The following is a 908670-nucleotide window of genomic DNA, read 5'->3' as shown; positions in this document are numbered from 1 at the left end:
GCACAATTTGCTACAACAAATACTGAATTCAATTCACCCAGGTCACACAGGAAAACAGTTGTTTTAAGATTACACTTAGAAAGATTTTGCACGTGGTATCAGCTAAGTTCATGTACTAAAGAAAGACCACAGCAGTCTTTTCTCACCTTTTACTTGGATCAGCACACTTTTTAAATATCTGAGAAAAGCCAGTGACTTCAAAGGTTTGATGTTTTAAAAAGAAGAGCCACATGTTAAGTAAATAAATGTAGATTGAACCACTCAGGTTGTTTTGTTTCTTTTTGTTTTGTTTTTTGTTTGGCTTTTGTTGTTTTGTGCTTTATTTCTGTATGGCTGAAATGTCTGATAAAAGATAAGACTCCTTTCATCCCAATTTTTTTTACAATGTGTTTGGTTGTATTGCATTTAGTGCTGAAAACCAGTTTAATTTTAAAACTATCACATACAATATGAATAAAACATATGCTAAGTGGATTAAGAACTGGCTAACTGTAAGGTCTCAAAATGCAGTACTTAATGTTGTATGATCCCAGGATTTAGGAGAGAGCTGTTTCTAATGTGGCTTAGTAATTGGTGCAGCATTATTCAATATTTTCATCAATAAGTAAATAAGAAATCACTACAGTTAGAATCTGCAGATGGCACAGAGATTGACATGCTGGTAAGTAAGGATGGGAACTGGAAAAATCACCTGGCTGTCTCTTAAAATAGCAGACAAATAAACAGAAGATTCACTGTAGAATGGTTATACCTGGAGAAAAAAGGTCCAAAATTCCTTGCCTTCTTTAGAAAAAAAAATACCCTGAACACTTTGCAAGAGAGAAACTGTGTATTAGTGAAACTGGACTTGTTGCACAATCAAAAACTCTACATTACCAATACTGTTTCCTGCACAAATTCAAAATGCAACCCCATCAGCTGCCATGAAAAAAAATAACCTTACACCAGCAAAGCAAAATGGAAATAAAGCTGCTGACATAAAGCAATGGGCAAAGAAGTCTTACAAATAATCATAATGTTTCAAATATATTTTTAATGAAGGATTAAAATTAATCAATTTCATTAATTTTCTGAAATGAAAGGAGTTGACTAGATTACAACACAGGTAGGACAAGGTAGAATATGCAGTTTAATCTCATACAACTGAACAAGCAAGAATGATTGGATACATTCAAACTGGCAGACAATCAAATTTTTAGGAAGGCACAACTTTTCAATAGCAGAGGTCACAAATTATGGAACAAATTACACAATAAGTAACAGATTCCCTGTGTTTTGATGTCTTCAGAAGTAGTATGGATGCCTTTTGGGAAGGAATGTAATCAAATACTTTGAATTCAATGCTGAATAACTCTGTGACATTTAATAAATTGCGATATGGAACTATCCACAGTAAGACTCAATGTGAGTGTCCCTTCTGGCTTTATCATCTCTGCATGTATTATTTTGTATTATAATGGATATCCCACAGGATTGTTGGCTGGAATCCTTCTCTCCTTTTATGATAGAAGGACATGCTGCAGACTAACTTAAAAATAATAATAATAAAATAACATAATTTTAAGTTCTACTACTTCTTTTATTCCACTTTCTGCATCCTCATCCTTCACAGCCATAATGGGACACATCTAGGTGTGTGTTACCACAAGATAACTCTCATCTTGGGTCATTGAAGGCACTCCTCTTTGCCTTGTGTTTCACACTTCCCCAAAGGTATGTGTTATCTCAGTATAACACATGCCTTGTCGTGTCTTATTTCTCATCTTCAGAAGAGACCTTGAAATTAAATAAATAAGTCACCAAACTGTATGGGAGGAATTTAAGGGTATTTTTCCTCCAGTGTTTCTTTCTGTTTGTATGTGCATAAGGGGGTGTGTGTGTATGCCTTTTGGATTTCTTCAGGGGAGAGGAAGGAAGAGAGAAATGTCTGGAAGAAAGATAGAATTAGGAATTGAAAGAAGCACAGAGGTTAAAAAAAAAGTGTTGAGACAGCGGCACAGCTTTGTTACATAGCAACAACATAGGTTTGTGATAATAGCTTCTGATGAAAGAGTCCCAAGAAAATTATTAAAACACTTGCACATGTACACAAACTAACAAAATATTCTAAGATAATAAAACATACATAAGGAAGCAGGGGGGAAAAAGAACAAGTAAGCAAAGTGAGAACAATTGACACCTGTGTAGGAAAACAGTGCATTTAAAACCTGGAAAAAAGAGGAAATAGAGGTTTCAAAAACACACAATTAGGAAATACAACCAGAGAACACTGGTAACACACATTCATAGAAAGTGTCCTTTTCCCTTCTTTACATATGCTGTGTTCCAGTTCTGATGATAAGACAGACTGGACCATGCAGGTGAGTGGGGAGGGAGGTACTGCAGTGACACGTGAAACCTTTTTACATGGCTGAAAAAATGAAAGCCAAAAGTACACCTGCATGCCAATTCTTCACAGTCCTTATTTCTCAACCCAATTGGAGAGCCCTTCAGTGGTCCTGATGACCAAGGAAAACGGCAGAAATGATTGCTATTTAGGAAGAAAATGTCTATCAAAATACTGAATTGCTTCTGAAAATACCAGCACTGTTTTCACAGTTGCTTTTTGTGCTTTGGTTATTTTTTTTCATCTATGACTTAGCCACCAACAGACTCCAGCCAGTAAATCAAGCTGTCCATACCACAAATCTTATCAGCACTAGCCAAAAGTGTGTGATGAGGAGAGTTTTGGGCTGTTGCTGGTGGTGTCAGCTCCAGAGCTGGGATTAACTGGCTGTATGAACACATGTCTGCAATCAAACTGCAAAACTGAGCAGTAGGACACATGGATTGGGATGCAAAACCACACAGAGAGAGCTAGCCTGTTTCTGGATTCAGTTGTGCATCTGCACGAGTTCCCAGGATGCACAATGTAAAGAAATCCAAGCCTGATGGTTTTACTCTGAATGAACAGTTGCATCAACTACTAGACTCCTGGGAAATGCAAAAGACTGAGTTTTTACACAGGAATGGAAGCTGCCTTTTGTGTCCTGTCAAGGAAAATGAAGTTTGAAAGACCATGGAGTTGGACCACTAAGTGCACAGCACTCCTCTGCTCTTCAGACTGGCAAACACAAAACCAGTCCCATGTTTATGAAGCATCTTGGCTTGGATTGGAAGGGTCCTTAAAGTTCAGCTAGTACCTCAGCTGGCCTTAGAGTACCAATTGGGAGCAAAGCCTACTGTTTTGTTCAATGTTTGTTAAATGCCTACAGCAAGGCAGTCCTGCCCCATTCCTTGAGCATTGGTGATAAGTTACATCTCTTTAAAACCAGTCTACTCAGAAACTGTCTGCTCTTTTTGCAGAGCAAATAGGTGAACAGCATGAAGAAAGAAGGGTTAGTCTTTCACTTAAAAGACCAATTCCCATCACATTAAACAAGATCTCTCTCTCCCCTCCTTCATCTGAGAGCAAATGACACATAGATGTCAGGATCCTGAGTCATCATTACTGTCCCTGGCCAACCTCCCTGGGTGCCCTAAAGAGAGTGATCTAGGTCACTCATAAAAGGTCAATTCATGACAAAAGCTGTGAATAGCCATTTGCCTCATGAGTTTCCAGCCCTACTGCTTACATCCCTCGGTGTGATCTGCTACAGCATTGATTTCATGCATGATTTAAGTCAGCAAAGTACTGTTTTCCCTGAGAAGATTCATCACATCCTCATCCAACCCTTCCTTCAACTGTTTGTGGCCATGTTAGGAACTGAGTCAAGGCAATTTTCTGCTTTAAGGTAAGCAAAAAAATGCATCTATTTCTTCTAATAGATCTGTCTCTCCACAGAGATATAAGAATTTTCTTCAGAGCTAAAGAGGGGGAGACAAGGCAGGAGGAAAAAGAAAGGCAATGAAGAGCATATTTTTTTCCCCACATCAATATCATCCTGACAGAATGATAAATTATACAAAAAATCTACAGCTTAAACCAGCCCTGGTGTCCACACAGAATGAACAGCAGCACCATGTGTAACCAAACACACGACCATGCTCCTACAGGACAGCTGCATGTCTGTCAAAGATGTGGTCAACAAAAATTTGCTGAAGTCATGGAGGGAAAAAAATTGTAATTGTCAGCTAGGTCCACCAGAAAAATAGGACAGCAAATGGCTGCTTTGGATGCAATATTTAGAAGCAGAAAGCAATAATGGATAATGAGAGACAACACAAAGCACACTTGAGGTAAGAAGGTGCCATCTCTGTTGGCTTTTGACTGTGAACGAGCACATCCCCTGTGTATTAGCTGCTCTTCTCCAGCTAGAACATAGCTGCACACACCAACTCACAGATGTGCTCATTTTCTGTATCTTGGCTGCAAGTTCAGCTCTTCTGGGCACCAATCACCTGGTTCCTGCAGATGAGGAGTTAAGGTGCCAGAGCTGTAGAAAAAAATGCCACCCCTCCCGACAGGTTGCAATAAGAGGGAGAAGTAGAGGTGCAGAACGGAAAAAAAAAAATAAAAAAAAAAAAATTGCAGTCTGGGGAGATTTCCTAACATTGGTGGAAAAGCACTTGCTTCGGGCCATTGTAGACCAATAAACAGTTCATTTTTTCATTGTTCTAATTAATTTAATTAAGTTAACTTCCAAGGTGTGTTAAGAAGCAATGCCTTGGGTGATTAACTGTTCCCATATCAAGGTGTTTTCACAAACACATTTACCTTGATTAGTGTACACATTATTATGTAATTAAATACCTCACACAGAGGAATTTATTAGTGCCTCCTTGTCTCCTAACAAATAAAGCAGCCCTTGAAATTCTCTCTGAAAAGAGCTCTCCTAAGCTAGGTGAGAAGGACAAGCAGAAATGTGGGAGAGAAAGATAATCATGGATTCATCATGCAAGCAGGTCCCTCATTGTCTCAGCAAGGCTCTGCATCTCTGTTTTTGCAAGGACTGTGAATGTCTGCCTGGGTCTCCTGGAGACTTTCTGGCTAATTAACCCAGTTTTACAGATCTAATGTGCTTTTCTTTGGCCAGCAGAATAATCACTGTCCCAGTTCTCTGGAACAAATTTTTCATTCAAACCTTAATTCAGCTAAATGGAAAACCTCAGTTTAAAACATTTACTTAAGAACATTTCAGATCTGAAAATAAAAAAACCAAAATTACAAAGAAAACTTAAAACAGAATTTAAGAGCTCTTCCTATGGAACTTAGTCAAAGGAGTGACGTGGGACAGTTTCACTGAGTTTACTTCTTCTTTCTATCATATGTAGCCTACAGTCACTCCAGCCACAGTTCTAGACTTAAACACGTGCTTAAATATTTTGTTGAACCAAGGCCAAGGTTACTCCCATTGGCTTCAGCAGAGATTAGTGCAGGAAGCTGAGATTAGTCTTTGCCCTATCTGCAAGCTGTACCTGCTGTTTTATTAGGCGTGACCACAATATTTCAGCATTCTCTTCTGGGTTTGTCAGTAGATCATAAATTGCACTCACCATCTGATAAAGCAATAAGATTTGCTTTATGCCTCATTGGTCACTTTCCCAAGCATTAAAGCTTAGAATGAACAAAACTCAGATGGTTCAAAGGTTTGGTTAAGATATTTGCCCAAACTTTTCAAAAATGTATTTTGCAACTTTTGTATCTGTAAAAGAAATGAGAGTTTCTCATTAAATTCTGATATTATTAATTATTGATTCCAGATAAGCAAAGCAGTTGGATGAAAAAATCTTCTAAGCAAGTTAAATATGATTATCAAGTTCCCCATAGACCAGGAATTTAGTGTTGAAGCAACAAGGTGCAAATTCACCATCGTTACCTCAGTTTATCTGTGAGAAGGGAATTTCAGGGATGAAGGGAACTATACCCACAGTCCACATAATTTTCCCATACTATGAACATCCCTCTTGATCTAAATTTTGAATGCTAAGTTGCTGCCATTATACTCCTTAGAAGAATTTCATCTACAGTGAATACAATTTCTTTAGTTCTTTGGGTTTGTTTTTTTTCCCCCCCCCTCTTAAAAAAGAAAATATTCTAGGTCTTCTTCAGCTTATCTTACTCTGAGAAATGGCAATAGTCTGGGTTCTTTCAAGGGCTTAAATGTTAAACTTCATCATTATTTATTTGAGTCATTTTGTGGAAAAGGGAAGAAACGTAGAAAATAAAAAATAGTATTAATCACCTGGCCAACTATCCAGTTAGGAGAGGAAAGAAAATTTTGGATGACTGCCTTTATAAAAAAGGTTTACATTGCTTAGTGCTGCCTGAAATTTCAAGACCTCTGATCCCCTGAGCATCCTCTTACACAACCCACTTATAAAGCCATGAATTTGCATGTCTTGATTACACAATCTCAAATATGGGCACTGTCATTTCATGGCCTAATGCCAGCTGTTCCTGAGAGAAGTCATTCATCCATCCATCATCCATCCATCCCTCATCCATCCATCCCTCATCCATCCATCATCCATCCATCCGTCATCCATCCATCTTCCATCCATCCATCCATCCATCCATCCATCCGTCCATCATCCATCCATCCATCATCCATCCCTCCATCCATCATCCATCCATCATCCATCCATCCATCCATCCATCATCCATCCATCCATCCATCCATCCATCCATCCCTCCGTCCATCATCCATCCATCCATCCATCCTTCCTTCCTCAACATCCCTTTCCTGACCTCGTTCCAGGTTCAGCACATTGGTGTCCACAGAATGAATTTCATCAGTTTGGTTCTCTGACCAAAAATCAAACAATTAGGGTTTTTCCTTTTTTCTCCAAATCTTTTCCAGCCAGGGCACTGCACTCATCATCTCACTCCATGGTTGCATGATTTCTGGGACTCGCCTAAGGTAATAGAAGGAGATCACAGTGAGGAGCTGGAGATGGTTGAGATCACTCTTTTAGTCTGTAGGACAATGTGAGATCAGGTCAGGCCAAGTGGAAAGAGAAATGTATCCTCCTGTATCTCTGTGCACTGGTGATTGGGACTGGTATTTGAGTTTGCTCTCCTACTCTGCTCAGCATGGCAGGAACACTGAAAAAAAATTTTGCATTTTCTGAAAATGTGTTCTCCCCAGCAGATTTTGGGTATCAGCTCTGCTTCCAATGAATAAAATTTGGTGCAGATTTATAAGCTCCAAATACCAGCTTTCAAGATTTCAAGTCCCAAAGAAGAACCTATGCAAAAGGGAAAACTAAAATTCACTGCACTCTTTAAAGTATAATTAGCTAGTTACATATCCTGGTGTTTGGAAGCTGACTTGTTCTGTCCCTGTCTAGGACTAAGTATAACAGAAAGGAAAATAAAAGAAGAAATAAACACATAAACTCACTTTTTTCCCTTGTCCTATGAGCACAGCAACTATGCTCCTGACCAGCACTCCAAATTCTTGGGATTCAGTGTGCTTGCTTATCCTGATATTCTTCAGGGCACTGTGCCCTAGGGAAAGAAAGAAATAAAGAAAAAAAATAACAAATCTTAATGCAAGTTGATAAGCTTTAAGCATGTAGGGCCCAGCTTTCGTTCTGTGGTAAGCATAGGCACTGGCTCACAATGGTGTTGTCGTGCAGACCAATGCCTCTGAGTTGCCATTGGAATACAAATAATAAGGCTTACTGATTAACCTACCTGCTGACAGACCTGAAAATCCTGACTGAGTTAAAAGCACTCAAAAGCTTTTAACAGCCCTCCTTTTGTGTCTACCATTCCCCTACCTCAAATCACATGCACAAAAGGCAATAGAAGAACCAACAGGATCTTGTTTTCTATTCAGCTCTTAGAGTGTAAAGTATTACTGAAAAGAAACCCAAAAAACCAACAAGTATTAGGGTCCCCTAATATACAAGCATCACCACCCTTTTTAGAGAGGATGAATTAGGTGACATTTTCTGGGAATCTGGAAAATACTCCTGAATGCCAAGTGAATCAATGTTGAAATAAGAACAAATACAATCCCTACGAATGGGACAAGAGCTGTCAGGTCTGTGCCAGTGAGAGAGAATTATGTTTGCCTGGGGCCAGCTCCTCAGGGAGTGAAGATTGATTCTTTATGATTGATGACTCGGCACTTGAATGCCAAGTCATCAATTCCCTGTGTTCCTGGCATTGACTGCATCAAGATAACTTTTCCCTCGTGCCTAAGCAAGGATATGGTCCTTGCCTGGAGTGCAGCCTCAGAGGGCTCAGGTACAGAACTTGAGTAACTTGCTTTAAATAAGAGACAGACAAAAACTCCAGGTGCCTGGCTGCAAGGAACAGGCAGCACTGAAAAATGAAGTGGGAATGGTGCATGGAAGACTTGGCCTTTCCTTCACTGTAGGAGGTCCAGATTAAAATGAATGGTTTTGCATTATGTAGTTATGCATTCTGAAATACAAAATAAATATTTTTGGTTTCAAACATTTTTTTTCTGGGAGAACTGAACACTCATTCCATTGGAACAATGTAAGCTGTGCACCTCACAGCATAAAGTGGTAACCAGAAATATGTGCTTTTATCTGTCTGTCTGTGGGGGTGTTGGAAAATACACCTGTCTATGGGTCTTGACAAGCTATTGACAAAAATGTACAAAATAACTACCTGCTGATAGAGGAGGGACTGTGATTTCATTGCTAAAAAAAAATCTGAAAAAGAAATACCATGAAAAAGTACACTACATGGTTGGAATGAAAGCACACCCCATGTTTGGAATAAAATCCATTCCTTGTCCTGTTTTCTCTGTCCCAAAAGTCCAAGCAAATAAGTTAAGTTTCCTAAGTAAAATTTAGGATAGTTTTGATTAGCCCTCCTTTTCCAACTGCCACAGTATTTTAAAGGACAGCTTTAAACTTTAAACTAACCACTAGAATTTCCCCATCAGGGAAGGATTCTCAGACGACACAAGGGCCCCAGGCTGGGGCCAGTGGTGTAGAAAGGAGGAGGAAGCCGAGCAGGACTGCAATGCCTCTCAGCTGAATCCAGGCTGACAGAAATGTTCAATCAGTGCATGTTAGAGAAACTGTGTGGCTGTTCTTCACAGCCTTCAGAATGTTTAAGCCTGGACAAGCCACTACCAGAGCATGGTAGGAGCTCTGATGTAAAGTCACCCATCAGTCTCATTTCAAGAGGAACCATCCCACTTTTTTCTTTCCTTTTTCCTTTTCTTTTCTTTTACTTGGCTACCTTTGATACTGAAAAACTATAATGACATTTTCACAAGATATATGAAAAAGGTTGGGTTTGCTTTGTTTTATTTTTTTTTCCATTTGTTTCTTTTTTGTTTGGTCTGGTTTTGTTAGTTTGTTTGATTATTTCAATAACTCAGTTTTCAGAACTCAGATTTCAAAAGCATTCTTTGCAATTTCAGATTGAGTTTCAGAAAAATACATTAAAAAAATAAGGAAATATCCTTATTCAGTACTTTCCTCCATAGTTTTTAATTTTTTACTTCTAGAAAGACTGATGTGTGACGTCTTTAAAGAAAATGCTAAAAAATTAATTAGAAACTTCAAAGCTTTTCAAAATATTACTAGTCAGGCTTTAACTTTGGTCCAAAACAAAGCAAAATTTAAGCAAAAAAACAAATTCACACTTCCACTTCCCACAACCAAAATGCTCTGTGTCTCAAGCAGGTCAAAGGAGGCAGAGAGGTGGTAACAATAATAAAGGATTGTAATGTAGATTCCACCTCTAGCCATGCATAAGAACATGCTGTTCATTCACATGTTTACTAACAATCCATGATCACTATTGCTTAATGTTTATCTAGTGATTCTACTTCCTTGATTAAGACTTAATAATGCTGATGTCAAAACCAGTCACATGGGAGTATTTGTACTACCAGCTTATTAATGCTTTGGGACATACAATATTGCAATCATCCTTTTAATCACATCACATTGCATTTGCCCTATTCAGAAGCAAGTTGTTTCACACCTCCTGCTAGAATCTTTTTGACTCAGAGGTTATGTACCATATGCTAAAGGATCTATGTATAGAAATAGATGTGAGCTATTTCCAAGCCTTCCCTCAAGCCAAGGCTGTTGGATTTCTACTCCTGGCTTATAAATGTATGATGTTTAAGTTGCTTTCAAACCTGTTTTTAAGTGGCAAATACTTGAAGATGAAAGGCTGAGAGTTATTCCTCTACAGAGGAATAAAAGTGGTGATACCTTTTGGAGGTTGTGAAAGAGCTGTTAATGATTTTCCACAAACTTTAGATGTAATGATAGAATGGGAAAAAAATAGTATTATATTAGGAAGAGATGACCTCATTCACCCAAACTGCAACCAGACAACCAAATCTATTGTCATCTGTATCCTCTAAACAAATCTAGTCCTATTCCTTGTGAAATATTCTAATTCCATTTTCCCTGGGTTGGGCCTTTGCTGCCAATAAATCATCATAGTTTTTTTCTCACTTGAATTCCACTTTTTTTTCAGAGGCTCTGAAAGATTTTGATATCCCTTCTGCATGAATGTAATTTTTTTCAATATGCATATAAAGTTGATGTTACACAGTAGGACTTGCATTTGTTAAAGCAAGCTATGTACAATATATATCACAATCTTTTTCCCAGTAGGCTGAAATACATAGAGGTAGATATGTACACAAACCTGCTTGCAGCTATTTCAGCCCACAGACAGTTCAGATCCTTTGTTGGTCTGTAAGAATCCATAAGTTTTATGAGTTTGGGCACATGCACAGAGTCTTGTTCATCAAGTCCTAAAACTGTGCATTGCCAGCAGAGGCAAAGAGGCAAAAGATCACTCTATGCTTGGCTGATTTTTTAAAATACTTTCAGATGTGCTTGGCCTGAGGTAGACTCAATGCTTTAGGCTAACAGGACTTTCTGTTTGACTCTGTATATGGAAGATCTCCTAAGGAAAGGTCATCCTGAAAAGAAGCTTCAACTAGTGACCTCACAGATGCTCCCAGCTTCACTTGCCTAGCTGTTTTAGTACAAGTCACTAAGAGTCTTTGTCAATTTGTTGACAATTTTAATTACAGCAAGACTTGATTATAACTACTTTGCAGACTCTATTCAGTGTTTTTCTTCATTAACATCTTATTAGCAGTATAATTGCAGGCTGGAGTGAACTCACTGTGCCTTTTACCTTCTTCAAAACTTCATTCAAAATGTGAGGATTACTTCCAGTTCAGTCCTGTGAAGCTGAAGGAGATACACTCCTTCAAACATTTCATCAACCTGATGTTAAAGCAACAAAACCTGAGCAAACACATTTTGAACTATCAAGATGATTCAAGAATCATACCCAAGAAAGTATTGCACTGACTTAAAGAATATTAACTTTCCCAGCACTTTAGCAACTGTATTTGTAGTCACAAAAGGGACTGAGTTATCTGTTTCCTAGATGATGACACAATTCTAATTTTTTCTGCTTCAAAAGAATTTGTTTGTTAAGAGGGCGAGAGGACAGAGCCTCAAGCTGTCAGGGGAGGTTCAGGTTGGGCATCAGGAAGGATTTCTGCACTGAAATTGTGGTCAGACAGAAATCCTACAAGAAGGATTTCAAGGGAGGTGGTGCAGCCACCACCCCAGGAGTGTTCAAGAAAAGACTGGACGTGGCTTTGAAATCAAAAAGTTAATTTCCTTCTCTGAAAACTTATAATAATAATATAAAATAAAAAAATTCTTTGGGCCAGTCAACTCCTTTTTTTCCTCCATTTAAGGCAAATTGCTTCTCTCTTAATGACAATTTGTATTGCCATTTCATCCTCTCAGCATGCCCGTTTTTCTTCAAAACTACATTGGAGGCTTGTTCTGAGCACACAGGACAGATGGTGAATGTCACCACCACCTTGTAGTCCTGGTGTGCAATCACCATGGTGGAAACATCTTCTCTCCCAGTTTCAGGAGGTGCCTGAAGGATGTATTTCTTTAGAGTCTATCAGCCACAGGGAAGGGAGAGAACAAAACTAGTGGATCTCCCCTGCCACAGTTTCCATGAGAGGAGATGCAGACCCACCTAGATGTGTACCCAGATGCTGTCATAAGAATTCACTCTGCTTGACCAGCAGAGAGATAGTGTGATGACAACAATTTAATGACCAATAGGGAAGCTATAACCTATGATTTTTCTGTTCAAGTATAAAGAGTAGATAGAGCCAAGCAACATTGTCCCTGTTCCCTCATTTTTTTTCTACCACTTTGTCTACTGAGATCTTCTAGTCCTCTACCAAGTCAGATTCTGGATGAGGATATTTATTTATCATATATTAGTTAAGTATATGCCTACATAGCTGCACTTAAGGTCAGTTCTTAGCAATTTAATTACAAAAGTATGTTAATCACATTTAGGCAAGCTCTTCCAAGCTTTTTTTTTTTTTTCCCCCCCTTCAATCATTTTTCCTCGGTGTTCAAAATTAATTAGTGCTAGCTAAAATAAAAAAGTTACCAGATTGACACCACAGAGTGTGTTATTCTTCCTCTATTCATTGAACAGGCAGAGTGTGAGCAAGACAAATTTTTTCATCCAGGTGTTCTTTGTTACTGGCATTATTCTTAGAAGTTTATGTGTAAGTATATATTTAATATGTACAAACTTCAAGACCACCAGATATTATGATGCTTGTTCACATTGTTCTCAGATTCAGGAATATGAATACCTACATTCCCCCTAACAAATCATGAAACATATTGAATATTTTAAGAATGTGCATGACTAACCCTTTCCTGGTTTTCTCTAGTTGATTTAGTCTTGTTTTTCTTGAGGAATCTTCTCATGCTCTGTTCATAAACTTATTTCTGTAGCCACAGACACTAAAAGTTACTTAGAAAAAGACAGGCATATAATGAGACATTTTCCAAAACACATACCTCCAGAAAGTAGGCACTTAAAGAGAAAAAAATTATCAAGAGAAATTAAATTAAATCATGGGGAGTTCACAATCCGTTTGCAGAGTACAGCTATGGGAGCTTCACCTAGTAATTCATGTACAGCACCCAATAAACATGCCTCCTAAGACAAATGTCTTACCCTGACTGAACAGCAGGTTTGCCCACAGATAAATCCGCAGGAACCTCTAGCCCTGATTCACATCCATGTGGGCTGGGGGTATCAGACCTTCCAGATCACTGACATTTTTCACAGCTACAGGGATTCTTACTGAGGTTGCCAGTCCAGAAAAGTCATTTTTTGCTTCCTTTTGGGGTGCCATTCCCTCTAGAAAGACAGACATTTGCAGGTGTGGTTTTTTGGGGGTTTTTTGGTGGTTTTTTTTTATGTTGGTATGCTTTTTAAAGAGGAAATCTCTCAGCAAGATAGCTCTGTTTTATGTATCTTGCTTGTTAATTTGCAGATGTTTGAATCAGACTTTTTCTGGTTTTGTTTTTTGGTTTTGGTTTTTTTGTTTTTGTTTTGTTTGGTTTTTTGTTGTTGTTGTTGTTTTGCTCTGGATAAGAAGGATGTAAAATATTAGTGAAAATCCATTTATAAACTCTTCCTCTCTTCTCCCTAGAGAGCTGCTCTAAGTCTTTTCCTCCACTACAGAGCAGTGTGTGTGAAGGTGACAAAACACCACTTTTAAGCCTGCCCTCCAGGGTCCTTTTGTCCTCCATGTTCAAATAATAAAAATACAGAAGGAGGAAAAAAGAAAGAAGAAAATCAAAGATTAATAAGAAAAAAATCTAACAAAACAAACAAACCAGAGCACTTCGAAAACAATTTCTAAAAAGCCTTTTAATTGTGTAAGGAGCTTCTGTTTCAGATAAGCTGTTTTGACACAAATGCACTGCAAAGTCAGATACCTTTTAAGCAGGAAGCTTCCCACCTTTCTTAAGTAGATAAATTGTTCTGGTCAACATTGTCCCTCCTGACAATCATTTGGGCAACAAAATAACTGACCAACACCCAGATTTATATTTTCCATATTTTTTTAAATCTGACCAGTTATTAGTTTCCCCTTAGATAATAACAATATTATGAATAGCCTTAATATATATTCCACACAATGATTTTAGTTCTGAATAAAATAGCAAAGGAAAAAAATAAAAAAAAAATAAAAAACAAAGAAAAAACAAGGCAATGAAAGGAAGGACAAAATACCCTAGCTGCTATCAAGTCTCAAGCTATGACTGTGTGCTCTGTATTTGAAACTTCATCAAAAAGCAACAGGCACAGATTGGGTAGGAGGGGGAGGGAGGCAAGGAGAAAAGATATATAAGCTATAAGAAATATCAAAGGACACCTTTGTTGGTGGAATATTTTTCATTATATCTTGACATTACAGAAGGCAGGATGGTGATCAGTAAAAATGAGTACAAGTATGAAACAAATAGAAAAGTCAATGAACACATAGAATGCATCAGGTATATTCAATAGATCATCAGCAAAGGAAATCAGCCCAGAGTATTTTTAACTCTCTGTCAGTCCATTTATGTTTATATCTATTTATCCAAACATTATTCAACCAGAACAGGAAGGTCAAGAAGCCCAACAGATTTAAAAGGAAATCTGATGAATGTACAGGGGTGTGATAGTCACGTGTGTATTTGTCAGCAGTGGTGGACAGATGAACCCAATGAACTGGTTGGTCACTTCATATCCTTTTGTCTCTCTTTCCCGTGGTACATACAAGAACTTGAGAAATGCTAGAATCACTAAACTCATTCTGTTTGAGAGATCTAAATGCCTGTGTCTATATCAGGATGTAGCATCCAACCGCTTCTAGCAATAATGAGTTTCTTAGACTGTAGGCCCTTAAATAATGAAATACACCATTGAATATAGAGTTAACCAAAGGGATAAAATGACAGTGATTTCCCGAATGTCTCAAAAATTGTTTTAAAAGAGGAGGATAAAATTAAGTTTGCAACTTGTGGGAAAGCAGCTGTGAAAACAAGTCTGTACCCTAAATGAAAGTACTCAGATCCCCATAATAAATATTGATTTTTTTTTTTTTTATTTTGTTTTAGATTAGCTATTTCAAATTGTGAAATGCTTCATTAGAAATCTTCCTGTTTAGTCTGTTTTTGTATTTGTGCAACAGACAGCATAATAAATGGAGTAGGGTCTTAACCAGCAAAAAAAAGAGGTGAATAAAGTCTCTTGAGATAACCATTCATTTCTGAAAACCATTCAGAATGATGAATGTCTGTGAAATGCACTGTAAGGGGAAAATTGCTCATCTAATCTCCACCTTCTTGTTGATGGTGACAATGAAGAGTTAGTAGGGAAAATTGAAATTCATGGAGAACTTGAAAGCCTTTTCAAGATTCTTCAAATGTTTGCTACAATTCTTTGAGTTAGTCTTTGCCTTCTGCTACCCAACTGGTTAAAAGAGAAAAAAAAAGGTGATTATCTTATTTTCTAAAGACTAAGAAAATGTCCTGTTCTTATGAATGATGAGAACATATATAAGTATAATCTGCAGTTAATATTATATAAATTCAGGTCAGTGACAAGATAGAGTCCATGACTTAATGAAGTGTCTTTACCTGTTTCTCTCTTGCCCTTATTAACCACTGATTACTGTGGGTTTGAATTTTCTATTACAGATTTCCTGGGTCAGTTAAATCCATATTTCCTGTGCAGGAGCTGAGAAGAGTTTGAACCATTCTCCATGTCCTCTTCTTCCCCTGTACTTAACATCTCTTGCCTGGAAAGCTTTAATTTCCTTGATTCCCAATTGGTATCTGAGATGGAGCAGAACAACATGACTTCAGGGACCATCAGTCAGTCCTGGTTAAAGTTGCAGCCCTGACATGACAGGCCTGGAGGATTTTTTAATTTTTTTTCCTCTTAGTTTACCATGCTGAGTATGACTCAATATTTTCTGCTTATGGTTCATCCTTGTCCTCCTGCCACACAAGGGAGCTTTCACTACCCATCCATCTCTAAAAAAGTACTTGCAAACAGAAAAGCATCAGGATGCAGGTGACCTGATGATTGCCAAACTGTGGTGTGGCTGTGCCCTGCAAGAACTCCAACAAGAGACACTTCACAAATGGGGTTGGGTGTGATAATTGTCATAGATTTCCAGCACCAAGGATTGAACCAGGTGCCATCCAGCCTGAGATGAAGGTGTCTTCAACAGCTGGAGCAAAATAAGCTGTCACTTGATATGATGAGGGCTACAGAATAATGGCTGCACAGTGGGAAATTCTACTATATATAAACCAGTCCATGAGGAAACAAAACAATTTGACTGCTTCGATAAATAATGAAAAATTATTTTCTTCCCAAAGTTTCCCAAATATATTTAGCTAAGATATTATTAATAATTTAATCATGTCTCCCATCTCTCTCCGGGCTTAGATCATTTGGAGAGTCTGACACTTCCAGACACAAAACATGATCACCTTATCTTTAAACAAACAACCCTTTAACATGGATAAAAATCTTTGCTCTTTTCACTTTCTTGTGAATGAGTAGTGGCAAATTCATATATTTCTTTAAAACTCTGGATTACTCCAGCTTCAATCTAGTGACTTGTACCATTTTAATATAATATATTAAGGTCTCCTCAGCTAACTCAATAATGTCTGTAAAGAGAAGCTTCATTGATCATATCTGAACTGTGTGAGAACAAAACACAAAACAAACTACTCTATACCTTTGCCAACACATGGACACACACATAGCAGACCTTGCTCAGGAGAGAGAAAAGAATTTAACAAGAGTAAATGCAGGCATCTCTTCAGAGATGAGAGTCCACATATCCTATGCCAAAATCCCTGTGTGTTCACAGGGGTTATCAGTGTGCCCTCCTGGCTATCACACAAACTTGGTTGTGTACAGAATATGAATTACTGATCCTTGGATTTCTACATGCAGGAAACATTGGTGAAGAATTGGTGCAGATCATCTGGTTATACTTGTATGGTTGTCTTATAGCTCTTTTTGAATTTATGTTGATTGCTTCTTCTGCCTTCAGACTTCAGACAGGTGTATCTCTAGGGATGCATGCTGCCCTAAATTAATCCAGGAATAAGTTTTGTGGACTTGACAGTGCTAGGTTAAAGGTTTGACTCGATGACCTTAATGTTTTTTTTCAACCTAACTGATTTTGTGATTCTATGATTCTAAGACAGGACAAATTGTGCTTCAGGCAGGGGAACAGTCAGAATAGTGTGTTGATCAGCAAATCATTTAGACTTGACTGTCCATTTTTTAGCCTTTAATTCTTCTGTTTTCCTGAACTTTTTCTCTTCCTAAATCACCTAATTCCTCAGCATCCCATAATGGGTCTGGTGCAATCCCAAAGTACTTTTCTTCTGCACTCTTTATCACATCCCACACTCTGGTCTCTGTCTGGAAGGTGATCCCAGGAGCTGTTCCTGATGCCTTGTGGTGCTGGGTGTCACACCTGCATAGTGGGGTAAAGGCTTTATTGGACAGTTTGGGTCAGAGAAGACAAGGAATTTATTTACAGGAAGTCCTTGATTTGGTTTCCTGTACCCTGGTGGCTCTCTGGGCTAGTGGGCTTGGGTATAATGGGTTTATGGACTCTGGGATAGGCATGAAGTAACCTGGCAGTGCACTGAGCTCCAGCTGCTGTGTTCTCTAGCTGCTACTGTGTGATGGTCTGAAAATAAGCTTTTGTCATAAAACCTAACAATAAGAGCTAAACTTAAGCATAATTGAATTTGTCCAAGCATTGAGTCTAGTTCCAGGTGTGTGTAAGATCTGATTTTTTCCTTCTAATTTTTCAACTCAGATAACAAGGTTCATTATTACATGAATAAAACTGGAAACAAAGCCACTATGTCTTGGGTTGATTTATTTTTTATTTGTTTGCGGGGTATTTTGTTTCATTTTGTTTTGTGTTGGTGCATTTTTTCAGGTTTTTTCATTTATTTGTTTTTGTGGATTTTTTCCTTGAATGAAAAGTTGTTCTGTTTTGGAAAAGATTAAATGTCTCCATGCTTTGGTAAAACTATGGCAGAATTTGGTAACCACCAAAACATTCCCCTCACTATGATGATGTATCTTCTTCTGGACAACAAAGGCTTCCCCCATACGGCAAGACCAAATATATTTGAAAATATCAATTTGTACAGGTTATGTGGCACTATATTTCTGCTCCTAGATACCTTGACCATTTTCTTTTTCTGATGAGAATGATTCGATTTGGACCTGGGATGCATTCTAGTTTTTGTTATTGGAACTACAGTAAAGTTAGTTTGGATTTATTCTCCAAAGAAGAAAATTATTTGTCAATTTTAAACCACTGTGGAAAAATACAAAGTATCTGGTTGAATTCAGGCTGAACTAGACCCAAAACTGGGTGATACACCCTGTCCAACAGAATGGATTAAATAAATCTAAGGCAACTTTTGAATACTGAGTGGATATAGAGCTGGAAATGAAAGGGCATAGCACCTCTTGGCATGGATAGGGACAAGGAATGAGGTAGATGAAGGCCACTAGAGTTTTAGGATAAATAAAGAAGATAAATTATAGGGGATCTGAGCAGCAAAAAGTTAGAAGAGGGGGGAGAGAAACAGAAGAGGCCTTACCCCCTGCCCCTCACCCCACCCAAAATTATATATATATATATATATATATATAATATCTTCAAGGACATGGAGTATATGAATATACTGCCATTTCTACTTGTGTCTGAATTTGTGCTGGATTCGTTGTGGGTCTATTCTTCAAATATATTTTCTGACCCTCAGCTGTCTACTTATGCTCATGCCACACCTGACAAAGTAGGAAATTGGCATTATTCCTGTTGCTTTTGGGTTTTTTTCAGCTTAAAATATTTACATGGATGTCATGAGAAGGCAAAGGGTAAGAAATATCAATGGTTCAAGGCCTTAAGAATCTCTGCTTCATTTTGTTCAAAATGGTGTCTATATCCTGGTGTTTAGAAAGAACTGAGAAACTCAAATAAAATCCCATTCTTAGCTGTTTCAGAAGGTCATATGGATCTAAAAGTCAAGATGCTGACCTGTTTTGGAGATCACAATTGTATCTTATGTGTGCTGCCAGTGGAGATTTGAACTCCTCAGGTGTAGTTGGTAATGGTTTCTTCCTCATTTTCTGGTGCCTGGATTCAGGAGCTGGGGTCTGATTTGTGATGGTGTGTGGTGGATCAGAGCAGTTGATGAGTAAAGAGAGATTGTGCTCTCAGCATGCAAAATGTTACATGAGGAGAGAAAGTCCTGGGTGAAAAAGTTATTCAGTTCAACTTTAAGCACCAAATACATCCCTGTACCCTCAAGAGCTGGCGCAGAATTGTTCTCTGGAGAAGACTCTGTCCTTCCATGGGTTATTGATGGATGAGGATGCACCGGCTTGTTAGCTCTGCTGCAGGGAGCTGGGTGAGTGGCACCTTCTTGCTTACAGTGTGGATGTGCCACAGGAATGATTCAGCTCTTGTTACAGGGACCACCAGATTACCCACAGGGCTGATCATATCTCTCTGCTTGAAACAGGGTTTAAAGACTGTGTGCCAGATAAGAGTGGGGTCACAGGCACTGGGATGCACCCGCAGTGCAGGGGGCTCTACCTGAACTAGTCAAAGTCTCTTTATAGTCAAGGGAGAGAAGTAATTCTCCTTAGGGGGTGATTCATTTCACTCTAAAACACACATTTAAAATGGGTCACCTCTTAAAACGCCTCTTTCTTCCCCCTGTTTGGAGGGGAAGCCTGGAGCAGCTAGCTGAGATATAAACATTTTTATGTGTGGGATCTTTGCAAGGAGGTGAGGTGAATCCCATGGTTGGTAATCAACAGTGGGAAAGCACATATAGGATCATTATGTACAAAATGAGGCCCATTCAACCTGAGTGTTGAATGAGGCAGGACACCCATGGAGTGAACAACATGTCTTCATGTAATTAAAAGTGCCTTCATAATTGACAGAGACAATCAGAGAAAAGGCAAGTATCACTAGCAATCTTATTTCTGATGTTTACCAGTGCTTGAGTGCTTGACCTTATAAATTCCATAAGCAGCATCCATGAACACATATATATGTATGTAAATAATGCAAATATATAAAATTTTTGTTTAGATTTTTCTCTGCATTTATAAAACCAGATCCTTCACTAATGTGAATAAGGGTAATTCTGTTTTCTTCTGTACATTTATGACAATTTCTTCTAACTGAAGGTCCAGCCTGGTTTGTGCTATATGTCTTCTTATTTTAAGTTCCACAGACACATAAAGTGAATCAATATTTCTGCAGTTATGCTGACGCACCTCCACTTATAATTGCTGACAAGATCCAAAGCTAAGTGGCAGCCTCCCAGTGAACGAGATAGTTTTTCTTTTTCTTTTGCTGAAGCTTGTCTTACTTGTTTCACTTAAAGATAAGTTCATACTGAGTATAGTAAAACCAACTCTCACTTGTGTTGGAAATCTTACCAACTATAAACAGTGCAGCTTCTGGATGGGAGATATTGTGGTTAATACTAGCTTGAGATGAAGGAAAGAAGGAATTTTCTTGCCAAAAGACTAAGAGAGTTGGACACCATTATGAAACAACTGCTTGGTACATCTGTCTTGATGAGTTTTAGAAATAAAAAACTGGAAGATCTTCAAAGCCCGCAAAACTGAAGGAATGTTATTTAATGCTTCCAAGCAGCCCTGGGCAGAAAATAGAGTTTGGCACTTAAATGTTTTCCTGGAGGACATTGTGGGATATATTTTACATGTTAGTTTTCAAAGTCATGAATCTCATGGACCTAGGGACAGACTATTCAGTCCCTAGCTGTCATTTGACTTCTGCACACAGAGGACTACACAGTACCAATTTACACCACTTTCTGGTTGGCTTCATTTAATATATACTCGTACTCTGGAATGCGACAGGGAATCAGCCTTAGTCTAAAAGAGGGGCACTAACCTGCCCTGTAGCTACACATTGTGGTTTTACAGTCCCACTCTTAATCTTGTCTCTAGTGTTTTTTATAGGAAGAGGGTTACTCATTTTATCCCAAAGTCCAAACATTATCATTGCTTAAGGGTGTTCCACAAACAAATTAATGCTCGAGATTTCTTTGAAAGCTTCTGGCTGTAGAAAAGTAAAAGCTCCAACAGAACTGGGTCATGCCACTGGTAATAGACACATCCTGACTTTGTATGGTTGAATATCTCTCTGACGGTAGGTGGAGGAGACAGGGAGAACTGTCTCTCATGACCTAGAGGTGGTTCCTATTAAAGGGATAATAATCGACAATATTGCTATAAACTAGATTAAGTTCTGAATTAATGACTAATTCCCGCTGAAATGCCAATCTTACACTTCTAACCACAAGGCAGTACTAATCATGGTTGGAGGAACGTTTACTCAGCTTGGAGGAATAGGGAATGCAAGAGGAGTATTCACTATCTCCAATTTGAGTAGGAAAGGAGAGTAAAATGTTTAACAGTACTTGAAATACACTGTCATCTGTCACGAGCAGTGCTTGTAGAAAACAGCAGCAAGATCTTGTGGAAATGACAAGTAACTTCACCTTGCCTCTTCCCTCATGTGAGACAGAACTTTGAATGACAAATCCCTTATAACCCTGCCTGACCATGCTTACCCACTGAGATATTTCAATGAGTTCAGACTAGAGAGCTTCCTGTTGAAGAATCATGTGATTTTGTCCACTGGCACCACTTCTGCTATAACAGGAAATTAAATTCCCCCAAACATGACTTCTAAATGCAATTCAACGTACTGCTGGTCAGAGTCTGTGCTAGTACAAAATATAAGGCAAAAACTCTCCCAGATCCTTGGTCTAGTGTCAATTTACTTCAAACTACCAGCTTATTTCTTAAAATCAAACTGTTCTTTCAGTGTATCTTTGCATTGTTCTCTGAATAATTCTACAAGTCCTCTATGATAATTTAAAAAGCCCTAAAATTTTAAAAACAAACAACAAAAAACCAGCAATCAAATAACTCCCCCCACCACAAAAGCAACAACAAAAAAATCCCACTAACAAACCAATAAAAAAATCCTCAAAACCCAACAAATAAACAAACAAACACAGCATAAACTCCCCACACCGTTTTCTTTCCCAGGGCCACTTTTTTTCTCACTTCCCCATTACCCCAAACAAAAACAAATTTTATTGACTTTGATGTGAAGCTTTAAACCCCTTTAGAGTCTGCTGGGAAACTTTCTGCTGTGCTGGGAAAGTGCTGGAAATTAATGAGGAATTCTAAGCTCAGTTTTGTTAAAAATGGTAACACCTATGTCTGTCTTATTCTGTGAAAGAATTGGAAAACAGGAAGTGTAGAAGCTTTTGTAATAGAGGTTCTAATAGATCTGTGTTTTTCCATCTGAACTTTTCCTTCTCCGATGAGCAGTAGATTATTTAGAGAAAGTGTCAAAAAATCCACAGCAGTAAGGCAGGGAATGAAAAGTTCCCTAACAGCCTTCAGAGTTTAAGTTTAAAAAGGATAGTCTGACCATTTGCTCTTCTTTCCACTTTCATTCTTGCCAGAATTGCTGCCAGTGTGTATCTGTGGTATCTCATTAATGGAAATGAAAAATGACTAGTTTTGATCCCAGTAAGGTCCAGTAAGGTGCAGGGGAAAACCATTCATCTGGTTGAATTAACTCAGGAATTCAAGTTACACCTTTTGACTATAAAATCCAAAACTATCTTTTGCTCTGAATATAGAGTTCTTAACAAAGCAGAGTCTGGGTGAGTGAGGACAGGAAAAAATAAGCTTCACACTGCCTGTTTTGAAAGTGACAGGTTAAATCCTCAAAGATGCTGCACACCTACAACTCCCATTTAGGTCTCCATAGCAAAAAAGTTATCCTACTAAATGCTTAGCTTCTTCCACTTTCCAGGATTTGGACCTTTCCTCCTATTTTAGAGAAATCTGTGTTGCTCATGCCAGCTTGAATTCTGCTGAAAGGAAGGAATGTTCTGTTTAAGCCTCAAGGCCTGGATGAGAGATTCTTTTTTTTTTTGTGACTCAGTGCATGCAAAGCAAGGATGATAATACCTGTGAGGTGTGAGGATGGGGTAAAAAAAAATTATGAAAATGGGATCAGTACACACTCAGATCCCTTTTGTTTGTCTAATCTTGTTTATCATATGCATCTTTGTAGGTTTTTTGCTACATCCAGTCTAATATGCACCTATCACATGTTTTGGTTTTGGGTTTGTTTTATTTTTTCCCCATTGGGAGATTTTGCATCAACCATAGTGTTGGATACATCTCGGTGTTAAGGGTTTCATTGAAATTCTCTTTCTGTGAATTCTTATTCCCTTATCTGGGATAGGATTTGCCAAGAAGGACTTCTCTGAAGTACTTATAAGTGATTCACTCTCACATTCTCTATCAGCAGTTTATCCAGTTTCCAGAAATGTTGGGCAGAGAAGTGGAACCATGAAAATTACCTCGTGGACAATTTGTTGCTGTAGCTGTTGTTATTTTTGCCTAAGATTCTATTAGAGTTAAATATGCTATGACAGCTGGAGGTATAATCTTTTGGATAGGAACTGCCAGATTTGAATATAACTATTGTAAAAAGAGAGATGAAAATACAAATCTGAGGGTTAAATCTCTGATGGTGAATCTTATTTCAGTGGCTGAATGCACCATAGTAGCCCTGTTTCACTTTTCTTGTTAATCAAAAAACAAACACACAAAAAAAAATGGTGATGGGGAGCTGAATGCTGAAATAATTGCCTAATAAAGTAAAAATAAAAAAGAAAAGGGAAAAATCTCCCAAGTTCCTATTATAATTACAAGTTTAAAACAGTGTCAGGATTTCGTCAGGGCAACCAAATATGAAATTCCAGTTTTGGACTGATATGCTAATGTGAGAATCTCATAATTAAAGGGAACTTGCTATTCTTAAATTCTACATGTTCAATTAATAAGGTTCATCATGGAATCTACAGCCTCTTCTTAATTTATAAAATGTTTTCACCGATGAAACTCCAGTAGTTATTCAGGTCTTTCCACAAAAATTTAAAGCAGAGAATAGAGTATCAGCATCCCATACTTTTCAAGGAATTTTCATAACATTTTTTTTAAATAGCCACTCCTGCTCAGCACTGTCATTAAATGTGATTGAACGAAAAAAAAAAAAAAAAAAAAAAAAAAAAAAAAAAAGAGAAAAAATGATATTTTTTTCTCCCTCCTCTTCTCCTTAAGAATCTGAATAGATTGCAGGGGTAATTTACCTGCTCTATTTCTTCATGACAGGGCAAGGGCTCTTTAAACCCTCCTGCTTCTGGAAAAAAAAGGAAAATTAAGCAATGGATAAATTAAAACAACATAAAGCAAATTACCCAAATAGTGAAAGATTTTTTTTTATATTACACTTACAAAAAAGCAGATTAGAAAGGTATCTGAAGAATAGAAATTATCATTTTTTTATATGATGATATATCAGAGTAGGATGTCTGAGATCCTTAAATATAATTAGTTTTAGTGAAGTCAATTGAACTATTAAGATAACCCTTGTAGTTCAGGTAGTTGAAAATATATACTGCAGTAGTTTGTTAGAACAAGTCGTGTATGTCCAATTACTCTGCCTTTCATGTGAAAATAAGGATAATAATTTTACCATAATCTTATTTTAAGGATAAAATCTCTTAAAGTCCAGATGCCATGTTGATAAGATAATCACATCTGCATTGTATTTGTGACTTTCTTTTCACTTGATGATGTCCTATTTGATTTTGTTATTCCATTTAAAGCGGAATATTTCCAAAACAATCAGCATTGTCTCATTTATGTTTCTTTTTGACATTCTCAAATTTAAGTGTTCCACTTTATTTTCATTGTAAAATCCCTGCTCTTGCATCATGTTCCAAATATAAAGACTGGTAAATTCTGAGGTTCAAAAGTTCTGCTTTTAAATGTAGTACTTTAGGTTAGCAATCAGAGACTATTTTGAAAATGTGGTGCCTACAGTACATATGAATATGCTAATCAGCTAAACTTAATAGTTCTCATTTGTATTAATGCAAATTAGGTGGCTGTACTTTCCACCAAATATTTTCCTCAGTATTTATTAGAGAAATCAAAATCTCTTTCCACCCATAATAAGTCCTAATATTTCATCTTTATATTTTAAAGGGTATGTTTTATTTTAGCTTAATCTAATTTCATTGAACAAAATTGCATCTAAAGGCAATATAAAGTCACAATTTGTTCCATGTCAAATAATAAAAATGGACTTTTAATTTTACATGAATTTGGCCTTTTGGTTTGTGCATTTCAATTAAACCTCTCTTATAATCCAAATGGTAGAACATCCTTTGTGCTCATTTGGTCTTGTAGACTGGCATCCAGATGTACTCCTGGTGCCTCCTTCCCTGTAGTCTTCATCCTTTCTCAACTCTCAGGCTCAATTTACCCCTTTGAAGAAAGATTGGGCTTTTTCTGCTTACCCAAACAAGTCTTGCACTAGCTGGAAATGAAGCCACGTGTGGTAGGATGTGTCCAGCTTTCAAAAGGGAGTAAGGATTGGCAAACATTCATAACAATCTGGGCTTGCTCGGGCCTGTGGACCCTGAATCTGGAGCTGTTACTGCTTCAAATTTCCTTATTGAACACCAGGAGAGCCCTAGAATTTAGGTGAATCCCAAAGAGAAAATCTGTAAGAGCTGTGTAGAAAAACCACCTCTGTTTTTCTTCACAGTAACGTGCAAGACCATGCTGAAGTCTCTTATGATCTTTGTCCATATAAATTTGTTATTAATAGCAAAAATATTTTTGGTGTTAGCAACTTTCTCTTTTCCACGTGAAAAGTATAGGATTGCTCCTTACTGTATCATCCTTTGGAATTACATTAATTTTATTTCAGGATCACATTCTCTTCTGAAGTAGAAAAACAAAAGGAACTCGCCATTAATATTCAGAATGTTTCCAGTGTGACAACGACCTCCATGATGAAGGGAAAGATCTGAGTTGAATCTAACTGTTCCCACCCTCAACAGAGATGAGATAGAGCTTTGATGGCACACCATTACTATACTTTCCAAAATCTCCCCATCCTCATGTGTGACTTATCTAATAGTCACACATCTATCTAATAGGACCAGCTATTCTTTGGTTTTTACTCAGTCCCTAATTGCACAGTGGAACCCCATACCTGATTTGTCCATGCACACTGCTGTAATTAAGATGATTAATAACATATATTCTGCAGAAAAAGCTGAGAGCTGCTTCCAAGGCTTGGAGCCTTGAACTTCTTTTGCAACTGGTTCTGTGTTCAGTATAACTAATGAAGCCTGATTTTCGCTGGCATTGTGTCTGGTGGCCAGAACTGGTGGTCAGGGAAGGTACAAACCCTGATCTTGGGGCTGAGGTGTTCAAAACCACATTCCTTCTCTGTGAGCTCTTTTGTGCCTAATGAGAGTGGGCTCATGCTGCACCCTGTCTCTAGTGGCCACGCTCATAGAATGTTTCTCTGCCACTCAGATGCTTCTTTCCGACACTCGTAGTAATTTAATGCCCTTGACACTTCCAACCCTCAGCTAAATTTGATTGAAATGAGCTAATCAGTCTGTAAAGTGAGACAGACAGACAAATAGGTAGAGATGTGTGTGCTCTTTGACCATGATAAGCCTCATTTCCTTCAGAAACTTGGCTGAAGGAATAAAATCCATGATGCTTTTGGTTTAATTTTGGTTTTCCTTTTTTTTTTTTTTTTCCTCCCAGGCAAGCTAACCTCAGCCCTAAGAGCAGAGCAACCCTGACGTCGGAGTTCAGGGAAAAAGAAAGGGGAAAGCTATTCCAGCGGGGGAAAAATAAAGGAAAGGTTTTTTGTTGGTTTTTGTTGGTTTTTTTTGTTTGTTTGTTTTTTGGTTTTTTTGGTTTTTTTGGTTTTTTTTTAACTGCTGTAGAAATCAAACACCAGATCTGTAATGGAAAAAGAATTTTTTTTTTAATTTTTTTTTTTTTTTTTTAAGGAGAAGGAGAAGATGGGAAGAGGAGGAGGGGAAAAAAAGAGCTAAGCGACTGTCAGATCAGCTCAGGATCTCCATTAGAATGCAGAGTGCTCCAGAGTAATTACAAAACAGCTGTAATGGAAAATTGGTAGTCAAACCCATTTTCCACCAACTAGAACGGTGAATGGGCTCCATTATGTTCCTAATTCTCATTAACTTAATTTGCATAGGAAACAATGAAGGAATACCTAATGAGTTAGACTCAGCTAGCATCAGATCGATACCCCTGTGAACAGGGGTTCGACCCACAATTACAGGACATGTGGCAAAGCCAGAATGTTTCTCCTCTTACATAGGGGAGATGGAAAGGTTGGCCTCGCTGTTGTTATTTATTTAAAGGCTGGAAATGTGGCGCCTACAGGGGCGGGAATTTGTTGCTGTTTGGGGGTGGGTGGGAGGGAGGGCTAGTTTTTTCTTCCTCCTCACTTTGTTCTGTGGCTTTTAGGAAGAAATTTATCATTTGACTTGCACTGCTTCTTTAAAGAAGGAGATTTTTTGAAGTGATCTTTTTAGCCCAAGGTTCAGCAGCTGTGATGTGCTGGTGCTGTACACTGAGGCTGCAGCCAGCACACCCGCTGCCTGTGCTCTGGGCCAGCTAAAACCTGGACAAACACGCGTCGTGTGTCCTCACCCCAGACTTTGAGCCCAGCCAAAAGGCAGAGCCGGCTCACCTGGGCTCAGCTCTGTGCAAACACAATCACACGGTATTAGAGGACCAGCAGATGTAAACACTGCTGGCGCAGGGTGCGTGTGTGTCCCTTGGCAGTGTAATCCCGGGAAGGTCTCTGCTCAGTTCCAGCTCTTGGCAGCGTGGCCGTGTTTGCAGTCTTGGCCATGTGCATTCAGCTCTCTGGCCTTTAACTCCTGCGTGTGGGACAAGCAAATCCCTGCCCTGGTTTAGACCCTACACTGTGTGGGAGAGGCTCTGGACAATCCAAAAATTGAGGTAATCTGAATGAGGAATATTTACTCTCACAAGACTGTGAGCAAGGTGGGATGCTGCCGCTTCTGTACATTGAGACAATTTTTCTGTTTTTCCTGATTTGTCAGTCCTAGACACAGTAGCTAGATCATGCTTATAGATATCAGTACAGTAACTGGAAGAGGTTGAATTTCTCCCAATGGTTTCATAGCTTAATTTAGTATGTATTGTTCTTTCTGAGTGAAATTTCCCTTGTGAAGAGGACTTTTGAGAAAAAAAAAAAAAAAAAAAAAAAAAAAAAAAAGAAAGAGAGAAATTCCAAAACCAGCATTATGTGAGTCCTCAAAAGAGTTTTAAATTAATGTTACCATATTTTTCTGCAGCTGTGCAGTCCTCACAATGCCAGAGGGAACATGCTGTGGCAGATTCCGTAAGAAATGCATAAAAAGAAACAGTGCCTGCATTAACAACCTCAAAACTCACCCAGATCAGGAAAACAGAGGAAATTGTCCCATTCTCCTTTTCACAGTGACCAAAGTCACTGAATGATTCAGTGACAAGTCCAATGTCAGGCTTAACTTCAGGTTGCTGATTTATTACTATAACATCTTTCATGCATTGTATAAGCAAAAAATTATAGGATGCTTAGATTTTCGTGTCCCACCATGATAATTTTTCCATGTGATATAAGAAAAAGGAGGTGGCACCATGAAGGCCTCATGCTGTGAAGGCATGCCCTAGCTGTAGGAATCTCTAGCAGACATTGTGTTCATGGGTCATAAGGAAAACTTTGTGTTCATGTCATGACTGTAAGTAAAGTCTGGGTGTTGGAAAAGGCTTTTAGCTTAAAAATCATTGAATCTTAGAGTAGATGAGTGATTGTACAGTTATGAGATCTTCAGGAAATGGCATTAAGTGGGAACAACTGGGAAAGCATCTCCCTTGTGTAATAGGTTACATGACAGGGAAGGGTGACAGATTTGCTCTCAATGGGGTGAGGAGCATCTGCAGGATGCAGATGAGGTGACCAGTGGGTTCTGCCTCATTTCCCCATGGCAGGGGTCAGCAGGTGGCACTCACACACAGCCTCAGGAGGTGCCAATGCCACTGGAGTAGTGGCAAGTTTCTCTTTTTAGAAATGCTGCATCATTCTTAGATCTTTGCTGCAGTTCCTTTGTGGGAAGCTGTGGCAAACAGCTCAGGAAGGGATTTTTTTGTTTTGTTTTCTTTTTTTTTTTTTTTTTTTTTTTTTTTCTCTGTCATAGCATTTCTGACTTAACACAGAATTGTGCTTTGGGAAGTGGTTTGAAGTCCCTGAAAACCGGATGGTCCAAACTTTCATTTTATAAGTTCTGATAAATAAATAGCATATATATATAATAGCAATACATTATCAAGCTGAACCCTTATATAGAGTCATGAATTCCTTCTTCAGCTGCAAGACTAAGATATGTGCAAAACCAAGATATCTGCCTGCAATAAGAAGTAGCACTGTTCAATGTTACTCAATCTCTTAAAAAAACTTCTTATTAATATTCTTTGAAAATGTTTATTAATGTCCAATTTCTCATCCATTTTAAAATTGAGAATCTTTGTCGAAATCAACAGTATTTTTTTCCCTATTGATGTGCTGGTTGTGTGTGATAATTATAAGTTTGTAGCTGGGTAAAGAGTGTACAACACTATTCTGGGCCTCTGGACACCAATTGACTCAGTGAGGGTACTTGGCCAAGTGACTTTGTCATTCTTTGCTCCCCTTCTCCTTTTCATTTGTTTTCCATCTTCTCTGTTCAGATGTCTCTGCTTCATGTTCTCACTCATCCTTTCTTTATCTGATTTCACCACAACAAATAGAAAAATAATCACAATAATTTAAAGTACATTATTCTGGGTTTTGACTCAGGACAAAAGCCTTTTGTCAAGCTTGAGACTGCCAGCTTTGGTTGGAAGGAACTCTAAGCTATCAGTGCATTTAAAGAATTTTTGGAAACCAATCTTCTGAAAGACAAAACCTTGAATTCACCCTCCACTGGTTAAACGAAACTCAGGATCCATGGCTAGTAGTTGAGAATTTCATTCTGAATTATCGTTGCTTTATATGACTAGTTACATTTGTTTAATTAAAGTAACACATCTGTACAGTAAATAGCCTGTGATCGGGCAGTAACATAATACTGTACAAGCACAGCAGTAATTGGATAGCATAATGAAATGCATGGTGGATTTTTTTTTTAAGAAAATATAATGAGACTTCATCATTTTATACAAACAGGTAATTAGTTCTTAGAAATACGGGTAGAGTAAATTATCTGCAGATTTGAACTGTCAGCAAGTATTTTATATAGCCCAGCTAAAAAGGTAAAAATGTTCTGTTTTAAATCTCTTGAAATTCAAACCAAAATGAGGCCAATATGAAATTAAGGTACTCGTAAGAGCTGAAAGTATTCAGTTTTATTTCAGGCCATCTGCCATAATGCCTACCAAGCTTGTGGGGGAACTTGTGTAGGTGACAGCACGTTTCCCACTGCCTGGCCAGCCATCTCCCATCGAGATCACCATGCATGAGATTCCTTTTCTTTAGACTTTTCAGATTAACTTTTTTTCAAGCCCATTCACCAAATTTGAAGACACTTCCAGTAAGTGGATGTTTCAAAATCAGGGGTTTGTGATAATAGGAATACGTGTACAACAAAGGTGCCAGGTTCTAGTCTGAAGATACAGTCAATGCAGATCTGCTTCTGGGCTAATATTGAATCTCTGTTCCTCACTTTTGGGAAATTAATGCTGTTCCCTTTTCGTGTCACGATCACATCCTGGTAGGGAAAGGTGAGGAGGAAGATAAAACACCTTGCATAGGGTTAGGCAGGCAGGATCAGAAGTCAGGGATGCAACTGCCGGCATTGTGTCCTGAAAACAATCCATCTTCCTGCTCAGACAGTCCTGATGTTTAATTGATACATTTCCGCCTTCCCCCTTGCTGTTAATATTTAAGCAGGTGAGCACAGCGGGCAATGGGCTGCTTGCAGTAGCCAGGTGGCCCTGCCAGCAGCCTGCTGCACTGATCACCTCCCCTGAAATTTGCATTGCTTTTGTTCTCCTCTGAGTGTGCACCAACAGCCCCAGTTTCAAGATGCAAACAAACAAATCTCTAAACTTCCTCTGAAGGAAGCCTAACCCCCTTGAAGAAAGTTCCGCAGGGCCACCACTAAATTCTTTTATTCCTCTCTCTCTATATTTTTTTTCTCTCTCTGCCTTTTTGCTTGGCTTTCACTCTTGTTCTCAGCATTGCTTTCTTTCCCTTGTACTTTGATGTTTCTTTGGGGACGTGAGGAAGAAAAGCAATAACAAAACAAAGCAAAACAACAACAGCAAAAATGGAAAAAAAAAACCAAACAACAAAACAAACACTAAGTCATTTATAGTTTGTATTCACATTAACTACACCTGCCAAAAAAATGGGGGAGTATGGAAAATGAAGGGAATATAACCCATAAATACAAAGGCAGGAAGACTGGTACAGGGAACCATTATCCTTCCCTAGGGTCTGTGCCCTGAGAACACAGCCTGCCAGTCATGCAGAGTGAAAGGTGCTCTGCCTGACTTACTGGATCATTTTCTCTTCCCCCATCCCACTCTGGCTCTTTTCCAGAGCAGCAACCAGGTTGCAGACAATTGATATATTTTCTCTTGTCTAAGGGGCAGTTGGTTCAGGTTAAGAGCCTCCAGCATCCCATGGTCACCTGCTTGGTGCAGAGTTAGATTAATGGAAGTAGTCTGTGGTTAGTGTTTGCCCAGTTATCACTGAAGTGATATTCTTCACAAATTCTTCATTGTACAACATTCAGGCCCATAAGAATCTGCCCTACACCAGTCTCCTTGCACTGTAGCTCAACAGCACAGACAGCCTGGACAGACTTGTGCTCAAGTTCTCTGCCAGAAACGGTTTCATTTTGTCAATTTGTTGGGTTTTTTTTTTTTGTTTTTTTTTTTTTTTTTTTTTTTTTTTTTGTTTTTTTTTAATATTGAAGGGGTTAAGAAGGTACCAAAGAGCTTATTTTATCTTTGTGCCATTCAAACCTCTTCTTTGGCAGCCTGGCTAAAATGAAAAGATTGTCCTGAGGCTTTCTCAGAACTTTGGACTTTCTCAGTTTATTCATGAACACCTCTCTGAGAAATTCTGGGCACAAATATAACATTTCCATGCATGAAACATTGTACTATCTTGAAGCTAGTACAGCCATCCACAGCCGAGGAGGTCTGAATTTAAATCACTATAAACACAGAGAGAAGCCAGACTGTGATCCAGCTGCTGAGATTACAGCAAACTTACAACTACCAACTTGGCTAAACTTGAAAGAGCATTTGTGTCCACAAATGGAAGAAGGTGGCAATCATTCAAGCAATCCAGAATTAGGCATCTGTTTTCCTGAGAACATCAGCTTTAATTCAACTGACTAGCTTGAATGTGTTTTGTTCTGAGAACATGAACTCAAGTATTCATTTTTTTTTGTGTGGTCATTTAAATCTATTAAGCCCTTTGCCCTCAATGCATACTGAAGTTTGATGTAAAAGATCATCCTGTTATATTCACTTTAGCCATTGTATCTTTTGAAGTTTTAGAGCCCTGTGGAGAGTTAAAATAATTCCAAAGAATCCCAGCACCTGAGATTTCCTGATACTGAGAGCAAGTGTCATCCAAAGACTTGCAAATACCCTGAGTTACAGACAGACAGCTCTGTTGCTTTTTCTGCTGTGATTTACCAAATGTCCTGGTGAGTCCTTGTCCTGGCTTATCTAATGATATGAAAGTCATTGTCCTTATGAATTTACTGTTTGGTTTTGATTTAGTTTTTGTTTTGTTGTTGATTTTTTCTGATTACATCTAGCTTATTGTTTAGCAAAACATCTAGCTTATTGTTTAGCAAAAAAAAAAAAAAAAAGCTAATATTCCTATCCTTCTTTGACACAAAATTCATTGTCCTGGCTAAACCTATGGATCTGCAAGGATGTAAAGACAGTTATAGTAACCCATCTCTTTGTTTGAAATGCCAGATCATGACAAAGATGTTCCTGTTGCTGTATGAAAGAACACAAACCTGGATCAACCAAAATAGTGGCAGTTCTGAAGAAAAAAAATGTCACTTGGAGAAATTCCAAATATTAATCTTCTAGCACATTTCTTTGCTTTATGACACAGAGCTTATACTGTTAAGGAGTTAATACTAGCAGAAGTTTCCAACCTCTGTGATTCTCTTGATGGGCCCTCAGGTGGCTGAGAAGTGGTGGAAAAGAGCAGGAATTAAAAATCTGTCAGTGGGAGAAAGGACTGGAGTGGGATGGAATGTCCTCCTATAATGCTGACTTTGAGGAAACAACTCAGAAAAGATGTTTGATCAATCCTCACGCACTCTCCTATACTTCCGCATTTCCCCAAGACTTTTTTTTTTTTTTTTAAAGATAAATTAGAAACTTTTCATTTATATCTGAAGCAGACACATTTAATTAAGAATATCCTCTGAAGTGAACATTCACAGGTTTCTTACATATTAGTCAGAGGTGGCAATGGTCTCTCATGCCCTTGAATAAAACAATCACAGTGATTTTGTTGTGTGTGTTTACTGTGTTTATATCAGGGAGCTCAACATCTAAACCACAAAATATCAATTTTACCACAGATCCATTTTATAATTGAGGCACGGGGCAATCAAAAGGTTCCTTTGTATTCGTTTTATTACATCTTCTGCATCCTCTAGTTCTTTGTATGATGACAATTTTTCTTGCACATGTGCTTTGTCTACAATGAAGCACTTTCCTCCATTCTTATGTTGGGATGCAGAGGGCATTTTAATAACCCCATTTCATCCACAAAGAAAGAAAAATAGTAAAGACCAAGTGATTTATTTATGTGGACAAAATGGTTTGATGCTGTTCTTGTTGACAGACTGATCTGGCCAGAATTACATTGTATTGATAAAACTGTGAAGGAATGCCATTCATCGACCACATGAAGTTAAGGGATTGGGGAAAATTAATTTGTCCATAGAACCTTCTTTCCAAGCTGTCAGATGTTTCTGGAGATTTGAACAGCCTTGTGTTCACATTTGTGTTCACATCTACTTTATCTTTATTTGTTCAACCATTTTGTCCTTACTGGCACACATTCCTGTAAATTTGGCAAAATTTGAATAGTAGGCTTCAGCAGTTAGCTACCAACACCTAATACTTGATACTTTTACCTTGGTGAGCTTTCCCTATCACTAAATAAGTAAATTGCTAGTGAACACAGCAGTGATTTTTTGAGATTGTGCAAGATTTCCCTTCTCATACACCAGAATACACAATTTAAAGACTTGGGACTAGTTACTTCCACAACAGATTCTTTCCATGAATGTCATAATTCTCCTTGTACCATGTGATTCTTATAGTTAGTTTGCTATCCTCAGACTGAAAGGTGAGAGACCTGTTCACATAGAACAAGATGAACAGATGCATTTTAAGAGGGTGGAAAACTCAAACAAGTCTTAGTATCTGAAATCATCCATTACATCAATTTGTTTATTTTATCTACTTTTCTCTTGGGTTCTGCTCATGATCCTTCTGTAAAACATTTAGTCTCACAAACACACACACACTTGGGGACCTGTCATCTTTAAATAAGGAGTCCACAGGGAAAGTAAAGTACTTTTAATTTAGATCTGTCTTAACCAGATTTAAAACGAGCTTTAGATCCCATGTGGTGGTGTAAGTTTGACATTTGCTTTTGCTTTTTTCCAAGCTAGCGAGCACAAATGTGCTTCCTCTATAAAGTAACAGAAAAGCTAAGATTGAATATAATTAAAATAAAATACAAGAATATTAAAATAATATTAAAGGAAGGAAATGTAGTGCATAAACTAGTCATTAACCCCAGCATCCTCAATAGATTTAAATTTGAGTAGCTGTTGGTTGATTTGCTTACTTATAATTCCCACTCTAGTTTTAGCTGGATATTATATTCTTTTTTCATTCATTAAAGCTTTGCAGCTGCTTCCCACTCCAGTGAGGGGTGCACTGTCATGCCGAAGGGAATGATTCCTAGTCAGAAAGAAGTTTTCAGTCTTTTGGGAATTTCTACAATGATTCCAAAGGGGCCCAGGATTTTACCCACAGGCTCATATCTATGCTATAGATTAACCTGGTATATTGCATCTAAATTCTCCTGAATCCTAATCAAGCCAGTTAAGTGAAATGTTAGTGTAAATAAGTGCACAGACTATCAGAATACACTGAAGCTGGATTTTTTTCGTCTATGACCCAAATTTGGATCCTGACACTGCATTACTGCCCTTTCCTTTCTCACTGCATATGCACATACATAAATGTATATATGTGTATCTACATACAGCTTAGTAAGACATACTAAAATGCTTTAGGATGAAAGATCCTGCACAACATGTAGTCATAAGATGTTATTTATGCAGTTTCCTTGGAGGAAGATTAATTGAGCTGAGGTATGTACACTAACACATGAGTCAGCTGTGGTTTCATCACTGCAGATACATGGCTGATTCAGATGATTTAAAACACACAGCCATACTACAAAGCAGCTCAGGACAGGAAGTTAAGAATGATTTCAAAGCCAGCAGATACTGCAGGAGAAACCTGAGCTGGTAGAATATAATTACACCAGTCAGCATGTTGTCTAGGCAAGAGAATGAATATTCTCCTTTCTGCATGAGAGCCAGAGGCTTCTTTCAAACATCCATAACTCCAAGTTTAGACGTGATTATGAGGATTCTTTGGGTTTAATATTGATTTAGAGAGCATAAGATACTGGATGGAGTCCTGCAAAGTAAATCTCAGGACTGATAATCCCAGTAAAGGCTCTAGCCACAGGAATGAGGTCTGAAATCTAGTCCTGAATCTGCCCTCTTTGTCCGCAGGTTGAGTAACTTCAGTTAGGCACTTGCCACAGTTCCAGCACTTCTAGAAATGTATCTGTAGCCCAGCAGCCCCTAGAACCTCAAGGATGTGGCCCTGTAAGAGCTGTTTGAAGTAGCTCAGCCACTTATCATAAGAACGAGGCAGACAAAGAAACTGAAACCACACTTTTGAGAATGAAGATGGTGCAAAGGGACCAGGCAGAATTCTCAGCAATTTGGAAGTATGATTTTGGGTTCACCAGACACTGGTAGAGTAGAGAAAAAAACCTGTGGCTCTGGAGCCCCTGGTGGTCTCCTCATAAAAGCATCCTTCCCTGGCTTAATTTAGAAACACATTTAACGGATCCAACCTGAAAAACCTCCCATGAATCTAGTTTGAACTGATAAAGAATCCAGTGTGGCAGAGGGTGGGGACAGGGGTAGAGAGAAAGAGTCCCAAATTCATAAGAGAGATCCAGGACCAGCCTGAGGATCCAGCCCTCTCACCTACTTCACTATGAAGTTGTTGCATCCCTGACATTTATTCCTTGTTAATGAGAAGGCACCCACTCCTCCCACCACACAACTTGCTGCCAGCCCCTTCTTGCTCCATTTCATGCCCAATCAATATTATTTGACAACATACAGGTCAGCAATGATGGCAGTTATATCAGCAGCATGGAAATTACAAAAGAAACCATTGTTCGTCTTGAAATTAAGGGCTACTGGGATCAATAGAACATTTGAAAATTGATATCGACCACTCTGTGTTTGTATCTTTGTATATGTGTGTGTGTATTTGCATGTTTATGTACAGGAAGAATTTTGGGGGTTAACTCCTCTTTCAGCTACACAATTTCTGTTTCTTTTTGACAAAGCAAATGAAATCACCCTAAAAATTATACACATCTGAATCATTTCTGGATCAATTGAAAAGAGAACAATATTGACAACTCATAATTGGATTTCCCCACTTATAATGGTAACAGCCACTGTTTTGTGATTATTTTCCAGGGCTTGTGTGTTGGTTTATTGTTTTTGAGGTTTGCTCTGGGTTTAGTTTTATTTATTTAAAGGTTTCTATTGAAGTCATATCAAGGAGAGGGGAGGAATAATGTCTGCAAATGCCATTTGGATCAAACAAGCCAAGAATAGTAATAGTCATTGTTTGGCATGTTTGAAAGCTATTGTGTGACAAATAGATTTGGAGTCATCATTTGTTTAAAAAGGCAGTAAATGAAACTTTATGAGATGAGGACAGAGTAACAACACAAAATTACCCATCCAGAACTCCTGATGGTGATCAGTAAAATGAAATAGATTAACTGTTTGTTTTTCCCCCCTCTAAGACACCAAGAAAATAAGATGCAATCAAAAATATTTGTTATCCTTGACCTACAGTGAACCAAAAAATTGCATAGTAGTGGCTCATGACAGCAGAGTTTGATAGGTAATGACTAGATAACTAGAAGCAGATGAGAATATAACAAAAGGCCAACCAAGTATTGTTACAGTCAGAACAACAAGGCTTTTTGATGAGGAAAATGATGCTGGTATGAAGTATGACAGTTGTCTCCTGGTATATGCTCAGCCCATGCTTCATGATCTTCTCACTACCCGAATAGACAGGGAAATATTTTTCTCTTCAACTTTTTCTCCACCTGTATTTAATGAATAATTTAGTTTGTTCACCTTCTCTGAACTTCATCTACAAATCACATGTGAGAGCATTTGTATAAAACCTGAGAATGGTGCTGAAGTACCTCTTGATTTGTTACTTTTATGAGACAGGTGTCACACCCAGTGCCAGACCTGGAGACAGGAACATTTCCTAGAAAGGTTACCTGACACAAAACAGTCCTACTTTCTTTTCTTTTCTTTTCTTTTCTTTTTTCTTTTCTTCTTTTCTTTTTTCTTTTCTTTTCTTTTCTTTTTTTCTTTTCTTTTTTTCTTTTCTTTTTTTTTTTCTTTTCTTTTTTTTCTTTTCTTTTCTTTTTTTCTTTCTTTTCTTTTCTTTCTTTCTTTCTTTTCTTTTCTTTCTTTTCTTTTCTTTTCTTTTCTTTTCTTTTCTTTTTTTCTTTTCTTCTTTTCTTTTCTTTTCTTTTCTTTTCTTTTCTTTTCTTTCTTTTCTTCTTTTTCTTTTTTTTTTTTTCTTTTCTTTTCTTTTTTTTCTCTTTTTTAATGCTACTTGTCTTCACTGGAATTTTGGCTAATTAGAGGAGGAGTACAGAATGAGAGGTGAGTTGTATAATTCTGAGTTATGAAGTTTTACACAGACAGTGCTTTCAGGGCTGTGCCAAATATTGCACTGTGCTCTGCAAAGGATGTTGAGACAGCCTTTAAAGAGGAGATTGTGGCAAGTCAAGGTGTTTTCCCTCATCTTTCCATAGTCCATGATTTTTAAATTTCTCTGCTTTGTTTGTATACATTTTGACTGCATGAAATTTCTAGAAGTCAGTGATTTTTTTCCTGGAAATTCCACAAATGCCGTATTCTAACTTCAATTTCAAGTTGAAATTGACCCCTCCCTCCAACCCCCCACAAAAAGCCAAATAAAAAAACAAACCAAACCAAAAAACCAAATTAACCAAACCCCAAAACAAAATAAACAAACAAAAACAAACATCAAAAAACCTCAAGCCACACAACAACAACAACAAAAAAAAGGTGCAACCAACTAACCAAAGAAAATCCACATTCTATCATTATTGCTCAAACAATTGATCTCTTATACCTGACTTATGAGAAAAGTGTCTACTTATGTCTTAATTACCAAGACAATTCTTCACACAGATGTTGTAAATATTGTTATTTATTGATTATGTAGCATGTGTCACCAGGCTAGAAGCACTTTCCCCTGAATTATAAACTACTTGGCCAAATTTTGATTTCTCTTACACCTTGATGGGTCCCCAGATACCCAGATGGAAGATACTATAAAGAGAGTGCTAATTTTGAAGAATATTCGTTTGAACATTGACAGACAGCAAGAAGACTTTTTCCAGGCCGTGGGCCAAACTGTGCTATGAAACTCACTGCTCCAACTCTAGTATAACTCCTCTGAGTCATCAGCATTCTCAGTATTTCAAGTCTCAAGTTTTTCCCTGCAGGTCTATCTGCTTCTTAGCCTAATGAATCCTTTTCTAGCTTTTCTTTGCCTCTCCTGGTAATCCTTATCCTTTCCCTTCATGTTAAAATCAAACCACACAAAGTATTCTTTAATATGAACAAATATCCGTTTCCCTCAAATTATATCCTCAACTAATTATATAATCATAATAATTTCAGTTCACCAAAGTTGCTTTAATTGTCCTAATTTATGCCAATGAGAAATCTTGTGCATAAATATTTTAAAATATTGAAAACATATTGTGCTGAAAACCTGTGAAATGATCTTTCAGTAGTCTGCTTCAAATGTATTGTATTTTGACATTCTTCATTCTGCAATTCACAATTTGGATCTTTTTCTACTCCTATGTGGTTTTTTTCTACAAAACAACCCTTTTCCTCTTGAAGCTACATATTGATTCTAAAATTTCTCCTGAAAGCCATGTCTGCAGTCCTAAAGTCTGCCTTTTAGTTAAATTGTGACTGAAATAGGAAGATGCATCAGTCTTGGATATCTGAAATAGGTTCCAATGAAAGCTTAAGTAGCTGCAGGAATTAAAAAAATCTTTCTTTTTTTTTTTTTTTTTTTTTTTTTTTTTTTTTTTTTCTTTTCTTCTTTTTTTGGGTTTTTTTGGTTTTTAATTTTTTTAATTTTTTTTTTATTTTTTCTTTTTTTTTTTTTTCTTCCAAGACAAAAGGAAATCAAGGAAACTTAATCTGCATCCTGGACTATGAGGCCACAAGCTTTAGCCTTTCAAAGTCTAACACTAAACCTGGTTCTCCTGGTGTGATTTAGGAATAAATATGTCTAACATTTACAGAAAATGTCAGTCTCTAGCCTCCTATTTCAGACCTCCTGGTTGTCAGAGAAAAAAAAAAAGCTCTTCTCTTTTGTGGCCTCTGTTTGGAGCATACAGTGGTGGCAGGGATTTTTCCAGATGGGAGATCAGTTGAGAACTGATATCCACATTATCACCCAGCTGGGCCAGATGGGTTAAAAAATCCCACATCTAGGGCCTTCAGTGACATACAGCAAGGAAATACTGTCTTTTGGATTTGTAATTGTAACTTCTGACAGAGACATTTCCCTGCTATATCCTGAAGAAATGTACTTTCCCTAATAGGAAATATAACCAACTTACATAAATTTCTTATATATTACTTATGGATTTTAATGTCAGTAAAAATTAGTGTCATATTAATGTTCCCTATGACACATTTCATTTAATATTGTATCCCAAACATTGAGTTGGAAAGGCCTAATCACCATAAAAATTTTACCTAAATGACATCTGGAAAAATAAAAAAAGAAGATTGAGCCAGGTAATGGAGGCAGAATAGGATTGATTTTTTTTTTTTGTAGGTTGTTCTTTTTTATTACTATAATTTTATTTTATTTTAGCTCACTGAATTCAAGCTATGGATGAATAATGAAACATAATACAACTTCCAAATAATAACAATAATGATAAAAATAAAAACTATGTGGGAGAAGTGGAGAACAAAACTGTTCAGTAGAAATGAACGAGCAGCAGATTGGAAGTATGAACAAACCTGTCCAATGTCATAGCATGCCAAATTCGTGAAGATGACAGATGGCAGAATTTTCTTTTACTGCACTCTACAGAAATACACAATAAAGCAAAGTGCACCTCCTTTTCCTCCATCCTCTAGCAGGTCATTATTAGATTTCTTGAGATGTAATACTCGTCCTCCCTTGTTTTTCCATGACTTATTTTATTTTAGCATCATTTACCTTATTTTTTGCATTTCTTTTTTCCCATCTTTTAATGTCAGAATAGCAATGTTTTGTTTCTGTTCCATGTGATTAGAGCCTTTTATTTTATATTTTAAAATAATTAAAAAAAAAAAAAAAAAAAAAAGTTAGCTTTTACATGAAAATTTTCCTCAAAATTGTGAATGTTAACATCTAAGAGGAAATTAATATGGCATTTTCATATTTCAGAGGCTGCAGATCCTCTTTGGCAATAACTACCCTTGGGACATCCCTACATTGCCAATCTTTTATTATCTTTCCTCTCAGATGTTATTACTCGTATGCATTTAATAAAACTCACTTGTGTGGTGATGCTGTTTCTCTCGCCATCACAGAGCTCCCCTGAAGGGACAGACAGGGAATGGCTACCTTAATGAGCAAAATACTTCCTGCAACATTCACAGTCACTGGAAGATGATTCCTGATACTACTAAACAGAGCAGCTCCAGATATGGGTTTGGATTATGACATTTATCAACCTCCAAAGTTACTCTTTGGCATGCAAACAGTACAAGTTAGAGACTGTTCTTATTCATCAGTGAAAGTCATGTTTTAAAAGCTAAGAAATTGTTGCAATGTGGATGAGAGCCATTTCATGACATTCAGTCATCAAGGAGTGGACCAAAACCTCTTTATCTATGCCTAATGTATTAAGAACAGTTCTGGAGTACCTCCACCTTGAAAACCATGGGATATACCCACAAACACACTAAGGTGAGACCAGAGAATGAGGGAACAGTTGCATGCATGTTTAGAACCAGTTTAGAACCAGTTTGTATTCTCCTTTGACATGACTAAGTGAAGAACACATTTTAATTTTGCTTTCCCTGCTCCTTCCCAATTTTGCCTATTTCTTGCCTTCAAACAGTAGGATTTTTAGCTCAGGGACTATTTTTCACTCTGTTTATGACTCATTTTTAGCATAAAATATCATACCTCTGTCATAGTTAAAAAAGCAATGACAATTGTTGTTAACCTACAGATCTTGATCTTGAACTCTCATTAACAAAACAATGCAATTATTAATGCTAATAAAACGATCCTTCTGAAGATTTTTATGGAAAAGCCTACATTAATGCTCATCTTCTGCTTCTTTGTCTTCTTTAGTAAGAAAACACCATCCTCCTCAAAAACATTTGCTATATTTTATTAAACGACTAATTTTAAGAGCTTTATAACTCCTTCTAATAACAAAATAGCTCTTCAAGATGGATTGCTGCCTCTTTCTTTCTGTGAAATAGCAAGAGTCTGACAAAAATTCAGAGAAAAAAAGGGGTAGAGAGCACCTTCTCTGAAGGATTTCCAAGAAAACAATCCTGCTAAACTAGTTTTGGGAGAATGAATGAAGCATAATGGTACAGCAAACACATTAAAAGTTGGCACAAAAAGAGAGATATTTTTTATTGTTTGTTTCTCTCCTTCTTGTGTCATCCGTGGCCTGTCCGGAGGCAAAGAGACTGACACTTGTAATATCCTCCCTCTCCCGTCGTCTGTCAGCTGGGAAATAATGAAGGGAATTGAGCTTGTTTCAGCAGAGATCAAGATTTCTAATGGGAAACTGGTGATGGAGATTGTCTGAGTGCTTGTGCCCTGAGCATGGATGAGTTAGTCAATGTCAAAACATAAACCATCACTCAGGGAATGTGGATAAGCTTGTTTGGCTCCACAGCTGCTTGCTGCGTTGGGAAAACTCCATTATGTGCTTTGCTTTTCTAATTGTTATTTATTTTTAAAGGCAGCACTTTCTTTTGTAAATGTGCAGTCAGAACAAAAACATCCTGCTAGGTACAGAAGTCTTTGTTAGCATTTTGAACATGTGAGAGAGATGGGTTATACAGGAGTCCCATATGGAGGTTTTTTTTTCCTTTTCTGCATATTATTTGTGCAATATTAGTTGTTTTTGTTAACACAAGTTGTGGGCAGCTGGAGGTTTGCTATTAGCTATGAAAAATGGATGGATTAGGCTAACACTAAAAAGTTAGAAATTCCACACGAAATAACCATGATGACACATTATTTCTCTTTCCCTTAGCTGCTTTTTCTGCTGAGACTAAAGGCTCTTTGGAACTGGAATTGCTTCTTTCTTCAGGTTTCCACAGTGTCATCTGGTAAGACTTTAATCTGGCCTGAATTCTCCGAATTCTGGTGTAATACGTGTAAGTACATGGTTTGCAATACTTCACTGGTCATTACTGAGAATAAGAGATAGACAATCTTCTCTTGCAAATGGTTTAGAATAGTTGATCTTGCCTTGGGGAAAGAACTACGTGGATTACACACCCTCTTAAGATCCTTTGCAATGCTGTTTTTCTGTGATTGCATCTAATACATACTTCACTGCCACTAAGGCCTTTGAAATCTAAAACAGTTCTCCTCCTTTAACATAAAGAGAAGTGGGAGTAACCCCACCTGAAAAACAAAACAAGTAAATATTTCTGAATTAGTTTAATAATTAAATATATTTTTTAAAGTTCCTGAGTCAGATTTTCCAACTGTACATCTATTGTTCTTTATTCTATTGAGTGTGTTTCAAATATAAAATTCACTTGCTGTGAGCTTGGGTAGGATGGCATCTGTCAGAAAAGGGAAGCATGCGCATTTTTGAAGGGAGAAGCAATACCTGAAAGCTTCTGTGGCCATAGCTGCAAAGGTGATTCTGTCTGTGTTTTGTCACTGGTTTCTTCATGTACTTTGCTCAGGGATACTGCAGGTGGCATTTCTCCAGCTTTAGACCAAGTTGAAGACACACTATTTGATTTACAACTACCTTTTATTTTCCAGTTCTGTGTGAGGAGTAGTGCATTTTCTTTTAAATAATCTAATCAGAATTATGCAGTGATGAACAAATATCTGCCTAACAAATAGAAGGGAGAATTAGAAGACTAAATACAAAAGTTAAAAGTTTTTAGATCTGCTTAAGCTGTTTCACCACCGAGCAGAGCCTGGTTCACCCTCAGACATCTCCCTGCAGATATTGACAGACAATGGTGAGGTCTCCTCTCAGTTCTCTCTTCTCCAGGATGGACAAGCACATCTGCCTCATTCTTTCCTCATAAGGGGGTGCTCCAGGCCCATAACCATCCTCATAGCCCTCCTTTGGACCTGCCCCAGGAGCTGCACATCTCTCTTGTCCTGAGAAGCCCAGAACTGGACACAGCACTCCAAGGCCACACTACAATCTATCCATAACAATAAACATCTTTGCCGCAAGTTCAAAATGTGAAACTTTCTTTTTGACTAGGACAGTGCAGAGCTGGTCAGACTGTGTGATGACCTTTTGCCACGCTGGGTCATTACTCTGAGCTGTTTGGTGTCTGAACTTGGTCTCTCCGACTGGCTTGGGAGCTCTGATCCTGCATCAGCAGATAAAGCATCTCTCGTATCTTCACTTTAGCTCAGAAGGCTTGCATAACACTGCACACTATGAGCTATGGTTAAAAATTCAGAACACCTTCCTCTTCGTGACCAGGCATTTCTCTGTCCTTCAGAACAGATAAAGGTCATACACAGAAATTTAAAGTGCAGCTCGTGAAATTATCATATGTTAATCGACCTCTTCAGATAGTGATCTGTACTCTGGATTATTACAAAATCTTGGACACTTTTTTTTTTTTTTTTCTTTTTATCAGCACCCCCCAGTGGGATTTTTTGAGTAAGAAGTCCAGCAATGTATGAGGCCCTTATTTATTGTCCATGTCCATTTAGCAGATTTTCTTGCTAACTACAATTCCTCATTCTCAGGGGCTTCTCACAGTGCAGAGGTCTCAAAGTTCAACGAAAGCCTCTGCAGGATAAGGCTTACATGCTCTTCTGTGCTTTTTGAATTGCTGAAAACTCTCTCATCCTTCATCTAATAATAAATAATTGCAAAAATTAGTATTATTAATAATGCAGAATCTCAGAGGGCATAAGCACTTGTAAAACAGAGCATCCGAAAGATTTCTGTGAGCACAGAAATGCCCCCCCAAGGAAATAAAGCAATCAGAGGGAAATATCTTGAAAACAATGTAACTTTGGGAGAAATGTGTTGTTTCTAATATGCTTTGGTTCTCTATGGAACCACAGAAAAAAAACCCCATTAATTATTATAATTGTTGATTATTTGTTAGGCACTAAAAATAAAGTCAGGGTAATGAATGACTTTTAATTTTCAAGGCTTTAGGATACTTAAGGAAAAAGACTTTGGTGGATTTCAGTCAGTCTCACACTGGAGAGGTCACAGAGCACAAACACAGAATAGTGAACACTTCTTTTCACAGTGCTATCTATAAACTGTAGGCCAAATAAAACTGAGCAATTAATTTTCTCTTTTTGTTGCCTGCCAGGAATACTTCATCATGGAACTCATTCTGTCCAGAATATCAGTGTCCAGACTATTTTGAGCGTCTGAATATAATTGGTAAGCTTTGGGTATCTATTCCATGAATAGACCTATTTCATCCAATAAAAACAGGTACAAAATTTTACTTTCAAGGTCAAACCAAAAACTTTTGGAACACATCCCAGAAGAAAACTGCCAGAGGTTACCAGGAATTTCATGTTCATATGGTTTCACAGGCCTTTCCAGTGGTCAGAGCCCTTCACTACTGTTTGTAAGACAGAACAAAACTTATCCCAAAGGAAAAAGATCATTTAAGGCCTGAATAGATTTAACAGAGAGGCTACAAGATCTCCAAGGATTACCACAGATTACCTCTAGTCTTATGAAGACATGGAGAGACAGACAGAGGCCCTGAGAATGTCTTGGAGCAAATGAATCTTTTTGTTATATAATTCAATTTCCTTGTGCAATTCTTGAATTGTCTCCCAAACACTTCTGAACAACACAAGAAAAGGATTTTCATACACAAATGTGAATTTTCTGTCCAGTGATGAGCAGTACTCTTTAGTACCCCAGCCTCTTCATTCTTGATCTCCTGCTACATCCATGTATCCTAACCCCATGCTGCTTCTTCCTTCCTCTGATCTCATAGAAAGAGATTTTTTTAACAGTAGAAACTCCTGCTTTCAGCTGGAAAAGTGGCAACACTGGGGCTGATTGTCAGCCTTTCTGGGCTGGTGAGGTTTTTATGAAATTAGACATATTTGTCTTGATGTTTAGTAGAGAGCATGAAATTCAAATCTCTGTGTTTGGCATTCCGCAGGCCAGCGCTTTAATATTCAATGACATAACTTCATTGCGGTTTTGACAACACTATATAGGAGTTGTGCTTACCATTGAAAATTAAAGCCACTGAAAGAGTTGACAACAGCAGAATTGTGAATGCTTCCAGGCTCCTGAAGTGATTGTTATTCCAGTTTGTCTAGAAGTGCTTATTGTGTTTGTAATACCGTCAGTTCCACTTAAGGGCTACTTGAAGTCAATGCAATACGGGTAAGTATTACAGAAATCTTTCTTTCCTCCTGAACATTTATACCTTTGTGGCTCATCTGCATTTTCATTTGCCCATATGTTTATTGATTAGATTTTTGCTTAGAATCTTATCCAGGGTTAATGTTTATATCTGTCTATCCTACACCTACAAAGATTCTTATCTGTTCCTTGTGCCCATCATATTTTACCGCCTCAGAATCACTCACAGGCTTTAATCCTCAGCTCTGAGGGAGGGAAGGGCTGTCTGTGTTTCAGAAATTGGAGATTTGTATGCAAGCCCACGAATTATGAAAACTCTATCTTAATTTCCTGTACATGTTAGTTACACAGATTGATCTTGCTATGTTTTCTGCAGTGAAAAGGGATTGTGTACTGAGCATCCAAACTCAGTTCAAAAAACAATAGCAGTTGAAAACATTATAAAAATCAACTTCCAAATTGTAATAAATTCAAAGCAATGAAGCTATAGAGCTGCAAAATTGATATGCATAAAAGCCAGGGAATTAAGAATTTTGCTTTTCTCAGTGACTTTTACATGCACCTCACAAAATTGTTTGCTCAGGTTTACTGTGCTGATCTTATTTCTTCATATTGTACATTGTAAGATCTCTACACTGATATGTAGAACCAAGCTTACATTTATTCTTAACCAATTTGAGGCATGGGAAGCTCCTCACCTCATTTTCATCTTACCTTGCAATTCAATGCAAAGATTTGCTGACAGAACTTATTTCTTAAGAGTGTCAATTAAGACACAACCCATAATCCTCTGAGTCTTACAAACCCAAATCTTTCTTAGAAATTAATCTGAAATATAATTTTCTTATTTTCATTAGCTCTTCTCCCTGCATGCCTGGAGACCCTGAGTGGCAATGGTCAAATGCCATAGAAATGACATATCCATATCCTTATCATTGGGAAAGCTGGAGCTTCCAATTGGTTTGACAGCCTTGATGGCTTGTGCAGACTCTTGCTCCTGATTTTGAATTTTACAGTTCCACCAGCCTAATTTAAATACTTTAAAAATTCAGTCAAGATTTTTATTTCCGTTAGCACAATATGTAGTCTGACTGATTTTGTTGCAATTATATTAACATTCAAGCAGTGGAATAAAGTAAATATGCAATGAATATCCATATTAATGGATTAAAATTATCAGTACCCACAAAATTTGTGAAGCACATTGAAATAAATATATATGAACTAAATTCTTCTTATACATTCAGTATCACAGAAGTATAGAAACTTTCAGTTCACAAAATGCAGGTATTACATCTGAAAATTGCTTTTTATTATTTATTGAATTAAAAAAGAATTAGCTTTCCTTTTCCTGATCCTCATACTACAAGGCTGGGAGATCCATGCTATGCACATAAATTAAAGTTAAATTTTAAAAAGTAACTTTTTTTTTGGCCAGGAATGTTCTTTCCCTTCCCATCCCACATTTATTCATTGTCAACCTTGTGCCAACAATGCCTTTTAACCTAATAGTTTCTTCTTCCTCCCTGACGGTATTTCCCTTTCTCCTCACCCGCAGACATTCTAAAAAGCATCCACATTTCTTACCATCCTTTAACATGATGTCAGTGTTGATCATATACTTATGCAAGTTTTGGGATGGACTTCATATCACTAGTGGTTTAATCTGTGATGATATCAATGGAAGGACTATAAAGAGAAATAGACAATAGACAATAGATTCAACAGAGATTGACAAAATTGTCCAAAATAGGACCTGCAGATCACTGCATAAATCCCTCTCCTGAGTCCTGAGAGAGCCTGGGTGAGCCATCTTAGATATAGCATTTAAGAGTGAAGAGTTAAGGGAAAATCTGCCCTGTTTTCCCTGCAGGCCAGGGGTGATCATGAATCCTTTCCTATGCTTTGGAATTATTTGGATGATCCACGTGAACAAAAGCAGATATTGCATAACAGAGGAACACAAGGCCCATTCTGCTGGCTCAGAATGGGAGCTAATGGATTCAGTGTCCTGTCTCCATGAAAAGAGACCTGCCTAACACAAAGAAGAATCACAGGCATCAACAACAGACAGAAAATAATTGTGAATAAAAAAGACACACAAACAAATAAACAAACATCCAAATTCAAAAAAGCTGTTATGGGTTACTGAATAACCTGTCCCCAGGAAAATTATTTCTTAAGGTCTGAAGGAGGGTAGTTAAATGCTTATTATAATTCTTCGTATTCCTGTTAGTTGAGTATCTGTCAGCCTTTGAGTTATGATATCTTCTAGGAGAAACAGGCTATCCAGCTCATGGCCTTAATATTTCTAATTTTATTTTTTACTTCTGGTCCTCTTACTCTTTTGCTTAAGAAGCCACTATCTTGTTACCTGCTGCACATGATCTCCATGCCAAGATTTTGTTTTCCCAAACATTGAATTATTTCTGCACAAGTACAGCATCTGAAATGGTCTTCAGGCATGAAAATACTTGCAATTCTCCAGCCACAGATAACTCAAATAATGAGATTTGAAAACATTTTATGGACAAAAAAATAAACCTTAAACTATTCAGCTCAGAAAGTGAGACGTGTTTCAGCCTAGAGAAACTTGTCCCATGCCAAAAGTTTTTTTAAACTTTTAAAGGTGCTAAGGCTACGCTGTAAGGGTCTTAGCTGAAGTTTAACCAGACAATACTCTCATGAGAGGCACTGGAACTCTGCAGCAAATGATCAAGTTCAGAGCAGCTGAACGTTTCTAGCCTTACTACTCATGAATGTCCCTCTGCAGACTTCAAAAGCCTGGAAGTCTCAGAAACCTTGTGTTTTCAATCAATTTCTTTCCAAAAACATTTTAACAGAAATTGGACACTATTTTCCCTTGCTGGTGTTAAGAGTTGCTCACACAGCTTTCACTTTCTTCTTTGCTGTCAATCTCTTCCCAGTGGTTCTATTGAATTATTTTAAATCCTCCTGATAAAAGGCTATGAAAACTCACTCCACAGGTTGGTTGTTGTTTATTTCTTTTCCTTTTGTTCAGAGACATAAAGTGGTTCTAGTATAGAAAAGGAATCAGGCTCCCACCTGGACTGCTGGGTCAAATTCTGGGCTCCCCAAAGCACAGACATGGATATAGCAGAGCATGTCCAGCAAAGGGCTATAATGATCATCAGGTACATGGAACATTTTGCATATGAAGAGAAGCTGAGAGGGCTGGAGCTGTTCATCCTAGAAGAAAGAAGGCTTAAGGGGATCTTATATCAATCTGCATAAATGCTTCAGGAGAGACAGTAAAGAAGTTGGTAAGCAGGACAAGAGGCAGTGGGCACAAATGAAAACACAGGAAAATCTATTCAAACAAACATGAGAACAACCTTTCTAACTGCAAGGGTGGTCAAACTCTGCAACGTCATCCAGAGAGATTAAAGAATCTCCATTATTGAAAATACTGAAATCACAAATGACCATGGTCCTGAGTAATCTGTTTAAGGGGAACCTAATCAGCTGGGGGTAAGACAAGAGGAGCTTCGGAGGCACCTCCTATTCTCACCTTTCTATGACTTTATGATTGCTCACTGCTGTGAACACCTAACACATGCAGAGAAGAAATAAGTTTCAGTCTGCTTTTCTTTCCTGGCACCATGCTATTATTCCCTCTGAACAGCTGCTTCTGTCCTTAGATATCCACCTCTGTGCCCATACTGTTCAGAAATATGCCGACCCCCAGGTGTCAAATCCTAACTGGTTAACTTTTTTGTATCTGACTTTTCTCATAGTTTTTCTTTCTCAAAATCATAGTGTCAACACATCTTTCCTATTTTTTTTCATAAATTCTTTAAGTCAACTTTCAATCCCACTAATGCTATCAGCATTTCAGTCTTAGTACTTTTGTATAACTTGATCCTATCTGTTACCTTTAATCCTGTGAGTAATTTTTTCAGCATTAATGATTTCTTCTCATTAGTCCACATAATGTGTGCAAGATTTGGCACAATTAAAAAAATCAGAAATTAATCCAGAATGGTTCAGAGAAGTCCTATGAATGAGCAGGGTGTATTTCATGAGTAAAGTCTAAGTAAATGCTTAGTGAATATGAGAAGTCATCCAGGAATACCTGAGCAGTCTTATGGTTTCAGACTGTTCTCACAGGAGCTACTTGTCATGAATTCTAGTCAGCAAGATTGCACTTGTATTTCATGTTGGTACATGCATGGTGCTTATCGAAGAAAAAGATCGCTTTTCTGACACCAATCTCCAAGGCTTTGGTTTCCTGTCCAAACACTGACATGTTGACAGATATAAAGCTCCCCATTTCTCTGGCAATATTGTTCTGATCATGATGGTTTTGACGAAATTCCATTTTTATCCCCAATCCATTTTATTTTTTATCATGACGATCGCTTCCTAGTTTCCCTCAGATTACTTAGTAGCTCAGCATCAATAGACAGTGGTACTAAAGGGAATACACTTTAGTGCTTGTACAAAGACCATCCATCATGGAGAGATGGATTTGGGTATTTTTAGAGGATTCTCCTCCATGGTTGGCTGAGTGCTGTTCTGCTGCTGTCTAACATGGGGGGGATTATAGGTGTCTCTCTGTTGTACCTGCTGCTTTCATATTGCAAAGCAGGGGTGTTATTAATAGTGATTGTTTTCAGCTGGAGCTTTTAAAGCTTGTAATACCAAGACGTAGGATTGAAAGTTATTAAATGAACTGCCAGTGCTGCAGCAGAGATGATAGTGTCTAGCTCTGGGCACTTTATTCCTCAGTTTCTTCCTTTTTCCTGGGTAAGCAGACTTTACGCTGAATGCTTTTTCACAATAGTGCTCTCCTTTAGCAGACTGCTTTCTATACATAGTTTCCAAACAATGCTAATCTTTCTTTAATTCCTTTTTTTAACCTTTCCCCATCTTTTATTCTCTGACAAATTATACCCTTGGCATCAGGCTCTTCATCATCTTTCAGCTCACTCAGCCTTTCTTGCAGATAACAGCTTTCTGTGAGCATTTTCGCTCTGAACATCTTGCCTAGGATCATTATCTAAAGGTATTACTGTATCTAGAACTTCTTGTCCTTTACTTTCCTTTTCCTCACACAAAGAACTCAGTCCCAGGTTTTGCTGATGAACGTGGGAACAGAAATCTTCGCTTTATTTGTGCCATGATGGGCTCAGAGCTATTTGGAAATGAGGTCTTGGGATGATAAAAGATAGTGCTAAGAAAGTATCATCTCACCAATAGTTAAATTTAGGAATGCAAGGGAGAGAAAAGCACTGCAAGCCTGCCGTGTCCCTTAACACAATGCTGTGTGCAGTTCTACTTTTCCTCGTCTCTTACAGCAAATAAGAGAACTAGAGAAGATATAGAAAAAAGGCAACGAGAGAGATCACAGGTATGAAATAACATCTATCCATGAAACTGTGAGCCCTAAATAAAGAGATGACTGAGAGACGATATGATAAGGGTCTGTGAAAACAAGGTTTATGGGGTCCTTCAAAATACAAGCTAAGGCATGAAATGAAACTGGCAGATGGGAATTTAGAAATTAACAAAAGGAAACACTTCTTGGAACTCCTTGCCACGGGTTGTTGGGTATGCTAAAATTCTCAAGGCTTTGAAAAACCAATAGAATGAGTAAAAAATTTGTTATTATTCTCAAAGATATTGCCCTTGGAAAACAAACAAGAAATGTTTCTGAAACAAGAAATCCTTGGAGGATATTTAGGAAGAAACATCACTCCCCTCTTCTTGTGCAACATCTCTCACCCTATAGCTCTTCAGTGGAACTGGTCAGAACAAGATTTTTAAAACCGAATTCCATCAGAAATGTTTTAGTAGGACTATTCTCTGTGTGTACGTGTGTATATGCATGTATATCTCTGAAATGAAATACTGATTAATATTTTTGCTTCAAGTACCTTAGGTGAAACTTTGAGTAGTACATTTTCTGCTCAAACTTCTTAATGGAATATTTAAATTTAATATCTCAAAATACAGTTGAACAAAGAAAATTATCTTATGTCATATGGAATACATACATGCACAGATAATCAGAATTATATATATTTTTTTAAGTGTTGACAAACTCGAAACAAGTATCTTTATGTATTTTTCTAGGGGAGAATACTTTAAAAGTTTTTTTCAGATTTGTATTGATATTATATGGTACTGTTTCTCTGCAATGACATTTTGTACAGTAAAGAATTTACATTTGTTTCTGCATCAAAAAAATTATTATTACCATATAATCTTAGCAGGCAGAGATCATAAGGACCTCACATTATTAAAATATTCCATTTCTTTCCCAGGGTAGGATTATTATCTGCACTTACATTGTCTAGTGATTTTCTTCTATCTCTAGTTTTAAAAATCCAAGCAAATGAGTTTACTGGAAAAAAAATAACCCATAAAACTACTCAAACTACTTTTTATATAACTTTTTTTTCCTCCTTTGAAAATGCCATTTAAGCAAAACCAAAATGTTTCTGGGATATGCTAGTTTTGATAAAATTCTCCACGGAAACTTTTTTGAACAGTTCCAGGTGGTAGTGATAGCTGTGTTTGCTGTGCTTTTGACATTTCCTTTTGCAAATATTCTCTTTTATATGAAATTCCAGACTACATTTTGTTCTAAATTAAAATTAAATGATATTTAAAAAAAAAAAAAAAAAAAAGTGTTTAAAAGTCAAAATCTTTCTGAAAATTCACTTTCAGGTAAGTTCTATGTATCACCTAAAGAACAAAGTACATTTACTAAGGCTTCCCTTTTCCTTTATGATGAACCATGATGAGAAAATGAGCTTCTCAGCTGTTACAAGTATGGGTAGCAACTCCACCCATGAAAAGTCCTTTGCAAAAGGTTCCATTCTCTTTATCATTTCCAACTCTGTAAAGATGCCAAATCCTTTCCTATTTGTATTTATTAGTTTTGTTGTTACTCTTTCTAAGTTAGTCTGTCCCAGCTTTGCCTCTGATACAGTTTGCCATGGCTTGGACCAGGTTTGCTGTAACTGATGAGCCAGACCAGAGCCCAGTTTGCTCAAACAGGTTCTCAGACAGCAATCACGCATCTGTTTGACCTCTGAGCCTTGAATATAAATGTTCATGTACTCAAGGGAGACCATGAAAAAAAACCCAACCAGGGTGTCACCAAAAACTGGGAAATAAACTCTCCTAACAATTTGCTAGGTTAGAGAGACAAAATTACTTCATTAGCAGCATTGGATTCATGCAGAATTCTCATCAAAGCATGCATGACCAGTAACCTAAGAGACCAGGTTATGTTCCTGAAATTAATACATATTCAGCACATTTTCTGAATACATTCATATATGCTAATGATTTCAGTAGACTTATTTGGATATGGTTCCAATCTTCTGATTAATCTTTTTCTCCTTGAGAGTATTTCAAATAGGAGGTCAGGTCATAATGTACTTCCCTTGTTGTTCTTTGTTCTGACACACAATCCTTGTTCTCAAAACTAAGACATCTACTAGTACATGTTAGTCACTGATAAAAGTAAACAAGGAAGCATTAGCAGGCACAAGACCTATTAGTCACGATGTAGGGAGTTAACACAAGGCCACATTAATCTCTGGCATTTTCATTAAGCACTCCATGTACAAACCTAAGCATTAACCACAAATATAGGGATCATTCAGTATGTGCTAAAGTTAAAAGAATTTTCCAACATCTTCCCCCACTGCTGCATAGGCTCCTTCTTAAGGAAATACAAGCTGCTCGGGAGCAAGGGTATCACAGAATTTATGGGTACAGACTGTAAATTGTGCTGGGAGAGGGGCTGCAGTCAGAGACTGAGGCCCCAGAGAGCCTGGCTTAGCTCTGAGAGGGATGCCTCACACCAGCAGAGACAGGGAAGGTAAAGCTTTAACAAAGATGTAGCTGCAGCTGCAGAATCACAGGACACAGGCCCATCTGCACCCAAGGGAAGATGAGCAATGCAGCCTGGCACTGACACTGTCTAATCTCTTCTTAAAAACCTCCCAAGCAACAAAGTTTCACAACATTGCGTCTCCATCACAAGAAGTAATGACCTGACATTCGCTGAATGATTGTATCCCCATTCCCTCTCCTTTCCAATCCTTCATGTGAGATGGGGAAATGCTGTTAGCCTTGCTTTGGAGGAGACAGTGAAAAAAATAAATGTTTTGGCCAACATTACACAGGAAGGCAGAGCAGAAAGCTGAAGCCACTGCCTGAGTGCCACGCTCAGTTCCTCCTGTTCTTCCACAGCTCTCTCTGCTTCCGAGAGGTGACTATAAATCTCACACTTTCCCCTTCCCTTCTTTTTTCAGTCCCTGCCATGGTTGGAAGCGTTGCAGTTTTCCACTTGGCCATCCTCCCCAGGTCCTGAGTGGGTGCCCAGTGCCTCAGCCCTGGGATCAGCTGGACTGTGCCAGCCACACACAGCTGCTTCAGGATCAGCCCTAATTTCTCTCCAACCTTCAGCCAAGGAATTCAGAGAAAGACGAAGTATCAGGAGAGGGGTGGGAGAAAGGTGAGGCATTTTGTCATTAACAATATAGCCTCACTTATCACTTACAAGTGGAAGTGCAGATAGCAGTTATTAAAAGATGTACCATTAGTACAAAAGCTCATTACCACGCTGTAATCCTTGCAAGCATTTGTGACTGATACCAATGGAGTTGGCAGTGTGTAGAGGGTTTTTTTTAAATCTTTTTTTTCCCCTCTTTTTATTTTTTGTTACATATATCTGGGATTGAGAAAGGAACCAGAGATTCAAGGATCAAAATATCCTTAGAGAAAGCCCTGGTTTCAACATAATTATAAAGAGTACTTATATGTTTATAAAGGGGTTGAAGAGTCATAGGTGAGTATTTTTCTATCCTCCATAAAAAGGGACTAAAATCCCCTTTCTGGTAAGAGGTGACATCACCTAGAATGAGCCTGCTCATATTTTTTGTTTATATCTGGCTTACTTTCTCCAACCACATTTGTCTCACTCTAAAGAACAGAGTCTTTTCTCTGTCTACCTGTTATTATGACACTTTCCCTTTACCCATTGCCCCATATTCCTTCTTCTCATTTGAAACAGACTTTTATTAAAGTCTATCTTAAAAAACAAATCCCAATACAAACCAGGGCACTTTGCCAGACATTTGACAAACTTACACTGGAAACTGCTATTCTACCCTGTTGACCCTTGAACTTTTTCTAAGCTATGGTTTATTTCCAGCCAGTCCACTAACCTCCATTTTAACTGTTGGCAAATTATTTCATTATTTCAGTGCCTCAGGAAAGCAAGGATAAGAACATTTCCTTGTTTTATGAAGTTCTCTAAGATATATAGAAGAAAAAGCTATAAAGAGCTAAGTAGTACTACTGGTAGTAATAATAACAATCATAATGGAGCTAAAATGAGCCTGTGTTCCAAACTTTGATGCTTTTTTTTTTTCCTTGAAAATATCATTACTGAAATGGAAGGGGAAATCATGACAGAAAGGAGCTGTAGTTCATTCTACTAATACAAAAAAAATAAAAAAAAAATAGTTCTCCATGAGTTTGGCTACTCAAAGTAACATTTTGTTCAGTACAGGAGGATATAGGTGGCAGTTAGTATTCAGACACATGGGTTTAGGTATTAAAAAATTAACAGAGACATATATGCAAGTTTTATCTGCCCATAAATCATTTAGAAAATAAAGATCTCTTGGTTTCAAGAATCCTTCTTCACTGCAATTTAAAATCTATAAGTCAATTTGTAAAATCACATTGATTCAGAGTGAAAAATAAAAATACTGATCTTTTTCTATACTGAAGCCACAAATAGGACTGAGAAAGGAGAATCTATATGACTGATACCAAGCTACTTGCTGTGGTTTGTTTCTCCTGTCTTGAGGAAAAAAAAATGCATTTTCTTGGTTATGCATAAGTAAGCTCCAAGGGAATATTTAATTCATGTCACCTTAATGGGTAGAAACACTCTTCGCAAGCTTGAATTTCAAACAAATAGTCAAGACCACAAAGCTGCCAACAGCTGACTGAAAGGCTGAAAGGCCACCATGGGTGAATTTTGGATGCAGATACAAATCTCATTAAATGTATTGATGTATTAAAGCTAATGTTTTGGCCAAAAAATATCCTTCAGGCTCAGCAAAAACAGGAAACAAGCTGTTCTTTGCAGTATAACAGCTGGATTGTGTCAAAGATCTGAAACTAAAGTAGTTGACAGGCTAGGGACAAGTAAAATGGAGGCTTCCTGTAGGTAAAGAAAGTACCAGAAGTTGCATTCTATAATCCTCTTAAAACAGAAATAAATAAGCTAAGGGGCTTTGAGAGTGAGCCAAGGGGCTGGGAGAGTGAGGCAAAGAAAAGACAAAAGGACAGGGCCTTTAGCACAGAGAATGTGTCAGTGAGATGGACACTTGACTAAGGAAACTGACTTTATTTTCAGTCAGAAATGTTTGAGGATTGCCTATTTGTGATTGTATGCAAATGGTCTTCTCCAGACGATCGCTGAGGTCTCAGGTCAGCCCTGGACAGCCCAGAGGAAGGGTATGAGATGTGAGGTGCAGCTCTGATGTGGCCCAGCCTGGCAGGACTGAGAGATTCACCGTGGGAGATGAACCCACCATGGGCAAAGGACTCCAGTGACACCAGCAGTGGTCACTGCTGAATGAAAAGAAATGGCTTCAAAAGAGACATCACTGGCCAGGGATTCAAATAGCCCTTGACAGAGAGCAGAGCCTAGGGGAAAGCCTCTGTGTGCTCCTCATTTCCCAGCCTGGTAGATGTGCTCACAGGTCCCCAAGAGCTGTCACGTAGCATTCTACCTTCCCTGCTCAGATAGCTCAGCAGCCCCGGCTGCCTTATCATCAGATCCTGCACCTCATCCTCCTAATAATTCCTACAAGAACTCTTCTCTTTACCTCCCCTCAGTTTTCCCCTCCTCCCCTCATTCCTCTGAGTGATTCATGTTGAAGTTAGAAGGATTAAACAATATGTTATCTCAAATGCTGGTAATAGCTTCAGGTTAAAACCATGCAGTCTGCAAGAGGCACCTTGTTGCTTAAGTTATGCAGAGACCAGAGGCTGCAGAGCAATAGAATCTTTTTTCAGACTTTTATCATGCCCACTCCTATAATGTATTATAAATCATTACCTTCCCACTCAGCATCCCGGAGTCACCAATATTCAACAGCATGCTTTTCTTTTCCTAGAAATAAATTAATATCTATTTAAAAAAAAAAGAGAAACAAACAAAAAAAAACCTGATTGAATTTACTGCTCAGAAAAGTGAGTGTCTGCAAAATGGTGTGAATGGCTGTGAGAATTCACACACAGAGCTCTGCAGCCCCCTCACCACCCTGCTACCTGCTACAGCTTCCTTCCTACCTCTTGCTATTGGAGACTACATCTTTCACCCTGATACTGCTCCATTCTTTATTATTCTGCTCTTTTTCATCCTTTCCCTTCAGCCCTGTCAAAGCTGTTGAACTCAAAGCCTAATTCAAAGCCAGCTGAAGTCTAGCAAAGCTAAGAGCACTTTTCCCCTTGTCTCATGGGGACTTTTGATAAAGCCTTCTGTGGTTCAGAGGAATGGGGACCAATTTGAGGAGCAGCCCATGAGAATATTATCAGGTTAGATAGGACCAAGTGCAAGATGATGAACCTGAGTTGGGGCATGCTTGGTGTCAGGTTAGGCTGGGCATGAACAGATGGAGCAGCCCTGCCCAGAAGGACTTGGGGGTGCTGTGGGTGAGAGGCAGGACATGCCCCAGCCATGGCACTCACAGCCCAGAGAGCCAAACGTGTCCTGGGCTGCATCCAGAGCCCCGTGGGCAGCAGGGCAGGGAGGGGATTCTGCCCCTCTGCTCTACTCTGTGAGACCCACCTGGAGCACTGCAGCCAGAGCTGGGGTCCCTGCACAGGAGGGACAGGGACCTGCTGGAGCCAGCACAGGGAAGGCACCAAGGTGATCAGAGGGTAGAGAACCTCTCCCACATGGAAATTGTGAGAGAACTGGGATTGCACAGCCAGGAAAAGAGAAGGCTTTCCATCACCTGAAGGAAGGAAAGATGGAGAGGAACAGCATATAAGGGCATGTAGCAACAGGGCAAGGGGAAGTGACTTCACATCAAAAAAGGCAGGGTTAGATTAGTTATTAGGGAGAAATTCTTTACTATGAGCAAGGTGACTAGCACAGGATGACCAGAGAAGTTGTGGATACCCCAACTCTGAAAGTGCTCAAGGCAAGAGGAGAGAATCTCTGAGAAACCTGGTCTAGTGCAAAGTGACCCTATCAACAGCAGGGGAGTTAATCTTTAATGTCCCTTCCAACCCAGCCGTTCTGTGATATCACCTACTATTTTCCCAGAAAACCCTATAACTTTGCTTATACTTGGAGTTCCTTAACTTCTAGGAACTTCAACACCTTTTAGACTGGTAATGAAGCCTGTTCTTCATTGCTGTTCCCAGCTGTCACTTTTTTCAGTACTTGAGGAATCTACAACTCATAGATCCGGGCAAAATCTCTTAATTTTTTTTATTATTAACTTGTGCAAAAAGTAAAAGCTCTATGAATTTCTCTTGTTGAACAAGAACAAAAAGTGAAATGTTTTTAATTCAGCTTTATAATTTGAAGATTACTGCCTGGTAATGCTTACTTGTGGTTTTCTTTTTCATTTTTATCTTGTATGAATCCAGTTAGTTTGGGGATTTTTGAATGATTTAAAAGTGTTGGGTCAAATGTTCATTTTTTTTGCCCCAAAACTTCTCTGGAAAGATAAATCATGGTAATACAGAGAGAAAATAATTCTTAGTGTTTTCATTCCCAGATAAAATTTAAACTCTTGGAAATCTCATTAAGTGGTGCTGTCATTAAAATGTCAGTATTGAGTCTGGGTAGAGACAGTTGAGAAAGTTTGAATATAGACTGCTTAATATACCCAGGCTGGGAGATATTTTAAGCACACACAAAAATCTTCCATGTTTTGAAAATTTGACTAGCACTTGGTAGCCCACAGTCTTAGGTCATGACCAGCTTTCCTGCCTGCTGTGGTCAGAGGTTTATGAATTAACAGTGCACACACTGAATGTGCTCCACTGAGCATCAGTGAAAGAGCAAGGACCTGTAGGATTTCTGTCTCAGAGAGATTCAGCTGTTGTGTGGGCCATCACAAAAGTCCTTTGTCTGCAGTGCCAGCTAAGAAGCCCCTCTGAGCTACTCCTGCTTATTCTAGGCAAATTCAGCCCACAAGGACTGTTTAATGAGCCCCACACAAAGTGGAAAGTGGAAGAAATAGCATTTCTTAACCACTCATCAGTGAAAATCTGTTGCTCCCTGTATCTGAGACAGATCTCTGTAAAAGGCATAAAAGTAGCTCTGCCTTAAGCTGCTCCAGGATTCCTTTGCACAGTAGAACTTTCCATTCACCTTGTTATGTCCCAAGATCCTGTTACATTACCAGGTTTTATTTCTGTGTTACAAACAGAGAGGACAAGAAAGGCAGGAGGAGGCAAATGGCTCTAACTGAAAAATTAATTGCAGTGTACTCTGGAGCCTGGTAAACTGTGGCATAATTTGAGGGGCATCATAATTTTTCCATTTAATTTTGGGTAATGGTGTTGGGCCCACATAATGCTGTTTAATTTTTTAGATTTATCTTCTTTATATGATTTCTCTCCCCAGGAATTCCTAACAAAGAGACAGAGAGAAGTCTCTGGACCATTGTCCAGACCTCTCAAGTCCATCCTCATCTATGAAGAAAACCAGGGAGAATCCCACTCCTCGTATGGACCCCCCCTCAAAGCAGATGGATCCCACCTGCTGCTCCACAATTCCTGCATCCCCCTCTCTGAAGGAGACAGCCCAGCTCCAGCCCCTGCTGCCTGCTGCTCAGGGATCCTGACAACACTGGGGGTAGGATGATTTGGTGTTTCTGCAAAACTGCTCTGCAATTCCCCTGCTGTTCTGCCTTCCCCCAATGTTTTCTACAGTGTTTTGTTGGGGTTTGTTTAAAGTGTTATTGCATGCAGTGCTGAGAATGGATTATTCCTTGTTATGAATTTATACAGCGCCCTAAGGGTCCCTTGATTTGTACTGCAGAGTTTCTCATGAATAGATCTCAGCTGGGACCTGAGAGCTATGAAGTGAGGCTGAGCAGTTCGCTCTCTTCTAGATGAACTGTGAGCAGGGGACTCAGTGATATACACAGAGAAAAGCTCACTGCTGAGGGGAAGACTTGGAGGAGCCTCTTCTTAAGAGACCAGCCAAGAAAGTGCTCAGAAAATAAAATGTGCATTTCTAGCCTTTTCCTTTGAGCAAATAACACTCCCCAAAACAACTCCCCACCATAATTCTCTGCAAACTAGCCTGCAAAGTTAAGGAAACAGAGACCTCCTGCAGCAAACTCAAAGAGCAGCCAGCCATTCCCATTCCATGTATACACACTCAACAGCATACAAACAAGGATTATGGTTGAATGAGTGCTGTTGGAGATCAAAGGGAGCCTGTGGATGGGAAGATGATAAACCAGTTGATGGCAGAGTCTTGGACCTGCTTCCTCCACATGTGACAATCTAAAATGGAATAAACTCACTGACTGCAAGCTAGCAAGCCCTGGAAAGGAAAGCTCATCTCTTTGAACTCTTCCATACAAAGTTTAGGTCATGCATTTTCTGAATATAAACTACTGGAAGTTTGTTCTCCAAAGACATGTCCTAAGTGCACGAAACCAACGTTGCACTGGGAGTCAGGGAATTGAATTCTCCCTGGGACTGCTCTGTTTAACACTGTGTCCTTATTTCCTCTCTGCCTCCACTGTCTAACAGGTCTCTAAACTCTTGAGGACATGGGCTGTCTCTGCCTCACAGCTGAGCTCTGTTGTCTTCTTTGGATATTGATTTTTCTGTAGGCATAGCTTGCTAACATCTCACAGAGAAATGGAGATTCAGAAGGTTAAAACTGGTATATAATTCCCAGAAAAAATGGCTTCTCAGTAGAAGTCATGCTTTCTCCAGCAGCTGCTAAGTAACATAGGGAAGGCACTCACCCTCAGCAAAGTTATCCTAGAGATAGATTTTGATACTTTAGAAAAGCTGGGACTTAGAGTGGCGTCCTGTAGTACCCAACCCTGAGTGCAAAAAGCCTTGCTAATAAAAGGACCAGGTTAAAAGGATAAAAAAACATCAGGAAGGAATTTAGTTTCGTGAGAGTTGCTTTGTTTTCAAATTTCTGCTTGTTTATGTAATTTTTTATTATATGGAGGTTTCAGCCAGCTTCTGGAGTAAGATCATACGTGACCACCATACTGGTTGTCAGCATAGCTGGCAAAGACCAACCTCCCCCATCTCCAGGGAGAAAATTCAAGTCTGAGTTTGAGTCTGAAAATTCAGATGCTACCAGCCTCTGCATATACCAACCCCACTCCATGGATCCTGCAAGTTCTCTATAAATCCTCTCATTCTCCCCTCGAAATGAGGGCAGAAGGGCAACATAGGGCTTGGTTCTGAAACAGCTTTTGATGAATGCTAGGGAGCTTAGTCAAGAAAAACCCCAAATCTTGGTGATATATTAGAGTGAGAATGTCAGGCCCATGTGTTGAATATATTCTGGTGCAAATATTATCCTCACTAATGATGCTTCCATGAAAACATAAAGATCAAGGAAAGGAAAAGGAATAACAACATCTTTCATTGTGTTTCTGTGTGTCTGATAAAGTCATTAGGGAAAACAAGAAAATGGCTTTTTGATGCTGATGCTGCATAAACATGTTTTCTGAAGGAAAATGTTTTCACATTATCCTAAGAGGTGAAAAAGAAGAGAGATTAAACTGTCAGGCCTCTTACATTGAGGGGTGATTTCCCTTAGCTCCATTGACAGAGGGGAGAATGGCCTGGATAAATGACAATAGGGGTGGGCAAAAGGGTACCATTATCCTCTCTGTCTGGAAGACATCCAGAACAGGAGGGGAATGGTGCCTGAAGGCCAGAGAAGAGAACAGAGCTGCAGAGAAACTAGACAGCTGAGCTGGAGAGATTACCTGGACAAGAAAGATTGAAAAAGAACATCATTGTGAGGCTGGTACATCAGAGAACTTCCTGGTACATCAGAGATCTCTGGTACATCAGAGACTTGCACAAAGATGCCTATAGTCTTCTGCTGGGAAAGGATGGGTTTTAACCCAGACTTTCTGTTTTATACACAGACTCCAGGCAGGCAGGGAGAGGGGCTAAGATCTGCAGTTCCCCTGCTGGGGAGCATCCAAGCTCTTAGAAGACACGCTGGCTGAACAGAAAATGTACATGAGACTCAGTGCCCTGCAGTCCATCCTTTCTGTGCATGTCCTGAGTTCAGAGCTTTTCAGTGGGTTTACATGCTTTGAGTTACTGAGACAAACTGGTAGTGGGAGCACCATCTGTCCCATGACCAGGAGGACACTACTGAGACAGCAGCTCTACATGAGACCACTGTTCAAGGTCATAGACTTCTGCTTGCTTCCTGAATCTGATCTTTTGTTGTTCTGTAATAGAGACGAATATCATGGCTTCTGGCATGTGGAATAACTTTGCTGAATTGTTTCGTTCAGTTTTTCTGTGCTGTGAGTTTTGTTTGATGAATGCATAACAAACAGGACATTTTGGAACAACTCCATGTGATGAAGTCATCCCCAAGCTGTGACTCCAAAGCTTGCATGTTTAATGCATTTTGAACGTAATAGCCAAGTTCCATAATATTATATCTCTTACAGACATAAATTAGATTATACCACATCATGAAACATATGTACCATTTCTTCTTCTTATGGCTACCTTACTTAGACATACCCTGGAGAATCCTTGGACCTCATAAGGAATGATGAAATGATAAGACCTCACATAAAAAAGCTAACAGATTTTAAAAATTTGCTATTTATTAAAATTCACTACCAAATCTTTATCTTCAACAGCAGTGAAAATTCACACAAACAAATAAAAAATGGATGAAAACTGGTCTTCATATGTCAGCAAGTTGTCCTAATTCTGCTACACTGAATAACTCACTCCAAGGACAAGGAAAAAGCCCTGGATATCAAAGTGTTGGCTGGCCAATTAAACTCAATCAGACACTTTTTGTTTGCCTGCAAGAATGAGATGTGGATGGGGTGAGCCTGAAGGAACTCTTTTAGGGGATCCTAAAAGAGTTGATCTCATTAACTTTTCCATGGGAGACAGAAGTTTTCTGTGTTATGCCATCTGATGCCCACAGTCCAGGCCAGAGTAACCTCTTTTTTCCACCTGCAGCTAGCCAGCTCTTTAGATCTTTAAAAGCACAAATTAGCTCTGTCACGTTATGGGGCTCTTCTTTAAAGGCATTTTATTCCTCACTATTTTTTTTTTTTTTTAACAAATCAAGCCTTAGCTTCCTTTCTTTCTCTTCTTTTTCTTCCTTTCTTTTTCTTTTTTTTTTTTTTTTTTTTTTTTCTCCTTTCTTTAAGCCTTTTTCTTTGCTTTTTTTTTTTTTTTTTTTTTTTTTTTTTTTTTTTCTTCAACCTCATTTCGGATGTCTGACAGCTCAGATCTGTAATGGGTCTTCCTGCTGGACAGCTTTATAATTGGGACTGCAGAGTTCTGAAAGCATGCCAGATGTGTCGTCATCAAACAGCAAAGTCCTCATTAGAGCCCGAGCTGTAAGTGCATGTGTATGTTTTCAGAACTTTTCCATTAATGGCTAGTAGGTGTCCAGGAGCAAAGATCATTGTCTCTTTTGTAGCTAGCCTTATATAAAGGATTTTACCTAGTGAAGTGAAATATTTTCTTTTGTCCCACTGTGTTTTCCATTGTAATGGGGACTTGTCTGTATCATTTGGTTGCTGAAGTGGTGCTTGACATGACAAGAAACCACTCTCCAGATGTTAATTGCCCTTGGGTTGCATTATTTATGCAGGAGAAGCAAAAATGGGATGTGCCACTTTTCTTTTTTCCTCGTTTTTTTTCAGTCCTTCAGCACGATAGCTTCCCCTTTATACTGCACATGCCTGATCTGTAGCATTTATCCAAAAAGGATGAATTTTCTTTTATTTTGAAAAAAAGAGGCAGGGGTGTACAATGGTCCCTTCTTTGATGCCTCAGTCCAAATTCTGCATCAAATTTATTTCATTTTTGCAAATAATTTAGAATGTTCATATCTTAGCATGTTAGCAAGGAGATAAGTGCAAATGCATTAGACTGTCCTTTGGAGCTGTTTTGAGAATTAAATGTATATGAGGTAAAGTTCCTTGAATTGAAAAATATTTTTAGGTACAAAGTAATTAAATCTTTCTGTAGAAGTGCTATAGTAGATAACTGTCTAGGGAGAACTCAAATGAACTGATTAGTTTTTTTTTGGTGGGGTTCCTTTTTTTTTTTTTTTTCCCTTTAATATAATACAGAGATTTTTAAATAAAACTGGCAGAATGTCCTCTACCAACCTTTCTTTCTTTCTTGCAGAAAATGCTTGTCAAAACTGCATGTTTGTGTGAAAATCTATCAATTCTAATAAAATTCCATTATGAAGAAATCTGAGAAGATTGTTCTGATGAGCTTGTAATGGAACAGAATGTTCAGATGTTTCCATTTCAGTACAGCCTTTTCTGTATATCATTTTAAAGCTGTTCGTAGTGTATAAAATCAAACATGAGCATTACAATGAATCATTTCACTTTCTTTGAAAAAGCAGGTTTCAAATAAAAATCATTATTATTTTATTTCAGGCTCACATTCCTGAGTAAATTTCACATTTCTCCTATTATTATTATCCAGCTAAAAAGAGTGGAAATTATGGGAATAATGTAATTTTCTATGAAACAGAAAATACATTTGCAGCCAGGTTCTACTTTTAAAAGTAAATTGGTCAAACCATGAGTGAGCAATTTTGTAGATGCATGAAGTGGGGTTTATGTCATCTACTGTTAGATGTGAATAGTTCTAAGAAAGTATCTAGGCTATCTGTGGGATCCATGGAGAAAAATAGATGTCATCACAGGATTTATCTCATGTGTCTTAGAATGGCACAAAGTACTCATGGCAGATATTTCATTATAGTTACAGTTATATATTCTGTTTCTTCAGCAAAGAAATGCAAAGAAATTACTACAGTGAGAATGACTTTCTTTTAATAAGAACACAGGACAGGGAGGGTATTAAGTGTCTTATTCTTGGTATAATTTGTCTCAAAACTCAAGAATGATTATGTTATTTGTGTTCCTTAGCACCTAGTTCTGCTGTTCTGGAGCAGACCCCACACCTTGCTTATCACAATGCAATATATCAGAAGAGTGGCTGCTGTTGCCCTGTCACTAAAAGCATGCAATGCCAGGTGACAGCTGTGTGAAACCTCAGGTCAGTTTCAGAAACCTTGGATAGATTTAGTTTTACCTTCCAGTACATGTTAAACAGCACTGAAAATGTCAGTGCTGTCCTCAGCCAACAGAGCAGAGAGAGCAGGACAGTGTCTCAGTGTGCAGAAGGTGCCATTCACTCTTCCCACATGATCCTGATCCCAGTTGTAATAAAACAGAAGAGCTCTGCAAGGATTTTGGATTCACTCAATACCAAATAGGACCAGAAACTAGTCTATGTTTGTTAGAAAAGCATATGTGTGACTCACAACAGTGAAAGATACTGTCCATTGCTCTTTTTTCTTTGTTCTTACTCTTTTCTACTCTATTTTGTCCTTTCTGTCTCCCCTTTCTTTTCTTCAATCCAGTTGTGATTTACTGCATTATAATTATATGTTGTTTTCTGACTACTAATAATTCCAATATCCTATCCATCTATAAAACAGTAATTATTAGCTATAAAATGTTGCTCAAAACAAGGACAGACTGTCTCTTTTTTTTTTTTTTTAACCAGTTTTTGAAGGCATTCTTGGTAATGATGCCTTTGCCTCATCCCCCAAGGAAACTCACAAAAAAAGAAAAGAAAAGAAAAAATGCCTACACAAAGGAAGAATGAGAATACAAAGAGGAAATCCAATACTATGTATTAACTCACAAAGAGAAACAGTGAGTAAAGTGCTGGGCTTATCATTGACTGGAATGAAAAAAGATTACCCAACAAATCTATCCCTTCTGTTGATGCAGAGCTTTTCGTAGAGTTGCACCAGAAATTAATCTCGACCAACAAAATTACTTGTATAAAAGAAGCACTAAAAAGAAAACCAGCAAACCACTTCAGAATGGTTCAGAATCCAAATGGGATTATTTCTTCATTTTATACATACATAAATGCAAGGATTAAAGAACTTGCATTATATTTACTCTTGACACATGTTGTAAGGGGTAGCAGTATTTAGCTTTTCATTCTCTTTGGAAATTCAGATTTTAATTTTGAGGCAGGTGTCAAATAAGCACCACAAATTTCATTCTTTTAGAAAAGCAGGCCCTTGTAATAACTATAAAACACCTTGCAAATTTGGCCCACAATGGCATAATGGATTGAGATCCACAGGTCTTTTGCTAATAAAATCAAAATATGAGAGATTTGCTAAAATTAATTGTTGAGGGCTGAATGTCAGCTCAGTTGAAAACAGTGGCAAACATTCTCAGCATTTTAAATGCTTTGCCCCAAGCACCTTGGAAGCTTACACCACCAGGACTCTGTGACAATATTTTGAAATATTCTAATCCATCAAATTAAGTAGCCTCTCTAATGCTGACAATTGGTGGATGCCCAGGTAAGACACACATTTGGTAGCATTTTATCAGAATACTCTTTCAGTCTCCAATGCTAACTGCAATTTGCAGTGCAGAGATTTCTAAGATAAGGGATGGCCCTTTTATGTTAGCCTTGATGGCTTTTTCTTTCATGAAGGGCTTTTTATGAACCTATATAGATATTTAATCTTCAAATGTTCCTGCAGCTGGGAGTTCAACAACTCATCAGGCTTTTAGTCTTTACAATCAGAACACTCTTGATTTGTTAGATTTGTGTTTGCTTTTTAATGATTGAATTTGATGTCCTCTATTTTCTGTGTTGAAAAAAAGGTCATCAAATGTAATCTGTAGAGCATAAAGTCTGAAAATCTTCTTATTGACCTCCATGTCCTTTGTATCAGGCTCATAATAATTTCTGCTAGAGTATCTTAGAAGAGGTCCAGCACTAGTATGCAACAGAAAGCTCAATGCTTCTCATTAATTGTTTTTAAGACTAACTCTTCAATTAGAGACTGACTATGAGTGGTGGAGTCCAGGACCATGAGAGGAAGTCAAAAAAACTGACAGCAGGATCATAAACCTGGATTTCAAGTCAGCAAAATTTGGTCTGTTTGGGGATCTGCTTGAAGGAACCCCATGAAATAAAGACCTGAAGTGAAAATTGTCCAGTCCAGTACAGATGATTGATTTTTCAAAGGCCAAGCACTAAAATAGTCCATTTCAACTAACAGTAAACTAAGAAAAGGCATAAAAAAGCCTTCATGGGTGGACAGTAGCCTGACAAAACTCGAGATATGACAGTAAGTGTGGAAAATGTTGATGCATGATCTGGTGACCTGGGAGGAATACAGAGACTGAGCTCACGTTAGACTGATGATGTTAGGAGGGACCACTCAGTGGAGTTGACTTCAGCATGAAGGACAAAAAAAAACAAAAGAAGAATTTATAGAAATTTTAAGTTTGATTCTGAAAGGAGAAGGGATCAACATTTTATTTGGTTTGGTTTTTAGTGGTAAGATTTAACATCAGGAATTGAAAGTCCCTTGAGGCGACCCCAGGAGCAGGAGAAAAGTCTGAGCAAGGAAGTTTTACCCTTGGTGGAGGAAGATCATCTTAAAGCACATTTTGACAGACTGAACATACACAAGGACTTGAGACCTGACAGAATGCTGAGGTCCTGGTCCATGCCATTGTGAGGCCACTTTAAAATAATTTTTGAAATGTTATGGCACTCAGGGGAGGTTCATGAGGAGGCAAACACAACCCCTGCAGGCAAGGGAAGCAGCCAGGGGGATCTGAGGAACTGTGGAATGCTCAGTGTTATGTTGATCCTTGGAGAGATGATGAAGAAAATACTGAGGAAACCAAACACACAAGAGACAAGGAGTAGCCAGTACAGACCTACAAAAGGGGAAATCATGTCTGACAAACCTGATCACCATCTAAGGTGAAAGGAATAGTTTGGTGGAAAAGGGAAGAGCTGTGAATCTTAATTTTTCTTGATTATCTCAAAATTTATGACAAAATTCTTCTGCTAACAAACTGATTAAATATGGGCCAGTTAAATAGACAGTGAGGTAGTCTGAAATCTGCTTAACTTCTGTTCTTAAAGAGTTTGTGATCAGAAAAATCCATGGAGGCCACTCACTAGGGGCATATCCCAAGGGTCTCTAATGAGGGCCAATACTATTTAAAATTTACATTAATAAACTGAATGATGGAAAAATGAACTCTTGGCATGTTTGAATTACAAGCAATGGGCACAAAAGGATATACAGGAAATTACATTTAAACTTAAATGTAACTTAACTGTGAGTGTGATCAAACATTGCAATAAATTGTTTAAAGAAGTTGGACAACCTTTTTCCATGGAGATACTCAAAATCCCTCTGGACCTAATCTGACCCTGATCTGATCAGGGCAATCTCTAGAGATCCCTGCCAACCTCAGCTGTTTTGTGATTGAGTTAAATTTCCAAGTGAGTAGGGCTTTGTGTTACCATTTTTTTCCTACCTATCTCTGACATAGGTTAAGGGGCTGGCCAGGGCATAAACAGACCATATAATATGCTCTGGAGTGTTATTAATCCCCAGTTCATAAATGTTAATGACTTTCCTGCTCATGGCTAATCCAGACAGAGAAAAGTGGTTTTGAGATTAGAAGATAAATCCTTACCTTCATGGCAGGCCCAAAGGACTCTGAAGCATTTGGGAAAATGACATGTTAGCATCAACACCAATTCTGCATCAGGATGCACCAGCACAGATTTATGTTCCTGAGAGGAATCCCATTTATCACGTGTGTGCTGCAAGATCCCACTTTGCATAGGTTTTTCCACAGAAGTTCAAGCCATGGTAAGGCTGAGAATATAAAGAGCAAAAATATCAAGAGAGACTCTGTAAGGTGAAATGACAGATGCCTCCTGTACCTGTTCCCTCACCACTCATTTCATTCCCTTTCACTTGTTACTTTGTCAGTGTGGACGGTGTTCTTGCAGTCCCTCAGACAGCCCTTCACATGGACAGTTTGAAAGAAACCCAGGTTTTATAGTCTTCCCTGAGCAATCTGAGAAGCACAACTTCAGGAAAACAGATGTGTTTCTACTCCTATCTGAACAGCTGAGAGAAGGGGAGAGATATCAGGCTGATGCATATTCGATATGAAATTATTTATATGTATGTGCATATTTTTTTGCATGTGTATCTGAAAATACATGCAGATACATGTAGATATGCATATGTATACACACAGGGAAAGAAAATATATACCAGGTAAGTATTTCAAAATGCTATAATAAATGCCTGTTCTGATTATTGTTACATGGGTTTGTGTGTTTTTGAGCATTAGGGGCAGGGTTTTTCCATATTTTAAAATTTTACCGTCTCCTGTCCCTATCAAAGAGATGAAAGTTATGTTGGGACAAATGAAAAAATATAAGCAATTACCACAGCAAAGTAATGCCACCCTAAACTTCTTAAGTGCCCAGAACCATAAAAATGGTATCACAGGATACTGCCATGCTACAATATAAGGGGAAGATATTGTAATAATAATAATAAGAGTCAAATTCTTGTGAAAATTGTCATGTATTCAAAGTGTTTTTAAATGTAAACCTCAGGAGATGTTCAGAATATTTTCTGACTTTTGTCTTCTAGCTAATGCAAATATTTTCTTTTTTAAATATTTATACATGACTCTCATGGGAATCAGGGTTGGTGATGAGTAAGGATCATGAAGAGATAACAGAATAATAGAATTAAGTTGGAAGGGACCTCAGAAGTCACCCAGTTCCATATCCCTGCCACGGACAGTGACACCTTCCAGTAGACCAGGCTGCTCAGAGCTCCATCCAATGTGAGCTTGAACACTTCCAGTGTTGGGGAATCCACAGTTTCTCTGGAATGTGGAGGTGTTCTATTTAGCCAAACTGACTTGGCAACTATCTGGAAAAGAAACTGAGGCTGCTTTCTGCCAAATGCCATGAGTAAGTCAGTTTTAGGTTTCCAGATAACCTTATCAACAGGTGTGTCCAATAACCCAAGCACATACTGCTCATCTGTAGATGTTAATTCCCTATGTCTATTGTCTTTGTTGTTCTTAGTAGGGAAAAAAAAAAAAAAAAAGTTTTAAATTTAAAAAAAAGGGTTGTTCACCATAGGTATCCCATAGATATCCATTTACTTTCTCAGAAGGTGTTTTGCACTACACAACCATCACAATCATAACCACCATTCTTTTGCATAATACAATACATAATACAAACTGGAAAGCTTGAAAAATTAATATCAGGAGTGGCTCAATTCTGGAGACATCCCCAGTGCTTGGTGCAAACTGAAGTCCATCAGAACCTGGTACAACCAACACTAACTGTATGTTAACAAAATACCCCAGTTATGAGTATTCTGGTTTGTCTGGAATAGAAACTCAGACATAAAGAAAATTTATATAGGTTGCAAGCAAAATTATATTTCTTGCATGGCCCAGAACAATAAAAACAAAACAAACAAAAGAATCATTTTTCAAGTATGCTAGGAGTAAAAAAGATTTGAAGAGTGGAATATTTCCACTACTAATTAAAAGAATACTTTTTTATATTAATTAAAAATTACTTTTCATAAAGTAATAAAAATTATAATAAGGCTGAAAAAAGGATATATTTTATATGAGAAGTTAGCTTTTTATGTTTGAAAGAAGCCATATGAAATACTTGTAGATGATGTCAATTAAGTACTTTTGAATCCAGCAGCAACCAATAAAGATAGAGAAATATTATTTCTAGACATGGACAGTTACAGATCTTGGGACTGAAATTCTCAAATCAGGTGTGTGCCCTAAGTGCCCATTTTCCTGTTAATGTGAATTTTTACCATTTTTTTAAAGAAAAAGAATAAAACAAAATAACACAAAATCACCACAGTATTTAAAAACAAAACAAAACAAAACAAAACAAAACAAAACAAAACAAAACAAAACAAAACAAAACAAAAAAAAACAAAAAAAAAAAACCAAAGAAAAAAATACCAAAAAAAATCCAAACCAAACCAAACCAACCAACCAACCAACCAACCAACCAACCAAACAAACAAAAAAAACCAAAAGAAAACAAAACAAAAAAAACCCACTATTTTTCCATTATAAATATAAGAAAAATTAGATCTCCGTTCTGGGTAAGACAATGGAAAATTTTACCAGAGAATAGAAAATTTAATAACATACAATCGGTAGAAAACTGTTAGATTATGATCTATAATTAACAACAACAACAATAATAGTAATAATACTGCTTTATTGAAAGTAGCTTCCAAAAAAAAATCTGGTTTAATGTTTGGAGATGTTTAGAGGTGGCTTGACGAGAATAATTCTGTTACTATGTTATACATTAAACTATTTCTTATTTCAGCCCACCATTTTCATTAAAAACATGTACTTCAGAGTATCATCAAAACACACACACTTTTCTGTGCTATCCTGCCAGATGATTAACTGACAGCTGTGAAAAAAAAATATCAATAAAGAATCACCAGTGAATATGAGATGGTTTGAAAATGGTTTTGTGCTCATCAACATTTTAAACAGGGAACTGGAAGGAAATATAAAGTCATTACTGGAGAAATGTGCAGATGACACAATATTTGTCCTTCCTTTAGCTGATTGAGGGATAAATATTACCAATATCCAAGCAGCCATACAAAGGCACATGGGTTACTTGGCAAACAGGTCTCTGCCATCCATGATATTTAGCTTTGCTGTGTTTGGTTCTATAAATGCAATCACATATTTGGGAACAACAGATGCACCCCAGGCACAGGACACTGGAAATGGAAGACTTTGAAAAGGTTAAGTGTGAACGATGATTTTAAGAGAGGCACTGATAGAAGAGAAGCTTATGTGATGCTAGGCTGCATGAAAAGGGAAGAAGTAGGAAACAGTGGAGAAAATATTCCATTTCAGCATTCAGCATTCATAGGACTGAGACTAGAATACAATTGTGGCATCTGCATGAATAAAAATAAAGAGTTTATTAAAAAAAATGAGCTGGGTGCAGAAAAGAGCCATGGAAGTGATTTCAGGTCCAGAGAAACTGCTTCACAGAGAGAGACTTAAAGAGCTCAATCTGTTCAGCCTATTAAAATGAAGACTGAGAGGTGACTGCAGCACAGCGTATCAGCACCTTCACAGGGGAAGAACGCTGGGTATTAATGGGCTCTTTAATCTAGTGGGGAAAGGCACATCAAGAACTAATGGCTGGGAGCTGAAGCCAGACAAATTCAAATTAGAAATTAGGCACAACGGAGGAGATGATTAACCAGAGTCACAAACTACTGAGGGAAACAGTGTTTTCTCCATTGCTTGATATTTTCAAAATCAGAAAAGACAGTTTGGAGTTTGTTTTTCTTTTTGTTTGTTTTCTGTTTGTTTTTTTTTTTGTTTTTTTTTTTTTGTTTGTTTGTTTGTTTGTTTGTTTGTTTGTTCGTTTGTTTTAGTTGGTTGGTTGGTTGGTTTATTTTTTTTTCAGATCTGTTTTGGCTGAAGTTTTATTTCTTAATAAAAATACATAGCCCAGGTTTGTGCAGCTTGACATGATAGAGGTCGGTGGGGGAGGTCTCTTGATGTGCACTGAAATGAGAAAAAACTAAGTGAAAGTAGTTAGTATAGGGACGAGTATAAGCTAACTTATCTGGCCCATATATATTAAAGTTTCAGTCTCAAGAGTCTTTTATGTTTTCTAGTTGGCAGAGGAAATGCAACTTGTCATTTTTCATGTGAAACACCCTATAGAAATATCCTTTCTTATATATCAGGATTTTTTTATATGCCTAAGGAGATAAAATATTAACATAACTTTGTCCAGGTCCAACATCAGAAATTTAGTTTTGGACCAAGCTGTCTTCTAATTTCAAGTATCAATATTTTACTTAAAAAAAAAATTATATATATATATATATAATGTATGCACATATATATGTGTGTGTGTGTGTGTGTGTGTGTGTGTGTGTGTGTCTGTGAATAACATTAAGTAATTGAGCTAAAGATCTCCTTTCTCAGTCTATTTATCTGCTTTGGGTGTTTTGGTGTTTTTTTTTCCTTTTGTTGTTTATTTGGTTTTTTAATGAAATGCAGAGGCAAAAAATGGGAAAAACAAAACAAAGGAGCTAGAAAATTAAACTGAAATAGATTAATAAAATGTGAGCTGTGCTGCTAGAGTTTTGAATTTGTTAGCCACAACGTCTCAAATAAAGGGACTGCTGCCATTTTCTCAACTAGTTATTCCAGGAAACCTATGTACCCTGTGTAAGTGTGGCATGAGTTTTAATATGCTACTAGACACTTGCTACTTTTCTCATTACAAGCAAACACATATCAGAGATGATGATTATACAGACTATGTATCCTTCTATTATTTCCAGATGGCTCTGCTTTGTTGTGATTTTAATGCCATTTCAAAATGTATTTATTAAGAGTATGTGTTTCTTCTTTCTTTTTTTTTTTTTCTCCCTTTCTTTTTCTTTGTTTTCTTTTTCTTTTGTGTTTGTTGATACCCCAGAGTGCTGTGCAGCATTGAGGAAGAGTAATGCCCTGCACTCCATGCCCAGTCCACTCTGGGAGCAGCTCTGGGTAGCAGGAGCTGGGGGTCCTGGGGGACAGGAGCCTGCCCCTCTGCCCCTGAGCCAGCAGTGATCCCTGCTGGAAGCCCACAAGGCTCCACCTGGACATGAGGAAGAAGTTCTTCACTGCACAGTGACTGAGCACTGGGACAGACTGCCCAGAGAGGGAGAGGAGTCTCCCAGAACAGCCTGGATGTGATCCTGTGCCATGTGCTCCTTGTGGTCCCTCCAAACTAACCCATTCTGTGATTCTGTGGTTAATCACAACTCCCTTCTTAGTATCTGGACTTGATATTTTCAGAGTGGTCACTATGCTGTGTCTTCCAGCAGACTCTATTTTTTTTTCCCCACAGCACAACATAAAGAGTAGAAATAAAGAAAAAAAAAAAGGTGCTTTAACTTTACATTCATTTCTTTGTGCACGTTTAAGAAGGACTGCATTCCTTTTCAAAAATTGGTTTACAACTCATACAATATCAGTCTAGCTGCTTAATTATTTTTTTTAATAAGTGTTCTGTTTAGGGTTGCCATTTCAATGAGAGGTATATTTATTACATTTCAAATTTGTGAACAAGAAAGAAAAGTGTTATTAAGTATGGCCTCTTCTTTGCCTTCTCACTACATTAGAGAGGAATCTGATTTTAGATCAGCCTTTTAAGATAAATAACACATTTCCCCCCCACCTTTTTTTTTTTTTTTTTTTTTTTTTTTTTTTTTTTTTTTTTTTTTTTTTTTTTTTTTTTTTTTTTTTTTTTTTTTTTCCAGAATTCATGGTAAGTAATTTGAAACAAATTGATTTCAAGGTTGTAAAAAAATAGTAAACATGAGATCATGGTAGGAATATGGTTATGGCTGGAGTCCCCAGGCAGATCTCAATCTCCTCTGAGTTATACCCAGGCCAAGCACACACAATGCAATGGTGACACCAAAAACTTTACAGCACAGATAGAATTGGCCAGCAACTTCCACACAAATAAGTCTTTGATTTAAGAGTGTATGGATCAGCATTTCAATAAGAATTTGCAATTTCCAGCTTCACTTTTGTGAAAAACCTTTGTGGCATGTGGAGAATATATTTTCAAAAGAATGAAGCTTAGACTGAAGAGATGAAAAACGTAAAAGGTGGTAGATATTACCAACATTTTTTTTTAAAATTTGTTTTAGTGCAAATGTCTCATGCTTTTGAGGAACACTAGAAAACACTTGCATCAGTTATCCCTGTTTCTAGCCTGTTTCACTTTATAAGTCATCACAGAGTCAACTTTTCAAGGATTTAGGAAAACTATATTCCTGAAAAATGAACTGGCTTAAGCCTGAAAATTTCTGCCTGAGATTACAAGTCCTGAACCAACCTGGTATAAAACTCTCTGAAATTACCTGAATAGAAAAGTATTAAACTTTACACAGTTCAGTAAAAATTTGTCTAGAATTCTCTATTTTGCATGTTTTTCAATCAAATAAGTGAAAATTTTAATACTAGTATATTATTTTGAAATTTTATTTAATTTTGAGACATGATTCACATGACTCATGAGCACAAGAGCATCAAAGAACTGTCTATACAGGAGGATGTGGAATTTCTTCTATTAACCTTAAATTTTATTTTTTAAATATTAGAAAATATTAAATAATTTATAAATAACAGATCTCCTGGAAGTGCAACTTGAGCAGCCCTAGATAGTGGGAAAATATCTGCTATTAGGGATTGTGCAGCCCTAGAGATAATCACCCAGGAAATTGAAGGAGTTTCTATCCCTGGATGCTTTCAAGACTAGGCAGGTAAGAATGTGCCTGGCCTAACACAATACTGTCTTACCTCAAATAGGCAGCTGGACTAGAGGCCTCAAGAGATGTCTCCCAACCAACACATTCTACAAGTAGCTAAATAATTGCAATATGTATTGTATTGCTTCTTCTTTTAATCTAAATTTGTTAATAAAGGCCTAAAAAGTGATAGGAAATAAGTCATAAGGACACCATAATTTGTGAATTACTATTCTAAGACCCCTTAATTCAGTATTCTGCATCTTATGTTGCTCTACAGAAAGCAAAATAATATTTTTTATGAACAATTTCTAAATAATCTGGATTTAGAAGGAATTTCTAAGACACATAAAAAAAACTTTTTTACAGCACCATAGAGTCATTTAAGCTGGAAACAACCTGTAAAATCATAAAATCCAACAGCAGACCCAGCACTGCCCAGCTCACGTGTCCCTAAACCCCAAACTGGATGGTGACTCAGCCTTGGACACACTGCTCCCATGCTTGCCAACCTTTTTGATGAAGAGTTATATCCCTAATATACAATCTAAACCTCCCCTGACTCAATTTACGGCTATTTCTTCTTGTCCTATTACTTGTTACTTTAAATGTGCTTTTTAAATTTTATTTTTGCTTTATGAAAAATAAAAAAAAGTAATCTGAATAAAAATAAAGTTTTAGTGCCAATTTTGTTATGATACCACATTTTGACATATTTTAGAATGAAACATTATAGCTTTCAATTTCCAAAATATCATTTCTGTTATTCCCTTGAAAGATTAATCCTCGCCTTCCTGCTGCGTCTTCAAATAAAAGAAAAAAGTTTAACTTTTTTATCTGAATATTTTCTTTGGTGATCCATTTGTTGTACTTTTTATTTTGTGTATTCATATTTGAGAGAAAATAAAACAATGAAAATAGTTTCATATTGATATATTTTCTTTCTTTCCAACTCTGCGGTTTTCTATTTCAACCTTCAAGTGCAAAAACTAAAAATAATCTAACACTTTTACCAATCACTTTTTTATTCTAGCATTTTTACCAATCAGTTACTTATTGTGACAATCAAAAGTACAAATAATTATCCTAACTATTAAAGGAAAAAATCTTTATGAAGTTGATTTGTAAAGCGACCCTAGAGCTTCTGTATCACCTTTAAAAAAAATGGTATTTTCTACCACATTCTTTCAAAATTTATGTATTTAGAATGCTTAATACTATATAGAGTTATTTCTAATTTACAGCAGTATGACTCTCCTAAATACAGTGTTTTTTATTGTGATTTACACCACTGTTGATGAGTTCTGAATCACAACCATATCCGTATTTATGATTTTCACAATCCCTTTGGTTGTATGTAATTTTTACAGTAGAATAAAAATAGCAGACCCCTACTTAAAGGACCTTATCATCATAGATTCTTAATTACAGCTATGTTAAAGTAACCTCTACAGTGGCCCACGAGCCAAAGCAACAATAAATAAAAGGGACTGTAAAGTGAGTAGCTTCTTCCAAAGGGAAATGTCAGCCTGTGCAAGGAAATGTCACCAGTGCAATAACATTTCCTGCTGCAGCCCGGGGTGGAGCAGAGCAGAGACAGGAGCTGGTGCTTTGCCTGGTGAGGGGCTGGGGACACTCAGGACAGAGCAGGAGGAGCTGCCAGGTGGGGAAAAGCTGCCCATGGAGGGAGTGGGCTGTGCTGAGCAAGCTGCAGGCTCTGGGCTGCAGCCCTGCGAGGAATCTGCTGCACCAGCTTGCATTGGTGCACGTTGAGTTTCCTTCCCTTCTTTTAACTGGGACACTGCACAGTCTTCCCTGAGGCAGAAGAGCTTCTCTTCCATCAGGTGTGCTCCTGTTTCTGCAGCAGCTGACATGGCTGTGTCAAGCAAAGCAGAGTGAGCACACCAGAATTCACCAGCCTCTGTCTCCTGAGGGAGGTGGTCCACAGGGTGGGATGAGAACACAGGGGCAGAATGCTGCTGCTCTGCAAGAAGTCTTGTACACAATGTAGCTAAGAAGTTTCCTCATTTTCCTACAGTATTTACTTTCTTTCTAAATCCCTGCTTCCATCTCCAGTAAACTTTACACTGTGGGTTTGATTTTGCTCTGGATCCAGTTTGATTTTGCCCAGCCTCACACCACATGAGCTGCGCACACAACCTTTTTGTCCTGGGTTTGAAGAACAACACTCTGGGCCAGAAAGAGTTTCCCCCTTTTGCCTCTCATGTATCTGTCTCTTGGGATGCTAGATTGCTATTCCCTTGTTATTTTTGTTACAGGAAGAGGTCTTCTTGCTCCATTTGTTTAATCTGAAAGACCATGCCTAACACAGTGTCTGGCTTTAATGAACTCAGTGATTATTTCTGCTCTGAGAGTAGATGTAAGAGCTCTTGGTGCAATAATGCCAGTGAAAAAAAAACACTCAGACTAAAAAGAAAAAGGGAATCTGCTGATTCCAAGCAATCATTAAGCTTAGTATCTGCAAAAAGCAGTAACAATGCAGATGAAATTTAGTTAGCCAGCTATGACACAGACTGAAACATGCTCACCTAGGAAAGACAGTTTAGATAGTATGAGGAAGTGGGACTTATACAGAGATTTCTAGGCTGAAGATGTGAATTTGCAAAGTGAAACATAAACTGTGATACATTATATGCTACATATAAATGAGAATTAACCTCTGGTCAATAGTACAAGGTATATGATTCCCTCTGCATATGGCTTTAGCAGTAAGCATGAAACGTTTGCTGGGACTTTCTTTCCCTCCACTAGCTAAACTTGTTCTAAGGTGCAATAAGAATCAGACCCTTTGCTTAGGGGGAAATCAAAGGGGAAATCAAACCCAGCAAATGCCTCTGGCCCTACCCCTCCAGTCTGTGCCATATCACATAACTAAAAGATCCAAGCTTACATCTCAGAAGGACCAACCTTTTGAAGTTGCTCAGAGATTATATCTGCTGCCAATGTCCTTTAACCAATTTTAACTGCCAGACTCCTCACCTGGAAAAAACGGCTTCATTTTCCCAGCAGAAGTGAGCCTTTTTTTCCTTCCTCCTCCTTCTCCTCCTCCTTCTGCCCCCAGCTCCTTTGCATCTTTTCAATTTATTAAATGCTTTGGGATCATTCTGGGAGAAAAGCTCCATGCAGTATAACCACATTAGCTTGTAAAGCAAACAGAAAAAAATGGCCTGTTGGTCATAAACAAGCTGTCTGCAAATTTGTCATATGCTATCTCTGCACTGGATCTTATTCAGGACTGCAAGATGTGGTGGTATGTTTTATACTGATGGGCACTGTTGCCAGGGATTCCATCCCAATATAGATGTTTGTAATACACATCGTGTGTCAGTCTCTTCAGTCAGTTGTTGGTAATAGAGTTTGAAAGGCATATAGTGACAGTATAAATGCATATGGTATATCTGAATATTTTGTTAGAAGGATGATGGGTCCTGGCTGCTTAGGATGCTACATGGACTCCTGTGCAACCTGCATTTTTACCAGTTCTGTCTTCCAAACTGGAAACAAAGACAAGCTATGCTGGTTTCTCTTCACTGTCAGTGGAGAGAAATCTGAAAGGCAATTTATCTGACCTGGCTTTGACCTTTATCTTAGAATGAGGTGAGCTTCTTTCTGTATGCCTTTCCATTGACTATGAAAACAAAACTCACATGATGAGCTTAACAACTGGACCTCTATGCAATTCCTTAAAATTAGACCTTGCCTGCTCTGATCAACATCTATGTTCTGGGAGCAGCATCCTTTTGATAATATGTGGTGACTGCTGGCCCTTTCAGATGTCTCAGCCTAGAGCACTTCAAGTGTTACCACTTTTCACATGACCAGCTCAAAGTCCCAGGTTAAGTCAGTGCTGGGAGACCTTTTCAGTAGACCACAAGCAGGTGGCAGGGCACCACATCTGGCTTCCAGTGGCACATGGCCCCAGACATTTCCCTAAAGTCCTGTTCCACGTAGGCCAGCTCTGTGCAGGTGTCTCCAAAATGCAAGGACACTTCAAGTGTTGTCAGACTTCTATTTTCAGACAACTGACTCAAGCCACTAAATATCTAAATTTAGGTGTTTGCATATGAGCTAGGTATCTAAGCTTGGAGAGCTATTGGTTGACCAGATATAGACATTTGCTTCATCTCTTTCTAAACCACTAATTGTATTGACTAGACCTCTACTCTCTTTAATGGGTACCTGGCCATTTATCTTGCATGCAGACATCTAAAATTAGATGTTTTAATCCCTGAGCCTAATCACACCACTAACTTTTAGATTCCTAATTAAGATAAATTAATTGAAAACTACAAGATCTTTGCACCATTTTCGAGCTTTCTTTGAGCTTTCATCTACCTTTGGTTTGGAAAGAGTAGATGACCACACTGCTTTCCCCTTTGACAAATTGCAGGAATTGGAAAAACAAACAAACAAATTTAAAAAAACCAATAAAATTATTTAAAAGATCAGAAACTGAGCTTCTGAAGAAAAAAAATTTAGTAGCTTCACGTACAAAGAGATTTGCTTCTTCATTCTGAATAGTCATGAAATACCAATCAAAACTTCAAAAGATGGATTGCTCTGTCATCAAGTTAAGTGTGTAAGGGGAGGTTTTAGCTGGATTTCAGGAACAGGTTCTTCTCACAGAGGGTGGATGGGCTCTGAAAAGGATCCCCAGGGCAGCACTGGCCACAGCACCAAACCTGAGAGAGTTCAAGAAGCCTTTGGACAATGCTGTCAGGATTCTTGGGTCTATCCTCTGCAGGGCCAGGAGTCAGACTCAATGATCCTTGTGGATCCCTTCCAATTCAGGATATGCCCTAACCCTTTGATTCTGTTAAGAGTTAGCTACAGAAATGGCTTATTTTGTCCACCTGGCTAGCAGGACTGGCCAGACCTGACTGAGGATTTAGGTAACCTTCCTGCCAAAGCTTCATGCCTACACTTAAAAGGCTTGTTAAGCTTGAGCACTAGGATCTGAATCAGATTTGCTCTGACTGCTCTGTCAGGAGGGCTGAGTAAAGTAGAGTTATCTCTATGCAGTTGCATGTGTAGACTTTACCTTGTTGAAAGTGTTTACTCAAGCTTCGACATTTTGGGGGGGTTTTGGTTTTGCTGGATTTTGTGCTTAATTTTTGCAGTTGCTGTTGGGGGATTTGTTTCTGTTTGTAGTTGGGTGTCTTGTTTGTTCTCATTTTTATGAAACATCAGGAGACAATTTGTTTTCTTTTTAAATGAAAGAGATACAAAGTTTTGACTACCAGCTTCACAGAAGTCTGGAGAAATTGAAAGACTTCAACCACAACATCAATACTAAAATTTTTCAAAAAGTAGGTGAACAGGGACAGGATAGGACAGAAGTGTCAAAAGTATTCAAAACTTGTACAAGAATTGAAACTGCTCATTCTTACCTAATTAGAGATTATTTGTGCCTCCCTGCAGAAAATGTCCTCTGAAAATTAGTTGTGTTTTTCCCCCTTCAGAATGGCATTATAGCATTCATGTGATTGCATTTCTTCAAAGTAACACATATTTTCCATTTCAACAGCAATGGAAGGTAGAGAGTACATTTGTTTCACTCTTACATTAAAGAAACTAAGACAGAGAAGGCCAAACCAGAAAGGTATTTAACCTCCTACTTCCTTTTGAAATCATCATATAGCAATATCTTTGGAGATGTAGCTATAAACTTTAAAAGCAATATTCAGAGTACTCACTTTCACATCATAATGGCCAAAAATCAATTCCATTGATTCTATGCAGGCTGTTGAGCAGGGAGAGCTCCTGATCCTCATGTCAGAGACTCTGTGGGAGCTGTTCAAGAGTCACCTACAACCTGTAGATGTTTTTAAGGATACTCCTCTACCATAAAAATGGCTTCCTCCTTGAATTGAGACCTAGCTCCTAATTAATTGCATCATTTGGGTTGTGTAGACCATCTTTCTCCAGTCCCTGCCAAGGGCAGGTGTAACAGGTGATGTTTTTTTGCACCACTTTATAAGTGGCTTGTTTGAAGTTACTTCTGTTTTCACTTAGAGGCAGGAATAAAAAAACACAGAGACAATTTTTCTCATGTTTGGGCTTGGTTGTTTATTAAATCTTATTTAAAGTACAGAAAATTCAGCAACACTTTTATCTATCAACTAAAAGTGAGAAAAATAGAGGTGAACTTAGCAAGTTACAAGGTCTTTTAAAGCCAAACTGTCCAACAGAGAATTAACAGTTATATTATTTATACTTTTGATCTAATAATTAAAATCCTGTGATCTGCAGTGCAGCACTAACTGTCTAACTAGAAGCTGCTACTTGAAACCATGAAGAAGGAAGAAGAACATTGAAAAGGAAGCACTACTCAAAATCCTTCATTTTGTCCATACCTATTATTATACTACAAAAACCTCAAATTTAAAACTCTTCATTATGTGAAACTACACAACCATGACTCTAACTCCATCACTCAGATTTGGAAGCCCTTTCCAAGGCCTTAGGTTAAAAGCAGTGTTGTCTACAGGGTCAGTGCCAGAAAGCACAGAAAGCTCAAAAATCCCATATTTTTGGGTTCCAACAGGCAGGGACACCTTTCACTAGAGCAGGTTACTCAGGGCACCATCCAGCCTGGCCTTGAACATTTCCAGGGTCTTCCACAGCTTCTCTGGGCAGCCTGTGCCAGGGCCTCACCACCCTCACAGTAAAGAATTTCTTGCTAGTACCTCAATTAAACCTGCCTTCATCACACTGCCTATACAATAGTTTGATACTACATGGAAAGAGATGAAAGGTCTCTTTCCAATGCATCAAAAAATATTATTAAGAGGATGAACTATTCACAGCTCCAGTTCTTAAAATCAGAATGATGATTAACCCTCTGGATTCCATTTCAATTTATTCAATTAATGGCCATTGCCATATCTCTACAGAAATATAGGCACAAATCAGTCTTCACTGATCAGCTGAGGGCCTGATATTGCTGGACTTTTTGGGGGTTGTTTTTGTTTTTTCCTTGTTATGAGCCAAAAAATTCTTTTAAAGTTGTGCCTTGAATAACAGAGTGGTGGGAGACATTTCATGTTTAGAAATTTTTTGAAGAAGTCCAGGTATGTGATGGGCCTGATGACACTCTAATGCCTCAGGCCAAGCAACTCATGAATGTCCTGTTCTTTCTGAGGTCAGGCATCATGGAAATCTGCAGTGAGATTTGTGAGGCTCTAAGCTTAGACAATCCCTTGAAAACAGCTTCCTGGAATTTAAGGTTTTAAGTTCATTCAAAGCCCCGTTTGGACACTGAAATAAACACTCTGGACCACATCTCAAGTGCTTTGTTCAAGGTCATCTGAGAGGAGTTCAATGGATCTTGGAAATGAGCCCAGATCTCTGCTTAACTCTAGCCATAGATCCATCCATTTTCATTCCATAGCCGCATAATAGGGATTTGGAAAACTGCTCTAAAACCTTGAGAACTGAATAGATATCAAAATCCTTCTGTATGTATTTGGAATCAACCCACAGATTTCAATGGAGGAATATATTCTTTCTTATAACAAATTGAATTGCTAAATACGTATCGAAATCTCTCATTACTTGTTAAAGTAACTACAGCCTTCTCATAAATATTGTAGAGATACATGCAGAGGGTTAAAAAGCGACAGCTCAGTGGTCTGGAATTAAATCTGTTGCAGGTATATAATTTAGTGTGACATTAATTGGGTAGTGGGGAAGCATAAATGAGGAACACAATGCGTATACATTGGAATTTTTTGTTAAAGAAGGAACACTGCAAATGCTAGCCTCAGCAGCCCAAAATCAAAGGAAGCAGAAAGGAAGAGGAGGAAAGAAAAAAAATAAAATAAAACAACACCCAAGCAACACACAAAAAAATATACAACCAAAAAATTGCGTCTTATTTCTTTAGGAAGAAGCTTAAATTAGCTATGTAGGATTAAGATTTTCAGCTGAAAGAGATCAGTTGAGCTCTGAAAATGTAGATTTAGCTCATTCTAAGTCATTGCAGTTCAGCTCATCTTTGCAACTGTCTACGTCCTGGGGCAGGGAGAGGGCAGCTGAGTTTTGTGTGCATCAGTTGTTACCACCAAGCCCCACACAGCACTCACTCACTCCCACACCAGGTCTGGGGAAAGGACTGGAAGGGTGAAAGCTGGAAGACTCATGGGTTGAGATAAAGACAGTTTAATAGGGAAAGCAATAAGCCACGCACACCAACAAAGCAAACCAAGAAGTCATTCCCTGCTGCCCATGGTCAGGGTGGTGTCCAGCTATCTCCAGAAGAGCAGGGCCCCACTATGCTGTGACTTGGAAAGACAAACTCCAACTTATCCCCTCTCTTCCTCCTTCTTTCCCCCACTTTGCATACTACACATGATGTCTCATGGCGTGGAGCATCCCTTTGGTCAGCTGGGGTCACCTGCCCTGGCTGTGTCTCCTCTCATCCTTCCAATCACCCCCATCCCCTCCCCAGCCTGGCAGTGAAAAAGCAGAAAAGGCCTTGGCTGTGTGCAAGCCCTGCTCAGCAATAACAAAAACATCTCTGTGTTATCAACCCTGGGCTCAGCATGAACCCAAAGCACAGCCCCACACCAGACATTGTGGAGAAAATTCTCCTTCCACCAACCAAAACCAGCACACCCATTCTCTGTTTTGCCCTCACTGGCTAATCAGTATTGACTTGTAGAAAATAGGTGATGCATAGATTAAAGATGGCAGAATGGTGATATCTTACAGAAATTGAATCATCAAAGAGAATGTAGTACCTGGGCAGCAGAAGATTTTGAGCACCAAGAGAAATATATACTTCAGTGTTCTCTCAGGAAAAAATGTTTTAGCCACTTACATGACAGGAACTTAAAAAAAAAAAAAATCTATTTCATATAGAAAAAAAACCAAAAAAACAGCCAGCCAGAAAACCCTTCCTAGCATTACACACCCTTACAAAGATGAACCTGCACCACAAGAAACCAAATATTACAAAACATGCAATTTGCCACTACAAAACAGCAGAAGATACAATGAATATTTCCAATTCTGTAAGTCTTTTATGCCCTAATTGCATATGTTTTATTCCTGGCCTAGAACAGGGTTTTCTGTACTCTTTGTACTTCTCTGTCTTTACCTCTCACTCTGTTTTTTGAGTCATTAGATATAGAATGTCCTGGTTTGGATATTCAGCTGTGCATTCAGGCACTGACCTGGATGATTAAGTCATTTCACCTATCTGCTGTTCCTCTGGGTTCTTCCTTGACTGTTATGTCTGTCTTGTGTATAATAGATACTGCTATGGGACCTTGGTCTCTGCTAGGGAATTAAATGTTGCTACCACAGAGGCATTAAATGTGCCTGCAGTTAGGCACAGGTAATCTTACAGTGGAAACCAGGGAAAAAGGAATAAATTCAATGCCCTACCATATTAATTTGCACAGTCGCAGTTTTGGAGATTAGTCTTAAATTATTTTGAATTGCAAATCCAGTTGGACTTTAATTATGATTATGACCTCTACTTTGTGGCACACAGTTCAGTCTGTACAGCCACAGTCTATGGCAAATTACTATAATGGTGCTGTAGATGTTGCACCATAGCACAGAGCCTTGCCCTATATCTCTAGACAAAGACATGCATGCACATGCACATTTTGACTTGGAACAACCTCCTAATAATACAGATTTATTCTCCTTTGGTTTTGCTTTTTTGGCTTTCCTTCACTCCACACACAGGGTAACAAGGACTCAGTGACTTGCTGGAAGAAAACTGTAGAGTATGTTAATTTCTGTGGAACTTAGGCAGCCTCATAAGTCTTAGAGATTAATAAGAATCTGGGAAGTATCTATCTTCTGGTGATGCTTTCATTTGCGCTGTAATAAAGCTCGCCTTTCTTGTTTAATAAAAACAATGAGGAAACAAATGGGTGTGCAGGCATTGGAACTTTTGAGGAATTAATTCAAAAGCACGGAGGAAAGTTTTTTATCATGCTGTAAGCACCAGAAAGGTGAAAATTACTCTTCCCTCAAACTCTTACCCTCTGTGTGCCTTATCTTCAAGTTACACCAAATTTAAGGCAAAACCCTCAGAAGGTGCAAAGTGTCTCTTAGAAAGTACTGATCATTTTCCTGAAAGGTGGTGGGCACATTTCAGTGAGACCTTCAGCAGCCTGGGAGAATTTTGCAGAATTCACCTTCTTCCCTTGCCCACTGGAGCAATTTCCTTTGTACAACATTGCCTCTCCAATCCAACAATGGCCTTGTGAAAAATTTCAAATCAGGGAAAATTTTGAGGCTTTTCTTTTATTTTTTTATAATTCTCTTCTGTTTTTAGAGAGATGGTTGTGCTTTTGCCTGGCTGTTGCCTCTATCCTCCCCCCTAGAAGGTTTTTGTCACTTTAGCTTTCTGTGCGCAGACAGGCAATTGATGAAAGCAGGAGCCTTGCAGCAGGCAGGGGGCCAGGGCTGAGCATCCAGCTCCTGCCCAGCTCCCAGTGTCCCTACAGCTCCAGCTCCAGAGGCACAATCCCAAGTCACTTAGCATCCCCACATCTCCTGCCACTCTCACTGCCAGAGAGCTGGAGCAGAGTGGGAACTTGCAAAAGCAATTTGCTTAGCCCTCAAAAAGAGAACTTTGCAAGTTAGCACAATTTTGTTTCATTTAGGCGAAAGGATTTAACAAAAAAGAGAGATGTTTCAAACCTTTGTTTTCCTTTGATGCACATTAATGAACTTATTATGTTAAAAATGTCTTTGATGTCTTAAGGACTGCACCTTTGTCAGCTGGGGTTACACACTGAGACAGTCCTCTCCCTGTGGTCAAGAGCTGACCAAGCCTCCCTGCAGCCACCAGCTCCCAAGTTTGTTTCTGGATGAGCACAATTGCATTCAGGAGTCATATTCAGGAATGAAAGGAGAGTGCAGCAATTGCTTATTCAGGGTTCTGAGTCTCCTTTCTTGTTACTATGGCACTTGGTGGTCTCAGGAAATGGTCCTATTCTTGTCTTTCTACAGGAGGAATTTCTCTTAAAGAACACTGGGCAATCTGGTACTTGTCCTGCTTCTCAAGCAGGCCATTACTTCACCACTTGTAGCCCACATGGATGGAAATGTAACATACAGGCTTGTGCTTTGATACGTATTGCATGCAGACATTGCTGTTTTTCAGGTTCAAGGTTGTTTGGGTTCTTCTCCTCTCAGCTCCTCCTCCCTGAAGTGGTTTTTGTCTAAGTGGCAGTAAAGTTTCCTGTTTATCTCTGACAACCTGAGAAATAAAATTAATTGAGATATTATTCTTTTCTAAAAGAATTTCATCCATCCTTACTGTATAAACTCACAAAAATTACTTGATGGGCAGGCCTGTCCTGTGAGTTGCCAAGATTTGTTCTTATTTTGCAGCTGGACCTGCTAACTGCAGTCTTTATATTCCACATAATTTGTGTGGTGGCACCTTTAAGGGTGACCCTGCTCTGCCTGGATGGAGAACATGCAGAATTCTTTACACTGGTAGGAACACTTACAGCCAGGAAACTTTTGCCTTTGCCCCTGATCTGGAGCTGATACTGTGGCACAGGTCTGGGTCAGAATATTATGTTTGTAATCATATTACAGTGGATCTGTTTGGGCCCTGACTTTAACCTTCACTTAATAAAAATGTGTTTTAGCCACAGGCTATGAGTTCTCATGACTAGCAAAGGTAGGGACCTTTGCAATGCAATAAAAACAGGCAGGAAATACTATGAGATATAACATAGGTTCTGCTCTCCCTCTCCCTTCTTCTTGCACTCTGATGTGAAATCTTTGTTTTAGAAATAAACACTTTGGAACTTAAATCAGTTTTTGTTTAATCAAATCCACTTTTTAAATATTCTTAAATAAAATACTACTTAAAGTGGGTAATTTTACATGAAGTGGGAGAGAGATAGTGCAAGAACCTACAGTATATCAGGCTGAATTAGTTTTTCATGCTACAAGATGTAAACAAATCTATTTAATTAGAACACCTTGTTCTTATTGCATTCAGAGTCATTTTTTATACAGGCAGAAAGGAAAAAAAAAAGGTTTGGCAGCAAATTTCTACAATACTACAAAAAAAACCCATCTGAACTGAGCATCTCCCTCAGTAAAATGGATGTTTTCTACTTGTTTGAATCAGGGTCTCAAAGTCTAACCCCCAACTCATGAAGATGATTGCTGGGCCAAGTACACACGTTCCTAGAGACCAGCTTTTATTTGAAAGCCTTCCTTTCTACTTCTTCAGTGGAGACACAGATGGGTAGTCGTGCAGGGGGAGCTGGTCCTTCAAGTAGCTTGTTTAGGTTATGCATACCAAGACCTGACTTCACTCACAGAGAATTTCCTGCCTCTGCCAAGGTCATGAGATTTCCATGCTTGCTCACCTCTGGAGCTGTTCAATTTTCACCATTATTCCATATGTGTAACCCAGAAACAATAATGGCTTTTCTCTCTTGGCAGTTCTTTTCTCTGCTTTATAAGGCAAAATGGAATCTGGAACAGCAGCAGGAGGAAAGAGGGAGGCTGTGTGCTCAAGGGCTTTATTAAACTCCATAAAAACTCTAAGATCACCTTTCTCTTTCCTCTCTGGTAGCCCACTTGGCTATACAGGCTCATTAGTCACAACAGAGAGGCAGCACAAGGTCCCACAGTGACAAGCTGCCACCTAAATCTAGGTAATGTGCCGTGCTAAAATGCTGTACACTGGCTTGCAGCAAGATCTCAGCTCCTTGCTAAGGTGATGTTTCCTTTTCTTTCTGAATTCTAGACCTGGATTTACCACCCCTGCAGCCTGTGCTTTCCTTGATACACATTTTAAAACGTGTAGCTTCCTGCCCACACACTTCCAAATGGACAGTAGAGGCTCACAAATGTTGTCTGGGAATATTATGCATAGTGCCAGACCTCTAGATCCAGTCACCATGTGGAGACTTTCGGGCCAGAAAAGAGGTAGGTTGAGCCACTAAACACCAACATGGGTGTCTGCTCCTCTCCTCTGTACATAATAGCCAGGTCTGTTCCACCAGATTACTGCTACAAGTGTTGTGGTAGAAAGACCTCATGGTGGGATCTGGGGGAAAAACAGGGAGTACTTTCCTGAGTAATCTTTCCTGAACAATCTGACCAACTGTCTGAGCAGAGCTGCATAATGCAGTCAAGGATGTCTTCACTGCATGACACCATCTGTTTTGGTTCCTGGTACACTAAACAGTCGTGTTGTCTACTGGTCCAGAAATCTCTGGATGTAGATTAAAGGGAACTTTAGTAGTCAGGGGGTTTTTATATACTTTTTTTTTCTCTTGCTATGGCTCATAGAATAAATATCTTCTTTGCATTTGTGGAAGGCATCCCTGCCCATGGCAGGGAGATTGGAATCAGATAATATTTAAGGTCCCTTTCAACCCAAATAAATCTATTATTTATTTTTTCCTCCCACCTTTCCTTTGACCTGCCAATTTATATGACCAGCTCTTCAGTATAGTCTGTTTTGTTCCATACTTATGTCCCATGGACCCCTATCTCATCTGAACTATCCAGAAATGGTATTAGCCTGTAATCACAATAATCACACTGAGTGCAAAATTCCAATATTTTTGTACCAATTCGAGGTCTGTTTTGTATTCCTCTGGCTTTGTCCCCTACATTAAGGATGCTTAGAGGCAAAACAAAAAGCTGATCATCTCACCATTGTTAAACACTGTCAACGACTTTTAAACAGTGAACTTAAGTGCTTGTGTAAGTGAGTAATTAATAGTCCTGGCTTAATAGATATCTCAGGCACTGGCACACCACCCATGGGCAAGCTGTCAGTTACGCCTGGCTTCAAAAGTCTCCATCTGGAGAAGCAACCAAGCAGCACACAATGACACTGCTGTCTGAGCCACCCTCCTCACTCACTGCTCACTTCATCACTCCTCCAGCCTGCTCTCTGTAATCCAGCCTTCTCTCCTCCCCCATTCCTGTTCCATTTGTGGTTTCCCCCTCATACCCCTCCCAAAATATTCCATGCACTTCCCTCCAAACACCAGTCATATTTTCTCATCTGTCCTCCATCAGATACAGCAGTGCTCTCTGTTCATCAAAAAACAAAAGAGATTTACAGAATCAGTATGATATGTTATTGTCAGGGAACACATCTGCAGTCCTGGGAGAAATGCCGTGCTCAGTTCTGGGTTCCTCAGCATGTGGAGCTTCTGCAGAGGGTCCAGCAGAGATCTGGAGCATAAGGAATCTGGAGCCTGTCTCTAATGAGAAGAGATGTGAGAGCTGGGCAGGTTTAGCCCAGAGAAGAGAACACTGGAGGGGATCTCATTAATGCATGTAAGTATCTCAGGGGCTGGTGTCAGAGGATGGTGCCAGATTCTTCTCAGTGCCCAGCGACAGGATGAGGAGCACAGTCTCAAACTAAAACACAAAGAATTTCACCTCAGTATGAGGAAAACCTTCTTTACACTGAGGTGGCACAGCCATGGAACAGCTGCCAAGGGAGGTGCTGGAGTCTCCTCTCTGGAGACATCCAAACACCAACTGCACGTGTCCCTGTGCCACCTGCCCCAGGTGTCCCTGCCTTGACAGGGAGTTGGACTGGCTGTTTTCAAGAGGTTCCAGTGTGACCTCATGGCAAAATCTGTGGCCTGAAGAGCATACCCTATTACTAAATTAACCCAGCAAAAAATACAATGATGTCACTATTAGAAAACAATGTCCCTGTATTAGATTATTCACATTTGTTTGCCCTTTCCAAGCTCTGGATAGTTAAATACATGTTGTTATGCCTATTTCACCTGTGAAACTTTAGTGTAGAAAGGTTATTTTGTCCAGATTTATAAAAGACTCTTTATGGCAGAACAGAGACATTAATTCAATTCTTTCTGCATCTTGATCACTGCTCTTTATTTTCTCTCTCACTGTGATTTCTAGTCTCTAAATTTTCATTAATTCCTAGGATGTAAAAATTATTTGTGAGAAAAAAAGAGCTGTGTCTTTACTGGCTGCGTGAAGAACATGGTTTAATCAGATGATTTTCAAAACAAATCTCAAATGCCTTCCAGAGACTTATTACCTTTCCTATGGTCTTACTTCTGAGTATTTACCTCAGGGGAGGAAAAAAAAAAATCCACTCATTTGCTTCTCTCACTGGTCTCTTCAATTCTTGCCCCATGATGCCCCCTCTGCTTGGATCACATCCCCAAAACTGTTCTATTGTCCCTTAACTAACTACCATACAAACATCTGCATTACCCCCAAGGAATGAAATTTCCTTCCTTATAAGCCCAGCAAGAAATAAAACCCAAATCTGAACAAAAACAATGGTCCTTTCCTACTGTGATGTGTGAAATACTTTCCCGAGGCTAGCATCAACTCTCTCCATTTAAGTGAAGCTCATTTGCAGTCACTTTCCTGTTCATAGTGGTTGGGCAGAGAGCAGAGCCAGAGCTGCCTGTCACCAAGATGAATAGACAGATGGCACGGACAAAAGTGGTCACATTTGGTCCGAGCCAGGGGTGCCATTTTTAAGGTCAGGTCTTCATCTTGTAGTGGTCAGGAGGAGGCCTGTGATGATGATGATGATGACAGTACATTTGGAATGATACTGCTATTTGTTTATCATGGCTTTTGCACAGGAGGTACCAATTTTAGCAAACACAGGAGGAAGGCAATTGAGCTAGCCCTGCAGCAGCATCTGAGGATCTTATCTGCATGGATGCCTCTCTTTCTACCCACTGCATTTCAGAGTTTAGGTACTGAAGCAAAAGCTGTTTTCTGTCCTGGGGCAACAATGAGTGCTTCTTAGACCTTGCTGAATTTATTCCCATCTCTTGTTGGAAAGAACTACCCCTAACTTCATCAGAGATTTACTTCCCAGTTTTAACCACATATTAATCAGAATGGTTGGATCCTTCACTGGTGCTTATCCCAGTGTCCTGGTTCTATGGTCATGGATTTATGTGGCAGTTTTCCACTAATCTCAAATGGCTGGTCAGACTTTTCCCTGGTTAAACTGAACATATCACAGAAATGGCTTTCTTCCTCTTCCCCACCTGCATCCCTGTGCAGACAGATGCTAGACAACAAAAATATTCTTCAGTCAGTGAAAGTATGTTCTCAGCATGTTCTCAAATCATGATGTGTCAGTTTACTTTCAGTCAAGACTCTGAGTATAAACAAATTCTAAATATCTCCTGCAAGTGCAAAGAACAGAATATAATTAGATTTTACTTTACCAATAACCCTAGAAGAGGGCATTGATGTCTAATGCATTTTCCTCATTAATTGGAGACTAAAACTTGACCTGAACTAGAAAAAGCATATTTATTTACAAGTTGGAGATATGCTTTAAATAGGAAATTAAAAGCGGATGGCTGTATAATCTTATAAGAATAAATGAGGAGGAAGACTGATAAAAAAGCAAAGAAAAATAAAATTTCTTGCAGCTGTGTTTCACATATGACCTCTTCAGAATGTGATTAAGAAATAAAAACAAACAAAAACCTTCCTTCTGGTATATGTAATGTACTTATGAATAAACAGTAGTTTGGATTAGTGCTATGTCAACCAACTGCAAAACATGGATCTCTGTATATTTAGTTTTTAATGTTAGAAATTGAATTCAGCAATGTAATGGCAGGAGAAAAGTCTCTTTCCAGGGTGGGATGTAAACCAAATTATGGTGGTCCTGACATGATCCTGGTGTTATGACAACATGGAGTTGGAGTCTGGAAATAGCCAAAATGTTGTGTGACCCCCTATACTTTACAGCAAAGAGTATGGAAGGGAAAATAAAACCTGCCTCTACCTCTTTGTGTGATGCATATCCATCCCAAGGACTTGTTTTGGTGGACAGGTGCCTACAGTGCCTTTGACTGTCAGGACTAAAAGAAGAAAGAGGAGCACCTGCCTGCCCAGGTAATCTCTTACTCTCCAGGGCTCCCTTCTGGAGTTCATTGGAAGTGGAATAAAAACAAGAATGCATTTACTGTTCTTACAGATGATCTGGAATTAATTTTCTTTCTCTTCTGCAGAGACAAGTTGTAAACAGTACAGTGGACTGAGTCTATCTCAGCCTCCTTCATGTAGAGCAGCAAAATACTTTTTTTTTTTTCTAGCACAAGTCCATTTCCTCAGGCTGTGAGCTCTTTTCCATGAGAATGCCCTTTACCTGTGCTATACTCTCTGTAGCTCTGGCAGGCACATACCATTGCAAACCTAGAGTGACAGACTTGCTAATTCCCAAAACATTAGAGGTTGCATTCCCTTCTCTTCATCCTTCCTTTCTAGTGAATGGCTTCCCTCAGTGATCTCCAGAGCAGTTCTCTGTTCTTGGGCTGTTCTGGGCACCACAACAGCTTTTCCAAGGCAGGCTGGGACCCTCTGGACGTGTGTTCTCATGGCAATATGGGAACAGCTCGAGGAGTGCCTGTCCCCACTCCAGCTGCTGAGGGAAGGATGGTGTCACCAGCCAGGTCAGCCTCTCTGGGTGCCTGGTGGCACTCTGTCCCCATGTGCATCTTGGCTACCACCTCCTGGTGGGAAAATGTTTTTATGTGGAGCAAAAACCGCTTCCTGGAGAGAGCATTATTGTCTCCTTGGAGAGAGTCCAGTACCGGAGGAGGCTGCAGTTTATCAGTTCTGTCCTCACCACTCCACTCAAAGTGTCTGTGCCGTCAGGGGGATTGATGGAGTTGGGAAAGCCCCCAAAACCATATAACTTGACATTAAAGAGAGGCTGTGAAGCTCTCACAAGCAAGAGCACCTTTCAGGGAGACATGCAGAGAAAACTGCTCTGTCTCTTTGGTGGATGACTTTTATCGTGAAGCTGCACAAAGCCATTACTAAGAAAGGCACAAATTTGCTGGAGCTTGGAGGGGGGAGGAAAGGGGAAAGAACCAACAACAATAAAAATAAGACACATGCTGCTCTCTTTTCTCTTCAGAGGCTTTGGGAGAATCTCCCGAAGACTAGAGGCAACTGCAGAGATGTTGTGAGGAGGGAACAGTGCACACAACCCACCTGTAATTTGAGCACTGCAGTGGACAAAACTCCTGGTGTAGCACTACACATCCCACTCCAATAAGTTCACTTAGATAATACCTGGAAGAGTCCCTCTATTACAAATCTGTTCATTCTTTCAGCCTTAGGCAGAGAGCAAGGAGTGGGGGCTGCAGGCACCTCATGGCAGCTCAGAAAGTTACTTTGAACATGGACTCTGAAGTCATAAGAAAAGGCTAGTACTTGGTGATTTGGTGATGCTGTGTCTGGCTTGCTAACCATCCAAGAGCCTTCAGGCTGCTCAGGTGTATCCACACAGGGGTGCTGGCCCTTCAGCAAGCTGATCCTGTGGCTTTGTGCAGCGCCCTGCACCATGGGCAGACTCACATGGAAGAATTCTGTCAATAATATCATGATAGGGTAGGTGATAGAGGGGAACTAGAGGATTTTCTTTTTAACTTACTGCATAAATAGAATCAAGGAAAATATAATGTAATATAAATAGAAACAAATGGCTCAGTCAACTCATCTTTAATGCTTTGCTGCGTGACATCTATTTTGTGTAATGGAATATGACTTTCATACACCAACTGGATATTTAACCTTGGCCAAAAGTTATGATGTACATTACAATACACTTTTATTATGTTACAATCTATTGTTGTTGTTTTTTTAATCTATTGCTAGGCCCCTAACAGTATGTCTGTGTCGATGAAACCCATCTGTCAAAAGCACAGTAGGGACATTATTATGTAAATGTAGTTGGGTCTTCCTTTTGTGGAATTGGGGGCAGGAATTTAATATACTGTCCTAATATTCCAGCCAGAGGCGAAAAAATATTTATGAAAAAAATCTTTTTTTTTTTTTTTTTTTTTTTTTTTTTTAGTAAGAAAAAAATCAACTGAATTTGGCTTTTAAAAAGTCAGATCTTTCTCTTCGCTCTTCCCAGTAAGATCTTTAGAGCTAATGATACAGTTTCTAATAAAAAATAAAATAAAATACATAAGAGACTTTTTAAGTGCACCAGGAGACAGGTCATTAATACCAGCACTGCTATCTTTTCTATATTACACTCATATTTCAGTAACTTACATTTTGAGGTTATTCCTTTTTTTTTTTTTTTTTTTTTTTTTAAACAGGTGCCATTTTGGATTACCTCTTTATTAGAGTTTGTTATAATATATGCACGAAGGTATGTAGATTTCTAGGAGAGGCGTGGGCAAGGAGGAGATTATTTATTACAGTTCTTAAATATCAGCCAAAATCCATCCATCTAAATTGTCTTGCCTTAGACGCATTCTGCCATTATTTGCAAAATTAAGACATTTGTCCCTGCTCAGAAAAGTGGCTGAAATTGAAATAGCCACTGTAGGAAATGAAACATCTACACAGCCCTCCCCTGGGCAAACTCCCAGCCTGAGGAACAGACTCCAGGAGGTTTGTCCCAATGTGATGCATGAATTGAAGTGCATGTAGCTCTCTAAACCCGGATTACCAGCTGATTTCCTCTCCTAAATTCAAAGGCACCATCTGTTGAAATCACGACAGCCTCCACTATGAGGATCTCTGAGGTGGGAAAGTGTTGTCATCTCCTTCTCTGCAGATGGGGTGCTGAGGAGCAGAGCAGCTGAGGGTGTGTTTGCACAGAATTGAGGTATTTTCACAGCATAAGGAAAGGCACACGCATGCTGGCTGCCTTTCCTTAGCACAGGTAATGGAAACAGGGAGCATATGACAGTGGAAGGGTTATCATGGACAACAAGTATTTATTTATAGCCCCACACACAGTCTGCATCACCCTTTGGATCCTGGGACTTGCCACCTGTTTGGTTATTTTGGTGAAAGCTCCTCCTGCTTGGGAATCCTTTCTAATGTCTTTGCAAGGCAAACTGTGAGAACAGCCTGGCTTGGTTGGGAGACCTCACCAAGCACACAGTCAGCACTGTGGGACAGGAGGCTTCCAGGGCAGCAATAGCAAATTATAGCAATACCAATAACCAGGCTGTTCATGCCATAGCAGCTAGCCAGGGATTTAAGCATCTAATTCAAAGACTGAAACCATAAAAGGCATGACTTCATCATATCTTACTAGTGTAATTTCCTTCTTTGATAAGAAAGCTTTTAAAGCATGCTATAAAAACCCCTTTGTTTGGTGCATTAACATGGGCATAGGAAGATCAAGTTTTCATCATCCATAGTAGACTCAAGCTCTCAGTTACCACCCAAGACAAAAGCACTATTATTCCCAGGCAAGCTCCAGGAGGAGACATTTATCCCTGGTCCCCAATGTACAAAAAAGAGTGAACACACAGAGATAATGCTAGTACCTACTGCTATTTTTGGCAGAAAAAGGAAAACATTTAGCTTTGGGTACACTTCTCTCTGTATAGAGATACTGGAGCTCTTGGAAGGATCTTGTTTGCTAATATAAAGTACCACAGGATGTCCACGAGTGTTCCTAGGCTTGACCAAATGTATGAAGTCCTGGACATACTAAACTATGAGTGTCTGTTTCACATCTAAGTCACGTTCAATAAATATCTTGAAAGTCTTTGACAAATTCTTCTGCTAGAAAAATCTCTCTTTTATCCAGAAGTACAGAAAAGAAAGTGCTCACACAGGAATACAGTAACTAACTTTTAAACCCTCAGTCTTTTTGAAGTGGTTTGAAGCAATATCTTTTCCTTTCCTGAAGTTTAGACTAAGGTAATTTGAGATAGGTGTCATGCCTGATGCCATGGTGGAAATATTCTGTACTCTAAAGACAGAGAAAATCATTGAAAAAAATGGAAACCTTACACTACACTGCAGACTCTGTCCCTGATTATTGAGCTGTTGTGAAGACAGGGATTCCTTCTCAGTATTGTGTATTATGGTACACAGAAACACCCAAATCATTATGTTTAACTGGTTGGGCCCAGTCTCAGCTCCCAGGTGTAAGCTGAGTCTTTCATTTCAAGCACATTAGGGTGACGCAGACCCTCTGTGTGAATGACTCTATCTGACAGTGAGCATTGAGGTTCTGGTTTGGACTGGTGAGCTCATGGAATAACCAAGAGGCTTGTGTTGGAAGGACCCTTATAAAAGTCCAAACATGCAGCAGCAAGGTGTTGTCCATGAATCAGACTTTCAAAGCAGTCTCAGCCTGTCCTCTCCCTGCTGCTGCTGCATGTCATCCTCTCTGCCAAGGGAAGGAGGTGAAGCTCGGTGCTGAATGAGGATAAACATAATGACTGGGCTTAATTGGGCAGCATACAGTGGAGGCAAACACAGTGGCTTTTCCTCATCCATAACTAAGTCTCACTGCACTCAGCCACTAACATGCTGAACCTGATCAGCAGAGCTAATTTTCATTAGCTAATTGAGCAGACACACAGCATTCTCCGGCTCCTACTGCTCCCAGCTGCCTGCTGTAGGAGCTGCACTGAGTGCAGGTCCCACCTCAGAAGGGTCAGCTCAGGAGGGAGCTGTCTCAAGAGAGGAAAGATAACCAGAGCTGTTCCTTTTTCATGCCTCTCCCTCCTGCTTTCCACAGACACCCACTTCTTCAGATATTTCTTAATTTAAACTTTAATCAAATTTTCTTTTAACATCTAAGCCCTTATGTGACATTAATATCTCTAAAGACTAAAATCCAGATCTATAGATATCTCCAAGTCTAAAAATACTTATCCACTGTTAGTCCAAAATGTTAAATAACTATTAATTCCCCTTCAGGGCCAGGTTTGAAACCAGGCTGTAGAGATGCATTGTGTGAAGGAGGATGTGAAACACTGTCATGTGCCACTCATGGCACAGCACAAGGCAGATAAGATAAAGTGCACCATTTAGTAGTGGGAAAAACCTGAACACTGGCTTGTGAATCTTTTAAAGCTCCAAGCTAATTGGCTGGGACCCATTTGGCAGGCTACAGTGGAAGAAATGGCAGGAGTAACAGGATCTGCTTAGTACTACTGAAGCTGGTAAGAAAAATGGATTGTATGCTGGGCTTTGCGGTTTGTTTTGCATTTCTTTCTAAAAAAATTTTTTACAAATATTTAAAAATAAAGGTCTGAAAAGTTTTTATTCAGAATGTCACCTGGGTGTTTCATAGGAGCCACAATTTCCAAAGGTTTTATGGGAATTTAGTGAGTTAATTCCCCTTAATTGGCTGAATTGTCTGGTTTAAACTACATTTCCCATTGCACCTCAGAGCTTCTACACACTAAGAGAGTAGATACTAAGGCCAAAGAGCCCCTTAACATAGCTAACCAGGCAGACATAGTCCAAATGGCAGATCTGTGAATTAAGATATTTGTGTTTGCTCATATAATTGAGGGGGAAGGGCAGCTGTTCCACAGAATTATTATTGGTGAAAGAAAAATTCAACATTTTATTGGCAAAAAAGACTTTATTTGTAATATATCACATTGTGATACTGCATTAATAATAGTAATTTATTATTTCATGTATATGTGTGTGTATGTGTATATGTGTTGCATATCTGTATTTGTACAACACTTTTTTTAAGCCATTGACAACAGTTTGCTGCTGCTCCTCCATCTCAGGTGGGAGATCTTATGGAAGACACTAGAGATCCAATGGTGAATTAAACAACTTGGATGCCCATCCCACTTTTCTGTGGGTGTTTTTTCCACCCAGGTGCCTTTTGCACACCACAGTAAGTGCCCTCCTCCACAGGCTGGATGTGGTGCTGTCCTGAGGAGCACAGGGGTGCCCCAGCAGCATCAGTCAGCAAGGAAGGATGGCAGGGAGGCTTCACCTTAGAGTTTGTGACGTTTTCCAGGCTGCAGAGGGTGGCTCGAGCACTGCTGTGTTCACTTGTGGGAAGGAAAGGATGGTGCTGCTTCAGTCTGGGGAGAGGGGACAGCTGCTCTGGGCTGGCAGGGGGTCAGTGGCAGACTGGGAGGCAGCTGGGGGAAGGAGCCCATCTCCAGTGGTGCCGCCTTTCGTGCCTTTGTAGGTTCTTCCACACCCGAGTGAGCTGCAGCAGGCAGCTGCTGCTGGGTGTCCCAGAAGCATCCTGCCAGAGCACATCTTGATGACAGCATCCTCACATCTTTTTAAGCACTTCTGAGGCACTCAGGCCATGAGGAGGTGGTGTGGGGACAGGGCTGGAAGCAGAGACCAGCTTTCATAAGGTCAGTGCTGCTCCTTGATTGGCAGGGCAGCCGCTCCTGATCGATAACTGCAAGGGGTTATTGATTCAGCCACCAATCTGAACTCTTAATTACTGATATTAAATGTCAGAAACTTTCAGAGTTTCAGCCATATGACTGTAATCTCTTATTCCAGAAGCTCTAAGGTGGCAAGTTCTCATCAAACTTTAGTGTGTCACGGGTGTGCTCTCAGCTCAGCTGCTGCACACTGGGATGACGTGGGCTTTGCTGGGCTGCTCTGGGCTTGCTTCATGGCAGGGAGGTTGCTGTCTGTCCCACTGCATCCTTCTGCTGCATATCAGCCAAAATTCAAGCAGAATAACAAAGAAGAACCCTTCTCTCCCACTAGCAGAAGCTGGAGTCCGCTATCCAGTGAAATCCTTGCTTTAAGCACCTCAGAAGGTCAGGAGATGAACCTTTCCTTTTAGGCCCATATAAATATACACATATAAAAGAAACTCAGCAGGTAAGCATTTCATAGATATATATTTTTCTTAATTAAGTACTGTGAACGTTTGTACAGAAAAGGAAGATAAACAACCCTCATGCTTTATATCTACAGGTACATGTCTGTTTTCATGAGTTAAATGCAGACAAGTGCTCTGGGGGATGCCTGTGACAGTCTCTAGCAACTCTGCCTAATTGAGTTGTCTTTCTGATACTTAATAAAAGTTTGAATCTCTTTCCTGGTCATATAATATCTTGCTCTCCGTGTCCAATACTGTAATTTTTTTTGTCTTTATAGAATCATAGAATCATTTGGGCCAGTTAAAACCATTCATATCAAGGCCAGCTGTAAATTCTGCACTGCCAAGCACATCCTAGCATAATGTGTATATAGTTAGGGATTTTCTCCCCTTTTTTAATTACTTTGCATTTGTCAGCAGTGAATTTCACCTGCCATTTTTTTGCCCTATCATGCAGTATCATAAGATCTGTGCTTCTAGCTGTCAGATTTATTGTAGTTACCCTGACTATCTCACTCTCATCAAAAGAGATTTGTCTCTAATGCAACAGAAAGGATCCCTGTGGGACTTCTTTGGTCACCTGCTTCCAATAAAATTTGGGCATTCATTACTACACTTCACACCTACATCTTTAGGCAGTTATTAACCCAAGAAAAACATTTCCTACTTCTTTCTTCAATTACCTGGTTTCTTTACAAGCCTTTGGTAAGGAACTTCTCAAAAATCCAAGTGTGCTCTTATCCATATGCTTGCTGACTCTTTAAAAGAACTATAATAAATTTTGTAAGGGATAACTACCTCCTATAAAAGTTGTGTTGCCTCTTTCACATTACATTATATCCATCTACTTGCCTGCCAGTTCTGTTCTTGATTACAGTTCCTTCCAATTAGCTTGATACTGTGTCACACTTGCTGGCTTGCAGTTCCCCATTTCTAAAACTAAAAAAAAAAAACAAAAACAAAACAAAAAAAAACCCTGATAAAAAGGTTTCCTCTTTAGCAAGAGCTAATAATCAAATCAAAGATGACCATGGAGTACTCTTGATTGCTAATAACACTTGTGTGTTGCGAAGAAGTTATTTCAAGTTACTGAGTATAACTTCATTTTCTTTAAATTTTTTCACACTATTTGTAATCTGAAGAAATCATTAAAGGTAGAAACTAAATCTTAATATCTGTCTCTCTGGATGGTGAATCAGGGTTGGTTCCCTTCATTTAGTTTCTTGAACTGGGTTGTTTGTCATGTCATAATTAAAAAAAAAAAAGAATGGAAAAGTGGAAATATGGATAGTTCTTTGCTATGATCATTTCATTCTCAGAAAAAGGGAATTACATTAAAAGCAAAACAATACACAAATAGTGATTACTTCAGTCTCCTGCATATTTCTTTATCAAGGTTTTTTTGGAAGACATTACACCTTGGAGGGTCAGCTGAGTATTGAGGGAACCATGTAATCTATTATCAAAATTAGCAGCAGACAAGTAATACTGTATCACAGGTAATTAAAATTATTTATAGATGGGCAAATTCATTAAAGGGTTGGAGAATCTTATTTGGTGTTATCATGGACAACCTATGCAATTTATAAATGGGCAAATGTGACTAATCTTAAATAAATCCTATGAAACCAAAGAAAGCCTTTAAGTCAGTTAATCAAAAGAAGCCAGTCAAGCAGTTGTCTTGAGGCAGGTAAATCAATGAATATCAAGAACCTTAAATCTGTATTAAATCCCATTACTTATCTTTGTTTACCAAATTGTAACTTCAGTGCTCTCTCCAGGAATATATAGTCTAAAAAAGCTGGCAATCAAGAGTAAAAAACCCTCAGCCATGCATGGCAATATCACTTCCACATCCTAGTAGAACTGTTCAAAAAGAATTCAAATTATGTTCTGTGGCAAAACTTTCCAGCTGCACATCACCTCTTCAAATGTCACCTCAGTGATGTCATCACATGGTAGGAATAATGCTGAGTTATTGAATACTGCTGTTTTATTTTGAGTTGTACGGTCTTTTGTTCTCAGTCCTTCTTCTTAGGCCTCTGGTTGCTGAAAACTCCCAGGAGCGAATTGGAAAAAGCTGTTGGCCATACTATAAAGCTGAACAGTAGGAGAGCTGCCTCTTTATTTCAGAGGATTTTATAACCTTCTCTCTTACTTTAGGCAGGGAAAAATGTGCATCTCTTTTAGGCTTCACTGGATTCAAAATCAGCTCTTTTCATCTACTCCTTAACACCTCCATGGCTTTAGAAACATAGCTCAGGACTATGCAGTCAATTTAATAGGTATGTAGGACACTTCTTAGTGGCTTTTGTATGTATGTGTATCTGGAAAGAATGGCTCAGAGCTCCTTTCAAGGCAAGGTTTTACATTTTTGCATTTATTTGAGCCACTTAGTTACATGAGGCTCAGTACAATCTGAAATTCTGTTTCAATTTAACTTACAGTTAACTTCCCTTTTATAAAAGAATAAGGGAACAGTCTAACACTTATCACAAAAATCTTTTAAGATTTGGTTTCCGAGAGAACTTTCCAAATTGAATGACCATGAAAAAACACTTATGTTTAACTTATTAACATGTGTGTACAAGCTTGATCTCTCTTTTTTTTTTTTTTTTTTTTTTTTTTTTTTTACCTTTGATTTCCCATTTGGTATGGAAGGCTATATCTATAACATCAGTTAATGGCAAGAACAATGGTTCAACTTTTCTTCTAAGTTGACCAGAACACGAAAGAATTCGGTTAAAACACACTAAGCCTAAATGAATAAGCAGAATTAGGAAGGAACACTACGTTTTATTCAGTAGAGCACAGTTCTACTCTGCCTGAACAATGCCTGTAACAAGCTCTCTCTTTTTTCAGCCTAATCTTCAGCATAGGTCAACCTTAATGAGTACATCCAGTGCTAAACAACAAATACATGGTCTTACTGAAAAATTCATCTGGTATTGTATACACTACAGAACAGCACACAGTCTTATATTTGGAAGGTTTCCTGTTAATTACCAGTCATTTCACAGCTGCAGTTCCTCTCCGTCCATGAGTCTGGATAAGGCTTCTGTAAACTGTGTATGTTAAGGTAAGGCAAGTTTTTATTGTCTTAAATTGTTAGGCTCCCAAAACCACACACTGAACAGTTTCTCATTTCTCTGGGGGAAATAAATAAGCTTTTGAAAGCCATTAAATACAGTCTATGCAAGTTTAGGTGTTTAAGATATCTGAACACAACCTCCCATTGGAAAGAGCCCTAAGAAGGAGCCAACCTCCCCTTACTGACCTGCAGGAAAATTCACCTCACTTGCCTTCAGCTGTGCAGATTTAGCATCTCATTGTATTAAGTTAAGGTGTCCCCAGTGTCAGACAGGCATTGTGCTTTGGTGGGCTTCATGTCATATGTCAAACAAATGAAAAATGTCACAAGGGACAAAAACATCCTCTTTTCACTACAGGGGGAACCATTGAGGCTGGTTTGGATTAGACTCCTTTCTCTTAGGTAACAAAGCATGGTGAAATTAATCCCAATTTTATTTTACAATACCTGCCTCAATTACTGTCAAAGGCTAGGCTCATACCATGTATAAACTAAAATATTATATTTATAGATAGATGTCTCAGAAGATTTTTACTATTTCATGGCTATCAGTAGATCAAAACAAAGAAGCATCTATAAGAATAAGAGAAAACACATTTAATATAGAAGTAATTGCCTTCTCCTCTAAAGCCTTCTTGAGTTATAAATATGCTTTTGAAGGTTCAAAAGTTTAGAGCATTTTTAGAAGAAAACATGTTCAATAAGAAATCATCAGGAAGACTTGATTTTATTTCAACAAGAAGTTTTTTTTAGAGTGTGGAATGAGAGTTGTTTATGATATATTCTGTTAACATATCCCTACATTACTCTTTGCTCTTTACGTTTTTGAAAGTCAGGATTCTTTCTAAAGCATATTTTATAAAAATCTGTTTTGTGAGATTATGATAATGTCTCTACCAGCTGGATGTCTAGTACAAGGAGTCTTGTTCTTTGAGGAGATATTCATGCAAGTAGCTTGATTCTTGACCAAATGGCTCCTAGCTTTACAACCACATTGCATTTGCAACTTTATAATTATGGGCTTTTATTTAATATTCTATATAAAGCAAAAAATATAATGCTTACATCAATTCTAGTTTAAACTCCAGTTTAAATCTACTAAAAAGATGTTAATGATTTTCTTTTTGAAAGCGGTATTTTTTATAGGTGCTATAAAATATTCAATGTTTATAAATATCTTGCCAAAAATAGCTGAAGACAGTGAAAGCTAAAACATGTTATAATTATGCAAGCTGATTTTCAGACTTCATATAATACAGACTGTTCTATAGCCTGTGGTATTATCCTCCTCTAACATGTACAGCTGATTCTGGGATGAAAGAAATAGGACCAGAATGGACTATTTTTAATTAGCTTGAATATTTGAATAGCCTGAATATTTTAATAAAATACACATCCAGATACTTTTAAACCTATTTTAAACATATGAGATTTAAAACAATTACAAAGCTATCTTAAAATTTTCCAGCAAGCAGCGAACCACCCAGAGTAAATTCTGCTAATATGTTCCAATGTTATCTACAGGTACTCAAGGATCAGCAGTGATTGCATGCCCCTTTTAGAATTCTGCTCTCCTTCAAGGTAGTGCTACAGAAATAAAGCAGTGCCTCCCAGAGTATAAGATCTAGTCATTTTACTTATTTAGATATCTATCCAAAAACAGGAAGAAATTACATTTTATGTTTTCTGGCAGTTAAAAATTTTCATGCATTCTCCCTTTGGATGGAATTAAACATATACTAAAAGGAATATAATATCTTGGAGATCTAAAGGTGATGATTTTCTTTCTAGGTATAAAGACAGAATAGAGGTAGCTAGAGGGGAGGAAGAATACTAAAACTTTGGGTTTCTTTGTTTGTGTATATAAAGAAGACTGCTATTTCAAAAAGTCAAATGTTGTTGGGGTTTTTTAATGTTTTTAGTGTCTGACTCAAAAAAAGAGCCACCAGTGCATATGGGAACTTAAACAGATATGCCACCAATAATGATATTCCTAGAAATACCTTTTCCTCTTGTATATATGTACCTGATATTATCTGAAGCATTCGAAAATGTGTTTGTGTACAGCAGCAGTATAATAGGATTTTGTGAATTGTTCTTATCTAAGCATTATATATGCATCCAGAGGGAAAACTTTACTTTAACCAGGTACATTATCAGAAAATAACAATCTGGGGCATAAGCATCCCAAGTGTGAACCTTTTTTATGGTGTCAAACAAAGCAAACAATACACATATTTTCCCATTATTTTATGTTTGATTTTTTTTTTCCATTATTAATATTACGTTAAGCCAACTGTGTTGGATTTGTAAATGGGCTATGACTGCTACACTATAGCATCTGCTTATCCAAACAAGTCTCTCCTGACAATGGTGCCCAGCAGTGCAGGCCAGGAAGTGGCAATAGGAAATGAAACAAAGGGTATATCTCTGCCAATGGCCACAGGTTTCACCTCAGGCTGATTTACATGAATGCAATAAGCAATTCAACACAAAGGAGTTCTTTTCAAAAAGCTATTTCCTACAGGAGAGCATGAATACAATCCCTCAAGCTGTCCAAAATTAAGATCAGGGAGGCAATGGTTGTTTCTGTTAAAAGTCACATCCCTGTGAGAGCAATGCACTGAAAACTGGAAGAAACAGGAATCAGCAATGAAAGGATGGCAAAGGTAGCAAACATTCTTCATATCTTTGCTATGTACAATAAACTATTTTTTTTTAACTTCAGCACTTCTTCACAGTGGTGTTATGTGTATATTCCCAGCTGTAGAAGACAAGCTGAGCAAGTTTTCATCAAAAGAAGGTTTGAAGGACTGCCGCGCAAAGGAAAGAAAAATTGATCTAACTACTAAGATGAGAGAAAAACACATTTTTTACAGAGCTTATGGATAGGCAATTACCATTTTCTTGGTGACAATGTCTGTGTTAATCAGCTTTCCACCTGAACTTGGAATAGAGGCAAAGCAGTTTTATTAGAGTCAACCCTTTAAGTGGGTGGTTTCTGTGAGTTCCAGTTACCAGATGCTAGAATCTTCTTAATCCAGATGGTGACAAAAAAGGGATATAGAGAGGTGTGGATGATCAAAAGTGGAAAAGATTCCATCAAGATCATCATAATTATTGCTTTTCATTTAACACTCTTGCTACAAAAAAAAATTATGCTTGAGTTGAATCCCAGCTGTCAAAGCCTCACTGTGGCATTTCTTTTCATTAGTTGTAGGGGTTAAGATTTCCTCTTTTCAGAGGGCAGGTTGAACCCTTCAACCTTGGTTGAACCAACACAATGGGTAAACTTGATGTTAGAAGTAAAATAAATAGAAAGTTCTCCATGTTCGAGAAAACATCATTTTTTTCCAGACATCTAAAGCAAGGAAAGCAGAGACTCCGTGTCACACTTTCAAGAAGCACCTATTCCACTGCATGATAACAGTGTTTATACTCACTCATTCCTTACACTCATGAAAATTAACAAGATTCACTGAAGCTGCAGTGGTGAAAGCCACTTTTGAGTGAAAGTACATTTTCCAGACAGGATGCCTTCCTACTTTAGTCTCTTAGTTGGCTTGGCTGTAACTGACATTTTACTTTTTGGATGGTTTTTCAGATTTCACTTGGCATGCTAAGTAAACTCACAGTAAATTCACAACATCACTACAGCAGTTCCCTTCCTAGAAGTCCTCAATTAGGGCAAAATGTTTAATATTACTCCTCTCCCTTTGCATTTGGGAAGTATCACAAAGCAGCTGCACTAGGGCTGGTAAGAAGTAATTTGACACCTTTACACCACCAGACACAGGAGTAATTGGAGCCTGGTTTTTCAAACTCCCATGATGGCTCAGTCCTGAGGTTGAGAAAAAAACAAGCAGGTAATTTATTACTTTTCATTTATTGTTTTTTCCTGGAGGGGAACTTTTATTCCCATATGCTGGTTTTAGGTCATCATGTTCACCACATCTACCTGTCTAAAAGAGGAGTTAAATTTTTTGTGGTGAATTCCAGAAATTAAATTCTTTTTATGTGATGAGATGGACTGCAGTCAAACAGCCCTCAAAACATGATGATAATAGCTAGCATGAATCACTGGCTCTGGAGAATAGAAGCACCTTGAGTGCTTCTAATGCATGTTAATAAGTCCTCTGTAGTCTGTAAGGTAGTTTGGCTACTACAGGTTTTGATTCTGTGACCCACATTTATAGCACAGTAGTGCCAATGCCTCTGTCCATTGACTTCAGTAACACAGCTTTCCCAAGTAATTGTTATCCAAGCTGAATAAAATCTGCAGAGTGTGATCAGTGGTTTGTGAAGCTACTATGTGCTTTGCAGTGGAGTTTTAATGTAGCTAAGACAAATGATGTAACAAAGATCTCTATTTATATTTAAAAGTGATACTGTAAATAGTTAGGATTCAATTTAATGCATTGCAAAGTTAGGTAACATGAAAAACAACCTGATAACAGGCAGGCTTTCAAATCCATTAAATGCATTTGAATATTGCATCCTAAATGTCCATCACTATTACAGGATTTTATGTGAAAGTACAAATATATAGGACTTTAAAAAATCTACACTGAATAAAAAGACAGTAATAAAATAGGAGCTTACTGAATTTCTTCTTTGACTACTTTCTTCTTCCTTTTAATCTTTATTTGACACTTTATTAAAAGTCCAGAGCTCAGGATTTTAACCCCTGGTTAATCACCACTTAATCATTTGGCAGAAGTTAAAGACACATCTCTGCTGCACTGGTTTTCCCCTATACTACTTTCCTGATTGAACATCAAGCATTTCTTCCTTTTCCCAGATAAATCTCTAATTTAGGTATAAGGCGGTCAATCCACCTTCTAAAATACTGCCAAAGGTACATACTATAGATCCTAAAAAAAATTACATGGAAACGTGTCATCCCTGAAACAGATGTTACCCTAAATTGTGTTGTGAGCTCAGAGCCAGGATACAGACATGGACTGGGAATAACTTGGTGTTTAATCCTTCTCACATAACTAAAACCCTAAACTTTAAGGAGCTTCTTTGTACCAGGATCCAGGCTGGACAAATTGGGAAGCTGTGTGAGATTGTGCAGTGTTTCAAAATTGCACAATTACACCTTGGAGAAATTGCTCACGAATACCTCTTTAGTGCTGACCACAACTAATAGATGGATGTCAGGAATCATGTTTCTCCATGGCACTGCAGCAGTAGGGCTGGAACCAGTTTTCCTTCCACCTAACTTTTGCTGCCATCTCTGCATGCCACTTCTCCCCCCTGTGAGTTGCAGAATTAATTTCAGCAGTGATATGTGATCAGGAATGTAGGAAACCTTTGAGCCAAGATGGATGCTTGACATAATGAGTGGTACAGCGACACCATGGAACTCGTCAGCTGTGATCATCACCCGGGCGCTGAGAGTTTGGGATATTTTCTGTAAACACACACATCTTTATTTTTCCATGTGTTTTGCAAACCCGTATGGTGGAAGGCTTTTCACACTTTTAGCCTGCAGACTTTTATTGAGTGTGGAAGCAGAGTTTATAAATAGGACTTCTCATTTTTCTTTTAATGCCATTTAGATTTGATTTCAGCAGAGTTGATAAACAAGCTACATTTGTTCTTTTTATTGGCTCAAAAGAACAGCTGTCTATCAAGTATTCCTGTTTACATGATCTCCTTTGGTAAGCCATGCTTAGAGACCTTCTGTGGGTTATCAGTAGCTGTTATATAAATAACAGCATATTGGATGAAATCTGTGATATTATTTCATGTGTGTTTTCTTCCCTTACACTGAAGTTCTCTTGTAGGCAGTGGCCCAGAACCAGATCCATTCACCTCTGAAATGTCTCCAAAGTCCTCCTTACAGGCATTGTGTTAGATCCTGGCAGACAATGCCCCAGGGTTGCACAGATCATATGCTGGCTATCTGTAGAGAACTGCATTTCAGCCATAATGAATTAAGTAATTTCTTTCTTCAAAAAGCAGGAGATGTTTGACAGAAAAGCTAAAAAACACAGTGCCAAAGTGGGAGGTCTGTGCTGTCAAGAGGTGTCAAACTGACAGAACTGGAGACCTAAACCTTCTGTTCCCCTACAGCGAAAAACAGATTTCAAACCACGTCACATACTGGAAGCACTGGCAATGGAAGCATTCATGTATGTTAGCCACGATAAAGAGGCACCAGATGTAGAGACGTGAGGAGATTTTAGTTGCCATCTCAATTCCAGTCTCAACTTTAGAGATCTGGAATTTAGTTCCCCAGAACTTTACCCAATACTGCACCTTTTATTTCTGTAACACTCTCCAATGCTTATCCCCAGTGCTCATTCAAATACAGGATTTTGGTTCCAAAGTGGTTGAAGATTCTGCTTTTCATTGCCCAAACATTCCCCAATTATACAAGTGAAGTAAAACGTTCAGCACATGTTTAACTCCATCTTTTAGAAGTAGTAAATGTTCAAATTCCTAAAGGGCACAGCCCAAGTTAAGCATATGTTTAAACATCATCCTGACTCAGTTTCTGCCCTGCATGTGGGGGCTCAATGAAAAATAAAAAAAGAAATCCTAATTGTAATCCTGACTTTGGGCCAGGATTTTATTGAAATATTTATAAATAAAGACACGGTGGTATTTAATTATTTAAGAAACAAACTGGTTGTGGAAATTTCACGGAGATGTAAGGTCCTTGGGCTTGTGCAAGAGAGAAACTTGGCCCACTTTCCTGTGACTAATATACAGTACAGAAAGAAAGAAGGGGAGGGAAAAGCCATTTTCTTTTGCAACAGGAACATATGATATTAAGGAAACTGAAAACTACATTTCTAAAATTGTTTCCATTTCAGTGTTCTTCTGCCTATGGAGAATCAATACGCCAGAAGAGCATAGCCTTAAACATTAATATTATGGAATAAAATTTGTTTTTGATGGATTGATAGGCACATTTTCTTAAGGCCAAGCAATAACGAATACAACCTTTTTTTCCAGATAGTCTATCTTTCCCCTCTCTCTGCACAGAGGATGTAGAGAATAATATGATACCACTTTCCTCTATATAGAAACATCTGTTATTAGGCACCAAGAGGTTTCACTAGGATGCATGTCCTCAACTCCACATACCCAATTGAAACAGCAAGGGGAAATCAGAATACAGGGAAATCAGAATACAGGGAAGTGCTGTTGTTTGCTCTGTTTCAGCTTCAGAAAGCCAGTCAATCAAGAAAGCTTGGCTGATGTCATGGTGGCTAATAATTCCCAGGGGATTTTACTCTGCCCTAACTACACAGTCTGTAAGCAGGCTGAGCTTAAAAGCAAATCCATGTACACCCTGATTTCAACACACAGTTTTACATCATGTCACACTTGCTTTTCTTTCTGATTCAGCAATAACTAGTAATTGCTTCACCAGTAATTCTGATCTTACACATGGACAGAGTAAAAATAAAAATTTAGCTATTGCACCAACATTTGGTGATTCTTTGCAGGGAGGAAGCATGGGCCCATATTTCTGAGGCATCCATAAATTCCTACAGCTCTGAGAGATGCTTCCAAGATCACTGGGTATGCACTGAAGTTGTATTCAAATTTGTGTGCGTTTTATTGTCAGACACATTTTTATTCATTTCTATATTTATGTAGAAAAGGTAATATATGCTATACAGACACAAATTCCCTCTTTTTCTTCCTGTGTCCTTCCCACTTAACAATGACAAAGTCAAATTTGGGCATCCTTCAGAGGGAGAAGAAACCACTGGATCCAAGTAAAAAAAGAGCTTTTTGCAAGACTGTTTTCCTTTTCAGGTATATGTACAGAGAGGCTTAGTAATGTGGAGGAAAAAAATCTTCTCTCTTTTGGATAAGCCAAATAAGAGAAAGACATGATATTGGGACATTTATATCATAAGTAATTTTACTCTGTCATAGTTTATGCAGAATTCAGGGAAAAGGCTGACCTTTCATTGAATGTCACCTTGTAACACCTCACAGTTTAGACTAATCATATTTTTAAATTAAGAGTAGGGAGGAGTATTCCTAGTCTGCCTCAATGAAAAAGTGTGGGGGCTCTGTGCTAACTCCCTCCAGCATCCTTGGTTTCATACAGCTGCCCTGACAGAGTCAAAGTCAGTGGAAGAAAAAAATGGAAGGGAAAAACCTTCTTAAAACAAAGTTAAAGTCAGTGTAAGAGTTCAGCTGGAAATCAGAATTATGCAAAGTCCAGATTTTGGACTGAGATTCTTGGCAGCTTATCTAGCATCTCCCAGGATTCCTGCTCACAAGAACATAGCATAATATTGTAGTCATTGATTTCATTTTATTATTGTATTCTGAGTGCTGACTGAGGGACTGCATTAGTGCAGCAGACAATGAAACCTGACTCACCCAAAACTTATAATTGTATTGGATGAGGTTAAAGACATCACCACTAAACTGTTTGTGCTATGTTATTGCTGAAAAACCCAGCTTATGGCAAACTCTGGAGCGCTGATTTGTGCATGGAACAGAGAAGGAACTTACCCTTAAATCCCAAGAGCTCAGAAACTAAAGCTTCCTTAAGAAGACTACAAGCTAAAACTTAATGCTGCAGTATTACACGTTGATTCACAATAATATCAGCATTTGCACATTGTAATATGACTTAGGGATATATTATTGATTTTCTTTCCTAAGCACCCAGTAATCAGCATCTCGGCTAAGGTTCCTCTATCCTTCCATATGTTGTACAGCAAGTCATTGTACCTCCATAGAACCAATCCTTTCTCATTTCTTTTTAGGTTATTGCTGCCCCCAGCCTGTGCCAGGTGCTTCCCAAAGAACAAAGCTTAGGAAGTAGCTTTGAGATGCATGTAAAAACTCATTATAATGATATTTTTTTCCTTCTTCTTTGTATTGAACTGCACCTTTCAACTACTGAATTCAGCAGAGTTAGCAACTTACACCAAAAAAATTGGTCCTTTGTTAAAGTTTTTCAAGCTTTCTTTTCTCCTGATTTTGAGTAGAGGGAGACACAGGTTCATCGGTTGGTTGTTTAATGAAATTCTCTTCATTCTTTTTTCTTTTCCTTTTCTTTTTCCTCAAGAATAAACAGATGGCTTTGTAGCTAAAAATATGATATAGCACACCTCCAGTAAAAATCTTCTGAAACATATCTTTTCTTACTTATTTTTTCTCTGTAACCATAAATGTCCCAAACACTTTACAGAAATCATACCTGACTCTCACCTGGCAATGAGGAATGAAATATTTAGTGGGTCTCTTTGTAGGCCTTTCCACTTCTATCCATTTTGACTGAAGTTTGTAAACTCAGAACTAAAAGGCTTCCTACTCTTCATAAACTCCTCCTTTTGAGCCCTTTGTGTATGTATCTTTTAGCAAAATGGCTATTTAAGTTCAGAGAATAAAATTTTTGCTTTCAATCTGTCTTAGACCAAAAAGTTTATTTGTTCATTTTCTTTGCAGCTCACAATACATTTTCAGTATCTTGTTTTTGTCCAGGATAACCTGGTTACAGATGGGACAGTCCCATAAGCCCATCACACACTGAAATGCAGATAGTCATCAAAGTGGAGTTTTTAATGACCTTGAAAATTAACCAGAAAGTAGATTATTACTTTTTTACTTCTTAGTAAAAAACATGTAGGCACAGAGAACATTTCAATCAAAAATTCTTAACAGCCAATCACATTCCTACTGTTAGTCAGTTAGTGTGGATGGAGTTGTAGCAACAGAGAAGTTTCTGCTTTGGAAACCCCAAAATATCACATACCAATACATACAGTTATTTATTTATTTACTTACTTCTTGTATTTCTAAGAATCTGCATGCACATGAATTTATGTGATGGGAAATGCTAATCTTTTGTCAAATTCTTGATGTGTCTGTTTCCCCACTGGTTAGATTTTGATTAATAATGACCCTTAATATAATTTCTGTAGTTTAGAACAGGGTGATGAAAGTGAAGACCCAGTCCTGGCAACTTCATCAGGTAACACTTACTCCCCAGAATGGTTTCATAAACCTCAGTGGAAACTGCTCAGCTGAGAAGCTTACACAAATAAGTATTATTTATTTAATAACTGTCAACTTTCTGCAATTCTTGAAGTTTAACATGGCATTTAAGTGAAAATTGTTTTTTTCTTCATGAAGGTCTTTTTTTAGCCCATCATGCCTTATGACAACACAGATAATTTGGCACCCTTTTAATGATGGAAGAGCTGTGATAGTTTGATGCCACTTGGCTACAGTTTAGGTTTGTTTTTTTTATTTGGAGATAGGGTAGGGAAGAACTTGTTTTCTCTGTGTAATTTTTGCCAGCATGGGTTTACACCTTCAGACAAAGGCTCAAGTTGACTGATGACATTCCCATCTAAGGTAGACAGCAAAACTCTTTCCAAAATCTATCTGCTATACAGTTAAACACATGCAAAACGACTCATTCTTTATTGCAGTGGTATCCAAGATTGTTTCAAGAGCAATGAGAGTGTCCAAAACAAAGGATACACTCCAAATAAATTTAGTGGGGAGGGAAAAATGGCAGAAATTAAAAGTCTAAGAAATATTCTCACCTTCTCCTGGCTATATTCAGGGATTTCAGAAGGTCTCAGTTTTCATACTACAAAAACAACACTTTATTCTTTAACATCTATACAATCATATAACCCATAAATTATGACACACTTCTCTGTTTCAAGAAAACACTTGTTTTAACATCTTTATCAAAGTGCATAGCAAAGGAATTTTGATGTAGGTTCTTCCCACAGCTTCAGGATACTTTCTGTGGATGGCTTTATAGGCATTTCGGGGAAAACTCTTCTCTTACTAGTGGGACAAACCTGCTTTTCCCTGTCTTTGCAGAGAGACTGGAATCTATATTAGGTGTGATGTAGTGATGAGTAAGGTATGAGTCTCAAGCATTTTAATTTAATAAACTCACTATGCTAATTGTGGCCACAACATTATCCAGAAATTCCATAACTTTTATTTTCCTTTACTTAATCCATTATGTCAGTACAGTTTTCTGCTGGCCTGAAAGGTGATAGCTACCATGATCATTTTCTCTTTCTTTCTTTCTTTCTTTCTTTCTCTCTCTCTTTCTTTCTTTCTTTCTTTCTTTCTTTCTTTCTTTCTTTCTTTCTTTCTTTCTTTCTTTCTTTCTTTCTTTCTTTCTTTCTTTCTTCCTTTCTCTCTTTCTCTCTCTCTCTCTCTTTCTTTCTTTCTTTCTTTCTTTCTTTCTTTCTTTCTTTCTTTCTTTCTTCCTTTCTTCCTTTCTTCCTTTCTTCCTTTCTTCCTTTCTTCCTTTCTTCCTTTCTTCCTTTCTTTTCTTTCTCTCTTTCTTTCCTCCCTTTCTTCCTTCCTGGAATCCTTCCTTCCTGGAATCCTTCCTTTTTCCTTTTTTTCTTTGTTTTTCCCTGTTTTTCCTTGTTTTTAATTTTTTCCTTTTTTAATTTTTTTTTCCTTTTTTTGCTTTTTTTTCCTTTTTTTAACTTTTTTCCCCCCCTTTTTTTCCTTTTTCCTTTTCTTTTTTTTTTTTCATTTCAAAAATCAATATTATAGTCATTTTCCGTTCATTCTCTTATCCCTCCAGATTTTCAATTACTTTTCTGAAGTATTTTTCTTAGATAAAATTAAACCAATTAGTTGTAATTGACTAGTAATGATAAATGCCCTATGAACTAGTAGCTCTTTCTGTGCTCTGAAAGCAGTCCTTCACAAAGCAAAGGTATCTATTTTTTCTTTTAATACTTCTTTCTCCAGGAAATAGAAAACTTAACTACCATGCCTCTTGATATCAGAAATTTCTTCTGCTGAACTTCCAGTATTACTTTCTATCAGATCGTGCCCATTATTAGTAGATTATGCTACCAGAGATTTTTAATTTTTACAGAATTTGTAAATTTGGTCCCCTAAAATTCTTCCAAATAAAATTCTACCAAGCAAAGATCTTGAGCCCATTCTTAACTTAAATAATTACCAGGCAGGACCCTGGGGCCAAGATGACCATGTTCTGAGATGTTGCAGTACAAGAACTATTTACACACTGAGTCATAATAAAGGAAAATAATTTCCTGCCTCCAGAAATGATCCAAGTAACGTTTCTTCTTTTCTGTATTTTCAAATCAAAATACAAGACAGTTTTTTTGTTTTGTTTTGTTTTGTTTGTTGTTGTTGTTGTTGTTTTGGGTTTTGCTTTGTTTTGGATTTTTTTGTTTGGTTTTTTTTGTTTGTTTGTTTTTTGGGGTTTTTTGTTTGTTTTTTGTTTGTTTTGGTTTGGTTTTTTGTTTGGTTTTTTGGGTTTTTTTTGTTTTTTTTAAACTGCTTTGGTAGTTCCAGAGAAGTTAAGGGATAGGAAAACAAATCAAATTGGTCTTCTGCTTCTCTCCAACGTTTTTTGGGGGTTTTCTTCAGTGACAAAAAGAAAAAAAAAATCTTTCTGGGTCTACCAGCCAAGTGAAAAATCAATTAGTTACACAGATCTGGCTATTTGTTCAGATTAGCTATCAGACAATGCATGCTTTTTGTTAGATATTTTCCCCCATAATAAGACATATCATGGACTAAAATACCTTTGAATTTTTGTTTACATCTGTACAGACAAAGTAACATTTTTAGCACCATTCTTCAAGGTGCAGACAAAGAAAATGTAAAAAAAGAGAATAAGAAGGAGAAGCAATTCTATTTATATTTTAAAAATATATGCATAGCTTCTGGGAAAAAAAAGAAGTGATTTAAAGATAACCCTAGAATTTTCAGCAGTCAGTTATTTTTTACATGAAATCTCAAAGTGAAACTTCATTTGACCCCCTCATTTAGTGAGATTCTGTTTGGCCACCATCAAATTCACCTACTCACACCTTAGCTGGACTAATTTTTTTTTCTCCCCCTAGTAAGAAACTATTTAACAGCTAGAGAATATCCTACTATCTTCAGACTGGACTTGCACAAATATTCTGTATGATCTTTCTCTGTCCCTCTTTCTCCAGTAGCTACAAATCCCTTCTCAAAACCTACAATTTTTTGTAGAATATTTCAATGTTCCCTCCCATTAAGCATCCTAGTTTCAATATGTTCAAATAACCACCAAACATGCAATTAGGACCAGTTAAGTACAGGAGCTTGCCAGGTGAAGAGGTAATAACATAGGGGCAAAACATCAGCTGCTATGAAGTAGTCCAGCTCCACTGGGTTCAGCAAAAGGATTTCTAATTATAACAGAGAAGACCTCAGTAGAAAATCTTCTCTGCTGGGAGGCACTCAGTAAGAGATACCTGAGAATAGAATTCATATTTAAGAGTTGACTAAGGAAGGGAGTTTACAGTAAAAAAAAAAAAAAAAAAAGAAGAAGGAAAAAAGTGAAAAAAGTCATCTCTGCTGCCACCTGAGCTGTTCACTATGGAAATATAACAACTGATGTACAGGGAAGTTGACAAGGAATACAAGGAAGCACAACTTGAGCACTGCCTTGGTTAATATTCATCAGCAAAGGTCAAGGCCTTAAACAGAAAGGTTATTTCAGGGAATTGTATGGAATAACAAGAATCAGTACAGCCCAGAAGTGTTGAACTTGGAATTCAAAGATCGAGGTTTCCAACACCTTAAATTTCACTTGTGGCTGAATGTTCAGATGCTGCATTGTTTTCTAATTGCTATAAATCTTGTGGGTTTTTAAGCCTTGCACATAATCTGCATTTCTGAAAAACACAGTTATTAGTACCAAAACCCAATGTATTATTAATTTATTTGGTGCTGATGGACTGAACTGTGTAATGGGTGAAGACAGTCAAGGATCAGTGATTGGCAGGAATAAACCAGTTTCACTGAATGGGGACAAGGAGGATTTTCAAGGAAATGGCAGTGAAACCCATCCTAATAAATAACCAAGCTGAGTTGACTCAAGCACTCATAATGCCAGTGTCTGTGATAAGCAATGGAAACATTAATATAAAATGCTTCACCATAAACGAATACGGTAGAGTTCAGAATGATATATTGCAGCACAGCCATCCCTAGCATGGCGTGCTTTTAAAGTGATGCTTATAATCATTTTTATTTTGGTAACAATAGGGGGGGAAAAAAAAACATAACAGCAAAAATTGTTATCTGCTAAAAAGGAACTGCAATAGCAAAATTTCCTGATAAGAACCTACATAAGGATTTAGCCACAGCGAGAGAACTGTGCTCAGATACAAATGCAGTAACAAGGAATGTGGTTGTAGCTTGTTCATTTCTAATCCTAGCTGTATGTTACAGTCAGATGGTGAAAGCAGTCATTTCATGAAATAACTGAAATTTTCAGATATTCCATGAAATGACCAGCATTATGGCTTTTCTACTACACTCTTAGACTGTTTCACTCCATCATTAAATTAAATGACTGGTGTTACTGTGAAAATCACATTGGTGTGATTTTTATCACTTATATTTAGGCACCTGAACTTAGATGTACAGATCAATTTATGCTCTCACAGTCATTGAAGAAAACGTGGCATGTCCAGCTGGTAACCTAGCTGATCTAAACTTAGCTGATTTTGGATTAAATAAACCATCCTTTGCATATACTATTCTCTTTCACCTAATTATAAAAGTAGTCAAATATAATAGGTTTGAACAAAGATGCTTGATCCTTGTGACTCCCACTCACTGTTAATGCTCACAGCTGCTGTGGAAAGGTGTGACACCCTCTTGGAGACATTGACTTTTTACACCCTGTGCTCTTTGCCACGGGACATCTGACTGCAGTGAATCAATTTGCTCCCTCCTTGTAGCTTACATTTCCCTTTCCCAGTGTGCCATGTGGACTACAGGATAGAATTAGAATTATATTCAGGGGTGGCTTTTTTCATTTTGTTTTGATCAGAACAAATAACATGACACATCTTTCTTTACCCAGTCTGGGACATTTATTAAACCTCTCCACAGTCATGACTTTCCTATAGTCCCTAGACTTAAAAATTTGCCCCTGTTGTGACAGTCAAATTCTAGTGACAGATGAGCATGTTAAATGCCTTTACTGCCTTGAAGAAATTCTGTCTCATATTCCTAGTAAATGCAGCATTTGTTGGTCCTTCCCCTTGCAGGCCAGAAAAGACTAAGAGCCTGTCTTTCTAACTGCTTCCCTGGGAAGTGAAAAGTTCTATCTTCAGACAGCCATGATGAAGTGGCACCAATCACAGGGAAGACAATATTAGTTGAAGTATGGATGTGGTGAGTGCCCATGAAGTTATATGACAGGTTCACTCCTTCCTAACGAGAATCCGAGAGGAGCCGAGGGATTCTGCACATCAGATTAGGAATGTCCAATATGGTTCTGGTAGAACAGAGAGGCTGGAAACTGCAACTCAAAATGAGCTTCCTGGCTGTGGCTGCATAGCAGGGGAGATGCAGCTCTGGGGTTTTCTTGTACCTAGGAGGAAGGCAAAGCAAACACCTGCAACACAAAGGAGAGCCTGATTCTCTAAAAGACTTGCTGGACTCCCTGAAACTGCTAAAAAACAGTCCTTATCCCTCATTTAAATGGATAGGGTTGAAGTTTTGCATGAGGCCAAGGACTACCTGCCACTTTGAGTCTTTCAGTCTAGGCTGAGAGTATGGAGAGGGTAAATATTAGCTCCTACTTCATCTGCATCTAAGCCCCAGAGCTCATCACAAGGCACTGACCTTGGCATCTGTTCACACGATGGGTGCACTGAATTCCTTAGAAGGAAGCTCTTTTAGTATGTACTCCTGTATGTTCTTTTGGCTGTGGGATGTTACACAGAAGAACAGTCAAGAAGATAGCAGGATTCCACTTATGAGATCTATTGCCCTTCCTGCATAAAATTTAACCACAAATTCATGCTCCAGAAGAAGCAGGGAAGTTAAAACAGCATAACAGCAGACAAAAGGAGATATGTCACAAGCCTTAAATGGAAACTGGACAGTGAGACCTGGAAAATACTGACCACAGAGGGGTGATATTTCTCACTCATCATACTTCACACTGTTTTATCAGATGCAGGTTGTTACCATGAATATGTACAGTTTCCTCAGAACAGTTTTGAACTGGTGAAATGTGGATTTATGTTAGCAAATACTATGCAAGCAGTTGAGTTTTACCCACTGCCCACTAGAAGGTAGAAAACCAACACATCTGACAGAAGTCAAGTAATTCTGTGACAAAATACTTTATGCTCTTTCCTGGCCATGGTCCCATAAATCCTAGCGGTTTCCCCCTTCCACATCAAAAATGTAAAAAGAAATTGCCTTCTGATTTGTGTTCCTTTTTTCTTTTGCAGACTGCCTTGAGAGATAAATGATCAGTTGAAACATCCTTTACAGACTTCATGGCTATCAAACAGTAGAGAGATTTGTTCTGAACTTTTGTAAAGCTAGACATTTCAGAAAAGCTAAAATGTTAGACAAGAAATGGGAATGTAATTCCAGACAAGAAACACAAATTGTCTTCCTAGGGTTCCTGCTAAGGAGGCAAGAAACATTAGTGATTTGGGCTTGCTTTTCTTGTTTTCATATTTCATCTAGATATTAAAAAAAAAAAAAATATTACCTTCCAAGTCTGTTTCTTAGACTTGAGTTTTCTAAATTTTTTTAAAGGTTCAACTATGTTATTTACAAATAATCTCATTTAATGATTAAAGGCTATTCCAGGAATTTTTATTTTTATTTATTTAATTTGAGATGTAGATTTGCTGTTTGTTTTGGGATTTTCTTTTTAATTAAATATTTTGGGATTTTTTCATATTATTTATTTGAGTAGGATTTTAATTTAATTTTATATGGACAGATTTTGAACATATGAGTTTATGCTTATTTCTACAATTATTATGGTTTTCATTAAAGCATATACAATTAAACTTTTGAGTCAGTACCTATGAGGTCAGATGACCTGATTTCTGAACTCCAGCTTCACATATTTAAGATCAGAGAATCATAGAGTAATTTCAGTAGTGAGTGACTCCTGAAGGGTCAGGATGGCTCAAAGCTGGGCCAATTTAAAAGTTGTACCATTTGAAATAGGCCCTCTTTCAGACAAGATTTTTGTGTCTGCATGAATGAGTATTTCACCTCTTGTCTGGGCTTCTGCCTTAATGTTTGACCAACCTGATGGTGTGATTTTCTTTTTTCCTAATTTCTACTTAGAGTTTCACTCTCTGTAACCTGTGTCTGTTGCCTCCTGTCCTTTATGTGTCTCCAAAAAGAGCCTGTCTCCACTATCTCTCTAACATCCTAATTCATATTCAATGACATTTACTTATTCTGCATTTCTGAAGACTGAATAAACCCAGCTGCCTCAGTTTCTTTTAGTACATCTGGCAGTCTGGACACCCACACACCTTGCACCATGCAGCCTCTTGGCCAAGCTTGAGCATCTTGCAGATGCAGGGGATATGTTGTGCTCCAGGTGTGGTTTCACTCCTGCTGAGTGGAATGAAATAATCATAATCACCTCCTTCAGCCTTCTGCCAGTGATCTTGGTAATGTATCCCAGTCTGTGTCAGCCATCACTTCTGTAAGGATGTGTTGCGACTCATGTTCAACTCAGTGTCTACCAGGGCCCCTCTCAAGTTATCTTCTGCACAGCCATTTCCAAAGACAGCTGGTGGGGCAATGCAGAAGCTCTTTACTTGCACAAAACCACCTCAGTCTTGACCACAGTCAGAGGCCCAACACATCAAAGCCCAAAAAACATCCTGCAAAGGAAATGTCTCCAGCTCTGTCAGCCTGATGAGCAATGTGCATCCATCAGATCAGGGCCAAGACAAAGCAGTGGAGGGGGTATCTCTTTGAGGTGTAACTGCCTCAGGGGGAAATTAATTTGGGTTGGCAATTTTCTTCCTAACAATTTAAAGCTTTAAAACCAAGCTTTACTCACAACGGTAGAGACCGAGATCCAGTGAACTGAAATTGTGAGAATTATTTGTCTCAAAATAAACTCAAAATGTGGCAAAACAGTTCTGCATTTCCAGATGGTAATGAGATGCAATTATATATTTGAACTAAACAGATGTACCATATAGCAATTGTTTTGAAACTATTAGAAACTGCTCAAGATAGTAAGTGTGCCTGCTTGTTTGTCCTAAGCTCACAAAAAACTCAGCTATACTCCTCAGCTGGAGGGAGAATAGATCTTCACTAGCAGGTAGTTAAATAATGTTGACTGATAATTTCAAAGGCAGGTTATATCTATTTAGTGAATGTAGATATAGTCTTGCTGATTTGCAAGCAAACCAGAAGTTACACAATAACATTTTCTGGAGCTAAAGGGGTGATCTCTAACACTGATACAAAACCAAAATGAATCTTTAAAACCTGAGCTTCTTGCCAAAACTCCTAGTCTAAAGATTTTAAAACAGGAGACAAGATTGACTAATTTCCACCTAGAGTGACCACAAGGGGATGTGACTCTCTCCAGAGGGGTCTCATGTAGTTTGCTGAATGATGGTCACAGCATGTGGTGGGACAGCAAGGTCTGACAGAGCCTCTGATTTGAGACATGTCATTCACATGCAGCAATATGAGATGGAGAGCAATCTTATCTTCTGCTGCTGGCAGAAACAGAACATGTTTCCTATGTGTTATGACTCCATCTGGTTGTGAATAATGAGTCATAGAATTGTTTGGGTTGGAAAGGACCTGTAAATGTCACCTAATCCAAAGCCCTGCAGTGAGCAGGAACATCTTCATCTGGATCAGGTTGCTCAGAGCCCTCTCCAGCTTCACCTTAATGTTTCCAGGAATGAGGCATCCAACACATTTTGGTAACTTGTGGCAGTGTTTTACTACTCATGGTAAAAATCTTTCTTATAACTAATCTAAATCTACCATTTTAGTTTAAAACTATGACCCCTTGTCCTCATGCTGTAGTCCAGATGATAAATCTGCCCCATCTTTCCTATAAACTTATTTTGAATACTGTCAGGCTGCTATAAGCTCTGTCCACAGCCTTCTCTTCTCCAGGCTCACAAATCTCATCTTGTTCAGCTTTTTCTCTTAGGAAAAACCCTCCAAGGTTTGTGGTCTCATCTTTGTGGTCTCCTCTGGAACCACTCCAATGTGTCCAAAATTGTACAAAATTAAGCTTTAGGGAGAAAGACTGATTTAATTTACAGTTTAATTTTAAATAATATAGGAAGAATTCTTATGGCATTGTAATGTGACTTTTCAGTATTGGTAGAACAAAAACTAGGTATTTGTGTTACAATATGATTTTTATATTATGATAACATTTCATCTTACATGCAATCTAACAAGATTGTGATGACCTTATTAGAGACAGAACCTCATTATTTTGTTAAAAGAAAATTTTTTTTTTCTTTCCTAAAAGATTTTTTTTTCTTCCCTAATGAACATTTTGGTATACTGTAAAGAGTTGAGAAGAAAGAAACTTCATCAACTCAGAAATTGTTGATGAAATGAAATTTGCTTCTTTTTCACACCTCTAGGTTATTTATTGCACTATTCTTCATTCAACATCTGGTACTTATTTTCAGTTGAAACTTTCATTGTTGTGATGGTTGATTACTCATACCAATTATTGCTGTTCTTCTGGTTGTACTCTATTTGAAAGAATATGCACAGCAAGCAAATGCATTATTATCTATTATGACATTTATTATGATTATTAGTATGTGTAGGGAATATATGCAGAGCATTATTCATATGGTAGTTAGACAGTTCCACAATCTTGATATTTGCTATCTTTGATATCAGGCTATAGCAGTTTCCTCACTATATATATTAGAGATAGAAGCAAATAATAATTAAAAAATTCCTCCCAAGGTTAAGGGGAGAAAATGAGTTGGAGCAGGCATTCACAGTGTTCTGGCTCTAATTGCTCCTGGAACAACATATTTCATTGTATTACTGAGACCAAAAAAGAACTAAGAGTGATAGATGAAAAAACTCCCAGTGGTAGATATCCGACTACTCGTGCAGCCATATCACCAAAGTGGATTGATTTTCACATCAACAGAGTCAGTTTAGAAAATATTTGTCTGAAATCCAGGAAGGCTGAATACATTTATAAATATAGAATATCCAGTTCTCAGAAAAGTCAACAGGAACTTTCAAAAAAATTATTTTGGGTTGGAAATTTGGTTGCTCTGCTTTCTCTTGAACTAAATTGAAGTTGTTGACTCGGTGAAATGAAAGAGACTTGTCAGTATTGAAGATGCAATGCAATGGTTTTCAGATCTTCTCATATTTTCATAAGAATCTGGCATCCACATTACCACAATGAAGGCATGGTGGTTTGATAGACTAATCTTAGCACTATACATTAAATATTGCACTGAAAGGAGTACATATAACTGGTGCCAAGGGAAGGGCATATAACTCTCAGGGAAAAAGACAAGTGCCTCCAGTGTGCAATTAATTCCATACATTTTAGTCTCCTTTTTGGCCATTTGAAAATACTCTATCATTCTCCATGATCAAAGACTGGGACTAACTTAATAAGTTAAAAGAAAGGGATCCTGTGCTACAGGTTAGTTCTGGAGCAGCTGTAAACAGTGGTGAAAGAAATGAGGGCTTGGAGCTGGGTGAAATTATGTTTAAGGGCAGTGAAGACATAGAAGATATGTTTTCATATCTAACCTATGATAGAACACACTACTAGGATGTAATACAAAGATGCAAACAAGGAAGAAGAAGAAAGGTGTATAAGGACGTTAAAAATATAAAAATAGCTCATGCCAACTCCCCCAGAAAGGAGGAACAATGAAGAAACCCCACTAGCACAGCATGATTTTTTCTGAACTTGGAACCCTGATAGCCTGATCCAAATGTTCCTTTGCTTGAGCAAGAGGTGAAGTACAGAATCCAGATGGACAAAGGCAGGGTGACCACAATGTTCATGAAAGGGATAAGTGCTATTGTGTGTATAAGAATTGTAACTGCTTTGTTATAATGCTGAGACCTTTTTCTTGGTACAAATATTCTTTATTTTCTTGCCCTGTAATAAATAAGTCTGAACCAATAATACTTATCTAGCTTTACCATTAAGATTTCATTTTCATTAATAATAAATTCTTGACTTCATGTATTCACAGCATTTCCCTTTAGTACATATCAAGATTTTAAGCATAATAAAAAGCTTAAAGTTTTAACAGACAAACAAGTTCCCATTTGACTAGCTTTTATAAAGCAGCTTCAAGAAGCAGCTAGGACAAACAGTAGTGTTTGTTTTTGTCTCATCACACTCTTATTTCTTAGTGGAATTTGGTGCTAGCAAGCAAAAAGAGTTTCTGATCATAGTCAGTTACTTTGAAAAATATATTTTATTACTTTCAAAGAACCCCACTTAAATGAAGGGAATTATAAAATCATTTTCACAGGAGTCTTCGGATAATAAATTGTCAAGTCTTAAATATCATCAGATTCTTTTATCTGAGTTTATCTTGTCAAGATGGATCAGAATGCTGTAATCAATCACTCAGCCTAGCCATAAAATGGCTTCATCATGCATGTGTATTCTCTTCAAAATCAAGTTGTAACATTTGCACATAATAACTTATTGGGTTGCAAGGTTAGTCCAAGCCTGTGTTCAATATTATCTGACATTTTATTGGCTATTACACAAACTTTTGCCTAATACAGTCATTTTACTTAGAAATTTAATTGAAAGGTTGCCTGTAACAAAGTACTTTTTTAATGTAGGAAGAGTAATGTGAAACTGCTTGATGCATGGGTGGAAGACAGGAGACAGTAAAATGTGGGACAAAATGAAGAAGAAAAAGAAAACACTCATTCTAATGAGAAATGGAGTTTGAAGAGGAAGTTTCATAAGGATGAATTCATTCCCTAAGGGAGCTTAGTCTGCATTTGGTGCCTGGATCAGCACACCTTCCTAGATGAAAAGTATAAATCACACAGCTATGTGATGAATGATGTTTATTTAGAACGAGGCTTGTTAAAGAGGTGCTTAGCAGGGAAGGGGCGTCTTCTTTCAAGGCACAAAGTCTTTATGCTGGTGTTTAGAGAGTACAACAAGGAAGGCAGGAAGGCAGGGGCTTGCAGGGGAAAACCCCAGCAGAGGATAAAAAAGGGATATTCTCAGTTTGTGACTGTCTGGACTTTGTCAGAGGGATATGCCAGATGCAAAGAGGTCTCTGCTGGAGGTTTCAGTCAGGCAATGGATCCAGTTTACATGTGAAATCTATACTGACCTATTTAATTTCATAGGAATGAGGCTTTATAAAAGGTGAAAAAAAGTCTGCTTGAAGAAATAAGTGATGTCTGGGATGATGAGCATACAAGGGGCAACAATCAAAACAGAAATATAACATTAACCAAACATTATGTTTTCTTATGTAGGTGTTTTGTTTTTTTTTTTCCTCTCCTCCCATGACTTAGAGGTCTATAACTATGTTGGAGAAAACTTTACAACAATTTATTTTTAGGAAGATTTTTCTATCTATTCCTAGCTATACCTCTAGTACAGAAGGGAGTCATCCTTACTTCTCAGTTCTGAAAAATTAAAAACCCCAAACAAACAAAGAAACAACAATAAAACTACTTTCTGAATCAACCTTATATCTGACATTAAATATACATGCCAATAGAAGTATGTGATAGCAAAGTTTTTTTAAAAAAGGAAACTAAAGAATGAATAAGCATTAAAAATATTATTAAAGCTGGGAGGACTGGGGCCCCTACATTTATGTATAAGCAGTTAACATAGAATAGTGGTAAAATTGAAAAACAAACAAACAAACAACAACAAAACTTCCAGAAGTGTTTTATCCTCATTACTGTTTAGAAACTTCCTGAATAATAATATTACCTCAGGAGATGATAATTTATAAAATATAAATGTTTTATGTCAGCTATTGAATGCTAATAGAGCTGTGTAGGAATCTAAGACTGGGTTCCATTAAAAAAAAATTGTCTTTTCTGTGGTCATTTTCTCTCTCCATCTTTTCTATTGGTTGGATACATGGATTGCCAGGATCCCACTGTGCCTCTTTATATGGAAGGGAAGATGAAAACTTGGAAGCTATTGGATCTTCAGTTCCTGAAAAACTTGGCCCATCCTCATCTTACTACTTACTGAAGTGGCTTCCCATTTTAAACGTGTAGGATAAGAGAAACAGAAAACTTGTGGAGCCACCCTCCCAGGAGCTTCCAGTGTTCATACCTTCAGGATGGCTCTTCTGGTGGGTTTCCTGAAGACTGTGACATTTTTTATTTTACACAAAGAATTTCAAATGTGAGGTTCTCCTTCAGTTCATAACAAAGTCAGCTATTCCGAAATATCAAAGCCCTTTGTGAATTGGAATGACCTTTCCCTGGTTAGCTCCTGCCCTTTAGCAATGGGTGTAGCTGGTTGCTCAAAATTCACATACATGGCCACTTTTTGCAAAAAAGGCTGTGAGGGGGCAAACTTTCTCCAAAAGGTCTTTAACTTAAAAAAGTCAACCCAAGGCACAAAAAAAAGAGAACCACTTCTGCAGGCTATTCACCTCTTGGCCTCTTTACTGAAATTGCCAACAAGCAGAGGAGCTGCGATGAAGACTATTCATTTATCTCTGAAAATAATGTTGAATATCTGTCACTGCTTTGGGAAATGATTGACCTGATAATGATAGGTTTTATATCAGCAGGTCCTCGAGTGCCATTCTCAAAGTCACTATATGGGGTTTGAAAATTGACTTCTTAATGGTGACAATCCTGGGAAACAGAAAGGAATTGCATTGCAGATGAATTTTCTGATGCAAGTGCATTGTCTTTTCTCTACTCAGATTGATGCCCATGCACTAAGTATGTTGCCCAGAGCAAAACTTAAGGGAATTATAGTGCAATGACATTACATTGATCCATACACCTTTAATGTCATGCAATAATTTACTCTTAAACTTTTCCTTATGATGGTGAAATTCTTCTCACTTAAAAAAAAAAAAACAACAACAACAACAACAACAAAAAAAAAAAAAAAAAAAAAAAACAAAAAAAAAAAACAAACACAAAAACAAAAACAAAAAACCCAAACATACTCACAGGAGAGTTATATTTAAATTTATGAGTATATGTTTTAGCCTCAAGAAAAAAAATCTTAATTTGTCTCTTGTTTTTTAGGTTCATTACAGTTAAAGTTTCCTTCCAGAGAAGCATCTCACAAAGGTCAATAGAAACTATTGGGGATTAAGGATGGAATTTTCAAAAGTAATTACTGCTGGCCTAAGTCTGATCTCACTGGTTTCAATGAACTACTGTTAACTTTAGTTTGAATAGAAGTAGTCAAATGTCAGGAGTTTTTTGGAAATACAGCAGGAAGGATGTGTCATTCAATTGACAATGAGAGTACAAGACCCTTAAATTTGGTCTTTTCTGTGAAGCGTGGATATTAATTTCTTAGAAGCACATAAATGATATCATACCAAACAAATATGCAAATATACAAAAAGAAAAAAAAAAAACAGTGAATGAAATTGAATGGCTGGGCAAAAAAGGGGTTAACAAGGACAAATATAGATAAAAGTAAACAAATACAAATCCAATGAGATATTGCCTTGGAAAATTGCTACCTAATTTATTTCCTCATTAGCATTTTTGAAACTTAACTAGGCCCAATTTCCCAGTAAACAAGAAAAATGAATTGCAGATCCCAACTCTGTTTATGTTCAATTTCTATGCTTTGTTTTGTTCCCCCTGAATTAAAGAAAAAAATGTCTTGTTTGCTCTTGAATTAATATTATAATCAATGCAACTTTCCATGGTGTTTGCAGTTTGTCACTACTATTTATTAGATACAGTATGTTAACACCCAAAGAATAACCAACAGAGGTATTCCACTGTGATAGGCAAGACTGAGACACTACCCATTCCCATCTTTGCCTATTTAAATGGTTCATTTTTAATGAGCAAAGCAGAGAATACTTTTAGGGGTAGGAGAAAGGAATACACATAACACACTCAAGTTAAGGAAGCAATATTCTGATTTGCAGTCTTCAAATTATTTCTACAATTTTAGGCAACTTTGAGGAATAGCAACTTTTCAGCAATTTTCTAAGAAAATTGAATATTTATGGAAAACAAAAAAAAATTGGAGAATGGTAGAAGTTAGGTTTTCAATCCATGCATTATGTTGGCAATTTGCACAGTGAGATAGGAAAAGGAGTGGCTGCATCTTTATGCAGCAGGAAGAAAGAACCCACTCAGCAACCCTAACTGGAAAATAAGGCTGTGCTGTGGACATAGAATCCCAAAATCATGGACTAGGACCTTAAAAATCATATTACCTTAAAGATCATCCTGTTCTTACCTTACCAGCATTCATCCCAATCAGGTTGCTCAGAGCAGCATCCTGCCTTGCCTCGAGATTGGGACACCCACAGCTTCTCTAGGCAAACTGTGCCAGTGCCACACTCCCCTCACAGGGTGGAATTTCCTCCTCATATGTAGAGCCATTCCTGCTCAGCCTGTCAGTACACACCCCTGCAAAAAATTTCTCTCCATCTTTCTTTTAGGCTCTCTTGGAATATGCAGCAATTAGGTTACTCAAAAGCCTTTTCTATCCCAGGCTGAACAATCCTCCCTGTTCTCTCGGCCTTTCCCCATAATATATCCTGTGAGGTTTTTTTTGTTTTTTTTTTTTTTGGGGGGGGGGGTTTTTTGGTTATTTTTGGGTTTTTTTTTTTTTGTTTGTTTGTTTGTTTGGTTTGTTTTTTTGTTTGTTTTTTTTTGTTTTGTTTTGTTTTGTTTTGTTGTTGTTGTTTTTGTTTTTGTTTTTGTTTTTTTGTTTTGTTTTGTTTTGTTTTGTTTTTTATTCAGTCATATGCATTTTTTTCCTTTATCTGGATACTTCACTTACAGACTATCAGATACAAACTGAAGTTTGTACAGTGAAAATGCCCTTCAACAGTTAGGGCAGTATGTGAGTAGGAACCTGTTCTTGGAATCTGTCATGTTTGCTTATGCTGTAGCATTAAGTCACAGTCCTCCATAGGTGAGTGCATATGTGTACATCCAAATCAGTAAATTACAGTATATTTTACAGTTAAATTAGCTACATTCACTTCTGATTCACAAAATTTGCTCTTTTTTAACACCAAATCTTTGGGCTGAGATTCAGCTATGCTGCAGAAAATTCTCAATATGTGACTGCTGCTCCCTGGTAGCTGTGGATGTTGTCTAGGATAACTGCACATGGGTGCCTTAGCACGCAGTGCATGACAGCAAGACACTGTCCTAGAGAGAAGGCTGTGTGTTAAATTGATCTGGACTTCTGTGCATGTTTGACTTGTTTACTTTAATCCAATACATATAATCCCTCACCTGTACATCTAATCTGCTTCCCCTGTCACAGTATATTTTTTCTCCAATCCAATCCACTACACTGCTCTTACTACAGGCACTGCAAAAAAAAGTTTATTGCAGAAAAAAATTAAAATTTAAGTTTCCTAATCTTTTGCTGAACTATTGCACATTAAATGTAAAGTAATTAATTTCCATAACAATGAATTTTACTAAATGCAAATGGAATTATATTCAAAATATTTCAAAGCAAATAGATATTGGTTTTTTGTTTGTTTTTGTTTTTTGGGGTTTTTTTCTGTGAGGGGGGGAGGGTCTGTTGGCTTTTTTTTCTGGTTTGTTTTTGGTTTTTTGCATAACACAAACATTTATTCTCCTAAAAATAGCAAGTATGCATACAGGTACTCATCCCCTATATGATTTACACTGGCATTAACCTGTCTAGTGACTTTCATCTAAACATGTAAAAGCACTGAAAAATATCAGGTAATGACTTGTAATTGCTACTTCTGACAGACTATAGATTTTGTATGATGAATTTTCTTCCTCCTTACCAACCTCATATCTTTATTAGGACACTTTTTTTTTTTTTTTTCCCAGGCTGCAAATTCTGTGGAATAGAAATGGTATAATTTGATTTATTTTTACAGCATATAATATAATGCTATACTAAATATGTCTGTATATAATCAGTGTTGTATCAGTGTTAATAATAAATAATAAAATCCCTATAAGATTATTATTCATTGCTCAGGTAAAGAAAATTTGAAATAAGTAAGTAGGAAACTGCCCTAGGCTCCTGTAAAAATCAAGAGCACAAACAACCTTCCAAACCAACACAGATCAAGATTAAGATTCACTTTCAAGGCACGACAAAATGACGTGTTCCCCTAAAAGCACAATTAAAAGATGGACATCATCTGTCCAAGGGTGAGCTTCACTGTGGATCACTCCAGCTGAATTAAAATTTAGGCACATAGATTTCCTGTTCAGCAAAGAGTGAGGAATACCCACCTCTCAAAACAAATTCTCTCCTTGAGGCTCCAGAGGGAACCAAGACTGCTCAGAGTCTCCCGGACACTCGTGGCTCGGCTCACTTGCATGCACTGACACCTGCTGATCCAGGGCATCCAGGCTGGGCTGGAGGACACCCTGCAGGACCTCCCAGGTGCCTCTTGTCCTGGAATATTAACCTCGTGCTTAGGATCCTTTTCCAGGGAGAGCCAATGTATCCTGGTGAATAACCTAGCCCTGCCTGAAGTAGGCACGGCGTTTAATCAGAGAAATCCCTCTGAGGAGTCACACAATTTTAGCAACTGGAGCTCAGAACACCAGCTCTTATGTAGACACTTACCCTGCAGTTAACTAAAATTAGGTGAAATGAATCCCAAATTCATAATTTTTAAATAGCTATAGTTACATTAAATGCAAATAAGCCACTGAGCAGGGATCTGCAGTAATTTCTGATCAAAGATACCAGAGTTGGGCTGGAAGATGATGGCTGCTAAAGTTCAGGAGCAAGCTATAAGAGGAAACTGGGGACCTCGCACAGGACTTAAAATGGTGCTAGACAGACACTTCCAATAGACTTGACTCAAATCTATCTGGAGGAAGGTATCTGGGGAGTATAAAACATCAGTGCTAGCACCACGGTTATGCAAAGAGGACTGGCTGATATTTTGCATATTTTTTGTTTTAGAGAGCTGTGTATCAGATTTCCACCCTTGAAAATGGTTTACTAATTGTAGAAAGGAACTCTTTGTACCTAAAAATCAGATATGTTCCTTGCATCAAAGAGCATAAGGCAGAGATCTAGATCAAGAAATACTTAAAGAGATTATTTTTAAAGAGGACTGAGAAAGACTGTCAGGCTGACAGGCTCTTGAATGTGTTCCATCTGTATGGAATAGAGCATTGAGCAGCAAAAAATATAATATGCATACGCAAGAAAAAAACCATACATAGCTAAATGACATAATGAGGAGCATTAAGAAGAGCCATGGTGCCATTCTGAATGCTAGACTGATGCAGCCAAATGAAGTGAGGAGGAAGAGAGCACTTGCATGTGCAACAGGGAAGAAAGATCCTGCTTTAGGCCAGTTGCCTGTCAGCAAAAATATATTTTCAGTTAATACTGAAGGAAAAAAATATAAGTAAACATTGTTCACAAGCAATTGAAAAGGTTGGGAGTGGGTTTATTTTCTATTTCTTGACTGTAAGCAAAATTAAGATAAAAATGTTCAGCTTACACTTGCAGGTATGTGTTTCAGCAAATTGAAAGAAAAGGAAAAAGCCAACCAAACAAAAAATAACAAACAATAAAATCATAAGCATTCACAGAAAAACAAAAATAAAATTGGAGGTCATTTTCCTTCCAAATGATTTGTGGATTTTTGTTTATGTTTTCAAATAAAACTTTATTGAAGTTCCTAAACACAAGAAATGGTAGCTACCTGTAAATTACCCAGATTTGTGATTTCAACAGGAAAAATGGGAACTCCTGACTTCCTTCTGTGTTACTGACTCTGACTGTGAATATCTTGAAATGCAACAATCCCTTTCAAAAAAGCCATAAAAATTACAGGTGTAGTCACCTTTCTCATGCAAACCCCTGTGACACTTTCTGATTTTTGGGCAATTATGGTGATCAGCATCAGTGGAAGACTTGTCTAAGCTGAATCTGAACTATTTCTATGTGGTAGTTCAAAGTTGTGACTGTCTTTCTTTGCATTTAAGGTTAAACAACTTTATGCCAAAAAGGATCATCACAGGATCTGACACAGAGCCCAGGTCTGGAGAGGTAAATATTTGAATGCCTGGTCTACTTGAGACATCCACTGCTGCTGTTCAACATCAGTAAAGTAGTTTTGCCTGTAACTGCAAAACCAACTAAAAGATCCCCTTCTGGTTACAGAGGAAATATGCATCTACAGATGAACTACAAATATTTCCAACATGCAGAGGGCAGGAAATACAAAGCAACTACTACACTTGGCCCCAAGTACTGCTGTGACTGCTGCTACACACATTTTAGAAAGGCGAATGAGAAATGAAGTCATAAAAACATATGTAGAAAAGCAGGAAAAAAAAAGACATTTCACAAGTCTTAATTGCAGTTAAAAATATTTCTATCATTCCTGAGTGAAGAATTTCTGCATCACTAAGATATAATTCTAGTCATCTTATACCTACACTAACAGAGAAGCAGTTCCTGACTATCTAAAGGTAGCAGAAGCCATGTTTTCCTAATCCTGGGGTTGTTTTTTTCCCCCCAACAAATGCAGCTAAAATAATAACAAAGCAGACTCATTCCACCTCTACAGCCCAGCAGCAAATATAAATCCATCAGGGTGACAATAGGATTAAACTGTGGGCACTGTTTGCTTGTTAGTCTTCTCCCTTAAATAACTTCCATGTGAGATGGGAAATTAATGTTGCAATAAGTTGGTTCCTGTTGTGGGCTCAACAATAGAGCCAGCAATCCTCTTACTGTGGAGCATTACTTTTGCCTGTATGTCGGCTGGCTAAACTGTTCAGTCACCTTTTGTCTCCATAGGAGTACAATATGCTTGTTGATTTGCCAAGTCCCAAATCCTATATTTAATACAATGCCTTGGTGTAATTTGAAAAATAAAAGTATGACTTTCCCTGAATACCATTAAGAAAACTGAAGGGGAGGGGAGAGAAACAGGGGCACAAGCTCATATATAGATATTTTTACATTCACACCCCAGAAAAAGACTCAAGCTGTGTCTACAGGTGGAAGGAGGCATGGACAAAAGAAAATGCATTAATTGGACCACCTCAGGACTAGGTCTTAACTTATCATGGCTCATCTTCTTCCACTGCTTTTTCCTTGCTTTAATACAAGGCCATTTATTTTCTGCAGAGCTACCTCAGCTCTGAAGACCGTTGGAGAAAGAGGACAGAGCCAAGCCTGTTCCTTTTCCTAACTAAGCACGTATTCCTATGCCTAGTCCCAGCTGTATTGGGTTTTATTTGTTCCTAGCTGTTGAATCTAAGCCTGAGTAAATCCAACATATCTAAGTCTATGACTAAGGGCTGTCTAGTCCAAGCCTTCATGAGGAAAAGGGCCACATGTACTGAGCAGTTTGGAGTTTGTGCCTGCACTCCTCCTTTCCATGCCCTAATCTGGGCAGAGCATTTCAGAGCCAAAGTCACTGCCATTTAAAGCTGTTCAAAACAATGTTGTCAGAATGCCTGCCTGGTGAGGAAAATTATATCTTTCAAAATGCCTTAAAAAAATATTGTTTTCAAGCAAATTTCATGCAAGGAGGGAAACAAATGAAACACAGTGATGGTGACAAACTGTACTATGGCAAAAGCTTCTAGATGGGATATTTCTTTTAAAATTCCAAAAAGCTTGGGAAAAAATCATTTGTTTAGTGCATTAAAAAATAATTTATACTTTTACTGTAAATTAAGTGCTTTGAATTCAGTACAGCAAAATATTTGGACTGACCTTCATCTCCCTCATTTTTTTTTTCCTCCAGGCAATTTAATTTTGAAGCAAGATATTTATTTATCTGTTCTCAAGAACTTTCTTGTGTTTTATGAATGAACAAATAAAAATTATGGATTTAGATTTTCCCATCATACGGGGAAATCTGAGTGTCCTCTCGCACCACCATCTCACCACTTTTCTGTGGGTAATTAATCTGTTCCCTAAGTTTGCCACCCATGGGGCAAAAATAATGCTCAGAACTGTCCCAGCACACAAAAAGGAGGAAGGAGGATACTTTCAGCTGTAAAATTGTGGACATTATTTGTGCTCCAATGCACCCCTTGAAAACCCAGTGCGCAGGACTGGTCACCATGGATCTGCTATTGCTCACACAGGTGGCAAAAATTCTTCTGGATTTACACCAGGGACACTGAAAGAGACAGATGAGAAAAGAGCAAGGGTAGAAGAGAAAAGAGTCACATTTCAGCTGGAAAACTGTGAGCTTTTGTTTCTGATTGCATGACTAGTAGGGTTACACACCCTACAGAGTCCTCTGCAGCCATCCCTTCAAGACAAACCTCGTAGGACAGGAGGGAATCTTGGGCTGTCTCTGCCCCATGCTAGAGGTAAATAGATGAGTGCCATAATAAATCTGCTTTAATGAGAGAAACATCTGCATGCCATTTATTATTCTGAGGGGATAAGGAATGCAAGCAGCACTGTCATGGCTTAAACACAATTTAGTCCCACGAAGCCACTCATTCACTTCCTGGCCATGGTGGGATGGGGAGAGAATCAGAAGTGAAGAAACACTTGGGTTTTCCATGAGGGCAGATGACAGGTAAAGGAAAAACCACACTCACAAGCAAAGCAAAACAAGAAATTCATCCAGCACTTCCTATCAACATTGGAGGTGCTGAGCAATTCCCAGGAAAGCAGGGGATCCATCACCCACAACAATGACTTGGGAAGACAAATGCTATCACTCCAAACTCCCTGCACACACTTTCATCTTGTATGCTGAGAGTGATGCCTCCAATAATATCCCTGTGATCACCTGGGGTCAGCTGTCTTGCCTCTGCCCCATCCTAACTCCCTGTGCACCTGATGAGATGAGGTGAGAAGAAAAGTGCTTGATCTGCAAGCCCTGACAATACAACATCTCCGTATTATCAACATTGTTTCAGCACAAAATTCCAAACACATCCCCGTGGTAGATATTGCGAAGAAAATTAACTCTATCCCAGACAAAACCAGCACGTGCATGAATCTCTACCCAAAGTACAGGAGGCAATTCCCAATGATAATAAACAGAGGGCTTCTGGAGCAGAGGTGCATTCTCAAAGTGACTTTATAAAAGCTTTCTCCTCACTCCAGCCTTCCCCTCTCAGCAGCCTCCTTGAGATCTCATGTATCATTGTTTTGTGCACACCACTTTCCATGAGATGAGTTTAATAGCATTATAAAAGTCACATTGTGCACAAATTGGGAACTTCAGCGCCTCGGTAACTGCTCTGATGCATACACACTTGCAAAGTTTTTCAAAGCAGAAATGTTGAAGGCACTTCAAGGCACAAAAACATCCTTGGGTAAATTACTTCCTATTAGTATGTCACATATATCTTATATATGACTCTGGTTTCATGAAGTGACAGCCGCGCTTGACAATAAAACTTTGCACTCTTTTTTATTTATATTTTTCCTGATTTTTTTTATTTCTTCCAAGTATATAATGCCTGATGCTAAACCACTTATCTTCCTGCTACCAGTGAGACCAGCACTTTGCTTACCAATAAGCTAGAGCATTTCCTCCCCACACCTCCACCTGAAACATCACTGCTGGTTAAGTCAGGAGAGAGGGAAGTGTGCATAGTTTTAAAAGATGGATAGGTTGTAAGTCCTGTGACCCATTTAACATTAAAGGGGAAAAACATGAAAGAAAAGTTGAGTATCTGAAAAAGAGATGTTTCTTTGTCTGGATAAATTCCACCTCAGATCACAGAATATCACCCTTTTTTTCCTATATCTTGAAGGTATATAGCAAGCACAAAAAGTACCAAGCCTTCCCTCTCACCTATAAAAAGGAAGAGGCATAGCTTCTACCCACATGAATCCCCCAAATTGTCTGCAACCCTCCCCCTTTCCAGATAGCGATTCCAGAGTGAGTAATTTAGTTCTCAATTTTTTAATGAAGAATCTGATCTCCTTTTTTTTTTGGTTGTGTTTTATGCTTCTGCATAATGGGACACTGAAATTGAAAAATCAGTTTAAGTTCAGGTTTACAATCTATTTCACTTCCTCATTTCCAATTACAATTTTGAAATATTTTGTTGTTTGCATTAAAGGCATCATATGGAGATATTTAACACTTCATATATAGTAGGTTAAATGACAGTTTTAATTGACTGTTAGGAAAGTTTAGAAATATATAAAAACTAGGAAAAGATAACTCCATTTTTTTCTACTTTTCTGCCCCATACACCATTTATGCGTCACTTTAAAACACAGAAATCACATCTCCTTAACAAGTTCTGATCATTTAAATAGCCCTTGTTCAATTTCCTCTAGAGTATATTTTTGAAATTTTATGGCTGAGAGAAAGATGGGGTAGATACAGCTAAACTACAGAAAATGGAAGTATATCAAATCTACATATTAATCCAACTAAATTTAAAATGTCTATTTAACTGAACTACAAACTCTCTGTTTACAACTATGAGAAATGTTTCCTAAATAGTTCTCTTTCCAGTTAAATTCTTCAATGGTTACAACTGGCCAGAGGAAAGTATGGGAGGGAAAGTTCAGTAATTAATAATAAGTTATTTGAAAATTTAGATGAAAGATATTACCTTACCTTTCAGACCTTCCAAAAATAATCAAATTTGAATTTAGGATTGAATGTCACAATTATGTTCACTGGAAATTCATTTTTTCTTTAAAACATTATAATTTGGTCCACATTAAAAACCTTATACTAATTCATTTTAATAAACAAAAAAGAAAACACCACAACAGAAAACAAACCAAACAGAAAACAGTCACCACATCAATACCATCACAAAGAGTAAATGCAAGGAGATTTATTTTAGACACGTTCTCTGTGTTTATACTGGTTGAAAAATATAATTTATATAATGGCATTTTCAATATTTTAAAATAAAAAAAATTTAAAATAATTGCTACACCTTCAAAAAAAGGATTCAATTTAGAATTAATGAGCTGTGGTGGTTTAAATATTATTTTATTTTATTTTATTTTATTTTATTTTATTTTATTTTATTTTATTTTATTTTATTTTATTTTATTTTATTTTATTTTATTTGTCTTAGGAAGCAAACAGCTATTCAATCCCAGATCTTGACCTGCTGGAGTTTTATTTTTTTCGACATTATATGACATCATAAATCATATATAAAGCAAATATCTGAAGCATAAATCTCCCATTAGACACACTAGACAATGTAATTTCCTTCATTTAAGCTTCAAAGATTTAATCATGACTCCTTACCTGAATTTTAGTTCTGATTTAGGTAGTGGCTGTCTAAATAAATCTCCCATAAATTGTAGGGAAAAATCTTAGTTTGAAGGAGGTGGAAAAATAGGAAAAGAAGAAGAGGAAGAGAAAAAGTTAAAAAAAAAAAAAAAAAAAAAAAAAAGGAGGGAGAGAGGAAAGAACGGGAGGAAGGAAGGAAGGAAGAGAGGGAGGGAGGGAGGAAGGATTCCAGGAAGGATTCCAGGAAGGAAAGGAAAGGAAGCATCTCAGGCCAGGATGAATCCAGGGAAGAGACAAGGATGAATCTGGGGATATTGCAGTGGACTAAGGATAAGGCTAAACCTAATCAGAAAAAGCTTTATTCCCAAAGGGAGTTGCATTGAAAAGGAATAATTGACTACAGAACAGAAAGAACCGATTCATATTCTTTGAAGTCAAATCAAATTCCTCATCCTGAAAACTTTCTTTCACAGATTAAGGGCCAAGTTTTCTTCTGCATTCTGTGAAGCACAATAAATTACCCTGGTATGAGTGAGACGAAAACCTGTCTACAGGCATTTGATTCTTAGATCAAGGAAGCAGAATATTTTTGTATGCATTGATTATTCTGCTCACCATTTCACTGCATAAAATCTCTATATGACAATTCCTAATCTCTATTTTTCAGAGTATTTATTCTTATATTCTTAAAAAGCATTTTTGCACATTCCAGTAGCACCTCAACAAATGTGGCCACCAGGGTTAGTTAGGTCCAGGTCTTTATTCTTTCTTCTGATAAGAAAATTGTTATTTTTTTTTTAATTACTCTTTCATATCAAGGCAGTATGCATTGTCTCTAAGACCAGCAGAAGGAATGCAGAAGTGCACTTGACACCCAGAGTAGAAAGCATTATAATTTAAACAATGGCTCTTTCTTGTTTCAGAAAAACTGAGGGCAGCTCCTTCTTTCACAAAAAGTCTTTGCACTAATAGGCCCGGGGTGTTTATTTACTCTCTGGTTTGTCTTTCCATAATTTATAAAGTGAGGCTTAAGACTCTGAGCTTGGTGTATGAAAGCAGAGTAAGGATGAGAGGACATAAATGTTTTCCTTCTGTGAGCAAAGGTGTGTATATATATATAGATATAGATATATATATATATATATATATATATATGGAATCTATGAAAAAGCAGCTGGTTATATATTCCTGAAACAAGGCAAAGTCTTACCCACTTTTAACCTTGCAGAGTTTCCTGCACTGACATCAAGTGAGCCTCCAGTGGTGCAGGACCTGTGGGTGGAGAGCCCTCTGTACGAGCACGTCAGAATCTGGGCCAACACATCACAAGGAAACAAAGGGGAGACAGCTGTCTTGAGTAAAGCCAGAACAACATTACCAAGCTGTGGTCTTTGGGAAATTCAGTCCTTTTCCTACTGTTTGTGTGGCCTTTGATGATACAGGTTCACCTTTGCAAAAGACATTTTGCGGCAGACAGTTCAGATCGCTGTCCTTTAAATCCAGACATTACAACCAGCTGGAAGTCTGCAATGACCTCTTCCATGGCAGAGCAGAATAAATCAGTGACAAAGTGCTAGAATCATTGCAAGAACAAAAGAGGTCCCTCCCTCCTGGAGACTGTATTCTAATCTCTTTTGATGAAATTGGTTACCTCATATGATCCTCTGAATGTTAGATATCTAAGTTCAAGCTAGCCATTTATGATTCCTTAGGAGTCAACAGAAAGAAACACAAACCTCCAAAAGGGCAGTTCACCTCATCCTCAAATTTTCTTTGGGAATGAGTCAGCAGTACTCCCTTCTACATTACCCATATCTGTCCTTTGACTATAAGGGATGGTGAGGGCAGTCCTTACCTGTAAAATTCAGGCACTGAATTTATATGTGAGAACTCCCACTTTCTGTATGTTATTCCAGATTTCATTCCTGTGGAGTCAAACACATGAAACTATGAAGTCCACGTATTCAACACTTGCCTCTCATAAATACTTGAATAGGTAACATAATCACAATATTGACTTGAGAACTGATTTGAGTGGAGAAAAGACTTATGTTGGTCAACTTAGTTATGGTGGAAAAAATACACCAGAAACATAAACCCATAATATCAATCTCACTTTTATGTCCACACACACACAACATGAAGAAAAGGAAACAAGGTAAATTTGGTCTCAATTTACGTAGATGGATAATAAGACTTTCAATTATTGTTGCATTATTTGTTAGTATGTGGATGAAAGATTAGGTGACAATATGCAAAATATATTTTCTGCATATTATAATATTTAGTAATGTCATTCGATTTTTTATATGTTTCATTAAATTGTTTTGTGGCTTTATTATCTACCCAGATGCACAGCTCAGAAATACAATTATTCAGATTTAGAAGCAATAAAATTTGGCATGCATTTACTTGTATTCAGAATTCCTGCACGCTAAAGAGAAATTACTGCATTCTCCCCACATAGCTCGGTTCTCATGCCTTCACTGAACCATTCATTAGAAGGAGCACATTATAGAAAATACACCATTTATGTTAAGAAACCCTCTGATAACAGATGTATTTGTACAAAGCAAATATTTCAATATATCATAGGCTTTTGATCATGACTATAATAGAAGCAAACCTATACACATTTTCTGTAATGCATATTTCTCTTATATGATTATTGGAGGGGGGGTAGTGAAATGAGTGTTATAGATTATATGTTGTAAGAAAAGGCACCTGCAGACAGAGGTTGACAGTCCTTTGAAAACATTATTGAATACAATACAAATTGTTCCGTTTTATAATAAATGTTTTGAGGTTGCATTAAAAGGCATTTCTCCTAGCTGAAGCACAGGGAGCTTTCCTATAGACAAGTCGTTCCAGCTTTGTTTTGCCTTTGCTGTGTTTCATAAATCAAGCACTCAAATATACGACACAATGTCCTGAAGTCGTCCCCTGTCCCCTGTAGTTGCGACTGAGTCTGTTCCTGATGGATGGCAGGGGAGGCAGTAAGTCAGCGGTCGTGTCATAGCAGGGGAGCTCTCAGCAGTGGTGTCTGCTCTGCTCTCTGAGGCTGCACACAGCACCTTGGGGCCCTGCTTGGACCCCAAGTGATGATCCTGGGCAGAAACATCCCAGATGCTTTAGTGTGTGTTTTTTTGTAAAAGCATCCCAGGTGCACACGGACTGTAGTACAGACCTGCTGGGCTGAAATGGGCTGTAACTGCTTATCAATACACAAATAAATACAGTGAGGGGAAGGTGATACTGCTCCACCTTCCAACAGGAGCTGTAATTCCACCACTGAGTAAGAGCCTTCTTTCACCAGTGTGCTGCTTCTCACAAGACCTCCACAAGAAGTGCATCCTTTGGCAGAAGAGCACTAATGAGCTCCATTTGCTGTCCAGGAGCGCATGGGAGGATGTTCAACAGCAGGAACATCTCCATTCTGACAGTCCCTGACCAGTACAGGATCAGGCCACACTGCCTGGTCTTTCCTCACTCTGGGTCAGTGGCACTCTGAGCCAAGAGTTTGCATTTTAGGGAGTGTCCCAAGGCACTGCCATGTGCCACACTGGGGAGCCCAGGTCCTTGGTCCTTCCTTCAGGACTGTGCCACAGCTGGTCCTTGATGGATACCTGCTTCCCTACATGGAAGTTTCATGTCTCTCACGGACTCAATCTGCCTCCCATTTCTGCCCACTCATCACACAGGCAACCTTTGTTTGTCAGCTGTGTAAGAGAGGAGACAAGATAATCTGCTTTAAGATTTGGACAACTGAGGCACAATATGGTCATCTCCAAGGGGCAATCCCTAACTGATGTGGGATATCCACAGAGCATCAGAAGCAGCCTGTACCTTTTTTTTCTATTATTATTTCCTTCTAGAAGCAGAAAGGCCTCCAAGCAGCAATATTGGTCTGAATATCTCTGCTTTGCAAAAGCCACCTCATCCTCTTCTTTTTCTGCTGGAATTATTAAAATGTAGAATAGCATTTTATTTTTAAAATTAATAACTTCTGCTTCAACATTTCTGATTAGTGTATAAGAGCTTTATTACATGAATGAAATCAGTATAATCTTTTTTGCCTAAATTTACACACATAACACAGATAGCTTAAGTTCCCATTTCTGCAGAGGTATAGAATTTTTATTCTTTTATCCTAATGGATAGAATTTCAGGCAATTATGTTGTTTATATTTTAGAGACCAAACTATTTTTTTATGTTAATTTCAAATAACTCTATTGACTTCAACAAAGTTACAGTGGATTTACATTACTATAAATGGTAGTACATGTTGGTCCTTAAATGACTATGGGGAGTTTGGATTACCCAATGGATTTGGCAAACCACACTCAATAATTTTGCTAAAAATGTCTTTATTCCTGGGGCCATTTAATATTTATGCACTTGTTTCAAGCTTGTTTCTAAAGAGTACAATGATTTATTATGAACCAACACTTGCACAATAAGCTATAATAAAACAGCTATTTAGGTTTGCTTATGTTTACCACAAAATCAGTTCAAGGCATCTGAGAATTTTCCTTAAAATAAAGTATGTCCAATATAATGAAGAAATTTTACTTGATATAATTCATAAGCTTGTAGGACAGACACCAAAGTGCCCTTGTTTGACAGATGCCAGTGAATATTCATTGCCCACCACATTTTCCCCTCTTAGGGCTTCCCTGTTCCTCTTCTCCCTCCAAATACATTATCTTTTGAAATTGGGGATAAGTCTTACCAATAAGCAATCTCTTTCTGTTTTTCTTGGCTGAGTTATTTCACTTGAGGGTAATGTTCTGGGAGTTTCTAAATTGTAAAACAAACAGATGGCTGTCATTTATGTGTGGTTTTCAATTTGTACATTATAATCTTTCCATTATTATTTTGAAAAAAGTATCTGAATAGCTTTCAGCTTCTTCAAACCATGAATCACCTCTTTCAATGTCTCTGCAGTTTCCTTGGACAGGTACATTGTCTCAAGGGAGAAGAGCCCTTGTTCTTCATGCATGATTTGACCCTACACTGAGGTCATTGAACATTCTTCCACTTACACTGGATAACTGAGTGTTAAATGAGAATAACTTACACTGGATAACTGAGTGTTAAATGAGGATAACTTACACTGGATAACTGAGTGAGGGCTAAATGACACCCTTGGTAGGGTCAGGGTCAGTGAACAGAAAGGTTTAGAAATTATATTTTTATTTTTTTTTATTTCAATTTAATTTAACTTGTTTTAAAGACTCAGAATCTAAATTCTACAGACTCAGAAAAATATCATAGTGATGACTGACATTTAAACCAAAGGCAAAAATCTGAGATCCCAGATTTTGAATCTCTTTCCCTTCTGTCAAATGGTGCTTTTTAGTAACCAGAGACAATTTTGATTTAATTTTTCACTATGTTCTATCCATCCTATTTTGTTGTCCATCAAGCAAGAAACATTAGTCATCACTCTGACAACACACAGAAAAAAAAAGGCTAAAATAGAGGTCTGATATATATCAGCTGCTCTTATTCTTATTGCAAGTCAAGAGAACACAATTTCCACAAATTTGCTTAGACTCATAAAGTCTCCTGCTCAAAGATACAGCTGGGGTTTTCAAAGCTACATCAAAGCACAAGCCCTGTCACTGCCACAAGAGCAGAAACATTGCTTGAATCGTCAGCACCTGCATTATGCATACCCACTTCCTTTCCTTTGATGACATCAATGAGATCAAAATGGGTTCAGCTCTCAGAGTCGAGTGTTGTGGCTCAGGCATAGGTGTTTGGGCCAGAGAGAAATTGTGGGGAGGAGCTCTCCACCTTCAAGCTAGGCAGTAAGGTCACCAACAAGCAGTTAAAAGCAATTTGTTGCATCATCCTCTCTCCCAAGTTTTCTGCTTTCCATGATGTCACACAAGCAACAGGTTTTTCATTTAGCAGAAATGCTTGCTGTGTGGCAATTTTCACATGCTTGGAAACAAAACAAAACAAAAAAACAAAACAAAAAAAAGAAAGAAAAGAAAAGAAAAGAAAAGAAAAGAAAAGAAAAGAAAAGAAAAGAAAAGAAAAGAAAAGAAAAGAAAAGAAAAGAAAAGAAAAGAAAAGAAAAGAAAAGAAAAGAAAAGAAAAGAAAAGAAAAGAAAAGAAAAGAAAAGAAAAGAAAGAAAAGAAAAGAAAAGAAAAGAAAAGAAAAGAAAAGAAAAGAAAAGAAAAGAAAAGAAAAGAAAAGAAAAGAAAAGAAAAGAAAAGAAAAGAAAAGAAAAAAAAGAAAAGAAAAGAAAAGAAAAGAAAAGAAAAGAAAAGAAAAGAAAAGAAAAGAAAAGAAAAGAAAAGAAAAGAAAAGAAAAGAAAAGAAAAGAAAAGAAAAGAAAAGAAAAGAAAAGAAAAGAAAAGAAAAGAAAAGAAAAGAAAAGAAAAGAAAAAAAAGAGAAAACAACATGAAAAAAATTAACAACCTGGAGGACTGGAACAATTTTAGAAATCCATGAAGAGAGAGAGAGAGAGAGAGAAGTTCTAAGGACACAGATGAATTTTTTGGCCTTTGCAAATTTCAGGAAATATATCTTATTAAAAAGGAGGCTAAACCAAAATCTGATATAATGTTATGGCCACGAGACTGCTCAAGTGATTAAAGTACAAATGGGGATATTGGGGATACTTCCAGGTGTTTCCAAACTGAACAAAAAATACAATGTGTGCTATCATCCTCAAAGAGAAAAATAGGACTGAATATGGGAAAAAGAAAGGTTAGGTTTAATGCAAAATATTTCCTGTTTAATAAGATAGAACTTTGGCATGTGCTTCTAGAAATCTCTGCACATTTAGGAGGCATCATTTCCTCACCAATGTTTAGGTTGGTTTCAGCTCCTGACCCTGGTCCCTACAAACAAGCAGAGAGCTGAGCTTGTGATGGCTCTGTCATAGGACACTGGAACTCCAAAACAGATGAATTTCAGCAGCCTCAAATGATTGTGAGCATGAAAACAAATACATTACATAATTCGATCTTCTTAAGTCAATTGCATAAGTCATCACTAGTCATTCTACTACTTTCTAAAGAAAGGAAAATTTCACAATTGAGCAATACCTCCAGTCTGACTATCCAAACCGGTTACAGGCAGAGCAGCCACCTGGATGTTAATGTGACTCAATAAAGAACTGCAGAGAGAACATATTCATTTACAAGGCCCAGCCATAAGTTGCTCTAAGCGTGAAAGCCAGGGTATACTTATTTAATAAAAGGCAACTACTTTCCATTTTTGGCCATAAACCACATGTAACCATCTCATTACTTCCTATTGCCATGCTGGAAATATTTATTTTTTTCTGTTTTGATATGATTTGTGAGATAAAACTTAACTGCAGACAACTAAAACTTCAGTCCCTCTGTCTGGAACATCTGCTGGAAGAGTGAAGAAACACAGTGCAGAGGTTTCCTCTGAGCTTATTCTTTGATTTAACACAAACAAATGCCTTTAAAAAAGCATATACTTGCTAAACAACTACTCTGAAAGAGAAGCTGCACATCTTAGGAGGTAAAACATAATATCCCAGGTCTGGTGAGACAGCACCAGGGTGACCAAGCTGACTGTGCTGCCTGGTGATGAGCATGTAGGATAAAAGTAATTTGTTCAGATCATTTCCATTTTTCCCACTTCAGACATTGCACTCAGACATTGCAACTAATTCTGGGAATCTACTAGGGCCAGTTAAGAATTGAAAAGCTTAAGAAAAAGCTAAAATATCTATTAAAAAAAAAAACAACAAACAAAAACCAAAACAAACATACAAAAAAATCCCCCCAAAAACAGCTAGACAAATATAAATTGACATTTAGGAAGCTGTCAAGACTTGCTATACATGCCACAAATATAAGTCCAGTCCAAGTCAAAAAAATCCAGTGTCACTGACTCAGGGAGAAAAAAGGGTTCTCTGGAGCAAAGCTGACATAGGTCTGATTATGCTGACAGAGGAAAACAAAGTACTTGTTCTAGAATATTATTCTAACTTCCCTGAGGGCTTACTAGGAGACATCATGGCTAAACAGGTAATCAGACATGCCAAATCTATTTTTGCTAAATATGGTACACCTGCGATCAAAAAGTCTGACAGGGGGCTACAGTTTTGTAATTTACTGATGGGAATTAGATATATTAAGAGTAAAGAGGCCACAAGCATCCATCCTGTGGTTTAACAAAGTTGTCTCTTTAGAACCATAGAATCATGTAATTTTTTTATGTTGAAAAAGAAACAGCATTTAAGAACATGGAGTCCAATCATTAACCCACCACAAACCATGTCCCTAAGAGCCACCTTTGCATGTCTTTTGAACAACTACTGGTGTGATGACTCAGTCACATTCCTGGGCAGCCTATTCCAAATCTTGACAACCCTTTCCATAAGAAATTTTTCCTGATTTTCAATCTAAACCTCCCCTGACACAACTTGAGGCCATTTCCTCTTGTGTTGTTGCTGCGACTTTGTACAAGAGACTAAACCTCATTTGTTTTTAGACACTTTCAGAGAGAATAAGGTCTCCTTTTCTCCATATTAAGCAGCCCCAGTTCTTTCAGCTTCTCCACATCAGACTTGTGCTCCAGATCCTTCCCCATCTCCCTTGCCCTTTGCTGGACACTCTCCAGCACCTCAATATATTTATTTTTGTGAGGAGCCCAGCCTCTTGAGCAGGACTTAAGTCTGTCCTCCAGAAGTCCAAGTGTTATGCTGCTTACTTCTCCAAGAATTAAAAGCTCTATTATTCCATGATTACTATGCCCAGGGCACACTCTGACCATCACATCACTGACCAGTTGTGGCTGCCTGACCAACTCAGGGGCCTTCTATGGTGGGTGACTGCCTCAGTGGACAAGAGAAGATGTTGTCCATCTGGACTTCTGTAAAGCCTCTGACATGGTGGTCCTCACCTCTCCAAACCGGGATGGATTCAACAAGTGAACTGCTAGATGGATGAAGAATTGGTTAAATTGTTGTCCCATTGCCCCAAGATCAGCTCAAATCATTGGCCCAGTCCCAGAGATCTGACATTACAGGTGTGAGTGAAACCTGGTGAGATTGGAGTGCCCTGCAGGGGGGTCACAGGGGGTTACAGGTGTTTCAGGGGGATAGGCAGGGCAGGAGGGCTGGAAGGGTGGCACTGTTTGTAACAGAAGGGCTGGAATGTGTGGGGCTCACAGCTGACAGTGGGGCAGCTGTGGGTAAGAGTCCAGGGACAAAGAGATAATGGAGATGCCATTGTGGGAGTCTGCCACAGAACTCCCAGCCACGATGATGTCCGTGGGATGCTCAGGACATTGAACAGGACCAGGTGCAAGGAGTCCCTCGACTGCTCTGGTGGGACCCACCCGGAGTCCTGCCATGGGAGGTGTCCCTGCTCATGGCAGGGGCTTTGGAACTGAAGGGTTTTTAAGGTCCCTTCCAACCCAGTCCATTCTGTGATCACATTTTTATCAATCAGTCATAATTGTTATCTGCCTTGGCCTTCCCCTTGATCCTTACCCATAAATTATCAGCTATCATTAAGCTCTGGACAACCAAAACACTTCCTAGCATACATGGCTACCCCACCACCCCTCCTCCCTTGCCTTCTGATGAGGATAAAACCATCTGTTGCAGCACACCAGTGGTTCAAGGAGCCAAACCATGTTTCCTCCTGTTTATTCCCTCATTATTCCCTGCAGCTGGAAGGGTAGAGGAGAGCAAAGCTTGTGTTCCTGAGCCCTCAGCCACTCATCCCAAGGCCCTGAAGTCTCTCCTGGTAGCTGTTGGACTACATGCAACTTCATGAGTGCCCACCTGGGAAATCAATGTGAATAATGATCTCAGAGCCCTACCAGAGAAGGTCCTCCCCTTCATGTTGATAGCTGGGCCCAGGGCAGCAGCAGTGTTCCCTAAGGAATGGGGCAGGTCTGCAGCCATAGACACACCTGCTGCTCTGGGTGGGAATTCTGTTCAGTCAGTGTGTTCAATCAGGTGGGGAGAGGACAGGGATGTGTGTCCTGTCTGTCTGTCTGTCTGGAAGGGGGAGTCAGGGTGCAATGCCAGTCCATTTCACATTCCCTAGCACTCCTCAAACTCCTCCTCTCCTCCTGCTGTCACTCGACAGAGGAGCCTCTCTGCCTGTCCCACTGGCAAAGGAGCAGCTGGGTGTTCTCCCAGAGCTCTGCCTCCCTGGCTGCAGTCAGGCTGTGCGTGGAGCTCACAGAGCTCCTGCCTTTCTGATAGAGCACTGCTCCCTGATGGAGCTGGCAGGGCTTCAGTGCCCTTCCTGCAGGCCTTTCTGCAGGAGCTGCCAGCCAAACTGTGCCCTGCTGGCTGAGTTGTGCCATTTTCCCACCTTGCTGGTGTCACTCCTGGCTGCTAGTGCTCCCTGAGGTCTCATTTCATAGCCACCACTGCCACTGACCCTGCCTGGCTTCTGTCATCCAAAGGCACATGTTCTGTGGGCTTCCAGCAGCTCTCCCATCTCCTCCTGAGCTTCCCTCAGGTCAGGAAACTCTGTTGTGCACAGCACCAGAGTGTTCTACTGCCAGTCCTGCCATGACCAGAACTGCTCACCCCAGCAACTCTGGAAAGACCAAGCAAAATGCATGTGCTGATAAAGGGGACTGAGGCAAAATAAAAGGGACATTTTCAACAAATAAACCATCACACAAGCACCAAACAGCGAAGCAAGAATACCCAAAAAGATAGTTGTCCCAGGACAATTGGATCTGAGCAGCAATGGCACATTTTAAAGGAGGCAGTCCTGGTAAAAATAGCAGAACTGAACAAGCAAAGATTCTAAGTACTGATGAAAGCCCCAATACCACTGATATATCAGGAGAAACTCGATAATTTAAGAAACTAGAGACGCCTAATTTAATTTAAAAGTGTTAATGAAGTAAATATGATGTTACAGATATTTGTGACAGGATGTCATTTGCCAACTTCTTAGAAAGTTGGTTTTGATTTGTTTTTCCTTTTTCCTAGCACAGTAAAGCAGAGCAAATGTTGGGAATTGAGCCTTTCAATGGAAAACACAGGCATTGTTTTATACCACCTTAGACACTTAAAATCAGCATCAAAATCTAAAAGCTAGTAAAACAAGATCCATTTCTGTCTAGTGGAGAAAAACAGACACCTTCATGTGGATGCTTTCCCACACCACAAGGCAGGAATATAAACTGGGAAAAGTTTTTTCTTACCTCTCTCTCTGCTTTTCTGTTTCCCCATGGGCTATACAGGGAACACAGATGGGAAGTTAGGCTTAAGTGTCTTACTGTGTGACATTTAGAATCAGGGGCACTGAATCCTGTCCTCAGCCTCAAGGATGATGCTTGACTAACAGTATCCCTAGGAGACAGCTGTTTTCCATGACCTTTTCAGTGACCTTAGGCCAGGCCTTCAATAAGAAAGCTTTTTATCACTTCACCAAGGACTCCTACATGCTACAGGAGTCTGCTCCATCACCCTTTTGCGACATTGGATCGATTTCCCTGAGAGTCCCTACCACAGCTACTTTCAAGGTCCCAAGTTAATTTTCTTGGTGTTTTCATTTCCACACCCCTTGGAGTCCTCCTTTGCAGCAAACCAAAACTCAGGGAACAAACCCAGGGACAGGACATCTGCATTTCCCTTGGGTTTCATCTGTTCCCTCATGCATGGGGCTATTGGCTACAAGTCTGTGCATATAAGATCAGGTTGCTTTGCATAGTGTGTAGCTCAGCACTACTGCCTGGGTCTGCAGCTCCCCTCGTCCTCCGAAACGCGAACACCAGGGCACTCTCCAAAGGCAGCTGGGTGGCTGCTGGGGCTGGAGGCAATGCCTGGGCTTCTGCATCCCATTTTGAATCAGGCCCATGGTAGATAGCAAACAAGCATTGCTACCATCTGATGGTTGCTTGGGGAAGTGAGTTTAGATGCTGCGAATGTTCGGAAAAAAAAAGAAAACACACCACTCCCCGTGGCATCAAGGAGCACTGTGCTGGCAGCTTCCTGGCTTGCAACAGGGAAGATTCACAGACTTGTGTTTTATTTCTAGCTCCTCTCACATGACTGTGAGGAAAACAGACAGCGCAGACGAGTAGAACTGAAAACCGAAGTCTTTTATATAATTAAATACTCATGTGAAGGGCAGAGGTGTATTTTTAACTTAGACAGATATTTTGCTCCCAGGGAATTAAAAAAAACAAAACATTATATTAAAAAGTTGTTTTATTAATAAAGGTAAAAGTTTACTATTTTCAGAATATGTCTTAATGGGGGGGGGGGCGGGATGAGGAAAAGCATTAAAAGATTCCTTTTGTTTCTTTTTAAAAGTATTTTTTTTTAAAAATTGCCTTCCTTTTCAGTATTTGGATAGATCAAGGGATTACTTTATAGTTCTTCATTGTTTTGATGGCATATCCTATGTACTGGGAAACTGAGGCACTGAGATATTAAAATTTAAAATCAGAGGTTCTCTATGAAAATGGCCAGTACCTGACCTTACAGTGTGGATCACTTTACACTCCCTTTTGCATGCTCAAAATCCAGCTGTAGTGAATTCATCTGTCACTGAAGACTCAGCATTTTCATCAATTAGGATAATTGCCCTTCTTGCATATATTTTGTGGCCACAATGGTTTCTGCCCACAGCACAGCTTCCATCCTCAGATCTTTCTTGCCTTCTTGTCCCACACCCCATTCATTTTTAATTAAAAGCATCGTCAGTCCATTTTTAGTTTCCCTTCTTTCTTCCTCAACAGTATCTAATTCCAATTTATTTTTTACTCTTCCTCTGTTTTTCCTGTCATGTAAATTTCTTGTCCTGAGCTGCTTCCAACATTCTCAAGCCAGGTTTCTCTTTCTCATATGTGCAGCAAGCAATTTCCTCATCTTCTCCAAGCAAGAGTCCCTCGAGGAGAGGAAAAAGGATGTACACCAGGAAAAGCACAGGAGAGTCATTGCATTCAGGTACTGAAATGCTGAGTTTCACAGCCTACCACCCAATCTGCAATTGGGGCTGAAATTGAATTTAGCAGCTGAAATTTAAGATATCTCATAGAAATCAAGGAGCTTGTCAATTTTAGGGGCCTGTACATCAGTCAAGTCGTGGTCACAGCAAGTGACCCAATGAGATCTTGAATCTTTAATGCAGTTTATCAGAGTTTTAGAGCTTAATTAACAAACTATTACCAGAAATCTGTAGATCGGATAAGCAATGTATTTTTCTCTAGTCTTGTTATCTGAAGAAAAAAAAAAAAAAAAAAAGCTAGTGATTTTAGACTTTTTGTGGGTTAAATTGGCTTATATTATTTGGTTCTGTTTTTGCTTGGAGTTTTTAGGGGACTCAGGGAACACAAGGTTGCTGTTTGGTTTTCACTGTTTGTTTTTCCTTTGCTTGCTTGTTTTTTTTGCTTTGGTTGTTTTTTGGGTTTTTTTTGTTTGTTTGTTTTTGTTTGTTTTGGTTTTTTTTGTTTTGTTTTGGGTTGTTTTGTTTTGTTTTGTTTGTTTGTTTGTTTTTTATTTTCTCCCTAAGAAGATATGCAAGTACCCAAGATGTCAAAGCTGTAAGGAACTGGATTTAGGGCCAAATAATGGGTAGTGTCATGAACCTTAGGAAGAAACAGGAAAACTAGAGCTGCTTATCTGAGAGAAAATGGACTATTTTTTTGAGGTGACAAGACCCAACAACATCTCATGAATCCATTATCTGAACCATTATCTACTTTACAAAATGCCAAACTCTCCACTTAAGGAATAATTACAGTTGCAAATTGCCATCGTTTGCATAGCTTACAAATCAGACAGTTTAAAAATCTTACCTATTGAAAGCACTGAGGCTTCCACATTGCCCACAAAACAGACAAATGCACGAGTCATGTCAGTTATCAAGAAACGAACATTTTAAGTGGTGTTACACTAAGAAACCAATTTTTGTATTTATTTCTCATCCTGATTCTGGTACCTAAATATACTCTGCAAAATAAGAAATGCCTAAGGTATAAATTCTTTGTAAAATTAATATGTATGGGAAATCTCATTTGAGGTAAACTGGCATGTATTTTTTATACATATAATGATTTGTTCCTGGAGAAAATGCATTTGTTTATGAGTCAAACAGTAAAAGGCTTTTTTTACTAGATCTTTGTGCATAATCTGAAGAATGTCAGTTCTTCAGAGTTTGTTACAGAGCAGTTGTTCTTTCCATAATGGTGCTTATGCATCTTATCATTTTTTTAGTACCATTATGCACTTTTAAATTCTTTTCTCCATATGAGGTCTGGAAATCTCCTTCTCCATCCTAAGGTGTGAGAAAACATAAACAAGAGGAAGCTTAATGATTTACCCACAGTCATACAGGTAAGCTGAACGGGGTTTTCTGTGTAATGTGCAATGAGGACAATGTTTGCTCTCACTCCATAAGTCCTGGAAATAAATTATTTGCCTACTGGCAGGGCTCAGCCTCTTCCAGAGGTGTACTCACTTATTGGGTGGCATAGCTTGGAGTCTTAGATGGAAAAACTGCAGTCACTGTGTTGAAACCTACAGCTCTTACACAGACTAAAGCTCAGCCCCTGAAATCCTTGCACCTGTAGTACCAGAGCTACACCTTCTCTAAACTACTGTCAGAAGGCAAAAGGTTACAGACAAACAAGGCCAAATAGAAAATAATTTCTATTTACATTGATGTGAGACAAGAAGTAACACCACCAACAACAATCTTAATGCAAAAAGAATGGAATATTATGGACATAAATATGGTGGTTACATATTAAGTTATTAATATGTAACTATTAAGTTACACCTGTTCTCCCATAGAGAAGTTGAAGGAACTGTGGTAGTTTTTCCAAAAATGTGGGTGTCAAAGTAATGGCTCTTCAGTTCAAGAGCTGCCAAGGCAAGTGTAATGAATTATTTTTTCAGAGGCACCATGAACAACAAAAGATGCCATGGACTTAAATTACAGCAAAGATTTAAAGTAGACACCAGGAATATGTCCTCCTGACATGGAATAGTTAAGTAGCTGAGTAAACTGTTTGGGAATCTTGCAACATCTCAATTTCTGGAAGTTCTTTAAAACATAGTGGAGACCTGTCAAGCCCCAAACAGGCAGAAAATCAGCCTTAGAAGGACAAAGAATAGCTTATTTCATGATTCTACATCCTAACCCTGAGTTATCTTCCATGTCTTACTAACCAGAGCTGACTTTTGTTTCTTCTTAAACAGAAACTCTCTGTAACTTAGAGAATCAGGAGACAAGCATATGATCTAGTAAACTGAAGACCTAATTTGGAAAATATTCATGAGATTTCAAGGCTAGGATATTTGAGACAAAAATAGAACCATTCTCTTCAATGATTTATAAGATTGCTTTAGAGAGACAGGGTAGAACATGCACAGTGATGTAGTGAGTGAAAACAAAAGTAATTGTTAACATGTTGGGTTTTGAAGAGTAGCGGCACCATTTGCCCTCCTGAATTTTGTATCAGAACTTCCCCGAGCTGTCCCGATCAGTGCAGATGTGACTTTGGCAGGCCTGGGAAAGGCATGACCGCAGTTATTCCCTTGACCTAGAAATGTCAGGGTTAATCTGTTCTTCCAATTTATATCTAGGTTGCCTGCCCTCCTTCCCTGGGAGCGTTTCAAGACAAACACCAAGCAACCATTCAAAACTCTCAGCTGCTGTCTTATCCTCTCTCTGACAAACTCATGAGTATTTTATAAATATAAGTCTTACTTTGATTTTTGCCTGCTGCATCAAGCCCTTCAAATTAAGGGTTACTATTTCATGAGACTAAAATAGCCTCATGGGGCATATGTCTCCAGCAGCGCAGCACAAACAAAATGGTAACTCTCTTCCACCTGCTTAGTATGAGAAATAAAGTTGTCTGGGCAATTTTCACTGTAAGATAATTATGAACTGCCAGGTAATACAATCAGATGATGCCTCATTCTAACTAAACCAGTTAAGAAGGTTTGTTTTGTGGTTTTTTTTAGTTTAAACTACTGGTAAGAATTTTAACCTAAGTGGCTTCTCTTTCATCTGTACTGTAATTTGGTATTATCCCAAGTGAGAACATATGTCTCACAGAAGCCATAGCATGTGGTTTTGAAAACAGCTGGAACTATCTGAATATTCAGATAACTAGTAGTTAAATTTCATCAGTGTAGATGAACAGAGGGGACCTCTGAGAAGCCTGAAACCTTGCTAAAGGGCCTTCAGCTTTTTGGAAGGACATAGGGCTAGCAGTAATACATGTGAACACCTCTACCATAGCCCCCAGCAACCTTACAAATAGCCATAAAGTCCATATTTGAAGTCTCAGATTGAAACATGTCTTCTGTCAAATATTGTTTCCACTGATTTCAGAAGCAAGTCTGGAAGAACTTGAATTTTGCTGGTTCTGTTCCCCAATATTTCACATATTTTTTGTTGAGCCTATTTTCACTACAAAAATCTATTATTTTCTGAGAGTAAGAATAGACCAATAATGCACCTATTTGAATGTTTCAAATAATTTTTGGTCAGGGCTAGAAAGGAATGGACCATTGGGGGATGTTTAGTTGCTTTGTTGTGCATGTTAAATCTTGGTGTCATTTGTGATGCCGCAGCAATCAGCCTCACACCTTTACCATATTTTTCTTCAGAGGTCACTTAGCTCAATTGCCCCTTTAACTTCTTTATCTTCACCTGAATTTTTTCCCTTGCCCTGCATGAGTCCTGCAGTAAAATCCAGAACCTCAGATGGATCAGTAATTTTGGAAACCCTGTCTCATTGTCCCCCACTACTCTCAGACATCTGCCTTTGGCCAAGAGTTCTCCACTGCTGAGTTCCATCTCATCCCATTCTACAGTCTTGTAACTCATCAAACATTATTTATTCATTTCACTGTTGTGGGTAGGGTTCATCCTAGAAAAGAATTTCACTGAGCTGTATGAACAATGTAGGATAGTTTCTGTTGCTGAAAAATTTATATTCAAAAGAAACAAATAGTGAAGGAAATGCAGTATTTTTGTCATATTTTTTTTCTGAGGTTGAGTGGGAACATCAAACTATTGCCTTCTGTTCACACAAGAAATCTCTGATGTTTTAAAATACACTTCTTCTCTGCCTAGGCTACAAAATCACCTTCCATTTCATCAAGGTTTTGTATTATGCAAATGTGAGAAGACACTCATATATAAGAAGTTCCTATTCATTCCCAACCTTCATCTTTAAACAGATTTATTTGTTGTGTGGCTTGGTGGGTCGTTTTTGTTTCTCCTTTTTTTTCCTTTCCACTTTCCAAAATTGTTTGCTTTAACTTAACGTTGTTAAAAATAAAACCTGCGATCACCTTCACGTAAAATTTTGTCTGTGCTCCTAATTTCTTAATTTTTCTCTGTGCTGTGGCCACTAGAGGGTAGCACAAACAGCCTCCTGGAGCAGAGTCCAGGGGCCCCAGGAGGACCACGGGGGACAGGAGAGGTGGAGCAGGGTGGTGAAGCAGGAGCCAGGGGCTGTGGACAGAGCCCCTTGCCTCTGCCCAGCTCAACTGAGAGCCACCCCGGATCCAGGTGGGTCCAGATTTGGATCATTCCTATTAGCCAAGCCTAGGTGTGGTTTTGGGGAGGTTAAGAAGGGTATTCATGCAGGTATATGAATGATTTTCAGCAGAGGTTGGTTTTGTTTAAAGGAGAATTTGTTTGTGTTTAACCCTTTGGGTAGCATTCTTTTGGATCTGACTGAGAGTGCATGGGACATTAATTGTGATGTTTACAGGCACAGACTGGATAAACTCAATGATGGTTGAATTAATGAGTATGATATTGAAAAAGAAAAAAAAAAAAGGCAACCAAAACGTATGAAAGAAGTGGGAGCAGTGACAGTGTTCCTCTGCAAATTCACATGTACACTAGCCTGGATTCTCTGAACTGTTTAGAAATCTTGCTCCCACTAATATCTTTGGCTTATAAGTCACATCACTGCCTTCTGACTTTGCCTTGAGAAATTTGTTATATGTCAACCCAAAGGATGAAGGCTTACTAGCCTACATACCCCAAGCCTGAAGCATAGCCCAAGACTGAGAAGAAAGGAGATACAAGCTCAGGAGATAGAGTAAATTCCTGTGTAGATACTAAGAAAAGGGTCAGACCTGATGTAAAAACTTTCTCCCATCTAATGAAAATGAAAAGCAATAAAATACATTATCCAAGATAGGATTCTGTCCACCTTGTCTGTTCAGATCAGAAAAGAAGGTGAAGAAGATAAGTTGAAGAGAGCAAAAACACGGTTGTTGTGTATACTGAACCCCAGATATCCTGTAAACTTTAACTTCTGTACAGAAGTGAAAAAACAGCAGCAAAAAACTTAAGGAATGATCCAGTACAGAACAGGATGCAACAGCTGAGCAAGGCCTATTATAAAGCAATTTTCATAAAGTCTTTACAGTAGACCGAGGAACTGGAAAAAAAAAAAAAAAACAAAACCTATAAGAACAACAGACGGAAAAATTATATAACATGTTGTAGATTATCAGTGGTTTTTTTTTCCTTCTCAGCAGCAATGAATCTGATAGTAAAATCAGCAGAAAAGCAGTGTATGGGTCCACTGATGGCAGGAAAAAAGCAGACCCAGGGGAAAGCCTAAATGGACAATAATTGCAGGTTATTATATACTGTGCTACAGTACAGTGAAAAGCTGGTCAGCTATTAGCAAGTTTGGAAGGAATAATCAAGAGGACAGAGAAGAGTTTATAATCTTTCACACTCAGCAAATCAGAGGCAAGTCTCCAGAGCTGAGAGATGGGAAAAGAAACCAGTGATATGATGCACCAGGGTTGTATCTCCACTGCTGAGGAAGGAATTTTTCTGAGGAAGGAATTTGTCTAAGTATGATTTGCTAAGCCACTGTGGCCTGCAAAGATGTACTTAGCTGGGGTTCCTAGGCTGAGTGCAGAGGTGTTCTAGCCTCATAGAAACAGCATCTCAGGAAAAGAATTTAGTCATTTATTAAGGCTTTTATTTACCTATGTTAAATACTTCGAGCAAAATTCAGTTTTTTCATCGTAGACATCCACAGTCACAGAAAGAGCAGTGGGACATCCCACTCTGATCTGGGAGCCTTGTGTTGTATCTATCTGCCCCAAGCACATGTCTTGGCTTTTGTGGGGCATTTGAGAGCTCCCTGTGTTCAGACACATGCATTCCATCCCCAGGTACACAGTGTTGTGAATCCCATGGAAAATGATAAACAGCTCCTAATCCATCTGCAGATGTCTGTCCTTCTGCCTCTGATTTATACATCCTTGAATAACCAAACTCCTTGGTTTCCTCAGATGAGTGTCACAGCTAGCTGGGATGAGTCTGGACCTGAGTGCCTCCCAGTCCTCAATGTATTTATCCTACCAACGTTCCTGTGAAGGAAAGAGATGCTATAATTCCTCCCTGACATATGGGCAACAGAAACAGTCACGCAGAGAGTTTGTGCTCAAGAAGGAAATTGAGTCTCCATCTCTTAGATTGTAGCTGTTGAATTGTTCCCTCTTATACTGTTAGAACTGATTGCCTGCACAACAGACAAAGGTTTGAAAAACAATATTATTACTAATTAGATTCTGCTGCATTCATTTAGTTTAACACTTTAGATTATTTGTAGCTTTTTTTTAATACAGCTTTGTCAAATCCATTTTTATTTGACATATCTTGATTCAGGTATGGCATCAGGAAAAAAGAAAAGGGAGACAAGAGCCCAACTTTTCTGCTGATTATTTCAACTCCCACTACGTAGCAGATGACTGAGAAATCCTTAAGATGAGTCAGAGAGTGAAAAAGGAAGTGTGGAGAAATTGTTTTAAATTAATGACTGTGCTGAAAAAATATCTGAAAAAAAACTAGCCAAAAAGCAAAAGAAAATAAAAAAACCAAACTAGCAAAATAAAGATATTCACATTTCTAGATAAGTTGTCTTTAAAGGCTTTCTAAGTCAGTAAAAGTATCAGTACATCTCCATGTCAAAGAGAAAAAAGGTGTTGGCAAACACATTTTTCTTGACTAATTTTAGTAAAAAGATTGAAGAAAGAATTAAATCACTAAAATATAACGCAGAAGAAATTAGCATTGTAAGGTATCACAACTTATTTTTAACTATGATGTTGCCACTAATGCAAGCTTAGAATAATATTTAGCTGGGGATCTGCAAGGGAAACTCAAGTGGCTCAGGAGATGCAATGAGTCAGTATAAGACCTCTTTCTTTTTCCACTTCATGCCAGTTACCAAGTAAGGCTTTGCTGAGGTTGTGAAGTATATTATGATCTTGCAGATGCCTTCCTTCAAATGAAATATCAAATCAAGTCCTGACTGCTGTTACCTATTGAAGGTCTCAGAGCCTGACTTACCCAAAGTCCAAAAGGAACACTCACAGTTGCTCCCCATGTACTGATCCTTCACTGCCTATCAAGGAGAAGATTTTCCTTGAATCTAAAACAGATCTAAAACGTTGTCTGTTTGCTATCTGCTGTTAGGCAGACACTCTTCTCAACAATCTCTGTCCTCTTGGGACCACAATTTTACCCCTCATCTGTGAAGGCCATTGCACTGCACTTCTGGCCTATTGGTCCAACATTATGAAGGAGATTTTCCAAGGGATCTGGCTGGTGAAAGGTGGGGCTTTACATACAAAATTCAAACATTTCAAGACATACCTTTTAGACAATCAAAAGTAATAGTTGGAAAAAATTTTAGCCCAGACTCACGTAACAGTGGACGGGAACTACTGCAATTAATGGGGAATAGGGACACACTGTGGAGATTGCCAAAATGTTCTTTTCCAGGAGAATGCTTTCCATCAGTGAGTACCTGGAAGAGTTTGCAGGAGGCTAGAAAGTGGATAACTACAGAAATGCACTGCTGCCAGCTGTGGGAGACGTGGAGGGTTTTGTTGGTCATGCACTGCGACATTGTGAAGCAGAATCCTGGAGATCTTGCTCCCAGATTATTGCTTGGGTAGAATCATTTAGCCTCCCTGGCCTCTGTTGAGAATCACTGTCCTGAGCTATTTTGCATGGATGTTGGTTCCAAAGTCTTCTTTCAGAACTGCCTTGTCACATGCTGTGAGTTTTTGAATTATCCACTCCAAACAGGACAGGAGCACCTTTGCCTTTGCCTTCTACTGCATTCAAAGGAGTTTTGCTTGTGTGTGGGCTGATAAAATAAGCTGATAAAAAGACTGGATAACTAGATTAGGGCAAATAGGATATAACTGATAATGACAGTGAGTGAGAAGGCTGGCAACTGGGCAGAGATAACAGGATTTATTGGGGAAATCAAACGTGAATTGAAATGTTTTTTGGCAACCAAATGGGTTAAAACAATAAAACAAGGGACACCAAACTAGGCCTTCAGAAAATCAAACTACTGGGCCCAGTGTAACAGAAGAAAGGAGAAAGAGAACAAGTGATTTTTAACAGAGAAAAAAATAAAGCAATCAAAAGAAAACCAACTCACACCTTAGCAGGGGAGCAGGAGGATGAGATGAAATGATGAATGATGAGCAGGAAAGGAAGTGGAGTAAATTCTTTTGCTTGGGCATGAGGCCAAGCTGTGGGAAACAGGTAAATAACATATTTCTTAAACTTGGACTAGCCATGCTTCATTATCTTCATTTTTTCTTGACCACAGTCGTGTTGGAAGTAAGAGACTTGTATGAGAATATTGTCCATGTGTTTGTTTAATGGGAAACACAAAAGATAAAATCTAGCTTCCTTCTTCAGCTCTTCAGCTTGCAGGTTACCTGAGTCCATTGGTCATGGAGCAAGAATAGCTGATTTCAGGTTCCTCAGTACATGGGGAAGACAGCAGGCTGCGATATGTGCATAGTATGTTTGCCTTTTGTAGGTGGAGAAGTGACTGTTTCCTTGTAGACTGTTTTACACAAGCAAGTATGGAGACTTTTTTTTTCTTTCAGAGGTGCAATACGTTATTTTGGCATTGGTTTTGCAGTGAGAATTAATTAAGCATAGGATTAAGGTGAGTTAGATTAGAAGGAAGTTAAATCTCTTTATTAATCCAGCCATATTGTTAAGAAGAAAAAAATAAAACAAAACAAAACACAACAAACCAAAAACCTAACAATAAATACTTCCTCACTCAGATTTCTCCAAGGTCTTCTTCAAGCTCGTGTGACTGAGATTTTTTTGGGGTTGCACTTTGGTGGTTGATTTGAGTGGGTTTTTCCTGCTTCACCTGTTGGTTAATATAATTTCCTCTGCTTCCAGTGTTACAGGGAAGACCAGAAAAGTGGAATCCAAAATGAGTCACCACATACATTCAGAGGGATGCTTTTCTATAGACTGGGGGTGGTGGGCATAGGATCACAGTCAGGAGATGAACAGTGCTATTCCAAGTGTGAGTTTCTGACCTTAAAAAAGATAATGGTTTTATATTGTTTCCTTGAAAGACTATGGAGGGGGGGAGTGGGGTAGTGAAGTAAGGGTGAAATAAAGCTATTTGCATTTTAGAGCTCATGAAACATAAAAAAAAAGTGGCCCACAGCCACCTCAGAGATCAGAACCAAGGAGTCAGTCCAACTCATCAGACTCCAGGTGTGAGAAAGCAGACAATATTGCCTTGTATTTTTATTGAGACTGTTTCCCTGGCATCTCTCACCAGTGCTAAACACATAAGGAGAAAAATAACAAAGACTCTAAGTGGAGGGAAATAATGAAGACTTGTGAGGTTTTGTTCAGTTGCAGCAATCTCCCATGTTTATTAATAGAAGGTCACCATGTGTAAATATATAATTTTGGCTGGATATGGGCAGCATCTCTTTAATTATCTGAAGAAAGAGGGTATTCATTATATAGATAGTAAAGGAGCATCATTCAGCAGAAAAGCAACAGAAAATTTCAAGCAAAGAAAGACATGAACTGCTATTTTTCCCTGTCTCTTGCTTGTCATTATGAGTCATTTCTACAGAGTCTCTCTGTGTATGTGTAAGCCTGTATATATTTTTTCACATAAACCCATAATATCTGTATGACTTATATAAAATTGTGTGTGTGTTTTCTTGGCAACTCTGAAGGCAGGCAGGAGCTGGAAATCCTGGAGAAAAAAAAAAAATAGTTAAATGAATGCAGACCTGACCTGGCTCAGTGTGCGGTGACTGAGGGTAAAACAGAATTTGGTTTCATAAACTGAACTTCTTTTCATAGCCAATGTGTCCTAAAGTGCTTTACATACAGCACAATGAGGGTGATGCTGGGAGTGGAGGCAAACACAGAAGTCATTGTAGGCTCAAAAATAGCTCACATGTAGCCTTCTATATTAGAATCTGTTTCAGCAGGAGAATGGTCTTGGAACATTATTAACTCTATATTCATCTGTTTCCTTATTTCCAAAAGATGTTGAACTTCTCCTTGGACAAGCTCTGAGAGGATGGCTTGGAGAGCATCACAGTTTCCATTCTCTTTAAAAACCCCTGCTATTATCACTTCCAAGTACTCACATTTCACAGCACAATTATGACTGTATTGGTCTTTTCTTTCTTTTCTTCCATCTTGGACCTTGTCTGCTTGAGTGTGTGTGATTGAGGATATCAGACTGTTATTCAATCAGAAGACTGGATAAGGGCCAGCAGCAGCATTACACTCAGCCCTTTCCATTCACTGTATGCATTGAGTCATATTGCAAAAGAATGTTTCATCACTGCTAAGATTCCCAGGCATCCCAGTCCACCATCATGCAAATTATCTCCCTGGACATTATTGAGTCCAGGGGAACTGCTATTTGCCATGTGGTATTTATGTACCATAGTCACCTTTCTTGTATGCATTCATGGACCACTTATGAAGTTGGAACTGAAATTTTCCCACCTACTTTCAGGAATTTACTCGAGTTGAGAGTCTTTCCATGACACATTCTGTGTTTATTGAATGGATAAAAGCAACTCAAGCAGCCAATTTTTATTAGTTGGGAATAAAATGTCATCCAGAAATTCAGGTGGAGGCTCACCTCCTGTTTGCTGGGGTCTTGTGTGGGCAAAAATCTAAATTCATCACTTTTGAAAAAACAGAGTGGCTCTTCATTACTGAGTCTGTTATTCAGTTCTAGTGGAAAACTGGAGGTCAGCATAGATAGATAATGTCCCCAGTGAGAGCAGCATCAGAGTCAGGAATGAAATTCTGTCCTTATCATTCACATCCTTCACTTCCAGCACAATGCAAACTTTGTGTCAGAACTTTGGAAAGTCTACTGAGTGCTTTGGGGTTCAGTGTAAGCCAACATGTTTAAAGTCTATATCCAAACTGAATAGCAAATACTGATTTATTTTTTTCATTTTATTAAATCACTATTGTTCTAATTCACTGATTGCTCAAACCAGGGGAATCTGAAAAACCATACAATAGTTCCCATTCAGACTGCATGTCTCACAATTCTTTCCATGGAAACCATGGCACAGGAGCCTTGATTCAGTCCTGAAACTCATCCTGATATGAGCCCAGGGACTCAAAAACACTGTTGGGTCTACAAGCTGTTCTGTACTCAGTTAAGTTTGGGGACTAATACTGCTCAGCGTGACTCAGCTCACATGTAAATCAGTTTATAATAGTGTCTTCCAGTTTACACAAGCTTAAGTGCAACAAGAACATGGTCCTGCTAATGTCCCAACAGTAATTATAATCACTGAAAGCTTTATGTGGATAATTGTCCCTGAATAGTCAGCTCAGTATTATGGTCCACATTGAGATTGTTCAGCTGATGTATTGATTTATCAGAAGGCACATTTCTCTCCCAAGCCCACCTGACATTATTGAGTTTGTATTAGAATCTGTGATGTTCAAATCTTCAATATGTTCTATGGCAAGTATAACAAAATCAATGAGGTATGATGGCTGGGATGATTTGGTATTTAATCTGCTGCTGACCAAGTTGACTGCTTTGAAAGAAAGAAAAGGGGATATAGCCAAAAGAGTTCTTTGAAATGTGTACTTATGCATTTGATGCATATATTTGAGAGGTAATTGTAAAGATTTTTTTTTCAGCTTTCAACACTTAGAAATACTTGAGATGAGTTTTAGTGCTTTGAAATTGAGGGGCATGGTGAGGGACACTGTGACTTTGAGTCTTATGTGCTTAGGCAGAAGTTTTGACCCCTCAGTTCTTATTTTCATTTTAAAAGAAGAATAGAGGATTTGAACAGCAGCAATTATTTAATTGTTCGGCATGAAAGAGCAGATCCTTACCTGATATGGACTAAGATATACCAATCATTAAAACAGAACTCATATTTGCATGAAAGAGCTCTTCCTTTTAGATTAAAAACCTGTGGTTTTTTTTTTTCTGGGATGGTCTGTGAAATCTGATCTAAATTTTCTGTAAAGCTTGGGAGAAGTAAATATAGAGGGAACTGATCCTGACACTGGTCCTTTGCTCTCTTGGGAAGTAAATTTCCTTTAGAATACAGTCACCAAAAATTGTACCCAACATCTTCAGTTAATACTGTGGGTTCTGAAGCATAGACAAGTCCACTTCATGCAATGGAAACTCACAAACCACCAGCAAGGCTCGTGTCATCATTTGACCCCTTGGGGTGGCTGTGGAAGACAACCAGACTTTCAGGCTCTAACAGACTGATTTGACCACATGTCAGTAGGAGAAGCTTCCCCAGGCCTGAGGCTCCCAGGCTACATGGAATTACAGAAATTGAACTGATTCAGCAGTGTGGATGCAAAAAATGATCGCCTAGAGATAGACACTCCTTTGCTAAAAATGTTGCAGTTTATAACTGAACCCCAAAGACAATGAACCTGTTGCTATGTGCAGGGCTGTAATCTCATTACATAATGTTTATCAGCCGTGTAAAAAAAAAAGTAGCCAATTTCTCCATGGCCTAGTCCCAGCATTTCAAGGGACCAGAATTCTCTCACACATGCATTACTAAGAAAGCTTCTCTCCCCACTGATTTCATAGACAAGAGTGATAATACACATAGCTGGTATTTGCTGGATATCTCTGATAAAAGACTGATATAACCTTACCCTTACGTTCCATTCTGTGGAGTCTTGGTTCTGCTCAAGTTGCACTGCAAGGAGGCAGACACAATGCTCTCATTTAGCCAGTTAGTTGGACACTTCCTGCACTTAAAACCAAGAAGAAATCCAGTATTTCCATTCCTCTGCACAGACTGGGAGGAAGAACAGGCCTTTTCTATTCAAAATCAATTGTCCCTGGAAAGCAAGGTCTGTTTCTGTCATTCTAGGACCTAACAGGGCTCTCTTCCATCTCTTCTTAGTGCTTCTCTGGCTGCTTGCCAGCAGAATCATGAACCAACCCATAGAACCAGAATCTCACCCATTTTGCCTCTGAGTCTCTGACTGATCCTACTTTGGATTCCTGGGTTTCATTTGACTTGTTCCATGTGCTTGAAATTACTTGCTGTTTATTTTCATGGCAGACCTTCCAACCAGTCCAGTGGGTGGAAGTTTAAACTCATATTTAAACTTGCCCCATTGTTTCACACAAAAAAGCTGGTTTCCAAATGTGTGGGAAGCTAGTGCTGGTGCATCCTAAGTTTTGATGACACAATATGCATGTAAACAATGCACAAACTTCTTCATTCCTCTTAAGTCCTTTTTTGGTGCAGATAAGTTCACAAAGGTCATGATAGCTTTACAATTGCTCCATTATTTCCTGTCACAACATAATAGATAGCAGTGATAGAAGGTTTCCATGAGGAGCCACTGTAGATGGAGCTGGAACACTTTGTTCAGACTCTTAGATTAATTCAGAGCTATGGAATTATGGCACGTTTCAGAGGCCTGTTGCTCCATTATGGACTCTGAAAGCACCTATGTGTTTTTGGCATTTCTCCCCATGCACAATTTCTTTGACTTTATGCTTTTACCCCTCCAGGCTCTTGCATGTAGTTTTCTTAAGAGTTTGTTCAGACCTTCCTCAGAAAGCCCTCAGTAGCCCCACCAACCCAGTTCTTTCCTGATAAACTTCCATTTTTTATCCCAACAAATATCCTCACCAAGACTTTATTAGTTCTTCCAGGAAATGTAGTTGTTTTACCTTCTCCTGCCTGCACTGTGACTTAGAATTTTCCCTTCACCCCTGAATTTTCCCTCTCTACCTCCCTTTCCCAGTCCCTCTTTTGACCTTCTCTGAGCATTTTTCTCATCTGCTGTCTCCTAGAGATCTGGCATTTCTGCTTTCTGAATTCTAATCTACCATTTCCTCTTCAGCTAAAGGTCTGGAGAGATGAACAGCCCTCAATAACACCTATCTTTCAGCATCAACTGCAGATGTAACTGGAGCTCCTAAATTAAATGGATACATGCAGAAAGCACAAAGGATAAAAAATTGTCTGTTCTAATTTCAAGCCCAGCACAACCCACTAGCTGGAAATACAGGAAAAGACCTCTTCACCCTCCTATTTCAGTCAATGGAACAGAGTCTGAATCATTGTATTATGCTGTCACTTGCACTATAACTATTACTTTTAGATCATGGGGAGGTACAGGCAACACATAGTTTTGCTGAGATGCTGAAAGGCTGGCTGAGAGAAAACCAGCTTCCAGGTGGAAAGGTCATTCTGAAGTGACCAACACCCTGCACCTGAGAATGCACACTTGACTGTGCACACAGCAGCCAAAGAACATCTTGTTTTTGTTCCATAAGCTTATTAATGTGGGCTTGGCCCCACAGCTAACTAGAACCATGAGTATTCTCTCCCACTGCTGTTGAAGCCATGGACAATTCAAATTTCCCTACTTATTTCCTTTACTGTTGCTACCTGCATGTCAGGTCTTCAGAAGACAGCTCACTGTACAGGTGATTTACTATTCTGGACAGAGACAGACAAAAAAGAAATAATCAATAGGAGTTTAAAGAGATATAAGAACAGATCTACATTTTATTACATTCATAAATTCTAGGACAGATTTATAAATTTGACCGTTAAGGAAACTGAGCGTATTTGCAACACCAGTAACAAATAATGCAGGTAGAGATATCATCTATCAGACAGCAAAGAACTGATATATTTGTAGATATGTAGACAAACAGATAGGAAGGGAGTGAATTAGGCAGAGAGACTGGCAGAGAGAGGGGAAAAAATCTGTAATGCCTCTATGAAATTCTAGCAGAAAACTGATGAGGAAAATTTTTGCATGTTTGGCTGTAGAGTACCCTCCTTCTCTGTGCAGTATTTCCACGTGTGTGCACGTGTGGATGCACTCCTGCCTGGGCTCACAGCCCCTCCAAAACACACACACACACACATGCTGTCAGCACTTGGTCATCTGCCATGCATCTGAGTTAGAATGAGACACATGAAATCATCAGCATTAATGCTGGACCCTGACTGTCATTCCCTCTGGGCACTTGGAGAATAAAATAGGAGCAAGAATGGGTTTTATAAAACAAGTATTCACTCATGCAAATAAATACAGCATTGAGACTGTGCCTACAACATGTGTTGTTCAAAGCAAGGCTGGGCATAGCTTCAGAAGTAAAACATGCCACAGGATCTCAGGGTGTTCTGAATCTGAGCTCTGACTTCGCCATTTTTATCCCCTGAGGCTGTAAAGGTCCACGTGAAAAGAGACCAGTGATTTGGGATACTAACGTCACACACCTAATCTCCACGCTTCATTCTCTCTAAAGTTCAGCAAGCAGCCGGGTGCCTGAGTATGAATTAGCTGCTTAAATTCTTTTTTCAGAGTTAGGCCTGATTTTCAAGAATACACACTGACTGTGGTTACAATTCTGGGAGGACAACACTTTCCAAAAGCTAGCTTATAATCCATCTTTAACCTTGTTAAATTGAGTTAAATTCCCCAAATCCCAAACTGGATATATATTAAAAATATATATAAATAAATAAATAAAAGTGAGGGTTTTGTTTCTTTTTTTTTTTTTCTTTTTTTTTTTTTTTTTTTTTTTTTCCCTTGCACACAAGCCCTAATTAAAAGAAAATTATTCTGGTTGCAAAGACAAGCACTTAAATATTAAGAGCTCCCAGAATTGAGGTTACTTGCACAACCTGGATTTTCCTTTGTTGTACAGATGCATTCTAATTCAGACTTTAATTACATGATCATTCACCGAGTAGATGGCATGTGTAGTGCTGTTTGTTGACTGTAGAGGACTGAGGGACTCTGCCTCACATTTCAAGTACACAAAAGAGTGGACTTTTAGGCAAGTATTCTTTCAGGCAAGACATTCTTTCTTTTAACTCATCCACATTTCAGATACACCCCTTTCACTATGTATTTCCCTTCCCTGTTCCAGTCCTGTATCCAATTTCAGTTTTTGGCTCTTTCTCAATTTGTCTCTTTTATCTTGCCTCAGTCCTTAAGTGCCTTTCCCCTGAATTTACCAGCCCCAGAGATCTCAGATCCTCTGTGCTTTACCAGAATTTATTTTCTGATCTTTTCTTACATCATGTTTTGTATATTAACCCCTCACTTTTCTCTGTTTTTGTACTACAGATGGTTGCCCACTAGATTTATCTCCCCTCCCATTTCTCTCAATTTTCCCAGCTTCTACCTACTGAGAAGCAGACTGCTGTGCCTCAGCACAACCTCTTCTCCAAAGCTCTCTGTGGCTAGCTGGGTCAATACAAATAAATAACCAGAGAGTTCTTTAACCCTGGGTCCAAATGGCATGGCACCAACTATCCATATGGCTAAATGCTCTTTTCCATAAAAAACCCCACATTATCCTGTCTGTGGTGCCTATTGAAAACACCACACTGGTCTGTGATGACCTCCAAGCTGCACCCAGATAATACCTGGGAGGCTGGTAGGGACCAAACCTGTCAAACACTGTGCTAAGATTAAGGAAATTAATACTTTCCTTAAATTTATACTCTGAACCTGGCTATTCATTTCCTGGCACAGGTACTGTCTTTGAGTCTGAATCTCAGTCTGTTCCACATTTGAGTCCCTTTTGAATCCAACCCAATCATGCTCCAACCTCCTTGTCTTTCCAGATTACCTGAATTTCCCCCCAGCTGTTTCTTTTTAGTTTCTGCTCTAGTCTCACTGTTGGATCTCCCTGTCAGCCTCCTGAAAGCAAAGGGAAGACACATTCCCTGCTTTTGTCTTAGGCATCCAGACTTCAATTTTTCCTGGCCTCTCCTGGTCCTGAGCTGCAATGACAGGAATAACTCTCTCTACTGTAGCAAACCCAGTGAGACCTGAGTCACTGGGGAATCTGGTTTTGGAAATCTGCATCTCTAGTGAGCATCTGAGAACTGCCATTTTCCCCAGGCTTTTAATTGGCCGCTTTGGGGCAGATTTTCCCAGAGAAAGCAAAAAACTTGAGAAGAGCTTCACCTCCTGACAGCTCTTAGTATCATGCTGTAAAGCATGGGGACAGGAGAGCTTTACAAAGCATCTCATTTGACTCAGTTCAAACCAGCCCAGCTCACCTACGAGTTGTTCTCAGGGACAGACAAATAGCTCCAGATAAATTTTTTTGAGAAATAATTAAAGAATTTGAGCTGCATGCTGGTGCCCAGCTTAGAGTTTCAGCCAAAACACGTGCAGTTTATCAAAGCTGAACAGGATTTTATTAGACTGAGGCAACCTTTTTAATTGGTGGTGCTACCAGATCCTATTAAAGTGAAATCTCCCTTCCTCACAGGGGCGCTGTAAGCATTAATTTGTTAATGACTGCACAATGATTTGATGATGAAAAGGACCATATTAACATGAAGCATTATTGTCCCTACAATACAGGCTTGCCTGCTTTCATTACTCATTATGTACAGGGACATACCTATTATGAAAAGGAACGTGGAGATAATAAACTTGATATTCTTTTCAAAGGACTAATCCAACATGTTTACAGTGTGTGCAGCTCGGGTAATAGGAATATTCTGGAGAGCTCTGTTTAGATAGCAGAATCCATTGTGTGGAATGTAATGATGTCCATGTATGTTCCTGCACAAATCCTGTCTCTAAATGTACCTGCAAACACATGCATGCATGCTCTCTTCTGTTTTTCTGTCCTCTATTAACCATAGGTTTCTTTGCAGCCCTCTCTTTGACACCCCAAACTCACCAGTGCTACTTTAATAACAAAATGCCTGTGTAAACAAACTCTTTTTTTTTCTTTTTTTTTTTTCTTTTTTTTTAATAACAGCTATACCTTGTGTTGCCTAGATTCACTACAATCCTGTGCTAAACTCCTTTGGATTCAAATAATTTTTCATTTCTCTCCTCAATCAACCTTCTTGATTCTAACTAAGGCAGAGAAAACAAACAAACAAACAAACCAACCATAAAACAAACCAGAAAAAAAACCCCAACCCACGCTGACTTATGCATTAATTCAGGGACCAATCTTGCAAATGTTCAGATGGGTAATCCTTCCTCAGATGAATAATCCCTCTGACCACAGCACAGTGATTAACAACAATGCAGATTAAGGTTTTAGGATCGGGCCCATGCCCTGATGCTTGGGTTCTCACCCAAAGTTTAGTGGATGATGGTCCCTCTTCTTTTGTTAGATGTTATTAGAGGCCCACATGCAGCTCTCAATTATTTCATTTGATTATGTAGCTAATATGCTCTGATCCTGTCAACACTCCCTGCAAAGCCTAACAAGCTGAAGTAAACAATTTCAGCTGAGTTAGAAGACTTGGCAGGATTGGGCCCTTTAATAGCAGTTGTGGTCTCTATCTGATTTGTGATCAGAATGTCTTTGATATTAACAGTCTCATGTTGCATTTAAAAATAATCTAAATTTAAAAAGCTAGCAGAAAATTTGTAAGTATATAAGCTGGTATAGCTAACTAAATCTAAAAAAGGAGAAATTGCTATTTAAAAACAAAAGTCACACGATTTTTTTTTCTTTGGAGCAAAACTTGCCTGCTACTTAGCTTATCTATTTAAAAATAAAATTCACATGTATTTCTTATTTATTTGGAACAAAACCTGCCTGCAATTCTTTTTACATCACACAAAGACTGATGGTTTTGTGTGCCATGGGTCCAGGGGTTTGAAGTTCAGCAGGAGAATCCCCCTCCAGCAACCTTTCGGCCTATTCCTGCCTTTCTTCTTTACTTGCCCGTTTCCTGGAGAAGGAAGACAGTCAGGACTGATGTATCGCTGTGTCCCCCTTGCCTGCACCACACGGTGTTCATTAAAAACTTGCTGCTAGCAAGGGCCTGATCCAGCCCTCCTGGAAGTCATTGGAAAGCTGTCTATTGACGTCATGGGGACGAGGAGCATACTAATGCCTGCAAGTACCTTTACTAATGCGGCCAGTCCTGTTAACAACACCGAAGTTGTTCACAGGATTAACAGCAATCAATCAAGCCCTTTGAAAGGCACATTAAAAGCCAAAGCCTGCTCTGCAAGCCCTTTCTCACAGGAGGTGTGTGTGTACCTGTGGCTGGTCCTGCTGCATCCTTCTGCTCTCAGCCTGGCCGTGTCGGTGCCTTTTTACAGCCGTGTTGATTTGGGGTAAAATTTCTTCTGAGGAGGTAAAAATTAATGGCCATGTACCCCAGAAATAAATGGCACTTGTTTTAAAAAAAAACAACCGAAAAACAAAAAACAAACAAAACACTAACCAGAGTGAGAAGCAGAAGAAAATGGGGCTACAAATGGCTGTGGGAGGGGCTGCTTTTTCTCTGCAAGTACTTAAAAAAAAAAAAAAAAAAAGGGAAAAAAGTGCTTTTTTACTCTCCTGGAGAAACTGGAGCCCTGTTACAAAAGATCTCATCCTTACAAAATTCCTATTGACTTCTTGGCTTCTGGATTGCTGAACTGGACCCACTGTGATGACATGGGGAACATTTCTCACTGGGGAACTGTTCAGCAAAAGCTGGTTCATAGATAACAATTTCACTCCTCCTCTGCCTGTATCTGTTTAAAATCCACTACAGCCCCTTGTACATGTGTAAAGGTGCTTATGGGGTGTAGCTTATTTCCACCCACAGCAGCAGCTGTGTTCATCTTGGAGCCCTTGTAGCAATATTTGTGTCCGTATTATTTCATCCTGCCACCCCTCACAGCTGTGCCTGTGCACCAGGGGGCTGTACTTGAACAGCATCCATTTCTAAATGACTATACTTATGGCTCTGTGAAAACGGGGCGTGGACCAGCTCAAAGTTTTAAAAAATAGAGATTGTTATAAAAGGGACACCCGCACTGAGCAGCAAAATGACTCTTTTTACTGCCCTGTTCTTTCTAAGTGGCTTTCATTTGCGATTGCAGGCAGAGTGGCCTGCTCGTGGACAAGGTGTTAACAGAGCTATCCCTGGGATGGATCAGTGCCGGATGCTGTTTCACTTTTCACTGTAGTAGATATTTCTTCTTTAAAAAAAAAAAAAAAAAAATGTTAAGGTCTTCTTTCCGTGAGTCCTCGTAATTCTATCACGGGTGTGGTTTTAGGGATCAGACAGAGCGCATATTAGGATTTTTAAGGGGCGGGTGGGAGGGCTGAAAGATTTTGTTTCATGTGGGTTTTGTTGTTGTTGTCATTCTTTTATCACAGTGCGAGGCACAAGGCAGGATTTGAAAACAGGTGAGTCACGGGGCTGGGAATTTGGGAGCGGGGCTGTCGGAGGGTTTTACCCTCCCTGCAGCTCCGTGCCTGTAGCCTTTAAAGGTGGCAGGAGTGTGCCCAGGAAGGGAGGGCGGGCAGAGCGGCCCCCTGACCCCCGGCTCGGACCCCAGCGCAGGCAGGGCTGGCCAGCGGCAGACAATGCGCGCTGCCTGCCACCAGCCCGGCACCCGCGGCCGCGCCGCCGCCGCCCGTCAGCGCCCCGAGATGTTTGAAGAGCCGTAAAAGGCAGCGCGGGCCGGGGCTCGGCGCGGGCTCGCCCCCGGGTGCGGACCCCGAGGTGGGATGGGGATGGGGATGGGGATGGGGAGGCTCCGCGGCCGGGCCCGTCCCGCCCCCCGCTCCCCCCGGCGAGGGGCGCAGTCCTGCCGCCCCCATCCTGCCGCTCCTCTGCTGGCAGGACACGGGAGCGCTCTCAGACACGGGAGTACTTGGAATAGCTGCAATAGGTGATTGTCTTTATTTTAGGTTTTCGGGGGGGTTTTAAAGGTATTTTTGGTTTTGGCTTATTGTTGGTTTGTTTTTTTTTTTTTTTTAGCGGGAGGCGGAGGGGACGGGGGACGGGGGCGGTGGGGGGATGAGGTTAGCAGGACACTGCCTTCCTTCTCTGTTACTAAAACAAAAGCCAAATAAAGTGGAAAGGCGGTAACGCTTTCTTTTGTTTGTTTGTTTGCTTGCTTGCTTGTTTGTAAAACAGAAATTTAAAAAATTAATTTAAAAAGCCCCACCAAAAAAAAAAAAAAAAAAAAAAAAAGCCCCAAACAAATCGCGGTCAGTTATACACTCAGGAAGGCTGAAATCTTAAACTAATAACCTCCTTCCTCCGCGGCTGCCCCTTCCGTCGGCAGCCACACGTGTTACCTGCGCTCCCGGGGGACGGGCGGCCGGGGGGGTCCCGCTCGCAGCCCGCCCCCCTCGCCCGGCTCCCCGGGGCCGCCTCCGCCGCGGGGCTCGGCCGCCGGCGCCGCCAACAATGGCCGGGGCCCCGCGGGGCCGGCGGAGGGCTGCGGGCACCGGGGCCAGCGCCCGGAGCCGGGGGCGAGCGGCTGCACCGCCCGCGGGGGACGCGGGGTTCAGGCCAGGTAACTCGCGGGCTGCTCCGAGCTCGCCTGCTGGGGCTCATCCCAGCCTCATCCCCGCGCGGCTCGCACCGGCAGCGGGAGAACCGAGGGAAAGGGAAAGGGAAAGGGGAGGGAAAAAAAAAAAAAAAAAAAAAAAAAACTGCGAGGGGGAAATTGCTCGGAGCGCACGCAGAGCCTTGTTTTGTTGCTGTTATTATTATTTGGGGGACAAGGGGGAGTTGTGTCCTTAATCTGAGGCTCCCTGCCCTCCCCACCCCCAGATGCTATGAAAGAAGAGCTGATTTCGTCTCCACCATACAGTACACTTTGTCTAGAGAGCATTGTTCGGACAAGCAACTCCCGATCACTGATGACTACAAAATACGATTTATGTTTCCATCAGAGACAGACAAAATATCCTGATGGCTTGAAAGTCGGGCAAAAAAACCTTACCTAATCAATCCCTTTGCAATATACAAACGCACATACACACACACACGCACAGCCCGTATAGGAGATAACGCCCGCACTGACTGTACATAAAATAAATATCGGCAGCACGAAAATTAACAACAGTCATTTCGATATTTTTAGTCTCCCTTCAAAGCGCTACAATAATATAGTTTGTGCTTTCCTAGTTTGATGTCATCATCAGTAACATAATTTATATTAAAAAAAAAAAAAGAAAATATCTTAAAGAGCATGCATTTTTTTTTTTAGATGCAACATGAACAGATATAGTAAAGAGAGCTTGTAACATCACAATCACAACAACAACAGCAAAAGCAACCTCTGAGCCGGGGGGTTCATCCGTATCTGAATTGCTTTTTATTATCATTTGCGAGATTATAATAAGAGTAAATAATAAGTAAGAGGCATCATCACAACAGAAAGAAGTCAGAACACCTTGGGTTTGGGGTTTTTTCCCTCTCAAATAAAAAGGCAGACTTCCCGATGATCACTGAAATTATAACGACAGCGATTGATCGGAGGGCTTGCAAAGGAAAAAGAAAAAAAAAAATCATCATCATTGGTCCTAAAAACGCAACCGTTCCCCTTTGCTCACTTGGCACAATAGAAATTGACTGTCTCTCAAAGAGCCATGCGCCTAGTGCTATTTATAGCCAGGGGCTGTGTTGGAAGATACCATTAAGGCTCTGCCGGGCAGACAGACAGGGGGGTGGTTGGATGGGAGGAGGGGGTTTAGCCAGAGTAGAGGCAAAAGCAATCCCCCACCCCTAGCCTCCCTTCCCCGTACACACACACATCCACACACTCACACCCCACCCCCTAGTCTGGCTGGGAATTTGAACCGATCCAGCCTGTTTAAACGGAAAGGACACAGATCTTCAATGTAAAAAAAAAATCAGATCAGACCCAGAGAGAGAGAGAGAGAGAGAGAGAGAGAGAGAGAGAGAGAGAGAGACAGAGAGGGAGGAGTGTGTGTGTGTGTGAGTGTGTGTGTGTGTGTGTGTGAAAGAGGGAGAGGGAGCGAGAGAGCGAGAGAGAGGGAGAGAGAGAGGGAGAGAGAGGGAGGGAGAGAGAAAAGAAGAGGGGGAAAAAAAGGAAAGAAGATTTTCTCTATGTATATAAAGATGGCCACGTTAGCAAACGGACAACCAGACAATACCAGCCTGAGTAGCAATCACAGCAACCCCAGCACCAACGGGCATATGAACGGATTAAACCATAGTCCCGGAAACCCATCCACCATCCCAATGAAGGACCACGATGCCATTAAGCTCTTTATTGGGCAGATCCCCCGTAACCTGGACGAGAAAGACCTCAAACCGCTCTTCGAGGAGTTCGGGAAGATCTATGAACTGACGGTGCTGAAGGACAGGTTCACTGGCATGCACAAAGGTGAGTTACCTCCTGAACTTTCCCGGGAGAGATCGGGAGAGAAAGGCAGGATCCCTCTCTCTCCCTGGCTCTCTCTTTCTCTCTCTCTCTTTCCTTTCGATTTCATTTCATTTTATTTCATTTTTGGTTGGCCCGGGGGCGGAGGCGGCAGGCTGGGGGGGCAGGGAAAGAAATAATAGACCCATCCTGGGAAGAGAAGAGCGAGAGTCAGGGCAGGGAGTCAGCTCCGTTTGGCTTATTCATTAGTATTTTTATTTCTTTCCCCGCTTTTTTGGGGGTGAGAGGCAGCTCCCGGGGAGCGCCGGGCGAGCGGCGGCGCGGGCGCGGGGCCGGCGGCAGCTGTCCGCGGTGCTGAAGCCGGAGCGGGTGCTCTGTATTTACCTTCGGGAGCCGCTCTTCGTCAGCCCAGGGGTGTGTGCGTCCGTCTGCCTGTGCCTGGGCTCCCCCGATTTTAAAACTGTTCTGTATCTGGCACCGGCGCCTTTTTCTTTTCTTTCTTTCTTTCTTTTTCTTTTTTTCTTTCTTTTTTTTTTTCTTTTATTTTTTTTGGTAATTTTTTTTTCCTTTTTTTTTTTTTTTCTTTTTTTTTATTTTTACTGCTGTCACATTCATTATTAGTAGTCCTCTACAAAGTAAGAAGTGGGGAAGACTGAGTTGGTCCGCGGGGGCTATTTCATTTTGGTTTTATTCAACACGGGAATAGGGTTATAAACAACAATAAAGAAGCCCATCTCAAGCGGGGCAGGGGTGTGTACACAAAATCATGGTATGTGTGTTTGGGGGGAGAAAGGAAGACAGAAAGGACAGGTGGCAGCTTAGTTCCAGGGAGAAGTCTCTGACCAGGCATATTCCAAGCACTACTTTAATGTGCCCGAAGTCCACGCTGGGAACTTTTTAGGTTTTCTCTAAAGATAGTGGAGATGTACTCCTCACACGATGCCTCACTTGCTCCATCTCTGCCCGCTCATTTCCCTGCTCAGCCTTAGGCTTTCCGGAGGTGCCTATCAGATTAGATGGTGCTCCGTTTTGGGGGTGGGGGAGGGTGTGTGTAGTGGGGGAGAGATGCTCAGATCCTCGGGTAGCAAAGTAGGACTCGCAGGGAGGAAGTTGAAGGTAATTTGCATGGTAGCCCCGCTTAGAAGCAGGAGAGAACCAGGAGCAATATAAGACACCTTACTAACTCAGATTCTGAGTATGTGTGTGTTTATATTCATTGTTTGTAAAGAAAAGGGAAAAGAAAAAGGCCGGGTGAGAAGTGATTGGGGTGTGACTCCAGATTTAGTGCAGGAGGAGAAAGCATTTTGCACGGAGCCACGGGGAGAGTGGAAGTTATATCTTTTACAGGACAGCTTCAGTACCAATGTCTAGTCTAGTTTGGTAGACCCCTGGCAGTGACAGTCCCCGGTAATGGCATTGCTGGCTTCCCAGCTTTCCAGATGCCTTGGCGAGTTGTAAATCTTGAACTTAACGGCATGTTTAGCAGGCATCTCTTTCCCCTTCCCACTCACTCCCCTCCTTTCTTCCACTCTCAGGAAACGCAATTGAAAATATACCCTGACAGTGCAAAGTACCAGTTTTATACAGGCTAGAGAAAATGTTCAGGGCTCGAGGATGAGGGACTCAGTCTAAGTTACAGGCTATTTCTACCAGCCTTACTTGCCGGTCGCTTCAAACACCCTTCTCATTTTTAAAATGATCAGTGTAGCTCTTTCGAACCTTGCTTTCTTTTCAGACTGCCTTCCTAGAAGCCACATCAAGGTCTGACTGGCATCATTTAAACATAACACCCGTACTATAATAATTATTAATAATAGTAATAAAAGAATAGTAAGAAGTGCAGAGAAGGAAAGGTCCTGAGAGATTTCATCTAATAGAGTAGACACTGAGCTCATGTATGTGTGTGCATTTGTTTGCAAAAAATTATCTAAGGTTTCCGTAAAATAAAAATAACAGCAGTAAAAGCTACACTGAAGAGAATCACTCAAATAGTGTCAAGGAAATCTTTGAGCTAACACTTCAATAAAGTATTTTTTTGGTAGTAGGAGGTTACTGTGATTTGTTGATAAGATTTTATTTTGTTATGTTTTATCTTACACCTCAAATTAATCGTTCTGTGTGATAACTTCAATTTCTATTTCATAGATTTGAGTTCTGCCTCTTTCAGTTCAGTTTTGCTTTTACTGTATGCCTGTATTCACAGAGACAAACTCAGGAAGGGGGAGAGAGAGAGGGAGAGAGAGAGAGAGAGAGAGGGAGAGAGAGAGAGAGAGAGAGAGAGAGAGAGAGAGAGAGAGACAGGGGGAGAGAGAGGAGAGAGAGAGAGTGATCATTTATCTTACTTGGATGTGTTTAACACATATCCCTGAATTAAGCAAGATACTAACTTCATTTCCCTTCATTTCATTTCTGTTGTAAAGCTGCAACCTAGGAAAAATGCCAGGTGGGGGATCTTGTCACATCATCAAACCAAATTGCATGAGTTCATCTCAAACATACAGTCATTTTTAACCTGCTGTAAGTTTTGGACTTTGGAAAGAAAATTTATTATGATGATTGTTATTTTGCCAGCTAGGGTTTGAGTAAAGCTTCTATAGACACCGAGTTGCCAGCATTTCAGAGATCGGTTTTATTTAGTACATCCGAGAAGAGTTTGAACTCCTTTCTAGCGATGCCGCTGATTTATTAGCTAATCCTGATAAAAATGTGCCTCTGGCTACCTGGAAAAAAATTACTTTCTTGCCAGTAGTGATTAATTACTATTAAGTCAAAAAGCATGATGGGGCTTTGAAGGATGAGGGTTGTGTTTGGCTTTTTTTATTATTATTTTATTCATTTTATTTCATTTTTAATCTATTTTTTCTCTTTTCCCTTCTCTAAATGCAGTCATGTGAAGCATTGTATTCACTCAGATGTCCTTATTTTGGCTTTGCTTTGCAGGCGTAGGTGAAGAATTGCATAAAGATAGTCCAACTTGGCTCACAGGGGTAGGTTGGCAATACAAAACCCCAAGATGCTTTCCATAAGAGATGCATAATGCTTATACATTAATTGATCCATCACTCTCACTTGATTTCATTCCTAATTCAGGGGATGAGGCAGTGGTACACCCTGAAGGGTTAATAGTAGGCTGTAGTTTATTTAAGTGTGCGGAGAGCAAACCTTGGGTGTAGAGGGGGAGAAGCTGGGATTGTTCTGGGAGGAGGGAAGAGGGAGGAATTAGCTTTAAGTAAAAAAACAGCAACCGGAGTAATTTCAGGTGTAAATTCACTGAAACGAGATCAAAGAATGTGTATTCTTGAAAATATTATGAAGATATCCTATTGCGGTGCCCCTGTATAGCAGGAGGAAATTGAAAATTAAGAACTTAAAGTACATTACTATGCCCTCCTCCAAGAAAAACTATCACAAAAGGAGAGTGAAGTCCCAGGTTCTCTCACCAGCAGCTCTGGCTGATACCAGTACAGACACCAGGAAAGAGGCAGGGGATTATGATTCTCTTGCAGATATGCAAAGAGGGAAAGGGTACGGGGGAAGCAGCATGTGGGGGAAGGCGGGAAAGGATTGCCAGATCCCCGAGAAAATAAGCTTTCATGGTACGAGTGTAGCTGCTGCATATTTCCCCCATCCTCGCTTCTCTCCACACGGGGCAGGAACAGGCTCCTGCTCTGGTACTTTGCTGTAGGGTTGGGAAGCGGCTGTGTGCTGAGATCCACGGGTAGAAACCTACCGAGGCTGAGCTGACCCACCCACGCGCTCGCACATACACGCGCACACATGCACTGAGTTAACTAATCACACTTTAACAATTTAGCAAGACACTCATTCATAACTTCCTCCCATCTTATCTAGCTGTGGAGTGTGCTTAAAGGCTGAGTTACTGGGAGATATAAAGGTTAGTGCTCTCAGGACAGCCATATTATAATGCATTATCTTTGAAGTCATTTAAGGCCAATTTAAGTGGTATTTAGTATAATATTTATGAATTAATGTAATCTAAATATAGGACTGTCCCCATAGGTTTAAACAGTCTTTTCTATTCAAGCTTGCTTGTACCCAAAGCCTGGGAAATGTTTTAATTTAAAACACACAGGTCTCCATAATATTCTATTTAGGAAGTCAGAAGAAATCAGCATTCCGCACTTAACTGAGATTTACTGAAGCACATGGGGGCGAATGCACTTAAACTGTGGAGATAGTGTGCACTGGGAAAGCAGAAGTCTTGCACAGACTTGAGACCAACACTCTTCAATCCCTAATTTAGGGGTAAAAAGCACAAACCCCCCAAAACCTCCTTAAAATCCACTGCTGTAGCCCCGTGATTGGGGTGTTTTTTCTATCTGACCCGAACCTCACTCTGTAAGCATTCAATGCAGATAGAAAAATGCAGTATGAAGAGAATAGTTTAGTTCTTTTACAGTTTTACCTTCCTAAAAGTATAAATAATTTTGAAATTTAAAACACCTCTGAGGTAGGGAAACAAGCCTTCCATTTATTACATTCTGTTCTGTTTGATTACAAAGATAGATGACAGAAAAATAAAAACCTTTTTAAGTTTTAGGATGTTTATGAAGGTTTTGGACATGTCAGAAATTCAAAGGCGCAATGAAAATGAGCATTCAGTTAACATGATGTATATGTTTATATGCAGAAATGCATAGATTTGTGTGTGTATACATACAGAAAAAGACATATACACATTCATGTGTCCAGCCTTTGGGAAATGGAAATTTAGTTGAAAAGAAGCACATCGCAATACAGGTGCTGAATAAACTCCTCCATAATTGAAACATAAGACTTGCCTGGCTGAAAGCAACACATAGAGCATTTAGTATGGTAGTAAACCAAACAAGTTTTAGGGAGGTAAACACAAAAATAAACTGAATTAAACAGAGGCGACTTTAAGCCTTAGGTCTAAAGAAGAACCCCTTAAAACAATCACATTGCAATTGGGTAGTTTGATGGAAGAGAGGAAAAAAGCAACCCCCTGTTCATAAAAATCTCGTGTACATAGGAGCATCTATGTGTTTTGATAATATTAAACAGATAGCCCAGATTGATCCATAAATTAGAAGGGTATATGTGTTAACTCTTTTTATGCAAGGGTCTGGACATGGATTCTGGTTTCTAAAAGCAGCTGCAGCCAGTTATGGTGCTGTTGTTACGGTTGTGTCAGCATTTCCAATACAAACTCTAATTTTCTGGGATCTCTTGCTTGCCTGTCAAGTTTTGCACTGAAAGCTGTTCCTCAGCTAGACCCACAACCATATGAACTAATCATCCTTACAAGATGAATTTGTTTAAAAGTTACATTAATGCGGGAAAAAAAAAGAAATTAAAGTTTTTTGTCCACAGCTTTTGTTTCTTCTCTTACATTTCTCCAGTTTAGACTTACATTTCTTACACTTTTACAGATTACGATTGCTTCTGTCCCTCAATATCTACATATACTGGCGCCTTTGGGCATTATATGGAATAAAAAAGAGTACTTTTTTTCCTTAAAAAAACCCAACTAATTAGGAAAACCAAATTTCATAGCATTTATTTGTGTCTACCAAGGTTTTAATTGAGGGGTGAATCAGAAACTCACTAATTTCTGCAAGTAACAATATAGGATCAGGGAACGGTTTGGTTTAGTATTACATCATTTTTTTTCCCATATAAAGCCAGAAAAAAATCAGAAATTTCAGCACTGAAGTAGAGGGAAAAATTGAGGGTCCTTGTCACCTTGTGTGAGAAGCGTGGTTCATCTGGTCCTGTATCCCGCATCTGCTAGTGGCCACTGCCACCGACAGGGCTTACTTCAGTAGAGGATTCAAATTGCACAGCATAATAAAAGCCAGAGAGCTGATGGAACAGCCTTTTGAAGGGGATTGTCAGAAAGCACCTGGAAATTTTGTCTGGGCAAAGAGTGAGCGAGATTGCGGAAAGTGTCTTGTGCTCAACTAAAAAGCGAATTGTACCTCTCAGGGAGGGCAGGCAGAGAACTCTCTGTTCTGGGAGCCAAGAGCAAGGGATGGAAAGGTTTGAGTGATCAAGGAGGGTCTCCTCCAGCCTTAAGAGCTGGAAGTATGCAGCCACATTTTTCAGCGAGCCATGAGGGTGTTTTTTTATCATGCATACCCTGTGCGCATGCATCCCAGCCGCACTGACCCGACAGACCATAACGACACTAAAGGAGCTGTTACTGTCCCTCCCGTCAATCAAGTGTGAACCCAGGCGGGTGTATGCGACAGGCAGTAATGGTTCCAAGGGAAAAAAAGTGGGGGAGATGATCTAGGCTGTTGGACCACTTACCTGCATTTAAAATGGATAGAAAGAGCCAGATGTCCAAAGACCATGCAGGTGTTGGCTGTGGCCTCAAAGTAATATTCCAAAAAAGCAGGGGGCTGCAGAGCTCGACGTGATCTGCCCATCAAGCACTGTGTGGTTTCTGCCCCAAAAGAGTTCACACTAAGCAAGGAAACGAAGTTGAATCCTGACTTTAACAAAGAGCTGGTGCTTCATTAATCCCTGCATCACCTTTACTTCGGGAGCAAAGGCTTGTTACCTGCTTGCTGGGCAGAACGCAGTGAGATTTCTGCCATCACTTAGGTGGCTTCACATTTGGAAATCCTGCTGCAGGTTTGCACTTACTCAGTACTTCACATTACCTTTAAAATTCTGTATTATGGGTTTACATAGCAAACCTCAACTCTTGCAGCTAATACTACTAATTTCTGCACTTGCTGGCTTGTCCCTTTACTGTGCTTTACTTGTGTAAGCGAAACTAAAACTAACACAAGGCTAAGGAACTGACAAAAGCCTGATCTTTGCCACATTTCTCACTCACTTAAATGCTCCACCGATGCTTGTATGACTATTTCCACGGTTTGTCATGGTGGACTGATTCTTATGAATTAAGATCTTCTGCAAAAAAGGGAAAAATATTAACCATGGTGAGTAAAAGTTATAGTTTTCTTCCACGATTGCTCTGCTTACTTGAGCTGGGGTATATATTACAAGGGTTGAGTATCTCTTTCCCTCTGTCTCCTGGGGAGTCATCGTCACATTTTAGGGGTCTCAGGATCTACTGAGTCGCTTTATCTGTGCTGCATCTCTTGGTGTGGTCTGGAGTCAGGATGTCACCACAGATATTACGTTTGTTTGCTCTTGCCACTGCGAGACACAGTCTGAACGCACACACAGGTGAATGCAGCTTTTAATGTGCATTCATTATATCCAACTGACATCCCCTTGAAGGAAGAGAGGGCTTATTATTGTCGCTCCTTAAAATAAAGATGGATGAGAGCTCTAAACCTCTCAAATAAAGTGCCTGACCATACGTAGTAGCTAAAAATAAATCATATATGGCCATCTATTCCATGTAAATGAATGGCAAGACATATAGATATAGACATTGTGTTAAGTTTGTCAAGCAGAAGCAGCCAAAAATATTGATCAAGGCAAAGGGGAAAAATTGATAATGAACTGGACTCCAAGACGACTTTAATTGACAGTGACTTCTGTGAACCAGCTTTGGACAGTATATATAAACTGACCACGATGTAACTTTATTGCAATGCACTCTCCTGTAATTAATTGTCACCTTTGTTAAGACTGGCTACAGATCAAAGGTTTAAAGATACTTAACAGGTTCTTAGTAACAAACCCTTCAGATGCATTAGAAATATCCGACAGCTCAGCCAATGAGGCATGCAGATTTCGATCTACCTCACCCTTATCTGTTTATTTCTCCCTCCTTTGTTGAACACAGAAAGTCATTGCTTAACATTAACTATTTAATAGATTACTTGGTTGGCAATTTTGATGCCTCCAACAATATATGATTGTGGTGATGGGGACCTTCACTATAAGGCCTTTCAAAGTATTTTGCCAACAGAAAGTTGCTTATGGTCTGGAAGTCCAAGGTATAGTGCAGACACAGTTTGCAGTGCAGACTGTTCTTACCCCTTTATGCCGCTAAGGTGTTTAATCTCCTTATTTAAACCCAGAAAACACAAAAAGAACATAAAAACCTGTAACAAAGGTGAACAAAAAGTGTATTAGAGAATGCAGTTTTATGGGAAAACTGCATATGCAGTGAGATAGAAGTGTGCCTTATGTTTGTTTACCACACAGATGCAACTATTTATTTTATGAGCATGTTAATGAAAACATGAATTCAAAACAGACAGGATAATATAGGTTTCTAAATAATTTCTTTCTAAAAGAAGGTACAGAGAACATACTGTTAGTAAAAGTGGCAAGTGACTTAAGAGGGTATTCCTGGAATTTTATGCAGAGTTTAATATTATATGTAACAATTTGCTTATTGTACTATTTTAATGATACAGTCACACCTAATTAATTAATCTCTGGTTTACTTGTACATTGCATCTGAGCTCCAAAATATTTTAGAGGTTACCGGGCTGCCTTCCCAATGCACCGGGGCAGATAACTCTGGACACAAAGCTTCTTCAAACAGAATAAAAACGGAGCTTTGCAGACAGAGTTGGTCTGATGAGATCTGACTGCATATTTGGCCTGTTTCTAATTCAAATGCCTGTGTATATACTACACAGGGACTGTGTATGCATGCATGTATTGAAAGGCCAGACTTACATTTGCACATAGCTCCTCTCCTTCCCAGTCCCTAAGGATAGATTCGCATCACATAATATGCATCACTCACTGCAAACGCACACAAATATTTTTGTCGGACTCGGTAGCTTCTTGCAGGTAGATGTATAAAGCAGCATCAGCCTAATAATATCCCTATAAAACAGCCCTTCCTTCCTAGGATCGAGAGGGATGAAGGTTGTCAGAAGATCAAAAGATATATCACAGTGTGCTTGTAGAAATCCCCTGATTATGTTTCCTCTCTATAATGCTCTAATTCACTATTTGATCAATTGTAAAAGGGCCAATGCTTTAGGAGGAAAAAAAAAATATTAGGTTACTAGATGCTTCAGGGTGAGTGAAAATCACACCTAAAATTATATGTAGCAATACAGTAATGAACTTATCAATACTTCTTTAAGGAATCTGACAGCCTTATATGAGAGATTCAGTTTTGTGAGCAAAGGTCACAATACAGGTATTGCTTATTAAGACTATCGATAGCCTAGTTGACCAATCTAACCAGAGACTGTATAATGTACCTGCTGTTAACAGGCAGGGAGGAGAACTATGAAGAATTTACAGAATTGCCACATGTAATATTAATAATATTGATTGATTCTAATAATATAATAAGGTAAAGATGCACTTCTTTGAAATGGTGCATGGAGGAAGCCGGGGGAGAGTGAGATACCTTTGCCGAGCAGATTAAATTGGTTTGCACCTCTCTGAGAGTTACCCTAGAGAAAATTCAGTTTTCTTGCCTAGGATCCGTTTCCTGCTCATTATTTCACCCAACACAGACAGAAACAAGATTTGCTTTTTCTAGGATCGGGTCTTGGCCCGACATGTGCACAAAAGCCAGGAACCTGAGAAACTTCTTGCAGCAAGGAACATTCTGGTCAGCAACTTCAGCCCCTGTCAAAATAGGATTCATCCTAGAGTTCTTTTTCAACATACAATTGCAATGAAAGTTTTGTTTTGGTTTTTTTTTTCCCCGCTCATTTATTAGCATTTAAGGAATGGGGGGAAAAATATGGTGGAAATAGTGTATGTTCTACACTGCGTAAAATCTATAACTGATAAGAAAGGACTTTGCAGAGCAGCCACACACCTGCCCCAAAGCATGCTGAAGTCCAGGAAAAACTCCACCTTGCCTGCAGCAGTGTTCGGATGGGCCCGAAGTTGCGGGCAGTTCTGCAAGGTGCCGCTGGTTGAAGCAGGAGCGGCCGATCACACGCGATGTGACTGACTTAATCTTGCAATTCGCCTAAACCCAGAACACACAGACCTGGCTCCATCCGAATTTCCTAACTACTCCCTCTGCAACAATAGGCTGCCTTATCTAGGTAAGCTAGTTCCTTCTGCTATGCCATTCAGCTTCAGCCGTTCTCATTCCAGGGTCCATATGGTAGTTTCAAGAAGGTTTGCATTTCATTATGCCATTTTTTTTCAGTTTACAGGGCAAGTGTTTTTCTTTTGTGAACATTTAATTGCTTTTAAATGCGATTTATTTGATTGTATTCCATCTTCAATAATACATGGATGAGGATGCAATTTTTCACTCTCCTTTATAAAGATATATTGTTATTCAATTATGCTGTTCTGTGGGATTTGTTCTGTTTTGTGCATTCAGAGCAAGCTTGGTTACTTTTTTACTTTGCTTTCATTCTTCCTATCTTCTTTTTATTATTATTTATATGGATTTTTTTTCTTTTTAGAAAAAGAAATCTCATTCAAGATACTGGCAATAAATGAGAAAAGTGGGAGTGGAAATGAGGAATGGGCAAGACAACCAACAAAAATCCTTTGGCAAAGTCTTTAAAAGCATACCATTGCCTCGTGTTTATTTGCAAGAGGGGATACAGCCAATTTTGATACCGAAAAAAAGAGTATCTTATAAATTATTTAACTCCAAGTTTAGTAATTAACAGAGAAGGAAAAAAAAGCCAGAAGTGAGTCAACACGTAGGAACACCGGCAGAAAAGGCACCTAAAGCAGGAAACAAGAGTGCCAGAGTGGTGCTAGTTTCTACATTGTCCTAGGGATTTGGAAAAGTTAACAGCAAATTAAGAAAACAAATAAAAAAAAAAAAACAAGGAACACAAGCATTGCCATTCCTTTTGAATTATTTGTAATGGCTAACACACCTCAGAGCCGCTCCGTTTAAATTGCTGCCTGTGCCTGCAGCTTCATTCAAAGGAAGGGCATTATCTGTGGGTGAGGGCGGGCGGTGAGGACGCCTAGGTTCTAATCACAGCGTGGATAATTACTCACCAACACTCTCTGATGGAGTCACTTAAGCTCGGTGCCTTCAGGCCTGAACTGAAACCTGTTGAATCAATGGAAAGATTCCCATTGGCTCTAGTGAGCTATTGATCTTTCATTTCCCCAACTGCAATATTAGGCCAGCTGTATTTTTTTTTTTTAATTCTCTCTCTTTTTTTTTTTTTTTTTTTTTTTTTTTTTTTATGAGGGAGAAGGTAATGGCATAAATTTGACATTTACTTTTTTCTGTGTAAAGGTTTTGGTGTATCTCTGATGGTAAATGTATTACATCAGAGCCCCTTTCAGCCTAGATCCGGAACACACGCTTTCAAAAAACACTCAGTGGGGGCATGGAAAATTAGCTTTGCTCATTTCACTTGTAAATGCATATTTGTCCCTGCTTCGCTAAGAAAGGGTCAATGTCAATTTTGCCAGTTTTCTTTGTGTGAGTAGGATTCAGCCTTTGTAATTTTTCTGTCTACAGGAATGTCATCATTCACTGATTCAGGATCTTGATTTATATTTTTTTCCCCCTTCTTTTAGTGAATCACATACATACTCTTCATTGTTATGGCAACTGAGGGAGCTGCAAAGCAAGGATTTGATGAAGGGCTGCATCCCACCTTTCTTCTTTAAGGGCCTGATCCAAACCTATTGTTTGCAACACAGTTTGGATCAAGCTGAAGGTATCTGCCTTCACCGGGTCAGTAAAAAGAGCAAGTTCCCTCTAGACAAGTGTACTCCTGCCCTCAGTGCAGGCAGATGGAATTGGCAGTCGTCGCCCATTTGCCGAGCACCGACCCAACACTCTCTGAAGTCAATAGTTAGACTCTGACCCAGCCTCACAAACAACAGACAGACACTGTGTGAATCCTTAAGCAGGGATGTGAATATCCCTGACTTTGGCAGAGCAAGGTAGTCCAGAAGGGGATTTTCACTGCTACTACCTAAGGTGTAGCTTGTGGGGAATAAACAACATCCTAGTGTCCTTAGGTATCCAGACATAAAAAAATTAATTTAGTCAAATTTTTGTCAAAGAAGAGGGTTTCAGGTGAACGCCTACAGTAAAGAACTGACAAACAAATGAATCAGGCTTCTTGTGGGATTTTTAAAAATTATTTCAGTTGTAGTTTTAGTTTGTTCATCAGTAGCAATGTACATGGCATTCTTTTTCTTGTTTGTTTGTAGTCTTTTTCGGTGTTTCCATCCCATCTCTGCTCATCTGTTTTATGAAATAAAAGAAGGAGCTGGAGTGTGCATGTGGTTATGTGTGTGTGTGTAGAGTCGATTATCTAACCCCCAGTCTATTTGAAATCATCACAGTGCACTCAAGTCAATGATATTCTGTCAAAGGTGGAGAGGAAGCCTGCGTGCAGTGTGAGTGCGTGAACGTGATGCTGTTTGATTGCCTGAAATCCAACTAAGTCTCAGTTTCAAAGGCCTGGGGGCAGCAGAGAAAGTATTTGTTTGTTTAATTATTTATATATTTACTCAGCTTTACTGACAGTGTTTGCAGATGGGGGAAAAAAGAAAGAAAAAAAAAGATGAAGAAGGAGTGTTGGGTTCTTGTTTGGAGGGGAACGTGTGTTGTATTAGCCTCAATCTGCTCTTCCATATAACAGCTGCTTTGTGCTGTTAAATGGTCATTTGTTACTGACCGGCTCATTGAAAAAGGCCAGAGAGGTGCTGGTAGAATTAGATTTCACTAGTTTATTCATAAAAAGAGTTGCACAATAGGTGTGTTATTCCCCTGTCTTTTCCTCTGCACCGATCCAGGGACAGGACTCCTGGCAGCAGCTTCTTAATTCAGGAGGAAATAGCTGAGCCACCAGCAAAGCAGATGACCCTGCTGTGACAAAAGATGCAGGTCCGACTGCCGGGCGAGCAGCTCATTCCCCAGCTCGGGCCTCTCTCCTTGGCCTCTGCCTTTGCTGCTCAAGTGCAGCACCCAGTCTTTCACTCACTGGGCTTGCATCCAAGACCAGCTCTTCATCCTGGCTTCCCAGCCTTCCTTGCCTGGTTGCAGGTACAGGTGTGGGTGTGTGGATTCAGATCCACTCCCACATCACGTCCCTTCCCCAGGTGCTGCTCCAGGCTCGCCGCCCAGTCCCACTTGTCCATTTACTGTGCTCATGAGCCATTTCTTTTCCACAGCCAAGCTACAGATAATTTTTCCCAGCTCTCACCATCGCTGTTCACACTCCTCTTCCCTTGGTTCAGCTCTGCACTGATGTTCTGCCCTCGCACTGTCCCTTGCAGAAAACATTTCACTGGTTCATGTCGGGAGTCTCCACCTGGGTTCTTCAGACCGTGCTAGCTATCTCTCCTCTCTTTTCCCATCTCCTCCCTAGCAGGATTTGGAAAATGGAAACCATGCTACCCATATTTTCGGAAAGCAAAACAGCCATGGGTAGAGCAGAAAAACTCACAAAATACACAGAAACACCGATACACAAACAGAAGCATTTCTGTACTCAAACTAGTAGAAGAGTAGACAGAAAAATGTTCTTTTTTTTAGTCCGTCTTTCGGGGTTTGAAGCTCAATGCCCTCTTTCAAAGATTAAAAAAATCTAAAAAAAAAGATGTGATAAGCCTTTAATTTCACCAAGACAATTGCACCTTTTTATTTTTTAACTTTGTCTATTTCATTAAATCAGCAGCTGTTTTCTCACATCTGAACAAAGATCCTGCATATATTTTCCTTTGAATTCTAAAAATTGTGATCTTATTCTTAACTATCCCTGGCAGTCCATTCCGGGACTACACTTCAGCTTCTTGCAAAAATATTTTTTTCCTTCTGTTTTGTAACATAACTACTAGAATTTCAGTTACAGAACCCCTCTCTAGCAATCCAAAATTTATGCAAGAAGGCAAAATAAGAATCAGAAAAATAAAATCAGAATCTTCTTCATTCAGAGGTAGGTAGGAAGGGATTAGGAGCCTATTTCCAGTCCAGTCCTCTTACTAACCTTCAGTATCCTACCTGATCCTGTTCCTAGACCTTGTTCTCTCTTAGTTTGCTATGTGTAAAGAAGAATTTATGATATCCAGCTTTGCAAAGAGCTTTGTGTATATTTAAGGCAGAAGTCATGCTGTAGCTTTAGCAGTGATGGTCTAAGGTTATAAATGAGACCACATTTGTAAGGAGAGGTAATATCTTTTATTAGTTGAGCTGATGTAGCTGAGGGAAAAAAAAAAAAAAAAATAGACTTCCTTGTGTGGCTGAAAGCTTGTCTATTTTTTCCAGTTGTATCACCCAGTCTAATAAAAGATATTACCTCTCCCAGCTAGGCTTGTCTCATTTGAGGTGTAAAGCATGTAGGCTGGTAATTTAGGCCTGGATTTTGTCTGTCTTGAGGGATTAGACTTTTCTTCACCACAGTGGACAAGGGGAAAAGCACCCCTGGCTGGAGTCCCTGTCTCTCACTTTGTGTGATCAGCGGCGGTGGCCATCTCACAGGCATTGAGAGGTGCAGGGAAACTCTGACAGCCCCTGTTTTCTGATCCTGGAGATGTCCTTCCTTTTCTGCTGCTCTGCTCCCTTCCAAAGCACCACATGCCCTCTCCTCACCCCTGTGACTGTGATTTATTTATAAAATTGCTGCGTGTATGTGTGTGCGTATGTGTGTGGGCAACCACACAAACATCCCCAAGCTGCCGAGAAAGCTGATGAGCATTTTCTAATGTATTTAGCAAGTAATAATGCAAACCACAGGCAAAAAGTACAACAAGGAGAACAGGTAAAATGTTTAATCCAGGGAAGACTTTGGAAGTAAGGGATTTTTTTTCGCAGCTGTGAATAAATTGCAGCCCCCTCCATGGCTGGGAGATGCATTTGGTGAGGTTTTTTTTTTTTTTTCTCTTTGTTTGTTTGATTTCATAAAGTGTTGCTGAAAATACTGAGTAGCAGAAAAGAATCCAGAAGCAGGTAGCAGGTTTTCAGACACAGCAAAATCTGACTCGTACACATAAGGCAGCAGTAGTCAGAGGACAGCTATTACTTATGCTTGGCTTTACTACCAGGAAAGCATTGGATCATCTATTCAGATCAGGATAGTCAGCTAAGCCAAAGGTTTAATCAAATATTAAACATGGTCAGTAAACTTAAACCAACATTAGGCATGCAGGAGTTCTGTTCCTTTTCAAGCAAGCACTCTAAGAAAAGAAAGTTTTCTCCTGTCTCTCTCTTATGGAGACTTTTTGTGGCAAGAGGGAATCTTTTTTCAGACAAGGATCCACATGGGTCTATGTCTGGATAAAAAGGTGTGCATATGGGTCTCCGAATCTGTGTCCCTTACCCTGTCAAGTAGAGACAGAGTTGATTTTTCCCAACAAGTTCATATCTTTCTCGCTCAGATCGTTTCCTGTATGCTGTTAACTGTTCACCCTGTCCATTTCTCTGTCCATCTGTCCCTCTCCAAACATGTTTTTTTTCTTTTGCACTCCCTGTCATAATCTCTTCAACAGAGTTAGAAAGGTGTGTGCTTGTAGATATGTGTATGTGTGTATTTGCAAACCCATTCAGGTAAATGTGCATATCTGGCTGCTTATTGATAAATAATACGCTTACAAAGCCACATCTGCCCCCTTATTCTGTACATTTGGGCTGTATTTACACCCTCTAGCTCTTATTTATTCTGACTGAGGACAGTGAAAGGTAGAACATTTTGCAGGGAGTTATGGTTTACAATGTTACCTCTCCCTTCTATTATTCATTCTCTCTGATTTTTATCTAATCTCTCTTTGATTGTCCTGGTGCAGCTTAAGAGACAAAGTGAATTTTTATTACATCATCAATATAATCTCCAGCTAATCAGCATCTGTGTGCATTACCTTGCCCCCTTTGGCTTTTCATCTGTGTCCATAAATAATAAGAATAAGGACTGGTTTTTGTGCGTGTGTGTGTGTGTGTGTGTTTGTGTGTTGGTATCAGGAAGAGAGTCACAGCTGCACTTTTTCATTTCAGCCAGCTTGTTTTAGCAACATTGGACCCAGCTTTCTGCAGATTGTCTTGACTATTGCCCAGATTAATTTCCTGGTGCCTAATGCTTAAATCATGGAAAAAATTAAAGCGGATGAAGCCATACACATCTCCTTGCAACAACTGAACTTTGCTGTTAATTGTACGCACATTTCCATGGCATTACAGGCAACATGCCCAGTGCCAGTGGAGTGTGAGGTAGCCAACCTATCCCACTATACAGGCATTTAGCCTCTCAATTTTTAGTGAACACTTGCCACTCTTTCCTGGGTAGGAGGATAGTACATTGCATGTCTCTGAATAGGAAGCTCAGAGACCAGATTTTTGGCTTTTGGTTGCTGATATTTTTCCACAGCTTGCTGTGTATCTCTTAGCCTGCCACTCAGGTCCGCAAATTTTGCAGAGTTGAGCTCCTATACATTTTTTTCTCCTCCTTTTCCAGCTCTGGAAGAACAATGAGAATAATACCTCCCCATAAAGTAAGACTTGTGCCGTACTTTGAAATTCTCATCCTCTGTACAGATGCATTGTGAATTTTAAACAGAATCACTCTGCTATCTCTTTAAAATACCCTGATTTGGCAGAGCAAGGCAGTAGCAGTGCCTCTCTGTTAAGCAGGCAGATTTCAGATTGGCTTCCAGTGGCTTAGGGTGATACTCACATCCGATACACAAACTGTAACGCTTCTGTCCCGTTCTTAAGTGCCAGGATCAGTCCTTTCCAAGTTGCCCAAGACTCCTCGCAAACACCGTGAAAGGATTCGATTAGATATGACAAAATCTTCAATTACAAAAGGCACGTACACTTATGGAAAAATTTTATTGGAGAGCCCTTTGGGAAAGAGTATGGCTCTCTTCCAGCTGTAATGTAGTTATGGTATAGAGCTGTCCATCCAGCAAAGTGTGCGCTTAATTCACACTGTGGAAAGCCTCCCAGAACGCAATAGGTTCTTAAAGTTGAGCAGGTGCTTAAATGCTTTGCTGGATCTGTGGAAATCTGTAGTTCAGATGAAATAATTAAGCATAGGGGTGTTACAGAAGCCAAGTGAAAAGCATAATTCTGTGACTCAGAAATAACACTCCTTCATAGCTGTGACAGAGCAGTGAAATAATGAAAGCAGCACAGTGTACCTTGAACACCTTGCAGGGTGGATCAGGCCGAGACCACCTCTATATTTCAAAATTTTTCCTTTCTGAATTCTTTTTTTGTGGCCAGATTCTGGTTAGATTTGGCTTGGGAATAGGATTTGCTTCAAACAAACAGAAACACAGAATATTTTCAGTTCTTGTCTTCTGTTTTCTTTTTTATAGCAAATCCTTTTCCCCGGCCCCTCCAGTTCCACTCCCTGTTTTGACAAACCAGCTCATTTATCAGATGGGAAAAGAGGATGGGGGGAATAGGAATATTTTTGGTTGCTTCTGTTTTGCATGATATAATCCCCCTCTCCACTTAGCACCTCCGTAAATAGGAGTTCCAATCTGAAATTGGTCACAGTTTATCGAACTCAGGATGAGACCAGATTGGGTCCTGAGTCTCTGTCAACCATGTAATAAAGAAAATAGAGTTTTACACTTCAGGCAGATAAATCTGACACTTCATGTAGCATCTTCTGATGTTTCTGGATCTTTATCCTTTATATTTTTTTTTTTCTTCTTTTAATTTTTTTTTTTTTTTTTTTTTATTTTTAATGTTTATTTGCATGTGCACTATTAGGTCTCTCTTTATTGTTCTACTATTTATTTATGCTCTCTGGCACATTTTTACACCCTTTCTTTCCCAGCTTCCCCAAACCCAGTGTCTAAATCCTTTGGGCAGGTATAAAAACATGATAATTGCTGGATAAAATTCTATCTTGAAGGATGAAGAGCATCCCCCATTTGGAACTGGAAGCCATGAAAAAGAACACACCACTTATCTGAATTTGCTGTTCATTCAAGCACTGTTTATGGAGATTTACAGTTCCTTGCCTGTGCAAAGAGCTCTATTGCATGGTGCCTGCTGGAGGATTTTAGGTGGCAGTATTAGCTGCGGTATTAAAAATGCATCGGAAGGCACGGGGTGGGAGATTAGTTGGATAGAAGGACCCATGAATGAAGGGTTAATTGCATTCAAAGAGGCCATCGTATGGAGCAGAAGAGGCAATAGGTTTCTTTTCTTCAAAATTTACTAAATAGCTGGAAACACGGTTTAATGAATTTTAATGGGATCTTTCTGAATCCTATGCATATTGCATCTGCTGACTGTAGGAAGTCAAAGTATTGTTGAAAGGGAGGGTATTGCCCTACTTTAGGTTTCACAGTTCTGTATTTAAAAAAATATTCTGCAACAAGCACTTTATTCAATATATATTTTTCTCCTTATTTAATTCCTGCCCCCCCCTCCACTGCAAGTGAAAAAGACTTTCAGAATCTGTAAGCCCTCAATACCATAGATTATTCTACTGTTATGTAACACGTGCTTTACATTTATTGAGCCATCTTGTGCTGTCAAGATAAAGGAGGCCTTAGTATTTTCCTTGCTTATGAGCCATCGATGAAGACATGGTGATGAATTCTCCTCTTGGTTATATCTATGTAAATCTAGAGGAACTGACTCTCGTGAATTTCTTCCAGGATTACTCTGATATAAATGAGACTGAGATTTGGCCCAGTCTGGTGGGAGAAATAAAGAAGGAAAAGAGTCAGAGTTCTCTTTCTCCCTTCCAAGTGTGTATGGGCTGAGCTGGGATCTCACACTGCACAGCTCATTTCCACAGAAGCTCCAGCAGAGGCAGCAGAAAAGCCAATCAATTCGACTTCAATGCAACACAAACCAGATACCCACTCACACTTTAGAAAAAGCAGGTTTAAAGGAAGCTTTTTCCTGTGGGAAACCGAGGCAGGGCATACAGTGAGCTTGTCTCAGAGCAGCTGTATGGATCCAGCAAGTATTTTTTACGTCTGTCTTCACTATGTTGAGGTTTTCCATTGCCTTGGTAACTTGAATTTTCTCTGTCGCTCATCCTCAAAATGCCAGGCACCCTCTCAGGCAGCTGATAGGATAAGACTGCCCTACTTTTTATTAACCTGGGGCCCAGTTCTCCTTTGGGGTGGAGAGAGAATTGCTGAGACCCTCAGAAAAGAAGCTTTGAGGTTCCCTCGAAGCCAGCAGGAACTGACAGGGCTTGACATCTTACAGGATTGTGTCTAGGTCTGTGGAAGGAGAAAACTGCACTGTTTTAACTGCAGCAGCATGATCAGAATATTAGGGTTGTAGTACCTATATAGAAATGGTCACTCTCATATAAGTCTACAGACGTACACATAAATATAGAAAATGTGAAAAGAAAGTAAAAGCAGGCTGCTATCAGGCACTTTTAAAGCAATATGACTGTGGCTATTCCACTGGGATAATATTTTATGTGACCAGTTGTTGTTACACTGGCTCTGCAGATCCAGAGGGTGTCCCAACACAGAAACCAGGGTTTCCTAAGAGCAGAGACACCCTTAGATCTGGATTTGGAGTGAGACTATCCAGACTGAGAACAGCAGGAGCACTTTGTGCTCGGGGTTCTTTAAAAAAGAAAGACAGGTATTTAAACACTCTTCTGCAGGGCTCCAGACAGCACATCTTCCCAGTACGGCGTTGGTGTTGCTTTCCCCCTTGTCTCCCACCCCTCCCTCATGTGTTTCAGACCTTTCTCTGCTTACAAGCAGGCAATGTGATGCCTGCTTTTATGGCACAGATAAGTTAGCCATGCCACTCGGAGTGCCCGCTCTAAAGCACCTCTCCTCCTCCCTTTGATCTGGAATCAAAACAAAAGACGGCAGCACCTCAGCCATCCTTTGCCAGGTAACAGTTACTTTGTGCGTGTCCCTAATTCAGCTTCCAGCAGCTCTCATCTCTGTATCGTGCCCAGATCTGTGCTCGTCTTCATACTTTATCAACGTACCAGCAAGCTGCTTCTGTCGTGGACACAGCTGTGCAGAAGCTGTCAGAGTTTTTAAGTAAAGCATTAAACAATACTTTCCTTACCCCTCCTCCAATTCTTCCCTCTTCCCCTCCCTCGCCAAGCCCGATGATGAAGACCTTATTTTTGTGTCAGCTTCGTGCTCAAATTATACAACCCAAATGCATTTTCCTTCCTTCCTTCCCCCCACCCTCCACCCTGATGGGACACATTTTCTCTCCAAGGGGTGGAGTAAGAGAGGCACTGGAATCTTTCTGAGGAGCTGCAGCTAAATGAGCCTCACGAACAACCTGTCTGTTTCGGTGGTTCATTCCCCCTCCATTCCAGGTGAGCTGCTGGAGTGAACCCAGAAAAGCCACCCTCCTCACCCAGGTCCTTCCACAAGCACAGCTTGTGTTTCACAGCCCTTTCTAGACTTTTAACACACGATGTTGTTGAGAGCTGGGAGTTAGGAGACATAGTTGTTTTGGTTGGTTTTTTTTTTTTTTTTTTTTTTTTTCCCAAGCTCAGCTGTTGGTTTACTCTGTAGACGCTGAGCAAGTAATTTCTAGAGAAAAATTAAAACTGTCTGTCACTTTTTTTAGTGCCTACTTGCTTTGTGTGCTTGTTATTACATGCTTTGGGGAAGGGGGGTCCCTAGCAAAATTGGTGTTTCAAGCTGGATACTGTAAATTCAAGATTGATTCAAAAATGTCGAGATACTTAACCTGTCAGCATTGCCTTTCTGATTATTTCTTTACAAAATTGGATAGCAAAATTTCCCTTTAAAGAACTTCGAGATTTTCCAAAAGGTTAGCAATTGACAGTCACTTGAAATATCAGGGATCAGACCTTGTTGGACTTGCACATACTGTGTAAACAGATATTTCCTAAAAGGAATACTTTGCCAAATTATTGCTTAAGGGAATCCAGCTAAATTTGGTGCATAATAGTCGAGCACCCCAATTTCTTTCTTTTTTTTCCTTTTTTTTTTTTTTTTTTTTCAGTTTTTTCCACTTTTCTCCAGAGAGGGGCAGTTCTGAGGCACCAATACCCGAGAACAAAGTTTACTCCTCATATGTTGCCTTTGTTACTGACCCTCTCCTAATAAGTCAGGTCGAATTTGATACAGGCAGGACCAAGGTCAGGCTCACTTGACTCCGGCTGTGTCTCCCACACACCAGATACAATGCTGCCACTTTGTGGTTCCTTCCTCTCTGTTCTGCTGCACACACTCACCCAGCACTCTCATCCTGCCAGAGAGCATCCCAGCTTTCTCTCCAGAGAGGACTAGTGACACTCTGAGTCTCACACTGCCTGGTCAGGCGTGCTGTCTCAGCCTGCCCCCACAACAGGCTGAGACCCAAAAAAACCCTTCTGCCAGGGGTCATCTATTGCAAGCCCCTTGTGCACTCCCATAGACTCTCTCATGTGGCAGCTAGTGCTTTCAACTAAGACCCTCTGAGTTGGAAGGGAGGGTGTAGGGATGCCAAACTTCATTTCTCAGAGAGACACTGCCTGCTTTTACCCTTCTCTCCAGATCCTTACAGAGGGGGCTGATGATTCTGGTGCAAGAAAAATGTACTCGGGCCACTATTTTCCTAAACATCTTTTCTCTTTTTCTCCTGCCTGTCAGGTTCTTGATCCTCTTTATTTTTTTCTACCATTCTTTTTTCTTATTTCCTTCCTTCTTTTGAAAAAAAAAAAAAAAAACCAAAAAAAAAACCCAAAAACCACGTACACACAAAAACACAGCAGGACAGGAAATTAAACCTTTGCACAAAGATGATTTGGTACGACGCTGGCTTTTCACTTGTTTGTTTTGCACTGATTATTTTTTTATAGGGGAGAAACAAGAGAGGGAGAGCAAAAGGATGTGACAGACAGGGTAACTAAGTAGAGGAAAAAAAGTCCTTTAACTCATTTGGAGAGCTCAAACATTGGTTGTTGCTTTTTCCCTCTACACATGAGAAAACCAAAAGAGCTTTAAACCCACCAGCAACACTCACATGAATGAAATGCCAGGTGGAACTGCTCCCATTTTCCTGGATATGATAAGGATAATAGCTTCCTCCTGGCGAGATTCTCCCCACATCATCCTGGTTAAGCAAGTCTTAGCTCTATTGCTACACCACTAGCCATTCCAAGGCTCCTTTTAATTTAAATGAATCCATCGTTTCGTACCGAAAGGCTGTCTCAAAATAAGGCCATAGCTGTTCCTTCAAATCCCTCTCGCTCTTTTACGAGGGTGTGAACATTACAGTCAGGAAGCACTGGATGTCTCTGGCTCCCTGCTCATCCTCAGTGCTCCCCAGACAGCATGGTTTGCCTCCATGCAGTGAATCCTCAGAGCGGATCTGCCCCATGGAGATATTGAAACCCAAAGAGCAGGAGGGAGCTGCCACAAGTTTAGGAATTTGCACTTCAAAAAAGTGGAGATATATCAAGGATAGTTGCTATTTCTGAGGAAGATGTGCCCCAGACAGGAAGATTCCAGTGTTCATCCAAGGAAGTGTCTTACAGTTCCTGGAGACACGTTCAAGTGCAGTAAGAAATAGAGTGACACAGTCCCAGCAAACCCCAACCTCCAGCTGCAGGGCTGGGAATTTCCCCACATGTCCTGCACAGGGTGGAGCAGGCCAAGGGAGTGAGAACAGAGAAAACTCTCCTGCCCCATCTGTGCCTGGTGGCTATTATCAAAGGACACACCTGCAGTCCTCGTGCTGTGCAAACACTGCCACACGGCCATGGAGTATCTGCCACAAGGTTCAAACACTTTCTTATTGACACACTCTACAAACCCAGAAAACACAGCTCTCTGTGGTTGCTTTGTTCTGTGTTCCTGTTGGCATGAAGGACCACACACTGCCTGCTGCTACTGATGGAGAGGGACAGCTTTAGGGTGCTGAGCACTGCTATTAGGAAAAAACACCACCTGGTGAGTTGCAGACAGAGGTGGCATAAAGGTGTGGTTTAGTAGCCAGAGGAGTGGAGCTGTGACCGTCATCCCAGGAGATATTTTAAAATTGGGATACTTGTAAATCTGACCAAAACAAGGGGAATATGTATCTGTTCCAAGACAGCATTTACAGGGATATTTTCCTGTTTTGAGACCTCAGTGCTTATTTATGTATCCTTTGTCTGGGCCAAAGTTCTGTGACTCAGTTTCCTGGGCTGCAAAGTGAGCACAGTAATAATCCCATGTCTGGAAGGACAGGATGCAAAGCCTAGTCCACGCTTGTAAAATAATTGAGATGTTTTGAGGAAGGGTCACTAGGAGGGCTGAATAATTGAAAAGGCCACAGGAGATCAATGCACAGCAAAATACATGGTGCTTGCTGATAATTTTTAAAGCACAAGAGAACATTAACAAATAGACTATAATAACAAGGTCCTTACATATTTTTTTCTTCCAGTTTAACTCTCAGTATGTGTTGGGCATTTGGGTTGGTACTTTTTTTTTGGCAGTTGTGATCATATTTGTATTATATCATTTCAGCAACAGCTGAGATCAAGCCTGCACTATGCTAGATGCCTTGCAGGCACTTACAGAGCTGCCATATTCCAAATGGACACAAACAAGCATACACCCAGTCAGAGAAAAGAAGTACCAGATCATGATCAAACATGTTGGGTTCCTAACCCAGAATTGCACTCAGATTAAGACCCAGATCCTTAAAGGCACTTAGAGCCCAACTCTCATTGAAATCAATGGGTGTTAGATACCTAAATAGCTTTATGGATCCAAGCATAAATAACTTATCCAAGGGCAGAGCAGCAATCTACAGCTGGGTTGGGAATTAAACACAGATTATACAAGTCCCAGTCTGATTTCTTAATCACAAAATCATATTTCCTCTCTGAATTTTGTGCAATAAATCCCCAGCATTCACATCACAACGTGGATGCACAATGCCCATCCCATCAAATCACTGGAAACCTGCAGTGACAAAAATGGTTTTCCTCAAAACAAACCCAGCTACAGACACACATTAGTGCATTTCTTCTGTGCTTGGGGTTGGCTTCTTCTCTTCTTTACGCCATAGAAGCTTCCATGGTCTTCAGAATTTCCTCCCTAGGTTTACACCTGGGTGACAGAGAGCAGAATCCAGCCCCAGCACTACAAGTTCAAACATTTTTCACCCGGCTCTAGGGAGGGGATGGATTAGACAAACTGAACTTTCTGAAAAGATCAATATGGAACATCTCTTTCAATTACTCTCCAAGGCACTAAGCCTGTGAAGTCAGTTATGATGCATTTATAAATCTTTCCAGGAGGGGCTGTCTGACATTCTCCTCTTCCACCTTTACTCCCTGCAAATAATTCCCTGTTGCCTGGGATAGGCTGGCAGGACAGTGTTACTCAGGGAAGGATCAGGCTTGAGTTTCTCAGAACCAGGACAGATGGGGACCATTTTCATCTGCCTTCCCCAGACACCAAAAATCACATAACTAGAGAGTCAGCTACAGAACAACAGGAGGGGCCAGGACAGAACCTTCCAAATGCCACTGAGAAGGCGCTGGGACTAGAAGACCTTGCACAAGCTGAATGTGTGTGTTACACTCTCCAAAAAGATCACAGCCCAAATGGACTATTAGTTTGGATGCAATTATACAGGGGAATGGTGTGGGGGAGCCCTTATGCCAATACAGCTCCTTTGATTCACCAAACAGGTTTAAAGCCTACCCAAAAAATTATGCTGAAGGTGTTGATTTAACTTCATGTCCTACAAGCCTGCTGGCTCTGGTACTGCAGGGTTGAAGTGAGGATTTGGAGCACACAGGGAGAGTTTTCTAGAGGACCATGAGTCACTACACTGTGGCTATGCTTTTCTGTGCATTTACCTGCCAGGATGACAGGAAACCTGCCAGTTAAAACAGCATCAGGGTCACTTGAGATGCAATCTGTGTCCCTAATTCTCCCTCTCCAAAACACCTTGCTTAAGATCAGGCTGTCAGAAGTTTTACTTTGTGTTCTGTCTTGGTGCCTGGTTAGGACCTTCTCTAGAGGCATTAGCTGAAAGGCAGTAATAGGCTCGGGCAGCCAGGGCTGTGAGTGTTTAATTCATATAAGCTGTTTAGACGTTGCATCAACAAGGCTGCAGGATTAATGCATATTAATTCCCATCTTTCAAATCTGACTGCAGACCAGGCCTAAAGACACCACTGCTGGCCAAGCTGCCTCCAGTCTTGTATGGGTGTCTTTTTTCTTAGAGAGGGTGGTGAGACAGCTTTTGGGGGGCACATGGGATGAGTCTGTCTCCTCTTGGGGTGTAATAAAACCCACATGATGGTGTATAGAGAGGAAAGAGATGCAGGGCAGTTCAGACTCCTCTCTGCATTAAATGCACCTTCCTGCTGCAGATGGCATGGTCTCACCTTGGGGTTGCCCTGACTCTGGGCAAGAGTCTGTCACCTCTGCTGGGGCTGAGAGCCCCTCTGCTGGGCCCTGCACAGATGGAGAACAAACAGAATCTCCAGCCTCAAGGTGCTGGGATGCAAGGCAGGGGACAGGAGACAGCAGATGGATACTGGCAGACAGGGAAAGTATGAGTTGGTGCTGAGAGGTTTTCAGCAATGCAGCTGGCAGCCATCCCACCCACCCAGACACTTTGGGTTCCCAGGCAAGATTCAGGGGTGAGAAGGGCCTCACAGAAGCTGAGGGGTTTTTGAACTTGGCTTACTAACCCAGCAAATCTAACAGCCATTCAGGGACCTCTCCCACCAGGTCCCTTCTTGCCCTTCCAGCTCTTCTTTACCCCAATGTGGGAAATGTTGGCAGAGAGGTATGTCTTTGGGTTTTTTTTTTTGCTCTGAGAGCAGTACTGGGGTGATTCCTGGCCTGAAAGGGTCTGCTTTACTGATGTATCTTCACACAGTGTACACCTCTGCAGTCTTTTATTCCTGTGTTTAAGGAATCAGGAGTTGCAGATGCGGGCAGGGAAGAAGGGGGAGCTGGCAGTGAGTGAGGAAGGCTGTAAGTACGGCTGGAGAAAGTGTTCTCCACTTCTGTCCCTTGAGATGACCAACCCTCAGCAGCTACCAGGGTCAACCTCTTGATTTTTCACCTGCTGGTGAGGATGAGGGGAGCCAGAAGGGACATTTAGGCACCAGTGTGACATCCTTTGCCCACCAAGCCTGTGGAAGCCGTGGCAGTCCAGAAGATGCCCTCTCTGCTGCCGGGTGGGAATAACACTGCGGGGCAGCAGCGGGGAAAGCGCTTCAGGAGCAGCTGCAGATTACAGGGAGCAAAACTGTCCAGAACCTGATCCCAACTGCGGGACCAGGCTGCAGCAGGGTTGAAAAGGACCTGTCGTCCTCAGTGACAGCGTTCAGTGTAAGTGCCAGCCTTATTTTAACCCAGTTGATGCTGTTAATGAGAGCATGTAAAGGCACCGAGGAAAATTTGCATGCAGCGACTGCGCAAGGATTGAATCTTTTGGAGTGAAATTTCTAGTGTGAGACAGTCTTGGTAGATGTTATGTAGAATTAATATTTATAGACCATCTTAGCTCTTAGCTGGGAATTTCTACACAGAGGTACATTTGCATTCTTGGAAAAGAACTTTTTATGAACTTTTTTTTTTTTTTTTCTTTATCACTAAATAGAAATAACTTGTTGATATACAGCATATAATTTGAGCGGCTGATTACTGTCACATTTACAGATAATTGAGCAAAGTGCATATAATAGATGTATTTTTACATTGTAGTGGTTACATTATCTAGAAAAAACAGCCAAATGCACATGACTACATTAAAGATTTAGGGCTCTATTCTGCACCATTTAAGTCAATGGGAGTTTGTCACTGATTTTAATGGAAGTTAGGGGTTTATAAGCTGAAGTAATGCAGCTGCTAAGGAATAAATATTGACATAAGTGGGTCAATATATTGGTGTCTTTTAAGTGCTAAAACTGTACTTTGAGATACCTATTGCAATTTTCTTTCTTTCTTTCTTTCTTTTTTTTTTTTTTTTTTTTTTTTTTTTTGCATATTCATTGCAGCTGCAGTGCAGCCATCGTGCTGCTAAAAAGCAGGACATGGTGGGTACCAGTATTCATTGTGTAGTAGTGACACCTTCAGGTTACTACCAAAACCAGTCCCCTCTGTGCAAGGCACTGCACACACACGTGTGGAGAAAGAAACCTTCAGTGAGAGATTTGGAGACTTGATCAAGGACATAGGGCACATTAGTGATGGAGGTTGCAGTGAAAGCCAGGGACTGCAGCTCCAGGGAGAAATCAGAACTGCACACACTTAATCAAGTCTTGCTTGGGAGGTTTGGGATATTTTTCACCAGTGGGGATTAAAAAAAAAAAGTAAAAGAAGAAAAAAGAAGTTTATATTAAGCTCAAAAGTTAATTCGTTATTTTTCTATGGAAAAAAACTCCTCAGATGTTTTATTTTTTAACACATCTATGTTGGGTCCTCTTCTGTACTTTTCATAAAATACAATAACAAAACCAGGTCACACCCACTTAAGAAAAAAGTTATTCCCACACATAAATTTTTTTTTGTTTTTTTTAAGATAATAAAAATTAAATATATTGAATTTATACTTTTTATGTCCTGCTTGCAACAACTTGCCAAATTTCCTCCAAATCTGCGAACAGATTTCTTTCTTGCTAAGCTATTTTTCCCCTACAAATATCAGCTGACAAAAAAAAACATTGCAAGTCTAGTCATCAAGCTAACAGTCTGCTCTCAGTCTCTCCAAACTAAGCAAACAGTATATAAAATAGAAAAGAAATTAGGAAAGAGCCAAAGAGACCAAAACAAAAGCAAAAAGGATTTATTCTCTTAAAGCATCAGCCCGGAGTACAGGGATATTACTCCAAGACGCACAAGAACCACTAGAAACAGCCACCTCCATATGAACAGAGAGAGTGCTGTGCTCTGCCTCCATCTAATACGTGAGATTTATAAGTGCTTCAGCTCCCCAGAGGCACTCAGGCATATTGCTATATATAGGACTGTTCCCAGATTACAGAATGCCTTCCCTTGACTGTAGCATTTTCAGTCCACAGGGATTCTTTTGCTTCTTTTTATTTTCTTTTAAAACCAGCTCACTCCAAGCTGCTCCCCTTTGTTTGCTCCCCCACCAGTGTTAATCATTGCATGGAAATGGGTTCAACGTCCCGTTCAAAAGCAATCCTAGGCAAATACAGATAAACAGCCTCTCCCAGGAAGCGACAATATTTGTGCAGCACATAATGTGGACAATAGATTTGTTTTCTGAACGAGTTAGCTGGAAAATCAGTTAGGGCTCTGCTTCACATTGAGCTGTGCGTCCACTGAGGCCAGGGCTGGGGGCTGTGGATGCTGGCTTGGGGCTGGTGGAGGTCCAGAGGGTAGCTGGAGCCACCCATGGCTTGAGGAATGCTGCTTGCATCCCATCCACACCAGATCCATGGAGGATGTGGCTCTGTCCCAGCTCACACTCAGGCCTTTTATCTTGGGAACTCCTTGCTTTCATCTGAAGCATTCACAGGGATTTCAAGCATCATCCTCACAGGAGCAGTGAAGAGGGGAACTGGACAGTGACAGCTGCTGTTCTCATATAGGATGTGATTTCACATGGTTTTGGGGAAGACATGGACACATCCTGCAAGGGTGCTGAGTTCCTTCTGTGCAGAGCTGGTTTCTCTTTCTCTTTAACCTACAAGGAAATTAATCTTTTTGCCTTCCTTCACTCTGAAACTGGTGTGTGATTTCATACATTTCTGCTTCTGCAATCACTGGCCCCTCCTCCATTTCTTAGATTTTTTTGTGCTTTCCTTCCCTGTCATTATTTTTGTCCAACAGCTATTTGTTCAGTAATCTCCCCCAAGAGATTAGCACACTAATAGGCAGTCAACAAAACAAGAAAGAAAGAAAGACACAGTACTTAAAGGATGAATACTTGGGAGAGAGCATCAGTCTTTTGATGTCCTGATTCCAGTCGGGTTTATTTGCTATATATATGTCTATAATAACTATACATCTTCGTACAGCTGTCCTACTGCTGAAACAGAGATTTCTGACTGCCTTACAAACCTCAAGCCTCTCCTTCGCTCACAGAGAGGAGGAAAATCACAGCATTCCCAGCACCCAAAGGGGTACCCTGGCATGTATTTAGGGCAGCAGGACAGCTTAGCTGCAGAGTCAGTCCACACATTACACACCTTTTCCTGCCCTCTGTAGCAGCAGCCCATGTCCTGAAAACATCTCCACACCTTTCTTTCACTTTAACTCCCATTTCCATTTGAGGGGTCTGTGCCTCCTGATGGTGCAGAACCAGGGTTCCATCTCCAAATGTAGGCCCTGGCTTTCTCTCAGTGATGGCTGACTAAAAGAATATCATCTGATCCTTATGACCCCACTGTGCTGAGTGGATAACAGCCAGGCATTTAATACAGATGCAGGAAAAGGCAGGGACACTCAGGAGGGAAAAGATGGCTGCAACTGTGTCACGTTTTGCAGCATGGTCTGACAAAAGCTGCAAGTACACCTTTCAAAGAAAGTTTGTTTTTTCGGGCATGCTCCATCTTTGGTGGCTGCTCTTGCTTTTTTTTTTCTCAGTCAAATTCTTCTTTTAAACTGGCAGTGAAGACTTACTTAGGACTGCATTAGGGGCTCTTGAAAACACCCTGGAAATTGATACCACACACTTGGGCGATTTTATTTTTTTTAACAGATTGGTAGGCATTCTTTTAATTTCCCCCTTGTGATTTTATACAGAACACTTTTTCAGGCAGATCTTTTTGCACCCCTCCAAAGCAGTCAATGAAACCATTTGCATGCATACAATTAAGCACAAGGGAGGGGGTGAAAGAGGAAAGAAAGCTACAGCTACAACAGCCAATAATTTCATCTGAAAAAATCCTTCAGTCAGCTAATATTCTGAAGCAACAAGTCCTTTTGAGTAGAATTTTAAAAATTCATGCATATCTCTAACAATCATTTTATATACCAACAAATTTGGGAACATATGAAAACTAATAATTTAAAATCTAGAATAATATCACACATTCTGCCCCCAGTTTGCCCCTGATCCCGCACAGTTGATGATGGTAGGAGCATTATTATTAATTTTGTTGAGTGTATGATGAAGTGGTTGATGGGGTGCAGCCTCCCTCAAGTCAAATGGACTGCACAAGCGTAGCAGAATTTGCCCTCACGTTTCTGTCAATGTGTGACATAAACCCCCACAGTTAACATGCTCCAATACCCAGAAATCATAGAAGGACAACAGGGAGACCTGTATCCGAGGAATGAAAGTGAAAAAAGTTGGTTCAGCAGGAATAAATCTCAAATCTTCACAGTAATATAGGTATCTTAGATATATCCAGCATCCTAGACCTTCTCCCAAAAGACCAGATCAACCCAGTCATACCCTGTGATTTCCAGTGTACACAGAAGAAGGCGTTAATCTTAGAATTTGGAAAGCCATGAAGTTGTTACTTTTGATTTAAAATGAACAAATTGATATTTGAAGATGAATACAGTTTTATTGTCAGCTCTTATGCATTCAGAAAAATGGAAAAGATCATCCAAAATTATGTTGCTGGGCTGAAAATTTCTAAACAAAATACATTCAATCATTTCAGCTCAAAACAGTGCATTCTGTTTTATAGTATTTCAATCTATAAGATTCAGATTTCCTCAGTTAACACACAGACTGAAAAATGTACCTTAAAACAAACAAATAAAAAAAAAAATTGAGATTCTCATATATTCTCTCACATTCTGGAGCTGGTTGTGAAGGAAGTACAGCAAAGCACACCAGACTTGGAGGAACTAGAATAGTGAGCAACACCAAAAAAAGAATAGGAATGTTTTTCTTTGAGTATGCACATGGTGTATTTAGTTATTTTCAAGTTCATATCTCAAAATTATCCTTTAAATTTTGCTTTGCTTGCTATTCACTTCCATTCATCTCCTGGAATCCAGTGAACACGGGCATCAGCTTTGTAAATGAAGTTGACGCCTTTGAAGATTGCTTAGAAAACCTTCTAAACATTAAGGATAAAATGGGAAAACAAATAGAAAAGAAAGACAGACAAAACGAAGAACAGGAGGTGTGCAACACCTCCCTCAGACATTCCCCCAGGCTCTCACCATCTTCAGCCCAAGGGACTTTCCAAAGCCTGATTCTGGTCACTTCTTTCTGTAGTGAACCCCAATGAGCTTTTTCCCCCCCGTGCAGCACCAGCCCACAAGTCTAGGAGGCTTTTTACCATAGGTGCAGGAGATATTCCTTCTGTGTGGGTCAGAAAAGAGAAGAAAAGTAATTCAGATGGCACCATAAAACCTTGAGCAGAGCTTTCTGGAAGCACCTGAGAGGAAATACCAGTCCAGAGACATGCTTGAAGTGGACAAGTTTTGCCTTTTAGGACTGGCATTTTAGGAATATATATCACTAGTATAAGAAAAAGAGTGATCACATAATTCCTTGGAGAAGCAGTACATCTGGAACCAGATCAAATGCCTGCAATAAAAGCTGAACACAAGTAAAATTCACTTGCATTTAATGTTTCACTCTAAGCTTCAGGGTCAGCTAGATTGGAATCAAAGTCTGTCCAAAATTTCAGATGGGCCTGAAGTTTGAGAGAAACAGGAAGGACTTTTGTTTTTTAACATTATCATGTAGATGGAACAGTGGTGAGCCTTTCACTTGGAACCAGCTATCAGTGGTCAAAAACAGCTTGAAAAAGTATGAATTGAGAGAGAGAGAAAAAGATTTATTTTGTTATATTTTTATCATGCCTTTACAACATATTGCAAATAAAAGGTTCGGGGTATTGAAAGTGGTGACCAAATTTACCAGCACTTCTGTAACAAGATCTTTAGACCATCCAATATCCTACAATGAAAGATCAATTTTTATTATCATTTTACCCAAAATGTTGGTTTAAAAGTTTAATTCCCGCTTTGTGCCTCTGAACAATGAAATAACACCCTCTTGCTTTTTGTGTTCTCTGGCCCAGGCCAGCTTTGGATTTCTATTCAAACCACTCTGTATTCCAAACCTAGGCCCCTGCCTCTCCTCATCCAGGTAGACATTTGCATCCTTTAAATGATCTTGTTTATTCTATGTTTTGGAATACAGTTATCTGAATATTAATTACGGTTTTAGTGAAGTTCATCGGTTGAGTGCAGGAATTGAGAATTCTTCCTTCAGTTGCAGCCACCTGCTTAGATTTCTGTGTTTATCTGCTTCACTGAGTTTAAATCAGTTTCTGTAAGTGAAAGTCTGTTGCTTTGAGCAGATGTTAATGCTCAGAAATAGTGTACAGTCTGCCATTAGCATATGTAGCATAACGCTAATAAATAGAGGCATGTACCACCCTTGAAGGTGATTCTGATTTCAACAGAGAAATCTTCCCCCCCCCATCCTGCCAGCCTCTTTCCTTAGGGAAGCCTCTGGCATACAGCTGTTAAAAATGAGGAATCTTCCTCCCACCCCTGGAAAGACCTTAGCAAATGGTCCATTCTGTTTATGCTACATTTGGATGATTAATGATATTGTATAGTGTAACTAAATTGTACTGCTATTATCATCAGGTCACTGCTGACAATTAGATATATCATCTCTGGGGTTCATATACAGATAACAATTTTAACTATGTGGATAAGTAAAGGTTTGATGGTGTCCTAATGTTAATGTAAATATTACCACATATTGGAAATCAGTAATGCACCACATGCGGGGATCGCGTTACACAGCAGCGGCTGCCGGGGAGCTGGAGCTGGTGAGATGGTTGCAGCAGTGGTTTCCTCCTTTATCCTCCTTGTTAATTTTTTTTCCCTTCCCTAAGGATTTGGAACAATCCATCTGTGAAACATGACAGCCATTTAGGCTCTAAGGGACCCGGAAGCTTTCAAGCAAAGCTGTAATCAAACTGATTTGGGATGTCTTGGGTTTTGGGAGGGGGAAGTTCAGTTACCTCAGTGCCCTCCTGGCTCCTTGCTCAGTGCAGGGCTTAGAGCTCCAGTACTAAGGCAGAGTCACTGGAAGAAAAGTTGTTGTTTGAGCATGGGCAGCTTAGCCATTAGAATGAGAAAATCTGAGAAAATCAGCTCCTGAAAGTGTCTTCATGTTTTGTCTCGAGAACAGATCAGTGCTCCTAATCCTGACAGCTGCAAGTAACCATTTGAGAGAGAGGTCGTATTAAGTCAAGATGAAAAATTTGAGGAAGGACTTATTGCAGAAATGCAACATTACAGCTCCTGGCTAAAGTTGAAAATATATTGGAAAGGTTTGGAGGAGCAAGAATTCAAATTGAGCAAAGCCTCTGCCCCTTTTACTATTCATCCATCAATAACTGGCACATGTCATGTTAGGGCACAGACTAGAAATTAATTTTCTCGCTAATATTAAGAAACTTTATTGCACCAACCCTTATCTTCATAAATCCTGATATATACCAAGAGCAAAGAACACGGAAGTCACTGCAATAATATCAGCAGAAAACTGGAGCATGATAAAAATCAGCTTTACAGGCCTTGCATTTCCATGAGTCTAATTCCCATTTCATAGGGAGGAAAACATAGCAATCTGCACTCAAAAAGAGAAGAGAATCACTGGATCAGAGCCCCCAACTGATTTATACTCACAATTTCCTTCTGAGATAGCAGCAGCGGATGTGAAAAGCAAAGACTACCAATAATTCTGTTCTCCTCCCGGCATGAGAAAGGAAAGATTTTCCTAAACTCAAGAAATTACTGGAGTCAGATTCATTGGACAGTGGCTTGAGTGGCTTGAGATACCCTTCCATTATTTCAGGTGGGTGATATATCCCATTTTCCACAGAGGAAGGCATTAAAAATGAGAAATAAACATACAAGCTGAGTTCACACTTCAGTGATTATTGCACACCTTGTCTACTAATTAAATAATGGAGTTTAAATTAAAGTAAAAGCAAAATACAAAACTGAAGAAAAAACAATTAAAAATGCTAGACAGTGGTTGCTCATTTTCTTAGAGAGTTGATTTCATGCTGCTGGAGCAAACCTCTTGTTGGTAAATTTTTTACAGATACTCAGAATCTGACAAAACAAAAAACCCAAACAATGCTAAAGCAGACCCCAGAGCACCCAGGGTTGTGCAATAGGAAAAGAGAGATGGTGGCAAGTGGATATTAGCTTCCAACTAATCAACATTGAACAGAGCATCATTTCACTTTCACATTCTGCATCTCTTGGGAAAGGCTTTCATCTTCAAGACTCTGTTTGGGTCTATGGGCAGAGGTACCCAATTTCTGTGGGTCTCAGAATAAAAAAGCAAATTTCTCACTCTGCTCCAAGCACATTTCTGCTATAAAATCAGTCCAGTCAACAATTTAAGAGAGAGAAAATAAGGAATGAATGGTATCAATTCATTTTTATTCCATTGATGTTACCTTGCCCAATATTTGCACTTATTGATTTGCAGCTGAGGGAGAAGGCAAGAAACAGTAAGGGATAAAGGTAAGCCCAAAAAGCACTGCTGTTCTAGAACCTGGAGGGCAGAGGAGAGACAAGGAAGAAGAGCAGTAAGAGAAAGGGAGAACAGAGAAAGGAAGAGAGAATTAGAAATAGAGCAAACAAGATTAAGTTTCATCTGACTTATTGGATGTACACTTGGAAAGCAAAAGCCAGAGAGAGGAAGGGCAGGGGGAGAGAACATGAACTGCAGCAAGGTCTGTCCTGAGGCTCCATGCAATGGTTTTGTCAGAGACTCTCTGAGGCTGGTGCCACTTCGCATGATGTGTAGCTTTAATGAAACAAGGAGGGGGGCAGGCAGCAGGGAAGGGAAAAAGAAAAAGTGACTGCGACTCTCTGTCTCTTGCTCGGTCTCTGTTTCAGAGACCTATTGGCCATAACTCTTGCAGGGCAAATAACAAGCGTTCCCCATCCAAATGTAAGCACATTGGCACTTAATCCTATTTTATAAAGGTTATAGTTTTACATAAATCACTCGCTCTAAATGCACTTTAGTCATCCTCCTCATGTTAAGTTTCCCTTTAAGCCTAACTAGGCAAGGAGGATTTCTCCCACTGGCCCTCTGGACATGACGCCACCAAGATTGAACTATGCTCTCCATCTTTAATATCCCTGGAGGGATTCATCTGTAATGATGTCAGGGGCTGAGCACATTCCCTTGCCAGGGCGGGGGAATTAAATCCGCCCTTCCCCTGTCTCACTCAGGTCCAGCACAGCTAAAAACAAGTTGTTTGGAGACCAGAGAAAACTGGTGACGTTTTACTTTTGATGTCTTGCTCTCCATGCAGGTTCCCTAATGTCTACTAAAGGGTGAGCTTAGCAGCCTTTTCTTTAGTGATTTCACTATCAGTCATCCCATTAATGAAGTTTATAACAGTCACCGAGACCTCTCCTCTCTATCATATCATGTTGAATTCTCCCAGTGATTTTTCAGGGTTACACTGGAAGGACAGACTGACAGACAGAGCCAGCCCTAGGTAGGCAGACAACATATTGCTTGAAAAAAACACATTTCACTAAGGAATCAGCTTAAGAGTACCACTGACATAATTGCTGCAAGTCATCTTTTACGAGTTCTCACACAGATGCATCCCTGATGAGCAAGGAACACTCAAGCTCCTGCACATTTTCCTAATGAGTTCTTTGTTTGTTTCATAGCAGGGTGCACAGGCTGTTGAATCATCAAGCACTCAAGGAACTTCATGAGCTTTGGCCAAGTTAGGTACAATGATTTTAGCAACCTCAGAGCAGGAGCACACTAGTCCAGCTGCTGCCTTTACTTTTTTTAGTGAAAAGTTAGGTAGTCCAGCAGGCTGAAGTATTCTGCCACAGATAAAGAGTTTCATGCGGCCAAAACAGAAGTTGAGCTTTTTCAGCTAGCATAGTTGAGCCATCTCTGTGATCTATCACTAAGGCACCTTTAATTTAAGTCTTTCTTCTCTACACAGATACCCATTTTCATAGCATTTCTTCCAGTGTAGTCACTCGGGTTTTCGATGTAATGAAATTTTCTGAGGTTGAAGAGATTTTCAGAAATCATTGGAGTGGAGAAGGGGAGAGTCAGAGATGGTAAGACCACCATCAGTAGCCTTGTCTTCCAAAAACTAATCTAAAAATATATCTTCTTTACAAGGACAGAAGGTAGGTAAGTAACATTAACTGGCAGGAAGGTTTCCTCTCATGCTGTCTTGATCCCTCTCCACAGATCAGTCTCTGGCAATCTGCAGGGATACCCTGAATTTCTTGTTAGGAATCTAGAAACCTTTTTCAGTTTTCCACTAGCACAGACGTTACCTAGCCTTTGTGTTTAAGAAATGATTCATGAGAGCCAGGTTTCAATGAGTGTCTCTGTCTAGCATTAGAAAAGAAGCTGATGCAACAGGAAGCAGCTCTTTTGTTCTTTCTGGCCTTCCATCAGGCAAGAGACATTTTATGTGACTTCCAGTCAACCGATGCAAAACCACGAGTCATTGAACTAAATTCCCAGAGTCTGATTCAGAACACGACTGTAAATAGATGACACTCCACTGAAATCGTTGTTTAACTCTCCCCACCAACTCTTTGACTCCTCACAGCAACTCTGATTCTAGCTCCAAATTAACATTAACAGCACATAATCCGTCTTAACAGAAAGCTAAGGACAGATAAGAGATGAAAAGCTTGAACTCCTCTGCAGAGAGCAATCTCACACCTATGAAATCCTTAAGCCCTCTATGTCAGCCTCAACTTAAATGACTGCAGAAGCCTAAACAGGAATGATTTCACCCACAAACAACATGAAGAAAAATTCCACTTGCCAGTCAGTGACGATTCATGCATTAGCAAATTCACGGGAAGTTCAAAGCTGCCTAGTTCTGTCACCAGCTTTGCACAGCTGGGAGAAACTCCATTTCCTTGCAATAGTAATGACATTCTACTACAAGAGTAAGAATAAATTTGTTTTCTATCAGACAACCAATAGAAATAATTCATAAGTTTGCCTTATGCAATATGGTTGCATTTGGAAAGCTCAGCTGCAATCAGTGCCCCACAGTGCAAGGTGCTGTTCATTCTTTAACAAAAACACAAGCCAAGAGAAACAGAAGAGAGGAAGTCATACACTCAAGGCCGTGCAGCAGCTCAGCAGCCAAGGGAAAAAATGAACTTAAGTTTTTTGACCACCAGCCCAGTATTCCTTATGCTGCACCATTCTCTGTGCCATCAGTGAGGTCAGAGAGGGTTTTATATTTATGCACCTTACACTATCATCATGCAAGAACACCTCACAGCCTATATTCTTACTTTGCCCCTAGAAAGTAAAAGCTGCTTCTGTTCCCAATAACGTAAGAGAAATTGAGATATATGAAAAGGCTGGAGCTACAGCTATAAACAACAAACAAACAAACAAACAAATAAATAAATATGTCTAGACCATAATTTGTGGTGCTTATGTCCCAACCTCAAAGGCCCTGCTCAGTTTCTACTCAACCCCAAAAGTACCTATTCCATCAGCATAAATACTCCTTCTCTAATGAATCCGTATCTTGGAACAGGGCCCAGATCTGAGGTCTCCTCTGAGTCACATAAATGCCCTTACCAGAGCATCATTTTCTCAAATGTCTGGTCCAGAATTAAGACACAAGAAGCAGCAAAACATTTCTTACCTCCAGCTATTGCAGCATCCAAAGCACCACCTTGCTTCTTTTTTGGTGCACACTGTTTGTTTTGGGAACAGTAGTAGCTGTCACATCCAATCACTGCCATGTACTTGGTGGGGCATTCACTCACCTGTGCTGGTCCAGGGAGCCACCTCCAGCACCAGCATCCCCCAGCTGTGCTCAGCACACACAGAGCAGCTGCCTGCTCTCCTCTGTGCCTGAGATTACCAACAAAAACCTCTCTCTCTCTCTCCACACAAATATACAAGACAAATGTTTATCTGAAATGTTTAGGGCACTGGGTTTTCTGAGGATTTGCTGTTAAAATCTCCTTGGTGCTAAAAACCAGGCTGGGTCATGGAAACACAAAGCTTCTAGTTTCTCTAACAGTTGACAGAAAAAACAAAAAACAAAAACAAAAAACAAAAAACAAAAACAAAAAAAAAAAAACCAAACAAAAAAACAACATTGCTTCTTTGCAGAGAAAAACAGGCTGGGGCCAAGGACAAAGAATCAAGTTGCTGTTTTCTAAAACATTGATTTGAACCTGCCTTACGCTTAAAGCAAAACAGAACAACAATAAATCCTAAGAAAGAATCAGCAAAAAACCCACAAGATATCAAAACCTATGGAGTTCTATAGTAAATCTAAACTGCTTACATTAAGGTCTTCCTGCTGAAACATCCTAGGAGGACTTTTCTCCTCAAGGGGATGCCAGAGTCACCAAGGTTAGCTTATCCCCCTCCTGCAAACATCTTTGGAAAGTATCACAGCTGGAAGGCTGACGTAGATTTGAGACAGACACACACGCTGGACTGCTCATGCAAGAGACCCCACGCAGTTACAGTGACAGTCACACCTGCTCCATCTCTGCATCTGAACCACGTGGAGCTGCTCCCATTTTCTGCTCCCCTGTTTGGCTGCACAGAGCCACAGGGCAGGGCAGAGCAGCACATATGCTGTTCAGAAAACAAAACAACAAGAGCACAATGTCATCAGGAGATTCTTCAACACTACTGAAAGGTGAGTGATAAGAGAGTCTTCTGTTTTTTTGAAAGCATCAAAACAGCACTGGTTCTCTCAGCTGCCACCACAGCAACCTGTGAACAGGGCATATCAATTTTAGGCAGTCACAGAATGAACACCAGGTTTGGAAGACACTGTCCACATGCTGTCAACAGATATTTCACGTCTATGCTCCTTAACACTAAACACCTTCATAGTCCTCTCCATTACATTACAATTCCTCTAGTGCAGGTGTACACCCAAACTTTTGAGTCAAAACATTTTTTTTTATTTTTTTTTTAATTCCCCTGACAATCCCATTTCATTTCTGGGAAAGCATAAGACAGGCAATTGATGTCTTAGCACTTTCTACTGTTTCCCCTAAAACCTGGCAAATTAGTTCCTGAAAATTGCTCTTAGTCCTATTAGGATTATCTGGAGAAGGTGCAACAATAGAGGATTAGGACAAAAAGGGGTTCTTTCATATAGTTCAGAGAGGGGATACACCTTTTTGCTCAGAAATGAAGGTGGACTTTGGCAGGTTTCTCTGCAAAGCTCTGCTCCTGTTCCTGACAGCTGTCCTGAAGTGATTTCACATGGAAGCAAGAGCTCCTTGTAAGATCAGACCTGGTCCCACTCACTGCATTTGTCATGAAGGTTTCCAGCTGGTACAAATTCACATTACTTTGCCAAAACCAATAAAGCTACAGCTCAAGTGTTGGCTGTAAAGCCATTTTCTTTTTTCTGAACTTTAACTTTTTCCTTTTGAGAGCTGTTCTGTGTGAATTAACGGTCCATCCAAAGAGAGGGTGATATAGAGTTGCATCTGAAGTTATTTACATAGCAGACCTGTTGTTGAAATCCCTTTGTAGGTATACACCTGATTCTGGTTTTGAATTGATCTCTTAGTCACTAATATGGAAATACTTCCTTGTTTCTTCATTTTTGAGCATAAATTTATTTGCTACCCACCTAGAATGTGGTCACCTAATAATTTTCTTTCAGGAAGAATAGGAATGGAACTTTGTGAGTTAGAGCTATAAGGTAGTAACTCCTTAACTGATAAGGAATGTAGAAGCTCTAAAATCCACTTTCAACAAAAGCAAACTGCATCAGAGAAGTTAGCAAGTGGGAGAAGTATTTGCTATTGTACAGGCAGCTGTATTTCAAAAAGCTTAGCTTCTGGAGTATCCCCTTCTTGCTCACAACCTTTTGACCCTCTCTACTTAAGTAGTTAGGAGAGGTTTTAATAAACTCTACCAAAAAAATTATTGCAGAAAGCCCTCTTTAGAAACTTAACTGATTTACTTGCCCTTTGAGTCTTTCTTAGTTTGTCACTACTGAAATATCTATTTGTATTTCATGGGGGAATTCTCACAGCCCAATTAGGAAAAAAACAAATGAAAAAAAAAACCAGAAAAAAACTCAAAACCTTTCCAATTGTTTATTTTATTAGATATAATAGCAATCATAGCAAATGCTCCTGTGAACAATTAAAATAGTATTTCCAATATTTATTAATTGTTTATATTTAATTTTCCCTGAAGACACTTGGAAAAACAATTTAATCAAAAAGCAGAAGGATACAAGCCTAGGACTGCACCAGAAGCATCATATACAAGCCCCAGTGTCCTCGCTCCTTATCATTTCCTTCCCACAAGCTGCATCTTGTCAAGGTTTCCCCTTTTCCAGAGCACTTCCTACCCTACTTTTTAGAAGAATGACTTAACACACAGGGTAGCAGCATTGCAAAAGCCCTAAAGAGTCTAATTTGCAGTAGGTAGCAGGCTGTAAAATCTCTTTGTTTCAGGTTGCAAGTATCCTTATTTCTTCTTTATGAACTTTGAGTTGGACTGTGTGTCTCAAACAAAACTAGTTATGCCTTCTCACCTCTGAAAGCTTAGTAGTTATATTTTTCTTTCCTAGCTGATTTTTTTTGTCCTGAAAATTGTTCCAACCTGCCTCCCTAAAAAATCATCTCTAAGCAGACTTCAGACATAGAAGGCTTTTTTTTTTTTTTTTTGTTTTGTTTTCTGAAAGCTATGGATAGACCTGTTCTTGCACAGCTCCTTGGAAGTAATTCTCATTAATACAATATGTTAAATCCCAGCCTTGAGAAGACTTTGATGTGTAGGCTTAGGAGATGTTCAGGATGGGATCTATCCATTAAGAAGGGCTTGCTTGGGACAATGAGTTTGGGTATTAGAGCCTAGAGCTGTTAGTTTAAACACAAGTAATAAGATGAGGTTATTCCTGGATGTAAGGCTAAATATAGCACCACCTTTGCTGGCTTATGCTTCTGCCTGTGCAACTGTCTTACTCCTAAATCCCTATGCCACATTCCTGCACAGTTCTGGGATGCTGTTCTATCCCTCTAGGATGTTAATAAGCCTCACTGGCAAGGAAGAGAGCATTAGTCTTTGATGGGTAGGTAGATTAAATATGCACGCATAATAGTAAATATTTATTTAGGTACCTGAGCTATTCTGATTAATGGCTGCATTTTTCTTTTAAACGATTTGAGTACTTTTTAATGGCAATTAATTAGTATTTATGGCATGATTATTTAATTTATTTCACTCTTCTGCTGCTAGTACTGTCAGGGATGCTGGAAAATCCAGGTTTTACAGTTTTTTCAGGTTGGTAAATATTAGAGTTTGCTTCTGTCTTCTGTGTGCCTGGGGATGCACAAACCAGCATGTCTCTGCTCTATTTCCTGGCACTTATTTACCAGCAGCAGAACTACCATCCAGGGAAATAGGACTCTGATCCTGCAAGCAGTTCATGAAGTTTTTTAACTTTAAGTACACAAATAAACTTGTTGTGGTCAGCAGTGGCACAAGGATTACATGCATAAGTTTCCAGAATTGGGACCTCTAGGTCTCTCTAGTGACCTGCTTAGCTTGCAGGAATAACAGGGCAGCTCTCAAAGGACTGTGCACAGACATACCCAGTGCCATAATCTGGCTTTGTAGGTCCGATGTAAGCAGTGGAAATATGATTTATTTTTGGCCCTGATTGTTGAAGTGAGAGGAAAATAAATGAGGGTTTCAAGGAAAAGGACACAAGAAACCCTTTTGTGTCAGCGGTGTCCACTGCAGAAGCTATGAGCAAAAATGCTGTAGCAATATGTAGCTCCTTTCTTTGACCTGTCAGGTAAGCTACAAGGATTGCAGGTATCCATCCCCTGCTCCAGCCATCATTGTTGATTGATCCTGGGAAAATCTTCAGTGTTAACCTCACAAAAAACCCCTACTGAATTAAAAAAACCACAATTTCTTCTTTGGGTGATGTCCTAGAAGTTAGTCACTTAAGCAGTTTAGTCACTTGCTGTTAGTCACTTAAGCAGTTTGAATTCTCTCTTGGCTTCATGCATGCTTTGGCAGCTGGATTTTTTTTGTTCTGAGGCATGTGAGTTTGTAATACAATACTGTATTAAGCCAAAACTTAGGAGTGCCCAGTCCTATTCCTGATTTGTCTGTGACAATTTCAGACCTCTGAGGTCTCTGGGTACAGAAACTGCTGACAGCCTTGAGAAAACCTTGTCTCCCAGCAAAGAGTAAAGGGCAGGATCAGCACCTTGCCTGGATTAGGCAAAGTTGGAGGCTACCAACAGGGAATGAGTTGATGGGAGAGGTCCTAATGAAGCAGAGGGTGAGACAATTAGTGCCAAGGGATAAATCTCGCACAGACAGTTCTCTTATTCGCTCATCCCCTAGGCTCTCCTCCCTCGACAGCCCAGAGTCAAGGCAAAGCAAACAGATGGGGGAAAATACAATTAGTTGCAGAGCCACCAGAAATCCAAACAATATTCCATCACAAGTTCTAGGCCAGCACACTAATTTATCGAGTGCGTGGTGCTGTTGGAAGTGGCCCGGTGCGCGAACTCGGCAATAGATCATGATAACAAATGTAAGTGATCCGTTATCGCCAGGTTAATGCGCTTTACTATGCAGTTCTGCTAGCTCGACAGAAACATCATTACATAATGATAATGATGCTCTGCAAACAGAAGCTGGAGGAGGGGGAGGAAGGAAGGAGACCTCAGGCTCCGGGATCTTGCAGAGAAATTCCTGGGACAAAAGGGCTGGGTTTCCAACTTATTCAAAAATAAATATAGGAAACTGAACAGAGTGAAGTCTCAAAAAGCAAAGATGTTAAGGAATCATTAGTTCAAAGTAATGAATGCTTTTTTTTTTTTTTTTTTTTTTCACTTCATCTGCCTGATTAGGAGTGTTGATAACCATGAAATTCACCAGATATTTGCTATTGTTTCATTTCTCAAGAGCTGACAGGGCTGTTCAAATCTGGATGCACTTTGCTGATAATATGGATGAATCAAAAAACTATCTTCCCACCTGGCACATGGGCTTTTGCAAGCTTGGAAGAGGGACTGGAGGAAGGAGGCAGGAGGGAGGGAGGGAGGGAGAGAAAGCACAAGTGACACTCAGTGCCTGGGACGTGGATGCAGAGAGAGTGGGACAAGTGGGAGAGGCTGAGCAGGGCAGGGAATGGGGAGAAAGGCAAAAATAAAGCTCAGCAGCATGGTACTGTGTGTGAGGGAGCACACACAGGCAGTGCCCTGTGTGAGGAGTCCCCAGAGTGAGCAGAAATAACCGTGTGATGGAGACAGAGCACTCTGCCTGCTCGGAAGGTGTGGCACTGTGATGACATGGGTGATGCTCGTGACACAGCCATGATTCCAGCAAATGGGAGCGAGAGATATCACTGCATGAGCAGGGCCCAACAGGGAAATTCTCCTGTCTCTGATGTCTCCTTGGGTCCTGCATGCAGGACAGAGACTTGGACTCTCACAGGTTGCACTGCTTTACTCCCACCCTGCTCTGCATCTTCTGGGTGTGACATGTTTGTCTCTGGTGCTGCAGAAAGCTCTTGCAGTTGAGGTGCTTGCCTGGGTATTTTTAGCAGGTGCTTTACATTATAAATCCTGCTGGCTTTAACATTGCTGGGTAGACTTGGTATAATTTACCTTTGGTTTAGCAAGAAATAGGAGCTGACTCAGGGATTAAGGTGTGTCAAGTCAACACAAATAAAAAATAATGCAAGGGAGGATTAGTCAAAGATGAATGCAACACAGGACCTGAGTGTTAATTGTGAGAACAGCACAGGGAAAGAAGAAATAAAACCTCCTTTATTTACCCCTTATTCTCTGTAAAGGGGTCAGTATTGACAACACATCCTGCTGATGTGACTCTGTAGTTTGCAGAGGTTGCATCCCTTCTTGCGGAATTCATTGTCTTTATAGCCCAGGTTTTGGAGTAGCATCTCTTAGATTAGGAAGCTCCTGCTAGGCCTCCTACACAGCAGGCAGGGTGGCAGCCCTCAGCCACATCTCGTGGCTTGCAGCTGCTGTGGGATGTGGCCGTGAGCAGAGGCTGGCTGCTGACAGGATGAACTGGGAAATGCCTGATTTGACACAGATTTCCTTCTCTGGTAGAAGGATTTCCCTCACAGGCTCTGAACAACTTAGCCATTCTGGGAAGTGGAAATTTCTGAAGCATTAAAACTCTCCATGCAAACCTGTTGTGGGAGGCAGGTTGCTATTAAATACAGGGTCCTGTGACTTTGGTGAAAGATGGGGGGTGACTTGGCAACACTGAAAAGACAGTGGAAAAATGGGCTGGTTTTCCCTGACCAATCTCTGTTGGGTTTTTTTTGAAAATTAAAGACCCTGAAAGTTTCAGCACCTGAACAAATTATAAAACTTCTGTCTTCCCTGAGGGCTGGGGGGCCTATTCTGCTCAAACTGCTGGGGTTCATGCTTCTGCCATATGGCACAGGCTCAGGGTTGGATCCTTCAATGACTGTAGGGTAAACTACCTTCTACAACTATTCTCATTAAGCCCAACCGTCTATACACACATAGGAACTCTGCAGTGAAGCCACTGTCACAGACTTCTAGCTTGTATGTTGCCCTGCTCATATTCCACATTTCATGGCTGGCATCAGGCTGTGACCAGAACACAAAAGAAATTAAGATGGTTCTGTGTTTTTTCATCTTTTTGTTCCTGTTCTATCTGTGCCCCACCCTTGACAGAAATAAATGGCTATCACAGACCTTGAAGCAATAAATTTCATAGCCTTAGGTTGGCTTCTTAAGAATGATTGTCCTCATTGAGGATATCTTTATTTGTCCTTTCAATCATTGTTTTATAAGAATATGCAAGGACTAATTTGGAAGGAGAGGATGGGAGCTGTTGCATGTGGACATGGACATGGACATATTCTCTCTAAAAGTAGTGTAAAATTTGTGATTAGTTATTTAGAATCATATGCTTCAAATTCCCAGTCAAAATTAGATGGGTTCTTCGCTAGTCACAGCAATTTCACAATATTTATACAAGCATGAGGTGCATGAGGTGGTAGGATGAAGTGGGTATCTGTGGGTTGGGATTGTGTGAATATTGGGCAGAAACAGGCAAGGCACCTTCTAAAATACAGTCTTCATCAGATCTGGGCTTCTAAATTCTCCAAAGGACTGGGGTGGCACTGTAGACGTCTGAGGTAGATTCACAGGGTTAAGGACAGCTGGCATGTTGTCTATTAAGCCATTTAATCCTTCTCCTGGGCTAAATACAACTCTCCTGTGTTGAATCATCACCTCTCTGGTAATATTTGTGAGCCTACGAGAAGACATTGCTAAGAATCCTTAGGAGAGTACGTTTTTTAATTTCATTTTCTGTAAGGAGTGCAGAGATAGAGTGGAAACACTTTTTCCCCACCATGATGTCAGGAAGAGGAGGAATAATGCTGGTGCCAATGGAATATGAAGCCCCGATCTTTGCACTTGAAGACCAAACCAATGAAAATCTCAGTCATACAAAATGCTTTATATCTGATCTTTCACTGTAAATGTCATATAAAGAAAGGATCTCTCTGATATTTCAAGGAGCAGCAAAGTCTGTGATGACATGCTGGTATCAAGATTTGCATATTTATTATAGATAAGCTGTCAAAATGTATGTTGTCAATTTCACCTTATACTCAGAATTTAATGATGCACATAAAGGACAGAAAATCTTTAATATTAATATTAATATGATTTTAGATTATAAGACTTCATTGTGGCTATCAATCACCTAACCCTTAAGGACATGCCACTCAAGTTGATAGAGTTTATAGAAAATTAATGTGATCCATTCTGTATGATCTATTGCAGGATGGGGGGCTCAGGGGGTGGTACAGGGAGCAGGCAGGGGGCTGGACATCCTGAGTTTTCATTCCTTCCCTGGGTATGTTCAGCCCTTTGAGTAGATTAACTCTGCCTGACCTGGGACTCGATTGCTGTCTTGATGTAGCTGTTGAGGAGCTGTGCTCCAACCTGAGGGAGAGCTTGCAGCTTTGCTGATGGCCCTGTGTTGGGTCAGTGCCTGCATAAGGAGGTTGTATTTCATCAGCAAGAGGTGCTCTTGGAGAAATATTTCACTTCCTCTTGCTACTTAATAGCTTTGAAGGGGATGGGTATTACAGCTTCCAAGAATCTAAAGGGGAAGGGAACACAGGGAAGTAGTTGAGAAGGCAAGCTACTCCTATGATTGATATCCCTATGAGAAGAGTGTTGAGGTTGACAGGTTTCTTAAACTTGATTGTACAGATATTCTGGTAAAATCACCCTGATATTTAGAGAAAGGCTTTGAAAAGCAGTTACAAGCCTTGGTGGGGGCTATTTTTGGTATCTTCTTCCTCATGTCAGAACAGGCTCGTTCATTTAAGGCACTACCAAATCAACATTCTTACACCTTCTTTGCATGGGCAGAAACTTCCAGATAGAATTCAGAGAGGAATTTGGAGGTTTAGATCTTTCACTGCAGTATCTGCTGCTGTACTTCATTACCTACAGCATTTGACACCAGCAGCTCTAGCGAAGCTCACGTGCAGGACCCTTAGGAGAAGACAAAACTTGGACCAGGCTGCAACAATTAGATTTTTTTTTTAGTTTTCTTTTGAGTAGGGGATGGAACAAGACCATTGCACACTCTCCATAGCAACACTTGTATGACAAGAAGAGATATTTTGTGGGTGAACAGAATTAGGATCAGTTTCAAGCCCAGTCACAGGTGGGGTAAAATCTAAACACCCTAACAGAATGGTGAACCTTCTTGTGTGCAGCTGTGCTGAACTGCCCTTCCTCTGCAAGCCTTATGTTCAGACTGCAGCTGTGCTGGTTCAGGGCTTCCAGCACAAGTGCACACAACACATGAGTGTAGCCACACAACCTTATTTTAAATTGCCAGTGATGGTGTATCATGTCTGATCACCTCCCCAGCCCTCATCTCCCTTGACATTGGTTCCCATGGACAAAACTGTTAAGCTTGCTGATGAAACCATGCCTTCAGCTTGCTGTGGTGTTTCTGGGTCAATTTTTTCTATGGGCCAAGCAGTTACCCATGTTTAGAAATTGTCTGGTTTGTTTCAGTCCCTGAAATTAAGTAGCTGACACTACTTGTATTTTGGACTTTAGAAAGCAAAACTCCTGATACCCACCATTGCTGTTATCTCCCAAGCTGTGAGCTCTGAGACACACTTAAATTTTTTGGGAGCACCTGGACTCTGACACCATGGTGGGGTGGGGGAGAAGGAACTGGAAACTACCTTGCTAATAATATTCCACTAGCAGAGAATCATAATGTGAAAGCTGAAGCATGAAATGAAGACAACATGAATCTGTTTCCTTTATCCACCTCATAATACCTGCAGAAAAGAGGTAGGGGAGCTCTTACATTTAAGAAGTGAAAGTACTATGAAGCTCTGGCAACACAGACTGGATGGATGTTAGTTACTGCTGGAGTTTATACACATACAAACTCCTCTTATCTCTGAAAAAGGCAGTATCACAGGCTCAATAAGTCAAAAAAAAAAAAAAAAAAAAAAAAAAAAAAAAAAAAAAAAGCAGACAGGAATGAGAAGAGGGCAGAAATGGCCTGAAATATCCATAGCAGCTCTAAAAACACCTTCCTTTCATCATGGTTTTTAATGGAGCTGAGTTCCTACAGATCTTGTGTTAGCAACTTGGTTTCTGTCCCATTTTCGGGCGGGGAAGGAGAGATTGCATTGCATCTTGGTTGTATAAATTAATGGGTGAACACCCCACACATGTTTTCTTATCTCAAATAGCACCAAAGATTCACTAGCACAACTTTCTCTTTTCGCATGCTGGCAAAATGCTGAATTGGGAGATCTTTCTCAACATGTTTATGCCTCTAGAGCAACTGTGAAAATGATAAATTCCAAAATCTGTCCTATTTTGACTGCTTTTTATCTCTTTTTATTTTTTTTTTTTTTCTGCTTCTATTCCCCCCCCCTCCCCCAACTCTCTTCTTCTGCTTGCATATTTAGGACACTTACTCATCTGTGTAACTGTCTCATCTATTTTCTGTAGGCCTCCTGCATAGTAGTGTAAGCAATGAAATAACCTAATCAGCCAAACACGTGTGCCCTTCCTTGCATTGTGCATTTTCTCCTGGTTGTATCTGTTTATCTCCGTGTCTCCAATGTCTGCTTTTATCTATTAGTATGTCTTCTTTCCCATGTTTTATCCATTAATACCTCTTGTTCAGCTGAGGATAAACTCAGTAATAATTGCACTATAAAATGAAGAGTACACTACATGTCTCGTATTGCTCAGGGGTCTGTTAATTGGAATTTATAAAGTTCAATAAACAGTAATCCAATAAGACCTAAACTCTTATTCATTTATCTTAGAGGTAATATCCAGGCTGCCAGCAGCAAGCTGGAAGTGGCTGAGCCACAAGCCTTGGTCACACGTGCAGAATGGATTTGTCTTTTTACCTCTCTGTAGTAGGTGCCTGTGACTGTGAGTCTCCCAGCATCCCTGTCTCTCCCAACAGCAGGAGATGTTTTCCCCTTTTATGGGAGACTTTGAAGAATTGTGGCAGTAAGAAACTCATGCAAAGCAAAAGGTAATTTTTTTTTTTCTCCCCTTATGTCATGGCCTGTCTGGCAGGTCCATGTAGAGGTAGTGAGTCCTGTGACTCTGGGTGTTTTTTCCTTTTATCTTCAGTTGGACACTGCTAATTCAAAGCTAATTTAAAACACTGTTCCCCCCCTGCCCCACACCCGTTTGAATTCTGCCTTTTGAACCTTAGCCCTGTAGCAGAGGGGTCTGCTCTGCTCTCCTCCTTCACTCTGGCCTAAAGCACTGCTTGTGAATCACCCTGGACACCACTAGCTCATTTTCAATTCAGCCTCTGTTTGAACAGAGGGAGAGAGCATGAAGCAGCTCTGTGATATTTTTCAGTACTGTGCAGAGAGCTCAGTGTACACTAAGTTTTCTGCAGTCCACTGCAGTGGAATCCAGCAGTGGAGCTCTGGAGACATAGAGCAGGTCCTGTCCCTAAAGCAGTCAGGGAAAGCAGTGCAGATATGGGGTGAGACAGGGTCATGTTTGAGGTCCCTTGTTGGCTAGCATGGGGCCGATTGAATAGCCCTGCATTTGGCTATGCAAACAATTAAGTGTTCTGTAATACAATCCCTACAGATGTTATACCAAATATATCTCAGTGATAATGCAACTTAAATAGCAATGTATTGACTGGGCAGACTAAACAGATAACATGAGACCTGATTAATGGATCAGTTTGGGAGCAGAAAGCAGTAGGATGTGAAAGTGATTTACATGGCCTTTTGAAGGCCATGAACAACTGTGTGTTTGCTGCTACCCAAAAATAAACAACTAAACAAACAAACAAAAACCCTGTGTAAAAACAATTCATTAAAAAAATAGACTTTCAGTCTATTTCTAGCTATTTCTAGTCTTTCTTTTTTTTTTTTTTTTTTTTTTTTTTTTTTTTTTTTTTTTCTTTTTTAACCCTACAATAAATTTGGGGGTTAAAATTGAGTTTGATAAAGCTAAATATATTGCTTAGAAACAATCGTTCAGTGTCTCAGTGTTTCCCAGGAAGCCCCACAAAAACCTTTCCAGCATGCAGCAGTGTTTCTGCTCCTTGCAAAAAGTTGCTGTAGAGCTGAGAGGAGATGCCTGGACTGGGGATTACACAGCTGAGCTGAAGGTCTCACTTTTTCCCAACTCTTTTGCACCTTGAACCAAGACACTGTCAGCCCCTCAAAAGCAAAACATGACAAACACTGTTGGCTCATCTTCTCAAAAGTGCCCACAGTGCTTCTGCATTTTACCTGGATGCTCAAAGAGTAGTTTGATCTTGGCTCTATGGCATTTTTACCTCTGCCTCCAGAGGCTGGAGTGTCACTGGAGTTTTTTACTGATCCCTGCTCATATCCTGCCATCTGATATGATCTGCTAAGATTTTGAAGCAATGATATTATGGCAGAGGTTTCTACATCATTGCCTATGCACTGGTTTCTACATCACTGCCTGTCTTTGCAGCATGATGTGGTTGGCAGAAATTTCCCATCTCAAAGTGACTAGGCAAATGTTCAGATAACTCCACTCGAGTGTTTTGCTTTTTTTCCTTTTAGTCTAAGTTGATACTTTGGAGTCAGCAAATCTTCGAGATGTAGATAGAGGTTAAGAGAGTATACAAGGAAGGGAGCATGCATATTTGTCCTGTTCTTGTGCTTTTTCACTTAATAGCCATTACTGACCACTGCCAGAGATGGGACACTGGGATAAATAGCTGTTGGGCCTGACCCAGCAGGCTGTGGTTACAAATAGCCCTCCTGAGACCCCTCTCTCTGCATTCACCAGCTGCATAAATAACTTTCAACCATCACAGTCTGTTCTGAGAGCCTCAGCCATGCATCTAAAGTGAAGTAGAAGGAATCTTTGTCTCTGGGTCTGCTCTTGTTGAGCAAAAACTAAAACCTTAATTGTGAATGACAAATGCTCTCCAAACCCCAGAAGCAATGTTGGGCAAAGCAGTATATTTGCTTTGCCCCCTTTTGGTGATGAAAAGTGGTTTACTGAAGAAAACAAAACTTGTATAAACCCTTAGCTCATCAGTGAGGATGTTGCAACAATATATTTGATCCTTTCATACTTCACTATTGTGACAGATTAATATTAGGGTTTAGAATAGCATATGTCCCTGTTTTGAGAGTATTCACTTGTTTTAGGACTGTGGAAAAAAACCACAAGCTCTGTAGTAAGGAGAGGAAAGGGACCTCAATTTTAGCAACTTTAGTACAGAAATGGACAAAAATCCTACCCTTGATTCAGAGCTCCAAAGGTGCAAAGTGAAGGCTCGTTATGACCTGTTCTGTCAAATGAAGTACAGTGGTTGTTCAGAGGTAATATCCTCATATATTATCATGCTTAAAAACAGGCATTGTCATAAACTTTTTGAAGCACCTAACATACTACAGAAGCTGTGAAGGCTGGTAAAGTCACTAGTTAGCATCTCTAAATCACATAAAGCTGGAAGTGCCATATTCTTTCCTGATGTGTTCAAGGTGACCTGCCATTCTCTCTATAAACTGGATTTTTAATTCATTTTTTTATTTAAGAAGGGAAATACATCCACTTTGGGGTGGTGCATAACAGCTTTTTAACCATGCTGGGGCACTGTTCCTTAGGTAGTGGCTAAGGACATGTGGCCTAACCAAAATGAAGAACTGAAGACTTGGTTGTTGACCACCATCCAATTATTGACATAGTTTTCAGCAACAGAGGTAGGTGCCTTGGTTTCCTCATTCCTTCACAACCAGGATGCATTTATTGAGCCTAAACACAGGTAAGCCCCAGGTGTAGTCCTGCAGTCTTTACAGGTGCAGCTACAGAGTGAATGTTACTCTTTTGAGGAGGGCAGTAGGATGTGTAAAGACAGTGAAGGTGCTGACCCCCTGTAGGCTCCAGCTCTTTTCTTGAAGGCAAGAATAGACATTCAAACCTCTATAGATTACTTTTAAATACATGCCTAAAGTTAGACCTTTAATGCTCTGTGTAGGAACCAAAGTGTGCAGTGTTTGGAGATACCAAACACACAGCAGATCCCACTAAAACCAGTGGTGGTGTCTTCGTGCTCAGAGCTCTGAAATAACACCATGACAGAGGAGGGAGTGATGATTTCCTCCTCCCATAACCTGTATCTAACCTAGGCAAGGTTTACCTAGACCAGGATCATGTGGAGCTCAGTGTTTTGAGCAGGAGCATCTGTCCTGTTTGATTTACTCTCGCCACGCTGTGGTTTGCAACAATCCATCCCTCAAACCCTCCTCCCTCTCTAAATCACAGTACTGCTTCACTGACCATGTCAAAGGTTCACTTTGCTCTGTAGAACTCTTTTCCAGCCTGGTTAATGTCACTTAGGGTTTAGCTTAGTGTTTGTTTTGAATCAGATTAATTAGGTTTCCCATGACTAGTGTGTTAAGAGCTTCTTGATTCATGTGTTCTGAATATTGTCTCAGGTTGTGTTTTGTGGACAATCTTTAGAAATGTTTGTGCTGTGGTGATGTTTGTTGCTAATTGCTGTGACTTGTTGAGACATGGAAGGCTTGACTGCTAGCAAGGACAGGCAGAAAAATAGTAGATTTTATTCTGAGGTCATAAAAAAGTAGGAAAAAAAAGTCCATTGCAAGTTCTAATGAAATTTTCCTTGTGTAGCAAATAATTACTTTGAAAAGCATTGAAACAAAAGGAACTTTTTTTTTGAAAACCAAACAAAAATCTGTTATGTTTTAGAAATAATAAACAAACTTACCAATGAAACACAGCTGCTCCCTGCAGCTATGTGGAAGGTGCCTTCAAGCACCTGCTTAAACAGGGTTGGCCTGTACTTGACAATGTTATTGTTTTTCAAGCTCTCTTAATAAAAATGAATTGTCAGCAAGTTTAAGTACAACATACTTTTTAAAAACTCCAGTGACTCCCAATGACTTCTAAAACTGTGTAGCTGAAGATGTAGATTGTGGCAGCTGTCTCTCCTAAACATAAATGAACCTGCAAGAAATTGCCTATTCCCTCTCTTTCTAGGAATGCCTTCCCTTAGGAATCCTGAGCGCTTTTAGTAGCAGCTTTTTCTTGCACTGATCAGGTTGTCAAAACTGTGTCCAAAGCTGAGGTTTATCTCCAAAAATATGTTCATCTTCATCAGTGAGAGAGATCTGGTGCTTTGGCAAGTTTTCTCTCCATGGATCTGTGGTCTCCTTAATATCTAAAAGTCAATGGCTTCTGACTGAAAGTCTGGGATATAATCTTGATTATAGCAAGAGAATATGGTGGGAGAAGTGCTGCTTATGGAACACTCTTTCTCTTAGGGAGAAAGAGTGAGGTTGTCTTCCAAATACCAAGGAAAGCAAACCTATTTTGTTCCAGCTGCTGATAGTCATATAATAGATGCAGACATGGAGTTGGATGTCTGAAGAGTCCAGAATTTCTTGGCAGATTGCTATGTATTAGTAGCTTTTTAATTTTGGTCATATTGTTGTCTCTTTGCTCTGTGTAAATTTGATAGAGAGCATCTTTCACACTCTCTGCTATCTCACAGCTGCTGCCAGTGTGGTCAGGGTGACAGACTGCCATGATGTTCCAGGACTGAGGAACTGGTGCTTTTCTAGCCTGCCAGAAATTCTTGGGGTTCCTGTTTTTGGCATCTTGCCTAAGTTCCATCTTTTTTACTGTAAATGTATTGCATTTGTTCAGAAATGTATGCATACACCAGCCATTGTCTGGAGACTGTTTTTCCCAAACTGTGTTGTGTGAAGGCTGCTCAATTTTGTGCAAGCTTAAATTGTTTTAAAAGTGTCCCTCCGCACAAGAGGAAAGAGGTTTTCCTTCTCTCTTTGGTAGGAAGCACAAAAAATGTTTAATGTTTCGGGAGTTTCACACCAGATAAAAAGCAAGAGAAAGAATTGTAGAATTACAGAATATTTTGAGTTTTGATCTGTTTTAGTAGTTCTGCAATGAGCAGGAATGTCTTCAACTGGATGAGTTTGCTCAGAGCCCTGTCCAACCCCTCTTGTGTGTTTGCAGGGAGGAGGGACCCAACACCTCTTTGGACAACCTATCTGATGTTTTAAAAATATTTTAAAACATTTTTTTCCTTATGCTTTATTTAAATCTTCCCTATTTTAATTTAAAACCATGACCCCTTCTCCTATCATAACAGGCCCTACCAAGCAAATTATTCCCATCTTTCTTACAGACCTCCTTCAAATACTGAAAAGCCACAACAAAGTCTGGAAAGCCAGAATCCTGCCTTTTCTTGAATATTCTTTTTGACATACTATAAAAGTTATGGTAGCTTGTAAATTTACCATAACTGTTCTTCCTCCTCCTCCTCCTCCTCCTCTTCTATACACTCCCCAAAAGTCATCAGCTGCATCTGGCCCCTGCTCAGGTAAGGGCTGTTACACTGGAACACACAGTAAATTTCACCAGTGCTTTGTGTGGTTTTGACTCTGGAAGAAATTCCAATGGTAGGATTTGCAAATGTGCTGGGAATATAGGGCCAGCCCCCTTTCCCTTGCCTTTGCTGCACACCTGCATGAAACTTACCCTACCATACCAAAACCCAGATAATCTGCAACTCAAATATCTTCTGTGTATCTGAAACAAATTGTGCTGGCTGTTTGCCATGCAGTGAAATCACACAGTTTTTCATTACACTCTCAGAAGCCTTAATTAGTGAATAAGGCAGCTGTATGCTCTCAAAAATACATCTATCAGTACAAACGGCTGCCTGATGGTCCAAAATAAAATGTGCCAACATTTCTTTCATGCTTTCTCTTCTCTTAGAGCTCATGGGCAGGTAATTGGGGGGAAAGGGACCACTGAGGATTTTGTTACTTTGTGATTTATGTTCATCCCCAATTAAGAAGAAAAGACAAAATGCATCTTTAAATTGTCTGTCTGATTAAAATTATCTGTCTCTGTATGGAATTACATTCCTTTCTGTCTCATCTAGGTACAACTGCTACCTTGTAACTCCTGATTTTGCGGGTCCTTCACACTTAGAGTAAAGTTTCTCTGATCTTCACCCATTAGTTCCACAGGGCTGCTTGTTAGCGTGGAGAAAAAAGAACACTTGTCTTGACGAGTCTTAAAGAGAGCAAGGTTCTTACCTGTCTTAGAGAATTGACCAGAATGTACTGTTTTTCTGAAAAGAGATAAGAATTTTTTTTTTTTTTTAATTGACATGTGTCACTTCAAAAGGCTCTTGGTATTTTTGTTGAATAAATTGGACCTGGGGACATGCACAGATGAAGTTTCTTTGCCTGGAACTTTTCCTGGAATTTCCTCTTCCTTTTTACAACAACTTAGAAATGAGCTTGTGAAGATTTTTTTTTCACTGTCATGACAGGTGAAGAGCTCCCAGTTCCAAAAAATCTCTAATAGGAGGTTGCCACCAGCCTTGAATTGGAGCAGCTGAAGGATCACTGGGGTTCAGTCCTCTCAAATTCCCAGTGGGGCAGTGAAATTGAATACTTGATTATACAGAGGGGATAAAAAAAATCCCACCTGCCCAGCTTGGAAGCTTTTGGTACAGATGGGAATTGAACCCACACCTTTCACAGCAGCAGGCACATGGCATTGATGACATGAATGATTGGCACAGCTTCAAGGAGGAAGAGGGTTAGTTTAGGGTGGCACCAAGGGGATGCAAATTCACATTGATTCCTCTCATCTCCCAAGCCAGGGAACTGCCTAATGGTGCAAACTTGCAGAAAGTGACTGAAAGCCCAAGGAAAAGGTATGGAAATGGTACAATTATTTCAAAATTATATAGAAACAAGAGGAAGGGTGATGAGACATCAGTCCTTTTTTGAGTATTTTGTCTTGTTTTCCATAGTGATGGTTGAAACATCCTGCTTGAGAGATGGGGGGAGAAAGGTCTTTCTTCTGAGTCAGGGGTTCATGTCTGGTGGAACTGTGGAGTCTGATCTTTCTGCCTGTCTGCATCTCACATGATCTTGTTCACTGTCTTTCTTTCTCACATTTGTACCCTCAGAACTCAAGTGTCTCTGCTTCACTTCTCATCCAGATCACTTCTGATCCTTCTTCAACAAAATTCTAGTACAAGCCTTGGTCTCCTGTGTCTGCCTCAATATAAGATTCAAGTGTGAGTCAGAGATCCATCTGGGCACTTTGGGTCTTCTGCAGAAGACTCAAGGATCAGCATATGAGTTTTGCTAGCCTCAGCTGGTGGAATGTCTCTTAGCTAGTCTGCATCTCAGGATTTCTCTTTCTTTTGGAGATTTGTAGTTGGAAAACTGCTAGCTAGTAATAAAAGGAAGTTCAGCCTTTAAAATTTCTTTTAAGCTGTATTAAGTGTGTACTCCAAGCAACTTCTGACTCATAGTTGCAGATACTGGGAAATCTAACATTCTTTTGCAGTACAGTGCAGATAGAGATACACCAAGTACCTTCAGGTGAACAAAACATATCAAACAAGAATAGATTTAGACTTAATTTCCCCTCCCTCACTCCCTTAATTTCTCATATTTCTGCTTTTTGGAGTTTATTGTGAGGTTTTAGCTGTGGTTATGATATGAACAAAGAGCTTTGATAGTCAAGAGACTCATAAATAGAGGGCAATGCTAATTGTGAAGCTTTTTACCATTGAATTAAATAGTGAAATAAATTCTGTGCATCTGAGCTTCCCAAAAAGACAATATTTAGCCTTTGCACTAAAAAAACACATTTTCTCATAAAATCATACTCCAAGCTGAATCTTATCCTTCAGCAAACAGTTGTAAGGCAAACAAGCAAAATTTGCACCCCCAAAAAAGTGAAAGGTGAAATAAATACAAGCCTTCTGTCCCTCAGCAGAGCAGTAGCATCTCCCAGATGATCTGTTCCTACTCAGAGATCTTCTGTGGTGCTGGGAGGAGATATGCAAGTAGACTTTTCAGACTTCTATTTTGCCTGCACATTTGATCCTCCTCGTGCCTGAAAAAGAGGTAATATATAAAATCAGGGTTATTCATGATGGCAGTAATACCATTAACTGCTGCCTTAATAGCCTGCAGGAAATGAGTGGGCGTATGCATCTTACTATTTATGGGGAGCAGAGGGACACCATGAAGAAGGCTTTGACAGCTCCAGTGGTTTCTGTGGTTCGTGTTGTCCATGGTGTCTTTATCTGACCTCAAAATGCACTTTGGCTGGGGCAAGAGATGAAGGGAATGTGTTACCTCCTACAAAAGAGGGGTTGGGGGTGGGCAGCTGGCCCTGAGGAAGGTGGTTCTCATACACAACTTTGTTACCCCTCTCCTGGTTGAGTTTGGCCAAGTCACTTCATATTTCTCCACGTATCTCTCTTCTCATTAGCAAATGGAATAAAGACACTGACCTTAACTGCTTTGAGATCTACTCAGATAAGATAATTTCTAAGGCCATGGGTGGGATTAACATGGTGGGTTGAGAGCTTTACCCTTTTCTGGGTAAATAGGATGCAGTTCTCTCAGGCTGTCAATCCAGTAGCTGTCACTTGTCAGAAGCACTAAATTCAGATGCAAAATGTATAATTGCAGACAAAGTTAAATGTACCAGGGTCAAAAGAAGGGGGTGGTGGGAAAATGAGATAAGTTGTTTATGTGGAGAAGGAAGGTATGTGTGTGGGGGAAAGTGTTTGGTGAACTTCATAGACCACATCTTCTGAAGGATGGAATTGTGTCTGCATGAAGACTCAAAATGCTGGTTTCTAGCAAAAGCATTAGCTGCTGGAGAAGCAAAGCCATACATTATGGAGCAGCACTTTCTGTAAATTTTTTTTGAGGCACACATTTGTAAACACATCTAAAATTAGAGTTCAGCATCAGAACAATGAGTACTAGCACTTCATATTCTTTGCTCTCAAATTTTGATGTTTTTTCCCCTCTCCAGATCGTAATATAAGTAGTGCATGTGTATATAATTTATTTATATTTTTAAAAGGAACTTTCTATATTTCCATCTGTTCCAATTAGACTGAATGGAACAGCTTTTGTAAGTAAATGGAGAGAGGGGGAGGAAGAGAAGAGTAAAAAGAACAAAATGGCTTAAAACACAAACCTTGAATGGAAAAAGTGAAAACATTTGTTGCTTAGCACCAAGATGAAAAATATCTTCACTCTACAAAACTCAGGAAGCAAAATTCTTGTTCCTCCCCCTCCATCTTCCTTTTTCCCTTAGAGAACTTCCAGCCACTAGCAAGGAATATGGGTTGAGACACTTGAGACCACAAGGTCACATACGACCTGGACAAAGAATTGCTCCAGTGGCAAATGTCATTTTCCTAAATAGAAAATGTCTTTGGAGTCAGAAATGACCCTACATCACGTCTCCATGTTTTGAATGAGAGATGCAAGGAGAGGGAAGATCTTGGTGATCTTGGGCAGCACGATCTCCAGATTCTCCTCCCAGTATCTGTAATTCTGTGACTCAGTATGGTCAGCAACATGCATGCTTTCTTGGTTTTGAGAGGCTGTAGCTTTGATTTCTGTGCTGGTGACTTGGTGTGCAGAAAACTCTTGACAGAAACTCCAATTTTATGGTGGAGCATTTAAAAATAAATCAGTTAGTCCACTTGGCCTGTTAAGCAATGATGAGAACAGGCCACGAATACCCTGAAGGGCTGACTGTTTTGCTACCATTTTCTTCTGCTTGGCTTTGGGATTTTTGTTGGGTTTTTATTTGTTTGGGTTTTCTGGGGTTTTTTTGGGGTTTTTTTTCCCTCTTTTTTTTTTTTTTTTTTTTTTTTTTTTTTTTTTTTTTTTTTCTTTTCCCCTCTAAATAGAAGGTTTAAATTTTTTTCTGCTTAAAAAACTTGCATTTATTTGTCTCCAGGACTTTTTGGCTGCTTTGTACTTCCACTTCGGGGTGAACCGAGGCTTCTAGAGCTGGTAGAAGCTTCTCTGAATTTGTCCTTCTTCAGCCCTTGTTTGAGGGTCCCAGCAGAAAGTGAGATATGACCAAGGGTGGAAGCTGATTCTCTTCTGGGACCCTGCGTTGAAGTGTGGCACTTGGAAGGTGCATCCATGCTAGATCCTTCCTTCATCCAAGTGGGAGACCCAACCAGGCTGTCCAAGCCCTTTCCCACTCCAGAAGAGTGGGCAGGCCTTCTTTATTGGCTGGAAGTTGCAGGGAGGTGGGAACCCTGCAGTTTCAGTTTTTAGGTTCATAACCCCCTCCTTCCCCTTCCTCTCTTCCCATGTCAGAGTTTTGTTGCCAAGGAGACAGTAATTACTCCAGGAGGTTTCTAGACTCTCCTGAAGCTCCCATCAGTCTCGCCTCCCCCCTGGGGAGCTTCTGACATTGAGTTAAAGGTCAAGTCCTCATGTAAATATTTTCCTTTCCAAAATGAAATATTTTACCTATTTTGGGGGACGGTGGCGGCAGCACAGAAAACAGTTTGTCAAATCACTTACAAAACCAGAGCTGAGACACTTAAATTCTATTCCCATCAGGTACATGGGAGTATGGGTGGAAATCAACAGCCTCATAAGTCATATTTTAGTCCAAGTTGAGTGCTTGATTTTCCCTACCTAGTATTGCACATGTGCTTTGCCATTCCTTTCCATCCCCCTCCTTCCAGCTTTTCTGAGCTTCTTGTTCTCATTAATTTGTTGTTTACTCTCCTGCCTACACGTAAAAGCTGGGATGAAATCATTTTTATTGACGTTAGTCATAGGCTGACACAGTCCTAGAAAGGATCCCCTGGGTCACTGAGTCTGCCCCCCTGCTATTGCAGCAGGCAACCGCGTAATTTAATTCCTTTCATAAACTACCTGTTAAAAGCCAGAATAATCCCTTTTTAAGTGACTGTGAGGGAAGGTGGGGGAAGGAAAAAACCCCTCATCCCCTGATGTTTCTTGTACAGAGGGCAAAGAAATGGAGATGTGTTGTTAGAGCATGTAGAATAAGAAGCAGGAAGATGTTGCGCTCTCTGATTCTTTTCCCCAATTAACCCATGCAGTCACCTGCTGGAATACTAGACCAGGATCAATGAAATGATGGTGCTGATACACCAGTCCTCTCTGCAGAGTAGGACAGTGTTGCAGTTTCAGATGCTGCACTGAGATTCATATGACCAAGCTCTGCTTCTTTGTCCTGGAGTCTTCCTAAGTAACCCCAGACAAACAATTTCTTTGACAAAGTCTTTTCTGTCTGTCCATCGATGCTGCAGATGCCTTGCAGCTTCCCAGAGAGCCCAGGGCAGAAGGAAGTGTGCTTGTGATGGCTCCTCCAGAAGGAATAGCTCTGCTGAGCAGTCCCCCTGTGCTCTGTGCCACTGGCACGAGTGACATGGAGGTCAACTGTGCTCCTGTCAGAGGCAGACTGGAAAGCAGCAAGCGTAATTTATGGAGGCTTGGCATGCAGTTAAGTGTAAAGTGATGGAAAGTGTGGTGGATCACTGCACTGGTGCACTTGACTTGTGCATCAGGCACATATCTGTGCAAGTTCATGTTCAGTTCAAAGACAGTCCTGAAAGCATAAAAAATGGCAGCACTCGCAGCTACAGCATTGTCAGTGTCAGAGGATGCCATGGGGTTTTGCTCTTGATACCTTTCTGAGCTTCTCAGCAAAGCATACAACTGTAATTAGTTGACAAGCTGGCTGTGAGGAAACTCTGGGCTTTTATAATATCCTCGTGCTGCACTGACACCTTTGATCCTGAAGCGCTTTACAAAATTCTGCATGCACACAGAGGAGACCTTTAGTGCTGGCACTGACATTCAGCCACTGCTGGGGTGATCTGCAGCAGGTGGGTAAACAAAGAGCAGCTACAGCTGCACTGGGTGCTGGAGAAAGAAGCACTGGAGGAGTGAAAGAGTTTTGGGTAGGCAACTTGGGTAAGGCCCAAGTAAATGTCTTTAGCTCAGAAAAAAAAAAAAAAAAAAAAAGGACAGAGCTTTCAAAGTATGTTAGTGCAATTTTTCTAAACCAATATGTTGAGCTAGGTAGCTTGCAATTGGAGAAAGTAATTCTGGAGGATCAAGTGGACTTGGCAATTTTCTTTGAGAGAGGGACTCAAAGAACAGAAGGCTTTTTCTAACAGTTAAAACTCAGGATACAGGCTAAGCTCAAACTGTGAAGTTGAGCTGATGGAGAAAACAACATCCTGCAAGCAGATCAAAGCTGGACTATATAGACAGCAACTTTAGCACTGGTTGAGTATAAAATGTACATGACAGATGCCCCAAAAGGATATCTGTTTAAGCAGTCTTCTTTTTTTGGTGAGACAAGTGCCCAATTTGCAGTCTCTTTTGAGCCTCCTCATTGTGGGACTGTTTATGCTGGAACATAGAGGCTTCCAAAATGGTTGTGAGCAGTTCAGACCTGTGTCCATATCTGTAAATGCACACTTGGTATCTATTTGTTCTGGTCACAGGTAGATATGTTATGAAACATTGTGCAAATGTCTGTCTTTGAAGTGATAATGTGGCCTGGCCTACTGGTAAACTGCTTTAGTTGCCCGAGGTCAGGGTTTGCTGGTCCAGTCAGGTAAGTGCCATGCTTAGCAGTCAGGGACAAACACTGACCTAGGGCTGTCTTTTCTCCTTGGTTTTTGAAGACTTTTGATCTGTCAAGGTCGGACATGGATGCAGTATCTATTGATTAGTTGTGACTTTCAATGAGTTTTCCAGTCACCACCATACCTTGGTTTCCCCATTTATCAAGTGAAAGTAATCTCCTCTTTCACCAGCATGCTCAGAGGAAAGGAAATGGACCTTAGGTATATTTCCATTGACTTGTATTGCTGATGGAGACCATCCTTTAGCTCAGCTGAGAAAGTAGGAAAATGAATTTAACCCCTGGAGATTTAGCCACAGCATTAGTTAACAGGCCAGAGTACTGCTGCTGTGGAGTAATGCTGCTTCTTGCTACGTGAATCAAACACTTTGGGGAGGTGGGCAGGGAGGTAGATTGCAGCTTGCCCAGATCCAGAGGATGTAATCAGCAGCATTTCTGGCTCGGAGACTTCTGGCTTCCCAGAGCTGCACTCTGAAACCTTGATCTCTCCCAAAACACAGTGTAAAGTCATTGGACTGGACACAATATTAAACTTTCCTGCTTCACAAACCGTGATCTTCTCTGTGGTGTGCAGCCACAGCACAGCAGCAAGCTGCTGTGTAGTAAATTCATTGTGTATTGTGCAAGGGACCATTAGTTAGCTTATTATTAATACATGTGTGGGCTTTAATATACTGGTACTGTATCTGTCAGCATCTCTACCAGGTTTGCTTTTGTCCTTTGTGTTTTCCCAAAACAAGCTTATACAATTAGTTTCTTCTTGTTTCCTAAATTATTTTTGCTGTTCCTAATTATTTCACACTCCATATAAAAGAATTATTGGGGTGGGTAATGGGAGGCAAGGGATCACCTCTCCATTGCACTGCAGGCAATGTGACGTTAAGGCAATTTGGATTTATTTTTGTACTAGTTTATATTTGGCTGCTTAAGGAATAGGAGTTACTTGGGATCTGATTTTGGAGGCTAGGGTGTGACTTTCCAGTAGAGAAAAAGAGGTCTATCAAGGTGGGCTTTATGCCCAAGCAGGATGTTTGCTGGAATAGATTAAGACTAAATCACTGTCAATTCATTCAGAGATTTAATGTTCTTACCTGAACACGTGGGGTTATTGGTTATTTTCCTTATTTCTATTCTTTTATAGACAATTCTCCTTCTTCCCATCTTTAGATAGGTGTAAGTAGCATCTCCAAACATTCATAGCTATTTACATCATGGGTAGAAGACAGGATTCTGTTGAAAATTGTCTTCTCAGTCTCATGCAGAAGAAATGTGTGAGAAGAGTGTGAATAAAATGAATTTTACAGCTGGGCAGTTAAAACGCATTTATGTTTCTGATTTTTGAGAAAGCAGCCAGCTCCTTCAATACTGGTTGACTGAGTGTGAATAGGCCATATATCACTTATTTCTTAAATATCAATTAAACTGCCATCTCAGTTAGGATTAGAATGCCGACCAGCAATGGCGAGAGCCTGCAGAGACTGTGTAGGGAGTGTGCTGCTGGCTTGGAGACAATGCCCATCCAGGATGGTGATCCATGTCCCTCACCAAGCATACCTGTGCTTGGAAATTTCAACCAGAACTGGAGTAGCAGCTGTGCTGTCCAAAGCTCTAGGGTAAACAGGGCCTCGAGTACGCTCATTGCCAAGTCATGCTTGGATTGTGGTGGTTAAATGCTCAAACACCATCTGCTTATATACTTTTGCTGCCTTCCACAGAGCAACACCCTTGCAAACGTTTGCTTGCTGGTAGAGATGAAGCATGTTTGCCTGTCCTTCCCAGGTTGAACTAGAGCAAACACATCCCTTTATTTTCCAACACAAACTTTCTTGCTTAAAATTTGAGGAGTTCTTTCCTCAATGGACTCTTCCTTTCCAGTGATGACATCCTGCCTTCCTCTAGCCTAACCTCATGCAGCAAAACCATTGAAAAAATGTAGTTAAATGGGAGGTGGGTTCTGAATGGGGCTCATGAAGAGCTGGGGATGAAATGAAACAGCCAGAAACATTGTGGAGGACATTACAGAAGTCAGGGAGAACATACTAATTACATCTGATAAATATGTTTCTCTTGGGGACAAAAAAAAAAAAAAATCTCAGTTTGTTGGTTGGGTTTTTTTGTTGTTGTTCATTTTTGTTTGTTTGTTTGTTTGTTTGTTGAATAAGTTCTTTTGTTTTCTTGTTTAGTTTGTTTTTTTGGTATTCTTTTTGTATGATGAGTGAGGAAGTCTTGAAAAGGGGAAATGCAGTTTACTTGATTATTTATTCCACGACTGAAGGCCATGGGCAAGAGTTCCCCATTAGCAGGGGATGGTCTGGGCTGGGTGGCAGGGCCCTTCCACTGCAAGTATCACTAAAACTCTCATATCTACAATGTGAATGAGTCCTTGCTAGAGGGCAAGGGAGTGCCACAGGAAAAACCGGGCATAAGCAGCCTAAACCTCTCTAAATGGAATATTTGTTAGTTTTCTGTGAGGCACTAGTGGGTTTTAAAGCTCCTCCAAGCTTTGAACAAATTAAGACTGAGTATAAGGTGTAGATATATTTATATTTGTTCCACCCCTTTTTGGGTAAGTTGAGGATCTAGAGGAAGACTCATCAATTCAATGCATGTTCCATTAGAAACTTCTTGGGATTAGATCAGGTTAATGAAAGGAATAAATAGGGCTTTGACACGTTGTTTGGTTTTACAGGACTGTATTGTTTTATGATGTTTTATGAGAAGCACTTATACTACTCTTCAGGCGAGAGATTATTGCGCCTTTTATAAAATGTAAAAGAAAACCCACTTCTCTTTCTTTTTCTCTCTGTTGCTAAGTAGATGCTATGTTTGTTTGCAGTCGTCATTTCCCAGTAGAAATGCTATGTTCTGGAGCACTGCCTAGAAAGAAATGGCTTCAGAGCACAGGTTTCACAAGCAAAAGTGGCAGTGCGGTGGGAGGTACCCAAATCATGAATATCCAAAAAAATCTTGGAGTAAATAAGTTGTTTTGGAGAGAAGATGAATGAGCACAGTCCCAGATGAATACACCCAAAATCCAAAAAGCCCCACTGGGCTCTGTTCTGAAATATTGCTCTTGTAACGTTTTCTACTTCTTTAGAACTCTAATATCTCAACAAACAATTGAAAACATTTTTCTGACATCAAACCTCTGGCTGTGCAGAGAACATCTGAGGTGATGTCAGTGTTCAATTTGAATAGGTTAAGCTCAAGCTCTGAAAGTTTCTAACATCTACTTTCAGAGCTGGTCTTTTAGTCTTTCAGCATCCTGGTTAAAATGGGACAGCTGATCTTTTGATTTGCTTTAAGAGTTTGGAGATTGTCATGCCAAATCAACAGGGAGTACTTGTTAAGCTGCTTTGTCTCTGACTTCACACTATTCTGTGAGGGTTTTAATCTTTTTTGTAGGATTTTAAACAAAAACACAGTAAAAGTGTAAAACTGCATCCTAAGCTCTATCCTCTCTTGCTACTTTACTCTTCAGCTCAGCTTCTTCATGACAGCTTTCATGTAGAATGACATCACTATTCTAGATAGTGTCATTTCCACTTTTAATATCCTCTCCCTTCCCCTATGATGACAGTCCCCAAGCAATTGGTTTAACTTTCTAACCCTTCCAGCACTATGGAGCTACAGCAGCCACTGTGCCCTTGCAGATGAGAGGCAGAGCTGAAGAAACAAAGCAATGCTCTCAGATCCACACACAGCTTGTGGGATTGAACAGGATCCTCTTGTAACCTTGGCTTTACAGGAGGCCCTGGGTTGTACTTGCAGACTGTCACTTGTTTTCTGATATGGACAAATGTCTGTTAGACCAGTGTGACCCACTTATGCGTGCAACCTAATGAAGCTTTGAGTACAGACCTTTCCTCAGAGGCAAAAGGCCAATGCACTCGCCTATGAAGTCTCTTCTCATTCACCTTTAATATTTTGATGTTAATGGATCATGCTAAAAAGGATTAGCCATTTCAATTTACATTCTGATGCTTTCTGCATTTAACATTCTCGCTGTAAGTGATGAATTATTGACTATTTAAATGTGACTACAAACAGTCTGAAAGAGAAGGTCTACTTTACTGTTTGCAATGCTGAACTCATGCAGCGCAGGTGAAGGTGTTCTTTCTCTTTTAGTTACCCATCAGTGGCCTGCCTTCCCAGCTTTCACCTACTGTCCCAGTACCCCAGGCTGGTGTACTGTCTGGTGTTCAACAGCCCAAGAAGAGGCCCCAGGGTTAAATATTGTTAAGCATGTGAAATTTAACCTATATTATTGATATTGGGTTCAGACCAAAGTGTCTGCAAAGTGGCTTAAAAGGAAGAGTTCATTATAGAATAAAGCACTTTGGCAGAAGACCAAATCCACATGCCCTTAAAATTGCTCTTGATTCTCCCCTTCATATTTAAAAGTATGTAATTACAGAAATGGTCACTGTTCAGAAATCAAGATCTGCACTTTGAAAATAAGTCAGAAGAGATCTAGGAGCAAGATGGGGTACCATTACTTAGGACTTGAAGCACCTGAGCAGCTGTAGCAATGCAGTGGGGCTGACAGACCAGAGTTTTTCTGGGCTTGAAATAGTTTTACAGCAGCACAGAGTACACCAATGAAAGCAACAGTGAGTGCAGAGGCTTCCACAGACTGAAATGAGGTTTCAGATTTCCTCTGGAGAAATGAAGGATTCATCCTTGCTTTGCTCCTTGCAAATCTCCTGCAAGTCAGCTGTCCTCGGCCACCTCAGAGCTCAGAAGTGAATCATGCAGCTCCAAGGTGGAAATGGGTTTCTACCCTTGTATGTTGGATTCTTTTAGGGTGGGAAAGGAATGAAGACACCTGGCTTACACGAGGTTACCATTCTGGGGGAAAGTAGAACTTCCTGATAAGTGTCTAGTTCTTACTTGTTGATGGTAATGGTGGAGGAACTTGAAAATCTTCTCTTCTTGTGTATATGGATTGTGTCTAAGATGTGATAGACAGGTTTTGTAACTTTTCATGGATAGTATGTCTGTGGCATCTTTCTTCACCTGGAGATGGGCAGAGATGAGAGACAACTTTTCAAGCAATCAGACTGAGAAAGCTGTAAACCATTTCCTTCAATATACTTTTTTTTTTTCTTACTTTCTTAAGTTCTACTTCCACAATTGCTCTGTAGACTCTGCACCATGAGGGACTGTCCATATCTGGAAAATGGCCACCAAGAGGAAACCAAAAAAATCCAAATCACATGTGAAAACTGAAGTGCTTCTATAAAATAGGCTGTAGAAACCCTGACATAAAAGTGAGAGCCAGGCATGTATTGGTGGTGTAGGCAAGATTTTACCCTTCAGTGCATCTGTTTGAAAACAAAACAGCTTTCCCAGAGCAGTTAGTCAGAAGAGTATGAAACAGGTAGGTACTTGGTGAACTCTAAACAAACTCAGTGATCTCTTCTTCACACGTGTGCATGAGAAACACAAACTCCTGGTTAGAGGAGAAGGTGGCATCAGCACAGCCACACTCCATCAGATGGCTGAGTATGACTTAGCAGTTGGCACCAAGCATGGAACTTCTGGCTCCTCTTTCTGTGATAATTATGATCTGAGTCTTCCATCAGCTATGGGGAGTGTTTAATTTTAATTTTTTTTTTTAATTATTAAGTAGGCACTACCTTAGTGCTAAGTATTTGCTGGTTATATTAGGTTTGGTACGATATTGCATGTCTGTTTCTTCACAGATTCATGCCTGGAGTGTCTTGCATATAAATTCACAGGCATGCAATATTACATGGTACTGTTAATAATAATTATGCAGATTTTTCAAGCCTTTTGTAAAGGAGAACAATACACTTAGGGCTCCTCTCATGCACTTAAAACCTGACACAGGAAGTTAGAAAATTGTTGACAGAGTTTGAAACAACTCTATTCCATCTCTGGCAAGGTTTCTTCTAAGTTAAAGAAATCATGTCCAGTGAAGTATAATAATGTTTCTTGAAACTCGCTGCAATCAGATGTTCTATATACAACAAAATATAGGTGAGTATTTGACAAAATGCACTTTATGTTCAGATTTCATTAATGTTTTAACCTAGCATTTTGAAGTAGTGGTGTACCATCTGAAATCAGTGGACTTATTACAGTTACTTAAAAAATGAATTCTGAAGTATTGGTAAATGGAAGAGACAGTGAAGAACTACTCAGAGACATTGCTCAAAGTGTAAAGCGATGTGGGAGTACTTATTGAAATAGATAAATAGCAGGAACTACTCCTGTTGCTGCACATTTGTGTTTAGTCCCAACTATAACAAGCAATAGTTAAAAATGAAGGTGAGAATCAGCTGCATGAATGCACTTTTTTTCAAGAAGAGGAATTGAATCTTCTGGAGGAGGGACATTGTTAATTCCAAAAGACATGCTGACAGAAATGACTCAGTTGAGCAAATTTTTTTTTTTTTTTTTTTTAATATATGTTCTTTTGGTAATCGAGGTCTTATTTTAAGAATTCTTACAGCTGTGAGAAAGAAAAAATGATAGACCTTCAAATCGTTTTGGGCCTTTCAGACTATGAAGCTTGATTTCTTAGCATATGGCTAGAGGAAGAGGGTCTGGATGTGCTCTGGAAAATAATTTTCCACAAGCAATTGCCAACTCTGCAAAAGTATTTCCTGAACAGAGGCTGAAAAGACGCTTCTGATTCCACTCAGGGTGTTCTCTTTAATGGAAATGTCTAACTTGCTGCAGTAAACCTTGAAGTCCCCATGAAAAATTCATGGAGGGTAGGAAAAAAAGCTGAAGGACTTGCGTAGTGCTGCAGGAAGAGGCTGGCACTGAGGCTAGGTGACATGAGAATCCTGCAGCTCTGCCAGGTGGTGCCCTGGAAATAGCGAGGAGTCCAGCTCCTGCCATGCTCCTGAGCACTGCTGAGCTGGGAGCCAAGTACTGCAGAGGAGCCCAACCCCACCTCGTAATTTCAGTGCCCTGCCCCTCTCTCAGCCTTGCTTTCACTCCTGGGGAAGCCCAGCTGGGAGTAGAGCTCCGGCAGTGGATGTGAATAGCTTCTTCTCTTTATGGAAGGAAGATGTACAAAAGCAGTTCCTAGCTTCCAACCACACACAGTCCTTGCTGCTGGGAAAGAAACCTGTCTTTCTTCTCCTCTGGACAAAATCTCTCTTCTGGATTCCGTTCTGCTCATTCAGTGTGAACTTAGTGTGAATGGAATTCCGTTTACTCTGTGTGAATTCAATTCAGATTATTTCACTCTTGGTGTAAGTGAATGGCAGAGAGACCTTTCTAGTGCAGAATGTGACAGGCAGTCATTGAATATAGCTGTTCTTTTGCTTACAAAGAGTGACTATAACTTGTTCTTTTTCTGAGAGATGGAGTCTTGAAAGCAAACTAATGATGCTTCAAGGCCCGCTGGGTAATTGCAGGCAAATGGCAATAAGGCAATAAAATTGCTGGCGTAGCAATTTGAGCAGTATGACCCTTGTGATAAGGAATTTGCCTATAAATTACACCTAAATAAAATAAACATAATTGCCAGAGGAGGTGTGGAGTGAGATTTGAAGAGAAGTGTGAAATAAGTAACATATTCTCATTCCATCTTCATTTATGGGCAGCTGTGGAGGCTGTGTAGGGTTTGTTTGGCAGCAACATGGAGGGTGTGGACAGTGGCATCCAGAAGCAGAAGGAGAAAGACTTCCTATGTGGTGTTATGGCACACAAGAAGTTAAGAATATCCCAGAGGCCCAGTGATTGACATCATCAAATGCACTTACTGTTCCAAAGCTCTTGTCTGTCTCAGGCCTGTTTGGCAGCAGAGCCAAAGGTCAGAGAGAAATTAATCTGCTGTAAATGAAACTAAATGGATTTCAGGGTGCTGTTTGTGACAAGAGTAAGTGGTGGAAGACTTCAGCAAGCAAAGGGCTGCAATTTAGACCTTGCTGGTGAACTGGGTCATTCATCTTTCCCATGTAAAATGAGGTGAACCTAATCTTTCCAACAAAATAAGGATAACAAGCAAGACGGGTGTTTTTAGCAATTTAACCCCAGGGCAGCTACTATCTAAATAACTAACTATTAATGTGCCTCTCCTGCCCTCTATCAAAAGGAATAAAAAGAATAATGCCCACACGAAAACAAAAAATAGTTAATAGTTGTCATTCTAGATATCTCAGCTCTAACTGAACTCCTGGTAAAATATTCTATGTTCTCTAAAATTGCTGATGCTTGAGTGGCAATTATATCTGAGGAGTACTCTGGATCAGTTCTGGGTAACAAAAATATTCTGATCCTGCTCCCAGATAGGTGATTTTGGATGAAGAAATGTTTCTCTCCAAGCACTGAGGCATATGATGCAGGGATCCCTCAACTCCTTGGCCATTGACTAAGGTCATATCCTGCTTGATTTAATCTTCCTGGAGTTCTGATTGCTTCTTAGTCACTCTCTCCCTCTTCAGGATTTTATTTAGCCCTCTGAAAAGCAATTAAGACACACTGACTTAAAAATAAAGCTTTGTGTACAGGCTACCTAAATGTGGTCCTAGGCATCCATGTGCCTCTTAACATGAAGAAAACTGATTCTGGTTGAGATTTCTAGGTATTAAAAGGTATAAATAATCTTCTCTTGAAATGAAGTGAAATAAATGGATGTACTTGTAGGAGAGCTAGCTTTCTATTGAGAAACATATAATGATCCCAGCTTCTGAGACATCTGAGCCAAAATGTGTGTGTATATAAATGAATGTATATCTCAGTGCTTAGATGCTCAAGTGATGGATGTTTTGGAAGAAGATAAAGTAGCCAGGAAGGTATGAATAAATGTCTCACCAGTGCCTATCAATAGGCAGCTACTGCTGCTGACATGCTGTGTCTCAGTGGGCAAACTGTAAGGGCTTTAAGTAAAAACAATTATTGGATGTATGATGTCTAAGTCTATTAGTTGTATACTATTATTGACTGATGCTAGATTAAAAAGCATGTCCTTATTACTCCCTCCTGTCATTAATTTGCCAGAAAAGGTCAGTCAAGAAATATATTATTACTAAATTGTAGACTCACACATTTGTAGATGAAACAGGAATAAAGCCATGGAGGAACTAGAGCCAAACTTTGGTCAGGCCCAGAGCCTAGTTTTGTTCTCACTCCCCACACTCTATAACGAGGCCAACTGCTCCCCATCCAGATACACTGTGGCTTTGTCTGTATTCTGTGCTGAAAGCAAGCGGATTTGTCTTACTGTAGCTTTTCCCCAAATGCCTCAGGGTACCTCTGCACTGTGTAAGGAATCTGGATCTAAGCCTGCATTCGAGTTCCAACCTGCTGTCCATCAATGCAGGGCATGTGCAAGCCCACAGTGTGCTTGATCTAAGGGACAGAGGGAAAAGAGAGGGAATGAAGACTTTGTGCTCAGAGAGTATATTTATCCATGCCATGGAGGGACCAGTCAGCTGTGTTCAGCCTGTCTCTGTCTGTTATTTAATGTTTCCTGCAGCCATGGTGGTTGATCCACACCAAATAGTGAAGAAGGTGCTGCCAGCCCTTCCTGAAAGAGCCTGACATCTGCTGCTGCAAAGCAGATGGGATCTGTAAGCAACCTGTCCTAAACCAACTCTCTGTCAGTAGACATCAGGAATCAAAGCCTTAAGCCAGAGTATGGAAGGGTGGAAAATGGGCAGAAAAAGAACTGGCCATGAACCTTTTTGCTGACCTAATCATCATAAAGGCAAATACGTAGTTTCAGTGGTAGACCATCCTTATATCTTCTCTGATTTCAGCAGTGGTTAGTCTGAAATACCTGGACTTTAGTCCATGAACTCCTTTCTCAGAAATAGTATTGTGCTAAATAGAATGCCACTTTGCAGTGACTTCAGTATTTTAGAAGTCTTTACTTGGTGCTTAGTGTCATTGACACAAAATTGCAAGATCGGGAGTGGATAGGACTCCACTTTTTCCAGGCATTTCTTAAGTTGGTCCTTCAGCTGCTCAAAATTTTACACTAAGATTTCAGAACAAATCAAGCTCAGAGGTGAAAATGGAAATATTTCTTTGTCCACAATGTGGACCTACAGATACAGCAGTAGTTTACTGACACAGATAGAGAAGCAACTTGCACAAAAAATGCAGCTTTGTTATATTTTTTGGTCCCTTTGCCTCCTTCCTTGGACAGAAAGATTCATCACAGTCTTTTGATTCAGAACAAAGCACCTTACAAACATCAAATTTGTGACTTTTCTTTCAGGAATAATGTCATTGTTTTGGCTTTGCACCTTCTTCCTCTTTTTCCCTATTCCCAAGTAACCTCCTTGAAATCATCTGGGTTAGTGTGTTTTTATTCTTGGACTCTTGCGTGCCTAAGGGAATTGAGTCACAAATGGCTTGTGTTCACAAAATTGGTGGAATAAAGCCCAAGCTTTAAAGATGCAGCTTGGCAGCTTTTAAAAGGGCATAAGTAAAGGCATAAAACACTGGGTGAAGTTTCCAGAGCGATTTGAGAAAGTGATTCCTAAGTGAGTTTAGAGAATTTAAAGAAGATTCTGACATTCATTTTTTGTCTCATAAAGATACAGAATGATGAGCCATTACACATACATTTAAGCATCTTTAAGTGTGCTTCAGAATATATGTTATTCTGTTCCTGCAAGAATGGGGAGGGTGTGTGTGTGATTCCAGAACAGGCTCATCTTTGAAGTAAAACTCGGGAATGTCATGTGGCAGAAGTAAGAGGGAGTTAGGAAAAGAGTTTGACATTGTAGTGGGAGGGAAGGAAGGAGCTGTTTGCTCTTTGTGGAGGAGTTCAAAGGTTCAAGAACTGTTTAGGCATTTGGAAATATCTGTCTTGCTCTACAGACCAAAATCAGGGAGACGTGGTTAATCCGTTGACTGAGAGCTGGTCATGCATCCTGAAAATGAGCTGGAGGACAGGTTTTACAGAAAAACCCATTTCTGTCTCTTAACATGTAAAACCAAAGCAAGAGGGACAAGGTGTGCAGACATTAATGTTTTCCACGGGATCATTCTGACTCCTTTGCATCCATCCTACTCTCTGTGCTTCTCTCCAAGATATCCGTATCTCTTTAGGACTCAAATCTTTTCTTCCTGGCAACTTTGGAAAAAGTTAAGTTTTTGAAGCTAATCTTAAGGATTTTTATCTCTTTTAAACATCTTATCTCTAGTCTGCTGTGTTTCAGAAGTGTCACACCAAATCCTGAAGCGAAGAGTGAGAACACCAAGCTCTGCATAATGCAGGTGCCCAGGAGAGCAGTAGGCAGGCTGGTTGCTATAACAGCTTGTAGCTGAAGAACATCTTCCATTTCAGAAAGGATCCCAAATCTCTTTATGGACTCAGTTGAGAGAAGGTAAAATGCTCTATGGACAAGCTGGGAAAAGCTGAAAGAGGCAAAGTACTGGGTTTAAGTTGGTATCTAGGATAAACAGTCCTGACCTACTAAGTACTCTGTATGCACAGATGAGAAAGGTAGTCAGAGTTCTTCTGCTTATTTCTAGGCAGTGTTTCAACATCTGTGAAATAGGGATAGCAATTTCTCTCTTTTCAGTACCATTGGTGCATGCAACATGGCTTGAAAACACTATGGCTTAGGAAGTTTAATACACTGTACACATCAATTATTGTGCTTCTCTGTAGAGGACAGTTATATTAGGTGAAGGATGAGACAACTGACACCCTGGACTGTCTGTGCATCCTATTTTTCTTTTGGAAATGATAGAAATGGGGAGGTTTGTACCTATGGCTTTAATAGCCGTGACTGAAGTGATCTGATTTGAGAAACATGGATGGGAAACATTGTTGGAGTGGTCAGGCATAAAACCACTGTGAATTGTGTGGTGAGTTTATGACACCCTTAAGATTTCTCAAGACACCAGAGGTACTTGCTCTATATTCTTATCAGAAAATAATTTTCCTTGCAATGTGAAACTGCTTTGCATATCAAGACTCATCTTTCCTGGGAACTTTAGCAGTTATCTTAAGGAAAATATAATGGCTAATATCAAGATTGCTGTTGGGGTAATCCTGGGACAGCTTTAACTTTGCAGAAGTATACCATAAGGCTTTTTTTATTGAAAAAGGAGGAGTGGTTATATTCTAAATCTTCTTCACCTGCCACCCTAATATTTAATAGGATTCAGATTGAGGCAGTTTATATTGCACTGATTCCCAAATGTAGATTCTTTTTATTTCTGGAGGTTTCTAGGGAAGGATTTGGACAAAAAATGTTAAATGCTTTATGTATACCCTGCATTTTTTTGGTAGCTGGTTGGATGAGCTGACCTCGCAGGCTCCATTTCATAGTAATTGGTGTGAATTAACAGTTCTGTGATTCACCTGAAACTGCTAGGTAGCCAAGAGTGCTGCTCTCAGTTTTCAGAGTTGAACAGAAAATATGGTTTGCATTACTAATATGCTTATCTAGATGTGTTACCTCATGCAACAAAACTTACAAATGCATGGACTGATTTTTGTTAAATATCAAAATGGTTTCCTGTGTATATGTTTATTTATCAAAATAATGGAGTAGTTTGCCCAAGTTTCCAATAGAAATAATCTTTCCTTTCTTCCCTCCACCTTTATTTCAATGACAAATGTCTAAATTCCTCATTTCTCACCATCTATAAAGATTCCTAGGAGCTTTTTTCTTTTTCAGTAGTAGAAGATCCCTTCCAATGTAAGTTGAAATGTATGATCTTTGGAAAAAAAGAAGCCAGTCCTGTTTTAGAATAGGGTGGTCTCTGAGATGCCTGGTAAATCACTGCACTGCAGAGGAGGATTTGAGTTGACAGAATGCAGCCTGGAACACAGGACTGGGGGGAAATTCTGGCTCATCAGTATCTGTTCCCTACCATTGCAGACAACCACATCACATAATCCCTTTCATAAGTTTATCGAGCCTCATCTTTAAACTAATTAGGTCGTTTGCTCTCACTATCCTTGTTGGAAAGCAGTTCCAGAGCATCGCTCCTCTGATGGTTAGAAACCTTTTTCTAATTCCCAAATCAAATTTATTCATGGTCAATTTATACTTATTTGTCCTTGTGCAACATTGTCCTTTATTTTAAATGCTTCTTTTCTCCTTGATATTTACTGTGGGGATGTAGCTAGCAATCCTATCTATGTGGAGCTTTTTTCCATTTTGCCAGCCAGAAAGAGCAAGCTCTTATTTCTTGCATAATACAGGAATTTGGTAATATATCTCTGGCTCCAGGTTTTCCTTTCCAACTTTTGGAATACAGGTGTGGGGAATGGTACCCCCTTTTCATGCTGAGCCTTCCCAACAGCCTTGTTAATTGCAATGGTACCCTTTTCCCTGATTTTTGAACACCCTTCTTGGTGCATGCCTTGCTTTTTACTACAGGAAACAACATTAGAACACACTGAGATTAAGCTACTGTCCTATCCTTTTTGCACATGAAGAAAGTGATGTGATCAAACCTTAAGCAAACAGTTTGGAACAGGGACACCCTTGGATGTGCATTTCAAATTGTCACAACACGCCCTGTCACACAAAGCTCACTAGATGACCAGCAGCTTTCCAAGCAGTCTCCAAATTTGTGAAGACCTACATGAACCTTGAATGCTGACCAAAATCAGAACAAACAGCAGCTGAAAGCTGCTCTGCTCTTGCCCTTCCGTTCACAATGTGTGAATTCACAATTCACAGTACAGAACCATGAGCAAGGGGAAAGACCGGCGTCATGTAGCTCTTCCTGGTGTGAGACGTGAGCTGCAAGTAAAGCCCTCACAAATGGAGTTCTTCTGGGGACACAAAGTTCCTTGAGTTTGCAGGAATCATAGCCAAAGGGGCAGTGATATGGCTGCAGGGCATCCGCTCAAAAATTGTGAGAGTCTTAGACATGGAAATGCAGAGCGGACGAAAGACTTTGTGGATACCTGGCTGTACTCCACGGAGGGCAAAGACAAGAGGTAGAGTAACACAGCCATTAGCTAGTCCAGTGTGTCAGCAGGTTGTCACCGAGGAGGGTTTTTCAGCAGTTGGACAGAGCTGACCATGAGTCATCAAATGTCGTGATGTCGAACTGCGCGAGCTGTCGATGATAAATTCTATCTGTTCAGCCTGGCAAGGCAACTCCAAACTGCAGCATGCACCTACCAAACATGTCCTCATTGTCTTTGGGCATGGAATTCTTACTGCATACATCCTGGTGAGAAGCAATTCTGAAATCCTTCTGTAGAGAGAGGAGAGGGAAAAAACAAAGTGCTTCACATTTGGAGTCTGAGTTGTGTGAAGAAGTGTCATATGCATGTCAGGGGTTGGGATGAAGATGTGGGCCTTCCAGAGATATTCAGCACCTTTGCTACTTGATAAGAGCTGGATAAGAAGTTTCTGGTTTTGCCTCTTTTGTCTCTTTCCCAAGGTAAGGATTCCTGCTGCCTTAGCTATAACATAACATTCTGCATATCCTGATAAACTTAATCTGTTGCAATTAAATCATATGGTGATCATATCACATGTTTCAATTCAGATGGAGGATTGCTTCAGCTGTGCTGGAGAAAGTGGCTGCATGGATTTATTTTGATGAGGATGCTGATCTGCTAGGGTCTGTACAAGAGTGGAACAATGACAGTCCAGTGAAAGAAGCTAAAGTACAAGGAATGGAAAAATAGTATGCAATCATATAACTGACATCTTCTATAAAGCATACATATATTAACATAGTTTTGCTACAGAGGCAATTTAAATTCTGCTGTTTCCTTGCTTCTAATTTCCATTTTAAAAAAATTACCTCAAGATCTTGTATTTTCACTTCTGAAAATATAAGGACCTTGCAGAGATTTACAGTCCTTGTCCAAGGGAGGGCAGGGAAAGGGGTGAAAGGAGTGTATGTAAGGTTTCTTTCTATTTCTTTTCCTGGGGGTCAGAGAAATATTATTTAACATTCCTGTGGGTATTATTCCATTATCATGCAGAACATATTATCATGAGAAATTTGGTTTATCAGCAGAGGTAGATGGGAAAAGAAATTCTGTGATAAATTAGTTCCCCATTGAGCAATGTTGTTTTACAAGAACCAAAATATTTGAGAAACGCTTCAACTCAAAGCTTCTGCCAGCTGTTGTACTTGGATCTTGAATATTTGGGTTTGTAAATGGTTGGTAACATAATGGGAGCCCTGTAGGACTCTTCTAAATCTATAACCTCTAGATTCACCTTTTGGACTTCTCCATAAAACCAGATTACAGGTGGTTCTGGAAGTAGACTCTTATAATGAATGTTTTTAAGACTGAAGCTTACTAGCCAGGGATCTACTACTTTTTCTGGAAAACTTACTCACTATAAATGACAAGAAAACCCACAAAACAAAGTCAAGCACCCTTAAATCTGTTTACAGGAAGGCAAAAACAAAACCAACACAAATAGAAATATTCAAACATAGCAAATGGCTGTGGAAAATGAGAGATTCAGTTTCATCCAGTAAATACTGAATATGCAGAGATCACATTTGGACCAGAAGCATCTGAGTCACAAGGCTGAAATCTGAGAAGAATACCCAGAGGAGGCATGATGCACATCATCTGCTTATAATCTTTCCAGGACCTCTGCTTCTGGCCACCACTGGAGTGAGGATATTGAAAAAGGTGGACTTTGTCTGATCTAGTACCATCATCCTTATATAAAGTTCTAGTCCACTATTTTGAAGGCAACTGTAGTTGTTCCTTGCGATTTTTAAACTCATTAAACTCTACTCTCCTACTTTCTGACATCAGCAGGGATTCTCCAGTGAGTTTTAGCCTCCCAGAGATGCTCAGCAGCTGGCTCACTATTTTTAGCTTTCCTGATAGAAAAAAAAAAATAGTAAAATGTAACCACGTCTTTGATGTGTGTCTGCTTTCAGGCATTCACTATCCACTGATTCATTGACTGGTAACAGGGAAAATTTTGGTAGGTCACTGTATTCATGAAGTAGCCTAGAAAGTTTTTTCATCTGTCTTTTAATGTCTTGGTCAAAATGGCTTCCAACAGTCTCTTTTGAGGAGACTGCTCTACAGTCTGAATACTTCCCCACTGGGAACTATTTGCTGGTACTGTGTTGGTACAGACATGCCTTTCTGCTCATTTCTGGCATAGAACTTCTCAATCTATACTAAAATACCAAGCAAGATGTCATATTAAACTTTTATTAAAAAAGAAAATCTAGAAAAAAATATAATTGTGTGTGTGTGTGTGTGTGTGTGTGTGTGTGTGTTTGTGTATGTGTGATTGACTCTCAGTTTTTTCCCTGAAATTAATCTTTACAAAAAAAATAAAAATAAAATTATACCACTCAGGCAAATTTGGTGACTGGCTGGCTGCTCAGCTCCATCCAACCCCTTGAAAATTACTGACAATTGCCCAGCTGACCATGGATGAAATGGTGTTTTAATGCAAATTTTATCACACTCAGTTGACATACTGATTTCTTTTTACCAAGAAAGGCTATTGAAACTGTTTTCTTAAAAAATGGGCTTTTTCTTGGGTTAGACAATGTGTTAAACCTCTAGATAGAATCATTAAAGTTAGAAATAGAGAAAAGGGGGAAAGTAGAGGCCTTCTGAATGCATTTGCCTTTGGATCAGTATTAGCTTTTGTTTATGGTTTCAAGTCACTTAAGTAATAAAAGTTCCATGAAGGACTGATTTGCTCTAATGGCTGGGAGAGACAGTTAGTAATGTTTACTTTTACCTTCTGTAGGGTCATAAACTTCCATCTTATAGCTTGCAATTGTCCTAAATGGCTTAAGAATCTGTGGTTGTGATTCTGTTTCAGAGTTGCAAGAATTTCTCTCTCCCTATGCCTTTTAGCAGATTGAGAAGAAAAGAATCATACAGAACAGTCAGGTGGAACAGTGACAAAGAAAGGTCTTGGAAAATTACTGAGCTAAAAGTTTGCACAAAGAGGCACCCTCTGCCCTTCCATGCTGATTTAACTCTTCAGCCTTTTGCCTCTCTGCATTTCCTCCAACCTGCCTCCAACACACTCCATCATGCTGAAGAGATTATTCCACTACTTCCCTTGAGCCTGCATGATCTGGAAAACCCAAGGTTATGTGGTCATGCACTACACTCATGAAAATAAATGTCAATAAAAAATAAATTAATTATATTCCAGACTAACAGGTTGTTGAGATGCAAAAGCCACTTTGGGGCTGTATGGGATGAGCAAACACCAATATTCTGAACACTTAGGAAGCATTCCTAAAGCACAGGCTAAATGTTCTAAGGTCCAATTTCCTGTTGTTACCTCCAGTTATTTTTTCCTGGTATCACCCTGAACAACTTTCCTCCAGTCTTATACTGCTTATACCTTCAAGATTTGCAGCCCGTTATCATCTATCCCCCTGAGTCATCATTTACCCAAGTCATACACGTTTAGTTAATCTTCTCTCGTAAGTCAGTCCTCCCAGTCCATTACGAATTTCTGTTACTCATCTCTGAAATTCATCTTTTCTTTTCCTTTTTTTTTCCCCTTCCATGTGTTTCTGAACCCCTTAAGGTGATTACAGCTGACAGGATGATTTTAGATGTAGGTTTTCTATTGACACCCAAGGAAGGAGGTCTTTGATCTGGAAGAGACATACACACTATTGTATGTGGTATTGTCCACTGTCATCTGAAAATGTCTTTTGACATTACTGCCTTTCAGCTTCATTTGTCCTGTTGAGCAGTCGGCTCTGTGATTATTCCTTACTTGTATTTCCAGATCCATGCAAGGTTCTAGGCATGGCTAATCCTCCCCAGATGGGATTCAGGTGACTGACCATGCTATTAAGGGGCTCAGCACCCCCTAGGATCTGATGCATCTTATTCTCCATTCCTCTTGATGTGTGAAATCTTCTTTGCTGTGCTGTTTAAATTTAATATCAGAACTTCTGCTTTGCTAGATAGTTCTTCTACAGCTGACATTTATCATGCACGTTCCTCCTGCCAGCCCTCAGTGTTTTGTGGTCTACACTGTTCATCATAACACGAGTTCAGTTCTCAAAGCAAAAAAAAAAAAAAAAAAAAAATCTGCTATAAGCTATTTCAAATGTTCGTTTGAAACAATTTACTATATACTAATAGTTCACTAATTTTTAAGTCGATCAACAAAAAATATGTCTCTGGTAGTTGATTACTAAACACTTTTCCTTCTGTTCTCTATGTGTCAGGAAATTGTACCTCCTTTACTTGACTCCTTTAGCCTGACAAGAGCCCTTTTTAAACTTAGTGCACTGAAGCTTGTAAATTGCACAGATCTTGTTTTAATTAAATTCACTGTTTCTTTTTCACTTCAAAGATTACATCCTTACACCTTTTGTAAAAGTCTGAAGTCTTAGGCTTAAATTCATAGAATTTGTTTTAAACTTCTTACCCAGGAACTTTGTCCCACGCTAGTGACTAGGAAAATGCACCTGAATAGAAGGGACAATAGTTTTTTCCCAGGTTACCATTTTGAGATAACCTATTGGCAATGTAATATATTTGTGAGTCTCACAGGAATGTGCCTATGTTAAGGAAAAACAGACTGATAGGTGTTCATAGCTCTAGCTAGGGTCTTGGGAGATTTTGGGTTCAAAGCTCCTTTACTACAGACTCTTTGTGTGGCATTGAAGAGGTGGTGAAATCTGCATTCAGCCTCTGCTTGCATTGTCAAGGTTCCTAGATTGCTTATGCATGAGCCAGGCTCTTAAAGGAAGCTTGTACCATGCAAACTTAGCTCATCTAAGCTCAACTTATAGCTCTTTGCCAGAGAGGCAGTGGAAGCCTTTGCCCTTGAGACAAACCTCTCTTAATTTGTGCTACAACTGATTGATTTGGCCTCTGAGAAGCTCTTTCCATCTTTCTCCTACCATGCTCCCAGAGCATCTCATTTCACCTCCTTTTTTCTCTCATGCACACACACAGACTATGCCTTGTGGTTCTCAGCCCTAAAAAGATAGAGGTTTGTTGATTAAGAAGATTACTTCATCCCTAGAATCTTACAGAAGAACTTGATCCTACTTCATACCATTCCACCACCTATACTTAAAGAATAAACCAGACTGAGTAAGAAGGATAAGGAGAAAGAAATAGGTGATAAGAGACAATACTTATTTGCTTCCAACATCTCTTAGAGGATAGAAGAAGCTATTCAAAGTCAAAACATATGGAAAACAGCATCTGGTTATGGGAGCTTGGATGTTAATTGTTCTGACAGCTGAAATTTGTCTCCAGAAATCTCATGAAGCCAGCTGGTATTGTAGAGTTTTCTCTGGCTCATATTGTGACTCTTACAAGTTTCTGGAGACTTCTAGTCTCAGGGTGATCATCTTGTAGGAGCAGCTGCTGCTTAAAGATTTTCATTTCTATATCAGCTGGAATCAGGAAATATATTCTTTGTGGGTTTGGATTTGCTTTTGTAACATAAAAATCCTTAGGTGGCTTTGGATGCACTTCCCTGAATTCAAACTTAACAAAACCTTGTGGAACTTAGCAGAGAGGTTCTGATGGTGTCCAGTTTACAGTTCTTGCATATGTGATGTGGAGACAAACTCAGTAACTGTGAGTAATAAGGTTGATTTTGAGAGGTATTTTAAGGTTCTGTTTTGAATACAAATTTCCTGAATCAGAAAAATATGGGCTAGCAAACTTGTTAAGGTCAAAAACTCTACAGAGATAATTACAATAGTTTGTTTCTGAATGGGCTAGGAGTTGTCTAATAATAACTCTTTTCTGCAGTTTTTTTAGTGCCTTTTTCTTCCAACCTTGAGCTGAAAATGTCAGAAATCTAAATTGACACTTGTGCCCTGTCTGAGAGAATAAAGAATATGTGGTTGTTTAAAGAGCATACAACTCTGTATTTAGAACAAGCTACTTACATGTTTCTGAGACAAAAGCATAAATAACTAATCATTTGATGATGCTATCAACAAGATGTTTGCTGCATGGCCCTGACATTTTTTAAGGGTGAAAATATCAACTTTGCTTATGCAAAAGTACAAATATCTTTCCCGCACATAGACTTGATGCTATTTTCCAAGAAATGTCTGTTCTTCACCCTTGTGAAAGATAATGAGCAGTAAAAGAAAGGAAAAAAAAAAAAAAAAAAAAAAAAAAACAGAAAAGAGAAAAAAAAAGCAACAAATCAAACCCACTCTATATAGATGCAGAAAAGAAAGGCTTGGACAAAGCTGTAAGTAGCAGAGCAGTCTAATTAGTTTAGAGATGGTTTTGCTTTAGCTTTATTTTGCTAAGGCATTCAAAGTGATTGTTGTTTAACAGTAACATAACCTCTAGAGAACAGTTGAGCATACTCGAAGAAGTCTTTCCAAAAGAAGTGAATCCAAAAATCAAAACAAAATGAAGAAGAGGAAAAGTTTCTGAAGGAGCTAAATGTTTTAGAAAATCCACTGAGTTATTCATATGCTGCTAACAATAGAAAGAACTCAAAAGGCAGGACCCAGAACAGCAGGTACAGAGTCTAATTAATGCATGTACTCTAAGGAGATTTAACCCATAACATTCTGAATTTAAATGTTATATTTCAACAGCAGGATTATATTCTCCTGACTTTCACTTGTGAATCACAAGACAAAAAAACCCCCAACTTCTATATATTTTTCTTTATCACCTCACTCCAAACAAGAACTGAGGCTGCAATGTAAAATGGGTAACATAATTATGCTGGTTTTTCTTTGAAGTAATAGGTAGGTTGAAGTGAGGCAAGCTTAGAGATGATCTGGATTTTAACTTAAGCTTAATGTATCATTATGGAGTACAGGCTGGAATTTTCTTATTCTCATTGTCACATGAGTGATCTCCAGAGTTTGCTCATGACTTTCTCACCAATGATAGAGTTCTGAAACACTGGGAACACTGTTGCTGGGTCTAGAAAACCACTTGACTATTGTTTTTACTTTAATAACTGTTCCTCTTTATTTTAAATCAAAAACCTGCCCTAATTGTTTGATTAATAGGGCCTGAAGATGTACACCTCTCCTTACAAAATGGAATCCACAGGTATTAGGAAACAAATGAGTAATTCATGTGAGGCTGGTCTGTTTAAAAGTATGTTTTCTACTGTAATTCAAAACGTTAAATATTTCCAGGCCTTAGGCACAACAGCACTCTCTGTGATAGATAACTATTTTAAACAGTAATCTACATTCTGGTTTCTTTAATGGAAAGCCTATTCATTGACCATTTCTTGTGTGTATGGAAATTAGACACCTGTACTGGGGAGAAAATATTCTGGATAGTCAGAACTTCAGAAACATGAGCAGTGAGTCTTCTGTTGACTTAGCTGGGATGATCAAAATTATCTCAGAAGTTTCAGAATGAAACTTAAAGCTGAAACATTGGCAGTACGTGGTATGTCAAATCAATGGTTCGTTCTCCACCTTGTTTTGAATGTATCAGTCAGCAAAGGATCGTTCAAAGCAACTTTGCAAGAAACTTTCAAGACCCCAGGAAAAAAACATCTATGCGTGAGTCATATCCAGAAACTGTTCCCCCATCCTGGGGAAGAAAGTTTGTCAGATCAAAAGCCTTCCAGCTTTACAATGGTGTGGAGGCAAGAAAACCATGGTGTTACTTTAAAAATGAGCATGAAGCCTTGGGGGTCTGCCAGTGACAATGTGCTCTTCTGTGTCAAACCTCTGCACTCAAGAGAGAGACCCTGTTTGCCTGATCCAAATTAGAGCCCAGATTAGGCTGTCCTGGAATAAATTGCTCTTGCTCTAGGATCTTGTCAGCAGTGGTGTCATGGGGCTGAGATCTTGGTGAACTATTTAATTTAAAAAATTCTATGAGAAATTCTGACTTTTAAAAACTGATGCTTTAATTAAAAAACTACTTGTTATGAAAAATCAGGACAAAACCATTGTCTGTTGTTGAAACACACATACCAACAGATGCTCAAGTCTCTGCTGTCTGCCTGGACACTGCTAAATATAATTAAACACAGCTTACACTGAGGGCTGACTCTGATTTGGACTGTGTATATCAATGTCTCATTTTGAACTATCATAAATGCATTTTAAGTGACCTAATATTCTGTAAATATGGTTAACTTCTGCATTTGCAGATTCAGCCTCTAATTTGTTTTTTAGTATTGGTTCATGAATGTATATGAGTGGGTCTTTTGTATGCTTTTAACACAGAGAACCCTATCAAGTTATCTATAGCAGGAATATTACAGCATCATAATAGTTAATGGAAAATAGCATAAGAGGAAAAAGAAAATTAGCATTCCACACAGCAGGGCATTTCGGATGTTAATCTGCCTTGCAATATAATTGACAGGGAAGCTGATATCTGGGAAGATTTTTATTCCTATCTTTTTCTCTAAACAGTTAGTGTTCAGTTGTTGTGCAGCAGGGGAGATGGAGAAAAAGAAAGTTCTAGCCAAGTGAATGTTCTTTACCAGCAAAGATGTTAACTTTTGTCAGAAGGTAGTTAATCACTGAGAGAGAAACAGATGAAGAAATTGGATAAAACATTTCCAGTTCCAAAAGTCTTTATTGATTGTGTCTCCCTCAAGAAAATTCAGCTCAATCTCTGAAACCCTCAAGTGATTAAACCTTGGGCAGTCCACTGTAGACAGAGCAAATGAGAATTGTTTCAAAACCAGACATGTAGAGCCAGGATAGCTAAAGTGAAAAAAGATTTCTTTTTCACTTTGAAATCCTAGCTGAGAGATGTAACCTGAGATGTTGATTTTAAGGCAAGAGTTTTTTTAAGTATCATGATCTTTCTCTATATAACTGATCTCTGAATTTTGAAGCAATGAACTTCTTTATTTTCAGAGAAGGAGCTCTCTTATAACATAAACCTGGAGTCTGGAAAATGAGGCACAGATCTCTGGTCCACCACAAATAACTTGTATATCTTCGTCTAATTTTTCAAAGGTAATTAGGGCACAGAGAAATTGAGGAATCACTAAATGAGATGCTCAGACCTGTGACCAGTTGAGAGTTCCTATTTTTTTTTCCCAATGATGTGAAATTTTTGCTCTCAAACTGGCTCCTCTAGAAGACTTCAGCTCTTCTTGACATGGAGCATGACCACCAGACTGTGACCCAAGGTGTGCAGAATTACTAGGCTCCTCCATTTTCAGTATACAACATGAAGGTCTTGGAGACTTGTGCTTGGGCTGCATTTGCTTTCTGAAAGCCCATAGTGATCTGCTGGGTAAAGCCCTTGCTTTCTCTGCTTTGGGGTTTTAGGGTGTGAGGCACACTAAAGACGTTGGGGAAAAGGTAGACATGAGCTGATCTGTGTTCTTTCTTCTGTTACAGAAGATTCTCTTGTTCACTACTTCACATTCTGTGCAAAATTCCAACCTAACACAAGGCAAGAAGGCCAATTAAGGAAATCCTCACTGTAACTAATGTATTTGTAACTAGAGGCAAGAAAGTATTTGACTCAAAGAAGAAAAAAACAACCAAAAACCTGACAGCCCTGTGGTAGTTTTATCTTTTTTTGGGCAATGATTCTGATTTTAGTTACACTCACAAGTATTGGAAGGACTGTAGTTTCAGAAGTTATCACCTGTCAGCAGAGCTGTGATAAGTGGTTGAGTGCATACACTACAGTCACAAAAGTTTGTGAATTGAAAATTGGCTCAGATCACTCGAGCCAGCCTTCTCAATGCCTAGATTAACTCTTCTGGATTATCGTGGCTGAGGTGAACATCTGAGCCAAGAATTCTTTCAAGAGAGACAATGGATTAAGGTTCAAATCATCAGTATAAAGTCACCACTTTGCTCCAGCTCCCCTGCCATGGACAGTCCATCTTCTGCTAGACTCATCCAACCTGGCCTTGAACACTTCCAAGGATGAGGCATCCTCAACTTCTTTGGGCAACCTGTTACAGTGCCTCATCACCTTCACAGTAAAAAAATTTCTTCCTAATATCTGATCCAAATCTACTTCTTCAAGTTTTAAGCCATCTTTCCCCTTTTTCTATCATTTCATGGCCTTGTAAAATGCCCCTCTCCAGCTGTCTTGAAGGTCTTTAAGTTAGATGTTCCCAGAGTTTTCTTTTCTCCAAACTGAACAAACCCAACTCTCTCACCTTGCCTTTACAAAAGAGGTGCACCACGCCCTCTGATCATCTTTGTGGCCTCCTCTGGACTCTCTCCAAGAGCTCCACGTCCTTCATAAGTTTGTGACTCCAGAAATTAAAGCAGTACTCCAAGTGTGTTCTTGCAAGAGTGGACTAGGGAAGAAAATCACCTCTCAGCCTGATGGACACAGTTCTTTTGCTGCAGCCCAGGACATGGCTGGCTTTCTGGGCTGTCAGTGTGCATTGACCCAAGTCCTCCTTGGCAGGAGGACTCTCAGCACATTCTCTGCCCAGTCTGTATTTGTGCTTGGGTTTGTCCCAAAATGGATAAAAGACTTTGCACATGGTCTTGCTGAACTTCACAAGGTTTGCATGGGACCACCTCTCAAGCTTCACAAGATCCCTCTGGATGGCAGTGCCAACTTCTGGAGTCCCTTCCCTCCAGAGTGTTGGCTGCTCCACAAACCAAGTTTCTGTTTCAAGGTAAACCTGTTGAATGTGCACTGGAAACCAGTGTCCATGTTGCTAGGAAAGATGTATAGCAGCACCAGTTCAAATACCAAATCCTGAGGAGCAGGAACACCACTTGCCATTGTTCTCCACTTGGACATCAAGCCACTGGCAGCAACTTTTTGAGTGTGGCTTTCCAGTCGATTCCACTGGCCCATCCCTGAAATGAATCTTTCTCCATTTTAGACACAAGGATGTTTTGTGAGGGAGTGTCAAATGCCTAGCACAAATTCAGGTAGATGGTGTCAGTTGCTTTCCCCTTTTCCACCAGTGCTACAGTCCTGTTGTAGAAGGCCCATGAGTTTGCCAGGCACAATTTGCCATTTGTTGACTGTTGACTGTCACTAAGCACATCCTTATTTTCCAAGTAGCATGTTGTCCAGGAGGCTCTGCTCCAGTCTTATCCAATGTGGCCTCTAGCTCCCAGAATCTTTCTAGTTTCTCTTTTAAAAATATTTTTTTCCTCTTTTCCAATCAGTGGGTATTTTGCTGGTCTCCCAGATACGATGGTCAGTGGTTTAACCACTTCACCAGCCAGTTTCCTTTGGGCCCATGGATTCATCTCATCAGGTTCCATGAACCTGCACATTTTGAGGTTCCTTACATAGTCTCAAACCTGATCTTCTGCTAAACAGGGTTGTTGCCCATTCTCCCTTTGTCTTCTTCAACTCGGGCTGTGTTACTGGCTCTCTGTTTTCAGAATTATTCTGCTCAGTACATAGTGTGTCTCCTGACACTTTTGCCTCCTAGGCTTGTGCAAAATCTTCTGGAGGCTTACTGTGAAGTTGAAGTTGCCATTACCACAATCATTATCCACCTGTATCCCATACAATTATTATTTAAACTATTGAATTCTCTGGAGATAAAATTAAAATAGAGCTTTTATAATTTATTTTCCATCCAATGCTTTTGTTTTTGTTTCCCACCATCTTTTTAACAATCCTGTTTCCCAGGAGACAACTTGCTATGTCCTCATGCTTCCAACAGACTGTAGATCAATAAGTTCAGAGTTAATTGGCAGGTGGGAGTTTCCAGATGTTTATGTGTTTGCCCAAAAAAGCTGTCCACTGGTAGCAAATGAACAGCTGGAAAGACACAATCCAAACAAAGCATTCTTTACATGATTGACATATGTCTGGAATGCATGGTGAATCTGAGAAAAATGAAATTGAAATTAGGAACAGTTTGGACTGAGCCCTTCATTATCAATAATTAGTCAATTAGAGTTTTAGTTTAAATTCCGATATAATTCACAAGCACTGTACTGAGTCATTACCACTCATAGAAGAGGAGGACAGAAAAAATGCATTGCTTTCACACTACCCTTGCTTAAGACATATGTTGAGAAATGCTCATTATACTGCTGAACATGAGCAATTCAAAGGAGATGGTTGGTGCAAATGTTTTGTAATGGAATGTGAAGCCTTCCACCCAGAAATCTTGTCATGTTCACACCCAGACCAAACAGCTGATGGCAAGTGAGTAGTTAAGTTGAGCTACTTAGGAGTTTACTATGAAAAACCCTTTTTTTCTCCCCCAGTGAAATAAGTGGTTCTGTACACAATCATGAGGTTCAGCAGGGAAAATTGATTGTTCTGAAATCATGTTCCATCTGGGAAATCAAAATGAAATGAAGAAAGAAATATATACAAAAACAATTTTTTTTTTCCTCATTTTCTTTTCTCTGAAAAAAACCAACAAACCTACATAGCTGCTCCATATGACATTATTTCAAGACTCAGTTGTTTAGGGTGCTGTATTCCATAGTGTTAACCTGAGTGTCTAGTGCTGTGTTTTCTAAGCAACATCCTTCAAGAAGGAAGAGCCCTTCATAGGGGTCATATGGAGGCACCACATTGAAAAAGGCAGCCTGAGAAAAGTAACACCTGAAAGAGGTTTTTCAGTCATCATTCCATTAAACATCACAGTGCAAAATAGAGATCAATTTTGATGTTTCAGGGAGGTGGGCAGTGTGGTGCAAGAAGGAATATTTCCTTTCATCCTAATGCACAAGGAGATGAAATATAAAAATTCTTGCAGAATAATAGATATGCATTGTTTTATAAGAGGCCTTATATTTTTGAAAAATACTATTTTAGCTGATAGCTAATGCTGAATATGTGCCTTACAGAGCAATCTTGTGGTAAGGAAAGGGAAGACAAAAATTCCCCATAAACTTTCCTTTTCAAGTTCAGGTTTGAGGCCTACTATGAACATTAATCTCTATTTCATTTGGTCACTGATGGAATGGAACTTCTTACTGTCTCTAAGCAACCAAGTCTTACTTAAAATAAACAAGACATTATTTTTCATAAAGACATTACTTTTTACCCAACATGTGTGGCATAGATTGTAATTTGTGTGTGTGATATATGAATGAAAAGGGAAAAAGAAACAATTCCACAGAGCATACATTTTATCTCTGGAAAATAGGTTGTTTTTTTTTTTTTGTCTGATCATGTGGGAGAGTAGATTTCTTTTTGATTTCAAATTCTTTTAGTCCATAACACTGTTTGTTATACTAGTGATAATTGGATGTGTTCTGAGTACTGTTTTGGGGAGTTTGGTACTTCTACCACTTTTAAGAGAACTTAATGGAGGTTTCTCCCTTGTGAGAAGTTGTCTCCACACACACACACACACACACAGAGTGGATCTTGGGAGGAAAATTTCCACCTTCAGAGAAGAGTTGTCTTCTGCTTTTTTGGCCTGAATTACAGTCATGGTACTGCAGGAGCTGCAGGACATTGTTACCCTGAACTGTCATCATGGCAATCACAATGAGGAGAAAAATATAGCTATCATTATAAGAGCTTTACACTGCATAGTTTATCTCTATAACAGTGTGCTATGATGTGCCTAATTAGACTGTATCAGCTGCTCCACGTCTGCTGCTAAAGGGAGACTTTCTTATTGTGTCTAGTAAACAGAGAGCTCTCAGCCTGTGATTTAGCACTGAAATTAAATTTAAGCATAGTTTCCCATTTGATTATCAGGCTATGGGTGACTTTTAAGGATCCTTTTCAATCCATTACTTCTGCTAGCTGTAAACTCTCTGCCACAATTTCTTCCCCTGCTTTGGTGAAGAAAGACTAACTGAAAACTCATCCATTTAAAGTTAGAGAGGAACAAATCAAAATAATTCCAGGTTCGCAAACTTTTGATGATTTTCAGTCTCCTTTCTTGATTGTCACCTTCTGCATCTGAATCTCAGTTATTGAGACATAATAAATGCTATTGGCTTGAACAGACAGAAAGTAAGAAGACCTCCATAATGCAATACAGGAGAAGAAATAGTAAAAAAATAATTATTTTTCTTCTTTTTCATGCCATATCATAACTCCATTGTGACAGGATTAGGGTGACTTCCACAGGACAATCTTTGAGGAAAAAAATACATAAATTTATAGAAAAAAAATCTTATTTTCTTGTATGTACTAATCTATTTAAAGCATGTAAAAGTGTCTATTTCTTCAGTAATATTATCTAAGGAAAGAATTTGTAAAAAACAGTGAGCATTGCCTGGACAAAATGCTCAGAGTGGCAATCAAAGCTGAAAAGAAATTTACAGTCTACTGTTTATTCACCCATAATTTATATATTCTTGAGGAGAGGGTAGGAGGGTCAAGATGAGGTTTTGGGACTTGTTTGTTTCTTTGGTAGCCTCTCTGTACTTGTGCTGTTCTTGAAAGACATTTTCAGTTTGAGGTACATGCACCTTGAAAGATATGATACCTCCATTTCAAGGAGCTGGAGATATTCTGTGGTAATTTCAGGGAAAATGTCCTCTGCATAACAAGCACTTTTTTTTTTTTTTGCTGCAGGAACTGGCAGGTTTTCAGTATACTGCAGTAAGAAGAAATAATTTGATCACATCAGACACACAACTGGAGTAAGATATTGCAACATCAACCAGTTTTACCAGAAGGGAAGCATAGATGTGGGGAATGAAGCCACAGCAAGGTTCTACTTGGACAGGGCTTTAGGTTTTGTAGTTAATAAATTAATCTTTGGAAGAATCAAAGATGCAACCCACTGGTTTATCTCTGATTTTCAAGTAATCTGCAGGTCAGGGATGTTTTGGAGTGATTGTTTGGGCTTTGGCATGATTGTGTTTATGACTGGAAGCCAGTGAGTCTTTGCAGCAGTCAGTGCAGGGATGTGGCTTTCTGGTGTGATGAAAAAGGAGCAATGAGTTTTTGGTGCAGGTCAGGCTAAACAATAGAAATTTTCCTCTGCAGTAGGAAGTTCCAAGTCCTTGTCTGCCCTTTTCTTAAAGAACTTTGTACAAAAGAAAAGCATGAGACCTTTCAGGGTTTGGCAGCAAGGGGCTTGCTCCCAGTGCTGCTGCTGGGGCAGGAGTGGGATCCATGCCCCACCTTGCCATCATGTGGAACCTTTGAGATCCCTAATCCTGTGCAGCCTTCTGTAGCTGACACTTAAGCACACTTTGAAGGAAAAATAAGCACTCAGGTACACTGTTGTTCACTTTCCACTGGGGTTCAGAGGAAGCTATGATAGCTTCATTTCTTGACTCTTACTACTGACACACTAAGGAGACAATTTTATTATTGATTTACTGGGAATGGCATGATGACAGGAAAGTGGTTTGTTCTATGTCTCAATTTCAGAAGGATCTTCTCTGAAATAGTGCTGTTACTGAAGTTTTTCTTTTTCTTTGCAGGCTGTGCCTTCCTAACATACTGCGAAAGGGAGTCTGCTCTAAAGGCCCAGAGTGCACTGCATGAACAGAAGACTCTGCCAGGGGTGAGTCCAGACTGATAACTTTTTCTTTTTTTCTTTTTTTTTTTTTTTTTTTTTTTTTTTAATCTAAAATGGCTTGCATATGGTGTTCTCATCTTAAATTTGGAAGCATAAAGTCTCCGTTTGTTTGGATGATTCATTATTTGCATTGCGCTAATAAAATCAAGATACCACCGACCCACCCAAATGGTTTCCACGAACAAAACTAAAAGCTTTTTTGACCTTATTGGGAATCAGTAAAGCAGTAATCAGCTGGTTGTGGACTGGATTCTACCAGCCTTACTCAGCAGAGGAACTGCTTTAGGATTCTGACCACTACAGTGAAATGTTAGAAGTCCTCACCAGGTGCTTCCTCTCACTACTTTTCTTCTCTGTAGCAAGGTTTGGCAGCAAGAAATCAAGAAACAGATCACATTATTGAGTTATCACAGAATGAAAACATATTCCTGATGACAAAGTGGTTTGACTCAGTTACTTTAGTATTCAAGCAGCTGTAGCAGATTGGAAAGGCGGTGAGACAAGGAGAAAAGAGAGAGAGAGGAAAGACGCACACGAGATAATGAGGAAAATTATTCACATGAGCAAGATCTAAGGTTCAGACAACACAAGCAGAACTAAAAATAGAATCAGCATTATGTGGGGAAGACCTGCCCTGCTGGGCTGGGTTTCTAGTTAAGTGGTTGCCCGGGGGAGGGAGAGAGACTATTTAGATTCAGCCAGAGCACATGGATTGGGAACAGCCAAGTGCCCCTGTGGCTGGAATGGGCTGGTTTCACAAGGACCGGGAGCCAGTGGTCACCTAACTAGGCCTGGGCTTCTGAGTGCTCCAGGCTGCATCTAAACTGAGAGGAAATCTATCCAAAAGTCTTTCTTTATTAGCTGGTGTTGAATGATTGATTCCTGTGTAGCTATAACCTACCTTCCCACCAGATCTAAGACACATCCCTTGCTCTGTGTTCTGAGGAAAGTGTTGATTCTGCTCTGCTTGTTTCCATCATCCTGGGTCTATTTACCTATTTCTAAGCCACCTTGCCAGTATGAAGATGCCCACGCACTTGCTCATCTACATCTATCTTTGCTTAAAAGGCCATACCTTATGCAAATATATACATACTTCATTGCCTAAAAATACTTCTGTCAGCTGACAACTCCCTCTGAATTATTTTTTTTCTAGAAACTCCTCAGCAGCAGATTGAAAGTAACTTCAGTCTTGTGGGGGGGTTAAGTTTTTATTCCTCCTCCCCCTTCTAATGTTTTCCTTTTGCTTCTCTCTTTTCTGAATGGTAAAACCACACACAAAAAAAAAGAGAATAGGTTGAATAAGGATGTCTCAGGTAATATTTTAACTGAAATTTTCTGAAATAAAATTTTCTTGAAATAAAATATGTATTTATCAAAACTAGAGATGTGACTAATAGGGTGTTGTGTATTTAAAAAAGACTTATTGAAATTCCAGATTTTCCACTGAGACTGTTTGCTCTTCTCGTTAGGAGCCAGATCATTCACTTGCATGTGGAACTATATCTTCTCTATGAGTTTAAAATCTCATCCTGAAATTGTATGATGATAATATCTTCAAGAACACTGGGTCAGTGAAGCTGAGGACTCAGATGTTTAAGAGGGAGAGCAAATGGTGATTTAGAATTTTTTTTTCCTAAGTTCTTTATCTGTTCACAATTCTGAATCTCAGTCTCTGTGTTGGAGACTTCAAATCACAAAAGTCTTAAAGTTAAAACTGTTTTCTTCTGAAAAGAGTGTTAAAATTCAACCATCTTTTGCTTTAGGATCAAAACTTCCTTCAAAAGCTGCCCTGACTGATTCTAGACTACAGGGAAACAATTTCTCTCTTGGTTTGTATAATTTCTGTTACATATACTCCATCCTGGCCACACTGCCTCTAGAAGGCTTTTTGTTGTTGCTATTGGTTTTTTATACACTTTCAGGAGACACATCAGGATCTCATTGAACTGGGAACAGTGAATCCTCTATCTAAAAGAGCAACCAGGTTTCTTCTTCTTTCTGATTTTCCTATCCCTTTCATTTCCAGTTCTATTTGTCTCAGGATAAAGGTTTACTTTCCACCAGCAAACCCTCTTCATGCAGCTTTCTGCCAAGTTTCTGAACTCATCCTCTGAATGATGTCACTGTAGTTTATTTAAGGAAACCAGTCTTTGTCTCTTGATAAAGTATCATGCCTGGATACTGTTTTATGGTTCCTATCTGAGTAGCAGAGAATTATTTATGACTTACCTGACTGTTCTTGATAACATGCACCAAAAATATCAACCATAGTTCATCACCATAAAATAAGAGGCACTTTTAAGGTCAGGGGTCTAAGTCCTTATTCAGATAAGTCCACAAATGAGACATATATAACATTTTCTCTTGACACTCCGTTGTCTGTGACACACATAGCATGACTGAGAATGCATCAAAAACAATTAACAGGCATGGTACAGGAAAAAATAAATAATACTAGACTAAGTCATTCTTTCCCATTCCTCAGTAAACTGTACACTTTCTTGTACACAAGAGAAAACTCTTGCAATATCACTCTTTGCATTCTTTGTATTATAAAACACTGAACTGAGTAATTTTTAATGATATGCACATGAATGGTAATGTATGGAAATGGGGAGGCATGAGGAGGTTTTGTCCAGATTCAGATGCCTTTCAGCTATGTATCACTTTGTTTTTAGTGGAGTGGCTACATGCACATATTTTACAGTAATTACTTTCTGGATGTGCTTTGTAAGATGACAGAAATATGTTTCACATATTTCTGTGTTATATGTAGGACATAAACTCATCTTGTGGAATAATCAAAATACTTCCAAGCAGGTATGTGTTGATTAATAAAGTCTTTGTGGCACTTTGTTTTGGGGTGGGAAGGAATCGTGATAGATATTTTGAAGCAACTAGAATGGAATGTAAAACATAAAACTATCAGCTGGATCTTCTTCATCTGAATGAGTAAACTAGGTTCTTTTGGAGGTTTTGAAATTTTTTGCCTAAAATGGAAGGTTAATGTAGTACAGTGTGTATGTATGTGTAAAGAGCACTTTGTGATTGTTGGACAATTCAAATTCTAGTGTTTACTTGAGATTGTTTATTTTACATATAATAGAGTGGCTGGATGATGAAGTATATTAGTTCTTTAATAATTTATAGAAATGCTTTGATGTTGCAGTAATTACATTAAAGGTCACATATCAAAGGTAATTTGGTTGAGCAGCTGTGATGGTTTCTCAGAAGCAATCAATATTGCTGTCCATGGCGCTGATTTCACCAAGGGGACTGCCAGATTAAAGGAGGCTTATTACCAGACAGACAGACACGGGGGAAATCAAGAACAGATTGGAGAGATGCACTATTCTTTTTCCTCACCTATAATTAACACTGTTCACCATAATCTGTGCTAATCCTTCATAGTGGGAAACCACCTTTTTTTTTTTTTTTTTTTTTTTTTTCTTTTAACTTGCACTATAAAAAGCGAATTAAGGCAAGGGAGAGTAATTTGGGGGAGCAGGAGAGGAAAATTAGAGAGAGTAAAAGTTGATTCACCTCTGGGATATCTGAGGCTGATATATCCCACAATGATAAAATGGAATATCAAAACCACAGGCCATGGTCCTGAGGAAAGCAAGACGAGGAGGGGGGGAAGTGATCTAGACAATGACAGTGCAATGTATGGGAGAATTATCTGCCTGCAGATTTTGTATAATATTATCTATTTGCCCCACAAAGATCCACAGGAAATGAAATCGGGGAAATAAAATTATGTTTTAAGTGTAGTCATTTTGATTACAAATTATAGTGAAGTGAACTTTTTCTCCCCTTTCTTTTTTCTTTCTCAAGTGAATGGCAGAGGATAATGCTGAGAAATGTAATTACGCTATCAAGATCTACTTTTATTTATAGCACAAATAAACTGAGCTCTTGTATGATAAGCACAGCAGCATTTTTCTTCCCCTAGTTCTTTGTAGCTCTCTCAGGCAACGGGAGAGAACAGTCCATGTATACTTGGTTGGAGGCACTGTCTCTTTGCATAATGTTAAAACCATCCTGTAAGACTTGCAAAGAATAACTATGAAATTAAGTATGTACGAAACTGTTAACCTCAGCAATCTGCAGGGCTTGTTCAGTCTGGGAGATAGGCTGGGTTTTCTTACTGTATCTATTCCTCTTGAAAGAGACAGAGGTACTGCTGGTATGCTAAATTTCTCAGTGCGTAACATAATTAGTTTTCTCCCTAACATTTCTGATATTCTTTGTCTCTTCTTGCCATCTAGAAAAAATGCATTCTGTTTTATTCATTATATGCAAAAATATGCATCTTTAACATTAGAAGACAGGTGAGCTCATAAAACTCATATTAAATCCATTTTTTAAAGAAACAACCCCACTCCATCTAATTACCATTGCCCACAGTTTGTTATTTTTTTCTGTTTTTCTGGTTTTTTTGTTTTTGTTTTGTTGGGTTTTTTCTTGTTTTGTTTTGGGTTTTTGTTTGTTTGTTTATTTGTTTTAATAAAAAAAGTTTTCTCCGATATTACTGGTCTTACCTGACTTAAAATTTTATGTATATGTGAGGAAGGACCAGAGCATAGGGGGGAGGAGGGAGGGTACCTTGCAAGGTCTAGCCTCTCTTAAATCCATGTAATAAGGCTTAAATGAGACATAAGTGTCATAAGTGGACTTCAGAAATCCTGCAAAAATAGCATGGATTTCAGTGTTTAAGCAGACCTTGAAATTTTACCATCTTATTGTCTTTTTATTTTTTCCAATGTTTCAAAGCTTTTTCCAAAAGCTTGTTAGAAAACCATTAAACCACATATCACCCTGCATGCTGTGTTGTGCCAAAAATGGTATTATATTCCCACAGCTTCCCATTTCAAAAGTTTTTCTCTACTGATGTAAATTGCAATTTGGTCAGCAGTGGTAGGCTGGATGGGTTCCATTGATTAAAGTAGCCTGCTGAACACACAGCCTGCTCACCATGCCCTTTAGATTTTGAAAGAAAACACATTTAATTGTTCCCTTGGGAGAAACATGTCTGTTTTCTGAAGTTAAAAATGAAGATGAAAAGGAATAAAACCAGATTTGAGGTAAGAGACTTGGGAAAAAAAAAAAAAAAAAAAAAAAAAAAAAAAAAAAAAAAAAAAAAAAAAAAAAAAAAAGGGAAAAGAAAAAGAAAAGAAAGAAAAAGGTATAAAAAAGAAAAGCAGAACAAAAACCCAGTCCTTCAGAAGTTCTGCAGAAATTCTCCCTTTAAGATCTCTGCATGTCAATGTCATGCTTAAAGGAATATTGTGTTTTTTTACCCCTTGTTTCCTCCTTCTGAGTGACCAGCCAGTAAAAGCACTTTAGGATCTTGGTTTGGATAAAACAGGGCAGGGGAGAGCAAGAGGAAGCTGTATGCACTTTCCATTTGCTAAAAACCCCTGTAGTTTGACAGTGCTGTTCTGTTCACCAGATGAGATGAAACACCTGGGTCCTATCTGCTTGGTAAACATTAAAGTTCCATTTCACTAGTTAAAGATTGGCTTCTGTATCCCTACAAGGCAGCCTCTAGAATACAAAGCAAACTCTCTGTCTGCTACCCAGTCCAAAGAGGTTTGCAGAGAAAGAGCACAGTGCCAGCATCCTGACAGGACCCGTGTGCTGGATGCACACTGTTATCTCAGCTGAGAATGGTGTATTCATCACCTTTGTGGTGGCTAGCCACGCTCAGCCTGAGATGCAAAATGAGACAAGGGCTTCCCAATCGTGCCTGAGATTTGGTGGCAATTGAAAAATGATGTGCGAAAAAAAAAAATAAATTATAAAGGTAGCATAGTCTTGTCTTTTTAATTTGACATTTGGATCTCAGTGGATGATTTCCAAGTTATTCAACAAAAGCTTTTTCTGGACCTTCATTTGCTTTATGTGTTATTCAATGACAACTTTTCTCTCTGACGTGTCTGCCATAGGAGGATCAATCTAATTTTATGTACAACTGTAAAGATGAATGATAAGTAGAAAGGATTCAGGCAAGTACAAGCTGAATAAATTATAAAGGGCAAATGATGACAGGACTGGGGGTCCCAAGAGACAGTGATATGATAACAGAAACTAAAGACGAATTTATGATGGATGTAGTTAGCATGTACTGAGGCTGTTAATTCTTCAGGGTAGTTTTACAACTTCTTGTGATTGGAGCAATCAAAGTATTTCATTTTAAAGAGACGCTGTATATTTTCACTTGTCTGTTCTGCATATTTGTATGTATGTCCTCATTTACATGCATAGCAGTAAACTCCCATAGGCTAGTCAAGCTTCCTTCCCATCAAAGGACCCCTATTCTCCAAACCATAATGTCACTGTTTATGCATAAATAAATAGATAATATGCAACAATTTGAGGGCAAAGCTGGATAGCATGGGGAAAAAAAAAAAAAAAAAGTTTCCATTTTCATAGAACACAGCAATCAAATTTTTTTAGACCCTGCAAGTAGCTGAGCACCTCCAGCTACCTTCAAAGCCAAGCCTAGGGATTGAGTTAGCTCACAGATCCCTGATGAAAAATTATATATAACAAGTTTCAGGTAGGTCAAATTTTGGGCTTAAGCTGCTTTAAGAGCCGCTGATGCAGCACCATAAAGTTAGAAGCAAATCTGATCTCAGAGCAGTTCTTGATTGCATTTCATTCATACTCTTATTTCTAACTCTTGTTCCTTATTATTAAGGATATTTGCATGAAAATGATCTTTTTTCCTTCCTCTGAAGGGTTGTCTCTTGTCTGTGAGTAATGCTTACTCTGGCCTACATTTGTGAATACCATGGGCTGGATTCTGACTTCATTTACACAAGTGTAAATCAGCAATGATCTGATTGAGGTCAAGGGATTTATATGGCGTAGGAAAGAGCAGACTCAGCTATATTTGTCACTGCTGAAATGATGTCATCGTGAAAAGTACCGTAGCTCTAAATGGGGAAACATATTTTTACCAAGAATCTTTGCATGCGAATACATGATCTCACAAAACACTGAGCATCCCTGACACCTGCTGGGCCCTTCAATAGCTCCACAGCCCTTTTGCTAGAGAGAAGTACTAGCCCCACAATGTAAGAATTAAAGATGGTTTCAACTGTGTTAACTACTAGACAACAATGAACCCTAAGCATTTGGAATGCATCACCCTACTGATTTGGCAATGATGGGATACACCCAGGAATAACTTGCAGTAAACCTTCATTCTTCATCCCACATTCCCAGTCACAGAGACAGAGGAAGAGAACAGGTGCCCTTTACTTTTTAATTTTTTCAGTCATATGGGTGATAGTGAGTGACATTACCTGGGCCAGGAGTCATTGTTCATAGGCTAACCTTTCCATAAACACCCACTTCCCACATTTGCACTACAAAGTCTGGTTGTGATCTGCAAGGCCACTGTAAGCTTCTAGTAATGCACTTAGAAGAAGATCCTGTATAATTATGTAATTTGAATTTCTCCCTGGGGTGATAGGCCCACCTATACTATATCTTTGCCAGCAGTACTACTCATAGCCTACTCTGGTGTTGGCTGTCTGCCTGATGTTTTCATGCAGTATATACCTTAAAATCCTTCAGATACTCAGTGACAATAAAATTATTACTTTTTTTTTTTTTTTTTAAATACAATGGTTGAAGACCACGCACAAGAGTGATGGATCACATGTGTATATTTGCCACCATTATCTTTGAAACACACAGACCTGCATCTTGATCCAATTTAATCTAAATAGTCAATATAATAACAATGAAAACCTGAAAACATGGACTTGAATGCTGTGGAGTAACTGCATTCCATGGCTGTAATTCCTGGTGGGCAGTTCTACAGTAAGGACTTGAATCTTGCCTGAAACATCATCTCTGTTAGCTCTACTTATGGTATGTAGGTTAAGAACATCTCTGCTTGTGGAAAACATTTCAGTTGCAGAGCAGACAGCCTGCCAGCATTACCATGTGAAATCCATCCACTGGCTGCAGATCCTTTAAAAAAAAAAACCAACCAACAAAAGAGTGTTTCCTGAATTAAATAATCTAAGAGCGTGATTCATGCACTAAACTTAAAACTGCTTTTTAAGGACACCTTTTAGAGAGCTGGAGTGCTTTTGGGAGTGGCAGAAACTGTCCCATCTCTCCGCTTACGGGTAACTTCTGATGGGACCTGACGTGATGTAACCCACTTAGCTCCCCTGCTTCCCTCCTGCTGGGCTCTGTCTGTGGCAGGGAGAGAGTGTGGGGAGTGACTGACCACGAGACTGCACTACCAGCCGAGGTGAGCAGGTATCTGAAGTGATTTTGCTCTGCTGAGCAGCTGCAGTGAGAGACTTACAGTGGCACCGCATGTATGAGCTGCTGCACTTGGCAGGTTCCCAGCAATGTCAAATCTCTCTGATTAGTTTCTGTAAGTACAAGGACAGAATTAAGCCTAACCTATTTTTCAAAGAAGAAATGTGCATTTCCCATTTTTCTCTTTAATGGGAACTTCTCATATCTTGTGTCCCATACTTTTTTTTCCCCCTCCCCTTTCCCCCATGTTACTCCTTTAAAAAAAAATTTGTTAAAATACAATTTCTTGTAAAAACATGAGCCTTCAAATTTCTTTGATTTCTTTAACATATTTTGACCTTGATATGCATTCATTTTCAGCACCAAATGAATCCTATGGTGCTAGAATGAAGTTGTTCTCTTACTTTCCCCTTAGGTATGGTAAACTACAATCCTAAAATCCTCTGCTACTTTCTAGTGCATATTTTCTTTGACATGTTGCAAAAAATGAGCATTTTGATCACTGGCTTTGTAGGCTGGTTTTGGCAGAGCAAGCTTTGTCCAGCTATAACTAATCCATTCCAAGCTCAGGTTGTTCCTTCAAACAGATGGAGAAAATTTATTTTTCTCTTGTTCTTAGAATGGCTCAGTAATTTCTATGCTACTATATTGACTTTGCACGGTAAATATGTAACTGATAAGACATGCTGGCGTGAGTTTCTGATTTCATTTACAGCTTTGATCAGTGGAAGAGCATTTTGTTTTCAAGGTGGTAAAACTGGAATCAGTTTTTCTTGGTCTTTTTATTTATGGCTAGCTTACTGTTAAGATCTTCCTTGGTAAACATTTGAGGTGTTGCTTCTGTCTTTTAGGTTATTTTGCAGTGTCCTTTCTCAGTGAAGTCACACTAATGTCTGCTGTCTGGCCAAGCATAATTTTCTCCTTTTCTCTTGCATCCCATCTCATCCTGCACGTCTGTCCTTGCCATCTCTTATCTCCTTCGTAGATTTGCTGGAAACATTACCCTGTGTTCCCGTAATGCCTGCTTGGTGAAATGAGTTGAGATTACAGCTGCTGAGGTGGAACACCGTGCTTCCCAACTGCTTCTGCCTGGGAGAGCACGTATTTTCTCCAGGCAAAAGGAGAGACTCAGCTTACTGAACATTTCCACGTTTTGTGGCACCACATGTATATAGATTGCAGAGTTGGCTTGTCCTAAACCTGATGTCTCTTGAAATGATGAGGCTTAGTGTGTATGAGCTCTTCAGTGTATATTCATGTTGCCCAAGAGAAACAGGGCAGCCAGGAGAGGGTTGTACATGCTGTGTTCTCTTGTCTGCTCTTCCTCAGAGCAATGGGACTGACTGAGGATTGATTTCTGTGTCTGTGTTCATCCTGCACAGGGGAAGGGACTGGGATGCACAGGGGGTGAACCTTTCAAACCTTTCATGGTACCTGTTTTGTTGGTAGCAGCCTGCTGCTCCCACTTTGTTATTTTTTCTACCACTGCATCTTCACATTGCTTGGCATGACTCACGCTTTCACCTGGGAGAGGAGAGGCTGAGACACTCCTGGGGAAGTTGGGCATGTGTTGCTAGCATTCAGCAAGCACAGGGCTTCTGAGGGCAGCCTGAGAAAATGCTGATATCTGAGGGCTTTCTATGGGTTTTTGGGGTTTTTTTGTTTGTTTGTTTGTTTTTGTTTGTTGGTTTTTTTTTGTTTTTTTTTTTTTTGGAAGGTATAGTGGAGATAGATATATATATATATATATATATATATATATACACACAGACGTGACACCCTTCAAAGACAGTGTCTCATGTCCCAGTGGAGTTCCCAAATTTATGAATGTTGCTATGTGTTCCTCATTTTTAGTTAATTAAGCCTTAAACCTTTTCCACCAGTGCTCTGAACCCAACCTGCCACAGCACAATGATAATGCTTCTAAAGTGAGCCTGTCCAAACTAATTTCATTGTCCTTGTTGAGTGAAGTGCAACAATTAAGCAGACAGCACAAATGGGTCCAGATAAATCGAGTATTTACAATTATTTCAGTTTGGATAATCTAATGTGATATTCATTGTGCAGCTAAGAATTATGTTTCTCAGTGAGGAGGGGCTGTCATTCAGTACTCTAGTTGGCTGGATGTAAATTCAGAATAACTCCACGTGCTCTTGCAGAGTTTAAGCTTCTTTACATAAGTGAAGCTCAAATGAGAATCTCATCCTCTTTCTTTAGATGCCCTATAAAGCTGAGTCCCTTCAGCTGTGCTTGCACTATAGAAATACAGCCAATGGAGCTGGAAGGTCATTTTTTCCCCTAATTTGTATTTTATTTTTCAATTTTTTTTCCCCTGGGCCAGGACTGTGTTGTTGAACTCACTGACTTTAGGGAATCCAGCTTTCTCTGAGTGCCTCTTCACTCTCCAGCACTGAACCCCTGACTGACCACTCGAGCTACCCTCCAGATCTGCATTGCTGCTAACTTTCTGACAGCACTGCAACCACATCTCCTCATTACAGGAGCCCCTTTCCTGGTATTAACACCTTGTGGCTGTGCCCTGCATTTCCACCAATTCCAGCTGAAAATTTCCAGCAAGCCTAGTTGAAAGACAAGGGATTTATACCAGCATATTGACATTAAAAGGCAGATTGCTGCTACTTTCTGCTTCATTTCTTTGCAGGATGCATTGCTTCTGCTTCCCTCCTCCTGGTCCCCCCCTCTGCTCAAGCACAGCACACTGTGTTGCTGGGCAATTTTCACCAACTTAATCACATTTGGGCCCAGTGTTTTTCCTGCAGACCCTGGAGTGTGCAATGCTTAGGCCTTGGTTATTAGTTTACACAATATATGAAGCCCATTAGAAGAGGATAATCAGGGCTTGGAGAAGGCCACCTCACTCGTTATCTGAGGAGGTTATGTTAAGCCTCTGTAGTTATTAATCATACTTTCCCATGCAGATAGCTGAAGATTAAGAGTCACATTTATCCTCTTTGCTCCTCATTCTTTCGCACTGATGTGCAAACACTCTTTATAATCGTTGTTATTATGGTTATTCATTGCCCATCCAGGCAGCCAGGACTGCTCCTGAGATGCCTCTTGAAGTCTTGCACCTATCCTGATGATACAGATCAGAGCCACTGGAGGTCTCTCTGTTTGAAACTCGGAAAACATCCTTGAGAGTCCTAGAAAGTCTCTGCTAGCTGTTATTGAATTGCAGTGTCTTGTCCAGAGGCCAAGAGAATTCTGAACAGAAGCCGACACCATTATAAGAGCCAAGTTTAACAGCAACCCTCTTGATTTCACTTGCCTTGCTTTTTAATACCAGCTCTAACCTTGAACTTTGACTAAGATGATATGCTACCTTGTGGCTTCTTGAAACCTAGCCTAATGCCCTTTTAATCAAAGTGAATGACCCTTTTTTCTAACTTCATTTTTAAAGCACTTAGTCAACTCGGATAAAATCAGAACTGTACTAAGTAGATTAAAAATTGTTAAAATAAAAAAGTGTTTAAAAATGAAAGCATTTAGTCCATCAAAGAATTTTTTCCCCCTAGAAAAATGTTCAGGTTTTCATCACTTTCTGATATCCTGTATACAAATCTACACACACAAAACACATACAAAACAATTGCCCAGAAAAACCTGTTTAAAACCCAAGCAGTTGAAGAATTTTCCCCAATTACTCCAGTCACGGAGCCTTTGGCTCAATAAAATTAAAGTTAAAATAGAAGTTAACAACTAACACCATGCAGCATTTAAAGACTGCACAACCATCCATTCACAGATCAGATCAGCATACAACTACTTTCAACTACTTTCCTTTGTGTCCACTACCAGCTTTACAGAAGCTGTCCTCCTATTTTTTTCTTGTTCCCCTTAAAGAAAACCATTTTTCTGTGAGTGGGCTTAGCTTCTGAAGCAGTAGTCAGCCATGGAGAACATAGTATCTATCATGCAAATTTAAAATCACCAGTTCATCCAATTGTTAAAACCTTGATTTATTCTGTGAACCTGGAGTATAAGTTATATGTGCATACATACAAGTTATATATGTAAGTTCTTCCATCCTAAAATTGTTTCTCAACCTGTGAGGAAAGGCAAATTTCCAGGATGAACACTTCATAACATTTCTCCTTTGACTGAAAAATAAAACTGCAAACTCTGCTTTGTCCTTAAGATGTCTATCTCATCCCCAAATGTTGTGCTTATATACCAATTCTGCATATCTAGAGGAAATCAGTACTGCTGTATTGACTGAGAGGTCCACTTTTCTCTGTCATCTCATGATCTGGCTTCTCCTTTTTGCAGTTTTTTTTTTCTTCTTTTGCATTTTTGTCTTCACCTACACAGCATGCCTGATAATGCATAAGACTTTTGCTAAGGCATTATGGGCTGGTTTTTCTTTTTTCTTGGTTGGTTGGTTGGTTGGTTGGTTGGTTTTGGGGTTGGGGGAGGGGCTTCTTTGTTTGTGGTGTGGATTTTTAAAAATGTTTGGGTGGGTTGTTTTTTTGTTGTGTTTTTTTTTCTCTTTTTTTTTAATGTCAATTCAAGACCTTTTCCTTTCAGGTATCATAGTGGATTTGATCATGCATTTATGTGAAGGCTGAGTTTTGTATCTGATAGAAAAATCTTGCTCAAATGAAAAGAGCAGAAAAGCAGGAATCAACCCAAACAGGCAGGCATGACATTTGCTTGACATACATAGCTTCCCTGATACAAATCCCTGCATTACCTAATTCAAACTAAAAAGTGAACAGACAGTGGCTTTTCTCTGCCCTCCACAGCTAGATTTCCTACCCACCTGATCCTTGGCTATTTGAAGATATTTGGGAATGTGCTCCCTTTATTTCCTCCTCCTCTCCCTCCAATTTTTATAGAAATTGCTCAGAAATGCTCAGGAATTTTTTGAGTGGATGAATATTTTAGTGTGTTTCATTGAGGCACGATACCAGGTCTGGATGACTTTAAGATGAATGTAAAGGTTTTTGACATGCAATGATGAGAGGGGACCAGGCACACAGATGAAATTTGCTGCACATGACCTCAGGTTTCTTTAAGATGTCCTCAGTTGTCTGTGTATAAACTGGTCTCCTTTGTCCTTCCTGAGGTGGGAAAGTGAGGCTTTGAGAAAGCTAAGAGAGAAAATACCTAAGATAAAGAGTAATTCTGAGGGCTGGATTAGAACCAGTATTTCCAAACTCTAGATTCAATACTTGCCTATACAACAGAAGAACCCACCTTTGCCTTGATATCCTAATTACAAAATGGAGCAAATTAACCTTCCCCCATGATATCTCTGATTGCTAGACATTTAGAATCCTCCAGAAAAGTATTTTTCCTTTCATATGCATGTGTTTGTGTATAGTGCTTAGCAGTTGCAACTCCTACTTTTGACTACAGTGTCCTAGACACTCCTGTGATGCTGACAAAGGATGATAACTGTTGGGAGGGAAAAGCTTTCTTCCAATATAAGTTGATGGCTCAGGATGATTCTTGCCTTTCAGAAGGGCTTTGCCTCTCTTCTCTTTCTCATGATTGACCTGAAAATAAATAAGGAAAGAGTGACATTCTTACTAGTGCTTTACTTTTATATTTTTTTTTTAAGAAAGGAGAATTTCTCTTAGACTCATGCTGTACTTGTCCATACTGTATTTGACATCTGTAATAAAATTTGGGTCAGATACACTTGTCGATAAAAAGTGGCATCCTACAAACAGCCCTGTGCTTGCATTAGGGTCATGTCAAGAATAATAGAGACTATTGTCACTGCAGTGAACCTCTGCATCATATTAAGTATTCCTCACTTCTCTCCTCTCTGCTTCTCTCCAAGACATAATACAAGATGCCTATCATGTTCCACCACATCTCACCAAAGGGCACAGAAAGGGGAGAAGGCTAGCAGGGAGCAAAACTCCTCCAAGTTGCTCCAGCATCGATGAGCACAGGGAAAAACGGAGCATCCATTGCCTTCCTCGATCATATGTCTCCTCTCCACCTTTCTTTGGTGAGAATTGCAGAAAAAGAAAGTGCTTTTGTCAAGGGGAATTTCAGGTTCTTCTTGCTATTTTTAAGCATAAGGTGTATGTTGGGGTTGTTTTTGTGAATGAACAGAGTCCTGGGGGCAGATTAGGGAATCACACCAGTGCATATGAAAGAGATGATCATAGGCAGCTTCCTTTCAGTGGTTTTTTGCTTAAGTCTCCCATGCTGCTCACAGGTGCACAAACATCACACATCTATGTGAAAAAAAAAGATCTACCTGCTTTGTTTTAGCAATGAGACTTCCTGCTACATCTACACTGTCCACAAACACCAGAAAAATTCATGTGCTACCAGGGACCTGCACCCACCTCTGACCTGTTCACATCCAGAGATGGCCCCTGGCCTTAATTGCATCATTCATCTTGCCCTGATAGTTCTGGATCAGCACCCACAGCAGTGTGGTGGCTCACACACACATTTGTATAACCATCTTTTTTCTACCAACACATTTGTAGTGGTCAAGGATACTGTTAACACTGAGCCTCAGTCAAACCTCTTCCAGTTCTGGTGAGACAATGGGAAATGAGGAGGAGGGGAGACTGATTTCATTTCACTCATGCCTCACAAAAGGCTCAGATAGGTCATGCAGGTAAAGGAACTATTTGCTGTGAATTTAATGTCTGAAGTCGCTCTGATGTGCTTTGCTGGTCCTTTTCTGTCCCTGAATAGTATTTTCTGGGGTGGCCAGCAAAATCTAGTTCCTCCCAGAAGTGCAATACCCACCTCTCCTCTGTACAAAACCACTTTCACTTGACCAGTATATCAATAATTCAGTGTCACCTGCTTTGGCACCACACACCTGCACTTTCTCTCCCTTCTTGTCTCTCCTTTCCCTTCTTTTTCCAAAGCCTAGTGACATCCTTTGCTATATTTTAGGTGCTAGCATAGATCAAAGTCCTCTCAGGATCAAACAATGTGCTGCATACAATCCTTATGGTAACAAACAAGGTCTTTCACTGACAGAAACACGTTCCTGTGCTGAATTTCAGGCTTGATTCAAGGGTAGCTTTTGATTTCACAAGGAAATCTTTCCTGCCCTTCCCCCCAGCTCTTAAAACAGAGGAGGAGGGGGAAGAAAAAAACCCACTCAGTTTGCCTAGAAGAAAAGGGAGAAAGGCTTTCCTGAAACTTTGGGGAGAGATTTAATATTCCCATGCTGTATGCTTTATTTGTTGTATCAAGTAGCAGGCAGAGACCTTTAACGAAGGATGAATGTATCTAATGTAAAAAGCAAGAAAGAGAGAGGACTGAGACACTTGCCTGAGTGTTTCTTACGTCATTCTTGATGGTGTTTCTCAGTATCTTGTGGTCCTCGCTTCCCAGTCAGGTTTTTCATGTTCAAATACCCCTTCAACACAACCTTTGATGTTTGAAGTGACAGGTGGGTCCAGAGTATGTTTTGAAAGGTGGATAAATGGGTTTCAATACAGGATACTAGTTACTATGGGCAACTATTTCCTATGAGTCCTGTCTTTGTACAACTTCAAGCAAACCTTCAAAGGAGATGAAGTGAAAATATAGGTATTAATGTACAGTTTTCTGACTAGCTTGTATCTTTTGTATTCTATCTCTTGGGGCTTCTGAAGAGCTCTCTGAAAATTTAAGTGACGTAGATGCTGAAAATTGAATGCAAATACTAATTTTGCAAATCCCATCTGCAGAGGTTCACTTTAGTTTCCAGTACTATGAGAACACTCTTTGCTGCACAACTTAGGGTTTTGTTGTGTTTAATTTTTCAGACCATTTGATAAAAATCCCTTTTAGCTTATTTTCAAAAGACAATTCTGCTTGAACTTTGAAAAAAAATCCCAACAATGTGTTTTCTTTGCCACTTTCTATACAATCAGAGAAATGGAAAAGTAAGGAATGTAAACAGTAAGTAATACCCTTCTCCACATTAATGGAAGAAAAATCTATATTTTTGCTAGGGAAAAATAATTGCTGATTAATATTTCTGAACAAATAATCTTCATATGCCATAATTTGCATTCTATTATTAAAAAATCAATCAGTAGAAAGCTCCTCTTAATAATTAAGTTCAGGAATGTTACTATTTACTCATAATGTTACTGGGTTTGGAACGGTTCTGGTTCATCCTGAATCACAGAGATGGAAAAAAGCACTTACTTATAAGTGGCACACAGATGAAACATATTGCTTTCAAGAAGAAAATTAGAAATCCTCCCTTGATGCCCACTTCATCAGGGTCTGTTTATTTGCCAGGAGAGTCTTAGTTTCATTCCTAGTTGATATTTCTTCTCTAATTTTGAACATCCACTCTTCTTAGGGTACAAGTAGCTGGCTCACAGGTCCTCAGAAGATGTGAAAAATATAGATGATATGCTCTGAAAAACTGTTTTTCAGGAAGCAAGAACACGAACCCACATCAGTCTGTGATTACCCATTATGGGATAACACACTTGCTGGCTGCCTCAATGGCCTCTCTTCTGAAGGGCATGCAGGGCAAATAGCTTTAATTTCCTTGCTGCATAGAGAGCATTTTCTGTCTTGTCTGAAGAGAGGAGGTGCTTGTTTCCCCCTGAGGAGTTTCTTTGTATGTTGGTTTGGATGAGACAATCAGGAGAGAAAGTTCTCTAATCACCACACACTCGAGTGAGATGCACTGTGCCTTTCTCTCTCACAGTTAATTCCTTCAAATTCTTTCCTCACCAAGTAATGTTTTAATTTTCCTTCCTAATGAATATCCCTGCTGGTCATTACAGATAGCTGATGTGGTGACCCAGATGCATGAGAAGCAACACAGAATAAAAAAAAATATGGTAAAATAATTATGAATTCACAAACTGGAGTGAATTTTCAAACTTCCACAAGGCAGGAAATGGTTACACAAAACAAATCATAGTGTGTACATATGCACTCTGAGTAATACATGGGAGGCACAGAGAGATTTGATGTGGATTCCAACAGGTTCACTGAAAATCTTACAAATTTTCAAATCCATTCCAAGTGCAACTCTCGACCTCTGAATCATAATTTCATCTCCTTGCCTACCCTCAAAGAAATAAATCCAAAAGGAAACCTAGGAAAACTATTTTATGGGAAATGTGGAATGGTTAAATGGAGTTAAAATTTTACTTTCTTTGAAAGGAATGCAGCCACAGTTTTTCAGATTCTCTTTGAAAATGAGCATTATACAAACCTCCTTCAAAAGTACACTGGAGCAATTTCATGTAATGAAAACAGCCTCATTTAAATGAAAATACTGGTGTAATCCTCATTAAGATTTAAATTTATGAAAAATAACCCAAAGAACGATCTTAAAGTGATTTAAAAGAAAGGTAGGACCCTTGCTAAACTGGAAAACATCAAGAGGGGCTGAGACACCTCTCAGTGAGGAAGTGGAAGACACTAACAGGAAGAGATTGGTAAAATCCTGACGCATTAAGCTCTCTAGATTATGACCCAGAATGTGTGGACCAGCTCAGCACAGTCCTAAGAGGGCAGGAGGCACAACTTTTCTTTACACCTTACTCATCACCACAGGCAAATCTTTCCAGGCTTTGCACAACTGAGGCTGATGAAGCTTTTTTCTTACCAGCTGCCAATTTCCTTGGTGGAGCTCAGGGTGCTGGGCTGAGTGAGCTGCCCTGTGATGTTTGGTCACTTTCAGGTGACCCAGTGCTACCAACTCTACGCCCACCTTGGGCACAGGCACAGTGATCTGGGGGACCACTTCCCTCTGGGGCGGGCAGGGAGCAGCAGGAACACGTTGGAGCCTGTGGGATCTAGCACAGGAGGATGAGACAGCCAGCAGCAGATGGTTTGAGTGCATTCCTGGTGGCTGCTGACTCACCGGTGCCTCCGCAGCCCGCGCTCACGTGTCCGCCAGAGGTGAAGCCCCACTGGTGCCACCATGGGAGTCCACAGCTTTAAGCAGCTGTGTGGAACAAACTAGAGGCTTTCTGAAGTTGGGATTAAAGCACAGTGTTACTATTCCAAAGGGAAGACAATGAGGAGGCTCTCCAGGCTTTGTGTGTCGCTGGTTTTGATCTCTCTCTCTCTGCGAATTAGTCAATTACAAATGACTCATTTCAGTGCGGAGAACCCAAGTTAGTACTGGGGGAAGGGATGGAGTTGATTGGATTTTCTGTCAGTATGTGGGTAGATTTTTCTAATATATGTGCTCAGTATCTGTTTTGTTCTGCTCTCAGTTGGAACCAGTGAAAAATCTTCATCTGGATTTCCAGAAAGTAGAGCTAAGTCAAGGACACGATAAACCTCTCTTTTCATGTGAGCTATCCATTATGTCCATTCCCAATATGTGTGGGAGGAGGTGGAACAGGGCTTAGTAAGCTGATGGTAGAGCTCTTTTATTTCCAAGGATGTTGTTTTTCTTATACTGGGAAGCTGGTGGGAGTTGTGCAGTGAGTAGGTGAATACAATTCTCAGAGGCTGGCTTGATAGTGGCAGACGTGCAAGTTAAACTGGAAAATGCAGTCATGTGATTTGACTTTTAGATGAAGTGAAAGTGGGAGCAATATTCTGGTATTGCAGTGTTTTTGTTTGAGCTCACTGATCTCAGCCCCTTTATCCAGATGTTAACCCATCTCTATCTCAAAATCTCTCTCCCTGGGATTTGGTATTTTAGTTATCATTTGGTTAGCTGTAGGCATCCTTATAGGCATCCAAGGCCATCCTACCATTTCCTGAGGGTATCCTTACCATCTTTTTCCCATTGTCCTTTGATGTTTTATACTGTAGAGAGACCTGATGTGTGATCCTGCATGGTGTGGTCAGTTGCCCTCTAGAAAGCAGAGTGGACAGGGTGAAGGAGATTATTGCCCATTTTTAGTCTCACCTGAATGTTCCCAAATTGTCTTTGTGAACAATCAGCTGGGTGGTTGAAGTTATTTGAATTGCTGATTTGTACAAACCTGATTAATCTGAGCCTGGAAGGAAGATTACTGTCTCTGTAGTGCAGAGAGATGCCCAGGTGACTGTGGCACTGCTGTCATGAGCTGGGTAGGCTTTACAGCTCAGATGCTCATCTGCAGCCAGGCTGGCCAGAGGCTGCTTACTTTGGTACCACACATTCTTGGATCACTATTTTTTACCAGAGCAGATATTAACACTTTGAATTCCAGCTCCCACACGTAATGGCTCACCATGACAGATGATTTGTTTCTTTTATCAACACTTGGCTGTATTTTCCAGATGGCCTTCTGTGGGGAGGAAAAGGCAGAGGGCAATGTGGACATAGTATTTATTTCAAACACCTATACATAGTATGCTGTATATCTGGAAAGGAATTATTCCAGCCAGATATTCAGGAAAGCACTCCATGGGAGATGGAAAAAAGCACTGGGACGTCAGCATCTCTTCTTGTACTTGGCAAAATAAAGCTGACTGTTCTTGTTCTGAAGTAAATAGAAACAGAAAACCCATCCACTAATTTAGTTCCCAGTGATCCTGGGAGGAAATGACAACCACTGCCTGGGACTTGAAGTTTCAAATTTGCTACCAGGTTAACTAGTAGAAATATAGATTATATTGGGCAATCATTTTGCCTTTCTGAGTCTTGGGCTTTCACCCATAAAAAGAAGACAAAGCTCCTGAACTCTCTTGCAAAGTAGCATAGAAAGATCACCTATTTATTGTCCAGTCACCTGCTCCCCCTGCACAGGAGAAATTTCATTTTCTTCCTTAACCATTTCACTATTGTCAGATGCTGGCAAGAACTGCTAAAACACCAACTGTTTTCCCACCTCTTGGCTTTTAAAAACTGTAAGTCCTTAAAATAAATTTGAAAAACACCAACCAAGCAAAAACCTGAATTTATCATCACCTGGTAGGTCTGGATAGGGCTATTCATGAGAACAATCCAAAGGCCTTCACCTTGACTTCCCAACATAGTTTGATGTGATTTTAATCTGATTATTAGACTCTTGATACATCTTGCAAGCTTGTAAAAGATTCATTGCTGGCAGAAACATTTTCGTTACTGGGGAAACTTTTTGTTGTTGTTGATGTATGTGTTGCCTGCCATAAATACTCATCCAAGAGCCAAAGGTCATTTGGTAACTGCTTAGCAGCTTCACTTTCTGAAATGAAACTCGAGTGTGTTGGATTTGCTACAGAAAGCTGGAAGTGTAAAATAGATGAGGGAATAGCTGTTCTATAGCACTGAAGCATCCAGATTATTTTCTGTCTTTTTTGTTTGGTTTGGTCTGGTTTTTCAGGGTTGTTTGTTTGCTTGTTTGGGGGTAGTTTTTGTTGTTGTTTTTGGTTTTTTGTTTGTTTGGGGTTTTTTTGTGCTTTTTCTTTTTTGTTTAGATTTTTGGGGGTTTTTATTGGTTTTTTTTTCTTTATTGTTATTTTGATGTTGAGTTTTCTTGTTTTTCAGTTTGTGGTCTATTTTCTTCTTAACGTTCAAGTTAAGAAGTGCAAAGTGCAAAAGGGATAGGCTTGCTACCCAAACCTTGTGTTTACTTGCAGGGTTTATTTACAGGCTGCGTAGCACAGCCTGTGGCATTAAGGGATGCACTCCCAATGCCATGACCTTCTCCTGTGCTAGCCCAGGGGATTTGTCTGCAGAGCAGCTGATGCAAATTTGGGCTTGTTTTCTGGGCTAACCAGAATTATGTGGTAACCAAGGGCAGTGGGTAATCAAGCCCTGACTTAGAAATTTCATTACGTGTACAGAAATGAGGCTGAAGAAAAAACCTGAAATTCTGACTTATGCTTGGTGTGCAACCTAAATGCATCCTAAAAAAAAAAAAATCAGTTTAGCCCTATGTCCATTCAGTTCACAGTTTACTTCTATAAAGTCTACTTGTGTAGGTACCAATTTCTGCTAGGGCTTGCAATATCTTTAAAAAACCTCTGTGACCCACATGACACAGCACATCAGATTAGGTGGTGCAGCAGCAAGTGCTCACTCTAAACTTTTTAATTTACTTTGTTTGGGGCATCACCTTACACCTCCCTAGATCTCTGAATTACTCTCATGCAGTGTCTTATTTCTGAATCTTCAACAGTCGTGATTTGGTCAATGCTGAGGCAAAAAATTGGGCACTGTTGCAGCCAACAGACCTGTTTGTCCCAGTTGCTTGAATGGCATTCACTGCCAAGTCTTTATATATATATACACAAAAATCAAACCAGGAAACCCTTAAAATTGTCATTGAGAGCAGATTTTCACCAAACATTTTTGAGAAGTTAGGAATTTTGGTTATGTAAGCAGGTGCCATCCACAGAAGTGACAGCACTGCCAGAATATCAGCAGCTCCTGACTGCAAAACCAACACTCAATTATCCTACAGCAGTGAGGAGCAACTGGCCTGTGATGAGGAGCTACCTGTGTGCAGGGTCTGTGGTGCAGTCAAGTTCACTGCTAAAATTGTGACTGCATCCTTTCTCGTTTAAAACACAAGGCAGTGGCAAATTTAATGAGCAGAGATGATGGAAAAATTAGCAGACAAAAGTTATTCTCCTGGAAAGCACTGAAATTTTTTCTGGAACAATATAGCTTTTGGTATATTTCTTACTGGGATGGTGTCTCAGATTCAGAACAGTAATTTGACCAACAAGTTCCCTTTATTCTGTTTTGATGACATCTGGGGTTACAAATCAGTAAATAAACCTGCTCTGAAACTGGTAGAGAATTCTCCTCTAAAATTGCATCTAATCACTGGATAATATACAGTGATATTTCTCCTCTTAAAATACCAGTTCTCTTTTCACAGGAGAGAAATAAGCTTCATAGCCTTGAAGTGTGCATTAAATGGAGTAATATTTTTCTGTCCAACCCTGGTGGTACTTTGTGATCATGGTTATATTTCATCTTTCTTAACTTCAGCCTAATGAAGGTAAAATATTTGGTTTTCTTCTCACAGCCATTGCAGAGTAGTAGTTGAGTGTGGCCAGTCATCCCATCATTTCTTTTTCCTTAGTGGAGAGTGACCCAAAGGCTAAGGCTGCCCAAGTGATATTAGGTGAAACTGCTGTGACAGCATGATTGGTGAATTAATCCCCTTGTCCCAGGCAAATCAGTAGCCAGGTCTTCCAAATGAAGCTAGTCAGAAAGTAGGTTTTCATCCTATTAACCCACATGCTTAGAAGATTTAACATTATGCAGCTTGCTATAAGCTCTTCACTGTCTATATTAAACTATTTGTCTGAGTTAACTTCATATTTTCTTTTAGGATAAACTGGAGATAATGCAATGTGCTTGTTTTAATTTGCAAGGTTAACTGATCTAATTATCTGTGTGTGTTTATTTAAATCCTTTTGAGCACTAGGCCCTTGCAGGTGGCTGCTTTGTTTTTCACCAACAGGAAATCTTTTAAAATGAGATGATATAGCTCAGTGGGTCTTCTTGTATAAAGAATTTTCTAATAATGTATGAATTTATTAAAGACAAATAGAGGGTTTATTTATATTAAACAAATTCACAAGGAACTATTTTTCCTTAACTGTGAAGAACAAATGACACCTATTTCTTTTACTATGTTAAAGGATTATATATTTTCTACCAAAAAATTAGACATCAACATTTTGGATGAGACATTTTGACAGACATTTCCATTCTCATATCAGGAAAGTTTTTCAGTATTTGTGAGTCAATATTTTCACAAAGTTTTGAATTCTAAGATTTGGTGACTTCAGTGGCACAGGAAGCAGCACCACAGTTCTAAACTTCTGCTTCAGGCTGAATGAGTGCAACCTCTGAGCTGTTCTCTGTCTATGTGCTCAGCAATTTAAAGAGAAGAAACATGCTCCTACAGATGTCTAGATAACATTTCAGCAAAATTGAAAGGAGAGGAATATTTTTTTCCTCTTTCATTCCTTACGCTCATAGCCATATTCTCTTGTAGCTTTTACATGGCTACATGAAACCTAGATGTTCTACTTGCAAATGCTGATTTACTATTTTCTGTATCCAGCTGATGGAGTTAAGCTACAAACAGTGCCATCTGGGAAAGCTTGTCAGCAAAGGTGACAATGAATGTGCCCAGACAGTCCCCAGACCAGAGAGGCCTCTGCCCTGGCATCCCCTAATCTTTCAGCCCAGGGATTACCTTGAATAGAGCCAGCTTGTGCCAGCCTGATCCTTGTGTTGTACAGTCACCAAGGTCCCCAGGTTTTGCAGGACCAGTAGGTTTCTTTTGTTTGTGCTGCAGAAGGCTTTCTCCTGGTAACTGTTCATCGACTCTGAATCCTCCCCATATTAATGAATTACCATGTTCCTCCTATCAGCTCACAAAGCCACCTTTGATAAACAGACTCATTTGCTCTGTTTCCTGACCAAGCATTAGCTTAGTGGCCCAGCACATCCATCTTATCTTTTGGGAGCTTTGTTCACTGCAGCAGAGCCGATATCTTGCTTCAGTTAAGCACCTGCCAGCGATAAACAGAAGAGAGACAGGTGCTAATCTCCCCGGGCCTGCCACTCCCCAGGGAAAGAGCCCATTTGGTCACAGATATGAATTGCTGATGGATCACTCTATTGATGCCACATCTCACCATAAAGGGAATTGGCCGAAGCCCTTTCTCTGTTTTGGATGTTTTTAAATCTTGGCTGGCTGGGGCACTGCAGAATGTGCTGCAGTGAGAGTCGTGTTTGGGCTAGCATGTAAAACAGCACTGGTTTCAGACAGAGCTGAGTATGAGGAAGGTCTTACTTTCACTGATCCTGCTTATGCTCCAGCCGGTCTTTTACAGGCTGTCAAAACACAGAGCCAAACTGAAGCCTTTCCTCGGATTATATGTGGTCTTTACTTGAGCAGAGCCTGCACTGAGTGAGCAAAATCTAAATAAGGCTGTCAAGGCTTTGACCTAGAGTATTTACTCACATGAGTCCCAGCGAGAATTGCAGACTTTATACATCGGTGCAAATGTAAGTGTTTCAGCCCACTCTCCTGTGCTCTGACAAAGTTAATTGTCTAATCTTGACACCAAGTGCCCTGTACTTTTTTAAGTGGTTTATGCATGAGACTAATTATGTGCTGTTAATTTGGCTGCTAGCAGCTTTCTGCTTTTAACTTCCATTTGATTTGGGAACCGTACAGGGTGGCATTTGCATGTAACTAGTGCAAGGGCTGTGAACTGGATGCTAAAAGACAAAGGCAGCATACACCAGTGGAGCACTCAGGAAGAGGGGAAAGTGCTGATTCCTTTGTCTTGGTGTCCAGAAATATCAGTATGCATGATCCACGAGTACAGATAAAGTTGTCCTGCACAGAGAAATTTTTCCAGTGTATATGAACTCTTTTCATGTAGACAGGGTATACAAGGAAGATTAGCATTTTTTTCTAACTACATTCAAGTGCAAAGAGAAAGAATTTAGGTTGCAAGGGCAGGGAAGGGAGCCCTAGGTTGGGACAGACTATTTCCAGCAGCATATTTGAACTTCCACTTGTCTCAACTGCTATGGAGGCACCTTTAAACTTAGTAATATCTTGGCATGAAAGCTTAAAATTGAGACAAACTTGTGAATTATCTAAATTCTTGAGGACATGCTAGACTGTCATAGCTAAAGATGCCTCAAAATCTGAGCAAAGCCCTTGCACAGTTTCTGGAAATGTTGAGCCCTATTTTTCAGCTTCCCAGTTTTCATCAGGACTTCCAGGCACTGCAGCTGAAAGAGAGAAGAGCAGACTGTGTTTTTTGTTCTGCCTCTAGAAAGTGCTGTGGAAAGCTAACCAACTTTGTACCACAGGACCTTTACTGTACTACTGTACTCTGTTCCCAAAGTAGTTTCTCAATGGCATAATGAAGAACTTATAAAATTTCATAAATTAATTAAAAAAAAAAGGGTGGGGGAGGCAAGCCATTGTGGGAATCAGATTAATATGACAGAAATTTGTAGGTGTTTGTGGAGGGGGATGGTCTGAGCTCCTACTGTGTTACAATCATGTTATTCATGTCATTTCTATCTGAAATGAAACATTATGCCAAAGATCTTAAGACAACATTAAACTAATACAATGCTTCAGGAGTGGAGAAAGTTGGCTGTTCAGATGCTTCTGTTTCAAAAGTTTAAGTAGATCAGAGAATCTGCAACTGGTTTTGATTATGAGCCACATAAATATACATTAAGATTCTGCCTGGGCAGTCTGATTTGTAGTTTGGGATCTGGCAGACTGCAGGCTGCCCCCTCATCTCACACTGATGGGATGTTTAATTTTGGGTTTGAGTATGGTGAACCTTGATCTTGGGTTTCCAGCTGAAGTTCCCTGGGACTCTAAGCTCAGCTCCAAAGCCAGTGTTGATCTCAGCATGCTGTAGCTCTGAGGCAGCTGGTCTTTGCTATCAACCTCAGACCTTCAGCCTGCAGGCCAGGACCTTTCTGAAACCCAAAGCAACCAAACGAATGCAGACTCCCCTGCGAAGCAAGTGGTATAACAAATTTCTTAGGAGCTCCTCTGACACTGTAGGCCTGATTGTTAAGAGGATCTGTGACTGTGGGGTCCCTGAAATGACTGCTCTTTATATGGCAATTTCCCATTTGGTGTAGAAATCAGGCTGTCAGCAGACCTGTTTTGATCAGAAGGAAAAAAAAAAGAAGAAATCCAGTTGTCATTAGTAAGATATTTGGGCCCAAATTTTTTATTTAAATATAGGACCTGAGAGCTGAAGAACATTTTTTTTTCCTCTGAGACAAGTGTCTTAAGGCTGAGGAGTTACCACCACATGCCTGTGAACCCTTTTGAGCCTGTAGGTGCATCTTTACCTGAGCAGGGGACTAAAATAAACCCCTAGGTTAATGGATGCATAGCCAGTGAGGCTTTATAAATGAGCAGGTGTTGCAAGAAGTCAGAAAGCAGCAAAATAAGGTTTTTAAAGGCAGCTGGGCTGTGCAGGAGAAAAGCATAAGCACGGGGCAGCTGGTAACCTGTGCTGAGAGGAAGAATAGAGGAGCTGCTGAGGACAGGGGAGGGTGAGCCTGCTCAAGCCGAGTGGGAGGCAGCAGGAGGAGGAAAGTTCACTGCCTGCTTAATTGCAGGGGGTGCCACAGTCCCACTGTGTACACAAAACCCTGTCAATAGCACTGAGGTGCCAGCCTGTTAATTAATGATTTACTTACACTGACCCTTAACCCTGAGGCAAATAAGGGGGATTTGTTTTGCTTCTATTAACTCCTCAGCTTGCTGAGCAGAGGCCCTGTAGTCCCCAGAATCACATGGCCACACAGGAGCTACGTGTCCTTTATTGTGAGAGGATCCAGCTTGTGACAGAGGGCAGGACTCCTCATGGGGCTCAGCAAAAGAACAGGGGGCTCTGGGCTTCCTTTTCCCTGTGCCTACCTTAAAAGTGTGTGTTGATGTGGCACTGTGGGTGGTGGTAAGGGAAATATGCACAACAGCCCCCCTGGAGCCAGATGTGATTTCCTAGCAGTATAAATGGAGATAGAAGTCCCAGTACATCCTCAGGGACACCTGCTGTAATTATCACAGTCAGTTTGGCCAAATGGCTCCCAGCAGAGCCTGGGGTCTGACCTGTGACTGGAGTCAAAGCCAGATTTCTGACACAGCCCTGTCCTCCTGCATGACCATGACCAGACCTTAAGCCCACACCAAGATTCAGGGCTCCAACTCCCATGCCATAGGAAATGAAGACCTGATAAAGCTTTGGGAAAGCAAAAGGAGCAGCAGTGATCTCTCCTTCCCCTGAGCAGTAGGAGGATAAATACATTTCAGAATGTAAAGAGATTGATACTATGGAAATAGGAACTCTATAAGTTACTTAGTTCACACACGTGCAACTCCCCAAGGGTGTAACTAGGGTTGTTCAGGTTTTTTAGTATTATTGCTTCAGGCATTACACCTGAAAATGCCAGATGTATTTAAATCAAGTGTGATGGTGTCACTGCATAGTAATAGTGCTTTATCAGGGGGATGAACTGGTCTGCTTTCTCTCTCAAGAGTGTTTGGAAGAGTATGATGCAGAGTGGTTTGGAAGGCAGATGGGTTCCTCTCTACTGGAGAATTACATTTTTATTAAAGTAGCTGGTTGTTGCTTCAGTGGAGGGCCAGTGGCGGCTGCTGTGATCAATAGAACTGTGCTTTTTATGTAAGATTTACTCTTGCTTGTCCCAGTTTTGCCGAGAATGTTCAGCCTGCAATCGATAACAATCCGTGATGACAAAGTAGCTCATTTCAATTGAATTTGATGTCATTAAAAATGTTAAAAAAACTATTGTCTCTTCCACCTTTTTTTTTTAAGAGAAAAGCTTTTCAATGAAAAACTTTGGTGCTGCCCTAGCAACCCAGCAGAGTGAGAATAACCAACCATCTGTCTCAGCCTTGCCAATGCTGGGCTAGGATTATCGTGGCTGAATCCAGCATCTTGTAGCCCTGTGCTTAGACTGGGCTGTGGCTGCAATTTCCCAGGAAAAGAGGTGTCCATTGGTGAGGGGAGAAGATTCCTGATGGTGGACTTCCAAAGAAATTTTAGCTGATACTACTCTTACCTCTGGAATCAGGGTCCTTTTGGCCTTTGGTATTAAGAGTGATTTGTAATTTGAGGAATGACATTATGAAAACTTTTAGCTCTGGAAGGTAACTGCTGCCGTATATCTCATAGTTTTCTGTTTCCAAAGTCAGAACACATTAAGTAAATATCCCTCTCGTGCCCAGAATGAGTGATTATCTTTTGCTTTGACTTGAAGAAACCTTGATTCAGGGACTAACTTACTCCAACTTTTGGAGAGCAGCCACTTCTTCTGACTCTGACTGGAGCACAATTGCATTTACCAGGCTTGTCTTGCACTTTTCAGCTTGTTTAATTTCCTAATAAGTTCCTCTTCTTGGGCAGGGGAGTAATATGATTTCTCATTCTTCCAGGAAGTCAAATAATTCCTGGCTCAGGTGGTTCAGGTCACAGTGACACAGCATGGGGGAGATCCCAGCAGTAACTCTCTGCAGCAAAATAAATTGTTGCAGAATTTAATTCAACTGGGAAGTGTTCTGAGTTTTAGATTTGACTTTTCCTCTACAATCTGCAGAATTGTGTCTGCATTTAGAGAACCTGATATTTGCTAGGGAAAGCAGTCCTTAGAAATCAGCTTCCACCTGTTGTGGGGTTTTGGTTGACTTTGATTTTCTGTTTTTTTTGGTGTTTTTTTGGTTTTTTTTTTTTGGTTTTTTTTTTTTGCTTTGTCCCACATCCTTATTTAAAAGCTTCCTCACACCCAGAATGTTCCCGTCAGCAGAAACAGGTATTTTAACATCACAGCCAGGCAGAGAGAGATATGTGTGGCTACAGAACTGCCTAATCCTTCCTCCTAGGTGAGTCTGTTGGGTTAACTATCTCCTCAGAGCAGGTAGTCCCTCCTCTGAGAGCTTCCCAATGAGGGGCTGCAACAGCAGAATAAGATGAAGGGGAATGGGATGAAATGCACAAAGGCCCAAACCATCTTGCTACCTGCGGCTGGTACAGGAGAGCACTCTCTTTAGATGGGCTTAGAGGTGGATGGAGCTGAAGTCTGACAAATGAGCTTGGAGACCCTGCTGAGTGCTTGGAGCAGGGGAAGGCAGGATGAAGCGACTGTAGACCAGGCTGACAGACGGACGTTGTGCTGGTTGCTAGGCAAAGCAACTCATGCCTGAGCCAGCAATCCCCAAACCCTCCCGAGGAGAACCAGAGCTGGAGATGAGGGTTGCTGCTATTCCAGTGCCAAGGAACAACACTTTCTTTCGTTAAGAGCATGGTCCTGCTTTATTTGTTTCCCCTCCAGCTGCTGGATGTCAGTGGCAAGGTTAACTCTGCTATGGATGGGGAGAAGTCCTTGCTGTGGCCTCTTTCACATATTTTGTTTTGTTCTGTGATAATTTCATAACCTCAGCAACAAACTTCTCCCCCTCCTCCTTCCTTCTTCCCCCTCTCCCCTCCTCCCCTTACTCCAACGGTTTATGAGTTTTGTGCTCTGTGGCCTATTAAGGTTCAGTTCCCAGCCAGTAAAAATGAGGAATTGGTTCCTGCCATTCCACGCAAGGAGTTTTAATGCACTCAGTCTCCTGGAAGCCTAAATGTTTTGTATCGGTGATAGTTGTGTAACATAAAGCCTTAATAAAGGTTTATAAGGGAAGGGATATGAAATGGAGCGTATGGAGCTCTGTCTGTGGCTCTGTTTGAGAGTTAAACCAGGGAGAATGTGTTTCTAGGAGAGCTGGGGGTCTGTGATGTGCACAAACACATCCCATCCCAGCTGTGCTGCCTCCTCCCTGAGACAACAAACTCCCCATCCTCTGAGCCCTGCATGGGAGCTGTGAAGCTCTGAAGAGACATGGGTGGGTTTCCAGAGTGGACTCTTGTGTGTCTCACCCTGAGGTGTCCTCTGCTGCCCATCTCTCCAGAATCCTTGGAGAAGCAATTCCCTCCCCAAGTCCCCTCCAAACCTGTGTGTGCAGGGATGTGCCTGTAGGGCAGAGAGACCAGCTGGGGGGAACCATCTCTCTGTACACCCTACTCATCTTTGGGCTGAAAAGTTGGGTTTTGCTTCTACTTTCATCTTTTGCTTGATCTTTCTTCAGTGATCCCTGAAAAATAGCTTGCTGTCACCTCCTTTTGCTGTCTCACCTTTTTGGGTTGTAAGCTCTTCAAGATGCTGTCTGCTCCTGTGCAGTGCCTAGCACAATCTTTCTTCAGTGGTCAGTGAGGCATCTAACACACATATTTAATATTTAATAGTCTTGTGGGACTCAGATGGGAAATACAGGGACAGTCTCATACCTACCCCTTGTCTTTTCCCCTGGTTTGAGGATAGTGCCACATGCAGTAATTACAACTAGCCTGCCCCATCAATAGATACAACTCAAGTTTTTATTAGTTTTCCCATCAAAATTCTTGAAAGCAGGTGCATGGGAATGCATTTAGTAGGTTTTGAGGGGTGCCCTTTAGCTGCCTTATGGTATGAAAACATGAAGGTACTTTTTGTGGCTTTGTTCTTTAGTGAAGCAGCAAATCATTTTCTCTTCCTTTTATTGAAATGCCTCATAAGCATGAGCTTTTAAAGGGAGAGGGTGTCAGGTTTTTCAGGTATAGGGAGTTTGGTTTTTCGCCCCAGGTCTTTGAACAAATGGAAGCAAAAACATGAGAATGTCTTTCCTTCTCAATCATTCTCATGTTCTCAATATTTTAAATTTTAACTTTAGAGACTTCATGGGGGCTGGGAAAGCACTGACTTTTACTTTGCTGTTGCTCCTGGTTTCTGTGTTCTGATCTCTAGATCCAGCCCCTTCCCAGTCACCTCAAATTCAGATTTCTGTATGGTTTCTAGTTTTATGAAAAGGACTTGAAAGACAAACAAATATTTTGATGACTTTGAAGAAAGTTTGTCTTCTGATCCTATTTCTTATTTCTTCAATATTGTTCTTGCAGTCATTTTGAATTTAGAAAATAAATTTAGATTTAATTACAACTGATTTAATTGTCAGTTTTTAATATACACATTTTCAGGCTTAGATTTCAAAGCCAATAATGTTCAAATATCTGTATGGTACTTTGGTTTTATTTGTTTGTTTGTTTGTTTTTTTAACTGGTTAGATGAAATAAATATGTGAAAATGGTACACTAGGGATCAGTGGTCTAGTCCTTAATATTGCAAGAAAAATGCAGGAAGAGTTTAAGAAAGACAGTGAACTGTCCTAAGTGATTAGAAATGGTCCTTCTGTAAGGTGTAAATTCCCCATAAATGTATTAAAGGATATTAACAATAAAGCCTAAAAATGATGGATGAATATTGCAATGAACTTTTTCATTGCTGATCAGGTTAATAGATGGGGTGAAGAAGAAGGCTACTATGAGGCCTTCTAAAGGTCCTTAGGAGTTATTGCAGAGGACAAAAAGCAGAGGGATGAAATAGAGGAAACAGATATGGCTAATAACCATGCTTCTGAACAGGTGCAGTTTTCTCCTGTACAACAGAGGTGACAGAGTAATAGCAAGTGATAACTAAAATGGTGTTTCAGTAATTGCAAAGTCTTCGTCCATGCCTTAGCATCCTGCTGCTGTCCTTGGGTTACTCTGATGAGAGGACAAAGTAGTCTTAAATGGATAAACTTGTCTAATGATCCAACCCACAAAAAGATCATGGGGTTTTTTGAATGCTGGTAGGCTGCCTCACATGCTGATCATCTGCAAGCAGCACAGGACAGCTGTAGGTCACCAGGTTTTGTCTCAGAAGCTCTCTTAAATGACACAATTTGACATCCTGTGTTTCTCGGCATGAAGGCTGACGTCCAAAAAAGTTTCAGCATTGATTGGCTGACTTTCTCTGATATATATGTTTCTTTGTCTTGACATAAACATTTCTAGGGATATTATATCATGGATTAGTGTGGAGTACCCATAGAAAGGATGGTGGTCTTAATATCATGCCCAAGTTCACTTCCATTCCTTCAGAAAATTTCCTGTTCAGTCTAGACTAAACCACTTTGTGTTACACTCAGAAGAATATTTGAGATGGGTGACTCATATTAAAATTAATATGGATCCATTGCTGATAGAAGCTTTGGCTCCCTCTTGGCTTCATTTCCTTGTGTGTAAAATGGTGAGAGTGGCAACCTCTGCCTCACAGAGCAGGAGGACAAAATACATTAAATACTGAGAGCAGCTCACATGCTGTGGTGATGGGAGGGCACACAAGTACCAAGTTGCAAATGCTTCAGACTAAAATGCCAGCAGGAAGAACAACTTCAGCATTGGAAGTAAGTCATCAGGGTATCTGCAAAGGGAAAAAAAAATTGCTTGAAAGAATCCCCTGAACAAATTAAATCTTGAGGCCTAAAGACAAAGGGAGAGAGAATTAATTTTTCTACAGATATGAAATGTTCTGAATCAGATAAGTCTTGTCATTAGAAAAGGCACTAAGCAGCAAATGTCTGGATAATACCGCCAGCTCCAAGCTTCTCTTGGAACCTCTAAATACATTAAATCCATAAAACTAAATGAAAGCAGCTGCAGTTTTATAGAAATAAAAGGCTCTCATATTAAAAAGCTAAGAGCTTATGAAATGAAAGAAAAAAATAATAATAAAATTAAAGTGGGGGAGGAGGGGAGAGAGAGAGGAGTGAAAGTTAGGAACATAGGTTCCTAGGAAAGGATGTTGCAAAAACTCTCTAAGTTAATATGAGAGAATCCTTCAGAGACAAAATAACACACATTCAGTGCTCAGTAAAAAAAAAAAAAAAAAAAAAAAAAAAAATTATTAAAATATGTTTTGGCTTTAAAGATAGGTTTTAGTGTAAAAACGCCGTTTTGCAATTAAACATTTTAGAGCATTGTGCCCTCTGAAATTTTGGGGGAGGACCAGAGGGTTTATCCTTTTTCTCATTTCTAATTCAGTTTTCTGAACTGAAGCATTTTGACTTTCCACTTTGAAACGCTATTCTTCCACCTTTTTAAGTAACAAAAAAAAGATAAGTCTTTTTGTCCCCCTCTTCTTTTTCCTTAAATGCATCAGTGCATAGAAACAGCCAAGCACATATTGTGAGAAATTCTCCTGTTTCTTCTCTTTGTGGGAAATGGAAACAAGATTTCTGTCCAGCAGTAATTCCTCGTGTCTTATGCATCCTTGAGGTTCTGAGAGAAGAATGAAACTGGAGGTGGGGGAATAGTGCGTGCAAAAATAACTTTCATTTGTATGCAAATTTGCTTTCATTAGGATTTTCAGTTCTTCTTTCTTAGATGTATTACAGCAGTGTTTGGAGGCCTGCTGTACAAACACATGAATTCTGCATTGCTAACATCCCTTTGTGCAAGAGCTGTTGAGCCACATCTGTGTGATTTAAGCAGAGCTGCCACTTGTTGTGTCCTGGCTTTTTGCAGAGCTGCTGGAGGAGATTCGTCTTGCCCCATCTACAACGTTTGAAAGCCAACTGCCCATGCATGATTGGGCTGTCTCAGACCCATTTTATAGCCAGGAAAGGGACAGGAACCTCCAGAGACACATTGACCTTTGCCTGTTGGTCTGCATTGCCTATAAAAACAAGTCTAGGTTGAATAACTCGAACTTGGAGTTCAGATCACTGACTCCCACTCTGTGGTTCCTTAACTTGCTGGAACCACTCTCACCAGATGGATGCTTTCTGTTGAAGTTGTGCATCACAGGACTGCTATTTTGCCAGCTATTCAGGAAAACGTGCATGTAGGCCAGATGGCTAAAAGTAGCCTTGATGTGTGGTGATTTAAGTAGGCCTTCTCCTGTTTGCTTTGGGGTTTTTTTTTAGTTTTTATGACATGGAAAGGATGAAGAGAGAGAAGCTGGTTGAATATCCTATTCATAGGAATAATTACTTTTGTAAGGCATTTGAAGGGAAAACAAAGAATTATTTGATTCCCACAAAGAGAAAGGCAGGAGCTGAGACAATGAGACATCAGTGAATACATATTAAACCAGCTGCCTTTAAGTAGAGTCTGGATTTGTAGTTAGAACTGACCTAAGCTCCCTTCCTGACTGTGTCACTGGTTTGATACAAGATGATGGGTGAAATGGGTAACATCCTTCTCCATTAGTCATCTTACTTGAATAAAATGAATAAAAACTCTGATGTTACCACCAGTGATTTCATGTTCAAGACTTATTGACATTAATGAGGCCTTACAAATGTTAAAAAATAATGATGATAATGCTTTGAAATCTTTAGCTGGATGCTAGTTCTCAGCAAAACAAAGTATTTTAAGTGCCATTATCCTTTAAATTCCTGTACCATTTTGCTTTTTGCCTTGTTCTGATGTGTCAAGCCTGTGGAGCAATATTCTTTCCTAGTCCTCCTGCCTTGGCAGGAAGACACAAAGGCCAGGGAAAGTTGTGTGATTTATTCTAATTTTCCTTAGAACCTCTCTCTTGGTACGCTGAAACTCCAAGTGGGCAAACGCTCCCACTCCAGGAAGGCAAAGCTTGTCAGATGTTTCCATGACAACCTGAGTGTAATTAAGGCCCGTTTCAGCTGCTAACAGCTGTGTGCATTTTATCTGTCTTGAAGACTTTATATATATACACACATACACACACATAGATAAATATATATCTACATGGAATAGTAGTGTGAGGATATCTGCATCTATCTAGCTATACATAAACCCACACCTAAATTGCTGCCCCTATGCACTTCCATATTAACTGAGCTGAATAAAAAAAATTTGCTGTTCTTAAGGATGCTGAAGCACCAGATCTTCTCCATTGCCTTTCCTTTTACAACCACCCATTCCTAATGAAGTGTGGGAAAATAAATATTCATAGCCAAGAAAAAGGAAACCTTGCTTCAGGGTTAGAGTTTCCAGCATCTTTTCAGGCTGGTCCCAGATACTATAATTTTTGTTCTTATTAAGGAGGAAATACGAACTTTTTCCTAGTGTTAAATGTCTCTTGCAAATGCATAAAGTTCTGGATACTCAGACCACTCAAAAATAGGTGTCAGGCTGATGTTGCTGGTAGCCAACAGGGACAAGAACGATGTGAGAACTACCCACAGCAGCCCTGAGAGACCCTCCTGAGCTCACTGGCTTTCCCTGCCTGTGCAGGAGGCTGCACTGGGCTTGAAGGACGCCAAGACCTTTCGCTGTGTCGCAGAATTGCCACCCAACAAACACTGCTTGTTGGTTGTGCTGAAGGTAAACACGTTTGCTGTGAGTGTGGCTCTCAAAGGATGTGGGGCTCTGTGAGATGTCACACGTAACTTGTCTGAGGCTGTGAATATATTAGACTCCCACTCAAGTTTATATACACATCCTTCCAGCAGAGGAGTTTAACTCTTCATGGAGCCCATAGGGATACAGTGAGGCATGGGGAACTTTATAATTAATAAATTTTATTTCTAATAGCTCTATAAATTGTCAGAGATTACACCAGTTTCAGTAGGAACTGATGGTCAAGGGCTTAAGTCAACCATTTATGGGGGAAAAAAAGGAAGATGATGAGGTAAAAAAATTAAGAACTACTCTTGGGAAAGATGTTTCACAAAGTAAATGCAGTGTAATGAAGGCAATAATGGTATTCAAAAGACAATAAACTCTGGACATATCTTCTAAGACCTAGAATTTTTGTTGTTGTTGTTGTTTTTTAATGTCCTCTAGGTTTGCACCTGCTATGAACCATGCAAATGTGGATGTCCAGAGTGTGTTTGGCTGGCCTTTGGGTTTTGCTTTGTTTTTTTGTTTTGGTTTTTTTTTTTAATTATAATAATCTCAGCTGGTGAATACAGCTGCGTTCTCTTGCTCTTTCCCTTTGTGTGTGTGAAATTATGGGTGCCAAGGGATCCTGTGAACTTTCTGTTTTGGGAAGGAATCTCGTTGTGATCTGCATTTTGGGAATGCAGAATTTCCCCTGAGTAAGTGAACAGGGTTATGTCCCTGAATGCTTCTTGCCTGGGGGACAAAGTAGAGGGAGGCTGCAGGCAGGGAAGCCAGCAGTGTGAGATTATGTCCATAAGGTCCTGTGTCTAAGGCACAGTCCTCAGAGGTCAGATAACTCTTTGCTGCTCTGTTTTTGAGTGACTGGCTGCAGAAAGGCAAGTCATCTGGCATCACCATCCTTGAAATTCTTTGTCTCAGTCCTACACTCCCTTCTGGTCTCCCTGGTCATAGTGTTCCTCTTTCCACTCAAGTGATTGTGTCAGGACACTTCATTTTTTATTTTTTTTTTTTCCTGTAGGAGATGATTACATAGAGTAAGTTAGGTATTTTGATGAAAACATGCTTAAAAATCCACTGAGAATGTGTTTCATTTGTGTGTATATGCCCAGTGGCATGTGTAACTTGGAATATTCTCAGGCTTGGATACAATAATGGCCACATCCCAGGTACAGGCATCCTGCACTGGGCACTGGTAAGGGTTTAGACATAGCTGCAAGATAAAGTGGGAGTGGTGTGCTACAAGTTAGCCTGAATCCAGAGAAATTAGAACAACCTGAATGCCATGCTGTACCTTTAGCACAGTCTAAATGATTCCTCAGAGAAAAAAATACATTCAGCATTTTGTGGTATTTATGTGAGGGAAGTGCTGTTCAGGGGAAAGGGTGAAATGAAGTTTTCAAACAAAATAAATGGAATTTCATGGAGACATTTAAAAGGGGGGAAAAAAGTTGGAATGGTGGGAAGATTGAGGTGAAAGGGAGTAGGAGACCTTTGCAGAGTATGGAGCTTTATGTTAGAGGTATTTGTATGGGTTTTGATTTGAAGAATTCTGTGAAAGATCAAAATATATTCTCCCTCCACCCACACTCAGTCCCTTTTCCACCCAAAAAACCCACCAAATCAAAGAAAAACTTATATGAAAACTGTTCATTTTTGCTGAAATAATTCCAAACTTGAGATGTCAAAGAATGATTTTTCAGGTCCAACTCTTACATGTGAAAAGCTCCAGTTCTTAATTTCAAGTTGGCATATGCTTTATCAGACTGGAAAATCCATCTCTGAATGGAAGTGAAAGAAATAATAAACTGGTAATTGAGATAATATGATACAAAGATTAGCTTCCTACATAGCTGCAATGCCTGCAGTAATTTTCCTGTGACTGTGATATACCCAGTTATATCCAAGATTATTTTATCTTGATATATATGTGTATATATATATATATAAAAAAAATATATAATATAATATATAAAATATTATAATATATAATATATAATATATAATATATAATATATAATATATAATATATAATATATAATATATAATATATAATATATAATATATAATATATAATATATAATATATAATATATAATATATAATATATAATATATATATAATATATATAATATATAATATATATAATATATATATGCATATATTTATGATATTCTTAAATACCCCACTGATGTTTCATAGCTGGGTAGTTATTTTGTGAAGTGCAAAGTGAATACCCTCAGAGGAAAACATCAGCACCACTACTTTTTGTGCACCATTTTTGGGTCTGTGCTGCCCTTTTCCTACCCCAGGAGAGGTGGCACCATAAGGAAAGTGTTTCTCTGGCAGTTTGTATGGACAAGTGGAGGAAGGTGAGGATGGGATGTGCAAGGGATAGAGAGGTCAAATATTTACAGAACTAGGTCACATTTTCCAAGCTCAACTTCTGGATAGCAATCACAAAGAAAAAACTCATTCCTTCAGAAGCCAGGATGTGCCCTGAATAAGGAGGAGTCTGTAAGAAAATGAAAAACACGCTTATCACACAGTCAAAGGATCGACTTGGAACTGGGAGATTCAGCAGTTTAAATGTGCCTTTGGACTGTAAATAGACCCAAACCCCTATCTACCAGTCAAACAGACTCCAGTCCTTTTAAACACAAGATTTGCTTTAATTACAAAAGCATATTACCATTTATCACCACACTCTAATCCCTAACCATACACCTCCTTAGCCTCTCTTATCCAGTAACTTTACTCAGCCTATCCTAACTGATATAAATCTACATCTACATATCAAACATATTCATGAATCTCAGTCAAAAAGAAAAAATAAGAGCCAAGCACCCCCTTCCCCATCAAGTGCAGGATTAAGCCAGCAGAGGTGTGTGCCTGTGCTAAGTCTTGCTTTGCTCCTGCTGGAGCTGTAGCTCACCAGAGGTGCCTGCATCCCACACTAAGGGGCAGGGACAGTCTCCCTGCCAGCCCTGCCTGCGTGGCCATAAATCCCTTTTCTTTCAGAGTGTAGGTGTTTGGTGTCACCGTGCTTTACCCATCTCCTCAGCTGCTGCCAAAGCTGCCTCAGGTCTGCAGTGATGGATCAGGGTTTTGATGTTGGTTTGCCTGTCTGTACATTTTGCTAATTAGAATAACAAAACTGGTAGCAAATCTTGAGGCATCAGCCATGCATTGCATCAATTAAAAACATCAAAAACCAAGTCTCTGCTGGTTCCTCTCCTTTCCACTTGATCTCTTACTCCATGGGATGATGTAACAGTTTCCCTAAGTCCTTCTCCTAATTACTGTGTTCCTTCCTTTCTCTCTGAGCCTTCTTGCAACCCCAATTCTCTTCTGACATTTTATTTGCTTGCCCTTTCTTTTGCTGCTAGGGGACACCACTACTCTAATAGGGGAAAACAAGCATTTGCTGAGCTTATATACTCTGACAGAGATGTAAGCATATGATTTTTACCTAAATTTTTCTTCTCATTTAATTTGAAGCTGACTTTTAAATTTTTCTTTAAAGTACCAATTTTTACAGCATTTCTTCCAAAGGATAGATAATTATAGTTATCTCAGTTGCACGTGGGATATTCAAGATACACAAGCTTGAGTTAGATGAGCTCATATGTTCTATTGGATAAATTCTAAGCCAGTGAGCAAGTAGGTTGATATGTTAGGACATTGACAAAACATGATTGTATGAAATTTAGATAAAACACCCTGGACATTAATTTTGACAGAGTTTGGATTCAGTTTTGAACTGTTAGCATTTAAATTCACTTCTCATGTTTAACTGACGCAGAAATATAAAATACTTGGAGGAAGACAGAGACACTGCCCTAAATTTTTTCTTAGGCACTTCAGTATGTGCAAAACAAAGCAGAGGGAGATGCCTCACTGTAAAGATAATTCTTTGTGCAGAGTCTGAAAAATGAGATCATGGTATAAAGAGGCTACTTCCGCACTGATGTAATTTCCTTATGGGCTTCTAATATAATTGTTTATTTTTCTTAGATTAATGTAAAAATAGAAAGAGTGCATTGAATATTTCAGGTGATCCATAAATCATACTGTGGCTATTTTGGTCTTGTCATCTCGCTTTGTCCAGCTTGAATTATATTGTGACACGTGGTGGAAAAGAAAAACATTCCTCAGTGGAATCCAACACCAAGTGTGCAGGCTTGAATACCCCCCACTCTCCTAAATATTACATATCTCAATATTCAGAACATCAATATTTTGTCTTTTCTTCCTCCTGTTTAATCTCTCTTATGTTTTTGATTTTGTGTATGAGTGTTTGCTGTTGTCAATGAAAACTGGGATGGAAAATTTCATGACAGAGGCCAGTGTCTCCCCATCATCTTCTCTCTCTTGCTGACTCAGGCAGTTCAGAGAAGCATCTCAAACACAGGGGTTTCTGAGCCTGAACTCTCAGCCTTTCATGCCTCACTTTTCAGTCTCCTTGCTCTGCTTTCACAGTGTTTGTTTGCTTGGCATCACATTAAAACCTACCTTTGCTGAGACTTTAGAAATCTTCCTGTCCAACCACAGCAATATTTCCCTTTCCTCCTTCCTCTGTCTCTCTTCATCTATGAACACTCAGAGCTGCTGTTGGGGGAGTGACTTGTACCAGGGCAAACTGCATTTAATTCAAGTCACTCCTTACACCTCCAGAGCTGCCTTCCTGCTGTTCAGCATATGTTATGCATCCCCTCTCCGTGCCTGGTCCGTCCGCCTTGGCAATTTAATTCAAGTTGCACAGCATCATGCTTAGAGTCCCCAGTTTGCTCTCAAGTGTCAGCCAAGATGGCTGCTGTCACATCCACTTAAACATCCCATGTAGATGAGCCCTTTGTATGACAGGAGAAGGGATTTGGTGGGTCAAAACCAGGAGACACAGCATTTCCGATTCCTAGCAGAGCTGTCCTGACATTTCTGACCAGACTTCACATGCCACAAAGGACTGACTGCAACACGCACTTTCCTGATGAGCTTCTTCTTAATTAATTATTTCTCTTCAAAGAAGTTGTGGAGTGGGGTTGATATATTGATACACAGTCAGTCCAAAGCAGAGATCTGTCTTGAAAATGTTGGAGAATGCTTTAGTAAATAAAAAAATAAAAAAATTGGAAACAAAGCAAAAGCTCCAAATGTTTGCAGGACTTATAAAGAAAACACCAGGGACCAGAAAAGGCAAAAAGTGAGCAGTGTTAGTGCATCTGACAACGTGTAACAGGATGCCTGTTCTTGAATCCTTTGGTTAAATCAACTCAAAGTTACTGTCTAGGAGGAGGATAAAACAAGGGGGGAGTGGAGGAGATAGAGGATGAAGGTGGATGGGGAACAGGGGGAAAGAAAGAAAAAGAAAAATCAATCGAAGTTGAGTGAGATTTTGTTTGCCAAGTTTCCAGCTGCTGCTCAGAGTGAATTTTTATGGCCAAGTTATAAACCTTTGAAAATAGGAGTTTCTAATGGAAATGCTGACAGACCCTTTATATGGTGACATTAACACTGGCCGCTCTGCAATTGTCCTTGCCTTCTTTTATTTATTTTCCTCTCTTTGTCCTTAAGGTCCTATCACACTTACTGTGATCCTGGTGAAGAAACAAAGAGAAAGAGGTCAAAATCCCTTAGAAACAGGAACTCTTTGTAAGCTGATGAAGCAGGTTGGGGAAAGGCAATTTCATTGTGTGGGGACAGAAATGCTTCAAGTTATTTTACCCTCCCACCACAAAGCCTCTTGTGATGCAAAGTAGTGTTCAATCTCTCGATATATATTGTTTTATCTTTCTTCTTTTTTTTCCTACTCCCAGTAGCTAAATGTCTTGTGAATGGTGTTCCTCCTCACAGCCAATTAATGAGGCAAGTTTTTAAGCTAATAACCAAATTGAGCTTGAGAGTAAAAGAGAAAAAAAAATAAAGAAAAGGAATTGTACCCTGTGTTTTCCTTTTGGTATTTTATGTGTGCTTCAAATATTCAAGTCTCTTTCTCAGCTGAAATTAAAGTGGTCTTTTAGGGGAAAATTAGTCTTTCCTGCCTGTTTATTGAAAAACTTTATTATATTCTTACAAGCTTTTGATTTACTTGAGAAAGATTAACTTTCCTTGTGTCTGAATGGAGTTAAAATGAGTCTCAAGCTGTATTTCTGAAGGAGGCAGTCACCTCTGGGTTGCTGGGGAAAAAATGGTCAGGAATATGACCTTGTCCATATTTGCTGCCACAGGCTTTTCCTTCAGATGTGCAGGTTGGGATAGGGAGCCTCCCATGACCTGCAGAAAACAGGCTCTGTGTGGAGTCAGCAAAGGGGTTAACAACTCTGAGGGCACCTGGGGACTCTGCAAAAGATGTGAAACTTTCCTGAAGGAAAGGGAGGAGGACCTGTGCAAGAAGGGAAATGAGGACATCAGTCTTGGCCCTCTCATTTCCTCCTGCAACCCCTTTAACTTGCCAGACAAAAGAGAAGAGTTTCTGCATCATCTGAGATTTAGTTTGGTCTTATCATTCTTGGAGACATAAAGCATAAGGAAGGTCTTTAATTAGACAGGGGAAAAGAAGCATCTCTGATGTCTTAAATCCTGTTACTTACCTTTTCCATCAGCAAGCTGCTGTGTGCAGCCGTGCCCTGGCAGCTGTGCGGGGTGGGATGTCACTTTTGTGAGGAGAGGTGCCCCTTAAACTGCCCTGCACCCAAAGGCTCCTCCCTGCCTTGGTGGGTGGGTCCCAGGCTGGCCCCAGAGGGAGGCAGGCAAGTGTTGGGTCACAAGATGAGCATTTGTAGCATCTCTGAGCATCCTGAGTGAGAAAAGGTGGTGGCACCTTCTCCCCAGAGATGATGATGGATGCTCCTCTCCGGCGAGGCAGCATGTTTGCCTGGTGGCACCACTCTCTAAAATCTGTGTATCAGTGCTTCAGGGCCTGTGCCCTGAATGCACCTGCAGAGCACTTGGCCATCATTGGATTTAATAGATCTCAGTCATGCCTCCCTGCACTCCCCAGAAGGTGGAAGTCAAATACACGCCGCATGCTTCAGTGCTCTTCAAACACATGTTTAGCATCTTAACTTTATTTCTTGGTTTCCATTTTGATGGTACACAAAGGGTTTAATGTTTTCATTGTTATACACAGTAGCTTAATTTTTTTCCTTGTAGCCTCTGGGCTGTTGCACCACTGTTATGAGATCCCTCCTAGGAACAGCAGGGCAGAAATGCTCTTTATTATGTGCTCGAATTTAACTTTTTTTTTTTTCCCTCTCCTCCCTTCGCTCCCCCCACATTTTCGTTTGCCTCTCTGGTTTTAATTAGCCTTGCTTTTCCAATTAACATCCTGGTCTGCTGCAGTGAGGCCAAAGGAGGGAACCAGAAAGGCATGGCAAGAACCCCCTTTTCTGAGAAAGACTCGTGGCTGAGGCTTGGAGACTGAATTTTCCCAAGGTGGAGCTGCATTGACTGATTCTTAATAAAAGGAGAATTTGGGGCCCAGCGGCACTGTGGGTTTGTAACAGGCATTGTTCCTTGAAAATATTAAGCTCAGTAGGAAGCACGTTCCCCCTTGGCCTCTCCTAGTCTCAGGTAGTGATATGGAAACTATCATCACATTTGAACCCCTTGCAACCTGTCCCTAGGTGGTAATGCTTTATGAATACCACTGAGCAAGCAAAAAGAAGAAAGGAAACAGGAAAATAAAAGATTAAAAGCAAAACCTTTTGGCTTGTCCCCCAGCACAATCAGCTTGGTATTTTCAATGAACTAAAACAAAACAAAACAAAAAAAAAAATTTTTGGGGTTGAACAAATCCCTTAATTGGGACTTAAAGATTTTCTCAGACATTTACCAGGAGTGTCAAACTGCTGTTAGTGCATCACCTGATGTGATGCATTCATCGTTTCTAGCCTGGCTTTGCTGTCTTTGCTTTTGATGAGGTGAGTCTGGACTTTCCTCTCTGATTTTCCTTCTCCTGCACATGTCCAGCAAATGGTGGGGCACAGGCATTGTTGAAGTGTGGTCCCCTGGTCCAGCAGGCCTCCCAAACTGGCTCTGCTGGTCCCAGACCTTCCATAATGGTCCATCCTTCCATGAGGGGTCACAGCCAAGGAAAAAGGGACCTGGATCAGCCTTGTTCCCTGGGATGCAGTGCAGGGAAAGGTGGTGATGGTGAACTTCTTGCCAGTGATGCTCTGTCCACCTTTCCTTTCTCTGTCCAAACTGTGTTTTCTGACTGGGAGCTGATCTGCAGTCAGAGTCCCTGATCCTAGTGAGGAATCAAAGCCTTCCAGGAAAGAACTGTAGGCACAAATTATATACATGCATATTGTATTCAGATTGGGTGTGTTTGCATGATATTTCTAGATAAATAGCATCTTGTAAGAATATCCCTTCCTAGAGAATATTTTTGGTCGGAGACATCCAATATCTATTTATTGGCGCAACAAAAATTCAAAAAATGGCTTTGATAGAGACACAGAATCTCCCTAAATAAGGACAAATTAACATTCTAGAGAACACTTTTCTACCGGTGTTCTTGAACAGACTAAACTATCAGAGCTTTAATTTTTTCTCTCAGTCCCTCTTCCTGTCTCTGCTCATTTTTCTAGCAGTGATCATGCATCCTTAATTCCATTCAGATTTCTTTCCGTTGAGAGGATGGTATTAAATTAATAGCTTTGCTGGAAATACAGAAAAAAAGAATGTAGCCAATATGCAAAGTACCTGGAGATTTAGAACTTTGCTGAAGAAATTAATAATTACAACAATATGAATCTCATTGCTTTGCCCAGCCCACCAAAAAATTAACAAGTCTCTTCCCCTCTAGAGATAAAAATCTTATTTAGATCTGTCAGGAATATACTTTTGTTGCCTTTGCAATATCATTGTCAGTGCGGGGACAGGGAGAGGGGAAGAAGATTCTATGTAATGTAAGGGATTTTAAATCTAAATATTTGATCACATCATTCTCTGCTGAGACTTTTTTTTTTTTTTTCCTAATCTTACTTCCATCAGTTTATTTTACCTTCTTCCCACTAGGATGGTGTAGCTTTAGTCACACTTCCAAAAGAGCTCTGTGTTAGACCCTGGATTCAGCCCTGGAAGGGTTATTATTAATAGTGATGTTTCTCAGTAAACTTGCTTCCCAAGGTTGTTCTAGCCAAGATTGTTTAGAAAACTCCACTGGGATACTTGTAAGGGACACCTTGGGTCTAATGTACTAGCATTTAATGGACAAATCTATTTAGGTCCCTGTGTTAATATAAAACTGTTTTGTTAGTTGTGAAGCAGGCACAAAGCACTACTAATAACAGCTGTGAAACAGAGCTAATTCGAGCATCAGTGGCCACCTGAACACTGGAAATTCAGGGCTCTCTTAAAGCCTCTCTGTTCTTGATGAGTAAAATTAGATTGGTGTAAATTTTGTTATTAAAACAGAAATTCTTTCTTCCCAAGGAATTTCTTTTTCACTTCTTTGAAAGCAAAAATTAAATTTTTCTTGAGAGAAGAGCACAATTTGATAGCTAGGGGAAGTATATTCCCTGATTTTCCATGGCTTGTTTTGGAAGGCTGACACCAGGCTGGTCGTGTAATTCAAAAGGATTTGGAGCCTGTGCTAACGTGATAATGGCAATATCGGTGCTATTAATTTTGTGTTTCACTCTGCCTTGTCCTGCCAAGTTGCAGTTTTAGGACTGGACACTTATCTCCTGCTCTGTGGGGATGTCAGCAAGATGATCTCCCCAGCTCAGGGTGCTGCTTATTTTCCCTGGTAAAGGGCTGCAGCAACCAGAGCTGCCACAGAAGTGGGGAGTCAGTGGAGATTTCTGAGTAAAGAGAGGTGGTTTGCACCTTCAGCAGTGCAGCTCCCAGTGCTGAATTCATTCCCAGGGATGAAATTGCCTCTGATTCCAGATGGATCCGCAGTTTTCCTTGAGAAAAGGAGGGTACAGAGAGCAGGGAGGAAGAGCCAAAGAGAGACCTCAAACCAAGACACAGCCACTGTCTTCCCATCCCCAATTGTCTGTGTTTCTATTTGTCTGGGTATTTTAAAAATCACATTTTCCACAGCTCACAAAAGAGATCTTTGTGTCTGTCCTTTTCTTTCCACATTGAACAACACAGTGGTTCTAGGTTTTCTTCTTGGAAGACTAAATCCTCATGAGCTTGGTTCATGTTCAGAATCTGGCCTAACAGTCAATTTGTGCTCACTGTGGTAGGGGAAGTAATGACCCTATTTGGGGAAAAATAATAGAGGGCATTTTTTCTGGAATATTTCTGAAGAAAACCTTATAGAAGATCAGTAAGTTACAGAAGATTTAGCATTTTTCTAAAATGTGGGAATGTTTTTGGACAGCAGGGAACTAGAGACTGGTGGTATGTGATGCTACGTAGGTGTTGGATAGCAACACAGCAAGGAAAAACATGAGGAGCAAAAGGTCATTTGACCAGCACATCTCCTGTGTCTGCACTGCTGTGCTTTTAAATGATGCATTGCTTCGGTTTTTCTTCCTGGGGCCCGTGGTGGATAACACCAAGAGCTCTGTGCTGCCCTGGTATGCTGTGAGCACCAGTGCAGCTCACTCCAGCCGTGACCCTGTGAACATCACTTTCAGCACGGATCCGTCCTGTTGCTCTTGACTCTCCTGTAACTGACAGGTGCATTTCTCGGGGGACTTATTTGTCAGGCTGGAATTCCCCTTCCCCTGCTTTAGCAAAACCCTGTCGACACGATTAGCATGGGGACTGCTGATTCACCAAGTGGGAAACAAGAGGAGATTGTTTATTTGCTAATGTCAGACGTCAGTTCAAGGTAATCTCTGACCCTTGGTCAGGTCTCAGGAAATGAAGCTAAGTGATACCTTGGCCAGTTTACCTTGAAAGAAGAAGCAAAATATTATTATAATAAATTATATAGAGATTTAAAAGAAAATTAAAAAAAAATGTAAAAAGTCTGCCATGGGGGAAAAATTGGTAGGCAAGGAATCCCCAGTGTATTATCTCTTTGAAGGTATCTTCATCAATCTTTGTGACTTTTTACTTAAAAAAAATAACCTGATCTTAACCTAATCCTGTTCAATTTTCAAGGAGAATTGGAAGGGGATATAGGAAAAAAACCCAAAAAATAAAAAAAACCCACCAAAACAATGGAAAGACTTAGTGCTAACAGATGGGTAAAAAGTATGTATAAATTACATTGCCAAAAGACCTTACTGATGGCAACTTAGTATCTCTCTAATAAAATAATGTGAGAGGTGTTTAATTTGTGGGATAAATTAATGGCAGCATGAAAAATCCATACGGTACACAATATCCACCAACCCGCTCCTCTTTTGGATTTCATATCCAATATTGATAATGAAAAATTTTTCTGGGCTTTTAACAGTGGCTAATACTAAGATTTCACAGAGCTGATTGCATTTTTTCATGATGCCTGCTCTTTACATAAACTGGATGAGACTGGATATATTTTTAAGTCTCAGCCAGAAGACGACTGAATTCTCTCCCTAAACCCCTTCTGATTATAAATTGTTGCCTAAAGTAGGGTCTTAATCAGTTGTTGGTGCAAATGACTGGTGAGCAGCTGCCAGCCTGATCCCAACCTCACTGATTTTAGTAGGAATCCTTAACTCTATTGTGAATGGTCCATAAAAGAAAGTAGCCAGAGATTTTCCTTCCCACTCCACCAACGGGACTAAGAAAAACAACTCAGGTTCAATTTCCAATGGAGGACAATGCTAATCTCTAAAAAAGTGTTACTCACAATTTGCTTTTTGTGTCTCTGGCCATTCTCATACACTCCTGACTCATTGCCTTCCTATGCTACCTGTGAATGTGCAGCCCCTAAACTGGAGTCAGGCAGAATCTCCCACCCCAGCAGTTGGGAATAGGAGAGCTCTTGGGCTCTCAGTGGCAGAACTTGAGATAAATGAATCCTCATCTGCTGCAGTTCCCTCCTAAATACCCTTACTAGCATCCTGGTGAGATGAGTCTCCATTTCTGGTCTGGTGATAGAAACAGATGATCTTTTAATAGTTCCAGTGGTGGGAATGCTGTTCCCTCATCTTCCAATGAGGAGTTTAGAAACCGACAGGTAATTAGCAGGAGCAGCTGTTCATATGAATAGGCCCATGTCCAGCTTTCCCCTCTTCAACTGTTATGCTCTGTGGAAACAGGGGAAAATTATATATCAGTGCAAGGGCAACTTCACTTCATGTTCTTTTTCCTCTCCTCCATCCTTTGCAGTAGTTCCAACAGTACTGATATGGTGGCAGGTACCACTGAAAGCTGAGACCTGCAAGAGAATGAGACCCTTGACATTTATGTCAATGGATTCAGATTTTATCCTTTTTGCTATACTATATGGCACCTAAGGCTTTTTTAAATCTATTTCTTGAAATTCCGAATTCTAAAATTTCTCTTTGCAATGGTGGTTTTGTTCAGAAAATACAACTAAGCAAGTTAAAACAATCTGTTGCATAGACAGCTTCAAATAGAAGAAGATAAAAGTAAATTTTTTAGAGTTCTTTGGGAGGTTTTTCTGCTTTGGTGTCTTCTATGTCAACATTTTGTGAGGCGGGTGGGAAAGGAAAGAAATACGCTAGAGGCTTCAGTATAAATTAAGACGTGCTTTCCAAATCATTAAAGGGAATTGTTAATATTCACAGACACTTGCAGGGGTCAGTTCAGCCTACCTAGGATCTGAATTGCCATCTGGCTATGCCAATCTCTGCTCATTCAATACATAGTGAACTTAGGGACTAGACTCCTGATACTAAGATGCTGCTCCCAATTTTGTATTAATATTCTACTCAGATGTTGAAGATTGTACTTCCATTAGAATCATCTAATTCAGAGGGTGCTTTTTTTTTTTTTTAATTTTAATGTGAGCTGTTGCCTTGTCAAAAGGAGTTGTGCTGGTGATGTAGTAATTCAGATTGTAAAGTTATGCATCAATAATTGCATGTTGGGCTCAGTGAGAGGCAGGACCCTGCAGGGTTAAGCATCTCATGAATGTGGAGAGATGTCTTTGGGAGTTTTCCAGTGTGGGAAAGAGTAGAGAGGGATGGCAGAGAATTGGGGTAAAGGAAGGCTGGTTCACCAGCAGCCAGCAGTGCAGCTGTGAGGAGAACTGGTGATTCAGCCTTGTGCCTTTGACTGCAGCCCCTGATTCACTCCACCTGAGGTGTCAAGTTAGGAGCTAATCTCCTTCAGCTCACTCTGCAGTCAATGAAATCTCTTGAAGCGTTTCTGAAGGACAGGTTACTTAAGAGCTTGAAGTTAATGAGATAAATTGAACAGTTGGTGCCCCTTTAAGTTGCTGTCACTTCTGCCCATTGAAATCTCCAACGTGCATTTGGTATGGCAGCATGACAAATCCTAAGCAACAGGAATGATGACTTCAGTCTCTCCAACACCAGTTAGACAATATAACATAGAAGTGTTAGTTGTATGTTGTAGTTTTGGTTAGATATGCTGCTTCTCTAGCTGGGAGAGGTGCTCCATGCAGAGCCCCATCAATAGCTCTGGAAACCATACTCAGTGTTGCTAATTGGATCCTCTGCATTTTCTAAATTGAGGGAGAAATGCTGGAACTGAGAAAGAGGCTGGAGCACCTCTTTTCCCTATTCACTCTGCAGCACTTCTGCAGCTGCAACCATTGTTTTTCCTAGTAATTTCCAGGAACCCAGACAAAAGAGATTACTTGATCACTACAGTGGCCTCTCTGAAGAGAGAGTGATTAAATGTGTTGATTAGAAATTTGCTGCACACCTCTGATAGCAGTGGCATGGATCAAAAAGTCAGCTGCAGGTGAAAAAATAAAGAATAAACCTGCCCTTTGAGAAGAACTATGAGTACATTTCTATCAAATACTTACAAGAGTTTAGTGTAACTAACAAGTGAGCAGTGAGTTGAAAAGTTTTCTAGGTAAGTAATTTACCATATAAAAAAACAGATGTATGAATTCATATTCATTCTGCTCATTCTGCTGCTACAGATACTCAAGTACATCATCTGTCCTAGCCCTGAGCAAGTTTTTGACTTTTCATCTCTTCTGCCCCACCTAGTGATAATGGTCACTTTGGCAAATTGAAAAATACCTTAGCCTTCCCTTAAGAGGAAAGGCTTTTTTACATGGATTGTATATTTACAATTGCTGTCTACTGCAGGAACATGGCTTATGTGGGACAGGGAACTGAGATGAAAAACTCAGGGTCCCTGTAGAACCTGCAGAACACAAGAATTAGATGTCCAGCACAGGAGAGCTTCTCCCTTTTTCAGCATATAATGGATGGTGCAGTATAGAAGACTGGCTGGTGCAGTCCAAAGCAAAATGCTTGGTGTGTTTTCTCAAATTTGTAAAATCTAGAAACAGGTAAATATTTTCAAAGGACTCATTGGCAAGAATTGAAACTATTTGTGTTGCTTAGGTGCTGTGATCTGTTGTTCTTGTGGTTCTGTAAGCATTCAGCAATAGACAATGTCTATTCTGATGTTTGGAATGTTTTTTAAAGTATGGAGATAAAATCTACAGCTGAATGGGGGGGGGTGGATATATTATACATAATGTACTCTTCTTATTTTTTCTCTTTGTTTGTCTTCTAATTTTGCTCCTTGGACTCAAAATGTAAGGTGTTGAGGCATTGCAAGTGTGTTTTCATGGTGAGATTCCAGAATGATCCAAAGGGATGTGCAAGCTAACATGACGCACATTTAATTTCCTCATATAATTTACAGGTTTTACAGAAAACCTGCGATGAAACAAAGATTTCAAATCTGATTTTCCTGTGTCCCACTGATTTAAGAGCAGAGTTGGACTTTTCAGCCAATTTTGTAGCTTATCAAGAGCGTGTGGGCTAAACTAATTGAGGTTAGATTTTTATGGACATTCTGGATTATAGCAAGATGTCACACTAGGATGTTTATCTCTCCATAATATTGCATTTTTTTTGGCCCTAGGAGGCCTCTGTCTCAAATAAACTTTGCCATTCAGCTACCTGTGAATAAAAGATTCTTCTCTAGGTCAGCAGAGCAGACCACAAGCTTTTGAACAAGACCAAACTAAGTTTGGTCCCCTTGGTCACTGAATAATTGAACAGACAGGAGATGTCACAAAAAGTGACAAAACAAAACTTTTGAGTCTGCTGTCATTTTTGTTACGCTGCACAGGGAAACAGTGTTTTACTTGAAGAGTTTCATAGAGAAAAGAGAGATACAGAATTTTTTATTTCTCCAAAGGCTCCTTAGCAACAGAACTTTTTGCTTCCAATTTGGTGCCATGCTCACAGACTCAATCCCTCCCCAGTGTGACCCACTGAAACTGGGGATGAATCTGCCCTCCCCAGGATAAACTCCATTTGTCATGGCAGGGCTGAGAGTGGCATTTTGAACTCACTGTGTATGGCCTTAGGCTCTTCTGTCTTGAAAGGAGCTGTATTTCCATCTCAGGCATACAGAGACTTTTTCATCCTAGACAGGACTCAGCCCTCCTTGCCTTAGTGATGCCTTGACTTTTCCTGCTGCTCTGTGTCTGCACTCCTGACACTGCTTCCTAGTGCTTCAGACAAGGGCAGGAAGAGCCACAGCTGTGTATAATGCTGCCACTGGTTGAAAATGAGGCTCAAGAGCTTCAAAAGTGTTTAGAAAGTGTGTCAGACCTAGAAGATCACTGTGTGCAATGACAAGTTGATAAATACACAGGAGTGTGTATAGGAGTCAGAAGACTACAGTATCAGGATATAGGAGCTGACAATGTCTGCAGCTTAACCAGCTGACCAGTGTAACCAGTTATTTTGTTTTAAATTGTCATCCTCAATTTTTTAATCTATTTGCCTTCCGTATTTTTCATTTTTTTTAAACGAGTAAGTAAAATGAGAGTAAATATTATTATAGAGGTCAAGAAGCTACATCTTTGAAATCACCACAATACTTTTTTAAATTCTCTCTTAAGCTTGGGTTTCTGAGAACATGCCTTAAACATTTTTACTGTAGCTCTATTTTCCATTCTTGCCTTTTTTCAGTCTGTTGAACTGACTAGCCAAGTCCTTCTCCCTCCCTCTCTCTCTCTCTCTCTCTCTCTCTCTCTTCCTCTCTTTCACTTCTCTTCTGAAATAAGCACTCTCAAATGTATTCATTTCCTACAAATCTAATGAAAATAAGGCTGTGGATAGAGGAAGGAAAGCCTGATTCTGACTGAGGGAAAAGCCTTAGTTGAGATTAAGCACATTACTTTGACAGCAGAGTATCCAAACTGGGAGGAAGACTGGAAAAATTAATGCTCAGTAGTTCTACCATTTGTGTACCTACATGCAGATTTCCTGGCTATCTGCTCCTTCAGAAAGGTAATATTATTTAATTGAACAATTAAAATAATTTGAAAATAATAATAAAAATGTATAATAACTGTATACTAATTTTGTACCCAAAAAAATCACGCTTTGCACCTGGATGACCAGTTTGGCCTAGCTATTATCACAAACCAGTTCTAAAGCAGGAAGCATTTATACTAGGGAAAATCACTGCACTTTCTTCAAAACTCCCTGGGATGGAGAGAGGGACAAGCAATTCACTGGCTCAGAAAAATACTTTTGGAGCTGCGTATGAAATTCTTTCCCTCTTTTCAAACAAAAGAGGACTGAGAGTGCTGCAGCAGTGTCTCCTGCAGGAGCTGAGCCTGCACCCAGCAGTTCTGAAGAGCTTCAGGACAGGAGCCCACCCAACACTGCAGGTGAGGCATTTTTGGAGACCCTTAAGAGGGACAAACCTGTACATGTAACTTGAGCACAGCCCAGTGTGGTCCCATCCACACAATATGTCCTTCTCACCCTACCCCCACCCAAATAAATTAGCTTTTCTCCAGGAGCTGCTGGGTCCTTTTGCTTCCCAAACCTTCACTGAGAGCAGATCTGCTGATCTGACCTGAGTACAAGACACTCTTCACTGCTGCTGCAGCAGGGCTGCCAGGATATTCCTGCCATCCACAGAGCTATCCATCCAATCCTTACTGGTAAATTGGAGCACAGATCACATGCTTTTTCAGGCTAATGATGATATAAGGGAGTACAATCCATGGGTTGCCACTGCAGCAGCTCCAGGCAAGCACAACATCTGCTATTCATACAAGGGGAAGGAAGAAAGCTTCCAAAATTCACCCAGTCTTTGCCCATCATGAATGATCTTTCTCCTCCTGGCTTCAGGCTTCATTGTTAACATCAGAGCCAGGTACTGCTGCCACTGAGACTTGGTAAACCTGCTGTAGCACAGCTCAGTTTTCCCAGCTTACCTTTGACTCTCACAGGTGTAGTCCAAGATGGGAAAATATCTCATGATATTCTGCAAGTTCTGTCCCTCAGCTGTCTGCCGAAGCCACACAGCACCAGCCTGCCTGGCAGTGAAGATGGTGCAGGATTTTGTGACTGGTTGAGGGAGACAATATATCATGAATTTGAGCCTGCCTTGTGCTTCTGTTGGAGCAAATGGGAGTTGTGTCCCTAATTTAAGGGAGACCAGAATCAGGGCTCTGGTAGACAGGAAAAAAACCTTTTAAACAAAAAGGAGTAAAATGTGAAGATGGATTTTCTCTCTATCAAAGTTAAAAAGTACTTACCACTTGGGGGAAAAGTATTTGTCTGAATTATGACACTGAAAGTCACCTTTTCAAAGAGCTCTCTAAATAGATTTGTGTTTTCCTTTCAAAAGTTCACTGCTGAAAGTTAAGAAATCCCCACTAAACATTAAAATTTATTTACAAAGTTATAGGTGTGAATATGAAGCATAAAATGAATATTTAATATACAAGAGCTCTTGCTTAATACGTATGCAATCGATTCATTTTTTTATTATCCCTGTCATAATGATCATTGCTTATTTCACACTGAAATCTGTTTCTGATGGTTAGTTCTAAGCAGACACTTTCTGTGATTAACATCATTGGACATCTCATTACAGGCAATCAAAGATTTTGATCTTTAATAGTTTTTGATAATTAATTTGATGTTTTATTGAGTGGTTTTGGCTATGTGATAGATGCAGGAGACAAATTCTGCATTGTATGACACTGCAAAAAACTTGGGCTAAATAACTTATCATGAAGAATATTTTCATTTGGAAAAAACAGCTATATTTAGAGTCAAGTCTCTCTAACTAGTTCTTCTGTAATGTGCAATTTAAGATTGACATGCCATCTAATCTATAACAGTGGATTACACCACTTTCCTTACTGCTGCATTCAAATATTGAGCCTAGTTTGAAGTATTGATTCAGCTGTCTTCAGCCACTAGAAATATGACAGTTTATCCTAGCTATCTGGTTAGTAATGTCTCCATAAAGCGATACATTTAAAAAATACATGCTTAAAAATAATACTTTAATTTTTGCTTGCTTCTTAAAAAGACCATCATGGTTGTCATTAAATGAAAATAAAATGCTCTAGTTCTGAAGGACAAGCTTTATAATTTTTTTTTACTGCAGTCAGTCAGGTCAGATGTACAGTCCTTGTGCAGCTGATACTCCTTTTACAACCAATGCTGTGGACATCCTCATTTTATTTTGATTTTTAAACAATTTTGCTCAAGGAAGCTTTGCATAATTGGACCTTTATTCCACCACTGTCGTGGTTCAGGTTTGTTTTAAAGCTCCTGTGTGTCAAAGAAGGGGAGAGAAACAGAACCTCAGTTAGGAATTTCTCATACAGTGATGAGATTTAAAGGCAAAAAAAAGATCCTGCCTTAATTTTTGCTCTGTGGAGGCCAAGCTGACCTTCTGACCCAAAGACACTCTGCGTGCCCATGGCTTGTTTTTTCTGCAGTTCTTCTGGCATCATGTCTTGCTTCAAGCTTCCCTTTGTCCCACCTCACAGAAGACAACCCAGAGACACCAGCGAAGGGAAAATCTCCTGGGGGTGACACTATGCTAATACCAAATAAATAACAAAATTAAACCCAAACTTGTTACTGGGTAGGTCATACAGCCAACCCTTCTTGATGCTGGAGGGAAAAGAATATGAATCAACAGGCAGGACAGACACCCTGCTTCTGCTGAGTGACTCATTCTGAGAGTGAATTGTCTTCATTAGCATAGTGTCACCCATTTATTTTCCTCTGAGGAAGGAAAGGGTTTCAGTTTCCTCTCTTCCTCACATGACCTTCTGCAAAGTTATTGTAGAAAACTACTTGGAGATCCAGCACCAGCTCTGTTGCTTTCCTGCTTTTCTCTTTTTTTTTTTTTTTTTTTTTTTTTTTTTTTTTCTGTTTTTTCAGTGTGACAATAAATACTATTTGAAGCCAAAATCTTTGTAGGCTACTTACTCTCTATTCTATTTAATTCCCTATATCAAGACTACATTATGACATTCTAATCAGGTTCCCACATCACACCAATCGTTGCTGAAGTGACTTTTATTTATTGTTTCTTCCCTTCTCTCTCGTGCCCTCCTTCATAAGAAGGACATTGGGGCTATCTGGGAAATGAAATGACTCACTCAGTGAGAAATCCATTTGTATCATACAGGAAGGGCAAAAAAGATTTGCTCAGTTTCTTGCAGAATGTGAGGGCAAACCTTCTTGGTGGTTTTCCAGTATTTTTCCCTGTGTTTTGAGCCTGGGAAACAAATAATTTTGAAATTGCTTTTTCTAACTTGGTTTGGGTGTTTCCTCTCACATCTGTCTCGAGGTTACTGACTAGAGAAGGAATAGAGGGAGGGAGAGGAAGCAAGGGGTTGGTGATAGAAGCCTTGGACAGAATCTGATGAGGTTATCCAGCATATCTTTCTTATTCCAAAGAGGGATCAACTGTTCTTTTCTGTGAAATTTGAACAGGAGGTTTTTTGAATTCTGTGGAGCTGAATTCCTGGCCTGATTATTATCTAATCCCAACATGCAAGATTAAAATTGATAGTTCTAAAGCTGAGAAATACATACGTGAGGAATGAAGCTTTTAGCTGTATTGATCAAACTACCAGTTTTATATGAGAATTAGTTGGTATTTAATCTATCTAGCAGCATATATCAAAATTACAACCTAAGGTTTTTTAATACTTACAAAAAAATTGGGAGGAGAGGCTTGGGGAGATATAAATCAATGGGATAAACTGTAATTAGCTTTTTTTCTGATAGATTATAGTTCCTTCCCCAAACGAGAACTCAGTACAGTCACTATATATATTTAAATTGCATTAACTATCCTAAGAGCTGTAAAATACCTGAAGCATGGGAGATGTCTAATATAATAAAGAAAATAGTAAGTAACAATATATAACTAGGAGCTAGTGTTGAATTTTTATGGGTCATGTTGTTTATAGGCTTATAACTGTGCTCTTTGTTGGAGCACTAAGGAATAACTAACTAAAAATCAAGGAGAATACTCTGCCAAAAGATTTGCATGAGTCCTTTTCTTTTATAAACTCTGTGTATTAACCACGTTCAAATACAGTTGCCTCCTCATGAAATGCTAGATGGAAAAAAAAAATAGAAAACTTTTGTCAAAATATGCTTTGTGTTCATCTAAATATCTTTCAGTACCAAGCATAAAAGATTAGAGAGAATTACTAAAATAAAAAATAAATAAATACCCCCCCAAAAGAAAAAAAAACAATCCAACAACCAAAACCCCACGAACATTACAAAACATTGAATTTTTAAATTTCATTACCATTCTGAACAACTTGAAAGTTCTCAGAGCTGAGATTTTGCTGCAACAAAACCTGCACTTTATTAGCAACTGAAGTTGTGGCCAAAGAGATCTCAAACACAAACCTGGAGGATCAAGTTTTGAAGAAACCTTTTGGCATTAATCAAGCTGACATCTTTAGGATGTTTTTTCATACACTTCCTCCACCACTAACATTTTCAAGGCTGTGCTCAATCACCTCCAGCACACATGCTCAGTAGTTTTATAACTGGAGGTTGACTTATCGAGTTGTCCCTCCTCTTCACTGCCACTTTTATTTGGCTTCAGATCCTGAAATCCTCGTTCAAAGTGACTTTGTCAGAGTAACTATATGTGACTTAGTCTTACACCTGGGCCTATCTGAGGTGCATTGAGCAGCAGCCCTTTAAAGCTTGGCACAGTCATAGAACCTTCCAAGAAGATTGCAGTTAGTTCATCACCTTCTAATGGATGCCTTGTACAGCCCTGAAGCCAAGGAGCCTCAGGTACTGCTCTGAAATACACCTTGGGTTTGCTGTGCTTCTGGTCATCCAACATTAACACCAAATGTTTGCAATTAGACTGCCTGTTGTAGAGGCTCAGGAGTTCTTTGAATATAGAGCAGCAAATGGTTCTGAGATAATGGTAGGCATTATCCCCCATAGGAGAGATCTTATTTTCAGTGACAGGCTATCTTAATTCTGCTTTTCAGCTGCTATGCAAAAAAAAAACAAAACCAAAAAAAAAATGTTTCTGTCCAGCTCTGAGCATTTGGTCCATGGTAAAGTTTTCTTTAGCCTCACTGCTGCTTTCTTTTCTTATGACAATGCATCTATCAGGATTTTCTGGTTAATTTAGGGATCTGCCTGCTTACGTGTTTATTATGAGTCTCAATCAAGCCATCAAGTCTTCTTCAAAAGTACAGAAAGCCTGGAAGTGCTTAGGATGTAATGAAAATAAGCAGCTTTATGACCATAAAGGAGGAGGGAATGAGTGGGTGGCAGATGAGAATAAGCAAGGGGAAGTTTCCATCTCTGTTGTTTCAGTACGGTCCAATAGACAGAATCTCAATTCCACAAAGATCTGAGTCAACTCTGTTGAATTCCCTGACTGCAGTAGACATCCTACATGACTTTAGGAGTTACTTAGTTTGTCTATGGCTCAGTTCCTCTTATTGTTTGCTTGCTTTTAGGCAGCACATTGCTGATAGCAAGATACTCATGATTAGTGTTAGGGTGATAGACAGGAGTTGCACAGATGACCTGAGAGTGGTGACTTACCTCAGGGCCATATGCCAAGTCCTGGCTAGTGCAGGAATAAAACCAAGTCCTGTGCAGGTTGGTGGCTTCCTAGTGAGACTTTCTGCTTGCTGTGCTGGTTGACAGGAGAAAGGGGCTGCAGTGGTTGGTGTGCTTCAGGATTGGACAGTTTATGTACATACAACACCACAAACAGTTTAAAATATTTGCAATCATTTGGATCTTGGTGCAGCAGTGGGTGAAGGCAGTGAGTAGAAACATTAGATGGAGCATCATGGGCAAGAACACCTGGTCTGAAAACTGACCTTGGTCTTGGAGGCTAATCCAGTTTGGTGCTCAGTGTGTTCATCTCCCCACCAGCTTCACCAGAATATGAGCAAGCTGTGCACCTTGAAGGATCAGCCTCCTTTAGCACGTATTTTAGCCCTTGGCAATGCATTAATTAAATGAGGATAATGCTTACTTTCCCCTTGAGGATATTGTGAGACTTGGTGTAGAGAGATATTTTGAGCCCTTCTAGTGAAAGACACTGCACAGAGTAAATGCCAAGCGTTATGCACCTCTTGAGAATCAAAAGGTCACCCACTGAAGACCAGGCTAAATTCCCATTGATTTTTATGAGAACTCTGGGTGGAGCCCAGGAAAACAATCCCCAGGGCATGGACTGATCCTTCTGGCCTACTCAGTGCTGGGATCATGTAAGCTTTGATACTTTCTGGAATTAAATAATTCACTTCTTTCTTAATTTTATCATCATTAATTTAGCCTATCTTGAAGAGAAGCAATAGGTCAGTTGGATGGGGGGTAAGGAAGCCACATGGAACAAGTGAGGAGGAATTAATTGGGTATGCTGCTGGCAATGTGCTGCTACCTTCTGTGGAAGCCATGCAGCTTAGAGCTATGGAACTATCAGGGAATGAAAAATAAAATAAAAGGCTCTAGATTTACGATTCCTGCTCTTATGTGTTCTTGCCGTGGTTCATATGGATTAGGACTTAAGTTCAAACATTCCCTGTAGAAACAAGGGTTTGCTGACTTAGAACAAACAGCATTAGGAATACAGGTTAGGCAAACCCAGAGATATTCAGGTTCATCTTAAGTTTCAGCTGGAGTTGGACTGAAGTGTTATGTTTAATTTTTATTATTTTTTACTCTGGTGCAGCAATATTCATAGGATAAACAGAAACTGTGGAATCTATATTGGTCCAAGTTTTTCAAAGCTGCTTTGTGGGAGAAGTGCAAACTAACCTAACACTCAAATATTTTTATAATTCCTCTCTCTTGTCTGTTTCTGTTTTTAGTTTCTTCCAATATCTGTCTTTTCTACTGTTTCCAGGTTATTTCAGTGTTAATGTTGAGAAGTTCAGGTGTACCAGAGTGACAAATTCCTTCTATCTGAATAAGAACAAGAAACTGATATTTTTGGTATCCAACGCTGTGGCAGTGCACAGAGGTCAAGAACCAAAGCATCTCTGTACAAATTACACTTTGTATGAACATAGCTTGGTGCATAGAAGTTATAAAATTACATTCATCAGATGAGGGAAAATAAAATAATTAAATATAAGGTTGCAGGTAAGAGCAGGAAAAAAAAGGAAGAATGGGAGACAAACATAAATTTGGCCTCTTTCTCATGGAAGTCAGGCAGATGTTCTTTCAATGGAGGTTGGCAGCTCCTCTGTTCTGAGAGTTTACAACTACCACAGAGAAAACTAAGTTTCAATACATAGGAAAAGAGGAGTACTTTAGGACTGTCATGCTGTCTCAGCCTACAGAAGCCATGAAGATGATACTAGACAAGCATCCACAAACTACTGGATATTAATATTTCCTTCTGGATCAGCTGATCTTTCAGGATTCTTCACAGCTCTGATCACAGCTTAAGAAACAACAACACTCATGTGAGACCTGAACATTGAAAAAGATGGAGAAGGAAATATTATGTACCTTATGACTTTTTCAGCTGGTCTAGAACACATGTCCAGACTTAAAATCATGTAACAGCTGAAAATGTGACTCTTAGCCTACTTGCACAGTTCAATTCTCTTTCTCACCTGGGGCCAAGGCTGTCCCCAGGGCTGTTTGATTTTGTTCTGCTTGATCCTGAGCACCAATTCACTATTTTTCATAAATCCAAAAGACAGAGGAACAGATCATAATGAAGGCAAATCCCATGATCCAGGAAGCTAAAGGGCTAGAAGGGATCATGAATTGTAAAACCACTCTATAGCTATCCTACAAGTGAAGTGACTTCTTTCCACCTCTCACCCTCCCTTGCACCATTCTGACTATGAATTTTGGGTCTGCACCAGCCTGTGCTAATACCAAATCAGAAGGCAGATTTCTTTGTCTCCACATTAGGCAAAACATTCACTGGTGTCATTAAACAAGGAGCCTCTTTCTACAGCATCCCTCCTCTGGAAAGAGCCTCCTGATTTCTGCTTTGGGGAATGCATTAATGATGCCGACAGGGAACTCTCCTGCAGGTTGTTTCTTGCAGCGTATGAGGATTTTACTCTATCAAAGGGTTTCTGGCTGTCTCTTAGGGCCCAGGCAGCATTGCTGCTCTAATTCTTGGGCCTGGTTTTCATTTAGCTTTTTTACTACTTCCACCCTGGTGTGACTCCACTGACCTGCAGAAGCTTTTCTCTGATTCATGCTAAAGTAGCAGCCTGTGGTTCAGAGATCCAGATTCACTCTTTCCAATCCTTCCTCTCCATTTCAGTCACAATGGCCAGATGCTGATCTTAGTTTCATCAAAATCTGCTTGGAAAATAACTCTGTTTGTGTGCACCTGTTGAGTGTTTTTGAGGACAAGCCACCTTGGAGCCTGTCTGTGTGGAAGGAGGCAGGTGTTATTTTCCAGCATGTGAAGGGTCATGCATAAACTTCCACGTGTGTTCTGTTTCCAGCCTCACTCCCTCAGATGCAAAATCTTCCTCAGGGATCTGTGTTTAAAAACTTGTCCTACAAAAGAAGGGTGAAAGGGTGATATTTGCATATCTGCAAAAGCACCAGGTTTTGGGTGAGAATCTTGATAGAGCAAGGATGTCACTTTTAATAAGTTCCTCTTTTGTACAAGACTGCTGAAACTTCTCTTATCTGACACAACAAAACCAAAATTTTCTAGCAATGCTGTTTGATGTGAGGAGTTCCATTCCAAGCACTTATTTTCTGAGAAGATGATTTAAAAGTTGTGAGACCTGATGCCTAATCCCAAATTCAAAGTGCTGTCACACATATCAGGTTGTTGGAACCCTATGCCTCGGTTTCCCCAGTTATAAAAGGGAGAACAGGTACCATATTTCTATGCAAAATGCATTGAGGATCAGGAAAATTGCTTAAAAAAAAAACCACCTGAATCCAAATGTTGTTATAAGAGTTTATTTTCCATGTTGCTTCAAACTCTCAGAAGTAATTCAAAGTAGTGGTGGGGTGTGTGTGTGTGTTAAGGGAAGCAGTAAGAGCATTTATGAAAAGATGAGCAAGCTTAAAGTAACTTTACCTGAAAAGCTGTCATCAGCATAAGGGGTGGCTTGAATTGAATGACAGAACTATGTGTGTGTTTATTTGTAGAAGTAAATGTAAAACATCTGTTGGGCCCATGTATTTAAACCTCCTGGGAGCAGCTTTGAAGCTACATACCTCTGTGTCTACACATTCTCTTTCTCCAGGTTGGTGACTAAAGATAAAAAGAAATCAAAATATGCCTAAAACAATCTCATATGCCTATCTGGATGTGCTGTTTCAGACTTATTTATGGTTTATTTTGTCACCAGCAATCTCTAGTAAAAACCCTGGCCTCTTATTGTACATTTGGTTCCTGTTATATCCTAGGTAATTAGACAGCAGATCCAGGTATTGAACACACATTCCTTCACTAGCTATCTAAAATTAAAGGTAATCATAAAGACATTAGGGAACACATCAAGATTTCCTTTATTAGGACATTAATAAGACATTATGCATCGCACCCCATTTGATTAGCATATGGTGCCTCACAGCAAATCAGTTAACTCTGGCGCATCCATTAGGGTGTCCAAGCAAAGTCCCACATTCCTAAGTGATGCACAGTAAATACTGGGCTGTGTGGCTGCCCTCGCCAGCGTGGCACAGCCCTGAGCCTCCCGTGGTGACTGGGTGTGTGCAGGTGCAGCCCTGGGATGCCACCACTGCCTTGGAGCCCCCTTGCCAGAGAGAGAGAAGGAACTTGCAAGACATTTTAAACCTTTGTAACCCAGCTAAGCTTGTTTTTAAGAGCCAGCTTGTTGAGTTTAGTGAGGTAGGAGTGAGCAAGGCTTTTGTCCCTCTGAGACACTGCTGTTAAATTACCTGGCTCCACTGCATCCCAAAAGCCCTGTGAGCACAGTTCCCCCATTGAGTTAGTGCTCTAGCTCAGTGCCTTCCTCTGCAAGTGAACCACTTCCAAAACATTCCTCCCATCCTTTGTCATGGAATTGTGGCAGAATTAGTAGTGCATGTGTTGTCCTGATCCCTGCTGCAATCAGTAAACCTGCAATAAAGATATTAATTTTAGGGTTTGATAAATTTGAGTTTTGCCTTGTGATTCAGTGGTCAGGTTTCTATCTCAGACTTGGACTTACTTCTCCTGCTCTCAGAGTATAATTCTTATTGCCTAACTTTGTCCTTTTACATTTTAAATTATGCCTTTATCTAGAATTTATTTCTCTCTGCTGCAATTCAGAATTTCATTATTAATTCTATGCAATATTAGAGACATGTAGGAAGTACTGTTAAAAATTCAATTTACTTTAGAAAAATTATATTATTGTGTTAAAAAAAGAAATAAGAATGCTATTCATTTAAGAGTTCAACATATTTAATTATATTTAACACATTTAATGACATTTAAGAAACAGACTAAAGATGTGTTTGGGTTTGGATTTTTTTTTTGTTCTGCTTTTTTTTTCAGACATTCAACGACAATTCACAGCAAATTCTGTTGGATTGTGTCACATAACTGAGAGATTAAAGCAAACAGTAAATATATTATCCCTCTATTTCCTGGATGGGAAAACTGCATCACAGGATAAGTTACATGACACAACAGAGTAACAGTAATAGCCTGGATATTAAATACATAGTCTTGTTTGCCCCAGATAAAGTCCCTGTGCATTTCTTTCTAGAGATTGTCTCTTACTGAGCAGCCTCTATTGTTCAGATATTCTGCCTGAAAGCCTTTGTCACTAACTCAGTATAGTAAAGTAGGAGCTAAACACTTGAAACATTTTCTCTCTTGCTATAACTTTCAGGCACTTCAGGAACATAAAGGGCCATTTTTAAGCGTGGCACATCATATTTTTTAAAAGAACAAGTCAAAATCTCTGATGTGCTTTTGAACTTCCACAAAATTCGCACCGCGCTCTCTTTGCTTGGTGACTCTTACACTGTGGCAAGTTGGGGGAAGGTTGCCTGAGGTCAGCTGAATCAGACAGGAGTAAGCAAAACTATTCCTTGTCTAGTCTTTAGAGAGAGGATCACCCCAAAAAGAGAATTAGCCATGTGCAACCACTGGGCTCTTCTGCTGTGAGCTGACAACTGCCTGTCTTCCTCAAAATCAGACTCTGTATTTTTATTTTTTTTTTAGAACAATAATACCCTTAGCTGCACAGCTAACATGAACAGTTTATTTTCTTTTCTATTTTTAATTTTTAAAATAAAATCCCTATTGGCAAACAAGAAATATTATCTGGGAAAAGTTCGGTAAATTGTGAACACTGCAAAGGCTGCAGATACCCAAGAGCTTAGAGGCCACAGTCAAATGGGGAAGAAAGAGGAATGAGACAGTGGAGAACAGAGGAAGGAAGAGTAGGTACTTCAGTTTGATGAGAATCATCTGAGTTTCTCTTGATGTCCCTGCAGTTCTGCCTTCCACTGGTGTCTTTCATCTGTCAAGCTGCAAGCCATGCCTCTCCCACACTCCTGAAATTTTGGGCATGTAGCAAAGTTTTCTGAGCAGGGGCAGCCTCAGTGTGTGGCACATGCTGTACATCCATTTTTCTTGAAAAATTCAGAGACATAGAGGAAGCTCATTCTGAGAATTAAAAAACACCTTGCATTTTTACAACATAAAGCTCTTGTGTAGCTTAAAGAAAGGTAGAAAAGAGAAAATATCTTTTTTTTTTTTTTCCTTAATAGAAAGCTGTAAACTGCAAGGTATTTATTCAAGAGCTGTTCCCAAGAGCTATTCCATTTGCTTTTAGAGTTCTCTCTGTGTTTCTCTTAGTGTGGAAGAATTTTAATATTTGTCCCCTTCTTTTTACTTTTAAATATAATGTAAGTGGATCTGTGACAGTTTGAACTCTCTGCTTACATTTTGCCTCACTGAAAGGGCTGAAAAAAGATAGGATAAAATTTAGAGACATGGGTCATAGTTTTGATAAAACACATTTCAAGAATTGCTGCTACAGGATTGCTACAGCTGAGATTTTCGCAGCTAGTGAAATGTAATCTCAAATGTTTTTGCTTGCTTTGCCCAATAAGAAATTCATCAAAATGGGTTTAGATCCTAATTTAAAAAGCCAAAAAAGATGATTGTCAGGAGTCACTATAGGATGGTGTGAGTTATTTCCCCACACCACTCACTCTCCCATAACATTTTTAACATAAGATGGAGTGAGGCATCTCAGTTACCCCGTCCTCTCCACTGCCACCACAGCACTGCCCTTGGAAAAGCTGAGTATTCACACAGGCTCCTCAACAATTTTATTCCTCTGCAGGTCACAAACCTTTAGGTATAAAGATTTTGCACCTATTAGTTTTTCCCTAATGGTGCCATGAACTACCAGCCCCATGAGCAGCAGCACCCACATTTTTACTGTGTCCACTTAAACATCCAGGGGCTCTTCTGATGAGGCTGTTTATATTTGTGTAACTTCTGCAGCTATAGAGGTTTCACTGCTGTCAGGGTTGCCTAAAAAAATGCACACTGATGGTGGGCAATCGCATCTGAGTATTCAGATGCAGAGTGGTTTAATGTGCAGGATGTGAGCTTGAACCTCTAATTCTTTGCTCTGGCACTGATTTCTCTGAAACTGTGAGTAATTTGCTTTACCTTTGAATCCTCCTTTCTCTGAATCACAGTGCTTACCTGCTTTGAGGTTTAATCAAGGAAACTGTGCAAGTGCCAGATACTGTATAAAAGCAAGAGGCAATTATTAAAAGTGGGCTTTGACTTTTTAAAGGTAGGATAACAGATGCTGGGTAATAAATCTCATTAACGATGATAGGGAAATTGTCTTACTTTTGAACTCTCATAGTGTTTGTTTCCTAACTTTTGTTACTGCTTAATACTTATTCTGGTTTCATTGTTTGTTTTCCAAAAGTGCTGAAAACAATTAGATGACACAATGAGCTATTATTTCCCTAGGGTGTCCTAGCACTTTCAGATCTGTGTTTATGTTTAGGAATTATTGAAGCATATTGTTTTGATATGGCTTTAAGCAAAATGATTGGCTTTCAGATCTAACCAACGCTGAGATTTGAAATCTGCTGAGCAAAGTTGCAGCATTTTTAAACAGTGTTGCTGTTAGAAATTTATATGAGATATTTCACAGACCTAATATTTGTGTATGTGTGTGCACGCTTGTCTACTGACAAAAATTATTGACTCAATAGGCTCTGATTTTTCTCTCTCAATTTGCAATAGGAAAAACATGTCTCTTGTTTGCTCCTGATGGGAAATCTGCTTCATGTCCACTTACATCAACAGCTCTGAACGTGGAGCTGCAAATCCAGCCTGGACTTGATTGCTCTCAGAAGTGTTCCTGCAGTTAAGAAGCTGCAGTGTAGCACTTGGTTCCACATGAGGAGAATCAGATGGGCTTTAGGATTTACTTTGCTCTGCTAGAGAATGTGCCTCAATTCTGCAAGTTGGAAATGGTGATGCATTTAAAGTTAGCTGCTGCACTTGACTCACCCACTGTTCTTCTTGGATGATTTCTGTCTTGCAACAAGCAAAGGCACAGGAAATAAAGATCTAAGTTTGGGTGATTATTTGTCTTGAAATGATGGGTAAGGCATTCGCATTGAGATTTAAAAAGAAACAACAAACCCAGAGTATAAAACTCTTACTTTAGCAGGAGACAAAAGTGTCAGTGATAAATTAAGCCTCGACCTCAGTTTCCCTTTCCTACACAATTAGGAGTTTCATAGAAATGCCTCATGGCATGGTTGAAAGAGAGAAGACAGATCTTACAAAAGGGAAATATCCTTACTCAGGGTCATGAGAAATACTAATCATCAGAAATACTAAAAGCCAAGTGAAACAGAGGTTTGAAAAAATTAGTTTTGGGGATTTTTTTGTTTAAAAAAAAAAAAAAAAAGAGAGAGATTTTGCTCTTGCAGACAGAAAACTGTGATAAATAGACATGCAGGTGGTGTACTTGTGTAGTCCTGGGCTTGTTGGAGATGCTGACCCACCCAGACATGGGCACATCCATCTATCAGGCAGCTCCTCTCCGAGAAGTGTCCTGTACTGATTCCCTGACTCATATTGTAAAGAGAGAGGGAGACCAGCCTCGTGCTTAGGATTTTATGATGGAGCGTAAATCAGGTCTGCCTGTACTTGACCAAGGTTGAAACCCACAGTGCTGCATGGTAATTAGATTTTTAAAAGATTTTTTTTTCCCTCTGGTTTATTTATATAGCAGTAATTACCTCCAGCACACAGTCGGAGTGACTGCTTGTCTTTCATGACCATACTTTTACCCTTTCATTTGACTGTCCTGTGCTTTTGTGGCTAATATAGAGCTTCATTCATTATCCCCGAGCCCCTTCCCCTGCCAGCCCTTGCACAGCAGCTCAGCGGGAGCACAAGGTTATTCTGTGGCAGCTTAAGTGGGAGTGGACGTGAAGAGCAGAGCAGGGATGTGTCCCTCAGCTCTGAGAGGTCCAGGCTGCTCCCACGCCTTCCTCAGAGCACAGAATTCCTGGGGGGAACAGGGCTGGCCTGGGGGCTGTGAGCCCTTGCACCCTCTTCTTGCTCTTTCTGGTGATTCTCCCATCCCCAGCTCTTTCTGGTGTAACTCACCAGTTGTGCAGAAATGTTCCTTTCAAACATCTCATTTTCCAGCTCTCCTTATCACAGAAGCATTAAGGATCATTCAGTCCAACCAGCGCTGCCAAGCCCACCACTAACCCAAGTGCCACACCTACATGTCTCTTAAATCCCTGCAGGAATGGTGACCCCACCACTGCCCTGGGCTTGACAACATTTTCAATGAAGGATCTTTCCCAATATCCAATCTAAACTTCCCCCAGTGCACAGATGTCTCTCTTTTCCTCTTTTCTCCTTCCATCTCTTCCCACCTAACTTTCCCATGAAGAATCTTTTGAACCTATTCCTGGGTTTGAGATGGATTTGACAGCACTTGCTTTGCTGCAATTAAAATTTATTTGATTCTTACACTTCTCATCTATATATGAGAGAAGGACCATCAGTTAGCTTCCTGCAGAAAGAACAACCCCTTGTTGTTTCAGCCTGGCTCCTGTGGTCCCTGGAGAGAGGAGCCCAGGCTGGAGCAGGTTTGCTGGTAGGACTCGTGATCCCGTGGGGAGCAAGCTGGAGCAGCCTGTTCCCGAAGGCACAGCCACTCTGGGAGTGTTTGTGAAGAGCTGCAGCCCGTGGGAAGGACCCAGAGCGGAGCAGCTCCTGCAGGGCTGGCTCCCGTGGGAGGGACACTGGAGCAGGGCGTGGAGTCCCATCCCTGTGGAGGAAGGGGCAGCAAAGACAGCTGTGGTGAGCTGACCACAGCCCCCATTTCCCATCCCCTCCACCAGTGATGTCGAGCAAATCAGGACTGAAGTTGAGCCTGAGAAGGAGGGAGGGGTGGGTGAAAGGTGTCTTAACATTTGGTTTCATTTCTCCTTATTACCCTGATTTGATTGGTAATAAATTAAACTAATTACCCTATGCCAAATCTATTTTGCCTGAGATAGTAAATGGTGAGTGATTTCTCCCTGTCCCTGTACAGACCCATGATCCTTTTGTTATATTTTCTCTCCTCTGCTCAGCTGAGGAGAGGAGTAAAAGAGCTTTGGTGGGTGGCTGATGTCCAGGGTCAACCCACTATGGCCTAATTTCTATCTGGCTGCAGTTAGGAAAGGTGATTCTCAGGTGAATCTATTTTCCTGAAGTCATACAAGTATCTTAAAATCATATTTGTTCAGCTAGGCCAGTGTTTGAGGTAGGAAGGACTGAGGTGATGCCTGCTGCTGCTCTGTGTGGCCGTGCCCAGCAGCACAGGCTGCAGAGGGACACTTCTCTCTGGAGGCTCCCAGGAGCTCTGGGTGTTCCCAGTTATTACTGCTTAATGTGCAACAGCATGCTCCTGGACCAGCAGAAACATAGGGTTTCCAGGGGATGTCTTTATAGCACTTGTCAGAAGGCTTGAAGAAGAACAGCTATGAAATGGAGCATTTCCAGTACTCCAATGAGAGAGAAGGAGCTGGCCACATGAGGTGGTGATGCTGCCATCAGGCCAGTGCAGTCAAACAAATGCAACTCCCTTTACAGTGTGAAGAAAAATAGGTTTTAAAAGCATCACCAGCCTCCCCAAAAGCAAACAATGTTGGTGAGTCAATAAATGATGGAGTTCATAAAGTGCCATTTACTTCCCCCTCCGTCTGCAGCAGTAAATTCAGTTCAGACTTTCAGTAGCTGTCTGGCCTCACAGGGGTCTTGATTTCTTTTTGAAAACCATGGATGACAGTTACTTCTCTTCCCCAAGCTGTCAAGGAGCTGATATGACTGTCATAGGTACAGTGTACGTGGTGGAAGCAGCATTTCTGTTTCCACCTCGCATTTGTAAATGTGATTGCTAACATCTGAATTCAACTCAGTTCTAATTATTTCAGTTACACTGAGCTGGCTTTCTCTTCCCGTGGAAATTTTTACTATTTACCAAGTTTCCTGACAAGATCATGAGTGAACAGGATCTATCTGAGGATATTACACAGGTCCTACCTTCTGGCAGAGGAGACCAGCGAGGAGGACGAAAGATGCTGGTGCTTCACATCTAGAGGGCAGGAGGCAGAGAGAGCTCTGCTACAAGATGTTGGTGTCAGCACCCAGGCCTTGGAGATCCTCAAACAAACTGACTAGCTGCCAACAAATCTTGGTGTCATGGGCTCAGCTGCTTCAAAACCATCGCAGCAGCCCTCCTGGATGTCTCTAGCCTTCTTAATCATGTGTCTCTACTGCAGTCAGAGCTTGGGAGGAGCCAGGTCTAGAACCACAGCGTCACAGGAGTGTTCTGGTTTGAAGGGATTTGAAGATTGTCTCACTAAAACCCCCTGCTATGGGCAGGGTCACCTTCCACTAGATGAGGTTGTTCAGAGACCCATCCAACCCAGCCTTGAGCATTTTCAGGGACTGGGCAATCTGTTCTTTGGGCAATCTGTGCCAGTGCCTCACCACTCCCACAAGAAATAATATTTTTGCTGTCTTCCAGATTAAAGCCAATCCCCCTTGTCCTGCCACTAAATGCCCATATAAAAAGTCCCTCTTCAGCTTTCTTGTAAACCCCCTTTAGGTTCTGAAAGGCCACAATAAAGTCACTTTAAAGCCTTCTGTTCTCTGGGCTAAGCAGCCCTGGCTGTCTCAGACTCTTCATAGAAGACAAGCTCCAGCTGTCTGATCATCTTTGTGGCCTTCTCTGAACTCACTCTGACACATCCATGCCCAGAGCTGGACACAGTTCCAGGTGGAGCCTCCCCAGAGCAGAGAAGTGGCATCCTTCTCTATCTTACTTGGGCTTCTCTCTTCCACACCCTTTCACACCTGCATGTGCATGGTGCAGTAGAGATCAACTCAACTTGAGCAATTCACAACTTCACAACCATGATACCACAATCAGATTATCTGAAGAGCAGATGCATGTCTCTCAGCACACCACAGACCTGTCCCAATACTACTTTCTGATAATGATTAAATGCAGTGCTGTTTTATATTTGGTTTGTTTGTTTGTTTTGTTTTTCTTTTTTTTTTTTTTTTTTTTTTTTGTTTGTTTGTTTTATTTTGGTTTTCAAGGTACCATAAGCATGCACAATTTGAATTCCCAGTGTTTTGTTGGTTTTTTTTTTTAATTTTTTTGTTTTGTTTTGTTTTGTTTTGTTTTTTTTTCTTTTTTTTCTTTTTTTTTGCCTGCTGTAAGATAGCACCTCACATTACCATTCTTCTGCAAAAAGCCATTTTTAACAACTGCAGGTCAGGAGTCTGCTTTTCCTTCCCAGCTTCAGCCCACAGGGATTTTCATGATAACATTTAGTTTCAGAGATGCATGCTCCATGGAGAAATGTGATTCAACAGCTGCCCTTCCTGAACTGTGTCCTCAAAGTAGAAGTAAACCTTTCTTAGCCAGGGATGTAGGGGAGCAGGTTTGTATGTGTGTGGATGGGTTTATGTGTATATATAGGGATCACTCACATGAAAAAAACCTTGCACTGTTTCCTCGGATGACTTCTGATTTCCAAGTACTGCAGCAATCTTGGTCTCTGGTAGTTTTCCAGCAGAGACAATCTGTAATGGTGAGGACAAGCAGTGGTGCTTTGGTAGCTGGAACACTGGGTCGGGGTGCAGGTGAGGAGGCAGCAAAGCACATTCCATTCTGCATGAGAGTGGAGGTCATTCCCACACCCTGGAAACCTCCCCCTGCTTTGGGGTCGGGGTGTTACATGGTTCCTGCCCTGGCAGGGCTACATAAGTGTGAAGGGACTGGGGATGGAAAGCAGTTGACTCCTACATATGCTGAGGTAGAGCCCAAGTCATGCAAACAGGGCTGTTGGACAATTTTCTTTGTCTCCTTGCTCTCACAGTCCAAATGATATCCCTCTTTTTTTTGTTGTTTTCTTGGGCTCTTTTTCTTTGATTGTTCAGTTTCATTGGATTTTTTTTCTTTTATTTGTTTGGAATTTTTTTGTTTGTTTTTTTTCCCTTTTCTAGTCTCCTCCTTCCCATAGATTCTCCTTATATTTGCTGTTTGCTTAAATCTAAATTGTTTGCTGTGCATCTGCCCCCTTAGGGAGGAGTTGGACCTCTCCTCTCTTCACCCAGACTCTGCTTCCCCCCATCATTTGGTGCTGGAGTGTGTTTTAGGGTTCGTTTTAATTATCATTAGTGTCCTGAGATGACCTGCACGCATAAGCTGCTTTGCATTCCTGAAAGCTGGTGTGGAGTAATGCCTGGCCAGCTCCTCTCTGGCTGGGTGGGAGCTCAGTGGGATCACAGCTCAGCTCCTCTGCCCCTCTCTGCCCTTCACCACCGCCTGCACCCCTGGGAGCCCGCACTGAGCCGCCTTCCCCTGTCACCCTCAGCTGATTGAAAACATTGCTCCGTGGATTAAGACACAAAAGTCCTAAGTGAATTAAATTGCTCAGTCTCAGCTCTTTCCTTCGATGAGAGATTTCGGAGAACAAAAGCCTCCGTAGGTTGTTTTTTTTCACATGGTTCAGCACAATTGGGGCGTCTTGCTCTGAACAAAAGAGATGTGAAGCGGAAGGGAAATTGCAGGGCTGGTTGTTGGGTCCTGTCCTCCACTGTCCCCTCCGCTCCCTGCACCAGGTGCAGAGAGCTGAGATGTTCCAGCTGTGCACATGGTGTGGATCAGGTGGGAGTTTTCCCCCTGCACCTTGGCCTGAATGAACTGAGGGTCCGGAACTGCCCTGGCCCCGAGTGTATTCCCTGATACTGTCACTTGAATTAAAGACGGATGATTTTCACAACATTCCTGCCCTGACAACATTAATCTGATGTGGCTTTCACAGCTTTAGTTGCAAATCCAATCACTTGATGGATGGGAATGTTTACCCACCCCAAATCTCAACTTTCCTGCCTTCCCCGCCTCCTAGCTAGTGTCAGCCAAGTCAGCAAGATCTCTGTCCATAAAATATACCAAGCAAGCTGCAACTTTGCAGTCTTACTGGGATTTATGGACAAGCTTAAATGATAGAGGATATTTTTTTTTTGTTTTGTTTTTGTCCTTTTAGGCTTTTATAAACAAACGTTTTCCATGAGTAGCTTTGTTTTCCTGAGTTCCATGTCAACCCAGCTCAGCTGATGCAGAGACCTTGCCCGTCTTTCACAGACACCTTAATTGCAATGAGTACTGTGGCAAACTGAGAGATGAATTTCAGTTTCTGGAGCATGGAAAGCAATTCTTGCAAATTACTTTTAAGACTTAAATCTCCTTTTCTTTGTCAAACCAAGAGAGAATTGGAATATTGAAGAATATTTAGACAGGTGTGGGGGTAAAATTGGAACAAAACAACAAAAAATTGACAAAAAAGCAACCAGACCTCACTCTCTTTTTTCTCTAATAGGACTGTAGAGGGTTGAGTATTATTTATTTTACTATTAGCCTCCCCATGTGAACATCTCAAATACACTCCTTCTCTGACTAAATCAAACAAAACAATGTGTATTTGTGTTTGTGTTTGGATGCCAGTCCATGTCCTACCTTCTGTGGCTTTGCCATGTGTGGGGCAGAAATATTGGTTGTGACTGCCACACTCAGCAATTAATCAAGGCCTTCTAAACCTCTCTTAGTAGACAGAATGGGTCACTTTATAAAGACTGGTCCCATTCTCTTACAATTAGAAGGACTTGGTGTCATCCCCCATCTGCTATGTCACTATTATCCATAAAGCATTGGCTTTACAATGCATTAGTATCCTCTTTATAATCTCTCTCTGTTCCCCTCTCTGACTTTCCTTGAAAGGACAATGTCAAGATAAAAATCAAATATTTACTCTTGTGGGTGTAGACAAATCCTTTCTGTGTTACTTATAACACCTCAGATTATGAAATCGGACATGATTTCAATCCTCTAATTGACCTGCCATCATTTAGGCTATTTACTTTAGGTCTTGTGGTGCTCACAGCCTGGACAGTGAGTTCAAAGGAGCATGGGGGAAGAGAGATTTTATTCGTAAGTTGGATGCCTTTAGTCCTTTTATGGCAGTAGAAAACTTTACATCAGGTGATAACACTGAGAGGAACAGCCTGACATTAGCTGTGAGTAAGCACAGTGCACAATCACCTCCCTAAAAATGCCATTTTGCTTCTCTGGTCTCTCATTAAAGAACTACAAAGCATAATCTGAGGAAATTTTTCATGTGAGTGCTATCCTAGAAAACCTGGCTATTAAGGTTTTGTATTGAACCTCAATATACACTGTAGTGAGAGAAACGCAGTTTGCTAGTAAGGGCGTGAGTCATACACCCTGAAAGCTTCATTTGAGGGAGCAGTAAAGTCAATTGGAAGAGCTCTGTTGATTTCAGCATTATCTTCCTAGCTTTGTCTGTACTGACCCATGCTACCCAGGTATTTCTGATAATCCAAAGGATGCCATTGGTGTCATTGTTAGAGACTCAATCCCTCTGTAATTGATATTGGAAGTTCCTTCATTTCCAGCCATTGCTGCTGAAGGATGGTCTTATGTCTATGTGCTTCAAAGGGATGATATAGGAACCAGCATTTTTCTACCTTCTGCAAAGCAATTTCTCAGTAAACATACACAAGTCCCTTTGAGAGGTCTTGGCTTAGGTTTAACACCAGATCATTTTTTGTTTTCTTGAAACTTAATCACTTCTGCTGAAACTTTTTTGGTGAGGAACTGAGAAGGGCAAAGTGAAAGAGGAAAAGAAAGCCTTCAACCTTTCCAAAGGGTTGAGATGTGAGAGGCACTCTTCTATGTAAGAAAACCATCAAATTTCAGCAGGCATGTTGGTGCTTGGTGCCTATTCACATCATTTTACAGCATTGTCTGAAGACAGTGCTGTTCAATGATGAACATTAATAGGTTCAAACTTTCTGAGAGGTCCAAGAACACTCATGAGGTTCTGCAATCTTTTCCTTTCCTTAGAGCAAGGCATTGCTGGTTGTGGGAGTGGACAGGTGGCTACAAGTTCATCCTTCACTCATACAATATTGACTGTTTTGGTCACAAAGAAGAATAGGTGGATTGTCACCCTGAGGTGATACAGTATGCTTGGGAGGATCAGGAATGCAGCTAAGGGTGCATCTTGCCTGTGTCAGGCAGAGGTGAGCCACTGGACTATAGGAGAATTTGAGATAAAAAATATCCCTGGCCTTGATCTTGCCTTCTTCTATCACCATACACATGTGTTTAAGCACAGCTTAGTGCCTAATCACAATATATTTCTTTGACAGTGACTGTTAAAATGGTTGTTTTTTACCTTCTGCCTAATGGCCAGTGAGAGGTAGGCTGTGCTCTGCACATGACAAGGAGTAAGTTAATGACTGTCATTTCAATGGCTTTTAAGAGATACTGGGAAGATTTTAGAATGTTCCCTTTCCTCCTAGTGTCTCTTCTCAAAGGCAGGAGGGTGACAAAATTCAGATGAGACCATCACTGCCCATGGCAGTAAATCTGTGACAGAGCCTTGATTACAGTCCATCTCTTCAAATTTGTTGTCTGGTTCTCAAGCTAGCTGACAGACAAAGTGCTGCAAGTGTGAGATCAGATGGTGTGGGTATTACTTGTATCTTTGCTTTGGTGGCCTTGATCAAGTCCATGATCTTGTCTGTTCCTGTGTCTCACCATTGGAGGACAAAATCTGCCATCTGAAAAGGCTTTTTTTTCTAGCAAACTTTATGTCCCAGTGACCAAACACATCAAACAACTAAAAATCTTGCTCCTGAGGCTACAGAGATGGATCCCAAGAAGCTTTTGAGGGAAGGTGTCTTTATTTGTCTGTCTTTTTAGCCACTCCCTTTCACAAATCAAGTTGTTACCCAACCAATTGACTCCTTGGCAATTGAGGTGCAAAGCTGCTGTACCAAAAGGGGAGCTTCCAGGGGGGAGTCTCACAAGTAAAAGAAAAACTAGTGGCTTTTGTCAAACAAATTTCTGCAATGGAAAACATCAATCTGTTTTAATACAGATGCTCAGAGAGGATAAAGATAAGAGGACAGAAAACAGAGTTAAAAACTGCAGTCAGTGTGTAGTGGGCACGGTCAGCTGAAGAGTTAAGTGACAGAGCCTTATTCACTCATATGAATTAATAATTGATTCAGTAACAAATCACTAATGTTGCAGTAGTCATGGTGAATAAGATAATAAATGTGTCCTGTCCAGGGAATGCAATGTTGTTAGAATTCAGCTGAAATTATTCATAAATGTGCTACTTTTCCTCATCTCCAACTACTGCTAGTTTAGCTTTTCTTTTTAATCTTCCTAAGCTGTCACATTAGATGGTGGAGCTAGTCACATTCTATATACAGTGGGATATTAAGGAGAACTGTGGAGACATTATGTCAAATTTCAATAGATAATAGACACAAATTGAGAAACAAAGTGCCTCCATACCTTTTTGTGCTCCTCGTCTAGCTTAATAAATAAATAAAATAGAAGCCCAAAGGCTATTTAATAGCTTTTGCATGTGACCCCTGCAGATTTTCTGCCCCCTCCCCTCCCTCTTTTTCTGCTTGTGGAAGGAGCTCCAAAGATTTCTGTAGCCCTTTGGTGAGATGTGCAGTCTCCTGACTGAGGAGGCTCCAGGGTACCTGATATTTGATCTGGTAGAGGGATTCACAGCCCCTACACACCAGTCTGAAATCCCACCACAGGTCCTTATGTGTGTGAACCACTCTTCACCAGCTGGGTGACAGGAAATGAATGAGCTTGTAGTGGTATTTGGAACATGAGGAAAAAGTGTTAGGGATGGAGAATCACTCAGCCAGCAATTAAAGAGAAGGTGAGGCAGATGGAGCAAGCATGCAAAAGATGAGAAGTGCTTAAGAATGCCATAGCTTAGATGATGTGAAAGATAAAATACCTCTAGTTTGTCAGAGAAAACAACATCAAGGACTAACACTCGAGAAAGCAAGCCAGACAAAAATGATAAGTAAGGTATGCTTTTGTTTTTTTGTAATCAATGAGTGTAATTAACTTTGTCATAACTTCAAATCGGTGAATTTTTCATTACTCAAAGTTTTCAGATCAACATTTGGATTCCTTCCTAGAAAAGATGCTTTAGCCAAGGGCAAGGTGTTCAGTAAGTGAGTGGAAATTGTGGTGCATCATGTTAACGAGGTGAGATTAGAGAAATCTGGCCTTAAACTCTTTGAACACAATCTTTAAATACATCTGGAAAATGGCAACAGTATGAAAAAAAAACCATCAGTGTAAAAATGAAGAATGCTAGGGAAATTATCACTGTGTTCAAGGAGGGCAAATAATAAAGATAGGAAACAGTTCAGAACTGAGGGCTAATGGCAAGCAGTCTAGAAGTAAGGACAAGGTAATTTTCAGGACAACAGAGGGATAAGTGGTAGAACATAGGAGATCTCATTTTAAAAGTGAGGAAAACATAGGGAATTCACATGCTTACAATATCTAGGGCTAGTCTGAATTGCACTGGGCAGCTTTGTAGGAATGCAGGTCAGGAAGTCTTCGTTCCTGCTCTGCTCATGTTCTTGGTACACAGAAAAGCACATCCCTCTGAGCCAGACAGAAGAGTGGGGCTGAGACAAAGACCAGAACGTCGCCAGAGGATTGCTCAGTACCCTTGGAATACTGAGCTGAGAAAGGGAGGGGAGCACAAGAGAAATCAGTGAGGTCTTTGGAGAATGATCTCAGCTCTCCCTACTTTGATAGGCATACTTTGCTCACCTACAGCAATTCCACACAAACTCCTAAAACTTGTAAATTCACCTTTCCGCTCTCTCCTCAGATATTAGCAATTTTGACTTTAACCTCCTGTTAAGATGTAGTTTCCACCAGGACAGTCTTGATATAGTGCATCAGCAGCACAGCAACCCATTTCTGTCTGGAGGTGCAGCAGCCAGAGCAGGTTTATCCATACAGCCTGTGATTCCCCAAGCTGGATGCCAGCCAAGATGACGTTGTCAGATCTCTTGTTTTCAGAAAAAAAAAAACAAAAAAACAAAAAACAAAAAAAACCAAGAGAATAAAACCCTGCCATGGGGGCCACAGTGATCACACAACAAGAGGACCTCCCACCTCTGCCCCCCCACCCTCACCTCCCTGGGTGCTACCAGGGAACAATAAAGCCCAGCAGAAAGGAGCATCACTCCTCCTGTAATCACAGCGGATAAGACACGCTGTCTGTGCCTTCCCCCGGGGTACCCAACCCTGGTGGTGGCAGGAGCTGTACGTGCTCCCTGGAATGATGTCAGAGCCAGGAGCAGGGGCTGTGCCACATGGCGAGTCGCATGCAGCCTGGCTGTCTCCTTGCCCTGCTCCGTGTACACTGCTGCCCTGTGCAGGGAGATGCAGCTCGCTGGGGTTCACACGTGTGCCTGCATGTGCCTGTGGAGGGGAAGGCGTGGGGTGTGTGCACAGAGATGGGCTCTCCTCCTCCCTCCCTCCTCCAGTACCAGATTAGGGACATGCTCTCCCCTTGAGGCTATCAGGTCCCTTTAAGTGAAGCCTAAGCTCTTCCCTACTCAGCAAAAGGGACCAAAAAAAAAGAAGAAAAGAAAAAAAAGTGAGAATGGGGCTGGAGAGAAGTGGAGAGGACCAGAGTCCTCGGCTGGCTATTCGCCCTGTCCTCCCTCCACTTCTACATTCCCTCTCCTGCCACCCGGCCCTCCCCCTCCCTCCACACACATACACTCCTTTTATTCTCAGTAAGTTATTAAAAATGTAGACATCACTGGCTCCCAGGGTCAATATGTTGTTTTTAAATTTAAACATGAATTTCCATTTCATTGAGCCTTCAGGCCTAATGAGATGTGCTTTGACAGGAGCAGCTAGCTGGAAAAGGCATGATTGAGGGGCGAGCCAATAATATTAACTCACAGCAGAGTGTGCACACACAGCGCTGGAGCCACGAGCCTTGATTCGCTCCCATCCAGGGCTCGGGATACAGCAGGCAAGGATTTCTGCTGCAGGCCCTGCAGTGAAATGTCAAATGCATTTAACCATCTGTGAGCTCTGCTTGCTCGTGCTGGCCCAAGTTGGACAGCCTGAATGGAGTTTCTTTCAGCTGGGATGACAGACGGGGCCAGGAGGGCTCTGGAAGTTGGGCTTGTCAGTTTAGAGGGCATCAGCTAAAACAAAGGGAAGAGCATAAAGCTGTGGAGAAGGCACTGGGGTGGGACTCAGAAGATGCAGACTTCCACTGGCTTAGTGTGCGGCCAGGGCAGATCACTGAGCCTTTCAAGGAGGAACAGCAAGGGGTGTTTGCTTATCCTGGTGTTGGAGGTCTCCCTTTCCCTAGACAGGCAGTGGAAAGCGCCTCATTCTCCCTGGGGAAAGCTTCCAGCACACAAACTTGGCCATAGTTCCTGTGGAGAACATGATTTTTCCAACCCAGTCAGTACAAAGCACATGTGGGAGTCTCTGTCAGGATTGCACTCTGGGAAGAGACAGCAACCCTAACTCCATTTCCACAGGGAAAACCTACTCAATTTATGAGTGGCCAACTCTACCAGCATGTTCAGAGTGCTAAGGGACTGTAGAGTCCTCAGCCTGCCTCTGTCACCAAATAAATTTGTCACTGGAAGTGACATTTTCCCATATTTCTGAAAGATAGCTCATTTGAGAATCTTTTAATCTGTTAGAGACAGAGTCTCTTACACAGCTCCAAGACCCATGTTTTGTTATTCTTAAGGTGTGTAAGACCACAGATGTGTCAGAACAGCAAGGAAGTGAGAATTCACATAAAAGAAAGGTTGGTCTGATTTTTCCTGCTTTCTATCAGAAAAGATATCAGCTGGAAAGAGTGAGCAAAGGACCTCAACAAAGAAGAGAATTATTTGTGAGTTGTCTCCAAATTAGGATTAGCACAAATGTTTTACCAAAGATATTTGACCTTTAGATTTTATGAAAGGACTTTTTTTTTTCCCCTCTGAAAATAGTGATTCAGCATTGATAAAAATTAAAAGGGGAAGTAGAGAAGAAAATCAAGTTTTGGGAAAAACAAATAACTTTGATTTTCAATGCAAAATTGATGCTTCCCATAGATTCAATCCAATTAAAATGCTACTTTTTCAATCTTTCTTTTTCTCTGTCTGGGCATATACAAAAAATCCATTTCCCAGCCAGACCAAATCCAGACCCCTGGTGACTCAAATCACTTCGAAGGTTTCTGTCAGGTGTGATTTGTAGGACTTCCTTGGTTTCGTTGATCCAGACTTCAAACCAGGAAGAGTCTTCCTCATGGTACTTTACTGGGTTTGCTCCTGCTGAAATCTACAGCAGCAGATGCTCATCTGTGTGTGTGTGTTTATAAAATATGAAGGAAAAATGCAGCATGATATTAAATGAAAAGTAAATCAGAGTAATAATTAATAATAAAGGCTGCTGAATATTCTGAATCTTTGAAAAGGGTTGCTTTCTTCCCCCCGAATCCAGTGAGCACTCACTCGTATGAATAACATTACATGCATGAGTAATCCTTTTGAACTCAATGAAACCCAAGTTAAGTATGTGCAGGAGACCCACGCAGGATGGGGACCAGCAGCTTTAGCACTGAGCTGAGGGAAGCTGTAGCATTATGTTTGTACTGTTGCCTAATTGCAAAGCAGATGTAAATAGTAGATCTCCCCAGTTCTGTTCTGTTTGGGCTTGGCTGGAAGAGATTCCCTCTTGGTGCCTAAACCTTTCTGGACTCGTGCATCTGTGGCCTTTAAAATGTGATATTTAGCTTTCAGAAAGCAAATAACAACCATTGTGCACTTTTTTGTACCTTTCTCCTGAGGGTCTTCCAAAGCACTTTTGACAACATTAACTGTTGAGACCTGACAACTCCTCTGTTGAGGGACAGCATTTCGGATTTGCCATTTCTCCTTCTCCCCCTCTCTGAGTCTGCATGTATTTTTCACTTGCATAATGATATTTGGATCTTCCATGGTGCTTCTTCTGCTAAAAACGTGTTTGTATAAGAAGCTGAGTTTCCATTTCACATATTTTCTTGGAATAAATTTCTAAAAATAAGGAAAAAGTATAATTTATAAAAATCTTACATTTTGAGGGAAGCAGTTCAATATGTCTTAATGTTTGATTTTGAGAGTCCTAGGTACTCAATTCTGATTTTATAGAGAACTAGATAGACAAAGGTGGCATCTAATTTAGAGCATTGTGCCCAGTATCATATAAATCATCAGTGTTAGGGGCAAGAATAAGAAACCCAGAGTACCAAATCCCTTGCTTTATGTCCTGGCTGACACTTGCAGTAGGAGAGACACGAACTGCAGCAGCTGAGATGGTGTGAGGATTTGCTGCCTTAACACACAGAATGTTTTCCATAAGCTGAGTTTCATGAGTCAGCATTTCAGAGAGCAATAACTTACAGTAATAAACAGGAAAGAACACCAAGTTTGTGTGGGTAAATTTGGTTCTAAAATGAATGATGTACTTCGTGGTAATCAGGTACAGTTGTGATTTGAACCCCTTAAAGCCTGTGAAATATGTCCTCTGTTGGATTATTCCAGTTTTTTTTTTTTTTTTTTTCATTTTCAGGGTTCTTTTTTGGGTTTTTTTTAGTTTTTATTTTCGGTTGGGTTTTATTTTTTTTTTTTTCCTTTCTTCTCCCAGTTCTATTTAGCTTTAGCTGTCTTTAAGGACAGGTACCTCAGTGGGGTATTGTGCATTGCCACTACAGAAAAAGAGAACAGAGAGTGAGGCATGGAGAGGAAGAATACAGATTTCCTCATTTTCTATTGATTTTTGTGATTTCTAGAGGGAAGCTGTTGTGGCTTCTATATGGAGGCTGTAGCTGGGGAAGATGGGGAAAATGAGGAAGCAAGTTCAGGAACTGTGGTTCCATGTAAATTTTTACCCATCCCTGTTTTCTACTCAGTGGAATCTTGGAGCAGATTCAGGCTTCTCATGTTCACAGAGAATTAGAAGCTTAGATCTCTGACCTTTTTAAAATCCATTTTGAGTCTCATCTTTCAGAGGTTTAAACAAAAGATTTTGACCTAAAGAGCCATTGTTTTATGCTTTCTGATAGAGGGGATAAGAAAGACTAAGAGGAAGGAAGGGAGAAGCTGAGATTATCTGAAGCAGGACCTGCTGATTCAGGTGGTAATTTTGCAAGTGGGGGAAGGAGAGCGAGACCTGTGAAGGGTGCAAGTTGCTGACTTAAACCTGTAGCAGGAAATGTGGCAAGAACCTTTGGAGCACTGTTGGAATAATACAGTTTTCCCTACTATAGTCAGGTTCAGTGCTAGGGGGAAAAGAGATTCTATCCTTTACTGCCATCATAATCAACTACTTTTATTGCTTTCATACTTAGACCCTGAAGAAATGTCTCAAATGTCTCAAGCAGAACTTTAGAAATGGAGAAGGTGTGGGATCCAACCATTGGCATGGTGGGAGCTGAGACCTCTCACTATCTTAGCTTGAAATCTTCATTCTTAATGTTGATTTTTTTTTTCTTGGAGTCCTTTCAATTTGACAATTAGTAGCGGCTATGAAAAGATGTCCATCCTAAGCCTTCTTTATTTTCCTTCTCCCTCATTTTTCTTTCTAATACTTCTGTTTCTGTTTTCAACAGGTTTTGTGTGCATTAAGGCAAACAGATAGGACTAAATTCTTCATACCTCTTCTTTTTCCCACTGGCCCACTCAAATATTTACCCAGAGAATTAAAAATGGAAATGTGCTGGTGAGGAATTCTCCATAGTTAGGAATGTTGGAAGGGGATGTGTCCTTTCCCTAGTCACTCTAGGAGGACTTTTGTGATACAGAAGTGTGCCACCACTGGAGTTTCATCTCTGTTCTTCATCTTCAGAAGGAAAAATCAGTGGGTGTGTAGAGGGGAGGCATCTGACACACCAGACACATAAGAGAGAGGAAAGATTTGCTCCCTGTTGAGAGAGGGGCTCACCCCAGACTTCAGAAAAGGCTAGAGCAAAGCTCTGCCCCCTCTCACTCCTGCCTGCCCAGCTACAGTAGGCTGTACAGATGCAAGGACATTCAGTAACCAGACTGGCTCCAGCTGTGGAGTGTCCTGTGGGGAAGAATGCCTTGCAGCAAACCTTCATTTTGCCTGGATTTGAGTTATGTTTTTAGTCTTGTTTCCAAAGGAAACAGGTTATTCATTCACACAACCTACCCACATCTGCTCACCTGTTTCTGTTCTACCCCCATTTCCATCTACACTCCCCCAAGACACTTTTTAACCCATCAGTGGGTTTCAACCACATCTGAAATATCCTTAAACTCTTGATGATAATTGTGGTTCCAGTGGTTGTGTACAAACTGTAAAAGAGGAAAGGGATGCCAAGGCATTTCCCCTCTGGGGAGGTGGTGGCCAGAGTCTACCAGTGCAGCTGGAATGTGTCACACCCAGAGCTCACAGGCTTCTGGACAGGGTGGAACTTATGGAGGAGGCTGGCTTGTCGAGATGGGAGAGCACGGGAGGCCTGGGATACAAATCTGTAGCAAGCCAAGCTTCATTAGCTTGGCTTCCTACTTTGAGAAAGCAATTATTATTTCCAAAGTGCTCACAGTGTAAGGAGGATGTGTCTCTTAGCTCAGAAAAATGCCACGTCCTTGAAAAACACCTGCATCATTGGAGGATCCAGGGTTTGTACAGTCAGTCCTGAGTGCACTGAGACAAAGGGAGGAGAAGGTAACTGGGCAGCTTTGGGATAGCTTGGAGTGGAGGCATTAAGATCTAAGTATGATGTGGAAACTTCTCTATTGAAAAGAAAAAATATTCCCCATGCAATAGACAAAATGTTGAACCAATCTTTCAGGACATTGTGAAGATCAAGAGGTACCCCTGGAATGGGATGTTTCCATAATTAAAAAACTGGGCAAATTTGGTTTAGAAAAAAATTTCCAGAGAAGACACCTGTGGTGACTCTCAAATATGGTTATCTATGTAATGCATTTCTGAGAAATTTCTATAATTGCTGATTTCCTGAAGGTAAGAGGCTCTGGCTGGGGAGGGATTGACTTGCATTCTTTCTTTTTCTTCACCCACAAACATCTCCTAATTACTTTCTGAAACAGGTGCTGGACTTGAAGAGTTGTTAGCTGGGTCTAGCCCTGCTGTATTCATTATTTCATCCTCATTCATTGTGTGTTCTGAGTCCTGCTAACTGAAAGATTGAAGTTTGAAGCAGAATTCATTGGGAAGGAGCCATGGACAGATTGACAAAGCTGCTGTGGGAAGAGAAACTGATAATTGTGGCAGATTTATTATGACCTTTATAAACGGGCACTGGAACCTTCAATTCAAGGAGGAAGCCATTAACCCTTTTACAGATATTAAAAATAATGTCATGGGGCATTTTAAGTATGCAAAATTTTTCCTCCTGATGACACACTTTCCTTTGGGCCTGATCTGAAAAGCTGTGCATTCTCCCAGGGGCTAAGCTTCAAATAATAGAGAAGCGTGCAGGGAAAGAAGCTACTTTCACACTTCATAAAAGCAGGACAACTTTCCACCAGGGAGCCAGCAAGCAGTGTCCCTGTAGGACCTGTAAAGGTGTGTTTAAAACAAAAGTAAGACAGGTTAAGAGAAGACTGCAGTGATTACCAGAGGGCTAAGTGTTCCCGGTGTAAAATAATCTGATTAATGCAACAGTAACATCAACAGTTTCACTGATTTAGTCTGTCTGTGGTTCCACCCTGTTATTTCTTTGTGAAAACAAGAAAAATCTGGTAATACAATTTTCTCATATTATAAAATATTTCAGTATTCCAAAGTTATCTGAAATATTAATGTTTTGGGAAAAACATTTTGCTTAAGAAAGGCAGCTTGATGTGAACAGTAGCAGATTTCCTTAGGATTTGATGGCAATTCTAGTCTTCAATGTGCTGAGGCTGCTAAGATTTTGAGTGGAGAGAGAAAATTTTTACTTCCCCAGCATGTGAGTGAGGACACTGAGGAAATGAGACTTGAAAGGAACTATTGAAAGAAATACATGGTGAACTTCTGGGGGGAAAATGTGTTTTTGCTGAATTTAGTCTCCTATATCAGTGTTGTGGCAAAATAATTTTTTTCTGCAAATTCAGTACAAAATTATTTTTATGAAAACGCAGTGGGAGTGGCTTATAACGTGCTGCACAGTGGTAAGGAACTACCAAGTAATTGATCAGCAATTTCTTGAGAGGCTTTGCATCACTAACAGGAAAGGAAGGCACCAACAATTTTGTCATCTCTGTACAGAATGGTGGTGACAATTCCCTATGAACTCATGCCTCCCTTCAAGTCCAGTGGTCCCAGCCCACAGCTTTTCCAAGCACCATTTCAAGTCAGGATGACTTTTGTTCCTGTGGCACTGCACACTTCATCCTACCCTTCAGAACACAGTACTGGTGTGAAGTGTGCAGATATTCCTGGAAAAGAAAAAGGAAGGATAATAAAATCTGTTTCAGGCAGCATTGATAGCATGACCTTATAGGAACAGTTTTTTCCTTATTTCCAGGATAAATATACCTGTTATGAGGTCTGTTGGTCAGATGTCTGATAGGAGGAATAGACTCTGGCTCATCTCCCTTGCTCCTCTGAGCAAAAGCATCACTTTAATGGACCAAGTGTTCAGCATCCAGGGGATAAAAAGTGCACTGTGCCTTAGCAGGCAGGAGCAGGAGGGATGATTTTCCCCATTACTGTTTTGGAATATGGATAACTGCTTTACCCCAGGATGGCAGATCAGTCAGTAGGATATCTTTTTTTTTTCACAGCCTCCCGCAGAGGTGGTGGGGGAAAAGGAGAGAAGAGTAGGGAATAAGCCTCTTCTAGCTAATTTTCCTTTCCATGCTCTCCCTTGTAGGTGCTGGGATATGTGCACAGGGACAGTGAAAGGCACAGAGGAGCCTGCCCAGAGCTGCCCCAGAGCACAGAGGAGCTGTGCAAACAAAGAGTGTCCGTGGTGAGCAGGATGCTCCAGCAGCACTCTGCTGCTGGGGCAGAGCAGGTCATTCCAACAGCTCTTCCTCTGGTGTGTAAATGAAAATAGAGCTGCTGGTGTGGGACACTGGAGTCTGAAACAGGAACATATCATGAACACAAAATGAAAGCAAATGACAGTTACTTTTATCTATTTGTCTTCATTTCAGTGGATTCTCCCTTCACCCGTTCCCACCCGCCTCCCGTCCTTTTTTATTGGGTGAATAGCAGTTTTTGAACAATCTGATAGTAGTTGCTAGCTCAGCTCCTTTGCTTTTGAGCTGTATTTATTACTCATTTCCTGATTTCTTACAAAAGAGTTCTGCTGCCTTTGAGATTTACAGAGGGGTCTCTTTTCTGCAAGGAAAGGAAGAAGAAACACAGGGAAGGCTTTACTCAAATCTGGCAGTGGAAAGAGCTTCCCCTCACCTTGTTGCTCTCACTGACCTTTTTTTCCAACACTCATGCAAATTAAAATCAGCTCTTTCTATCTATCCATTCCCTTCTCACTCTGTATATCAGCTTCACATTGCAGATAATCAAGAAAATCCTCCTACAGTGCACATGTTGGTTGGGATCTGGAAAGTGTGTCTCTGCTCAGCTGCAAGGCAGGGCCAGACATATCTAATTGATGCATAATTATAACCTATTTGGTCTTCCAAACTGCTGCTGCTGCTGAAGCTTATCTAACCTTAAGAAGGACTGGCTTCAGCTGCTGCAGCTGCCACCTCAGGAATGCCTTGCCCAGACCCACTCAGGCTAACAGACATCAACCCTGTTGCTCTGGGTTTTGTTTCCAATTCATGTTTCCAATTCTGTTTTTGGTTTTGTTTTTGTTTTTGCCCTGAGTGGAGCTGGATGTGTCCATGTGTGAGCCCTGGGTGCACAGTGGGCTCTCCTCTGCCTGCTGTAGTGTGGATGGAGGCTTTTCACCACCACACAAAAGCAGTTCCCAAGTGGGAGTTTTGGGGACTGCAGCTGAGGAGGACAGCAGTGGAAATGGATGGGAGCTTCAGCTCTAGAGCAGTGTGAGCTGTGGGTGCAAGGCAGAACAATGCAGACCCAAGGAGGAACCTTCAAGTCCCTTCTGGTCAGTGGGAAATTCAGCCTAACTCCACAAATAAACCACTTTCTTGTCCTGTAGCACTTCTTTATGAATGTATTTGAACCCTTACCTGGTCCACATTTGAGACAAGGAGGAGTAGAAGAAGGCAGGTAAACACAGGTCATTGATTTACCTTTCACCTTGCCCTCTCTAATACATTCAATTTACTTCTAAAAATTTTTCTGCAGAGGGAAGACCTGCCTGTTTATGTGCAAAATTGTTGAATTCCAAGGATGGTAAACGGCTTAATATTACCACACTGTGACTGAGATATGAAAGAACACAGGTGTCTTGACTTCTCCAACTCTTTATGATTTTCACTCTGTTCTCTACCTTTCTGCAAAGTGGTTGTGCACTAAAGTGCATGGGAACTGCTGCACTTTATACTCACTGAATGCAGCTTTTAAATTTGGGCTGGTAGACCTTTCTCTTGAGTACCTGCAATTTACAGTCCCTCCTCTCCACATTTAATTGTGTTTGTAAATAATCAGTATATCTTTGGGTGGAAAAATAAAAGTGCAAAGTATCTGTTACAGGCTAGATTTGTAAACTAAATCTTTCTTCTGCAAAAAAAGAGATAAAGGGGAGGAGCCCTTTGGTAGTTTATTTCCTGCACAATTAAAAACCTCTCACACTGCTGTAAATAAAACTCCAGCAACCATAGTCAGCTGGCACCATGTGGAAATCACTGATTTTCAGGCTGAACAAAACTGTCCTTTTGTACACCTCTGCCATTTGCTGGCGCTGAGCCGAGCACAGTTTGAGTGTGTGTGGAGAGGCAGCTGGCTGTTTGCTCTGCGCCTTGCCTGTGCAGCACCCAACACAGAGATTTTCTGACTCAAAAAGGAAATTTTGCATTGGTGAAAATACATAATTATGTGTTGGGTGGTAGGTCATTACTGTGCTGACTGCATTTGTTCCTTAAGCAGCCTGAGAGAAGCCAGTATATCCCAATAGCTAAGAAAGGATTTGCACGCCTGGCTGAGGATCTCAGTGCTTTATCTGCTCTAGTGAACCAAGCCTGCAGCTCCCTAAAATGAAGAGAAATGCAGTCACTCAGGACATTTTCCTTTGTCACTGAGTTGCACAGTCCTGAGCTAGAAGGGTATTTCAGTGCAGAAGGGAGGGACAGAGCCTAGGTGTGTCTGTTCCCTAAGATGGCTTGCTCATTAATTTCTGTTCCTAACATTGGATCACTTTTACTTTTCAGTTTGGTTATTTTGAGTTGTTTGGTTTTTATTTTTTTTTTTTTTAATTTTTTTGTTTTGGTATTTTTTTTTTTATTATTATTTTTTTTTAAGGGGATGGTTTTAGATTATTTGGTGGTTTGTTTTTTTTTGGTGAGGGTGGGTTGGGGTTTTTTTTTTGTTTTGGTTTTTTTTTTGGTGACCGGGAGGAAAAAAAAGTATCCAGAACAGGTGTAGGATCAAGATAATTTTATTTTCATGTGAAGTTTCAGAGTGCCATTTCCTGTCAGCTGAATATCTTGGTGGAGGACCCAGCTGCCCCTGCCCCCTGGGCTATGGAGAGATCCTTGCAGTGTCAGTAGCAAGTCTGCAGAACATATAGCAGAAAGTGGCTTTATCCCATTTTCTCCATTTTGGCATCTTCTCACCAGTAAGATGTGCACAAATTGAAGGAAGTTCAGACAAGAGCCACAAAAATGATGAAGGGCCTGTGAGGTGTTGAATTACGAGGAGAGATTAAAAAGAACCAAATATGTGTAGCTTGGCTAAGGGATAACTGGGGGTAGGGGGGAGGAAGGGAATGTGATATTTATCTCCATGTACATACAAGGATGTAAATTTCAAGGCAGGAGATGAACTGCTTATAATAGTACAAAGGAAGATTTATTTGTTGTAGTAGGAAATTAAGCAAAGGAAATTTTCCGCTGAATATCAGAAGAATTTTGTTAAGGGTATGATAATGATGATAAATATTTTTGTAACATTTTAATAGTGAGAAGGGGAGAATGGTGGAACAATGATTCCTGCATCCAGTGTTTCAAGGCAAGAGGGAAGGACCACTTTACACCCTGTACTTATATTTGATAAAAGGCTTAGTGCAGGAAAGGGAAACCTTTCCCTCCAATATATGAAGCCGAGATTGCTAAAATCATTGTCTAGCCATAAATGGCTTTGTTGCTCTGGCAGTAGTAACTTGGAGAGACCTTGACCATTTTGTCTGGTCAAGTGTTGTGTAGGCCAGTTGTTAGTCAGCTAATGCTGGTATTTCTAAAGTCAAACAGACTGGTTGAACATTTTCCTGGGCAGGGCAAGCAGAAGATGTGGCTGTCTTCTTATGGAGGGGCTTACATTCAGGAAAACATGGGAAACCTGCCATTTACTTGGTAAATAATGCCTGCCTTCCAGACTGTGAACAAGTCACTTCACAGCTCCATGTTAGTGCTTTCTGGACTTAACAGGAATTTTCCAGCACCAGCCCAAGGAAAGATATCTTCCTAGCAGGGTGGTGGAAAGCCAGTGCTTGAGGACCTGGGGGCAGGAACACCAGAATAATGTGCTTTGCAAGGGACACTGCCATACAAATCTGGAAGGAGTGTGTAGAATGGAAAGCAGTAGTGTCTTCTGTGTCTCACATCAGTTACAGTGACCTCCATCTGATGCCCCTCAAACCCATGCTGGAGTCATTCTCTTGACTTTGTCAAGCAAAGGGGAATCCCAAAGACCTTCCAAGCCTTACACACTCTTTCAGAAAAAAGATTTCATACAATTCAAGGCAAAAGCAGAGTGGGTTTCTTTTTTTCCTTTTTTTTTTCTTTCCTAGTGTAGTGTTCAGTGTCTGGGACACAAAAAAAAAAAGGTATTGTCAGATGTGTAAATGCAAATTTAATGAGTGCGTAAAAAAATCCCTTCAAATCAATGCAAAAATATTCCACAGTGGAGTCATTTTGATTAAAAAAAAAAAGGGGGGGGAAGGAGGAGGTTGCCTGAAATAAGCAAAATTTCAAGCTAATGGGAATCTCATTCATTATTTAATCCACTCCTTATCTGAAATGTACAAAAAATGGAATCTAATATGGCGTATGTATGTTGTTGTCTTAGCGAAAAGACAGGGGCAAAGGCCTGCAATTTCACTTAATATATTAAATCCTACTGCAGGCTTTGAGCCAGATTAATAACTCTAGCGAGCTAGAAAATCCCAATATATATTTTTTCTAGCTCCATGCATGATGCAGCTTGATTCATAAGCAGCTCTACTGCTGGGCTTTATTAAATACAAATAAAATATCTCTTCTATTGCAAAAGCCCACAAGGTGACAGAAAGAGGAGAAGCAACTGTCCTTGCTAGTTAAAATGTATTTTCTTTGGCTTTCTACTCCTTAACTCAGCCCCCAAGTCCCAGGTCCCTAGAATATTTATACAGTCATAACCCTGTGCATAGAATCCAGAGGGATAAACTGAAAGGAAAGAATTTGTTCCCGATCACTGGGGCATGCTTGTGCAAAAGACCCTGCAGCATTCCTACCCTCAAGTGGACACGACTCAATTTTATGTCCACTCAGGAGAAGAGTTTCAGCAGCCCAGCACGCTTCCTTACAGTCTGGGACAGCTGGTTTGTGGCTGATTTAAGAGTGTTTCCCAGCGACTCGCTGGCAGCTCTGCCACAAAACCTGGGCTGGTGCTGTGTTTGCCAGGTGGCATATCTGAATCCCCAGCTTGGAAAGCAAGAACAGTGTCAGGGAGCTCAAGATCACCAGGCTGGTTTAAAAATCTTTAGATTGAAACTGTAAAATGTATAGGACAGACCCTATATAATTTTAAGGTTGCTTTGAAAGCCTCTCTCTGTACATGCAGTGATAGTAAAACAAAGGGTTTAGGAGAAAAAAGGAAAATTAAAGTTCCATGAACAGCATAGTCCTGTGTATAAATTGTGGCACTAGTTAGAGAAATTAATCCTGTTTTGGCCAACACTGAAACACATGCTGTATACATAGCTAGGGATGCACTTGAACTTCCTGAAAAGAAGAGGATTTACTCATGTACAACCTTGATCTAAACCTTGGCTTATGTGTGCAGAGTATTCAAGGCCAAGTTCTTGGGCTCTGCACTAGAGTAAGTGGACAGGGCTTCCCAAAGAATAGAATTGGATCCCATTGCAGCTCTTTGCTTTGGTGTCTCACAAAGCCATTAAAACCCCAAATGAACATGCCTTGAGTCTAATGGTGCTGACCCCTGCAGGGGACATCAACAAAAATCTGGGAACACCAAATTTTCCCTGGAAGTAGACCTGCTGAAGTACAGTAAAAATATGTAAGAGTATGTAAGTATGTAAGATATGTAAGATCCTTCCCTGGAAAGGTTAGTATGGAAGTTGGTAAGTGAATTAATGGAGAAAGATATTACCTGTTCTGAAGTGGGCAAAGCCAGCCTGATATAGACCAGGGGGCAGGATACCTGCAAAAGCACTTTGGGGGAACATGATACACTCTTCTTAAGGGCTTATTTAAGCCATGACTTACTCTTTCTAAAATAAACAGAAGAATAAGATCTTATTTAATTTATTCCTTTGGAGGAAATGGAGCTTTCAGTGTACTGGAACAGGATAAAATAATTTCTCCAATGTAATTTCACAACTTTTTTATTTTTTATTTTTTTTTAAATCATAGATGACCGAAGGGGTTTGTTTCATTTTAATTAAAGGAAGAAGAAAAATGGAGACTTAAGTTAGTGCTGCAGGTTTTCAGATATCTGGCAGTGAAATAAGAAAGTAGTGGTTTTTATTGCTGCAGTTGTTTTTAAGGTGGGAAATTAGTGTAAAGTTATTTTTAAATCCACATTAGTAACTTGATGGATTTTTCCACTCACTCCTGGCACAGACCCAAGGATTCCAGTCCTGATTGCACCGAACTGATGGAAGTGGTGTCCAGAGGGACCAAGGACAAGGGCATGGTGCAGGAGGAGGAAGGGATTTCTGTCTGTGTGTGAGGTGTGTGTCACGCTTTTGTTTGAGGTTGAACCTGCTCTGGTGTCACTGCAGCACTTCTGCTGTGCTGTGAGCAACAGTACGTGGATAACCTGAAGAAATTTGAGGCTGGCAGGAGCTACTCTGGTCATCCTTCACAGCTGGGCCAGTCCTCAGGACTGCTGCTGCTGTTGGTTTATTACAGCATGCACTGCCATGGGCACAGGGGGTCCTGTTTGAAGGTAAAAGTCCTGGACTAGTAAGTGCTTAGCACATGCAAAATGAAAAGATGGTCCTTGACCCGAACCGCTCGGAGATGTGAACGCCTGAGAGAGGCCACAGCAAACAGATGGAGGGAGAGCAAGGTAATACAGAGCGGATTATGATTTGGTTGGGAAGTTGCAGTGATAGCACACGGGCTGCCTCGTGGGTGTTGAGTGGTTTGGAAGTGTCACTGCAAAGGTGAGTTTCAAGGAGGGATGACGAGGCGCACTCTGTAGTGGATGCCTCTGATGTTGGCAGGACTTTCACATCCCTGGTACAAAAAGGTCTCTGGACAGTAGAAACAGCTGACATAGCTTTGGGGTTAAGCCAACACTATCATGCTGTTAGGATGTTTATCTGTACCAAAAGGCTCTCCCATGCCTACCTCAATATTCAGGACTCAGAGGATTCTGAGGACAGAACACATCATTTATCCTGACCTTCTGGATGTAGTAGAGGCCACGGGATTACAGTGATTCCTGCACCAGCCCCAGCCCTTGGGCTGAGCACAGCAGGGTGTGCAAGCCTAACAGAGAGCATGGAAGGGAGATGGTGTCTCCCTTCCATAGCACCTGTGTATGTGTTTGCACACCATGTGAAGTACATTAAGCATATATTTGTGGGATTTTTTTCTTGTTCTCTTTTTTTGAATGTTAAATGGGCTTAAGGGCCTTTTGAAAAGCTCAGGGGTTTTGAGCACAGTTGTGTACTGCAGAGGCAGCAACTGCAGGCTAATTTGAAAAATTCACGCTGGACACTGGGCTGAGATGTGCCCTTTAAATGATGGTCAGTGACCCAGGAAGAATTTCCTGAGTGCAGGAGGACCTCAGCGGAATTGTTTCATGTCTGCAAGTGTGTGGCTAAGCAGTTTAAATGGAAATAGTACTAAGGGCATATTGTTTTCCTTTGGCTTGCATTTAAAGTGCTTATCCTATGCTTCAAAGGCTCATGATTTTACACAAGCTTAAGTTCAGCATAAACATTTACAAACTTTAGAAAGTTACTAGTATTACAAATCTTATTTTAATTGATGGGGTTTTCCCCCTCTTTTTTCCCAAATGCCATGTTACCTCTTATTTTTTTTATTTTCCTTATACAGTGAGAACCATTCAAAGAGTCCACAGATGGTAAAGTTGGCTGTGACCATTAGAAATGAGATTTTAGTGAGAGGAATAGAATTCAGGGGGTGGGTTGTATCTGTGCCACAGAGTTGCTTTAGAAGCCTTGAGTAGGACATGAAAATGTTATGCAAAGGAGGAGTTAAGGAAAGGGTAGTATTTGGTTTCACAAATTCATTAGATACCTTGTCTATATATGATAGTGAATAAGGGGAAATATCTTTTGTTCTGGGAACAGTGTGAAGCACTGATAATTGCTGATCATTTTTCGACATTTTAAATGGAAGTGGAAAATAAAAAAATACTGTAAATTACAGGAAAACTTAAAATTTTGTTATAAATTATTGCATTAATTGAGCCCCATGTTGTTGTCAACCTTCTTCTAAACTTCCCCCATCCATTACAACTCCCTTTCTCTGCTGAGATCATGTCTGTCTACTTTGTAAGCTCTGTGTATATAGTCCAAAACCACAGTTTCAGGCCCTGCTAAGAAATTGTGTTAGCACTAGGACAGAAAATTGATTAGTCCGTTTTCTCTGTTCCAACTTAAGAGAAGAGTGAAGCAGTAAATAGTGTTAATGCTGAAAAGTGAATTAGATTTCTAACACTGTTTCTGCTTTAATAGTTTTTTCCATTTGCTAATAGCCCAGATAATAGCAACTGCCCTTCAATAACATGTGTTGTTTTGTTTGTATCTTTCTTCTGACAGCATCTTTTTAAGGCAACATGTTACAGCTCATTCATGAAATAGTTATCAATTCTGTCCTTGTTTGTTTCTCCAGGCAAGCTAAGTATGTCCTTGTTAACGCTGGCTGTCGGGCATTGTGTACCTGCAGGCTGTGCTTACTCCCTCCCTTTAAGGGTCTCTCAGTCAATTAAAATTGCGGATACGAATTCCAGGTGCTTTGGAATAGGGCTTTCAAACCCAACAGCCCATTTCACACTTTTTTGGAAAGCAGAAAGGATGGGTAGTGCTCCAGGCAGGGGCAGGGTGTCCCCTGAATGCCAAGGATGCTGAGCCAGACTGGGTTATTCTGGTATCACCTTTTCCAAACCTCCTATCTTATTCATCTCAAATTCTTCCTTAGGCATACTTTTACCAGTCCTGTCAATTCTAGCTTTCTTATCTACTCATTGCTGTATCTAAACACTTTCCAAGAGTGTTTAAATCAGCAGGGCTATTACAGCACCTGTAGCTAATATTCTTTATCTTCCTCTCCTCAGCAGAGCAAGTGGGTAGTGTTCTGCTAGACTTTCTTTATTTTCCTTCCTCTGCAACCCATGTGCTGGCCCATGTGAACATTTGAAGGAGGAGGTTAAATTTGCTATAAGAAATTTATGTGTCCAGAGTGCTCCTTCATTCCTGTGTTTGTTCTGAAATACTATATTTGTCCTGAAAATCATGGCTCCCAGTTAAGTAACACATATGGGGAAAAAGTCTGTCGAGCTTTCAAAGCCTGTCAAATACAGGCCACAATGTACAGCACTAGGACACTTCCACATCTTAGTCTGTGTCTTTGAGTGGTTCCCCACATGTCCTTTGATGATTAAGTGACAATTTGTGATTTGGTATTGCCTAGCAAACTTATTTTCTTTCCCTTTACCAGATTTCTCAACCCACCCCATTCTGTTCTGTCCCAGCATTTCAATGCCTAAATCATTAGGAAACTAGGACAGAGACCATTTACTTTTGGATGTCCATTCAGTAGTTTTCCCAAGTATTTAATCTCAGATTGGTGACTGTAAAGCTACAGTAATTTGTAATTGCAATTACTGAGTGATGACAGTTAAATGGTATGTAATAAGAGCCTTTTAGCTACATACTGTGTTTTATCCTAGTTTATCACTGACATTTCATTCAGAGAAAAAAATCTCACAAAGTTTCAGTTTTGTAGACACAGTCAGCTAGAGCAGAAATGTTTGCAGAGGAGTGCTACTCAGTTGGTTCTGTCATGGTATCCTTGGCAAAATGCATGTTTCATTTTAAAATACTCTTTTAATTTATTTCATAGTTCAAAGATCTGGGGTTTTTTTTAAACTTGGAATTGGCATTTACTTGGATCTCAGAAAATATGTCTAGCTTTTTTGCTAAATTAAATATCGTGGTTTGAATTTGTATCTTTAAAAAAGAAACTGGTGAAATTGGAATGGAAGGACTATTTGATTAGTGCATTCTCAAATAAAGTTGATTATCCAGATTCCTTCTTCTGCAAAGCCTGTACCTAATAATCCCTGAGTGAGAGAACTCACAATTGTCTAGGTGGAAAGGATCCCGTGCCACAGATCCCTGGGAAACATTCCTCTCCCCTTCTCCAGGGGAGGTAGCAGAGCTTTGCAAGATAAGCTCAGGAAAAAGTTTCTGAAGTTCAAATGGGATGTTTGATAAATTGCTGGCCAGTGTATTATTTGTTGTATTGTGATTGTGATTAGTCCAGACATAACTCTGCTTTTTTTTTTTTTTTTTTTTTTTTTTTTTTCTGGGGTTATTTCTTTAAGATTAAGCAAAGCATAATAGTGTGATAGAGCTGCAGTTTATAAGGAAAGAGGTTAGAACATTCATTAAACTTTTCTGTATTTATCTCAGTCTTCTTGCAAGACAATTTCTTTTAAAGCCAAAGCCAGATACTTGAATGAAAAATGACCTATCTCCTTAGCTCTCCTATCCACCACTTTTCATGAAAATTGACCTCTCCATTAGATCAACTAATCAGTGGAGCATAACCGAGGTTTAATGGCCATCAAAGAGAAAACCAATTTAGTTTCAGCTGCTTTGACAGGACTGCATCTGCAGGACTTTAGGCAGACTCATCAGTTGGATTTTTTTCTGATTGTTGTGCCAAGTCTTTGCTAAATTTCAAGGAATGATGTCTCACAACTGTCCCTTTACTTCATGTTTGTGCTAAAAATAAGTTACTGGGTATTTCTCAGGTGGCATTTTCAAGGCATGGACTTATATGTTTGTATAAGAACGATCATGTCACACTCCTGTGGCATGAATAAGGGGACAAATCTCTCTTCAAACTGCAGGAAATTCTCTTCAAGTGCCTGAGAGACATCACCAACAGTAATCACAGAATTTTCTCCAGGTATTTTTTTCTGGATAGATAATTTACTGTCACCCAAGAGTAAGTTCTAGAGTTAAATAAGGTGTTTCACATGCAGCAATGACATGATATGATATGATATATATATATCATATCATATCATATCATATCATATTGTATTATTTATTATCTAGCTCCATGTTATTGTTCTTTTCAGTGAAACAGATCTTTGCTGGAAACTGGATCCAGTTTTGACTGAGTGTGAGAGCTGCAGCAATATATTAGGGGTTTTGGTTGGTTGGTTGGTTTCTTTTTTGGTGGAGAGGAGTTAAAACTTTGTTGTAGACCCAAGAAGAAGGTTTGGGAACCTCAAGACTGGTATGATATGGCTAGACCCAGCGGATTAGGATTGCATTTTCCCATGGGGTTTTTTCTAGAATTCCTCATGAGTAATCTGAATATGACCTAATGTGCATCTCCACACAAGTATAAGTTTTCAGTTCAAATTACTTCTTAATTCACATTAGTGAATTAAGTTCATAAGAGTTCCTAGTTGGTTTTATTTCTTCTCTCTTCTTCTACTGTAGCACCTGTTTCAACTTCCTGAAGTATTCTACAATTTCATTGGCTTTGGGAGAGGGTTAAAAAACATAATAAAAACTTTTTACAACTAATTTTTGCACCTAGAATAAATGTGTTTCCCCTTCTTGTTCCAGGGATATTTCTGTATCTCCAGACTCTGATTAAGAGAAACTCATTGCTATACAAGTACAGTCAATGAGAATAATTTTTGTAGGTTTTAAACACAGAAAAGGAGAGAAAAATGTGAGTAGAAACTAGTAAATAAAAAAAAAAAAAAAAAAAAAGAAACATTTTAAGACAGAGTAATGCAAAGCTTTCAAAAGCATGAATTAAACCAACCTTTCACTGATTAGGCATTAGGATGAAAGTTTCCATGGGAACATATTATCTCATCAGTCTCTACTTCAGTGTTCCTTGTGTCCTCGATTGAAACAGCTGGAACTAGCTAAATTATGCCATTTTGTTTGTTCTCAATTGTATGAAACCTTTTTCTTTCTGTGTTTCAACTGCAACACCAAAAAGTCAGTGTATCTGTTTTTTCCATCCTTCTTCTTTCTTGGCCAATGGATCTTTAATTATTTATACAAGTGGAATATCTCCAAGAGAAGTGAGGGAGAGAAAAGGAGAGGGAGTAAAATGAAGAGAAATTGTTTTAGCTTTGCTGGTGTGGAGTTGATCCCAGTCTTGAAATAAATATCATCCTTTTTGGACTTGATTATTTACCAGTTAGGGGGAAAAAAAAAAATCATGATCCTCTGATCAATAATTCAGGCTCCTCCATCTGTGAAAATGTTGGATTTGGCCTAATTTTTCTTATAAACAAAGACCATCATCTGCTCCAGAAAATAAAATCTGCAAAATTCAGGTTCTGAAGGGGCACTTTTTCCCTGCCAAGATCCGATATATTTTTTCCCACACACATGCAATTAAAAAGCCAAACCAGGAAATTATAACAGAAAATCAGGCAAGCTATCTTTCATCCCTGTTCTGGTAAAATGTCAGTTGCTTAGGGCTATGTTGTTGAAACACAGGTCAACAAGAAAGGAGTTGTTAGCTTTGCCAGGTTCTGCTATTCAGTGCCTAAATCCCTTTGGCAGCATATGTTAGGTACCTGATGCTGCTCTGGGAAGGAGACTCCATATCAAGGGCTGAGATGGAGCTTGGAGGACAAGAAGTAAGTTGCACAGAATGGATATCTCTTTCTAATTTAATGTAGTTTTAGTCAAACAGCTTCAGCAATTCTGGCCCTCCCAGTCTTTAGAACTGTAGAGAGATATCTGGGTGCAAATATATGTTATTATTTGCAGGTTATCTGCAATTAATTCATAGAGACCAGCTGCAGCATTGACTGGTTTCTGATACCTCAGCATTCAAGGGTTTCAGGTAGTGAAGAGCTGAGGATTAGGACAACCTGAGTTTCAGGGATCTCCTCATGGATCAGTCTGTAACCAAGGAATTGGTGATCTCCTGTCTTCTACATCAAAATTAATAGCTGGAGTGCAATTGGCATGCAGCTGATTTCTCCAGGTTTTGAGAGAGTTAAATGCACAAGGGTAGGCGAATGTCAGGGGAAAGACCTGTGGGAACTGGGTTGGGAAGGGAAGGAAGGTATGCCTGGCTGCGGACATTGGTATATGGTTTAGAAAATTGTGTTCAGAACTAAGTCTATAGACTTCAGAAGGAGAAGAAATTTGAAAGGAAGGGAGCCTGGATTCTCATCTTAGAAAAATTCAGCAGGAAAAAGTGGTCGAGGGAGCTCTGAGAGGCCTTGAGTAGAAAATGCAATATAATGCTGGTAAACACATCTGCCCCATGGCAGATCCTTCTTTGCATTTGGCTTCTTCCTTTGATTTCACAGAGGTTCAGGGGGAAAAAAATACACCCACAAAGCTGCACCAAGCCAAATTTGATCGCAGCTTGTTTGGCAATTATTGTATTCATGTATGCGTGAAATTTCTGCTGGGAACTTCTCAGGGAGAGTTTGTGGCTAAATTATCATCATTTCTCTCCTAAAACTCTAAAAATGTTAATAAGGGTTGGTGCAAAAACTTGTAACTTTAAAATTAGATTCATCCAGTAGAAGTGACCTGAAAGTGAGTTCCCTGTGACAAGCAAACCAGAAATCTCCTGAGAGCAGAATGGCAGTTTTCCCTCAAGAGTGAGGGTGGTGAACTCAGCTTTGCAACATCAGAATCAAACCAAACTATCTGCCTCTGCCAGACAGGTGGGATATTTATCCACCTGTCACAGATACACATTTCTACTCAAGAGTAAACATAAGTGACATAGAGGAAGAATCTATCATAAAGTGTTTAGGGAAAAGAAAAAGGAAGAAGCAAATACAAACCAACAAGCTTTAGTGTTTCTCTTCTAGATGCAAATAAAAAAAAAAATATATATATATATAAAAGCCATATTGTGAAATGAAATGTAAATAGGTGTGGACAGTTGGACTACATCCAGCTTGCTGGACAGTGCTCACAAGGCTGTGCTGAGCCATGGCATTACTTTAGAGAGGAAAAAAACAATACATGTGAGCATTTCTGAAATGTTTTTGATGCCTTTATGAAGTGGCATTTGCAGTACAGGGTGGACAGAAACATATCCAAAGGGCAGGCAGTGTTTCCATGGCTGCTGAAGTCGGATGGAGTAAAGTGGCTGTGGCTGAGCACCAGGGTGCCTGAAGGTGTGTGCCTGTCCTGAGACACCCCAAGGAGCAGTGGCTGGGCTTAGGGGGGCAAGGAGAAGACAAGAAGTGGAGATAGGAAAGGATAAACAGGATTATTTCCTGCAGCTTTTCACAGCTCTCCCTAGGCACCGGGTTGGCCTCTGCCCTCCCCTCCTGCTCCGTGGAGGTGCAGTGAGCAGTCTGGAGCTGCTCTACCATGAGAGGGAAGGTGTTTATATCATGGGGGTTAGAGCAACAACCTGATCCAATTCCCCAAAGGGAGCTGCACTTTTTGAGGCTTTCGACAGTCTGTTGGGAAGATATTTTTTTCCCTTTGTCTTTCCTCTCTGTGTTCCTCACAATCCGAGCAGCATTTTAAAGAGCATTACACTGACTGCAGAGAAAAGAAAAGAGGCTTTTCTCAGGATGCCCCTTCCTCCAGAGCAGAGCAGAGCAGAGCAGAGCAGAGCAGAGCAGAGCAGAGCAGAGGACACAATGCACTTGTTTCTTTGGTGGGGTGAGAAGAATGGATGGAGACCTGCCTTTCTCCTTCCCTTGCCAAGCCAGACCTGGCCATGCAGGGAAGAAAGAAGATGAAACTCACATTTGGGATCAGGGGATGAAGATGGGAATAACTCCTCTTCACTGTTATTTCCAGCCTGAGATTAGCTAATTTCTGAGCAATGACGCTCCATTAGGCTTTGGGGAATCAGCTGTCCAGCCCTACATTGCCAGAAAATCACTCCTTTCACAATGACCAACCTATTTTTAATTCATCAGCAGCCAAATCCTGGGGAACAGCTCTGTGTACACGTCTATATGTGTGCAAGATAGTTATGAAAGACCTGTCTTTGACCTCCTCACTTTCAGCAGAAGGTTATTGTCTTAAATAGCACATCCAGCTCGCTATTCCCTTTGATCCTCTGAAACTTCAGCTCAGCCACCTGATATAATTTTCATCCCCCCTCCAACTCCTTGCAATCCCTCCTCCCCATCCACCTCCCCCCAAACATTCAAAGACATTATAGCAGGAACTAATTTTGTCTGGACTATTATTAGATCATGAGATCAGGGCAACATAGAGGTCGTAAAATGTTTCATTCTCTCAGAATGGCCATCGTGCCCCTATCAGGTACCATAACGTTAGGTTTGCTTATTGTGCAGATTGCTTGAGTTGCAAATTGCACATTATCCAGCTTAAACACCTGGCATTTACATTCATTATAACCCTGACACCCCCCCTTTATGGCCTCCCGTGAGGGTCTTCCAATTGGTCAGAAGCGCAAATGAATGTTTTATGATTATGATGAATAATGTGAGGGGCTGTGGAGGGGAAAAAAAAGGAAAAAGAAGAGAAAGGGAAAACAAGAATGAGATGTAGGCAGAGGAAGGGCCTTATAAATGCAGAGCTTTTTGTCAGAGGTGTATAGTGATCTCTGTAGCTGGAGAAGGACTCGATGTAGCTGAATAAAGCTAAAGCAGAAATAAAGTCATTTTCAGGAAGGGATAAAGATGTGTCTTTATTGAAAGATGGTTGAAGGTTTTGTCATCCTAACACTAAACTAAGAGTTGGAGGGAGCCGGTTATATTCCTGGTGGTGCTTTTTGTTTCTGGGTGATTTCAGGCCAGTACCTGCATATAGTTCTATGCCTCAGTTTCCCTTTTAGCAGTCATCAGGAGTGGATTTAGCAGCCATTTCTCCTCCTCTTCTGCTCCCCACCTGCCTCAGGGCCTTTGCACTGAAACAATCCCTTCCCCAGCCCTTCCAGACTTTATGTTTTCCCCAAGAAGGGGCACTTGCAGAGCTGCTGCTAACTGGAGTCATATCTAGATGCAGTTTTGAGATCTGTGACTGTAACATCCAAATCAAGAGCAATTCTTTCAGTGCTTTCCTGCCTCATTTGCTGGCATGAGGAAGGGTCATAGCTTTGAATTAGGAAGCTGCAAACTAAATGTATGAAGCCATTTACTGCACTACTTCTTGGGTATTTGGCTTTTTATTGGCTCCTTCGTTTCCGCTGTCAGTGGCTGCTGGGCCAGATCTATCTCAAGAAGTCACACTGCATTTTGAACCTGGGGGTTATATTTTCTATTTTATTTCTCAGACAATACCTAGTTACACTACCTTAATGCTGTTATGCCTCAAGATTGTTTTTCAAGGGGCAGCAGAAGGTGGACAGAGTTTATCTCTTGCCTCTGAGGCCATCTTAAAGTTGAGGAGCCTTGACTATAGTTTACTTTGTTTTTGGTTTTGTTTTTTTTTTTCCAAGAAAGCTTTAGCTATTTTGCAATTTACTTCATTGGAGCCAGAACTTCAGGGCTTATTTTCTAGACTGTGGTCAGACAGAAAAGTTGGAAAAAATACGCTCTCTCTTATGGGACTTGCATAGCCTGACAAGAGCCTGGAAATTGCCTCTGGGTTTGCTAGTGCCATGTCTACCCTCTGGAGGCACACAGAGATCATTCCAGGATGCTCCAAGCAAGGAGGGAGGAAAAGAAAAAAAAAAAAAAATTCCCAGGAAAAAACCCCAAAACAAAACAAAAAGTCTAAATGAGACTCCGTGTCTCCAGAGATTGTTTCTGTGGCTTAAATGATTTTAATTAATAAATAAATAAATGGGATTGAAAGTTGCCTGGGAGAGAGACTGAGGTTCTGAGATATTTTTAACCCCTCACTCCTCCCCCCCTATGTTGTTTTGCTTCATCTCTGAGTGGGATCTGCTGGTTGCTGGGTGCTGTTGTGTGCATCTCAGTCTGGGCTAATGAGACTTGCATGTGATGGAAAGCTCAGAGCAAGGGCAAAGATAGATTTGACTGTTGTGTTCAGGGCTTGTGTGCATTGTAGGGTACCAGCTGGGTAAGGGAGGCTGATTTTAAGGGCTGGTTTTGTTATAGCCTCACAATTTAGAAACAATCAAGCAGCATACTGATAATGAGAGTTTTTAAATGCAGTCTTGGGGTCTGCACAAAACTGAAGTGGTCGAATAGCAAATTGCTCTGCGTTGCTTTCTCTCACATTGTCCGTGATAGTTCACTTATTCATGATGAGCACTGAGCCCAGGGAAGCCACATGCCCAGGCTAAATCCATACAGAAAAAGCAAGTCAGTCTTATAAGACCCAAGAAGGAAAGAAAGGATTATTTGCCTAAGACTAGAATGACATTTAGGTTGGGTAGAAAAGACACTGCTGGAAAGCTTTAAGCCTGATCTTATTGTGGAGGGAGCAGGGCTCAGAACAATGGGATAGATGTGGGCTCTTGTCCCTTACAAAGGACATGTACTTGTCAGTAATTTTGTAGTCCATGTGGTTCATAACATAAGATGTCTCTGACTAAAACATAAATCTTGCTTGGTAACAGTGGAGGATTCATGTCCTGAACAGAAGTGGGCTCAAGCCCAGAAGGTGATTGAATCAGTAAGGAAGCCCAGTGCCCAGTCTTATATGGTTGTCATCGTATTGCAACCATCAAATTGACATGTTCTTTAATTTTTCAAAATAGCCCTTTAATTGAATTATCAGCCATTGATGAAAACATACCCTTTGCCCAGTACAGGCATAATGAGACCAATTTCACAATACTCTTGACATACCAGTTTCTTATGGTGAAGTCCTACAAAATTCAATAGGAATGAAATCATCAGGATTTTATAGAAACAACTCTGAAAGGACATATAATCCATTTGATAATGTTTTGATCTCATGGATAGATAGCACTGAATATTTCAATACATCCTAGAGATTTTTCTAGGATCATATTCAGTTCAATCCTATAGATGTGTGGACACACAGGTTTTCTCTCTCCTGTATCTGTAGACAGCATGGATATCTGCTATACACAAAACAGCTATGTAAGTGAAAAAAATTAATCCAAGAGAGGGGGTGCCCCATGTATCATCAGGTACTTGAAAATTACATTGGTGTAATTGAATCTTGCCAGAACTCCTTGACTGAACACACTGTCCATTTCTACCTCAATTTTTGGTGGTTCAGGACAAATGCTAAAATCCACTTAAGGGTAAATACAGAATAAACCAAATTTCTTCCCGTGCAGTTGACTTATGCCTGGAAGCATGAGGGTTATTTCCCTAGAATTTCTTATCCAAGACAGTGCAACTGTGGATGTTCTCATTATGCATATAAATGTCTAATCCTATTTGGAATTACGGTGAGGTCTCGGCTTTCGTGGAACCTTGTGGCAATTTGTTGCACAGGGTAATTATGCAGTGTAGTTAAAAAATAAATAAAAATCTTTTGTCGGCTTCAAATTCATTCCCCCTTTCAGCTTACTGAGACTCTCCCTCAAACTGGTAATATATGCATGTATATTTTATGCAGGGTTTTTCACAGAAAGACTGCTGATCATGATAATGGTTTCTTGGAAGAATGAGGATTGTGCTTTCTGATCTCACTAATTTCTTTTTAGGCACCTATTTCTTCATATTTTGGGAATATGTGTTTTCTTCCATATCATATTAAAAAAAAATAGATTTAGTTACACATTCAGTTTAGGTACATGATCCTGGAGTTGCAAGTTATTAAATTAAAAACAAAAAAAGGATTTGAAAGAATATGCAAAAAAGGTTGATGCTGCTGGGCAGTGTATCTGGGAACATGATGGATCTTCCATCAGTAGGGGGTGTTCACACGAAAACTGGACTGTGTTTTAAGATGAGCCACATACCAGGCAAGATAGAGGGACATGATGCAGACACTGTAGTGTAAGATTCTGAAAGAGTGCTTTATATATGATGTCAGACTAAAAATTACAGCATCTCTTCATATTGCTAGTGTCTTGATCTAGAAGAAATGTTTATGCTTATTATTTTTAATTAATTTAGCCCCAATTTCAAGTTGTTGAACCTTTTTTCTTTTTTTTTTTTTTTTTCCTCCCAGTTGTTACTATCTTGCAAGTTTTTTGTTTGGTTAGAGGTTTTTGGTCGTATAACATTATCTTAAATTAAAGTGTTGCAGAAAATGTTGTTCAGAATATATTCCCCTTGAACTGAGTAGGATGTTATCAGATTTTAAGTTTTCTATAGGAAATGAGTCAATAAACCTGATGCTACGAAATAGAAAGCAAGATCTTTTCAGGGGCAGTTTTCACTATTCTTATAGAACTTGAGAAACTGGGTGTGAGTCTCTCTTGAACGTTATGATGTGGCCCAAAATATTTAGGGTGGCTGATAGTTTCCTGCTAAATTGTAACAGGTTGAGAAATGCGACAAAGATGGAGCCTGTGGAAGGAAGTGGAGTTCTTTTTGCCCTTAGTGATTTATGCTAGCTGACGTCTTCAATTATAATTCAAATTTGCAATTTCCTCTTAATTGTTTTACAGAGTCATTATCTTCAGACTACCTTTTTCATGGCTACATGTAGGGCAGTTCTCTGACTCCAATCCTCTCTTTAAAGTTTGCCCTTTCTCAGCTGTACTCTTCCCTCACTTTATCTGATTCCTGCCTTGGTATCTGCAAGGGGCTGGCGTTGTGTGGAGCTACAGGAACAGTACAAAGTTGCCACTCATAAAACGATTTTCAAACATGAGAAACATAGCGTTCAATTTTCCTGTCCAGAGCTGCATCCTTAAGTTGGCATTGATAAATCAGCTCTTTATTTGGTGTCACAGGAGCCAGGTCCAGGAAGATTTCCTGATGCTCCTGGAGCTCTCCCTCTCCATCTGTGTGGTGGAGAGACCTCTCCATGCGGTGAACCATGAAAGGGCTGAGCCACAGGTGCTGGGGACTGGCAGGGAGCTGGTGATGGAAACCAGCTCAGGCTGCTGGGGCTGGGACACTGCACCAGCTCAGGGCCAGCAGGGATTGGAGCACCTTCTTGGGACTCATGTTGGACACAGCCAGCTCTTTTCTTGGCACTCTCTCATTTTCCTACTCCCTTCCAAAAAAATCCCACTTAAAAAAAAAAAAACAAAACAAAAAACAAAAAACAAACAAACAAAAAAAAAACCCCAAAACAACCCCCCCAATAAAATCCCAAGCCACCAGCATGCTGGCCTGCCTCACCCTGTCCTCCTCCTCCCTGCCCAAGCAGATCACGCTGTGAGCCTGCAGAAGTTTAGCAATAATTAGTGCCAACCTCTAGCTGCTGGCTGCTTGCTGGGAATCCGGGTTGTCAGCTCCGCCTGTCACAGGGCTGTGAGGAAATGAAGCATTGGGAGGCACAGGGATGTGGGAAGGAGGAGGAGAGATGTCCCCGCGCTACAAAGCACATTGCTATTAAAGTGTCAGTTTTTTGGTTTACTGTTGCAGTTTGTGTGAAGAGTTTATGGATCAGCAGATAACAGTAATTATCACAGAGACTTCTCTGCTAAAGTCTAATCTAACCTTTTATAGTTTTGTACCACAGGGCATCCTTCTCCTCACTCCTCCCCCCACACCCTTATTTTTTAAGAGCTTATTGGGTGATTTTATTATTTTATTTTTATTTTTATGTCCTCTAAATCATCAAAGTTGACATCAGACACCTTCACACACAAAAAAAGTATGCATAGATTAATTGAATGAGGGGGAGGATGGTAGGGTTTTATTAATAATACCAATCTAGAGAGTTTATTGTAGCAAAACCCAGGAACAGATTAACTGCATTAAAAGAAAAGGGAGGGGGAGTAGGGAAGAGTGAAAAACTCAGAAATGTTAGTCAAGGTGAGATGCTGTCCTCAAATTTAAAGCACTTGGAAACTTATTAAATAACATTTAGGCCTTGCAAATACTGGCCCCAGTCTGGAATCATTCTGTCAAAGGTAATGCCTTTACACTCAGTTGGGGAACAGGACAGGAAGACTTATCCCAAAAGTGGCAGAGTGAAGAAAAATTGAAAAAAAAACATTGCTAAAAAGTGTAGAAAAAATACCACAAGGCAACTTTTTAACAGCTCATAAAAAAAAAAAAAAAAAGAAAAAAAAAAAAGAAAACATTGGGATAATGTTGTAAACCTTATTGGGGTGTCTTGTGCTTTTCTTTTGCTGAAACACAGTTTTTTCAATGAAACTATCTGAAATGCTGATAAAACATGGTATGTCATTTTAACAAAGGGCCAAAGATTTTCATTATTTTTATTTCTGCCTCCACAGACTTTGCTGTGCAAGCATTAGAAAGAGGTCCTGATGGAGTTAAACTCTCACTTTATATTACTTTTTCCCTCTCTCTCTCACCACTCCCCCTTCTCCAGAAGAACACAAAAGGGAAGAGATAGCTCTAGAACTTAATAATGCAAGAGAATAGGGGTTTATTTTCCTTGCCCCACCCTTTGTGTTTTCCTTTGAAACACTTCAGAACTGTCAACACAGGGTTTTATTTCATTTGTTCACTATTCCATAATATAGTAAAAGTCATCCCAAAAAGGAGCATTTATTTCTGTTTGCTTGAGTATGTTTTTGACACGTTACTGATTCACAGCTGTAATGTGAGGGTTTGGAGACAGCACACCAGTTATCAGAGCTGCAGTACAGTAAGGATGTTCAGACATCTAGGATGAGCTGATAACTGCCCTAAATAGCTTTCATGTCCAACAGGGAAGGTTGGAGATGCTTCATTTTGACATGGAAGGTTGATGCACCAGGACAAGTTGAATCTTGCAGCATGAATGAGACTGACCATCTTAAAAACAGTGATGCCAAAGATGGTCAGTGAACAGCATGATCCACAGCCACCTGAAACTCTTCAGATTCAGAGAAAATCACAGTCTAGCCCTGCCAGTTCTTTGGGACTTCTGAGTCTCTGGTCTCCTGGCAAACCACCACACTTGGTTTAATTTTTCATCACATTTCTATACAGGCAGCTGATGCTGATAAGGGGGAACGGTGTTGGATTGGAGAAATATCTTTTATGTCTTTCCCATGAAAGATGTTAAACTCTTCAATTCATGTATAAGTTTTCTTCCTGTGATGCTGCCAGCACACACTTAGGGCTTGGGGCAGCTATTTACTGCTGTAGTGGTGAAAAGGAGAAGTAACTCAAAATGGGATACATAATCATTGACCCCTTGTAAGAAGAAGCAATAATTAGTGAATTATACAGAGGGAAATGAGTAGGAAAAGGCTAAAAAAACCCTTGAGGGTTAAATTGCTTTGTGTTTAATGTGCCAGCCTGAAATTTGGGAGGTCTAGTCCCTCTTTATCCTTCCTTTACCTTTGTGATTAATTTCTATTTATAAAATAAGGGAATGTTTCAGAACAGACATATCTGGATTTTAGTACTCTAAAGACCAAGGTTCTCCTGGGCAGAAGAAGTCTGTACAGCAACCAGGGAGCTGCTCTATTTTGTATTTTCTCTTGTCTCCATGCTGGACAGGTAGGATTATAGGTCTCCAAACTGTTGAGGTACAAAGTACTAACTCAAGTGTAATTTCCTGCAGGGACATCAAGGGATAGTCATGAAAAGGGAATACTGAGGCAAGCTATAGTCTCTGGAAGACCATGTGGGGAAAAAAACCTCTTTAAATTTATCTATTGTTAAAGAAGTGTAATGGCACAGGGCAGCATCACTTTTCAGGGTATAAAACATGCCAGGGGATGTGGAGGATATTTTTGTTCCTGCCTGAGGAGTGGTGTGGATAGGTACAGCCTCACTGGAGAAAACCATCACTGCTGCAAAATATTTGCCATGTCCTGCCCATCATCTAAATGATGGGAAATGCCCTCAGTGTATAGGTCTTCCCTTGGTGCTCAACACAAGCATGAACTCATCTTGGAGGAATATGGGGTGCCTACATAGAGTATATTCCTGGATGCCAGGAATTTCACTTCTTTACCTCTTTTACTCCTATTGTCCAAAAAGCTCTGGTTCATCAAAGTTAAAAAACAAACAAACAAAGAAAGAAAAGAAACAAAAAACAAAAAACAAAAAAAAACAAAAAACAGACAAAAACCCAAGAACAAAAAACAAACGTAGAAAAGAAACAAACCAAACAAAAAAACCCAAAAACCAAAAATCAAGCAAACAAAAAAATTACAAAAAAAAAAAAAAAAAAAAATCCAACAAAAGAAATCCAAACAAAACGAAGTAAAACAAAAGAAAAATACAAAAAATGCCTCCCAAATTTTCACCTTCTTCCTTAAAGTATGCAAGTTCAGCCTTTTTCATCCTAAAACGACAGAAGAATGGCAGGAACAGTGAACATGAAATGTAACAGTTCACTTAGCAGGAGAGCAGGCTCCTGGTGTTTGAGGTCTCTGAGAAGCCTCTGTCAAATGGCAGATGTGGCACTGGTGATCAGGCTTTGCTCTTGCTGGATTTAGCACAGTCAGACGATTTGGGCTGTTCTAGTCAACTGTGAAAACAGTTTCCTTTTTCTGTTTTGTTCTAAATCTGGGGAGAGAGGAAAAATAAAATGCCCATCTTCCAGATACACTGAAGGGCAGTTTTATTTATGTCATAACGGGAAATATTTTTATCTTGCAGATCCTTCTCTGGATGCCTCAAATTTTGACATTTTTTTTATAATCTCTGTCCCTCTTCTTTGCCCCTTGGCAATATTGACTATTGTTTATCTAAGCCCTTCCTCAGTCACCTGAATATATGTTTCGAAGATTGAATTTCTTCCCCAGAAGTAGCTCTATTCTATTTTCTCTAAAAGCTGGAAGGAAATTGCTTCCAAGAGGGTATATGGCAGCTTGGATTGCAAAGGCTACCGGCATCTTCTTTCTCCAGCTCGCAGTACACAGCCAGAGATGCCATTATTGCTACTGGACTTTTCATTTCTGAAATTAACCATGTAACCAGAGGCAGTAGCTCATTTCATGGCTTTGCTGGGAAGAGAAGGAGCCAGGGACAGATATCCAGGCATTTTTACTTTGGCTGCAAATTGATTTTAGCTCTTGCTCTGGAGTTTGCAGCTGGCCTTTGGCATCTAGAAAAGCATTTGCTGAGGAGCATCCAGCACAAATTAAGGACTCTAATTTTTTTTTTTTTTCTTTTGACATTCTCTTTGCAGGAGTATTTTTTACTCTTAGAGAATGCAAAGGAAGGGAGGGAGGGTGACTTCTCAGACCTGCTGTTTCCTTCCCCCAAAGCCACTTACAAGCCTTTCAGCTCCCTGCAGAAGCCTTTTGGGGGTACAGACTTTTGACCTCCTTTCAGAACTAGAGACAACAGAGCTGCCTAGAGGTGATATCAGAGACATGGAATAAATGCTCTTGTTTGTGGTTTGACACTCACAGGGCACCCAAAGGCCTCAGGTTTGATGATTGCAGATCTCAGAGGACCTATGGAGGTGTTTGGGTTTAAGCACTCTGGTTTTGAAAGTTTTGCCCCATGAGATTTGACAGAAGTGGTGCTGCCAGGTTGGTGATGGAAGCAGACACAAAAACTAGGAGTCAGGCTCTCCAGATGCCTCCCTTAAACATCAGTTACATTCTCTCTCTCCTTCTATGGTACAATCATCATGATTAAGGCAGCCTACAGGATTATGGAAAAGTGCAGGGTTTTTCTGCTGGTTTTGGCTATGAGAAATTACATCTTGGGAAATCCAGTGGATTTAGCAGATCTTTTTAGCCCCATTTTAGAAACTGTGATATTTGCTCACAACAAAGAAATCAAAATCACTATTTTTTTCCTCCAGGGAAATTGGTTTCTTTGAAAGTTGAGATGGGACAATAGAAAAATGAGTGAAATAAAACATTGTGGAATAAAGGAACCTAAGAAGCTGAAGGCTTTGCCCCAGAAATATTTTTATATTTATATTTTTATATATTTATTTTAAAAATCCATGACCAGAAATTCTACACCACTTCTGTTTCCCACTAGTCTGAGGAATCTGTGATTTCAGCTGTTAAAGGTTAAAAGCAGGGAGATGTCAGCCCTATAGTTTGCATCTTCCCTCTCATTGTCAACTCTTTTCTCCAGCCTGTGCAGGAAGCCATGCAGCATCTTCCTGGGCAGGAGGGAGTACAATATTCTATATATAATCACAGTGGTTGAGGAACCTCCCTCTGCAATGGCATTTAGGAGCTGGGAGCCCCTTTGAATACCAGTGTCTCTGAGGACCATTCAGTCTGCAAACGGCAGACAAGCTAGTTAACTCTTGGTTTTGTGTTCTCAGGCATCCCATTTAACACCCTCCTTTACACCTGCAGCCTCCAGAGCACTGAGAAATGGTCACCTCCACCCTGCTGCTTCTGCCACTGCTCTCACCCCACCATCCCTCCTAAGCCAGGCATGGACTTAACCACAGTGTCCCAAAGCTCACAGGTTTCTCCAAAACTGTTCATTTTACTGACCCCAGAGCAAATTCATTCTGGCACTGCTGCCTCACACAGGGGCAGATTCCAGGCTTCCCCACTGATACAGGTTTTGTCTAACCCTGAGCTCAGCCTTCTGCCACCATCACCATTTGCCCCTCTGGACATTTCCTCTGAGATACAGAGAATTCATGCTGTTAATATTATTGGTACCAATAGCCTGGTTAATTCCTTCTGTCTGCAAGACCCCACTTCAGTTTGAAGAACACTGGAAATAGCAGAGACTGTGAGTGTCCTGGAAAAGAACAGGCCTGTTGCAGTTTGGTGAGATAAACAAAGTTGTTTGAATCATTTTCTGCCAGCTTAAAACTTGCTGGAGACAGATTTTATTAAAAGGGAAAAAATAATTCTTGTTTGTGTCTTTCAAGTGTCTTTTTGTAACAATACTACACTGAGAGAAGGGGCTTTTCCATCACTCCACACTTCTTGATTAGTTTGGATTATCAATACATCCTGATTATCTACATGGAATTGCTTCAAGAATTATCAGAGGTGACATTAAATTGATTAATCTAGTAAAGCTTTTCTTGCAATTAGATTCATCCTATTTCCAATTACCTAAGCACTTGCCTGGTATTTTATGTGGTGGAAGAGGAATCACTGAGACGTTCTTGTGTGCTGGGTGCACTTTTTCCCCCTTTGTAGAGGAGTTTGTCTCAGAAACAGAAAATCACAATTCAGTGCTGTGTTTCCAACAGTGAGAGGTCACTGCTTCCAGACCTTTCAATGAGAGGGGCAGAGTTGAAAAAAATACCAGCTCCAAGTCAAAGTTGTAGAACAGAGTCAAAGTTATCTTTTGACAAATCCGATTTCCCTATGGTCTTTTTGGTAATTTCCACTTGGAAAATGCACCAGTCTCCAGGCTTTCTGGTACAATGTTTTGAAGATGGTCACTGCTGCTTCACACCAGAGAAGTTCTGTGTTTGACTTGCTGGTTTGTGATGCAGGAGGTTTCTGGCTGCTCCCAGGACAGTGATTCCATGTGAATCACCCTTTTCTGACTCTGCTGTGCCATCCATAAAACATGAGCAACAACATTCCCAATGTTTCCATGCTTTAATCTGGTCCCTCTTGACAGTAAGTTCTTTGACTTCAGAGGAGCTGTACGGATTTACACCGGCAGAAATTCTGCCTTGGAAAGTTTTTGACGTGTTTTCCAGCTCTGAGGGTGAAGAACACGCTAAGTTTGTCTGGAATTAAAGGTGAGGGTGACTAGCTGGCTGTGTGAGAGCAGGTTCTTGTGAGATGCCCTTCTCAAAGGGGGGGAGAGCAAGCTGCTTTGCCACAACCCCATGCTGTGTGTCTCGTGTACGAAACAGGACCTGATAGAGTGAGATGCTTATCAGCTGCATGGAGAGAAGAGGAAGAGCAGTGTAAGCAGTAGGAGGGAATCTTCACAACAGCTTTAAAGGAAACATATTTGAAATATAATGAAAGGTCTTATTGGGCTGTAAAAAAAAAAAAAAAAAAATAGAGAAAGGGAGAGGAAACAGCAACCAACCCTGCTGTTGTATTGTCTTGTTAACAGTGTGTCACCAAATTTAGCAGAAGGAAGCTTCTCCCACACATCTCCCCTCGCACAACTGCAACTGTCACAACCTCCCGAGCTTTGAAGCACAGCTTTGATCCCTGCAGCTCTGCCCCAGTTCTGCAGCACACAGAAAAGACAAGAGAGGGGAATCACCCAGCAGATTTTCTGGGGGAACGAGGAATACCAAATTGCCAAGACAGGGTTAATTGCCATGACAACAGCACTTCCCCAGCATCTTTCCAGTCTCTGTCAGAAGGGCCCCCCTCCTCGTGTCCTCCTCCCCTCGCTGCATGTGTTGTGTTAATCTAATTTGTTCAGCTCAGTGGCTAAACAAATAACTGCAAACCTGGTGCTCATTCAGATGCATGGCAAGAGGGGGCAGCTCTCCGAAATGATATTTACTTGGTTATCTGATGATACACAAGTTGTGTAAGAAAGGACAAGGCCTGGGAAGGGAGCAGACGGAGAGCAAGGTGAGATAAAAGTGAAGGGGCTCCTCAAGTGCTGGCTGATTTGTGGCTGTGTCCTGCTGCGGTTGGGCAGGTTGTACACAGCAAAGTTGGTCACTGGAGCATGATGTGGAAAGGCTGTAGAGGAAATCTGCTTCCAAGGATTTCCACTGAAGTCCCAGCAGCAACTGACTAAATTGATAGAGAAAAAGAGAAATTGGATCACTGGGTCCCAGAACAGTTCTTAGAACAAAATCTGTTCTAGTCGAGATCTGGGTCCCTTTGTAAGATGTCTGACCCAAAGAAGTGTTTGGCCTTTTCAGTTTATTTCCTCATGATTATGCTTGTGGCCATGAAACCTGATTCCCTCCTCTCGTGAGATTTTTGTCTTCTCAGCTACCCTCAGGAAAGTTTAGCTTTTCACAGCTGTCATTCGGTTGCCCTAAAATTTGAGAATTCTCTATGAAAGGAAAAGTTTCCTCACAAAAAGTGTTCTCTACCTTGATTTGCAGAGAACATACATTCTAAGATTTAGCTCAGAAAATCAGAAGTGAGCTACTAAGTCCCATACCTACATAAGGCTCAACCAGTCCGTGACCATACATTTCACACTATGTGCATGTTTTCTAAAGTCATAATCTCCTGGATAGAGCAGATCCCTCCTAACAAGGCAGAGAGGTGCAGTGCATAGAACTGGGCACCTACATGCAAAAGCTGTCTTGCAAATTGCTGAGTGCCTTAAGCACTGACTCTGCTGAGTGTGGAGGGTGCAGGCAGGTCTTCACCACTCCAAAATCTCTTCTATGTATTTATTTGAAGCAAGGCTTTTGCCAATGGACATGAATTTCCACATAGATTCCATTGAACCAGTCATATTGCCAGCTAGACTGAGGAGTCTCACTTGTAACCAGCCCATCTTCATATTTAAAATTATTTTCCCATTACCTCTGTGCTCCCTGGATTCAGGGCAATCTCAGGGACAAGAAACAAAACCTTGAAAGTCTTCTACTAGTCTTCTAGTCTTCTAGTCTGCCACCTCTGCTCTTTCTGTGCATCTGTTTCTCCTGCTAGCCCTGCCTGCTTGGCTCTTATGCTCAGGATGTGCATTTACCAGGGTCCCAACAGGTGTTGCAGCACAGTCTGATGTATTATTAGCAGTAAATAGCAGACCACTGCTGCAAAATGCTAAACATGTTTTGTTTTCCTTAGCTTCACTAAGCGGAAGGAACACCTATTAGCTCAGATCTGTTCAGACCTGTAGGCAAGGAGTTTCTTAATTTAATGTGAATTCTTCTCCAGTTAAAAATGAGAGCCTGTTGGAAACACTGCACATGCATGTAAGATTCAATGCCTCTTGTAGGGCTAACATGTCCACACTGTTACAGTAGTTTTATGTTTTAACATATGACATTCTGTCATTTCTCTAGGAAATTAAAAAGTTGCAAAGCTTTTGGCCTTGGAATGGTTGTTTTTTAGTGCTTGTGGCCTGTTTTTTCCTTCCAGAATTACAGCAGTGCTCTCTGAGACCTTGCTTTGTTTAGAGGTAGGTCTGTTTTCAGGGGAATGAGCACTGGTATGATACTGCAGCAGTCCTCCTTTCCTCCTCAAAGCAGCTTCAGGTTGTTTTTTCAATGTCTCCTCTTTCAGTATTTTGCTAATTATGAGAGATTTGGGGAAGATACAAAAACTTTTCTGCAAACCTCCTGCTCCCATTACTTCTTTGCAGCATGGGATTTTCCATCTCCAGGTTCATATAGAGAGTGGTGACCAAAACATCAACATGCTAATCTCAGAGCCCCGGGCCATTTTCCTTACTGTTGCTAAAGAACACAGCCCTGCTGGCTGTGCCCTGGAGCTCTTATAGCAAGGAGCTGAATTTTGATACTCTCTTTCCTTCCCTTGCCCTTTTTTTTTTTCCCCTGCCTTATTTTATAATTATATTTATTTGAAATTGAATTTTAAAGGTTCAGTCCCCAAAGCAGTGAGATGTAATTTCTGGTGGATATTAAAACTGTATAAAACTGCTCATATATCCCCTCATGAAGAACAGCTGGTACTCAGAGCAGAGTAGAGAGAAAGAGACTGATTCTACCCTTCTTGCCAGCTATGCAAAAAACCAATCATAATAAATAAAAACGTATTATTTTCCCTTAAAAAAGAAAAAAAAAAAGCCCAAAACAAGCCTGAAGTTACATGGAGCATAAAAGTTTGCTGTGTAGATTATAAACAGATATTCAACCATATAATGTAAAGTATTGCCATTGAATTCAGTGCCATGATGCTGCCTTGTGCTGGTGGAAGGTGCAGCATGGAACAGCTCAAGCTGCTCCTGTCTGAGAGTGCAGGCTGAGACACAGCCATGGGACCTCACTGCATTTTGTGCAGTGTAATTCAAGACCACTTTTCCATCCAGGGTCCAGATTGTGATGTATTTTTAATTCATGAGGAAGAGATGAACTAAAAATACAGGCATCACAAGGAAGCATTGAAATAAAAGGAATAAATCTGTGTAGTGTTAACCTGCATGGAGATGACAATAAGGGTTTACACAGAGACAAAACAGACAAGAACATGAAATACTGGGACAGAGATAAATCTTGGTGGTGTTAATTTGTTCTACCTGCAGGAGCATTCAGTGTAGGCTTCCATTTCTCAGCTCCCTTCATAGGTAAAGGAGAGGTAGGAAAGACAGATGGTGAGTTTTAGGGCATGACTGGAGCTGGCCTTGAGCAGATACCTGTGTTTAGCTGGATAAATTGCACTCCAGGCTGGGGGGCTCTTGGTTCCATCCCCAGGGGCTGTGAGGAGAGCCATGGATGAGCCCTGCACAGGCTGTGCACTCCCATTGCTGACAGGTAATTACATTGGCTGGTACAGACACTGACCTGCTCAGTGGCAGACACAAGAAAGGAGCTCAGGTCTCCTGAATTTGGATCTTGTGTTCATCCTTAACCTCCTTTAACCATGTGGAAATTATTTTCCTGGTTTGGAGTAGTGGTTATCCTGTGCATTTGTCTATATGGATGCATAGTTTTGGTTTTCCCCCCCTTTTCCATTGCTTTTCAGCTAAATTAGTGAGATTCAGTTTTCACTGGGAAAGCAATAGAAAAACAAAAGTGGCCAAATCCCTGTTAGTGTGAAGGCTGAAACATCTCCACTGGCCCTAGTGGGCCAGGGGACCATGAACATGACTTGGAAAGGACAGATTCCTAGAGGGCTGTGCAGAGGGCTATTCACCTGATCAATAATTCATTAAGCACAATTTGTAAATAACTGAGTGGAAAATATCCTTTCTTTTCTTCTAATCATCCAACTAATCTGCTGATCCAGAGAACAGACAGCTTTACAGGGAATGTTATCTCACACTCCAAATGTAGGAGGAAGAGGTCAGGCTTCTTTTTCAAGTCTCACCTCATGGACTTTGGATGCATTTTGGTCCAGGTGGTGTTATTTGAGCCACTCATTTGGCTCTAACCAGCCTGATCTCCTTGACAAAGTTCTCCCAAATCATTGAAAAATCTCACTTTTTTGCCTATTTTTTTAAAAATATCTCAGCTCTTTACTCTTGTATACAAGCCTGTGGAAATATCATATTCTACCCAATGCAATGAGTGAGGTATTAACTTGTGGCAAATTCAAAGATAGTAACAGAAGAGTCTCTTTAGTGTAGTGGATAAGAGTGTACTCTGTCACCAATTCACTATACAAAAGTCACAACTCTCAGTTCCTGTTTCACCTTTCTTTTGCCTCATCTATTTTGATTATATGTTCTTGGATGCAATATCTCAGTTACCACTGCCATCATGATTCTGAAAACACAGTCTGCCCCACACTACCCAGGAATAGTAGGAGTCCCTTCCTCCCCCACATATGCATGCATTTCCTGCTGAAATGTCAATATTCCACAGGAACCCGTCTGTTTTCAGAGCAGTCTTGTAAGATTTCATTACTGTAGGACAGAAGACAGGGGAAAGAGAAACTTCTTAGCTTTCCAGCCAGCAAGCTCTAGAGGGAAGGTGAGGGTGACAATTTTGTAGCTCAGTGTTGAAAACAGATTCTCAGCTTTTTGACATTAAGCTGATGGTCCCAACTTATACCAGAGGAGAGTAGTAGACTTTGAGTAAGATGCTCTTCCTGACATTTGTGTGGTTCTACAAAAACACCATAGCAGAGAACAAACCTGCTGTTTGGCATGTCAGTTCTTGTGGCCCTTTAGCGTTACACTTTGCCTTGTCTTACAAGGAGCCTGATGATTTAATTTGTGTGGTAGCATCTCTCTAACCCAGCCCAGGATTGCAGGATCATTTAGGTTGGAAAAGACCTTTAAGATCAAGTTCATCCATGAACACAGCACTTCCAGGTCCACCACTAAACTGTCTCTAAGACCCATATTTACCCATCACAGTCATGAACAGCAGCCTGTGGCACATTTTGCCCCTTCCCTGGGAGAGCTGTTCTTCCTCCTCCATCATTGAAGACAGAAAAGAAGATGAAAGGCAGTATGAAATCTCATATCTCACCCTCTGCTACCAAACAAGACTGAACAGTGTGCAGTGTACTTGTATTTAAATGTCTGTGTATTTCTGCACACATGAGCAAGTGTAACATGGCACAGGTGAGGCATCACTGGCCCTCTGGATTCCTGACCTTCTTTTCTATCCCATTGATGCAGAAACACATAGTAATATTTAACTAGAAATATGCTGTAGAAATTTTTTATCATCAACAATAATACTAAAAATATCAACTTGCTCCTTTATTCCCTTTGTTTTCTTGGAGAAGTTAAACTGTAAATTAATACCGATTTAGGTCTTCTGAGAAATCTTCCTGTGATGCAGCGACCTAAACAAGCTCACACTGGTTTGAACTCTTCAGCCCCTGGTAGAAAATGTTTAATTACCTTTATTTTGCCAAAAGCAGAGCTGTTTATTTTTCAGTTCTTGGAGATCTCTTGGACTCCCTCTGGTGGCTCATCTACTATGATGTGAAAGGAAGGGAAAAGTTGTTTACTCGGTGCATTACATCTGGGCACTGCTTGTGCTGCTGCTGTGGTTTGCACTAATCTCTCAGTATTTCCTAGGACTGTGTCTTCCTCTCTCTGCCTAGTGCTGTTCAGTCAAAACTCAGTGAGGGTGTGATGGGCTCAAGGTATTTTAATGCCTGGTTAGTGGAAATAACAAACCTAATCCTCAATTCCCCATGGCATCAAAAATAAAGAAATAAATGTCACCCTGCACATGAATGCCCAGATGTTTGCATCAGTGCCTGGGGAAATCTGCTGGATAGCAAGGCAGGACTCAGGTCACTCCTGCACTGCACAATGTCTTACTTTCTTTTTTCACACTGGGATTTTCCTGTGGTTTGAACCCCAAATGAAGAGCATTGCCCATGTAGTCAGAAAATCTGGGAATTCATCCTGACTAAGAATACAGACAAATACTCTTTTATTTTGCTTTTCTGCAAGGAACTTTCTGCACAGAAACAAAAAACACCACTGTTATTTGCAGCACAGCTGTTTTGCTCTGCTTGATACTTTTCCCTCTTAGTTTTTCAGCTCATTTTTGTTGCTTTTGCTTTTGTTGGCTGTGCTGTTGTTGTCCTGATTCATTGGTGATTTTTTTTCTTTCTGGCTGGTTTCAAGTGATGCAGATTTCTGTAAAACCCATCCTGTGTTGTACACCTGAGCTCAGATATTGGTGAGTCTGGCTTGAACTTGGACAGAAAGTTAGTACATCCAGAGATGTATCAAAATATTCTGATGACAACTTCTTTTCAGTTCCATGAATGCCAGCTCAGTCTTATCCATGATAGAAGCCTTTGCACATCTCAGAAACTAGGATAAGTTTTCCTGGTGCAGACACAGATGCAACAGTAAATCTGTTCACAGTAGGGAGACAGCCAAAGACTCCCTTCATGGCCTCAGTGAGATACCAAGCTGGCTGGAGTAGCTTCATCTGCATCATGGTGAGGATCTGGGATCTTCTGCTTGTAGTGTTGCCCACGGAATTCTCCAGCACAAACCAAGATTTTTCCATGTGCCCACTCAAGCTGAGTTTCAGTTTTGTTTAAATGTCCAAAAGATAGATATTTACATCTGAGATTATTATCTTCACCCTTTCTGTGGTCAGTGGAGGGAATGAACAGCCTATCTGTTCTTAAAATTATCTTACTATGCACTTGGGTCCAATGACAATCCGTTGAAAATTCTTTATCAATAACAGGAAAAGTATCCCAAATTCAGATGCCAAAGGTTTAGATGTCATGCACAAAGTACCTCTGAACGGCACAATGCTTGAATTTAGGGCAAAAAGTGACTTTTCCCTTTTGATTCAGGATGAAGTGGAAAGTGTAAAGTACATTTTTCATTAAATCTGCTCTACATTGCCAGAATTCAGTGTTGTGTGATGCATGCCTGAAAAAGAGTATGAGCTAGTAAAACAGCAAATGTTCAGGGAGCACACTGAGAAGGAAGAGATCTGCTCAGAATGTGGCTTCCTTGAAGGTCTGCTTGTTGTCTGTGACAACACCCTAAGTGCTGAGAAAGGATGGTAATCTGCTGTAAAGGACTGTCATGCCCTCTGGGACTTGGGTCCAGGCCCAACAGTAACTCACCCACTCACTGACACTTGCAGCACTTTGAATAACTGGGCAGTTGGTTACTTACATATATGTCCTTAAAATAAGTATTTACAGGTGTGGATTGTGCACACTGCGTCACATGTATGCAATGCATCTGACCCAAGCAATCTGTAATTTTGTTACTGTAGTACCAAAATTTTGTTTGTTTGCTCTTTTCCAAAAGTGGAGAGATAAGCCTTGCAAGTGAAGTTAGCTATATGTTAAGTGCTCCCTTTTGAGATCAAAATTGGGCAAAGAACTTCATGGAAGGTATTGGGAGACACAGCAATGCCTTGACTGGCTTTGCTGTCCAGGTTCTTCAGCTTTGCTGTGTTTTCACCAAAGGTACTGTGTTCTTTCATTGATGGAATTCCTGAAAGATTATCCCTTACTGTACTTTGGTCTCACTTCACAAAGCCAGTGCCACTGCACTGATCCATGCAATCTAATAATCAGTCTACTGCCTACAAATAAGATGCCTCCTTACAGGCTTGACCTGAAGCTCTTGAAGACAGAGGGATGACTTCAGGGCACCTAGAAGCAGGCCCTCATTAAGGTGCTAAGCAGGCCTGGAAATACCCAGCTCTGACTTCACCTGATGAGGAGCATTCTTGGGAAGAGGGTTGAGGTTTATGCTCCTGATTACTAGCACTGATCATCGGGTGCCCCTTTCTGCTCTTACAGCAAACTTTACAGTTGGGTGTCTCCTTTCAGGGTAATAACCTCACTCCAGATCAATGACACAATGCTGGGGGGAGGATGGAGAGGTAGCCCCATGTTTGCAATCTCTAGACAGAGAAGTGCATGCCAAAGTGTTGGAGTCAGCTGGAAATGCTGCTTGCAGCAGCTCCTGGTCACTGGCCAGTTGGTAGGTTACAAAAGGCCTGTGCTGCACACAGTGTTTGCCACCCACAAGGCTCCCTGCCTCACAGTAGGTGGGCCAGGGAACAAAACCAGCTCCCTGCACCAGATATCTGCATGACAATCGAACAGATACATGGAAATGCCAAAATTGCACATGCAGATGCAATCCCTGCGAGCAGGGTGGGGAGCAGAGGAGCAGGCACCCTCTCTGCCCTACTGTCTTGTCTGGTGAATTTTAAAGCATCTGCTGCCTTCAGAGAGGGAGACGTGAGGGGATTTTTTTTTCCCATTTTCCTTTGCTTTTTGGTTTCTCTTGAAAGCATTGAAAAAGGTTTGCCTTGATACTCACTGCCAAGGCTTTCCCAGTGATTTCCCCCATGGCACATGCCAGTTGTCTTTACCTACCTGTCTGTTAGCACAATACAGGGGATCTCTTTGGTGTTTGGGGCTAAATCAAGAATAAAGAGCCCAGTCTTTTCTTGCATGGTTATCAAAAAATAGACTGTGGGCAAAATACCTCTATTTGCACAGGGTTCTCTTTGCTGTGCTGAGTGAGGGATGCAGAAGACACAGTCATTCTGGGAATTACTGACTTAAATTCTGCTACCAGGGATTCAAAATGATAATCCAAATGGTCCATTCTGGCTTGAAACACAACACCCAGGACCCATAGCTTTAGAGCATTAGAAATGTTAGGTCACAGAATACTCTCTCGAAGATTTAAGATAATTCGTTATCAGATTTTCTTTATAGAGTTTTGCATCCTTTTTCCAAATGAGCTTAAAATGATCCCTCTATTTTTATTTTTTATTTTAGTCACCAAACAGCTTACATCTTCCCCAGTCTGGTCAGATCTCCCTGGAAATACTTGTCAGTCTTTTAACAGATCTGACTCAATTACAAATCTTTAAGAAACACCCCCAAATTGAGATGGTCATGGCCTTAAGCTATGTTGCATGCATTTCATTACACCTCCTATCAGAGAGAGAATTTCAAGGGTCTCTAGATACCTTTAGGATGAGCATCAGTACTGATTCAGGCACACAAATAATGTGGGATATTTCTAATTATTTAATTGCGTCTTTGCAGAGCTGTTTGCGTTTCTCATATACTCCCAAAGCAGACTTCACCTGCTCCAGCCAAAATTATTGTCCCTCTATGTTGTGTTTTTGTGCCAAGAACAACATAGAGCATCTCAGGTAGCTCAGGTAAATGGAAACTATGGGTGCAATCCAATCCCTGGAAGTGAAATTCAAAACTCCTTTCAGTTTTGGAGAGAAGGAGGGAATCCAACCACATGTGAGCCAGGCTTACATCCTCTCAAGAACCAGTCCATGGCCTGGTTTTTGGCAGATATGTGAGAGGTCAGAAAAGTAGCTTTGGAAGATTTCCACTGGTTCATTTCTTCCTAAAGTCAGAAATTCCAATTGCATCAAGGTGTGGGTAGGGGCACAGCCTCATGGTCAGGAGCATGAAGTCACAGGATGGGAACCTTGTCTTGCATATGGGCTGTGTCACCTCAAGGGGTGAAGAGAAAGCTCAGCTCAACACAGGCAGCTTTTCAGTGTTTTCAAAGCCCATTTCAGGGGATCTTGGGAGAAAGAAATTGTCCTGTAACATACCTTGCAAGGGTACCAGGAGCTAGAATCCTTCTGCCTGCCTCTGCATGGCAGAGGGCAAAGGAGAATGTTATTGAGTGTTTGGATTTGTGCTCCTGAAGGACACAGCCATAACTCGGCTCCTCTCTCCTGTGCAGCTCTGTCACTCTGTACATGCAGATGGAAGACTCTTAATTCACTGTGTGCCCTTCTCTCCCTTTTTCTGGTGCAAACATATGCGCATTTACATGCTCTGCTTTCCTGCATCCTCCTCACAGCCCCTGCCCTCTCTCCCACCCACACGCTATAAAAATCTGCCAGGGATCCAGTTAGTAAAAGGTGAATTTTTCCTGCCATCTGGGTGTTTGGTGGCACAGATTCTCTTGGCCTGCCTACACACACTCGCGGGCGCAATACGCCCTCCTCTCTCCCCTTCCTCTTTCTCTCCCCCTCCCACGAGCTGGCAGTAAAAACAAAAGGGAAACCTTCAAAACCACAATGTCAGCTGCCTGTGTCAGTGTGGGTTGAGAGGACGGATCACAGCATACTCATCTCCCAGTAGGCAAAGGGGACTGTATTTCAATAAATTTACATACTACAGAAGACTCTGTAAGAGATTGCTTTTGGGGATCTCTCTGTTGAGTTGCTTTGGGGACACCGAGCCCTTGGCTTGCTCAGGAAGGGTTTGATGCCACCTGCTCTAAAACTCTCATGTTGTCCATATCCTTGTCCTTTCAATACCAGTGTCCAGAGCACAGTTTTGTTTTTTCCCAGTTTGACGAAAGGCTGTTTATTTATAGATCTGGGAATGTTGGCTCTGAGCTTGGTCTCAGGCAAGAGCAGTGATAGCTTTCCTCTGGTTAGCTCTGGTTAGCTCCTTGCTCCTGACCTTCTTGGGTCTCACTTAAAATCATTACCTGTCTTGAGTAGATCACTCAACCTCTCTGCCTTTCTTTAATCTTTGGCTTCTCTTCTGATTAAATCCAGTGGAACTATTCTAACTTAGGAGAGCAATCTGTGAAAAATATAACGTGTCACTGAAAACAGCATTTATGTGTTCATCTCAGTTTTCTTCAGCATTATGTATAATTTTTTCCTGTGAAAAGATAATATTGAAACAGTTTTTGCAACTGGCTGTTCAGTACAGATTACATCTTTTTGTTCAGAAGAGAAGAAGAAATTTTCCTTAGAAATCCCTGCATTTAAACATTTTTGAATTGCATATTTCCACAAAGCATGTGTAGTCATTGCCCTTTTTTTTTTTTTTTTTTTCTGGCTTCAAGGGAAGTGGCAGCTGTAGAAATACCAACATTTCCCGTGTTTTTTGAATCCTTGTATGCTTCATGAAAGGTTGCTTCCTCTAAGACCTTAGTTGGACTGATCATGGACCCAAATCCCATCGCAGAACAGCACAAAACACAGGGACTGCCTTCCAGATGGTTGTTGCTTGTTGTTTATTGGACAAATTTGGTGTCATTCCCAGACTTTTTTGGGTGATCACTCCAGATAGCACAGGGAAGACCATGACTACACAATCTGCTGTAGGATAACTCACCTCTATACTTAAGATAGTCCTTCTCCATATTCCTATGAGCTCAGACTGATGTCATGGAGAAGCTGTCCTACATACTCTTCAAGGAGATGAAGATACCCATACCTAGAGGCTGGAATTTAGAGCTGGGCATAAAAGTTTGGTTTGAGGAACATAAGGAGAGAGGAGCTAGTCAACATTTCATATCCCCACCGCTGATATCAAAGAAATGGCTTCAAACTCCCTCTCAGGCACGAGCTCTCTGTGTGACAAGGCAATTAGCCTCTCCATGGCTCCGTTCCCAGTCTATGCAGTGAGGATACAGCACACAGCAGAGCAGCAAAGCACAAGGGCTGGTGAGATGTTCCACAGGAAAGGGGATGGAGGCATTTCTGAGAAGGGATAAAACAGGAGCGAGTGGCAAAGGACCACGTGAAACGTGCATCCAAACAGAAGTAGCAACCTGCTGCTTAGGTGTCTGCTTGGCTCTGGAAGTGTACCACGTACCCATGGAAGGGCAAGAGGCTCTGAACCAGGTTGTTTTAACAGTTCCTGTCAGAGGAGCAGGCATTTAATGCAGAGAGGGAGCAGCGCAGCAGCTGCATTTAGAGAAACGCCGTAGTCTATTATGGGGCTTGGGCCACCACTGATCAATATGGCAAAGTCAATAACAGCTTTTGATTCCAGCATATTAGGCTGACTGTCAGATTCATGTTTATTAGAAGTTTTTACAAATAAGTCAGGCTTGAAGGAAAGAGAATATGTGTCAAAACTCCAGGTGGAAGGCAGATTTATTTTTTTTTTTTTTCTCTTGGTGCTATTATAGAATGATAGAATAATTTGGGTGGGAAGGGGCCTTATAGATCATCTAGTTCCAGCATCCTGTCATCTTGCATACCTTTTTAAGGAGGGGAAAAAAACCCCACCTTTCTCTGTACAGAATGAAATTCAAATAAAATCTATTAAATTTGAGTTTTCAGTTAAGAAGGATAAGGATTATCTGAGGTTTAAACTTGTAATGACCCAAGCCTCATATCTATTTTTTTTCTCCTGAAACTTCCAAGTGAGTAAATAAGTCAATCCATTAGTACCTAAAACTCTGCTTGAATAGAAAGAAATACAAACCCAAAGTACTTTAGGCATTCTACATGGCATCAAAGAAATGTTATAACTATAACACAGATTTATTTAAAATGTCTAGAAAAAATGAGGATTGTTATATAGATAATAATGTAATTAAAACATGACAATAAGTTTTAAAAGGAAAAAAAATTAATATAGTTTTTATATCCATCACATATGTTTCTATCTCAACAATAAATTTAAAATACTTTTACTGAAAAAAAAATTAAATTAACAAATATATAAATACTTATATTTTTACTGATGCTATAGTGACAGGGTAAAGTGGAAGTCAAAAGCAAAAATATAGAACTCCTTGAATTTAATCTTCTCTATCTTTTTAATCAACCATGTCCCAAACCACTTCCTGAGAGTTAAGCAGCACCGGTACAGAGACAGTGTATTAAAGAGAAGGGGGAAAAGAAGGAAAGAAAAAAGTTATAATAGAAACTAATTGGAATTGACAAGAAGAAAGGGAAGGTTTTCCTGATATCTGGAAATATACAACACAGAGACAAGGTCTGAACATAGCAGTGAAAAGATTGTTTTAAACACACACATGTGGTCTCTGTGCTGGATAAAACTAAGATGCAAGTGAGACTTGTGTAACTGGGGGAGAAATAGACAGAGCAGCATTTTGATTTTCAGTTCTTGTTTATTAATAATCAATGGAGGTCAGCAAAATGAAATCTCTCCATTAAAAGGGAAAGGCTGAATGAGCAAATAGGTGAACAAACCTGTTGGAGAGCAAGTAAGACTTGTGTCAGAGCTCAGCCTTGAAGGAATATGTAAGAAGAGCTACTTGTGTCCTTATCTGAGTCTCCTCTGAGATGTTAGTGCATCCGATGCATTTTAAAATTTGATGGATTTCTGTGGTCCTTATCTTCTTTGTTCTGCTGGTGCTTTGCCCTTCTGCTTTCCTTTGATGGCTGCTCAGGATCAGTTTTTTGTAGCGCCACTGGGGCAGAGTGTGTTGGCCGCCTTGCTAGGCGATGACCCAGCAAGAGTGGTACAAGGACATTACATGGAGAGGAGTTTTTCAAGAGATGCTGGATGAACAGGTTTATCATAATTAATGAACTTGCGGAGAAGAGAGCCTTGAAATCTTCCTGCTCCAGTCCTTTATCCAGCCCTTCAGCATGTAATTTGCTGGGTTCATGCATCTTGGTAGGTTTGTGCATTTTGTCAAGAGCTGATGGGTGTGGGTCTGAAATAGCATCCCAGAGAAAAACAGACTCTCACTTACATGCCAGTGGTGTTTTTAGTCAAGGGACTAAAACAGTTTGGAGTAACATTATAAAGCTGTTCATTCTTAAGAGAGAGATAGCCTTTCACCAGTACACATCTGCAGTGCCTGACTTCCTGGTGGATTTCTGCAACTTTTTAATGCAAACCTTGTGAAAGTTTGAGAAACAAAAGCCTGGAAGTTGCTAAACTGCTGATTTTAGACTCAAGAGTACAGCCAGGGGAAAGATCACTCTGTAATTGCCATGGTTTTTATACACTTTCCCCAAACATCTGGTACAGGTCACTGTCAGGAACAGGTTATTTTGTTACAGACTTTTAGTCTGACCCAGGATGACAGTTTTTACGTTCTGATTAATAGCCTTAATCCAAAATCACCCACAACTTCTATAAATCCTCTTACCTCTTCTTTGGCTCTTACTTACCAGAACCCCAGGAGTGGGAACATTACAAAGAAAATGTTCCTTTCCCTTGCAGCAGAATCCAACTTTAAATCCAGCACAGTCTACTGAGTTTATCATTCATTTTTCTTTAGCCTTGCCTTATCTGTTTTTATTGCCTCTCTTGGATTCAGAGCATTATGTGAAAGGAAAGATGGTTGGAACCTAGAGTTAAGGGCCAAGATGGTGCTCATTCCATCAGCAGAGGAGCACAGAGAGGTTTGCATAACACCACAGTACATTGTGGTTTTGTTCCCCTATTTTCATCATAGCACCATCCAACAGAGGATAATTTCCTTTTTTTTTTTTTTTTTTAGACATCAATCCTACTTTTCAGCCTGCCTACCACATGCACCAAAAACAGGAAAGAGAACTTTATAATCTTACAATGCTTACAAGAGTACAACGTATTTTCATACTGGAATAAATGTTATGTTTGCAACCAAGGCTTATTGCTGTACCTCTCCCAGGATGTTTTCAAGTGTGTATCTTGTGGGCATAAAATTGTTTTCTGTAACACTGGTGAGGCAAAATGGCATAGTGCATTTTGCTTTCTTGTGACAGAAGGAATTGTTCTCTGCATTTGCTGTACATACATGAACTTGAAGCCAAATCTTTTCTGAGTTAGTCTTTCCAAATGATTAACAGGACTAGTGTAGGTTGCACACCATGATGTTAAACACAATCTGGCACTTTTCTTTTTCTGTTTTAATTGCAATTATTTTCTATCCCATATTTTAGTGGAAAAGAAAAAGTATTAAGTTTTTGATGGTTTCTTCACGATGCTGATGTGTTTGATTGGTGTATGCTCATATGACCTTTCTTCTTTTCTCCAAGTTCTGCAGCCATCTACAGGCAGAATGGCCTTTTTTGTGTGTTTAGTGAGACAAACTCTCTGTTTAAGGTCCCCAACTACTAGCCTACAGGCAAGAAAGAGAGAGAGAGAGAGAGAGAGAGGGAGTCCCTCTTTGTGGTAACTAACTCTTTATATAATGAGCCCTTTGCAAATTCTCCTTGCATACTTACCAACACCCCTGCAGTTACTTAAATGGGCATTATTGGTCACTAGGTCCCAAGGTCATTCAACAGAATGGGATTGTTAAAAATAGGAATGAGGGTTCAAGGCACAGGGTCAAGAGAAATTAATTGAAAAATCTTCCACAGCCTGACATCATCTGTGGAATGGCAGTGCCCAGACACCTCCAGCTGCTGTTGGGTTTCTTGCAAATGTAAATGAATGGCTTCTTTTGTGGCACTGGGGTGGTTTCCAGGCTGGCTTGTTCATTTTATTATGTTCTTTTGCCTTCAATTTTATTTTTTTTCCCTGCAGTTCATCTTCTTAAGCAATCTTTGCCTCTATGCCTTTTAGTCTTCCTTCCTGCCTTGTCCCCAGCTTTAACCTCTGACCCCTTTGGACAGATCCAATTAAATATGAAGTTCTGACCAGCTTTGTGGAATCAGGCTCCCAAATGAAGGAAATGCTGTTTCTTTTACTATCCAATTTCATGGAACAGGATGCCTAGGTAGACTGTGGACAATGCCCACCATTTCTGACACGAGAAAAAATATTTCACAAGCCAAAGTGCATTGCTTCCCTTACAGACAGAATTGCTCACCTTTGGAGATGGGTTGTTGTTGCTTTTCTTTATACCAGGTTGTTGCCTGAAAGGATCTGTAAATCTACTTCTTTCATCAGCACACATTATTATTCTAAGCCTCTGAACTACTGCAGATTATAGCAAAAGGTGAGTCCTGAGGAGAGCTCCCCACATTTGAGAACTAACCACAGACTCAATCATGGAAAATCTAGATGCTTTGAGGAGGGTGTCTTCTGCAGGGTGTCAGAACATGGAGTTATGATATATATAATGAGCACACATCTGACCTAGCTGCCTAAACTCTGTACACAGTCAGTGGAGAGAAATAGGTAATTCCAGAAGGTGATTCTCCTGACATCCACATTTAAATTAAATGGATCGTCCTCTAGAATTGACTGTTTCTCATGAGTTGTGAAGGTGACCTAGACGACTATCTCAGATGTAAATGCCAGTACTGTAGATGACTAAATCTGTACCAATGCATCTACTCCCAGAGTTCTGATGAAGATATGCCAGTCCTGAATTGCTTCTGGCTGTTTATGCTTTAGAGGAGCCTGACATCAGGACTTGCACGCCAGGAGAACATTCTTTCTCAGTGTTGTGGGTTTGTGTTGTTTTGTTTTGTTTTGTAAAGAAACAAGACAAGCAAAAGAACACCTCTTTTAAACAAATGTGACTGAAGGCATGTACTTTTTCCACGGTGACTTTGAAATTTTGGTACAGAAATGATAATAAGACTGAAGTGTCCTCAGTCTTATTCCAGAACCTTAAACTTAAAATTAACTATTTTCATAACATATTATTTTCAGAGTTTGAAGTCAGAATCATTTAAATTTAAGGTTCCTCATAGAGCTAAACAGATTTTAGACTGTGAAGACTCTAAGAGGTGTTAGATTTATTCCCTCTTCTGGTCAGAGAAGAACTTTACCAAGTCAGAAGTCACACTACAAATACCAAGTTCCCATATAATTAGGGTATGGTGCTCAGTTTGCCAGTCACTTTTATCAGTCACCTCCTCCTGCTCTGATCTGCTGTGGAGGATCACTTCTTTCCCTTTCTCTTTCTTCTTTAAAGGAAAAAAATATTATTAGGCTTTCAGGTCTTAAAACTGTTGCTGCCTGCACATCTTTAAAAATAATATAAATCAGTGCCAAGGGACCACTTGTATTTTGGCTACATGAGGAACTTTAACAGCAAAAGAAAAAGAGGAAAACTCATCAGTGCACAGATCTCAAAAACTAGGATGCTGTGTTTGCAGCCTTTCAGAAAGTTCAGAAACCTATTAAAAACTTTATTTTTTATTTTCTTTCCTTTAGCTTTTGCTCTCAGGTAAGTTATTCAGCCTTAACACGTCTCTCATTTACACTTTTAACCAGGCTTGTAATACAGCAAACAGGATTATCTCAATCTAACTGCTTCTCTAGAAACAGATATGAGACAACATAGGTTTTAATTCTTCTTTGCCCTCTGATTTTGGACTTGTTGCTTACAATCTCAGATATAAGCAGTAATGGTAACACCAGCCAGCAATAGGTTGCAGGAGGGATAATCTGTGATATCAGCAAGCAACAAGAAATGTCAGAAAGGCAGGTTGAGTGGTAGAGAAGCAGAAGGAAGTCAGCCAGCATCACCAGAACATGAAGAGTTAAACAGAAGTCCATTTGCTTCACATTTGACTTCTTCAACTTCTTGCATTTTATCCATAGCTGATGTGGCCTTTGACATTCACCTGGAAGACCTGAAAGGCTCTTCCAGGCATCTTCCTTATAGGCTCATTTGTAAACAGACATTTAAAAATTTCACACTGTTAATGATTCCCTTGATAAGCTGCTTGCTGAGGCAGCAGAGGATATTTAGTGAATTTGAACTACTCCTCTATCCAACTCCTTCCTCTTCCTCAGATGAAATATGGACACAGACCTGACCCATGATGTGGGTCTGTTAGAGACAACTGGTGAGCCAAGTTCTCCCCTGTTGCTCTACCAACTAAAGCAGTGGAATGAATATTCTTAATGTGATCATGTCCATCTAGCTGTTAAAGCACAGATGTTCTTTCACACATAAACTTGAGATGGAGAAACAGTGATAAAAGCTAAACAATCTTTGAAGGCCAAATAGCCAAAAACCAGAAGGATAAGAACAATACTAAGGTGGAACCAACTTCCTGCCCTGTCTCTTACCTACAGACAGACTTACTGACTGGACTTAGAAATCAAAGCCACTCACAGAGCTTCTTCTTCTCACACTTCTCTAATATCTTTCCTCCTGGCTCCTTGAACATTCCCCCTTCATCATTTTTTTAATTCAAATGCACTGACCATAAATCTGTTTAAGTAACATGATAATGACCAAAGGAATGGTTATGATGTCACTAAAATGAGCTATATATAATCAACCTAGTGTATTATTGGGAGCAGACAAGACAAGGAGATGGGAGAAAAGAGAGAGAGGAAAAGTGCTTGGAGTTAAATATCAATGTTTATTAGCTATCTTCTCAGAGGTGCTCCTTTAAAGGTAACAGATCTCTTCCCTTGCAGTTCTTTTGCCCCTTCCCCTTCTGTTACTGATGTATTAGAAGTTTAATTTTGATAGCAGAAGAATTTCCCACACACTCCCTTTGGTTTACACTAGACTGTCTGATCTGTTTCAATGGCACAGCACAATGGAGATGCTGCTAAGAGATATTAAAGTCAGGAATTATCAGCTTGGTAGTGTAATATTATTTCAATCTCATCCTCAATAGATTGTCTGCACAGTGACATGCTGCCAAGGTGAAATGAATGAATGGACCTGGAGAGGTTCACTGCATGGTGAGCACAGGAAATGAAATAAACAAAGGGCAGAGAAATCCAATGAGAGGGAGGAACAGGGATGTGGGATTTGGAAGGGTTCTCTTCACCTTCCTGCTAGAAATTGACCTAGTGGTAGCACAGAGTTAGATTTGTGTTTGGAGGGCACATGGCAGGAGTTTAAATTCTTCTTGAATAGTGGAAATGGTCTTGTCTGGTTATGTGAATGAATCAATGAGAAAAAAGTAATATCCTTGTTCCTGCTGTAAACTATTACTTGAAAGATCCAAATTTGGTTCAAAGGAAACAAAACCCAGTGAAACCCTAGACACAACCTTCCAAGTACTGCAGGATTGTACTGAACACCAAATCACCAATGTTTAAATGTTGGATATTAATGACTGTCTTAAGCTGGTATGTGGGAGAAAGGAGAGGGTTTGTGCCAAAATCTTTCTTCATTCCTTGCACAACTTATGGAACCTCTTTTTCCCTTTTTCCTTGTTTCACTATCTGTCCCATGGGATTAAACCCCAGTTCCTTCCCTAGTGAGAATATGATATTTCTTAACACCTGCCAGACATTTCTGAGTATTATAGGGGAGTAGGTCCTTATGCACACAGGCAGGGTCTAAGTTAATTGTGGGATCAGACCCCCAAGAGGGGCAGTTGTTGGTGAGGCACAAGCTACTCAGCTCAGCTGAAGAGTTTCATGATGATTTTGTTATCTCAACCTGTTCACTGAAGAAATTATATACTACTGCTATGGAGATCCCTAAGCAGCTCTGACTTAATCTAAAATTATAAACCTGGCTTCAAGGGGAAGAAGCACACTCTGTGTCTGTCCTTCAACTTTTGAACTCAGCTGATTTTGGATAAATTAAGCAGTGGAGGTAAAAAGACTCAGATACATTCTGCTTTAATATGAATTTTGGAAACAGGTGAAATGGTGAGGAAAAGGTACTACTGCTGCTTCAACTGAAGAAAGAGCTAATTGATGTTGTCCTTTATTAGACATCAGAGAATCCAGTCACAAGCAAGCCATTGGCAAACAGTCCTCATTAATTTCACAGACTCTGAAATAACTTGCTCCTATTTAGGAACTAGGTTAAAATATTGAGGAAGCACTTTCCAGCTCTGTCTATCAGTAAACTGAAACACACTACAGAAAATGAACAGATTTAACAATCAACCTTTTGCTAATGACCAGCATAGACAACTGATTTTATGATCCTCTAGACAGCACCTCAAGACTGGCTTTGCATATGTTCTTGATTGTGCAGTGTGATGGATTTAGGCTGATTCTCACTTCAGAGTATTTCCAACTTTCTTTCTGCCTGTCCCACACCTTGTGCCTCTCAGCAAAATTCCCCCTGCCCACTAGAGAGAGTTATCCATGGTTCAGATTGCTGCACTCAGCCAAGATCAGTGCAAGTCCCATTCCCCTTGTGTGAAATTAAATATATTAAAATTGGCAAACCCAATCACACTGTGACACCTTGTTCCCACAGTTCTCTCTGTGAACCTCTGTCCTCAGCTGGAAACACTCATCTGTCTGCACACCCCAGACTTGCTGCTTCAACTGGGATCTGGCAGGACCAACAAGTTAAAGATGCATCTAGTGGGACCTGCCCCCAGAGAAATTCCAGTTGGTTCTTCATCCTCTGCAGGCAGGGGAATCAGCCAGGAAAGGACTCACCTGATTAGGTCTTGATGAGCTGCTCTACAAGCTTCAGACAAGAACGCCTTAATCTTGTAACTCATCCAAAACAAAGCAAACTAACACAGAAAGTGTTCAACTCCACACACACTTTTGCATTAACGTGGGTTCTGTTCAGAAAATTCAGATTAATATTTTCATTTTGTCATATCTGTACAACCAGTGAATATCTCAGGCTGCTCCCCAAGCCCCATGACTTCACTTCCATTTGATGGTTGGAGATGAAGCAGAGACAGAGGCAAAGCTATTTGTGCTCTGTAGCATGAGGCTGATGGTCCTGAGTCACAAACACCTCACGTTGCAAAAGGAACAGGGAAATGCAAAATTTTCTTTTGTCCTACAGCAACTTCCTTCAGCTGCTTTCAAGTCGAATGTGTTTAGAGGAAAAATATGAGCAGAGTCTGAAGATAGCTACAGGATCTATCAGAATTATCTGTGGGTCACCACAGTCCCCTATCCTGGTCATCTCTTCATCTATTTATACAGCTGTTCAGTTTTGCTTCTAAGAGACAAGTGTTGCACAGAATGAAAGAGTTCTACCCAGTGACAGATTTTTGAGGATTTAACATGTTTTAATGATTTAGAACAATGTTCAGATCTCTTGTATTTACTATCCACAAGGAGAATGAGGTAGGTAAACCCACACCCTTGAGAGAGATTGAGTGCTGCCAGGGCTCATTGCATTTGTCCAGATGATAGAAAAGCCTTTTACCTGCTCTTTTCTTGGTTTGCTGAAGAAGGATTTGAATCTTTGCCTTCAGTCTTCCTAAATGAGTGCCCCAATGACAGAACTTTCATGCCTGCACCCCCTTTCCCTACAAATGTTTTATTATTTATAAAAGATAAAACTGTTCCAACTGTAAGGACTGACAGGTTAAGGTACATAGGATGTTAAAGCCTCAGGCAAAAGTTTCTGTCTTGTCTGCTATCCAGGCTTGAACCCAGGGATCTATGTGAGTGCCTTAAATGTCTGTCTATTCAAGGTCTCCCTGACTGCCATCCATTTATTCTGGGATGAATAAAAGCAAACTAGACATCAGACACCAAATATGAAAATCCCAAGGGATTTAAAACAAAACAATACCTGACTGATTTTAGAAATTTCTGCTCTGTGTTATTGAGGGGGGTGGGGAGGAAGGAAGGAGGAGCTGTTTTTTAATCAATCCTATTGTCAGAAAATTAAAACTGTGGCTGAATTCTGTAGCAAAGATTTTAAAATGCATGCACATATTTTGCCTTGCAGAATACACACTGACTTTAATAATTTATCTCTGTAGAATTGTTTTCATTTATGTTAAATTCTTCAAAGTTTGAGAGGACTTTTTCTTAAATCAAATGGTGTAAACTCTCGAAAGTTTTATAGATATTTTCCATACAGTTAAAGGACAGATTTCAAGGGTTTAAATCTCTCAGGTCTGTGGAGACTTGCCAGTGGGAGCTATTTTTGTGCTACTAGAGCCAGTCCAAAATAAGAAGGACTAGAATAAGACTCTGTTGCTTTGTTCATTTTTGTTTCCTGCTGCATTATTGATGCAGGAATGGAAAAGAGTAAGAAGTGAAGAGCTAGACAGGGACATATCAGTCAGTCCTGGTCTCTTGCAGCCTGTCCTTCTGTCTAGGACTTTCAGCATCAGCCACACACTTTCAAAGAGTTTTAGAGATCTAGTCAAGGACATCCTACCACTGGATAATTAAAAAAAAATAAAAATAAATAAATAAAAAAAGCCACCACTATTCAGCACTTTTAGTAGAATTCTGGAGTCACAGTACTTCTAGGAAGTCATTGGATAAATCAGATTATGTTTCATCTTGCAGACGAAGCAGATACATATTTTCATGCTGACAAAACCAGTTACAATTGGTGATCTGCTGGTGCCTGAAGTACCCCTTCTTTCTCTTTCCTTGGGCTTGGGAGCCTGAGAGGAGAAAATGATTGCAAATACCTTGACCTTGAACTCAGTAAGGTGAGATAAGGTCCAAACAACTGGCTTGGGAAGACTGAGGAACATTGCTTGAGACTGTACAGAAACATGGGAGATTCCCACATTTCACAGGCTCACAGAGCTGAAATCCAGCTCGTATTTGAAAGAAAATATCAGGGAAAAAAACCCAAACACACAAAACCCAGAAACCCCTCAAAAGTTACATCTCAGAAAGCAGTTTATGGCGAGGGGAGCCGGGCATTGCTGAGCTGGGTGGGGGTGGCTTGGAGAGGACTCTGCTGCCAGTTGTTGGTCGTCTGATGGAGCTGATGGGAGCCCTGGCTGAGCCTCTGCCCTCACCGTGTTCATTAGCATTCACACCATTCACTGGCCACCCCCTTGCTCCAAAGACATTTTCTGAGGTTGCTAATTTTCATGAAAGCAAGTGGGGTCACTTTCCACCTTTTTTCCTCATCTCGACAAGGCTCGTCCCCTAGAGAGCTGAGAAGAAAGGCTCTTTCTTGTTGTCATCTGTGCAATTATCAGCTTTGAACACGATGGCAATTTGTTGTTGTTGTTGATTTCCTTTGTTATGCAAATGTACCAGCTCATTCTCTGAGTGCTTTTTTCCCCCACACAGCATAAAAAGGAATATTACACATTTAATTTCATGTTATCATTTGTTTCCCTCTGAGATTTCCTCCAGCCATTTTTTTGGTCTTCTTCAGGCTAGTGGGAGCTAAGCAGTGGCATTTTGAATTCTGACTTTGTCACTTCTATTTACTTTTTATCATAAAGGGGTATTGTCAATAGGTCTTATGTGGCACCTATAAAACCCATTTAGGAATTTAAATCTCCACTAAAACACAGAATTTATGCTTCCTTTTATGATTTATGAGTAGAAGCCTAAATTCTGCTTTTAATAGTCTACCCATTTATATTCAAACAATCAGCTTACATGCTGCACGAGCCTTAAAGTTGTTAGTGCACAACTAAAGAGAATAAAAGCAGGAGGATGTAGACAGGGGCCTAAGCCAGGAAGTTCAGAATAGAATTCAAATTAGGACTTCTCCAGGGCTTTAAGATGCTGTATCTCTCTGACAATTATTATGATTCAACTCCTCTATGCATCCTGTGTTTCACCCTTTGGGAAGAAAAACAATATTTGAAATCAAGAGGCAGGAATTTCTTTTTTTTTCCCCCCTCTTTATTTTAATCTCATAATCAAGCTTCAACTTGTTCACTCACAAGTATAAATCACTCAAGAAATGAACACTCCTCTGACTCAATTGTTCAAAACTTACCAGTCCATATAGCTAAGGTGGTGGTAAGTGGTCAAAACCAGATTTTTTAATGCTAATTGTTCTTATTAATTTTCAGACAAATTTAGTGGCTGTAATATGGGTTTTTGGTTTTGGTTTGGTTTGGGGTTTTTTTTGTTTTTTTTTTTTTAATCAAAGTGAGTAATAATGCTTGTCTGTAATAATGCTTAGAATAAATGAAAGAGACCGATGAGCACTTAGGTGTTTTCAAGTTTTTTGATTAATTGCATTTCTTTCCTCTGAATTTTGAGAAAGAGTAAGTGGAACAGGACAAAGCTCTTAACTCTTCTGGCCAATTACTGGTAATTTGTACCTATCAATAACTGCAGATTCATATCTCTTGATTTACATATTTGGAAGGCTATTTGTTGGATGTCAGTTTAATTTGCCTTCCTTTTGATCTCCCTGGAATAAATGTAAAAGTCTTCAGATAAATGAATGACTCTGGAGTATCGTTATCATAACAAAAATTATAATACGTCTAAGACATGCGTAAAATAACCCATACTTCTTAAGGGTTAAAGCATTAACCCAATTTTTTCCTACAACATGACATCTTTTGCTCTCATGTTATCATCATTGCATGCAGAGGCAATCTCAGAAATCGTACATCAAAAATGGGACTCAGAAGTTATCTATTTATGACAGAATATCTTTTGCTGATGAACTCTGTTGCAAATGATTTTATGCCTGGTGGGTTTTAAAGGAGTTCTCACAGATCATTATTGAGGTTCTGAGGAATGAATATGAGAGAGGATGCATCAAAACGTGGCCAGTTTAAAAATATCTTCTACTATAAGTATTAGTGCTATTGATGAGCATTGTAGTGTGCATAGCAAGCTTTATCTTCACTGTAGATTTAGCAACATGCTATGCTGGAGCTGAAATAGGTTTCTTGATAAAACTATAGTTCATCCAGTTAGCATACATAACAGTCTGGTCTGCCTGCTATTCTAAAGTATGAAAAGCAGAAGCACACAGCAAGATGGTCCCCTGAGTTCCTTTCAAACTCTGCATTTCAGGCCATTCCAAAAAAGTATTCATAAACTGCATGTGGAATATTGTGCACAATACCTTTTGCTATTTACCTGTACAATACTATTTGTGTTTTTTATTGAGTGAGCATCAAGGCCTATGTTGAAACTAACATATTGTTTTATTCTCAGCCTTTTATGCCTTTGTTTAAGACTAATTTGGTTTAGTTTTGGTTTAGTTGTTTTGCTTTTGTTTTTTTTTTCTATTTTCTCAGAAAGAAATGTAAAACACATCATCTTACATATGCATTTTCATACAGAACTTCTAGTGAATGGATCACAAAAGGCTTTCAGGTATTGTCCTGAATGTACCAGGTGAATGAGGCTTACATTTCTGGAGAGACAGGTGCAAGACACAGAGGGAGCACAGTGACCACTCTGAATCCTTAAGGACAGCCTAAAATTAAGTTTCCTCTTAAAGAAAAGAGTGATGAATTTACCTGCAGTTTGGCTAGCACAAGCTCAGAACATTTCTTCAATAGATCTTAACTTACTGTGTATTGCTCTGCAGGTCCCAGTCAGGCTATTTTTCACCCATGCAATGGAACAAGGATGTGGCTCACTCCTTCCAGGACTCACAAAGCCTCAGCTGAGGTTAAAATTTTACCCATTTCTCAATCCCAGTCAGGTGGTGGGTAGCAAAAAGAAGTCATGACTTCTACCCTCCTTTTAGAAAAAGACATTTCTCACAGCATAATTAGGACTTCCCTGGTGAATCTCTGCTTTGGATCTATATGCTCACCCTTCCAACTATGAGTCCTATGATAAAATGTCTTCACAAAGGACAAACTACTTCCATAGCATCAGTCAGTATCATTTAGACTCCAGTGCCCTTGCTGACTAGGTTTATAAAAATGACATCTACATCCCAAACTCTTGGAGCAGAAGAAGCAGCTCCCTCTGTGAACAGCCTTTTTTTTTCTTCTTCTTATATTATGCTCATAGTGATAAACAAAGCCTCTTTTGAAATATTCATGCTACTGGCCCACCTGGGGTATAAAATATCCAGAAGGTAAATAATGAGCTAAGATTTCATAAAATATATCCCCAGACAGAATGGATCACATCAACTGCTTCCAAAGTTCCAGAAAAATAAGTCCCTTAAACTTATTCCTGCCTTGGATAGTGATGTGTTTGTGGGAAAAGGTGATTTCACTCAGTGTCACAGGAGATTTGAGATCATAATATTTTAAGGCATAAAATCATGGAATATTTTCTATATAGACAACAGTTAGTCCTTACTAAGCAGGTGTTTTAGCATGGTGCTGAGCTTGGCCTTGTATTCCCTAATTTTCACCATAGCTACTAAGGTTGGAGTAAAATCTTGATCAGACTCTGCTTACATGGCTTTTTTTCAGAACTGGCTTGTGTAGTGCCTGCCATAGGACAGGCCATGGACATAATGTCTGCTATCAAACTAGTACACAGACGTAAGAAAAATAAGAAATGACCAATTTTTCATCAGTCCCAGTGTTCAGTCTTCAGCAGAGATTCTATTCAAGGCAAGGAAGCAAAGCCAACCTCTATCTGCAAATTATTCCTTTTGCAGTCCCACATCCTACTGGTCTCCATTTTACACACATAGTGTCTGTGAACAACTAGTCCCTTTTTAAACCATCTAATAACATCCTTCCACACAATCTCCTGTGGTAGCAAATTCCAGAGTTTCACCACTTAGCAGCATAAAGAAACTTGTCAGTTTTAAACAAGTCCAACTCTACTTTTATTATTTCTTTGCTTCTTTTATTGCATGATGTGTTGAAAAACATTTCCACGTTCACCTCACCCAGTGCTTCCACCTTTTTAAATCTTTATGGTATCACACCACAGATTCCTGAATTGTCTCAGTCTTTCAATTTTCCTTCAAGAGGCATCACCCCATCACCCTGATCATACACTTGCTCTTCATTTCATCTTCTTTAACTTCAGTATGTCTGCCTTGGGGTGTGTAAGCCAGAAAAGTACACAAACTTGGTCAAGATGTGGGTGCACAACACCTTTCACATACAAAAATATGTATCTTACCTTGCTGTCCACACCTTCATGATGGTGCCCAGAACCTCATTGGCTTTTTCAGTGGCCACTGCACATTGAGCCAAAGATTTCAGACACTTGAAAACATGAAGCCAAGATTTCCTACCTGGACTGTAACTGCCAGTTTCATGTCCAGGTTTTTGATCCTTCAGTGATTGTTTATGTTTTTGGTTATTTTTCTTATTTACATTAGTTTAGGTTTATCCACATCGGAGTTTGCTTGTCAGCCATTTGTACACTTTTATGAGATCTGTCTGCAGCTCCTTGTCAACAGAAAAGTGGTTACCATACCTACAGAGCTGGATATCCCTCTGCTTATTTCTTCTCCAGGTCATGGACAAAGATGTTCAATAAAATTGCTTCCAGGACCAATCCCTATTGACTTGTCCCTTGAAAAGTCTCTTCTCTTTAATATTCCTTGCCTTTCATCCATGCATTTACAGTCCCCTTGCTAGAACTTCAGCAGATTATTGAGGTGGGTTTTCCCTTTGCAGAGGCCATGCTGCCCAACAGAAAATATAGTTCATGTACTGTATGATTTTATTGTTTATTATAGACTCTGTCATCTTTCAAGGGATGGAAGTCAGACTCACCAGTCTGCAGTTCCCAAGATTTTCCCAGGAGTCCTATACACTCTGAATGAGGTCAGTCTTTGATTAGAAGTTATAGCCTGTCAGTATTGGTTTTGATAGCTAGGTTAGGAATCTCCTCCCATGGACTTTCTTGCACAGTTAGCCCCTGAAACAGAGCAAGAAAAATGTGCTTCTATTTGAAAAAAAACTGATATTTTACTCCTCCCCTTTTTTTTTTTTTTTTTTTTTTTTTTTTTGAATGAGTGAAATTAAAAGCTAACACTGATTTTTATCATTAAAACAGAGTGAAACAAATGAAGCTTAGTGGCAAGATAGGGGGAGGGGCACAACAAAAAATATACAAGAAGTCCCTTTTCTCACTACAGTAAAACATCATGTAAGAATTTGCTCACAGGGTGTTTATTTTGGCTTTGTAGGAAAAGAATGTCATTCCTTATTCTGTTTCTGCTTTAGAAATAGCATATCTAGGACTTTCCAACTCTTAACACAAATACCATCTCTGTAATAAGAAGATGTGAAATATGAATGAGTCTTTTCAACTGATTACTACTACAGGGATGAAGAGCTAGGACAGTCCAGCATGACAGAGATATACCAGTCCTTTGCTAAGTGTCTCATTTTGCTGATTCAAATGTCTCTGTAGTCAGGGTTGTTTGAACAGAATCAAATTTACTTGTAATGAGCCATGTAGTGATTCTCTTGTCTTTTTTTCCCCTTTTTTTTCCTCTTGTCTTCACATTAATTTCTACAAAATAGCACATCTGATTTTGCAATGCGCTAAGCAACTGTTTCTCAATTACACCAAATTTTACTGCTCCTCAGTTGACTTTTAAAGACACGGAAACTTCAATATTATCAAAGGTTCTGCTCACAATAAAGTCTACTGTAATTCTTCACCAGTTTCATGAAAGTTTCAGTACCAAATTACTCCATGAATACTTGAGTAAGTAATACTTTCTACCAAATTCTTAGAGTTGTTTCTAGAACATCATATATCCACTGCAATGAAATCCAAATTGCCCACAATGGTAAACTGATAATTGCTGCACACATCTACATTCCTTTTTATAAGTTTTTTCTTCCTAACTCATCTTTTTTAAAGTATGATTTTGAAAGTGTACTTCAACTAGCAAGATGTGGTGCATATATCTTTGGACTTGAATAGAACAGTAGAGGGATATAGGAGGTTCAAGGAGAGTAATGATGAAATAAGAACATTTTTATTTATGAATTATTTTTTTTAAAGAGGAAAAAAGTGATATGTGTTCTTTCTTTTGGTTTCCCTGAAACCTTTGTCCTTTCTCAAACAGCTGTTTGGGATCTCTTCTTTCCTTAGACCCTCTCTGTCCATCTGTCACTCGGTGTGTGTCTTTCCAGACAGCTCATCCAGTTTCTAAACCTCTCTCTGTCCTGCCCTCAACCCCCTGCCATGACATGTCCATGAGGGACACAACTTTATTCCTATTGTTTCTGTCTTTCTTGTGCATTTTGAGAATCTGGACTGGGAACTTTATTCCTTGGTGAGGGACTTCAAAGCATTGTGAGATGTTTATATATGAGTCAAGACTCTTACACTCAAATACTTGAGAAATGTATATGTGAAGGAAAATGGGCAAAAATCCAGTATGGTCACAGATCAGAAAGAAAATACCATATGTGAAAATATCTCCACATGGCCTTTATTCCTGTCGAGGTCAGTAGAGATAGTAGATATTATATATTTAAATTTTTGTGCATGACAGGCTATAGTGATTCATGACCAAGTTCCTGCAGCAGGTGGACAATCCACATGGAGCAGGCTGTAAATATAGGAACTGTTTCATCACTTAACAATGACCACCAATAGCAACAGTCACAGATTACTTTCTCTCTCCATCAGGTATCTCTATCCTGAGTAAAATGAGTTCTCTCCTCAAAGCCAAAATGCAATATGTGTTACTTATAGACAGAGCTGTCTTGCACCTTTGAATTTCCTGCTTAAGCTGGAAGGAAACATTGCCAGCAACCCCAGCAACTTATGCTAGTAATTTTTCAGAGCCACCCACTTTCAAACATTACACTTTCCTTCTGCTTTTCCTAATATTAAAATTCTTCCCTATGACAAAGAGAAGGGGTAAAAGAAGCAGGCATTCCGATTATCTCCAGCAGTATGACGACCTATTCATTGACATTGAGGATCAAGGCAATATGCTCTGGGCTGCAGAATCCTCCCAAACACCAACAGCCATTCATCATCTGTCCTGTAGCAGAAGCACTGGCATGAATCTCCACAGCTGGCTGAATGTGGTGGTGTACTAAGTTCTGCTGGGTCTTAAATTGGTTTTCAGGACATCTTTTTGAATCATGGGCAACTGGAGAATCAAAAGTTTCTGTTGAAAACACCAAGGTGAATAAACCACATAATTTTTGTTTATTTATTGGAGGACTAAATTCAGCAGAGACCCAAGTACTCTAAATTACAGCCTGAGACATGTTTGGAAATAGTTTACTTTACCTTCCTCATGGCCTCTTTCCTTTTCTGGGGCTAAAAGGGACTTGGTGACCAGCATCAGTACCTGTGCTGCTGTAAGAAAAATTAGAATCTTATGAAGTTGCCACAGTGAAAGATTCTTGTCAGTGAAAAAACAGTATAAGAATACAGGTTTTTGCTGTTCCTGGATGCACATAAACCACTCAGCTGTCACAGGAGTAATGCAACAAAGTGAAATTCATCTCCCTCAGCATAAGCTGAATAATGAGAGAGCAGATTCCTGTGAATTCTTTACATTAAGAGTTAGGTATGACCTGTCAGAGCTCAGATGGTGCTTTCAGTGCAGCTGAGTTCGTGTGGCTTTTCAGTGCTGAGACACTTCCGAGAAGATGGCAGGAACTTCCACCATCCCAGCCTGGCTTCAGACATTCCCTGTGGATGTCTGCCAACTCCCTCCACGGCCATGCAGGCTCCAGTTAAGACCTTTGCAGTGATGACAGTGCTGATGACCATTCTGACCTTTCTTAAGTTATTCATTCCTCCTTTCAGAGTTCCTTTTTCCTCGTTTTCTGTAGTGGTTGCTCTTTTGGTTTAATTATATTAATGTTGTGCAGTGCATCGATTGCCTAGAGATGGGTCCTTTAGAGAACAGTACAAGAACAAGAGTTTGCAGCAAATCCTTTGTAGTAGAAATAGATACAAAATTCCAAACTTTGCCCTGAGGAGCTGTCAATGTGACAATTTTCACTTCCCCTACAACTCATGAGGAAGGTGTCTTTTTGATGCAGCTGGTGGCTAGAGGAACTGTGATCTTTGTGCACATTTTCTCTGCCAAATACATGATTGAGGCAGTGCTTACAGCAAAAAAGACAGTGTGGTCTATAATCACTGAACTGAGGGAGGTGATCAGGTAGTGACAATAGTGGACCTTTCTTAATCTGCTGTCTGAGTTGTCAAAATGCAAGAGAAGGAATGAGATGCAATTATATCTGAGCCTTGACTAACATAAAATGAGAAGGTAGCAACACCTCCAAGCAATTTTAATTGCTTGGGTTTTTGCCACTGAGATGGAGACCCATTTAGGGTGAAGTTTCTGATGAGATTTTCAGTATTTTAAACTCCTCATTAAGCTAATAAAAGTAATGCAAAAGCAGTGAGTTCCTTTAGTGGTCTGGTGCTTGGATTCAAAGCATTGCCAAGAGGCAAAAATCCCAAATATCTCCCTGTAATTTAAGGCAAGAGGACAGTTTGTGAAGTTAACACCAGAAAAGGGGACACTAGTAAAGAGCTGAATATGAAAGTGTTTGTTGTGTGTATGAAGCAAAGGATGGTCTCTAATATGAGACTTTTTTTATCCGACTCTAGATCTTCCTGCTCTACTCTCCTACTTACTGCTTGAAATTCTCATGGGAAACCACTTCCCTGGTTGCAGAAATGTCATACTAGCAGTGGAAAAAAAGGATGAGAGGACAGGAAGACTAAAGGCAGGCAGATCCTACCCCATTTCTTCCCCCACCTCAATATTCCTAGAAGTATTTGTCCAGGTCCAGCAATAATCATGCTAGGGCTTATGTAAGACAGCCTCTGAGAAGTCTAAAGAATGTCACCCTTTTGCAGCACTAAAAACACTGTGATACTGCACAATACATGTAGGTTTTTAGGAATTCAGGTCTTCTCTTCAGCTATTAAATTCCTGTGGGAAATACAGAAGTATACAGAAAACACCTCCAGGTGGGGTTCATCACAGAAAATAGGGAGTCTCAGGCTTCTCTGGCTCCTGTGCAAAGAAGACAGTAAATTATAATAGGACAATGATGAACAACTTGGATTGGGGCATAAGGGATGGGGAGTGGAACAAAACCTTCTGTTAATTTGAGGAAACATTTCAAGTCCTTACCTAGCAAAGCTCCCATTTACTTCACTGGCTATACCAGGTGTCTCCCAGTGTTAGAGTTTTAGACATCCAGAGCAGACCAGACACTTTTAAGGCTTAAAAAAAGTCTTCTTCATGTAGCAAAAAACTGTATGACAGCTTAAAGCATTCTCATGCACCCTGAGAGTGCCCCAATGTTTTCTGACAGCTGACAAACTAAAAAGGACGAGGCTGTCAAAGGCAAAGAATGGGTCCCCTCCTTTTGGCTCCTGTCCCTCTGGTCTATTCAATTAGGATTGATCAAGCTGTGTCAAAGGTCCCTCCTCTGTTTCAGTGGCCACCAAGAGCTTTCATGATGACTAATGATAGGCTATCCTTAAAAAGAATAGGAGAAGAAATAGAAAGGATAATACAAGCATTTCTTTTTTCCTTTCTTTCTCCTATCCTTATGTTCCAATTAGGCACATTACCTTTAGGGTGCAATAAATGTATTTATTATAATTGTCATTGTTCAATGATACACCATGCCCTTCTGCCTTCCAACATTTGCTCTCAAGCAGAAACCACCACTTACTCAAGCAAAACACGATTTAATCATATTTGGTGAAAGACAAGGTGGAAGATAAATGTTTTTCTTCCTCTGAAAGATATCTAAAATATTTGAATTCAGATATGAATAGCAAAGGGAAACTGGGTTACATTGCTGATAAGAAACTTATACATTTCTAGGGTATCTTGCATAAATTTAAGAAATTATGCTGAACTGTTCCATCTCTGGTACTAGAATTGAGGAAATGGCCCAATCATCCTCTAGCAGTTTCCATATCTGTTCATACCTCTCCTTAACTTTTTTCTGGGAATTTTTGCCTGTTTAATACTAATATTCAGGTGCCATTTACACTTGAAAGTATATGCCACACTTTTCTTTGGGAGCTAAGGTTGTTGGTCCATGGCAGCCATTTCAAGATTTGTTTGTCTGTCAATCCTAAAATTAGGAGTGATTTGTAACAGATATTTCCCAAGTCTTAATTTAGACCAGCACCAGAAAGAAAGAGTGATCTGCAACAAACAGTTTAGATGAAGGTGATGCAATGACACTGTGAATAGAATATAAATGTATGATGATAATTCTTGTTATTGCAATAGCAACATAAAAACTGCATCTATCTTACCATCATTAGAAACCAGACAAGGACTGCCAAACACTCCCATCAAACATCAGGTTTCTATAGGACATAGGTATCTATCTAGTTAAAAATCCTTTATTAATTTGTAAGGGTTAATTTTCTCTTAAAGCTAAAATATATAAAAGAAGGGAATGGAGAGATCCTAAGAGATTTGAAAAGCAAATAAAGCCTGAGAACCTAAATCTGTTAGAGTAACACAGGTCTAGGGATTTTCCTTTCAAGTTCACACAGAATTTCCTGATTTTCACAGTTCTATTCATGTCTAGTGTAAAATCCTTAGAAATTTCTACTTTGTCTTAAGAACAAATTATTTGCCTGGGCATCTGAGTGAGCTCCAATCACAACATGCCGGAAGTTTATCATGGCTGAATATCACTGTTTTAAAGATGTCTGATCCTGTATTTCCCACACATAAACTTTCCTTTAGGATGAAAATACCAGTGAATTTTCTAGTGTGGTCATGTTAGAACATTAATGACAAAAATATTGTGAAATTAATTTTTTCCTTTTCACAGAGGGTTATGACATTTTCTATTGCTAGAGTTCTTCCTACTCCGACCTGAAAGAAGAATCACTCATTTATTGCCAGAAAGTTTTATCAGATTTACCAGTCTTTTCATAATACTTAATAGCTTTCCAAAAGGACTGAAATCGAGGGACTTCCCGTCTTCCTGTAAGAGTGGATACCCACTTTCTGTCTTTCCTTGAAGCCACTGAAAATATGTCCTTAGAATGAAAAAAAATCAGCTAATGTCAGAAACACAAATTAGATTCAAATATTGAGGTTGTACAGTATTCTGATTCTGTAACAACACAATTGTCCATTTATCCTGTACTGAAGGATCCAAAACCATGATGCAAATACTGTAACATTAGCACTCTCAGCCTTGAAGCATCAACTATTATAATTGTTCAGCCCATGAGGAAGTGAGGCAGACACAGACTGAATTAATCCAGGTTCACAGACAGTCAGGAAGGGTCCTGACAATTTTGATAATCAAAGGGTGCAGGGATCACATGCAGAGATGCCCTGGGAAGGTGAGGGGAAGTGACAACTACCTAATTACTTAGGCAGATCATCACTTTAATCGCTTACTGTATGCTTTACTGAACCCCAGAAGTCACAAGAACCATCATTGGTGAGGAGATGCCACAACTGTGCATACCAAAGACCAAAGTCTCACAGAGCTTGCTGTCTAAATCACTGGCTACAGATACTGAAATGTAGCTCAGTGGCATTAAAATGAAGTCACAAATTCCAATCTAATAAGATTTTCTGCCATTATTAACATTAACTCCTCACTGAAACAGAGCTGCCAGCCCCACCAGCAGGAGCTGAGGAGGTGGTGTTGCAAGACAAGCAGGTTTTGGGAGCAGCAAAAAGTCATGGAGCAAGTGAAAAGAGGAGGAGGAGAAGATGGTGTCAGGGAGGTCCATCTTAAAATGAAAAAAGTGGGGAACAACATGTCCAAATGCACAGATGAGGAGTGGGAGGGGAACCAAAGACAGAGGGGATGGAGCTGAGCCCAATTACATGATCACAAACAATATTTTTGACTGAAGAAGTCACCACTATCCTGGTGAGACACAGCAGCCAGCCATACCATTATCACATGGCAGGAAAAGGTCTGAGCTGCAGGCACGTGTACAACCCAGTGATGGTGACTTGATACATGACACACTGATTCCTGGCTCATGACCTTGTGGCCAGCCCTCAGAAGGAAGAAAATATGCAGTAATAAAAGACTCTTCAATCTAAGGGAACAAGCTTTTGAAGGAAATTAAAAAAAAAAAAAAAGGACCAGAAGTTGAAATTAGATAAATGGATTTCTTTCTTTTGTAAGCAGTAGTATAACTGCCTATTGAAAAACAAGTGGTGTATTTTATAACACTCTCTTCAGAAAGAGTACAGAGATCTTTCAGAAGACAAATTTCAGCTTAAAAAGTCATTGCACTTAATAAAGAGCTAATAAGGAAAATCAGTGCCCAGTTATATGTAGAGGGTCAGACAAGAACAGTGATGGAGGACTGTTGGCATTGGTGCTGTGCCTGGCACTGATGGAGGCCTGGAATGACACCAGTTGGTCTGTGCTGCCATGTTTTAAGCAAATTTGGCAAGAGGAGCCTGAAAAAAATTCAGTTACAGTTGAAGGATCTCGAGGTTTTCAGAAGTAAATGCATTTCTGAATGAACACTTTTACTTTCTGGAAACATAACAACATTGTTTTGGTCAGGGTCCTTTTGGAAGAGTGTGGGAAGAGCATTAGGCTTTATCACCAGACCAACATTTGTAAAACATACATCCACACAAATTGGCAATTATAGCAGAGACATCCTATCTGCAGGTTTAAGTTACATTTATGTCTCTGTTACCTAGTTGTCTAGAAAGATTGATTTCTAGCTACAGCCAGTGTTGTGGACTAACTCTAGGGTTCACGTTGCCTAAACAAATAAGTAAATAAATAAATAAATATTGCTTGCTACTTCTTGTGGCAGCTAACACTTCTTGGCTAGCCTTAGCTTTCCATTTCTGTATGTCATGGACCTGCACTCTGAATAATGTCAAATGCCTCTAAATATACATCACAAAACTGTAGATCTGTTAAGATTTCTAATCTTTACTGGTGAGAATCAACTTTTCATTGCACACAGAGAAACCAATTCCCATCTCCTCTCCCTCCAGAAATTAGACTGTACAGTGGAAAGGCTCCAAGTCACTGCTGTTTAATGGCAAATTGGCTTGGGGCACCAGCAATACTAGTTCTAAAATCATTAAGAGAGCTGCCACCAATACATCTTTCACAGTCAAGCTGCAGATAAATGGATGGTCAGATTTTCAAAGACAGAATTCAAAGTTACTGATGAGTTCTATCCTCATCCTTTGATTTTTTGAAAAATAAAATTACTTAATATTATTTTTTTTCTAGTGCAACGTTGCTTTTTTTCCAGCTGGAAAATAAAGGGCTGTGATAGGAGAAAGCAGAGAATAATTTTCCTCTCTAAAACAATCAACTTCTCTCCCTACTCCCCTTTCCCAAGACCAAACTCCATTAGTAGTTTGCTTTGATAGGAAGGGTTAAGATTTGTAAGAGTTTCTGAGATGAGGAGAAAGGAGACCTGAAAGAAAGAAAAATGATGCATGTTTTTGTCGAGGGGAGGGCAGCATGGCAGAGACATTTGTGGCTCCCACAGTATTGATCCTGAGACAAAGGTACCCCTCAGAATTCCCAGGTTACAAATGAGCATGTCTTCCCCCATTCTCATACCCCATTAATCGAAATAATCTCTCTCCTTGAATCACAGCTTTGCTTCAGGTGCAGGTCAGTAAAAAACATTGACTGAGGGTTGGGGAAAAAATCCCTTCCAGGGGAGGAGTGGCACTCACCTCCCTCAGCTGCTGTGGATCACAGTCCAAGTGGGGAAGATGAGCAGAATTTTGAATGAGTGGCACATGGAGTCCCTGTGCCTCTGATGACAGGGCTGGATGACTGGGGCTGTTAGAGGCTTTTCATGCAAATTGTGAAATCACATTAAAAGTCTCCTGCCTGGAAGAGGTGCCCACTGCAACACACACAGCAGAATGAAAGGGAGAGATTCAGGGAAAGCACTGCTGTGCCTTTCCTGTCTTCCTATGAAACTAAGCAAGGTTTTCTCCTTCCTAAAGAGGCCAGGAAAGATATATAAAAGTTACCTGTATTGCTAAGATACCATCAACTTTAGGATGGAATAAGTGCTCTTCAACAGAAGTTCAGATCATTATTTATTGATTAGAATGTTGCCTTATATGACTAGCTTAGAGGTTAGGCTTAAAATCTGAATAACTTAGATGAGACACCCTTCACTGTCTTCTCTGAATCTCTTAAGCCAGGAAACCAACCTCCTCAGCTTGTTTAATCCCCAGGAGGTTCATAGGAAGAGAGTAATTGGTGACTTTATGTGAAAAAAAACTGTACCTTCAGCATTTTGTTACTCAATAAGGGTATTTCATGGCCAAACATATGGGTGAAACTGTGCTATGCATGAGTCACAGGCGTGGAAGATAAATATCTGAGACTGTCAACAGAGTGGTCATTTCATGTCCTTACAGATATTAACTCCCACCATACTTAAAGTCATTGCCTGTATAGAAATACTGTTTATTGGCAGGAAGCATGTGGAAAATCTGAGTCATTTTACAGACTCCTGACATATGTAGGGACCATCAGGGATAGCAGAGTTATAATAGATGATGCTTTTCCAGCACAAGGGATTTTTTTTATACCATGCACTGCATTTGACAGGTTCTCAGCATCACCCAGAAATCTTTGATGGTGATTTGTGACTTGTTTGAAAGATTTTCCTATTTACTGTAGTGAAAAGTTTTTCAGTCTTCTCTAAACTCCAGTATATTTCTGACCCAAACTGTTCTTAAGAGATATCCAGATTCTCAGGTGTATTATGTTAAACTCTTAGAAGGATCTTTGCATAATCTTTTGTCATAAGCCTTTGGGTATTTAATATTTACTCCACGTGCATTTATTCTGTTTTATTTTATTGTTAATGGTTAGAATCAATGATATTAAGGTCTTTTCCAGCCTGAATTATTCTATGATTGTTCTTTAATACTGCCCTTATGATTAATTGCTAAAGGACATTATTAGAGTGCAGATTCACCCCTTTCTTCCTAAGTCAACTCTACCAATGTCAGGGAAACAAGTGATTCTTCTTTTACAAGAAGATAAAAGTATGATGAATGTAATATAAGGAATAATTGAATTAGTGTCATAACAGCAGCATAGACTTCAATTAGAAAAAAATATTTCCATTGTGATAAAGTCCTGGCCATAAATTTCAGAAATCATACATTTTTGTAGCCTTATATTTCTTTGCTCAGGAAATGTCTGTCACTGAGAACCTGAGGATGACTGTAGAAATGAAAGGTTTCTCTTCATAGAAGAGCAAAAGGAGAGGGAAAAAAACATTTAAAAAAGCCTGTCCTGTAAATGAGATACCATTTTCAAGAATCAAGTTAAAAGGTAAAATACACTTTGCTCCCAAGTATGTGACTGTTAAGTCAAGGTGTTTTCTTTAACATGTCAAAGAGCAAAACGTGGTTCTATAGGTCTGTCTTACCTGTAAAACATTTTCTCCCATTATTCAGAAAGGAGGAAGAGGACAGAAGCTAACAAAATTTGAAGGGACCAGATTGTGTAACGTTTGAACTTGTTTAGACCATTGTTTAAAATGGAAAAAAGTGATGGGTATAGATTTATGCTGAAGGTTGTGAGTACCAGGTAGTACACTTTTGAGCAAAAAAAAAAAAAAAAAAAAAAAAAAAAATTCTTTATTTTCATTTGAGTAATAAAAAGGGGAATGAACTTTTCTCATAGCAACACGGTGTTCATATAAACCAAAATCCCAAAGAGTTTGGTAAAGAGTGGACTAAGCTGCAGGGAACAAATATGATATCCAATGAACTCTTAAAAAATTTTTGCAAGTCTGTGTGTGCACATACATGTGCATTTTGGAACCAGATGATCCCAGTGGTTAATTACAATGTTAGTTATTCATGAAAAAACATTGTAGTGAAAGATGGCTGGCTTGAGTGAGAAGAAAAAAAAGGAAAAAAAAAACCAACAAGACATTTCCATCCTGCAGATGTTTCAATTTCTTTCACTAAAATATATATATATATATATATATATATATATATAATGTGATGTTTCAATCCTGTTTCATTGTGGTAATAATTATTTATATAGCACTGTCACTTTCAGCTGGCACACACGGAACTGACATTCTGGGTAGTACTGAGAAGACCAAGCAGGACTGTACCCCCTTTTTTGTCATGGCATTGCCACCATATAAACACACCATACAGCCCTGGCATTGCTAGGAATAAGTGTTGCTAGTGCCTCTTATTAGTGTTTATTATCATAACTGCTCATTGTATTGCCCATTATGTTAATGAATTAGAACAACAGACCTAAATGTTTGTTGTTGTATAAAGCTCATTAGTCTCTGAGAGGAACTCAATGCAACATGAAGGTTGAGGAGCTGGGTTGCAGGAATATTACCAATTAAGTCCTATATGAACACGCAATTAGGTAGGATGACATGCTTGATTTACGTTGCTTTATGGCTAAGCTGGATAAACAGCATATCGCTGAAGACAAGAAACCTGCTCCCCCTTTGCTCATCCCCACCCTGCTGGAACCTTTTCTAATGTTTCCAGTGGGAGCTCAGCACACAAGAACGGCTGGGCAAGGTTATTGGTGCCATCCTGAAGCACATTTAGCTCTCTCTGCTGAGCTAAGAGGATGGGGGCAGAGCGTGCTCCTCTTGTGGCAGTTGTTAGTTTAGCTGCTCTCCCCTTTCTCACTGATATTTGGTCTTCATGGGGTGTTTTTCCTCAGCACCTCCAGCCTGCAGTGACTGTCAGTTTATAAACAGGCTTTATCCCACATCATACTTCTTCAAATAGAGCAGTGGACTTAATTTAGATTTCTCCATCAGCCCTTGCCTTCCCTGAGAGCACACACAAGTGTTTATAATGCAGTGCATAATGCAGCATACATTGCCCATCACACTCACATTGTACATCAACATGCACCATCAGGTGGGATTCTTGCGAAGCATCACTCTTCCTAACTTTCTCTTTCCCAGGTATGTATTTGTGTCATTATACACATTTGTCACAACTGAGGGGAGATGCAGTTGAAAGGCACTTTCAGAAGTTGTCACCTCCAGCTTCTCAGCCATAAATTGTTACCTCCCAACTGAGACATGAGCTGATCATATGAGCGCTCCTAATTGTTTCAGAGCAAGGTGAAACTTCAATAATGAATTAAACTATGGAATCAGCAACCATTAAATAGCGACATGTTGATTTTTTTTTTTTTTTCCTGTGTAAGGCATTTTATTTCCAAAATTAGAGGTTACATTTGCAGGTAGAAACCCAACAGGAGCCAGGAGACTGCTAGTGAAAGACATAGGCAGCTGATCAGCAGTATCTTGTTCTGTGTGAGGCACCTGTCTCTCACAAATGTGCCTTTCAAAAAGCCACATCCCCCCAGTCTCCTGGCTTATTCTGTGCTGCCTTTGGCACCTGCACAGTCAGTTGTTGACCTCTGTTTTCAATGACACTGGCTTGGCATTGAAATCAAGCCGTGGAGACAGTGAGGTACAACTGAGAGACATTTTATGATGCTGTGTCTTACTGCCTGAAATGCTGCACATGGACTGTCTAAATCGTGCATCTGCACAGAGGGCTTGAGCTTGCATCCCTTTTTATAACTGTTCTAAGCAAATATGGTGTGGCTACATACTAGGACATTTGTTGTGTGGGTATCTAGTGACTCAGAAATCAAGTTTACTCTTGATGTTATGTTGACCGGAACAATATAAATGTGCTCTAAGTCAGATTTGGTAAGAGAGTAGAGAACTACACACCTTTTGCCCCTTACTGTGCCTGTCTGTGCAATACTAGTGCGCCATTTGCTGTTTCAGCTTTTGCACCCTATCTTTTTGTTAATACTGGGATAGAGGAATCAAAATCCTCCCTGTTCTAAATTGTTGATGAATATTACATCCCTCTCATAGTCTTTTCCCTTATTCAGCATGAAAAAATGGGAAACTTTCACCATTGCATTGCTTTAGAGTTTAAAGTTCTGTCACTTCTGATGAAAAAATACTTAATAACAAAAAACTTAGACTCATCAATGGGGAAATGAGTCTGCTTTAGAAACCAAGGTAGCAATCAGCTTGGAGATGAAGTGAATGCTTAAAAAGAAACCTGAGAGGCACAAAATGTCAGTTTTGAATGGAAAGGAGAAGAGCCTATTAAGGGGAAACGAGGAAAACCAGAAGTATGATACATTGGGCACACACCCAAACAAACAAACAAATCCCCACAGAAACCAAAAACAACCCCTAAAGGGAGAAGAGAGGAGGGGACCTGCAGTTACAGGAAGAGCTGAAATGAAGAAGTGACAGGTAGCTCTGGTGTGCTCAGAAAGTCCCTTTTGGGATCTTTCATGGCTCTAGCCTGGAGGCAGAGGAGCAGGACCTGACAGGAGGCAGCTGTACATCTGTACAGCCTTCATTTGACACCAAGAGTTCTTCTGTAAGGATTTCTAAAGAAGATTTTGCTGCTGTCCACCTTTCTCTTTCCTAAATATCCTACCTGAGCCTGTGCTTTTTGATGACTGGTTTGAGATCATTAGTTTTGGAGATTGGAGTTTGAAACAGGCTGCATTTCTCCAGACAGACACATCCAGGTTACCTCAGCCCCATCCTGAAGGACCTGTCTTTGACACTGTGATTATCTAGCTGTCTTCTCTCCCACAGTCCTCCTGGAGCTTTGGCAAGAGTACAAAGTGATGTGCATTGCTAGGAGTAGGGGCAACTCCAGAACTCTCCATTAGAACATTCCTGCCCACTCGACTCCAGTCAAGCTGCCTCAATATTCCAGCAGACTCTGCTAGTCACTGTAAGCTCAATTCAAACAAGTAATTCTTGATGGCAAGTTTCCTAACAAGTGTGAAGTATCCCAAGGTCCCTTGCACTTTCCTCCATTTTACAAAGGAACTTTCTTGCACAAGAAGGCAGAAATAGAGACACTGTTCTCTGGTACTTCATGCAAAGCAGTGATGAAAGGTGAGAGGAATGGGTATTAGCAGGAATGAAAGAGGAATTTTTTTATTTTATTTTATTTTCCATCTCCACCAAGTGTTTTCTGGAAGGATTGTTCCAATCTGCTCCTGTAGCTGCTAGATCAAGTGTCCTATTCCATCTGCCTGCATTGGTTTTCCTTGATTGAATGGACTGAAGGTGAGAAGCCTGTAATGTGGGCTGATGAAAGTGGAGCTGGCACTCCACAGCAATGGGATAAAAGTGGCAGGTCTGATTTTTCAAACTTGTCTGAGAACATCATTCCACTTTGTCTCATTTTTAACTTTCAGCTTCAAAGATGGGGGAAAAGCAAAAAGGAAGGGGTAAGATTCTCAAGGGCTGATTCTGAACAGTGATCTTCCAAAGCATAAACTCATCATTTACTAGCAAGCATTTTAAAAATCAGAATTTGTCTTCTACACTGTCACATACTGATGCAGGAAGATTTTAAAAAATAAAATTTAAAACAATTCATTCTCCCCCACCCCTGTTGCTTTTGGAAGACACCACTCTGTGTCTCTGTAAAGGGCAGGAAGTCACCATCATCTCCATTTCCAAGTGTCACTCATGGGAGCTTGCTGAAAAATTTTGTGAACAAGCCTTTTGTGAGGAGTAAATTTTTGTCATCTTTCCTTAGAGTTTGTTAGTTACTTGATGCTTCTGCAAATTTTAGTTCTTTTTTGCCATGCTAGCAAACAATCATAAACCAGTAGCTCTTCCATGTCCCTGTTGAGGGAGCTGTCCCCAGTTTTCTAGCATAGCAGCTCTAAGGAAGTCATGACTGAAACCCATCTAGAATGGACTTGTTTGCAAAGTCTGATTAATTATTATAGTTGGAACAAGATATTCACAGCCACGTGCTTCCTAAAAATTCGATGTAAGAGAGGAGTGAATGAAAAAGAGGTGCCAGAAGAATCACAAATATTAAAACTGATGCTATGTATTTTGGAATCTTGACTTTCCTGTTTTCTGGAGATCAGGATCATTTGAGCTAGATGTGGATTCTTGAGGGACTTGTGGCTTAGTCTCAACTTATCTAGCTTTAGACAATAACTTGAGAAACTTCTACTGGTTTCATAAAAACCAAATTCTGTTAAAGGTGGGGATGGGTTATTTTCCAGAGGGAATACTGTCATTTAATATCTGAATTGTTAATTTTTTCTACACTTACTGCAGTGATGGCTCAGGACGGTTGCACTCTAAGCTCATCTTATTTAAACATATGGAAGGATCTGGGCCACTGTGTCCCATCAAATTACTCTTGAACCTAGATGGATTTTACCCTGATTGTTATTCAGAACCAAGACCATTTCCAAATCACGAACCTGTACAAATTACATGGCAAAGCACAAGGTGCAATTTCTGAGCTGGGCTGAGCAGTAGGATTTTCTGTGGTACTCACCAGTGAGGTGAGAATGCCTTTTAGTCATGGTACAAATATGCTGGTGGTGAAGTAGAACAGCTTAGAAAGGAAAGGTCGTCCTCTTCAAAACCAAACTAACGGCGAACAAACTCACAGCCTTAATGCATACCGATTAAAAGGAAATCAGGATGGGTAATTAACTCCTCTCTCAAGTGTTTGTACAATTCACTTTCCCTCTGCTGCATTTCCTGAGCACTCCTGGTGCTAAGCTCTGAAGACGTTGAATAATGACTTAGACCACTGAGTTAAAAGTTTATTTTCTTAAAAGATCTGTTCTCCCATTCAATCCATTTCACACATTGCCCTCCACCAGGCAGAACAATAAAATGAACTATAATCATAAATCCACGGGTGTTTTGAGGTAGCCCATTCATAGTTTCTCAGACTAACAATATGAGTCAGCCCGCAGTACCAGGGGAGATGTTAAATTTACGTTGTTAAATTTTCACTCTTACCTCTATGGTTTCTCTGAATCCTCCACTCTCTATTTAATACAGCCTGCTAATCTGTTTTCTGTTTATTTTTCAAACACGGGCCTTCTGCCTCCTACACCATTCAGCATCCCGCCCACCTCCCCTCCCCCTCTGACTTTCCCAGAGCAAACAGCGCATTCAGATCGAACCAGATTGACAGGTGTGTGACAGATGGATGGACAGAAAACTGGATCGGTCCAAACTCCTTGGCACTTGAAAAATTGACAACACAACCAAAGCAGCGTAACGGGGAGAGATAGATTGGCAAATGGAATAAATGGTCCCCGGAAAGTTTGTGATTAATCTTTGCCCTGTCAAGTAATGGCCTGATAATGCAGGAATTTAATGGGAATGACTTCTGCTAGTTCAGAGGCATCCATTAGTGTGGAGTAAAGCAGGAGACAGTAGTAGGCATTGTTCTTTTTCAAAGCCTTTGCAAATGAGAGGAGATTATTAAAATTGTGCCATCTGCACCCCAGCTCTGCTCTCTTAAATGACAAGCCTACACCTTTCCACTCTTCTCTTCATAAGGGGGTGACACTTGGGGATTTGAAGCTCTCTTCCTGGAAATATTTAATTTTATTTGATCTGTTACATGCTTCTCTTCTCCAGAATGAACTCCAAGCTATCTAATGAAGTTGGCACAGGAAGAGAAAGATTGTGTTAACTAAAAAGTGTATACTTTTCAGAAAGTGATGTTTCTCAGTCCTGTCTTGAAAAAAGTAGGTTTTCCTATCTTCATACATCATTTGGCTGTGCCTCAGTTTCCCTGTATATAATAAGGCTGTTTTCAGCAATGTGTAACACTGTGGAGGGTGCTGTGGAGGATTCTGCTAGGCAAGTCAGAAGGAAAATTCTGTGTCTGAACACATGCTGGTGCTGTCTCAGGTCTAAATTGTGTCTCACATGCTATGGGTGTTGGTTAGTAGCATGTTAGCTTAAGGGTAGGTCTGATTAAGGTGAGAACATATCTATTTTAGTATTCTGTTTATAAAAACAGTTGTAGTGACTGGGGACATAACACAAGAGTAGGCAAGAACACTTCCACTGAAATTTATCGTGTAAAGACATCCTGTTCTGAAGTCATTTGGCTCAGTAGATGCTAATTGGCCTGGGAATCTGTTTGGTTTGTTTTCTTGAACTTTTCTGAACTTCGCTAGTTGCCTCAGCATCTCCTGCAACAAGTGCTTTAATTCTGTACCACTTCAGGGGGAAAAAAAATAGCTTTTACTTTCAACGTGCTTGTCTTCTCACTTCATTAGCTTCAAGTATTCAGAGCAGGTGGCAGCATTTTTGTCTTTCGCCCTTCAATTCCAGCCAGGGGCTTATTGCACAAGATGTCAAGAGGGGAGGGAAGGAGCTGTTGGGAGAAGCATCCCAGGAAAAGAGCAGGCAGATGTGCTGCATCAGTGGGGTGGTGCTTACTCCCCAAGAAGCCTGGTACAGACGGAGATACCCCAGGCCCAGCTGATGTGAATAACTGAGTCACCTTCAGGTTGGCAAGGAGGGGACTGGCTGAGGAGTGAGAGGGGAGCCCAAGTGCTCAGCCACGTCGGTGCAGCTGCAGCACTGGGGGAGGGAGGATGCAGGGGGGTGGAGGAAGCTCATTATGACTGATAAATAGAGGGCTCCTGTTGTCAGCAATGTCATTGTGTTCACCTTTTTTTTTTTTTTTTTTTAAAAGTCCCCTTTTTCCAGCTGTGTAATTAATTAATGGATTGGAAGTGCTTAGTTTCCGGTGATCTACAGGTTGACCTTGCACCTTCCCCTGCCTGTCTGCAGTTGTTGTCAGTAGGTCCAGCTCTCACCAAAGACACCTCCCTCTCTAACCATCTCTGCATCAGCCCCCATGGTAGCAATAGTTGGTCTTGTACTTTCCTCCCCATGCTGTTTTCATAGTCATGAGGAAGAGAAAGCAACAACCTTCTTTTTTGCTGGCATTTTTACATTGGCTTTGCACTAGGGTAAATGTTGGCACAAGGTGCAGGTCCTCATGAGCCAAAGGGTAGGATTAAGATCACAGGCATTTTAGTTCCTGGAAGGAGGGATGATCATATCATTGGATTTCAGACTGCCCAAAATAATGCATGCAATCCAAACTAGATTTTCTGGTTCTTCTGCAGCCAGATGAGAAAAGAGCCTCTACTCTCACACCCAATGCAGGTAACTGTCTCAGCATAGGATAAATGTCTTCCAAGAAAGATGTTTTCCTTATTTAGGCTAGGAGGACTACAGAGGTTAAAGCAGATATTTTGTGTTCAAGGTAGCTAAAATTAGGCAAGATGTGTTTCATCCTCATTATGTCTGCCTTGTACTTATAAATTAGATGAGTAGATCCATTTCTTCACCTCTCTTTTATACATTTAAGCACATGTGTAAAGTAAAGGCATTCAGTGTTACAACAGTTTACCAGAAAATTGCAGCTGTTAATGGAACTGAAGAATTTATACCAACAGGGACCTCATGACTTCAGTCCATAACAGTACTCTTACTTTTTGTAGTATGTGAATAAAATATCATGAGCTTTACAATCAACACCCTGAATGAAAGTCTGGGTAAATACACTTGGTGACCTCGCTGGCAAATCTGCCCGACAATTTCACAAAACAGACTCAGGCTATTGATCAAGTTGGCTGGAAGGGATCTTTTCACCTCAGGGTCTCTGGACTACATTTGACTTAGGGCAGCCCAGAGCAAAAGTGGCTGTTATCAAATGATAGGAGCAAGCTGAAGGTCTCAACCTAGTCTCTGGAGAAATAAGTCCAGGGTATGGAGATCTCAATCAATTTAAGTTATACTAGGGGTGACTGACTAGGTTCACATCACAAGACCAGTCTTCTCTTGGTTTTAGGCCTGAATGCATAAGAACACAGTTATTTAATCTTTTAGTTTGACATTAGATTGGAAGAAGGTCTGAAAGACCGTTAGGGAATCTGCCAGTCTATTGCTTCATTGCTTCAGTTTCTATATAAAAGCTTTTTTTTTTTTTTTTTAAACTAAACATATCCCAACACTGACAATCTAAAACTTTCAGGTACATTAATAAAGTATAATAACTAATTCAAGACTCTATTCCCCAGCCTCAGCTTCTCCAAGAAGAATTACACCCAACACAGGAGCAGGATTACCTAAGCAAGTTGCAGGAATGTGCCCATAAGTGCTGGGTCAACCACTTTATTCCTCTAGTGTACAGCTCTTATGATTACTCATAGGCTTTGTCATATATTTATTCACCTAAGCTAAAGCCCACCTTTCCTAAGAGCTTTACTGACTCAGACCAAAATTCCACTTTGTCCAGCAGCATCTCTGAGTGACTGTAAGTAAATGTTCAAATAAAGGTGTAAGAGGAAGGGAAAATATTTTATTAATTAGTTTCAGAGGCCTTGCAGAAAGTTCAGGCTCAGACATTTTCTAAGGTGAAGCATTTACAGTTAAGAGTGTTGAGTAGATTTTATTTTCTTGAATTCTTCATAGCTTTTGGATTTATGAAGGTTTGTCATACTAGTATCTAAGAGCAAGTTGATTCATAAGTCCAAGTACTTATGAATATTTTGAGCACACTATATGCTAATTCTGCTACAACTGAATTCCAGATTCTGTTTTTTAATGGAAGGTCTTCCCTTCCCTTCCCTTCCCTTCCCTTCCCTTCCCTTCCCTTCCCTTCCCTTCCCTTCCCTTCCCTTCCCTTCCCTTCCCTTCCCTTCCCCTTCCCTTCCCTTCCCTTCCCTGAAACTTCCCTTCCCTTCCCTGAACCTTCCCTTCCCTTCCCTTCCCTTCCCTTCCCTTCCCTTCCCTGAAACTTCCCTTCCCTTCCCTTCCCTTCCCTTCCCTTCCCTTCCCTTCCCTTCCCTTCCCTGAAACTTCCCTTCCCTTCCCTTCCCTTCCCTTCCCTTCCCTTCCCTTCCCTTCCCTTCCCTGAAACTTCCCTTCCCTTCCCTGAAACTTCCCTTCCCTTCCCTTCCCTTCCCTGAAACTTCCCTGAAACTTCCCTTCCCTTCCCTTCCCTTCCCTTCCCTTCCCTTCCCTTCCCTTCCCTTCCCTTCCCTTCCCTTCCCTTCCCTTCCCTTCCCTTCCCTTCCCTTCCCTTCCCTTCCCTTCCCTTCCCTTCCCTTCCCTTCCCTTCCCTTCCCTTCCCTGAAACTTCCCTTCCCTTCCCTTCCCTTCCCTTCCCTTCCCTTCCCTTCCCTTCCCTTCCCTTCCCTTCCCTTCCCTTCCCTTCCCTTCCCTTCCCTTCCCTTCCCTTCCCTTCCCTTCCCTTCCCTTCCCTTCCCTTCCCTTCCCTTCCCTTCCCTTCCCTTCCCTTCCCTTCCCTTCCCTTCCCTTCCCTTCCCTTCCCTTCCCTTCCCTTCCCTTCCCTTCCCTTCCCTTCCCTTCCCTTCCCTTCCCTTCCCTTCCCTTCCCTTCCCTTCCCTTCCCTTCCCTTCCCTGAAACTTCCCTTCCCTTCCCTTCCCTTCCCTCCCTTCCCTTCCCTTCCCTTCCCTTCCCTTCCCTTCCCTTCCCTTCCCTTCCCTTCCCTTCCCTTCCCTTCCCTTCCCTTCCCTTCCCTTCCCTTCCCTTCACCTTCCCTTCCCTTCCCTTCCCTTCCCTTCCCTTCCCTGAAACTTCCCTTCCCTGAAACTTCCCTTCCCTTCCCTTCCCTGAAACTTCCCTTCCCTTCCCTTCCCTTCCCTTCCCTTCCCTTCCCTTCCCTTCCCTTCCCTTCCCTTCCCTTCCCTTCCCTTCCACTTCCCTTCCCTTCCCTTCCCTTCCCTTCCCTTCCCTTCCCTTCCCTTCCCTTCCCTTCCCTTCCCTTCCCTTCCCTTCCCTTCCCTTCCCTGAAACTTCCCTTCCCTTCCCTTCCCTTCCCTTCCCTTCCCTTCCCTTCCCTTCCCTTCCCTGAAACTTCCCTTCCCTTCCCTTCCCTTCCCTTCCCTTCCCTTCCCTTCCCTTCCCTTCCCTTCCCTGAAACTTCCCTTCCCTTCCCTTCCCTTCCCTTCCCTTCCCTTCCCTTCCCTTCCCTTCCCTTCCCTTCCCTTCCCTTCCCTTCCCTTCCCTTCCCTTCCCTTCCCTTCCCTTCCCTTCCCTTCCCTTCCCTTCCCTTCCCTTCCCTTCCCTTCCCTTCCCTTCCCTTCCCTTCCCTTCCCTTCCCTTCCCTTCCCTTCCCTTCCCTTCCCTTCCCTTCCCTTCCCTTCCCTTCCCTTCCCTTCCCTTCCCTTCCCTTCCCTTCCCTTCCCTTCCCTTCCCTTCCCTTCCCTTCCCTTCCCTTCCCTTCCCTTCCCTTCCCTGAAACTTCCCTTCCCTGAAACTTCCCTTCCCTGAAACTTCCCTTCCCTTCCCTTCCCTTCCCTTCCACTTCCCTTCCCTTCCCTTCCCTTCCCTTCCCTTCCCTTCCCTTCCCTTCCCTTCCCTTCCCTTCCCTTCCCTTCCCTTCCCTTCCCTTCCCTTCCCTTCCCTTCCCTTCCCTTCCCTGAAACTTCCCTGAAACTTCCCTTCCCTTCCCTTCCCTTCCCTTCCCTTCCCTTCCCTTCCCTTCCCTTCCCTGAAACTTCCCTTCCCTTCCCTTCCCTTCCCTTCCCTTCCCTTCCCTTCCCTTCCCTTCCCTTCCCTTCCCTTCCCTTCCCTTCCCTTCCCTTCCCTGAAACTTCCCTTCCCTTCCCTTCCCTTCCCTTCCCTTCCCTTCCCTTCCCTTCCCTTCCCTTCCCTTCCCTTCCCTTCCCTTCCCTTCCCTTCCCTTCCCTTCCCTTCCCTTCCCTTCCCTTCCCTTCCCTTCCCTTCCCTTCCCTTCCCTTCCCTTCCCTTCCCTTCCCTTCCCTTCCCTTCCCTTCCCTTCCCTTCCCTTCCCTTCCCTTCCCTTCCCTTCCCTTCCCTGAAACTTCCCTTCCCTTCCCTTCCCTTCCCTTCCCTTCCCTTCCCTTCCCTTCCCTTCCCTTCCCTTCCCTTCCCTTCCCTTCCCTTCCCTTCCCTTCCCTTCCCTTCCCTTCCCTTCCCTTCCCTTCCCTTCCCTTCCCTTCCCTTCCCTTCCCTTCCCTTCCCTTCCCTTCCCTTCCCTTCCCTTCCCTTCCCTTCCCTTCCCTTCCCTTCCCTTCCCTTCCCTTCCCTTCCCTTCCCTGAAACTTCCCTGAAACTTCCCTGAAACTTCCCTGAAACTTCCCTGAAACTTCCCTGAAACTTCCCTGAAACTTCCCTTCCCTTCCCTTCCCTTCCCTTCCCTTCCCTTCCCTTCCCTTCCCTTCCCTTCCCTTCCCTTCCCTTCCCTTCCCTTCCCTTCCCTTCCCTTCCCTTCCCTTCCCTTCCCTGAAACTTCCCTGAAACTTCCCTGAAACTTCCCTGAAACTTCCCTGAAACTTCCCTGAAACTTCCCTGAAACTTCCCTTCCCTTCCCTTCCCTGAAACTTCCCTTCCCTTCCCTTCCCTTCCCTTCCCTTCCCTTCCCTTCCCTTCCCTTCCCTTCCCTTCCCTTCCCTTCCCTTCCCTTCCCTTCCCTTCCCTTCCCTTCCCTTCCCTTCCCTTCCCTTCCCTTCCCTTCCCTTCCCTTCCCTTCCCTTCCCTTCCCTTCCCTTCCCTTCCCTTCCCTTCCCTTCCCTTCCCTTCCCTTCCCTTCCCTTCCACTTCCCTTCCCTTCCCTTCCCTTCCCTTCCCTTCCCTTCCCTTCCCTTCCCTTCCCTTCCCTTCCCTTCCCTTCCCTTCCCTGAAACTTCCCTTCCCTGAAACTTCCCTGAAACTTCCCTGAAACTTCCCTGAAACTTCCCTGAAACTTCCCTGAAACTTCCCTGAAACTTCCCTGAAACTTCCCTTCCCTGAAACTTCCCTTCCCTGAAACTTCCCTTCCCTGAAACTTCCCTGAAACTTCCCTGAAACTTCCTTCTCCACTCAATGTGTGAACTACAGGAAAAGCAGGCTCAGAAGAAAACCACGTAAAACACACATCAGTCCACAGGAGAGAACAATCAGAACTCCTAAGTCAGTTTCTGATACCAATTTTATTGTGGTGCTGCCTTCTTTGCAGCCATGGGATTCAGGGGGAAAGCATCTGGCAGTGAGTTCTCTTGTACACTCTCCTTTCTCTCTGCTCTCTGCATCTGAGTTTGATGGTGTTTGTATTTCTCCTCTTCAAATGCACATCAGCATTTCAAATGAAACTTCGGACCACTGCCGTGGCAGCCTTTTAAAAGGATACAGCACGAGATTCCTCTGTCTCCTCTCCTCCTCTGGAGAGCAAAGGCAAACCAGAAGAGGGATATTAATGTGCAAATTAGCGCAACCTGACTGGCTCCAGATTGCTACTTAGAATTTGCATATTAATAAATGTTTTTGTGACAGCATTTAGCAGATCAAGAAGGGCAGAGATTAAAAAAAGTCAACAAGATTTTTAAGCTTTTCCTTTATATTCCCTTCTCCTCACACTCTCAGCCTCCTGTATATATCTATATCTCCTTATACCATGTCCATATGTGCTTAGGTTGCATATCTATAAGTCAATGCATGTAAATCTGCCCAGCTCTTGACAGACGTGAGATTTGCAGAACTGCCCTGTGTGAAGTTGGAGAAGCAGTTCTGTGCTGGAAGGAGAGCAGGCAGCTTTGCCTGTGTGTGTATTTGAATGAGTGTGTTTTATACACATGCACACAGAGTTAGAAAGATAGATGTAGGAACTGGACAGTCTCCCTCCCCCACCCCCCTTTCAAATCTTTTTCCAACAGGCGCTTTTATCCCATTCAGCTGAATAAATTGGGACTCTTGAAACTGTGATCTTGACAGATGTGAGCTTTTTTTCGAGCTGCATTGGAAAAAGATAGATAGTGAAAACCTCCAGGGCATTTGGGCTTAGTGGAGCCAGTGAAAAGGGTTATTTCCAAGCGTGCTGAATAATGCATCCCTCTGAATTCCTTAGTTCTCTCTTTCTGTCCTCCTTTCTGTCTTTCGTTCTCTCTTCCTTTAAATGCTTTGTGGATGAAATGTTGAATGCCCTCCCAGAGTTCTTCCACCACCACAGGAAAGTTGTGATCAAAATTTCACCAAGCAATGGGCCTTTAAAGTGTCTTGTGTGAGGAGTCTGTGGGGGTCAGAAAGAGAGGGGGAGAAAACAAACAGATAGATAAACAGAGCAAGTTACATGTACATAGCTGGTGCATTAAAGATATATTTCCCCATTTCAGCTAATTAGTTGTCACATCAGTCTTAAGCAGAGAAACTGGCTGATAGCCAGACTACTTTTTTTTTTTTTTTTTTTTTTTTTTTTTTCAGAAATCTCTGTGTCAAGAACATATGTTCAAAGAGACTTTCACCCCTATTAGATTCCTCTCCCTGGCTTATTTTTGTTTATCTATGACATGTTTATCAAAACAAGAAACAACTTGAAATTATCTCGTTGTCAACTCTTTGCTTTGTTCTCCTCAACTTTCTTTACCCTTTCCCAGTTGGAGCTTGAATTTTGTGTTAGTTGGTCAAGGCAGGATTACAGTTTGGAGAGAGGAGAAACCCAAATTCCTATTTAAAATAACTGAGATGTACAATTTCTGTATGAAAAAAAGGGAAAAAAGTAATCTCTTTCAGGATAAATGTAAAATGCTTATTTCTTGCCTTGCTTCATACATGACAGATATTTGAAAGTTATGTTATTATTGGTTGGGGTTGTTTTCTTAATTGCCCCCATTTTGGGGCCTTTTTTTTTTTTTTTTTTTTTTTTTTTTAAACAAAGGCATTTTGAAAAGAAAAGCCCAATTTCCAAACACAAAAGTTTTGTTTTTTTCCTTTGGCATTTCCACCACAAAGTACTTTGTCTCTGACTGCATTGAAATGCAGTGTTTTGACATTTTGCTATGTGGATGTCGGGCTAAGTGTCTTGCCTGAAACCACAGAGGGAATTAAGACTGCATCTCTTGAGCCTTTGGTTAGCCCTTAACCACTGAACCATCCTTCCTCCTAGCAACCCCTAGGAATTTTTGAGCAAAAGTGAGCCCATGGACAACAGCACAGAGAGGGACACATCCCTTTATCAGAGGCTCATGAGCAGAGACAACCCCAAGCGGTTTGTGGAGAGGGGCAGGCACGAACCCCCATGCTGGACTTGGCATCATCTGTCTTTTTGCTATGCCTGCACTATGAAAACAAAGATTTAAGAGAACCACAACAGTGGCACACACACCCTTGGGCCACACATCAGTGAGTTTGCTGGCGAAAGCAAAGCTGCCGTGTCTCTGCAATGTTTTTGTCAGGATTATCTGACTCCCAGTCAAGGTGCAAACAAACCTGAGGTCTTCTGTCAATAGCAGCGTGTGAGCTGAGAATCTCAATGTCTTCTGAAAGAAAGTTTGGGAGTTCTTCCAGAAAAAAAAAAGAAGAAAATAAAAAAAAAAAAGAAAATGTGGGGAAAGGTTTCTATACCAACATTCAGAAAGTCACTAGGAGAGTCATAGTGAAGTGAAGACGATGTGAGAATACCTCCTGATGTGTCTTTTGAGGTATTTTATTTGGCTTGGTTTTTAACATCTCAAGTTGCCTTTATTGCTACTTTTGGGAGTCTAGTGCATCATCACATTCCCATGAATCTTCCTCCATTTTATCCACTCATGGTATCACACAATCATTCCTTGATATAAACCATCATCAGTGTAAACTATTTCAGAACATCCTGGTTCTGATTCTGGTTCTGGTTCTGGTTCTGGTTCTGGTTCTGGTTCTGGTTCTGGATGGCACTTGCACAGGTGTGCTCAGTCATCCTGGTGCTGCTCTCCTGCAGCCCAAAATCCCTCTACACCTATCTGAAAACCATTCACATCTACCCAGCTCCTGAGAGAGGAGAAAATCAGGACTCCACACATCCATACAAAACCTGTGACACAACTGTAGGTTCAGATGACAGCCAATATCAGCCCTGATTTCATTGATCCTAAGTCCGCTTATTTCACCAAACAGAATTCAGACATTAGCTTTATCATCTTATCCCTTCCTTATTCCCTCTTTCTTGCTCCATCCCAATTTCTACCTCCCTTTCTAGTTTTCCCTTCTTTTCTCAGTATCCTCAAGCATTTTGTTCCAGCTGCCCTTCATCAGCCACCATCTACAGTAGCCCATAAGAAACACCACAAAGCTTCAGAGCAAAGTCTTGGCTCTTCACACAGGCTTCTCCCTTGGGTGAGGGAGGTAGAAAAGAGAGGGCACAAAGCATTTCTAACAGACATTAGTTACATTGCTTTATTTATGGCTGGAAGGCCGTTGAGAGCTGAAGATGTAAATAACATTGTGCAGCAGAAGGAATGGGGTCCATTTTCCCATATTATCCAATCTCCCTCCTTTCTCTCATCACATCCTTTCTGTAGATTCCCCTATGTCTAATATAAAAAGGTGAACATACTTCAGTTTTCTCTCAAAAGAGGTTTACAAAGCTTTCCTTCACTCAGCTGTCTAGTCTCATAAACATCCATGGAAAGTAATGTCTTTTTTTTTTGTCTTGAAGAATTTTCTTTCTCTCACTCTGTCAAATTTGGTTAAAATTGCTCAGCAGCTATAAGAAATATTGGCAGAGAAAGAATGGGACAAGGAGATAGGTAATAAACATAGCATGGTTCTGTAAATCCTGTTTCCTTAGGAAAACTGGGTAAAACAGGATGTTCAGGATTCAGCCTGGTCATGAGATTGATCACTGCCTCCACTGATTCCTTGTGTGGAGGGCTGGTGTCAGAGCTTTCCCTGGGAAAGTGGTCATTGTAACTGGGTGTGCTGGATGGGTTCATCCTGCCAGGATGTGCTGAGGGCAAGAGCACAAAGTGTCACAGCCTTTGTCTTCAGGTCCTTTTATAACACATTTCAGGTGCTCTGAAATGCATGCCTCAATGTCCTGAAACATACAGTATTTCAGTATATCCTGAAAAGCTGCATAAGCTTTCTCTTCCCACTTTTCCAACTTCACTTCCCCCTCTTTCTGTCTTCTTCCATCCTCAGCCAGCCTCTTTCTCGCCTCTCTCTGGTGTTCGTCAATAAATATTCAATTAATGCTTTCCTATGATATAGATCTGTGGGTGCCAGATAAGAACATCTTCACAGGATGAATGGTGCTGCTACGTCTGGCGGCTAATTCTATGCAGATGCAGAAAGTCTGCTGGAAGTGACTTTACAAAATGGAGTGCTCAAGCATCCCTGTTTTATTTTTTAATGCAGATGAGAATTTAAAAGCCTGTGTTTTCTACAATTAATTTTATGTACTATTCTTTTCAATTATTTATGTTCCCGGAATGATAAATGGGCTGGTGGAGAGGAGAAGAAGACTCAAGGTAGCAGAATATGTAGAAAGAATCCTTTTTCCTCATTAGTTATTTATTTATTTTAGACTGGAATAGCAGCCCAGGTGATAATTAAGAGAATGTGGGCCCTAGATCAACAGGTGATAGGAGATCAGTTTATCACCTAGCAAGGCTCAGAGGAAAAAGGCCAGAACAGAGGATGGAGGTTTAGTCATAATTTTGCCACAGATTTATTTAATGTGCTTTGCCAAATCCCTTAACTTCCCCACTTGTGAATAGGAGGTGATAGATGTTTTTTGCAAAATAGAAATGGATAGCACAAATAAGCATAAATTCTGTAGCTGATGAAAAAGCAGAACTTTCATGGATTCAAATAGACTTTCTTGCCTATATCAGTGTTGATCCTGAGCCCAGGTGAAAGCTGCATTCATTAGAGTCATGTTCATCCAAAGCCAGAAAAGTAACCCGGGGGTAACTTTTGATGTCGGAAGCAGGAGAGAAGTGCTACAGGATGCATCCATAGCTTTTGGACAGCCTGTGCCAGTGCCTCTTCACAACTGAGAATTTCTTCCTAATATTTAATTTAAATCTACCCTCCTTCAGCCTAACGCCATTGCCCTTCATGCTATCTCTAAAAATCCTTATGAAGAGTCTCTCTCCAGCTTTCTTAGAGTCCCTTTAGGTACTGGAAGATGCTATAAGGTCTCTCTGGAGTCTTTTCTTCTCCAGCCTGATCTCTCTCAGCCTGTCTTTTCAGGAGGGGTTCTCCAGCCCTCTGGTCAATTTGGGACTCTCCTCAGCACTCACTTCAACAGATCAACATATTTCTCATGTTGGGGGCCCTGAGCTGGGCAAAATACTCCACTATTTTATTTTTTTTTCATGTTTTATGCCTTCAGTGCGAATTCTTGGCACAGCACTTGCACAGAAATACAAATGTGCTGAGGAGAATAGCCTTCCTCAATAAAGCAAACTCCTGCTCAGTCAGTGGGAGTTTGAAACCCCTGGAGACAGAGCCTGACCCTCTCCTGTTTCCAGTCCATTTCCGAGGGTTTTGGAGAAGCAACAGGATGGCATTTGGGGCCTTTGAGAAATTGATTCTAAAGATGTAAGGGGATTATTTTAGAGCAAAAGGGAGGAGACCCCATTAAAATAGCACTGAAATGGAAAGGAAGCTGAGCAAATGGAGATGTGTTAGGCTGAGCGTTGTTTGAAGTGAGACATTTTCCTTGAGATATTGATTGAGATTTTATGCCATTCTTAGCCTAAATCAGATCCTTAAAAACAAACAAAAGCAACCCTGAGTAAAAAACATTACAAAAAACTAAAACCAACGAACAACAAAAAACAAATAAAAAAATATATAAAGGGTTATTTTGGGACTGAGAAGAACAGCCAGGATTTTCCTTCTGCACATTCTGCTTCCCTAAAATAGTAGTGCTTGCTTGTAAGAGAGACATCTTGGCAGTAATGTATATTATTTTCTTTCAAGTTCATTTATAAGGTTAAAATCAGAAGGTTTGTGAGTTCTGGATGGAATTTTTTCTCCTTTCTAAATTTATTTCTGCATAAAAGAGTTGAGTTGGAAGGAAAACAATGGAGGTAAAAATTACGCACTGGAAAGAACTAGGGATGAAGCCACTTGAAAAATTGCCAACTTTCAGAGACAAATTCATACTAATTTTAGAAATTTCAAACACTTTCGCAAATATATTTTTATTCAAAGTCATACCATTGTGCTTTCATGGTTCTTTAAGAAAGCAGGGCAAGGTGGGGGTGCGAGGATGGCAGATCAGAGTAGAAACCTTCTCCCAGTTTGGGAAAAATAAGTAAGCAATTTGGTAAAGTTTACACAGATTAGAGTTTAGTTAAATCACAATTAGAAAAATCAGCTATTAATTGAGAATAATACTGCAGATATAAACTGCCTGGCCCTTTACAGTGTGTCCATGGGGACATCTGGAGTAATCTCTTCCACCATAACCTTCAGAGATGATTGAAATTACAGCCTTTGATATACTAGAACAGTTCCTTCAGCAAAATATAATTAAAAAAAAAAACCAAACAAAAAAAAAAAAAAAAAAAAAAAACCAACCAAAAAAAAAAACAGGAAGGAGACGTTAAAAAAAAGGATATCCATCAGACTTATAGCATAAATGTTTGTCATTGTCATAGAGACTGTTAGATTAGTTCAGCTTCCATAATCTATTTAATTATTGTCTTTAATGGGACAGCCATTAAGCGAACTAGTTACTTTCTGTAAACATAATGAGAACTATCTGCATTTTTTGCACCAGCCTGCCACCTTCTGAACCAAAATTGTGTACTCAGTGACATTCCACTCTTCCCAGAAGAGATGCTGTTTTGAGATGGAGAATGGGAACTGATTTCACCACTCCATCTATTCCACTACTGATTCCACTCCATTAGCAGTGGAAGGTAACAGCTGGAGAAAAGCCTTTGCCTTGTTTTTCCCTTTTCCTGAGTCTACTGCACCATTTGCCAGTGCAGCTTGTGGGTATTGTGCTGAGGAACACTCGGAAGGTAGGGACCAAGCTGAAGCTGCAGGTTCATTTTTCTAGTGGCAAACAAGATGTGCTAATAAAGCACTATTTCCCTGCTTGTCTCTGTGGCTGGAGAGGGACCTATTCCACTGATATACTCAGAGATATCATGTGGTTTGGAGACTCTGTTACTTTCTAGTGAAATAGTAATTAGGCAGAGTGAGCCATTACCAAAATAAAGATGGGAAATGTAGCCGATTTCTGAATTAAGAGACAAATCCATAAAGCACCTTCAAATACTTTTTTTTTTTTTTTTTTTTCTCAGAGTTGCTTTTTAAATAAATATTTTAAACTTTAAGGAAGAGGAGACTCTAGATCTCAGCAGAACCTGAACCTGACCTAAATCTCACTACACCACTGAATTAACTTATGGCTTGTGGCACTCATATTTTTAACTTCTTTCCCAGTGTTCTTTCTCGCTGTCTCTGTTCTTTTCTTTTCCTGCAGATTTTTCCTGTTTATTGTGCTACTAGAATAAGAAAGGATCTGAAAATATTCAGCTCCTAGGAAGGGTTTTGACCCAGTGGTTGCTAGGTGATTAGATGTTTTGATGATGGGAAGTCATATAAACTGATAGCAAAAGCAGTATCCAAAATACAGCAAAAGCAAGTGTGAAAATATGTGGGTGATGAGCCTCTAATTTTACACTCTTCATCTTTCCACATGAGGCTCTGAGTTTACAGCTTGCATGGATACTATCTAGATGCCTGTTGTATGAGGATGAGAGGTGCTGGGAAAAGGTAAGGCTATCTTCAAAAATAAATCCATAAACTCCCCTTAGATACCAGTTACAGCAAAAAAAGAGAAAACAACCAAAAAAAAAAAAAAAAAAAAAAGAAAAACCAACAACATCAACAAAAATCATTAGAGCTCCCAATGAGGGTGGAGAAAATTGGAGAAAACAAGCTTCTCAAAATGGTGTCCCATGCCCCAAAGTGGCTTCAAAGACACTGGTAAAAAACAACATTCCAGAAATAACCCTTTTTTTTTTTTCCTTCTTCCCCTACCCCCCGCGTGTGATTAGTTCATCCTAATTCACCATTTAGGAAGCAGGAAGCCATGAGGCAGAAGGAACACTACAATGCCAGCCTGCTATTTCTTGCTGAGTAGCAACAGGCTGCAGAGTGGACATACAGCTTTTTCTGGATGTGGCAAAAGGTTTCTTTCAGCCCCTAATTTGCAGTGTCAGAGTAACCCATTATCAAGACGATTAAATTTAAAGAGACTGCAGTAAATGCTAGCATACAGAAGACATCAAGCATCATTAAAATGTAATTGGAAGCAAAGCTTAATGAGGTAAAAGGAAAAAAAACCACCCAGAATCCTTCAGGGTTTTCTGCCCCCCTCCTCTTTACTTGCTTTGCCTGAGCCAGCAACTATAGTATTGAAAATTATAACATGCAAGCTGCATTATTATTTGCTGTTCTTGCAGCAGCTAAAAAAACAGGATGTTTAGTGTAGCTTTGCAATGAGTGTATAAAGTTATATTTGCTGTAATTTTAGACTAAAGGCGGGAATGCTTTTGCTTTCTCAAAGTCTAAAGTTTCTGGTAGGAGCAAAGCTAATCTTGTTTTGCTCATCCAGAGCAGACAATAATAACCAAATGGAAACATGTGCCTACAGTTTTGCACTGATCTGTAGACAGCAGTGTTTCGAAGCAGCTTGATTCCATCTTTCCAAGGGACAACAGGAACAGTGAGACAGGGGAGCATAAAAATTGAAAATAATCAAGAGGGGAGGAGCAGTCGTTGTGCCTGGTAAGCCAGAATGAAACTGCAGTGCCTCTGGTAGGGATGTGGATAGTAAATGTGATGTTTGTATAGGAGGTAATAGCTCAATAAGGCAGTGGGCTGGTTTCCCAGGTCCTTAAAGGCTACCTGCTACAAAGCATCTGCAGTTCAGCTGGTTCCATTGTGATGTGTGCTGGTAGGGCTCTCTGGAGAGGGAGCTGTTCCATTCATCTCTGTCTTGCAGCAAGGTTGAGGCCAAGCCTGAACTTTGTAAAGGCTGAGTTGACATGAGTCCAGTTTTATTTTTTTGTTTGGTTTAGGTTTTTGCCCTTTTTCTGTTGTTGTTCTTGTTGTTGTTTTTATTTTTCTGTAAATTTCTTTTCTCCCCAAGACATTAAGTCATCACATTTTGTTCTTTTTTTCTGGGGGAGGGAACAGACTGGCTCAGTTGGCTGCATAACACTATCTGGGCTTGAGTTAGTGGTTGTTCTCCTTGTACACAGCTGCATATTTCCTGGAAGCATCACCATTTCAACTCGAGGCCCACACAGAACTAGGTTAACATTACAAATATTTTTCACAAACCATCTGATCCAGCTAGGGTGCCAAGACCTGGCCCTTAAACTAGCCAGATACATTAGTCTCAGTTGGATCCATGATGAATTTATCATTTTTTTTTGTTTGATGCTGTCCTTTAAATCAAAACTCTTCAGTCTCCAATGGTGACTCTGGAAGGGGATTTAGTGCCTTTGTTGGAGAACAGAAAACCTGACCTCTGGAGAAAGCTGCCTGAGCTACAAACAGAGCCCCAAGCCTGCAGTGTGCATTGCAGCTCAGTCCTACCAAACACCATCCACCATCCCTGGTTTCACTTGCAAAAATTCATACCCAACCTTGTGCATTAGTTTTTTAAAAAGCCTTCCAAAACCAACAAAGTGACCTCAGAGCTTGGAAGTGATTTCCAAACAATGTCTGCACCAGAGAGGGCTCTGAGGTACAAATGCCTGAGCCCATTTGGAGCCAGGAGATGTGTCCACACAGCAGAAAACCCAGATGTCCTGTCCTCTTATCCAGAATTGCTATTTGCACCAGACTCCACTTCCTCTTCCAGACAACCAAAAGAACTGGCCCTGAAAGTTTCTAGTACCCAAGCATTCTCTGAAAACGATGCCCTTCAACTTTTGTCTTTGCTTTTATTGCTGTTCCTATTCTCTGTCATGTCTTTTTTAATTTAAGTCCTCCAGGGAAAAGAAACTGTTCCTTATTAGGAGCTCATACAATGTATAAAACAGCAGGGCTCTATCTTTCACTCTCTAGGATCAAGCAAACAACCTGAAGAAATAAATTTTGTCAAAACATGTCAACAGAAGCTTGACTGAGTAGCACATCTCACTACAGCAAAGGTGGCGTGCCTGATACAAAAGATTACAGATGACTCACTGCTTGTTTTTGTTGAGTTAGATCCTCTTGCTTCCTTGTACTGTCACATTTATTTTTAATTGCAGATACAGTGTCAACTTAATTCAATATGGGGAATGATTAGTAGAGTATAACCTGCAACAACTGGACAGGTAGAGCACTCTTAAGGATCTTAGCTGGGCTGCAATTAAATAGAGGTCGAGTATTTGAATAAGCTCCAGATTAAATTTTCCCTTCATTTTCTGAGTTGCTCTTATTGGCCAACTATTTTACACTGCCTAAAAATGTAAATCTTCAAGTCTCCAGCTGCTCAAACAAGACCTTTCACTGACACAGTGCTGTCTTTAGATTGAAAAAAATGCAGAGTTGCTGGAAGCTGGTTATTGAATCTTTCATTTTCCTGCCTTTACTAGAGGAATATTTGCCTTATTTGCCTTATCATATGAAAGTAAAAGTGGAATATATATATATATATATATATATATATATATATATATACACTCTTTTGGGTTTTTTTTTTGTTTGTTTGTTTGTTTTTTAATCACAAAACCCTTTGAGTAAGATCTCCAAATGTTCTTTTCTTTAGTGAATATATGTGAAGAGCCATTGCCTTTTCTGGCCCCAAACGTATGTCTATGAGAGACTGAGTCAAGGTTTTTGTTATGTTACCTTTCTTTGGCAGTTTCTTCTAAATAATTGCAAGGGGGTAGGGGAAAGTTAGAGCAATGATCCATTTCATAGTGTGCTAAAGAACAAAAAAAGGAAACAGCTTGATTTTTTGCTGTATTTTGGCCACACCCTTCACCAAGGTTGAGATTGTGATGACAACACTTACAAAGTGAGGTTTGGATTATTTGGATTTGGACAATATTGAAAGGTAAAAAGAGGTTGAGTTGACATCTTCACTGCCTGCAAAGGGGTCTCTGTTTTCAACAGAATTTTAAGAGGATATTTTGTGTCTTCAAGTTGAATGTGCTTTTGCTGCAAATAATTGAAGAGAGTCTCTCCTTTTTTATAACAATTAGATTCAAAGGATCTCTACAAATAATACAGCAAAGTTCTGTGTCTCAATGTGCTGCTTTTGTACGTCATGCTTGGCTTTCTTTGTAGGGCAATCCTCACTATAGTATGCTTCTTGCTAAAAATAGGAATATTATGTACTAGAAAACTGTAGCTAATTTTTTTCTCATAAAAAATGTGTTTGACTTTTTAAAGGGGAAATTTGAGAGATAGAGATGAAGGTTTGTTGCCTTTTCAGAAGCAGCTGACACATTTTTAGGAGATTTCAGCTTCTTATTTCATGTCAATTTCCAAAACTTCCATTAGAAAGAGGAATTGAGGGGAAAAAGAGAGCATAATTTTGGATCAATCTGTGTGGCAGAGAAATAAGCACTAAATTTAACTACATAGGCATAAATTATAATAGGTTTCCATGTGGTACTACAACACATTAAATATCCCAAATATGAGTGCTGTCAGTTTCGGACAGAGCCTGAGAAATCATTTGATTTCATATGATAACATTTTACAATTTTATAGGGTGAAGCGCCAGATTTCAATTTCAGTCCCTGTGTACTATGGGAGGGTGAAATAATTTTACCCCCAGAATTCAGAACCAGAGGTTTTGCTGTAGTTCAAAAGGACTTTGGGATATCTTGGGATTTTCATTTTACCAGCCTAGACCTTTATAGAGATTAACCATTGTACACTTATGATTTTGCAATGGCAACACTGAGCTTTATACCACTCAGTTATAGATAAAGTCTCAGCCCTTAACAGTGGCCTATCAAAACTGAAGTTGTATGGTAATACCTGGGGCTCTAAGTAGACCATCTAGAAATATTTAGAAGAAAGATCAGAGGTGAAAGATATGAAAGAGGATGACAGTTAGGAACCACTCTTCTTTTCCCTTCTTCGTTACCCCCAAAAAAACAAACAAAAAACCCCCAAAAAATGCCCCCTCCCCCCAAAAATACCCAAAACCAACCAAACAAAAAAAAAACCTCCAAACATAACAAACCTTCACACACATTTTATCATAGAAATAGATTGCCCTGCAGCTGCTCCTCTCCAGATATATTAACAGCTCTGGGATTCAAGCAACCATTGTACAAGCATAAGCTTAAAGCCATCAGAGTGACCGCAATGGACTTTTTCATTAACAACAGGATCACAGAGGAAGAATTTACTCAGGCAGAACAATTAAAAAGCATGGGGCTGCAATAAAAGGGAATGAGACTTCAACTCTGCCTCTGTCTTTAGGACTCTTTCTCCCTTTCTGTCTCTCTGTTTTTTCCTCCTTCTCTTTCACATTGTTGTTCTAATCCAGGGCTCCCAATGGTCTGGCATTACATCTTCCCTTGAATTAAAATTCCCATTCCCCCGGGAGGGCTGCTGTGGTGATGACTAAGGGAAGGGGTGATAAATGTTAACAGAAACACTTTTGCAGAGTGCTGATTTTTCTGTTTGTAAAGCATGCACCTGCACAAAAGATGCCGAGTGGAGAAAATAACTCCATCTCGATGGGAGACAAGCGCACCTGGAGACACACGCTCACTTAACATACATTACAGGGATGCCCTGTAGTAGTATCACACTGGGACTTGCATGGCAGAGCAGGAAGGGGGAGAGGGGAGGAGAGGTGCAGAGTGGAGAGGATGTTTGCTTTGGGGTTAAGGCTGTAGCTCGTGTTTTGTTTCACTGGCACACAGCCCCGTCTCCCCTTCCTTCCCTGACCTTGTGATTCTCTCTTGCTTGGTGCCTCATTTTGTCAGCATCACTGTGGTTCATGAAGTGGGGGTGGAGAGCTGGGGCTAAGGGAATCTGAGTCCTTGAATATCAGCCACACTCTAAGGATGCATCTTTTCAGGGCAGTTCAGCTCATGTCCGACACCCAGCATTTTTACATGTGGAATTTAAGGGGAAGGAGGGAGCCCATAGGTGATAAATTAGAAACTGGAGTGGTTCAAGTGCCTGTGGGTCTGTATATGGAGATTAAGATGAACAAACTAGAGCTTTGTCCCACCTGAAACTCCACTCAACTCCTGCCCCACACCACGAGCCATAACACAGAGATGCATCAGTACACCTCCCATCTCATCACCTGCATGATGAAAAAAGGAGAGTGGGATTGTGGCCTCACACTGGGGTGTGCTCATCTTCAAGAAGCTAGAACTGCAGAAGTGATAACTTTTTAAATAAATATAGTAGATTCTGCTTTGGTATTGGAATAAAAATGATAAATATGAGCAACACATCCACATTTGATGAATTGCAGGGCTAAATGTTCTCATGCATATGTCTGAACCACTTCCTGAGTCACCCATTCTTGGCAACTACTTTTGGGCTCTCTATTATTCATGGCCGTACTGTATTTGCAGCATTTTTAGCTGAATGGACAAAGTAAGGCCATGGACATTTTCTGGGAAAAAGGTCAGTGTACTCCCCATATTGTAGATTCAGAAAAAAAGTAAAAAAAACTTCTTCAAGCCAGCAGTGGATGCACAGAAACTTGGGAGAGGTATGGTTTGCTTGTGATTATAGGATAAGGATATGGTCTAAATATTACATTACAAGGACCTACTAGGCTGCCACAAACCTTAGATTACTTAGAAGCCTGTGTCCAATTTTTTTTATGTTAGTAATGAATTTTGGTCTTTTTCTGGAATTCCTATTGTAAACAATTATATTATAGTCTAGGGGGAAATCACCTTCTTTATGTGCAAAGTTGAGATGAAAGAACAAATTCAAAGCAAGCACTAGTTCATTGAAGAGTTCCAGCCAGCAAATTTACTCAAGGATCCTTATTTGCTATGCCTAGCACATTCCTTCAAAGGCTCTTGGGCAAAGTTGCATGGACAGGTGTGTGAAAGAATTTGGGGCTGTCTGAGAAGTTCTTGGGCTTTCTAAGAGTCCCAAGAAGAGAAGCCAGAATGCCAGTCTCCAGGCTACAAACTGCAGAACATGCAGTTGTGAGATGCTGGTAAAACATCTAAACACCCTGGTCAGAAGGAGCATCAATCTTTGATAAATGGCAATCCCTTTGAGCCAGAAAAGCCACTGACTTCATCCAGAGAAGGGAGGGGAAGAGAGGCAAAGGCAATGTTTAATTAGGAAGCTAATTTCATGACATCATGCCTCCTGGCCTTTATTCCATTAATGAAGCTGAAAGTAGGCCACAAACTACAGGGATTTATTCTTCCCTATTGGGACCGTGTTATATCTGTCTGTCTGCTTGCATGGAAAATGCAACATCATTCCCAGTTGTTAACTTATTCCATAAACATTCACCATTCACTCTTCTCTTCCTGTACTCTCATTTGTACTGCATGCCTAATGCCCTCTGTAAATTGCCTCTCTCTGTATACTAATGTGGGCACATTTTTTATTTTTTCTTATTATATTTTCTTAGAGCAATGGGCATAGGAAGAGTGGAAACAGCCACCTCTGAGGATTTAACTGTGGGCTAGGCTCAGAGTAGAAGGGCTGTCTCCCAAGATACCAAGAGGTGCTGAAATAGAAACAGTGAGATGGGAGAGCAAAGAATTAATGTTGGTTTTACCTGTACCGTGGGATGAATACTGAGGATCTGACAACTCAGCCTTTCTGTGCAGGGGAAGAGGGAGAAGAGGACAGTGAGAATTAGCTGGAAGCATGCTTGGAGCAGTGCAGATTAAAGCGCCTCCAGACCTGGCCCGTGCCCTGGCTCCAGGCTCCCGGTGTTTCAGGATAAGGAATCTGTATCCGAGCCTGTCTCCCCCTCTCCCCGGCGTCTGCTGCTCCCCACAGACAAGGCAGTGGAGCAGAAGGCACGTCTGCTCCATGCTGCTACAGCTCACAGCCCGGGGTCCTAACGCAACATGCAACAGATGCCAGGTCTGGTTCCTGCTGGAGCCATCCTCTGTCAAGGCTTTGGGAAAGGAAGCGTCCTCAGCCCTTCTGCCATCACTGTGGAGACACTTGGCTGGGTTAGAGGGGAGCTGTGGCTGAAGTCAGCCCTGTATCAATCACCACAGCTCCCAAGACAGGACAGAGAAGGACATGCTGGGGTAATATGAGTAAATAGCTCCAATGGCCAGCTGCCACGAGCAGGGGCAATGTCATCCCCTGCCCTTATCTGCGTGTTTGTGCTCTCTCTGCTGCACCAGCGTGGCAATCACCAGGCTTGAGGGTTTTATCACAGAGTCAGAGAATATCCAGAGCTGGAAGGGACCCTCAAGTTCAGTTCCTGGAGAGCTCCTGAGGTGAACCAGCTCATGCAGCTGACCAGGCCTGGTGTGGGACCCATGTTCTGTCAGACAAGCACCAGTGCCATCCTAATAAAAGAGTAGGAAAAAATATTTGGCTGCTGCTTCCAAGAAATTCTGTCCCATGTATCTGCAGTGACATTGGAGTTTTAGATCCCTTTCCCAGACTGCACAGAAACCAAAGTGAAGGCTGGGAAAGTAACAAAAAAAAAAAAAAAAAAAAAAAAAAAAAAAAATTAAAAAAATGCTGCCATGAGAATACAGCATCTCAGCACTGAAAATTGTGGGTTATACCCAAAAAAATGCAGTCTCTTAGCTCAGGCATGTACCCATCCTCTGTGTCTGAACAGCATCAGCACACATTACACCAAGCTGCTACAAAGGCCTGCTCAGCAATCAGCTGGGTATATTCATAGATGTTAAAGCCCTGAGGACTACTGTGATAATCTGCTTTGACCTACATAACATGGGCTGGAGAAATTCACCCAGTATTTCCTGGAGTGAAAGGAATTGTTCTTCCCAGAGTGATTTCATTCAAAGTAGGACTGAGTTGATTGTCTGTGTGTTTGTGTGTGCTTGTGTTTAGCTATGCATTATGTTGTGTCTCCTTTTAATTCTTCCTCCATCTCCCATTAGTGGCCTTTTCCCTTCTTCTGAATGCTTAAGCCCCTGAGGATTTAACAGTATTCAGAGGATTCAAAATTCAGAGTTGTGAGCATGACAACTGGAAATATCACCACAAAAACGTCAGTTCACCCTGGAAGATAGGGCCATAACAGCATGTGTCATTCTCTGACCAACCACAGTGTAAAGCTGTGATTCAAATTTCAGATCTGCACCCACGATAATGGTTGAATAAACATCACTTTTGTTTGGTGCTTGACTGCTTAGGGACGCCAGCAAACACTGATGAAGTCAGCACTGATGCTCTGTGTCACAAATTCCCTGTATGCAGTGAAAAGGGACAGTCTCAGCACAGTCAGAGCAGCCACATCTTGACACAAGTTTCCTTTATGGTTGGTATCTGTGTATCCAAAGCAGAGCACCACTTTTCTCTATCTGTCCTGCTCTGCTTGTGGGACCAGCTATCCCACACCTGAATGTGGGATACAATCCAGTGGGCCCAGATTTGGGAAAGCTCTGTGTTTTCTAAGCTGGCAGGCACCAAGGGATGTATTTAGGCTAATGAAAAATATTTCAGTTTGCTCAGGCTCTGCCCTCAGAGATTATGTGAGTGATGTTTGCTGATTGTACTTGATGCCTATGTGGGGAAGGCTCCCTTCTTTGCAAGGATTACATTGTCTTGGGAGATTATGAGCTGGGTGCAGCATCACTTGCTAAGTGAAAGGTAGAAGGACTGTTTTCTCCATGCCAAGGTATCCCTGTGCATTGTCTATTTTTCTAGGAAAGTCTTCTTTAAGCTATAGCACTGAGCTCTATTCTTCCTTTTACAAAATCTAAGCTACTTTTTGGGTTATGCTTACAAACTATTCTTCCTGTAGGTACTGCCCTGCTCCTTGCTGGACAGGTAAATTACAGCACAGTGCTGATGCTTCTCCCTTTTCCTTGGGCTTTCCTCTATCAGATGGAGGTATCTGATCAACATGTAGTCCACCAAGCAGTAATGGAAGTGCCAGAGCAGGAAAGATGACACACTGTTGTGTAAGGCTTCTAGTGACAGCTCTTGAGCTGATTAACCCTTTTTACCCAGTCCCTACCATCACATCAACCCTGACACGCAGGTCTTTCCTCTCCACGTGGCCCCAGGCACTCTGCCCACAAGCAGGTGCAGAATTCATCTGGCACTTCCCGTGCATCTCTCTCCAGTCTCCTAAGAGCCCTTCATCCCACAGCACACCCCCAGCACTGTCTTTGCCTTCCCATGCCCAGCTCCAAGCTCTGAGCAGCCTCCTCCTGCCCTGCTGCTGCCCCTGGGACCAGCCCTGCCCCTCCTGCTCAGAAATGCAGAGTGCTACGCCGAGGTCAACCAGCCTGACCCTTGCGTGTTCTTTATAAATACATCCTCCAGTCACCAGGTCAGCCACATAAAGACTTCTCTCTGAAATGTGGGAATCTGACAAGTGCCCAGCAGACGGCCCGACGTCCCGAATCCGGTCTGTGTGAGATTCTCCTCTCAGCAGCGCCGGCACACGCTGTTCTGATGGTGCGGTGCCAAGTGACTTCTGGGTCAGTGCTGATCTTTGGAAATAAGTCTCAGTGGGGGATTGATGACAGAGTTCTTCTGACCTGAGGGAAATCGGTAGGAGGAAGGCACAGACGTGGAGCTGGTCGGCAGGAGGGGGTGAGCAGGGGAAGGGGCGGACAGAGGGGAAGGGGGATGGAAAGCTGGCGACTTGAATATTAAATCCTCTTGAGCCAGGGAGCATGGTGAGGCAGCAGAGCCTTTAGCTCCCTTCCTCATGGGCTGTTTTCCAGGGAAGGAAAACAGATTTAATCTGTTAGAAGAATCCAAATTTGTGTTTGAAAGCATATGTTTACGCTGGGAATCCAGCAAACGGCACTGCAGTGTTTAACTAGTAGGTCAATGCTGTGGACTGGGAATTCAGCTCTGCCTTCAGTCTGGAGAGCTTATCTACACAGATCTGAGCTGTCCTGGTGGTACTGAGGAGCAGCATTTGCACAAGGAAGGCCCAGAGGATGCTGGCTCTCCAAAGGGCTCCGCTGGACCTGCCTTTGTTCTGAGAGCTGACAAGGTTTGTGGGAACTGTCCAGTCCCTCTTTGATTTTATACAGGAACTGGGACACCCCTTCTGCCTGGCCTGAGGTCACTGGCTGGACTCAGCCCTCGCATTGAAGAGTTGTTTAAAGGGAGGAAATCCTTTGGCAGCTGTGACCTCAGGCAGGAGCCCACACTCCCTCCTCCAAAACTAAAAGAGCGTGCAGAAGTCTCAGGGGTCGTTTTGTTACAGCAGGTCTGGGTCTTGCACACCTTTTGCTGCTGAAAACCAGGAGTGTTCTCAGCAGAAAGTAGCACACAGCAGTTCCTGGGACGGCACCCTCTGTGCAAATACTGCAGTCATGGTGTGCAGAGAAAAGTCATCCTTCACCCCTCTGCTGCTCCCCTGCCCCAGCATGGTTCCCCAAGGATTTCCTCCAAGCTGCAGCAATACCTCACCCTGGTTTCTCATTTGAAACAACAGGGCTCAACAAATGGCTTCTCCAAATGGAGGAACAAGAAACAGAAGAGTTTAACCTAAGATGTGAATTATGTTAGGCCAACCTCCAGCACAACCTCCCTGTTGACCTTACTGTTTGTTTTCAGCCAGTCTTATTTTCATTTAGTCACTTAGGGACAGCCTCGTTTGTGACAATGAGCAAATGTTTACATTGGGTATTTTTATCAAGCAGGCAAAAACTAGTTTAAAACAGAAAACAACCTGGATAATATGAATTATCTCAGCGTATCTTTGCTCCTGAAAGATAATGCTGAAGCTATGTTTTCCCCCACACACTATGTGAAAGCACAGTGCAGCACTGTACATGGAAGCACAATAGAATGGTAACTCTTTATTACTTCTCTCTTCTCAAAATTATCCCTAACTCTGTCCTGTAATACCATTCTTTATATTTAAAAGTGTGAGTACAGGAACAGATTCTCAGCATTTCCATAAGAATTATATAGACAGGTACAATCTGCTGCAGGCAAGACAAAGAATACGTGATTTTCACATACTTTATTTGATTTGTCCAGCTATTTCTTGGCATGAGACAAGACAAGGCAGGAGTTTCCTTCACCTCTCATAGTACGGAGCAAGCATACATCAAATAAGAAAGAGTTTGTAGCCATCTCCCATGTGAGCACTCCCTAAGAATGTGGTGGGGGAAGGCTTCTGGGGGAAATATCACCCACTGGGAGAGGGTGAGATTTGCACTGCAGTTTGGTTGCTTCTGCAGAGGCAGAAATCAGAAATGGAGTAAGATACCATGGTTGGAAACTAAAGTGGTGCTGCTACATCTCCCTTGGCAAAGACCTCTCTGCAAAGATCAGGGAAGTTTTGCTACTTTGGGACACTTGGAAGCTGAAATTGTAGCTTAGGCTTCAGGTAATTGATGAGTTCACATCCAGGATACTAAATCTCCTTAATTGCATGGTGAGTTTTAAGGAGTTTGGGCCAAGTCCAATGATATCATGGGAATACATTAGTTGACAGCTAGGGACAGAGGATTAATCCCAAGTCTTGAAGGCCTGGTGGTGTCTACTCCCAAACTTATTAGTCAGACTTGGAGTTACTGGTGTTTGGCATTAGGAAAGGTGCACTGAGACATAATCGGCTTCTCCTAACTCCATCCCATAATGGGAGAACAAGGGGTGACTTGGTGAAATTAATGGCTGGTAAATTTAGAATAAATAAAACGAACCACTATGCCATGTGCCAGTCCCCTGTGGGATTTACAGCCATAGGAGGTCATTCAGACAAATACTGTGGCTGTATTATTAAAACAGGCTAGATAATTTTATTACCATTAATAACGTTTACAGTTATGTAAGCTGAGATAATGAGGCTAATCAAATCTCATGCTTCAGGGCATAAACTGATTGCCTGCAGGGGTCAGAAAGAAGTTTCTTTTTCCCCACATGCAGCACTGCACAACTGTCTAAGTGCTCTGACTGGCTGTCACTGGAGTGGGTGGCTAAACCCACACCATGGCAGTGTCCTCGTCCACGCTTGGCTGCCATCACTTCTTCCTCCGTGTGCTCCTGCTGTTTTGGTCCTGAGCCCATCTCCTGGTGTGCCCCTCCTCCTCATCTCCTGAGCAACCTCTGCTTTCTCACTCTGCATCCCAGGTTCTCTCACTGCCACCAGCTACCTCTTTCCATGCTGTCTGCACTTCCCCACCTCCTGCACCACCCACACCTTGCTCTGCACCCTGCCACAATCTCCAGCACGCTGGCTGGGAGCCCAGGCTAATAAGCCTGGCTCAATTTGTCTGACCCTGTCCAAAGCTGACCCTCTGTGGAACAAGAAAATGTGTTTGTGTGCGGTCTGGGGTTCATGGTACAGGTTATGAACCTGTGATATTTCCTGCAGTTTATTTGCAGATTTATTTTAATGACTTAGTGCATTCCCTGGTAACACTCAGCATCCTCTGCTGAAAAGTTTTTTGTAAGCAACCTGACAAAAGTGAGGGCACGTTTTCTAAATGTCCAGAAAAAAAAAACCCAAACATCTCTTTCTTAGTGCACAGCAAGACTCTGAGGACAAAATAGAGGTGATAAGTGGACAGGGAAGTGGTTTTGGATATCTCTTCTGGGGAGCAGGTGAAAATAGCAGTCGAGCCATTGTTTTTTTGGGTGAGAGGGGGAAAGGAGAAGTGAGGGAGAAAGAGTCACTTAAGTGACATGCAGTGTTTTGGATCTGCAGTGATTTCTCATGCAGATGTCTGTGCTGGTGTCTGATAGGCAGATGAACAGGCTTTGGGCTTGCAGAGCTGCAAGCAGGGGAGGTCAAACTCCAGGTGAAGAGGTTTGAGATGTTCACTGCACTGTTATTAATTTACCAAAGCAGCCCTGTATCTGATAGCCCCAGGGGCAATTCTCCCTCCCCTGTTACACCCAGAGAGGGGCATGGTGGAATCTAGGGCTGGATCAGCATCCAAGGCTGCCTCTTCAGCACAATGGCCCAAATTCTTCAGCTGCCCAACACCACAAGTGGTTATCAGGCCCATCTTCTCACAAATTCTGTGACAGTCACTTGGTCCTCTGATTTCCACTTCAAATGTATAAACAGGCCAGATGACAATTTAAAAGCCTGCTAGGAAAGGACATTAATAAAGTAAGTTTTCTCCCCTTGCAAGAGTTCAGGTGACTCCAGGGCGTACACAGAGCTGTGAGCAGAGCTGATGTGCACTTGCTCTTCTCAGTCAGAATGGTGATACATTTTCCTCTTTAAGCATCCTTTGCAATTAACTCAATTTTGTGGGAAAGACACTTCATGTTAAATACCCTGCTCAGATTTTGTCCCTGAAAAATACATGTGAGAAGCCAGTTTTTCTCTCACTCATAGCAGACCCCCTCACCTCCAGGATCTGTGTTCACCTCAAACAAATTGGGAAGCTACAGGCTTTGTCAAACCCTGTCCCTGATGTAGCAGAACACCCTGATGTGTGCACTTTGAAGGGGTCTCTAATATAGGCACAATATGGGGGTGACTTCATTGCTGAAAAAATCTCTTACTGAACCAATATTTATTAATGTAGACAGGTGCAGAATGTACCTTTCAATACTCCTTTCTACCTGAATGCACTGAAAATTACTAGTGCTTTATGTAACTCCATTGGGGGCCACTGAGATTTCAGTTTTGCAATTAGATGCTATAACAGATATGTATAAAAATATATTATGGAGTTGAATTTTTTTTCCCCTTCCCTTTCTTTGATTAATCATTCTTCCCTTAGATTTCTCTTGCTCTCCTGCCTCCACTGCCTCCATAGCACATCTCCCTCATGTCTGGTTTCACTTGATCATCTCCCAGGAGTGGTACTGCCAGTCCCAAAAATGTGAATTCCAAGAATCATTTGGACTGGGACTGTAGATTAGAGACACTTTCTTCTGCAAGTGAATGATTGTCCCAGGCATTGTTACAACTCACCTGGTAGCTTGCTTTTCTTCTTCTTGCCCACATATATCCTTGGGATAGAGACTGTTCTGATAGCTTGCATACCTTGGAGTATTTTGTAGAACATCACCACAAGAGAAAAAACTATTTGACTTAAGAGCTAAGGTTTACTGATTAACAGAAATATGAGGTTCAGTCTTGGTGCAGTGGGGCTAGTTCTTAAATATTTTAAAACCAAGTTTGCTTGTAAGAGGCTTTGATTTAAATTTATGGTCCACTTTCACATATAAAATGGTGGATATGGGATTTTAACACCAAAAATTTGGCTTAAAAGCAGGAGGGCTTGATTTAGAATTAGAAATTTAGGGAGAGCTGGACGGAAGGTTATCTTCTCTTAAATTAAAAAACAAACAAACCAACAAACAAAAAGCCCCATTGTTTCACAGAGCCAGGGTAGACTAGAGAATTACTATGAGCAGCAGTTGCAGCAGTTGCCCCACTACAACCCCTAGGTAGACAGCCTAAATTGCTCTTCACAACAATGATGTTTACTCCAATTTTCAGCTCCACTGGTGCAAATACACCAGAGGTTGCATGGGCACAGCTATCCTGGTGGCTGCTGAACACACAAACACTTATCCTCCCCAGCATGGAAAATACTCTTTGCATCCAATCCCACCAAAAGCTCTTTTTCTTGCTAAACTATCTTCTGAGAAGTTCACTGGAAGATTAAATACCTCCTTCTGCTATCGCCCTCCCCTCTTTATATTTTTATCACTCTGGATGGCCCAACCTTTCCCTCTTAAAGCTGTTCTCAGTGGTAATATAAAACCCAGACGAAAGCACCGGAGCACCAAAGACAGCAGCCAAGTTAGAATTTAGGTTGTGTCCTCTGAGCTCCTTTTCTGAATACTGCAGGCTTAATTTGTTGTTTGAGCATCTCCCATATTTATAATAATACCCTCTATTAAACAACATGCCGTTAGCCATAATTTCCCGTGTGATTTACATATTTATTATTTTTATTTTTATATATATACAGAGGGTGATTTTGTCTCTCAGAATCTACTGCTCTCAGATGGCTCTGGTTGTTGCATTATTTTTTTTTCCCCATCCTTTACCAAGTGATCAGAGACAGATTGCAGGGTTTGTTTTTGTTTTTGCTATTTTTTTTAATAGGGTGGCCTGGCTGAAGAAGGGTAGAGTGAAAATGGGTGCAATGCAGTAAACCTGGAATCGACACAAGGAACCCAGAAGGTCTGCTAGGTTCTTGCCTCATTAAGAACTCCATATCTGCTCACTGACTAACCTTGCAAATGAGTTCACGCTCAGTAAAGGAAATTGATTACTTTCCATTGCAATTAACATCTGGTCCTGGGTCAGATCATTAGGATAATTTGTTATAGAAAAAACCAAAGAAGCTAGCTACAGGGTAATAAAGTTTCTTCTGGACCCAATTAAAGATGCATTCTCTGGTTATTTTGTGGGACATCAGCCATCTCTTGGGGGTATTGCCAGGGAGAAGGAAGCATAGAGAGTGGACAATAGGTGGTGGAATGCCATGTATGAGAAAGAGATATCAGGGGAATCATTTACTCCTGCCTCTAGGAAATGCTCCCATTTGCAGTCTGAGCTTCAGAAATGATGTATGACATCTATTTGGTGAGGAATGTGCGGGGCTGAAGGGTTAGTAGGGACTGTGGATCTCCAGGGATTGTACTCAGAGAAGGCTGTGTTCCATTTTGGACAGGTTCATAGATAAAAATAAAAAAAAATCTCTTTTTTAATTTCACATCCCTGCTTGCACTGAGACTCATAAAGATGTCGGCTTTCACCAGCAGAGTTTTCACAATTTGAAACAAAACTCTGAATCTTGCCCAAGAACTAATAAAGGGTTTTCTTGGATCTGAGACCTATTTTTTTTTCCTTGCACGTATATATATCAAAAATCCAAGAAATGTCTAAACATATAGAAGCCAAATTTTAGCCCCACGTGTTGATCAAGCCAAAAAAGAAGCAAACACCACCACCCAAGAAACTTAGTTTGCATTCATTTTTCTTGCAACAGGTTTGCCTGGCTCCAGGGAGAAAATTTTGGGAGCCTTGCTGCAGTTAGAAATGGAAACAAAGCTGTTCATATTTGTAGCAGCAAATACTCTTGTAACAAACCCGTTGGTGTCCATGACTTCCTGACATTTCCTATGCTTCTTTCTGTGTCCACTTAAGAAATCCATGGTGACAGGGAAGCTCAAAAACTAGGTTTTCCTGCAGAACCATCCCCTACCACTTTGTAAAAGAAGAATCTTCATTGGCAGCAGAATGGATAAATAATGTTGTTCTAATTATATACCTGAAACTGAGAAGTGGCATGTCAGAGTTGGATGACAATTGATTTCCCGACCCCCCCTCCCCACTGGAGAATAGTTTTTTTCTTTTGATTTAATATTTTTCTTTCAGTTGTTTTGAAAAGTAAGTTTGGGAAAAAGTGACCAAAAAACATTTTCAAAAATCAGATTGGATCAGGTGGATATATTTAAAAATCATGAGTTTAAACTGCTTATTTTTCTCTTCATCATGCTACATTTATTCATCCTTTAGTTATGAAGTACAATTTCAAAGCAAAAAAAAATTTTCTAGTGATGTTCACCCAATATGTCCTCTTTTAAAATTATTGAATCATTATTAATTTCAGATTATAGAAGGGAGGAGCATTATTTTGTTGTCGAAGTTTTTACTTTCAATTTTCTCTGTGAGAGTTGAGGGATTTTCTTTTTTTGCGGATTTTTCTTGCCAGTATTTTCAGTTTTTTCTGGCCAGGAAAACACCAAAACGTGATGGAAGGAAAAAATCAGAACTTAATTACCCTGTGAGAGAACATAATACTGAGGTATAAGACTTTGTTATGCACCACTTTTTTTTATTTAGTTAGCTGCCCTAAGAAATAGCCAAACTATCAACTTAAAAAAATCTATCTTTAATTTTTTTTTACTTTTTTTTTTTTTTTCTGAAAATTTGAGCCAGACATTGCTGATGGCTACAACAGTTTGGGTTGATCTCACTGCAGCAGAGGATAGGAGGGAGCAGAGCCTGGCTGAGTGCTCAGGTAGGACTCAAGTGATGCATAGACTTCTTGATGGCTCCGTGCAGGAGATGTAAATATTGGACTCCAGTGGCTTTGAAGCATCTTGCTGATAATTCATATGGCTACAGATCCATAAACCTGCTGGTTCTCAGGCACCTTTGCCACAGCTATCCATGTTAATGGGAATGGGAAATGAAGCATATATTTTTCTAGTAATGGATAAACATCAGGAGGTCCAGGGAGTTTGAATTCTTATTAGAGAAGACTATTCTACTTGTGAAAAGCCCTTCCAACTCTGGAACAGTTTAGACCTAGATCACTGAAATCTGTACAGGTGGTACCTGCTTTTTTTGATGGGTTGACTATCCAGTTTTAAAGCCTGTGAAAGCTAGAAGAGGCTGCCATTTTTAAGATCTGGCTCTGGAGCTATAGTCTGACATCAGCTCCTGTCATGATGACCTTGTATTTATGTTTTGTGCTAAGATCAGGCTAAGTTTGTGGTCATTTGTGATGAGACCTCAGTCTCAACACAGTGAAATAAACCAATAGAGGTATTTTTCAAGCACACTAAATGTCCAAGTTATTTATTTAAAGAAACTTTGAGTCAGATGGTGGCAAATCTATCTAGGCTGGGATTCATCTTACAGCAAATGTAGACACCATGTTACCTGTATCTCTAAGCAGCCTTTCTGTTCCACAGAGAAAATCAGCTCTTGCAAGAGGGTTTCCATACTAAAGCAGACATCCTGGAAGGTACCTGTTTTCCAGTATTACTCTAATGTAACCAGCACAGCAGGAAAAGTTCAAAAGGTAGAGTTGATTGCTATCCAAAAAAAGAGTGGTCTGCCTACAATCTTCATGTGACCCGAGCTTGATTTAGATTCTGTGGGTAGATAAACAGGCCAGTTACTGAATTTTACACCACAGTTATTCTCACCCCATAGTGGACACTCACATTTCATTATGTGAACAGGCAGAAGAGATTTCCACTGATTGAAGGAGAAGCCGAGACATCTACCTTCCAGATACCTAAACTTGAGTGAGAGGAATCCTCCCCAAGATTATAGGCTCATAGAGTAATTTAGATTGGGAGGAACCTTAAAGATCATCTCATTCCAACCCCCTGCCATGGGTAAGGACACTTTGTACTCGACCAGGCTGCTCATTCAGCCTGGCCTTGAACACTTCCAGGGATGGAGTATCCACAGCTTCTCTGGGCAGCTTGTTCCAGTGTCCCTTTGCACTCATAGTGAAAAGTTTCTTCCTAACATCTAATCCAAACCTGCCCTCTATCAGTTTAAAGCCATTCCACCTCATCCTGTCACTCCAGGCCTTGTCAGAAGTCCCTCTTCAGGTCTCTTGCAGGCTCCCTTTAGGTACTGGAAGTTTCTATAAACTCACCCTCTAAGACTTCTGGTCTTCAGGGGGACCAGCCCCAGATCTCAGTCTGCCTTCACTCCATCAGGTCCACATCCTTCTGATAAATAAAAATCTTGGCTAATTTCAGTGGAAAGTGAGCTAGGTTGCACTTAAATCCCCCACCAGAAGGAGGGGTGGGTGAACTGTCTGTTTCAGAGGGATTTGAACTTGGGTGGGCTATGGAGGCTTGTAAATGAGCTTAGAACAGTTTTATCACTATCTTGGTAATTCCTCAATAAATAAAATTAATGAGTTCTGTTGTCATCCACATCCCCACTGTAGAGGATTCAGATCCTCCTATCTCTGAAACCACTCAAGGAGTCTTGCTCCTCATCTGCTTCCTGATGATATTTTCTTTTAAAGAAAGGTCCATTTAATATGTTCCTCCCCAAAAAGTATTTGCAATTAATTCTTATCAAGGGCAACAGCTGATTTGTAAGATTACTTCTAAATTGGTAATTAATTAACCTATTACCAAAGGAGGGAGGGGTGCTCTGATTGTCAAGAGGTTAGAGCTGATAAGTGATGAATGGTTGGGTTATATCAGGACCTTGGCTCCCCTCTCTGATCACTTTGGATGTTACCTAGCCATGCATTATATTTGAACATGAATCACAGCTCCTCAGTCTTTATATTTCCTAAGCCAAAGCCTGACACACAGAACTATGGGTAGATCTCATTTATTATTGCTTAATTAAAGGCTCAATGCACAAAGAGACGCCTCTTGCTTCACTCCAGCTAGCCAGCAAGATCATAATTGTACTGATGTCGAGGCCAGCTTTCTAAGTAGCTATTGGAAGTCACAGTGAAGAAGATCTGAGCTATTCTGTAGGGAATTCTACACAACAAAAGTTACAGTCATAATTTTTAATTAAGAAATTACTTTTTTTTTTTCCCTACCGGGCTCCAATGTTGATTCCTTCTCATTCCTCTCATGGTTCCACACTGGAACATTACAAGTAGCAGAGAATAATTAGTTATTTTTCCTTGGTTTTAGGTATTGTGACTAGGGAAATATGTTAAAATCTTTGCATTGACCAAAATGGTATCATATAGCCCTGCTAGTATAACAGCTGAATTTTGTTTCAGCACAGTAAAATAAATTTTTCAGCTTACCTTTGATATAGTCTTAGAGTTTGCAGGTTTAAGTATTTTTAGATACTGTATAGAGAGCTATTTCTAATATAAAAAAATTTTAAATAACAGGTTCATGCAACTCAACTGTAAAACGTATGCAAAAAAGAAAATACCAATTCTTCTATTTTTTGTATGTCTTTTAGCAAAAAAAATTTCCTCTGGGTGAAGTAGATTCAAAGCAGTATTTTATGTAGCCTCACATTACTGTCTGAAAGAGATTCCATGGGTTTGCAAGGTGACAGACAATGTGTAAGGATGAAAACTACCAAACTGCCTTTTTTTTTTTTTGGCAGAATCTTTCTCTTCTAAGGTGATGTAAGAGTTAGATAATGCATGACCCATCCTTAGGGAGAGTGTGCCAGAGCTGAGTTGGAAATGAAAAAAAATTATTTTTGACTTAACAAATTCAACCTGGCAATGTTATGTGTGAGAGAGAGAATAAAATATGGAAAGCCCAGATGGCATTACAGAGTCACTTTCCCTGACTGTTGAGTGTGTTTTCAGGAATTGTCCTGCACTCTGGAATGCCATAAATCGAACTTGATACAATGCTGCACTGCTCAGCTGCTGTCTGAAAACTTGCATCCTCGGTTCTTTCAGTGCTGGGGTCTGGGGTTTGGTTGTGTTTTCCATCACAGAGGAATAGGAGCAGTTTTTTCTGTGAGTTGGAAGGAAGAAGACATCTTTTCTTTGCTTCCTCCCCCCTCTGCTATGCTCCCCATTTAGCAAAATAATCTGTGTTGCATGCAAATAATGATGGGCCAGTCATTCCTGAGGAAGGCTAGCATGGGGTAGAAGCCTGACAAACAGAAAGAAAGCCCAGCTCATGGAAATCAAGATGAAAAGTAGTTTCAGATTTAGAAGCTCTTCTCTCTTGCCCAGGCACTCCCCTACAGCAGTGCTGTGTACGTGCCCCTACAGGCAGGCTCTGCTCAGAAACAGACCAGCCCAGCAGGAAACATGTTTGTTCCCTGAAAACCCAGGTGGAGAGCAGTGCCATGATCCCTGAGACTTCTGGCATTCCCCTGCTACCTGTCCCTCATGGCTGTGTTTTGGTTTAGCAGTCACCAGAGGCAAACTTATTGCCTGAAGTGAGGACCTGTCCACAGCTCAGGGAACTGCTGGGAGAAAACAACGGAGATTTCCTGCATCCTTGGGTTTCTTATCCTGCTCCCACCACAGGGAAGGCTCTCACCAGACCATCAAAGCTTCTTCCTTAGGTTCAAACTTGTAGAAATATACTTCTTTCTGTGTGTGGGTACTAGTGTAGGAATGTAGATGTCCATAAAGTCAAACTCAAGACATCTGTACATAAATATTGTCATGATCCATCTGATTAGTGAATGATGCCCCTGCCCAAATTAAGATGAAAATGGGACCACATGCCAAAGTAAATCGTAGGGATTTTATTTAACAATAAATATGAGGTGGAGAGATAGAAGGAAGTAGAAAAGAGGAGTATGTGAGGGTAGGAGACAAAGAGAGAGAGAGAGAGATAGGCAGAAGAGAGTCACAACCCATAGATCCATCAGCATCCCCTTGGTCCTTCTTCACTGTGGAGGTTCTTGGTGATAGAAATCCTGGTCATTCTTCTGACAGTAGCACCTTCATGCAGTCCAAATTCCACGTATCCACAGGGTGGTCACAGATGCTGTTCCCATTACTGGGGGTGACATGGGTATAAACATGATATTTCATCCTCCTGTGCCCATCTCAAGTTCCTGCTGTGGTGACTTGTCTAATGGCAACTTCACTCCATGGCCTTGTCAATATTTGAGACAGGCAACTGTGCTCTTTAAGCCCTTAAAAATGCATGTGTGTATATATATATATATATATTTATATATATATACATACATATATATGTATATATATGTATATATATGTGAGTATATATATGTATACATATACACATACATGCATGCATATATATATATATATATATATATAATATATATACAGGGATGAACTTAACATGAGTAAATTGAGGTAGTTCTTGAAACAAAAAGTGAAGGGTGCCTGTGAGACATTGCAGTGATTAGTGTTGAGACACTGAACAGATACCCTACTGAATGTCTTACAAAATTTAAAAAAGAAAAAAAAAAAAAGAAAAATAATAATAGAAGAGAAATTAATTTTCTACATTTAGCTGCATCTGCACCACTGCAGAGGTCTGCCAAGACTTAGAAGTGTTTAATGTTTTTGGAGAGGTGTGTCCCTGCACAGTCTCTCAGAGTAGTCAGTCTTTCATATCACTGTGCTAATTTCCAAGATTTGCTCCAAATTTTTGCCATCTCTTATACAAACAAGACCCATGGTTCTGTGTGCTTCCTGTTGTTTTCAGTGCTGTAAAACAACCCAACACCAGCTGTGTTGGCAGATTTTAAAGGTGTGCTTTTTGCTTTTTCCACTGGAAGCGTAAGCACAAGTTTTAATTTTTTTATTTTTTATTTTAAATAGTCTCTTATTTCCTCCCACAGAACATAGAATGATTATTATTATTATTATTATTATTATTATTATTATTATTATTATTATTATTATTATTATTATTATTATTATTATTATTATTATTATTTTTATTATTTATTATTATTATTATTATCAATCAAATCAGTTTTCAGGAACACTACACCTTATGAAATGCTTTTTGTGTGAGCCAGTAGAGGCCAGTGGGCCACAGGTGAAAAAACACTGGCCAGCTCTCATGAATAACCCTGTGTCAGCTCTACACAGCCACTTAAACACTCCCAAAACCAGCAGCACGAGGGAGAGGATCAAAAGAGTAAAAGTGAGAAAACTTGTGGTTTGAGATAAAGAAAGTTTAATTAAAAAACCAAAACAAAACAAAAAACAAAACTAGAACTCGCTCCCAATAATAATAATAATAATAATAATAATAATAATAATAATAATAATAATAACAACAACAATAACAATAATATTGAAAAATAAGAAGGAGAAGGATATTTATTATTTCTCAGCACTCAACTGATGCCAAGCCACAGGAGCCCCCCATCCAGCTCTTCCCACAATGATCTGTGGTATGGATAAACCCTGTGGCCAGTTGGGCTCAGCTCTCCTGGCCATGCCTCCTCCCACCTTCTTATGCAACTCTCACTGGCAGAGCTCAGGACTCTAAAACTTCTAAAAGGATCAGAGTGAGCCCCAGTAAACCACAACTTAAACATTGGTGTGTTGTCAATATTATTTTCATACTGAACCCAAGAGGAAGCACTATAACCACAAAGAAGAAAATTAACTACACCAGCTAAGAGCAGGACACCAGCTTTCTCAGGAAAGACTTTCCAGAGTAGATAAGGGCCCAGGAAAAGGTGTTTTCAGTTTCTGGTGACATCTCTGCAATATCATGCCACTGTGTTGACTTTAACCAAAACTTAGCAAAACCAGCTTCATCTCCAAATGCCTCTGAAAACTGTATAATCACAAGAAATTACTTCTCTTCAAGTGACATTTCAATTAAGAGATATTTTCTGTTTGAAGGCTTTGGTAAGTTGCCACACATTCAAAAACCAGCTGAAAATTCTGCTAGCTCTTGCAAAAATATTCCTAGTGTAGCACAGGAGGACAACGACCTTTGGTTTCCATGTTTGCCTGCCCAGTGCTCCCCAGCAATACACAGCACATTGACCTAGTACCCTGATTTAGTTTTAGTCAAAATACGAAGCTTTTTTGCAAATTTGGTGTACTTAAACTGTGCCTGTGGTTACCAACTGCTCTCTGTTTCATTTTCTGGAACTTGGGATAACTAACTTTATGATAGTGATGTTGAGTAGCCATTAATTCTCATTTCTTTCAGCTATTCCTCAACTCCAGCTTATGAGTTCTTCAATAAAAATCTCCCAAAGTTACCTTGGCGACTCATACGTTTGCCAAGCTGACAGATTTATGACAGTTACATATATAAATATTTATATGCTGCGGCAATGCAATTTTTAAAGGCAGATATATACACTCTCACCGAGACTTTCAAACAAGGCAAAACGCACTCAAACAATGTGACATAACCATATGCAAGTCAGAGTGGATCCACACGTGCCTGAGCACACAGACACACACCTAATGATCATACAGCCTTTCTGACAAGCTTGTAGGCTTTGTACTCAGAGAGCTGATGGCCAGCCAGACCATGCTGGTAGGTGTGTGCTGTAATACACACCTCAGACACCAGAATTACACCAATATTGCCCTACTGCACTTGGCTGGACACAGCAGCACAGGAACATTCCTCCCACAGGAACTCTGTGCAGTTTGTAGTCTTCAACTTGGCTTCTACATAGCAGCACATCCACTCTTTCCCAATAAAGCTGGATACAGGTCACCAAAAGATCTGCCCAACAAAGCCAGCTTCAGCTGTTTGTACAAGGCCATGCACATAGGTTGCACATATCTGGTAGTAATTACAGAAGAATTATCCCTGGAAATAGTTCTCTTTAATTTTGCCCTGTCACACCTCATGTACCTTCTTTTTAGACCTGACTGAATCTCTTTGTCTTGCATTGCCCTAGGCTGGTGACCAGAGCAAATCCTTAGCCTATAAATTCTGTTGATGAGTTCAGCTGTTTTATTGTCTGGCAGGATAGATAGAGATGATACAAAGACCAAAGTTTAAAAAACAAAAAAAAAAAAAAAAAAAAAAAAAAGAGAAAAAATGAGGAGGTGGCTAAATAGAGAGGAGTCATTTATATGTAAACGACTCAGCAATTTATAGAATAAGCCAGGGCTCTTTTATTCTTCTAAGACTGAGGGGAAGCACAATCAGCATCATGTTAACCTAGGATGTACTCTGAAGGTACCATTTTACTTGCTCTATCTTCCCTTTCTTTGTCTGAAAGTCTAAATATAAAATCATGCCCCCCTCCTTCTCTTGCTTTAAAAATAGAACTGAGATGAAGTCTTCCTCCTCCCCTGCTTTTGATGGGGAAATCTCAGTGGCTGTTTAGATTTTGCTTGTACATTAATAAAACATTACAGGGAAGTAGTAGGAGAGAGAGCAAAAATCTTTCCTGTGACATCAAAATGCCTTTCTATTCTGCTGTTGCCACTTGAATTCACTGCTGCTTCTTCTAATCTCCAAAACTTTGGCTTAGTGTGAAATATGCACATAGGGAGAGGTTATATATGTGCATATATTTTTGGATGTGTTGTGTCTCCCAGTCCCTTGGATGCACCCTGAGTGGTGTGACAAGGGATCCAAGAGAGCCTTCCCTTGTGTAAAGTCTCCTCTTGGCTCATCTGTGGACATTAGACCATTGGCAGGTTCCTAATTAAAGTCCCAGGCCTGGAGATTTTCCCTGTCCTTGTGGCAGACTCAAAAATTTGAGCAGTATCTGTTAGGGTGGGTTCTGATTTTCCATGATTAAAGAGAGAGGAACACTTGAGGTGAAAGGAGCAAACATGAACAGCCGCAGAGAAAAGAGAATGTGAGATTTTGAGAAGCAATGGGAATCTGAGCCAAGAGGGAAGTCAGGACAATCAGTGACGTTAGAACAATTAAACTGGGTGTCCAAAGATGCAATCAAAACCTGGAAAACTAATTGTCTTGGCCTCCTATTCCCATCTGTAATCCCAGGTATCTACCACGCCTTTCATTCTGTGAGCATGAGCAGTGCTGGAAAAGTGTGCTGCTCACCATCCTGACTACTGACAGCTAGCAGAGAGCCATGGCAGCCTGACTGCCAGTTCAGCCACCTGGGTAATCCTCAGCCTAAGCCAAGTCTCATGAGATAAGAATTAGACAGTGCTGACATTAAATATTTGTGCCATTTTGTTCTCACCTGTATGTATCTTTGCAGAATTTACAGTGCTTCTAAATACCATGGCCAAAACTGGTTTTGCTAGATAATAAAAACTTTTGTGATATTTGTAGCTTGCTTTTTTGTTGTTTTGTTGGGGAGCTCTTTAGCATTCACACCATCAGGAATGCAAAGTAATCTCCTCATTCTCAGACTTTTGAAGGTCTGAGGTTCATTCACCAGCCTCCCAACTTGTTTCCCAGTTCTGAAGCCACAGTTTCCTTAGGATCTGATCCAAATCCCTTTAATCTCAAGGAAAAACCTCAATAGGCATGTTTTGTACACTCTGTGAAGACATCTAAGAAAGTTCCCCAGTCCTTTTTCCTCACCTGCATAACGCTCTATCTCTTCTTTCACTTCTTCCTTTTCTTTTTTTCTTTAAGGGAAGCCTTATTCATTGCTTGTCTTTGCCATTACTGCAGTATTATACAATACATGTATATATATTTTTATACATGTATACATGTTTTTATATATTTATTAATGTATATGTATTGTCACAGATATAAAATTCAGCTACTAACGTCTCCTGGCTTCATGGCAAATAATAGTTTGGAACATTTAATTCTAGTTCATATTGAGTATGGAGCCTCAACAAAGCTACAAGTCTTACCAGAGAGTTCAAATCTAGGAATAGAGCCATGCTTGAATGGCTTGTTGGAAATCATGATTAGGGACGTTCCCATCTTAAATCACTTTCTAGGAATTAAAAATGGTCATGCACTGTAAGTGCCCATTGTGCTTTTGAGGTTTGGAAATTAAGGAAGTACAATAAATTTACTGAATGGGATCTACTGTTTCTTGTCTTATTTCCTTCAGGGTAGTTAATCTTAAAATATACTGCCACGTTTGCTGAATCTGTTTGTGTGTGTGTGTGTGTGTGTGTAGCCATTTTGAAGTAGGAACAGGAGTACAGAGAATCCTCTAGGAATTTACTGTAAGTCAGTAATGGATTTTGCTTGTTTTCAGGCCTGGTTTTAAAATGTCTTGTAAAAAAATAATATCCCCAATGCATATTGTGCAGGAATTAATGTGGAACTAGAGCAAAATTACTCTGCCTCTTAGGCATTAAAAAAATCCCAGTGACACTAAGTTCAAAACATTGCAAAAATGTGTTTCTCCCTCCTTCTCTCTCTCTAATATTTTAGTAACTCAGTATAATTCTTCATTATTGTACTGTTTGGTATATAGGAAAGGGGACCTTGAACATAGAATAAGTACTCCTAGTACAGCTGTAAGATATGTGATCTGCAAAGCATAATATTACATAAGCCTGATAAAGCAGAATGTTTTTAAGCCATTAGCTAAAGCAGGTTTTGTAGCGACAAGGGTTTAACTCAGTGGTGTACCACTGAGTTTATACTGGTTTAACACCATCACCCATATAAGGAAAATCCATAGATAAACCTCATTTTTGGAGCTGGACAGAATTTTTATCTTTGAAGGCTTTAATTTTTTCCCTTTTATCATGGCATGGTTGCATCAACAAAATAAGCATTGCATACTTAGAGAAAACACATTTATCAAAGGATAGAAACTAAAAAAAATCTATGTATATGTGTATGTATGCCCAGGAAGGGACCTCATGCCAGCAGACACTACTCAGGAGGAGCTTGGATCACATATTCCCTTTCCAAACAGAGTGACTCTGGGATTTGGCAGCCCTGAGGGCTGAATTGCACCAATTTAAGGACTCCCATGATGAATTCAGGGATCAGTCCACCATTTATTCACACAGTCTAAGCTTGCAGTGACCTCCCAGTGTAGGTCCAATTGAAGAACACGGACTTTCAACATAACTTCTTGGAAAATCCTTTCAGTCACTGGATTTTGTTGTTTTCCTTGGTCTCAGGAGATCTAGATTTTATTCTTCCTTGGTTACTGATTTACAATGAAACTCCACGGAAGGTTTTTCCTCTTCTATGCTTTATTTTTTCCATCCACAGGGAAAGACCTATTTGAGCCTTGAGATGAACTGAGGAAAATTTTAGGGTATAATTAATGGTGCCACTCAAGGTTAACTTTGTTTGAACTGGGTCCTGTCAAAACTTATCAAAATAGGCCTCTTGTCAACAGACCCATGGAAGAGGACCCTCTTCTGCACCTCCTATTTCTTCACACGGGAATAATTCATTTCCTAGAAATATTGTAATTGAATTAAGCAAACACAGCAGCCACTTTGTGGTTCTGTGGGAGATGGTGTTTAGAGTGGGAGGATGACTAGAGGATATAAGATTAAGTTAAGTGAGGGAAAATTAAGACTGAACATCAGGAGAAATGTTTTTCCAGCATTAAAATCTGAGAGGCCGTGATCGCAATTTCATAATCCGAGGGAAGGAGGGGCAGGAGGGGCAGGAGGGGTGTACATGCTATCTTTGAATGACAAAGCATAGCAGGAAATATGTTTCTGTTCCTATTTACTGGACTCCCAAGCACACTGTGATCTGGTCTGGCTTGAATTACAAAGTCTAATTAAAACAGACCCTTATTTAATGGGCTAGAGGCACAGAACGTTTAGGTACACAAATGCTGGTGTAAGCTTTGCATGCAGTTGCATTAATTTGCCTGCCCAGTTACAAGAGTTCTGTGTAGAAATTGGTTAATTGCACCAATTGAATCGCTGATTGGGCATAATACCCTGCACAATAGCCTTATTTGCATATGCATTGATACAGGCTTGCATGTATAGTTATGTGTGCAACGGTGCTCATATTTTGTATATATAAGAGTGCATGTAAATTGCTTGAAAATCTGTCCCTGTAGATCTCTTCCATCTCTACTTTAGATCATTTTTGTTTGCTAAGCAATAGATCATCCCACTCTGATACGAAAATGCGTCAGCTTAGAGAGTGAATATCAATTAAATGGGTAAATAAAATGCTGCCAAAGGTGTATTTTTGTCTTTTATCTACAAAATCCTTTTATGCAGTTCTCATAACTAAAATTCTAGATTGTTTTGGGGTCCTCTTCTGGCTGTGAAAGCCAGATTTTTCTTTCAGTAATTTATTTATTAGCCCCTTTTCACATAGATTTATTAACTATAAACCTGATTAAATTCCATATAGGGCACACCAATGCTATTCCCACTAAGTTCTATAGGATATGGGGTTTAATTGGAATCAAGGCCTCATAGTACTGGGAGCTATCAAGCTGCTAATATGCTCCTCAAGGCTCAGGATCTGTTTTGAGGCAGGCCTGCAAACATCTTTGCTTTGATTTTTTTTTTTTCCTTAGGTAGGGCAACCGAGTCACAGAATACAAAGGTCACCCAAAATACTATTAAGGAAACCACACATCCTGGTGAACTAGGTCTTTATTCACTGGTGAGTGTTTTAGCTCTCCTTGCCCTCTCCTGTCTCCAAACACCAGCAGCTGGCCTGCTCAGTTTCTTTTCTTCAGCTCATCGCTGGCTTCAGAAAGTAATGAGCCCTCCTGTGGCTCTCTTTTGTTGCGTCTCATTCTTCTTTGGCAAAGTAACACATTGTCCAAAAAAAAAAAAGAAGTGGGCAGAGTTTTCTCAAACCTTTAACTCAATACAGGAAGGGCTGCAGGATGAACTAAGAGAGCCTGTAGGAATGTTCACCCATTCTTTCTCTTTTCTGATTTGGAGCACACACGGGGATTTGGGAGAGTTCTGAAGAAAACAGAGTTTTCTGAGGAAAGCAGAGTTTCAGACAAGGGATTCCAAAAGGTTTGGTACTATGCATGGGCTTTGTCTCAGCACAGAAATTGAAGGCCCTGTTACCAAAAAGATTCCATATTCCCATGTTTAGGAAAGAGACCCTGCAGAAGCAGGAGTATAGTGCTGGGATTAGGCTGGAGGGTGCCTGGGCAAGCCTAGGGAAACCTTCCATTTCTTGTAACTTGGGTTCTGCTTTCCATAACTCCACCAGGAGCTGCATGACCACACGACATTCCTCTTTCTGTCAGAGGTGTGATGTATTCCTTAGTCAGGAATTCCCACCCTCTATAGAACTATTTCAGACTTCCAGGGTGTGTTGATAGGATTGTCAGCAGTTGGACATGATGGACTAATTGCAAGACTACATTCCTTACAAGCAAAATGATATCATGTAAGAGGCCTGATGCCCCTTACTGGTATACATTAATCTGAACTTTAAATACAAAACAGTTTGCAGAGCAGTTTCCAAGCAATGAGTGTCCCAGAATAGCTAAAAATTGTCACATGTCAGGTGAATGAAATATCAGCTCCCTAAAGATGGGGGCAGTGAGAAAATGTAGCTTCCCTAACAGATTAAACACAAATTGAATCTCAGAACCTTCAGGTATAGACCTATTTTTACAGGGAAAAATTAAAATTCAAGTGTGATTTGAAGGGAATCTGTGATGCAGAAAGTAAGAGAAACTCTGCTGTTTAGAGGATGAGTCAAAGTTAGAAGGCACTCTCACCAGCAGAGAAAAGCATTTAGTATTTTATAAATAGATAAGAGAAAACAAGGACAGAGTAAACTGGTGCCCAGCCTTTAGCACGTGCTTTAAGTAAGCAAAGCTTCTTAAATTAAAAACTGAGATCCAGGGACTGTGGGGAAAGAGCATCTGTGTAAGCACACCACCAAAAAAGAAAGGGAGGCCTGACCATTTTCTTTTCACTGGATTTGATGTGCTAAGGCAGGTAACACCATTTTCCACTACAGTTTGTTATGCTCCCTGTCATGAAAAACAAGTCTACTCCAGCCCTGGCCTTCTGTCCTATAAAAAGTGAACTCCTGTCATCCAAGAGCATGTCTTTGAATAATGAATCCTGAAAACAGCCAAGAATTCATAGCAAAGCCTATCTAGCTTTCCCAGATGCCAGGCTTCCAGGTTCAGATTTAGTCAAGACTTTTGAGAAGCTCAGGTAAAGAAATAGGAAGTGGAAAGCTTCATTATTATTGCTTGTTGTGGCTAGAGGTACAGAGAACTAGTCAGCTAGAAGCAGAAAATTGACAGCTTTTTAAATCCCCTCCAAAAAATTGAAGGTGCTTTGCAGGAATTTTTAAATTTTGTTTATTTCAGTGTTGTTTTCTCTCTTATTCAGTGTGTTTCCATTTTTGCTGGTGCTATAGAATAATAGAAATTATTATTCTTGAAGGCCAAACCTTCAGATAATGGCAAAGTAGGGGAAATATTTCCATCAAGAAAACAGAGAAAAAAAAAGGAAATACCTTCATCTCCCAAGATAATGCCATACATGATGAATGCATCTCTTGATCATAATAAAGTGTTTAATTCATGTAAAATTACAAAGGCATGAAAATGAGCAGGATTCCTTTTGAAGTCAAGAGAGTTTACGTCATCTTGTGGTCATTTCTCAGGAAGGCAACTCTGAGTTTATTAATAATGAAGCTGAGAAGCTAGAGGGAAGGCTCTTTTTGTGGGTGGCACTTTTTTTTTTTCATTTCTTAGAAGAAACAACCTAAGTCACTTGGAGTACAGAGTATTCTGGCACCTAGAAATACTGGCATCCCTTACAATAGCCATAAAATTCCTATCTGCTCAAATAAATTCTTGTTCCAGTCATTTCCTTTAATCACCAGGATAATTTGCTCTCAGTCTACATCACTCTTCTTTCCCAGGTCATCAGTCAGGAGGTTGAAACCCTTTCCCACTATAGTCCACAAGTTTCCTCACAGCCTTTACCCACTGCTCAGCAGCAGTAGCATACACCAAAAGTTTGGACTATTCCATGTGGTTAGGTATTTTCTGAGACAAAATTGTGTCTAAGACACCAGAGACTTTCTGAAATCTTGGTTTATGACCTGCATGCTTGCAGGAGAATGTTTTGAATTCAGTGTAGGACAGCCTGGCACAAGTGGTGCCAAGGTGAGATTTGCATTAAAAGATACAGCATTCGCTCTGGGAGATAACAGAATGTTGTCTAAAGACATAAAAAGTAAGTGGGAAGAAGTATTCATCACTGGAAGGAGGACTCAAACACAGTTTTGTGACATGAGCAGCAGTGGTCCAGTGGTTAAATGAATTAAGCTTTTCCTCTGGAAGTCTTCAGTGGCACTCAGCAGACACCATTGGCAAAGTAGAAAATTGATGGATATATTTAGAAATAATTCAATTATTTCAGTGCTTAAGTTAGCAAAAGATCACACCAGAGCTTCATTACAGAGCTAGGAAGAAATTGGAGGAATTCTTGGTCCCATACTCTCCTTTTCCTCCATATTAAAGATCTATAATATTTAAGACCCATCTGTCCTGAACTTGAAGGCCAAAAGAGAGACATCAAGGTCTGGACTAGTTTTGCTAGGCTCCCTTTATGGACAGTGGAGAGAAATAGTCCTCTCCCGAGGGTGATTCATCACATGCTGAGATACACATCTCAGCTAACCCAGCTGTGTCTTCCCAGGGCTTGCTGTTTCTTTCCATTGACTGCAAACAGAAAGTCCTGACTGCCTGAATGCAGATCTCTTAGTGAAAGTGAAATTCTTGTTATCTTGCACCCACCTGAGAAGTCCCCACAACTTGACCCCTTCAGATATTATGTTTTTAGCATTTTAGTCTTATCCACCAACCACTCATCCCAAACAGTAACAGTATTTATGCTTTGAAATGGCATTTAATTGAGATAGCCTATATATATAAGATAAATCATATTCAAAAAGTGTCTCACCCTCCAACACAGTATTTCTAAAGAGTCTGAGCAGCAGATGTCCTTAGTTGGGAGTTTACACTGGACGTTTAGGTGAAGCTATTTCTAATTTCTGTGTGTGTGTATGAGTACATCTGTAACAGCACACATGACAATGTGGTGTGTACGGGAAGAATGGGTGAACTTTACCATTTCATCCAAGCATTGTGTGCTACAGTAAATATCAGAGATAATGATATTGACTTTAAGGTATTGCAGCTTCAAATGTCAGTTCTACTCTATCTAACACTCCTTTGGATTTGATTTACATCTCTTCCTCCCACCTCAAAAGCTGCAAAAGGAGCATGTTGGAAAGGACTCGACACCGACACACTTTGTCTCTGTTTTCTGGCTCTTCCTCTGACAATTTTTTAATTGCAGATTTTTGACCAGGGCTGAAGAACTAACTCCACAGCCCTTTTTGCCAATGCTTTAATTCTGATTGTAAATAACTGTGCTTCAGGCTCAGGGGTAAATCAAATGGATGAAATATCATCAGCCTCGAAAGTGAGTTCTCTTGCCAGAGGTGCTGCAGCTGAATCAAAAGGTCAAGGAAGTATTAGTGACAGTTTGAACAGAAATTAAACTAGTCTAAAAAACCAAAGAGCTCATAAGAATAACATTTAAACAGCATTTCCTAGTCCTTTACAGGCATTAACTAAGAAATCCCCACTGCACCCCGGTGACATAATGAGAAAATATGATGGTGGTATTGATACTGAACATTCAGTTGCAAAGTGCAACCAAATCTGCACCCTATAATTGAGTTGAAATCCTATATTTTTGATCCTTAGAAATTGCAAAATATTGACTTAAAACTCAAAGAGGGCAGGAAACAGATTTTTCATCCAGCAAGAACTTTGCTTCTTTCTGAGCCTTGATAAGAGAAGCTTCGAAACTACTAATTTGCAGGAAGGGAACAGCACAGAAAGAACCCAAATGTTTGCTTCAGTGAGGGCATTTTGCTTTAATAGTCCTGAAGTGTTTAATTTTCTTTTCGGGTGCTTGGTTTTATTCTATCTTTTAGAGGAGTGCTGCAGCTTGTAGGATCAAGTGAAGGTTGTTGAGGAGGGCAGTTCAATGGAGGTCACTTTTCCAAATATCCTGCAAGGAAGCAGTACCAAAGAACTCCCCCAGTTATGGTTTTAAGCTTACTAAATGCATTAGATAACTTTCTTTCAGATTTTTCTTCTAACATTCTCACCCTTAGACTGTGTGATAAAGTTTTTCTATTTTAAGTATTTTGTGTTTATAGGAAGAGGAAATTACCTTGATAAGCTCTGTGGTTTTAGGGAAGCATTACCCTAACTGTTAGAGATAGAGACATGTCCTCTATATTTATAGGATGAATTCAGAAAGATTTTTTCTTAAAGGATGATTAAAAGGACAAGAAATAAATACACAAAATGGAAGGAAAAAGTTGCTTATGAAGGAAGGAGTTATTTAAGATGATCCATGGGGTCATAACTAGGAATAATAGGATAAAATTAGGCAAACAAAAACTCACAACATATGCCAAGAATGAAACACTTCCTGTCACTGAAGTATATCAAACCATCTTCTCCCAAAGACAAGGGGGGAAAATCCAAAGTTGAGAAGACCTAAAGGCACATTGAGCAAAATGGGGAAACATATACAGGAAGGAACATTCAGACACTGGCATTAGAAATGGCTGGATGACCTACAAAAAACAAAAAAGAGGTCTTTTTCTTACTCCTGGTCCTGGCAATTACTGTCCTATAAATCTAACTGCTCTGCCCATTAAAATAATGGAATATAAAGAGAGAGAAAATATCATGAAACTTCTAGAGGACAATGGGATCGTGAGCCGTAAGGAAGATGGGGTTCAGAATTAATAACATCAGTGTAAAGACAAAGCAGAGGGAAGGTTATGTGATAAGATTTTAGTAATAAGTTTGATAGAGTGCATCTGAAAAATCTTGAACCCAAAAGGTCATTTAGATGCCTAATATGCCACCACTTCCTTGTTAGGGCTGTCTGTGAGAGAAGGTGATGATAAACAGCAGAGTTTCTAATGATGGAGACTGGTCTGAAAGTACATTGGAGTTCCTTTTCCCTTGTGGTGTCTTCATTCCTGATGCAGAAAAGAACCAGCATGATAATAATGCTTCTTACTAACAGGAAGTTAGTCTTAGTCCTAAATGCCTGTCATGGCAGAGAAATGTTTCCAAGAAAGGTATCCAGATTTGCAGTACTATTTGTTTGAGGGAATGGTATTTCAAAATTCTTCATTTTTAAGCTTCTCGCACTTTGAATTATTCTAGACAATGCTAGTCGTTCCTGGTGGCAATATCCTTCTGTAATTTAGAGGAACATTGCTTTTTTGTATTTTGTAAAAAGGTCTTCTCCTTTTTCTTTTTTTTTTTTTCTTTTTTTTTTTTCCTTTATTTTTCTTTTTTTTCTATTAGAAAAAAAAATGAAGCACAAAGAGGTAATTTCTCTTAAATATACTGAAGTTGTTATAGCTGGGAGCAGACATGATGACTTTCAGGGCCCTTAAGGACCTTTGAGACCCTTGCTTATCATCACAATGTGCTCACTCTTATGTGGGTAAATAAAGAAGTTGGGGTAGGATTTATCTGACAGTTCATTACAAATTTGAATGGTTGGAACATCTACCCAGCTGTCCAGACTGGTCAGATGTGTGGAATTTTTAGTCTCTTTTCTTGGATTATAAACTAGAGGATTGATTCAAATATAGACATAGAGAAATGAAAACAGGTGAGTTGACTCTCAGTCCTGTAACCAAGTCCTGTGAATTATTTGCCTTCTCTTGCAGTTCTTCCAGAACAATATCTACAGCCTTCAGAGAATGCCTTTAGTATTAGCATTTAGTTTTGGCTTTTTTTTTTTTTTTTTCAAAGCAGTTGTATTTCTAAACGTGGCACCTTGCACCATATCCCTGTATTTTTTCACAGCTTCCTACAGACAGAATTCAGATTTTATGTATTGTTCTGTGAGATAGAGTAGGTTTTTGTAGCTGGATTCTCAGTCTGGCCATTCCCCATCTCCTCCCACCTTCATGACCAAGAGGTTTTGTGCTGTCTGATAGATAACCAGATCAGTACAGGCCACCAACCACAGATGTAACCTTGTATTGTACCTTGTGATGTGCTTCAGTCCTTCCAAAAGTGGTTTTTGAGATCACAAGCTCCTTAGAGGAGAACCTGCTCACTCTTTTGCCAGCTGGATTTCTCAAGGTACCTGGGACCTGGATGCATCTTGTGCCCAAGGTGTGACTGAAACAGCCCTGAGAGGAAAAGCTGCAATCCTCCTCCTCAGCCACGGCTCCTGCTCCTGATTCCACGTGGATCAGCGTGCTTTAATCTGAGCAGACATTCCTGGCTTTGCTGTGCCACTCTCCAGCACCAGCCACTTCCCAGCCTTGGTGGTCTGTGCTGGATTCAGTCTGAAAGGTCAGCTGGAGAGGGGAGGCCAGATGGCCGTGGAGACCCAACGTGTCGGAACACTATGTTTAATTACACACAAATTTACTGCAGCATGTCAGGAGGGACGCAGGGAGCTTGTCCCATGGAAAGGTCAGGCATTGTGTGGAGGCTTTACCTAAATTACACTAGGAGGAATGGAAGTGAGACCCTGACCTTGTATAATGAATGTACAGCCAGACCCCAGTGGGCACAGTGCACCCATGTGTTCAGTTGTTTCTTCCCCAGACAAAGCAAAAATAAATTTTTTCACATACTGACTAAAATGCACTAGATTTTCCTTTTCTTAAGAAATTATAGTATTTCAGGATGCAGGACACTATATATATTAGGATGTTAAAAAACAAAAAAAAAACCAAAACCAAACAAACAAACAGGGTATGTTTTGGCCATGGAAAGCCATCTAAATATGATATGTATGTCTGAAATAAGCTAGGAAACCAAAGTCCAGAAAAGACTTTAAATAATCAGATGCAGAAATTTATTCTTTTAGGGTAATTTGATGGGGTTATTTCTCTTTGAATTTTAAATTCTCCAACCTTAATATCTGTAGATCTCTATTTATTTGTTTAATTTTGTTTTTATCCCTTAAGAAACAGCATCTTATATTTTTAACTTATGCACTTATTTAGTGTTTGTTGATCTGCTTGTTTCTGAGGAAAGAAGATGGAATGAGGGAGGAAGGAGTTTCTTTGGCTGTTTCTGTTGATCTGAATCTCAGTGACATCCAGTGGTCACCATCACAATGAAGATCCCTCTGTGCCCAGTGCTGTGTGTGCATTTGTTCAAATACAGTCCCCACCAAAAAACAGTACAATTCCAAGTAAATGCCACCAGGATTAGGACAGGGAATAAATGAAGAAGGTGGGAGAAGTCTGTTTCACAAGATTACAGTTGATAAGTGACAAGCTGGGAGGGAACTTTGTTGTCCTTTTCCAGTCGAGGTCTAGTTTTAACACAGGCTTGTTCAGAGACATGAATATGATGTGAACACTTATCTGGGGAAGGTGCCGATTAGAAATTCTCATAGGTAACTCACAGTGGTTAGGTTTCAAATTACATTAAGAGCTTGACATGATTTAACTGCTTCTGCAACTAACCAAATCTGATGGAGCCTATAGATTTCCTTTTCCTTGGAATGAAAAATCATAGACTGATCTCATTTTATTCAAAGCAGTTGTTCTACTACTGCCTTAAACAATGAGTTTTATATCATTATTTGTCAGTTTGGCCTCCTGGGATATTCCTTTAGTTTCCTTAAATGAGAAATGAGGAACAGATAGCAATGGTGACACTTACTAGTGCCATATTTCTCTATCCTACCATCTGACTGGTATTTACTCTGCAGAAGAAGTAAGTGACCTGTCATACATAAATAAAAGTATTCAGGACCAGGAATTTATATTTGTGTTTTTGAACTTACACATTCTATGAATGAATGTTAAGAACTTAGGTAACCCCATAAAGAGAAGTATTAATATGAGAAGGTAAAATTGCACAAAGAGTTAGAATGTATTGCGCAGTACGGGAAAAATAAAACAAATAGCAATAAATAAATAAATAGATAAAAGCCAATAGATGTAGACTATACATCCATAGACAGTTCTCACTAAGCACCATCACACAAATCAGGGACTGTGAAAGCTGGAACTTCACGAATTTTGGTTTCTTTGAAATAATAGCATTATATTTTGGGGGAACAGTTCTGCATTAGCCGAAGGCTGGACTATGTGACTTTGTAAAATGGATGTTTCTTTTAGCTGGGATTATTTCTGACTCTGTGTGCTTGATTTTGATTAGTTTTATGGGGGTTTACCACTTTCCTGACCTTCGTATTTTAAAAAGCCTGTGAGATTTTCAGCAATTCAATTCAATAGAGTTGCATGCCAGCTCTGTGAAAGAAAACATGTCTTCTCATGTAAGCACAGAAAGGATATGTGCTTATGGTGCTGGCATATGAAAAAGACAGATGTGTGTTAGGGGGTAGTAAAATGTTATCTAAACAAGTAGAGGTCAAGACGACAGTTCAAAGTCCTCTTTATCAAGGATTGTGTGTTTATATAATTGACAGCTCCAGCACTGTACAAATTTAATGTCCAGATTCATTCCATCTGACACAGGAGTCTGATATTCTTGGAGGTTGCTGCAGATCTTGGACTGAATAGCTCCATGGAGAGGCCTAAATCTCACTATGTCTCTCCATTTTTGATGAAGTTAAATGGTGAAAAAGCAGTCAAACCTCCTCATTCTTCAAATACCCTCTGTCTAAAACAACAGTGTCATTTCTGGGCATCTGAACAGCTCCAGACCATTATGTATTGTGGTTAGTGATGGAGATGATGTTCCTCTAATTCATAGGAGGATTGGGGTGTGGGGGAGAAGGCAATAAAATAGGCAAGGATTGGTCCAGAAAGGTTCAGACAGTGCCAAGCATCCAGTACCATGAGTTTTGTCCATCTGTTTCTGCACACCAGCAACACACATGCCAGTGAGGCAGACATGGGTTTCCCTTTAAACACAGGAAAGGAGAAAACACAGCTTCACTGATGTAGGAAGACATCAAACTAAATTCTTCACAATATTACTATCAACAGTGGATAACAGTTCATAACTTGACAGCCTGTGGGTTAGGTGTATGGAAGAAGTCACCAGCAGAGAGAATGGTTGTGTGACATTTGTACAGCCTTATGAGATCCCCATGAACTCCTTCTTTTACCACTGCAGGCACTGTACCCTAGTACTTCTCTCCTTAACAAAAGTTTAATTTCACAGCCTTTCTATGAGTTCACAGTCATAGGATGGTTTTGGTTTGAAAGGACCTTAAATATCACGTTATTACATGGGCAGGGATGTTACTGGTACTGCAACACATTGACTTTTGTTATCTCAGAGATTGCACTGACCACTGGCAGCCCTTCTCATTCTATTCCAGCCTGAAATCAGAACCAGTTCTTATACCTTCCTACATGACTGAGGTCACAAGCTAGTGGTGATCTGAATCCAACACTTCCTGCAAGGTTGTTCTATACCTGACCAGTGGTGGTGAGGACTGCCAGAGAGAGATGGCAGTCCTAAATCCAGCTTGCAGCACCCAGGGGTAAATACAGCCAAGGTCTCTGGGTCTTTTCTGAGACTGGCACACCGAGGGGAAAAAAGGAAGTAGGAGATCACTTGTTCCTTATGCTACTAGATCATTACATTCTGAAAGTTAAAAATAAACAAAGCACAACCAAAAAATCCAAAGCTATCAAAGAAAACAAAGCACAGAAACAACAAAACCAAGCATGTTCACAGACATGAGCATAAAATGCTTCTCCAGCACAGAGTCAAAGCTGAATTTAATACCGAAAACTTTTTTTCTTGCTTTTAAACTGAAACCTCCAATAATTGCCTAGTGTTCCTAGGAATGTAAATTACTCTTTTTGGTCTCTATGTGGGAAGCAAGGAGATGAATGGGAGTCTAAATTGGTTTTGCTTCCTGTTCCCTGTAGTGGTTGCAGGATTAGTCCACTGTGCCTCTTTGCCCTTCCATTTCCTTGAAGACATGGGAAAACCTTCATTTTGCCAGGAGTTACTTACTCATTAAAATGAATCAAACAAGCCAGATTGTACCAGGCATTTGAAAACCTGCTATCTGTCAAGAATTTTAAATTTAAAATTAACATTGAGTCCTCCTTTAAGACAAAAACCTTGACCTTAAGTTGCGTAGTGATTGGCAAGCACTCCCCATCCCCTGACTCGATTAACATTTAAATGCCATTTTGTGTGAATATGAGCAGCGCCTTTGGAACAAACAAATTACTAATGTCTTCCTGTAGGAAAGGAGCATCAGAAGTGTCTTATTAATTTGATGTCTAATTGAGAATCCTTTGCTTGCTCTGGAGAGGTCTATGTGGCCTAGGAGAAAAAGACATGGGGTGATTTTGGCCCCAAAAGATGATATCTTCATTAGATTATTCTTTATTTGTTCTTCTTGGCATGTTCTGCAGTGGGACAAAGAGGAATTCAGGAGAAAACTCGTCTTGTATGAGGGAAGTGTATGTTTTGTGTTTGGGTCTTCTGGAAATGACCACTAAGCTTTGCAACCTGTAATACAGCACCCAGCTGCTGCACCAGTGAATAAAGAAAGCTATTGAGAAATACAAGTTTTTTAAGCAAATTAACAAAAAAAAATCAAAGCTGGAAGCCAAAAGCAGAAATTCTGGTTTTTGGACTGTTGAGCAGCTGGGATGTTGATGTTCTAGGACACAAATACTTTGCACCCCTAACCATTATCCACACCATATGCTCAGCTCATCTGTGTTTATTGAATCTCACACTTCCTTGTAGCCAGTGCAGGTAAGAATCTAAATAGAATCACAGAATTATTAAGGTTTGAAAACATCCCCAAAGACTATAAAGTCAAACCTTTGACCAAGTACCACTATTGCCATTAATCCATATCATGGATTGCCATGTCTGCTCATTTTTGAACACTTCCAGGGATGGTCACTCTATCACTTTCCTGGTGCACCCATTCCAAGTTTTCCAATTATAAGTACATCTTGTTGGTGAGTACACATAAGAGGTGTCCACATCCTCCATCACACACAGAGAAGTTTCACAACAAATTTGCAGGTTAACCTATCAGTGATGTGCTCCTGTTTTGCATTTCAACAAAATATCTGAGGCCTGTGCTGTTGGCAGGGGAAAGTGTAGAAGGGAATGCTTCACCAGCCAGCACATTTATCTGCCAGCACTAATTGTGCAAATGGGGAAAAATTTGTAAGATGCAAAGGTGCCGCTCAGAGAACAGCAGAATTTGCTGCTATATCAGATAAATAAATATGCATATGCAAATTAGAAATGGGCTGCTTTTTCTTTTTTTTTTTTTTTCCTAGGATAATGCCCACCATCTCCTTCAAATTATGTCAATTTGACATTGTAAATTTGCAAGGTACACACAGGAATCCTGATACACCAAGCCTAGCGCTTGTTCTGTTTTGAGTATTTTTCCCCCCATCTCATTAACTCTGTCAGTTAATTCTTGTTCAGCCACTTTGCCATACTCTATATTTAAATTTTGAATAAGAAAAGATGAGATTTTATTTAATTACTCCCTTGTCCCACCTTTTCTTACTAGAACTCCCATTACAGTCTGTCTATGCACACACACTACTCATCATCTCTAGCTACAGAGATTTTTTTTTTTCCTATGCTTGAGCTAATCAGCATGGTCTTCTGTTGGGGTTGGTTGAGAGAAATACACCCTTTTATGATGTGATTCCTCTCATCCTAATGTTGAAATCTAAAATCAGTCAAATTAATTGTGTCTCAAAAGCACACATTTCTCTTTGTTGATTATAGAGAACATCAAATGTGACTCACTCAGATGAAGTAATCTGTGTTCAATGACCACATCTGGCTGGATAAACTTAAACTCACTCCATCCTCCTGTAGGGAAAATGTTCTTGAGGTACCAAACCCAAAATATTATCTCCCACTCCTGAGCAGAATTCATTACAGAGCTGTGATATCAAAGATTCCTGCATGCCTGGAAATAAGTGAAGGTTCTGTTGCATCCATATGTGAAAAAAGACCCAATCATGCAGACATTTCCTAGATGCTACCCTGGCTTCTGCTTTACCAAAATGGGATGGAGATGTTTTGTTTGAGCTTGCCCTCCTCTTGTAAGGATATCAATCAGATTGTGTGGTGACAGCATGATCATCATTTTAGTGTTCAGGTCCCAGCCCCCTGCCAGTTCAAGGATGCTTTCTCCAAAGAATATTTAATCTGCAGCTATCTTATTCATGGCTTTAAGTAGTAGCATGATGAAAAGCTCCTCCTGACCTAAGTGTTATGCAAAAGGCTTAGGAGAAATATGTTCTCACAAGACTTTTATCTCAGTCAGATTGAAACATTTATTTTTGTACAAAGACTGCATCACAACTTTACAGGTGTTCAGTCCTTAAACTTTAGAATTTTTTCTCCCATGTTAAAAAAAATAGTAATGAAAAAAGAAAACATGAGCTGTGTATTGATCTGTGTCCAGCTGGGCCATGTGATGTTAAAGTACATGAGAGTTCATCTGCCTGTTTTCAGTGTATGAATGACTCTTAGTTGCAAGTGCTGGAGAAAATGCTGGTATTTGAGCACTTTGGGGATAGATCTGTCAGCATTTCTACCATTTTCTTGAAATCTTAGTCATGTTTGTCTGACACAGGGGTGATAAATCAGTGCACAGGGTGCAGGTGACCTGGTCAAAGGTGTTTGGTTAATGCAGTTAATCACCTGTTCTGCTCTTCATCATGAGGTTGTGTAATTTATAAGATTGCTGTAAAACCATTGAAAACATGCATGTCATGCCATTGGTGCTGTAGACCCACAAAATGTGGGTAACAGAACCTGCAAAAGGTGTTCCTATAAAGTTAGCTTTCTATAAGCTGTATATATAAAATATAGATTGCTATGGTAAAAGATGTTGACATAGTCTTTTGAGCAGAATATCAAAAAAAAAGGGGCTCTCTAGGTGGGATTGTTTTGAATAAAGGGGGAATTGTGTGGTGAGGTTCATAGTGAGTAAATATAACATGGATATGGCTGTGGACAGCCATACTCAGAAGATACCTACAATCTCAACACTCCTGTAAAAAAAGAGCTGGGAGGATGGATTGGGTGATGTAGGATGCAATTTTGCCAATTGTTTTCTGTTATGTATTTCCTCTACATCTGTCTGAGTGAGTATTCAAGACCCTAAATAAAAGGGCTTTCTTTATTTCCCAGGGTGGTTACAACCTAATATACTTTTCATTTACGAAAATTCTCCTTGGCATCTATGTCTTTCATTTTTCTTCCTGTATTTGTGTGTAACTCTATCAGCAGATGATCTGTTTAAAAACTGATGGCATTTTGGAACCCAGGACAGCATTTTACTCTTGTAGCTTGGTCAGCCAGTAGTAAAAAGCTCTGGAACATATCACTGGCTTCCTTTAAGATTTTGCCTTTCATCAGTTTCCAAAGGAAAGTGAGAGTAGCCCAGAAGTCTGAGTGGGAACTATCTTTATGGACTTGGACACTGTAACTTCATCTGTCTGTGGAACAGCACATTTTGAAGAATTGCCAGTATATGGGTAACAGCAGAAGAAAATACAAAGCAAATCAGAAAACAGAACATTCTGTTCTTCCAATCTCTTCTCAATAAAAATGTATTTTTCCCCACAAATTTTGGTAATTTTATTCAGGATTCTTTTTCAAAAAAGGGAGAAAGCATGATCCCAATATTATCTTCCCTGTAACTAGAAAGTTTCTAAAAATTCTTTAAGTTATATTTACTTTATTTTTATTAGATTTTTTTCACAGAGAGAAACCTGATGAGAAAAACAATCCTAAACTTTCAGGAAAATGAGGCAGCTCCTGTGTTTCTTCAGGTTCAATAAAAAATAAATAAATTTGTTACAGTTCCTATCACATATATTAGCATTGTGATGGTTGCTTGTTCTTAGAAATAACAGAAATTGCTAGGTTTTCATAGAGGATAAAAATAAAGTAGTAGTGTGTGCTGTGAAATAGAGGGCAGAAATCTAAGTGGGAAGAGGATGAAAAATCAGGGAGGAGTTTTCAAATGAGTTTGCTTTTATTCAATCACTTGCCCAAGATCGTTCTTAGTGCTTCAGAAAGCTTTCAATAAAAAACAAATAAAATGCATAATAAAATAGGGACTCACAACAAAAATTCAAATGACCATCCCAGTACAAGGCCATAAATAAAAGATTCAGCTAGTGAGACACCCACAAAATACATTTTCAAAGGCTTTTAAACTGATTAAGGAAGTTGACTTCATGTGTATTGATACTGGAGGGTACAATTTCCTACAAAGTGCAGGCAGGCAAGGCTTGGTGTACAGAGGGTACCCCAGGATGCATTTTTGTGAGGCTGTAAAACCAGCCCTCCCAACAGGTTGTTCTTAGAAGAAGACTGTCAATTCTTAAAGAAAGATTTAGGTATGTGTTCTTCTTCTTTCTTCCTCCTCCATCTATTTTAATTTCAAAAAGTTTTACAATCCTCAGTGTAATAGCTCATCTATCTGCAAAATAAATAGAATTTATTCTGTTCAGCTGAATCATGCAATAATGTAATCAGGAAAGAGTCATAGGCTAACACACACACAACTTGATCATATTAACTTAATTTTTTTAGAAAATCTAGCTCTACTTACTAAAAAGGACTCTAGCAATCATTTCAATCTACAGTTGTGTCTAAGAACCAAAGATTTTTTTCTGTCTTGGCTTTAAATCTATCTCATGTTTTAAAGAAGATTGATTAGACATTTTAAAATCCCTTAAAATGAAAATGTTGCATTTTTAATGAAGAATAAGGATGGCAATAGAGTATTTCTAGATATTGTTATCCAAAAGTGTCAAGATACCGCCAAACTTAATATATCCACAATGCCAGTATAAAAGTATCACTTGTACACATAGGTGGGGAGGGTTTAGATGAGATCTCTGTCTCTGTCTGGATCCTCTTGGTTAAATTTTGCTCCCATCCCATCTGATCTGTGGTGATGACTTTGGGCTGCATCTTATTAAAAGTTTCATTTTTGGCAGTCACGTGGCTGTGTGACAAGGTGAGGTTGCCTTGTTTTCCCTGTTCATCATGGGTCCAGAATGCAGGATGAATGCAGTGGAGGCTGCTGGCTATACACAGGCTGCATCCCAAGAACCCTCTGAGCTGAAAATGACTGGAGTATAGGTGATTATTTAGGCTAAATAAAACCTTTCTTACCTACTTTTGCCCTATGCTCTGATGACAGGAACTTTAGCTGGATGGACCTGTTGTATACTCCAGTAGAACTGGTCTCATTCCTCACAAACATTTACTATCATGATGGTCCTGTGATGGCATGGCATGGCATCCATCACCACAGGAAATGAGCTGAAAGGAAACCTCAGGACACTTTGTGCCAGAAACACACCCACAGAGCAGAGCTGCACTCCAGGACTGCTGAATGCCCAGGATAAATCACCCAAGTCCTCTAATCCAGTGTGTCTACAACCATGTGGCAGAAATGTGTATGCTGGAGACATGATAGCCCTTCAAACACTCTTTTCTACATCCTCATACTGGCTTTTGGTTATTCAGTGAGAGTTTTTGCTAGGACATGTAGCACACGAGACACTTGAAACCCAAAGGACCAAAATATGAAACGAGACAAGCACAGAGTATAGAATTTAAGCACAGGAAGATTAAATGGCTTGCCCACAAGCATCTCAGGAGTCTGTAGCAGAGCCATGGACTAACCCCTGTTTTCCAGCTCTACCTCTTCCTTCAGTCTATCACTTTCTTTGTTTTCTTGTTTTTATCTGGCCCTTCTTTCCCTGAGGGCAGAGAAATTTCCCAACTCACTGGATCATTTTGTCAGGGGAGATAGATAACTTTCCAGTTCCTCCCTCTCCCCACCCCCTTCCCCCCATTAGCCAATCCAATTATAGAAAATCAAATATCTTGCTAGAGCTGGCCAAATTCAATTACACAGGTACTTCTGGGTAAATTTTGGCAGTGAATAGTTTGCTCGCTTTACCCAGACTTTTCTCTTTAATAAAATGCTCCCAGTTAGCCAATATATCTTATAAAATAAAATAAAACCCCACATATACATGCAACCATAGATAAGCAGAGACATTTTCTTCAGATGCTTTCTGAGTATAGATTTTCAGTTGTCTCCCAGGACCTCTATACCACTCTGGATCTGAGCTGTTAAATCCTGTCTACCTCCTCATGATTTAATGGTAGAATGGGAAGTCCTGCCTTTCAAATCTGGAGCTCAGCAGACAAATACCAAAACTGCTTCTGCTCAAAATATGCTCCTCTTTCATAAGGGGAAACACAAAAAAACAAAAAAAAAACCCAAAAAAAAAACCAAAAAAAACAAAAAAAAAACCACCAAAAAACCAAAACAAAAAAAAAAAACAAAAACAAAACAAAACAAAAAAAAAAAAAAAAAAAAAAAGAACCCAAAAAAAACCAAAACAAAAAAAACATGTCATGTACAAAGTACATTTTTAAAATAAGGTATTTAATTTGAAAGCTGTAATATTTTATTAAAGAATATTAGAGCAACACCAGGTAGAAGTTCAAATTACTCACATTCTTATTTATCTCTGTATGCTTCACTCTTTAAGTTGAATTACTTGTATCTTCTCCTTTAAAAGGGGCAATTCATTGCCAAACATGAGCTCCACCTGGAAATCTACTCAGAGAGGAGACAGTAGACCTCTGGCAGCTACCCTTTAGCTCATTGGAACAAACCTTTACCAAAATATTTGGGCTCTTCCCCAAAAGGCTCTGCAAGGCAAAAAAGCCCAGAACTATTTTCCCTAGGGAGCAAATTATTGCTTATAAGGTTTTACAGGTGACCAGATTAACAGTTGCATAAAGTAAAGGACATACCACTATAATAAAGTGAACCAATCAGAAAAGTACTGCTTCAAAGAACAGTCCTCACTCTATTTCTTTAGGGCTCCCCAAAACTATACTAAAACCTCCACAAACACCTCAAGTTTCTGTGAAAAGCAAGCAGGAAACATTGGCCAAAATAACCAAACCTCATTTGTGACAATTATACTCTATTGTCTAAAAAATACTTTGTTGTGTTTTTAGACTTTTTTGAAGCTTCATGTGGAGAAATTCTACAAACATTCTCTCCTTCTGAGTCCTGTGGTTGTACTCTTGACCTTATACAACTCATCCAGTAAAATGAGACAGTGGACTGGCACTTGGAATGAGTCAGAGCTGATGTATCTCCTTTTTCTCTTGAATAACACCTCTTCTTCCTCTCAATAAAACCTTGTATTATTCAAATGGGGTGTAAAGACAGTGGACCAGCCAAGCAACATGCACTTAAGATGTCTGAAATACAGAATGCTAAACATGTCCCCTGGATCCCTTCCAAGCTGGTTTAGTTACTAGACTTTTTTCATAAAGGAAATGGGTGCTAAGTGTGGAAAGTGAAAATACATGGAAGGGCATTTTGCAGGCTGCTTTAATGATCACAGCCAGATAACAAAAAAGTCTGACATCTCTGTTTTCAGTAATTCTTCTGAAGGAATTCTTCTTCCTTGTTTGTTGTAAGATGCAGGGAGCTGCTGTGAGCTATTAGACAAGTTTCTCTGTCCTGCCTAAGCAAAATCTTCAATTCAGTTAAAAAATTTTGACAGTTTAGGAGGAGAAGGGGAAGGGGGAGAATGGGATTAGACTTATATTAGGTAGCAAGAACATCCAGATTTAGTATTGTGAGGATTAAAAAAAAAAAAAAATCCCAGAGCTTCAGAGTGGATAAAAGCTTTCTTGCTTCAGTGCCTAAACCAACTTCTAATTAATGGGGTTTAGGAAGACATTGTCCTTATGAATATGTTATCCCCATAGCTGCCCACTGAAGGGTGCCCTGCCTGTTGCAGGGAAGCAGATGTTATTGACCACTGTCTGAGACAGGCTATTGAGCTAAGACTGACTGTTGATCTTGTCCTCTATGTCTGTGCTTTTTTAATCTAATCTCATCTAATCTAATCCTAATGCATTTTTCTTGTGTGCCTCAAAAACTCCCAGGTATGTACATAAAATCTTTTTTAATAAATTCTTCAATTCCAATTGAAAGCGGCCTTCTGGTTTAGGAACCCCTCCCACCTTATCAATCCAGCTGTGAAATCTTTACCCCAACCATTGAAGCCATCCACTGCAGGTATGACATTTTCACCTAGAACAAGCAGGTGTCTGGTGTAAGGATCAATTACAAACTGTGATTTTGGAGGAAGCCCTCCTGGGGGTTGGGGGCCATGAGGGGTTGGTTTGTCCAGGAAACGTGCAGGGTGGCACACAAACAAGTTTCAGAGTCAGGATGAGCCATATGTGATGAGCTTTGTGAGGACATTGCTGACTATAAATGAGCAATCATTCCGTGGACACAAGATGTAGAGGATTGTCTGTGACTTGTACACCTGGACATAAATCATGCCATGACTTTTTTTTTCCCTCTCACTAGTCAAACAGTCAGTGTTTTGAAGAAGACTTTGTCATATTTAATAGTGCTGTCAACCTTGCAGTTTTGCTGGCCTGTTAATAAGAAATTTCAAAATGACACTATTAACTATTATTTTCCCATAGCTGAGCAAAGCCAGCCACCACAGTGCCTCACTAGAGGTGGAGCAAAAACCTTCGTGGTGCAAAAATGATAAGCTTAATTCACCTCCAGGGTAATTTCAATATATTTGGGGAGCCAGTCTGCCACCTGCCTTGACAGCAACAGCTACAGGGGAAGGAATTTGAGCCCCTCTGGGCTGATATGGATGTTGAGGGAAACACAGGTTGAAGTTCTTCTCAAAATAAATCATTTATATTCTATATAATGCTGTGATTTTTTTTTTCCCGCTTTTTTTCTCTGGGTGCCATCTCAGTGTGAAGATAAACAGAGCTGGCAGGAAATATCCTCTCAAAACAGAGAAAGAAAAGCCTTAAGGAACTTGATAGATAAAATTGTACTTATATTTCCCCACTCTGCTGAGAGATTTATCCTGCAATAAAAGTTATGCCAGAAGCTCAGGCAGACAAGTCCAGATTAATGCCAAACTCCTGCCAGAACCACTAAATGATCTGCATGGTCAGAATCTACTTTCCAATATGTGATAAATGACTGCCCTAACAGATGATTTAGTTTTAAGATTTGTTTTTAACAAGCTGTAGCAATGGGTTGGTGGGTGTTTGCCCTGTGCATATAGTCAGTTTCTATTGTGTTTTGTGTGCACTTTCCCCCTTATAAGCAGGTTATCCTCCAATAGAGAAAAACAGGAAAATAAAAAATTCCTATCCGTCCAGATGGTCCAAAAAAAGCAACTCACAGGTGGTTGGAGTCAAAAAGGTTAGAGCTGTTGATTTTGTTAATCCATTCACTCACAGAAATTCCTCTCCTTCAAACTCTTCTCTTTCAGCCTTTTGATGTAGGTAATTTGACCTTACATGGGGCACAAAAAGTGTTTGTTGAAAGATAAGGATGCTTTCAGAGTCATAGGCACCTGAACAACTGATTTCAACTTCTTTGGGGTCTTTCCTGATGCCAGCTTTAATTTTTATTCATCACGGTGTTGACTTGGTTAATTGTGCATTGAAAACAGCACCACTTGCACCATTAACATTGGGCTGATCTGTTCTATCAACAGAGGAACACAGCCCAAATTGATGCAAAACCCCTTGCAGCTGAAACTCGTCATGTGAGCTCTGGTTCCAAAAGACATTACCCAAAGTTTTGAAGCAAAAAGGTGCAAAAAGGAAAAGAATGTTTTTCCCCTGTGCAAAAACACAAAGCAACCCACAATAAAAATAATAAGTTGGAAAAAAAAAAGGCGGAGAGTGGAATTTTGCTGCTGTTCAGATAATTCAACAAATGTTTGATCCAGCATTCACTGAAGTCAGCAGGATTCTTTCCATTCCCTCCCTTATCCAATTGCAGCATCATTAGCCACATTACTTCTAACTGTTGGGCATCTACGTCTAATGTTGCCCTCTCAATTGCAGCAAATAAAAATAGAAAATTAGAGAACTCAGCTTTCCATATCAGCACCTGAGGAAGGGGACTGAGCAGAATTTCCACCCGATTACCTTCATGGCCAGATGCACAAGGTTTTGATCACCTTTCCTTCAGTTTGGGAAGCATTATTTGCTGTGCAGCATTTTCCAGGTGATGTTGTAAATGATAGACCCTCATAGGCAAGGAACACCATGTATGGATGTTGCTCCTGAAGCTGCAATCTTTGCACTTCCCATCTTTTTGCCACTTCACTTTTGCATCATTAATATTGCATTAATATAGGGACGGGGTGTTTAATATGGGTGTGCAGTTGTTTGCAAATAAGTTTGCCAAGCACTTTGGGATCCTTCTGGATGAAAGGTACTATATAAGTGTCATTATTACTGTAATTATTATCATTATTATCATTGTAAGTTCACAAAGAGACAAATAACAATGTTGGAATAACACTGGGGTCGATTTTTTCAAAGCCACAGTGGAGATTTGGGCTATATGAGTGCCATGAATGCACAGTTAATGGCAGTTCTGATGGATAACCCAGCAAAGGAAGGTTTGGCCTTGTGAAAAGAGCTTCAGAGCTACAACTCCAGTCCTTAAAGCAGCACATCCAGGTAGTGCCAGGGAACTTCAGCTTCTTTTCCTGCTGTGAAGGATGATTCATATCAGGACATGTAGTGGGGAATGTTGGGGGAATTGATGGAGGATGATTTGTGGGAGCCCTGTAGGGTGGCAGCTGTACTGGGACTTGCAGCAGCTTCTGACCCTGTACCTGATGTGCATATTCCAGGATATGTGCTAGAGAAGCTTCCTTTCTCCATAATTCTGTGCAAATTAGTCTTGGAGCAAAACCTTTCATTGGGATAGGTAAGAAAAAGAAATCAAGGAGTGTCTCCAGCATTTTGAGAGCTGGAATGTGTGTCAGAATACACAACTGTTTTCTGGACTTTCAGAAAGAGGTGATATTCATAAATATAACTAACCTTCTGTGTGAGCATCTCCTGTCCTCACCACTGTTCTGCAAGGGGTTACATTCCTTCTCATCTCTACAAACAATAATACTTGTTTGGATGAACTTTAAACTCCATTTCTGGGTAGGGACATTCTTACTTAAGATTGGAGGGGTTAGCAGTGTGGATTTTCAAGGGTTTAATTTTTATGTTGTTGCTGTTGGGTTTCTGTTGTTGTTGTTGTTTTGGGGTGTGTTTTGTGTGTTCTTAGGTTTTTTGTTTTTGTTTTTTTTTTTTTGTATGTTTTGGTACTTATTATTTTGCCAATGGATAGTTTGTCAAGCATTTAAATTAAGACATTTATGAGGACTCTAGACTAGAGGGATATCAGTTGTGGAACCATGCCCCAAGTTATGTATAGAAATATAGCCCTGGATTGTGAATACATCTATAGATGGCACGGGTTCTGCTTTTAATATTGCAATTTCATATCACTGTCTTCATTTTTTCTTGGGGAGGCTAAAAGCCAAGTGTTTGACTCAAACAAGACATGACATTTTAAAACATAATTATAAAGTAATTGACTGAAACCAGAAGTTACTGTTAGCAGATTGCATGGCTGAAGTGGAAATGGGCATAAAGCATATCCCATGACCTAACAGTCCCTAATGGTATCCCAAAACTGGATCTGGTGTCTCAGAACATGGTTTTGACAACACCAATAGAAACAGCTACTGTCCTAATCATATGTGTTAGTATTCAGGCACTTACTGCCAAACAAAATTAACCCTTGATCTGGATTTTAAAACACCTAATTTTAGTCTAGTTTCTTAAGAAACAGAATTCATGCAATCAGCCTCTTTGTGTTCCTGTCCATCTGTTCCTCCTCCTCAGGAGCTGTGCAACCACTGAAATTTGATTGATCTGTGGCGTGCTTGGGGTCCCCAGGTCTGGATTTTGAAGTGGAGCTAAAGCAGCATGAAGTGAGCTGAAGTGGAGGTGGAGTGAAGCAGGATGAAATTTGGCCCTTCTGAGTGGCTTGCTTCTTAGTTTAAAGGGCACTCAGATCATGTTATATTCCATGTGATAATGAAAAGAGAGATACAACATCCTGCTGCTTTGCTGGGCAGAAGCATCCCAGACTGTATTCCTCATGGCCTACATCACAGAATAACAATTTAGGCTAAATGGGAGTAAATCAAGGCTAAATCGAGGGCACACACCCATTTCCTGTCCCTTTCACTAAATCAGGAGACATTAAGACCCATATGGGTATCATACAGCCAAACAAAAGGGGAAAGACAAAGCAACCTTTGTTCATGGCATTTTTTGTGCTAATCCACCTGTCCACACTATTATTATCTTGTAATTAGGGTGAAAGGTACTTGAGACAGCAATTCTCTTTTCTTTTTCCTTGTGGTCATGATTATAAGTGGGTTTTGGTTCCCATCTGCATCTTTATGTGTTCTTTTGATTAAAATAATTTAGATTTTTTTTTAAAAACTAGGCTCAATTAACCCTCTGTACCTTAGTTTTCTAATTTGTAAGGTAGAGCTAATAAATACGTCCCATTTACAGAAATGTTATTCAAAATTAACATTTTTACAACAGATTTGCAGAGAAAAACCTTTTGCAAGTGAAAAACAATTACTGAAGATGAGTGTACAAATGTATGATGACAGACAACTGTTCATGAAAATCCAGCTGCAAATCTTAAACACAACTGTTTGGCACTAGAATACTTCTCTAGTAAGCTTTATGGATTAAGGGACCAAAAGAGATTTGGATTTGGAATGGATCAAGTCCCTCCAAGGTTCCTATTGGCCATGTATTTCCAAAATAATCCCACTATCATCACAGTGTTTTCATGTTCAGCTTGAAAAACAGCATTTGATTTCTCATCTCTTCAAAGGTTCCTTGACTCTTAAGTTGTCGATTCCAATTCAGATGTTAATTGAGGAACTGAAGGATAAGTATGGGTTGGGGTTTTTTGGGGGTTGTTTTTTCTTTTCTTTTTTTTTTTTTTTTTTTTTTTTTTTCCAGTGGAATATTTTTGCTGGAGAAATGAGGTGGCAAAGGATGTTTTTGACAAATAGATGCCAATTTAATGCTGCTACGTACACTATTCCTACTTTCCCCTGCAGGGGCTTCCTTTTACAGTCCCACAATGTGCTAGTTTCCAGAGGCTATGCCTCTGATTATCTCAAAGTTGACAGCATTTCAAACAGTCAGCAACCCTGTTTTAAACGAAGCTGTGGTGATTGGTTGAAAAAGACAGCCTGAAGGGCTCCTGATCCAGGAAGCCACTTACACATATGACATCTTCCCCATTCCCTTACTTCTTCAGATCCACTCAATACCAGTTTCTGCCATGATAGTGCCCTCGGGAAATCAAACAATTAATAATGGCTGAGAAAAATGCAAAGTTAATTGATGCTTGTTCTATTCTTCAATGAAAACTGTGGTTGTCCATGATAGATCTGCAATAGTATTTCTCTTCCTATGTCTTCCCTTTTGACACTGCTAAGACTTTGGGTCAGACAAAGTGGTTCTCATATGTATTTGTTAAGTTTCTGGTCTAAATTAACACTTCTGTTGGGAAAACAATAATTTTCTCCCTAATGTATAATTATTTTTTTTTCTTCATATCTTGAGTATGCCTTGTAGAAAATTAAAGATTTAGATTTTAAGACTCAGAGAGTTGATTCAATCAAAATCAACCATGCTGTAATTTTAGTTTGTGTAATTTGATATTCTGTGATGTCTTCATGTCCTAAACTAAAATGTCCTCTGCCATCAGACATTTTTTCTTCTGATAGGTAATAATAAAGGACAACAAATTTTCCTATCTTTCCTTTGTAGAAGCTACACGTACAGCATCCTTAAATCCCTTTCTGAAAAAAAGTTTCAAGGCTTCTTTTTCTTTGTCTTTTTAACTCTTCCATTGCCTTCCCATTTTATCAGTATTCGGTTAGTAAAACGGGCAGTTGAAAAATGCACTGTTTTAACATCCTCATTAGAGCCCTATGGATAAGTCACATTTGTTGTCTTTTCCTCATTAAGCCTTTACTCCTGGCACTCACAATCCTCTTGGTCCAGGAAATCACAGAGGGAATTTGCCATGCTGGCAGTACAACCTGAATTCTCCATATGTGTTGCTGCTGTTGTGTTCTGGATATATCTGCACTCTTGCTTTCTTCCTGGTATAGTTGTGAGGCTGCAGTTGGGAAAAGGAGGGAAGGTGAATGCAGGACCTTCAGGGAGAAAAGAGCATTTGAAGGAGTGGAACGTGGAGACAGGATGTTCCAAGCATAACAGGGACATAAAAAGGAATGAAACATCATTTTGGACAAGCAGAAAAGGGGAGAGGAGACAAAAATGTTGAGTCGTTGGCAAGCACTAAATCAAAGAGGGGGGCCTTGAAGTCAAGGGCAATGCCTTCCATTATATCAATACAATTAATGGCATCCTTATGTTCAGTTATTTGCATTAACAGCAAAGTTAATGCCGGCAAAGATCAATGCTGAGATTAGTGATGTCCAAATCAACATGCTTTTAAGCAAATTATTTCCACTGTCTGAGTCCCTCTCCTAGTTAGTAGCATGAATCTTTGGTGGTGTCTGCAGCTCCATCAGCAGATGCCTCTTAAGGGCTGCTGTCTCTTAAATATAGTCCTGCTAACATTAGTACCACTTGCAAAGTAAGCAGGAATATCAGGTCAATAGATCCATTCAGTGTGGATGTCCTGCACATCTGCAACAATGGCCAGAAGCAAAATATTCCTTTTGCATTAGTGATTAACATTACTCTTATTGTTGAGAATATTTTAATTTCCATTTCTCTTTGATCCTCTATCATGCAATCTGATTATTGTGCTTATTCCTTCTAAAAAAAAAAAAAAAAAAAGAGCCTGTTGTCTTGGACCATTAAACCCAAGCAAATAAATCACACCAAATCCCATGAACCACCTCTTCCCATGTTGCAAAGGCAAAGTAATCAGGCAGCTGTGGTCAGTAGCAACTCTATAATAAGATGACAATGTGCTTCCTGCCAATGGAGGCCTGGAAGCTTAAGACTTTCAAAAGCAGATTCAAAAAGATGCCTTTTGCTGGGAGCTGGTGGGAATAAAGCTAAATCTGTGTATCTCAAAGTACTCCAAAAACCTCTTAAGGAAAATACCCTTTACAGCAGTGACCCCAAATATTCTGCATTATTACTCACTCTTGCGTACTAGTCTGAGTGTTGATCCCTATTCAGCTATTTGTATGTAGTCCTCTCTGCCTTTGGGCCTCATTATAGCACTTGGAAGTTCTGCAGCTTTGGTCCTGCCCCTGTGTTGAGACTTGACAGACCTGTGTGCCTTTTGGCTCTGAAATGGACTCCAAGGGTGCCCAGACACACCCACCTCGCTCCGTGCAGCTCTGGGCTGGAAACATGATGGGAGGGACTGACCAAAGTAATTTAGACAACATTTTTCTGCTGATTTTTTTTTTTTTTTTTTTTTTTTTTTCCCTCTGAGAGAAATCATCAGGGAAGTCTCTTAAATTCAGGCTTGAATTTATTTTGAAAATTAGTGACAGTGGAAGAGAGAGAGAACTCTGGATTAGCAGGTTTTCAGGAAGTTATCAAAAGAAAATTCTTTTTTTTGCTGATCGGTAAGTTATTCTCCAGCACTTCCTTCTCTATTTTTTTTTAATCATTACAATAAATCTGTGTAATTTGTGAGTCAAATTTTCAGTTTGCTAACGAGAAGTTAGAAAATTTGAGAGGTTTCTATAAGAAACATTTTTTTAAATACCATTCTGTTGGAAGACATGAATTCAAATTAATCTTAAGAGCAGACCATTGGCAAGACAGTTTTCCTGGTAATAATAGAACAAGGTTTTGATGATATAGCAAAGATATGAAAAATATACCCAGAGCCCTGAGACTGTATATGAATGCAGCTGCACAAGAATCATTAGCAGTGGTATCAGCATGCTTTCTGGTGGCTGGATAGGCAGGTGGACCATGATGTGCAATATTTTTGGTTATGTTAGTATTGGATGAACATTTCAGAAAGAAATGCTCGCTATAATTAAATACTGTGTTTCTGGCACCCTGAAGAACTGTATAACCTACTTGGATTCTAATTTATTTTAATTTCTAGAGATCCTGTCACCTCCCTCACAAAACAGTAATGTTTTCCACCCTACACATGGTATTTTGTGACACTAAGACATAGTGTCAGATAAGCAAAGTGCTTTCTTGAAACCCTTTTCCTTCCTGATAACCCCCAGTCCTTGCTAGGGTATTAAGGAAAGCCAGAGGAAGGTGAAGGGAATATCTTTGGGCCCTGGTTTAATTCAGAGCACCTGCTGTCTTCCTGGGTGCCAGAATTGTATAGCCTTGTTGGGAGCCAGGATGTAATAGCTGTGCCTGATAAATAGCAGCACTAAACATGCTACAGCAAAGGTTTTCTGTACTATAATAATTGTAGGCGCTGACTTGGTGCAATATATCTTTGCCAGCATGTAGTGACAGAATAAATAGCTGTTTTTAACTATAGGATCAGGAAAAGCTAATGCAGTGATTGAGGGAAAGTATCCAGCTAAATGTAGTCTGTCTTTGTTGTGCCATCCTTCCAGCCCAGTCCTACCTGTGCTGAGGGGGTGACAGATGGACTCCAGCCTCTCCAGCATCCTCTGCTTCTCTGGGCTTCACTGCCAGGGCTGTACCTGCCCCCAGGATGGCTCCTGGGCAAAGGGAAGGAGGAGGCAGAGAGGAGAAACCCAGCATTCCAGGAAGTTGTTGGAGGGGAAACAAATCAAGGTCACGAGTTCACAGTCTTTGCAATCTGGTCAGTCTTTGTTGGCCAGGAGAAAATTAATGTGAATCCAGCCCAACTCCTGGCAGGATTTCCCTCACACAGAAGGGTGCCAGAATGGTTGGTCACCATGTTGACAGTCCTGCAGGGACCAGGATTGAGAGGGGTCTGGTGTCTAAGCTAATGTCAACTATTTTTTCCTGCTCATACCTGGGATATTTTATCTTGCTCAGGTGGATGTGGGATATTTAACACAGTCATTTCCCTGCTGTGGTTTGGTTTTTTGGAAATAAAATAAGTCCAATACCAGAGAAGAGCTTTCATTGATGCCATGTTTCAAGGCAACAGCTGTCAGGAAAATAAAATCAGTCTTTGCAAAGTGTTGTCAGGGAAGAGAATCCCTTGTGGAGTGTCTGCTTGGGGTATAAGAGGTAAGTATTTTCCTCCTTGGGCTCTGGAGTTTTATGGAAATTGATTTCACATGAAAGATTAAGGTACAATAGGAGTACCTAGTGAGGGATCTTTGGAGCATGGGCAATAACAGAAGGGGAGGGCCCTTGCTCCAGCCTGACTGTCCCTGCAGCTGGCAGCAGGTCACAGAAGGTGAAGCCTTTTGCTTCCATCCAGGGGCTGACCCAAGATGAGGGTTCCCTCCCAGCACTTCCAGGGCAGTGTTGCATTTGCTCTGACCTGCTTCTTTGCAGACCATTTTTCCTTCCACCTCTCTGTGGGTTTGCTGGCTCTTGCTGCTTGCACTGAGAGTACACTTTGCATAATTTATCTGTTTCCTAATGAGGAGATGGAGTCCTGGCTGCAGCTAATGGTACTGAATTAGCTCACCTGCAGTCTGAGCACTGGATCTCGTTTACCAAATCTGCTCTGAGTGTCTGGGAGCTGCTGCCAGCCTTTGAGGTACACACCTTGGAGATGGGGCTGGATGGTCAAGAGGGTGCCCAGGGCGGAAGAGCCTTTAGTCAGCAGAGATTAAGGCATTTGAATTTTAAGTTGATTCTTTTGCTACAGTGAATGCCATACTCTTCTCAGTCTTCCTTGAGTGGAGTTACAAACAAACTACCACACCCAGGACCAGCAGACCCAGAAAGAAAAGGTCTGCTTGAACAGAACATCTGGTAATCACTGTACATTCTTCCTTTTCATGCACTCAAGCACGTGTTTAGGCAGGTCAGGGAGGCCTGCACTTTTCTAGAGCTTTAATCAGTGTTAGTGATTTGTAAATGTGTTTCTCCCACAGCAAGGAAGAAAGAAGTAACAAAAAAAAAAAAATAATAATTGAGGGGTTTAGAACCCTTGTAGAAAAAAAACAGAATACAACAAACCCAGACAAACCAATCCTAAAGGCATACATATTATTCCAGGAGCATTTTCTCTAAGGCATCAAAACCTACGGCTGACTGCAGGAACATTTTAAAAGGCAGTAAATGAATCCATGTCAAGCCATCCTTTTATTCAAGAAGTCAAAGTTTTTGAATTTGGTGAAAGAGTGCAGGAATCCTTATCATTTTCAGGGTATTTAAAATGTAGCTCTTGATTCTTGGATATGATTTCCATCCTTACACCCTGTCTGTGGGGCAAAGGATCCCAAATAGGATACAGATCCATGTCTATGCTTTACAAATCAGTCCAAAATAAATTCAGTGGTATTCTGATAGGGCTTTTTATGTAAGAACAAGTGTACAATCCTGTTGAGTCAAATTAGTAGATTCATTGACTAGCAGAATGTCTAACTACAGACATGTGGCACACACTCAGGGAAAAGGTATCAAAAAGAAAATAGCCTAACAGAGATGGCACTGATTCATTAAACACCTGTATTTTGGACAGAGCTGCCAAGCCTGGAAAGTGTTCTCATCATTAAACACAAAAATTAGGGGTGTTGACTAAGCTTGTTCCACAAACAGCGGAAAGAAAGTGACATCTCAGGAAGACAGGAGCTATCTTACCCTAAGACAGGTAATCCTTCCTGGCCAAAATTATCTGATGCCTTTGCTTTAATTCTGCTTTAAGTCTGTTTTCATACTTTTTCTCATTTTCCCTCTTGCACTCTAAGCAGGAACTATTCTTTCCACTGTTTCTTGTGGACAGTGTTTCCTCAGCCTCTAACTCACCCTTCTCTGAATTCACTGATCAGTCCACACACTTCTTCAAGGAGAGCTCCAAACCTTGGTTCAGCTGGGGCTTCTTCAGTACAAAAGGACTTTAAAAACTGTTCACCTCTTTTCTCCCATGGTCTAGCTGCAGCCACTTGAGCTAGGAGGATAGTGAACAGTGTTAATGCACTGTGCTTACAGACTGCATCAGCGCCACTAGAGGATATTAAATATTTCATGGTTTGTTCTTGCTTCTTTTCTCATCATACGTAAGATTTCAGCATCTTGTGCAGCCTAGCAGAGGTTGTTTTAGATAATAATGACTAGCTAATGCAAGGCAAAAAAACTCTTGGATCGTTCTTGTGGTCTTTTCTGGCCTCAACTTTTTTAATCTTCTGTTGTATTTGCTTGTCTTTCTAATACATTCATATGCATCCCTATGTGTGATGCATGTTAATGTAGATAACTACCTGTACAGTTATTTAGCAATCATTCCACATGTTTTCATGATTGCACTTACATGTAAATCCATGTGTGTCTAGGTATGTGAAAAACATGAGTACAGACAACACTTGGAAGCACCCAAGTGTTTTCCAGTCCCAGGATTAGAGGCTGGGTTTGGCAAGGCTGTTTCTGTCACAGGAGGGAAGGAACAGAATTGGGAGCAGATCCTTGAAAAAACCTGATCTTCCTTTTTACCTTCGCAGTCCTGAATAGTGATGGATGCAGAATTAGCGCTTCATTTTTCCAGCACACCCAAATTGTGCTAGATGAGAGCAGGCAGGCTGAGGGGCAGAGCCACTCTGCTGCCCCTTAGCCATGTTCTTCTCCTGGCAAGGGATCAGGTTTCTGGCCAGATCCCTCCCCACATACACCTGCAAGTGTTTAGATAGGAATTTCATCACACCATATCAGTGAAAACCATCCTCCAGGACAAACGTGTTGGAGAGCAGCAGTCCCAAAAGCAGCCTAAATGCCAGGAAAATTGCCAGACCCTGCTGCACACTGGACATATGCTGAAAGCATCTCTAGACCATGACAAGATCCATGAATCCCTGGGCTTCATTTTCTTCCAGCCCCCTGTTCATATTCATGAGCTCAGTGGCTTTCAACATAGGTTTTGTTCCATCTTCTGTTCTCCTTTCCAAGGAAAGAGAACCACAGGCACTCTAAATTCACAGATTCCTGTGTAATCTTGAATTAGAGACAAAGTGCTGGAAAATGGAAACAATTTGTGGTTCTGGATAGCCTCGCTGTTTGAATAGGTTTTTTGGATTCCTTATCACTGCTTCTACCCTGCTACTCTCCCCTTCCTCCCTGCCTTTTGGGAGAAAAATCTCTAAGTATGGAGACAAAAATTGTACTGGAAATCAGCAACTGGGCACTTGCTCTGTAAATTTCACATGCTGATGCATTTCTGTGTTAGACAAAAATAGCAACAAAACCAACAAGAACAACAAAAGGAAAAATGGTTTAATGCAAATCACTTGCCACTGACTCTTTTCCAAAACAGTAACATTTAGTCTGTAGTGCAGTGCAGCTGGCTGCTGGCCCCCTGTGGAGATTTCTGACTAAGGTACCATTTAGAAACAATTTGGCTGATCCATCTTATGTATTTTTGGCAGATCTTGTCCCTCATTTCTTCCTCACTAAGAAATTATGACAGATGAACCTCAGATACAGATGTCATCTGCTAGATTCTCCTAGAGGATTATTTTAAACCTAGACCACCTGTAGATGTCCTATTCATCCTTTGGATGCCTGTCCCAAAATCAGACAACCTCTGGCAATCCTATCTGTAAGCTCTAGAGCAACTCCTCTGGAACCTTTTCACATTAGTAAAATCCTGTTTCTGCTAAAATCAGTGGTAAAGCTCTGATTTGTGCCCAAACCCTGTTCATCCACAGGATGATTCTCAAATTATGGAGATTCCCATTGCATCATTCATTCATTGATTCCTCTAATCTTCATAAACACTTTCTTCTCATCAAACTTGACTCTGTATTTCTAATTGGGGTCAGTATTAAGTTTCACTCAGGTTGCAATTCAGTCCCTTGGCAATTTGAGTTATTCTCAAGAAGTGCCTTAATTTTGTGAGATAACTGCAGAAGGATCCTGATGTAACTAATTCAGGTGTCTTGCCTAATGAAAACCACGGTTAAATTAAAATCCTTAGGGAAACATAAGTGTGTGTGCAACACTCTCCTTTTCCTCTTCAGCTGCCCATTGTTGCACATTCTCTATCTGTACTTTCATAATACACAGGTGAAAAAAGTGTTCATCTATTGTGACCTTCATGTAGTCACTTAATTTCAGTACTAGAGTTCCTGTAACTTTCCATCCTTTCCTATCCATCATCTCTGCTTACATTGTGGAGTCTTTACACAGCTTAAGCTTCCTGCTAGCACTACAATATAAATCATAAATTATATTAAGGTCATCTCTTTTCTCTGATATTGTATTTAAACAAAACATATATGATTTTTCATCTGCTTTTCAAGCATTGTTATCTTACCATTTTCCAGCTGAAATGAGAGCTCTTGCAGGATTACATTCAGCACACACAAACTTTAGATATCTGGAAGTGAGGTGCTAAGGTTAATCTGGTCATCTAAGCCTTTCTATAGACAATGGAGAAAATGGACCATCACAGAATAAAGTTTGTCTTGTATATTATGAAACTATGACTAAGAACAAAAGAAATCTCTCTTTGGAGATGTGTGCATCTCTTTATTTGATCATGGAAGGAGCTGGAATGATTAGGTTAAACAAAATACTACACTGTTAAAATTCCAATTGACAGAGATTAAATTAATTATATGCTAAATACACACTCTTCTCACTGTGTCTGTGTTTCATCCAGTGCCCTGGATAAGCATGACAGTTCTGCTTTTATATTTTGTGATTCAGATGCATTTCTTCTTATTGTTTGTCTTCTCTTTCCCATATGAGCACAGGACATAATTGTTGGAAGTATCATGTTTTAAACAGGTGCTGTCGTAGCACACCCTAGGACACAAAATGCAGCTCTGAAGATGTCATGTAAGGCTGGAAATGCCTGTGATTCTGCAATCATGAAACATTTCTTCTCATCCCAAGTTTACCATGCATTTCAGTTTTGGTGACAGCCCAAAATTTCTCTATGCTAACTTTCCTATTAAATGAAAACAGCTCACTTACACATCTCTGTTTCCCCCTCAAAGATATTTTTGTTGATGTGTTTGAAACTTTGAGATTACATTGATCTTTCTGAAGGTTGAGAAATTAGCACTGTTTTACCAAAGTCACTCTAAGGATATCTGCTATTTTTGCTTCATTTCACACATCATGTGGTGATTCTTGGAGGTGTAGTCTATGACATACAGTGACATGATTATGCAAAGATTGCCAAATATGTTTTAGACAAAGATTCATTACCAAGAAGCTCAAATAACCTTCCATGATAGACAGTAAGATAAAATATTTCAAAGATTTTGATTTTAAATAATTAGATTTTAGAGGTGGCTGCATATGTTTTATTCAATTCACACACAATTCTTTCTTGCAATGAAGTCAAAAAGGAGAAATGCATTGTTGAAAACCTACTGACATTAAAGAGAAGCTCTCCGACTTGAAACCTACCTGCCCCAACAAGAATGAACTTAGACATGCTAATTTAACATTTCACTGTTCTGCTTTGTTTCTTTTCTTATCACATGTACTCTTTCTCATATTCTAGTTTTAAAAGTACAGTCTTATAAAATTTACAATGGTGGATCTTTTGTTTTTCTTTTTCTGTTAACATTGTCTGGCTATAAACTCATGATAAATTTCAGACGTAAAATGTGCCAAAGTCTACAAACCCAGTGGATCACCACATGGGATGAATAAAAAGCAGAGCTGCTATTTATCTGCCCTTGGAACTAATTAGTAACTGCAGCTCCTGGATCCCTTATACTCTTGACACACAAGCATGAGCAGAGCCCAGTTACACTTCAGGGTGTCTACTTATACCTCACTTATTATTAATTTATCTCTAAAATGCTTCTCTTTTCTCCAAACTGTAGACCAAAGTGATTTAGACACTACCTGGATCCTCCTAAATTCCAGGCAGCAATATGGGAAGGGTTGACTGCATACCTGTAGAGGATACAGGCTGACCTCCTGCCCCCAGCAGAGAAAACATTCATTTTTACCAGCTCAGCTTGAGCTGATCCTGCCTTGTACTGAGGGAAACCAACCTTTGGAGCTCCCTTCCAGCCCTGCCCTCTCTGATTTCCTTCAGGGGAAAGGAAGATATCCAAAGCAATTTAGGGTGGGGTCTCTGGAGAATGCAGTACACTCTCTGCAAAGGGCAAACCAAGGAAGAACTCATTCTGCTAAAGTTATTCAATGCTATCCCCTGCCAACATTTACTTAATTATCTTTCTGTTCTATAATGGCAATTGAGTTACGGCTCTTTCCTGGAACTTCTATATCCTTCCCCAGTGAATGTGTTTGTGTGTGTATTTTAAAGAAGAATAAATTGAGTCAAATCAGTTCTGCTTTGCTCAAGGCAGAATTTATGATGGCCTTGTTGGAGAAAGAAGCCATGAGGCAGTAGAGGACAGTGCTGCTGCTATATTTTAGCTGCTAAATATGCATCATAAACTGAATGATCTTCTCTCCATACTCTTCAAAAATCTGTCCCAGGGATATTGTTGTCACTTGTCAGGATCGTGCACTGCCTAAATGTTTTGTCCCTCTGTACTTGCTCAGCTTCTCCAGATTACCTTAGTCCTTGTGAAATGCATTCACCCAGACCTCAGGCACACAGATTTGGTGTTTCAACTCCACTCCCTCACTGCAGAGTCAATTTGATGCTCTTATTAAAAGGAAAGATGATCCTCTGCTCAGCACATCTGCCTGGTGAACTGAAGGCATCATTTTCTCTACTGTCCACTTTCTCCAGTGTTTCTTTGGAGCAGACAGCTGGGTGGGAATCATCTCAGCTAATTGTAGTGCTAGTAAAGGGGAAGGCACTCAGTCTGGGTTGCTATTCATAGCTCTCTGTCGTCAGTGGGGAGACACAGGCACCTTTTGATGCCTCCTCTTGCAGCACTGGATGATTCATTGCATGGGGCACCTGACTCCCCGCTGATGATGCAGCAAGTGGAGATGCCTGGAACAAACCTCATGTCTGAATTCTGCTGGTTGGGTTTAAGTGAGCTGAATTTATCCCTGGCAAATGAGAATGGGCTGACTTCTCCAGAAAGTTTGAAGGGTATGTACACTCCGAGTTGTTGCTCAGCTGGTATTTTAGTGAGACCACAGTAGATGCTGAGGATTTGTACCTTTTTCTCCTCCAAGAGCTTTTCCCAAGATCTCCTAGTTAATATTACAAGTTGCTATCAATGTCAGTTTACTCTTCACTTTCATAGCCTACACTTATATAATTGCAGAAAAACTGCTCCTGCAACAACTCTAAGAAAGCCATCAGCCATCAGCTGAGTGTATGAGTAACAGCATAAAAGAACAAAATCTCTTTCCTTGCAGGAAATTTTTGAAAATTAGGACACATGGGAACACTAAATTTCAAGTTTTAGAGGGTTCTTCCAGTGCTAATTTTTCAAGATGATTTTCATAAATTATTTTTAACACTTGTCTGCAGTATAAGGAGACCCCAGGTTGGGATAAAGGTCTATTGTGTTTTCCTTTACCAGGAGAGAATGCAGTCATAGCAACATAAAGCAAGAAAGAAAAGATGAAATATTTTGCCAGTTACTGATCATCTGAGCAGGGAAAAAAAAAAGAAAAAAAGCCATCTAAAGAAATACTTGACAACATTCCCTCCAACTCCCTAGGAATGAAAACTTTCCAGCTCCCAAACAAGAAGAGACAGAGTGTAACTGAATATAGGCCCAAGGTGCCTTTGCACTAATCCTCATGTCCTAGGGTTATTTGGCTTTAGCTTTATTTAGTGTCAAGTTTTACTTCTATAAAGAAAAAAAGAGGAAGAAAAAAAAGAAAATAAAAAAAGGAGCTGATGAATTTTCCTCTTCCTATGGAATGAAATGCCAGTACCTGTTGAGCTGCATCTTCATCGCTGCCTTGGGGGTATTTGATTTCATGAATCTGATTAAATTATTCTGCTTTCAGTATTTCTTTAATATTGCTTTATAAAATATACTCCTAGTGGCTTCAGTAGTGAGAGCACTTGCTGTACTTTCTTTAAAGCTTGCACTGTCCCTCTTGAGACTGGGGGGAAGAACCCTTATTAAAGAGTTCAGTCATAAAAGCTTCTTCCTCTAGGAGAAGTACTTTGAAACAACTGAAACACACATACTTTTTCACTATGATTACAGAGGCACCCATACTAATGCCTTTCAATGCACTATATGGCAATCTCTGATTTCGTTGGCAGAAAACATATTTTTGCAGAAATTTTAGAGCATTGTCATCTGATCAGTCTCTAACTGACAGGAGATCATTTCCCCCCCAGTGGTGAATACCTGGAATTTGCTCTGTGGTGAAATGCTGCATTTTTATATCAATGGGGTTTCTGAGGCTCTGACCTTTTGTAGGGTAAGGCACTGCATGAACATTCAGTGAGGGACTGTCCTGGTGGCAAGGACTGCACAGACCTCATGAGCAGCATGGATAAAATCAAAGCAGATAGGAAAAAAGGAGAGAGGGGATTAAGAAAGGCCAAAGTGAGTGCCAAAGGTGAGTAGGAGAGCTGAGGGGAAAAGCCCATCCTCTCCCCCACCTGCTCAGTACTGCTGTAGTGTTGCTAGTTAAGGATCCTGTAAAAACAGAAATTAGCTGCCCTGTTGCTGCACTGTGCACCTTGATCTGCTATCAGTTCTGGCCATGGGGCTAAAGACACTGGGCCTTCAAAATCATGTAAGAGTTTTAGAAGCAAAATTTCCAAGGCAAGTCTTTAAGCTGAAATGGAGGAATCCAGCCCTTTTCTTTTTGGTACATTACCCAAATATGAAAAATGAGCAAGAAAAGCATGAACAAAAAATTGTATCATGTACTGTCAATAGAATATATACCAATGTACAGAAAAGCTTGTGCCAACAGTAAGAAAAAGTAAAAAAATACAGACTGTGTGGCTCCTGGTCAGTCTCTATCCCCCTCAGTCTGATCACACGCTCATAGAAATTTCTGTTCTTTATACAGCTTGGATGCATTCAGTGTCATATGCAGGGAAACACAACCCTGTCCTCTACCTGGTTCTTAACTGGGAAATCATCCATCTTATTGCTGCTGATGAAAGCCCTTTATTGCTATTAAATGTCTGCAAATAACACCTAAATTGCATTGCTTCTCTGAGAGGCACTTATTATATACATGTATAAATGTATATAATAATTGTTAGGAGCACCTCACGCATCTACTGCTGGTTTGCAAGATAAATGACATTAATCAATAGGATGCCTACAGAACTTTTGGTGAGTCATTTGTTATGCTAATTGAACCACTTAAAGTAAACTGTCAATGAATAGAGATTTTTGACAGCTGAGATGAGACGTGGGGCTAATTAGTCAGTTGCTATTAAAAAAAAAAAAACCTGCCCAATTTTCATAATGTAATGTTTAAGAGGGAAGATAATGTTAATCATCTGACCAGACCTGCCTCCCAGAGGATATAGTAGCAAAAGGCATAGCCCATCACAAAAATCAAGTTTCTCTCAGAAGCAAACAAAACAAATGGCTGGCTGCACAGAGATGACAACCTTTGCAAGAGAGTTGATGTGTCCCATAGGTTACAGCAAACTTTTTAATTAATACACAAAAGCCCAACTTCTGCTCTAAATTACCTGTGTCCTTTTAGATCAATCCCCTTGTTTTCACTCAAAGTGTTTTGCATTCATGCTGGCAGCAATGAGATCATTGGGTCTGACTGTGAGGCTTAGTCCTAACCTACAAATCAGATGGATTGATCAGATACACACACTGTCTAGAAGGCATGAGCAGCATTTTGGCAGCCCTTTGGAGCTGGGCTGGAGAGGATGTAGCTGTATGAAGTTGTGACTGAGATCACAGGATAAACTTCAGAATGTTACACCTTTCTTTATGTGATAGCTTCCAGAGCTTGTAACCCATTGTTTTTCAGTGCTGCCACTTTTGCTCTTGAAATTGCAGAAAGCACAGCAGCAGACGGATTTGGAAAAGAAGCCCTTCGGTTTTAGATGCACAACAGAAATTTTCTAATTCTAACAGACTTAGAAATACTTTGATAGAAATGACTGTTCCTTACGTGCCAGCTGCTGTACCATATAAATAGTTAATATTGATTCCACTGAGGGCATGCCAGAGCCCTTGATGCCTTTAGCAACAGGACTGGGACTGCTGCTGTTAGTACATTCCACCCCAGGTGGCCACAACTCTGTGGATGAAAGTGACTCTGGCACTGCAGCAAGTGTCAGCAGCAGCCACCAGCTACCAACTTCCCAATAAAATTCTCCCTTTTAAGCTTGCCAGAAAGGCCTTTAAAACAATTTACCTTAAATTGCAAATTTCCATTCTTAATGGCAACCAGCAAGCTTGTGTGGAATCAGAGCTGTCTCCTGTGCTCAGGACAAGCATTAGAAGGAAAATAAAATAAGCTAACCAGCCAGTCATCTGAAGTGTTGCCATTTAAATTTTTCCTTAAAATAACAGGATAAAATAAAAGCAAATTCTTGACTGTGTTGAGGAAAAAAAAAAAAAAAAAAAGCAAATGTAATCCAGATACTTCCATCTTCATTTCTTTCTACTTTTATAACTGTTTTTGGAAATTACTGGACTTCACAAAGCACATTTGGAAGAAAACTGATTTTCGTACTTTTAAATTTTAGGCTTTTAGAGTTAACCACATGGTACAGGTATTCATCAGTAACCAAGGGAAAAGTATTCAAAGCAGCTTTGCAGAGTGCTAAGTAACAAGAAGCTAGTTAATCTATCACATAAAATGTCAGCAGTACTGTAGAATGGCCAGGTCTCTTTGTCTTTTTCTTAGTCTACTTGTGTTTATGCACCTATGTCATTACCGTGATAGTACCTATATTTCTGTGTTCCATAGCAATATTATAGAGTTAAAGTTAAAGAAATTATTTCTGTGGGTTGGTTGTTGCCATTTTCCTGTCACTCTGGCACTGCCCTTGAACACATTGACACACAAAGTCATGTGTACTCACATTATTCAACAGACTTTGACTAAGACACAATGAACTGCATTTCCAGGAGCATTAGAAGCAGCACCCATCTTTAGCATCTACTTAGGTCAACCTGTAATTCTGCAGAATAAAGGTCACAAATGTCACGTATTAGGAACTGGCATTTTCACAAGCCCAAAGTGCTGAGATGTTCTTTGCTGCTGCCTGTAGGTGGAAGGTAGGGTGACACAGACCTCACCACGAGGGAATGTACAGCTTTCTCCAAGGCAATTCAGCTTAAGCAAGCATGAAGCACAAGCCTCATCACCCAGACCTCCAGACCTACTTAATCTGACATGTCTGAAATTGATCAAAGCCTACTTTACTTTCCCTCTGCTTTCTGGTGTCCTGGCACTTAGTGTCTTGCTTCAGGAGCACCTCTGAGTTGGAGTGGGTGATGTCCTGTGAATTGAAGGGTTAGTGAGGGCTGGGAAGTGTGAAGTGGACATGGCAAGTCTTAGGATTGAGTTAACAGACTGAACCATCCGTGAGGCAAGGGAAAGAAAGAGAAAAAAAAAAAAGGTGATGGTTTCAGAAGCACTGAAGGCTTTGCCTCAAGTTGAGAGCAGCCTGCCCCATTCCCCACAGTGTCAAAGTGATGAGGAACCACTGTAGGATGGGTCTCTGGCAGGCAGCAGACACAGGCTCAAATCTCTCCTGGGTCCAGCTGATTTGTTGAGTGCATCCTATGCTGTGGCTCTCCCAGAGCTCAGCCATGGCCTTCAATTCCTTAGGACAGGTTTCTTGCCCAGAACCTAGATGATTTCTTGAGGACCTTTCAAATCCAATTTTACATTATTCTCCGCAGGAAGATTTATGTCAGTCAGGGACTCTTCTACATTCCCCTTTTAATCAATAGATGATACAAATCTTTCAGGGCCTCCTTTGGCCATTTGTCTCTGGTTTTAGGAACATGCATTTTGAGCTTTTGACATCTGCATTGTGCTTCCCCAAGTGACAGCTTTTGGAAGAAGGAAGGTTTAAACCCTCCTTACATCCTTGCTCTAAGCTACAGCACCTTCATGCTCTATTGGCTATCGAGAAATTTGTTGCTTTAAAGAATGCTCAAATTTCAGACTTTTCCTTTTCCATCTGAAGGAAAAAAGAAAATGCAGATTTTGATGCAGGGTTTTGATTCAGAGAACTCATTTTTTGTTTAAAAAAGAGGTTGATTTGGCTGATCCTTGTTCACAGCTGCAAACCTGACCCTCATCTACAGTTTCTTTCCTTGCTTTTCCACTAATGCTGAGCAACTTTGAAAGAGATTCATGAATACAGTGGGCTGGGGAATAGGAAACCCAGGGCAGAAGGCAGAGGTGCTCATGTGTGGAGTAGGAAATGAAATTTCCTTCACCTTTACTTAGTACAAGGATTTTAAATCCAAACATTGGCATCTATATGCGTTGAGAGGATCCTGCCTAAGAATATTCTTCTAGAAAACTCCAAATACTTCTTCAGCTGAACTCCAGACTTATAATGTATGCATCAGATGTGAGGCTATGCCTTGAAGTCTGGGTGGGCTTGAAATCTGAAGTAGCCTTAATCTCTTTAATGACCTCAACCCTCCCAAATTTTGCTGAGAAAAAAAAAGAAAAAAAAAAAAAGGGTGTGAAAAAAGATCCAACTTTACAGCCTTGACCTATTTCTAATCCTGTTCTGATTGCTATTTACTGGGCTCCTTTCCAAACATACTGTTTACTTTAGGGCTGATTTTTCTCCATCCAGATTAAAATTCCAGTGAGTTTCCCTCATTCCTTTAGACTGTAACCCCAAATGGGCCATGGTATTTTATTCAGAATATAGTAGCTGGATAATGATGCTCTCAGCAACTCGCAGGAGCCAGGCAGTTTGTACATGAGGAGCTCGTATGCGCACAGAAGCACAGCCCTGCAAACTGCACACACACACACACACAGAGGAAAATGAACATGCCCACGGTTCCTTCCACGCCATGCACATATGGACTAAACAATTACACTCACCTATGAGCCTGTCACAAGGCAACAGAAATGCCAGCTGCCTTTGAAGTTTCCCGAAGAGCAGGAAAACGAGTCAACAGTGCTGGCCAACATCACATCATTAATCATCTATTAGCCGAGGTTGTGTGCTCCTGTCACCTGTCACTTTGTAATGCATGCAAATCACTCCAAGAGTAACATTTTCAGCCTGACATTTCCAGGGCCAGAGCTGGGATCAACCTGCTCTTTGTATTCAAGATTAAAAGGAAGTAGAGAAACAAGTGGTGAGATTGTTGGAAGGAGACAGGGAAAACGAGAGAAATAAGAAAGGTAATGAAAAATTGGTCAGGAGAGATGAGACTAAAAATAGAAAGATAAAGGTTTTGCATATGACCAGGAAATACTCAGTTTAAAAGCATACCTCTGCTCTATAGCTCTTAAGGAAAGTGAATCATAAAAATGACACTGTTTTCCTGATAAACTGTGTAGAAAGGGAGAATGCTTTCTATATTTTTTCTTTATTTGTAACTTACAAATTTGAAACCTGATCTAGCTGTAGAAATCTCTATCTGAAGTCTTTGCTATAGGTTCCCATTACAGTCAATATATGAAATAAGATTTTTTTTTTTCTTTTATAAAATTCCACTATCTCTGTTTTAGATACACATGTTAGGAAGAAATAAATTGCTGAAGTGCATGGAAGTGTCTAATTATCTATTTTGTCTAGCAGTGGAGTTGAGGGTGACTAGGTGAGATATACACAGGTACAGGTATATATGTTTCCTGAGTTGAATCTCATTCCTACTGATTTTTAACTCAGTTTAATTTCTGGTTATTCAGAAGGGACAGAACATATGATGCCCAACCAACTCCCTCTATTATTTTTGTCATGATTCTCAAAAAGACAGGATAATATAAACTCTTCATATCCTAGATCTGACCTACCTTAAAAAAGCCACAATCAGTCTTGAATATCTTTATTAAGCAATGTGTTGCTTAACCTGGAACCTTTTCAGTAAATCAGCATTGCATGACCAGCTTTTCCAGAAAGAGACACTCTTCTACTCAGAAACTTTCCCTGCCATAGTGAAGATGTCTTAAATTCTCTTTGAACAGGTTGTACCTGAACAAATGCCATTGTCACAACAGTCTCTATAGTGCTGATTCACAACAGATTGTTAAGAGAAAAAGATTACTTTGGGGCTAAATAAATCTCAATGTTAAATAAATGCCTGAGAAAAAATCAGATATCTGGAGATATCTGTTAGCTCATGTGGAGATGTTCAGGTTTGTATCTCCAGATAGGCACAAGTTCCCACCTTTATATCTGTCTTTCCTAAGACACTCATGTTAGCTTTCTCTCCAACCCCCTCCTTCCTTGTTATCATTCCTTTCCTTTTCACTATTTTAATTTCTTCTTCATTTGGCCCACTTTGGCAAAATATGTCTGCCATTTCCCATGTCCATCCTTATATGGATGAACATGTTAGAGAAAATCATCCTCACATGGGTGAGCATTGCTTCAGTGCCAGCAAAGGATTTCTTTTAACTGAAAAAAAACAAGGGGTCACAGTCATCTCAGTGTGGCTCCCCCCTGGCAGGGACGGTGGTGCTCTCTGCCATGCCATATCTCACTGCCCCAGGAAGGCAGACACTGACTAATCCTGCATGTACTGGTGGAGAAGTAAAACTGGGAAACCACAATAAGGCACCAGCAATCCTCACCAAGATTTAGTTACCTTTTTCATGTCTGTCTTCTGAGGAAGCAGAGTACAGAAATTTTCTTCCTCATTTAAAGCCTACATTGTCTTTTCTTTCTCCTCTGAGATAAATCAGCTCTATTCTTTAATTCCTTTGCTGGGTGTGAAAGGGTTTACTTTTCTGCAGGGACCAGCAGGGACATCTCGTCTGTGGAGTCTAAATTAGGGTGCAGCACTCCAAGGATGGAGGTGCAATATCCTCAGCTAGCCCACAGGATATGTATTTGCAGGACATTTTGAGGCTTATTTCTTTGGATAGATAAACTGCAGATCATGAAGGCAATTAATCATGGACTCATGGACGAGTACATCTGGAAGGGACCTCAAGAGGTCATCTCATCCATCCCCCAGCACGGAGGCAGGATAAATGTACACAGACCATCCCTGACAGATGTGTGTCTGCTTCTCTCTGCTTCCACTCTGGATGCTTGCACACCATTATCCATCTAGAGAAGAAACAGATTTAAAGTTATGAGGAGAGGCAGAGAATATCACTTTTTTAAGCCTGAAGATTTCCCTCTTAGTGTCTCTTGGGGCCTGAATCCAGTTTTTGGCAAGAGGAAGATCCAATCCTCACTGTAAAACCTTATGAAGGGAAGGGGGTGTGAGCAATTTGCTCATTTTGTAGCCCAGGTCCTGTTTCAAGATGTAAGACCTTTTTGATTGCTAGTTCAGTAGAAAAGCTCTAAATTAAATCTTATCTTCTCAGTGTGTGCATGTGTTAGGAAAATTTTTTTAAAAAAAAAGAAAAAAAAAAAGAAAATTAAAAAAGAGCAATGGAAGAGGAGTAAAAATTAAGTACAAGGAGAGTGAAGTGAAAGAAAGAGACAGAAGGGAGAGAAAATGATAAAATGTGTAAGACAAAAGGGAAAACACTGAGAGGCAGGGACTTACTTAAAGAAGGAATGAAGAAACAGGAGGAACAGAGGACATACAGGCTGAAGTGAGAATGTAGAGAGATGCAGGATTTTAAGCTGGCCATTTCTAACAGAGAGATCAGGAAGATTTTTGTTGTTGTTGTCCTTAAGTGACTTCTCCCACTGGCTAACATCTCATTTTATGGCAGGTAAATAAGCCTGCCTAATTGGTCCCTTGTTCAAGAATGGGAATATCGAGCTGAGCCTGCTCCTTCTGAAGTGGGATCTTGTCCAATTTATGGTCTTAGCAGATGTGATCTCTTCAGGGTTCCACTGTAATGATAAATTGAAACATTTGAATGCTGCGTTCCCAGGTCTGGGCATCCAGCTTTGCGAGTGGGGAGAGAGGATCTGATCAACTTTCCTTCTGAAATGACAAATTGTGGTTTCCAGAAACATAACTTAGTCCCATTTGCAAGCCTAACAGTTGTGGAGGCCAAGAGTGGGCTGGGTGAAGAAGGATGCATCAAGGTCACTTGAGTCTGAAGGACTCTGGGCTGGGAGAAAAATCTCCTTTGAGAAGGAAAGTCGGGAAGTGCACCTTGACTCAGAAGCACTTTAAATTAAGGTGACACTTACAAACACTTTATTAATAATTAATAAGTGATTAATGAAAATTACTTTTTAGCTGATAAATTGCTTGAAGACACATTAGAGCATGTTTCAGAAAGACGTGGATAAATATTTTTATGCATTCCCATTTATAAATGCTTAGTAATGGGCTCTCAACTTTCAGGTGTCTCGGCATCATTTATCCCCATCATCCTGGTGGCATGCTATAGAGACATCTTATAATCATTTATTTTCAAAATCTGTTCCTATTAATCATGTATTAATTATTATTAAGAAAACATTTGTGCACTCTTCTCTTAATCTGAATTCTTGCTTGACTGCTTTTCCTAGAAGTGTGGAGGAAGACCCAGCTTGCACAGTTCATCATGTACTCCAGAGCCAGGCAGGTGTAAAATGGTAGCTCATGAGACTACCTCAACTTACTCCAGTGAAGAGTTGAGCCTAGCCTGCTCTGCCCTGGCTTTATTTTTCACTGTGGAGCAAGGGGAAGATCTAGAAGGATGCACATGCATGGCTACCAGCAGCAATGCTGTTTCTGTAGTGTCAGGGCATTAGAGGATGGGAACTCTGCTGAAATCCAACCTCCCGTGAACAGACCAGTGTGTTTTCCTCCTCTCTGGTGGGCAGCAAACCACAGCACAGATGCACAGAAGTCCGGATGTTGGAAATTTTTTAGGCACCTATGGAAATTAATGAGCTTGCAGCTGAAAATGTCTAATGACTTATCCACAGCTCAGTCCCATGCTGGTTCTTCACCTACTGGGTTGTTCTGCTGCAAGGTCAGGATTGGTCTGTCAATGAAGTGTACACAGAGAGAGGGAGGAGACAGGCTCAGTCAATTCTTTACACCAGGCATTCACTGAAGCTGCTCCTCCACAAAAGTTAGAGCAGGGTGAAGGCTGCTATTATTTATACCAGCCTTAAGGACTGCAGTGACATAGGGATACCTAAGTCTGTCATGAGGATGACTGTAAAATTGTCCCTAAATTACTCAATGAGTTTGCAGAGCCTGCAGAGTTTGCAGACCGATTATTTCACTAACTAGCAACAGAGCAGCAGACAGGAATTCCTAGCTGGTAGTTTTCTGATGAGTTTAAGCCCCTTTGGTTCCAAAGCCTGGGCTCAGAGTCTATTGCCTTTCAGACCCCTCAATATCAGTCTAAGAAATAGGAGACTGAAGGAGTAACAGGTACTGGAGACAACACTTGCCCCATACCTTGGTCTTCCAATCAACAGAGCTGGAGGAATTCTGATCTGTCCTATATGGACCAAGTACATCACAAATAGAAGCTGTCTTAGCTTAGAACTTTGTTCAAACAAGAATCTCAATTTATTCATTATGCATTTAATGGTGAGAGGGTTCAATATTCAGAAACACCTGCACTTTTCCAGGAAAGTTTTTATCAAAACCACTAATTTCTCGAAAAATGAAAAAACAGCAGAAACTATTTCCTTGCAGCTTCTTGTGATTACTTTCTCTCATGTCTATCAAGCTGCAAATGAAACCTCCTGTGTCAATTGGTTCAAAGTTATTGAGGGAAGAGAAAAAGAGAGAGAGATGTAAGTAGACATTAAGATATAGAATAATCACAAAATCCTTCATTTATTTAGGAAACCAAACTAAAAATAATTTGAAAATTAAGTCGAAGTTTCCTACATCTGTCCCTGGTGCCTATGCAGAGCTCTGTGACAACAGACCATTGTGGAGGACACAATAGCCCTGTGACTCCTGAATTGAATTTGTTCTGCCTGTTCATGGCCAGTTTGCACTCAATTTTTATGCCTGTTGCATAGAAGAATCATTTTTCACAGACAATGATTTCTCCATGAGCCGCTCTGGAATATGCACAGTGCAGTGACTGGCTGAATTCATAATTACCAATGCTCCTACTGGAAACACACAACTGCAAAAGTTATGCTCTTCTAGGCAGAGAACACAAACAATTTATCTGCCTGCCTAGGTGCTTGTATTCCCTGTGAGTGCCTCTTGATCATTGCTTGACCTACAGCCTCAAAAACTGTGGAAAATCAGGAAAATACTAACTCAGTGGTCAGTTGTAGGACAGGGGCAGGACAAGGGACAGGGCAAACAGACTAGGAAGAGCAAAGAATTGAACTAAGGTCCAAAACCTAGTGCCCATACTGGAAGCTAAACTCCTTCTCTGATCAAAATCTTCCACTACAACAGGGTATTGAATGTTTTGCCTTGATGAGGAATGGCTGACACTTGGCTGCAGTCCAAGAAATGTCCCTCCCATGCACCTTGTGAATAGTTCTTTAAAAAAATAGCCAGTACCTACTCAAAAAATAATACTGAGAGAGAATATGTATGAGACAAAAAAAAAAAAATCTCAGAAAGTCTCTCAGTCTTTTTCTCAACTCCCCTGCTGTGTCTGATTTTTAAAATAGCAGTAATACCTATAATACCAGTATTACAGGACACTGTTGCCTAGAAAGTAGAAGAAAAATACAAGAGGCAAATCAGCATTATGTTCCTTCTTTCCTTTTTTTTTTCCATTGGGGATGCTGCATGGCTTGTGTTATTCACTTTCCCTCTGCCTACCTGTAAAATTAAAATAATTTGGGGAGATTTGCTGAAAACTACTTCCCACAGAAGGTGTGTAAGGCCTGTGTTCTTTGAATCACACCCATCTGGAGCTGTTATGAAAGGAGGAGGGAAACGCACGTGGTGCGCACACGTGGAGAGCTCGGGAGGCACAGGAGCCTGGGGCTTGTCTCACTGCAGGCTGCAAGGAGCAAGCCTGGATCATCAGGCAAGAGGGAGAGGTTTAAAGGTCTGTGATAGCCACACAGGCCAGCCAGACCAGGCTGCTGACACTGTGATCCCTCCCATGGAGCAGCTATCACATATTCCTGCTCCGGGCAAACTCTGGAAGTGCCTGGTCTGAGCTCCCTGCATTTTAACAGGGCTGACATGTGCTCCAGTCCAACACCACCTGAGTGCCAGAGGCTGGAAAAACCCTTGCATTCTTTATAAGATGCTCTGGGGGTAGCTAGCAGTATGTCATGTCTCTGCAGGTATTATGAGAAAAGAAGCAGAGACACAGGTGATTACCAATAGATTCAGAGATATAGCTTTCCATCCAATTCCATCAGCCCCATCTCTCTTTAATATTTAGCTGTTTCTCAATAAACTAAATTGACAGTGGAGTCTCTCCTGCCGAGTATTTAAAATATATGTGTATATATTATATACGGATTGCTCCCTATTCCTTTCCCTCCTTACATCATTAAACTGGTGTTGTGTCTGCTGCTCTGTAAATGTGTAAATGGCAGCTTCTCTTACTGATAGTGGAAAAGTTTGAATAGTGTGGTTTTGCCGTAGATGAAGGAAGGGAGAGGGAAGGGGAGGACTGTCTGCATGTCTACTGGGTGATGAGTGCGTGGTTGCAGGTGTTAAAGCAGAAACTATTTCCTCAGAGTCTTGGTGGTATGTTCTTTGACAGCCTCCCACACCCATGAAAATGTTTATGTGTTTAAATTCTTCTTTAGGACCCTAATCTTCTTTCCTTATACTGGGCATAAAATATCTAAATGGAAGGCAGGGACCTTTATGCCTTTTCAGATCACTTAAATTTCTCCCTTCCCAGTGTGTTAATTTTTATGCACGGGGCTTTATCATGGATCAGGGGTGCAGAAGTGCCTGAGGAGCACACAAATGCACAGAGGGATGTGTGATTGTTCTACTGAGGCACATCACAAGAGCAGCAGCCTGTGCACAGCATCATTCCTGGCCAGCACAGGCACTCCTGCAAGCAAGGAGTCAGGCTGGGGGATGCATCAGCTTGCAGGGGCTCTGTGGGGTCTCACAGACACAGACACAGACACAGACACAGACACAGACACAGGCACAGGCACACAGCAGTTCAGTCTGTGGCAGAGCACACAGGTACACTGAGCAGGAGTGGGATGGCCAAAACGGGGCACACAGCAGGAGAGCACCCTTTGCAAGGGAGGTGGATGAGTCACCTGGTCAGGGACTTGGAGTGGATTTTTCCAGCCTTTGGGAATCCAGGCATGTCTCTACTTCACAGAAACTGCAGGATGCTCTCAAATCAAGGGGATGTTGCCTATACTTCCAGGATGCTGTAATTCCACATATGTGGATACCCACACGTGTATCTAATGGAGAGAAAACAACACACAGGCAAGACCTTCCCAAATAATTAAGTTCACAATAAGCTATCAATCAATAGAGAAAATCATACCTGTTCAGCCTCCTTGGGAGAGACATACCCAAGACCCATCTGTTCAATGATCTAAAAGTGAATGCTTGGAAGAGGCATTTAAAAAACAAATGTAGCATGGAGGGACGCCTCCCTACATTAACCCATTCCAAGGTTCTGGCAAACACAAAGACACAGGATGTCCAGAACCTCTTTTGTCTAAGGTATACCAGAAAGCATGGTGTTTTCTTGTGAGGTCATCAAGAAACACTTTTAAGCTTCATAGCATTTTTTATTTAAGCTTTGAGCATGGACTAAAATTTGCTTTTAAAGCAAGCTGGATTTGCCTGTGTAAGTATATGCTTAGAGTCATGATAGAGCTTCCAAGCTTATACTTAAAGCCTGTGATTGCCAAAGAAAGAGGTGTGAATTCAGGTGATAGGAAGAGGTTTTGTAGAGACAGGTGCTCAAAAAAGAAGCTGAAGAAGCCACTCTGTCCTGGGGCCAGATTCTGAGACTGGAATGACTTGCATTTCATCTGCATTCCCATGTTGAATTTCCAGTTCCAGGAAGCTCTCCTAATATTCCACCTTTGCCTGTTTATTATAGTAGCTCTGGTTATAATTAAACTCTTCTTTTAAGCAAGATACCAAATCCAGCCTGCAAAAAATATTCATCAACGATTTCCATCTGTGTTAGGAAAGATTTCCATTCACTTTGTCTCCTGCCTCACCCCACCCCCTCTGAACACGTTTTTGGGAAGCTTTCAATATGCTCACACGGAGGCTTCATCTGCCTCTGGGTAGATGTAATTTTAGCCTCATGGCAACTGAGAACCATGAATATTGGAGGGACTGTGGTTGTTTCTGGAACTGCTGTGGAGGCAGAAGCCTGATGTTGGTCAGAGAAGGGCTGTGTGCCAGGTGGCCTCATGGTTTAATCCTTTCACACACTCAGTCACAAGGTGTCTGCAAAGCCTTTCTGACCAAGCAGCCTCTGGCACTGCTCTACTGAAGTCTGTTTATTTGCTAAAGGCAAAGCTGAGGGGCAGCCTCGCAGTAGTTTTCCAGGCATGGGCTGCCTGGTTGCACTTAGGAAGGTATCCAGGGATGCTGGCTGCCCTTTTCCTTCAAAGCCAAATATGCTCGTCCTTGTGCTAGCATTGTCCATTATGCAGTTGTCAGTAGTGCTCCCAAAGGCTTGCAGTGAAACACCTGATCCTCAGGTGGGGATAAAAAACCCCAACAGAATAATTCCACTGACTTCAACAGGGCTGTGTCTTTCCATGCCAGATGAGCAACTACATCAGGAGACCTTGGAGTCACTTGAGAGGCTGGGAAATCATGAACTCTTAATTCTGTCTGAACAGTTCACCGAGTGAAAGGGAGCCTGGATGTCATTGTCTCCAGAGCCAGGATATTCACCAGCTCCCAGGGATAAGCAGAACTGTGTGTCAGGACAGGTGCAGGGTTGTCACCCAGTAAGGGATGTGGTGTCCCTGCTTTCCCCAGGCACTCAGAGATGTGTTAGCAGGGGGTGGCAGTCACACTCAGTGCCACCCAGCGTGCACACCCTTGTTTCTGTGTTTCACCCTGGAAAGGGAGTGTCCCTCACACCCAGTCGAATATGAAGAGAGAGAAATATAAGTCAGTGTAAATAAATTGTGCTTCCAGCTCCATCACCAAAAAGAAGAGGTCTAATTTACCTTAAAGTCTTCTAAGAATTCACAGAATTAGAAGCAATTTTTGCAGTGTTTTCAGAAATTTCTTATGGTTTTTGTTGAATCTAGTTATAATTTTAGTCCCCGGAAGATACTGTGGCGAAGAGTTCTTTCAGTAAAAAATATATGGCATAAATAAGCTATAATTCTTTGATTTTAAATATAGTTTAACTTTTTAAATATTACAATAAGTGAATCTTAACTGTCTGTTTAAAAAACATTTTGACATTTTACTTTTTTTAATATAAATTAATTTGATTTCCATGCTGTTTTGTCATTTATGTTAGGGTAGCTAGACAATTTCATCTCCATCGTACAGAAACTATGCTTTCCCTCTGATCTTTAAAGCCATCTTTTTTTCTGCCCTTTCTAGTTTTATTTGACTCTTTTCCTATCTTTCTGGTGTATTCTGTGCATCATTGTAGGAGACAGAGTCAAACTCATTTAAGGATCATGACTTTGGAATATAATTTTCTTGCCTTTCTAATTCTATTAAAGGACTGTGCTCATACTTCACCTCCCAAAAGGAGGGGGGGAAATAGCAGAAAATGATATGGGTTTTATTTTTGTTTTCAATCAGTTATTTAAAAGAAAAAAAAAAAATAAAAAAAACAATCAACAGGGAAACCCACCCCAAAAATCTAACCCCAACTTTCATCTTGGATGGATGGGTGCTTTTGCTGTCAGGCTCAAACTGAATGCTCAGCTCCAGGGCGTTGTTCCAATATTTCAGTTCTTCAGCTAGGTGATACTTCTCAAGTGTTTGAACAAGAGATGCATCACGGAGTGGGGGAAGGAGGGGTGGAGAGGGAAGAGTCTGTCAGCAAGAGGCCCCATGCTAATCTTCTCCTTCAAGACGGGGGCCTTTTGGAAACCTGTTTTAATATTCATGGTCTTTAGGTAAATAGTCTCTGAGTCAGGCTGTCAGTTTCTGCAAATGTGGCTGTCTTGCTGAAGCTACTGCACATTTATCAGTGAGTAAACAGTGACAGGAGTAGGGGGATTAGAGAATTAAATTAGTGTGTAACCACTCTCCTTCTCAAGTTTTTGGCATTACCTCGTGTGTGTTTTGTTCCAAGAAGTTTTTTTCTAGGTTGTTTTTTTTTTAAATCTTTTTCTCTCTCCTTCTCCCTTCCTTCCTTCACACACGCCCATGTCACATACTTACTTGAAATCTCCAAGATTAAGCTTGTTCTCCATTTTTTAAAATTGTGGGGGTTTTAATTTAATTTTTTATCAAAAATGAGGTTTTTAAAATAGCAATGAGGTAGATTGCAGGAAAGGATCAGGAGGCATCTGATGATGCTGTCCAGTTCTGTTTTCTCCCATCCTGGTCCTTTTGAGTTTGTCTGGCTGAGTTTCCCAATCGAACAGCTACGTTCCAGCGGGGAGAGCTGGCACTTCCCATCTGCACCAGTCTTATTTTTTCCTCCTTTCTTTCCCTTCCCTCTCCACCCCCCACAGGGCATGACATAGACTCTGCCACCTGCCTTGTACTCATCAGGTTATAAGCCAAATATGCAAGCCCCTTGGCAGCACCACGTTGCTGACATCCTTTGTTGCCATCCCCTGACACCGACACGCAGACACGCAGTGGTCACCCCTTCCCCCATCCCATCTGTGAGAGGAGGAGACACTTTACTCTCTCCTGGCAGCCAGGGCCAGACCGATGGCAGAGGATGCCAATTAGGCCTCCCAGACACTAACCAGGTCATGTCCAGCAAATTTCACACTTGCAGGGGTGTTGGCTCTCGAATGGGTGCTGGTGGCTCCCCGTGGAAACGCTCTCCTGGTGTTTAAACTGTGGGAGCCCAGCTTGCCGGCATCCTGTGGGCAGTTTGGGGTGTCTGCATCACAGATATGCTTACATCAGTCCCACAGCGTCTGCCCCTGTGTCACAGCACAACCAGAGCATGTGTTGAGCATCCTCTTCTCTTTGCTGTAATCTATTGGGAGCTCCATGGACACGGCACTGGCTTCCAGACTCCCTTCCCAGCTCACAGCAGAAAAAAAAAGGTGGGAAGGAAGGAGGGAAGCAACTGCTTCCCTGTGCATCTCCTCGCCTTGTGTTAGGCTGATATCCACTGGCATGTACACTGCTACAGATGGGACAACAGTACCTTGTTGTGTATCCAGCCCACAGAGTTTGTCTTGTGTGTGCGTCTGCTCGGTTCAGCCGGGTTCGCCAAGGTGGGTGGCGGGGAGCCAGTGCTGTAGCTCTCCGGATTTAATATTAACACCCAGCCTGAATCAATGCAGCCTCCTTTTACAAACCTCATAGTAAGCTTTCTCAGGCAAAGGTTTCTTTACTAAGCGGAAACTTCCCCATTCTGTGCAAGCTCTTACTTCAAATTCAGGGGTTGATGGTGCTGGGGCTGCTCTTGCGTGCCAGTCATTTGGACTAAACCCTGCAATAGCCACTGCATATGGTAGTTTGTGTATGATCTGTCCTTCAGCTGTAAGGGCTGGCCCACTTTCTGTTCTGTTGGAGGGCTGGGGTGGCAGATGGGGCAGTTAAATTTGCTGCTGATGGGCAGAGGAGACTGCTGCAGGTCTCCATGGGGCTTCTGAATCCTTTACAAGGGGTAGGATAGGGTAAACTGCTTCATCTGCCTCCACTCACCCTATAAATGTGAGCATTTTACAGATTGCTACCAGACATTTCTGCAGGAAAAATGCATAGATGGAATAAAGAGAACACAGTGCAAATAAATGGGGTTGTTCTGGCATTTCTATCCCTGTGAACACCTATCAAAGTGTTAAGAGATGCATAACAAGCCTATGAAATAGACAGAAATCCCATTTTGGCAAATTTGCTACTGACCATGTGGACATCCCTGTGACTTTTCCTATACTCCCTCTCCATCACCATCAACCTCCTGCAGGGCAGGTCATCACTGAGGGGGAGGAAAAGATGGTCCCACAGATGGCCTTAGTTCAGAGGGTCTGTGGAAGTGAGACAGCTCTCATTTCCAGATGTCAGTGGAAGAAATAAAATAAAATAAAGTAAAATAAAACAAGATAAAGTGCAAGCCCCCCATGAAGCTCTTTCCTGCCATACCCTGTCTTGCACACACATTACCCTGTTAATGACAACCACCCTTGGGGGCTTTACCATTTGGAAATTCCAGAGTAGATGGAAAATGCAGCTGCTGCCCCCAAGCAAACGCCCAGGCCAAACAAATGGACCTGCTGCCATGGTGTAAAGGCCTCCAAGATGTGCCTGTGCTCCCTGCCCAGGATACACCCCTGCTCGTGACACATGGCACAACTCGCTAACAGCAAACACTCAGAGATGCCATCCAGCTGGGATGGGAACAGGAGCAGATGCTCCTATTAAAAAGGCTGTAAGACTCAGTGCCCCTGTGCCCTGTCCAAAGGGAAAGTCCAAAGTGGCTTGTACAAACAGAGGCTCTTCTCCTTCTGTCGCCTCCTCCTCCCTCGGGTTGAGTGCAAAAACCAGCCATGCCCAAAGATATTTCTGCTTAGCTTCATGCTTTGCAGGACATCATTTATTGTCATGGATCTTGTCTCTGTGCTTGTAATGGTTGAAGCTGCTGCCAGGACTTCCCATGCAGGAGATGTTTTGGCTGGCTTTTTTTCTCATTTTGGGTTTTTGTTTGGTTTTTTGGGTTGGTTTTTTTTGTTTGTTTGTTTGTTTGTTTGTTTGTTTTTGTTTTTTCTTTGATTTGGTTGTTGGATCTCTGAAACTGATCTAGATGAGAAATGACAGGATTTTGGAGGGGATGGGGAGTGTGCACATCCTGCTTTTACAGGAGGCCAGTCATAGGTGCATGAACTCCAACTACTGTGATGTAAACAAAGAGCAGGAATTTTCCTGTAGTACCAGATGCACAGAGAAGACTCTTTTCCACAGGTGTTTTGGGTGAGGTGACTGGGATCAGGGGCACTGTGTGTCATCACACAAGACATGTCTATTTCCCATGTGTTTCCCTGGCCTTCCTAGGGAGGGACTGTGTCAACAAGACAGTTTCTTTCTTTCCCTAAACACTCCCATAATGGCCCTAGGGGAGAGTTACAGATTCTCAAAGCTCCAGATCTCTCAAGTGAATATGATCTTGGAGAGTCTGTTTTCCTCCCATTAATGACCAGCCTTTACACTGGGAAAGAAAGAGGTTGTGGGGATGACCTGTAAGGAAGGATTTAACTGTGCCCTCCAGAAGAGCCTGAAAGTGCAGGCAGCAATTCTCCCTGTGAAATTCTTTCTTCATGTCCACCTTGAAAAGCAGAGTAGAAGAGGAGAGGGACAGAGGGCTGCTTCCCATCCCATGTGTGGTGTCAGCTCTTCCACATTCGTGTTTTTGGAACAAGCAGCAAAGATTAGGAGCAAGGCTCTTCTTCACAGATTCTTTGTATTTCTCTTGGAGATGTGAAGTGGTAATAAAATACCATTTTTGTCTTCTCTCCAAAACTTCCTTGCTGCTCATGGTTATCTCAAGGTCAACAACAATGCAGCTGGTCACCCCCTAAAACAAAGCCAGAATGAAAAAGCCTCTATGTAGTGCTGCAACCTGAAAAATAGCCTAGGATGGTGCTGTAGCCCAGGGATGGCTCTTAATGTGATGCATTTGAGAGAAAACAGACCTCTGGCATAACCAGCAATATGATTAAGGGGTTTCTTTGCTTCCAGTAATGCAATATTCTAGCCTAACACATGCTGGATTAATCAGTCTCTTCCTGTAGACTGGGAGCAGGACATGTGTAAGAAGTTACAGCCCTCGTTTAAACCCAACTGCAGAGGATTTTGCGGGGCTTTTGCTCGTTCTTCTCATCTGCAAAATGCCACTTTGGTGGTTTATGTCAGTCGTAACAGCACCACATAATGTTTTCTGAGCCCAGCTGGCCCTTATTTAGAGATCAGGAGGTAATGAAGGCACAGTGGAATGATATCGATGCGGCTGCTGAAAATTTTCAGGGCTGGATTGCAATTTGCTGGAGTGGGGGCCCCGGGGAGGGAATACGGTGTGTTAACCCTTTCCATCTCATTGTCCTCCTGCTCCCAGCCAGGCTCCAGCCCCCAGCACTCAGAGCAGCTAGTGAGAAGCTTCTTTGTGATACTTCACAGAAGCTCTGTGGGGCACCTTGACTCTTGTCTTGTTGCTGTTTTGCCTCTCGGATTCAAGGCCAGTTTGCAGGAGATACCCCCAGAGCTGGGACTGAACTTGCTGGGTGCACTCAGCCAGCTCGGTGTGCCTTAAATCCTCCCTTAACTTCCTGGGATTTCTGAGAGAGCAAGATGACCACTCTTGGAAAAGGATGACTCCAGCTCCTCCAGTCGATTGGATTAGCAGGAGCGATTGGATTAGCTGCTAATGAGTAGTTGTCACTAGAGCTGATGCTACCTCACCGCATTACTAAACCAGCATCAGCTGCCCTCTGCACACCTTCCCTGGCTTAAGCTCCATTTACATCCTAAAGTGCCGTTTAAACAAAAAAGCTAGTAATTACTGGGGTTCAGGGGGTAAGTGTGAATGCAAAACTCGGTGCAACTCCAGAGGGAGGCAGAAGATTGTACAGAGCTGCAGGCTGAGTGAGATCCTTAGGAAGAAAAGGTAAAGCAGCACATGCCATTGCATATTTCTGGGTATTGGACATTAATATGTTGGGAAGGAAACCATGTAATACACAGGAACTAGCACATTTCCTGCAGTTCTGGGGTTTGGGGATTCCTCTGGATTTTTTTTTATTGGATTTCTCAAAAGCTGCCTAACCTTGTCTTTCCTGTAATTCAGCTCATTCTGATGGTGATTCAATTGAAAAAAGAAAGAAAGAGAGAAAGAAAGAAATCTTTCCTCTAGCTAAAGGGGGAAATCAGAGGGTTGTGTGTGTGAGTTGTCAGAAGCCCTGCACATGAGCTCACAATTCACACACATCCTCCTCTCTGGTACAAGCACCTAAATCTGGTAATTAGCATGACAGATAAGATTAGGGGGAACTGTTGGGTAGACATAGTTGGTAGGTTTTTTCTGTGCTGTAACTTTTTGCTCTTTCCACACTTCTGGAGCTTTTTATTTTTCACAGTTTCAATATATTTTCCACTCTGCCTGATTTTTCACTTTGCTAGTTTTTATTCTTTTACCTCCTTCCCCCACACACTCTCTGCTCTTTTGTTCACAGCTTCTCTTAATCAGAATATGAACTCAATAGCTTTAGAGATCAAGTTGAAATGTTAAAACCATGATATTTAGTGGCTTGGAAATTAAGAAAAAATTGTTCCCACATCCCCAATGCATTAACAGTTTGGTAGGTTTTTTGTTTTTTTTTAATCATAACAAGCCAAAATTTTCTTTCTTCAGCATCATTTTGAGTGATGAATTATTAGGGAAAAACTGCAGATTTTCTTTTATGGTATCTGTGCTGTCTCCACCCATATTCCCATATCTGCTTCCTCATGGTAAAAGCCATATAAACTTGGATTTGTAGGTGTCCAGATGCCAAAAGAGAGATAACAAGGCAGGCAAATTGAGAGAGATTCCATCAGCTTCCAGAAAAAACTCTAAAAACTGTCCTCTCGTTTCCCTTCTGAAATGAAAGACTACAGCTATAGCAAATCATTTTGCATGGCAAACAGGTGGCCAATGTGTTGGCTGGACCTAAAAGGAGCGTAGGAAGTGTTGCAAGCCTGGTTATAATTATTTCCTTGCTCTTTCCTGCTCACAGTGTTTCACTTACGTATGGTCTAGTTTTCCAAGCCTCCCTCTACCTGCTCAGCCTTGCACATTTATTTGGACCTAAGATGCAGAGTGTGATGGCACAATCCTTCTTGCCAGCACACAACCTCTACAAACTGCAGGAACTGCTCCACAGGGACCTGGGTGCCCCGTTTTGTCATCCTGTGATGCTAATCTCTACCCCTAGTTGTTAAATTAAAGAAAAAAAAAAAAAAGTCACATCGCTTTTCCTTATCGGATTAGTGCACAAATTCCAGGTTTGCATGATTGCCCTGTTGAGGGAAAGGCCTTTGGTGCAAAGTGATAAGGGTTTGGCCCATATTAGGGGAGAGCAAGGGAGGCAAGATAAGGTCAGGAAGGGGAACTAAACATAAACACCACGGTTACTGTTTCTGAAGCACTATTTGCCCAGATTAATACAATTTGTGAAATGACAATCCCTGTGGTGGCTTTGTCCCAGCAAACGTTTGCTTTTCGGATTAAGCCTAATTTGATTTTATTTTCTATTTCCTTCTCCAAGAGCCCCGTGCCCACCTCTGAATCCTGCTGACAGACACAGGGACTCTTTGTGCTGCTTCTTCCTCACTGAAGTGGAACAGGGAGAATTGCAATTCTTTGCTTTTCCTCCTGCTGCCCTGGAAGAGAAGAGCAGATGGAGGGGGCTGGGGCCAGCCTTTTCTCACACAGATATCAGTGGCCTTTATGGTCCTTTCTAGTTTGTGGAAATTTGAAGAAAAGACCCACACACCTATTGATTCTCTTTCAATATACCTGTACATACATATATATACCATATATATGTATTTAAATGAAACACCTCTATGGAAGGAAACTATGTAAATAAAAGCACATTTTAATATCAGTCTGACCAAAGTGAGACATGGGAATTTCTTCTTATAAAGCAGCAGCACAAATGAGATATTTGAAACTGTAAAATACTCCCCCTCTCACCAGCCACTGTCCTTTTAAGATCCATCTTTCCTTCTCCCTTCCCTATAAAAATTTCCAGCCTGGACATACCCACACTTGTGAAATTAATTCATCCCTCCCATCCATCCCTAGACCATTTCTTCTGCTTCATCTTTTGGGTGTCGCCAGTGTGACACACTATTTAAGATCAGTCCTTATCCCCTTATTCCTATCTCCTTCCCCTGACTAGTTAGATCCATCTTAGCTCCATCAGGCTACCTTGCTTTTAGGCTGGAAGCCACACAGCAGTTGTTAGTCAGAGAACCACAGAAGATGGGAAAAGAAAGGGGGAGAGCTGCCCTGGTGAGGCTGTGCTGCTTGGTACGAATCAGAGAGGAGGTGGTGTTTTATAATACTTCAAATCTTTTCCCTCTAGGAGGGACTTCAGGGACACTCATTCCCCTCACCTTGGCTTTACCCAAAGGGGCTGGTGCCCTTCCCTGCTGCCAGCCCTGCTTTGCAGAGCTGTCTCAGGGAGAGCTGCTGTGCCAGCGAGGCCCCAAACCTCTGCCCCAGCAAGGCTGCTGGAAGCTGGGATCCAGGGCACGGGGCTTGGAGGCAGGGAGAGAGGAGAGAGCTGGGCAGAGATTTCTGCCCCATTAACTCCCTGTCCCTGCAGTGAGCGTTTACGTAAGAGGGGATGGCGTGTGCCCACGCGGGATGGGCAGGACATCTGGACTCCTCTGCCTCTAGAATGGCATTGTTTTGAACAATGTAACCAGGTAAATGCCTTGATAGGCTAGACCACATCGCCAAGATAGCATTACTAATTTGATTATGTCACTGTGACATTATTAACCCACTCAACCATCCTTTAGATGCATCGCTGCATCCTGAACTTGCGCTGCTTTTCCTTCCCAGTGACAAGCTAAGGGTTCTTTCTCCCTAATCTATTGTTCTACACGACTACTACTTTACACAATAATTTCTCATAATACTCAGCTTTCCTAAGAGCTAGCAAGCTCCCTGGCTTTTTCTTTTATATTTCTGCCTGTCTGCCTCTTTCTGTCTTTCTCTGCCTGTCTAATCATACTCTTTTCTATAACAATTTCATAAAACATTTCTTCTTTATTTTGTAACCATGCACATACGGTATGTTCTTGAAGAATAGACCAACCTCTCTTTCACTCTTTAAAAAAATAAATCTCTGAATGTATTTTGCATGAAATCAGCATTGGATAAAAGGCAAATGCATTAACTTTCCCACTCAAAGGTGTGCTCTCTAATCTCTGAGCTGTGTAGATATACCCCTGTCACTCCTCTTTCTTCTGCTCTATATATTCTTTCTGTCTTTTCTCACCAATTTCACAGTATTAGGAGGCAGAGGGTTCAACTCTCTCTCCTCTCTCACAGTGTAGCTGATAGCCTGCTGGAAAGGAATTTTCCCAAGAGTAGAGCCAAGGAAGAGACTCAGCAGAAATCTCCTGCATGAGTGTGATCATCTCATCCTTGCCAATGTCTAGGCTCTTTCAGTCTGAAGCTGATGATACCCTACCAGAAAGCTCTCCCCACCTTGTGTGTAGCAAAGGGATAGCCACAAAAGGGAAGGCTGTCAGGCAGCCTGCATCTGCAGCCTCAGTAATTGTGTTGTGCCTCCTTCTGCTCTCTCCTCGGGTGTAGCTGTGCTCTGGTGCAGCTCCGAGAGCCGCGGCGAACGCACACGAGTGAGCGTCACTCCGGATAGTGAGACTCAAATGCATTTTTAAGTCTGTGCTAAATCAGGACCTCAGAGTGTTCCTGGGAGGGGATTTCTTCTCTGAGGCGTTGTGCAGAGCTGTCTCTTCGTATCACATGAATAACTGGGATATTGGGCTCTTAGAGCTAGGGATGCATTCCTCTCTTGGTTATGCGGAGGAATCATTTCACTGGAACCTCGGCTCCCCAGACATCTCCCTTTTGCTCTGTTTCTCTACATCACATCTGTGTTTTGCAGCAGCAGCAGCAATCCTCTAGCCATAGCAGTAGCAACACAGGGATTCCACATAGGAACCTGAATCCTCCCACATTTGGGATGAGGGTGTTCACAAAGTAAACAACTCGCTCCATTTGAAGTTCCCTATGGCTCTTTGAATTGTAGGTTGTTCTTCTCCTGTCCTGCAGTATGTTTTCTACACTTTTGAGCATTGGTTTTCCCTTGTCCATACTGTATTAACTGTCTGGTGCCCTCATGCCCCTTGCCCATGGCAAGAGATCTCTGTGTCTTTCCCTTTATGGGACATGTACACACTCTGAGGGCTCAACCTCAGACACCTATTCTCATGAAACTTTCCAGAAACCAATCTCTTGAAAGCTAGTTGCAGTTTTTATCTCCCATCTGGACAAAATCCACACACTGAACTGACAGAAATACCAGGAAAAGTGGGGGGAAAATCTAAAAAGAGGTGTTACCTTTTAACAAGAGTAACTGGTTGAACCATCTTTGTGTCTTACTAGCACCAAAACTGGTTTAGATGAGGGTAGCAGGATCTCAAGGGAGCAGCTTGGTGGGGGACAGGACTGGCCTTACTCAGGCAGGGATTACTCCTTAACCAGGAGCAGCCCCCTGTGCAGGTGCACTCCAAAACAAAGGGGTTCAGGCACGAAAGGGAAAGCAAAGGGAAATGCTGTGACATGGACTGCAATGAAAAACAACACCTCAGTACACCAAAACCCTCACCCCGATAACTTTTCTGTCTTTAAGGTTTTGGGAGATTTATGTTTAAGGAAATGCAGAGTTGAAATGAACCCTGACTGGAGCACAATGCAAATATGAAACAATGATGAGTAATATTAAAATTAAGCTGGACAAAGCACTGAGAGAGTAATCCATAAGGGAATAATCTCTCATCAATTCCTTGGAGCCCCAATGCGGCAACTTATTAGCTCTTTATAGCTCTGGGGGGAAAAAGAAAAAGAAAAAGAAAAGAAAAGGAAAAAAAAACCCAAGATTCCCTTAGTCAATTTGACTACAAAGTAATTTAATAATAGTAACAATTATAAACATAGTAGTAGGAGTAATAAAAATAACAATACTAATATGACTTCGAAGAAAAAAGAAAACAGTTTCTTTACATGCTCCTTCATATAGTTCTGCTTATAAAACAGCAACATTTGTACCACTGCATCTCTTTGTTCACCAGCTGCCACCAAGTAAAGTACCTGCCCTCACTGATCATAAGAAAAAGAAAGGAAACAGTGGAGTGGTCTGTCGATCCCAGCTTTTATTTTGAATAGCTGATTTCTCAAGCATGTGCAGCCTGAGCTCTGTCTCATTTGCAGGATACTCTGAGGAATCAGCCCTAACGCATTCAGTGACCTGGCCTGTAACAATGCACTATGTGAAATAAAGGGGACTTTATATTATTTACGAAAACAAGCTAGACTGTGTCAGGTATTGGTGAGCAGCTGTTTCTGCAGGTGCTGCACTCTCAGCTGAGCTGCAGGGAAACTCAGCAAAGGGGTTTGGTTTCTTTTCATCCCTGCTTTTGCCCCTCAACGCTGATAAGTGCTGCAGGATCAGGCTGAATGTTCTGGCTCCCCCTCCCCACTCCCTGTGCTGCAGTGGACTGTGTGTGCCCAAAACCAGCTCTGTGTGTGCCCAAAACCAGCTCTGTGTGTGCCCAAAACCAGCTGTGAGTGCCCAAAACCAGCTCTGTGTGTGCCCAAAACCAGCTGTGAGTGCCCAAAACCAGCTCTGTGTGTGCCCAAAACCAGCTGTGAGTGCCCAAAACCAGCTGCGTGTGCCCAAAACCAGCTGTGTGTGCCCAAAACCAGCTCTGTGTGTGCCCAAAACCAGCTGTGAGTGTCCAAAGCCAGCTGTGTGTGCCCAAAACCAGCTGTGAGTGCCCAAAACCAGCTGCGTGTGCCCAAAACCAGCTGTGTGTGCCCAAAACCAGCTCTGTGTGTGCCCAAAACCAGCTCTGTGTGTTCCCAAAATCAGCTGTGTGTGCCCAAAACCAGCTCTGTGTGTGCCCAAAACCAGCTGTGACTGCCCAAAACCAGCTGTGTGTGCCCAAAACCAGCTCTGTGTGTTCCCAAAATCAGCTGTGAGTGCCCAAAGCCAGCTGTGTGTGCCCAAAACCAGCTCTGTGTGTTCCCAAAACCAGCTGTGAGCGCCCAAAACCAGCTGTGTGTGCCCTCCACCATATCCATGCACGAGTAAATCACAGAAACACGAATCAAGGCAGTGCTGCTGCACACAGAGCCTGGCCAGCACAGCTCTGTCCAGGGTGGCCACTCAGGCACAGTTTTCCTGGAGGATTAACAGCCCACCACAGCACAGGCACGTTGCTCCATGCCTCCAGGCCTGCCAGACAGGCTCGCTGTGGCAGCTACAGAGCTTGGCACAACAAAAAGAGCACACCCTGCACCTACAGCCACTCCCCAGCATCACTTCCCTCTGGAATTTTTCGCAGTTCCCAGTACCCTGCACATGTGGTAGCTCTGTCTGTGTGCACGCTGCTCACACAGCAACACGCCCCACACTCAGCCTTGCTTCCCTCTTCCTTCATCATCATCATCATCATCAGGCCCACAGCCTCTCTTCACAAACCCACACCTTCAGCACGCCCTGTGGCAGCTCATGTCACCCCACAGAGCCAAGGGACAGCAGGCTGATCTGCCACGCACACCCCAAAAAGAACAGCACAAGCATGAGCACGCACACCTGTGAATAAGGGGGAGAAAGGGCTAAAAAAAGCAGTGTGCTAACAGGAAAATAACACTAGCAAAAGCTGGCTGAAGAGGCATGTGCTCTCCTCTGCTTCCTGAAGGGCTTTCATTTGAAATGTTGGAAATGTTAGTAGGAGTTAACCAGGTGAGACCGTCAGCAGAAGGGGTAGTGGCTGTGTTGGAGGCTGCTCCCAACACCTGTCCCCTCTTACAGGAGCCCTGCTCCCTGCTCCCATCCTGCCTGTGCCGGAGAGGGGGAAGCAGATTCCAGGACAGATTCCTCCTTTAATTGCTCCATAATGCCATCTTGTGGCTTCTTCTGTCATCAAGCTGCGTTTTTGTTACGTTTTCCTCAAATTAGGTGATTATCTTGTAAAGACAGGGATGGGCAGGGAAAATGGAAAGAGAGAACTAAAAGGAGCAATTTTGGAGCATCTACCCATATGTCAGGGGTGTGAATAGCTATGGGTGATACTATAATTTAAATTTAGAACAGACACTCAATTGAAGGCACCTGCATCCAGTAAACCTTGAGAGACTTCTAAATAGTTTTTGCATCTCTTGGAGTACCAGGTGATATGTTTTAAAATATATTATTATTATTATCATTTAGTAGAAGACCAAGCTCAGATAATTCAGGTCCTTAGTTTGATGGGAGAGATCCCATTTCCTATGAAAGCCTGGTGCTTGAATTTTCTCATTTGTGGCAGGACTGATGTTAGCATGGGGCTTTCAGAACAGGTGGAGTCAGAAAAGAACCATGCTCAGAGCCTGCTGGCCACTGTTGTGAAAGATGAAAGAGGTGTGGGGGAATCTGCAGGAAATCTGAAATGCTGGACAAGCCAGGCAGCACACACAGATTCCTTTGTCAATGTTAGATACACAGCAGAGTGAGGAAAAAATGTGAATAAGGAAACAAACATGGCAAGAAATTACATCACTCAGTCGTTGGTTTCAGGATCTGCTCACCCCAGTGATGATGGCAAACTCTGAACAAAAACACTCAGCTGTAGGTGCAAGCTCAGAGTGCTTGGGATGTTTGTCCCAGGGGCCCTTTATGTGACTGTGGTGTTTTTTGAATTGAGGTAAGGATTCCCCAAAAATGTAATTCTCAAAATCAATTTAAAAATTCACCCTTCAGAACCAGAGTCAGGTTCAACACAGAGACACCAAGAGCAGAATACACAGGCCAGATCTGAGATGCTGCCTCACACAAAACAAAACAAAACCAAAAACGAACCAAAAAAAAAAACCAAAACCCACTACTGTCATAAGTGGAATTTAATTCTGCTAACTCCTAGCAAAAGCAGGACTTCATCCTAGGTGGGAGAAGGGTCCAGTACCTTTGGGACCCTGTGTGCTGGCTCCCTTCATGGCTCAGTTAGCTGGTTCCTGTGCTGGCACCCACTGCTGGAATCCCCTGCTGTCTGCACACTGGATCCAAGCTGTACCAGAGGTCCTGGTGGTTTTTGTAAAATCAGTCACTGTGGTTTTGCTAAAAAGAGCCACTCAGAACACAAAAGCTTCTTCATCTTTCCTCTGCATCACTTATCACTGTTTCCCATTAGTTTTGGAAAGTGAAGCCTCTCATAAGCAATAGTGGATTTTGTTATTTGAGATTTGAGGCAGCAGTGGTAGCAGGAGTCATCATGTGGAAACTTGGTTTTATTCAAGGGGAAAGGAGTTTTGGAAGGTGATATTTGAGACAAATTAGAGGAAAAGAGTATTAAGAGAACCGTCACTCTTGAATAAGTGTCTGCTTCTTCCTTATTTAAACAAACCCTTGACTCACCTCTGTTCAATACAGGAATATTGGATAAAAATAGATTAATTAAGACAGAAGAGAAATGCTGTCATCTTTAGTCTTTAAATTCAAATTAACAGGGAAGATGCAGTTCTTCACTACCGTGATACAAACTGAGAACTGCTGTTTTGGTTTCAAAGGAAAGTATCTATATTTTTATAGCAGTAGTTATAAAAGAAAGTTTTTTATTTACAGACTGTTGCAAGAGTTGTCCCATTTGACCTGCAGTGGACTCCTTGCATCATCTCATTCAATTATATCCTTTTATGTCAGATAACCTTCATGCAAGTGTTCTGTTGCACCTAAAAACTCTTAAGGATCTGTTGTTGATTTTTTTTCTTTATTTTTTTTTTCTTTTTTAATTCCTCTCACCTAACTTTAACCACCTACAGTGTAAATGTACCAGTTACCTTGGGCTCTCACAGCACAGGGAATAAAATAGGTGTTTCTGGACTGTGATTCATCTGGTCTATTTTGGATGCCTCATTAGGGTGAGATGATTCATAAGCAATGCTTCATTCTCTCCATTGAATAGAAGGGGCCTGGCTCTGTTATAGGCATCTGCATTTGTACAGATCACTCCCATTCTTTGTTCTGGTTTGGAAGGCTTTTCCACGTCTCTGTCTCCTCTTCATTTCTAGACTAAATTTATTCACAGCCAGTCCCAGCCCATCAGTTTAAACAGAGACTCTCTCCCTCACTTTGGACAGCCAAGGAGCTCCAGTTTGCTGTCAGCCTTTGTCAGCTTTGGGGGTCAGCTTGAGCTTTTGGCAGGTCAAGGGAGAAATGTTGTCAAGAGCAGTGGCCAAGGACAGGTGTGATTCCCTCTGTGCTACATGTCCATATAACCTCATGGAATCTTTATTGCTCAGATTGGGTGTTTCACTAAAAACAATAAAACTAAACAAACAACGAGGTTGGGAACATCATCTGCCGTGTCTAAACAGGGATAAAGTATGATGAACTGAAATGTTAACCTCAGGACACAAGTTTATCAGTTTTATTTTCTCATTGGGTGCAATGGTTTTCCCTAGCAAACTACCAGTGAATTATCCATGAACCAGACAAAAAGTCTATTCACCACCTGTACCTAACCACATGAGCAGGGAGTTTGGCACCTCTCCAGTCAGAATAAACATTGAGGACAGAATCATTTATAGGGTAGTTCTAGTCAGAGCTGTCTTGGTCTCTTGTTTGCAACTGAGAGATTATATGGTGTTGAAACCAAACACAGGCTGGGAAGTAATAGGCCTTGTTATCAGCAGCAGCAGAAGAAAGGGTTTTGTTGTTGTTGGGTTGGGGGGTTTTTTTTAAAGCGTTTTTCTCATGTAGATCATACTATGGGATTTATTGGGAACCTGCTCAATCCTTCAAATTAAATGCAAGATAAAGCAAAACATTGCTCAAATGGAATGAAATAAAATACCACCCATGAAATAGTCTGACTATATTTTAGTATTTCTTTTCAATCCAAACCAGGTCCAGCAGACTGAAGCCACCTGGTGCAGCCACAGTAGCTATAAATGCTCCATTGCACTGGCTTTTAAATGCTCCTTTACAAGGTGGAAGATGGGGCAGTTCTCTGTCCTTTATCTAGTCCTTCTCCCTGTGGTGTGCCTGCCAGCAGCAATACTTGCTGTTAGTAAATGTGAGAGTGGTTTTGTCCCCTTATGTACCTTGTCCATGAGGTCTGAGTAATGGCAATCAAACTCCTGCCTTTGCTACTGCAACCTTGCCAGGCTAAAAACAAGTAGAAGCCCTTCTTGGGACATGAAGTTTCCAGAAATTTTGCTCCACACTCTTCTTGCTTGTCTTAGGGTGGTTTGTCCTGGTACCTACAGGTGAACAGTTTTATTCTCTTAGCCTATATGTTGCTTGCTTTTATGTCTGCTTCAGTTTGCACAGCTACAGCATCAGCTGTCATTGCCCACCTTGCTGACTTCCCCTGTGGTCAATCCATTCACTGAAACGAGTCCTGCATTGTAAATTGTGCATTACTGCACAGAAATTCCACATTTCTGTTGTGTCCCTCCTTTTCTGCAGTGAGCACAGTGGAAAGGGAGGAAATCCATGGGTGAAGTCACACAGGTAAAGCATTTGCTGAATTCTTCCACTGTGGGATAAGAGAGGAAAATGTGTTACTGGGCCCTGCCCTGTGTGTTGGCATCCTGCTGCATTGTCAGAGAGTTTTGGACTTTGGAGCAGGAGCACAGGCTCAGCATAGAGCTCCAATTTGGTTAGTCAGCACTACCTCAGTTAGCAGTCAGCCTTGAGGAGTTACAGAGGACAGAACATATTTTGGGTGGGTCTGCTGCAGCAGCAGGGTGCCAGGTACATTTTCAGGGTGTGCTTGTGGCAGGATCACTAGTTAGTCTGGTGAAGTGGAGCAAATCACAGTTAGGTTCACCCAAACAAGGTGACCAAGTAGAATGCTTTAGCCCAATTTTAGGGACATATCTTTTGGCACTCTTAGGGCAGGACACACTGTCTTTGCAAACCCACAGTTGCAGCAGGAATGTAGCAGGATTGCTGGAATTCCCAGATGACTCATGTCCTAAGAGAAAGCACCTCTTTAGAGACTCATATGAATAATAAAGACACGGACCCTGCAAAGGCAACATCCTGAGGGTGTTTTCATTTTTGAGACTCCTCTGGAAGTGCAGGATGTTTCCTTCATACCCTGAAGAGCACTGACTGCTTCACTGCCTCCTTCTTCCCTCTTAAATTTGTTCTCCTCCCCACTTACTGCATTTAGCATCCCGTGAAGTAGGCACTCCAGCACTGCCAGCGAAATAAACTGCCTGCCACCTGCCTACCTATCTGCAGGTCCATTTTTTTCCCTTCTTCTGGCTGTAAATATGTTGGTCAGAATCAGAGCTGGCCCCTACCATCTGCATCAGGTTGTATTTTAGCACTGTCCAGGCTTGTTGCAGTGAGGGTTTCTGACTTAGGGCTGAGAAGAGCAATAAGAGCTGAGCTCCAGAGGAAGGAACATGAATCAGGTCATTAGTTATCCCTCTGCTTTTCTGGAACCTGGGGCATGAAGATACCTGCTTTCTTTCAGATTAATCCCACCTTCCCAGTGTAAGCTAACGAGGTGCAATTTTACAGCTTGAGGTGAATGAGGAATCTGAAACTTGTTTGCCTGCATGCACAATTGGTGGCAGGTGCTAAGCAGCTCCTTCAGAAAGTCTCACACATCAGGGCAAACCATGAGAAAAACAAAATAAAGAATCAAGGTGTGTTTTTTTCCACTGAGTGTCTCTGTGCCTAGGTGATTTCCCAAACCAGAACTCCTCAGAACTTCTGCACTGCTTTGAGCCAGAATGATTTCCAGGGGCTGCTGGAGCAGACATCCCTGCCTGGGCTCCTCCATGAGGGACATCACTCACTCAGTAGACTAACAAACAAAAAACTCCCCAGCAGGGTAATGGGAGCACCAGAGCAAAGAGGCACTTTTGTGCTTACAGTCCACCGAGGGAGCACAAGATTTATTGATCCAAATCCAGGACAGAGCCCTAGTGAGGGACACAGGATACAGGGTTATACCCTGTAAGATACCACAGTGAAATGGTGAGCTGCCTCCATTTACAGTGGCTGAAGAACAAGCAAGTAATGGATTTGGCCTCGCTCAAGTTCCCTCCTGAAGGTCACTGTGCCCAGAATCTTTACTCTCCCGAGCATGGGACACTCTCCTTCAGGCCTGATTACACAGACTGAATTCCCTTCGGACAGAAGTGGGAAGGTGACCTGCATGTAGTAGCTTCAAAAAATAAGAATCAATTATACCAGTAAGACACCTCTTCAGTAAGACTGAGACTGAAGCCTAGGTAGAGATACTAATAATAGGCCAGGCTTAGTTCAGCTGGTCCATTGTAGGGACAGCTGAAACTCTGCAGGAATATTATAATACTTTGTCTGAGACCTTTCTGGGCTGAGATGAAATGAGGTGACAGGGAATGGTCTTGTAGGAAGGCAGGGGTAAAATCTGAAACACACAGCTCTGGGTCTGCATGCTGGCACAAGGCACTGTCTGTGGGACCAGCTCTGCTCCTAAACACAGCTGTTGGCAGGCTGGCTGGCACTTTGCAATGTGCATTATATAATTCCCCTTATTTCCTTTTCCTCTCATGGTTCTATTCCTTCTTTTCCTTATTCTTGTCTTCTTCCTTTCTCCCTTTTTCCCCCTCTTTCTCCTCCTTCTGGTTGATTCTCCTCCATTCCTTCATTTTTTTTTTTCCTCTCTTCTTTCATTTATTTGTTTAGAGCAAATTTTCAAATCTATAAACCCATTACAGCAAAGAGACTGTGTTGAGGCAGCCTCTGAGCCTGCAGATGTGGTGGGTCCTGGATTCCAATAACAGAACTTATTTGGAAAAAAACATTATCTGTAATGTGGAAATGGTTTGGCTTGAGGCTAAAATTTATCATCATTACCCTAATATCATCTCAAGCCTCAGCTCTGGCAGCAGCTAAAGAAAACACCAAGGCTTAATTCAGTCAGTGCAAGGAAAGAGAGACAGAGGATGGAAAATATGATTTATGATGGAAATCAATGCAATCATAATACTTTATGCTTGTAAAATTGGGCTGTTCCAACAGTGCTCACAGATTGTATAGGCAGCTCTCCACCAAAAATCCATGTCAAGATAGAATGCAGCAGTATGATGGCACAAAGGGAGAATATTCAAGGTTTGGGGTGTGAATAGGAACAGGTCTTGTTTTGCTGGGGGTTTGTTTTCCTTCCTGCCTTCTCCAGGGATCAGGCAACTTCACTCAGCTGAGGTCTGTCTCTGCAGGACAATGGGACGATGCAGCTCCCAGAGGGTGGAGGAAGGGAGAAAGGGAAGGATGACAATCTGGAATATGAAAGGAACACTGACTAGTTTTCCAAGTAAATGGCAAGATCTGGCAGGAGCAGTATCCCCAGTGTAAAAGTGAAAGCAACAACGTGACTCATTCCTCTGCAGTGCGGAGTACCTCTCAGAGACCAGCTGAAGTATATTTACAAAAATTTGAATCAGGCTGTTCACCTCAGCTAAAGACAGACAAAAGTGATGAGGCCTGGGAGGTTTGTTTCTAATGCAGAAAACTAAAAAGCATCTGTACTTTTAAATTTGACCAAATCATGACTCCTTTCATCCCATAAATAAAATAAAAGTTGCAGAGATCACAGGCAAATTGCTGATGCAAAGTTGGGATAGCTCATACGAAGTGTAAAGAACATGACTTTTCAAAATGTTATATGCAATTTCCCTGAACAGTTCTTGAAGGATGTTCTGCACTTTGGTTGTATGGGTGGGAATATAGCCTTGCAGCATTGCTTGTCCCTGGAGAAGCAGGACAGCTCAGCATCCCCAGCAGCCAGAATGAGGGAATACAGTCATTCTTTGGGAATGTAAAGAAAAATGCTCATTTATTTATACAATTTCATCAAAGCTGAAATACATGATATCTAGGACTTGCAATTCAATGCAAGCTCTGTCCAAAAGATGGTCAAAAGAGAGCACTTGCATTATTATTTTTCAACGGAAAATATCTTTCCAAACAAACCTGTCTTTAGTAAGATGCTTTGGAAATCATTTCTATATTTCCTGGTACCTTGTAAAATCTGTCCCTAAAAGTTGGGGAAAAAAAAATTTGGAGATTCCTCCTTAAAAACAATCAAAATTTCCAGATTTCAATTTATGGTTCCTCCCTCTTCCTCTTCCTCTGCCTCTCCTCACACACAGTAGATGCATGCTGTGATTTAGATCTATAGCCTCTACAAAGGAATACATTTCAAATGAAGCTGTGATCACCACACTTACACTGAGAGAGGGAACATGCTGGAGCACACACTCACTGCACACCAGAAAATCCAAATAAGATTGGGACTAACAGTACAAACCATTTGGAAGACAGGCTTCCTTGTCTTCAGGAAGATTTTTTGTAAATGCTGTAGCCAGCAAAGGCAGAGTCTTCCTGTCCCTTTCCAGCTCTCAGTAACTCTGCAGAAGTTACACGGTGGCCAGCACTGAATAAGTTTGTATAGGCAAGAGAAAACTGAGAGGAAATGCTGCTCAGGGTGACTCCATGCCTGAACTTTCATCAGCCGTGCTGAGGAGTGCCTGGTGTCACAGGGGCCTCCAGAAATATGCAGCTGCAGGCAGGTTTGCATTCCCCAAAGGACCATCACAATGAAAAGACCATCACTGCACAAAAGTAATAGAGTTCACCTTCCACTCCCAGGGCCAGAGCTAGGGTTACCAAGGACTTTGCCTTACACTGACAGGGACATCTCCATCTGTAACTTTAAATGCTTAAAGCTTTCAAGCACTGTGCTCTTTGCAGGGATGGATAAAGAAAGAAAAGTACAAAGGAGCCTTTAGTCTATTCTTCTCCATCTCATCCACTTCCACAAGGACATTGACAGACGAGGCTCTGCGGTGCCAGAGAACTTGTGTCCCTCTCTGATCTGAGCTTTTCAAATGAAATCAAGGGGAGGCTGGTTTCTAGCAGACATTAGGTCTTATTCTTATAGATACCCTGTTATGTCCCATCAGTGTCTGGCTGTCATTTCTGTCACCTCCCAACCCAGATCTCACCAGCTAGTCCTCTTCCTTTTCCCCTCCCTTGCATCCACAGCTTCCCACCACTACCCCACACACCTACACACAGAGAGTGCACACACCTGTTTCACAGAGATCTGTTTGTGAAGCAGGCTGTTGTCTGATGGCCTAATTTCCCAGATGGATTAACAAATGACTCCACCACCTTCTGTAATTCTATCACATTGTCCCCACACTCCTTCTTGCTTCTGGAAAAGTTTGACAGCGGTAGCAAGGGATTGGAGAGCAAAAGGTCTACTGAATGAAACCGAATTAAAAGTCTTGAACACCTGTGGTGTCAGTGTTGGACAGCCATCTGTCCCTCATTTGAGAGCACTGTTGCTGCCTGCCATATCTAATGTTGCTTGTCCCAGACAAATGTTAAGATGCTGCATGGACTAAGTTGATGCACAGGGCCTTGCTTTGCAAATCTATCCTTTATTTTAAAGACAGAAAGGAAGGTATTCCACCAGTTTGTCTTCTAGTCCATTAATGAGATCAGAGGATTTACACTATACATCAACTCCTTTGCTGTTGAGGAATGTTACCTCTAAATAAACCTTCTTCTTTAATTCTCACCACTTTCTCTCTGTGCACTACTAAAGTACAGAAACACCCAGACCAGGTACAAGAGTATTTCCTCTTCACAAATACATATATATAGATACATATATATACATATAAAATTATTTAAAATATGCTAGACTTATGCATATGCATGCCTTCACACATGCACACACATGCTTCACATGCATAAGTGATGAAATTTTTCATCAAACCCATGTGCTGAGAGCAAAAAAGAGCAATAAAAAGCTTGTTTGACACTAAATTCTTGGGCACACTGCCCATCCAAGAATAGAAGAAATTAAGTCTTTAAGGACTTGATACATCCAAATTTTGTACTCTAACAAAATCAGTTTACCAGGAGAAAACCTTCAAGGGCCTTTAGAGGAAGCACAGAGGGATAAAATTTTTGTTTTCTAGCATATTCCTAATTTAAAGAAAATCTGATTACCTATCTCCTCACAGACTTATTTTTTGGTGTGTCAGTTGAATTGGCAGAAGAACCACAGTTTTTGTGTAGGAGACAGAAAAACAGATTCTATTTGCTAGTGTGTTTGAGAACCATCTTCTGCTACTTAAGCTGATAATGTTTCCTTGTCTGTGATGATATAGAAACAAAGACATCTCAAAAGCCAGGAGAAATGGCTATCACCAACTCATACAAATACCTACAAATACTGTAGGGCCTTTGTTGCAAGCTGGGAAAGGCATGTTGCAAAGCACCTTTGCTAGTAGTCATTGTTTTTTCTTCCAAGGACTTACTGTACTTTTACAATCTTGTCCAGACACCAATCAGAATCAAAAGAGAAATAAGTGGAGAAATTTCACCATCATTGCCACATAAAAAGTCAAACTATGCAGATCCAATCAATTTGAGAAATCAGTGGCAGTGAATCAGACCACATCCTTAGTAAATAAAAGCCCATATCAAGTAACCATCACCATGTTCAGCATTTAAAACTGAATCTTTAATAGCGAATCTTTAACAGTGGCTAAGATTGACGTTTCAGAGAAGCTGTTACATCTTTCATCCTTGGAGATTGATGTTCAGTCATGGCAGAAAGAGGAGGAACATGAAGGCCTCATTGGTTAATCGAGAACCAGAGACTTTGTCAGTTTAACATTTTTCTCTACTGAAGTCATGGAAATAGAGGTGATTCAAGAAGTTAATATTTCACCTTCCATCACTTCAGTAACATATTAAAATAATTTCAGAGCAGCTTGGGAATGGTGATCAGTAGAACCAGACACAAAGTGCCTCTTGCTGTCACCACTTCTCTAGCAGAGATCTCTTGGGGATGAAGGAGCAGCATCACCATGGCTGAGAAAAGAGGGGCACAGCACTGCTCAGAGAAGATTTTCTTGGGAGGGGGTGCTTGGTTTTTCATTGGTATAGTCAGGAAGCTTAAGATGTTATCTTCAGGCTACAATGTGTGCCATTTTGAACACACTGCTCTTAATAAATACCGACAGCAAATCAGGACAAGAACAGACGCAAGTTGTTTCAGGCGACTTCTGTCAAGTGAACAGTAATGCGCCAGGATTAGTGGCAATCCTCTCCATATTGAAGAGAGCAAGTCGCCTGCAGATGAACTGCTCCAGGCATTGCAGTGGGTTTATCAAGGGGTCCTTGATATTCTGGAGCAGACGTGCGAGCTGCAGCATTATCAGCAGCGTTTCAATTCAGCCATCTCCAGCTGAAAACTGGGTGGCAGTGGTGGTGGGAGTGGGAGGCAGTTGTTTTTAATTCCAGATGCATCCTAAAGAACCCACATCCCAGTGGTTCCCAGGCTGCTGCATTCCCCCCAGTGATGCTGCTAACACAGCTTGCTCTTAATAACTAAAATGTTGAAAGCATGGTATTGGCGGGGCCACAGTTTGAGCCAGTGAACCATTAACTTCCGTCCCTTTGTTCACAATCCAAGTCGAAATTCACTGGGGCTCAAAAAGGCAAGGGTAACTACCCCCAGTGTCACCATCCTCCATTAAATCAAATGTCCCTTGGAAATGCCAGCCCAGAGGACAACCTTTTCTGGTATAATTTTATTAAATGAATGCTAATATCTACAGCACATTATTCTTCTCTCCACGTTGAGAAAGGGAGTAGGTGTGTGGGATAGCTCTTTGTGTATGAAGAAGACACCTCTTGCATATTCCTGAATAAGGATCTCTTTGGACTGACAGTGTTGAAGTACTACCAGGCCTATTCTTCCTTTACCTTTCAGCAGCCTTATGCCATCCTGCTAGCTTAAGACTGCCTAAAAACTAGAATTAACAAATTTTACTGAGTTACCATGAGGGAACCCTCATAACAGAGCCAGCTGTGTTGTTTCACTAATAACGCCATCAAGGCTGGTTTCCAGAAGAATCTATCTGATCACTGGCATCTGGTTTGAATTACTTTGTACATTAGCACTGAGAGCTGACTCAGTCTCTGGGCACCTCAAAGGTCTCTTTCAGGCACAGATTGGTTTGCTTGCTAGATCCTTGTCCACAGCTGAGCATCTAAATTTGTATTTCCAATCCAATTTAAAGGAAACATCCTGAGAAAAATCTGTCCCTGTAAGACCTGTAGGCTGGAAAATACTGAAAAGCCAGGAAATTAAGATAAAAGCAGCATCTCACATTCCACGGAAACCATTTCTAAAAAACCTGTCACCACTTCGGGGATTTAGCTGTGTAGAACTTCTGGCTAAGAGTTTTAAAAGAGGTAATTAACAAAATACATATTATGGTCTCTTTGAAGCTGCATGGTGAGGTCTTGCTCTAGTAACTTTTACTGCAGAGTTCCCGTATTGACCCACCTCCATTGAGAGCTCAGGAAACATAAGTAGAGAGAATCCAGTTTGGAAGTCCTCCCTAATCATATTCTAGCACAGAAAAGGGGTTTTTATGAACTTGGAAGCCTTTCCCCTGCTCATTCTGAGTTTACAGCTAACAGGAATTTTTCTTGCCCTTTTTTTTTAACCCCTTTTTTTTTTTTTTTTTTTTTTTTTTGCCTCATTAGCCTTACAGCAAAAAAGTGCTGTGTTACACATGATTCTGAAAGGGCCTATATTCTCCATGCAATTTTTATGCATTATATAAAATAAATAGTGTAATCAGACCCACACCAAAAGAAGAAAGCAGACACACACACGGCGTGAGAGACAGCAGGCACACCTGAGACTGAAGTGCATCCTGTTCATAAAGGGAGATATAGTGCTGATGGCATTTCACACTGAGGTATCCAGGGACCATCACATGGCTTGATGAGACCAAGGAAGCTCAATAGACTTTCCAAACCTAATTAGTACTTAATGATCTGGAGAGACACGGATGTCCATCACCTCTGCTTCAGCCCCTCTGTTCTTCCTCAAATTCTTAATTAACCTTTAAGGAGATGATGTGCTGATGAGTTTCCTAGGATATTGCATTGATTTTTTTTCACACATGCACACATGCACACTTGTGCACACGCTCAGCCACACGACACACGTCAGCTCACGTATTAAAGAAGCTCTGGTACAATTTCTGAGCTCCAGTGCTCTCCACACAAGGGCTCTGCTGATCAGTGTTTATTAATGAAGCGCTGCCTCGAAAATTGTTAATTGATGGCAACGTACAGAACATTGTCTGGAGTTTAACCTTATTCATCATTTAAGTATGGGGGAAACTAGAGCGTGGTGTTAATTAATAGTGTAAGAACAAAGTTGGATCGTTCTGCTGTGGATTTGAAAAACAAAATCGTAAGTGCAAAGTGAGGGAGAAAAAAAGCTGTGATTAAATATAAAACCAGTGCAAAAAACAGAGAGAAAATGGAGCCAAAGCCAGTGTCATATTCAAGATGACTCACTTTGTGCTGATAATGAAATAAAAATTTTCTTGTGAGCTTATGTAATATTTTACTCTTGTGTCATATTTAATCAACTCTGAGTTTTAACAAGCTAAGTAGAGGGTGGGGGGAAGCTGCTACCAATGAAGTGAAAACAGATTAATAAGTTTTGAAATGTTAATAGACAAATTTTCACATTAAAAAAAAAAAAAAAAAGACAATAATCAATGTTGGTAGCTGAATTTGCCAGGGGGATAATGACAAATGGAGAATGCCTTACTTCAAGTTCACTTAATAACAATCTAAATATATGGTGATAATGCAGAGTGCAATGCTAACAGCTGCACTCTTCTAAGCTTGTCTAGATGTTTTCAATGGCTGTTTGTTCTCCAAGTCACATGCCTGATTAATGGAAACCTATCCACTCAGATATTCATTCAAATGACTTATTACCATGGGGTGAGCACACTGGTTTGAGTGGGACATTGCCTTCCACGAGACTGTTGCTCTTGATGAGCTGGGGCACTTCAACCACTTGAGTTTGTGCTCAAAAATCTCAGTGTGCAGGCTTCAGCCTTTTGTGTTTGGGTCAGTGGACCACAGTTATGGACCAGTCTTCTGGTCCATGCAGGAATTTCTCTGCCACAAACACCTTTGAGCTGCCCCAGATCATTCCCAACACAAAGGATAACAGGGGGGCAGCTTGGGCATTCCTGGCTCTATGCTCTTATAGACTAAAGCCCAGTTTCTGTGATCAGACTAAAAGTCTCTGTGGAGCAGGGGCTGAAGCCTTGGACCTGTCTTCTTCTGCAGTTTCTGTGCTTGTATCAACTTGGGGTCTTAACCCTTTAAAGAGATATCTCAGTGACTCCTTGGTTTGAATATGTGGAGGGTGTGAACATGTGGGGTGCTCCCCTCTCCAGGAACCTTGTCATGTAAAGAGAAAGGATGGTCTGAGGAAAGAAAGAAAATAAAATTAAAAAAAAAAAAAAAAAAAAAGACAAAAGATTATAAAACAAAACAAAATCCCAAAACCAAAACAAAAACAAACAAAAGGGAAGCTAACAAAAACAAACAAAACAAGAACAAAAACTAACAAAAATCCAAAACAAAACAAACAAATAAACCAGCAACTATACCAAGGGAAAAGTAAAAGTGCTGCCAGTTTTCCTGAATTTCAGAGAAATGTTCTTCAGGGGTTAGTCCAATGATTTCTTTACAGTTTAAAAGAAAAAACATGCCATTTTGAAACAAGGATAAATCCCATCTATTTTCTTTACTTCCAAAGCTCTTTTGTCCCTTTTTTTTTTTTTCTCCCCAGAAAGTATTCTGGATGCTGATCAAATTTCTGACTTATTCAAGTCCCCCTAAAACTTAATTTTCAATTTACTTTTCTGTTTACTTGGGAAATATTTCCTAATTTCTGTTTGAGAAGATAAGGCACGAAATGATAACATGTGGAGCTACACAGAGGTTGTTTAACCTACCTTCAGGCCTCAAATCAGGATTAGTTCTGCCTTTGTCATTCCTTGGCCCTGTAACCCCTGAGTCATTTGGCCATGGGTGATGGGAATGGATAGTGAGGAATGCAGGGCACAGGAGGTGACAGTGCAGAGCATCAGGGACCATGGAGGATGTCAGTGGCTACCAGATGCCAGGAGGAGGCAGAGATATTGTTTTGCCCAGATCTCCAAAGATGAGAAAAGAGGTCCTGGCAGTGCATGTGCCATTCGAATTAAGCTCAGATTTCCTCTGATGTGATTAGTGACTGCTCGTGTGCTGCACTCTCTGATGGGTGGTAGTGGGAAGGTGTCCAAAGGACATGGAAAGCTTCAGAGGTATCTGGACTATGTCAGAAGCAGGATGGTGTTTTGCAGAAAGCACAAGAGAACATTTCCTGTTCTGCACTTCATGACCCTTGGGTGAGGTCTGATTGTCCTGATTATCACTCTACTCTCTGCTTTCCCCAAGGGCTGATTCAGTCTTTATTGCCTCTTCTCTCATCACATGCCTGGGGGCATAAAGGACACCCAGCCCCCCAACTAGTCATGTAAGTCATGTAAGTTACATTAATAAAGTAATATAAGAGCAAATACCCCATCTCTCAGCCAAGAAATACCAGGTGGGGATGGTAAGAGTGCTCTGTTATTAGTGCCTGTTAAGTGAACTGTTTATTATTTAAAAGTCAGATGGCTTGACTGTTCTTGTGAGAGCAAAAAACAAACAAATGTGCTATAGGCCAAGCTCATTCTGCTTCCTATCTTATGAGTAACCTCTACTACAGAACCTGGGACAAGAAGATAGCAGCTATTTTCTGCATCTTTCACTATTTTCTTTCTTCTACTTCTTACTGAGAAGGAAGCTTTTTTCCTAGCCTGTAAAATTTTGTTTATATGAGCAATGAGAGGAAATATATGCTGCCTAAATCTAGGACAGTAGTTAAAAAGAAGGACTAGTTAAAAAGAACAATGCTCTTATATTTAAGAAGGCTGATCAATGACAGACCAGAGCAGATTTTAGTTACAGAAAATTAAAGAAATTAATGAATAAATACACAGAGTAAAAAGGAAAGAAGCCCACCTCCTCTCTCTCTAGAATCTCAGTGATTTTAGAGAGTCAGGTGAGGCCATCTACATCACCAAAGGCAACCCAAAGCTGGCAGCTTACTGACTGTGCTCTTAGCAATGCTTACACCCAGCCCTGGACATCAGAATCTGTTTAACTGAGCAAAATAAACATGTTAATCATGATCCCGGGGATTAGCCTGTAGTCTGCTTGGAAATCGCTGCATCATTTTTGGCCACCAGAGTTACTCTTTATCAGAGCTGGTTTCACACAGAGATTAGGCACCAGCAGGGCTCTCCAAAGTGTACCCAGCACACTCCCAGGAGCTTTTGGGGTCAGTGGTGAAGTACCTTGCAAATAAGCTCCTGGCATGTGTGTCTCAAAGAGGCCCCACCTGATCTAGCAGGGGGAGTGTTAAATTGTGGATTGCTGAACTTGGTTCAGTTCCTTTCTTCCCCTCTGTGGGGATATGAATGTACAGGGCTCCTTTGTGTTCCCCATCCTTCTCTCTCTCCTCCCTACTATCACATATGTAAGATATACAGTTTTTTGCATCAATATTTGTTTCTTGTATTGAACAGTCTTCTCTTGGCCAGGGGAAGGTACAGCCTTGGTGGGAGTTTGTTTCTGGGGCACAAAAGCAAATCAGAGCTAGTTCACTCTTACCTCCAGCATAAGTCAATCCCATCAGAGAAACCCTGCAGAAGAGAGTGCTCAGCAAGTGCCAGGAGCTGGAGGAGCTGGAGGGTGGTGAGGCATGGGAATAGGCTGCCTGGAGAAGCCATTCAAGGATCCTTGGAAATGTTCAGTGCCTGGCTGGAGGGGGCTCTGAGCAGCACAGTCTAATGGTAGGTGTCCCTGTCCACAGCAAGAGTGTTGCAATGAAATGATCTTTAATGTCCCCTCCAGCCCCAAACCATTCTGTGATTCCAAGATGCACAGTGGGATATTCATTGCCTTTTTAAGCCCAAGAGAGATGTCCTCCCTACTTGTCCCAATTAAATCCTGCACTACCAATCTTCTTTTTCACCTTGAGTGAGAAAGAAGTAGCTTTTGATTCCATGACTGGGTGAACTCCCAATGATACTGTCAATATTCAGCTTTTACTGGCTTGACTTAATGTCTTAACATGGCACAAGGTCAGAACCCATTCTCAAGAAACTTGAAGAGAGCACTTAGTCTTGGAAAGACAGAACACTGAAGGCTTTGTTTGTCTCCTAGACCTAGGAGCTGTGCACAGTGGGGATCAGAGTGGAGTCATGAGGCAGATGATTGCAGCTCCTGTCCTGTTTTGTTGACAAATATGCTTTAATCAGATGGCACCAGTGGTGGTGAGTGTGGCACTACCTGTTTTGTGCACAGTAGGATGCACTCAGCTTTCTGGGAGACATTCACGTACTTGTTTGAGTATCTCACTTGTCTCTAGCAGGTGCTTGTTATGAAGTAGGGCTTTTTCCACATATTAGAGTCAGTTTTAGTAGAACACTGTCATCCCAAAAGACATCCTCTCCATCCTTCCTATTCCTTGGTGTCTTCTTCCAATGACTAAACTTCTGCATGCCTATTAGCAAACAGTCTCAGCATCCCATTGTGTTACTTGAATGACACTACCATAAAAAAATAAAAATACAAAAGGAGTAAAAAATCTGACTGAGGAATCTTCAGAGAACTTTTCTCAATCCTTCTGCCTTGACATGTAATGTGTTGATTTCATTCCTTTCCTCCTGTCATTTCTGTGCCTGCTTCTCCCTATCTCCCTCATTCCTTCCCCACTCATCCCTACAGGTATAAATAACCCAAAAACCACGTAGCTATGTCTGTGACACAGCCATGCTGTGTCAGTCTCTGCTGTGCCAGTTTCCCCATCTGCTGCCTCCCTGCCCCATGCTGCACGTCCAGCACACGCTCTTGTCATGCTGAGTTGAAGGAGGTGGGTGCCCATGTTGAAATGAGGCAAGAGCTGAAGCTCTCTGCAGAATCTGAGACCTAGGTCATGATACTGATGGTGAAAGGGCAATTGTGCCTTTACAAGGTGGAACAGAATCCATTTCACTATGCAAATGCTGAATGTAAACGAGTCTAATAGACACAGGTGTGAAAGTCTGTGAAACAGCAATGTCCAGTGCTGCCTGTCAATGCAGAAAGATATCTGCTTGATCTTCCCGTGACCAGGCTAAAGGCAACTGCCTTGCATGAGCCCAAAATGCACATTGATTCAATTTCCCATCTCCATCCTGGAGTTCCTTAGGAAACGGAACATTTGCTGAAAAGAAATAAAGCAATCATTACAAATGCTAGTCATTAACAGTGTGAACCTTCATATTCACCTGCCAAGACATTGGTAGCAACTCAGCAATGTTGTTCCCTGAGCACTGACTGTTGGGTTTTAATTACATTGTTCTATTTGAGCCGTTCAAATCAACCATTTGAGAACTGTCTGGCTGCTGTAGTTAAAAAAAAAAAAAAAAAAAAAAAAAATCTGACCTTGACATCCTCTTCCTTCTCTTTGTCCTAGTATTCTTTGGAGGCAATCATTCATACAGTATATATCTTGTATACAGTCTGTCACTCTTCCTCCTGCAGTCCTTGTGGGATCAAAGTAGCTCTCCTAAGCTCCTTTATACTGCACTGACATTACTCAGCACCTACATACTGATATTCCTGTGGGTGGTCTGTAAATGTTCTCATGCTGGCCCTTCCTACCATGGCTCTACACCTGTGAGAGTTTGGCCATCATGTGTGTTACCCTCTTCATGCTTCACTACTCTGACTATATACATCTTTGTTAGCACTTAGAGTCTGCCTGCTCTCCCATCTACCTTCATGCAACAGAGTCCCATAGTAGTCAAATGCAATAACATCCCAAAATGTCGAGATTAGACCACCTGTGCAGCTCTCTCATTATCAGAATAATAAAAAAGTCTGCTTTTCCCCATTCCATCCCTAAGCTGGGGCTAATGAAAGGCAGATGGACAGGTTTTTTAGAAGTCAAAAGACAAGTTCAGGCTGGTCTCTCATGGCAGACCTCCCTGAGAAGCTACTGTCTTCATCTCAGCTGACATCATCTTGTATCTAATGAGACTGTCCAAGTCTTGAAAATGAAATGAAGATACGAGTGCACTGATCCCCAAGCCCCAAAAGATGGTTTCATAAATAGTGGCCGATTCTGTTACAAGTACCCCAGCTGGAAATAAGGCTTGAGCATAAAAACAGTTTATTTCAACATTATTCTTAACAAGGGTTCAAATATCACGTCAGAAGCAACACAAATAGAGAGAAATTAGGTCTGTAGTAAAAATGTAAACAATTTCATTTATGCTCCCTTTCCTCATTAAAAAAAAAAAAAAAGAAAAAAGAAAAAAAGAAAAAAAAAAAGAAGAAGTTGACAAAAATAGCTATATGAGGTCCTTAAAATGTATCCATGGAATATTTTGATTCCATGGACAAATAATAACTGAATGTATAAATATTTATTTACACTTTAAAAGGCCACCATGCTGTGAATAGCAATTTGGGTAACTGATGCTTATATCTCTTTCCATATCCCATAACCCTAAATTGGACTCCATGGATATGGTACATTTCATAGTGTCTAGTCTTAGTGGAAAAAGGAAGTTCATCATGGGAACTTTTGCCTACAAAGTATCCTGAGAGGTTTAGTATATCTGGGGAAGCCATCTCACAGCAGCTTATGATGGCTGCATAGGAAATGAAAATACACTTCCTCTGGCAGCATCTCCAGACTGAAATCTTTGGGGTGTTCACGATTTGAAGGGGAAGAAAAAAATAAAAAAGATTCTCTGTAGACACCACATTTGTTTCATGAAAAAAACATAGAGCTCAAACACTATATTTCTCTGAAGAAACAGCTTGATTTCACACTAAGTGATGATTAAGACCCGAGAGAAGAGGCTTTCTCCAGAATGCAGCCACCCACCAGTCCCCTGGATTTCTTCAGCCAAAGAAGTGCTATGAGGAATAAGATTGTCACGACCTTGTGGAGGAGTCTCAGTGAGATCCTTGTGATCATCCTGCTTGGCTCCAAGTCATATGCAAGAGCAATAGCTTCCAGTTTCCTCCACAGCCACACTGCCAAGGACAGTCAGGGCGACCACTGGAAAATGAGCATTTTGTGTTAGTGCTGCCCACGTGCAATATTCACTCATGGCACCCCTTGTCACCAGAATGGTGATCTGGTTTTTTTTCATTTGTTACTAACATGAATTTAATTCTGGGTAGTGCTCCTGAGGGGAGGAAAAAACCCCAAAACCCACCACAAAAATAACCTGTGCCACTCCCATTACTACCCCTTTAGTTATCCTGTCCCCCTACTGCTGCAAGAGACCTGCCATTAGCAAATTCCCAAACCACTCATTTATTTCCAGGGCTGTGCTGTGAAGCCTCATTCTTCAAACATAACAAATCCAACAGCTTCATGAGTTGAGCTATTGTGGATTTTTCCCTGTACTGCAAATGGGAATGGTCTGTACAAATAAAAGCCCAGATCTCTCTGCTAGTACAAGTAAAAGAGTCTGGGTGAAATATCTGCAGAGGAATATATTTTATGTGTTTTCTTTAACTGTCCATCCAAAAAGTGCTGAGTGATGGCCGGGTGCTGTTAGGAGGCACTGATAATGGCCTTACATTTATAAAGTACCATCCATCCAGATGGACTCCCAAAGTACTTTATAAACTTTACTAACTGGTTGTTCCAGCTCCACACGTCACCTTATATCTATCCATCTGTTCACAGCTATAGCCTTACACAGAGCACTTTTTTCACCACTAAAGGGTGGCTGTTCCAGATTTGGGATGTAGCTAGTGTTTAAGAGCTCACATCAGTGTGGAGTAACAACTCCATGGCTTAGCCCTGCTTCTCTTCCATAGTTCTGTTGACTTCAGCACGAATTAAAACTAGAGAGCAGAAAATGAAGCTGCTGAGGAATCAGGTCAAAAAAAGACTAGGTGATTTTTGTGCAGTAAAGCAGAGTAAGGAACCTCATTGCCAGCAGCTGACTAGATAAAAGTTAAAAGTTTTTACAGATGTGTGGGGAAGCTCATTAGTTCATGGAAAATCTTGGTTCTATACCCACCTCTGCCACAGAGATAAAATCTCTGGGGAGATTGCGGTTGGCAGAGCTGGCCCTCCTAAGGTCACAGCTGGATTTGGGGTGTCTGTATAAGTTTTCCTGTAACAATGCCCCCGCAGAAGACCCAGCAGAAGCTTCTAGTCTGGGCAGTGACATGCCCAATTAGACATCATTAGGGAATATTGGCTCTGTAATCTCTCACTTGGCTTATTGCAAGAAATTTGCTCAGATTTCCACTGCTCTTTACCACCCAGATTGCTGTAAATTGAAACCACAATTTCACCACCAACACAGAACCCAAAGTCAGTATTTGGAGCTACCAGTTTGGAGTTAAAATACCTAACCAGGGAGTAGTAGTAGTAGTGAAGTAGAAGAAGAAGTAGTGAAGGTAAAGCCACTATGAAAGGAGAAGGAGGCAGTCAGGGGTGTGCTGTGAGCCCCTCTGATCCTCTTGGGACTGCTTCTCTCCCAGGGTGAAGTGGGAAAGGTTTATGCAGTGCTTCCTCATCCCAGAAATTGTTTAAACAAGGAGCGCATGTGTCACTTTACACAGCCCTCTGACAGTTCTGTTCACATTTGGTTGGGGTTTAGATCAAAATTAGATTCTGTTAAATTCTGCTTTGCATTTGGCTATAGGAGACATTTAGATCAGACAGACTCTGCTCTCCTGAAATGTTCTCAAAAAGCAAAGTGATAGCTACTAGTTTGGCTAGGATATTTATTTTTTTCTTTTTAGTCCAGAGGATATGCTCAGACAACAATCTACATTTATGTGAAATTAAGATCCATCCAGCACCCTGTAAAATATCTAAACTAAAAGATTAATTGTTAGCCATGATTACCATATTATTTATTGTTATTGTGTGATGTTGAGACTATGTTTGGAACAGATGGGAATCCAATTAGCTTAGTTCTGCCTTTGTCCGTTGGATGAGACATTAATTTCAGGGCCACTCTCCACCTTGTCTGAATCACTACGAGAAAAGAAATATGCTCATGGAACTTCGTATTTTTGAGACTGTTTGTCATATATTTTGTTTTCTCATGAAAGGACACTACTGGCTGCTAAGCAACAGAATAGCTGTGTTTACATGTACATTTATCTGTATATATGCACATGCATACGCAGACACGGGGAGTTGTTTACTCAAGGACAAGAGTCCTCAGCAGACTGGCTTTCAACTGAGAGTAATTCTATTAATTAGGGCTGCAGATACCATCCCCCTTCTGCTTCCCCCACCTTACCCCTCCTTTTCTTTCCTCTGTTGCAACTATTACTATTTTTAATTAACGTGCCAAAATGTTCACTTCTAACTATAACAAGAAAAGAGAAAGACAAAAGGGCAGAAGCAGGCAGAGGAGATCTGGAGAGAAAGACAATTTGTTTGACTAACCCTTTCAGGAAAAGACAGGCTTGTCAATGATTTCTCTTCAGAATGGTATCCCATAGCTGGGGAGGGAGCAGAACAGCTTTTTAATGGGGCTTTTCTCCCAGACAGGAATAATCATGCCTACAGAGAAGTCTTAAAGCACCCTCCTGCTTGGGGGCAGTTCTATTACACATCTCAGTAGTATTTCTTTTTCCCTTTTTAACATTTCCTCCTTTTTCTTTTTCCGTTTTTTTTAAGGTGCTATGAATCCTTAGACTAGGAATTATCTCTCAATCCATCTATATTTTTTGTGCTGTATTGATTATTAGGTTATTTCTCTACCACAAATCCCTATCCTTGGATTTTAAATGTTGCAACATTTGATGTAATCCCCACACTTCAAAACTGATATTCCAGACACCACAGTAAATATTTAGGGTTCAAGGTTGCCTCTCTGTTCTTCATCTTTGAAAGAGTTTGTGATTAATTGAATACTTGTGAAATAGGAAGGTGATTGAGATGTTCATTGTAGAGAAACAGAAATATAAAAGACAATACTGGGATTGAGATATAAGCACAGCATCAGCACTGGAAAAAGTGTTGATTGAAATTGGGCATATACGGGTAGGAAACATTGCTTTTCATACTCAATAAATTCTATGAAATATATGCCTTTACTGTTGCTGTTTTATTTAAGTTGAAGTTATCTGGGTGTTGATGAAATAGCAAGGGAGGTGAGTTCAGGAAAGAAAATCAGCTTTTAACTAAAATAATAATGGCTTTGCAGTTACTAATGTTATCATTCTTCATGGATAATACAAAAAAATCTAAATGTTTGCCAGAAACTGGAAAAAATAGTTTGCTCATTTTAGGTTTTTTGTTGAATCTTTCGCTTCCTAAGCCTGTCCCTTCCCAAAATATGTGCGAGAAATTAAAAGCATCAGAAACCAGAGTGTTATGAGCCCAGTCCTTTCCAGTTCTGAGGAGATGTGAGTTTTTAAAGCTTCCAGCTGGCATCCACCAGCCTTTCAAGACAAGCTGCGGATCTGGAGCCTGCTGCTCCAGAGGTCCCTGATTCAAACTCAGTGGCTTTGTCAAGAGGGTGGTGACTACTCCTGCACGCACACAAATTGGCAGTTTTCTGAACCACTGTGCGCAGAAATCCTTGACTCCTATTCATATGCGTCAGGCAGTGTCTCTCATTTCAAATGACATTGGCTTATTTGACTTTCAAATGAGAAAACTAAGTATCGTGAACAGATGAAGAGATAATCAAAACATCTTTGTTCAGGTTTTTGGAAACTGGTTTTGAAAACTGAAACTCCTGAGCCATTCTGCCAGTTCTCACAATATTTTTATCATTTAAAAAAATAGTAACAACATTTGCTAATTGGTTTCCCAAATCTCCTGCCTTTGGAGGCAAGTGAATTGGTCCTGATTCACCTTAATAATAATTAAGTGTAACTTATGATTCTATCAACCCATAAAGTGTACAAAATCTTGAACAACATTCAATTTCAAATGGAGAAGAATTCAGAATCTGAGCTATTTCTAAGCCAATCCTCAGCACTGACAACACCCTTGCGATGAATGCATTGGCATAAAATCAAAAGTAATGTAAAAACAGCGGAAACACATAGTAGTGAAAAACCTTCCTGGATCAGCAGCTTTGATCCCTTACCACTGCATGGACTCATCAAGGTTCATCTTGAACATGATCTTGCATCTTGCTCCTCACTTTTCCAGCTAGACTAGGACTGCTCATTGTTGATGAGAGATAATCCTCTTCCTAATGTCTAGGCTAAATATATTCATAGCTGGTCAGTCTATTTCCTCATCCCAAAGAATTCATATTAATGGCTGGCTAATCATTAATTCAATTATTCTTTGTAATTATTCTCAAGTATAAGTTGCATTTTCTCTCCCTTTTTGTATATTTGAATTGTTATCTATGCATATTCGCTCTCCAGGCTGTTTTGGTGAGTTGTGATTGATCAGCAAAATCATATGGTGAATGTGTTTCATTTTCCCAATTCAATAAGCAGACACATCTCTGTGAGAAAATGGAGTACTCATCTTCCTTTAATATTTGAATATATGTCTTGGAAATTTGGGGTTTTCTTGAATATTCATTGCTATAGAGTGCCATTTCAGTGTTCACAGAAAGTGCACAAAATAGGTAAAGAAAATGTTATAAGCAAATCAGTCCTGGTCTCTGAAAAGGGAATTTACCTTCTCATGAGGCTCTTGCTGTATTATCTTCTATAAATGGCTGCATTTCAGCAATGTCATGTACAAATTTCTTATGAATTCAGTGTACTGTAAAGTACCACAGGACATTTTGGGATGTCATTGTGGGTGTAGTTTGGTTGTGTCTAGACTGGTATTTTTTAAACAGACACCAGGGAATGGAATATCTTCAAGATAATAGCATTTCATAAGGATGGGTGAATGCTGTCAGGATGAGAAGGTCTAGCAGCATTTCCTAAGGGATTTCAGGGTCTTTGCCAGGCAATTCCAGAACTTCAGGCCTTGTTTGCTTATGTTTTGGTTTAATTATCTGGAGTGAAAGGACATCTTTGCTTTGTATTTGAACAGTGACACATCACCTGCCCTCTCTAACCTCAGCTAACAGCATTATCTCCTCAGGTCAAGTGAGAAAGGCCAGTGCTCTTGTTGCTGTGGGTGACAGGTTCAAACCCTTATAATCATCCATGACAGCACTTGTTATACTTCTTTTTTATGAGAATTTTCCAACCTCTCTCTTTGAGCTCCTTTATACTGCAAGTCTTTGATTCTCAGCTTTCATTTTACATCATTTCCCTTGTCCTTCATCAGCAGTCTTGCATTTTTTTGTATGACTTGAACAGCTTTCCTTCAGGATTTAACTCACATGCTCATGGTCAAATTTTCAAATCCATGGGGTTAATCAGGGTTTGAAGTAAAACCAGAAGCATGTTATAGACAGTGGAAGCACACACACAGACCTCTGCTGTTTAGTCTTTTTTTTTTTCCAGCTGGCAAGCTGAAGAAAGACACAAACACAAATGCACACACCCACAGGGCACAGACATATCCTGTTCCTTCATCTCTATCTTCAGCATTATCAAAATTAACAAGAAGCCACCTTAATCCTGCTCAGTCATACAAAGCCCTCTTGTTCCTGTGGACCTGGATCCACAGCTATTGGCTTCTTATCTTGGGGGCAAAGTAAATAAAAGAATGGCAAAGGAAAAAAAAAAAAATACACTTTCCTACTCTTGCAGAAGCTTCACACCAACCTTCCTGTTATTGATAAGTGGCTTTGAGTGCTGTTTGGAAATGAAAAAGTCATCCTAGTAAGGTAATTTGTGGCCTTGGCAATTCCTGGCAAATTACTGTGCATTTCTGACTGGACAGAGTTTCTATTACTTTTGGCTTAGACTGGGGCAAGCTGACACCCTGGATGACAGTGAGGTACCCCAGGGTAATCCCTTGAACTCACATGTGATGTTTTATTAATTGATATTGGGCCTTCTCCCCAAGTTTCTCTCCTGCCATCACTTCTGGGTTTTGCTTTGACGTTTCCTCCGCCAAGAGCAGAGAGAGGAATAAAATGTGAGATTTGACATTTTCTAGCCTGGGAAGAAAGAACATCTCAGGAGCTGCACTGACTGGCAGAACTCCATTTGCTGGTGCACAGTCTGAGCTGCTGCATGGAGAGACACCAGGGATGATGTCAATACAGAAGAGAGAGGAGATGCTTTAGGGTACGAGAGCAGTGAAGGCAGCTTTGGTGAAGGCTCTTCCCAGGACAGAGTGACAGCATGGTTCTCTTGAGAATTAATGTGATGTAATCTTCCTGTGGAAAGTGAATTTTGACCACATGAATTCAGCCTGCTACTTTGCAGTGGGTGAGGAGATTTTGTTGACTGTGCCACTGCTCCACAGTTTTTCTCAGGAGGTAGTGTGTTGCATTATTGTTGTTCCTGCTGCTGTTGTTTTAATCTTTCACGGGAGATTATATAAAGCAGCCTCTCCATGAACCAGAACACTTCTCTGGGGAATATGATGACAGCATCCATATCTTAAAAAGCCATAAAGTAGAGATGCACTGTAGAAAGTAGTCATTCCCAGTAATAAGTGCAGTATGACATCCAGGAAAGATACCCTATTGTGACAAGTTTGAACACTAGTGCAAATCTGGAGAAAAGTACCTTTAAAACCACAGATGTTTCCATGCTTGTTATTTTAAAGGATTTTCCTTCCCTAAATTACTCCTGCAGCCAGAACAAAGCCCTTTAACCCCTGGAAGACCATCGCCATTTCCAGCTCCCCAGCTGTGAATCTTAAAACCGATTCCTCTTGAAGTCTGCGCCACAGATGTCCTCCCTTAAAATAGCAGCTCCCCTGCATTTTTCAGGACTCATACTTTGGTGTACTCCAGCCCATGTGGACCCTGACCTTGATGGGTGAGCAAGCTGATAAAGGGTTTTCTTCTTCCCTGATCTCACGCAGAGATTAATTTCTGGACTATATATAGTAGATGTGAGGCCCGATAACAGGTTTGTTTCAGGTCTGGCAGGAGCTGAGGCAGGAAGAGAGGATAACCAGAGTTCCCAGTCACAGAGGGACAGAAGCAGCCTTCAACTTCCTATTTGCAAAGTGTGCTGCACCTCAGAACAAGACACTTATTACTATTGCTGAATTCATAGCTGGAGGTACAATCCTGCTGCATCACCCATGCTGCACCCACAGGATGGACTGGGAAAGAGTCTCCTTGCTGTGCTACTCCACTAATCTGTTAGGAGAATTCAGGCCACTGAGCTTTAACTACCTTGGGCCACACTTTCAGAGCTGAAATGCCACCTATATCCCTGCAGCTGGTTAGTGAAAGAACAAGAGACTCCCAAGCATGACTGAGACTGCCTGAGCAAGGTGACGTGCAGGATCCAGTTCAGAGCAAGTGAATGGAAAGCCCTGGGCACAGTGCAGGTCAGCCTTTCCCAATATGATGCTGTATGCCTCAGTTTCCCCTCTCTGATCAGTGCAAATTATGCCAGCAGCCACTGCCCTCAGTTAGGTTTTATTAATGAACTCCAGGACCAATAAGTCAATAGATCCTGGAGAAGTGTCACTATTACAACCATCCACGACAAGGGAAAGCACATTCCCAAGCAGGGACAGTGTGGAAGGCCTAATGAACATTAAGCAGAGCACTTGTTCAGCACTGGCTTTGTCGCTGCTGGGCAGCCTTGTCCTGACAGAGCTCCTGTCCAACCAGGGACGTACATCCATTCATCATTAGTCCTAATGCAAGCTTGGGAGTTTTAAAGCCAGGGCTAAATCAGACCATCTTAATTTGCAGGCTTAATGCATTGCATATTATCCGTATCCTTCCTATGGGATTTATCTTGATTAAGTGCTAATTTGTAACTGGTGGTATACCCAATGAAGTGACTGATGAGAAGGGTGCCTGGGTTGAGAGTCTGTGTTTTGGCAGCAGTGCAGACTGGGGATGGAAACTGCTGTTCCCACTGCAGACACTCAGGCAGGCAGCACATTCTATGCCCATCCCTATCAGCCTCACAGGCAAAGTGTCCTGAAGGGTTTAGCTTGGTTTATTCTTCAGCTGTGATGGAAAAGCCAGAGGTCTGCAGTGGGAGAGAGGACCAGTCCTGTAAAGGTTTTTGGCTGTACTTAAAAAGTCAATCCCTGTGCTGTCGTACAGCCCTGTGTGGGCAGAACAGAGCAGGTCAGAACAGAGTAGATGTTTCAGATAACCAAGTGCAGGCAGCTTTTTGCACACCCTGACTGACACATCTTCTGTTACCTATTGGGCTCCTCCTCCCTGTGCCCGCAGCTGAGCTGCCTGCCCCATCCCCAGAGTGGCACCTGCTCAGGTGTCTCACTGCTCACACCTGAGCTGCTTCCACTCTCTCTCCACCAAGAACCAGCTGCAGGAAAAATCTCAGGGGGTGTGACCATTTTAGATACAATCATAGCCCCGATTTGACCACAAAAAGCTGGCAGAGCCTAATAGCAACATAAAAAAGTCTCTTTGAGATGCGCAGAGCTTTTCCAAGGAGCTAGGAAGCTCCTCTTTCAGGATAGTTTTACTTTGTTGACCTTCATTTTGGAATCAGAAACAAACCCTCCACCTTCACTAGACACATCAAATCTCAGATCAATCTACATCAACATGTAAATTTTACAGGGTTTGAGGAGAAGTGACCTTTAAACAGAAATGGGTTCTCAACTTTTGCTATCACAGTGTTGGCATTTCACTAAAATAAAAGCCTTTATTTAATCTGGCACTTTGGTATCTGAAATTGTGCCTGATTCTGTAACCACCTGTCTCCCCACTCCCTCCAAATCATAAATACACACTGAATATATGCCTCAAACAAGTCTTACACACAGAAACACATATACAGAATTCAGGTCAAGCTGTTTCATAGTACTATTGTATAGAAGACTGAAATGAAATTTCACTCAGATTTCTCTGATGTGGTAACAGTAAACCCAGGGAAGGCATCCAAAAGTTTTAATTTATGTTTTATGCTGTACAGAGGTGTTCCCAAACAGCATTTCTCCTTTTGGTTGTTTTTCCTAATGCTGAAAATATTGGACAGTTTCTCAGCTGATGGGTACTGCTTCCTTTTACTTGAGTAACTAATGGCAGCATTTGAGGAGGAAGGGGGGCTTTGTGTAAAAAAGAAGTTAATTAATTTGGGGGGTTTTAATCTCCTTTCTTTTGTACCAAACTATAAAACAAAAATTCTTCGGGAGCCAGAACATGTACCTCCAGTAATCGAAAGAGAGGCAAGGATCTGACTAATAGATATTACGTTCCATTATATGGTCTTGAAGTCAATAAACATTAGGTTACCTTCATGCAGTGAAAAAAGACCAGATTTATTAAAAAATCTTATCTGGAGGGTTTGCATTTCAATAGGATGTGAATTTGCATATTTTAACAATAACCTCCCATCATTCTGTCTGATCTGTGCTCAGTTGGCCATACAGATCACTTTATCTTGAATAGATTATCACCGGTTTAATAAACCCTTCATAATATGCAGGTATAACAATGGTACTTCATTGGATAAAGAAGGCATTAAAGTTCTTTTTCTGGAAATAGGGGTGGCCCAGCTAGTGATTAACTTTATACCTCTGTACATCCCTGTGCTGAATACCGATTGAAGGAGAGTATTCCCATTATTCACATTCAAAATGGACCAGCTCTTCAGAGCTCCTGTTAACTCCTCCTTGCCCATGGCAGCTGTTCAGAGGTAGGAGTTAAAAAAGCCAAGGCTGCCAGGGATGCTATCTCCAGCAGTGGCCACTACCTGGAGCATCAGGAAAAGCTGACATTCTTCCCCCAGGCTGAGTCTCACATGTGCAGGGTGATCAGTTCCAAGATGTCTCATGAAGGTGGCACCATCTCAGCGGAATTAGGGTCAATGCACTGCTCAGCAAAGGGACAAAAAGGCTTTTAGGCAAAAAATCTTAGATAACCTGCTGTCAGTGATAAATCAGCATTATTCTTCCTTGTCTCCCCTCACAAACTTTTACTTACTGACCACTTAACTTTCCACACAGAAGTTCATTTTCCACAGGTTGTCCTTTACAAGGGCTGAGTCCATCCCACAGCTCCCACGTCGAAATGTTTGGTTGGGAGAAGCACACTCAGACCCAGGCAGGAGCACCAAGGAGTCTCTGCCAAACCACAGGGCTGGCTTTTGCCTCCTGCAGTTTCCACGGAGACAGACTATTATTTACATGTGCCTGCAGTTCCAGGCTCCTGACCACCCTTCTCATGAGACTCAGGGCAGACCATTAGTGCCAGTGCAGCAGCGACAGGGGCAAGTATAATTTTCGTGCTGTCCTGCAATTTTTGATTTCTTCATTTTTGTTTCTTCGTTGACATTTGCACCCTGACTTGAAAAAAAACCTGATACTCTTCCTCTCCCGGGTACCCAGTACAAAGCAGGCAGCTGTGAGTGTGAACTGTCCACACACAGGGCTCAGACAACCTGCAGGCTGCTGTGGCAATCAGCCCGAGCTTGTAGACCTTAATGAGAGATAATGTTTGCTCAGGACCAGCTCTGTGGTCATGCAGCCTTGGGATCTGGGCTGCCTCACATCTGACCAGCTGGGAGCACAGGGCTAATGAATTTAGGGGCTGAGTGTGCATGCATGTATGAGAAATAGAGAGTATGTCACACACGCATTCCCCAGGACACTCCTGAGAGCAACCAGAACTTTTCACACTCTCTCCCTCCCCTGTTTTCTTTTCCTCTGCTCAAGCTGTGTTCGTGCTTGCTTTTCCAAAGCTCCCATCAGGAGCTTTTTGCTTCACAAGAGCCAACATGCCGTTGTGCTGCCTGACAGTGGGAGCACAGCAAGGCTAGTGAATAATGGAAAGTTATTGACCTATAATAACCTGGCATTATTGACCATAAATGATTTAGTTGAAGCGTGCACACACACACACACATGCACACACCATCTCACGTGAAGGAGCTGGATTTTGAATTTCCTTTGTTCAGAGCTGGCTCAGTGGAGCTTGTCACAGGGGCATTTTGGCCTGGCACGAAATTAATGTTAATCAAAACATCTCTGAGGATCATCTAAATAGGATTCTTGGTGGGGAACAAGCACAATTTGGCTGCAATATTTGGACCCAAAAGCAGATTGTCCTAAGTCTTTACTTGAGGCTCCATGAGAGCACAAACCTTTCATGAACTTCAGCACTGTTCACGGATTTTGAGGCTGAAAAGGACAATTTTCATTAAGCAGTTTTGACCTCTGCCATAAGGCAATCTAGAGACTAACTACCAGGACCAATAACTTGCCACCAAACCAGAGCACAACATTTAGGGAGAAGGAAAAACATCCACTTTTGATGTCAGACTTCCCAATTTCCTATTATTTTTTCTTTCTGCTGAGCCAGCTCTTCCTCTCCAAAGTGCTGGCATCAGGTCCTTTGGAGTCACAAAGTGTTGGTGCCCTTCTGGAAAGCTCAGGGCTCATGGCTGGCCCTCTGGATCCATCCACAAGGTCAGGCACCACCCCCTCCTGCCCTGATGAGACCCAAACACCTTCCTGAGCCTGAATGGATGTGCAGGTATCTGAGCTGGTGAGCTTGGCTGCATCAGATGAAGATGAAAGCAACCACCTGTACAGCTGAGCCAGATTTCTGAACTAGGTATTACAACCCCAGCCACTTGCACAATTACCATATGCCCTCCTAAGATGCCTGTGTTTGTGTCAGCATCTGAATTATGTGCTTGGCCCTTATTATGGAAAGTTCCTGCCCAGCTTCTGGCAGGTGAAACTTTGCAGCTTGGACCTGTTCCTGATTACCTATCAGTGCTCTCCAAAGAGCCATAAAAGCTTCTCATTAGCTTTGTGGGTGCTGTTCTTTATACACAAAATAGCCATGCTCGCTGTGCCTGGCTTTCTTTGTTTTCTCAGGGTCAGACAGATGAAAGGAAGGATTGCTTTGGTTTCAGATTTGCCTGACTGGGAGCCCTTGAGAGACGATGCAAGAATAAAATTTTAACTCTCAATGGCGCTGGCCCGTGGTAAGGAAGCAGCTCTGGATTGGCATTTACAGCACAGGAGAGTGTCATGATGCAGGGATTCTTTCCCTTGCTTTTCCAGGATCAGGGCAATATTCTCCTACTTACTCCAGCAGGCAGTGGAAGCACCTGGAGCTGCTCCCGCAGTCCAAAATCACTGCAGACAGGCAATCACTGAAGTCAGAGGTGTGATCCAGTCTGTGTACTGAAGTAACTAACTTTTGAGTACATTTTAAGTACCTAATGAAGCAGGCTTCCCGGAGTAAATCCTTAATTTCTCCATCTAGGAAATTGGGTTTGCATAATTTAGTTGTTTAAATTTAGGTAGCCAAGGGCTCCCTCTGGAGGTCTCCAACCAGCCCTTTCCTCTGCATGGGCACGGCCAGGCACTTGCTTCAGAAATGCAGTTTCAAGATGTACCTGCACATGATTTCAGCACAAGCTAAGTCTTTCCATTAGGAAATAGTCTCTCCCCCAAATTTTACAATTTTTCTTCCAGTACTAGAGCTAAGTCAGTGGGCAAGGCCAGCTGGAAAGGAACACCTGAATTTCTGCCCGAAGTGAGGCAAGGCACATGATGTCCTAAGGTAGAACTGCTGGTCACAGTGAGCAGTGGCAGCAGCACAGTGCCTTTTCTGGATGTGCACGCCATCACACACCTCTGCACGCCCAGAGACCAGCCCAGAATACCTGACTGTGGCAGGATGGGAACCAGCCCACAACTTTTTCAAGGGAGGCAGAGATGGGGGTGCTGACCCCCTAATTCTCTCATGGAATAAAACTGTGTGTGGGGAAGCTCAGCCCAAACACTGGGAAAAGGTTTTTCACAGAGTGGGTGTCACTGAAAAGAGCACCAAGTCTGTCACAGTTAAAGGAGCACCTAAACAATGCTCCAGGTTATAGAGACAAGTGTTAGGTACACTACAGTGAACATTATAGGTCCCTTACAACTCGAGATTTTCCATGATTCCATGGCTTTCAGCTCTGTCCTTCCTTCCTCTCTGGCTGTTACACCAGCATTATCTGTGCCTTGATACCTTGGATTCAAAGAGTTTCTAACAAATATAAATTCCCCTTTGCACACACCCCATTTAATCAAAACCTTGCTGGTTTAAGCAGTCTGTTTTATTAAATTACCAACCTATGAAGCCATTAACTCAATTAGAAGCAGCAGTTCTGTAGTCTTGAACAACCAAGGGGTAATATTGCAGTGGTAGACGTTATGCAGGCATGGCATGTTATAATAACAGTGAGAGCTCATATAGCATCTTAAAACTTTACAGTTTTGTAGGAATAGTATCTAATTAATCCTCACAATGGGCCCTAAAGGTAAAGATTACTGTCTAACCCCCTTTTCCATGGAGGAAACTGAGTGGGGAAGGAGATGATAGGTAATAGACTTCAGAAAAGCATAAAAGGCTGTATCTTTCCACAGTCTGCATTCACAGTAAGAAGGTTCCCCAAATTACTGCTTTTCTTCAGAGCAAATCAACACCAAGTGACCATTTTCTCCCTTTCTTGTCTCCATATTGTGATTTGTAATGGGTTGAGTTTTGGTGTCTTTTTAATTTTTTTTTGAAGGGGGGTAGGAGTAGGAGTATAAAAGCAAATATCACCAAAGTATTACTAAAAGTTAATATTAAAAGTAAATAATATATAGATAGAGATGATAAATAGGAAAAGGAGCTGGGCTTGACTTGAATTTGAAAAGAAAGTGACAGATTTAGGTTCAGTATATTATTTTAGCAAAATACTGAGAGAAAAAAAAAGCTGAAAACGGTGAAAATCAAATAATGTTTCTAATAATTAGTATTGTCAACCATAAAGATGCATTGCTCATAAATAATCTCAAGCCATCCTGTATGATAATATAAATAAGAGAATATTTATTTTCATATTTTTGTTTTCTTTGAGCATTAAGGATTTTCTTTTATTCTGAAATTAAAATTCTTGTTAAAAAAGTTGCCCAGGTCCAGAAGTTGGGGATTTAAGGAAAGCACCATATGTCAAGAGACTGATGGTAAAGCCCCAAAAGCTCTGAAAGTGTTTGTAAGCAGGGCTAGATCAGGGTTCCCTTTAAATGCAGATTTGTATTTTACCCTTATTCAAGGAATTATTGAGTAATTGATTAAAAGTAGATTATTAAAAAAAAAAAAAAAAAAAAAAGCCCTATGATTGTTCTCAGTGGTGATGGCTCCATTTTATCTCCTTTCATATTTACACCATGTCACACCCAATTCACCCTGCAGAGAGAGAAAGTACAACCTGGCCCAAATTTTCAAATATGCTCAGCACCCAGTGGACCAAAATCTTTTAATTATCTGTCTGTGATTTGAGAACATCCTGAGTTTGAAAAGAGAAGGCTCTTAAGTAGTGTGATTTCTTGCTCGGTTTCCCCCTCTGCATTTTTTTTCACTCTCTATCCCCGCGCTGTGATTTCGGACAGGTCCTGCTAGGAAGCACAAGCTTTGTTCTCCTCCAGGCTGGTTCAGACATGTCTGTGCTGCTTAGGCTTGGACCCCATCCACCCTGGAGCAAACATCTGCAAACAGTTAATGGCCAGGGAGTTTATAGCTGAACTTCTCTGAACGATGCTCCCTCTTCAGCCACAGCACAGGAAAGGGAAGGAAGGGGGAGAGAGCTGCTGGATGCAGCTCCTAGTGAACACTCCCTGCTTTGCCTCTTCCAGCTTAATCCAAGCTGAACATTCTATGTGAGCAAGGAGGGGGCCAAGCTTGCAAGCAAGCAGGAATGGGAGTGGTGAGGAAGGCAGTAAGAAACTTTAAATAACTTGGAGCTGCTGGCTGCGATGCCAGAGGTGGAGCGCTGCTTCCGGCCACTAACACATGTGGACAGGTGAACCTTTACACCAAATCAATCATCATATTTATTCTAATTGTATCGTAATAGTCCCCCAGGAGCTCAGTTCAAATGAGCTTGACATTATTAAAATTTTAATGCCCAGTTTTCATAGCTGAATGAATATTTAAAGGGTATGTCCCAGGCTTAAGTTATGATGATGAAGAAATTAATGGAATGTCTTGTTTAATGCTTTGGTACATGTTGATGCAAAAAAAAAAAAAAAAAAATTAAAAAGTGTCTCAAGGCAGAAAAGAAAGACAGGCAATATTTAGGCATAATTAGAAGAAGAAAGCTTTAGTATCAGACATCAGTTTTGTTAGATAGCTCAAAACAGAGGGGAAATATTTATCATTCAGGATGGGGGGAAGTCAAGGTGTGGTCAGGGACCAGAAGAGAAGCAGCTTCACATGAATGACAGATCAGAAACCAATCTCTGTGAGTCTCTGACCACATCCCTACACAGTGAAATGAGCTTGCTAGCCTTTGTTGCCTGGAACAGAGAGAGAAAATCACCTTTGTTACCCAGCCAGGGTGTTTGTTTATTTTAAGTACCGAGATCAACTTTGAAGGATGGCATAATTAATCAGCAAGACTCATCAGTCTGGTAATTATGTTACAGATAATTGTCAAAACATAAGACCAGATGATACCAGTTATGCATAGATGGGAGTGAGAGGTAGCTCCTTTTGCACTGCAGGGCCCCATACAGGCTGAAACTGGTACAGACAATTGCACTGAGGGTCTGAAATCTGGAATGGTTGTGGGGTTTTGTTTCAGTGTTTGTGTTTGAGGTTTTTCCAAGCCTTCCATCCTTTTCCCAATTCAAGAAATATTTGAGAATCTATAGATTTTTGGTTTTCCCTTTTTGAAGGCTCTACTAAAATTTGCAAGGTTCCAGCTTGTGCTTATTCACTTACTGATAGAAATTGAGGACTAACTTGTGCATCTGGATGGGTTTAAAATCACAGCCTGTATGCATTTCCTAGCTGTGAAGGGGGGCAGGAGAAAAAGTTATTACTCTAAGTCCCTTCACAGAAGATTTTCTCTAAAAGGGCACTATAAAGATTAAGATAATCTTATTCTTCCTCTGAGTCTTTCCTTGTTTTCTTTTTTGTAAAATTATTTTTTATTTTCTTTTTGCCAGCTCAGGAGCTGCAGCCCTGATCCAGTGCACAGCTAAAGGGGCTTATCATCAGAACAAAGTGTTCACACACCTAATTTGAGGTGTGATTTCATACCAGCTTAGACAAGTAAATGGTGGCATGGCTGCTGAGGGCTCTTCTGCTCAAATGGAACTTGTTTCAGGCTGTCTAGGAGAAAAACTTAAACTTTATTTATTCATTAATAGAACTGAAAAAGAGCACAACCATAATACCTGCATAAGATAGGGGTACACCTTGAGCAGGAAGCTCTAGTGCTTCAGAAATGCCAGAGCTTTCTGCTTGGAATAGTCTAGGTATGGACCTCCTGTGGTTCAGAGCTGAGGTAATGGACTGCTCCATGTTATACTGCAGACAGCAGGTGACTTTAACCTTTGGAAAAAGGGAAATTAGGGTAGGAGGAAGAGAGTGAACACACTAACCTTAAAAGCAGGACCAGTGGTGGGGGAAAAACCCTTTTTGATTCAGGGTGGATCTAGCCCAGTACCAGGGAAAAGCCTGCTTGCAATCTTAACCTGGTGAGAGCCTCTTTCAGCTCTTGGGGAGGCTGTGTTTTAAGTCATGCTCTGAAGCTATCTGCACATTTAGATCAGTGAGAGAGCCTGTATTTCATGGTCCTGGCAGTGGGTGAAAGCAGCTAGTTAATTTACACAGCTTACTCAGTTGTTTGTTAAATGGCAGTGCTGTGGAAAGCATTTCTCCATAGGCAAAGGGGCTGGCTGTGGCTCTTATCTTTGTGGCCAGGCATACAAAGCTACAAGCACAGAAGGTCTAATCTTCTTGGATGGACGGTGGCCAAGGTCTTTTTGCACTCAAAGCACTGAAGTCAATGGAGCTTGGCCTTGCCTAAAGTCTGCAGAGTCAAGCCAAGCAACCATTAGTGGCAAAGGCAACGTTTGGGTCTTGCTTCAGAAGAAGAGATAAAGCCCAGAGAGGGAAGAGCACAGCACGAAAGTTCCAACAGCCAGAGGTCATGGGCTCAGGACAAGGGAGAGATGAGAGCAGATGTTCATCTCCTCGTGAGGGACAAGGGTAATGTCTACAATGCCCTCAGGGATACAACTGTCTCTCTGCCCTGATTGCTGCCCTGCTCGTGTCTGTGCCGAGTGCCCTGGGCTCGGTGTGACCATGGTGTGCCCCACGTGCAGAGAACACCCCAGCTACCCAAGACAGCAGCAGAACAGCACCAAGAGCACCTATGGGACCACTGGGGTGTGAGGTCTGAGGGGAGGCTTTCAGCTGGGAGATGCAGGCAGAGAGAGAGCCACAACCAAAAACACCTTAGCTGCAAAACTGGTCCAGGACCATCAGCACATGTTCTCATCACTCATTCAAATGCAGTGATGCCTCTTACCTGCATTTAGCCATCAGCAGGGTAAGGATACGTGCTTGTTAGTGTAAGACTGTCTTTGCTGTATCCATATGGACTGCCTTCATGTGCTGGGGGAAATGGAGTGCTCATCCTGGAGGAAAGGAGACTCAGGGGAGACCTTGTCACTCTCTAAAACTATCTGGAAGGGGGTCATTGCCAGGTGAAGGTTGATCTCCCAGATAACAAGTGACAGGACACTTGTGAGAGGAAATGGTCTAAGTTATGCTAGGGGAGGTGGAAGTTTGATATTAGGAAACATTTCCTCATCAAAAGGGTGACCAATCATTAGAACAGACTGCTAATCAACCATCACCCCTGGAAAATGGCTAATGAGCCATCATCCCTGGAAGTGTTCAAAAAACATGTAGATGAAGCATTTGGGGGCACAGTTTCGTGGTGGACTTGTCAATGTTGTATTAACAGCTGGACTTGGCAATCCTAGAGGTCTTCTCCAACATTAATGATTCCATCATTCTATGACTATGCTGTTGCTCTGCCTTGAAGGAGTTTGGCATCACAGTGTCTAGGCTGAAAGAGAATGAGGTCTCTTTTTACTCAATACATCTTGGCTAGCAGAGAAAATTAGGGATAGAAAAGAATGATTTTCGGTAGAAGGTGTATGAGCACATTTTAAAATTGGATCTAAATTATCTTGAAATAAACTCAAGAGGGAAATTAGTAGAAAGACAGAGTTATGGGAGACCTTTTCCTTACTGATACTAAAGAAGGAAGGAAAGGACAGCAAAAGACTGACATAGTTTTATATTAGAATTTGATGTGTTTATGAACAGAATTTCACATTGTGGTTGCTCATTGTATCAGCAGGGAATGAGATTAAATGAGTAGTATGTTCATTTAAGAGTTATATCTCTGCTGTCAGGATACAGATAGAAATAGGCTCTTTTATGTAGCTTAGCATGATCAGAGATCCAGTCCTAGGACTCCTCCCATGCTTGAGTGTACTTGCTAAATGTTCAGGGACTTCTCACTCCTGTAAAGGATCTAGGGCTACAGACACATTTTCAAAAGTCACCATCCACAAGACAACCTTCTTTTCCAGGAAAGAAAGGTCAAGTTCAGGAGCCAAGCAAGACTCATGGGTGCAATAAACACCCATCTGGGTGATCAGGGCATCATCTTCTCCCCTTACACTAAGGTACTGTGTGGCAGCACAGCCTAGTGTGTGAAGATAGATCTATTGAATACCATTTTTACAATGTGACTACCCAAAACTTTAGGGTAATCTCCTGCTGTCTCTTTCACATGCACATTTGCATAGGAAATAATATTTAAAAGCTATTAAAAAATTAAAAATTAAACGAAAAAAATAAATAAAGGCAGTCCTGCCTCTCTCATTTTGGAAAAGGAGGCTTTGATCCAAATATCCTCAAATGTGCTGAAGACTGAGCTGTCCCTTTGCCCAGCCCCACTTCATTTAAAACCAGAGACACCAAAAGATTGAACACTACATGCTCAGCTACCCCAGGAACAAACCAAATGATTTGTTGAATTGGGAAGGCTGTAGCTGCCTGTTAACAAACTATGCAAACTTCAAACTCGAGCCCAAACTGTTCTCTGAGTAAGAAGATTAGTATTTGAAGGCACAGGCTTGTGCATGTGAGTGTGAGCTGAACTGGAGCCCCTCTAGGTCCATCTTCACACAGGAGAGAAGGAGAAAGATGAATCAATAGTTAGACAGATGGGTTATAATGTGTTTTATATGATATATAGAAAGTACTCTCAGAGAGCAGGGATGGCCAGTAGCAATCATTCTCAGGGGTAGGCACCAGAGCATTGACTGATTTGGAAAGGTCAGACCCTTCAATGGGCTTTTTTTCGTATTTCACACATTGCCATTTCAGGTCTTCTCATCTGTTTGTGCACATAGCTGTGGCACACATCTCAACAGGTGAAGAGGGTGGCAGAAAGGGATTAAGAGTCCTTTACCAAGATGAGGTTTGGGACAGTCATTTCAGAGGCAATGCATTACTAGTAGACCTGTGTGATTTATTTTGTTTGGTTTTTTAAACAAACTTTCTAAAATAATTCCTCTCCTTACACTTTTGTTAATCCAACATTGTATCAGTTAGGAGTGCCCACAGTAAATGTGGTTAATGTGTAATTACACATCAATCCATGCAAACACAGCACTTTCCTCTATTCTCACAGGGACAGGTTTTTGCTCCATGCATTACAGCTGAAATAGACAAATGCAGGAGTCTACTTGTGCAGCTAACTTGTGGTGAAGAAACCTTGCTGATTCTGTAGCATTTGGAGAAATCTCCCTGAGCTGAGCACCTGAGCCCTGACTTTGTTTTTTTCCTTCAGAGAAGGGAGATTGCTTTGGATTCGTTCTTATGGCTATCTAGTTTAGATCACAGTAATTCAATTATGTCACTCAGAATCAGGCACAGAGTGATTTACTTGAACTTTGCAATTACACATACACAATTCAATTGCAGGTGATTTCCTTGGCTTTTCCAACTTTGACACTGATATACTTAGCATTTCCTTAGGGCCCTCTATCAGGGCAGATTTTGTTCAATGCTTTAAAAATTATGACCCAATCCTACAAACACATTCCTGCCAATACCTTTGCTCACATAAATAGCTGTATTGAATTCAGAGGAATTACTATTGGGCACATGGCAGACTCAAAAAAGACTCATGGCAGACTCCATTGGCAGAAATGGTAAAATGAAATCCCTCTTTCCTCTTCTGGGGAAAGATTTTAAACAGAAAAACCCATCCCACCAAAGAAATAAATAGTAAACCCATTTTCTGAAAATTTCAGAGTGGGTTTTAAACTATTCCTAGCTTCAATTAACATCTGAGCTATGTGATGAGACCATCAAGAACTACTTACTATTTTTAGGGAAGAAGTTGTTCTGGGATAGGATTTCTTTTCCCTGAAGTTAATCAGCAACTACAGAGATGCAGAGTGACCAGTTAACATTTTCTATGACCTGCTAGCGGGTTTCCTTCATTATTATGTCACATATGAGTTTCATCATTATTTAGGGGGCTGATGACTGAACAATACCAAACACAACACAACATCAGTGAGCATGAAGAGTTTTTTATTTGCCATTATACCTGTCCACATAATTCAAGCTTAGAATTTACTGGATATTTGTATGTTTGTTTGTTTGTTTGTTTGTTTGTTTAAAATCAGAATTTAGATACCTTTTTTTTCCTATCAACCACCTTCATAGTACATAATGATATCTTTATCTTCATTATGTAGAAAAAAAAGGTGAGAAAGAGGCAGATGTAATGATGTGTCCAAAATCACTCAGAAACCCAGTAGAGAACTGGAAGAAGGTCTTGCCAGAGATTAGCATCTCTACTTTTTTACACTCTTTGGAAAATTCCAGAAACATGTGCAGCAGAACTCCTTTCATCATGGTTTTTGATACAAACCAAAGCCCTCAATATGTCTTTTTTAAAGACCTCTAAGGATTAAGGAAATATTATTATTATTATCATTATTATTATTATTAATAACAACAACAACAACAACAACAACAACAATAATAATAATAATAATAATAATAATAATAATAATAATAATAATAATAATAATAATAATAATAATAATATTTAGATGATCACCAGTACAGTCCTATAAAACACACAAACTCTGTAATTACCTTTGTCTCCTGAAGTGACATCATCTTTAAGCAGAGAAGATTATTTCCAACATACCTCTCTTCTGCTTGGTCATGATCTTCCTAACTACTAGTGGCTTTAATTCACCTTCAGTAATCTCTTCATCTTTTCCTTTTTTCTTCCTGTCTCAGAGCACATTTTAAGGTATTGAGGATATCTCCATATTTTTGAGGGATTTTTTCCATTTCTTCTTTTTATTTTTTTAATCTCTGTATTTGTCCACTCTCAAGTAGAGTTCTAGATTTACTTATAAACACAAGGTACATTGACGAGCAATGAAAAAGTGGGTGAGACAAGAAGGAAAAATGTAGTAGGAACAGCAAGAGGAAGAAAGATGGAGATAGTGAGAAATCAGCTGTCTCTGCTTCCTACTCTTCTTTCCCAGGTGATCCTTCTACCAGCTCTAAATTAATATCAAAGCCAGAGGGAGCAGAAAAAGGTTGGTGGGGGAAAAGAACGACAACCTCAGGAAAAGAAAAATCATGATGCAGAAAAGTGTCTGTCCCCTGTCTAATTCCTGCAGTGGCCTGTAGCTGATGGTGCTGAGAAAAATACAGCAGCAAGCTCTGACATTTCATTTCTGTGGAGAATTGAAAAAGGGCTTGCTATAATTCATCGCTTCTTGTAACTCAAACCCTTTTTGACAGGGGTACCTGCGCTGTCTTTTAACAGTGGCACCACAGTGGCTGTAATTGGACATGAAAAATGATGTTGTGTTTCTGCTTGCTGGGAGAACTGGGGTGGGGGTAGGTGGGGCAGTGGCAATTTGGTGTGAGATGGTGACATCTGGCATAATTTGGATGGGTTGGGTTTTGGCAAAAAAATGGAAGGACAACCCAAAATGAAGGGTATGAAGCGTAGCAAGTAAGATCACCTTGCTTAAGGTTTGCAAAGGTGATAGTAAAGGTGGTATTCAGCAGAGATGAACATACCAAGAATCACAGGAAAATGAGAAGTGTGATGCATATGAAGATCTAGCTCCACCATCAACACAAATATTTATGGTATTTGTGGGAAAGGAACACACAACCCCTCTTGCTGAAATTGCACTCATAGCTGCAGTGGTACTTCTTCCCAGTCCAGATGGGCAACCTGGGCCACAGGCTTTTCCTGACTTCACACTGGGAACAGCCACTCTCTTGCCACCTCTTTGAAAACTATGCCTATGTATGTAACCAGAGATCCAAATTAAATCATTTGGCTCTTGCCTAAATCTCCGGGCCTCAGTGGTCCTCAGCACATCTTTGATACAAAATTGTTGTTCAGCAAAGCACTTCAAAGTAAATTTTTGGCCAAATGGGACTCTGAATCATGAATGAGGGTAAACATTTTCCTGATTTATAATGGTTTTATAACTATAGAGCATTCTGGTACCATAAAGTCAGACATCTCCATATTATGGAAAGAATAAAAAATTTTAGTCAGGTCTTAAAGGATGGTATGGACTTTAAAGAGGAGATAAATGCTTTTGGGACTAGCAAATGGTGAAACAATTTACTCCTTTCTCAGTGGCACCACAACAGGGATAGCACAGAACTAGGAAGCATGATCATTTTTCAAATGAGAGCACAAAGAGCACCCATGAGCAGAGGAAAGAAGGACCACTGAAATGACAGGAGTGTAGCACATCCTAGAGGAAAGCCTAACAGAGTGCCCTCACTCCATCTACCAGTTCAGTTGTTGGGTTATCCTGCCCTAGGTCTTTTCCCATATAGCCAAATCTCTTTTGAAGCCTTCTAGTGACAGGGTTCAATAACACTTTACAGCCACATCTGTAATTCCACAGATCTCAGGTGGATTTCCTGATTATATTAATCAGATTTGCTGTCTGGCAAATATTCTTTCTCCTGTCACACTCTCAGGATCCGCCAAGACAGGACAGATATTAAAGATGTCCATATCAGTATTTCCCCAAACACTCTTCAGAGGGCTGCATTTTGGAGTGTAAACTTTGGTTTCATTCCACTTAATTTATGGCCATTTCCAGATAAAGAACAAGCAGGGAACTTGAATATCTGGATTCCTTTCTCCCCAAGCAGGCATTACCCCAGACAGAGGAAGTTGCATTGTTCTGCCATTTTATTTCCCCATTTAGCCCTTTCCTGGCCCCTATGACAGATCCTTGCTCCCAGAGTGTCTATGTAAAAAAAAAAAAAGAAAATTCCATAGACGGAGAAAGGAAACTTAATTATTTTCCTCTCAGTGTTTCTGCCTATAATTGGTGTCTTTCATGTCAAGATGATCTCAATTTGTATTATGGGCTCTGTTCAGGCAGCACTTTCTCTTTGGTCTATAAAGAAATTGTCAAGTGTATAAATCATAGTGTACATTAAATTACAGTAGCCTTTTACTTATTAATTTCCCCAGTTTTTTCTTCCTCTCTTGGATACTCATTCCCTCACTCTTTTTTTTTAACTTTCTTCGGGATTGGCTTCTTCTTCTCACCCCTCAATCTCAGAAAAAAAAACAACAAAAACACAGAACCAAACCAAACCGAAACAACAGACCAAGTCCAAACAAATATTTACCTCCTTTTTGCCAAAGGGTTTGATATTGTCCTCTGCCTCGTGCAAACTGACTTTATTCAACTCAAAAAGAAGGATGAAGTCTATCTAGTCTTTCTCAAGGCTGGATCGAAAGGTTACTTGAGTTCATTGCAAATTCTCATGGACTTTAGCATGGTTCAGATCAGCACCCATGTGGGTACTACATTTATGGGATGCTCTGTATCTCAAAGCTGCGCCCATTTGGACTCCAGACTTTGCCTGTCAAGTCTGTGTGCCGCACACCCCATAAATTCCTGGCTACTGTGACTATTTCTCTTTCTGACTGCTTGGGATAGGCTCTTGCTGTCTTGGGATGAGAAACAAGGACCTCTGACCCCCCCTCCCCTGACCACAGAAGTTGGATTAGCCACAGGGTCCACATTAGGAACCCATAATTTGTAATAAGGGTGCAAGTTCTAAAAGTAATCAGGTCTTGTTGGTTATGTGGATGTCAACACCAACCTGCTGCAAACACAAGCAGCCAGAGGCTGAGCAGCTGAGGGAAGCAGCTGAGTAATTCAGCTTCATTGTCCTGCATGTGAGAAGTGAGATGGGGTTCATCTCAGCTAAGTCTAAATGCAAAGACACCTCCATGACCAGCAGAGGAGCAGGCACTGCAAAAGACCATGCACTGTTTATGTCTCAAACATCAAGCTTAAGAATGGCTTGAAGTTTCCCTTCCTATGCATTTGGAGTTCTGTGACATAGAGTACTCTCCTCACCTGTGTGATGTCAGATCTTTGGATGTGTGCAACAACCAGCTGCTCACACGTGGGTGGGAAGGAGACCTGGGCAGGATATCTGCCCTGCTGCTGCTGGCTCATGTATCACCTCTGCCTGCCAATATCTTGTGGTACCTATGTGAGCAACAGCTCTTTGCAGTGGCAGAAGCAAGGGCTGATACAAGGCTTAATTATTACCAGATTCTTTGTTGGTTTTAGCACTTCAGCTGATCCTTCTCTTCCAGAGTGTGAGTCTAACTGTAGTCGGTTTATGGATAAGTACATTTTCCTCTAGAGACAACAAAACAGCAGGATCTGCTAGGCTCTTCATCATCCTAACCTACTTGTCCGCCAGCTTGGTAACTTGTTATTGCTAAAAATGTGTGCAGAGCAATTAGAATAAATCTAAGTTATTATGAAGAACTTTAAAAAAAAAAAAAAAATAGGGAAAAATAAAACCAATAGTCTTGCTGCCCAACTGTGATTAGCCACAAATAAGGGATGGTTATTATTCCCTGAAGGCATCCTGTGACATTCATCAGCCAATTTGTGGTCTGGCTTTACTGTGAAGACAGATGTTAGGAGATTCCTATTGCCTTCTGACCTTGTGCTCCTTGTGATGCTTGTTTGAACTTGTACTTTCTTTATTGGTAGACAAATCAAAAAGATACTTTCATTCTTCTCAGATGTGGTCATACATAGAAAGATATTTTGAGCAGTCCATCTACAGGGTATTGATTGCTTTGTGTGACAAGGAGTATGAGGCAGGGAAGGGCTTTCAGATTAAATTCTTAGCTGGTTCTGATCCAATCTGCATCTCTGGCTATTGACAGGAGGGGTATACCCTTATCCCTGTTCTTCAGGCACCCACTTCATGTTAGGCACTGCCAGTGAAGAACATTGTGAGCATTTGTTGCCCTCTCTCCAGGGACTGAGCAGCTCTGGGGATAGTGATGATCCCTAATGATTTTGTTGAGTGAGAGAGGGATAATTTGAATAACAGAAAACCTATTCACAGCACAGTGGCAAGGTTTTTAAACTTACTTATATTGTGATATGAGAAAGGAAAAAGTATATCTAAAAAAGCAATAGAAGGAACATCTGGTCCTCTACTCCCAGAAAATGCTAAGTATCCAACACTCCTGCAGCATGTGGAAAAATTAGGTCCAAATCCCTCTCCCCAGGTTTGAAATGGAGGCTCCTATGTTACACATGACTATCCTACTGAGCCAACAGTAGAAGTGGAATTAGCTTTTCAATTTCCTTTTCATCATGCCAATCTCAAGAAATTTTTGCAATTTAAGTTTCACTGACCCTGATGTTCTGACAAAGCATTTTTGCTCTCATGCACCAGTGTTTCCAGAGGAAACTATTAGAAATTTTAAAAGTTGCATTTAAAATTTCATGACCTGTGTGAAATGAGTCAGATCCCTCTCCCAGTGTGATTCAACAAAGCCACTGTCAGGTAAGAGGAGTGACACTGATTTATTTGCCTCAGACCAAGCCACAGCCTGCACTCCACGGTTAGTTCTTTGTTTACTAATTGCTTTTTTCCCCCTTGTGGAGTAAATCCTGGTGCTAATTATGATGCGCAGTAAAGAAGCAAAGCAAGGCTCTGTGTATGAATGCCTGAGTCCTCCATTAATTACGTGTCTGTCTTTGTTCTTCTTGCAGATGAACAGACCGATCCAGGTGAAGCCAGCGGACAGCGAAAGCCGAGGAGGTAGTTGACTGCATTGCTTTCAGCCACAGTGCTAAATATAATTGTTATCTCTGGCTTCTCTCAGGCAATGTGCTGATCAATTAGTAACGTAATCACTGCCAAAGAAATTCCCTCCACAGCAAAGATTCTCTTTATTAAATCTCCTTTACTTCGTCTCACTTTCCTCATATTCAATTATTATTTGATTTTAAAAGGCAGGCAGGTGCCAGCGATTGCCTGAGAAACAAATAACTGCCTCGTTAAGAAGTGAAGCATCAGGCACTGACTTAACAAAGTTTAACAGCAGTGGACAGCAATGGGGGTTTTTTCAGACCTATGTCAGGCTGAGCTGTAGAGGTGTTTAATTTGGTTAGGATAAAGCAGGTATTTCATAGTTTTTCTAGCCATGTTGTTTCTGCTTGCACCGAAGCAACTCTACTTCTGGAAAAAGCAAATTCTGAGCTGGCAGAGTTTTCTACACCTGTATCAGCTTATCTGGATAAACCTGTTGTGCAAACTGAAGACTTCTCTCAGACCCAGGGAGTTATTCAGGATTTGCACGGGAGTAGCTGAAATCAGGAGCTGGCATTTTGCTTTTCCATTCTGCACAGTGGATTTGGAAGGCTTTGTTAAGTGATTGTTCAATAGATCACCAGTGATGAGGTGCTTCCTGTAAAAGGTTTTTTACCTGAACTGATGTGGTGATACTTCACCACACTCTTCTAATAGGAGCCTGTTTGTCAGATCAAACACACAGATCACTGAGAGAGTGTGAGATGGTCTGTTATGCTGGATAAATTACCATCCTGCTATTTTTTTTCTTGTATCTGTACATTTTTATATATACACACACACGCATATATATAATGACATGTTCTCTTCCTCTCTATTCCTATCTCTTTGGGGAAAGAATAGAGAGCCTTTTCCTCATCTTTTCAGTAAAAACCTCTAGTGCTATGTATCAGATAAATGTGGGAGTAGATATTGTCATTTGGTAATGATGTGGCTCTTAGATGTCTGAAAACTTTTCGATTTCCACCATAAATATAAACTCTTCTTCATTTGTGGGATGACTATCTTTGTGCTGGCATTAGTGGAAATCTCCGGCAACAACTACTTAAAAGGAGGAAAATGCCTGACAGACAAAAGGCACCATGTTCTCTCTCTTTTCATTTGAAAGCTGTGGATTTCAGGGACTTTGGCTGCGTCAGTGTGAGGCTGAAACTCTCCAGTGACTCAAGTCATTGGAAGACTTTGTACATAGCTTGTAGTTAAAGGGCTGGTGTTACAGGCTGGTGGAAACACAGGTTGAGAGAGGCTCTGCAAGGAAAGGCTGTGGTGCCATGTAATTGCAGAACAGAACTGAGTGCTGGAAAAACACCAGAAATCTCAGGGATAAATATTGCACTTCAGAGCCCCTCTAAAGAAAATTTGGAGGAATTAGGTTAATACTGGGCAGAAAGTATCTGATGGGCTCTGGCAAGTTCTAAGTTCTGTATGCAAAGGCCAAGGCACATTTCTGACTTGCAACAAAGACATGTCACATCCTACAGCACTGTCCAGTGGTTTTTAATAGAACCAGGCCAATTTCCTCCCCTTTCCCTCCCTGTCTGATGATCTGGCTCTGTGTCTGGGTAGGATTGGGTAAGCCATGGGCAGTTCTCAATGCCAATCTCCTAAGGGAAAACGGAAAGGCTCAGCTGCCTGGGCAAATGAGGGGACATTATGCACATTCCAGTGGAGTTCGTGCCGACAGCGAGAGTGAAGGGAGGGCCTTTTGTCCATTTAATTAGACATACCAAAAAATAATAATTAGGCTGGCCAATTTGCTTAGTGCGCCTACAGGGTATGTAGCTCCCAATCTTTCTTTTTTTTTTTTTTTAATGCAAATCAGTAATAGAGAACACATTCCTGGCTTTCTGGGAAGGGTTTTCAAACTCCTTTGCTAAGAGCAGCTGTTTTCAGGAGCAGTGGTTTGAACTGCAAAGGGCTCCAGCAGCAGCTTGATTCCACATTATCACACTCATGGTCCCCTCCCCATTGTATTTTAGCTAATTATCTCCCCAGCTCTCACAAACCTCATCTTTTCCCATCCAGCCTGCTCCCATATTTCTTCTGTCAGTGGTGATCATGATGCAGAGGCCAAGCGGGTGCTCTCATCATCGGTGTGAAAGACACGTTGTCCTAATTCCCCACTGACAAGCTGCTCCTGGGCTGGTGGTGCTTCAGGACAGCATGACTCAAGGGCAGCTGTGGGAGAAAAGAACAATTGGCACCCAAGGGAGGCATTGTGTGAAAACTTACGTTCTTCAAGAGCCCACCGGTTAAAGCAGCGCAGCAAACAGAATGCTAAAAAGGAGACCATGTGTCTTAGGAGCACATCACAAGGCTTCATTAGGGTTGAAAGATAAAGGTCAGCCTAAACAACAAAGAAACTTAAGTTGTAGCTTATTATACCCTGTATGGGTATTAGGATAGGACATGGGGGAAGAGGAGGGGCTTGGAAGATGAAGCAGCTCTTCCACACAGCACAAGTTTTTGGTCTTGCCAAAGTCTACGCTCTGGATTATGGGAAATACTCATCCTGGATTTAGGGGAATTCTGGAGCCAGGCCACAGTGTTAATGAAAAAATGCAATGTTCTCTGAAACTGCAGTTTGCAAGGAGGTTTTTATGGAAAAAGGTGAGCAGCACTCTTGAGGAAGTGAGATTGTGTTTTCTTTGGGGACAAATACTTACTTTTTGATGAAACCTGAATTTTGAATTTTTCAGCAAATTCTTTCACAAGTAAAAGGTGATGAGAGTCACAAATTTATTTTCTCCTTCAACCAAATTCAGCTCAGCTTTTCTTGCTCTTCTGGAGTCTAGATCTTTTCTCTGTTTAACCATCCCTGTGTCCTAATTCTCAGTTTAACTGAAAGTGAGTGTTAGCATTTTGTGTGTATGAGATAGAATTTAGACCATCTAAGTTTGGGAAAGTGTTCAATACAGTGTTTGGCAAAAATTACAATCAACCCACCACAATGGATATGCTGAGTGCTCCTTAATAGTTTTTCTGGGTTTATTATTTTGTTTGTTAATCTCCGTATTGTATTATGAGCAAGAAGAAGCGTGAAAACCTTTTAAGCAAAAATTGGCATTATTCACATTTGCCTAATCCCATGGGAAATAGAAGTGAATGTGTCCTCAATATATTTCTCTAGGGAAATAGTCTAAATTACTGGGGAAAATTTGGATTTTACATTCCCACCTGTTTGTGCATGTATGTGCATAGTCAAGATAAAAAATGTTCTATAGGGGTACTCCTTCCACAAAATGCTCCATGAAACTTCAAATACCTGATCAGAAGGTCAGAGTTCTTTGAGATTTTATAGAAACTTTAACACTAGCGCAATTGATAGAATATGATAGAAGAGAACAAGTACATATTTTGTTCTGAAAATTCAGATTGTGAGTCTAGCTCTATTAAGGATATCTTATAAACTCTCCTTCTCCTTTGTTTTGGCCAAATTTTATCTTGACTATATGTAAACTACTTTGATAGAGGTTAGTTAGTCCAATACAGTTTTAGGGATGGAAGTTACAGCTCCACATTGAAATTTTGAACATAAAAACCCAACTAAACTGTTAGAACTTGCTATTATTTTCATCTTGTTGGAGGTGGTTTTCCTCGGTTCCTTGTCTGATATTAAGCTCTAAAAATAGCCTGCAGATATCTATCATTAAAGTTTCTCAAACTTGGGAGAATGATCTCAAGTCTGTTTTGTGGTTTGGGGCAAAAGTTTGGAGCTATTTCTTGTTTCATCCACAATATCTCCAGCTCTCACTAGGCAGCTCTCACTGCAGCTGGCAGGGTTAACCTGTGATAAAGGCAGCCCCGAGGTCCCACTACGTTGTGCAGGCAGTAACATTTTTTAAAAGGAAAGGACCCTCCTGCTGCTCCAGTTGCAGTTAGTGATGCTCAGATGCTCCACTGCTCCCTCATTCCTCTCAAAGGACAGAGGAAGGTCCGTGAAGGAAAGCATGCAAAGATGCACACGGTGTGCTGCCCTGGCTCAGTGTAAATGTCACTACCAAAATGTGCTTCACGGTGGTTTTGGGGTCCTCCAGCCTTTTGTGGAAGAAAAACAGAAGGCTCCTGGGCTAAAGAAAAGAAAAGTAGAAAATGGTTTAGAGTTGAAAGGGCGTAGTGTCCTGCAGAGAGGGTGTTAAGAGGTTTACAGGAGAGGCTGTGGTGCATTGTATTGCAGTGTTTTCTGCATGGGAGAGATCTGCTAAAGTTTCTGCCTGCTTTCAGACAGATTATCTTTTCTGCATGTTTGAGGGAGGAATGTGCAGGGTCATTTTTTTGCAATTTGGCAGCTGGAAGGCTTGGACTTGGTATTTCAACTAACTTGCAGCATTTCTCTACCTGTTACTTGATGTGCAGGGTCTGAAACTATCTGTTCTGTAAGGTTTTATTCCAGATTCAGACCAAAATGTTCAAGAACTGAATTGGAGTTCATAGCAAAACAGTGTTCATTGCTCATGCACAATGTTCTGCTTCTTTTTATACCCTTCCATCAGTTTAGTAGTGACAATGGGGTCAGAATGGCCTCTCCACATTTTCTCAAATTTTCATATGGGACAAAAGCCTGGATCTAATTCTTACTTCATGGAGGGGTTTCCAACTTGCTTGCTCTCTGCTCTCTGCAGGTTGCAGGGTAATCTGTCCTAGGTCCCAGTAAATATTTGTTAGTTGGTGGTTTTCCTTTTAACCAGTCAGAATTAGACAGCTTGTGCAAATGGCTGAAACCTCTCAGGAAGCTTCCCATCCAGGTACCAGCCACATCTAGACCTGTTTAGGTGCTGCAGTCAAGCAAGACTGGTTGCCTTCAGCTTAGTTTGGCTTTACACTGGTATAACAGTCCCACATGGAATGATTTCCCTCTTCCTCAGGAGCTCTTTGTAAAAAATAAGGTGGTTGCTCAGATCTTTAGACTGGAAAAGTCTGAAGAAGACATTTAAGGATAAGAAAGGAGAGGGCAGTCTTGACAGAGCTCAGCACTTTCTCTTCTGCCCTGCTGTTTGGGCTGTGCCAGTGTGCAAGAAGTCCTGCAGTCTGGGGCTCTGCATCTGCCAGAGTTGCACCTTTGCAGCTCTTATCTCTTCCTTAGCTCTGACCCACATGTGTTGCCTGTGACAACAAGCTCTTTGGAGGACATTTCACTAGCTGTTTCCAACCTTTTACCTTAAAAACACTTCCCACCCAAGAGGCTGAAGAGCAGCCAGAGGGAATATTCTCTTCCAAGGTGGTAGTCCATCCAATTTACCTTCATGTGGCCTGCCATACCTTTCTCCTCAACTGCTCATCTTTTTTATTCTCTTATGGTCTACACACTCATTCAGTAGGAGTAAGAAGGTGGCAGTGAAAAACTGTTTGGGGAAGAAGATAACTTTCTCCCATCTCAGAGTTGGATGAAAGATCTCCATTAACTCTTTCAACATCACAATGAGTACAATATGGCTCACATTGATCTTTTATAGCTCAGGTAGAGAGCAGCACAGACAGGGACTTGCAAAGGTCACACCACACATGAATGCAACCTTTGCTGAAAATGTTGTACTGGAGATGCTACTAGCTGTAGAGCAACATTTTCAAATGGTATGTAGTCTGGATTCAAGACCTCTGAAAAAGTAATTTTCTAGACCCAGGGTCTCATATTCCTCTTTCTTCTTCTTGGTGTTTACAACATTTTAAAGAGCATCTCTCTCCCCTCTTGTCAGCTCTTGCAGTTTGAAAGATTTCCAGCTTCATATCAAATTCTCCTCCTAAGTCTCATGCATCTCCTCTTCCAGAGATTCTGTCCCAAACCTGATCAGCTGGTTTTGACTTTTCTTTCAGAAGGCATTTGAAAAAAGTACTCCCACATACAAATCTAAATATTATTTTCTCCATTAATTAAATATCAAATATTCCCCACTAATGATGAATTGCAGTATATCTGTGGGGATAGTAAGAAGGAATGACTAGCTAAAAATAAACCTAATATTCTATTAAAAAGTCTATCACAAGAATATGAGCTCATAAACGAAAGAAAAAAAAATAAAATGAAAAATCAAGAACCTAGGCAAAGATCTTGATATTAAATTGGGAAGCAGCTTTCTTGCCTCAGAGACTGGGGAGGTGTTAGGACCAGCAGCAAACCTTAATATCATTGTCAGAGACTTCTGAGGAGTGGCTGTAGATACTGCAGTGCTGGGAGAGATGTCTGTGCCTTGAAGCCTGTTTGTCTGTCTTGTCAAGGGCTGGGGAAAGAGCTGGGCCTAGGACCACAGCAACCATTCAAGGTACCCCAGGAACTTGATCAGTCTGAGAACTTGTCCACTGGATTTTATTTCAGGTCTGAACATCTCTTATGACCTGAAGTATTTTTGCTTCAGCTCTAAGATAAACCTGATCTAGAGGAACATTTTAGTAGCCAGGGAAATCTTGCCTTTCTAGCTGTAGCTGGTTGTGGGACTGATTACAGCCAATGGGAAATCAAAATCTCTTGGTTTACTGTGGAATTTCAGCACAATGTGACCTTACTGACAACTGACACTCTGCTGTCCTCAGAAAGCTGTATTTCCAAGCAGAGAGAATGTACCAGCATGCAAATGGATCAGTTAATTCAAAGTGGCCCTGGATGACCCCATTCATGCTCTCCACTCTCTGTTAAAACTTAATTCTGGGTGAGAAAAAGGGCTTCAGCAGATCCTCATGTGTAGTGTTTTATATTTGATGACTCTGCTGAAGGCTGATGTGCTCCATTCCACAGTCAAATGTTGAAAGAATATAAGGGACATCAAACTTTTGTTCACGTCTGCCCTTCCCATGGTGATTGAAATCGATGGAAGTGTGCCCATCAATAGGAACTGGAAAAGATCCACAGGACATTGTGTTCTAGCACATGTCCTAAGGACAACCTTTTAAAATCAAGTATTAGAGGAATAAAAGAGAAAAAAACCAAAAACCAAAACCCACATTGCATATTTTTCATAAAGTGTCTGCAACCTAACAATTTACTGGCAAGGAGGAGGAGAGAGAGACTGGGGAGCTCAGCTCCTCGAGATTTTCATACTGGTTCTGTTTCTTGCTCTGACAGAACTTTTGATCAATTATGTAACTTTGATTCTCTTCTCCTTCACACCCGTGCTTTATTGCCTGCTTAGGCTGTGATATGCTTTTATTTGCTCATTTCTTGTAGATAGTGCCTTTGGCATTCATGCAAAGGCTGTCAGTGTTGTGGGGTTAAGGCACCAATGAAAGCCTGTACCTCTACATAAGGATGTGTACAGAGCCAAAACTCAGCTGCAGCAGATGATCAAGAGCCCTCATACTGCAGAGTGATATTTGGAGTTTTCTTCAATAACGGGGTAAAATGGAAGAAGCAGTGGGAGGAGAAGGGTGGAGGAAATAAAAAATATAATCCTATAAAAAATCCTACCTTTGTAAATACAGCTCAGCCTCCTGGCTGAACTCGGGGACACATAACAATCCCAGTATCTTTTTCTTAATGTAAAGATGTAAAGGTTGCTTGTCAATGGGGTTTTATATGGCATTAATAATACATTTATATATACGCTTCACAATCAATTGCAAAGCATTTATGGCACTGAACAGTTAGAATGCATTATGATAATCACTCCTCGTGCATTGACTTTATTGTAAAGGTTTTGCTGATCACTGTAATTGGCTTGTTATTACACAGGAATATAATAACACCTCTCTGTATAGTAGTTTATAGCACATCAATAGCAAATGCATTCCCTTTATTGGAAGCAATGTGCATTTTATTAGAATACAGCTGAATAAGTGCAATCTGTGTAGACAAATGAAGTTTCTAATGACCTGTCTCACAAAAGAGTCGAAATAACAAGCCATTTATTATGTATTTTTTCCACTGATGAACTTCTAGTTGTAGTTACCCAGGCATTCCTTTAAAAAAAGTGAGGCATGTTTTGCTGTTCTTTCAAAGAAACATTCAGGGGAAAAGAAATATATGGGCTATTTTTCTGCCCATGTTGAATAAAGTGAAAGTGACTGATGCTCTCACCTAGAGATTTCATTTGCTTGTTGAGATTTTCTAAGCTTCTTGCCTGAGTATTTGTTCTGACATTCACAAAGAATCAAAATGTTCTTACACTGAGTCCAAATCCAGCACTTGGAGCAGTGCTGTTCCGACAACCCCTATGCAGTCACCAACCTGTTGGTGTGAGGGGCTTGGTGTTGTCCTTACTCCTCTTGTGTGGGTTCTTTTCCTTTATTTTACAAAGAGGGTGTGTCTTAGCAACAAAAAATCTAAGAAGGTATGCATTTTTTTTTTTTTCCTGCCTGCCACCATTACTCTAGGTCTAAATTCCAGATTTTTTTAAGAACTTAGCATAGCATGAATCTGGCCTACACATGTAATTAATGTGCATTTGTTTATGTAACAATCCCCATGTGTGATCAATGTCAAGCAATTCTGAAACCCTGAATCTGGGTAGAGAAGATTGTTGTTCTCAGACCTGGTATGGTTATACTGCTCTCCATGGTGTGAACAGTCCAGGGCTCAGCACATGAAATGGTGAGTGGTGATTTTGTGTCATAACCTCAATTGGTTACAGGGGGGGCTAATAATGCCAAAGTTGTGGGTTTGATCCCCATACCAGCCATTCACTTAAGAGTTGGATTTTGGGTCCCTTCCAACTCAGAATGTTCTGTAATTCTGTGATATTTGTCTGCTTCTTCTCAACTGCCACTTCCTTGTTGTAGATTTGAAATGCCCTTGGCTCTAGAGTAATTCAGGGTATTTCTGGAAAGCAGGAGCGAGGAAATGCCTGCACCATGGGCAGCACCCTCAGCTGTTGGCACACAGACTGGCTCAACCCAGTTTTGACGCACACAAACTCTCTTTTCTGAGTGGGAGCTTCAGTGGGGAGGGTTTTGCCTCTTGCCTGCTGAGATCTGAGATTAGACTAGCACAGTTTGCAAGAAGTTTCAAGACTCCAGAAACACTGGAGGTCGAGAAAACTTTTCTTCATGATCACAGCATTTTAATTTTTTTAATATATATTTATTTATTTATATATATATATGTGTGTATTTTGCAGTATGGACATGAAATCAGCTTGGGAATGCAGAAAAACTCTCTATGTAAATAATTCAGCTCTCTGAGTAAACTGCATCTAGTTCTTTTACCCAGAATTTGGGCCTTAGGGACTTAGACTTAGGGACAGAAGAAATTTTAAATAGGGCTGCTATGCCACTGTTCTTAGGAAGTTATTTCACGCAGAATTCATTTTTTCTAGCTTTATCACAGAAATATTAAGCATGTAGTCTAAGTTTTCTAGGCTCCTCCTGTGGACAGTGGAGAGAGAGAGAAGCTTCCAAACTAAAATCCATCCTGTCCTAAGACAGATTGGATAAATGGTACTTCAAAGTTTCCCTTCTCTCTCTCCTCACTGAATCAGGAATGAACCTATGGCAATTAACTTAGATTTAGATATCTCACTTTTAGACACCTAAAGAGAGGTAAGATGAATCACAACTTTCACCTTTTCAGGCCACAGTTTTCTATCTGTATCATATGAAGGATGATACTTGACTTTTCTGAAACCCTAGGCAAGATCTATGAATAAAAATTGCTATATAAAACTATGGATTTTAGAAGTTAGGAGTTTGTCCTGCTTCAAAATATCAGGGAATGAATAGGAAGGATTGCATCCCTATCAGCTTGAGCAACAGAGATAATCTGATCAGTTTTAACTCCTCTTTAAAGTCAATTTCCATTTTCAATTTTCATATTTTAGTTTGCTATCATTCACATGTTCAGGACAGAAAGTGAACCAAAAACCTCCCCAAAAACTTAAAATTAAAAGTAGTGGTGTGTAGCATCAGTGCCTTTAAAATGTGTTTTCATAATTAAGAAAAGTATTTTTATCTTTAAAACCAGCTTGCTTTGGAATCTGTGATAGAAAATGAATATGGCCCCTTGTAATATCATTTGTAGAGAGGTAATTTTCAAGGCAGCACTGCACTGAAACATTTTCCCCCAGGGAGGATAAACAGTTGGCTTCAATTAGTGAGGGACTGTTTCCTTTCTCTTCAATTTTAAGGACAGTCTTGCAGCCTGATCCTGCACAGAGGAAGAGAAAGCTCTGCACAGAGCAATAGACTGCAGTTTGGAAGGCTGAGGCTTAAATTCATGCCTTGCCACAGATATTCTCCTCGACCTTGAAGAGGTTACTTAGGATCAGGCTATTATTTTCACTCCATTTCTATCTGGTGACTATTATTACCTTTGACTGTCTGAATATACACGTAAAATTGGCCGAATATCTTGCTCTGGCTCCAGTTTCCTTCTATAAAATAATATTGGTGCTGCAAGGATACATGCATTAAAGATTATTAGGTGCTCAGGTTCTCTAATCATTAGTTCCACAGAAATAACTTGGTTAGATAAATAGAGGTGTTCAAAAGTGTCAAATGTGTTTCATTGCTCAAATCTCCCATAAAGTCAATGGGCCTTGGGTGTCTAAATATTCCCTTTGAAAATCTCCCCAAATAATGATGTTCTTCCAAATAGTTGGAGCCAGCTTCGTGGGGCTGTTTCCTTACACTTTTATGATGGAGTCAGCTCTGTCTTTTTCCCATTGGAGAAGCTGCTTATGGATGTTTGTGGAAAGTGAGGAGGACATGTTCCATGCCAGGGCAGGTTTGTTTCATAAAACAAGTTACTGCCCAATGAAAAAGACTGGAAAAGTGTTAAAAATAAGGGAAAAGTAACTTAAGTATCTTAGGACTGGCCTTAGTGAGAGAATGCTTTATTTTAGCATTTATTTTAGACCTTGAATGCTGGGATTGATAGTTAATAAAATACTTCCTGCCCATTAACTGCCATATGAATGGTAATTAATTCCCAAAAATCTTTATTTTATCCATCTCTGGACTCACTGATGAATGGCCAGATGCATTGATTATAAACCACAGAATATTCCAAGCAGACAGCCAATTAATGTGAAATTATATTGCCACAATGTAAGGTACATTTGATGTGTTGCTTTCTTGTTGGGTTGGTTTTTTGTTTTTTTGGTTTTTTTTTTTTTTGCCTGAAATGACTGTGGCTATTATTATGATTAGCTAATGAAAAAGAGGTGTGAAAGAGGAACCATAGGAAATGGAAAATGAAGATTGTGTAAGTTTAATGGCTTTAGAGATGGGACTAAGCCAATACCACTGCCTAGATCAGAAGTCTAATTATTTATTAGACTACTCCCTATTATTTATTAGGCAGTGCCTAGAAGATCAGCCAGGAATGATGACACCAAGTTCACTGTACAACACATAGACATAGGTTATCTTTTCCTTGAAAAATGAATCTCTAAAGACAACCAGAGGCAGTGTCTGGCACAGAGTTGTCAGATAATGTCTTACCAGGTGTGACAAAAAGCATTGTGCTGGGTTGCACAGTTAGGAGTGAACGTAATGGGGCTGTGGAGTTAGGGTGTGCCTGGGGTGAGAAAACAATGGGGTGGCCTCCAAGCAAAGCTCAAGAAAACAGTGGGGTGGCCTTCAAACAAAGCTCCTTTAGGTGACACATCTTCTGACACAAACAAGTGACATCCTGGATAACACACACAAGAGCTTCAGCCAACAGCACGGACTCCTTCTTGACAGGACCATTCTCCCACACTCTCACACCACAAGGCTGGTGAATGTGATCACACCAAAGGCTGTCTTTGGAGTACAAGCCTGCTAGAAGGAAAAAAATGGGGTTTAGCAGATGTCTGAGGGACATAACAAGGAGCCTTTAATGCCACCGTGCCACTTGCTACAGAGGAGAACAGTCTGTGGACACTGTGGTAGAAACAAGGGTGTAAGGGTATAGATGTCCCTAAATATCAATTATATCTTTACAGAGAGCTCTTCAAAGGGACCAAGGCCACCTAAAACAAAATAGAAGTCAAAAATCATGTTCACAACAGAAATTCAAATCCAGTGTCTGCAATGAACTGAATTTATCCCTGTCTCTCCTTGATCTCAGTGTGTGATCCCACACTCTTCCCTGGTATTACAGGCAATGAGGTTTTATTAGAGCCTCTAATGTTTCCTTTTTGAAGTTTGTACTTTGAGAGGAAAGGCCAAAACTCTGGGGCACTAGCCATTCTTCTGGTGTTTCTGTCTAGATAAAAAGGAAATGAATAGGGTTTAGATCTAGATGAAATCGTTAGATCTCATTTAACCTTCTGCATAAACTGACTGTAAAATTTCACCCAGATGGTCTGTGCTGAGACTTCTGACTTGTGTTTAACTGAAGAATAAAGAAATTTAGCCAGAGAATTACTCTTTTGAGGCTGCAGTAAAACTTTGATATCAAACAGGTTGGAATTGCAGAGATGAACCTTCTAAAAAGCTTTTAATAATTTAATTCAATTAGTAAGGATACATTTTGGTGATAATTACATAAAACAAGTAGGATATATTTTTCCATCAAATACTTAGATACGTACACCTTCCTCAGTTTCCCTCTCCAAAAAAAAAAAAAAAAAAAAAAAAAAAAAAAAAAAAAAAAAAAAAAAAGAAAAAAGAAAAAAAAAGGCACCAAGGGGCAATCTTATCTTTTCCAGGGGCAACATTTTCCAGGTTTTCTATAGATCCTTGAAAAAAAACCACAGGATAATTCTCCTAAAACTGAATGGGTAGAAATACTCCTGTCTATGGACAGTGGAGCTCATTCAGAACAATAAAAGGGAAGTCTCCTGGAAAGCAGATATTCCCATGCAGAGGATGCAATCTGCATGGCTCCTCCTATGTGGTCCCAGTGCTGTCATTTCCTTCTTGCCACATCCACACCACAAGTGTTTATTCATCAGTTTCTATCTTCCTATTCTGACCATGTGCCAAAGAGGTGAGATATGTCTAGTGCTTTTTAAAAAGTTATGATGTCCCCAACTCAACAAAATGTCTCATCTGCCTTAGCCAGTGACCACAGAAATGGTTGTTACTGCATGTCCACAGACACTGTGAAGTGACAGAATTTCCATAGGCAACTTATCAGGAAAGAGAAATCCTCCATTTTGCAGACATTAGTAACATGGTGACCTTTAACAACATTGCAAGCTTTCACTCTCTCTTTAGAGTATTATATCCATCCTTAGGGAGAAAAACTCGTAGCTAAGGATTGAAATCAGAAGTGGATCATAATGCTAGCTGTGCTATTCAATTGCCCTGCTGTATTTAGGATCCATTTATTTCTAGCTGGGTTTTTGGTTTTTTTATTCTGTCTTGAGTCTAAAAAAAGAAGTGACCAGGCTGGCAGTGACATGTGATTAATAGATTGCACCTTTAGAAAAAGTTAGCAGAAGGAGATTAGCATTGTAGCCTATTATTTATTAATTAAATGCAGACACCCTATTTATACCAATGCTGATGACATTAGTGCACGACCATGCTTTGGGACTGCATTATCCATCCGGTCTCCCAGCACAGGAATGTTTGTTACTAAGCTGGTGGATGTTACTGGGCTCCTTCTGTCACTTGCTTCTGTTATCAGCAGGAAAGGACAGCCAAGAAGTTAAAGCTGAACATTTTGTTCAAGTGTCTGGTCTGTCTCTAACAGCCTGAGTTACCTTGGCCATATCTCTGGGCTCCTTTGGGACATCACTGCTTGCTTTTTACATCTGTACCTCCCTGTAGCTCAGTGTGCAGTGGAGATTAAGCATTCAAGGCAGTATGCTGTGTGAGACCTTTTCCATTGCCTACAGGAGAAAGAATTACATTAGTGGGCATACAGGTACCTGCTGCTGCTATTTCAGTCAGCAGAATGGGAAAGAGTTATCACAAGTGTTGTTATTTAGTGGTGCCAGGGTAGAATATTATACTTCACATGACTCTTGTTTGATAGACTTGTCCTCCTGTCTACAAAGTGTTCAAAGGAAAGTTCTTAAGACAATCCAACCCTGAGGTTTCCATTGTTCCTAGCAGCTGTTTTCAAGATCCTGCCTTCAAATGTAGGAAAAACAACAAATGGATTTCAGGATTCTTCCTGATTCCACCTCAGGCCAAAGCCATGGGCTGCTCTGTCATATACTAAGCTTGGGACAAGCAGATTGCTGTGCAACTGCCCTCCCTTGCACGTTAAGAGGTGCAAAGAGAAAGCCCCAGTGGTGCATGACACACTTCTGCTAGTTTTAACTGAGGAAATGGCTCTTTAATGCCTCATGAAGAAATACATGGCCTTTGGTTGGACCCATTGTAGTCACATGAGCCAGCAGAGCCAATAGACCATACATGTTTTGCCGTCAGAGTAAAGATGGTAGTCCAGGGAATCCCCAAATTCACCAGTTGGTATCCTTGAAAAATTGCAGTTTGGGTGTCCGTAATCCAAATTATCACCTTCTCCTGCAGAAGTGTGCCATAAATGCTTAGATTTGGTAGGGTTTCTCGAGAGGTGTGATGTGCACTCTTTCCTGTGGCTGTGTCTGGCTATTTTTTTCACACATTAAAGGAAAAGTTAGGTGCATGAACTAGTCTCCCAACAGGGTCTTCTACGTGCAAGCAACTGCTTTGCCTGTCAGCAGGACATTCTGCAACCAGAGCAGGCAGTCTGGTCATAGGGTTTAAGGTTTTCTTTCTACACTGGGAAAATTCCTAAGTCTACAGAGGAACAAAAAAAAGTTTTGAAAACCAGGATGAACTCATTAAACTATTTGGGATTTGGTTCAAAACCCTCTCAGAATCAGACTTCTGGAGTCTGAGTAGGCTTTGGATCAACACCCCCATGGAAATGTTCCTCCAGAACAATCTGAGGACCTGAGCCTTAGGCATCCTCTTACCATCATTTTGGTGTTTGCTTATTTGAATTTTTGTCAGCTATCATGTTCTCTCACTGAAAGCTGAGCACTGTAACAGCCAATAATTAAAACCGAATATTGAAGAGTCTTTCAGCATTATCTACACCATGATACAATCTGAAAACATGCAAAAGACATTAAAAGATGAATGAAGAGAGTGAATGGGCTGATTTATCCTGGACTGTTTCTCATGGTGTGAAGTCTGCCTTTCACAGCCTGATGAAGTGCAGAGACAGTTAGTGGATTTGCTACCAGGAAGGGCACACATTCATTTCCCTTCCTGCAAATGTATTTAGAGCTGAAACTGAGCATAGGAAACGTTAGAGCAAAAAAAGCAACTGAAAATGCAAACTATCGTTTATTTTGGCAAGTTGGTGTTAAAAAGAATAAGTTGAGGGTAGTAGAAACTGGCATAAAAATTTTACAGAAGGATTTCTCCCTCTGTGTGCATGCTTCCAACTGGTTGTTTTTTATTTCTTTTTGTCTGCCCTGCATTTCTTGTAGCTTTTCATAGTTAGACATTGCTTCCTATGGAAATTTCTTAAATACTTTACTAGTTGTGAACATACTTACTCCTAAACTTAGACAAAAAGATAGCTGGATGCAAAGTGAAACTGCAGCTCCTTACCATCTCCACTGCTGTAGCAGTAGCATAAAGCACCTCATCTTTATCCAGATAGTGAGGAAGGGCAGAAAGATGGATTTAAAATGGATGCTGCTCTGCTGGATGATGTAGATAATATTAGCAGTTCTGCATCTCTGTCAGTGACTCTCAAAGCCTCCTTCAGATGTAATCAGCCTCTTCACCTTGCTCAGTGTATGAATAAGGAAACTGAGGAACTGTGAATAATGTGGTTGGGAACAGCACATCACTTCACAGCTTGGAATGAAGTCACATCTTCCAAATCCTGTTCAGTGCCCTACTTAAATCTGGTCTTCTTCATTCATTTTGCCCTCCTTCCTCCCCCTCGATTTTCATGAGTCTTCTGGCTTTTTAAAATGTGCTAGGAAGTGAATCAGAGGGCACAGGAGTGCAGAGGGTGGGGAGTTTTAGGGGGAGCTCCCTGCGGGCTCAGCCTGTCAGCACCACAGCACCCACCCATGTGCATCTTGCCTGTGGATGGGAGCACCTTGCTGCTGGCATTGCAGGAAACAAAGGAAAAGGTGGTGCCATCATGCTGGAGAGGATGTAGCCCCATTCCTGACCTCCCTGCATCCTCTGTGCTGTAGGAATTCATCATCACTCTCCTGTCAGCTATATTATCTCCTGCGTGCAGCCGTGCAAACATGCAGCACAACACGTACAAGTATCTGGTCACAAAAGGCTCAGCAACAGCTCTGACCAAATAAAATCCCCCAAACAGACAGTGAGTTTGGATATTGTCCTTTTAAATCTCCTTTGAAGGTTTGAATTTTTCCCCCTTTTTATGTAAATCTGTTCTACCTACACCACCCAAATGCCAGGAAATCTTAGAACAGTAAATACCCCTGCAGCACAAACAAAAATCGTGCTTCAGAAAATTGTTCAGCTTCTCAAAGCCACGGTCTTGCCCTTTAAAATGAAGGACGTGCTTCTGAAAAGCTCTCCTTCTTTTCCAGACCTTTGTTTTCAGCACGTTTGCAGCTGTACCACCTTTGCCAGTGATGGTATCGTAGCTTCTCAAGTTCAGCAAGGACGCTCAGCCCAGGGAGACATTAAAGTGTTGCCTTAAAACTTCAGAAAGTGTTTTGCCATTGAGTTGATATTAAAGCAACATCTTCAGAAGGCAATATGAAGCAATTTGCTGTAAGTTATCCAGTCTGTTGGCTAGGACCAATAAAATGCCTTTCCTTCTTGCCAGAGGAAGTCAGACTTGTACAGTCAAGCTGTTTGTATGTGCATGTCTGGGCCCATCTATCAGTCAATCTGTCAAGGGTTCCCCCTCTGAGCTTTGAACCCACTGGGTAATTTAACCTGCTGCTGATGGGGTGGAAGAAGTCCCAAAGATACTGTGTTCCTGTAAATTTCATGAAAACAGGCAACCAAGCAGAGCAGAGGGTTCTCATTAGTGTTCATAAGCCCATCTTTTATTAGACATCACTGAACTCACGGGGGTAGGGACACTGGAAGAGGGTTTACACATTCGGCTGCCCATGAAGCAACTTGTTTCAGTGTGTGAGCTCTGATACCCTGTCAAGAGGCCTCCTGTAGTAACAGCTTCTTGGTTTTAACAGGATGTCAGACAGATTTCTTAGCTCCTTTCTGCTGATTTCAACAATGCTTCACACGGCAGAAAAGTCAGCCTGCTGGTTGCATTTCCCTTCCCTCCTCAGCCAAAGCCACTGGGGAGAGTTTCTGCACAATGTTTAACAAGTAGCACAACATCAGAGGTGGCTGCTTTTCAGTGAGGAGTACCTGGAGGAAACAAGAAAAACAGTACAATCTTTTGAAATTTTTCTGTCTAGAATCTCAAAAAGTAATACTCAAAAATAAATAGGTATCTGTTACTCAATCATATCTTCAGGTTGCTCCAAAACAGACTTCAGGGTTTAGAAAGGTGTGTGAACAAATCTTAATTTCATTTAACATTGTCCAGGCTGACTCAATACCTCTTCAAAACCCTTTTGCATTAGTAGTGTTGATTTTTTTTTGCCCTTTGTTCTGTGCAATAAAGAAATCTGAGCTGTTGCTCAAAGCATCCAGGTTTAAAACTGGAAAGCACAGCCTGAAGCAGACCTCAAAAGATCTAGATGTGTGGCAGTGCATGTAGCAACAGGAGAGATGGTTTTTCAGCTTTGGTTCTGAAACCCCTGTGCTTTCCTGGGTTGATGGCAAATCTCTGGCCATTCCCCAAGCATACCTGTGGACAGAAGTATGTGGATGGAGATGTTCACAGTGTACAGTGTAATGTACAGACAAACTATGGATCTTGGTGTCTAACAAAGATTTCTGAAGTAGATTTGATATAACTTGGCTAAAAAGTGCAAGGAATAAATAGCATTATACATATACATATACATATACATATACATATACATATACATATACATACACATACACATACACATACACATACATATACATATACATATACATATACATATACATATACATATACATATACATATATATATTAATAAATAAAAAAACTTTTTGCAGCAACAGCATTGAACGACAACTGGAATGTACCCCCAACTGGTATCATTCATATGGAAACTTATGTTTCAAAGAAAGACAACTTAAAATTAATGTCATGTCAGAGTTACCGCTTTTTATGAGCACCAGAAAATTCTCCGTCCTATTATTTCTGTAGATCAAATTTTTTTACTTGTATACTTACATTATTTGTTCTCATTGTAGCATTCTGGATAAAAGAAAAGTCAGTTTAATTCCTCCTTTCAAAGAAAATCACACTAATTTGAATATGTGGATTGCACATACTAGGTACTCCGTGGGCTGTGTGTGTACATTCATTGTTCAGTTCCTATGCCCTTCTAGATTTTTAAAAGTCAGTGGCAATTTTACAGAAAAATTATTGGGTTTATTTTCAATTTGTCAAAGTATTGGATTCTTTTTCTTAGACTTCTTTTCTGTACTCTTTTTGCCAGAGTACAATATCTTATTTTCTTTCTTTCTTATTTTCTTTATTTCTTTTGCTTTTGGCTTTCTTCCTTTCTTTCACCTGCCTCCCTGCCTCTCTCTTAGGTAATATCACCATAATTTCTAGGAGCTATAACAAGCAGGCAAAAGAATAGGACCAGCCTTTCTTCTTTTTAAATGTTGGTGACTAAGCAGTAACTCCACATAAGTTCTTAAAAGTCAGTTTGATTTACTGTGGGGTACATTAGAGCAGGCTCTGGTATACATTATCCTGCCAGAGAAGTTGTTTATATGTATGGAAGACCAATAGGATGAAGCTGAAAAAAAGGCTGGTTTCTGTCCCTCCTGAATGAATGGAAACAGAAAACAGGAGAAGAGACAGGGAGGAGGAAACAATTCCAGCAGGGGGCATTTCTGCTCGCAAGGATTCTGCACAGTGCTCTCTCCTTACGTGGACCACCCATAGCTGGTTGTGTGAGAAACCAGAGCAGAGAGCAGCTTGGCAGCAGGAGCTGAAATTTATTTTATGAAGGTAGACCCCTTTCTGTGACCATTATTCACCCCAGCCCTTACAATGTAATTATTTGGCCCTAATAATGTTGTTTTCCTCATGTGAAGCATCAAGCTAGGAATCACACTAGGAATGTCTGTCTCAGGTATCCCTAGTACTTCCTGAATTCCTGACAGAACAACTAAAGAGGGGGACAGAGGTTTGCAAAGTTATCTAAGCCTTTTGATTCCTCTTGGCTTAGCCCCTCTGTGGGCAGAATGACTGGGAGCAATGTCCCAGATCTGATCCCAAGCAGGATCAGATTATAACCTTTGCTATAGGTGCTGTAGCAGCATGGCCAGCACAAGGGGAAATCACCTTTGCACTCAGATGTTAAAACAACAATATTACTTGTTTGATTTGCCACAAGGGTAATGTCCACCACAATCTCTGACCACCACCATTAATGCCCTGTGAGATGTCCTGTGGTGAAGGCACAGAACCATAAATGCATCTGGCTCCATAGAGCAGATGAAGTCCTTATGCCATCCAGTACCTGGCAGATCTCTCTGAAATAACAGGGATGGGGGAAAAGAGCTGGGAGCTTGAGAAAGTCTTGTAAACCTCCTTTACACATTTAATGCAAGTTCTTCTTCCCAGTTCCCAATCTAACCATGAGTCTTTGAACACACCACTGAGCCAGGAAACCAGGGACCTGTTCTGATATTGGATTGAGCACATCATTTTTTTAGTGGGAACACTTATTTCCCAAGCCTAAATCACCATTAGTGTTTTTGAGACTAGATTTTTACAGGCCAGGCTTTAGTATGGTCTTAAGCCTCCAATAAAGTTTATTCAGATTGTCTGAACAACTTCCAACAGTTATTTTTCCCTCCTGGCAGGAGTCCTACAGAAGTAGTTTGTTCTCCAACCCCAGACCCTACATACTCCTCCATGGTGACCTACAATAGTTACCTTTGCAGTTGAAGGTTGCATTAATTTCCAGTCCCTTGCTTTATTAAGGATGAAATTCAGCTGGGACTTTGAAAAAATTCTTTTACTCACTTGGCTTTTGTTGTGTTTGCTCAGACTTAGTTGTAAGGTCTAGATTCAGTGAGCACTTTGAATTTGGGAAGGGCAACATTGCAACATTCCTTGATTTGGACAGCTTTTTGTCTTCTGCTGATGTAAGCAATGATTTAGATAAAAAAAATTCTGGAGTGATCTATCCTAATGAAAATCTTTATTTCTTTATTTTTTAATACAAAATGCATAGTTGTCTCCCTCCTCCAAATTGTTAAATTTCTATAATCCACTAGAAAAATATTCCATCTGTGTGGGCTGAGGATTTGTCTCTCTTGCCAGGATTGGACTTTCATTTTAACATTCTTTTTAATTTTTCCCATGGGCAAGGATGGAAAACAAACCTGAAGGTCTCACCTGACACCCAGTACAGATCATGTTAACACTGCTGTGACTATCAGTGAGCCTGCAAAGTTTTATAGAATATCTGGGTGCACACATGCCTGTTGCAGTTGAAAGGACAGTCCTGGGGAATTTTGATTTATTGATTGATAAAATGCAATAAACTATTATTACTGAAGTGGAAACCTCTCAACTGTCAGAGAAGTTGCTAGTACAGAGCTTGCTGAGGATTAATATCTGTGTGTGTGTGAGTGTGTATCAAGGTGAATAATAATAACCACTTTAGTCAGCTATTCTTTTCAATCCTTTCCTTTATGTCAGTTGTAGGTTTTAATATTTTTTTCCCTTCAGGGGATATTTAAGTATGTTAGCTAAAAAGAAGTAAAGCAAATGCAAAACCAAGTATCACTTGAAAACAGCATTCATTCCCAATGGGTTGCTGTGCATGGAATTTACCTAGCTTTTCTGTGTGTCTTCAATTATTATTATTTTGTAGAATTTAAACAGGGACATTTGCTCCAAGAAAAATAATATCAAAGATGATCCTCTGGCTCTGCTGTTCATAAGAAATGTCTTTATCTTCATTTCCTCCGAGGGGGAAATAAGGGTCTGAGAGCCACTGAGTTTGGATTAATCTGGATCTACAGACTGAATACCTTCTCCCTCCATTCTCCAATCTCATTTCCCTTCTTCCCTTCCCACACACTCATCTACTGCAATACATAACAAAAACCCATTGAAAGTGTGACTCTGGGCTTCAAGCCACACTCATCCCTGAACCCAGCTTAATCATGCTGAGGGAACATCATCAGCACTGTGTATTTCCACTCCCTGGAGGTTTTCCTCCCTTTACACCCCTAAGACCAATTTCTTTTCGTTTTAAACAAAACAGCTACCACATAGCTGTTTTTCAGCAGTGTAAATTCAAGATTTGCCTCTGTGACTCATCAGAAGTTGCATGCCAGATCTGAAAATGTCAACTGGACACAAAAACAAAACCAACTGGCAGAACAGAGAGTGCTGGTCCACATATGATTGCTGGCTAGAGGGTTAACACAAGCCCCAAGGAACCATCTGCTGAACACTCTACAAGAAGAATGTTTGCTTCACCTCCTCCCCAAATAAATTTTACCCTTTCAAGCATGGGAGTTAATCAGTCTAAGAGAGAGGCATTAGTCAATAAAACAGCTTTCTGAAGAAATCCTCATTGTTCAAGACTTTTAAAAATTGGCTGGACAATGAACTGCTTGAATATAGGGATTCATTTTGCTCCATCCAGGGAGCAGAATGAGCGTGTGGGATAGAAGAATTAATAACTCTTTTCTGCTGCTAATTGCTGTAATTCTGAGAAAGAAAATGGAGCGAGAACATCGCAGCAAGGGAGCCAAGAGACCCCAGGATGGGAGGGGTTAACACTTGTCATTCTTAATCACACAGAGTAAGTGTGTGACAGAGGACAAACACAGACAGCTCCCCCAAATCCATTCCCCCACTGGCAGCATCTCTTTATGAGTTATTGTGTTAATGAGTTGGCCTGCTCTGCTCCCCAGCAGAGTGAGTGTGCCGTGGCTGCCACCTGAGGGACAGGGGACTGATGCTGAGCCTTGGCTGCTCTGCACAAGGGTGGCTTCACACGAGCCAGGCTTCCAGCCATGCCCAGGGGAGCAGAGTCTGTGCAGCTGGCAAACAGCAGGGTCCTGCCCTCCCCTCTGGTTCTCTGGTTTTGTTCCTGGGGCTGGCTGGTCTCCACTGGAGTCTCGGAATTCATCGCTGCAGCCACCTGGGCTCTGGCTCCCCAGAGATCAGCTTCAGACTAATGTGCTACAGCCTGCAGGGCAGGGGGTTATTTCTTTGTTTAGTTTTAAAGTAAGGCTAATATAATGAAAATCAGTGTTTCCTCATTAAAATAAAATTAAAAAAAAAAATCCCTTCTCCGCCCTCAACTGTTTCGAAAAAAGAAAAAGAAAAAAAAAAAGGATTTCAGGCTCAACCAAACAGAGTCCTATCCTTAGGAGGGAGGATGTGTCAGCTTAGTACAGGAATAAGTGTGGCTCAAGGGAAGGAGTGTCCCAGCCAGAGGATTGAAGGTTGTTATACAAATTAATGTGGTAATTACAGTATCATCTGGAGAAAGCAACTGTGACTGTGTCCCTGTTCTGCTAAGTACTGTAAGCTCTGTAACAGAAGAGAAGTCCTGGCATGGTTATAATCTCAGCAGACAAGTCAAAAGGAAAAAAATAAAAAGATCCTTTATTACTGTGTCATAGATAAGAATCCAAGGCCCATAGAAATTTAAAAGGCATTATAGTCACCAAGTCACCATCACCTCTGGTGTCATTTTGGCTATACTATGTGCAAGACTAAATTGAAATTCTTGACAGGGGAAAGAGACAGCCACAAATGCTAGGAGTCAAAGCCATTTTCATTTGAAAATGAAAATTTCTTCCAAATTACTTTTTCTTTAAAGTTTCCTTATAATTACTGAAAATAATAAGAAAAGCTCTTCCTTTTTCATTTATCCTTTGTTTTGGAGAAAAGGGATCTTATCTTGAATTCCAGAAGAAAGAACAGATAGAAAGGAATCTTTCTAAATGCAAACACAAATCCTAATGGGGAAAAAAAAATCATGACTAAGAACAGATACCCAAAATAATGTATTTTGGTTAATGAAATATGTCTTGGTTAGGTCCAAATGTGCCCCTACAAAGCCTGTGCCTAAGAGTAATTTGCTGAAGTTCACATAAAGAGGCTTTAGCTGAGTAGTCTTGTTAAAACTCTGTTTTCATAAAGGAAATCACGTTAATAAGATATCAGATAAGCAGTCATAGACACGTGTTAGCAGCAAGACAAAAGGTGTAAGTGAGAAAGGGAAGGATCAAAAGAAACTTCTGCCCATGCCAAAACAACCCTATTACAAACAAAAAGGACATTAGGCAGAGATTATTAAAAAATAGTCCATTGTTCAGTAATAGCAAACATTTCACACCTCACGAGGCAGAAGCAATAAATCCCATTGATTCCTCTGAGACAATTCACAATTAAATACTGATTTGCAAATAAATAAATAAATAAATAAAGGCAGAATTCATTGTGGCACCTTGCACCGCCAAATCAAAGCAATTGGAGTGGAATTGAGAATAATTACCAGATGTGTTGCTTTGTGCTCAAAACGGCATCCATTATTTACAACTACCAGTGATGTTCCTTATTTATTCCTCCTGCTGGTCTAATGACTATTGCCATTCAGCGTTCTTTTATTTAATCATCAACATCCAAAAAAAGAAGTATCTTTTTTCTCCCTCTGGTTTGGTTTTTTTTTTTTTTTTTTTTTTTCCTTTTGGCAGCAGCAGGAAGGGAAAATTTTTCTAAACCCCAACAATAGCAAATTGCTCTGGAGGAATGCATCATTTTTTTTTTCAGATTGGCCTGTAATATAATTATGTGCATTGCCTTCAATTTATTGGACTTTTACAGATGTGCAATCCAAATGGATGTTTCTTTAACTCCTGGAGTAATGAATATTTGTTTTCTCCTTGCCTATTTCTCATCTTTTCTATGGAGGTTATTTCTGGATGGAAATTGACTGGTGGTCATAAGCATTAAGAGAGTCTGAAGCTTCCCCAGGGAACCCCAGTGCAGTCATAAAGTTGTACTACATGTAGCCATGCACACACAGAAAGAAAAGTGTTCGCAGGTGAAGAGACTCTAGGGACATGGATTTTCTTTTTTCTTTATTCTCCTGTTTGTTTCAAACCCATTTGCAGGCAGGGTGCTTTCCAGGCTCATTCTAGGTAAGGACAAAGGGAAAATATTCCTTGAGGAATGAAGAATGATAGGTAGATATTAGCAGGCAATTAAATAACCCAACCCTTCATATGCTACATCCATAATAGCCCATTTCATGAGGATCCCCACACTTTTTCGAGGTTGAATTTGAATGGATATATCTATTGAGATAGAGAAGGATTTTTGAAGGAATAGATGAAGATGTACTGAATTGTCTCAGCTGCAGGCTATATTAGAAAACATCCCTCTTCCACTGTCATCTCATCATTTCCAGAGGTAAAACTTTTGGGACACCTCTTTTCCCTGCACAGTTTACAGATTAAAGGTTTCTTTAATTTTTCCTCTCATTTTGGCTGATAGAATGGATCCTAGTGGTTATATAGGAGTTGTCATACTTTCAGGACCTTACACACATTTCAAGAAATTCACGTTTTCAATGAAGAGTTTTTATCACTCTTAGTCATCTTCAGGGGGCTCCCCAGGAGAGGAAAGTCCTGGTAGGTCTGGTTTTGCAGGGAGAGTAAATCAAGAGGCACAAGAAAGCCTTTTTTCCTCCATTTCAAATGGAAACTGGCAGGGTCTCTCCACTCCAGTCACTGCACTTCCACTACAAGGCAAGTATGGCCACAACACCCCTGCAAAAGTGTATCACAGTAAAAGGATTAGAGTAAACTGGAAGACAGAAAATGCTGGGGAAAGACACTAGGTAGCAGAAAATAATAGTACTTCTGCTACCTACAGTTTTCTTTCAGGAATATTAAAAGTGAAAAGAGTAGGATATTTTGTAGGGATTACGGAAGGCATCACAGAAAAGCTGATATTTGAGCATTTCTATATCCTTGCTAGTGTCCAAATCCTTCACAGCAGGATCTCTGAAGAGCCAAGGGTGCAGACCAGGGGATCTGTGCCCTTTGGTGGTCTGTTACACGTGTAAATAGTCATAGAAGCTGGGCAGTCACTGTCTAAGAAATGTGCAGCAAATTTCAGTGTGCACACACCCACACACACAGAGATTCCTGAATGGCTCAAAGTCTCCTGTCAGTTGGGTACTCTCAGTGAAGACAGACATCACTGCTCCTTGTTCTGTGCCTTTAATCTTCCGTTTTGCTCATTCTGCTCTTTAATCATCAGACGACTCCTGACAGTAATTGTGGATGTCCCTGGATAGCTCAGTAATAAATGTATCCTGAACAAACATGCCTGTCAGACTCTATTTAGCCTAGAGCATCAAGTTTATGACCTCATGAAAGAGAATCTTTCTTAAGTTCTCTAAACAACTCTCAAAGTTAATCTCCAGTTGTTCTAATCATTAACTATTTTTTGCCATTTCCTTCAAGAATTAGGGATAGCACCCTGAAAATTATACAGGTCCCAAACTTTGGATCACAGTCATAATCTCTGTGTCCAAGTCTTAAAGAAAGCATTGCATTCTGCCACTTCAAATCTGCCTTTTGGAAGACCAGTAGCAACAGAACAACATTGCAGGTTATTGTCAATAGAAGTACACTTCTCCCCTCAAAGATTGTTGTTGCAGGAGCATGGAGGACAAGCTCTTTTTCTGTATTCACCTTTGAGCACAGTACATCTGCAGTGAGAGTTTCACAGAGTAAAGAAGTAGAGTTGGAGAGGGGTTTCTTTCATTGTTAATTATTTGTGCTTCTGGTCTAGTGACCCAAACTATATTTAGCTCCCCATCAAAACCAAAACCTGAAAATTAAATGGACTGGAATGGAAAGGTGGTCTCTGTGTCAATCTCTGGATTCTGTTTCACAAGGTGCAATCCTCCTCGATTTCCAAAACCAATTTTCTCCCATCATCTTATGAAAGTAGAGGTCATCCTGTGAAATGTGATAGCTCACCAGTTTTTATAAAAGAATGTGCCCTTCCTCACGAAAGCAGGGTTCATTAAATCATGCAGTGATCAGATTGCTGAAGCCTTGATTGGCTGGCAGCCAGGGTGAAGAAATCCATGGGGAAGAGGCACATGGCACCATCCAAATAGGCTGGACCTGAACTAGGGTATTTTAATCACACTGCTATGGAGAGGAAAGAGGAATCTCAAAGAAGGGCAGTAAGGGAGCTTTATCGACTTTTAGGGTCAACAGGAGATGGGAAATAATCACCCAGCCACATCTGAGTTCCACAGTTAGCACTTATTCCCAGGCACCACTTTACCACTAATCAGAGTTCAAAAATGACTCACAGCCTACCTCTGCCCCTGCTGCACACCTTCTCTCACAGTGTCCTTACAGAAGCTGTCAGAAAGCTGCTTGGAGCTGGTACAGAAGGCAGCTGCTTCTGGAGCAGGGCAGAGCAGTGATGAGCAGAACTGCCTACAGGACAGAAAACACAGTAAGGTTTGAGACCAGGTCCCTAGTCTAAGAAAAACTTCAGGCAAAATGATGCCCTGGACTAGCAGATGGGACAAAAATCCTTGTGTGTGCTGGATGGAACAGGGAAAAGTGTGCAGGAACAGGTGAGATTAGGAAGGTGTGACTTGTGTTCAAACTGGACATCAGGGTTAGATGTCCCAAATGTCAGACGACTTAGAGTGAGTGTTATCTTGAGTTATGGGGCTAATTTTTTTCCATAGATTTCATGTGGAAGGAAAATGGACTGGATTTAAGCAACACTCTGATTTCTTTTTCAAGGTGTTCAAATAAAATTCAGAGCCATAACTGGTGACTCAAAGGCTAGCCAGGTTTGCATAAAAAAACAAGAGTCTATCTGTCTGGGATTTGCAAGGCATGGATAGCCTGCACCTAAGAAAGGATAAAGAGAGCAAAAGAAGTGTCCCTGTATTCACCACAGTCTGGGGCTCTGAGACAAAATATGCTGGGGATTTTTTTTATGTCAGCCAAGAAGGAGGGGGTTGGCAGAGCATCCTCAATTGAATCAGCTATTCCTGAGCCTTGAGGGGTTTATATAGTTCAGATGAGCAACCATTCTTCTGGCTTTAGCCCCAACACTAGATGTTGTAGAGAAACTATTACATACACTGTTAGTGATTTTGGGTTCTGGCTCTGCCAGAAGACACATTTTCCATTGATTTTGTGAAAAATGGGTATGTGCAGAACAGATTCTCTGTTCACTCTAAGACTTAAATTTTGAAAATATGTATGGTTTTATCATATCTATAAACAACCAATGCATTGTTTTACATCCATCCATTTTTACAAGTGAGAAATTGAGGCACATAGGATTTAGGCTAAGGGATAGGACTGAAAAATAAGAATGTCTGATGGCTGGTAAGAGGGTCCTCTTCAACTAAGTTGATAACTGCAAATTTAGGGTAGCTGACCCTTCATTCATGGGAACCAGTGCATCCCCACCCTAGGCTGGGACATTCAGAGGCCAAATGCCTTGCTCATCAACTGCTGTCTGAGAAGTTTTTCAGCTTTTTGGAGAATATTGATATTGATTGCAGAAAACAAGAGTAATCTGGAGAGACAGACAAACACACATAAATAAAGTGCATTTGAGTTTAAAGAAAAAAGTTAGCGTCATGCCATTGAACTATTGACAAGGCTGTCACAAATATCATCTTGTCTCAGTGTAAATAAACAAGCTTAGTGCTGTTATTTTAGAATAAAAGGCCGGAATAGGTTTTGTATTGACTTTCTAATACCCACTCAAGAATTGGAAGAAGAAAATTAAAGATAATAAAGTAAAAGTGCAAACCATAAAAGTGGAGACAGCTGGTGCATAGTAAACTGTGAATCTGAGTCCTCTTCAGTCCAGGAAACCAATTGTGTAACTCAGCAAAGGTCAGCAGCAGAGATAAGTTGAGCTTGTCAGTGAATCCCCTTCTATATTTGGAAGGATGACTACTGCAGGGTGATGCAATCTTAGTCTGCACTGATTCAAAGATTACTGCTTGTGTCCTACCCTCTGAGAGTTGGGTGGAGCTCCTGGGCCCCATCACATTCCTTTGAAGTTGAGCTGCTCTTGGTTAGCTTATCCAACCCACTGGGCAGCAGTGACAGTGCAAACTGGTAACACCATCTTGCCTCTGTTCAGTGACAGGGATAGTTGTAACTCCAGCTCTCTGCATTTGCCTTGCTTACAAAAACTTGCACTGATGCATCTTTTAGTATCTTTTTTGGACATCATCACTCTATGTCTTAGTAAAATTCAAGCCTCTTGCTGGGTAAGGGTTGTTCCTAGAATAACCCATCATCTTTATCAGGTTCTTCTCAGAGCTTCTTTTCCTTTCCAAGCTTCTGTGATACTTTTGTGGACTTTCCCACTTTCTTTTTTTCATGCTAAGTGCAAGAGGATAGAAAGATTTTAAAAGATAGGAGAGGGCTGAAAGGAGAAATCTGACCCCTCTAGTCAGTAGCCCTCTCAGGAAGGACAGCAGTTTTGTCCTTTGGCTCATCTCAACATGCTTTGGGCAATATTGAATGAGATATTAGACCTGCAGGCCCAAGATGCTCCCTTTAGGGATGGCAAATCATATGTAGGAGGCCACACTTTGCATATGGCAAGTAAAGTACTGCTAAATGAGTGAAGTTAAAGGTGAATAAATGGTGATAGTTGAAGGGGTAGAAAGAGATTGCATAAGGGGCTGATAACACAATGGGGTCTTTGAATAATGGTGAATTTGATGAAGATGACAATGGGAGGAAGAATTTATTTATGAAGGGAAATTGGGGAAGATATTGACAATGTTAATGACTGTGGACTGCTGCTCTGCCATCTCTGCCTAAACATCCCTGCATCCAAGCAACCAAGGGATGAACAAGGCCTTCCATGACCATGACTTCTACATGTAATTTTGAATCAAATCTAAACATCCTCTTGATCTGAAGTATTTCAGAACTCGGGCTCTGCCTTGTGCAGCTCCTTGAGTTTTCGATGATGTTGCCTTGTAACATCCAGCATATCAAACTTATACAGAAGGTGCAATGGTCCATGATTTGAATACACAAAAAGCATTCATGAAATCATTTAGTTTGAATTAGACTGGCTACTGTGTCCAAATAATGCCATTTAAATAGATTTCTTTGACATTCCTTCCCAAATTCCTTTGAGTTCAAGAGTCAAATGTGAGACAGGAAGGAGTTATTTGGGTTTTTTCCTATTTCAAGGGAGAAAATTTGGATGGAAAATTCAGAAAATCCAGCCTGTATAGAAGCTGCAACTCCTTAGTCTTCTCAGAAAAGAGATGGACTTGCAATTGTATGGATAAGCTCTGGTCTCCTGTGCTAAAGTATAAAGCAAAGGGCTGATACAAGTCGTGACAACACTCCCAACTTTTGCACTTCTTCCATGGAGGTTTGAAGGCAGAAGTAGCCTTTGACACTTCTTCCTGGCCTCATACACAGTGCTGAATTTCAGCTAGTGACTCTTGCATCTGTCCCACAGCGTGTGGCTCAGCCAGAGGTATCTAATTGCCTTGAAAAGTCACATAGCAAGGGAAAGGTTTCCCCATCGCTAGCCTCAATGGTTAATTACCCTTGCTGGTTAATTATGCTCACTAATTCTCTTCAGTGACAACAAGGTGGCTATAGAGGTTTTTTTTTTCCTACTGAATTTAATTTCTCCAAGCCTCAGATTCACCTTTGTTAAAAGTGGAAATAGTGAACAAAGAGCCAGATCATGCCCTGATATACACCAACAGCACTGAGCACAAAAACACCTTTCCTACTTGCTTGGTGTGGGGTTAGAGTCCTTTGAAAATCCTGCCTGTGCTACTGTGCATTTTTGGTGGGCAGGATGCAAAAGTCCTGAACATGACATTGCCTGTGAAATGATGCAAGCCACTGTCTCTGCAGCATTGTTCTTACAAGCGTGTATCATATCAATAAAAGATTATCCGAGTTCAGGAATGAAAAAATAAAAATGAAGGAGAAAAGGATTGCGAATCATTCACAGCAGGTCATTTTGGCTGGACTGCAATCAACTTGCCAGGCTTGACAAGACAGGTATTTGAGAGAGTATTGATCTCAGCTCTTTTGTCTCTTTAATTTCATTTTTTTGTATTTGTTTATACTTAACATTTAATAAGCTCCTTTCATCTTGCCTGCTGGTTACATGCAGCCTCTGGCTTGTGTATTTGTTGCTCCTTGAAAGTTTTGTTAAATTTCTGCAGCTTTTGGGCCAGCATCCATTTCTGCATGGCAGGTAAGGGCATAGCTCACATTTTCCTCCCTCTCTTCAGTTTGTGTTGGGATGATTAATTAAACCCCAGTTTAATTCACAAGAGCAATACAATTTCCTCACTACATTTTCACTCTGAAAGATTTTTGCAATGGGAATCCTGCCCTGGTACTGTGATTTCTCTGCTTCTTTTGGTGCATGCGTGGGCTCAGCACCACTATTTGCCTTCTAGAAGCAATTCCAGGTGCTCTCTGAAAGTGGTTTTGTGGGTCCCAGGCAACTCATTCACACCTGATAAGGTGCAGTAGCTCTTGATCTGCAGTTTCTGCCAGGCTGCACAAAGATGAGAGGGGAAACAAAGGCATAGAGGTGGAAGTGACTTTTCCAAGGTCATGTTGTGACCCTGTCAGAGCCTGCCCAGACCCCAGTGCTCTCAGTCACTCTCTGGTGAATTACCTCCAGCACCAGAAAACCTCTCCAGGGTGATTTAAAAGGGCGTGATTTTAACCCAGCTCAAGGCCCAGCAGTCGAATGAATCTTCTCCCAACGACTGGCACGAACATAATTCATCTCGTTTTTCAGGCTTTTGTGACTAATGCAAGAGCAGCTCACCCTAACCTGGCTGAATGATTCATCTGTGTTTTGTATGGCTTTTGTTACTCAAATTGTAACTCTGAAGTGCAAAGAGTAAAAACAAAATTAAAGAGTGGTATCTGACAGCAGATGGAGATTTGATAATATGAAGAGTAAAGGTTTTTACTGGATCTTGTTCCAAATTGTGCCAGTGTTGAAGAGGGTTAGACTTGGGCTAAAAAGAACAAAAACATTGAATTAAGAATTAATATCTGAACTTTTTTTTTGTTGTTTGTTTATATCAAGCATTTCAGATATTTCAGAATAGATTCAGAGAATCATAGAATTGGTTTAGGCTAAAAAAAAGTTTAAAATCATTGAGTCCAGCTGTTAGCCCAGCATTGCCAACTCCACCAGTAAAACATTTCCCTGAGCATGACATCTACACATCTTTTAAATACCTCCAGGCATGGTGACTCCAGAGCTTTCCTGAGCTTTCCTAGGAAAGCAAGCTTGGCAATCTTTTACGTGAAAAGATTCTTCCTGATGTCCAAATGAACCTTCCCTTCCCCAGCTCTGTTGCCCTCCTCTGCACACCCTCCAGTCCCCAGGTAATGAGGAGAGGCAGACAGCTCAATTCCAGTGTGAATTAAACCTTGTTTCATTTGCAGATTTGGAGTCTGGTCACAACAGGGGACTACAGGTCAGGTAAAAACAAGTTAGCTTAAAGGAAAGACTGACTTAGAGCAGTACCACCTTCTCCACCTAATTTTTTTTTTCTTCACATTCAAACCTTGAATGTGTTTGAAGATTCTCTGTCACCTTCCTCCCTTAGCCAAATAAATCACAATTTTTTGTTTATTTAATCAGCTTGATGGGATGATTAGAAGTTAAAATATATGAGGGGCCTATTCTACTTAAGAGTTCTGGGGTTTTTGTTTAGACCCTTCTTTCATAAGGTGTTGGCTTAAAGGAATGTAATGGCATGATTTTACATGCTTCATTTTGTTTAAGAGATGCTCATGAGCACTGCTTTTTTCAGTGCTATTTATATTATTATTATTATTATTATTATTATTATTATTATTATTATTATTATTATTTACCAAAGAAGGTCAGTGTGCTTTGGAATCAACTGCTTCACTCTGCTAGAAAGTCAAACTCTGATCAGGCTGAAAGCTGAGATGTAGGAAAACACAATTTAAACACTCTGTGACATTTCTTATTACTGGGTGCAAAGCTGTCCACTCCAAATAGGAACATTGAGCTCAGCTTTGCTGTCCTCCACCAGCTGGCCTTTCCAATAATGACTCCATGACTGGTCGTTAGCAGAAGGAATTTTATTTAGGACTCATGTTTTGATAAGATTTAAGACTATATAAAAAACCCCCAAAATTTCCCAGATGACAGGCTAAGTAGGTGGTTAACCAGCTCTAAAGCACAGATCTAAAGAAAAACACATTTTCAGAGAAACTGCACAACGTAAGCCCTTGGGGGACAGGCTCAAGTAAAACGAAATGGGGTTTGCAAATTCATTGAAATTAGGTGAAGCATTCGAGAACCATCACCATTTAAAGATATTGATGAGCCCCTGCCTGTACGTGCAAGTCCACAGCATTAATCATTCACACAGACAGGAAGGGACTGTAGTTTTCAAACAAGATTTTGTGGGGGGTGTTGGGCAGTTTGGAAGATGTGTTGCAGCTGGTGCTGAATATATTGGGGTGAAGGTGCAGGTGTGGGTCCCGTACACCCTGTTTTACAGTGCATCTCTCCCATCCCTCAGGAACCCTGTCTGCAGCTGACACTGGCCAGCTCCTGGGACTTCTGTCAGTCCTGGCACCTTCCTGTGCCACCCAACCTCTCCAGAGCAAGGCAGGCCCCTCTTCTTCCTGCCCATGCCTCAGTTTCCTAAACTAAGCAAAGTACTGGAGATGTATTGATCTGCCTTGTAGAGTTGTCACAAAAGAGAGGAAAAAGAAACATTTTCAGGCTAAAATTAATAAAAAGTTCCATTGGATTTCATTTGCTATGGGATTTATGAGAAGTCCAGACCAGTCACTATGTTTGGAGCTTTCAACCCCAGCACGAAATTCTTGGTTCCTTCCTCTCCCATCATTAAGGTCTGATCCTGACACTTTTTACAAGCAAGAGTAAACACTGCCCTTTGAAACTGTCACAATGATTGACATGTAGAAACTCCACATTACATAGGGTATTGGGAGTGAATAAAGATTTCAGGCTCAGCTTTAAAAAGCAATAAAGACAGCTCAGTGAGAGGTGCCTGCTCTCAACCCCTGACTACGCCAGAGTGCATCCTCAGCACTGGTGTCCTTCAGATAAACTGTTGACCAGACCTCCCTTGTCCTACCTGTCTCTGGTGGCTGCTGCTCAAAAAGAGCTTAAAAATATCCCAGTGTGACATTCACAGAAGAGATGTGACCTCAGTGTCTCTGCCAAAGCTCCCCTCTTGCTGTAACACAAGGCCCAGATGTGAGCTGAGCAGATGATGGCTTCCAGGGTGTAACCATGCAGGGGCAGATTGTGTTGACTGGCTCTGCAGAAACAACCCTCCTGCCCACCACCCTGTCACCAAACACCACTCCTTGCAGTGCCTGAGCTCACTCTCAAAGCCAGGGGCTCTCTCACACCCATTTGAGGATCCTCTGCATTGCATCTGCATTGAGATGTTGCCTGATTACAAGGTCTGGACTTCCCCTGTGCACACAACAAAAAGGGTATGCTGAGGGTTTATACCAGGTAACTCAGCATTGGCCTGAATCTTAATCCTTACCTCTGTGACTTCTGCATACTGCATTTGTTCCATCCTATATCTCTCACTGTTTCACACACATAGCTCTTCCTCAGCCTGGCTCAGCTCTGGAGCAGAAAACAAAGACAAGGGAGATCCCCTGCTCAGCTCTCCCCTTCACCACACAGCGCTGGTATAGCCTATCAGTACTGGACATAGACTACTAAATTTACACTTTAAAAGTCCTGCTTTGGTGTAGCAGATCTCTAGTACTGGTAAAATGCAGGACAGTATCTCAAAGGTAGTCACCAGTCCCCCTATTTTTTCCCAGGTTCTAAGATCCCCTCCCTTCTCCCTCAGTCAAAGGGAAGGGTGTCTGTCTCCAGAACCACAGCAGTTGGCTCTTCATTCACAGATTAACTGCTCCAGCTCTCTGCCTTATTACTATTCATATTTGTTTCCCCGTCTCATCAGGCAGTAATCCAGTAAAAGATGTCAGCTGGTTAGCAGAATCATCTGGGAAAAGTTGGGAGACCCTTAACAGACTTGCCCTTCCCATTGCCAGCCCCCTGCTACTAATTCAAATAGTCCCCAAAGCACTGGGGGGTTTATTTTAGTTCCCTTTCTCTTTGTCTGTTTTCTTGGTTTTGTTGCTAGTTTGCATTTCGTGGTTTTATTTTTCTTTTTTTTTCCTCCTGGACCCAGCTGCATCTCTGCAAATTCCATCTCCAAAATGGAAGCTTGGCTGAGCTGGAAGCTGTCAGCACCAATGGTTAGTAGCTGGCTGCAGCCACTTGCCAGGGAAGGGGGAAGATGAGTCCCTAGGCATTAAGGCAGCATGAAAAGTGACTGCATCTAAATACTCCAGCACATGATTTCTTCCCCATTACTTTGATTCAAATCTCCCTTAATCCTCAGCTGAGTTAATGCAGTTAGTAGGTTATGAGTGCCGCATGTGGATGCCACTGGATTTGAGTCCTTCACACAATTGGTTGGTAAATAATTTAGTACCAGTTTTGCCTGGAACAGAACCTCAAAATAGCCAGGCTGCTTACAGCTCCTGCTTTCTCTCCCCACTTTTGTCCCTTTCACAAGCACTGGGAGGGGTTGTTAGTGCAAGCAGAGCCTGGCAGAGACCCTTTTTACATGTCACAGCTTCCTCCTGTCCCAGCTCATCAGAATCTCTCATTTTCTAGAAGAGAGGCAGGGGAAGAGTGGGGTCAGGCCAGAGAGCTGGAGCTACACACACAAAAAAGCAACTGAACATTCCTGCCTTGGAATCTGCAAACAGAAAGAATTTGCCCAAATTTCTGCCACCAAACTCAAGATTTTCCTTTATATCTGGTGCTTTCTAAATAGTGGTGTATTAATTTATTTGAGATTCCTGAGCCTCTTAAATTCTGTTTAAGGTCAGCATGGCAAAGGTAGACAGAAAATGGTAATAACAATGAAAGAATATATAAGTTTAGGAAAAAGTCCTGGATGAGCAAGGCAGCAGGATCCCACTGAAATGTCCAGGCAATATGGGATGGACCAAATTCAAGTGTTTTAATTCTTCTTTGGGCTGTAATGATATCCCTTATGATGTCCCTCACCCTGTTTTATTTCTTGCCACATTTCTTTGTCTTCTTCCCTACTACTGACCACAGTGCACCATGCTATGCACTGTACCCCAGGCTCCCTCTGCACACCAGACCCCACCCTCCTCATCCTCAGGGGACTGAGTTTCACCCAGCACATGTGGAGCAGACTCCAAATCCCTGTTTCTCATCATTGCTCCCACTTCAACTGAAGTTCTTCTTTACCTGAACCATGGAACATTTTCCCTCTCCTAACCCTATGAAATACTGAAAGACAGGAGTTGACCTCAGAGCTGTTTTTGTGAGATCTTCTTCACTGGTTTATTTGGAAGCCATGGAGGGACAGAAGAAACCATGGACAAAATTTGCCATTGAATGTTCTCCTAAAAAGAGGCAAACCAGTTGCACATAGAAGCTGATGGGTGAAATATTTCATTTTGCTGTATTTATGAGACTGTGCTATATGAAAAATGTCCAGATTCTTCTTGCCCTGTGGTGGCTGTTAAAGTAAATGTTGCTGGGACCTCTGACAGCCACTGAGGCCAACCAACTTAGAACACCTTCTACCATCCAAGTCTAGACCAGGACCACTTTGATCCTCAGACAGGTATTTAGGGTGACAGACCAGTGCATGCTTGTTTACACACCCTCACACATCCCCAGAAGCAGTCTGGGGGCCATGCTCCCTCCCTCAGACACCACCTGTCTTAGCACACTGGGTTTTGGTCAGCCACCCTGCCCAGCTGCAAATAAACCTATTATCCAGACCCCAGAGTGGTCACCCTCACACCAGATTTTATTTGAATTTCATATCTGCTTGTGAGCATCCACCTCCCCACCCCAGCAGCCATCCATGGCTTTCCAAACATCTCTTGTAGAACTCTGCATCAGCATATGAAGTCAGCAGAGTTTTGTCTGGGAGGTGTTTTTGATACGTTTTGAGGTGTTTTGTGTATTGATACGAGGATTTCATTATGTATCACAGCCACACGAAAAAAGAGAGCTGTTTGTGCCCTGCACTGCCCCAATGTCACACTGTTGTGTGTCAGGGCTTTCACTTGCTCTTGCCTGTTTTTCCCTCCTCTTTTCCCTGTTTCCTGCTGCAGTTTCTTTCACCCAAGCAGTCTGGGGTGTTTTGCAGACTCGCTGCAGTTCAGCTGCCCATGCCCGGTGAGATGCAATACTATTTTATAGAGGGAAGGACTGAGGCACAACGAATTTAGGGTCAGAAAGTTCATCCTCAGGTGCTTAAAGGCAGCAGATTTCTCCAGTATTTAGGGCCAGAGGGATGCTTGCCAGAGGTGGTATCACTGCGTGTTTGCACGTCCCGTTGGCTCCGATATGAGCAATGGTTGCTTAGCAACTTTGAGATGATGGCCAATATTCTGATGTCTGAGTAAGGATTCAGACATTTAATTTCAGGGACCCACATTTGAAAGCACTGGTTTGGGTGAGATGACGAAGGCCACGTGCAGAGATGGTGGCTGAGCCATGGGGCAGAGCCAAGCTTGCTCCTCAATGCCCATTTCAATCAGGAGCAGCCACTTGCTTCCTCTACAGGGATGTTTTGGACCTTTGGTGTTAGGAATTAACCTTTCTGCCCCAGCATGGCTAAAGCTGGCTCCTGGGAATGGAGTATTAGTGGAAATGGGTGCGTGAGGGTTTGGAATGACTGTCCACCCTGAGTGCCTGCAGCCAAAGCTGGCACCCTCACTGGTGGCCGAGGTGACAACGGGGTGTGGGCGCTGGGGCTGCTCGTGGGGGGGTCTCCAGCTTGACTCACAGACCCTTTTTGAGGGTCACACTTTAGCCCAGTCTGCAAAATGGGAATAGTGATGCTTCAACCACCTTTGCCAAGAGCTTTGAGAGGCTTGTTTCCCTCCTACAAACGCTACGCAAGATCTAAATAGCAGTGTTATTTCTAGAGTGTTATCCTGATAGCGTGAGAGGCACAAACAAGATCCGCATTTGCTGATGGTGACTCACTGTGAGCCTTTGAGGGCTGTGTGGAAGGGCTTGCTCTGATGTTTTTGCTGCTCTGAGATAGATTATTGATTCTCTTTATCTGGTGTTCGTCTTACAAACCCAAGGTGATGAGCATCCTGTTAGTTTCAAGAGCACTGGTGCTATTTTTCTACTGCTTCAAGGGACACAGAATACGATCCAAGTACCCTCAGATGAGCAAAAAAAAAGCAGGTCAACCTGGTTCACATCAATTAAACTGCCAACTCCAAGGGAAGGCAGAAAAGTAAGATTGGATAACAAAAGCAGACCTTGTCCAGTGTGAGGGTTGGGAATTTTCCATTAAATTGTATTTTACTTGGCTTGGGTTGGCTTCTGTTGTTACTAAGTTTGCTATGAAAGCCAGATCATTGAAAACAGTGTCTTTCATCTCAGGGGAAAAAAAATCTGGAGAAAAATCTCAGAAAATTGTCAAAATGTTGCACTTTGACATTGCTGCCAAAGGAAAAATAAAAAAAAATAAATAAATAAAAAAAAGGTGTTCTTTCCCATTACAATAGAATTTGTTATTTTAGAAATGTAATCTTGGTCCCAGGTAATTAATACAAGAAAATGTGTGGAATCTAACAGATTTATATATACAGCTGTCAAGGTACAAAAATAAGGATTTGGCTTTAACACAATAGGGATTTCACTGTTCTTCTCAATCCATAGCAGAAAAAGGTCTCTCCAGCAGCAGCTGCAACATCAACATTCCTTTCTTTGCAGCAAACCCTCCAGCCAAAAAATGCTAGATGCAAAATTTACCACATTCTTCACAAAAAGCCTTTCTTGGCTCACTCCCTCGCCCCATCTTCTGCCTTTCTTGAACGCCATAAATATGAAGAGGCCAGCTGAAGTTAACTGCAAAATACCCACTTGCAAACAGGTGTAACAAAAGAGTGAGTCTGAAATGAGTGTTCTGCAGAAAAGAGAAGGAGAAAGGAGGTGGGGTGGGAGGCGGGAAGTGGGGAAAGGGGAAAAAAATAAAACCACTACATGATTGAAGGCCTTATAAATGTAAATGGTTTGACAGAAAGGGTTTAGCAGCCCTGGGTAGAAGATTGCACTTGCTGTTTCAAGGCCCTTATTTTCAAAATCGCAGCACTGGATCCCTTTCAAAGCTGGTCCCTGTGTTTGCTTTTTCAATCAGTGAATATCAGGTTGTCTTTTTTTTTTTTTTTATTCTCTGCACTCAGATGTGCCAGGCTTAAATGAAACCTCAGAGAGAGAGAGAATTCGAGCCGTGTTCTGGACCTTTGAAAGAGCTCATCCCTGCTGCCTTTATTGCTACTTATTTATGAATCTCCCATCTCCCCCTCCCAATCCCCCCTTCCTCACCAACCTCCACCTCTTGTTTTCCTGCAGCAAATCCCACCTTCCCCTTTGGATGTTTTTTACTTTTCTTTTTCCTCTACATTTATCTATATATTTTATACCCAGTAAGTCAATCAGTTTCAAATTATTGGTCCCTGAGACAGATGTTTGGTGAGTCATTTAGCTGCGCCAAGTTCTTTAGACGGCTTGCTCTTCCACCTCCTGTTCATTTAAAGCATCTTTTGAGGCTGATTTTTCCTTTTCAAAATGTCTTTAACTGCTGAACGTTTGCTCCCACCGGGCAGTCTAATGATGTTGGACACAATATGTGTGAACATCTCTTTAGAGGCCATCTCCCCTAGGCTACATTCTTGCCTATAAAATCATTGTTTATTTAGTCCTTAGGCCTAGGAACCATCTGCAGTCCCCATGGCTCCTGTTGTTTTTAAAGTCCTATTAAGTTTCTGCACTTCTCCTCAGAGCATTATTTTATTTCTAAATAACCACAGACAACTTCTTGTCAACGCAGCTTCTGCCAGGCAAATTAGAGATGACAGTTTCATTCTTCTGACTGTGGTGAGCTCTCATCTGATGTTATTTAATGTGAAAAGCAACTGTTATATAGAGAGTGATTTAAAAACAATGAGGAAAAAATAATAATAGTAATAATAATAATTTTAAAGGAGAAGATGGCAAGGGTAGCCCAGAGACTCTGGGTTAAGATGCTCAGACAGCATTTACCAGCCAGGAGAATATAAGGGATTGGAGGGCTCTATATAATGGTTATAACAAAAGAGAATCAATGAGAGCTGACTTGATGTCATTTTCAATCTTTCTTTTCCTGACTGGAACTGAAAACATTTTTGTTTGGTTTGGTAGGGTTTATTTTTGCTTTCCCTCCTTGCTGTCTTTTCCCACCTCACATTCCCCTCCTCTGCTGAGTAAGCACTCAAAGCCAAGGACAGTAGCTGAGCCCTGTCCTCCAAGGGGGAGCCACTGCTGGCCTCACAACCCAGGAACTCTGAGCTGGCAGCAGACACCAAAATCCACCCTCTTGGCTGAGCAGCATCCCAGAAGCAGGATGCTCTTGGCATCAAGAGGTACCTCCCTCTTGCAAATCACTCAGTGTAGGACTTTTTTCCTATGTCTTAGTAGAGGTGCTTCACTTCAACAGTTCTGCTAGAAAAAGGTGAAGTCTCTACAATGATGTTAGTGCCAGGAGAGGGATGTCTGGGCAGCTACCTCTGCTCTAGCCACACACTTGCTCTGCAGGAAAGTGAGCCAGTGTGACTCATGCCCACACTTCTAGAAGTATTCTTCTCCCTAAAGACAGATGGCACCATCCACATTTTCTTCTGGGAAAGGTTCCTGACTCATGGCACACCCCACACCATGCCCAGGTATGGGCTGTGAGTGCTAGCTGGTCAGGGCTGGCAGTGTGCCCATCTACATCAGTAACAAAACAATAGGGAGGACAAAAGCAAAACACCTGAGCCCAAATTGCCTCCTTGGACAAAGAGATGGTCGTGGTGCTCTGACCTCCCTCGGCTTATGAACAACAAGCTGCTGCCTCTGGCTTCATGCTGACTGCTGCTGATAAAAGTGTGATAAGGGAGGAAGTGAAAAATCAGTAAGAAAAAGAGGTGAACCTGTGTGATGTCTGCGAACCAGCCAACATCTTACTGCATCAGTTTTGCCACCCACTGATCAGCTGTGATAGCTGGGCAGGAAGGCTGCATTGGTTGTGTTCATAAGGCTCTTCCAGACATGCAGGGAGAGGACTGTAAATGGAAATGGTTGGGAGGGGCTGATGTGTTTTGGGAGAACACCTCACTATAGTAGTGCTGTGGCTCTGCAGTCAAACACTCAGACATCAGGGAAGGAGGTTAAGGTGGCTTCTGTAATCTTAACACTTCCTCCTCCTGCATGTGCAGCATAAAGCTGTCAACCTAACACTCAGTTCGTGGAAGTTGTGTAACTCCACTTCAGTTTTTAAAAATCAGAAATTATATTGTGTTATATAGAAAGAAACAGTACATTGCACTACTGAGAAAAGAGGCTGGCATCAATGGATCTATGCTTATTGACACCAGATGAAAAGCTGCCTTTTGCAGCAATCCCAGGTTAGTTTTCCAACAGTATGATATCACCTCAGGTGAGCGTTTCTGCAAACCTTAGCTGTTGCCATGCTTCTACAACCCATTTGTCTCCTTGAATGCTCACACTGGTGCTCTGTCAGGGCAGTCTACACTATCCTTATCAACTTAGATGGTTTATCTTCTCACTGTGACTTGTACTCTAATCACCTGGGCACCTACCATCCAGACTGAATTTGCTTTTGAAACAGCAGGGTAGCCTCATGTAGGTACAATTCAGAGGGATATGGCAATTCCATTACTGTGAAGTTCATTTACTGCATGCTTGGGTGGTCTATATATTTTAGAAAATTTTCACTGTTTATGCTGCAGCTGTAAATAATCTCCTGAGTGCTATTCTGTTCCAAATAGGTTTTCATCCCATCCTCAGCACCAGCATGCCAGAGAGCCCTCCAGTCACGCATTAAGTAGTATGACCAGTTTCTCTCCAGTGAGCCTCTTCTAACATTTTCTTCTGAAGGGGACAAATTTAGGTGCACAACCACTTTTGTTTCATTGGTTTTATTTTTGAAGTCTGTCTCTATGTCTGCTCCTGGGGTGTAGAGTAGAAAAGGCTAAACTAGAAAGTATCCCTAGTTCCACAGCTGAAAGATGTCTGCAGTCTATGATGAACATATTTTTATTTGAGAGCTGCTTCTACAAAGCCCTTGAGAAACTTTGGGCTGTTTCAGACCCGACACTGTCATTCAGTGTCTCTCACTCCAGTGGGCAGCTGTTGTTCATATGGCTCCAGGTAAATATGCAGGATATTTGGAGAGGTAAAATGAATACAGGCTAAGCAGTGCAATAATGGGTCTCTCCTCCAGTGCTTCTCAGAAGAACTGGGGACTTCTGGCCCAAGGGATTAAGCTCACAAAAAGTTGGTCATTCCACAGGAAGAGATAATGGAATGGAGATGACCTGCATAACTAACTGTCTATCTCCACTCCTTGTTCCTCTACCCCAAAGGGGTAGGAACCCTTTGCAGGAACAGAGAGGGCTCAGTCAAACTGAACTGGGCTCACACTGAGTCTTTCCCTCAGCAACAGCCTCATCAAATGCCCCTGAAGAGCCTCTTAAGTTCTGCTTTAATTTTTGTATTGTGAAAGTTTATTTCGGACTGAGCTAGTCCTTTAAAAGCCAGCAGAGACGAGAAGTTACTCCAGGTGGCAATTCATCTCCTCGAAAAAAAGACAGAGCAATTGACTTCTGGAGGAGCGTGTTTTGCTCTACAAAGCAGTGGGACACAAGCTGTGGCTAGGAGATGAAAGATGAATCTCAGCTGTGGCTCCTTTTTTTGGGACCTACAACTTGGAGAGCACATCCCAGGTTCTACCCCAGGCAAGGTTTAAGAGGAGAAATTCCTTAGAAAGGAAAGGGGTGCATTCTCATCCTCAAAGGGATCTGTGGAGAGGATGAATTAGTGTATCCCCATCCAAAAGAGCTGAGGTATGTTTGAGGATGGGGAGAGAATGTTGTGGTAAGTAATTGAGTCCATCTCTCCCACTGCACAGTCAAATGGTGGATGTGTGCTTCTCCAGACACCAGTGATGTCTCCCCACAGGATATCCAGCTGTTCCTTTTATATGGGGAGAGGGGGGAGAGGAGAGGGGGAGAGAAGGGGGAAATGAGAAGTGAGGAAAATTACTTTGAGCCATTACAATTGAACCCAGACAGTACTTGGATGTGACTGCAATTAAAATGGAAGGTCTTTTAGATATAGGAAAGAAATCCTGGCTCTTAGAGTCCGTGGAGAATGCAGTATTCAGTAACCACAGAGGCAGGCATACATTATAAATACATCTGTAACTACTGAGATAGGTGTGAAAATGTAATTAACTGGAAACCTACTGAGTTTAAATGGACTTTTAGTTGTTTCAGGTTTTTTTTTCCTTCTTCTTTAGCCCTCCCTCCTCCCATTCTAAAGTTAAGTTTAGACTTGTTGGTCCTCTAACTCCCACTGGCACAGTGTAATTTAGCAAAGGTTGTTCCAGCCGAATTTGAAATTAATAATTTCAAATAGGCAAATCAATGATATTTAAAAGCTCCCTCCTGTGTGTTTGTACAATCTGCACAGGTATAAAAGCTAATCACATCTTGCTGGGGAAGAACATTTTTTATCAGTTTTAAGTAGAGCTTGGCAGTTTGGCGGGATCAAACACCATGTTTCTTCCTAAAGTGTGTGTGCACCTCTGTAACTTAATATTTCTCATTAACTTAGTGCTGGGAAAAGGTGTTAATGCCAACAGGGAGAGGCCAGACAGCCCCCTGAGAGACCATCTATTTCGTGTCACCGTGAGATCTGTGAATAGAAGGAAGGAGACATAGAAGAGATCATGCAGGATCAGAAACACGAAGTTAAAAAATAAAGTTTCTGAGGGTATTGCTTTTTTTGGACTGTAAAGGGCTAGGTTTGGCTTACCTAAAAAACATATAGGAGTATGCCAAAACATGGACTTCCTTCAAATATCCCAGCAAGTGCCATATTACTTCAGCTCCAGCACTACTTGTTGTCCATTGTCATGATCACAGCACTTTCAAATATCATATACCTCACAAAAAATATCAGAAAAAATTGCAGACTCTACATTTTTCATAACAACATTTCTTTCTAACACCAGTAATTTACATTTACTGCCCACCTGGAAATAAGATATTGTAAAACCACTCCCCACATTTTCTCTGGTTAGTATAATTTTGAATTCTATTACTATCAGCAAATCAGAGAATCACAAAATGGTTTGGGTTGGAAGGGACTTTAAAGATCATGTAGTTATGAATACTGTCCCCTTTCTAAGTCCTCAAAGACCTTCAGCTGCAATAATTTCTTGCAGCAAGGAGTTCCATAGGTCAACTCTAGAGAAGGCAAAATATATGCTATTTCTATGCCAACTCCAATGTATAATTTATTTTCTGGATTAGTATTTTGCCTGTGCTTCTACATGAAAAGATCCTATTCAGCCCAGTGCTGTCTCATATGGAGAAGAAAAGCCAGCTGGATGTGCTGAAATACTCTTTCAAAAAGTTCCAAGAAGGAGGAAGAGTCTCACATTTGTATTCTCCTTGCAACATCTCTTAATAATTTAATTCCCATTAGAAGTGCCTGTGTTGTAGGGGGGAAAGATTTATAGAGAGATTTCACTCCAGGTTGGGTTTTTGTCTTTCTGTGTTTTCTTGGCATTTATCATGCATGTTTTAATTTGGATCTGAGTCTTGCTACCATCTGGTCATTATTGCAAAGAAATATTCATTTTCTCTGAGTGACATGGGCTTCATTCATCATGGAACTAGCTGATTGCCCCTCGTTTTTTTTTTTCCTATTACTTGGAATGAAGTCTGAAGATACTTAGCACCAGACACAGCAGTAGTCAATAAAGTTTGCAAAGTTAGTGGCAGCTGGTAACTGGGCATAGGAAAAATTAGAAGACACTTTTTAGGCTCTGATTCTTCCACTCAATTCCATACGTCATGCATGGGAGGTGCAGCACTGGAGGCCAAGGCAACATTGCAGAGGATGGGAAGTGAACTGATGACTCCATTCCCCTTCTACTATTGAACTGTGAAGTGCTGTCACCATCAGAGTGAAACTTGGAGGTTTTTGCTGTCACCTAAACATAGGGAAGACAAAAAGGAGACAATTTACCCCAGAGGAATGTTGCAACAGCTACGCTCTGTTTCTCTCACAAAAGGAAAATACTTCCAAGAGTGACAGCTTCAGAAGCTGTGCGAGTTCTTCATGAAAAGGTCTCAAAAGCCATAACTCAAGCTTTGAAGGGAAATTAGATATGATCACTTTTAGGCTCCTACCATGCAAGAGCCTTCCCTGGATGCCTGTCGCTGCAGACAATGGGCACAGGAGCAGGGAGCAAACAGAGGCACTCAACAGTTTTAGGGTTATTTGCCACAACCACATCTGCAAAATCCTTTGCAAGTAAACTGCTTGTGACTCTTCTTTTCCGTCCCTGGTACTTCCCACATGCTGCTGGAGTAATCTTTCTTTGGTTCCCTTTGTTGGTAAACACTCCTTTGCAGCAGTTACTGCAAAGAGGGAGGGGGTGTGACAGGGAGGGGTGTGACAGTCTCTGCAGGCTGTGAAGGCCAGGTGTCCATCAGGGGGTTGGACTGGACAGTCTGAAGGACTGACATCCTTCAGCATCATCATTTATGTGCCTCTCCAAATGGGGTATAGCTAAAAAAAGGCCAGCCAGGGGCAGATGGCAACTTGGGATCAGTCAGGAACAGAGACAGATGGCAACGTGCAACCAGTTGGAAGACAAGTTATTGCACGAGATTAGCTGGAAATGGATGGGAATTGTAAAATGGGACTGGTTGGGAATGTAATTCTGTACAGTCATTTGCAAAGAGCAGAAAATTAGACCACCGTCCTTGTTCCCCTGGCAGTCTTGGACCTACTTATGTTTCCAAACAGTGCAGAACCACACAGAGCTTCAGAAAGCAAAGTGATCTCCCAGGGATAAGATCTGGCCAACATGATCTCACTACGACCTCTGGATTTGGTCCTAGAGATTAGCTTATTTTTTGGAGAGAACAGGACCACTGGTAGCAAGCATTGTAGTTTAGTGTTCATCAGCTGCTGTCACTGTGCCCAAGGAAATATGTTTAACAGTTTTTGGACACACAGCACATTCTGTTGCACCATGTCGAGGGTGGTTTCAAATGGAGCAGCCAACAACTGGAGAAGGTGATAGAACAGCTTGCTTCAATTTGGACCATCTGTGACAGTGAGATTTTGGGGTTATGAATACTCAGCCTTCCTCCAACCTAGCAAGGCAGAGAGAGAGAGAAAGAAAGTGGGAACAGCTGTGAATTTGCTGGAGGGTATAACCAAGCTCCATATTGGGTAAAGCATCATCAAAATACTGAAATGACCAGGAAAAAGAAATTGTTCTTGATCAAAATTAATTTTTATTCTTCCTAATAGGTGGCTTGTTTGGAGGCTCTGCTCCTGCTCAAAGTGATTTGAGGTTGGTCAGGTCCCATTACTCAAGTGAAATCTGTCATGATCTATTCTAACACAGGCAGAAGGCTAAGCAGAGTATTTATTTATTTATTTAACATCGAAGAAGGAGAGCAACAGAATCATCCAGTGGTAAGGGTATATGGGTAGGATAGAAAAGGAGAGAGAGAGGCAATAAAAATAGAAGACAGTCCAGATGTTTACTGCACTCTAAAATACTGCCTTTCTTCTCTACTGATAGCACCGAATGCTATTTTGTTTCTTTGGAATTCGTTTTCTGAAAGTGTCTGCATGAGGAACATCTGCTCCCTCAAATCCAGACCTACAATTTGAATAAATTATCAATATCTGGCAGAGCCCGTTATTAATGGCTAGAGTTTTATAAGATTCTCCAGTATAATAATAGCAAAACTAGCGGCTGGCATTCCTCCCAGAGGGACTCTTATTTGTCCCATTTTATTCTGTTCTGTTTTCTTTTCTCTTTTACTCTCTGAATCTGAGCATCATCAGTTGATTTTTACCACAGCTCTTGGCTCAAAAAAAAAAAAAAAAAAAAAAAAAGAAAGAAAAAAAGGGAAGAAAAGGAGAAAAGCCATTAGTATCCTATAAATCAAAAAGAAAAATGAGATCCTCAGATATAAAAGACTCCCTTGAGTGTTTTGTTATTATTACCTGTACAAGGTTGCACATGTGGTTTCAGAAACATCTTCTTCCATCAGGAATCATCAGGTAGTAAGATTTCTCACTTCCATGCAAGAGATGAGTTTTATTAACTTCCTCTTCAGTATATACCCTGGTAATTAATGATGCAGAGCACCTTTGTGGTACCCTAATGTAGGCCGTTTATCAAAAAGTGCAACTGCATAGAAAAAGGACTCTTCCTCCAATATGATAAATCCAAGCGCGTGCTTGGGTGTTCTACATCTCTCTTTTAAGTACAGCCACTCCTTACAATTGCAGGGTTTGACTTTCATTGCAAGTTCTGAAAAATCTCCTCCTGGCAGGCAGGTCCTCCCATGCACGTGTGGATGGACACGCACCAGGGAAAGCTCATCACATCCCACGGTCAGCAGAGCACCAAACCCACAGGGAGAGCGTGCAGCCTGATTTTTGGTGCCACTCTGTGGAGCCTGTGGCAAAAGTAATTTGTCTGTGAGTCCTCTTTGTCAATGGGGATGAAGGAGAATCCAGCAGAGTTACCTGCATGGAATTTCTGCCCTCTGCTGTCACCTAAACCTAGTTTCTACTGCTTTGGCCTCTTTGTTCCCCAGAGTTTAGCACTGGGAGATAGATGCCTGTTATGAGCCTTAGTGCAGGGTCAGGACCTGTGCCACTGAAGTCATTATTGCATGTCTGAGCTCTCAGCAGGATTAAACCAATTCCCCCAAACTGTTTGCAGAGAGGATGGAGGCATTTGGCTGATAGGTATACCCATTGCAAAAAGGGCAGAAAAGAAGACTTCACAGTACTTTGGTTTAAGTCCTGATGCAAAAGCTCTGTCATCATATAAGAAAAAGAAAAATAGTGAAGAAGATAATATAATCATGCCAGCAAATACATGGAGCCTCCAGAGTCCACAGGTTGTCCTTTTTCACTATGGTTTCCTTAAAAAGGCTGGTGTCAAACCAAAAACAAGGAAAGGCAGATTTCACAGGAGTCTTCCTCAAGTGTAGATTCTGAAAACAGACCTGAATCAAGCAGCACCCTGTTTCCAGCAGCTCCCACTGATGACAGAGAATGGCTCTGAGTGGATATGTAGGTCTTGTAGGTTTGGATTAGCTGATGGGACTGGCAGCCCATCCCCAGGCATCCAGAGGGCCAGGAAATCATCAGGACACAGGGACAGTCCTGGAGAGAGGAGTGACTAGAACAAACTCTGCACAATATTCCTCTGCACATGGGTAGGCAGAGCTTTGCAGTGTCTCTTGGGATACCACATGCCACTATTTTAATGTAAAATGCTCCTTTAGTCAACCAGTGGTTGTTCCAATACTCACCCTGGAGGAATGCCTCCCATGACTGCTCTTCAAGTGGACTGTGAAAAGACTCAAGTCTTTTAGTGCATCCATTCAGCCAATTCCTAATTCACTGAGTGGCCCGCCTGTCAAAGCCATGGCTCTGGTGCTAGACCAAGAGCTTCTGTGGGTCACTGTCAAATGCTTTGAGCAAGTCCAGGTAGATGATGTGTCACTCCTCCCTTATCCAGCTGGGCTCCCATCCAGCTGTACAAGGCCATGAAATATGTCAGGCACAATTTACCCTTAGTGAAGCCATGGTGGCTGTCATATATCACCTCATTATTTTCCTTACCATAGTTTCCAGGAGTATCTGCTCCATGATCTTTCTGGACACAGAGATGACCCTTCCTTTGTTCTCTTTTTAAATGGAGGATATATTTACCTTTTTCCCATCACTGAGACTTTCACCAGTCTGCCACAACTTCTCAAAAATTATGCACAGTGCCTTAGCCAGTTCTGTCATGACCCACAGGTGCACTCATCAGGTTCCATGGACTTGTGCACCCTCAGGTTCCTCAGATGGTCTCAAACCTGCACTCATCCATGCCCAAGCTCCCAAGATACCTCTGTCCTTAGGACAAGTTAGCTGTTTTTCACCCAAAATTGGTCCCTGTGTCAATCCTCAACATGAGTTGCTGTGCTGCCTCAGTTGAAAAGCTCCATCACATGCAGGGATGGTGAAAATGAATTAGTTAATTATGTAAAGTGCTTTGGAGATGAAAAGTGACATCTGAGTGCCAAGTACTACTATTAATAACAAAACATATACCACCTACCAGGTATTATTTCATCTTTTCCTCCTAAAAAATATACTTCTGAAGTCAGGTTACACCAGCAAAATTCAGAAGGAAAGCCTAAGATTTTCAGCAAAGTATTTCAATCTAAGCAATCCAGAATTCAGAGGAGCCCATTTGCTTTGGTTCTGCCTGTATTGCCACCCCTGTACCATGGTGACCCAGTGCCAATCTGACATCCTTGCAGATCACAAGTCTTGCACAAAAAATCTGCCTGTTCTTATTTTGGTATTTTGTGTAGCACTTTGTTCAAATTCAAGGAAAACATCACTGTAGGTGAACAATATGCTCGATTCCTCCTCAGCAAATCACTTACATACCTACTTAAATTAAAGCATAGGTTTTAGGCTTGAGAAAGCTGGGTGCCAGATTCTTGGTGGGGCCCCAGCTTTACTGAAAGCCAGAGGGAATGGGAAGGAGAGGGAGGGGAGAAATTCTCTGAAAATTCTACCTCACATGAAATTCCAGATTGTGGCATATGAAATGAGAAAAAAAAAGACTGCAAAACAGTAAATTTGGTACTGTACCATGCAGGGCATGAACTACATTTCAGATTTGTGCTGGTATTAAAACCTGTTAGGTGTGTTCTTGCTGGGTCACTTGAAATCTGGACCTTGGTGGGAAAAGCAGCCAGTCATTATTGATTTTGGTATATTACAATATTTCAAGATAAAGACTCCAAAAGTGTTTTGTGTGACAGCAGTTAAGTTACAAACTCTGCTGTGGCAATGTGCCTTATTAAAAAGAGGATTCATATATGGCAACCAAGGCCAATATTAATTAAACAAGTCCAAACACTGCAGTGTGTTTCTGCAGGGGGGAAGGAGTTTTCTTTTCATGCACCATACAGCCAGCCAAATGTAAGATATTTTGAGAATGAAGCAATTTGTTGAATACACATCCTTGTCCTCGTCTCTCTCCCTCCTTTTCCTTTCTCTCCTTGCACAAAATTTGAAGGCATTCATGTAAAATTGCTCTTAGGAATTTCACACACAGTTTTATTTATGGTAAATTTATTATAAGGATGTTCTCTGTCATTGTCTGAGAGATTTATTTATTGTATCACACTTTTGAAACTGCTGATATTGATTGTTTCAAGAGTTTGCCTTAAAGGAAGAGGGGGAGAAAACCAACAGCAAAAAAGCCTCACGAATGAAATGGCCATGTTGCTATCAATTATTTCATAATGAGATATGAGGAGAGAATTTTAAACATTATCTCTAGCAATACAGTTGAACAAACAATATATTTACTGGAAATTATACTCCAATGATGAATGGCTTGTTTTAAAATAGAGGCTTCTCTAATGGGGGCCTTTCAGAGAAGCAGTGACACACAGTCCAACTCACAATTATTATTGCATTTTAATCGAAACTGAATTCCGTATTTCTGCCAGAGAGTGAGAAGAGTGAATCCCATTTGCAAATATCTCCGTCCTGATGATCCCCAAACAATAACAAATTCTAAGCTGTCCAAAAATATTCTAGTGATAACTCCATTTGCCAGTAATTCATCCTTTTCCTCCTGCTACAACCCCCCTTTGGCTTTCTTTCTCAGTGTCCAGGTTATTTTCAACTGCAAAGATTAAAAAAAAAAAAAATGCTTTTCCCACCACCACCACCAATCGAGTGCACCCTTCCCCCACCACCACCTCATCTTATGTAGAATAGGGAATTGAATATTACTCACTGAAGTTTCTAGCTATGACAGACAGTAATTTACCATTTTATTGTGATTCAGTGCTTTGGACAGAGGCACACATTGCCTGTCATGCTGTGTTCATCACTGACTGTAGAGACAAGCGTTGCTTGTCAAATAGTAGAGCCCTTATAATGAGGACACCTAGGTGTAACATAAAAGATTCACAGGCAAAAGGACTTCTTACGGAGGGCTTAAAGCCTCTAAAGCAGTGTGAGATAGTTAGATAATACACAAACTTTAGAAGTGCTATAGACAGATATTTCCTCCTTACATCTATGAGGCATAACAAAAATGTTATCAACAGAACAATATGTAAACCTTTGTGCAAAGTAGGCAGAGCAATTTATTTGCATTATCTCACCACCCCATAGAAGGGATGAAGGAGAAGGGGTGTGTGTGTGTGTGATGTGGGACATGCAAACACAAACAGAACCACTCAACCTAACCAGGTGTGTGCAAGGGAAAGCAAAAACCTTCTACCTTTCACCGAAGCTGTTGGATGGTCACTAATGAGATTTCCAATGATTTTCATTTGTCTTCATTTCCACCAAGGTTGGCTCTGCATGGCATCTCTTTCATAAAGCGTGAGGTGAGGTGGGCCAGCAGGTTACAGCACACGAGCCACACTGTCAGCAGCTGTCAGGGGGCAGAACACTGACACTGGAGACTGGATTAATCCTCCGTCAAACCTAATTGGAAAAAATGGACTGGGTCCTCAGCTGGGGTAAATGGACACAAACCCAGTGTCCTCCAGCGAGGCTGTCCTCTTTTATGTCTGTCACAGAGCTGCACAACCCGTGTGTGACTCTCTGCCTGTCACTGCCCACATGGCTCCCAAGGTGGGAGCTGGTCCCCTGAAGTTCCATCCCTTTGGCATGTCAGCACCCTCTTGGTCAGATAGGAAAAGGTCTGCAAAATAGTTGACAGTGCTGAGTCACTGGAATAGGTTGTCCAGACAAGCTGTGGCTGCCTCATTCCTGGAAATGTTCAAGGAAGGGCTGGATGGGGCTTGGAGAAACATGGGATAGTGGAAAGTGTCCCTGACATGACAGGGGTGTTGAAACTAGATGATTTTTAAGATCCATTCTGACCCAAAACTTTCTCTGATTTATGAAGGTTTGCAGAGCATCCAGGCATTACCTTGTCTCCTCTGCCAGGTGTGGCTCAGGCCCAGGGTTCACTCAGGGTTGCAGGAATTTTGTCAATAGGACAGAGCAGAGACCACAGGAGGGGCCTGAGAGCTGAGTGTAAAGCCAGAACTGTGCTTGTCTTCAGACACTCGGCCCCACTGTGCCTGAAAAAAACCCTGAAGAGCAGCAAGCTCTTCACAGACTGGGGCCCTCTGTGGGTACAGCTGCCTCTTGCTTTCTATCCCTCCCTGCCACCCCAGTCTAAGTGGGCCTTGTTATCTTGAGCTTGCAAAGTGTCCTTTGAGTGTTCACTTTCAAGGGTGAGCAGAGGCACGTCTGCATAAGTGGTCCTGTGTGAAGAGCACACCCTTGTCTTGTGGAGGAGGCTGGGCAAGAGGCTCATGAGCCATCTTTTCCAGACAAGTTTTCCCCAGGCCTCCCCACAGCTGAAAACCACGTTAGTAAACCCCATGTCAGATTTCCCCTGGCCAAAGGGACAATGCCTTTCCCTTGGATACCCCGTGGGAGGAGGGAGTTTTCTCTCCAGGTCCTCTGTCCTCCTTTCCTGAGATGGGGACATGGAAGGAGCAAAGCTGGATGCAAATGCTGCTGAGTGGAAGTTGCAGCATGTGCTTTTATATTTTCTTATTTGCACAGTAATGTGAGCACACAAGTTCATCAGTGCATTATAATATGCACATTTTCAGTCTTAGATGCTGTCTTACAGAAATCTGCCTCCACGCACAGTTCAGCATCTCATTTGCAGGCAAGGTTATGTTTTCCTTTAAGGGTAGTTAGAAACACAACCAATTTTAGGTACTAATACTAATTTAGGAAAGTGCATGTTCTAATAAAGGTAGTTTAAATGTATTTAGAGGCTGAGGAGTACTTGAACTTTAATATTGCCAGTTTCAGATAACATTTGAATATTAGTGAAGCTAAACTGATTGATTGAATTACTTTAGGGAAGGGTGAGACACAAATGCAACATTTTAGTTAGTCTTATTACATTTTCATTTAGCTTAAGGGAAATTGTAACTGCTTGAAGATTGGATATTAGAATGCCCAGGTAAATTTTTGCAAGATTTTGCTTTATCACTACGTGCATATGTCACATGCTGACATTCATTTTCTAATGCTCTTTCCCATCTTTTGTCCCACTTCTCCTAAAAAAGAAAACAATATGTGAAATTGAAAAATGGTGCTCACTGAGGGGTTTAAAGACATTTGAAATTTGGAATATATTTTAAAGGTCAATTTCAGCAGTAATTATGTTATAATGGTGAAGCTTTTAGAGAATGCGAAACACAAGATTAATATGTTGCCGGATAAAAAGTGGCAGAAGGTTCCATCTTGTGAGTGTGTGAGTACGTGTGTGCACGAGTTGGAGCTTGCAGGCTCCACCAACACACCAGAGCAGCTTTGCCAAGCACGAGAGACACCACCACACTTTGTACAGAGTGGAACTAGCAATTTAATTAGCCAAAATGAAATATTCCAGTTTGCAGTGTGTATGCACGTAAATCTCAGGTGGGTGCTTTAACTACGTGATCATCTAGGCAGCTTTATATTTTGTCAGGTGCTCTACTGGCTCATAATGTGCTCCTTGTTGTCTCATAACCTAATGTGCTTTAGTGTATTTGATCAAAAAAAGAAACCTCTGAGTCATGACGATGCCAAACATCACATGAGTTTTCAGCTCTACTTGAGTGAGTTGTGTAAGAAGTTTCAGATCTTCTGATGGAAAGTACTGCATAAAACATGGTGAGGACTTAGTCAATGTAGCCAACAAACTTACTCATTACAAACCCCTCTCTGCTGGATGAAATCTTGGCATTATCCTGAAAACTCAGTCCTGGCTTTTCGCTGGTGTGGATGGGCACTTTCATCCCAACAAAGTTTTTCAGTCCTCAGGCTTCTTTTGGAAATCCAAGCCTGACAGCACATTTTTAAGATGAGCCACAGGGGTGGATCAAAGCCTGAACACAGAAGGGATTGTTCATACCCTCTAGCTGTCACTGTGTGAAGAAAATCCTGTGAAATTTCGAGGCCCCTGTGTACCTATTCATTATATAGGAGTAGAATTCCTATTTCTTTTATTTTTAGCACTTACAAGTCAGGGGATGAGGTCTGAGCTGGTTTTCTTTCAGGACCAGTAAAGAAAAATTGGCAGGCAATGAATGTGTACCCAACCAGTTCTGGGTATGGATATCCAGGTTTTTGCTGCTCTCCTCTCGGTGCATAGGGAGGCTAAGTGACAAGCTCAGGGTAGGCATCTAACACTTCGGCACTTAATCCTTAGATGAACCTCAATTGCATGCTATTCACTCCATTTGCATTTAAATTAGGTGCCTAAAGACCCCAGGAAGATGGTAAGCTCCCATCTCTCCAGTGACGAGTGGATATGAAGGCAGAGCCCACACAGCAAGGGCTGTGATTGCTGCAGAAACTGTGAGGCACCTGGCCACTGCAGCAAGGCAAAGTAAAACAATAAACCAGAACATGATGTATAATGAGAGAACTAGTCATTTCCCAAAGCACATCATAAATAGTATATTTACAACATTAATTAAATGTCTGCAACTAAAATTATTTATAATAGAGATGTGAGAACTCAATAGACTATTAGTGAAGTCAACTTGTTTCATTCCAGAAGGACTGGACAAAGACTTATTACACTGTATATGAAAGTCTTAAAGAGTTGCTGGCTTAGAAAAGTTTCTTTCTAAGATGTCTTCATAAAAATAATGAATGTGTTATAGAGCATAGCTTATGAGAGAAAGCCTAGTTTGTCTTGACTCCTCTCTGACATATTTCCCATATAAACAAGCAGAAAAAAATACGTGCTTGTATCCTAATGAAATAATAGCATACAGTGCTAAAGAGAGCCCCAGAAAACCTGCACAATGATACCTTTTTTCTTTGAGTTTCTCCACGGTGTGTAGAGCAAAAATCAACTGACAGTAGGTTGCTGTCTTCATGGCCAACAGTACCTACACCTCTACCCACGAAAAAACAGGGTGTTGGCATGTACCCTGCCCTAGTTTCCCACACTCCTGAACAATTAGTACATCCCTTGACATCTTTGGTCTGTGTCCAAGCCAACCACGGGTCCCTACGTGAAGGCACATGTCGTTCCAAAACGCCATGTGAATAAATTTCTGCCAGGTTTGTCCCCTTTCACCTGCTTTGCCCTCCACGGCGTTTCCACAGGTCCTGCATGCTCATGGGTGCTGATGCATCCTCATGCCACACCCCAGGGCATTAGCACATGCTCTCATTTCCAGGCTTTGCAAACTGCTTTGTTATGTGGGGTTTCTTTCCTGCAGAACCCACACAAAGTAACACAAATTCTGAGCAGAACCCACACAAATTAGCAGACCTATTTACTGTGAGAGTGCCCACACACTTCACCGGGCCATGGTGCTAGAGAAGGGTCCTTAAACTTGGTTTATTTTGACATGAAGACATGAAGGCCTACCTCTGCTGCTTTTGGGAGGGAAGGGACAGATTCCAAAAGCAGAAAATCCCTCTTTGAGCACTGATGAACTTTTCTGTTTCTTCTCCAATGGTGATTTTGAGCATGGGGACTCAAAAGCTGGTTACTGTGAGCTGGTCAGGTCTTTCTCTTTTCCCTTTTCATACACTAGCATTTATTCACAGCCCGCTCAGCTGGACCAGCCAAAAAAATGACCAGGGAAAGAGGAGGTGTAAGGCCTATTATTATCACCTCTTATTTTCATTTTATGAGTCTGTGAACACCTACCAGTCAGATAAAATTGAAAATATAACAGGTAACTACCAAACTCTATTATTTTTACATTTAATTTTGATTTTCTTTTCCTCTTCACCTCCCTCCTTCCTCCTTTCTGTGTTTCCCTTGAGGTGACTATACCCACTTGTTTATTCCTTGTCCTCAAGGTCATGCACTATGAAGATTTCACTCAGTACACTGAAGGGTAAATAAATCAGGAGAAATCAGGCCCCTCCATCCTCCTCAAGGAAGGAGTTTGCCCTCTGCAACTTCTTCTGGTCCTCTTCATGGCTGCTGTCCACTTAAAAAACATCGAAGAAAGGCAGTGTCTCTTTGTCATTTCCCTTCAGATTCCAAGAATGTTGTGCATTAAAGGTCTGGAGCCACAGGGTGTGCCAGAAGCTGGGTCACATGTTTTTCTATGATGTTTCCACTATTTCAGCTCTGTCTAGAAAGGGCAAATGGTCAATCATCTTCCTGAGAGTTAATGGAGCATTTCTGCAGCAAGAGGAAAAAGTGAAAAAGTTTAAAAAGAGTGGCTTATTATCTCAGCCAGCCAAAATTCACCTGGCCTGTCACCCACCTAGAAGTCTTCATTTTCTTTTCTTTATTCTTCCACATTTGTCTTCCTTTGCTTTCTTTCACTTTCTAAGCTTTCCTTTAATTCTGTTGCTTCAGTTTCAGGCGCACACCCCTGTTCTCCAATTATAAAATTTTGAACTTTAACATTAAAACCAGGATACCTGTCTAACATCTCTCCTGTACATTTCTAAGCTTTTTGCAGACAGTAATTAACTGAATCTGATAACAATTCTGGAAGTTTAGGTGATTGGAGCCACAGAGTGCCTGAGTGTTCAGGTGCTTAATTAGTGGCAGAGCGAGGAAGGGAGCTCAAGAGTCCTGACTCCTCATTCCTTGATTTGACCATCTGATGTTGTCTCACATAAAGCACAGGAAAATATGGAACAGGCTATCTCTCTCCATATCCCTCTTCATCTTATTCTAATTACATGTCCATATTTAATCTATTTTATCAATGCCAAATACCCTACCAAACTGCTCTGGGTAATGTCCTGTGATACTCTGATTAGTCCATAATACTCTGTCTTCTGGTCCTAACCCTTCCCTTGAGGTACCCCCCCCTCTCCTGCTCTAGCACCACAGTGGCTGTTACTCACATCAGAGGATCAGCTCCAGCTACCTAAACCAGAGAATCCAGCCAAATAACTTAAAGCTTTTTCCTTCTCCATCAGCAGGGACATAGAACCACCTAATCATGGAATCACAGAATAGTTTGGGTGGAAAAGGACCTTTAAAAGTCATCTAGTCCAACACCCTACAATGACTAGGGACGCTTCAGCTAGATCTGGTTGTTCAGAACCTAGTCCAAGCTGACTTTGAATGTTTCCCAGGAGGTGGCTTGCTGAGCATTGCAGGACTTTTTGCATGTGCTGAGGTTTACAAGCATATCTGGGCTGATTTTTTTCCCCACCGTTTGCCCAAAGTTTACACTTTACCACTGCTAAGCACACTCCTTTATCATTCATCCTGACAAGTTTAGATTGGTCTCTGACTTCAGGCAGGGAAAATACCTTAAGACAGGCAATATATACATCCCTTTCCTATCCTGATATCTTGATATCCCACTCCTGATATGTTGTATTCTAGATTAAGCTCTTGTACTCCCTTTTGTTTGCTTGGGAACAGCTGGGAGCCAGACTGAGGGATGGGAATTGGTCCTGCCACGATGGGAAGAGCACAGGCCAGGTGGTTCAAGACATTCTTCACGTCTCCACAAAGACACATTTCAGTGTACCTTGCCCTCAGTTGCAGCGGGAGCTGTGCAGAGTTTGTGGCTGTTTCCCTGCCACTGTTTCTCGAGGTGTCTCATTACTGGTGGGGCCAACCTTCACCTGCTCCGTTCAGGTTTTTGGGTACAGCTGGGGGCAGCCAATCCTCACACATTCTGAATCCACCTGTCTCAGTCTCTGCCCTGTTTCTAGTGCTCATCATCCTGCCCCATGCTGCCATCTCCCTGACTAATTAATAAGTGAGTCATCTTCTCCTGTGGCCTCAAAATGCATTCAAGCTGTCAATGGGACATTTATTTATTTATTTATTTATTTTGTTGCGGTTAAAGGACTACTCTCCTAAACAAGGAAAGGATAAATAAAATCAACTCAGACAAGGTTATTTCACATTCCTAATTTCCAACACTATTTTTTTTGTTTAAATCCCACGATGCTTGTTCGTGTTTTTCCCCTTTCCCTCTCCCACCTGCTAACAAAAAAAAAAACAAAATACATTTTCGAATCAAGATAAAGCCATCAAAGAACTAACTAAACATGATTAGAAAGGACCTCTCCTTAATGGGAAAAAAATCATGATTTAGACCTGGCAGCTTTCCAAATATCCCTGTGCAATCAACCAAAGAAACACATTTTAGAAAACAGAATTGTAAAAGTAACTTTGAAGAATTGGTTGCCATGGAAACAGATCTGTAAATACTTAACTGCAAACATTAAGTGACACAGTGATATTCCAGAGCTCAGGATGCTTTAAAAGGATGGCAAATTTCACCCAGCTCTTTAAATAATCAACTCGGCTGTGCTTTGATTTTCCTTCTTTTTTTCTCTTCTCCTTTCTTTTTTTCACACTATTCAGTGCAATCGCATCCCTGTTCTCAGGCATGTGTGATAATGGAAATGCCAGAACTATTTTATAAAAGAGAGTCCTGATCTTTTATAACATGGAAGCAGAGAGGGAGGATGCAGCACCAAATACAGAGTCAGAGCAACCTGTGGAGTCTGAAAATATAGCTGAAATTCATTCTGTTTCCCTATAACTGCAGGGTCAGAAGAAAGCGTGATTGATTGTGGCTTTTCACTGCAAGAAAAACCACAAACGACCAGCAATTTCTTGTCATCTGCCAGGGAAGAATCAGATGCAAAGAAATAAAAGGGTTATGGGCAATTTTAATTTAAACAAGTGGGCACATTTATGTTGTGCTCTAGCCTTAAATCTTGGCTCAGAGTTAACTCTCTCCCAGATTCCCCAGTACATTTTAAAACCCAACTCCTGTGGAATTCAGTGGAGCAAGAATTCCCTGATTCCTTGGGAAGTCAGGGCAGCACTTCTTTCTTGTCATGGAGCATCCGAGCCTCATATACTGTGGTCCAGTCAAGCAGGTGACTTCATCTGACACCTCAGGTGTTGGAGGGGCAAAACCTGTCTCCCCTGCTAAGATCTGAAGAGAAAACAGCATTGGTGTTTACTCCTGGGAGGACAATGAGAGGCAGCTGCTGATAGATGTTTCCCTGGCTGCAGGTGATGATTATGGAAGACTTTTGCAAGCCTGTTTTCCCAAGATTTTGAATGATTGAATTTTTGTACTTCAAAAGGTCTGCATTCTCTCCCCAGCCTCAGTGGAGGTGAGATAGGTCATCACACCACAGTGTGAAGGAAATCTTCAGGGATGGTCATGGCCCAATATATGACAATAGAGTGAACTGTGGTTATGTACCTAGTCCCATCAGATGCCTCTTAATAGCTTTGCTCATCTGCTTGAAGTTTTGCAATATAGGTTTTGCTGCAGTTTGAAACCTAACATGGGCAGGCTAATTTAACTTGTAGAAATCTATTGGGCAAGGTGAAACCTCTTTGGCTTCTGACAGATTCTGCTTGGAGCCTCCCAATAGTGCTAAAATAGCATATGGCTTTTCCAGAGTAAGGGACTAGGAGAGAGGAGAGGATATTTTCCCACTACAACTCTGCTGTTGGCAAGCATTTGGATTTGAACCAGAGATCCTCACTGCTGAGCAACAGCCTGTGAGTATCTGCAAACATGGGTTTAGCTGTTGCTTGAGGAGGACCTTTAATAACCTGCTTGTTTTCATCGTTCTGGTTGGGTTTGAGGTTTTCTCTTCCCCGTGGGCTGGCTCTGTTATCCTACTGAAAGCTGAGCGGTATTATCCTTTAAGCTGATTTTTCTGCCCAGCTTAGGAAAAGGAGGGACAGGCAGAGGAAAGAAAAAACATAGAGGCCAAGGATGCAAGAAAAAAAACAGGAGGGGACAGAGAAAAGCAGTTTGAAAGGAGCCCTGATCTCCAGAGTGATCACCTTTTACCTACACATTTTATTTGCTGGAAGTCTGAACGACTGTAAGAAATTTGTCTGCTCCCTATCTAGTCTAGAGGTTACTAAAATGGACAGTGAAACACAGATAGAGGGATAAACCTAGAAATAGATAAGTTAGCAATCAATTTATATATATAGATGTATAATTTATTTTTTTTTTTTTTTTTTTTAAGAGGTGTCTTTATCTCATATAGCTGAAAAGTTCCCACCTGGATCTCTCCTCTGCACAGCTTGCCTATCTCTGTATCTCACATACATGCCATCTGTCTGGGAACCTCTGAGAGAAACCTGTGTGATCTTTGTGGAAGGAAAGTGAGGAAAAGCACATTTTCCTTTGCCTTTCTCCACTCCCTCCTGCTCCCTCCTCTGGATGCATGCTTCAAGGAGATGTGTGCATGTCAGGCAGAACTCAGCCCAGGCAGGGAGAGGAGAGGTGGCTCTCATTTGCAAAATCTGCAGTGTTTTCATCCTTGGCATGGTGGTGATGGGGTGGGGGAGAGGAAGGGGTATGGCATGTCACTTCACTTTATCACTGCCTGGGCTCTCGCCTTGTCATTCGGCACTTGCCATGAATCTAAAGAGAGTTTGGCCTTAATAACTTCACACAAGTACTGCACTGCCAGTGACTTTAGAGACGGGTGACAGCAAGCAAGGAATTATAATGAATTGCTGCAAATGCCTTCTTCACACAAATTACAGTTATTTTCCTCTGAGCCTGCAAGCCTTCCAACATCAGGATTTTGGTTCAGAAGATAGGGTAGGGTGTTTTTGTGTCTAGGGAGGCAGACTTACATTTTACTGCTGCATTTGGACCCCTTCACCCCTTTCTTTCCCTACTGCCTCCCTGGGTTTGCTTTTTTTTTTGGTTCTTTTTTGCTGTTGGTTTGTTTCAGATTTTTTTTCTCTCATGCAATTAGAAAACTGATTTTCCCACTAAAAACAGTACAATGCTCACAAGCCACCCTGTACTTTAGCAGAGAGTAGAAAGAACTGTGGCCCTTTTGGTGACTGCAGCAATTTAGTTTGGGGCTAACATCTTTTCTTGCCACCACAGTTATCTGGACTGGACTGTGAAGGTCCCTTTCTCCACTGAGGGGCATGTCACCCCGGCTGTTTGTCCATCCTGATGGTGTGCCCTGCTGAGGATGCTCTCAAACAACTCTCCTGCCCTTACTGAGGCAGCTGCTCTGGTCTCTGTAGGGTGGGCTCATGTTGCTGCAAGCTTTTTTTGGCTGTTCAGCACCCAAAGTGCCCATGACTGGTTCAGGTTGACTGTCACTGTTGCCCATAAGTAGATTCAGCTTTGTCAGTCTGTGATGCATTTGGGTTCTGGCCATTGAAGCGGATAAATATCACCCAAATACAGCATGATTTCTTTTAGACTGGCATTAATGGCCAGTTATATGGCCAGAATTTGTCTTATAACAGTTTTTCATTTCTCCATCAGTGTCCATCCTTTCCTTTAACAGATATTTTTAGCAGTAGTGAAGTGATGCAGTCCTTGGCATTTCTAAGAAGCAGCTGTCTGCACAGGCAGGTAAATTGCCCTAAAATCTCCTTGGTGCTAACACACAGCCAAATCTTCCCTCTTAATGTTCATCCTGGAGACGCCTTCCCTAGGGGTCAGATCATAGCTGTCCCTCAGCTGAGGACAGAAGATTGTCTTCTTTTGTCACCCTCTGTGCTGAACACAAGACTGGAGATGACACTGTCTTCTCTGTGTGTGAGTTCAGGTGATTTCAGTGATGGTCTGCAGAGAGCAGAGGATATATGCCACAGAATCAAGAACAGCCTCCCCTAAGGTGCAAAAAGAGAACTGTCAGGCAGTCACTTTGTGCAGCTCTGCAAAGGTCACTTCTATTCTGGCACAGCATCTTCTAAAATCACTAGAGCAAATGGGAAGATTTATTTTCCCTGCACTGCTTTTTGTTACAGACTGAGAATACAAGGTAGTTTCTCCACACAAGTCGGAAGTGTAACTCTAAGTGCACTTTAACCTCATCAACTTTAGGTATTTAAAAGATTCTTTAAAGAGTTTTGATTGAGACCACAGGTCAGCTGAACTCTGTACAGTTCAGGCAGCTTTTTTCTCTTTTTCAACATAATCATCCATACAACGAGGCCTTGCTTCAGCTGTTCAGTTCCTAGATTGGTTTTAAAACACATTATTTGTGCTATTGCCCGTGTTACTTGTTTAGTTAACAGCTGTTATATGTCAGGATCAACTGAGCGATGATAATGTGTGGCAGAAATATTTCAATTATACATGGAGCTATTCTTAAGCATTTAAAAAAAGAGGGATGTCATCCAAGCCCATGTTATCCCAGAGCTGCACACCTGCTGCTACTGGGTCTCAGGTGTGTTCAGGACAGGTATTTGATCTTCTGTTTTCATTGGAAATGGGTTAGATTTTGTGAGGGGTGTTGCAGGAAGAGAGGGAGTCCAAAGTTTTCTGAGAAACAAAGGACTGAAAAGCAATATTATTGAAGAGTGAGCTATTTCTGCAAATGCTCTGGGAGCAACCTGCTTGCCTTTTCCCTAACCCAGAGTTTCTTTGGGTCACCACTGACTTGGTTACTGGCAGGGAGAGTCTGCTGCTGCCGGCTCTGCGGTGTCAAAGCAGTTAAAGGGACACTGCCAACATGCTCTACCTCCTCAGGAACAAAGTGTGAATTACAAGTAGTTTCGGGTGCTGTGTTTGCCCTTGAGTATCCTTTGCTGATTCCTGTTGTCTCACAAACATGTTTTGAAATGCCTTTCCTTCCCTTGCTGCAGCGTGAAGCCCAGTGACGGACTGTCAGTCGCCTGGGGAGTGTTGCAAAGTCCATCCCTGGGTAGAAGAGTGAGACTTTCACTTTGTCAGTCTCCCTGCAAAAAAAAGTGTGCGGTGATGGTTCCCTGCATCATGCACCTTGTCAATAAATTTATCAATTAAGTTTCAAGGCTAGGAAGACACCCACAGCTGGCCTTTGTCAGAGATAGGACTGGCTGCCTGGATCCACAGGCTCTCCCTGTGCAGCCATTTGCAAGGTTATAAGGTATGGCATGCTTATTTCTTTACAGTTATGCCAGAAACTGAACTGGCTTCTTTAATGCTCAGATCACAATTGAACAGGGCAGGGTTAGCAGTTAAGAAAATCTATATTTCACTTGGAGGTGACTAAGCATTACTGTTGCCATCTCTCAGGTATCTGATATTGCAGCTACTTTGGCCTATGGCTCTAAAATCAGGAATGAGCCCACAACAACCTTGTACTAGTGTAATCATACTGGATGGAAATGTGGCCACATGGTCTAAAATTATCCAGCTACCAAAGCTTATGAGTTTCCATCCAGTTTTTGGGCTCCTTGTGCCATCTTCTGCCTGTATGGGTGGCAGGTCTAAGGACACTTATTTGATGAGTTACATCAGGTCAACAGAAAGAAGACAGTTAATTATGTATAGCACAAAAATTTCTAATATAGGAGCTGTGTGTTAAACACTGTGGTGTTAATATATCCAGATCAGGTGTGAGCACACAGTCAAATTACATTAGTGAAACAGCTAGCTCTGCTGCAGTCTTCAAGTTTTACATTAGTTTTATAGAGAAGAATAGAAAATACATTTTCTGCAACTGGGCATTAATCCCAGATTCTATCTGAACCCAAGGCTGAATCTGAAACTTTCTGAAACACAGTTAAAGCATCAAAAACATCAAAGACATTTGAAGAAGTGGTATCTAAGATCAGCACTTTATTTCATGTGCCCGAAGCTTTTGTGATCATTTAGCTGGTTCCATGTACCTGGAAAGTGTTTAACCAGGGCCTTACTTAAAATAGTTAAACCAAACACTAATATTCCTTTAAGAGGGCAACATATTCCACCTTATTTTAAAACTTCCTGAGTGAACCAAGCAAAAGTGGAAATGTCCTCACAGTCTTCTGCCCTTCCTTAACAAAATGAACCCAAATAGGAAAGCTGACTTAAGCAATTACAGTTTTGTCAACATTTGGTTTTGTTCTGGATTTGAATGAAAAGGCAGAATACCAAAAAACCCATCTTGGGACAAGGAGTTCTGGAAAAACTGAAACTTTTTTAGTCTGACATCTTTGATTGAGGAAAAACATTTAGACTTTCCTCAAATTGAAATTCAATTTCCAAGCGGCCAGACCTGAGCTGTCGCAGCGCCTCAGGCAAATGCTGTGGATGGGGGACACCATGGGATTTGTAGCCTGGCAGGGGAGCCCAGCCCTGTGAAGGATGGGATGTAAGACAGCTAAACTATTGCTCTCACAAGAAATGGCTTTCAGCACTGTTATTTGAATTGTGGGAAGATTCCGCTTTCATCAGAAGTCCTTCAATTATCTTTTTTCAAACAACAGATAATTATCCCCATTTAAAGGAGAAAATGATCTGTGGGTTTAGCAGAGAAAAGGGGACATTTGACCTAAAACACATTCTTGAAAGGTAGAATTAAGTGTTCTGTGCATAATTTTAAAGGGGAAGGAAAAAAAAGCCACAAAAGAACTCAAAAACCCTCCTCTCCCCCCTAACACACACAATTGGATTATCTGGTATGATGTTTGTGATTTCAGTGAGTTTGACCAGTGCTCTTCATTAAGAATCTACTAGTCTACTGGATTTTGAGACATTTGTGGCAGGGATCACAACTTATTTTCTGTTGCATAATTTAATGTTATTACTAATTAAATGCACTAATAGTAATGATTGCAGTCCTCAGGCTTCAGCAAACTCAGTGCTTTGAGCAATTCTGGTTGCTTTTTTTAGTAAGACTTTCTCAAAAAGAAAAACACTAACAAACAACAAAAAAAAAAAAACAAATAAAAAGTTTAAAAAGGAAATTCTGGATATTCTTTACAAAGTGAGAGGCTTCAGAGCTGTAGATGTATATCCTGCACAATCACATGTCTTGAATGCATTAGTTCAGGAGAGTGGAAGGAGCTGTGTGTCATATCTGTGAGGTTCCTGATTCTAGGAAAAGAGCAGCAGTTGCAAGTGGATTACAGCAGCTCTCTAGTTAAACACCTGTCTTCTTTGTAGAGAAGCTTTCTCTATGCCTTTCTTAATTCCTTCCCTATTTCTTTTTTGCTGTTGTTTCCAGTAAATGGAAGTGATGAAACCTGCCATGATGGCTTTGATTTGTATGTACCTTCTCCCTGTTGGGTCAGCCAGAATTACAGCACCACACAGCCAGGTTGGTTAGCAGTGATAGGAGATTTCGAGAGAAGGAAGAAAGATGGTTAACTACTTAATTTGGTGAACTCTACCTCAGTCCTCTAGTATCTCAGAGAAGAAGAGGAAAAAAAAAATGAGATTGTATTAAGCAGTTTTAAGGGAATGGGAGGGGTCATGGCAAAGAGCTGGGTGGAATGGATAACATTTTTAGGAGCACAGATGTGTGGAAGCACAGATTTGTGGAAGAAACTGAGAGGTGTGTTGAGTGTTTCAAGATGAGATCAGCCTGCTCTTCATCCTCTTCTCCCACTGTTGTGCTGAGGTTCCATCCTTGGTGAGGAATGGAGAAAGATGAGCCTGCTCTGGGGAGGGCTGAGCAGGGCTGCTCAGACCTGGGTAGGAATCAGGCAGAGGAAATGCTTGGTCAGCTTAGCTTTGAATGAGGAAGAGAGAAGCCAAGAGGCAGAGAGAGGAGGAGGAGAGGCAGTTTTGGATGATTTGTTAATTTAAAAGTGCAGTAGCACAGCAGACCCTGTACTTGATGTCACTGATATGAATTTCAGGCCTTTTCTTCTCAGAGAGCATCAGGGAAAGAAGCAAGAAAGGCAGAGGTGACCCTCAACCTTTCCCTCCCTAAAGAGCAGAGGGAAAGGGCTGTCAGATGCAAAGAGGTCAGAGGAGCTCTGGCTGTTACCACCCACCACCAGGAGAAAGACTTATCCCTGCTTGTGTTTTGTACAAGAAAAAGAGATCTTGAGGGAAAGAGAACTTACTACATATCTTACTGCAATGGATTTTAAATGCCTTTATTTACCAGCATTTGCAATAATTTTCAGTAGGGATCAAGACATCAGCAGCTAAAGGAATCTTTCAACTGAAGGTGCATGGGGTCAGGAAATAACTCTCCTGCTCTCTCTGTTTAGCTTTGCATAATTGACCCTGTGAATTATGGGGATGAAATGGGGAGAACACCATCTTCCAAGGCAGCAAGCACTACCTGGCAGAAGACAAGGACCAACACTGTGAAGTCCAGAGCAGCAAATCCTGTTGTCTCTTTTAATATCCACAGTATTTCACCTGGAGAGACATCTACCAAAATCCAAAATGTGTAACACTAAAGTAGATAAGTCTACTGCTGTTTGCCTTGGTTTATCTTATCCTTGGCTAGAATGAAATCTGATCAGTGGCGTAAATTCAAATTCCTTTTCTTGAGAATATTTTCATACAATTCAGACAAGAAATTAACTTAAATGGATAAGTTTCATTGCTAGCCACCTTTATATGCTGAAGTGCTGTGAAACATACCCAGCTGTCTAGTTCCTTGTTCCCCTCACCCATCCATGTTTTCTAAAGATAGTTCAATTAGTTCAGTTTGTTACAGAATAGTTGGGGTTGGAAATGATCTCTGGAGATCATCTAGGTCAGCACCAGGAGGGGTTGGAGGTATTTTTGATTTATGAGATTAGCTGCCAGAACAAAGAGGAGCCAGCTAAACTCTGCTGCTTTTATTTGTGGTTAGTAAAGAGCAGGTTTCCTTGTCATACACCCCACGCCTCTTTTAGAAAAGGAAAGCACTTATTTACCAAAAAGTTTCTGCCTCTTGTTAAATGCACAATACCAAAAGTCAGTGGCAGACAGCAGTGGAATGATTGTTTCAGATACTGAAGTATATGATTTTTCAAACAAAGGGTAGAAAGCTTAGGTGTGGTGTGCAGGAGCCCTTATCTGAATACACAGCCTTCATTTTGGCTTTGGCTGAGGTGCAAGAAGATGCACATCTTAGCAGTTAGTAAAATCTGCTCCCAGAGGTGAAAACCCCAGCTTCCCAAAGCCTTTCCTACTTTTAGGAATGTAGCTAGTCCTTCACTGGAGGCAGCTCTTACCACACCCATCTTCTGTACTTGTACAATCTTTCCCAAACCCTCCTGTGGGGCTCAAAGGGAGCCTGGACTCCTTTTGTCTTCCTTGGCAGTCTGATGCTGTCTTCTAGATTTCCTCACATTAAGCTTTTGTCTTTGACACCTTTGGGATCCTGAAAAGACCCAAAAACCAGTTCTGTGCCCCACCATCAGTGTTATTTTCACTAGGGATATAAATTCCCTAACTATGGTACAATTAACAAGAAAAAGTGACGCAAATCTTGGCATTTTACAAGAAAAAGCTCCAAGCATTTCATGGTTTCACAACTGTGCCAAGGTACAAATGTTCAAAAGTGATGAATAAGACCCCTGAAAAATCATAGTGCTGATCAGCTTAAAAAGATTGTTTTTTCTTAGTTGTTATATTTGGCTTCTTATAATTTCTCTCATACTTTTCAAGTCTTCAGGGCTCAAGACTTGGTTCATATTTTCAAGATTTTGTTCACAGCAATTCATGTCTGGAAAGGTATTTATTTTTTAACTGAAACCTGTGATTTGTACACATAACTGCAGAACTCTGAGAGGAGTCATGGATCAACACAAAATATTCTGACATTCAAAAAAATTGCTGGAGTTGGTAATATGGGTTCATTACTACTGTTCTAGTGGCTTCTTTGAAACTAGTTAGTATGTTTTTAAAGATGTTAGAAATTCAAGCAGAAAAAAAAAAAAAAATTAATAAAAGAAGCCAGTAGCAAATAGCTGGTCTGCTATGACAAAGACGGTTCCTAAACTATGTAAGGATTTCTGGGAAATTATTTTTCATGAGGTGTGTGCTAGTGATCTCTTTGATGCTTGCATCCCTGAGGAGGATATGTACATCTTTTAAAGTGTTCCTGGAGATATTCCCTGTGAATTCATGCAAGAATTCACAAAGTTTAGCATCAATTTTCTTTAGCTCTAAGCAGTCTCTCAGATGTATTTCTCTTGCATTCTAAGTATAAAAGGCAGTGGCTACTCAGTGAACCTGGAAGGTGGGGGTCTTGGATATATATATATTTTTTTCCCCTTTTCTGCAAAAGAGAAGAGTATCCTCATGTAAAAGGGACCAAAAAAGCTGAGGAAGATAAGACAAAACCAGTGCAATGTGCAGCAAAGATTCCTCTGAGAGGACCCAGTGGCTTAAGAAAGACCCTTTGAATGATCAATTCCCTTATGTTGTTCATTGATTTTCTCCTGGTTTTCCCTTATCTTTCCTTTCCCGTTGATATCTCTTTAATTGACTCCTGATTACAGATTGCACCAGCTACAAACTGTTATTTGTCAAACAATGGAGCCAGGCTTCTCTCTGTGGCTTGGAAAACACATGAAGCTTTTGATAGTTTTAGGAGGTTCAAACTGAACAAACTGTAGAGAACATAAGATGATGTGGTGGTAATTGGCAAAGAAGGAATCTGTATAGAGTCTTCTTCAAGCAACTACCTTGTTTACACTCCCAGGCCCTTATATTGCAAGGAAATCCTGTATCCTGCAAGAATTACAATGCAGGAGAATCTGCAACTGAGTTCAAAATGTGCTTCTTGGACTCATTATCAACTTCAGCTCTGTTTGCAATGCTTAGCATATAAATTATTTAAATTAAACTAACTACATAAATTATTCAAGTTTCTTTTCCCCCCCCTTTATCTTTAACAGACACTGCAGAAGTTCAGTGCTAGTGGTGTCACACTTCACTGCCAATCAGATAGGAGTGTTAAAGGCATCTCACAACATTGGCAGTGCCTAAATGACCATGGGGCTCTTAGGAGGCAGCTACCAAGGGCTAAATGACAGTGACCCTGTAACAACCCACCACCAGTGACAGGCAGCATTCTGCTCAGCAGTGTGAACAAGGAGGGAGTTACAAAGGGAATCACAGCAGGGATGGTTGTTCTGGAGTAGGTGCAATCTGATCCTGTTAAATTCTTTCTGCTTTGTCTTTGGGTGTCTCCAGGGCTTGCTGCTCTTGCTGTGGGGAGCCTGAGGTTGTCACGGCCATGCTGAGAGCAAACTTTGTTAAGGGCCTTTCTCCTTAGGAGACATTACCTCCACCTGGCTCCCTTGTGGTCTTGATCTCTTCAGCTGCCTCCTTTCCTGTCATCTGCTGTATCACCTTCATGACCAAAGTCCACAGTGGCTGGAATGAAGCTCTGACCTGAAGGCACCTGATGTTTCTTTAGAGCCTCAGCCAGGTGTCTGTTTAGATGTTTCACTCAGGCAGGTATGGCTCCCAGCTCCAGGAGGGCAAAAAATATAGAGACTGCTTTAGAGGGAGGGCTGCCAAGGGCTGGTTTATAGACAGTCATCAGAGAGAGGCAGCAATAAAGTGTAATTATAATAGGAAACATGAACAGAGCCCTTGGTTTCAGTGGACTGTCCGAATTGCTTGTTTACACAGGTCTTTTCTTTCCTATTTTGCTCTTGCTATTTTCTTAATTTCACATTTCAAATATTATTTAAGAAAGCAGCCTCCACCATGTCCCCTGATTTTGCTCTGATTGATTTGTAAATCTGTGAGGACATGGTTGAGTTAGATTTCTGAGTATGTCCAGGCATTGTGATACATCACAGCTGTGGGTTTTGTGGGAGCCATATTTCAGCTGTAGGGAAACAAATAAATTCTTTTGTTCATCTCAGCCCCCATGGACCACCCATGTGATGGTTCAATACAGGTCAAAATAAAATAAGACAAAATCCAAGATATTGATGACTACCTGTTTAGTCTTGAGTTACTGCAGCTATCAATGACTGACATCAATCCAGGCTGGAGGGGAGTAAGACAGATAAACTTATAATAAATATATAAATCATTTGAAAGACATTAGGTTGGGCATGGCATGATCCTTGTTGGAGGGAGAGGGCAGTACAGATCATAGAGGAGGACATGAGGCAAAGAGCTGATGAGATGTGGTGAAGTATCAGAGCACCATCCTCTTTTGTATGGCTTAAGCATCCCCACAGACCAGGCAGCAGAGCCACAGAGGAAGATTATGGTCTTTTTGTCCCTTCAGAGAATTTGAACCTGTTAGAAAGGCAGGCTGAAGGCTCAAATTATATGAGTGTGATGGAGAGCACACTGCCACCCTTGTGATTTGACAGTAAGTCTCATGATACTCAGGGCTTTCCAATTATCCACAGCTCTTATAAGTATTTGTGCATATAAAAGCCTGTTTTTCTTTGATTTAAAAAAAGTAAAAGATTACATCCTTATCACAAGTTCTGGAGAACCTGAACTCTTATAGTAGAGAAGAGCAGAAAAAAAAAAAACAAAATTACCCAGAGAAATCATTGAAAAACAAAGCAGAACAAGAACTATTTTAATCCCTCCTCATGATTCAGAGCAAGCAAGGAGAACCTACTCTCCTACCTCATTTTTCAGCAGTTTGGGGATGCTGAAATACAAGCAGGTGAGAGATATGTCATATTCTTTAGAGATGGACGTGGCATGCTTCTTTCTTTTTAGGCCACCAAGAGATGACATTCTGTATGTGGTGATTACTAAGAGGATAAATAAGATGGTGTTTCTATTGGTTTCATGCTTGCCTGTATTGGAGCAGATAGATGCAATCACCCTGGAGATACTGTATTTACTTCTCTTTACTTATTTACTGTGTTTCTTTCATTTCACTTTAGGGGACTAGGCTGGAATTGACATTTCTTTCTCTTCAGCAGCAGCCTCCTCTCTCAATGCAGAGTCTCTGGGCACTGAGTTAAGCCAGACAGTGGAATGGACCTGCTGTAAATAGTGTTGATAAATTGGGTAGATAACACAGCATGGCCAGGTTTACCCCAGTGCACAGAGTAATAAAAAGGAGCTTCCACCTCAGAAAGGTCACAGTATTGACAAGGGGAACCATTGTGGGAATGGCAGTCGTGAGACGCCTGTCGCTGAAGTCACTTTTCCACAGGAGATGCTGAAGGCCTTTTCCTCACTGCCCTACCCCTGAGGCATTTGATTTAGTGGTGCTGGGAAGTCTGTGAAGATGAGGATCCCTGGTGCCAAAGAGAACTGAGCTGCAGAGCTCCCAAAAGCTCTCAGGATCCAGCCAATCCCAGTTATGCAGGGACTTTTACAACTCAACCAAAATGGGGTAGACCCCCAGGGCTGGCCTAAGTGTCTTTAGATGCTTTTTCACCACATCCTGTAGAGTCTTAGTTCAGTCCATACACAAGAGAGAACCATAATAGCCAACAGAGAACCCATCTAATAGACATCATTGAAACATTATTTTGGAGACCCTAGAACACTTGTGGGTCACAGACACTGAGCAGAACTTGTGTCGTGTACCTGGCATGAGGGAGATCAGACAAAGAAATAATCCCAAGAGATAATCAGGAGTCTCAGACCACTCTGGGGAAACATGCACCCAAAAAGCTCATCCTTAACAACCCTACCTTCCCCTTTGAGCAGTCAAAGCAAATGTTGTGTGTTCAAAGACACCAAAGCAGAGATGATAGAACAGAGAGTGCAGTGGGGTTGACATGAATCCACAAATAACAGCAAATTGAATAATCTCTAAGGTCTTGCCTAGACTTGCAGTCCTTTTCATGTCACAGCACTTTTAAACAGCTTTCCAATTAACATACCCAATATCAGGACTGGAAATTCAGGTCTAACAAGGTCTCATTAAAAAGCAAGGCATACAGCCCACCAGCTGAATTCCATGGACCATGCCAATTGGCACTGGTATGTGACATGACTATATAATAGCAGCCATTCTGTGTCACATCAAAGGTCCTTGTAGTCCAACAACCTTCCCCGACACCAGCCAGCAAGGCATGCTTAAAAAACAAAATTGAGAGCAAAGCGCTTGTTACAATGATTTTTGCCCCAGTTACTCTTCCAGCACTTCAGATCTTATGGGATTCCTAAATCAAACTTGTACATAAAGTACTTTGTACATCAATGAGAAAGTATACACTAAATGAAGGTATTGCTGCATGGTGGGGAAGAGCATTTGTTCTCCCCAAAGAAGCTAAACAAGTATGACAAAGTATTGATTCCATCATTTCATTTCAAGAGTGATGCCCGTGGTGTTTTAGGAAAGGGAGTGTGTCCAGAGTAGAGTGAGCTCCTGAGCTCTTTAATGTGTTGTGCTGCCCTAATACTACTATAACAGATGTTGTTTTCTGAATGGAAGGAACAATGGTTTTGGCCACTTTCTGTCTTATGACTATTTACTCACTAAAAATTTGGCTTAAAAGTGAGTTCCAACAGCACTCATGGCCTACTCCCAGCTAGGAAACTCTTGTGAGTTTTTTATGAGAATGACGTTTTGGGGACATTCCTATTCTGCATTAAGAATTGGCCAACACCAAGGACTGGAGTTTGATGTATCATCAATTTGTGTCACTTACTACCATTTCAAATTCAAGGTGACATGGATTTGGAAACCTTGCTAGATGCAGAACTGTGGCGAAAGGGCTGAGCTTGGCCAGGGTGGGAAATTGTAATGCCTTGAGAAGGTGACAGTAAACTGGCTCAGGGGAAGCTTAAGCAAGGCCCAAAGGATGCCCTGTGCAAAGGCAATCTAATGATTTAATACCCCTGTTCCTGGAGAGTGGTGTAATGAAACCCAGAGCAGCGATCCCTGCTTTGGCCACACACACAGAGTTCCAGGGAGCCAAGATCAGCTCATTAGACTGCAAGATCCACGCTCCTTGCAAGAAGCTGGTCCCCGTCCAGTTTTGACAGTCTCAGCCAGCCTGTGCCATCTGTCTGGGACAGCTCCCCAAACACAGAGCAAAGCCTTTCTCAGAGCTGCAGCCACTTGGAAGGAATATTTCAGAGCACTGGAAACAGTGGTCACTGTCAAGTGCAGTAGCTTTTGGCCCCAGAGGCCACTTTGTCACAGATGTTACTGAGGTCTTTTGTAATTTCCAGGCACTTCTAGGAGGCAAAAAATAATTCAGTAACCACAGAATTGAAAATAAGTGGAAACCTAAAATTGGTAAGCACCCACCTAATGGTTAATATTCTCCCACCCCTCTTTATTGGCACCTGGACCTGGGCTCCTGTGAAGTGAAGTTAGTTTGGGCTAGTCTTGCAGGAGGCTCTGGGCTCTCAGTGATGATGGGAAGTGAGATAATAGGGCCCTCAGCAACTCACCCTCACCTTAGCCTCGTCCACTGGGCACATGAGGGCTAATGCATTCAGCTCCTATTGCTAAGCAAGTCAGGGTTATAAACATGATTTTCATAATTGGGTTTTAACATACACAGAAACCATCCAGCAGCGATGATAGCTTTGCATCAGAAGAGCCTTAAGACAGAGAACAGCTTCTCTGAAGTGCTAAGAATCCCAGCATATTTATCTTAATAAGTTTTATTACAGCCTGCCAGTTTAAACCTAATGACTAATTTATCGTATAAAATACCAGCAATATATTTTTTGGTTTTGCTAATTAATTATCTCAAACAAAGGTGATATTTATAAAACTGTCCAGAAATGGTATGTGCATTAAAATTGCCTTGCAGCAGGAGATGAAATTATTACTAATATGGGATCAAATTATTACTATATTGACTTAGTTATTTTATTACCTCATAATGGATTTCTTCATTATTTTCCCCGGGATTGTAGCATTCATGATTGCATTAAAGTCTGTTAATCTATGCAAATATCATTAGGAGCTACTAATAACCATGGCAACTTTCTTCAATTTCAAGGAATGTGGTAAGTACTCCCAACACATTGTTAGGTTCTGTTAGTGTGATGGGATTAACTCAGCCCCCAAGTCCTTGGGACAGTGGGTGGGCAGCAGATCCCTGTGAGCTTTTCATGCTCTACAGACAGATAAAGTGGAAGGTGAGAATTTGTTCTTCTGCTTAAGAGGTGGCACAGTTTTCAGCACCACCACTGTAACCCTGCCTGATGTCAACCAAGTCACCTGCTAGTTTGGAAAAGGGCCATGTCATTTAAATTTCCTCTGTATTTCCAGCCCTGCTGTCTATCCTCAAAAACTCATCCTATGGTCCCATGCTTTAAAACTGCAGTGGGAATCAGATATTTTCTAAAGGTCAGGTCATGGAGTTGCAGCTTTTCGACATGCAGGACAAAGCAGAAGCAAATAAGGAAGGTGAATTTTCAACACTGAGCACTGCTTTCAAGTGTCTCGTGTGTGATCTAATGCCTTCACACTGATGTTTCAGAGGTGCTCAATGAACCATTTTTGAGAGGACTGAGATTGCTGCAGAGCTGTGAGTGTGTCTGTCAGTGTTTGTATCGACCACTTCAAAAAATGCAGACAAATATTAAACCTTGAATGTTTCCCTTTTCAACACCTCTGGAAACTGAAAGCTGCATGCATGAGTAGAATGATAGGTAAGGAAAAATACACAGCTGCTGAGTGGTATAACTATTTATCTCTATTACCTATTAGTCTAATTTCACATCTCCCATACTTAGATAATGAGGTTACAGACACCTTTGTAGTAACGCACACAAAATTAAATAGAGGAAAATCAGGTTAAATTGGATCACAGAGTGACAAGGATGGAATTTCATCTCCTTACCCATATCTGTCTGTCTGACTATCTGTCTCTCTAAATAATCTAAATCCATAGCTTATATGCAAGCAAGACAATCCCATCAGCAACTTTCCAGCGGAGATTTCCAACTGATCAGTTCTACACTATTCCTGCAATATTAGGGCTTACACAGGGCTCTCCTGTCATTTCTGAATGGCACCTGAAGCCTCTTCTTTGAAATGACCTTAGACTGAAATCAGTTTAGGTCCAATTAAAAGAGCTACTGAACTCTGGGTGCTCTTGTTTTGCTCCATCAGCATGTGCACCACAACTGAGAGGAAGACAGGCTTTGAAAATGTTAAAGGCTTCAGTTTTTGACACTAAAGTTGCATTCTGAACTCCAAACAAGCAAAACGGACTTGAGATGTTGGTGAGCAATCCCACAGCCCCAGGGATTCACAGGAATCCTGTCTTCTCCCTTAAACAGTAACAAGAACCTCCCTCCCAAAAATCTCACTTAAAAAAAAAAAAAAAAAAAAAATCCCAAAAACACTGCTGTGGTGTCAGAGCAAAGGGGTGTTGGATTAAGCATTTGCACCTCTGTAAATGAATTAACAAAATGTGATTGTTTTATGTTTGGCTGTCAATCTGCATTTGGCTCAGAAGGGATAATTTTTACTCAGAATGTGTTAAAAAGTAATTCCATAGATGGTAGCAGTCTTGGACCCTGTGAAACTCTCAGCTTTTTTGCTGATGAGCTGACCTTGTTTTGTTAAATAAAAAGAGATCCAAAACAGCATTCAGGAGGGGAAAAAGCAGGGTGAATCCATGGAAAACAAACAGAAAAAAAAAAAAAAAAACAAAAAAAAAAAAACCTCACCACATTATTTTTTCTGTAGTCTTCCTTTTTTTTTTTCTCTTCTTTTAAGAAGAGCAAGCCTTCATGATGAGATGTAAAATAAAGGGAAAAGCAAGCCTAGAAGAAATGCAGGCATTAAATTAGATGGATTGGTTGAAGCTGTTATGCATTAATTGCATTTCAGGATCAGCTGGGTCCCCTCTCCACTAGGCAGCAGAGCCCCAGTGTGCTGGGGGGCTGAACAAAGGACAGTGACAAAGCAGCATTAAGGGTCCTATCGAGGGAGGGTCTCTCTGGCTGCTTTCCTTTCACAGCCTGTTGCAGAATACCAGCTCATTAATTCTTTGAGTTTAGACAGATTCTGCCAGAAAGGACTCTTACAAAACCACTGAATGAACCTCCCAACTTGAACTGCGTGGGAGTTTTGGGGCTGGAATCACAGGGTGTTGGTCTGCTTGTGCTGTTCACCAGACAAGGGTCCTGACTCAGCAGAGCTCTCAGGTCAGCCCTGCGAAGGGGTTACAGTAGATTTGGGTGTGAGGACACAGATACAGAAGGAGGATAAACATCTGCCTAATTAGTACCCAAAACACAAATTTAGAAGGAGATGAGTCTCACCAGAGTAGTCTGGCCCCCTGTGCTCAGCATTCCCTGTAGGCCAGGCAGAGAGTGCAGTGGGTTGGCTTAAAATGGAAGGTGTAAAAAAAAAAAAAAAAAGCAAATGTTTTGGACAGATGTGAAAGTAGAAGGCAAGGTTTTCTTCTTACTTCTTAAATCAGGGGGTTCTTGGAATGCCTGGCATTGGTCCTGAATGGCTGAGAGCTGTGAATAAAAGGTTTGCTCTCGGTCTGACTGGGTGGCTTTAATGTAATTTGGAACGTAGAAAAAGTCTGTATTCTAGCAGTGATCCCAATGCTGTCATCTTGAGCCCATCTCAAATAGCAGGGGGGGGACATAATTATGTGGTGTAAATCAGGATGGCTTCACTGATGGTGCTGATTTACACTATCTGAGGACCTGGCTTAGCTCTGTTGTGGCAGTGAGCTGCACTGCCTAACCTCCCTGAATTCCCTGCATGGATTCTACACATCACTTAACTTCAGGCAAGACTTTCTCACATTGTCTGAATGCTAATTGCACTTCTGTGCTGCAGCTTATATTAAAATTAATATATAATTCCAAAAAAATATAGATAATTGAACTGACCCAAAATATAACCCCTTTCCTTCTTTCTTAAGCACTTGAGTTTTAGCACAAATCTCTTTTACTGCAGGGGCTTATGTTGTGCCGTCAGCAAATGCAAAGAGCAATTAAACATTTAACATGATCACAAGGAGAAGAGGAAAGCTGCTGTTTAAATGCATCAAGGGAAAAAAAAAAAAAAGCCCAGGAAAACAGCCTCTTGGGTCTAATGTAGACAGAAAAAAATGCACTACGGTCAGTTCAATTCAAGAGCTTTGTTTATTGGGGATCTAGTATATTACTTTTGAAAGTAAAATTCCTACTTTGCTGAGCTCCTTAGAAAGAGTTTCAAACAATAGTGTGCCACAGAGATGCCAGGTTAAAGCAAATGCTTTCTGGAGGGTAAGCTTTATGATTTTCACCTTCTCTTTGTTTTTCTTAGTTGGGAGGGTTACCTGGGAATATCTGCTTCCGGAAAAAACTGAACTGCATTTCCGCAAAAGAAGAAAAGAAGTAACAGACTTCAAAACTGTGCATCCCTACTGACATTCCTCATTTTTCTGTTTCGCACATTTTCCTGTTCTGCTAAAAGCACGTAATCTAACCTATGAGTCATCTTGGTCAGTGCTGCTGCCTATACCCAAAGTATTAATAAGAGGAATTAGTCCTGTTTGTCAGTCTGTCTGTGAATGAGAGATGTGGGATTAAGTCGCTAGATGATATTTGTTTTCCGTAGCTTATGGAGAATGTTTGTTCAGTCGCCATAAGGACATCGGGGTCGTGCAGCCTGATATGCAGCTCGAGCAGGCAGCTGCAGCATGCAGCCCCTCTCATGGGGAGTTGAGTCCCTGTCAGAGAACCAGCCCTGATTTGATATTCTGGCTGTCTGAGGGGCCTGCCTTAAAAACACCCTTGGAGTTTCCCCAGCACAAAGGCATGCACAGAAACAAACGTGCTCAAGAAAGCTCCTGGTAAGGGGTGGATGGGGAGGGCAGATAAGTAATGGGACTGCCAGGGCTGATGTCAACCTGACAGCCTCTTAACAAAGATACAGAGGAATTTTGGGGGGGGACTAATTTAATAGGATTTTCCAGGTCTTTTAATGGGACGTTACCATTTTCAATTAAGAGTTTTTCAAGACAGTCTCCTCAATTCCAGTGGGTGGTTTAGGAAAGGAGGCCAATGCCAGAAAGCCAGACAAACAGGCAATGAGGTTACTCATCTGTTCTGAGCTGCAGAGATAATCTTTTTGGAAGAGTCTGACACAGGGAGATTCTGACATGGGGTACTGGTCACCAGGTGTCCAGAGCAGACTTTCCCCAGAATATAAAACAGTGGGAGAACAATGAGCTGAACCCATTTCCCTACATTTTAGGAGGGCATTTGAATGCCATAAAATGGAATCTACTTCTTCCTGCTCTGAGATTTTTGAGAGTTTAGGATTTAGACTGCTTTTTTCTTTTCATGGAAACAGCTTTAAAATTTTTTAGGTTGAATTCAGAAAAAGTGGGAAAATGGCACAAATATCAACTGCTTTCTGACTGCAAAAGCATTTTCTTCTCAGTTCTTGGATTAACACCTAGACTCAGGCATGCCTGTGACACAGAGAGGCTCTTTATTTGCCAATCTCAATTTTTTCTGGGATTGCAATATCAAACACAAAGCAACATTTTCTCTAGTAGATTGTGCCACTAATACAATAAGGGTCTAATATATTAATGAATAAGGATCTATAATATGCTAATATTTCTGCATCACATTAATATTCTATTAGACTAATGTATTATTATGCTAATAAGTCTATTAAAAATGCAAAATATAATTATACGTTCTGTATGGCTCCACTGTTGAAATCTGATTCCTGCCCTAGACACACTTGTGTGTGTATTTCTAGAAATTGTATTACCTGCTGTGCAAAGTTAGCTTGATCTACACCTGATGTCTTTCATCACGCACCCCAAGCAGCCGAGAGAGGATTTCATACCCCCAAATCCATTAACAGGTGAAACAGATTAAGTGCTTCAGCAGGTCTGCATTTCAGCTGTGGGAGAGACAGGCTGACAGCCATGCTTTACACAAGCCTCACTCTCTCCTGGAATTTACCTTTCTTTTCACTGAGCAGCTGATTGAGATGGGACTCTCCTCTGGGTGGGCATGTTGTGCCAGAGGGGATAACACACCTAAATCCTGGCAAGCCAATCCCCTAGGAAAGGGTGCTGCATGAGACCCGTTGAAAGAGATCCCTTTTTCTGTGGTGTTTTCTTTTGCCAAGTTTAGGCAGCTCCCTATTCAGTGTGCTGTTTATATAGTTTGTTCTTTAATGCCTAATTTCCCTCGACACCATCAAAGGAGCCTAATCCAGAGGAGGCTGTGCCTTCCTCTGAACAGCTAATCCTGAACAACAGGGCACTGTGTGCCTGTTTTCCCCCCAGGTCCCAGCCCTGGCTATGCTTCTGCTCCTCTGTCACTGTTGAAAAGAATTTTCAGCGTGCCTCCCACTCTCCATAAATATATCCACACTCCTGCTCACTTCTGAATAATGGCATTTGGAGGAGAGGTCTCCTGCAGATCTTTCTACCACAGCTAAATGTTCACTTGATTGCTTTTAGATGGGCCAATTAAGAATGAAAAGGGAAAGTGAACAGCATGGTTTTGTTTTGTTTTAAAAATGTCATGTTTGCCAAGTTTATTAAGCAGGAGCTTAGAACGAATATTGAATTTTCAAAGACTGGCTCTGATAAAATTTGAGAAAAAAAGTGTAAGGACATGTCCTTCCCCTCGTCCCTGTCAGGATAACTCGCTGCCCTGTATCAATGTCTGCATCTCATGCCACTAGCCATTCAATTGATGCTGCAACAGACATCTTTAATGAAAGAAGGGGGTTTCTGTTAGCTGTCTGAAGATCTATTCACTTCCTTATTGCAACTGCAAAGAGGCAGAGAATTGAATGGAGAAGGTTTCTGACTAAGAGAAATCCTTTCTAATGGGGAGGAAAGAAACCAAATGGGTAGAACTCATGGTCTGGGGAGGCTGAAGCCCTCTGTCACTGGAGGCTGGCTAAAAATGGGAGAAATGTATCAGCCAGTAATAACACTCTTGAATGTGGCTCTGCATTGTGCCAGTTGAGCTAGGGAGCTTCTCCAGGCTCCTGCCAAATCCTCCCCCTGATTCTGGCCCTTCTTTCATAGACAGCAGACCTAAGGTTTTGTGAAGACCCTCACAGCTCTCAGGGCTTTTTTTTTTGTACCCAAGTTGCAAAGAAGTTGGGATGGCACGGAATTGTCCTTAAGTGTGGAATAAGAGGAGCAGTTTACAAGTGCCTCATAAAACTCAGAAGTGTGCTCAATTTCACAAGATTTAAGGCTTCCATAAGCATCTACATGCTTCACACAGCCCACCTGTATAGCAGTGCCTTGTGCATGAATAACTTTGTTGTGTGGTGGCTGATTCGGTCGCAGTAAGGATCCTGCTGCCATTAACAGTGACTGGATTTCTCTTTTAGAGCAAGAGAAAGAAATCCAGGTCTGTGGAAGTGAAACTCTAAACATTTCATGATGATTTTCTATGCATATTTTATATGTACATATATATATTTATTTTTTTTCATGAGTGATAATGAACATATGTGATTTGAATTTATCCTAGAACACATGGTGAATGACTAAGGGGTTCAATTACACAATATTTGAAATAACTTTATTTTTACTGTATTGTATCCCTCATCTGCCTTCCAAATTTCACTATTTTCAGAGCAGCAGCAAAATGATTATATACTGAGTGAAGATACACAAAGCATGGAATTCCCAACTCTGGTCTACAAAATAGGAAATTCGTACTCAAGTCTTTACACTGTCCATGTTTTTAACTTGGTGGTGGTGTTCAAGTAGTCCCACATCAGATTCAACATATGTTATTGTCATTACTGCCATTATTATTTTAATACATGACTCATGCACCACTATTTGCAGTGGATGCTCTCAAGTGGTTTCAAACTGCTTTATCAACTTGAAGTTCAGTGGAGCTACAGTGATTTACATGAGCTGAGACTTTAACCTAAAGTTCCTATTGAAAGTGACAGAAAGCTTTTTGCTGGTCTGTCTCTCCCTGGGAAAGATAACGCTTTTCACAGGAAAGTTGTTATTTGGTGTGTTCCCTTATGTAACAGCACTGCTGGCAAAGCAGAGAGACCAAAAAACATGAGGACTCTAACACTCATGGAAAGGCTCAGTGTGCTGAAGTGACCAACCTCTCCACAGCACGATGCTGTGCTGTTGTCAAACAAGTCCACAGAACGAGGATTTTATCAAAATCTGTTGTTCAGTTTCTTCAGATATCTTCAATCTACATTTGTGTGGAGCAAAGGTTTAAGTGTAGGTTATTATTCCAGCCTTTTGTTTTGCCTGAGTTAATCTACTTAGCAAAAATCTTCCTGTCCTGCCTCCCACCTATATTTCTGTGACAATACATATCTAAACTATTTCTCTAAACACAACCAAAGCAGAAGTTAGCCATGTTGATTTTCTTTTTCTTAAAGTGGTATATTGGATATTTTAGAGGTTTATTTGACCTCTAATTGGTCCATCCACAAAAGGAGGTAAAAGTACCCCTGTGTGATCCAGGTATAAAACCTTAGATCTTCTGGGTAAGTTCAGGTATTTCAGGGTTGGTGTTTATTGAACCATTACCATCTTTAAGAGATGTGTAGGCTGAAGAGCAAGAAAAGCCTTGCAGAAGGAGGGTTATGTTGCACATCTCTGTGTCAAAGACCAACCCAGACATTCCTGTGCAATGGAGTAAGAGTTTGCTGCAGGAGTCCTGAGTTGCAGAAGCCTGGCAGCTCACTGTCTGTCTGTGAGTGTATTTCCTCCTCTTAGGTTTGCTTCATACCAGGATAAAGAAGCAAAAACTGGCCTCTGAAGTTTACACAGAATGCAATTCCCTCTCTGTATAATGCTCTTCCTTTTCACAGACAGGCTTCTTTTCCCCTCTAACTTTTTCTTTCTCTTCATCTCACTTTTCTGCAGTCTGAATGCAGGCATGTGTAAAAAAAAAAAACGGGGTGAGAGGGTTTGGTCTCTAGGCAGAGAAAGCACCAACAAAAGGAAGCATAGCAAACAATTCTCTCTCTCTCCCCTGCTCTGTCCCCACACTGGCCCTTCAAGCCCAGGGTTTCACGCAGGAGGGGAATTAGCCAGGGCCTGGATGGAGGCAAGAGCCCTGGAGGAGAAAAAGGGTTTGCAGCCTTTGTACAGAAGTAAAAAGGGGAAGACCACCCCATCAGTGTAATCCCAGTGTAATTTCATCTAGGCCCGTTGTTTCCTAATGAGTTTTTATTCATCTTTAATTTGAATGGTCTTCTTTCCAAAAGGAGGACTAAGAGAGCAAGGGAAAAGGGGAAACACAACAGTAGGTAGAGTGAAAGCCTTTGACAATATTTCTTTCTATGTATGTTTCTTTCTCTCTTAACTGATAGCTAAAATGTCTTTCTAAAACATTTCTCTGTCCTTTTATTGATTTACTGATTATTAAATATTATATAATTAAATATTAAGTATTTAGCACAAAAATTTTTTTTTAAATATCAAATGAAATAAAGAAATCAAAAAAGTGGGTTGCAAAGATTTGATACAGTGCCTAAAATTTACGAGAAAAATAAATAATAACTACTTCCTTCCTTCCTTCCTTCCTTCCTTCCTTCCTTCCTTCCTTCCTTCCTTCCATCCATCCATCCATCTCAGAGCTAGGAAGTTCAGCAAGATCAGAAACATATTTTGATTTTCTGGTTTATATATCTTGGATCACATATAACTGGATGGATCAAGCCATAACAGTATTTAAAGGGAAAAGTCATGGAGTTTTTACAGTAAGGAACACGAATGTCAGGGGCAGGATGAGTTTGGGGGATATCCAGCATTAGATGGGATCTGGTCTTTTTGATAAAGAGTGGGGCAACTTCCCACTAAATCCAATCACAGATTGGAGTCTGAGACAAAGTGAGAAGCAGGCTTGTTTGCTGTGGTTGCTGGGGTTTCATATCCCAGTTCCTCTCCCTCTTTCACTGTCTTTCACCCATACATTCACAGGTAGACTTTGAATGTAATATTTTGCACATCTCCTACAACTGCATTACATCCCGCTGGCCATATCTTGACAGGCTGCATCAGTCAATAATGATGTAATATTAAAGGGTAATGACACAGCCATGCAGAGTAATGAGAGAAAGCAATTTCTCTCACTATTTACCCATTTACCAATCGATTGAATTCATCATGTCAAAAAACACAGGGATAAGTCCATGAGAGGCTGACATATGTTCCTATTGTGTAGTGGTTCTGCTCAGCTGGCTGACAAAAATGTCTAAGTAAACATATTAAGTTAAATTCTGCTCAGGGTGTGAAGACAAAGGAGAAAAAGGAAACAAGTCTGTACATGAACTTGGACTTGGAGAGTGAATAAGAACTAAGGAGATGAAAGAAGGTAAAAGAATGCAGTTTGGGTCCATGCAGTGAGCATCAGTCCAGGCATGTGTGTTGTTTCAGAAGAGTAATTAATACAGGTGTCTCTATTACTATAGACTTTCTCAAGACTGCAATTCCACCTTGCAACCCTTCTTTTGAGAGTCTCCACAGGATCAGGAAACATCTGTGGCTCTCACAAGCTGCCCCCAGAGAAGATTAGGATGGACAAACTTCATTTACAATCAGGCAGAAAGTGAAACCAGATAAATCCTTAGATTAAGCGGAACAGGATCTGCATTCCCTCCTGGTGGTGGAACTGGGGAAGGGGCTTGGATCTGCCACAAGCAAAGCTTGATGGCCAGATGTGTCCAGGAAAATTACATTTGGAAAAAACAGGAGGCAGATTTTATGCATAAGTTGCTAAGGAATTCCTTGAACTTCCAGGAAGCAGAGAGTCTTCCAGCAGTGCTGTCACTATTTTGGGTTCCTCCACCAAGAAATTTGAGGCTGATGTGACAGGACCCTTCTGCACCTTCATTGCTTCTGATTTCCACTTGGAGGTATTCCCTTTTCTGAAAAGAAAACTGGATGTACTTTTCCAGCACAGCTGCTCATATTTGCAAGGAAATTTGGGGAACAGATTCTGCAAAAGTATGGCTCTTGGAGCAGCCCATTAGACAGAAAGGTGTCAAATTCTGAATCTGGCTGACTATCATGTGATGAAGTGTTTGGCTTTACTAAACCACAGGCATCCTGCACAAGGTGTGGGCAAAAAGGTAAAATATACCAAGAGTGGTCATATGTGAGGTGCTGCCCCAAAATATTGTGCTCAAGCAACTGAGCAAGGATGTGGGAGAAGAATAGGCTGGAGAGTGGAGTTAAAATCACTGAGACTCCATCAAAGATCCCAGGTTCTGGGCCAAGGAGGTTTAGAACTGAGGGCATGGAGAAAGGAGAGGGATAAGGATGTTGCAAAGTATTTTTTCTTTTTATTTTCTTTCTCTGAGCTGTTTATAGATGTAATCCTACAACTGCAGAGTGTAAATCCTACACAAGCCCAAGTGATTATTGCAGCTGGAGGCTCTGGGTGGTTTTCTAACCTCTCTGCTCTGCTTCAGCTGCTGAAAACCAAGAGGAAAGAAGAGCAAAGGGAGGGAAGTGGGAGGAAGGAGGAGAACTGGGCTCTAGCAAAAATCTTGATTGAAAAGCCCAGCTATTTTCCCAGCACTTAATGCCTCATGAGTGCTGTCCAAAAGGGGGAGGGAGGCACTGGCTTCTGAGCTGCATCAAAAGCAGTGTGATCAGCAGGTAGAGAGAGATGATTCTCCCCCTCTGTTCTTGTGAGACTCCACCTGGAGTGCTGAGTCCAACTCTGGGACCCTCAACATAGCCAAGATCTGTTAGAACAGGTCCAGAGAAGGACACAGAGATGATCATGGTGCTGGGGCACCTCTGCTAAGGAGACACCCTGAGACAGCTGTGTTTGCTCAGCCAGGAGAGGAGAAGGATCCAGGGTGGCCTTCTAGCACCTTCTGGTAACTGAAGGGTCTAAAAGAGAACAGGAGAGGGACTTTTTGAAAGGATATGTACTGAGAGGACAAGAGGTGATGTCTTTGAACTAAAAGACAACAGGTTTAGATTAGACATTAGGAAGAAAGTCTTGACTATGAGGCTGGTGAGGCACTGGCACAGGTTGCCCAGAGAATTTGTGGATGCCCCATCCCTGGAACTGCTCAAGGCCAGACTGGATGGGGCTCTCAGCAACCTGGTTTAGTGGAAGTAAGGGGTACAACAAGGGGATCATTAAGGTCTATTCCAACCCAAACCATTCTGTGGTTCTACGCTTTCTCCAAAATTCCTTTTCTCTCTTGATGTCCTCCTGTACTGGTGTGTAGGAAAATGAACTATGGTGTGATCCAGCATCAAATACTGGTAAAATGGCACAGGTTGCTGTCAGCAGGAGCATGCCTGCCTGGCACACAGCAGCACATTTACCTGCAGCATGGCAGAGACAGCCCAGGCTGAGACCAGTTTGTGCCTTGCCATGCAGGACACAGCCCATCCTGCCAGACACAGGAAACCACACTCAGGAGTCAAACGGCTCTTTCTGGCCTGATAGCTTCAAGCCTCAATCATATGTATGTTTAAAAACACTTTGCTTCCATTTTCCTTTCTTTTTTTCCTCATTAATTATGGAAGAACGTGGCGATCTTTGGGACTTGCTGGCAGAGTGCCCCCAAGGGCTTGGCCACACAAGGGCACCTGTGCTGCTCTCTCTGCCTGCTTGGGGAGGCTTCCAAGGGAAGGCAGGGGATGTGTGAGCAGAGGGAGGGCATTTTTCAGCCAGTGGAGTGTGATGGTTTCTCCGGGTGATGCAAATGAAGAGCGCAGGAGCAGCCCTGTGCCAGCACTGCCGCATGCAGAGCGTGGCTGTGCCCATGGAGCTGTGCCAGCCAGCAGAGGAGGGGACACGAGCACAGTCCCTGCAGTCTCCTTAGCTAAATGGGCTGCTCATGCCTTGGGACATTTCTGTGCAGCACCTAACCAAGTGGGGCTCCTAACAGCACGCATAATGGAAATAACTTACAATAATAAAGTAAATAGACAGTAAAGCTGTCTTCTGTAATGTTATTCTCCAGGTGAAATGAGATGCCAGAAATGAACAAACAGCCTCCAAATGATATTAAAATGTCTTTCACTTTTAATAATTTAAGGGACATACTAGTGAGAAAGATAAGGAAACTTAAAAATACATTATTTTTCAGGCTGATGGTCCTTTCCTCAGACTCTTTCCTGTCTGATCCACAGAGGACTCATTGACATATCCTAGGCTGAAGCATAGCATTATAATAAGTTATTGGGACAAAAAGTTTTCCTCTTTAATTTTATTTACTAAGTTTGCCTTCAGAAAAGCTGGTTTAGCTTTGCGAGTTTTGCTTCTAAAAAATAAATTTTCTTCCTCTCTCCCTCCTTCCATTCTTCATCCCTCTTTCCCATCCCTTTTCTTTTGCTCATCTCCCCCCTTCCCTCCCACCCCTTCCATCCTTCCATCTCTCTTTCTCTCATTCTTTTTCCTGGTTCAAAAAGCCCTATACTGTCTCCTTGAGTGTTAAGGACAAACTGGCAATAATTTATGTTATAGCGTGATATGAAAAAAATTACATTACACTATAAATTATAATATGAAGGGTGAAATGCCAGGAAGGATGCCAAATGCTGGTGGAAGTCCCATTACACAACAGAGTTCTATTGCCTACCACTCCCCACAGAAACCTTAGAAGGTTTGCATGAAACTGTTTTCTGTGAGGGGAGAGAGGCTGGAGCAGGGAGGAAGAAGAAATACAACACAAAAGATGAAATATATAATCAGTCAACTGGAAGTAGGAATATTTTACTAATGCCCAAAAAGAAAGGTGACTTTTCTAAAGACCTATAGAAATTTAAAATCTGGCCACCTGGTGTTTTGTGGTGCTGCCTCAAGCTGGAGCAGAGGCTGTGGGGAGGAGAGTAATTGTGTTTGTGCAGTGCTGGTGTCAGGGGGGCTCGTGGATTTCATCTCCCAGAAAACTCCTGTGGAAGTCACAGAGTTCCTTGGGTTTTCAGGTGTCCCTGCTCATTGCTGGAACCACACCATGCTCTGGTGGTTCTTCTCTGAGAACAGCTTTAATCAGGAGGGAAATTAAGAAAGGCTTTTGGAGAAAAATGGCAGCAAGGAGAGATGAGAGTCCAGAGTCCATCTCTGACCTTGTGCTGGACAAGTTCCTGGAGTCAGGTGGCTGCAGGGGGGCAGGATATGGGAGATTTTGTACTTGTGGGTACAAATTTGTCTTAACACCCACCACTACCCAGCACCTGAGAAGATCCCAGGGACCTCTGGATCATCCTCATCTCACGTGTATTGCCTGTCCCTGATTATTATGTAATTCCTAAAAATCTTCAAACTCTGTCTATTCCCCTAAATCTCACCCTATGTCCATCTCTTCCATAGATATGGTGGCACCAAAAATAGATGTCAGAACAAATGAACTGTTTTGTGCAAAAGGCTGTTGGTTGTAAAAAGAGAGGGCACAATTTACCCAGGGGTAGAATGGCTGGTGAAGCTGCTGTTTTGCTCCTTTCTCACATCTGGTTAAAATAACTGTTCAAATCTGAAACTATCAGTCAAATTTTATAACACTGCAGTGTGAGTGAAGAAACTAGAGCCTCTCTAGACACCAGGTAAAAAGAGGAATATTTTTATGATGGACCAAGAATGAGAAAATATCTATTTTTCTTTAAAGATAAAATAAATACAAGACCAAAAAAAAAAAAAAAAAAGGACAAGGGGACAGGGAGGAAAAAAAAAAAAAGGGAACTCAAAACCACAGATTATTATTTTACTGTCCAAAAAAACAAAAGGAAACTAAAACCATACCAAACACCCCAATCAATGAAGAGAAAAGCAGCTTTGAGTGCCTTATTGAACTGACCTACAGAAAAAGCTTCAGAGTTTCAAGCCCAAACAAGTCCCTGATAAGATGTGAAATGCAATGGAAAAATCATTTAGGGGAAACAACAGAGAAGCTGATTTTGCTCTAATTTTACAGGTCAGTTCAATAAAGGTTCCTGAACTCCCTTTTCTGTGTAATTCTAAGGAAGGGTCATTTAATTAATATATTTATCTGAAGGAAGGAAAAAAAAAAAAAAAAAGAAGAATAAGGGAGGGAGGAAAACAAACTTAAAACAAAGGCTGTATTTCACATTGAGCATTGCAGGTTTTGGTTGAGTCTGTCTAGCACATGAGCTCTCTGGGTACCCACAACCCTTTCTTCCACACGGTTGCTCTCTTAGCTTCATCCTTTAATTTGGTGTATAAATTATCACAAAAATGATGGAATCCAGAGAGGAAAACACATTTCTTACTCATGTTTTCCTTCTTTAGCTCTTTGTGATTCATTTACTGCACTTTCAACCAGCCCTCCTGGTTTTATGAGATGTTGAAAGACAGCTCAAGCATTTTATTATCTCCCCGCCAGCCTCCAGAAGAGAATCTGGCAGCGTTCAGGATACCCCCTGCAGTGGGACTTGTGAATGCAAAACTGTGGGGCTCAGTCCTCAGCTCTGCACCATCACTCATCCCCTGCTCCTGCCTCGGCTGAGCATCCTCCCGGGCAGGCACAGCTGTGCAAACCTCAGCACACCACAGGCTCCCGAGCTGGGAGCATCTCCACAGCCTCTGGTGGACACACCTCGGGCTGAAGCTGTCTCGACAGCCCTTGACAGCTCTATTTCTCATGCAGGCAGGGCTGCTGAGGGGGCCAGGCAGCAAAAGGGTTCATCCATCCCTGTGTGTGAGAAAACGAGTCCGTGCCCATCTCTCAGTGCCCAGCCTGAGGCAGTGAGCTGATGGCAGAGACCTGGTGTCTGCTGAGGACCCTGCTTAACCTGGGCGCTAAGGGTTTTTCACAGCTCTGTGGGTCCAGCCCTGCTTCCAAGAGACAAAAACTACACAGCCTCAAGCAACCTGAGGGGGCACCCTGTGAGCTGTACCCTCTGGGCTGCCTAGACCCCTGGTTAGGAGCTGCAGTAATAACAGAAAGGATTTTTGTGCAAGAATAGGGCAAAACCACTTCTGATGGTGTGTGTTCCCTCCAGTGGGGCTCCCCATCTGAGAGCCATGCTGGGGAAGGCAGCAGTGCATCTGGAGCTGGGACAGTGTGTACCTTATACATGGAGTTATTGTGTTCCTACAGCTTCTCCATGCTTCTCTCCCATCGATGAAAGAAGGGGAGAATTTCCCCCTGCCCCCTTCCTAATGACACTTTTATTACAAGTGTGTTCTGCACAGAGGGAAGAGAAGGGTTAATAGAAAAACTTTTCAAGGTGAGATGGGAAATTGAACTGTGGAGAAGTGTGGGAAAAGGCTTTCTTCCCCTGCCCCACCACAATGCATTCTGTCTCAAATTTAAAAAAAAAAAAAAAGAAAAGGTAAAAAAAACCAAACTGTAAGATTTTTTTTTCATGTTCTTCCAAATATCACTTCTGCTTGTCACAATATTTATAAAAACCCTCTTGCTATCTCAAGCTGCACAGCCTTTGGCTCAGGTTCCTGCTTATGCAAAACAGGGTCATAAACATGTCACTGTGTATTTGATAAATCCATCTTCCTCTTGTCATTGTCACCAAGAAGCTGAGATGACGGGAGATTACTCCGTCAAATCGCCGTAGAAACGCCTGCAGAGTTTATGAATTTTCATAGGATGTAAGTCCTCTTTAATGGGAAGTGGGGCCCAGTGAAAGCTTGCTATTTTTAAGGAAAAGTACATGCATCTCCATCGGTGTGTGGGAATACACTGCATGGCCAGAACCCTCCCCACCACACGCTGGGAGCTGTGCCAGTGCATCCCACTTGAGAGCATCATCCGGAGCTCGTGCCCGTTTCCTTGTGCCTCCTTCTCTTGCTGTGACCCCAATTCACATTTATATTAAGGCTTCCCTAAGCCACACTGGATGTGCGAAAGAGATGTTAAATAAGTGCAAATGCCATTAGAGGGTATTTACTGATCTAACATATTTCCTGCGAGCATTTTCATTACCACATCTTGACGTGCTTGTCCCTGCCCTCACCTCCTCCTTTTTCTGCAATCTAGTGAAGAAATCAACCCGTCTTCTGTGAGAATTGCCTCTGTGTCAGGGTTCAAAGGCCGGCTGGGTTTCTCTTTCTGTAACAAAACTTGAAAGCAAAGCATTTCACAGTTTTCCAGACAGGAAAAATGTCCTCTTGTCGCTCCTTACAAGAATAAAAAAAAAATGGCTGACAGCGTTATGGTCAAATTTTAGCAAAATAGGAGAAAACAGATAAATATCAATGTTAACCTTCAGGTATGAAGCTCAGTTGAGCCAAGTGCTGGGCTCAGTTGAGGACATCCTAAAACCTGGCAACACCTTCAGCAATTCAATGAGATTTTTTCCAACTTTACACTGGCATTTATGCACCTGCAATTAAACAGCTAATGCCCAGCCTGAGAAGCCTGCAGATAGGTCTTCTATGTAAACCCTTCTCTGTCAGTTAATTTTTTTATTTATGACCTATGAAATGTCTCCTATGATCCTGGGGCATCCTCTTTGCATTAAAGTTGTTTTGTCTTCATTTTCCAGCATATACAAGTAGCTCAACCTCCTGCTGGGATGTGGTGGCTTAAGCCCAGCCAGCAACTCATCCCCATACAGCTGCTCAGTCACTCCAGTGGGATGGAAGAGAGAATCAGGAGAGTAAAAGTGAGAAAACTCAAAGGTTAGGCTAGTTTAATAAGTAAAGCAAACACTGCACACAGAAATAAAGCAAAGCAAGGAATTCATCCAGCATTCCCATGGGCAGACAGGTGTTCCATCATCTCCCCAAGAGCAGGGCTCCCTCATGCACGATGTTGACTTGGGAAGACAAACACCCTCACTGCAAATGTGCCACCCTTCCTTCCTCCCCCAGCTTTATCAGAATTTTTCCTGTGGTCATCTGGGGTCAGCTGTCCTGGCTGTGTCCTCTCCCAGCTTCTTGTGCACCCTCAGCCCCCATGATGTGGGGTGGGGTAAGAAGCAGAAAGGGGCTCGATGATGTGCAGGGCTCAGATAACAATCACTAAAACATCCTGTATTGTCATGGTCATCTCCAGCATAAAAAACCACAAAACACAGAAAAAACTAACTGCACCCAAAGCAAAACAAGCACATGGTGCAAGAGTACAAAAGGCTTTTAAACCTGTACCATGGGCATTAACCCCTATGGCTTAATAAAAACTGTGTTGTATCATGGCTGCTGCAGTGAAAACAAAAACAGAACCCTCCCCAAATAGCTGCCCACGTATGAAACTGCAAAAAGAGGAAGACCTCACTGTTTCTCAGCATCCCAATGTTTAAAGGGAGACAATAACACCATTTTGATGCCCATAGCAGCAGGTACTGCAGTATATGCAGCCTCAGTGTGTTACCCAAAAGGGGTGAAGTAGCAACTCTGGGTCAGACTTAACCAGAATGACCAAAACCATTATCTAATATTTATGTTATTTATAACCTGTCTGCCCCATGTTACTACAGCTCTGAGTATGTGAAACCCTGTGCTGTCCAGGAGAGCTGGGCTTCAGTGGGATTTTCATCCAAGTGATCACACAGGGGCAGGGCCACCAGTCTGCTCTCTGTCAGGACCTCCAGTGAGCAGTTCCCCAAGCAGTGACACCAGGGATGATGTTACCTGTGCTGGGTCTTGGACTGCACCCCCTGGGCTTCTGTGACTGCTGCATTTTCCTCGCCATCACAGATCTCCTGCAAAAACCAGGATTCTCAGTTGCTAGAAGTAAACTCCAGTGGACACATTGGATGAAATCTCTTCCCTCCTATATCAGGAGGGTGATGTACATTTCAGCAGTCATCAAAGTGTTTTAGAGATCATGCATGCTGAACTGCATTACCAAGTCATTAGTAAGTGGAGCAAAACTTAGGGGAAAAGAATGAAAATCTTGCAAAACATTACCAGATAACACAGTCCTATGATTGTGTATTCTGGAAGCATCTGACCACTTTATATTTTTCATTTGTTGAGAGGGCATACAGCATAAGGAAGTCTAATAAAAGCAGGAATATAGCCTTGGTCTGGTTATTTAAAAATTAATTTTCTGCCTTACAGTGAAGGGATTCTATCTTATTGTTTTGCAAGCAAACAGCAGCTTATTCTTCTGAAATGTAGCATTCTTACTTTTAGAGGATGAAAGAAATGTTCAGAGAATTTACAAGAGAAACCTGTTCATTAGATTATAAGTTAAAATTAATTAAAAATTGGATTCTCTAAGAAATGTATCATCTGTGCTCACACTCTTCATCCAAATGATGTCAATAAGAGAATAGCTCAGACTTCAAACTTTCTGTATAGTTGCAGTTAATTGAATTCTTATGCTTGGGGTATTCTTGAAGAAATTAGGAAGTAATTAGGCTATGCTATTAACCATTGTATATAATTGATCTGATGATATAGCCAACAAACAGGCCAAGGTCAACAGCTTATTCAGCTCTTTAAGCTTGATGTGTTCTCAGAGATGATGCTCCATTCCTTCCTCTGTCATGGATTTGCTTGCTGGGGTTCTACTGGCTGTACTGGGAGTTATGAGTTCTGGGGGATTAAATCTGCCTTCTGCTCTACACAACATGGCAGGTTGGGCTTGGGATCCTTTACATGGCTTTGCACCTCACTTGGCAGCACTGCTTCATCTCAACTCTGCTCAAAGCAAGGTGTCCCAAATAGGATATCCCAAAGCATGGTGTCCCAAAGCAGGGTGTCCCAAAGCAGGGTGTCCCAAAGCAGCACATCCCACAGCAGGATATCCCAAAGCTCCTTTGGGCAGCTCTGAACCAAGCTCCTGCTTGTAGGGCTAAACCAAGCAGGTGACTTCCAGTACATAAACTATGTGAGGGGAAAGAGATGTCCCAAGCCTTCACCTGCCTCTAGCACACATTACCCAGCCATCAAAAGGGCATCCAAAAAGTGAATGCTAAATTCAGTAGTGCAGTTTGGCTCCTTGCATGGCTGTAGCTCTGAGCAGCAGTTACAAATCCAGTTTAACAGGCCAGTGCTCTGACTCTTTGCATTGATTCAGCACACCGGTGGATTTGTTCTTAAAGAATGAAGTCAAAACTCCCTTTGGCTTTGCCAAGGTCTGGCTTTCACCCTGCAGAGCTACAAATCAATAGAAGCAGTGGAAGGCAGAACTCACTGTAAATGCCTCTGAAGGGGGAGGTATGGAAAATGCAATTACCCAGAGAAGGAAATAAGAAGACAAGCTTTTTTTATTTGCCCTTTTTTTTCCCTCCTTCTTTTTTCCTCTCTTGGTGAAGAGTGCTATTGCAGGAATAGTCAAGAAAATGCATTTTGAACATTTTATAATTCTTCTGAGCCAAATGCAGGAAATTTACTTACAGTCAGAAATACAAAGACACAGGTGTGAGAAAACAGTATTTTTCAGTCCATTCAGAAATAACATTATTTTAAAAACACTGTAAAAACTGACACAATGTGGAATTAGAAGAACATGACTCAGTTACTTCATGGTGCCACTGGTAACCAAGCATCAGTGTTAGCAGTGTTAGTAGCATGTATAGCACAATACTTGTCTTCAGGGGCCTTAAAAATTAATTACTATTAGGATTGTGATTGCACCCCTTTAAGAATACCAATGTAAGGTTTCATACAATAATGTATATGTTCTTATATATAGTAGTGTGTATATTGTTAAACTTTAAATAATTTCAGTAGGGATCCTGGCTCCCTGGGTGCTGTTCTGCTTTACCTTTTTATGCACATAGCAGTGAGCTATGGTCTTGCTGTTCCTCATCCAGGGTAGCCCTTCTTTGGTCCCTCTGGAGAAGAAAGGAGCAGGAGATGGTTTTCTGTACATGCATAGCTCCGTTCCTGTGTTTAAAATGCAGCTACCTTTGGGGTTAAACACGACAGCATTTTAACAACTTTCAGTCGTGAAGGACGGCTTCTGCAAGTCAAACTGATTGAGGGCTATCTGACAAGGGGAAGGGGGAAGCAAACACCATGAATTATAGATGGCAATCTGTCTATTTTACCATTACAAACCCACAGTAGGAGCAGATTCATTCCTCTTGCACCTCCCATTGTGCAGTCATCCCCACTGTACATTCATTTCCATTGTTTCTCCTTCCACATATTGTACATTCAGACCCTGTCTCAACTGTACATTCCAGCTCCGTGGCAGGAGATCCATCCATGGGCTCAGCTGTTTCACAAACAGATCTAATAGCTGTAGTGTGCTCAGATGAGCATGATGGGTAATAGCAGAGCAGATTGAACTATATTGTCCCAGGAGTTCATATATTTTTATACACTGGTAGGGTACACATCATCTTGCTATGACAATGAGGCTAAGTCAAGCATCTCGGGATGCAATAAAGCAGATTACAATACCGTTCTTTCACTACACTTCCCCTCCCACTTTCTTTCAACAATGCCAGGCTACTTTACACACAATTCCCAAATCATGGCTTGCTCTATGTTCTCCTCGTTCCCCCCCCAAAAAGATATTTCACTCTTATTCCTCCTGAAACAGTCGCCCATGGAGATAAAACTAAGAATTTCCTAAATATCAAAGAAAGCTAAGCAATGAATTTCAGCAGAAAAACTCCCAGCAATTCAGGCTTAGAAATGGCAAGGTTAATAATTTTTTCCCTCCCCAAGCCATGTCACATTATTAAGTGAAATAAAGCTGACAAAGGAAGTGATATTCAAGCAGCCAGTGTTCTCATTTACTGCATTATTATTACCATACACCTTCCTCGTGCAGTCATGCTAGGCAATTAAGAGCCCAATTAGCCCCTCAGACACAGGCAAAGGGCTCCCCAGCATCTCAGTGTGAGCTATGGATGTTCTTTCAGAGGGTCAAGGTGTGACCCTGGATGGATTTGAATCACAAACTTAGCCAAAAGCTGGAGAACACTTCTGTCCTCTTCCCAGCCCATGCCCTGGTACCCAAATGACAGTTGCATTCATCACTTGTCATCTGAGGCTTTGTTCAGTTCCTTCTTCCAGTCTGGGCAGGGTAATCCCCAGTGCTCATGTGCATGAAGCAGGTACATTGGTCTTGGCTTTTCCTTGCTGGCTCCCACTGTATATTTCCTGATCCCAAACATTCTAAATCAGGAGTGGAGCTTTAGAGAAGGCCAAAAGTTGCTTAAATTCTTGAGGTGCTTTTTAAATGATGTATAAGGAATTCTTACAAGTTCATGTTTTTTCATTCCCCAAGAGCTGAGAGATGGGATGAGAGGGAGGTCCGATGATCAGGGTGCTTCAAAACTTCATGCAAAAATAAGTATATAATGCTATCCTTATTACAGGATTCCAGGTGCTAGTGTAAAAAAAATTGGCTGGAAGAGGTAACATTTATGATAAGGTAAAATTTGTTCACGCCAACAACTCACTGTAAAATGGCAAAGTCCAAGAAATCTGAAATCCTTTCTTCTCACAGCCTCTCCAAAAGAGCAGGATAAACAAACTTTTGTCTGCAACCACGTAGATATGGCTGATCCTGTCTTCTGAGAAGAAAAATGAGCTCTTTCTGGGCGCCTTCAAGCCCAACAGTTGTGACAGTCTGTGAACTCAGTTCCACTTTGTATTCAGATAGTTCTTCCCACCTTGAAATATCCCACTGAGGGCAGCAAACCATATATAAGGAAACACATCTTCCCAACACTGACATCCGTCCGTCCCGAGGTAGCCACAAGCATCTATCTTAATGACCCACAACACCAGCAGACAACAAATATCAGAGAGAGTGTCTGAGATGATGGGCTGGTGTAAAATGAGCCAGAGCAGGCTCTGTATAGATTTACACCACTGGAAAGTCGGAGCCAGGGACAGAAAATCATTACTACATGCTTTGGAAAGTAAATGTGTACCTTGGAAGGCCAAATACTGGATTGGAACTGGAGATTAATTGTGGCATAGATGGGGCATTAGGAAATGTGTCGTAAGGTACAATTGTCCTTAATGATCTTGACTCCTCTCACAAGGGTGCTCTGAAGCTTTGTGAGATTGGATCAGCAAGAGGTTCAGAGACGCTCCACAAGCAGGAGCCATGGGAGAGCAACCCAGAAAAGACACTGCCTTCATCCTCAGGGCCCTGGTAACAAAGAGAAACAGATAAATCTTAGAAGGATGGAGAAATAGGCTAGTTTGACAAGATGGCTGTGATTTCCTCTTTCTTTTCTTGCCTTCTCTTTACTCCACCACTCATTTTCTGGACCCAATGGGAGAAACAGATTTATGAATTCCCCTGTTATGTTTCTCTTTTCCTCCCTTTTATTAAAAAGAGATCTTTGTGTTCATAATAAAACAGACATAAAATCGATAGCTAGAAATAAAACCTGTCCACATTCAGAAGAACTGAGGGTCAAAGCTGAACCAGAGCTTAGCAAATTTACTTCTAAATTTTTCCAAAATCTTATAAATCTGTCTGTAAAGTGACAAAAATTTCCCAAGGTTTTGTGAAACTTTCATGGGATACAGGGCAAGTGGATACAAACAAACAGGCCAGAGCTCCTTTGCCTGTCCCTGGTTCAGGCCACATTTGTAACTCTCACTGTAGACTTGGAGTGCTGCTTTATCCCAAACACTGGTCAATAAAGTCAAATATGTCAATAAAGTCAATAGAGCCAATAAAGAAGTCAAATACAAAGATTTGAGACAGATAAATCTAAATATTTTCAATAAAATTTCCCTCTCCTTCCCCTCCTTTTAGTGAGCTCTATTCACATGTTACTATGATTTAATTCATTGGCAATGAGATACATTGGAGTTCTGGGAAAGAAAAAACAAACAAACAAAGAAAAACCAAACAAACAGGAAAAACCAACAGCAACAAAAAAAAAATCTTTGTTTATTTATTAGTAAATTCAGTATGTGTTCAATTCCCTTGCCCCTTTCACCTGACACAGTTATGCCAGACCTGGATTCCAGCTCCTGGTCGGATCTGCCTTCGTAACACTCTGCACACCAGTTTTATGACCCCATTTCTGCACCTCACCAGCCTCCCTGTTACAGTAACTGAGTCTGTCTTACTGACACCAAGGTATTTAGGCTCCTTGTATATATTGGACATGGATTTCCATTTGGTCTGATGTGCCTGAGATGGATGTGCTGGCTGCACTGCTTCAATATTCTCCTCTCATTGTTAATGTTTCAGTTCCAACACAGAAGTACTGGTTTTGCTATTTTTTCTCTTTTTTCTTTTTTTTTTTTTTTTTTTTTTTTTTAAGGCAATCTGACTTTGCTTCCTAGATCAGGTGTGACAGGCAGGGATTGTATCATGGTTTTACAACTGCTCCTTTGTTCAGTCACTGTGCTGCTGGATGTTTAGTTGTGCTGGAGCAGAGGCAGCACCAAATACACCCAAGCCCCACAGCTCCTCCAAAGAAAGAACTCAGGTTTTTCCAAAAGCAGCCAGTAAGAAGTTATATAGTGCATGTTAACTGATTTTTGGGAAGGAGGGAAGATACAGGAAAGAAATAGGGAAGTGAACTGCAAGATACAGGAGAGTCACAGCAGGCTGTCAGCCTGAAGATTCTGTTATCTTTAAACTTTCATGTCTCACTGTCCCGTTATCATTACCACATGATGCAATCTTACAACATATATCTGTCCTAGCAAATTAAACCAGCCAAGACCCATTTTCTGGCCCACAGGACAAGACACACAGTACAGCTTTTATCCAGTTGTCTAAACTGTCTTCCACCCAGAACGGAGAGAGTGAAATAGGCATCCCTGGAAAGGATGCCCAGCTCATAACAAGCTGTATGACCCAGCACAGTGTCTGGGTCTGTGCCTTCTTTTGGTTTAGCTGACAAAGTCCAGTACTAAGCCTTTGTGCCAATTGCAAAATTTGGGAAAGGAGAAAAACACATTCAATCACGTTTTACATCTGCAAACTCCATCCCAACTCCTACCCTGGTATTTAGCTGTAAACTCAAGAAAACCCCTAACTTTGTATAAGAACTGTTCCAAGAGGATGAAATTGTCATGGAAGGAAAGGATTCGTGTTGTGCTTCAATTTTGATTGCTGAAAGAAGAGAAGAGCCTAATTCATATCCAGATAGAGATTTGAAGTCCCTACCTATGGGTACCCTGGGCTTTATGATTCTTCCTGTTCTAAAGAACTGAGAGCAGAATGGGATTGCAGCCCAGAAATATACATATCTAGTGAATATCAGAGGTGTTTGATCCTGAAAAATGTCTCTTTTATCAAAATCACCCTGTAAAAAAAAAAGCCACTGTATGTGAACATCATGCTGTGCCTTGCTCCTATGCAGAAGAGAGTTTGAAAAAGGGCAGGTGCCTGCAAATCTGTCAATGGGCAGGAAAGAATGAATGGTACTGAGGGGCTGAGGTAAGAGTAAATTCAGAACAAGGGAAAATGTTGTTATGGTAAAAGCAGTTCAGGCAGTGGACTAATCTGTGAGGGAATGGAAGGATCTCTTGGCTGGACAAGACAGTAGATTTTCACCGGGCTGGTCACCATGTCTACACAAATCCTGCCACTGTGGGGAAGTAAGGTGCTCAGGTGAGCAACACCCAATCCTGCAAGCCCTGAAGTCTACCCGAGCCACTCCCAGGTGCTAGACCTTTGCAGGTCCACTTCCAAAAAAAAAAAAAAAAAAAAAACTGCAGAATTTACTACAAGGAGAAAAAAATGGAGCCTGAGTGCCATTCATAGGATGTATGGCAGCGTTCTGTAATACATCAGTCCCACTTATAACATAATAGCTGTATAACTCATACAAGGCTCTGGCTCAGGTAAGGCACGGAGGTCTACATTCCACAGGGGAGGAATAAGCAATGCAGTTACACACCCTGTAGCTGGGTAAGATTACAACACAAGCAGCAAGCTTTCCAGGCCTTAAATGCTGGAGGGAAGGACAAGGCATAGGAACAGCTTGATCCCTGGTTTTTATGGAAGTTAGACCATTTTCACTGCAGAACTGCAGCAGTTCACTGCAAATCCCTCTGTGTATGTGTGTGTGGTCAGCAGTAATTCTTAGTTGTCCTAGTAGTGAAAGCAAAGAATGAACTGGTGGTGGGAATTAAATTTGCATTCTTATTCTCTCAAGAGGTGATGCCATCAGTGTCAGTGAATGGAGAAGTGAAATAAGACACATTCTCAGATGAGGAAAATTGCTACAGCTCAGATGAAGCAAAGAGAGCTGGGCTCCTTTATACTAGCTGAGTATGAGTATGTTAGAGAACAAAAATATGAGGAAAACTTTATTGTTAGAGACCAGGTTTCTTTAAGGAATTAAGAGCTCTGGACTTGTAGTATGACAGCTCTTTTGCAGCCCTCAATTCACATGGTTGGGCAGAGCAGGGTGACAAACTTCAGATCAGCCACAAAATTTGTAGAGTAAGAATCCAGTCCTTGATTTTTAATCTTTTCTGTAAGACCTGAATTCAAAGCTTTGGTCTTCCACGGTGGCAGGTGATGAACATCACAAGAAGTTACAACTGAACCTTTAAAATGTTTCAGCCTTCCAGCAAAAGCAACCTTTGCCTTGGAGACTCAGTATCAGACTTCAATAATTCATGTATTTTAAGCCCAGTAGAGACTGGTGTGACAATCTAAACTAGACTGCTACATATAACAGACCTTCAGATTTCTCTGAATCATTTCCCATATCAAGTCCAAGAGCTATTGTCAAAGTAAAATACGTATTTCAGAAAAATACCCAATCCTATTTTAAAGTAGGTAGTGACAGGTTATCTTCTACAGTCCTTGGTAAAGGCTTCTAATAATTAATTACTCTAAAAAGGGGCAACTTCTTTCTTCTTTACGTGTCAGACTTTATCTTCTAGGATTTGGCTTTTCTACCTCCCCATCTGCTAAAATAAAGGGCCCAGTATTCCCATATTTCTGCTCCACAGAAAGTGATTAAATAAAGGCTTAATTTTCATTTTGTGGAGCTAACTGGTACCTTTAGTCTCTCCAGATAAAACTGGATTATTACAGATGTATGTAAAACTGAGTGTCTCAGGGAAGATGAACAGAGAATAGTCATTCACTGCTTCTCCCAGTGTAACAGCTGGGGGACATTGAAAAAAATTATCAGCCAGCATGCTTAAAATGGATCCAGAGAAATTCATTTTTAATGGCACCCAGTCAGGTGATGTTACTCTTTCCTGCAGAACATAGAAATAGTCCCAAAAAGTCATTAGAAGTGTTCTCCTTGCCCCTGTTCCTGCCAGTCCCACATCAGTGTTGCACATGCCTCCATTTATCCATAGGTTTAGTTGTGTCGTGGGTCAGATCCAAACCTCAAGTTGGGAAATGCTTAAATAATAGATAATGGAAAAAAAGGTTAAGTATCTTAACAAGATTAGTTCTAGCATTTTCCAAATGTTCAAAGTAGCACAAATAGCAATGGAAAGAGGCTCCTTTCCATGCTCAGAATTTCATGGCTCAGGTCCAGCCCCCAATAGCTGAGTAGAAGGTTCCAGCATCAGTGGGAAGTTTGAGGCACCGAATGAGAAGTGAGAATTATGTGCCTTCATGGACATGAGCTGCAGAGCCTGTCCACAAAGATAATGCTGGTGAATTTTCTCCTGCAGCACGAGGCTGCCCCTGAGGATCCCCACAGGCAGCCAGGGTCTGTGCACAGGTATGAGTACACCTGCATTGCAGCTGTGCTGCACGGAGCTAACACGCACAAGAGGAGAAGAATCACTCTTGTCACTCTCCATTCCCAGCCTGGATCATCAGGAGGGTGGAGTAGAGCAACAGAGGTTAAAAACTAAAATGCCTGCACTGGAATTAAGCCATAAGGTCTGACTGGACAGGGAGAGGAAGAGGGGGGTGTGGATAATTGCACCCATAGGGCAATTAGAGTTACAAGGAGCAGTGCAGCTACACTTCAGTCCCAAGAGTGTGATTAATTGGCACTAACAACCCCTCTGGAGTTGCCTCATTGCTATTATGAAGACAAGTCTTTATTTTTTATTTTATTACTTTTTATTTATAAATGAAATATTTAAGTGCATGACTTTGATCGCCAGGATCTGCTAGTTAGTGCCGGCTTCAGCCACAAGGTGCCAAGATTAAAGATTCATCAAAGGCAAAGGATTAACCCACCCTGCTGGAATGCCAAGTAGCTAGTCAGGAAGAGGATGCTGCATTAAAGCCCTGAGAAGTCCCTCTTTGCTTAGCTTCTTCTCTAGGGCTGTGGATTTGGAGTCTCCCCCTTCCTTCAGTGCCTGCTTAGCTCATATGCCCTTCTACACCTGTAAATTGCCTAGGAGGAAGAGGACAATGCCAACATTAAAAAATGCAAATATTCTGCTAACATGGAGTATTCTCCTTCTAAAAAGAGGTAATTGCAAAGGTGACATCTTTAATGTCTAGGGTTGGGGCACAACCTCCTCTGTCTCAGTGTCTTGCGGAGAAAGGGCTCAGATGAATCTGTGACTGGTGGTTTTTCAAAAGCAGCCAGAAAGGAGACAGCAGAAACACCATCATCTCTCTTTGGGCAGAATCACCATACATCCACATTTTCCCCTAGAGACTTCCTCTGTTTCTGTGTAGACAGAATCCGAGGCTGCTGTACATTTGTCTGAGATTTCTGGGTGCTTTTTTGTTGACATGTTGTGTGACATGGTCACACTGGTTGTGGATCAATGCTGAGGTGAACAGCAAAGCTCCACAGCTGTACAGCAGTCCATGACAGAGGAATGCCCATCTGTTTAGAAGTCTAAATCTATTTTAAATCCTTCTTACTATCTTAGGACCAATGGTCTTGAAAACGTTCGTTTACATGCCAAGACTAATAAAATAGACTGGTAATTTTTTAATCCTTATGTTTATTCTCAGACATATTAAATGCTATTAGAAGAGTGTGTTTTCTGACTTTCAGAAGTCCAAACAATTGTCAGGGTCCTAAGTTGCAAATTTGAAATTATTCTCCCTCCTTTAAATATCCAACTGCTAAGTCTGAGCAAACACGAGATTGTTACAACACTCCCCCACCTGAGAAGAGACCACTGGAAAGCAGTGTAAGCATCCACTCCCTTGCAACAGGGCTCTGCAAACCAGCTAGTTCATTGTTCATTTAATGGGATCTGTCAACAGATGAAACAAATGGGAGAGGAGAGAATCTGCCTTGGACGTACACAAGTTCATCCCAATAATCTTGGTCTGTCTGACTAGTGCCTGTTCTCCTGCACTGCTGGGGCTTCCTCCAGGAGAGGATAAATACATCTACTTCTTCCCTCCCACATGACAGTACTCTTTTTCTTTCCTTTTTCCTTTTTCTCCTTTCCTTTCCCCTTTCCTTTTTCCCCTTTCCTTTCCCCTTTCCTTTCCTTTCCTTTCCTTTCCTTTCCTTTCCTTTCCTTTCCTTTCCTTTCCTTTCCTTTCCTTTCCTTTCCTTTCCTTTCCTTTCCTTTCCTTTCCTTTCCTTTCCTTTCCTTTCCTTTCCTTTCCTTTCCTTTCCTTTCCTTTCCTTTCCTTTCCTTTCCTTTCCTTTCCTTTCCTTTCCTTTCCTTTCCTTCCCTTTCCTTCCCTTCCCTTTCCTTTCCCTTTCCTTTTCTCTTCCCTTTCCCTTCCCTTCCCTTCCCCTTTCCCTTCCCTTCCCTTCCCTTCCCTTCCCTTCCCTTCCCTTCCCTTCCCTTCCCTTCCCTTCCCTTCCCTTCCCTTCCCTTCCCTTCCCTTCCCTTCCCTTCCCTTCCCTTCCCTTCCCTTCCCTTCCCTTCCCTTCCCTTCCCTTCCCTTCCCTTCCCTTCCCTTCCCTTCCCTTCCCTTCCCTTCCCTTCCCTTCCCTTCCCTTCCCTTCCCTTCCCTTCCCTTCCCTTCCCTTCCCTTCCCTTCCCTTCCCTTCCCTTCCCTTCCCTTCCCTTCCCTTCCCTTCCCTTCCCTTCCCTTCCCTTCCCTTCCCTTCCCTTCCCTTCCCTTCCCTTCCCTTCCCTTCCCTTCCCTTCCCTTCCCTTCCCTTCCCTTTCCTTTCCTTTCCTTTCCTTTCCTTTCCTTTCCTTTCCTTTCCTTTCCTTTCCTTTCCTTTCCTTTCCTTTCCTTTCCTTTCCTTTCCTTTCCTTTCCTTTCCTTTCCTTTCCTTTCCTTTCCTTTCCTTTCTCCTTTCCTTTCCTTTCCTTTTTTTTCTCTTCTCTTTTATTTTCTTTTTTCTTTTCTCTTTTTTCGTTTCTTTTTTCCTTTTTTTCTTTTGTCTCTCCTCTCCTCTCCTCTCCTCTCCTCTCCTCTCCTCTCCTCTCCTCTCCTCTCCTCTCCTCTCCTCTCCTCTCCTCTCCTCTCCTCTCCTCTCCTCTCCTCTCCTCTCCTCTCCTCTCCTCTCCTCTCCTCTCCTCTCCTCTCCTCTCCTCTCCTCTCCTCTCCTCTCCTCTCCTCTCCTCTCCTCTCCTCTCCTCTCCTCTCCTCTCCTCTCCTCTCCTCTCCTCTCTTCTCCTCTCCTCTCCTCCATTTTTGCTACCAAAATTAAGTAATTGGTAGGCTTTGGGAAGACTTGAGATTTTTCTGGCATCTGCTTAGATAAGGTTCCCCTCTCTGTTGTGCTTCCCATCTCTCTCCTCTGATGTAGCTAAGGAGCCCAGCAAGCTGCCTTGCTGCCAGATACCATCATTCAATTGGAAATACCATTGTTTTCTTTAGGCAGATGATCCCTTCACTAAACTCATTAGAAAACCTGGCCTCAGATCAAACCTTGAAAAGAAGAAAAATTCAGAGGGAAAAATAAATACCATGGTGATGAAGGTGGTGTGTAAGATGCTGGATACAGCAGGATAGAACTTATTTTCTTTTGAGCCAGGTTTTTTTGCTCTCTGAAGTCTGCAACTGTTTCTAATACTAATCAGATCACACTGGTCTTTGTAGGTATGCACAGAGACACATATACTCAGGTTCATGTGAACATTTTGTGTGTGCCTGTTTGTGTAGAGGCAACCAAAGCCAACTCCACTTGTTTCAGTCCATGTGTGAGCTATAAGAGCCTTGTGAGACCAGCTGCACTGGACCCTCTATTCCTCTGGTACACCTTGCTGTATGTTGATAAGGGCTCTGCTGTAATTCTCATTTTGAAAATAAAGGGCATTTTGGTGATTTGGGCCGTAAGATGTAGGATGAACAGCAGCCAAGTGACAGCTGACATGGCCTTTGTGCTTATCAACCCCAGTCCAATCCCTCTGCACCTGGCAGTGCAGAGTGGGCACAAAGAGAGCTCCCAGCCATGAGCTACCAGAATAGCCCAGTGCCCCACCTTGTGTGGAGACAGATTGTGCTGTGCAGGGTAAAGGTGCCAGGTGTGTATTTGAGAGAGGAGGATGGAAACAGGGGAAGCCCAGCAGCACAGTTCTGCTCCTCCTTTCGTCTGCTGGAACAGGCACCCAAGGATCTCCTGTAAAACAGGAGCACTGTGAGTGACAGTGATGCCCAGCAGCAGGAAGGGACACAGAGAGGTCAAAGCAGGAGGTGTGGCAGCACAGCCCACTCTGAGCACAGCCCAGGGGCACAAAGTGAACTGGATCTGTACGACTTGGGATTTCAGCTGTGTGAGGGGAGTGATCTCCACACCTTCTCATGTCTGCTATCTAGGGAGGAATTTCGTCAGACTCCCTAAGAGCAAACAAAACCACCCCTCCAGAGGCAGACAGTGGCTGTCTGTACAGGACTCCATCTCCCAGGCTGAATTAAGGGGTGCTGGACACCCACAGATCCCATCAGTGTGGGCACAGACACATCATTCATCCAAAATACCAACACAGCGGGCTTTTCTCTGTAGCACAGGATTGGAGTCAAATACTGTGACTGGACTTTTTTTTTTATTTTATTTTTAATGGATTGTATAATTTTATGACTGTCAAGACGAACAAATAATTTGCAATGAATAATTTATCCAACAGATTTTGATTCTTTTGCAGCTTACTGAATATCCATGAGCAGACCTCGATTTCAGCTGGCTTATTTATTGTTTGAATTTATTTGACATGTTCCCCTTTCTTTTTTTTTTTTTTTTCCAAAACACTATCAACTAATCAGAGGCAGCTCCTGAAAAAGTTTGATAGTCTGCAGTTGAAAGTAGTTGTAGCAGCTATGAATCAGGGAGCTGGACAGTACAATGTGTAGAAATTTCACTTGAGAAATTTGGATTTAATTCTCAGACCTTCCACAGACTTCCATTGTGACCTTGATAAAGAAAGTTGGAAACAATGTTGCTACTAAAAAGCTGTCCATATGTGACTAATCCAAGGGAGAGGGAGGAACACAAGAATGACCATACTGGTGCAAGCACATCTGTCTTGCCTGATGTTCTACCTTTGACTATCGCCAAAACTATGTGTCTGAGACAAAATGTAAAATCAGGGCAAGCAGCCAGTGATTCTTCCCTAAAGCATTTATCCCACCTCCCCCAATTTGTAGTTCAAAAGATCACTGAGATAAAGTTAATGTTTTCCTGTTTGGTAGGCCTTGATGTACTTTAGTTTCGCATTAGGGGCATGAGCCCAAGGCTGGGGAGGACAAAGATTGCTGGTGTAAACTCTGTCTCATTCTGTCACAGACTACCTGGGTTACCTTGATCCAGACAATTAAGATGGAATTTATTTACCTTACCTAACAGTATTTATTTAGAAGAAAGGTCTCACTGTGAGCTACCCTGCTAGCTAAAGATGGGATGTGTTCATGTGCCATGGATAGGGGACCACCACAATCCCATGAGAGTGGCTGGTGACTGTCTGGGAGCACCAGGGTGCAGGAAGAGATCCTCTCTTTACATCAGGGAAGATGCTCCCCTCCTCCAGAGATTTTGATCATCCTTGTATCAGGGGTACACAGCAAGTGGAACAAACAAGCAAGGCAAGATAACAAACTGAGCAATATTGGGAGGGAAGTGAGTCCAGGATTACGTTTGGCTTTGCCCATGAGAAGCAGCAGTGTTTTGAAGGCACCAGAGCAAAAGGTAGATTTTAATTCAGGTTCTTTCCATACACAGACTCTCTGCCAAGATGAAGGAGGTATTTTAATCCCCTGGGAGCAGAGCTATCAAACTGGCTGGATGGCTCCCTCTGTCACAAAGAGCATATTTTATGCAATGTACCCACACTCTGCTTAGCTATGGTAAATCTGCTTTTCCTTCTCTGATGTTGTGTGCGGTTTTGCATAGTTGGGTGGAGGGAAGGAGGGAGGAATGACCCAGGTGGACAGAGATGTAAAATGCTTTCTTGTCCAAGAGACAGAAAGAGCTGCTTGTGAACAGGTGGGATTGATGCTAAATGTCCACTCTGGCTGTTCAGGGTGGCCCTGAGAGCTCGAGGCCAGGAAATCACCCTCTGTGCAGATAATGAGCCTGCAGGCATGGCCCGAGGTGTGTCAGGTGTGCTCCACTCCCCCTGCACAAGACCTCGCGTGCCCAGGGACTCCTGGAGGGCCAGCACGTCACCAGGCAGGCCCAAACAAACTCTCCACAGGCAGGCAGTCTGCAGGAGCTGGAGTGTGCCACGTTTCCTGCTGCTCCAGATGGTGCCCTTTCCGAGTAATGGAGATGTACCACGGCGGTCTTGCCGGGAGACAGCCCTCTCCTGCTGGGCACACGAGACCAGCAGCGCTTTCCAAGGAGCTCCTGCACTGCCCAGTGCTTGCTCCATTGCTGGGAGCCCCTGCCTGGGAGCAGGGCCAGGGCAGCACAGGGGGCTCCTGAGAGAGAAAATGGCCTCACAGCCCTCAAAGCATGGGATCCTCTCATTAAGGGCTCTGCTTTCCCAAGGCTGCACCTCCTTTCTGTGGAAGGAGGAGGGAAATAGCAGATTTTTTTTCTGCCTTGGGAGAGAAGGCTAGAGGAGTAAATGCCAGGGTGGAAGTACCATTGCTCTTTCTGTCCCTTCTCCACTGACAGCAAGGGAGACTCTCTGCACCAGAGCCACAGCTGAAGCTCTCCAGGCTGAGTCTTGTTTCCAGACTGACAGCAGGCTCAGCTGATGTCACAGATGCCAAACTCACTGTGCTTTCTTCTGTCTTCCCTCATCTTTCTGGACTCCCATTTAGCTTTCTTTAAACATTTCAACACCTTAGGTACTTCAGGTTTCTCAGCATCTCTCTCTACTCCCTTCTTCTCCCTGGATCATATCAGGTCTCCCTGCTTATCCTTCTTATGTTTTCCTGTCTCTAAGGAGTATAGCTCTGTTCAGTGACCCAACCATCCCTACAGAACAAGAAGAACTTTTCTTCCAGGCTGGTGTATTTGTTTGGGAGGTTGTCTTGATTCAAGTGAATAGTGTTTGCAGCCTGAATCTATCAGCTACTCAGAGCTGCTCAAATTACTTTCAAAAAGTAATTTGTCCCTGATTCCCACATCCAAAAACTTATTGTCAATCTCATGTTCTTGGTGACCGTCTCAGTAAAAGATAGTCACGTATCCAAAATTAGAACCCGGCTGTTGCAAGCTCTGGGGAAATAAACCTGAGGTGCAAATGAAGGAGAGGTGTTTAGAGATAAATATAGTTTGGTTTCCAATGTTCTCTTTGATGGCTTGCTAGAAACCAGTCTCCAAACTCTCTGGCCCTCCAGCAGCACTTCTAAGCCTGTTATACATTGCAGATGACACCCTGTGGTTTTCTCCCCACTGCTCTCAGATTAAAGATTGCCCATGAACAATGCCCAGGAGCCAGCAGATACCAGGGCACCAGACAGAGGGATGATAATTTGTCTAGGACAGGGCTCGAGGGCATTTTCTGCCATTCCAGCCAGGGCAAAGTTCATCTTTTTTGCCTTACGTGTCCTAAAATCCCAATATCTAATTTGGGTTAGTCCTACCAGGCTTTTTTTATAATGGATACACAAGAACAGGTGTCTCCATAGGTAATTTCATTGCAGCCAAAGACAAATGTGTAAGAAATGTCAGATGTATTGCCCTCAGAACGTGTTTATATATCCAAAACAAAAGTAAAGAAACCTTAGGATGATTGGCTTAGACATCCAAATTTTAGACACCCTCAGCTAGAGAAGATGGAACCCACACTCTGTTGGGAAACTTCATAGTCCAAACAAAAGTAGTTCCAGACAAAATGCTGCTTGCAACATCTTTCCCAGTGCAAAGGATACCAAGTGGAAATTATGGCAATTTCTTTTGACAAAATTTATATATACATTTATATATGTTTGAATTGGCTTTGGTTGTTGAAGGAAGCAGAGATTATTGCATTCAAAATGTGTGAAATGCATGCAAAGCTGTAGGGAAGCAGAAAAGAAAGGGTTACTATAAAAAGGGCAAAATATGTAAAATGTTAATATCATAGCACAGAATTGTGATGTTCACATGGTTAGCGAGAGGAAAAGTCTCATGAGCCTGAGGTAAGAAACAGTTCTTTGTTGTTCCTCAGATTTGTTCTTGGAAGGGAAGTTTACCAAAAAAAAGTGCACCTTGACCCCAATTCAGTAAAGGAAAAAAAAGACTAGGAATTTCTGAAGCTTACAACATTCCTAATTTTCTTGATTTTCTTTGAAAATTACACATGGAATCAGACAAACTGCCTTATAGGACATTTCTGGATAAAGAGCTGAGGTGAGCACAGATAGATGATGTGTATTACACTGCCTAGGAGTGATACAAATTTTCAATTAAACCAGGGTCTTTTTGACAGCATAAGATTAAAATGTTTTTCTCAAAATCACATTTATTTTCTGAAGGAAGGGAAATGTCTCTCCAACAACATTTAGGCACTTTGCTGGGGAAAAAAGTTCTCCATTAAAAGGCTGGATTTTGATTGAAAAAGCGTGAGTGAAAATGGCAAAAACATGTACAGTGATTCTGAGCTGAGGGAATTGCAGCAGTGAACTGCAGAGCTGAAGCAATGTAAGCCCAAAGTCCCTCACTTATGCTTAGCTTGTCATGCTGACATGCTGGAGGTATTTGAATGTATCACAGGGGTCAGTATGGAGGGGGGAAATGCCTTTCCTTCTTTTTTCATCTTAAAACCCAGTAGGTCATTACTGGTCATTCTGACATCAGTGCTGGGAGGAGGCAGAACAAAAGCCCTCTTCAAGGGCAGTGCCCAGATCTCTCTGCCACAGCCAAAATCCAGCTCTGTCTGTCCTTCCAGCAAGGATCCTCCTTGTCATTTAAAAATCACAGCTTTTTAATCCACCCATGGCATTTACACTTCCATATCCAACCATGGCAGGGACCAGTCACTGATAGTGCTGATCTGCCTAATCTCTCTGATAATGCAGAGCAGAGACATGAGTCAGTCCCAAAAATGAAGACAGTTCTGCCTGACAGTGAAGCAGTTAAATTTGCAAGGTGAAAAGAATATGGGGTGAAAAGCAGATCAGACTTTGCTGTTGAGGAATCACCCAGATTGTCATAGGCTTTCTTTTCTTTTGAATGTGAAAGGTTTTTGGCTTTGTCCAATGTACTGACCCAAACTTACTGCTTAATTTTCCCCAGAGAAAGCCTCACTCCATGCAGCCCTGATTCCAGGGCTGCCCATTTCTGCAGCTTGCTCATGTTCAACAGGCAAACAAGGAGCTGTAGCATTTGGGAGGGAACCAAAGCAGCTTTGGGGCTAAGCAGGATATGTGTGAGTCAACCTAGAGAGCAGTATGAAACTGTACCCCACACTGACCCCTTAAAAATGCTCCCATAGCCAAAATTTCCCTTGGTTTTCTTCTTACTGATCAGAAAAAGCAGTTTTCTCAGACAGGGCTGTTTTTCCTGCTTCACAAGAAAGTCACCCTTCCTCTGGGTTGTGCCTGACTTGTACACTGGAAGAAACATGCTATTTATGTTTGCAAAAATGTGGAAGTACGTACATATATGTAGCTTGCACAGCATCATCCCCTGAAAAGGAAGAAGCCTAAGATTGGCCTTGTTCCAAATCATGTTGAACACGCCACCTGGAAGGAACAGAGACATCTGGAAAATCATTCCACAATCTCTGAGGAAATTACAGGAGAAATACCGGATGATTGGAAGAACAGCCCTTTGTGGCATTCTTACTTTATCAGCCAATTTCACTTAGATTTTTTTTTCATAAGTAGCATATGTTCAGAACTTTAATAAGAAATCTTTGAGTTCTGGGGCTTTATTTATTTGCTTATTTAATTTTCCTCGTAAATCAAAAAAAAGTTTTAGAAATTTCAGAGGTGGCAGGGCAGAGGATGAGGAAAACAAAATTAAACAGAGCAAAAACAAAACAAAACAAAACAAAAACAACAAAACAAAGGGAAAGAAGAGGAAAGAAATATCTGATAATTCACACTTTAGGGTGCAATAGTGAGGAGGTTCATTCTCTAATGAGGTCTCAGCATGCCTGGACATCAGCAGAGTTAGGTCTATTAAGAATGAAGGTCTAGGTAAAGCTGAGATTCTGTGTGCCCATGCAAAACATGCAGTGCTGTCTGGGTATGGGGGAATGCAGGGAGGAGAACCCTCCACACGAGCTGCTTTTCTCACCCATGTGCAGTGCCTCTGATGCAGAGCTGCTCAATGTGAAATTTGCAATCCCCCTTCAAATATGTGGATTTTATACAATAAAGAAGCTAAACAAGAAGGAGTGATGGATCACACATCCCACCAAAATTCACACAATACTCACCTACTTAAATCACTTAAGCCCTTCATCCTAAATATCTCTAATGGAATTAGGTATCCTCTCTGTTAAAAATGCTGCTAAAGATAGATGTGCTATCTCTCCTCAGTTACACAGTTAAATGTGGGGAATTGCTTGGTATTTACTTTAAATGCCCCCTGGAGATAACATGTAAACTGAACTCTTCCCATTGCTATTGTGAGGTGAATGGCAGAGAAAGCATTAGCTGAGGTCATGTAGATATTTGGGGAAACCAAGCCATATAAAGCACAAGAAAATCACAGGAGCCTCCACTTGAGCCTTACATCCATTCTGCACTTGACAAAAATACAAATTATTCATTGTGTCTATGCAGCTCACCTCATGATTTAACTAAAATTCCAGTGTCTGCTGTTTCTGATTGACTCACAGTGCTACTCTTGTTTGCATATACTTGCTCCAGTAACCTGAATAAATTTCTCATATGAAGCTCACACTATACCTCTACATCTGCAGTTGAAATCACACTCAGGGGTGAGGAGTCTAGATCTTTCCATTGGTAACAGAGAGGTTTTGCATGGTTCAATTGAGCTTTACTCCAAAATTTCAGGTATTTGCTGCCAGGTGAAATGAATTTCAGGGATTCTCAACAAGTTTGGTTAAAACCAATGAGAATAAGGGAAAGAGTTCCTCTAGGGTCTACATCTAACCCCTCAGCAAAATCAAGCTTAAGTTTCCATCTTCAAGTTGTCCATCACTTACACAAACACCTCCTCAAACCTCAACCATGCTCATGGCACAGCTGGGGAGCCATATCCACCCCCAGTACTTTCAGAGGGTGCATTTGTACCAGCAGCAAGCACAGGCACCTGCTCCATGAGAAGAGAGGATCCCTTGGTCTGCATCTCTGCTCACTGCCTGTAGTATTCCTTGCAAAGTCTGAAGCCTGGAAGAGCAGTCTGTAGGCTGGGACAAATGTTAATCCTTTTGTGCCCCCCAGCTGCTGACACAGGGCTTGGAGAGGGGAGTCTGCTCTGCAGAGCGAGGGAATGGTGGCACAGAGGTAGGACCAAGTACTTTGGACAAGTAAAATACACTAAACTCCTAACTCTGTTATACAATCCAAGAGAGGGATGGGAAAGGATGTTAGCTGAAGAACTCACCCAAAGGAAGTGAGTTCCTTCCAAATGAAGGCTTTCTTAGGGCACAAGGACCCCTCCAGTGCCATGGGTGGAGCCCACATAAGATAACATCACCCACTGAGGTGCACACTCCTTTTGACAAAGCTCTTTTCTCCCTTCCTCCTTCCTTGCCTTTATCATTCAGTTCCTTGTGAAATAATGTGAAAACATCTGTTATCTCTTTCATTTAATTTGTAAATACACTCAAAAAGGGCTGGCAGAGCACATGTGTCAGTGCTTGCTTTCAAAGGCAAGGAATGCAGGCTCCTGTCCTCACAGGACATGTCCTCCATCCTTGCAGGACCTTGGTCACTGTACAACAGCTGGAAAGGTGTTTAAAAATGGGTTTGGGTGATTTCTGCACATACCTGGTGTGTGGAGGTAGTCGATGGGCACTGGGGAGCTGTAGACATGCCTCAGATCCCCCTGCATAGCTGGACAGAGAGGATAACACACCTCCACAGGGCTCAAATGTGTCATGTCAGATGCATTTAGCCCAACAAGCTGCTGTATTTTCTATGAAGTACAGTCATATCTGTCTTGTAGACAAAATTAATAGGAAAAAACCCCACCCTTCTGTTCTCATTACCTTTCATGCTTAAGATCACTAAGTATGGAGTGAAGGGAAAAGACAAAATTCTGGAGTACATAAGCACTTACTCAGATGTATTAGCTAAAGCAAGGAGGGTCTTTGCATTCTCTTTGACATATTATTACTTCAGATAGTCCTTGGACTGCAGCTCAGTCATTTGCAGAGTCCTTGAGACCGCAAACTTGTCACCAGCTTATGTGGCTGTTCTGCCCCACAGCAGACTGCTAGAGGAGTCAAGGCTTCATCCATGATTGTTATGATTACTATAAATTATCTCCTTATTGCACACTGAAACCCTCAGGCACTGAGCACCTACAAAAATCATGTTTCCTTCAGCAGCAGGTGCAGGCTTTCAGTTCCTGAACACCCTCATATGGCTGAGAAGACAGCTGAGACAGCCATCTGGAGACTTGGGAAGCAGTGTACCTGGTTCTCCAGCTCCTCAGCTCTCTCACTGTCTCCATGCCTGACAGAAACAAGTCTTTCCTCTGCCTGGCAGCACACAGACTTCGTGGATGACATGGCTTGCTCTGCTCGGTGCACTCCCTGCCAGAAATCCAGAGGCAGCATCTTACACACACACACACTCTGCACTGACCAAAAATGGAGCCAGAAGTCAGGTTTCCCATACTTTAACAAGTAAACACTTGGTAAATGTGCTTCTTTCTTTGGAAATCAGTATAGACTGATAGCTAAATAATCATTTATCTCTTGATCACTTTTCCTGGCTATAATTGTATTTAATTAAGGGTAAGCAGTGCCTATGGGACATTTTTAAAGAACCACGTTAATCCCCTATTGACAACATTGTAACGTGTTTCATGTCATTTTGCCAGTTTTGGTATGCTCTGGGATTAATCTTTATTCCTCAATCCTAGCACAAAGCAGGTGATTGAGGCATGGAGGAATGGGCAAAGTGCCCAAACTTGGGCAACAGGAAAGTGGCTGAGCTATTTTTTAAAGTCAGGAGTTCAGCACTTTCCCTAAGATCTCATCTGTTTCTTTCAGTCTGTAAACTGCTTGCCAGTCCCACCAAAGCCAGAAGCCCAGCCAGGGTAGGAGGAGCTCTCCAGGCAGCAGCGTATTTGCTCCCCTCTCCCTCCTTGCACCTGGAAAACATATTGCAATAAATAGACAGAGACAACCAGTTCTTTTATAGACAGGCCTCCATACCAAGAGGGATTTCATCCTCACCTGCTCCTCTAGATTGGGCTGATTGGCAAAGGCAGGTAAATCCCTACCCTTTGTTTAACAAGATGGGAAAATGATGGAAAGCAAGAAACACCCACAGCCCTCCCAGGTACGAATGCTCAGGCTGATTCAAGTCCTTTCAAGTGGTTTTGTCTCCAGCGATTTGCACTTTCCTGCCTCCCAGCCCTTCCCCACGTTCCCATTCCCACTCCCAACTCTGCCTTGCCAAGTTCTTCCAGCGCTGTTATTATTTGTGAAGCGTGAGGAGCGTTATGACAAGGGAGGGACACTGTTAAACCACGCCGGGAGGAGATGTCAGCCGCCATGCAAACATCTTCCTGACACTCCACTTTCAGACTGTTCCAGAGACGGCACTCAGATGGTTTCAGGTTGGGTAGGCCTGTCAGCTCGGATGGACGGCACGCGCCGCTGTGGTGCCGCAGACACGCGGCACGGCCCGTCCCCGCACACTCAGCTGCACATCATCATTTTTGTGCCACTCCGAGACAGATATCCTTGAATGCCACTGGAAGCGTCAAACTTTCACTGCAAGAGAAGGCTTTAACATTTAGAGGGTTCTTGTGTGATGCAAATGAACCAGAAAGGTAGGAAGGCATCCCAAATGCCACTCAATGCGTTTATAAAAAGATAAGGTGACTTTGTCCTACCCTACCATATTACTTCATTACTAAGTGTCAGCAAAGAGCCTGGCAGCTCGATTGGCTGATGAAATCACATGACCCAAGTGTTATCTTGCAAAAACACATGAAATTTCTAAGCTTGAACAGCAAAGAAGTACAAATACCCCTACAGTTTATTCCCATCAACCAAAAAAAGACTATGTATCTCTTTATTTCCTCTCATTTTTCCTCCCATTGGGGGGAAGAAAAAGAAATTCACCATCTAATTTATAATTCAAGATATTTTGCTACCTAATATATTTATATTACTTTCTTCAATATCTAATTGAAGTGCTTTGTTTATGCATTATTCATTTGATCTTTGTTTTCCATCCTTATTGTTAACTTCCAATGCAATTTTAATGGGCTCATGGTCAGAGATCAGGGTGGCAGGCTCTTTGATGCCGTGTTAACTCACTGACAAAAGGGCAGGAAGAAAATGTGAGTTAGGAAGACTTTAAAGCCATCATTTCTGATCCAGATCTGAGCTGTTCCTTGCTGGTACGTGCCTAATTTTCATGGAGGAAGATTTCCTGGCTTTGCTGTGGTAGTCAGTTAGGTTTTGGGGTGTCACATTACCAGCAAGCAAGAAGAAAAATGTAATTGCTTGAGCTTCTGCAGAGGTGGGACATTAGCCAGCGCCTGCTGAGGTCTGTGGAAATAGGGCATTCTGCTGCTCTTCAACCTTTCAGCTTCTCTGCTGAATTGCTCACAGAAGTAAACAGGGGTGAAGGTGATGGATATGGTACGTTAGACAGGAAAACGGTTGGTGATCAAGATTTGCTAGTAACTAGAGTGCTGCACAACCAGGAATGCACACTAGACTTGAGCAACATGCTGCTCTGGAGTCCGTGACTCAAGCACAGGACAGCACAGTCTGCCTTGTGCCTGAGCAGGTGCCAGGTATGGCTTTCTAATTCAAGGCATTGGTGTTTCAGATAGGTCTCCACCTCTTGACTGTCTCCTGGGCATAAATTGTGGTGTGTAGCCCACTCATTTAAATCACTGTTAAGCTGTCTTCCACAAGCAAAAATTCAGCATTTCTCTTTCAACTGAAATATTGCAGTCCCGCCTCACGGAGATATGAAACGTTCAGGTTCACTTCTCACTCCAGCCAAAAGCTTAATTTCCTTTTTACTATTTTCTCCTCATCTTTGATCTCAACAAAGACATTTCGCAGCAGACAAAGAGTTAATAACAGTGTAGGAACTATGATTCAGCCCAGGAAAACAATATATGGATGTTCTTGGCATTTCTGAATATGGGACAGCTGTAGCACTGTCTCACCCATGAACAAATATTCTTGGCCAAGACACCAGCTCTCACAGACCATTAAAGGTCTTCTGGAGGAAGGAGTGCACGCAGCAAACGCTAACCTGAGTTTACAACTGCTGCCCACTGAAAGTTGGCATGGACAGGTAGTGGAAGTATTAAGTGATAGAAGACATAGAGCATTGAAAGTGACAGGCAGCAGATGTAAATGGAGGTAATTTTGTGCAATAACCCACCAAATTCCATTTTAATGAACTTAGCTCTCCAGTCTCCACAAGACGAGACATTACTAGACAAGAGAGAGTGAGAGGGAGGTCCAAGAATAGTGTCGTGAAGGCTGCTAAAAAGTTGCAGCAGCAGCCCTGTGAAGAGCAGGCTCCTGGGAGTGAACCACCCACCAGGTTTATCTGTGTATATACCACGACGGGAGCGGTGCAGCACCAGCCAGGCCTGGGGAAGAATCTGTATCGCAGGATGACGGAAGGAAAGACACGAGCAGTAAATTGTGCTCCGCGCATTCCAACAAGAAACCTGGCAGCCGATGGTGGGAATAAGGGAGATTTGTGGGATCGATGTTTGTCTGGGACCACTGTGCCTCTGACTTCCTTCTTTCCTTTGTTTTGCACATTTATTCCCCTTGAATTAACTCATGGAAGAGGAACAGATGCCGTCAGGATTGAAAACAGCATTTTCAGTAGCTTGAAACTAGTGCTTGAATGGTGGATGTCAGCATTTCCTCTGAATTGTACAAATCAGTGGCATTGTAACAGGGCTATTGTTTATAGATGATTTTTTTTTATTAGAGATTCTTAAGGTCAGTTGCTGACAAATGTTTTTCAGAAAAAATTTGGACCATTTTAGGAATTCTCTCTCATCTAATGATACATCATTTTCGAAAGTTGGAAATAATATCTGCCAGGTGTTCTGGATTTTCATGCTGAAATAAATCTCCATGTTTTCTGGAGCAGAAATTCCTGACTTTGATTCCCTTTCCCTCATGTTTGACTGACAACCATTGACACACTGTTATGAATGAAGAGTTGCTGTCTATCTGAACTCAATGGCCTCAGACTTTCCCCTAGATGATTCATGTTATTCAGACAATCAGAAATCTATAAATCTCAGAATGGAAAAGTGCAGAAATGGCATCTTCATTATTCTTTTTTCTCATCAAGAATGTAAGAGTCAGTTTTTCATATTTAGCTGCTGTTTCACATTCAACATTCTCATCTTCAAAGTTTGAAATTCCTTCACGTTAGTCTTTGCATGTGGTTAGAAGAGATGACCATCTCAGAAAATATTTTTGTACAAAATGCATCAAATGCAAATAAAATATCCTCATGTAAACTCTTGCTAGCTACTTTAGAACTATGTTGGCGAGTTTATTTCTGAACACAGGAGAGAAGCACAGTATAGCTGATGGGCTTACCATGGGGAAAAAGCAAACAAAATGAAAACATCAGTGAAAATATTACCCTTGTCTGTAGAAAATGTAATTTTAACTCATCTTCTATCTGTTGTAAAATCAACTCCTTTAATAGGGCCACATTCTTCCTAGACCTAGACAGTGCTAGAAATTAAATTTCCTATCTCAAAATAGTTTTGATGGGAAATCTTTAACCTGCCCTGAAACAGCAAGTGTGGTGAGACGGCTGTCCCACTCAAATCCCTGGCTGTGTTTGGTCACTCCTGAAAGCTGTTAATGGCAACAATGCAAAACAGTCCTATGACTGACTATGTAAAAGTCACCAGGGGCTCCATGTATGAACAGAAAAGGGATTTCCTCCCTTTCCCCATGTATCTGGTCCTTTTCTAGGGTTCAAAAGAATATCAATGTATGGTGGGGAAATATCTTTCTAGCATGAGAGAAGGAGTAAAGGAGGGGGGAAAAAAGGAGACAGAAAAGGAAAAGAAAATTCTACTTGATTAGCTTCTTAGCATCAGTTGGATGTGACAACTCTTTGAATATGGATGAAGTCTACAAGAGGGATCATCTGCCAGCAGTAGTTGTTACCAAGGAAGTAAGTGATGCTGGAGGTCAGAGGGCACCTGTCTCGCCAGCTAATGAAAGAATTGTGGGAGACAGAGCTTTTCTATCTGATTAGTATAAGGGCTGTAATTCCTGTCCTTCCCACCCCCACACCTTTTCTGCTCTCTTTTAAAATTATTCCGAGGCTATTGTTGTTATTGTAAGTGGGATGTGAAAGAGACTGTCCTAGGAAGAGCTTTTCTTCTCTTAAGTGATATTTTGGCCAACAGCTTTTGCCAATTTCATCATCCCACACAGATTCTGGAAGGGAAAAGCAACTCTTTTCTTTAATCTCTGCCAGATTTTTTTCCCAATCATGCTGGGAGCTGAAAGTCACCCTTGATTTTCAAGGGGTAGGAATACAGTTGTTGGAAGGGACTGATTAAGCAGGAATGTATATATAAGGGTGGGAGTATTAGAAGAAATAACTCAGGGATGCTTTGTCTGTAAGGGCAACAAAGAAAAAAAAAAAAAGATTTTTGATAATCACAGGCTATTGCTTCAACACACTTTTCTAACCCCATTTACTGCAGGGAAAACCTAAATAATTATATAGTTAGTCCACCTTTTAGGTCCTGAGAACTCCATCCTCATCCTTCCAAAAATCCAGCAGCACAAACAGACCTTTAGGCAGGGCCATGGACGTAGACCAAAAACTAGCAATTTGAGGATAAAGTCTCTGAAAGTCTGATTTGAAAGCAGATTTAGGCATGCAGCATTGTACACTAACCAGTGCATTACAAACACAGGGAGGCAGAAGAAAAAGGTGCAGAAAAGAAAACAGACCTAGGAGTTTTAGGGATCACTCTCTGTTTTCTAAGGCAAGGCATAAACCAGAGCCTTCTCATTCCCAGGCAGAAGGTCCCTCTGGTTATCTCAATCTCTGTTTCTGGCTCAGACTTGCCCTCACCTGCAAATTTGTTACAGAAGCTCATCATAGCTTAAATCAGTAAGTTTCAGGACAGATTTGGTGGTCTTCAAGAGCAAATAATTTGGCCTATGCATTACACAGACAAACCAAAGATTTTACTTGACATCTCTAAAGCAGTACTGGTCTGATACTCTTATTTATTTACCAAGTAAATGCCACTCAGTGAATTTTAGATGTTGTCAGAGTATGAATCTGCACACAGGTCTTCCATAGCCAGGAACAGGTTTCACAGAGTTTAATTAATGCTGAGGATAAGACATTTTCCCTTCCACTAGCAGAGGAAAGAGAGAGGGAGTCTGGAACTTCTTCATTGTTGAGCTATCACTCAAAAACTTTGCTACACCATCAATCGATACCCTGCAATTGGGAAAAGATGGATACAGCGAGGCAGCTACTCCCATGATAACACCCAAACATGGACAGGCTGCAGTGAAAGACACATCTATACCAAGGCACTGTGATTGAAGTGTCCTGCTTCAGATCACTCTGAAATGCACAGAAAAATGCCTAAAAACCCCTTGCCCTAACCAAGGTCCTCCAGAAGTTTTTCACAGCTGTTCTGTTGGGGGTGGATATAAGTTAATTTTCAGGTGTAATACCTTATTGGCTCACACTTTCAAAGATAATTTACTAGCAGAATTTGTTAAGAGAATTTACACTCCATTGGTGTGAAAGCCTTAACTTTCCACCTGATAAAAACAAAAACTGGGTCATGATTATAGATTGCATTTTTAAGTGGAATTTACCTTTTGGTACATGTATATGTATATGTATATGTATATGTATATGTATATGTATATGTATATGTATATGTATATGTATATGTATATGTATATGTATATGTATATGTATATGCATATGTATATGTATATACATGTGGTTTTATACATGCATATGTATATATATATGTGGCTTATCTCTTTTTGAGTATTTTCTCTTTTGAGTGTGTTTTCTTATGTAAGTGTGGATGGTAGAAAGAAGGCAAGTAGTTTATATCTCACTTCTCATTTTTCTATGCATTTTAAAGTCTTGATAATTTTAAAAGAATGAAGAATGAAGATGAGCTCAGCAGAGATGGGACACAGCTAATAATGTTTCCTCTACAGAGTGACTATCTGCAATTTCAAATAAATTGTGCACTATTGTGCACATTTGGTGCCTCTGCCCATAGGCATTCAATCTGAAATTAGAAGTATTTACTTTCATGTGCTGTTGCACAGCCAGCTTTAGGGAAACCATGGCCCTGTTAGGTTCTGCATAATCCTGTTAGCATCCTGAACAGCTTTAAGGAACAAACTCACTTTTAAACTAGTTGGTCAGGTTTAATGTTCGCTAAATTTTCCCACATCTAAGACATCTAATTAAAATGCAGATCCTTCCAAGGATCTTTCCAAGTCAGTCAAGACTTGCAATATAGAACACAGAGAGAAAAGTGCTTTTTTAGGGGAAGTGTGATTTGGCTGAAAGCAGATTACTATATTATGAGGAGAATTGTGCCTTCGACTTTGCAGAGCAGATTCCTGTTAACTACAGAAGAGAGACAAGGGTGATTATCTCAGGCAGAGACATGTCTTGTAGTAAACACTTAAATTTCTCCAAATGGATCCCATCCTTTCAAACAAAAAACTCTAAATCTGCATATTATTGAAATAAATATTTAGTTTTCTTTTCAGACATAGTGAAAATGCTATTCCAGGTTACAAGTGAGGAAGGATTTTGTACAGATAATTTTTTCACTGGGGAATGGAAATATATGCATGCTCCTATCAAATAAGATACCACAATCATTTTACTTGATTGAAAATGTGAAAAATTTTGCTGATGAGATATTTTTTAAACAAAGCTATTTCTTTTCCTTTCTCTCAATTTCCTATATTAATCTGCTTGCTTTTAATGAAAATGGAACAAAACAACAAAATGAAAAGTTGTTACATTTTGGATCAGGAGAGACACACTTGTAAACTGTATTTATTTTTTTTCTTTACTATTTTGTTGGTGTGTATTTTGGACAGTAAAGTAAGCAGTATTCAGACACAGTCCATGTGCATGACTCCCAGCAGACCTGGGGAAGAACTGTCTGGGCAATGTTTAGGATCGTGAAGATCAGGGGTGTGTGAGATCTGGGCAGTCAGGATCAAACAGATGTATTAGATATTATATTTAGATTGGATATTAGGAAAAATGTTTTAATTGGAAGCGTGATCAGGCATTGGAACAACCAGCCCAGGGCAGTGGTTCAATAGGATCCTTGGAAGTGTCCAAAAGGAGTGTGGATGTGGCCCCTGGGGGACATGGCTTGGTGGTGATGAGTTAATGTTGGACTGGATGATCAGAGAGGTCTTTTCCAACCTAAATGATTCTATGAACCTGTATGTTCATTTATGTAGCTACAAATGAAAGGGAAAGCCTGTCCCTGGGCAGTTTGAGCTATCAGTTTCCTTCCCCGTGCAAAGATGCAGTTTTGCACAGCAGATGGGACAAGTGATCCATCCTGTCAGTACAGTGCCTCCAGCAGTGGCCTGTGTGTGAAGCCCTCCCTCTGGCAGCACCTGGCCAAATGCATGGTGCTGGACAGAAAGACCCTGCAGCTCTGACCTGGCTATTGACACACACAAAGGCAAATGCTCTGTCCAAATCTTGGGCTGCTGCCGGTCACCCCTGCACCTGCAGAATCAAGACACCCCTTAGGGATGTCTGGGCACTACACATGCGTGAAGTTGGGCAGTTCCAGAGACAAAAGGCATCTGTGGGGACTGAAACTGTGCCTGCAGGAGGAGCCTGCAGCAGAGGATGACCAGGACATCTCCCTCCACCACAGCCTGATCATAGTCATAGCAGGAGAGCTTGATGTGGAGGATGATTCAGATTGTCTAAGGCACTATCTCTCTGCTTTATATTTTAAGATGATTGAAACATCAGGGTGCTGCCAATAGTTAATGAACCCCCACCTCTACGTGCTTACCAAATTTTGAAGAGAAAAGGTCCAGGGACCCATGTAGGCATCAGGCAGAGCACTGGAGAGGGAATGGAGATGGACCATGTGCTCAGTCCTGCCCAAACCCTCAGAACCCAGTACCAGGCCAAGCTGGCAGGCTGGGAGCACAGATTTGTCTTGGATATTCACTATGAAAGCCTTGTTGGGAGCCCCTTGATCTCGTGAGGAATGGGAGCAGCCAGGGAAAGGTTTGAAGAAGAGAGAAAATCTCTGAGCTGGAAGGGACCCACGAGGATCATGGAATCCATCTCCTGGAGATTCAGATCTGCTAGGTGAGGAAGTGGGATGAATGTATCAGGAAACACTTACTTACTTAGGTCATTTTATCAGAGACCTAAATTAGTGGGGTTTCCAGAAATATTTTTTTACAAGTGTTTAATAAAAATTTAAAAAAAAAACAAAAACAAAAAAAAAAAAAAAAAAAAAAAAAAAAAAAAAAAAAAAAAAAACCTCACCATTCAAGTTCAGCTCCAGATCCCCATAACACTTTCAAATGAAGGCATTACCACAGAGCATATTTTATTTCCAGAGACACTCTTGAGCTTGAGCAGAGGGGATTTGCATCTCTAAAAAGGACGGAGAGAAGGAGACAGCAAGGCTTAGCCTTTTTATCCATCACCAGAGCTGGAGGAGGGGAAAGCCCAAGGAAGGAGGTGTTTGACCCTCACCTGAGTAGCAGAGAGATTGGAGACAAAAACATTTCTCTCCAACAGGCCCACCTCCTTTTTGTTCCCCAAACTCTAGCAGAGAAATCAGAGCTGCAATCTCCTGTTGTCAGGGGCTAATACATAAATAAATAAAGGCCCAGATAAGATAACAACAGCCACAACAACAACAAAACATGTAGCAGCATCAGGGGCAGGAAGGATCAGCATCTGCTTTAATTAAAAATCTGCCTTCATTGATTTTTTTTAAAGGACCACATTTGTAGGGATATGAAGAAAATGCTTCCACTCCATCTTAGTTCAATGAGTGGTATACGTCCGCTGTTAGCTACAAATAAGCCTTTGATCATTTTACTGCTGTCTGTAAAAAAAAAATAACTTTCCTGTGTACTTTTCTTTTTTCTTTTTTCCCTTTAAATTGGGAGCTTAAAGAGGGGAGTGGCAACAGACAAATCTACTTGGGAAAGCTCTGAATGAGGGCGGGGGAGAGAGCGAGGAGAGGAGAAATGAGAGAGAGTACACAAAGCTGCATCAAGCAAAGAGGGATCAGGTTGCCAGAGCCCAGGGGCTGAAACAACCAACTGTACCAGCCTCAGCTCAGAAAACCCAAAATACTGTGCCTGCTGTTCCAAGCTGCCTACACTCCTCTTCAAACACAACAATTAAAACTGCAGGAAAGCACACTTTTAAGCCCAAATTTAACTGGAGTGCTCTACTGTGCTCACCCTCAGAGGAAAGCAGAGGGATAAGAGAGGAGGCAGGGTGGGAAATGCAGGTCCACGTGGGGGTGGGACATGGAGGACAGAGTTTCCTCACCAGGGATGGCATTTAGCAGGGCAGAGCCAAACCTGTGAGGATGGAGGTGGGCGGCAGAGAGCTGCCCTCCTCCCTAGGGAGAGAGAGCCTTGGCAGATCCCACCTCTGCTGCCACCTTGAGCAGCATTTCCATGGAAATCACTCATGTTTCCCGCTGTAAAATGAGCTTAAGACCACTTTGCCTGCCTCCCAGGGCTTCCTGAGGGTAAGCAGATTAAAGGTTTGGAAGCACGTGGGTGCCACAGCAGTGGGGAGCAGAGGCCAGCCGGGGCCGGGGGGATGCAGAGCTGGGTCCTGCGGCCTTCACGTGTCACACAGGTGTGAGGAGCCTTGGCAGGTGGTGGCACTGAGGCAAAGCACTGCCTGGTCAACAAGGGATTTGAATGCAGCTTCCGTCCGCCTCCCTCCTCTTGCCCCAGCGGCAGCAGCTGGCTTAGCGCAATGGGACTCTGCTGCTTTGTGCAAAATCCCTTCCCACCTTCCTGACAGCATCAGCAACCCATCCTAGGGCTGGCCACGCTCCCTCATGGAAAAGGGAGGGCAGAAAAAACCCCAGTTTTTCCTAAAGAGTGGGAAGTCCGGAGCTGGGAAGGCAAGGGGGGCAGTGAGGAGGCAGGAGGGACAATGTGGGGAATCCCTGCTGGGATCTGTGTGGTGCACACACTGATCCCAGTGAGCGTCTCTCCCAGTGTCCCTTTTGGCTGTGGGTGTCTTTTTGCATGGTCTCTGAGAGGTATTTCTCCATGGTTACACATCATCCTGACTTCCCAAGGGCTTGGGAGGTGCAGGGAGTAGGATGTGGTGTGCACCTTCCTGCCTTTAAACTGTGTGCCTCAGAGCTCGGTTTCCTCCAGTGTTTGCTGCTGAGGAGAGGAGCAGGAAGGCTTTTGTGTCCCCAGGGGCACCATGGCATGGGACACAGATCACTGGATCTTGCCCCTGTGTGGCCTCACCTCCTCTGGCTCTGCACATCCCGTTCACAGGCAGCAGTGACAGCGTGAGAGGGTCCCTGCATGTGCATGTGTACCCACTGCACTAATACATATGTATGTGCATTTTTACATATCAGTTCTATAGGGCTCAGCAACATCAAAAGGGACCTGGATAATCAGAGCAGAAGATATAAAAGATCAAACAGAATATCTTTTAAACAGATCTGAGAAGCTTAATTTTCATCCAATGTTACTGCAGGAGCTTTTCCTTCTTTTTTTTTTTCTCCCTCTCTCCATTTTTTTCCTACTTCCATGAGTTTCTTTGATCTGTTTTGATGTCTTTTTCAGCTCCTCTTTCAAAAAAACTCTTTTAAAACAGTTTTTTTTTTTTTTTTTTTGCTTTTCCTTTCCCCGAAAGTCATGGAGGCTTCTAAGAGTAAGAAACTAGCTACATGCAGCATCTCGTCATACACTTTCCTCCCCACAATGTACATGCACTCCACAGTCCCTGTTCTGCTCAGAAACCTCTGACTCCAGGGCAGAGGGATGAAATTAAAATTGCACTGAGTGAAATGTTATTTCCTTCATGTCAAGGGTTTTCAACGCGGTCACTTTTGAGTCTTGTTCAGGGCTTGAATTGGACTGCATTTGTGGCAAAAGCTGTTCCCTCAGTTGTATGTCTAGCAAAAGGCCAACTTCACAGAGAGAAACCCAGCAGTCTTCATTTCAGACCTGTGCTATCAGTTCACGTTGACAAGGATGTGAGTGTAGGGTCAGGTCACCTGAGTTTTCCCTTTGATTTCCTTAAGGCCTGGACAAAGTTACTTAACTTTTCAGCCTAACTACTGAAGAAATCACTAACTTCTGCAAACCTGCTATGCCTGTAGGCAACAAGGAAAAATTAAATTTCACCAATGGATGAAGAAGAAATGCTCTCTTCACAGCTCTATGGCACATTTTGCACTCTGGTTAGGGGCACACCAGAACTCCTCCTCTTATTTCTCCCAGGTGGTTTGAGCTCTGGTGTCCCTTCAACACCCTGCAGTACCACACACACAGCACTGCCCCATGCCATGCTCAGATGTACCACCTCAACCTTGACACCCTGGCACTGCATCCCAGCAGTTCTCCACAGGTCACCTGGCCGTATGTGGGGCAGCTGACTCTCCCCATATGCTCCCAACAGCCTCAACTCTCCCAGCTGCCTACCCCATTCCTGGTTTTGCTCCTTTTTCTGTAGCAGACACACTTTCAAAAAGCCCTTCTCCAGTGAAAGGAGCACTCACCAGCACTTCAGAGCCGGCTCTCCACAGCAGGCACCAAGCACAGGCAAGAGCTAAACAATATCAGCTGAGTGAAGTCAGGTGAATATATGTGGCAGGGCACTGCAGGGGATGGCTGTCTGCTGGGCACAGGGCAGATAAAGCCAAAACTCTTTTCATGCTAGCCTTAAGCAGGCTGCAAGCAACTTCTCAGGATGCCAAGGCTCACACTCCTGCATTAAGGCTCTCCCTCCCTCAGCAGCTAGTGCCAGAGCAGTAGGAATGCTGGTCCTGTTCTTCTAATTAATATGATTTCGATCTCTCAGAGTGTCCTCAGAGCCCAGATAAAATGTAGAAAGTGTAAATACTGTACAGAGACACACAGACTCACAAGACTGCCTCGTCTTTCAAGCCGAGTTAGCCTTTCTTGCAGCAAGCAGATGAGCTCAGAGGAATGGGGAAAAAAAAGCCTGAGTTATTACAGCAGAAGTTTTGTGTGAAACCAAAACTGCCCTGCAGATTGGAAATCTATTTTCAGTCATTCCAGTTCCTTCCAAAATACTAATAATAATAATAATTGAAGTTCTGAGGCTTTTCAAGTAATTTTTATCCACCAGCCTCCTCTGAAGTACAAAGCCAGCTCATGCTTGTCAGGCCAGCTGGGCTGAGCTCAATCCGAGACACAGGGTGCCAGAAATTTAATCCTGAGTTTCCCAAATCTAATCGAAATGGCACAAGCCATGATTAATAATTCACTACTTTATTACTGATACGATGCCTCGGACTATCACAGCGTCTGAATAATTGATTTGCCAAGAGGGGCGACATGTCCTTTCCTAAAGCAGAGAAAGTTTGACCAGAGAGTTGCTGTGTAAAGCTGGCTAAATGTTTTTAAATAGTTTGAGACTAGATCTCTGACATTCACTTGGTGTCTAAGGACAAGCTAGGAAGGGGAAGACAGGAAGTTTTATACAATCCTCCACCGTACAGATCTGTACACAGTTGAGAAGCAAAGGGAAAATAAGGTTAGAAAGGAGTGGAAGAGAAGGAAATTAAGTTACCAGAAGAAAGAATCCTTATTCTACAAAGTATGTACAGTATGAATATTAGCTGCCTTTGGATTTGATTCATTAGGGTCTGTGTCTCCTTTCTCCCACACCGACCCCTGCTTTCACTAATGATGATTCAGATTCTTGGAGATTCACCAAGGGATGATGAATGTCCATGGAAGAGCTGAGCAAAATTTGGTGTAACACAGCAACACTTTGTGTTTTCTCATCCTGGAAGGCTGACTAAATTCTGGATGACAGTCCTGCTGTGCCTTAGGATTAGAGGCAAATTTGGGCTAGAAATGGTGTTTCAAAGTTCTCCAGAATTGACAGCTCCATATCTGGGCCTTGAAATGCCTAGAGTCAGTATTTCAGTTTGAACAGCAAACAAAATTTCCTTGTCCCATCAAAACTGGACCTCAATTTACTCATTTGTAAAATAGAGACATTGAGCTCTGGTGCACTGTTTCTCACATATTCCTGTGGATGGACAAGAACTCAGAGTACTTTGAACCACTGCTATCATCTCAACTGGTGTGGGATGGTGACAGTACAATGCAAGCAGAAATCTGAAGAATCAGAGGGACTTTGGCAAGGGCAAACTGTGGCCCTGCATTTTGAAAAAATATTACCTGAGCTCTTTATCTCCAGCCATATATACAAGGTGACAGGTCTACTGGAAAATAATCCCATGTACATGTAGTTTTGTGGAAAGTTCCAGAGCAAATGGCAGCCTCTGGCACTTTCAGGGAGCAAAACACAACAAAGCAAAACATTTTAACTGCCAGCTGAAAAAGCATTCCTCTGCCTTTTTTCTTCCCCACTTTGTTTTAATACAGAATTTTGTACTTATAAAACAAGTCACCTACTGAGCTAGTAGCAAAGGGGTTAACATAATTGGGGCTGTTTTCTCCCCCTGTCCACTTTGCCTTTGGTAGTTAAATCGAAAGCAAGTGGTACTGCCTTATTACTATCATTGTGCCGAGATATTGCATTAAAGGAGTTTAGGGTTTCAAATTGAATGTCAAATATAATATCACAGTGGAAACTTGAAGTGCGCAGCTGAGCCGCTCAGCTCCGGAGGGCGAGCGCCGCCCGCCCGCCTGCCCAATTGCACTGATCTCCATCCAGCCCACCGAGCCATCTTCAGATGCTCACCACGACTCACAGGCAGGAGAAGGGGCCCTGGTGGATGTCAGGCAGCTGCAGATGGAGAGAAAGGGAGTTCAGTGTAACGAATTGATTGCGGGGGAATTGATTGGAGTTCTGTATTGCCTCAGCTGTAGCAGCCGATCATAACTAATCAACCCTTTGTCACTTCAGACTGGAGAAGTGTCATGCTTGGACCAGGGATGGGGAGAATGTCTTTCATTTTCCTTGGTAGAAAAGTTCCTTGTTTGAAAAGAACCGTAGCCATTGCCATATGATTTTTCTACCTCAATGCTTAGAAGCTGTATAGTTCAGGTTTGGAGTCATTTTCTAGGTGCATAGACACAATATTGCCAATGCTTTCCTCTAGTTCTTATTTATTTTTTTTCCACTTTCTTGGTCTGATTTATCCGTTTTCTGCAGGGAACACTAATGAAGTATGCTGTATGATGGAAAAAATGCACAGTGCCACATACAGGCTTAATACTGGAAACATGTTTTTATCCTTTTGTTAATGTGAACTAAAGTGTATTAAATCAAATCACTGAGAAAAGCAGATTAGACCTATTCACAGCTTGGAGGAATCCATATATAGCCTGGAGAACAAATTCCCATTGAAGCAAATTTTCATTCAGTGCAATGAGTTGTCACAGTAATGGGTTCTTGGGGTGAATACTTTACTCTGGTACCTTTTCTTAAGTGGTTGGAAGACTGCCAGTGTTGTTCATCTTTCCAGCCTCACTGACATCACTGCAGTTATGTCCTCCTTATACCAAAACTAGAGCTGTTTAGAAAACTGACCTGACACTGCAAAATTGTCTTTCAAGTGCTGTGAAAACCTTGGACTTAAGATTTAGATAATCTTAGACTTAACCTATGCTTTTAGTCTACTGTAAAAATTTGAAAGTGCCCTTAAAATCTTCTTCATAGTCTTTGTGCATGATCGGTTTGAGGATCAAGAAAATTCTCTTGTCATCCTCCTTCTCTCCCTGCTTTCCTTATAAACCCTTTCTGAGCATTGCCCATGTGTGACTAAAAGATGTCTCACTTTCTGATTCCCTAAAGGCTTGTGTCCTGGGATGTCAGGCCCAGTCTCAAACTGGCATCTGAGGGACTGGTTCACCATTTAATGTGGGCAGGAGTTCATTAGCTGCTCCTCCTGATAGCTGAGATGGGTAATGCAGGGCACACCCCACCCACCACATCACTCAGTGAATGAAAACGCAGCAAAAACACCTGCTGTGCCTGTGCATAACTTGCAGAGGGGAAAAGGGAGGCTTCATCCTTCCAAATTCACTGTTCAGCAAAGAAGTTACATGTGTCCATGAAGGTCTCTGCCCTGCAGGGAACTGTGACACATGCTGGACTTCATATGGATGTAGCTTCATACACAGCTTTAAGACAGGCTTCAAGTCACCTGCCTGTGTCAGTGCTTTGCTGGAAAGGAATGGATCAAGCCAGGCTTCTCTTTGGAAGAAGCATTGCTAATTGCAAAAGAGCACTTTTGCACTTGGCATCATCTTTTAATTATAAAAATAACTACAAGCAATTATGAAATAAAGTCCACTCATCACATAAATTGTGGTATGCACACTGTTGACTCACTGCAAATTAAAAGAGAATTTTATCAATGTAAATGTCTGAAAGAGATAAACCATCCCCAAAGCAGGTGGAAATGTATAGATAGAGCTATGGAGAAAGTCTGCTGAGAGTGAGAACACCTCATGCAGGAAAGTCTTGGATCAACTGCTCAGGTTGCAGTTTTTTCCTCTTTCATTACTCAACATCCTAGGAGTACAATGAAGAAAGATGGTAACTCTAGTTGATGCTGTGTCTTTGTGTTTGTTTACCATGTTGCACATTGTCTTGTAAAAGATTGAAAAGAAAAGAAACTTAAAACCTGCAGGGTAAAGTTAGAATTTTATAGCCCTGTTGGGAAATAACATGGCAGGAACAGCAGGCTCATCCTACAGATGCATTATATTTTGTGACAAACCCTGGTGCATGCAGAACATCCATCAATCATTGAGATAATTTTCCATCTCATCAATTATGCAAATTAAACCAGAAAAACTATGTTCAAATAACACTAAGGGCCTGACATAAACCCAGGAAAGCGAGGCAGCTTGGAGCCAAGGTTGGAATCCTACCTTCCCTCTTCCCTGCCATGCACTGGCTTTTCAGGAGACAGCCTGCACATGAACACTATGGCAAAGCAGTCTTTTTGTTCCTGCCAGGAGCTCCAGGATCAGCAAACCATGCCATGGCTGCTAACAGGAGCCTGATCAACACACCTTCATATTCCTTCAGCTGATATTCCATATCCATTCTTTCCAGACTGATTAGGGCCAGGACCTACCTGATGTGGCTGTGAGGGTTCTCCATGGCCTGTAGCACCACGGCCCTGAATGCTGTGATGCTGATGGACAGGCTGAGCTGTGAGCCATTCCCTGGGTGGAGGGAGTAGTCTCAGCTCTCAGTGGCTGAGTTAATCTCCCATCTCCCAAAGTGCCAGCATGAAGAAACTCCTCCTAGGGTGGTCCCGCTCCTCTCACATGACTTAATGCTACTTTCTAGTTTTTCTCTACTATGACATGACTTAATGAACAAAGCCACACCTGGAGAGAGGAGATGCATCCCTTTTGAAAGAGTGGCATGGGACTCACACGGGTGGTAGACACTGCCCATGTGAAGATATTGTCACTCTCCTGGCAGATCTTCCTCAAAGGCAGAGCAGGATAGTGTGGGTTAAATAACTCAGAGCTCAAAGCTCCAAGTGACAAGAATGACAGTGGATAAGACATTTGTTAGCTTTTCAGGGCTTTGGAGCAATCTTGCAATCAAAACTGCTGTCTCCTCATTGATGCCGTGTTGTCACCCCGAAGCCTTGAGGAGCTACAAACATCAATGCAGATAATACAAAGCAACTGCTAAGTCATGGAATAAGGAAGACTCTGCAATATGCTGGTTATTTATTACTATTATTATTGTTATATATTAATGATGATAATAATAATAACAACAACAACCACCTGCATGGTGCTGCGCTTCATCTTCTTCTGTTTTGTTCACTTCAAAATCAAGGCAGCGACTCCTTTGACTGAGTATGTGTATCTGCAGGGTATACATCTGTACCACAGCAAATCTCTCTTGGCTGCCTCTATAGTCAACAGGGAGTTAGGCAATATGGTCACTGGACTTTGATCAAGGTTTATTTCAGCTCAAAGTAAGTCCCCATCATTCAGTCACAAGAATTCTATCCTGCATAGTACTGACTGTATTGAAGAGATCTCAGTTCCTGTCAGGGCACCTGGGCACCATTTGGACAGTCTCAAACATCACAACTACACTATAAAACCTGCTGGGATCCATTTCCTGATTGTTCCAGGACTGAAGCATCTAGTTTTAAATGGTCCTAAAGTTACATAATATAGAGAGGGCAAGTCAGTGATTGTGGGATCCCTTTGTTTCTGCAGCACTCTACTCTTGGAACTTTCTTCCAGTTTCCAGAGAACTTGCTACTTTTCATCAATAATAGTGATGCTTTCTCAGCTGGTATATAGAGAAGTTTTTTTTGCAAGAGGAGTCAAATGAAAATGTCCAATCAAAAATAAAAGATTTGGAGACAGAAGGAAAAACACAGTGTAGTTCCCTTGCCGAAGGACAAAATTCTTTTTAATTCCAAGTTCCAGCATCAAAAGACAAAAAACACATTTTAAAAAAAGCCCACTCTATCTATTTAGCTATCTAGCTATCTACCAGAAAACTTGGGGAAAAACGCAGACAATCAAAAAGATTACTTTTAAGATTTCTTGACGATTACTTTAGTGCACCACAAAACATTTTTGCCCTCCAAATTATTGCTAGTGAAGCTGTTTGTTAAGTTTTTTTCCTCCTGCACCTCCATTTCTGATCACAAACGCATTGCTTGTACTCCCCGTTGGTTACACTCCACATTTGGTATGCGACCACCAGCTCTTAAATGTAAGTGAAGAACTATACTCCACTGATTTGTGTCAGTGAAGCTGTGTTTGGGAGATAATTGTTCACTGGGTTTATTTATTACAGTCACTCTCACAGGATCTGCATCACAGTATGGTCACAGCATGTCTCTGGAAATAAAGCAAAATGAATTGTATAAATAAATCGGGTACATTAACTCAACATGAGCTTTGCAGGAGCAATATAGTCAATAGGACATACTAGTAAAAGTGACAGGACATTATATATTCAATGACACATGCTAACGAAGGTAACAAGAAGCACTTATTCCATAAAGCATACAAATATCAAGTAGAGACAGAGGAAGTTTGAGTCACAGCCAATTAAAATGGCTCATTCCTGGCAGGTCAGCTGCTCTTGACAGATGTCCTCATATACAGCAGCACCTTGCAATGATCTTTGTACCCAGCCCAACTCATCTCTCATTAGCAAGACATTTCATTACCAGTCTGTGGGACCATCCTCTCAGCATTGCTGATTTCTGTCTGCCCAGCAGAAATGCTGTTGAAGCCAAGAGCTTCCTGTAGGTGTCTGTCTAGCCAGAGAGGGAACTTGGCACTCAGTAAAACCCACCAACTCGAGAGGTACCTGAGGCACTTGCAGCCACATTTCCTGACTGCTACTCATTGCACTCTTTTCTGACTCTTTTTTTCTACTTGTAAGATAAATATCTTTTTTTAACCAATTTTTCACCTTTTGTCCCTCTTTCCTCCTTCATGGAAACCTCCTAAGAGGATTCTGCTATCTCTTTTTAATTTGTGGAGGATATCAGCTGACAGTAGGATCTTCTGTGCTGACAGGAGAGCATGGGAATAGGGATAGGAAGATATTGCAAATGTTCTACTTCTCTTGCTGGGAAACAATCTCTCCTTTACATAACTCTATCCAGTTATGTAAACAATTTCCAGAGAGGGAAAAAAAAAAAAAAAGGTGGGAACTTCTCAAGCATTTGTCTGTCAAGCAGAGGTACACATTACCTCTGTGCCCAAAAATTCAAGCATACTTAGGCAGTTCTTTGAATCTACAGGACTTATTCAGAGAATTCAGTTCTGGGAGAGCTGCCAGTGACCACAGCAGCACCCCCACATCCACCAGCAAATTAAATAAGAAAAGAGCCAATTTGTGCATTGGTTTTGCCAGAATGCTGGAGGGTCCTTGTAGTTTAGCTAGTAGACCATAAAAAGTACTTAGCAATTCTTTCATTCTCTTTCTTCATACTCAGCTTGATTTTCTCAGCCACAGGTTTTAATTAGACAAAAACTTTGCGTTCACTGTTTTCTGCCCATGAAAATTTTGTAGAAGTAGAACAGAAGTGATTATTGACTCAATGAAGGAATGGATGGTTTTAGAGTAAAGGATCTATGTGTGTGTGCATATATGGACTAATGTAATAGGCATAACTCAGATGGAAATAAAAGCATCAGAAGCATCCTGCTGCAGCTCCAGCCTACCAGGAAAAAGCATAATTTTATGTTATTTTTAAAAATATACAAATAATAGAGTATATATTATGCCTATATACAATATATTATATATGTGTAGTATGATTTACTGTCACTATTTCCCATTCCTTCGTTTTTCTCATACCCATCATTCCTTTTAAGAAGTGGTTAACACTTGATCCTCAAACTGATGAGCAAAGACATAATTTCAAGGATTACATTTCCATTGTTACTTAATGTATAGTGTAGTATTAAGCCATGGGGAATCTTTATCCCTTCAATTAATGAATGGCTCTGTGACACACTTTTTAGGTAGCTGCCCATGACTCACAGACCTCATTTGGCATCTTGTTACCTCCAGCTCTCTTTTCTCACACATCCACTTTGGCCAAGACCAGAGGCACCTGCCTTTCAGCACACCAGTAAGGGAGAAAGTTGGTTCTTGTTTCTTTGTCCTCTGAATCAAATGATACCCACATCACCACACACCCCTTTAGCTAATGAAACCCTTCCCAGAGCTACTGCTGCTGGTGAAATCGACCTGTGATTTATGTTCATTAACGTCATGAGCATTACTGTGGAATTTTTCACCCTGGAACTGTCTTTTTTAAGCAATAAAAAATGAATGACTTCCACCAAAAACTCTTCTGTCACAGCAACAGGAAAGCCATTTTCTGAAAATGTGGTTACTCTGCCTCAGCTTGGAGCAGAAGTCAATGGGTGCAGCTCTCTAGATTTATAAATATTTCTTAGAATTAATTTATCTGTGAAGTCTAACATCTTCGATGTAGTTGTACCTGTCAGATACAAATGATTCAGCTATGCAAGATGAAATCCCAATATGTCAATATGATCTACTGTAGAAACAGGTTATTTTTCTTTCCCCTTTTTCCAATATTAGATAACTAAGTCTCCATCCAGATACAAAGAAACAAAAGAAACCACATAATATAACCAATAACATTCAAATGCAATATTTAATAGTAGTCTGATCAATGGGGTGAGAAAGTCTTAGGAAAGCATTGCTGATTTTCAGCATCTCAGCTCTGCATGCTTTTCCAGACACCCATATAGATCCTCACTGTCGTGGTGATGTTTTTATCTCTCTGGCCTAAACTGAGATAGGTTTACCCTGGGGTTCTGTCTCTTTGTGACACTTTTCACTTTTTTTTTTTTACTTTTTTAGTTTAGTTCTTGGTTTTGTTGTTTTTTTCTTTCACAGTACAGCTGTGGTGACTGGAGGACTATAGCACATATGATTTGCTCTTACAGAGATTTTTTATTAATTCACAGCAGCAAAGTTAAGATCTCATATTCTGATTTGTAGGAGGTAATCTTCAGAAATGAAATTTGCTGAACGTTCATTTTGTATCCCTCTTATGTCAGATACAAGAAGGAAATGGAGCACCTTGTATCCACTCCTGTAAGAGCCTAAGATTAGAAGGAAAAGATACTGCTCACATTTCCATTTCATTTTCAGTAGGTACAGGCTTCGAGGTCAGTTTGTCTTCTGTCATTCCATAAACACATGAACAGAGAACAACACAGCAGTGAAAAGATTTTGAAAAAGCTGCCCCCAGATTTTAGCATCTCCATGGTAAATATGTGGCATATGCAGAACAAAGGTGCAGCTGTGATATTACTCACTGTGCAGATTGTCCCCTCTGAGGGCCAAAATAAAAGGAGTGTAACTGAACACACAAGATAAAGGCATAGCAAAAGTTTTCAAGGAAAAGTACTTACCACTGCAAGCAGACAAGTCATGACAACTTTATATCAATGGGAGGGGAAAAATTAAAGATATGGCATTCTTGTGAGCACCAAATAAATTGCAATTAGGAGAAGACTGGAAATGAAGAAAACCTTAGAGAGTGTGACAACTTTAAGAGTTTCTTTTGATGGTGGAAGTATAGTCCTTCCAGTGAAGTGGTAGAGGCTCTTCTGATTATATTGCCTAATTTGAAATTGGATTGGACAAAGTAGTTAATTTCCAGTAACAACAAGCTGTGCTGAAACTTAGGTGAGGGAAGTTATTCTAATGGGCTTTGGGAACAGAAGGAGGGAAGAGTCTACTGTGATGATCAAAGAGTTCTAGTTTGGGCATCACTGTGCAGCAAATTGTTCATTAAAACAGTAACTACTTCTGTCTAATTATTATACTTGAACGTTTCTGAGCACCAACAAGAAAAAATTCCTGTTAGCAGCATTAGCCAACCTCTGTCCTTCACATTTTTCATCCCAGCCACCTACAATGGAAAGTGAACTTTGATCTCAGTACCTACATGATCCATCTAAAAGTATCCCTTCTTGCTCAGTCTCAGCCCTAACACAATCATATCCTACCTGAGGAAAGTCAGGTCCCACTACCAGCCCAGCATTTAATGTGCAAATAATGAGGAAAGTGAGGGAAAAACACATGGCTAGTAGAGAAGAAGCAGTAATAATAATATTGATAATAATAATGATAATAAATATCTTCACTTCTCTTCACAGATTATGATTTTAAGATCAAAAAGTACATTATAAACATTCACCCATTAAAGTTGCACAGGCTTTCATAACCTGTGTTTGGATTCTGGACTGCTTATTACTAACACTATTAATGATACTGTTTTTTTGCAGATATTGTTTTTAGAGCAACAAACAGCTATCTTAATCAGGGCCTGGAGGCCTCTTTCACTACATCTCACAAACATAAATGCTTAAAACAATGACTAGTTTCAGACCTACGGCTTTACAAGTTTTGGGTGGCATTTTTCTCACCTTTCACTATCTAAAAGCAGGGATCACAAGATTGCAAAATGAGCATGAGTGCCCTATTTAGCAGCAGACAAGGTGTTTTTCTGTCAGCCACAACTTCCTGGGTTTCTACAAGGAAATAAGAATGTGGGTTAAGGATATCCAGGGACTGAGATAATATGCTGTTACGGGTCTTTAAGTGTTGTAAATCCTTGAAATGCTGCAGTCCAATTTGTGTGTGTGTATTTGAAATGGTTTGTGTGTCCATCTGCACACAGAGAGAAATGTATATACAGATAGATGGATATTTTATATGACTCATTCCTATATTGCTATTCCTTAATGGATGCTATTTGCTTCTTTTGAAACTATCCCTGACTAGCATATCAATCCATATTATGTAGACATCATTGAAACAGGCATAACAAGGAGCAATGACTTGAATCCTAAAAAGGAAACATTTAGTTTAGACATTAGTTAAAAAAAAATCTTAATGATAAGGCCAATTAGGCACCAGAATGAGGCACTGGAGGTGTTTTCAGAGGAGGTTAAGAAAAAGGACTTGCATCAGGGGTGAGGAAGAAAATTATGCTTGTAATAGAAGTGCTTCAGATAGATTAGATAGATAGACAGACATGTTTGGGTCTGTGCACATGTACATAAATATATGCAACATGCACAAACATCATTGTGCATTCTGTGTGTTTATGTGTTTACAAATATGTGCACAGATGTGTATGAATGATAATCCCTGCATTAATTGGCCCACTGAATATTTGTAAAACGAGATCTAAAAAATCAAGTGAAGCAGAAAGTTTTATATTGCTGCTAATCTGACTATTCTGAAGCTTTTTTAATCTTGATAAAAAGCGAAGTTTATGCAGTTGGAATGAAGTAGGGTGAATCAGCTCTTGGTTCCCAAGCAATGGCATCTGCAGTGGTTAATGAGGTCTGTAAGGGCATTCTTAGTCCATATCTACCAAGCAGCCCTAGACTGACCTCCAGTAGCTGTCCACATCAGTGCTGCAAGTCCTCTGTTATTTGATTCACCAGCCCTCTTCCTCTTTGTGTCTGCCTCTTCAAAAATGGGGGTCCCTTCTGTTCTCTTCTTTATTTCCTCTTTCTGGAATAGAGGAAAACATAGACAGAGAAATATTTTGTCTCAATTTAGGAGTACTCATTGTATAAGTAGCTAAGGAAGAGTAATGAAGAACACCACTCTACCTGACTTTACAGTAAAAAGCTACTTTCATACAGATTTTATGTATCTGTGAAGATCACCACCCATTGGGCCCAAGCTTCATTTCAGGAAACAATTTTGCAATCTTGGCCTGTTTAGTGATATCAAGATGGGTAAAAAAATTGCTGTGAGGTGCCAATGAGGTGTTTTTGTGCACCTGCTTCAGCACAACTTCCATCTGAAAATACCCAAATGGAACCCACTGCAATTCCATCTGCTTCCAGCTCAGCTTCAAGGCTTAGGTTTTTGAGTAAATCTTCCCTGGCCTAACCAAGCCAACATGCACATGCTTCACTTCAGGGCTAGAGTAAATCCTGTTGATTTCCAAAGAATAGCAAGCAAAGCTGGTCACAAAAATCAAAACGTTGCGTGCCCCAGGCCACAGAAATTTGTGTCAGAGCCAGAGCTAATTCCAAACCTCCCAAATCCCAAATATTGCCGTAACTACTGGAAAGCACATGTAATGATACAGGAAAGGGCTGTGCTGTTTGACTGTGACCAATACTGAGTGTGTCCAAAAATCCCAGTCTGTGATAGCATAGGGGGAAGGAGGAGGAATAAAGTCCTGCTCACTCTAAATTGATCTCTTTCCCTGAAAATGACATGGACTGCCATCCTTTCCATGCCAGGTGAATCTGATGCCCAACAGTAATTCACTCTGATTTTCTTAGAAAAGGATAGTGAAAAAAAAAAATATATATCTGGATGGCAGCCTCTGGCACCCAGGTCTTCATATTTCTTTCATTTACTCTTCCCATCTCTCTTCTTTTTATTTCTTTTGGACCGTAAGTTTCATTCCAGCTGGAAAGGACCAAAATATATCTGTTAGATATGCACAGGAAAAACACCATTGTGGAAGAAAAAGATGTGCAGAAATAAAGACACACCTTTGGGCTCTGCCTAGCCAAACACTGGGGGTGTTTGTGTGTGTGTGTACAAAGAAAACAAGCATAAACACGTGCATGTGTCCACAGGTGCCATTTAATTCTCCAAAGCAGAAAAAAAAGGCTCCAAATTTCCCTTTCCTGTAGTGGGGAATAGCCAGTCTGAGAACACCCAACCCAGGGCACTGGTGTCCTTCACCAACATATCTGATGAGCAGTAAAAGTGTCTCCCCTACACCATTTTCCACCTGCACCCTGAGCTCCCCTGCACTCAGGCAGCCTGGGAAGATCCTTGTATCCTTAACTGTTGCATTTGTCTAATTAACTGGACAATGTGATGGAAAACATCCTTTAAGAGATGTAAAAGTGCCTATGAAAAATGCATTCTTCCTTGCAGGTGTAGATCCAGCCCAGCTATCCTGAAACCAGCAGTGGTGTTCCAGATTTACACCTTAGCAGCACATGGTCCTGTCATGGGAAATGAAACTCAAATAGTGTATGGGTAGTTCAGGAAGCCTTAGAATGGATGGATTTGGTCAGATTGGCAGGTTTGTCTGTGACTGCTTACCTGTAATAGCTGGACAACACATTTATTTCAGAGGGAATCTGTGGGATTCATTTCATCACCATATTTTCTATAATTCCCTGACAGGAGCTGGACAGTTCTAAGTATTTATGAGTAAAGGTGATGGAGAAAAGTGACTTTGGGCAGAGTAAAAGCTGGGAGCAGAGGTCTGACAGAGCTTTCCGTGGTGATACCAGTTCATGACTTCCTCCTGCAAAAAACCTTTCTGCCCACACAAGAAATGACATCTGCTGCAACCACTCTATCCCACATGAGATCAGCTTTGGCAAGATACTTTTGTTTTTGTTCCTCTGAAAATCATATAGTGAAAAACCCACAAGAAACCATGGTCAAAGCTGCAAAACTGCCCAGTGCTTCACTATGTAGACAGTGGTTCACCTCACAGTCTCTTTTCAGCATGAAGTGAGACTTTCAGTCACCTAAATCCAAAATAGCCTAAAATATTTTTTCTTCCTCTCCCTTATTTGGGTTTCTGTAGACCCAAAAGAGAAGCACTTGTCTCTGACAGAGCATTGCTCTAATTATTTGCACCCCACTGCCCAACACTGCAGTCTTTCAGGTGCAGAGCTGTTTTCCATAAGGGAGATTAATAGGCAAACCCTGCCTCAACTGGGCCCTTTACCTTAGCTTCCTTTCCTTCTGTCATCACTGTTATTTTCTGTAATAGATGTTTTGAATTATTTGGGGATTTGGTAAATTAGATTCATTTATAGTGTCATTTAAAATAACTAAATAAATGTGCTGAGCACTTCTCTAAAAAGACCATGTCTTCCCAGCCTCTGACAGGGATGAGGTCTGTGAAACTCAGCCGAGCTTATGTCTTAGTTAATGGCAGAGCTGGGGTTTCTAGATACAGATTTTTTCAAATAATGATTATGATATCCTATATTTGCCTAGTCCTTTCCACTCCAGCATTCCCCATAGCACATCCCAAATGTCTCATCAGCCCCCAAAGCACAGATTCTTTATTCCTATTTAGCTAAATCTTTCTTCTCTGCCATGGGCTTTTGCTTGAGTTAAGACTTCGAGCCATGCTCCTATGTACACTCTGGTTTTGCTTTATATGGCACTCAGAGGCAATTTCCTGTGGGATGTAATACATCAGCTGTTCCAGCAAGGGAAAGCCACATATCTGCCCAGGGGTCTGCTCTCCAGCTGCTATAAGTCAATGGAGATGCTCCACTGGGCAGAAGAGGAATCCCTTAAACACGATGCTAGAAACAAGGCAGGGAAACCTTTACAGCCTGCATAGTAAGGGCTTTTTGTGTTACTTTTTTCTCCTGTCCAACAAGCCACCTGCCTCATAGACCTGCCAAAAGGCCTGAGGGGGATTTATGTAATTCAATTTGGACAATATCTTCCACCTTGGCTTGAGCTGGTAGGAAAACTTTCACAGTTTTGATTAATTTTTTCCTCTCTCAAAAGCTTGTCTTCCAAGCAGACACTGCAGAAATACTCTTGCTGAAGTTCTAGAAATGGTAAGCTTGTCTTGTTTTTTGATCAGCCTGCTCACAGCCTGAGAAAGAGTGTCAGTATTTCGCTCTCCCTCAGCCAGTTTAAGACCCTTTGTTTAAGGGCAAGTGCCCTCCAAGGAGAGAAAGCAAAGCCCAGGAAGACTGATGAGCAGCACTCTGCTGTTTGCAGAGCAGTGTCAGGCATCAATAGGCTCTGCAAGGGGGAACAGGCAAGAGCAGTGCCAAAAGACACCTGTTCCCTATCTGTCTCCAATGTCTCACACCTCTCCCTCCTGCTTTCACTCATCTCACACTAAAACCTCTTTTTTTTTTTTTTTTTTTTTAACACAAATTAATTGCTACTGCAGAAACCACTGATAGAGATAGTTGACCCCAGGATGCAAATCAGCTTCACTGAGGTGGACAGGGGGAAAAAAACCTAAAATCCTCAAAAGGGTGATCTTTCACAGCACATTTCAGCAAGTCCCCAGCACAGCTGCTTTTTGGCACATCCTGCCACACCCAGGCCCTGCACCAAACTGGGAAGAAGGGCAGGCTGTACTTTATCCACATCTGCACAATGAACTGGCAGGGATGTGACACTGTGGGTGGAAGAACAAAATTAAATTCAGTTTCTTGCCTTCAGAAAAGGAAACCCTGTGACAGGTCCAATAGAAAAGCTTCCCCACCTCTTTTCTCAGGTGTTAGGATGGGCATCCTCTTGTGGAAAGATTACCCCCAAAAGGCCCTGTCCATTGGCCAAATAAGAAATGTCATTTTGTCTGTCCTGCCCCTGGTTTGCTAAGGGCCAATAGAGCTACAAACACTTCCTGCTGTCAGGTCACCTCAAATTGTCACCCTGCTCGTCTCAGAAATGTAAATCAGGCATGCCCAAGTGCTGGCCTGTCATTCCCCTGATATACTGGGGAGCAAATGATATGGACATCTGCATTCTTGTCTGCTGCCACCTCTGCCACAGTTTCCTGGAGAGGAGAAAAACCCCAGAGATATGTTTTTTATTGCCCTCCTCATAGTCCTCCTCTCATCCCACTGCTTGGGTGCACCTGGAGCCTCTCAGAAGCTCTGGGGTTACTAACTGAACCAAGCAAACTTCAAAGGGAATAAAAAGAAGTGTGCAGGTTTTCAGGAGTCTCTTCACACCTTTACTGAACCAGAGCTCATCCCTCCCACTGTACCTTGCACAGATGTTGCTTTGCACAGACAACCAAGCAGTTTAGGTTCAGATTTAGTGCCTAAAAATTTAGAGTATTTTGGGGGTATAAGAAACCAGTAGAGGAACTTAAATACACAGAAAGGTATAACTTAGTGTGAAAAAAACTAGCTTGCAGCTAATGAAATAATACTTCTGAATGCCTGTGCTTCCCTTAGGTTTCCTCTGTGCTGCTGGGAATATGCAGCATATTAGTTATGTTCTCATTAGTGTAGCTCTGAGATATGTTTGTGTTCTCCATTTAGCTCTGTCTTTTTTATCAGGTTCTCTGTATCTCCACACCCATGCTGAGCAGGCTCCAACCCCTCATTGCTGGGCAGGAATGAGGGAGAAGAATTACAGCTGCCTTTTTTAGGAGCACAGCTGTCCTCATCAGGAATCCCCATGCTGGGGTAGTAAATGAAAGATCTGGGTATATGCTCCACTTGAAAACTTTGCCCTCATGTGCCCTTTGCCATTGCTGATGGGGTACTATGTCCATGGCTTTGGAAACTGGAGTTAGGGGACAAGTGTCACAAGCAGACGCGTGCCAAAAGATAAGGATTTTTTTTTTTTCTTAAATAAAGGTTGGGTTGGAAATACAGCAATGTTTGTTTCTAATTCAGGGCCCAACAGAAGTGCCAGAGTTTAGTTTCTCCAAGACACAGCCTGACACTTCTGATCTGTTTACATCTCATCAGCAGAGCAGTGTTAAATCCAGCCCAAGCAGAACAAGGAGCGCTCCAGGGGGAGAAATATTGCTGCTGTAGAAATCAGAGCTGGTCAATGACTGTACAGCACTTCCCTAGCACCCTTCTCCAGAACATTTCTGAGTTGCAAAACAGAAGTCCTGAGTAGTGTTTAAAGACTCCTTTTTTCATATTCTTTATGAGCTTATACTCCAGCTTGGGCTATTGTGTTTTGCCAGTTGTATGTGCAATAGTATTGAATAGTTTTCTTTATTTTCCTGCAAAAACATAGAGAACTATAATGCCTCTTTGTGTATCCCCTGATGCCTTGCCATAGAAGCACCTCATTTTGCAAGAGGTAGTAAAACAGCTCCTCTGAGTAAAGAGCTACAGTCTGAAGGAAAGAAAAGTAAGGGACTGCCTCAGCACATGTAGTTTGTGAACGCAGCCACGAGGAACTCTTGCCCCTCAGAAATCCTGCAAGCTTGATCCATGTAAAGAATAAGTGCATCTGTCTCCACTATAAACATTTTGAGGTTTAGGAGTTTATTCCTGTTCCAAAAATAGTTGGTAACAACTCCATGCAGGCAGCCTGCATGTCACCCAGAATGCAGCATAATACTGAAAATATGGGGAAAGAGAGAAGCCAGCACTGGAGATCTGCAGGACAGTGGCCCATTTCCTTCCTCTTCCAAGCTCTTGGCATTCTCATCCATGCCATCCTCAGTTTGCCTGTTGTTGTCCTCAGACCAGCCTCTGTAATTGTTCCAGTTTTCCCTGCTAGTTAAAAATACCAAACAAACAGTGGGAAACAATGCCCAAGAGTTAAACTCCTCTCCTTAAGGCAGGAGAGGCAGGAGGATTGTCCTGAGTACTGTGCAAAAAAAAACCATTATGAAGCCTAAACTTCTTTCTTTCCACAATCAAGGTGGCAAATGCAAGGTCTAAGCATTTATTTATCAAAATCACTGTAGATATTTTCTTCACTGGGAGGCTCAGTACTTTAGGCTGAAATCATCCATCACAACTAGGGAAAGGGAAAAAAAAGGCTTTTCACCTTCATGGATTTCCCCCCTCCCTTCATCTCACCTTATTCGTGCTTAAATGGGTAGAAATTCATCTTTTTCTCTCCAAAGATCCAGCTGGCTGCAACACACTCTGTACTTAAGCAAGCTACCTGAATTGGAAGCATTTTTCAGGCCCTCTGTCTCTCTCTGTCTCCCCTTCCTCAGCCCCCCTGGGCCCTGATTGACATCTCATCTCATTTTTATATTTGACACCCCAGGTGGGAAAAAAAATAAAAGAATAGCCCCTATTTGTAAAAACAAAGTAACTTTCCTCGAAGAAAAAAGAGGAAGAGTTCACACCCCCCCAGTAAATGCTCTTTGCTACCAGCCTTGGTAAGGTGGATTGTGTGGGATTTCTTGTTTTTTGGTTTTGTGTGTGTGTGTGTGGTTACCCTTGCACACAACATGTGTATGTTTCCATCTTGTGTAATACTTAATTCTGCCTTTCCTAAAAGCTGATATGGAAAACCAAATATGCAGCAAGTCGCATGACTGGCTGCTCTGGGGCTCTGAGAGTGGGTTGTCTGTCTTGTGGCAACAGCTTTGACAAAGCTGCCAGCAGCTTCTCCTGCAGTGTCCATTAATGTACCTATGTCCTTAACACAAGAGGTTTCGGGACAGTTCACCCCAAATATACTCAGATTGTGTGCCAAACCCACTCTGAACTGGAAAACACGAGTTTTTCTCAGTTCACTTCAGACACAGAGTGAGCAGAAAGCTCTGAGGGATGTAGGTTTATGCTGACAAGCCTGATGGTGTGATGGGACCACTGAGGCTTCAGCTGTCTCTGTGGGGAGGGCAAGGCAGAGCAATGCCACTGTTTGTACTTCAGCAACCATGAAACAGAGCCTGTAGACTTGATTGGTTATGAAAGGTGATTGCATCCACATTTATTGCACTAGGAGGGAAATTATTGCTCAGCAAGGGAAAAAGTAAAAAAAAAAGAAAGGATTGACATCCTTCTCCCAGGGAACATGGGATGTGCATTCAGAAATGAGGCAAAGCATCTCTTTTCCCACCTGTTCTCCTGTCTGCTACTGCTTTGGAGGGTTAGTCAGCTTGGGATGAGATTGCCTTCATCATGTTTGTATAAGTCCTGGAGAAAGGAGTCCTGAAAGCCTTATAGCTTTCACAAGAAATAAATTTTTATTTATGGATCTGGGACCAGTTTGTTTTTTAAAGCTCTGAATGGAGCAGAGAGATTTTGATCCCACAGGTCCACATAAACAGGTGTATATCTCTTCTGCCCTTACAAATCCTCTACTCATAAAAGAGGTGCTGGGGCTGGAAGAGTGATGTTGAGACATGCTGGCCTTTCCCATGCTGACAGAAGCTCCCTGTATCATCCCTTCATTCCCTTGCAGTGTAGCACTGGGTCTGGTGAGCTATTAACATGTCAGCAGAGACAGACAAATCAGACTGTCTGAATGAAATGGCATTACTCTCCAAGACATGACAAAGCAACAACAAATGCATCATCTCTGTCTTTGATCTCAGATGATTACAAACAATGAAGCTTCCAGCTTTGTAGAAAGCAGTTTTCATTGCTCCAGTGTAACAGCTCAGCCTGATTCCTTGGCACAGCCTACAGTCTATAACCATAAGCGTGTGGCTGTTACAGATAACATGGCACTTCTGGGAAAGCTGCAGTAGCTTACGCATTTTCCAGAGCCAAATTCCAATTTGAAAGGTCCATTATGCCTATCTACACACCCATTCAGCCTCACACAACCACAGCAACTGGCTACGAAATCCCGCCTTGCATCCTTCCCCAAACTCTTGGTTATGGTGTAGCAGGATATTGCCACAACTCCTGCAGAAGGAGTTGGGTTTTGAGGCCAGAGTGATTAATCCTGAAACAGGGCAAACACTGTATAGGCAGCAATGAACCTACAGCTTTTGGGTGTAAGGCACCTCCTCTGCTTCTTCTCTCCCCTTCAATTCTGCACAAACTCAGAGATCCCAGGTGTCCATATGGGACATCACATGAGATTGAGCTGCCTTTCCTAACAAGGATGGGCTGGCTTCCCTAACAAGGAGAATAGGTGGAGCCTCAGACAGCCATACACCAGTCATTGTCAAATGTATATCTTTTAATGGGGCATTTCAGGGGATTTTACACTTTTCTTTGAAGCATTGATCTGTGCTGGATGTGTAATAATACTGGATCAGAAAGACTGAAGGTCTTTGTGGTTTACATCTCTCTCCTTATTTCAGCTAAACTGATATGAATCCCCTGAACATTAGAGAGTGTTCTCTAGAGTGAGTCTTTAAATTTTTTTTTAAATTTATTTATTTTCATTTCAGGTCACCTCAAAATATACTTTTTGCATAAAACATAGATTTGTGGTTAATGTGGTGGTTATTTGACCAATTTGTGCTCTTACAGAATTCAGGTCAAATTTTAATATTACTTTGAAACCAGAAGTCATCAACCATTGGGCTTTGATACAGGATCAAATATTTGCTCCAATAAGGGTAGTATTTTCAGCAAAGATTTTTAAGTGTTCCTTGATCCAAAATCACACTATTTAAATTTTGACACAAAAGTCTCCTCTCAATCGAATGTAGTAATGGACCAAGAAAAGCCCCACAAATTCTCAGCCAGCCATGTGCCATATGTCCTCGGATTTGCTTATCTTACTAATTTGCATGTCTTGCATATCTTACTCTCGCCTAGGATGATTATTGACGGGCAATCAGGTCCAACTCCAGGATGCTCTCAGACTCAGATTTTCTCCCACATTTGAACACTCTGATAAACCATGTCCACTGAGGTGTGCTGGCTATTTCACACGAAGGTCTGAGGATATATATGCAGCAATCATGGTGAACGCTTCACAATAACTCAGTTTAATAACCCAATATTAGGGTGTAATTTTCGGTTGGTGTAATTCCTCGCACAGCCTTTAAGTGTGAAAAATTTCCACCTATTCAAATCAGCTGAAGATCTTGAGCCTGAATCTGGTTTAAGTGCTTGGTCATTAAATTAGGAGCTTTCCAACCGCGATGCGATTGTATATGCAGTACTAATGCCTATTCACTCATATAGGCCACCCGAGATCGCTGACTTCAAAAGGCTCCTCATGCAAACAGCACTGTGAAATGCCCAAATTGCTCTCTGTAAATTCTGCAAACCGAGAGCAAGTGTCTTTGTTAAGTCCACGAGGAAGTGCACGAAAATCCTATTTGCTGACGTGCAAAGGCTTTGTAAGGCAGAGCCCCCAGCCTGAAATCGCTTGATTTGTGGATCTTTGCGATTAAGTTGAACTGAATGACATGCAAAGCTGGCAATTGAGATAAAGAATCACTCTAGGCTAAGGAAGGGAGGCAGCTAAAATCTGGAAACAAAGGATGCTAATCTCACGCTCATCATCTTTAAACAGGGCACGTTAAAGGAGCAGGTAAGGCTCGGCCCATGCCTTCAGATTACTGGACGGGGATGTTGTCTTTTGTCTTGGCAAACCTCATTTTGATCTAGCTGCTGACAATTCTCCCCGCTTCCCTTTCCTCCCCCACTTCCATCCCCTCCGGCGGAACATCTCATCCCTGCGGAGCCTGGGCTGCAGGCAGCTCGGAAATCCCATCCCCATCACGGAAAGTTTCCTCACAGCCTTGCCCAGGATGCGGGTCCTTTGTCCCTCGGCCCCTCTGCCTGCCCGGACAGCGCTTTGCAGACACACATGGCACCTTGCAGCTGGACAGGAGGCTGGTCTGTCTGCTAGAGATAAAAACAAACACGTCCGTCCAAAGCAGATGTGCCTAGCCTGGAGCTGAATCCATTGCCAGAGTTAGGTGGGACATTTATTTCTGACAGCCAAAGAAACTGTGCTGAGGCTCGAACTTCAGCATCCCCACCCCAGGACCCGGGATCTCAGGGTCTGGCACTCGGTGCAGCTTCCCACAGGTGGTCCCACACGTCTGTGGACAACAACTATTGTCCTTGTGCAAATTAGCACCGTGGAAAGGTCTGGCAGCATCCAGCCACAGCAGGATAATCGGCAAAGGGAGATGCATTTAAACAGTATTGGAAACATTAGAAACATTCCAGCACCGCAGGTTAAAAACTGCTCCAAGATTGCAAGTTCGGCATTTTAGGGATCAGTGGGAGATTTCTCTGGAGATTAAGAGCAATTGAAAAGATCGACTTCCTCTCTATAGAGAAGTTCTAATAAGGCTGAAAATAAAATGCTGTCTCCCTCAGCCTTCCTGGCAGAGGAGCTCCAACGCGCCCCCCTGTAGTTTCAATAATTCAAACTTCAGCTTTAGCCAGCCAAATAGGCCTGAAATTCACCTGTGAAAGTTCATGAGGCTAAGTGGGATTTGGAACAAACTCCTCTTGTTTCCAAACTCATGTATAATGCAGCAAGGAACTTTGCTCACAGCTAAGCTTTGGCTCACTGCTGTATTTATGATGCCCCACGAAAAAAGAGCAGGAGGCAAACGAACAACACCAGAGGAATGGGAGGGGAGGGAAAGAGCACAGCCACCAACTTATGATAAGCTGGCATTCATCTGTAGCTGGGCAGCACCTGAATCTGCCTCTCCTCCCTTCTCAACTCGAGATTGTGGCATTGCCCAGATACAGAGCAGAGATTCCTCTCAGCAGAGAACAAACAGACAAGGCAAACATGAAAGGACAGAAGAAGCATGAAAGGACAGAAGAACCAACACTGTGAGGAGGGTTGTTCCATTATCCAGTTGTAAGAGGAAACTGAAGCTGAGCACAAGCACTGCAAGCCTATTCCTTTCTCTCACACTGACCCAAAGGTGTGTCCAGCCAAGCTGTCCGTCTGTCAGAGCTGTCTGTCTGCAGGGGCGTCCTGGGCTGGCTCTGGGGCTGCCCAGTTACCCCTGGCACAAGGCATTTGCCAGGGGTGCTTCTGTGTGCCCACAGAGCCATGGCCAGATGGTGTTGGGCTGGCAGTGCTGCTGCATCCCTGACAAGGTGGAAATTTAAGCTTCAGCAGGGCTTGTTTCACTAAGAGTTATTCAGATAATACAACGTGCACCATTCTGGTTTTCTGCCACAAACCCATGCAGTAGACTGGAAGCAGGTCCCACCTAAATTCACTTCCCTGCTGGCTCACCCTGTTTGTATTAAAACTCTATCCACAGACTGTAAATAGATTTCTGGAAACCTATAGCTGCTGCCCATAGAGAGAGTAGACATGTAAGTTTCAGGTAGCTTGTATTAAGTAAGCTAAGTCCGTGACAGAGTATTAGGAATCAGCTTGTTGCATCTACTTAAATTATCATTGTTTCACTGTAGAAATACATACAGTGGTTGTATCTAATCATGAATTCCAGTGCTGATTTGAGAACTTTTCTCTTTCCTTCCTTCCCTTCTTCCTTTAATTACCTCACTAATGCGGTAAGATGTTTATTGTTGTTGTTTTTTTTTTTCATTTCAAGTATTTGATTTTTTTGCAGTTTCTGGGACTGGAGTAACTGAAGTGCAATGTGATTCATTTGAAAGAGTAAATATTTAACTACTAAATGGCACCTTGTTTTTTCTAGACTCCCATGTTCTTTCTAACTCTATTCACAGTATATATAGGAGCTGGAGAGTATCCAAAGGAGGGCAATGAAGTTGGTGAAGGGTCTGGAGCACAAGTCTGATAAGGAGCAGCTAAGGGAGCTGAGGGTGTTTAGTTTGGAGAAAAAGAGGCTCAAGGAAGTCGTTGACAACTCCCTGAAAGGAGAGTGTAGCCGAGTGGGCATTGGCCTCTTCTTCCAGGCAACAGTGACAGGTTGAGAGGAAATGAGCTCAAGTTGCTCCAAGGGAGGTTTAGATTGGATATTTGGGGGAAAAAGAGTGCCCAGGCAATGGAACAGGCTGCCAAAAGCATGGTGGAACCACTACCCCTGGAAATGTTTAAAAAAAAATTTGGATATATGCTGCTTTTAGTGATGACTTCACAGTGCTGGGTTAATAGTTGGAGTCCATGGTCTTAGAGGTATATTCCAACCTTTAGAATTCTATGATAATCATCTCAGAAGTATGAAATGACATTAAAAGAAGATAAATATTATAAAATGTTCTCTGAAAATGTTAGACAATAGCAATATGAGGCTGATCCTGGCAAATGTAATCCTTCTCAATTGTATTTCTTTCATTATTTCACTACTCGCCTCTTGATTCAATAACTGCATTGTGTGTTTTGAGAGCTACTAAAACAAAGAGTGTGAAAACCAAAGCTGGAGTGAAGCAGTTTTCTGTGTTCACTCAAAAGCACAGGCATCTTAGGTCATGATGGACACCCTTTCCCAAATAAAACAGAAATTACTCTTTAAAATTACGTTCTTATTGGTACCTTGTGGGCAGCATGTCAATGTAGCAGCTTCTGCAGCTCCAGGGACCATGATCAGCTGGGTGGGCTTTGGGTCACGTCTGCCTCCTTTGCACCAGGCTCTCTGCTGCTGCTTTGTCTGGGTGTTTTGAATGTTGATCATATTTACAGCTTCGCTGAGTGTATCAGGGAATGAGAATGAAAAATTATACTTCAAAATATACAGGTGCTACAAGTGAGGACATTCTGCAAAATTAGTTTTGGTGTGAACTTGTGAGAAGTAGGAATGTTGCATTTATGTTTCTTGATGAAACTCTTTTTCCTGCAACATTTGCTGCATTACAGTTAATGGAATTTATGAGAACAGCTTGTGATTCTCCAAAACTACCTGGTGCGGTCATTTTAGCCAGTACAATGTGAATTATGCAATAAGCCATCACTTTAATTAAAACAAATTGCATTTACTGTATCAGTCCGTATTATAAATCATTCCCTAGGGCCTCTTTTCAAGGTTTGTGCTTGGCCTATTCTTGAGAAATGTTGACAGCAGCCTCCATTACCAAAAATATTTTTGAGCATTTTGTTCTAATATCCTTCTCCAGGATCCAGTTTTTGAGCTCACTGCCCTGATATACAAAACAAATTTTATCCAAAAAGCAGGGCAGAAATCATGTAAAAAAGCAGAGTATCTCATTTTCCTTTCCTCTTCTGGTCTGCAGCATGCATTTTAGTAGACTGTGGCAGTGGAATATGACGTTTATTAATTGAAATAATGATAATGATAAAAGCAAAAAAAGGAAGTATGCAGATTAATTGTTTTCATCCAAAGTTAGGAGTCACATGGGATTCCTCACATTCCCTACTATAATTAGACTGAACAACAAGACAACCAGATTATTAGTCCTCTGTGTATCTCCAGTTTAATAAAGAGAATGACCATTGGGTATTTATATTCATTTGAGCTCAATGCAGCTTAAAATGCAGTGCTAAATACAGCACATCATACTGCAGGATGAAGTAACTCACATTATAAGGAGAAAAACATCATCTTTTTGGTGACCTCTGATGAGGGGGCAAGGGTTTTTGCTTCACTCAGTTTGGATCAGGGATGCTGAGAACATTCAGCACTACCTAATGTTTAAATGAGTTTTTCCTTGAGAGTTTGTTCAGGCTTCCTTGCTTTGCAAAATAAAATAAAGTAGTTTAGTTCTTTTCTCAAAAGGCGTACAGTAAAGAGTTCCCTGAATTAGAATTTTAGACTTAGTGGTGATTCCTGCATTTAGCCATATGAGAGGCTATTGCAATTTTGAAGGAGATGCTGTTTAAGACAGTCCTGCACAGGTAAAAATGCACAGGGGATGCCTAACAGAAGGTTAATGCAAATTTTAAAATTACAAGCAAGATTTTGCAGCTCCTTTTGCAGGAGTTGCTTAACTCTTGTTAATTTGGTGGATCTTGTAGGTGGAGTTGCTTTGGTAAAATTTATGAGGAAAGTGAACCATTTATATATAACACTAGTCACTTTGAAATTGCTGCAACCTCATGATGAACAACTGGGTCATTGAACATAAAATAAGACTCTGGAGTCTGATTGGAAAGCTATTAAAGCCAATGGAAAGGGACCCACTGGCTGGGGTCACACTGGAGCAGATCCACAGAGAATAATCTAAACCTAATCTGTCTTCATATTTATTTTCTTCTTGATATACACCTAAAAGAAGCCTGGGTAGATTTGCAGCAGCCTTAATACCCACCTGTTTGTTGTGAAGATTATCTCACTTTACATCAAAGCAGGTGTCCATCTCCTCTAGCAGACTCATGCTGTTGTTCAGGTCTTCAAATGAAAGCCTCTGTCACACAAACAAGTAAATATAGCTCAAGAAAAGATTTAAGCATTGAGAAGGAAAGAAGACAATATCCATTTTCCTTCCCTCAAAAAAAAAAAAGTAGATGCAATTGGAAGCAGCATATGCCCAGACTGTGGCTCCTGTTCTTCAGCCAAAATAAAGTCTGAAAATAATTGGCATCAATAAGTATTATCAAGGACCATCTGGAGCACACGTGTAGTGAAAAGTGAGCAAATACCTTCAGAGCAGTGGATAAACACCTTAGTTGCATTTCTTATATATTTGTTGTATGGAAAAGACTGTTTAGCTTATGAATTCAAAAGGCATTTATTGAAGCTGTAGTGAAGGCCCACTGCACAAAGCTCAGGAAGCTCAAAATGCTGAAGCCAGCAGAAAAGGTCCTTCAACCTCCAATAAACATAAGTACATTTTCCATCTCTTACTATTAGGCTTGCACTGTATCTGAGTAGTTTACAATTTCTCATTGTCTTTAATTTTTTCTAATTTTTTGTATTTAATGATAATAAAGTGGTGCCTCATGGACCCTGTGGTCAACACATTTTTTTGTGTTACAGGATGTTCAAAGTGCATGCCTACGTTTTCTTTTTTAATGATCAAAAATAGTTTTGGTTTTGTTGGCTTGGGATTTTTTTCCTGCAGTTTTGACAGCTTCATAAGAGATGTGGAGATTATCTTCCAACTTTCTAAATAAATTCACTGCTGGCCTGTTAATAAGAAAGCCTAAGAAAATTTCAACCCTCAAAGGTAATTTTGGGGGAAAGTTATAAACCACTGAAAACAGCAGCTTATAATGAAAGTGTCATCTCAACCATAAAAGGTACCTCAATGCCCTGAACAGGCACTGTAAAACATGATTGAAAGGGAGTTTAGAGATATTACTAATGGCCCCAACATAAGGAGTGTGGCTATAAAAGCAAAAAGATGCAAGGCTAAAACTGCCCACCACAAGTCTTTGAAGAGCATCTGACTACCCAGGCATGCCAGAGACTGACTGCTGATGGATCTGGTCATGCAAATCTTCTAAGGCAGAGACACCTTCAAACACCTCATGCTTTTGCTTCCTCTGAAAGTGATGCAATTGTTCAGCATCACATCCCCAGGCTCATCCTGGGAGCACTGAGTGGCATTTGGAGGGTGGGGATGGCCAAGAGTGAGGCAGGACTGTGGCACTCAGCCTCTAAGTCTGGAGGAGTACATGGCCTGTGGCTGAAAAATTCCAGTGTCTCGTCAATCCACTTTCCAGGTTTCAATATCTTTGTACAGTTTTCATGAAACTGTGTCATTTTGGTTGGAAGTCTGGAGAACATACAGGAGTCTTGCCTCCTGCTCACAGCAGGAAAACTTCAAAGTTAGTTTTGAAGCAGTTCTGCTGTTCCTATTTAAGCCAGGTGATTTAAAGTGTAATTAATATGTGCAAAATACTTCTGCAGGCTGAAAGTCATTTCATGGACTTTCAGAGCTCACATTTGGCCATGCTTATTTTGCAGCGTGGTCCTTATAATATCTTTAGTGAAAAGGGTGCTGGTCTGTGCTGAGATTCAGTCAGGAGGACTGTTTGGTTAAATTTATCCTACCCTTCAGGGAGCAAATTCTGAGTAGGAGCTATATTTTGAATATCTGTAGGTCAAGGTTATGCATGACCATGACTATGCATTTTATTTAGGCCATTTAAAAAAATGGATTGTAAGGCAAAATGGTGTTGAACACTATTTTGTAGAATTATTTTCTTTTTTAATCGCTGGTCAGCAGATGAAATAATAGCAATAAGGAGTCTGTGCCTTGGGGGAAACTTACTTCAATCCTAGATTTCTGCCTGAGACTTGTCTGTTTCTCATTCTAAGTCCATGCCAGAGATGTGAAAAACAATGCATGCATCTAAAAGCCTGTGTCATGGGTTGACCTGGGCTGGACACCAGGTTCTAGCTGAGCCACTCTCTCATTCCAGTCTTTATCTGGGTAGAGGAGAGCAAAAACACCACAAAAAGCTCCTGGGTTGAATAGGGATGGGTTAGAGATCACTCACTGATTACCACACAGCCAAAACAGACTAAACACAGGGAAATTTATTTAATTTATTACCCATCAAATCAGAAGAGGGTAATGAAAATGAAAGTCAAATCTTGAAACAACCCCACCCCTCATTTCATCCTGGGCTAAACTCCACTCCCTATTTCAGGCTGTGGTCAGGTCATTGCATGTTGTCTCTGCTGCTCCCTCTCCCTCAAGGGTTGGACTCTTCTCACTCCTACCCTGGTCCAGTGTGGGGTCACTCCCAGAGGAGGCAGTCCTCCATGAGCTGCTCCAGTGTGGATCCCCTCCAGAGGGCCAGTCCTTCAGGAACAGCCTGTCCCAGCATGGATCTCTCCCATGGGATCATTCCTTCAGGAACAGCCTGTCCCAGCATGGATCTCTCCCATGGGGTCATTCCTTCAGGAACAGCCTGTCCCAGCATGGATCTCTCCCATGGGATCATTCCTTCAGGAACAGCCTGTCCCAGCATGGATCTCTCCCATGGGGTCATTCCTTCAGGAACAGCCTGTCCCAGCATGGATCTCTCCCATGGGGTCATTCCTTCAGGAACAGCCTGTCCCAGCATGGATCTCTCCCATGGGGTCATTCCTTCTGGAGCAGGATGCTCCGCTCTGGGTCCCCCAAGGGGTAACAGTTAATGCTAAGATCCTGCCCCAGCACAGGAACACTGTGGGGTCACAGCTCCTTTGGGCATCCCCTGCTCCAGCCTGGGCTCCCCAGGGCTGCAGGTGGATCTCTGCTCCCCCTGCCCTCCCTGGGCTGCAGGGGCACAGCTGCCTCACCATGGGCTGCTCCAGGGGCTGCAGGGGAACCTGAGCTCCAGAGCTGGAGCAGCTCCTGCCCCTCCTCCTGCACTGCCCAGCTGTCTGCAGGGCTGCTCCTCTCACATGGTCTCAATCCTGTCCTTCAGCTGCTGTGCTGCTGTGCAGCAGTTTTCACCCTTTCCTTTTAAATACTTTGTGCCAGTGGTGCTACCATGGGGGCCCAGCATGGACTAGTGGCAGGTCCATCTTGGAGCTGGCATTGGCTCTGTGGGATATAGGGGAGCTTCAGGCACCTTATCACAGAAAGTAGTCCTGCAGCCCCCCACTACTCAAACCAAATGCAGCCTGACTTTGCAAAACCCTTCCTGTATACAAGCTGCCCAAACTTGAAAATGTGGAGAATTTTCTAAAGTCTTCAAATGTTGACAAGTATATTTCTGAATACGTTCCCAAATATTATTAAGAGGATCAAAGCTCCAGACATTTTCTTGGTGTTTATTAGCAATTTCAAGGACTCAGAAAATATAAGTCAGACCTACAGATGTCATGAGGTTTTACTCGTTTAATAATAGAGTTTAGGTTCCTTTATTTGTCTCCTGCTGAGCCTTTAGCTTGAACTTGGGTCACTTTCAAACTTTGGTATGCTCCCGAGGTCTAGAAAACCAGGGATTTATTGAACAAGAAAGAAAAAAAAATCTCAAGTGTGCACATGACAGCAGAGGGCAAGGCCTCAAACAGCTTGAGATTGCTGTAAAAATCCTGATGGGTTTCTAAGCCCTATCACTGTCGCAAGCCTCTAGCAGGCACCACTCCTTGTAGCCAGTTAGGTTCCTCATGGGAGGCTGCAGAGCACGCAGCCTTCCCCAGGGCCAGGAGGTGAGTGTCTCAGGCAAGATGTTAGCTTGACTTTTTTTAGAATGATTCCATATGAATTCTTCAAAGACAAAAAGGAATAGAAGAATTGCTAAATGGAAAACTAATTCTCCTAATTCTTCAAATTATTTTTGAGCTTACCCTTGGTCCTCAACTTTTTGGTTAGCATCTCTTTCTCTTCCTACCTCTTCTGGGCTTGGATGCTGCCTAGTGTTGAAGATGATCTACCCTATTTCCCTCCAGCCTGCTGAGGGAGATGGAGGAGCAGGGCCAGGAGAAGACTTTTGTGCAGTAAAAAGAGCACCTCTGAAAACCTGTGGAAGTGGTTTCATTCCTTAGGTCACAGTGTGCTTCTCACCCTGCTGGGCTTCTGTGAGACTGTGCAGGACACAGGGATGCCCTAAAACTGAGTATTCCAGATGTGAGAATGACATGATCTTTTGCTCTCCCACCTATTTCCCACCTCCTGCAGCAGCAGGAGGTGCCTGGGGGACAAATCAGCTTCTGCCCAGCTCCCACCAGGAGTTCTGATGTACCAGGGCTGGGAAAGGGTGACTGGGAGATGCTCCCTCCCTGCAGCCTTGGGAGATTCCCTTCCATGCTGAGGGTCAGCTCTCCCCAGCCCCAGGACTAAGCTGTTCACAGGGCTGATCTGACCACAAAGCCACTCCTGCCTGCACCAAGGTACCCACAGCTGCCAGGGTAGGGTGACATGAGGTGAGAAACACTCTCCTCTCCAAGCTCTCTTTCTCTCAGCAGTGCCTTTCACCCCTTGGTGTTGTCCTCATGTCCTTCTGCTGGAAGAGCAGCATTTGTGAGTACATAACTCTTTACAGAATCACAGAATCCTTAGGGTAGGAAAAAACCTCTGAGGTCATCAAGTCAAACAATTAGTCCAGCACCACTGTGTTCACCATTAAACAACATCCCACACCTTTTGGACACCTCTAGGGATGGTGATTCCATCACTGCCCTGGGCAGCCTGTTTGAATGCCTGACCACCATTTCAGAGAAGAATTTTTCCAATATCCAATCTGAACTTCTGCTGGTGCAGCTTGAGCCTGATTTTCTCTTGCCCTGTCACTTGTAATCTGAGAGAAGAAGTTGATGCCCAGTGGGCTGCACCCTCCTGTCAGGGAGCTGTGGAGAGTGAAAACATCACCCTCTGAGCCTCCTGTTCTCAGGCTGGGCTCCCCTGCCCCCAGCTCCCTTTAGGTGCTCCTTATCAGACTGTGCTCTAGATCCCTCCCTAGCTCTGTTCCTTTATCTGAAAACACTCTACCACCTCAATGTCTGTCTTGTGAGGGGCCCAGAGCTGAGGCCAGCTGTGACTTGTGTCAGTATGACCAGTGTGATGGGGTGGTGATACACTTTGGGCACACCCTGTGTTCCTCCCCATAAGACAAGGAGGGTAGCAGGACACTGACTGCTGGTCTTTGGGGATACTCAGGAGAAACAGGCAGCTCAGTGCAGCTCTTTTTTTCCTCTGTGAAGACTCAAAAGGAAACCCACGCGTCCTTCTTGAAAACCTCCTCTGCAAACCCACGTGTCTCTCTAATTGAAACAGGGCAGGGTCTGAAACCGTAGGAGTCCACAGCTGCTATTTCTATTGTGCATGTCTGAGTCAAGGTGAAGAGAAAAGTCAGCAAAATATCCCACAGGGTGAATCCTCCATGTGCCAAGAAAGCTGACTCCACATTAAAGGTGAGAGCCAGAGCTTGCAAAGCAGTGATGGCTTGGGAAGACAGAGGCCTTGATTCCTTCCAGCAGCTCCAAGTGTTATTCCCACTAACACTGGCACTAGCCATCACCCTGAATACCCCATGCACCAAAAGACGAGTGAAAGTGAGCAGGAGGGAGGGAGGTGATAAAGTTGTCAGGCTGTAGGCAAGGCTCTGCCCTCCAAGGACTGGCAGAGACTCTGTCGTTTAGAGATACATCCTGGGATGTGTTTTAAGAGTAGATTGGAGATGCTCAGGATAAGGGTGGGTTTGCTGATCTTGCACAGGCTTCATCTTTGGTTCACAGTGCTGGAAAATCAAGGCTCTGCCTTTTCTCTTTTATCTTCATTACCAGGGGAAGAAAAGCTCTATGTGGCACATAAAAACTGCAAACTTGTGATGGCAAAGATGCTTAGGTTATCTTCCCACAAGTGACGAATTTCAGCACTTGGTGAGTGCTGCTAACCCTGTGGTTCACAAGGCACCTGCCCTGACTGCCTCCAGGGTCAAAAGCACTTTCAGGCCCCACCAGCAAACAAAATCTGTCTTGAAGAGCACAGCACACAGTCAGACCATGCATGGGGAGACAGGAGAGGGCATCACTTCTGCACTGGATCTCTGCTTTGGTGTTGAAAGAGCAGCACGCAGATAAAACACAGAGCTGGAGACAGGATGGTTTCTTTTTGCCACGAACAAGTCTAAATGCCACAAAGAAATCAAAAGTGTCCTTGTTACTGAAGATCCAACCTCTTTTCAGAGCAGAGCAGCCTTTCTGCAGAAACTTTAGTAATTGATGCAGAATCGACAAGTGAGTCATTCCTCCTTCCCTCTTTTTTCTCCTCTTCCTCCCACCTTGGCACCAAAGTGCACTTAAGAAAACAAGACATCGAGAAGGTGTCTTCTGGATCACTGCTGCAGCATCTTGTCTGCCTTCAGGATCTGGTGTCAAGTAGTGATCAGCCTCTTTCCTCCAGCCCTGAAGTAGCAGTTTTCAGACATGAGCTTCCACCCCTTCACAGCTCCCTGTGCCTCTGAAATGTCCAGAGGTCAGCCCCTCGCTGCCTCCACAAGGAGACCTGTTTTGGAGATTCCTGCCTGGCATCAGCCCCACCTCATGTCCCTGTCATCTCCCATCATGTTACCAAACTGAAGGGGATACCAGGAGTCTAGATGGTGTCCTCCACCGTGACATGGACTCATCATTTCACTATTTGTTGGGGAATGGCAGCTGTGCACTGCTCGTGGAAAGGTAGCCTTGACTGACTAGCTAAAAATTGGAGGTGACCTAGCTGTACAATTTACTGGTCAGGAACAATGTGACAAACTTCATCTTCCTTCAGTGCCAGCCTCTGAGGTTAGAGAGGGCCACTACCTGTCATAGTGGGGAGGAGAGAGACAGCTCTATGGATGTGTCTGTCAGTGCATGTGGAGGGGGAGAGGAGGGGTATGCTCTTATTCTTTCTTTCCTACTTCGTTATATTGATTTTCAGTGGCTTGAATGCTTGGAATGCAATAAGGGAGCAATTCCCTTCTATGCTGGCTAGTAAACATTGTCTGTAACTTTATTCTGGGTCAGGAAAGTCAGCACTTAAAATTAAAAGTGGTTCCAGAGGAGGAAAGCATATTTTAGAAAATTCCAGCTGGGGGTTCCTTGTTACTGTACTTCATTTTAAAACCCAGTGTCGTGTCATGTCATGTCATATATGCCTTTAAAAAAGCATTTAACTGATATATATTCTCATCTGCTCTTTACTTGCAATATTTCAAGCAGAAAATATTTTTTAAAAATTAGTTCCCTGGCTCTCTGAATTTACAGCAGAGGCCACAGACTATAAAGTGGAAGGAGTTGAAATTAAGCCCAGGGGAGAGAGAAGTGCACTAGAGAGAAAGTCTCATATGCCAGGTGCTTAAACACATGCATAGTTTAAATCCTGTGCCATTTCACCAAAGCCAGTGGAGCTGCTCTTGTATTTAAGACTAACCTGCCTTAAGTTCTGGGACACAATCTCTAAAAAATGTGTGTAATGCTGGGGTACAGACTGTGGTGCCCATAAGCTGCTCCAGGTCTAAGGTACAATCAGCTGTGGGAGCTCCTTTTTATCTGTGCAAAGCTGCTGTGCTCAGGTCTTGGAAATCCAAAAGGTTTCCTCAAGGCAGGGAAACAAATGTTCTGGCCAGTCAGACTGAGGAACAAGTGCCCTTGCTGACATGTGGGTCCCAAATGCAAATCCAAGCTGGGATCTGTGTGCTCTAGGATGAGTAGAAGTTCCTCTCAGCAGAGCTCATTTCCTGAGTGCTGGGAATTTTATCTGGAAAGCTTCCTTCTCATGGATCAGGCACTTGCAGCAAGTGTTCCACATGCAGTTAGGCAGCAGCACTGAAAACATGGTGCACTACTTTTTGGTTGGGCACACTGGCATTTCACAGAGCTCTGCTCCTGGCACTGTAAGAGCAGGGAGATGTTGGAAAACACCCAGTGTAGGAAGCAGGACCAGTGGTGTGGGGTGCTACCCTATGGAATGCCACGTGCTTCACCAACACAAGCACCCCCAGTGCCCTATTTGCATTGTGTCGTTCTGCAAGAGTCCCTGCAAATCCCCTGCCCACTCTGCTGTGTATCCACAGCCCAGCAGCAGGGCTGTCACCACTCTGTCAGGTCTCGGGGATGTCTGCAGCTGGAAACCCCGCTGGGGACATGAAGGAAGCCTGGATAGTTTAGGAGATGGCAGGAGGCAAAGTACATTTACCTGGCCCTGAACTCTGATGCACAGTCTTCCTTGCTCCCCACTTGACACGTACAAACAGTGACAAGCACTGTCACCTGCTGCCTGGTGTGACCATTCCAAATCTGGGAAAGCCAGGCATGCTGTTAACAGCTCCAGCTTCCCCAAAGAAAGCCCCAGAGACTCACAACAAGGAGCTGCCTTGACTCAGGCCAGATGCACTCTGTTAGGAAACCTCCACAGCTGGCTCCCTGGCTGAAACAGCCCCTATGAAAGGACACCAGCAAGGCAAGACAAAGGGAAAGACATGGTGTTTCACCCCAGCTCTCCTCCTTGTCCCTTCTCTTCCTATGAGAGGAGAAACCCCTCAAAGATATCAACTCTGGGAGTGACATAATTCTTTCCATCATCCCCGTCTATGACTCCCTGCTCACTAATTTTCGTGCTTTCCCCTGGTCGGTCTCCTGACCACAACAAGAACTGATGGAAGCACAGATGTCAGCACAGGAGGATCATCTGAGCCCCTTCCTGGGCTCTCAGTTTATTGCAGCTTCACTGGTTTTGGTACCCAAATTGCTATTTCCTGATGGTAAATCACAACCTGGTTTTAAGGACTTGAAAAAGTTGGGTGCTGCTTTTCTGAGAAGCCAAAATCTGTAGATTTGCAAATCTATGCCATCAGCAAAAAACCTCCCAGATTTCCTAGATTCTCAAATGATTCTCACAGAGCATCTACTTCCAAGATACATTTTTCAGGATGCTGCTGTTATTCAAGTCTCCATCTAAGCACTCATGCAACAAGCATCACTTTCAAACAATGGTCTATTGATTACTTGCTTCGTTAACAATGATGCTATTCCCTGGAGAGGTTTATTACTCTTGTTTTTTTGTTATTTTGTGCTTTATGATTTGGTCATTAATGGGTACACTTGCCTTGCATTTTATTGTGACTGACTTTCCTGCAAGGGATTCTCAGTGCAGTCCAAGAATCCCCATGAATAAATGTTTACTGTCAGGAGATATGAGTGAGTTGCAGGGCTCAGTGGCTGTTTTCATCCTGATGATGCAGCAGTAAATCAATTAAAAACATGATTGATTGTAAAATTGTGGCTAACTTGGTTTTGCTTTGGGATTTCACATGACCTAAGTTAGTCAGTATAAATCTAACAATGTATTACTCATGCAGTGATCATCTTGCTGGTATCTACAGTGAGGACTGCTATGCACACAGCCAAGGCAAGAGCAGGGGCCAAACCTGGCCCTGGCATATCCTGCAGCTCTACTCCTGCACAAGCACAGAGCCTTGTCCCACTGGAGATTTAACTCCTTTTGGCAACATTTGACTAGAATTCCCTTTACCAGAGGATAAAATAAATCGAAAGGGCTCTTGAAAGGGTTCTCCACACAGAAATGTTCATTCAGATTAGGGTATAGTGTACATTTAGCAAAGAATAGCTCTTCTTAATTAATTCCCTGTCTAGTTGCTTTTTTTTCAGTCAGACTACTGTAACCCAAATTAGATTAATCGACTTTGGATATTCTTGCTAACAATCACTTTCTCTTATTAAGCATTATTAATATTAGTTCTTAGAAACTGATGATTCTGGAATAACTCACCACACTTAGTTATATCCCAAAATCTCCAGTGGCATACAATGGCAAGTGTGCTCTGACTTGAGCAGAAGTTCCCACACTCCCCATTGGAAGCTCTTGCCAGGAGCAATGTGTTGTGCCTGCTGAGCAGAGGTAGTAGTTTCTGTTCTAAAACCAGTTTAGAAATCTTCTGTCTTAATCTTCTGCAGTAAACTTCTTGATAACCAGACCAAATCCAGAAGCCACCATTCAGCACATAGTGCTGCAAAGGAAATGTGAACTGGGGAGACTGAAAAGGCTTGAGCTCAGGACAAAAATCACATCCCTGTCTCTCACACACCCATCCAAGGCTTTATCTCAGCCCCAGAAATGCTGATGTAAGTCCTTCTGTGGGCTCTGAGGGCTCCTCCTGTGTCTGCACCTCCATGCGTGCAAGTCTGCAGAGAGGGGCAGGGGAGGGATCTGCATGACTGTGTGCTCAAAGAGATTTACAGAGACAGCGTGCATAAATCCAGATAATTTATACAGTGCCACAAACACAAACAGCAACGGGCACCCTTCACAAATTCACATACACAAATGTGCCTCCAGTGTGAATGATGTAGTGACAAAGTGAGCTGCCTTTGTGTGGACATCACTGGTATCAGCAGTTAGGAATAATAGTTGTCTAATTGTAGTCTTCCATTGTGTGCTGTGTCAAAGCGTGGGCGAGTAATTGCAATCATCAAAACCCTTTCAGAGTGTGTGCAAAGCCCCGACCCCCATCACCTGCTATCAAGCCTATCTGATCCACCACACACATGCACTTACTGGGCAGATGAATTAGCTAGATGGGCTGGTCTTTACTATTATTATTATTATTATTATTATTATTATTATTATTATTATTATTATTATTATTATTATTATTATTATTTCTTTTGTCTTTCTTCCCTAAGGTTGTGTCTGATTAGTGAAGGGGGTTTAGAATTCTTTTTATTGTTTTTATTCTTATTTTTGGGGGGGTGGGTGGGGGTGTGTGTGTGTGAGAGAGAGAGAGAGAGAGACCGGTTGCTTTTTGGGTGAGATAATATAGATGACAGAATCAACAATTATACAAAATAATATGGTAACCAGCAACTGAAAAAAAAATAATAATTGATTCTCATGGGCTGCTGAGTGTTACAATTTGAATGTCTTTCTATTAAAATCCTTGTAATAGGCGCAGGGAGGAGGGAGAGAGAAAGCAGTTCTTTTTCAAATATTACTCATACGATGGAGCACAAGATATTTTCAGAATGCAAGAGGGACTGACTTCCATTAACATAATCCATTTCCAGTATTTTTTATTAATAAACATCTTGGCTTTGGGAATGCCTCCTGGATCATTTATACCTGCTGTATTTTGCACTGGATTTAGGGGAAAATCAAGAAGAGCACTAAAAAAATATATATATAAAAATTGAACCTATTTGTTATATTCATTCTGAATTGCCAGCTGTACAGGACCTGAGTGGAGAAGCAGATTTGATTATCAAATACAATTAGGGCCTTGGTTTTGGTACTTTGGTTTTGGCAATGCAGAGCACCATGTAAGTGCATATTGTAAATATCTGTACAGAAGACAGGAAGACCACAATCATGTGGGATACACACTCTGTCTTGCTGCTGGAGAGGACTTGCAGTGATTTTCTCTGGTTCAGCCTGCTGCAGCAAGGAATCCATCTCAGTGCTGTAACTATTACAGAGACCACATCTTGCTCAGGGAGCACACAGTTTCATGGGTGGATACTCGCTTTAAACCTTTAGAGGGTCACAGCTCCGAGTTTTCTGGTATCTGCCTCTGTGTGATGGATCATATCTATTTATTAATAGTATCTGGTATCTTCAGAGACTCAGCAGGACATGTCCTTTCTGCTGAAACTATCTTCTGCTGCATAAGAACAATGGGTAGCTTCCATGACTGTCAAACACTTCTGTGTGCGTGCTTGAATTTCTGTAATAAGACAATTTTGAGGTCTGTGATTAAATTCTCCAAGGAAGCAGAAGAAGCCCTATTTTTGTGCAAAATTCAAATAAAAGGGAATTTTGCAGAATTGTAGAATCATTTAAGTTGGAACAAACCTTTAAAATCATCAGGTCCAACAATATTAATAAAAAATGTGTACAAAGTTCAATGAAGAAAAGTCCTCGTTGTGAATTTTCTCAGACTGTGGGTCAGGCCCCCAAGGAGAAAAGATGTAACTTGCTGTTTAGACCACTTAAAATGAGGGTAGGCAATCAATATATTTTTTAATATTCAGTGAGGAGATATGCCATGTTGTCAGTGACCCACAAACCCTAAGAAGTCTTTTTCATTTTTGATTGCTGTAAGTAATTTCCACTGTGTTGTCTGACACTATTACCCTCATTCTACACATTTTGAATTTGCTTCTGTCTTTGAAAGAAACAAATTCAGATATACCAAAACACATACATTTTATAAGGCCTCAAAGCAATTAGAAATGGTGATGGCATTGAAGACAAGATACTGAAAAATATTGATTGGAAACATTATAGATTGCAGAGGTCACCATTTTTTAGATAGCAGAACACAGTTCTGGAAATAAGAAGAGTTTATTTCTAGTGGTCTCATTCTTGCTGTAATATTTGGGGCAAGTCATTTGGGGGTGGAGTGTGTTCATCTACACCACCTTCAATCTTAGGAAGATTAGGTGTTTATTCCCAGCTGTTCATTTGAGACACATGCAGCAATCTATAAGGAAGAACAGATGTTTTCCAATACAGTTATTCATTCACTTCTAAATCTGGTGAGGATGAATCACTTTATGGGAGTTCATTTCTATCTACCCACATTTTCTGTAGACCTGTGGCCAGTTTAAGTAAATTCCTGGATGGACAGAAGTGAGAAAAGAACACCTTCCTTAAATACCTATTCCTTTCCAAGGTGGGGAAATTCCATTCAACAGAACTGTTGGATTCAAAGACCTATAACCATTTTTTCCCATCTGTAAAGGTCTAGAATTTTGCTCCCTAGCGAGTTTATCTCTTCTGATGGAGTTTCATAATGATCTTGTACTATGGACTTGTTTCCTCATTGTAATGGTTTTGAAGGGTTAACTGGACTAAATCTTCATCTTAACAAAGTTGTGAATGTTTCTTTTCTTAATCAAAGAGAACTGTTACCAATTTCCAGTCCCATTACCCTCTGTACTTTGCCAGCAACATTTGGCCTGGATGTATTGAAGCATTGTGCTAGAAAGCAACTTTCCTAAATACTTATTATCCACATGATAATTAGCCCTGACTGAGGTAATTTTTTGGGCAAAAAGGCTAATTTTTCATTATTCCTACTCTGGAGACAAAAGGAGAGTATTCAATAAAATTTTTGTTGGACGTGTTCTGAGTTCCAGGATGTACTTAGTGCAATAGCAAGTGCTCCAATGTGTAGTCCATGCTCTGATGGCACATATTACCTGTGCTGCTGAGTTATCCTGATGTCTGTGCTCATGGGTGTTCAAGGGGGAAGAGTGATGATGTCAGTCCAACCATATTTTAAAGGTCATTGGTGCGGAACAAAAATTATGTATGAAAACTTGACATTTTCTGCTAAATGGAATTCTTGTTTCCCACCTCACCCTAATTAAGATAGTGCTGAGAAGTGTTTGTCATGGGGAAGGACTGTACACTTTGCAAAGACCAGCTAGAGGCACACTCAACTCTAAACTTTTTACAATGCAAGATGAGTAAAGGAGAGGAAAAAAAAAAAAAACAGAAAACAGAGTTGAGAAACTGTAAGTTTCATTGCAAGAGGAGAAGTAGTTTCAACACACACATGGTCGCAGTGTTGTCAAAGTCAACCGTGGGCACAGAGGAACCAGTTTTGGAGGAATTTCAGGGAACTGAGATGGGATTGCAGTTCTCTTTAAGGAGCTCCTACCAGGCATAAAGGGCCAGCATGGGAGAAACCAGTGAGACACTTGTCTGCAAAATTCAATTACTGGCTGATAGAGGATGTTATCACAGGATAACCAAAGATGGGAGCTGGCATTCCAAAAGCAAATTAGAGATGTGAGGTAGGGGGGGAAGGCGGTGAGGAGCCTTTCAGAGGTCCCTGTGTGGACATTGAACCACAACAGCCACTCATCAGCAGTATAAAACTACCAGCAGCAGTGTCCCCAGGCTGGGAAAGACTCTTCTTGGCAAGCTTGATACCACACCATGCCATCCAACAGAGCCCATCTTATTGAAAACTGAATCCCTTTGAGTTCCCTGGAACAGCAGCAGCTGGAGGGGAAATAACAGTAAAATTCTATGGCCATAATAAAACGCATTAGCCATCTGAACACTCATTTCAATCAAATAATGCAGCCTATTCATATTTAAACAGGAAATATTGTTTAATGTTTATGATAATGATCAAATCAAATTTTAAAAATTAAACACGAAATTAAACATTAAAGTGAGGTTTCGGCATTGGGCACTTGGGACACTGCTTCCAACCCACAGCTGATGGTTGCAATCAGCAGGGTCTATCCCCTTACCTTTGCTAAGTACAACTCCTTGAGGAGGATGTTAGAAGAAGGCTTTGGTGTCACTCAAACGACCACAGCTGGTGCAGGGTGGCTGATTTTGAGTTGATTGTGCCAGTCTCCCCTTGGATCCATTCTGCTTTCCATGACACTTAATGGTTGTTGAGGGGGAAGTTGAAATTCCAAAGGAAAAGTCCTTTCATCCAGAAGAAGCTAAATGGAACTTGTTTTTCGTCCAAGTGGAAGGTAGTTGTGTTCCTGTTGAAATATTTTGGACTTTAATTTTTTTTTTTCCTGAAGAGAACGAGGAGAGGTTTTTTCAGAACACGAGGGAAACAGAAGTAGAAAATGACACTGTGAAAAAACAAGTTCTCAGATGTACATAATGGTCACAGGAAGCAAAAGTGCAAAATAACACCTTGTTGCTCTTTAAATACTGTTCCTTTGGGGTAGAACACAGCAGGTTTTACACACCAGTAACACACAGCCTTTTCTGCAGTGGCAGTAACTTGTGCAGAGCTACAGATTTCAAAAAATAATATGTTGCTTTACACCACTGGAATCATGATCCCAGCTGATTAATTTAAGGTTTTGACAGCACTGTCAAAGTTTGTGTCTAATGAAGACCTTGGAGTGATGGCTAGCAGTTAGGGTATTGCTTTTAGACCATATCTGGTGCTACAGTAAACTCAGAGCCAGGAAACAACTTTCTCCCACATGAAATCTGTAGTGATTTTATTGATACTAAGACTTGTAGGTTTTTTTCCCAGCTCTCTCCAATTGAAGTCAGCAGAAAAGCAAAGTTTGAAACTAAAAAGGATTGAAACAAACTCATTGTCTCTAACATTCCTACACATTTCAGCCAAGGACCTTATCTGCAGCCTGTGCAGTTATGTTAACCTTCTGCTCTAACAGTTGCATCTTTAAAGGGAGTATAACTTCAGTGTAAATTAATATCAAAATATTATTAATTAATACAAAATTAGTAAAGCTTTTTCATTACCAGTGAACTGCATGTTATTTCTTAGAGTAAAAAGAAAAAAATCATCACAAAAGCAGAATCAACCTGTACATCCCCATTCTTACAGCAATGTTTGCCCAAATTTATTATGGAACAGCATGCACAGAGATTTCCATACTATGAAAAAATAAATAAAATGACTGAATAAATTATCTAGGAAAGTACAGCAAAACAGAAAGATTTATCTTAACCTGTGTCTATTGCTCTCATCCCTGTACCATGCACTTTAAAATTGGATTGGTATCCTATAAGAGACTGTCAAGGATTTCATTTGTTCTGCTTGACATACAGATGTACAATTGGTAAAACTGCATCTTATCTTAGTAATTGTCTACACTGCTAAGGCTGTATCTAGTTATTGACTTCAAGAGTCAGGTTTCGTCTGTGCAGTTCCCTGATCCAACATCAGTCCAACCACCTCGAGCTCTATCTGCTCATCTTTCTGCTCTCCTTGCTGAGTTAAACCACCTTTCTTTTTGCAATAGCTGCTTTTCAACCTTCTGTAATCAATCAAGACTGGAGTGGGGGTAGAGAAGTGAATAGCTTAGCTCCCTGGTTTTGGTAGCTGGTTTTGTTTGTGTGTATCTAAAAGGAAGTCATTGTGAGTTGATGTTTAAGAACTTACTGAATATTTTAAGGGATTTTAAAGAGAAAAAGGGCTTTTCTAGAATTTGGAAGGAGCTATTACCTAACTCTAGTGAAATTTCTCTTTAGTAAAAGATTCATAGAGGTTAATGATCATCACAGAGAGAAATTTCTGCCTCTCTCATGGTCTTTTAAGCACATTTGGTTCCAAATCCAGATTAGTATGTTGACTGTAATGGTTCAATGGTATTTTTTCAAACCTGCAGCAACCTTCCTTTTTCACAGGCACATGCTGCAAATAGAACCACTTGTAAAACAGGACATTTTGCTACCAAAAGAAAGCCTTTAAAAGGCTATTTGTTTTCCACTTATAGCTGGAAAGAGCGCTGACTTTTGAGTTTACAATTTAAGAAAACAAATAATGCCCAGATTTTTTGTGTGAAGCCCACATTTCTATGGCTTTTGTGTGCTCTAAATGCTGGCCATTATATCTGCAACTATTCTTCATGGAAACACTTTAAGCAATTGTTGGGAGAAAAAGGTTAAAAACAAACCCTTCTTTTCATTCAGTTCTGCCCCATCTCAGTAAACAGTAGTGCCATCCTGAGAACCAGTCTTGCCTGAATCCCAACAGCATGGATTCACTTTTTCCAAGGAAAACAGGAAAAATACAGAACAACTACAGTCAGTCAAGCCAGCACTTATTCTGACACATATCCCATCTCCTCGCCTAGTCAGTCATAAAGCAGAGGGAAAATTGCAGGAGCAATATTCTTGCCTGGCTTCCTGCAATTGGCAGCTCAGGGATTTCCAGAGTCAGGGGTACATTCTTTGTATCAGTAGTTTTCAATAGATTTTTCTTCCATGAGTTGTCCTGCTGTTTTTGAGTTCACGTGGATGTTTAGACTGTGGTTTTGCATCACTGGTATTTCTCATTGTTTGAGCAGAACCATTTGTCCCTGGAGAAGGCAGAAGTTAGTCAAAGAACCTCAAGACTGACAACTTGCACAATCATAAAACAAAGCACTGAAGTCTCTTTTCAGTTCCCCAAATGCTGTCAGCCACAGCGTGGATGTAGCTGGCCTGGCAGATTCAGAGAGAAAAGCCTGGCTGCACAGGATGATGGAGCTCACCAGATGTCATCACTGGAGGTAGAACCCCAAACCCATGGTGCTTTATGCTTTGTAGGAAAGCTGTGAACTGTAGGAGTTCAGCAGCTGCTGAACAGCTCTGCAGCAGGAAAGTACCTCCAAGGCCAGGCTGGGTGAACTGGTTCCACATCCCAGAGTTAAAGCCATTTCCAGACATAAGTGAGAGCCATGAGAAAGGAGCATCAGGTTTTGAGAAGGTCCCGTGGCACCTTTGCCGTATGCCAAGCAGTCCAGACACAACTCCTTTTCAAACAATGCCAGCTGTAGGGATGGCTGGCTGTGCCTACATCAGCCAAACAGCATTCCAGCCCTCAGAGAGGAGATTCCTCTGCTCTTAAGTGAAGGTCTGTACTTGTCACAGCTTTCTGGGGAGATGAGGTGGGTTTTCAGCACTGTTTTCCCTTCCTGAGTTCGATTTTCAAGTTTCTCTTTACAATCAATTTTTGTTTGCAATAAACTGGAATGATGTTAAGGTAGTTGGAAGGACCCAAAAGTAAACAAAGATGGTAATTAGATTAGTATGTAGATCTGGGGTTGTCTGTTACACCAAGAGCTGTGTTCATGTGTTAGCTTTGTTCCTGGACCTCCTTTGTGAGAAATCCTTTTTTCAGAACTTCGCAGGAAATGCATTATGGCTTTTATTGTTTGTAAATTTTTTACATTATACCTTTTTTTTATTCTTTGATTCCTTTATGGACTCCCCAGGTGCCTGTAACAATGTGGCAATCAACATGGATATGCACAGTAGAAGAACTTCCCCTTTACAAATAAATCTGTGCAGATCTGGCAATCTACCTCAGGGTATCTTTTAAACTTGGGAAAAAAATGTCAGGGAACGAATCACGCGATGCTTCAGATAGTTTGAGGACATTGCTCCCTGGCTTTGGAGGCTCCTCTCACTTTTCTCTCTCTTCTCTCTTACCCTCTCACCTCAAAGTACTTTTATAAAGACAAGTGAGTACAGCTGGCATGAGCTGTCTTGAGGGATCCTTTGTGGAGCTCAGTAGGCGAGGTCCATCCCCAGAGCAGTGGTGTGGAGGGGGAGCTCGGGGACATGTCCTGCTTTCAAATGTCTCCTCACACCTGCTACTGGCCTCAGCTGGGAGCTCCCTGCAGGCACAGCTGAGCAGTGGATTTGAAACTAAGCCTCTATTAAAATAAAAAAGAAAGCATGACATCTTTGGAAAGCAGAGAGCCGGGGACTGCAAGCAGGAAGGGTGCAGCATGATGCAGACCCAAGGCAGGATTTGGCTTTGAAGGATGCTCACAATCCTGTGTCCTCTGGGCTTGCCACCCACACAGCTGATTTCCTCAGCCAAGATTCTGCAATAAAGTAGGACATATCCTAACCTTCACAGCAAAATGTCCTCTCAACCAGGCTCAGACGCCCAGGAGGAGATGTAGGCAGACAGGCTCTGCCCCACTGGCTCTCCCAAGAAGGGCCAAGTGTCTTTATGGGGACAAGGGTGGCCAGAGACCCCTGAAAAGTGACCTTGGGGAACATCTGACATCCAGCTGTCTCTAAGCTGCAGGGCAGGTGCCTCCCTGGAGTGAAGTGGGAGCTGTCTGTGCCCTTTGACGTCAGCCTGAAATGCTCCTATGTGATGACCCTCACCAGATCAAATTACTGTCTCTGTAGTTTGGGGCTATGCTTTTTATCTTGTTCCCTGTCACATCAGAAAAGAGAATATTTAAACATTCTAATGGAGGTTTAGCTACCATTACTAGGGGAAGTTGGTGAGGTCTAATACCATTTGACATAAATATACTGGAAAGAGTCTGAAAAAGTATGAATCTACAGGATTCCCAGACAGACACCCAGACCCAGCAGTTTTGAAGGGTCAAAACTGAGATCTTTACTGTGTGAAAATACCTTTCCAAATCCCAGGGCAAAGTGTTAAATCCCAGGATTTAAAAAAAGTGTTTAATCCCAGGATAAAGTGTTATAATATATAAATATAGATAATTTTCACTGAAAATAAAAATCAGGACCCAGTGTTGAAGAACAGATTGCCATAAACAAAGGTACCACACAGAGATGGGCTCTATGTAAAGAACAAATCCAAACAGAACAAAATTGAGTGGAGTGACATTAAGGAATGTAGTTTAGATGAAAATGGTAAATAATTTCCACTTTAAATGCTTTCAAAATGCATATGAAAAATCTTCACTACTTTAAGGAGAAAGAGGAGCACCAGGTGCCCCTGCAGATGCCCCTCAGCTTTGACAAGCCAAGTGCCTCCCCCATACACAAGTGTTACCCCTGACTGCTGCCTGTGTTTGCTGTATGCCATCCCTTTTTTGTTCACTGCCATTTACATGCTGGTAGGTTGACTTTTTGATAAGGTAAGAGTAGGCTGAAGATTTCAGATGTGGGCACTTGAGAGACCCTCCCCTTCAGCTTCCTGAGTTTCAGCTCAGGCTGACATTATATCAAACCTTGCCTCTCCCCACTGGGGATAACCACAGTTTATTTACAAGATACAACAGGAATGTCACAGTAAATGAAGACCAAAGACGTGCAGGAAATGTGATTGCTGCCTGTGCCTCCTTAAGAGCTCCTTATTAAGGAAACAGTCCTTTTGAGCAGCAAAGAGCCACCAGAACTGGCCATGTTCAATACAGGGGCAGGATCTGACCTGCTCACCAACACATAACATTCCTCCTGTGGTAGGGATGCAGATGCTAATGAGCATATTAATAATAAATAACACTGTGTGCATTTATCATGTCCCTGATTCAAAGGGTGGGAAATGCTTACCAACTAGAAAGTGTGAAGTCCCAGAGCAGCTCTTTTCTCTTTCTGGAGCCTACTGCTACCCTAAGCAAAGGGACTTTTGTCATTTGGGTTAGCAAAGTGAAGTGGCAGTGGAAACACTGGATTACAATCACTATGGTACTGCTGATTCACGGTGTGAACTTGGGGGAGTTATTTCAGTGCTCTGAGTCTCAAGTTAACCATCTGTAAAATCAAGATAATTATATTTACAGTGCTTATTTCATAGAGCTGCTGTGAAGATTAATTAATGCATATATATTTACAAAGTGCTTTGAGATCTTCAAGTGAAACCTGCTGCATATGTGTAAGATATTAATTCTCTAAAATACCTTGAAACCTCAGGAGCTGCAGTGTCTTGCCAGGTATCACTACATTTTATAGTGCTTTTGTTCTTTGTCTGAGAAAGTTGTTTTGCAGGTAGCAGTAATATATTGTGCTAATGGTGTAATACTTTGAAAAGAATAGTTTTTCTCCATTCCTTTTGACCTTTTTTTCTATCATGCACCATGTACAGATACATTATGGGTTCATCAAACAGTAATCTTTAGGTCATTATTAGAAACATATTTTGAATATGAATGGCCAGTATGAAATAATGACATCTATAGATGTCATCACAAGGAAAATCCCTGTTTATTTCATACTGGCCATTGAAGCTATGTTGGTTGTTTGTGATCAGCCAGATAAGCTAAGATGCACATGATCCAGAAAGAAGATATATGAAGGCACAGTGAGGGACTGAGGATTATGTGTGTTTATTTTACGTTCTATGGGCAGGATTGGTCTCCCCTAAATTTAACCATCTGAATATTAATGGTTAAGTCTAGAGTAGCAGTTTTAAGTTACTTCATACTTGTTGGAAAGAGGTGGGCACTGGTTCAGAGCAGCTTGCCTGACCTTTTTTAGGTCAGAGAGATCAGTGCAGCTGACCAAATGTAGATATCCACTGCAGGGTAAATGGAGCAGTGAGCTGCCCTGGCTGTACAACAATCCCTCCACTGGCTTTGGCACCCTAAAAGGCCAGAATATCTGCAGGTAAAAAATGTGGATATTTTAACCTGCAATTGAAACCTCACCACAGACGTGTGGCTTCATTAAGAGGATGAATACCGAATTATTTGGTGCAGGCAGGTATGCTGAGAGTGCCACTTTTCTTATGGTAAAACAATGATGGCTTCTGCAGTGCTGAGTAGTCTGTAAGGATCTCAGTGTTTGTAAATCAACTTAAAAGAACAGCAGGTTTTGGTAATATGAAACTCACATGCACTCACCTTCTTGTCTCTGCCTATTTCAGCTGTTCCAGGACTGGGCATGTTAGTCATATTGTGTCTAAGGTTCTCGAGCTGTGGTATTTCCACCTCCTTTATTTTAAAGCAATTCTCCAGTTTTAGGAACTCAAAGCCTAGAAGCTATTCAGTGGAAGGTTTCTTCCTTAATTTCTCTCTCTGATATGCAGTCAAAGCCCCACAAATCACATAATTCAATTCTTCCATCCCTCTATGCTTATCTCCAGACATCTCCCACATCTACAACATTTCTTTCTAATTTTTGCCCATTCTAGTCACTGTTGAAAAAATTCCATATCCTAGCTCTATAAGAAAGTGAAAAGAATATTTGCACATGCTCACCTATATACAGAAAAGTCAAAGCATTCAACCAAGGAAGCAAACAGGTAATGACTGTTTAAGCATCTTCACATACTTTCCCAAATTCAGTGGACTTTTACTATTTAGCACCAGCTGGCCACCTACTTTAATATTCACATTTACACACAGACCTACATATGCATCTTTAGATAGATGGAGATATCTAGATTTACAATGGAGTCTTGAGAGAAGAATTCTTTTGATTTCCTCTGGATATCTGATCTTCCTTAAGGCAGTTGTCATTCTACATTAATGTGTCCTGTTCTGCCTCAGCTCACTCTTTTTTGTCTTAAATGCCATTTTATAAAATGTTTACAAGCCCCCTGCCTGGCTTGCAGTGCCCACAATCCACGTGGGCACCTAGGGAAGCGTGCCCTGATCCCTCCTGACACATGTCAGCCAACATCTCATCAGGGGCTCAGCTGTGTCACCCCCGATGATATTGCGTGGCAGGATCAGTCGTGGGCTACATTACACCCAATCCTGCCCCCAGGGGAGGAGGGAAGGACTATGCTAATTGCTTCTGACCCTCCAAGAGCAGGGAGGGAAATCGCCTTCCCCGGTGCAAGGACAGGATGGATCTGTTCCATGGAAAGCACGTGGATGCAACGTGCACAAACCCCTCCAGAAGCCTCTGCCCTGTGCCTGTGGTGAGATGGTGTGGCACAAGGGTTACCTGATCAGCTCACCTGAAACTTCCAAATAAATGCATTTTCCTATTCACAGCCCTCTCAAATATCCCAGCCTAGCTGTGGAGTTATAAAAACATGTGCTTGGACCCTGCTGCATAGGTGTTGCTTCACTGCCCTTCAAGAACCACCCTAAAAGCCCTGGATTCTCTCTTCAGGAATCCCAGGAAGCAGTGGAGCTATCTCTGAAATTGAGGAAAAACACAGCAAACCAGCACATTTCCAAATACCCTGTCTGTTCCTTACTCTCTCAAAAGAAGGGAGGTTTTGTAGTTTACTGGAATCATAGAATGTTTCAGTTTGGAATGGGCCTTAAGGATCCTCTAGTCCAACCCCACTGCCTTGGGCAAGGACAGCCTCCACATCAAGATGCTTCAAGCCCCGTCCAACCTGACCTTGGGTGGGACATCCACAACCTTTCCAGGCCACCTGTGACAGTGTCTCAACCTCCTCACAGTAAAGAATTCCTTCCTAATACTTTCTTAATAGAAGGTATCACCTATTTTGCACAGCCAAGAGAGTTCTAGATTTAGGGACACCCAGGCATTTCTACTGTTGCCCAAGACTTGCCCTCAGCCCTGCAGAGCCCTACCCTGAGCCAAAGGACCAGCACACAAAAAAAGAAGGTTGAAAGAACCAGCTGTTCTCTGACCTGGCTTTGTATGTCCACATCATCAGGCACACGTGTAGGACTGAGAGGTGCAACCATTCCCTCATGACATTCATTTTCTTTTTCCCTTTCTTGCTCTCTTTTTTACCAGTACTCCTTTTCCTGCTTTAATCACACCTTACTATACTCTCTGCTTTTTTGCATCTCCTGCCAAATGACGTGCACAGATTTCTGGCTTTACATTTCCCTGGCATGCAGATATTGCTGTCTTGTCCTTTGCTGGGCATGAACCCCAGAGTTATCACCTCCAACTGAATCAGACCCCTCTTCAGGTCATGTGTGCTTGGTTGGGTTGTAGAAACATCTGAGAGGGGAAATAAGTGTCTACATTTACGTGAAATAGTTAGAGCAGCACTGGATAAAGAAAAGAGAAATTTAATTTGGTAGCCTGTTTTCAACCAAGATTTCAGAAGCACCAGGTGCTCTAGTAGAAGCAGAAGGCAGTTTTAAGATAGCCTTACACCAAACCAGTTTCTTGCCAGTTTTCCTAAATTAGACATTGGCTTTCATCCTGTGATAGATATTTTGACTCTTCCTTAGTCTCAGAAACAGCTAGTCCTTGCAGAACAAAATCTAGCTCTGAAAACCCCTTTACACTGCGTGCCAAGGTGAACAACTTGTTCTGCAATGCAGGGCAGGGAAAGTAGAGGGCCAGAATTGGGTTAGGCATTAAGGCTGGGACCTCAGCTCGAGCTGGGGAGGGGGAGATTGTTGGATCACTGTTTGTTTGGGGTTTTTTTACTTGATTATCCAAGGACTGCTGAGTGGGTGGTGTAAGATTTTACTCGAATTGCTTGTGTTTAAATGCACACATACACTGCACACACACTCATAAGCACATGAAAATGGGTGTTTCAGTGTTCAGTGTGGGGGCAGGGGACGGGGTGGGAGAGTGGAGCTGTCAGGACGATGTCATGGCAAAGGCATCCCATCAGCTGGAGGGGGAGATTTTCTGGGCCTGGGCTTGAGAAGCAGACAGATGAGTGACAGGGGTTAAAAGCTTCCCGCTTTCTTTCCCACATTGCCTCCTTGATGGTAAAGAGTTCCCTGTCCCTCACACAGAAGGTGCTCTGAGATTTCAAAGCATTTTGCTGGAAATACTGTACAGACTATAATAAGCTATTGTAGCCCATGGCAGAGAAGCCCAGCTGAGCCTAATTCTCCATATCCTTAACTCATCAGCCTCTGATCATAATGCAGGTTCAGTGTCCTAGAGTACCATTAAATAAAAAAAAAAATGCAGACAAAAAAACCCAATTAGTACATTTCATGACGGTGAGAGAGTTCAGACTGTGCACCCTGGGCACAGCACTCCTCTGCTTAGTCACAAGACAGGCAGTGTAATCCACCCCACAGCCTCCTGTGGGCCTGACCCAGGGGACCTGAGACCAAAGGACAGGCAGGAGCACTGTCCCTGCACTCCTCCATCTCTTTAATTTCCCAGCTGCCTGGCTGAGGCTGTCACAGGCAGACGTGGTCAGTTTTGACATTGAAGGCATCATCCTCTTCCACTCTGGTAGGGAACAGAGCACAGCCACCACCACCTCCAACACTGGCAGAAGGGAGGGGAAATACATTAATGGGGCAGGTTAGCAAGGGAAATTAGGAGAAGGATATACAAATGAAAAGAAGGAGAAGTGTGATTCTAAGTAGCTGTGATGCTCCTGGAGATCATTGTTGGAGACAGTGAAAAAAGTGGTGACATTTGGCTCTGAGTGATCAAAATTACAGAAAAACAATTTTTAAAAGCATCTGAGATTTGCTGCACAGCCCAAGAAAGTTTGTTACTCAACTATTCCTGAAATAGACCACATTCCTCATAGGCTCCTTTGCAGATTCCCTAGGGTGAAATTAATTGTCTGCCTTGCATTTATCCAATTCCCTCTTCCAAAGAGGTCTGGGTTCATTCTATCTACTCCTCATTTTATCTTGGAGCTGTAACATTTAATGAGCAGGAGATAGGACCCATGGCCTTGTAGTCCAGCACCATTTCCCTTAGAAGAAACTGCATCAAACTTTCTAGACTAACACACAGCAAACCTCACAGATTTCACAAATATGGGGAAATATGACCTCTCAAAGATCTCTTTGGTTCATTGAGCCTGAAAATGAGACATCATTGTGACACTTGCACTGTAAACACCTAAATAGATGAGATCTCAACTCAAAAATCACACCTCTGAGCATCATTATTTAAATATTTCTATGCCTGAAAATAATTGTGCCAGACAACTACCATGAAAACAACTTCTCCTTGGCCAGGAGACAGTCAAATGGGCAGCAGTAAATCAGTGACCCTGACTTCTTAGCTTCCAAGCCTAGTTGTGAGTTTCCTGCCTGGTGGTTGCAGTATCTGTTCCCATCTCCAGGTTTGACCATTTGTGCCTAATGATGCCTTTTTCAGGGGAATGCAGCTCATGGCTTAATGCACACTGACCCACTGAGTGTGTTTAAGTGGGTCTCTCTTGGCTACAGCATATTGGACCTGGTTTTTGCACTTTGCAAAACCAAACAATTCAGACAGGCAAAACCAGGAAATTAATAAACATTATATTTCTGTGGCTTTTTATCAGTACATCCAATTACTCCTTCCTAATAAACAAGATCCATTCAGGATCAACAAGTCTCGGGACTGATTTTATTTTGTTATCATCAAGGAGAACTGGCTTTGTTGTTAACCTTTCAATTTATTTAAAATGCCCTGGATTTCATATTCAATTTTTATGCTCCCTATTTCTGATTGTTTCCTTGAAATGGGAAATTCAAGGACTTTGATAAATGTATTGAAAGGTTGCCTTATTTCTCTGTCACTTCTGCCTTTGTGTCCTCTGCAAAATGCCGTTTTGCAAATCACAAAGATGGGGATTGCAATAAGTATTCATCAGAGTATGGCAGGGAAGGCTGTAGGGCCAGAACAGATGAGACTATCTTAGTGAGGAGAAGAAGCAAGAAGCTGATGGGAAACATTAGAAGCTGAAATTAGTGCAAACTGGCATAGGTTGGCTGTCCCTGTAGTATTCATGGGTTGAAACCAGTTTTACACTGCCATGGTCTTTGGCAGTCTGGGAGCCATGGAAAAGGGCCTTCAGTGGGTTTGTGAAAATCTGTTGAAGAATTCATATTCTTATTTGGGACTAATTTACACCCTTTTTATAGTAACTCCAGTTGAAATAGTGCTGATACAGGTATGTGTCAGACTGTGAGAGAGACTGATAGTTCTTCATCACTGCACAAATTGTCACCTAAACTGCAAATGGCAACACTTGTTCCACCAGCCCACCCCACACCTCCCTAAGCAGGATCACAATTTCTGGGGTATTCCATACCCCTTTGAATGAGGCATCAAAATAAGCGACTTCCTCAGAAGAGGTTTTCTTGAACTGAGTCACAGATAATAAGCACCTAGTGCCAGAAGTTTTCCCATTCAAGATGTCAGCATACCCAAACAGCAGCCCCCTCTAAGGAGTCAAACTCAGGCCTTAAGTAACTGCAGAATGAGGTACTAAATAGGTTCTCTCCTGCATGAGCTGAAATAATGTCCCTCCCGCATCATTGTAGTCATTGCACTTCAGCTGATACCAGGAGCACCTGGAGATCCCTCCTAATGCCACTGGGTGTGGTCACTTCATAGTGGAGCTGGTCAACAAAAGAAAATCCCTCTGCACTGCAAGGAGAGCTCCCTGCAGGGCAAACACTTGGGACTGCTGGCTTTCCCTTCTTCCATTCCTATGCTCTGCTTGTGCCCCCAGAGCCCCCAGTTGCCTTTCCAGCTTCTGAGCCTTCCAAGCCCCACTGCAGAGGGCATCCCACAGGGAATGCTGAGCCAAGAGGTGACTGAACGCCCAGTGCTTCACAAGGAGCTGCCTCCCCAGAGGGCTATGACCGCCCCTCAGCATGTGGTGAAAGTACTAAGGCCTTTCAATGACTCAAATGTGTGATTGTCACACTCATCCCTTCACACACCTCCATCAGGGCAAACAGGACCCTTGCTCCCTCTGGCTCTGCACTTCTCACTCCCTTTCTTTGTGCTACTATGGCAAGTAAGGAAAATGTTCATCTCCCTGCTCTGAGTCATTGCCACCCTCCCAAAAAACAGCGTGTCCTGAACTGCTCTTTCCCCAGAGCTGCCAAGCACATCCCAGTATTCATCCTAGCTTCTTAGGCAGCTACAGACTACAGCTTGTAGCAGGAGCCATTAATACTATTAATCACCTCTTTTTAACATGAGACCTTTTCAAACTGCAGGGCCCAAAACACTTGACACGTTTCACTACCTACGTGTTGCAAATCCACACCCTCCAAGGAATTTCACAGCCATCACTGATGCAGGCTGAGCTCCTTGTGCCTGCAGAGCAACATCACAGACAGACTTCAGGCTGTCCTGCCCAAAACTCATAAATGCATCACCATACAAAGGAACAAGGGGTCCTCTGCAGCATAACAGCTCCCCACCGTGCTTTGATGTGCCACCAAGCAACTCCACTTCTGAGCATTCCTGTTCACCAGGGCACCGTGGGCGCTGTGCGAGCTTCCATCCTCCTGGATCCTTGATCCCAGCAGCAAAGTGCTGGAGCTGCTCAGCTCAGGCCTGCAGGCTTACTGTGCAGGCTAACACAGCACCCAAAGATTCGAGGAGGTAGAGTGCAATTCCTTTAGAGCATGAGTGCTTTCTGGAGCAATGATCTCCTGTCCAGTCTGTTTGCTATGACATTCTACTGCCCATCCATCCATCCATCCATCCATCCATCCATCCTTATAATTGTCTTTATTCTCACTACAGGTGAGCACCTACCTTTCCATGGAAAGGGCAATGCAGATTTTTTCATCAATGGACATCTCATCTCACTTTGATTTATTTAGAAAGCAGGCCTATTCTTTTTTGCTTGCTTTCATTTTGGGTGCCACAGCCATGACTGACTTACTTGAGCATCTCTGACCTTTACTGCCTGTGACCATTTCCCACCAAATACCTCATCTGAAAGGGTTTGATTTTAAAAAGAGACCATTTTCTGTGGGCAGCAGAGGATTTCTTTGCCTTTGCAGTCCCACTTGTGTGCTGGGGAGAGGCAGTGATGGGAGGACTGCTGTGCCATACCCTGGGGTTCAAGAGAAGGGTCTGGTCTGCATCAGGGTGAGACTGATTGTCAGGAAAGGAGGGAGGGAAAGGGGAGATAGAGACACGAGAAACAGCATCACTTCCACAACTGCTACTGCTCAGGAGAAAGGAGCAAAAGAAATATATATCTGCTTGCCTATTAATTTAAATCGAGACACAGGAAGAAGTCAACGAACTGTAATTTATGAGCTGTCAAAGACTGAAAAATTCCTTTTGACACTGTATTTTCAGTTATTACATGCTTTCCTGCAAGACGACAGCGTAATTCTGTAGGGAGTCTTCTAGTGAACAGCACAATGGCAGAGGGCAGTGGGGGCTTTCTTATTATCTTTTCTTCCCCCTTTCGTCTTCTCTCCCCATCCTTTCAATCATCCCCCCTTTCCTACCTTGCTGCTTGCCCAAACAGCAGCAAGGAAGTAAATCAGCAGCAGTCCCCATCCTGCCAGCCCTCCAAGGCAGTGCTGGGTGCTGGGCTGGATCCAGCACAATGCAGAGATTTTTGAGGACTCGCTGGGTGATAGGAATGGAGATTAGGCAGTGACTACAACTCCACCACAGACAAGGGGAATACTCTCTGCCTCTGGCATTTTAAACACTTCAGCTGGTTTGCCTCTGCCCGTGCTAGGTACCCCCCACTGCTGCTGGCACACCTGTTGGTTGGGTCCCTCTCACCTGAATCAGCATTGACTGACAAGTGCCAGCTCCCTCAGAGGCCCAGGAACTGGCAGCACTGACTGCCTGGCTCCTTGCTTCTCCATACAGTGAATCAGGACAGTGGCTATTCCTGACAGGATCCTGGGTCACACATGCTACCCTGGAGAAGAGCAGTTTCTCCTCTGTCCCAAGCCCTCTGAAGGTTTTCTCCTTGGTGCTAGGATCTTGGGATGGACACCCCTGGACTGCACAGAAACAAGATAGTGGGGTGGCACTTTGGTGGTATTGTTTGCTGGAGGGGAAGGCATGAAAGGCCCACTTCCCCATGGACATCTTTCCACATCTCCATAAAGTTGTGGGGACACAGAGGTTTGGGAAGTGATGACAGTGGCGCAATGTCAATTGATGGAGGAACTCAAGCCAACATCAAATGAAGTTTGACCTGAAAATGTTTCTTTCTCCTGAATCCAACCTGAAGTTCCCTTGGCATCCAGTTCATTTCCTTATCTCTTGGGGACAGGAGTGGGAGAGGCTTTCACAACAAATGTCATTTATCCCTGTATTTCCAAATCTTCCTTTTCCTTATGCACAATTGCTTTTTAATTTGGGTTGACAGTGGTAGTGGTAAGGCGGTCTTTTTGCTTTATTTTTTTCTTCCCAACTTTGGTTTCTCACTTACAGCTCAGAAAACCCTTTTAAGGTCTATTCTCTGTGATAGGCACTTCGCCTCCTATTTAGAGAATCACTCCCACATGCTGCACGCATCCATATGCAAACACAGACATACGATTTTTCTGGGTGAACTGAACTACAAATCTTGTGCTTTAATATATTTTAGGCAGCCTGTGCAAAGCTCTCTGAAGTCAGGATTATAGACTAGTCTTCTGAAAAATGCTGTAGAAAAGTCCAGAGAAAAGCATCATGCTTTCTGCAGGGTTGTGCTGCAAAGCAAGTGCTCACAATTCCCAGAGTCTATTCCAGGTTGTGTTTCTGTTTAATTTCTGTGTGTCTCAGTCACCCCAAGCCTGAATCAGGGCCAACACCACCACCTACTAGTCTTAGGCAGTGCTTGAATGATTATGTCAGACCTTCTTTAAGTCTGCTATCATTGCTTTGGTACCATGTTCTTTCAGAATTGAGTATCAAAACAACCAAGGCCAAAACTCCCCTGGATTGCAGGTGAAGAGAGCAAAAAAAAAACAAAAAACAAAGAGGTTTGCCCAGAATTACTCTCACATCTAAGAGCAAAAACAGGGAGATAAAAGGCAGTCTCTTGAATGTGAGGTGAATCCTTAGGGAGCTGGGTACAAACTGTTGTATCTTATTCATGAGTGGGTTATTGATGGGCAAATTTTCAGTGTTTTTGTTAAAATTCAGGAAAGCTTGCACAAAATCCTTATAGCTACTGCTCTCTGGGTCCTAGCTTCCACTTAGACAAGGTGTGAGCTACTACCTGAAAAAAAAAGACAGGATAAGTAGCTATCTGTGAGACCAAGGACCACCAAACCACCCAGGGCATGATCTTCCTCAGTCTGGGACAATGTGGCAGGAATAGGTAAAAAAAAGAGACAGGGAAAGCCAGTAGTTAAACAGTGAAAGAGACAAAGCAGGGTCCAATGCATGTTCCCTGACATCTTTTGGTTAACATTACATATGCTAAATAAATGTCATCCCAACTGGGACCTGGGCTTTGTTTCCAGCTCAGAGAAGTGTTCAGGGAAGCTGAATGATAAAAACCCTATTGCCTTTCTGTGCAGGGAAGTCTCTGACTGCATACAATACAATTACTTTCACTCCCAGAAAAAAAGATATTGAGGTGGGGAAAGGAAAAAAAAAACCTGTCCTGTGTTTCTCATCACATGAAACACTGTTAGGAATTATGATTTTGGTTTCCTTTATTTGCTGGTCTCTCTCACAATCTCGGTGGGAGTAGCTTGTAAGCAGGTCTTTAATCCCAGGGTCCTGCAGACATAATAGTGGCAAGAATATAATAAAGAAGAGCAGGATCCTTCTCAGGATGGTTGAGTCACTGTATTTGCAAAGATAACATCTACACCTGCACAGCAAACACAACCTGCCAGTGAAACAGCCATTAAAAATAAGCTGCAATAACCAAGAGCAAAGAACACAAATAACTGAGGTCTATGCCCAACTTTTATAGCAGTATCTGGAGAAAGGGAGATGCAGTATTCCTTAAATACTATTGTTAGAGGATGGTGCTGCAGCAGAGGTGAATACCTGCTGTTCAAGCTGGGAGAAGGAACAATGCCAGAGGCAAGGGAAGGAAGGAGAGGGGCTATGTGTCTTTGAGATCCTATCTTTCCCGTGGTAAAACTGACTGATTGAGTTTTCCTTATCAGTATAAGTTATCTTGAGCTGCAAAGGTTCTCTAGAATTGGAACTTCCTTGTAGTTCTTGCTGAGCACAGTGTTCAAGAGGGTGGACATTAAATGGATTAAGAAGTGGGTAATGGACAAATCTCAAAATGCAGTTGTCAAAGAGAAACCATGATAGAGTGAGGGTATTTGCAGCAGGGCTCTACACGGATCAGTAGCCAGCTCTGACGCTAGTCAGCATTGTCATGAATGATGTGGAATTAAATATCTCGGCTGATAAAATCTGGGGATAACACAAAATGGAAAATTGTAAGGACAGAACTCTGATACAGAGTCATCTAAGTCACTTAGGTCACTCTGAACAAGCTTCAGCTGGCTAAGACATTATGTGTGTGTTTCTGCAGAACCAAATCTGAGTTGACTCAAGGAGGAATAGGGCTGCACAGCAGGACTAAAGAATGAGGGGTTGTATTTCATAAGACAACAGCCTGGAAAAGTACCTAGGCAATGACCTAGAAAAGTGGTAAGCACAACTGAGGAAGACATCATCTCCCTGAGTGGTGGTGGGCAAAACCATCTAGTGGGCCTCTTGTTATATAAACAAAGAACCTGGAGGACAAAGATGATTTTTTAGTAGGTGACGCTGGTGGAGAGAATACTCCAGAAAACTGATCCAAGCCGGGCATTCATGTTTTAAAAACTGTAATAGTTTTTAAAAAAACCTGTATAAATGAAATACATTCCTCTAAGTGCCAGGTTTGAAAAGTGCTCAGCCTGAGAGAGCTCCAAGAGACTTGGACCTTTATGGAAAAACAGCCTATATATGAAAGAGCACTTTAATCACCTGGAGGGAGACTGCACTTTTCTCCGAAACTTTTCTAATTTGAACACGATGCCAAACACATTAAAGCGAGGAGTCAGAGCAGGCTCCTGTCACAAGAGGATGCACATCAAAGCAAGCTGTGATGCTGTCGCTTGCTCTGCCTGTTGTCCTTGCAGCAAGAGTTGGCCCCTCACCAGGACACACATTTTAGCCAAAACACAGCCCATGGGGACGGCTGCAGGGCAGCAGCAGAGTGGCTTCAGCACAGTGCATCAGCCCCTGGGGCTGCTCTGTGGGCATCTCTGGTGTGGAGGGGGAGAGACCAGACCCCTACAAATCCCTCTTGAACCATCAGGCGTGTGAGCCTCCGACTAGCCTGGAGTTAAGGGGGTTGGGGGACCCAGGAGGAGTTTGCCACTAGTGTATTTTCCCCTGTGCAATGCCCATCGTTGCTTCCTGACGCTGCAGATCACTGGAGAGGGTGTTTAGCACGGGGAGCCTGGCTCCCTGGGTCAGTGCTATCGCTCGCTGTCACATTTCGGGAGGGGAAGCGAGTCGGGGCCACGCACACAGAGAACAAAGCCCTGGCCAAGCCGAGTGAGAGTTACAACCTGTCAGCACGTCCCTCAGCCCGCCGAGGGCCAAACATGAAACACGAGGAAAGGCCTGAAATGAGGGCAGAAAGGGAAAATAATAGCGCAGTGAGCTCTCAAGCTCAGGAAAGGCTTGCGATAAAACAGCACCTTCGCTCTCTGCCTCTCTCTGTTTCTCTGAGTCCTGGCTGCTGATGAAGGGAGATGACTCCCCTTAGCACAGTTACAGTACTGTTGCAGTAATAGGGACCAGAGCCAGCTTCTGATCTGGCTTGCACAGCCCAGCTTTCTCCACACACCCCAAAAAGCACTGTTAGCCAAAAAGTGTTATTAGTAATGATGAAATCTGAGGTCGAAAAGCCTGTCGAGGGTCATTTTTTACTATATGGACAGTAAAGCTCTAGCGGTTAGAAACACCTTCCTGAGACTTGGACTTTACCCTGAATTAGTCAATTAATTTCCCTCATTACTAACACTGAGTAGGAATGGGATAACTTCTTTATATTTGCTGATCTTGCCTTAGCTGTGTTGGTGGGACAAATAATTCTATCATTGCACTGTCTGTGTCTGTAATGTTGATTTATACTTAGCAAGATCTTGTTTCAGGAAGCTTTCTAGATTTATGCTTACTAATTGTTTGGTCCAGTTGTATAATTCTCTGTTTCAAACAATTTTGACATGGATAATATGCCATGGCAAGAGAAAGACAATACTATGGGTAGCACTGTGCAGGGCTGACATGAGAGACCAGAGCACTTCTGTGAAAAAACGGAGATGCATCTCTACAAACTGTCTGAAAACAGGAGACAAACTTCATATGGATTAGATCCTATACTGCCAGTTGTTGATACAGTTGGTAGTGTATGCATCCTTCAGGCTCTCTGGTCTAATTAAAATTAGATGAAGCAGAGCACTGTCAATAGAAAATTACTTGACACATATTTGTCGTGCTCCCATCTTGCATCCCATGGCACTGTGCTGCATCTCCTTCTGATGCCCATACTGGTAAGGGATTGAGTTCCCCCCCATTTAAGACTCACCTGCTCTTAAGAAAAACATCATCCTCTTCAACACCTTTGCCACAGGCAGGGACCCTCTTCTGCCAGACAAGGTTGTTCAAAGCCCAATCCAACCTGGCCTTGAACACATAAGTCTTCTGAGTAGACAAAGAGAGTCCCCTTCGCTTGCAGGTATAGAAATCTTTTGTCCACAACTCTTCCCTTTCGTTATCCTCCATGAGTTCCATATCACAAGGTCTCAAGTATGGGCTCAAGAATGGCACAAGTAAGATTAAAGTGCGGTTTAAAGCCAGGATTTCATCTAACTCTTGATGAGCAAGACAACAAATTCATTAATCCTGAAGGAAAATGTAAGGACAATAATGGTCCTTCAAATAGCTTAACACCTCCCAGCCATGCTACTTTTACAGAAGCAGAGCTCTCATTCAGTCAGTAAGTTACCAGGTAGTGCTGGGCTGAGCTGAGGAGAATTTAAAATGACTAATGGAAAGGAGAAATTCAGAAAGGAGACAGACAAGGCAGGATTTGGCCCTGAGCATTCCCATCTTCCTGCAGATGATGGAGAAAATCATCTTGCAGTGGTGCAAGCCACTAACATGTCATAGGCATCCACTACAACCAACACCTGTTTGCTGTGATTTCAGACCACAGCAGCCAAGATCAGAATTGTAGGACTGTCCCCAAAGGCTCTCCAGGGAAGGAAGGGCTGACTAAACTGTGTGAATGGGGAGGTGCCCAGCCTTTTCCTGACCAAGCTCACCCCTGAGACCCACCTGTCCACAGTACTGCCAGCAGCACCAGTGCCTGCATTAAACTGCCTCTGCAGCAGGAGGCTGTTTATGAACTAATTCTTTACTGCTGGCATAGCACCCGGCTCGTTCTCACCTTTCTTAAAGGTTAACCTCATTTCCTTCTATTAGTTGGTTTTAGCGAATGCCATTCGGCGCGGCAGTTAAAGAGCTCTGTCAGCGGATGGAAATGACAGTGGCATTTAGAGCCAGTCGGAGTCGAGAGCTGGGGGGGTGAGAAGGTGGCTGGAAGAAATAATCTTCAATAAAATGTTTGTAGGGAGATGCTAAGTGACATCAAAGAAAGCAGCCTCGCTTTCCCCAAGAGGAGGAATCTTTGGCTCAACATGCTCAGTGGGATGGGTCTCCCCTGAGTTGAAACCAGCCCAAATGCAGGGAGAAAAAGTGACTGGAGGACTCCAGAAAGGGCTCTGGACATCCTACCTCTATGAATAATTTCTTTTCTTTTTGGAAAATTCTTTTTCTTTATGGATAACTTTTCTTTTTGCCTTGCTTTGTGACAAGTGTGTGCTGAATATTACTGTCACTGAAGGAAAGTTCCTCTGTGAGTGTGTTTTGATTCTGTGTGTGTAATTAATTTATAAATAGATTATAAATTCTACTGCAAGCCCTGCCTGGTATTTCAGGCCACCGTGTCTGATCCCAATTTTACTGCATTCCTTCACTGCTCTGCAGTGCTGTTTTAAAACCTGGAGTGAGACCTGCAGGAAAGTCTTCTTCTTAAAGGAAGAATGAGTTTTGTCTGTGCAGGAGATTTCACAGGGGGCTTGTTTTCCTTACTGCAACAGAATGGTGAAAGGAGTGTAAGGAAACAGGCTGAATCAGGGAAATACATGCAGACTACCAAACCCTGGCACAGAAAAGGTGTGATGGGCATCGTCCAGGCTCTTGATGTCCTGCCCTGTCCTCAGTAGATCTCTCCTGGCATGGGTGTAAGACACAGTTCAGCATCAGGGAGAATCCACAGTACTCAGCAGTGGTAGGGACATCTGAGGAGTGTTTCAGCAAATGGAGAGCCTGATCCAAAGCCTGCAAGGCTCCGTGGCACTCTTTTTCATTAACTTCAATAAGCTTCTGCTCTAACCCTGAATCCCCAATGTTTATTTCAAGCACTGGTGTGACATCACTGGAATATAATATTCCTCCTCAGACACACCTTAGGGTAACAGTCTGAATGAATATGTGGATAAGTCAAGCCAGATCCTGAAGCAGACCCATTCATTTGTCAAGCTGGCCAAAGTATTTCAGAGGAACAGGTGTCTAGCCCAACATGTAGTTTTGTAACAGGCAAAGCATTGCCCTGGAACAGATTCATTTCAATGAGACTTTTGCCAGGGGACGTCTCCTTTTTTTCAAAATTAATGCATTCAGTTCTCTTTTCAGGTGGCACAAATCTATCATTTTAACAGGATCTTTTTGATTTAATTTTGTTTCAAGTCTGTATTGTATTAAACCAGTAGCTCCCGTTCTGAGTTAGACCAAAGGTTTGTCTAGTCCAGCATCCTCTGTTCCAACAGTGCCCATTAGAAACAGTAGGAACAAGGCTTTTGTGAAGAGTGATCCTCCCCCTAATACCCTCTGGCTTCCAGCAGACAGAGGCTTAGTGACTAAGATAGATTTTGCATCTGGATATTCATGTTTTATAGCACTGAGTGGACATAACCACCACTAATCTGTCTCATTCGCCTTGGAGCTAATTTATGACTTTTCATTCAGCAACATCCCATGACAGAAATGTCTTTTATTTATTCATATAGTGTGTGAAAATATACTTTCTTTTGTCTAGCTGAAACCCACAGCCATTCTGCTTTATATATTTTATGTTTTGAGGTTATTAATACAAAGGCTTTTTATTCCTCTGAGACAATACCTTGTAACATTTCACAACTGAAGAATTTCCGTTTCACAAGAACTTTGGCCTCTCCAATTCAAAGTGGAAGTACATTTTTTCAGCCATCAGTATTTCTTATGGAAAAAAAATTCAATTTTTCTTCCAGTTTCAGTCATTTCATTATATCAGTGTAATTGAGGATGACAGCAGCAAAAATAATAACAGCAAAAAAAAAAAAAAAAAACCAAACAAACAAACAAGCAAACAAACAAACAAAAAAAAAAAAAAAAAAACCACAATCCAACCAAATAAAAAACTACCAACAATAACAAAAAAACTACTTAGGCACCCTGGGAAGAACTGGCAATAATTAATTAAAGTTTCATAATAGTAGCTTCTTCCTGCCAGCTGGGCTAGGAGAGGCACAAGGACAGATTGGGAGGATCAAAAACCCCAGCCTAACCACACTAGCACCACATCATGTGCCTTCACCTTATTGTTCAACTGCCCATATGCAGGTGTGTTCTACATAGAAGCAGAGTCCATTTCTCACCTTCATTTTTATCAATAAAATCTTCCAAATGGGACTTCCACCTAGAGTGGGACTGGTTTAACAAAAGTTACGATGTTTTTTTAGGTGACCTGCCTTGTGGGGGGAAAAAAGTCACGGCTAGGGTGTCCTTGCAGTCAGTGGGATGTCTGAAGGATTAACTGGGTGGATGCTTTGGGGTTGAGATCTTTTACTATTCACCTGCAACTGGCCACATGCACTACATGCCCAGTTCTACTGCTCATATCCATAAGCAAATCTTTACAGGATTTCAGCTCCTGCCCCATAAAGCAGGGTGAAATTATTATTTCCCCCAATCTTTTTATTTTTCTGCTTACAGTTGCAGGCAAGACTGTCTCTTTACGTGCTCATAAACACAGCCTGGCAAACTCCACTTTTGATTTTAACTAAGGATTCCAGGTACAGCATCAAACAAATAATGCACAAAACTTCTGTGTGAAATACAGCTTCATAACTGAAGTGAACACCAGGTTAAGAGCTGTATGAAGTAGGAAAGGTGTTATTGAGACCTCTGAGACGTGTTGCTTGGATTCCTTTATTATTATTGTTTTCTTTTGCCTTTTCTTCATTTTCTTTGTTTGTAGATGAGGGGATGGAGAGGAAAAAAAGCCAGCAAGTTTATAAAAGCAATAGAGAAGGGAAGCATTTTGTGGAGATCTTTAATGACATTCTCTATAATTTGAAAGTGGGGAGAAAAGGGGAGAGAGAAAAAGGGAATTAGCAAAAAAACTGGCAAAAGAAAAGTGGAATGTGGAGAGAAGCGTGTGGATGAATTTTAATGCAATCAGAAAGCTGTAATAATGGTAATAAAGGAATATATTCAGACGTCAAGAGAGGGAGAAGGGAACAGGACCCGCGACACCAGAATTTAAATTAGACATAGACGTATAATTCTCTTTTCTTCCCCCCCTCCTTTCTTCAAATGAAGAAAATGGAATTTTTAAGCACAGCAAAGGAGGGATTAACAATTGGCAGGTTTTCAGCCCTTTGTCTTTTGGCGAATCCCATTTAATCACCGTCTTTAATATTAAGGAGGCTGTGGCCGTGCGGGGCTGTCTCAGGCTTGGGGGAAAAGGGATGATATACAGAGGGAAAGAGAGATAACACTTAGGTTCAGGCAATTGTGAGGAAGTGTTTCAATTACCTCCACTGAAGTCTTTAAAAACTGAAGTTTAATTTGATCTGAAATGTCGTCCCAGCTCCTGCAAGAGAAAATATGTCCTTCCCACCCCCCTTCCTGCCCATGCCTATGCTGTTTCAATAGTCCTCGGTGCTCAAGGCTGGAGTGTTACCACAGATTAATGTCTTGGCCTTCTAGGCTTCTGGAAAGGGTTTCAAAGCTTCGACAGGTCACCAGTGAGATGAGTTTAGGAACTGAAACTTATTTTCCTGACATACCAGTCTTGACACCACTGACCCTGTGGAGTTTGTCAAGAAGCTTCTAAGATTTGCTCTGAATGGGTGTGGAAACCAAATGGCCCTTCAGGCTCAGCCTCAACCTTGTGTGGCCACAGAGTGAAAAGGGGATGTTACACATAGGAATTAAGATCTGTTAAAATCCCCAGAACGAAAGGCAATAGGAGTTGTATTCAAATCTGAGCTGCCTCTGAAAGATGAGTGCAAAAGCTTAAATCAGTGTTCATTTGAGGTGTCATTTGATTGTACAAGACAGTCTCTCCTTCATCTCCTTCTTCTTCTGGAAATCCATCAAACTGGGCTGAGATAATATTTGTGAATTCACAGGAGGAAGGAGCCTAAGCAGTCATGCACAATCCTGTGAAGTTTAGTCATAGCACAGCTGGACACATCTGGTCTTCCATGCTGGGTCTCCTTAGGTACTTTCTCTCAAGAACATTTTCAGGGCTGTTCCCAGGAAATGGAAACTGTTAAGAACAGGCTGCTAATAGCTAGGGAAAGAGGTCTAATTTTTACCTTTTTTCCTGATTGAAAGGTTGATTTGGATTTAGATATTCTTCCTCTCGTGGCAGGACTGTGAAAAGAAAGTGTGTGTTTAGGCTATAGGTTGAGTTTAGAAAGACCAGATTTTGACTCCCAAGTCTTTTCCTAAAAGGCATTGCCTCAGGAACAAATCTCAAAAATATTCCAATTGTGTGTTTCTGATAACAACTAAGAAGAATTATGAGCTGTGAGGCACAGTTCAGAGGCAGAGGCTTTATGCTTTGCCTGGCATTGGGTTTTAGACTTTTCTCACCATCAGCTTTCCTAAGCAAGAGCTACAAATAAAATGGATCTTTTCAAGTTGTTCTCCCAGTTCAATATCAAACACCATAAAACCTGTCATTTAAGATCTGCACAGGGAATAGCATCTCTTGGCAATGGACAGTTGTGACGGTGCTGTTCAGCAAGTCAGAACTATAGATATTTGTCTTGGGGTTATAATATTCACAGCTGTACAAGGAGAGTCTGCTGTTAGAATCATTTAGGCTATGTCTTCATGGCAGGGTTTGCTTGGCTCATGGCCAAAATTTCATCCTGTGTGGACAGAGGAAGCCTGAGTGTGTTTTCATCTGAACTGCCCAGATGAGGCTCTTGGTTTGCGATTGGGTTAGCACAGAGGGTGCTACTGCAGCAGCACAGACCAGCCAAACCCAAACCACACCCACCCTCCTGCTCTGAACAGTCTTCTCCATCTCCTTCCACTTTTCATCATGGCTCTGCACTATTTCCACCCTGCTCATATGCTTGCTCTCCCAGACAACACCTGGATGTGTTTTACAGCTGCTGCACATCAAGGATCTCTTCCAGCTCCTGGTATAGCAGATCTTTTCTCAGGAGGCTAGGACTGTAATACAGACTAGGACACTGAAAGAAGAGAATTGGCCCAGTTGTGTTTGATTAAAAAGCATAATCTTAGACAGTGGGCTCAACATCTGGCAACAAGTTAATTTTCTTTCCAGTTCTCACAGGGCCAACAGTCTCTGCAGTCAACATCTGTGATCTCTTGGACAGAAGCAGCTTGATCACTGTGCCACTCACTTTAGGAGTCACACTACTTTTTTTCAGGACATGAAAATCTCTCCCTGTAAGATAACTCCAAGATTCACAATAACTTACAAAAGTAGGCTTGAGGACTAAACCCTGCCTTGACTTATCCCCACACTCTTGCATGAAAAGGAGCTGGGAAAGTTTCAGCCACTTAAATCTAATAAAAACCATTGTAGGGTTTAGCCACAGATCTGATTCCCTGCCTGCCAGGTACATTTCATTATTTCTGCCAGGGCTACCTGTGCTCCTGGAGCCTGGCAAACCTAACCAATGCCCAGTCTAGCCAGCTGCAAACACCAATTGCCCTTTTTACAGATGGGGAAACTGAGGCTGCCTTTTTCACTGGGTAATTTATATAGCCCATATTTTCACTGAGGCTGCTGTCCTTGGCAGAAATATAAGTATTTAATAGCAGTAACTGCACAGTCATTTATCTCTCTGGTACCAGGAATAACAAATCACTCTAAGAGACTAGTGGTTTGGCTTTTCCTACTTTCCAAAGCACGGCTTAAGATGGGACTCAGAAGTCCCAAAAACCAGTCTGAAATGTACAGAAAAGAGCTTCAGCCAAGCTCCTGAATAGCCTCATGGGTCCACTCTTCCACAACTGGATCAGGAATGATTTCCACTCTTTCCCAAAGCAAGATCTAGGTTCTATCTATTGAAAATAGTTTGTGGCATGTTCAAAATAAGCAGAAGGAAGAAGTTTGAACTCAGTGCGTGCTTAAGCTGCAGAATATCTCACTGCAGGATGTGCTGGATGCACACAAGCACACATGGGTTCAAAAGTCCACTGAACAATTACATCAAAGAAAGACACTTCAGAAACTGCTACATATGAGGGGAAAAAAAAAAAAAAAAAAGAGAGAGAAAGAAAAAACAAACCAACCCTCCCTGAATTGCAGAGCATTGAATTCTAGGAAAATATTTGGGGGGATCAACAAAATTCCCAGTTCTTTTACTCTTCCCAGACATCCACAACTGGCTGTTGCCAGACAGCAAACAGAGCCAGACAGACCCTCTGTCTCTTGTTCAGCTGTTCTTTCACTCTGTTTACAGGATCCATGTCCAAGTCAAGCCTCAGAGTGCAGCCAAGCAATTAAGTAAGAGAAATCCTTCAAACTAAGTTTTTGACATGCAACAGTGGAGAGCAACACACCTGTGGGAAGACGCTTCCTTCTTTGCACGGGAGAATTGTGCTCCCACACCTGGGCTTACATTCATTTGCGCTTGTCCCCATCACACAGCTGCTCAGATTAGCTGTTATTCTCTCCAGCCCTGGTGTCTCAAAGCCTCTGTCTCCAGCAGTTGGAGACCAGCAGCTGTGCAATCATATCTGCTAACGTATGGGATATAAAGGATCTGTTAAGTAAAACCAAACCAGAGAGGGAGGAGGGGGAGAGATCAGTGCAAAGAAATAAGTCCTGCTAGGATGTGATTAGGGATGCCCCACAACACCCAGCTGCAAGGAAGAGGTGAACTCAGCAAACATTTTAAAGCCTGCAGCAGAATTAGCCCCTTGAGGGTGTTGTTTGATATGGGGAGGAGGAGGGAAAACGGGCCAAAAAGGAGCTGCATGCGGAAGGAGGGTTTGTTTGCTATTGTTTGGAGTTAGGCAGCACTGTGTTTCTGTTGTTTGGGCTTTTGAATATTGTTGAATTTTCCCCCCATCCTAATTTTTGAAACACCTCTATTTTACAAGGTTCATGTATTTTCCTGCAAGGTACCACGGAGAAGATAATTAGCTAATTTACAATTAGCTACAACAGAATTCATAATCACTTCCCCTGTGGAAAGGGTGGTAATCATCATCACGTAGCTGTAGGACTGCTGTGAAAATGGCAATAGGAGTGTGAAACCCAGGCCCTGGGAAATGCCCTGCCATTGATCACCTGATTAGCACAGGCTAAGGGGTGTGGTGGGGCACTCTGCCTCACCACAATGACAGGTTTGAGCTTGCAGATTTGAGTTCAGAGCTCAAACTGAACTTTCACAACATTCAGGGCATCTGCAGCTCACCCTCCTTCTCTCAAGCTCCTTCCTTCTTCTTTGACCTGCAGAGGTTTCCTTGGTCATAACTGGCTGAAAGAATCCAGGTTTACAGCTCTTTTTCACCACTGTGCCTTTGGCACATGTCTGACCCCACTGCTTGGAGCTGGGAGATCTGCTGGATGAAAGGCAGGACAGAGCAATGGGCTCTCACAGCCCAGAAACCAGCCCTATCCTGAGCTGCATCAAAACAGAGTTGAGGCAGGTGGTTCTTCCTCTCTGTTCTGTTTTTGTGAGGCTGTTTTTGTGTTTTTGAGACTGCTACATCCAGCTCTGGGGCCCCTGCCATAAGAAGGGTGTGAACCTGTTGTAGAGTATCCAAGTAGGCCACAGAGATTATCAGGGGGCTGGAACACCTCTGCTATGAAGACAGGCTGAGAGAATTGGGATTGTTCAGCCTGGAGAAGAGAAGGCTTCAGGCAGACCTTATTGGGGTCTTTAAACACTTTAGGAGAGGTGGAAACAGACTTCTGGATATAGCCAGTACCAATAAGGTAAGGGATCCTGCTTTTCAAACAAAAGAGAGCAGATTCACTCTAGATACAAAGAATAATTTTTTTTACCAAGGAGTTGGTGAAACACTGACATAGGGTGCCCAGAGGGGTTATAGGTTTCTCATTCCTGGAAACTTTCAAGATCCTGTGGGACAAGGCTCTGAGCAGCCTGCTCCAGTTCAGGATGTCCCTGCTCACTGCCAGGGACTGCTTGGACCAAATGACCTTTAAAGGTCTGTCCCAACCCAAACCATTCTGATTCTGTGCCTGTGGTGAACACCCTCAGTGCTGCCTCCAATTCCTTCTCTGCCAAGGACGAATCAGGAGAATGGCCAAGGAAGATAACTCTGCTTCTTTCATCCCCTGTGGTAAATGTGCCACCTGGTCCTATGCACTGTATTTCTCCTCATCCACACCTGCACAGAAAACTTCTCTAGGCTGGTTGTTTGTAGTGTTGTGGTGCCAAGGAGATGAGCTTAAAGGCCTTCCCAGTGCCAGGACCAAGGGCTGCAGCTGCTCCCCCTCTGTGTGTGCAAGCACGCTTGGGAAGGAGGGGAATAGCAGCAGGGACAAATAATTATTAGCTATATAAATTAGCCTGGGACACAGAGATGGTAAATCTGTCCCTCTTTATTTCCAAGGCGTTGGAAGCCACGTTCTAGATGGCAAAGCCGGTTTGCGCTTTCCTGATACAAGGATTCAACCTCTTTGTTTTGCATGAGGAATACGAGAACACAAGTGTATTTATATACTCTTATCTAAATGTACCCCCACGCACACACATACATTAGTGAGAGCTATCTGGATAAACACAATCCTGTGTCATGTCTCCCTGCGAGTGACCCTAATTTTCCCCCAGTCCCTCCACAATTGCTGTGATTCTTGTTCTTGCCCTCTTGCTCCACAGAGGGTCAAACATCCTGCATCTCATTGTCCCTTCTGTCTCTTTAATTAGTGCCCATCCTCCCCCTTCTCCCCCTCGCTCCAGTGTCCCCCCTTCCCATCTCCTCTCAGCCCTGGGTTTGCAGAGCTCTATTATTTCACCTTTCACGTGCGCCGCCTCCTTCGCCCGGGCCCATCTGACACCTCTGCCTTACACTCATCATGGAAACATAACATTTAAATACAAATAGAACAGGGAATAATTTAACCCCTATTTGCACTGGGGAAGGTGCCAAGGCTGCATATAAACACTGCAGGGAGGTCTGTAGATGCTGTATATTTATCTGACAGGTTGCATTTCTTCACCACGGTGCCCTGCAGCCAGCTTGTCCTGACAGGCACAAGCCTCCAATCCTGGCAGAGTGGTCAAGAGGAGGGAAGCCTGGTTCCACAGGGGTGTTGGAAATGTCACCAAAGGGACATCTCTGGGATCTTTGATTTGCCATTGCAGTGATTTTTCTCTCCCTTCCTGTCCTGTGAGGATCTTGGGGTGCTACCTTCTGTCACTGTTGTGACTTGTTTATGGCAATTTGAGGCAGACCTGAGAGGAACTTAATTTTCAGTATTATCAGAATTTACCAGCAAAAACCTCTTTAGCTCTCCTGGGTTCCACCACACACAAAAATATCCACCCATAGTTGTATTTTTCCATGGTAAAGTGGGCATTATGGACTCAGCTTGTAGAAAAAGACTGATAATGGGGTGAGCAATCATGAGGGAAGACAAAAAGAGGCTCAAATGGACACCATATTCAATTGCAATATTGCTCAGAGTGGAGCTTGCTTTAAGGCTGTCACTGCAGCAGGGATAGTAGGGAGTCCTCAGATGAGACAGAAACTGAAATTGTGACTTGGGAGAATGTAATAGAAATGTGGACAGGTTGTTCCTCACAAAAGAAAAGGGGAGATGCTCAGGTGTGAATCAATACTTGATGCATAGCCATGTGTGGCCTTGAGGAGACTACACATGGAATAGACTTCTTTCATCACACTGTTCTTAGACAAGCTGAGTAAGCTCACTGCCTTCATTCCCCTCATAGGGATGCTCCTCCTGGGTGCCCATCTCCATTGAGCAAGACTGTGATCATGGGCTCATGCCTGGCCTATTTTCATCCTTCTCTTCTGCCCTGGACAGTGATATTTCTGTTCTCCTTGGCTCACTTTGGTCTGGGACCCAGTTCTTAGGAAGCCTGGTGTGAAGGTTTTTGCCCCACAGTCCCACGGTGTGAATTGGCATTGAGCATTGAGGAGACAGGAGACTGAGTCTGCCCAGTGCTATGGAACTCAGCTGTGGATCCTGAGACACACATAGTTAGAGCAATGTGTCACTGAAAAAGGAGGAAGCATGGGACTCAGGATGGTGACAGGGGTGGACTGTTGTTGATAGAGACGGACCCTACAGGCAACAGAGCTCAGGGACAGCATCATCTAGGACTGCTCCAGGCTTGTGTGCAGCCTAAACCCCAGATTTTATAGGATGTAGTGCCCTCAAATCTCACTAGAGGACTCTGGAAACACCAGGTGAGGAGCACCAGTGGCATGCACACATGCTCAAGACACACCTTGATGACATCAGCATATCCCCTCTTAATTCTATTCTTGCAAACTCATGGCCTTATTTAGACATATTTACAGATCACAAGTAGTTGTTTTGGTGCACGGCATGTCAGTTTTTTGTTTAGGATGTGGAAGATTAGTATATGATGATGCCTAGGGTGTAAGAGGCTCATAAAAGACCATTAGAGGATAAACTTATTAGCCAAGTCCTGGAACATGTTGAATGGTCCCTTCTGCCATTCCTCTCTTTTTCTGCTTAGGACATGTGAAAAGTGTCATTAAAACAGTGTTGAGCTCCCTGAAAGAGCTGGGATGTGAGAGGCAAATGCAGCACTTTGTTATAGAAACTACTGAAAATAAAAAAAAACTTGTTAAATCGACTCATTTTTTATCAGTCTAGTATGTGATTGTGTAGAGTTAGGAGCTGGCAGATATAACAAATGATTCCCCTGACTACACAGGGTGCTGTTTTTCAGGAGGGAGACAGGATGCTGATTTGGAGATAGGAGGTGATGTCCAAGCAGTGGCTGTCCATGGGGATCCCCTTCACTCCAGCAGCTCCTGGGGAAGATGATCCTCCCTTTGACAGAGCCTGATGGTCCCTGACCATCTCATGGGCAGCTCACCAAAGCACCACATCATCTGCCAGCCAGCAGTCCCACTGTACTGCAAAGAGGCAGGGTGAGGGGATGTAAAAATAATAATTTGAGTGGTTCCTAAAACATCTGGGTTTAGATTGCATAAACTAGACCAGACAAGGCAGTTTCAGGCCAGTTCCACACTAGAGAGTTTTGCTGACAGAGGAGGGATGTGATTTTTTTTTTAAATGATACATTTATATTAGCAAAAAGTCTGGTGAAAACAGTTACACAGCTATAGGAGTGCTTTTGCTGATGCAGCCTATTTGAAACAGGGGAAGCTGTATAAAGCACAATATAACACTCTTCTGGAGTTGTGCTGGAAGTATTTAACAAACTCAAAGTTTCTGGGCAAAACCTTTTGCCAGTCATGTTCCTAGCTCTTTCCAGCTGATCTTGCCCCCTTCCTAAAATATCTTGCAGGAAGCTGGTCCCATCTGCTAGGTGGGTTTTCTTCCAACATCTGGGAAACCTTTTCCTAAGGCTCTGCCATGCCCTAGACTGAAAGATACTCCCCAGAGCACACAGTGAACTCCAGTAGCTCTTCTCTAAGGCTTGTACCTTGCATCTTGGAGTCTCTTTTACAGGACATTTTGGCCATTGGGAAAACAAGCCTTTCACATGTCTGAATCACCTTCTTGTGAGATGGAGACAACCTACTAGCTGCATGGTGTTAGGTGGGCTCTGTGCTCTGCTACAATCTGAATTTTTTGTTGCCAGCAAAGACTTCAAAACACCTCTCTCCTAACAGATTCCAACATAAAGCAGGAATATTTCTTGCTTTAACAGGTCTGTCAGAAGGCTATTTCTGTTTTTCTGACCTGTCAGAAGCATACCTGTATCTCCCTAAACCTATTTTTCCTTCCAGTTCAGCAGCCTAGCTGAAGGCAACATAATTCCTGCTTTTCTGTGGGCAGCACACTTTGGGTTGTCGTGGATAACTCGACTGCAGGGTTGAAAGCTCCTAATAACTCCATTCAATAGCCACTGCATGAAAAATTATTCACATCTAAGGCTGTAAAGTAATTTGCCAATGTGCAGGTGCATCTTGGAGAGGGGAATTTTGATCAAACACTGGTTGAAGCAGAGCAGATTGCCTACTCCAGTCATTTCTCAGTGAACAAAAGTGACATGAATTGCCCAATTAGTCAGCCAGAAAAGGATTATTGCAAACCAGTGTTTTGTTCAGCTTCAGGTTAACCTGTACACTAAAAAAAATAAATATTTTTTTTTAAAAAATTATTTAGATATTTACATATATTTATTCAAATTAGTTACATCTGCTCTGTAACGTGCTCTGAAAAAACCCTCTTGGTTCCCACATTTACATAGTGTTTAATGAATCATAAATAAGACATTTATGAATCATGTGCAAATGGCCTGTTTACATACACAATGTAAACTATGCAAATTTCCTTTTTTTCTGAGTGTAGTGGTAGTAGACTTGAACAGAAACCTGGTCGAGAGGTGTCACTCAGCCCCACTGAGATTCTTCTGACAATCATTTGTTTTCACCAATACTTTTTGGAGGTGTCTCATGAAGATCCTCAAACGTGGTTTAAGTTCAAGTATAAATCATAGAATAGTTTGGGTTAGAAGGGAAGATCATCTAGTCCAGTTCCTCCTCTGTGCTGGCTCCAGCAGGTCCCTGTCCCTCCTGTGCAGGGACCCCAGCTCTGGCTGCAGTGCTCCAGGTGGGTCTCACAGAGCAGAGCAGAGGGGCAGAATCCCCTCCCTGCCCTGCTGCCCACGGGGCTCTGGATGCAGCCCAGGACACGTTTGGCTCTCTGGGCTGTGAGTGCACAGTGCTGGGTCACATTGAGCATCCTTGTTCAAAATGCAATTATCCACTAGCAGAAAACATCCTGCTTTGGCATGAAATACCACCTGCCTGAGCTATCTCAGATATTAGCAGTCATATAAGTTAACTTTATGTTTCAAAACACAATTTAAGTTTCAAAAACTTTGGGCTTATTTCAAATGAACTTTATAAATATGTTAAAAATCTCATCCAAACTTGTAGATACATGTCTCTGAGTGGGCATGAATGACAAATCTCCAGTTTACAGGCTGTGACTTCTGTTATCCTGATTTTAAAAACCTTATGTTATACATTTTTTTTCCTGCACTTATTTAGTATTGCGAGGGCTACTAACTTATGTTATTTTTCATTTGGACTCAGTTCCAATGCACTATATTTATCACATTCCTCTTGGATTGCAGTCTGAGCAATGTTGTCATTTCAGTTACTGCAAACCGACTGGAAAAACTGATCAGAAGGAGCTGATTTGGAAGACTGGTGCCTAGATTTTAAGAGGCAGATAAAGATTTTATATATAAACAAGCTGTTTTTTGTTTGTTGTTTGGTGGTTTGGTTTTTCCAAAATTTGCTGGATTATTTTCAAGTACCCACGTGAAGCCAGAGGCTGTTAAGGTTTTTCGAGCCTGCCACCTCTATCAGCTTCTGAGATGTGTCACCTTGGTGAAGTCACTGTTTGTGCTGCATGTGATACTGAGCCGTCTTGGCTTTCACACCCCCCCTGAAATATGGTAAGCATCTCTTTATTTTGTTCCAGAAGACAGAAAACTCTTTGTGGGCATGCTCAATAAGCAGCAGTCGGAAGACGACGTGCGCAGGCTATTCGAGGCGTTCGGCAACATCGAGGAGTGCACGATCCTTCGGGGACCCGATGGCAACAGCAAGGGTAAGGGATGCCTTGTGCTGAGCTAGACACTGGTCTCCATGTGTGTATCATTTTCTGGTGGGACAGAAGTACCATGCATTCCCCAGAGCACCTCTTACTTTAGGAGGGGTCACATTTTTACTCTGCTGGACATGACATGTCTGCAACTGGCTGTGTCTCACCACGTGCAAACTGCTGCCTCCCCTCTGAACGTGGCCTTTGCACTCACCCCACCCCACTGAACAGGATGACTCTTTCTTCATAGAAGCCAGTATTGGTACTTTACATCTTGACTCACTGGCTCCATCATTGCCTCTGTTTATCTCTCATCCTCCTGCCCCAGGTCTTTCCCTTCTTCACCTGGTCTTTGCATGGACTCATACCACTCAGTGATTGCAGCTGCAAGGGTAGAGGTGCCAGTTTAAATATTACACATTTACTGTTCAAAACACGCAAATACCTCATTGCAAAACTAGGTGTCCTTCCTCCTTCTGCCACCTTTTTTTACCTGCGTAGCACAAAACACCTTCTGCTACAGCCCAGGTGTGAGAATGAGGCTTCTCTCTTGTGCAGGAAGGTCATATTTCCCCCCATAAGTCTCTAGACAAAGTAACTTCAATCTGAATAGGAAACCCTCTCCTCCTGGCAGTATAATGTGTCCATTTAATATTGATCTGTATATAATATAGCATAAACTGTGTTGGCATGTGCAACCACCAGAGAAGAGGCCAGTCCTGCCAACACAGTTCTTATCTCACTGGATATTTTGACAAGTGACAACATCAACCAGCATATTTTTGCAACAGCCAGGCAAAAAGGTCCAAATCACAGTGATGTACTGGAGAAAGATACTGTTATTCCATAAAATCAGTGGTAGCCAAAAAAATACTGTACACCATCCTCGTAGCTGTTCAATACACATCAGCACAGCTCAGCCTTCCTGATATAAATGGCTGAAAATAAGCTGTGGGCACTTTTTTCAGTTTTGTAGTTACTTTATTTGCACAATAACCAATGACAGGGGCTGGCCCATGGGGAAGTAGTAGGCCAAGATGTCCTAGAGAAGCTCCAAAAAATCATAACAGCAGACAGTTAAGAACATCATTCACTGAACAAATCAGTAAATTCTGGAAAAGAAAAAAAAAAAAAAAAAAGCCTGTCTGCTTCCACCTGGAATGAAATCTAATGACAAAGGAGTTAAACAGAGTAATAATAAAGGCAATAAAGTCTGAGTTCTGTAAGAAACAAATTCCAGAGGAGATCCAACCCACAGACTTGTCTTCATACTTGCTCTATCTTTTTTTTTTTCCTTCTAAAACAATTTCATTATAAGACAGAATCTGAGTGGCAGCTCCATATTGCTAACCAGTTTAATTATTAGTGCTAGCAGGCTGCAGTCTCAGGCTGACGTTTCACTGAGCTGTTCAGGATCAATACTGAGCCTTGACAGAGTTAATATTACCAGCTTCCATTTGCTGGTGCTATTTACTGAGAATGTGAAGCTCCTAATTTACACACACACGGTTTTGTGCATGCACACATGCACACAGAGCAGTCAATCCAATGGAAAACTTAAGGCCAGTGCCCTTATCTTAGGAGACAGCCAGGCAAGCCACAACTCCCACAAAGTTATTCCTGGTCTGTAATGTTTTCCATCTGCTAGAAACCAATATGTGACACACATTGCTTGTGAGCTACTTATTTTGGGTAAAACCTATAAGGCTTAAATTCTACGTAAGTTGAGATTTAAGCAGATTGTCGAAATTCCAGGTAGCAGTCAGATCCCTGGCACTTAAATCCTATCCAGCCCGCCAGGTATCCCTGTGGTGAGCCTCCACACCCTTCTGGTAGGTCAGTGCAAGCACTGCTCTCAGAGCTGGGTTGCAGCTCCCCAGTTTAATCCCATTGCAGTCCAGCCTTTCCTGAAGCCCTGGGTGCTCTCCTGAGCCATGGGGAATGGCCTTCAGGGTCTGCAGAAATATTTCCTGCAAGAGTCACAGTGCTAGAACAGTGGCTGGAGCAGGTAACCAAGTGGCAGAAGAGCTGGGACTGAGGAATTTCTCACCCTGAAGGGGAATGCAGCACCTGTCTTTCCTAGGAGAGGATGGAGTGATTCTGCATCACTCCAGGTGAAGCTCACCAGGGTTCAGGCAGGAGTGAGGAGCTCTCAGGCAAGGGACCTAAAGTAGATCCAGTAGGACCCACAGTCTTCATTGCTGCTGCTCTCTATGCAGCTACTCTTTTTCCCTTTTTTGATTTTTTTCCATTCAGCAGTCTGCCTCAATAACTCAGAAAGTAAAAACTTCCACCAGCACCCTCCACAAGAGGAACCTTACCACCCTCTGCAATTACAACCCTAGGGCCTGATTCTGCAGAATCCTCCAAGCTGACAGAACAGTCAGGGCAGCCCTTCCAGCACTAGTCTGATAGCAAAGGAACAGGAAAACCTTAAGCACATGTATCACCCTGTTCAGCAGAGGTTATATCTGTGTGTGTCAAAATCCCTTCACTCTCCAGAGTTGCTCCTGTCAAAAGAACACCATTGTTCTGAGAAGAGTGACATGACTCACATCCTCAGCTCACCAGCTCCTGGAGGCAGTTCTGGTGACAATGGGAAGGAAGATTATGTGCACTTTTGGTGTTGTGTACAGAAGCCATCCAATTGAATGCACAAACAAAAAGGACAAAATGTTGGGATCTCTGCTATTGCTTTGCCATTTACATCAGTAAAACCTGGGTTTTCATTCATCCTGCTACCTCAAAACCTACTGGAATGAGTTAATAGAAAGCAGTAGGAGGGTTCCCATTAGTATCCTGGGCATTAAACAAGATAAATGCCTGCTACTCCCTTTATTCCCACCTTTATCCAGCTCCACTGATCCATCAGGACCCTCAGCACAGGGGTGAATTTCAACTGACAAGAGTGAAGCCTTCGACATGACAGCAGCATCACAGCCAAAAATCCTGCTCTAAATTAAATTGGTGACTGGAACTGGAAAGCTTTTGTATATTTGCTAATCAGCATCTTCTTTTTAGAGGCAGAAAGTACAAAAGAATCTCTGCAAATAATTAAACACCCTAATTCTGGATTATCTCTGATTAATGAAGAGGAAGACGCAGTATCTCAGGAGCCCGGGAATGCTGGGCTGGGATTATGTCATAATTGATCCCTATTGTTTCCAGCTGAAGTTTATCTATCTCATTTTCTCATGATTGTCTCCTCTCAGCTCCTTATAAATTAGATCCAACTATTAGCAATAATCATTGGGCCTTTCCTGAAATACAGCCTGAGCACAGTGCTGAGAGGGTGATGCAAAGTGAACAGCCTTCAAAGTGAACTGTAAGATATGTGAATATTAGTTTTAGAAGGGGCTATCATTACTTTCTTCAATCTCACTTCTGTCAGCCTTCTGGGATTATTTTAGGGACCTTTGGGGTTCACTCTTCCGCTCTGCCAGTGGTATCACTTCATTTTCCACCCTTCATGTAGGGAGCCAAAAGGGTGTGAAGACCTTCTAAAGATGCTGCAAAGGAGCTGAAGGAGAGCCATCCCACTGTCAGGACTGGCATCCTGTGCCCTGCAATCTGCACCCCTTCAGGGAAACCGAGAGGGCTTTGCAAATTGATTAAAAGCTCAAAAGTCCATGGTAGTAATAGAAGGGGATGGAAGCCAAAACTTCTCAGATCTTTCCCAATCTGTTCCAAAAACCTCCATAGCATATGGAAATTACCCTTCCTGTCTCTGAGTCAGTTTGCTTGTAGCTGGGAGTGTTGGCAATACTTTCTCCCACCCTAGAAGTACATGTAACCCTTTGGAGTGTTGATCATTTTTGCACTCCAGCACATATCCATAAATACACCTTTCTGCCCTAAAACCTTCTGTAAGCATTTGGTGTGAGATTCCCCACACAGCAATACAAGCCAGAGGAACACTGCCCACATTTCCCTAATGTCCAGAAGAGAACACCTACACAGGCAACTGACTTTGCAGCTACAGAAAACTAAGATTCAAGTTGTAGTGGTGACAGGATGGTAAGCAACACATGGATACCTCTCCCACCCCTGCTACTTCACCAGAAGGTGTCTCATGCTTTGCCAGACCTAAGTGGCTCAGAGCCAAGACAAGCTCTGGGCAGTCTGTCACAGAGCTCTACCAAGCAGTGATATGATGAGGTACCTTGTGGGTTTGGAGTAACTTGAATGCCTTCTGTACATTTGTCCTGTGGTTGCTTGTATCAAGTACGTGCAGCTTTCCAATAACTTGCACATGCTTCCATATCGTTTCTCACAACCACTGAGGGAGGAACACTCGGCATTAAGTCTAATACAAATAAAAGAAACAGCTTTTTCATCCAATAAATTGTAAAACTATGCAAGATTCTGCCATGGAAAGCTGTGGAGGTCAAAACATGACTAGATTCAAGATGTACTTGCTAAGTTTGTGTCTGTCAGTACTTATTACAAGAGATGTGGGAATTCTGGAAGCAGTATAGCCTTAAGAGGTCCTCAGGCTGCTGATGTCTGGACTCTGGAAAAGCACCAGGACACATTTTTTTGTTACATCATTGGTTAGTTCTGAGGACAGGATACTTAGCTAGATGGAATTTCACAATATCCGTGTAAACTTTCTTACGCTCTTCTTTTTCCTCTTCCAGGGTGTGCATTTGTGAAATACTCTTCACATGCAGAGGCCCAAGCTGCCATCAATGCCTTGCATGGCAGCCAGACAATGCCGGTGAGTAGCTCTGTAACACATGCAAGTGAGAATTGGTGGCCTGATTGAGGGATGGAAATTATTTATCTGTGTTCTGCAACTCATCATCCAGGAAGGCCCAGGACCTTGGGTGTGCTTAACTCCTCAGAGGAAAGGCTGGGATGACACTGTCATTCCTCACAGGCAGAGAACCCCTGTGGGTGCTGAGTTCTGTCACCAGCAGTTTTTATGACATGAAAAAAAGGGCATATGGGTCACACATGCCAAAAACTTTGGGCCAGACTCAAAGCACAACCTTTCAAGTTTCAGAGGAATGAATCAAGTAGGAAAGTGTCTAAGTGTCTAGAGTTTCCTCATTTTCCCTCTCAGAGTCCCTGTCTCTAGGCAAAGGAAGAAGAACTTTTTGCCAGCATGGAGAAGCATGTTCACATCATGGTAGTAAGAGCTAGAGACAAATCACAACAGTGAAGGGTGCCTTTCACTGTAACCACAAAAGTACCAACCCAGGCATAAGTCTGGTTCCCTACACTTGCTTTTGAAAGTGTGAAATTACTGGATCTTCCAGGAAACATCTGAGGGATCAGTCCACTTGCACAATTTTCTAGTCATATGGGTTTAAAGACTTACTGTTCAATAAAATAGAAATTGAGTTGTATTTTCTATGCAAATAGATATTTGCACACCATCACAAGACAGAGAAGAGTGTAAGGCATTCCACTGTTAGTACAAGAAAATCTGGTATAACTTGTTTTGGTTTATTATAATAGTGTATTATTTTTATTACTAATTATTCACAGTGTAAATCACGGAAGGCTAAGAAGCATGCTGACAACTTGGAAAAGATACAAGAAAGCTCAATTAAAAATATTTGTGACTGTAAAATCTCCCTTTCAATAAGAGACTAATGTAAATTCATGAATTTATCCAAATAAGTTAAAAGTAGGCCCGACAGTTTTTCTCTAGATCTTTGCAGGGATGAAAATGGAAAACTCTTTACAAGCAAAAAGGTTTCTAAAACTAGCAAACCATCAAGATCTCATTTCTTGGAACCTCATCTTAGACAAATCAGTTTAAAAATGGTACATGTTTACCAGTGATGGTACCAAAAAAAGTCTCCTCAAAGATGGGATCTCCATATTTTGAAGTACTTAAATACTTTTAAGAGTGTCTTCCTAGAAGGCTCCTTCTAACAAAACCAGATGTTGCGCTTGATGCTGACATCCAGTGTTGATATATTATGGACATATCCTGAGACAGGTTAAAGAGGAACTTTCACTGACTTTCTTTCAAACTTTGACCCAAAGTGATAAAGTCTATAAACCAACACCAGGAATTTCAATTCAGTAGGGTGTGGTACTGCAAAAAAGTTTAGTAAAAAGACAGTCCTCATCCCAAAAACCCTGCTAATTCCTGTGACAAAGGCAAGAGGAAGACATGAGAAAACAGATGGAAAACAAGGACACTTAAAGATTTTATCTAGATCTCATATACTCAAAATATCATTATTCCTTCCCCAACCTTTCCCTTCCTTTCAGAATACTTTGGGTACAGAAACATACTCATCTCAAAACCACATGGAAACAACTTGTAACTCTATGCTCGTGGTATCACCTGAGCTTACGATATACAAAATATTTGGCCACTTCATGGGTCAATTTTGTGGGACCATTTTTCCTCTTGACTTATCTGACTCAAATACCTGTTATAAAAACGTTCTTTAATAACCAGACCTTGGTATCTGAAAAAGCAACACAATTTATCCTTTACTAGATGCCCATCCCAGACTCAGAATCAAGTTTCCATGGCTTCATGAGTTTCCATGGCTTGGCTGAACATCACAGTACATACTCATAGTTCACAGAAAAAAGCAAAGGGGAAATTAATTTCTTCCTCTTCATTATAAGCCAAGTTATACACACAATGGCATTGCCTTTTGTGCCCCATGAGCTACAAGCAGGCACACCACTGCGACCACGTCTTTGCAGACCCATGAGGACCTGCAGAGTGACCAACACTCAGTGAAGCACGTGGAGCACAACAGGTTTTTCCCACAGTGGCTCAAAATGGCCAAATGAGATAGGCCAAATCCTGCCGGGGTCTCTGCACCCATTCTGGTTTTCGTGGTGCTCTGGGGTGTGCAGCGCTGCTCAGGACTCGCCTGGACGTTCACAGGGAAATGCAGCCACCTCGTGGTGAGATGCCGACGCAGCCCACTGTGCTTGGGAAGGAGGGGGGCACTTCTGCCATCTTCCTTCTGCCCCTTCCATTCCTCTGGCCACTAGGACTGGCCTGGTTTGTCCAGCTGTGATGCCAACTCAACGCTGCTGCTGTGGCTCAGCCAGTTTCAGCGTCTCTTGGTTTGTCCTCGTGTACCACCAGCAGGGCATCCATCATCATTCTTGTCAGGTCTCGAGCCGTTCGTTCCTGCGGCAGACTCCTGTTTCTCCACAGCTGTCAGGATTATTGCTCTACTGTGACTTCCTGTTCACACAACATATGTTGCCTAATAGTTTCAAAAGGCAACTTTCTTTTATGAAAGTTCCTTTCTTTTTTTTTCTTTTTTTTTTTTTTTAATTAACCTTACCTTGGACAAGTGCCTGACCATCAGCCATTACAAGCCAATTTTTCTATGCAAGGCACTTGTTTCTCCTAAGGGTCCACCAAGTCTAAATCCTTCCAATTTTTACACAATCAATTTCCTTTAGAAATAAGCTACCCAAAATCCCCTTCTTTTGAGCAGGAACAAAGTTTCTTCTATACCTAGCTGTCAAGAGAGCTTCCCTTTTGTCTTTTAAGATCATATTTTCTATCAGCTCATCAACTTTATAAAAGTGTTTTACTAGATCTCTGCATCATCCTTTATAAGAAACCATAACCTTAATGAATTTTTGCTTGTATTTATAATATGTTTACAGCAATTATATGTCCTGTGCTTTTAGCTTTGATTATTCAATCCCCTCCTGTCTCTGTTTCCCATCCATATGGGGACATAAACAGGTTTCTTCCTATCTTTCTGTTCCCTTCCTCATCCAAGCCTTGTCCCTAACAGCCTTTTCCACCAACACAAATTCAGCTGTTCTTGCTGTAGTGACAGCTTGCAGATCTAATTTCTCTGCTTCAGGACTGACTCCTGTCCAAAACAAAACCTTGGTCCATCTTTCCAGCATCTCCTGGTCGATGTTTAACTGTCAGAACAAGCTCAGTATGTATAAAACTGAGCTCTGAACTTCTCCTCCCAAAATCTTTTCCATCCTCCACCTCCATTCTCAATCACTGTGAACAACATTATCGTCCTACTTGTCAGTCATGCTCCTTCCTAGGCATCATCCTCAGTTTGGTTTTCTCCTTCTCCTCATGTCTTCATATCTGGGCAACAGCCAAATGTTGAAGAACCATTCTGCAGAACACAACTTACAAATCTAAGATGTGGCCTTGTCCATCCACCCACACAGAAAAGACTCTTCCCAAATCTCTATTGAACTATCACAGAATGGTTTGAAAGGGACCTCAATGACCATCTACATGTCCATGAGCAGGAGTAGAAACACTTTCAGCTGGACCAGGTTGGTCAAGGCCTTATCCAAGCACTCCTTGGTCACTGCCAAGGATGGAGCACCCACGATTCTCTGGGCAGCAGGTTCCACTGCCTCACCACCCTCACAGAACCAAATTTCTTCCTAAGAGCTGACCTAAGCCTGCTCTCTTGCAGTCTGAAGCCATTCCCCTCTGTACTGTCAGCCCTTGTTAAAAGCCCCTCTCCAGCTCTCTTGTAGCCCCTTTGGCACAGGGAGGTGCTAAAAGGTCTGCCCAGAGCCCTCTCCACCCTGAACAGCACCAACTCTCACAGCCTGTCTTCACAGAGAGGTTCCCCAGCCCTCTGAGCATCTTTGTGGTCTCCTCTGGACTCAATCCAACAGCTCCATGTCCCTCCCATGTTTGGGGCCCTGGAGCTGGATGCAGCACTGCAGGAGGGGTCTCAAGAGAGTGGAGTAGAGGGGCAGAATCATGCACATTTAAGTCACAGCAAATATTATCCTATCCAGAAGCTACACAGGGTTAAAAAATAAGAGTATTTTTGCACCCCCCTTTCACCATCTCACCCACTGTGGCAACTCAAAATTTCTTTGGTTATGAATTCATCCCTGAAGGGGTAGAACAATACTATTACTGGGTACATTTCCTGTTCAGGGGTGAGAAGAAGTGGAGTGTGATGTGCTTGGCTTATCTTTAACAGTCTGAAAGTTTGTGACCTATTCTAAATATCTTCTAGGATTCCTGCAGAAAGGAGAGAGAGACATTTCCAGGCATTTGTGCATTCTTCACTTTTTCTGTGCTAGGATGGGCAATATCACCTTTAATGGGGCATGCCTGTCCCATTAAAATGAATAACTCAATAACAGACTTAGACTGAATACCTGAGGTGGGACTCACCTAACCTAATTTGAGACATCCAGAAGTTAAGAAACTCATGTCTGAGGCTGTCATCTAAGTTTGTCATCTAAGTTTCTCTTATAATCAATAGAAGGAAATAAATACCTCTGGAGAAATTTTATTTTACAGAAATAGATTTTGAAACCTGTCAAACTAATAGGAGAGCCCAAATAGAAGTGTGCTTTTTAGCTAATTTTAGGCATCAATTTGCTAGGGTTCTCCAGCTCCGAAATAGTGGTTCTTCATCCAAAGTGTAACTCAGAATGAAAAAAGGACCAATACTGGTTAAAAACTAAAGATAAAGTCAGTGCAGCCTAAAGTGAACACTTCACACCCAGTGTGGGGAGACCTGAAATCTGTTCTGAATGCTTGTGGCTCAGATAAAGCAATTTGGGATTCAGAAACCAGTCATCCTGCAGCAGAGTCCCCTGACTCCTGTTCCATTAGATCTGCTGTGAACTTGCTCAACACATTAATTGTCAGCACTACGTTTATTCCATAACTTTAATTAATGTCTAAGGCCATCAAGACCTCCAGACTTCTGTAAGGTGGCTTCTCCTAAGACACATGCCAAATTCTCCCTTTGTTTTGCTATAGAAGGCTGCAGCAGCTTGGTCAAAGCACTACATTTTCTCTGCATCCAGGTTATAGCATCCCAAGTCTGCCTATGGCTGGCTGAACTTTTTCCATGAAAATTACTTTTCAGATGGAATCCTTGGTTTTATGAAAAGGGAACATGTAAGACTTGGATACAAGCACTGAACAGACATCTGCCTTTCAGAGAAAGATTCAGTTTGGTTGAACTTTGAAAAAACTGCAGTACTGCAATGCACAACTTTGTTAACTTGGGGGCTTTCATTTAAGTATTTTTCCATGCAGCTCTTATCAATACAAATGACAAAACCAAATTCAAATCTCTGTCTGGAACTGCCTGTATCAAAATATGCAATTATTTCTCAGTGTTGTTAGATGATATATGGATTAGATCTCTAGCTGTTGTACTTTACACTTTTTATTAAGCAAGAAAATATGAATGGCATAACACGTTGAATGCAGTTGATTTTGAGTCTCTGCCCATCATGTTCTTTGGAAGTCCACCCATTTGGACTTCCAAATTCTCAGCCAAACATGGGTAACAAGTCAGGTGTAAGAATTGTCTTCTTTCCTTAGACAGTGTGCTGTCTATCCCCTCATGCCATAAGAGATTTTTTCCCATTATTTAAGCTAAAGGAAATTATCACCTGTTTGTTTTATCAGGGACGAGTGACTTAAATATGAGATTAACTGTCCCAAGAATCACGGAATGGTTTGTGTAGGAAGGGACCCTAAAGATCATCTAGTTCCAGCACCCTGTCGTGGGCAGGGATGCCAGGCACTAAGCCAGGACTTACAAGTGTCTTTGTCCTGTGCAGTGGCCTCTTTCAAACTAATGGCTGATGGGGTTCTCATCTTCCTGGCTTTGGATGGTCAGGCACGCCAGCAAGGAAACCACCCCTGCTCACACTAATGAGTGCTGCTGTTCTTGCTGCGCATTCCCACTGTGCAGATACGACTTTGCACAGCTCTGTGAAGCTGCCTTCAGACACAGCCCCACGGTGGAGACAGGCTGAGCAGCTGTGCTCACCCCCACTAACACAGCAGAGAATATTTGGCTGAAGCAGGGGTGGAGGGGAAGCAGTGTGGAGCCTGCAGAAGGAGCCCTGAGCAGGTGGAGCAAAGGAGGGCAGTGGGCCTTTGGGCATGGTGAAGGTGCAGCCCAGGTGCTGTGCTCACAGGGTGGTGGGGAAGCAGATTTTGCAGGAGCAGGCTGCACCAAAGAACTGAGCAGGCAGGAACTCCCTGGGAGGAGCAGCCTGGTGGCTCCGGTGAGTGGGGGGCCACAATGCCGTAGATCAGCTGAGGTATTTTTAACAATTATTTTGATATAAACAGCTCTGAACTTGAGGAGCTCCATGTAAATGGGAAGCAGTGGGGCTTGTAATTAGATTTGTGTACACTTTCATAAATTGCTGGAAAACATCAAAGCCGTGATAGAAGGCTGTGGTGCACTTTATTTCCTTCTTCTGTTCTTCTGTTAATTGAATGGTTGATGTGTGGATAGGAAGCGTTGGCTTCGCAGAGTACTATTTACAGACCCGCTGACAGCTGCACTGTGAAAATTAACAGGAACAGAGCAGCCTCTGTCACAGCTCTTCCCATGAGAGACTTGCTTCAAATTAGATCATTTCTTTCATAGGAGAAACTTTCCTCATCGCTCCTCCCTTCTTCGCAAATACGCACACACATCCAGCTGCACACTCCCCTTCTCCCCTCAGGCTCATGGCAGCCTTTAGTGCTCAGAAGGGTTTGTCATTTCCACAAAGTTGGGGTAGTTAGGCTGCTGTTTAAAACCTGCAGTGCATTCCATTTCCAGCAAGACACATTCTTCAGGAAGTCATCCAAATCTGTGAGCCGGCTGCGTGGAGCCACAGCTTCATGTTTGCAGGTCTCACATTAGCTAGAACATTCCTTTCATGCTCCCAGGAACTTTAGTAGGCATCCTCTCAGACTACTGCTGTTGGAAATGTGGCCAGTGTTGTTCCTAGAGGAAACTGCTGTGTGCTAAACACCATAAAAACCTCTGACAGGACAGTTCCTGCACTCAGCAGTTTCCTAACTAAAGGGCAGGGTTAACCCAGCTGGATGAATTACTCCGAAGTGTCAGTCAAAGTATAAAACTTCAAGGTCATCTACACTTTTGTAACACTTGATGGAAAGGGTCTAGGACCTGAGAGAGGCTGTCTTCAATAGCTGAGGGTTTAGAATTGATGCCCAAAATGCCTGCAATTAGATCATTCGAATGTCTTTTTAATAGACAAGACACAAGAGAGAAGCAAAAGAAACAATAATACAATGTATGGGACTGATCCAGTCTTTTACATAATTCATTTATATATTTAGACTGTTCTTAGCCAAGTGACAACAGTTCCTGTAGTTCCTGTGGTTCCAGTAGAGAAGAAATAACCAGTGAAAAGCTGAGAATCTAAATCTTAATGTTCATTGATATCTGGGAAACACAGAATTAAGAACATCAAACCTGAAGCCTTCAGTTCACCCATTCACTTCCCAAAAATATATCTTCAATATATCCCAGTAACATAAGGAGAACCATAGACAAATCCATAGTATAAACAGATAACAATTAAACAGACCACAATTCAGAGTATTAATTAACCAACGAAATTTTCACTCATTGAAATTCCAACACAGACTCAAGTTCTCAATAAAAGCCACATTGTGAGAGTCAGTAGACAGAGCCACTTAGCCCCTCAGGCTGACAGGATAAATAGAATCAGACTAACCCAGAATCATTTAAGTTGGAAGAGATCTTTCAGTCCAACTATCAACCCAGCACCACCTTTGTAACTCCTAAACCACATGACCCAGATCCAGATGCCCCTTAAACACCTTCAGGGATGGTGATTCCACCAGGGCAACCTATTCCAGTGCCTGACAACCCTAACAGTGACTTTTTTCTAGTATATTGTCTGGATCTCTCCTGTCTCAGTGTAAGGCCATTTCCTCTGATCTTCCAGTGTAGACATAGTAGGAAAGACCAGTCCCCACCTCTCTATAACTTCCTTTCAAGTAGTCATAGAGAGCCATAAGTTCTCCCCTTGAGCTTCCTCTTCTGAAACTAATATAGGAAATGGAAAATCCATTAGACTTTTCTTTTACATGGCCACAGAAACATAAAGAGGAGATTTTCAGAGGTAAATCAAGCTGAAAGCTGATGAAACTCCAGCATCTAAGTGTCCTTCATGACTCATACCTGAGTTTGGCTGAAAGTCAGTTGCCCAAAGTCACAAAGTCTAGGGCAGAATGAGGTAGCATCACTCCCCATCCACCTGTCCAAACTAAAGCAGAAGGCTGGGGTCTGGTTTTACGTGGTTAATGTTAAAGAAGCTGATGGGTGAAAATGGAAATGTTAACTTTTTTTTCTCCTTTTTGTTGGTCTTGAACTCTCTAAAGAACACAAATTCCTTGCAATGTCTTTGGGCAGCACAGAGGCTGTCTTGTTTAACTCAGGGCAAAGCACAGCACATCCATTTCTTCTATTAAGAAATAGTAATACCTTAGGAACCCATTAACAAGACACCATCAGCAGGCGTGGCCCTCTTTCCAGTAATGAACGATTTTTTGAATATGCTACTTAAACACCATTTATAAAGGTGTGTGTTGTCTTTTAAGATTAAAAAATGCACTGGACGTTTAATACCTACATGTAAGTTTGCAGCCATTTCTATACCAAAGTCCAGCAGCTCTTGATAGCTGATCTTTGCTTTTTGTTAGGCAGTGGGCTCTGGATGGAGGGGGGAAAAGCTCATAGACCCCATCCCACCATCTCCACCATCTCCATCTCCACTGGATCTACAAGCTTTGGGACAGCAGTTTCCCAGTGTTGCCATAATTTCCCCTAATTCTTCCTATAAAAAGTAAAATTGTAAGACTGTGTTCCCTGCCTCTCCCATAGCTCCATAAATTAACTAATTAATCATGTTTCTGGGTCCCAGAGCAGACATCCAGGCAGTCTGGCTGCTTGACACGGGGTGTGAATTATGTTGGCATCAAAGGTGGCCTTCACTTCTCTGGTTACATCTCCAAAACCACAGAGTGATCCAGCAGGACACTGAAGTGACTTGTGGGGCATGAGAACCATCACTGGATATCTTCCCTGGGCTTCTCTGCTCCCTCTGACCCCCAGCATTCACTGCCTCCAAATGGGATACAAGAGATAACTGCTTGTGAGCCACATTTCCTTATTCCAGAAAAAAATAATTGACTGGCACCCACCCATCCACCAAGGGCCCAAGGGGAGCTGGGCATTAAATCAGCAGCTGTGGAGGTGGCCATGGGAAAGCAGGAACAGGATCATGCCACAGCTGAGAGCTGCACAGGTTCTGTTGATAACAGCAGCTCCTGCAATTCTTGCTCCACTCAACTCTTGTCTGTGTGAGATTAGGACTTGAGGGGCTAAAATAATTCACAAGCAATGACCTTCCTTGGATATCAGAGTCACTGATAAGCCTCCAGCCTGGGAGACATGAAACAGTCCCTGCCTGCCAAGGGAGCTCCTGGCCTACTGGAGGTAGCTCCACTGGGCATCACCACCTTCCTTTTAAAAGGATTAAAGATTTCAGCATTGTCTTTACCTCTCCTGCTTGCTTTGGGGGCATTTCTTTCTTCCTCCTTTTCTCTTCCTGTATCTTTTGATCTAAGCCTTATTTATATCAGTGGGAACTTCCTACACAGTTAAGTAGGCTCTGGATCAACATTAAATCACTCTAGGATGCTTCTCATTTTTTCCCTTTAATTCACTCCTTCCTAGCCTTGCTCAGGTGTGTGGTCAGGATTGATAACACACGTTCGTGTGAGGAAAACAGAAAGATCTTAGTAACTGGTAGAATGCTATCCCTATCCAAAACAGCAGTAGTGATACAGTAGGTATTATGCAAATGGGTTTTGCAAAGTTCAGAATTAATTTTTAGAGGACAAAGATGTCTTCAAAGAATCAAAATAATGAATCAAAACAATGACTTTCAAGTAAGACTCTCAGTTGAAGCTCACACAAAAATGAATGTGAAGCATCCCACCAGACACCAATGTCCTTGTCTCAGATATCTACAGGCAAGTGATATCACACAGAACATGCTTGACTTCCCATTCCAAAGGTCTGTCTGGTTGATGCTCACAGTAATAGTGATTGTGAAGGTGGCATGTTTCAGTTTTAGTGAAGTGTAGTGCAGCAAGGGCTGATCCTTCAACATAAACCAACTTCTTACTTCACCAAAACCCAGGAGAGCTTCACTGAATTTACACCATTTCTTAGTTTCAGATGACCATCTGTTTCTCTGTATTAAAGCATGGGTGACACCTCCCTGAAAGCAGAATATTTTCTCAATTAACTGTGGAATCATAGAAAAGTTTGGGTTAGAAGCAAACTTTAAAGCTCATCTGGTCCAGCCCATGGCTGGACAGTGCTTGGAGATCTCCAATTTAAATATGCTGCAAAAATTCAATCTTTTACTGTCTCAGTTGAGCAATATGGTTTACACCACAATAGCCTGGAGTCTTGCAGCATGACAGGGATCTGGGAGGCACAGTCGTGTGCAGGCTGTTGGCAATGCAGTGCCATGGAAATGTTCTTTTATGTCATATGAACAGCTGAAATGTATCTGCCCAGCTTGCCAGCCCTTCCTCAATACCTCTTTTTTTTTTCCCAATTCATCATAGGCCATTCATGTCCTCATCCTGAGCTGCCAAAGAGGTGTGGAGCTCCTGTGAGCACAGTCCTGAAGCATCAGGATCTCCATATATGACAGAGATGCCACTTTGCTTTGACAATAGTCAATTGACTTTATCACTCTGGAATAATTCCATTTCTCTTATTTTCATCCTAGCTTGTTTAACTGAAAGGAAGAATCATTCATAGGGCTCTATGCTGCAGCTATGAAACATGTTCTTAATAGTAATAATAATTTATAAAAATTACTAAGCCTTTTTTTTTTTTATTTAGTGTAAGTATATTTTATGGGGAAGTATATTTTTAGTTGATATGGAACTAAACATACCTAATCTTTCAAACCATGTTGCTCATATTGGAAAGGGAAAACATACAATATTTTCTTTTGGATTCTAGATTTTATGTTTTTCTTCAAATAGACCAAAAAAAAAAACCCCCATAATTTACTGCTCTCACAGTCCTAAATATCAGGAAAGAATTTCTAGTCTGTTGGTGTAACAATGCTTCCTACTTCATAATGCATTAAAGAAGGTAAATGATTTTGTGAGGACTTTTATCATTCATAAATGAGCTGAATAATGCAGAAGTGCTTGAAGAACTCTGCTTTTAAGTTTAGGTTTTTCAGATATCTGGCTTTGATTCGAGAGGCATACTAACACCTGGGTTATATATTGAGTTCTTCCTAATTAGAATTGGGTACAGTGACACCAGGACTCAATGATTCTGCTGCCCTGTGGAAAGCAATAACTTTAGCTCTGAGAGACACCTGGTAAGTAGTGTATGGGCAAATAAAACCTAAATCACGCTTCCACTCCAAATAAATTAACAGCTCTGGAGACCTGTGAAGGGAAGTACCTGCAGCAACTCTCTGCTTAGACATGGCATGAAGAATCTTCTCTACAGCATTATCAAAGGGTCCATCACTACAGTCCTGGATGAATGCTTCCTCTCCCCTCTCCATCTCTGTCACTCTCAAGAGTGTCTAAACCAGCTCTCAGGACTGTACAGTGGAAACAGCTCCTAGTGACTGCTGTCCTACTCATCTTTTAGGTGAGACATGAAATTGAAGCCCTGAGTTCAGAAAAATAACATATTTCACAAGATGGGAGGGGTGTTAGTCCTGGCCTTTTGGTCACCTTCCAGGCTGGGTAATTACATTTCTGCCCAGCTGAAAATCCCACTTCTCTACAGTTTAATTGGACAGTAGCTTCTCTTTTGCTTGCCTAAAATCCCAGGTTGGGGTCAAACCCCCCTGTCTAATTCAGCACTCTCTTTTCAATAAGCTGCATAGGCATTTCCAAAAAAATTCCAAATTTGTTTTCAAACTTCAGAGACATCATGCCAAATGGCCTGAGGAGACAGAGCCCAAAGCAAAGAAATCCTCCTTTGGCTTTTGGGCCTTAACATCAAGGAACCTTGCATAGAAATATTACCCTGATTGTCTTGCTGAAGGTCAGCATCCTCCCAACTCTGCTTTGTAGTAACAAAGGCAGTGCTAAGGCAAAATTTCCACCACAAGAAAACCCATTTCTGTGGTGACACTTAGGAATACAGTCATTGCCCAAAAGAGAAGCATCCAGCAGAACCTACTCATTTAAGCATCTTTTTGTTCATGGCTGACATTTTGGAAGGTATTTAATAGGATCTGCACATTCAGATCTCTTATTCTCAAGAGCTTTAGTCACTGGAACTTTAATATAACAAATTTTTTAAAAATATTTTTGGCCCAGAACTTTTACCTGGCTCAATTTGAGCTAATGAAGATGTAAAGGTCCACCTGTATGAGACACCCTTGTGTTAAAGTACTTAAATGTATGTTTGCCTCCAGCAGGAGATTCACTAAGCTTAAAGTGAAACAAAATTTAATGACTTTGGCAAATTAGGCCCAGATTCATCAGTTTTGAAGGAAAAAGGTGTCTAACCATCTGTGGAGATTAGTAACCTACTGAATCAGAGCAGATTTATAGGGCTGGCAGGAAAAGGAAATTCAAGCATATATTCTGCAAGGCCAGACCTTCACAGAATTTTCCTAAGAATATTGTTCTACAGAGAAGCAGTTGGACACCTGAGCTAGTAGACAGGGATGGGAAGCAGAAGAGCCCCCCTATAATCCAAGCAGAAGCAGTAAGAGACCTGCTGAGCCACTCAGGTGGTCACAAGGCTCTGGGACATGATGGGATCCATCCCAAAGTGATGAGGGCACTGGGGGAAGAGCTCACCCAGCCACTCTCCATCATTATCAACAGTCCTGGCTCACTGGGGAGATCCAAGGTGACTGGAGGTGCCAATGGGAACGTGCATCCATCTAGAAGGGCCTAGAAGAGTCCAGGCCTGTCAGCCTGACCTTGGTCCCCAGGAAGGATATGGAGCAGATCATCCTGATCTGCACCTACTGGGCAGCCAGGGGATGAGACCCAGGGTTTAGGAAGGGCAGGTCCTTTGATGACCCATCTGGTGGATGTGGAGGAGGCTGTGCCTGCGTCTGCCTGAACTTCAGCCAAGCCTTTGGCACTGTCTCCCACAGCACATTCCAGGAAAAGCTGCAGCCCATGGCTTGGACAGGAGCACCTGGGTGGGTTAAGAGCTGGCTGGATGGCCGTGCCCAGAGAGTGTGGGGAATGGTGCTGCATCCAGCTGGGATCAGTCACCAGTGGTGTCCCCCAGGGGCCTGGGCTGGGGCCTGTCCTGTTCTATTGACGATCTGGGTGAGGGGTTGAGTCCACCAGCAGCAAATTTGCAGGTGGCACCAAGTTTGGGGGAGTGTTGGAGGGCAGGAGTGCTCTGCAGAGGGACCTCAGCAGGCTGGATAGATGCATTGGATCCAGCAATGGATGGAGCCCTGGGTCCTGCACTTTGGCCACAGCACCTCCCTGCAGTGCTACAGGCTGGGGACAGAGGGCCTGGGTGGTGACCAGGCTAAAAGGGACCTGGGAACCTGGGACAAAAAGGGACAGCTGACTGAACATGAGCCTGCAGTGTGCCCAGGGAGCCAAGAAGGCCAATGGCACCCAGCATGTATCAGGAATAGTGCAGCCAGCAGGACCAGGGAAGTCATTCTTCCCCCATACTTGGCACTGGTGAGGCTCCACCTTAAATGCTGTGTCCAGTTCTGGGCCCCCCAATTTAGAAAGGATGAGATGCTGGAGTGTGTCCAGAAAGGGGCAATGAAGCTGGTGAAGGGTAGCACAAGTCCTGTGAGGAAAGTCTGAGGAACCTGGGGCTGTTTAGCCTGGAGAAGAGAAGGTTAAGGGGAACCTCTACATTGATCTCTACAGCTCCCTGACAGGAGGCTGTATCCAAGTGAAGGTCAGTTTCTTCTCCCAGGCAACAGGACAAGAGGACCCAGTCCTAAGCTGCTGCAGGCAAGGTTTAGGTTGGACATTAGGAAGAATTACTTCACAGAAAGGGTGACTGGGCTGGGAATGCACTGCCCAGGGAGGTGGTAGAGTTCCTGGAGGTGTTTGAGAAAGGACTGGATGTGGCACTCAGTGCCATGGCCTGGTGAACACAGTGATGTCAGGTCATAGGTTGGACTCAATTACCTCAAAGGCCTTTTCCATCCTACTTGATTCTGTGATCTTTCCCTGCTGCCAGGCAGTAATGTTTGGACTCCTGAAAAGCTTTTACTTAATTTGTGTATACACTCCATTTGGAAGACCATATCTAATGGGAAAAAATTCCAGCAACCAGGCAATAGATTTGTTTTCCTCTGCCCTTAAATGAAATATCAATGGATGGATATTTTATTTTTAGCTGAATATGAAATTTCACAAGCGACCTGTCAAGCTCCTGTTTTCAAGAATGACTTTATTTCACACGTCAAGACAGGCTGGGAAATTAGTTTTTCTCACAGAGGACTCTGATTAGGGATTACAAAGTGAGTGTGGTGCAGAGTGATTTTTCCTCCATCTTTTCCCTCTCCCCACCAACCGAGAGAGTACCTGACTCTGCTGACTAAGGGGAGCAATTCATTACCATGCATGGGAGGGGGATGGGAAGAAAGATAGTCATATTAAGTAGACTTGCTGGCCCAGGAGAGAATAGGAGAAGCATAATAATACTTAGCCCTTATCATTCTTTTCATCAGTAGATATCAAAGCACTTGAAAACGGAGGTTGATTTGATGGGAAAAGAGATAAATTCCAATTGCAAGCAGGCTGTTGCAGAGGCACCATCAGGAATGCTCACTTTCATGATAGTATCTTCTGACTGTGGGTCTGCAGGGTAGAGAAATGAACAGGTCCTTTCCTCTGAAAATTGCAGAAGTACATTTCAAACATTATTGACTTACCCAGTGTAACTCTCACGGGGTTTGGCAAAATATGAGGTCCAGTCCAAGAACCAGAGAGAGCAAGGAGATTATGTATTACTAGTAAATGACAGAGTAGACAGGACCTATTGCCTCTGTCAGCAGACAACAGCTGATTTACACCATGGTTTAACTCCTCGTGGAAGCAATAAATAGTCCAGATGAAGGGCTGCAGCATTTTTACCCTATGGAAAATCTGGCCCATTCTCGGGTATTTCTATTGTTATCCAGCGGATTAGTAGAAGTCACTGGAGTAGAAAGTAGCCTTGTTCTGCTGTATATGAACAGCAATGTTTGGCTCCACTGTTAAAAGTCCTGCACTGGCTGATCTGATAGAGTTTACTGCCTGATTTCCTTTGGGCCACATGAAAGAGCTGCACATGAGGAACCACATACTGAAAGCATCAATCCCAAGGTCAGTCTTCATATTCGAGAGCAATGCAGCATCTCTGCTGGCTACACATCTTTAACTGCTTACATGCACATCTCATTGCAGAGCACTCTCAGAAAAAAACCTCTTCTTTTCCTCTTCTTTCTTTGTAGTGTGAGGTCTAGCTTGCATCTATTTGCCAATGGCCTTTCTGCCCTGTGTGTATGATAGCAATGTTCAAAGAGGCCTGAAGTCCTGCTGCGACAGGCAACCCAGAAAAACATCTCTCAGGAGGCAAGATGAGATCCCATTGGGTCAAACAGCTGCTGTGCAGTCACTATGACTCACATCAGAAGGGAAGAACACTCCAGGGGCAAGCACTTCATGTGGAAGTTGCCCATGTTTTCATGATGCCATCTACAATAATAGCTTGGTTTTCAACAGTGTGAGGCATCAGCAAATGCCTGAGGCAGTTCTCTGGCCCTAAGACTTCCAGGGCAAATAGAGATCGAAAGAAAAGGAGAAGGAAGAAGACACCAACTTATTTACACTTCTCTGTCATGCTAACAAGAGCAGGTCACATCTTCAAAACTCCTTCTGCAGAGATGAATATACTCTCACTTTATTCCATTCCAAAATCTTCCATCCTGCACTGTGCCCATCACGATGCAGGCTCTGCTCTGTAAAACACAACAGCAGCTCTGCACAGCCCAATCTGCTGTGGACCAGTGCCTCCCTCCAACACAGCTGCAAATAGGTTTAAATCATTAGATGCAAGTTACCAAACAGTCTCTTGGATCAGGGTTAATTAAATGAGTGTTGAAATCTAATTAAGAACTGGTCCAGGTGATAATTAGCAGGAAATGTATGCATTAAAATATTCATTTGTCGATGAGCTGCAATTAAGAGTGTGATTTGGGGAAGGATCAATATCTGCATCATGTGATCTAAAGAAAAATTAAAAGTCACCCAGCCTTCAACAGAAATGCAGGGGAATTTTGGCTACAGGGTTTTTTTCCTCTCCTCTCTTCCACTCCCCCTTCTGTTCTGGTTTTATAATAACTGCTGAAGATTGCTCTCCATCTTTGAATGGAGCATTCATCTCTGCATCCCTTTTTTTTCCTGAAGCACTTCTTTCAAAACCTTGCTCCTCACCACATTGTGTGAGTAGGTTATAGATTTATTAGAGAGAGACTAACAGGTCAAAAAGAAAGATTCTTTGCCAATGAAAATCACTTTCTCCCAGAACAGATTGCTAATCCAAGGGAGCATCACTCATTATGTGGTGTTAGATTGTTGGGGTCTTTTTTTAGCAGGTTAATTCCTCAAGTCTTTATTCATAACTGAGGATCTGAAGAGGCTATTGAATATGTATAGCTTAGATTTATATATATGTACGTCTATAGCTGTGGTTTACTACACTTTTCCCAATTTGTAGCAGAGCAATTCTGCTTTCACGGAGACTCTTTTTTCTGGTTACAGGTACACAGAAGTGTGTGTAAGCCAGTTAATAATATTTTTCTTGTGCAATCCCAGGAAATTGCTCCTCTGTTAGGAAAACAAGGGTCCTGCAACAATTCAGCTCCTCTGGCATGGAGCTGGTCTTCCTCTACTGCCACAGCCAGAAACTGAGCTGGTCATTTCCCCATTGACTGTGCTTCTACCAGTGAATGCCAGTTTGTCACAGCAGAAGCTATGGGAGCACAATTATTTCAGCTGCTCCTCGTCAGTGTGCTGACAGCTCACTGCCCATCTCCCTGGGCTGGTGGCAGCCTGGCTCCCAGGGCAGCTGTCCACTGCTGTCAGGGCTGCAGCCTGGTTGTCCCTCCCTACACCTCTTCTCTCCCTGGGGAGGCTGCCCTGGGAAGCAATCAACCCATGAAGTTAGGACTTCCTTGAAGACAGACCAAAAAAAAAACCTTCCTAGGTAGATCTATTTCTTCTCATCTCTGCCTCCTATCAGATATTTAAGGATTGCAGCTACTGACCTTTCATCTGGTTTTGGGAAAGAGAGGGATTTCATTTGTTCCCAAAAGCACTACATTTTTCACAGATTTCTGCAGGCAGCTCTGATAATCATCCATAGTCCTGCGCTGGTGTGGACTGCAGACATAATCCTAATATTGTAAATCTTTCCTGGAAATGTGTGGACTCTTTTGTGGTAGCCTCTGTTTCCTACTATTTGTGGAGAGAAAGCTCAGGTCCATCCAGTACTATTTTTGCTCCCTTAGTTTAGCAGTGCTCAGTGAAGAGATGCTGTTTCATGATGACATGCACCCTGCCCAGCATACTGACTCCTGTCTCCAAGGCTGGGCAGGGATTTCTCACTGACTCAGGGGTTACAAGACACAGCATTGTGAAAGGGTTATCCACTTCAGGGGTCTGGAATGCAGAGACACACACATTCCACCAAAACAAATTGGTCCACAAATCCCACCACATTCAATGCAGCAAAGCCTTTTACGTTTTGCTGCACTGTGTCCAGATCTTTCTGGGCCTGAAAGCTGAAAGAATAACACAACAACTTTTGCAGAAAAAATGTAAATGACATCTTAGAAGTTTGAATTTTGGAGGAAACTAGGAGCCAGGCTGCTGGCATTCACTCCCCAGGGTCCTTTACTTCCTGACGCTCTCATCCCCTTGGCAAGGGTCAAAACTCACAGCCTAAGCTGCATGGAAAACATGGATCCCATTCTACTGAATCTGTGTTAGATGTGTGGGCTGATGATCTGGTGTGCATCAGGCTCATTCCCTGTGTGTCTCCTTCTGTCCCCTGTGCTGCAGGGAGCCTCTTCGAGCCTGGTGGTGAAGTTTGCGGACACGGACAAGGAGCGTACAATGCGGCGCATGCAGCAAATGGCCGGACAAATGGGCATGTTCAACCCCATGGCCATCCAGTTTGGAGCCTATGGAGCCTATGCACAGGCAGTAAGTATAGACAGCAGCTCTCTGCGTGCTCCTGGGAGGGGGACTATCACCTGGAAATGCACAAAAATTCATGGGAGTGGACAAAAAACCTGAGCAGAGGAGGAAGCGGTGGCTTCTCTGTTAAACTGGTTACATGATGGGAGTAAAAATTAGCCATGCCATCCAGGGGAGACTCTGGGAATCTCCCAAGTCTCTCCAAAGTGTCATAGACAGTTCTAGCAGTAACTTTTGGTCGTGTGTGAACCCATGAAAAACACTTACTATGGGGGCTAAGCCATTGTTTTCAAATAAAAGCACAACAAAACTTTGAGGATTTGCATAAAATAAACCTGTTTAGTTTATCCCAGTTCTCTGCCCCATGTCACCACAATCCTGCTGCACCTTGCATCACTGTGGGTACCTTTGGAGTGACCACAGGATAAAACAGCAGCTGTTGAGAGAAATGCTTTTAGATTCAAAAAGCATGATATATGATAATTAAATGTACACACAGACATATGCCCAAACACAGTCCTGCTGCCCCAAATAGTATGATTGAAGCCCACTGGGAAAAAATCCTGTTGTGCTAACCTCAGGTTTCCTGTGGACATACCAAAACTGAGAAGATGTAACTGCACAGGGGGCTGGGCTCTTGATGTTCTGAAACGGATTCTTCTGGAATTACTTGTTTTCCTTAGCCTAAAATTAAAAAGGATCTGCAAGACAAGACCAGACTCAGGTAACTTGGACTGTCTGACAGATATTTTGGAGGAAGGTGGAGCTGATGCCTGCAGCAGGCAGACACAACAGTGCCCAGTGACTGCTTTCTCTGAAGCAGATTTTCAGGCAGTGACAGTGTATATAGGTGCTTCATCTATTTGATGGCAAAATGTGGCCCTCTGCATGATTTGTGCACAGGAGGTGCTGCTGAACACGTTGTCCAGAGTAGCATCTTCCTGAATGTGAGACCCAAGCCTTGCCTTAGGTATGCAGGGCCAGCTCAGGAACAACTCTCTGGTGTGCCAATGCTCCTTCCAGTTCAATGACCACACGGTTTTCCTTTCAGCCCTGACTGTTTCTTCCTCCTGTGTTGGCACCAAGTATTTTACATCACATCACCATGTTCTCTTTTTAATTTGAAGGTCTTGACATTTCTGTTCTTCTCTGGTAGTCCTGTGCCTCTCTGAACAGTTAGTGCAGCCCAGCCCACCCCTTGTGGGCCATGCAGAGTTGTGAGAATGTGCTGCTGTAGAGCTCCACTGAAGTTCTTCCTTTCCTTCCAGCTGCACCTCTTGGTGCACTTCTGGAGCTTTTATTTTCTCTCCTCGAGAAAAACTCTGTTTTCACTTCCATTTTGCTATCTTCATTTTCTATTCCTAGACAAAGTCAGTCTCTGTGTCTTCCTTTGTCCTCTGCTCCTTTCCTCACATTATAGAAGAGTTATTTCCTCCTCACCCTGGCTATGTTTAACACTGCCCCTGGTCAGGGAAGGCTGCAGGAACAGGAAAAGAGACAGCAATTCCCAAATGAGCCTAGACAGCAGACTGTCAGAGGGATGTAGTCCCCATGTACCAGAGGAATTAACAGGAGGCAATCCATAGACACCTTGGGACAAACATTTGTGGAGTTTGTCTGGCAGGAGAACTGGCTTCATTATTACTCTACAGACATTGGTCAAGCAGCTGGAGAGGTGGTAAAGACAAAACTGTCTGATGTTCTTGTCCAAAAACTCTTCTTGCTTTACTTTTAATCTATAGTAACTTGTCTAATTTTCAGACAAGGTTTATACTGATTGAGAAGATGCAGTCTGCACTTTACACCACAAAAGTTTCCTGTTTCTCACCAGATAATAAAGGTGCATTAGGAGGGAGGTGAGAAATCAGGGCAGAAGGAAGAGGAAAAACAATTTCTGATCTTCTCCCATCCACTTGAAACAAATGGATATTTTTCATGTTGATTTCTGTGAAAGCAGAATTGGACCCATACTCTTTTTTTATTTTTCTGATAAAAATGCTAATAAGGGAGAAAGAATAAGTTTTAGATCTTGACCCATTGGATATGACAAGCTGGTGACACCAATTACCCTGGGGACTCCAGAGCTGTCTAAATGATGGGATCACATTTCTGTGTGGCGCCTTGTACACCCAGAGCGTGCTCAGACGCTGTCTCTCAATCAGCCTCCCTATCTGCTCCATCTCACAGCCTCACATGAAAGGGAAGGAAGGGAGAGTGAGGCTCTGTGGCGTTGCCTCGGTCCCGATTAATCCAGCTCGGACTGCTGGCTCTCAGATATCAGGGTGATTGGCACCTCGCAAATGCCAGCAGGAGATGGAGGAATCGATAGGGGACAGGGAAAGGGAGGCAGCAGTTTTATTCAGCCTGGAGTCAAAGAGCTAAGGCAAGTCGAGAGGAGGGAAGGTGAAATATCAGGAGCAGGACTGTCATGATGGGCGATGCCACTGCCACCAGCAGCTCTTGTGACATCGGTTGAATTGTTTGACCCCCTGGTCTTGTTTTCTCATGAACAAATAAACCTGATGATCAGATTTATTTATGTTCTCTTCTCCCTCATGGCTCTCTCTTGTACTGTCTCTCCATGAGCTTTCTCAGAGTAGTATGGCAGTAACATTAGTATAAGAATTGCCTCAGTGCTTAATAGTAAGGCACAAGCATGAGACATCAGCCTCTCTCATTTGTACTCATAGCCTGTTCCCAGCTATCCCCCAGCAGTCCAAGCCTGACTGATGTCTTTATATAAGAATTCCCAAGCAATCCCCTGACAGAGGTTTTTCAATAGTTTCTAATGGTCTGTCCCCATGGAGGTGGTTGCTCAGGTCCCCATTTCTGCAGTTTCTTGATGAATTTCCCCCAGAGAAGCATCTTGCACATCACTGTGACTGGATTAGCTCCCAAAAAGGTGTTGGTGCACCGAGGTGGTCAGTGCAGCAGAAACCCCCATGGTGTGACTGTTTGACTTGACACAGATTGCTGTGCAGCCATGGGTTTGCCAACCCTCCAGCTGAGGAGAGGCAGCAAGGTTCTCAGTCCATTTTAGTTTGACAGATAAAATTTTGTGTTGCCATCAGGACAGATTTGGGGCCCAGCTCCTCTCCAAGTTACCTCCCTTTCAGCCCAGTAAATGCCACAGCTCTCCCTGTTGCTGCACATTGCCAAGCCCCTCAGCCTCAGCTTTAAAACTTTAACCTTGGTAGCAGCCATGGTCTCATATCAGCCAAAAAAACAGTCCTGGGTCTCAGCAGCCATCTGGCCTCAGAAACGGAGGCAAAAAAATGAGGGAGCAAAGGGAGTTCTCCACTGTGTGTGGTTTTCCATCCTCTCCTCAAGCATCACCTTTAATCAGAGGAGACAAAGCTTGGCACTGACTCTGTGCCACATCAGACCTACCTCACCTCTTTGGTATGCAGCTCAAGACAAGTCAGATTTCATAGCTTCCTAAAGCTCCCAGAGCCCCTACTCTAATTTATTTCAGGGTGGGTTTTTTGATTGTTTTAGGTTTTTTCTCATCAGCAATACCTTCCCATACTCATTTAACTTCCCCTTTTATGGAGCAATTATTTATTTTATTTCACAAGTGTACAGGATACCAGCCCTTTTTGATGTCAGGTTACTGGGGATCTACATCAGCTGGGTACTGCTGTTTCTGCAGTCTAAGGCCAGCTTGAGGTGCAGATCTGGACTCAGCCTGGAGAGAAGGAGAGTGATGCTACCTGGCACCACCTTTGATTTGCTGCCAGTCCAGGAAGAACCTGCAGGCACACTCTCCACTTCACAGAGCACAGCACACCTACTTAGGATGGCCAAGCCCAAAATCACAAGCAGTAACAATCAAAACAGTCTGTGAATGGTGGTAGTATAGTCCTGGCACAAATAAGCTACAGTTCCTGCAGGTCTTTCTGTGAAGAAAAGGGGCAAGGAGTGTTTAGTGCCTGTCTCATGTCAGTGATGCCTCACCATGCAGAAAGGAAATGTGCACAGATCAAAAAAGGGTGAGGGAGATGGGAAAATGCAGAAGAGCAAAGCAAGAACAAAGGAAGGAGCCTTGGAAAGTGACAGATACAGTATAAATTATTTAATTTTTAAATTATTTAAGATAAGATCAAAGTCATAAATCAAGTTTGCATAAAAAATGGGATGGGACTGCTAGCCACAGTCTTCTGGCCAAACTCCAGCCATGGGGCTGATTGCTTCCTGCAGCAAGGGACAGGCATAGAGTCAGTGTGTAAAAGCAGACAGGCTGGGTCAGAGACAACAGGCAATGCTAACGTTTGTTCTCTGGCCTGGAACAAGTCATTTCTCAGTAAATCCCAGCTCTCCTCACTCTGAAAAAGTGCAAATGGCTGCTGCTCCTGATCCACAGACAATACCTGCAAGAAAAATTTGGAATGTCCAGCACAGCAGAGCTCTCAGACATCACCTTAGGTGGTCTCCTTGGGAAGTTAGGGCAGCAGTGACTACCATGCTGACCATAAAACCCTGGGTGCCCCATTCTGCTCCCTGTCCAGCTCCCATGGAGATGAAAGAGTATTTCTGCTAAATTATCTGAGGTAGTGCTGACAGGAAGAATTGCTTTTTCCAATATTTCTTTAATTTGTACTGTGAAATTATTTTGGAGAGGTACTTAAAAAAAATAAAAATCAGCCAGCCCTATGAAATCAGGGGAAAAAATACTGTATATAGGTCACCTTCTGGATATAATAGTTATTACATTTAAATTACCAAAAAGGGACAGTATTCTTGGTAAATGCTACCTGTTATGCAAATTATTTGCACTGATCTGTTCCAGAAGAGGAAGCTTTTTCAAGGCCATAATACTTTGTAGAAGGGATAATACCATAATTCTGACCACCAGCTCCCTTGTAATTCAGAAATAATGAATACTAAGATTTGGGCTCTACATACAAGTTTTTTTAGGTCTTTTGGAGGGTTTTACATAGTTCTCAGGAAGTTAGGAACCCAAGCTAGAGCCAGATTTTGGAAAGACACTAAGACACATGAATCCAGGTGTTGCATATTTGTTTAGGTTTTTTAAATATCCTAATTATATTTAAATTTTATTTTCAGAGCAGAAATTTCTACTTCCAAGAAAATATAAGAAGTCTGAAGGACAATACTGATTTTTCTACTGATTATTTTCTGTTTGTTTCAAGGCTTGGAAAGTATTTTTAGTTTTAACTCCCAATAGTCAGTTAGGTATAGGAGACATGAGTTTCTCAATTATATGATTTTACCAAATATGAATCATATTACTGCTTGATTGATTATTTTACTTGCCTATTTCTATCACAGGGATACCATGAGGATTCATTAGCTAAGTCTTTGTATAGATCATTAGAGGTGCTGTATTACTTTTATCATTATTATTGCTGAATGAAGAACGTGAAAAGTCAAACAAAACATTGTGTGGTTCAGAGACAAAGACAGCAAATAGCACTGGAAAAAAAGGAGAAGGTCATCACATTGTTCAGAGTAAAACTGAAGGGCAATGATCACACTATTTCAGAAAGAGCTCCTCAGAAGTAATCCCCCTTTCTCCTCTTCCCCTCCTTCAGTTTCACACACATTTCTTTTGGGGGATGGGGAAGGCAGGCTGTGCATGCATTTCCTATTTCTAGCAGGATTTTTTACTCTGAGAAAGCTCCTTCATCCTCCAAGCAATTGTTCTTCCTATAAGAAAAGGACAGTATTTCCTGCCCCTGAGTACCATTGCAACTTAAAGTAAGAAAAAGATGTGAGAGACAAATCCTTACATGTGTTCTCTATTGATCAGCCAACAGTGCCACCCTTCCCATGCTTTGGGCTGGCTTTTCCAGTGCCTCTGCATCTGTTTCAAGCATTGGGATGGTGACTGCAGGCTCTTATCTCTTGGGGTGCTGTCCAAGGGCAGGAACCAGCCTGGTAGCATCTCCTGATCTCCTCAGAAGATAAATAACTGAGCAATAGAAAAGATAGCAGGAAGGAAGGAATGAGTCTTTAAAATGGATGGGTAAAAGCTCTAAATGCTGAGGCAAAGGTCATGCAAAGGAAGTAAGAGAAGCAAAAGGAAGTACATCCTTTCAGCTAAGGGAGGGAAAAGCTCCTCTCTGTCCCCTTGGATCAGCCTGAGATAATAAGGCTGCTGCCTTCCTGATTAGTGCTCCATAGCCCCAGCCCAGGCAGGGAAAATCTGCATTTCAAATGGCATATTTTAAAGTACACAATACCCAGGGGCCCTGCTGCTATTGATTTGCCTCTGGTGGGGTCACTGCCTCACTTTCTACAGCTTTATTAACTGGGACCATACCCTGGGTCTCTTTCAAAGTGAAAGGAGAGTGGATGGGACATTTGTCTTCAGAGGGAGCTGGGGAAGGAGTGGGGTGACTTTCACTGGGAATGCCTTGGAGGTTTTAGAAGGAAGACTGGTGACCCTTACAGGACTTGTTCTCCTTCTGTAAATTTCCCCAGAGCCACCCTGGGGGGAAGGAGGTAGATCTTATGCTGTCAGCTCCTTTCAAGGTGACTGAGTTCCTGTCCTCCCACCCTCGTGGTGCCACTGCAGTCAGCCAAGCTCTGACCATCAGCCGTGGGCTGGGTAGGAGCCCCCTCTTCTCCCCCCCTAACCTTTCCCCTGAGCACCTCCAACAGAGTGGCATGGGCATGAAAGGCACCTGTGACCTCAGAAACTGGGCAGGAAGTTTGTCAAGGCTGGAAACATCCAGACATTCCTGGCCTTGTTGGGGCCACCTCTCCAGCCAAGAAAGCAAAGCCATCAGTTGGGGTACAGAGCTGTGTTCAGGTGGGGAATGCTCTACTCCTTCCAGCTGCAGGCAATCCCACTTTTACCCTAGGACTAGGTCTGAAGGCTGCAGAGAGATCTGTGTGCTCTGAGTCATGATGTGAAGGGCTCATTTCAAGATGCCAGAGGGGTTCCCAGGTCTCTAAGAGAGTACACCCAGAGAGCTGAGTATATATTATATATATTACACTGAGTATAATAGATATTGGGTGACTGCTCTCTGCAGGAGCACCTCTGTTTTGGAGCAGAAGCATCTGATCTAGTCACATCACAGGTTAGGACCTCATTTTTACCACATAAAATGTGAAAAAGGCTAAGAAGGTGCTAGGGGCTGTAAAACTATGTATTGAAAACCTACAAAGCTACAAATATATGAAAAATATATTTTAGAAACCAAAGAATTTTTAGGCATCACACAGGTAAAAATACCCAGAACAGAAACTGAGATGTGAATAAGCACACCTAGTGTTGGAGTCAATCCAGGGTTAAAGATGGATGGATTCCCCTTCCTCCTTCTCTTCCATGGCATACTTTCTAATATTGTCTGCTCAGAGTTTATTCTTCTGGAGAATAAACTCAAATGATGCCCAGGAATAAATGTACTCCTTAAAGGAGAATCAACATACTGTATAGTACAAAAGGTTGTCTAATCACTCCATCAGTAATTGCAAAGAGCAAAATATCACTAATTAAAATGTAAAAGTACCTTTTGCAGGGTAAAATAGAAAAGGGTAATTGAACATCAAAGGGAAAGCCACCACTTTGCCACCAATCTGCATTAGGCTTCATAAGATAGTAATACTCAAATCCAGTCCAACATATTTCACCTGTAGATCTGACGTGTGGAGTCAAGTATCCTGTGTTACATTTTATTGCTGGAGAAATCAAGGCACATTTACATAACTTGTGCATAGTTTTTCAGCAGGTTATTGTCAGACCACCCCTTATTTTGGACTGTTTATGGATGGTGACAGGGAAAGTTTCAGCACTTGAATGAGTGCAGTGATTTCAAGGGCTTGTTTCAGTGTATATGTGTAAGAACAGCTAATTTAGCTGATACTTCAATATTAAAGCAGACAGAAGGGAACAGTCTGTTCCTTGCCATGACTTCTGAGGTCTGTTTAATTCTGAGAAGCATGTCCCATGTGCTTAAAGAACAGCATCAGAGGGTGATTTCCTGATGGGAGAGAGGGCGAAATCAGAGAGAGCAGAGAAACAGAGTTACTTCAGTTTTGGAGACAGCAAAGACATTACTCACTTCTAAAATCACCACAGAAAAACATTTCTCTTTTCCACATTATCATCAAGTCACAGATTACCAGAGGCTGGGGAATGTACAGAGTGAGGTTTCCCAAACTTTCTGCATGTCTTCTCTCCCCCACACCTTCTCTAAGCACCCAGCACTGAGGGTTGGATACTCAGACACACCCACCCTGCCTGGCTCTTTGTACAGCACCAGGCAGGGAGACAAGAAGCAGCTCCACCCAAACTGTCGTATCCTTCACACCAGTTTAAAACACACATTTTAAAATCACTCTGCAGCCATACTGTACACATGAACTGCACCAGCTGTGTGCTGGGTTCTGAGTGTAACATAATGATAACAAAGTCTTGTTTTAATGAAAGAAGCGTTTCCAGGCCTCACAAACATTCACCAGCCTTCTGCTCCAAAATTTTTAGCCCCAAGTGCCTGAAAATGCAGCCTGGGATCCTTATTTCTAACTTTTGTAGGTACCCTGAAAGAAGGAGCATTTTGACCACTTTCTAGAAAAGAATTAACTGAGAAAGTCAACCCCGATCAAAGCGAGGGAGGTGTTTTCTCATTAGACAATATTAACCTTACTGAAAGGTAAGGTAAGGGGAGCTCTCTTCCCTTGTACAGCTCTTCTGGGGGTCTCTGATAGTGTTGGAAATAGGTGCTATGATCTGGTTAGAATTTTGGTAGTGGTTTTGCTCAGTACCCAGCTGAAGCCTCCTAGCAGCACCAGAAAAAGTGATTTTTGTCACTGATAGATGGAAAAAAAATCAGGTTATCCCTAGAGAACTAGTCAAAATTGGAGAATGAGCCTCCTTTTTCCAACATATACTGGTCTCCCATCAGTAACCTCCAAACTTTACCAGAATTTTGATATAAGCAACGTAAGCCACTAAACCACTCTGCTCAGGTATATCGTGTTTTGTCTGTATAAAGATTTTTCTCTGCCCTCCTGACCAGAGAAGTACCAAGGAGCTGTTTGGCTGAGTCTGGGTCACAGCAGACCTCCACAGCGGGGAACACAAGGCGGGGTGGGGACCCCAAACTGCAGACACCCTTTGCTCCCAGCCCCTGCAGCTGAATGGCCAAGCCTGGGGGGTACCAGAGGGGTGGCGTGCTGACCCCCAGATCCTGGGCTGACCCCACGCTCGGTGGGTGCCCTGCTGGCGCAGGCTGCCCCGGCGGTGAGCGCGTGATGTTTTTTCGCTGCTCCCTTCGTTCCAGCTGATGCAGCAGCAAGCGGCGATCATGGCCTCGGTGGCGCAGGGCGGATACCTGAACCCCATGGCAGCCTTCGCCGCCGCCCAGATGCAGCAGATGGCGGCTCTGAACATGAACGGGCTGGCAGCCGCCCCCATGACCCCAACCTCAGGTAAGGGCTCGGCGGGATGCGGAGGGACAAGGGCAGGGAAAACGGAGCTTTTGTTAGCGCTTCAGCCCGGCGGGGATCGGTCTCTCCTCCCCGCTGGCAAGGGCAAGGGTCTCAAGTGGCGCCAGGGATGGTTTGGATTGGATATCAGGAAAAGTTTCTTCCTCAAAAGTTGTCAAACTTTGTAACAGTGAAGGAGTGTCCATCCCTGGAGTTATTTAGAAGGCATGCAGATGTGGAACTTAGGGCTGAGTGGCAGGCGTGGCACTGCTGGGTTAATGGTTGGACTCGATGATCTTAGAGGGTTTTACAACCTTAACTATTCTGTGCTTCTATGGCATTTCTCAGTCTAATCCATATACAACTTGTCTTTAGCTCTGAGAATCCTCCAAACATGACAGAACATCACACAGTGACCTACACTGGTTTATTGGTGCATATGTGTCCAAGGAGTCAGTGCTGGTGCTATCACAGCCAGGCTGTCCAAAGACTAGCAAAACAGGGTTGTGGTGAGATGCAATATCATTAACAAGATGAGTTCTGCCTTTGGGACACGTAAGCCATTCCCCCTGTTGTGAAATAGGACAGAATGTGCTCAAGGAAGACATCTGGTGTTACCTGGAAGGAGGTTGTTTAGTGAGGGGGTTTTGGCTGCAGGAACAGAGACAGGTAGACAGAGAAGGGCTCCCAGAATCTTGTTAGGCTGGAAAAAGCCCATTCTAGGGGCTGTAGTATATTGTCCAGCAGACAGAGAAATAAGCTGAGATGGGAACAGGACTGTCTTTCTTGGAGCTTTAAAAACAAGATTATCATTTGGGCAGGAGAACAGGTCAAGGCATCATCAGCTCTGGTGGCCCTGGACTGACATGTGGCCTAACAGCAGGGAAGTAGGGAAGCAGGAAATTGGAGCCAAACCTAGAAAGAAGTGAGGATTTGGGAAGTTTTGCAATATACTAGAGCCTGATAAGGAGGCAGGGGACTCAAAGGTATATCTTGAAAGGACCATTTTTAATAGAGTATCATGAAGGACTGGGGAGAGAAGGAAGAGTAAGAAAGACAGATCTCATTCCACAAGACTTTATGGAGACCCAAGGAAAAGCACTTGACTCAAAAATCTTATACTGCACATTTCAAAATATATGTTTACACAATGATAAATGTATAAACAAAAAGTCGATGGAGCTACTGCAAATCCAAATAAAAAAGTGGCTTAATTATATGTGCACCCTTTAAACCCGCTGCTGGCAAGATTATCATATTTGCATTAGCTAGATTTGTTTTGTGTTGGTGGGAGCAGAGAGAGAACATCAAACAAAGACTGCCTGGAATTCAAATATTGTCAGGGCCTGGAAAGCTGACAGTGGTTTGCAAAGGACCCACCACAAAAGAGCACAAGATTTTTTGAATATACATAAGCATATTCTTGAAAAGAGCACATTCTGTGTCATGGGCATGAAAACACCTGTACAACAGCCAAATTCTGTGTCTGCCAGCACATGAAAAATATCCCAGCTCATTTTTGGTGTAATTGTTTCCTCTCCTGCTATGACCAGTTCCTTTCAGAGTCATAGGATCATGAAATTTAGGTTGTAAAGGACCTTTAAGATCATCAAGGCTGACCATTAACCCAGCACTTCCAAGCCCACCACTAACCATATCCTTCAACACCACATCAATGTGTCTTTAAAATGCATCCAGGAATGGCAACTCCACCATTTCCCCAGGCAGCCTATTCCAGTGTTTGACAGGATGAGGGGACTGTTAAACTCTCACTGTCAGAATGCAGGAGAGGAAACTCATGTTTTTTACATGCTTTCTGGATCACCCATGACTGGTCATTATAGAAAATAAGATGCTGGTTTAGATGATCCCTTGATGTCTTTCACAGTGGCCGATTTTGCACTCTCCTAATGACATATTTTCAATCACAGAGCCTATTCACTTTGGCATTATTGCAGATTTACCTTGAATGAGTGACTTCCTTCATGAAAAACCTCTGTGGTGGGTTGTGGAAATGTCCACTGACAATTATTCCTTAGGAGAAATGTTTAGACTTTGAAATTACTCCTTGTATTACTACAACACTCACAAAGCATGTGATAAGATGCACAGAAAATGTTTCACATAATGTCTGAGCAAGCAAGCCTACAACACTAGCAGCGATTTCTGAGTAGCCAGGAGATATCTGAAGCCTAACATTAATTCTCCTGCTGGCTTTTGTTAGCATTCAGAAAGCCAAATGGAAAATGATCATTCTGCTTCATAGCAGGATTTCTAGTCATTGAAGTATATCTTTGTTCTGCCTTGGAAGGAAAGTGAAATATTTCAAAGTTCTCTGGAAAAAAAAAAAAACAGGCACTAGAAAAAATGTTTGGAACATTGGAAAAAAATATAGAAAGGAAGTGTTTTGATCTTCCTGAAGCAAAAGAAAAATTGTGCTAGGAAAAAAAGGGCTCTGGTAACCCAGAAGTCCTAGAGGCTTTGGAGGTATTAGCTCAGCACAGTGCCTCTGTGCTGGTATCTTCAGTTCTCCTAATACAGCTCTGCCTCCCACCTCTAGGAGAGTGGATTCCTGGGAATATGACCATAAGTTCATTCATTCCCATGGCATCTAGGGGCTCAGGGTTTTAGATCCAGGCAAATCTAACAGATGAGAGACAGTATCCATCTCACCTGGCTTTAACCATACAAAACTTAGACATCTCATTTGAACTGCAGTCAGTGGAGTGCAATAAGCACTCCCTATGGGAAATTCAGGCCAAAAAAATTTTAATGCTGTTTGCTGTTGTTTTAACAGTTTTCCATCAAGGGTCAGGTTTATCTCACACAATAGTCCATAATTGTGAGGCAATTAGACATAACATCACTGCTACAATCTGGGTGAAAAGTGGGTTTGCTCCTCTGTTACCTGCAAGAGGGGCTAGAAATGAAATTTTATTTAGGCTTCCTTCCTTCTCCCTCCTTTTTTCCCCTCCCTCCCTCCTTCTCTCTCTCCTTGTTGCAAATCTGCACCTGAGGTGGGTACAGCAAGAGATCTCAAATGAGGGATGAAATCCACAACTGGCATGCACCACAACCATTTGTTTTCCATGGTGGCATTATGCCAGTTTTTCTCCAGCTACAGATCTGACCTCTCCAGGGGGGTTCTTTATAAGAAGAAAATTGAAGAATTCCAATAAATATGCCTAAACTTCCTTAGACATGCACAAAATAGCAAGCACAAATCCCTTGCTGCAATTTTTGAAAAACAAAATTATTTACATTTTCTATGCAAATAAAGGAGAGATCCAGAAAAGCAACTGAAATTTTAAGTAGCCTTTGTGATTTGGAAGCTGATGGCATATGCTAAGAGCATTGCCTTTGGACTTCAGTTGCCACTGCTGGCTCCCTGTACCTCCACAGAGGACATTTTTAAAGGCCAACACCATTTAAATAAGAAAAGGGGAAGCAGCAGCTTGTCTGCTCAGGGTATAAGAAATGAGCTGAAGTACTGTCTTTTTTTTTTTTTTGGCTACTCAAATCTGAACATATTAGAATATATCATGCATCCATAGCAGCTTTCTTAAAGCACCAACACAGATTTAAGCAGTTGTTAAAGGCTCTTGTTGGACTAATCCATTATGGAATGCTGCAGTGGTGAAGAAAATATCTTCAATTGGTTTAAAAGAGGGGTTACTGCAAAAATGGTGCTTTCAATCAGTAGTATGCCCTGACACAGAAAGATATTGTTGAAGATAAGATAGTTTAACTTCCCATGCACACCTAGCAAGAGAAAAATAAGATTTCAGACTCATCAAAAACTCATTTTTGGTCTCTGAAATCACCCTGAACATGTTACAAGAAGAACAGACTGTCCAGTCATTTTACACATACACAGGAGGAAGACAGTGAGGTAGCAGACGGATTTAATTGTCTCATGAGAAATTTTAGAATTCTCTACCAGTGGGTGACAAGATCCCACTCAGAACATAAAGATGAATTTGTTCTTCTGAAATAGCAGCATTACAATCACCCTCAGGATGCATCTGAAAAGAAGGAAATAATAAGATTGCATGAAAGGAACAAATTTAGTCCAAATTTTTTCCCCTGTTCATTGGGAGATATCTGTTAAAACAGTATGAAGTCAAGTTTGGGCCAAACAGTGACATTAAAAAATGTATCACTGGCTACCTTTAGGCTACAAATAAACTTGACAAGTCTTTAAGGAGTGCTGGAAAAGTTCAGAATGAGTTTGCACATGAAAGGTGTATTCATGAGAGAGTGCAGACAGAGCAGTCCTGGAAATCAGAACTCCCACAGAGATCCAAAGGGAATCTGATAGGAACTGTTGTAGAAAGCTGGAGCTGAGAGTTTTTGGAGATTTTTCAAGCTTTTCTTCAGGGCTTTCTGAACAGGGGAGCAATTTCAACCAGTCCATTTATTTGCTCAACAGCTTGGGAGCTTTTCCATTTCTCAGTGGGTTGTTTTTCTGGCGGGTGGTGGTCACAGCTGTTGTGTCAGCAGTTTTCTCCATGAAGTTGTTGCTCCCAGTACTCACCAGCTCTGCCCTTGTGTCCCCCCCCCCCATCTGCAGGTGGAAGCACGCCTCCTGGCATAACTGCACCAGCTGTGCCTAGCATCCCATCTCCCATCGGGGTGAATGGTTTCACTGGCCTCCCGCCGCAGGCTAATGGGCAGCCAGCCGCCGAAGCCGTGTTTGCTAATGGCATTCACCCTTACCCAGGTAAGCCAGACCAACCCTGTGCCCACAGCCTGCTGCCTCAGTCCCAGGGATACTGCCCACGCCCACAGGCTTTTCCAACAGGAGCCCGTGGCACAGGTTCAGAGGGTTGTAGCCCACGCCACCAGGGCTCGTTATAGCGTTGGTGTATTGTGTCTTACGCAGCTACAGTGTTAAACGGTTCAATCTGGATGACAAACATCAAGGGCATGTTGGAGGTGGAAAAAACTGTGTGCTGAATATCTGAGTGCTCGTCTGCTGGATGGCATGTCTGGTGAATACAGTCAGGACAACCAGCATGTTTGAAAAGTGACCTGACTCCTGAGCAGTTGACGCTGGCAGATCCCCTCTCAGTACTCCCAAGGGTCTTGCTTCTGGTTAGCCTCGAAGGAGCTGTGCTAAGCCTGTTTGCACCCAGCACTGGTATCTCCTGCTGGAGTTCTCCTGCAGCCAGATGGCTCTGGGAGGATGATCCAAAGGGTCCATGTGTCCACTGACCCAAGCAGCTTCCTGTGCACAGGGAGCAGGTGTTGATCTCCAAAATGCTCTCTGCACACAAATCCTCCTGCCTTACCAGGCTTGGAGAGTGAAGCTGCATTAATACAGGCTCTGAATGGGCTCAGGGTCACCCCTTGGTGGCACATTGCAGGAGAACTGCTGCTGGGATTCACACTGTGCCTAGCTTGAAGATGCCAGCTCTAAAGAAGTGATTTTGCAAGCACTGGCAGTCAGAGATGAATGAGGGAGGTTAAAGGATACAGACCTGCCCCTATACCTGTGTTTACAAATATACACACAGTCTAAATCTGTAATTACCGAGAACTCAGGAATTTACTATTCCTTAATGTGCACCTACATTTTTTCAGCATCCTCAAGATTTGAGATAGCTGTCTCCTCCAATACACTTCCTCTAGAAAGACATTTTTCACCATTCCCATGCACATACTAATGGTAACAATCATAGCAATAAAAATCTAAGTAAATGTTACTAATTGATCCTAATCACCAGCTGGCAAAGGAGTATTTTACCCTGGGGAACTGATAGATTGATCTAGTCTGTTAGGAAATCAAATACTAAGTTCAATGTTCCAGCCAAAAAGCCCAAAAAAACCTCTAAGAAAAAAAAAATCTTTCAATCTTAGCCAGTTCTGAAAAGATTCATCATCACAGGGAACTTTATGAGCTACAAGGAAAAATACGATACAATATAGAAATAATAGTCTTCTCTAGGTATTGACAAATAATTATCCTCCTCCCAACAAATACTTTGCAAACATGGAGTTTGAGTTCAACTCTATGCAGAATTACAACCAAGGGACTTACTGAACTCAAAATTAGGCATATGTATATGTGTTGTAGCAGTTTAAGGACTGGGTAGACTTTGGAGTAATCAGAAGACTGCAGAGAGCCCTTAGTATGCTTAGTGAGCTCAACCACAGCCACAACAGTGAGAAAGCATTTTGTCTTTAAGGTTATATAAACATGGCCGTCTGTTCTTCTGTCCATTTATTTCAGTACCTACCTGTTTGCCAGTCGATCATTTCTCTGTTTATTCGTCCATTTCTGTGTATGTCTGTCCTTTTTTTTTTTTTTCTGGTTTATTTAGATCCTTTTAGCCAATTTCAATGATCCATTACAGTGGGTATCAGAGAAAAGATGTCCTTTCTAGGTGAATCTTAATGGCTTGAGCTTTTGTTACTATCCCCAAATATCTCCATAATTAGAGAATACCTCAGTTAGGTATTTCATCCATGGTTATATAAAAGTCAATGGCCTTAATCTGATTCTTCCTGAGTTTTGGAGAGACTTGCTCAGGCAGCAATTTGCAATAAGTCCCTGCACAAACACCAACAGTCCAACACACTGAAAGGTGACAGTCACTGCAGGCAGAGAGACTCCCTTCTGCCAGTAAAGCTGACATCCAAACAGTCTGAGCCGTGTAAAGTTTGGATTTATCTCACGGTAATTTCAGCAATATATTTGTCTTTCTCACTGCCCAGCTTCCCCATAATGTGGTGACACCTTAAGTTATACCAGAGGTGTAAAGGGAACAGTGGCAGGTCAAACACCCACCTCTCATTATCCTTTTGTCTGTCCCTGAAATGCTGAAAGCAAGTCTACATCAAGCATTTGCTCCATCTAATTGTGTTCCTTCTCATGAGCATTTATGCACTCTCCAAACCTCTCCTCCTTGCCACAGGCTTTATTCAGTCCTGGAGCTTAGCAGCATAAAAAATAAAAGGATTAGACATTTATATGGGTAATGAGAACATCCACAGCCATATTAGACTGGATAAAAATGTAGATAGGACACAAAACTTCGTGTTTTATGATATAAGCCAGCCACTAATTGCTTGGGGTTAGAAAGAAATTTTCATCATTGGGCAGCTTGTTCCATCATTATGGGATTTTACTCACTCTCCTCTATTGCATCTCTTACTGCCCTGTGGTTCTGCATGGCTCTGTCTCTAAATGCAAGGGTAGAAATAAAATATTACAGCTGAGCAGGCAATTGCACTAACACTGTTGAGAAGGGAAGATCATGACTGTCCCCATCCAAAGTCAGCATCTTCCAAACAACTTTGTTTTATGGTGTATCTCTCATTCTGAAAGTGGCTAAGACTGCTGCTGTATTATGTACATAATCATAGTCTTGCTATGATTATGACTTGCCATATATTGTTTAAATCCTGAATATTGCTTTCAGATACTCTTTCATACTCCACAAAAAAACCTCCAATGTGGGTTCACACCATTACAGCCTGTAGCAAAATGTTCTTTGTTGCCTGAAAACAGCAAAACAGGACAATGAATATCTCTAGAGGTATGACACCCATATCATTCAGACTCTAATAAATTCCATTAATTGTGCAGTTTGTCTATATGTTCACCTTTGTGACCAGCCATATTATTTTTTATGCTGCATCCAAAGGACTCCAGAACAGCATAGTCTTTATAAAAACAAGTCCATATTATGTAGTTGTATTTGGTCTGTAATTTCACTCTTTTTCCTTCTGCGTTCCTCTGTGCTTTTTTTTTTCTTTGACTGGAGAAGGGATGTACATGGTATCATTTCAGTCAGATTACCAAACCATCCATGGCTTTGTAGCAAAGGCCACAATACTTTGAACATCCCTACTCCCCAGGGCTTTAATCATAGCCCCTGTCCCTGCAGGAATTAGCTTTCTCTGTTAATCTGGTCAGGCTATGGATCCATGCAGTGGCACTAGAAAACCATTCCTTGCAGTCATAACCTTTGCAAGCCAGGGTCTCACCTTCTCCAAGATCAGACAGTACATAATGCCTCAGTGCACTTTTTGCCACAGAGTGAATAACAAGGCAATAAGTATTTCCCCTTCCACTAGTCTGAGCCCCTTTGGAGATTTGACCTTTTTGTGTATTAATTCCTGCCCTTTAATCTTTCAGTTTGCAGAGCTATTGAACATGGCAATGTGTCACAATATATAGTGGGGACAAAGAGCATAATCTGTTGTGCCATGATCTTGTGAGTCACTTTGCAGCAGCACAAGAGCATTTGCCATTTCCACATTAGTCACAGTAGCAGGGATTGCATTCTTCTGCCAAAGCTTCTCAGCCACCCAGAGCCTCTCTTATAACCATGTGTGATGTACAGTAACAGTAGACACCATCTGCACTGGCTTCTGCCATGTCTCACATCATCAGAATCCTGCTCTCTGCTCACATGTCCTGCCCTGCTGAATTTCATTGTGAGGGCCTAGACAAAATTCTTACTCCAAAGATAAAGCCTCTTTTGTTAGAGAAGGGGATAGAGAGATGAGAAAGCCATGAGACCAAAGGGTAGCAAGAGAGAGAGAGAAGGGACTGGCTGTCAAAGAATCAGTGAAATGAGAGAACTGAGAAAAAGGAACAAAACAGAGGTCCCAGAAAAGGGAGGACTGCTCCATAATCTGCCCAGTGATGTGCCTAGAAAGAAGTGGAAACACACCACATAGCATCTTAGACCTCCTTTACTCCTCCTGGGTCAAAGGAAGTTCCACTTGACCAGAGACAGAGATGGGCCAGCATCTAAAGAGGAACTTTAGATGGGGAATGCTTTCATTGGGTGCTGATGGGGTGCTGAGTTTCTCAGCTTCCTCACAAGGGGAAGCAGAGGGGCAGGCACTGGCCTCTTCTCTGGTGACCAGTGACAGAACTTGAGGGAATGGCCTGAGGTTGTGTCAGAGGAGATTTAATTGGGATATCAGCAAAAAGTTCTATACCCAGAGGGTAGCCGGGCACTGCAACAGGCTCCCTAGGAAAACAGTCACAGCACCAAGCCTGACAGGTTCAAGAAGCATTTGGACAATGCTCTCAGGCACATGGTGTAACTCTTGGAGTTCTCCTGGGCAGGATTTTGATGATCCTTATGGATCCATTCTTAATCAGGGTATTCTGTGATTCTGATTAAGTGCATTTGGTCTGGATTTAGGTTGCTGAGAAAAAAAGCTAAGTCCCCTCAGTTCCCTGTAATCCATGAAAAGTGTGTCACCTCATTTACTATTTTCAGGCACACAGTGGTTCTGTTTCTGGCTGCTCACCACTTCCAGGACTGGCCCTATCTTTCCACTCTGCAGAGCCAGCACAAGTTTCTCACCACCACTTCCCTTCAGCACACTGTGGGTACCTCTGGGCTAGCAAGACAGCAATCTCCACTTCATACCCTGTTCAGGGTCCAGCCCTCTCTGCTGAGGACTATCTGTCAGTGCAAATGGGCAGCCAAGCTTTTATGCCCACATTTTTCTCAGTCACCACTGAGACAGGCAGTCAAGGTGTGCCTCACAGGGGAATTCCTGTTCTGTAGCAACTCATATCTTTGTAACTGAACCAAGATCATCAGTTCATTCCCCTTGGCTCAGCAAAGAGGTATCTGGCAGTCACCAATTTCACCCACTGCCAGCAGAGACAGCACTCAGACTCCACCTGTAATTATTATCATTACCCAAGTTAATTTTGCAGGGGAGGACTTGTTAGCATGCTGCTATGCCAGCCTTATCCATCAGGTTGTCAATTAGCAGTGCTGCTGATGGACAGGCTGCTGTTCCAGACCAGTGAGTCCAGTGCCAGTCCTGACCACAGCAGGCACCATCCAATGGCACTGGGCAAGAGCAGGCAGGGGAAAGGACTGGCTTCCCACAGCCCAGTGTCTTCCCTGGTATTTCAGGCCTGAAAGGTGTTAGACAAGAAGAGTTTAGAGAGAGATGAATTGGGACAACAGAAAAAGAGTGACCTGCCTGCACCTGTAGAAATTCCAGGATGAAAACCAAACCCCATAGCATTTAGTCCAGACATACACCATGGCCTAGAAACATGCCTGGCTCAGCTAGCCCTGAGGCTAAGTTCCTCACTACAGGAAATCTCTGGCTCTGTATTGTTTGTCCCCCCTAAATTTCCAGGTGAGATCTTTCCTGATCATATTTTGTGTCAGCAGTTCCAAAACTGCAACAGTGAGCACCTGAGACAATATTATGACTAGGAAGCATTTATTTGACCCATTTGTAACAATCTGCCATGTGCCATAAACCACGCTTTACTGGTAAAATAAACAAGTGAAGGAATGCACTCATTAAAAATATAATAACCAGTTGCCATCTTCAATTGTAGCCTAAGCCTCTTTAATGAAGCCATGTACTTCCAAAGACCATGCTGCAGCTGTAATGAATGAGGTTGTTTAAGGCAGTTGTTGAGCCTTTCCAGAGGAAAACTGTTTTCTCCTCTGATCTGGATGAAGGTGTAAACACAAATCAGAGCCTGTGCTGTTGTCTTCAGCAGCATCTATGTGAGTTAAGACCTTGAGCTTTACTTTTAAAGATAATTTAAACTATGCTCCCCCAAAATATGGACTTAGAGTGCCTTGAGAGCTTTTAAAACCTGTACCTTAGTTATCTGATTATGACCTTCAGCAAAGAGAGGAAAGTCTGGTCCTGGCTTTTCTGTTGAGTGTTTGTCACCTTGACTAGCCATGTCCACCTGTCTGCCTTTCTGAGTCATCTGTATCTTCCTTGCTTTGTTACCCAGCAGCTCTTCATTGCCAGACACGTCTCCTACCATGTTTTCACTCAGCTTCAGCTCACAAGGAACCTGATTAGGAATGGGGTTTGGAGGTGGGACTGTTAAGAAAATAATAAAGATAATCCTGGTTTCCATAATTAAATTATATGAATTTTATAGTAGGTCCATATGTTGTCCCAAACACGAATATACTATAGCTGGGGATGCTACCAAAAGGGCGTTTACCTACTAGCAGGATGAAGCAGAGGGTACAAACCCCCTGGATTTCTTTGCTGTTTTGGTGTGTAGGGGAAGAGACAGAGGGACAGCATGTCTTTAACTGAGTAGTGTCCACCTCTAAATGGCAAAACGAGACTATAAAACACAGGATCAGCCTCTGTTTTCTGCCAGATCAGCACATTCTTTCTGTTATTGCAGTTATTGTTGTGTCTGAATACCTAATTAATTACAACAGTAAGCGCTGGCTTCTTTAATCACAGCATCAGCTGTCCTAATCAATCTTAATAATATGGAATCTGTACTATGGCACCCATGAATTTTAATCTACATAAATTTCTTAAGACCTCTCGCAAGCTTGTTGTACGAAATGATATAATTATGGATATAGATTAGGGCTGTAGAGAGTGATTTAAATTGGATTTAAGGAGAAGGTGAATAGAGCCCTCCCACTCAGTTATTTATTTATTTTAATCCTGGCCTTCACATAGATTTTTTTCCCTATCATCATGTTATTACCCCCCCACACTGGCTGAACAGTGCTGCTGTGCTTTGATTGCCCTCCTCCCCCATCCACCTTACCCAAGGGGACAGTGCCCAGGCTGCAGCTCCTGGAGAGATGTACAATACCTCCAAGACAGTGAGAAGAATGCATAGGTGGGGCAGAGCACAAAGCTGAGGATCCAGCTCATAACATGCTGTTTCAGACCTATGCAGGCAGCATCTGTGCAAAATAGAGTGAAATAGATGGAACTGAGCATGTCAGTCACAAAATGTACAGATAATCAGAAGCAAGGAGGGGAGAGAATTCATATAGGAGTAAGATCACTCCTTCCACCAAAGTGAAATCACAAGGCATCTTAGGGCCTGAAAATGTGCCAGGCTCTGCTTTTGTCTTTCAGAAGCACTGGACTCCTCTCTTTCAGAGGGCAGACCACTTTGGCTTTTCCTTACCTGACTGGGACAAGGAGGCTGTCCTATCGCCCAGTGAGGGCATTTGAAGGCCTCTTTTGCTGTCTCAGGCTGTAACTATCATCCTTTTCCTGATTTACACCCCTGCATGCCAGAGCAGAATCCAGCCCTCTGTCCCCTAGAACCATTTTCACTTGGGGCACCCATATAGCAGCTTGTCTTGGACAGACACTGGAGTCAGGCTACTGACACCTCAGGAAGGATTCTTTATAGAATATCACTCAAACCAATTTTATTTATTTTTAACAACGTGCTTCATTCTGCCACCTCCATCCATTCATTCTCTGACAAAAGCTAAATGTCAGGCCCAACACTAACTGAAAGCCCCTTTAAAAAGTTGGATTTCAATCTAGAGATATATCAGGAGTAAGAAAGTTTCCTAGTGTTAATTTTAAAGCACTTGTATTTCATGCTGACTTGGGAAATCATCCTCAGTTTTTGGCATCAGGCAGAGGATTCGGAAAGTGACATTAACGGATCTACTTTCTTTGAAGGACTTGGGAGTTATTTCTTGACTCCTGCCTAATGAATAAGTGCTGCCTTCGTTAAATTTATATTTATGGCCATATAGTAGGTCATTGGCTTGTTTTATGTCTCCAGGTTTATGGAAGGTTATCTGCCATGGTCACCTTGTGGCATCTTGGCCAGGACTGTCTTGCAAAGAGACAATTGTATCTGAGCAGGATTTTTCCCGTGGAGATATGGAAATTATCAAATTAATATAGAGGAGATGTCCAGGGATAAGGCTCTTGCCCTGAGCTGCCAAATGAAGTTACTATTAGCATCTATTTTCACAGTACACCTTTAGTTTGCCCTGGCAAGGCCAGATCCTCAGCTCCTGGAAAGCAGCAAGGCCACAGGGATTTCAGTGGGGCTGACGTGATTGATACTTGTCCTCTGGCCTCTCAGGAGCCTCTCTGCGCTTTTTCCCCATCACCAGCTGATCCTCTGCATTTGCATTACAACACCTTTAATCTGGGAAACGTCTGTATGTTGGACACGACTCCTCTGTGGGTCTGGCCACAAGGAAATCTGTTTCAGTTGTTCTCCCTAGGCACATTTACACAGAGTCAACACATCCAAGGTCTTTGGATGATGATACAACTTAGAGACATGCTGGTGCTGGTCCAAAAGCTGTTGTAAGGTGCTCTGTGATATCCAGGTCCCTCATCTATAGCTCTTATCAGCCCTTCTACACCTAAGGTGTACACCTTGTGTGCCACTGTGGGCTTGCACCCTCGCACAGACAGCACACTGAGGAGCAAGGTGTTTTCCCAGCCCTGTATGTTTGTTTTCAGCTAATATTTTCAGTATCAAAGAAAACTGGTAAGCTGGATGGGAGAAAGGGTGACTGAGGCAGGTTAATTCTCCCACTAATGATCTATGTGAAGGCCACCCTGTGAAGTTATGTGTATCTTATGGAGGAATAAGGCAACCCTACCTGATGGTCTCCTTGTGCTGAGAGACAGGAAATATTCACAACTCCCAATCACTTTGAGTTTAGCAAGTGGTGGGTTACAGCCACACCTAACCCCTGTGGTAGGTTGATTCTGAATTGTGAGCCCCTCATATATCTGGGCCCTTGATGAACTCCTCATAGGTCATTAATATGTAAGAGGGCTGTCACTTTACAGAACACAGCATGGCCACAACTTTCTTAAATGTCTAATCTGTGTCTTGAGATTTCTGGATCAATACCAGCTGTTGGCTTCATCCATGCTACATCTGGGAGCACAGGCAGCTGTGCCCTTCTGTGCTAGGTCTGGTTCATCTGGCAGGGTGAGCAGCAGCATGAAGATGTGCTCAAGGCTGCCCAAGATGCCTTGGCTTCCTGCCAGGGTGTCCAGCCAGCCCTGGAGAATGTGTCCCTGCCCCTTCACAGGCCATGCATAGACACATCCACCATGCTGAAGCCACATCTTCAGCATGTGAGTAAACAGTCTTCAAGCTAAGGAAGGAGAGTTCTGCACTGAGCAGAGGTCACTGCTTTTAAGAGGTGCCAAGTTAAATTCCGGCTGGTTTTGACTCACCACAACTTTGGCTCTTCCCAAATGGCCAAGGCAGGGTGTGAGACAACAAGTAAAACAGAGCCCCAAGACAGGAGTTGCTGCCTCCCCAGAGGTGCTTTCAACTCTCCTTTCAAGAGCATCCAGGAATGGTTGGGTCAGTTAGGGCTCTGTGTGCTAGAACAGATACTTAGCATATTCCTTTCCCAAGAGGAAGTGATTTCCAGTTTGGAGCAAAGCTAACTGAAGCCAAGGCAGAACCTTCCCACTGGTTTGCATGTGCTGTGAGCCAAGAGGAAACCCCATGCATGACCTGGGTCACAAGGCAGCCTCATGAGAAACACTCAGATATCACCCTTGGTGGCAAGTCATTAATTGGGAAAATAATGAGCACTGAAGGCTCTAGTGTGGACAGCAGAAAGGCTGCATTTCACAGCCTGTTATCCCAAACACTTTAAATAAATTATTTACCCAGTTCTAATATTTAATCTTAAAGGTGGGGGGTTCTCAGCAGATGTATTTCCCAAGCAGAAGCTCTTGGTTCTGATGGTCAAGGTATGGTTCCAAAGCCATGTGAGATATCCACAGGTGGGATAAGCAGAGCAGCTCTGCAGTGAGCCAGGTGGTCATGTCCAGGAGATAGACTCAGCTATAACTGGGAGGTCAGGCAGCTCCCACACATGCCCAGATAAGGAATAAAGGGAAGGACCACTTTAGACAGGTCCTGCTTGGTGAGCTCTTGGGTACCAGTGAAGTGCCAGACATTGCTAATTATCAGCAGGTCAGGGGAGAACAATCATGTCCAAATCTGTCATGTCTCATCTGGGGAGGAATGAAATACTGTAACAGCATTTCCTGAGCAGCAGAGACAATTTCTTCTTCTGTGCAATGAAGTAAGGATAGTGGCCTTTGGGGCAGAGATGGCAGATCCTCTCCTTCACTGCAGTCTGAAAAACCTTTATAGTTATAAAGATTTGCTTCTCTCACCAAAGGTTCCCTCACCTTTTTCAGGAGATATCTTCTACCTGGTAGGACTTGAAGGGTCTAAGTTATTATAATTCATTCTCCTAAAGGGGTGAGGGAACTGATGTATTACTCAACTTTTCTTAGCTATTCAGTTTTCTTGTGGAGCAACAGGATCAATATTCTGTTTTTTGAGGAAAACAACTTTAAGCAGAGGTTAAAAAGAATAGACTTTAGATGGTTTATTCTTCAAGAAGAAAGTAGTAAGGAAAAAACAATGTATTTTCCAAACACTACCTCCATTATTTTTCTGGAACAACTACTCTTTAAAAATATGGTGTAGAATCTCTACTCTGCCTTCCACTGACCTCCCACAGGTTTTAATGCATTCTCCTCACACCATTTTGTAAAAAATGAAAATCCTTACAGTAAGTGCCTTCCCATTTCACATACACACATATTGAGGGACTTGCCAAAAGTCAGCTAGAAAACCATTCCAAGCTAAAACTGCAATCCCACTTATTTCTTCCCATGACTACCCCAACCCCAAAGTCCACATGATCCAGTAATTTCCATAATGAACAGAAGCTTCCAAGCCTTTGCCAGCTAATCGGGTTTGCCACCTCAAATTTGGTCATTTCACCATTCCTCCTTGTATTTTGGGAGAAAAGTGCAAGACCTTGCAAGTTTCCATCAGGACCAATGGTGATCTTTAAAGTTAAGTTTCAAGCTGGTATTTCTATTTGTAAGAAAACACTTTATCCGCGTTCCTTGGGTATGTAATACTCACGTATGACAACCTCCCCCACACTTTGCCATACAGTCAGTGTCTTTCCTTGGATAGGTGTATGGCACCAGATTTCCTTCCAAGAGGCCCCCACCTTTGCATCCTCCAAGCCTTGCCTCCAGCCACACCTCTGTGCGGGTAAGAAGGAAAAAAGGTGGGATGGATGTGGGAAAGTGGCAGTTCCCTAAGGGATCATCCTACAAGGAATAGGTTGGAGGGACTGCATAAATGTAGAAATGTGCAGTCCCTATAAATACAAATTAAACTCATTAGAAGAAGTGAAATATTAGGGCCAAAGTGACATTTGGACTGGAGGTTTAGCCAAGCTTTGCTTTAAATTTTTTATTGATGCAGATAAAGAAAGAGCTTATCCAACACGTTTCTCTCTCTTTTTTTCTCCCTATCAACCAAAGAAGAAAAAGAAAAAAAAATTCTTAACTAGCTTTGGTTGTATTTGAGCAAGACTTCAAAGTTTCACAAAAATAAACAGTTTTAGTGGGGAGGAATGCACACTTGTAAAGAGAGAAAATACACTTTGAAGCCAGCAAGAGACTGCATGCCTTATGCAGAGATTCACAGCATCCTCCCTGGAGCAGACAAGTGGTGTCCCCCTCCCCTCCATGCAGCTTCTTCTCTCTCACTGGGGGCTGCCTGGCAGCAACATAGTCCTTCCAAGGGATGTGGGGATGACAGGAGCCATTGCTTTGTTCTCTTCTCCTTCCTCCTGCTATGCCCCTGTTGTTTTCTGCTCTGATTGAAAGTTTCATGTGACTGTAGCTGTCACTGAGATCTGAGTTTGCACAGCACCTAGCACAGTGTTAGTCCTGGCTTAAGATGAGGGCTCTTTGGGGTTGATTAGTGCCAAAAATCTGCATGATCAGTGCAGATCTATAATTTAAGCTCGGGATATGAGGAGAGAGGTTTATTTGCCCTCTGCTCCAAGGTGTCACAGGGTGATGGCTGGGGGACAGAACCTTCTTAGCCATCCTGGGGGGTTCTCTGCATTCCTGTCCATAGGGCAAGTGAGCTGTTCCTCTTCAACCCTCAGCCCCTGGGTCTGTCTGTTTCATAACACGTATTGATGATAAAAAATAAGGGGAGAGTGCCTATCATGTTTTAACCCCTTAATTCCTTGTCTCTCTTGTGTCTCCACAGCACAGAGCCCCACTGCAGCAGACCCCTTGCAGCAAGCCTACGCTGGAGTGCAGCAGTACGCAGGTCGTTAGTATTAACACTTTCTCCCAATAAACCTTTCTCTTCTCTAAAGCCATTACCCTCTGAACACACCTCAGGGGGCTGAGGGAAGGGAGGTTTTTACTGGTACAGGGATAAGCTGAGGGCCACAGATTCACTGATTCAATTTGCACAAACATCAAGGTATCCAGGGTCTTCCCTCACAAAGGAGGCAGCCCCGTCCCTTTCCCATGGAAGGGCTCCCACTGAGCTGCACCTCAGTGAAACTGCATCAGCAGGACTGTCTCTGGTCTGTCTGAGCACAGTCCACAAGTGCTAAATCAGGCCACTGCTTTGGAGGCCACTTTCTGAAACAGGTTTCCTGACTGCTGCAGAGAAGAGGGAAGATGGGCAGCCAGACCCTGCAGAGCCACTGCTGCTGGTGTCTGGCAGGGTATGAAATGCCTGCACACACCCATTTTTTTTAGGGTGTGTCCACTGGCCATACCCCACTTAGTCAGTCTGAGCCTTGCTTAAGAGCTGCCCAGACATGCCCCACTCCCCAGCAGGTTCCATCACAGCTGCCCTGTGTGCTGAGCAGCTCCTTTGCAGCTGATGGACTGACACCAGCCAAAGTGACCTGGTGCAGACCACGACCCTGCCGTGTTCAGCCTCCCCTCACGAGGTGTCCATGGCCAGCATTGCGAGGAAGCTGCCACCCCAAAGTCATTATTTCCTGTGGTAACTGGAGCAATCACGGGTTCCCGCTGAGGAATGGCTATTATCTCGTGTCAGCGCTGTATCTGGAAACTTAATTTAATTCTCCATATAGGGCTTCATTTGCCGGTGTTTTAGTTATTGTCATTTATTGCTTGTGAGGTTTGATAGATGGGAAGCAACTCAACCCTTTGAGCTGTTAATTAACCCCTCTGCACACACATGGCCCCTATCCTCTTCTCTCTGGTCTTGCAGGCGACCCATACTCTGTATTTTTAGCAGCAAGGCACATCATCTACCATCTGTGGTAGTGAATGGCTCCCCTTGCTTGCTTGGTGGGGGAGCTGAGATGGGGAAAATTGTTTAATTGCTGCTCACTGTTTCCACTGTGTTTGTGTGCTAGAGGGGAAGTCTCTACGGGCATGAAGGAAAATGTATATCTGAGAGTATATGTGCAGCTGTGGGGGGAAACACAGGTGTGGACTGTTTGTATGAGCACGGGAGTTACTCAGGGTGCCAGAGATGAGGTGGGGAAAGGTGTGCCTGTGTTCTGTGTGTGGCTGTCAGCGTGGGCATCTCTGCTCATGAGTGGACCTGGAGTGCTGCACACCTCTGCTGGGAGAGGTCTCAGAAGAGCCTCCCATCCACACTGCATGGCTGCCCTGGTGTCACTGCTGGTGGAGCTGGAGGGAGAGAGGGAGGGAGGGAGGATGCTTTGGGCCCTGTGGCACCTCCTGGAGCATGACCATGGTTCTCTAGCCACACCTCAGGCTGCATGAGATGGCCTTGCACAGAGACAGAACACAGGCAAAGCCCACGTCCAGCTTGGTGTGGTGGTTTGGAGTGAAAGTTCCTTGCTTCCCAACACTGAAATCTGTCCTTTCCTTTTTCCCTTTCTCTCCCCTTTAGCTGCTTATCCTGCTGCTTATGGCCAGATTAGCCAAGCGTTTCCACAGCCACCTCCCATGATCCCACAGCAACAGAGAGAAGGTAAGTAAATGTGATGTCCTCCTCTGTGACCCCAGCGAGCCATCCCCACCTCACTGCTTCCCCTCCACTCGCACCTGGAGCATCCATTGAGCACCCAGTTGCTTTGAATGCCTGGTCCATGGAGTTTTTCTCCATTTCCATGTGTGGCATGGTGTCACTGTCACCAGTGGTGGACCATCCGTGTGGGGAGCAGCTGATGAGGTCTCTTCAGTCCCCAGGGAGGAAAGCATGCTGGTGTGCATGGTACATGGAAAGACCAGCTAGCAACATTAGCATCCAGTGGGGGCCTCTGTTCCAGACAAGCAGCAAGAATGCAGATAAAAATGCAGTTCACTGGAATAAAGAGCTGTACAGGAAGCCAAGCACTAGTGGCCCTTCATTAAAAAACAATAACGTCATTTCAGACACCTGCTGTTTGGAGAACAAGGATTTGCTATTTAGAGTAGCTGATCTAGCCCTTTCAGCCTTTCAGCCTCCTCCAATAATCTGGAAACATCAATCAGACCTTGTAGAGCACAATCCCTATATCAGAATGGAAAAAAACATGTAGTAAAAGTTCCTGTTTCTTTGCAATGACTATGAGAGTTGCCTGGGTAATCTGCTCCACAGGACTGGATGGCTTCACGGAAGACATGAAGAGTAAGGAGAGGTGAATCTACCATTTTTGCACGTTAATGCCTTGGGAGAAAACTGTGCCATGTAATATTTCCTTTACAGTCAGTGGGGAGCAGTGGAATCCTCAGAGGCAACCCACTCGGGTGGTCCCATTCCAGTTGTCCTCCAAGGAATCCACTGCTCCCTTTTGACAAGAAAGAGGAGGGGACTGCTTGCCTGAGTGAGACATTAAAGTCAGGTGCTCCAGCCTAGCAACTCTCATTTTAATAGTTACATTTTAAATTTTGTCCTCTATTAGATCACTAATTCAAACATATTCTATATTATATGTGTTATTATATGAATGTAATTACATTTAATATTTTAATACAGTGTAAGAGTTCAGAATGAAATGAATCTAGATTACACCATCAAACTAAAACATTCTGATGATCTAAAACTACTTTGGGGGAGAAATCTCATTTTGTAAGAAAATTAGAAATGTCGTCATTTCCATCTAATTTGGAATTAATTTTTTCCTATGTCAGAATTTCCTGGGGAACACAACTTCCAGCTCCTGATTAGCTCTAGTACATGTCCCTGCTGTGAGAACAGATGCACAGACCTATCGTATCATTACAGAGATGTTTCCCCCATGCTGAAGGACTTTGCTTTTTATTACTTACTGGGGCTAGATTAAGCACAGGACAAAATGGCGAGCAGATCATTGCTCAGCAAAGCACTGTGCCAGGAACCACCAGAAGCAGGGGGAAAGCTGTGGGGCACACTTTGAAGACCCTCTGCCTCTAGACCCCTGTGTTTACAAGGCGTGGCGTGTCTCTGTGGGTTAGGAGTGAGTGTCACCCAGTGGACAAGTTATAACTCTGCTCCTTCCTGTAAGCAGCTGGCACTGAGGATGAGGATGGCTGGGGGACAGCAATATGAGATGAACCACCAGTCCAATGCAGGTTGCCATTCCCAGCGTTCCTCATTTTCCTGCAGTGCTGAGAGGTTGTGTCTTTGCTTCTTGCTAGAAGAATATTCTCTAAAGCACAACACTCCCCCTTAGCAGAGGGTCAAGACCTTTAAGCATCTCTAACCTTTAACAGGAAAACACAGCGAGAGGGAACTCAATAATAACAATAGTGCTCAGTGCTGAGAAGAGTATTTTTGGTTTGCAAGGATGTGCACAAACATTGATTCGTTAGTGAACCAGCCCTACCACAATAACACCAGTGATCACACTGTTAATGACAATCTTGGCTCTCCACTCCTGGATCCCACTTGGATAACAAGCCAGGGGACTTTTGCTGCTGCAACATTCCTGTAGAGATGAGTCATTTACTTCCACATGAGCACTCAGGCTGCCGGCAGCTGACAGGGCACATAGGGTGGAACTGATCCAAAACTATCAAAGCTTAAGATAAAATCTTGATTCAGGCCATGTCAACCACACAAACTTGGAGGTAATTTTAAGTTTGTATGGTATTACTCATCTTGATGTAGTTTCTGAAAATAGGAAGTACAGCTTCTTGGTACAAGTTTGTGATTCTTCTCTGTGCTGTGCTCAAAAATTCTAGGCAAGCTGAAGGGGCAATGAAATTCCATTCTCTGAGTGTTTGCTGTAGAGGTGTGCAGCTAACCAAGGAGCTGCCCAGCTTCATACAACCTCATGGGTTAGCCCAGTTTTGATTACTGGTGGAAAACAAGCCTCATCATAGCCTTTCCTCATGGCACAGCCTCCCAGTGCAGGCATGCAATGGTGGATAGCTGATGTCAGAACAGGTATATGGAGCTCACTTGTGTTGAAGGTGGGCACAAAGGGAGAGGCTGGATCTGCAGCTCTTCCTGTGCTAGAAAACTGACAATGAGCTCAGGTGAGGAGCACAGGCAGAGCAATGGCTCTGCTCAGGTCCAGCCAAGCCAAACCAACCATGTGGTTCTGTGCTCTCAGATAATTTTTCCGCTATCCAGCATAGTTTGCCTGTAGTCTACAGAACATCCATAAACTATGCAATCCTTATAGCTTTTCTTGCTTTTTTTTTACAAAACAAAACTAACTGTTCTTCTTGTGTATAAATGAACAGAAATGTATATATGTCAAAAAATTTATATATGCCATAAAACCAAGAGCCATGGCAGACACCAGTGTTGAAATGAAACTTCAGTTTTTCTGATGTTGTCATGGGGATTAGATTTCAAGCTACACTACAGCCCTTTCGAAAACAAAAGTAAAGCCTGTCATAAATAATTTTATTATTGTATTCAGCCCTGAATTGCCAAGTATAGTGATCTCCAATAATCCATTAACTCTGTCAAAACAATAACTTTTTCTCCAAAAAGAGGGTTAGGCTCTTCATTAAGGTTTTTCCATACCAGCTGTGTTTTTTCTGTTGTTCCAGTTTCCTGAGCAAGCACCTTAGAACTCATTGCATTTGTGCACTGGGAACTGACTAAGATCTTTAAAGCATTCCAAGATGAACAACAAATGGGATCATAAAATTGTTTGGGTTGGAAAGGACATTTAAGATCCTCTAGTTCCAACTTCCTGCTATGGACAGGGACACCTTCCAGTAGATGAGGTCTCTCAGAGCTCAAACCTCCCTGTCCTTGAACACTGCCAGGAATGGGATATCCACAACTTCTCTGGGTAACCTGTGCCAGAGCCTCGCCACCTTCAAATTAAAATTTATCCCTTATGATCTTGTCTTTGGTTTCCTAAAAAATATACCTATGTGCACAACAAGTCTGCCGTATACACACACAGAGCCTTCTGTGGAGTGCCCAAATTAACTTGAATCAGGCAAAAAAAAATATCCAAAATAAGCTAGGAGGGCTAAGGCAGACAGATCTTGTTTTATGAGTTCTTTACCAAGGGCTCTGAATGTGGCAGGCAGCTTACAGGCAGGTTTCACCAAAAATCTCTTGTTAAATTCTAAAGGCAGAAATTTCATATGTGAGAGGGACAAAACAAATCAAACTACATGGTTTTGGGTATTTGGTTTTTTTTTCTCAGAAGCAAGTGAAATTTTCAGCATTGGAGGTTAGGAAAAACCCCTCTGTACCTGGAAACAAAGTGAGTTTGTCCTTGAATGTCTGGGTCAGTAGGGGAACCCACAGCGCAGGTTTCCCAGTCATATTTTAGAGCTAAGCTGGTCTTTGAGAATGATCCCTGCTGTTTCCCACACTCCCTGCTCTCTTCCTCTTGGTCTGTCAGTTGTGTGAGGAAAAGTTGATTTTGAGGTGAGCTGAGGGCTGTTCTCTCCTTGAGCCCAGGCTAAAGGTGGTGTAGTTAAAGCTGTGTGCCTCCTGGACTGCCTTATGCCTTGGTAGGTGTTTCTGTGTGAGCACACACAGGCAGAATCCCTACTCCTGCACAACACATCCAAGACCCCAGGAAATGCAGCTGGTATTTTTGAAAGAATTGGCCAGTTTTACAGTGCAAACTGCTGGCACTGGTGATGTCAGTGGGAACTTTGCCATCAACTACAGCAAAGCCAAAATTTTACCCATTTTATTATAATGTGGATCTCAAATCCCACAGCAGAAGTGCTCTGGGGCACGTTCAGATGAAGGAATGATTTTTTTTCCCTGTTATTCTGGACCGTGGTCTGCTCCTGGGCAGAATTTTCTCAATTTTAACAGACACCTAAGGGGGCTAGTGTTTGTTTAACACTTTCAGACTGTTTCATATCTAGCTTATTATGCCAATAACTCTGTATTGTGTGGAAATAGATGGCAGCAAGGATTGGAAAAATGATAGTCGCTCAGTGAGAAGACTAAAGAAGAGGCAGACAGGAGGTGGGGGGAAGCTGGAAAAGCTTGGCATGAAATAGGGGAGCCTGATTATGGGCCACTGAGGTTCAAAAGTAATTTGGCTAAGCAGATGACCGGGTGCCTAATTAGTTAATTATCCCACCATACCACTATCCCCCCCATTTGGAAGAAACCCTGTTACCATCCTCATGACCTTTAGGAAATGCACAAGATGCAAAGGATCAGCTGTTCCTTCATGACAGTCCTTTTAGCAAATTAGTGGGGAAAATTGTGCTTAGCAAATATTCATTAGGGCTTCATTTTCCATTAATCCAAAAGGAAATGTGGAGAGCCTGTGACTTCAATCATGCTGAGGCCCAGGAATTTTAATGAGCTTTAAATGGGCATCTGCCAGAATCCTGACTTCACCGTACTTCTCTTGCCAGCCGGGGGGATGAGTAATGGGTAATAAAAGGTGGGAGCATCTAGGCGAACTCCTCTCCCTAACAGGAAAGGCAAAGTTGTAATTTGCTGTGTTATGACACTGTAATTATGCCCTGATGAAGAAAACGAGAGTATTAAAAAACCCTTTCCTTCCCCACACTGTGCCCCAGACGTTAAAAGGGGAAAGTTGACTGAGTCAGGTCACAGGGTTGTAGGTACAGGGGCTAGGGGGAAGGAGGAAACCCTCCTTCTCTCTGACCTCTAACCCTTTTGGCAAAGGGCTCACAATGGATCCCCTTCATCTCGACCCCTCTGAGTCAAGCAGAGCTGGAGTTACCTGTCGAGGTCAGTGCAGAGCTGGGCAGCAGCTGGAAGAGCCTTTAGAAATAAAAAGATGGAAAAAAACAACCCCTGTCTCATCAAACTATATAGTTTTCTGCTATTGAACACTGCAAAGGTTTTAAATTTTTAATTTTTTTTTAACAAAACCACTTGGACACACCTTTTTGACTCAAGGGCTGCATGCATAAAAATAAAGGCAGGGAGAAAACTTATATTCTAGGCTATTCAACAAAAGGCAGATTTGCCCTCTTTTGCCCCAAAATACAATTTCAACAGAATATTTTTGAGGGTCTCTACTTTAATTTCATATTCCAGCTAAAGACACATCTCTGGATGTTTTCCAAAACACCCTCTGAAATCGGTAAGAGCATAAATTACAGGATTGAGGCAAAAAAGCCAATTCCTCTTGTCTAGTAATTTGATTTAAATCCACCTAAAATCTCCCCTTCAGAATGCTCTAGAATAGGGGACATGGCCTAAATGTCCAGATATGGGAGAGTCTTCGGGCTGAGTTGAGCTGTGGGGATGAGTGTAAAATTCTAAAAAACAAGATGAGTCTGTGGGTTTGTACATATTTTTCTGTTTATTATCATCATTTGTGTGATGCTATTGTCATCACACAGATTCAAGAAGGATAATGAAACTTCTGCATGTAGACATTGGGAAGAGGCAAGGGATAGTGTGGGTCATCCAAAGCTCTACAGATTAAATAAGATTATGAGGAATAAATAAAATTTATAAACCATATTCTTTCATTCATTGTGTTCTTATTCCTCTGTTCTGTTCTTTCCATGGCCACATGTGCTAGTGCATTTCTCTCTAGATTTTATCCTGGTGTCCTGGGAAAGCTATTGAAGTTACCATAGCCTCTAGCTGACTTTTTGAGCTCCTGATCTTCTATTTTGTCTGTTCCTCTGAGAGTCTACAGCTGCTTCCTTGCGTGACCACTCACCAGTCAGAGAGAGAAGATGCCAAAGTAAATCTCCACCATGTGCTTTCTTGTATCCTATTTCTCTTCATTCATGGGTCTTCTTTTTCTCTTGATAGGACCAGAGGGCTGTAACCTGTTTATCTACCATCTGCCCCAGGAGTTTGGGGATGCTGAGCTGATGCAGATGTTCCTGCCTTTCGGTAATGTCATCTCCTCGAAAGTGTTTGTGGATCGGGCGACAAACCAAAGTAAATGCTTTGGTGGGTAAAGATAACAAAACAATTAGATTCATCCAGGAAAGGGCTTTCTCTGAATACTTTACCTTTCAAACTGCTTTCTTTCTGCTTAAGCTTTATGATTTCTCTCAATTTACTCCTGTCAATACTTTCCCCCTTCCTTCTTTCTCTCCTGATTGTCTCATGCTCAGAGTTGTGTGTGCTGCTTAGAGGTCAAGGTTTGGCATCTCACCAGCAGCAAGATGCTGCAGACACTGGCAGGGTCAGAAAATACCCCCCTTGTAAAGGGAGGTGAGGAGGGTGCAGAAAAGACTAAAGCACCTGGTGCAAAATGGAGGGAGCTGGGCACAGGTGAAATTAGGAGATCAGCAGAGGGATCATGTTCTGTACCTAAAGAAAAGGAGAAACAGATCCTGGGGTGAAGGGAAGACAGAGCTGTGGGGGCAGCTTTCCTGCAGCTGTGATGCATTAGATTGCAAGGGGGTAAGGGCTCAGCATATGCTGAGAGCCTGGTCTGCTGGGGGGATGGCTGCTTGGTAGATCCCATTCAGACACGTTCTGGACCTGAGGCAGCTCCCTACAGACACAGATGGGCCAAGGTAACCCTGTGCCTCAGCTGACAGCCCATGCCAAGAGGCTGGGTTTGAAAGCTGCACCCGGCTCACAGCTCTGGCCTCACTGCTGGCTCCATCCCACCAGCTGGAAGGGAGAAAGCACAGCCTGGAGCTGGCTGTGAGCCCCAGGCAGGGACACCCTGAGCTGCACCCACACTGGGAGGGCTCAGCCAGCCACGGGGTGATGCATGTATGGGCTCTCACTGGGATACAACTTTGCAAAGTTGGGGCTGTCAAGGGCTCCTTTTGGCAGTGTGGCAGCATGGGGACCCTGCCACATTTGATCCCATCACACCTGGTGGACAGGGGATCTTCCGCAGCCGTGTGCCCATCGCTGGGATCTGTGAGTTTTGATTCTCTGCCATTCTGCACCTCTTGCAGACCCTCCCTGGGAAGTGCAACAGAACAAACTATTGCTTTTCTTTTCCTGTTACTTGCAGCTAATCTGGATTCTGTCTCTCAGGCAAACTTCCAGAGTTAAGACTCATTGGAGTTTTCATTTGATTTTAAAACCACTCTCAATCTCCACACTATGCTTTCTTTCCATGCTGCCTTCTCCTTTCCCCTCCTGAACAGCTCACCTCCCAAAGCTCTTGCTCATCCCTTGCTACCATGGTGCATGTCAGAGAGTACTCCAAGAGTTTTGTGCCCTTCTCTACGCACAGTTTCTCCTGCCCATCCACAGAGGGTCTGAACAGGCTATTTTCCCTTTTTCTGTTTGAAGGAACCCTGACCCCTGATGAGAGGGACACCCTCATCACTGGGAGTCCTCCCAGTCACCAGGAGTCTCTGGGTTGCTGCACTCTCCCGCACAGAGGAATGAAGGACCAAGAGTCTGGTGTGCAGAGGCAGTTGGCAAATTCAAATTAGAACTCAACACTATGAAGTAGCACCCATTAATCCAGAGCCCACCTGCTTTTATATACAAATTATAGATACATATAACATAACAAATTGAGCAGACCACTACAGCTGTAGGTGACACTGAAACTGATGATCCAAGGAGACCCAGAGATTAGAAATGAACCTTTGGCAGTGAAATTGTCACCAGTATTTAGAAGAATTCTGGGCCTGGTTCTCCACATTTTGAGGAGTAGATGGAGATGCCTTCTGGACAGCTATGAGCCTTATCCCCACAAAGTTCAAAGGCTCATGGCCACAAGGCCCTATGAGGTGACAAACACCCCATTTGTGGGATCTGTGGGCAGGGATCTGGGGCTGCTTCCAAGGCACTGTGAGATCAAGGCTGAGAGTTAAGCAAGAACTGAGGGGTCTTGGCAGAAATTTTTATTTTTGTTTTATTGGGAGAAACTAAACTTCAGCTTGTGGGATGAAGTGAACTCTAAAACTAACTGTGGGATATTGAAGGCTGAAATAGGGAGGTGGCCTTTAGGAATGTTGACTCAAGCACACAGACAAGCAAAAGAAGGAATTAGAGATTGCTGGTGGATCTTGCTCATATCAGCTTCCAAGACACAAATACCCAGGTCCAGTCAGTTTGGGGTCCCAGGTGCCAAGTTCCAGTTGTCTCTGGATTTCACCTGGTTTTCCATAGAGCTGAGTGCCTGCTGTCACTGCTGGTCTCAGACAAATATGTTGACTATGCTTCCACATCCACCACCTCCAGAAGAACAGAAATAACAGAAGCACATGTAGCTAACTGTCACAGGTAGGTTATGTTGCTTTTCAAAACCTCACACCCTCCTGACCTTCAGATTTAAAGCAATGTAAAAATGTAAAAGGTATTAGAGGAAATCAGGCCTCATTTGTTCTGCTAAGTCTACTGAAGTTGGCATTTTTGTTGAGGAAATAAATTTAAATAAAAAAATAAATTACTTTTTCCTAAAGGAAAAGAAGGGATTTTATTAACTTTGAAAGTAGGAAAATAATTTCTTTGCTGCTTAAACATTTCCCAAAACTCAACATGTAAGAACACAGCATTTGCATTCTATTTCACATTTTTTTAGTGCAGCTAGAGCTCTCCAACTGCTAGCCTGGGGGGACAATTCTGTCTGGCCCCAGAAAGATATTCCACTATTATATGACCTTTTAAAATATATCTGCTAAGCAGATCCCAAATAAATTGCTGTAACAGAGTTTAGCCCCAGGTTGTAGAGAAATTGTCAAGAAGTCCTGCTTTAGACAAACTTTAAAAATTCTATGGAGAAAAATGTCACCATGTTTTTTTCCATGGGAACAGAAAAAAACTTTGTTTGATGCCTTTGTGTCACTATTGAACAAGCCGTAAACAGCTGGCACAAACTGAATGAGTCAGTGGAGCAGCATGTCAAAATGGAATTGTGGAGGCCTGCAAGGATGATCAGGAGGCTGGGTCACCATTCCTATGAAGAAGGGTTGAGAGAATTGGGGTTGTTCAGCCTGGAGAAGGTTCCAGGGAAACCTGATAGCACCTTCCAGTATTTAAAGTGGCTGCAAGAGAGCTGAGATGGACTTTTTACAAAACCATGTAGAGATAGGATGAGGAGGAATGGCTTTAAAGCAAAAGAGGGGAGATACAGTTTAGCTATTAAGAACAAATTCTTGACTGTGAGGGTGGTGAGGCCCTGGGACAGCTGGCCAGAGAAGCTGTGGATATTCCATCCCTGGAAGTGTCCAAGGCAGGTTGGATGAAGCTGGGAGCAACCTGGTCTAGTGGAAGGTGTCCCTCCACAGGGCAAGGGTGGTTGGAACATGATGAACTCAAAGGTGCCTTCCAACTCAAACCATTCTATGATTTTTTTCCTTATTATTTGGCTCTGAATTCTTTCCTGCATTTTGAACACAAATTTATCCCTTTTTGCTACTACTGGCAGGATGCTGTTGGGGCAATTACAGGAGTGTTAGGAAGAAAATGAGATCAGAAATGGACCTTTCTCCTGGTTTCTGGAGTCCATGAGCCTGCAGAGAACCACTAGCACCTGCACATGCTAAAGAAACCATAGTGTGGTCAGAAAGCCTTTGACAACCCCAATTTAGAGGCCACTGCCTCCTGGCTGACAAGGAGCAGTGAGGAATGCCAGCTACAGTAAACACCAATACCAGATATAAAATGTGAAAGCATTCAGAGTATGTCTGTTGTTTTCCCTAGCAGGACTGCCTGCTCTACCATGTAACACTGCCTGCAAAACAGCCCTGACTTCTCACTGAAAAGAGTAATTTAGTCCGGGAGACTTCTTTGCCTGTGACTTTTCTTCTGCTGCACACATCCAGGCTAGACCCAAATCCTTCATTTTTCTCTTGCAATTTTTCAAACCTCTGGCTTTTTTTTTCTCCCATCCCTGTCCTGATGCAGCTGTGACATGGCCAAATGCAGACCATCCTTGTCCTTCCCATTCACCAGGACCCTGTGTATCCCCATGACCTGAGCCTCCATCACCAACCATATCTGCATCCCCTTGGGTTTCTCCTCAGGCACTGTCCTGTCCATTCTTGTATTCAGACTTGGTGATTTCACCTTCACAGCTCCATTCTGCCCTTCTCTCCCCTCTCACTGGTTCTTCACTCAATGCCCAGCTGGCCCCTGTAGCCTCTGCCCACACACTCCTTTTGCAGCCAGCATGTTTCTCCAGCTGGGCCATGCTGTCAATCCCAGAGAAAGGGCAGGGCCACAGCAGAACTCACCTCACTCACAGAAAAGTTACACGTAGTTGGACACTCCTGGAAGACGGTGACTCCCATTCTCAGAGTGGGCTGGTCCAGGAAGACTTGCATGGAGGTAAAGTGTGCTACAGCCTCAATGTCAACATCTGCAGGAGCCCAGAGTCTGTGTCTGCACAAGGCAGAATTTGCACTGGGTCTCTCACATCCCACCACATGTGTGCGAGTTATTCTGTGTGTAGGTGTGCTAAATGTCAGAGGATGTGCATTACATCTTTGTGCTGGTCTCAGTGGTTCTGGTGGCAATTCCCCTCTCAGTTATGAAGATAGTTTACATGTGAACAGTTTGGGTACAAGGCTAAAAGAGAACTCCAGTGAATGCTCTGAAGGCTGCTAAGGCAATGTGAGAAGGGCAAATTTCACCCTGCCCACACATGGCTAACTCTACCTCTGTCATAGGGTGATGCTGCAACACAGCCCAGGAGCACTTACTGCTGCCTCACAAAACACATTTAAAGAAAGCACTTGAAGGCATTAAGTTAGTGAAATACAGAGACAGACATATTCTAGAAAAATGTTTTAACAGAGAGGAGAGCGAGCAAGACAGGCAGTATTAATTAGAAAAACGTAAGAAATTAGAGTAATGAGAACATGGATGGAGAAGCAGAGGTCAAGTGGTTATCCCAAAGTGTCAAATAAGATGTAGATAAATTGAATATGGAGGAATTACTTTAATGGAACACTTGGTTTGCTCCAGTCACCTCTTTCTGAGAGCAATAAGCACCTGGATCTGCCAACTTTTTGCACACCATTGAGCAGCAGACACTGCCTGGCCAATTCTTCTCCATGTCCCTGCTTTGTCCCCTAGATGTCTCCTTGGCATGTGCCTGTTCTTCATACCCATTGGTGCAGCAGCTTCAGTTCCTCCCCATGGGACAGTGACTCTGGAAGCCTGTGAACAACCTGTCTTATTCCCAGAGAGACACTATGACTTCCCTCCACTCAGTTTTACATGCTCTCCCACCCCAGGTGTAAGCAACCACAAGTGCCATATGTTTTTCTCCTTTTCTGCACCTTCCAGATGCACTTTCACACGGGCAAAATGCCCCACCACTTTTTAAAATGCCCCAATTTAAACAAAACAAGGAACATTCTAGCTTGTAAACTGCAAGGGCTTCTTAGGACCACAGGTCAATATGTCCTAAAGGAAATATCTTGTTTGACTCCTAGGACAACATGAACACTGAGTTTCATTCCAGATTCCTGCAGGGAGTGAATTTGAAGGTTGCTAATGGGCCACCTCATTTGGAAAAACATCCAGTCTTCTATGAAGATGCCAAAATGGAGAAAATAACATCACTTGATGAGGGCCATAATAGTTAATTAAGTTTGCTGTTAAATAATTCCATTCCCTACTAAACTCCTCCTAGCTTATAAAAAGAAACTGGGGAGACGAAAGAGAGAGATTAGAAGTGAGAAAAGCAGTGAGGAATGAGAACTGAACACAGGAGGGGGTGAAGCTCAAGAGAAGGGCTGAGGGATGGGTAGAGCTTGTATCTTGTTATTAAAAACATGCTGTGGCAGTTAAATGCTGCAGTGTGGTGGCAAAAAAGGTGGAGTGGGAGATGCAAGGCAGCAAGCAGGTCATGATGATCTACAGAGTTTCAATCTGGAAGCTGAAATAGAAAGAAGAAAGATGTGTCAGGAGAATAGGACACTGGCAAAGCTGTACAGGGCCCTGAGACCAGGGGCATTGCATATTAGGTCTAAAGTGCATTGGCAGCACTCCACAAGACATAGGAGTGGAACAAGGGACCCTGAGGTACATTAGGAAAATATTGTTCAGCACCTGCTGACAATGTGCCTCCAATATGCCCTGCCAAATATGGCAGTTTCTCATTTAATAAAAAAAAGATTTTAAAAAAGGGCAACTCTCCTTGGGTCCATCCAGGGAAATGAGCAGGTGCAGAAGTAAGGTGTTGTAAAGGAAAGAAACTCCAGTGGCAATGTTCATAGCCCATATGGGTGATCACAGGTCAACCTAGCTGTGGGGCTTGGGCTCCCCTTCTTGAATCAGTACACTGACTCCTTTGCACAAGTCTTTAGAAATTGTGTATGAGAGGTATTTATCAGATGAAAGCTTTTTGAGGTTTCTTTTCTGATTCTTCTTTTGTTAAACAGAAATTCTCACCAAATTGATGCATTATTAGAAAGGACTTGGGGCATGTTTGTTGCTGTTATCAGCACTATGATTAAGTTTGATTTTTTTTTTCTTTTTACTATTAACCTGATTTCAAATTTCCTAAGGAAAGTTTTTACCTGATCCTTTCTCCCTGTAGCGCTTAGAATTGGACTCTGTTCTTTATTTTACATGGTCTAGTGACAATACATTTTACTTCAGGGCTCTGCAAAATCTGTCATTCCCAAATGGCTACAGCCTACAGATCAAAGCTCAAAAAGCAGTGGAAGAAGCCACTCGTTTGAGTGCCAGAGTTGAGACAAAACAGAACTGATTTTCCAGGCATATTAGGCATATCTGACCCCTGGTATGTTTCAGTTGAGATGAGCACTGATTTTTGTGCTCCTCTCCACTCTGAAGGACCTGGCACAGCCAGAGAGCCAAGGAGGGATTCACAAGCTGTGTCCAGCTCAGCTGAAATATAATCCAAGGGGAGCAGGACACCCCCAGAGGGATGCTTTGAGCTCTCAGAGAGAAGGGGAAGGAAACAAAGAAGTTTTAATATTTGCTAGCATATTTCAAAGCAGCCAGGCCCTGAGATTTGAGGTCTGCAGAGTGAGGATGGAACTCTTCCAGCTGATAAGGAAATAGTTGTGTGAGTAAGAAAGAGAAGGAGCTGTTCATCAAACTCACTGTACAGCACCTCCAGCCATTGCATTTGGTTGGGGGAGGCTTTAGGGGGAGGAGGAGGAACGGGAGAAGTATTAGGGCTGTGAGCCACTATTCATTTACAAACTATAATTAATTTGATGTTTAGATTAATTTCTGATGCACTCTCAAAGGTGCACTGAAAGCATTTTTCCTTTATTATAATGTTGATTGCTTATTGGGGAGATAAATCTAACTGTCAGTTATGCACTGACTTACCAAAACTTTCAGACCAAGCAAGCATGTATGCATAAGGAACAGCTGTTTGCAGCCCTCCAGTTAAAGGGACAGCTCTGTCTTTTCCCAATAACTCACATTAAAGAAAATCTATACATTGTACACAGGGACTTCTGCTTTCTTTTGTAGCTCAACAATTTATTAGACAAGAATATGTCAGCAGAATCTATCTTCTATTTATCTGGGTGTCCATGTGTCTATCACTATTCTATCCATCTCTCCCCACAAGTGATAAAGTCAACCCAGAATTTTGTTTTTAAGTTATGGGTATGTGTCTACATACCTACTCACACACACACTTACACCATCATTTTAAATATTCTTTCTCCTGGGGTAATTAGATGGAGGAACTCATTACTGCAGGGTCATTGTGGCTACTCCTTTAGTGATGTTCAAAAGGGAAATAGTCACTATCTGACTAATAGAAATAACCAGGATTAAGAGCTAACACCAGAGGAGGAGTTTTAGTGCTGCTTTCATTCCAGTCAGAAATTTCTGTTCAGAAATCAGAATAATGACCCCTCCAATGGGCAGGCCTATTTCTGAACTCAAAGTGATGGATTTGCAGAGTGCAGACCTGACTCATCCTACTCTTGTGGGACTGCAGACCTGCTAGAGCATTTTGTCTTCCCAGGGCATCTGGGTTTATTTTTTGTTCTCCCAAGATCTCTGATGCAAGGAAAATTCAAGCTGTAGAATGGATGAGTCTCTAGCAGTCCATGCAACCATCCATCCCCCCACATACCTATCTTCAGCTTCTCTATATCCACCCATTCTGTCTCATCCACTGCACAGGTCTGCTCTTCACCATCTCGAAGTCTCTTGCCTAGTTAGCTACTGATTCAACAGATCCTCACATCTTCATGCTTGGCCCCAAGCCTTCCTTTTACACAGTACTCAAACTCTGTCATGAATATGAATTTATTTTTATTTCCTCATCTGTTTTCCTAAGACCCTTCCCAGCAGAGCATTTCAGAGGTTCACAAAGCTAAGCAATGGCATTCTGCTGGTGCTCGTGGTGTCCTCATTTCACCAAGGGGATGATGAGGCAGAGAAATACCCAAAACAATTTCTTGATCTTGGATTCCTCATCTGAGTTGCCACAAGCCTGATCAGTCTGTTTTCCTGCTTTGTCTAAGAATTTAGCATAATGCAGTGCATCCTATGTTTTTGTCTGCTTGAGATGCAAGTATTGGCAGCAGCCTTTCTGCAAGTGAAATCTCAGGTCCTGCACCAAGAGAAGAGGAAAATCCAGTAAATCTTCATTCTCACTGAAAACTAAAGATGCTTCACACACTGCAAAAAAAAAAAAAAAAAAAAAAAACAAAAACACTCTGCCACAATTTTAAATATATTTTTAACATTTGTGTGCCATTATCTCAGTTTGGGTGAGCCATGACAATGAAGCCACAGCTAGACCTGGCTTGGGCATGACTCAGCAATGACATGGGGCAGGTACACCCACTTTTGAGAGGTCAGAGAGTTTAATGACATAGATTCAAGCCATGGTGTACCACTGGCACTCAGAACCTGCTCTCTTTTATTTAATAGTTAAAAAAACAAAAAAACAAAAACAAAACAAAACAAAACAAAACAAAAACAAACAAACAAAAAAACAGCCTAGAGGTCTTACCAAATGAATACTGTCCTATATGATATACTTAGCATAACTTGGATGTCATGGCAGAAATAGGGACAAATTCCAGTTTTCCAAGGCAACATCTGTTTGTGCAACTACAAAACCATCCTTTCCCTGCTTTATTTACTGTCTAAATTCCAACACTTACAATAACAAGTCTGATACATTGCCATTTTCCTTGCCCTGTTATGTTATTCATTCTCAACAGTAATTAAAACAAGGATGCCATGAAAGAGAAAAATACAGAAATGTGTGGTTAGAAGCAATGCCTTTATGCATATAGAAAGCAATACAGAATTAAAATTTTATAGGTAACGTAATTTCTTGCATTTCTAGATAAGTACTTCATTTTGCAACCTTATCGTTTCAATTTATGGTTGTGTGTGAGATATCTTCCCTTTTCAAGTAAATAAATCTAAATCAAAAAAATCCCTAGATAAGATTAGCAACTTCAAATAGTATATATTGATGTATTCAAAAGCTGTCATCAGGGTAACAACTTGCAGATCCCCAAAAAACAGATGCATCATCCTTAACCATTTCTGGTTTCATCTATATCAAATCCCCAAAAACAATTTGGCATCAGCTCTGCTGTCCTTAGTGTTGATCTGTCATACCACACATATATAAGTATTTACATTATATATATATTATATAGGATATGCATACGTATTTACATTATACATGTACTACACACACGTTTATTCAATAACAATACAAAAGCTTGCAGACACAAGTTACTGAAAACAATGGAAATCGCTGAGCAATTGTTTGAATTTTAGCAGCTTGTTCCAATGTCTGCTGGCCTTCAAGGTGAAGAGCTTTTCCCTGTGTTCAGTCTGAACCTCTGCTGTTTCAGTTTTTGTCCCCGTCTCTCACTGTCCCACCAGGCACCTCTGTGAATCATATCTCAAGCTGTAAGGGACCCATAAAGATCACAGAGTCCAAACCCCTGCTCCTCACAGAGCTACCAAAAACTAGTTCATATGGTTAAGATGCTACATGAACTCTGACAGGAAACAGATTTTCTTCCTTTTGGACAACATGACCTAAAAATATGATTGTGTTCTGACCATTTAATAGTGAAATTAAGTGATTCTTCTAAAGATAGATCTCTACAGATCCTTTAAATCCCTCTATAGAAGGATCTTCAGAAATCATAAAGCCTTTTCCTAGGTCTTCGTGCATCTTCTGACATGGCTGAACAGGTTTCAGAAGTATTATTGTTTTGCTAGGTTTTTTTTTTTTTTGAGAATTTTTGCCACCGGGTTTTTAATTTGATACAAAAACACCTTTTTTTAAAGGGTGGTTCATATTTTTACCCCATGCCTTGAAATCATGATCCCTCTACAAACCATCAATACACATCATGCCCTTTCTCAGGTCTTAAATTTTTTTGTTCAAAGACATTTTCAAAACCAGATTTTCAAGATATATTATTACTCCTCTTATTTCAGTAATTAAAAAACAATCTTCTTTTCCAGTCTTCTACCCAAGGGTGAATCAAGAGATCAGATGGGTCATTGGGCTGAAGCCCCAGAGCCAGAACCAGTTCAGGATTTAGTAAATCTATGTTATGATTCAAGTCCCACAGGCTGAATGTAACTCCTCCAAGGAACTGCAGACTCTTCTTCACTGAGATCACCAAGATTCAGGCCTGTGAAGGCCAGCAATGGTGAACATTCTTCTGGCAGATCCACAGGAATCTATCAGCATCTCTGCTATAAACAATGCTTTTTCTTTCCGCTTTTTTTTTTTTTTTTTTTTTTTTTTTTTTTTTGTTTTGTTTTGTTTTGTTTTTTGTTTTTTTAATAAAGAAGCCAGACAATCATTTTCTGTCCTTTGGGAGTGGTTGAAAACATGGAGGTCTTACAATGACAGTGAAAGTACCACAAATGTAATAGCTGGTTGAATCTGGAAATGTTATCTTCCAGTTAAAATGTGTACAACCCTTTACCTTCTCCTCTTGCTACCCAGCATAGGCCAGTGCCAGTTCATAACATCCTGGTCTAGATATTGACAGATTTTCTCTTTTCCTTTCCTTTCCCAATGACTCACTGCATATGAGGAGGTTTGTTTTCCTGCTGAGCTCACTTTTAGTTTGGTTAGCTATTTTTCACGCAGCCGCCTCCATAGAAAGCAAAATATTCCTTCAAAAATCCTGGCCAAAAAATATTCACCACCACTTCTGGCTTCTGAACAGAAACTTTCAGACTGCTGCTCAGGAGAAGGTTCAGGCCTTTCTGTCTCTGTTGGGTTGTCCCAAACTACCCACAATGAGGTATCAGGTGTTCAGCAGCCAGCAGAGAAGGGGTGGGCAGTTGTCCCTCTAAGTCATGGTCAGCAAAGCAAAATGGGAAGGTTCTGTGCATTGCTGCACCAAAACTGGATATATTTCAGAGCCTCCCTGGGACATGAGAGAACTGCTTAAAAAACCAGCGACTAGTACAGTTCACAGCGCACCTTCCTGACAGGATTTCCTGGTGTTTTGGGTGTTTTGGTTTTTGGATTCTTTTTCTTGATTAGTCCAGGAAGGAATTTCCTTCCTTTACCTACTATGAAATATTTCAAAAAGAAGGTGTCTTTTTATGATGCTTGTCTCTTATAGACCAAGAAGGATGACTGGTGATTTCAGCAGTTGCCTTTTTCATACATGGCTTCTTTATCAAAAAGTCACAAATGAAACAGGATCCAAGGGAGAATCAGGGAGCAAAGAAATTAGATTTAGATGAGAAATGGATTGTGACATGGCTGGTGGGAGCTTCCATTATTATTTTCATCTGGTTTATATTGGAAACTTCAACAAAACAAATGTAAAAATAGCCTTCATTTTGATTCAGTAACAATCTCAATGCATCCTTAACTGAGCATCAGCATCTGCTTAGAACTTGTGTAAAACCTGCATTATACTCATCCTTTATTTCCTGTTTCTCATTGGAGAACATATGTCCTTAAAAGTTCACCTGCTTTTTTCATATGCTTTCCCCCATAAGCCTTGTACTGGCACATGATGACATCAGATGTTTTCAAGGAAGGCTCAGAAAACAAGTCAAGAAGAATTCCATCCATTTCTGAGAGCATTTAGGAAATATCTTCAGTCCTACTCATCGTTCAAAAAGAGGACAAAATCTATTTACTTATCTATGGGTGATTCATCACTGGCTGTTTGTTCCTTGTGAGGAAGATGATCATCACCACCTGGGCTGGAACATTATGTTTCTTTTAGAAGAACCACAGTGCTTTTTGTCTGCAGCAGACATGTATGTATACTGCTGCAATATCTGATTCATGAGCTCTCTAAAAAATGGCTGAAGCCTCAATCCTTCATTTCTCCCACCAATTCATTGGATGGCTTCAACTCCTACTTAGAATGGGTTAAACAACTGTCCATACCATGAGACAAGAAATTGATCATCCTTTAGAAAAAAAGATAATTTTAATCTTTACTCCACTGGTATGATGAGAGATCTGTTGTAGTTTTCTATATGAAATTTTTGCTCCCTTTTATCTTTTTAGAAAAAGTTAGTCCTGGTCACGTGCCCAGATGTATATATCAAAACCTCGGATCACAGAATCACAGAATTCTTTGGGTTGGAAGGGACCTTAAACATCATCTCATTCCAGTCCCCTGCCATGGGTAGGGACACCTTACACTATCCCAGGTTGCTCTCAGCCCCATCTAGCCTGGCCCTGAAAACTTCCAGGGATGTGGCATCCACAGCTTCTCTTCTCTAGGCAACCTGTGCCAGAGTCTCATCCCTCTCACAGTAAAGAATTTCTTTCATATATATAATCTAGATTTCCCCTCTTTAAGCTTGAACCCTCAGATCAGACCTGACCATGCAGCAGTTTAAATTGTCAAAATTCTAGTCTAATCTAGAGTCTTAGCCTTGTGCTTTGAGCCAACATGAGTCATGACAACAATTTTCCTATGAAAAACAATCAAACACCATACACATTATGAAAGAGAAGACTCTTAGGTGGAGGAATCCTTCTTGGTCATAATGACCATATTCAGGGTCAGCATCTATAGCCCTCTGCTTCCAGAGAAGACACTGCTTCTTCTGTATCCCAGATATTTCTCCATCTGGAGATCATCCAACAGGCAATGCACAAAAACAAGGACCAACCTCTCTGCACACTCCAGCTCACACTGATGCAATGTGGAGAGGTAGTTTTGTGCACAGGAAGACAGGAAGGCGACATAAGGAAGATACTTGTGTATTTCAAGCTACCTTCTGCTATGGGTGTTCTGACCTTTAGAGAAAGTTAATCATGCCATCTACTTTCACTCTTCATTTAATCTCCCCTTCCCATCTGTTCAGTTTCTCTCAGCTGGAAGCAAGATGAAGAACGAGTACCAGTCAGCCCTCTCAGTGGTCTGCAGCCCACACTTTGGGGCCATTTATTATAAGGCATTAACATCAATTGTCACCTGTATCATGACTCTTACCTCAATCCATCCCAGATTAGTAGGCAAGAACTGATTGTCTAAATATCTGAAATGCAAAATGAACAATACACAGACAGATATGCAGCATCAGAAGAGACTGTTCTTATCCTTTGGACTGAAGTCTGAAATAACATATGCCAGGTGCCTCAGCTCATGTGACAGGTTAAAACCTTCTGTTTGAGTCATAGCATCCCTTTTAGAAAACCTCTTAATCAAGGTTTCATGTGATAGGTGCTCCACCACTATTGCTAAACAAGATGTTTTCCAAAATAGCTAATTACCTTCACCATTTAAAATATGCAGACTTGGTGTCTTATTTTCATTTTAAATTTGATAATGCCTGCTTCCAGCAATCTCTTCTTTCCCCTCCCTCTATTTTAAAGGAACCCCATGTTTTAGTAGGTATTATTTATAGACTATGGCCTGAAATATGTTTAACCTTCTCTTCAATAAACTGTGGCCACTCTCATTACTCTTTCAAACTTAGAATTACTCTTCTACTTCTGAATAAGTATTAAAACTTATTTGTTTTGTAGAGCAGTCACTAGGACTAAATGCAGAATTACAGTAAGGATCCTTTCTGAGCCATGCTTGCTATTTCTAGCAGATATTCAGCAGAGGTTAACTTCATCCCAGAACTATACTAAGTCTCAGGACTTTGAGAATTTCAGCACAGTTCTGAGTGCTCATATATTTGACTGTTACTATGACACCCATCTTCTTCTTAAAAGGCACTGTTTTCTAATGAGGATTTCCTCTTTTTATGAGTGACCCACTTGCTTTTTCCTGCAGATACTTAATTTTGCATTTGATTGGATTAAAATGAACACCCTTTAACTGTCCAGCCTACACACGACCCAGGTCACTTACTCCTGTCATTATTTCACCATTTTTGTATGATTGGCCAATTTTACCAGTAATTACTTCAAATGTCTTCCAAGTAATGCTAGAGAAATTGAATAGCACAGAGATTTCAGCACACCACTGAAGGAGCCTACAAATCTCTGCAATTTTGTTTGTCACAACTGACAGATTTTTTTGTGGTCTCATTTCTGGGCTGATTTCATTTTCTGTAAAGAAGAGCTATCTGAAATACTCCAGCAAAGTTTAAATACACTTTATGAAAACTTACTTTATTCACCGAACTTGCAATTTCATGCAATCAGTTTCATCTGACAGATGCTATGTTCCATGAAACCATGATGATTGGTAATAATTGTGTATCTTTAAATTCTTTGCCGTATTATCTCATACGAAAATTTTTATAATTTTTCTGACACTTAAGAAAGTTTAACTAAGTTTATTGGGTCACCTAGTTTACACCCTTAAAAATTAATATTAGATTTTTTATTTTCCTGGAATATTTTGAAGGTTTTCTAATATTCCATACATTTCTAAAATGAACATTAATGGTTCAGCAGATTTCTGAGCCAATTCTTAGAATATTATGAGTTTCCAATTATCTCATCCCACAGATGGGAAATATTTAGTTCTAGTTGTTTAGCACTGTTGTTAGTTACTGACTGTTCATACATTAAAAAAGTAAATGGGTGGGTGGGTGGATGGATGGATGGATGGATGGATGGATGGATGGATGGATGGGACGGGATGGATGGATGGGACGGGATGGATAGCTGGGTAGACAGACCTTTCTTGGACATGATTAACAGCAGTGGAATGTTAAATAATCCAAAAAGTCATCCCACCCTCTTAGACACTGGAAAACAGCTGAAGTGCTATGCCCTTGCTCTGCAGACACACTCCTTTATTGAGTATTCCAGTACCCATAAATCACCTTACAATACAATACCTTCCAATGCACACATACATTATAGAGCTACTTACATACAGATTGTATCCTGAAATTCTTTACAGCACTAAAAAATTGCAAGGCAGCAGCTAGTACATTGTGTAAAGAACACAGCAAGGTAAAGACCTTGCAAGGCAATTAAAGGAAAACTTCCATTCTCTGATAAGACTAATAAACACAGAGAAAAATAAACAGAGCAGTCATAGGAATTAAATAGACTGAAGTATCAGGGAAGGTCTGAGGAGTAGCTGGGCAGGTCCTGATGGGGAGAGAAGGGCAGGAGCTACTGAGCACCATCCTTCCCACAGGAAAACTACTTTGATGTGAGCACCTCATTGCTGCCTTCACAGCAAAAAATGCTTTCCTAGATCTCACCTTTCCCTGGTCAGCAACAAAAGCAAGAAACCCATGAGCTGAGGGGGCAGTTATATCACTAACCAATTGTATCAATAACTAATTCCTTAATTACTGACTCAAATTCTTGGAGGAAGGATAGGAGAGCAAGGTGTCTGGTCTAACCAAATTACCAGCACTCTCTGCAGGTCCCTCCATTTGAGTATTCTCTGACAATACAAGAGTGTGATTCTTGTGGTTGTCCTATGTAGGGGCCAGGAGCTGCACTCAGTGATCCTTGTGGGTCCCTTCCAGCTCAGGATATTCCATGATTCTGTGGCTCTCATCTGGCCAAGCTCCCTTCTTACAGCCAGGGTGGAAGCACTTTAAGCAAGAGGCACAGGCTTCACTTTTGCTGGTGCCCAGGCCATGTTCATGGCATTTCTTCTCTTTCTCTTCCAGAGGCTGAGCAGCAGATCCTTGCTCTTCAGTTACTCTCATTTCCCTCTAGTAAAATGAATATGGGTTGAATGTCAAAAGGAAAAAGTTCAGAGATGCTCTCCTCAGCTAGTGACTTTTATAGCTGAAGGAATAAGAAGGACCAAGAAAGATCCTTCATGGCAGTCAGACAAATATTCTGATGGCCAGAACTAGTAAAAAAAAGTCTGGCCTAAAAATAGCTAATAAGCAGCAATTCCTACTTGCTTCTGTTGCAATCTCTTGCAAAGTATATCTCTGGATGGCAGTGAGTATCTGGAACAGATAAAAATATTCTTCTCAGTTTTAAGACAAGTTTAATATTAATTTCTTTGAGATTCCTCTTTTCCTTCCCATTACCTGAGGCAACCTAGTTACACAAGTGGACCTGCTGTAGGTTCATCTGCCCCCAGTTCAGGACGCTGGATTTAAAACTTGCATCAGGACCTTATTCATGGTCTTGACTCCTGATTTAAGGGAAGTTCAGCACAGTTACCATGCACTGGGCTCCACCCAGAGGAAAGCTCCTGCCCAAGAGAGACAACAGGTTATTCCAACCTGGTAGCAGATCATCAAGAGGCTCTTTTGCACATTAACCACTAATTCTCCTTGCTGGATGCAAAGAGAAACAGAAGGCTTGGAAGGACCAATTAAGGATCCGTGGAAACATAACTTTGTGCTCGTTCAGGACTGCTGTTAGTGCACAAACTGATTCATGGACATGCAGAGAAAACACAGACCATAAACAAAAAGTTTACAGTTACAAACCAGTCTTTAGATGTGCTCTGACACAAATTCCCTTCTTTATCATCCTAGCTGATTAAAACAGAAAAAAAGCCCTTAGGTAATATCTGTTACATAAAGCCACTGGTGATTGTGCTGATCATGTAATGAGAAAGGCACAAAGTTCTCCCCCTTCCCCATCACACCATGAGAACTTTCTATGGGAAAAAGGGGGAGAAAATAAAGCAATTACAAAAACCCCAGTTTCTGCCTACAAACAGTTAATACAGTCCTGTAGGAAAAGAGCAGGCCAGAAGAAGTAGTGAGCTCCAACAAAGGTGCCTTTCCTGGAAGATGCTTTACAAAATCAGAAAGATTAGATGCCCTCTGTTTCTGTCCTAGCAGCTTTCACCATTCTCTGCTGCTTTTGATAAATCATTTATTAGAACAGCATTTTTACATAATCCCTGGGGGGGGGGGGGGGGGAGGGGGAAGGAAAAAAAAAAAAACACCAATATACCCCCCATAAAGTAGATTTATCACAAAATGCTGTCCTCCTACCAACTGTCTTCAGACCAGAACATATATTTCTCTGATTATTAATTAACTGATGCACAGAAAGAGCTTCAAGCTTTTTAACCTCTCCCTTTCTCTTTTGTCCTTCAAGCGTGTAGATGACAATGCAGGGGCGGTGTTCAAAACACAGACAGAAACTGTAATACTGCCATCATGTTTTGAGCCCATGGGCTCAAATACCAAAGCCATTTAGGAACCAAGTATTTAAGTTATTTTCCCAGTACATACATTCTGTTCCTAGTAATACACATTTGAGTCATAGTACCATGAATCCTGCTGACACAGATGAGGAGAAACAAAGATGGTTAACTGCCAATACTGCATGTAACAACAAAAAAAAGTCAAATCTGCCAGTAGGTATTTGACCTGAGAAGAGAAAGGAATATGCTGTTGTTAGCCCTATCTGCCTATCCCTTATCCACTGTAAAGTCTCAAATCTCAGGATAAGCCATAGCTTTTCTTCTCTTTGCAGTTCATCCAAATACCTTCAACAATATGAAACACAGATACACATAAATAACAGGAAAGAGGGAGACTTGAATGCGCCTGAAACTTCTGATTGTATCAAGGCCCCTGAAAACTAAAACAGTGAAATGAAGCTGGAGTAATTGGCTGCTCTGCCCGAGAATATGATCACAAAGAATACGATCAGTTATTGGCATTTGCCAGTTTCTTTCCCCAGCTTTTGAATCCCACTTCCTCTACCCTCAGCATCCAGACAGAGGAGATTTTTATATTGCATCAGTGAATACCAGAACAGCTGAGCAGAAAAAAATCTGGTCCAAATCTGTAGGCAACCAGAATCAGAGTACAATTCCCACCTTTATCATCTAGTCTAAATGAAATATAGTGAGCAAATGCACTTCTGATCTCTCTTATTAGTCCCATTTGTTAAAATACTGTATTATTTACAGCTTCTCACAGAATGAGTAAATGGGCTTAGAATTCCATCTCAAAAGCAAAGTGATGATAAAAACTGGTATAGTTTTGTGAGCTTATCTCACAGCAAGGTTCTTGCAGGGGTACAACTATATTAACAACCCAGCAAAAGGGCTTATCATCTCTCAAAGGTCTAATCTTGGCAAAAGTAGAGAAATAATAATCTTCTGTTACAGTGGGCAGCATTTCTGGAGGGGTTGGATTCAGAAATTAACATCAATTTGGAGTTTGATCCACCCAGGCACTGGACAGTTAACATTTTACCTTGAGGAGTCACTCCTAACTATGGAACCAGGATCCTGCAATGGAGGTTCCTTGATTTAAGCTGGTGCCTGCCCTCACTGCAGCCAGCACTGCTGCCTGACCAGTGATTCATCTGAGCACAGCTAAGGGTGTCCTGATAAATAATAATAAACCCTGCCTACACTCCACTGGCTGCATTGCCTGGAGTCTCAGTTCCTGTAGGGTCCTAAGGTGTTGTGCTCACAAATGGGTGAATGTGCAGGCACAGTCTAGATGTGCACATCTAGTCAGTAGGAGGGACATCCCAAAATTACTTATTGCAAGAGTAGAAATCAAAGTTCCCAGGCAAGGTATGTTCTCTAAAGATGTGAGCTAAGCAACCATCCAGCTGCAGCCAGCTCAGCTTTGATATTGGATTGATGTGTGTATATCAGTAAAGTAAACATACCTGGCACTTCTCCCTAGCACTGGGGACAGCTGGCACAAAATGGCCTACACCCAAATTATTAAATTCTCTCACTTTCCAGAACATCATGGACACATCCAAGTTAACCACTGAACACAGCCTGTCTTCTGTGCTAAAATTCAGACTTTGTCCAGGAATTGTTTGATGTTAAACACAAGTCAAAAAACCTCACCACTACAGATTATTAGGTTCCAGTTTCTCTGAACTTCCCTGGAACAGCTTTATTCTAATGTTTTAGATGTAACTGATATGTATTGGCCAGGAATATCAGCAAATCAGATGTGATTTTTAAAAAGAAATGGGTTTCACTACATCCTGTATTCAAGGTTATGAGGTACATAGACAATATATTTAAGGTTGAAGCTCAAGTAAGGCATGCCCGAGGGAGTTTCCAGAAGTATTTTAAGTCTGAACGTACTTGGGTGAAACTAGGAAGTGTTTGGTTTATTCCTTTGCTGAAAGTGAATCATAGGATTTTGTGGATTGATTATTCAAGTAGTGAAATGTAAACTGGTAACATCACCAGGCACTTACTGCCCAAAAAGTGATGGCAAGAGCAGATCCATTGCTATTGAATAAAACCACAGCTCATTACTCACTATAGCTCGCCAGTTTTTCTCTAGAAATTGATGATTGCTGTGGGGCTTGAGAGTACTTTCTGTCTGTTCATCTTCAGAGCTGCAGTGTTGGTACCTCCTCATCCAGGGGGCTGGAAGGAAAACTGTGTGGACAGCCAGTTTTCTTGGAGCCTTGGCTTTGAGAGGGGAGGACAAAGAAGGTTCCCTATTTATTCCATGGGCCTCCTTTTTCAAGCCCCATGTGCCATACTCAGTAAACCTGTTGTCTCACTTGGAGAGACTGAGACCACAGGTTTCATGACCTGTCATGAAGCTGCATTATTAGCCAAAGTCAGGGAGCACAGTTTAATGCAGGAGTGAGAAGGTGCCTTTGCATGCACAGCTCTGTGTCTTTTTCAGATGCAAATGACCCTGTGTCACCTGTGAGCCTGGCTTCTGAGGAGGAACTAGACCAGGGAGGAGGGGCTGCTGCAGGAACCCACAGCACAGCCCAGGGCTGTAAGCCAGGCCTGGTGCTGCTGTCAGGAGCAGGTGTATACCTGGCAGCAAACTCTCAGCATTAGCTTTTTGAGGGGCTTGCAAAAACCACCTCTTCATTTCAGCCTGTCTGTTGAGCAGCACCAGGCTTCTAGGATTGATTTGTGCTGCCAGAGCCTTGCAGGGGTGGATAAACAGATGGCTTTGTCTGGAGAGCAGGCTGGTCCAGGCTAGTCTCACCCAAGGTTTGCACTCAGAAATGTTGTTGGCACACAGGGACCTTTCTGGCAAAAGTAGCAGAGGCAATGCTTGTACAGTGTGATGGCCCCCTGCCTCACTAATCCTCAGACCCATGGTCACTCCAGCTACAGCCATACATGGTTTGGGAAAATGAGGCATTTTTTGGATCCAATATAATAAAAAAAATTAAATATTTAAAAAAAAAAAAGCCACACCAAAAGCTCTCCCCAAAACTGAATGCATTGCATCCTGTGTGGTTGACCTGTATTATTTCATCAGACTGTTAGAGAGCAAATCAAGACAAAGAATGTCTTAGGTGACACGTAGATACAATACTCAGTCACTATAGTTGTTTGTAGTGCTGGATGTGCTCCATGGTTGATTTTAAAATTTGCTGGCCAAGTATGAAATTCCATAGGGAAACCATGTTAGGAAAGCACTTGTGTTCATCACTTACCTGCAGAGTAACGTAGAGTTTGCAGAAATTGCCAGTGATTAAAGTTCTTTATATTGCTTGGCTGGCCAACAATCAAACCATTCATGCTGATTAATACGATAATGAAGAATTTATTAAATTCACATTTTACTTATATTGCCATAATAAGGAAGCAGCAGTAGTTGTGCAGGGTTCCCCTCATCATTGGTATTGGAAGGCAAAGAAAAGGTTATGCTGGCAAGTTAAGGAAGGTCTAGAGGTTTACTCCAGTCACAATGGAGGGAGATAGAGGAAGACAGAGTGCCTTGAGACCATGCATTACAGCTGCTGACTCCCAGCTCAAAGGTGACCCAAATCTTGTTGCACCAACATTTGGATCCCTGTGCTCCACCTAGTCTAGTGTTCAGACTGGCACTCAGACCAGGCAGTGTGTCCTGGGTCACTGATCTGTAACAACCCCTCCTATCCTTTGTCCCACATTGGCAACCATCCTCTCCTCACTCTCCTGCCCACCTGCCCACCCTCCTACCTGCTCACTTCCCCCCTCTCAGCGCCCTCACCCCTTCCCCATGTTCATTCTCAGTGGTCGTTGCATGTACGTGCCTTGGCACCCTTCAGCTCATTAAGTCCCCTGCCTTGCCTCATGTTTTGACAGGTTTTGTGAGTTTTGACAATCCTGCCAGTGCCCAAGCTGCTATCCAGGCCATGAATGGATTCCAGATTGGCATGAAGAGGCTGAAGGTGCAGCTGAAGAGGCCAAAGGATGCTAATCGTCCCTACTGAAGGGTTGTGGGAACCACTGGATACAAAGCACTAGCACAGGTAACTGCATGGGGAAGGGGGTGTCAGCTACACCTGTAGCGTCTCTCTGTGTTGTAGACCCTCCAGGAGATTCAGCTCTGTGACTTTCTATCTTCTGCCTTTTTGACTCTGGCTAGAGCCACTCTGCTCAGACACACACCCACGCATAAACCAGGAGCTGTTTGTGTGTGTCTCTTTAGAAAAAGAGGTGGAAGGATGCTTACCAAGGGATAAAACAACTTCCTCATCCCAGGGGCATCCTGCATCTCTAGAAAGTGTTTCTGGTCACTAGAGGAGAGTCAGCAAATGCCCTGATTCCCCTTGGTCAGTGAAAGAGCGTTTCTGGCACTCAAAGAAAATCTGGAATTGAGAGGTGGGACTGGGCTGCAGTTTAATCCCAGGTGACTGGACTGGGACAGTGTCTGTCTCAATAGCTCTGTGTTGCAAACGTTTCAAAGCATTCTTCATTCTTCATGCGGTACAGTCTGTATCCAATTCCATCTCAGCATAATAACTTAATGTAAATATGTCTCCCTGACAACCAAATAACCCCTGATTTATTCCTTCACAAACACAAGAAATTAATAGAAGGATCCACGTTCACTTCTTGGTCAGTTGTTTAAACTCCTGTGTGTAGGAAAAGCCCAACCAAAACCAAGGAAGCTTAGCTGGAGTAAGGAGCTGGTGTCTTGTTTTTAGACTCATGTGCCATGTATTGCTGGAAAGAAGCCAGCTGGATACTCCAAGGGAACTTCTAATACATGTAACAACACCAAAAATATCAGAAACAACAGCTTGTTTCATTGGAATCCCAATGTATCACCAATAACAAAAATGAAGATGTTTCCAAAAATGGAAATATTTTCCACCACTGGCTGGTTCTTTCATTAGGTAATTCTTTGAGAAACAGAAATATAAACCCTGTGTGTTTGTTTACAGAGACAGGAAGTCTCCCTATTGTTAAAACTGTTCCACATCAGAGATTCCCCAATAAACTCCGCACCTAGGGAGGGCCTAAGCAATTTGTACTTCTGAATTAGTGATAAAGAGATTGGTTAGGTGACCTTTCTATGTAATTTTAGCTGTAATGTCTAACATTCCGTGATTTTTATTCAGGCCTCTTTTGATTCATCTAATACAGGCAGGAAATCCCTATGTTCAACTTTCCCAAAGAAAAACAGAGTGTTTTAATTTTTCACCCGGCTCCCAAATGTCTTTAAAAATATATATATTTTTCTAGTCTTCAGAGCAGTATCCTTTCCAGTGAGAATTCAGGAATGGGATCAGAATGTCTTTGAAAGAGGTGCTGCACTGAAGACAGCATAAGGGAGATTAAGAAACCTTTCAATAAACATATTAGTTGCATGAGCAGGAAACAGCCACCACATTTTAGAACCTCATTTATATGTGACTATATGAAGACAACTGTCAATGTCATTTTCCCCCTTCAAAAACCTCTTTTCTTTTCCTTGCTTATGAAAAGGCCTCTTGGAAGCTTGAAACCAAAACATGTTGCCATATCCAAATGCTTTTTGCTTCATCACACTGGCTTTTTTTCTGCAGGCTTTGCTGGGGGAGAGCGTGGGGTGCATGTTTGCCATTGTGTCTGAGCAGGGGCTGCCTTGGTCAGGGAGGCTTTCTGTGACACCTGCACAGGGACCAAGGGACACCAAGGGACACCCTAGTTAGGCACCAGGTTTATGTCTCCGCACAGCTCACTGAGGATGTGCTTTTTTCTCATGGTGCTGTAAGAAGAGGCAGGGCTGTGGATATCTGTGCTGTTCAAGATTCACCAGTACAGGTCTGTGGTGGTTTTCATTATCGTGGTTCACCATGAAGTGCTCTGAGGCCTCAGCTTGTTTCTTACAAAGAGATTAGTTACTAGTAGGACTAAGATTTGTTGCTTGGTATTGTGTTTCCCCCCCACCTCAGTAAATAATATAAAAAGGAATCAGGAGGTAAAATGGCAATATGATTCTATATTTCTCTCTTAGAGTATTTTCCTCCTTTCTTTCATGCTTTTACTAAGCAGAACAGTCTTGCAGTGTTGCCTCTAGATAAGGAGTCCTTTAGCCTTCCTGTTTTACTTAGATTTTTTTTACTCAGCTTTTACCACCAAATGACTTCCACCCTTGGCTTAGAGAACCTTGTTTAGAGACCCTATCAAAATATATCTCAGGGGTCCTTGTTCTCTTGCACACTCACACCTTGTTGAGCCTGTTGCAGGAGCCTGACTTTTAGCAGAAAGGAGTTCTCTAGGGAAAAAAAAAAAAAAGTTTTATACATGTGTTTTTCCACATGACAGAAGGAATGGCCCTAGTGTGTGAGGTCCCAGGAGGACACTGCATTCCCCAGGGGAGGATTTGGGTTAGCACACTGGGTTAACAATAGCCTGGAGAGGACACTTGGTGCCAGCAGGGATACCCAGAAGGTCAGATGGGCTTAAACCCAGGTCTTTGTTCAGCTTATCTGCTCCCAGTGCTTGGGAACACTGATACCAGCACTCCAGCAGCAGGCAGGATTCTCAGCCAGGAAAGCCACAGGTCAGCTTCCCTCCAGGGCTGGACAGCATTATCAGCAGAGGGCTCAGCCCTCAGGAATAAGTCTGGCTCAGAGACAGGGCAGCTGTTCTTGGCTCAGCACAGGATTATTGTACCTCCACTGCTGGCTTGATTCACAACTTCCTTTAACTGATAGAAAGATAATAACTCTACTGTGTTTTTAATCTATCTTAACTTTGGAAGCAGCTCTTCAGGGTCTTTAATTCCAATTTGAAGCATGTGTATAACCATATTGACACCAGAGTAATTACTCATGTGCTTCAAGAGGATGCTCAAGAAACTTTTTAATTGGGATTTTTCCAAGGAAGGGTTTTTTTTTCTATTGAATTGCTTTCAAAAAATAAGAAGTTGCCAATGACAACAACAACAAAAAAGCAGCACACAGTTTGATATAATCCACCAGAGTGTTTTTTCCTAACTGAGAAAGAAAGAATTTCACTAAATTTTAATTCTGGATGCACAGGTTTCTTTGAAAACTTATAAATCTCCTTTTTGGGGACACAAGCAGTCCAGTGATTTGAAGTCCTTTGTTTTCTTTGCAAGTGCTCTGAACGTGATGTCAAACACTGAAAGGGTCTCTGTGATGTGGCAGATGGGTCCAAAGCTGCAGCAAGCAAAGCTCTGAAGAATTTAGATGGCAAAATGGCTGCACCTGTTCTCTTTTTGTATTTATTATTAAAGAGGTGGTAGTATGGAAAGAAAACAAAAAAGAAAAAAAAATGGGAAGAATGATGTGATGGGCTGCTGGAGGGCAGCTGGGACAGGCAGGCATGGGAGGACCACATTGCCTAGAAAACTGCACAGCTCCCAGCCCTTCCAGAGCTCAGGGCAGAACACAGAGCAGCCCAGGAGCAGACAGCTGATAGAGCAATAGAAGACATCACAAAACAGCCTGAAAATCCTGTCCATTCCCCTTCTGTGGCTTCACTGCAGTGACTGGTCACTGGCAAAGGGATGCTTCCCACCTCAGACAGACACTCTGCTGCTGCAAGTTTTATTTAAAGCTAAAGATGCAGAGACATTTGGGTGAGACTAACCCGGAGCACTGGCATGAAACTGAGTGAGACAAACTGAGTGAGGCAAAAGGGAAACAGAATAGTGAAAAAGAAAAAGAATAGAAAAAAGATCAACAGCAAGACTTTTTAAGCTGTGCTCCAGAGTAGCAAAACATTAAATTAATGCACTGCCCAGGCAATCTGCTTCTACGAAGCATCAGGGGAAATAACATAGGCCAAAAAAAAAAGACTTTCAGGTCCTCCTTCACTGCTTCTTGGACATGGACTGATCTCTGGTTTATTGTAAAATGTGTGAAATACATGTTTTGCAGCTGTCTAGAATAGGTGGTATTTTTACTCTGAGGAAATGTCTTTTTTTTTTCTTTTTTTTTTCTTTTTCTTTTTTTTTTTTTTTTTAACTGGACTGTATATTTTACCAAACTAGAAAACTCCATTTTTCTCTCTTTGTTTCTTAATAAAAGCAAAAAATAAAAGCAATGCAAACTCAATTTTAAAGTAAGATTATACTGTCAAAAATATAAAAAGAAAAATATCAATAATAAAAGAAAAAAAAGTAACATTCCAAATAGCCATAAACAAAAATATGTGAGTGAAAAATTTCTGTCTTCAACTGTCATTTCAGATGGCTTCAATGCAAAGTCGACTGAAAGTGTATTTTTTACTGAAATTTTTGTTGCTTATGCCTCCCAGATAGCTTTCTATTACCTCTAGTGAGAGGCTATTCTGCAGCTGCATTGATCTCACTGTTCTCTATTAGGCTATTCATCTTGAGATTCATTCCAAATATCCTTTTTCAAGATAAAATCCCATTTCTTGTAGTTATGCCTCCTACAATCATGCTAACCAGCTCCTCTTCCACCTGCACAGATTATTGTTGTTTCCCTCTTTTAGTCATCACTTAGATCGTTTAGGACTTGCTTACATTATGGAAATTTGCACTAGTATAATTGCATCAAAACAGTACTCCAGCACAAGCTTTAATATGAGTGAATAAAAAGAGAAAAAAAATCAGCACAGCTTAATTTTGGAAAGTCTGTTCAGGTACTGGAAAAACATCACCTCAGCCAATATTTTTTTCTGTTCTTTGGATTACTTTTTTTTTTTCATTTCCACTGACACCTGTGATTAAATTAAGCATCCCTCAACTGTGTTTGCAACCCAAACTTTGTCCTGTTGTGCTTGTACTGAGAGAATGGAAGTGAATTTTAGTGGGGGAGGCTAAAACAGGAGTCCTGAAGGTGTTTGCAGGACAGACAAGGAAACCCTTTATTTTTCTGCCTGATCATTTTTAACTTGTCTGTCCTTTTAAATTACTGATAACTTTATTATGGCAAAATTCTCATGCCTGTTCTACAAACCACAGCTTCGATACCAGAGCATGCAAAATCCCATTTGCTAATTATTTTATTCTAAGATTGGCACACAATATAATGCACTGATGGAAAACGACAATAATTAATTACTGCATTTACTCCAAAATTACAATCAGTAATTACTGCTCTGAGACTGAATTCCATTCAGCAATATTTGGAACTTGTTCTTCCTCAAAGCAGGGCAGCTTTTCGGGAGTATTGCTGTGTTTGCATCTAAATGAGTCCATGTAGGTCACTAACAGATCTGTGCTATTTGTCATGGGAGTGATAGAGCAGCACAAGGCAATACCACAACACGTTCCCTCACTTTGGAACAGGAATTCTTCATTAAAACCCAAGTCCCCATTTTTATTTTAAATGTTAGATAATGTAAATACTTCCAAATTAAATATTAGATATTAAAGCAGCTTCTCACTTCTCATCTTGCTGTGATGCTCTTGGTGCTCCAAAGTGAACTTCTGGAGAATTGTGAGAACTTTTGCCAAAGACTCAGCCAGCAAAGAGCCTTCTGAGTTTTTCCTCACATGTACAATACTGTGAAAAGACCAGGAGCTTGTTATGGTGGTGCCCTCTCCAGAGGCTTCCAATAGCAAAACCCCCAAAGTTCCAGGGTTGACTGGAGGGTGGTAATTTCATATTCAGCCACTTGACCACAGTTAGTGTGGGAGATCATATGCACAATGTCACACAAATTACTGAGTAAGTCAGATTTTAAAGCCTTTCTGAGCTCAGTGTAAGCTTCAATTGCATCAGCTAATGGGCAGCTGCAGTAACCTGAAAACAGCAGCCTTTGGAGGAGTTTTTACCAGGTTTGTTCAGCATTTGCTGGGCCAGTGCATGAGGGACTGCAACTTGAAGAAAAAATGGAAAATACAAGAAAAGGAAAGAGTAGGCGTTTGAAACAGCAATGATTTGAAATGAGAGCCAAAGAGATGGAAAAACACAGGACACATCCATAGCCAAATTTTTTGTTCAAGCAGCAGCAGCAGCAAACACCAAGAGAATGAATCCTCTGCTAAATAAAATATGTACAAAATGAATGAGAGAAGGCAAAGACCCACAGTGAAAGAGGATTGTGAAAATACAGGATGAGTCCTAGAAAACAAGCACAGTCATTTTTCTTACAGGACCTCAAAACAAGCTACAAGTCAGCAAAATCCATTGATGCTGGGGCACCAGAGAGACCAGTATTCACTAGTGAGCAAACAGGAAACAGGCACTTTATCAATTTGCAAATGCTGCTCAGGGAGAGATCAAAGAAAGGTCTAGAACTTCAGAGATGCTCTTCTCAGATGGTCCCATATTTGAAGGTGGATAGAGCTGGTTTTGGTGTGTTCAGTTTATACAAACATCAGCACCATATGGGTTTTTTGTCCTGGTAAAGACAGTAGGAACAGTATAAGCCAAAGGCAGGGAACAGCCCTCTAGGTCTAAGATGAAGGTTAAAACCTTCTTCCAGGAAAACTGAAAATTCACAATGAAATCAGAGTTAGGAGTCAACCCCAACATGTGATTCACAGGACTCAGGTCACTTGTGCAGCATTGATCAGTAAGCTGAAAATGATCTGATCTTTTTCTCACTGACCTTTGAGAGTTACTGCAGAACCATGAATTGAAGCTCTATGGGGTAGTGTTTGGCACTTACACTGTAGAGATAAAGAAAAGGGAGGCTAAAAAACTCCATGAAATTTACTCTGCAGGGTAAAACTGCTACAGGAGTTGGCAAGAATCTTAATAAGGGGTTGCAGAGTACTCCATCAATGTGAGCACCTTAAATTGATGTCCTTATGGTTTGGAAGGCATATACAATCAGCTGCACTAGAACACTGTTTCTCGTTCCTACGGTTATACCCAGTGATATATCAAATGCAATAATTGCATATTTGAATAATTCATAGGTACGGTAACTTTGGCCAGATACAAGTGAATATCAAAACTCTGGTCTCTGAAGTGTTTGATTCAGCTGTAGCAGAGAATTGAAGGTTTACGGTACAAACCTTGCTTCTCAGGTGTCTTTCATCCTGCTCTGTGACTGCAGTTAGGGAAAAAAAAAAGAGAGTTTTTATTTCAAATGGTTCATTTTTCCACTTAGCTGAGCTTCATCCAACCTTTTTGAAATATTGGGTAGAAGGCAGAGCTGGAGGGGAAAGGAGAACAGCAGTCAAGTCATTTCCCAAGTAAGCAGCAGAGTAAATGAAAACTCAGTGCTCTGTCTGGAAAAGTACTAACCACAACCATGATCGGACTAAGTTCTCTGGCAGCGTCAATCACCAGCTCCTCTGAAGCCAGTGAAGTGACACTGATTTATGGCAGCCAAGGATTCAGGCCCACTATTACTTATTTAACTCCAAATGTTCTCCTAGCAAAGATGTTTAAATTAGTTGCAATTCTAGAGGGAGATGCAATGTCACCATTCTGGCTTCTCTGGTCTTCTTAGAGTAGAGACATTAGGGAATGATCATGCCCACCTCCAAGTATCACCATGGCTCATTTTAAAAATGTTTTTTTAGGATAATGACTTGCAAACAGAAGAAAATATCTTGTACCCATGGAAAGCTGCAGCTCTACACTCAAGTAATCCTCTTTAGAAAGCAGATTTCTCCCATTTATTGTGGGATACATTCTCTCTCCCCAGCTCTTCACATATCCCTTTTTCCTGTGTAAAGCAGATCCAGCAGCTGGGCTGCCTGAAGCATCTGTTCTATGCACAGCAATAACACTCTAAAATCCTCACAGTGACAAGATGCCTACCTTTGAAATTTCTGGCTCTATGATGCCCAGTCCTTGATGCCAAATATATCTTTTGGCTGATTTGGATGTGCTGGAGACCACAGTTGTCATGGTAGACCCTTAAAAGCAGGTTGTTCCAAAAGAAAATAAGTTTTCACTGCCTTGATTTCTAAGGAGTTGGAAACAATTGGGCCATTAAATCCATAGGCTGTGCAGTCAGCTAAAAATTTGACTTTGCTGGATAAAATTCTCTATTTTTCTCTCGAAGCATCTCCACTCATGGGCAGAGGTTGCATCCCATTTGCTGTGATGTATGACAAGTGAATGGTTTCCATGCTCTTTATTTTCCTCTGTGCATTCTCCTTGCATGGGACATATTTCTCCATCATGGCAGATTGGACACTGGGAAAGGAAACCAGGCAGGCAGCCCAATGCCAGCTGTAGGAAACTGGGCTCCTACATGTCAGTTTTAAGGGATTTGGGGCTTTCAGAAAGGGCTTTATTTGGGGGGTTCCTGTCTTCTGCTCAGGATATAAAGGCACTGTTTAGCACAGACCGTACAAACCTTTGGCACAAAATCCCAACAGGAATTCCTACAGGCCTTGTTCCCATTACCCATGAAGACCACTGTAATGCAATTTAGGGAAAGGTGTACAGATCCTAGTAAGGTAATAGTTCACACGTGGGGAAGTATTCCTACACTTAAACCTGAATGGAGGAATTAATGTCCTTTGCTGGCTTTGTTGAGGAGCATGCTAACATGCTGTTAGCAATTAGGAAAGGCAAGCAGACTGGCACCATGGTTATCTCTGGGGTCTTTTTCTTTCAGCACAGACCCACTTCCTGACAACCTGAAGTCTGGTACCCACCAGGGATTCCTGGAAGTAACCCCAGGATACCGCTTAGAATTAAAATGCAAATAATTTCTTTCTTCAGAAATGCTCTAGAATAAATGAGTTGTCCTGAGGTTCACAGGTATCTGAAAAAGTGCTGGGCCTTTCTGGGGAAAGAAAGCAGGCTTTAAAGGAGTGATGATGATGTGTGCCAGCTAAAGGCTTGCTGTGGGATTTGGCCACTTACACTCAGGGAGCAGAAATCTTCTGCTTTTTCTCTTCTAATCTTTCAAATAGCCTCTGTAATTTTTTCCCCAAGTTCTGTGTGCTCAGTGCGTTCTGTCAATGTGAGAAGTGGTAATGTCACTCTGCCAGGAGTTTTATGGTTCACAGAAGGCAGGATTTGTGTTGAGATAGACAGATAGATGGATGTCTGGTGCCTGCACACAATGTATTACAGAGATTGACCCAAAATTTTCAACACTAAAATCCCAAACGACAGACTGAAGGAATTTCTGTCTGGGAGATTTCAGATGGATTTTATCTCTTTTTTTTTCTGATTAATATAAGCCTTTAAAAGCATATCATCCCTGTCCCTTTGCCCAAATAATTGGAGAAGATCAGAGCAAAGAAGGATCAATAGCAAATAAGCAGTCTACATTTTCTCAGGTGTCAATGTAAAGGAGGTCAGATATGCCATACTGGGAAGGGAAGGATACACAGTCAGGGATGTTTGGATTGCATTCAGATAAGAACATTCATCGTGACAAAGGAGGAGGTGAATCCTGTTGCCCATGCAGCTGGGAAGATGGGGGAAGTGATGCTCATGTCCCCCTGACCAGCCAGGCTCAGGGCCACGCTGAGATCTGAGGGAAATGGGAAGGAGCAGAAGTGCTGGCTGATGGGAGCAGTAGGGACACCATCCTGCCAAGCTGCCTGCAGAGCCTGGAGCTGCCTCCTAATGAAGGCGAGCGGCTGGTCACAACTGGAGGCGAGCTGTTCCCCATTTGTTTGTGCTCCTCAGAGTGGCAGGGATCCGCTCTCCATCAGAATAATCCAATTGAACAAAATGATTCATATTAGCAGGCACATCTGTCTGAGGCCAAAGCAGAACCCTGGTGTTAGTTTAATAAATGGCGTTCATTAAACTCAGCTGAAAATATAATCTGGAGAGACTGATGGGGTGAACAGAGCAAAGAATAAGCAAAAGGAGTTAGCAATTATCAGATGTCATTTGTTCTACTGGTACCATGGAATTGGAGCTTGTTTGCTGAAATCTTAATTTCATTTTGCTGAGGCAGAATCCATCAGAGAAGCTCATGCTGCAGCTATGATTCCTGTTTGTCAGCCCTTGGTAGGGAATGTGGCATTTTTCTTTCCTCCTTTTCTACCAGACAGAGCTCTGAAGGAGCACAGATCCAAGCAAAGAGCCCAAGCACAGGAAAGATGGAGGGAGCAGCCTTTCCTCTGCCATGGAAATACTGCTGAATAAAGTTCCCTGTGCTGCAGTGGAGAGAACATGGGCAGTGCTTTGGGACAGGAACTTTGGGTATTTCCAATGAACAGAAGCCATAAATCTTCCCTGCTCCTCTGCTATTTCCCCTCCATACCAATACAGTGTATAAACACTTCTCACTTGACTTCAGGAGCATTTTACCCTCTATAGGGTAGGGACCAGTGTTTCTTTCTGGCAAATGTTTCCCTCTTTTCAGACTATACAAGATTGGGTTCCTCTTGGTGGTTCAGGTCAGGGAAGCTCCTCCAGCTGTGCACTGGTGGCTGTCCAAGGCAGCACAGGGAACAGGCACAGCCACAGACACTGAGGTGCTGGAGGCAGCCCACACATCCAGAGCTTAACCCTGAGGGTCTGGGGCTGCCTTCAGGCCCAGCTCTCACCCTGTTCCAGCTCAGCCAGCTCAGTTATCTGACATTAACATTCCTAGCCACAAGTCTCTACACAAAACACTGAATCCAGAGGGAGTACTCTTAAGAGGGAGAGCTGCCTTTCCCAATTCCTGCTGAGCAGAGACAAGCTTCTTGGGACTGACTTACAGAACGGTCAGCATTTGAAGATTGGCTGGACAACCTGTTTCTTGCGAGGTGCTGTGGGTTTGTTTAGTTTTAACTTGTCCCTACGGGTATTCAAATGGTCCTTGGGGTGCTCCAGGGGAAGGCAAGAAAGGATTTTATATTTATAGACTTGCCAGACTGCTAGGACTATCGAGTCTTAGCCAGTTAGAAAAAAATCAAAAGAATAATGGAGGAGAAGGGAAAGCTTGACCTCATGAGCTTTCAGCGTTGATTAGTTTGTTGGTGTCAGGAACCTTTTCTTGTTCAGGGCAGACTAACTGTGAAATAACTTTTTCCCCCTACTCTTTAATCTGTCTCCTGTACTCCCAAGGGGAAGGAGGAGCCAATACCTGCCTTTCTGGAGTTCTGATTCAGAGGAAGCAAGTGCCTGGACTTGCACACAAGCAGCAAGGGGCTGGTGGGTTCAGGTTTTCTCTGAGATTCATCTTCTCAATGCCCTTTGGCAAGAGGCTGAACACCTTCAATCTCCCTCAGAATTGTGTAAGAATCAGTTGCTGACATCTGGAGATGGTTAGAGGTTTTTCTTGCCCTGGTGAGCACAGAAGAGGGAGGGAAAGTTGCAGAGATGGGCAGCATCTTTCTGATCTTTGCCCTGGATTCCACCATCACAATCAGGCCTCCTTCCCATCCATGGAGTGGGTGAGGCAAACACTGAGCCCCATCTCTTGCCCACTACCATTCCTCATTCAGGATAATCCTCAGTTTCTTGGCACAGGGAGGAGCATGAAGGCTTAGGTCAACATTTGAATTAGACTGGTGAGAAACTTGCTGAATGTGCTTGGTTCAGCTCTGTGGGTCAGGCAATGAAAGCACTCCCAAGCCAGCACAGGGGACATGCTTCATAAGCACAGGCTATCTCAGGTGACAATGAACCAGAAACCCAAAGAACTGAGACTGATCAGACTCAACTGGATGCAAATAGAATTTGGGATTTATTTTCAATACTCTTTCAAAGTACATTGAAGTAATGTTATGAACCAGGCATCATGGGAATCAGCAGATTGGTTTTCAGGGCTTTCAGAAAAAAAAAAGTTTTGTTTTGGATTTCTTTTTAAATTCTCAGACAAAAAGTTTTGACTATTTTTAAGCAGTGAAAATGTTTGACTGATCACCTGCATTTTCTACCGAGAAAGGCTTTGAACAGAAATGTGATCCAGTTCTAAATTAGAATCATATAAATACCTCAGCTATAGCAGTGAAATGAGTCACAGACATAAGTCACATGCATAAGTGTTTTCAGAATCAAATTCTGAGATACTAAAATTTGCCAAGAGATGTGAATTCTTCCTATGGAAGCCATTCTAACTATATGGTGGCATTCTTACCTTTCTCCAACTGTGAAAGAGTTACCATCTCCTTAGTAAAAATATCTTCTTTTAGAAGCTTCATACAGAATTTGACTTCAAGAATGTTTGTCGGGTTTTTAACAAAAAAAAAAAAAATTTAATAATTAATAGAACTATATAAGCTTATTGAGTCATCCTGGACTTTAATCAATTTGAAATGTTTGGGGCACCAATTTCCACCTTACTGCTCCTCACTGGAGGTACATCAGAGCTTTAGCACAATTAAAACGGAGCAGGAAATATTTTTAGCTAATTGCACTGTGCACCTTGAAGGTAATTTGAAGCTGCAGGCAAAAAAAATAAAATATCAGAAGGAGTAATTGAGTGCTGCAAGCTGGGACTTTGTGTTTCTGGCCGCATTCTGATTTAAAGGGGTGTAGGGACTGGGCATGGAGCTGAACAGCCTTGGCAGGAGAGTGAAATCTCACCCCTGGAGAGCAGCCCCAGGACACATCACAGGGCAGCAGAGCCAGCAGCCCTGCCCCTGGCACAGGACCAGCCTTGAGAGGGTCACTGGGGAACACGTCCCTGAAGGGAATGTCAGGCTGGGAGGAGACCTGCAGTCCCCTCCTTGTGCAGCCCCACACAAGCACCACTCCAGCACATCCTTCCTGTACCTGCAGAGCAACTACAGACCAAATTCTTACCCCTCCAGCCTAGCAGGCAGCTGTGGGCTCTAATTTCTTGTGGCAGATATAGAGCCACTGGTGGGGTGTATCAGGCAACCTCCTGGGAGAGCACAGGCAGCTTAGCTGTACCTGCTGAGATCTACCAGCTGGACTTGATGAGGGTCTTGATGTCATCCTAGGGGCCTGCTGAGGAAAGGAAGAGGGGAGCAGGATCCCCATCTAACTGCCAGCAACACAAACAGGAGAGTGTAGCACCGGTTCCATCAGCATTTTGATAAGGTCTAGCTAACCTATAAAGGGAAAAAGCAGAAACAGCTGAGACCGGTCACAGAGGCTTTCTTACAGCTTCCCAATTAGACTTAGTTCTCAACCATGTACATTTTTTTAATTAAACTGTTGGTACAATGCTCAGGAGATAGAAAACTCCTTGAGGCCCTCTTGTAATAAAGAACCTTTCATTGTATGCAGGAAGGCAAGTTTAATTTCCTCTTCCACCTAATATTCACCTGCAGCAAAAGCAGGGGTGAGCACTCTGTATGAGGCAGGATAAATGCTCCTCAGGGCACAGGACCCGCTGATTTGGCCAGTAGGAGAGAAAGAGGCTACATCCTTTACTGCAAAAGTAGCCACTTAACACTCATTTGACCTTTACCATCACTGCCTCCCAAAATGACCTGAGTTTATTGCACTTTGTCTGCAAAGCTCTTGATTGGCAAAACAGAGCCGAGAGAGGAAAAGAGCCAAGGCTGTGTTTGCATGAGCGATGAAATTCTGGGTGTTGCTGGGGAGGGTGGACAGGGCTGTGGCCACTCAGACCTTGCCAAGCCCTTAGTTACTCCCAGCAGCAATCCTAGGGGTGGGCAGAGCTCCCTGCTGCAACCAGCCCACCCTGAATTCCCACTCTGCCCAGCCCTCGCTCCCACCACACGCCTCCACATCCTCTCCAGAGCCCCTCCACCACCCCTGTGACCCCCCACCACCCTGTGCCACCTCTTCTGCCACTGCTGGGGGCAGAGTGAGAAAAGGCAGCACTGCTCCGGGAGCCAGTGACATTTTCTGACTGCCCAGGCTGGCTTCTCCAGGAGCAGCTGCTCCGTTGTGGTGCTTTTTCATCCGCTGCTTGAGACTAATGGCTCTAGAAAAATAGATAAATCAGAGGTGACACAGCTATTGCTGCTTGACAATTTTTCATCAAACAAGCTGGGGGAGGAGGGGATGACCAAAAAGTGGCATTTTGACCAAACTGGATGTTTCCACAGCAAATTTTCATTCCAGTAGATTAAAAAAGAAATGCAAACAGCACAAAAAAAAAAAACGTAACTGTCATGATTAAAAATGTTGGACTTCAAAACACTAAATTCCTGTTAAAAATAGACTGGTTTTCAGATTGATTTAAAAAAAAAGCAAAAATTAATCTATTTCCTGGCCACCTCCCCCACCCCAGACTTGTTTTGTTTATTAACTAAAATATTCACAGGAAAGAAAGCAAAAATAATGACAATTTTCCTCCAGAAAATAATTGTAATTTTTCAACTAGCGTTTAATGTAACATTGTTAAATGAGAGCAATCCTAATAACAACATTGTACAGCAAGTAAGTCATACAATTATTTGAAAGAAGGGCATTGCCATTTAAGAGCTAATTTTTATCATCACCTTAAATTTGTAAATGGGAAAAATGAGGCAGGGTCATCAAGAATATCTTAAAAAAAAAAAAAAAAAATTGAAAAAAACATCAGAGGAAACATTAGCATTTGAAATGCTGGACTCCCATTTCCCAGTTGGATCACATTGGCTTCTCTGTCTCTGTGTGTGTGCAATTGTCTCTGTTAATACATATGTACATGTAATACCTCTGTACATATACATATGGATATGTTGGTGTGCATTTTCATGTATATAAAGATTCATATATACAGTCTGTCTGCTTTTTAACCTTCAGATGTTAGAACTGAAGCACCTGACAAAAACATTCTTCCCTCCTTCCCTCTGCCCCCCCCTCCAATAAAAATAGCACCCCAAGAGTCCAGGTAAATGTGTTGGTGTCTGGTATAAATCATCAGGCTTCTTTTAATCCCAGCATGGGTGCAAAGTCCCCTTCACCACACTGCCCTTCCCACTCGCACACATTTGGGCTCCTAATCTTGGGCTCACCACACAGCCTCAGCACTGGTTGTCATAGGGATGGAGTCTGTTTTGGAGAGCCCTGCCTGCCTTCTCCACCTCTGCCAGACATCCAGGCAGGAGCTGGGGAAGGGGGGGATTCTCTGTGGGTTGGTATCAGGGTACAGTGAAGAGAAGGACTAGGCATAAGGAAAGCAGAGCCATCCAGCAGCACTGGAGGCAAAAACAGAGAGGGAAATTGCTATAGAAACAGTACAAAAGGCAGGGGAGAAAAACATGGGCTGGAATTTTAATAATATTGATCAGCTTCAGAGGCAATAGCTGTGAAGATCTATCACCTGTAGCAAAAACATCTCCAGTTCCTTCCAGTAGGTGTGAATGGCCACTGGCTCCAGCAGACAGGAGGACAGGATTCTGACTGCAGTTTTGGGTGCAAAGGCACATGTGTGTGTAAATGGAAACTAATATATGATGTATAAAGGTGAAGAAGTTGGCATGTGCCACGATCAGACACTAAGTGTGAGCACAGGATGTTGCCACTTTCCTGCTGGAAGAAGTAATGGCCTTTGAGTTTCATCAGGGAGAGGTTTCTTACCTCCCAGACAGGAAAAAAAGGTATTGAGATGGTCAGTGGAGACTTGAGTAATGAGGACTCGTGGGAGAGACACGGTAGGAATGATGTGGAACTGGAGGCAGTAGATTTCTGCAGTGGAAGAAGAACCCAGCCTGGCAGTCCCCCACGGTGGTGGCAGTGTTGAAACAATTCTGTGGTCCTGTGAAGGGCACAGAGCAAGCTCGTACCTGCAAGCTGCACTTGCAGCTTAGCAGACACACAATGGCAGCTGCTGTGGCACTCACCAGATAGTCAGGCACTGTTAGGCTTGTGCCACTTGCACATCCCTCTCAGGTCACCTACCTGCTCTAAGGGTATCATAGTACAGATTAGGTTGTAAAAGAACCCTCTAAAAGTTAATTCAATCATTAACCCAGCACTGACAAGTCCACCACTAAAGTCTGGCTCTAAGCACCAAGTCTATACTCTTCTAAACTCTTCTAAACTCTTCTAAATACCTCCGGGAATGGTGAAAACACAACTTACCAAGGCAGCCAGTTCCAGTGCCCAACAAGCCTTTCTGTGAAGAAGTTATTCCTAAAATCTGATCTAAACCACTCCTATTGCAACCCAAGGCTGTTTTCTCTTGCTCTGTCACTGGTTACTGGGGGAAGAGACTGACCCCTACCTGTCTGCAGCCTCTTTTCAGAGGAAGAGTGATAAGGTCTCCCTTCAGCCTCCTACTGCCCTGAGCCCAGGGGAACACCACTACTGACCAGCCCCAGCTGAATGTCATTCCATTCAACCTTTGGGCCCAAGCATCATCCATTTCTTTACCCAACAGTGCACCCATCCAAGCCATGAGCAGTCAGTTTCTTCTGGAAAATGCTGTGGGAAATGCTGTCAAAGGCTTTACTGAAGTCCACATAGACACATTCCCAGCATTTCCCCCATCAACTAAGCAGATCACCTTGTCACAGAAGGAGATCAGGTTGGTCAAGCAGGACCTGTGTTTGGTGAGCTCCTGCTGGCTGGACCTGCTGTCCTGGTCGTGCTGCACGTGCTGCATGATGGCACTGAGGATGATCTGCTTCTCCAGCACTGAGGCCAGGCTGGCAGACCTGTAGCTCCCTAGATCTTCCTTCTGGCCCTTCTTTTGGATGGGCATGGCTCTGGCTAACCTGCATCAGCTGGGACTCCTCTGGGTTACAAGACTGCTGATAAATGATGGAGGTGCTGAGTGAGCACCTCTGCCAGCGCCCTCAGTACCACACTCCATGGGCAGTGACTGTCTCCCAAAATGCAGAGCTTATCCTCACAGTCCAGCCAGGAGCTGCTGTTAAAAGCTTTACTGTGACAGAGGTGTTTGTAGCAACAGGACTACTGTGCTGATAGCACGGGTTGCAAGGACATGACTAGATTTATGTTTGTCTAACCAAGGCTTTAACTGAGATTCATTTCCCCTGATGGTGTAGACCTACACTGCAACTATTCCCTTCACAGCACGTCAGTCAAGGTCCTCATTATAACCATGAGAGAGATACTGGATCCTTTTGCCCATGACTCACAGTCTTATCTAAAACAGTTCCTAAACATGAGTGAATTGGGACCTAAAATCCCTCTGTGTCTCCACTAATTCTGTCCTAGAGTGATCTCTTCAGATGAAAATGTCTGCATCTTGACTTCCATCATTAGGACTTCAAGCCCTTATCTCTCTCCAGTGTTCAAGGAGAACAGTCCCAGGATGTTAGGCACTTAGCTGCTTCCAAAAAGAAGTTGGACATTTACCAGATTTATTTGGCTATGGTTTGATCAGTGGAGCAAGACCTTGAACATGTCCCTAGAGACTATCAAAGTGTCTTCTCCTGTCCACTGACTAGGCAGCTGCTGGAGACCCCTGCTTTGGAAGAGCAGCTTCATTTGGTGCTTGAAATGCAGTTAGTTAGACAGGATTATCACATGTAACTTTGATGTGAAAGAGTATTTTCAAGTGGCGTTTGTTTTTTTTTTTTTTTTTTTTGTTTTTTTGGTTCTTTTTTTTTTTTTTTTGGCCATTTTTTAGCCTCAGCAAGTCCTAACTCTTCATCTATACACATCTATGTTTGTGTGTATGTGAGAGTGTGTGTGTGTGTTCCATCTGCAGTGTCTGAGGGTGTCTGTGGAGGACCGGCAGAGGGATGGTAGCACGACCTCCAAAGCAGTGGTCACTGATTGACCAGACCCATCCTTCCCACTCTGCACATTAAAAATTTTCCTCAGTAAAATTATAGCAAAGAACCTCTTCCCAGCTTGACAGTTGGCTGGATCTAGCATCCATGTGTAAACCCACTACTCACTAAGCTCCACTCCTGATCCTGCAGCTGGTGCTATCCTGTATTTCAATCCCAGACAGGAGATGTGTGTTGTTGCTATTTCCCAGGAATAGAGCAGGATATTATTTGCTCCACCAGATCTCTCCCATTCCTGCTGCCTCCTTCTTCCATTCATTGAATCAAAGCCTGTTAACTCTTCCTTTTCCTACTGGCACAGCTGAGGTAAGGAAAGAGGCAGGTCTTGCTGTGATGGTGCTGACAGCTCTCCTTCCTTCCCCAGCTGCTTGTTTTCCTGTGTTATGACATGGCCAGAAAGCCCAGAGGGGTAAAAGGGATGCTAGAGATCTTATACTCTTCCAGGAGCTGTACAGCTGACACTATTTGCTCTTGGGTACCTAGAGACACAAATGACAACAATTCTTCCCTGAGCTATCTTCAAAAGGACAGTTTTCCCTGTCTGGGATTGTGAAATAACTGTAGACACAGATCTTGCATTGCCTTGGGGGTACCAGTCTATTGTCTTTGCCAAACCCCAAGAAGCTCAAGCTGACACTTCCAGATCAACACAGGGCAAGACTTTGGGGCCAGGCCATCAAGAAGGAGTCAGCTTCAACCAAGACAGCAGCCAACTGTGGGAAAAGTGTAGAGCTGAAGCCAGAACTCAGATCAGGGGCTTAGTTCAGCACCGTCTCTTGTCAGCTAAGCGTAACTGCTGTAGCCAAGAAAGCATGTTTCAGTTCACAGAAACAGCAGAGGAATCCAAGGCAAACAAACAAAAGCCAGGGAAGGAATTTTCACTACCAGCATGCATGACTTCAGGATAAGAACTGCCAACAGTATTCTTGTGACACCCCAATACGAGGTGAAATTTCGTGTGCAGTGACTTTTCAGAAATAGGCTGCAAGGAGAGATATGAGCCCTGCCAAGGGAACAGAAAGGCAATACCTGAGGAACAGGGTGCAGAGCTGCTGACTGAGACAAGTGTACTGTTGTGTGCAGTGATTTTTGGTGTTTACTGAGGCAAAACTCTGTGGGCCAGTAAAGGGACATTTTCCTTCACAGGAAAGGAACAGGGTGTTTCTACAAATTGTAGCAACCAACCCTTGGCAGGTTTTATTCCTTTGCCTTTTTCTTTGTCCTTTGCTTTTTCTTTTCCTTTCTCCTTTTGGCTTTTTTTTTTCCTCCTTTTCCTTTCTTTTCTGCTTTATCTCCTTCTTTCTCCTCTTCCTCTTCTCTTCTCTCTCTTCTCTTCTCTTCTCTTCTCTTCTCTTCTCTTCTCTTCTCTTCTCTTCTCTTCTCTTCTCTTCTCTTCTCTTCTCTTCTCTTCTCTTCTCTTCTCTTCTCTTCTCTTCTCTTCTCTTCTCTTCTCTTCTCTTCTCTTCTCTTCTCTTCTCTTCTCTTCTTCTCTTCTCTTCTCTTCTCTTCTCTTCTCTTCTCTTCTCTTCTCTTCTTTCTCTCTCTTAGCCCTTTTGTTTTCCATTATCTTTTCAATTCAGGCCAGAGCTAAATGCCAAAGGAGTAAATGTCCTTCTTTTAATGATGCTGATTTAGGGATCATTGTATCATCCAAGTCCTCCTCCAAGTCTGCTTCCCACACCATACCAGCACTGCTGTTTCAGAGCCCACCGTCCTGTGAACTGCTAAATGGACATGCAGCAACCAGCAGTACCTGCTTTCCTTTTTAGTTTTCTTTTTTTTGTTGCTGTTTTTTGTTTTCATTTTTGTTTTTAATTTATTTATTCTCAGTAGCCAAAGCAGCTCTTGGCCTACTGCTCCCCCACAATTTTAAACTTGGGAGTGATTTGGAAACCAAATCAGAGCGGTGCCTGCTCCGGAGTCGGTCGGAGGCAGTGGCGAGGCTCCCGGAGGATCTGGCCAGCCATCCAGCGAAGCCCAGGAGGCTGGGGGTGGTGTGGGGAAGGCCTGTGCTAACGGAAGCATTCTGGTTGGCAGTGAATGTGTTTATTTTCCAGACTCCGCACACCGGTCTGTGTCTGCGCTCATCCATTCAGTGCATGCTCTCCTCAAAGCCGCTGCATCACGCTCTGTTCCTGTTCGCTGTTGACCGTGTGTCCACATTTAAGTGTGTGTTTTATGTCTGTGTCTCTGGCTAGGCCTCCTCCATCCTTTTATTTTTGTTTTGTTCTTCCTCACTTTCTTTTCTTCTTTTCCTTTCTTTTCTTTCCGTTCAGTTGGTTTGTTTTTCTCTCATTCTTGTTTCGTTTTCTATAGTTTAATGGCAAGTATTTCCATTAGAATTTTTTGATTGATGCTGTGTTTGTAACATTTTTTTTTAATTATTATTTTTATATATATCTTCTTTCCCCACCTTTCCCTTTTTCCACACTATATATAAATATATATATATAAAAAATCTTTTCTTCTTTTGTCATTCAATCAAATTCCAACCAAGAGCCAGTCAAATCCACCACAGTCTCGCGCTGAGCTAGGAAAAAAGTTCTCGTAATGACATGAAAGTGGAGAATACAGTTCCCCAGGCCGTAAGTTCAAATCAACTCGAAGTTGAAAGTGTGACATGATGGCGTCATGTAACAAGCTAAGAATTGGTTGCATGACATGCCGTCAAGTTTCGTGCAGGTGCCGTGATTGAAGCATTTTTCTTGGATGTTGTATCAGTTGATGATTGGCCAGTCATGATCACATGTGCCTTTTTTGACTTTGTGCTGCCACAATTTTTTGCTGTGCTCATTTTCGTTTTGTTTTTGGTGCTTGCAGTGGTTTCTTTATTTGTCGTTTGATTTCTCGTCAGCGTTTTATGCTTCTTTAGATGTCACATAGAAGGAAAAAAAAAAGATGGATTCCTAATTCTTTAGAAAAAAATGGGATTGTTGTAACTACAGATAATTTGGAAAAAAAATAGAGAGAAAAATGTGTGGTTAATTTTTTGCACTGAAAATCTTGTGATTATTTTTTTTTTCCGGAGAATTGGGGCCTTTTTCAATTGACACTTTTTTTTCCCCTTAGGATATATCAAATCACTTTCTAAAAATTAAAAACCAAAAGAAAAAACAAAAACGGAAAAAACAAATCAAAACTAAAAAGACTAATGATAGTAATGGTAGTTTGCAAACTATAGCAATCAAAAAAAGCAACCCCAAGAAAAGCCTCATTGTATGTCTTTTCAAGAATTCCTAATTCTAAGGTGCCATATTACAGCAACTCCAGCAAAAATTAATTGCTTAGAGGGAGGGAGGGATTGAGTGGGAAAAAACCCCATCCAGATCAAAAAGCAAAATGCATCTTTTTGTTTACAACTGAAAAAGGGTCCTTGACGAGTGTTTTTTATTTTTTTATTATATTATTATTTTTGGTGTTGTAATTGTTTAGACTGCTGTGTACGGTTTGCTGTTTGTTGAACCAACAGTGTGAAAACCTGCCAGCATGGATTGATATTCCGCATGACACTTTTCCACCAGAGTGGACCTTTTGCAGTTTCTAAGTTTCTTGATGTAATAAATCACCGAGTGTATAAGAAGAACCTGCTTGCTAGAAGGAGATAAGAGCTAATCCTTAATGATTAAGCATCCTACTTAAATGTCAAGCCTAGTCGGATCATGATTATATTTTTTTTAAATAATTTTTTTATTTAAGAAATGTTAGCTTTACTTTTTTTTTTCCCCAAAAAAAACCTCTGTTTATTCCAACAGTCCTTTTTATTTAACCTCCTATAAATTGCCTGTTCAAAGTCCTACTTTCTGACATTCACAAAGGAGTAGATGTTATTGGCAGCTACGTCTCCACAGAAAGCTCATACACTGTCGAAGATGGCACCCCATAAAAATATAGAACCACCCTCTCCTGATGCCTTTCACCCCACAAAAGCCTGCCAAGCAAGATTGTGATCTGGCATTGCAAAGCGGCGCTTAAAAATAATTAAACTGCCGCTGTCGTCACATGTGTAGTGATACATATTTACATAGACACGCCCTAATATTATTTAGATTTTTTTTTATCATTATTGTTATTATTACTAGTAGGAAAAATTGTGTTTTTCTTTATCATGATCGTGACTACCTTGCTTGCTTTGGGTTTGATCCAGTTCCCACTGAAGTCAAGGGGAATCCTTCTGTTGATGTTAAGTGGGAGCAGAATCAGAGCCAAGGCCTTCAAAAGCAAAACACCAAAGCAGAAGCCCCATCCTGTCCCAATTGAAGGGAGAAGAAAACATCCATTACTTTCAACGGGACCAGGATTGGGCCCAAAAGAACAGGCTTGATTTTAATTTTAATTATTTAATTTCATTTTTATTTTTAGGTTCTTTTTTTTTCCCCCTCCTGTCTCAAATATTCCCCCCACACCTTCCCTACTTCCCCCTCCCCTTTTTGATTTAATTTGCAATGATCTTCTTCATTTTTTAGGGCAGCAGCTGAATGGGCCACATTTAGAAAAAAAAAAAAAGTATATATATATTAAAAAAAAAAGTGAACTGTTGGATTACACCTTTGACATATCAGCAAATATCAGTCAAGCTGAAGACTTCAGACCTATTCTCTCTTTGATTGTTTAGACTGTAACATTTCTTCAAGAAAAGTATCACATCTGCTGACTTCGAAGGACATGCGCTTGAAAACAAACAAACACATAAAGTAAAATCAGAGCAGGAGGAAGATGAAACCGGGATTTCTGAAGAGACACTGATATCACCACAGCGGCTTTTCTTCAAACAGGAGATGCAAACCTGGATTCTGGCAAAGGAGTGCCTGTTTGCCACCAAGGATGCGGTTACCATGCGAGACCCATGGTAACAGTCACTGAGCATCTTTATCTGTCATTCCTTAGCTATATAGGGACCAAAGGACAAAACTTTTTACCGCAGACTTGTAGCTGTATGTAAAATATGGAAGTTCTTTCCTTTTCTCTGAGCTGTTCCTAAAACAGTTTTTGAGAGCGATTATATGAAATATGTAAAACCTTAAAAAAAAAAAAAACTTAAAAAAAAAAAAACAAAAAAACCACAAAAACACCAAAAAAAAAAAAACACAAAAAAAATTACAAATGCTTAAATGCTTTTAAAACAGCAAGATAATAGCTCTTTGATACTTTGGGAGGTTCTTTGGTTATACATTAATTAGAGTCTATGAAGCTTTCATATGGTTTTCTGTATAATACGCAAGGATTGCGTTGTTAAAGGCAGGTAAGATGGATATCTATGAAAAGCAAAAAAAAGTAAATAAATAAATACATAATTAAGTACATAAAAAGGCATAGAAAAGAAAAAGGAAAGATGGTTGATATTAAATGGAAAACAAAAAGGTTTGTAAATGCTTCTAACTCTCCCCATTTAAAATCCTAATAGTTGTACAGAGTTTAAAAAAAAGAAAGTTTAAAATACCTATATAATAGAAAAAATTAGACAACATAAAAATAAAAAAAAAACAAAAAAAAGCAAAAAAAAATAATACTACATAGAAGTTAGCGTTAATGCTAAAAACAAAGATGTTGTAGAACTGTAATTTTTGTAGAGTTTAGATTGAGCATAAATTCCTACTCTCTGCCAATTGCTGTTGGATGCTGTTATTTATCGAGGAGAAAAAGGAGAAAAATGGCTATTTTGGCAGCTTTTTTAACTGCAAGCATTCCAGCTATTAAAAAATAAACAAGACAAGACTCAATTCTGTAGACAATGCAAATGGGAAAAAAGAAAAAAAAAAAAAAAAAAAAAACAGCTGTCTTTTTATCAAACGTTCGTTCTAACTTGAACAACAAAACACAGCTAAACGCTTCATGTCTTCATGATCTGCTGTCCGCAAAATTCCCATCATCCTATGCTTCAGTAGCTTCCATATTTGCTCTAGAAACCTTCAGGGCAAGGGATTAGCCTAGTACCTTAATCTTAAAAAAGAAAAAAGAAAAAAAAAACTAAAAAAACTTTAAAAAACTAAAAAAAAAAAAACCATAAAAAGTAAACTAAAGAAACAATCTCTTTGAAGAATTTCTGAAACTGTTTACAAGGAATTTTGAAAAACAGGGGGATGTTTAAAAAAAAAAAAAGATGCTGGCTCTGTTTTCTGTAAATAAATTTGCATATTTTGTAGGACTTTTAATTGTAATGATAGAGAAAAAACAAGGAAAACTATTTAATGAAAGCACGATATTTATCTTTGGTAAATGACTTTAGAGCAGTTAAAAATAAGACATTGCTTTAAAAAATCTGACTCAGAAAAAACAATGAATTATTTAAGAACACATATATTTTAAAGTATATCATATTTATTATAATTTATTTTCACAGTCTTAAAACTTGATTTACATAATTCTCACACTTGTTTGCATCGATTGAGCAGTGTGATAATTGTTTCTGATTATTGTTTGGTTATACTCTTGTTTTTGGTTTATGCTCTTGTTTGTTTTTCTCAGTATTTTTTATCTCGATCTCGAACTTTCTTTCTTTGTTGTTTTCCTTATTGTTTTTTTTTCTTTTTTTTTCTTTTTTTTAATGTTAATTTTGATTACATACTGGGCCTGACCGTGCAGTCCTTACTCTTCCAAAACTCTCATGGGGATATAACGAGCATTTTGCCAGAGTAAGGACTGAAGCAAACTGAGCCCACAGCTAGGAAGTACAGATGTGTAACGCAGCTGCAGTTCCATACAACTGCTCTTTCACTCTCAATTCCCTAAAACTCCTTGTAATCTTCTGTAATTATTGAATGACGCTTTCCAGCTTAGCCCTAAATAAAGCACAGTTTAAAAAAAAAAAAAAAAAAAAAAAAGCCGTGTTCTTTACTTCTTGATGGCTTTTCTTAATGTGTTTGCTTTGAGAACAAAATGAATCTATTTCGACTCTTTCATTAATATACATTGTTTGAGTATCAGAACAAATCCCTTTGTTATATAAAACGTATCTCATTGGATTGAATTAATGACACTGTTTCATTTAATGTCTGCTTGATATTCCAGTGTGGTTTACCTTAAACCTAGTAGGTTAGAAGATCAAATAATGGTACATACAAATTAGTGTCATTGTAGCTCCCATTTGAAGCCTGTTGTTTGATTTCACGCTCATGGTTTTTTCATGCTGATAAGTATAGAGGCCAAAGCTTGGGACGTTTCTCCTTTTGCTGCTTTGGGAAAACTCTCTGAAATTCAGCAGTCTCCAGAGATGAGGCTCAATTTCTTCCTCAGCATCCCTCACATCTTGTCTTTTCAATGGTTGTTTTGCTTTCTGCTGAAATGACTGTACCACATCAGCTGAGCTGAGGTTGGGGCTGAGATCAGGAGACTTTGTATTTTCTCCCTGATTCTTGCAGCCACATCTGCATTTGGACAAGTTGCACAGGCTAAATCCACCTCTAAATGAGAGTAATATGCTTGTCCATAATTTGAACTCCATTGGAAGTAGTTCTATTAGTAGAAACCCTATTATTAATACTATCAATTACTTAAGTCTGTTCAGGGCAGTAGAAATAAATGAAATATAAATAAGATGATGAATACAAGGAGGGAACACAGTCAGTATTTACTTTCCTCCCAAAGGTAAAGGCAAATACAGAAGAGCACATACACCAAACCCACTCCTGCTTTTCAGCAGAGAAGATGGTGTGCAGAGGACAGAGTAGGCTAGAAATGTGGGAACTGGCCTCAGATGTCGCTGAGAGAGAAAATGAGGAATAGATTTCCAGTAAGAAGAGGTTTCTATTCTAGACATCACTCAGCATCCTGTCCTGAACTGCAGGGATGAACAAACAAAAGCACAGCCTCTTACCTGGGCCAGGTTGAGAATAGAGCGTGGGGGAGGGCTGATGAAAATCACTATTTGAAGGAAGAAAACCTCACAACAAACAGGGAAGACTCAATTTCCCAAACTGGCATAGCAAAAAGAGAACTAAAAGGTGCTGCCTGATTGTCTCTCCACTTCTCAGGCTACCTTCCATAGCCTCCCCTGTGACCTTCACTGTCCCCAGAGCTCTTCCCTGCCCTGCTTGAGGTAGATGCTGTGTCTCTGCAGTGTGAGTCACATCCTGATGGATCTGCAAGGACACATCCATGTCATCCAAGCAGGATGGGCTGCACCCCCGGGGCATCCAGCTGGGAACACTTCTGGCCAATGAGATACAGCTGGGGGCTGTTGACTGATGATTGTGAGACAAGATTTCATCTTGTTTCAGGTGCCCTGCAACACACAGCAGCTAAAATATTCAGTGTTGAAGGGCAACCAGCTCCCAAGGAGAGACTAAAAAACACTATTAAAGATGACTCTATGACTTAGGTCAACACCCCACAAATGTTTCACTCCACCGAGACACCTTTGGGGTTACTGGACTGGGGAAACTGGATGTGAGGACCAGCAAGGACAACCAGTGACACAAGAGAGACCATCCCTGGTCCTGACCTTTCTCCTGGGACATGCCCATGCATTACACTGCAAGCGCAAAAAGTGGTCAGACCTCCAAGTTCAGCCCCCAGTGAACAGGGAAGCACCACAAGGCTGTCAGCCTGCTGGAGGTTCATTTACGCTGGTGTGCTGGGAAATAAAGCACTGCTGTCACCACACTGCTGCCTAAACCAAGTGATGGGTACTTGCCATACTCAGCTCTCTGGCTGTGGTAGAGACACAGACTAGAAGAGAATGGGCTGAAGCACAAATGCAGACATAGTCTTACAGCTGTTAAAACACACTTTTCTGGGCTGTACAGACATACCAGCCCTGATTTAAGTGCTTGTCTCAGAGAGACTCTGTGCTTCTCTCCAGAAGTTCATCCATTTACACTGTGGGTGCTGTAAAGGAAAACAAATTGCAGCACAAGCCTGTTTCAGGATGAGGCTGTGTTGTTGGGGCAGGCAATTATCCAAAGAAACATCCAAATCTGAAGTGAAAATGAAGAGAGAGAGTAGGTCTACCTTAAAGCCTATAACTGCATGTCTGAGTACACCAGCACACAAAACACTGTATTACAGGGGTTCAAAAGCCACTGCAAGCTTGATACTGGCTCCTCTGTCTAGTTTGTAGGCCCTAGGTCACATTACATGAAACTAAAGGGTTTTTTCAAGGTCAAACATTAGTCTTTCCCTAATGTGCTCCTTGGTACCACTGTGATTATACTAAAGTTCAATCCCATACCATGAAGGTACACCAAGGCAATCTTTGGTACAAGTATATGGTTTGCTGTCATTCTTTGGGGAGTCCCAGGAAGTCCCACCTCACAATACAATGTGAAAATAATCACATTTTCATATTCCTAAGAAAGCAGTTCATACCCTTGTGGAGTCATTTTTCCATATCAGTACTTGTTGACATAGGCACTCTTCCACTCTCTCTTTGCACACACAAGGTGAAACAATTCCTCTTCCCACCTCCATCCTGTTCCCACTCTAGGCACATGTCCACTAGAAAACTATTTTATTAAAGAATCATATAGACTTTGAAACAGACTGCAGAGTTCTGCCTGTTTTCCCTTTGTACAACAAATACTAAAATAACGTCTGAAAATGTCCTTGCAAAGCAAGGTCAGGACTTTTCCACTTCCAATATTTCAGTTTCCAACAGCACACTTCTCCCAGTCCCAAATATGATCTGGGGGCAGCAACTGTTCCATAGGCCTAGAACCATGCAAGGTGTTTGTGATCCCAGAAAAAACTCACACATCACAAGGGGATGGGGAAACTCATCACCAGGTGCTTCAGTGCAACACTGTGCAAGATTGTGCTCTGCACCACTTGGAGAAGGAAGCTGCTGATATCCTTAGCAAAGCTCATTTGGAATGGCCTGACTTGTCCTGCCACTCCAGAGCCAGTGAAATGGGAACAGGCTGCAAACTCAATGCAGCCAGCTGATGAGCCTGAAAATGTCTTTTTGGATAGCATTGCTGTCTACTCATTGAAGAAATCAGTTCTTAAGACAGGTTTCAATACCACAGCTTCTCTCTCACTACAGTAAACACTCATATTAGAGCCAACACATTCCCAAAAAACACCCAGAAGGTTCCAAATCAGCCCTTGTGTTTCATCTATTAAGGGTATGAGGTCACTCTGGTGTCTCATAGAATGATGGAATTGAGTTGGGAGGAACCTTTAAAGGTCAAACCCCCCTGCAGTGAGCAGTGAGTTGCTCAGAACCTCATCCCTCTGCACACTTGCCCTCACCATTGTGCAAGCTTCTGCTAATGCCCAGACAACCTGAAACCTTCCCCACAGTGCCTCTGAGGAGGAACCTCTGTAAATTCAGCACAGGTAAACACAAAACAAATGCTGGTGGGAAGAAACACCCTCGAAGCAAACATCCTCTCACCATGGCATCCATGAGCTATCCTGAATTCTGGGTCTCAGCCTGGTAAGTTCTGAACTTGGCATGGACCACCTCCAGCAAACAAGATGTGGGAAGGTGTTTCCTTGCACAGGTGTAGGTAAGCACATGCCCTCCTCCTGCAAGCAGCAGCCCCACAGGGTGCAGTGCATTCACATGAGACACAAGAAGAGCAGGTTCAGATTCTTCCCCATCCAGATGATGTTTGCCCCCTGAGACTCCTGTGACACAGAAGATGGCCCTGATTATGACATGGTAGGTTCAGTCCAGGGAGGTGTTCACAAACACTCACTGATCTGCCTCGTCTTGTTTAGGTGGAAATAGAAATGGAGTCAGGAAGTGACTGGCTCTAAAACCTCTCATAGGAGACCCAGGCTCCTAACACCACTCCTGAATATGATATACATTGTACAGGAGACCAGCTCTCACCTTGGTACTCCTTAGTCTGCTCCTCGTGGCATTTCCTTGGGGTGTAATCATTGCTGGGCTGCAGCTATTGCTTTCAGTGCTCATAAAGAAGAGATACAAACATGCAGGTTTGCAGTCAGCTGGTGAGTGGGTAGGTTAACTCTCCCCAGTGGGGAACCACAGCCTGCCATCCCAAAAATGGGTGCCTCTCCCTCCCAGAGAGAGAGAGGCCCTAAATTTCTCCTGACCCTTTGAGGCAGACTGGATCACATATTTTATTTTCTTCCATACACAGCACAGAGAATGCAATTGCCTAATTCAGTGTGGTGAGTCCTACCAGATAGCCAAACACCCACAAATTAGGCATCATGACTGTGATCCTCCTTTGTGAGTCCCTCCTACAGAGGGTGAGAGATGATTCCGCTTCAGCGAGCTGCAGAACAGGCTCCAAAACTGGAACGGTTGTCAGAATGCATATTGTACACAGATCCTCCTACCAACTCCTACAAGAAAAGATTACCTTCTTTCAGCTAGAACAAAGAGCTATTAAGTGAGACAATGGGCCTAGCAGCACTGGTGAACCATCTGTCATCAAGCGTTAGACATTAGCAATGTCTTTTTTAAACCAAGCCAATAGAAGACCCCAGCCACTGTTACAATGGCACACAAGCACCGATGAAAAGTGTCAGCCCAACTTATCCTTGTTTTAACTCCCTCCACTCAGTCTGTTCCGTTATTGCTGCTTCCTGTAGCAACCCCAGCATGCAGCACCCCACAGATTTCTCACAATAACCACCAAACTACACTTTGCACCACATTTCACACAAGTGCAGCAGACCTGGGCTGCTCTGGGGTGCAGGCTGGTTTGTTTTGAGGGCTGGCAACCCTCAGGAGATTGATATGAGACGCTTTCCCTTCTAGACCCAACTCTCCTAACTCCAAAGGACAGCTATCCCAAGCACTCTGTGTTCCAGAGCCCAAATGCCAAAAAGGGTCTGAGTTCTTGTGCACAACTCTGGTAGCTGATCAGCAGCAAGCAGCCAGGTGTAGGATGAGAGATGAAACATGAGATTTAGACTGAGACACACAAGACTGAGGAGAGCACTGACCCTACGTGTGGGAACAGTCATCAGGCTCCTCTGCCCAGCCTAAGCATCCCACTCAGTCAAAAATGCTGCTCTGTTCTGGTTGTACAGCACAACCCCAGCCAAGCCCGGATAAAGAGCAAGAGAGCTACCTGGCTCTGCAGGTTAAACTCTGTAGTGTAAGCGTGCCTTGTCCTGCAACTAGCTTATTTACACCTTTCAGTTTCCAGCCCAAAAGCCTGACCTTAAAGCTTTACTAAGTAAATATTTTCTCTCCTTGATTACCAAGCTTTTGCAGTGCTGGGAGGGGGCTGAGTTTGAGTGAAATACTGGACATGGACATTCAAGGGGTTTTATTTTCTCCAGAAGTAAGGAATCCACATAAGGCAACACATTTGCCTGAAAGACTTAGAGTTCAAATCCAGTTTAACTGGAGACTGGGGAATTTTTCCTTCCATGGAGGGATGGATACAACCAAATGCCAAATTTTAGGACAGGTTTTCATGCATCAGATTTAAAGGAGCACTTCCTCCCAAACCACAAACAGCAGGTGAAGGTCTGCAGCTGGGGTGAGAGGACAGACTTGGCCTGACTGGACAAGGGTTTGCCTCTACCCAGATCATGTGAAGTCTTTGGTGGTGCTGGATCAGAGGGGTCCCTATCACTGCTCATGAGCCCCTCTGGTGCTTTTTTGTTGCCCTTTCAGCTGGGGAGCCAGAAAAAGCATGAGATGTCATTTCTCAGTGGCTGCTCCTCCAGAGCCTGCAGAGCTGCCTCACCTGTCCCACAGGTTGGTCATGGCCAAGCATTACACCTGGCTAAATTAGGAAACATCTTCCGTGCAGATGGAAACCAGCACATCTCATCGGGGAGGTGGTGGCTGAGAGAAGCCAAGTGAAGTGGAAGGGAAAGAGATTAGCTGTGGTTTATACTCAGAGTTTGAAATAGCCTCAGAGAGGGCATACATTGGGAACTGCAGGAGAGAAGGGCTGGTGTTTCTGTGCACCTCCACCCTGAGCAGCAGCAGCTTCCAGGCTTGAGGTGTGTTAAGGCCAAGAGGCCACAGGTTCACAGCAAAGCAGCATGCAAGGGGTGTCTCCCACTCTCTGGAAATATAAATTCAAAGGCAAATGTAGAAGAGGGGCAAAACTGGAATTCGAGCCAGAGGCACAGTTATTGGTCAGTCAGCATCACATGGCAAGGACAGAAATGGCATGGAACAGAGACTTTGAGATCTTCAGCCATTGCACTGCATGACTAAACTGAGCAATGTGACTGTGGAGACTGAGTGGATCTGAGGGGGCCAAGCAGCACTGCACATGCTAAACAGATCACAAGGATCTTGTATGACCTGCCCTGGTCACTATGAAGTGGCACCATTTTCATGGTGACTGCAATTACCAATGAAGAAGGCACACTGCTGCACAAATTCTTCCAGTAGTTGGTCTCTTACAAAGCTCCTCCCACATCTTTCCAACTGGGGTTGTGAAAAGCATTCAGCAAGGGCCTCTTTCTGCAGCAAAATAAGTTAATAGGAACATTTACAACTGTTTTCAGTGAGCACCTTACAAAAGTCAACAAGAAACTGCAATTTTAGTGTGTCAAAGGAGCCAGAATATCCTGTCCCAACATGCCCATCTTTTACCCAATAAAATCCACGATTGGTGTGACAAGCTGTAATAGACAAACAGCTATGCTCTGTCATTCTTCTGTGTGAAAACACCTTTAGCCCTCTGCCTTATCAGGCCTAAAGTCATTTCTTTGGCAATAAGATCAACAGAAACCTCTGCATTTTTCTTCCAACAGTTAAATTATTTATGAGCTTTGAAAATAATCCCACTTTGTCTTCTAACCCTAGTTTTGCATATATACATGTCGACCCCTGTGAATTCTGCAGCTAAAATATGCATTCATTACAAAAGCTTTTCAGGGTATTTTTTTCTTTCCTCTTTATCTACTTGTTTGAATATGTTGTAAACTTGATTAATGTTGCCTTCTAATCTCTTTCTTTCTAGAGAGAACACCTGGAGCTCTTTTAACCTGCCTCAAATAAAAAATAAAACCCAAGAGACAAACAACCCAAGGGGCAATGTCACACTTCCACAAACCTTTCCTTTCCCTGGCCATGCATTTCTCTTCTTCCAAGAGTGTGGACACACAGGCAAAACTTGTGTCAATGAACCCACAGGGCCATGGGTTTCTTCTAAAGCCTCTTTCCTTATGCTCCTAGTAACCTGCTTAGTTTCAAGCCTCTTTGAGGCTGGAATAGTTTGGGGAGATTTATGACAGCAATTCTTCTGGTTCCTTTCACAATGTGTTTTCCGCTATTCTCATCTATCGCTCTGCCAACATGCATCATTTATTTAATACCAGTCACTAGCCACATTAAGCTTTTCTCTTTTTTTTTTCTGCCTTTTTTGTTGAGGACGTTTCTCCCCCATACCTGGAGAAATCATGCAGGTAAATAACATCTGAGCCAACAGTCTTGGACCTGCCTTTTCTGCCTCCATCCAAAGCTTTCCAGGGGTATCAATCATCCCCGAACTAGGATTCTTCTCATTTTAATTATGCTAATATCGCCATAATTTCATTCTCGTTAACAGCAATTGAGTTTCAGTCTCTGCAGATGGTGAAGCTGGACAGTTACCAAGCCACATGCCATCTTGAGAGGAGGTTATGGACCAGTGCTTAGCCTGTGGCCGTGCTGCTCAGCACCGTTTCTGGGCTGCATCACTTCACTTTACCCATTTGTGAAATGGCATATGCCTTTGCCTCATACTGGTTTTGAGATTTACAAAGAACACTTCTAAAAATAGAGTCCATTGCCCAGCTAACTCATTCTTGTTACAATACAACCCTGCCTGCTTTGACAATTTCAGGTGAAGTCTAGAGAAGAATTATACTATTAATTTAAAGTGGCTACAGAGAGGACAGACACTCTTCACGAGGAGCCTCAGGAGAAGACAAAGTTTTCTTTGTACTAAACAAGTACAAGTTGCACCAGGAGAAGTTTGTTCTCAACATAGGAAAGACAGTTATTAGACAGTGAAAACTATCAATCACTGGAACAACCTCCCCAGGAATGTGGCAGAGTCTCCATTACTGGGGGTTTTCAACATGCTGTTGTATTCTGTTGGGTGCTAGATAATCTCATCTAAGATCCCTTTCCCATGAAAATCTGTCCCACATGAACTTTCTAGGTCTCTTCCAACATGGGATGTTTTATGACTCTGTGGTGGTTGTAGGTGTGCACAGATGTGTGAGTATGTTACCACAACAGACACCAACCCTCTGAACCTCCCCACAAGAGCAGATCTGGTCCCCAAATCATGGCAGTGCTGATGGGAAGGACCTCTGTGGTTTTCTCATCCAGCTTGCTACTGAAATCACATTGGGCTTTCTGGGTATGTCCCTTGTTATTCCCATGAAATAAAGCTATTAAAAGGTTACACAGGTAAATTTGTATGACCACAATCATACCTGTGCTGTGGGACTGCCCGCCAGTGCAGCCCCTCTCCCCACCACTGCCCAGCCTGGTAGATGGACCAGGGTTTGCTGCATCTCCTTTCTGGACTGGGTTTCTCTTCAAGGAAAACCAGTGTGGGTGGAATGACTGGTAAGCACAAAAGCTGTCACCCAGAGAAATGTTGGGGTATGCAGAGGGATCAGGACCCCAGAGCACATCATATGAGGAGCTGCTCTGCCCCACAGAGCAGCTCCAGTTCCACCCAGTGGAGAACAGGTGGTTTCCCAGGTGTACCTGGGTAATATAAGAATAGAATAGAATAGAATAGAATAGAATAGAATAGAATAGAATAGAATAGAATAGAATAGAATAGAATAGAATAGAATAGAATAGAATAGAATAGAATAGAATAGAATAGAATAGAATAGAATAGAATAGAATAGAAATCCATCACTGGCTGTCCTCACTAGGCCTGGTCCACCTGTACCATCTGTGAGCTACTCACACACAATCCAGGCACAATCCAGGCACAATCCTCAGCTCCAAGCTAAGGGAACTCCCACTGATCCCTGGCTGACAGGCCAGGAAACTTCAACTTAAACCTGGCTACAAGTCAGAAATCAAACAGCATAAACCAAAAAGCATCAGTTCTGCAGGAAAGGCCTGACACTGTGACTGGAAGTGTGATGAATGATTTTTACATGGATTTGATGTTTGGGTTGTTGGGTTTTTTAATCCAAGTACAGAGTCTGGTAAGGTAAAGAGAAATGATGATGGACTATTGCAGCTTTCTGGTCTAAAGAACATAATAAAATCTCTTCAGGAGATGATATCTGACCAGCTTCTTATGCAGCTCTTGCCTCCTCCTACTCCATTTGACAGCCGACCTCCCTGATAATCAAAGTGAGACACAGATGGCAGCTGCACAGCCGAGGTAAACATGAAATGGTCTCTGTGACAGCCCAGAAGAGTCATTGTTTTCCCATCCCTAAATCAGATGGCAGTCTAGGATCCCAGCCAGACCTATCTTCCCCCAAGCATTAAGAGCACACAAGGAATGAAAAGGCACCATAGGCAAGGGTGAGAAACAGTTCCAGTAAGATTTTGTATTGCAGTAGGTCTTCAGATACTTTTAGGATATACTTTTAATCCATGGCAAGGACTTTGATTTTCTTTAGTTATTTCATATGTTGGTAGGGGATTAATTAAAACATGAGAGAGAGTCACCTTTTAAGGGCAAAAGGCTTTGAATTCTGCTTGCTGATCAGGATGACAACAGTATTTATGCTGATGGCCAAAAAGGGCATTTCTGACTCCAATTCCATTTCCAGAAAGCATTAGCTTTACCTCACAGTGCATTATTTGAGCCAGCACACGTCGCCAGGGGTTGAATAAGACAGTTTCTCCACACTCCACGACAGAGTACCGACACTTACTAAATTATGCTGTTAAATACTGTAGTATGGCTATAAAATACAATGAAGGCCCGTGGAAAGATGCCAGCCCCTTTCTGAGAGAGAGAGAGAGCACTTTTTGGAACCCTGCCTGTGGCCCGTAATTTTCACTTCCTCCTACCACAGTCTGAAGTGACATGAAAGGACTTGTAAAGTCAAGTCTAGGAGGCTGGTGGGGATTTGAAGGAGTAAAGATGTAGTTAGAACATTGGTGGTAGCATTTGACCTACTTGAACTTTGCTGGGAAAGAAGGAAGGAGCCAAATCTTCCACACATCTCTATAGCAGACCGCAGTGGGGGGGGGGGGGGGGAAATTAAATTCCAGCCAGCAAAATATACATTTTTCAGCCCAGATGGGGTTAAAATATTGAAAATATATAAACTTTTAATAAAAACAGAAACAGAACAGAAAACTGTCCAATCAAAAGCAGCAAAACTTGACAGAAGAGTTTCTAGCTAGCAAGATATTTCAGTATTTCATGGGAAATGGCACATGGTGAAGGAAAGGAACCAATGGCACAAGATGGGAGGATGGAAGAATTGCTTACACAAACTTTTTGTCAGGTACTGCAGCAATTCACATGGACCTTGACATGTACAACCAATAATGAAGTCCTTTAAGTCCAGCAAGCTCAAAATTAAGTGCTTTTTCTTACTAGTGATTACAAAGGAAATGAAAAATAGAGAAGGAGTCAGAACAGACCTTTGTGAAAAATATTTCAGTAGGAGAGATTTGTCCTTCTCCAGTGGTCATAATCTGACTTGTCACACTCTGTGTGCTGAAAAGCCTTCACTGCAGGAACATAGACAAAGTGGTGTTACCCACAAAGCTTAAAATCAAGCTGAGGAACAACAACAAAACAAAACCAATACCTGACAACTATCCAGGTCAGCCCAGTGACAGTGCCTGACAGGCAACACACCCAATATTCTGCCCTCCTGCTTGCTACCACAGTTCACCAGAGGTTGGCTAGTTCATCAGAGGAAGGCTGAGCATAGTAATGAGGTGGAGATGGGCGAGCAGAATCCCATAGAAATTTTTATGTTGACACATATCTTCATCTATTTCTTATACCCCACACCTACAAACTTATACACTAATCCAGCCAACCACTCAGCCTAAAATGTGTGCCCTTTGCTGTCTTGCATTAAGGTTTCATCAGATGGTCAAAACTGGAGAGCAGCAGCATTTTCTTAGCAGCAGTGTTTGAGCAGAGACAAACTTAAATTGACTCAAAACACCCTATATTCTTTTTCTGGGCTGGTGTTCACTGGAGGTGATTCTTTGTTACACACTGTCTCTGGACAGACCGAGCTTGGGGCATGGTTTTCAAATTCATTAAAAATTCAGAACAGCTCTGGTGGCTGCAGAAAACCTTCACAGGGTTCCTAGGGATAGCTCTGTCAGCAAAGCTCAGAGCTATCTTATTCCACACTACCTACTTCTTAAAACCCCATCCAGCCCAGGCACATGTGGGCAGTGATCACCAGAAGTACTTCTTAGGAAAAGGATTTGAAAGGAGCTGTTAAGCCCAGTGATACAGGGCAGCCTGGAGAGCTCCTGCCCAGCCCCTCCTGCCACTGGGAAGGAGGGAAGCAGTGCTAGAAAGTGCTTTGCCTAAATGTCAGGATGCCTGACACTGTCACAAAATATGTACAGCAAGGGGAACTTCCAGCCTCCAGAGAGGGCAGCCCACGATGAGTGGACCTGAAATGCAGGGAGCAGCACTAAGGAAGATGTTAAGCCTTGTCACCCAAGATAAAGTTTATGTCGAAGAAAATTCACCATGTGCCAGCCGCATAGGAGTCACTTCCCTCCCCATCCCACCCCTCTTAGCTTTTTTCTCATCTCCACTGCACTTTTGGAGCAAAATTCTCAGTGCAGTTGGTCACAGCAGTTCAGCTGGGGACAGGGATGAGCATCAGGAGTGAAACAAAATACACAGAAGGGTCCCTTTTACATTTTCAGAGACACAGACTGTATTTTCCCCTTTCCCTTGGGCTCTGTCACTTCACTTTCAACTCCCACAAGTAGCGCTTGGAGAGCAAAGAAAGTGGGGGAGAGGTGTGAGAAAGCTGAGCCATCTGCCTGGGGGAGAAGAGGGATTCAGGCACTGCCAGATGAGCCCTGCAGACACTGCCATGGTGTCCCAGGTGCATCTGCATCCTCAGCCCCTGCCATGGGCACCCTCAGACAGCAGCAGGGGATGGAGGGCAGTCTGGAGCACAGACCAAGGAAAATTGATGAGATTCCAGACTTCCAGAGACAGGCAGAGGTTCCCCCCTCTGCTGCAGGAACGAAGGGCTGGTAATGAACTGTGGGGATAAATGGGAGCAGCTTCCCTCACTGCTTCTGTCTGCTCCCTGAGCAGGTGTTGGACCATGGCAGGAGGGCAGAGGGAGGGATTCAGTGAACAGCCACGGCCTCTGTGACAGAGGGGTCAGAACCACTCCCCTATGGCAGCTGTCTTCAGACAGGACTGGTCTTGGTCCATGGCTCCCCTGGCTGTAAGATCTCATTTTATTTCTCTGCCTCATACTTCCCAAAGTGACAAATTCCTTTTCGAGCAAGAGTCTTTCCTCCACCTCCTTCCCCCCATTATAAATACGAGAAAAAAACCAAACAAACCAACAGCAACCAAACAACCAACTCTTGACATAAATCCTTTTGGCTCAGGTTTTTTTGGTAAATAGTAGTGTGTGCTTATCCTTCACAGTTCATTCTTCTCCACCCACTCTGAGCAAGAGTTTCTGGCAAAGCTCAGCTCTTGAGCCTTCTCCATGAAGCACCTTTGGAGAAGTCCCTGTGCTGAAGCTGGGCAGGGGAACTGTCCCTCTGCCTGTGGAGAGTGGACAAGACATGGAGCACCCAGGACACTGCAGCTTGGTCTGTCTGTAGATATTCTGTTTTATTTCATTGCAGGCATCACTTCAGTCGTTGCTATAGTGGAAATGGTCCCATCTAGCTGCCAATACCAACATCTGAGTCTGAGATCATCACTGTTTGGGTCAGCAGAGCTCTAGTCATCAGACCTGACTGCATCATCAGATTGCATGCACAAAACCTGTGACAAAGACCAGCACCGAGGTCCAGACCCCAAACCTTCGCTTCCTCCTTGAGTGCTGCAGCCACGAGTCTGCTCCTTTCTGCTCTTCTTGGCTGCAGACTGAGATGCAGCACTGAACTGCCTGCCTGAACTGGCCCTTTCTCACAGGATTTGATACCAAGGTGTGTGAAACTGCATCCAAGTGCTTCCCTCCACGTGCCAGCACAAAAGCAGAGGGGAGTCAGAACACGTAAGCATGCAAGGAGGAAAGGAGCTCCTTGCTCCTGGCATTGGGGCTCAACAGAAATGTTCAGAGTCCAATGGATCCAGTCAACAGTTTTGGATTCCCTACTGAGGTTCAGAGCAGGCTTGCAGACCTCACCCTCACAGAAGGAAGCAGGGGGATGGTTTTGCTGGGTCTCACCTGTATCTAAGTTCTAGGCAGTGAATGAAGGAAACACTTAAATTCCTGTCCAGCCAGTGGGGAGGAACAGCTGCTTTTCAAGGCTTCAGAGAGACAATTCTTACAGAAACTGTCAGATAGGGCAAAAAAACACTCTCTCAGATGGCTGGCCAGCAAATGCCACTGCCCCCACCAGGGCATCAGCTACCTAAAATACAGTTACAAATCTGATGCCTAAGCCAGGCACACCTGCTAATGTTCAACTTTTGTATTTTAACCTCAAGAGAAGCTCTTGTTATGGTGAAATATATGGGGCAGCAGACCATGGCAGCAGAGCTAAAGCCCATAGATCACAGAGTTAAATATTCTACTGTGGGCTGAAAGTGAGAGCACACAGTTTCAGCCCATGTGTTGCTTGAAGTTATGTGCACGCGAGAAAAGGGGATTTATAATGAGAATGGCAATTCAACCTCAATTATAGTGCACGACTGTCTGCACACTATAAACTGAAGGTTTAATAATGAGGCAAGAAGGCTGAAGGAGAGAATTTCATTGTGTCTGTTTCACAGCCTGGAATTCTTACTAAATTCATCAGATTACTTGAGTTCTCCTGACAACTGTAGCAGTATAACTAATTTTAAAGGGGTTTATTGTATATTCAGGCTGCAACAGAAGATACGAGCAGAGAAAACCCCATAGCAAAAGAGAACTCCAGATTGAGGACTATAATGTATATGAGATTTGAAAGAAGTAAGTGCTAAAAGATGTAGACAGCAGTTTTTCAGGGTCCTTAACCTTGATGAATAAATGAATAAAATCCCTTAAAAAATTGCAGTGTTTCTTTCAAGTGGTTTCCAGCATGTTAATGATCAAGAGAAGCTGAGAAAATTGCTGGGAAAGGAGATGACTTTCCTCAATATGCTTTTACCACAGAGACTATGAGACAGACATGAATTGTAAGCAAATAATACACAAAATATGACAGAGAGAGAAGAACAGAGGCTCTTTATCTGCCCATAATGCATTTTCATACAGATGTGTTGACTGCAATACTTTGTGATGCTGCCAAATCAAAGCTTTAATGGAGACGTGGAGCCTTCCAGTTCTTCCATATCCAGGTACTCAGACCAGATTCCCCTGTACTATGTTTACCTTACTACACCAAAACAAAGAGAAAAAGGGACACAGAGAATACACAAAAGGCTTTATCCACCACCATAAGCATCCCACTCACCCTGTACAAGACCCGTCCAGGTAATAATGAATGACAAAGGGGCCTTAAGGGGGAACCCTCTAATTTATATCACCAGAGTCTCCTAAGTATTGCAGACAAATTAAAGGCACACCAGAATGCACTACAGAAAGGGGCATCTCCCCACCTTCTGGCACACAGGAATGCCTTGGTGTCCTGGCATGGCCTTGCCAAGGGAACTGGAGGAAGGTGTAACTGAGGCAGGGAGCATCAGGCACTGAAGGCCAACAAAAAATAGCCCAGATTTAAAAAGCTGTAAAATGGCAAAGGAGAAAGGGGTCTGAAGGCTAAAATTTGAAAGGTATCATTTCCAGCAAGGCTTTCACCCCTCAATTTTACTGTCTGGCAGTGCTTGAAGACAATGCTCTTGCCTCTCCCTGTCTTTGAACTCTCCCCAGCACCAACATCACCCACACAACCCTCTTCTCTCCTGGCCCCACCAACCTCCAGGTAATAATGTAGCTGATTAGATCTTTCATCATTTTTATTGTTATCCACCCGCAGATTAATAAAACAGCGCTCTGGCTGTTTCTGGCTGACCACATTCCCTAATTTATCATAAAGGCTCAGCCTGAGACACTTGTGTCTGACACGTGGGGGGAGCTGCAACCCCTTGCAGCCCGGCACAGCGCCCTGGTCGGCGGCAATCCACAGCAATCTGCAGCAATCCTGCAGCGATCCCGCAGTAATCCTGCAGTAATCTGCAGAAATCCTGCAGCGATCCCACAGTAATCCCTCAGTAATCCTGCAGCGATCCGCAGCAATCCTGCGGCGATCCCGCAGCAATCCCACAGCGATCATCCCACAGCAATCCCGCAGCAATCCTGCAGCAATCCCGCAGTAATCCCGCAGTAATCCCGCAGCAATCCCGCAGCAATCCTGCAGCAATCCCGCAGCAATCCTGCAGCAATCCCGCAGTAATCCCTCAGTAATCCCGCAGCAATCCCACAGCAATCCACAGCAATCTGCAGCAATCCTGCAGCAATCCCGCAGTAATCCCTCAGTAATCCCGCAGCAATCCCACAGCAATCCACAGCAATCTGCAGCAATCCTGCAGCAATCCCGCAGCAATCCCACAGCAATCCCACAGCAATCCACAGCAATCTCGACAGCAATCCACAGCAATCCCACAGCAATCCCACAGCAATCCACAGCAATCCCACAGCAATCTGCAGCAATCCTGCAGCAATCCCACAGCAATCCACAGCAATCTGCAGCAATCCTACAGCAATCCTACAGCAATCCCGCAGCAATCCACAGCAATCTGCAGCAATCCTACAGCAATCCCGCAGCAATCCTGCAGCAATCCCGCAGTAATCCCGCAGTAATCCCGCAGCAATCCCGCAGCAATCCTGCAGCAATCCCGCAGCAATCCTGCAGCAATCCCGCAGTAATCCCTCAGTAATCCCGCAGCAATCCCACAGCAATCCACAGCAATCTGCAGCAATCCTGCAGCAATCCCGCAGTAATCCCTCAGTAATCCCGCAGCAATCCCACAGCAATCCACAGCAATCTGCAGCAATCCTGCAGCAATCCCGCAGCAATCCACAGCAATCCCACAGCAATCCACAGCAATCTGCAGCAATCCACAGCAATCTGCAGCAATCCTGCAGCAATCCCACAGCAATCCACAGCAATCTGCAGCAATCCTACAGCAATCCTACAGCAATCCCGCAGCAATCCACAGCAATCTGCAGCAATCCTACAGCAATCCTACAGCAATCCCGCAGCAATCCACAGCAATCTGCAGCAATCCTACAGCAATCCTGCAGCAATCCTGCAGCAATCCCGCAGCAATCCCACAGCAATCCCACAGCAATCCCACAGCAATCCGCAGCAATCTGCAGCAATCCTACAGCAATCCCCAGCAATCCACAGCAATCCTACAGCAATCCCACAGCAATCTGCAGCAATCCTACAGCAATCCCGCAGCGATCCACAGCAATCCGCAGCAATCCTGCGGCAATCCCACAGCAATCCTGCAGTAATCCCTCAGCCATCCTGCAGCAATCCCGCAGCGATCCCGCAGCGATCTCGCGTCAATCCCTCAGCAATCTGCAGTAATCCTGCAGCAATCCCACAGCAATCCTGCAGCAATCCCGCAGTGATCCCACAGCAATCTGTAGCGATCCCGCAGCGATCCCGCAGCAATCCACAGCAATCCCGCGGTAATCCCGCAGCAATCCCGTGACAATCCACAGCAATCCCGCAGCAATCTGCAGTAATCCCGCAGCAATCCCGCAGTAATCCCGCAGCAATCCCACGGCAATCCCACGGCAATCCCGCAGCAATCCCGCATCAATCCCGCATCAATCCCGCATCAATCCCGCATCAATCCCGCAGCAATCCCGCATCAATCCCGCAGCAATCCCGCAGCAATCCCGCAGCAATCCACAGCAATCTGCAGCAATCCTACAGCAATCCCACAGCAATCCCACAGCAATCCACAGCAATCTGCAGCAATCCCGCATCAATCCCGCAGCAATCCCACGGCAATCCCGCAGCAATCCCCAGCAATCCACAGCAATCCCGCAGCAATCCCGCAGCAATCCCGCAGCAATCCCGCAGCAATCTGCAGTAATCCCGCAGCAATCCCGCAGCAATCCCGCAGCAATCCCGCAGCAATCCCGCAGCAATCCCGCATCCTCACCCGCTGAATGCGAGTTAACACGCCGCTAAAGCAGAATTGCCAGAGATTGGCACCGGAGCCACGGAGGTGGAAAAATGGGGAGTTGACTCCAGCTCACTGGAGCACACTGTTTCATATCTGCACTGTCTCTTAATATGAGGGAATATGCTCTTAAAGCATCCAAATTTTCTGTTTAAAGACAGCAATTGCAAGGGTGACTTAATATGACTCAGGGACTATCCTGTAAGAATTGGAAGACTTGATCCCGTAAAAGTCAAGCTGGGGGAATCATGAAACTGGCATTGGAGTTCCCACACATGCTCACTTCCTTCATCTTCTCCCCTCCCATCCTCTGACATATCCCTTTCTTTCCCCCTTTGCCTTCCTTCTTTACAGGGTACTGGTTTAAACTGAGAAGAAATGCAAAACTCAAATACCTTGCAGTCCAAAGGAGGATTTGAACCCACAAACTCAAAAACAATTCCCCCCACCCCCCGAAAAAAAGAATCACACAGAGCTCAATTAAACTGAACAATAAAAAGAATTTTCCCATTAGCAAAATGGGAAAGAAAATCAAAAAGGTGAAAGAAAACCTTTTTGCTAAAGAAAAAAAAAAGTGGAGAAATTCTACAGAACCAATATTGCTTTATAGAAAGATTCCATTTAATGAAAAAAAAAAAAAAAAAAAAAAAAAAAAAGTCAAATTTACAATGAGAAATATTTTCAGGGGATAAATTTCAGTAAAGGCTGTCAGCTGTTAACACACCTGTCAACCACTGACCAAACCAGAGCAATCTTTGTCTTAGAGAGCTGGGGGTCATTTTGGGAAGAGATGAGTGTAGCAAGTGAAGGTGAAGGTGCAATCCCAAGATCACACAGACACAAGTACCATGAGAGAACAGCCCAAAGGCAGAGCATGTTTGAAAACAGCTGCCTCCCAGCCAGGCAAGCCCTGCAGGCTCCACAGGAACTCAAAGATGTGCAACACAGTCTTCTACCAGACCTTAACAAAACCCTTATCTGAGAAAGAGCCTCAGACCACTCAAGGTGACAGTGAGGTGGAAAAGGATGGAGCAGGAAAGAGGCAGACAGGTATGAACTGCCTTCTCCTTGAAGAGACACGTCCAGCTGGCTTACACAGCTCTGTGGTAATGGCAAGCATCCTTATCCCCTGCAATGCAAGGCCAAGGAAAACTGGCATGATTACTGGTCTCCCCAGGAAAAGGTGGGAGCTGAGAACATGCAGCAAAAGCCCAGAGCTGCCAGTCTCTTCCAATGAAAAACCTGTTCTAATATCTGAAATATTCTCCTCACTTTCTGCTATTATATGTTTGTTTCTTCTCATTCTTGCCATTTTTTGCTATTCCTTTTCCTCCTCCTCATTTTCAGCTGAGCCACCCAAAATTCCTATGAGTTGAAGAACCAAGACTGATTTCCCATGACTCAAGGCCAAGTCCTTTTGCATGTTTGTGTGTGTTTTTGTCTCTCTGTGTTTCATGGGAATCCTGTGCTTACCAGGGCCTATGAAGGGATAACACCCATGAACATCAAGGGCAGTTCCAAAGACACTCTTCCTCCATACCTTTCTTTACAAAACACACAGGAGGTTAAGAATTTAGATATTTATTTCTCCTCTAACTACCTCTTCTTCAAAGGAGTTAAAAGTTAACATTGGAGGGGCACCAACCAGCTGAATGGCACATGAAGCACCATTCCATTTACCCTTCCAGAAGCCAGACCTTGGTGACATCTGTGATATCACCCCCTCCTCCTTGTCCTGATAGTCCATGCATGCTGCCTGACCAACCCCAGACCTGGGTTATCTTATATCCCATGTCAGCCTCACCTCTTTCTCCCTTCCTCACTCCCAAACCTGAGACAGAAAACAGCAGTTAAAATATTTGAGGAGCTGTTTTTCTGGAACAGGGCCCTAAGCAACAAGTCCCTCATGAACAAGTTTTGCCCAACCAAGTAGAAAGGAAGCCCTGGCAAAGTCAGGCTAAAATGGACCAAGTGCAGCTTTGCTCAGCTTTCCCAGCCCAGGGAGGACATGGGTCTAATTCACAGCTCCCAGCCCAGCTCTGCAGTGACAGATGCAGCCTGGAACTGAAGGAGAAATGATGATGCAGGGCTGTTCCCTTCGAGATGCCGTTCTGTCACCATGGAGGCAGACAGCGTGCTCTCAACAAGTTTATCTGCAAAGTAACATGAAAATTCCTCACAGCAGGAGAGATTTGACAGGACGTGCCTAGCACAGCTTTATAAAAAGGTTTCTTCAAATGCTTCCAAATCCCATGGATCTTTTTCTTGCTTTATCATCCTTTTCAACATCCTTCTTTCTCTCGCTTTTTCTTTTTTTTAGCGCCTTCACAAGGCACGTTTATCAACATCAAAGCACATTCTCTTACAGCTCACTTTTTTCCTTCTGAATCCACTCTTGCTAAATCCAAACTACTATTTCTCTCCACACCCAGTGACTTCACCGGAAGCAAAACTTGCCTCTGTACACAAAATCTTCTTCAAATCTGTGCAGTATTGACACACTAATGCAGGGACTGAGATCCCTTACACAGAGGTGAACTCCTCTGAGACAGAGAATTTGTATCTGGCACTCCTGCAGACTCCACTGTGCCTAAGCTAACTGTTGATGGCTACCTCATTTTTTAATTTCTCTTACCTGCCAAACCAAACCAGAGGTTTCTGCTGTATTGTATTCATAGGCTGCACTCAGGATGTTCAGCCCAAACAAGGGCTTTGCTCTGTGCTGCTGTCACCAGAGGGATGCTGAAGGCTTGGTGCTGCAGCTGCCACACTGCACTGCAGGCAGCCAGGGCTCAGGCACTGGTCAGGTCCTTTCAGACCAGTTTCCTGGGCACAGCCAGCCTGTCCAGATGACAGGGCAATGCTGGAGGTGCTGCAAGCTGGTGTTCCCTGCCCAGGTAGCCCCAGGCCCCATCAGGTGACAGATGCTCTAGCAATAGGTAGCTACACAGCTGATGTGAAGCAAAACTTGGACCAAGAACACATCTAAGCCTCTAGCCCCACACCCTCAAAGCTGTTAAAACTTCTCCACCTCTCCCTGATTTCTTCCATTTCAAAGAGCTCAGCCATGCTCTTTCAACTCTAGAAACATGAGTGTGTCTGCATGGCATAGGCAGGAAAGTTTTCAAGGCCCAGACTGGTCTGCAGCAGTGTAGACAAGACTACTTCATACAGGTCTGTTTTCATCAAAAACACCAAGGCAAGTCCCATAGGATCCTTAAAATCCAAACCTGGATCACCTGGTAGTCCCCACCTAGCAGAGCCTTACATCTCTTCTCAGCTCTGGCACTGCCATGGGCACAGGCTGGGCACAGGGGCAGCTCCAGGGTGGCTTTCTCCACCTTTTTGCAAATTTCATTTGGCAACTGGCCGTGGGGAAGGATGGAAACTGAGTTAAAGGACGTGCAGTCACTCTCCTCAGTGTGTAAAGGGCTGTGTGTGTTGGGGTGGGGATGGGAGAAGGTGAAAGGGTAGTTGGAACTGTGAAGTTTGAAGGTGAAAAAAGTCTTTACATCTGGATTAGTGGAGTCCTGGGGCCTTCAAAAATAGTTAAAATTCCCTTTTTTGAGTAATGGAGAAGTAGTTTGCATTGATCTTAAGAATTTGCTTATAGTTTTCCCTGGAGTTCAATGTACTGGGGAGTGCAAAGCTGACACAGCTCAAAAGTTTTATGAACCTCAGGTAACAGCGTGAAAGGAAATTTTAATAAATATTACATTTATTTAAATTTAATTTCTTTCCTTGTTAATAATAAAAGCCAACCTTGGTCTTCTGGGCTTTTCTCATATGCCTGCTTAATACAGCAGCGAAATCGTGGAATTATTTATATTTTAACTTCATTTTCAGTAAATCGTCAATCATTCACCTTTCAAAAGCATTAAATTCAGAGACGAACAGCAGGGGAGAGGGAGACTGAAAAATAAATATTGACTTTCAGGGGTTTGTTTTGGGTTTTTTAAGCACAGGGTTAGAAATAGAAGCTGTTGTGGGTGATGAGTAAAAGCACAGAAAAAGCAAAATGCATTTGTGCCTATAGATTTCTGCCCATCACAGTCCTGCAACTCTATTTTTGCCTTGTTTGCAGGAAGCTACAGCAGTACCTATGAGTAGTGGCCCTTGCTGCGTTAAAGACACATTTGGCTGAAATTTTTGGGTCTGCTTACCATTGAATAAATGGTCTTCTGTGCAGAGAACACCCGTTATTAGCCATAGGTACTGGTATTGTCAGCAGCAGCAGAGATCCCAAGGAAAACCCAAGAAAAGAGGCATGACAGAATGAGAAATCCAGGATTGCAATATGGTGACACACCATGTGACAATTACAAAGATCCTTCCTTTTGAGTTCAGTAGCCCAATTAATGCCTAAAGATAATGACAGCCTCTTGCCAATGTCTCTCCTGTCCTCTGGGGCAGGAGGAATACAGACAGCTGTATTCCACCCCCGTGGGTGCCCTAGAAACCTGCTGTAGGGTTCTTGCTGTTCTGTGAGTGACAGCATCTCTTCAATCCCCAAGTAACATCCACCCTCTGCACCAAACTCACCCGCTGCTCCTCCCCCTAAACCACCTGGAATCCCAACCTGTGCAGGCTAAGATGCATCAAAAGGGGCTAAACACGGCCTGGCAGATACATGGAGAGGAGGCAAAGGCCATACATCATGTGCTGTGCTCATTTTACTCCCTCAGGTCACAGCCAAAGACCACAGCAAGTGGAGCACAGCTTTCAATTTGGGCTTCACAGGACCAGTGAGCCACCTTGGGTTCAACTACAGGCACTCAGCCTTGCTCCAGAGACCTCCACAGCTGAAATCTCTTCCAAGACCTTTGGCAGTTTGTTCCTAGTGACAGTGACCAGCACAAGTGCCTGGATGCCTACTCGTGTGTATTTGTGTTCAGCTCGTGGGCACTGGTCTGTCTTGTGCCTTTCTTTCTCTCTGAGGTTTAAGAGTCCTCTGCAGCAGGTGCACACACACAGCAAGCTGCCACTCGAGCTTGCTGATGAGCTGAACAAATTGCTCTCTCTTGGAAGCATTTTCTCCAGCCCAGATTTATGCGGGTTTCTGCTTCCTCTCCAATTTCTTGTTTTTCTTCACAAAGCACATGTCCCCAGACTGGAGATGGGTTTCTGTCGTCCAACCCCTTCCAAAGGTAAAATGAGACCTGTGCTTTCACCAGTCTATTGCAAGCTGACATCAGCTGGTCCCAGCACCATACTGACCTTCCTTTAGGATCTCTGAATCCCTTCAGTTGCCTTCCAGAGGCACTCTGCTCCCTGGGACTGGCCAGCTGGAAAGAGCTTGGCAGAGCAGCACCCAGGGGTCCTGGGGAACACCAAGCTGCCACGAGCCATCAACGTGCCCCCATCACAAGGCCAGCAGGCTCCTGGGCTGCCTTAGGCTGATCACAGCAGATGGAGAGAGGAGATCCTTCTCCTCTAACCTGCACAGGTAAGACAGGCCCAGAGTACTGTGTCCAGCTCTGTCCCCAGTATCAGTGAACAGCATGTTGGAACAAGTCCCACAAAGGGGCCACAAAAACTACAAATGAATTGGGGCACCTGATGTGTGTGGAAAGACTGAGAGCTGCATTGGCCAGCATGTTGAAGAGAAAGAGAATCTTAAGAGGACCTTATCAAAAAATATAAATACCTGGTGGGTGCAAGTAAAGAAGACAGATCCAGAATCTTCTCAGTGGTGCCCAGGAAAGGCCAAGAAGCATAAACTGAAATACAGGAAATTCCATTTAAATGCAAGGAAAAGCACATTTTAACTGTGATCATGCTAAAACACTGCAATAAAATTCTAGAGAGGTTGTAGAGTCTCCATTTTTGGACATATTCAAAATAGAACTGGATGTGGAGCTAAGCAACCTGCTCTGGCTGCCCCTATTCTGAGCAGAAGGGGCTGGAGCAGATGATCCCCAGAGATGCCTTCCAACCCTTCCATCCTCAGCTGTTCTGTGATGCTGATATTACTTCTACCTGTCCTCCTGCTTCTTGTTCTCTCTCCTGGTTTGAAGCTGTGAAAATGTCCTACATGCCTGGACTGCTGATGTCCTTTACACACATCCTCAAGCCCTATTAATCACTCCTCCAAACTTTAGGTTATCTGTACAATTTAGCCAGCAGCGTTGTTTTTATGTATTTCCAGACCATTGATGGAAACATTAATTTGCATCTAAGTTATGACTGCCTTCTCAGGAATGCCATAGGAAAGTGCTCATTAAACAGATTTCCTGCTCATAATTTCTGTCCAAGATCTGTCAACTACCCATTGCTCAATCTATCAAATATCAGCACATAAAAGAAACATAGATTTCCAGTCCATATAGTCTTTATGTCCTATTTCTCTCCATTTAACAGCAACAGAGACCTAGGAAATGACTGCAAGAACTGCAACACATCCACACCCCCACATATTCTCCACACTTCTGGCACCTGGATGTTTAAGATCAGCAATGGCAACCAAACTGTTGGGTCCTACAGTCAGCAATGGAACTGATTTACTTTACCTCTTTTTAAGTTGGCATGTTAGTTGTTCACTGTCACAATTAATTCCCTAACAGGATTTTATGCCCCAAGAAAAATTACTTCCCCACTTCTGTTTTAAACTTTTGTGTGGTATTTTCACTGGATGTTCTCTCCTTTATGCCACATGGGATGCCTTCTTCATCTAATCTCTAGCACTCAAGATTTCATAGCCTTCCATCCAGGCCACCCTCCTGAGACTTGTCAGCCTCATTGTGTCAGATTTGTTTCCAGGGAAGACATTCCATCATTCCCACTCCTGACTGGGAGCTGGTGCTAGCTGTCTGCAGATAGCCAGGCAGGGCTTTGTCTTTTGCTGCCATCACACCATGCTGCCTCTGCAGCTCCAGTGCCTGAAACCATCCCTGTCTGGGCTGCATCCACTTGGGACAGGGCATTTTCTTGGGAAGCAGGACATGAACCTCTCTGGTTCACAGGGAAGCAGAGGCTGGAGCCCTTACAAGCTCCTGCCCTTGGCACAAACAGCATTCTCCTTCCCTGCTGCCCTCCCCAGGCAGGCAGGCAGCAGCTCACCGTGCGAGCAAGCACGCAAAAGGGGAAACAAAAATTAAGCATTGGTTAAGGGAATAGCAGAAGAAAAACAGATGACCCCCTAGAGTCTGGGGCTGAGCAGCAGAACAGTCGGAGCCCCTGGAAGCCAGCTCATCCATGCACACTGCCCTTGCTGCCTCCCTGTTCCCAGGAGGGGGCCTAATAAATTTTACAAAAGAGCAAACAGCTGAAAAATGCTCGTATTTAAAAATATATTGAGAGAATTTGCATGTTGTTCCCTTTTGTGTGGGGATGGCATTTATACACCCAGCATTTCAGCAGCACTGCATCTCAGAGCACTTTACATAGCAATTAATTACACACTGGTAGTGGAGTGACTGTCTACAGGCAAACTCATCAGCCATTATCCACTCAGCAACATCCAGCGTACAGCTGTGAACATTTGCATTAGCAGAAAGTCATCCTGGCTGCCATTAGCAGGGTGCAGGGTGTCAGGAGGGTGAGAGGGGTCAGCTCACTCCCCACTCCTTCCCAAAGAGCCTTTGACAGCTTTCACAGCCAAACTTGTGACCCTTCCCTCGCTTGACCCCAGGTTTGGACCAGGGAGATGCCATCAGCTTACAGCACACTGCAGTGCAGATCCTGCACCATAATGCCAGCTTCTCTACAAGATGGGAAACTCTTGGAGGGGAGACTTCTGAGATAGCACATGAAGGTGCAATCACCAAATCTATGGCTTTGTGCTATGAACTTTGTCCACAACAGTGACAGTTTCCCTCTCATTTCCTCCATGACACCTCTGTGCCCCAAGATTACTTCAGCACTCCCCAGGTATCTCCATAAACCAGTCTGGAAAGACACTGAAGATCTGAAATACCATTGTCTGATTACTGCTGTGGACTCAATGCTATTTGGAAGTACTTTACAATGCCAGATTCTCTCCTGAGTCCCCTTTGCCTCTGTTTTACCCACAGCATGGCAAAAGCATTTGTGGCACCACAACCAGGAGATCAGAGCAAAGAAGATCCCAGCAGTGCACTGACCTTCAGAGGGGACCTGAGGACAAGAGAGCAACCATCAGTACTCACAGAACCAAGAGATACTCTAACTAAAGCATTAAAATATTCTCTATACTATATCTTTACCACCTGAATGGACAGTTGTGAAAATGTCCCTGGATGTTAGAACTTGATCTTCTGTGTTGTAAGTTGTTAAAACACTACCTGGCATGTTTTTGGCACAATCCAGCTAGGATGCTCCCAAATGATGCCTAGACACAGCCTGGGAATTAGCACAGACTAGTGCCCATTCTCAGTAGGCAATTTGGATGCAATCCCCCTTTTTTGGAGGGTGAGAGAATTAAATAGTACAGATGCAGGATATCCTGTGCCAGCTGGCCTCTGCACAAGAGAGCAGACCTAGCTACAGTTAATTTACAGGTATAGATGCAGCCTCAGAATCCTGGACAACATCCAGACGATGATTGCACCCTCCTTTCAATTTCACCAGCTTGAATTGTAAAAGAAAGCCACAATGCTTCTAATCTTTAATTGCTTCTGTGGACCACTGAAATGATTCTGTCTTTTGATCCTGGATATGGTGATCTTTGAATTTCTGAAAGTTAGAGTGTATAAAGTCTTCGGAGCTCCTTTGAAGGGCCACATGAGATATGACTGCAGCATAAACCACTAGGGTCTCTTCTTTCTATCTTGCTTGTGTTTCATGTGTGCAAAAAATATTCAGGACAATTATTAATTTTGTGAGGCTGGCGTGTCTTTCTTGCTGAGCCCACCAAGCCATCCCTACTCACCGTGAGACCAGAGAAAGCAAACAACCAGAATCATTATTGCCATGCAGCAGGTAACAAATCTCAGCCAAGAGGGAGACATGACAACCACCACAGACCCATGTAGCACAGACCTTTTCCAGTTTCTGCTTTACTAGAACACAAGTTGCATGGATGAGGAAGATCCAATGGACTTGGGAGGATAAATTTGGTCTTACAAACGACGACTTTGCTGTGCAAACCCAGTGCTCCAGCTTGGAGTTTTCCTCTCATTAAGGCTGAATAAACCAGGATTCTGGCAGGATGGGACCACTGCCTGAAGGCAGAGCAGGTCTCCCTGCTCAATCTGCCTACCCACTCCACAGCCTGAACTTGCAGAACCTGTGGCAGTAGAAGTGAGCAGACATGGCCTCTTCCCAGACCCTTCTGCAAGGGAGAGAAGGGAATCAATGTTTCAGTGTCTGAAGAGGGGGTAAATCCTTCCAAGTAGCTGGTTTACAGCAAAACCACAAAATCTTTGGAAACAGAATAGGATAATCTCTGTGAGGTTTCCTTTATCAGCTAAAGCTGCCAGATTCTAACATTCTCTTTGGGTATGGACAGACACATTTCAATGAACTTCTGGGAGATGGGGTACTTATCCCACCCCTTGATGTAGGCTGGATCCCATTATGGGGTTGCCTCCTATCAAACTTATCTGCCTTTAATCACTCACTTGTTTCCTATCAGACATCCCAATTTCTTCCCAAACTCCTTCCAAAACCCTGGCAGCCCACAGAAACTGCCACCGGGCTTGTGAGGTTTCAGTGGTGTGTCACTGTTCAAGGGACTGCAACACAGGGAGGGAAACAGTTCAGGAAAATGAGAAGGGTATTCCTGAGAACTGGGAACAGTAAAGGCCACAGCTCTCTGTGCTCAGATGTCCATGAAGAATTCCCTGAGCCAGCAGCCACCGTGCTTGGGGACTTCACTTCTACTGGGCTCCTGGAAGCCTCTGTAGCCAAAGCAACTTTTTTCACATTAGCCTACAGGGACTTTGATTAGTTTTGTGCACTTTTTCTCCATCCCAGGCTGTAGGGAAGAGTGTCTGATTCTGTTGCTGGTATCCCTCTCCCAGACAGGGGGGCAGAGCAGAAATTGCTTTTTCTGTGATGCACAGCCACATCCTGGGAAGCAGAGCTGCAAACCACCAGGCAATTGCACAGATTCCACTAGAGACCATTTCAGAGAAGCCACTGAGCTTGATAATGCTGATTTGCATAGTGGTGCAGCTTTCCCTCACGTGGGAATTGCTGGATGGCATTCCCTGGCCTGCACGATGCTGGAGGTCAGGCTGCTGATCAGAGTGGTCCCATCTGGCCTGAAAATCTATAAATTCAGATCTGGATGAAATTGGGCAATTTTGGATTTGGATAAGCATTCATGAATTTAAATGAATAAATAATAATATAATAATAAATCATTCATCTCTCTGTCTAGCGTGCGAGTCCCCTCAAAGACCTGCAGTTCAGAAGCAGCCAAAGTTTGACTACCTCTGCAATTAGAGCCCATGAATTTCAAATGAGGGGGAGGGAGGGGTAAAAAGCAAGAGAAAAGAAGTGTTGGGGTGAGGACCATTTATTCAAAGTGATTTTCCCCTCCCTGCAGGCCAAACAAGGACTGGATGCTAAACTCATCCCACTGCTGGTTCAGGGCAGTAAGAGCTTCCATCTCACAGTAACTGCACTCAAGACAAGCAAGATCCTTAAATCCAGTGAGTTCCAGATCTGCTGTGTTAATATAGAGCTTGCACTCCCCACAGCTGGCTCAAGGCTCCCTGATTCAATCCCAGACAAGTGCATTTCCCTTCTGTTCTATTGTGGGAAAGAGCTTTGGGCTGGAGCAGTGTTGGCTCTGCTCAGTCAGGCTCTCTCCCATGGAGGTAAATCCATGGACAGTCCCCATGGTGGAGAGGAGACAGCACTTCTGCTGCACTTCTGGTGCTGATCTCCACTGCTGATCCCTCAGCAGAGCTGTCTCCTCATTCCCACTGAGGGGCCTTCTCCAGCCAAATTCCCTAGCACTGTTCTATCCTGCTTTTCCTCACCCTTCCACCTGTTATATCCCCCTGAACCACCCCCAAACCAGTTCTGTCCTGACTCTCCCCAGTGACTTTCTGCCCTCCCCAAACCTTTGTGTTTAATTTCCTCTTTAAACCAGCCCTTGCAGCTTCCCCCAGTTCAGCCTCCTTCACTCATTTCATTAACATGCTGTTTACTTCTGCTTGTAGATCATTAGCAGCAATATTAAACAACTGGCAGCCTGCCCAGGAGGCTGTGATCTCCGGGGTTGATGACTTGTTTTATTTTCCCTCCCTGAGAGAGCAGCAAAAGCATCAGAGCTGGGTGGCCATGGACAGACCCTGCCAGGAGCAGAGATGGGAGAGGTGGCTTGTCTTTCCTAGTAAATCTCCCACTCTGCCTTGCCTTTAAATCCCTCACTCATGTAGGTCCTTCTCTAATGGGCATGCTTTTAATACCTTTATTTGGACCCTTTTCTTGAAATAAGCCTTTGCCACCCCTGACTCCTCTGAAAATTGCTTGGTTTGGAATCAATGAGTCCACATTTGGGACTGAAGGTTAATCTCCTTTCAGGCCCCTTGTATCACAAATTCCTTCTGTTTTCCTACTGAAAGATGAGCCAACAAATGTATTGACTAATTTCAGTCTGTCATCTTACCTGCTCTGGCACAGGGATTTAACTCCTTACAGGAGTCATCTCCATGACTCAGACTCTTGAGGTTCTCATCTCTTCCCTCAGAAATTTCTCTAAGGAACTTTGCAGAGGTGTGGAAAAAGTTTACCTTCAACTCAGGAACTCAGAAAATCTTTTCAGTAACCCAGACCAAGTATGAAATGAACCCAAGGCAATTTTTGAAGCCAGGAGGAAGCTCAGACCAGAGCAAAGGCACTTTGGTGCCTTGCAACAGCTATTCTGCAGTGAATAGAGCAGAGAACTGGCTTCACATTTTCATTAAATATTCATCCATTTGCTTTTTAATATGATTTTTTTTTTTTTTTTCTGCCAGGGAAAGCTGAAGGGAAGGAAGGGTGAAAGGGAATTGGCACATTCAAAATCTTCCAATATCTGGCAAAAATGTCAACAGAAATATCACTTCAAATTCTAATTCAGATGATTTTGATTGCTCTCTGTTCATATTTCCAGTGCCTCCATGCTGGCCCCTTGGGCTGTTGGCCATCTCCTCTTTCGATGGACAGAGGCTGTCCTGTCCACACAGGACCTGCAGGGTCCTGCTCTTAGCACTGTAAAAATTTCCAATGCTGGTAGAGATATCTTCAGAATATGCTCCTTCTTTGCTCCTTCTTTTTTCCAGATCAGGCTGTTGCCAGCCAACATGACACAAGCCTGAAAAACTACCTCTAGGTCACTCACACAAGGCACACTTACACCAGTTTGTTCCATTCTAGCACTGCCACAAAGCATTTTCCTCCACTGTGCCCTCAGGAGAATCTCTGGGGAATCACTGGGTCCCCTCTTAGCCCCCAGTTAGTTGGATTAAGGAAACCAAACCTTTGGACTCTCCCTGTCTGAAGTAAAGTGACTCCTCTTCTAACCCATGGTCAGCAGATCCTGTCAGTAGGAACTGACATCATGAATTTGAGTAAAAAGCCTCCTTTTTGTTCAAGCAACTCCCTCCTTTGATGTGCTGCTATTTCAGACAGACCTGGGAGTGTTTTTCACTCAAAGGCCTTCCATGAAAGGCCACTCATGTGGGGCACAGACCTTTTTGTAGTGTTTCAGTCATTCTTTATGATTTCACTCTTTCTCCACCTTGCTGCTGGTCTTCCCACACCTTCCTGGCCAAAGGCACCAGGCCCTGTTCCAGAGGCATCCTGCTGCTCCCATCACTCCATGGACACAGACTGGTGTCCCCACTGCCAGGAGTGTGCAGCAGAGCTCTGTGACAGAGAGAAGCTGCATCTCCTCTTCACCCCCAGGCACAGAATGTCCTCACGTGGCCTTTTATCTCTGCTTCCCAGCCCACGTGTAGTCACATTATTCCCAAGCCAAACATCAAGCTATAATTCCCTGCTTGTCTTTCCAGCCTCCCCAAATCTTTTTGTTTTACTTCCACTGTCCAAACCAGCCCCTCTAGCTCCTCCCAGTTTAGCTTCACCCACACATTTCATTAACATGTTGTTTATTCCCACTTCTGGATGATTAGCAAAGACATTAAATGACTGGCAGCCTGCCCAGAGAGGCCATTACCTTTGGGGTTGATGACTTGTTTTATGCCCCTCTCAGAGTGGCGAGAGCAGCAGAGCTGGACAGGTCTGGAAGGTCCTGAGCAGCACAGGGAAGATCCAGAGGAAGCTCCAATCTCCCCATTTTCAGCACCCTGGTGATCTCTGCCTGCCCCCACCACCATGTGCAGTCACCGTGTGCCCTGGGACAGCCCCAAGCTGTCCCTCCTTTGAAGAGGGAGCAAGAGACACGAAGAGAGCTGGTAGGGAACATGACTCCTTGTCAGGGATTTTCCTACTCTGCAAAACTGGGAGAAAAGGGTGAAACTACACAAAAGCATGCAGGACATCCTCTTTGTCACACAGTGCCTTTACCACCTGTAAGGGGTGGGGGCCATGTGTCAGCATGGTGTTTGTAAACTCTTTAAAATGCTACATTTCAGACTGTGTTTTAACTCTTACTGAGGTGGAAATGGTTCTTTTGAGAAAACAGCCACTGAGCACCAATGTCTCAGCAGGGAGCTGGGTAAAAACCCTTTGCAGACCCTCTCCCAGCCTTCAGGAGCCCCAGTTTCAGCAGGGACAAAAGCTGTACACACTGGGGAGGGGATGGTTTACCAGGCTCCTGGGGGGTCCCAGGGCACTGTGAGAGCAGTCACCTGCACACCTGACAAGCCTCAGATCTCTGCTTCCACTTCCCCAGTGGGAAAAACACTTTTCCTTGGGAAATATCTCCTTGCCAACACAGTGCCCACCACCAAAACTCTCAGAAAGGCAATTTACACCAGGACAATGTGTTTCCTGATGGTCACTTCAGACCAGATTTGGTGATCCTTGGAGACTCTCAACCTGCCAGATTAGTCTGGACAGTCACTGGAATGCCCCAGAGCAATGATTTTGCTAAGCAGCTCCGAGTGTAACAGTGGCTCCAGACCAGAGCCCTTCCCCACATGAGCAGTCACATTTTCACCAGCTAGGCTGCTTTCAGTGCAAGGAAGATGCTGGTCACCCTTACAGAAAAGCACTTTCTTTCAGGGCTTTTAGAAATACAGATCTTACCTGCCTTTTACACTCCTTTAAAGAACAAGATGCAAAGCAATCTCTTCCCCAATGAATAAAATCACTAAATTGAGAAAGAAAATGTACCAGGTGGCTCCCACTCTTTCCCGCCTTTAAAAAAAAAAAAAAAAAAAAAAAAAAAGGAAGAAGAAGAAAAGAAAGTAAGAAAAAAGGCTTTGAGCCGTTCTTCAAAGGCTGTCTGATTTGCTTTGAATAATATAAAATGATGATGGAGGGAAAAAAGAGAATATTAAACTCAAGGCTGTAAAAGCTCTGCACTCAGGCTGAGCCACTGAAAAAGATCCACGTACACTTTTCATGAAATAACCGCAGCGATCCCTCCTTGTCTCTGTAACAGCTGGGGGATCAGCAGCCATGCAAACCCGGCCCAAACATGGCCTGGGGAACAAAAGCTGGGCTGCTTCTTCCCTGGAGATGTTTTCCCCCTTGGTACATCCAAATGCCCCATACCTCACTGTGGGTTTCCCCACCAGGCTCCCCCGTGCGCTCCCAGAATAGGGAGGCAGGAAAGCAGGGCAGGAGGGACACGCTGAAAGAGAGGGGAAAATGAACCAAAAAGTATTTTCTTCTGAGCTCCCCCGAGAAAATTAGTGTGAAGCTGGAAGGAGCTGATTGCTGTCAAGGCCTGCCAGAGCCCAGATAGCCAGCTGCAGTCCCCAGGCACAAATGTGATAATAGCCAACAAGCTAAAATCATTAACAGTAACGATTGCCTCTGGAAAGACCCCAACACCTAGGAGGAAAAACCAGTGACAGGAGAGGGAGGAAAAAAAATTAAAAGAGAGAAATTGTAATTTCCTCTTAGCATTTCTGCAGTCTGTTTTCCATAACCCTCTGATCCCAATAAACACTGCCTCACCTAGCTATGGCTCGGTCTGGCTTTCCCCAGCTGGACTCCAGTGATCAGCTCTTCCCCCTCTATTTGCTGGTGGAAGAGCAGAGGGAATGAGGGTGAGGGAGGAGAGGCAAATATCTGGTGAAAATAGCCCTCACCTTTAGCTGGATGGATAGCTCTTATGGATGTTAACTGCTACAGAAAAAGGATGTTTGTAGCTTTGGCTGGATGACCAAGCCCATGTGATGAATATCTGGGGTGTCCCCACATGGCACGTGACATAGAAGGAGGGAAAAAATTAGTTTCTCAAGCAGATCTTGGAATTGCCAGAGAAAAAAGGAGTGGTCTGTTCTGGGACCAGTCTGGATCAACTTCTTCAACAACAACTTGGAGAGAGGATGAGAATTCGCAAGGGATGCCAGGCTTAGGGGACTACTCTGAGCTATGCTCACAGACAAGAAAAGTTTGGGATAGATATAAGAAAAAAATTCTTCCCCATGAAGATAGTCAAGCACTGGCAGAGCTGCCCAGACAGCTCATGCATCCCAGAGCCTGTGGCATGCCCATCCCTAAAGGTTTTCAAGAACCATCAGGACAAAGCCTTGAGCAGCCTGGTCCCATCTCAGCTGGCCCTGCCTTTAGGAGGGTGCACCAGAGACCTCCTGAGCTCCCTGCCCACCTGGATCATCCTTTGATCCAAATCAGACCCCAGTGCCTCTGCTCCCTGGTCACACAGCCAGTTTCACCACCCTTGCTCAGCACATCTCTGTCTACTCCAGCATCCTGATACTCCTGGGAATGGCATTTTCCTCCAAGGAATTTTCTGTGACAGCCAGAATTGGAAAGCAGGCCATAACGAGTCTGTGTGCTCTGTGTCAAAATGAAACATTTTCAGCTAAGCCCCCTGACTGCAAGGCCCCTTAAATCTTTAGTAATGCATGTCCCAGTCTGCAAGCCTGAGAAAATTTCTTCTTTCTTTCCAACTCCTTGCCCTGTCCAGGCTTGTTGTTTTTCTAACCTCATCTCAAAGCAAACTCCATGTGAGAAGCCTTTGGTTAATCAACTGCTTCTGCAAGGAAGGAAAATAACATCAGCTTTTAACAGTAAAAACAACAGATTTTGGCTCCAGTTGTATTTGTGGGAACATTGGATTCATGCGTAGGATTTCATGCTTTATCTTGGTACAGCCCCACGTGCCAAGCACGTGTATCCCATTCAGGGGTAGGTGATGGAAGTGGGAAAATTATTAATTTGTCCCTGAAGTATATGGCCCAGAGCACACCCTGCCCAGGACAGTGCTAATGTTACATTCACCCTAAAAATCCCCAGTATAATGCAAGGCTAGACTTACCAGGTTCTCTTTGGACTTGTTTGCCTTTTTGCAAACAATTCTCCGCAGAGCTGTGGCTGACATTCAGGAAAGAGCAACGAAGTGGAGCAGCAGGAGCTTTTTGCACCAGCCAGTGAGCCCATTGCTAAGCTGCTTTGTGCAGAAGTTGTAGAAATCACATCCCATGCTGACGCTCACCTTCTTGGGGAGCTGGCGGGCAGGACCACATTCCTTTCCAAAGATTGTCAGGGCTCAGAGAAGCATTTAGCAAAGCCACACTGAACCTGTTCAGATGCAGCTGGAGTTTGTAAAATAGGGAACTCTTCTTCCAAAATTAATTCCTGGCTTTGGATTTCTCTGATGTAAATAGTTTAATTTTCCAGCTCAAAACTCTGTGCTGTTCCTTTAGTGAAGGGATAGGAAGGTCCCCAGCCTCCCTGCCTTGACCAGCAAAAACACAAATTCCCAGGCTGTTCCTGGGAAGTTTCCTCCTGCACCTCTTCTTACCCACAGGATATCCTCATGTGTCCTTCAGTCCCTGGCTCAGTGTTGTGAAGGGAGAACAGGGAACCAGCTCCAGAGCACTGACCCAGGAGAGCCTGTGAGAGCAGGCAGTGACCTGTGGGGTCTGTTCAAGCTCCCCCCGTTCCTGCTAGAGGATCTTTTGCAAATTGCTCTGGATAACCAGCACATCACACTGTCCTTTGCACCCCCAGCCCCTCAAAGGACTTGTCAGTGCAGCACTCCCCACTCAGGGGTTTCACAGACCCTGCCAGACCCCACCCTCCACGGCTCCCCAGTGGCCCTGGCACATCCCACCTTGGCTGTCCCAGCTCTCACAAAGGCTGGCCAGAACTCTTCCTGGCATTTTCTAGGAATGGCAGCTCTTCTGCACATCTGGTGTCTTACAGTGCCTGATGGGTTATTTATTGATCAGGAGACATGCAAGTGGGTTTTGGCGTGGCATGGTGGGAATCTGTCCTTTCCCAGCTGGACTTTACACTGAGCCCCACTGGAACATTCATGCCATGGGGGTATCTTGAGCTCTGAGCCGTGGGATGCTCCTCAGACACCCCACTCAAGAATTTAACAGCTCTATTTGGCTATTGGTAAAATCCCATGTGAATATACACTGGCACAAAGCTTGGAGGAACAATTTCATTATCTTCTCCTACTCTCACTACACTCGGAGCTCCCCTGCTGCAGGAATGTGAGTTGGCCAGTTCTCCTCTTAAAAAGAAGCGCCCACAGATACATAGAGAGTATCTCCAAAACACTGAAAGTAAATCATGTTTCAGAACCCCAGCTGGAACAATCAGAAAGGAGGGGAAAGAAAAAGATAAAAGTAAACAGAAAACTTCTTACACCCTGAAATGGGAACTAAAAGGGGGAGAAATCCCACATGAAGGACCCAGTTCAGAATTCCTGGCAGAGTTTCAGACATCAGACTTCAGAGCCAAGTAACTGATGGCAGAGATAAGAAAAAGAAGCTGTCAGAAGTGTACATAGTGCACACATCACCTTGGTATCTAATTAGCTAAAGGAGTCTGAGCCTTTACTCAAAAGTAAAATTTTTCCCAATGTACACAAAAGCTGATTAAACTTTAACCCCTCCCCTCCCCATAAATTAACAAAGAGATCTCAGTCAAAGTGATATAGTACAAAACTTGGTCAAACAAAAGTTTTAGAGCTCTTATCTTCAGTTTACCTTCTCTATTGAGATTTCCCATCCTTGATTAATGACTTGCATTTTTTTTTTAAGGAGTATGTCTGTTGCTAAACTTCTGAAAGCTCCACGGTGTCACTGGACTCTGAACAGACCAGGACTGATTGTCTCTTTTTATAGATCAGCCTGCATCTTACCCACCTTCTGTACTCTCACAAAACACCTAGGAAGGTGGATATTCCCAGTGTGATTACAGCTAGTCTTAACATCCCAGGGTTTGTCTACACTACGTCATTTAGTCTGAATTAAATATATGAAAAAGGGACTGGTCACACCACACCAGCAGCTCCTTAGGCAGGTTCATTTCATGTCAAAGAGGTCTCTCATCTCTTTTGGTTAATTGAAGGGGTCTTACTCCAACTCATCTTAATTCTGAGTGTTGAAACAGAGTCCTGATTCAGTTTAATTAATCCCCTTTAAAAATGAATTTGAGTTAATTCTCCCACGGGTCTCAAAGCAGAGAGGTGCCCAGAAATCACTTTGTGGCTTAATGCTTAGAATGAGATGGAACTCTTTCAGGGTGAACTACTAAACCTCACCTGAAGATTTCACTTTTCTTATTATTGGAGATTGGAGGAAATGTTTTAACTCAGAAAGCAATTATGGGCAGTGCTGCCATGGCCATGTTTTGATCATAAGTTTGATGAAGTGGAAAGGTCACAGCTCTTGAAGTCAAGTGCTAGGATGATATTCCCATGTGCCACATAAGTTTATAACTGAAAAAACATTGAAAAAACCTTTGAAGCGTAATAATAAAAGCAAAAACAAGACCTCAAATGCATTAGTATTTTTCCAAATCACGCTTTTTTTTTTTATACTTGTGTTTGGCAGTGTCACATCCAACAGCATCTGCAAAACACTAAGTACTATTTGAACAGACCAAATGCTTAGGAAGGGAGCCAGAAAAATGTTCATAGCAAAATTTACCAGCCCTTAAATTTAATTAGAAATCCAGAACTAAAACTGTGTTCAATGAAAATTTCACTGTGGTGAGTGCAGTAGAGATGGGCCTGAGCCAAGGGGGAGCAAAGAAGCAAAGCCAGACCTCAGGAGCCTGGACATTGTTCTGAACTTCACAACTGTGGGACAGGGATGAAAGACCTGGACCTGAGCACCATTCAGCTTGGAGAATGCAAAACCTCTGTCAATCACCATGGGCAGGCAAAGAGCATTTTCAGAGCCAGGGGACAGGGGTGCCCTGCCTGCACCTCCTCCCTCCCAGGGTGTCACCTCCAGTTCCAATGGGGATTGCCAGGGACTCTGCAAATTTGAAATCCAGCAGTGCCACATGCACAGAGTGGGCAGACAAGTGACCAACAAATCCACACTGACAAACTTCTTTGAAGCAGTCCTGGCCAACAGACAATCTGGCTTTTCCTGGCTCTTTCTGTTTCCATCTCTCCAGTACCTGCCCACCTTCCACCCAGTGGTCAATTACACAAGGTTTTCAGTGACTTTGAGGAGACTGAGGTTTTTTAATTTCTCCCTCCACCAAATCACATGGAGTTTGGCTGCCCAATGTGTCTATGCAGGGAAACTGAAAGAAGAAAATGAAAAAGCAGAGGCTGGCTCCTCTGCCCATGGCAGCTGAAGGGCCTCAGCTGTGGATAGTACTGGGCAGTGGTCACAGGCAGCCCTGTGGTGCAGAAATTCTGTCTCAAACGATAGATGCTCTTGTAGCTCTGCAACACTGTCTACATTTATTAAATGAAATCACTGCCTGTTTTCTGCAGCATTAAAAGTGAGCTGGAGTACAATATATTTATTGATTGCTACTAAACACACCCTGGGCCTCCCTCCAGCTTCCTCTCGTGTTTATTCAAGCAGAGCTCAAGGCACACACCTGCATCCCCAGGACAGGCTGTGCCCTGTCACAGAACTGCTGCCCCAGGGTTCCATCTGTGTTTCACCTCTCAGCAGTGATGCATCCCCACAAACAGGGGAATTGAAATCACCAGGCAGGAGAGAGAGTGACAGGTGATGGGACCACTGGGCAGGCAGGGCACAGCTACCAGGACTGGCGAGAGGAGGAAACAGGTGTTGGACTCCTGGGATGAAAAGGAGAAGCACAGATGAGGAGGAGGCTGATGGAAGCATCTCCAGAGCTTTCCTGGGCTGGCTGTCAGGAGGAGCAAGAGTCCTGCAGCAGGAGCAGATGCCAGAAAGGTCACCCCAGCACCGCACAGGTGATGGGGACACAGCAGAGAAGCCCAGGCTCGGGCACAGCCCACAAGGCAGTGAATCCCACTGTGTTACTACTCCTTGACACCCTGGGGACCCACGGCAGAGAAATGAGCCCCTGGATTTATCCCCCTTTTCCAATTAGCCTCATTTCCCCTCCTCCTCTCCCTCCGCCCTGCTGGAATCAATCCTTGTCCTGGCATTTTAAAGGGCAATGTGCACGTTTTATGGCTGTCCCCTATAAAACCATTCTACATGATAACACATCCAGCCCTTTATTAGGGACGTTTGGCAAGTTTATTAGCCAGACATTTTTCTGCGCTGACAGATGAGGTCCTGCCATCACTTCTCTGAGCACGAGAGGCCGTCTCCCATCCCCTCCTCCCCTTCCACGAGCTGTCCAGCCCCAGAGCCCACAGACATCCTCAGTGCACATCAGCCCCTCCCTGGGCAGCTGAAGTGCTCATGTCCTGCACCTCACCTGCAGCCAGGTGAGGAGCAGCAGCAGGACCATCCCCTTCCCCCAGGAACTAGCAGCATCTAACTGCCCTCTGCTACAGCCACACTCACCAAAGACCCAGTGACCCTTCACAGCCAGGGAAATGCTCTTGGCTCTGTGCACAGGCATCCAGAGGGGCAGGCTTTCACATCATGGCAGGACAACCCCTCAAGGCTCTGCAGCAAGGCTGTGCCTTGAGGAGCTGGAAGGTTTTTAGGTATCTCCGGGGGTAACTGCTCTCATTAGACACTAGGAAACCAACTGTCCTTTGTAGTTTGGGTACTGTGATGCTTTGCCCCAGTCAACCCCAACCCCAAGGTCACCACAAACGTGCAGCCTCATTTCTGCAGCACTCCACGATGAGAGGAAGCTGGGACACGAGTTCAGCAGATGCTACATGGGGCACAGGGGCTCTGCTTCCCAAAAAAAGCCAGAACTGTGCTGCCAAAGTGGGTTTGTCTCAGCCCTCAGATGCTGACGCCACCGAGGCTGTGTCTGTGCCAGCTCCTCCTCCCTGTGAAGCTGGAAGGACTTGATGTAAAGCCAGCTGCAAGTTTTATTGTCCTGTGCTCACAGCTGTCCATGTGTGTAACAGTGAGTGGAAGGGTCAGCAGAGGTTTAATGGGGGGTCAGGGATTAAGAACAGAGACTGAAATTTATCTGAGTGCTTACCTGCTGCCTCCTCGCCACGCTCCAGGGCCACTGGCCACTGAGGGGTCTGCTCCCCACACACCAGCACAGCCAGAGGGGATGAGTCCCTGGCAAAAGGGAGCAAGCAAACCCTGGGCTCAGGTCACAGCCCAGGCAGGGCTGTCACCCCCAGGTCACGGCACAGTCCCTGTCACCTTCAGGTGCTCTGATGGCACATTAAAATGGGAAGCAAATACAAGGCCACATTGTGATTCCCAGCCTGCAGGGAGCCTCTCACCCTGCTGTGGTTTCACTCACTGACCCTGACCTGTGTCTGCTGTTTAACCCTCACAGGCCATTGGGAGCAGTGGTGGGCTCCCTGCACCTTCCAGCCCCCCCAGCCCCGTGTTGGTTCACATGTCACATTCCCAGGCTCTGTTATTCTTAAGTGCTGTAAATCTCTCACTATTATTCTCCCACTTGATATAGTGAGCTGTGTCATTTTGAAAGGAAATACATAACAGTATATTAAAGAAATCATGGATCTCCTCATTCATGTTTAAAACAAATTTATTACAATGTAAGAAACCCTGAATAGCATGAATTTATTATAATGATTTAAGGCTCCTGGCACTTGAGTTAAAAATGTCTCTCAATAAATAACTTTCCCTTGAAAACACAGCAAATTAATATAGTTTACCATTTCCAAAGTTATATAAATCCAAGAGACTTAAATCAACAGTACGCTGGATAAGATTACTGTTGCTCAGCCACAGACTGGTATCACAGCTCAGAGGGATGGAAAAATCGGTGAAAAATGAATGGCTTTTTTTTTTGGTCACCTTTCTCTCCTTTCCACCACCTTAGGCTATGTCTGCTCTGTGAAAGTCAGACTAATGTGAAACGGATGACAGCAGCTGTGGCCTTTGCACACAGGTATCATTAAAACAGAGCGGCTACTCCGCCACCAGACTCAACAAGCACTGCTCTGATATTTCCCCAAAGTGCCTCCAACACACACAGCCCCATTGCTTTCCAGAGCAGTGTTTTAATTTGACTGCAACCCAGGAGCTGAGATGTCTCCAGCTTGGCTGCCTCCAATCCTGCTGCAGTCTCCTGAGCCTAGAGCAAACACTAAAAGCTCTAAAAAACTGCCTGGACACTGACCCTGGCCCCAGTCAGGAACACACCTGGATGAGCTAGGAAGGGAAGTGAAACCCACACGTGGCTGTAGCCATCAGTGGGACTGGCAGATTTTTGCTGGCCCAGAACTTGCTCCAAGAGCTGCCTCTGGAGCTCAGCAGCTGCTGGGGACAACAGCCTGTGCACATCTGTGTGTCCTGGGGAGCTGTGGTTTTGCTCAGCTGCGTGCACAGCTGGGTGCTGGCTCACAGAGAAAATTCCTCACATCTTCTCCCTCCCTATGGACCTTCCTTCTCCACAGGCCACCCTCCAGGCAGCAGGAAGAGCTCGGCATCATCAGCTGAACAACCAGGCAGCCCTTCCCAGGCAGCCCTTCCCTCAGCAAGGTTTTCTGTAGTTTTTTTATTTTATGAAGGCCTAATTTTTTTCCTCTTTACTGTCAGCATGTCAATTTTTTTCCACAACATGGGCGATGACTACTTTTTTAAACGAAGTACAGCAGCAGTGACATCCTGACAGTGCCAATACAGCCAGAGTACACCCACCTGAGCTTTTCAACACAGGAAGTTAGGGCTGTTAAGAGTCAGATTGACAGCCTCGGTAAATTCAAGTCCTCTGTTCAGCAGACGACAAGGAGTTATTAGAAGCAGACAAGGCTTTCAGGTCATCCAGTCCATCTCCCACCCCACCTTTTAATTGTCTCTCTCACCCCTGCTATAAATATCTGACTCTTCTCATCTTGTTTCCTCATTATGTCAATTATAGCAGTCCCTGATCATTTTTATTACTCCTCACTGAGATCTCTCCAATCTGCCAGTAAGCTCTCTGGTAATGAGATCCCTGTGCTAAAGGCACAAGTGCAAATAGAGGGGCACCAGCTCCACTGACAAGGAGCCATTTCCTCTGCAATTCAGAGATGTCATTGCCTCCCCACTGGCAGCTCAAAAGTCTTCTCGTCTGTTTTTGTTGCTATCACTGCCCTGTGCTTTGTTCACTCTTCTCCTTCTGAGAGTTTGTGTTGTCTGGGTCTCCCCCATCCCATCAAGAATGTGTCTGGCACATTGTTATCAAGGTGTTTGAATTCACAGGTACTGCACCCACAGGTTCATCCATCCCAAACTAAGTCTTGCAATCTTTTTCTTTCCTTCTTGGTATTTCTACTTCACATTATTCTTTCCTCAACTCTTCTAAATTTAGCAGGGTCTCCTGGTTTTACTTCTTACAGAATTTCTGCTTCACAAAACAGAAGCATGATCTGAAATGCAACCAGATCTGGTACTCAGCCCAACATTTTCAAGAAAACAAACAAACAAACAAAAAAAAGGCCTCTGAAAGTGGCAAAAAGGAAAAGCTGTACAGAAATGAGGTCACCATTTCACATCAGCAGCACTGGAACTGGGTATCCTGCTCTAGTGTAAACTTTTCAAGATGCATGAACACTAGAGGAAGTTCAGAAACAGGCCCTCCAACTTATCAGGGGCTGGAAAAGGCATTAGGACACAAGGCATAAAGGATGCCATCTCAACAAAGAGAAGGCTCGACCAGGAGTTTATCACTACCTTTGGGGTAACCAGTCTGGTAGCATGGCAATTTTGTAATCCTGCTTCTAGAGGTACAACAAAGTCCAGCAGCTGGAAATTCAGGCAGATAACCT

The 908670-nt window shown here is 41.5% G+C and overlaps 1 protein-coding gene and 1 long non-coding RNA gene across 26 annotated transcripts; both read left to right on the top strand.

Moving 5' to 3' along the window:
- The first annotated feature begins 40156 nt into the window (after window positions 1–40156).
- Window positions 40157–48908, top strand: LOC130265385 (uncharacterized). Of its 3 annotated transcripts, XR_008842597.1 has the most exons (6): window positions 40157–40476; window positions 40912–41290; window positions 42609–42684; window positions 44902–44975; window positions 45721–45950; window positions 47803–48908. It is a non-coding gene; the product is annotated as an uncharacterized LOC130265385 (long non-coding RNA). The 3 variants fall into 3 exon arrangements; XR_008842595.1 differs by having other exon boundaries at window positions 40157–41290; XR_008842596.1 differs by having other exon boundaries at window positions 40157–41290; window positions 42609–42732.
- Window positions 48909–172288: 123380 nt separating this feature from the next.
- Window positions 172289–881423, top strand: CELF4 (CUGBP Elav-like family member 4). 23 transcript variants are annotated; one of them, XR_008842577.1, is made up of 15 exons: window positions 172289–172791; window positions 262795–262877; window positions 566703–566751; window positions 763970–764095; window positions 768730–768809; window positions 786966–787109; window positions 796361–796508; window positions 801079–801228; window positions 812257–812337; window positions 813355–813417; window positions 814999–815079; window positions 821263–821346; window positions 842763–842929; window positions 862889–862976; window positions 864855–867171. XR_008842577.1 is itself a non-coding variant. In XM_056514184.1 (14 exons), the coding sequence occupies exons 1-13, from the start codon at window positions 172512–172514 to the stop codon at window positions 842888–842890; spliced, it is 1500 nt and encodes a 499-aa protein (XP_056370159.1). In that variant the 5' UTR covers window positions 172289–172511; the 3' UTR covers window positions 842891–842929; window positions 864855–867171. The 23 variants fall into 23 exon arrangements, 18 of the variants coding, with proteins under 18 accessions (XP_056370159.1, XP_056370155.1, XP_056370154.1 ...); XR_008842576.1 differs by having other exon boundaries at window positions 763967–764095; window positions 813355–813420; window positions 821263–821406; XM_056514184.1 differs by lacking the exon at window positions 862889–862976 and having other exon boundaries at window positions 813355–813420.
- The last annotated feature ends 27247 nt before the right edge of the window (window positions 881424–908670 follow it).

Source organism: Oenanthe melanoleuca, chromosome Z, assembly GCF_029582105.1.
Source record: "Oenanthe melanoleuca isolate GR-GAL-2019-014 chromosome Z, OMel1.0, whole genome shotgun sequence".
NCBI classification, from domain to species: Eukaryota; Metazoa; Chordata; class Aves; order Passeriformes; family Muscicapidae; genus Oenanthe; species Oenanthe melanoleuca.
The sequence above is the reverse complement of the archived record's forward strand: the minus strand, read 5'-3'. Positions and strand labels throughout refer to the sequence as shown.

Bases quoted from the DNA above. Each gene is read 5' to 3' on its own strand.
- CELF4 (XM_056514179.1), top strand. From the start codon at position 172,512: ATGTATATAAAGATGGCCACGTTAGCAAACGGACAACCAGACAATACC. The intron at 768,810-786,965 runs GTGAGTAGCTCT...CCTGTGCTGCAG, and splicing joins ATGGCAGCCAGACAATGCCG to GGAGCCTCTTCGAGCCTGGT. The intron at 815,080-821,262 runs GTAAGTAAATGT...TTCTCTTGATAG, and splicing joins CCCACAGCAACAGAGAGAAG to GACCAGAGGGCTGTAACCTG.